Source organism: Triturus cristatus, chromosome 2_2, assembly GCF_964204655.1.
Source record: "Triturus cristatus chromosome 2_2, aTriCri1.1, whole genome shotgun sequence".
NCBI lineage: Eukaryota > Metazoa > Chordata > Amphibia > Caudata > Salamandridae > Triturus > Triturus cristatus.
In genome coordinates, this window is record NC_140582.1 from 916,836,472 (window position 1) to 917,835,895 (window position 999,424).

Below are 999,424 nucleotides of genomic sequence, written 5' to 3' on the forward strand. Positions count from 1 at the left end.
GTTTGTAATTGTTGTTTGTAGGAATTCGTTTGTAATTGTGATTTGTAGGCAATTGGGTTTTTGATTGAGAGGGATGAAGACCCTTCATATACAACTACCACAATCCCTGTCAGGGTAAACCACAAATGCAACTAAATTAACCTGTGCTTAACCCTCTGGTTGCTTGGCACAAAAGCAGTCCGGTTTAACTTAGAGGCAAGTGTAAAGTATTTATGCAGCTTTAAAACAGTAATAAAGTGAAAACACATTACAAGAAAAATCCCACACCAATTTAGTAAAATAGAGAAAGTCTTAATCAATACAATTACATCAGAATGAATTAACCCCAATCAGTAGAACTGGTGTTAGGAAATGTTAAAGTTTTAAGTGAAAAATTGCACCATGGGTATTTAGTTGTGCGAGACCAAGGCAAAGTCATATGTTAGAGCTGACCTCGGATGGAGCATGGTTTAGATACACAAGGTGGATTGGGCACGGTCTCAGCTTACCTTTAGACTTAAAAGAAATTTTAAAGAAAAGTTTAGGAGAAGTTAAAGCTAAGAGGGGCAAGGCAGCCCGTGGTGTCAGGGGAGGAGGCACTGTCGTTCAGGAGCCGATGGACAAAGTCACAGTGAAATTTCTAGGTCCTGATTTTGTCACTTATTTGGGAAGTCAAAAATCTCCAGTGGGATGAAGCTAGATAGCGAGTGCTCCAGTTGGCCGGATACCCTTTCCGAGAGGTCCCTGTGAGCAGGTTTGGTGCTGCAGAGAAGACGCATTAGGAGCTACACCAAAGTCAAGCCGACCTGTGCTGCACCTCGGGCGGATCAACGAGGTCCTGGTCTCCTGTTGGTTCTTAGACCACTTTTTCAAGGAAATATTTCTAAGTCCCAAATTTCTGATTTTGGCTGGAGGAGCTCCTTTTGCAACTCTTCCAAGCTGGGGGTCAGGACTCACTCCAGGCAGAAGCCAGATGCAGGCTTCAAGGTCTCTGAAGCTTGTTATGGACCTCTAGGTCAGCTAACTTGCATTTGAAGTCACTCTGGTAGACTTGCAAACAAGCAGTAAGCCAAGCCTCAAGATGCAGGGCAGTCATCTAAGGGTACAATGGGGGCTTCAAGCAGAAAGGCAGTCCTCTGGAATCAGCAGGGCAAAGAAGACCTCAAGGCAGCAGGGTAGTCCTCTGAAGTATAGGGCAGTTCTTATGGGGGTCCTCAACAGGCTCAGAACTGACAGAAAGGTGTCTCAAAAATACATTCAGAAACATCATACGTATGTACAAACAAATTCTCAGCGAATTACAAGCAACATAAACAGATCTTATGGTAATTTTTGGCCTATCCCGACGACACCTTTTAAAACAACAATATTTGGCGATTATAATTGTCCTTCAAAAAGTTTAAAATTCACTGAGAAGTAGCCTAGGGAAACAACAAGAGTAGTTCAGTTTGGTGCCAAATTATGCCTCTCCTCAACATGAAAACTAGATGATTTGTGTTCTTAATTTGCTCCTCCTAAGAATAGTTGATTGACGCATTTTTATCTTTTACATTACAGGCCTCATCAGGACCAACAGTTGATAGGTGACCACATAGTTCTCAGCACAATGCTACAAGGCTTACAGGCAATGTTGTAAGACTTCAACTATTATTATTCAATAAATGACCACGCCCGATCAAGAGGCCTTTCCACTCCTGTTTAATTGTGTGCTTGCCTTGTGACCCCTGTAGAATAATATCTAAGTCATCGGGTATGTATCTAGTGGAGGCAGCTGGATAATACTTTGAGAAAGTTCGGGACAGTCAAATGTAGTAACAGGAGCGGACCAGCCAAATCCCTCACGAGGAACAATGCCACAATGCAGGTCTTGAAAATAGATGTTCCCACTTATTAAATAACAGGATTAACCCAATGTCTAAAGGAGAGGTAGGCCTCACAATATCGAAAAACAAATTCGGTAGCTTTTCACGACCAGCCCATGTAAAACTAGAAAAAAAATCACACCTTTTGAGTACAATACATGCTGCCCTATAGGCTGTTTTGGGCCTATTACAGGGGTGTCTTTTATGTATTTAAATGGGAAGTTTAGGCCTGGAAAAAAGTTTATTTTGCCAGGTCAAATTAGCAGTTTAAAACTGCACACAAGCTGCAATGGCAGCCCTGAGATAATTTTTTCAAGGGCTACTTAAGTGGGTGGCAGAAAAAGTGCTGAAGGCCCACCGATGGCATTTAATTTACAGGCCCTGGGCACATGTAGTACCACTTTATCAGGAACATGTATGTAAATTAAATATACCAATCAAATGTAGGCCAATTCTACAATTTGTTTAGGAGTGAGCTCAAGTGCTTTAGCACTGGTTAGCAGTGGCAAAGTGCACAGAGTCCTAAAGCCAACAAATTCGGATTTCAGCAAACAGGAGGGAAGAAGGCAAAATGTTTAGAAGACCACGCCAATAGCAGTCAGGTCTAACATATATCCCTACCCAACTGAAAGTGTGATGAACTACCCACCCTCATCGGAGCTCTCATCACTGAAATGGAATAACCTGGATAGACCATCAGCAGTGGTCATACCCAGAGTGGTGTTGTACTGTAAAGTTCACTAACTGTAGGGAGATGCACTACCTTATCAGTTTGGAATTCTTACCCTGCATCTGCATTAGCCATCTGAAGGGCCTGTGGTCTGTCTGAACCCGGAAGTGGATCCAAACAGGTGTGGTATCAGATTTTTAAGTGACCAGACCACAGCTAAAGCTTCTCCTTCAATAGCATTTCACCTGTGTTCCCTGGGAAGTAACATCTTACTAATGAAGGTTACTGGTTGGTCTAGGCCCTCCACATTTAGCTGTGAGAGCACAGCACTTCTACCATGCTCTGAAGCATCTGTCTGCACTATAAACTCCTAGTAGAATTCAGATGGCTTGAATACTGGTGCTATACAAATGGCATCCTTGAAGGTATCAAAAGCTTTCTGGTAGGCCGCTATAGAGATGACCTTTCTGGTCTGCTTGTTGGAGGTCTGGTCAGTTAAAGGGGCAACAATGGTGCCATATACCTTGACAAACCTGTAATATCCAGTGAGGTCCAGGAAGGCCCTAATTTCAGTCTGAGGTTTGGGGTTACCCAGGGCAGTATAGTCTCAATATTTTCTTAGAGGGGCTGCACCTTGCCCCTTCCCACCAGGCATCCAAGATACACCCTACATCTCTGCCTTATTTGGCACTCGCTGACCTTGATAGTCAAGCCTGCCTGTTGCAGAGCCTGAAGCACTTCCTGGAGGTAGAAGAGGTGATCCTCTGAGCTGGAGCTAAGTAGAAAGCACTGAAAGCCTCTATCTCAGCCAGGACTCTGTTAACCAACCTCTGAAAGTTGGGTGACAGGGGCATTCTTTAACCCACAGGGCATCGCAATAAAATGAAAGTGGCCCTCTGTGGTGGAGAATGTAGACTTCTCCTTAGCCCCAGTGGTTAGGGCAGTCTGCCGATACCCTAATATGAAATCATAGGTACTTAGCAGCTTCGAACCTATCTATGAGCTCATCTGCTCAGGCATGGGGTGAGCATCAGTTTCTTAAGTGATTTGATCCCCCCTGTAGTCTACACAGAACCTGGGTTCTTGGGCAGCAGCCAGTGTGGCAGCTTTGGGTACCAGCATGACTTGGCCAGATCAAGGGCTATTGGAGTGCTCAACCACCCACCTTTCAGGTATCGTGAACACTTCCTCCTTGACAATAACACTCACCCTTGCCTGTAAATCGCATTCTTCACAGGCATGCTGTCCCCAGTATCAGTATCATGGGTACACAAATGTTTGAGCCTAGGGTTTAGCTAGAACAAAGGCACACTATCCCAGCATTTGCTTACAATCCCTCTGCTGCTCTGGGATCAGGGTAGCGGAGAGCTTGGCACCTTCCAGCCTGCTCTTTGGAAGATAGGAGGTCGATCACCCCATTATCTGTCACTATGAGCATGGTAAATCCAGACCTCTCATAATGAGGTTTGAGGCAGTTAACATGGAGTGAATTTAAGGGGTTCTTGAGTTCCACCAGGTAGGTGACCTCCCCCTTTCTCCTTTTCACCTTATAAGGCTCCATAAGCCCACTTTGTGGTCAGTCTCAAACTCTACCAGAGTGGCCTTCTGGTCATGCCAGAGCTTCATTCCCTTCTGGCTGGCTTCACGGTTTTCAGAGGCCTTCCTCCAGAAGCTCTAAATCTGATTCATGAGAGCCAACATGTAGCTAAATGCACATTGGGGTGACTTTGTGGGTGTTTGCTCCCACCCTTCTTTCACCAGCTTGAGAGGTCCCCTAACAGGGTGGCCATATAGGAGTACAATAGGACTGTACCCAAATCCGTTCTGCGGCACCTTCCTGTAGACAAAATGAAGGCATGGCTTGCGGCCTTTGCTCTTCCACCTCATGGGCTCTTGTAGGCCCATAGTCATGCCTTTAAGGTTCCTTGTTGAACATTTCAACAATCCTATTGGTCTAAGGGTGTTAAAGTGTAGAGAACCTGTAAGTCATGAAGTTTGTATCCCTGTCAGACACTACTTCTTTGGGGAACCTCACCCAGGTAAAAATTCCCATCAGGGCACTGGTCACTCCAGGTGTTACTACAATCTCAGAGGTATGACCTGACTCACTAAGACCAAGATAAACCTGTTGCCTAAGGTAGTCTTGTGGTGCAGGGGCCCAACAATGTTGATGCCCACCCTTTCAAAGGGGATGCCAATGCCAGCTAAGGGAACCAGGGGAGCCCTTAGCTTTTTCCCGGACTTCCCACTGGCCTGCCATGTAGGACATGGCCTGCTGAATGCATGTTAGGTCACCTTTATCCAGGGCCAATAGAAACCCGGCAAAGGTCTTGTCCAGCTTCAGATGTCCTGCCAGAGGTATGTCATACACCGGACCCTGTAGGAAGGTTCTGTAACACTGGGGGACCACAGACACATAGGTTGCCTCAGGCTCAGGAACCTTAGGCTCTCTAAACATTAGGTGATTCTCCCAAGATAGAGGGTGATCTTGCGAGGTTTCACTATCTGTCTGAGTCTCAGCTTGCCACCTCAAGTCCCCAAGAGTGGGGTACTCCTTCTCAGCTTTGCAGAAACCCACTTCTGCTTTCCAACTAGCCAACCAGCTCAGGGAGGTTTACAAGGGCATCAATGCCCTCCCCTGTAGATTCTGGCTCAGGCTCATCTTCCTCCCAGACCGCAGGAGTTTCAGGGGCTGGTTTTTCCCTGCTCCTTGCCATTCCTCAATTTGGCAGCTACCTGGGCCATTTTTCTAGGCTCCAGAACATGTGTTCTCATGCAATTAAATTGTACACCCCTTTGTAATTCACATTACTGTCTTTCACCCAACCACTCAGTGCGCTGCACAAGGGTTTCACAAAATCTACACAGGACTGTAGGGCAACTTCTAGCTATCCTTAAACTTTTGCCCATACTTCTCAGGTGGTGACGGCAAGGGTGTCCTTCATAAGTGGATTCCTCATCCTGTCTCCCTCCCCTATAGCCAACAGTGCATTCCTCCCTTCACTGAGACTGCCTCCCCAATACTCATTAGTGACTCTGTGCATTTCCAAGGTATCCTGGTAGGCCTCAAACCACTTGTCAGTATAATCCCCCACAACAAAGTTTGGCACCTGGTCCTTGGGAATGAAGACACTCATGTCTTCATTGGGCACTGGGGTTTCAGCTGCCATCATTAATGCTGGATTCTGAGGTCTGTCCAGCTCCTTAAGACCCAATTCATGAATCAAGACCAAGTTCCTTTCTGCCAAGGCACTTTCAGCCTCAGATTTCTACTTCTCTAAGACCAGCTTATTTTCCTCTATGGCCCTTTTCGCAGCAGCCTCCTCCTTGGCTGCCTCTCTGCTCGTATTTATTGCACTTGCTTCTTCCAACCTGAGTTTGGCCAGCTGCAACCTGAACTCCCTTTTTGCCTTCCTGTCTGCCAACTCCGCAGAGGACATGCTGTGGGGGCTTCATTCCTGTGAACATGTTGTCCTCCTCCTCCTCAGAGTCCTGCAGCTCACATCCTGTGGCCAGGCCCTCCTCGTCCTCTAAGCCCACCTCTTTCTCCTCAAGACCATATTCTCCCTGCTCCTCTGGGGTGGACTGCATCCTTTTGACTTCCTCAAAGGCTCTGAGGGCTACCTGGAGGTCCACCTATATTTCCTTCTTCTACACAGTCAGAACCCTCTCCTTGCAAAGCCCATGCAGCTGTGCCTTTATGAGGGAATCCATGTTGATCGCCTTCATCTCCATTGTAAGCAAAAAGGAGGTGAGGTAAACTTAAATTTGGGAAAACGAGAAGAAACCAAATAAAAACTAAATAAAAACTAAGGAGAATTTGGAAACCAATCAAATTGGTTGTCAGAATATTATCAGGGATTTCGGTGTTCCGAAAATCATGGAGTTGCACTGAACAAATACAAGTACTGGATACTAATCACTGTGTGACAAGGTAGGAAATAGGGTTTTTGATTGAGGTGAGTAAGCAACAACCACAATCCTTCTCAGGCAGAACCACAAAAGTCACCAAATCATACATGGCAACATTTTAGAAGGTAAATGGAGATAAAAATAATAATTCTGGAAAGTGTATTTTCCCCATTGACTTCTAAGAAAACAGAGTTAATTTCAGGTGAATTTGGGGGTCTCCTGCCTGAATTGGATCTGTTGGCATGTATGCTAAATTAACCTGTGCTTAACCCTCTGGTAGCTTGACACAAAAGCAGTCAGGCTTAAATTAGAGGCACTGTGGTAAGTGTATATGCAACACACAAGCAGTAATGAAGTGAAGGCACAAACTCCCACCCAATTTAGAAAAACAGAGAAACTTTAAATGAATAAAATGACACTAAAACAAATTAAATCTACCCAGTCAAACCAGAGTTATACATTCTTTAAGTTTTAAGTGATAAGTGGTACCTAAAATATCGATGCGCCAACTGTCAGTTTGCACAAGACCATGGGAAAGTCACAAGTTAAGATTGACCACGATGGAACACAGTTTGGATACACAAAGTTGATTGGGCCCGGTCGCAGCTTAGCACCAGACGTCAAAGAAATTTTGAAGGAAAGATCCTGTGAAGAAATTTTAGCAAGGCAGTCAACATTGTCTGAGGAGGCATAGTCGAGGAGCCACTGGATGAAGTGACAGTGAATATTACTTTGTTTGGACTGTTTTGGAAGCCAAACATTGCCTGCTGGATGAAGCTGCAGTCTGTAGCTGATGAGGAATCTACAAGACCAGATACTCTTTCCGAGAGGTTACGCTGAAAAGGATTTTCTGCTGCTGAGAAGAACGTAGCGGGAGCTACCTAGAAGTCAGGCTGACCAGTGTACTCCTTGGGTGGATCAGAGGGCAGGAAGGTCCCTGTCTCCCCACAGTTCTCAGGTCACTTTTTGGTGGAAATGTTTCAAAATCCCAAGTTTCATGTTGTGGCTGGAGAAGCACAATTAGCACCACTTCCAAGGGTCCAGGACATGTTAGGCACCACTTGGTGGGTCAGGCCTGACTCCAGGCAGAGGCCTGGGGCAGGGTTCAAGTTCTCTGGAGCTTGTTATGTCTTTGTAGCGCACAAAGGAGGCCAGCCAACTATCCTTTGAAGCACACTATGGTAGTCCTGGGATTAAGCAGCAAGGGAGGCCTCCAGCAACATGGCAGTCCTCAGGTGGCAACAGGAAGTCTCATGAGATACAAAGCAGGTCTTAAGCAGCAGGACAGGCCTCTGAAGTACAAGGCAGTCCTTCCGTGAATTCTCTGCAGGCCGAGGAGTGTACTGAAGAGTTGGTCTGAGGGACCAGTATTTATACCTGGTGCAAGCCTTGAAGTGGGGAAACCTCTAGGCTACCCCCACATCTGGTTCTAGAAATTTCCTTCCTTTCCCTGTCCAGGCTCCAAGTGGTTTAGGGTGAACATAGGCTGTTGTCAAGTTCCTTTGTGAGTGTGTTGAAGGTATCCCTTTGAAATGTAAGTGGGGCAGAGAACAGCTCCGCGCCACCGATCCTGGAAAGATGGCCCATTCTGCCAACACATAGTCCCTCTTTGTCTCACTGTGCGGGAGCAGTACACAAAGGTAACATGCCAAGTATTTACTCATATGACTCAGGGGACAGGCTGCAAGCACAAATGCAAAAAGAACAATTGATGGACAGAATGCAGAACAATGTCATACATTCACCCCAGTACAGAGATCTGGGCCTAAATCCATTGTTTTTTTTGCTCACCATGCCATTCCAGTTTGGACCCAGCCATATGCAAATCAGTCTTGACCCTGCACCCAATGGGAACAGTCCAGCCCGAACTGCCAGGCCAGGTCCTTACTGGACTGGAAACAAGCATTCTAGGACTGGTTTCGAGCTTTCAGCCCTCATCAGCCAGGATAGCTTAACTCCAGTGGCATGGAGAGCACGGGACTCACGTCTGGGCATACCCATCCCACTCGTGGGTGACAAATGCAAAAAGAACAATTGATGGACAGAATGCAGAACAATGTCATACATTTACCCCAATACAGAGATCTGGGCCTAAATCCATCGTTTTGTTGCTCACCATGCCATTCCAGTTTGGACCCAGCCATATGCAAATCAGTCTTGACCCTAAGCCCAATGGGAACAGTCCAGCCCAAACAGCCAGGCCAGGTCCTTACTGGACTGGAAACAAGCATCCTAGGACCGGTTTCGGGCTTTCAGTCCTCATCAGCCAGGATAGCTTGACTCCAGTGGCATGGAGAGCACGGGACCCACATCTTGGCATACCCGTCCCACTCTGGGTGACAAATGCAAATAGAACAATTGATGGACAGAATGCAGAATAATATCATACATTCACTCCAGTACAGAGATCTGGGCCTAAATCCATCGTTTTTTTGCTCATCATGCCATTCCAGTTTGGACCCAGCCATATGCAAATCAGTCTTGAGCCTGCGCCCAATGTGAATAGTCCAGCCCGAACTGCCAGGCAAGGTCCTTACTGGACTGGAAACAAGCATCCTAGGACTGGTTTTGGGCTTTCAGCCCTCATCAGCCAGGATAGCTTGACTCCAGTGGCACGGAGAGCACGGGACCCACGTCTGGGCATACCCATCTCACTCTGGGGTGACAAATGCAAAAAGAACAATTGATGGACAGAATGCAGAACAATATCATATATTCACCCCAGTACAGAGATCTGGGCCTAAATCCATGATTTATTTGCTCACCATGCCATTCCAGTTTGGACCCAGCCATATGCAAATCAGTCTAGACCCTGCGCCCAATGGGAATAGTCCAGCCCGAACTGCCAGACCAGGTCCTCACTGGACTGGAAACAAGCATCCTAGGACCGGTTTCAGGCTTTTAGCCCTCCTCAGCCAGGATAGCTTGACTCCAGTGGCATGCAGAGCACGGGACCCAAGTCTGGGCATACCTGTCCCACTCAGGGTGACAAATGCAAAAAGAACAATTGATGGACAGATGGACAGGCTACAAGCACCACATGGTTAGGACAAGAAAATGGCAACTTTCTAACAGTGTCTTTGTCAGACTTAAAATCTGACTTTGCCATTAAGAATGCTTTTTTAATTCTTTTGAGACCAAACATGACTTTTCTACCTGTTACCAATCAAAAGTTAGCATGTATTAAATGTCATAAGGTAAGACAATGCTAGTATATGAGAGAGGCAGGCCCCACAGTAGTTGAAAGCAAATTTGGAAGGTTTTCACTAACAGGTCATGTAAAACTTAAAAACACATATCCTACCTTTCAAATACAATGCACCCTGTTCATGGGTTGTTTAGGGATTATCAAAGCGGTTTCTAATATGCATTTAAAAGAGGGGTGTAGGCTGGCAAAATATTTATTTTTCCAGGTTGATTTGAACTGGCAGTTTGAAACTACACAAAGGCTGCAATGACAGGCCTGAGATGTTTTAAAGGGCTACAATAGGTGCCGAAGACCCATTATTAGCTTATACTTTACAGGCCCTTGGTACATTTCGTAAGGGCTTCACTAGTAAACTATAAGTAAATTAAATTTGCCAGTCAGGTGTAGGCTAATTCTACCATGTTTTAAGGAGTGAGCACAAACACTTTAGTGCTGGTTAGCAGCTGTATAGTTCACAAAGTCCAGGAAAGTTTAAACAGGAACCTTGCTTAAGAAAAATGGAGCTACACCTTAAACAGAAAAAAACTGAAAAAAAGAAATTTGCTTGGTGCTCAACTTGTAAAAAAGTAACTGCCAGTGCCAGTGGCCTTCTCAAAAGGCCACTATAAATTTCACCACATATTGCTCCTGCCAGTACCATCGCATTCCTACAAGTGAGACACATTTCAGACTATTCCAGGCCATCCAAAACTATAAGAATGGTATGGGTGGAAGGTATTATTCATTTTTAATGAGTAAGGAATTATTGGATACTGTTATGCTCATCTCAAAATGAGAAAGACTATAACACCATCTGATGGACTGTCATTAGTGTCGGTGTTTAGCATGGTCCTCTTCAATCACATGTGCGTCAATTCATGATTTCATAGGATTCATAAAGAATCTATGCGCAGACCCAGACAAAGATATGCACAAATTCACTATTTGTGTTTGCAAAATCTAAGCGTGCTTGCGTACTTCTGTTTTTCTGAGAGAGTTATCTGATATGTATGCATTTTCAATATACTCATAGAACCACTTATATATAGCACAAACCTGCGTGGCATAAAGTACTGAATATCAGCAATAGCTAACACAACACATCTGGTGGCCTGGTGTGGCCTTTCCGGGGGCTTCTTCCTTTGATGCTGCAGTGTTTTACCACAGATTTAAACAACAATGATGCCCAGAAGTCTAAAGAAATGTAGGATTTTAATTGAGAAGTAGAGATAGTCATTTGGAATTAAATGGAATTTATTAAGTCAAACGCTTCTCCCACAAGCCATCTTTGCGCAGTATGAAAACAGACTATTGGCAGAGTAAAGAACACAATATCGCCTGACTATTAGCAGAATGAAAATATATTTACTGCCTTCCTGAAGGAGATGTAAATATTAATAGATCTTAATCCCCAGAAAAATATTGTCCCAAGGTTGGGGTCTCAAAAAGGACAGGATGCAACCTCCAGTCCTTGTCTTCTTTAGAAGTGAAACTAAGAATAACAGTTGGGTTTTAGGGTCTGATTTTGAGCTTGGCAGATGTGGACGAGCAGTCAAAAAATATCTGTTTACACATGCTCTATCATACAGGTTCATCCATCAGATTTAGGGCATGGTGGTTTAACCAAGGAAAGTCTTTCAACCATACATTTCCTTTGTTGCATTTTTCTTCCTCTATCGATGGCGGTATATCCTAAAAATGATAGACAGAGCAACAAAAAGTCACTACTCCATCTGCTCTATTTAGAGTATAATTTGTCACCAGAACCAAGCGAATTCATTCCCCACACAACTATTGGTGAAAAAAGAACATACAAAGAAAAAATTGTGCACACAACAACCACAAAACCCTACTCTATCAACATGCACCAAGTTAACGTTTAATGAGATTAAACTGAAGTTTATGAACACCAAACTCTATCTAACAGCAGTTTACCCTGTCCCCCTGTCTAGTCACATGCCTCACAAAACATGTCTATATAAATAGCACAACTGTACTACCCCTCCTCCCCCACCACACCTCAAGTCAGTAAATGAATGTACATTTTAGCATATCTACATGGTCACACAAACAAATGATGCGCCAACTCTACAATTGAACACTTTTAAAATGTTTTACAAAATAAATGTATACTAATATTATCTCCAAATGTGAGTCTTTAATCCAATATACAAAATTATCACAAGCCTAACCTTCATTCCACTTTACCCTCTCACCATACACACCACAATCATGTGATTCAGCCAGCTAATTTTCCAACTCACGCTTATTAACACTTTTGCAGTACACCGCACATCAGAAATAGCACACCTCAACAACTCTCAGAAGCGCAACACTCTTTACTTCACAGAAATATGTTTCACCTGCAAATCATTGTACATCCTAGATGCCCCTCTTCCAACATGCTGCACCATCCATCTTGTGGCTAAAACAAATAAGAAGAGAGGAGGCCTTACTGTCATCCATTAGTCTGGCAGGTGTTACACCCTAGACAATCAAGTAACAGTCAAACCTTTAGAGCTTTTGACATGCCTCGTCCTGCTGGGTAGAACAAAGACTTCTGTGATGATCTTGGATCTCCGCATCACCTCGGTCATCCAACTTGCCCACACCCGTATCTTGGGTGACTTCAACCTCTCTGGTAATACAGGATCAAAAAAGATAAGAAACACACTCTTTAATAACCTCATTGACACACTCATCTTGGTACAGCATGTCATACAACTAACATGCTCCAAAAGACTGCATCCCCAACTCTGTCTTCTCAAAATCACCAACAATTCAATGCAAACCACTGATACCCTACACTGAACTGATCACAATGCAATTCCTAACTCCCCAGCGTCGTACCAGAAAACCAAGGTGAACACAAAAAAGAAGACAAAGCCTACAGATCTTCAAAGACATCCTCATAGACAACCTAATGCTTGAACTGATCCTTCACCCTATCAACTCCACGTTCCATACCAGCACCATGCTACAAAATATCATCACTTTAAAAAAAAAGGCATGTGAACACTCACACCCAGATTTAAAAAGTACAAGATAAAGTCTTCAGCCTCCTGGCACTTTAAAGACTTTGCTGACAATACAAGGTTATCTGCCAAAAGGAAACAAATGGAGCAAAAACAGAATTCCTGATGACTTCATGATACTGAAGTGCCTCCGTGTAACACGCAGACAGCTCATCACATCAGCCAAAGCACAGTACTATAAAAATGTCAACACTATCATCAATAAAACCGCCAACAGAAGCAGAGTCCTTTTCAAGACAATCAAGAACCTCATCACCCCCTACTAGACTCACATATTCCTCACTCCACAGAAATTGCAATACCCTCAATCTCTTATTCAATGAAAAACTGCAAAAGATCTGACAGCAAATTGACAACACTAAGCCTACTTTATCTCTTATATCCACCCCTTCTCATAGAATATCATAATCGTCAACCTTCAAAGTCCTATCTCTTGCAGATCTTGACAACATATCCACCTCCCTCAAAGCCATTTCTTATGATGTCTTTCCTGAAGCCTTCATCAAAGCTCTGTCTGGGAAAGCTTTCCCACTCCTACTCTCCATTGTCAAGGCCTCCCTCACTCAAGGCATCCTCCTAGGAGCTTTCAAGAATTGCTGGATCCTCCCTCTCCCCAAAATATCTACACTACATCCAGGTGACCTCGCCAACTATGCCCCATCACTCACCTGTCATTCATCAGTGAAATTATTGAAAAAACAGCCTATGTTCAACTCTAAAATCACATCGATGCTAACCATTTCCTGCACAACTACCAGTCTGGCTTCAGATCATGCTGCAGCGTAGAGACATCTACCTTGCACACCATAGACAATGCTCTCTTGACCACAGATAAGGATGACCCATGTCTCCTGATATTGTTGAACCACTCAGCTGCCTTCAACACAGTCAACGATCCCACTTTTATATGAACCCTGGACTCACTAGCAGTGTCCTTCACTTGATCTCCTCCTACCTTTCCAATTGACACAGGTGTATTTGCAAGTGCACCTACATGCCCCAAAAGATCCCTATCACAATGGTTCTATACTTTCTCCTGTCAGCTTCAACCTCTATGTGGAGTTTCTTAGTGCTCTACTCACAAATAACAGCATCAAGATTCACCAATACTCAGATGATAAACAACTCTTATTAAAAGACCTTCCTACTACAGACATTCAGAACTTCAAACACTGCTTGCACATCACCCAGATCTGGACACCCAACACCTACCTGAAGGACAGCTCAAACAAGACATAATTAATGTTATTTGCCAAGAACTACAAACAAGAAACAGTACACAACTGGTTCAGTGACATGGTCCTTGATAGCCAAGTCATTTGGGGTTACCTTGGACACCAGCCTCACCCTCAAGAACACATTCCCAAAATACAAAGATGGCCTGGTACCAGCTCAATCTTCCAAAGAAAGTGAATACATTTCTCCAAAAAGTGACTTCAGACTGCTGTTTAAGCTCTCATCCTCTTGCATCTGGTTGTTGGTAACACCGTGCTCCACTGCATCCCGTACTTCACACTGGCAGCCCCTAAGGACATCCTACACGGTGCAGTAATTCTCATTCAAGGTCTGCAGAAATATCATGTCAGCCTATCCTGATGGATGGAACTCCATTGTCTCCCCTTGCTGGTCCTCACCCATCTTCAAAACCAACCGCTCATTTACAAAGTCATCATACCAAACACCCTTGGTTATCTGGCAGACAAGCTCATCATCTTTGGTGGTTCTCGGCACACCCACCAGACACCATCAGACTTAAAAAAACAAAGGCCTGGTTATAGACAAACACATAAACATTTTGGATTTTTGTTTAATATGTGTCATACTGCTTTAGTGAGGCAATACTGGCTATCTAGTCATGCCCACCCATATGTGTTATTCAGATTAATTAAATGTATCTACCACCTACGTCAAGTCAGGAGCTCACCAATCTATAGTCTCAGAATGGACTAACAAAATAGAAAAACATTTTTCGTAAAAAATCTTTTTATAAAAAATGTGAGGTGGATCAGAAAGTGCCTCACGTAAGCAACATCCATGGAGCTACTGGTTGGTACTCACCAGTTGGCTCACTCTGTCAACATCAGCACTTCCTGACAGAAAAGAATGTGACCTAACTCTAATTAATATGAAACATAAATAAAAGAGTGAGGTGTATCAATTAAGGAGATATCTATCTGCCATCTAAGCCCCATAAAATGAAGGAGATAAACTGAACTTCCCATAAGTTAAAATTGATTTTTGGGCATCTATCACATTTTTTTTAGTGTTAACACTCAGTTAAAAAATTGGTGGCATGTTTAGACCATTTTAACCTGAACGGCCGACATATTTCATTGCCTGAAATATTTGTGGCATTTTCATCAGGGCATGGGGACACAACTCTACCTCGAGAATGCATCGGACCTAGTGGTTGCCAGGTGGACTCCTACCATCAACTCACCGGGAGTGGATCTGGAGGGTAACGGCCCCCAATTATCAATGCAACCCAAAGCGCACACCGCTATGCCTTGTGCTCGCGTTTAGGATGCAACCATCAGACTTCAGACAAAGAAGTGTAAAAAAGATAAAAACAAAGCAGTAGGCGATTTCCTCCTACGCACCCAGTATATGGAACAACATTCCTGTATCCTTCAGGACCACCCCAATTCAGCATCAATTTAGGAAAGAGTTGAAGATTCACCTCTGTAAATAACAATACATCAAAATGCACTAACTGTCCACAACCCAGCTACCTCTCACTCACTGACTTAATGCTGGTCTTTGTCCCTGTGCAGAGCTCCGCTGACTTTTGCCTAGGCTGGTGCTATAGAACTGTCATGTACATACATACATATGTTTGCTTTGATCTGACATTGACTTTTTTTATTGAAAGCTGGGCGGTTGACCAGGGTGATTTTGTTTTTCATATTACCTGGGTAAAAATATGTAAAATAGTCATCAAACTAAAATTCTAATCACTCGGTACAATTAAAATGTGGTTTTGCAGTAGCTCGTGTGTAAAAGCACAAATTGCCACATCATATAATTATAAAATGTCAAACACAATCTTCCTTCTATCTAGCTGAGTATAAATGTAAGTGTTTTTTTTAAGTATGCACCTTACCTGACTCTCTGCTGGCCCATACAGCTGGCTGTAATTGGTAAGCGTCCCCTCCGCAAATATATCTAATGCATCAGGAGTGAAGTTTGGGCCCCTGTCACCAGCTCTTTTAGCAATGCTGAGCAGCCACTGTTCAGGGTTAGGAGACAATAATCTAATGGACTAAAAAACATGCACGCCAATGTGTCACAATGTTCGTCAATGGACACTTCAACGACAGACAATGGATTCCTTCAATTACTGACCATTGTAACTATTCTATCAATCACGGAGCATTGTAACCAATGCAGGTCCATGGACGTTGGAAAAGGTATTTGTAGACTGTACTTAGTAATCGGTCATCCATGTCAGATATGTCAGGCATTAACCATGTTTAGCATGTTGTCAGCATAGGATTTGCCTGACAGTATGGCATACCGGAGGTGTATTATTAATAGAAGCTTCTGTTAATAACAACAAGAACGTCCACATTACAAACAATATATATATATATATATATTCACTGAAAAAACCATGGGTTTCACACACGTTATAGTTAGGAATTAGCATTTAAAAAACCTTAGAAATTCAATGAAAAAACCAAAGGTTTCACACATGTTATAGTTAGCTGGACATTTCACTCGTAAAAAACCAATGAAATTCCCCCGTTATAGTTAGTTCAGCTAACTATAACTCGCGCGCCCACAATGCACTGCTGATGACGTCATATATTACATCACTCATGACATGGTCAGTGACATCACTCATGACATCACTGATGACATCTCAAATGACATCACTGATGACATCATTCAGAGAATGTGTGTTTTTCAGAAAATTACATATGTTTTATATATGTATATCTCAAGGTCGATGGAAGAATAAATGGGTATATAAGTGTCTAAATGGATGAATTGTTTTTGAAAAATTGATTGTATAACTGACTGATTAAGTGTATCTTAGTGAATACATGGCTTAGTGAGTAATGTTTAAATATGTAAATATCTGTATCAGTCTCTCACTTTGTGTATAAGTGGCTGCATGGGTTGGTGAGTAGCTACATGGGTGTCTATATAGGTTATTAGTTGGTTTTTTGAGTATCAGTGTCTGATGTCTGTATGGTTCGGTGGGGGGTATTACGTAGTGCATAGGTGCATGAATGAGTGACTCACTCTTTGTATGTGTTGAAGACAGCATGTGTGCAGGACTCTATGGGTGAATGAGTGTGTGCATGGGTGTGTTAGTGAGTGAATGACTGTCTCAATAGTGTCTCTATGAGTAACTACATATGTTTTAAACTAGTATATGTGACAATTGGTGTATATAAGCGAGTATATGTGAGAGTGAGAGATTGGAAGAGTTCCTGTATGAATAAGTATGTGTTTTATAAGTGATTGTTTAAAAGACTAAGTATGTGTAAGTTTCTGTAGAAGTAAGTGTGGCGGTGTGTGTATAACTGTATATGCAAGTAAATGTATGTTTGATTCTTTATTAGCATGAGTGACTATGTGTGTGAGTACCTCTATGGATGAGTGGCATTGTGTAACAGGATGTATACGTGTATGAGTACATATGATGAGTGAGTACACGTATGAGTGACTGTACAGGACTGTTGGTGAATGAGTGGATGTGTATGTGGATCTTAGAATTACTGAATAGGTTGTTGTAACTGGTATTGGTATGTCCATTGTTTTTAAAATTTTAATTTCTATTTTTGAATGTGTGTATCAAAGGTTATATTAGGGGCAGAGGTGGTCTGCCACTCTATCACAAGGATGATGTCATCAGTGATGTCATCAGTGATGTCATTTGAGATGTCATCAGTGATGTCATGAGTGATGTCACTGACCATGTCATGAGTGATGTAATATGTGACGTCATCAGCAGTGCATTGCGGGCGCGCGAGTTATAGTTAGCTGAACTAACTATAACGGGGGAATTTCATTGGTTTTTTACGAGTGAAATGTCCAGCTAACTATAACATGTGTGAAACCTTTGGTTTTTTCATTGAATTTCTAAGGTTTTTTAAATGCTAATTCCTAACTATAACGTGTGTGAAACCCATGGTTTTTTCAGTGAATTTGCAAGGTTTTTTAAATGCTAATTCCTAACTATAACGTGTGTGAAACCCATGGTTTTTTCAGTGAATTTGCAAGGTTTTTTAAATGCTAATTCCTAACTATAACGTGTGTGAAACCCATGGTTTTTTCAGTGAATTTGCAAGGTTTTTTAAATGCTAATTTTTTTATTTTCTTCTATTTTTTAAACATATATTTTTTTTAATTTTCTATCCTTTTTTTAAGACTATGGTTAAATTTTTAAAATTCTATAATATGTTTTTTTAAAAATATTTTATAAAATAAACAGGTAAAATTTATTAGCAATACATTTTTTCCTTTTTTTTTTATTTTTTTTTTAGTACGCGTACCGTAAGCTTACGGTAAGCGTACGGTTTACGCAATGCCCGTAATTTATCTACGCTGTTTGCGTATAGTTACGCAATTTGCGTAGCCGCGCGTACTCCGCGTGGGACGCGTACGCGTGTACGCTACACGCGCACGTTACGCGGAAGTGTCGGGTAGTGACTGTTATGCGCATGCGCGCAAGCGCGTGTCTTTTTTACGCGCGTGCGTACTTTTGCCGTAAGCGCACCGTAAGCGTACCGTAAGCGTACGGTAGGTCATGTGATCATGAAACACAACTTTTGATTGGTTGAAACTACTTTCAGTTCTAGAACTCTCCTACACCACACCCATTCCCCTCATTTCTGCTTGTGATCCCTTAGGAGAAGGAGCTGGGTTGTCTTTGTGATACGATGGCAGAACAGCAGAGCCCTTCTGAGAGTGAGGCTAGCACTAGCAGCACTACCTTGAGGCAGAGAGCGAGGAAACAAAAGACCTCTTATGTATTGGATTATTTTACTTTTCCTGAAGGCCAGCAAAAGGTAAATGCACCCTTAGTGACTTGCAAGCTGTGTCAGCGTGTACTTTCAAAAGGTAATCCTGACAGGAAGTATTCCTTTGGGAATCATACCATGATGAGGCACCTCAAGGATGTACACAAAAGGACACATGCTCGACTTACTGGAGGTAACCCTTCAGTAAGTCAACCAAGCACATCCACAGCAGCTCAGCCTGGACCATCATCTGCAGGGCTGAGTCCTTCTTCTGCAGGTCAGGTGAGCCCTTCATCTGTGGGGGGAGCATCTCCTTTTGCTGGCCCTCTGGAAATTAACCCTCGATTTGCGAGGGTTGAAGTACGGTGCGCCCATTGTCACGATCTAATTACTTATAGGGAGACCAGTGTTTCCCTGGTGAACAGTAAAATAGATCAGCACACTTGTCGTACCGTCTAATATTCCCAATCTTTCTTTCCTCTGTCCCTGCATGAACACAACGGCTCTTTTAAGAGCCAACCTTATCTTTCATCTTTTTTTTATATATGTTTTTAAAAACTTTTTTTTTTTTTTTTTTTTACCGTACGCGTACGGTGCGCGTATTTTTTTTTTTTTTTTAAAAACACTAAAAATCAATTATCACATTACAAGGTCTTTGAGAGACTATAATTATTATTATTGACTTACCATACCCACTCAAAAAAATATTTATTCATTTGTTTTTTAAAAAAATTGCTTTAAAAATGGTTCTAGTTTTCGAAAATTTTCTATATCAATCTGAAAAAAAAGAAAAAAGTATTAATATTTTTAAAACATTTTATAATACAGTACACATATTTACATATTTATCAAAAAATATTTTTGCCTTATTTTTGCTGTTTTCAGAATATATTGCATTTCACTATAAATTGTGAAAGCAATTGCATTCATCATTTTACAGCGGGCAAAAAAAAATAACAATCTCAAAGATTGTATTAAAAAAGCCCAGAATCTCTTTTTACTTAAACTTAACATTATAGAAATGCATAATATTCTAAAAAAATATCATCTAATATCAATACTTATTTCTTTAAAATACCGTCTGATATGTTTGTTTCAGAAGTGTAATCACAATATTATATCTCAAATAACTCCACATTACATCTGGTTCCATTTCCTTTAGGCCAAATAGTAATTTTAAAATTCTTTTTTGATTAAATTTCCAATGGTAATCCAATAAAATTCTAAAGTTTTATTTGTACAGATCTCACCGATTCTCTGTAACATATTGGTTCCCTAAATATTTATTAATAATTTATTAAGTCCACAATAGAATTGTTTACCTTTCCACATGGCCAAATAGTAATTTAAAAAATCTTTTTTGAAAAAATTTCCAATGGCACTCCAATAACATTCCAAAATTTAAATTGAGCAGATGTTACCGATTTTCTCTAAATTTTTGGTTTTCGAAAGTTTCATTAAAAATTAAAAAAGTCCACATTACAATTGGTTATCTTTCCATTAGGCCAAATGATAATTTAAAAAATCTTTATTTTTGAAAATTCCAATGGTAATCCAATAAAATGGTAAAATTGTTTTGTCCAGATCTTGCCAAGTCTCTCTAAAATTTAGGTTTCAGGAAGATTAGATAGGAATTTGCTAAATCAAAAGGCAAACGTTGCTTAAAAACCAATTGGGAATCATTACACAGTGTCCAGCCTTTTTCACATTTAAGATAAACTGTGTAATGTCCAGAAGTAACAGTAGGTCCTTCATGGAAAATTATTGCAACAGTTACAAAAGTTTTTCCTGAAATTGATAATTGCTGTCCTGTAAACTTCTTTATTAAAGTATCCAATTTTGAACCATCAGCTCTACATCGTTGCATCATTAAAATTACATACTGTCCGTATTCCTTTAAAATTAATGTTGAAAACATGTCAGATTGACACTCACCGCATTGCATGCTATGATTAGCATCTTTAACTAATTTAGCAAAAGTGACTGTTTTAGTCTCTGGCAATGTCAAAAAAATAAACCTTTCATTATCAACATTAGAGCCACATATATTATAACAGTTTTCACAACTATGTTCCCATTTATAAGAGAGACCAAATAAATTATCAATTGCAACTTCTTCTTCTTCCAGTACCTGAAGAAAAAACATCAAAAATTCGTGTGCATCTTGCTGTTCATTTTGAGAAAACTGTGTTCGTCCTGAACATACATCTAAAAGTTTTCTAATTTCAGTAGCACTTTCTATTTGAGTTTTATCATTACTCAGCTTTTGAAAAAGGAGACTCAGCTCTGAACAGAATCTTTTTCCCTGATTTACTATTATCTGCTCTTGCAAACTTTCCAGATAAAATGCAACATTCAGCACTACATTTGCGTAGCAGTTGACACCAGAGCTATTTTCAAAATGACATCCTACAACCTGTTCTTCTTTTTCCTTACTCTTTTTGCTTGCAATTACATCACTCCTCTTTTTTTTCCTCCTCTGTACATCTTCATCACAGATATTCTCATTTCTCCTTTTACGAGAAACTACACGTTTCTCCAACACAGGATACTGACCTAAATGAGGAGCATAGCTTCTTCTTAATCTATTATACTCCTTTACACAATTTGTATCAGCACTAACTTTTGAGTCATCAAAGTCTATCATGAATAAACCTGATAATGTTTTCACTCGTGACAAAGCAACATATGCCATACCTTCTTTGAACACAGTTGAACCAATGTTCACAAATGCACAATCCACAGTCAATCCTTGAGACTTGTGAATAGTTACAGCATATGCTAGCGAAAACGGAAACTGCTTCCTACGTACATATAAGTCTTTCACAAGCATGAAACGAACTGTACAACGACAAATGTCTTTAACTTCTTCTATCTGATCAAATTTTATTTTTAAACATTCAATTCCATCTTTTTTCTGATAATTAATAAAACCCACAACTCTTCCCATAGCTCCATTAACTAAACCTTTTTCAACATCCAAATTTCTCCTTAAAAATACTCTACAGTTCATGCAAACATATAGATTTTTTTCTAATCCAGCTGTTTTGGAAATGTTCTTCTCTAGTGAATCCAATTTATTTTTCAGTGTGCCTGTTACTGTGACAGTAATTCTTCCATCCTCAATTTTGTCCACTGCTTCTAATTTACTGATCTCTTCCTTTTCCAATTTCAAAAGCTCCTCATTGAATATTGAGCATTCACGTAGAGTTGGCATTAAGCAGATGATACTTTTGTTTTCTGCAATGTTCTTGTATATCTTCTCTGCAACTATTTCTTCCTTTGGAAATAAATTATGTAGCAGCCGACTCTGTAATGCTTTTTTGCCAACTTCTGTGAGTAGTCCAATTCTGATATCTTTCAGAATACTTCCATATTCTTCATCGCTTGCTTGCCTCATATTAGTAGTAAGTTCCTTGTACTCAAAGAAGGACCAAATATTTGTATTTCCGATGCTTCCCAATGACTTCTTCGTGTCTTCATGTGTGACAGTATTAAACACAGGTTGTCCTTTAACTGGAGTAAGTTGCAAAAGATCTCCAAAAACTATGACGTGTTTTCCACCAAATAACATGTCATAGTCTGTCTTCAGAATTTGCTGCATTCTTAAATGCACAAAGGCAAGCATTAAGTTTGAAACCATGCTCACCTCATCAATAATGAGAACTTGCATCTTCTTCAAGACTCTTGAAACTTCCAAGGATGCTTCTCCAGTTAGCTTGTTGTATTGTATTTTGTTCTCATGCTCCACTGGTAACATTAGCAAACGATGTAAAGTGATTCCTTTTATGTTATATGCTGCTAACCCAGTTGGAGCAGTAACCACACAAGACAAAGTAGAATCCGTTTTTTGCTGTAGGTAGCTTCTGATGACTTTAATTAGGAAACTTTTTCCAGTTCCAGCTTGTCCGCTTACATACATCCTGATTGGATGAAATGATGTGCATGAGCACTCTTTTTTTTCATGTAGAAATCCGTGATCAATTTTGTTTCTGATCTCTTCATAAATTTGTTGCTGCTCTTCGTTCAGTTGTCTTTCCAAATTTTGTAAGTCTATAAATTCTTCTTGAGCTTGATTCATAGCCGTTTCCACTTCATTCATGGCTATTGATGCTTCATTTTCAACGATTGGTTGTCCTAGGGGATCTTGACTGAGTGTTTCTGAACTTTGGCTGTCCTGAGAACTGTCTCTAGCTATTTCTGCTGCAATTGTAGTTTCCTGTTCAATTTCTTCATTTAACATTTGCAGATAACTTGAGAATGTACTGCATTGTATGCTGTCTTTGCAAGCATTAAAAGAATCTTCATAGCTTTGAAATTCTCCCAGTAGTTCATCCTCTGTACGCCATGGTTTAAACAACTGTAAAAGAGCCAAGTAGTAAAATTCCTTCTTGTCAGTAGTGTCGCAACTCAGCTTCCTGTGATTTATCAAACTTCCTTTTGTTTGCTTCACCAAACATCCTTCCTCATCAATGACTTTATATTTTCCATTGTTGATGTCTTCTGCGGCTTTCCGTGAATAAATGTAGTTCTGCAGCACTTCATAGAGACACATGTTCTCCAGATGTTGACTTCTCTTGGGATAATATGTGTCCAACATGTTTGATTTCAAAATATCTGTACTTTCTGGGTCATTCTCGGCCAAATATTCAATTTCTCCAACAGATTTTAGTACCCGATTTCTCATTGCTGCAAGGCCTAAACTTGCCCAAATTATTCTTCTTGACTTCGAGTAGAGACTTGCAGAAGATAACCTATCTGAACATTCGTAGGATCCAATTTCTCGATGCGATAACATCTTCAAACTGAAACTGTACAGCTTCTTACTGACAGTCTTCTCGTGAGAAATCTCTTCCCACATTTCCTTCAATTCTGTTTTTTCTGATTTCGTAATGTAAGACGTTACATATCGAGCAACAGCAATGGAATTGTCAGCTACATACTGTATATCCATGTTAGCGTTCCACATGGATAAAATGACTGGGTTGTAGTCATTTATATTTTTTGATTCTTCTTTTCTTTTAAGGTTGTAGGTATTCTTAGGTGATTTTCTTGTGATAGTATGTCTCACAGCTGACATAAAACTGTTTACTCTTCCATTTGAAAGAACAGGTCTAGGAAATCCAAATCGACATTTAGTGTAGTATTTATCTTTGCTCGTGTATTTCCGTCGACAGTATTTTCCACACCGATGACTTTGGAAACGTAAAACTTGCTCCTTTAACTTTTTCTCTTCTGTGCTTTTTGGTATAGCACATGTTGCATAGTCTTCAATGTAAGATAACACTGCTTCATCAGTATCTGTTCCAAACTTTGGGGCATCCTTGATCCACAACAGCATATGAATATGAGGAGCACCTCTTGCCTGGTACTCTTTTCTCCAAAAGAAATCTACTACTTCTCCAAGAGGTGGATTTTTTTTATTGCAGATGAAGGACATCATAGCCTCAAATCTATGATTGAAATATCTGCAAACATTAACCGGATCCAATGAGCACAGTTCTCCTGCTGTCTTGTATTCGATGTTTTTAATGTTTGAATTGGCCTCTCGTAGAAAATCCAGTAAATCATCCCAAGCGTACTCAGCACAGCTTAGGGTAACGAACCATGTTGGTGTACCTAAATTGCGTAACATGCATTTTAATTCACCATGGCGTCGGTACCAATATTCATTTGTCCCACGCTGACAAGCCATCAGATTGATCAGTTGTGTTTCCAAATGATCATCTCGGTGCTGCACTTTCTCCATAAAATCCTTAGCAGACACATTTTGTAAATGTACTCCACTTTTTAAAATGTGATTTACTGCATAAGACAGTGCAGACAAGTCGCTTTCAAATAAAAGATGGAACAAATAAGGAATACTTTGTCGAAATCTGGGATCTTCAGCATATAGTCTTGTAGTCCGATACTCAGAAGCTGGAATCTGTTCCGGACGTTCATCGTATCGTCCTCCTTTTCCTTTAGGAAACAGCTGGGGAAAACATCGAGCTTCCAAGCTCTCCTCCCATACACTCACGGGAGTTCCTTTTGCTTTCTTCATCTGAAAGAGATCAATATTGTCTCCCATAACTTCTTTTGAATGAAGAGGATGTATGCTAAAATGTTCATAAATTTCTTCTTCCTTTGACTTGTCCACTTTTTCAATTTGTCCAGTTGGTGTTTCTGTGTCTTCTTGTAAATCTTCTTCTTCTTCTTCTTCTATATAAATTGATTCATACCATTTGTTATTCCTTTTCAAATACAAATTTGCTCTTTGTACTTTCCGCACATCTACCAGCTCCTGCCAAATCTTCTTATTCTTTGTAGGTACACCATTAACCAGAATAATTAATGGTTCAGTTTCCAAAGTATCCGCATCAATAGTTTCCATATTTTTTTTCAAATCCAAGGGCAAATACACCACTCTACCTTTTAAACCTCTCAGTAAATCGGAAGGAGGTAATTTACCAGTTTTGGGCTCCATACGTACTATGGTCTGGAATGGATGAACACATTGAATGAGTATAGACTCATATGTATTTAATTCAGAAAGTTCAGCAGGAATAGCATCCAATTCTAAATTATTATGTACAGCTCTGGTCGGCATTCTATTTTCCTCTAACTTGTTGTAACAGTATTTACAAATACGCTGATCTTCACCCAAATCAAAACAATTTTCAAGAAATATATATGTGGCAAAATCCTTCCACTTATAATTATCTTCATTTTCACTCTTTCTGTAGAGATCAACATTCCTAGTTTGTTTTCTATAATGAGTTCTGCGGCAACAAATACAAGTAAAATTTGGTCTTTCATTAGAGATTATTGCAAATTTTGTTATGTGATCATTAAATGTGTTACTTACAGAGGGTTCTACATTCTCTTCCACTTCTTCCTCATTTACTGTGTCCTTCTCTGCACTGTTTTGTTCAGGACCAAAGTAACAAAACTGAATTTCATCAACAACCTTCTCTACATCTGATACCGTTCCTCGGAACAGAGCCCTATTCAATTCATTTAACTTTATTGCTGGACTTTTGGCAAAATACAACCGTCTCACAAACTTTCTCATTTCAGTATGATGAACAGCCAGCATCCTAAAATGATGGAAAACACTATTACACACTTTTCTAGATAGACAAGCCAGAGAATGACCCTGCAAACCAGTATTCTCTCTCACTCTGCATGGATCTAGACTTTGAAGCACCTTAATCTTCTGTTTTATACTTTTTTTACTATATTCTCTTAGAAACTCACGAAATTTGTCAATAGATTCCTGACGCACAGTGCAAATACTACTACAATTCCAAGTGTACACTGGGGCTTTAGGACGTCTCCCCATAGCCTCATCTGCCATCACTTGTACCTCATCTCTTGGAACCATTATCTCCTTCTCCATTATGCAACCATTTTTTACTTCGTAAGCACGACCTCTGGTGTCAACTGCATGCAGCAAACTATTACTTTGAAAATAGCTCTCTTCATTAAAAAAAGGTTCACTACTTGAACTATGCATCCACTTTCCTAAAAACACTTTACAAAAGTTTGTTCTGTTCACTACTCTTTTCCTTTTGCTATGTGATTTCAGTACATTAACCATTTTGTCTAATGTACGCATCCTATTCAAAATTAAAATGAATAGTTTCCTTTTTAATTCTAATGCCTTTGCTGCAATGGCTTCAATTTCTTTTTTTCTTTTATAAAACTTAGTCTTTTGCTTATATTTCTTCACATCCTTTATCAAATTGGACATAACTCTTCTCTGAAACATTTTTCTACGTATCTCTTTAAACGCTGTTTTTCTATTTATGTAAATCTTTTCAGTTGCAGAAGGTATATTTGCATTAACTAAATTCTCAATTTTTTCCTGTCCTTTTCTTTTCAAAACATTCTTTCCAGTACAGACATTTTGTACATTTTTCATTCTTTTGAATATATTTTTTAGAAATTGTTTTTTCTGCTTACCAGAAGATTTTTTCTTTTTCCCAACATGAGCATCTTCTACTAACTTTGGTCCTCCAGTTGTCTTCAAATATAGGTTTTTTTTGTGAGTTTTTTGAACTCTGGATTTTAATCTTAAATTTTGTTCACTGCTCTTCAGCAATACCTGAAAAAAACTAAAAAGAAATTCCTTTATTTTATTTAAATATATTACTACATTTCTTTTCACAATAGTCACAAAACGAAATTTCTTTGCCAATTTGAATGCACACTTACTGCTCTTTTTTTTTGGCAAGTGATAATCACTTTTACAGACTGACACATTATAAATCCACTTTTCAGATTTTTTTAAATGCACATGTCCAGACTGCTTTTTCAGACCACCACCATGTGTATCCTGGGTGACTGCCTACACTCCAGCAAGGGCAACCAGCCTTAGTGATGCTGAATGTATTTGCATTACAGACTGAAACCTCAAACCCCACTCGCTTGTAAATACTGTGCATGATTATACATGGAAAGGAGCTGGGTGTGTGCTAAGAGTCTGCTTCTGCACCAAAAAATCGCTCCCCCTTTTTCCTACTAATGCAACTGTGAAATCACCAGAGCAAAACGCAATAAATCTCTGCCTGTAATTCCTATTTGCACACAGAGTCATGTTTTCACATTAGTCACAAAACGAAATTTCTTTGCCAATTTGAATGCACACTTACTGCTCTTTTTTTTGGCAAGTGATAATCACTTTTACAGACTGACACATTATGAATCCACTTTTCAGATTTTTTTAAATGCACATGTCCAAACTGCTTTTTCAGACCACCACCATGTGTATCCTGGGTGACTGCCTACACTCCAGCAAGGGCAACCAGCCTTAGTGATGCTGAATGTATTTGCATTACAGACTGAAACCTCAAACCCCACTCGCTTGTAAATACTGTGCATGATTATACATGGAAAGGAGCTGGGTGTGTGCTAAGAGTCTGCTTCTGCACCAAAAAATCGCTCCCCCTTTTTCCTACTAATGCAACTGTGAAATCACCAGAGCAAAACGCAATAAATCTCTGCCTGTAATTCCTATTTGCACACAGAGTCATGTTTTCACATTAGTCACAAAACGAAATTTCTTTGCCAATTTGAATGCACACTTACTGCTCTTTTTTTTTGGCAAGTGATAATCACTTTTACAGACTGACACATTATGAATCCACTTTTCAGATTTTTTTAAATGCACATGTCCAGACTGCTTTTTCTGACCACCACCATGTGTATCCTGGGTGACTGCCTACACTCCAGCAAGGGCAACCAGCCTTAGTGATGCTGAATGTCTTTGCATTACAGACTGAAACCTCAAACCCCACTCGCTTGTAAATACTGTGCATGATTATACATGGAAAGGAGCTGGGTGTGTGCTAAGAGTCTGCTTCTGCACCAAAAAATCGCTCCCCCTTTTTCCTACTAATGCAACTGTGAAATCACCAGAGCAAAACGCAATAAATCTCTGCCTGTAATTCCTATTTGCACACAGAGTCATGTTTTCACATTAGTCACAAAACGAAATTTCTTTGCCAATTTGAATGCACACTTACTGCTCTTTTTTTTTGGCAAGTGATAATCACTTTTACAGACTGACACATTATGAATCCACTTTTCAGATTTTTTTAAATGCACATGTCCAAACTGCTTTTTCAGACCACCACCATGTGTATCCTGGGTGACTGCCTACACTCCAGCAAGGGCAACCAGCCTTAGTGATGCTGAATGTATTTGCATTACAGACTGAAACCTCAAACCCCACTCGCTTGTAAATACTGTGCATGATTATACATGGAAAGGAGCTGGGTGTGTGCTAAGAGTCTGCTTCTGCACCAAAAAATCGCTCCCCCTTTTTCCTACTAATGCAACTGTGAAATCACCAGAGCAAAACGCAATAAATCTCTGCCTGTAATTCCTATTTGCACACAGAGTCATGTTTTCACATTAGTCACAAAACGAAATTTCTTTGCCAATTTGAATGCACACTTACTGCTCTTTTTTTTTGGCAAGTGATAATCACTTTTACAGACTGACACATTATGAATCCACTTTTCAGATTTTTTTAAATGCCCATGTCCAGACTGCTTTTTCAGACCACCACCATGTGTATCCTGGGTGACTGCCTACACTCCAGCAAGGGCAACCAGCCTTAGTGATGCTGAATGTATTTGCATTACAGACTGAAACCTCAAACCCCACTCGCTTGTAAATACTGTGCATGATTATACATGGAAAGGAGCTGGGTGTGTGCTAAGAGTCTGCTTCTGCACCAAAAAATCGCTCCCCCTTTTTCCTACTAATGCAACTGTGAAATCACCAGAGCAAAACGCAATAAATCTCTGCCTGTAATTCCTATTTGCACACAGAGTCATGTTTTCACATTAGTCACAAAACGAAATTTCTTTGCCAATTTGAATGCACACTTACTGCTCTTTTTTTTTGGAAAGTGATAATCACTTTTACAGACTGACACATTATGAATCCACTTTTCAGATTTTTTTAAATGCCCATGTCCAGACTGCTTTTTCAGACCACCACCATGTGTATACTGGGTGACTGCCTACACTCCAGCAAGGGCAACCAGCCTTAGTGATGCTGAATGTATTTGCATTACAGACTGAAACCTCAAACCCCACTCGCTTGTAAATACTGTGCATGATTATACATGGAAAGGAGCTGGGTGTGTGCTAAGAGTCTGCTTCTGCACCAAAACATCGCTCCCCCTTTTTCCTACTAATGCAACTGTGAAATCACCAGAGCAAAACGCAATAAATCTCTGCCTGTAATTCCTATTTGCACACAGAGTCATGTTTTCACATTAGTCACAAAACGAAATTTCTTTGCCAATTTGAATGCACACTTACTGCTCTTTTTTTTTGGCAAGTGATAATCACTTTTACAGACTGACACATTATGAATCCACTTTTCAGATTTTTTTAAATGCACATGTCCAAACTGCTTTTTCAGACCACCACCATGTGTATCCTGGGTGACTGCCTACACTCCAGCAAGGGCAACCAGCCTTAGTGATGTTGAATGTATTTGCATTACAGACTGAAACCTCAAACCCCACTCGCTTGTAAATACTGTGCATGATGATACATGGAAAGGAGCTGGGTGTGTGCTAAGAGTCTGCTTCTGCACCAAAAAATCGCTCCCCCTTTTTCCTACTAATGCAACTGTGAAATCACCAGAGCAAAACGCAATAAATCTCTGCCTGTAATTCCTATTTGCACACAGAGTCATGTTTTCACATTAGTCACAAAACGAAATTTCTTTGCCAATTTGAATGCACACTTACTGCTCTTTCTTTTTGGCAAGTGATAATCACTTTTACAGACTGACACATTATGAATCCACTTTTCAGATTTTTTTAAATGCACATGTCCAAACTGCTTTTTCAGACCACCACCATGTGTATCCTGGGTGACTGCCTACACTCCAGCAAGGGCAACCAGCCTTAGTGATGCTGAATGTATTTGCATTACAGACTGAAACCTCAAACCCCACTCGCTTGTAAATACTGTGCATGATTATACATGGAAAGGAGCTGGGTGTGTGCTAAGAGTCTGCTTCTGCACCAAAAAATCGCTCCCCCTTTTTCCTACTAATGCAACTGTGAAATCACCAGAGCAAAACGCAATAAATCTCTGCCTGTAATTCCTATTTGCACACAGAGTCATGTTTTCACATTAGTCACAAAACGAAATTTCTTTGCCAATTTGAATGCACACTTACTGCTCTTTTTTTTTGGCAAGTGATAATCACTTTTACAGACTGACACATTATGAATCCACTTTTCAGATTTTTTTAAATGCACATGTCCAAACTGCTTTTTCAGACCACCACCATGTGTATCCTGGGTGACTGCCTACACTCCAGCAAGGGCAACCAGCCTTAGAGATGCTGAATGTATTTGCATTACAGACTGAAACCTCAAACCCCACTCGCTTGTAAATACTGTGCATGATTATACATGGAAAGGAGCTGGGTGTGTGCTAAGAGTCTGCTTCTGCACCAAAAAATCGCTCCCCCTTTTTCCTACTAATGCAAATGTAAAATTACCAGAGTTGTACACAATAAATCTCTGCCTATATTTCCCAACATGTGTAACCTGGGTGACTGCCTACATTCCACCAAGGGCAACCAGCCTTAGTGATGCTGAATGTATTTGCATTACTGAGTCCAACCTTAAACCCTTAAACTATTCATTTTTTATACCAATACACCTTAATTTATCGTGAAAACATAGTCCATATTATTTTACATGTTCCTCACATTTAAATTTCTCCCAAAACAGAAAATAATAAACGCAACTTCAACAAAAAGAATTACATTTCTATTATTCATTTCTTAATTTACCATATACATCCCCTCTCAAACTCTAACCTCACCTTTAAAATTAGTTAGTTGTGAAAGAAATGTGGCACTCAAACAGCAGATTATCAGAGCCAGGATCTCTGTTCTCTACACCTCTCTCCTCTCAGCAGAACCAGATAATGGCAAAGTTTCCCTCTATTTTTCCACACATATACATGTAAGTTTCAAATCTCAGTGCTTGCCCCTTTTTTTCAAATGTAATCACACATTTCTATTGGTTGAAAACCAACCCTTTTCCAAAAGTACCCTGCCCCCAACTTGACTTCTGCCTAGTACCCTTCCCCCAACTTGACTTCTGCCTGCTACCATAGCAACAGCTCATGGAACACTGCTGTGTGGAGTCAGGTCAGAAGTTCGCCAAACAATGTTTCAATTCCACAGAGCAAGAGTGCTTGACTTTTCAAACCTAACAGCAAATCCATAGTACTGTTCTTTGGTAACACATTTTTCTGTACCAATACAAAACATGCTTCTATTAATTTACACATACAGCCTAGTTTTTATTCTAGAATGGTATGAAACAGCCAATCAGTTGTTTTTTTTTTTAAAAAAATATGTATGCCTCCATTTCCAAACTGTCTTTCTTTTCATATTGCCATTCTACTGAAAGACACCTCCTGAGTGCATCCAGTTCTCCTTTGAAGATGTTCACAGTGTGGATTGTAGGGCACAGCTATGTCTTCTGGAGTGAAAAGTTTGCAGAGAAAACAGGTATGGTGAGAGACCTTGCTTTGCCAAATGTAGACATTAAATGGATTGGTCAGAGAGGGTTAAAGTGGCACCAATTGATGCCATTGGTGAAATCCTTCATGCACATCCAACACCCTGACCTCATAATAGTGCACTGTGGTGGCAATGACCTAGGCACTTTGACTGGGGTAGGTCTGGAAATGCTTATGAAGGACACCTTTGCACAACTGTTTTCACTTTTCCCTAAAACTGCCTTTGTGTTTTCTAACATATGCCAAAGGCAAAAATGGAACTGGTCCAATCATTTCTGTCCGCAGATTGACAAAGCAAGAAAGCACGTCAACAAATCTGTTTCTGCTTTCCTCCGTGACTATGGTATGGGTTCCATTTACCACAACAACTTGCGTTACGACATGCAAGACATTTATAGAGGAGATGGTGTGCACTTCAATGATGAAGGGAACAGAGTCTTCCTCTTGAACCTTAGACTCTGCATCGGTACTTACTTGTAGGTACCACTAAAAAATCACTTAATAAACACAACAGCTCTTTTTAGAGCCCCCTAATATCTAAACACTTAAATCTGAATTTCATTTATTTTTTTTTATTTTTTTTTTACCGTACGCTTACCGCAAGCTTACCGTACGCGTACCCCGTGATTTTTTAAAAAAATCAATAAATGTTTTCTTTGTACTTTTCTGTCCTTCTTTGACCCCCTTACAAATGTTAGGGTGTCTGTAACTCTCTCCCTTGCCCCCTTTTCAAGATATCACTCTTTTTTACCGGAGTGAAATACACAAAATGGCGGCCGCCGCTTCCTGGTTTCGGCCGATTCGAATGTTTACTAAGATCTAACAGCCAATCAGAATCGCGCTCGCGCACGCCACCGTACGCGTACGGTAAGCTTACGGTAAGCGTACCGTAAGCTGGCTCAGATATATATATTGATTTAAAGGCTATTTTCTCAGAATCTACTGAACAGATTTACACCAAACCTACAAAAGGCACTTCCTTGACCTGAGGACTACCTCTCTGCCAAATTTCTAGTAATTCTGTTCAGCCGTTCGGGCTGTAGCCCTGTCTAAAGGTCCTATGGAAAAATGCATGAGAAAAACGCGTTTTGGGACCCCCCTTTTATCTCAGCCCCCGCTTGACGAATCCCCCCGAGACTTTCAGGGTAGGAGCGGAGCGTAGCGCCCCACCTATTTTGAGAAATTCGCGAGGATTCGTCGACCGGCGCCAAAGTTATTCAAAATAGAATGTTGCGGATTTCCTATGGAAACAGGGTCCTAACTATAACTACCTACTGGCGACCGCCAGTAGGTAATATATATATATACCGTCCAACAAATTAAGCTTTGTCAACCTTTAGCACATAATAGTAAAACATTAAACGTATTATGAAAATATTTTGACCATACATACATTATTTTAAAAACAATTAACAATTTAAAAATAAGGGGATATGTTTAACATAGAAAATATTTGTTTTGTAAATTAAAAATCGTTTTGTTTAAATTTTTTACTTTTGACAGCTTTTTCTAAAGTTGTAGCACTGACAATACAAATATACATAATGTAGTAAAAATGTATATATATCGTTAGACAAAATGTAGAGTTTGTAGTCATATATACCTCAAACGTGAGAGAACACAGAATATTGATACATTGCACTCGTATGTTGAAGATATGTCCATGAACCACGCTAAGGAAGATGGAGAAGGATATATCATTATAATGAAATGGTGCACTGACAACACCCAGATCTACAAACCATGCAGGAACGGCACATCAAAAGTACACCTATTGTGAAAATTATGGTAGTGTTACATTTCTGTGCTACTGGCTCCTTCCAGTACATTGTTAGCGAGTCCAATGGGATGTTGCAGCTAACTTTTTCAGCTGTGCTCAATCGGGTCCTGGATGGTGTACTCAGATGTATGAATGACAATATCCAATTTCCAACAGATAATGCCTTACTGAACAATAACAATGCTCAGTTCTATGACGTTGAAGGCACATCACATGTGGTTGGTGCCATAAATGGAACCCATGTTTCAATGGCACCACCTCATGACCATGAGCAACTACACAGCAGGAAGGAACATTTTCACTCCTTGTGCATGTATTTTGCATAGAAGATCTCTACATCACCGGTGTTTGTGCATGATTTCCAGGGTCGACCCATGACTCACTTGTGCTACACAACAGCTGCATTCCACAACAGATGGCAAACTTTGCACCAACACTGGCTTGACTTTGTTCATAAATATCAAAGGTTATGTTGATGTTGATAGCTGATTGGAAGTTGTGCCATTACAAGCATAATTTTACCTATGTTTGCTTTTGTGATTATGTTTTTCAGGGGACTCAAGTTATCCAAGTTATTCATGGATTTAAAAAACCTCTGAGAAACCCAACACCAGGAGACACCCACTTCACTTAGGCCTATGTGTGAACAAATGGTCTTGGTTGGCTCCTGGAGGTTTAGTTCAGGAGCCTAGACAACACCAGAGGGGAAGGTCTGTAAGATTGTTTTGTTATGTTGTATTTTTCACAACTTTTCCATGCAGAGAAATATTCCTTTTTCCCCGGATGATAATTACCATGTGAGAACACCAGACTGATGTTAGTGACATTTGTCAGCAAGTTGACAGAGAAGAAACATCTTTGCCTGATGGTAAGTGAATTTAAGAAAGAAATAATTTGTTTGTATTTCCTACGGTCATATCCTCTTTTACAATTGATGCTACTAATCCACTAATTACATTTCAGTTGTGTTTTGTTTCATTATATTATCAAAGAGTGTTTGGTTTTTACATGTGTTTTGAATGTTCAATAATATATTTCCTGTATTTTACATGCATTAATAAGTATGATACATGAAAATGATGCTTTACAGTTGTTGATGTCTGATTCTTTGAGAATGGTTAAAAAATGAAATTTTTATAAAAGTCACAAATGTATTAATATTTTTTCTTAATCTTTCCTAGGCTATATCATCCTGTCATCTACTGGGGCATTATCAGATCGGTACTTTCGAGTGTTGCATAGATAGTAATTATTGGGAGATCTGCAATGTAAGTTGTCTAACCACAGGTGGAATGTTTATGAAATCAGCAATAGCTGATTCTTGGAGGAATCATGTTTTGCTGACTGAACGCCGATAGCTGTTTACTAGATATCTGATTCTACTTTGACTATCTGCATTCCCCACTCCTAATACGTAGGGTAGCAGATTGCTGATATAACTGCCTATAATTGCGTGTTTATGTATTCATAGGAGGTTTATGTATTCACTTTAATATTGTGTTTTTAAAATTGTGTTCTTACCTCGTTGCTCCTCCTCATACCTGCACATAAAATTTGGCTTCATCCTCGCTGTTTAGCGAGCACTTCCGGGGTTTCCTCAAGGCTGGGACATTATTGGGCGCCATGTTTGTGAGCGCTCTAGTGCTCACATCACGGGGGCTTTAAGAACGGTCCCATGCTAGCGCGCAGCGCGATAGCTGATTCTTGGAGGAATCATGTTTTGCTGACTGAACGCCGATAGCTGTTTACTAGATATCTGATTCTACTTTGACTATCTGCATTCCCCACTCCTAATACGTAGGGTAGCAGATTGCTGATATAACTGCCTATAATTGCGTGTTTATGTATTCATAGGAGGTTTATGTATTCACTTTAATATTGTGTTTTTAAAATTGTGTTCTTACCTCGTTGCTCCTCCTCATACCTGCACATAAAATTTGGCTTCATCCTCGCTGTTTAGCGAGCACTTCCGGGGTTTCCTCAAGGCTGGGACATTATTGGGCGCCATCTTTGTGAGCGCTCTAGTGCTCACATCACGGGGGCTTTAAGAACGGTCCCATGCTAGCGCGCAGCGCGATAGCTGATTCTTGGAGGAATCATGTTTTTCTGACTGAACGCCGATAGCTGTTTACTAGATATCTGATTCTACTTTGACTATCTGCATTCCCCACTCCTAATACGTAGGGTAGCAGATTGCTGATATAAATGCCTATAATTGCGTGTTTATGTATTCATAGGAGGTTTATGTATTCACTTTAATATTGTGTTTTTAAAATTGTGTTCTTACCTCGTTGCTCCTCCTCATACCTGCACATAAAATTTGGCTTCATCCTCGCTGTTTAGCGAGCACTTCCGGGGTTTCCTCAAGGCTGGGACATTATTGGGCGCCATCTTTGTGAGCGCTCTAGTGCTCACATCACGGGGGCTTTAAGAACGGTCCCATGCTAGCGCGCAGCGCGATAGCTGATTCTTGGAGGAATCATGTTTTGCTGACTGAACGCCGATAGCTGTTTACTAGATATCTGATTCTACTTTGACTATCTGCATTCCCCACTCCTAATACGTAGGGTAGCAGATTGCTGATATAACTGCCTATAATTGCGTGTTTATGTATTCATAGGAGGTTTACGTTTTCACTTTAATATTGTGTTTTTAAAATTGTGTTCTTACCTCGTTGCTCCTCCTCATAGCTGCACATAAAATTTGGCTTCATCCTCGCTGTTTAGCGAGCACTTCCGGGGTTTCCTCAAGGCTGGGACATTATTGGGCGCCATCTTTGTGAGCGCTCTAGTGCTCACATCACGGGGGCTTTAAGAACGGTCCCATGCTAGCGCGCAGCGCACGCGCGCAGCGGGGGCGCCGATGGCGCGCAGGAGGCGCGCCAGAGGCAAGCCCGTCTGCGCCCGTCCGCGCCAGGTCGCCGCCAGCCGCCACACACCTTGCTAATTTGCAGATAGGATCAGGATCCGTGATTAATCCAGCTCTGCACTATTCACGTGAGCAGTTGTTTTCGTTAAATAAGAAGTGCTGTACAACTGTGTGCAATGGCCCTTTTGAAGGTCCCTTTTCATGCCCGGGCTGCAAATACCAAAGTTTACATTGTTACAGTCCCACAGTACTCTCTACTCTATCACCTGACTGCTTATGCCCACCTGATTCCCCTCAGTTGGCCCATCACAGGTATTCTCTTCCTATTGTGCAGCACCAGGTATGGAACTGTATTTTAGCCAATGTTAGATCTTTGGTCAAACATTCTGCAGATATATGGGATGCTTTAACTGATTTGAAGCCAGATTTTGGTTTCATTACTGAGACTTGGCTTAAACCCTCCTCCACTCCGGCTATCGCTCTTGCTATACCTGAGGGCTATCGGATTCTTAGGCGGGATAGAATAAATAAAACGGGCGGGGGCATAGCCTTAATTTATAAAGAGGAACTGACTGCCACTATTCTCGATCAGATTGGGACGGAAGCTTTTGAATGTATTGTTTTTGGATTGGACCTATCCGTAGGTTGCACTTGGAAAGGTGCTTTAGTTTATAGACCGCCGGGATCAACATCTAACTTCACTGGCCAACTGCTTGAATTTATATCCCCCTATTTAATCACCACGCGTAAATTCCTCCTAATTGGGGATTTTAACATCCACAGTGAAGATGCCTCCAATCAAGATGCCAGACTGTGCTTACAAGATCTAGCTGCAGGGGGACTAAAGATTATTAATACGGCTCCCACCCACATTGCTGGTCACACATTGGATCTCATTTTTTCCAATTCTCCGGACATTAAATGTGGCGAAACTTTGCCACTTACTTGGTCTGATCATTTTATGATTAATTTCCAACTGTTGGGTCCAATTGGACATCTCCCGGCAACTATTAACAACTCTGGAACTCGCCAATACAGACCTTGGCACAAATTAACGGCCAACCATCTTTCTTCTTTGTTTGAGGGGTGGGACTGGAGCAGTATGCAGGGGGATGTGGACCAGCAGCTGGAATTATTCAATTCTACAGTTATTAACTTTCTCGACAGAGTAATTCCTCTTAAGCCTCTTAGATTTTCACCTAAAAGGTCTGCCACGGGCTGGTTCACGCCTAGTTTACGGGCGGAGAAAAGTGCCTGCAAAAAATTGGAACGAATTTGGCGACGCTCACATAATGAGCAAGCTAAAATTTCTTATAAAGCAGCCATGGCAATTTATCATAAAAATGTTAAATTGGCCCGTAAAATCCACATTGCTGAAACTCTACAACAGGCTGGTAATAATGCTAGGATGCTTTTTCAAATAGTACAGGATTTTACCAACCCTAAATCCTGTCAGACTACGGTTAGATTTTCTCAGACACTATGTGATGACATCTCCTCCTTTTTTGTACAAAAAATTGAGAAAATCTATCAAAATATCATCCTCTCTAATACTCCTACCTCTATTCCCGCGGAGACTACTCCTCACCCCAATAGGGATGGACCTTATTTGACTTCATTTCCTGCTGTTACCATCTCAGAAGTGCAAACTCTATTGGAATCCACCAAATCCGGATCCCCTCTGGATGCCATTCCCGCTAAAATCTCCTCCAGATTTGCTGCTCAGTTGGCGCCCCCATTTTGCTCCATAATTAACACTTCTTTAAGATCTGCCTGTCTCCCCCAAACATGGAAACACGCACAAATTTTGCCTATTCGCAAAAATGCTAACATCTCTCCCGGGGAAGTGTCAAACTATCGCCCGATCTCATTGCTTCCTCTACAGAGCAAGATTGCGGAGAAGCACATCAACAAACACTTATCTGCTTTCCTTGAGTCTTCTGGTGCTTTGGACATTTCGCAGTCCGGCTTTCGAGCAAAACATAGCACAGAGACTGCCTTGGTGGAGGTGACGGATAATATCAGAATGGCCCTGGATCAAGGTCAAGCGGCACTCCTGGTGCTGCTTGACCTTTCAGCGGCATTCGATACCATCTCTCACCAGGTTCTCTTGCATAGACTATTAGAGTGCGGCATTTGCGGATCCGCACTAAGCTGGCTGTCAGATTTCTTGTCCAACCGCACTCAGGCAGTGTCAATGGGTCCTTTCACATCTGCTCGCTCACAGGTTACCAGGGGCGTCCCGCAGGGCTCTTGTTTGAGCCCTACGCTTTTTAATATCTATGTGACGCCCCTGGCAATACTGATGAGGGACTTGGGATTTAATCCCATCTCTTACGCAGATGACACTCAGCTCCTCCTCACCTTCGACAAAGGGAGGTCAGACACACAAACCATCTTTTCTCAGGGTATGATGGCTATTGCCTCCTGGATGAAAGCCAACTATCTCCAGTTAAACTCTGAGAAATCTGAGATTCTGTTGTTCGGAGGGGCTAACATCTGCTGGTCACCTAGCTGGTGGCCGGAGGAGCTGGGTAAAGCCCCTGCACCTAAAGAGGTGGCTAAAAATCTGGGCATTAAGCTTGATAATAAACTCACATTGCAGACCCATGTTAACACTGTGGCTGGGTCTTGCTACCACACTCTAAGTCTCCTTAGAAGAGTTTTTCCGTTGCTTCCATTATCCACCAGGAAGACTCTAATTCAGGCCTTGCTCATGAGCAAAATTGATATTGCAATGCCCTTCTTCTCTCTGCTCATGCTGCCTCTCTGGATAAATTGCAGATCATTCAAAACACAGCTGCGCGACTGGTTACGGATTCTCCGGCCAGAACACCTTCTCTGCCTCTGTTGCATGAATTACACTGGTTGCCTATTAGGAAAAGAGTGCAATTTAAAACAGGTTGCTTGATTTTTAAGGCTCTAAATGAGCTGAGTCCCCGTTATCTAACTACGAAATTAAAAACCTACAATCCTATATCTTCACTTAGATCAGGATCAAAAGCTCTGCTTGCTGTTCCTAGAATATATAAGGCCCGTTCTGGTGGCAGAGCTTTTTCGTACCTTGCCCCTTTGTTTTGGAACAGACTTCCCCAATATTTTCGTACGGACATGTCCCTTCTTTGTTTTAGAAAGCTGATGAAAACATACCTCTTCTAGCCCAAGATAGTCAGCTGTCGCAAGTGCAGAGATACCCTTCTGGGTGATTCAGCGCTATATAAAACTATAAAATAAATAAATAAATAAATAAATAGAGATACACTTCCTCTCAGTTACAGATTGATGCCAAAGTAACTGAGTTTCATCTAGGGTATGAGACTCATTTTGCCTAGAAGTCAGGCTTCATGCTTCATGATGTCAACGGCAGTATATCTGTTGAAACTTGATGAAATCTATGACTGCATCTGAGCATTTCGTCTGCGTAAGACATAAGGACCACTCAATGAGTGGCTGAAGAAGACTGCTATTTGTGTTGCTAAGGTATTTGAAGGAGCAGTTGCTAACAAAATGTAGTACTGACCATATACCGTCACAACAGCTGTAATCATTATATACCTCGCATGGCAAAAGTCATATTTTCTTTGTCGTAATGCCTCACAATACTTTTTTTATTTGAATCTGTACTTCCTAATGTTATGTCTTCTCTGCATAGTTTATATATAGACAAGTGCTGGCAGACACATTGATTGCCTCCTTCTACCTGACCGGGTTTTGGATGAATAACACTTTTATATTTAACTGCAAATATAACAAACCCCTATAGATGTAGTTGTACATACAGATATTACAGCAATTAAAATGTTGCATTATGATGATATGTGCATTACGTATGCATAATAAATGATTGGTAAATACATAACCTTTATAGAGAAGTATATAGGTTGGGTTAGCACATCAATGTAGCTTTCAATTCAATTTATGAAAAGGTCTTGACACATTATTTTATTTAAAAAAAAATATAATTTCAGAATCTCAGAAAATAAATTAACTTGCACGTTGGAAGAGGAATAAGGGATGAGCCAACAATTGCTTAGAACCATATCCTAGACAACAGTCCATGAGTGGATTTGAAATGTGTGGACATAAGGAAATCTAGGATGAATTTTCCAGACTCTTACATTAGGGTGTCACTTTTTTTGTGGGTTTCTAGTGTGTTATCCACAACTAAGACAGATGAATGACCCTTCCTAAGGCCCACTGAAATGGCCTGATTATTAACAGGGAGTGGTGACAGGTGCTCTCTGTGCAACAGTGTCCCACTTTCCAAGTAGCTATTTTCTGGGAAGAATCTGGCAACAGGTGGTGCTTGATCATGGAAAGCAGAAGCTACATGAGACAATGCTGCATACAATGCTCTGAGGACCTCCTCCACCACCCCAGAATGTAAAGTCTGAACATTCAGGTGATGATTTCTTTAGGCTCTCTGGATCTCATTTTGCACCCTCACAAGCTTGTTCTGGGCACTTAGAAGTTCAATAATCCAGTCCATTGTTCTGGGCACTTAGAAGTTCAATAATCTGGCCCGGTTCATCCTCCTGCTCCATAGCTGCACCCATCAGGTCGATAACATGGTGTTGACATTGGTGACCACATCCAAAACCTCCTTTCCTACAGCAGATCCAGCTCAGCCCTATCCAAACTGCCCTGTGACCTTGAGTGATTGGCCATTGTGGGAGCATAAATAAAATATTGAACACATTTCCTTCATATTATTGTCTTCATCGTGATTTCTTGAACCCTGCAACTGAATAAACCCTGACTTTTGCAGTTAGTCCAAGTAGGGTAAAAGTCCATACTCTGCGTTATCATGTCAGTTTCTCCTTGCTTTCAAGAACTGAAGGGTTAGATAGATAAGAGGTAGATAAGAAAGGATGGCAAACAGCAGATATTGAAACCACACATGTCCTCAGCACTGAGAATGTATTTCAATCAATCAATCAAATCAAGCTTTATTGGGATCATACAAAATGTCTATAATAGCATACTATAAAATACAATAAAATCCATTTATGACCAAAAAATATCAAGCAGAAACAGCATCATAACATATTTAAAATACGCATAATCATTATACAGGTGTACATATAAAGACAATACACTTTATATTGTTTCGTAGTTCAGGTTTTCTAAGTGAGCGAGTTCATTCCTTTGTTTAGTTGCCGACATTATATAGCAAATTACTGCATTACAGACAGATATAAACAATTAAAACCACGAGCATTATAGGAGTACAGGCAGTTATCTTTAAAAATTGGAGGGAGAATTTTTTTCTAATTTCCGTATAAAAATTACAAAAAAGTAAAAAATGAATGGTGCTTTGTTTGGACCTACCATCACATGGGCAATTTGGAAAATTAGCGCACCACTTGGCCCTTTTAGGGAAAGCAAAAAGATAGTGTAAAGTGTTCATCCGTAGTCTGGTTAGGTAGAGTCTATGCTGAACATTAGTTATAAAAACGAGGTATGGCTGTATACCCATTGCAATTGGCCCCTAAAGATAAGATACAACAGTTATCTTGGTACTTGAAACCTCGTCTCTTGACGCTGTCCTATCATTCAAGAGGCTCCTTTTCAATTCAGCCTTACTAGATGTTTGTATATCTTCAGGTTGATTCCAGTTCAGGGCCAGATTGCATTCTTCTAAAAGACCACTGATATAACTTAACCAAGGTATTTTCTTACATCGGTCTTGGGACAAACAGTCTAATATAATATCCCTCATAAAATGAGTTTCTTCCCTAATCCAGACACGGTGCCACAAGTTTAAAGCGGCCATACTAATCAAGTCATGTATATATGATGTTCCAGTTTCTCTATGTAAAATAATCGAAGGAGTAGAGGCAGGTACGGCTAGGAAGCGTCTTAAAAAGTTACTTTCAAGGGTTTGTATCTGCATAGTATCTGCCAGGCCCCATAGGGCTCCCCCGTAACAACTCCCTATGATGCACTTTGCTCCGTATAACTTCAGAATCTCCCGTACAGGTTTATTACTGATTTTTTGGGAGAATCTAAAAATGGCCTCCACTAATTTCACAAATTTCAGCTTGCATAGAGTTATATGTGTATTCCAAGTACCCTTACTGTTAAAAAGAATCCCTAAATAGGAAAATGTAAATGTTCTCTCAATCGGTGTCCCGTTAATAAAATGTGTTTTTGTTTTAAAATTCCTTTTGCCACAGGACATAACCAAAGTCTTACTCAAGTAAATAAAAAAAGAAAATTCCGTCATAAAACTAGTAAAATTGTCCATCAAGGTTTGTAGGCCGTTCGCTGTCCTTGAAATTAGGACAGCTTTATCGGCGTACAATAAAAGGGGCGTGGGCCGATTACCGACCTTAGGAACATCTACCCCTAAGTTTTGTAATGAGACATCAACACCATTTATATAAAGTGAAAACAAAAGAGGCGCAAGAGTACAGCCCTGTCTTATCCCACGTGTAATATTAAAGTGCTTTGTGCATTCCCCATGTTTCCCATAGCGTATCTTTGCAGATAGACAAGCGCAAATTTGAGATATGAAGCTAATAATGTCCTCTGGGGCACCCATCCCTCCCAACGTCTCCCATAACTTTGAATGATTTACCAAGTCAAAGGCACTTGACAAATCTACAAACCAGAGGTGGAAGGCAGCCCTCCCGTGCGAAGGTGTATTTTCCTATTATTAGTTCTAAGTTCAAACACTGTTCAATTGTTCCAACTCCTCATCTAAAGCCAAACTGAGCTGCAGATAAGATGTTTTTTTCTTCTACCCATTGCTCCAGCCTGGCCAACAACATTCTACCCATGACTTTAGATGTTGAGTCAAGCAAAGATATTGGGCGATAGCAACTGGCACTACTCCTATTCCCTTTTTTAAAGATGGGGACTATCAGACTCTCCGCCAAAATGGCAGGTATCACCCCGTCAATTGTAGCATTAAAAAATTATGCAAAACGGGTACACAACTATCCATATTATATTTAAATACATCTATTGGGTCCCCATCGGGGCCAGCCGCTTTACCACTAGCGCTGTTCTTAAGGGCTGTTCTTATTTAATCTTGACTTATGCTTCCTATTTTGGTGTTTTTTAAGATTATAGCGGTTTTATCCTCATTATTTATAATACCCTGATGTGTTTCATTAAAAATTGCTTCGAAATGGGTTAGCCAGTCTGCTGGAGTAACTACCGTATCAATTTTTACCGATTGGACATCTTTGAAGAATGGTTGGTCCAGGGTTTTCCAAAAAAGTGTCGAGTTTTTAGTCTCGGCATTTTTAATTAGGTTCTCCCAGGCATTTTCCCTCATCTCCAATTTTCTTTGGGCAAGAGCTTCTTTATATGATTTCCGAAGAATATTAATCTCCTCCCTATTACGCGGGATAGTTTTTAATGCAGACTTGAGATCTCTATTTAATCTAGAGCATTGGTTATCAAACCATCTTGGGGAGTGCGATGCATTTGTCTTAGAATTCCTTCGCAAGTTATCAGAGATTACATTGGAGATGCTTAGGAAGGCCGTAACTATGTCTATGCTATTTGAAAATTTATCAAGGCAGGTTATAATGTGATGATTGATTTTTGGTAGGATCCTATTTGTAAAAACTTCTGGATCGACACCTGCCCTTCTAATTGAAATCCCATTTTCACCCTGTGTTTTTATATCCACAGCGTGAATACTTGATACTGATTTTTTTTAAAAGGGAGAGTTTAAAGTTATTAACAGGGGATGGTGATCACTCAATAAACTTGGAGAAACAGAACATTCAAATATAGAGACCTAAGATTTCTTGAAGTTATAAAATGATCAATACATGAGGATGATCTTACTCCTACATAGGTATAAATAGCACCCCTATCCTCACACCCACTCCCCTTTATATTCTTCTCTGTAATTTCTAAATTATACTTAGACATGACAAGGTTTATACCTTCCCCATAGTTATTATGTGGAAAGTGTGCAGAGGCACTGCCTAATTCCTCTTCATAACCACATTGAATCCCCGGTATAAGATGACATGGTTAAATATTAAAGTCTCCCGCCCAAATTAAGGAACAATCTGGGCCTACACTCTTCATGAAGTCCTTCAGTTCTTCATCTAGAGATGTGATAACCTCATATCTCGAAGCATTAAAAATATTATTATAAAAGTTTATCACTATAATGTCCTGTAATCCTTTTGCAGAAAAAAATAAAAACTGGAAATTTAGCGCCTTTGTATACGATTTTTTTAAAGTCAGCCTAGAAGACAAAGATATAAGTGCTGCTAGACCCCCACTGGCCCTACCTGCCTTTGAGGGAATAGCATTTGTTGAAATTGTATTGAACCCGTTTACGAAGAAATTATCTGTGAGCCAAGTCTCTTGTATTAAAACCACATCGCATTGTTGGATACTTTTGAGCCAGTTTACATCCCGCAATTTGTTCCTTGCCCCAGCTACATTCCATTAATGGACCCTATCTTACATCTAGCAGTACTATCCTCCCTAACAGTGGTTATCTGGCTCAAGCTCCTCCCTGCATGATTTAATGTATCTAGCTTAATAGCCGGGTTAGTCGCAGGAGATGAGGGAGGCCGAACAGTGGTGTTCTCCAACAAAGACGGACTTACAAATTGTAGTCAGTCACAACCATCTAGACCGGACAGAGGGGCAAATCTATTAACTAGATTTAAATAGGGTGTATTTCCATACAATGCTCTCGGATGATTTGATACACGAGGCATTGGCCACCCTTTCGAAGTGAAATGACGGGGTCTATAAAAGAACCCTAATGGCAAAAGGAAGATTTTACTGGAATAATGCTCTAAGTTAGTATTCCCTATGTGATCTAACAATAATCTCACAACCTGCTCATTATTAAAATTAGCAACTACGCAATCCCCTCTGCCATCCTTCCTAGAGTGTCCTATCCAAGCGGAACGTCTAGCCATAATCATCTGATTACAGATGTCCCAATCCCAGACCCCAACATTCTTCAATTGAGTTGTAAGCCAATGCATAGTTTTGGCCATCAACTGATCGGTTGTTTCAATCTGTCCATCCTGTAAAATTGGGACATTTCGCAAGACCACTACCAAGGGAGCAGCGGCTGGAGGAAGATGAAAACCTGGGAGCCCTCTAAAGCTAAATTATCATCCGCTCCCTCATACATCTGTGGGGGTTCTCGGCGTTGAGGCCCCGGTAACAAACTCGGTGTCTTAGAAAGACAGCACGCAAGGCCGCAGCTAGCAGCACGAACGCTAGACGCTGGGTGCTTGTTGCGCGAGAGAAGTTTGTGACTTGCTTTTATATTGTATTTTAAACGTTGGTGAAACCTTGTTCTTAATGCTGGTGAAACCTTGTTTTAAACAGTGGGGAAAGCTTTTATACTTTTAGCCTTAGTACTGTGGCAGCAACTACTTGTTGTGTATTCTGGCGAAATTTGCACTTACCTGACCCTTTGAGCCCGGCCCCGTTCCACCACGGCTGTTGTGCCGATTGTTGCGGAGGGACGTGGCTCCTCCCCCCTCCTCCCTTGCGCAGTTCCGGGGGCTGGACACTCTATATTGGCAGCCCGTCTGCGCCCGTCCGCGCTCGTTTAGCGACTAGCGCTGGCCACGCTGCAGGAGAGGAACTCCAGGCTCCGATAATCATCTGGCTACGTAATGAACTCCTCAGCTTTGCCCGAGGAGGTTGTCTGACGCCCTCCTGTACAGATGTCTCAGGGTGGGGGGGGAATATGGAACAATCAAAGGTTTGTTGTGACTCCTGTCCCTTCCGCTTGGAGAAGCTACCTGACAATGGGGTCAAGAGTTGTGGTAGGCTGGGGGCATTATCATCTACAGCCATCGGACAATCACCTGTGACACTACAGGCTTGTATGATGAACTGTAGATCTCTACCTAAACATACAGAAGACATATGGCTCAACTTAAAAACGAATTCTTGGGACATTATGTTTCTGACGGAAACTTGGCTACAAGCTAGCTCCAATCCTGATCTTTGCCTGGCGATCCCGGAGGGCTATAGGATGGCAATAGCCAATCGGCCAAACACCAAACTGGGGGGGCGGGACTAGCGGTGATTCTCAGGAAGAAATGGGAAATTTCATCAAAAATAATCAAGTTGGCAGGCCCTATCGAGGCCATGTCCTTCTGTATTAGAGTCACCTCTACTCTTTCATTTGCTGGCTTACTTGTCTACCGACCCCCTGACTCTACTCCCTCGCACTGGCAGGAGTTGTTTGACACTATTGCTGTTCTCTCCTTAAAATATACAATTTTTTATGTCCATATGGACAAGTCAAATTGCCCTTCAGCTGTAACACTTACGGATACTCTCCTCGGTCTTAACTTGACTCAGACGGTATCCTCCCCTACGCATGTTGCAGGCCACACACTTGACTTGATTTTCTCAAATGACCTCTCCCTCAGTGTAAAGGACCCTCTTCCTCTGACCTGGACTGACCATTTCTTGGTCCCTTTCACGTTAACTGGCCAGATGACGCCCAGTGGGTCCAGTTTGGAGCCTGAGGCAAGAAGAAACTGGAGGAAGGTTCTCCCCGAGCCCATGGGTCTTGAACTTCAAAATACACTTCTGCCTCTAACAGGTCAACCCGATCAAGATATCTCGGTCTTTGATGCATGGATCACGGCGGCTCTAGACAAAGTAGCCCCCATCAATATCTTAAAACCTGCTAGAAAAAAACCTACAGCCCCCTGGTTCTCGTTAGAACTCCAGCGGGAGAAAAGCTTATGCAAGAGGCTTGAACGGCTCTGGTGAAAAAAGTATGAGGCCGGGGCAAAAGAGACCTACAGAATGGCACAAAAAAGGTTCCATAAATTAAATGAAAAGCCCAGAAGGACTATTTCGCAGATCTAATTATGGCATCGGACAATTCCTCTAAAGAAGTTTTGAAAATTGTGAAAGATTTCGTAAAACCGCAAGTCCTGAAAAGTTCGATCGTCCCCTCTCTGCACTTATGTGAGGATCTGGCTACCTTCTTCCAAACAAAAATTCAGACCATTTACGCAACTTTTCCTAAAATAACCTCCCCACGGTCACTGGCTGAGATCTTGCCAACAACTCTCCCCATGGAGGGCTGGAGTGAATTCCACCCTTTCAGCCCAGACATCTCCCTGTCTGAACTTTGTAAAGTTAAATCTGGTTCTCCAGCCGACCCCTGTCCTCCTAAGTTTTTTAAAATCCTAGCCCCATGGCTGAACCCGGTGCTTAACCCCATTTGGAATTCCTCCCTGAAAGTAGGTATTTATCCTACTAACTGGAAAACGGCGTTTGTCCAGCCAATTTTGAAGAAAGAGGAGGCTGACCCAGCAGACTTAAAAAACTTCAGGCCTATCTCACTCCTTCCAGTCCCTGCTAAAGTACTAGAGAAGGAAGTTCAAACACAGTTGGCTGCATTCCTGGAGTCACATAAACTCCTTCACGACTCACAGTCGGGCTTTAGGACAGGCTACAGCACCGAGACGGCCTTACTTGAAGTGGCGGAAACAGTTAGGGAGACGATGGACCAAGGGAACTGTGCGATGTTAGTGCTGCTGGATTTATCCACAGCATTCGACACAGTGTCACACCAGATCCTCCTAGAAAGACTCGCCGCGCTTGGAATGATGGGTACCACCCTGAGATGGTTCCACTCCTTCTTGGAGGGACGTTCCCAAAAAGTGCTTTTGCACCCATATGTCTCCTCTTCCACCTCTTTGACATCTGGAGTTCCACAGGGCTCAGCCTTGAGTCCTTCCCTTTTTAATATCTATCTTGCCCCACTGGCCCCTATAATCGAACAACTGGGGGTGAAAGTCATCTCTTATGCGGACGACACGCAGCTTGTGTTCTCCTTTAGGGAACACTCCGAGGCTGCATTTACGAACTTCAGGAGTTGCCTACAGAAAGTCGCCTCCTGGATGAATGACAACTGTATGAAGCTAAATGCAGACAAAACTGAGGTACTCTTTTTTAACCAACCTTCCCCCCCAGCTCAGAACTCTGGTGGCCTGCGGAACTAAACCCCCCCCGGTGCCAGCAACCTCGGTAAGGAATTTGGGATTTAAATTTGATGCCTCGTTGTCAGGCAAATCCCAGATCAGCCAGGTCTCTGCCGTCTGTTTTTGGAAGTTAAAAACCCTGAGAAGATTCCTGAAGCTAATACCGATCAGCTGTAGAAAGTCCGTAGTTCATGCTCTGGTCATCTCCCAACTTGACTATGCAAACAGTCTGTATCTTGGCATGCCAGAGTACCTTGTCAGAAAGCTGCAGATTATACAAAAGGCAGCAGCAAGACTGATTAGGAATGTTCCTTTCCGCCATCACATCTCACCGCATCTCCGGAGCCTTCATTGGCTACCTGTGAAAAGACGCATTGAATTTAAGGCTTTAACCTTGGCCTTCAGAGCTTCTCGAGACTCAGGCCCAATATATCTTAAGAAAAGACTCCAGAAATACCATCAATTCAGGACCCTTCGCTCGAATTATCAGGAGTTACTGGTAATCCCCCATTTCAAGAAAGCTAGGATGGGCGGCAGGTCGTTCTCGGTAAGAACAACCATGCTATGGAACTCTATGCCGGAACATCTGCGTAAATCCCCCTCAGAACGGGTCTTCAGGAAAAACCTGAAAACATGGCTGTTTGACCGGGCCTAGTCCCTCTTAGCACCTCTGCGTTTATTTTTCTGTGCTCTGTTGCTAGCGCCGGGACACCTCTGTTGGAGGTAGCTGTGCGCTCTACAAATGACAGTAATAATAATAATAATAATATGTTATCATCCACAATCCCTGCCAATGGTCTACTTTCCTCTCCTCCCTGAGTACAGGAGCAGGCCTGAACAAGTCCACTAGAGATAGCCCCCGGCTCACCCACTTTACCTCCCACATACGTTGAACCAACATCATGAGTACTAACAACATCCCGGTTCCTCCCCGATACTGTTGGCATTGATGTTTTTTGCCTAACTACGGGGGGTTTAGGAGGCAAGAGATTTCCAACTACTGCATTACTCAGCTCATTAGATGTATTGGCCATTAGCCTGTTACTAGAAACTAGAGAACCCTCTAAATTGCAAAGGTTCTTCATAACCTTTGATTCGAAATAAGTTAACCTTTCCTCGATTTTTGACAGCCTGTGGATAATAGGGGACAGAGATGATACGATTAGATTATCCATTTTAGACCACATAGCATCATTAGCCTTGACAGAGGGATCGCTTAAAAGATCTAAAATCATGTCACCAGGCATACTTGGCAATGAGTCCGCCGTTTTTGGAGATGGCAATAATGCAGTTCCTCCATTTTTATTCGTCCTTTTGATTTTTGCAGGTTTCTGTCTCTGAGGGCCCCCTCCCCGCTTCCTCTTTTGTGATAGATCTGGGGTTAAAACAGAGGAGTTGGTTTTACCGTGAGGGGCAGATCTTGTAGCAATGCGTGGAGGTGGACTATTTCGAATATTTGCCGTAACCACTTCAACCAGCTCAACAGATGGTGAAATATTATGTATCCCCAGTCCACCTTGTGTCCCCGATGGTTCATTTAAGGATTGTTCAAAGTCATTTGCTTTAACAGAGGGGTCGATATGTGCAGCAAAGGAACAGTCAGGGGTACGAGCAGAAGCCAGGGCACCCAAAGATGAATGTTTGGTCGTTTGTGGATCAAGAGATAAACGACGCTCTGTCAAAGCTATCTCATGAGCAAGGGCTGAGCTGGCTCTAATCAAGAACTGATCCAAAGTCCCCACCATGCTACCAGAGGGCTGCGCAGTTCTCCCCTTGCCCTCACGCAAATTCATCCTCACAGTACTTCAGACGTAATGAGAGATAGAAATAACAGTTTAATGGGTTCAGCCTTTCCAATTAACAGCACCTCTTCCAAAACAAACCGTGTGTCAAATTGGACTGACCTTATGGAGACATCAAGCTTAGAGAATAGGCGCGTCCCGGCCTCGTCTGGTCTCTAACGGGCTCAAACGGGCCCGCTTTTGGCCCGGGCTTAGCCCGGCGCGTGCCCGCACGCGTCCCACGAAGCGGGTGCCGCGAGGCGCTAAATACCGTCCAGCAGTCACAGGTGCGGGCAATTGCTGAGTAGGTCCTTGGGACTTGCAGTCCCAACGAAGATGCGGGCGTTCTCCACCTCTGGTCAGCTCCTCAATTCACGATGCGGCTCCCGCGAAGTGGGTGCCGCGAGGCGCTAAATACCGTCCAGAAGTCACAGGTGTGGGCAATTGCTGTGTGGGTCCCTGGGACTTACAGTCCCAACGAAGATGCGGGCGTTCTCCACCTCTGGTCAGCTCCTCAATTCACGATGCGGCTCCCGCGAAGTGGGTGCCGCGAGGCGCTAAATACCGTCCAGCAGTCACAGGTGCGGGCAATTGCTGCGTGGGTCCCTGGGACTTGCAGTCCCAATGAAGATGCAGGCGTTCTCCACCTCTGGTCAGCTCCTCAATTCACGATGCAGGTAAAAGTCCATGAATTGCGTTATCTTGTCAGTGTCTCCTTGCTTTCAAGAACTGAATGGTTAGATAGATAAGAGGTAGATAAGAAAGGACGACAAACAGCAGATATTGACACCACACATGTCCTCAGCACTCAGAATGTATTTATGCTTTGATAAGATTCCTGTCACTATTTTACTTCAGCTTAACTTGCACAATCTATTACGTCGTGCATGTCTGCTATTTCAATATATGTCATTGATGTTCAAATGGTATAAGTAGATTGCACCAGTTGCATCTGGCAGAGTTTACTTTGAAGCTGAATGCTTTGTATATCTCAGGTTTAAGATTAAATAAATATATCTCCACAGTGTTTCATTGTTGTCTCTCATTAACAGACAAGTAAACCTGATTTGTGCGCTAACACCATAGGTATAGAGGGGCATATTTACAAGCCCCTTTTACCACAAGAGTGTAGATTTTTTTGACCCTCCGGTGGCGTTGCGCCATTCCCCATATTTACAAGGGGGCATTAAGCCACTAAATGTGGCTTAATGCCACCTTGTAAATATGCTCCTTTTCGCCGCAGTCCACTGAAGCAAAGGGGTGGGCAATGGGTGTTGCTGTGGGCATTCCACACCCATTGCTTTTTGACGCTGACCCAGATTTAAAGGCTGGGGCAGCACCAAAAACCAAGGCCAGGTAATACCTGATCTTAGAATAGCGATACGAGGAGATTTTTTTAATTTCTCCTCGTTTTTCGCTCTTTCAATGTGTGTTGCATTCTGCAGCACACATAGAAAGAGCATATCACCATTATTGATTGTTTATGTGGAGGAAGGTCCTTCCTGCAAATAAAAAATCACTCCTGCAGCACAGGCGCCCTTGCAACATGGCGCAGGGTGTCTGCGCTGGTGCTAGGCAGCTTTGTTTGCGCCAACGCTAGGGAAAGCACAGGGGTGCGACGTATTTTTGTAAATACAGCGCATCTCTATGTTTAAAGCAGCTGCCAAATTTAACATAGCACCGCGCCCTGGCATTTTCTTGTACATTTGCCCCAGAGTGTCCTGGCTGTACAGCAACTGTTATGGCTGTGTTTGTCACAGGAGCCTTGACAGGGATGGCTATAGCTGTTGGTAGTATGGGGCCACAGGGGGTTGTGGGGGCACTAATGCGTGCAATGGGGACAGGACTCTGCTGGATGTATTAGATCTTGTGTCCTGTGGGAGAGAAAGAGGAGTAGCATGCTGCCCACACAAACCTGATAGGCCGAGCTGGTCTTGAACATCATCCTCATTGGCAGATGTGCTGCTCCCGCTGAAGTCTTGTGTTCTTCTCTCCAACTTAGGCATAGAGGCCATCGCATTCAAGGCTGATGCCTGAGAACTTTCTGCTTCAATGTCATTAAAGAAAATGACAGTTTATAGCAATTCTAAGCAATATATCGTTCTACAAATATTCGCCGTTTATTCATGTTTATAATGTCAAACTAGTCTTCAATATTTTCTTGCACTACTGATCAAATTGAGGGTTCAGAAATATATTTTCCTTGAGAGAATGAAGTGAGGTTATTTGTGGTATCACAGGTTAGTAGTGGCCTAGTCTGTGTGAGCCATGCAACCTAGGGCTGTGTACCACTACTGTACCAGGGTCCATCTTAATGTGCCTTAGAAATTATGTGTGAAGTAGAGCCCCTCCAACGCGTGGATGTCAATTTCTGTAATGTTCCTAGCCTTCATATGGAGGTTAGTGAGGAAATACAGCATCTGATTATTTTAACCATTTAAAAAAAAAAACATTCTGAATGATATTTTTTGATTTGTAGAACAAGTAACAGCTCTGTATTACTAACATACCAATATAGAAAAAAATAACATTTCAGTTAGGCCATATGCAGGTGTAATTCAAATACATTTATCTATGTTAGCTGATTTCCTGTCACTCCAGCAACCCCCTTTTATACAGTTAGGTCTATTAGGCCCCTACACAGTTGAGGTGCAACACTACCCTTCATGTCATACATACTGTCTATGACAGTATTTTTCCTACAAAGTGACAAATAATCTCTGGGCTTCAGCTGTGAATGGTGTCCCATTCACAATCTGCTGTTAGGAGAGGTATGTTGTGCCACAGTTGAATGAGACAGTGGAACCACTATGGTCACAGGCCACGTTGAAGTGCGTTTGAGTGACTTCTACACATATCTCTGTTTCCACTGCTTTGTAGAGAGCCAATGGAAGTGTGTTTGTTGTTTTAATAAAAAGAAGTAGTCCATGCACTTTTCAAGGAACAACCAACTCAATGTTATGGGTGATGAGAATGAATGTCAATGGAGAGTGATAATTATTAGACACAAATGGCTAAACTATAATATAACTCCAACTTTCCATTCCTTACCTTTTAGGTATCATTAAAATCATGTTTGACTGTACAATATTAACAAAATTAAAACAATAAATACCTAGAATAAAGTGGCATATGATTTCCACAACTAGAATTGGAACACTGTAGCCCTGTTGACAATGATTCATGTATTCGGATGTGTACTACCACGACTATTTTTTTATTGTATTAGAACAAGAGAGTTAGTATATGTTATTTGAATGTGATCAGTAGAATTAATTTACATTGTTAATAGTAATCTGACAGATGTTGTCTACACATAATAGATGTTTGATTTGTTGTCCAAATGTAAGCTCACACCTGCTTGATTTTGTTACCTATATAACTAGTCTTGATGAAAATGTGTTACGAGAGTGAGTATGTGGAAGATTCAAGAAAAAACCTGAGCCACTTAATCCTGGGCAGATCTCTACCTGGCGCCATGATTTTAGACTACAATATTTCACTCTTGTTAGAGTTCAGTTGGAGGAAATTGAAAGACAACAAAGACTGAACTACTGATATACACAATGTAAACTTGCTGCTGGTCTATGGGCTTGATGGTCTAGCCTTATAATCAGTGGTGTGCAATCTGCATAGGAAATAACAATGCTTTGAAACAATGTTACCAGTGATATAAGAGGTTGAATATATATATATTGAACAGCGTAGGTGAAAAATTACTTCTTGGGTAGCAGAATGGAATGGAGAAGCTCAACTGATTGTGACTGATCTTTTAGAAAGGGGGTAAACCAGGCCTAGATGGTTTTATTCAAACCTAAGTCTGAAAAAGCATCAACAAGTATGTCATGATCCACTGTTTCGAGTGGTGTGTGTATTGTTTTAGCTACAATATATGCATTGTATGCTGTTTTTTTTCTAAAATTCCCTGTTGATATTTGATGTCATTTAGAATCTTTAAGATACCAGATCTCATGAGGCACCTCATGTGAAAGCATCTCATGCCATCAAGGTAGAATAATATACCATGGGAAAGTCAAACACAAAAATGGCTAAAAGAGAACTGCGTGAGGGAGAAGTATTTTCAAGTGACTGCTGTATTGTCTGATGGCGGACCATGAACTTTGCTTTGGCTTACTTCCACAGAGCATTAGATGATATCCATTATTCTCCCCCATATGCTGCATGTTTAGGTGCTTCTAAAGGATACAGTAGTATAATGAGATAAGGAACCTATCATAAGGGAGACTGTCACCATGATCTCCCTTGTCCACCATATTTAAGAAGCTCTTTCAAACATAGTCTACCTATTCTATTCTGACATTGTTGCCCCTATATTTGTGGGCCATTATCTGTCCTCGTGTACCTGACCTAAGCATCTCTGTTTACGTCAACACAACTGTCCTAAATATGGCCCCACAACCCCTGTAGCCCCCCTAGCATTAGTGCTAGAACACCAACTCTCACTGTGGTGTAAGCAAATTTACAGCTTAGACAGTCTTTCAGATCACCAAAGTTGGAGGGCCAGGTAGTAGTCCTGATGTCATGGCATCACCAACCCTGCTCCTCTGTCTCCCTCATGCCTCTTACCCCTGTATCCACACTCCGCTTGTGGTTACTGTCAATGAGCCCATCACCTCTGTCACAATCGGTCACTGCCTCACCATGTCTAGCCAGTATTTCCCAAGTTATGGAAATAAATTGTTTCGGCATGGTCCTTCAATATTTTCACTCTGGACATCTCATATTTTAATCTCCGTTGTGGCTGCTAACCAATCACGTGTGCAATGGTTAAAGGTAGCCATCAAAATTTGCTAAATTGCCATTACTATTCCTCCTATAAAATAAGGGGCATATTTATGAGCCCCTTTGTTTCATTCTTACAGCACACAATGAGGTGCAGAAGTGGTGCGAATTAAAAATGATATTTATGACGTCACGCAAGTCCACCTTGCGTGACCCTGAGTTGCTTCATAAATCTCGAGTAATGCAACTCAGAGCAGTGAGAGATATGAGTGATGAGAAAAAAATGCCTGTAGTAAACCACTGTGCAGTCTAATCATATTATAGTTATGTTCGGAAGCAGGTACACTTGATACTTCATAACTGCTCTGCTCTCAATCAGCTTGTTCAAAGTGGGTACTAGACATTGCACAAGACCTTGGGAGGATGTTTGCTCCTTCCAGAGTGGAGGCCAGGTAGATTTGCTGGTTCCTTTTGCAGCATGAGGCCTAGGACACCTATTGGTTGGGTTTTTCCTTTGATGCTGTAGGGAATTGGTAGGTACATGGGTGGAGGAAAAACAAGTTCTGCACTGGTGAGATAGGCAGAGCTTCACACTAGCACAAATTCAGGAAATTAAAGTGCCGAAGTTTTATTACAATTGGTCTAAGAAACACTCCCAATATTTTGCCCTGCTTGACTCACTGAAATGGGATAACTGGTGTGGGGCTCAAAAATAAACAACTGGACACCTGCTTGCTGCACACAGAATGACTTGTTCCTTTGTGTTTCAAGCCAATTTTCACCAGCACATTGCTATAACTTCTACACCATCAAGCCTGATGCTCATCAAACACAGACTACCTTTGTTTAAGATTTCCTGTCAAGTGACTTGACCTTTCCAATCAGCTATTCAACATATTCGAGTCTGAGCCTTGACACTAAAACTTGAGTCTTAAAACCAATGAGTTAGCTTGTTTTGATTTTAACACTGCTTCAATGGGTAGACAACAAGGTTTGACCCTCTTATTTCAATTTTTACTTTTTCCCTACTGTGTTATTTGGCTAGTATTATTATATTTGTATTTTTTTAATTAACAGGGCTTGGATGTGAACGTTTTTTGCATGTTCATTGTATTGTTTCATGAGCCTCTGTATGCATAATAGAAACACTTTTGTGGAGGAATATTCTGCAGCTTAAACCAAGCTACCAAGGATGAGCCAAGGATAACTTATAAGGATCAGATTAACTTTGTGGGTGAGATTGATGCATCGTTTAGGAGCTTGGTCACAGTTCCCTTGAAGTTGGTGAGCTCTCACTACTGTGCCAACTCCCTGAACTCAAGGTTTTTTTCTTGTAGACACCATTACTCCCAAACCATTTCTTCAGTTTATTTCCTAGACTGTGTAATGCTAAAGCTTTCAATTTATGGATTTACTGCCTGTTGGGATCTTGCACAATTGGATTCTAGAATCGCCGTTTACCTTATCACAGCAAAATAGGTGTCTTCCTGCCAAGTTCTGCCTGTCTTTCCCCTCTGTACTCACACTGTCTCCTACTGTCTTTTTCATTGTTTCTGAAGTTATCACCCTTCACAAATTGTGTCCTATCTCACCATACTTAACCAGTCACCAATATTGTTTATATATGCTCTCAATATATTTCTTTCTTTGCATCTATCGAGTTGCACCCTGCTCCTCATACACCCTCCACCAGTAAAGGTATCATCTTCTTCACTTTTTTAGCGTGTCCATAAGGGAGGAACAAGCAAGGATGGGAGCAAGTTATCATCAACATTCTTGCAGATTTGCAGACCTGTTTTGATTGTACACAGGGACGAAATGCCCAACACTGGAATATGAGGAATCTCCAACAAATCACATACAGTATGCATGCAGACAGAAACAGATGGAACAAAAATCTCTTGCTGCACTTGCAACTTTATGCTATAGACTGACTGTAAACCGGAGCCAGACAAAATCACCTCTCAGAAACATCTGTAGGAGCTAGAATGTTTCTAACAGAAGCTACCATTCCCAGAGATTAGACGAAAATGACTCAAATCCTGCCTGAGTCCAGCATGTTCCAGGCCTGGTTGGCATACCAGACTGTGAGGTAGACAGCCACCAATCCACTGAGAACTCCACTCCTAACAACAGCCATCATATGAACATACCTACTCACTTCACATACATTCATTGCATCTTTCGACTGCAACTCATCTTATGTGAAAGTACGCACAACTGAATTTTACCTCAGAAACTTTCAATGAACACTTTCTGAAGTAGAAATGTATGACTCTTGATCACGTCAATTTGTTCTACTGTATATCATATATCAGAATTGCCCCTTTTTGCTTGGTCACATCCGTTTTTACTGAATTTTTTTGGTGTTTCCAGACACTATACAATGGGGTACTGCCATTCAGTGCCCAGTGTATGTGCTCTGGCCCATAAAACATGTAAAAATTGGCTGATCCCTGATTGGCATAATTTATTCTCCAGTATGTTCATAGTAGATGGTGGAAACTACACCCATGGCATGGAAAGTTAAACGTTACTTGAGGGCTTCAGTACTTACTCTGCTATCCACTAGTATGACAAGGAAAATAGGGCCCCGGGCCTACCAATGTAGCCAGACTGCTGCAGTTTAAATGTTCGAATAACCCTTCTGGCAGGGGGAAATTCAACTTGGACTACTGATAATTCACCCTAGGTAATCCTTGCGGCCCACAAGGCAGATTACCTAGCATTTAAAAGTGAGATATGTAGAAAGTTATTGTTGGCCTGTCACTACAGGGTCAAGCCCCCAAAAGCTATTTTCACTGTGGAAGATTATGTTTGTCTAATGAGGAATACTAGAGGGCAGATTAGTTCTGCTTTTTTGGGTTTGGGACAGGTTAGAGAAATTTTTCAACCACTATTTTTCATGTTTATTAAACACCCAATGGGTAAAATAGATTTTTAGGAAATGCCTAGGAAAAATAACTTTTAGAAATGTACCTTTTTCCTTCCTGAAACTCCTTAATGGTAATTCACATTAGCCTGCCGGCTGCTTTTCCTGCCAGTGCTGGACCTTACATAGATGTGACATCTGCTCACAGAGCAGAGTCAATGGTTTAGGCTGGGTAACAGGATGGGCTGTGAGTGAGGTATGTGACATGTGTCAGCCATTGACTAACAGCTGGGAGGATCTGGGCTTTTAATTTATTTCAAGAGGGCAAAGTGAGGCCCACTCATTCATAATTTCTTTTAAGGGGAGATCTGGGAGAGGGGTACTTGTTGATTCATGGACACATTGTAGTCAGCATGACTCCATCCCAGAGGCAGGAGGAGCTGGCCTCAGAACCAGTTTAGTATAGTTTCGGAGGAGAGCGCTGCTCAATTCCTTAAACACATCCTTACAGGCACACAAACTCCCAGTCTGTGCCACTTTGGATTCCCTTACACTAGTGCACTCTTGGGTAGTTTGCAATAAGGCAAACAGGATGTGCTATGAAAGTTGGTAGGGTTGCCCTCTGGGACTTTTTCCAAGTTGGCTAGAGGAGTTCAGGAGTCACAACTTGCTATTGAACTGTAAAAAAATGAACCTCATTACCAGCCCCACAAACACTTTCTGGACCAGCGGAAGAAAAGAGGAGAGCTGAACTTACTGTCTGAAACCTGTAAGGAGAGCTAAAGGGCAAGACCTGCTTCAACATGTACACAGGTGAAAGAAGAGAATTTCACGGGTTGGTTGACTGACCCCCTTTGGGGCTACAGTGATACAACAAGTCTCCAGCTGACCAACAGCAACTGCAACTAGACCTGGACTAGACCTTGCTGGTGGCCTATGCTGGGGTGTGTCTTGGTCCCTCAGTGCTGCCCCTGAAGGCTTGGGAGCTTCAGAAGTCACCAAATGCAGCTGCTCTGTAAACTCAGAAAAGTTGGGTCTCAGAAATGTATTGGACTTACAAGACCTCCAGAGCATCAGCAAGACTTTGTGGCAAAAGTGTTTAGTTTCATCCCCTGGAATATTTTGAGCTCCATCAAAAGATGAAGAGACAGATTTTTTTTTCAAAACACAGTTTGATTAAGTGAGTAGAAATAACAGTCACATCTCAAACAGGAGAAAGACAGTTAGTTATGGTCAGCATTATAAGAATCAATCTGGTGACTTTCATATGACATTTACAAAATAAGAAAATAAACATTTCGGACTAGTAAACATCAGCCCAAAACCTTATAACCAAGTGTGCCATGTACAATATAATAATCTGTGTAACATTTCTTGCAAGCCAATTTTCATATAAAGTAAGTCCCTGCATCACTTCTTGTCCCCTTGATCTATCATCCAGAGATCTCAGCATCTGTACAGCATGGTGGAGGGGGTTCCAAAATAAGACCTCGAAAATCTGCCCAGCGTCTCCAGATTTTGAAATGTTTCCTCGGGCAGCCTCGTGCCTTAAATATAGGTTGCTTCATGTTCATACACCAATCCAGACTCGCCCTACACGTCCCAAGTTTAGGTGGGGTTGAGTCTTTCCATGCCCTGGCTATATCCCTTTTGGCCAGAGTAAGGCCCAGAAATAATAGATGTCTTTTATATATATTTCCTCCAATCTCCTCTGTGACATGCAGCAGTGCAAGCCTAGGGGACAGGGGAATCTCCCACCTCAGTACTTCTGACAGACAGGTCATGACCCCAGTCCTGATTCGATAAAGCCCTGTGCATTCCCAAATAGTATGAATACACGTGCCTTCCGCACTGTCACAGCGGAGACACGTAGGGGAAGCTATCAATACTGCCCTCCACAACCTATATCTTGTGAAATAGGCACGGTGTACATATTTAAATTGAATGAATCTTAGGCATGACGCTATTGCATCGCCCCACGGGGATTCTAATATCTCCATCCAGTCGTCGTTGTCTAGTGGACCGAGCTCAGCATGCCATCTCTCCCGGAGTGAGTCCAGGGTTGTAGAAAGATTCGTCACAAGAGATGGATATATTTTTGCTGTCTTGTGGTCACCCAAATCGCCCATAAAGACCTTAGCCTCTATCGGGTTAAACTCGGGGATAGATTCCAGGGTCGCTATACACGGTGTTAGAGAGTGACGAAGTTGCAAATACTTGTAAAATTGAGTACGCTGCATCTCAAAGCCCATCTGGAGCTCCTGAAATGACTTCAGAACGGTGCCGCGCATCACGTCCCCCAATGTGGAGATACAAATGATATCCCAGTCGCGAAACCCCGACAAGGTAGATACCTGTGGCATAAGTCCACTCTGCCAAAGAGGTATCTCTCTTGTCACTTTCCTCCACCATCCCATTCTGCGCAGCAACTGCTTCCATACTCCACAGACCACTCGTGTAGCAGACAGGAGCTGACGGAACTCTCTTGGGGCATTAAGGTGCATGTGTGGCAAGGTGTTTCCCATGAGCCTTCGTTCCACCTGGTATGCCAGATCATTTCTCTTGCCGTACCACCAATCGTTGAGCACTAAGAGGTGGGATGCTGCATGATACGATATGACATCCGGTGTTGCTATCCCCCCACAATAAGTAGACTGAAAACATATTTTGAGGGCGACTCTAGCGGTCCAGTCATTCCAAAGGAAACGGCTGAGTCTGGAATTAAGCTGTTGGAACCAGGCGGGTGGTATTGGAAAGGGATGATTTTGCAGCTGGTAGAGAAGGAGAGGAAGTGACACCATTTTAAAAATAGCCGATCTACCCAATATGGAAAGGGGCATCCGAGCCCATGACCTCATCTCAGTCTAGGTGCGCAGCCAAATGGGGATAATGTTTTTATCCCATGTCACCCACTGGGATGACAACAAATGAACCCCAAGATATATAAATCCCGATGTAGCCATCGTGACGTCCGCAGCCCATGCACCCATTTCAGAGCTCCCGTGCAGAGGCCAATGATTTCAGCTGGATCATTCCAGTGTTTATCTGGCTTAGAGAGGAATTCGGCGGATACAGACTGCAAGTTGGCTCTGCTGAAAGATTTCAACTTCAATTCAGAGGTTAAGCCTGAAGGTAAAACTTTTGACTTGAACAAACCCACTTAGTGTATCAAATCCATGCTCCATTGCAGTTGGCCTGAAATCCCAGTAGATCCTTGTCAACCGTGCGAACCGTGAACAGTAATCACTGATTGGCACTTCCTTTTTCTGGCGCTTTTTGCCTTAAATATTCCGAAATTTCTACCTCTGTTTCCCCTTATACGATTTTTGACATGTTTGTGTCATTTTGTCCATTAAAAATGTCTCTACTGTTATAAATCAGAGTGGGATTTTTATTGTAATGTTTTTTTTACTTTTTACCTGTTTTGGTACTTCTGCCTGACTCATTAGTGTAACATTATTAAAAACCTTTGCCTGGAGATTACCGGTTAATGGCTTCATTGCTATCTGGAATACGGAAGGCATTGATGATTTAGTTCCACTCAATGGCTCCCGCCTGTAAACCTTCTCCTCTTTCTGCCCTTTCAACATCTTTGGTCAAGGATAGGATACTGTGTAAATAGTGCAGAAATAAAATGGACATCCCATTATGGACCAAAAGAGAGGTGTGATACAAATCAGCCTAAAAAGAGTACCATACATTGATGGTAAAAATACCTATTTTACTTCACAAATTAAATGGGCAAATAAATCTCTCAAGAACATATTCCAAATGTCGATGGAGAAAATAGCTATGTTCTAATTAGATCCAATTGGACTTTGCCAACAATATTGTAGACTCAGATAATCTACAAGGTCTGGCACAAGGTGCCGTTTGCCCTTATCAAATAATGGTAGATCCCAGATCGGATGTATGACGTTACAACGCATGCTTTTACAACGCATGCCGTTACAACGCATTTTTTACAACGCAAAATCTGTTACAACGCAAGTCTTTACAACGCAAGTCTTTACATCGACTTGCAGTAGATGGCGTGCTAACATTAAAAAAGGGTAATTTACTATTCTAACTCCAGTCCACGTTGCAGTAGGGAAGGTGTTTGGATAGTAAACTACACTATTTTTAATGTTAGCACGCCATCTAGTGCAAGTCGATGTAAAGACTTGCATTGTAATGGCATGCTTTGTAACAGATTTTGCGTTGTAATAGTTTCGTTGTAATGGTAGTGCGTTGTAAAAGTTGCGTTGTAAAGGTTGTTCCCCTCCCAGATCACTTCAGCAATCAGAACGTGTTATTCTATTATGCAAATAGGATTCCCCTGCTGGGCCTTTGTCTGCCAGCAATTCTCAGAAAATCCACTGAGATTATAAAACCTAATAAAAATGATATTTTAAATGCCTCCCTCATTACAGTCACTGAGTCTTGGAAAATTGGGCGTTGTAAAACCTGTGTTGAAAAATCAGTCTGTGGATCCAACTATTCTTTCCAACTTTAGGCCTATTTCCACCATCCTGCTCTTTCTAAAATGCTTTAAAAGCTAGTAAATGAGCAGCTAATGGTATTTCTTGCAAACTTCAAGATTCTTCATCATTTTCAATCTGGGTTTAGGCCAAAGCAACTTCACTGAGTTCGCCCTCCTTGAGGTGTCGGAAACTATTGAAGTTACACCTGACAAAGTTCCTTATGGTGTTCTGATTATTTTAGCTCTGTCAGCTGTATTTAAAATGGTGTTGCACATTGTACTTCTGCAGCATCTTTCCCACATTGGCATCAGTGGCCCGATATGGTCCTGGTTTCAATTTTTCCTTTCAAATGGCCACCTGATGGTTTCCAATGTTCAGTTTACCTCAAGAGAAAAATTGCAGAAGTATGGTGTCCCACAGGAATTAACCCTTAGCCTGACTCTATTTAATATTTATATGTCCCCTCTGATGTCTTTGATCAAATCCTTCGTATCTCGGCTACTTCGTATGCAAACAATACCCAGCCAATCCTGTCTCTTGACAAAAATTCTAATGGCCGGTACAAAATTTTAAGAACTGCATTACCCGTATTGTTCATTGGATGGAATGAAATCATCTTAAGTGTATTATGGATAAGCAGACATAATTTTATTCATGAAAAATACATTTTACCCTTGTGATTGGTGGCCTAAGGATCTCTTGACACTCCCGACCATGGTGGAGGAAGCTAGGAATTTAGGAGTCAAGGTTGAAGGGGCTTTGTCTTTCTGATCTCAAATTCTAGTAGTGTCTAGAATGTGCTTAATCACTGATCAAATCTCTTAAAAAGGTCTTTGAATTTCTTCCTCTTGCAGCAAGGAAAACTGTAGCTCACAAACTCATTACTGCTAGGATAGACTATTGTAATATCCTTTATTTAGGCATGCTAAGCACCTACTTCACAAGTTCCCAGTTATCTAGAATGCAGCGGTTAGGCTGGTGCTTGGTTTTCCACAATAGCTCAGACTCTCAGGGGCTCAAGGGACCTGCACTGGCTGCGGGTTCATAAGCGGGTGTGTTTTAAATCTTGGACCATGGTTTCTAGAGCTTTTCATTCAACAGGCTCAAAATATCTTTCAGATCATTTTGTGTATTACAGCACTCAAAGTACTCTTAGATCCTACAACACTAATTTTCTACGAATTTCAAATTTGAGGCTTAAAACTGGAGGTGGAAAGTCTATTATCACCTTGGCTTTCAAAGCCTGGAATCAGTTCCCCTCCTCCTTGAGACTGATGGAAAAGGAAACAGATTTCAGGCACCTACTGAAAACCTTGCTATTTTCAGTGTCAGAGGAGGTATGCGGTCGGCTGAGCTAACTATCTTGGATTTTCTTGTCTTTTCAAGGCTGGACTATGGTGTTGGTGTCTGCTTGCAGTGATTGTTGTGTCTGAGTTTGCTTCTGTTTCGACTAACAGTGCACTTTATGAGTAATTCATCCATTCTTCCACCTCAATTAATAATTGACTTTATGAGATTTCTTATTACCTGTTAGTTTTGTGGCACATTCACATATCTACTTTTTACATATTAAGTCACTAAAACTAACCTAGGTGGTATGGCATTAACAATTGACACGACAAAATGAAAATGAGTATTGAATATTTTTTTGTATGAATGGAAAGAAAGGGGTGGATGAATTACAAATATTCAAACAAAATTTCAGGCAAATGCAAGGATGTGGGTGGGAATGAAGTAGAATTTATCCAATTCAAATACTGGACACATGTTTTGTCCAGGAAATGCATAGGAAGGGAAAGACGATGGGAAAGAGGGATTGGAATTGATATTTGTATCTTCTAGTGAACTACACTATTGGGTCCAGGGCTGTCAAGTGCATGGCTCTGGACTATGCACACCTGCCTTGAGTTGCCCAGAGTGAGTTTCCGCTAGGTGATTTGATTTCCACCTCAGTGCTCACAGCATTTATGCCTGTGGACTGAGGTTTCCTTGTTGCAGAGAGTGGTTCCAGAGCAGGGCTCTGCCAGTTGGAAGGACACACCAAGAGTGCCTTCTTTTTCTGAACATGTCTGCCGTCAGCTCACCTCACTGTAGAAGACTGACAGTGGTAGCAGCAACAGATTCTAATAGCAGGACAGTCCTTGCTACCTGTCTCTTGCCAACTGGCCTCTTCCAGGATTTATGTTTGCCTGTTAGTCCCCTGGAATAGAGTCCTTCACTCCATCCATGTGGGACAATGATGACACAATATACATGTAAAGTAGAGAGAGTGTAGGATGAGTGTGATACAAGTCACTGTGGCAGCCGCAGAATCAATTTTTATTTCCTAAATCAATGTGGTATACAAGATAGACGTTGGAGACCGCCCTAGACAGCAGTGTGAATTGCAAGGCTCCTTCTAAATATTCCTTAGGTCCTTTGTAGTTGACCAGGTTACACAGCTGGAAGGATAAAGTACAGAGGGGTTTTTGAAGGGTAAACAAAATGTCCTGTCCTTTCTTGCTCCATTGTCCCCTAGAAGAATTGCCCCCAGCAGGTTGAGTGGTAATTAAATGGGACCTCTCCTTTTCTGGCTATGTTTCGGGGCTCCTCAGACACTGTGAGAAAAAGACTGTGGCTGGGCCAGTCTGGAGGAAACATGCAAATGTTAGGATTGGGGTCACTGACTGTCATGTCCCCTTTGCCTGATTTGCTTAGCGGAACCTGGATGTTCTGCAAATTTCCAGGAGAAGCTAGCTTGGGCCTGCCTTGAGGGAAGGAGCTGATTGACTGCTGAGAATACGTGATGTAGGTACCCTTGCATGAAGAAGATGCTGCCTTATAAAGCATGACAGAGAGGAGCTGAGTCAGGGGGAACGCAACACAGGAAAGAGTCGGCACTTCCAGCCAGGAGAGAGAGGCCTCTGTGTCATGTGTAGAAGCAAATTACTTGTAAGTGGCTGATCACTTACGAGATTGCAATAGCATTCTGCGGTCTCCCTATGCAGAAGCCAAGCACCTATGTTTACAAGGGCGCCTGATGAATCGAAACCACATGTCAATAGTCAACACAATTGAAACCCAAGCACTCTTGAGTGAGTGAGTGCTGTCACAAGATCAGCACTGCAATCAGGGGTCTTGCACCATCCTCCATTGGAGCATCATTGCGATCTAGGTGTGCTTGAAACCTTGTTTTGGTGCGGGGTTTGTGACTGGACCTAAGGAATCACTAGAGCCAAGGACTTACCCAGTTCTGAGCAGAACCAGTGGAGCGGTGCTTCTGAAACCTTGGCGGCCATACTAGGTGTACACAGGGACGCCTGCCGGCGCCATCTTGGAGGTCGGACGTTCTAGTCGTCACAAGGACGCTAGACGTCTACATAAGGGGGGTAAATTAGGCGGAGAGCCCTGCTAGCTGACACAGAGCGTCCAGAGCGCGCTGCGTAATTTGTTGCTTGTTCTTGCCGCCTACTTCTGGCATTTTCAAAACATCCCGTTTTTTTATCTTGGATATATTTAATTTTGTATTATCCCCCGCTTTTAATCCTGAGCCCACTTACTTGCACCATAATATACCGAAATCCACCGCAGTTGGGCGGGCCCTTTTCCCGGTGCTTCTGAAACCTTGGCGGCCATGCTAGTGGTACACAGGGACGCCTGCCGGTGCCATCTTGGAGGTCGGACGTTCTAGTCGTCACAAGGACGCTAGACGTATACATAAGGGGGTCATGCTGACGCGCAGCGGATACGCGCAGCGGGGACGCCGGATTTCCGCCGGAGTTACGCCTGAGTTCAGCCCGTCTGCGCCCGTCCGCGCTGAGGACGGGCTGCGGGACGGGCTGGGCACAGAGGATTTGCATTCTTCTTCTCAGGTAACATGTTTGTACTCCTTCCAGGAGATGATTGCTTTAAAGCCGTCTCTATTAGCCTGTCACCACAGCTTTTCGCCTGAGGGCATTCTACGTTCTTCTTTATGCCACACTTGCAACAGTGTTCCATTGTCCTCTTGCTCCCTTAACGGGATAACACAAGCCTCTTCTGTTTCACCGAACCATACTCAATTTAGAAAGGGCTTTCTAGTCAATGCTAGGTCACTCATTAAAAACAATGTTGCCTTTCATGATTTTGTGACTGCCAGGAAACCCTCCTGGGTGTTTGTGACAGAAACTTGGGCCTCGGACTCGTCTGGTCATGATTTATTGATGGCGATTCCTGAAGGCTGTGCGTTGCATAGACTTGACAGAACGGGACGTAGGGGGGGCGGGCTGGCAATTCTTTATAAAGCTTCCTTTGCCTGTAGTATAAAAGCCCTGTCTGAGCCCTCGGACTCCTTTGAGGCTATATACTTTTCCATTTCCTGTTCCCCTTTGGTTTCCTTTACAGGCATCCTTATTTATAGACCTCCTGGACCCAGATCCAACTTCAGCTGTGAGCTCTTTAGAATTCTGGAACCCTATTTTGGTAAACCCCATCTTACCATACTAGGGGACTTAAATATTCATCTGGATGACCTGGGGTCTAAAGATACGCTTTCCTTGGTGGACTCGCTGGACGCGTGTGGCTTTACTCAATTGGTGAACAGCCCAACCCATCGGGCTGGCCATATACTAGACGGGGTGTTTACTAACGACCCGAGACTCTCGGTTGGTCCCCCCATGCCTCTGGTCTGGTCAGACCATTTGGCAGTGCTTCTAGAATTAGCATCTTCCCCTGTAGGTGCGCCTAAGCTGAGTTCCATCAACAGAGAACCCAAAAGGAGCTATAGGAATATTACCAACAAATCCCTTGCTCCGTTTATAGGGTGTATCTCGTATTCATCTACCAGGGAAGCTGGTGAGGCTGCACAAGAGCTCACTAATTCTATCACTAGAGCTGTAGATGTGCTAGCCCCTGCATCCCTTCGGTACTCAGCAAGGCGTAAACCTTCAGCTCCCTGGTTCACTGAGCCGTTAAGGCTCCTGAGGCAGAGCTGCAGGAGACAGGAGAGAAGATGACGAAAATCCTGGGACCCCACTGAAAGAGAGGCGCACAAACGTCTGCTGCGAGAATACAAGGTCAGGGTGATAAAGGAAAAGCAGGAGTTTTTCTCCAACCTTACCACATCCCTTACATCATCTAGGGAACTTTTTAAGATTGTGGACTCCCTATGTTCCCTACAAGGGCCTGATCCAGTTGTGGGCTCACAGGAGTTGTGTAATAAAATCTCAGAGTTTTTCCATAATAAAATTGAGGATATCTATCTTTCTCTGGAAACACAGAGGAGTACCCTGGGGGCTCACTCTCCCTTGGCCCTCGCAAAATTGGAGTCCTGGACCAGAGATCCCACTAAGACCCTTACCCATTTCCCGTCGCTTTCCCTGGAGGAGCTTGATCTTCTGTTGGACAGGACAAAGTCGGCCTCTCCTTCGGACCCTTGTCCCCTGAATGTGCTGAAAGCATGTAGGGACACCCTACTACCGCCTCTGATGGAGGTGACGAATGGTGCTATGGCACAGGGTACTTTCCCGGCAGCCTGGAGAAAGGCGATAGTGAAGCCCCTGCCAAAATGCTCGAATCCCACCTTAATTTTCATCTGTCTGCTTTCCTGGATTCCTCTGGGTTTCTGGAGAACTCCCAGCATGGATTCAGGAAATTCCATAGTACGGCATCTGCACTCACGATGGTGGTGAATAATATTCGAACGAATGTGGATCAAGGTCAGACCACTCTTTTGGTCCTACTTGATCTAACGGCAGCATTTGATACCCTGTCCCCCTCGACTTTAACATCACGTCTGAGGGAGGTAGGAGTGGCGGGTCCGGCCCTGAGCCTTTTGTCCTCTTTTTTAGACCTAAGAGAGCAGAGGGTCAAGCTTGGAGAGTTCCTCTCCCCTGCCAAATCCTTGCAATGTGGGGTTCCACAGGGGTCGGCCTTGAGCCCGACCCTGTTTAACATTTACGTGGCCCCACTTGCGAGGCTTGTGAAATCGCAGGGGATGGAGGTGGTGTCATACGCCGATGACACCCAGATCATGGTGTCCCTGGCTCACTCGGTTAGTACATCCACGTTCAACTTTAGGAACTGCATGCAAGCAGTCTCCGAATGGATGATCCAAAACTCCCTAAAGTTGAACGGCGATAAAAACGAGGTCCTGATCTTTGGTAAGAATCAAGATATTTGGTCCAGTGAGTGGTGGCCCCCATCTTTGGGAACCTGCCCTATTCCATCCCACTCTGCCAGGAACCTTGGCGTTATATTTGACACCTCGCTGACTATGACTCTCCAGGTCAATAGAACGCTGGCCACCTGCTGGGGGGTTATCAAGATTCTTAGGAGAATCGTTCACTATCTTTCCCTCCAGGGTCGTAAGCAGATTGTGGTTGCGCTAGTGGGTTCAAGGCTGGACTATTGCAACGCACTATATGCAGATATCAACAAGGGTCTCATTCAACGCCTCCAGGCTGTGCAGAACGCTGCAGCAAGATTTGTTCTGGCTGTACCTAATGCTTCCTCGGCTACATTAGCCAGGAAGAGTTTGCACTGGCTTCCAATCCAGCATAGGATCTCGTTCAAACTTCTGTGCTTGGCGTATGGAGCCCTATTGGCCGGATCCTCTGATGCCTTAGGTTCTCTGCTAACCTGCCATATCCTAAGCAGGTATCTTCGCTCCTCCGAGATGAATCTTCTTGTAGTTCCCCGTTCCAAGAAAGTCAGATGGGGCAGCAGGGCCTTCTCCAACGTGGCCCCTCGATTATGGAATGCCCTCCCCTCGGAGATTAAGGCCCAACCTTCACTAGCCATCTTTAAAAAAGCGCTCAAAACGTGGTGTTTCATCAAGGCCTACCAGTAAGCAAGTTTATTTGATCTAACTAGCATTCTTTGGTTAGGCGCCTTGACGCCCATTGGGCTTAGTAGCGCATTACAAATTGGATTTCATTCATTCATGCTCTTCACCTCACCTAGACGAGCATTCTCACTGCAGTATTTGCCAAAGTGCGCACCTGCACTCAGGGTGCAGAACTGGAGGCCCCAACAGTGTTGGCTGGACTGGTGCCATGTTAAAGAACCTGCTCTTGGTGGGCGAGCCACTCTGCCCCCCACAGCCGGCAAGAATAGACCAATCTACTCATGACTGACGGAGACTGAGGTGCAGTGCACAGCAAGAACCTCAAGAAATCTGGCATAAGCTTTTTTAGACTGATACAAATTAGTTTGAGATCAACTAGATTTTCCTGTGGGAGGAGTATTTGGGGAAAGGACAATCCAGATAAGGGGTTCCAGAAGACCTATGCACACAAGATTCTTAATAGGGAAAGGGTACAAGCTTGCACTAAAATGTTGTAAATTGCCTTAGTGTGGCAAATAGCATTTGCTAGTTATCACTAGTTTTCCCATACAGTAGTGTCCCATTGAGAACTGTTTAACACATTTTCTTCTCTTTCCATTCTATATACAGTATTGTATTGCGTCACTGTGATGCTCTTTAAATAAAATCACTGACTAGACATTGATTTATTGATTGCTAATAGCTGATTCAGTAATGTCTGTGGCTCTACAGCCACACCACTTTTCTAGGTAATTCTTGAACTGCTTGCACGGTATTTAGCTCAAAAGTAAGGCAAAGTCTGGGACAACAGCAGCAAAAGGCTCTGATTGTTACAATCTGAGCTCAGTAACCCTCGTCAACCCTCCGACTCCTGAAAGGGATTCCACATACACAATTGTAATGGAATATTTTAACAGAAAACACTAATGAAGATATCAAAATAAAATTACATTATAAATGCCATCTCCTAAAAATTGCTAATCATCCTCCCTCGGTGTCAGAGTGAGACAACAAACATCTCTTCTGTTGCGGGTGGGGTGACAGAGACCACTCTTCTACTTGGCCCCTGTCAATCTTTGGCCTATGCTTGCTGCTGGGCGGCTCACAATTCTCCCTTTTTACCAATCTAAAAGAGTAAATGGGAAATCATACTAGTTGCCCTATTGGATGTCACAGGTGTGTCTTCCTTGTCTGCTTCCTCCCCATCCTTCTGCTCTTCCGCCTCCTCTGCCATTACAAAGGACCAGACCTTGCTGATTGTTGCCACTGCTACAATGCTACTGTGGCATCTTCTGTTCTACATATGTCTTCCGTCAGAATTAAAAAAAACAAAAATACATTTGCTTCAGTAAAAATAATCTTCAATAGGTATAATTGTTGAGAAACATCTTGAAAAATGCCTCTAATTCCTCTAATGCAACATCTGTGTGGCCAGCAGCAGGAATGTGAGTGATTTATAATGCTTTCCTGCCATTCTTTGTATAAATATTGTGTTAGCATTTTTAGACATGTATTTGTGTGCATCCAAGCACACTTTGTCCATGTCCTTATGAAACAGTACTAGGCTGTAATATTTTCTGGTCATACAGTATACTACAGTGTGTTAATTTAAACTCTGGTATATTCATTTAGTCAAGGGCACCATAATGAGCACACAGGTGAAGTCTGGAAGTAGCAGGCAGGAACATCTCTTTGCAACATAAAGCAGCGTCTACCCACATATATACAAGGATCGACTTGTGATCTTCCCATCTAGAGAACAACACATGCATCAACATTTTATCTAAGGCATACCATCTTTGTGTATGGTACATAATGTTACTATTGAAATAGGTTATAAATATTAATAATAATAATAATAATAAGTGAGATTTATAGAGCTCTCAGCTACCTCCAGCGGAGGTGTCCCGGTGCTGGTTTGCAGATTCGCAGCGAGGAAGGGGTGAAACAAGGGAGAGCTACGGGCCGTTAAAGAGCCAGGTTTTCAGTGCTCTAAAGGCCGGTTCTGACTCCGTCATGCAGAGGTGAAGAGGCAAAGCATGCCAAAGTGACGCAGCTCTCACCGAGAATGCTCTGCCGCCTATCCTGGCTTTAAAGAAGTGAGGAACCCTGAGCAGTTTCAGGTGATTTGATCTCAGAACCCGGTCTTGCAGTAGCCTATGTCTCAAGTAACCCACTCCCCAATCTTTGGTGGCTCTGTAGGCAAGGGTGAGCGTCTTAAACTAGATCCTTCTATTGATTTATTTATTTATTTTTTATATATTTTATTTGCAGTTTGAATACATCAGTACAGAAACATATCAAGCCAGCATAAAATACAATACATACTGTTGATAAGCGCTGTAAAAAAAAAGACTTAAAAGACTTAAAAAAGCAGGTTTAAAAACGTATGATCTAACTACTAGCTATCTCCCTCCAAGTTGATATTGGGGCCCATAATCTATTTCCAAAATCCCGCATTTTTTTACTTTTCGACTCATATAGGCATCTCTCACTGTTATGAATGCTCAATAGTCTAGAGAGCCACATTTGAAAGGAAGGGGGCGATACATCTTTCCAGCCCGAGGCAATTAAGATCCGCAGCACCGCCACAGACATGAAAACCAGCGCTTCCTCAGCCTGTGCCAATTTCTGCTTATGATCACACCCCAGTAGCATCAGGGTCGAGGATAGATCGATCTTATGACCTAGCAGCCCCTCCCAAAACTTTCCAACTTCCCTTAATAATGAGGACAATGAGCTGCAATTAAAGAACATATGCAACATATCAGCTTGACCGGCATTACATCTGGGGCATCTATCATCTACCCTAAGCCCCCAAGCAAATAATTTGGCAGGTGAATGATATAAATTAAATATAGTTTTGTAATGCTGGGCCCTCAAGTTTGTAGATCTGAATACATTTCTGTTCAGAGTAAGGGCCAGATCAAGATCTACATCAGGGTCTCCCAATTTCAAAGCCAAAGCTGCCTCCGTTTTTTCCATATCATCTCGCGATTCTGCGATTAGCTGCTTATAGACCCATTTTATCTTCCTATGTCCCACAATTAACAATTCGATTATGGGGACCTCCTCCATTGAGATGGGTTTTGGTCTCAATGCCTTTAATGAGCATATAACTTGACTAAACAAAAACCAGTGATTGACCGGGATGCCAAACCTTTGTTGGAGATCATCAAAACCGAATGGTTCGGGGCCCCCCCAGATATCCCCAAAGGACCTAATGCCGAGATCCCTCCATACCTGCAAATTCCTATCGGCCCCCACATAGGGGAGTAGACTAGAGTTACACAGGTGGAGATAACGATTTACCTTTGGGATTTTGCAATACTTAGAGATAGACCTCCAAACCCCCCAGACCCCTTCCAAGATCTTCAGGCGTGGCCGCTTATAATATCTACGGTCGACTTCACGCCAGAGCATCCCTATGGCCTCTTCCCCGATTAACAACTCGAAAATAGAAGGTAGGTCCTGGACCGTCAAGTTAATAACACCGGGCATAACCTTATGTTGAAACAGAATAGACATTTGAGTCAAAAGACAGGACCAATGATATAATCTCAGGTTTGGTAAATCCAGCCCTCCCCTCTCCCTGGGGAGCGACATATAATTTGTAGACCGCCTGATCCTGCCAAACTGCCAGATAAATCTTATAAAAATAGACTCCAAACTTTTAATTAGTTTGTCCTCCAAAAATAGGGGTATAGCTCTGAACAAATAAAGCACTCTAGGAAATATTGACATTTTTAAAACATTTACCCTCCCAATCAGGGAAAGGTGAAACACATCTATCCTCTTTAACTCCTTTTCGATGGATTTCAAAAGTGGAGGATAATTCTCGGCTATTATTTCCTCTACTGAGGCGTTGATCTTAATCCCTAGATATGTTGCTGAATCCACATATCTTGTGTCGCTTTTGCATAAATTCCTGGTACAAATGATTTGAGTTTTGGATTCGTTTAAAAGATAACCCGACCGCTTGCCAAACTCCTCTGCTATTTCGACCAGGGCCAAGAGTGCCTGCTGGGGATTGGTAGTAATAATTGCCAGATCATCGGCATAGGCCAAGATTTTACTAGAATGTCCATTACAAACCACCGGGCTAACCCTGGGAGACCCTAGAATTTTCTGAATAAGAGGGTCGATGTACAGTGCGAAGAGGATCGGGGAGCAAGAGGCCTTGGCGGGTACCTCTCTTAATGGCAATCTTCTCAGAACTCTCACCCATGACCACCACCCTCGCGACTGGATCTACATACATTGCTTTGAGAGCTCTGATAACTTTCTCCCCGAAACCTCTCCCAGCCAGCACCCCCCATAAGAAATCCCATACGACCCTATCAAAGGCCTTTTCTGCGTCGAGCAGGATCATGGCCATCTCCCCTCCCCCTGCTACCTGGGCATTGAACAACGCTATTGCTCTTCTGATATGGTCCGTAGTACTGCGACCCGGGATAACCCATGCTGCCAGGGGGAGACGAGACGACCAATGATCCTGCCCAACCTTTTTGCCCAAATCTTCGAGTATAATTTTGTATCCGCATTGATTAGCGAAATTGGTCGATAGGAGCCCAGTTTCTCACGGGGTTTCCCTTTCTTATGGAAGACTACAATGTTGGTTTCTCGCCAGGAGGCTGGAACCACTCCTGTACACATTATTCCATTGAATAGATCAAGTAAAAAGGGTATAATCACTGGCTCGAAACATTTGTAGACCTCCAGAGGGATCCCATCCGGGCCGGCGGCCTTACCGGAAGCTAGCTCACGCAAAGCCTCAATTATCTCACCCCCACTAATATCCTTATCCAATTCATCCTTCTCCAAAATATCGAGACGAGGACCATTATCGACCACCTCGACCCCATGATTCTCATCCCGCCTTTCCTCATCATACAGACGTTGGTAAAAGTTTTCAAAAGCCTGAGTTATCTCCTTTATCTCTGTATATTCCTCCCCGTTTTCTTCAATCAAAGAAATGATATTTCTAGCTTTCCCCTGCCTAATTTGTAAAGCTAAAACCCTGCCAGCCTGCTCTCCCGTTTCGTAGCGTTTGGCCTTAGATGTTTGGTACTCTCCAGAAGCCTTCTGAATAATCAGCTTCTGGAGTTCTGCTCGGATTTTCAACAATTGGCTCTGACTCTTGCTGCTATCCCCTCCGGAGGTTATATCTCTCATGTGCTGCTCTTCTACGGCAGACAGAGTACCCATTAACCCCTCGACTTCCCTTTTATCCTCTTTTCTTATCCTGGCCCCACTACTTATACATTCGCCCCTTAGAGCAGCTTTGAATGACTTCCACACACCATTCCTGGAAGCACTATACCTATTGGCCGCAAAAAACTCGTCAACCCATTTTAGCATATGCCCGGTGAATCTAATATCCGACAATAAACGCCTCTCAAAGGTCCACCTGGTCCCAACCCGATGCTGTCCCACTAATTCATAAGTCAATATCAGGGGATTGTGGTCGGACAAAAATTTGGGGAGTTTCATTATTCCTACTCTATTCATTTCATTAGAGGAGATAAAAAAATAGTCCAACTTAGTAAACTTCTGATAAGGATTTGAAAAATAAGTATAGCCGGGTTTTAACGGTTCTTTCATACCCCATACATCCTTCAACCCATGTGAATCGATAAGGGCTTTTATTGCCCTAAAAACTCTTGGTTTTCGGCCCTGATACACTACAGAGTCGCTCCTGTCAGAGGAGATATTCAGATCGCCACACATAATTATGGGAGTTGGCCAGGAAGCTAGCTCTAATTCTAAAAGGTCAAAGAGCTCTGGATCGTCATCATTTGATGCATATACTACACAAAGTGTCAGGCCCCTTTCTAATTCCACTAAGGCCCACCTCCCGTGACTATCCGACTTAGTCCGCCTGACCCCTCCCAAGAACGTTTTTAATAAGATCGCGACCCCCCTATTTTTTGAAGATTGGGTAGAACAAGCCGCCAACTCAAAACCACTAAGAGACATAAGGCTCTTTTTAGACCAGGGTAGGTGAGTCTCCTGCAGGCAAAGAATATCTATTCCATTATTCTTAACGAAATGGGCCAGCCTTAAACGTTTCCTCCAATCGTTTAACCCACCTATATTAATTGAACAGACCTTAATGCGAGTCATCTTCATGCACTATTTGAACATAATAATAAACCTGTTCTTTATACAACTTCTGTATCTCCAAAGCCTTTACATGGCTAAAAAAATAAACGAAATGAAACAAACTGCACTTTTTCCCCTTATTTTCCCCCCTTTTAACCCCCACACCTCTACACCCCCTCCTCCCAGCCCAGACCCCCTCCCTCCCGTAGTAGACCCCCCCCCTTTTACTGTCCCTCCCCCAACCCCTCCCAGGTGAAGCGCTCAGACCTAGTCTGTGCATATGATGGAGTTGCAGTGGGCATGTGAGGACAAACAAAAAAAAAACCACACAATTAATAGTACCCTTTATAGCCCCTTAGCTTAGCTAAAGCTAAATGCTCCGAACAAAAATAACTCGGTTCCCGACCCGCCCCCAGTACCTATATGATTATACTCCCAGCCTATTTCCAGTCCAGTAACTTATGGACCTTCTTGCCCAGGGAGGCCAGATACTCCTTCGCTTTGATTTCAGATGGAAAAAAGAGGGTCCTCCCTTCATTGATCACTTTTAACTGCGCTGGATTTATGAGATAGGCTTGTATTCCCTTCTCCTGAAAGGGTTTAATCATTTCCCTCAAACACCATCTCCTCTCCACAGTCGTGTGGCAATAATCAGGGCGAACAAAGAAGGAAAACCCATCGCCGCTCCTCCTAGCATCTGGTCTAGCCTTTTCTGCAATGGACTGTCTCAAAATAAAATTACCGAAAAATATCAAAACTGCTCTAGGTTTGTCACCTTCTTTAACATTAGAGCGAACCTTAAAGGGGGTACGGTGGACACGTTGTATTTCTGTAGACCAATTCCAGCTTGAAAGCTCTGGGAAAGCTTGCTCAAGGAGCTTGATGATAAACACTCTTATGTCCGACCCTTCCACCCCCTCCGGAATCCCCAAGACCCTCAGGTTGTTCTTACAAAGCCTGTTCTCCATCTCCTCCATTTTCCACTGCAGGTCCACAACCTGGAAACTTTGGGCGTTGACACTGCATGTAGCAGCAGCTGCCTCTATTTACGGGTAGTCAATGGGGGCTCCGCAAGTGTGGGGAGATATGATGGTGGAACGGCAACTTCCTAATTAATCTGGCTGCAGCATTTTGAATTATTTGCAGCCTGCGGAGCAGATAGGCTGGTAATCCAAGATAAAGGCTATTGGAATAATCTAACCAGGACGTGACCAGTGCATGGACCACTGTCTTCCTGCAATCCATCGGTAGGAAGTGAAGGTATTTCCGAGTTTCAGCTTCACCGATTCTAATGGCAGTATCGGCACATGATTTGGCAACCCTACGTAAAGATTTCTGTAGCTTCTTTAACATATTCTGGGTGTGAAGATTTTCCGCTTGAGCCTCTGCCCTGTGTGCCATAATGACATCATAGATAGTGTCAAGCGTAATTTTTCGGTGTTCGCGGGCAGAGGGGTCAAGGGTGCCAGCTGGTTGTGACACAGTGGGAGTTTGAGTATTAATTTTAGGGTTGGGCGAGTCTTGAGATGCCCAGTTTGAAGAATCATCAGACTCTTGTAGACTCCCCATAGCAGATGGCCCCCCTTGAGCATCATCCATGGATATTTGCCTCAATTCGGCTACCAGGTCTTCACCATCCTCTCCTCCTGAGTCACCCTCCCCCAGCCACCCTTTCACAGAGCTTTCGGCTGAAGAACGATCAGACAAGGAAAAAAAGTCATCTGCAATTGACAATTTGTCTTGGACTTCTGTGCTACCGCCCTCGGGTTGTGCGGCACCCAGTAATGATAGAGAATCCTCAACAGGTCCCCCGCGTACTTTGTCGATCAATCCATCAATATAGTTCGTACCTGTAGGGGTCAGATGTGCTTCTCTGGGACCGCCTTGACTTTGCAAAGTTTTCGAATACAGCGGGACTCCAGCTCCCATAATGCCGTTCCCAGAAGATTCAGCATGAGACTCCGCACTCCGACAGCTAGCCTCCGTCAACGGCGTCCCATCATCCAAAACATGCAGCGAGACAGAAGGTTGCGACGTGCTGGTATGTACAACGTTCTGTGGGTAGTCCTTTTCCCCCGAGTCTTAAGAAAGAGAGACGGAATTTTAAGCTGAATATCCCCGGAGAGGGATGTTTGCCCTTCATTTACATTTTTACCGGCACCGGCATCAGTGTGAGCTAAGGCCCCCTCCTGCATCACCACGGGCGTTTTTCGAGCAGGACGCGCCTTTACCGGCGGGATGAGTGGCTTAGAGCGAGAAGCCCGATACGGCCCTTTAGAAGGCATGGAGTCCTGTAATCGGGGCTTTAGCTCAAGAAGAGGTTTCCCAGCGAAGCAGAAACAACGGTGATAGAAGAAAAGCTCTTTGTACGAGAACAGCAATCGCCAGAGCATCACGTAAAAAAACCAGGTAATGTCGTTTACCAGTGCTCAAAACATTCAGGGGCAGGGAATCCGGGAGGGGAGAGCAGCCCTGCTCAAACGGCCAAATGCTTAGCCGCCATCTTGCTCCGTAAAGCTCTCAGCTTCTAGAAGCATGAAGAGGAGACCTGGTGAATCTGGGTCTTACAATGACAAAACCCCAAGTTTCTGGCCGAATCCACCGGGATCAGTGGGGGGTTCAGCGCTGAAGGCCACCAGAGCTCAGACAAGGGGGGGTTGGAGGGGGCGAGGCGGTTGGTTGAAAAATAGGACCTCTTTTTTCTCTGTATTTAATTTTAAGGTATTCTGAGTCATCCAGGCCGAGATGTTATTCATGCATTGCTTAAAGTTGGCAAAGGCAGCCTCCGAGTGTTCTTTGAGAACACCAGCTGAGTGTCATCAGCATAGGAGACCACTCTCACTTCCCATTTCTCGACCATAGTCGCGAGGGTCAAGTAAACATTAAACAGTAGAGGGCTCAGTGCAGAGCTCTGGGAGACCCCACAGGGAAAGGGGTTTCTGGGAGGAGACAGACTGGAACCAAGACAGAGTAGTTCCCCTCACGCCAAGTGTTTGAGCCTCTCTGATGAGCCACAGTGTCGAATGCTGCAGAGAGGTCCAACAGGACCAGTTTTTCAGAGCTTCCTTGGTCCATAGCTTCACGTACAGTTTTGGCAACTTCCAATAGTGCTGTCTCCGTGCTATAGCCCTTTCTAAAACCAGATTGTGAATCATGGAAACAATTGTTTGATTCAAGGAAATCGGACAGTTGCTTCTGAACTTCCTTCTCAAGAATTTTAGTGGGCGCCGGCAGCAAGGAGATAGACCTAAAATTCTTGGGTTCTACTGGGTCAGAGTCAGGATTTTTTAGAATAAGCAGTAGGTAGGCCTGTTTCCAGGCAGCAGGATAGATACCAGTCGTCAGGGAGGATGTCCAGATCTGGTTCAGATGCACATTGAACCAAGGGGCTAGGAGTTCAAACAACTGAGCCGGGCATCGGTCTCCCGGAGATCCTGATTTACATTTATACATGCCTCAGGAAGTAGTGGGCCGAATTCAGACCCGGTGCCAAGGAGATCAGGTGTTAGATTTGGCACAGAAGAGGGCATAGACCGGGAAAAGGTGGAGTAGATCAATTGGATGTTCTTCTGAAAGAAGTCCGATAGGACAGTACAGAGGGCAGAGGAGGGTGAGACTGTGCTGACGAGAGCCACGGTCTTGGTGAAACATTGGACAATTTTAAATAGATTTTTGACCAAGTTGTCCAAAAGTTTAATTTTTTAGCAAAGTAGTCCCTCATAATGCTGCGCTTCAGCCTATGACAATTTTTCAAAGCCGTTTTGTAGGAGCATTTTGCCACAGGATCGTAGGATTTTCTCCAGGAGCGTTCAAGCTTCTTACATAGACGTTTCTCCGGTCATAGTTCCATGGAGAACCAGGGGACTGAGAGTTTTTTCCTGGAAGATGTCACTGATCTAAGAGGGGCCACACTGTCTAAGGCAGAGGAAACCCAACAGTTGAAACTGGATACATCACTGCTTGGGTTCCCCATCAGCTGGGGGGGGTGCATTTTGAAGCAAGGGTCCCATGGTTTCAGGGCAGACCTTCCTCCAGTTTCTCCTTTTATTGGAGATTGACCTGGAACTACAGCCTAAAGATTCACATTTGAAGCTGAATGGGACTAATAGGTGGTCTGACCAGGTCAGTGGTAGCCGGCCTCTACTCTAAGGTTAGGATTAGGCCTGGGCAAAATTTCCGTTCCGTTCGCGGAATTTGCGATGATTTGGCATTTCCGCGTTCCACGGAGAGCGCGGAAATGTCAAAATTTCCACATTCCGCAGCTTTGCGATAATTTGGTTCTTGCTCGCGCTGTAAAATAATACATTCTCGCGCGCGCGCGATCGCCTTACCTGAATCCCCGCGTTCGCCGACAAGTTTTCCCGATCCGGTCGCGTTCTCCATGAGATGTTGTATTGTTTTAGCCATTTGCGCTGTCTCGCGACAGTTCGCGTCCGCAGTGACGTAATGCGTCGCGCGATCATGTCTTTCTTCTCGCGATCATGCACCGCGAGACAACTGAAAACAAGATGGCCGCGCCCGCGAGCAACCGCAGGGGTAAGTTAGCGACCCGCAACCATGCAGAAAATATCGCGAACGGGCGGGAAAAAAACTTCCGCATCTTCGCGATATTTCCGCTTGTTTGCGGAGATTTTTAACATTTTCGCGATAATTTGCGAAAGTCGCTTTCGCAAATTCCGCCCACCCCTAGTTAGGATCATTGGAAAAGATGAGGTCCAAAATGTGGCCCGCCATATGGGTAGGGGCGGACACCCCCTTGCATCTGGTTTAGACCCTCGAGGGTTTCAGCCAACTGAGAAGCCTTAGAACATTTTTTGTTATCCATGTGGACGTTGAAGTCACCCAGGACCATGAAATTGGCATACTTCAGCGAGAGATCAGCGATAATGTCACATAGTTCTAACAGATGGTGAGATGGGGTATCAGGGAGTCTGTATACCAGGATCCCGGCCATCGACGAGGAGGGCGAGATTCTGATGCAGTAGGACAGAGCCTCAATAATTCCAACGTGCTCTATTCTTCTACAGAGATCTTCCAGCCGTCCCTCATGATAATATCTAAACCACCGCCTAGCTTGTTGCAACCTCGGTTGGCATAAGACTTCCGAAAACCCTCAGGGATCACCAACATCAGGTCGAGGTTAAAGTTCTCCTTCAACCAGGCTTCAGTTAAAAACATGAGGTCCCAGGGATTTGACTCTAGAGCGAGCCAGATATCCTCTGAGTGTTTGGGTTGGGACCTACAATCGATCAGGCAGGACTTAATGTTGGTGTTAGTGGCCATGGGGTGTATTGTAGGCGGCTTAGGTAAGATTAAACTGCCATTCGCCCTCGCTCCGCTACCCACCAGCGTGATGGGACAGGAGTTACAGCAATACTCATGGCTAGCCATGCCCAGATCTAATTTGTCTTACCTGCACTTGCCGCTTTATTCATATTTAACAGTCGATCTCTGGACTAAGAAATATAGGTCGAGGTGGTCAAACGGGCAGCATGGCTGGCTCTGGCCGCTCTCCGGACGCAGACAGGCGCAGACGGGCTTGTGGCTCCCCTTAAATAGAGGTTTAGATGCCAGTCGGTCAAAAACTAGACCACCGACCCAAGATGGCGCCCAGAAGTGTCCCAATTGGGACGACTGAAAATTGCCTCACTCAAGGAGGCAGACTGGTGAGCAAAGATGAGCAGCAGGCCCTCTTTACCCGCGATTTCCCAGGTAAATGGTATTGAGTAATGCAAGGCAAGAAGTCAACACTCCTGCACCCTGCAACACGCAGCAGTGTAGGAGTCAAACTAAGACCTCTGTAATAGATCCCCACGTAGTAAAATACAAACGTAAAATGTACAAGTTTTTCAAGAATCAGATTCAACCGATTCAAGGTTAATGAAAGTGTGACCATCAAGGTCCTGTCGCCTGCATTTAGGTATATATACACACCCCTACCAACCACCAAAACACACTAACAACTTCCTTATGTGCTGTGATTAGAAACATTAGTGGATGCTGGATGATTTACCAGGCATCACATGTTTTGCCCCATGTTGGCATGCACACCCCGGGGTTTTTCAAGGCTGGATTAGTTAGTCCAAATGGTCTCTAATTTGTACTGTGCCAGTCCTAAATGTCACTAGGGTACAGTTGTGATCCGCATATGGTTTTAAGTTATAGGGAAAGGAATGGCAACAGCTAGGAGCATAAAATATGTGTCTATCCTTGGTACTGATAGATCAGTGAGGCCAAGTGGAAGTCCGAAAGTGGTAATCTTGTTGTAGTTAGCTTTAGTCCAAGAGATTAGTCGAGAGAACATAATTTGTTGCCATCCATCAGATCAGGAAAAAGCTGCTGTTGGCTTGTGATGCAGTCTGTCACAGACATTATGTTCTTGTGCTATGACTCGAAACTGTCAAAAATGGGGTATTAGTTGCGGGAGGGTGGACAGCTGCCGTTCACAGTCATGTGACCCTGGACATTGAAAGAAAGGTACATTTGGTTTAGGCAGAAAAATTTCAACTTTTTAAAAGCTGCATTTTCAGAATACTAACTTAAAATCTGACTTTTACATTGAAGAGGGTTTTAAATTACAGTATAAATGAGTGGAAGAAGCCCTTCTCTATTTGGTCCCATACTGATGTTATCACATATCACTTAAATGTAATAAGGTAACCAAGTCTATAGTAGAAATAGCCATACAACAGTGAAAAATGACTTTAGGATTTCTTCACAGACAGGGCACTTAAAACTTAAATACACATGTCCTATTATTTAAATACCTTACACCCTGCTGTAGAAGTGGTTAGGGCTTACCTTAGGGGTGACATATAAGTATTAAAAAGGAAGGTTTAGGCCTGGCAAAAGGTTTAAATGGCAGTTTAAAACTTCCCCATAACCTGCAGTAGCAGGCCTGAGACATGTGTTACAATGCTAATTTACTGGGTTGCACAATGAGCGCTGCTGTCTACTGGTAGCATTTAATGTACAGGCCCTTAGTACATGTTATACCATATACGTGGGACTTCTAAGTAAATTAAATGTACCAATATGGTGTATGCCAATTTTACAAAATTTTCAAGAGAGAGCTCAAACACTTCACCACTCATTGGTAGGAGTAAAGTGCACAAAGTCCTAAAGGCCATAAAAAATGGGCTCAGCAAAGGAAACAACAAATCTTGGGTGACCCTGCAGCGAGGGCCCGGTCCAACAGAAGTGATATGTAGCTCAGCATCCCTTGACACCTTTCATCTGTAAATAAGAGGATGAACAAAGCAATCTCAATGAGTAAACCTATGTTTTATAAAATTTTATTTTTTGTGTATTAAACTGAAACCTATCAAGTGATCATGTTTTGTATATTAACCTATAACTATGTTCTAGACAGATGTTCTTTGTTTTATGATATTTGCGTAGTGCTGAGCAATCATCTTGTTTATTCCAACTTGGAGCCTTGTCATCTGGCAATATGCAGTCTCCCGAAAATCTCAAAACGTATCATACACCAGTGGACATAACTAAATAGACAGGACCATGAAATATTTGGTGTATGTGACAAGTAACAACATTATGCCAAGATACCATTTCTCAAGTATAACCAGTACCTACATAATGATTTAAAACTAACAAGTATACATTCATTTAACCTTTTGGGTCATTTCAAAGGATAGCAAATCTTAACATACCACATCTAGCCGCTATATTAGAAATAACCACCTAACTCATGTATAGAACATTAAATTAACAACAGGATATTTTACTGTAGATTAATGGTAGCTTCATGTTGAGGAGCCTATGGCTAACTCCCTATACCCCTATAATGGAGGCGGTAGTCATTTTAGGAAAGCCAGAATCCAGCTCTTAAATGGTTCTATAATCATTAAAGAATATTGCAGCCTAAAAGTGTGATCTTTTCTGAGTGCTGTATAAAAATGATAATCTATTTTATCTCATTCACTCTACACATGATGAACAGACTTCTCAACACAATGATGTTAGCCCCAAAAATTTGTGGGGTCAACTGATGACCAGTTCAAACCCAAAGCACTTACAACAACAGCCTCCTATTTTTGGAGTTCCTCTGTTTTTAGGCCAATGGGTCTTGGCCACCATGGCAGAATGGAGCTTTAATAAAATGTTTCAATCAAATATCATCAACTTTCCGTAACTTAATGTTCAGTCAATGATGAGAGGTTTAGAATAGTTTTAAGCTTTATTTCTCATTAAGAGATTCATATTGTTTTTGTCGTTTTTATTCAGATTAGTCAAATTACAGAAATATCGAGAGAAGGTTTTGTTAGAATCAGAATAAAATAGACAGTGTGTTTCATAATGGAAAAACTCAGACGAGTTCCCCAAGAAGTTGCAGTAGTAACTGTTAAGAAATCAAGGAAAATTAATCACAGCAGTAGCTATGATCAACTGTGGGAGAAAGGATCCCCACAAAATGATAAGAGTAAAAAGAAATATCAGTAGCACACATCAATCCGGGCAAGAATAAAGGACAATAATGCATAAAGGCTCGCGGGTAAGATGGCATGGAAAGGAAGAGTGGCATAGCCTCTCTAACTGGGAACAGGTATATATGAAAACATAAAACAATTGCACGGTTAAGTCATCTTCGTCCAATGGAAAACGGTCTTCCGATTGTCTGTCGTCTCTCCTCCCATTTCCCACGGTAAACATTCATGGCAGAGAGCAGTTATCTAAAAGTTTCTAAATGTCTTGGACTAGATACATGAGGGAAGGCTCTCATGAGAACCTTTGCAGGCCTATTCCGTTAGCTGTTGTCAGTATCCCATTGTGTGAACAAAGGGTTAGTCTAAAGCAGTGAAACATTTTTATCAGTAAGTCTTGATGACACCATTCAAAACAATATCTCCAGTAAGCTCAACATTGTTAATACTCTATTCATTGTAAAATATAGCTGAATACACTGTTTAGTGAAATTAGGAAATTATATGGTGTGAGCATATAAAGAAATACATTTCTCTTGGAGCAGCACATTTTAAAGTGATGAAGAAATTTGCAATCATAGGATTAGATCAGCAGTTCTAAAAGGCATTTTATTTAAATGTCAAGCAGAAGTCGAAAGAAATTTTTAGGCCTAGTCATAGAAGCACATTTGGTATGAGAGCCTTCTACTTATTTTAAGCTGCACATTCATGAAAGCATGTTCTCCTACAGTTTAAAGTTGCATGGTTTATTTATCACATTTTAAAAAAGCATTGCCTATTTTTTCTCTTTTTCTTCTGCAAATAAAACAAAGTTAAACGCATTTTGTAATGTCAGGCACATTTAAACTTTAACCGAAGTCAATTTTTACGAAAAATTAAGACTTTAACACTGAGCTCAATCAGTCTTCCAATTCACTCTTCCATTCAAACACTATAACTTACTAAGTGCGTTGGTTATCAATGGCATACTGCATATTTAGTGCCACCAAATTATATACACCACTCGGTACAGATCAAATGAAGTGAGCACTGGATGTGCTAATTAAGGCATTGTTTTTGGACACTGGTAAATGGTTGTGTATTACTGGACCTTTTAAGGAATGTCTTGGTTATAGCATGAAATGAGGCAATATGTGCGGATGTCTCTAAAGTAACCCCAGTGCACAACACAAATATATAACAAAAAGGAAAATATCAACGCAACAAAAATAAACCAGGGTTCTACACCGAACGCCAAAAAAATAAAAAAGAAGGATAAACAACTACCACAGCACGCATCAACAACACCAAATGCATTAATGCACAACAGTACAAACAAAACACATCACCACAACAACAAAATGCAACACAATACAAAGCAGCAAAAAACCAGCACAATAACACAGAAACCAAAACTCAAAATACATTATAAAAAACACAACGATGCAGCACAAAAAAACAGCAATAAAACAATAGGATAATGACACACTAGAATACAGCATCATAACAAATGCACAAACACAATACACCACAATAAAAAGTAGTACACTTTTACAACACCAGAAAAATGTAGTACAAAGAAACACAACACAAAAGAGGGCACATGAGCATAACCACAAGACAGCACCAGAACACGAAAACATAACACAGCCTAGCACAATGCAAGTGTAAATTTGTGCCCTTGTGTTTTTTTCATTTGGTCTATTATTGTATTGTTTTCATACACTTTGTTTTACTGGTATGATGTGAGTTGTGTTTTCTCTGTTGTTGAAGTTTTCCATATTGTTGGTGGGATTTTTTGTATATTTGTAGTTATAAAATTGTTGTTTTATTAAGGTGTGCTGTTATTTTCGTATGCGACTATAATATAGTTTTATCTTGTTGCAGTGCCAGGACTGTAGTATTTCTACTTCAACATCCACAAATATTTCAAGGCTCATTTCAACCCTCCCACCCCAAATCTGCTTTCATAATATGGTGATAAAAGGCGTTTGCACCAACTGCAGCCTTAATTACCATCAAATGTTTTGTGAGCCGGCCCAGTATTTGCAATCCTATAATTGATGAATCTGTGCCTCGCTCAGAGGCGCTCGCTGACAAAGGGAGTGGACAACATCGGTCTTATGCCATGAAACTAGGTTTCTGGGGCCAAAAAGAAGTAGAAACCTGGGTAATAGTTTAAACATATACTACCATGGGAAAATATGTGTCAGATGGCCTCCACAAATAGCCTGCCAGGGCTGCAAGCCAATGTCCTGGAACACATTTCAGAGTGGGGGAGCTGTGATTAATGTCATGTTACTGAAGTCATAGAGAGAGTGGAAAATCCAAGCGTCACACTAAAAACAGATTTAGCGATGTTCATACACCAGCAAAGTGGTAGGAGAGTGGTATGTGTTCAGTGCTGCATTTTATAGCACACTATACCGAATATACGTTTAAAGAAAGGTGTAGTAGGGTACTGCTATTTACAAAAAACACATTTTCCTTTGAAATGTTCACTAAATGTTCACCAGACCTGCAGTTGTATTGCTAAGTCCACATGGCACACATACAATAAGATGTAGAAATCGGATTTGAAGGCATATTTATCACTTGCACATTACTCAAGTAAAGTGCCATGATTTATTTTGATCCCATTAACATCTTTGTTTCAGGCACACTTCAGTATTGCTACAAACCCCAACATACTTCATTTGCATTTTGCAAGCTGCTGATGTATTTTTGGAATAGTGGTATAGTTTATTTACAACTATTTAAATTGTGTATTGTGTCAGAAAATCCTACATACTTTCATTTCACAGTTGCGAACACCTCAGTAAGATTGTCACTTGATTCACATTACAAGTTTCCCTCACCTTGCAGGTAGAGAAAGAAAAGGTGAACAACAGTTTCCATGGTAAAAGAATAAGCAGCAATTTATCACAATGCATAGCCTGACATTTGACCTCTATTTTTTAATGCACTGAAAATGCAACATGATAAAAAATGTAAAGGCCTTTTTATTGCTCATTCTCCACCTGCAAGGTTATCAAGGGGGGGGGGGGGGGGCTGCAGCACCTTGCGCACCATAACTTCCAGCGCCCCTGTGCTATCATTGCATAGCTTGCAGCTTTGCCTTCCAAAACTGCACTCCCACTCTATCACACAAACCTGTTGGTCTATTTTCAGCATTCTAAAGTTGACTTCATAGGCACAGCAATGACACCTATGTCATGTACACAGCACAGACAGGCAAATTCCACCAAACAAAATGTAGTTCCAAGTAATAAAACAACAGTAGCGGCTCCTGGAGGGCGTGCTGCCGGGCGGTGACGCAGGGCTGGGGAGGGGCAGGGTGGGAGTAGTAAACTCCGGATTATGGCCGAATGGAGGTAAGTATACAAATAAATAAATAAAACAAATTTTGTTGCGCGCGCTGCATCGCCACATGCCCGGCAGCACTCCCTCCAGGAGCTACCGTAAAGCAAAGAGTGGAAGCTCTTTATAAACAAGGTCCAGACAAGTGTTTGTTGCACCACAAGCCTGTGACAATGTTTCTAACTGCAAACAAGTATTGGCACATTGAATAGATGTGACTTATATAAGGCAAAGCACTTCTTCTCTGATTATTTGCATGTTCAGGTGAATGGATGGGTGAGAATATGGATGGGTGAATTAGTAAGTCAGCATATGGATGTATAATAAAATTAATTGGTGAATAAATGAATGGATTAAAGTGCAAGGGGAATGTGTGGGGACAAAGGTAGAGTGCTCGGAATAGGGAAGTGAGGGGCAGTGGATGGCCAGGGCAGTGAATGGGTGAATAATTGAGTCCATAGTATACATAGACTGGTGGATATCTAGATGAATGGATGAGTACATAAACTGATGAAGGGTGCAAGAACAACGTTGGTGATTAATTAGTCTGCTGACAGATCCATGAAACCTATCCCAGCAAGGTTCCTGATGTTGGTGGTGATGCAGTAATTACAAGTCACAATCCAGTCTTTATTGTCCACAGCAATGATAATCCTGTACCAGTCGACAGTTGGGATAAAGGTGATATACTGCAGACCGGAAGTGGTCATGTCAGTCCCAGAGGGTCCAAGAAGTGCATTGAATGAGGAGGACATGAGTTTCTACATCATGATCCATGAACGTTGATTCACCAAAATGCAAGGAAGTGATATCACAAGACCTTTGATATGGTGCCATCACAGAAAGCAACATCGTGTGACCTTTAACGCACATTCATGTCATGACATCACAAGAAGTGACATCAATCTGTGGCCTGGTGTCATTACAAGAAGTAATGCATTTTCCATTTCGCTATTTTATCAAAGTGGTTAGAAAATCTCTAGCAGAAGCAGATGAAATGCTCAATAAAGAAACATACATTATTCAAATCCTATTGAAAATGTTCCCACATCCATTGTCAGTACCAGACGGGATCGTGAGATCCAGGTTTGCGATAATGTTGCATCATTTGCAAATCTTTCTAATATTGTGTAAGAATGTAGTGCACTAAATTGTATTTAACGCTGTTTTCTGCATTAAAGGGGCGTACAATGGGTGTTGCTGTGGGCGTCACCAGCAACACCCATGGCTTTTTGACACTGCCCGAGATTTAGGAGGAATCGTAACTCTAAGGCGGCGCTAAAAACGTACACCTCCCCATGGGAAGCGGAAGGGAGGCGCCATGAGGAAAAATTCCTTTATTTCTCCTCATTTTTCCTTTTTCTATGTGTAGAAAGAGGGCCAAACCTCTTGTGATTGTTTTTGCGTGGGAAGCGTTCTCTTCCTATACAAAATTAATGAGCCCTTCATGCAGGCACCCATGCACCATAATGCAAAGGTGCCTGCGTTGGCGCATGGCAGCCCTATGGAAAAGGACAGGAATGCGCCGTATCTTCTAGATACGGCGCATTGCTGCCCGTTCTCTGTCATGCAGTGCAGCGCAGCAAGATGACTTGCTGCGCTGCTGTGCTCTGCGTGACAAGTTCGTACACAGACCTCTCAGTGCTTGGGCTGCATCTAGAGCAAAACAGAGCAGAAAGAGGCAGTGGAGATCACAGGATCAGCTCTCACTTTGTCATTAGAGTGCACACCACAGCAACCACTCTCTCGGAAGCAATGAAACTTCACTTTGTCAGAGAGGGCAGATCACAGCCTCTGCATTCAGAGCAGCACAAACATGAAACGTCACTGATTACAGTCAGTCCACAGCAGCCACACTCACAGCAGCACTGTAATGTTAATGTCAATGGGATGCAGAATCCAGCAAGCGTTCTCATAGGCGCAGTGCAATTCACTGTATAAACAGGGTGCAAATCACAGCAACTGCCCTCATAGCTTTGCATTATCATGTCGTCGTTACTGTGTCAGTGGGAGCCAGGGCACTGAACTACACTCAAGGCTGGCAGCGTGCTGAGCACAGAAATTGTGATGGTGAAAATGCGATGAGTAATTTCAATCTGTAATGGGCACTAATGGCGATACTAGTGAGTGATGTGAGATTTCACTGGTAGCAATGGTGAGGCTGTAGTGAGTGATGTGAGAGTGTGATAGGCAGGAATGAAGAGGATTTGGTGCTTGATGTGAGACTGAGTTGGAGCAATGTTGAGTTCTTTTTAATGATGTTTGATTGTGATGGAAAGTAATGGTGATGCTGTAGTGAGTGATGCTGAATTGTAACGGGTAGCGAGTGAAGCTGTGGTAAGGGATGCAGTAGTGTGCACCTTTGGAATGTTTAAACATGTGAATAATATGCAGGTGAACTGCCGCTTAATATAAACATTTAAGAAGTGACTATAGTGCAACCTTCTGATGAATGCTTAAGCTAAGCTCTTACCCCGTTGACTAGAGTATGCCTAACTCAAAATAGAGAAGCGCTGTAGCCACTGTGCAGCATAATGTGTACTATCCTCTCTGTAAACAAAATCTACTGGATGATTTGTGCATTGTCTCCAAAAATTTACAAACAGACTATCTTCACCTCCTAGTGATTGGCACTTTAAGAAAATGCCTTTTAGGTAAAGTATGGACCTTTACGAAAATAATTCATCACATGTAGATCGCTCTCTATAGAAATAATATACTAACTCATTCTGCAATAAATAAAAACAAAAAGACACACACACCTTGCTGCAATCAATGTAAGTCAGTTTTTCGCCTTCTTCATTTACCTATAGTTATGTGGTAGCTTGCAAAGACAGGCAAAAAGTTAGCTGGGATCGTATTTGAAATATGCGATATTTACACTCTGAGATAGTTTAATCAGATCAAAGTAGCAATCCAAAATATACAATGACCAGAAACGCTTAAAACCAGTAAGTAAAGCTAAAGTCAGGAATTCGACAAATATCGAAATAACTTGTGCAGCATCCTGTCTGAAAAAGCTAACTCAAAATACTCCATTGTGGAAATGTAAGACTTGGTAGTCGGTAAGACTTCAGGAATCTGTAAATGAAAATCACTACACTGAATGTTCAGAATAAGAGAGCAATGCCTGCAATTTGTCTTACAACTGGCAGTCACTGGCAGTCACTGGGGTAGCAATCCAACCCATTGTTCCTCACCATGCCAACTTAGACTAAAGCCAGCCATATGAAATCAGCCTTGTGCCTTCTCCAATAGGAACAGTCCAGCCTGAACTGCCAGGTTAGGTCTTCTCTGAATCGCTCACAAGCAACCCAAGACCAGTGGTGGCCTGATTGGGCCGCTTCAGTCAGATGCAGCTTGGTTCTAGTGGCACAGTGAGCAAGGGAGCCATGTTGGGGTATGCGCTTGGCGACTTAGGGCGTTAATTTAAACACAGAAATATTATGGGAGACTGCTGGCATTATGTCTAACCACCGGCAATCATTTGTGTTAGCCTTCCAAACCATCATTTTTTGTCCACCATGCCACCTCAGATGATGCAGTCATATACAAATCAGCCTTAGCTCTGCGACAATAGGAACAGTTGAGCTTGAACTTCCAAGCCAAGTTGTCGATGAACCACAATAGAAGCAACCCAAGAATGGTTTCATCCTGATTGGGCCTCTTCAGTTGGTGCAGCTTTGTCCCAGTGGCGCAGTGAGCAACGGACCCATGTCTGGGCATACCCTTGGCCATGTAGGGCATCACTTCAAACACACTGTAAGACGTGCCATCGTTGGCGTGTTTTTCACCTGTCTTTTAGTTCTGGTCTCCTGTTTTTGACTGTGTGCTGCATTTCGTTTTTTCTGGTTTTGGAACTCTGCACACTTTACCTTTGCTGTGCAGTGCTAAAGTGCAAGTACTACCTGTGCAAATTGTGATTGGTTATCCATGGTTGGCATATTTGATATACTGGTATGCCCCTAGTAAAGTACACTGTGTGGGCCCAGGGCCTGTACATCAAATGCTACTAGTGGGCCTGCAGCACTGATTGTGTCACCCACATGGTTAGCCCTGAAATCATGTCTCAGATCTACCACTGCAGTGTCTAAGTGTGCAGTTTTATACTGCCATGTCGACCTGGCAAGTGCACCCACTTGCCAGGCCCAAAAGTGAAAGGTAGGACATGGGCTGGTGCATTTTACATGTTCTGATAGTGAAATACTGGCAATTTCGGTTTTCATTGTTGCAAGGAATAGCTCTTCCAAAGGCTATCATTGAAGCTGCCTTGTAAAATTTTACAAGTTTAAGTTTCGATTGGGAACAGCTAGAGATTTGGAGTTTGGACACTCTGAGCTTAGAATTTAAAAACACATCTTTTAGTAAAGATGGTTTTAAATTGTGTGTTTGAAAATGTCACTTTTAGAAAGTGGAAATTTTCTTGTCTAACCATCCTGTACCTCTCCCTGACAGTGGTGTGTTTGTGCATTCACTCTAGACAGTCACACAAAGAGAGAAGAGGTATGCCTTGCATATCGTGAGGCTCATCACCAGGCTGATGGGCGTTCCTGAGCTAGAGTCGTGTGAGGAGTTGTCACATGCACCCAAATAGGGCTGTGCCTGGAGTCTCACAGTGCTGTCTCCTAGGAGTGTGTCTGGAGCCAAGAGCAGGCAGGACAAGAAGTTGTGCACTACAAAACAATCCTTTGAAGAATGCCTACTTCAAAGTCCAAAATGGGTATAGGTATTAGACCTAAACCTTAGCATTTTAGAACACTTCAGGATCAAGAGGAGACTCTGCCAAATGAAAGAGCAGAAGAACTCTCAGGAGGAGTACTGCCCATTGATGTGTTTGATTTGCTGGGTTTGCCTGCAGTTGCTGCTTCTGTCTTGGAGAGACTAAGGACTGGACTTTTGCTTTGGTATCCTGCTTGAGAAGATTCTCCAAGGGCTTGTATGTACTTACCTCCTGTTAAGAAGTCTCAGGGCCATCAAAGACTTCACCCGCAGCCCCTAAACTTCACTGCTGGGCGTTCTGACCTATTAAGTGTTACCAATTCCAGTCCGGGCCCTTGGAGGTAGCTCTTTGTGCAAGAAGAGCTGAAAATCCATGCACCCCCCCTTCAGCGCCGTTTTCCAGCCGCAAAATAGCCACGCGGTTGAAAAACCATGTCTCTGATGTCTGAAACTCTGGCTCTGAAACAGTCGCTGCTGTACGGCTGAAGGAATCAACGCATCACCTGTTCGCGGCTGGAAAAATTGATGCAACGCCTGTTTTTCTGCATCGACCCCAGCGTGTCTGGATTTTCCATGCATCGCACCTGGGCACCAAGTCTATATAAACGCTGGGCTTCAGTAAGGAACCAAGGTGCGTGTCCAAAGAAACGATGCATCTCCTTCCCGCACAGTAAGAAACTAACGCATCACCTCCTCTCACACTAAGGAACTGACACATCACCTCCCCTGTGTAGCAGTAAGGAACAGACACATCACCTCGCCTGGGAGCAAGGAACCGATGCATCACCTTCCCTGTGTGTAGGGAATCGACTTATTGCTTTGCTTTCTGGCACCTCACCCCTCCTTGTGCCTGATTTTGTCTTGTGATTCTAATGCATTCCAGGTGCTTTGTGCTAAAAATGATGCAGCCATGGTTCTATATGGACGGAACTGTTTTAAACCTTTTTAAAGTGATATCTTGATCTGTTCATGTTGGATTTTTGTCATTTTGATCTTGTTTGGATGAGATAAAGATTCGTTATTTTTCTAAACTGGTGTGGTGTCCATTTGTAGTATTTTCACTGTATTACTGTGTGTTTCTGTACAACTGCTTTACACATTGCCTCTGGGATAGGCCTATGTGGTCGTGCCAATCTACAAAGGGGGTGAGCAGGGGTTATTTTATCGGTGTAATCCCTTTGGCCTGACTAGAAGGATGAGTCCCTACTTGGACAGGGTGCAAGCCACAGTCATCTAGAGACCCCTATTTCTAACACACACCAAAGTTGATGAGAGGAATGTTTGCAATTTGCAACCACTGACAATCGCTCCTCCATTCCCATCTCCTCATAATCCACAAAAGCTGAATTTTGCAAAACGGCGATACCGTCACTAACAAAACTTGGAACTCACTAACAACATATCTCTGTAAACAGCCTTTACATTCTATATTTAGAAAGGCCATAAAAGCCTTTCTATTTAATCAATACCTCAACCAGTCCATATATTCTTTGGAATAGCACAAGGAGGACACTGCACTCTTTAAATATCACAGCTTTATTTGTGCAGGTTCCTTTGAAATGAACATGGGACACGAGGTGTGGCAATGGATTAAGCTGTTAATGAAGGAGAAATCCAAGGTGGCAATGGATGGAATTTGACTAGCGATTGCTTTTGCTAGAAGACAGGAACAACTGTATACAAAAAAATTAAATCACCAATTTAAGTTAAACAAGCATTTGCAATGTAATACGTCTCGCATTTTTTAGAGTTTGAGCTATTGGCATTGTAAATGTCTTTTATTTTTTCAAAGTGCGGGTGCCACGATTGCTTCAAAAGTAAACAAATAGAAAAAAAAATCATTTTTTTTCTATTTATTTACTTTTGAAGCAATTGTGTTAAACTTGAGATATTTAAAGCTAAAGTGCTGTGCTGCCATTGTAAAAAAAGTACATACATTTATAAAAAAAGGCATGCAGCCGTGTTAGGCGATCGCAAGGAGCAAAAGGTAAGCGTGGCCGCCATTATTAGTGCTGAGACATGCTGCACTAGTTAAATAAATGAAAAATAAACCATTGCGGGAAAGCAAGTCCTGCCTGCAAAATCAGGCAGGAGAGAGACCTTTAAGAAAATAGTGTTCAGTGGCTGTAATTAAAATATACCAAGTAACAACACATGTAACAGGGAGTGCTCTCATGGGAAGTTACACCAAGACATAAGGCTGTACTAATGAGGGACGACTAAGCATATTGACCAACTAAAAGCCACCATTTACAAAGGACAGGGACAGGAGCCAATTAAAAAGATCGGCAGAAAGTGGGTAGAGCTTCATGCCTTTATCCTGAATACAGCATATCTGGAAGAGACAGTCTATAGCCAGCCCTAAAAATGCTGTATAAAAATATTGACCTTTATTACATTTGACCAAAGCTTACTTCTCAAAAATATGCTGCACAAAACAGTCATTATACAGTACACCCTGATACATGTCAATGCCAGCTAATGGCCGAGTGCCTTGGTAAGAGATACTGCTGAAATTGCTTTAATGGATATAAACGAAAATGGTTATGGACCATCAGTTCCTGTGTGTATTTTTGTTGAACTGAATCAATGTTTCAGACATTGTTTTTGTTGATGACTATTTTTTTTTTGTTCATCGAATGTATGCGTCATCAACAATTACACCCACATCATATTTTAAAGAGTGGCGAGTCAGCCATCTGATGTTTGCCTATATGAGCGGATGTCAGTACTGATGGAGATATATCAGCAGACATATCAGATACAAAATGTGTGGATATATGTAATTCAAATTGCTTGTAATCATCTGGTCTGCAGCATGCTCTGTCACTAGGCAGCAGGGAGCACCGAGTAGTGTGAAGGCCACAGCAGCCGCCACAATTAAAGCTCACGGAGAACAACTCGGTAGCTTTACAAAGTGGTCCTTTGTACATGCAATTTTCATTAACTCGCCAGAGAACTTTATTAACAGAAAATACCACGTTTTCTATGTGGGTGCCTGTGAAAAAAGGCATTGTGATGCCATCCATCCATGCCACATATTGTTTGTGCCGGAACCCTTTTCAACATGCAGGTGCTGCCATCTGTGTTACATCACTGAAGCCAAAGGGACTGTGAAAAATCCAAGTATTATACCAAACATCTCGTCTTAATAAACCTGCACTGATTCCAGCCTCTGCTGATAGAAGGAGCAGCCCACCCGCTCTTGGAGGGAAGGCAGGGGCAATTGAACCACATCCCTTCAGCGAGAGAGTGATAAAGGTGAAGTATGGACGCGCATTTTGGAGCCCACTTGCAAAAATAATACTAAAGCATAATGTGATAGAGCACTTTCATTTACCGACAGCACACTTTCCATTGAAATGGCCTCTAAATTTGCACAGATATTCAGCTTTATTGGTAAAACTCAATAGCGCAGACAACAATGTGTGGAAAACGGGTTTCAGTAAATATTTATTATTTTTGCATCACCAAGAAACATGTCTTGATTTGTTTTCTTTCTATTAAAATCTTTGTTTTCCATCACACTTCAGAATTAAAAAATGTGCTTCATTGGTGCTTCCTAACTGCTGACATATTTTGAAATATTTGTAAAATTCACAAATACAGGTATTTGAATTGTTTTGTGCCAGAAAACAATGACATCCTCTAGCCTTTCCTTTCATACTACCTGCACCCCAGCAAGATTGTCACACTAATTTCCATGTTAAAAGAATAAGCAGTAATCTGTCAAAAAACATAGCTTGCCATTTAAACTCTGTCTTTAAACGCACAGCTAATAAGATAAAAACAACATTACAGGCATCGTTATTGCTCATTCACCGTTGTGACTTCCGCATTGTTACTTTTGTGGTGCCGCAGCATCTCCTGCACCCCTACTTCCAGCCTCTATGAGCAGAGTTTGCCTCAAATTGAAGTTGTCAAATCCTGCCTCCTGTATGATCCTTAATACCCCATTGCAAATGTGGGAGATACATAAGACCATAGGGTTTCCTGAAATAAATGAGCAGCTGGACTGTTGCCCGAATTCTTGAGACACTAACCTCACATTCCATGAGGCAAATACACCATATATCAATATCCAGAGTTTTGGGTAATATGGGCAGCAAGGGAAAAACTCTGACCTGGGCGTTACTTTTTTTTCTCCTAGAAGTTGTAAAGACCACCTCAGCTATAGAATCACTGCACTGCCTTTGTCCAGTGGTCTTAAATTCAAGCTCCATTCCTATAAATTTAGAGACATAAGCACTGAACAATGATCTCAGATTTGCTTTAAATACATTTTACTGTTATCGGCTATCCTCTATAGACCTGTACATCTCCATTTATATTCCTTAATTGTGAACATTTGTATTTGGATACATGTGCAATTTCCCTCAGAAGTCCCACCTGCCACGTGTTACATCGAAACAGTGGTTATCGCTCTCACCCACCTACACTCTGTGAAGTGGGAAGGGCACGTGTCAAAACCGTGCGCCTGACCCATTGACAGGGTATAGCCAGGATAACACCCCTTTGTGGGAGGAGTGAGGGAGAGCAGCAGTCAGGAGCACAAGCAACACCTTGAAAGAACAAGCAATGGTAAATGTAATAGGTTTCGCCTATGTGATTAATGATAAGCTGTTTTTTGTTGTAAGTTATAGCTTGGTGAGCAGTTGTGCAATGTAAGTTACTGAAACCCTGTTAAAGTGATATGACTTGTTTATTGAGAAAGGCAATACATTGTGCTGTTATGGGTAGTACATTAAAGCGGTGAGTACCGGCCCATTTAAAGCACTGGGTACATTTAGACCTATTCAAGTAAAATTTCTATTAAACTCACAAGGTATCATGCATTTTATATTTAAACCATAGAAGTTACAGTAATGTGTACAGATGTTTTACCGTCCTTTCATTATATATTACCAAGACAAACAAGTATGTCAAAGGGGAGTGGGGAGGGGGAAGTAACAACAGACAGATTATGAGATTGAGTGAGACAGAGCTATAGGAGAGTATGCACAGGGCAGGCTCAAAGCGAGAAAGAGAAAGCGAGTGAAAAAGAGTGAGGAAAAATTCACAGAGTGAGAGAGAAAGAGACGGACAACCAGGAGCGTCAGAGAAAGAAAATAGAAGGCGAATACGAAAGCAGAAGAAACTGGAAGGGAGGAAAGGAGAGACAGCAAACAAGATATGCATAGCAGGAGTTTGGGAGAGTGATCTGGAGAAAGGGAGGGATCAAAGGTGGGACTTGCAGGGTAAGAGAGAGTGGACCAGAAGAGTGAGAGAGTGAGAAGGGGAGAGAATTGGAAGGAAGGCAGATATAGTCCTACCTGCCCAACGACAGACTAGCAGACTGTTGGGTACTGGGGAAAAGGTGATCAGTTTGCAAAAGATATGATGGATAGAGAACTGGCATGACCCCACAAAGGTGATGCCCCCAATGCAGGTCAAAAGAAAGTTGTAACAAAATGTGACAATCTGATCTGGTGTCCTACAGGTGAAAGACTAGCTATGCAAAACCACAACAGTTGCTGGTTTGCTTTCCACACCGCAGTCTCACCGAACAGAGAAGTTACATTTTATACTGAAAGTGTATAATACATGCCACGCATTTATTCACTAGGTATATGTGGTCACTAAATAATGTTGTGACCCTCAAGCATCTGAGCATGGCTGCCTCTGGTCCAGCAGTGCCAATCTTTCCCTTCAGGTCTGGCACAGATACTGCCAGGCTGGCTATTCTAGATCGATATGCCAAAGGCCGGTATATGAAACATTCATTCCCACTGATTTGGCTGCACAGCCCAGGGACTCACAAAATAAGGGCTGTCTATGGTTATGTAATGCCATTAAATGGATATCCTAATTATGATTTGCACTGGTCTAGGGAAACAGGCTCCGCTTAGGGCAACCTAAGAAAATATGCAGCATTAGTCCAGTGGACCTGGTCATAACTGTGGTTTCAAAACAGTGTGGCCGATGAATGGAAACACACTATCCTGGGTGACTATTAAGTCTGTTAAACAAGTCTAGAAAGGTTTACACACACATCTCACAACATATGCAATGCAATCAACTATGTTTAAAAGTTCCAATTTTTTCTACATCCATACGTGAGTAGGCCATTTAGCCTGGGTTTTTCTTTGCATATGGGTACTTGCATTGCTGATTTTATAATTAAATAAACAAGACTGCAAGGACCACGATGCAATGGAAGATCCTGGACTGAATAAGCTGCTCACACATAGACCTCAAAAACTTGTGAATCCAGATTTATTTTAGCGTGAATGAAGATTGTAAAAATTGGCTCCTGTGACAGCAAGGTAACTACAAATCTAGAAAGAATCTCACAATGTCAATACATTCTTTGTTCTCTAAAATACCATGTGTTACTTTTCCAGCAGCGGTTTAGTTTACTGGTTGTTTAACTTGATCCCTGCATTTGAGCAGCTCTGCCAGTAAGCCTCTTCTAGACTGTCCTAAACCCTTTCTTTACACCTGCTGTTTGAAGTGCATGATTAACAGCTGCTTGAAATCCTTTATGTCTTCCCAATCAGTTTCATTGTTTGACTAGCGCTTATCGGCCCCTGCTGTGTGCAGTACGGGGCACCTACTCTGTGTAGTTGTCTCATTCGAGACAGTTTTTCATTGTTTAATCGCAACCAGGCTCACGAGGGTGAAAAAGTAACAATTGTGTTTAATACAGGTGAACCCGTGGTTCAATCTGGTCTTGCAACAAACTCTCATAGACAGTTATATCAGACCTGTCTGTAGTAACCCATAACCCCAAACCCCTCCCCAGCATTGCATGCAATTACACTGGCTTTTCTATTACTTTCGTCTTCTAAATAAGTATGTTTTCACTGCTGCATTGAAATAGATTTACTTTTGGTGCTTCGGTTGTTTTAGTGCTGAAAGTTATGCTGATTAAGAGAGGAGTTTAAGATTTCCTAAAAGCAAAAGACACACAATTGTTTGACAGAATGCAGAACAAATCAAAACATTCACCCCCAATCAAGATATCTGGGTTAAATCCATCATTCTTTTGCTCACCATGCCACCCAGTTTAGACCTGGCTATATGCAAATCAGTCTTGACCCTGTGCCTCATGGGAACAGTCCAGCCCGAACTGCCAAGCCAGGTCCTCCCTGGACCGGAAACAAGCATCCTAGGACCGGTTTCGGGGTTTCACCCCTCTTCAGCCAGGATATCTTCATTCCAGTGGCACAGTGAGCCCAGGACTCACGTCTGAGCATACCTGGCACACTTAGGGCGAGAAAGCAAAAGACACACAATTGATGGACGGAATGCAGAACAAATCAAAACATTCGTCCCCAGTCAAGAGATCTGGGTTAAATCCATCATTCTTTTGCTCACCATGCCATCTCAGGTTAGACCTGGATATATGCAAATCAGTCTTGACCCTGTGCCTCATGGGAGCAGTCCAGCCCGAACTGCCAAGCCAGGTCCTCCCTGGACTGGAAACAAGCATCCTAGGACCGGTTTCGGGGTTTCACCCCTCTTCAGCCAGGATAGCTTGATTCCAGTGGCACAGTGAGCCCAGGACTCACGTCTGAGCATACCTGGCGCCCTTACGGCGAGAAAGCAAAAGACCCAGAATTAATAGACGGAATGCAGAACAAATCAAAACATTCACCCCTTCAAGAGATCTGGGTTAAATCCATCATTCTTTTGCTCACCATGCCACCCCACTTTAGACCTAGCTATATGCAAATCAGTTTTGACCCTGTGCCTCATAGGAACAGTCCAGCCCGAACTCCCAAGCCAGGTCCTCCCGGGACCGGAAACTAGCATCCTAGGACCGGTTTCCGGGTTTCACTCCTCTTCAGCCAGGATAGCTTGATTCCAGTGGCACAGTGAGCCCAGGACTCCATGCCACTGGAATCAAGCTATCCTGGCTGAAGAGGGGTGAAGCCCCGAAACTGGTCCTAGGATGCTTGTTTCCAGTCCAGGGAGGACCTGGCCTGGCAGTTCGGGCTGGACTGTTCCCATTGGGCACAGGGTCAAGACTGATTTGCATATGGCTGGGTCCAAACTGGAATGACATGGTGAGCAAAAAAACGATGGATTTAGGCCCAGATCTCTGTACTGAGGGGAATGTATGACATTGTTCTGCATTCTGTCCATCAATAGTTCTTTAAGATTTCCTGAAGGCCGTGTCTCTATTTGAAGTGAAGGGGTAAGACAGACAATGCAGCATAATGGCTAGAAATGCTGACCTTGGAGCTGGAGAACCATGTTTGAGTCTTGGCATTGGCTCAACATCCTACACAAGCACGCTTGAAATATGTGCTAACACAGACATCGGAACTCCTAAAATGCGTGCAGGCAGGTAGAGATTAGGTAAAGTAAACAAAAATGCGGTGCAGATGAAAAAGAATAAAAGAAGTTCCAACCACTAACGCGGATGAAAAGGAGTACTTGGGCCATGAGACACTGACAAGATTAACACAACAGGAAGCAGCATGCTACAACCAATAGAAATGGAGAAGTAAGTGGCAAGCACACAAACCAATAAACACAAAGGGCGCGATGCAAGCCCCTTTTAAGATGTATATTAAATTCCAATAGATGCCACCAGCACAACACAAGAGCAGTACAGGCGAAACCGAATGAGGTAAGGACTCTTGTCCCGTGGAACAGTAGTGTGTCCCACAGCAGCTCAACAATTAGTACAATCGAAAATGAGAAAACCCCAAAATAAAAAAGCATACAATATTCAATCTAAGTGAAGTATCGTTCACTAGAGGTCTGAAAACAAGCATTGGTAAAGCCAGTATGTCTTAAGTTGCCAAGCTGGTGCGATTGTTAGATTTTATTTTTGATTGGAAGCATATGTCACAAAAATAAAAAGTAAAAAAAAGAACTACCAGTGCCTAAATGTGACAGCCAAATGCTTTCAATAAAAGTTTAACTAAATAACTATTAGATACAAATCTCACAGAACAGTATTTATGCTTCTTTTTTAGGTGGTGCACTTAGAAATATATAGCAATTCTTTTTAAGTTTAAAGTTCATCACAGTTATGTATGATCCTTACTGGCCCAAAGAAAAGTTACTGTTAGCTTTCAATTACTGGAACATGAAGACGTAGTATAAAAACACAAGAAGGGCGAAAACATTTAAAAACTAATAAAGAATGTAAACAAGTAGGCATTGGAAAAGAAAAGTATTGCCTTGGCACTGAAGTTCACTTCTTTTAGGTGGCTACACACACATAATCAAGGCTGGCTTTAGCGCGGTGCGACCGGGTCAGCCACAGCTGGCGCTGAACTCGGAGGCGCTGTGTTTAGAAATAACTTATGGGTTTAAAAGCACTTGCTGCAAGGTTCTTTGTGTCACATAGTTCCAGCAGTTTTCAGGCAACAATCAAGATATCAAGATAACACTGGTGATTGATCTCACTGCTGGAGAGAAAGCAGAATTTTGTCTAATGGTAGTTTGAATCAACATAAAGTAGCACAGAGGGTTAGTATGCCTGCTGCAAAGAATGTGTGCTATGTGGTTAGCTCAATTTGTTACTACTTTTATCACAGAGGTCCTTTTGTTACTTGCAGTTCACACGTTACAGTCCTAATATAGCACAATGACTTATGAATTGTCATCAAAGATCTGCATAATAAAGATTAGGACCTAATGGTTTTTCCACAGTCTTCTATTATCTATTCCTAATGTTGCTAAAAAGGGTTCCTTTGGGTAGAAATATTTTTTATTAGTAAAACCAACCCCAATTAGCACTTTAAAACAAATGCAATGTATGTGAAACAGGTGATATGGAGGGATGAGGGCCCTGTTGGAATCTGTAGAGAAGAAGGTCATGGGGGTGCCAAAAAGGATTGTGCAAAGGGCACCACCAGCACTAACGCCGGCCCTGCATGTGATCAGGCAAAATGCCATCACTGGCAATGCAAGAGAGTCAGTGACTGAAGTGGGCTGGCCCTTTACCCCCTCACTGTATGCTGTCATGGGCGGAAGCCAAATTTGAATGACAGTTGAAGAAACCAATGGACGAAGACAGAGGAACAAATGTCCTCTGTGTATGTATCAGTGTAACAATTTTTATTTAATGGTAAAGTTTGGCATAACAGCTAAAGCTTTCTCGAGGCCAAACCTAAAATGTTTTACCTATAAGCAGCAAACAAAGAAGGCTTGCTGTGACAGTTAGAGGTAGTAGTACTGAGAACAGGCACCGGTGCTTCTGAGTCATGTGTTTGATCATTTTTTAATGCTGTTTTCGTCCTAAGAATCAAAGTAACAATAAAGGAAAGGTCTAAAAAACACTTTTCTGTCAATTATTGCTTCTCCAACATTCTACAATGGATGGCAGAGGATGTATGAGTTGAAATAAAACCTGAGATGCTGTTCTTCCTGCCGGAGATCCCAGCCCACTTTGTTTTTCCTGACCCCACACTCTGGGTGATCCTCTATTCCCCTGAGATCATTTTTGGATCGCTGGCTGATATTTTAAGAATACTCAGTTATTTTGGCGTCTTCATCTGAGAATTATCACTCAGCACACAAGTCAACAATGTAACCAGGAACATAACATTCCACCTGTTGCTTTTGGAGTCTTTTGCCTAATGCAAGCTCACAGACAATTTGCCCTGTGCTGTGTCCTTCTCATTCATTGGCTACCACAACAGAGCATAAGGAGGTCACCCCAACATATGAGAATTAAACGTGAAAGTGTGCAAAAGATTGCTCTCCAAGTCATAGCCTTTTTGCACAGAAATGATCACACCAGTAGTGATCTCTCTGCACTGGCTGGCATTTAAACAAAGGGTTTACTCCAAATCTCTTTTCCTGGTCCCCAAGGCCTTGCATTTCTACCCTCCAGAGTATCTTCTCAAATGATTTACTCTGTACCTCCAGAACCATGCACGAGTTTGGCTATCCTAAATTGTCTCACATTGCTCACATTGATGTACAGACATTTTGGGTGTTTGTCTTTTCACATAATACAATTCTTGTGCCTCTTTGTCACTAGGAAGAACTCAGGGGGTTCTGCAAGATCCACTTCTTCCATCAAGTGTATGGACCGACTATATCAATTTTGTTCAGTCTCTGATTTTCACTATTCTTTGCTGGTATATCCCTATGGAGCTGCCACTGGTTGTCCTAGAGCTAGAGAAATAAATAGCCTAAAGAGTTGTAGTTTTTTCACCTACATATTGCTAAGTGCATTAACAGAGCTTAAGAGCGCCAGGGACAGCAGTGCTGAAGGAGTTTAAAAGGAACGTAATGGAAGAGCATAGGTTAACTAGTTACATGAAGTAGAAAAATATAGCAAACACAGCTGCAGAATTAGACTGAAGACAGGAATTTTTAGATGTTTTGCGAATACACGAACATGCACATTTTCAACTATGAGCATTCATTTTGAAACTAGATGGATGCAAACTAACTACATTGACATCACATGTCTCTAAACAGGGATGGCGCTACTGGACAGGAATAAAAGGCTCACCCTAGACTGATGGTGATAATGAAGAATCAAGCTTTTTTGAGGTTAGGTAAATGAGACGAGGTATTTTATTTATTTATTTATTTAATGCATTTTTATATAGCATGGACTTTACCCGAAGGTGTCAGAGCGCTGTACAATAGAACCAGTTACGTTACATGAGAGAAATGTTACAAAATAGAACGTTACAAAAATAAACAGGAGACTAGAAGAGGTAGGGTAAAACCATAGAATGTAAGAACACAATATCAAACACAGCAAGCAAGGGTGAGGAATGTACAAGAAAAAATATTACAAATTTAAAATGATGAACGAACTTCCTAGAGGGGTCTGAAAATGAAGGTGTTAGTCCTGAAAGTGTGTTTGGAAGAGAAGAGATTTGAGGTCAACTTTGAAGATTCGGGTAGAGGTGGTGGCACGGAGCAATGGAGAAAGCGAGTTCCAGATTCTCACCGCATTACCTGAGAACAATTGAGCCATTGATCTTTCCCTTTTGAAGGAGGGGGGCTCCAGCAGAAACTTTTCCGCATTCCGAGAAGGTCTCGAGCCTCCAGACATTTTCAATTTATTCGCCAGGTAACGAGGGGAGGAAGTGTGCAAGGCTTTGTGGGTGATGCAGGCAGTTTTGTAAATAGATCTTGCCTCAATGGGAAGCCATCGAAGAGAAGACAGGATAGGGGTGATGTGGTCACTTTGTTTGGAACCTGAAATAAAGCGAGCTGCTGAATGGAGGACGGATTTGAGAGGGGAAAAGTGGGATTTGGGTAGGCCAGTCAGAAGAGAATTGCAATAATCCAGTCTAGAGAGAACCAGCGATTGGACCAAGGTTTTTATGTCTTTCTCCGGGAAGAACCGATGAATCCCCCACAGAAGGCACCGCTGGTAACGTGCGTTCTTAGCAATGAAGTTGATGTGGGACGTAAGACGGTGACAATGAGAGAGTCGATCACTCGAGACCTGAGAGGTGAGTCCTCCAAACAAGCATCCACCCCCGCTTCGACTTCTTAGAACTATTAATACACAAAAGGAGCTATAAAGCCAAATGAGGAGCTGAGCGGCCCAAGGAGAGTGCAAGACAGGAAGTTTTTAATTCAGAAAACAATCAATCAATTGGTAGACCTATTAATAATTGATACACAGCAGCATGTGCACTAAAACGTAGCACAAGGCATCGCAGCAATCAAAGTTACTGAGCCGCATTGCACTGGGGAGAGAGCAGCGCAGAAGTATGGCGCCCTGGGTCGCTTCTCCAGCGGCGAGGCTTCTTAAGGTTTAAAGGTGTATGGGTGATGTCTACCGTAGATGTTGTAGTGGAAGGTAACCGCTCCTGTGCAAAATATGATAAGACTACCTTGAAACGTTTCACACATTGGATGTGTGTTGTGTAATGCATGTATGTTTGGAAAGTTGGGAGAAATAAAAACATTTCTCCTTATTAGCGTCTGCCTCAAGGAGCCATTATTTTTTGCTGCAAAGTCTGTCTATCAATTTTAATAGATAGGGCTTAGTATCACAAAATATGGGTGGTAGCCTGGGAACGCCCATGTACCAACCAGTGGACTCCCTCTTGATACCAAGTAGCACAAAGTGCTATTTGCATTCTTTTAATGCCACTTTCCAGAGCAAATAATGTTTTTGTGGGAATGTAAATACTTTATCAACACCTGCTGTTTGTATCACTTTCTGTCACTCCTTGTGAATTTGCCCTGACACAAAGTTTTAAGGAATCTGTCCCACTGTGTTTTAAAATAGTGCCTGGCTTTTAGAAGAAGCCAAGGAGGGTTCTAAATAAAGGCTGAGCATGCTGACATTTATAGTCAACTAAAAAGGGGGCTACTACATAATGTAAAACATGAAGTGGGCAGAACATTTTTAAAAGGAACTAGTGTACTCCAGTACTGACCTCTCCTTAAATCAGGGTCATCCAGCCTTGGAATTATGTGACAGCGGAGGAACAATTTGTGCTAGAGCGTTGACAAAATTATGCAGTAAGAAATGGTAAGTAATGCAGCCAGTGCTGAATGTGTTAAAGAATGTGTGCTGGTGGCCAAATCTTCGCTCCAACTGTGATATTAACAAGCATTGGCATAGACAATAGGTCTCACTTTTTGGACCTTCTAAGTATTTAGTTATGCAGCGCAATATGCTTGGTGAAACCACATCAACTTTTGGTTTTACTACCATTAGAAACTTTCCCCTCCTGAGGCGCAGCCGGGAGGTGTCTCTCTCTGTCTCTTTTATTTTCAAGCGCTCTGTGCATTTACTGCATTTTTAATATCACTGTTTGTGTGTACTCCTACCTGGGTGGTCCGCTTCGCTTGCGCTGGAGCGGTGTGGACAGGACGCTTTCGTTGCGCTTCTCGGCGCTGTGAGCTCCTTCCCCCTTCCCCGGCCTCCGGTCCGCCCTCGGCCGAGTATCGACGCCGAGGGCTGGGGTGCCGGTTTTGGCGGCCATATTGGGTGTGGGGCAGGCGGGTGACGTGCTCTAGCAGCGCTTTAAAAGGGAAAGAGTGAACCTTCATCGGTGTTTACTACCATTAGAAACTTTCCCCTCCTGAGGCGCAGCCGGGAGGTGTCTCTCTCTGTCTCTTTTATTTTCGAGCGCTCTGTGCATTTACTGCATTTTTAATATCACTGTTTGTGTGTACTCCTACCTGGGTGGTCCGCTTCGCTTGTGCTGGAGCGGTGTGGACAGGACGCTTTCATTGCGCTTCTCGGCGCTGTGAGCTCCTTCCCCCTTCCCCGGCCTCCGGTCCGCCCTCGGCCGAGTATCGACGCCGAGGGCTGGGGTGCCGGTTTTGGCGGCCATATTGGGTGTGGGGCAGGCGGGTGACGCGCTCTAGCAGCGCTTTAAAAGGGAAAGAGTGAACCTTCATCGGTGTTTACTACCATTAGAAACTTTCCCCTCCTGAGGCGCAGCCGGGAGGTGTCTCTTTCTGTCTCTTTTATTTTCGAGCGCTCTGTGCATTTACTGCATTTTTAGTATCACTGTTTGTGTGTACTCCTACCGGTGCCGGTTTTGGCAGCCATATTGGGTGTGGGGCAGGCGGGTGACGCGCTCTAGCAGCGCTTTAAAAGGAACGGCTATGGCTCCGCGCAGCGGATGCGTACAGCGGACGCGCCGGACCTGCGCCGGAGTCGTGCCAGAGTCCTGCCCGTCTGCGCCCGTCCGCGACAGGACGGGACTAGGGGCCTCGGACCAGATACCCACACCCATTGCTTCCGGAAAGGCTTTCCACATCAGGTATATGTCACAAATGCTACTCCACCTTAGACCACTCTCCTTTTCAGAATGCTCCATACATTCCTGGCCGTATCCTGAGGGCCCCTTCTTGTGCTCACATTGCAAATATCAAACCCATTTCCTAAACTCGTGCATTAAGAAGTTAAATATAAGTGACCAAACTCTATCTACTGGGACTAAGGGGACAAAGTGCATTCTACTAAATACACGCTCCCTGCCTAGACATCAACTTGAGGTATGGGATCTAATACATACCACTTCACCAGATCTTTGCTTTCTAACAGAAACGTGGTTGAAACCTCACACTGTCCCAGCCATTGCTGTTGCGGTTCCCGTCAGCTATAAGTTGGTCCATTTGGATCGGCCAGAGAAAATGGGTGGTGGCTTAGCCATCATACATAAAGAACACCTAAAGATCATTATACTGGAACAGAAGATTAACCCACTCTTGGAGATAATAATTTTCAAAATGCAATATGCCACAAATAGATTTTGGAAAGGAGCCTTGGTTTATCGTCCTCCAGGGTCCTCTACAGGCTTCTCCCTTGCTCTATTAGAGTTTTTGGCCCCTCATCTTAAAGCAAAAGAAGATTTCCCTCTTCTTGGCGACTTCAATGTCCATGTTGACAATTCTACACTTCCTGACACAATATCCCTGATTTCAGATCTATCCTCTCTGGGTTTGACATTGCAAAATCATGAGCCTACACATATAGGTGGACATCTTCTTGATTTGGTATATACCAACTTTCCCAAAATACAATGTTCTCCTCCGGTTCAAATAATGTGGTCGGATCACTTCATTGTGGAATTCTTACTATCCAAGATGGAGAAGCCCTCCAATAAAAACTCTCTTCCACCTATCTGGCGCCGGCAATGGCATAAAGTCACCATTGAGGATTTGAAAAAGGAATGGAAGCAGCCAACATTGACGGAGACAGACAACATTGAGACCATCTTAACTAAATTCAATACTTCTCTTAAAGAAGCGATTGATAAAATTGCACCTTTAAAACTACACAAACAATTCCCTGCTACCAAACAGGAAATATGGTATACCGAAGAGATCAGGGCAGAAAAACAAAAGTGTAGAAGGCTGGAAAAAAAATGGAGGAAAACACGAACTGAGGAAAATAAGAAAGCTCATCATGAGGCTCAGACCAAGTACTATAAAAACATCAAACTTGCCCGCCGGAATAACATCTCTCAACAACTTGCAGAAGCGGGAAACCGATCCAAAGAATTATTTAAAATTCTTCAGGAGTTTGTAAAACCCACTGCATGCAATAGCCCTGATGACTTTTCTCAACAATTATGTGACGACATTTCCCTGTTTTTTGAAAGCAAAATCAATTTGATTTATGATAAAATTCTACTGACCGTGAATCAAAATCAAAATAGCGACAGCTCCTCTCCCCCTCTTACCTTGCCCACATCCAATAACACCACACTTACGATATTCCCGGCAGCTAATGACTCTGATCTGACCGCTCTTATGAGCCATATAAAAACTGGATCCCCAGAAGACTTTTTATCAGCTAAAATAACTGCCTCTCTGCAATCCCTGCTCGGGCCCTTCATTCTAACTCTGATCAACCACTCTCTTAGAGAAGGGTCTGTACCTACTGCCTGGAAAAAAGCAGTGGTGAACCCTATACGAAAGAACGCAGCAATTCCATGGACCGACCTCTCCAATCTCCGACCCATCTCCCTCTTACCCTTTCTCAGTAAGATGACCGAGAGACACGTAAACATTCATCTGTCAAAATACATCGAGGCAACGGAGGGCCTAGATTTCTCTCAATCTGGTTTCAGGCCCAATCACAGCACAGAATCTGCCCTCCTTTCAGTGACTGATAACATCAAGATGTCACTGGATGGAGGAAACTCAATGATTCTAGTGCTGTTAGATCTATCCGCTGCCTTTGACACTGTGTCTCATGATATACTTCTTGGTCGTCTAAGGGAGAGGGGAATAGGTGGGGTGGCTCTTGCCTGGTTGGAAAGCTTTCTCTCGGACTGCCAACAAGAAGTGAGACTGGGCCCCCACCGTTCAATCTCCAGGGAGTGCACTAAGGGAGTGCCACAAGGCTCATGCCTAAGTCCCACTCTATTTAACATATATGTAGCCCCCCTGGCGGACATTGTAAGATCTTATGGTTTCACCCCGGTGTTGTACGCTGACGACACCCAGCTTCTTTTCCCTTTTAAAACCTTGACGCCCGCTATACAAAAATCCTTTGTGGACGGAATGAGAGCAGTATCCCACTGGATGGCTAACAACTGCCTCCAGTGTAATGTAGGCAAGACTGAGGTAATGTTGTTCGGAGAGGCCACACTTCTGTGGTCCCCAGAACGGTGGCCATCGGATTTAGGACCAACCCCTATCCCTAAACATACTGTCAAAAACCTCGGTGTGCGCCTGGATAAACCTCTTCTGTTCAAAGAGCACATTAACCAAGTAGCAGGCTCCTGCTTTCAGACCATTGGGCTGCTACGACGAGTCTTCCCATTTTTGTCAGACTGCTATAGGAAGACTCTTGTCCAAGCGTTGGTTACTAGTAGATTGGACTACTGTAATGGTCTACTGATTTCGGCAAATGAAGAACAACTTCAGAGACTACAGGTAGTCCAAAACACAGCTGCAAGACTAGTTCTCAACGCTCAGCCAAGGTCTCCATCACTTCCTCTCCTGATAAAACTTCACTGGTTGCCAATAAGACAGTGTGTAAAATTTAAAATCTGCTGTACCATCCACAACTGTTTGTTTGGCAATGGACCTAAATATCTAAAAAAATTATTCAAATTCCACATACCCAGTCGAGCTCTACGCTCCAGCAGTCAGCAACAACTCCAGATCCCAAGGATAAAAAAAGCCAGGCAGGGAGGGCGAGCCCTGTCCTATAAAGGCCCTGTCCTTTGGAATTCTCTGCCCCTAGCTCTTAAAAGTATGACTAATCTTCAATCCTTTAAGAAGTCCCTAAAAACGTTTTTATTTGTCGTCTGCTAGGTTTCTTTTCTTCTTTTCTCACTCTTCCTCTATTCTGTTTAATTGTGAGGCTCCTTGGTAAAACGTAAGCGCGGAGATACCCTTTCGGGGGTTGACTTCCTGCGCTCTACAAGCATATAAATAAAAAAATAAATAACTGTTGTGTTGTGTGGCTAAACATTTATAAGGTCCCAAATGCTTGGTGTGGTTGTGTGTGTGGTTGTGTGTATGTGTGTGGTTGTGTGTGTGTGGTTGTGTGTGTGTGTGTGTGTGGTTGCGTGTGGTTGTGTGTGTGGTTGTGTGTCTGTGGGTGTGTGTGTGGGTGTGGTTGTGGGTGCAGGTGCGGTTGTGGGTGTGTGTGGATGTGTGGTTGTGTGTGGTTGTGTGTGTGGTTGTGTGTGTGTGGTTGTGTGTGTGGTTGTGTGTGTGTGGTTGTGTGTGGTTGTGTGGTTGTGTGTGTGGTAGTGTGGTTGTGTGTGTGGTTGTGTGTGTGGTTGTGTGTGTGGTTGTGTGTGGTTGTGGTTGTGTGTGTGGTTGTGTGTGTGTGGTTGTGTGTGTGTGGTTGTGTGTGTGGTTGTGTGTGTGTGTGGTTGTATGTGTGGTTGTGTGTGTGGTTGTGTGTGTGGTTGTGTGTGTGGTTGTGGTTGTGTGTGTGTGTGGTTGTGTGTGTGGTTGTGTGTGTGGTTGTGTGTGTGGTTGTGTGTGTGTGGTTGGATGTGTGGTTGTGTGTGTGGTTGTGGTTGTGTGTGTGTGGTTGTGTGTGGTTGTGGTTGTGTGTGTGTGGTTGTGTGTGGGTGCAGCTGTGTGTGTGTGGTTGTGGTTGTGTGTGTGTGGTTGTGTGTTGTTGTGTATGTGTGTGTGTGGCTGTGTGTGTGTGGTTGTGTGTGTGGTTGTGTGTGTGGTTGTGTGTGTGGTTGTATGTGTGGTTGTGTGTGTGGTTGTGTGTGTGTGATTGTGTGTAGTTGTGTGTGGTGGTGTGTGTGGTTGTGGTTGTGTGTGGTTGTGTGTGTGGTTGTGTGGTTGTGTGTGTGGTTGTGGTTGTGTGTGCAGTTGTGTGTGTGGTTGTGTGTGTGGTTGTGTGTGTGTGGTTGTGTGTGTGGGGTTGTGTGTGTGGTTGTGGTTGTGTGTGTGGTTGTGTGTGTGGTTGTGTGTGTGGTTGTGTGTGTGTGGTTGTGTGTGTGGTTGTGGTTGTGTGTGGTTTTGTGTGGTTGTCTGTGGTTGTGTGGTTGTGTGTGTGGTTGTGGTTGTGTGTGCAGTTGTGTGTGTGGTTGTGTGTGTAGTTGTGTGTGTGTGTGTGGTTGTGTGTGGGTGTGTGTGTGGTTGTGTGTGTGGTTGTGTGTGTGTGGTTGTGTGTGTGGTTGTGATTGTGTGTGTGGTTGTGTGTGGTTGTGTGTGGTTGCGTGTGGTTGTGTGTGTGTGGTTGTGGTTGGGTGTGTGGTTGTGTGTGTGGTTGTGGTTGTGTGTGTGGTTGTGTGTGTGTGTGGTTGTGTGTGTGGTTGTGTGTGTGGTTGTGGTTGTGTGTGTGTAGTTGTGTGTGTGTGGTTATGGTTGTGTGTGTGTGTGGTTGTGGGTGTGGTTGTGTGTGGTTGTGGTTGTATGTGTGTGTGGTTGTGGGTGTGATTGTGTGTGTGGTTGTGTGCGGTTGTGTGTGTGGTTGTGTGTGTGGTTGTATGTGTGTGATTGTGTGTGTGGTTGTGTGTGTGGTTGTGTGGTTGTGTGTGGTTGTGTGTGTGTGGTTGTGTGTGTGGTTGTGTGTGTGGTTGTGTGTGTGGTTGTGTGGTTGTGCGTGTGGTTGTATGTGGTTGTGGTTGTGTGTGTGGTTGTGTGTGTGGTTGTGTGTGGGGTTGTGTGTGTGTGGTGGTTGTGTGGTTGTTGTGTGTGTGTGGTTGTGGGTGTGGTTGTGTGTGTGTGGTTGTGTGTATTTGTGTGGTTGTGTGTGTGTGTGTGGTTGTGTGTGTGTGGTGTTTGTGTGTGTGGTTGTATGCGTGGTTGTGTGTGTGGTTGTGGTTGTGTGTGTGTGGTTGTGTGTGTGTGTGGTTGTGTGTAGTTGTGCATGTGGTTGTGGTTGTGTGTGTGGTTGTGGTTGTGTGTGATAGTAATGCTAAAAGCATATCAACATAAAGGAACACAAACATCAAGTTTGTGGAAAAAGAAAGCACATTGTAAGTCAAACGGGCGCAGCAAAGCATTAACACAACAACATGTTCTTTGATGTTTGATGTTCTTTGAACGAGAACATCAAAGGGGCGCCGCGAAAGTGATCACGGGAAAAAGTGAAAGTTATCACGGGCGCTTAATGAGCATGATGAGGTTTGCCATATGGTGCCTCTGCTCCTAAGCGCGCGCCCGCGCACATGCACTGTAGCTCTAGGCTGGCCATTGTAGCATTTTTTGAGCCCTCACTAAAAGTCTTGCCAGCCCAGCGCATATGCTGGGTCAGGCGAGACCTAAAAATCAGTGAACTAGATACTAAGGCTGCCTAGTGTTGAATTCACTTCAGGCTTCTAAAATGCACCAGACATTGCTGCCCTTTTATCTCACTATTGCCAGTCTCTGCTTTCTCCCTTTGCACTTTCTCCTTCTCCGTCTTTCCCGTTTGTGTATTTTTTACTCACTTGCTCGCCATCAATATCTGATGAGGAAAAATATATACCAATCTCCGAAAAAAGGGTGCTGGTGGGCCTGACCGGCAACCACAGGCTTAAATTAAGAACTGAATGTGGCATAGCCTGTGGCAGTATTATATTGCTATTTTGGCATTTTAACAACTTGTTTATAGTGTCTGGGCATAGGAACACCTCCTTACTACTAGTTTAACACTTGACTACAGCAATTTACAATCGAAAAGTGACATGTTAACCGTGGCAATATGTATAACAGATAGTAGTTTACGTGGCAAATACGTCCGTTCCATAAATATGCCAAGAGCTCTGAAGAATCAGATAGTTCAATGAGTGCTTTAGATGGGATGCTCAATATTTTACACTAGAAGCTCAAGCCTTTAAGGCAGGCATACTCAAAGTACGACCCCGTGGCTGCTTGGTCCTCCTTACCATTTCATGCGGCCCCCTGGCCTGATGTTTACTTGATTTAGCATTGACATTCAGAAAGCTGTTCAATGGGCAAATGATTATTTAAATTAACTGAAGTAAAAGGAAAAGAAGCAATGAAGGTGTCATGCACCACGTATCTTTAGAGACACCCATATGTTTAGGGACATTGTGCAACAAACATAAAATTATTATAATACCTAATCTTCAAATTTCAAAAAAGTGTATATCATTAAAACGCAGAAGCATGTAACTTTGTTGGTTGAGATTTTATCCCTTCAGTGAAAGGTATTTATTAAAAGTAATAGTTCTTCGCCATGACCTTTAAACATTTAAACACTCTCTGCCCTGACAACAATCACATAGGTGAACCAAGAGGTGAGTCAGTTGCCTTGTGCACCCTCTATATGGCCTACGTAATTATTATACATGGACTAACATTATAGTTTATTAAGTCAAACACAAGCGGTTTTGTACAGTGTGGTAAATAATTTTCCTTTACCTGGACTTAATTTGATACAGAAACATAATTAAATAGCTCAGTAAAATGAGAGGCAGAATCCGTGGTATTAGAGGTTCGGAATGGGCTTTATTCCAATGATCGATTATAATCGGTTGCTCCAAGTTCCATCACCACGGAGGTTCAGGAAGTGAAGTACATACTTTATTGACAAGAAGTAACCTTTATAGTACATACATTACAATGAAGCGAATGCAATAGGCGTAACAATTGATAAGGAAAATGACGATTTATCTGCGTAACCAAAAAATGGGTGTAATAAGGAGTAAAAAGGAACATAATTGGTTATGATGTCACATATAGGTGGATCTATAAGATAATACTTGGCATAGATGCGCGCGCAGCAGTATGACGTGTGATTGACGTGCAACTAGGGGGTGAAGGGGACTTGACATTTAGCTCTACATGTGGAGACAAAAAGTCTGGGGGGTCAAGTCAACCTAATCCCAAATCATATCTAACATCCTATGTTTAAAGAACTATGTTATCCACAAAAGAAGGACTCTCGGACAGAATCTATTCTATACTGACTGTGCGTGCGTGTACAAGCGTCTAAATGTCTACACTGAAAGCGAGGGGGTAGGAATATTCCATGGTAACAGGGCTATGAATTACTTGCATGAGGACAGAGAAGTCGAGCCTTTTGCTCGGTAGCTGGAAGAATGTTTACTTAAACTACTAGACAGGAATGCATCGGCTGAGGGGGAAGCAGATAACTCGAAGGCGAAATACAGTTCTTGGCAGAGAATAGGCTGATGTCAGGCTTCGTGAGCCGCGCAGAGAATGAGACAAAGTTCATGGTCACAGATGCAGGCTCGAACTGGAGTTTTCAGAGGCAGAAAGCAAGAGGAGTTTGATGACAGAATCTGGGCCTACTTGCCTGGACTGTAAAATGGCATAAGTGAACCATATAAAGCCGGTGGCCTTTCATATTTAGGAATGGAATATCCGGCCTATTCATGGCGGATCTGACAGAGGGCATGTTGACGGTGGACGCACATGTATTTGCGTCTTCATAACTGGAACTGGAGGGAACATACATGTACTTGTGACATGCACATAGAACCGTTGGGGTCCAAGATAGGGGACATAACTGATCGGAAAAAATCCATATTTCCACATTCCCTCCTTGTCCCCTACTTGCCCGTTAAGAGATATCAATCTTCATCAATCCATTGATCTGTTCATATAACATCATTTGTTCTTCTTTCTTCTTCCGGGACGAACGAAATCTTGGTGGTGGAATACACGATGTGGTACACAGACCACAAATCGCTGGTCCACATTGCAGACATAGACAGCAACTGAATAGTATGAGAAGGCCAATACCTAGGAAGGATAAAACTCTCCATCCCCAGGCTGATATCACACTCCAAAACCAACTGGACCAAGTCCAAGTGCCTGGGTTCTGGTGTATCTGGTTTACAATCTTATGAAGGCGAGTGATGGCTTTATATACAGATGGCGAATTTTCTGGTATGAATACGCAGCAGCTTGATCCGATGACCCTACAAGCTCCGCCCCTATCAGCCAGGATGACGTCAAGAACAAGACGATTTTGAAGCACAACAATCCGCATAGCAGACTGCTCTTCCGTTAAATTGCCTAAGGCGGAAATAGTCTCATTCACTACTGCTTCAAGGGTTCTAGTTAATCTACGTATCAGTTTACTATTAGTAACAGTACCTATATAAGGAAAGATGCCTTTATTGAAATCTGTGTATTTTTCCCATGCTGTTTCAGTGTAATCGACAATTGGGAGATCTCTCCGCTCTCTGTTGTGCACTAAATGAATATTTCTGTAATAATCAGGAGGAGCTAGGAAAACAGGTGGCAAAAGGAATGCAATGTAGCAGGTACCATCCCAGTCTAGAGGTAGACGCATATATGCAGTCTGACCACATATAAAGTAGGAGTGGCGATAAGCTCTAAATGAAGATTTGCCTCGATCACTGAATTCTACTATAGTAGTGCATTTACTATGGCCCATATGTATGGAACCAACCTTTCTTACACATAATTCACCCTTCGCTGGGAATACTGACATGGTGGGCAAGACTAGTTCAACTTCGGATACGACATTTAGAATCATGAGATTAGGTGTAAAATTACCTAATCCATATACTTCATTTTCTAGATCAGTTCCTGTTCTCTTGGGGCGACCCTCCTTGTCAGGGTAGCAGACCTTGAGTAAAACTAGGTTCAGATTTCCCCATACCCAATGATCTTGGTACACTGCTGTGTCTGAGTCTATGGAATTGATTAAACTAAACCATGCTCCACAGGATCCATTATGTGTAAACGGATGTGGAAAGAAAGGCAGGACTCCTTCATAATTCTGATAGGGAGGGAGTCGGCCACACACCCAACAATTAGTGGCATTACTAGTCTGATGGGAATGATGTGACATACTAATGAAAGTGTTATTGCGCAGCGCAAGTCTATAAGACAATTCATGCGGAGGTAAGTCACTAAAAGAATGTTCAGCAGTAACATTATAAACATGTCTAGAAATAGGGTAATATATGTGCAACAATATGCTTGCAGTAATTATTAAAAGACTCAAGAAAAACAAGATTATTAATGTCACTATGCAATGGCTACGCAGTGATTTACAATACGCCTGTCGTTTCATCATTTTTCGCGACTGTCCATGATTCAGGTCTAGAGGATACATGTCAGAGACAGATTCAACCGCTTCACCTAGGAGAGGACTTAAACAATCAAATCGTCTGACGTTCTAGGCCTCAATTTAACTTTATAGAGTTCGGTTTCAGTCTTTTCAACCAAAGGAAGTTTTGAATCAGTCTGTGAGGGAGTGCAGGGCACAATGTCTATATCCGAGGATTGTCCATGAAATTTCTTGATATGACTTGAATGAATCCAGCCCTTGCGGCCCTCGATCTTCACGGCTGTTCTTGTGGTCAGCAGAACCAACTTGGGTGTCTTCCACCTGGGCTCCAGCTGAGTCTTTCGGTCGAAATTTTTCACAAACACGAAATCACCCGGAACTACGTCATGGGGTTTCACCTCAGTGTTGTCGGGAAATGCTGCAGCAACCTGTGAACGACAAGATTGTAGTGCAGACATCAAGGAAGCCAAGTAATCTGTCAGCATATTACAGTCAATATCAGTTATTTTGCGTGGTATGGGCGTCCCCCACATATTTGGTGGTCTGCCGAAGATCACCTCATACGGGGATAGCCCTGTTCGAGAGTGTGCTACCATTCTCATGTAAAAGAGTGCAACTGGTAATGCTACTATCCAGTCGACACCTTTCTCTCTGCATATTTTGGACAGTCTGATTTTCAGTATCTGATTATGTCTTTCTACGAGACCTGCTGCCTCGGGGTGTCGAACACAGTGGAATTTCCACTGATATCCTAGCAGAAGTGAAACATGTTTCATTAATTCGGATGAGAACGGCTGGCCGTTATCTGAGTAGACAACACGTGGTAAACCGTATCGTGGGAAGAATTCTCGAACCAACTGTTTGGCAGTAGTCGGGGCAGTGTAATCTGAAACCGGGTATGCCTCCGTCCAACGGGACAGAGCGCAGACAACTACGAGAACATATTTGAATCCTCGACATCGTTCCATCTGGATATAATCCATCTGGAGGACTTCAAAAGGGTGGTCAGGAGGATGAAATCCACCCTGTTCTACGGGAACGCTTTTTCCTGGGTTGAACTGGCAACAGATCATACAGGTACGGACCTTTTGTTTGGCTGCTGCTCGTAAATGTTTATTGAACCAAATGTGTTGAATGCTGTCTAGCATAGCTTTTTCTCCTAGATGCGCTGGACTATGTATAGTGTTAATTATAACTTGGACCATTGAATCAGGAAGGAACCATACAGACTTTTCCTTCATCATCCATCCTTGGTCCGTTTGGATCCCTCCTAATTCAGTCCATTTCTTTATTTCGTCTGGTGTAGCATGTGTCTGTATGTCAATTACGTCAAGGGTAGGATCTTTAACTGTCATACAATGTGTCGGTGTCGGGACTATTGTCTTTGTCATGTCGGGGGTTTGAGTTTGAGCAGTCTGTTTAGCTGTTCTGTCGGCTAGCTCATTGCCTTGGGAAATGATATCAGTAACCTTCGTATGAGCCTTACATTTCATAATTGATATTGCAGTGGGTAGATGTATTGCATCTAATAAGGCATGAATGAGGGGTCCGTGCTGAATGTGGGCACCGTGGGAAGTTAAATAACCTCTCTCTCGCCACAGCACGCCGAAGTCATGTACAACTCCGAATGCATAACGTGAATCAGTGTATATGTTGACTTTTTTATTTGTGGCTTGAATACAGGCTTGTGTCAGAGCGATGAGCTCTGCGGCTTGAGCTGACAAAGTATTTATACGATTAGTTTCAATGACTTCAGTATCTGTGGTGACTGCGTAAGCAGCCACTAACTCTCCTGTACTTGTTCTCATACATGAACCATCTACATACAACGTCAGGTCTGGATCTGACAATGGGACATCTGTCAAGTCTTGTCTGGGTTTTGTCGTTATAGTAATAACTTCAATACAGTCATGAGCTAGTGGGTCTGTTCCGGTTACTGGCAAAAGTGTGGCAGGATTCAATGTGTTACAGCGTCTGATTTCTATATGTGGCTGAAACAATGTAAGTTCATACCCTGTAAGTCGCGCTATAGTCAAGTGTTGTGTTTGCGTTCTATTTACAAGGACCTCTACTGTGTGTGGTACTTGAACTGTCAATGGATGTCCTAACACTATGGCATCGCTTTGTCTGATTGCTAAAGCTGTCGCTGCTACTGATTTCAGGCATGCAGGTAAAGCCTGAGCTACTGGATCTAATGTACTAGAAAAATAAGCACATGGTTTGTGTGCTCCTGCTTGTTCCTGTGTGAGTACTGACAAGGCAGTACCTTCGCGTTCTGTAACAAAAAGTGTAAACTGTTTTCTGTAACATGGTGTTGCTAAAACAGGTGCTTGACATAAAGCTTTCTTTAGGCTTTCAAAAGCTTGTGTATGTTCTTGAGTCCAAGGGAGAACAGTCGATGTGGCTGCCTCCTGTGCTGTCAACTGAATGAGTGGTTTTGCTAGAAATGCATACTGAGGGATCCACTGCCTACAATATGAAGTGAGGCCTATGAAAGCCCGTACCTCCTTTTGTGTCTTGGGTATTGGCATGTTAGCTATTAACTGAATGCGGTCGGGTGTAAGCTGCCTTCCCTCCTTGGACAGCGAGTGTCCAAGATAAACAACTCGCTGGACACAGAATTGCAGCTTAGAAGGGGACACCTTGTGCCCCTTTTCGGCTAGAAATTGTAAAACTGTCAGTGATGCTTTTTCACATTCCGGTTCGCTTCTCGCGGTGATCAGCAGATCATCGACGTATTGAAGCAGAGCAGTGTTAACTGGCATGTGGATACTATCGAGTTCTCGTTTCAGTGCTTGGCTATAGATGCTGGGGCTTTCTGTAAATCCTTGAGGTGCGCGTGAGAATTTAAAGCTACGTCCATTTAAACTAAATCCGAACAAATATTGGCTTTCCGGATCTATTGGGACGCTGAAAAAGGCATTCTTGAGATCGATTACAGTAAAGAATGTTGCTTCGGAATCAATAGCTGTCAGTAATGACGAGATATCTGGGACCACAGGAAATTGTGGCACAATGCATTTGTTTAACTCGCGCAGATCAATAACCAATCGATATACTGGCGGGGCCTTAGGATCTGTTCGTTTAAGAATCGGAATTATCGGTGAATTACATACATTGGAGTCTGTTTCTACAACTACTCCTTGGGCAATGAGCTCGTCAATGATTTGTAGTAAAGCCACTACAGCATCTGGTGGTAACTTGTATTGTCGCATTCGTGGTAGCACCACTCCTGCCTTTAATGTGACTCTATATGGTGTAATATTCATGCAACCAACATCAGTAGGGCCTTGTGCCCATAGACGTGTAGGTAAAGTCTGCAGTCGGGGATCCATGTCTCTAGACACATAGTGACCTTTAAAATCACGTAAAAACAACCTTACTCCTTCCGGAGAACAACATATTATGGCTCCTAGAGCTTTCAATGTTTTTATTCCTAGCAAGTTTTCTGGACATGATTTAGTAAGCAATAAATCTGTAGTTCGGGTCAGAGGTCCTATCGTAAGTGGCAGAGGTTGTGACACTTCATTAACAATAGGTTTTCCTGAAAAACCAAGGGAAATATTCTGTGAGCCTGAGAGGGGTGCCCCTGGAACTTCACTACGTTTTATAGTTGTTCGACTTGCCCCTGTATCGAGTAAAAATTTCCTATCTTGGCCTAATAATTCACTATGTACATAAGGTCCTTCTTGATCTACAGGAATCTCGATAAGGGGTAAATCAACTTCCCTCTCTAGGCTAGTTCATGCGTAACGCTGATACTCAGGATATTCATACTGTGCGGTCTGATACATTTGTCGTGTTGTTGTCTGTGTGGCAGCAACAGGCAACGGTGGTGCAGCTGGCACAAACTGTATTGGCTGTTGTGCGGCTGGCATGGCCTGGGCATGCTGCAGAGCTCCTTGTTCATTCTGCTCTTGTCTAAATGGCCGTGGTCTTTCTTGTGTTTTACCTATGGCGATATTATGTTTTAAAACTGGACAATCGTGTACATAATGACCTGGCTTTTTACAATAATTGCATGTCCCTTTTACAGGTCCTGCTGAATCGGAATGTGTCATACCCTTTTTATGTCCTTCAGCTGGAACTGTCTGGGAAACTAACATTTTCATTTTCGGGTCTTTCATGCGTCTGTGTTCATGTTCTTGTTCCTCTCTAATTCTATTGTGATGGTACTGTAACATTTGTAACATTTGTGATGGAGTGTTACCTTGCCAGGTACTCTCGAATTTTAATACTCTATTCTTTACTGGTGGCAGGGCATTTTCTACTAATTTTGTTACAAACAGATGTGGGTATGATTCGCTACTTGCTTTTATGCCACTATTTATACCAAAACATTTTTCAAATCGGGCATAGTAATCACTAGTGTCTTCATCTTGCTTCTGTTTACAGGCTGAAATTGTACCCCAATCTTCCTTTTTCGTAGTTAATAAACGTGGCAGTACCTGTACTAATAAACCTGGCAGTGCTTTAGTTTTATCCCCAAGTCCTGCTCCTGCAGTTCGGGCCTTTTCTTCCGCTTCTAACACTGACCATTCTATCTTTTGGTCTCCTACCTCCCACTCTTTTTCCTTGAGTTTCTCATAAATACCAGCAGGCATCAATACCTTTAATATTGTCATAATGTCGGGATAGGTATACTCTCCCATGAGTAACATGTCTTTAATTTCTCGGTGAAAACCCGCTGGATCTTTGTCATGACTGGGTACCACTTTCTTCATTTGTAACAATTCTATTTTCGATATGGGCGTATATACAAATACGCGCTTGAACTCGTTGTCCTCGCCTTTTATTGGGTGCACTTCTCGTAAGGGATTCTGTCTATCCATGTGATACGTGGTTCTTTCCTTGACGGGCAATGAGACATGCTCTGCGCATACAAAAAGAATATACTGCTTTCTTGATTCTAGAATTTCTTTAATTAATTTAGTACCTGCACCTCTCCATTTATTCATAAGCAATTCAGTCAGTATGTCAGGTAAGGGACCAGGGTCCGAATGCTGACTTCGATATAGTATAATGAGTTGTTGAATCATATAAATCCCAGCTAACCTCTGTTCATCTGGGGTAAGATTCAAAAATGTGCGTACTACTGTATCATCACTATATTTTCCGGGACTGTCCACCCAATGGACAGCTGCCCTGGCTAAATCTTGTTCATCCATAGAATCGAGAAAATGATAACCCCTTCGTTCTCGGAGTAGTTTGTCGGCGGTTTGGAACGAATGCTCGTTAGACCTTATATTAATTATAGGTATTTGGAAATTCCTGTTATTATCTGGACATATCGGACGTATCGAGTCAGTAAGACGTCTATTATTATTACAAGATCTTCCTCTACCTACATAGGCTATGGTGTCTGACTGTCCTGTGGGCAGTCCTGACCCTTCTTCCTCGCTTTGTTCGAACTCGTCTACCTCTAATCTCTCTTCGTGTAGGCGTTCTATTTCTTTACGGATCTTTCGGCACATGGCTATTATACAATTTTGTTTATCATGTCTCCCTTCTGATATATTCTGGCTCCATCTTGTAAGAATTTGCATTGCTTCCGGGTCTACCCCCGGTCGGTCTTGATTTCTGATCACACAGTTTATGAGGAAACGTAACAGTTCCCCCTGTATCTCTACTTTCTGGTATTCCATAGCTCTGTTAATACATTCTGGATCTCGCCCTGTTTGGACAAAATGATATATTTTATCTAGATGCGCAGTCATTCCTGGTAACTTTCCTAAATACACTGCGGCTCGTCTGATACGCAATGATGCCAGGGTCATTTCGTCCTCTTTACCGGGCACAGGGTCATATCTGCAATCTATAAGAAGTTCCTTCAGCGTACGGGCACTTATGAGTTTGGGTGTACGTGAATGTGCTGACTCTTGAAAAGTAAGTTTATTTATTCTGGGTGGCGTAGAAAAGATATTGGTAGCACCTCCCGTGGCCCCATCTGGGGTGTCGGGTGTGAAAGGATTCGTCGAACGTGACACAGCAACTACAGGTGTGGACACAGCTATAGAAGTAGCTGTAGGAGCGGATGCAGAAACAGATGTGCTTGCCAGAACTTGTGACTCGATTTGTTGCTGTAGGGATACGGGTGCTGGATCTTGGCGTTGGACCTCCCTGGTATGCGGTCTATGCGGGGCGGAATTAGCATATTCGGGAGCTGCGTCATCTAAATATGAGGAAAGAAAAACATCTTCTGCGGTTCTAGGATGCCCCTTAGGATGTACCTTTATTGGGAACAATGGGGGTGGCAAGTCTTTCGGTATTTCTGGAGTAGCCTTAGGTAATCCTTCGGCCAGAAGGGGATACATACCATTCATAAGGGCGTTTCTTTGTCTGTCTACTTGTTCTGATTTCACTCGGATACCTTCCTCAATTAATAGATTTTCTCGAACTTTATTTGAACTTTCTTTATTCTTTTCTTCCTGTCTACGTGCTTTTTCTGTGCGTCTATGAGATTCTTTACGCCATAACTCAACGGCGTCTTTCTGTGACTGTCTGACTTTCCTTTTCCATAACTCTTCCTCGACTTTCATGATGCACTCTGCATCCCAGGTTCCCGCTGCGGGCCACCTCTGACTTTCTGGTAATCCCTTGGTGTAGTCTACCCATAAATCAAGAAATAATATAGCGTCTAAGCCATGTTTGTGATACATGAAGTGCCCTGGAGTGTCCCTAGGAGGAATAGGGACGGCTTCTTCGAGAACCCCTTTTCTAGTAGTGATCTGTCTTAATTTCGAAAAGAGCGGCATATTGACAACTGATCCGATACTTAATCTTGAACACACTTAATACAAAAGCACAATAATGAACAACCATTCATACCACAATATGCAGGACGTTTAACACATTAAACATTAAACATTAAAACATTTTTAACCTTTAAAATAACCAACAATGATGATCGTCTGCATAACTAATCACCAAGCTTAATTCTTGACAATAACTAGATACTTCGGAATACTTGATATACTGCTAAACAGTACAGATACACTGCTAAAACAGTGCAGACCGGATTTGTGTACCCAAACCCGTCTTGACCGGCACAACCTATGTGCACGTCAGAAATGCCTCCCCAGCAATGGTACTCACCGGGTAGCTTCGGAAACGGAAGGCCTCGGTAACTTGAACTTGAACCGGACTGGACTCGACTCGACTCGTCGGACACTGGGCTTGACTTCGAACTGGTGGGTCTCTGTATACCTCGGATCTTGCTCTCTCAGCTAGGCTCTGGTCGGGATACTTCGCACTTCTCACCGCCTCGTCTGGGTGTTGATCGCAGTCTCAGTCGCCCCCGCTTGACCGGAGGGAGATACAGGAAATCCTGCTGGTACGCGTTATTGTCCGTCCAGCTGTGGCAGGAGACCGGGCCTGCAACTCACCGCCGGCGCGTGAGATGAGAAAGTGTCCCTGTTCGGGCGCCATTCATGTGGTAAATAATTTTCCTTTACCTGGACTTAATTTGATACAGAAACATAATTAAATAGCTCAGTAAAATGAGAGGCAGAATCCGTGGTATTAGAGGTTCGGAATGGGCTTTATTCCAATGATCGATTATAATCGGTTGCTCCAAGTTCCATCACCACGGAGGTTCAGGAAGTGAAGTACATACTTTATTGACAAGAAGTAACCTTTATAGTACATACATTACAATGAAGCGAATGCAATAGGCGTAACAATTGATAAGGAAAATGACGATTTATCTGCGTAACCAAAAAATGGGTGTAATAAGGAGTAAAAAGGAACATAATTGGTTATGATGTCACATATAGGTGGATCTATAAGATAATACTTGGCATAGATGCGCGCGCAGCAGTATGACGTGTGATTGACGTGCAACTAGGGGGTGAAGGGGACTTGACATTTAGCTCTACATGTGGAGACCAAAAGTCTGGGGGGTCAAGTCAACCTAATCCCAAATCATATCTAACATCCTATGTTTAAAAAACTATGTTATCCACAAAAGAAGCACTCTCGGACAGAATCTATTCTATACTGACTGTGCGTGCGTGTACAAGCGTCTAAATGTCTACACTGAAAGCGAGGGGGTAGGAATATTCCATGGTAACAGGGCTATGAATTACTTGCATGAGGACAGAGAAGTCGAGCCTTTTGCTCGGTAGCTGGAAGAATGTTTACTTAAACTACTAGACAGGAATGCATCGGCTGAGGGGGAAGCAGATAACTCGAAGGCGAAATACAGTTCTTGGCAGAGAATAGGCTGATGTCAGGCTTCGTGAGCCGCGCAGAGAATGAGACAAAGTTCATGGTCACAGATGCAGGCTCGAACTGGAGTTTTCAGAGGCAGAAAGCAAGAGGAGTTTGATGACAGAATCTGGGCCTACTTGCCTGGACTGTAAAATGGCATAAGTGAACCATATAAAGCCGGTGGCCTTTCATATTTAGGAATGGAATATCCGGCCTATTCATGGCGGATCTGACAGAGGGCATGTTGACGGTGGACGCACATGTATTTGCGTCTTCATAACTGGAACTGGAGGGAACATACATGTACTTGTGACATGCACATAGAACCGTTGGGGTCCAAGATAGGGGACATAACTGATCGGAAAAAATCCATATTTCCACAACAGCACATATCCAGAACCCATGTATTTCAATGTCCTCTCATGTGATAATGAAGAAAAACGAGGCAAAGTAAAATTAAACAATTGCCAAGCATCACACAATTTGGTCAAGTGGAGAACCCAGGGTTGATACCAGGTTCTCTGGTTTCACATTGTGCAATTCAGAGACAAGAGGGTTATCTCTTTCACTCTTTCATTTTACATCAAAAGTTATTGCCTTGTCTTTACTTCTTGGTGCCTGAGGTTAGAATATGGGTGACAGACAGAGCCTTGGCTCGTTTTGGGCCTGTGTATCCAAGAGACCCTTGAGTTGGGCCAGAGTCAGGCATCTGGCTCGATCCTGGCTTGAGACTTCATTGGCTTGCCCACCTCTATGACTAATGGCAATTAAGGGTACTAAGACATAGGAAGGATATAATTTGACTTTCATCAAACAATTTGCTGAAGCCGGAGTACCAACACCACAGTGCAGAACTCCTTGTTTCAAGATTTATCATTTTCTTACTACTACTTTTAGTGAGTAGGTTATGAGAGTAGGTGTCCTCTCCCCCATGTGTAATGTGTGATTGATGGGTCACAGTCCTGTTTGCTTATCACATACTTACTACCAGTGTTTAGTTTGATTTAAGTTTTTCAAATCTCTGTTAAAGAAAAAGGACCAGCGAAATATGTTCAGAAAGTGATGTGTCGCTCCTCCGCTAAGGTGGAGGAGCGTCTCCCCACTGAGCAATTAAAAACGGAAAAATAAGATGGTAAAATTAACGTTATTGTCATTTTATTTAAGGGTACTGGCTCAGTTGGTCGGGCAGGGCAGGGCTGGACTGTTTAGAGGCCGGGGTGGGAGTGGTAGACACTTCCAAAGTGCGCATGACATTTTGGCCGGCCGCCTCCGGCGGCCAAAATGTTATGCGCACTTTGCATGTTGAATCACACAACTTGGACAGCGGACCAACAAAGAGCACTTGTGGCACCAATCACAGGAAGAATTTTTGCCTATGAAATCAAAATCCCTAACTATCTAGTGTGCAAGCTTCTGAAAGTGCCCCCTGTCCAAGAGCACCCTACTTCCCCCAGGGTCAATTATACAGATGAACTAGATCAGAGCTACCCCACTTTATGAAGTCCATACAAATAGTTATGGCTCAAACACGCGCGATATTGAGCCATAACTATTTGTATGGACATGTTTACTCTAAAGTGGTGCAGCACTTTGCATGTTTTCCACCCAGGCTGCATTACAGTCTGGGTGGAGAACCTGCCCAACCTCCCCGCTCCTGTTAGAGACAACTGGGGTGCTGAGACCAATTCCCCCCTAGCAGCTGCTACTGAGAAAGTGATTAGCCGAGAGCGCACAATTTGTCGCAAGGCTCAGTCTGGTGTCACACCACTAAGGAGTGTCATCGTGTTCAACGATCTGAATATTGCGCCTGGCAGAAGGTGAGTGGTCTTTTCTGCCCAGGAGAGCAGTCTGGGGGACTGTAACATTGCTAGCGTCCCTACATCCTCGAACTCTCGACTCCAGCTTTTTTCTGTGACTCTCCTGCCCTGACAATGTAGCTTCCTGTCCCTATTTACTGACATTGCTTAATTTTTCCTTTTATAATTCGTCTTTGACGTCTTTCAACGCGTTTCGGAGAACACGGCAGTTGTCTTCCTGTCCACGCCACATCTGAAAGACTATCCGTTCAAGAGAGCCGGAAGAAGGAAGTGTTGTTTACAATAATCTGTCACGGCGGGAGCAGTCAGGTTTCTAACTGGATTATGCCATGTAGATCTCGTTTTAGGAGCAGCCAGGTGACACTTTTACAAAACTTTGTTGAAGTTTTACATATATGATTATTTCTTTATTCCAAAGACAGTGCGCCTCCTTTAGAAGAACTAGAAATTAAATTGTTCAGTTTATGAGTTCAAAGTGCTCCACGCTACCGAAGAAGTACCAGGCCCTGCTCTCCACACACCCTCACGAGCAGACCACGCCAGTCTTGTTAGAAAGCAACTGTAACAGAGGGACGCGGGGAGACAATGTGCTATTGGACTGCTCATGTAATGCAGCCTCAAGATGACTTGTTGCACATGAAACATTTCTATTTCGTTTCTCTTCTTCGCCACATTCCCTTTGCCCTGGAGACACACAAACCACATGAATTATATTTGAGGTTCATGAATCATCTAGTGTCAGTCACAACCACTGACCTCCTACCTCGGATTGGTTTGCTTTTCTCTTAACTTCTAGGATTCACAGGGTTCACTGCAGAATCAGGAGGGAAGAGATGCGAGTTGTGCTGGTGGCTTCTTTCTGGACCAGAAAACGTTATCTGGTTCCAGGAATGAACGTTCACAAGAATAAGCATTAGTGGCCCAGTAGATATCACCAATCATTAAACTGTGATAATAGCTATTGGGCTTCAAATGGTATGTATATCCTTCGAAAGGACTCTTGCTTACGTTTTGGGATCCGACAACGTTGTTTTATTTTCTCAGTAGTGTCTCGCTGTTGACTCAAGTAGTTTCTTATTTGAGACACCCATAAACAGTAACTAGGGTGTTCAGCAGCTTCTGATTGGTAACGCGGGCACTCGGGCAATGCTCGAGGGGCCGGTGTCCGAGTCCCAGCTGTGGGCTGCTTTTTTGAGCAGTTCTGGGGGGCAGATTTGGGCGGTGTCGCTGTTGTTCGGATACAGCCAGAGGCCGAGTGGGTGTCTGAGTGGCTTTTTGGGAGGCAGATGGGCGCTCATTACCTTCCATTTAGCAACTGGCAGAGGTGTCACTCCCTTTCTCTCGCAGGGCCGGCCCATTAATGTATGCATACCTAGCGGGGCAAGGGGCCTGAGCAGAAGTGGCCTCACTTGTTTTCAGGTGTATTTCACCAGTGTAAACTAATGTGTGCATTTTTTTTAACCCCTCTCCCCCCCCCCTTTTTAAATAAAATGTTCCCGAAGCAGTGTTTTGAGGAAAGGCAATATGCAAATGTGGGCCACATTTTGTTTTAGCGTGCCTGGGCTGATTTGAATCCCAATCCAACCCTGGGGTTCAGTCAACATGGAATAACATGTTGCATTATGTTTCTCATCTTTTGCAAAGGTTTATGCCCTCGTCTGCCAGCCAGGTTTCCCCTTCCTTATTGGGATTCCCTTTATTTTGGTGCCTTGCTAGGTCCCTCCCTATCAAGTGTCCCTGAAGTTCTTTTCTTTGAAAGTTCACTCATTTTGGTGGCCCCCAACTTCAGCTTGCCATCTGCAGGAAGTACTCCATTGTATATAGAGATATACTTGGATTTTGTTTTTCAGAATTCCTGGTCTTGAAACCATCTACTCCTTTTGGACTAAAGAGTCTCTCTGTCTCTCACTTGTGTACGGTGATGGTTCTTCCAGTCATCTGTAATTTTCTGGTTTCGCTAGAGGATTGCCGGTTGCTGTCATCATGTGTTTGAATAGCACTCTGGAGCTATCAAGAGACAGTGGCTTCTTTTTCTTCTCTGGTTCTTTTCGTCTTGTTTGCCCCCAATCACAAGAGCAAAAACCTTTTCACTTCGACCCTGAGTAGAAGGAAGGTGCATGCGTTTTGGCCTTGTGTTTGATTAAGAATGGGCAGCTTTGGCAACACTGGTTTGACATAGACCATTAGGAATTTGATAAAGTTTTCCACAGATCTGGTTCCAGTCATGTCTGGTGCAGGTCATAGTAATAACCCAGCTGTGCTCCAGTATTCAGTAGGAACTTCATGCTTTTGGGGCAGGGCCAGCTTTAGCACTGGCGGCGCAATGTTTGTTGGTGCCCTACAATAACCACCTCTGCCAGAGGTTCCCTCACCACCGCCCTTTAACAGTGCCCCTCACGTCTCCAGAACCACTGACTTGCCGATTCATTTAGTTTTGTAGCACCAATAATACCAGTGTAAGGTGTCAGAGCACTTTACATCACACACACATTGCACAGAGACAATCATAGGTTTGTAAATCAGTGTATAGGAAATCTTGCATCAGAGGGGACAAGGTGTAGTGTAGGAGTAATATGTATTTGATACTGGTAGGCAATATAGTTTAAGAGTCCTTATTCTAGAAAAGCACAAATTCAGAATTTAAAATGTAACACCATTGTTAGGGGTCTCTTCAATGAAAAGAATTGTTTTCCACCGAAATGAACCCTTTTGGCAAGATTAGGATAATGAAAGACTGGGGGAAAAAAACATATAGCCCTAACATATACCTTGATGTTTACACACAGCTCTTTGATGACATTTAATGGCTCAATGATCTATATTACGATTTTTGACTTACAAACGACAAGTAACAAAAGGAGCGCTCATACAGAAGCAGTACCCCCACTGAACTATTTACATTAAATGCACTTTGATATCCGCATGGTACACCTTCTTAGCAGCAGGCATTTTAACCCTGTACACTACCTTTGGATGAATCAAAACGTCTGCGAGACAAACCTCTGGTCTCTTTCCAGGAACTCGATAAATCACCGGATTTATCTTGACGTTTTAATTGATGCCTACAAAAATAGCTGGAGACCAGGAACGCACCAGCAGGTTGGTGCTTTTAAAATGATAATATTACTTGTAAAAATGACACCCCCACCCCAAGTCAGCGCCCGGTGCAGTGGCACCGAATGTACCGCCCTAGAGCCAGCCCTGTTTTGGGGTATTTCCGGACCAGAGTCTTAAATTGCACTTTTTTGTACACCTTTATAAGATCATATCATAAAAGAAAAAAAAGTGGTAGTACCAAAATAACCTCTTGATAACCGTTTAATGAAGAATGTGCGGCAGAAGCTGTGGTTTCCACAACTTCAGCACACCCAGAGCTGTTTCACTTTAAGAGATGTGCAACTCCTCTAGTGATCTGCTGCACAAAGCATCACTGCCAATCCACAAAGCAATGCATCGCTATAATGAACTAAGCCACTTATTCTTAGCCTGTGGTCCGGGGACCCTGGAGGTCTGCAGAACCTTCTCAGGGAGTCCGTGACTGCTTAGAAAATGTACTAATATTAACAGATTAGCAATGTGTATATAAATAAACAAGCAACATGTAAAATAAAAAAATGTAAAATGTTCAAAAACTGAGAAAACAATTTAAATTGGAGGCTAAAAATGAAGTTGGTATCCTCAGATTAATTTGTGGTGGCAGTGCAAATGCATCACACAGAGTATAATTTGGATGGTGAGTGACCGCAATTAAGTTAGAAAAGCACCAACCCTCCCATTAAAATGTTACGTTTTTTATATTTGTGTGTGAAGTAAATTAACTATTGAATTGTGTATCTGCTTCATAAATGCTTGTTTCTGTATTTTCTGTGCATTGTTTTGCTGTTCAAATCACCGAAAATGCTTAGGAAGAGTCCCTGCCTTCCAATAATAACTCGATGGGGGTCCCTGAATTCCAAAAATGATTCAGTGAGGGTGCTTGGGCTCCAGTAATGTCTAAGTGGTTTTCCAAGGAAGTCAAAAGTTTAAGAACCACCGAACTAAAATCTACTTTTCCTCCTAACAGCCCAGGGACCAAGCCTTTCTCTCTGTGTCGCTGTTAGGCAGTTAGGGTCTGTGCCTCAGTAAATCGTGAGCCCATCCGTGGTATGCAACAGGGGAACTTTTGGCATAGGGCGTGCACATGCATAAGGCCTCTCCTTGCAGGAGGAGATTTAGTAGAGACCACTGTGCTCTGTTCCTTAAAGGGTCCTGCGCCTCATGCCTTTGAGGAAGTAATGAGTAAAGGTGGATGACATTTTTTGTGCATATTTTTGTGCATTTTTTTTTTTTTTTTTTTTTTTACAAAATATGTATTACACCAAACACAGTTTGCTGGCTGTTTGTGTGAAAATTGTACATGATGGGATACTACGTGATATACTCACGGAGACTGGTTCGATCATAAAAGGACTTGTGGAGGCGGCAGCTGTCATTAGTAGCAAGCATCCGACGTTCCTATAAAGAATTACTTGAACGAGCAGTGTGTCTCAGACAGGTTTGAGCCATTTCCTTTTATTAGTGCTAAGTACAATTACTGGACTCGCCACCTGTTTATTTGTAAACTCTACACCTCTTGTCAACATTTATCCATCAAAAGTGCATTTCTGACAAATACAGCTTTTGACTTTTCTACTGATGTGTTTTTTAAAGTGCACAGATGAGTTGCCTGTTTCCACAGGAGTGAAACTCGGGTAATTGTAGCAATTCGGCGGCTGTGTCTGCACTCCCCAGCTCCCACGCTTTAAAATCACACACAAATGAGTCCGGAGATGCCCAGCAGTGGCAGCAGGGCCGGAACGTCGTGTTCGCCGGGTGAGCGGAACAGGACAGCAATCTGTTCGCATTATGCAGGAGCCGCAGATTGTTTACTCCGGAGAGCAGAACTCTTCGGGAGAGAACATTATGCACAATTACAATTCCTTCCCAGTTCCCTTCCGCCTGCGCCTAATTTGAAACATGTCTTTCGAGTGCTTGGTTTGTCAGAACATTTGCGCACAAACAGCGACTTTATTATGTAGCTGTTTATTTCCTTAAGCGAGTGGAAAATATGTTATTCCTCTAGATTTGTGAGAGTTATGTCCTGTAAGTCACTGTCACATCGCATTGGCTGCTGTGCTGATTGTCTGAAATAGTTTACATTGTCAGGTACCAACAGGGCACAAGTCCTAAAAAAAGAAGTGGGGGGACTGACCAAGTTAGGCAGTATGCAAGTGACATCATGATTCATGACGCTTGCCATCAAAGCACATGACGTCAGGACACGTTTCATTCCATGTGGCATCACAGGAAGTGACCTCACTGGAAGTCATGGTCTGATATGTGTATGTTACAACATGTGCCAACTGAAAATGCTATAAAATACGTTTAAAAAACATAAAGTTGTCTCCTGCAAAGCATATCATATAACATGCAGATCACAGATTTTTATTTTCAGTAGATAGGTAAGTGGATCACTGCTTTCAGCACAGAGGTCCTTTTGTTACTTACAGTTAATAAATTGTAACCCTTCTAGTAGAACACAGTGAGCTATGAAGGGTATTTGACTCCAACACCTTGTAACCCTGCCTGTCTCATTTAACAGATCTTGTAAATTGATTTACACACTTGCATGATTTATTTGGAATGGATAATGTGTATATTATGTAAAGACTAACACTCTGCATTAGGATGAGTAGTGCTGTAAAATAAATAAAATATTGCTATTCAAATTGTTGTTTGTGTAAATACTGGGACAGACCAACCCATCTGACATTCTTACAGTGCATGCACTTATATACAACAAAGTAAAAAGCATGCATCTCTTAAGTACCTGTGAAGAGATGACAAGCGGTGTGCTTTCGTTTTCTCACCGGTGCATTTGCATTTGTGAGGTTCCAGGATGCCTCCAGTCCGATACTCTATCAAAAAGAGGCCTGATGACCCCTTAACTTCTGTCTTCATCGTTGCCCAGCTGTAGGTGAAAAAAAGCCCCCTCGCTACCACCACGTGTCTGCTGGGAATGGAAAGCAGACAACGTGCAGGAGCTGCTAAATGTGTCGCTGTGTCTCAAAATTACACTAGGACAAGTTCAACATATTTCTGTGGGGCCCAACTTCTTAGCAGGGTGGACGACGTCCACCCTGTGAAAATAGAGGGTGGACGCCATGTACCCGCGTGTACCCCCGACTCGTGCCTTGGGTACCAACAACAGAGGTATTAAGGTCGGTGGTTAATAGAACAGGAGGAGTGGCAGATACACTTTAGTGACTGTTGAATTTCTAGCACAATCGTTGCTGTTGCAGCAAAGCAAAAAAAAGTGTCCTTCCCCGGCCTACAATTAGGAATGTAACTCCAGGGGGACGTGTTTGGGGTATTACTACCCCAATAAATATATTATTTAATAAATAGTTGTGTTCATGAGCTTTCAGTCAGGTACGATAAGGTGTCTGCCAGATTTCACCAGGGATTCTTTAATACGCACTCAGACAGAAACACACACAGACTCTCTCTCTCTCTCTCTCTCACACACACTTTTCTCTGTTTTGAAGGCCATAAAACTGTTATTTTACAAAATACTGTTTTTAAGTACCCCTCACAATCCACACTCCTTTCCCTTTCTACTGGCCCTTAAGTCCCCCCTCATGGCTGCTTCGGGTAAAATGATTAACATGAAATGCCAGCTTGATTGTCGGAAAATCTGAAGCTCACACCCTGCGCCTTATTGACCAAGCTACGCCCCTGCCTACAATGTGCCTGGCGTTCCAATGAGCCGCTCACACAGTTTTACCAGCTGCCAGAAGCCCAACTGTCTCCGCCTTTAAATTCCCCCTTTTGTTTTCGTGGCTTTTTAGAAGTACGATCCTTGAGTTAGTTGAGCAGTGAGAGAATATCAAATGTATTCAATTGATTACGTGATAATGGTTTGCTCTTTAAAGCTGCACAATGAAGTATGAAAATAACTTCTTTTAAAAGTACATTTTTTACATCAGTTGGCTTTATACTGATGTGTGCATGGTCTCACTATACTGGCTCAATGGTTGCAAAGGAGAGAGATCCGTTAAGTTAAAGTGAAATTTACCTTAAGGACATTAAAACAATAAGGCGTTATTGCCCATCCTCCCTTTCTATCTCTGTGGTTCTTCATCCCAATACAAATGATGGCCGCAGTAGACAAACTTGGCAATCTGTGTCGTTTTTGGGCTTGTCAATATCAGTTTACAGTGCCAACACCATATGAACATTAAGTATATTTTTCTAAGGCAGCTGGTAAATCTATGGAGTTTCTTAGAAATAGTGTTTCTATTGATGAAAGTATTGCTTAGCTATTGGTTATTACTTTTTACATTTTGGTCTTTTAGCGAGTTTTCTTGCATCAGCATTAACAAGAGACAGGTTTTTATATACCTGCCCCCAGTGGCATCCGGCCTGGCTCGCCGGTGGGGGGGCAGGTGCAAGGGGGTCACGGGGTGATGATTGCAGGGGGTGTGGAGGGGTCGCATTTGAGAGAGGGAGCATAACAAAAAAAAATAATAACTAGTCAGTAATCAAGCATACTTGTACTATGCAAACCCAATTCTAATTGTACCTAGAGCATGTTTAGGTGTAGAGCCAAGAATCTCCCCAAGGGATGATCCAACCCCATTCCCTGATGGGAGAGAGAGAAGGACCAATCTTGGTCATGAACTGGACACTCCTCACGAGATGTGGGACCGCTGAGTGGTGATTTCTCAGCATGCAAGGACCCTCGATGTCTGCGAAAATGCCTCCTCTGCTAATCTTTAGGGATGCTTATCTTTCATTATAGAAAGCAGCCTTGCAATGTGCGTATAGATTAGTGATGTTATGGATATGTTGATAGCCCTGTAACCCTGTGAATGAAGATAGAGATTACATTTTTACAAGGTACGATAAAAGACATTGTACATGATGTTCAGGACATTGTGATAATGTTGTGCTAAGCTAGATGTATAAACACGTTTAGTTTCAGCGAAACTGATCCAACATTGTCACACATGCAAATATGTACAAAAGGTCACAAATGATGTTATATGTGAGGGCAATGTAAGAAATAAGCTGCTTCATTACATGGGCCTAACTCGGAAATATAACACCCACCCCTCACACTAAGAGTCGATACATAGAAGCTATCTATAAAGCCATCAAGACATTTAAAAACATTAAAAAACTACTCTTTAAAACATCTAAAAGCCATCTAGAATTATTCTAAAAAGTCTGCTAGCCATGATAATATGTAAGTTAAAAAAGCCTTAAAGATGGTATGAAATCATCTAAAAGCAAATTTCCCTAAAAATCCTTAAGAGTTAATATGCTGTTTGAAATCCCAAGCACTCAGAAAGCCATGGTGCTTAGAAGAGAGAGAGAAAAAAAAAAGCTGTTTTAGTTTGTTTTGTTTAAAAACAGGCCAAGTTGTTCCCACATGGAAAAGCCAATTTGTTTTATGTGTTCCGAGTGGTAGATGCAACACAACCGCAGACAATGATCCCAGAGGAGCACCTTGAAGCCGGTTTATGGAGCAAAGGTGATTCCTTCCAATTCCCAGAGCAGTGGTTGAGGGAGGTGTCGTTACCCATAAGTGATCCGCAGAGCTGCTGTTCACATCCCTAGGAGCTGAAGCATCCCAGGGTGGCTCTAAGAATGCATTTATCATAAATAGAATATGCTGGTAACAACAATACACATGGGCCATTAAGGGGTCTATCAGTTCTTCAATGTACGGTGGCGCAATTCAATTCTGCTCTGAGACACATTTCCAGGATGCATTTGTGGCTGCAGGTTGTATGTAATCAAGCCAAACAGACCTGAAGGATAATGTTCATTCAATTCTTGAAACTGAGGTGTGCCGAAGCAGTATACCATGCGCTAACGGCAGCGTAGCACCAGCAGTAGTCTCCATTCTGGGTTAAACTGGGATGTCAATTGCGTGGCAGAAAAATTAAAATCAGAATTCCTGCCACAATTAGCAGGACAAGTGGGAGCTCTCCAAAAATGTTTTCTAACACAGAGTGTATGAAAGATGGTATAATTCCAAAAATCATCTGAAAGGTGCTAACCAAACCAGAGCCAATACATTTTTAAAAAGTGCACTATTCTCTTCATATCAGAAATGTTAAAGATACGGTGGACCAGCTCCCCAAAATGCAGTGGGAAGTTAGTGTGGAATAGTGTCTGCATCTCAGATGAGGACCTTGCAACCTGGAGATCAAATGTCTCTTTGGCCAAAGTTAAGGGCACATCCTTTCAAAAAAGCATGGCTTTCAGCTTGCTCAAAGAATCAAACTGTGTGTTGGAAACATTTATCGAAGGCTATAACGCTGCCTCCCTAACTGTGCGGGCAGTTGGAAACAGTCCTTGTGTACAACAAGTCACTATGGAATTAACTGTCACCAGATAAGCGATGCCCGGTTCCATTCAGTAGCAAACTCGATCATTCAGCATCAAATAGCTCCCATTCGAGAGCAGTCAGAACATAGGATGTTTAATGGCAGCTGGAAAACCCTGAAGATAATAAGACAAGTTCACCACTGAAGCATTGTATGCCCCGTGGAGAGAAATGTCCTTGCAGACTAAGGAACCGCCTAAAGCATCCTTGCAATTGGAACAACTAAGAAAAACCTCTGAGTCACAAATCCGGTTTTGCACCAACCCCCTGGCAACCCACAGAGTAACTCTCATCTACAGATCTCCAGGCCTACATCCACAAATCCCCAAAGCCATCAACACGTACATCTGCACGCACGCCCTCACCTCCACAGGCTACATGTGTCTGGGGGCCAGTAACTTCTTGCTGGAGGAGAACCACACCACCATCCATCATTGGTCCATCAACATTAGCATCCACGTCTCCGACAAGCAACACAATGCCCCACACCCCGCTACCGACCCCCTAAAGATGCTTGATGTAAGTCACCACAGACAAGCTGTGTGGGACACTCGAACCAACACCCCTGCCACACCCTGCAACCTCACACACTGGATCAGCAACTGATCCAACAATCTTGCCACATTGACGGACTTTCCTGTGAAGCACAACAACAGTTAAGCCACCTGGGAAAAGGCAGACCTACTGGACTCATACAGATCTAGCCAGACTCTTGTGCAAACCTTGCAACACAAAGAACCATCAGTTACCTTACAGCCCTGGAAAACGCCACACACAGCCATCACCATATCATCAGCAAGGACAAGTGGAGATCCTTCAGATAGGGCCGAGGCACCACAACACACAACATAAAGGAGCTCATCAGCATTGTGAGTGGACTGACAGCAGCTCTCCATCCAAAAGACACCCCACACTGGCAAGGCAGATCAAATCCCTTGCAACTTTCTACTACTGCAAGCTCATGGCCATACACGACAGCTGTGGCACACAGAGGCAGACAGCACTATTATCCGTGGGGCAAACCCCCCTCAGGTTCTGGACTCCCGTCAGCAGCAAATACACCACCTGGCTCATGTGCACCATCCACTCTGGCTTTCCATCAGGCCCCTTCCCACACTACATCTCAACCACATCATTCCCCATCCTTGAAGCCCACATCCAGCGCGTCCTGAATGTCTCCTTTGAGTTTGCCACATTCCATGGGAGCTGGAGGCATGCAGAGACCCAGGCCCTTCTTCAACTACAGACGGCAGTACCGCAGGATCTCCTGGAACATCACCCTGCTTCCCTACCCAGCAAATGTCATCAGGAAGACACTCAATGATCAACTGACAAACTTCCTCCGTGCAAACAGCTCCAGGCAACCTGCACCAGACCATCTTCCACAGTAATCACACCACTGCAACCGCCATCATTGCCACCGCCAACGACAACTTTGCCCTGCTCAACAATAGTGAGACCACCCCCCTTGAGCTCTCAACGGCATTCTACACCATGTGCTACCACACTGTCAGCTCACACATCTCCAACACTGGTATCCAGAGGAGGGCCCAGGATTAAATCAACAAGTAGCTCACCAGCAAGGCCCAGGGAGTCTGCCTCCACCCTGCAGCATGTAGTACACTGGGGTCATGTGGGCTATGCCCCAGGGCTAATCTCTCAAAGTGACGATCTTCAATGTCTCCATGACCCCCCTCTCCACCATCACATGCGCACACGACCTCATCATTATCTCGTATGCCATTGACACCCAGCTGCTCCTCAACCTCACCAAAGACCTAGCCATTGCCAGATCCAACCTTCAAGAAGGCATGCGATCCGTTGACGAATGGCTGAACATCAGCCACCTGAGGCTGGACTTGGACAGGACTGAGGTCATCATCTGAGGATTGTCCCCTTACGGCTGGGTCAACTCCTTGTGTCCCACCGACCTGGGCACCGCACCAGCACCCAGTGGCCACGCACGCAAGCTGGTGTTCATCATGGACTCATCGCTCACAATTACCATGCCACTCAACACCATCTGTACCTCATGCTGCAACACCCTCTGCATGCTGCAAATGATCCACAGATAGATCCACTCCAAGGCAAGACAGACCGCCCCCCCAGGTCCACGAAACCAGCCGGGTCAACTACAGCACTGCCCTCTACAGAGGAACAACAGCAAAACTGCAGGAGAACTTGGCCACATCCAGGGTGCATCCGCACACCTCATCTTCAACATCCCCACATCACCGTCCACCTGAGATAGCTACAATGGCTCACTGTCTGCTGCAGGATCACCTTCAGACTCCTCAACCACACTCAGGAGGCAGTCCACAACCCCATTGGCCCAACTCCGTGCAGCCCACCTTGCCCTGGACACCATTCTTCACATCCACAGAAAAAATGGATGTAGGAGATAGTTCTCCCACCTCGCCAAACAGACCTAGGACTCCCTCCCCTGGCACCTCAACATGACCCATGACCTCTACACCTTCATGATAATCAGCCAAATTGGTCTGAGCAGTATTGCAAGCCCCCCCTCAGCAGCTTGAGGCCCTCACGGGTGAGTATTGGGCTCCATGTCTGTATTTGGTGATACACTGTGACCCATTTGTGTCCTCGACTGGACTCAGATCCAAGTGTATGGATGGCTGGAGTTATTTCCAAACACAGGCATACTTTGACATATCCCGACACGTATGTTGTGGACTCATGCGAAATGACTACAACATAAAATTACAATTATAATTTTTTTTATTATAGGTCTGGGGCGTGATTTATGCACAGAAAAAGGTGCAATACAGGGACCATAGAATCCAAAGTTCACAGGGAGAGATGGGATCCTTGACATTTGAAGTCATCAGAGTCCAGGCCACAGTGTTTGGCTTCATTGGTCAGACTGTGACCAGCAAGTCCATGTGGCAGATGATGTCAGTCAATGAGGTGATGCTGTCACACATGGCAGCCAGGTGCCAGGCCAGGTGACCTGGGAGATGTGGATGGTCCGCTGCCTCTCACGGTCTTTTCCGTGGACGACCCACCTTCCTCCGGGGACCCTCAGATGCAGGCCTTGACGATGCTTGGTACGCTCCGTCGGACGAATCCTCCTCCTCCTCCTCCCTCCCTGTGGCTGGTGGTGGTCTTCGCACGGTGGCACAGGGAGGGTTGCACATGTTGTCGGCGATCCGATGGAGTGAATGGCTTATGTCCCTTTGCACCGCCAGAAGCTCAACCAGTCTTGCCTCCATCTGTCCTTGGTGTTCTTGTTGCCTGGCGTGTTGCTCGGCCTGCTGGTTCTTCATCTCTGTGAGGGTTGCCACTACCTGGCTGAACTCCCTGGTGTCATGCCGGTATGCGTCCATGATGTTGTCTATGTGTGACATACCGGTCCCTTCAGCTGGCTGGTCAGGTTCTCGCCTCTGCCTGCCTCCACTCCCACCACCCCTGCCCACACGACCCTGGGCTGCCATGTGGGCACATCGGGTCTACGGGACCCCTGAGGGATGGCAGTGGCGGTGTTGTCTGCCTCCTCCTGGGTGCCCGGCGCACCTTGTCCCTCCTGGTCAGACTGGCTCAGTTGTTCACTGCGGGCAGGGCTCTTCGGTGTCTCCTGGGATGTGGCAGGAATGGGGGTGGTGGTTGGCACAGATGTTCCTGAACCATGTGCTGCAGAGGCTTGGACAGCAGAGGGTCCAGGTCGGTCGTGGTCATCCGCGGAGTGTTGAGAGGCATCGCTGCCAGTGGGATCAGGTTCCTCCCGAGCCTGGGGCTGTGATTCTTCACCCCCATTGTTGGGGAGATTCATCACGTTGCCCTGTGTGTGAGAGACAGACAATGTTAATGCTGTTTCATGCAACATCCATGTTCCATACATATTCAAGTTGGGCACTGTTCCTCCAGGTAGTTGTATGTGCCTAGCATTCTCCTCAATGTTCACTTGTGGACGGGTATGTTGCGGGGGACAGATTGATATGTTCTCCTGAGTCTTTGACATGTAGATTTTTTACTTGGATGCTTCTTCGACTATGTATTGGTGTTGTTGTGTTACATGTCCATTGTGACAGTGGGTAAATCCATTGCCTGTCCCGGGGGTGTCTGCTTGTGTAAGGGGTGTGTGTGACAGGGCCTGCTGGTGGGTGTAGTGTGATTTAGCACTGGGGCTCCCAGGTGATGTAGCTGTCCCCCCATGGAGCATGCTGCCATGACAGTGAGTGTGAGTTCCTGTCCTAGCTATCTGACCTTGTTGTCTTGGTGTTTGTGTTTGCACTGGTCACAGGAGGGCCTTGTGCTGCCTACACCCGGGCCAAGTGTCACCTATCTTGTCAGTACTTTCCCAATCCCTGTGCATTGCGCAAAGTGCATGGGTATGCACCTGGGCCATATGGGATGAGGGCAATTGTGTCTGATTTGGAGTTCAACAATGCGCTTTGTGACACCCACCCTCCCAGCATACCGGACATCCATTCTTGGTTTGGTGCTTCGTGTAGCATGGGACATAGCATGGCCTTGCTTTCTCAATGGGGCATACACATGTTTATTGGCATTAGCATTGTTTTTGACTGTGGTTCTGGCCGGTGAGGGCTTGGGGGTAGTTGCGTGCATTTGGTGTAGTTGGGGTGTGAATGCCATTACCCCCATGTTACGTAAGTTACTTTTGTACTCACCAGGCTCTGGAAGGCTCTGGAAGTCCTTGAAGTCCATGTACTCCAACCGGTGGAAGCAGGGCCATCACCTTCTCCTCCCAGGGATGGAAATGTACTGGTCTGCGGGGCCCACCACCTCCAGTGATGTTGCTCTGGGTGTAGTCGTCATTCATTTTTCGCTTGACCGCCCTCCGCAGATCGTACCACCTGACTTGGCATTCAGTCCTGGTCCTTCTGATGGGTGCAACAGCATTCACCCTATCGACGATCCTCTGCCACAGGTGTGATTTTTCGGCTATGCTGGTCTGTCTGACCAATGTTCCAAACAGCTGTGGCTGACAAGGATCTCCAGCTCCTCCCTTGAGAACTTTGGATTCTTGTCTGTGGGCATGGTATGGGGTGAGGGTGTGGATGGTTGTGGGTGTGTGGATCTGAATGTGAAGGTGTGGGTCAGAATGTGAAGAGGGTGTATGTGTGAAGGAGGTTGTGTGAAGGTGTATATGTTAAGGTGGATGGGTGCAGCTGTTGGTGTGTGCTCTCTAGCTGCAGTGAGTCTGTTGCAAAGACTCATGGTTTGTGTGTGTGGGCCCTTTTTATTGGTCCATTTGTGGGTGGGCCTCAGTTTGAATTTTTGGTGGGTGTGTTATAAGGGGTGGTTGTGAGTTTGCCCCTCTGTTTGCCTGTTTGGATGTGGCCAGGTCAGTCATTTCCATGTTTTGTGCACTGTGGACGTGTTTTGTGGTGTTGTGCGAGTCGAATAGACCCTCCTTGTGCTGTTTTACATTGCCTATGTACGGTGTGTACATACGCGATGTTGTTGTGAGGTGCGTACATACGCGATGTTGGGGTATGCACCGTACATACGCGATGATGTTGTAAGGTGCGCACATACGCGATGTTGGGGTACGCACCGTACATACGCGATGATGTTGTTGTAAGGTGCGTACATACGCGATGTTGGGGTACGCACCGTACATATGCGATGATGTTGTTGTAAGGTGCGTACATACGCGATGTTGGGGTACGCACCGTACATACGCGATGATGTTGTTGTGAGGTGCGTACATACGCGATGTTGGGGCATGCACTGTACATACGCGATGATGTTGTTGTGGGGTGCGGACATACGCGATGTTGGGGTACGCACCGTACATACGCGATGATGTTGTTGTGGGGTGCGTACATACGCGATGTTGGGGTACGCACCGTGCATACGCGATGATGTTGTTGTGAGGTGCGTACATACGCGATGTTGGGGTACGCACCGTACATACGTGATGATGTTGTTGTAGGGTGCGTACATACGCGATGTTGGGGTACGCATCGTGCATACGCGATGATGTTGTGGGGTGCGTACATACGCGATGTTGGGGTACGCACCGTACATATGCGATGCTGTTGTGAGGTGCGTACATACGCGATGTTGGGGTATGCACCGTACATACGCGATGATGTTGTTGTAAGGTGTGTACATATGCAATGTTGTTGTGAGGTGTGTACATATGCATGGGGGGCCTGTACGACTCGCACCCCGGGAACTACTTTTCCCGGGATACGAGTCGTACAAAGTTTGCTTTGTAGCGGGTAAAGTCATTCCCCGTGTACGGGATGTTTTCCGTACGAATCTTAAATCGGAAAGCCGGTCCGGATCGTACTTGTATGCTCGGACTGTATTTTTTTTATTCGTATGGAAAAGTGTCCGGGTCCATCTCGTACAACTTTTCCCGATCGAATTCGTACGGATGGGGCCGATCCGTATGTATTTTTCCCGTACGAATCGTGCTTCACGGGAAGGACGGGACTTGTATGATTCGTACGGGAAAAATTACGGATACGAGTCGTACGGGAAAAAAAAATACAGGATCGGAATCGGCCCCTAAGTGTTTAAGGATACACAAGTCTGACCTGACTAAGTTAGCTTAGAAATGGACTAACTCAGTTGTTCTCTGATCCCTCCCCTGTTTTTTGGACCTAACAGTAAAGTAGTATCGAGGAGCCATAGGGAAATGATCCCGGTACATCCAAATAAGCTAGGACAGTTTAGATTCACATAAGTTTATATTTGACTTTGTTATATGTCTTTTGATTCAATAATTTCATGTTTGTACAGTATGTTGAGTTTGCATCTATGTAAATAACCGGAACTCTGCTATTAGGAATGTTTGTTTGCAAAGAAAAATATAATGTACAAAAAATTGAAGTAAAAAAACCCATTCAGTATAACGTTCAGTTCCTGCATTTTTTGATGAAAAAACAAATGTAAGATGGTATAAAATTATTGTAGTAATTGTGTTTCATTAAGTGATCATACTCGTAGGTATTAGTAGGAGACCTGCGATGCAAAAACTTGAGAATTTATGGTCCAAGAGGCAGTTGTTTACTACATTGCACAGTTGATTCCAGCCTCTCTGGTCCAAAACAGAATCACTCCCCTTTTTTTCTGAAACCCAGGTAGGTATCTGGACTCATTTCTGTTATTTGAGGAGCACTCACAACAGCTTGAGTTGTAGTCTGGGCAGGAATGATAGGTATTGAGACTGTGCTAGCCACTGTAGCCGAAGGTGTCATCGTAGGAACTATAACTTGTGTGGTACAAGTTGCAGAATTTGCAAAGGTCTTTGAACTGGTGTAATATCTGATTCACTGGGGCTGTAGCCACTTTCTGGCCTAAACTAGCACCTAATTATTTCTGATCAGCAGCGTTGGGGGGGCCTTGAGTTTAACATTTGTTCTAATTTTTCATCACTGGAATCCATATCTGACTCATTTTCCTCTTTCCTTATGGGATTTTTGTCCTTTCCTTTCTTACAAGCTTCTAATATGATTGCAGGATATAATCTAGTTCCTTCTATAATTGCCTTCCTCCATCTACACGTTCCTCATCCCACCGAGCATTTGCATAATTTTTCACAGCTCCATTGGATCTCCTCTGATATTTTTCCCTTTCTTTTTCCCTTGCGACTTTCTCCCATGCATTAAAAGCCTCATATTGAATGGGTCTGGGTGGTGGCTTAATCTCGTCCAATATTCCTTTCAAATGATGAAGAATCCTGGAGTTAAATGTCCCATATCTAGTGTTGGAAGGCACCCTCCTCCTCAGTAATCCTACTCCATTGGTGAAGCCAAAGACATGTGCATAAACCATACTCAGTAGTTATAATTTTTGCAGGTGTACCCTCAGGAGGTGCCTCGTCACCTTTGCGTACTGAAATAGTAAGATGCCCTCTCACCAAATTCTTAAAATCTTTCAAACATTTCATTATGGCAGGTCAATTTAAAACAGCACAAATAACCTGAATATTTTGATTTGGGTCCGTGTAGGTCAATTTATCATTGGCCAAATAAATTTCAGTTGTTATTTTCACAACCTCTTTTTACCAATCAAAGCTTTACATGCTTGCCGGAAAATCCAATCTCTGCGCGGGTCTACAATGTCACCAACCAATCCCAGTGCGAAATACACCAACTGACCAATCCCAGTGCGAAACACTATGACGTTTAACCTCACTCCTCACAGCAGTTCACCCTCCTTTATAATTTTCTTCGTATTCTCACAATTTTTGCAAATAACCTCAAAAACTCTTTCTTTGTTGCTCTACTACGAGAAATAAAGTTGCCCAGACATTCAAGAATATTTTCAACAACCGCATGTGAAAACTTGACCAGTGTGAAAGCACCCTGATCAATGCAGTTTCCCTCATTTGCGCAATTCGGTTCCACTAACAACGATCCATATTAATCATTCACAACAAGCTCCTTGTCCCTGTGTCAATGGTCTAGGTGATGGTACCTCACACAGTACACCTTAAAATCTCAGCAAACAAGTTTTCGTTTACTATTATGATATCCCAGGGTCTTTCGACTAGGAAAAGTCTGAACCCTTCTAACACCTCTTCAACCACATATTGACTATTTTTTCTTACTTACCCATTCTATTCAAACATTCAGACAAGTAAAAGACATATTCATAACCACGAGGCATTTGCCCTAATGATAATCACACCGTGAAAACCTCAACCAAATACCTCTTGTCGGATCCTCAAGTTCTGGACCTTGGATTCAGGAATCAAGAATTTCAAATAATATTTTTGGGTGATGTTTTACAGCTCCATTCAGGGTGTTAAACCTATCCTCCGCTACCATATGCGTCAGTGTGGATATCTGATTACATCTTTTTTAAAAACTCCACTTTGAAACTTACTATGTGAATCTCCAATGTCAATGCCAATTTCTTCTTTAGGTCTATGAATCTTTGCCACCATGTTAGAACAGAGCACAACCCAAATACATTTCTAAATAAATCATCAACTTATAGTATTTATTATTCAGTCAATAATGAGAGGTATGGTGAAATTTTAAAAGTTTTATTTTCACTTTAAGAGATTAGTCTGCATTGTTGTCTTTTTATTTAAGTTAGTCAAACATATATTTTCAGAATATTAAGAACATTGTGGCTAAAAGTAGCATGTAAAATAACAGCATGTTCCATAAAATAATGAATCCCTATCTTAATCTAAAGGACCTAACCTATTATATCCAGAACCCATGAAAAGTTCCTTTAGAAAAGAGCAAGAAAAATTGGAGCAACAGGCTAATAGCTTGGAGAGGTCGAACTCCCCATAAAGGGTAGTTCTGGAAACTCAGCCAAGTTCTCTTACAGCTGCAGCAGCAAGTGTTAACACAGGTGGAAGGACATAATCACAACAGAAGCTTCATGATAACAGAAAATCACTGTTAGCAGTAGCTCACGGCCGTTTTGGGTAACAGTAGCACAGTCAAGCGCTAGAGGGCAATGTGGGGGAAGATGTGCATAGAATGCATTGCCTCTCGAAATAGGAACACATACTATATAGAAATGTACAAAACATGTTGCAAACTCTGAACACTGGATCATCTTTAGCCAATTGAAAGGATTTTCTGATGGTCTGTTGTATCTTGATTCTCATAGTAAAAGTCTATGTCAACATGTTGTTATTTGAATGTTGCTACAGCGTATTACAGAAAGATACATCTAGGAAGGTTCCCATCAGAACCTTTGCAAGCCTACTCTGTCAGCTGTTCAGTGTCCATTGTCCCAATAGGCTGCTCTATGAAATCAAACATTAGTATCTCGCATGTCCTGGTCAGATCATGAGACTCGAGTCTATAGCAATATGCTTGTTCATTATAAGCATGTAGCAGAGGTAAATATCTCAAATGTGGTGATGTATATCACTTCACCATATTTTAGATATTTACCTTTGCCACATGGTATGAGGAAGGAAACAAATACATTTCACAGCAAACCACATTTCACGAAGATGTTAAGTTCTACAGTTCGATTATAACGTTAAATCAACATTTTAAAAAATGCATTCCTTTTTAATAAAAGGGAAAGGAAGGAATAACATCAAATATTGAGGCCTAGCAGTGAAAGAATGACAAAAATGGGAGCAGTCTGCAGAAATAAGCAGCATTTCCCCTCACCTCTTCATTGATACGCATTTCCTATGTTAATGTTAAGGCATAATTACATTTTCATGTGGTTAATTTACATAAAAAATGTAAACTTCCTCAATCCAGTGTCTGAGGATTTTAATAATCATCATATATCTAGGTTTCGCATGTGAGTCGATTAAAGAGTACAGTTTCATCATCAGTTTCATCTCATCTTTTTCTTTTCAAGCCCCTGAATTTCAAAGAGTTTATTTAACAGTCATTCAACATGCCCTTCAAATCCAGATCCTTCTCATATAATTTCTTCTCTAACCTTTCCTTTCTCCTATGAAATATGTGTCTACAGCTCAAAAACAGTGCATATAGAAATATTAGAGAAAGCCCCGCTATCACTATTGGCATTAGAATAGCCTTCAAAATATCCTTTCCTGCTTTTAAAAACCAATTTCCAATTGTGAGAGCACACATTCCAAAATTTTCAAACAAACTTGGTGTTATCAATTCACGTAATGCAGGTTCTAACCCTGAAATGTTCTTGGCAAAGCCTTCTATTGACATACTCTCATCAGGTATGTGTGTACAGCAATGAGTTAATTTAAACATTTTGTAGACTCCACCCTTTCCTGCGAGTAAGATCCCTAAGGCAAGATGGTCCTGAAAAACCACTGCCCATATAGCAATTAGTTCTGTATTTATTACAAACAAAGCCCCAGATGTGCTGGTTGCCATTTTGTTCACAATTTTCCAATCTTTTCACCATTTAAGATGATGCCTAGAGGTAGAATGCCATCTCCAAACATGTCTTCTACTAGTCCAGCTCCTGTGTTTTACCTACGTTTCTGTCTGTGTGCGGGGGTCAATGTTAATGCTTCCAAACTCTTCCGATGGATTTTTTTGGGAAATAGTATGCCTAAATTAGCAGATTCCCTCCTAGTCAGGTGGCAGTAAGAAGTAAGCATTCTATCCCCAAATGTAATAAACCCCTGGATTAGTATTCTCCTCTCCCTGCTAAATTCTCAAAGATCTCCCTGTTAATTCGAATATGTGTTCATAACTACTAATCTCTACATGTCTATTCATTTGAGTGTATGTCTTCTGTACACACAAATTTTCCCTTTGAGTTGACTCTCATGTCTCAGTTTAGGGTAAACCATCTTCGTTCTAAAATAATTTTCTTCCTTCTTCCAATCATTCTCCAAGACATCACTCTTCTTGTCAGTAGTTCTTGTCATGTTAGTGCATCTCTCTTCTAAATCCATTATATAAGCCTTCTCTATTGGTTGCATTGTTGTGTAGTTCTTAATAATCTGTAGGATCTGCGCATTGTTTTGACTACATAAACTATTGGCTGGGTGTCAAGACTGATTCCAGACACCCTGCAGAATATGTTGGCCTATAGACTATCTAGCCCACAGTGCCACCGTAAGCCCCCTAACCTACCAGTGGTTTCTAGCAACCACTGAACATGACAACTCTGACCCCTCAGGGATCGTGAAAACAGTGCAGAACCTTTTGCTCAGTCACTCGTGCTCACTTGTTCTAAAAAAAGTATACAGAGAATACACAGTGGGACGTTTTCAATATATTTATTTAAATAAAGTTATTCTTCTATAGAATACATGTGCTGCAATGATTAATAGACAGAAGTAGATAAAAGTGATTTCAAGCATCAAAAGCGTGAATAGTAGATATAGTTCTACCATGGAACTAAATCAATGTATAAATGCAGGCATATAAAACAAGTCAGTAATCAAGCATTCTCGTACTATGCAAACCCAATTCTAATTGTACCTAGAGAATGTTTAGGTGTAGAGCTAAGAATCTCTCCAAGGGAGGATCCAACCCCATTCCCTGATGGGAGAGAGAGAAGGACCAATCTTGGTCATGAACTGGACACTCCTCACGAGATGTCGGACCGCTGAGTGGTGATTTCTCAGCATGCAAGGACCCTCGATGTCTGCGGAAAAGCCTCCTCTGCTAATCTTTAGGGATGCTTATCTTTCATTATAGAAAGCAGCCTTGCAATGTGCTTATAGATTAGTGATGTTATGGATATGTTGATAGCCCTGTAACCCTGTAAATGAAGATAGAGATGAAATTTGTACATGGTACGATAAAAGACATTGTGCATGATGTTCAGGACATTGTGATACTGTTGTGCTAAGCTAGATGCATAAACACGTTTAGTTTCAGCGAAACTAATCCAACATTGTCACACATGCAAATATGTACAAAAGGTCACAAATGATGTTATATGTGAGGGCAATGTAAGAAATAAGCTGCTTCATTACATGGGCCTAACTCGGAAATATAACACCCACCCCTCACACTAAGAGTCGATACATAGAAGCTATCTATAAAGCCATCAAGACATTTAAAAACATTAAAAAACTACTCTTTAAAACATCTAAAAGCCATCTAGACTTATTCTAAAAAGTCTGCTAGCCATGATAATATGTAAGTTAAAAAAGCCTTAAAGATGGTATGAAATCATCTAAAAGCAAGTTTCCCTAAAAATCCTTAAGAGTTAATATGCTGTTTGAAATCCCAAGCACTCAGAAAGCCATGGTGCTTAGAAGAGAGAGAAAAAAACAAAAGCTGTTTTAGTTTGTTTTGTTTTAAAACAGGCCAAGTTGTTCCCACATGGAAAAGCCAATTTGTTTTATGTGTTCCGAGTGGTAGATGCAACACAACCGCAGACAATGATCCCAGAGGAGCACCTTGAAGCCGGTTTATGGAGCAAAGGTGATTCCTTCCAATTCCCAGAGCAGTGGTTGAGGGAAGTGTCGTTACCCATAAGTGATCCGCAGAGCTGCTGTTCACATCCCTAGGAGCTGAAGCATCCCAGGGTGGCTCTAAGAATGCATTTATCATAAATAGAATATGCTGGTAACAACAATACACTTGGGCCATTAAAGGGTCTATCAGTTCTTCAATGTACGGTGGCGCAACCAATTCTGCTCTGAGACACATTTCCAGGATGCATTTGTGGCTGCAGGTTGTATGTAATCAAGCCAAACAGACCTGAAGGATAATGTTCATTCAATTCTTGAAGCTGAGGTGTGCCGAAGCAGTATACCATGCGCTAACGGCAGCGCAGCACCAGCAGTGCTGTCTCCATTCTGGGTTAAACTGGGATGTCAATTGCGGAGCAGAAAAATTTAAATCAGAATTCCTGCCACAATTAGCAGGACAAGTGGGAGCTCTCCAAAAATGTTTTCTAACACAGAGTGTATGAAAGATGATATAATTCCAAAAATCATCTGAAAGGTGCTAACCAAACCAGAGCCAATACATTTTTAAAAAGTGCACTATTCTCTTCATTTCAGAAATGTTAAAGATACGGTGGACCAGCTCCCCAAAATGCAGTGGGAAGTTAGTGTGGAATAGTGTCTGCATCTCAGATGAGGACCTTGCAACCTGGAGATCAAATGTCTCTTTGGCCAAAGTTAAGGGCACATCCTTTCAAAAAAGCATGGCTTTCAGCTTGCTCAAAGAATCAAACTGTGTGTTGGAAACATTTATCGAAGGCTATGACGCTGCCTCCCTAACCGTGCAGGCAGTTGGAAACAGTCCTTATGTACAACAAGTCACTATGGAATTAACCGTCACTAGATAAGCGATGCCCGGTTCCATTCAGCAGCAAACTCGATCATTCAGCATCAAATAGCTCCCAATCGAGAGCAGTCAGAACATAGGATGTTTAATGGCAGCTGGAAAACCCTGAAGATAACAAGACAAGTTCACCACTGAAGCATTGCATGCCCCGTGGAGAGAAATGTCCTTGCAGACTAAGGAACCGCCTAAAGCATCCTTGCAATTGGAACAACTAAGAAAAACCTCTGTGTCCTCATTCCTGCATCTTAACCTGAATGGTAATTCCCAATACTCATACACATAGCATTCCCCTAGCTCTTCATATCTGCATACCTGTTGGTATTTGAGACAGTATTGGAATTGGAATGTCGTAACCGATAGGGTGATATAACCATGGATTATCCAGTCAATGGACGGTGTCTCAGCCACAGTGAAAAGGAATTGGTCTAATTTTTCAATTCGCAACATGGTATATTTGGCATCTCTGTGTGCCATTGTAATCTGTCTTTCTGTTGGATCATATGCTGAAAGCAGATTGGCAATGTTGATGTAACGCCATGACACGTGGCCAGAACATAACGTTTGTAATTTACAGCTCAGTATTAAGATTGACTGTTTTTGTTCATGTTGTAAAATAGACATGTCTTGCTGTATTATGTCAATTGTGGAAGACACTATGTTGCCCAGTGAATAAATCCTGGATGATAATGTGGTCATACTGTTGTCAACCACAGCCAAAGCCTTTTCTAAGTTAACCCTGCGGATCACATGCAATCTCTCAGCAGCTTCCATTTAAAAAATCTTCCACAGCTCGTTGTATATACCGTACAAAAATACAAATTATACCTATTAAAAATTCCCTGAGATCCATGTCAACAGAAAGAAGGAACAAGTGTTGCTTTACCTGGGAAAGTGTAGAGGTCTTTAGCCAATCTATGCATAACTTCCCAACACTCTAGGACGTCTCCACCCCCGAATGTTCTGTTTGTACATATCGCTGATCAGGCCTATTGAGCCTAAATCCTTCGGTGTTACCCAGGAATCTAGACTGACACCTCTTTGTGTCTATCGGCCAAACCAACCATCCCTGTCAATTGGGATCTGATGAATTGAAAGAAACATTACGTATCATGGTATCTAGTCTATCCTCAGTGAAGTGTGTTAATTACTGCCAATTCTGAAAGCGTGAGAATGCGGGAATACGCAGTGTGTTCAAATCCTTAATTTTTCCCAAACCAAGACATGAAGTTTGTTGCATTGTTCTGTTCAGGAAATTATTTGATATGTGTAGTAACGAGGTCCACGCAGGTAGATGTAGTGCAAGATGTTTTATTGAAGTAAGTTACATGTTCTGTAGATCAGCCCCACCAGGAGCAAACAGCATGCTTCTCAGCCCAATCCCAACTGTGACTTCTCCTCACAGGCTCCCAACATTCCTAAGCACATCATCACTGCAACATTCCACTGACTGATCAGGTGGTGTAAATGGCATAACATTAACATGGTCAAGATACTAGGATACTACAATATGGTATGAGGCATGCTCTAAATAAAGCCTCTGTTCTCTGAATCTGCCAGAGTATATCTGCTTGGTTTTTGTAAACATATTTTTCTTTGCAGGTGTAGGTGCAAGCCTATAATATTGCAAGGCTGGGCCTGATGTGTCAAAACATGGAACATAAGCAAATGTTTGTGCAAAAGTCTCTGAAGTACCTTTCAGCGGTATTGGGCAGTGTTCTCACTCTGTGTAATTATTAACAGTGTGCAGGATGCTTGCTTTGTGTAAAAAATGGTGATCATAATGTTGTTAGTAGAACATGTCTCCATAATTACTTTTACCATCATATAATTTATCATTATAAAATGCAGTTGATTGCTCTAGATCTGAAAGCAAATTATCAGAGAAAGCACTAGAGGTGATAATGTAATTTAAAGAAATTCTTAGCAAATACGGAATTTGCAAAGGTTCAGTAGGACCATACACATCATACGATACCCTGTCCCATACAATTCCTCAAGGAACTGGAACTGCTATAATGTTCACGAAGGACAGGTCCCTCTGTTCACGGTGCGATGATGCATGGGGCTTAAGAAACAAGCTGGAGTCTTCAGTCATTATTAAAGCTTCCATCTGAACTTCCTGTACAGTAGCGAGAGGAGTGCAGCAGCTACTTAAGAGCCCACGTGGCCTACTGTTGAGAATTTGCCACATAGTGTGGTTTAATCAGATCAATTGAGACAAATCTTTTGTCTCAGCAACCGGCAAGCAACAGAAGTAGTACAGTTCTGGTACCTTTTACAGCCAGGACAGGTACTGCCATATGTCCCATGCTAGCCCATTGTCGTTTTCCCTATGTTAGCATGAGCACATTGCAGACTGCTGTCTGCTTTGCGCATGATACAATACAAACGTATTTAGTCTACACACTATATACAAGGTCGAACAACAATATCCCTTGTTATTTTGTTCTGGCCAGGGTCAGCACATAGACAAAACACACAAATACAGCTGTCAATTGGAAACACATGCTTCTGCCATATAGGTAAACAGGAATAGGTGACAACACACTTGCAGTGAGATCTTTCCAGGGAAGAGATCGTGACAGCACCTGAGATCTAGAACTTTCTTCCGTGCATGCGGAGGTATGAGGTCTGCACACCAAGAGATTTTCAGATATATAACCACTTTGCTTTTGTAGAAGGGGAGAGGGTTAGACTACCCAGTCTTGTATAATGACAGTTACTTTGACTACTTACTATGTTGACCATATTTGTGTTAGGCATTTTCTTACTTATTGTGGCACGTATACTGCATACTAGAGCACAATAGTTAAAATAAACTTTTTAAACTTTTCTCATGTCTCTTTCAGATCTCATTGTGGACTAGTATGAGTGTGAAAGCGAAAGGGTGTGTCCTGCAACCGCAAACCTGGAGAGGGTTGGGAGTGTTGTTTCCTGGGGTGTCTAATCACTTGTGCCTCTGGGAGTGAGTAGGAGGGCAATTGAGACATTTTAGCTAGTCGATCTCAAGCTCATTGGTATTCAGGCGGTAAGATGACTCAGTTCCTGCCTACTAAGGGCCGATGATCCCAAGCATAGTTCTGTGACTCCACAGAATCCCTGCAACAGTAATGGCCCAAATAATTTTTTGTCCACAATTTTTTCTCAGACTGGGTCCCCAATCTTCGGGACCCAGGCAGGTCTTGTAGGTACAGCTTTCACTTCCCCAGTGGTGGTGCATTTTACTTGAAAGTTTCTTTATAAAACTCAGCATTCTTTAAGGTCCTTTAAAACATTCATACGATCATTGATGTCAAATGGGGTTTCAGCTGCCGCCGAGCTAACACTATTGAGGTTGGATACCCCCATCTTCACACCAAACAGGAGTTCATAAGGTGTACTACCACCCACGGATTTTCTAGGCATGTTGTCAAGTGCCCTCTGGATCCATTTAGGTGATTGACCCAACTGCCACCCTAGCCTAATACGCTAGCTGTTAAGTATGTATTTAAATAACAACAAGAGCACCCATATAAGGTCGGCCAGGGACCATGGGAATAACGTAATTATAAACAACAGAAGTCCCTAGACAGGAATAAATGAAGAGAACAATGAATAAGGACCCAATCAGTGCTTATTTGTAAAGACTTGTCCAGCCGGACAGTGGTCATGGATTTTACTGATATAGTAATGAAGCAAAAAAATAGCAAAAAATTCACAAAGTGGGACACAAGCCTGTGTCCCGTACAACTAACAAGAAAAAGTACAAAGAAAGCAAAGGTTCAGGCAAAAAACGTTTGTTACAATTGGCAGGAATAGAAAAGTCTTTACAAATAAGCACTGATTGGGTCCTTATTCATTGTTCTCTTCATTTATTCCTGTCTAAGGGACTTCTGTCGTTTAGCTGTTAAGTATGGCTTTAAGTCACGGTTCTTCCTCTCAACAACCGAATTTCTCTCCGGATGGTATGGAGAGAAGTACCTGAAGGCCACACCCACATTTCCCATGGCTTCTTTGTAAGCCCAAGAGCTAACCGCTGGACCCTGGTTGGAATGTAGTGTGCCAATTGCATATGTCCTGATAAAGACTCACAAATCCTTTATAACAGTTAGAGCGTCATCCGAGCGCTGGGGCCAAACCCACAGAAATCTGGAGCATGAATCTTATGCCACCAAGATGTACTTGTAAGCCCTGTCTGAGTGTAAGGTGCCACAGTAATCCAAATATACACACGCAAGAGGTTTTTCTGAGATCAATAAACATGTTTGTGTGGGACGTGCTATGGTTGAGCCTTTCATCTGATGGCAGATATCGCGTTTGAGGACAGAGTCATTGGTCTGTTTAGTAAGACCTGGCCACCAGTAGCGCTAGTTAGTAGTGAAACTGTAGCAGTAATCACTGCGTGCGCTGAACCCAGACCCTAGTGTGCAGCTAGGATCAATCCCAATCTGTGATCAGTGTTTGGTATTACTCTATCCCCCACTCCTGGAATCCGAGCATATGGAATGTTTTGTGCATCTAACTTGTAGGAGTAATTGAGTGGAAAGACTTTCGTCGGGGTTGAGCTGTTGCCTGTTGCATTGACAGCTATCATAGTTGTTCCGTCTATCCTTGTACTGGAACAAGTTATTGCAGCCATGGCAGCAGTATGAATTTTTGCCTTGGTGGCTTCATCCTCCATTGAATTCCCTTCAATGTGAATACCATCATGTTGATGACTCAATGTATGCATAACATGAGCCCGTAGCAGGCTTTTTTTCAGCATCGCCATCTGTTTCGCCACCTGTTTCCAAAGCTTCTTACGCTTTACTGTGCAACCTTTGGAGTCCCTAAATTCATTCTGGCACCAATAATTTAAATATTAGTTATAGGACTGGGCACAATAAAATGAATCACACAAATTAGTGTTTGGAATTCACGATCCGTATTTTGAAGTGCCAGTATCAGAGCTTTTTATTCTGCCAGCTGCGCTGTACTTCCCCCTAGGAACAGGGAATGTACTTTTCCAGGATGGACCTTTCCATCATGCATGTGCCCTTTTACAATTGTGCATTCTGCAGAATATTGCTGTTTCATTCCTATAGTTGGCTGGGCAGAATCATCGGTATAAATGATGCATTCATACCGATCTAGAGGCATAATTTCATTCGGCAGAGGATATTCTTGTTCGTCTATAGAAATGCTTATGTTTGTAGTGTAAAGGTAAATCTGTAATTTACATCTGATGCAGTGATGAAGTTAGCCCATTGAATCCATCATGGATGTCATGCTTTAGCATTCGGGATGCTAACTTTCGTAACAGCCTTTATGGTTGGTATCGGGGTTACAACAATTATGCGTTTCCCCTGTGTCAATGCTCTCTCCCACTCACTTCAGATGTATGTACCACTGTGAGTATCTTCTCAGTTGGTGCAAAACGCATTTCAGCATTTGTGTGCAAATGTGATTTGTATGCAACTGTATTGCCTTTATTGAAAGTGATGTAGGTGTACCTGGTTGGTCTAGCAACTACGCGGATCACCGGGTTAGTTGTGTTAACACGTGTATGTAAATATTTACAAGCTGTCACCTTGTATGGAACATAGAATATCACTATGTTCGTGTGCCCAATGATGGACTGAAAAATCAGGTCTAATTAAGTCGTAGAAAGGTTCGTAATCCAAAATGTATGTCCTGCCAAAATTCAAAAATCCTAAAATGGATTGTATTCTTTTCAGACTCGTTGGAGGTTGGAGCAGTGCACCTATTTCTAAAAATTGTACCACCATGCTTTTTCCTTCACTTGACAACTCTTATCCCAAAAATAGGAAACTGAGGTGGACAATTTTTGATTTTTTGAAACTGAATTTGTTACCCAAGTGAGCAAACCCAAGGATAATGTGGTATACTTTAGCCAAGTGTTCCATTAATTCATCATCTATCAGATAGATATCATCTACATAAGACAATGCCTTCTCATCAAGATTTTGAAGTAACTCTGGTACCCTGGCTGAAAACAACCTGGGGCTGTTCTTATACCCCTGAAGTAATTGACAAAATTGGAGTTGAAAACCTAGCACTGAGAATGCTGTCAAGTACTTGCTCCCAGGCATTATATTTTGGCAGAAAAATACATTTGAGATGTCTAGTGTTGTCTTGTATTTTTTCTGCACAATGTTATTCATTATTGCGGCACTATGTGCTTTTTGTATTGCAAATGTACGTGTGGATGTGTTTAAATGTCTGTAATCTAAGACCAGATGATATGAATTATTGAGTTTCATCATAGAAACAAGGAATTATGCATAGGTGAGGAGCAATTCTCAATCGCATCCTGGTACTAAAGTTGATCTAGGATCTCCCTGACTTGTTTCTTTGCTTCATGCCCTATTGTGGTTAAGGAATTGATTTTAATGGGATTTCGTGAAGAGGTTACTCGTCATTCCACTCAACATGATTGCGGTAAAGTGCAGGATTTAGTGCTAACGGTCACTTCTGCGCAAATTGATTTTTAACTGATTCTGGTACAGGGTCAGAGAAAACAGGTACAATAATTTATTCCCCCATTGGGCAATCCACTACAAAATCAGGTGGACAATCTTTTCAGCCAAAAGAATGGCGTAACCATGGGTCAGGTTCTCCCAAATGAGACACTTTACTTGCCTAGGTATGTCCCCCTCCATTTGGAGTGTTTTTTCATATAAACAATGTGGGACACTTACCCTTGTATCAGGTGTTTCCACCGTGATATGCTCATTCAGCGCTATTACCCACAGATAATCCATCAGGTTCTGGTGAGCTATTGTGTCTTCTGCTGCGCTGTCCAATATTGTCACTGCACATTGCCCATTCAGAAGCAAAGTCCTCAGTTGCCCAGGCATTTCTAATTTTGATCCTCACTACCATCTTCTTTTTAAATTGAGGTTTAGAAGAATTTTGTTTATCTTCCTGTTTAATTATGTAGTCCGAGGTGCGATGTGTCTCTCTTTTCGGCTAAACTCGCTCTTCCAATCTGTGTTCTGACTGTCCTTCTCTCTCGGAACGCTTTTTGGATGTCTCCTGAAAGGAACGAGAGGAACGTGTATCAGTATGCTGATACCTGCCAGGCTTCCTAATATTGCCACAGTTTCTCAAAAGGTAATTTCTTTTGGTGTGTTCCTGTTGAGGAGACCCATCCCCATGTCTGGGGGATATTCTCAAGAACGTGTGATAATCATCGCAAAATTAGCTTAACGCAACATTGCATATCGCAGTCTATCGCGGGAAAACAATGCTGTGTTAACGTGGTATTCTCAACCCGGCGGCACCATTCGATAGTCCCACGATAATGCGTTAAATGACCGCGTTGAGATCAACGCAACGCCACAAAAATGAGAAACACGAACACGAAAAAAGTTGCGATGAGGCCAATCACGATACAAAAATCAGTGATAACCAGCGACAGGCCTGCAATTCCCACGCGTCATGCGGGAAAATGCACTGTAAAAGCAGAACAAGAAAAACACACCAAAAACAAAATAAACTGCGTAGCAACATGGATGCACTCGGCTGAGTGCCCAGGTCAACCCGATCCCCACAAGCCACACAGACCACCAGCATGGAACCTCGGGTCGGGGAAGGCCAAGGAGAAGAGGAAAAGGAAGACAGTGTAGAATCCGCATGATAACCGGATCGTCATCACAGAGGCTACAGAACACTAACAACAACTGTCCATCACCTCCACCGTGACATTGGTAACACAGATGGCAAAGTGGCATTCCATCGTGAATGCAGTCTGAGTGTCGAGGAGGTCAAGATGCGCTGGCATGATGTGAAAAGCCAAACCATGCAGAAATCCGCTGCCAACAGGAAGGCAGCAATGGCGAATGGAGGTGGGAGTCCTGTGCCACAGGAGGAGCTGGAGCAAATGGTGGCCACAGTCATCAGTGTGGAGACGGTGCAAGGAGTCGGTAGTCCGGACACTGCTCGACATGACCTGACACAACATCCAAATATTAAGTAGGCCCCCGTCCTCCATGTGCCCAGAGGGTGTCCACCCCACACCAATTCCAAAACACACACATGCACCCGTGCAAAATACAGCAAAGATGCGTATTTGTGAGCCACACTGACAATGCAAGTGATGCCACATGACGAGCAGCATGGCTGGAGTACAATCACCATGACATTGTGCACGCCACAAGACTGAGGTGGCTGAGTGTGGACCACATCCATAAAGGAGCAGGTCACATTCTGACACATCCACGTGCACAACCAACCACTGACGTCAACAACACATCTGCAGAAAAACAATCACAAGAGTGCAAAAACCGTCCAAGAGCACAAATGACCCAAGTCGCCAACATCACAGCACCTTAAAAGCACAAAAGTCAAAGGCACACCGCCTCCAAGGGATAAGGGGCAGCAAAATCACAGCTGCAGGGGCAACTCTCCAACAATGCAGCACACACACAAAGCAATGACAGCACATCCACATGGACAACAATGTGGTACACTTACAGTGCAGAACAGAGGACACAACTGGGTCCGCTTGTGCGTAGAAAATGGCCAATCACATCTGACACAGCAGGAAACTGTGAGATGAAAATGTACATGTACAACCTCACCTACGTCATGTAGTCCAAATGTGCACTGTCACGCATCAAATAGTCAGCTCCTCCTAAACAGCCACAATGTACATTGTCATGCAGTCTGTATGTAAACTTGAAAAATGCATCAACATACATGCTAACACAATGTCAACAAGCATCTCCCCTTCACATTGCAGAGGGACAAACAACCCCTCCAGCAGAGCAGACCAGACAACTCTACAGTGATGCTGAAGAGGACCTCCACACTTTTGACACTGACGCCCTACCACAACTCATGGACATCGTTGGCAATTGACCTCCAGGAGCAGTGCAGCCCAGCTGCATTGAGGATACCCCGCCCCCTGCACAGAGCACACAGCTGGACTCACCCACCACCACTGCTGGCTTCCAGCAGCCCACCGAAGCACACATCGCATTCCAAGGCCAGGTGTCAGACTGCCAGAAGGGGGTGGCCGAACAGGTGCAGGTGGGGTTTTACCTCATGGAATTTGAACTAGATCACATACGTGGTTGTCTAAGTCCCATCAGGGACCACCTACACTCCCCAATGGAGACCCACACTGCGACAGAGACACATGCCTTTGCACATTTCCAATACTGAACCACACCCAGAGCCACAGGATAATCATCCACACCCCCACGCTGGACTGGCTTATGCCAGCCCAGTTCACTCCTCTTACGTATTGAGTGGGGGACGACAAAGCTACATGTGTAAGGTCTCACTCGCTGCCTGCGGTGACTTGGCTGCGTCCGCTGTACACGGCACAATGTAATGTTGTAGGGCCAGGGGTCCTAATGCATACATCATGAGCACACAGACACACTCAGATAGTTAAATGAACTGGCTACGGGCACGTCCGCTCGACACCTTTATTGCCAGGGTCACATGTACAGTGACGCCTGTGCTGGATGTGTGTGGGGTGTGTGTAAGCCACCCCTCATGAAGTCATTGCTTACTTACGAGGTTTACGAGGTGCTGTTGGGCTCTCGGGGACAAAACAGCGGCCATCTTGGGAGGAGTCTTAGCACGCCGGTCGGCGGACCAGCGGTGCGGCTCTCCTTACACCTCCCCTGCTCGACTATAAATTTGAGTAGTAGTTCGTGCTGGGGCAGTTTAGCTTACTTCCGCATGCAGAAACTGTGGTGGTGATTTCGGGGTTAGATGTGCTCTGGCACTTTTTAAAAAAACTATTACTTTGTGCATTTTTAATTCATTGACATATAACGCAGTGTGTTTTGAGTACTGTATCTATTTAAAAAAAAAAAATCATTGTGCACTGACTCTTAGCGCGCTGCACTATCTTTCTCTTGGCGCTGCCTGTGTACTTACGCGCTGATTGTGAGTGCTGTCACCGCTTATTTTGGTGTGCAAGTGCAACGGTTATTAGCGGTGTTAGGTGCTCTTCTACAGCGCTTTCTCTCCGACTGAGTCCTTTTCTGTTTCTACACCTGAGGCGGAAAGCCGGGTGCATCCCTCTCGCTATCTTAGCGCTTTTTCTTTTGTTTCTTCTCCGTGGTCGCTGGGTGGCAACAGCGCCACGGGGGGATCTGCCATTTTTTTCCTATTCCCTCACTTGTCCGGTTTACGAGGTGCTGTTGGGCTCTCGGGGACAAAACAGCGGCCATCTTGGGAGGAGTCTTAGCACGCCGGTCGGCGGACCAGCGGTGCGGCTCTCCTTACACCTCCCCTGCTCGACTATAAATTTAGAGGCTGTTCTCTCCACGCAGTGGACGCGTGGGGTGGACGCGCCTCTCTCGCGCCAAAGGAGCGCCTAAGGAAAGCCCATCTGCGCCCGTCAGCGTCCCGGACGGCGAACGGGGCGGACGTAGCCCTTTCCTTCTTGCGGCGCTCTCAGATTGTTCTGCCAATATGCGCCTCTACTCCTCTGCTGAGCTTCTCTCTTTACAAAGTGAGACGGGCATTGAAGAAGAGCTGCCCCGGTTGCGGCTGGCGTTTGGTCAAACCCACAGCAGTATCTCCTACGAGTCTGCCCACTTACCACTCCTGCCTCCTCCTTAATACCAGATCCCTTAGCAGACATTCTCTGGATGTTTTCAATCTGCTTTCGGAGTCTAAGCCGCTTTGTCTCTTTCTAACAGAAACCTGGCTGGAAGAGTACTCCGGCCCTGAACTAGTCAATGCTATTCCTGCAGAATATATCATCATCAGGTCTGACAGGACCACAGGTAGAGGTGGTGGGGTGGCTATGGTGGTCGACAAGCGTTTTCCCTGTGCGACTTTTCAGATTAATAACATCGCGGGATGTGAATCTCTTGGTTTCACCCTTTCCCTGTCTCCTCACCAAGCCTGTGTTGGGCTTTTAATATATAGAGCACCGGGCCCGTTAGGTCTTTTTTTTGAGGAACTGCAGGCTGCGCTCTCTGTACTTTGCGTAAAATCTGAGCATTGCATCCTGCTGGGTGACTTCAATCTTCATATGGATACGAGCAGCAATGCAGACGTTGGTAAATTGTGGGATATTACAGCCCCTTTGGGTTTGTTACCGTATATCTCTACTCCAACTCATAACAAAGGCCATACTCTTGATCAAGTTTTTTCCACCAGTGTCATTAATATGCTTCCCCTGGCCCCGGTACTGTGGTCTGACCACTATTTAATAAATTTTCATATCCCCTCTACCACCGTGTCTTCCATAAGACCGTTGAAATGCTCTAGAGGGATGACACGGCCTTTTCATCAGGTGACCTCTGAAATGCTGACACACGCTCTATCTCTCCATCCCTGTCAGCCATCCGGTAGTTTAGAGGAAGATCTGGATTTGATACAGAGGTGGCTTGTGGACAGATTTGAGGAGCTAGCTCTCGAGAAAACGTCTAGCAAACCTTGTCGCCGCGTTTCTGCCCCATGGTTCACTCCCTCTCTTGGTGAGATGCGACGTGAGTGTAAGAAAGCCGAAAGGGCATGGCGCCGCCTGTACGATTCCGGAGACAAAATGAAATACAGGGAAGCTATCAAGCTGTATCACAGCCATATTATGGCTGAAAAAAAAGCTTATTTCGAAAAAAGGATTGACGATGCTGAAAACATAAGTAAAGAAGTCTTTCGCATCGTTAAGGAGTTTGTCTCCCCTACTTCTATCCTGCCATCACATTCTCACACTGAATCCTGGGGAGCCCAACTCGCAATCTTCTTTACGACTAAAATCAAATCCATTCAAGGTACTTTTCCCCCTGTGAGCCTTGCATCCACACCCGAGACTAGATCGGCTCTGTCTCCACCCAGGGGGGTGGAAGGTCTTTTCTTATCCGAATTCTCGCCTTTACTTCCCGCGGCCTCACTTGATCTCCTCTCCCAGCTGAAATCCGGCTCCCCGCAGGATCCCTGCCCTGCTAAATGTCTTGGACGAGTAGCGCCTGCTTTGAATTTCTTGCTCAATCCAGTGCTAAATAGATCCTTGAGCACTGGAGTAGTCCCCCAAGCTTGGAAGCATGCCCTGATCCTGCCGCTAGTCAAAAAGCCCAATCTGGACCCTTTAATCCATTCCAACTATAGGCCTATCTCCCTCCTCCCTGCTCTGGCAAAAGTGGTTGAGAAACATGTGCATGCCTCTCTTTCTACCTTCATCGAGAGCAATAATATTCTGCATGATACCCAATCGGGTTTTCGTGCGAATAGGAGCACGGAGACCGCTCTTCTTGAAATCACCGATGCCATTAGGGAGGTTTTAGACACTGGAGGAAAGGCCATCCTGGTATTGCTGGATCTGTCGGCAGCCTTTGACACCGTTCCCCACGACGGTCTCCTTTCAAGACTCTGGGAGATTGGACTTCGGGGAACGGTGCTAAACTGGTTCAGATCATTTCTGACCGGCCGACGGCAAACAGTCTGGGCACCCCCCTTTTCCTCCGAGATGCCGTCTTTGGAAGTCGGAGTGCCTCAGGGCTCCATTTTAAGCCCCACTCTTTTTAATATCTATATGGCTCCTCTGGCGGCAGTGGCGGAGGCGTTCGGTGCCCAGATTATATCTTATGCTGACGACACCCAGCTCCTCTTTACCTGTGCAAAGGGCTCTGTCTTTGATGGCTTACGGATCAGAGACTGCCTGGGGGCCGTTTTCGACTGGTTTCAGCAGCACAGTCTGAAATGTAATTCCGACAAATCGGAATTGCTCTTTTTTGGATGCCCCCCGGACCCCAGTTGGAAGACATGGTGGCCTGCCGATATGTTTCCTCCGGCAGCTGCTTCGTCTACTGTAAAAAATCTAGGCTTTCAGATTGATGATGGTCTCTCTTTTAGACCCCAGATCCTTGGCCTCGTGGGTAAATGCTTTGGTATCCTGAAGATGCTTCGTAAGTTTCTTCCACTGCTGTCTTTTCACCACAGAAAGATAATTGTGCAGGCATTGATAGGCTCTCGCCTTGATTATGCGAATGTGCTCTATCTGGGGCTGCCTAAATTTCTTCTCTCACGTCTGCAGATTGTGCAGAATTCTGCTGCTAGAGCCATTTATGGTCTGCAGCGGAGAGCGAGGGCATCTGAGCTGCTTAGAAAGCTGCACTGGCTCTCGATGTCCAAAAGGATCACCTTTAAGGCATTAACCCTTGCCTATAAGGCACTCCATCTGATAGGGCCTACATACATCAGGAAGCGTTTGGCCTTCTATGTTCCTAGCAGAACTCTGAGATCTACTTTTTTGTCCATGGCCACTGTCCCTTCCATCAAACGGGCTAGAATTGGAGGTCGCTCTTTCCGTCATCTGGCACCCCAATGTTGGAATGCTCTACCCGTCTCCTTGAGGAAAGTCAATAACTTGCTGACCTTCCGAAAAGAGCTGAAAACATGGCTTTTCTCTCAGTAATCTTTGGCTGCTCCATCTACCCTGTTCTACCTCACGGGTTTTTGCTAAAGCGCCGGGACACTCCTCGGAGTAGCCGTGCGCTATAAAAATCCCGTTTTAACATAACATAACATAACATTGGTGCTGGCAACAACTTGAACAGTGATCACAATTAAAGCAGAAACAGAAAACACCAGCATAACAGAAACAACTGTGAAGCATCATGGTGGTAGCTGGAGAAAATACAGTGTTCACCCAATATGCAACCAGAATGGTCCATGAGTTGTGGTGCACTGAGTTAGTGGCACCTGAAGAGCTGAGCAGGGTATCAAGCTGATGATGGCCCCCACGACAGGTGTGAGCAACTCTGATAGTCTGGCAGTAAGACACCTCTGACTTTGGCACCTGTTGTTAGGAGTTGGTCCTGGCAGTGGTGTCGGGTGCATCCTGTGGTGATGTGACGTCTGGGCAGGTCAGGACTCGATTTGAAGTGTGAGCCCAGGTGGACCGTAGGTGAGGCCAGAGGCAGCGGACAGCGCAGGTCCACAGACACATGGCCTTGATGACCCCCAGTCCATCGACCCAGAGGCCATCCAATATGCTATCAGACAGGGTCCATGACTTGAGCTGCACAGAGTTAGTGGCCCCCGGATGCACTGCGGCCAGCACAGGCACACCGCCAAGGGACGGTGACTTGCGGTGCACTGAGATAGAGCCACGCGAGCTTAGCGGGTCCTCGTTGATGTTGAAGATGAATGTAGCGGAGGGTTGCGGGGGACAGTGGAAGGTGTTCTCCAGGGCATGATGCAGAGGGCAGAAGCTGTCCGAAAGCGGCAAATGGAGGAATGGAATGCTACATCCTCATTTTGCAACAAAGTCAGTATCACCAACATGATGATGAAGACAACCCCAGTCCATAGACTCAGTCGCCACCAAAGTTCAACCAGAAAGTGTCCATGGATGTCGGGGAACAGACTTATTGGCACTGGAGCTGCAAGGGGATGCGTTCTGCGATGAGGCCAGTACAATGATATCAAATCTGCAATAAATAGATCAAGACTGAGTTCCCAATGCCTGACCTACTGGACTGCAGTGTAGACCAGAGGCCAGCATGGGCCCACAGCCACGTGTCGTTGGCTTGCAATGCACAGAGTTAGTGGCACCAGAGTGGTGTGGCATGGTTGCACATGGGCGTCCAAGACGGGCCTGGGGACCTGCGTCCTGGGGTGCATCAGGCACACATGGTCTCAGGCACCGCAGCTCACGGCGTCGTCCTCATGGCGTGCTGGGAGGCGCCGCTCTGGCTGACACGTTGGCCATTCCAGAAGAGAACCACGACCAGAGCAACTGGCTTTTTATTCACACCCATCCGCTCACGCTTACAGGGGGGGACGTAATGAACTACTTTCCGTGCTCTTCCCCACTCCCTGGGGTTACATGGTTGCGTCCACTGTTCACTACACTCCAAACACCAGCAGTATATGTCGACATGGGCATGTCTGTGGTCTGCATACTGCAGTCTGGCCACCACATGCACACCTCACTTGGCATTGTGTACATTTTCATTCATAGGTCACTTGCCTCCTTTGCACATGCATGGTTCCCACCTCTCCCCACGTTCTGCTATTGTCTGGCTGAGGTGCCATGCAGTTGATGGCTGTAGGAGAGTAGGGTCTGCTATCCTATGGTCACCCCAAATTTTTGCTTTTTGCTTCACTGGTTTTTGACATATTGAGGCTGTGGGCCTGCCAATCAGATCCCCAGCCTGCTGTTCTCTCTACTAAATTAAAACTATGCACCCTAGGTGCATAACCAATTGGAAGTGGATCACCCTGTCAGCCCCTGTACCAGTGTACACTAGGTACCCAGGGCATTGGTGTACCCAAGGCCTGCCAGGGGCTGAAGCATGTATTATGCCACCCCAGGCTTGGCCTAACAATTTGACACAACTGGCTGATCACTCAGCTGGGGTAAGTTGGTGTAATCACCTCTTACTTAGGTGTAGTATACCTATGCCTAACCTTAAATGGGACACATGGTAACCTATCAGTCACTCCTATGGCAGGCCTTAACAATCCTGAAGGCAGAGTGCTTGGTTCCATGTGAGATGGTGCTCTGGCATGAGCTGAGCCTGTCTGCAGTGGTCGGAACAACTTCCTTCTACTGTTTCCAGATATCGTCATACCATATACTCTTAAGTGCATTATGAACCTCGCGGTTAAATGCTATCTTTGGTTTGGCTTTATCAAAACATGTCGAGTAAGGTGTCATACGAATTGGAATACTAACCCCTCGCCAATTCTGGCGAGGGGGTTAGCATTCCACCCTTCTAGATGGACACGACATGTACAGTACCTGAAACCCGGGTAAAATCAGACATAGCCTCAGCTCCACAAAATGGATGCTGCCACCACAGACACAAGTCTGCCCTCCTGCTGCTGGGAGTCCTTCCAGCTTGGGAGGTGTGGACAAAGGGTTTCCTGCCAGGGGAGGTGCATGCACCACCCCAGACAGGATTTTGTGTATTGGTCAGGTAGGGCTTGAAAGACACCAGACTTGCCTGTGGCTCACAAGGAGCCTCGGTGCATATGCCAGTTCAAACCGGTCCTGGGGCACACCAGTCCCGGGCCTGGGGTGAGCTGGACAAAGGATTGGGGGTGTAACCACCCCCCTTCCTGGTCCCACCCATAGGGAGGGACCTAGCAGGTAGTCCGGCCCCTAGAATCCGCTTAAAGGTAGGAGCTGTGTCCTAAGACTTCAGACATCCTGGAATCAACTTGAAACTAAGAAGAAGACGGGAACTTCGACATTCTGCTGCACAGAAGACTGAAGGAAATCTCCCCTGTGGTCAGGGAGTGACCACCTTGCTAACGCAAGCACCATCCAGCGAATCAACATCTGCTTTGCCGCCGCCTCCCGCCGGAGCCCGAGCCCAGAGACTGACAAGACCTGAACCTCCAGACCTTTCACCGCCCGATCCGCAGTCCCTGAAAAGAGGAGACCCGTGGAGGCACCGAGACACGTGGAGCCAGCCATCTTGAAACGACCACGACAAGCTGACAAGTGCAACAACCGAGGCTCCCTCCAAGTTGTGCTTTGGGATCTGAGAAGCCCAACCCTCAAGCAGCATCTGCACCAAAGGTGAGCCCTCCAGCATCTCCACGATCTGCGTGGGGCCCTTCTGCATTTTGCCACTCGACGCGCCTAACCGGTTGCTGGCCCGCTGGCTAGTAGCCATCTTGGCGACGAACTTTACAAAGTACACTGCTGATCTGGTTGCTCTAGACTGGCCCTTGCTCCCCTCCAAAGGAGCAGTCCTTCTGACCTTGCTGGTCAGAACCATCAGCTTATTTCATCTCCTACAACAATTGCTTTTGCCAAGGCTTGTTTGCTTCGATCAAGTCGCCGACACCGCCGACAGCGAGAGCCTGCGTGGGACAGCTCGTGAACCGACTCCTGGACATCGTCGACCTCCAGGGACCACGTGGCTGCAGAGACAAGCTACACCTTTCTTCCTGTTTGCACCCGACATTGCCTGGTACCCACCTGGTGCCACGCTGGTCACTGGCTAGTGACTGTGAACACTGTACCCTCTGCTTACATGTCTTCAACATCTCCGATCCACTCTTGGATCCACTGCATCTCTCCCGGACCGACCGCCTGCAGCATCTTTGTCTTCAAGCTCCACGGAACAGATAGAAGAAACCCGACGCACTTCGAGGCCTATGCACCCGCTTCCTGTGGGTGAGGTAAAGCTGGCACACCTGTGCCCAAGTGTAGTATTACATCTCTAGTGCCTGTGTTCCAAATCTTGAGTTCCTAGTCCATCCGGAAGATCCTTTTTGCAGTAACTTTGTACTTTTTACGCACCCATTGAAACCTATGGGAGCACGCGTGTGACTATTTGCTCTGCACACGTCACCCGTGGACCTCCTGGTCACTAACTGAAGTTAGCTCCTTGTAGGCCCAGCGATTCTAGAGGCCCTAGGCCTTTTCCCTTTTCTGTTCGTGGTACTTATACCACTATTTTAGTATATGGTTTGAGCGGCCACCAGGGCCTATCCATATAAAGTGCAACTTCTGTGTATTCTACTGTAATCTTGTTTGACGATTTGTGCTCCTGTGCTCATAAAGAGACTAGGGGTTACTTTGAGAAATAAATACATATATATTTTGAATATATATCTGTGTGGTGTCCTTTCATTGGTATAAAAGGGGGTTGCATTTGGTAAAACAGCTGGCTTAACACGCTTCACAAGTTTAGCCTCAAAGACTGCTTAGCCTACGCTACCACTAGGGCAGCTAGTCCGAAAAGGTTGACTTACAACCACACCATAAGGGTTGCTTGGCATGGTACAAGGTGATCACTTTAACTAGTGAGCATCATATACCAGGCCAACTTCTCACATTGGTGGCAGCGGTGGGATTTGAGCTTGCTGTGTTTTACCATTGTAATCTCTTGGTTACCAATTGAAAGATCACATAGGTACCTGTAGGTACATATAAAACAAGATTAGATATACATAAGTTCTACTGAACTTAGTTGTTGTAGAGCAAAGGGAGTAGCACACCCTGACTACAACTACTAGATAGGTTTAGTAGGTAAACCCAAGTGTAGGTAGATTGCAACACATCCACCCACACTTAAGAGCAATGGCTGGGGCAGAGGGGTCCACTGTACCCATCTCTGTTGAGAGTGACCCCCAGAGGGCACCATCCATCTTTGCTACCCTTAATCAGAATGAGCTCAGGCATTTGGCAACTCTTAGAGGCCTTAAACAGCCCAAGAACCCTACCTCTGCTGAGCTCAGAGAACTCTTGCAAAATTATGAAAATCAGAGAGAGCTCAAGAAAGCTTCCCAGTTAGCCCCCTTAGGGTCAGGAACAGGAGGCCCCCCTTCTGAAGATGCTACAGAGGTACCCAGTTCCAATAGTCACCCCTTAGATGGCAATAATACCACAGAGGATGAGAGTAATAAAGGTGCTGATACAGAAAGTAGTGATGATGAAGGGAGAACTAGCCCAGTGCCAAGTGTTATACTTGGCCCAGCTAAACTAAGGCTATTGGGGACTGACAGTGGGTTTACCCCATTGGATCTCCCCAGTGGACTTAACACAGGGCTTGGGAGGCAAAGGAATCGCTCAGGTGACTCCAATGCTTCTCATGGCTCTAGAGGCTCTCAAGGTCACTCCAGGAAAAGGATGACCACCCCTCAGAGGAGGGAACATGAGGCCAGAATGCAGGAAGCCCAGCTGAGGATCAGGAAGCAGGAGCTAGAAGTAGCCCTGATGGAAGAAAAACTGAACAAGGCTAGGCAACCTAGAGAGAGTGGGTCTATACCCACTGGTGGCAGCATTGTCCCTAAGGACAAAGATAGGGTCTTTGATAATAGGAACCTGTCTAAGGTTGTGCCCCCCTACAAAAGTGGGGATGACATCCACAAATGGATAACTGCTCTTGAGAGAGCCTGCAAAGTACAGCAGGTTCCTGAAGACCAGTGGGCAGCAATCCTCTGGCTCTCCTTTGAAGGAAGAGGCAGAGACAGACTCCTCACTGTTAGAGAAGAGGATGTCAGAAATTACAGAGTCCTGAAGAGTGTTCTGGTAGATGGGTTAGGCTTAACCACTGAACAGTACAGGTTAATGTTCAGAGACACCCAAAAGACACAGACTCAGGACTGGTCTGAATATGTTGAATGTGCCACTAAGGCTTTGGAGGGTTGGTTGCTGGGAAGTAAGGTATCTGATTTTACAGGATTGTATAATTTGATGATGAGAGAACAGATTTTAAATAACTGTCAAAACCAGCAACTGCATCAACACTTGGTTGACTCTGATCTGACCTCTCCCCAAGAATTGGGAAAGAAGGCAGACAAATGGGTCAGAACCAGGGTTAAGCAAAAGAACCAGAACCAGGGCCAAGGGGGTGATCAGAAGAAAACAGACCAAAAAGAAGAAAGAAGGTCAAAAGAAACCCTGGTGCAATCATTGGAAGAATACAACTCACTGGACCAGTGATTGTAAGAAGGGTGGAGCCACCAACACTGTTGCCCCCAAGACACCTGCTCCCAGTACTACTGTTAGCAGTGTTGGTCCCCAGACAAAGGGTGTAGTGGGAATCACTATGGGAACTGAAGGAGATTCTGACTTAGACAGAACCCTGACACAGGCAGTCTTGATCTGTGATGGGGACATTGATTTGTCCCTGACTGTGAGCCCCAGTAACCTGGGCAAGTACAGACAGACTCCTTTAATAAATGAAAAAGTGGCTCAAGCCTACAGGGACACATGTGCCAGTGTCACTATGGTGACACCAGGCTTTGTGGACCCTGGACAGTACATACCAGGTGAGAATTACCTGGTGACCAATGCCAGCAATGCCACTACTTCACATAGTGTGGCAGTTGTTAACTTCTCATGGGGAGGGGTAACTGGCCTCAAAAGGGTTGTGGTTAGTGCAGACCTCCCAGTAGAATGTTTGTTGGGCAATGACCTAGAGAGTTCTCTATGGTCAGAAGTGGAGTACAGGACTCATGCAGAGATGTTAGGTATATCATCACATGTCCTTGCTGTGACCAGGTCACAGGCCAAAAAGTGCCTCACTGAACCTCAGTTCTTGGATCCTGGAACAATGGACCAAGCACCTACCAAGAAGAAGAACAGGAGGGTCAAGGCTGTGCCTTCCCCCCTGCCTCAGAGTGATGATCAGCCATCCCTGGAAGCTGATCTAGAGGGCCCTGAAGGAACTGTCCCTGAAGAGCTTGAACCTGATCAGGTTGAGTTTCTTGGGACAGGGGGACCTTCAAGGGCTGACTTGAGGCAGGCTCAGTTATCCTGTCCCTCTCTTGAACCCCTCAGACAGCTGGCTGCTGCTGAGGCTGCTGGGAATGCTCAAGGTACCCATAAAGTGTATTGGGATGAAGGGCTCCTTTATTCAGAGGCTAGAGACCCCAAGCCTGGTGCTACCAGGAGGTTGGTTATACCTCTGCAATTTAGGGGCTTCCTTCTTACCTTGGCCCATGATATTCCTTTAGCAGGACACTTAGGCCAGAATAAGACTTGGGACAGGCTTGTCCCTCACTTTCACTGGCCTCATATGAATGAAGATACAAAGGAGTTTTGTCGCTCCTGTGTGCCCTGCCAAGCCAGTGGCAAATCAGGTGGCACAACAAAGGCCCCCCTAATACCACTACCTGTGGTGGGGGTCCCCTTTGAAAGAGTGGGAATAGACATAGTGGGTCCCATGGATCCTCCCACTGCATCTGGGCACAGATTTATACTGGTGGTAGTGGATCATGCCACCAGGTATCCAGAGGCAATTCCCCTTAGGACCACTACAGCTCCTGTTGTGGCCAGGGCCCTGCTGGGAGTATTCTCCAGAGTGGGGTTTCCTAAGGAGGTAGTATCTGACAGAGGTACCAACTTTATGTCAGGATACTTGACAGCTATGTGGAAGGAATGTGGTGTCAACTACAAGTTCACCACCCCTTATCACCCACAATGCAATGGGCTTGTTGAGAGATTCAACAAGACCCTAAAGGGTATGATCAAAGGATTACCTGAAAAGCTCAGGCGAAGATGGGACATCCTTCTACCCTGCCTTCTGTTTGCTTACAGAGAGGTCCCACAAAAAGGAGTTGGCTACAGCCCCTTTGAATTGTTGTTTGGGCACACTGTAAGAGGCCCACTGTGTTTAGTGAAGGAAGGATGGGAGTTACCTCTCAGAAAGCCTAAGCAAGACATAGTGGACTATGTACTTGGTCTCCGCTCCAGGATGGCTGAGTATATGGAGAAGGCATCCAAAAACCTTGAGGCAAGCCAGGCCTTACAGAAATCTTGGCATGACCAAAAGTCTGTCTTGGTTGAGTTTCAGCCAGGACAGAAGGTATGGGTGTTGGAGCCAGTGGCCCCAGCAGCACTCCAAGACAAATGGTCTGGACCCCATACAATCCTGGAAAAGAAGGGCGAGGTCACCTACTTGGTGGACCTAGGAACTCCCAGGAGTCCCCACAGGGTACTCCATGTTAACAGGCTTAAAGCATATGTTGACAGGGCAGACATGGGCTTGCTCATGGCTACAGATGAGGGACAGGAGGAAGAGAGTGACCCTCTCCCAGACCTGTTGTCTCAGAACCCTGAAGATGGCTCAGTTGAAGGAGTGACCCTTGGAGGCAACCTCACTGCCCATCAGCAGACTGAATGTAGACAGGTTCTACAATCATTTTCACATATGTTTTCCTTGATACCAAGTCAAACTGACTGGTGTACCCATGTGGTGGACACTGGTGACAGTCTGCCTGTAAAGAACAAGCTTTACAGACAACCTGACCACGTCAGGGACTGTATAAAGGCTGAGGTACATAAAATGCTGGAATTAGGTGTCATTGAACCCTCAGAGAGCCCCTGGGCTAGCCCAGTGGTTCTGGTCCCCAAACCTCACACCAAAGATGGCAAGAGAGAAATGAGGTTCTGTGTGGACTACAGGGCTATCAATGCTGTCACCAGGACAGATGCACACCCTATTCCAAGGCAGATGAGCTCATAGACAAACTAGCTTCTGCAAAGTTTTTGAGCACATTTGACTTAACAGCTGGCTATTGGCAAATCAGATTAGCTGAGGAGTCTAAGGCCAAAACAGCATTCTCAACCCCAGGTGAGCACTACCAGTTTGTGGTGATGCCCTTTGGTCTGAAGAATGCACCTGCCACCTTCCAAAGGCTGGTGAACCAAGTCCTTACTGGGTTGGATGACTTTTGCGCAGCATATCTGGATGACATTGCTGTCTTTAGCTCCACCTGGGAGGATCACCTGATCCACCTGAAGAAGGCTCTTGAGGCTCTGCAAAGGGCAGGCCTCACTATCAAGGCTACTAAGTGCCAGATAGGGCAGAGTAAGGTTGTATATTTGGGCCACCTTGTAGGTGGAGGCCAAGTTCAACCACTGGAGAGTAAGATACAATCCATCAAGGACTGGTCCCCTCCAACCACCCAGACTCAAGTTCGAGCTTTCTTGGGCTTGACTGGGTACTACAGGAAGTTTGTTAAGAACTATGGGTCCATTGTGACTCCTCTTAATGATCTGACATCCAAGAAGATGCCCAAAAAGGTTCAGTGGACAGTAAGCTGTCAAAAGGCATTTGATGACCTGAAGGAGGCCATGTGCTCTGCACCTATCCTGAAAAGTCCTGACTACTCCAAAGAGTTTATTGTCCAAACAGATGCTTCTGAGTTGGGTGTGGGAGCTGTGCTGTCACAACTTAATGTAGATGGTCAAGACCAACCCATTGCTTTTATTAGCAGAAGGTTGACCCCCAGAGAGAAGAATTGGTCAGCTATTGAGAGGGAGGCCTTTGCTGTGGTGTGGGCCCTGAAGAAGCTGAGGCCATACTTGTTTGGCACTCACTTCAAGATTCAGACCGACCATAAGCCCCTCTTGTGGCTAAATCAGATGAAGGGTGAAAACCCCAAACTGCTTAGGTGGTCCATTTCCCTACAGGGTATGGACTTTACAGTGGAGCACCGGCCAGGTACTGACCATGGGAATGCAGATGGTCTCTCCAGGTACTTCCACTTAGGACATGAAGACGAGACTGGTCAAGGCTAGTTTAATGTCCCAGCGTTTGGGTGGGGGGGGGTTGTGTAGGAGAGTAGGGTCTGCTATCCTATGGTCACCCCAAATTTTTGCTTTTTGCTTCACGGGTTTTTGACATATTGAGACTGTGGGCCTGCCAATCAGACCCCCAGCCTGCTGTTCTCTCTACTAAATTAAAACTATGCACCCTAGGTGCATAACCAATTGGAAGTGGATCACCCTGTCAGCCTCTGAACCAGTGTACACTAGGTACCCAGGGCATTGGTGTACCCAAGGCCTGCCAGGGGCTGAACATGTATTATGCCACCCCAGGCTTGGCCTAACAATTTGACACAACTGGCTGATCACTCAGCTGGGGTAAGTTGGTGTAATCACCTCTTACTTAGGTGTAGTATACCGATGCCTAACCTTAAATGGGACACATGGTAACCTATCAGTCACTCCCATGGCAGGCCTTAACAATCCTGAAGGCAGAGTGCTTGGTTCCATGTGAGATGGTGCTCTGGCATGAGCTGAGCCTGTCTGCAGTGGTCGGAACAACTTCCTTCTACTGTTTCCAGATATCGTCATACCATATACTCTTAAGTGCATTATGAACCTCGCGGTTAAATGCTATCTTTGGTTTGGCTTTATCAAAACATGTCGAGTAAGGTGTCATACGAATTGGAATACTAACCCCTTGCCAATTCTGGCGAGGGGGTTAGCATTCCACCCTTCTAGAGGGACACGACATGTACAGTACCTGAAACCCGGGTAAAATCAGACATAGCCTCAGCTCCACAAAATGGATGCTGCCACCACAGACACAAGTCTGCCCTCCTGCTGCTGGGAGTCCTTCCAGCTTGGGAGGTGTGGACAAAGGGTTTCCTGCCAGGGGAGGTGCATGCACCACCCCAGACAGGATTTTGTGTATTGGTCAGGTAGGGCTTGAAAGAAACCAGACATGCCTGTGGCTCACAAGGAGCCTCGGTGCATATGCCAGTTCAAACCGGTCCTGCGGCACACCAGTCCCGGGCCTGGGGCGAGCTGGACAGAGGATTGGGGGTGTAACCACCCCCCTTCCTGGTCCCACCCATAGGGAGGGACCTAGCAGGTAGTCCGGCCCCTAGAATCCGCTTAAAGGTAGGAGCTGTGTCCTAAGACTTCAGACATCCTGGAATCAACTTGAAACTAAGAAGAAGATGGGAACTTCGACATTCTGCTGCACAGAAGACTGAAGGAAATCTCCCCTGTGGTCAGGGAGTGACCACCTTGCTAACGCAAGCACCATCCAGCGAATCAACATCTGCTTTGCTGCCGCCTCCCGCCGGAGCCCGAGCCCAGAGACTGACAAGACCTGGACCTCCAGACCTCTCACCGCCCGATCCACAGTCCCTGAAAAGAGGAGACCCGTGGAGGCACCGAGACACGTGGAGCCAGCCATCTTGAAACGACCACGACAAGCTGACAAGTGCAACAACCGAGGCTCCCTCCAAGTTGTACTTTGGGATCTGAGAAGCCCAACCCTCGAGCAGCATCTGCACCAAAGGTGAGCCCTCCAGCATCTCCACGATCTGCGTGGGGCCCTTCTGCATTTTGCCACTCGACGCGCCTAACCGGTTGCTGGCCCGCTGGCTAGTAGCCATCTTGGCGACGAACTTTACAAAATACACCGCTGGTCTGATTGCTCCAGACTGGCCTTTGCTCCCCTCCAAAGGAGCAGTCCTTCTGACCTTGCTGGTCAGAACCATCAGCTTATTTCATCTCCTACAACAATTGCTTTTGCCAAGGCTTGTTTGCTTCAATCAAGTCGCCAACACCGCCGACAGCGAGAGCCTGCGTGGGACAGCTCGTGAACCGACTCCTGGACGTCGTCGACCTCCAGGGACCACGTGGCTGCAGAGACAAGCTACACCTTTCTTCCTGTTTGCACCCGACATTGCCTGGTACCCACCTGGTGCCACGCTGGTCACTGGCTAGTGACTGTGAACACTGTCCCCTCTGCTTACAGGTCTTCAACATCTCCGATCCACTCTTGGATCCACTGCATCTCTCCCGGACCGACCGCCTGCAGCATCTTTGTCTTCAAGCTCCACAGAACAGATAGAAGAAACCCGACGCACTTCGAGGCCTATGCACCCGCTTCCTGTGGGTGAGGTAAAGCTGGCACACCTGTGCCCAAGTGTAGTATTACATCTCTAGTGCCTGTGTTCCAAATCTTGAGTTCCTAGTCCATCCGGAAGATCCTTTTTGCAGTAACTTTGTACTTTTTACGCACCCATTGAAACCTATGGGAGCACGCGTGTGACTATTTGTTCTGCACACGCCACCCGTGGACCTCCTGGTCACTAACTGAAGTTAGCTCCATGTAGGCCCAGCGATTCTAGAGGCCCTAGGCCTTTTCCCTTTTCTGTTCGTGGTACTTATACCACTATTTTAGTATATGGTTTGAGCGGCCACCAGGGCCTATCCATATAAAGTGCAACTTCTGTGTATTCTACTGTAATCTTGTTTGACGATTTGTGCTCCTGTGCTCATAAAGAGACTAGGGGTTACTTTGAGAAATAAATACATATATATTTTGAATATATATCTGTGTGGTGTCCTTTCATTGGTATAAAAGGGGGTTGCATTTGGTAAAACAGCTGGCTTAACACGCTTCACGAGTTTAGCCTCAAAGACTGCTTAGCCTACGCTACCACTAGGGCAGCTAGTCCGAAAAGGTTGACTTACAACCACACCATAAGGGTTGCTTGGCATGGTACAAGGTGATCACTTTAACTAGTGAGCATCATATACCAGGCCAACTTCTCACAATGGCTCATGGACATGGCTTGCCCAGGTCACCACAGTAAGTTGTGCTGTTGTGTCTGGTGGGTGGGCATGTTGTTTGGCATGTTGTATGTGATTTTGTAACGTGTGCATTGCCAGAGTTGTGAGTTGCATGATTGTGGAGTTGAGGTGTGTGGTATGTTCATTTGATTCTTACCAACGAGCAGTGCATTCCCATAGGTACCATTCTGGAAGCACTGGTTGATGATGGACTGTCGGGAGATGAAGGAATCATGCACACTGCATGGGTAGTTAGCGACGACATTGGTGAAGAGTCCCCGGTGGTCCACTATTGCCTGCAAATTGTTGAAATGCGTGTGCTTTCTGTTGCATAGTGTCGGCAGGGGGCACAAGTAGGACATGTGTGCAGTCGATTGCCCCCAACATGTGCGGGAATCCAGCTATTGCGTATAGTCCTTGCTTGGTCTCCAGCTGTTCACTGGGACGTGTAGTTACTGGGGTACCTAGCTGATGATGGCATCCAGGACAGCTGTGAGGAACTTGGATGGGGCTGGCTGTGAGACTCCTCTGACTCTGGTGGTTGTTGCTTGGGAAGTACCAGAGGCCAACAGGTGCAGCACAGCCAGCAGCTTTGTCTGAGGTGGGATGTTGGTTTTTCGCTGTGTTGGTACCATCAGCCTGTTGGCAATGATGGTCAGGATGCAGAGGATGGGTGTCCTTTTGAGCCTGTAGTGAGCAATGGCAATGTCTGGTGTTAGGTGTGTGAGGCTGGTGCATTTCCTGAAGGTCCGCTGTCTTTGTATGCGCTGCGTCTGTTGTGGTCCGGGAGGTGGGGGGCAGGAGGATCCAGGGGGGTGATGGTCCTGGGGGTGGTGGTGGTGGGTGTTGTGGCCCTTTTGGGGCTCCGAGCTGCATGATCAGTGGCTCCATGGCATTTGTTGGTCTTCAGGTGTGGCTGTGGGCTGGGCTCCCTTTTCTGGTGCAGGTTGTCGTCCGACTTTGCACCAGGTCAGAGCAGGTGTTAATTTCCTGCTGCTAACGCGCCTTATCGACAGTTTTGTTGTCTTATCGCCGATCTGGATGGTCGTTGAGAATGTTGAGGTGTGGTGTTGTCGCGGCTTTTTACTTGGAATGCAACGGAACTTCTAAGTTTACGCATGGGAAATACTCATCAGGTGGTTTAACTTCAATGTATTCATGAAACAACGTGTGTGTGCATCTGCAGGCGGAAATTTAACCCAAGAGTAGAATATATCTGTTTTCAATGCTTCGTTTGCCTCAACCACAAAGGTAACATCTCCACCCGTTGCCGGGAGGTCATTTTGTAATAGTTTCATATTAACTGCCTGTCTACAACTTTCTGTAATATTTAGACCCGCTACCTGTTCTTCAATGTCCTCACCTCCTTCTCCATTTATGACATTGTGTGAAGAAAAAAGGTATTTTATTGAATACAATTTTATGGAGATTTGGTATGAACAATGAGGGAACTTCTAATCCTCCAAGCTTAATAACCTTCACCCAATACATAGGTGTTAGACCCAGGATCCCTGGTTAGCTGAGATAAGTACCTTAGGCCGAATAGGGACCCTCCTTTCCACATCAGGGAAAGGGAGGACACCTTCTCAGATAGCCCCCGCTCACCCCTTGGTAGCTTGGCATGAGCAGCCAGGCTTATCTTCAAGGCAAATGTGTAAAGTATTTGCAACGACGCTCACAGCAACCTAATGATGACACCACAAATGAACTCCACCCGTGTTTCATAAAAACAAGTATAAATATATATAAAAAGATATACGATACGACCACACAATATAAATCCAACATATGCGCATTTGTAATATTCCCCCTGGCCGGTTGTTAGGCCAGCCAGCCCTTGTAAGTTCTGGCGATATTAATGAGCACTTCTAAACGTTCCACTGCAGTCCTACTGCAATGCTATGCAGTTCGTAATGCTAGCATCTGGCACTTTACAATGTAATAATAATGCCGTTCATAATGCTAGAATCAGGCACTTTGCAATGTAAAAATAATGCAATGCGTAACGCAACAATCAGGTACTTCGTTATGCAGAAATAATGCAATGCGTAAGACACTAATCAGGTAGTTTGTTATGCAGGAATAATGCAATGTGTAATACACTAATCAGGTAGTTCGTTATGCAGAAATAATGCAATGCATAATACAACAATCAGGTTGTTTGTTATGCAGAAATAATGCAATGTGTCAATACGACAATCAGGTAGTTCGTTATGCAGAAATAATGCAATGCCCAATACACTCCAGCACCGATCGCGGTGCCTTTGGCGGTCTTTCCGCCACTCGTGCTGACTCGCAGTCAGCCTCTGTCAATAGTTGCCCCCACACAGGTATGGTGTAAACAAAAAGTGCAGCTCCGCACTCCGGCCACGATACTGCCACTCGTTTGGCAAGTATGGGCCGCGATACAAGACAAAGCAGAGGCTCAGGCTGCAGGAATGGGAGAGGCCAAGAGCGTCTCCCTCTGAGTCCGCACCCCGCCCCAGGCATCAACACACGTTACCTGGGGGGTGCGACCTTGCTCTCCTCTCCTCTTCCAGTGACTTGGGCCTCTGATGCAATGTTTGTGAATTTCGGGCAGTGGGACTCGGGCCCTTCCTCGAAGAGGTTGGTTCAAGGTCGGGCTCAGGCTGGCGGCTCGGCTCCTTCGGGGCTGCCAGTCCGGGCCGCTGATTCTACGAAGATCTTAGGCTGCAACAAGACACACGCACACAGCGTCGCTGAGACTCACTTAAGCTTCGGGTGCACGATCACCGGGCACTCCTCACGAAGGTCTCAGGCTGCACGAACACACGCACACAGTGTTGCTGAGACTCACTTGAACTCCGGGTGCACGATAACAAGGCAATCCTCATGAAGGTATCAGGCTGCACAAAGCACACGCACACAGCGTTGCTGAGACTCATTTGGGCTCCGGGTGTGCACGTTAACGAGGCTATCCTCGCATAGGTCTCAGGCTGCATAAAGCACACGCACACAGCGTCGCTGAGACTCACTTGGACTCCGGTGCACATGATAACAGGACAATCCTCACAAAGGGCACAGCTGCAAAAAGCACACACACACAGCGTCGCTGAGACTCGCTTGGACTCCAGGTGCCCACGATCACAGGGCACTTCTTACGAAGGTCTCAGGCTGCAAAAAGCACACATACACAGTGTCGCTGAGACTTTCTTGGAAACCTTTGTGTTCCTGCATTTCCACAACAGGGAGTCAGCTCACCTCAGGCCCTTGGGGATTAGTTACTTCTGGACACAGCACACAGCAAAGTCCTTTCAAGCAGGGGGACACAGCACACAGCAAAGTCCCTTTAGCCTCTCCTTGATTAAAACAGCTAACTGCAGGCCATCCCCAGAACACACAGCAAGGGTCAGTCCTTTCCTTCAGTCTCTTCAGTTGTTTCTTCCTTGGCAAAGGTTCCACTTGGCCACGAAGTAGCTTCAGTCTTCTTCAAACTTGATCAATCCATTTCTCCAAAGTTCAGGGGCTTCAGCTTGCATAATTATACCCCTAAATGTCTTTGAAGACTTTGTCTTCAGGGGGGCACTGACCCCTGTTCAAACCAGTTCTGGCTGCCAGGGACACCTTCTTCCTTTGATTAGTGGGGGTCTGGATTCTCAATCACTCAGCAGGAGATGGGACCATTGTTTTATGGCAGCAACCCAGGCCTCTAGGGGCAACTCCTTCCCCTACACTCCAGATGCAGGTCAACCTGTTGCTGTCTCACCTCCTCCTCTGGGTCAGGACATTCTCCAGATCCTATCACTTTCATATCCAGAGAGTCAATCCACAACCAGGCAGAGACGCACAGAAATGTTAGAGCACAAAACCCAGCCACTTCTAAAAGAGTGGCTTCTAAACACACAATGCAAAAACCACCTTCATAAAAAGATGTGTTATTAGATTGTGAGTTCAGGCATTCTAAACTTCACCTTTCCATCTTAAGCCTTTGGGAAGATAGGCTGGAAACATACTACACAGCCTCCCCATTCTGTCCAATGGGCAAGATGGCCTTTCAACAGTGAAAAACAAAATGGAGATTATTTCACTGTCAGGGCATGGTATGCACCTTAGTACATGTCCTCCCTTTCACATGCACTCCACCCTGCCCAGGGGGTACCTTGGGCCTACCATAGGGATGTCTGATGTGCGTAGAAAGTGAAGGGTAAGGTCAGGCAAGTGGGTGAACTTGTCAGAACAACAGGGCAGTTTAACAAACTGTGTGGGTGGCACAATTAGTGCTGCAGGCCCACTAGTAGCAGTTCCATTACCAGCCCTGGCACACATAGTGCACTTTAGTAGAGACTTTACTAGTAAGGCAAACATACCAATCATGGACAACGAATTACAATTACACTTTAGACAGGGAGCACTTGCACTTTGACACTGATCAGTAGTGGCAAAGTGCCCAAAGCATCAAAGTTGGCAACACCATGTCAGAAAAAAGGTCTAGAGGAAAAGCAAAAAGTTTAGGGAACTTAGCCAAAAAGGGCCAAGTCCAACAATAGGGTATATCTACTCAGCTGAGGTAGATTTGTTTCCCTTCCCACTTGGGGTGTCTCCGGTTAAAATGTGTGTCGGGGTTCTCAGAGAAAGCACAACTGAACTGCTCAGATTGACCGTAAAATAAGAACCCAACCAATGTTGGTGGTGCCACGTCATGTAGTTCCTACTAATCCGTAGGATCTGCGCATTGTTTGTACAACATAAACTTGCGGTTTGGTGTCAAGACTGATTCCGGACACCCCCATAGGATATGTTTGCCTATCGACCAGTTAGCTCACAGTGTCACCGTAAGCCCCTCTAACGTACCAGGGAGTGAAGGGTTGCTAGCAACCACTGAATATGACAACTCTGACCCCTCAGGGATAGTGGAAACAGTGCAGAACATTTCGCTCATTCACTCATGCTCACTTGTTCTCAGAGAAGTATGCAGAGAATACACAGTGAGACTTTTTCAATATATTTATTGAACCAACGTTATTCATGTATAGAATACATGTGCCGCAATAATTAATAGACAGAAGCAGATAAAAATTATTACAAGCACCAAAAGCGTGAATAGTAGATATAGGTCTACCATGGTGCTAAAACAATGTATTTATGCAGGAATATAAAATAAGGCAGTAATCGAGCATACTCATACTATGGTAACCCTACTCTAAATGTACCTGGAATGTGTGCAGGTGTAGAGCCAAGAACTCCCCCACCCCCCAGGGATGATCTAACCCCTTTACCTGCTGGAAGAGACTAATGGACCCCATCTTGGTATAAACTGGACACACCTCACGAGATGTCAGACTGCTGCGTGGTGATTTATCAGCATGCAAGGACCCTTGTGTCTGTGGAAGAGCCTCCTCTGCTAATCTACCAGGGTGCTCATCTTTGCCATGTGTGTATAGATTAGTGATATTATGGATATGTGGATAGCCTTGTACATGATGTTCAGGGTATTTTGATAATGGTGTGCGAAGCTAGATGTGTAAACATGTTTAGTTTCAGGGAAACTAATCCAAAATTGTCATGCATGCAAATATGCGCAAAAGGTCACATCTGAAAATGTTATTTTTGAGGACAATGTAAGAAATAAGCTGCTGTACTACATGGGCCTAACTCGGGAATATAACAGCATTAAACAGGTTACGTTGTTTTTGTAAGCCTTCACACTATCGATAGGTCTATGGGGAAAGAAATATTACCAGGCTGTGTCCATCTTTTTTGCTTGTGAGCATAAATTCATGTTCTCAATTAATGGTATCCTGGAAAGTATTAGATCAGGGTTAGAATAGAAATACTAAAAATACCCTTGCCTATAAACTAATGATAATAGGATGCTGCAAGAAATAGCATAAGATAAAGGCATGTGGTAGTAGGTAACTTCTCCTGAAACTTAAGTAGGTACGTGTGCGGATACTTAACAGTCCTTTGCATCCATGGCATTAGTGTATTCTTGTACTAACCTAGGATAAACATTAGTAGACAATAACGTTTCTCATAGCTTAGAAAGGAGTAACTAAAGGGTGTCTTAATTAGTATTGTAAATAGGTGTATGACTGATATTCTTAGCTTTAGGCTATCACTAGGTAAAACCCTATTAGTACTATAGTGATCATTATTAGTTATTATGAAAATTTAACCCATGATATATCTGCACTTATTTCTAATGCAACACATTCCCTAAGTCAGTTCAAAACACTTAGGGCAATAGCTTGTAGCAAGTTTTAATACGTAGCTTCTTTGGTGTAGTTAATATTATTTTTCTTCAGCAGTCAAGCTTCTAACCAGACAATCCTTATCCCTACATCATGTTTTTCTAAAATGTTGTCCATATTCTTCTGTAACTTTTAACTCAGGCCTAGGAGGATCTTCTGTAAAACAAAGAAATAAAACAAAAACATCTTTTGGCTATGGCCCTTCTTAGGGAATATCCTAAAACCTTTAGCTTTTTCTCCTGCTGGTTTTTGCTGATTCTCTTTCTGTGGTCTTAGGGCTCTGGGCACTTTCCCACTGTAAGGCAATGTGAAAACGCATGCATCCTCCCAACACATGCTAGAAAGTGGTGCTTACTTGATTGGTTTAGGTATTGTCCCTGTGAGTGTCCTGTAAAAAGGTACACCACATATTCAGGGCAGGTACTGTGCTGGTTGATAGTGGCCACCCACCAGAATAGCCTTTCAAACTTGTATCAAGCCTGCCATTGCAGACTTGGGGCTGCACACTAGTGCCAATGCTGAGGTTGGCACTTTTAACTCAGTGAATCCTAAGTGGACCTTCCACTACTTCTAGAGCACCCCTAGGGTAAGCTCTGAGGGCTGACGCAAGTAGTAGGCAAAAGGCAGGGCAGGTACACAAGTGTTTCCTGCCTAGGTAGTAAAGAACCCCCATGTGGGTCTTCCCTCCCTAGGAGGTCTGCTCTTCCCATGGGACAATGCATGTGTTTTGCTGATTCTCGTTTAGTGGCCTTAGGAGGCTGGGCACTTTCCCACTGTAAATGCAGTGTGAAAGTGCATGTGCCCTTCCTACACATGTTAGAAAGTGGTGCTTACCTGATGTTTTTAGACATGTCTCAAGCCTGCCAGTACAGGCCTGTGTGTGAGCACTTGCACACATGATGTTTTTAAACATGTGTCAAAGCCTGCCATTGCAGACCTATGTGTGCACAATTGCATTTATGCTCAGGTTGGCCTTTCTAAACCACTGGACAATCTGGAGCAGAATTTTCACTACCACTAGGGCACCCCTTGGGGTAAGTCATAAGCGGTGAAGCAAGTGGTAAGTGAAAGGCAGGGCATGTACACATGTGTGTTCACTGTCCAGGTAGTGAAGAATACCCATGTGTGTTTTCACTACCTATAAGGTTTGCTCTTCCCACAGGTTAACACGGGGGAATGGTAGGAATTACTTTTAGCTGGAATTGTGGCTTACAGTGGGGCAGCTCATAATGTTTCATAATATTGGATTCACAATGACAGACCCTCTCATGTGGTAAAGAGGAATTTGTCATTAATAGCTTAGAAAATGCCACTTCTAGAAAGTAGATCATGAAACCTAGGACCATGTCCTGACCTGCGTGTGCACTACAGAAAACACACAAAGAGTGTGAACACAATGTAAACAATACTTGAAACAACAATGTCAAAACTTAAACCCGGGAAGATGAAATATTAATGTCCATATTCAATGAGATTCCATCTTCAAAGGGAAGCAGCCCGACTCCACCTTTGGCTCGTCAAATTCGTATTTATTCAACAAGCGAAACAATCAACTTTCTTGCACAAACTGAAATGGTCCTCCCAATGCATTTCAGGCTTAGAACTATAGCCCTTCATCAGGGGTATCTGTAAAAAACAATATGTGTGTCAATACATTCAGCACAATACATAGTTACATGAATTTCAGCAAACATGTATGTCAGTACAGCTCAAAAAACTAAATAATGACATGCTAAGATGACTAAAAACTCTGAAGACAGTCAAAAGATCCAAAGCTCCTGAGGTAAGGAAGAAAATCTGCATCCAAACCACAAGCTCAACATGCCAAGCTTCATGCTGACTTTTGAGACATACGGACGAGATCAAGAATTAATCCAAACTAGGTGTGTAGGAAAAGAAATAGCGTGAACCAAAATGAGAAACTCCAAGGAATAAACCACGACACCAAAAACTCGGAAGTGCAACTTATGCATATAAAATGTACGTGAACAGTGTGGCATGCTGAAAAAACTGTCTCGTAAGTAGTGCTGTTCCTATTGAATGGCGCATACCTTGTGACAAGAAATCCTGCAAGAAATAAGGCCAATGGCCGCAAAGACTCTGGTCTGTATGTAGAAACCCAATATAAGTAAACAGTGCCAATGTCATTACATGACGAAGAAAACAAAAAAGCTGAAGACTCAACTTACCGGCTCTTCTAGAAAGTAGGCATTTCTTTGCTCTAAAACTCTGTGTGCCTTTTAGTTTGACTTTGGTCTACACTGTGCATTCCCCAGAGACAGCTATAAACATTGGGCATGCAGCTGGAATGAGAGACCACTGCCATTTGAGAGCCTTACTGATTAGAATGGAGGAAGACTACACTTGGCCTCTGGGAACCAGGTCATGGTCCTGCCAAAGGTTAAGATCTGCATTCCATGTCCCCATGGCAGACAGGACTGAAATTTAGAGGAGACATCTGTGGTTCAAAGTGAAACCCTCTGAAGCACCCTCAACTTCAAAGGCACTCTACAGTATAACTACTGGTGCCATACGTCAGAAGGTCAGAGATACACTTGTGGGGACGTGGGACCGGAGATCCTGGAACTGCATGGTGCACACTGCCAGAGAAATCTGTTGTGGACAAGGAGGATTACTGCCATGGAAAGGGGCTTTGCACCCTTTCTGTATAGTGGCTTGCCTGGGCTGACTACCTGCTGCTGTGTGGCACCCTGAAGTGGGCTCTCAAGAGCTTGTTGGCTTACCCCCTGTTCTCCGGTGGAGGCCTCAGGGACATCAAAGACCTCCCATGAGGGACCCTCACCATCTACCTCTTGTGTTCCCATATCGCCTGCTGGATCCCAACTGGTAGTGCAAACATGGGCTGCTCTATGAAATGAAACATTAATATCTAGCGTTTCCTGCTTAGATCGTGAGACTCAAATCTATAGCAATATACTTGTTCATTATAAGCATGTGGCAGAGGAAACTATCTAAATATGATGAAGTAATATGGTGTGAGGAAGGAAAGAAATATATTTTCCTGCAAACAGCACATTTCACGAAGATATTAAGTTCTACAGTTCAACTATACAGTTAAATCAGCATTTACAAAAAGGCATTTCTTTTTTAGTAAAAGGGAAAGAAAGGAATTACAGAAAGTATTGAGGCCTAACAGTGAAAGAATGACAGAAATTGGAACTTTCTGCAGAAACAAGCAGTATTTTTCTCTTTTTGCACGTTTATTAAAAGCACATTTCTAACCTCGAGATTGACGCGGATTTCCTACATTAATGTATTTCTACATTGTCATGTGGTTATATTACATCAAAAATGTCAACTCCTCAAGTTCCAACTAACTGCTCTCCGTCAAGTTCTCTAATAGTCATGATGTGCATGAGCTTAGCACAATTCATGATGAGAGCACTTGCCCTATCACGGTTTAGGGTCAGATTGCCAAAGTTCACAAGCCCACCTGTATATTTAATTACAACAAGTACATGGGCAAAATGAAAAGGAATGACCAGGTTCTTCAGCCATACAATGCAAGTCGTAAAACATGAATCTGGTATAAGAACAGAAGCTGTTTAACCACGTGATCTAGAATGCAACATACAATAGGTATGTTGTTTATCATCAGACAAGCACGGGACGACTCACGTCATTCCTTGACTTTCAGTAGACTGTCACTGAAAGTCTTACTGCTACAGAAGCAGTTTCCTACACTTCAAATGCTCTGGAGAACATGGCAAAGATGCAGGATCAACACTTTGCCAATTTTATTTGTGAAACCACTGTAGAGACTCAAACATGCCATTTTTGTAGACTCTGCTCTAAGGAAGGAAAGAGGCAGGAGAGCCTTGGTTATTGTCCCCAATACCTGTCTTAGCCAGTCTTGTGTTTTCCTACTTGCTTTTTTTTGTACATTACAAAAGTGAAGTATTGGACAATTGACTGAGGTAGAGCTGTCATAGGATAAACCTTTGAATGGCTGTGCATGGATAACTAAATTCCACTACTTCACTAGGCAAGCAGCCGTACTATTGTGTTCCTCTACTTGAGGAAATCATTGACTTGTTTATGGTCTGCTCGACACCTTTAACTGCCGTCAGAATGTGATACATGTTCTGTTCGTCTATTGAAAAGTGTATTATAGTTCCCACACTGCTCATATTGGACACGTTGCCACGAAGTACCTTGTGTGCCAAAAATGCAAAGTATTGGCTAGTCTTTGAAGTGCTTTTTAGGGAAATTATGTATACAACACAAGAACCACCCTGATTGCCCTCAAGAACCAAAGTAAGTGTAATAAATCAAACAAATGTCCGCTGAGACTCATTCACCAAAACTTGTACTTGCTTTAAAAGTGTGCAAACTCAATAAGTAACTTGTATCATAATCAATGTTATTGAAAAAGGATACAGGACACTATCTTGCATGATGATGAGATTCACAATTTTAGTATTAGGACAATATACCTTTCAGTAAGTATCCAAATGAGTGCAGATGGTGCAGTGTTCAGACAGTGAACTAATATGTATACCACAACATAGAACAAGACAGTGAACATATTCCAAGGTTGTATATGATTTTTGATCAAACATACATAAATGAAGATCCTGTCTGTTCATATATGGTATCTGTTAGATCTGGGGGTCTCCTGGGTTGCTCACAGGCAAATCGGTGGGTTCAAAACCATCCCCCCTATTTGCATTATTTCCATCTTGGGCCTCCCACCAGGCCTTCAAGGCTTTCTGTAGCACATCCTTTCTAGATCCGCTTTTCACAGGGCAACCAAGGTCTTTACAGAATTGCTTGAGATCTTCAACTCTGTATGAATACAGATCCTCAATGGAAAACTCCAATTCTGCCCTCTCACTTGTTGCCACCATGAGACATGATGCTCTTGAAGAGTTACTCACAAATAGAACCAAAAATCAACAATCAGCAGTATGTGGCAGTGTAATGGTCTGCTCTCTTAGTGATGTACACCAATTACTGTGGGTCAAGTACAAATACAAGTTCAATCCTCACCGCTGACCACCACTGTTAGATCTGGGGGTCTCTAGTTGGCAGGGTAGGTACCACTGTCCAAGTAGGGACCCTTGCTTCTATTCAGGGAAAGGAGGATACACTGTTAAGATAACCCCTGCTCACCCTCTAGGTAGCTTGGCCTGAGCAGTCTAGGCTATCAAAGGCAATGTGTAAAGTATTTGTACCAACACTCACAGTAACACAGTGAAAACACCACAGATTTACTCCACACCAGTTTTAGAAAAATAAGGTATCTTTACTAAAAACTTTACAAGACCAAATACTACAGAAAAACCAACTTACAATTCAAAAGGTTACTTTAAAGATAGTTCAAGAGTTTGCAGAAAGTACTCCAGGATGTAAAAATCAGTGTCCTGCACAATGCGACTCTCAATGCACAAAATGCGACACTCTTGTGCCCAACAGTACCTGTAGTTGCGTTAAGATTCCCGAAAGCTATAACAAGGAAGATGGCAAAGGCGATGCGATGCTCCTGAGATCTTGGGGAGGCTTTGCAGCAGCCCTGCTTCATGCAGCAGAGGTGGATGCGCCGGCTCCGATCTGTAGGGGGAGAATGTGATGACTTTGGCTTTCGTTGCGTAGGTTTCTTAGGGGGAAGCTTCACGCACAGGTACGATGCAACGAACTTTGGTGCGGCGCGATGAGCGGCGCAGCGCTGACTTCTGGCGCTGCAACCCTCGATGCGTCGTGGTGCGGTGCGCGGCGTTGACTTCTGGCGCCGCAACCCTCGATGCGTCACGGGATGGGACTCTGCGTCGACACACGCAGCGACTGGATACTTTCACGCACCGGCAGTGGTGCGGCCCGCAAACTGGTTCTGTGACGACCCTCGCAGCGTCAGGAATCTTCACGCACCGGGACGATGCTCGACGCACTCGGCGATGCGGGGACTCCGGGTGCTGCGATGACGCCGCGATTAAATTCTCCTCGCACTCTCGTTCTTGCGACTCGCAATCAGATGATGCGTTGGGTACCAGTTACTCTTTTTCAGGCTTCTGCTTTCCAGCTCCCAAACACAGCAAAACGACCTCCTGAGGCCCCAAGACTAGGCAAGCACTCCAAGGCAGGTCAGAACTCCCTCAGCTGAGTTCCAGGGAGTCCTTTTGTTCCTGGGACTTCTTAACAGGGAGCCAGCTCTTCTCAGGCCCTTGGAGATCAGACTCAAAAGAAGGGGACACAGCAAAGTCCTTCCCCTCTCCTTGGCAGCAAAGCAAAACAGCAAGCAGGCAGTTTTCTCCTCTTCAGTTTCTTCCAGCTTTCTCCTTGGCAGAGGTTCCTTCCTAGTTCCACAGTGATCTAAAGTTTAGGTGTCTGGGGTCCTCTTCTTATACCCCTCCAAGTCTTTGTCTCTCTTTGTTTCAGTGGGGGGATTCCCCTGCTCAAACCGGTTCCTGGGTGTGCTCTGCCCTGGAGCACCTGGTTCCTTTCAGAGTGAGGGGCAGGGTCATTAGACGCTCAGCAGGAGGTGGAGCCTTCTTTGTGCTGGCAGAGGCAGAGTCCTCAGCCTGGCCAGCAGGGGGTGCAGCCAGCATTGTGCTGGCAGAGGCAGCCCTACTCAAACCCAGGGGCTACTCCTCCCACCCATCTAAAGCAGATCTCCCTATTCACCCTGCTGCTGACTCATCCAGACTCCTGGAGCCACCTAGTACCATCACATGACACCAGTCAGCCAATCTGCACACAGGCACACAGGAAGGTTAAACAGGAGAATAGCTACTTTCTAAAAAGTGCTATTCTCACACAGTGAATTTAAAAACCATCTTGCTAAAAATATGTATAATTAAATTCTGAACACAAAGATACCAAACTTGGATTTTCTATCTTGCCTTTAGGGGAAGATAGGCATGTAAACAGCCTCCCCCATTATGTCCTATTGGCAATATAGCCTCTCAGCAGTGAAAAACGAAAATGGCTGTAATTCACTACCAGGGCATGTTACACACCTTAGTACATGCCCTACCTTTCAGATACACTGCACCCAGCCCAAGTGGGTACCTAGGGCCACCATAGGGATGCCTGACATGTACAGAAAGGGAAGGATAAGGCCTTGTCAGTGGTTGCACTGGCCAGGTCGACATGGCAGTCCTGGACTGCAAATAGGTACTGCAAGCAGGCCTAAGACATCATTTTAGGGCTACTCATGTGGGTGGCACAATCAGTGCTGCAGGCCCACTAGTAGCATTTGAATCACCAGCCCTGGCACAGTCAGTGCACTTTACTAGGGGCTGACAGGTGAAACAAATATGTCAATCATGGATAACCAATTACAATATAACAATTTACCTAGGGAGCACTTGCACTTTGACACTGATCAGCAGTGGCAAAGTGCCTAAAGCATCTAAACCAACAAAAACGAAATCCAGCATAGCTTCAAAAATACAGGAGGTAGAGGCAAAAAGTCAGGGGAAACCACGCCAAAGATGCCAGGTTTAACACGTGTTCCCTCCAGCTGAAAGTGGGGAGAACTACCCACCCTCTTCGGAGTTCTCATCGCTAAGGCGGAAAAACCTGGACAGACCATCAGCGTTGGCGTGTTCTGTACCGGGACGGTGTTCCACCGTAAAGTCCATTCTCTGTAGGGTGATGGACCACCTCAACAGTTTTGGGTTTTCACCCCTCATTTGCATTAACCATCTGAGGGGCCTGTGGTCTGTCTGAACCCGGAAGTGAGTCCCAAACAAGTAGGGCCTAAGCTTCTTCAGAGCCCAGACCACAGCAAAAGCTTCCCTTTCAATCGCACTCCACCTCTGTTCCCTGGGAAGTAGCCTCCTACTAATGAAAGCTACAGGTTGGTCCAAACCCTCGTCGTTGATCTGTGAGAGTACCGCTCCCACACCATGCTCTGAAGCGTCTGTCTGCACTACAAACTCACTGGAGAAATCAGGCGCCTTGAGCACCGGTGTCGTGCACATGGCAGTTTTCAGGGCATCAAAAGCAGTTTGACAGGCATTGGTCCAATTCACTCTCCTGGGCTGCTTCCTTGAAGTCAACTCCGTCAAGGGGGCAACAATGGTGCCATATCCCTTGACAAATCGGCGATAATACCCGGTGAGTCCTAGGAAGGCTCTCACCTCTGTCTGGGTCTTGGGGGGCTCCCAAGCCAGGATGGTATCAATCTTCTCTTGGAGGGGCGCCACCTGGCCGCTCCCTACCTGGTGTCCCAAGTGCACCACAGAACCCTGCCCTATCTGGCACTTACTGGCCTTGATAGTGAGGCCTGCCCTTTGCAGAGCCTTCAACACTTCACAGAGGTGCTGCAAGTGATCCTCCCACGTGGAGCTGAACACAGCAATGTCATCCAGGTATGCGGTGCTGAATTCCTCCAGCCCGGACAGTACCTGGTTGACCAGTCTCTGGAATGTGGCAGGGGCGTTCTTCAACCCAAAGGGCATGACTCGGACCTGGAAGTGCCCCTCTGGCGTTGAAAACGCAGACCTCTCTTTGTCCCCCTCAGTTAAGGCAATCTGCCAGTTCCCAGACGTTAAATCAAACGTACTGAGGTACTGGGCAGCTCCCAACCGATCCACGAGCTCATCAGCTCTGGGGATGGGGTGTGCGGCAGTCTTGGTGACCGCATTGAGCCCACGGTAGTCCACACAAAACCGGAGTTCTGGGGTGGCACTGGGCGCAGCAGCTTTTAGAACTAAGACCACTGGGCTAGCCCAGGGGCTGCTGGAGGGCTCAATTACCCCTAGGGCCAACATCTTGGAAACCTCTTCCTTGATGCTGGCCCTGACCTAGTCAGCTACCCTGTAGAATTTCTGTTTTACAGGTAGACTATCTCCAGTGTCCACAACATGGACGCACCAGTTGGTGACACCTGGGGTCAGGGAGAACAGGGAGGAAAACTGACCCAACACCTGGCGACAGTCCCTCTGCTGCTCTAGGGTCAGGGTGGGCGAGAGGACCACACCATCCACTGACCCGTCTTGCTCCTTGGCTGCCAGGAGGTCAGGAAGAGGGTCACTGTCTTCTTCCATTCCAGCATCTGTAGCTAGGAGCATGGTTACATCAGACCTCTCGAAGTGGGGTTTGAGGCGGTTCACATGCAAGACCCTCAGGGGCTGCCTGGGAGTCTGCATGTTAATCAGGTAGGTTACTTCGCTCTTGCGCTCCACCACCTCATATGGCCCAGTCCACTTGTCTTGGAGTGCACAAGGCTCCACTGGCGCCATCACCCACACTTTCTGCCCAGGTTGAAATTTGACCAGAGTGGTATTCTGGTCATACCATCTTTTCATTTTTTCCTGGCTGGCTTCAAGGTTCTCTTGGCGAGCTTCCTGAAGCTCAGTGTCTGGTTGCGGAAGGCCAGCATATAGTTGAACACATCCTGGGGGGTTTTCCGGGGGATTTCTCCCACCCCTCCTTCACCAGAGTGAGAGGTCCTCTAACAGGGTGGCCATACAGGAGCTCAAAGGGACTGAACCCTAAGGACTTCTGAGGCACCTCCCTGTAGGCAAACAACAGGCATGGTAAAAAGACGTCCCACTTTCGTCTCATGGGCTCCGCTAGGCCCATAATCATACCTTTCAGAGTTCGGTTGAACCTTTCAACCAACCCGTTTCCTTGAGGGTGGTAAGGAGTAGTGAACTTATACGTTACCCCACAGTCCACCCACAGAGACTTCATGTACCTAGAGATGAAGTTGGTACCCCGGTCGGAGACCACCTCTCTGGGGAACCCCACATGGGATAAGATCCCCATCAATGCACGGCCCACCACGGGTGCTGTGATTGTCCTGAGAGGGACAGCTTCCGGGTACCGGGTGGCATGGTCCACCAAGACCAGGATGAACCTGTTGCCTAAGGCGGTCTTGGGGTCCAGTGGCCCCACAATGTCGATGCCCACCCGCTCGAAAGGGGTGCCCACCACAGGAAAGGGTTGGAGGGGTGCCTTGCACTTTCCTCCGCTCTTACCACTTGCCTGACAAGTCTGGCAAGTCCTACAGAATGTACCAACGTGCTTCCTCATCTGGGGCCAGAAGAAGTGGGTGACAAGCCTTTGGAAGGTCTTGTCTTGCCCCAGATGTCCTGCGAGAGGCACGTCATGAGCCAGACCCATTAGGAAGGTCCTGAAGCGCTCGGGTACCACCAGCACACGGGCTGCACCGGGCTCAGCAACCTTAGGCTCACTATAAAGGAACCCATCCTCCCAGTAAATGAGATGATCCTTGGACTCTCCACCTGCTGCCTGGTCTGCAGCCTGCTGCCGCATACCAATGAGAAAAGGGCATTCCTTCTGCGCCTTGCAGAACTCCTTCCTTGAGGGACCACCCTCTTGATGCCAATGGGTCAGCTCAGGTTGCTCCCCCAGTTCGGCCACCTGTTCCCCTGTAGGTTCCAGGGCATCCCCCTCAGGTTCTGCTCCTTCCTCGACAGTGGGAACGGTGGGGGCTGGTTTCCCTCGCCCTCTGCTCCTTCCTCTCCGGGCAGGTTCCTGGGCTACTGTTTTAGGCTCCAGGTCTGCTGAATCACCCCTACTGGCTGCCATAGACCGAGTGGTCACACAGATCCACTCAGGCACACCCAACATCTCCATGTGAGCCTGGCGTTCCACCTCCTTCCATGGGGAACTCTCCAGGTCATTACCTAGCAGACAGTCTACAGGCATGGATGGACTCACAACAACCTTCAAGAGACCTGAGACCCCCCTCCACTCAAAGGGAACTTGCGCCACCTTACAGAGGCGCACCGAGTTGTCAGCTGCAACTACTGGGTGAAGCACATTGGGAATGACCTGCTCTTCAGACACCCACTGACACCTCACGGATGTCATGCTGGCTCCTGTGTCTCTCAGAGCCTCCACCCTCCTCCCATTGATGGTCACCCACTACCCGTATTTCTTAGTGTTATCGGGCAGGTAGGTTTCCTGGGCCATCTCTTGGTCTCCTAAAGAGACAAGGGTCATAACTGTTGGTTCCGCACCTTCACTAGAAATTAAATCCTCCCCCAAAGCTACACTCACTAAACCCGGTTTAGGAGCACCAGTGGGTGCTGGAGGTTTCTTGGGGCACTTAGGGGCGATGTGTCCCACCTCATTGCAGTGATAGCAGGTAGGTGGGCCTCTGGGATCCCGCCTGCCCCTAGGGGGCCAGGTCGGTTTGGGCTTGGGGGGTTGGGACTCTGTTCCCTGGGAACTGTTTTGGGGCCCTTGAGAGAACTCCTTTTGGTTACCCTTGTCCCCCCCACTCTTTTGCTGGGGACCCTGCCCACCTTTGGCCATGTTACCCACAATTCCTCTGTGGACCCTGGTACTGGTCCAGCGGTCCGCCTCCTTAACAAGCTCAATGGGGTCCGTCAGCTTGCTATCTAAAAGATGCTGGCGCAGCTCTGGAACACATAGACTACTCAAGTGCTCCCAACTAATTAAATGTAACAACCCCTTATAATCAGTTACTTTGCTGCCCTTCATCCAACCTTCCAGTGCACGCAAGTACAGATTCACACACTCCATCCAAGTCTCAGACTCTTTCTACTTGGAGTTCCTAAACTGCAGACTATACTGTTCTGGAGTAAGTCCATACCTGAGACATAGGGCCTCCTTCATATTGGGATAGGTCATGGTACCTGCTAATTCCAAGGGCTCTAGAGCACTCCTCCCAGAAGCCTCAAAATGTTTCCACAGGCCCGCCCCCCAATGCTGTTCAGGCACACCATTCATTCTCAACGCAATTTCATATGAGGTAAACCAGGCATAGATATCCTCACTCCTACTATAATTCTATACTAAATCCTTGGGGATACATACTTTACCCCCCTGCACTGGCTGTGCGCTGCCACAATTGGAACCGGACTCCGCCTGCTTGGCCTTGATATCCAGTTCTCTCATGCTCAACTCATGAGCCAGAAGCAATTTCTTCTCCTCCAAGGCACGGGCATTCTTGCACTCCTCCGCCGCCTTTTCTTTCTCTACTTCTAATTGCTTCATTTTCATTTTCAATATATCCAATTCATGGTTCCTCACTCTTTGATTCTACTCCAACTCCTCTGGAGTGAGACCCCTACTGCAATGGGAGCTGCCAGCCCTTGAGCCTGGGTTGCTCACAGGCAAATCGGTGGGTTCAAAACCATCCCCCCTATTTGCATTATTTCCATCTTGGGCCTCCCACCAGGCCTTCAAGGCTTTCTGTAGCACATCCTTTCTAGATCCGCTTTTCACAGGGCAACCAAGGTCTTTGCAGAATTGCTTGAGATCTTCAACTCTGTATGAATACAGATCCTCAATGGAAAACTCCAATTCTGCCCTCTCACTTGTTGCCACCATGAGACATGATGCTCTTGAAGAGTTACTCAAAAATAGAACCAAAAATCAACAATCAGCAGTATGTGGCAGTGTAATGGTCTGCTCTCCTAGTGATGTACACCAATTACTGTGGGTCAAGTACAAATACAAGTTCAATCCTCACCGCTGACCACCAATGTTAGATCTGGGGGTCTCTAGTTGGCAGGGTAGGTACCACTGTCCAAGTAGGGACCCTTGCTTCTAGTCAGGGAAAGGAGGATACACTGTTAAGATAAGCCCTGCTCACCCTCTAGGTAGCTTGGCCTGAGCAGTCTAGGCTATCAAAGGCAATGTGTAAAGTATTTGTACCAACATTCACAGTAACACAGTGAAAACACCACAGATTTACTCCACACCAGTTTTAGAAAAATAAGGTATCTTTACTAAAAACTTTACAAGACCAAATACTACAGAAAAACCAACATACAATTAAAAAGGTTACTTTAAAGATAGTTCAAGAGTTTGCAGAAAGTACTCCAGGATGTAAAAATCAGTGTCCTGCACAATGCGACTCTCAATGCACAAAATGCGACACTCTCGTGCCCAACAGTACCTGTAGTTGCGTTAAGGTTCCCAAAAGCTATAACAAGGAAGATGGCAAAGGCGATGCGATGCTCCTGAGATCTTGGGGAGGCTTTGCAGCAGCCCTGCTTCACACAGCAGAGGTGGATGTGCCGGCTCCGATCTGTAGGGGGAGGATGCGATGACTTTGGCTTTCGTTGCGTAGGTTTCTTAGGGGGAAGCTTCACGCACAGGTACGATGCGATGATCTTAGGTGCGGCGCGATGCGCTGCGCAGCGCTGACTTCTGGCACTGCCACCCTTGATGCGTCGCGGTGCGCAGCGTTGACTTCTGGCGCTGCAACCCTCGATGCGTCACGGGACGGGACTCTGCGTCGACACACGCAGCGACTGGATACTTTCACGCACCGGCAGTGGTACGGCCCGCAAACTGGTTCTGCGGCGACCCTCGCAGCGTCAGGAATCTTCACGCACCGGGACGATGCTCGACCCACTCGGCGATGCGGGGACTCCGGGTGCTGCGATGACGCCGCGATGAAATTCTCCTCGCACTCTCGTTCTTGCGACTCGCAATCGGATGATGCGTTGGGTACCAGTTACTCTTTTTCACGCTTCTGCTTTCCAGCTCCCAAACACAGCAAAACGACCTCCTGAGGCCCCACGACTAGGCAAGCACTCCAAGGCAGGTCATAACTCCCTCAGCAGAGTTCCAGGGGGAGCTGGTGGTGAAGTCCTTTTGTTCCTGGGACTTCTTAACAGGGAGCCAGCTCTTCTCAGGCCCTTGGAGATCAGACTCAAAAGAAGGGGACAAAGCAAAGTCCTTCCCCTCTCTTTGGCAGCAAAGCAAAACAGCAAGCAGGCAGTTTTCTCCTCTTCAGTTCCTTCCAGATTTCTCCTTGGCAGTGGTTCCTTCCTAGTTCCACAGTGATCTAAAGTTTAGGTGTCTGGGGTCCTCTTCTTATACCCCTCCAAGTTTTTGTCTCGCTTTGTTTCAGTGGGGGGATTCCCCTGCTCAAACCGGTTCCTGGGTGTGCTCTGCCCTGGAGCACCTGGTTCCTTTCAGAGTGAGGGGCAGGGTCGTTAGACGCTCAGCAGGAGGTGGAGCCTTCTTTGTGCTGGCAGAGGCAGAGTCCTCAGCCTGGCCAGCAGGGGGTGGAGCCAGCATTGTGCTGGCAGAGGCAGCCCTACTCAAACCCAGGGGCTACTCCTCCCACAGACTAAAGCAGATCTCCCTATTCACCCTGCTGCTGACTCATCCAGACTCCTGGAGCCACCTAGCCCATCACATGACACCAGTCAGCCAATCTGCACACAGGCACACAAGAAGGTTAAACAGGAGAATAGCTACTTTCTAAAAAGTGCTATTCTCACACAGTGAATTTAAAAACCATCTTGCTAAAAAGATGTATAATTAAATTCTGAACACAAAGATACCAAACTTGGATTTTCTATCTTGCCTTTAGGGGAAGATAGGCATGTAAACAGCCTCCCCCATTCTGTCCTATGGGCAAGATAGCCTCTCAGCAGTGAAAAACGAAAATGGCTGTAATTCACTACCAGGGCATGTTACACACCTTAGTACATGCCCTACCTTTCAGATACACTGCACCCAGCCCAAGTGGGTACCTAGGGCCACCATAGGGATGCCTGACATGTACAGAAAGGGAAGGATAAGGCCTGGTCAGTGGTTGCACTGGCCAGGTCGACATGGCAGTCCTGGACTGCACATAGGTACTGCAAGCAGGCCTAAGACATCATTTTAGGGCTACTCATGTGGGTGGCACAATCAGTGCTGCAGGCCCACTAGTAGCATTTGAATCACCAGCCCTGGCACAGTCAGTGCACTTTACTAGGGGCTGACAGGTGAAACAAATATGTCAATCATGGATAACCAATTACAATATAACAATTTACCTAGGGAGCACTTGCACTTTGACACTGATCAGCAGTGGCAAAGTGCCCAAAGCATCTAAACCAACAAAAACGAAATCCAGCATAGCGTCAAAAATACAGGGGGTAGAGGCAAAAAGTCAGGGGAAATCACGCCAAAGATCCCAGATCTAACAGTATCTCCCAGTGAACCATACATATTTTAAAAGGAACATACGGAGGGGATGTTGAAGATTTGGCCTGTAGTTAGTCTTCAGGTCTCATCAGGACAAACGTCTTCTGACTAAAGTTCCCTAGAAACCATTGAAGCTTGCGAACTTCAATAAAGCATCCTGTCAGCAATACATGCAAGCATTCCTCAATATAGAGCCTACCTAACTTAGATGAGTGGGCTAACAGGTCACTTTTCAGGATTTTGTTTTTGAAATTTAAAAAATAACTGATGGACTGCTCAGTCGTGGTTTTTTAACCCCTTCAGTGCCACGCCCTTTCCCCCTCCTGTGCCGGGCGTTGCACTAGTGGGTGGGGTTCATGACGAGATAGTCTCGTCATTGGCACAGCGCAACCGTGCTCCATGACGAGACTATCTCGTCATGGGCACTGAAGAGGTTAAATGTATCTATTTGTATTAGGATCCAGATGTTACAACGTCAAAAATATAACTTACAGTGAACTATTGTCATAAATTATAGAGAAGAGTCTTCATCACAGATATCATTTCATATTATCTAAATGCAATAAATACAATATACATATAATAAATACACAGAGTATTACATCCTATGATAAAAGCTATCATTAAAAATGCAGTTCACTTAACAGATACAAGGGAGTAATTCATATACTGCCATCAATAGGGTGTGGGAGAAAAGCTTGACTTATTTGATCATTCCTGTTTTAAACTACACCTGTATCATCCAATTGAACATATTGTCCCCAGAGTTTCTCAAATTTCCTAACTCCCCCCAGTTTGTATTGCCTATAGCTGTTCACTTGTTCCAACTCATTTCAATTTTTTGTAGCCAATCCTTCATTGAGGGAATTATCTGTGTTCACCAATTTTGTAGTAAGAGGATCGAGCTACAGCTGTTGCAATATATAATAAGATTCCCACTTTTTAGACAGACCCAGTCCTGGGTCATACCCCAAGACTCCAAGACAAGTAGTTGGGGCCAAATTAACCTTCCCACATCTACAAGATACTGAAATATTTCAGTCCAGAATCCCTGTATGGATGAGCAGTGGCTGATCACAAGCGTCCAGTTTGCTGGAGAGTGCCCTATACACCGGGGACAGTTACCTGGGAGAGTGGGGTTAATATATGTTAAAAGGCTGGGGTTCTATATAGATGGCATTTAGAAAAGAAAGCATCCGTCGCCAACGGGCCCCTCTTAAAACACTAAATTTAATGTGTTGACTTCTTTCCACGTTTTGTATATTATTTCAAGGCTTTCATATTTGTCCCATTTTTAATCACTTTTTGAGTGGATACTGGGCTACACACTAAAAGTATTCTCTTCCATTCCCCTGGTCTTTTCAAAGCCCCTTCACTGCTTAAAGCAGGCGCCACCTCCGTGTTGTTAATGATCTTGCCCAAATCCCGATCCAGTAGAAATTTATTAAGTGTTCTAAATGATTCCAGAAGGAGAAAGTCATCTTGTATACACTGTCTTACTTACCTTAAATCCTGCTATCTATTTCCCCTTAGGAAGTCCGATATTTTCTTATATCCCGCTTTACCCCACTTTTGAACAATTTCGGGTGAAAGCTTCCCCCCTGGTCCCATATCGACCGCCGCCAAAGTTGTCGCCACATTGATCTGAGGAATAGAATATCTCCTATAGAGATCCCCACGCTTTTGAAAGGGCCACTTCAGGCTCTTATCAAGCCCGGGCAGGTTACCACGCTCTGCCAGCATAGTTTACGGAGTGTTGCCTACTCCACGTTCCATTGCAAATGCGGAGTTCAGGCAAAACTACGACTCTGTGGCAGAGTGTAGTTAGCCTACCCCTCCTCCCAAAGTAATTAAAAGTAACTAAAAAGGCACTTACCTGCCGTGGCTGCCTCCTCCTTCCATGGCCGCTCTCCTGCCTCCTTCTCACAGTCCTTCTTCACTGAATAACCCCTATGTTGACGTACAACGTATGGGTTATCAGTGAAAAAGGATGCGAGGCGGAGGTAGGAGAAGGGCCATGGTGAGGAGGAGACAGCCATGGCAGGTAAAGGCCTTTTCAATTACTTTTAATTACTTTGAGAGGGCACAGAACAAAGTTCCACAGAGTTGTTTCTGAACTCCGTGGAACTTCGCGTCGAGGCACTATGCCTGCTCCGCCCAGGGTTAGCTCTTAGATTAGATTTCTTTAGTGTGTCTTGAATATTGAACTCCTTACAAATGAACTGCATAAAGTTATTTACAAAAAGGCCCCTGAGTATCTTTGTATTGAATCTAGACAAATATTGTGCAAAATAGGCAGAGTAATAATCTCTAAGATTGGGGAGCACCAACCCTCCATTTTCCTGTTATTCATATAAAGTGCTAAGTGCAATCCTATGTGATTTTTTTTGCCAAATAAAGGATGAGAACATCGACTCAGTAGATTTAAAAAAAAGAAGAAGTTATAACACATGGAATAGCCGAGAATAAAAAGTTAAATAAAGGGAGGACTGACATTTTGATTAGGGAGACTCTCCCTAAAATAGTCAAAGGGATGGAGATCCAACAGGAGAATAAGTGTTGTACCTTTATAAGAAGGGGAGGGAAATTAAGGTAATACAAATCCTCAATTTTAGAAGAGAACCTTATACCTAGATATTGCTTTGGTTGGGGATTAACACAAACAGCCAACTCTGGAAGTAGGACCTCAGGAGTGCACCCGCAGAGAATGATTTCTGTCTTCCTCTTATTATTCTTATACCCTCCTAGTGTCTCATACTGAGCAAAGATCTCAAAAAGCTATTCTTGAGTCTCCTCCCAACTATCTACTATTAGCATGATGTTATCAGCATTTAATTTTATTTTATCCATTTGTGGGAGTGGAGGTTGGATACTCTTATTTGCTCGAATTGCTCTAGCTGGCGCTTGATAAAAAAAGGCAAAAAGAATAGGGGACAGTGGGCACCCCTGCCTTGTGCCACGAAGTACCTTTATTTGTCCCACTTCTGGGTGATGATAACACCAGCTTTGGCTTTACAATACATATTATATACAAGCCCCGTGATCTGGGACAGAATACCAAATCTGGTCAGAATATTAAGCAAGATTTCCCAGACCACGAGGTCAAAAGCCTTTTTTGCATCTCACAGAAACGCCAGGGCTCGTATATCATACACCACAAAATAATCCAAAACTTCTGCCAAATAGTGAGTGTTTGTACCGAGCTGTCTCCCTGCTAAAAAGTCATTTTTGTCTGAGTAAATCAGGCCCATGGCTATTGGGCTAAATCTCTTTGCAAGCAGCGTAGTCACTATTTTAAAATCTGTATTTAGTAGTTTGATTGAGTGGTACGAATTAGGATCCTCAGCCTCCTTATCTTTCTCCTCAGGCTCCCTATCTTTCTTCAGGAAATTTACAACATTACCTTTAAAAAAGAAGGTGGTATATCATTTCCCTGTAGCATTCTATTAGATAAAGATAAAAGAGGGTCAGCTAAAACATCTGAGAAAGATTTTAAAAAATTCTCCACGGATTCCGTCCGGGCCACAGACTTTCCCATTCAGGAGATTCTTAATGACCTCCAACAGTTCCTCTTTAGAGAAGGGTCGAGTCATATCGGCTCCCTCTTCTATAGATAAAACTGGGATATCGCAATCTGTTAAAAATCTCTCTAAAAAGACTTTATCAATTATCTGATTTTGTGAATAAATCTATATTTAATGGTATAACATGATTTCTTCCAGTTTCTCTGAAACTCTAATTACTATTCAAGTGAGCGGACATTTCAGGGCATTTATTTGTTTCTTGGCAGCTTGTTCCTGTGCCTGCCATGCTAAACATTTGCCAGTAAAGTTGCTTTCTTCATACACTTTTTGAGAGTGCATCTGGCTCACTGCGGCACATTTAGCATAGTATGCTTTGCTCATGGCCTGTCTCGCCGCGTCAAACGACTTTTTATTAGCCCTTATCGTAGCTTTGTCGTACCTTTTGTTCTAGAATCTGTTTTTGTTTTTTAGCTTTGAGGCTATTCTCTGAGTCCTTACCTATTATCCTCCCTCTGAGGAATGCCTTCATGGCATCCCACACAATGCTCTCGAGTACAGTCTTATTATTGATTACACAGAATTCCCTGACCTCTTCTCTGAGGGTTTGTACCCACCCATCCTTCTGCAGATATTGTTTATTTATCACCCATCGTTTAGGGCCCAGCGGCGATTAACTCACCTCAAGCTCAAGTCTGAGCATTGCATGGTCGGAGAACCCATTAGGAATGATGATTTGCGTTTTGTATTTAAAGGTTCCAGAGATTAAAAATAAATCTATGCGGGATGAGTTATGAAACCTCCCCGAGAAGCAAGTATATGCAGCTTCTGTGGGGCATGCTGCTCTCCAGGGGCTGATTAAAGCAAGAATATCCTTAAAGTTCCTAATAATTCTCAAAGGATTTGGTTTTGCCAGTTTATTTGTTTTGACCGAGGAACATACTCTTGGATCCTGTAGCAAATTAAAATCTCCACCAATAATCAACCCCCCCCCCCTGGTTTTGCATAAGCGATTGGAACAAATTCACATAGCGAGTAATGTTATCTTCCACCGGGGCATAAAAGCTAGCGAATGTAAAACGTTTCCCCCGACCAAGCAGATAACCCAGCACCAGTGACCCTCTATATCACTTGTGCTGTAAACCACTTCTCCACCTACCCCTTTTGATTAAAAAAAACACCTGTGCAGCGATGAGCGTGTTGGGAGGACGAGAATCCTCTATGTACTGCCCAGTTTTTGAACATTGAGAATCCCTCACAATTTAGCGTTTGGGATATGAGTCTCCTGGATCAAAATTGCTGCCGGGTTCTCAGCTAAGATCCAACTTTCAATTGCTCGTAGCTTCTTGCAATTAGTAAGCCTGTTTGCATTAAAGCACAATACTGTGAGGAGGACCGTACCAACGCTGTCCGGATACGGCCGATGGAAGAGCCAAACCCTCTCACTCAGCCAGTATTGATGAGCGGTCTAGTCTCAACCGAAGCAAGCGGTGAGGGGCCTATGATGTCAGTGGAAGGGGGTAAGCCAGGAGGGGTACCGGCGGAGTCAGAAGAGAAGGAGAGAAGGAGGAAGCAGACGAAGAAGGCGGAAGCGAGTGGCAAGAAGGACGGCGGCGAGGACGATCAGAGCGGAGCGACGTGGAACCCAAGGAGCATCTGTTGTACAATGCTCAAACCCGGTGTGCTGCTGAAACGCCCCGGGTCCCTATGCCACGGCCCTGGATACGGTTCGTGGCTTAAGGCGAGTACCGCTCAGGGGGTCGTTTTGGTGGGGGTGGTGGGGAAACACTGGGAGCTAAAGCACGCAGGTAGTTTTCACGAGCACGCACTGATCCCTTACAGTAGGCCAGGTGGTCTCTACACCCACATTTATAATGACATCTTTCCTGACACTTAAAATTACTCCTATTGTTCTCTTCGTGTGAATGTGTAATACTCTTTTTCTTCTGCTTCACTCTACCAACAATATCTTTTTGGCAATTACTAGGCCTACACATAGCTGTCTTAGCACATTTATTTGATATCTCTCCTTTCCTAATAACAGAAACCACGGCAGCAAGTGTAGATTTACCATATACCTACAACATCATTTGAATGTGCTGATTGTTTCATAATTATCTGGTCTCTTATTAACTCATTATGTAGTGTACTGAACCTACACATTAGAGCTGTTTTTTTGTGAGCCGAAACATAATCTTCAATGGATTTGGACTTGTCTTGCTTCCTGTAGATCAAATCACATTTTTCAATGGCTATACAAAGGTATGTACAATAATATGTATACAAATCTAGCAAATCATTTGAGAAAATCTCCCTTTCCTCTGAGCATTTTAGTTTATTTTACCCAGCATTATACACCTTTAACCCCTAAGGACCTGACAAATGAAGAATCATTTTCTTTTTCTTTAACTGTGTTTATCTTTAACAGCATTCAAAGATAAACACAACACCCTGCTTAGCTCATGAGGTTCAGGCACCAGGAAGGTGGAAGCCACCGGCTCAGGGCACCCTTAGATGATGGACTGGGGTGACAGTCCCTAGCCAGGGAATGGTAGCTGCAGACTGTGGAAGACTCTCATGTCCCTCTGGGGTTCAGAGTGGAGATGGGGACCCTATGAAGTCCACGTCCCTGGGCAAACCTCAGAGCAGGGTGGCGTTGGGCCGAAGAGGAGTCTGGAGTGCATGCAGGCTGAACAGTTTCAGTAATCCACAGTGAAAGGTGGGCAAAGTCATGGCTTTCAACTGGGAGGTCAGTCTCTGCTTGCCAGAGCTTCGGGCCCTGGGCAGGGTTATCTTTCCTACCGGGAGCAAGTTAGCATCAGATTGAGGAGGTTGGAGCTTCTGCGGGTTGAACAGCTACTGTAAGCCCCTGTAAAAAGCGTGCAAAGCCATGGTTTTTACCTGGACGTCTGCTCCCCGAATGCCAGGTCAACGGGCAGGGCCACATACCCTAACCAGGGCAGGGTGGCATAGGACAGAGGAGTACCAAATATTAATGAAAAAACCGACTGCCTACACTATAATAATATAGATAGCCCAAATTTGGGTCTAGGTTATAAGAGAAACCACAGGCCAAAACTGACTCAAAGAAGCAAAGGAACGGAGGAAAGAAAATTATCAAAAAATTATTTATTTAAATAACAAGGATCAGGATAATAGTCTTTACAAAAAAGGTAAATAGGAAGTGATAAATTCCAGGATACGGATATGTGAATGTCCCACACACACTACAGCCATACACACATTCGTTCACACAGCATACTCAATTATTCAACAAAGGGCATACTTACACATAGCCACATCATTGTACAATTAGATTAAAAATAAATAACATCAAAAAACATACAATTTAGCGTAATAGAAATTCAAACAGGCTCGTGCTCTCACAGTTCTTAAGGACAGATGGAATCTTCAGGAAGGCACGAAATAGTGAGAGCCAAAGCACGTTTTGGTGTTTGCCCACACGGGGCTACACCTTCATCAGGGCAAAGAAGATGGTAAATGTGTGGGACACACAATGAAGACCTTTAAATCAGGTATATAGTTAGAGACAGCTTTTCTTAGCAAAATCCAAGACTGTTCCGAGCATCGATAAGCTCAATAAGTCAGTTCCAGAGCAGGATTCAATTAAGTAAAGCATTCTGCAACAATCTGATCAGGATCCCTCAAGGGGGGTCGAGAGCGTCAAAGGTTAATTCCTCTGACAGTATGAGGTATGCTTATCAGGCGGAGCAGGACAATGAGATGAATACGTTCCTTAAGATTGATGCCACAGTCACAGAAGGGATCGGATGATACCCTTCTCACCGACACAGGGACATCCTCCGTGGCAATTTATTCAAAAATCGATGTTTGAATGTAGCTCAAAGCCAACAGGGTAGGACGAAGTCATATATATTTAGGCCGCTCAGGGGAAAGTCATCCGAAAATAAGATCCAGGAAGAGATGTAACAGGGAGCAAGTTAGCATTAGATTGAGAAGGTTGGAGCTCCTGCGGGTTGAACAGCTACTGTAAGCCCCTGTAAAAAGCGTGCAAAGCCATGGTTTTTACCTGGACGTCTACTCCCCGAATGCCAGGTCACTGGGCAGGGCCACATACCCTAATCAGGGTAGGGTGGCATAGGACAGAGGAGTAGTCTGGAGCTCCTGCAAGCTGAACAGCTCCAGCAATTCCCTGTAAGAGGTGGGTGAAGCGATGTTTATAGCCTGGGAGGCCCGATTCTCGCAGGTTGGTGGCACCAGACAGAAGTGCCTGTGCGGCAGGTGGTGCCCACTCACTAAGCTTAGCAAGGTTTTAAGATGTTCACAGTGACATTTCATTCTCAAGGCTGATCCAGCCAATGGACAAGTATGCACGTACCAAATCAGTGAATCATGTCACCAGCCAAGCAGGCCTAATTTGAATTATGCCCAGGCCTAATTTGAACCAGCATCCAAGAAATTGCACTTAGATCTTAGCATTACGCCATCGGGCTACCACCCTTCAGTTTGCTTTTCTGTGTTTATATTTTTGTTCTCAAAACAGAGAAAAGCGATCAATTTTAAAATGAAATACACACATTAACACCTACATATTAAAAAAGACGTAACCATGTCTGGGGTATGTAACATCCTCTCCAGCCCAGGTGCATGCAGATGATCATGCACACACGGAGCTGGATATTACAAATCTTTATTCCTCAGTGTGTAACCGTAAACTGAACATTCTACATCTTGAATTTTATCACCACACCTATGCACTTACGTCACTGTTCTATGAAGTCCAGCAGGAACCAAAAGGGTCTCGTCATCTCTAACTCACAAGACACTACATCTCCCCCTTTGTTAAATAAAATGTACCAATAATACATATATACATCACAAGTCTTCAATAAGTCGTTTTGGTGCTTGAATCAATCACCCAGATCTGGTCATGTGATACAGCGAAGTTACATGAAAAGTGTCCATAACTGGCACTGGTGACAGAGATACTTGTACAGTCATTGTGCTCTCTGAATGCTCTGGTAGATAAGTCTCCCTGCTGACATCTGGAGCTGGAGAAAGTCAAGGCAGGTGCTTGAATCATGAATAATCTCATGTAATGGACTTTCCCGGACGGTGAGCAGTCACCAAATGTCCTTTACTAGCCACAACCCTTAGTGTCAGCATCGAAAGGAGCATCCGACTTCCGTTTCCATTTCTGCCTGATAATAACTTGGTCCCCTTTGTTGAACACAGTGCTCCGAGCACAGTGGCGCCTATCTGCACAGGTCTTCATTTGGTGTTTGTGAGACAAGTCAGTACTTAGCAGTCTATCAATATCAATAGAACTCTCATTGGTCCATTGCAGCAACCTGATGTCTATGGCTCTCCCAAACATTAAGGTGGCAGGGTTTTCACCTGTGGTAGAATGCAGAGTTGACCTGTATGCACGAAGTGTAAACTGAAGAAGAGATTTGAGTACAAGTTTTTCCAGCACAGCTCCCTGAATGGTATTCTTGAGGGTGCTCATAAATCTCCCGACTACACCATTCGCCTGTGACCAGAAAGATGGGCTTTTGTGATGCTTGGCATTTAAATGAGTGAGAAAATCTTTAAATTCTCGACTATTGAAAGGCCGGTCATTGTCAGATTCCAAAATCAAAGTAACACTCCATGTTGCAAAGATACTTTCTAATTACTCAATGACTCTGTCATGAGTAGTCGATGATAGATCTTCCTCAAGCGGATAATGAGAATATTCATCAACAACTACTAATAGATGATATCCATTGACAAGGGGCAAAAGAATTAAATTGCAATCTTCTCCCATGCACGCTTTGGAAGATCAGAAATGTTGGGTGGTCTTGGATGACAAGCAGTTGTACATATGACATGCGGGACGCCTTGCTGAAGAGGAAGCCCTGCTGCTGTTCTTTGCCCTCTGACCATTGGTGACCTGCCTTTGATTTTAACTGTTCGCCGGACCTGCTTCGCGGGTCCCGCTTCACCAGTATTACCATTGGGAGAACTGCGCTGTGTCCGTGAGGCTTGTGGTGCTCTGGGGTACTGGGCAGGGCTGCGAGCGTTTCAGCAGGGACTCCGTGTCCCAGGAGTCCCTGCCTGGCCGATTGAAAACACCTGGCCCGCTCTCCTTGTCAGCCCCGCCCCCTGCACACGGTTTGTGAAAAGGAGTCTGCCTGCCTTTCCTCACTGGGACGCCTTGCTGAAGAGGAAGCCCTGCTGCTGTTCTTTGCCCTCTGACCACTGGTGACCTGCCTTTGATTTTAACTGTTCGCCGGACCCGCTTCGCGGGTCCCGCTTCACCAGTATTACCATTGGGAGAACTGCGCTGTGTCCGTGAGGCTTGTGGTGCTCTGGGGTACTGGGCAGGGCTGCGAGCGTTTCAGCAGGAACTCCGTGTCCCAGGAGTCCCTGCCTGGCCGATTGAAAACACCTGGCCCGCTCTCCTTGTCAGCCCCGCCCCCTGCACACGGTTTGTGAAAAGGAGTCTGCCTGCCTTTCCTCACTGGGACGCCTTGCTGAAGAGGAAGCCCTGCTGCTGTTCTTTGCCCTCTGACCACTGGTGACCTGCCTTTGATTTTAACTGTTCGCCGGACCCGCTTCGCGGGTCCCGCTTCACCAGTATTACCATTGGGAGAACTGCGCTGTGTCTGTGAGGCTTGTGGTGCTCTGGGGTACTGGGCAGGGCTGCGAGCGTTTCAGCAGGGACTCCGTGTCCCAGGAGTCCCTGCCTGGCCGATTGAAAACACCTGGCCCGCTCTCCTTGTCAGCCCCGCCCCCTGCACACGGTTTGTGAAAAGGAGTCTGCCTGCCTTTCCTCACTGGGACGCCTTGCTGAAGAGGAAGCCCTGCTGCTGTTCTTTGCCCTCTGACCACTGGTGACCTGCCTTTGATTTTAACTGTTCGCCGGACCCGCTTCGCGGGTCCCGCTTCACCAGTATTACCATTGGGAGAACTGCGCTGTGTCCGTGAGGCTTGTGGTGCTCTGGGGTACTGGGCAGGGCTGCGAGCGTTTCAGCAGGGACTCCGTGTCCCAGGAGTCCCTGCCTGGCCGATTGAAAACACCTGGCCCGCTCTCCTTGTCAGCCCCGCCCCCTGCACACGGTTTGTGAAAAGGAGTCTGCCTGCCTTTCCTCACTGGGACGCCTTGCTGAAGAGGAAGCCCTGCTGCTGTTCTTTGCCCTCTGACCACTGGTGACCTGCCTTTGATTTTAACTGTTCGCCGGACCCGCTTCGCGGGTCCCATTGGGAGAACTGCGCTGTGTCCGAGAGGCTTGTGGTGCTCTGGGGTACTGGGCAGGGCTGCGAGCGTTTCAGCAGGGACTCCGTGTCCCAGGAGTCCCTGCCTGGCCGATTGAAAACACCTGGCCCGCTCTCCTTGTCAGCCCCGCCCCCTGCACACGGTTTGTGAAAAGTAGTCTGCCTGCCTTTCCTCACTGGGACGCCTTGCTGAAGAGGAAGCCCTGCTGCTGTTCTTTGCCCTCTGACCACTGGTGACCTGCCTTTGATTTTAACTGTTCGCCGGACCCGCTTCGCGGGTCCCGCTTCACCAGTATTACCATTGGGAGAACTGCGCTGTGTCCGTGAGGCTTGTGGTGCTCTGGGGTACTGTGCAGGGCTGCAAGCGTTTCAGCAGGGACTCCGTGTCCCAGGAGTCCCTGCCTGGCCGATTGAAAACACCTGGCCCGCTCTCCTTGTCAGCCCCGCCCCCTGCACACGGTTTGTGAAAAGGAGTCTGCCTGCCTTTCCTCACTGGGACGCCTTGCTGAAGAGGAAGCCCTGCTGCTGTTCTTTGCCCTCTGACCACTGGTGACCTGCCTTTGATTTTAACTGTTAGCCGGACCCGCTTCGCGGGTCCCGCTTCACCAGTATTACCATTGGGAGAACTGCGCTGTGTCCGTGAGGCTTGTGGTGCTCTGGGGTACTGGGCAGGGCTGCGAGCATTTCAGCAGGGACTCCGTGTCCCAGGAGTCCCTGCCTGGCCGATTGAAAACACCTGGCCCGCTCTCCTTGTCAGCCCCGCCCCCTGCACGTCACACTAATTATATCTTTGATATCCCTTCCCGCTGCGCGGGAGCGTGTGGGGGAGCGCCCGGGGCTAAGCCCGGGCAAAGGGCGGGCCGTTTGAGGCCGTTCGAGGACGGTGGAGGCCGGGACCGGGCCACCCCCCCTTCATTTGTCCTGTCTTGCTGGATTTCCCCGGGGTTCGCACACCTGCTCCTTATATATTCATCGGCAAGCCATCTATCCCACTGTTACAATGGTGTTAACAAGAGGCAGGAAAAAAAGGCCGCGGGAGGGGTGGGTAACCTCCTAGGTCCAATGCACGATTTTATTATTAAGGCAAACTCTTTCATCGACCAGAGTATCAGCCTTATGGAGGGTAGGGTGTCTTTAGACCTTGCACGCGCCAAGAGATCTTCTTTGGGTGCTCTAGCGAGTGTAAGATCCCCTGAGCTAGTTACTGCTCCTGATCTCAGGTCATTTAATGAAGGTAGGCGTAGCTTACCAAACATGGTGGATCTATCCGCAACTTTGCTATCAGACTTACAGACCAGCACAGATCTGGAAAAATCCCCTGACCTTCTCCCGCAATCTCCACAGCTATCCTCGCAAGTTACGCCAGAAGAAACAAGAAGAGATAGAGGGAGGAGGGAGGGCGCCGTGAGGAAAAAGAAGTTGGACATAAATCAGCCTTCTCTAGTTTCCAATACACTAGCTTTTAATAAATCAGTTTCTAGGCCTAGTTCAACTGAGTACTTACACCCGAGAAAGGTACAAGTAGTTCACTCCGCGATAGCACATCGCCCAGCACACGATAGTTCCGACCCCATTTTTGTGGCCTCATTGACTGATGTCCCTAGCGGTGGAGAACCCCTCCGGTCTGATAACTTACAGATGTCATCAAACAGTATAGCGGATCTACTGAAAACTCTACTCACCCCAATAGAACGTAGGTTAACAAATATAGAAAATAAATTGACCAATCTTTTAAATCTGTATAAGACTAAGCAGGTATCAGAGACACAAATTCCACGAGTAAAAAAACAGATTCAGAACCCAGCCAAATCAGCACTCCCACAAAACCGTATATCTACTCCTACTGCCCCATTACAAAAATTAATTCCATCCACTAACTCAAAAATTAATAGTTCAGCCAAACCCGCCCCTAAAAATATCGCCACCTCAACAGTGGCAAGTACTTTGCCTCAAAAAACAATGGTACAAAATGCTCAAGCCTCAAAAAACTTGTCCCGGCCACTGCCAGCTTCAAAAACAGCACCCCCAGTTTCTGACACAGGTGGTATGGGGGTAGGTCATCAGGCTAGACTTCCTGTTGACTTGCCCCCGGAAGCCTACCCCCTTGTGGCGGTAATGACGGGTGTCCCTGAACTCTTGGATTATAATTCAGAACCCACAGGGTCCCTTAAGAACAAAGTGCAATTCTGGCTCAATACTAATCGCCCTGTTCCACCGACAAGGTCCTACAGGATCCTTATGGTACGTAGAACTACCTGGGTGGGCCATGGCAGGAAATCACTGCCAGGTGACTGCATCGTGGTAACCTTTCATGATCCTAGAGCAGCCGACCATATCTGCGCATGGGAAAATTCATGTGAAAGTGGAGGAATAAGCATTAAACGGCTTTCCTTCTTTTATCCTCCAAGGTCCTCAAACATCCAAGAGCCATCCTGGCAATCGATGGGTCCCCACTATTTCGACTATGACAGCCACAGGCAGACAATGGGTCCCTGTCATCCCCAACATGACAATCCCTGGCAAATAGTGGGGCATCGACATCTGGGTAGAGACTGGGACAGCTGGGGTGGGACACATACGTTGAGGGCGGTTAATCATGAGCGCACTCGCTGGGCTCCCTGGTCCGGTATTCCCACATATAACCGATTCAGTGGCTTAGAAATGGTCGATTGACCACTAACATTGATTGACCCCTTTAACTCAAAGTCTACTATGGGTAATGTTAATACACTTGATTTAAATAACCCAGTTATATTTGGCGAAACAGAGGGGATTGGGGCAATAAGGATACAGGAGTTTGACGGTGCAAGCACAACTAACAGGGAATGTAGGCTTTCTTCCTCCACCGTGACTCCTCAGCTATTAACGACACAACATTTACCCAGCGACATCAGCTTTAGTATAAGATCTAGTGTAGCAATCACGGAAGTTAGGCCGAGTTTTTCATCCTACAGCCTGATTACGTGGAATGTGGCAGGTTTGAGCAAAAAGGTCCACCAGCAAGTATGGCTGGATGTTATTAATAAACACACTATAGCCTGTTTGCAGGAAACCTGGACGACCGAGGAAATCCATATTATAGGATTCCAAACCTTTCATTCGCCCGCACATATTAGTAAGCAGGGTAGGAATAAAGGAGGCCTTTGTACTTATGTGGCTACAACGGCGGAATTTAGGGCCATCAAGTGTCTTAACGCAGAGTTTTATCAGGTCTTGGTCTTTAAAGGGCCCCGCTCTGTCAATGTAATTCTAATTAATTTTTATAATAACGTACCATCTATCCATACAGAGCATGTTCTTTATAATCTTCTCAATAGCATAACATCTCTAATAGATAATCTTGCAGGTGAGAAGGTGCTAATCTGGGTAGGGGACTTTAATTGTATTGTCTGTCCCCTTCCTGCAACTGGCTTTTGCGGCCTAGCAGATTATGGGGAAGACTGCCCTACCCATTTCACCCACTCAAAATTAGGCAACTCCTTAAATAATATGCAGCCTCATGCATCAACCCAAAATCCAGTCGGTAAAATACCGATTCGGTAATAGCTCCTGGTATTAAGTAAAAAATACCCAATCCCAATGCATCAATCCAAAAGCAGAAATCGCTATTTAAGGAATCCTTAAATAGCGATTCTTTAAATAGGGATTACTTAAATACCGATTCCTTAAATAGCGATTGCATTTAAGGAATCCCAAAGTGAGATTCCTTAAATGCAATGCATCAAAGTTAAAAAATTAGCGATTTCGCTAATAGGGGGAGCAAATTACCATGAAGATGAACTGCATGGTAATTTGCAAAAACTTTGAAAAATGCACTTTTGTGCATTTTTCAAAGTTTCATGTTGCGCACACACATGCCCTTAGAGCATGTGTGTGTGCAACATATGTGCACATATCATTTTCAGGGGTGCAACAGGGTGTCCTTTTGACACCCTGGCACCCTTGCAAGTGCTCCCGCTATTAGCGATTCGGTAATAGCGAATCGCTAATACAGACTGGCTTTACATTCATTCCTATGGGCCTCCAAGCCCATAGGAATGAATGGGTAGGTATTCCTTATTACCGATTCGGTATTACCGATTCGGTAATAAGGAATATTAAGGAATCGCTATTTGAATAGCGATTCCTACATGCATAGCCTTTTGCTATTCCTTATTAGCGATTCCTTATTTTTCGCTAATAAGGAATCGCAAATGGCATTGTTGATGCATAGGCCCCATGATGTTTTATTTGAATGTGTCCTTTGTAAACGAACTGTGCAGCCCGATCGTTCCGTTTCAACCAACTTTTAACGGACGAGGGTGTAACTCCACCATAGATTTCAACTTAATGTCCCCGGCCCATGCTGGTTGCACAATCCTCTGGGAGACTGGAAAGGCTCTCTTCGGAGATCATTACCCCATATCATTCTCAGTAAAAACAATGGGAGAATGCAGTCAACTCAAGAAGAACCCTAATTATGCTCCCAAGGTTAATCTGGGTGCTATAAATGGGTATGTTATCAAATGGGATAAAGTTGAGCCAGCTGGCTTCTGAAAGAGCTTGGTTTCGATGTCTCTCGAGGATATTCACGTATGTCTAACAGCTGCCATGGAGCCTGATAAAGTCGTGGCTGCCTTTTCTAATATCCAACGGTCAGTAAAAGATCTTTTATTTAGAGAACATAGGCAAACAGCTAAGCGCCCACAGGGTTGGTTTGACAATAAATGCTCCAAAGCTTTGACTTCTCTCAAAAAGGCCCTACATACCAAACCAAAAAACCAAGACCTGATCCGTCAAGCCAGAGGAGCTTACAAACTGACCATTAAAACGAGAAAAGCCACCCTTAAGCGGGAGGCGTGGGCGACCTTACGTGAGGCCTCGCAACAACGCGATAGTGCACTATTTTGGAAAGTGGTTAATGCCCCATACTTGCAAAGCAGAGCGGAAGACATCTTAGACGTGGCTATCCCAGGGGATACCTGGGTGAACCATTTTAAGCAATTATATAATAATCCGACTGTAGGGCACTGTCCTCCTTCGCTAACTGTCAGTTTGACGGACCTCTGCGGATCAGGCGAGCGAAATGCTTTTCCGCTGAATATTACTTTCAGTCTCCAAGAGGTCATTAAAGCTATTAAGGACAGCCCATCCGGTAAGGCTCCGGGTCCCGACGGTGTCCCAATCGACGTCTATAAGGCAGAGTTGGATCTATGGGCACCCTTACTTACCAATGTTTTAAACAAGTCTAATCAACAGGGATATGTGGCATCTTGGCCTGACGCTACTGTCGTGCCAATATTCAAGAAGGGTGACAGAAACGACCCAAATTGTTATAGGCCAATCTCTCTTCTGGATGCACTGATGAAGGTGGCCGGTAGGATCATCCTAAATCGGATCCAGAGCTGGGAGGCCGAAAACCAGGCCATCTCTAACTTACAATATGGCTTTAGGACGGGCAAGGGAACGGTCGAGCAGTGCTTGAACCTGGCCTTAATCATTGCAAAGTACACCCAAGAGAAGTGCGAAAAGTTATATATTTCCTTCATTGACCTAAGCTCAGCGTTCGATTGTGTGAATCATGAATTCCTCTGGAACACACTTTCTTTCTTGGGCCTTGACGCCCAAATCATCACGTTTAATCGTGAACTTTACAGGGACGCAGGGGCAAGGGTCAGATTCGGACGTCTGGGGGAATGCTCAGACAAATTCTCTATCTCGCGGTGTTGAAACTTGAAATAGCGGTGTGAGTAAGCATTCACTAAAGACATGAATTCCCCTTATATGACCGAGTTTCTCTCGTTATGTTGACTAAAGTCTGGACTCCATTTTGTATTGTCATGTCTCCACGTGCTCAGCACGAGAAGAGTCCTATCTTCGTGTTAGTTGCTCTTGCAATCTGCCTAGTAACAGTCTATAAATAGCTCCTTTGTCCGTCTGGCGCATGCCCAGACTTGACCACATCTGTTATCAGTTATTCCTTGCTTGACCATGTTTTCGCGGGCTCAAGGAGTGTGTCAACTCCGCCCACATATTGATTCTGTATTGAAAATGTCCATAAAAGGCAACATTCCTTGCTTCATGTTGTATCCACCCACTTATGAGCCCCTCTGTTTTGTATAAAAGGGGACCGTGTACGCAAGTTCTTTGTGCTACTCTATGCAATACTGAAGGGTGTTGTATGGATTGTAGGACCACCCTTAAGGGTTAATAAACTTTGTCTTTGTACTTTGCAGTTTCCGTGCCAACTTCCTTATAGATTCCATTTGCAGGAGAGCGAACCCTTGTGTCCTGCTGGCCTAGCTGGGGCCTGTATTCATCAATTGGCGCCCAACGTAGGGCTCATCGGCGACTCGGATGCTCGAAGGATTGGCCGTGACGAAGGTGAGGAATTTGGCCGTGGATGTGATCACTGCCAGAGGCACTTTAGTCCTGGCATCCCGAGGTTTTCTTCCTTCCCTTCCGAGCTGACGCTACCCATCTGGGTAGTGCCGGTCCTCGGCTGAGACCTCTTCTGTCGGTCCTGCCGTGACAGCCGTTTGGGCGAATTTTGGAGCTTGGCAGTTGGAACCTGGACACTCTTGATTGGTAAGAACCGCTGTACGGTACTTGCTCCGAGTTTTTGAAGCCGGGTTTGGCTATTTGAGTTTGATTTGTGATGACCGGTCATATCTTGTATTGAATATTGTGAGAATATATGCATTGCAACACATATAGGCAGGTAATGTGGAGATATTTCTCCGGAGCTGTGTAACTTTGAACGGCACAACGTTTAAGTGCCATTTTTTTTGATAATACTGCATATTTTGCATTATTTTTGAGCATGCCTGCTTTTAGCGCACTCCGTAAGTGGTGCTGCTGCTTTGGAAACCGGTTAAACCTCGAGGAATCTGCTACAACTCCCCCAGAGGGGACTCCTAATAGGGATATGTATGTGAAGCATGGTCTTTCTTCCATAATGTACAGCACAGTATGGAGGAAATATACCAGAAAGGATCCTGAGTTACGATGGCCTTTGTATGGGTCGTTTGATATGCCTAAGATTGAGTATGTGGAACAGTGTATGTGTAAACGGCGTGCTCGTCAAGACATGTTTGAATGTGTGCGATTATGGGTGAAGGAAGTGCGTGAGCGAGAGAAACGTGAGAAAGCGCTGTTTGATAAAGAGCAACGGAAGAATGATCATGTGCGAGCACAGGAAGCGAAGCGTCGGGAGGAAAGAGAACAGACGGAGAGACAAGAGAAAGAGCGTAGGCTGCAAGTCTCGGGTCAATATGCTGTCCGTCAGTCACTTTATCCTGTCCTTACTAATCTTGACGATGATTTTTATTTACTAGATCGCTCTCCGCCCCCTTATGTTGGCGCGTCTGCCCCGAGGCCACAGGATTTTGGATCGGCGTCGGGTAAGCTAGACACGCGGTCCATGTTATCGGTTGACCGAATGGGTGAGCTTCGGCAAGTTTCCTATCGTGCACTTAAGGGCAAGTTATCCCTCGCTGAATTGTTGGACTCTTGGGAAACGTGGCAGGATAGAGAGAAGTTGTATTTTTTGGGCCACTTTTCTGATGAAGTGATTACTGTCTTTCGGAAATATTCGGCAGTTTTTGAGCCTGATGATGTAATATTAGATGCTAAAGCATTGCGTAACGGTGTTTTTTCTCCCTCTAAGGCGCCTGATGCGGCTCGACGGCTGTTTGCATTGCGGGACGCAGCGAGTGACCTTAAAGAGAGAGCGCGCCTAAAAGCAGAGGAGGAAAAGCAGTCGGCTTCACGTGTCGGTGATGACCAATCATCTACCTCCCACTCAGATAAGAGCGACCTAGTGCATGCTAAACCAATGCGAGAGGCGGCACCCTTGTATGTTCCCCCTAAGGGAGCGGGAACTAGTGCGGATATTACCTCCGCTGATGCTAAAGGATATTTTGTGTACAATTGGGTTTATACTCCCTGGCATAGGGCTGACGTTATGGCATTAAAGAATGCGTTGCCTGATCCCCGCAAGAATCCAGCGGCCTTTTACGAAGAAGTCGAGGGGGCCTTGAATTCTTGTACTATGACCTTAGCAGATATAGATCTGTTCTTTGGGCTTATTTTACCACCGGATATGTGGCGATCCGTACGGAAGGTTGACGATGTTGCCGCTTTTAAGGCTCGGTGGTCTGAGCTTGAGGATGAGGATAGGGAGAGGAAGCCCGCGCAGAAACCACCTCAGATTATTTTAGATCTCCCTGCTGCTATTCTGACTAAGTTGAAAACAATCATTCCCCCTAAAAAGATTGACTGGAACATGTTAGCCTCGTGTAAGCAGAAAGCCGATGAATCAGTTGCAGATTTCTTTACGCGCTTTGAGGAGACGTTTCATGATTTTAGTGGTCAGTCCCTTACGGATGATACGGGTCGGCACCTTTTTGCTGATAAATATGTGGCGAACTTATTACCGGCAATAGCAGCCCGCCTAAAAGCGAGTGAAAGTTCTTGGTCCACCGCGTCTCCGACAGCCCTCCTGACTATAGCTCAGTATTATGAGCGTCAGGAGCAAGAAGCGAAGGGGCAGGAGGAGAAGAAGTCGAAAGATTTAAAAACGAAGGTGATGTTAGCGCAAGTGTATGGTCTGCCTCGTCGGGGTATCAATAGAGGTAGGGGAGGATCTTATGGTCCTCCTTTGGGCCGATCTGATTTGAATAGGAATCAATGTGCGTATTGTAAACAATCTGGACACTGGGCCAGAGATTGCCCGACGTTGTATGCATCGCGTCAGGGGCATAATCAGGGTGGACCGAGAGGTAGAGGGGATTTTTCGAATTTTCGAGGGAATTCTAATGATCACGCTCGCTTTGAACCTACCGGGCAGCAACGAAATAGACCTAATGTCTTTGATCGACAGAACCAGTACCAAGTGTCAGGGACCGACCGCTCTGGGTATCATGATTCACAGCATGCATAGGAATGCGTTGGATGGGGGTTGGAATCAGTTGAGGTGCCGGTTGATCAGAAGGGTCCTTATGTATCAGCGGAGGTTTTGGGTTCTACTGATCAGTTCCTAGTAGATACAGGAGCGACTCGTAGTGCGCTGTCTAAACAATTGGTTCCGAGGGCTCCCCCATCTGGCTTAATGGTTACATCGGTAGGGTTTGATGGTACGCTCTCCCGAAGCCCTCTTTCTCGACCCCTCACATTTCAGGTTGATTCTTTATCTGCACCCTGTCCGTTTTTGCTTGCCCCGAACACGCCGGACAACATTATGGGTCTTGATATGCTAAAGCACTTCAGAGCTACGATCCGCTGCTCCCCCGCTGGTGTGCGTGTGATATTAAATGATAATCACCCTCTGTCTGAACGGATGTGTGTGGTTGCAGAGGATACCGTGTTAGCAACTCTCCCCCGTACTTTGTGGGCCGTTTCGGATACCGATGTAGGACAGATGGTGATTCCGCCTGTCCATATTAGTGTCAAGGAGGGGGCGGTGTTACCACGCCTCCCGCAGTATCGTATTTCCCAGGAGGGGGAGGAGGCCCTTATACAGATTGTGCAAGATTTGATTAAGGTGGGAGTAGTGTAGGAGGTTCCCTACAACGTCTGTAACAGTCCGATTCTACCCATTTTGAAAAAGGATATGGATGCCAAAGTTTATCGGTTTATAATTGATTTGAGGGAAGTAAACAAGATCGTGATACCTCAGTATCCAGTGGTTTCTGATATCACGACGTTGCTTACTTTGGTCCCGCCTACGGCGATGACGTTTTCAGTCATTGATTTGAAAAATGCTTTCTTTTCGATTCCTATTCATCCCGATAGTCGATACCTTTTTGGTTTCACTCTGAATAATAGGTCTTATCGATTTTGTAGAGTTCCTCAGGGCTACACAGAAAGCCCTAGCATTTACAGTCAAGCTTTGAAAAGACAATTGGACTCCTTTGTTCTGCCCGAGGGTGTCGCCCTCATTCAATATGTCGATGACATCTTGTTGGCGGCTGACACTCCGGAGTTGTGTGAGAAGAGTACGTTATCCTTGCTTTCCTTTTTGGCATCCCACAATCACAAAGTATCTCGGAAGAAATTGCAGTTCTGTAGACCAAAGGTGACTTATCTGGGTCACCTTTTGTCTAAGGAGGGGCGTGCACTCACACCAGATCGTATCCAAGTAATTTTGGACACGCCAGTGCCTTCCACGCAGAAGGACGTGCGTGCATTTTTGGGTCTTGTTTCTTTTTGTAGGCAATGGATACTAGGGTTTTCACACATAGCCAAGCCATTGTTAGCCCTTTTGACAAAAGACACACCTATTCCGCTTCCTTGGTCAAATGAGTGTGACGCTGCTTTCCAGCAATTACGACAGGCCCTTTGTTCAGCACCAGTGTTAGGGACCCATGATTATACAAAACCTTTTTCGCTGTATGTGCATGAGAAAGATGGATGTGCATTATCAGTTTTAGTGCAGATGCACGGCGACAAGCAGCGCCCTTGTGCATATTTTTCGGCTGTACTTGATCCTGTTGCCCGAGCATTGCCTGGTTGTTTTCGCTCGGTTGCGGCGACAGCTGTGTCAATACGCCAAAGCGAGGGAATTGTGTTATCTCATAAGCTGTTGGTATTAGTCCCCCATGCTGTTGATGCCCTGCTTAATCAGACAAAGACGCAGCATTTGACCAGTGCCCGTTTAACGGGATATGAGCTGACGCTTTTGGCTCCTCATATTACGTTAAAGAGGTGTGTAACGTTAAATCCGGCCACATTGTTGCCGTTCCCCGAGACCCAGTCTGAAGCACGGAAAGCACATGATTGTATTCTTGTGACTGAGGAACAAACAAAGGGTCGTATTGATCTCCAGGATACGCCCTTTCCAGATGTAGATGGAGATCTGTGGGTGGACGGATCATGCCTGAAGCTACCAGATGGTACGACTTCAGCAGCGTATGCAATTACCACATTGCAAACAATAGTGGAGACAGCACGCATACCACAGAAATCAGCTCAAGCAGCGGAACTGATAGCATTAACACGAGCATGTGAGCTCAGTACAGGATTGTGTGTGAATGTTTATACAGATAGCCGCTATGCTTTCGGAGTAGCGCACGATTTCGGCCTACTCTGGAAGGAGAGAGGGTTTCTAACGTCGCATGGAGTACAAATAAAGCATGGAGAGTTAGTTCACAACCTTTTAACTGCATTGACATATCCGAGGAAAATTGCTATCATTAAATGTAGTGCCCATAAGAAAGTAGTTGATAAAGTCGGAGAAGGAAATGCTTTGGCAGACCGGGTGGCACGGGAGACTGCGATGCAGCCCGGTGCTACTGCCATGTATGTAGTAAAGTCGCAGGTAGAAAGATGGTACGATGCGAAAAGAGAGGTGCTGGAAATACAGAGGACCGCTTCTGACAAAGAACGGGAGCAATGGTCCAATGATGGAGAATTGGATGATGAGGGTTGTTGGAGAAATAAGCAGATGGATAGATGGAAGCTACCCACAGCTTTTGTACAACCTATGGTTCAGATGGCACATGGGCTGGCACATGTTGGAGCTTCCGCAATTGTAAAATTGCTTACCCAAGTCTGGGAGCATCCAGAGATTGCTAGCACGGCAAAGAGGGTGGTGCAGACCTGTATGATTTGCCTGAGGTACAACCCAGGAAAGGGTACTCGAACTCCAGCAGGAGGATTTGCGACACCTACTGCACCCTTTGAGGTTTTGCAGATGGATTATATCCAGCTTGAGCGCTGTAACAATTTGAAGTATGTTCTAGTAGTGGTATATGCCTTTAGTAAATGGGTCGAGGCATACCCTACGAAAGATAATACTGCAATGACTACCGCCAAGATGCTATTGAAGGAGTTCTTCCCCTGATATGGTGTTTGTAGACTGCTGTGGAGTGATAACGGACCCCACTTTATAGCGGATGTTATAAAGTATGTTTTGAAGGGTCTGGGCATCACCCAGAAGTTTCACGCAGTGTTTCACCCTCAGTCTGCAGGACTAGTCGAGAAGTATAATGGTACACTGAAGCTCAAGATCGCTAAAATCCAAGCTTCGACGTCTTTGACTTGGCCAGATGCTTTACCGCTGGCATTATTGTCAATTAGATCGATACCGCACTCTCGAACCGGTATTACACCGTACGAGATTGTCTTTGGACGCCCAATGAATATTTGGGGTCCACCACGACCTAAGGCTGTGTATGATGTACCTTGTGTAATGATGAATGATTATCTGGCACAGTTAACGGATAACTTGGTTTCTATTCATCAACAGGTCCGGGAGGCGCTCCCTGATCGGTCCACCGGCGAAGGTCACAGTCTCCGGCCTGGAGACTATGTCATGGTGAAGATTTTTGAAAGGACGAACAGCTTGGAGCCGAGATGGGTTGGTCCTGAGCAGGTCCTACTTGCAACAAGGACGGATGTGCGGGTTTCCAACAGAAAGAATTGGATCCATTCCCTGCACTGTCGCAAAGTACCGCCCGGATTGGTGGAGCCTGCTGTATTGACCGACCATCGAGAAATTCTGACTGCAGAGAAAGGCCGTGCTGTGGAACCGAACGACACTAAGGAGCTCTTTCCGGACCACGTGATTCCTGGAGGAAGGCGATATCATCTCAGACCGAGGAAGTGAATTCTTCAGTTTCAGGACACGTTGTCAGAACGTCCCTTGGGTTAGTGAAACGGAGAGCCAATGAGGCAAGGGGGGGGGATCAGCCCTGCATTAGTGTAGCAACACCCGTCTTGGCCCGTTGGTGAAGAAATCGACCGCTGCCTAAGGGGAAGAGTTCTGACAACCTTTTAGTTTCAGGAAGATATTGATTTTTTTTTATTCTGATATGGAGAAAAAGAAAATCCTTTGTGCAACAGGTTTTATGTTTACAGTAGCTATTGTTGGGATAACCACATGGTTTGTGGAGGATGTGACTCCTGCTCGAAAGTTACTTGTGTTGACTACTCCAGTGCCTGAGGAGCACTACTTCTATACACTACCGTATCAAGAGTTGAAGCATCGTCAGTCTTATTTGAATAACACTTTCATCCAGATGTTGCATCACACCCATGTTGCCACCAATGCTACGAACTGTTGGATATGTGGCATGATGCCAGCACACCAGAAGAAAGGAGGAACTCCGTTCATACCCCTTCCTTTCTCTCATAATGGCTCCTGTAGAGCATGGTACACTTTGCTTTTTGCCACCCGGAAACCTACAGTGGGACGATTACTTTTCAGACTTAATAGGGAATGTCATCAGGATAAAGATGGATACCCGTAAGCGAATGGGACAATTTGGGAATGGGAAGAGTATCGACCAGATAATGAATCGATTCCCTATATTTTCACGAACACCAGAGACACTGTGGGGAAAGACCGATTTGTGATTCAAGTGGCACAAGCTCAAGCGGACCTGTGTGTCCAGAGTGTGGGTTATATTCCTGTAGGTGTTAGTGATTGCATCACTATTTTAAACATCGACGGATTGAATAACAGTACCTTCTTAGCATCCCATAATACATACTTCGTATGTGGAAATAAAGGTTATTACCGTTTGCCAGCCGGTTGGTCTGGAGTATGTTATGTAGCATTCCTATTACCCCCTGTATTCTTGGCGCCTGCATCTTATCATAAAGATTTGAAGTTGTTGAATAATGTGACTGTAAATAGGTATAAACGTACTCTATCGATTGATGACGTGGACCAGACTGACACCAGTCTGCAGCAGTATATTGATTTTAATTTAGGATTGTTTTTCTTTGTTGGAGCTGCCCTGAATAGTAGGAAAGTTCGAAGGTTAACAAGAGTGGTAGAGGCTGTGACAAATCAAACCGCTGCTGCTCTTGGGAATCTTACGGAAGAATTACAAATTACTAGAATTGTTGCATTGCAGAATCGCATGGTGTTAGATGTTATGTTAGCTGACCGATGTGGAGCTTGTAAAATTATCGGAAGTAGTTGTTGCGTGTTTATTCCTGACCACACGTCATCAGTTTATAATGCTATTAATAAACTGCATAAAATTGCAGCTGAAATCCATACAGAAAATGGTACTTGGACCTTTTCTGGATGGTTTTGGGCATTGATCACCACATGGGGGTGGAAGGTCTTAACTGGTCTCTGTATCATTGTGGCAGTTTTGTTTTCTTGTTGCATTTGTATTCAATGTGGTCCTTTACTCTGTTCCCTATGTGTGTCACTCTGCATTCCTGATAAGAAAGCTATTGCCAATGTCACTTACCAGAAACATCTGACTAAAGAAATAGAAGAAATGATGAAGATTGATATATACGATGATTATCCTAACAAACCGGATGTCTTCAGTAAATGCTGAAAGGGTCGTCTGTTGAAACTTGAAATAGCGGTGTGAGTAAGCATTCACTAAAGACATGAATTCCCCTTATATGACCGAGTTTCTCTCGTTATGTTGACTAAAGTCTGGACTCCATTTTGTATTGTCATGTCTCCACGTGCTCAGCACGAGAAGAGTCCTATCTTCGTGTTAGTTGCTCTTGCAATCTGCCTAGTAACAGTCTATAAATAGCTCCTTTGTCCGTCTGGCGCATGCCCAGACTTGACCACATCTGTTATCAGTTATTCCTTGCTTGACCATGTTTTCGCGGGCTCAAGGAGTGTGTCAACTCCGCCCACATATTGATTCTGTATTGAAAATGTCCATAAAAGGCAACATTCCTTGCTTCATGTTGTATCCACCCACTTATGAGCCCCTCTGTTGTGTATAAAAGGGGACCGTGTACGCAAGTTCTTTGTGCTACTCTATGCAATACTGAAGGGTGTTGTATGGATTGTAGGACCACCCTTAAGGGTTAATAAACTTTGTCTTTGTACTTTGCAGTTTCCGTGCCAACTTCCTTATAGATTCCATTTGCAGGAGAGCGAACCCTTGTGTCCTGCTGGCCTATCTGGGGCCTGTATTCATCAGCGGGGGGTCAGACAGGGGTGCATATTGGCTCCCCTGTTGTTCACCATCTATATTAACTCGATTGGAGAACACCTAACTAAATTTCAATATGACTACCCCGCTATAAAGGGTACCTCAGTGCCCCTATTACTCTATGCTGACGACGCGGCAATAATGTCGCGTACTAGGATAGGTCTACAGCGGGCGGTGGTCCAATTTTCCTCCTTTATGAGAGATAGGGAATTAAAGGTGAATACTTCTAAAACTTATAACATGGTCTGCGGCAGGGGCCTTAGAAGTGCACCTTGTCCTATTTACTTGGACGCCCAAAAAATTGAAACCACTGAGAAATTCTGTTATTTAGGTGTGACTTTTGATAGGAGGGGGAGCTGGAAGCCGGCAATAGCAACAAGGAAATTAGCCTTTTTACGTTCCGCGGGAGCCCTGAACAATTTTTCTGCAAAAATTGGGGGGGAAGCCTGCTAGGGAACTAATACAAATCTATAAAGCCAAAGTGGTTTCCTCAGCCACCTATGGGGCAGGGCTCTGGGGGATAGAAAATGTGCAGATGTTACAAAGCTGTGAGAATCAGTTTATCTGCCGTTTGCTAGGAGTCTCTAAATTTTCATCTACTTATATGACCCATATAGAAGTAGGCCTTCCCTACATTAGTGACATTGTTAACATCTCCCCTCTTTTATTGTGGCACAAGGTCTGGGTGACACAAGAGACAACCTTAAATAGGGAAGTAATCACTGACTGTCTCACAATGAATGGAATGGCCAATATTAGGTGGCTCTCCTACGTGAAAAATCTTTGTGTAAGGATAGGACATCCAGAATTCTTTGATAACCCGCTCAGTTTGGATGGGCTATCGAGAGCCGCCTTGAAAAAGTTGGCTCTTGATTACCTGGTAATGGAAAGATGGGACAAGGAGAAAATGAAACCTACTGTACTTCGGTTTCAGGAAATTACTCAGTGTGAGGGTCTCCAATATTATCTTAGCTCAGAATTAAGCCCATATGCACGCACACTGCTGACCCGCCTCAGATTAGGCATGTTTTTTCACTTAGTCACTTTCCCCCTTTGTAATGACTGGTCCACTGAAATCCCTTTGTGCCCATGTGATGATATTTCCAGACAATCGGACATACATTGTGTCTTTTTTTGTGTATTTTACAAAGTCCCGCGTAGAGCTCTTCTGTTACCTGTTCTTAGGGCCTGGGGGATTCGTACATGTAAATTAGCATACATGAAATTATTGTTATTAGAAGACGATTCCCTTATTCACGCAGTTTCAAGTTTCTTAAAATTAGTAATTAAATTTAGAAAATCTATGTAATCCTCATGTTCCTAATTTGTTCTGAATTATTATGTTCCGAATCTTTTTAATGATATTTTATCTTGATTTTATGATTGAATAAGCTTATGTTGTTGACTCTGTTTTATTCAAAAAAATGTTTGTATTATGTGCTTTTGTAATTTGGATCAAAGTATGCCACTTTAGTGGCATTCTCAATTGCATGCTTGATTTTCTTGAAGCTTTGATCACATTCATTTGACCATTGAAATAGGCCATTTTATTTCATTAAGTCACTCAATGGGGCACTTACAGTTGGGAAACAGCCACTACAACGTGGCCGTTTCAACACATAACGTAATCATGCATGCATTAAAACGCATACGTGGTTACCACGAATAGTCTTTACTACACATACCTTTACTACGAAATACATAGTAAAGGCATGTGTGTTAAAGGCTAAAATTAAAAAAGGGAGCTTGGGGGACTTCCACCCCCCAAAAAAAATGCTTGCAAAAAAAAAAGGCTTGCGGGGTCCCCCCCCCCAAAAACGCACCTGTGTAAGTAGCGATGTGGAGGAAATCGGGAGGCAATCGGCGGGCGTCGTTAGAGGAAATGGAAAGATACTTCTGTGCAATGTCAACTCAGAAGATCATGGAGAAGAGATGACATGGAGAGGGAAGGGGAATTTTAGATTTAAAAAAATAACGTGGGGGTCCAATTTTAGGGTTAAGGGCAGGGGAGGTTATTTGTGAAAAGGGTTTAGGGGTGGGGGAATAACCTTTACGAAGAGTATGCCCTTACTATGCATGAAAAAGTATGCGTGAGAAAGGAATATTCGTGGTAAACGTTATGCGTGGGAATGGCATTTACGTTGTAACGCATGCGTGGTAAAGACATGCATTGCAACGGAATGCGTTGTAATGTCATACAACTCTAACAGTCATGTACATACATTGAACAATAACTGGCCATACCAAGTAAGAATCTCAGCATAGTTACATCTTGTGGGGGAAGGAGTGGATGACAAAGCGTGTACTTTGTTTGGATCTGGAGACATTTCCCCATCAGAAAAGATATCACCAAAGAACTTGTTGATGACACTGATACTTTGCTGCATTCAAAGTGAGACCTACATCTGAAAGTGTATGTGTAAGAGCTTTATCATGTTCTTTTTGTGCAGCCCCAAAAACTAGTAGGTCATCTCTGTAATTGAAAGCATTTGTGACTGGCTGTGTTATGCAACTCATGACATCCTGAAAAAGTTGTGCAGCGGATGCCACTCTGAAATTTAGCATTTTGTACCTAAATAAACCAACTTGAGTCGAAAAGGTAGTAATGTACCTGCACTTCTCTGCCAGTTTGAGCTTTGTTCAAAACAAGGCAGACAAAGACTTTGGCTCCATTCAGCTGTGCAATCTTGTCAGCAATGTGCAGACCTGGATGTTGTTCTCTTTCAATTGCCTTTTTCGATTGCTGCATATGAACTCAGATATACGCGGCTCCTCCACTATCCTTTTTCAGCACTACCATTATGGGTGATACCCATGGTGTCCGACCAGTGGATCGCTAAATGATGTCACGTTTTAAGAGCATCTCAAGTTCTTTCTGAATGGCCTCTTGTGAATTACATGCAATTCGGCAATGTCTTTGAGCAATAGGACGGATTTCCTCATTTATGTGAAGTTGCACTTTATGGTCTTACGTCTTCCTAGTCCATGAAACAAACATGGAAACTGATTCTCTATCTCATGATAGGCATTGTCATTGTAGTTTTCAGATATCAGCCCCATGTTAGTAGCAGTACTGAAACTGAGTAAACATGCACTCAATGAAGGGCTTGGCAAGACATGAATCGGTGCTTGTACTTTTGTATGTCTATGCTTCACTATTGCTATGAATGAATTTTCACTGTGCAGTGGCATTGAAGCAGCCTACGTATATGCTTTTGTGTCCAACTGAGTTAAACAAGGCACTGGAGACTGTTTTTAATTTTTAATTTTATTTATTAAGTGTGCAACTCAAATGCATAGAGAGAAAATTCAGAACTGCAATGCAGAGCAGGTAAAGAGACCATACAGTATGCAATAATCAAGATTGATAGGTTACACTGATAGTAACAGCGGTCTCAAGTCTAGTCAGTTGAAACAGCAATATTTATTATATAGTGCAAAGTACAACAGGGAAAGGGAGAAAGGAAAGAGCACCGAAAAGGTGCCGGGGGAGACTTGGTAACTTGGTTGTAGGGAATGGGGGTGACAGGGAGGTGGCTAAATTCCGCGCTGTACAAACAATACCTGCCAACAAAGGCTCCTCAACTAGCACATTGGTAAAACAGCAAGAAAGCATTAGTGACACCAGCTGTGTCACAGCAATCTAACACAAAAGCAGTAGCAATGATAATGATAATGTAAAAGTGCTAAACCCAATGAGCATGAAAAGCCAAAATATGGAAAAACAAGAAAAGAAACCATAACATCGGCTTCACAGGCCTGGTTGGGCATACGGCCACCAGTACCCTCACTAAGATAGGGAACGGCCTCGAGCCTCCAGGACTCAAAGGAGGCAGCCATCCCAAATTATGAGACCGCTCCTATCCTGTCCAGTAAATTACTCCAGAATGTCTGAAAAGCCTCTAGTTTATCGTTCAGTGTAGAAGTGGTTCTCCAATGGTGCAATGTACATATTTTAGCAACCACTAAGGATGTGGCAGACAGGTGATGAGCATGGGAATCTCGACCATTCATGTCGGAAGTTTTGTGAAGGGTTCAGAGCTCGACAGGACCATAAAACGTGAAACACATCACATGACTCCTCATCTCACCTACAGCAGGGGGCACAGGAGAGTTGTTGGGCCCGATTCACTTCCTGCGGAGTTCACTAGCCTTCAGAGAAGCCCTTAAACTACAGAAATGTTCCTGAGAACCCTATCATTGTCAAACAGCAGTGTTAACCCAGTCCTCAGGAGAGCACTCCCTACCCAAGGGCGCCTGCCAAGTTAACGGGTAAAGCCAATGATAGGACTAGTGTGTAATTGATAAGGAAGCCATGAAAGCAAGGGACCACCACCCTGTATTGACCTCATGCCCGCAAATACTGAGGAATAGGTGACGTTGGTAGGGCCACTGGAGAGGGACCCAGTGCTGCACAGAGGCAGTGATTCCGTTGGTGATTACCGCAGCCATCAATTAATAGAAGGCCAAACTTCTTGCTAAGTTAGGGGAAAGGTTTAAAGCTACTGCCGCAAAGCAGCTGCTCTATCTATGTCACCCCCACCTGCATTCCAAGTGTCCCAATAAAAAGGTTTGTCTGCCAAACGCAATACTGTGTTAAACCACTGGCGTGCCCTTTGCTACAGGAATGGTGAGACTTCCAATAATTTGTGGTTAGAATGCCACACCAAGGTGACTGCAGATAGAATCGGATTTGCAGTATAAGCACATGCATCCTCCGAAGGTAAGCTGGTAGAAACAAGTACAGACTCACAGAAGATTACATTCAATCTGCACCCAGAGTAGGGCATATTTCAGGGTGCATAGATGAAAGGAAAGTTGTGATAGATGAAAGGCTAGGTTGTACAACATCATATGAAGCGGTGTACGCCCTCAATCGGGCCTCCTGCTCATGATACTATGGCCACTCCAAATGTAGGACCTTATGCCTGCCTCTATTTCCTGATGAAATGTCCGGGGAAGCTTCGGTGGTAGCATACTAAGAACATTATTAGGCGCTCCCCACAGTGTGCAAGGGTGAGACGTCCTGCCTTCTTATTAGGTGCAAAAGAAGGTAAATAGATGGAGGATACCACCCTGTCCTTGACAGATGTGTTAAAACGGACCTGCCAGGCAGACTCGCCCGCAGCTGCAGCCCCTGCAGTTAGAAATAGGATGCTCCTCAAACTTGAAAAAGCTCCTGCACAAAAGAGCATGCCTGCGGATGATATCAGATAACCAATCTCAGTCGCAATGAGTGAGTGAGCGCCAGGGGAGCCCATAACAATGGCAGCCAGGGCTAACACCAGTGCATCAAAGTGAAATATCAATGCTATTGAACACTTCCAGTCGGGGCCCAAGAGGGTCTGACAATAGTGCAGCCTATATGGCCATGCTCAGCAGGCTCCAAGTGGTGCAGGGTATGACCCAGTTCCAGGGTCAACTGCAGGTGTCAGGCTATACAGGCCGGGACACCACCAATCTCATGGTGGCTATCTGCAGTGCTCATTGGTAGCTGAGCGCCTCCAGGATAGGTTTTGCAGTAGGCTCAAGGCAGGCGAAAGGAGGAAGTCTGCAGAGTAGGATCCCCAGTCAAGCAGAAGTGAAAGCAGTTTCCAGCCAGACAGTAGGAAATTCAGAAATCCCCCCATATCAGCACGGAGCTCTCTTAACATACAAGAGTCAGCCCGCGGCATCCACTAGGCCTATGGCTTACCACTCACCTCTCAGGTTGGGGTGGATTCAATGAGATGGCGGCTTAGAGCCATCAACAATGGGTATTTGAGGCCCATTGTGCCATGGTCGGTGGAGAAGCAATATTCCCTGCAGCTGGCTTATCCATATGGAGGGTTCAACGGACACCCCCAGGATAGGGCTCCAATGGGCAGATCCTGAAAACCTGCACTGAATGATCAGTGATCAATGAGCTTTGACAATATTATTACCAATGTCTGGGTAACACATCCAATACTGATCCTCTGGGTTGAAGCCATTCATAGACTTTAATTTTGAATTTGTCCAAGATGTTGGCAGCTGTATGCAATTTCACTATGGTGAACATCACACCTCTTGCATGCTGCCAAATGCCCTTAAAAGCATCATCAGTGGTGGGGCCACCAGTTAACCGTTGCAGGAGATTCAGGGGCCTATTTATGAGAGCCCTGCGTAATTTTTGCACCACGTAAAGTGGTATGTGCATGATGCAGAGCTCTCATTTCGATTTATGAACCCACTCCAAGTCACCCTGCGTGGCCTCATAAATCATGAGTAAGCCAAAGCTGCAAAAATAGCACCTGGGAGGCATACCATGGGTGTTGGTGGATTTTCCCATGCAACACCCATGGAATTTGATGCTGCCCCAGAATTATGAAGTGGTGTAAACCTGAGGAAGCGCCACTTCCTAACGCCTCTTGAAGTGAGGCATAACGAGAAGAAATATTTTTATTTCTCCTGGTTTTTTCCTCTTTCTATGTGTGTTGCATTGTGCAGCACACATAGAAAAAGGGAAACGCCTCTTAGGACTGTTTTTGTGCAGGAAAGTCCCCCTTGGTGCACAAATACAATCCTGCATGCAACAAGGCTGCCTTCCACGATGGTGCGAGGGCACCTACATTGGTACTAGGGGGACAAAATGGCTCCAGTACAGGAATGCACAGTATTGCTTAAATACCTGCATTCCTGCCCTTTGTCTTTGGCAGAAGGCATCGGAGCAAGTTGATTTAATGTGCTGCTCTATGCCAAAATCTCATAAATAAGCCCCTCAGTGTGCAGTGATGCACATGTAATCCGTTCCTTGGGAACTGGTCCATATAGCTATTGTGAGGTGGATAGACGGAAAGTGCACTCCTTCAGAGCTTCGCCAACCAATTGCAGTACTTGATGGTGCAGTGCTTGCACAGCAACAGTGGGAAAATAAATATGTCCAGCTTTTTACCTTCCATTTTGAGCAAAGGGTCACCACAAATTCAAGAAACCCCTCTCCTTAGATGAAAGAAAAAGTGAGGAGGTCAATTGCTAACATTTTGGCCAGCTTCTCTTTGATTAAATGGACTTTCTCATGGGTTCATTAGTATTGTGACTGTTTTGTGAACACAGCCTTGAAAGATAGCTGTTGTGATTTTTTATGATACCTTCACTAGCGACTTACGGGGATCAGGTAGGCTGCTTGGGCACTTTGGGGTGATTGTAACTCTGTCATTCTGAGGTTACTGCACACTACAAGCGATATACATATACACAGGGTAGCTTCTTGTGAAGCTGACATCCTCTTCATTTTCCTCACCACCACTTTCTTCTATCAGTTGAACCTCTCTCCCACCACCATCACCAGCTCTGTTTTGAGGTGCTGTGCCCACAAACTTACTTGTTGATTTATAATATGGGCCATTTGTGCTTGGGAAACATACTGTCCACCTGACATACCACAAAAATGTGTTTTTTTGTAAATTACGCATTCTGTGATATGTCAAAGGCTCACCTCAGAACTAAAGCTTGAAGTCCTACAGTTTTTTGGCAGTGTGATTATGAGAAATTATGTTACTGGTAGAGGGAGGAGAAACCCTACTCAAGAAGCAACCTAAATCTTTGTCAGGGTGAGGCACAAGACACCCCAAATTAACCTGTGCTCTACCCTCTGAGAGCTGTCAGGCTGAATTTAGAGGCAATATGTAAAGTATTTGTGCGACACTACAAACATTAATCAAGTGAAAAACCTCATATGATTCCACGCCAAGTTCAAAAAATCATATTAAGTTTAATAAATAAAACAAGACCAAAGTGGCAAAAATCCAATCCGTAGAACCGGAGATGATCAATTTTAAAGATTTCAGTGAAAATAGAGCCAAAATGCACAAAGTGCCAACTCTGGGTATCTAGTCACCCCAGACCGGGACAAAGTTACAAGTTCAGAATGACTGCGATGGAGTGCGGCCTGGACCCAGTTAGGCCCTCTAAACAAAGTACCTTAAATCTTGGTTGGCGGAGTGTTGCAAGAGTCTGTGTAGAAGATGAGTCGCACAGCCGAAGTGATGCGTCGGATTCCAGATGTGGCAGGGCTGCGGTGCTAGGGCCTATGTTGTCATTGAGGATCCTGTTGGCAAGGCTTGAGATGTGAAGCGTTGGTTCTGAAGAGCTGCAAGGCTGCAATGCGGAGTCCGTCGTAGTCATCAAGTCTACTGCCGACGAGGAAGGCAAAGGCCTGCACTGAGGATGCATATGAAGTGGCGGTTCCAAAGAGGCTGCGAAGTGATGGGTTCTTTGCGATGTGAATAATCCCTGCTGCAGCGGCGATGAGTCAGTTCTCCTAGGGGTTGCACCGCGCAGCAGAGGACATGCATCAGTTCTGCTAGGCCCACAGAGGCTGGCACAGCACCTTAGGTACACTTCCAAGGGTCCAGGACTGGGGTAGCACCACTTGGTAGGGTGAAATCACTAATATCAGAGTCCAGGTTCGGGGGTTGAGGTTGTTAGAGCCATCTGTCCCTGACGCTCAAGTCAGGAGGCCAGCCAACCAGCCCTTTGAATCACTCTAGGGCCTGGGTTCAACCAACGCAGGCTTATTCCTTCTCACTTGAGCAAGAGGACAGCAGACAGCTGGCCAGCACAGCAGGGCACCAGTCCAGCAGAGTCTCAACCCTTTCAGCAGCACAGCAGCCCTTCTTCCTGGCAGAGTATCCACAGGTCCAGATGTGTTCTGAAGGGTTGGTGTCTGAGGTCCAATATTTCACCTGGTGCCCTTTAAAACTGCACAAACAATGATAGACCTAAGACATGTTTGAAAGGCTGCTTAAGTGGGTGGCACAATCAGTGCTGCAGGCCCACCAGTAGCATTTAATCTACAGGCCCTTTACTAGGGAATTACAAGTAAATTAAATATGACAATTGGGTATAAGACAATTCTGCCCCAATCACTGGTTAACAGTGACAAAGTACACAGAATCCTAAAAGCCAACAAAAATGGGATCAGAAACAAGGAGGGTAAAGGCAAAAGGTCTGGGGAGACCCTGCAGAAAGGGCCAAGGCCAACAGTGACATATTTAGTTTTCACAGCATGTGAGCTGTAGACTGTATGCTTCATCTACGAAAAAGGTTTTAAAGGATCGGCATTAACCTCACTTTAAGTCCCTGATGAAACACCGCCCCCTCAATTATCATCTTGAATCATGAACTTGAGAGGTAGTTTTTAAAGTCCCAGCACTGCCATCCCAAATGCAGCATTAGTTTTCTAATTCAGTCATGGGATACTGAGGTATTTATTAAGTGCAGCTCAAAATGATAAAGAGGATAATGAGATCACAAGAGGATGGGACAATTTAACGTCAGCAAGGCTGGGCCACTACCGAATTATAAGAATAAACAAACACCAATGACTCTATTTCACCAACACAATGGTTTCAATTTTTGGCCACACAACTTAATTACTGTGATCACCATTTAATTTCAATGTTATTCACAAAACACTTTCCAATTTGCGTATAGCTGTCATTGACAGAGGAACATCATCATAAAATAAATCAATTTATATCCGTTGCGTGTTCCACATTAAGTAGGCACCAATACATTACCAAAAACTGTGAATTATTACACAAAATATCAAAACATACAATCAAAACATATAACAGTTCATGTCCCAGTTCTGAAATTTACCGAAACCAAGGGGTATTAACTTAAAAGCCGCTACCAAGCCCCTGTTTATCATGGCTGACAATCTAGGGGTGTCAGCACCACCTTTAATTTAATTTGAGGCCCAACCCAGGGATCTAGCCTTGGCTCATAAAGGGCAACAGCACCAATCTTCACTTTGTCAGGTCACTTCTCAAATTCACCCTTTGTGGAAAGTGATGGGCCTTGCAGCAATTCACAATGGGGTTGGCTCCAAGCAGGAGTACTGGGCCGCCATTAAATGTGAAATCTCTGCACGTGGCTGTCACCAGCCTTCTATGAAGTTCTAAAAAGACAGACTAAAGGTCAGGTATTGAGTAGAAATTACCTCAACTTGAACAACAGAAACTGTAGGCCCACCCACATGCATGCCATTACTAAACAGCAGCCCTTTGTTAACGAGGCCCTCATTAAATTTCCAAAGGAAGCCCTGTCATCATCCAGGAGTTTAGGCAATATACTCCCACTGTTTAAGGAATCTGTCCTCATCCTCCATCTTGTGTCATGCTGAACCAGGGGCATCCAAAATGGATCTCACCAGCCCCACTACTCAGACTTATGCAACACATAGGCTCCTACTACCACACTGTTAGACCGGGCACCATTGGCGTGAGTCTCCCTTCCATTTTTTCGCTGTGTCTCCTCTGTTTTTGCGGGTTATAGATGCTCTGGGCGCTGTGCCACTGCCATTCAGTGCCACAGCGCGAATGCTCCCTTTGTAAAGATGACATATGAATTGGTACATCCATGATTGGCTTATTTGGTTTACCTGTTAGTCCCTAGTAGCGTGGCCTGTGTGTGCCCAGGGCTGGTAAACCGAATGCTGCTGGTGGGCCTGCAGCACGGGATTGTGCCACCCACAGGAGTAGCTTGTAAAGTGTGTCTCAGACCTGCCACTGCAGTGTCTGCGTGCAGTCCAGAACTGCCATCTTGGCTGTGAAGTGCACCCACTTCCCAGCCCCTAAACCTTCCCTTGGCATCCTGTAAGTCCCCCTTATGATAGGGCGCATTGTATGTGTAAGGTAGGACATGCCCTGACGTATGTAGCATGTCCTAGTAGTGAATTACCCCCCATTTCGTTTTCACTACTGTAAGGCTACCTGTTCTCCATAGGCCAGAATGGGAGGTCTGGGCTATTACATTCTATAGTCCTAACTGACCCACAGAACATGGTAGAAAAACGAATCTAGTATGCCTGAGCTCAGAATATTAAAATACATCTTTTAGTGAAGGTTATTTTTATATCCTGGGTTTGAAACTACCACTTTTAGAGTATAGGTACTTTCTTGCCTAAGCCTTCCAGTTGCTCTGCTATTATGTGTATTGGCTGTCTGGTTTTGGAGGGACAGGGCAGGCTGAGTCAGACCTGGGTTGAATAGAGCGACCTGCCTAGGTGTGAGGGGAGGGGTAGCTCCTGCACTTGAATAGGGCTGTGCCTGGCAAGGTGAAAGCTGGCTCCACCTCCCACTGTGCGTCTGAGGCAGACCCCCTCTTTCTGAAAGGAAGGATGCAGCCTGATCAACAAAGTGCTCCAGGGCTGGGCAAAACTGGTTCTGGCTGGGTTCAGAGGCTTGAGACCCCTAAGAACAAAGACTTTGGGGGTATAAATATTTGTGCACAAACCCCTACAATTTGTATTGCTCCTGGATAACAAGAAGAACCTCTGTCCGTGTGGCTACAGGAATCTGCAAGAGAAGGACTGTCCTTGTGCCTTGTGTGCTGTTTCTGGGACTGGCCTACAGCTGTTCCTACTGGACTTCAAGAAGAGGAAAGGAACTTTGATTGGACTTTTATTTCTTTTGCTACCGCAACTACCCAAGGGCTAGGAGAGAGCTAGCCTCCTGCTGGAGTCTCAGGCACATCAGACTCCACCATCAGCCTCCTGTTTCCTCCCAGCGAGGATTACTATCTGCAGGTGAGGCTCCTGTGTGTTCCAGGACCTCTATTTCTGCTGTTGAGAAAAGAGCTCTGAAAATCGTCGCTAACCTCCGTTAGCGAGCCGCTGCAGCTGGTGAGCGTGAGAAAAATCGCCGCTCCGCTGTCGCCGAGCGCTCGCTAAACCCGAAGATCGTCGCAGCACCTGTCTGCGGGCCTGAAAGCGCCCGCTATCCGAAGATCGTCGCAGCACCTGTCTGCGGGCATGAAAACACCCGCTATCTGAAATCATCGCATCAGGATCATCGCAGCGCGGACGCCGAGCGTTCGCCATTTTCCCCGCATCGAATCCGGATCATCGCTCCCTCGCGGAGCGCCATCTTTGTCAACGCAGCAAGATCGCACACGCAACAGGCTCGGTGCATCATCCTCCCTTCGCGGCAAGGATTTCATCGCATCACCGGCTTAGCGTGAGGAAGTTTGTCGCTTTGTCCTGCCCGCAACCCAGCGCATCATCCTCCCTCGCGGTAAGGATTCAACGCATCGCTGGTTAGCGTGAGGAAATTTCTCGCTACAACTCCTTAGCGACATTTTTGTTGCTTTGCTCCAGGAACCAGATACTTTGTGAGTAAAAGGGTCGCAGAGACCACTGCCTTGAACTAAACATAATATTGTGCATCCTGAACTATTTTTCCTTGCAGCATTTCTAAAGTAATCATATTTTTATAGTATTGTGGATTTTTACTGTTATTGGCCTTGTGATTAAGTCTATATAAAAATACCTATTTTTCATAACTACTTGAGTGGTGTCCATTTGTAGTGTTCCTCATTATATTACTGTGTATGGTCATAAATGCTTAACACACTGCCTCTGAAATAAGCCTAGCTGCTCGTGCTACGTTACCACAGGGTTGAGCAGGGGTTGTCAAAGGGTGTAGGCTGCTTACTCTGACTTAGAAAGAAGGGTCCCTACTTGGACAGTGGCCAGCCATTGCCAACTAGAGACCCCCATTTCTAACATTGGTGGTCAGCGGTGAGGATCTGGACTTGCATTTATGACTGCATACAGTAATTATAGTGTACACTACTAGTGAGTGCAGACCATAACACAACCACGTACGTTTTTGAGATTTTTTATTCTATTTTTGATCGATATTGCCAGTTATTATTACAATGGCCAAGCCCAGATCCAATGCCTCTGAGGATCTCTCCTGGGAAGAAGAGAAATTAGACACCTACAATGCCAAGCAGCTCAAATATTTTTGCAAACGCTTCACAGTCCCTATCACAGGTCTCACTAAAAGGGAAGAGTACTACAAGGCGCTGAAGGCCTGGTTAGAAGCCAGGGATGCCCCAAAGAATGTAGAAGAGCCTGTGGAGGGAGGAGAGGATGCAGGAGAGCGGCAGGACGAAATTGTAGATTTGGTAGGGGATAAAGCAGTTTCCAGCCCGGGCACTTGTGTGTCCTCAAGGGGCCTGACTCCAGAAGAGATGGAGGACAGGGAGAGAGATAGGCAGCATAATATGGAGATGGCTAAGCTTAAATTGGATGGTCAGAGAGACCTAGAGAATAAGAAGTTGGAAGTTGAGATAATGAAGATGAAATTTGAACATGAGAGAATTTTGAGGGAGTTGGAGATTAAGGCCAAGAGTATTGAGATCTCCCCCTCTGGTGGCAGCATACCAGTAGTGCATACTGAGAGTAGAGTGTATATACCTAAAGAGGTTATTAAGGATTTTCATAAAAGTGAGGATATTGGGCAATGGTTTGCCGCTTATGAATTAGCCATGGTGTCCCACCGGGCCCCTGAGAAGGATTGGGGAGCGGGGTTGTGGGGACGGTTTGTGAGTGAGGGGAGGGATACCTTGTTGGACCTACCCCCAGAAAGTAGGATGATTTACGCCCACATGAAGGAAGCTTTGATTACCCGCTATGGTTTAACCCCTGAAATGTCCAGGCAGAGATTTAGAACCTGCAAGAAGATAGAGGGTACCACGTGGGTTGAATATGTGTCTTTTTTTGGCAGAACAATGGAGCGCTGGGTAAAAGGCAGCAAAGTAGAAACTTTTGAGCAACTGTATGACTTGATTGCATGGGAGCATTTTTCTAGTAACTGTTTTCCTGAGCTACGCCAGCATCTGATAGATTGCAAGCTGACTAACTCTAGGAAGCTTGCTGAGGAGGCGGACCGCTGGGTGAGCACCCGGGTTCGCAAGGGTCCAGTGGGAGACTTCGCCAAAGGTGAACAGGGTCCCCAGCAGAGAGGTGGGGGGGACAGGGGTAAACCAAGGGAGTTCCACCGAGGGCCCCAAGATAATTCCCAAGGGAACCAGGCAGTGGTATCCCAGCCTCCCCCAGATAAGAAGCCAGTGCCTCCAACAGGTAATCCTGTTCCAAGGAGGCCCCCTACTTGTTTTAAGTGTGGCCAGGTGGGCCACAGATACTTTGACCCCCAGTGTCCCCAAAAGGATACTGCTGCACCACCCCGTGCACCGCCCCGCCAGCTTGCTAGTGTAGCCCTGGGGGAGGAGGAGATGGGTGCCCCAGGTGGGTGGGACCCCGTAGAGTTGACCCTTGTCTCACTAGGAGACTTTGAAATGGTTCCTAAGCCTGCACTGCCTGATAACACTAAAAAATACAGGCATTGGGTAACCATCAATGGCCATAGAGTGGAGGCTCTGAGGGACACAGGAGCCAGTGTAACTGCTGTCAGCTCCCGGTTGGTGTCCAAAGAGCAGGTTGTGCCCCATGCATTCTACCCAGTAGTGTCGGCAGACAACACAGAGAGCCAATGTGAGGTGGCTCAGGTTCCCTTTGAGTGGGGGGGGTCTCAGGAACTCTTCAGGTGGCTGTGAGGCCCGCCATGCCTGTGGACTGTCTGTTGGGCAATGATTTAGAGAACTCACCGTGGGCTACAGTGGAGAGGAGAGCTCACTTGCAAATGTTGGGACTGCCTGAGTGGGCATGTGCTACCACTCGGTCCATGGCAGCCAAAGAGAGTGTTGAGAAAGACCTGGAGCCTGAGAATATGGCCCAGGTCCCTGCCTTAGAGGGAGGGGGCAGGGGGCGCGGGAAACCGGCCCCCTTGGTTCCCACGGCCCAGGAGGGAGCAGACCCTGAGGGGGATGCCCTGGAGCCTACTGGGGAGCAGAGTACCGACCTGGGGGACCTGCCTGAGCTGACCCAGTGGCAGCAGGAAGGGGGGCCCACCAGGGAGGAGGTTTGTGAACAGCAGAGAACTTGCCCCTCTCTTGAGGGTATGCGGCAACAGGCTGCAGCCCAGGCAGCAGGTGATATGTCCGGTTCACATCTGATTTATCGGGAGAACAGTCTCCTGTATAGCGAGCCTAAGGTTGCTGAGCCGGGGTCAGCCCGTGTGCTGGTGGTACCCGAGTGCTTCAGAACCTTCCTACTGGGGTTGGCTCATGACATTCCATTGGCAGGACATCTGGGGCAGACCAAGACCTTTGAAAGGCTGGTCACCCACTTTTATTGGCCCCAGATGCGCAAGAGTTCAGATACGTATTGTAGGAACTGTGAGACTTGCCAGGCAAGTGGGAAGAGTGGGGGGAAGATCAAAGCCCCACTCCAACCCTTCCCAGTTGTTAGCACCCCATTCGAGCAAGTGAGCATTGACATTGTGGGGCCTCTGGACCCCAAGACAGCCATGGGCAACAGGTACATCCTGGTCTTGGTGGACCATGCCACCCGGTACCCTGAAGCCATCCCGCTCAGGACAGTGACGGCCCCCGTGGTGGGAAGTGCACTGATGGGGATCTTCTCCCGTGTGGGGTTCCCCAGAGAGGTGGTGAGCGACAGGGGGAACAACTTCATCTCCCAGTATATGAAGTCTCTGTGGAAGGAGTGTGGGGTGACTTACAAGTTCACCACTCCTTACCACCCCCAGGGTAACGGTCTGGTTGAGAGATTCAACCAGACCTTGAAGGGCATGATCATGGGCCTAGAGGAGCCCCTGAGGCGTAAGTGGGACGTCCTCTTGCCATGCCTGTTGTTTGCATACCGTGAAGTGCCACAGAAGTCCTTAGGGTTCAGCCCCTTTGAACTGCTCTATGGCCATCCGGTAAGAGGGCCTCTGAGTTTGGTCAAGGAAGGCTGGGAGCAATCTCCCAGGAAACCTCCCCAGGATGTGTTTAGCTACATCCTGGCCTTCAGGAACCAAACTCAGCGTTTCAGAAACATTGCTGAGGCAAATCTGGAAGCCAGCCAGGAGGAGATGAAACGTTGGCACGACCAGAATGCCACTCTGGTCGAGTTTCAACCAGGTCAAAAGGTTTGGGTACTGGTCCCAGTGGAGCCCTGTGCGCTCCAAGATAAGTGGACCGGTCCATTTGAGGTGGTGGAGCGAAAAAGTCAAGTTACCTATTTGGTGGACTTTAAATCTCCCAGGAACCCCCTGCGGGTCCTGCATGTGAATCGCCTAAAGCCCCACTTTGCGAGGTCTGAAGTGGGCATGCTTCTTGCCACAGATACAGGGATGGAGGAGGAGAGTGAGCCTCTTCCTGACCTCCTGTGTGCAGGAGAGAAGGATGGGTCAGTGGAGGGTGTGGTCCTCTCCACCACACTGACCCCAGAACAGCAGAGAGATTGCCACCAGCTGTTGGGACAATTCCCAGATTTATTTTCCCTGGTACCTGGTGTCACTGACTGGTGCGTCCATGAGGTAGACACCGGGGACAGTCCTCCTGTCAAGCACAAGGCTTACAGGGTGACCGACAGGGTAAGGGCCTGCATTAAGGAGGAGGTCTCCAAAATGTTTGCCCTGGGGGTGATTGAGTCCTCTAGCAGCCCTTGGTCCAGCCCCGTGGTCTTGGTACCAAAGGCTGCAGCACCTGGTGACACTCCAGAACTTAGGTTCTGTGTGGACTACCGAGGTCTCAATTCGGTCACGAGGACCGACGCGCACCCCATCCCCAGAGCTGATGAGCTCATAGATCGGTTGGGGGCTGCCCGGTACCTCAGCACGTTTGATCTGACGTCTGGGTACTGGCAGATCGCCTTAACTGATGGGGCAAAGGAGAGGTCCGCATTCTCCACCCCAGATGGGCACTACCAGTTCCGTGTGATGCCCTTTGGGATGAAGAATGCCCCTGCCACCTTTCAGAGGTTGGTCAACCAGGTGTTGGCTGGGCTGGAGGATTTCAGTGCCGCCTACCTGGACGACATTGCCGTATTTAGTTCCTCATGGGAGGACCACTTACGCCACCTCTGGGAAGTGTTGATGGCGCTGCGCAGAGCAGGCCTCACAATCAAGGCCAGTAAGTGCCAGATTGGGCAGGGTTCGGTGGTGTACTTAGGACACCAGGTAGGGAGTGGCCAGGTGGCCCCTCTACAGCCCAAGATTGAGACCATCCTGGCTTGGGAGCCCCCAAGGACCCAGACCCAGGTGAGGGCCTTCTTATGACTCACGGGATATTACAGGAGGTTTGTCAAGGGGTATGGCAGCATTGTTGCCCCCTTGACTGAGCTGACTTCCAAGAAGCAGCCCAAGATTGTGAACTGGACTGACACCTGTCAGAAAGCTTTTGATGCTCTCAAATCTGCCATGTGTACAGCACCCGTACTCCAGGCGCCCAACTTTACTAAGGAATTTATTGTCCAGACAGACGCTTCAGAGCATGGGGTGGGGGCTGTTCTGTCACAGATGAATGAGGAGGGACTAGACCAACCTGTAGCCTTCATCAGTAGGAGGTTACTTCCACGGGAACAGAGGTGGAGTGCGATCGAGCGAGAGGCATTTGCTGTGGTCTGGGCGCTGAAGAAGCTGAGACCATACCTGTTTGGGACTCACTTCCGGGTTCAGACCGACCACAGGCCCCTCAGGTGGTTAATGCAGATGAGGGGTGAGAATCCCAAGTTGTTAAGGTGGTCCATTTCCCTACAGGGTATGGACTTTACGGTGGAACACCGCCCTGGTACAGAACACGCCAATGCTGATGGTCTGTCCAGATTTTTCCGCCTTAGTGATGAGAACCTCCCAGGGGATGGGTAGTACTCCCCACATTTCAGCTGGAGGGAACGTGTGTTAGACCTGGCACCATTGGCGTGAGTCTCCCTTCCATTTTTTCGCTGTGCCACTGCCATTCAGTGCCACAGCGCAAATGCTCCCTTTGTAAAGATGACATATGAATTGGTACATCCATGATTGGCTTATTTGGTTTACCTGTTAGTCCCTAGTAGCGTGGCCTGTGTGTGCCCAGGGCTGGTAAACCGAATGCTGCTGGTGGGCCTGCAGCACGGGATTGTCCCACCCACAGGAGTAGCTTGTAAAGTGTGTCTCAGACCTGCCACTGCAGTGTCTGCGTGCAGTCCAGAACTGCCATCTTGGCTGTGAAGTGCACCCACTTCCCAGCCCCTAAACCTTCCCTTGGCATCCTGTAAGTCGCCCTTATGATAGGGCGCATTGTATGTGTAAGGTAGGACATGCCCTGACGTATGTAGCATGTCCTAGTAGTGAATTACCCCCCATTTCGTTTTCACTACTGTAAGGCTACCTGTTCTCCATAGGCCAGAATGGGAGGTCTGGGCTATTACATTCTATAGTCCTAACTGACCCACAGAACATGGTAGAAAAACGAATCTAGTATGCCTGAGCTCAGAATATTAAAATACATCTTTTAGTGAAGGTTATTTTTATATCCTGGGTTTGAAACTACCACTTTTAGAGTATAGGTACTTTCTTGCCTAAGCCTTCCAGTTGCTCTGCTATTATGTGTATTGGCTGTCTGGTTTTGGAGGGACAGGGCAGGCTGAGTCAGACCTGGGTTGAATAGAGCGACCTGCCTAGGTGTGAGGGGAGGGGTAGCTCCTGCACTTGAATAGGGCTGTGCCTGGCAAGGTGAAAGCTGGCTCCACCTCCCACTGTGCGTCTGAGGCAGACCCCCTCTTTCTGAAAGGAAGGATGCAGCCTGATCAACAAAGTGCTCCAGGGCTGGGCAAAACTGGTTCTGGCTGGGTTCAGAGGCTTGAGACCCCTAAGAACAAAGACTTTGGGGGTATAAATATTTGTGCACAAACCCCTACAATTTGTATTGCTCCTGGATAACAAGAAGAACCTCTGTCCGTGTGGCTACAGGAATCTGCAAGAGAAGGACTGTCCTTGTGCCTTGTGTGCTGTTTCTGGGACTGGCCTGCAGCTGTTACTACTGGACTTCAAGAAGAGGAAAGGAACTTTGATTGGACTTTTATTTCTTTTACTACAGCAACTACCCAAGGGCTAGGAGAGAGCTAGCCTCCTGCTGGAGTCTCAGGCACATCAGACTCCACCATCAGCCTCCTATTTCCTCCCAGCGAGGATTACTATCTGCAGGTGAGGCTCCTGTGTGTTCCAGGACCTCTATTTCTGCTGTTGAGAAAAGAGCGCTGAAAATCGTCGCTAACCTCCGTTAGCGAGCCGCTGCAGCTGGTGAGCGTGAGAAAAATCGCCGCTCCGCTGTCGCCGAGCGCTCGCTAAACCCGAAGATCGTCGCAGCACCCGTCTGCGGGCCTGAAAGCGCCCGCTATCCGAAGATCGTCGCACCACCTGTCTGCGGGCCTGAAAACGCCCGCTATCTGAAATCATCGCAACAGGATCATCGCAGCGCGGACGCCGAGCTTTCGCCATTTTCCCCGCATCGAATCCGGATCGTCGCTCCCTCGTGGAGCGCCATCTTTGTCAACGCAGCAAGATCGCACACGCAACAGGCTCGGTGCATCATCCTCCCTTCGCGGCAAGGATTTCATCGCATCACCGGCTTAGCGTGAGGAAGTTTGTCGCTTTGTCCTGCCCGCAACCCAGCGCATCATCCTCCCTCGCGGTAAGGATTCAACGCATCGCTGGTTAGCGTGAGGAAATTTCTCGCTACAACTCCTTAGCGACATTTTTGTTGCTTTGCTCCAGGAACCAGATACTTTGTGAGTAAAAGGGTCGCAGAGACCACTGCCTTGAACTAAACATCATATTGTGCATCCTGAACTATTTTTCCTTGCAGCATTTCTAAAGTAATCATATTTTTATAGTATTGTGGATTTTTACTGTTATTGGTCTTGTGATTAAGTCTATATAAAAATACCTATTTTTCATAACTACTTGAGTCGTGTCCATTTGTAGTGTTCCTCATTATATTACTGTGTATGGTTATAAATGCTTAACACACTGCCTCTGAGATAAGCCTAGCTGCTCGTGCTACGTTACCACAGGGTTGAGCAGGGGTTGTCAAAGGGTGTAGGCTGCTTACTCTGACTTAGGAAGAAGGGTCCCTACTTGGACAGTGGCCAGCCATTGCCAACTAGAGACCCCCATTTCTAACACACACGTTACATGTGTGCTGCCCGTACATGCACTTGACATTCACATGGTGTTGGACTTGGCACTCTCTGCAGGGTCAGCCCCAAACATTTTGCCTTCACCCCTCCTGTTTCCTTAAACAGTTTATGTTTCCTTTTAAGAATCTGTGAATTTTATCACTGCTAAAGTGCTTGCGTTCTCTCTCTAAAACATGGTAAAATTGGCTTACACCCGATAATTTACTAATCAGTCTCCAGTAAAGTGGTATATCATATATCCAGGACTGGTATATTAAATGCTACTAGTGAGCATGCAGCACTTATTATGCCACCCACCTAGGTAGCCCTTACAACATGTCCCAGGTCTGCCATCGTAGCCTGTATCCAGTTTTAAACTGCCAAATCATTTTGGCAAAATAACCCCTTTGACAGGCTTTAAAACTTCCTTATTAATATATATATAAGTCACCACCCTGCCCTAGACAGCCCATAGGGCAGGGTGCATTGTAATTAAAAAGTGGGACATGTACATTTATTCAATTCAATTCAATAATCTTTATTCTCGGTCATTTAGACCATCAAAGATATAAATACATGACATTTTTTTTAAATTGAGAATTTACAATGTTTTAAACAAATTCGGTTACACAGTAACTTTCAAAAATTGCATGATTCAAACATTAAAAAGTCATAAAAAATATAAACCAATGTCTTATAACTTTATGCAATGCCCCCCTCTTTTAAAATGCGAGATCGAACGTACCACATAGCCATTAAATACTTTGCTACAGCAAAAACAATCGGAGGTGACAAATCAGTTTTAAGGATTCTAAACGCGGGCAGATATTTCCTGAAGCCCATATTTTTAAGAATAGGTAGGAGCCAATACCTCCTCGCTCTTTGGTAGGCTTTACAAAAAAGGACCACGTGTAGGTCACTCTCATGAGAATGTGTGCAGGCTGGACACTGCTCTACTATTGGGGGCTGGGACCAAGAGCTAGTGAAGGCCCTCAGAGGTAGAGAGCCATATCTCCACTGTAGATATAATTTTCTTGCCAGCACAGGACCCATGCCATCTAATACACTTTCCATTTGATAGGAGTCTTTCAGTTGTATAAATGTGTGAGTCAATGATCCCACCCGTGTATTACCTATATCAGTAGTCAACTTCAGCTGATAATAGAGTTGTGAAAGTGCCTTTCGAGAGGTCCTCCTACTTGAGTTAGCAGGGTCGGTCCATAGTTCCGGGAGACCTAAGCTTTCGCATATGCGCCTTATGTATTTTAGCCAGGGGATGTTACTGGTATTTGGTAAAGCCAAGAACTCTCGGAGCTCACTTCTATAATCACCAAGATCCTGGCTGCTCCATATTCATCGCCAAAAGGCTAGGGGCTTTAAACCTAACTCCTCAGCAATTGGCCTTAGACCTAGATCCAATCTGAGGGGAAGCAGTGGGGTGCTCGAGGGGAGGGCCACTAACTGCCTAAGAAATTTATTTTCTGTAGTTGTTAAAGTTTTTACAGAAACATGGCCCCAAAGTTCCGCCCCATATACAACTGAGCCCCGTGCTTGGGATTTGTAGATCTGTATCATAGGGCCCAGTGGGCGATAAATAGATTTGCCCGCCATTCTTAGAATACCCCCGCCTTCTGCGATAGTTTCAAATTTGCCTTGATCGTGTGTGTCCCCCATGTCATTTTCTCATTCAGGGTTACCCCTAAATATTCGAATGTGGTAACCCTCTCCAGTCGCACCGTACCTAGCAGAGGGTTGGGACGTGTGGAGGGGGTAGGGTTCAGGATCATAAATTTTGTCTTGGAGGCATTGATTTCAAGACCCCTCTCAGTACAAAACTTCAGGAACCCGTCCACTATCCGTTGAATTCCCATGGGGGATTTGGAGAGCAGCAGGGTGTCATCTGCAAACATTATGGCAGGCACCCTGCTGCCATTCAATTTAGGAGCGTCAATGTCTTCTAGCCTGGACAGGTGGGCGATTACCCCGTTGACAAAGAGGCAGAACAGGGTGGGTGCAAGCACACATCCCTGCCTCACCCCCCTGTCAACGGGGAATCTTTCAGTTAAGCCCCCCATCCGGCCGCACCTGACCTGCGCAAAATTATCCTGATGTAATTTAATCAGAATAGCCAGGATATCTGGTGGGACTCCCAAGTCGCCCAGGACACTCCAAAGTTTAGATCTAGGCACCAGGTCGAAGGCGGGCCGCAAATCCACGAATACCGTGTACAGGCTGCCCCCCTCCACAAGTGCCGTCCTCCAATAAATAAGATTAAGGCGAAAAATTTGGTCCATAGTGGATACCCCCCTTCTGAACCCGGCCTGGTAGGGGCTCATAGTGGTGGTCTCCTCTATCCAGTTCTGTAAACGGTCTAAAATGAGCCTTCCAAAGAGTTTTTGCGACACATCTATCAGGCTGATGGGCCTGTAGTTGGATGGGAGCAGGGGCGAGCCTTTCTTGAAAATCGGAACCACCTCTGCGCCCAGCCAAGTACAGGGCACCTCCATACCCTTTAGAATCGCATTGAATAGCACCAGGAAATAAGGGGCCCATATATCTGGCTCCTGTTTAAAAAGATCACCGGGGAGACCGTCCAAGCCGGGTGCCTTTCCGGTTGACAAACCTGTTATGGCAGCCCGGACCTCCCTTATGGTGAATGGATCCCCTTCCATGCAATTATAGACTGGCGGGATGGCAATACAGCCCCCACGGCCTGGCGCCTCTGTGTACAGAGACTGAAAGTGCTCCTGCCAGGTCTTGGAAGAAATATTTGGCTCTATTGCCGAGACAAGTTCCCCAGAACCTGAACTGACAATTCGCCAAAACTTCCTTGAGTCCATGGAGGCTAAGGAACTGACAAGTTCTTCCCATTTATTCTGGTCCCAGTCAATCTTAGCATTAGCAATCAGCTTCTTATATTCGCGTCTCCTGGTTTGGATCTCCGACCTGCTTTTGCGGTTCTTAATACTCAACAAGAGATCCCTCCTTTCACAGCGGCATACCGCATTATACCAAGTGCACTGGTTCCTTCCACCCCCCCTCCTTGGACCATTATTAAATAGATCTACAGATAGAGTCGTTACGAGTTCTTCATGATACAGCCAAATTTGTTTGTTATTAGCCCCTGTACTGGGTTTATCACTTAAAAACGCCATATTCTCCAAAGTGGGAATAAGGTTGTTATAAAACCGGGGGAGCTTGGCTGTACTTGCTGCTATTTTTTCCCACTTAATTCTTCTCCTGTTACTTTCAAGAACTAGATCGGGGAAGTAGACTATTCTACTTCCCCGCAGACCCAACCAGGGAGGAGAAAGTCCAATTCGAGGGCATTATGGTCGCTATCTTCTCTGTCGATGACCCTAAAATCAGCGACATACGACCAGGAAGATAGTTGCACTAGAATATAGTCTAGTCTTGATTCCCTGCCTTTCCGATTAAATGTGGGTTTACTCGGGATATCAGATTTGACTTGCCCGTTACAAGCCCTGACCCCATATCTCAAGGTTAGGGCAGTAATCTGCACTGCCAATGGACTCCAAGCTTTTGGCGGGATGGATACTATCGATGGTACTCGCCATCTTGCCTCTTCCTCTAGACAGGCCCCATCTAAAAGACCTGGTAGGGGTTCATAATGTGAATTCAAGTCCCCACCCACTACAAAAGGGAACCCTTTGGGGAGTTCGGCCAGAAGATCCGCTAGTTTGTCGATGGTAGGGGACTCCTGTGAGATGGTGACCGGCCTCGAGTAGATGTTTACCACCGCCAATCTACAGCAATGGGACCATTCCAGTAGTACCAAAAGTATGTCTTCAGATGCCACTGGGAAACGCGTGGCCTTGCATCCCAAATGAACTGCGACCCAGGTTTCAAGTCCACCCGATGGACGCCCCCTTCCCCCCCATTTCGCAGGAATGGAGAATACTGCAAAGCCCTGCCTCGCATGTTCCTCTCTCTCCCAAGTTTCCTGAAACATGCATAAGTCCTTAGAGTCAATATATTCAATCCATTCCTGACAACCGGACTTATTTCCCAAACCCGCCACATTCCATGACAATATTTTTAGTGAGAGGGGCCTATCACTCAGAATAGTGGTGTGGGTGCAAACTTTCCCATTATCACTGGTCATGGTCTCTATATGTGTTAGGGGGATGCTTATTTCTTCCCCCACATTATGACATACTTTACCAATGGAATTGCTCGAAGCCCCATGATGTTCTAGGGGATTGGGCGGCTTTATTTCTTGACTGGTTTCGTCCACAGTCTCCCATGCTACAGAGTTAGACTTCCCGCTTGTGTATATAGGCAGTCAATCTACCATGTCTAATTGGCTGTATCTATTCTGAGTTGGAAGATAAAATTGCTGAGGGGGTCTCCGGAGATGGTAATTTTGCTCACCTATGCCCCAATTGCCACCTCTCCCATGGCAAATTTCCCATCCCTCGTCAGCCATATTGGAGGTGTAGTGGGCTAACTCCTGTCTTCGAGAATTGGGTAATACTCTCCATCCTCTTGACAACCCCCCACCCGGTCTCTCCAAATGTGTGTGATGTATATTAATTTCAGGGTTCCCTAGGTATTGGCTTCTGGGGTAGTAAATAACTCCCCTTTTTTTAGAATCTCCCCACCCGACCGGTCTTTGTATCTGAGCCTCCCAGGTCTCATCCTCTCTATCATATGCTAGAGGAGGGTAAAAAAAGGAGAGGGGTAAAGATTGAATAGTAGTCCCCTCTTCCTCAATGGTCCATCCACATATATGCAGGACGGTCCTGTGGTCTTTAAAATTGACTATGACACAGTCACCGTTTATGGATTTAGTTAGACTACCCAACCACGGGACCCTTCGTACCATGAGAACTGGGCTCAGTATACCTTCCGGGAGCGGTCTGTATGTACATAGCCAATTTATCACCTTATTCTTAAGGGAGGCAGTGGATTCTTTAGAGGTAGCGTTCAATTCTGGTACCCCTACCAGGACAACAGTATATGGGGCTGCCTCTGGGGGGAGGTGTATTGGTCCAGGATTTAGCCTCTTACTCGCACCCTCCATCGTTGGTTTCACATTATTCAATGTATTGATAGGGACAGAATCGCTTTCCCCAGTTCGAACTGCCCTAATTGGAGGGGAAGGTGGATGATTAAGCTGATCTACATGATTTTTTGGAGCATCTGCCATCGAATGAGTGTTAGTACTTGTAGACAGGATGGATGTTGCCTGCTGCACTATATGTGTGGCACTTTTAGCCCGATTTATAAGTTGGGAGGGTCCCCTTTTTGTTGCCCTATCGGGAACCTTTATTCCACCGTTATTGGCTATTTTCAAACTGTCGGCTAGTTGGACTGTCGATTTTTCTATGACCACTAGCCTAGCTTCCATTTTCATTAGCCTTTCTTCCAGCGGGCTTAGAAGGTTTCTTATGAGGACACCTATATCCGCAAGGGTAACATCCTCCTCAGTGTGTTCAAATAAATTTAATTCAGGTTGGTTGCTTATCTCCCTTAATGAATTAGAACACATAACCTCAGCTCTGTCTATTTGCGGTTTTTCCCTAGTATTTGAGCAGGAACTTTTTAATATCGGGTTCATGGAGGGTTCTGAAGTATTTGGCTTTCGCACCCCCTTGGGCTTAGGCCCTCCACTCTTTTTCGGGATAGCTCCTTCTCTAATCCCCTTTCGCTTGTTCACTTTGGGGCCTGTAAAGTTGACATTATCAGGGTCTGACGTGGGATTTATAATAGATATGGGGTGGGGTTGAGCGGGCGGAAGAGTTAGCATGCTAAAATCTACAGAATCACTGGGATCCTTCCTACTTAACTGGGAAATACAATTTGATATATTCAACGACCCAGAGAGATCATTCATACCATCCTCCCCTGTGTCCAACACAATAAGTTCTGGGCTTACCACAGGAGATTTTGCCTGAGCCAAGGGGCCCATAGACGATCTCCGCACCCAGTCCAGCTCTTGGGATATTCGCCTCTCAAGGAGTGTAATGTCCTCGATTAGCAGTGACCCGGCTTTCACGAAGTAATTATCCAATGTTCCCTTTGATGTAGTCGCAACAGCCGTGGCACTTTTACTCCTTGTTTCTCTTGTCGACATCTCTGCAAGGAAGGACCGGTGGTAGCCCTCTAAGTCTGGCAGAATTCCAGGGGGGGTCGAGGGGGGGGTGGCCCAGGCCCGGCCTCTCCCGTCCTCTAACGGCCACAAACGGCCCGCTCTTTGCCCGGTCTTCGCCCCGAGCTTCGTCCCACACGCGTACCGCTAACGCGTATAGGCGGGGCCCAAAATTTAAAAGGGAGGGTGAAATGGAGGTGTGTCCGGGAAGAGGAGCCAGGTGTGCATGATGCGGTTGCCAGTATGCACCCTGGACCTCACAGTCCCGAAGTTAAAAAGTTAAAGCCTCCACAGTGTTTCGCCCAAAGAAACAGCAGAGCGTCCTTGTGAGTCCTTTCACCACAGATTACAGCAGCCAAAGAGATTCCCAGCACAGCGATTCAAGTAGGCAGCGCCGACGAGCGGCACCCGCAAAGCGGGGGCCGCGAGGCGTAGGGCAATCAAGGGAGGTGTGTCCGGGAAGAGGAGCCAGGTGTGCGTGATGCGGTTGCCAGTATGAACCCTGGACCTCGCAGTCCCGAAGTTAAAAAGTTAAAGCCTCCACAGCGTTTCGCCCAAAGAAACAGCAGAGCGTCCTTGTGAGTCCTTTCACCACAGATTACAGCAGCCACTTACACATCGGGCTAAAACAGGGTAGAGACAATCTGCACCGCTTCCTGTGGAGCCGAGAGAAATGTACATTTAAGTTTTACATGTCCTAGTAGTGAAAACTCACAAATTTGTTTCCACTACTGTGAGCCGTAGCTCCCCTATCCGGTAACATTGGGTTACCTCATTACATTTAATAAGTGCTAACTAAAGTCACTAAATTAAGCTGTACTTAACCCTCTGGTAGCTTATCACAAAAGCAGTCAGGTTTAAATAAGAGGCACTGTGTTAAGTATTTATGCAGCACTCAAACAGTTATAAAGAGAAAACATAACACAAGAAAAATAACTCACCAATTTAGAAAAAATAGAGAAAATGTAAATGACAAAAAGAAAACAAACAAAAACAAATTAAATCCGGTCAGTAGAATAAGAGTTAAGAATTTTCAAAGTTATTAGTGAAAAAAAGTGCTTACAAGATCAAAGTACCAACCATTGGGCATCTGGTTGCGCGAGACCGGTGTAAAATCTAAAGGTAAGGCCGAGCATGATGGGGCAGGCATCGAATACACAAGTTGAATTGGGCCCAGTCTCGGCTTACCTTCGGACGTAGAAGAAATTCTGAGAAAAAGTCCAGGAGAAGGTAAAGTGCAGTGGGGCAAGGCAGCAGACTATTTCCTAAGAGGAGTCATCTTTGCCAGGGAGTGCTGGACTAGGTCATCTAGACATCTGAGAATTGCCTAGAGTTTTCCCCCCAGACCTGCTTCCTACCACGAGGAAGCCTGTCAGTGGACGGCTCTCCTCTTTCCCACTCTTTCTAATAAAGGCAGTCCTTGTTCACCACTATGGCCACACAGGCTTCTCCTTTTTTCAAATTTCCATGCTTGAAGGATAACTCTGTTAGTCTTTCCCATGCATGCCCTGACTGGACCCAGTTCGGGATGGGCTTTTTCTGAATACCAACCACGTGGGGTGTAGCATCCCTACCCGTTATCACCCTGAGAGGTAGTTTACAACAGGTTCCCGACAGTTTGCTAGTCTGTGATTGGATTTCATGTTCTGTTTCCTACCAGGAGGAAGCCTGTCACCTGCGTGGTTTATCCACCTTTAGATAAGGAGTCTCTTTTCGGTACTATGGCATAACAGTCTTTTCTCACCCCTGCTTCTATGTTTGTAGGACGTTTGCTCCTCGCGAAGAAGGATTCAGCCAACACGAGTCTGGACGACTAAAAGATATAGAAGGAAAGACAAAGTTACAATTTAACTTTGGACAATACAACATAAGGTCATTTTCCCAAGCTGTTTACATTTGTGCTCAGTGGCCTCAAATGTTAAGCATTTTGAGTCAGGCTTGCATACTCTCTCTGCCTAGTAGGATCTAAAGGATTAATTGCAAAGTGCCAGAAGAGCCTTAATGGAGTGAAGGAGAACATGATTTCAGCAAAAGACAATTGTATACTTACCTGTGCTGCTGGAGCAGAGTTTTCTGTTGAAAATTTATCGAGTTTTAAGCTTCAGTTTTGTCTATATGTTATGATTAAAATTACTAATTTATAATCATTAATTATTTGTTTTGTTGAAGGTCTAAATTAATCAACATTACTAATGAGAGAAACTACACGTGGGAATGCATATATGTGGCTTAATAATATGTGCAATTTAATTAAATGAGTATCGCAAAAGTGCTATTTGTTTTGAGTTTGCGCTTTTAAAATAACGTGTGCTAATGCTTCTTTGTGTTGCAGACGGCTAGGTAATTACATACACATAAGGGTATTAGTGGGAGTTAACACTGTATAATCATTATGATGTGGTAATGTTGTTTTGTGTTTCTTTTAATTAAGATGGTCCTTTTTGGCCTAAACCAAGATGGCTGCTATTTACAGCCTGCGCTCGAGTGATTGAGATGTGACGAGAGGCCTTGCTGAACATGGTTGAAAGTCACCTGACCACAGCCTCTGTCTGAGTTAAAAGTTTCCGTGAGGACAGCAGCTCTGGGCATGCTTCCAATTGTCCTTGGAGAAGAATGAAGCCACAATGAACAAAGATAAATCTGTGGTGGCTCTGCTAGGGTACCAAGGAAGAGCATTCATAAATGTATCACTCGCAAACTCGAGTTTCCTTTTTCCGTGTTTTTATTTTTGTGATTTTTTCTGAGCGGAGGTTTTCTAAATGTTACCAAGTGACATCCTTTACTGCTCGCTCTGCTCAGCGGCTCAACGGACATTCAGAATTTGTTTGTAACTTTTATTCCGTTAGTTTTGTTATAAATATACTAGACTAGAGAGGGTCTGTGTCATTGCATCGGGATTTTTGAGGCCACTTCTTCCTGAACCTATGCTGAGGACGGCAGCTCGAGAGACTTTACCGAGAGACCTGTCCTGACCCATTTAGCTAGAATAGGTAACTATGAGAATAATGATCTTGCTATTGATTGACTTTCATTTGAACTAATTTAGATAAACAACCATTTGTTTGAATTCCAGTGTCGGGTGGTTATTTCTTTGACATTTATTGAGTTTCGAATGTATTTCCTATGTTTAAAATCATGACTCAGGACAATATCTTTACGGTCGCATTGACCTCGTTTTAGATGCAGATTGGTTTAGGTTTCTCTCCTATATTCAGTGTGGATAGAGTAATAGTGTGAATTTCAGTGTGATGGGCCCTAGCGTATGATGAGTGTATGTGCGTGCGACTGTGGATTTACTCTGTCCGTGGAAGTAGGGAGAATTTATATGCGCCGATCTGCAGCAGTTTCCTGGTAGCAGTATGATGGTTAGATTATTGTCTTGATCTGATAGATTGCTTGTACATAGGCTTTTGATTCATTGATTTATTGGATTAATGTTGGTATATGTACTAATACTGTATGTTGAGGTCGTCGTATTGAGTTCTATGTAGTGTGTACGGCTTCTGGAACTTGGGAGCTGGTGACGGTTCCGTAGTAGGGCAGAGGGAAGTGAGTGCTGCTCTCGGGAAAGACGGGATTGTTGGAATTACCTGTATGTATGCAGGAAAAATGTGTGACAATTGAAGTTGCGCGTCACATTGTCTGGGTTCGGAATCAGTGACATCGTCGTGTGTTACTATTAGAGATATATTTTCGGTATAAAAGGAGTGCGTATGGTAGCGAAGGTTATCTATGAAACTCTGGTCTTAAGTCCCAGGGATCCGTAAGGTTTGCCGTTAAAGCTTACTGCTGGAGAAGTAATAGGTATTCTCTGAGCTTGTCTGAAGGACTGGGCAGAGGTAAGCGCTGCTTGGTTAACGTGTGTTATAATTCTGTAGTGGGACAGACTGTTCGCTGTTCTCGGGAAAGGCAGGATTCTGTGTGGTTGTGCTATATTTTTCTGGTGTGAAAGTGCGTGAATGCATGAGCATTTAGTTGATTGTAAGACTCTTTGGAGCAGTCCTAGAGGAAACAGTTAATGGATGCATGTTAGAAGGGCAGAGTAGAGGGATGTGCTACTGTGTTAACGAAAGTAATTATTCCGTAGTGGAGCAGAGGTAAGCGCTGTTCTAGAGAGAAGCGGGAATCTTGTGAAAAAGATTTTCTTTACTATTCTGTGGTTAGCGAAGCAGACAATGGAGATGTTTATATGTTGTAACTAATAGATTTTGTAGAATCTGAAACGAAGTCTACTGAGAAGGCTTTGTAAAGGAGGGGTAGACGAGTGATAGGAGACAGAGTGGAAGCGACTGCAGCGACTGCTGACGTCATACAAACCGCGCTCTGATTGGGTAGCGGATCAGAATAGTGCTCGCGCTGGGATTGGTGCGTTAGTGTGAGCCGCGCAGGGATTGGAAGGAGTACAGGGTGACGTAGACGCTCCAGGATTGGTGCGTTGGTGTGAGTCACGCTGTTATTGGACAAAAAGATCGTACAGTTGCGGAAAGGGACTAGAGAATATTGGTAAACGTTAAAATGTATTACCAACCCGAGGAAAAGAAGAAGAAATCCTTGTTCGGTAAAATTAAAAGGTGGTTCGACAAGGATAAAAACATAATAACTAGAGAAGGTGAATTGCTACCTCCAACAAGAACTCCTGCATCCTTCATGGTTGCGAAATATGGGTATCATACCTGTATATGGTTAGATAACTGGGCTAAGTATACTAAAGAGGATGGTGTCTTAGCGTTCCCGGAACATGGTTCATTTAATTTGGCCGTGTTGAGAAATTTACGGGAAAAAATGATGTGTCTAGAGCCTAGACCAAGGCCGACACAGTTCGAGGCGTTGGTGGAATGGGAAGATGAGGTGCATGAGCGAGAAAAGCAGAGGAGTGGAGGCAATTATAGGTATATGTTCGAGAGGAAATATGATCGTGAAACTCATCATGATCGGATGAGGAGATGGCGAGATGCTAGTATGTCAGAGGGATTATATCCTATGAGGACAGTTGATGAGAAGGAAGAGAGGAAGGCTACAGAAAGGGTGCCTGATGCAGAAGTGAGAAGGTATGGAGCTAATGATTACGAGGATGAGGTCTTAGATGACATGATTTACAAGAGTAGACGTAGAGATGCACCCCCAAGACCTTGGGGTGTGTCCCCCAGGCACAGATGCTGTCCTCCCGTGGGGGTTTCAAATATTAATCGAAAGGATTAAGCTTGGATCTTCATCGTTTTGAAAAACTTTATTTGTTGTTTGAATTCATCGTGAACGTTTATTTCAAACACGTTGCGATAATCATGACATTTGTTATGTGCTCCCAATGCATTTCGGCATTAGCCTTCATCAGGGGAAATCTAGGAACAATAAAGAGGATAATGAATGCTATGTACGAGGTCTAGTAATCACCCATGCAGTGTGACGCGGAAAAGGTGAGCTGTATGGTACAGGCAGTGGGTTGGTAAAGATATGGTGAGTAATTCGTGAGAGTATAAATGACAAGCTTTTATACGTGGGTAAATGGCTACATGTGTGCAGCGTCGTATCGGAGTGATTAGAAAGCTTAGTATGGGTAGGTTCCAAAGAAATCTGTCCCGAGATAGACGATACGAACGAGCCTGAGTTTACAAGAAGTGATATGGTAATTAACAAACGTGAAAGTAACCGAACCGTGACATTTAGACATGCACTTACCGAGTGTGGGAAACATCGCCGTGTGGGTCCGTGTATGGTCGTTGACGCAAAGGTTGTGCTGGTAAAGGTTCGAATGCGGAAGTTAAAAAAAGCGCTGAAGGCGTGTGACGTGGTGGGGAGTAGTGCGCATAGAGGTAGGACTATTGTAGTGTTGTTAAAGTGAAGGGGAAAGACTAACCCGGTGATGTTAATGCAGAATGATCCACGAAGGAAAAAAGACGAAAGATGGCCGAGGTGTCATCACAGATTGTGAATTAAAGGAAAGCTTTATGGGAGTGTAAAGCGAAAAAAAGTGCTTTAAAGTACTATGAACTGCGTCATGTCACTGTTTTGGGGAAATGTAACACGTGAGAACAGGAACATCAGTTTTGAAAATGTTGCGAATAGTTCTAAACAAGAATATAAATAGGTGGTGAGTGGCAAATGGTATGTGACAATTGATTATTCTGTGATCAATCTGATAGAATTTAAAGCTAAATATACATGGGAGTTTAAATCATATAAAGGCCAATGTGTTGATTGTACAGTTACAAATAGCATAAGAATTCTGTGCGATCATTTAAGCCATCCGGTTTCATGGAGTTTAGAAAATAGATCCAATGGTTTTCTCTCTTAAGCAAGAAGTTATGGTTGTCTCTTCCTTCTTTTTTTGCGACGGTTTCTAGGATACAGAATTTCAATTGGCTGATGTTGTGTCCAGCTTCCAAGAAATGCTGGGCAACTGATGATTTCTGCTGTTTGGTTCTGATGTTGGACTTGTGTTCGTTGAGTCTAATTTTCATTTTTCTTTCGGTCTGTCCAACGTATATTTTGCCACAAGGGCATTTGAGCATGTATATAACATTGGAGGTATCACAGGTTGCCGTGGTTTTGATTTTGATTTTATGTCCTTTCATAGGATGTGTGATGTGGTCGCCTTTTATGATGTTATTACAACTGTTACAGTTCAAACAGGGGATGGTTCCTTTGAATGATGGATGCGGGAATGGTTGGTCTTGTTGTTTGAGTATTTCGCCTATGTTCTTGTTTCTTGTGTAGGCAAAGATTGGTTCCTCATCGAAGATGTGGTTAAAGTCCTGTTCCAGTTTGAGTAGTTGCCAGTGTTTTTTAATTATCCGTTTGTAACTTGTACTGATGGTGGAATATTTAGATACTACTGTAATTTGATTGTTGGTTGGTTTGGTTTGAACCGTAAGGAGTTCATTACGATTTTTGGTGCTTGATCTTTCTTTCGCTTTTTGTAGTACTTGATCAGGATAGCCACGAGATTTGAATCTTTGTGTGAGAGTGTTGAGTTGGTCGATGGTTTTATTGGGGTTGGATACAATTCTTTTTACTCGAAGCATTTGAGAATATGGGAGGTGTTGCTTGAGAGGTGGCGGATGAAAACTTTGGTAATGAAGGGTATTGTTCCTGTCGGTGCTTTTCCTGTAAAGGTCAGTCTCAAATCCGATGGATGTTTTGGTGATGGTGACGTCCAAGAAAGTGATTGTGTCTGAATGGATGTTGAAAGTGAATTGTAATCGTTGATCAATTTGGTTGAGGTTATTGAGATGATTTTTGAGAATATGAACCGGACCACTCCATACGATGAAAATGTCGTCGATGAATCTGAGGTAGAGTTTTAGATGGTTAGTCCATGTCGGTATGGTGAGGATGTGGTCTTCTTCGAATTGATTCATGAAGATGTTGGCATACGCTGGGGCGGCAGAATTTCCCATTGATGTACCCGTTAGTTGTTGATACCATTCGTCGTTGTGTTGAAAATAGCTGTGCAGAAGGGTGAATTGCATTAGTTCCATTAAGAAGACTTGTAGGTTGTGTGGATGCTTAGATTGTAATAATGCTTGTTCGATGGCTTCCAAACCCATTTGGTGAGGGATGGAAGTATATAATGAATTCACATCAACTGTCCATAAGGTGATGTTTTCGTCTTCTGCTATGGTCACTTGATTGAGTTTGATGAGGAAGTCGGTGGTGTCTTTGAGAAATGATTTCATGGAATTAACACTGGGTTGTAGTTGATGGTCTAGATATTTACCAACCAGTTCGTGAAGACTTCCTCGAGTGGTAACGATGGGTCGACAAGGAGGTTTGGTGGGATTCTTGTGAATCTTGGGTACCATGAAAATTGTTGGACTTTTAGGGTTAGGTTGAATGAGAAATTTTTGGACTTTCTCATTGATAGTGCCGTTGTCAACAGCTGCTTGCACTATAACCTGTAGAATTTCTTTGTATTGTGTCGTGGGGTTGGTTTCCAATCTCATGTATGTGTTAAGATCTTGGACGTGGGCTGATATTTGGGAATTGTAGTAGTTGGTATTGAGCACCACCAGTGCTCCACCTTTGTCCACTTTAGTACAGATTATGTCTGACTTGCGTGCGATGGTCTTTAGGATACCCATCCCTTTATTGGTAAGGTTATTGTGCTTTGATCTTTTTTTGTTGTAGCTAAGTTTGGATAAGTCGTTTTTTACTGCAGATTCAAATAGATCCAGGCATTTATGGCTAACTGGTGCCATGAATGTGTTTCTTAGACGTAAGCCCATTAGGGGATCTTCATCTTGTTCCCTTGTGGATGCCACGATGTTGTCAAAAAAGTGGCGTAGTCTGAGTTTCCTCATGAGTTTGAAGAAGCTGATGTGAAGTTCAAGAAGGTTGCTTTCAGCAGTGGGTACAAAGGATGTACCTTTCTGGCGATGAATTCAAACAACAAATAAAGTTTTTCAAAACGATGAAGATCCAAGCTTAATCCTTTCGATTAATATTTGAAACCCCCACGGGAGGACAGCATCTGTGCCTGGGGGACACACCCCACGGTCTTGGGGGTGCATCTCTACGTTTTCACACGCTCAATTTCGGAGAGCGATACCCCGGAGCACGAAACAAATTACAAACAATCGACGAACCATTAGGCAGTGCGTGTACTACACACCCCTTTTTCTTCATGATTTACAAGAGACCACCTCCATATAGACCAGAACCAGAAGAGAGCACGCCAGTTGTTACTCCAATAAGAGATACTTTGCGAATTATTAAAACTGAGGTTGTGACACCTGATCTGAAAAGTGGTAGCTCTTTCACGGAAAGGGAGAGAGAGAGAGAGCGGGAGAGAGAGAATCGAGTCAGTGACGAGAAAACAAGAGAATTAGCCAGAACGACATCTGAGCTGACTGAGAAAATTAGAGAGCTGACGAAAAATCTGGAAGCTGTTACAGTGCCTGTAACCATAGGTCCGGTTGTGCCTATTTTTGATAAGCAAAGAATGGGTGAAAATGGTTTGACAGTTCCTTATGTTGGAAATGGTTTGGTTGGTACTTGTACTTTGGAGGAATCAAGAATGAGGACGGGTGAAAATAATTTGAGGCAGTCGAGACATGACACCTGTAGTGGAGGATTAGATGTACAGCCTAATTCAGGATTGAATACTGGTTGTTTGGGAGGAACGATTTTGGAACCACAGAGAATGGCAGAACAAGTGGGTGCAGTGAAAAAGTCTACTGAAATAACAGCTGTAGATTTGAATGATTGGTTGAAAGTTCTTCAAAAGAAGGATAAAGATTCACAGGCAATTGATGTAGCCAGGTTGCGCATAGAATTGGAGGAGCTTATTGCAGGAACAATTCCTACCGATATACTGAAAAACCATCATGATGGAGAGTTGTTATTCATGTGCAAGAGTATCACCTGGAGGGCTAAGAGTACACATGACAGGTTAAGGGCAATAGCGAGTGAACAAGGAGTTGACATGGATAAGGTGAAAGCTTTGCAGAAGCCTTACAGGGTGGATTTCTCCGACAAAGATATTGAGAATCTAAATGGTGCTGGCAGAACAGGACAGATTAAGGAAATGATTGCCTTATTGTGAAAATGGGGTGATGTGGAAAAATGGAAGGATAGATGGTACAAGAAAAGGGAAGATTCAGTGGATAGGACTTACTCAACTTTTCCCATGAGAGAAAAGGAAAAAACAGTGGATGCTTATCCTATGAGAGAGATTCCTGGAGGAGGATATGTACATGTCCCGTGGACTAGACAGGATATTTTGTCATTTACGAATGATTTTCCTCGACTGAGAGAAAAGCCCGTCGAGTGGTATAGGCAGGTAGACAGGTTTGTGAAATTCTCAAAAGTGCTGTGGATTGACCTGAATAGTCTGTTTGATATAATTGTTCCAGCAGACTTGTGGGCAGAGTGTAAAATAGTTGTAGATTGGCCTGCTAAGGAGTATCCAAGAGATCCGAAAACGGGAGCACCAGATCCAGAGGTCGTGAAGAAGTACGAGCAGGTTATTGTGTTCCTGAAAAATAAGGTACCCCCGAAAGAGACAGACTGGGTTAAGATAGATCGAACACATCAGGAAGCAAAATAATCAGTTCATGCTTTTTACGAAAGGCTGATACTGGCTTTTAAACAGTTCAGTGGAGATGAACACCTGGGTGATAAGGATTTGAGTCATTTTGTATACAGATTTGTATATGGCTTGAGACCTGAAATCAGTGAAAGAATACGTGAGCACACAGTTGATTGGCAGAGTAAAAAGATTGATGAAATCTTGAGACATGCAAAGTACTTCAGTGATGAGATTGAGGCAAAACAGAGAAAGCTGAAAGAGAAAGCACAGGTGAAAGTTGCTGAGAGACAAGAAGCACAGTTGGTGGAACAGGCAAATAATCCAGGAAATAGGCCCAGATATGCAGGAAAGGGAAAGGGGAATCTAGAAGAAGCAAAGAAAAAGTTCCCTTGTCACAACTGTGGACAATTGGGGCATTGGAGATCCGAGTGTACCAATCCACCGTTAGTGAGTAATGAGAATAAACCCTTGAATCAACAGGTGCAGAACGAGGGGTGTAATCATCAGCAGCAACAGCAGAAGGTTGTCAGACAGCAGAGTCAAGAGCCAAAACCGCCCTTGCCGCAGAATAGAGGGTCCCAAAAGTATAACCAGGACTCAGGATTCTACAATGATGAGCAGGTAAACAAACTGAGACGTTCTAACCTGGTACAGCAGTACTGGTTAAAGAATGAGGGGAGTGAGTCTGAAGGGGACTATTGACGGTGCCGAAGAGAGGAGGAAGAGTGCATACTTGGTGCAACTCTAGAAATAGACCAGGCAGGACCATTTGTAGATGGGAAAATAAATGGGGAGAGTGTTACTTTTTTGGTAGACACAGGAGCGACGAGATCAACTGTCAGGTCAGCAGATATTAGAAATCTTCCTCTCTCGGACGAAGCAATCCAAGTGGTTGGTGTAGCCAATACACAGATTAAGACTCGTCTTACCGAACCAGTAAGGGTAATAATAGGGAAATTTTCAGACATGCACAGGTTTGTAGTCTGTGACACTAGTCCAGTGAACTTGTTAGGTAGGGACCTATTGTGCAAGATGAATTGTACAATTTTTTGTACTCCCGATGGAATAGCTTTTGAGACACCAGATGAGGATGTTTTGTACCGGATGACTCTAGATAATAGAGAGAGTGAGATTGTTGGTACATATGCAGTGTTTAACCCAGATGATTTGCCTCAAGAGTTGAGACACACAGTGAAAACAGCAGTTTGGGATTTTACTGGAGAAGATGTGGGATTGATGAATAATGTAGATCCAGTGAAGATTTCAGTGAAAGAGGGGATTGTTTATCCTAATATTCCTCAGTACAGATTGACACCGGAGATAATTGAGGGAATAACTCCTATAATTGACAAGATGATTCAACAGGGTGTTTTAAGAGGGTTACTGAGTAGCCCGTGTAATTCACCAATAATGGGGCTAAAGAAACCTAATGGAAAGTTCAGGATTGTACAAGATTTGAGAAAGGTTAACAAAATTGTGGTGGCATGTTGTCCCATTGTGCCAAATCCTTCAGTGATTTTGTATCAGATTCCTCATGATGCTGAGTGGTACACAGTGATTGATTTGTGTCATGCTTTCTTTTCAATTCCATTGCATCATGATAGCCAGCCGATTTTTGCATTTCGGTTTGGACAGCGTATTTTAGCATGGTGTCGTATCCTACAGGGGTATAAAGAGAGTCCTACGATATTCAATCAGTTGTTGAAAAAATCATTGGAGAGTTTGATCATGCCTGAAAGCTCAGTACTAGTGCAGTATATTGATGACTTACTTGTGGCATCGAAGACACGTGAAGCTTGTGAAGTAGATACCATAGCTTTACTGAATCATCTGGCAGATGGAGGGTTAAAGGTATCTCCAGCCAAATTGCAATTTTGCAAAAAAGAGGTGCATTATCTTGGACACAATATTGAAAAGGGTCTGAGAAAAGTGACTGATGACAGGATCAAAATTATCAGAGGAATGAGAGCCCCAATGACCCAGAGAGAAGTGAGGATGTTTCTGGGGATGGTGGGTTATTGTCGTCAGTGGATAAGTAATTTCTCCCTGATAGCAAAGCCACTGATTAAATTGACCAAAAGTGAGGTGAGAGACCCATTGGAACTGGATGGGGAACAAATGGCAGCATTTGAGGAGTTGAAGAGCAGAATGTGTGAAGCCCCTGCTTTGGGAATGCCAGACTATGAGAAAGAGTTTGAGTTGTATTGCAGTGAGAGAAATGGATGTGCACTTTCAGTGTTAATTCAGAAACATGGACAACTGAGAAGGCCGATTGCGTACTTCTCATCGACACTTGACCCCGTAGCTGTGGGTTTGCCAGGTTGCCTGAAAGCAGTAGCTGCTACATGCAGAAGTTTGGAACAGAGTGAGGGTATAATAATGGGATATCCTGTAAGGGTATTCGTACCTCATGATGTGGCTATTCTTTTGACAAGAAGCAGGACTCAGTACATGTCACATAGTTGGTTGACTAAATATGAGAATATCATTCTGGGAGCATCAAATGTGACTCTTGAGAGATGTGTGAATGTGAATCCAGCAACGTTGTTACCAGATGCTGACAATGTGAATGTGGGAGATGATGTTGATCATGATTGTTTGGATGTGCTTGACTACTGCACAAAACCTAGAGCAGACATAAGAGATTTGCCATTGCATGAGAGTGATCATGTGCTGTTTGTGGATGGATCATGTCTAAGGACTGATGATGGTGTGCTGAGTGCAGCATATGCGGTGTGCAAGGTTTCAGAAGTTATGGAAGCTTCGCCTTTGAAAGGAGTAAGATCTGCTCAAGTGGCTGAATTGGTGGCATTGATGAAAGCTTGCAAAATTGGGAGAAATCTGAGAGTGACTGTGATGACTGATAGTCAGTACTGATTTGGAGTCGTTCATGATTTTGGCCAGCTTTGGCTACAGAGAGGTTTCTTGACGTCGAGTGGGACTACAATAAAGAATGCTGAAGTGATTGGAAAGTTGCTTGAGGCGATACAGCTGCCCAAAGAGTTAGCAGTTGTGAAGTGTGCTGCTCATGGACAAGGAGATGATTTTGTTACTCATGGTAATCGTTTTGCCAATGACATAGCACAGAATTGTGCAAAGAACAATCATTCGATTAATAGGGCACGAGAAAAGGAAATGTCTTTTTGTTCTGTGATGTTTACTAATGTCCTAGAAACGTGGGATGAAGTGAAACAGTTGCAGGATGAGGCAGGAGATGAGGAAATGAGAGATTGGATCAAGGCAAGTTGTGCCCCAAGAGAGACAGATCATGTTTGGATCTATAGAGATGGTAGACCAGTCATGCCCAATTCCATGCTGTCGACAATGGCAAGAATGTATCATGGCCAGGGACATCTGGGGAGGGATGCAATGATTAGGTCATTCAAGCAAACCTGGTACAATGCAAAGTTCAGGTTAATTGCAGAGAGCATTTGTCAGAGATGTTTGATTTGTCAGCAGTTCAATACTGGAAAAAAGACAGTGGTGAGTCTAGGAACAATAGGCAGAGAAGGAGGTCCTTTTACCAGAATGCAAATAGATTTCATTGAAATGCCCCAAGTGAACAGATTGAGGTATGTTCTAGTGGTAGTCTGTTTGTTCTCAAGATGGGTGGAGGCCTATCCAACTAGGAGAAATGATGGAATAACAGTTGCAAAGTTACTGTTAAGAGAGTTGATTCCTAGGTACGGGTTCCCAGTGACAATTGAGTCTGACGGAGGTGGACACTTCTACAATGAGCTCATGGGTTTAATTTGTGAAGCATTGAGCATACAGCAGAAGCTACATTGTGCATACAGACCAGAGGCTTCTGGCGTCGTTGAACAGATGAATGGCACAATAAAAAACCGAATTGGTAAGATGTGTTTAGCCACTGGAATGAAATGGCCTGATGTCTTGCCTCTAGTGCTGATGACTATTAGGTCTACTCCAGATAGAACCACAGGTTTGAGTCCGCACGAAATATTAATGGGACGTGCGATGAGACATGCATTTGTGCCTGTCAACAAGTTGATGACAATAACTGATGACATGATTTTGGATTACTGTAAAGGCCTGGCTGACGCAGTTCATTCTGTGTTTCACCAGGTTGGAGAAGACGCTACCACACTTGAGAAGAAGCAAGCCCATGATCTAAGTCCAGGGGACTGGGTGAGGATTAAGGTGCACAGAAGAAGAAATTGCTTGGTTCCAAGGTGGGGAAGGCCGAGACAAGTTATTCTGACTACGACAACTGCAGTAAAGTGTGCTGGTGTGAAAACCTGGGTGCATGCAAGTCATACTCTGAGAGTTCCAAATCCAAAGGATGGGACTGGTAAAGAGTATTTTGAAGAGTCAGATTCCAGTGATGATGCAGAAACTGAACCAGTGAGAAGAAGAAAGAATCCTGAAAGTGGTGAAGGACAAAGAGAGTCAGGTGATTCTTTCTCCAAGAGAGGCTTCAAGAGAAACATTGAGAGTCTCAGAGGAGAGATCAGATTCTGTAAAAGTGCCTGAAGTTCCAACAAGCAGTGGAGAAGAAAGAAGAGAAAAGAGCAGTTCCACAGAGACTACACCTGAATCAGATGAGGAGGTTGAAAATCCACTTGAGATTACACCTGAAGAAGCAGGGTCAGAAGAAGTTAGAGAGGGACAGATTGCGGAAGACCCCCGAGGAGGTGTAGGGAACATTCCTGATAAGCTAGGTGAAGGGACAAGTAGACAGCAAGAAGATTGCGTGTCGGAGACCCGAGGAGGGACAGAATTAGGGAAATCTCAATCGGTGGTGGAAAAGACTGTGGAGCGAAAGAAAATTGTTGAAGAACAAGAGGCAAATGAGACAGAATCGGATGAGAGTGAAAATGAGAAATCAGAGGGTCGAGTTCTGAGAAAGAGAACTTGGATTGGAGAAAGGAATAATAAAGAAGTGAGACCAAAGAGGGTTGTAAGAGGAGATCTTTGGCCTAACAGGATAAAGAGACTGAGGTACAGACTGACACGAGCAAATTCATCAAAAGCTGAACAGGTGAACGAGGTGTCGAGTCAGAATCAAGCAAAAGATGAAAAACAAAAGGTCACAAAAGAACCAGAGGAGATCAAGAGAATCAGAAAACCTAACCAGAAATATAGATCACCGGAATGGACGTATGTGGCACTGTCTGAAGGTGAAGAGGCAGAAAGTCAAGGAAATCCAGAGGGGACCGTACGAGAAGTGGTTGAGGAGAAAACTGTTGGAATCCTGAAAGTTATCTTGACTGACATTGGAGAAGAGTCGGATGCTCAGGATGTTGTTGAAGATCTGATACAATTCGATGTTGCTGAAGAAGAAGTGAAAAGTGATGAAAATCCAAACTGAGTGAACTGAAGGAGTCACTTGGAGAAAAGTGAAAAGAGAAAATCTGAAATTAGCTGTTTGAAATAATCTAGTGTTCTAGTGTTTCAGTAGTGGAGTAGAAGAGGCTAAGTCAAAAGACACTGCCAAAGTAGTAAAATGGCTAACACAGAGAATAATCAAAGTAGACGTGCCTTCTTGAAAAGATGGTGTAGAATGTGCTGCTGCTGTACTGGATTATTAATGCTATTATGGGGTGTACTAGCTTTATTACTTACTTTTAGAGTTACAATAGGTATTTTTGGAATACATACTGAGAATGTGACGAATGTAGAGAAGAGTTCACAGAAAGTAGTTCCAACTAGAATTAGTAACATTTACATACATAAAGATAGGTCAATTAATGATTTTTCTAGCAATGTTTTTTCAAAGTTGTTGTACGAATACGTAAAGACAATGGAAGTTAGGGATTGCTACGTTTGTATGCAATTACCTGCATCCGTTTCAGAGGGTGTTACTTATCACCATTTACCAGCTACGTATGGAATTTCATGTAGTGTGCTAAGTAGTGTTTTCTATTTGTTAGGGAAAATAGATTATGGGATGTCTAACAAAGATAATATTTTTGGGCAATTGCCTATGAACAAAGAGCTGAATCCAGCTAAAGAAGCTAACATTTTTGGTGAGATTTTTATTGAGAACGAAGAATTAACATTAGATTACATTTTTAGAAACAATTTAACTTGCAGCTTGAAAGAAGAGGAGAAGGCTTTCCTAAACATGGTAGAGGAAAGGAGAATGAGCATGCATAAAAAGGCAGGGAAATATAAAGTGAGTGAGACAATTTGGGATATTGAGATGGGAAAGGAATTGAGGAATGGGGCCAGTCCAACTTTGGCTTTAGATGCACCACAGAAGGGTAAATTATGCATTACCAGAAAGAAATCCCAATATGATAGGTATTTTGTTGGGACTAGTGAGTGTCATGATACATACTTCATTGCAACAGGATGGGGTTTTAAAGGTGGAGAAGATCCAGTTTTCCCAGGAGTGTATTACGTTTGTTGGAACAAGGCTTATTACAAGTTGCCTGACCATTGGTATGGCACGTGTTATGTGGGCCTGGTCTTTCCAAAGATTTTTCATATAGATAGGATAGAAGATGTAGAACACATTAATTTACTAACACGTTTTAAGAGAGAAACTTGGTTAGAAATCGTAGGTGATATTTTTGGGGCTTTAATTCCAGCAGTGGGAATTTCTTTAAATGCATATGGGATTCGGAAACTGTCAACAGTGGTGGATCGCTTATCGACAAGTACCGCTGGAGGGTTTCTTTTGGTAAATACGGAGATGATTGCCGTACGTGCCATGTCTATGCAAAATCGACTTGCCCTTGATATTCTATTGGCCAAGGAGGGTGGAGTTTGTGGAATGCTGAAAGTTCAACATTGTTGCACTTACATTCCTGACGAAAGCAAAGATCTGAAGGTCTATATCAAAAATATTATTGATTTGCATGAGGAATTAGTACCACTGGAAGCTGAAAGTATTTGGACTAAAATAGCTAATAAGATAGTTGCTGTTAAGAGTTTTATTGCTAAAATAGGTAGTACCATTATTGGTAAAATATTATTTCCATTGACATGTGTAATTGTTGCTTTATTGTTACTAAGATTGGGGTGTTTGTGTTGTAAAAACAGGGGAGGGAAAAAGAGAATAATTAGAGGAAATACTGAAAAGAAACAAAAGAGGTCAAGGAGAGATCCACAAGAAATAGAATTAGAAGAATTGAGGGAGAGTGTTTACTTGGAGTCAAAGAGGGATGATGTGAGAGAGTCTGGTGTTTAATGTTGTGTCTTAATGTTGTGTCATAAAAGACATTTTCAATTTTTCCTAAAAATTGGGACAACATTTTTTTTTTGGGTTGGTTTTTGTGGTGATAATATATCACCAAAGGGGGGATTGCTGGAGCAGAGTTTTCTGTTGAAAATTTATCGAGTTTTAAGCTTCAGTTTTGTCTATATGTTATGATTAAAATTACTAATTTATAATCATTAATTATTTGTTTTGTTGAAGGTCTTAATTAATCAACATTACTAATGAGAGAAACTACACGTGGGAATGCATATATGTGGCTTAATAATATGTGCAATTTGATTAAATGAGTATCGCAAAAGTGCTATTTGTTTTGAGTTTGCGCTTTTAAAATAACGTGTGCTAATGCTTCTTTGTGTTGCAGACGGCTAGGTAATTACATACACATAAGGGTATTAGTGGGAGTTAACACTGTATAATCATTATGATGTGGTAATGTTGTTTTGTGTTTCTTTTAATTAGGATGGTCCGTTTTGGCCTAAACCAAGATGGCTGCTATTTACAGCCTGCGCTCGAGTGATTGAGATGTGACGAGAGGCCTTGCTGAACATGGTTGAAAGTCACCTGACCACAGCCGCTGTCTGAGTTAAAAGTTTCCGTGAGGACAGCAGCTCTGGGCATGCTTCCAATTGTCCTTGGAGAAGAATGAAGCCACAATGAACAAAGATAAATCTGCGGTGGCTCTGCTAGGGTACCAAGGAAGAGCATTCATAAATGTATCACTCGCAAACTCGAGTTTCCTTTTTCCGTGTTTTTATTTTTGTGATTTTTTCTGAGCGGAGGTTTTCTAAATGTTACCAAGTGACATCCTTTCCTGCTCGCTCTGCTCAGCGGCTCAACGAACATTCAGAATTTGTTTGTAACTTTTATTCCGTTAGTTTTGTTATAAATATACTAGACTAGAGAGGGTCTGTGTCATTGCATCGGGATTTTTGAGGCCACTTCTTCCTGAACCTATGCTGAGGACGGCAGCTCGAGAGACTTTACCGAGAGACCTGTCCTGACCCATTTAGCTAGAATAGGTAACTATGAGAATAATGATCTTGCTATTGATTGACTTTCATTTGAACTAATTTAGATAAACAACCATTTGTTTGAATTCCAGTGTCGGGTGGTTATTTCTTTGTCATTTATTGAGTTTCGAATGTATTTCCTATGTTTAAAATCATGACTCAGGACAATATCTTTATGGTCGCATTGACCTCGTTTTAGATGCAGATTGGTTTAGGTTTCTCTCCTATATTCAGTGTGGATAGAGTAATAGTGTGAATTTCAGTGTGATGGGCCCTAGCGTATGATGAGTGTATGTGCGTGCGACTGTGGATTTACTCTGTCCGTGGAAGTAGGGAGAATTTATATGCGCCGATCTTCACAGTTTGGTACAGCAGTGTGAGTGTTGTTCTGCATTTTAGATGTCTGATGGTGGAGTTATTTATTTCACATGGGCTAGGTAATTGAATGTAAGCATGTGGGTTTGTTGTACTTATCTACTTCTTCAGCACTTTTCATTTTGACTTTTGAACCACCCTTATGTAAGACTCTGCACGTGGCATTATTGTCAGCAGGGGGCCTTAGACTTTTCACATGTGTGGTAACACTGGGTCTAAGCAGTTCCATCTTTTCTTCTTTTAGACAAGGTCAATTGTGGCTAACAGGTGCTGTAAATTACTTTTTTGCATATCTCTCGCAATGAGCCTCAATAATGGAATGCCCTACACTGAAATGTAAGAAGCACCCTCCTTGTTTGCTCTGACCGTTCATTTTTATGTTCCTTCATAGATTGCCCCCCTCCCCTTATCCACATTTTGAAGCATTCTCAACCTGCGTGGTCCTGGAGAAGGTGCTTGGATGAAAGTAATTTTCACACCGAAACATGCGTTGACCATATTTAAGAGTGTTCCCAGCCCACAACACCACAACTGCCGAAACAGAACCCCTTTTTCCCTCATACTTTTTTCTGTGTATGTGTGGAGGTGCTGGGATATGGTATGCTGGATGGTATGATAGGTGTGTTTGATGTACTTATGAGCGTGCAGGGTGGGGGGATAAAGTATCCATGTGTATGTGTTTGTTAAATATGTGTCATAATGAATGAAATGAAATGAATGAAATTAAATGAAAATGTATAATAAACTCTCACTACGACCCTGAGGTGTCTAGGCGCGCAAGCTTGCAAACTGGGCAGTACCGGGTTATGAGACTGGCCAAACTTTAGAGACTCCTAGAGATTGAAAAGACAGGTTTTTAATTTTTTCCTAAAGGAGAGAAGGTCTGTTTCCCTTTTCAGGAATAAGGGGAGGCTGTTCCAGAGATGGGAGGTGCCGCCAATAAAACTTCTCCCTCCCCATTTTACTCTTTTTACTCTGGGAACAATAATATTGCATGCTGTTTCTGAGCGAAGGGATCATGGCGGAAAACACCAATGAAACCAAAGCTTAAAAACTTGTGGGCCTTCCATATGAAGAGCCCTGAAAGCAATGCAGAGGGCCTTAAACTGTACACTTCTCAATAGGTAACGAATGGAGAAGCGGAAGGGCAGCTCAGACTGATTCTCTTTGGAAATGCCTAGTAACAGGTGAGCGGCTGAGTTCTGTAGGACCTGCAGCTTATTTAGACCTTTTTTTCTTATATTTACAACAAGAGCATTTGCATAGTCAATTTTTGAAAGTATTGAAGCAGAAATTACTGCTTTTTGCAGGTCCTTCGGAATGAAAGGAAGGATATTCCGTAAGAGTTTAATCGTAAAGAAGGAGGCAGACGTGGTTGTATTCACATGCCCTTCGAAGGTGAGATGGTTGTCAAAGATAACGCCAAGATTTTTTACCTTCGTCACTGGTGGCGGAAGTTGTCCAAGTTCAGGGGCCACCAGTCTTGGGACCAGAAGGAAGTATCCTTCCCAAAGAGCAGCACCTCAGGCTTGCCTGAATTCAACTTTAAGCAGTTTAGGGCCATCCATTTTCCGATCTCTTACATACAGTTGTAAAAGCGCTTTGCTGTCTCTAAGATATTAGATGAAACGGAGATCACTAATTGTGTGTCATCTGCATAGGTAACTGCAGAGAACCAAAATTGTCTAATGAGTTTGGACAAAGGTGCCACATAGATGTTAAAAAGGGTTGGGCAAAGACCAAACCCTGGGGGATGCCGCAAGAGAGAGAGAAGGATGGGGATTTGAAATTATCAGCTGCAACAAACTGGATTCGGTCTGACAGAAATTATTTAACTAAAGCAAGGGCTTTATCTTTTACCCCGATTTCTTCCAGTCCATTAAGCAGGATCTGGTGGTTTACAGTATCAAATGCTGCTGAGAGGTCTAATATGACCAGCACTGCACTACCCCCTACATCCAGTGTCCATCTAATCTGTTCCGAGGCACTTATCAAAGCCAATTTTGTGCTGTGATGTTTCCTAAATCCAAATTGGCAAGGGTCTAAGTGGCTCTGGTCCTCGATGAAAGCTGTCAAATGTGAGTGAAGAGTTTTTTCAATTATTTTCGCCGGAAGGGGCAAGCTGGAAATGGGATGGTAGTTCCCAGGATCTAAAGGATTTAGGCTCGCTTTTTTGATTAAAGGGAGAATGTGAGCTATCTTCTAGACACTAGGGAATTTTCCTGACCTAATCATAAGATTAAAAATGTCTGTTAGGTGGTCTGAAATAGTATCAGCTACTAAATGACTGGTTTTCGGTGGGCAAGGATCCTGCAATAGCTTGCTTAATCTCCACAACGGCCCCCACAACGCGAAGGATGCCTGGCCTCCACCTTGGGGGTGCCCAGGATTGGACGCCTCACAGGGAAAGCCAGGATGGGTTCCACAGCGGTATTCGTACAAGCGCCTTGAGACCCTTGCGGGTGAGTAGTGCGCTATACAAGTATCAAATTTACAAATTTTATTTGCATAGAGCCTGACTTAGTTTGCAGGAGGATGGTTTTAGTTTGGTCTTGGGAAAGTTCAGCAATAGAGGTTAAATGGACCTTACAGTCATTATTATTAGTTTGGGAGTCACTGTGACATTCATTAATTTTAATTTGGGAGTCGTTATGATCAGTAAAAAGATTAGAGGAAAAAGATTAAAAACCGACTTGCCCTTATCTTGAAAAAAGGAGGGCAGTGAATTACAAAAGATTTGATCCATTCGCTGAAACCCCTTTTCGGGAGGTTTAGATAGCTGTTTGACAGTTGCAAAAAGTTTCTTTGTAGAATTTTTGGCCGCTTCTATCTTCTGAGTGAAGTATTTGGATTTTTATTTAAAAATAAACTTTTTGTATGAGGCTAAGATAAGCTTATAACTATTTTTTTCAAGTGCTCATAATGACGCCTCCATTTTCTTTCCTACCTCTGACATGCTTGTTGAAGCAGTCTTAGGTTTCCTGTGAACCAAGGTTCAGAGGGGGTGTCCCGTTTTTTCCTAAGGGATTTGATCGGTGCGATTTTTTCTGTGGTGTTCTCCAGCCAACCCTGATATAGGTTAGCTGCTCTGCAAGGCTGTATTTCTGATAATATAGTGTCTAGTTCTAAACCTTTATTAGATGCCAATTACGTGACAGCCTTACTGGATGAATTTTATTCTGAGGTGTATACAAGTGAACTACTATAATAATAAAAATAACTGCTCAATGATCAGACCATAGCAAGGGTAGGACTGTTGATGTAGACAAATACGGGCAGTCAGAAAAGATACCATCAAGTAGGTGGCCTGCCTGATGCATGGGTTTATTTACCCGCTGTTCTAACCCGAGACTAAGCGGCATGTCAGTGAGACATGCCGCGTCCGTGTTGTCAGAATTTTCTAAGTGCATATTAAAATCACCTAGAATTGTAAAATCTGGTGAATCTATTTGTAAATCTAAAAACTGAGAGAGAGTGGAAAAGAAACCAGAACAGGTCCCTAGGGGCCGGTACAAAAGTATTCCATTAAAGGAATAATGTTTTGACAGCTAAAATTTAAAGGGTAGCACCTCTACATCTTTCGGGTTAGCATGTTCAGTGAAGGAGCTTGTGAAGAACTGGCGGTATATTTTAATAATACCTCCCCGTTTTTTTCCTATCCTGTCTATTCTGTGACTAAGGAAACCTGGAGGGACAGCTATGACCAGGTCCGATCCGGCCGCTGCGCCAGCCCAGGATTCTGTAATAAATTCTATGTCTAGGCGCTGAGCTTCTAAAACTTCTGCGAACTCTGAAGCATGCTTCATTAGAGAACCTGCATTTCTAAGGGCGCACTGATTGGTATCAGTAGCAACCTTTCCATCGAGTGTATGAAGGATATTAACTTTCAGGTTAACAAGGCTCATGTTACATTCGTGACAAGACACTGACCTATTACAGCCCTCAGAAGATAAGGCCAGGCCATTGCAAGTCCTGCCTGAGTTAAGTTCTAGGAGTAAGTCTTTAGAAAATGTATAAACCCTAAGGGGTTGGATCAAGAAACCACCAGGGGCACCGGCACTATGCACGGTCCAGACGGGCTTATCTTTGGCGTGCCGGCTGCGCGCATCCGCTGCTCATCAGCAGCATACATAACTTGTTCATGAACTGACATGGCAAATATTGTGAAATCACTATTTATATGAGATAAGAGTATTTACTGATGGTACTAAATAAGTAAAAAATATACACTAAACATTTTTTTTTACAAAGTATGTACATTGTGTAGTGTCTTCTGGGTCAGAACATAAAGTAGGCTGAAGTCTGAGTTCCTTTATAAGATCAAGGAACTCGAAAGTGGTTTGAAATATCCTTTTAACATGCAGCAGAAGGCATTTTATTCCTTATAATACATCGTTACACCATCGCAATACCCTCAAGCTGTTTAATTTCTTAGGGGCCTATTACCATGGCAGGCAGCCCGGCAGTGGCGATCCGCAAGCCAAATGTCCCTATTAGTATGGCGGGGGGCACCGCGATGGACGGGAAGACCGTCCGCCGCTTTTCCGCCATTCAAACTGTCAACCCGACGGAAAAGGGACACAATACGGTGGCGGTGTCTGGCAGACACCGCCATTCATATTATGATGTGAGAGGAAATTGTCATTTCCATGGCGGCGATGCTGCCATGGAAACCCATGCAGTCCTCAATGTTGGAGGCCCGTTGAGGGCCCCCAGGGTTTTGAGGGGCTGAGGGGTGCACATGGGGGGTACCTATGGTACCCCTCCCTCATTGCAATGCACTACGTGGCAGGCACCACATGGTGCCCGCCATGTAGTGCATGGCAATGCTGTGCACAATCCTTACACATTGACCCGGTCACTCCACTCCGCACGGCCCCCGTGTGCCCAGATTCTGCTGCTGCTGCCTTCTTGGCCTCTCTTGCTGCCGCCTCTCCTTAAGGCCCCTGCTCTCCAGGCTTGCCCAGGCTTGCCCAGGCTTGCCCTCGCTCTCCCGCTCCGTATTCCCGCTCTTTCCACCCCCTTCCGCTCCCCGTTGCTGCTCTCCTGTGGCCCCACCCCCTTCTCTTGGCACCCGCTCTCCATTCGCCGCCCCGCTCCCACCTCCCAGCTGCTCCTCCCTCCCACTTTGCCATATATGGCGGGACCGCGCGTAAGCGCAGTGGCCACGCGCAGCGGGCGCGCCGAAGGTGCGCCAAAGGCAAACCTGTCTACGCCCGTCCACGCCTGGACCGCGCCCAGCGCCAGAACCCCTGGACCCGGCTGGAGCCAGCCAACCCGACAGAGATACGACGCCGCCACCCTCCACGCACTCAACACCGGCCGACAGCCAGCCTGCCACCAAGCCAACCCGAAACGCACCCACGGAGCATTCACCTGCCACGCCTGCGACTTCACCTGCACCCGATCCTGCACCACACCCACCAAGCCAGGCTCCAGCAACGACCACCTCAAGTGCATCTTGCTCAACACCTGTTCCATCCACAGGCACGCCGTCGAACTCTGGAACCTTCTCGACACAACATCACCAGACGTCGCCTTCCTCACAGAAACATGGATGAACGCCTCCTCAGCTCCCGACATTGCCATAGCCATCCCGGATGGCTACAAGATCGCCCGGAAGGACCGCGTCAGCCAAGCCGGAGGAGGCATCGCCATCGTCCACAGAAACACCATCCGAATCACGACCAACTCCGACGACACCCTCACCGCCGCCGAACACCTTCACTTCCAGATACACACCGACCCCAAGACCACCCTCAGAGGCACCCCCGTCTACAGACCACAGGGACCACGCACACAATTCAGCGAAGCCATCACAGACTTCGACAGCCCGCACGCCCTTACCTCCTCAGACTACATCCTCCTAGGAGACCTCAACTTCCACCTGGAGAACAACAATGACAGCAACACCGCCCCCCTGCTGGACAACCTCGCCAACCTCGGACTCAAGCAACTGGTGAACACCCCCACCCACATCGCCGGCCACAAGCTTGACCCCATCTTCTCCTCCAGCAAGCACATCTCCTTCAGCCACTCCACCGGACTGCACTGGACAGACCACAGCTGCGTCCACTTCAACTTCAGGAGAACCACGACCCACAACCACCCTCAACAGGTTCCCCGCAGAAGCTGGAGCAAGATCACCGCCGACCAGCTCACCACCTCCCTCAGCCAGAACCCCCCCACCAACACGACGGACCCCAACGAAGCAGCCCGCAACCTCACACAGTGGCTCACCAACTGCGCTGATGACCTCGCACCACTGAAGAACCCCCCCAGCAGACACGGCAGCAAGAAAGCCTCCTGGTTCACCAACGACCTCAAAAACTCTAAGAAAACCTGCCGTACCCTCGAGAAAGCCTGGCGCCACAACCAGACTACAGAAAACATGACAGCCCTCAAGAACGCCACCCGCAAACACCACCAACTGATCCGCACCACCAAAAGGACCACATTCAAAGAACGACTGGACAACAACTCCCACAACAGCAAGGAACTCTTCAGCATTGTCAAAGAGCTCTCCAACCCCAGCGCCTGCAACAACGACATCACACCCTCGCAGGACCTCTGCGACTCACTCGCCTCGTTCTTTCACCACAAGATTGCCGACATACACAACAGTTTTGGTGCACAGACCGCGCACCTTACCACCGATCTGGCGCCCCCACCACCACCCTCCGCACCTGGATGACGGTCAGCACCGAAGATACCACCCACACGATGAACACCATCCACTCCGGCTCCCCAACCGACCCCTGCCCACACCACATCTTCAACAAAGCCGAACCCATCATCGCACCCCAACTCCAGAACATCATCAACAGCTCCTTCGCATCCGCCACCTTCCCAGAGAGCTGGAAACACCCCGAGCTCAGCGCCCTCCTGAAGAAACCCACCGCGGACCCCACGGACCTCAAGAACTTCCACCCCATCTCGCTCCTCCCCTTTCCGGCCAAAGTCATCGAGAAGATCGTCAACAAACAACTCTCCGCCTTCCTCGAGACCAACGGATCCCTCGACCCCTCGCAATCCGGCTTCCAAGCAAACCACAGCACCGAGACCGCCCTCATCGCAGCCACCGACGACATCAGGTCCCTGCTCGACAACGGGGAAACAGCTGCCCTCATCCTCCTGGACCTCTCGGCAGCCTTCGACACCGTATGCCACCGCACCCTGATACAGCGCCTCAGCAACATCGGAATCCAAGGAAAGGCCTTGGAATGGATCATCTCGTTCCTCGCCGGCAGAACCCAGAGAGTCCGCCTTCCCCCGTTCCGGTCCGTGGCCACCGAAGTCATCTGCGGCGTCCCGCAAGGATCCTCGCTCAGCCCCACCCTCTTCAATGTCTACATGAGCCCCCTCACAGCCATCGCACACCAACACAACCTCAACATCATCTCCTACGCTGACGACACCCAGCTGATCCTCTCCCTCACCAATGACCCCGCTACAGCCAGAGTCAACCTCCAGGAAGGAATGAAAGACGTCGCGGAATGGATGAAGCTCAGCCGGCTGAAACTGAACTCAGATAAGACGGAAGTCCTCATCCTGGGAACATCCCCCTCCACCTGGGACGACTCCTGGTGGCCTCCTGCCCTGGGCTCCGCTCCAAAGCCAACGGACCATGCTCGCAACCTGGGCTTCATCCTGGACTCCTCCCTCACGGTGACCAAGCAAGTCAACGCTGTCTCGTCATCCTGCTTCAACACCCTGCGCATGCTCCGAAAGATCTTCCGGTGGATCACCACCGACACCAGGAAGACGGTCACCCAGGCCCTCGTCACCAGCCGACTGGACTACGGAAACACCCTCTACGCTGGAACCACAGCTAAACTACAGAAAAGACTCCAGCGCATACAGAACGCCTCTGCACGACTTATCCTGGACACCCCCCGCTTCAGCCACATCTCTCCCCAGCTAAGAGACCTGCACTGGCTCCCCATCAGCAAGAGGATCACGTTCAGACTCCTCACCCACACACACAAGGCTCTCCACGACATGGGACCCACATACCTCAACAACCGCCTCACATTCTACACACCCACCCGCCACCTCCGCTCCGCCAGCCTCGCCCTCGCCACCATCCCGCGCATCCGCAAGACCACCGCCGGAGGAAGATCCTTCTCCTACCTGGCGGCCAAGACATGGAACTCCCTCCCCACCCACCTAAGACTGACCCAGAACCATCTCTCCTTCAGGAAACAGCTCAAGAACTGGCTCTTCGAGCAGAATCGGATCCCCCTCCCCCAGCGCCTTGAGACCCTACGGGTGAGTAGCGCGCTTTATAAATTCATTGATTGATTGATTGATTGATTGCGGGCGGGGCTGCAGCCAGCAGATCCACCCGCAATGTAAAAGGCCCTGGATGCGCCTGCCAGTGTGGCGGGCGCATCATAATTTGCATTGCGGGACCGCTGCAACATCGGCGGTCGGTCCCGTGCTCCGTTGCAGTTGTAATGGACCCCTTGGTGTCTTTCTCCTTCAAATGAAAGAGATAGTATAGTTGCAGACATGAAGAGTAAAAATAGAATTGTGTAGCTCTGAATGTTATGAAACATGCAGAGATACTTTATATTTCCTAAAATGACCTGCGGTGCAGCAGGTTATTGATGCCCCAACTCAACTGTAATGACGTGTTTCATTATTACAGTTATTAGAGATTACACATTTCAACTGTAATAATGAAATCATAGACAGGCGTTTGTACAGTTATTGCAGGATCTCCTGTGTTATGGAACATTTACATTTCAATCACAAACAATAATAATCAAAACCCTAAGAACTCTATCAACACCCACAGTTTATTAAAAAAGAAATTCAGGGACCAAGTGCTGTGTGCATAAATGACACTCACCTTGTTTTCTCTTCACAAAAAACAAAGGTTTAGAGTGGGGGTCACTGAGTCATTCCCTGTAACTCCACTCTATCCCATATTGACTTAAAAAGTTTTCTGAGTGCAGTTGAAGTTTAATTGGCAAAAATTGAAAGCGATGAGAAACAAAGGTTCCTCATATCTGTAGCTAGAACAGAAACCCAATATGCTCCCAAGCAGGATTTCTTTAGGTGGGGAATGGACAGCACAGGATAACATCAGGGGTGTTCAGGCACATAGGGATGAACGTTCTGGCCCATAAAAGCAGGTACAGGCATTGAATCGAAGCCAATAAAGGGCTACTAATAAAAGCATGGCATGGCTGAACTGTTGGGCACTGTTGTACATGCTGGCCTGTCATACCATGCTCCAACCTAGAGAATCTATGAACCTTTCCTTATACGGCTCAGGTCTATGTTTTATTTGGGTTGCATTCATCAGATGGCCTGGAGTGAACCCTGAGAGTGTTGCCCACTGTTTCCTTAACTTGCTGGTCAGCCTACCTGGCAATGTGTCTGGGCACTCTGCTTGTCACATATGATCAATGCACTGCACAATGTATCCCATCCTCATGCATACTTCCTATCTCTTACTGCTCTCCAACTCCCCCTAAACCGCCTATGCTCCTGGTGTGGCAGATCCTTACTCCCCAAGGCAGACCCTTCCTTCTGCTGTCGCTGACAATTCTGCGCTTCAACCCTGATGTAAACAAGTTCTGCTTATGGCCTTCCAAGGAATCACTCATTTACAGCATGTTGTTAGCCTCTATATGTAATCTCTTGTCCTCCATCATTTGTCTATTCAAGCAGGATCTTCCCAGGATGTACTGTAGCAATACTCACCTTTTCCCATCAGGTGTAGATAGGCTAAAACACTCATGCTCCCAGCACATATCCTTCTCTTCCATGCATGCAGACTTTACCTCATGATTCTTACAGTCACAGTTACCATGATGAATCAAACCCTGATTGTAATCAAGATCTCTCACAGTTTTCTGCAGCAGATGCACTGATGAGTGTAATGACCCACTGTCTCACAGGTTGCACTGACTCATCTAGTTCCAAGAGAGAATATCATGGGAAAGAATATTGACTTACCAAAATATTTGCAAAATAATATATTTTACAAAAATTTTGCCATCCTATAATTAACTAAAAATAACATAAATATCGATGACAAGAATATAATTGTCAAAAGAAAATTAACAATATCAAACACAGAAATATCGCAGAAAAATATATTGTCTACTAAATATATTGATAACATCAAAAGTACTAAAACACAGAATATCGAATATATTAATATTGGCAAAAATAAGCAGAAATGTTTATTTCAACTCATAAATTCCCAATATGTAAATATAATAAGTATAAAAACTATCAATAAATAAATAATCTACACAAACCATTATCAAACCATTAAAATGAGAAACAAAATTATTCACATATAAAACCAAATCTATTCACCACACATTACTTTTAAAATGATTACAGGAAAATCAATATTACAACACACACAATAAGTAAATACAACAAATTAAACATATATTTATAATACATCAATACAACAAATGCACACATTTAAAAGTAAAACAGAAATGCTAATTATCATCCACCAAAAAAGATAATAACAGAGAAAAATTCAAAATCCAAAGTAGCCGATAAAATTTACCATAAAATTAACTAATACAAATATAAACATAATACACAAAACACTATATAAAGAGCACAAAACATCACTATTTTTCACAGGATAAAATAAACAACTGCAAGAAAATTATACTTTGCAAGCTTGCACAAAGAAAACCTCGAGGCCTCAATGGTTCAATGAGGAGCTTAAATTAATGCGGAAACATTGCTAAAAGCTCAGGAGTGCATGGCGTAAGCTTCATCTTGAGGACAAAGAACGCTATAAACGGGAGCTATCTTTCTGTCACCAAGGCGTAAAAAAGCACAAGCAAAGTACTTCGCTGATGAAATCGCTCAATCTAACAATCTACCTAAAGAGGTTTTAAAATCACCAAGAAGTTTACCAACCCACTCGCTCTCTTTCAGCCTTTGGAAGCCTTGCTGAAACTTTGTTCTCAACTATATGACTTTTTTAAGAATGAGATTCTGGGGATTGATGAGTCCTTAAAGGCTATTGGTGCTAACAACTTTGACTCTCACAGGTCATATGGCCAAAGGGTATCTACTGCCACTAATGGCAGTGAGCCAGTTTGGTCTTGAGATTAACCCCGGGCGGAGACCTCCACTCCGCCCGCGGAGTGTGCAGATATTTGCCTCCTCCGCATTCCGCAGAGAACACGGAGATGGCAAATCTCTGCACACTCGCAGCGGAGTTGACCAGCCCCTGCCTCCACCCCCCTATATGAGCAATTAATTGTACATGACTTAAAATGAAATTAAAACTACTTACCTGGCATGCGGCGTACTTGGGCTGCACCCCTCCTCTTCTTCACCGTCCAGGTAATTCTTTGAAAAAACTACGCATTTCTTGCGAGAAATGCGCATCGCGGGCACATGCGTATGTGCAGTTTTCTCAAAGAATTGCCCGGTAGCAACCTTGATCACTGTCTGACTACAGGTGCTCCTTCCCTCCCGTTCTACAGGCTCATGGGGCACTGGATGGGCTCATTAAAAACCCATACTAGCAAAATACCTATTGGGGTACAGTATACAGTGCATGTAGATTGTAATATGCACCACATAGTGATTACATTATAAAGAATTCACTTTTTATCTTTGGTATTTAGAGTGTAGAAGGGATCTCACTAGGTCCTGATGAGGAGGGCTTCGAAACATGTCGGCAAAGGAAGTACGGCCCATTAAAGCATAGTACCTCCGTCTCTTTCCCCACTTGTAATAATACCAGCTTACAGGAACATTAACCGCTTAACCGCGGTTCGAATTCCACCGCAGTGTGGCGGTTTAATTAGGTGGGCGGGGCTGCGTCGGCCAACGGACATGTGCGGCACTACTAAGGTAGTGCTCGTGACAGCCGTTAGCCGACAAAAGCAGCAAAGGGGTTAAAGTTTATTTTTCCGCTGAGCCAGGTATATTTGTAATTATTCATCACTTTCACTCACTTCTGACCCTTCCACTCACACTCCTATATCACACATAGTATTGTAATCAGTGCTCCCGCGTAGTCGTAGGTTGTGGCAAGTCTCGTCCCGCAGCGGGGCGGAAAGACCCCGCTGATGAAGCATGCCACCAAGGGTCCTTTTGGTGGGTGAGGGGTATTTTAACAAAGCTGTGTGCTTTCTCTGAACGTCCGAGACACACAAATTCTGGAAGGACACTTTTTTCCATTTTTTCCCAAGTTTATAAGGGTGGATCCCTTCGTTTAACATGAATCCACATCATAGAAAGTAACATTAATGGGAGGATTCACAAACCCAGCGTCAGGACAAGCTGGTAGCCAAGGAAGGGCAAACCAACACTGAAACCAGCACCCCAAATTAAACAAACCCAGGAAGACCCTCCACTGCTCCCAGTGGAATCAATAATCACATTTAAATGTGTTGCCACACTATATAATATAAGGTAGGCATCTCCTCACAATAGCATCACCCGGTCAAAATCAAACTTATATATATATATAACTCCATGACAACTAGGTATCTTCCTCTTGAAGCTGCGAACAAAACAAATGATTCACACCAGCTCAATCCAGCAAAAAAACTTACTGAAAAAAAGGAAAATTAAGTCATACCGACAGGACACATTCAACAGTATAATATTTATTACATCTATAGAGAAAAAACAGCAAGCTTACTATTAAACACAGTAGTATCACAATAATTCATAAACAATCAAATTCTGTACAGCTTCACCAATGTTAAGTAACAAATAGGCGTGGTGGGTGGCATAATGTTAGCCTCCGTTGCCTTCAATGAAATAAAGATTCTCTCTGCATGGTAATTTGAGAATCACCATTTCATTACAAGACTGGAGGCTACTATTATGCATGTTTAAAACTCCCAGCCCCACACTACTCACATGCTCCAGAGGCTTAAGAAAAGCTTGCAAATGTATTAGCACTTGACATGTCTTCTGCTTTCAGTATGTCTGCAAGTGTACCTCCTGCCCAAAACATCTTCCTGGCCATTGCACCCCGAGAAGAATTTGCTCTGAATTTGGACAAATCTATTTATGCCTCAGACATGACTGCCCTCACCCATCTTGAATTAGTAGCTGTAGATACTGCCCTAAAGGGTTTTATGTGTGAAATTAGCACCTAATCCTCACCATCTCATGTAAATTCTAACATAGTTTGTTCATAAACTTTCATGCAACTCACTACACATAACTTCTTACAGTCATGACAAGTGGGGTGAAAGATGTTCTCAGACATTGTTTTGGTTCTCTTCCATATCTCAAAGTGAACCCCATCCAGAGAATAATACCTATAACAAACTTTCCAGAGCCTTAACATCCGTACTCTTCTAAAAGGAATTAGACAGAGCACAGTTGCCAACTTCAGTGATATCTGTCTCTTGGAAATAAAGGAGTTATCAGGTGTTGGACTTGGCCCCTTTTGCCGGGTCATCTGTGAAATTTTTGCCTTCCTCCTGTATTTTTTCTGACCTGTTGTTGGCTGTTTTATGACTCTGGGCACTTTTCCACTGCTGATCAATGTTAAAGTGCATATGCTGTCTATTGTAAATTGATGTGTGGATTAGTGATTCCTGATTGGCTGGTTTGCAGGAGTGCCCAGGGCTGGTAATCCAAATGCTGATGGTGGGCTTGCAGCACTGGCTGTGCCACCCACAGAAGCAGCCTGTAAAAGTGTGTCTAAGGCTTGCCATTGCAGAGCCTGTGTGCAGTCTGGTACTGCCATGCTGACTGGGCAAGTGCACCCACTTGCCAGTCCCAAAACCTTCCCTTTTCTTCATATCAGACACCCTGATGGTAGGCCCAATGGCAGGGTGTATTGTAAGTATATGGTAGGACAAGCCCTGATGTGTGTGGTATTTCCTAATAGTGAATTACAGCCATTTTCGTTTTTCACTATTCCAAGGCTATCTGTTCCCCATAGGCCAGAATGGGCAGTTTGATTATTACACCTTATAATCCTAACTGACTCAGGAAACATGGTATAAATTCGAGCTTAGCATACCTGAACTCGGGATGATAAAATACATCTTTTAGTGAAGGTGGTTTTAACATTCTGTGTTTGAAAATACCACTTTTATAAAGTAGGTATTTCTTGTCTAACCATCCAAGCCTGCCTCTGCTAGGTTGTGTATTCCTTGTATGGAGTTTGAGTGACAGGGGCTGGGGAAATTCCAGGAGACAGGGTGTCAGCACAGGGCTGAATAGGAAGATCTACATGCAGATGGGTGGAAGGAGTTGCACATGGGACCTGAATAGGGCTGTGCCTTCCCTCCACAATGCTGGCTGCACCTCCTGTGGTGCGTCTGATGTCTCTGCCCTGCACTCTGAAAGGAAAGAAGGAGTCTTGTCAACAAAGTGCTCCAGGACTGACCAGAACTGGTTTGGACTAGGCAAAGGCCTCTCTGCCTTCAGATACAAAGAGAAACTAGGTATAAATATTAGGACCCAAACCCAAGAACTGAAGATGTCGCATCGAGCCGAAGTGTCTTGCATCACTGGAGAAGCGTGCCGCCGCCGCAGCGCTGTCGTCACATCACTGAACAAGGGTGTAGCCTCTGCATCTGTCGCATAGAGCCGAAGTGTCTCGCATCGTCAGAGAAGAGTGTTGCCGCCATAGCCGCTGTCGTCACATTACTGAACAAGGGAGTCACCGCTGCAGCTGTCGCATCGAGTTGAGATGTCTTGCATCATCGGAGAACCGTGTCGCAGGGCCTGTCACGGCTCAGAAGAATCATTGAGTCGCCGCACGGCCGTCGGGCATGCCCGCATCTTGTCACAACAAGAAGAAGACGCCATCTTTGTTTCATTGCACCGGATCTTCATCGCATCATGGCGTTGCGGGCCGCATCGCCACGGAAGCGCAGTACGAAACTGACGCATCACCGTTCCTGCGTGTAAGGAACCGATGCATCACCTTCCCTGCAACACTTTCGTTGTATAGCATTACGCAACCAAAGGTACATTGACTCAAAGTGTCGCATTTTAACATCTAAAGAGAACTAAGCTAATTCTACCATTTTAAAGTACAGTATTGTGGATTTTTGTCGTTTGTGGTCTTGTGTTAAATCTATATAAAGAATGCTTATTTTTTATATAAAACTTGTGTGGTGTCCATCTGTAGTGTTGTCACTTGGTTACTGTATGTGTTCACAAATGCTTTACACTCTGCCTCTGAGATAAGACTGTCTGCTCGTGCCAAGATACCAAGGGGGTGAACATGGGTTATTTAGGAGTGTACCCCCTTACCCTGACTAGACGCAAGGGTCCCTATTTGTCAAAAGTACCTACCTCTGCCAACTGGAGACTCCCAAATCTAACATCAGGCTGAGAGACAAACAGGTCAAAGACAAGATTAACATTGCATAATTAATTATACCTAGCGCTTGGTGGATGCCTAAGTCTTATTCCATTTGTTATCCTGGGGATCAAAGGATCACTACCAATTTCAAAGTCATTCACCAGAGAATGTCATGCTGATATACCAGATCAGTAACAGTTAACAGTTCTATAGGACAGACCTGTCTTCAACAATGTTGTGAGGAAATTTGCTGTTTCTACTGAAGGAGCCTCCACAGGATCCAAATTCCGTTCCAAGCACCAACTAAACCACATTCTCCACACGCCTGTGTATACTTTCCTGGTACCTGAAACCCATGACTCATCCAATAAGTCCCTAGACTCTCCTGAAAGGCCTGAGTATCTAGTGGATCTCCAGAAATCCTCCAGACGAGAAGGATTATGTTTCCTTCTAGCACAAGTGGATGTTCTTCCCCTGCCTGTCCTTCTAAAAGTCCTGCAATCCCTGGTATCAAGCATGGAACTTCCACTGCTACCTTCATTACTCCAGTGAACCACACCTAGGTGTTCCAAAAGGGAGTTACCAAGATGATTCTGGATCGTTTCCTACGTACCTTCAACAACACCCTCTGAATTAGCGCAAATGGAGTAAATGCATAGCAGCCCTCTCTGTTCCAAATCTGAAGCAAAGCATTCACTGCCAAAGCCCTGGGGTGAGGCCTCCAACTGTAATACCGATCTACATGAAAATTCAGTCTGCTGGCAAACAGATCTATATGAAACGGGCCCCATGAGCTCTGAATCTTCTCGAAAAACATTGGATTCAGCTTCCAGTCACTGTAATCCCTTAACTATCTCGCACCTAACTGCTCTCTTGTTCTGATGACTTGGAATAAACTCAGTTTTCAGCTGAATTCTCTAACTCCAACAAAAATGCCAAATTTTGGGGCTAGATCTGCAAGTTCTTTTGATCTTGCTCCCCTTAGATGATTGATATAGGATACTGCTGTGAAATTGTCCATTCAGATCAATACAACACTGTTCTTAGAGTGTCCCTGAAGCACATCAATGTGTTCAGACCTGTCAATATTTCCAGGCAATTTACGTGTAAGGAGAGTTACTTCCAGGATTGCTTCCCCCCAGTTTCTATCTCTCCTAGCTTTGCACCTCAACCAAGGCTGCTTGCATCCGACTCTATCATAAACTCTTGGCCGTTTCCAAAAATTGCCTTGCCGTTCCAGCTGTCCAGGTTGCTCAATCACCATTGAAGGTCCTCTCGAGCCTCCTGTGACAGAGTAACTGTTTCCACAAAAGGCCCTGGCAGAGTTTGCATAGTCGAGTCGCGCTACACGGAACTCTGCAAAGTGGCAAAAAACCTCCACAGTGATATGTGGATTTCCACGATCGGGCGGAGTTGCTTGCTGCACCAGTTCACATGATATACGCAACATTAAGTGCGTTCTTGCACCTGAAATCATGCGGGAAAAGCACCACGTGGTTCACATGGGCGTGGCCATTTTGTTTCTTGCTCTGTTATGGTGCAGAGGCCTACTTTTGAATCTGTCCTTAATCTGTGTAATCCTATCCCTTTCTAATTTATCTACCCCTCATTTTTAGGTCGAGCCTAGCGGCACCGCACATGCGCTGCTCGCTCTGCGAGACTGCTGTAGTAGAGCATGGGAGAGAAGCTGCGCCCACTCTCCTCCCATGTTTTCCATTGACTTGTGTCATTCTCTTTCATAAATGCTGCCTTCGGATTCATTATAAGGCTTGTTAGTCCCTCCTTAGTATGGCCTTGTCTTCATTTGTACCCTTCCATGGTGACTTGCCCTTTTCCTTCGGTTGTTACACAGGATCTGTTATTTAGTATGTAAGCACTATTTACTTATTGAGTTTCTCTTACTGCAGGCTGGACATGCGCTGCTTCAGCTGAAACCGCTTGTGTTTTTTAGGCAGCACGGCCGCCCCGTAACACGGGTGCCAGCTTTCAATCACTTTAACACTGCATTATCTTGTGTCTTTTTCAAGTTAAATGGATTTAGAAATGATTAGCGAATTAAGTCATGTGGATTCCAGGTAGCACATAATCCCGTGCTAATGGGCTGAAGCAGACAACAGCACATCTGTGTTATATGTCATCTGTACTAAAGCCACCTGATGGGATGTTCCACCAATACCACTACCATCAATACTACCCCCTCCACCAATACCATCACCACCAATACCACCACCACCAATACCAGCACCAATACCACCAACACTGCCAATACCACCACAAATATCACCCCACCACCGCCAATACCACCACCACCAATACCACTACCAATACCACCACCACCAATACCACCACCACCAACACCACCAATACCCCCACCAATACCACTTCCACCACCACCACCACCACCAATACCACCACCTCCAATATCACCACCACCAATACCACCACCACCACTAATACCACCATCACCAATATCACCACCCACCACCAACACCACCACCAATACCACCACCACCAAAACAACCACTACTAATACCACCACCACCAATACCACCCCAATACCACCACCATCCCCAATACCACCACCAATACCACCACCACCACCACCAATACCAATACAACCACCAATACCACCACCAATACCACAATACCACCACCACCAATACCAATAGCACCACCAATACCACCACCAATACCACCACCACCAATACCACCACCTCCAATACCGCCCCCAATACCACCACCAATACCACCAACAATGCCACCACCAAAACCAATACCACCATAACCACCAATACCACCACCACCACCAATATCACCACCACCAATACCACCACCACGAGTACCAATACCATCAACAATGTCAATACCACCACCATTACCAATGCCAATACCACAATCACCACTAATACCACCAATACCGCTACCATCACTAATACCACCCCTACCACCACCATAGCAATACCACCACCAATACCAATACCGCCACCACTGATACCGCCACCGCCAATACCACCTCCACCAATACAAGTACCACCACCACCAATACCAATACCGCCACCACCAATACCACCACCTCCTTCAATACAGCCAATGCCACCACCACCACCACCACCACCAATACCAACAATACCACCACCACCAATACCACCACCAATACCACCACCAATGCCACCACCACCACCAATACCAATACCACCAACTAAGCACCTTTTGCTCACAAGTGATAGCAGGGGCACTGTATGAGGCAGGAGCTGCACCCAAGACCATCCCTCCCTCCCTCCATGCCTGCCATAAAGCACAGCCCACCCTGCACCAGGAGGTGAAGCCAGGGTCTTACTACAGCTTCAGTGTTTTTAATTAGGCCAAATATAGCAATTACAGTGTGCAATGCCACACTGCACACTCAAATCACGGAGAGGGCAGCAAATAACTCCCCCTCCCGCTCTTCCTCCTGAGCTGTGACAGTGTAATCCCTGAGCAAAAGGTGTTCGAGCACTTTGTTAGTGTTTATAGCTCCAATCATATGTAACTCTCACTTCACACTTTGTGTCTGTGTAATTTACAACACTCACACATCCTCTACACTGCACTATTTATCACTACTTTGAAGACGTCGCAGGCCGGTCTCTTCCTCTGATATTTACAATCTAACAAGCAGTCGAGAAGGCCCTTCATTGCAATGCAATAGGTCTCGCATTTGCGAGAGTTTAAGCTATTAGCATTGTAAATGACAATGCCTTTTAATTATGTTTTAAAACCCAAAACATAAATAAAAAGCATTGTCATTTGCAATGCCAATAGCTCAAACTTGCGTGAATGCGAGACCTATTGCATTGCAAATGCTTGTTATTTATTTTCTTTCCGTGTGTCTTTGTGTATGTTACATTTAAAAAAAAATTAAAAATCATGACTTTTCTACTGTTTTGCTTTACTTTCTCATTTAATTTCCTTCCTTCCTTCTTTTGTTTCTATACTCTTCTCTTCCTCCCACCCAGCGCCATGGCAGAGCAGTGAGTGGCAGCGTCAGACCTCTCCGAACCAGCACAACCAGCCGCAGCCACCTACCTTGTGGTTGACCGCGCCATAAAGTGGTGCAGCCCCGCCATTTTCTCAGAAGCGGAAGTGGCTGCGCTTGTTTCTTCTGTGTAGCGCCACCTCCCCTCTACCCTGGCAGTGGGTACACCCTCCAGGAGCATTGGCAAGGCTGAGAGAGGGTGTGCCAGGCTGTGCATCATTGCTCTGGGGTTCAGGGCACCCAACAACAGCTTACGCACTGGTGGACTGACATCCTGGATCGGGACCAGGACCTGCTCGTTCTGCTTGGTGTGGAGTAATAATTATTTATTTGTCATGTTCTATCTATGCTAATATTTTTTTTCCCAAATAGCAAGCATGCTACTCACACTCAGATAAGTTAAGTTTATGTTACAAATATTAAGTGATCATATGTAGACAGGTGCTCGGCGGTGTAACCTAATCCTACTCATTGGCGCTTGCTTGGGTTGCCTATTTAAGAAGCCATGCAGAGACTCCTCTGTCCTGTCACTAAGATAGTGGTAGATATTAGTATTAGTGAGTTAGCACGTTCTCTCTCTTCTCTGGCCCTTTATTTTTTTGTAGCTCGTACAATCACAACTTCAAGCACGTTCCCAATGATGTGTAGTATGCATGCATCCATACATTGAAAACAAAATCATACTTACTTCAGTTGGCCCGTCAAGGGGGATTGAGAATGAGAGATTGAAAATGAGATGAGAAGCAAAGATCATTTGTTGCAAGTTATTGGTAGTTCCAAAATGCAGTTTATGAAATTTGAAATAGGGTTAGGAAATTAAGGAATAGGTCCGTGATATTAATAGGGGAGGATATCTTTTGAAAAGTTAAATGTTACTGCATTGGCCACTACCTGTCAAAATATTTTTAGGGAGATTAACTTTACCACTAATCTTTTATTTTATTTTATTTTGTTTATTTCTTACAAACAAAATGCCCAACGCGCTGTTTTGAATTTTTGATAGAAGATTAAGCTACTGTAATCAAACTGTTGGGATGTTTTGCGGTTGTATTTTGCTTAAGAAAAATAGCAGGAGGCGTAGCTGTCATCTAAAATGTGTAATGTCTTTTCTAGCTGCCCAGAGTGCCATCTGAGGGCGCCAGGGGAGGGGACGCCGCAGCAGTCACTGGGTGAAGACCCAGCAGCAGTGGTAAGTCACAATGCTTCCTTATTGACAAATAGTAATATACTGGCTGCAAAAGGGTTGACCCATGAACACCCTGCTTTAGCAGATACAGCGGGAGTTGAGTAGTTATGTCCTCCTCTGTCAGCAACTCAGCAGACAAAGGTTCATAAATTAACTTTAACAATGACGGGGTGATAGGAAAGGAAAAACAGGATGGAAGGAGAGATGATGGGTGAAATACGTGTAATATCTGAGTGATGGGATGCGTGGGTGAAAGGAGGCAGCCATATAGGGGGATGATGATGATGATAGGAATCTACATGGCTGGGTGAAGGATGGATGAAAGGTTATATATGTATATGGGTTGAAAGGATGCCTGCCTGGGTGGGTGAAAAGGAATGCTTGGGTGGTTTAAAGGCAAAGCAGTTTGGGTGAATGCCTGGGTGAAAGAATGTATGGGTGGGTAAATGGATGTTGGTGAAAGGTTCGTTCAGAACTATGTTTGGATGGATGGGTTGATTGGATATATATATGGATGGACGGATAGCTTTCTATGGTGAAAGAGTGGACGAGAGAATGTAAAGCTTAAATTATGCATATCAAAGCCAAGGGTGAAGATTAAGAATACTAGAAGAACAATGCATTGATGAATAGCTAATTGCTTGACTTTTGTGGATGGGATAGTCTGGGACGCAAGTGTCACAGCTACATCCCATTCCTTAATCCTTTTCCTGTACTGCAGTACATCACTTTACCCACAGTCTACTTACGGCAGATAGGATGTATGCAAGATTGATTAATTTCATACGTGACATGTATCATTCATATTATTCATCTGACTTGTAGTAAGGGTACATTTTTTTTTTTTTTTTTTAAACCTTTATTCTTCAAAAACATGGACACAGCTATTCAGCCGACAACCCGGAGGTTCGGCAGCTTTTAGGAGAGCAGAACAAAGAAGCGTCCACAGTGCAGTAAAGGAGCAGCGAAAAGGTTTCATTTTTAAATAAATACAAACACACAACAAACCCCAGCAAGGCGAAAACACTGAATACCAATGGTGATTGCCCCTCAGGGGAGACCGGACCCCCTTCGTCTAACAGTCACAGTACTATGATAAGAGGAAAAGGGGGAAAAGCAGAGGCCCAAGCAGTCAACTAACAATCAAATCTATATACAGAGCTGGAAAGAATGTTAAGAAGAAAGCTGTTCCTCGGGGGGATCCAGATCAGGGGCAAGACATATGCCCCCTCTGTATTGGTTCCACCGCCCCCAGATGGCATGCCACTTCCGAGGGCGCCCTCTAGCGCAATATACTGTCTTTTCCCTGAGCATACTCCAGTCCATATTTTCCTTCCACGCAGTCAATGTGGGGGGCCCCACGGAGCCCCACAGGCGCGCGATGTCTCTCTTAGCCACCATGTTACCCAGAGTCACCCACTGGGTCTGTGCCTCATCGTGATCAGTGGGCCCCCAAACATTCAGGAGACAACACCGCGCCTCCGGCTGCATAGCAATGCCCGTCACCTCCCCCATCACTGCATGGACTCTCCTCCAAAATTCCATGATGACACCACATTCCCAAATGATATGCAGGAAAGTACCATACCACAGCCCCTCCTACATAAGCCGTCCTCAGAGAATCCCATATGAACCAGCCTTGGCCCCGTCACATAAATTCTATGGAGTATTTTGGGCTGCACCAGCCTCAGACGTGATGGGATCGCGACCTCCTTAGGAGAGGAAACAGCAGACTGCCAATCCTCGTCATCCAGCTCAAGTCCGTCCCTAGTCCACTGGTCCCGCAGCCCCAACAGCGTATCCGCCCGAACATTTATCAATTTCTTATAGATGAGAGAGATCGTGCTCTCTGGCATATGGCCATCGAGGATCCGGTCCTCCAAAGGAGAGGACGCAGGCACCTTCTCACCTTCTACGAGGACTGACCGCAGGGCATGACGCACCTGAACGTAGCGAAAGAACTCGGATGTCCCCAACTCATACTCCTTCTGCAACTCTTCAAAGGACTTCACCCTCCCCTTAATCAGCACATCTCCAACCCTGGAAATACCGATCAAGTCCCATTTATCAAAACCTTTCGTATGCCAAAGCCGGCCCAATTTTTCAGATTCAAACAACGGGGTAGCAAGGGTGAGCCTATCCTTCCAGCCCAGCGAGTCAGTCGCCAACTTCCACACACGCACCGCCACCCCAGTGGGCCCCGTGAGAAATGAGTCCAGGGACCGCGAGTACAACGCTCTATGATAATTACCGCCGCGCAGCAACCATCTGTCCATGGCGTAACCGGGGCTGAGGGCCGGGCCATAGAAACCATGATTAATCGCGCTCAACTGGGTGGCCCAATAATAGCGTCGAATGTCTGGAAGCGCAATACCCCCGTCGTACCATGGAAGCGTCAACTTAGCAATCGCTATTCGCGGCCGCCCATCCCACAACAACGATCGTTGGAGGCTTTCGACCTCCCGAAAGTAACTGGCCGGTACCCAATCGAGAGTATTCTGCAAGGCGTAGAGGAACCGGGGAAGAGACATCATTTTGAACAAGGCGGCTCGCCCGACGAGGGAGAGCGGCAGCCTCCGCCAGCCCTCAACATCCCGCCGCAAACGTGCCAGGGGGGGGAGCAGGTTCCTCTCATATCGCAAAGTGGAATCCGTGGAGATAAAAATCCCCAGGTACACGAAGCCCTGCTGAGCGATCTGAATCGAGCAAGTTCGCGGGACAGGTGGAGCATCGCCACTCAGAACATATAGATACGATTTACTCCAATTGATGACGAGACCCGAGTTCCTACCAAAAGACGTCAGAACGTCACAGACCACTATAAGCGAGTTCTTAGGCGAGGCAAGATATAACAGGATGTCATCGGCATATAGTGAAATGCGGTCCTCGTGCTCGGGCGACCATCTAAGTCCACGTATATCCGGGTGCCAGCGTATCCACGCCGCCAGCGGCTCGAGGGCGAGGGCGAACAACAAAGGCGACAGGGGGCAACCCTGCCGAGTGCCCCTCCCAAGCTGAAACGGAGTCGACGCCCGCCCATTTACCACAACACTCGCAAGGGGACCCTCATATAGCAACCTCACCCAGCTCACAAAACCAGGGCCAAAGCCGAACTTGGCAAGCACAGCCCACAAATATGCCCATTCCACCGTATCAAAGGCCATCGTGGCATCCAGAGACGCCACAATAGCTGGTTCTCGCAGCGTGCTCGCCCTGGCAATCACACCATGAAGGCGCCGAAGGTTTAACGCAGTGTTACGGTGCGGAATAAAACCGGATTGATCCGGGTGGATCAAGTCTCCAAGCACCCTGACCAAGCGGCCCGCCAGAATTTTAGCCAGAACCTTCGGCTCAGCATTAAGGAGTGATATAGGCCGATAGGAGGCACACTTATCTCGGGGTTTACCATCCTTGTGTATCACAACAATCGTCGCCAGTCGCTGATCCAACGGGAGGGTCCCACTCCCCCGCGCCTCCACAAACATGGCGCGCAGGTGAGGGGCAACCCTATCCGGAAACAGCTTATACAGGTCAATCGGCAAGCCATTAGGGCCCGAGGCCTTGCCCGAGTTCAGCGCGCGGATAGCACCCGCCACCTCATCAACCGTTATATCTCCATCGAGATCATCTCTATCTACGTCAGAAAGGCAGGGCAAAGCGATATCACGCAGGAGGTCAAGCGAATCCTCGGTCGGCCTATCCGAAACTGAGGCATAAACCATACGGAAATAATCCGAAAAACACTGTACTATCCTCTCAGGGTCTACAACCACCTCTCCCCCCTCTCTCGTCAGCTCCGGCACCACTCTATTAACCCGTTCTTTTTTGTCCAGCCAAGCTAGGAGCTTCCCGGCCTTGTCACCAACATCATACAAGCGGCCCTGCTGTTCCCTACTGAGGGTCTTGGCGGCATTCGTCACCAGGTCCTTATATTCGGCTTGCTTCAAGCTCAGTTCATGCAGTGAGGCCTCTGTAACCTCCCCTTCTAGCGCCCCCTCTAAAGTCGCGATCTCCTCCTCAACCTGCATGACCTCGCCATCTCTCCGCCGCTTGGCTGCCACGACCAAGGAGAGGGCCTCTCCTCTAAGCACGGTCTTAAATGCTTCCCACAACGACACGGCCGAGTCAACGGACCCCTGGTTGTCCTTAAAAAAGTTATCAACTGTCTTCAACAGCGCACTGCGCATCTTGGGGTCACGAAAGTACCAGGGGTTAATGGGAGCAACCCTGCCCCCTCCCTCGCGGCCGACGTCCAGCCGGACCCACACTGGCGAATGATCCGATATGCCCGCGCCATATGCCTGGCCTCAGATACCAATGAGGCGTGAGCAGCCAGAGTGAGCAGGTAATCAATCCTAGAGAGGCTACCATGCGCCCCGGAGTGGAAGGTGTATTGGCTCTGTGTGGGGTGCCGGAGCCTCCAGCAGTCTACCAGGCCGAGTGTGTCTAGAAAGTCTGGAAGCCACTTCTGAGCCCCCCCGGTGTCTCTGGGCGGGTACCTATCCAGCAGCCCAGAGCCGACAGCATTGAAGTCACCCCCCACCACTAGCATACCCTCCGGGAGGTCCAACAAGGCCCTACCCAGATCTGTAAACGTGGAGGCCTGCAGGGCAGGAGGGACATAGACCGAAACTAAAACCAAAGTTCTTCCTTCCCACCTCCCCGCCACCGCCACAAACCTCCCCCTATCATCAACAATGGTGGAGTTCACCTCGAACGGTAGTGAAGCTCTAACTAGGATGCCCACACCCCTGGAGCCGGAGGAGAATCCCGAGTGAGCTATGAATTTGTAACCTTTCCTATTAAGAGCATAGCAAGTATTACCTATAAGGTGTGTCTCCTGCAGTAGGGCCACATCCGGCAAAGACCGTTTCAAGAACTGCAAGACTATACCCCGCTTAATGCGATCCCCCAAACCATTAACATTCCAGCTAAGAACACTTAAACCCCTACCCCCCATCCCCACACACAGAGAGGCCCACCCCACACCCGAAGAGCCACCATGGAACAATCCTGACAATGATGACTACGCCTTGCAGAAACAAACCCCCCAACAACAAACCCAAAATCCCAACTATCCCCCCCACCCTGCACCCCTGCTGCAGCTTACAAAGCCCCCCCAACTTGCAGTGTGCCTGTCGCCCTACCAAAACCAAAATCTACAAAAAGTACCCTGAGGGAGGAAAGAGCTCCCATCGTCCTCCCGCAACCCTCCGCATTTACTGCAATCAGTTCAAGTCATTATCTAGAACCAAATCAAGTCAGTCCGGCTCCAAAGGCATCAACCTAGCCCATCCCGGCCACTGTCCCCGTCTGCAGCAGCGTCCTCGCCAGTCCGGCGTCGGGGCAAAGCGTCCAGCCATTCATCGGCCATAGCAGGCGACTCAAAGAAGAAAGTCCGGTCTTCGTACACCACACGTAATCTGGCAGGGAAAAGCATGGCATACTTCAGGTCCCTCTCCCGAAGCCATCTCTTCACCCCCAGGAAACCCTGCCTTTGCTTTTGCACCAGCTGGGTGAAGTCAGGATAGAAACTCACCGACGCGTTCTGAAAAGGGACCGGGCCCATCACCCGCGATGCTTGCAGGATAGCGTCCCGATCTCGGAAGTGAAAGAGCCGGGCGACAATCGGTCTCGGTGGAGCTCCCACCTTGGGCCTCCCACCCGGCACTCTGTGAGCTCGCTCAACTGCGAAAAACTTCCCAAGGCCCTTAGGCTTCAGATGGTTAAGCACCAAGTCCTCCACGATCAGGTCTACAGAAATCTCGTCCGAGGACTCCGGGACCCCGATAATGCGCACGTTGTTGCGCCTGGCCCGGCTCTCAAAGTCCTCGAGCCTACGGGCGGAGAGGTCACTCTCGGCCCGCAGCTTACGAACCTCAGTCTGAAGTTCCGAGACATCATCAGCGAGGCCCGTGGTCTTGAGATCAAGAGTTTTAACCCGTTCATTAGTTTTGCCCAAATCCGCGCGGATCAGGTTAACGTCCACCAAGATGGTATCCACTTTGTGCGCCAGGGCATCAAACTGTCTCCCAATCGAAGCCTGCATCCCCTCGAGCGCGCCCATAACATCCTGCAACGAGGGCTCCGAGTCCGAGGGTGAGGCAGTCTTCTGTACATCCGGCGACTGGCTCGATCCACCAGGCGACCCCTTCTGCTGGGCATAGCGGTCCATATTATTGGCTTGAGTATAGGCTCCCCGCCTGGTAGCCTTGGATTTCAGCCGATCCACCTCCGCTTTACCCGACATGTCTGGCACCAAGCGGGCCGGTGCAACAAGACGGCCCTCTCTCAGTAAGAGGGATCAGGAGAAATCAGTTCTGCAATAGCCCGGCAGAGTAGGGCGCAGAGCGTCCAGAGGATAATAAAGCAGCCGAAAGCACTCCCGGGCCAAGGCAGACAAAGGGCGAGAAAGTGAAAGTGAAAGGACGGGGACCTCCGTCCGGCAGTTCACACCTCGCCTGGCCGCTGTTGTTCAATTAGAGGTCGGGCATCCTGCCAACGCCAGCCCCTGGCATCCCTCGGAGATAGGCCTCAATCTTCTGCCGTGCATAACTCCGGTTCCCGGTGGGCGATCCGAAATCGGGCAGCATCAATCGCCTCCATAACGAGTCATCTGCAAGATGCCGTGCATATAAAACATGATTAAAGACAGGATAGTCGACGGAGGGCGCGTGGGTCTCGGGAGCTCAAAGCTCACGCGGCCATCTTGGTCAAGCGCTAGGCTCCTCCCCCAAGGGTACATTTTAAAGGCATTTTGAGAAGAGCGGGCCATTGGAATAAGATAATTGTCTTTTACAGCTGCCCTGGCTGCAGACTGCAGAGACTACGAGTACAACTAGGGTGCCAGCTGAAGCATAATACCATTATTAATTTAGCACAATAAGAGAGAGAATTATTGTACTCCATAGTGCATAATGCCTTTCTCATTAATGAGAGGTAATTTATGTTTATTTTTCCATACAAAGTGTCTGTTGTTTAGTTACTTTTTAGTTAATAAGCAAGTACACAATACATGTGCATCGGGGCACTCTGTCATGGACAACATAGGAAAATAATGATGCCTAGACTTAGCAATTCAACATTGTGTAGAGCATTACATCAAACAGATGTAGTTTAAAGTAGGTGAGTGAGTCAAAGGTTAAATAGGCCTGAAGTAATTTGAAAAGTAACATGCACATACAACACAAGGTTTCGTGTTTGGCAATCCCTGTTTTTGACAACTAGTATGACCTCCTATTTAGGAGCAAATCAAAAAACCTTGACCCAAGACCAGCAAATTTCTCAAACCTTGCAGAGGCAAAGGTCTGATCACTTTAAACAATTTGTAGTGGACTGGTCTCCTGTGAAAATACAAATGTCATGTCAGACAACTCTAGAGATGTCCTTTCAGAAAGTTAGTGCATTTGCCTTTAGTTTTATGAGAGGCATGTGTGGGCAATGGCTGTGATTCTAATCACTTCAAATGGTCCTAGGGGACCATCAATGTATTGCTACTGTGCCACCCATTAAATAATTTTAAACAAGTTTTTTGCACAATTTGTCCTTTTTCTTTCAAGCTACTGATGGTCACCAACATTGTCCATCTCTCCAGGATGTAGCAGCCCTGCTGCGGCAGCTATAGTTTGAGGCAATTTGGGCCGAGTACCAGTGGCTGGTGGCCCTGGAGGAGGAAAAGGAGGCAGCTGCCCAGGACCCCAGCCAATCCACACCACCAGCAGCACCTCCAGCTTCTTCTCAACATCGGCACCACTGTCTGCTAACAGCTGCCCGTCACCAATCATTTACTGCTGCCCCCACCTCAGACCGTTTAGTGCGCCATGTACAATCGAGGCTGGCGTAGATAGAAGCCTGGAAGAGCCAAAAGACAGGCACCTAAACGACCTCCTGACTCTGGCCCGCCAAGCCTAGTAATGCCCTATGCCTCTTTTTTAATATTTGTCTTAGTGGGCAGCACTTGGTTGTTGTTGTTGTGGATGGAGAGGGTGGGGATGTGGGATCTGGGATCAGGGCTGTTATACAGTTTGGACTACTTTCATTTTTTTCCGGACAATGAACTTTTTAATTTGTTTGGATAATGGTTGGGGATGGGGAGATTTCAAATATTTGGGGAGAGGGTTGGGACAGATGTACTGGTGGGTGGAAGGGGTGGATTTTTTTTAATTGTTTGGGCTAAATAACAAATATTTATGTTACGTTATTTATGCCTCATATCTAGATTTTTGGGGGGTATTTTCTTTACACTGCTACCTTTTAGCGCAACCAATTTTTTTAATTTGCAGATAGTATATGCCTATGTGGTACCCTTGTCCTACTCCTCTCCTAGTCTCTGGATTCTGCAAATATTGACCGCTGGAGGGGGCTATTGCCTATATTGCCTACAACATCTTAGTAGAACAACGAACCATAGTTCTCTCACCGAATAGAAGATGCAAGACCTGCAGATTTCCCAAAGGTGCAGTGGTGGTGGCTGTAGTAGCAGGCTAGTGCACAAACAACAGTGAAGAAATCAGAGGTGAGGTCCCACTCCCACCTAGGTGAACTCCAGCTGCAGGATTTTAATCGGAAGGATTATTCATCACAGGCAACTAAATTGATATAAAAACGGAGGTAGTGGATTATATATTATTATAGCATAGCTTTACAAAATTACAAACAATTAAGACCTGAGTACTACACAACAAAGAATACCTGATAGTGAAAATATAACAAGCAATACTAAATTATTCAGAGCAATGGTAAGCTAGTATATCGATTAAAACAAAAGTGGCACTTGTATCGTAATTCGTGAAGAGGACTTAAAGTCTGGAGTGCATATGGTTATTGGTTAAGCGTTTAGGTAATACAACACACAATGACTGAATGATGTACCAACGAATGATGTTCATCTTTATCTAAAATATCGATCACTTTTATGCATGGGGGGCAAATGTGGCCATTGTGGAGTATTGGTTCGGTAACAGAAGGAGAACTGAAGATCCTGCACGGAGTTGGTGTTGCTTTACCCACAACCGCACCACCAAGTATATGATCAATTTATGGTGTAAATTATTAAGTCACATCTCAATAAATCACACAGCCCAGGGGAAGGGGGTTAGGGGTTTGATGGATGAATGGGAAAGGGGATTTGGGGAAAGGTGTGACAAAGACAAACACACCACAAAGAAAATATTCATCTGTTGTGGGGGGGGAAAGGAAACAAAGGAGTGACTATCACACAGTTAATTTAAATGCAATGCATTTCAAACCAAACAGTCAGTCAGCATCAGAGAGACCCAAGGTATATTATTATCTATCTAAATCTTCTGTCAGTCACCGAGGTTTGAAAAATAGTAAATACAGATTATTTAGGAGCAAAACAAATAGCACACACTCATTCTAAAAAATTATTACTAAAAGAAAAATGATACTGTATTGCCTAATTGGGAGGTGCATCTGGGTTCTTCTTGAATTGTCCATCAATCTTGGGTGCCTGGCAGATGCAGTCCGGTAAGGTAAGTGTGAGTGTTCTGGTGCTTTTGCCTTTTGTGCAGGAGAAGAGAAGGACGGCGGATTGTAAAACAAAAATGATATTGTAGAATCAATGAGAAGGACAGAAGGTAAACTTCATAAGGAGTGCACCAAGAAGCCTCAGAGGCAGCGCAAGAGAGAAGAATAGCCTTTTGCAATCATTCATTTTATGACTGATGTGTGATCAATTAGGTGAGAATAATTACATTATTGTATTGGGCTGATTAAACTCACAATTGTCATGATCGTCATTATAATAAATATGTAGCTTAGCACGTGCATAATACGATGACCACCTCATGTCTGTCTCCAGTTACCTACAACAACAGGCCCCCCCACTCAACCACCACATAGTTTCAAATTGAGCACACACTTAGCAACATTGCATTTCCCAAATCAAGTCAAATCAACGCACCTTTCAGCACCAGTCCACAGAGTTGAGTAGGCGTCTTAGAGTCATCAACATGTTGGTTTCTGACCAGTAGTGCAATGCTGTTGATGAACAATAGAAACATTGCGTCCTTTTTTGTGTAGCCTGGATTCATTTGTGTTTGTTAGCTAAAGGGATTGGTCGGGTCTTTGAGGAATGCAAACTGTGAAGCATAAATAAAAGAAGTGGACCCAGAAAACAAATCTCGCTAAGTGTTAAAAGAGGAAGGAAAGAAATCACCTTCAGGAAAAAAATGATCACCTGTCTTCATTGGCCATCAACATTGTAAACCATCACAAACACAATCAAGCGTAATAGTTATAGTTAAAAACCCAGTCTCACTGCCTGCCTCCACATGAATAATTTCAACACACTCACAAACAACAATCACTCATATCAACCTTTGGTGCTTACATGCCACCATTTACCTGTTCTAATTCAAGCACTATGATATTGGTGCATTGCCGATCCTCGTTGTTTCATGAAACACAACATTGGCCAGTCCTGTAAATCAAATAATGTGGGACAGTCCAGCTAGGGGAAAAAAGAAAAGATAGATAGGCATGGGATGGAGGCTTGAGGGGCATGGGGAGGTAGGCTTCTTCAGTGCACACTGGTCCAACTCCAATCTGGTAATAGAATACAATGTGTTGAGTGATACACATGTAATCAGTGGCTTGGCAACTGTTCCACATGTCTGCCGTCAGGTGGATAGTGTGAACAGCACTCTGCTGCAAAGCTTGTCCAACCAATTCCAGCACATCGTGATGTAGTGCTAGATCGGCAACTCTGGCAAAATAGGACCAGCTGGGAACCTTCCATTTCAGGCAGATGGCTGCCACAAATTCTAGAAAACCCACCACTTCCACAAAAGAAAAAGCAAGGAGGTCCAGCGCTAACATTTTAGCCAGCTTTGCATTGTACAAACGTGCCGTTGGGTGGTTGCATTCGTACTGCCCCTACTGCCTAAACATGCCAGGAATAGTAGCCTGGATATTTTTCTTTTCTGGTGCCACTGATGCAGGTGACGTCTTGAGAGCCGAAGGTGGTAGGCTCAGTGTGTATCTCAGCAAGTCAGTCACTGTATGCTCTTGCCTTGTAATGTTGCTGATGTGGGCAATACCACTGCACTGCTGAGTACAGGGCTGATTTGTGTAACGAAAATGTTTTCCCCTTCTTCACCTTCTACCATGATCGGATCAGATTATCTGCTCAGCCTTTCACCTCCTTCACCACCACCACTAGCACTTTTTGGGCCTCTAGGGTGCTCCTCCCACTAAAATTTGTGGTGTTTACTCAATTGGGTTGTTTGGCCTCTGATACCATAGTTTGTACCAACCTTACTCTAACACTTGCTTCGCAAATGTTCTGCTCCTTCTTGCTAAACGTAAAGAAGTCCCAAACTGGGGAAGTCTACTTTCTGACGCAGTTGCCACTGTCAATGTTGGATGAAAAGGTGTTAGGTGAACGTTTTGATGTTTGCCTCTCTGCAGTGCCTACTTCTACTGAGGTGGTTGTGGATGTAGGTTGCTGCTGGGTCTTTCAAATATGGCAGCTGTCAGTGGTGTTGGTGGTATCTGTGCCACATCCCTCAGAGCGGGTTGAGTTGGGGTAACGTCGGTCCCTACTGAGGCTGGGCTAACATCCATGATGACTGGCTTGTCATCATCCTTCTCTTCTACATCCATTACTCTAAGTCTTTCAGGAACCTTCCTTTTCCTTAGCCTCTCCTAGCGTGTCTCACTCTCAGACTGTGGCGGGATCCAAGTGGAGTCTTGATCATCAGAAGGGGGGCTTTGAGAAGAAGATGGCCGAGTAACCCTCCCTTTTCTTGCTGGAGATCTGAAAGACAACGGATCTTCTGAAAGAATGTCTCCTTCTACTTCCACAGCATGAAGGTCATTCTCCTGAACTGCTCCTACTTTGGAAGGAACTACTCTTGCTGGCTGAGGCTGTTGTTGTCCACTTATCTGAGTTTCCTGCAACAGTTGGGTACTACTTTGCAAAAGAGATATGTCCATTTCGACGTCATTGCTCGTCGGCAATGCCGTGATTAGACTGGCTGCCTCTGTGCCAGACATGGGCTTAGGCCTAGTTTGGAGTGGTCCTGCTGATGCGGAGATGTTGCTCCCAGCTTCCTCCCCAGAGGCCGATGCGCAGGCATCCATTTGCTGAAAAAGGTCCTGGCCGGTATGCCAGTGATGGAAATTGATGTTTTCTCCTACCGACTGGCCTCTTTCTTGGCAGCACCTTTCTTTGGATCCTTCGTGAGCCTGTCAGTTGGCAGTGATACTTAGCTTCACAAGTTGAAGAGATGTCTGTGTTGTGTGGGCACCCATCACATCGTGCACAGGCCTTCTGTCTGGCAGTACTGTGGGTGATGTCTCTTGTGCACCTAAAAGCAAACAAGCAAGAACATCAGTGAAACGTGGCAATGTTGCCGTTGAATTTGTAGTATCATTTAGTGCGGTTACTTAAGTTATAAATATTTACAATACAGTGTATCCATTCGCAAAACCACACCAAAATAAACTTTCATGTACACTCAGGAAGGATAAGAAAAAACAACAACACACAGATGTAACTGTTTGCTTTATATGCATCAAGTTGGTAATGGAATGTGGCACTCAGGGAGGGGCAGGTGACAGAAGAAAACTGACAATGGAATAATCCTTAGATAATGGATGCATGGCCAGAAACGAAGAACACATGCAGGCCTATGGCATAAACTCACTGGCTGGGCTACACAAAATGATCACCGACCACATGGTCAAACAGCAAGTAAGGAGGCATGGCCACAAAAAAAATCACATGCAGGCCTATGACAAAAGCACACTGGCTGTCTCCGCAAATTGGCAGCCAGCCGCATGATCACAACAACAAGCAGCAGGCCCGGAAAACAAAGAACACATGCAAGCCTATGGCAAAAGCACACTGACTACCTACACAAAATGGCCACAGACCACATGATCAAACAGCAAGCAAGGAGAAGTGGCCACAAACAAAGAACACATGCAAACCTAATACAAAGGCACACTTGCTGCCCATGCAAAATGGCCGCCAGTCACATGGTCACAACAACAAGCAGGAGTCCTGAAAAACAAAGAACAAGTGCAGCCATATGGACAATGACTATACAAAATGGCCCCTGGCACATGGCCTGGTAACAAAGATAAATGGTGGCCTATGGCAAACGCATCACACTGGCCAGACAAAGGAGGCATGGTAACACAGAGAACACAGCATTAATTCAGTAATGCCAAAAACTAAAATTAACAGGGCTAAAAATGTTTACAACACACATCGTCCAAAGATATTACCAGACCTATACACTGCTTACAGGAAAGAAAACACAAAATACCACTAAAAAACACCTTTTTGTATTTTAATCGAATGTCATCCATGGTCTAAATGATGTTTCAATTCAACAGACAACACAGAAACAGTTGTTTCATGCACCTATGACTAGTACTGGGCCTACTGGTTGGAAGGCACATTGGCAGGCTAAGCCACATACTGAATAAAAAAGAATATTGCAAATGTATTAAAAAATATGGAGAAAATATATCAAACTTTGCAACATTTTTCCTTTACAAAAGAAGAAAAATGATATGCAAAAAATAACTAAGCCCCTACTGAAAAGGCAGGCCACCCTCACCGCATTAAATTTTAACAATAAATAAGAATTGAAATAAATCCTTGTGCATGTCCTCTATCAAACAAACAAAACCCTTGCACAACAGTTTTTTAACTTATTTGTGAAATCTCAAATACAAAGTGCTAAAATATAATGGTATATATGTAGCAGACATTGAGAGTTATCCTTCCAGCTCCAATTCAAATGAAAAGTGACCAGGAGATGGACAAAGCAATGGAAGGAGCCTGATGGACAGGAAGGTGGAGACTTTGGGGCACTTTCTTCGGGTTGGAAAAAGAGTAAAAAAAAAGGACTGCTCGCACAGAAAACCAACGTGAACGGTCATTTTGAAAAGGTTTTCAACTCCAAATTGTCTTTTTGAGGAGATTTAGCTGCTTCTCGAGGAGAAAATCTTTCCAAAGTTGCACCTGCGATCGATCCCACTCACTTGCGATCGCGTACATCAGGAAAGTAGCACTAGAAGTCGCTGGCATGGCCTAAAGCCGTGTTAGTGGTTGCAAAATCTAGCGGGAGCTTGCGGGTGGCTTGCGAATCCCATGGCACTCGCAAATGGCTAGAAAATCTTGTGGTCACTCCTGAGCGTGCAACAGGTTGCACCCACACTTGCAAAACAACATTTCGAGAGCACCAACTAAAAAAAAAACTGCTCTGATGCCGAGTGTGGAGTGTATCAGAAACACTGCGTTCTCTGCCAAACATGGATTGGTCGAACTTCGTAAACTCCGCAAGCGGAGAGAAGTTTTACACTTAGGCCTAATCTGCGTACCATAGACCTTTCCTCAAACCCAAGGCTTTCAGCCTCTGAAGAGCCTCTGAAGAGCCCTGTAATGAAATGGACCTGGGGAAACTGCTTGAATGGAGACAGAAGACCAGCCAATCTTGCCAGTCTTCTCAAATTCAACACATCCTTTAATAGAACATAAACTACCTCTTTCCGGATCTTTGTAAATTTTTTCTGAGGGAGACACACTTGTGTCTTGATGGTATCGACCTGAAACCCCAGAAACTCCAAACTATCCGTAGGAATCATAACTGACTTCTTCACATTGATAATGAATCCTAATTCCTATAAGTAATTTGTTGACCACTTCATGTGCTTCAGCAATTCTCCCTGATCTTGAGACATCAGTAGCATTTCGAGTAGGTAAATCAATAAACGTACTCCTCTCCTTCACAAGAAGGCAACTACTTGATGTAGGACTTTGGTGAAATATCAAGGGGCTGATGAGAGACCAAAGGGATGACAGCAAAATGGGTACAGAATACCTCTCTAACCGAACCGTAAATACTTCTGAGTGTCTGGATCCATAGGAACTGTGAAGTAGGTGTCTTTTTTTTTACACAGTTTTACATAGCGCGAACTTGACCTGAATCTGGTATCAGAGTGCTTTACTTACATAAGAACACATTCTTGTTTTTTGTTAGGCACAGGAGATTAAGTGATTTGTCCAGAATCACAGGATGTTCAGCGTCATTGCCGAGACTCGAACCCAGTTACCCAGATTTGAGGTCGACCGCCCTAGCCGTTAGGCCAGCTCCTCTCCCCTTTGAGGTCCAACTTCACAAGCCAGTCTCTTTCTTGCAAAATGTCTCTCAAAAGATGGATGCCTTACATCTTGAAGTGACTATAAATTAAAAACCTATTCAAACCTTTCAAATTTATCACTGGGCACCAGCCATTGTCCTTCTTCTTTACTAGGAAAACTACACTTGCGAAACCATTTCTGACTTTGTCACTTTGCAAATTGCTCCTTTGAGTAACATTTGTGCCACCTCTGAATCTACCAGTGCTGGTTTTTCTTGATCAAGGGACAACTCCCTTGGCTGGCTCTTCAGGTATGGTACCTGGCAGAATTCTATTTTTAAATATCTCACGGTCTGTAACACCCAAGAATCCTTTGTTATGGTTGACCAATTTTTTGCAAAACAATGTATTCTTCCCCCTACCCAATAGGAAGAACCAATTCAGGGGGAGTCTCTTACCTTGATCTCCAGATCCCTGGAATCTGTTCCTGTTGCCTCGAGAGTGAGGGGCATATCCTTTCTGTGGGAAGAAACTGTTGTTTCCATGGAAACTTCTTCCCTAACCCCTATGGTCTTGACGGTAATACAGGGACCTATGTTGCCCACGGCTGACAGCCAGTCCCCTCCTCCAGCCCTTCTAAAAATAGTATTGCTGAACATGAGCCTTATATTATTTTGTGCCTTTTTTTTTTTGCAAAAACAATTTTTATTGCATCACTCAATCACAATTGCCATCTGCAATAACCATCAAATCCTTGGTCATCTCCCAGTATCGGACACCATTGCATAGTACAGTGTAGACCACTTCCCACTACCAATGCACTGTCCTCCAACACTCCCCAACGCAAATGTTCCCTCCCCCCACCCACATGTCAGTGTGCCAGAGCCCCAGGTACCGGGATAATGCTATCTCACAATTAGCCGTGTTAGCGGCCGCAGACTAGCCCCCAACCCCATGGTCAGGTGCCGAGCGGAAAGGAGAAGGAAAGCCCTCCCGTCCTCATGCAAGATCCATCAGCAGCCTCTCCCCAGCTACGCTGCTACCTGCTGCTCCAGTGCGTCGGTGTCCTCCTCCGCTTCTGTGCCCCACCCTCGGAGGTCAACCACCAGCGCTTCCCATGCATGTGCCATGGCTAACGCCTTTTCATCATTGCCCCTCAGCGCTAGTTGCAGCCTGAGCGTGCTCTCGCTACCCGCCCATTTGGTGAAGGCAGCTCTCCACCGCGCGAAGCTGGGACTCGTGCTCGATTTCCAGTGTAGGGTAATTTCTCTTTTAGCCACCACCAGCCCTAAGTCGCAAAACTTGCTCGTGACTTTCGTGCGCCGTGTGTGGGGAAACCATAGCAGCAAACAGACTCCCATTTCCACCCCCAAGTCCCGCCCCGTCACTTGGGTCAAGCAGTCGATGACCTCCCCCCAGTAGCAGCTTAGGACGCCACAGGACCAAAACATGTGTTTAAAGTCAGCCCCCTCCTCCCCACAGCGAGGGCACCGCGGAGTGGGACCCCCAAAATATTGAAATAATGTAGCTGGCATCAGATATGCTCTATGCAAGATAAAGTACTGCACCAATTGAAACCGGGCATTACGTGTGCTCTTCCAGGCCCGTCTCTGCAGAGTGGGCCACGTCAAGTCCGGGATAGGTTTCCCGATGTCCAGCTCCCATTTATCCTTCAGCGCACTCAAAGGGGCTAGGTGTTCCGTCGCCATTCTCTGATATAGGCATGTAATGGCCTTGACTGTGCCCGCCGCCATGACCACATACTGACAGCCAGCGGCCGTCTGCGGTTCAGAGAGTCCCGCGTTCCAGTGCTTTTGTAGCGCTGCCACCAGGGCCGCGTGGAGCAGATAGTCTCCCCTCGGGATCCCGAAGGAATCCTGCAGTCCCTGGAACGGCTAAAGCACTCCGTTTAGGTAGAGATCCCCCACCATCTGTATCCCCAGGTCTTCCCAGTGGGCCAGCCCCGACCAATCCCCGCCATGGGGGAGGGCTGTGAACATACCCAACGGGATCTCCGGGGCGTATGGGTGAACAGTGCCGACCCTGCGCAGGCTGCGGTTCCAACACAACCGGAGCGTTCGCTCCTCCAGCGTTAGTTGCGACAACTCGAGTCGCTGCTGAAAGACAATAAAAGAAAGGACGTGTCGCGGGATCACCCTGCCCTGTGGGCCTTCGGGGCCTCTAAACTCCCTAGCCACTGCCTGTGTGAGATATTGCAGCTGGGCAGCCAAATATTACCACTCGAAGTCGGGCACAGCAAGCCCTCCCTCGGCTCTGGGCCGCCGTAGTGTGGCCAGCGCCACCCGTCGCCTGCCAGATCCCCAGATAAAGCCCGTGATCATGGCTGTGAGCTTGCGGAAGAGCGACACCGGCACCCAAATGGGGAGCGTACGGAAGAAATACAACAGTCGTGGGAGCGCCACCATCTTCAGTAGCGCTACCCGCCCCGCTACCAAGAGTGGGAGGGTGCTCCAGAATCCAATACTGCCCGCCAGGCCCCTGATCGCCCTCCCCACATTCCCTTCCAACAGATCTTGTTGGGTGCGGTAGATATGCACCCCCAGGTACGGCAAACAGCTAGCCTCACAGCGGATTGACCCCAGGCTGGGGGGGTCCGGTCCCACTGTGTGACAGGGTACACACAAGTCTTGCCCCAGTTGACTTTCAGGCCCGATAAGTATCCGAATTCCTTCAGTAGTGCCTTGGCGCCATGGAGGGCCCCCTCCGCGTCAGCCAGGAAAAGCAATAAATCATCTGCGTAGAGGGAAATATAGTGGGTTTCCCCCGCAGTAGCAGCCCAGCGTATGCGCGTCCCAGTCGTGCGTGGGCCGCCAGGGGCTCAACTGCCAGGGCAAACAACAAAGGCGATAACGAGCAACCCTGCCTCGTTCCCCTCCTTACGGGATAGGGAGCCGAGATCGTGGTCCCCGTTCGCACCCTAGCCACCGAATTAGCGTAGAGCACACAAACCCATCCCCCAGGCCAAACTCCTGCAAGACCCTAAACAGATAAGGCCACTCCACACTATCGAAGGCCTTCTCCATGTCAACCGACAGCGTCAAAGCGGCCGGGTAATCCAGACAGTCCACTTCCATAACCCGCAACAGTCTCCGGATACACGCCGACGTGTTCCGTCGAGGGATGAACCCAGCCTGATCAGGGTGTATCAAGGAGGGCATATGTGCCAGCAATCGCGTGGCCAAGATTTTGCTCAGGATCTTATAGTCTACGGTGACCATAGAGAGTGGACGATACGCTGTCCTGGCACTCGGGTCCCCTCCCTTCTTCAGGAGCGGTATAATCAGCGCCTCGCGCGTTGAGGCGGGCAGCCGACCCTCCTTCCAGGCCTCCCGGTAGACTGACTGCAGCTGTGGGGCAAGTAAGTCCACATACGCCACATAGAACTCCACGGGGAGCCCATCTGTGCCCGGGGTTTTCTTGCGCGCCATATGTTTGATTGCCGCACGAAGCTCACCTAGCGAGATGTCCCCCCCCAGCGCCTCCTCAAGGGTGGGGTCCAGTTTCGGTAATCGGGCCGTTGCCAGGAAGTCCTCCAGTTCCCCAGGCGCGTCGTGCATGGTGTTAGTGTAGAGGGCAGCATAATATGCCAAGAACTGACCATTAATCTCCCTCTGAGAGTATATTGTTACCCCCTCCCCGGTGGTCAGCGAAAGTATGGGAGAGCCGCGTGCCCCCGGGTTCGCCAACCAGGCCAAAAGCGACCCGACTTTGTCCCGCTCCGCATGCGCCCTAGTGAGGTACTCCTTATAATCAAAACAGCGGAGCCGCTCTACCTGCACTGCTACGTGTTCGCGCGCCGCGACCGCCTCATCCTGAGATGCCCCCCCCGAATGCTGTGCTCTCTCTGTAATGCGCAGCGTGGCCTCCGCCTTCTCTATGTCTCCTAATAACGTTTTCCGGACCCCAGACGTGGAGGAAATACATATCCCTCGGATGACCGCCTTGAACGAGTCCCATTCCCATGCCCTCTCGGACGCTGTCCCCGTGTTCTCTGTGAAATAATTCTCGATGCCGGCCTGGACTTCCGCGTGGAAGACCGAGTCCTCCAACGCCCGCGGATTCAGGTGCCAGGTGGGTATCGTCTGACGTTGTCTACTCCATTGCGCTATAACCAGACAGGGGTTGTGGTCCGATATGGTTTTCGCCAAGTATTCGCTATGGCGAGTCAGAGTCTGTATGTCCGGAGAGCATAATATGCCATCCAGGCGCACATGCAACTCATGTGGGGTAGAATAAAAGGAGTAGTCCCTCTCCAGTGGATGATGCTCCCTCCATGTGTCCACCAACCCCCACGCAGTCTGCCAGTCCCGTCTACTTCTAGCCACCCGATGTATCGCAGATTGAGGCAAGGGTGGGTGAGAACGATCTAAGTGAACATCAGTGATGGAATTAAAGTCCCCCCCCAGTATGGTCGGCCCTTTTAAGTACTCCGCTAAGGCGCCCGAAGCGCGCGTAAAGAAGGCCGCTTGCTCTGTGTTTGGGGCATAAACGCTGCATAGTGTCACGTCTCTCCCATCTAGCCGGCCCTGCACTGCCACAAACCGTCCCTCCGGGTCCACCCGCGTGGCGAGGGGCTGGAAAGGAAGCCCCGCTCTAACCCAGATAAGAGTGCCCCTTGCAAATTTGGAATAGGTGGTGTAAAACAACTGACCCCGCCAGCGCCTTTGAAGGGCCCGCCCCTCCTCCCGATCCAAATGAGTCTCCTGCAGAAAGGCCACCTGCACCCCCCTGCGCACCAAGTAAGCGTGGACCTTGCAACGTTTCGTAATGGAGGTGAGCCCCCTCACATTCCAGGTTATACACTTCAACTCATGGGGGGAAGCCATCACACCGTGCAACACTTACCATCCAACCACTCCCCGTCCTAGGCACACTGACATCCCCCCAACCCCTCTCAACACCCCAACAACCCCCAGTCCCTCCCACCCCCAGAACAGGTACTCAACCGCAGTTACCCATCCAAATACAGTACAACTAACCAACGTCTCTGATAGCCACCAGAGCCTCACAGCTAGTGTGAGTAGGAGGAGGTAGGCCTGGGCCGAACGGGTGCAGAAAGTGTTCCCAACAGAAGCCCTAGCCCAGTCTCCACCGCGCCTCCCCAGACCTACCCCGCCCCCGGTACACCCACCCCAGCCCACCCCCGCCCCCGCAATCATAGAAAGTCTGGCAGCCCCCCGAAGGTCCACAGCAGTCCCATCCCCCAGCGCAGAGTCAACAATGCAGCATATCGCACCTCCAGCCCCCTGCTAGCCTCCTTATTGTCAGCGGCATTTCAGGAATAGTTCAAGAGTCCAGTATGCCGTCCCCGGCGTGACATGGGGCAGCACTGTCACATCGTCCTCTTCCTCTGCCTCCTCACTGCGTTGAGTGTCAGACCCCCTGCGGGAGCCCGACTCCCCAGCAGGGGCGATCACCAAGGCACCGGAAATCGCAGAAACCGCCTGCAGTGCAGCTTTCCGCTCCAACTCCGTCTGGGACGCCAGGGGGGAGCCCCTCCCGGCCCGCCGGGTCCTGGCGCGCCGGCTCGGCGAGGCCCCGGCGAAGGCCTCCGCGATTCCCCTCCAGCGGAACGAGCCCCTGTCCCGGTTCTGTGCTGCTCCAACCAGCCCCACGCGGCATCAGGATCGTTGAAAAAGAATGTTTTGCCACCCAGGATGATCCGCAGGCGCGCAGGGAACAGCAGCGCGTATTGAATACCTTCGTCCCTGAGAGTCTTCTTGACCGCCAGGAATGATGACCGGTGGCGCTGGACCTCGAAGGGGTAGTCCGGGTAGATGGAGACCGACGCATTTTCCACCCGGTAGGGACCCTGAGTCCTGGCCTTCTGGAGTATAATGTCCCGGTCCCTGAAGTGCAGGAGACGCGCAACCACCGGACGTGGCGGCCTCCCCGGGTCCAGGGGGCGGGCCGGGACCCGGTGCGCTCGCTCCAACGTGTAGAACGGCGTTAGCCCCCCTGGCGCAACCACTTCTCGCAGCCAAGTCTCTAGGTAGGCAAGCATGTCGGTCCCTTCGATTTTCTCCGGCAGCCCCACCACCCGTATGTTATTGCGGCGATTACGTCCCTCCGCATCCTCAGCTCTCTTCTCCAATAGCTGCACTCTCCGTGTCAGATCCTCCACAGTAGCCTCCGAGGCTTTCTGGGCCGGCGCCAGCTGTTCAAGCGTGACCTCCGTCTGTTTGACGCGATCAGCCAACTTCCGGTGATCCCCCCAGAGCAGCCCCAGGTCCGTGGAGACTTGCGCTATGTCGGTCTGCAGCGCAATCCTTGTGTCCGAGATGGCTTGTAGGATCTGGTCCAGCTGTTTTTGCTGCAGGCCCCCCGACGGGTCCCCCGCCTCGTCGCCATCCCTCTCGCCAATCGTGTCCCCGGTCGCGGCGGCGGTGCCCTGCTTCTGGCGTGTCTTTCCCATCACTCCACTCAGGGGCGGCTCGTCCGGGGCCCCACTGCCCCAACCTCCTGTTGCCCACGCTATGCCGGACAAAGCCTCAACTCCGCGGCGGCCTGTGGGCGGCGGTGCAGCGACCCCGCTCCTCGGCCTGCCAAAGCTCGCCGCCGTCACGAGGGGCCCGTCCGGCCGCCAGGAGACCCCCACCGATCCAACACAGGGGGCAGGGGGGGTGGTCCACCCTCCGCACCCCACACGGGCAGGCTAGCCAGTCCGCCCCGGCCTCAGGCCCACAGCGCTCCAGGGGGGCCCCACTGACGCCACTCCGGGTCGGCCCCCAGACTGGTCGTCATTGTCCAGCACAGGGCATCACCACGCTCCCAGTGCTTGGCAGGCTTGAGGGTAGGAGGGGACAGTTCCAAGAGCTAGTGCGAGTTGACTCGCGTCGTGGCCCTTTTCAACAATGGTCCCTTCCCAGTCGGACTTCAGCTGGGCACCCCGGTGTAGTGCGCAATGCTGTCTGGTAGGAACAATTGGAGCCTCACAGCTCCCGCCGCTCCGGCACAGCAGTCCCCACAGCTGGCGCCTCACAAGGGGGCCCACGCTCCTCGTCCCGCGGGCCAGGGGCCGCCCGCAACCACAGGGCCGCTGCAAGGGCTCCGGGGCTGCTCACTGACCTGCAGTCCCGGTGCCTGCACTCCGCCGTCTCGCCGCCGTCGCCACCACTGCAGCACCGTGGGCGGGTCTCAGGCGCTGACCCTCCGCTTCCGGTGCTCTCCGCCGGCGGCCCCGCACTTCCGGCCGGCGCCCCAGGTACGCCACTCCGATGCTCCGCCGTCAGGTGAAGGGCCCACAAAATGGCCGGCGGCAGCCCGCTCCGCCGCTTTTCTCCGGTGTCAAGTCAGCCGCAGTGGCCCCCGGCTGGCCGCAACTCAGTGGGAGGAGGGGGCGGCCAGGTCCGGCCCCCGGGAGACTCGTGGCGGATCCGGAGCGTCAGTGTGCAGGATAACGGCCAGGCTGGGTGCGGAGCTCTCGGCTCACGCGTCCATCCCCATCGGCCTCCAAGCCACGCCCCCACTTATATTATTTTGTGCCTTACTGAAGGCAGAGAAGAGGCATGGACAAACAGGAGTATTCACAGGTTTTACTGAATAAAAAGCCATGTTTTCAGATCTTTGCAAAATCTGAGGTACTGACTTTCATGATGTAGGTGCATAGGAAGGGAGTTTCAGAGGGAAGGAGCTAAAAAGGCAAAAGAGCGTCCTCCCATTCTGGCTCATTTGATTCTGGGCACCTGGAATTTTAATTGATTCGAGGAGCGAAGTGAGCGTGAAGGGCGATAATGTTGGACCAAGGCACTAAGATAGTGGGGAGCTGATTCTGCACCTCCTTATCAAGGGATTTTGCAAATCCAATGTTTGATCAATTATGTCACATGGTCCATTGGCCACCAATTCAACCCTCTAGGGTGTGTAATTCAGGTGGGTTTGAATATCTCTGCACCCGAGGGGTCCTTTATAGACTTTGTACTAGAAGGCTGGTCTAGGTCCTCATTGAGGAAATGATTGTCCAATGTCGCAAGAAAATCGAACACTTATTCATCTGCCTCTTCCTCAATCTTCATCCAAAATGGATATTCCTCTTCATCAGTTTCAAAACTGCGGTCGCTTGTGCCATGAAGGCCATTCATTATTTTCATGTCACGAGGGACACCCATGATAATTGCACCAACATGGCTACTCTTACTAATTGTGCAGCTATGGACTCCATGGACATCTGTGGCGCTCAGAATACCCAAAGAATGTTCTCGTTCTTTTGAAGCGCTCAGGCTGGCCACAGAATGCACTTCACTGGTCAGGTATTTGGGGGCATATTAGCAAGTCAGGGGATAAAATTATCGCCGCTTTAGCGGCAGAAAACTGCCGCTAAAACGGCGATAATGGGCTTGATAATATGCTCTATGGAATTCCAATTGAAGTCCATGTTAAATGTGAAGGACATCTAACATGGACTTCAATTGGAATTCCATAGAGCATATTATCAAGCCCATTATCGCCGTTTTAGCGGCAGTTTTCTGCCGCTAAAGCGGCGATAATTTTATCGCCTGTCTTGATAATATGCCCCCTGGTCTTTTTTGAGGATTTACCATCCTTCTTAATTAAAGGGGTTTCCTCCTTTGACAATGCCAACAATTCTTCCTTATAAGGTGAATTCCTTCAACACCAAAAATTCCTCCTCAAAAGGTGAATCACATCTCCTTTTACTTAGAATGGATTCTACCACCTCTTTCATTGAAGACTTAAATTCCCTCTTAAAGTACCTCTTAAACGTATCCTCATCCAAGGAAGGGTCAGAAGTACCCTGCATCTCATTCTCTGACATTCTGATCCAGTTAAACAAGTTCAATCAAGGGGGGTTTCAATTTAATATTAACCTGCCCTTCCAAGTAAATAAAATCAGTCAAGGGGTTTCAACAAGACAATAACTTCCCCCTGTAATTAATCCTGTAAAACTTTTTTTTATTTTTAAAGGTATAAATACTCAAAGAAAATAGGCTGACAGTCAAATTTTCCTTCATACCGGCTCAGCTGATCGGGACCATTTTCAGCTTGCGCTATACGCGTTGCCTTAGCAACGCATTACGCATCGAGCGTCTCACAGAAAAGGACTATGCCCAAGAAAACATGGCCACTGTAGACATTAGTACCGTTTCCGTTTCAATGCATAAGCGCTCCCGTAGAGCGCGTCCTAATCCTGCTCTCACACCAAGAGGACAACCTGCTCAAATAGAGGAGGCGGTGCTCTTCCCAAATGATGAGAGAACACCTCCTCTGCATCCCCGCTGTTCTAAAAGACACTACACCCTATGCATCATTTGAAAGATGTGCACAATTTAAACAGATTACTGGCAGGTGATGGTTAATTAAACTGGGTGCCCGGAACAATCAAGTGACTGTGAGTTATTATTAAGAAGCCAACTGAGGGACCGCTACGATTGCTCCAGATCTAAGCATTAAGAAATGTGAAAAAAATGCAACAAAGGATAACCCAACCATAAATTGGAAGGAGGGTAAAAACAACACTATATCACTTACTTGAGTACGTCAAAGTAAACAAATATATTAATATGAGTGCAAATACAAGTTATTTCGAAAGGAAGTCAAAGTATAATTAACCTTAGAGGAGCAGCTAATAAAAGAGGAAGATACCTAGTTGTCATGGAGTTATATACTGTTTTGAGCATTCTCTGTTGGAATGCTTTATTTATGATGTAATACATATTCTTTAACCCCTTCGCTGCGGCGGGAATTCCGCCGCAGCGCTGGGGGGTGCGGGGGGGCAGCGCGGTGGCGCTGTGCTCATGACGGAGCCACTCCGTCATGAGCCACGGTTGAGCTGTGCTCATGACGGAGCGGCTCCGTCATGACTCCGCCCAGTTGCGTTGTCCCCCCGCACAGGCGGGGAAACAGCGCCGCGTGGGCGGAGCGGCCGCCAACGGTCGTGGCATGACGGAACCGCTCCGTCATGAGCACACGGCAACCGTGGCTCATGACGGAGCGGTTCCATCATGAGCGGGGAAGGGGTTAAAGGGCTGCATGTTAGGGCAGCAATAAAAGGTTATTGCATAATGGTAGCCACCAGTCTTGTAATAAAAACTCAAACAGACACTTCAAGCCTTCCACAGTACTCACTTTTCTCACAAATTCTTCAAGAGCTCTGCTACAGGGCAGCTAGAAGATTGGTAGTGAAACATCCCTTCCAGAAAAACATAAAACACGGGTCTACTTTGCAAAGGTTTAAAGTGCAGATTAAAAAACTGGGATTTTAATTCTGCGCTCCCTGGAATAAACGACTCCGGCGCGGAATCGTTGTAGTAATACCGATTTATCAGTGTAACCCAAAATTCAATATGTTACTCCCCGGCTAGTAATTCCGCATACGTCTCTCGGTTTTCTCACAAGAATCCAAAATTTCGGAGGGATACGTGGCAGTTCCATAATGTTTCCGTTGGCCTCGTAATTTAACGAACGCCCAGCTGGAATCCAAGGGCACTTACTTTACATTCTAACATTAATAACTCTCACCACTTTTTTTGCAGCAAAGTGAAATCGAAGCATTTATTTACCAATTACCATGAGGGGGTCGTCTTTAGGGTACCCCTGCCTCAGCTCTTTTACATTGGAAACTTTATTTGGTGTTAATTTGCTTAGTTAGAAACTTTGCTTTGATGGGACTCTGGATCACCCCCTCCCTCTCACTGTTTTGAGAAGACGTCCGAGCTGTGTACACGTTCGGCTGGAACACCGTGGCGGGCTAATGCTGTAATTAGCGACCCTTGTGCCCCTTCGGTGTTCACGTCCTACGGGTGGGAGGGGCTAGAAGGTAAGGCGCTGGAGCTGTGCCGCCCGCGTGCAGCTGCTTCGCTGCCTCGCCTGTACATGTCAGTGCCAGCCTGGGATATGTGCGCTGGCTCGCGAGAGACGAACGTCGCTCCTTGCAGACGACTGCACGCGACCCTTCACTGAAGCGAGCCCTCGCTGCCAGGTCCGTCCAGAGCGGGCTGCACGAGAAGTCATCGGCGCGTGCTGAGGAACAGGGCGAGCAGAGCGAGGTGCCTGCCCCCACCCCAGTAGGAACATCTGTGACCTCCGGATGATGGAGGCGATCTATGACTTCCACGATTTCCAGCAGGGGAACGACACGGATTACCCGGACTCTCTTTGCGAATTTATAATTGGCGAAAATGGAACAGTGGAATGCAGAAACTATTACCCCAACACAGCTCTTCCCCCAAAAGGTACGGACCAGATGTTCTATGTCAATCATCACCTTTCCGTGTTGTCTAACTGATGTAGATTGCGTGGTTTCTGCCAACGGACAGGTTGAAAGTAGGAAGACATATGTGTGCTATTTTATAAAGTGGCATTTATGCTCCAGTGGGTGGACAGAAGCGTGATGGGGAAAGGGCTGAAATTAAGACACCCATAGACAGTTATATACCTCAAACTGGCATACAACTGTTAATGCACTGGCGGACGGGTGAGAGAAGAAACTGTTACAGAGAGTAAGTGGCGAGGGATATGGGGACAGAAGAAAGCATGAACTAGAGGGGAAAAGAGGGAAAGAAAACAAAAAAGAGAAAGGAATTGAGAATAAAACAAATAAGGAGAAAGTTACAAAGAAGGAGCAAGAAATAAAGAAGAAATGCAAAATAAAAGGAAAAAAGAAAGCAGAAGGGCAGGTCAGTAAAAAAGTATTTAAGTGAGTAAGAACGGAAAAAGAAGGAAAGACGGAAAAAGACATTTAAGTGTTATGAAAGATTTAAATACTAGTTTGTGCAAATTGCATTTCAACCAACATTTATTTTAACATAGCACGTGCACGAAGGACATACTGTACAGGGATGAACGTAGATTAGCAAAATTACCAAATATACCGAGAGAACACCTAAATTGAACTTTATTTTCCTTATTTTTATAAAAACATGATTTTTCCCTCAGTGGAACTTGCAATTATGAGTGGACAACTGCTAGCGTTTACGTAAACGTGTTTCTTTAATGGTGTGCTTATAGTAGTACAATGTATTTCGATGCTGTCTGAGATATACATTGACAGGTCACCCACATGCACTAAACCGGTACATGGCAGTGACGCTGATATCTCCTTTAAATAGGGTTCACTGTCAGTGCTTTGAACTTGAGCGTTATGGAAAGAGTTAGCGCCTTGAAGTATTCATGTTTTCTGCGCTGTTTTTGTTTCTGTCCGATTCAGATCTGCACCAAACAGTCCGCATCTTGCTGTATTCGCTGATCTTCTTGCTCAGCGTGCTGGGTAACACGCTGGTGATAACCGTGCTGATAAGGAACCGCAGGATGAGGACAGTCACCAACATCTTCCTGCTGTCCCTGGCTGTCAGCGACCTCATGCTGTGCTTGTTCTGCATTCCCTTCACCCTTATCCCCAACCTGCTCAAAGACTTCATCTTTGGCAGCACGGTGTGCAAAACCGCCGCCTACTTCATGGGTAAGTGGTGAATGACATCACTGTACATTCACGACGTAACATCTGCAATGTTATCACTCATATGACTTCAGAACTGTTCTTTTATAGAAAATAATACTGTTGTGAAATTACACCACCTTCCCTACATGGCCTTCCTCGTGAACCCTGCTTACTAACAGTGCCTTAAATAGAGATATAGAACGTGCAAGTACTCACTGCCTCAGAGTACCTGTTTGCTGCTGAGAAGTGCTGGTAGTCTCCCACTGAAAGTATTGCACCAGTGCTGAGATGTGGCGGTATTCTCCCGTTGGAAGTATTGCACCAGTGCTGAGATGTAGCGGTATTCTCCCACTGAAAGTATTGCACCAGTGCTGAGAAGCGCCACCAATCTCCCATTGAAAGTATTGCACCAGTGCTGAGAAGTGGCAGTAGTCTCTTGTTGAAAGTATTGCACCAGTGTTGAGAAGTGGCAGTAGTCTCTTGTTAAAAGTATTGCACCAGTGCTGATAAATGCAGGTGTTCTCCCATTGAAAGTATTGCACCAGTGCTGAGAAGTGGCAGTAGTCTCTTGTTGAAAGTATTGCACCAGTGTTGAGAAGTGGCAGTAGTCTCTTGTTGAAAGTATTGCACCGGTGCTGATAAATGCAGGTGTTCTCCCATTGAAAGTATTGCACCAGTGCTGAGAAGTGGAAGCAATCACTTGTTGAAAGTATTGCACCAGTGTTGAGAAGTGGCAGTAGTCTGTTGTTGAAAGTAGTGCACCAGTGTTGAGAAGTGGCAGTAGTCTCTTGTTGAAAGTGTTGCACCAGTGCTGATAAGTGCAGGTGTTCTCCCATTGCAAGTATTGCACCAGTGCTGAGAAGTGCTGTTACTGTTGAAAGTATTGCACCAGGGCTGAGAAGTGCTCTTACTGTTGAAAGTATTGCACCAGTGCTGAGAAGTGCTGGTACTGTTAAAAGTATTGCACATGTGCTGATAAGTGCTGGTACTGTTGAAAGTGTTCCACCAGTGCTGGAAAGAAGAGGCATTAGACTCTTGTTGAAACTATTGCACCAGTGTTGAGAAGTGGCAGTAGTCTCTTGTTGAAAGTAGTGCACCAGTGCTGTTAAGTGCAGGTGTTCTCCCATTGAAAGTATTGCACCAGTGCTGAGAAGTGGCAGTACTCTCTTGTTGAAAGTATTGCACTAGTGCTGATAAGTGCCAGTACTCTCTTGCTGAAAGTATTGCACCCGTGTTGAGAAGTGACAGTACTCTCTTGTTGAAAGTATTGCACCAGTGTTGAGAAGTAGCAGTAGTCTCTTGTTGAAAGTATTACACCAGTGTTGAGAAGAAGCAGTACTCTCTTGTTGAAAGTATTGCACCAGTGCTGAGAACTGGCAGTAGTCTCTTGTTGAAAGTATTGCACCAGTTTTGAGAAGTGGCAGTAGTCTCTTGTTGAAAGTATTGCACCAGTGTTGAGAAGTGGCAGTACTCTCTTGTTGAAAGTATTGCACCAGTGTTGAGAACAAGCAGTACTCTCTTGTTGAAAGTATTGCACCAGTGCTGAGAACTGGCAGTAGTCTCTTGTTGAAAGTATTGCACCAGTTTTGAGAAGTGGCAGTAGTTTCTTGCTGAAGGTAGTGCACCAGTGTAGAGAAGTGGCAGTAGTCTCTTGTTAAAAGTATTGCACCAGTGCTGATAAGTGCAGGTGTTCTCCCATTGAAAGTATTGCACCAGTGCTGAGACGTGGCAGTAATCTCTTGTTGAAAGGATTGCACCAGTGTTGAGAAGTGGCAGTAGTCTCTTGTTTAAAGTATTGCAATAGTGCTGAAAAGTGCAGGTATTCTCCCATTGAAAGTATTGCACCAGTGCTGAGAAATGCTGTTACTGTTGAAAGTATTGCTCCAGTGCTGAGAAGTGCTGGTACTGTTGAAAGTATTGCACCAGTGCTGAGAAGTGTTCGTACTGTTAAAACTATTGCACCACTGCTGATAAGTGCTGGTACTGTTGAAAGTGTTACACCAGTGCTGAGAAGTGGCAGTAGTCTCTTGTTGAAACTATTGCACCAGTGTTGAGAAGTGGCAGTAGTCTCTTGTTGAAAGTAGTGCACCAGTGCTGTTAAGTGCAGGTGTTATCCCATTGAAAGTATTGCACCAGTGCTGAGAAGTGGCAGTACTCTCTTGTTGAAAGTATTGCACTAGTGCTGATAAGTGCCAGTACTCTCTTGCTGAAAGTATTGCACCCGTGTTGAGAAGTGACAGTACTCTCTTGTTGAAAGTATTGCACCAGTATTGAGAAGTAGCAGTAGTCTCTTGTTGAAAGTATTACACCAGTGTTGAGAAGAAGCAGTACTCTCTTGTTGAAAGTATTGCACCAGTGCTGAGAACTGGCAGTAGTCTCTTGTTGAAAGTATTGCACCAGTGTTGAGAAGTGGCAGTACTCTCTTGTTGAAAGTATTGCACCAGTGTTGAGAAGAAGCAGTACTCTCTTGTTGAAAGTATTGCACCAGTGCTGAGAACTGGCAGTAGTCTCTTATTGAAAGTATTGCACCAGTTTTGAGAAGTGGCAGTAGTCTCTTGTTGAAAGTATTGCACCAGTGTTGACAAGTGGCAGCAGTTTCTTGCTGAAAGTAGTGCACCAGTGTAGAGAAGTGGCAGTAGTCTTTTGTTAAAAGTATTGCAACAGTGCTGATAAGTGCAGGTGTTCTCCCATTGAAAGTATTGCACCAGTGCTGAGACGTGGCAGTAATCTCTTGTTGAAAGGATTGCACCAGTGTTGAGAAGTGGCAGTAGTCTCTTGTTTAAAGTATTGCAATAGTGCTGAAAAGTGCAGGTATTCTCCCATTGAAAGTATTGCACCAGTGCTGAGAAGTGCTGTTACTGTTGAAAGTATTGCTCCAGTGCTGAGAAGTGCTGGTACTGTTGAAAGTATTGCACCAGTGCTGAGAAGTGTTGGTACTGTTAAAACTATTGCACCACTGCTGATAAGTGCTGGTACTGTTGAAAGTGTTACACCAGTGCTGAGAAGTGGCAGTAGTCTCTTGTTGAAACTATTGCACCAGTGTTGAGAAGTGGCAGTAGTCTCTTGTTGAAAGTAGTGCACCAGTGCTGTTAAGTGCAGGTGTTCTCCCATTGAAAGTATTGCACCAGTGCTGAGAAGTGGCAGTACTCTCTTGTTGAAAGTATTGCACTAGTGCTGATAAGTGCCAGTACTCTCTTGCTGAAAGTATTGCACCCGTGTTGAGAAGTGACAGTACTCTCTTGTTGAAAGTATTGCACCAGTGTTGAGAAGTAGCAGTAGTCTCTTGTTGAAAGTATTACACCAGTGTTGAGAAGAAGCAGTACTCTCTTGTTGAAAGTATTGCACCAGTGCTGAGAACTGGCAGTAGTCTCTTGTTGAAAGTATTGCACCAGTGTTGAGAAGTGGCAGTACTCTCTTGTTGAAAGTATTGCACCAGTGTTGAGAAGAAGCAGTACTCTCTTGTTGAAAGTATTGCACCAGTGCTGAGAACTGGCAGTAGTCTCTTATTGAAAGTATTGCACCAGTTTTGAGAAGTGGCAGTAGTCTCTTGTTGAAAGTATTGCACCAGTGTTGACAAGTGGCAGCAGTTTCTTGCTGAAAGTAGTGCACCAGTGTAGAGAAGTGGCAGTAGTCTCTTGTTAAAAGTATTGCAATAGTGCTGAAAAGTGCAGGTATTCTCCCATTGAAAGTATTGCACCAGTGCTGAGAAGTGCTGTTACTGTTGAAAGTATTGCTCCACTGCTGAGAAGTGCTGGTACTGTTGAAAGTATTGCACCAGTGCTGAGAAGTGCGGGTACTGTTAAAACTATTGCACCACTGCTGATAAGTGCTGGTACCGTTGAAAGTGTTGCAGCATTGCTGAGAAGTGGCAGTAGTCTTTTGTTGAAAGTATTGCACCAGTGTTGATAAGTGGCAGTAGTCTCTTGTTGGAAGTATTGCACCAGTGCTGATGAGTGCAGGTGTTGTCCCATTGAAAGTATTCCACCAGTGCTCAGAAGTGACAGCACTCTCTTGTTGAAAGTATTGCACCAGTGTTGAGAAGCGCCAGTAGTCTCCAGTTGATAGTATTGCACCAGTGCTGAAAAGTGATGGCACTCTCCCGTTTTGTAACAAAGCACAAGTGCTGAGAAGTGCCAGTACTCTCACATTGAAAGTATTGCTCCAGTGCTGAGAAGTGCAGGTACTCTCCCTTTTAAATTAAAGAAGTGCAGTCACCTGACAGCACCTCCCCATTTCAAGGACTGCCTATTAGAGAGTTATGTGTTTGCATTATGTGGGACATATTTATGGAACAGAGGTCAAAAGTATCAGTAATGTTTTGTTTGAAACAAGCAGGAGGGGAAATAGGTGGATGTTAGTTAGGTATTTGTGCAGTGGCACTTCAGCTCCACTAGAGGAAGATTCTAAAATGGTATAGCGAGGAAGGGGCTATATATAGAGCCGCTTGAATTATGCAGCAGCAGAGGACAAATGATGTGGCATGTTTGATAAAATTATCCTGCAAGGGAATACAAAATATGCAGCAATATGCAGAATAATCAGTGGCATTATTGTCTTGTAATTTTGTCATTTATATTATAATACATATTTATGAAGAAAATGCCATTAATAAGGAACGCACCTCATGAAATACAAAGCTTTCGTAAGAAAGAAAACTGTAGACATTTATCACAAGCCACACAAATTATTATTCAGCAATAAATGACGTTTTGGCTATGCATAGTCACACTATAATGCTTCACTATCTACTGTAACTCTTGGAGTGAAAGATTCTTTATGAAACATACTAGACTGTATAATGCAGTAAACACACCTACATGTTATCGTGTAATAACAATGTGCACCCCTTTCATTCTGAACAGCCCAAATATCTTGGAAAACTGATCTTTTGTTTCAGGGTTCATTCTGTGCATAGATTAAGGGCTTCTGGAAGCCTTGCAAGACACGTAACATGTTTAGCATTTTCCTACACCCTGCATCCCTTGTTGTAATAATTGCTGCTTTGAGGCAGTCTAGATGCTACATCTTGAATTTACATGAAAAACGTAACAAAGCATTTAACCCTGTTGGAACTAATTTTTAATATGAAGGGCTTGTTATTCATGTTGCAGTCATCAATACGGAGCATTAATAATATCTGGGCAGCATTTCATCTCTCTAGTACCTGTCGCACCATGCATGCACTGTTTATTTTGATCAGTCAGCCTCATGTTTTATAATTGAAAGTTACAAGATATGTAGTAGATGGTGGATTAAGTGACACATACAGCAACAACATAATTACATGGAAAAGTCATCAGCTGTGGAATCGCACAATTTCAGTGGCCCTAAATATAGGACACGACGTAAATGAAGGCATCACACCTTCTAAGGTTGCCTAAGGGGTGCTCAAAGTAAAACCAAAGGGGATGATGGACGGAGTGTTGAACATTGCAAGCACTCACCTCCAGTCAACTGATCTGGGTTTAATCCATCACCGTTCTTTAGCCCACTCTGCCACCCCAGTTCAGACATGCAAATCAGTCTGACCCTGTGCCTCATGGGAACAGTCCAGCCCGAACTGCCAAGCCATGTCTTCCCTGGATCGAAAACAAGCATCCTGGGACCGGTTTCGGGTTCATAACCCTCATCAGCCAGGCTATCTTGAATCCAGTGGCAAAGTGAGCAACGGACCCACGTCTGGGAATACCCTGCCAACTTAGGGCGAACAAAGCAAAACCAAAGGGGATGATGGATGGAGTGTTGAACATTGCAAGCAATCACCCCCAGTCAACTGATCTGATAAGGGGTGCTTGCATTGTCCTACGCGCTCGGTGAATCTTCTATCATGAGTAATTGTGACCTATTAATGTTATTTATACCCATGGTTGATTCACCATCTTGTAACTGTAGTGCACCCGCCCACTCGCCAAAAATATGAGATGAGTACTTGTTGCAAAGTAGACATTTTGTGAGCGCTGTAGCTGGTAAGGATCCTCTAAGGGGCTGTCTCCTGCTTCCCATGCCATTTCCTGTGTCTCATTCTGCCCCATTGCCTTTTTGTGGTACATAGTCTCCGTCTACCTTTCAACAGCCCCACTCTCTCCCGAGTACTGTGTAGTACTTCCACCCAATCGGCGTCCTTTGTTTCTGTTGCCCCGTACTGCTAGCCGTCACCCCTCTGGTGAGTCCCTGGAGGTGTCCATTATGCCTGTTTTTCCTCTTAGTCATTGGCCCCCATTCTCCTCTTCTGCACCTCTCCCTTTCTTCCTCACTTGTCCTTCAAACTGAGTCACACGCCTTTCCCTCTTTCCACTGACTGTTTAATATTCGGTACTCCTTTTAACTCCCGCTTGTTTCTAGTTCTGCGCCCCGCCTTTGCATTGGTATGCTGATAGATGCTGCCAAGCTCTGGTGTGGAGTGTGTGTGTCAGAAGTCACTGCAAGACACACCACATACACAACAAGATCTACTCATAGATTTGTTTGCTAGGAATATGCATCTACCCTGGTGGATGGCAGGAACTACTCAGTGAGTTTACGAGACAATTGCAGACATCGGTTACAAACATAGGTTTGGGGATCAAATCCAGGCAAGGCCGATTCAGACTTGAGTCCTTTGGGGTATGTTTACTCGAGTACTCTTTTCATAGGTAATAGTGATACCTATCAGTCCTAGAGATACCAAGCAATAGTATTGGGTCAGCAAGAGCCATAAACCCACTACAACATTTTAACATTGGTAAAATACCTAGAAAAGGAATGTGAGTGAATGTTAGAGCTCCCACATCCCATGGCACTCGCTATCTCACATAAACTCACACCATCACAGGAACATAAACACACATTCATCATGACACAGCCACACACACACTATTACACAACCATGACATCACACAATTTCCTGGTACACACATACATTACTCCAATGCATAATCACTAGAACCCTGACACTGACACAAGCAGTCACAGCATCAGTCATTGACTTTTACAACAACACCCAGCAGCTTAAAACACCATCAAAGGCTCACTCCCATACATACGCACTCACTTACTATCATATACGGAGCATGAAGAGCACACACACAAGCACACCCCAACACTCACGCAGTGAGTGTAGCTTGCACCGCGCCAATTTATTGACAGTATTTGAATATGAGGGAGCCTCCACTTTTATTGCACATGCAGTACTTACTCTGCATATGCGATGAAGCATGAACTGTTGCCATCTGTGTTGTATGTATTCTCTCTGTGTTAGGAAGTCTTGTACTGAAGCTGTTGCATGCTGGTTTATACCTACATTTTGTGTTAGAGATGATAATACTGCTGCTGTCCTTGCTTTACCTGTGTCAAGTGCTATTGAAGGGGGATAAAGGCATTTTCTATGAAAGCCCAAACTACTGACTTTCTCTCTATATTTTTGTCACTGCAGTCTCCAGGCATTGATAGCCAATGCCCTTACTGTCCGACTGACACCATTTTTTCTGGATCTCACACATTGAGAAGGGGGGAGAGGCAAAATTCCACTACTCCGACCTCCCCTGTCACATAACTATAACACACACGGGAGAGTAGGGAAATGTAGTCCAAGAGTGGAAATGTGATCCAAGGTTGGCACGTGCTCTGTGTGTGTTAAAGTTTTTTCTGGACCTAAGGAAATTTTAGAGAAATATAAAACACAAGTACGAATCGCAGAATAAGGTTTTGTCGAATTTTATCATGTAACTTTCACTTACATCAGAGGGTCTACCGTTGTAAATGTAGGGACAGGGAGCCAGTAAGTATGTGGGATAGTTTGGCCCAGCAACGTACAGTGATCACCCCCACCTCTTCAATCTTGTGCATTTTTACAAAGATTTAGCAGGTTCTCAACTTGCAAATCGCCTGGATTACGTAACACCTGCATAGCCTGTAAGGTAGCACCTGCATACATTATGGGTGTTTAGTTTAAGAGGAAGGAATTTTCTGCGATTAAAACTACACGTGCACAGGTGCATTCGTGCATGCTTATTATGAACATTTTCCATCTAATGAAAAATCTGACCGGCACCTTGAAAATGAAAACTCACATGTCCAGGAGTATGTATGAGATCCTTTGTGAATGACCAGAAACTTGAAGCGCTTCTACAATCATCGGGGGACCTTTGGGAGTAGATTTTTTACTTTTGAATCCCTTTTTGTGGAGATTATGCTGTTACAAACTAGAAGCATGGTCCCAGTTTGCAAATGCATCCCATCAATACTAGGACCGTGCGTCTTTCACAATAAATACCCAGCACAGCAGTGAAAGGCTGGGCAGCAATTACAACCTGTCACTCCAGCTTTCATATTAAGTGGACTGGGGAAGGGGGTGGGGAGGAAACTTCCAGCAGAGTGTGGCGCTTCTTAACACTGCCTCTCCCTGCAGAGTGGGCCCTACTCCTAGATCGGTAGTATGTCCAAGGCAAAGTGGTTTCCTCATTTGCATTGGTTCATGACCCCATGGAATTAGGAAAGTTTCTTCCACATTGCACAGATGTGAAATGCACACGTGTGCAGATGGCATTACAGAAAGTTCTGCACACACATTTGTTGCCTTGTTTGTGATAGAGAAGTGCCCTGTAGTACAAAAAGCGGGCTCAATCACCTGCTACGCCCTGGAGGCATTTTTTTTTAAATTCTTTTTTTAGCAACGATAAATCCCTTTATTTTTAAGTTTTCCATTCTGTCAAATCAAAAACTTCCTTCAATGGTATATGTCTGAGCATGCTTGATGGTGTCTCCAGAATGCAAGGTTCTTAAAATAGTATATTCCTTAGTTGGGGCAGCACCTCGTTGAGTACTGCGTGTATTGGAGTCATCACTCTGGATCTGGCTAAAGTCTGGTCCATCTTCTGAAAGGTCCGATTCTTTGGAGCCAGTTGGTTTTTTTCTTTCTTCTGTATATTATGGCCATTGACTAGGGCTTTTGCTGCCTAAATTGCGCAGGCTTAGCTTTTCCAGCCTCCAGCATTTTCTGTCGCTCCTCGTCCTCCATGGCCCTTGTGCTGTGATGAATCCATGTCTTGTCTCAGAGTCTTGATGGTCCACAAGCGACAAATCTTCCTTTTCTTTGTCCCCCTGCGGCCCGCTGCCTTCGCGGCGGTAGGTGGGCGATAGTCTGGCAGATTTTGAGCTCCCCCTGGGGGCATTTCTGAATCCAGATGCTGGACTTTAGAGTAAATGAATGTAGCCGTTTTAAGTTTTATTGTTGACTGTATTTATGCAAGAAGCAAGACCAAGAGCTTGGGGCGCACCTTTCTCTCTCTCTCTCTCTAGAGAAATGAAGCTGCTCCCCTAAATGTCACTTTTAATGACGTTCCTGTGGCGATAAGGGCTTGTAAATGCCCCCATGGTGTTTTAACATGTGGGCAGTTACAAGTGTAATATTGGATGGCTTGGCTGTCTGTCATATGCAAGACTGGCTGTACTTTAAATGGCGACGGATAATATAGAGAGGCTTGACTGTATGCAGTACGCAATGGCTTTGTTGTAAAATATGTAATGTGTCCGATATTGTGGAGAAGGACTGGGCTGGTTGTATTATTTAATGTCTTAGCCACACATTTTATGAGGTGGCTTGACTGTGTGTATCGTGAGATATTTTGCCCTGAGCTGTGTATGATGGTTTGATTATGTGTATTATGTAATGGCTTTGTTGTGTGTATTATGCAATTACGTGGGTGAGTGTGAAATGTGATGGATTAGCTGTATGTGTTATGTGATAGATGGGCTGTGTATAATACTGGATGGATGGCATACTGTGCAAAACCCTAACTCCATGTAGTATGCAACAGCATTCTCTCTGTGTGCTTCATCGTGCAGGGTATTTTAGGTCGGCTATAGATAGAATTGGCGGTGTGGAAGCACTCATATCATGAGTGGTTCAAAACAAGTTAGATGAGAGCAGGGGGAGAGTGGACGTTGGGGCAGCACACCCCAGGTATGGGTTTTATAAGCTTTTCATCATTCGCCATTGTTTGGATGGGCCGTCCATCGTGGTCATGACGTTCCTTGGATGGTTACATTATTTCATTTTTGTTCCCAATAGGCTGTGGTGATTGAGCTCAAGTAGTCGTTTTGTTAGTCTAGAGCCAAGGCATGCTCGTTAAAATATTGATGCTGGTGACAAAACAGCATTTTAATTGATGGTTTATGGCTTTTTGTTTAAAATTTTCTTGCTGTTTGGATGCCTAAACTAGCTATAAATTCACTGAGTTAATCCACTTATGACCCTTCCATGTGCATTTATTTTACTTTGCTGTCATTATAGCATGTCGGGTTTAAAGTTCTTTCAACAAAGTAGAAAAGCAAATGCACAAAAATGTTCTTCAAGAAACAAATATAATACAGTCCATTTTCCAAAAGTATTAATTGTGCAATATTTTGCCGTGTGGGTTGTAAAATCACCACTTCATCCTCCCATCTTCCATATAGTTGTATCCTGAGATGTCACTTCATTATGGAATTTTCTTTGTATTACACCTGGGGACCACATATAAAAAAATCACTCAACCATTTTCAAACACTTCTCTTTACAAAAAGACACAACTATTGATTTTGTCAGTGCTTGTTTGAAGAACAAAGGCAATGAAGTGTTTAGACAGTAATTACTGTCTGTAGCCTGAAATAAAAATGGTGCAGCTCCACTTATGCCAAAGGCAATGGGATCGCTGAACAGGAGCTCTGCTGGAACCCCCCCCCCCCCACAATCTGGCCTATTCACAAACTGCATTTTGTTATATGTTTAGATGTGCTACAATAGTACTACTAACATACTACAACCCTGCATGTGGAGCTCTCCGTCTCCAACTCTCCTATGTGCAGAGAAATCCTCACCAACTGCAGAGCTCTCCGCACACATAGGTATATTGTTTTGTAGTAAATGTGTGAGGGACTGGGAGATGAAAAATGAGGAACATTTCCAACTTAAGGGAAGGAGTTTTGGGAGGAGGAAGATGGGGTTAAAGGGGGGTTAGAGAAGGGTTAAAGGAGGGACATGATTTGAACCCACCAACAAAAGAGTAAGCCCCGTCATATTCACAAACTGCACTTCTAAAGTTATTACAGCCACAAAGGACCCAAAAAAATTGTAAATGTACTGCAGCTCAAAGCTGGAGTATGGCCAGTACTATCCATTGTCACTTACAGATACAGTAACTACCTCACTTAGAATATAATGGAGGTAGGGACTTAAAATAAACCCTATAGGAAATAACGTTAAAATACAGCAACCAATTCTACATTTATTACAAATTATATACAAATAATTTTAATGTTAAACAATTAAAAAGAAAGTATAAGTAAATATTATTTTATTTAAAAATCATGCAACGGTCTTTTTCAATTTAAAAATAAAATGCAAGTTAATTTTTTAATGAAAATTAATCAAATTAAAGTAGCTTGATTTTATACATAACTTTTAGTAACATTTAATACATAAAAGTAAAATTAAAATTTTTGATTAGGTGGGTTTAAGTTTTTAAAAAATCTGTAAAAAAAGAATTCTGTTTTTATATACTTAAATGTATAAAAAAGATTGAATTTAGTTAATAGTACAGTAGCATTTTAAAAAGTATTTTACATTTATAAAATTATTTAACATTAACGTTTAACATACATTTTGAAAACTATTTATTTCATTTTTCATTCAGTTAATTATTTTAAACTTTAATACATATCTATTCATTTCCTATACATTACCATAGTGAAATCTCTGCCCCAATTGCGGAGGTCTCTGCCAAACGCACAGACTGTCAAATATGGCTGTAAAGTCACTACTAGTAGTAACTTTACAGTCATATTTTATGTTTTTACTGGCTCTATCCCTAATATCAGGAGTTGGAAAAAATGTAAGTGTACGCTTTTGAGTAACCTTACATTGATAAATGGTGAATAGCAAAAAGTAGTAAATTAGCTCAAAAGTGTACACATGTAGTTTTACCCACACATTATAGTAACTTTGCAAGTTTAAATGTATTCACATGTAAAGATATCTTTGCGAATATCTCTTAATGGATCTTCTCTGTGTAATATGTGGGGCTGTAACTATATTTAATATTAAATGGTCGTGCTATGGTTGGCCTGGGCTGTGTGTAATATGTTAATTATGAGCTGTATATAATAAATAGTGCCTTCACTTGTGGTTCATGTGTTGTTTTGGCTGTATGCAATATGTTCTGGACTGATTTTGTATACTCTGTATTAATTTGACTGTATTGTGTAATGGTAGGGCTGCTCGGCATATGCAAATCTGTGGCTGTATGTAATGTTCCGTGTACTTTGCAGTTTGCAAAAATGGGATACCTTGACTGTGTAAAATATGTAATGAATCAGCTATACTATGTTATGGTTTGTTGTGGGGTAGATGAAAGATTGGCTGTAGATATTATGTACAACCATGGTTGTGAGTAAAAATTGAGGTCATGTCTATTTGCAGCATAAACAAAAATTGCTAACCTGATAGTAGTTTGGTGCTTTATGTGCATGATGTTCAATTGCTTGGTCATGCACAACATGAAATGGGTTCTTTGGGTTTATTAGATGATGGATGTCTGTGAGTAAGAAGTGGTGATTTGGACCTTTTGTAATTTGCAATAAATTGTGGTGTTTATTTGAAATGACTGGCAGCTTGCCATTTGTGTTGGACTTTATGTGTTTGGGATGTCATGGTTTGGATGTATGTATTACAAACCAGCTTTTTCTTGTTTTGAATTTTTTCATAAACCCCCATGGCCATGTCTTTGTGGATTCTAGTACAAATGTTGCCAGCTATTGAGAGTCTGTGGTCTAAGTGCATGATGGAAGCTCATCAGGAGGGAAGGGGAGGTGTGGCTATATGCCATGTGTAACCTGATTCACCTGCATATATTGAGGGTGGGGTGGGGGGGCTTACAGTTTTGTTGCGAAGGGTGATGGTCTCTCACAGGCTTTCTGATGACCAAAGGACTGTCTGAGTGATGGACCAGTTTCTGTAGTAAGTTGAGGTTTATTTTGTATATTTTTTTGAACTGTTAAGCAAGATACAAAATTCTACAGCTACACTAGTGCAATGAACATTTTTCTTCTCACAGATGTTTAAGGGAAGATTCACTTATGGGACCTGCATGGAAGAGGAGAGCTGGACTGGCGTCATAAGTGATGTGCACTTTTGTTCAAGCCAGACAAACTTTATTCCCAGACCTGATTGATTCAGGGTTTAGAATGAAATTCTTCCCAACAATAAATCTAGTTCTGGTATATAAAGGACACAATGTGCAGGGGACATATGTGCCTTCTGTATGGATGGCTTACCCTGTCTTACTTCTGCACCAGGTCAAGATTCTCAAAGGTGAAGCAATCTCAAGGAGTGCAAAAACCCTGGTGCATCTCTTCATGACTTAGCCATGCTCCAGAAGCAAGGTCGACCAACCAACTGGGGTTGCACACCTTCTGATCCACCTTTCCAAATAGAATGCGCACAAATCTTTCTGGGTACCCACAGCACAATCTGTTGCCTGAAGATTCACTTTGTAGGGACTAAGACACATCTTCCCTCATCTGGGATGCCATCAGAAACATCAAGCCATTCTCACCCTTATTATATTATTGGTAGATTATACAAATGGCTCTTGCACCTGGGAGCTTCTGGCTTCTAACTATGGAAACTATAAAATATCCAAAACTCTGCAGCAAGACTGCTATTACACCTTCACCCAAAGTAGCACACAACACTGGTTCTTCAAACGCTACACTGGCTGTCAATAGCCAGACATAATTCCTTTAGGACACTTTACATAATCCACAGAGTCATCCAAGGGAAAGGCTTACAGCACCTACAAGTAAAATTCCAGTGGTACTCCCAGTACAGGACACTATGCTCTATGTTAACATCTTGACTCATCAAGAAGACAGTTGGTAGAACAGCATTCTCCGTACACAAGGCAACCCTTGGAATTTTTTGCCGGTCAAGATAAGAAATATACAACATCCGCTCAAGTTCAGAATGGAAGCAAAAACACAAAGATAAAGATACAGAAAATCCTGGACCTCTCAAATCAGAATTGAACAGCATTTAAGACCAGAATACAACACTGTCCAACAGTCACAGAAACAAAACAATTAGACTAAAAAATAGCTTGTTATAATCAATGCAGGCAGCATAAAAGTAGAATCAAAATACAACTGAAACCATCACAACAGGACCCCACCATGGTCGGCTGCAATCAGCACAGCATGGATGACAGTGGTGCCCAGACTGCTCAATAGACACAGGAGCACCACAGTGCATTAAACCATGGTGTTCTATAAGTACTGCAGTCTGGATGAGAGAGGTGGCTAAATACCACTGAAGTCAATACAATAGGACTCTAACCGTATCGACAACTGCCAGAGAAGGCTGAATATTGATGGTTCCCATAAGTCAGACAGGCCTCCCCAATTGGGACTCTACTGTGGCTGCTGTACTTAATTAGAGCAGGCTGAGCATGGATGTTACTTGGGGGTCAGCAGAGGTTCCCACTGCAACGCTTGCATGTCCTCTGCTACCCCTGGTACTGCTTTTGTCACCCTTGGCTTAAAGGACACTGTGCAGTGCAAAAAACAGAAAGCAAAAGTAACTTTATGAGTGCCTTTTTTTACATTTTATAGTTCTCACCATCCGTCCCTCATTTTGCTTTCCATCAAGTGTGGCTCAACTTTTAATCCATGCCTCCCTAAATGGTTAAACCAGATCACTAAATTAGCGGCCCCTTACCTTACCTCTATTTGTAACATCTACTTCTTTCAAGCAGTGGTTCTGCCTTACTGGAACAAAGCTGAGGTGATACCGTTTGCTAAAAAGCCATCAGCTGACTGTTTGAGTATGGTCAATTATAGGCCCATTTCCGTTCTCTACATAAAGGTCAAAACTATTGAGAGGCTTATCAACAAACAATTGTTTAACTTCCTAGAATCAGATTTTCCTTTGGACCCAGACCAATACAGTTTTTGTTCTAACCATATCAAGTAGACAGCCCTAGTATCTGCTTTTGATAACTTAGAATTTCTAATGGAACTGGGAAATGCTGCTGCACTAGTCCTTTGTGACCTAGCACCTGCTTTCGATATGGTATGCCATAGCACTCTACTGAAAAGGCTTGGGAATGTTGGAGTAAATGGCTTATACTCAGACTGAATTAAATTATTATTGATGGACTGCACCCAATCTGCTCTAATTCTTCTGAAGCCACCGCAACCACCATCAAATACAGTGTGCCACAGAACTCCATTTTAAGCCAAACTCTCTTAATGCGTGTATGCTTCCCCTGGTTGCTCTGGTCAGGGCTTTCAGCTTTGACATCCTCCGAAATAGCTGACAATTGTGGTACCTAGTCCCAATGACCCAACCATTCTTTAAGCTAAATTGCAATTTTGTTTGCAAGCAGTACCTGACTTGATACATTCAAGCTTTTTGAAGCTCAACATCGACAAGTTGATACTTGGTCCTGCGACTGATGGCCTCGGGGGCATGTCCTGCACGCTCCCCAGTTAGTTCAGTCAGAAACCTACAGATTATTTTTGAGTGCGACCTTTCCATGTACACCCAGGTGAATCTGGCTACCACATCTTGCAACTACACTTAAAATAGAGAAAATCTTCAGATTTCTCCTAAGTTATCATGTGAATCCATAATTTAATCTAAACTGGATTGTGGAAATGCATTATATATCTGAACATTTTGGCCTGGTTCACCTCCCAATTGCAGAGGGTTCAAAATGTTGCTGCCAGAGCTGGCCTCAATTTGCCTACCTATTTTAATATTGCTCCTTATCTTAAAGCCTTGCAATGGATTTCTATTGAGAAGAGAGCCACCGTTAAAACGCTGTGCCTAAATTATAAGTTAGTACAGTATTTAGGCACAAAATATGTCTCTAAAAACATCCACAGACATGTGCCCTCTCAATGTCTGCACTTAGCTTCCGCTTTCCCTTCGTTGCCCCTTGTATTCAACATGCTCATTGAGGAGGTTGCACCTTATACTTTCATGCCCCCAAAAGATGGAATGCACTTCCCTCTCAACTGAGACTAGAAACAAACTTCATGACATTCAGGAAGAATCTCAAAGCCTACCTGTTTAATACTACTATGTAGTCTTCACTAGCTCTGTCATTTCCCTGTCTTTTGGGCTCCCTCTAGTGCCAGGGCACCCCAATTGTGGGTAACATGGTGTTTAATAAGCTCAGTTGACATAATGGTATATTCAAAATTGAAGGCTGCTAAAGTTCTGACAATGAGGCAAGGCTTTGGACCTCCAGCCCTTAGCCTTTATCTAGTTTCATCAACAGCCTGTTATAGGCTACTCTAGGTCGCGTGGCAGGGCAAATCCCTCTGTGCATTGACATCTTTGTGTTTATGGCACATTCTTGCCCCCTTTGATCTCTTGAGAGCACCTGATTAAAATGGGAAAGTGATCCAGCAGGCTAAGAGTGTCTGCAGGTGGCTCCTCTTCTTGTACGTGAGCATCTGTTTGGAGCAACAGTGGCAGGCTTTCATGTGATAATGTGACCTGTATTGTAGTTTTGTACATGGATACGAAGAATCCCACTCTTCTCTTGTGCTGTTACTAGTTAGTGCACTTATCAGTACTATATTTTACTAAGTACTGCATATACTTGTTATCTTTGCCACAAAATATTAAAAACTACGACCGATCCTAGTCAAAACAATAAAGAGCTATGTTTTTTTATAATGCAATTTTCAGGGTATTTACTTGGAATTAATGTTTTTTTTTCCCTCTGGCTTGCAGAAAGGGCTAATGCCATTCTAAAAACATTTCACTCTTTTTGACATAATTATTGCATGTTCACATTCGTACTTTCGTTATCAATCCTATGTTAATAAAGTATATTAGACATGGCAGCCTTGGGGTGGTCTTCTAACAAACCTTTTTCCTGCTTGTCTCCAATTTGTTTTGTTGGTTTTAGGACTCTGGGTAATTTACAATTGCTAACCAGTGTTAAAGTGCATGTTCTCTCCCCTTAAACATGGTTTGTTTAACTCAACCACAATTGGCATATTTAATTTACTTATATATTCCTAGTAAAGTGCACTACCTATGCCCAGGACCTGTAAATTAAATGCTACTTGTGGGCTGCTGCACTGATTGAGCCACCCACTTAAGTAGCACTTTAAAACATGTCTCAGGCCAACCACTATAGGACCAGTGTGTGCATTTTATACTAGCATGTCGACTTGGTATTTAAAACCCCTTGCCAAGTGTTAAACTCCCCTTTTTAGGTGTCGCCTAGCGTTGCAGCGCGAATGCGCTGCCATCGCTTTGCGAGACATGCAGTATATACTGTAGTGTGGAAGCTTCGTGGAAGCTCCTCCCACTCTCTGTCCATTGGCTTTTGTCTTAAATGCTGCCTTCCGATTGGTTTGAGGCTTGTTAGTCCCTAATCATTGATCATTTGTATCCTTCCACGGCTATTGGCCCCTTTACTCCTGACACTATTTTCTTTAAGGTCTCGCCTAGCATTGCAGCGCGAATGCGCTCCCATCGCTTTGCGAGGCATGCAGTATATACTGTAGTGTGGAAGCTTCGCCCACTCTCTGCCCATTGGCTTTTGTCTTAAATGCTGCCTTCCGATTGGTTTGAGGCTTGTTAATCCCTCCTCATTCATCATTTGTATCCTTCCACAGCTATTGGCCCCTTTACTACTAACATTATTTTCTTCCCTGTCTCCCCACCCCACCGCCCCCTCCCTCAGTCTGTGACTTCTCACCCTCCCCCGCCCCCCCTCCCGTTCGTGTTTTCTTGCCTGCCGGCACATCCGTTTTCATCTTTATTATTGCCACCTTGAAATATGCAAGTTCAAGATGCATGCTGTACAAAAACTTCCCGTGTTTAATGAACTAGATTTTAATGTTATTCTAAATATAATAAGACTCTAGGCAACATTCGGGGTATGCATGGCAACTGACGCCTCTTAGTTCACAAATGGCATTGTTGTCTGGTGAGAGGAGCGGCAGTGTTTTAACTCATGCTTAAAATGAGCACTTTTAATAACTTCCTCTCAATTCAGTCTTATAATGTATACTGAGGTGACGCGCTTAAGAAATGCACTTTTTTGAATTCTGAAGAGACATTATCACACATTTACTTCATGTTTACTGTATGATTACCATGCCGATCATTTTCACTGGCTCTACCTGTTAATTAATATATTGGCTCGCGCACCTTTAACAAAGAGAGATGAATGGATACATGACATTGAGCCCGGTAGATGGTAGAGAAATAGACTGGTGCAGACAAACAGACAAAGTCAGTCTCCATTGCCTCACGTCAGAATTATCACTTTCAATAACCTGGAAATCTGCCGGCAACTCCCGCATGCCCCAACCTCATCCCCCTCACCTATTCTTGTGCCCTGCTGGTGCAGAGGAGCACAGCAGAGTCTATAGAAGCGCTGGATCCCTAGCCTCTCTGGGTGGGCACCTAAGCCTTCCGGGTGCCTTCACACACAGGATAAATAAATACATTTTGTTCTGTGCTTTAGTGGTCCCTCTGTGAGCACTGTCTGGTAGATGAAGCTCTGTGTTAATAAACACATTCAGGGAGGTGGTTGTGTACAAACAAACAACAGTCACAATACCGTACATTTTGAACATGTAGTTAAATACCTGGTCATAGAGTACCTCATTGGCTGATCATTCCATGGCACTACCAAAATTACATTTGGATACATTTGCTCAACTGTAAAACACTCCCTTCTATGGGTCATTTAACAACTCGGGGCTTTGGGGTTAGGTAACCTACTTTGGATGCTGTGTAAAAGAGTATATACAAAAATGAATGCAATGAAACTAAGCAACCAATTCTGTCTAACACACTGTGAAAACTGACACGCATTCTGGCATTTTGTTTAGTTAATGTCAATTTTCTCATAGATGGGAGTGAAGTACTCTTAATATTCTAATGAAATCTGCACACTTTTAACTAATAGCACCGGGCGACTTTTGACAACTAGGCAATGAATAGATTTTTATGTACCCCCGAAGTCCCTCTGCCCCGCGCCCCCTTGGCAAACTTCATTGCCTCCCAGTGTTTGGGGGATAACCAAGATGCAGGAGAGTGAGTCAAATAGTCTAGAAAATGAAAGAGAAGCCGGGATTCGGATTCACATGCTCCGATCGCGTTGGCTAGTCTGTGAGCACTACTTTTATTAATGAGTTTCGCATTAGTAAAGCACCACGGTGTGCATGTGTGGCGACACTTCACCCATGAGGTACGTGCCAAGCAATTGTTAACACAATCCACACTCTGCGTCTTTTTCAATATATTTATTACGAAGTGCAGGACCTTTCCAAGGGATTTTTCACACTACATACATTCACTCCAAAAATAAAACGTGTAGGTAAAAAACATTGTCATTTACAATGTCAATAGCTCTAACTCACAAATGCGAGACCAATTTGCATTGCAAATGCTTATTTAAGTTACCCCTAAGGTAGACCCTTGGCAGCCCATAGGGTTGGGTGCTGTGTAAGTAAAAGGCAGGACATATTCTTTTAAGTTTTACATGTCCTGATAGTGAAAAAAGCCTGAATTAGTTTTTCACTACTGTGAGGCCTACCCCATAGGTTAACAGCAGGGATTTCTTGTTGCATATATTAAGTGTAATTCCCAATTGCAAGGAGGTTGCACTATCTTGTTTAGTACCTATGGGACTGCAATGATAAATTATCTTTAATGGTAACAATGGAATTTAACATTACAATTCTAAAAATGCCACTTTTAGAAAGATAAAATGAAACAAATTATAATATCAAATTATGGAGTCAACCCTGTAACTCTAAGAACCAGGATAATTATATATCAACAAATACTTTGGCTCACTTGGAATAACCTCAGACAACAAGGGGACATGAACATGAATGAAAACATATCTAAAAAGATAAGTAAGTTAAAACACAGGTAACCCAAAACAACATACATCTGTAATACCAAACAAAAATAGGCAAAAGAATACACAGTTATTCCATTAGTCTAAGCAAATGACCATTAGAGAGCTATTACTCAAAAAGATACTTTGGAGAATTGAAAAATTGTTCACAGGTATTTTTTTGGGTCAAAATCACTGAATGGAAGCATTGCAGGAAATGCTGATAGGGACTATAAAGAGTAATAGGATGACATCAATTTCAGTAGTTTCAACAAAAGAACACCATTCATTGATTGTGTTGGACCTGGCCCTTTTTGCTGGGTTATCCCAAAACGTTTTGCCTTCTTCCTCCTATTTGTTCTGACCTGTTTTTGTTGGTCTTAGGACTCTGGGCACTCTACCACTGCTAACCAGTGCTAAAGTGCATATGCTCTCTGTGTAAATTGTATTGGTGATTGTTTTCTCCATGATTGGCACATTTGATTTGATTTACTAGTAAGACCCTAATAAAGTGCTCTAAGTGTGCTCAGGACCTGTAAATCAAATGCTACTAGTGGGCCTGCAGCACTGATTGTGCCATAGACATGCGTAGCTCTGAAAACCTATCAGACTCTCCACTGCAGTGTCTGCAAGTGCAGTTATAAACTGCACTGTCAACATGGCAAGTTACCCACTTGCCAGGCCCAAACCTTCCTTTTTCCTACATGTAAGTCAGCCTTAAGGTAGGCCGTAGGCAGCCCCTTGGGCAGGGTGCACTGTTTTTAAAAGTATGAACAATCCAGAGCACTAAACAAATTCAGTGATTTCGATCTGCCAATCTCGCAGATAAAACTTTAATTTTCAGATTATCCAATTCAAAATCTGTTGACACGCAGGCCAGTAGATGAATAAAACAGCCAGTTGATGAATAATACAGCCAACAGGTGCTCCGTCGTAATGGCGACTTTTTCGAGGCTCATAAGTCTTAGAGGCGAGGAAAAAGTAAGAAAATCTCTGCCACATGTGTAGGTTGTCAGAGAATGGGGCGAAGTCCTTGGAGCCCCAAGGATTAGTGTATTCCACGAAAGGTCTTCAGTTTAACAGACCTCTGGTTCACAACAATTGCTCGAAAACGTCTGTGTATAATATATATATTTTTATTTACTGGAAAAAGTATTTTATTGATTAAAGAATGTTGCATAAACAGAATAGATAAAACAGCATTTAAGGAAATGTAACAAAAATCCATTACACCAGGCTATGAAATAATGCAGTTGAGGAAAGGCAGGCCTGAGACTCACTTTAGAAGCTGCTTCTGTAGATGGCACAACCAGTGCTGCAAGCCCACCAGCAGCATTTGATTTACAAGCCCTGGGCACACTCAGTGCACTGTACTAGGTTCTGACAAGTAAATCAAATAACCCAATCATGGAGTCACTGATCAATACATCAATTTACATAGGGAGAGCATATGCACTTTAAGCACTGATCAGCAGTGGTAAAGTGCCCAGAGTCATAAATCCAACAAAAACAGGTCAGAGAAAATATAGAAGGATGGCAAAAAGTTCAAGGAAGAGCCTATAAAAAGGGCCAAGTCCAACACAACCCCCTTCCAGCCAAAACGCAGGGTAGACCAATCACTACCTTGATGGGCTTCCCTGCTTTGGGCGATAGAACCTGGACCTGGCATGCAACTGAAGGGGCATATTCCAGTTCTACGCCAATCTGAACCTATATCAATTCCTCTGTCCATACTCTCAGGGTCCACCAAGCTAACCCATGTGGAACCCTTCACCTCACCTGTGGACACCACCTGTGCAGCACCTAGCCTTAACTTGCTCAGAGGTGTGTCCCAACAGACCGACAGCAAGTCACAGTGGCCACTGACTGTAGTCAGCGATGAGACCCAGGCCTCAGGCCTCTCAGGGCTCTCAAACCTCTGTGGCATCAGAGAGCGTGGGGCAGTAGCCCCAGGTGCTTGGCACCCTTTGTCCATTCTCCCTCCTGTCAGGTGAGGTACTGACCCACCAGCCCCGGGCCTGTACCCAGTGGCTGGACATGAGACTGGGGTGGGCTTTCCCACACCCGGTCCTCCTCCTTAGGGCTCTGTACCCTCCCACCTGGAGCGGTACCCCCTTCCAGAATTGTCAGGGTGCCTGTAGCAGGTGTCCTGCACAATTCGCCCACCAGTTCAGGGGTTCTTTTCTGCAACTGGGCTTCCAGGTTAGGGGGGACACCCTGATCCTGGCCCTTCAACCTAGGGTCTAAACCTTTAGGCTGCATGGGGTCAGAGGTGAGGACTCCCTCCCTCTGCACCCCCTTCCAGAGCACTGCACCCCCCAACTGGAGTGCTACCCCTAGAAGCTACATCAGGCAGGACACTGATTACAGTTGCCCCTTCCTCCAGGTCAGACAACACTTGAACCTGGCTTCCCAACCCAGGGACCAACCCCTGTGGTTGAACACTTGCCCGGCGAACCAGGACTTCCTGGGGAGTACATATACCCTCCCGCCGAGGGTGACACATGACTAATGGGTCATGTGACAGTCTGCCTGGTGCAGAGCTCACAACCTCCTGTCTATCTGACAGTGCGTGAAGATGCCCCAGGACAGAAGTGGTGTCACCATGGTCACTCCTTGGTAACTCAGCCCTTCTGGCTGTCCCCTGACCCACTGGTTCTTTCACTGGGGACTCTTCCCCCCTCTCGCCCCTCAATCTGGACTTCTGCACCCTCCACTTAGGAGTGGTACTGCCATACACCAGAACGGATGGAGGCCTGCCTACAGATACTCCCAGTTCACCAGACATTAGGGGATTCCCCTCAACGGGCGGCCCATCAGGACAGACTAGGCCCCCCACCTGGTGTTCCCTTAAAGAACCATCCAGGCTCTGAGACTGAGGTTGGGCACTACCGGGACATAACCCATTCTCACTCCTTCCTCTTAAAGACAGGACGTGAGGCTGTGCACCCCCCTCACTACTGCAGGACCTAGCTGGGCTACTCTGAGCCACTTCCACCACGCTGGGTTGGAAGATACCTGAGCCACTCCTCGTAGGATCACCCCCCAATGCCTCTTCAGACCCTCGACTCCACCAAAAGGTCTGCATCTAATGTGAGCTTCCTGGGGTCAGAGAACTCACTCTCCAACAGGTGTTGGCATAGCTCTGGAAAACAGGGACTTACAATATGCTCTCCCACAATTGGATCACACAGCCCCCTACAAGGGTTAACCGAACTATCCTTCACCTCACCATCCAGTGCCTCGCACATGTACTCCCCACCACTCTCCTGAGATTGGCAAGACAGTATCTGACTGTCTCTGTCATTCAACCCACACTCTTCTGGGCGGTCTCCACTTTCACACACCAGTATTTCAACCAAGGGGGAACCCTTCGCCCTGCTCCTCTCATCTAGAGTCAGTGGAGTGTCCCTCCCAACACTAGGACCATGAACCCATGCGCCAGTGCCCCACTCTACTTCCTGGACACTGCGCCCCACTGGAGCTATCTCAGATCCTTGAACCTCCTGGTCTATGTTAACCCCCTCCAAGTCAGATGCCACATCTCTGGGTGTGTGTACTATTCTCTCAGCAATAGAACATTCAATTTTGCTGCCACCATCTGAGCTGGATTCCACCTCCAACTCAGCAAAGCTCACTTTCCGAGCTACGCACATTTCTTGTTGTTGGGCTGAGGCACTCATGGCCTCAAGCCTCTCGAGCTCCAACTTAAGCTCCGTCATTCTCAACTCATGTTCCATTCCCATTCTCTCCAAGGACAACCTATTATTCTCTGTTTCCCTCTGACGCTCAATCTTTAAGATTAGCCATCTCCAGCTTGTGTGCCCTATTTCTCTCCCTGTCTTCCAACTCTCTGGGGGACAGGTCTTTGGAAGAGATACTACTGCCAGGTGGGGACGGTCCCACTTTCCTAGCTGGAAACACCGGACTATCCAGCTGCCCATCCGCATCCTCAGCTGGCTCCACCACCAGCCCAGAGGCATTCCTTGCTTCCACCCAGGCCCTCAGCGCCTTTTGGTATTCATCCTTCTTTGAAATACCATGAGTAGCAACTTTCAATTTTCTGCAGAAGGCTTTCAGCTGTTTGGCATTATAGGTATCCAACCTCTCTTCCTCAAAATCTAGATCCATAGATGCAACAGATGCTGGCCTACTCATGGCAGTAAGAATTGGTAGTTCTCAGGAAAAAATAACAGTCCAAGGAAAAAACAATTCTACCAAAAAGTATGTGATCGCGTTTGGTCTGCACTCACGAGTAGTGTACACCAATTACTGTATATGAGTCACAAATTCAGGTTCAAATCCTCACCGCTGACCACCAATGTTAGAACTGGGGGTCACTAGCTGGCAGAGGTAGGTACCTTTGACCAAATAGGGACCCTTGCTTCTAAGTCAGGGAAAGGGGATTACACTACTGGATAACCCCTGCTCACCCCCTTCTTTTTCCTTGGCACGAGCAGACAGGCGTATCTCAGAAGCAGTGTGTTAAGCATTTGTGAACACATACAGTAATACAGTGAAAACACTACAGATGGATACCACACAGGTTTTATAAAAATAAGTATTCTCGATATAGACTTAACACAAGTCCACAAACGACAAAAATCCACAATACTGTACTCAAAATTGGCTTAAAGATGGTAGAATTAATTAACTTAGTTCAAGTTGATGGTAAATGCGACACAGATCTCACAAAAGTACCTTGATGCATAACTCAAAATAAACAAAAGGCTTGCAGCGTTGGAGATGCGTCGGTTCCTTGCTTCGGGGAAGATGTTGTGTCATGCCTCAATGCTTGCACAGAGTAGGGGATGCATCTTGATCCTTACCGGAGAGGAGGTGAAACGTAGATTTTCATGCTGCAGCCTGGTTGCAATGTGGCAAGATGGCACCTCGATGCAATGCGAGAATCCGGTGCGATGCGATAAGATGGCGCCCTTGTTGCAACGATGTTGAGACGATGCGGGCACGCTCTGGCAGCCTTGCAGCAACTCTGTACTTTGGAGCCGTGACAGGTCCTGCTACACTATCTCCGGTGATGCGACGGCAACACTCGCGGTTGCGACGCGCTTCTCCGGTGATGCGACAGCAGACAGCTGCGACGAAGGCAACCGACCCACGCCCCTACCACGTCTTCAACAAGGCCGACTCCGTCATCGCACCCCATCTCCGGGACATCATCAACTGCTCCTTCAACACCGCCACCTTCCCGGAAAGCTGGAAGCATGCCGAACTCAGCGCCCTCTTGAAGAAACCTTCAGCAGACCCCACTGACCTTACGAACTACCGCCCCATCTCACTCCTCCCGTTTCCTGCCTAAGTCATCGAGAAGACCGTCAACAGACAGCTTGCCGCCTTCCTCGAGACGAACGAATCCCTCGACTACTCACAGTCCGGATTCCGAGCTAACCACAGCACCGAGACCGCCCTCATCGCAGCCACTGACGACATCCGAACCCTGCTCGACAATGGGGAAACAGCGGCCCTCATCCTGCTGGACCTCTCCGCAGCGTTCGATACTGTCTGCCACCGCACCCTAGTACAACGCCTCAGCAACGTCGGTATCTAAGAGAAGGCACTGGAGTGGATCATCTTGTTCGTCGCCGGAAGAACCCAGAGAGTCCGCCTCCCCCCGTTCAGATCCGAGGCCACCGAAGTCATCTGCGGCGTACCACAAGGATCATCACTCAACCCCACCCTCTTCAACGTCTACATGAGCCCCCTCGCAGCCATCGCACGCCAACACAACCTCAACATCATCTCCCACGCCGACGACACCCAGCTGATCCTCTCCCTCACCAACGACCCTGCCACCGCCAGAACCAACCTACACGAAGGGATGAAAGAAGTGGCTGAGTGGATGAAGAACAGCCGCCTGAAACTGAACTCAGACAAGACGGAAGTCCTCATCCTTGGATCATCACCCTCTGCCTGGGATGACTCCTGGTGGCCCCCGGCCCTAGGCAGCGCACCCAAACCAACGGACCATGCACGCAACCTGGGCTTCATCCTGGACTCCTCCCTCTCGATGACCAGACAAGTCAACGCCGTCTCATCATCGTGTTTCAACATCCTACGCATGCTCCGAAAGATCTTCCGATGGATCCCCACTGAAACCAGGAAGACGGTCACCCAAGCACTCATCACCAGCCAACTGGACTACGGTAACACCCTCTACACCGGAACCACAGCCAAACTACAGAAAAGACTTCAACGCATCCAGAACGCCTCCGCACGACTCATCCTGGACATCCCCCGACACAGCCACATCTCCGGACACCTGAGAGACCTGCACTGGCTCCCCGTCAGCAAGAGAATCACGTTCCGTCTCCTCACCCATGCACACAAGGCCCTCCACGACCTGGGCCCCAGGTACCTCAACAACCGCCTGACCTTCTACACTCCCACCCGCCAACTGCGATTGACCAGTCACGCCCTCTCCGCGGTTCCACGCATTCGAAGAGCCACCATGGGAGGAAGATCCTTCTCCTACCTGGCAGCCAAGACTTGGAACTCCCTCCCCATCCACCTCTGTTGTACCCAAGACCACCTCTCCTTCAGGAAGCAACTCAAGACCTGGCTGTTCGAGCAGTAGCGGACCCCCCACCCCCCAAGCGCCTTGAGACCCTCCGGGTGAGTAGCGCGCTATACAAATTTCTTGATTGATTGATTGATTGAAGGCACGCTTCTGGGAGATGAGGCGGCAGCACGCTTCTCCGGCGTTGTGATGACTACAGCTGCGGCGGCGACACGCTTCTTCTTGTTAAGTCACGCTTCCAGCTCCCAGCGACACGCAGGCTTCTGCATATAGAATTACTAGCAAGGAAATTCAGAGGGGAGCTGTTGGTGAAGTCTGTTATCCCTGAGACTTAAGCAGGAGGCAAGCACTAGTTCAATCCCTTGGAGAAATATTCTTTGCGATGATGAAGTACACACAAAGTTCCTTCTCTTCTCCTTGGCACTGAAGACACCACTGTAGGCCAACCCAGCAACACAGCACACTGGCAGGGGGGCAGTCCACTCCTACAGCTTCCTTTGGTTCTTCTCCTTGGCAGAGGTTTCTTCTTGTTGTTCCAGAAGTGATCTAAAGTCTTGGGGTCTGGGTCCCCATATTTATACTACTTTTTTCTTTGTTCTCTGAAGGCAGAGAGGCCTTTAGCTAGTCCAACCCAGTTCTGGTCAGTCCTGGAGCACTTTGTTGACAAGACTCCTTCTTTCCTTTCACAGTGCAGGCCAGGGACATCCGACGCAACACAGGAGGTGGAGCCAGCATTGTGGAGGGAAGGCACAGCCCTATTCAGGTCCCAGGTGCAGCTCCTCCCACCCATCTACATGCAGATCTCTCTATTCAGCCCTGTGCTGACTCACCCTCTCTCCTGGAATCCCCAGCCCCTGTCACTCACAGAACCAGACACACAATACACAACCTAGCAGAGGCAGGCTTGGACAGTTAAGCAAGAAAATACCTACTTTCTAAAAGTGGTATTTTCAAACACAGAATGTTAAAACCAACTTTACTAAAAGATGTATTTTATCATTCTGAGTTCAGGCATACTACACTCGAATTTCTACAGTGTTACCTGAGTCAATTAGGATTACAGGATGTAATAATCAAACTGCCCATTCTGGCCTATGGGGAACAGGTAGCCTTGCAATAGTGAAAAACAAAAATGGCTGTAATTCACTATTAGGACATGCCACACACACCAGGGCATGTCCTATGTTATACTTACAATGCACCCTTACCTTGGGCCTACCTTAGGGATGTCTAATATGAAGATAAAGGAAGGTTTAGGGACTGACAAGTGGGTGCACTTGCCAAGTCGCCATGGCAGTCACAGACTGCATCACAGGCTCTGCAATGGAAGGCCTGAGACACACTTTACAAGCTGCTTCTGTGGGTGGCACAACCAGTGCTGCAAGCCCACCAGCAGCATTTCATTTACAAGCCCTGGGCACACTCAGTGCACTGTACTAGGGTCTGACAAGTAAATCAAATAACCCAATCATGGAGTCACTAATCACTACATCAATTTAAATAGGGAGAACATATGCACTTAGCACTGATCAGCCGTGGTAAAGTGCCCAAAGTCATAAAACCAACAAAAACAGGTCAGAGAAAATATAGGAGGAAGGCAAAAAGATCAAGGATGGCCCTGCAAAAAGGGCCAAGTCCAACACCTACTACCAAACTTTTATAATGCAATCTTCAGGGTATTTACATGGAATTAATGGGTTTTTTTCTCTGGCTTTCAGAAAAGGGTAATGCCATTCTAAAAACATTTCACTCTTTTTGACATAAATAATGCATGCTCATATTTGTCCTTTTGTTATCAATCCTATGTTAAAGTATGTTAGACATGTCAGCCTTGGGGTGGTCTTCTCCCAAACCTTTTGCCTGCTTGTCTCCAATTTAGCTGATTTTGTTGTGTTGGTTTTAGGACTCTTGGTACTTTACAATTGCTAACCAGTGTTAAAGTGCATGCTCTCTCCCCTTAAACATGGTTTGATTGACTCATCCACAATTGACACATTTAATGTACTTATATATTCCTAGGAAAGTACACTACCTATGCCCAGGACCTGTACAATAAATGCTACCTGTGGGCTGCTGCACTGATTGAGCCACCCACTTAAGTAGCACTTAAAAACATGTCTCAGGCCTACCACTGTAGGGCCAGTGTGTGCATTTTATACTGCCATGTCGACTTGGTATTAAAAACCCCTTGCCAGGCCTTAAATTCCCCGTTTTCTATGTATAAGTCACCCCTAAGGTAGACCCTAGGTAGCCCATAGGGTTGGGTGCTGTGTAAGTAAAAGGCAGGACATATACTTTCAAGTTTTACATGTCCTGATAGTGAAAAAATCCTGAATTATTTTTTCACTACTGTGAGGCCTACCCCATAGCTTAACAGCGGGGATTCCTTGTTGCATATATTAAGTGTAATTCCCAATTGGAAGCAGGCTGAGCTATCTTGTTTAGTACCTATGGGACTCCAATGATAAATCATCTTTAATGCTCAAATTGAAATTAACATTACAATTCTAAAAATGCCACTTTTAAAAAGATAAAATGAAACAAATATTAATTTCAAATTATGGAGTCAACCCTGTATTCTAAGAACCAGGATAAATATATATCAACAAATACTGTGGCTCACTTGGAATAACCTCAGACAAAATGGGGACTGGGGCTATGAACATGATTGAAAACATATCTAAAAAGATAAGTAAGTTAAAACACAGGTAACCGAAAACAACAATCATCAGTAATACCAAACAAAAATACGCAAAAGAATACACTGTTATTCCCTTAGTCAAAGCAAATGACCATTAGAGAGCTAATGCTCAAAAATATACTTTGGAGAATTGAAACATTGTTCACAAATCACTGAATGGAAGCAATGCAGGAAATGCTGATAGGGACTATAAAGAGTAATAGGATGACATTAATTTCAATAGTTTCAACAAAAGAACACCATTCATTGATTCTGTTGGACCTGGCCCTTTTTGCTGGGTTATCCCAAAACTTTTTGCCTTCTTCCTCCTATTTGTTCTGACCTGTTTTTGTTGGCCTTAGGACTCTGGGCACTTTACAACTGCTAACCAGTGCTAAAGTGCGTAGGCTCTCTTTGTAAATTGTATTGGTGATTGTTTTCTCCATGATTGGCACATTTGATTTACTAGTAACACCCTAATAAAGTGCCCCAAGTGTGCTCAGGACCTGTAAATCAAATGCTACTAGTGAGCCTGCAGCACTGATTGTGCCATACACATGAGTAGCTCTGAAAACCTGTCAGACTCTCCCCTGCAGTGTCTGCAAGTGCAGTTGTAAACTGCACTGTCAACATGGCAAGTGCACCCACTTGCCAGGCCGAAAGCTTCCTTTTGCCTACATGTAAGTCACCCCTAAGGTAGGGTCTAGGCAGCCCCTTGGTCAGGGTGCACTATTTTTAAAAGTATGAACAATCTAGAGCACTAAACAAATTTAGTAATTTCGATCTGCCAATCTCGCAGATAAAACTTTAATTTTCAGATAATCCAATCCAAAATCTGTTGACACCCAGATCAGTAGATGAATTAAACAGCCAGTAGATGAATAATACAGCCGACAGGTGCTCTGTCGTAATGACAACTTTTTCGAGGCTCATAAGTCATAAAAGCGAGGAAAAAGTAAGGAAATCTCTGCCACATGTGTAGGTTGTCAGAGAATGTGGCGAGGTCCTTGGAGCCCAAAGGATTAGTGTATTCCAGGAAAGGTCTTCATTGTAACAGACCTCTGGTTCACAACAATTGCTCGAAAACGTACCCCATATGTATATATATCATGTGATCAAGGTCCAGGAGGGACCGAAACGCGTCATGGCCGACTAAAGCAAGGAATAAATGAATTTGCACTGAACTGTGGTCCGTGCCTGCTTTTTGTATCCCGGAGACTGTGGGAGAGGAGTGAGCAGCTTAATTGCATATATATATATATATATATGAAGCCACAAGTACCGGTAAAGGGATCCTTCTGTCACGGGCGGTCCGAGCCAGGAAACCGGAATTCCTATTATTTGAAAGCCACCACTCTCGTAATCACGAAAATAGACTCGAACTCCAAAGCTGTATGCAAATATTTAATATCCAAGTGCAAGAACGACGCGTTTCACCAATACGGCTTGTTCACGCTCGAAAATGCAAACCAACCACCATGTTTAAATACACAGGTTCATTGAATGACGAGTTTGCAAAAGGTATCAGGAAAGATGTAAATTAGGCGGCCATCTTGTAACGGTGTGTAATACATTGTATACTTATTGTTATTTACACAATTGTATGCAGAATACGAAATAATGCATGTTAACATCAATGGAATCCTCATTGTATATGATAATTATACAAAGGCAGACAAAGTAGATGTTGATGCGTGATGAAAACGCCATTCAAATACAATACAAAAAATAGCGTGATTGAATATCCACAATGATGTTTCTATATCTTCAAACACCATATTACGTTGTGGGCGTGCTGTTGTGGTGCACAACTCTTAAACCATTACATACAATAGTCAAAATGCGATGTAGCTCGCGTACCGAACGCCCAAGTGGGCGAAACCAGGAACGTCAACCAATCAGTGAATCATAAATGGAAATACCCAATCAGGTCGTATACCAAGCCAACAGCACTCCCAAAATCGTAAATGGTTCTATTAAGAACATGTCCAGTGGCAGTGCGTTAACGTTTGCGTCCAATCGCCCAAGTGGGCAGGACTGAGATCAATCTTGACCAATATAAAGATCAAGCCAATTATATAATCAAAATATCATAAGATGGTACACATACCTCAGTGTATGAGTGCAATATAATCTGTTGTCCCAGTTGGGTTTCAAACAAGACATAATAAACAAAATTATAAAGTAAGGAGGTCCCTGATGGCAACTAATGAAGGTACAGAAAACTGAATTCCATCATTACAATATGCATGACCACCTTCCTCAGTGTTCCTGATACACCGTCTGAAAAATAAACACATGTGAATATAAAATATTAAAATGAGTCTACAACAGCTCAGGATAAACTTTCATTGATGCTTAATCATGCAGATGAACGGATAATTCTTCGCTCATATTTAATCCTTTAGGAGCGAGACTTTCAAAATCCACAATATACCGGGATTCTAATTTCCTCAACAGTAGTTCTCGATTACCACCTCTTATTCCCATGTCCACAGAATCGATGACAGCCATGCGTAACTTGGTTTCATCTTGGTAATGTTGATCGAAAAAGTGTCTAGCTATGGGTATTTCCATTTATGATTCACTGATTGGTTGACGTTCCTGGTTTCGCCCACTTGGGCGTTCGGTACGCAAGCTACATCGCATTTTCACTATTGTATGTAATGGTTTAAGAGTTGTGCACCACAACAGCACGCCCACAACGTAATATGGTGTTTGAAGATATAGAAACATCATTGTGGATATTCAATCACGCTATTTTTTGTATTGTATTTGAATGGCGTTTTCATCACGCATCAACATCTACTTTGTCTGCCTTTGTATAATTATCATATACAATGAGGATTCCATTGAAGTTAACATGCATTATTTCGTATTCTGCATACAATTGTGTAAATAACAATAAGTATACAATGTATTACACACCGTTACAAGATGGCCGCCTAATTTACATCTTTCCTGATACCTTTTGCAAACTCGTCATTCAATGAACCTGTGTATTTAAACATGGTGGTTGGTTTGCATTTTCGAGCGTGAACAAGCCGTATTGGTGAAACGCGTCGTTCTTGCACTTGGATATTAAATATTTGCATACAGCTTTGGAGTTCGAGTCTATTTTCGTGATTACGAGAGTGGTGGCTTTCATATATATATATATATATATATTCACTGAAAAAAACCATAGGTTTCACATACGTTATAGTTAGGAATTAGCATTTAAAAAACCTTGCAAATTCACTGAAAAAACCAGAGGTTTCACACACGTTATAGTTAGCTGGACATTTTACTCGTAAAAAACCAATGAAATTCCCCCGTTATAGTTAGTTCAGCTAACTATAACTCGCGCGCCCGCAATCCACTGCTGATGACGTCACATATTACATCACTCATGACATGGTCAGTGACATCACTGATGACATCTCAAATGACATCACTGATGACATCACGGATGACATCATCTAGTGAGTATGTGTTTTTGAAAAATTTCAATATGTTTAATATATATAGGGAAAGGCCTGTTTAAGAATGAGTGGGTGTACACGTGTGTAAATGGATAATTTTCTGTGGTGCATAACATGATTCTTTAAGTTAGTCATTAAATGTATCTTACTGCAGACTAGTGAGTAAACTGTGTAAATGTATGTATGTGTCTGTATGTTGGTGTATAAGTGGCTGCATGGTTTTGAGAACAGCTATATGAGTGTCTATATGAGTTATTGATTGCTTGTGTGAGTATCTGTATGGGTTCATGAGTGTTTGTGTGGGTAGGGTGTGTGTTACTCTGTGCATAGATGTGTGAGTGGGTGATTCTATGGGTGCATGGTTTTAAGAGTGCATCTGTGAGGGACTGTATGGTTGGATGAGTGTATGTATGGGTGTGTTAGGGATTGAATGTATATCTCAGTGGTACATGTGTGACTAACTACATATGTGAAAGGCAGTATATATGCGTGTAAGAGTATATAAGTGGGTAGATGTGAGAGTGTGTGATTGTGAGAGTGTCTGTATGGATGAGTGTATGCTTGTATCAATGAATCTCTAAGAGCGTAAGAATGTGATACTATTTTCATGAGTAAGTGAACTTGAGTGTGTTTCACTGCCTAGGTGAGTAAATGGGAGTGTGATTATTTGCATGATTGAGTAAGTGTGAGAGCACCTCTATGGATGATTGGTAGTGTGTGAGTGTCTATATATATGTGTGTATAAATTCATATGATACTTTTGTATGAAGTGACTGTAAGTATGAGTGACTGTACAGGTGAGTGTGTGGAGGTGTATGTAGACCTAAGAGTTAATAATTGGGTATGTAGTTATTGGTATTGCAGTATGTATGGTTTTGAGAATGGAACTCTTAAATTTTTAGTCGGTGTATCAAAGGTTATATTAGAGTGTGAGAAGATGTGCTACTCTATCACAAGGATGATGTCATCCGTGATGTCATCAGTGATGTCATTTGAGATGTCATCAGTGATGTCATCAGTGATGTCACTGACCATGTCATGAGTGATGTAATATGTGACGTCATCAGCAGTGGATTGCGGGCGCGCGAGTTATAGTTAGCTGAACTAACTATAACGGGGAAATTTCATTGGTTTTTTACGAGTAAACTGTCCAGCTAACTATAACGTGTGTGAAACCTCTGTTTTTTTCAGTGAATTTGCAAGGTTTTTTAAATGCTAATTCCTAACTATAATGTATGTGAAACCTATGGTTCTTTCAGTGAATTTGCAAGGTTTTTTAAATGCTAACTCCTAACTATAACGTGTGTGAAACCTATGGTTTTTTCAGTGAATTTCAAAGGTTTTTTAAATGCTAATTTTTTTATTTTTTTATTATATTTTTTAAATATTTCTTTTTTAAAAACTTCCCTATGTATACATTTATATATTATCTGTATCCTTTAATTTGGTGTGGCTCATTTTTTTTTAAAGTTTTATTTATTTTAAAGTTGAACAGCATAGTTAATATCTTCTATTAAGTTATGTCCACTTTTTTTTTTTTATAGAAATTCTTGGGGTGCGCGCTCAGAGCGCGCAACTAGTACGTTTGCGTACATATTTCATGAATTCCGGCGTACGTTATTTACATACGCATACATACGTTTTACTGCGCACTCGGAGCGTGCACCTAGTATGCATGCATAGGTACGCATGCTTACGTACGTCGTACGAACTCCACGCGGTACACTTCCGTGTACGCGTAGAGTGCGCGCGCTGACGTTTACGCATACGCGCGTGCTGCATATGCGCATAGTACGTAAGCGCATACGCGTTCGCGCATGCGTAATTTTACAGTGCGCGCAGGGAGCTTGCTCGGTGCGCGCACCTCGGGGTATGTGATGAATAAAACAACACTTTTAATTGGTTTTCATTACTTTCAGTTTCAGATTGTTTCTACACCACACCCAATCCCCTCATGGCAAGTCATGTGATGAGGAAACATCAGTTTTCATTGGTTCAAAGTACTTTCAGTTCCAGATTCTTCCAAAATCACACCCACCCCCCTCATTGTTAGTTCTGATTCCCTAGGAGAAGGAGCTAATCTGTGTGTTGAGATACCATGGCAGAGCAGCAGCCATCTTCTGAGAGTGAGCAGGACACTCTTGAGAGACAGAGGCAGAGGAAGCAGAAAGACTCCTTTATATGGCAGTTTTTCACTTTTCCTGAGGGACAAAAGAAGGTGAATGCACCAAAGGTCACCTGCAAACTGTGTCAGCGCGTCTTGTCACGTGGGAATCCTTACAAGAAGTATTCTTTTAGTATTCATACTATGACGAGGCACGTTGAGGCAATGCATCCAGTGACTTTTCGTCGAGCTTCTGGAGCAAACCCTCCACCTGCTCAGCCGACGACATCTGCAGCAGCTCAGCCGAGCACATTTTCGGCAGCTCAGGCAAGCACTTCTTCTGCAGTGGTGCCTTCACCTTCTTCCACACCTTTGGATATTTGTCCTTGTTTTGGGAGGATGAGTACACGGTGCATAGATTGTGGTACTCTTATTACTATGGGTGAGAGCAGTATTGATCTCATTCAGAGGAAATTTGAGGAGCATCCTTGCACTAGGCCATAGTTTTTTTTTTTTTTCGTTTTTCTCTTCCTCTGTCCCTACATTAACCCAAGGGCTCTTTTTAGAGCCACCTAAAATCAAAACTCCACAACTTGTTTTTTAGAATCTAATTCTTTTTTTTTTTTAGAGTGTGCGCACACAGCGCGCACCCAATGGGTTTAAAAAAAAAAAAAAAAACATTTTTTTTCACCTTAAGTAAACCTTCAGGAACTCCCTGAGAAAGAGAGGGGAGTGGCAAAGTAATTAAAAAAGAGATGGTGTACATTTCACAGATGAACGGAAGACAGTCTTCCTATTAAACTTTAAACTCTGCATCAGTATTTATGTATAGGTACCCAAAAAACATAATAGCTCAATTAAGTGCTGCATTTGAATTGGATGTATTTACAATGAGAGGAAAAGACACACAGAGAGGCTTATCCTCTCCTTGTAAATATGGAGGAGCACCCTGCGCCACTAGTTCGTCAAGAAAATTGACGTAGTGGTGGCGCAGGTGGCTTGTAAATGTGCCCCAGAGATGTTAAGGAAATTAAGGGTGAAACAGACAAACCGAGAGTGACAGATACAGACACAGAGAGCAAACAACTGAGAAGGAGTAAGGCAGTTAAAAAGACTAAGACATGTGGATACAGAAAAAGAAACATGGATGACAAATTAGTGATGGAGGTAGTAAAGGAAGGGGAGTAGTATAGAAGGAGTGAGGGAGTTAGAAAAGAGTAGTAAAGCAGGAAGAGAGAGTGAGAAGAGAAATGAGAAAAGTAGAGTAAGGAGAGGTGAAGAAAAGGAAGCATGAAACGAAACCAGTGACACATACAGATATGTTAAACTTGCCTGACCATCAAAATAAATAATTTAGAATTAAATGTTTTTCTTTAATTGCAAAGATAACTGAATAACATCTTCTAAATTTTCTTTCTAGTTCTGAAAAAAAGAAAAAAAGTATTAATATTCAACAATACACTTTATTAAACAGTACATGTTTTTTCATATTTAGCAAAGCAATTTTTTGCCCTTTTTTTGCTGTTTTCAGAATGTTTTGATTTTCACTGAAAATAGTGAAATCAATTGTATTCATCATTTAACAGCGGGCAAAAAAAAAAACAATCTGAAAGATTGTTTAAAAAAGCCCCAAATGTATCCTCACTAAAACATACCTTAATAGAAATGTTAAAAATACCTTTTAAGAAGAATAACAATTTCCAAAAAATAACGTCTGTAAACCTTGTTGCAAAAGAACATTTTCCAAAATAATATCTGTCAAAAAAGTCCACAATTGTTTGTTTTACCTTTCCTTACGGCCAAATGATAAGTTTAAAATCTCTTTTGAGCGAAATATCCAATTTAAATCCTTTTAAATTTTAATAATGCTTTCTTCCAATGATGATGTTAGTATTTAAAATTTGGGTTTCAGAAAAATTAGGTAACAATTGGGTAAATCATAAGGCAAACATTGCTTGAAAATCAATTGAGAATCATTACACAGTGTCCATCCTTTTTCACATTTAAGATAAACTGTGTAATGACCAGAAGTTATAGAAGGCCCATCATGAAAAATTATTGCAACTGCAACAAAAGTTTTTCCAGATATTGATAATTGTTGTCCTGTAAACTTCTTTATTAAAGTGTCCAATTTTGAACCATCAGCTCTACAACGTTGCATCATTAAAATTACATACTGTCCATATTTCTTTAAAAATAACGTTGACAACATGTCTGATTTACATTGAGAACATTCCATGTTGTGATTAGCATCTTTAACTAATTTACTAAAAGTCACTGTTTTACTCTCTGGTAATGGTAAATATATGAACCTTTCAGAATCAACATTACTACTGCTTGTGTTCATACAGTTATCACTAGAATGTTCCCATTTATAAGAGACACCAAATACATTTTCTACTTCTACCTCTTCATATTCCAGTACCATCAGGATATACATCAAGAATTCCTGTGCATCTTGCTGGACATTTTGTGTAAACTGTGTACGTCCAGAACATACATCTAAAGGATTTCTAACATCAGAAGCACTTTCTATTTTAGTTTTATCATTACTCAGCTTCTCATAGAGGAGACTCAGCAAAGAACAGAATCTTTTTTCATGATTTAGTGTTATCTGCTCTTGCAAAAATTCAAGATAAAATACAACATTCAGCACTACATTTGCGTAGCAGTTGACACCAGAGCTATTTTCAAAATGACAACCAACAACCTCTTCAGCATTGTCCTTTTTCTTTTTGCTTGCAGTCACATCACTATCTTTTTGTTTTCTCTTCTGTACACCCTCATTACAGATATCCTCAAATCTCCTTTTCCGACAAACAACACGTTTTTCAAACACAGGATACCGACCTAAATGAGGAGCATAGCTTCTTCTTAATCTATTATACTCCTTTACACAGTTTGCATCAGCACTTACTTTTGAGTCATCAAAGTCTATCATGAATAAACCAGATAATTTTTCACGCGTGACAAAGCAGCATATGCCATACCTTCTTTAAACACAGTAGATCCAATGTTTACAAAAGCACAATCTACAGTTAATCCTTGAGATTTGTGAATAGTTACAGCATATGCGAGAGAAAATGGAAACTGCTTCCTACGTACATATAAGTCTTTCACAAGCAAGAAACGAACTGAACAACGACAAATGTCTTTAACCTCTTCAATCTGATCAAATTTTATTTTTAAACATTCAATTCCAACTTTTTTCTGGTAATTAATAAAACCCACAACTCTTCCCATAGCTCCATTCACTAAACCTTTCTCTACATCCAAATTCCGTCTTAAAATTACTCTAAAGATTCTTTTCCAAACCAGCTGTTTTTGAAATGTTTTTCTCCAGAGAATCCAATTTAGTACCCAATTTGCCTGTCAATATAACAGTTATTCGTTCATGTTCTATTTTATCCACAGCTTCCAGTTTTATGATCTCTTCATTTTCCAATTTCAAAAGTTCTTGATTGAATACAGAGCATTCATGTAGTGTTGGCATTAAGCAGATTACAGTATATTTTTTCTGCAATTTCCTTGTATATTTTCTCTGGAACTATTTGTTCTGTTGGAAACAAATTACTCAGCAATCGACTCCGTAATGCTTTTCTGCCATGTTCTGTGAGTAGTCCAATTCTTATATCTTTCAGAATACTTGCATAGTCCTCATCATTGGCTTGCCTCATATTGGTAATGAGTTCCTTATACTCAAAATATGTCCAAATATTTACATTGCCTATACTTCCTAATGACTTTTTTGTGTCTTCATGTGTAAGTGTATGGAATACCGGTTGTCCTTTAACTGGAGTAAGTTGCAAAAGATCTCCAAAAACTATGACGTGTTTTCCTCCAAATAGGACGTCAAAGTCTGTCTTCAGAATTTGCTGCATTCTTAAATGCACAAAGGCAAGCATTAAGTTTGATACCATGCTTACCTCATCAATAATCAGTACTTTCATTTTCTTCAATCCTCTTGAAACTTCCAAGCATGCTTCTCCTGCTAGTTTGTGGTACTGTATTTTGTTCTCATGCTCTACTGGTAACATTAGCAAACAATGTAAGGTAACTCCTTTGATGTTATACGCTGCTAACCCAGTTGGAGCAGTAACAACACAAAACAAAATAGAATCCATTTTCTTCTGTAGGTAGCTTCTAATTACATTAATTAAGAAACTTTTTCCAGTTCCTGCTTGTCCACTTACATACATTCTCATTGGTTCAAAAGATGTGCATGAGCACTCTTTATTTTCATGTAGTAATCCGTGATCAATTTTTTCTCTGACTTCTTCATACATTTGTTTTTGTTCTTCATTCAGTTGCTCCTCCAAATATGTTAAGTCTACTAAATCTTCCTGAGCTTGATTCATAGCTGTTTCCACTTCGTTCATAGCTATTGCTGCTTCATTTTCGATGATCGGTTGTCCTAGAGGATCTTGACTGAATGTCCCAGAACTTTGACTGTCTTGAGAACTGTCTCTAGCTACTTCAGCTGCAATTGTTGCTTCTTGTTAATTTCTTCATTTAACATTTGAACATAAGTTGTGAAAGTACTGCATGAAGTGTTGATTACGGGGAGGAGTCAAGATGGCGGGCTGACTCGCCACGGAGTTGCAGCAGCTGAGGTCTCTGCTATTACCTCAGTGGAAGATGGAAGAGGGATCTTAAGCTTATGAAAAAAAGTTACGGCAAAAAAGAGAACCTGACGCTGTAGTTCACAGTCTGATGGAGTGCGCCCGTACACCGTGTTAATTGTGCTAGCCGTGCTAACTGTGCTAACTGTGCTAACTACTGGCTTTGGCTTTGGCAGTTTCGAGCTGCAGGACTTGGGTGCCGGTATTGCTGCCGGCTGATTTGGTGCAGAGAGCGTGACGGGTACAGCGGACGCAAATGGTCAATGATTGGCGCGCTTCAGCTACGGGCTCGCCGGTGGCTCCCGGTTTCATTTCATGGCAGCTGCAGTCTAGTGGTTCGAGGGTTCGCTCCGGGTAGAGTCCTGGTTTCCCTGGTTTCCGCAGCAGTGGGATCTGCGAGCGAGTTTGGAGCCTGATCCTACCCGACCCGATCCGAGCCTGGCTTTCATCTCTGCAGGCTCTCAGGGAGTACCGTACACCGTACCGAGGAACATTCAGAAAGACGGAGCCAGCATCGTTACCGGCTGATCTGGTGCAAAGAACGTAACTAGCACAGCAAACGCAACTGACGTAGCGCTCTACACATGGAGGAGAGTGCTCCCATCGACTACGGCTCATACAGTGAGAGCTCATAGAGGTGAGAAGTGAGAGGTGAGAGGTGAGGCGCTTGCAGTTGCTGAGGCCGGGGGGGGCTTTCTTTTACTACAACAGTCCCGTACCTTGGATACAATTTGATTGGGCAGGTTCACACTGAGCTCTGAACAACTGATGCTTCTCATTTACAAGGTACTCCAGCGTTTGTTGGGGTCAGTTCGCCTTGCTCTCCCCCCGGCGCCAAGGCTTTCGGACACTTGCCTCCTTCACAGCTCAAGACTTTCAGCGCTCTTTTCTTATTTTTTGGGGGGGGAGCACGCGGATAAGTTTTTTTACCACTCCTCCATGGCTCCTAAGCTGATAGCACGAGGCGCCCGTATCGGACGAAACACATCCCACCAGGCTGGTCGAGCTCAGGCCCCCGCTTCACGTGCAAACAATAACGCCTCTGCAGATGGGCTAGGAGGTGGAACTGACACGGGCAGCGGCAGCAGTTCTGATCGACCCCCTATGGATGCGGCTAAAACATCTAAAATATCTAATTCAGTCAACATGAATATGAATATGCCCGTGATCCGCCCTTCCCTCTTGGCCGCTCCCACTATTTCTCCTAGTGGTGAAGGGGGGCTTGGGGGACCGGGACTACCTACTATCTGTAACAATGAATCCTCGGGGGAAAACATGGGTTCAGGGCATCTCTCCGCTTCTGGGGATACTCCTCTTTGCGGCCCACTGCTTGCCTCACCTGCGTGCCTGACTGGTGCGTCATTAGATGTTGAGCCTCCTTCTCCCCAAGACAAGACCTTCAGTGAAGCTATGACTCCGGGGTTCGCCGAGGAGGATGTAATCACAGCCCTCCACTCTCCATCCATCCTCGCAGTGTCATCTTCAATTCACGAACTTCCGGAGTTACCCCTGCTTATCCCAGGTATCTTGGGTGGAGAAGGTGGAGAAGGAGAGACTCCCCAGGATATGGGAAACTCAGACTTCAATAACGATAATGATGCAGAGTCCGATGTAGAGTCTGACGAAGAACCCGAACCATCTCTCATCTCCCCGGCCAATGTTATAAGAAAATCCTCACGGAAGAAGGGTTGGTTCAAGGCTAAAAACAAGCTAAAAGCAGGCAAGCCCTCAGCAACTCAGAAGGCTGTCAACACTTCTTTGCCCGCGCAAGTCAAGCCCATAGCTGAAAATAGCCCTCTACGTAAATGGATACAAGCCAATGGAAATGTAAGGAAGATGGCTCTCCGCCTGTCCGGTGCTAGCTCTCTACTGGGAGACCAAACAAAGGAAACGCCTATGGCTCAATCTCAACCTCAACCTCTAGTGCCAATGGATATATCAGTACTCTCCTCTCCCAATCCTGCTCCTGCTCCTGATCCTGCTCCTGTACTCACTAACCCCTGTATATCTGTCTCCAGTTCTCTAACCGACTTAAGTAGCCTGACTACTACTGATACTACTACTGATACTACAGACACTCAGGAGAAAAGCTCAACGTCTAATACTATTATTCCTGAGCAATCTATTCTGCCCCCTACTGTTCCAGAGCTCCCTCTTTCCGATCATACAAACCTCTCGCTCTCTTCCGATTTTGACTCTGATAGATCAGGAAAACACAGCTCTCCCCTCAATATCATTTTGCAGACCCTATCTGCCCAACACAAAGAAACACAATTACAGTTTTCCCAACTCAGAGAGGACAATGCCAAGATACAACATTCCATTCAGGACTTAAATAAAAAGGTGGGAGGGGTAGTTCAAGACATTGAATCTCTTCAGCAAAGGGTCTCCAAGGTGGAGGAGACAACTGCTGGTAATCAGAGTGTGGTTAATCAATATCAGGAACAGATCGGCAAGCTTCAAGACAAAGTTGAGGATATGGAAAACAGACAGAGACGCCTTAACCTAAGACTTTTTGGCATACCTGAAGGATCGGAAGGGGCTGACCCTAGGGCGTATATGGTATCACTTTTTCAGAAAGCTTTCCCGGAACTCTCAGATTGGGATTGGGGCTCTCAGCTTCAGAGAGTTCATAGACTCCCTTCTTTCACAGTTAATAAGGCGAATAGATTTCCTCGTCCTTTTCTGATTTATTTTGGGAACTTCCTTCTTAGGCAGGCTGTCTCACTCAAAGCTAGGCCCAATTCACCTGTCACAATTAATTCTGTAACATTCTTTGTAAGATCAGACCTTAGCAAAACTACCATGGATAGACGCTGGAGGCTTCGCCAGCTCATTGATCCATTTAAGGCTCTGGGTGGCCAGGCCTTCCTACAGGAGCCTGCTCGCCTAAAAGTCATTCACGGTGGGCGGACTTATGCATTCACAGATGAAAAAGAGGCAGAACAGGTTCTAACGAAATTAACATCTTAACACCTTAACACCGTAACACCTTAGAGTTGCGAATTATACTACTAATTATACTACTATCCTACTATCCTTCAATATATAATCAGGGGGTAAAATTCAAAATTTAATAAATAAAATAAAAAAAATAAAAAAAAAAAAAAAAGGGGGATAGGCGCACGTGCTCTCTTATATTCACATAACTCTGGTGTACTAATTGTAATTAAATTGCTTTAAATTTGCTTTAAAAATAAGATCCAACATTTGTTTAGCAGGTTGACCTCTGCTGCTCCTCTCTTGCGCTGCCCAACCACCGGCAGCTGGGTATAAGAGGTTTCCCTCCTCTTTGGGATAGGGGTTCTCACCTGAACCCCCAAGGGTGGTCCTTTTGGGGTGGGTTTGGGGGGGGGTAAAAATGTTAAAATGATCAGGCGGGAGGGGAAGGCTATCTGTTACTATAATTTGTATTTGATGTTGTTATGCAGTATGAAAAAGTATAATCAAGAACAGGCAAAGCGTTTTAATAGATTGAAATGACACACAGAATCAGATGTTTGGTTTGGAATGTATCAGGACTCAATGGCAGGAACAAGAGACGGCTTGTCTCTGAGGAGCTTAATTTGTATAAGCCACAGATCGTTTTGCTTACTGAAACACATATTATTTACTCTGACCGCAAGCTTTTGGGGCAGTTAGGATACGACGTGCTTATTTGTTCAGAATGTAGTCTACCAACTAGAGGTGTCGCTATTTTGGCACAGAAAAGGCTAAATATAGAATTGACTAAAACAAAGGTTGATAAAGCTGGCCGCTGGGCTACTGCTCAAGTGCTCTGGGATGACAATAATTTTACCTTTTGTGTATTTTACGGGCCGAATATTGATGACCCGTCTGTCCTAGATAGGCTAAATATCGAACTATTGGATACCTGTGGGGAACTTATCATAATGGGGGACTTCAATCTTATTATGGATTATAATATCGATACTACTCGACAACGAGCATTTCAGAGGATGCGCCGCTCACGAGCCGCGCTTATCGAACTTGGACGTATTCATAATTTAAAAGATGTTTGGCGAACAATACATCCCTCTACTGCCGGCTTTACATACTACTCTGCCCCCCATCAACTCTGCTCAAGAATTGACATGGTTTGGGCATCAGACAATATTATAAAGAATAGCCTTATCGAGCTGTGCCCAAGAGTCACATCGGATCATAATCCAATAGTGATATCATTTACCCCGCCACGGACCAATCGGAAACTTAGGACATTCACCTTTCCCAGACACCTACTATCTAATACGGACTATATCACCCAACTTAAAGCACACTTACGCGAGTTCATTGCTATAAATATTAATTCTGCTTCTCTGAGTATAGTTTGGGATACGGTTAAAGCAAGTGTCCGTGGGTTTACACAACAGTTTGTCTTCAAACAAAACTCATTAAATAGACGTGGCTGGACGGCTTTGAGCAACACCATAATTATGCTTGAAAACCAGCTGTCACAGGCTCTGATACAGGATGTGCCAAATATTTCTGACATATGTCAAAAGTTAGCTTCATCTAAGCTCAATATTAAAACAAGATTTATGGAGAAAAATCTAAATAGTTTGCAAAAATTCCATATATCTCAATACGAGAATGGGGATAGGGTGGGCAAAATTTTGGCATACAAAATTGCTGATGACAGATCTAAAACCCTTATAAAGGAAATTAAGGGCCCAAACAACTTGGTTTACACCCAACCTGAACAGATTCTCCAGCAATTCGTCGCATTTTATAGTACATTATACACTCCAGAGGATCATCCTGATATGAATAAGATACAAGAATATTTAGATACTCACATAACTAAAGGAAACCAGATCGAAGACCAGGAGTTGCTCTCTGAAAACATCACTGAGCAAGAGATTAGGAAAGCAATTGCTTCACTACCCCTAGGAAAAGCTGCTGGAGAGGACACTATCCCACTAGACATTTACCAAAAATGCTCTGAGGAAATTCTCCCATTACTCACTGATGTGATCAATAATGTTGGGATAAATGGGGAGGCTCCTAAATCCTGGAACACAACCAGGATGGTCTTCTTTTTAAAAAAGGGTAAACCGGCGGATCAATGTGGTTCCTACCGACCCATCTCACTCATCAATGCAGATGCCAAAATTTTTGCCAAGGTACTTGCTTCCCGATTAGCTCCACTCATCCCTCTCCTGGTGTCCCCTCACCAACATGGTTTTGTTATGGGAAGAGATACTACTGCCCATATTAATATGGCCATTACGGCATTCGATGTTGCCAGGGTTGGACCCACCCCACTCGGTATGATTCTCTTGGATGCTGAAAAAGCCTTTGACCGAGTGGGGTGGGAATTTCTCTGGTCAACAATGATCACTATGGGATTTCATGGCCGATTTCTTAAATGGCTCCAGGCTTTATATAACCGTCCTTCAGCTACGCTCTGCTATGATGGGCTAACTTCTTCTAGCTTTTTCATCTCTCGTGGCACTCGGCAAGGGTGTCCGTTATCACCCTTGCTCTTCGCGCTATCGCTTGAACCATTTCTCGTGGCATTACAAACGAATCCTAAAATTACCCCTTTCATACACGGTCAGAAACAACTAAAAATAACGGCGTATGCCGACGATATTGCGGTCTATTCAACCAATATCCCACTAGCTATACTGGGAATTACTGAGGAGGCTAACAAATTCGGGTTAGTCTCCGGCTATAAACTTAACTCACATAAAACACAAGTTATTCTTAACTATAAACCATCGATTCAAATAGAAGGGACTTGCAAAACAGCCACTTACCTTGGTATTAAAATCTCTTCAGACACTAATGAGATTATCAAACTTAATTATGAGACTCTTCTTAAAGAAACTGCTACAACTCTAAAAAAATGGAACAAGGTTCCCTTAAGCATGGTTGGTAGGATCAACCTAATTAAAATGAACATACTACCAAAATTCTTATATTTATTTAGGTCCATACCTCTTCTCGTTAGTAATGCATATTTTAAGCGGCTTGATGGGATCTTTAGCAGCTATATCTGGGGATACAAGAAGGCCCGCAGGTCAATAAGTCTTCTTAAACTACCTCTTAACCAAGGTGACCTGACCTTTCCCGATTTCTGAGTTTATTATTTTTCTGCTTTTCTGAGCCGTCTCCGTGGCCTGTTTATCCGCAACATACAAACGATATACTGTTATCAATTCGCCCTCGGCGAGGACTCCAATATGTTTCTAGCCAAATCTACTGACCCAAACTACTTCAAGCGGGTAAAATTTAAGACGATCAGAGACACGGTTAAAATTTGGCAACTTATTTTAGCCAAATGTAATACGTCTTTTTTTCATCCTAAACTGTCTTTATGGGCGAATCCCGGTCTTCCGGACATATTTCATGACGGTGTATTTCATAAGTGGAAGGCTGCCGGAATTGAAACACTCGGTGACCTTTATGGTAATGATGGACTACTATCCTTTGAGTCACTAAGAGTAATCTTCAAATTACCTTTAGTTGCACAGTTTAAATACATTCAGATACATGACTATTTAATACGCAAAACAAAGCTACTTAAAATTGAAGATTCAGATATATGGAATTGCTTTTACACTGTTAAGGTTAGATCACTCATCAGTTCAGGCTATAAAGTTCTCACATCGTTCAAACCGGACGATTGCGGGAATATCGCGGATAAATGGAGCTCCCGTTTGGGGTTGAATATCACAGCTAACCAGATATCATCTTCACTTACTAGTTTTAACCGCTCGGTCCAATCTTCCAGCTTACGTATACAACAATATAAAACGATATTTCAGCTATATTATACTCCGGAAAAAGTTTCAAAATGGTCTAGTAATAGTTCCAGCAGTGACCGGACAAGGTGCCCTAAATGTGACCTGCTAGCCGCTACTCTCGAACACATGATGTTCATGTGTCCCCGACTCACTGAATTTTGGTCTAAAGTTAGCCAGGGTATTACGCAGATCTTGACACAACCAATCATAATAAGCTTGGCCAATGTTTTGCTTGGCATCCCCCTGCTGAATCATCCATCTCTAGCCTTACACACTGATCTTATTAATATCCTGATTGGTTGTGCCAGACTTACTATCGCTAGGACCTGGATCTCTTGCAACCCTCCACATGTGATGGAGTGGTGGCTTCTTGTCAAAGAAATTCACACTATGGAAACTTCGTTAGCTAAGATCAGAGGCCACAAATTTTTACAAAAAACTAATAGAATCTGGGGCTCATCAACTTTAAGTAAAGACTGAGGGGGCCCCTTTTTTTTTTTATTTTTTTTTTTATGCCATTGAGTCGATTCTGATACAACTGATACGGTTTCTGATCCGAATATACATTGCCTGTTCGATTTGATCAATATGTTTAATTGCCTGTTATGCTAGCTATTATGTGTTGTCCCGTTCTCCTGTCCTGATCTCAATAAAAAATTTCAAAAAAAAAAAAGAAAGTACTGCATTCGACACTGTCTTTGCTAGCATTGAAGGAATCTTCATTGCTCTGAAATTCTCCAAGTAGTTCCTCCTCTGAACGCCATGGTTTAAACAGCTGCAAAAGTGCCAAGTAGTAAAATTCCTTTTTATCAGGAGTGTTGCAACTCAGCTTCCGGTGATTTATCAAACTTCCTTTTGTTTGCTTCACCAAACATCCTTTCTCACCAATCACTTTATATTTTCCATTGTTGATATCTTCTGTGACATTCCGTTTAAAAATAAAGTTCTGCAGCACTTCATAGAGACACATGTTCTCAAGGTGATGACTTCTTTGTGGATAATATGTGTCCAACATGTTTGTTCTTAAAATGTCTGTACTTTCTGGTTCAAACTCTGCTAAATATTCAATTTCTCGAATAGATTTCAGTACCCGATTTCGCATTCCTGCAAGGCCTAAACTTGCCCAAATTATTCTTCTGGATTTTGAGTACAGACTTGCAGATGATAACCTATCTGAGCATTCATAGGATCCAATTTCTCGATGCGATAACATCTTTAAACTGAAACTGTATAGCTTCTTACTGACAGTCTTCTCGAGAGAAATCTCTTCCCACATTTCCTTCAATTCCGTTTTCTCAGATTTAGTGATGTAAGATGTGACATACCGAGCAACAGCAATAGAATTGTCAGCTACATACTGAATATCCATGTTAGCATTCCACATGGATAAAATGACTGGGTTGTAGTCATTTATATATTTTGACTCTTCTTTTCTTCTTAGGTTGTAGGTATTTTTAGGCGATTTTCTTGTAATGGTATGTCGCACAGCTGACATAAAACTGTTTACTCTTCCTTTTGAAAGAACAGGACGTGGAAATCCAAATCGACATTTTGTGTAGAATTTATCTTTACTCTTGTACTTCCGTCGACAGTATTTTCCACACCGATGACTTTGGAAACGTAAAACTTGCTCTTTAAAATTTTTCTCTTCTGTGCTTTTAGGTATAGCACATGTTGCATATCCTTCGATGAAACTTAAAACTGCATCATCAGAATCTGTTCCAAATTTTGGAGCATCCTTGATCCACAACAGCATATGAATATGAGGAGCACCTCTGGCTTGGTACTCTTTTCTTCAAAAGAAATCCACAACTTCTCCAAGAGGTGGATTTTTTTTATTGCAGATGAAGGACATCATAGCCTCAAATCTATGATTGAAATATCTGCAAACATTAACCGGATCCATTGAGCACAATTCTCCTGCTGTCTTGTATTGGATGTTTTCAATATTTGAATTTGCCTCTCTTAGAAAATCCAGAAGATCATCCCAAGCGTACTCAGCACAGCTTAGGGTAAGGAACCATGTAGGAGTTCCTAAATTCCGTAACATACATTTCAATTCTCCATGGCGTTGGTACCAATATTCATTCGTCCCACGCTGACAAGCCATCAAATTGATCAATTGAGATTCCAAATGATCATCTCGCTGTTGCACTTTGTTCATAAAATCCTTTGCAGTCACATTACGTAGATGTACTCCAGTTTTCAAAATGTGATTTACTGCATAAGATAGTGCTGACAAGTCACTTTCAAATAAAAGATGGAACAAATAAGGAATACTTTGATGAAATCTTGGATCTTCTGCATATAGTCTTGTAGTCCGATACTCAGAAGCAGGAATCTGTACTGGACGTTCATTATATCGTCCTCCTTTTCCTGTAGGAAACAGCTGGGGAAAACAATGAGCTTCCAAGCTCTCCTCCCATACACTCACGGGAGTTCCTTGTGCTTTCTTCATCTGAAACAGATCAATAGCGTTTCCCATAACTTCTTTAGAATGTAGAGGATGTATGCTGAAATGTTCATAAATTTCTTCTTCTTTTGACTTATCCACTTTTTCAATTTGCCCAGTTGGTATTCCTGTGTCTTCTAGTAAAACTTCTTCATCTTCATCCATATAAATGGCTTCATACCATTTATTATTTTTTTTCAAATACAAATTTGCTCTTTGTATTTTGCGTACATCCACCAGCTCCTGCCAAATTTTCTTATTCTTCGTAGGTACACCATTAACCAGAATAACTAATGGTTCAGTTTCCAAAGTATCTGCATCAATTGTTTCCATATTTTTTTTCAAATCCAATGGCAAATACACAACTCTTCCTTTTAAACCTCTTTGTAAATCCGAAGGAGGTAATTTACCAGTTTTTGGCTCCATACGCACTATGGTCTGAAACGGATGGATACATTGAATCAGTATAGACACATACATATTTGAATCAGAAAGTTCTGGAGGAATATCAACCAATTCTAAATTATTATGTACAGCTCTAGCTGGCATTCTATTTTCTTCTAACTTGTTATAACAGTATTTACAAATACGCTGATCTTCACCCAAATCAAAACAATTTTCCAGAAATATATATGTGGCAAAATCTTTCCACTTATAATTATCTTCATTTTCACTTTTTTTATACAGATCAACATTCCTTGTTTGATTTTTGTAATGGCTTCTCCGGCAACATATACAAGTAATATTTGGTCTTTCATTAGAGATGATAGCAAATTTTGTCATTTCATCACCAAAATTTTTACTAACAGTGAGTTCTACATTCTCTTCCACATTTTCATCAATAACTGTGTCATTTTCTGCACTTTCTTGTTCTGGACCAAAGTAACAAAACTGAATCTCATCAGTAACCTTCACTACATCTGATACAGATCCACGGAACAGAGCATTATTCAACTCATTTAACTTTAGTGCTGGACTTTTAGCAAAATACAATGTTCTCACAAACTTTCTCATTTCAGTATGATGAACAGCCAGCATCCTAAAATGGTGAAAAACACTTTGACACACTTTCCTAGATAGACATGCCAGAGACTGTCCTTGCAAACCAGTATTCTCACTCACTCTGCATGGATCTAGTCTTTGAAGCACCTTAATTTTCTGTTTAACACTCTTTTTACTATATTCTCTTAGAAAGTCACGTAATTTATCAATAGATTCCTGACGCACAGTACAAATACTACTACAATTCCAAGTGTACACTGGGGCTTTAGGACGTCTTCCCATAACCTCATCAGCCATCACTTGTTCCTCATTTCTTGGAACCATTTTCTCCTTTTCCATTACACAACCATCCTTAACTTCATAAGCTCTACCATTGGTGTCAACTGCATGCAACAAACTACTTTTTTACTTCTCTTTTCCTTTTGCTTTGTGACTTCATTGCATTCACTAATTTATCTAATCTACGCATCCTGTTCAAAATTAAAATGAATCGTTTTTTTTTATTTCTAATGCCTTGGTAGCAATACTTTCAATAAATTTCTTTTTCTTATAAAATTTTGTTTTTTTCTTATATTTTTTCACATCCTTCAGCAAATTTAACATCACTCTTCTCTGAAACATTTTTCGACGAATGTTTTTAAAATCTATTTTCCGTGTAAAGTCACTCTTCCTAACATCTGAGTCTATATTAGCATTTTGTTTTTGCTGTCGACTCTGTTGTAGTTTTGTACTTGAAACACTGTTTGAATGTATCTTTCGATCATTTTTTTTTTTAAAGATATTTTTTAAAAATTCTTTAGTTTGCTTACCAGAAGACTTTTTCTGTTTTCCAACACGTGCTTCGCCTCCTATTTTTTTTTATCAGTCGTCTTCAAATATAGTAGTTGTTTCTTTTCTTTTCTTTTTCTTGACTTTATAGGCATCTTTATATTTTTTCACTGTTGCTCACCAATACCTGCAAAAAACAAAAAAAAAATACCTTTATGTAATTTCAATTCATTACATTTTCTTTTTAAAAACTTTTCAAATCCTATCACATGAGCTGATCCTTTCCTACGAGTCAAACTCTTACAAAATAGAAGAAACATCAATTAAATCTCTGACAACAATTCCTGTGTGCACACAGACTCATGGTCTGATTCTAGGCAGAAAGCGATATTTCTTTTGGCAATTTGAAAGCACATTTACTACTGGGGTAGACCAAGTGATCATTACTGTAACAGCCTGACACATGTTCCTTCTAGTTTAGACAGGCAGAAAAGAGCACATGTCCTAACAGCTCCTTGAGACCTTGACCATGTGTTAGAGGGTGACTGATTAGACTAGAGCAAAGGAAGTGAGCCCTGGTGATTTAGAATCTGTTTGCGTTACACACTGCTATCTGAAACACCACACTGAGCTGACTATTACACATGGGAGTGTAGCAGAAGCTGCTGCGTGTGTGCAAAGAGTGTGTTTCTGGAGACAGTGTACTGTCAGCTGCAAGAGAGATCTGCATGGAGACTCCCACAACTGCATGAAGAGTACAGACATGTGTGTAAGAGTACATGTGTGATAAGGGTTAATTGGAGTTTTCAACATGTAGGAACCACCTCAGCCATTGCAAGAATTGATGAAAAATCTACCATTCTATTTTGAAATGTGTTTGCATTTGCATCACATTTTTGAGATACTGATTTCTGCTGAGTGCTAACCAACACATTGGAAGAAAACAAGCTGAGCCTTTCCTGAATGTGCAAGTTTTACAGAACAACAGCAACACAAATTAAAACGCTAACAACAATTCCTGTATGCACACAGACTCATGGTCTCATTCTAGGCAGAAAGCAATATTTCCTTTGGCAATTTGAAAGCACATTTACTACTGGGGTAGAGCAAGTGATCATTACTGTAACAGCCTGACACATGTTCCTTCTAGTTTAGACAGGCAGAAAAGAGCACATGTCCTAACAGCTCCTTGAGACCTTGACCATGTGTTAGAGGGTGACTGATTAGACTAGAGCAAAGGAAGTGAGCCCTGGTGATTTAGAATCTGTTTGCGTTACACACTGCTATCTGAAACACCACACTGAGCTGACTAATATACATGGGAGTGTAGCAGAAGCTGCTGCGTGTGTGCAAAGAGTGTGTTTCTGGAAACAGTGTACTGTCAGCTGCAAGAGAGATCTGCATGGAGACTCCCACAACTGCATGAAGAGTACAGACATGTGTGTAAGAGTACATGTGTGATAAGGGTTAATTGGAGTTTTCAACATGTAGGAACCACCTCAGCCATTGCAAGAATTGATGAAAAATCTACCATTCTATTTTGAAATGTGTTTGCATTTGCATCACATTTTTGAGATACTGATTTCTGCTGAGTGCTAACCAACACATTGGAAGAAAACAAGCTGAGCCTTTCCTGAATGTGCAAGTTTTACAGAACAACAGCAACACAAATTAAAACGCTAACAACAATTCCTGTATGCACACAGACTCATGGTCTCATTCTAGGCAGAAAGCAATATTTCCTTTGGCAATTTGAAAGCACATTTACTACTGGGGTAGAGCAAGTGATAATTACTGTAACAGACTGACACATGTTCATTCTAGTTTAGACAGGCAGAAAAGAGCACATGTCCTAACAGCTCCTTGAGACCATGACCATGTGTTAGAGGGTGACTGATTAGACTAGAGCAAAGGAAATGAGCCTTGGTGATTTAGAGTCTGTTTGCGTTACACACTGCTATCTGAAACAGCACACAGAGCTGACTAATACACATGGGAGTGTAGCAGAAGCTGCTGCGTGTGTGCAAAGAGTGTGTTTCTGGAGACTGTGTATTGTCAGCTGCAAGAGAGATCTGCATGGAGACTCCCACAACTGCATGAAGAGTACAGACATGTGTGTAAGAGTACATGTGTGGTAAGGGTTAATTGGAGTTTTCAACATGTAGAAACCACCTCAGCCATTGCAAGAATTGATGAAAAATCTACCATGCTATTTTCAAATGTGTTTGCATTTACATCACATTTTTGAGATACTGATTTCTGCTGATTGCTAACCAACACATTGGAAGAAAACAAGCTGAGCCTTTCCTGAATGTGCAAGTTTTACAGAATAACAGCAACACAAATTAAAACGCTAACAACAATTCCTGTATGCACACAGACTCATGGTCTCATTCTAGACAGAAAGCAATATTTCCTTTGGCAATTTGAAAGCACATTTACTACTGGGGTAGAGCAAGTGATAATTACTGTAACAAACTGACACATGTTCATTCTAGTTTAGACAGGCAGAAAGGAGCACATGTCCTAACAGCTCCTTGAGACCATGACCATGTGTTAGAGGGTGACTGATTAGACTAGAGCAAAGGAAATGAGCCTTGGTGATTTAGAATCTGTTTGCGTTACACACTGCTATCTGAAACAGCACAGAGAGCTGACTAATACACATGGGAGTGTAGCAGAAGCTGCTGCGTGTGTGCAAAGAGTGTGTTTCTGGAGACTGTGTATTGTCAGCTGCAAGAGACATCTGCATGGAGACTCCCGCAACTGCATGAAGAGTACAGACATGTGTGTAAGAGTACATGTGTGGTAAGGGTTAATTGGAGTTTTCAACATGTAGGATCCACCTCAGCCATTGCAAGAATTGATTAAAAATCTACCATGCTATTTTCAAATGTGTTTGCATTTGCATCACATTTTTGAGATACTGATTTCTGCTGAGTGCTAACCAACACATTGGAAGAAAACAAGCTGAGCCTTTCCTGAATGTGCAAGTTTTACAGAACAACAGCAACACAAATTAAAACGCTAACAACAATTCCTGTATGCACACAGACTCATGGTCTCATTCTAGGCAGAAAGCAATATTTCCTTTGGCAATTTGAAAGCACATTTACTACTGGGGTAGAGCAAGTGATAATTACTGTAACAGACTGACACATGTTCATTCTAGTTTAGACAGGCAGAAAGGAGCACATGTCCTAACAGCTCCTTGAGACCATGACCATGTGTTAGAGGGTGACTGATTAGACTAGAGCAAAGGAAATGAGCCTTGGTGATTTAGAATCTGTTTGCGTTACACACTGCTATCTGAAACAGCACACAGAGCTGACTAATACACATGGGAGTGTAGCAGAAGCTGCTGCGTGTGTGCAAAGAGTGTGTTTCTGGAGACTGTGTATTGTCAGCTGCAAGAGACATCTGCATGGAGACTCCCACAACTGCATGAAGAGTACAGACATGTGTGTAAGAGTACATGTGTGGTAAGGGTTAATTGGAGTTTTCAACATGTAGGAACCACCTCAGCCATTGCAAGAATTGATGAAAAATCTACCATGCTATTTTCAAATGTGTTTGCATTTGCCTCACATTTTTGAGATACTGATTTCTGCTGAGTGCTAACCAACACATTGGAAGAAAACAAGCTGAGCCTTTCCTGAATGTGCAAGTTTTACAGAACAACAGCAACACAAATTAAAACGCTAACAACAATTCCTGTATGCACACAGACTCATGGTCTCATTCTAGGCAAAAAGCAATATTTCCTTTGGCAAGCACAAAGGAGCACATGTCCTAACAGCTCCTTGAGTCCATGACCATGTGTTAGAGGGTGACTCATTAGACTAGAGTGTTACAAAAAACAAGCTGCCCCTTTCCTGCGAGTGCAAGGGTAATAGAGCAAGACCAACCGGAATGAAATCTCTCTTTACATTTCCTATGTGCTCACTGTCTCATGGTATGATTCTAGGTAGAAAACAGTATTCCTGAGTGATACCAGTACACATTAACTTATAATGAAGACATACTCCATAATATATAACATGTTCAAGCCACTTAAATATCTTCCTTAACATAAAATGTAAAACACAACTTTTAAAGTGGTAGGAAAATGTACCATACTATTTTCAAATGTGTTTGCATTTGCCTCTCACTGATCAGTAAATGATTTCTGCTGAATGCTAACCATCACACTTTAACATAACAAACTACCCCTTTTCTGCGAGTGCAAGGCTAACAGAACAAAAGCAACACAAATTAAATCTCTGTCAACAAATCCTGTGTGCAGACAGACTCATGATGTAATTCTAGTCACAAAACAATATTCCTCACTAATACCACTACACCTTAACTTACAGTGAAGACATACTCCATAATATCATGAAGGAATGGGTTGCACACCTCATTTATTTGACCAATGTTCTACATTAGATGTCCAAATCCACTTTATGCGTGCTTAACACTGGTGACGTGCTAAGCCCAAAAGCACGTATGAACTAAACAACGTCGACTTGGGGCTATCTTTTAGCCCCAACCAGTGGCACTGCCAATATTGCGTTTGCAAATATTTCTCTTATCTTTATCAATTGTGCTTCGTTTAATTTCATGTTTTCTTCTCTTTTACGCTGTAAACCGTTATAAATCCACATGCAAGGAAATGCAAATTTTCTATGTTTCTCATGCTTGGGTGGGCCATCCGAACCTCTTCTCCACAAACACGTACAAAAGCGAAGTTCATCAAAAGCAGTTTATTAAACCCAATGCATTTCGGGCCTCGGGGGGCCCTTCGTCAGGGGAAACTGAAAATAACAATAGGACATATATTAAAAATCTGCAACATGTATGCTGATAAGTTCATTGTGCTATGCTGGTTGTACGAATTGCATTCGTCTAAATACGACTCCTTAAAACCTCCGTAATGTGGTCAACTCTAATCTGAACTAACTGACTCTCAACATTAATTAGCATTCCTTCGTTATTCCCATGAGAGTGTTTCTCCTAGCCGCTAAATCGATGTTACCCCTCCGATGACTTCATTATCGTCATCAACCCCCGTTACATCCTTCTAATTTTTCAGTTTTATGGTGCAGGACCCTTCTGGTCTATATTTCGCTTGTCTCGTACTACCCCCTCCTTTGTAACCTTCGTTCACATCTCTTCACCCCTTTCTTGCTGTGTTTCATCTAACAGTCAACCTTCCTAATCTGATAATCAGTTACTACCCTCCGCGAAAAATACCTTGTTGTCTGTGTTTTCTCTCCCTTAACGGGATTTTCCAAAATTATCCCTCTCCCGTTACCAAACAGCCTATCTTATTATGCGTTCTCGCTCACCTGCTGTTACATATTCATCCTCATCATTCCTGCGCCCAACAGCTTCAACTCTCCTTGTCTTACCACCCCAATTTAAACTCAAACAGCCTCCCCTCCCCCTTCTACCACGTGATATATTACACCTGACTATCGTCATCATCAAACTTGCCTAGAACACTCCAACTCCCATAGTGCACTCGAACTGTGTGCTCACAACATTACGCTAAGAATGCTAATACGTGTGATCATATCAACATTGTTGTAAATTCTTGCCACAATCATTTAAATGCAGACAATATAAATTGATTTTGTACATTTGTCCAAAAAATGTTTTTCAGAGTTCGTTTGACTTCCAGAAACAAATAATAAACATGCTTGATGAACGATGTTGTTCCGCCCTGCATGAGACGAGAGATAACGTTTTTCACAGTATTCTTATTTTTCACTCGTTTTTTTGCATGGGTGCTAACCCGGTAGGGCTTAACTATTGACAACATCATGAAGGAATGGGTTGCACACCTCATTTATTCGACCAATGTTCTACATTAGATGTCCAAATCCACTTTATGCGTGCTTAACACTGGTGACGTGCTAAGCCCAAAGCACGTATGAACTAAACAACGTCGACTTGGGGCTATCTTTTAGCCCCAACCAGTGGCACTGCCAATATTGCGTTTGCAAATATTTCTCTTATCTTTATCAATTGTGCTTCGTTTAATTTCATGTTTTCTTCTCTTTTACGCTGTAAACCGTTATAAATCCACATGCAAGGAAATGCAAATTTTCTATGTTTCTCATGCTTGGGTGGGCCATCCGAACCTCTTCTCCACAAACACGTACAAAAGCGAAGTTCATCAAAAGCAGTTTATTAAACTCAATGCATTTCGGGCCTCTGGGGGCCCTTCGTCAGGGGAAACTGAAAATAACAATAGGACATATATTAAAAATCTACAACATGTATGCTGATAAGTTCATTGTGCTATGCTGGTTGTACGAATTGCATTCGTCTAAATACGACTCCTTAAAACCTCCGTAATGTGGTCAACTCTAATCTGAACTAACTGACTCTTAACATTAATTAGCATTCCTTCGTTATTCCCATGAGAGTGTTTCTCCTAGCCGCTAAATCGATGTTACCCCTCCGATGACTTCATTATCGTGATCAACCCCCGTTACATCCTTCTAATTTTTCAGTTTTATGGTGCAGGACCCTTCTGGTCTATATTTCGCTTGTCTCGTACTACCCCCTCCTTTGTAACCTTCGTTCACATCTCTTCACCCCTTTCTTGCTGTGTTTCATCTAACAGTCAACCTTCCTAATCTGATAATCAGTTACTACCCTCCGCGAAAAATACCTTGTTGTCTGTGTTTCCTCTCCCTTAACGGGATTTTCCAAAATTATCCCTCTCCCGTTACCAAACAGCCTATCTTATTATGCGTTCTCGCTCACCTGCTGTTACATATTCATCCTCATCATTCCTGCGCCCAACAGCTTCAACTCTCCTTGTCTTACCACCCCAATTTAAACTCAAGCAGCCTCCCCTCCCCCTTCTACCACGTGATATATTACACCTGACTATCGTCATCATCAAACTTGCCTAGAACACACCAATGAAATTCCCCCGTTATAGTTAGTGCAGGCAACTATAACTCACGCGACCACAATCCTCTGCTGATGACATATGTGTCTTTATGAAAAAAAAATATTTGTAATATATGTATAGCTAAAATTTAATGAAAGAAGACATGGGCAAATAAGTGTCTAAATACAGTATTAGCATCAGCAGAGGATTGCGGTCGCGTGAGTTATAGTTGCCTGCACTAACTATAACGGGGGAATTTCATTGGTTTTTTTATGAGTAAAATCTCCAGCTAACTATAGCATGTGTGAAACCTATGGTTTTTTCACTGAATTTGCAAGGTTTTTTAAATGCTAATTCCTAACTATAACGTGTGTGAAACCTATGGTTTTTTCAGTGAATATATATATATATATATGTGAAGAAAAGGTTACCCAACGCTCAAGAGGCACTCGCAGGAGGTTCATCTCCATCCGGGAAAGAGCTCAAGGTTGCCGCGTCACCTGGCGCATTTCGGGCTACGCCCTTTCTCAAAGGTATGCTGCACACAAAACACCAACAAGTGGGGCCCAGTATATTCCCTCGTTTTTATTGGTTTTCAGCATGATTGCACTCAGGTGAGCAAATCCGCAAGCATTCTGGGACTGGGAGTCCATCATGAAACCCATGTGGGCTGCTGGTGTCTCGCAAGTACAGTTCTTAAAAACACGGCTTCCACACAAGCATCTCTGCCGCTCCTCCTGCTCCGCTAACCGCTATTGGCTCCAACAGCGACGGATCCGCATCACGCAGCGGTGCCTCTCCCGACCTGGGTCAGGCCGTATATATGTGAAGAAAAGGTTACCCAACGCTCAAGAGGCACTCGCAGGAGGTTCATCTCCATCCGGGAAAGAGCTCAAGGTTGCCGCGTCACCTGACACGTTTCGGGCTATGCCCTTTCTCAAAGGTATGCTGCACACAAAACACCAACAAGTGGGGCCCAGTATATTCCCTCGTTTTTATTGGTTTTCAGCATGATTGCACTCAGGTGAGTAAATCCGCAAGCACTCTGGGACTGGGAGTCCATCATGAAACCCATGTGGGCTGCTGGTGTCTCGCAAGTACAGTTCTTAAAAACACGGCTTCCACACAAGCATCTCTGCCGCTCCTCCTGCTCCGCTAACCGCTATTGGCTCCAACAGCGACGGATCCGCATCACGCAGCGGTGCCTCTCCCGACCTGGGTCAGGCCGTATATATGTGAAGAAAAGGTTACCCAACGCTCAAGAGGCACTCGCAGGAGGTTCATCTCCATCCGGGAAGGAGCTCAAGGTTGCCGCGTCACCTGACGCGTTTCGGGCTACGCCCTTTCTCAAAGGTATGCTGCCCACAAAACACCAACAAGTGGGGCCCAGTATATTCCCTCGTTATTATTGGTTTTCAACATGATTGCACACAGGTGAGTAAATCCGCAAGCATTCTGGGACTGGGAGTCCATCATGAAACCCATGTGGGCTGCTGGTGTCTCGCAAGTACAGTTCTTAAAAACACGGCTTCCACACAAGCATCTCTGCCGCTCCTCCTGCTCCGCTAACCGCCATTGGCTCCAACAGCGACGGATCCGCATCACGCAGCGGTTTCATGATGAGGACATATTTTCTGAGTTTTCAAATAGCGACAAAGCACTTTTAAATTATTTGTTATCTTTATGTTTTTTTATCCAGTTGACCACTTGATTAAATGTTGCACTTAGGGGAGAGGATGTGGTGTTACTTCCAGAACTGCAGACTTTGCAACTGGGGAACCAGGTTGCAGTTTCTGCTTCAGCTCGACATTCTGTGATTCTGGTCAAATCACTTAGTCTCCCCATGTCTACAACCAAAATGAATTTGTTCTTGTGTGATGTAACCAATGCTCATGTAAAGCACTCCAATACCTGACAAGTCTGCACTATATAACACTGCAAAAACACAAAATAATAAGTGTTTTGCACACTTCTGTCATTGGGCTATATTTGGGCTACATCTGGGTGATTTTGGGCTACATTTGGGCTCTTTTGTCTCCGGTGGCCATCTTGGGAGATTTATTTGTTATGAAGTTTCCTAATTTCCTCATGTACTGCAGTCTCCTCAGTAGGAAATGCTTTCAGTTTTTTACTTTGATTCCATCATGAAGGTATTCAGATATGTCACACATTTGCCATAAATTCTGAATGTTAGCACTCTAGTTGCTCATTAGATCACTGTAGTAAAACTACTGCACCATGGAAGTCTGCTCCTGGTATTAAAAGTGCATGTTTCAGTCTGCATGTCAGAATTTTTTAATGAAATAGAAGAGGATTTGAGAAGTCACTCAAAATGTGCCCTCATTTTCTTTCTTCAGCATTAATCATAATTTCTATGGCAAAATGAACCTCCTCATTGTGTTCCTTTTTAAATTAAATGTTTTAAGTGTTGCCAGTTTATTCCAATCAAGATGGCTTCAGGTGTGCCATACTTTTGTCATAATGAAGACAGTAAGCGCTCTAGTTGTTTTTAAGAACATTCTGGGACATTCTGTCATTGGGCTATACTTGGGCTACATCTGGGTGATATTTGGGCTACATTTGGGCTCTTTTGTCTCTGGTGGCCATCTTGGGAGACTTATTTGTTATGAAGTTTCCTAATTTCCTCATTTACTGCAGTCTCCTCAGTAGGAAATACTTTCAGTTTTTTACTTTGATTCCATCAAGAAGGCATTCAGATGTGTCACACATTTGCCATAAATTCAGAATGTTAGCACTCTTTTTGCTCATTAGATCACTGTAGTAAAGCTACTGCTCACCAGGGAAAACTGCTGCTGGTATTGAAAGTGCATGTTTCAGTCTGCATGTCAGAATTTTTTCATGAAATAGAAGAGGATTTGAGAAGTCACTCAAAATGTGCCCTAATTTTTCTTTCTGCAGCACTAATCATACTTTTTATGGAAAAATGAACCCCCTCATTTTGTTCCTTTTTAAATTAAATGTTTTAAGAGTTACCACTTTAATCCAAGCAAGATGGCTTCAGGTGTGCCATACGTTTATCATAAGTAGGACTGTTAGCGCTCTAGTAGTTCTTTGGAACACTCTGGGAAGCTGCAGTAGAACACAAAGGAATCAACTGACAGTCTCTGCCCTTGTTGGATGTACATGTTTTACTGAGAATGTCAGACTACATTCTCACATGACTGAGAAAGATAATGTGAATTTACAGAAAATAAGCTCTCAGTTTAGCCTATAGATCACCTTCCAAACCTCTGTGGTAAAAGCATGAGAAAATATTTTTCTCTCAATCATGATATCCCAGCAGAAGGCTTTTTCACATGGTGAAATCACCTTAGAACATACCACAATTCCTAAAATGAGTATGGTACCATCAACAAATGATTTATAATGTAACTAAAGTCTTAAAACCTTCTATTAACTGCAATGCTTTTTAATGAGGTGCTATCATGTATATTGGTCCCAAGATGGCTGCCAACACTTCTTGGATGAAGTGCTGACAGCCAATCAGATCTCAGGATGAGATGTGTGGTTAGGCTCCGCCCACATATATATATGCTTTTAAATGCTATTTTCTCAGGAAATACTGAACAGATTTACACCAGACCTGCAAAAGGCACTTCCTTGACCTTATGGCTACCTCTCTGCCAAATTTCAAGTAAATCTGTTCAGCCGTTCGGGCTGTAGCTGTGTCTAAAGGTCCTATGGAAAAATGCATGGGGAAAACGCGTTTTGGGACCCCCTTTTTTCTCGGCCCCTGCTTGACGAATCCCCCCGAGACTTTCAGGGTAGGAGCGGAGCGTAGCGCCCCACCTATTTTGAAAATTTCGCGAGGATTCGTCGACCGGCGCCAAAGTTATTCCAAATAGAATGTTGCGGATTTCCTATGGAAACAGGGTCCTAACTATAACTACCTACTGGCGACCGCCAGTAGGTAATATATATATATATATATATATATCCACGCTTCCAGTCCTCCTTCTTTTAAGAAAAGACACAGCACTCACGGGGTCGAGTCAAGATTTATTGTGACTCACAACGCTTTTTTAGCGTTGTGAGTCACAATAAATCTTGACTCGACCCCGTGAGTGCTGTGTCTTTTCTTAAAAGAAGGAGGACTGGAAGCGTGGATATTTGGCGGGTGCACCCCCCGCCCAACAGCACCCGTTCGAGATTGCGAGACACTGGTGCGAGTGTAGCGTGGATATATATATATATATATATATATATATATGTCTTTTTATTTTTTTACTGGAGAAAGTATTTTAGTGATTAAAGAATGTTGCATAAACAGAACAGATAAACAGCATTTAAGGAAATGTAACAAAAGTCCATTACACCAGGCTATGAAATAATGCGGCCTGAGGAAAAAAGTAATTTAATGCATCTTAGTTAGCATTTGTAATTTAGTAAAATAAACTCATTAATAAGTTCAGGCATAAAGAAAGAAATCAAGCACATCATATGTGGAAATAATTGTAACTTTGTCGGTGATTATTAAACAGAAATGTTTAACTCCAATTATGGCCTACTGCCAAACTTATAAAAGTACTTTGTGCAAACTATTCCTAAAAACCATTAAAGTATAATTGTTTTAGGAAATCTAAGACTGTAATAATTTCAATCATTTTACTAAAGGTTTCATTCATACAACATATTGCTTAAAGATTTTGCACCACTTTTTCATTTGTTATGGGGATTGCAATGAAGGCAATCGAGCGGCTACGTTTCCTCAATTATCTTTGCACAATTGTATGTAAGGCTCATTTGTTACATAGATATACTGCTTCATATCAACAATCTGTGTTCTTTTGCATCATAGAAAGCTTTTTGATCAATAATCTTACATAACAACTTAGTTACATTAATATAGTAGTCAATTAATAAGCATGTCAAATTCATAATTTTATTAATCCTGCAATTTCTACAGATCCAAGCACACTTTTACAGTGCTGGCACTTCTGCTTTTCTTAGTTTTAGTGTTGTTTTTCTAGAGGTGTACAACATGCACATTGGAGTATTATTGTCAAAATCGGTGTTTGTTTCATGTTAAGAATGATCAGCGTCTCAGCTATAACTAAGATAAGGAAAATAAGCCAATTGTGGTGTCATGTTAGGTGTTGGCAGTTTATTGCTTTTATTCGGAAATCACAAAGTAACAAAATTCTCTGCAACAGTCTGACATGCATCTTCCTCTCCCCCAAAATTTTATTTTATCATTTTTTTCTTTAATTTTTAACTTCAGTCAACTATTTTCGTCCTTCAAGACTAATTGTTGTCATTAACTTCAAAATGGTATTTTCTTCGGGAATAGCAATAACTAATATTAACTTAATTGACTTCCCTCTTCGCCACCCTTAACTGTTCGATTTTTGAATGCCCTCACTCCCTAGCGTCTCACATGGCCCAGTTCCCAAAAGCAATATGATATTATAGCCCGCCGCAGCGGGCTAGACCGGCCTCCAAAGGCCCCCTCCAGAGGGCCTTCAACAAGGGAGCAGGACCTCAACAGCTGGCAATGCCCAGCCACGAAGGGCGACAAGGCTATTAGAACACTCTGCCACTAGAGGGCAGAATGTTCCAACAAATAAAACAAAGACCTCAGGGAGCGCGAGGGGATTGAAATCCCCTCAGGCTCCTCAAATCCCCTGTTCACAGCAACAGCTGTGAATAAAGAATCATTGTAATGTTGGAGCTCCTAGCCCATACCAGCCATTATAAGCCCAGAGCTACTCCACTGTTTTCAATGGAGCTCCCAGCATTCCAACGTTCTAATAAAACTTAATCCAAATTCCATCTTGTGTTATTGTTACATTTTTTTAATATGTAGTCGTAACACGAAAATACTTAGCATTCATTTTACCAGATGATATAGTATATTTAGCCTTTTATGCTGCAAAACCTGGAGACTCCACACCTTGATAATACACCTTTTTAAAAATTGATGAAATAGAGAACCAATTTTTCAACACCCCAGTGAAAATGCCCAATAGGGACTTTTACTAGCTGTTCAAAGGCATTTACCACTTCAGTGTATGTAATGCTATAATTTGCATCTGCTTTAACTTAAAAAAAAATAACTTTAAGCCCATATTGGTGAATATATCTCCGCTAAATAAAACTGTTGTTACCTATTGAATGGTTTATGAGAGTGCATTGAATACACAAATAGTTATTTTTTGCTGGCTATAAGAATGCTTATAGCCTTAATACCTAAAGTGCTGAACTACGTGATAATTCAATATGTAGTTAGTAGCAACCTACAGTCATATCTCGTAAGCCAGCTCTTGCTTTAAAGCAACCAGAAATGGGTGAAACATTTATGAGAAGCCCAGGATCGTCAATGAGAAGGGAAAAAAGGTTTGAGGAAAATATGCATGGATTTCCTCGACCTATAGCTCGATAGCAACATTGAGCAGGAACGATAAAATAGTAGCTGTTTAACCAGTACAGTTTACTTCCCTTTGTGTACGTAGGCTAGATGTTGGAAACTATTTAATTTGTCAGTTAATTCTCTCACTAGTATATTAACGAGCTACATTTTCCTTTTTTTTCTGTAAACTTTTTTGTATTGGCATTTTGAGTTTAATGACAAAACATATTCATTACATGGTAAGCATTTCTGTTTCATTTCATGGGTACATCGTGACAGTACGAGAGATGGGTCTGTAAAGGCAGAACACAGCATAGCACATCTCTGTCAGAGGCTTGGAGGATACATTATTTTGCACAACGTGAGTACTGAAGGTCATCCCCGCAAGCTTACGGCCTAATAATCCCAGGGAGGCCACCAATCTATGCCTAGGGGGCGCTTTCTTTCGTGTCATCTGTAGTCCCCTCCCCCTCAGGAGGTAGGTAGTTAGGGGCTCCCAAATGTCGCGGGGCGGTAAGCGGTCGGGATTAGCTCGGCATATATGTTATTTTGCTCCTAGCAGTAGGTAAGGTCTGCAAGCCAGTCCGTAAAATTAGGCACCCTCCCCCTTACCCGTTTGAATGCAATTTTCCGTTTGGCGATGAGGAGGCTCAGTGAAAGGAATCTTTTAGTACCTCCTTTGTACCTGGGGAGGTATCCTAGAAGGGCCATCTCAGGGGTAAGCTCAACCCATTCTCCAATCATGTCACTCGGGGCGCTATGGGCCTGCATTCCCATGCAACATGGAAAAAGCCTGCTCCGTCCTGCCGGCAACGGTCGCATTTGTCACTGTCTTGTAGTTGAAATTTGTACATTTTCACTGGGGTGTAGTTCATTCTGTGAAGAAATTTAAAATGAATGATTCGAAATCTACTGGTGGCTGTGATACATTCAGTTTCCTGGCAGCAATACACGCACGCCTCTGCCATAATTGGGTAACCCTATTCCGCTTCCCACCCCTGTTTTGCCTTAATGATATTGTGTGTCCCGCACCTATAGTGGCTCTGTAAATGCACGACACCGTGGTGCCCCGGAATGCAGCGTTTGGTGCAGTGGAAGAAGTGTGGGGTCTTCCTCTGGGAATGCGGGTGTGGCGGCCCTAACATTTTGTCGCAAGCGAATATACAGGAATCGGTCCATAGTGGTGGAGGGGGGTGCTGCTGAAAAATTCTGCTGCGCCTTTGAATTGCCCCGATTGGTACATATCTCCCCAGGTGTTCAGGACAAGTTTGAGAAGCATACGCTTACATATGCCTTACTGCGTGACCGGGAGGTAGCGCTGATCTCATATGGGAAGTAACGGGGAATATAGCATGGGAGTTGGGAACCGTTTAGCTATAGCGCGCCATGCAGTGTTGACAATTCCGGGTCAAACTCGCCCAGAGCGAACGGTAGCGTGAGGGTGCTCCATTTGATTCTAGGCTGTTTACCGCCCCATGCCAGATGAATAAGCTGACTCTTAATTTTGTGAAGAAGAAACGGCCAGGAAGGAATCTGATATTTAAAAATAAATATAGACATTTTGTCATGATGACCAATTTAATTAAGACTACGCGGCCTGCAAGGGAAAGGGAGAGAGCTATCCATCTGGTGACCATGTCTTCCACCTTGTTAGGAGCTACTCTGTAGTTCGCCCTCATTAATTCGTCCCTATCTGTGGTTATATTAAAACCCAGGTATCTGACCTCATCCGTGCACCATTGCAACAGGTAGTTTTTTTTTTTTTTTTTTTATGCCATTGAGTCGATTCTGATACAACTGATACGGTTTCTGATCCGAATATACATGCTCTGTATTGTATTGCCTGTTCGATTTGATCAATATGTTTAATTGCCTGTTATGCTAGCTATTATGTGTTGTCCCGTTCTCCTGTCCTGATCTCAATAAAAAATTTCAAAAAAAAAAAAAAAAAAAAAGAAAGTACTGCATTCGACACTGTCTTTGCTAGCATTGAAGGAATCTTCATTGCTCTGAAATTCTCCAAGTAGTTCCTCCTCTGAACGCCATGGTTTAAACAGCTGCAAAAGTGCCAAGTAGTAAAATTCCTTTTTATCAGGAGTGTTGCAACTCAGCTTCCGGTGATTTATCAAACTTCCTTTTGTTTGCTTCACCAAACATCCTTTCTCACCAATCACTTTATATTTTCCATTGTTGATATCTTCTGTGACATTCCGTTTAAAAATAAAGTTCTGCAGCACTTCATAGAGACACATGTTCTCAAGGTGATGACTTCTTTGTGGATAATATGTGTCCAACATGTTTGTTCTTAAAATGTCTGTACTTTCTGGTTCAAACTCTGCTAAATATTCAATTTCTCGAATAGATTTCAGTACCCGATTTCGCATTCCTGCAAGGCCTAAACTTGCCCAAATTATTCTTCTGGATTTTGAGTACAGACTTGCAGATGATAACCTATCTGAGCATTCATAGGATCCAATTTCTCGATGCGATAACATCTTTAAACTGAAACTGTATAGCTTCTTACTGACAGTCTTCTCGTGAGAAATCTCTTCCCACATTTCCTTCAATTCCGTTTTCTCAGATTTAGTGATGTAAGATGTGACATACCGAGCAACAGCAATAGAATTGTCAGCTACATACTGAATATCCATGTTAGCATTCCACATGGATAAAATGACTGGGTTGTAGTCATTTATATATTTTGACTCTTCTTTTCTTCTTAGGTTGTAGGTATTTTTAGGCGATTTTCTTGTAATGGTATGTCGCACAGCTGACATAAAACTGTTTACTCTTCCTTTTGAAAGAACAGGACGTGGAAATCCAAATCGACATTTTGTGTAGAATTTATCTTTACTCTTGTACTTCCGTCGACAGTATTTTCCACACCGATGACTTTGGAAACGTAAAACTTGCTCTTTAAAATTTTTCTCTTCTGTGCTTTTAGGTATAGCACATGTTGCATATCCTTCGATGAAACTTAAAACTGCATCATCAGAATCTGTTCCAAATTTTGGAGCATCCTTGATCCACAACAGCATATGAATATGAGGAGCACCTCTGGCTTGGTACTCTTTTCTTCAAAAGAAATCCACAACTTCTCCAAGAGGTGGATTTTTTTTATTGCAGATGAAGGACATCATAGCCTCAAATCTATGATTGAAATATCTGCAAACATTAACCGGATCCATTGAGCACAATTCTCCTGCTGTCTTGTATTGGATGTTTTCAATATTTGAATTTGCCTCTCTTAGAAAATCCAGAAGATCATCCCAAGCGTACTCAGCACAGCTTAGGGTAAGGAACCATGTAGGAGTTCCTATATTCCGTAACATACATTTCAATTCTCCATGGCGTTGGTACCAATATTCATTCGTCCCACGCTGACAAGCCATCAAATTGATCAATTGAGATTCCAAATGATCATCTCGCTGTTGCACTTTGTTCATAAAATCCTTTGCAGTCACATTACGTAGATGTACTCCAGTTTTCAAAATGTGATTTACTGCATAAGATAGTGCTGACAAGTCACTTTCAAATAAAAGATGGAACAAATAAGGAATACTTTGATGAAATCTTGGATCTTCTGCATATAGTCTTGTAGTCCGATACTCAGAAGCAGGAATCTGTACTGGACGTTCATCATATCGTCCTCCTTTTCCTGTAGGAAACAGCTGGGGAAAACAATGAGCTTCCAAGCTCTCCTCCCATACACTCACGGGAGTTCCTTGTGCTTTCTTCATCTGAAACAGATCAATAGCGTTTCCCATAACTTCTTTAGAATGTAGAGGATGTATGCTGAAATGTTCATAAATTTCTTCTTCTTTTGACTTATCCACTTTTTCAATTTGCCCAGTTGGTATTCCTGTGTCTTCTAGTAAAACTTCTTCATCTTCATCCATATAAATGGCTTCATACCATTTATTATTTTTTTTCAAATACAAATTTGCTCTTTGTATTTTGCGTACATCCACCAGCTCCTGCCAAATTTTCTTATTCTTCGTAGGTACACCATTAACCAGAATAACTAATGGTTCAGTTTCCAAAGTATCTGCATCAATTGTTTCCATATTTTTTTTCAAATCCAATGGCAAATACACAACTCTTCCTTTTAAACCTCTTTGTAAATCCGAAGGAGGTAATTTACCAGTTTTTGGCTCCATACGCACTATGGTCTGAAACGGATGGATACATTGAATCAGTATAGACACATACATATTTGAATCAGAAAGTTCTGGAGGAATATCAACCAATTCTAAATTATTATGTACAGCTCTAGCTGGCATTCTATTTTCTTCTAACTTGTTATAACAGTATTTACAAATACGCTGATCTTCACCCAAATCAAAACAATTTTCCAGAAATATATATGTGGCAAATCTTTCCACTTATAATTATCTTCATTTTCACTTTTTTTATACAGATCAACATTCCTTGTTTGATTTTTGTAATGGCTTCTCCGGCAACATATACAAGTAATATTTGGTCTTTCATTAGAGATGATAGCAAATTTTGTCATTTCATCACCAAAATTTTTACTAACAGTGAGTTCTACATTCTCTTCCACATTTTCATCAATAACTGTGTCATTTTCTGCACTTTCTTGTTCTGGACCAAAGTAACAAAACTGAATCTCATCAGTAACCTTCACTACATCTGATACAGATCCACGGAACAGAGCATTATTCAACTCATTTAACTTTAGTGCTGGACTTTTAGCAAAATACAATGTTCTCACAAACTTTCTCATTTCAGTATGATGAACAGCCAGCATCCTAAAATGGTGAAAAACACTTTGACACACTTTCCTAGATAGACATGCCAGAGACTGTCCTTGCAAACCAGTATTCTCACTCACTCTGCATGGATCTAGTCTTTGAAGCACCTTAATTTTCTGTTTAACACTCTTTTTACTATATTCTCTTAGAAAGTCACGTAATTTATCAATAGATTCCTGACGCACAGTACAAATACTACTACAATTCCAAGTGTACACTGGGGCTTTAGGACGTCTTCCCATAACCTCATCAGCCATCACTTGTTCCTCATTTCTTGGAACCATTTTCTCCTTTTCCATTACACAACCATCCTTACCTTCATAAGCTCTACCATTGGTGTCAACTGCATGCAACAAACTATTACTTTGAAAATAACTCTCTTCATTAAAAAATGGTTCAGTACTTGAACTATGTTTCCATTCTCCTAAGAACACTTTACAAAAGTATTTTTTTTTTACTTCTCTTTTCCTTTTGCTTTGTGACTTCATTGCATTCACTAATTTATCTAATCTACGCATCCTGTTCAAAATTAAAATGAATCGTTTTTTTTTATTTCTAATGCCTTGGTAGCAATACTTTCAATAAATTTCTTTTTCTTATAAAATTTTGTTTTTTTCTTATATTTTTTCACATCCTTCAGCAAATTTAACATCACTCTTCTCTGAAACATTTTTCGACGAATGTTTTTAAAATCTATTTTCCGTGTAAAGTCACTCTTCCTAACATCTGAGTCTATATTAGCATTTTGTTTTTGCTGTCGACTCTGTTGTAGTTTTGTACTTGAAACACTGTTTGAATGTATCTTTCGATCATTTTTTTTTTTAAAGATATTTTTTAAAAATTCTTTAGTTTGCTTACCAGAAGACTTTTTCTGTTTTCCAACACGTGCTTCGCCTCCTATTTTTTTTTATCAGTCGTCTTCAAATATAGTTGTTGTTTCTTTTCTTTTTCTTGACTTTATAGGCATCTTTATATTTTTTCACTGTTGCTCACCAATACCTGCAAAAAACAAAAAAAAATACCTTTATGTAATTTCAATTCATTACATTTTCTTTTTAAAAACTTTTCAAATCCTATCACATGAGCTGATCCTTTCCTACGAGTCAAACTCTTACAAAATAGAAGAAACATCAATTAAATCTCTGACAACAATTCCTGTGTGCACACAGACTCATGGTCTGATTCTAGGCAGAAAGCGATATTTCTTTTGGCAATTTGAAAGCACATTTACTACTGGGGTAGACCAAGTGATCATTACTGTAACAGCCTGACACATGTTCCTTCTAGTTTAGACAGGCAGAAAAGAGCACATGTCCTAACAGCTCCTTGAGACCTTGACCATGTGTTAGAGGGTGACTGATTAGACTAGAGCAAAGGAAGTGAGCCCTGGTGATTTAGAATCTGTTTGCGTTACACACTGCTATCTGAAACACCACACTGAGCTGACTATTACACATGGGAGTGTAGCAGAAGCTGCTGCGTGTGTGCAAAGAGTGTGTTTCTGGAGACAGTGTACTGTCAGCTGCAAGAGAGATCTGCATGGAGACTCCCACAACTGCATGAAGAGTACAGACATGTGTGTAAGAGTACATGTGTGATAAGGGTTAATTGGAGTTTTCAACATGTAGGAACCACCTCAGCCATTGCAAGAATTGATGAAAAATCTACCATTCTATTTTGAAATGTGTTTGCATTTGCATCACATTTTTGAGATACTGATTTCTGCTGAGTGCTAACCAACACATTGGAAGAAAACAAGCTGAGCCTTTCCTGAATGTGCAAGTTTTACAGAACAACAGCAACACAAATTAAAACGCTAACAACAATTCCTGTATGCACACAGACTCATGGTCTCATTCTAGGCAGAAAGCAATATTTCCTTTGGCAATTTGAAAGCACATTTACTACTGGGGTAGAGCAAGTGATAATTACTGTAACAGACTGACACATGTTCATTCTAGTTTAGACAGGCAGAAAAGAGCACATGTCCTAACAGCTCCTTGAGACCATGACCATGTGTTAGAGGGTGACTGATTAGACTAGAGCAAAGGAAATGAGCCTTGGTGATTTAGAATCTGTTTGCGTTACACACTGCTATCTGAAACAGCACACAGAGCTGACTAATACACATGGGAGTGTAGCAGAAGCTGCTGCGTGTGCGCAAAGAGTGTGTTTCTGGAGACTGTGTATTGTCAGCTGCAAGAGAGATCTGCATGGAGACTCCCACAACTGCATGAAGAGTACAGACATGTGTGTAAGAGTACATGTGTGGTAAGGGTTAATTGGAGTTTTCAACATGTAGGAACCACCTCAGCCATTGCAAGAATTGATGAAAAATCTACCATGCTATTTTCAAATGTGTTTGCATTTACATCACATTTTTGAGATACTGATTTCTGCTGATTGCTAACCAACACATTGGAAGAAAACAAGCTGAGCCTTTCCTGAATGTGCAAGTTTTACAGAATAACAGCAACACAAATTAAAACGCTAACAACAATTCCTGTATGCACACAGACTCATGGTCTCATTCTAGACAGAAAGCAATATTTCCTTTGGCAATTTGAAAGCACATTTACTACTGGGGTAGAGCAAGTGATAATTACTGTAACAAACTGACACATGTTCATTCTAGTTTAGACAGGCAGAAAGGAGCACATGTCCTAACAGCTCCTTGAGACCATGACCATGTGTTAGAGGGTGACTGATTAGACTAGAGCAAAGGAAATGAGCCTTGGTGATTTAGAATCTGTTTGCGTTACACACTGCTATCTGAAACAGCACAGAGAGCTGACTAATACACATGGGAGTGTAGCAGAAGCTGCTGCGTGTGTGCAAAGAGTGTGTTTCTGGAGACTGTGTATTGTCAGCTGCAAGAGACATCTGCATGGAGACTCCCGCAACTGCATGAAGAGTACAGACATGTGTGTAAGAGTACATGTGTGGTAAGGGTTAATTGGAGTTTTCAACATGTAGGATCCACCTCAGCCATTGCAAGAATTGATGAAAAATCTACCATGCTATTTTCAAATGTGTTTGCATTTGCATCACATTTTTGAGATACTGATTTCTGCTGAGTGCTAACCAACACATTGGAAGAAAACAAGCTGAGCCTTTCCTGAATGTGCAAGTTTTACAGAACAACAGCAACACAAATTAAAACGCTAACAACAATTCCTGTATGCACACAGACTCATGGTCTCATTCTAGGCAGAAAGCAATATTTCCTTTGGCAATTTGAAAGCACATTTACTACTGGGGTAGAGCAAGTGATAATTACTGTAACAGACTGACACATGTTCATTCTAGTTTAGACAGGCAGAAAGGAGCACATGTCCTAACAGCTCCTTGAGACCATGACCATGTGTTAGAGGGTGACTGATTAGACTAGAGCAAAGGAAATGAGCCTTGGTGATTTAGAATCTGTTTGCGTTACACACTGCTATCTGAAACAGCACACAGAGCTGACTAATACACATGGGAGTGTAGCAGAAGCTGCTGCGTGTGTGCAAAGAGTGTGTTTCTGGAGACTGTGTATTGTTAGCTGCAAGAGACATCTGCATGGAGACTCCCACAACTGCATGAAGAGTACAGACATGTGTGTAAGAGTACATGTGTGGTAAGGGTTAATTGGAGTTTTCAACATGTAGGAACCACCTCAGCCATTGCAAGAATTGATGAAAAATCCACCATGCTATTTTCAAATGTGTTTGCATTTGCCTCACATTTTTGAGATACTGATTTCTGCTGAGTGCTAACCAACACATTGGAAGAGAACAAGCTGAGCCTTTCCTGAATGTGCAAGTTTTACAGAACAACAGCAACACAAATTAAAACGCTAACAACAATTCCTGTATGCACACAGACTCATGGTCTCATTCTAGGCAAAAAGCAATATTTCCTTTGGCAAGCACAAAGGAGCACATGTCCTAACAGCTCCTTGAGTCCATGACCATGTGTTAGAGGGTGACTCATTAGACTAGAGTGTTACAAAAAACAAGCTGCCCCTTTCCTGTGAGTGCAAGGGTAATAGAGCAAGACCAACCGGAATGAAATCTCTCTTTACATTTCCTATGTGCTCACTGTCTCATGGTATGATTCTAGGTAGAAAACAGTATTCCTGAGTGATACCAGTACACATTAACTTATAATGAAGACATACTCCATAATATATAACATGTTCAAGCCACTTAAATATCTTCCTTAACATAAAATGTAAAACACAACTTTTAAAGTGGTAGGAAAATGTACCATACTATTTTCAAATGTGTTTGCATTTGCCTCTCACTGATCAGTAAATGATTTCTGCTGAATGCTAACCATCACACTTTAACATAACAAACTACCCCTTTTCTGCGAGTGCAAGGCTAACAGAACAAAAGCAACACAAATTAAATCTCTGTCAACAAATCCTGTGTGCAGACAGACTCATGATGTAATTCTAGTCACAAAACAATATTCCTCACTAATACCACTACACCTTAACTTACAGTGAAGACATACTCCATAATATCATGAAGGAATGGGTTGCACACCTCATTTATGTGACCAATGTTCTACATTAGATGTCCAAATCCACTTTATGCGTGCTTAACACTGGTGACGCACTAAGCCCAAAAGCACGTATGAACTAAACAACGTCGACTTGGGGCTATCTTTTAGCCCCAACCAGTGGCACTGCCAATATTGCGTTTGCAAATATTTCTCTTATCTTTATCAATTGTGCTTCGTTTAATTTCATGTTTTCTTCTCTTTTACGCTGTAAACCGTTATAAATCCACATGCAAGGAAATGCAAATTTTCTATGTTTCTCATGCTTGGGTGGGCCATCCGAACCTCTTCTCCACAAACACGTACAAAAGCGAAGTTCATCAAAAGCAGTTTATTAAACCCAATGCATTTCGGGCCTCTGGGGGCCCTTCGTCAGGGGAAACTGAAAATAACAATAGGACATATATTAAAAATCTGCAACATGTATGCTGATAAGTTTATTGTGCTATGCTGGTTGTACGAATTGCATTCGTCTAAATACGACTCCTTAAAACCTCCGTAATGTGGTCAACTCTAATCTGAACTAACTGACTCTCAACATTAATTAGCATTCCTTCGTTATTCCCATGAGAGTGTTTCTCCTAGCCGCTAAATCGATGTTACCCCTCCGATGACTTCATTATCGTCATCAACCCCCGTTACATCCTTCTAATTTTTCAGTTTTATGGTGCAGGACCCTTCTGGTCTATATTTCGCTTGTCTCGTACTACCCCCTCCTTTGTAACCTTCGTTCACATCTCTTCACCCCTTTCTTGCTGTGTTTCATCTAACAGTCAACCTTCCTAATCTGATAATCAGTTACTACCCTCCGCGAAAAATACCTTGTTGTCTGTGTTTTCTCTCCCTTAACGGGATTTTCCAAAATTATCCCTCTCCCGTTACCAAACAGCCTATCTTATTATGCGTTCTCGCTCACCTGCTGTTACATATTCATCCTCATCATTCCTGCGCCCAACAGCTTCAACTCTCCTTGTCTTACCACCCCAATTTAAACTCAAACAGCCTCCCCTCCCCCTTCTACCACGTGATATATTACACCTGACTATCGTCATCATCAAACTTGCCTAGAACACTCCAACTCCCATAGTGCACTCGAACTGTGTGCTCACAACATTACGCTAAGAATGCTAATACGTGTGATCATATCAACATTGTTGTAAATTCTTGCCACAATCATTTAAATGCAGACAATATAAATTGATTTTGTACATTTGTCCAAAAAATGTTTTTCAGAGTTCGTTTGACTTCCAGAAACAAATAATAAACATGCTTGATGAACGATGTTGTTCCGCCCTGCATGAGACGAGAGATAACGTTTTTCACAGTATTCTTATTTTTCACTCGTTTTTTTGTATGGGTGCTAACCCGGTAGGGCTTAACTATTGACAACATCATGAAGGAATGGGTTGCACACCTCATTTATTCGACCAATGTTCTACATTAGATGTCCAAATCCACTTTATGCGTGCTTAACACTGGTGACGTGCTAAGCCCAAAGCACGTATGAACTAAACAACGTCGACTTGGGGCTATCTTTTAGCCCCAACCAGTGGCACTGCCAATATTGCGTTTGCAAATATTTCTCTTATCTTTATCAATTGTGCTTCGTTTAATTTCATGTTTTCTTCTCTTTTACGCTGTAAACCGTTATAAATCCACATGCAAGGAAATGCAAATTTTCTATGTTTCTCATGCTTGGGTGGGCCATCCGAACCTCTTCTCCACAAACACGTACAAAAGCGAAGTTCATCAAAAGCAGTTTATTAAACTCAATGCATTTCGGGCCTCTGGGGGCCCTTCGTCAGGGGAAACTGAAAATAACAATAGGACATATATTAAAAATCTACAACATGTATGCTGATAAGTTCATTGTGCTATGCTGGTTGTACGAATTGCATTCGTCTAAATACGACTCCTTAAAACCTCCGTAATGTGGTCAACTCTAATCTGAACTAACTGACTCTTAACATTAATTAGCATTCCTTCGTTATTCCCATGAGAGTGTTTCTCCTAGCCGCTAAATCGATGTTACCCCTCCGATGACTTCATTATCGTGATCAACCCCCGTTACATCCTTCTAATTTTTCAGTTTTATGGTGCAGGACCCTTCTGGTCTATATTTCGCTTGTCTCGTACTACCCCCTCCTTTGTAACCTTCGTTCACATCTCTCCACCCCTTTCTTGCTGTGTTTCATCTAACAGTCAACCTTCCTAATCTGATAATCAGTTACTACCCTCCGCGAAAAATACCTTGTTGTCTGTGTTTCCTCTCCCTTAACGGGATTTTCCAAAATTATCCCTCTCCCGTTACCAAACAGCCTATCTTATTATGCGTTCTCGCTCACCTGCTGTTACATATTCATCCTCATCATTCCTGCGCCCAACAGCTTCAACTCTCCTTGTCTTACCACCCCAATTTAAACTCAAGCAGCCTCCCCTCCCCCTTTTACCACGTGATATATTACACCTGACTATCGTCATCATCAAACTTGCCTAGAACACACCAATGAAATTCCCCCGTTATAGTTAGTGCAGGCAACTATAACTCACGCGACCACAATCCTCTGCTGATGACATATGTGTCTTTATGAAAAAAAAATATTTGTAATATATGTATAGCTAAAATTTAATGAAAGAAGACATGGGCAAATAAGTGTCTAAATACAGTATTAGCATCAGCAGAGGATTGCGGTCGCGTGAGTTATAGTTGCCTGCACTAACTATAACGGGGGAATTTCATTGGTTTTTTATGAGTAAAATCTCCAGCTAACTATAGCATGTGTGAAACCTATGGTTTTTTCACTGAATTTGCAAGGTTTTTTAAATGCTAATTCCTAACTATAACGTGTGTGAAACCTATGGTTTTTTCAGTGAATATATATATATATATATGTGAAGAAAAGGTTACCCAACGCTCAAGAGGCACTCGCAGGAGGTTCATCTCCATCCGGGAAAGAGCTCAAGGTTGCCGCGTCACCTGGCGCATTTCGGGCTATGCCCTTTCTCAAAGGTATGCTGCACACAAAACACCAACAAGTGGGGCCCAGTATATTCCCTCGTTTTTATTGGTTTTCAGCATGATTGCACTCAGGTGAGCAAATCCGCAAGCATTCTGGGACTGGGAGTCCATCATGAAACCCATGTGGGCTGCTGGTGTCTCGCAAGTACAGTTCTTAAAAACACGGCTTCCACACAAGCATCTCTGCCGCTCCTCCTGCTCCGCTAACCGCTATTGGCTCCAACAGCGACGGATCCGCATCACGCAGCGGTGCCTCTCCCGACCTGGGTCAGGCCGTATATATGTGAAGAAAAGGTTACCCAACGCTCAAGAGGCACTCGCAGGAGGTTCATCTCCATCCGGGAAAGAGCTCAAGGTTGCCGCGTCACCTGACACGTTTCGGGCTATGCCCTTTCTCAAAGGTATGCTGCACACAAAACACCAACAAGTGGGGCCCAGTATATTCCCTCGTTTTTATTGGTTTTCAGCATGATTGCACTCAGGTGAGTAAATCCGCAAGCACTCTGGGACTGGGAGTCCATCATGAAACCCATGTGGGCTGCTGGTGTCTCGCAAGTACAGTTCTCAAAAACACGGCTTCCACACAAGCATCTCTGCCGCTCCTCCTGCTCCGCTAACCGCTATTGGCTCCAACAGCGACGGATCCGCATCACGCAGCGGTGCCTCTCCCGACCTGGGTCAGGCCGTATATATGTGAAGAAAAGGTTACCCAACGCTCAAGAGGCACTCGCAGGAGGTTCATCTCCATCCGGGAAGGAGCTCAAGGTTGCCGTGTCACCTGACGCGTTTCGGGCTACGCCCTTTCTCAAAGGTATGCTGCCCACAAAACACCAACAAGTGGGGCCCAGTATATTCCCTCGTTATTATTGGTTTTCAACATGATTGCACACAGGTGAGTAAATCCGCAAGCATTCTGGGACTGGGAGTCCATCATGAAACCCATGTGGGCTGCTGGTGTCTCGCAAGTACAGTTCTTAAAAACACGACTTCCACACAAGCATCTCTGCCGCTCCTCCTGCTCCGCTAACCGCTATTGGCTCCAACAGCGACGGATCCGCATCACACAGCGGTGCCTCTCCCGACCTGGGTCAGGCCGTATATATGTGAAGAAAAGGTTACCCAACGCTCAAGAGGCACTCGCAGGAGGTTCATCTCCATCCGGGAAAGAGCTCAAGGTTGCCGCATCACCTGACGCGTTTCGGGCTACGCCCTTTCTCAAAGGTATGCTGCACACAAAACACCAACAAGTGGGGCCCAGCATATTCCCTCGTTTTTATTGGTTTTCAGCATGATTGCACTCAGGTGAGTAAATCCGCAAGCATTCTGGGACTGGGAGTCCATCATGAAACCCATGTGGGCTGCTGGTGTCTGGCAAGTACAGTTCTTAAAAACACGGCTTCCACACAAGCATCTCTGCCGCTCCTCCTGCTCCGCTAACCGCTATTGGCTCCAACAGCGACGGATCCGCATCACGCAGCGGTGCCTCTCCCGACCTGGGTCAGGCCGTATATATGTGAAGAAAAGGTTACCCAACGCTCAAGAGGCACTCGCAGGAGGTTCATCTCCATCCGGGAAAGAGCTCAAGGTTGCTGCGTCACCTGACGCGTTTCGGGCTATGCCCTTTCTCAAAGGTATGCTGCACACAAAACACCAACAAGTGGGGCCCAGTATATTCCCTCATTTTTATTGGTTTTCAGCATGATTGCACTCAGGTGAGTAAATCCGCAAGCATTCTGGGACTGGGAGTCCATCATGAAACCCATGTGGGCTGCTGGTGTCTCGCAAGTACAGTTCTTAAAAACACGGCTTCCACACAAGCATCTCTGCCGCTCCTCCTGCTCCGCTAACCGCCATTGGCTCCAACAGCGACGGATCCGCATCACGCAGCGGTGCCTCTCCCGACCTGGGTCAGGCCGTATATATGTGAAGAAAAGGTTACCCAACGCTCAAGAGGCACTCGCAGGAGGTTCATCTCCATCCGGGAAAGAGCTCAAGGTTGCCGCGTCACCTGACGCGTTTCGGGCTACGCCCTTTCTCAAAGGTTTGCTGCACACAAAACACCTGGGGCCCAGTATATTCCCTCGATTTTATTGGTTTTCAGCATGATTGCACTCAGGTGAGTAAATCCGCAAGCATTCTGGGACTGGGAGTCCATCATGAAACCGCTGCGTGATGCGGATCCGTCGCTGTTGGAGCCAATAGCGGTTAGCGGAGCAGGAGGAGCGGCAGAGATGCTTGTGTGGAAGCCGTGTTTTTAAGAACTGTACTTGCGAGACACCAGCAGCCCACATGGGTTTCATGATGGACTCCCAGTCCCAGAATGCTTGCAGATTTACTCACCTGAGTGCAATCATGCTGAAAACCAATAAAAACGAGGCAATATACTGGGCCCCACTTGTTGGTGTTTTGTGTGTAGCATACCTTTGAGAAAGGGCGTAGCCCGAAACGCGTCAGGTGACGCGGCAACCTTGAGCTCTTTCCCGGATGGAGATGAACCTCCTGCGAGTGCCTCTTGAGCGTTGGGTAACCTTTTCTTCACATATATATATATATATATATATATATATATATATTCACAGAAAAAACCATAGGTTTCAGGCACGTTATAGTTAGGAATTAGCATTTAAAAAACCTCAGAAATTCACTGAAAAAACCATAGGTTTCAGGGGTGTTGTAGTTAGCTGGACTTTTCACTTGTACAAAACCATTGAAATTCCCCCGTTATAGTTAGTTCAGCTAACTATAACTCGCGCGCCCGCAATGCACTGCTGATGACGTCACATATTACATCACTCATGACATGGTCAGTGACATCACTCATGACATCACTGATGACATCTCAAATGACATCACTGATGACATCACTGATTACATCATCCAGTGAATGTGTGTTTTTCTGAAAATTAAATATGTTTTATATATATGTATATCTCAAGGTTGATGGAAGAATAAATGGGCATATAAGTGTCTAAATGGATGATTTGTTTTTGAAAAATTGATTGTGTAACTGACTGATTAAGTGTATCATAGTGAATACATGGCTTAGTGAGTAATGTTTAAATATGTAAATATCTGTATCAGTCTCTCACTTTGTGTATAAGTGGCTGCATGGGTTGGTGAGTAGCTACATGGGTGTCTATATAGGTTATTAGTTGGTTTTTTGAGTATCAGTCTGAGTGTCTGCATGGTTCGGTGGGGGGTATTACGTAGTGCATAGGTGCATGAATGAGTGACTCACTGTTTGTATGGGTTGAACACAGCATGTGTGCAGGACTGTATGGGTGGATGAGTGTGTGTATGGGTGTGTTAGTGAGTGAATGACTGTCTCAATAGTGTCTTTATGAGTAACTACATATGTTTTAAACTAGTATATGTGACTATTGGTGTATATATGTGAGTATATGTGAGAGTGAGAGATTGAAAGAGTTCCTGTATGAATAAGTATGTGTTTCTATAAGTGATTGTTTAAAAGACTAAGTATGTGTAAGTTTCCGTAGAAGTAAGTATGGTGGTGTGTGTATAACTGTATATGCAAGTAAATGTATGTTTGATTCTTTATTAGCATGAGTGACTATGTGTGTGAGTAACTCTATGGATGAGTGGCATTGTGTAACAGGATGTATAGGTGTATGAGTACATATGATGAGTGAGTACATGTATGAGTGACTGTATAGGACTGTTGGTGAATGAGTGGATGTGTATGTGGATCTTAGAATTACTGAAGAGGTTGTTGTAACTGGTATTGGTATGTCCATTGTTTTGAAAATTTTAGTCTCTATTTTTGAATGTGTGTATCAAAGGTTATATTAGGGTGAGAGGAGGTCTGCCACTCTATCACAAGGATGATGTCATCAGTGATGTCATCAGTGATGTCATTTGAGATGTCATCAGTGATGTCATGAGTGATGTCACTGACCATGTCATGAGTGATGTAATATGTGACGTCATCAGCAGTGCATTGCGGGCGCGCGAGTTATAGTTAGCTGAACTAACTATAACGGGGGAATTTCAATGGTTTTGTACAAGTGAAAAGTCCAGCTAACTACAACACCCCTGAAACCTATGGTTTTTTCAGTGAATTTCTGAGGTTTTTTAAATGCTAATTCCTAACTATAACGTGCCTGAAACCTATGGTTTTTTCTGTGAATTTCAAAGGTTTTTTAAATGCTAATTTCTAACTATGCCTACAGAGATAGGACATGTGAAGAAAGAAGAAAAAATGCACAGAAAGAAACAAAAGAAGTGCAGAAAGAAGCAACAGAAGTCCTCAAATACGAAGATAAGTGCAGGAAGAAGGATAACGTGCAGAAAGAACAAAAAGAAGAGCAGAAAGAAGCCTTGTTGCAAAATCATCCTGTACCCTCAACTTTTTCAGACGGATACTGGTGGTAACTGAGTCTGACTAACCAGTCCTAGAGCCAGTGCTATGTTAAAAGACACTTAGAATACAGTGAAAACACCTACATACACTAGGGAACATTATGCGTTGGGGTCCCCCTGTGATTAGCATGACCTCCTCTGTAAGCCCCTAGTATATAATAGGGCATGGGGATTAAAACTACCTCTTAAAACAGGCCACAGGGCGTTTTTGCACACGTTAACTCAGGCCCCATCCCCTCCATTCACCACTGTGTAAATACGCCCTGTGTCCATTTTTAGTTGGGAGATTAAGTTCATTTGAATCCTGAGGGTCCCTAGGGTCCAACTAGCCCACTAGGTACCTCCAGTAAGTGCCACAGAGTTGCGTTGCAGAGAGGTGTAAAAAGTGGCACGGCCTGGACCACCTCTCTGCAATGCAGCTCAGTGGCGCTTACTGGAAGCACTTGGTGGGCTAGTTAGCCCCCAGGGGCCCTCAGTATTGAAGGGAAATTATATCCCCAATTTAAAACGTGCCATAGTGCGTGTTTGCACACGTCACCTCAGGCCCCGTCCCCTCCCTTCACCACTGTGTAAACGCGCCCTGTGGCTGTTCTAAGTTGAGAGATTAAGTCCCCTTGAATCCTAAGGGTCCCTAGGCTCAAACTAGACCACTAGGTACCTCCAGTAAGCGCCACAGAGCTGCGTTGCAGAGAGGTGTAAAAAGGGGCTTGGCCTCAGAACACCTGGCTGCAGCGCAGCTCCCTGGCGCATTCTGGAGATGCCTGTTGGGGGCGCGTTTGCAGAGTGCTGCACGGAGGGGGCATGGCCTCCGGCACGATGCTAGTCTTTTATTTATTTTAGTTTTTTAAGAAGGGGGGCTGTTTGGTTTGGTTTGCCCTGATGACCCCATCCCCCAGGGCCAGTCTCCTAATTATATTTTTTTGACCCCAATCCCCAGGGCCGGCCACTGTTTTTTATTATTTTTAAAAAATATATATTCATAGACACACCTAGGACATGCTGGACAAACCGTACGTACCTATCACCATGACGATTTGCGTGATATTCATTAAAAGGCGACTATGCATGCAATGAATCCACGTGGAATGTATTTACACCACTAGTGAAGCTCTGACATGTCTGATGCCCTACCGTGCCTAATCCTGGTAGACACCCTTGTCGTTTATTTATACAAACATGGGTAGCTATTGACGGGCACATTTAATACACATGCACACCAAGCCATTCAAAGGGGATTCGACAAAAATTCGACCAAAACTATGCAAGAAACCCCCCTCACGGTTAATAAAACACACATCCACTGCCGGATGTGTAATACTTTTTATTTTACTCTCTGGAAAGGGGACGAACATCACTTGAGAGTCACAGCGTGCTCCTGACAGAGCCCAATGCTGTGTTACACCCACCATTGCCTGCCGAGTGCCACACACCTCTGTGTTGTATTCCACTAGCTAGTGCATATGCTATGACACTCTCTAGCCCATGTGCACTGTAACACCACCCCGTGAATATGTCATGCCACACTTGTCTTCGCACGGGTTATATTGCCCCATCTAACGTGCCTTTCTCGATGCCTATGTTATAACGCACAGTGCTATGCCATACATATTACAATCTGGGATCCATATCTTTGTCACAGTGCATATGCAACGTTACACTCCCCAGCACATATTTTATATTACAACTTTAGAGACTAGTTAGGTTACACAACACTGCCCTGTGCATATTACACTCCAAGGCGCATATCGCATAGCACGCGCTAGTGCCTGTGCTATCTCGCGCTCTCCAATGAATCTGTCATTGCGCACAATGTATTGCATATTATATTTCACGCCCGGTTCATCTTATATCACACTTTTTGGTGCATAGTTTATACCATACACTATATCTAGTTTTCATTTTCAATCGTGCTCTCAGGACTATGTTCTATATAACACTGTGTTCACCTACCCTTTTCACGGGCATTACATTTTGCGATAGGGGGTGGAGGGTCAGGGGGTGTTTCTGCCAAGTGAGCCCGGAGTCACAGTCACAAACGTCCTCTTCTTCCTGAATAAAAGTGAGAATATGCTGCATACTTGTTCATATTTTAAGTAGTTCGCACAGACACAATGTTTTTAAAACAATAAAGTTCCTAATACCCGCCTTCTCTGAACAGTTAGCTTGCTGCCCCATCCCCTTCCTCCCTATCCTCTGTTGTGTGAATCCATGGACTAGCCTCCTCCCTCCTGCCATGCATGGTCTGATGTGCTGCCACTGCCCTCAATTTAGTATGATGTACCAGTCCACTCCTCCTGCCCTCCATTGCCCAATTCTATGTCCCATCATTGACCTCCTGCTTAAACTCTGTGCTTAGCTTGCTGCCCCTATTCTCCTTCCCCCTGCCCTCCGATGTCTTTGTGCATGCCCCTGCTCCATCCTTTTTTCCCACCATGTCCCATGGACCTGCCACTCCTATCTACTCTGAGTGTTCTGTTGAGCTGCCACTCCCCTCCCACCTGCCTAGCATTGTCAGATGACTGTAACCTGTCCCTGCCACCTCCACCCTGCCTGTCCACATGCCATGCCCCTATCCTCTTCCTCCTGTCCTACATGGTCCATTGTACTGCCACACCCTTCTGCCCTCCCTGGTCTGTTGTGCTGCAACTGCTCCTCCTGCCTGCCCCGTGTGGTCTGTTGTGAGGTCCCTTCCCCTGAACTTTCTTGTCTGTGCACAGGTCCTGACCCTCCCTTCTATCCTCCATCGTCCTTTGTGCATGCCCCTCCACCCTCCTTCTTGCCCATCATAGCCATTGTGCTGCCACTAACCCTCCCACTTGCCATGCATGGTCTTCTGTGCTGCCATGGCCCCTCCCACCTTCCCTGTGTGGTCTGTTAGCTGCCCCTGACCCCCTCCCACCTTCCCTCCATGGTCTGTGTGTATGCCATCACAGTCTCACTGTTGCTCTTCATGGTGTGTCTTGCTTCTAGTGCCCATCCTGCCTGACCTCCATGGCTATCTTGCTGCTCCTGCCCTGCCCCCTTGCCCCCAGCCCTACTCCCTCCCTCCTGGCTTGTCTGTTCCATTGTAATGCCCCTGATCCGTCCCTCCTGCCCTTTATGGTCTGTTATGCTGCAGCTTTCTCTCCTGTCTGTCCATTATGGTCAGCTAGCTACCATTGCCTCTTGCCCCTCTGTTCTCTGTTGTCCATGTGCATGGTCCTGTCCCCTCCCTCTTGCTTTCTATGGATTGTTGTGCTGCACTCCCGTCCTGCATGCCCTGTGTGGTGTATTGTGCTGCTGCAAACCCTGATGCCTGCCCTGCAGGGTCAGTTTGGTGCACCTCTCCATGTCCCTCCTGTCCTCTGTTATCCAAGTTCATGTCCTTATCCCATTTCCTTCCATGATCCAATGTACCATACTTGCGAACATTTTGAACTTGGTAAGAGGGAGATTTTGAAAAAAAACTGGGGTATTGATTTTCCCCTTTGAGTTACATTGAAAAAGAGGATATTGTAGACAGGAGACAGATCAAATAAAGCCCATTTGAGCTTAAAAACATTGGACGTTTCCTGGCTGAATCGGGTCTGTTGGCATGTATGGTTGTACTACCATTGCCTCTTCCTTCTGCCCACAATGGTCTATTACATTGCCACAGCCTTGAAGGAGGGTAGATTTTGTATCACAGGGGGCCCCTGGCCCGTTCTGTCCACACCTGAAGTATGAGACCCTTGTCCTTGCCCTGCCAGCTGCATTTGTAGGCCGTATTAAATTGACCAGCGGGTCCTGTGTTGCTATATAATTATCCTGAGACATCCTTACCACTCAGCCAGCATAAAACCCCTGTGTAGGCCCTTCTGTTCAATATGTAGGCCTCTTTGTTAAATTGACCATAGCTCTGCAATTTTAGTGTATAGCAGTCTGAAGGCAGGTCTGCGAGGCCTTCTGATCCAAACTAGTAGCCCCCACCCTACCCGAGTGCCTCGTGCTCGGTATCAAAGTTCAACATCCCCCTGAAGCTGTCGACATACAGTAGGCTGCATCCTGGACTGGTACTTGCTTCCTGGGCAGGTTTCCCGCTTTTAAGGAAGTGGCAACCGCAGAGCGTCAAGTTAGGAGAACTGAGGAGATTTTATACATGAATATATTGAATTCCCGTACAATACCCATTATTTTCTGCTTGCTCTATGGAACTTACGATAAGCGATTGGCCTGAGAGACTGACCTTTTCACCCAGTCCATTGTCAGCATTAAGTGGGTAAATGACGAAATGTCTGGTAAAATCTGCAGACGAAGCTTTTGGGTAGCATACGTAGGTAGATGTAGCGTGCAAAGGAGCCCACAAAATGATATAAAAAGGAGCACCCACAGATATCGACGGACTACCGCGCCGTCTTTATGTAGGTTAACAGGCAGTGCAGGTTTTCCCCAAGAGCTGGGAGCTCTTGTCTTCCTTTGCTTAAAATGTCTTGCTCTGCTTTGCTTGAAGTATCTTATTCTATTTTACCTATATGAAATGTCATGTTATGTTTAACCATTGTTCTCTTTACTTTTGCATTTAAAAGACTTTGTATTGTAATTGCAGGAATGCTTGCTCTAAGAGTAAACGTGAGTGTTCCTAGGTAACATTTTCCTTGGTGTAACTTGTTTCTCATGATGCATTTATAGATGTGTTTTCTCTCTCTCTCTGTCAGTACATTAATTGAGATACAGAGAATATTATGACAGCTGTATGATTATCTGGATTCTGTATTTTGTACTTTATGTCTCTATTCTGCGGTTTCTTTGAAGTTGCATCTTCTCATTAAACTGCCATTGTATTCTGCCTCCAATTCCATGTCTCATATGTCTGTTTTCTTCATTTTTGGAGCAAGCGTTCCTAGGCACCCCGGCTCAAATTAAGGTGCCCCTTTTGTCCCTGACTCACTCTCCTGCTCAGTTCTGTGGTGGCTCCCGGGGATCTGGGGACCGCCCCTAGCTTCCTTGACCCGTAATAGATCTTCCCTCCAACAGCCTCTCTTGCAAGTCCTGTATTGTTGGTTTGTTGCCCCTGCCCCCCTTTCCACTGCCCTCCATAGTCTGTTGTGCTTCCACGGCCCTTCCTGCCTGCTCAGTGTGGTTAAATTGTTGCCTTTGCACCCTCCTACCTGCCTTAAATTTTCAGAGTCCGTGCCCCTGGCCTCTGCCTCTCAACAGTATCCTAATGAACAACTAGATTGCTAACATTCTATATTTATTACAAAAGTGTGGAACGCCTGACATCATCTTGATGTAATCAAAACTGTAATACCTAGAGCATTTCCTTTAGAAATTACATATATGAGAGGGTCTTATTGGCATCAAAATTATGGTTAGTGCTCTAAAAGACTAAAATAAGGACATATTTTCTGAGTTTTCAAATAGCGACAAAGCACTTTTAAATTATTTGTTATCTTTATGCTTTTTTATCCAGTTGACCACTTGATTAAATGTTGCACTTAGGGGAGAGGATGTGGTGTTACTTCCAGAACTGCAGACTTTGCAACTGGGGAACCAGGTTGCAGTTTCTGCTTCAGCTCGACATTCTGTGATTCTGGTCAAATCACTTAGTCTCCCCATGTCTACAACCAAAATGAATTTGTTCTTGTGTGATGTAACCAATGCTCATGTAAAGCACTCCAATACCTGACAAGTCTGCACTATATAACACTGCAAAAACACAAAATAATAAGTGTTTTGCACACTTCTGTCATTGGGCTATATTTGGGCTACATCTGGGTGATATTTGGGCTACATTTGGGCTCTTTTGTCTCTGGTGGCCATCTTGGGAGACTTATTTGTTATGAAGTTTCCTAATTTCCTCATTTACTGCAGTCTCCTCAGTAGGAAATACTTTCAGTTTTTTACTTTGATTCCATCAAGAAGGCATTCAGATGTGTCACACATTTGCCATAAATTCAGAATGTTAGCACTCTTTTTGCTCATTAGATCACTGTAGTAAAGCTACTGCTCACCAGGGAAAACTGCTGCTGGTATTGAAAGTGCATGTTTCAGTCTGCATGTCAGAATTTTTTCATGAAATAGAAGAGGATTTGAGAAGTCACTCAAAATGTGCCCTAATTTTTCTTTCTGCAGCACTAATCATACTTTTTATGGAAAAATGAACCCCCTCATTTTGTTCCTTTTTAAATTAAATGTTTTAAGAGTTACCACTTTAATCCAAGCAAGATGGCTTCAGGTGTGCCATACGTTTATCATAAGTAGGACTGTTAGCGCTCTAGTAGTTCTTTGGAACACTCTGGGAAGCTGCAGTAGAACACAAAGGAATCAACTGACAGTCTCTGCCCTTGTTGGATGTACATGTTTTACTGAGAATGTCAGACTTCATTCTCACATGACTGAGAAAGATAATGTGAATTTACAGAAAATAAGCTCTCAGTTTAGCCTATAGATCACCTTCCAAACCTCTGTGGTAAAAGCATGAGAAAATATTTTTCTCTCAATCATGATATCCCAGCAGAAGGCTTTTTCATGGTGAAATCACCTTAGAACATACCACAATTCCTAAAATGAGTATGGTACCATCAACAAATGATTTATAATGTAACTAAAGTCTTAAAACCTTCTATTAACTGCAATGCTTTTTAATGAGGTTCTATCATGTATATTGGTCCCAAGATGGCTGCCAACACTTCTTGGATGAAGTGCTGACAGCCAATCAGATCTCAGGATGAGATGTGTGGTTAGGCTCCGCCCACATATATATATGCTTTTAAATGCTATTTTCTCAGGAAATACTGAACAGATTTACACCAGACCTGCAAAAGGCACTTCCTTGACCTTATGGCTACCTCTCTGCCAAATTTCAAGTAAATCTGTTCAGCCGTTCGGGCTGTAGCTGTGTCTAAAGGTCCTATGGAAAAATGCATGGGGAAAACGCGTTTTGGGACCCCCCTTTTTTCTCGGCCCCTGCTTGACGAATCCCCCCGAGACTTTCAGGGTAGGAGCGGAGCGTAGCGCCCCACCTATTTTGAAAATTTCGCGAGGATTCGTCGACCGGCGCCAAAGTTATTCCAAATAGAATGTTGCGGATTTCCTATGGAAACAGGGTCCTAACTATAACTACCTACTGGCGACCGCCAGTAGGTAATATATATATATATATATATATATCCACGCTTCCAGTCCTCCTTCTTTTAAGAAAAGACACAGCACTCACGGGGTCGAGTCAAGATTTATTGTGACTCACAACGCTAAAAAAGCGTTGTGAGTCACAATAAATCTTGACTCGACCCCGTGAGTGCTGTGTCTTTTCTTAAAAGAAGGAGGACTGGAAGCGTGGATATTTGGCGGGTGCACCCCCCGCCCAACAGCACCCGTTCGAGATTGCGAGACACTGGTGCGAGTGTAGCGTGGATATATATATATATATATATATATATATATATGTCTTTTTATTTTTTTACTGGAGAAAGTATTTTAGTGATTAAAGAATGTTGCATAAACAGAACAGATAAACAGCATTTAAGGAAATGTAACAAAAGTCCATTACACCAGGCTATGAAATAATGCGGCCTGAGGAAAAAAGTAATTTAATGCATCTTAGTTAGCATTTGTAATTTAGTAAAATAAACTCATTAATAAGTTCAGGCATAAAGAAAGAAATCAAGCACATCATATGTGGAAATAATTGTAACTTTGTCGGTGATTATTAAACAGAAATGTTTAACTCCAATTATGGCCTACTGCCAAACTTATAAAAGTACTTTGTGCAAACTATTCCTAAAAACCATTAAAGTATAATTGTTTTAGGAAATCTAAGACTGTAATAATTTCAATCATTTTACTAAAGGTTTCATTCATACAACATATTGCTTAAAGATTTTGCACCACTTTTTCATTTGTTATGGGGATTGCAATGAAGGCAATCGAGCGGCTAAGTTTCCTCAATTATCTTTGCACAATTGTATGTAAGGCTCATTTGTTACATAGATATACTGCTTCATATCAACAATCTGTGTTCTTTTGCATCATAGAAAGCTTTTTGATCAATAATCTTACATAACAACTTAGTTACATTAATATAGTAGTCAATTAATAAGCATGTCAAATTCATAATTTTATTAATCCTGCAATTTCTACAGATGCAAGCACACTTTTACAGTGCTGGCACTTCTGCTTTTCTTAGTTTTAGTGTTGTTTTTCTAGAGGTGTACAACATGCACATTGGAGTATTATTGTCAAAATCGGTGTTTGTTTCATGTTAAGAATGATTAGCGTCTCAGCTATAACTAAGATAAGGAAAATAAGCCAATTGTGGTGTCATGTTAGGTGTTGGCAGTTTATTGCTTTTATTCGGAAATCACAAAGTAACAAAATTCTCTGCAACAGTCGGACATGCATCTTCCTCTCCCCCAAAATTTTATTTTATCATTTTTTTCTTTAATTTTTAACTTCAGTCAACTATTTTCGTCCTTCAAGACTAATTGTTGTCATTAACTTCAAAATGGTATTTTCTTCGGGAATAGCAATAACTAATATTAACTTAATTGACTTCCCTCTTCGCCACCCTTAACTGTTCGATTTTTGAATGCCCTCACTCCCTAGCGTCTCACATGGCCCAGTTCCCAAAAGCAATATGATATTATAGCCCGCCGCAGCGGGCTAGACCGGCCTCCAAAGGCCCCCTCCAGAGGGCCTTCAACAAGGGAGCAGGACCTCAACAGCTGGCAATGCCCAGCCACGAAGGGCGACAAGGCTATTAGAACACTCTGCCACTAGAGGGCAGAATGTTCCAACAAATAAAACAAAGACCTCAGGGAGCGCGAGGGGATTGAAATCTCCTCAGGCTCCTCAAATCCCCTGTTCACAGCAACAGCTGTGAATAAAGAATCATTGTAATGTTGGAGCTCCTAGCCCATACCAGCCATTATAAGCCCAGAGCTACTCCACTGTTTTCAATGGAGCTCCCAGCATTCCAACGTTCTAATAAAACTTAATCCAAATTCCATCTTGTGTTATTGTTACATTTTTTTAATATGTAGTCGTAACACGAAAATACTTAGCATTCATTTTACCAGATGATATAGTATATTTAGCCTTTTATGCTGCAAAACCTGGAGACTCCACACCTTGATAATACACCTTTTTAAAAATTGATGAAATAGAGAACCAATTTTTCAACACCCCAGTGAAAATGCCCAATAGGGACTTTTACTAGCTGTTCAAAGGCATTTACCACTTCAGTGTATGTAATGCTATAATTTGCATCTGCTTTAACTTTAAAAAAAATAACTTTAATCCCATATTGGTGAATATATCTCCGCTAAATAAAACTGTTGTTACCTATTGAATGGTTTATGAGAGTGCATTGAATACACAAATAGTTATTTTTTGCTGGCTATAAGAATGCTTATAGCCTTAATACCTAAAGTGCTGAACTACGTGATAATTCAATATGTAGTTAGTAGCAACCTACAGTCATATCTCGTAAGCCAGCTCTTGCTTTAAAGCAACCAGAAATGGGTGAAACATTTATGAGAAGCCCAGGATCGTCAATGAGAAGGGAAAAAAGGTTTGAGGAAAATATGCATGGATTTCCTCGACCTATAGCTCGATAGCAACATTGAGCAGGAACGATAAAATAGTAGCTATTTTACCAGTACAGTTTACTTCCCTTTGTGTACGTAGGCTAGATGTTGGAAACTATTTAATTTGTCAGTTAATTCTCTCACTAGTACATTAACGAGCTACATTTTCCTTTTTTTTCTGTAAACTTTTTTGTATTGGCATTTTGAGTTTAATGACAAAACATATTCATTACATGGTAAGCATTTCTGTTTCATTTCATGGGTACATCGTGACAGTACGAGAGATGGGTCTGTAAAGGCAGAACACAGCATAGCACATCTCTGTCAGAGGCTTGGAGGATACATTATTTTGCACAACGTGAGTACTGAAGGTCATCCCCGCAAGCTTACGGCCTAATAATCCCAGGGAGGCCACCAATCTATGCCTAGGGGGCGCTTTCTTTCGTGTCATCTGTAGTCCCCTCCCCCTCAGGAGGTAGGTAGTTAGGGGCTCCCAAATGTCGCGGGGCGGTAAGCGGTCGGGATTAGCTCGGCATATATGTTATTTTGCTCCTAGCAGTAGGTAAGGTCTGCAAGCCAGTCCGTAAAATTAGGCACCCTCCCCCTTACCCGTTTTAATGCAATTTTCCGTTTGGCGATGAGGAGGCTCAGTGAAAGGAATCTTTTAGTACCTCCTTTGTACCTGGGGAGGTATCCTAGAAGGGCCATCTCAGGGGTAAGCTCAACCCATTCTCCAATCATGTCACTCGGGGCGCTATGGGCCTGCATTCCCATGCAACATGGAAAAAGCCTGCTCCGTCCTGCCGGCAACGGTCGCATTTGTCACTGTCTTGTAGTTGAAATTTGTACATTTTCACTGGGGTGTAGTTCATTCTGTGAAGAAATTTAAAATGAATGATTCGAAATCTACTGGTGGCTGTGATACATTCAGTTTCCTGGCAGCAATACACGCACGCCTCTGCCATAATTGGGTAACCCTATTCCGCTTCCCACCCCTGTTTTGCCTTAATGATATTGTGTGTCCCGCACCTATAGTGGCTCTGTAAATGCACGACACCGTGGTGCCCCGGAATGCAGCGTTTGGTGCAGTGGAAGAAGTGTGGGGTCTTCCTCTGGGAATGCGGGTGTGGCGGCCCTAACATTTTGTCGCAAGCGAATATACAGGAATCGGTCCATAGTGTTGGAGGGGGGTGCTGCTGAAAAATTCTGCTGCGCCTTTGAATTGCCCCGATTGGTACATATCTCCCCAGGTGTTCAGGACAAGTTTGAGAAGCATACGCTTACATATGCCTTACTGCGTGACCGGGAGGTAGCGCTGATCTCATATGGGAAGTAACGGGGAATATAGCATGGGAGTTGGGAACCGTTTAGCTATAGCGCGCCATGCAGTGTTGACAATTCCGGGTCAAACTCGCCCAGAGCGAACGGTAGCGTGAGGGTGCTCCATTTGATTCTAGGCTGTTTACCGCCCCATGCCAGCTGAATAAGCTGACTCTTAATTTTGTGAAGAAGAAACGGCCAGGAAGGAATCTGATATTTAAAAATAAATATAGACATTTTGTCATGATGACCAATTTAATTAAGACTACGCGGCCTGCAAGGGAAAGGGAGAGAGCTATCCATCTGGTGACCATGTCTTCCACCTTGTTAGGAGCTACTCTGTAGTTCGCCCTCATTAATTCGTCCCTATCGGTGGTTATATTAAAACCCAGGTATCTGACCTCATCCGTGCACCATTGCAACAGGTAGTTTTTTTTTTTTTTTTATGCCATTGAGTCGATTCTGATACAACTGATACGGTTTCTGATCCGAATATACATGCTCTGTATTGTATTGCCTGTTCGATTTGATCAATATGTTTAATTGCCTGTTATGCTAGCTATTATGTGTTGTCCCGTTCTCCTGTCCTGATCTCAATAAAAAATTTCAAAAAAAAAAAAAAAAAAAAGAAAGTACTGCATTCGACACTGTCTTTGCTAGCATTGAAGGAATCTTCATTGCTCTGAAATTCTCCAAGTAGTTCCTCCTCTGAACGCCATGGTTTAAACAGCTGCAAAAGTGCCAAGTAGTAAAATTCCTTTTTATCAGGAGTGTTGCAACTCAGCTTCCGGTGATTTATCAAACTTCCTTTTGTTTGCTTCACCAAACATCCTTTCTCACCAATCACTTTATATTTTCCATTGTTGATATCTTCTGTGACATTCCGTTTAAAAATAAAGTTCTGCAGCACTTCATAGAGACACATGTTCTCAAGGTGATGACTTCTTTGTGGATAATATGTGTCCAACATGTTTGTTCTTAAAATGTCTGTACTTTCTGGTTCAAACTCTGCTAAATATTCAATTTCTCGAATAGATTTCAGTACCCGATTTCGCATTCCTGCAAGGCCTAAACTTGCCCAAATTATTCTTCTGGATTTTGAGTACAGACTTGCAGATGATAACCTATCTGAGCATTCATAGGATCCAATTTCTCGATGCGATAACATCTTTAAACTGAAACTGTATAGCTTCTTACTGACAGTCTTCTCGTGAGAAATCTCTTCCCACATTTCCTTCAATTCCGTTTTCTCAGATTTAGTGATGTAAGATGTGACATACCGAGCAACAGCAATAGAATTGTCAGCTACATACTGAATATCCATGTTAGCATTCCACATGGATAAAATGACTGGGTTGTAGTCATTTATATATTTTGACTCTTCTTTTCTTCTTAGGTTGTAGGTATTTTTAGGCGATTTTCTTGTAATGGTATGTCGCACAGCTGACATAAAACTGTTTACTCTTCCTTTTGAAAGAACAGGACGTGGAAATCCAAATCGACATTTTGTGTAGAATTTATCTTTACTCTTGTACTTCCGTCGACAGTATTTTCCACACCGATGACTTTGGAAACGTAAAACTTGCTCTTTAAAATTTTTCTCTTCTGTGCTTTTAGGTATAGCACATGTTGCATATCCTTCGATGAAACTTAAAACTGCATCATCAGAATCTGTTCCAAATTTTGGAGCATCCTTGATCCACAACAGCATATGAATATGAGGAGCACCTCTGGCTTGGTACTCTTTTCTTCAAAAGAAATCCACAACTTCTCCAAGAGGTGGATTTTTTTTATTGCAGATGAAGGACATCATAGCCTCAAATCTATGATTGAAATATCTGCAAACATTAACCGGATCCATTGAGCACAATTCTCCTGCTGTCTTGTATTGGATGTTTTCAATATTTGAATTTGCCTCTCTTAGAAAATCCAGAAGATCATCCCAAGCGTACTCAGCACAGCTTAGGGTAAGGAACCATGTAGGAGTTCCTAAATTCCGTAACATACATTTCAATTCTCCATGGCGTTGGTACCAATATTCATTCGTCCCACGCTGACAAGCCATCAAATTGATCAATTGAGATTCCAAATGATCATCTCGCTGTTGCACTTTGTTCATAAAATCCTTTGCAGTCACATTACGTAGATGTACTCCAGTTTTCAAAATGTGATTTACTGCATAAGATAGTGCTGACAAGTCACTTTCAAATAAAAGATGGAACAAATAAGGAATACTTTGATGAAATCTTGGATCTTCTGCATATAGTCTTGTAGTCCGATACTCAGAAGCAGGAATCTGTACTGGACGTTCATCATATCATCCTCCTTTTCCTGTAGGAAACAGCTGGGGAAAACAATGAGCTTCCAAGCTCTCCTCCCATACACTCACGAGAGTTCCTTGTGCTTTCTTCATCTGAAACAGATCAATAGCGTTTCCCATAACTTCTTTAGAATGTAGAGGATGTATGCTGAAATGTTCATAAATTTCTTCTTCTTTTGACTTATCCACTTTTTCAATTTGCCCAGTTGGTATTCCTGTGTCTTCTAGTAAAACTTCTTCATCTTCATCCATATAAATGGCTTCATACCATTTATTATTTTTTTTCAAATACAAATTTGCTCTTTGTATTTTGCGTACATCCACCAGCTCCTGCCAAATTTTCTTATTCTTCGTAGGTACACCATTAACCACAATAACTAATGGTTCAGTTTCCAAAGTATCTGCATCAATTGTTTCCATATTTTTTTTCAAATCCAATGGCAAATACACAACTCTTCCTTTTAAACCTCTTTGTAAATCCGAAGGAGGTAATTTACCAGTTTTTGGCTCCATACGCACTATGGTCTGAAACGGATGGATACATTGAATCAGTATAGACACATACATATTTGAATCAGAAAGTTCTGGAGGAATATCAACCAATTCTAAATTATTATGTACAGCTCTAGCTGGCATTCTATTTTCTTCTAACTTGTTATAACAGTATTTACAAATACGCTGATCTTCACCCAAATCAAAAAAATTTCCAGAAATATATATGTGGCAAAATCTTTCCACTTATAATTATCTTCATTTTCACTTTTTTTATACAGATCAACATTCCTTGTTTGATTTTTGTAATGGCTTCTCCGGCAACATATACAAGTAATATTTGGTCTTTCATTAGAGATGATAGCAAATTTTGTCATTTCATCACCAAAATTTTTACTAACAGTGAGTTCTACATTCTCTTCCACATTTTCATCAATAACTGTGTCATTTTCTGCACTTTCTTGTTCTGGACCAAAGTAACAAAACTGAATCTCATCAGTAACCTTCACTACATCTGATACAGATCCACGGAACAGAGCATTATTCAACTCATTTAACTTTAGTGCTGGACTTTTAGCAAAATACAATGTTCTCACAAACTTTCTCATTTCAGTATGATGAACAGCCAGCATCCTAAAATGGTGAAAAACACTTTGACACACTTTCCTAGATAGACATGCCAGAGACTGTCCTTGCAAACCAGTATTCTCACTCACTCTGCATGGATCTAGTCTTTGAAGCACCTTAATTTTCTGTTTAACACTCTTTTTACTATATTCTCTTAGAAAGTCACGTAATTTATCAATAGATTCCTGACGCACAGTACAAATACTACTACAATTCCAAGTGTACACTGGGGCTTTAGGACGTCTTCCCAGAACCTCATCAGCCATCACTTGTTCCTCATTTCTTGGAACCATTTTCTCCTTTTCCATTACACAACCATCCTTAACTTCATAAGCTCTACCATTGGTGTCAACTGCATGCAACAAACTATTACTTTGAAAATAACTCTCTTCATTAAAAAATGGTTCAGTACTTGAACTATGTTTCCATTCTCCTAAGAACACTTTACAAAAGTATTTTTTTTTTACTTCTCTTTTCCTTTTGCTTTGTGACTTCATTGCATTCACTAATTTATCTAATCTACGCATCCTGTTCAAAATTAAAATGAATTGTTTTTTTTTATTTCTAATGCCTTGGTAGCAATACTTTCAATAAATTTCTTTTTCTTATAAAATTTTGTTTTTTTCTTATATTTTTTCACATCCTTCAGCAAATTTAACATCACTCTTCTCTGAAACATTTTTCGACGAATGTTTTTAAAATCTATTTTCCGTGTAAAGTCACTCTTCCTAACATCTGAGTCTATATTAGCATTTTGTTTTTGCTGTCGACTCTGTTGTAGTTTTGTACTTAAAACACTGTTTGAATGTATCTTTCTATCATTTTTTTTTTAAAGATATTTTTTAAAAATTCTTTAGTTTGCTTACCAGAAGACTTTTTCTGTTTTCCAACACGTGCTTCGCCTCCCATTTTTTTTTATCAGTCGTCTTCAAATATAGTTGTTGTTTCTTTTCTTTTCTTTTTCTTGACTTTATAGGCATCTTTATATTTTTTCACTGTTGCTCACCAATACCTGCAAAAAACAAAAAAAAAATACCTTTATGTAATTTCAATTCATTACATTTTCTTTTTAAAAACTTTTCAAATCCTATCACATGAGCTGATCCTTTCCTACGAGTCAAACTCTTACAAAATAGAAGAAACATCAATTAAATCTCTGACAACAATTCCTGTGTGCACACAGACTCATGGTCTGATTCTAGGCAGAAAGCGATATTTCTTTTGGCAATTTGAAAGCACATTTACTACTGGGGTAGACCAAGTGATCATTACTGTAACAGCCTGACACATGTTCCTTCTAGTTTAGACAGGCAGAAAAGAGCACATGTCCTAACAGCTCCTTGAGACCTTGACCATGTGTTAGAGGGTGACTGATTAGACTAGAGCAAAGGAAGTGAGCCCTGGTGATTTAGAATCTGTTTGCGTTACACACTGCTATCTGAAACACCACACTGAGCTGACTATTACACATGGGAGTGTAGCAGAAGCTGCTGCGTGTGTGCAAAGAGTGTGTTTCTGGAGACAGTGTACTGTCAGCTGCAAGAGAGATCTGCATGGAGACTCCCACAACTGCATGAAGAGTACAGACATGTGTGTAAGAGTACATGTGTGATAAGGGTTAATTGGAGTTTTCAACATGTAGGAACCACCTCAGCCATTGCAAGAATTGATGAAAAATCTACCATTCTATTTTGAAATGTGTTTGCATTTGCATCACATTTTTGAGATACTGATTTCTGCTGAGTGCTAACCAACACATTGGAAGAAAACAAGCTGAGCCTTTCCTGAATGTGCAAGTTTTACAGAACAACAGCAACACAAATTAAAACGCTAACAACAATTCCTGTATGCACACAGACTCATGGTCTCATTCTAGGCAGAAAGCAATATTTCCTTTGGCAATTTGAAAGCACATTTACTACTGGGGTAGAGCAAGTGATAATTACTGTAACAGACTGACACATGTTCATTCTAGTTTAGACAGGCAGAAAAGAGCACATGTCCTAACAGCTCCTTGAGACCATGACCATGTGTTAGAGGGTGACTGATTAGACTAGAGCAAAGGAAATGAGCCTTGGTGATTTAGAGTCTGTTTGCGTTACACACTGCTATCTGAAACAGCACACAGAGCTGACTAATACACATGGGAGTGTAGCAGAAGCTGCTGCGTGTGTGCAAAGAGTGTGTTTCTGGAGACTGTGTATTGTCAGCTGCAAGAGAGATCTGCATGGAGACTCCCACAACTGCATGAAGAGTACAGACATGTGTGTAAGAGTACATGTGTGGTAAGGGTTAATTGGAGTTTTCAACATGTAGGAACCACCTCAGCCATTGCAAGAATTGATGAAAAATCTACCATGCTATTTTCAAATGTGTTTGCATTTACATCACATTTTTGAGATACTGATTTCTGCTGATTGCTAACCAACACATTGGAAGAAAACAAGCTGAGCCTTTCCTGAATGTGCAAGTTTTACAGAATAACAGCAACACAAATTAAAACGCTAACAACAATTCCTGTATGCACACAGACTCATGGTCTCATTCTAGACAGAAAGCAATATTTCCTTTGGCAATTTGAAAGCACATTTACTACTGGGGTAGAGCAAGTGATAATTACTGTAACAAACTGACACATGTTCATTCTAGTTTAGACAGGCAGAAAGGAGCACATGTCCTAACAGCTCCTTGAGACCATGACCATGTGTTAGAGGGTGACTGATTAGACTAGAGCAAAGGAAATGAGCCTTGGTGATTTAGAATCTGTTTGCGTTACACACTGCTATCTGAAACAGCACAGAGAGCTGACTAATACACATGGGAGTGTAGCAGAAGCTGCTGCGTGTGCGCAAAGAGTGTGTTTCTGGAGACTGTGTATTGTCAGCTGCAAGAGACATCTGCATGGAGACTCCCGCAACTGCATGAAGAGCACAGACATGTGTGTAAGAGTACATGTGTGGTAAGGGTTAATTGGAGTTTTCAACATGTAGGATCCACCTCAGCCATTGCAAGAATTGATGAAAAATCTACCATGCTATTTTCAAATGTGTTTGCATTTGCCTCACATTTTTGAGATACTGATTTCTGCTGAGTGCTAACCAACACATTGGAAGAAAACAAGCTGAGCCTTTCCTGAATGTGCAAGTTTTACAGAACAACAGCAACACAAATTAAAACGCTAACAACAATTCCTGTATGCACACAGACTCATGGTCTCATTCTAGGCAAAAAGCAATATTTCCTTTGGCAAGCACAAAGGAGCACATGTCCTAACAGCTCCTTGAGTCCATGACCATGTGTTAGAGGGTGACTCATTAGACTAGAGTGTTACAAAAAACAAGCTGCCCCTTTCCTGCGAGTGCAAGGGTAATAGAGCAAGACCAACCGGAATGAAATCTCTCTTTACATTTCCTATGTGCTCACTGTCTCATGGTATGATTCTAGGTAGAAAACAGTATTCCTGAGTGATACCAGTACACATTAACTTATAATGAAGACATACTCCATAATATATAACATGTTCAAGCCACTTAAATATCTTCCTTAACATAAAATGTAAAACACAACTTTTAAAGTGGTAGGAAAATGTACCATACTATTTTCAAATGTGTTTGCATTTGCCTCTCACTGATCAGTAAATGATTTCTGCTGAATGCTAACCATCACACTTTAACATAACAAACTACCCCTTTTCTGCGAGTGCAAGGCTAACAGAACAAAAGCAACACAAATTAAATCTCTGTCAACAAATCCTGTGTGCAGACAGACTCATGATGTAATTCTAGTCACAAAACAATATTCCTCACTAATACCACTACACCTTAACTTACAGTGAAGACATACTCCATAATATCATGAAGGAATGGGTTGCACACCTCATTTATTTGACCAATGTTCTACATTAGATGTCCAAATCCACTTTATGCGTGCTTAACACTGGTGACGTGCTAAGCCCAAAAGCACGTATGAACTAAACAACGTCGACTTGGGGCTATCTTTTAGCCCCAACCAGTGGCACTGCCAATATTGCGTTTGCAAATATTTCTCTTATCTTTATCAATTGTGCTTCGTTTAATTTCATGTTTTCTTCTCTTTTACGCTGTAAACCGTTATAAATCCACATGCAAGGAAATGCAAATTTTCTATGTTTCTCATGCTTGGGTGGGCCATCCGAACCTCTTCTCCACAAACACGTACAAAAGCGAAGTTCATCAAAAGCAGTTTATTAAACCCAATGCATTTCGGGCCTCTGGGGGCTCTTCGTCAGGGGAAACTGAAAATAACAATAGGACATATATTAAAAATCTGCAACATGTATGCTGATAAGTTCATTGTGCTATGCTGGTTGTACGAATTGCATTCGTCTAAATACGACTCCTTAAAACCACCGTAATGTGGTCAACTCTAATCTGAACTAACTGACTCTCAACATTAATTAGCATTCCTTCGTTATTCCCATGAGAGTGTTTCTCCTAGCCGCTAAATCGATGTTACCCCTCCGATGACTTCATTATCGTCATCAACCCCCGTTACATCCTTCTAATTTTTCAGTTTTATGGTGCAGGACCCTTCTGGTCTATATTTCGCTTGTCTCGTACTACCCCCTCCTTTGTAACCTTCGTTCACATCTCTTCACCCCTTTCTTGCTGTGTTTCATCTAACAGTCAACCTTCCTAATCTGATAATCAGTTACTACCCTCCGCGAAAAATACCTTGTTGTCTGTGTTTCCTCTCCCTTAACGGGATTTTCCAAAATTATCCCTCTCCCGTTACCAAACAGCCTATCTTATTATGCGTTCTCGCTCACCTGCTGTTACATATTCATCCTCATCATTCCTGCGCCCAACAGCTTCAACTCTCCTTGTCTTACCACCCCAATTTAAACTCAAACAGCCTCCCCTCCCCCTTCTACCACGTGATATATTACACCTGACTATCGTCATCATCAAACTTGCCTAGAACACTCCAACTCCCATAGTGCACTCGAACTGTGTGCTCACAACATTACGCTAAGAATGCTAATACGTGTGATCATATCAACATTGTTGTAAATTCTTGCCACAATCATTTAAATGCAGACAATATAAATTGATTTTGTACATTTGTCCAAAAAATGTTTTTCAGAGTTCGTTTGACTTCCAGAAACAAATAATAAACATTCTTGATGAACGATGTTGTTCCGCCCTGCATGAGACGAGAGATAACGTTTTTCACAGTATTCTTATTTTTCACTCGTTTTTTTGTATGGGTGCTAACCCGGTAGGGCTTAACTATTGACAACATCATGAAGGAATGGGTTGCACACCTCATTTATTCGACCAATGTTCTACATTAGATGTCCAAATCCACTTTATGCATGCTTAACACTGGTGACGTGCTAAGCCCAAAGCACGTATGAACTAAACAACGTCGACTTGGGGCTATCTTTTAGCCCCAACCAGTGGCACTGCCAATATTGCGTTTGCAAATATTTCTCTTATCTTTATCAATTGTGCTTCGTTTAATTTCATGTTTTCTTCTCTTTTACGCTGTAAACCGTTATAAATCCACATGCAAGGAAATGCAAATTTTCTATGTTTCTCATGCTTGGGTGGGCCATCCGAACCTCTTCTCCACAAACACGTACAAAAGCGAAGTTCATCAAAAGCAGTTTATTAAACTCAATGCATTTCGGGCCTCTGGGGGCCCTTCGTCAGGGGAAACTGAAAATAACAATAGGACATATATTAAAAATCTACAACATGTATGCTGATAAGTTCATTGTGCTATGCTGGTTGTACGAATTGCATTCGTCTAAATACGACTCCTTAAAACCTCCGTAATGTGGTCAACTCTAATCTGAACTAACTGACTCTTAACATTAATTAGCATTCCTTCGTTATTCCCATGAGAGTGTTTCTCCTAGCCGCTAAATCGATGTTACCCCTCCGATGACTTCATTATCGTGATCAACCCCCGTTACATCCTTCTAATTTTTCAGTTTTATGGTGCAGGACCCTTCTGGTCTATATTTCGCTTGTCTCGTACTACCCCCTCCTTTGTAACCTTCGTTCACATCTCTTCACCCCTTTCTTGCTGTGTTTCATCTAACAGTCAACCTTCCTAATCTGATAATCAGTTACTACCCTCCGCGAAAAATACCTTGTTGTCTGTGTTTCCTCTCCCTTAACGGGATTTTCCAAAATTATCCCTCTCCCGTTACCAAACAGCCTATCTTATTATGCGTTCTCGCTCACCTGCTGTTACATATTCATCCTCATCATTCCTGCGCCCAACAGCTTCAACTCTCCTTGTCTTACCACCCCAATTTAAACTCAAGCAGCCTCCCCTCCCCCTTCTACCACGTGATATATTACACCTGACTATCGTCATCATCAAACTTGCCTAGAACACACCAATGAAATTCCCCCGTTATAGTTAGTGCAGGCAACTATAACTCACGCGACCACAATCCTCTGCTGATGACATATGTGTCTTTATGAAAAAAAAATATTTGTAATATATGTATAGCTAATATTTAATGGAAGAAGACATGGGCAAATAAGTGTCTAAATACAGTATTAGCATCAGCAGAGGATTGCGGTCGCGTGAGTTATAGTTGCCTGCACTAACTATAACGGGGGAATTTCATTGTTTTTTTATGAGTAAAATCTCCAGCTAACTATAGCATGTGTGAAACCTATGGTTTTTTCACTGAATTTGCAAGGTTTTTTAAATGCTAATTCCTAACTATAACGTGTGTGAAACCTATGGTTTTTTCAGTGAATATATATATATATATATGTGAAGAAAAGGTTACCCAACGCTCAAGAGGCACTCGCAGGAGGTTCATCTCCATCCGGGAAAGAGCTCAAGGTTGCCGCGTCACCTGGCGCATTTCGGGCTACGCCCTTTCTCAAAGGTATGCTGCACACAAAACACCAACAAGTGGGGCCCAGTATATTCCCTCGTTTTTATTGGTTTTCAGCATGATTGCACTCAGGTGAGCAAATCCGCAAGCATTCTGGGACTGGGAGTCCATCATGAAACCCATGTGGGCTGCTGGTGTCTCGCAAGTACAGTTCTTAAAAACACGGCTTCCACACAAGCATCTCTGCCGCTCCTCCTGCTCCGCTAACCGCTATTGGCTCCAACAGCGACGGATCTGCATCACGCAGCGGTGCCTCTCCCGACCTGGGTCAGGCCGTATATATGTGAAGAAAAGGTTACCCAACGCTCAAGAGGCACTCGCAGGAGGTTCATCTCCATCCGGGAAAGAGCTCAAGGTTGCCGCGTCACCTGACACGTTTCGGGCTATGCCCTTTCTCAAAGGTATGCTGCACACAAAACACCAACAAGTGGGGCCCAGTATATTCCCTCGTTTTTATTGGTTTTCAGCATGATTGCACTCAGGTGAGTAAATCCGCAAGCACTCTGGGACTGGGAGTCCATCATGAAACCCATGTGGGCTGCTGGTGTCTCGCAAGTACAGTTCTTAAAAACACGGCTTCCACACAAGCATCTCTGCCGCTCCTCCTGCTCCGCTAACCGCTATTGGCTCCAACAGCGACGGATCCGCATCACGCAGCGGTGCCTCTCCCGACCTGGGTCAGGCCGTATATATGTGAAGAAAAGGTTACCCAACGCTCAAGAGGCACTCGCAGGAGGTTCATCTCCATCCCGGAAAGAGCTCAAGGTTGCCGCGTCACCTGACGCGTTTCGGGCTACGCCCTTTCTCAAAGGTATGCTGCACACAAAACACCAACAAGTGGGGCCCAGTATATTCCCTCGTTTTTATTGGTTTTCAGCATGATTGCACACAGGTGAGTAAATCCGCAAGCATTCTGGGACTGGGAGTCCATCATGAAACCCATGTGGGCTGCTGGTGTCTCGCAAGTACAGTTCTTAAAAACACGGCTTCCACACAAGCATCTCTGCCGCTCCTCCTGCTCCGCTAACCGCTATTGGCTCCAACAGCGACGGATCCGCATCACACAGCGGTGCCTCTCCCGAACTGGGTCAGGCTGTATATATGTGAAGAAAAGGTTACCCAACGCTCAAGAGGCACTCGCAGGAGGTTCATCTCCATCCGGGAAAGAGCTCAAGGTTGCCGCGTCACCTGACGCGTTTCGGGCTACGCCCTTTCTCAAAGGTATGCTGCACACAAAACACCAACAAGTGGGGCCCAGTATATTCCCTCGTTTTTATTGGTTTTCAGCATGATTGCACTCAGGTGAGTAAATCCGCAAGCATTCTGGGACTGGGAGTCCATCATGAAACCCATGTGGGCTGCTGGTGTCTGGCAAGTACAGTTCTTAAAAACACGGCTTCCACACAAGCATCTCTGCCGCTCCTCCTGCTCCGCTAACCGCTATTGGCTCCAACAGCGACGGATCCGCATCACGCAGCGGTGCCTCTCCCGACCTGGGTCAGGCCGTATATATGTGAAGAAAAGGTTACCCAACGCTCAAGAGGCACTCGCAGGAGGTTCATCTCCATCCGGGAAAGAGCTCAAGGTTGCCGCGTCACCTGACGCGTTTCGGGCTACGCCCTTTCTCAAAGGTATGCTGCACACAAAACACCAACAAGTGGGGCCCAGTATATTCCCTCATTTTTATTGGTTTTCAGCATGATTGCACTCAGGTGAGTAAATCCGCAAGCATTCTGGGACTGGGAGTCCATCATGAAACCCATGTGGGCTGCTGGTGTCTCGCAAGTACAGTTCTTAAAAACACGGCTTCCACACAAGCATCTCTGCCGCTCCTCCTGCTCCGCTAACCGCCATTGGCTCCAACAGCGACGGATCCGCATCACGCAGCGGTGCCTCTCCCGACCTGGGTCAGGCCGTATATATGTGAAGAAAAGGTTACCCAACGCTCAAGAGGCACTCGCAGGAGGTTCATCTCCATCCGGGAAAGAGCTCAAGGTTGCCGCGTCACCTGACGCGTTTCGGGCTACGCCCTTTCTCAAAGGTTTGCTGCACACAAAACACCTGGGGCCCAGTATATTCCCTCGATTTTATTGGTTTTCAGCATGATTGCACTCAGGTGAGTAAATCCGCAAGCATTCTGGGACTGGGAGTCCATCATGAAACCGCTGCGTGATGCGGATCCGTCGCTGTTGGAGCCAATAGCGGTTAGCGGAGCAGGAGGAGCGGCAGAGATGCTTGTGTGGAAGCCGTGTTTTTAAGAACTGTACTTGCGAGACACCAGCAGCCCACATGGGTTTCATGATGGACTCCCAGTCCCAGAATGCTTGCAGATTTACTCACCTGAGTGCAATCATGCTGAAAACCAATAAAAACGAGGCAATATACTGGGCCCCACTTGTTGGTGTTTTGTGTGCAGCATACCTTTGAGAAAGGGCGTAGCCCGAAACGCGTCAGGTGACGCGGCAACCTTGAGCTCTTTCCCGGATGGAGATGAACCTCCTGCGAGTGCCTCTTGAGCGTTGGGTAACCTTTTCTTCACACATATATATATATATATATATATATATATATATTCACTGAAAAAACCATAGGTTTCACACACGTTATAGTTAGGAATTAGCATTTAAAAAACCTTGCAAATTCACTGAAAAAACCATAGGTTTCACATATGTTATAGTTAGCGGAAATTTTACTGATAAAAAAACAATGAAATTCCCCCGTTATAGTTAGTGCAGGAAACTATAACTCACGCGACCGCAATCTTCTGCTGATGACATATGTGTCTTTATGAAAAACAAATATTTGTAATATATGTATAGCTAAAAATTTATGGAAGAAGACATGGGCAAATAAGTGTCTAAATACAGTATTAGCATCAGCAGAGGATTGCGGTCGCGTGAGTTATAGTTTCCTGCGCTAACTATAACGGGGGAATTTCATTGGTTTTTTATCAGTAAAATTTCCGCTAACTATAACATGTGTGAAACCTATGGTTTTTTCAGTGAATATATATATATATATATGTATATATGTATATATATATATATTCAGTGAAAAAACCATAGGTTTCACACACGTTATAGTTAGGAATTAGCATTTAAAAAACCTTAGAAATTCAGTGAAAAAACCATAGGTTTCACACATGTTATAGTTAGCTGGACATTTTACTCGTAAAAAACCAATGAAATTGCCCCGTTATAGTTAGTTCAGCTAACTATAACTCGCGCGCCCGCAATGCACTGCTGATGACGTCACATATTACATCACTCATGACATGGTCAGTGACATCACTCATGACATCACTGATGACATCTCAAATGACATCACTGATGACATCACTGATGACATCATCCAGTGATGTGGGTTTTTCTGAAAATTAAATATGTTTTATATATGTATATCTCAAGGTCGATGGAAGAATAAATGGGTATATAAGTGTCTAAATGGATGATTTGTTTTTGAAAAATTGATTGTTTAACTGACTGATTAAGTGTATCATAGTGAATACATGTTTTAGTGAGTAATGTTTAAATATGTATATATCTGTATCAGTCTCTCACTTTGTGTATAAGTGGCTGCATGGGTTGGTGAGTAGCTACATGGGTGTCTATATAGGTTATTAGTTGGTTTTTTGAGTATCAGTCTGAGTGTCTGCATGGTTCGGTGGGGGGTATTACGTAGTGCATAGGTGCATGAATGAGTGACTCACTGTTTGTATGTGTTGAACAGACCATGTGTGCAGGACTGCATGGGTGGATGAGTGTGTGTATGGGTGTGTTAGTGAGTGAATGACTGTCTCAATAGTGTCTTTATGAGTAACTACATATGTTTAAAACTAGTATATGTGACTATTGGTGTATATATGTGAGTATATGCAAGGGTGAGAGATTGGAAGAGTTCCTGTATGAATAAGTATGTGTTTCTATAAGTGATGGTTTAAAAGACTAAGTATGTGTAAGTTTCCGTAGAAGTAAGTATGGTGGTGTGTGTATAACTGTATATGCAAGTAAATGCATGTTTGATTCTTTATTAGCACGAGTGACTATGTGTGTGAGTAACTCTATGGATGAGTGGCATTGTGTAACAGGATGTATAGGTGTATGAGTACATATGATGAGTGAGTACATGTATGAGTGACTGTATTGGACTGTTGGTGAATGAGTGGATGTGTATGTGGATCTTAGAATTACTGAAGAGGTTGTTGTAACTGGTATTGGTATGTCCATTTTTTTGAAAATTTTAGTCTCTATTTTTGAATGTGTGTGTCAAAGGTTATATTAGGGTGAGAGGAGGTCTGCCACTCTATCACAAGGATGATGTCATCAGTGATGTCATCAGTGATGTCATTTGAGATGTCATCAGTGATGTCATGAGTGATGTCACTGACCATGTCATGAGTGATGAAATATGTGACGTCATCAGCAGTGCATTGCGGGCGCGCGAGTTATAGTTAGCTGAACTAACTATAACGGGGCAATTTCATTGTTTTTTTACGAGTAAAATGTCCAGCTAACTATAACATGTGTGAAACCTATGGTTTTTTCACTGAATTTCTAAGGTTTTTTAAATGCTAATTCCTAACTATAACGTGTGTGAAACCTATGGTTTTTTCACTGAATTTCTAAGGTTTTTTAAATGCTAATTCCTAACTATAACGTATGTGAAACCCATGGTTTTTTCAGTGAATTTGCAAGGTTTTTTAAATGCTAATTTTTTTTTTTTCTTCTATTTTTTCTAACATATTTTTAATTTAATTATCTTACCTTTTATAAAGACTATGATTAAATTTTTAAAATTCTTTAATATGTTTTTTTAAATATATTTTTTAAAATAAACATGTAAAATTTATTTGCAGTACTTTTTTTTAAAAAAAAATATTTTTTTAGTACGCGTACCGTAAGCTCACGGTAAGCGTACGGTTTACGCAACGTCCGTAATCTATCTACGCTGCTTGCGTATAGTTACGCACTTTGCGTAGCCGCGCGTACTGCGCGTGGGACGCGTGCGCGCTTACGCCACACGCGCACGTTACGCGGAAGTGTCGGGTAGTGACTGTTATGCGCATGCGCGCAAGCGCGTGTCTTTTTTACGCGCATGCGTACTTTTTGCCGTAAGCGTACCGTAAGCGTACCGTAAGCGTACGGTAGGTCATGTGATCATGAAACACAACTTTTGATTGGTTGAAACTACTTTCAGTTCTAGAACTCTCCTACACCACACCCATTCCCCTCATTTCTGCTTGTGATCCCTTGGGAGAAGGAGCTGGTTTGTCTTTGGGATACGATGGCAGAACAGCAGAGCTCTTCTGAGAGTGAGGCTAGCACTAGCAGCACTGTCTTGAGGCAGAGAGCGAGGAAACAAAAGCCCTCTTATGTATGGGATTATTTTACTTTTCCTGAAGGCCAGCAAAAGGTGAATGCACCCTTAGTTACTTGCAGGCTGTGTAAGCGTGTACTTTCTAGAGGTAATCCTGACAGGAAGTATTCCTTTGGGAATCACACCATGAAGAGACACCTCCAGGATGTACACAGAAGGACACATGGTCATCTTTTTGGAGGTAACTCTTCAGAAAGACGAGCCAGTACATCCACAGTAGCTCAGCCTGGACCATCATCTGCAGGGCTGACTCCTTCTTCTGCAGGTCAGGTGAGCCCTTCATCTGTGGGGGGAGAATCTCCTTTTGCTGGCCCTCTGGAAATGAACCCTCGATTTCGGAAGGTTGATATTCATTGCACATTTTGTAAAGATCTAATTTGCCATAGGGAGACCAGTGTTTCCCTAGTGAACAACAAAATAGATCAGCACATTTGTCGCTTTGAATAATTTTCCCATGCTTCCTTTCCTCTGTCCCTGCATGAACACAACGGTTCTTTTAAGAGCCAACCTTATCTTTCATCTTTTTTTTACATATGTTTTTAAAAACTTTTTTTTATTTTTTTTTTACCGTACGCGTACGGTGCGCGTACTTTTTTTTTTTTTTTTTTAAAAACACTAAAAATCATTTATCACATTACATTGTCCTTGAGAGACTACAATTATTATTATTGACTTACCATACTCACTGAAAAAATATTTATTCATTTGTTTTTTTAAAAAATAGTTTTAAAAATGTTTGTAGTTTTCGAAAATTTTCTATATCTATCTGGAAAAAAAGAAAAAAGTATTAATATTTTTAAAACATTTTATAATACAGTACACATATTTACATTTTTTTCCCAAAAATATTTTTGCCTTATTTTTGCTGTTTTCAGAATATATTGCATTTCACTATAAATTGTGAAAGCAATTGCATTCATCATTTTACAGCGGGCAAAAAAAAATACCAATCACAAAGATTGTATTAAAAATGCCCTGATTCTTTTTTTACTTAAACTTAACATTATAGAAATGCATAATATTGTAAAAAAATATCATCTAATACCAATAGTTATTTCTTTAAAATACCGTCTGATATGTTTGTTTCAGAAGTATAATCACAATATTATATCTCAAATAACTCCAAAATACATCTGATTTCATTTCCTTTAGACCAAATAGTAATTTTAAATTTTTTTTTGGAATAAATTTCCAACGGTAATCCAATAAAATTCTAAAGTTTAATTTGTCCAGATCTCACCGATTCTCTGTAACATTTTGGTTCACGAAAATTTTTTGAATAATTTATTAAGTCCACAATAGAATTGGTTACTTTTCCACATGGCCAAATAGTAATTTTTCAAAACATTTTTGAAAAAATTTCCAATGGTAGTCCAATAACATTTCAAAATTTAAAATGTGCAGAAGTTACCGATCATCTCTAAATTATTGGTTTTTCAAAGTTTCATTAAAAATTAAAAAAGTCCACATTACAATTGGTTATCTTTCCATTAGGCCAAATGATAATTTAAAAAATCTTTTTTTTACAAAATTGCAATGGTAATCCAGTAAAATGGTAAAATTGTTTTGTCCAGATCTTGCCAAGTCTCTCTAAAATTTAGGTTTCAGGAAGATTAGATAGGAATTTGCTAAATCAAAAGGCAAACGTTGTTTGAAAATCAATTGGGAATCATTACACAGTGTCCAGCCTTTTTCACATTTAAGATAAACTGTGTAATGTCCAGAAGTAACAGTAGGTCCATCATGAAAAATTATTGCAACAGTTACAAAAGTTTTTCCTGAAATTGATAATTGCTGTCCTGTAAACTTCTTTATTAAAGTATCCAATTTTGAACCATCAGCTCTACATCGTTGCATCATTAAAATTACATACTGTCCGTATTCCTTTAAAATTAATGTTGAAAACATGTCAGAATTACACTCACCACATTTCATGCTATGATTAGCATCTTTAACTAATTTTGCAAAAGTGACTGTTTTACTCTCTGGCAATGTCAAATAAATAAACCTTTCATTATCAACAATAGAGCCACATATATTATAACAATTATCACAACTATGTTCCCATTTATAAGAGAGACCAAAAAAAATGTCAATGGGAACTCCTTCTTCTTCCACTACCTGAAGAAAATACATCAAAAATTCATGTGCATCTTGCTGTTCATTTTGAGAAAACTGTGTTCGTCCTGAACATACATCTAAAAGTTTTCTAATGTCAGTAGCACTTTCTATTTGAGTTTTATCTTTACTCAGCTTTTGAAAAAGGAGACTCAGCTCTGAACAGAATCTTTTTCCCTGATTTACTATTATCTGCTCTTGCAAACTTTCCAGATAAAATGCAACATTCAGCACTACATTTGCGTAGCAGTTGACACCAGAGCTATTTTCAAAATGACATCCTACAACCTGTTCTTCATTTTCCTTTTTCTTTTTGCTTGCAATTACATCACTCCTCTTTTTTTTCCTCTTCTCTACATCTTCACTACAGATATTCTCATTTTTTCTTTTACGAGAAACTACACGTTTCTCCAACACAGGATACTGACCTAAATGAGGAGCATAGCTTCTTCTTAATCTATTATACTCCTTTACACAGTTTGTATCAGCACTAACTTTTGACTCATCAAAGTCTATCATGAATAAACCTGATAATGTTTTGACTCGTGACAAAGCAACATATGCCATACCTTCTTTGAACACAGTTGAACCAATGTTCACAAATGCACAATCTACAGTCAATCCTTGAGACTTGTGAATAGTTACAGCATATGCTAGAGAAAACGGAAACTGCTTCCTACGTACATATAAGTCTTTCACAAGCATAAAACGAACTGTACAACGACAAATATCTTTAACTTCATCTATCTGATCAAATTTTATTTTTAAACATTCAACTCCTTCTTTTTTCTGGTAATTAATAAAACCCACAACTCTTCCCATCGCTCCATTAACTAAACCTTTCTCAACATCCAAATTTCTCCTTAAAAACACTCTACAGTTCATGCAAACATATAGATTTTTTTCTAATCCAGCTGTTTTGGAGATGTTCTTCTCTAGTGAGTCCAATTTATTTTTCAGTTTGCCTGTTACTGTGACAGTAATTCTTCCATCCTCAATTTTGTCCACTGCTTCCAATTTCCTGATCTCTTCCTTTTCCAATTTCAAAAGCTCCTCATTGAATATTGAGCATTCACGTAGAGTTGGCATTAAGCAGATGACACTTTTGTTTTCTGCAATGTTCTTGTATATCTTCTCTGCAACTATTTCTTCCTTTGGAAATAAATTATGTAGCAGCCGACTCTGTAATGCTTTTTTGCCAACTTCTGTCAGTAGTCCAATCCTGATATCTTTCAGAATACTTCCATATTCTTCATCGTTTGCTTGCCTCATATTAGTAGTAAGTTCCTTGTACTCAAAGAAGGACCAAATATTTGTATTTCCGATGCTTCCCAATGACTTCTTCGTGTCTTCATGTGTCACAGTATTAAACACTGGTTGTCCTTTAACTGGAATAAGTTGCAAAAGATCTCCAAAAACTATGACGTGTTTTCCACCAAATAACATGTCATAGTCTGTCTTCAAAATTTGCTGCATTCTTAAATGCACAAAGGCAAGCATTAGGTTTGATACCATGCTCACCTCATCAATAATGAGAACTTGCATCTTCTTCAATACTCTTGAAACTTCCAAGGATGCTTCTCCAGTTAGCTTGTTGAATTGTATTTTGTTCTCATGCTCCACTGGTAACAGTAGCAAACGATGTAAGGTGATTCCTTTTATGTTATATGCTGCTAACCCAGTTGGAGCAGTAACCACACAAGACAAAGTAGAATCCGTTTTTTGCTGTAGGTAGCTTCTGATGACTTTTATTAGGAAACTTTTTCCAGTTCCAGCTTGTCCGCTTACATACATCCTGATTGGATGAAATGATGTGCATGAGCACTCTTTTTTTACATGTAGAAATCCGTGATCAATTTTGTTTTTGATCTCTTCATAAATTTGTTGCTGCTCTTGATTCAGTTGTCTTTCCAAATTTTCTAAGTCTATAAATTCTTCTTGAGCTTGATTCATAGCCGTTTCCACTTCATTCATGGCTATTGATGCTTCATTTTCAATGATTGGTTGTCCTAGGGGATCTTGACTGTGTGTTCCTGAACTTTGGCTGTCCTGAGAACTGTCTCTAGCTATTTCTGCTGCAATTGTAGTTTCCTGTTCAATTTCTTCATTTAACATTTGCAGATAAGTTGTGAATGTATTGCATTGTATGCTGTCTTTGCAAGCATTAAATGAATCTTCATAGCTTTGAAATTCTCCCAGTAGTTCATCCTCTGTACGCCATGGTTTAAACAACTGTAAAAGAGCCAAGTAGTAAAATTCTTTCTTGTCAGTAGTGTCGCAACTCAGCTTCCGGTGATTTATCAAACTTCCTTTTGTTTGCTTCACCAAACATCCTTCCTCACCAATGACTTTATATTTTCCATTGTTGATGTCTTCTGCGGCTTTCCGTGAATAAATGTAGTTCTGCAGCACTTCATAGAGACACATGTTCTCCAGATGATGACTTCTTTTGGGATAATATGTGTCCAACATGTTTGATTTCAAAATATCTGTACTTTCTGGGTCATTCTCGGCCAAATATTCAATTTCTCCAACAGATTTCAGTACCCGATTTCTCATTGCTGCAAGGACTAAACTTGCCCAAATTATTCTTCTTGACTTCGAGTAGAGACTTGCAGAAGATAACCTATCTGAACATTCGTAGGATCCAATTTCTCGATGCGATAACATCTTCAAACTGAAACTGTACAGCTTCTTACTGACAGTCTTCTCGTGAGAAATCTCTTCCCACATTTCCTTCAATTCTGTTTTTTCTGATTTCGTAATGTAAGACGTTACATATCGTGCAACAGCAATGGAATTGTCAGCTACATACTGTATATCCATGTTAGCGTTCCACATGGATGAAATGACTGGGTTGTAGTCATTTATATTTTTTGATTCTTCTTTTCTTTTAAGGTTGTAGGTATTCTTAGGTGATTTTCTTGTGATAGTATGTCTCACAGCTGACATAAAACTGTTTACTCTTCCATTTGAAAGAACAGGTCTAGGAAATCCAAATCGACATTTAGTGTAGTATTTTTCTTTGCTCTTGTATTTCCGTCGACAGTATTTTCCACACCGATGACTTTGGAAACGTAAAACTTGCTCCTTTAACTTGTTCTCTTCTGTGCTTTTTGGTATAGCACATGTTGCATATTCTTGAATGTAAGATAACACTGCTTCATCAGCATCTGTTCCAAACTTTGGGGCATCCTTGATCCACAACAGCATATGAATATGAGGAGCACCTCTTGCCTGGTACTCTTTTCTCCAAAAGAAATCCACTACTTCTCCAAGGGGTGGATTTTTTTTATTGCAGATGAAGGACATCATAGCCTCAAATCTATGATTGAAATATCTGCAAACATTAACCGGATCCAATGAGCACAGTTCTCCTGCTGTCTTGTATTCGATGTTTTTAATGTTTGAATTGGCCTCTCGTAGAAAATCCAGTAAATCATCCCAAGCGTACTCGGCACAGCTTAGGGTAAGGAACCATGTTGGTGTTCCTAAATTCCGTAACATGCATTTTAGTTCACCATGGCGTCGGTACCAATATTCATTTGTCCCACGCTGACAAGCCATCAGATTGATCAGTTGTGTTTCCAAATGATCATCTCGGTGCTGCACTTTCTCCATAAAATCCTTAGCAGACACATTTTGTAAATGTACTCCACTTTTTAAAATGTGATTTACTGCATAAGACAGTGCAGACAAGTCGCTTTCAAATAAAAGATGGAACAAATAAGGAATACTTTGTCGAAATCTGGGATCTTCAGCATATAGTCTTGTAGTCCGATACTCTGAAGCTGGAATCTGTTCTGGACGTTCATCGTATCGTCCTCCTTTTCCTTTAGGAAACAGCTGAGGAAAACATTGAGCTTCCAAGCTCTCCTCCCATACACTCACAGGAGTTCCTTTTGCTTTCTTCATCTGAAAGAGATCAATATTGTCTCCCATAACTTCTTTCGAATGAAGAGGATGTATGCTAAAATGTTCATAAATTTCTTCTTCCTTTGACTTGTCCACTTTTTCAATTTGTCCAGTTGGTGTTTTTGTGTCTTCTTGAAAATCTTCTTCTTCTTCTTCTTCTTCTATATAAATTGATTCATACCATTTGTTATTTTTTTTCAAATACAAATTTGCTCTTTGTACTTTCCGCACATCTACCAGCTCCTGCCAAATCTTCTTATTCTTTGTAGGTACACCATTAACCAGAATAATTAATGGTTCAGTTTCCAAAGTATCCGCATCAATAGTTTCCATATTTTTTTTCAAATCCAAGGGCAAATACACCACTCTACCTTTTAAACCTCTCAGTAAATCTGAAGGAGGTAATTTACCAGTTTTGGGCTCCATACGTACTATGGTCTGGAACGGATGAACACATTGAATGAGTATAGACTCATATGTATTTAATTCAGAAAGTTCAGCAGGAATAGCATCCAATTCTAAATTATTATGTACAGCTCTGGTCGGCATTCTATTTTCCTCTAACTTGTTGTAACAGTATTTACAAATACGCTGATCTTCACCCAATTCAAAACAATTTTCAAGAAATATATATGTGGCAAAACCCTTCCACTTATAATTATCTTCATTTTCACTCTTTCTGTAGAGATCAACATTCCTAGTTTGTTTTCTATAATGAGTTCTGCGGCAACAAATACAAGTAACATTTGGTCTTTCATTAGAGACTATTGCAAATTTTGTTATGTGATCATTAAATGTCTTACTTACAGAAGGTTCTACATTCTCTTCCACTTCTTCCTCATTTACTGTGTCCTTCTCTGCACTGTTTTGTTCAGGACCAAAGTAACAAAACTGAATTTCATCAACAACCTTCTCTACATCTGATACCGTTCCTCGGAACAGAGCCCTATTCAATTCATTTAACTTTATTGCTGGACTTTTGGCAAAATACAACCGTCTCACAAACTTTCTCATTTCAGTATGATGAACAGCCAGCATCCTAAAATGATGGAAAACACTATTGCACACTTTTCTAGATAGACAAGCCAGAGAATGACCCTGCAAACCAGTATTCTCTCTCACTCTGCATGGATCCAGACTTTGAAGCACCTTAATCTTCTGTTTTACACTTTTTTTACTATATTCTCTAAGAAACTCTCGAAATTTGTCAATAGAATCCTGACGCACAGTGCAAATACTACTACAATTCCAAGTGTACACTGGGGCTTTAGGACGTCTCCCCATTGCCTCATCTGCCATCACTTGTACCTCATCTCTTGGAACCATTATCTCCTTCTCCATTATGCAACCATTTTTCACTTCGTAAGCACGACCTCTGGTGTCAACTGCATGCAGCAAACTATTACTTTGAAAATAGCTCTCTTCATTAAAAAAAGGTTCACTACTTGAACTATGCATCCACTTTCCTAAAAACACTTTACAAAAGTTTGTTCTGTTCACTACTCTTTTGCTTTTGCTTTGTGATTTCAGTACATTAACCATTTTATCTAATGTACGCATCCTATTCAAAATTAATATGAATAGTTTCCTTTTTAATTCTAATGCCTTTGCTGCAATGGCTTCAATTTCTTTTTTTCTCTTGTAATATTTTGCCTTTTGCTTATATTTCTTCACATCCTTTATCAAATTGGACATAACTCTTCTCTGAAACATTTTTCTACGTATCTCTTTAAATGCTGTTTTTCTGTTTATGTAAATCTTTTCAGTTGCAGAAGGTATATTTGCATTAACTAAATTCTCAATTTTTTCCTGTTCTCTTCCTTTTGTAACATTCTTTCCAGTACAGACATTTTGTACATTTTTCTTTGTTTTGAATATATTTTTAAGAAATTGTTTTTTCTGCTTACCAGAAGATTTTTTCTTTTTCCCAACATGAGCATCTTCTACTAACTTTGGTCCTCCAGTTGTCTTCAAATATAGGTTTTTTTTTTGCGTTTTTTGAACTCTGGATTTTGTAGGCATCTTAAATTTTGTTCACTGCTCTTCAGCAATACCTGAAAAAAACTAAAAAAAAAATCCTTTATTGTATTTAAATATATTACTACATTTCTTTTCACAATAGTCACAAAACGAAATTTCTTTGCCAATTTGAATGCACACAAACTGCTCTTTTTTTTGGGCAAGTGAAAATCACTTTTACAAACTGTCACATTTTGAAACCACTTTTCAGATTTTTTAAAAAGCCCATGTCCAGAGTGCTACACTCCAGCAAGGGCAACCAGCCTTAGTGATGCTGAATGTATTTGCATTACAGACTGAAACCTGAAAACCCCACTCGCTTGTAAATACTGTGCATGACTATACATGGCAAGCACATGGGTGTGTGCTAAGACTCTGCTTCTTCCCCCAAAAATTCGCTCCCCCTTTCCATCTAATGCAACTGTGAAATCACCAGAGCAAGACGCAATAAATCTCTGCCTATAATTCCTCTCTGCACACAGAGTCATGTTTTCACATTAGTCCCAAAACGAAATTTCTTTGCCAATTTGAAAGCACACTTACTGCTCTTTTTTTTTTCGGGGCAAGTGAAAATCACTTTTTACAAGTGAAAATCACTTTTACAGACTGACACATTATGAAACCACTTTTTTTGATTTATTTAAATGCACATGTCCAAACTGTTTTTTCAGACCACCACCATGTGTATTCTCGGTGACTGCCTACACTCCAGCAAGGGCAACCAGCCTTAGTGATGCTGAATGTATTTGCATTACAGACTGAAACCTGAAAACCCCACTCGCTTGTAAATACTGTGCATGACTATACATGGCAAGCACATGGGTGTGTGCTAAGACTCTGCTTCTTCCCCCAAAAATTCGCTCCCCCTTTCCATCTAATGTAACTGTGAAATCACCAGAGCAAGACGCAATAAATCTCTGCCTATAATTCCTCTCTGCACACAGAGTCATGTTTTCACATTAGTCCCAAAACGAAATTTCTTTGCCAATTTGAAAGTACACTTACTGCTCTTTTTTTTTTTCGGGGCAAGTGAAAATCACTTTTTACAATTGAAAATCACTTTTACAGACTGACACATTATGAAACCACTTTTTTTGATTTATTTAAATGCACATGTCCAAACTGTTTTTTCAGACCACCACCATGTGTATTCTCGGTGACTGCCTACACTCCAGCAAGGGCAACCAGCCTTAGTGATGCTGAATGTATTTGCATTACAGACTGAAACCTGAAAACCCCACTCGCTTGTAAATACTGTGCATGACTATACATGGCAAGCACATGGGTGTGTGCTAAGACTCTGCTTCTTCCCCCAAAAATTCGCTCCCCCTTTCCATCTAATGCAACTGTGAAATCACCAGAGCAAGACGCAATAAATCTCTGCCTATAATTCCTCTCTGCACACAGAGTCATGTTTTCACATTAGTCCCAAAACGAAATTTCTTTGCCAATTTGAAAGCACACTTACTGCTCTTTTTTTTTTCGGCGCAAGTGAAAATCACTTTTACAGACTGACACATTATGAAACCACTTTTTTTGATTTATTTAAATGCACATGTCCAAACTGTTTTTTCAGACCACCACCATGTGTATTCTCGGTGACTGCCTACACTCCAGCAAGGGCAACCAGCCTTAGTGATGCTGAATGTATTTGCATTACAGACTGAAACCTGAAAACCCCACTCGCTTGTAAATACTGTGCATGACTATACATGGCAAGCACATGGGTGTGTGCTAAGACTCTGCTTCTTCCCCCAAAAATTCGCTCCCCCTTTCCATCTAATGCAACTGTGAAATCACCAGAGCAAGACGCAATAAATCTCTGCCTATAATTCCTCTCTGCACACAGAGTCATGTTTTCACATTAGTCCCAAAACGAAATTTCTTTGCCAATTTGAAAGCACACTTACTGCTCTTTTTTTTTTCGGCGCAAGTGAAAATCACTTTTACAGACTGACACATTATGAAACCACTTTTTTTGATTTATTTAAAATGCACATGTCCAAACTGTTTTTTCAGACCACCACCATGTGTATTCTCGGTGACTGCCTACACTCCAGCAAGGGCAACCAGCCTTAGTGATGCTGAATGTATTTGCATTACAGACTGAAACCTGAAAACCCCACTCGCTTGTAAATACTGTGCATGACTATACATGGCAAGCACATGGGTGTGTGCTAAGACTCTACTTCTTCCCCCAAAAATTCGCTCCCCCTTTCCATCTAATGCAACTGTGAAATCACCAGAGCAATACGCAATAAATCTCTGCCTATAATTCCTCTCTGCACACAGAGTCATGTTTTCACATTAGTCCCAAAACTAAATTTCTTTGCCAATTTGAAAGCACACTTACTGCTCTTTTTTTTTTCGGGGCAAGTGAAAATCACTTTTTACAAGTGAAAATCACTTTTACAGACTGACACATTATGAAACCACTTTTTTTGATTTATTTAAATGCACATGTCCAAACTGTTTTTTCAGACCACCACCATGTGTATTCTCGGTGACTGCCTACGCTCCAGCAAGGGCAACCAGCCTTAGTGATGCTGAATGTATTTGCATTACAGACTGAAACCTGAAAACCCCACTCGCTTGTAAATACTGTGCATGACTATACATGGCAAGCACATGGGTGTGTGCTAAGACTCTGCTTCTTCCCCCAAAAATTCGCTCCCCCTTTCCATCTAATGTAACTGTGAAATCACCAGAGCAATACGCAATAAATCTCTGCCTATAATTCCTCTCTGCACACAGAGTCATGATTTCACATTAGTCCCAAAACGAAATTTCTTTGCCAATTTGAAAGTACACTTACTGCTCTTTTTTTTTTCGGGGCAAGTGAAAATCACTTTTACAGACTGACACATTATGAAACCACTTTTTTTGATTTATTTAAATGCACATGTCCAAACTGTTTTTTCAGACCACCACCATGTGTATTCTCGGTGACTGCCTACACTCCAGCAAGGGCAACCAGCCTTAGTGATGCTGAATGTATTTGCATTACAGACTGAAACCTGAAAACCCCACTCGCTTGTAAATACTGTGCATGACTATACATGGCAAGCACATGGGTGTGTGCTAAGACTCTGCTTCTTCCCCCAAAAATTCGCTCCCCCTTTCCATCTAATGCAACTGTGAAATCACCAGAGCAAGACGCAATAAATCTCTGCCTATAATTCCTCTCTGCACACAGAGTCATGTTTTCACATTAGTCCCAAAACGAAATTTCTTTGCCAATTTGAAAGTACACTTACTGCTCTTTTTTTTTTCGGGGCAAGTGAAAATCACTTTTACAGACTGACACATTATGAAACCACTTTTTTTGATTTATTTAAATGCACATGTCCAAACTGTTTTTTCAGACCACCACCATGTGTATTCTCGGTGACTGCCTACACTCCAGCAAGGGCAACCAGCCTTAGTGATGCTGAATGTATTTGCATTACAGACTGAAACCTGAAAACCCCACTCGCTTGTAAATACTGTGCATGACTATACATGGCAAGCACATGGGTGTGTGCTAAGACTCTGCTTCTTCCCCCAAAAATTCGCTCCCCCTTTCCATCTAATGCAACTGTGAAATCACCAGAGCAATACGCAATAAATCTCTGCCTATAATTCCTCTCTGCACACAGAGTCATGTTTTCACATTAGTCCCAAAACGAAATTTCTTTGCCAATTTGAAAGCACACTTACTGCTCTTTTTTTTTTCGGGGCAAGTGAAAATCACTTTTACAGACTGACACATTATGAAACCACCATGTGTAACTACAACAAAAACAATTTCCATTTCTATTATTCATTTCTTAAGTTACCACATACATCCCCTCTCAAACTGTAAACTCACCTTTAAAATTAGTTAGTTGTGAAAGAAATGTGACACTCAAACAGCAGATTATCAGAGCCAGGATCTCTGTTGTGTTCACCTCTCTCCTCTCAGCAGAACCAGATAATGGCAAACTTTCCCTCTATTTTTCCACACATATACTTGTAAGTTTCAAATCTCAGTGCTTCCCCCTTTTTTTCAAATGTAATCACACATTTCTATTGGTTGAAAACCAACCCTTTTCCAAAAGTACCCTTCCCCCAACTTGACTTCTGCCTAGTACCCTTCCCCTAACTTGACTTCTGCCTGCTACCATAGCAACAGCTCATGGAACACTGCTGTGTTGAGTTAGGTCAGAAGTTCGCCAAACAATGTTTCAATTCCACAGAGCAAGAGTGCTTGACTTTTCAAACCTAACAGCAAATCCATAGTACTGTTCTTTGGTTACACATTTTTTTTTACCAATACAAAACATGCTTCTATTAATTTACACATACAGCCTAGTTTTTATTCTAGAATGGTATGAAACAGCCAATCAGTTCTTTTTGTTTTGAAAAAAATATGTATGCCTCCATTTCCAAACTGTCTTTCTTTTCATATTGCCATTCTACTGAAAGACACCTCCTGAGTGCATCCAGTTCTCCTTTGAAGATGTTCACAGTGTGGATTGTAGGGCACAGCTATGTCTTCTGGAGTGAAAAGTTTGCAGAGAAAACAGGTATGGTGAGAGACCTTGCTTTGCCAAATGTAGACATTAAATGGATTGGTCAGAGAGGGTTAAAGTGGCACCAATTGATGCCATTGGTGAAATCCTTCATTCAAATCCAACACCCTGACCTCATAATAGTGCACTGTGGTGGCAATGACCTAGGCACTTTGACTGGGGTAGGTCTGGAAATGCTTATGAAGGACACCTTTGCACAACTGTTTACACTTTTCCCTAAAACTGCCTTTGTGTTTTCCAACATATGCCAAAGGCAAAAATGGAACTGGTCCAATCATTTCTGTCCACAGATTGACAAAGCAAGAAAGCACGTCAACAAATCTGTTTCTGCTTTCCTCCGTGACTATGGTATGGGTGCCATTTACCACAACAACTTGCGTTATGACATGCAAGACATTTATAGAGGAGATGGTGTGCACTTCAATGATGAAGGGAACAGAGTCTTTCTCTTGAACCTTAGACTCTGCATCGGTACTTACTTGTAGGTACCACTAAAAAAATGACTTCATAAACACAACAGCTCTTTTTAGAGCTCCCTAATTTCTAAACTCTTAAATCTGCTTTTCATTTATTTATTTTTATTTTTTTTACCGTACGCTTACCGTAAGCTTACCGTACGCGTACCCCGTGATTTTTTTTAAAATCAATAAATGTTTTTTTTGTACTTTTCTGTCCTTCTTTGACCCCCTTACAAATGTTAGGGGGTCTGTAACTCTCCTCATTGCCCCCTTTCCTTGTTTTCACTCTTTTTTTTCAGAGTGAAATACACAAAATGGCGGCCGCCGCTTCCTGGTTTCGGCCGATTCGAATGTTTACTAAGATCTAAGAGCCAATCAGAATCGCGCTCGCGCACGCCACCGTATGCTTACCGTAAGCGTACGGTAAGCGTACCGTAAGCGGGCTCAGATATATATATGGATTTAAAGGCTATTTTCTCAGAATCTACTGAACAGATTTACACCAAACCTACAAAAGGCACTTCCTTGACCTAGGGACTACCTCTCTGCCAAATTTTGAGTAATTCTGTTCAGCCGTTCGGGCTGTAGCTCGTTCTAAAGGTCCTATGGAAAAATGCATGGGAAAAACGCGTTTTGGGACCCCCCTTTTATCTCAGCCCCCGCTTGACGGATCCCCCCGAGACTTTCAGGGTAGGAGCGGAGCGTAGCGCCCCACCTATTTTGAGAAATTCGCGAGGATTCATCGACCGGCGCCAAAGTTATTCAAAATAGAATGTTGCGGATTTCCTATGGAAACGTGGTCCTAACTATAACTACCTACTGGCGACCGCCAGTAGGTAATATATATATATATATATATATATATATATATATATATATATATATATATATATATATATATATATCCACGCTTCCAGTCCTCCTTCTTTTAAGAAAAGACACAGCACTCACGGGGTCGAGTCAAGATTTATTGTGACTCACAACGCTTTTTTAGCGTTGTGAGTCACAATAAATCTTGACTCGACCCCGTGAGTGCTGTGTCTTTTCTTAAAAGAAGGAGGACTGGAAGCGTGGATATTTGGCGGGTGCACCCCCCGCCCAACAGCACCCGTTCGAGATTGCGAGACACTGGTGCGAGTGTAGCGTGGATATATATATATATATATATATATATATGTCTTTTTATTTTTTTACTGGAGAAAGTATTTTAGTGATTAAAGAATGTTGCATAAACAGAACAGATAAACAGCATTTAAGGAAATGTAACAAAAGTCCATTACACCAGGCTATGAAATAATGCGGCCTGAGGAAAAAAGTAATTTAATGCATCTTATTTAGCATTTGTAATTTAGTAAAATAAACTCATTAATAAGTTCAGGCATAAAGAAAGAAATCAAGCACATCATATGTGGAAATAATTGTAACTTTGTCGGTGATTATTAAACAGAAATGTTTAACTCCAATTATGGCCTACTGCCAAACTTATAAAAGTACTTTGTGCAAACTATTCCTAAAAACCATTAAAGTATAATTGTTTTAGGAAATCTAAGACTGTAATAATTTCAATCATTTTACTAAAGGTTTCATTCATACAACATATTGCTTAAAGATTTTGCACCACTTTTTCATTTGTTATGGGGATTGCAATGAAGGCAATCGAGCGGCTAAGTTTCCTCAATTATCTTTGCACAATTGTATGTAAGGCTCATTTGTTACATAGATATACTGCTTCATATCAACAATCTGTGTTCTTTTGCATCATAGAAAGCTTTTTGATCAATAATCTTACATAACAACTTAGTTACATTAATATAGTAGTCAATTAATAAGCATGTCAAATTCATAATTTTATTAATCCTGCAATTTCTACAGATCCAAGCACACTTTCACAGTGCTGGCACTTCTGCTTTTCTTAGTTTTAGTGTTGTTTTTCTAGAGGTGTACAACATGCACATTGGAGTATTATTGTCAAAATCGGTGTTTGTTTCATGTTAAGAATGATCAGCGTCTCAGCTATAACTAAGATAAGGAAAATAAGCCAATTGTGGTGTCATGTTAGGTGTTGGCAGTTTATTGCTTTTATTCGGAAATCACAAAGTAACAAAATTCTCTGCAACAGTCGGACATGCATCTTCCTCTCCCCCAAAATTTTATTTTATCATTTTTTTCTTAAATTTTTAACTTCAGTCAACTATTTTCGTCCTTCAAGACTAATTGTTGTCATTAACTTCAAAATGGTATTTTCTTCGGGAATAGCAATAACTAATATTAACTTAATTGACTTCCCTCTTCGCCACCCTTAACTGTTCGATTTTTGAATGCCCTCACTCCCTAGCGTCTCACATGGCCCAGTTCCCAAAAGCAATATGATATTATAGCCCGCCGCAGCGGGCTAGACCGGCCTCCAAAGGCCCCCTCCAGAGGGCCTTCAACAAGGGAGCAGGACCTCAACAGCTGGCAATGCCCAGCCACGAAGGGCGACAAGGCTATTAGAACACTCTGCCACTAGAGGGCAGAATGTTCCAACAAATAAAACAAAGACCTCAGGGAGCGCGAGGGGATTGAAATCCCCTCAGGCTCCTCAAATCCCCTGTTCACAGCAACAGCTGTGAATAAAGAATCATTGTAATGTTGGAGCTCCTAGCCCATACCAGCCATTATAAGCCCAGAGCTACTCCACTGTTTTCAATGGAGCTCCCAGCATTCCAACGTTCTAATAAAACTTAATCCAAATTCCATCTTGTGTTATTGTTACAATTTTTTAATATGTAGTCGTAACACGAAAATACTTAGCATTCATTTTACCAGATGATATAGTATATTTAGCCTTTTATGCTGCAAAACCTGGAGACTCCACACCTTGATAATACACCTTTTTAAAAATTGATGAAATAGAGAACCAATTTTTCAACACCCCAGTGAAAATGCCCAATAGGGACTTTTACTAGCTGTTCAAAGGCATTTACCACTTCAGTGTATGTAATGCTATAATTTGCATCTGCTTTAACTTAAAAAAAAATAACTTTAATCCCATATTGGTGAATATATCTCCGCTAAATAAAACTGTTGTTACCTATTGAATGGTTTATGAGAGTGCATTGAATACACAAATAGTTATTTTTTGCTGGCTATAAGAATGCTTATAGCCTTAATACCTAAAGTGCTGAACTAGGTGATAATTCAATATGTAGTTAGTAGCAACCTACAGTCATATCTCGTAAGCCAGCTCTTGCTTTAAAGCAACCAGAAATGGGTGAAACATTTATGAGAAGCCCAGGATCGTCAATGAGAAGGGAAAAAAGGTTTGAGGAAAATATGCATGGATTTCCTCGACCTATAGCTCGATAGCAACATTGAGCAGGAACGATAAAATAGTAGCTATTTTACCAGTACAGTTTACTTCCCTTTGTGTACGTAGGCTAGATGTTGGAAACTATTTAATTTGTCAGTTAATTCTCTCACTAGTACATTAACGAGCTACATTTTCCTTTTTTTTCTGTAAACTTTTTTGTATTGGCATTTTGAGTTTAATGACAAAACATATTCATTACATGGTAAGCATTTCTGTTTCATTTCATGGGTACATCGTGACAGTACGAGAGATGGGTCTGTAAAGGCAGAACACAGCATAGCACATCTCTGTCAGAGGCTTGGAGGATACATTATTTTGCACAACGTGAGTACTGAAGGTCATCCCCGCAAGTTTACGGCCTAATAATCCCAGGGAGGCCACCAATCTATGCCTAGGGGGCGCTTTCTTTCGTGTCATCTGTAGTCCCCTCCCCCTCAGGAGGTAGGTAGTTAGGGGCTCCCAAATGTCGCGGGGCGGTAAGCGGTCGGGATTAGCTCGGCATATATGTTATTTTGCTCCTAGCAGTAGGTAAGGTCTGCAAGCCAGTCCGTAAAATTAGGCACCCTCCCCCTTACCCGTTTGAATGCAATTTTCCGTTTGGCGATGAGGAGGCTCAGTGAAAGGAATCTTTTAGTACCTCCTTTGTACCTGGGGAGGTATCCTAGAAGGGCCATCTCAGGGGTAAGCTCAACCCATTCTCCAATCATGTCACTCGGGGCGCTATGGGCCTGCATTCCCATGCAACATGGAAAAAGCCTGCTCCGTCCTGCCGGCAACGGTCGCATTTGTCACTGTCTTGTAGTTGAAATTTGTACATTTTCACTGGGGTGTAGTTCATTCTGTGAAGAAATTTAAAATGAATGATTCGAAATCTACTGGTGGCTGTGATACATTCAGTTTCCTGGCAGCAATACACGCACGCCTCTGCCATAATTGGGTAACCCTATTCCGCTTCCCACCCCTGTTTTGCCTTAATGATATTGTGTGTCCCGCACCTATAGTGGCTCTGTAAATGCACGACACCGTGGTGCCCCGGAATGCAGCGTTTGGTGCAGTGGAAGAAGTGTGGGGTCTTCCTCTGGGAATGCGGGTGTGGCGGCCCTAACATTTTGTCGCAAGCGAATATACAGGAATCGGTCCATAGTGGTGGAGGGGGGTGCTGCTGAAAAATTCTGCTGCGCCTTTGAATTGCCCCGATTGGTACATATCTCCCCAGGTGTTCAGGACAAGTTTGAGAAGCATACGCTTACATATGCCTTACTGCGTGACCGGGAGGTAGCGCTGATCTCATATGGGAAGTAACGGGGAATATAGCATGGGAGTTGGGAACCGTTTAGCTATAGCGCGCCATGCAGTGTTGACAATTCCGGGTCAAACTCGCCCAGAGCGAACGGTAGCGTGAGGGTGCTCCATTTGATTCTAGGCTGTTTACCGCCCCATGCCAGCTGAATAAGCTGACTCTTAATTTTGTGAAGAAGAAACGGCCAGGAAGGAATCTGATATTTAAAAATAAATATAGACATTTTGTCATGATGACCAATTTAATTAAGACTACGCGGCCTGCAAGGGAAAGGGAGAGAGCTATCCATCTGGTGACCATGTCTTCCACCTTGTTAGGAGCTACTCTGTAGTTCGCCCTCATTAATTCGTCCCTATCGGTGGTTATATTAAAACCCAGGTATCTGACCTCATCCGTGCACCATTGCAACAGGTAGTCAATTGGGAAGGAGGTGGTACACCTAGTGAGCGGCATAATCTGGAACTTGCCTCAGTTTGTAGTGATACCCGAGTAGGCCCCAAATTTTATTATTTCGTGAATCATGGAATTTAATCCTTCTGCAGGATCACGCACATATAGCGTAATGTCATCCGCATATAGCGATATTAAGACGGGCCTTGTAGGGTGATCGAGCTCATACTGCTTATGGTGCTGTCGTAGCATGGAGGCCAGCAGTTCCATTGTGAATAGCAGTGGTGAGAAGGGACATCTCTGCCGTGTATCTCTGGGGACACTGAAGGCAGGAGAGCGTTCCCCATTCAGGAGTAAAGTGGCACAGGGCCGGTTATAGAGCAGCAGTTTAATCCACATAAGAGAACAAGGCAGAAATCCCATATGTGTTAGGAACGGGAAGAGGTATCCCCATTCCAGGGAGTCGAAAGCTCTGATGGCATCTAGAAAGACCGCCACCACCTTGTTCTTGTGATCTATGCCATGCATTATAGAGAAAAGGGTCCATAGATTGTGGGAGGTCGATCGACCCGGTATAAACCCTAGTTGGTCCAGTCTGATGAGATTGCCCATTAAGAGCGCGAGTCTGTTGGCCAATACTTTGGCTAATATCTTGACGTCGCAATTTATTAAGGACAGAGGCCTGTACGAGTCTGGGGATTCAGGAGGTTTCCCGGGTTTCAATAGCGAAACCAGCATTGCTTCCCGCATGGTAGGCAGGAGTGTACCGTTTTGGGCTGCTTCTTCAAATACCTCTTTCCGGAATGGGGCCAGCACATCGATGTAGGTCTTATAAAACTCAATGGCGAGGCCGTCGGGTCCCGGTGCCTTGCCATTCCCTATTTGCATGATAGCTTCTCTGATTCCATCTAACCCAAGGTCAGTAGCTAAAAATTCACACTGCCTGTTACTTAGCCAGGCTAATTCTATCTGTTGCAAGTATTGCAGTGTTTCGGCTTGGCGTGCAGCACATGTCCAATATAGTGTGCGGTAGGGAGTGGTGAAAACCTCCATTATGGCTGGGTTATCCCAGTGCGTCGTGCCCTCCCCATCTCGGATAACCAACACGTGATTTGCTATTTTTGGTGATCTAATGGTCTCTGATACCGCTCTGCCCAGGTGCTCACCCTCCCCATACCTACGCGCCGTGTGGTATTTGCTGCAGAATAGGCATTCCCGTTCCGCTTCAGCCTGGTACTCTGTAAGGAGATCCCGCATCTTAGCCAGCGTGGGGCCTTCATGTGCCTCTTGGGTGGTTGGTTCCTGCTGCTTGATCTGGCGCTCTAGGCTGGCTATGGTTGTGCAGATGGCTTTTAGGATACCCCCCGTTTTAGCCATGTAGTGTCCCCTAACTGTAGCCTTCAGCACCTCCCATACGGTGGTTAAGGATTGCACTGAGCCTACATTTAATCGCAGGAATTCTTCTACAGTGTCCCCTAGTTCCGCCTTGAAGGCTTTATCGAGGAACGCTGTGGGTTGTAAATGCCACAAACAGTGCTGAGTCGATGGGCCCGGAGGAGCCAGCTGCACGATCACCGGGGAATGGTCCAAGTATGTGCGCGGTAAGTGACGGGTGGAGGTGGCGTGCACTGCTATGTCCTGTGACGTAAGCCAAAAATCCATCCTTGACCAGGTTTTGTGTGCTGCTGAGTGGAATGTAACCTCGCGTTGGGTGGGGTGTTGGTGGCGCCAGACGTCCACCAGCAGGTTGTCCGTCATTATTTTTTGTAGTTGACGCTGCGCCTTGGAGTAATGGTGTGGCAGTGGGTGAGAGTGGTCTTGTGTGGGGTGAAGCGTTAAATTGAAATATCCCCCATATGAAGTGGGTTGAGCCCATGTTCACTACACGCGCCCATAAGGTAACAAAATAGTCTTCGTCATCCACATTGGGCCCATAGCTACACACTAGAGTAACAGAGGTGGACGCCAACCTACCCCATGTCATGCAGTACCTTCCCTGGGAATCAAAGGCCGAGCCCTCCTCAATGTATGGCACTGTTCTTTTGATTAGGATAGCCACGCCTCGCGAGTAGGCTGAATACGAGGAGAAGTATCTGTGTGAGGCCCACCTGGAGGTGAACTGAGACTGTGTTGTGGGGAGAGTGTGCGTCTCCTGCAACATGGCAATGCTGACTTGATGCCTTTCCAGATAAGCTAATATATGCCGCTTTTTCCTAGGGTCTCCCATTCCCCTAACATTCCATGTGAGGAGATCCATGTGCCACGCGATGTCAGCTTGCTGTCCCTCACCCGCCATAACCTGATGTTGCGTGTATCTGCGTGTGTATTAGACGTGCACGTAGTTCACAGAGTGTACTGTGCCTACGTCACCCATTGTCTTGAGCACGCTGAGAAATGCCTACTCTGGTGCCCCGCCCCCCCCCACATTGGCAGCCCCAACTTGCCTTGCATGGAACCCTCCCTCTCTTTCCATCACAATAAATCCCCAACATCCCAAAAATTCTGTTTCACATTTCCCCCGACCAGACAGTGCGCCCTCCATGTTGCCAAGTTACTAGACATGGGCGATATAGATGCTTGCTGACATAATGATTTGGGGGCGCATCCAACATGAAGAATTGATAAAGATCTGGACTCTGTGTCAGTAATGAAGTATGTTTGAATAAACCCCTTAGCATAACCACAAGACAGGCAACAAAGGTAACAAATGTAATAGTCTAACAGTTCAAATTCTGGAATGACGGAAAGGTGTACACCCTTGGAGGCGTGGGCTCCAGGGGGCGTGGCAGCACCTCCCGCTGCAACCTTCATGCAGGAGGGAGCCCCGGAGCACAGGTACATACTCCTGCCGGGGTCACACTGTCTTAAGTGAGAGATGGAGTCGGTGCAGGAGAACTCCCAGGGACAACGTTAATCATTACCTGCCATTTGGATCATGCAGCCGCATGTGCAGTGTCACTCCCCAGACCTGTAGATGTCGGTCAGCAGGTTCGCGGCATGTTTACTAACCCACTTCCGGTTGCACAGGTCTTTCTCTGTGGCCTGACGGGGATCGCGTAGCTCTCCGGGCAGCCAGCACTGTCTTTTTGAAGAAGTCCGCCGCTTGTTGTGGGGTATGATAGATGTGATGCCTGCCACCGTGCGTGATTTGTAGGCGTGCGGGTAGAGCATGGCATATTCTACTCCTTCTTGCTGTAACTTCTTTTTAATGGGCCCAAATTTCTTCTGCGCTTCTTGGACGTTGAGAGTAAAGTCGGGATCAAAGATAATGCATGGTTCTCGAAGATCACGTCTCTCAGCTCCCGTGCCTTGCGGAGGGCGGTATCTCAGTCGCGATAATTTAGTATTCTAGCAACTATGGGCCGGGGCGGCGCCCCTGGAGGAGGCTTCGGCGCCAATGTGTGATGCGCCCGCTCCACGATGAGCATCCGCGAGTAGGAGTCCTGTCCGAAGCATGTAGTGAGCAGCCTTTCAACATAATCTTCCAGCTTCCCTGTATTGGTTGACTCCAGGACCCCAGTGATGCGTATGTTGTTCCGCTGCAAGCGGGCTTTGAGGTTTTTATTTTTTGCAGCGATCACCTTTAGGTGCCGATCTATTTCTGTAAGCTGCCCCGCCACCTGTTCAAGACCGTCCTCGAGGGTGGAGATTCGCATCTCGGCCTCCTTGATTCTGCCATCTTGTTTTTCTGTCTTTTGCATGATATGATACATTCTGGCGCACATGGAGTCCATTTTCCCTTCGATCGAAGCATAACTGGTTTTCATTGTATGTAGCAATGTTTCATGTCCACCTCGTCTGTACCATGAGTCTCCTGCCCCATGTCGTCGTGGGCCACAGTGGGAGGCCACTTCGTGGGGTTCTGCAGGTGTCACACGTAAGCTTGGGCGGGTGGCAGAGGCCCTGGAGGTCAGTTGATGGATGGCCTATGCTAAGGCCAGTGCGCCCATGTTCCGATAGCCGTGAGATGTTCAGCAGGCCTCCCGGAGAGTCCCCACGTCTACCAGGTGGGCCCGCAAGCACGGTGGTCTGGTTCTGTGTGCATGCGGTGTTCGGTGAGGATTAGGTTTCCCCAGACCCGTCAGTATCCCCTGCACACTGTGAAGACAGTAAAACCACCCAGGACCCAGGACCCAGGAGACGTGAGACCACCAAATTTAGCTGATGGGGTCAGTCCGGCTCCGGTACAAGCCGGTAGTCCAGCAGCGGGGAAGGGTTCCAGGCTATCAATATATGTCACCCCCCAACCCCCACAGCGCAGCAGGGGGTTGCTCGAGGAAAGTATAAATGCAAAATGCCACCGGTGCTCCCGCTCCGTGGGTCTGGACAAAGTGGAAGCTCTCAGGTCACACAGTCCTTGGCGCAGCTCTCCGCAGCAGGTGCGGCAGCTCAGGAGATCAGCCCCGCGGGGGCCCATAGCACGGCCTACGAAAGTGCATCAGGACTTGAGCATCTAGAAACAGGATGGGGGGGCCGCGCCATACAGGTGTCCAGTGGGGGGATGCGGGGTCACGATCTCCACGCACGGCGGCAGGCACTCTCTTGTTGTTAGCGCTGTGGCTATGGCCTCCCAGGGTGCACCACCAGCGTGTCTGAGCTGCAAGACGCTGTACCCCGGCTCTTCACGCGATTCAGCCCCCTCCACCAGTACGTCTCTGTAGGCCGCTCAGTCCCCGGTGGGCATCCACCAGCGTGTCTGAGCTGCGAGACGCTGTACCCCGGCTCTTCATGCGATTCAGCCCCCTCCACCAGTACGTCTCTGTAGGCCGCTCAGTCCCCAGTGGGCATCTGCTCCGCCAATCAGCCCCACTGGTCTCAATCGCTGGGCCCCCACCAAGATGTAGTCAGGCGGTGCAGCTCACAGGAAGGCCTGAGACCACAGCCTCCCGTGAGTGGCTCCCCAGCACGGGCGCCCCCAGGGCAGTCAGCAGGCCCAATGCGCTGGAGCTGCTGCACAGCTCTGCCGCTCCGCAGTGCCCCCACCTCACCTTCCGGCCACGCTCCGAGTAGTCGTTAGTGTCCCGTTGCAGTGCGATATCTTCGCAAGAGAAGTTGAGCCCGGATCGTGATCGCAGCAGCAGCCTCCGGCCGCACACGGCCCAGCCAAATGCTCCCTGCCACGCAGGCCGCTCTCAGGTTCAGCGTCCGATCTGGGGTCAGCCCACACTTTCCTTGAAGGGCTGCGCTGATGCCACCGACTCCTCACCACTTGCCAGGAGGGTCGCAGCAAGGTATGGCCCCGCAGGTACAGGATAACTAGTGGATTTTATCTCCGGGGCGGATGGAAACCCACTACAGTGCACCCATGTTATTTGCACGCCCCCTAGCGCTGTGTACCCCATATATTTAAATGGGAACAGCATGAAGACACGGGTTATAATTGGCCCGGTATGTAGAAGATAAACCCGTAACTGCTCACAAAGTATCACTCTGTGTGCGCGTCATCTGGACATTAGGTTATGGCAGAGGGTGGGCCACCTACCCAGTTTGTTACAAAATTGTGCAAAATCAGCAGACTCTCCGAAGAGTGGAGTGACCCAGACTAACATTTTAGGTCTGGCCTTTCAGACATATTTAGCTATCTGCCAAACTATTGTTGTTTCGAAAACTTCATAGATAATATACATACATATTGAGCTTTTGCTCAGCAGGCTTCATCCATTTTTTTGTGAAATTGAAATTCACATTTTGCTTCCACCCACCACACCATACAACATGTCACAGTGGTTAAGTCCACTTTTCTCATTGGCTCACTTCACTTTGTGTGACTGCAAGAAGCCTGTTCACCTTTTTCACATCCATGCAAATAGTTATTTTCACTTCAGTGACACACCTGGCTCAAAGTGTGTTTTATTTTTTATATTAACTTTAAATTCGGGCAATTGTTTTGCCTGCGCTTACTGTGCCCATTTGAGATGGTGATTTATTTTCTGTCTCCTTTTTAAGGGTACTGTTATAAAGTGTAAAAATATTAGTGTCACATTGGTGCTGCCAGCAATTTTAGTGGTTGGTTATCTGGCAATTTATTCTAGTCTCCTTCAGTTGCAATACGTTATTACTATTATTATCTTGAAAATAGACAGACAGCTATTGGTCGTTTATTGTTCAAATTTACACTTATTTTATTTTGTTATTTACTTTGATTATGTCACTTCCTATGATGTCATCAGGATCAAAGATAAAATGACGTCACTCCCTATAACACAATGAGTGCTCACATAAAGTACAATACCCTTCCAGCCAATCACTCCTCCACGTTATAGCGAGCTACTCATCTACTAATACACTTTGACAGTGGCACGTGAAGCGCTATATAAATGCGTTTACAATGCTTTGTGATTGTTTGGCTGCAAGCACTTTCTGATGGATGGCTTGGTTATTTATGTATGCTTTATGATGGCTGGGCTATGTCAACTACTTGGTGGTCTGGATGGGTGTGTTTTGTACTTTCTGGGGTGTGGCTCTGTCTAATTCTTGACCTCAGGACATTGGATGATTTATGAAGACTTGGCTATATGTAGTATGTGGTTGTTTCGGATGTGCGCAATATGTGGCTGGCTCGGCTGTGCGCAGTATGTGGCTGGCTCGGCTGTGCATAGAATGTGGCTGGCTCGGCTGTGCATAGAATGTGGTTGGCTCGGCTGTGCATAGAATGTGGTTGGCTCAGCTGTGCACAGGTTGTGGCTGGCTTGGCTGTGCACAGTATGTGTTTGGCTCGGCTGTGCATAGAATGTGGTTGGCTCGGCTGTACGTAATATGTGGTTCGCTCAGCTGTGCATAGAATGTGGTTGGCTCGGCTGTGCATGGAATGTGGTTGGCTCGGCTGTGTATGTGGTTGGCTCGGCTGTGCGTAATATGTGGTTGGCACAGCTGTGCATAGAATGTGGTTGGCTCGGCTGTGCATAGAATGTGGTTGGCTCGGCTGTGTATGTGGTTGGCTCGGCTGTGCGTAATATGTGGTTGGCTCGCTGTGCGCAGTATGTGGTTGGCTCGGCTCTGTATAGGTGTGGTTGGCTCGGCTGTACGTAATATGTGGTTAGTTTGGCTGTGCATAGAATTTGGTGGGCTCTGCTGTACGTAATATGTGGTTGGCTCGGCTGTGCATAGAATGTGGTTGGCTCGGCTGTGCGTAAAATGTGGTTGGCTCGGCTGTGCATAGAATGTGTTTGCTTGACTGACACTATGAAAAGAAACAATTATCCTGTTCTGTTTTAGATAAGCACAAGATGGTGATGACGATTATTTTTCTTCAGAGAGAGAAGGCGGGGGCATAAGTCTTCCTTGGTGCACGTTGTGGAAAGGCAAAAAGAAAGACAAATTGTCAAGTGTTTTCATCAAAGTTAATCATTTGTGAATGACATTTCCCTCGTTCGTTCATCTGTGACCTTGAGACAAGCATTAACTCTTGAAAGGTTGTTGCAGATTCGAGGTACAGAGGAGAGATTAACCCTTTCCTTGTGCACTCATGGGTGCGCCAGGGCCTGCAGAGTGTTTATTCAGGTGCTCTGCCGACTGTAAGCAGTGTGTTTGTTCTGTGTTTCATTCCGAGGGAAAGTGTTGGCTGTCAAAGATAGCGACGGGCCTCGTCCGACTCGGTAAGAGCATATGGTGTTGTATGTTGTGACGAAGGTATTTATGATCTACGGATACCTGGGCCTCTCTGCGAAGTGCATGTTTTACAGTTCAGACACGAAAACGGCATCTTTTAAAACCAATCACAAAATTCAGCTCAACATGATGCAGCATTTACTGCAAAGGTTATGATACAAAAAGGTGATAGAAAATGTACGTAATGCACAAAAAAGCATTAACCTTAACTTGGATGACAAATCCTGCCTAAGATAAAAGATTTCAGATATTTTTTCTGAATTTTTAGTCATTGTCACAATATGTGATATTACTTCTGACCTTTTGTCTCGTTGAAAAATGGGGTAAAAGAATCATTTTGAGGATCGCCTTTCATCCAAAAAGACACTTTGCAGACTGACACTTGTTTTTTTAATGGAGAAAAAAATTCTTCCATTTCTAATTTCCTTCCATACTACATACTGGTGCAGTATGCCATTTTCCAGTAGCGTTAAAAAGTGAAAGACATTTATCTGCCAGATTTTTGACCTACAATAATTTACAGCTGCTTCCAGAATTCCCCTCCTAGATACTAAGCCACAGTTTGTTCTAATTCATGTCAATAAATGCATTTTCTTGGTAAAATGTATGTATTACAACTTCTCTATCTCACCGTTAGAGGGGTGTCAACTACGCATTGCTCGTGGCTCTGCTCCAGCATTCTTTCTAGAGTAATTGGTCCTTTTCAGAAGCACCAGCAAGACTCTGTCTAGACTAGAGGTACAGGACTTGTGTTTTTGGGGGGTTGAGCTCAAAGCACCTTAAAATATATCCTCATGCTGCGAGAAAAGGTTTCTCTGTGCCTGTAGCTTATATTTTCGAGGTTTTCCCATGGTCCTAGCATCTATTATCCGAGACTATTTATAGTTAAATCTTTTTACATGTTTGTTTTCAATGTGCCAACATGCCACCTTGTGGTCGCTCCACTGAACCATTGTCTCGGATCGTTCAGTTTATTGTTCACGACTCTATAATTGGGGGATTGGAGTTGTGCTGGAACAAATTGGGAGTGCTAGGACTTAGCTATTTATTGCATGATAAAATGTAACTCCCAGTATATTGACTACAGCTATATCGTTAAGGTACATAAATGAGGAGTTCATGGTAAATCTATACATCCCTATACATACTTACCTTGATGATATGGCGACAGTTGATATAGTGGGTGTGGTATTTTTGTGAGTTATTATGACCTCGCCAGAGTAACATACAACAGTGCTTTTGTGATAGCATCCACTCACTAAAATGACAGTGGCTGTGAGTAACCAATCTGTTTGAATGTTTTTAGATTTGGGCATCCTTTGAACTCAGGCGGCCATGGTAATAACATGTCAATATGTAAGGGGGGCAGGTATTGATTTTCACGGGTACACATTAAATGATGGATCATACTTCTTGTGATTAATGGCACGACACTGATTTATGAGGTTACAGAGAGCTGTTGTCAAAGTGGCAACATTTTTCTAAGAAGGATTGGACTCTCCCTTTCATTTTAAATGAGAATTTAAAATTATATTTCCCCATAAATTATTACTTTAAACTGGACATGGAGAGTGTGGAAGAAAGCGAAAGGGACGATGCAGTCCAAGTTATGGGTGCACTTGAGGTGCAATAGATGCAAGCGATGTCACACCAGAGAGGCAGTAGATACAGCTCATGGCGTCTTGACAAGGGCGGTAGGTGTAAAGTATGAACCCTGTGCAGTGGAATCCAACAGAGAGACTTGCATCATTGCACTTAAGAAGGCATACAGCATAAACACACAATTTTGATCTCATAAGAGGTCAATGGCCCTCTGCTCTGGCCCACAACTGTGGGGATTCCAGCTTCCATACTTGATTTGAATGGAAGTTTTCCACTGGTCTGTTCCTATGTATTATAGCTAGGGGTGGGCGGAATTTGCGTAATCGTGTTACGCAAATCTCCGCGAAACGGTAAAAAATCTCCGCGAACACGCAGAAATTCCGCGAACACGCGGAATTGCTTGTTCGCGATGCTTTTTTCCTGTTCGCAATCGCTGTTTGCGTGCTCGGGGAGAAATATCTCGCGAACACGCATTTTGAGAACGCGAACAAGCAAAAAATTTCGCGAAGTCGCGGAAAGCAGAATTTTGGGCAATTTCGCGTTCTCCGCGGAACGCGAAATTACCCAAATTCCGCAAATTCCGCGAGCGGAACGGAATTTACCGCCCAGGCCTAATTATAGCTCCTTGCCCCACAGCTATTTATATAAGAACATTATATGACCCTGGCATATAAAGAATTACAGGACTATACATAATATAATCTGTGATTTGAAAACTATAATTAGTCTTATACAGTGGTTCTGCACTTTGGATACTCCAGGGACGCTCAGCTCAACTCCAGTCCAGACTGACTCCACCCTTAAAAACAATGCTCACTCACTCGCCCTGTGCCTGATGTTGCTCAAGCACACAGGCGTTGATTAGCACCAGACTCATCCAGTTATTGGTAACACCCAATCGCATTCAGCTCTAGATAAAACCCACTCTCAGACCTCAATAGCAAGCCGACCCTTATACAGGCTAGATACAGTCAGGGCTCTTTTCTATCTCACTAATAAATCCAGTATGTGTGAGTGATATTGCACAGACTTGGCCAGTGCTTGATTCCACCCATGCCCATTCACCCTGGGGAGGAGGTGGCCTGGCAATTCGGCTGTACTGTTCCCATGGGGAGCAAGGTCGAGACTTATTTGCATATGGCTGGGTCCAAACTGGGGTGGCGTGTTGAGCAAAAAAATGATGGATTTAACCCAGACCTGTGACTGGGGGTGAATGTTTGATTTGCTCTGCATCCCATCCATTATTTGTTTTTTTTAATATAGAGACACAGCTAATTTATTTTTGGTAAATATTTGTTATTAAAGATCATCAAGCAATAACAAGAGAAGCAATATTTGCATTAGAGCATAAATATCCATAATATTGAAATGTTCAAAAGAAAAACAATATACTTAATACAGTTAAATGCTTATTATTTTATATAAAAAGAGATTGAAAAAAGAATAGAGGAAAATTTAGAGGTGAAGCATGGAACAAGAAAAAACTATATATTTAATTAGGTAAGTGATGAGTGTGATGAAAGATAGGTAGTAAAAGGTAACCAATATAAATCCAATTTGATCTTTTGACGTAACATTAATGAGGAAATATTATATATTCTATGTTTATCACGTATAAGATTCCACCATGGTATCTCAGATCATTTAGATGCATCTTTCCAACAAGAATGTATCACTTTGAAAGCAAGTGCAATAAATAGTTCAAACCACAAAGAATTGGGGAACGCATGCTCAAAGTCAGGCGATAGGGATCCGAAGAAAACATTCTGGAATGTCAACAATGTATTACATTTAAAAATGTTTAGGCATTTAGACCAAATAGATGTCCAAAAGTTGAGAACATGAGAGCAATAATATAATAAACGAGTCAGAGTACCATTACGGTGTAGCATAACCAACATAGTGGAGACGTGGATAAGACAAAATTAGAGACACATTCTGGGGTAATAGCAGCTCTATTATAAACAAAAAAATAGAGATTGTGTGATACCCGTAGCTTTGGAGGAACTGGATATTTTATGACAATTTGATCCCAGACTTCTACAGAGAATGATAGCAAAAGATCAACTTTCCATAGTATTTCAATGGAGGTTTTATGCTACATAGAAATAGGTGACATTACATTTTTATATATACAAGCAACTTTGGGAATAGATTCATGGTCAATGGCATCCAAAGGTGTCAAAGGCAGGAGTGGGATTGGGAGAGGAGGGAAGTTATGAGTGAGTAAAAAGGAATATGAAGCTGAGGATATTAGATCATATTCCTGTAAAAAAGAAATATGTAGTTGATATTGTTTTGTGTCTGGGGAAAAGATATGACAGAGTTATCATTCACCAAATTGGCGAACAAACATAATTCCCCTCTCCTTCCAAATGTCTGAAAGCAAAATATTTGTGATCAATTTGAGAAATTAATTGTACCAAAGTAAGCAGGATAGAAAACATTGTTAAAAATCAGCTGAGAATAATATATACAACAAATGTTAGGTGTATTTTAAAATACGACTTTTGAATATAAAAGTAACATTTGGCATATATACAACTGCTTTGAATGAGAAATCATTCAGGAAGGACCTCTCAATTATAATCCATATTGGAATGGGTGACTCTTAAAAATCATTAATCAGGGCATGAAATTGTTGAATCAAAAAGGCAGAGTGATCAAGCTGAAAATCAGGAAATCGAACTCCTCCTTCATTTTTTGGGCATTTAAGTTTAGATAGGACAATACGAGGGTATTTAATGTTCCATAAGAATTTTGTCCAAATGGAATTAATTTGTGTAAAATAAGAATTATGAATCTTGAAGGGTAACATGTAAATTGTATAAAGAATATGTGGCACAACATCATTTAATAGTGTCTAGGCTACCCCACCATGATAAATGTAGGGTAGACCAAGATGAGAGAAACATTTGTAATTTTGATTTTAAAGCAGTAAAATTATGACTAAGTGTGTTGGAGATAATAGGAGAGAATCAAATACCAAAGCTTTTAATTTTGAAGGAGCACCATGTAAAACTAGTGTTGGCAAACATATATTGATAGCAAAAGAAGGTTAATGGCAAGATTTTAGTTTTGGAAAAATTAAGTTTATATCCCAATGCACTGAAATATAAATAGATCTCCTGTATGAAAGTTTCTACGGAGGTCAAGGGATTAGACATACAGGTAAGAACATCATCTGCATAGGTAGATAGCTCAATTTCTAGGCAGCCTGAATATAAATGTATTACAACAAATAATACTCAAGGGAGTGGTTCTAGACAAAGAGCAGAAAGTAAAGGGGAAAGGGAGCAACCTTGTCTGGTCCCTTTATGCAAAATAAAATAAGGGGAGAAATGACCATTGAAAAAAACACTAGCATGAGGGTCAGAGTAAAATCATTTTAAGAATTAAACACATTTTGGACCAAAGCCAAACCATTGAAGAGTGGGGAACATAAATTGCTGGTTATTATGGTCCAACACTTTTTTTCAGCATTTAGAATAGGGCCACAAGAGGTGTATTACTCTTTCTAACCAATGTAAGAATATTAAAAAACATTATCTGTGGCAAGTCAACCTTTAATAAAACTAGATTGATGGGGTTAAACAAGTAGGGGAACAACAGTTTGTAGTTGGGATGTTAGAATTTTAGCAAATATTTTGCAATCAAAATTGAATAATGAAATAGGGTGATTGGTTTTACAGAGACTTGGGGATAATAACAATCAAGGCTTCGAATAAAGTGGCACAACCCTTTGAATTTGAAAGAAAGGAGTTGAAGAGCTCTAATAATTTAGGGGCAAAAAATGTTGAAAATTAGAAAAGTAATTCTATAGACAATCCATCAGAGCCTAGTGCCTTAGCTTTTTTAGCGAGTGGATGGCATGTAAAACATCTTGGAGGGTATTACCAGCTTCTAAGTCTTAAAAAGTGTTGGATAGGGAAGGATGTTTAGGGAGACCATTGAAATTTGTTGATGTATTAGTTTCGGATGGGGTGGTATCTTCTATACATTATGATTTTTAGTAGGATTGGAGGGAGTTGGAGATATCAGAGTCAGAAATCATGGTGGTATCATTAGATTCATTATGACATGATTAATGGGGCCTGTATTTTTACGTTCTGTTTTTCATTTTTAAATAGTTAGTTAGCATTTTGCTGGTCTTATTCTGACCACCATGAAATTTAGATTTGACTTTAAGTAAGATGGTACATGCATCAACAGTAGCACGTTTGTTGAGATTAGATTTAGATGTGATTAATTCATGTAAGCTAGAAGAAGATTTGGAAGAGAAGTAATTATGTTCAAGTGCTTTAATTTGTTGTAGTAAATTGAGATATTGGGAATTTAATCCCTTTTTCCTTTTGGTACAATATGCTATACTGAAAGCCTGAAAAGAGGCTTTAAAAGCATCTCAATTGTTGGAAATGGATGTATCAATAGGGTGATTAATTAAAAAAACACCAGTATAAAAGCAGTAGCTTCAGTTATACATTTTCTTTAGCAGAGAGTAGGAAATGTTTAAATATCCATTGATCAGTTTTGGAGTCAGTGAAGGATAAATCTAAAGGAAACAGTAGTGGTGTGTTGTCAGAGATACAAAAGGAGCCTACGTCTAAAGATTGAAGAGAGGGAGTAAGGATTTTGAAACCCAAAATAACAATTCTAGACATTGTATGATGTACATTGGAAAAAAATTAACCTCAAATTTATCAGTGTTACATTTTTTCCAAACATTGACAAATGGTCGAGAGGTGATGGCTGATTGGAATGCCGTATGGGATTTATCGGGATTAAATTTGCACTTAGATTTCCTGTCCATAAAGGGGTCTAACCATTGATTGAAGTCTCCTGCTATAATAATGTTGAAGTAAGAATCAGGTTTGACCAAGCCATGGATATTAAACAAGGAAATATATTAATTATGAATAATGTCATTAACTAAAACCCATCACATTCAGTTGACAATGTCTGTAAATTCAATGTTTTATGACAGTAAAGCAACACCACCCCTGCGATCAATAGCCAGAGAAAAATAAACGTGACCAATCCATTGTCGTTATGCAATTCAATGTCATTACTGTGAGTCTCCTGTAAAAAAGCAAATTTGGGAATTAAGCTTAGACAAATGAGAAGAACCGTTTGTCTTTTAACAGGATCTCAAAGTACACGGATGTGCTACAAGACTGTGTTAAACATATTGGGAACACAGGGAGAGGGGAACAGGTATGTGGATGACTAGATGCAAAACCAGAAAGGTAGAAAAAATGAGAAAATACATTAGAAATAACAAAAAGCATGACCGAGCCAACACAACAATATTATATGATATTAAACACTCATATTTTAGGAGTACAAAGAAGAAGAGGCTAGAAGGAAGACACAGGAGAAGGGTAATGTAATAAAGTAGAAGAAGAGAAAGATAAGGATAAGTATCCATATCTGTGAAGAAGTGCATTGAATAGGAGCATGGGATGCAACAACACCACAACAAGAACAACAGCAGAGAGGACAAAAATAAAAATTGAAGTCATATATTCCGAAATTTGTAAAATGCAAAAAAATAAACAGGTGTAACTCAAAGTTCTTAGGATTTCTGAGCATTAGTGTCCATAGCATAATGTCTGAAGAAACATTTTTAACTTGACGGGATCACCAAAAGATCTTGAGGTGACTTCATGAGTGATGTTGCATCAGCAAGGATGAAGGCTGCCATAGTGAATATTCAGCTGTCTCATTTGAGGTTATAGGGGAAATGAATTATTTTCTTCTGGTATTAGTAGCATTGGAGATATCCTGAGAGTTGAATATATTGTGGCCAGACCAGACAATACAATGGTTTACCTTAGCAGGTTTCAGGACACGCAGAAGGTCCTTGAATTTGAGAAAGAGCATAATGATATCTCTAGGTTTAGAAGAGTTAGGGCAAGGATCACCCAGACAATGTGTTAGCTGAATATTAAGAGGAGGAGCAGTAGAAAATCTAAGAAGATCTGGGAGGAATTTATTTAGGAATTCAAGTAGATCAGAACCTTCAAGGGCCTCCGGAAGACCGTAGAGACACAGATTATTCTGTCTATTCTGGTTTTCGTGGTCCTACATATGCAGTTTGAGTTTTAAGATTTCCTGATCAAGAGAACAAATCTTAGTGGCCATATCCTGAAGAGAACTAACACATTGCTCTGTTTCAGCCATTTTGCCCTCCATAGTAATCCAGCAGTCCTCAATTTGTTTGAGATTTTCATTAGGAGCACACATAAAAGGTTTTACGTACCTCATCTCTCCAGGATGCTATTAAAAACTGGATTCTAAGAGGAAAAGATATGTAACGGACAATCATTTTTCAACCTTTTAGTTTTTGTGCACTGGCCATTTTGATGTAATGTTAGAATGGTGAGGAGCATTCTGGACGGATTTTATCCTGCCTATGAAGGGAACTAATGATGCATGCATAGTGTGAAGACCAGAGTATGTAGGGTAGCAACCTTTAAAGCACCAGAAGAATGTTGAGACAGTTTTCCCAGAATTCATTACAATAAATACAAAGCACATTTTTAGGTGAATAGGAAAGTGTAAGCAGAAGAAGCTCTTTTAGGTAAGGAGTAGAAAATAGTTTGATGATAGTAGTGAGCTTTAAAATTGAAGTCCACAAAGATTTTGTGTTTTTATGTAGTCCATTTCATGAAAAAGAAAACTGCTTAATTCAAACAGAGTTGAATGTGAGCAGCACACTGACAAAATGGCTGTCTCTTGCAATTTACCAGACAACACCATTGAAGTGCTGAGACATGAAGAAGGTTGTACCTGAGTCAGTTTGGATCATTAAAAAGGGAAACAAAAACAACCAGTGAGGCACAAGGGCATGAGCAGGAATGTAGATGCAGTTTAAATGAGTGGCATTTCTGTCAGTGGGACTGGGCATGCAAGCTGCATGCAAACAAAATGGGTAAACCGCAAATCAGCAGAACTCACCACAGCTGCACCGAAATGTCAGGAAAGCTCCTGGAAGTACAACTGCAACACAGCCTTACTGCGAAAGTCAGGAGAAGTCCAATGGCATGTTCCAAGGAGGAAGAAATATGCTGAAAGTGGTTTTTAACACGTGATAAGCTCCGCGTCGCGTCAGAGCTTCACAGGTCTGTCGCCTTCTTGCATTGATTGGAAGCTATTCCGGAGATGCAGATCATGAACATTGACATTAAATGTAACCTCTTAAAGCAATCAGTGTGTGCCCTGCTTCTTACCAGCTATAAGGGTATTGGATTTCCACACGCTTCATTATCTAAATCTGGTCATCTGCACTCCGGTCAGTGAACCATGCCTGTTCCCAAAATTATAGCAGTGTCCTGGTGGCTCAGCCAAAGAAGTCAATCTGCACAACCTGTTTATGCAGCTTAGCTCCAGTGAGAGGTCCGGGACTGATGGAGCTGCTGAGTAGAGTTATCTTACCTCAGCAGCTGTGTTCCAATAAAAATATGGATTACCCACCCCTATTCACAGATGGTGCTTGAGAGGAGGTGCTGCAACAGTAAGGTGGTCCCCATTCCCATTACATACTTGCCCTCCTCCTAAATTGTAAGGTAGTAGGACCTCATGACATGACTTGCACTCAGCTTCTCAACCTAATGGCTCAAACTAAACAATACCAACAATTAGGGAGCCTGAGATCACTTTTTCTGTGTGTGCAAATACCAGTAACTAGTAAATACGGGTCCCACCCAGGCCACCAAATGTGTGGAGGCTGCTGTAGCTCAGAGCACCTCCTATGACAGTAGCATCTTGTGAACATACTTTACAGGCCTGTTGAACTTATTCCATTATCTTGTGCAAAGCAACGCTTTGCTACCAGAGGCTTCAACCAAGGTGAGAGAAATCAGCTTCTCTGAGGATGGTGCAGTGGGAGTCGGTCCTGAACTGAATGGCAACATATTTGTTAATCCTTGCAGAGTGTGTGTGTTGTCCCTTGCATGGGATGGGCCTGATTCTTCAGTCGAGGTGAGACGGGGACAGCCCTGGCAATGTGGAAAATAGAAGCCTTCCTTGAAAATACCTATTTTTAGGGACATAACTAAGGTAGCATAAAGGGGTACGTTTTTCAAATGGGTGTGAAAAATAGATATCTGTAGCTTGTAGATGTTTAGTAGAAAATAGTGCAAAATCCTTTTTGCCTTGCTTTAGAAAAATATTCATGGATTGGCATTTTTTAATAAAATTGTTATTGGAAGAGGTGTGGCGCAGCGGCCAGGGTGTCTTACTCCGGCACTGGGGTCTCATGGTTCGATCCCCGGCCCTGGTGCCAAATCAGCCTAGCACATCAGACTCTGGGCAATAGCTTGCTCAATCTTCCCTAGGGCCCCCAGTGCCTTGACACCTTCGGGTAATTGTTTGCGCTTTACAAATACTGGACATTTACATCAATGATCCAAATTTTTGGTAGAGTATGTGTTGGATATGACATCACAATCAGTTTTTATTTTCTGATTTAGCTGAATATCCTTCTGTAATTTAATTTGATCCATTCTGTATTACCCAAGGCGGTAAAGAGTTGCAAATAGATCAATGCTATGTAAATATGAATTTTCATGAATAAGCAATACAGGTATGATCAAGGAGAGGATGGCAGTTGTTGGCTTAAACTGAGGTTTTGAAATCAACAAATTACACAAGCTGGTGAAGATGGACAAAGAAATGTAGATTCAGTTGCCACAGTGAGTTAACTGATGGTTAGGAGTGTGCCATTGTATCCTCTTGTGTCTTCCATTTTAAACAATTATGATAAACTGGGTATTCCTTACTCAGGTGGACAAATCTTGCTGCCTTAGCCAAATTCAGATCTCGTCTATCTTAAAGCAATGCACTCTACCTTGGAATAATAACGGTATGGTGGCCAATTGAGTTTGTCACATTCCTCTTTCATTTCAACAAAACTTTATTTGTCGAATAACTATATACTGTGAGAACCACAAATCCCATTATCAATTAGAATACATTTCCGGGTTACAAACGTCTAAGGGTCACTGCACCTAAATGCTTATTATTTTATATAAAAAGAGATAGAGGAAGGAAGAGAGGAAAATGTAGAGGTGAAGCATGGAACAAGAAAAAAATATATATTTAATTAAGAAAGTGATGAGTGTGAGGAAAGATAGGTAGTAAAAGGTAACCAATATAAATCCAATGTGATCTTCTGACATAACATTAATGAGGAAATATTATATATTCTATGTTCATCACGTATAAGATTTCACCAGATAATTTAGATGCATCTTTCCAACAAGAAAGTATCACTTTGAAAGCAAGTGCAATAAATAGTTCAAACCACAAAGAATTGGGGGATACATGCTCAAAGTCAGGCGACAGGGATCTGAAGAAAACATTCTGGAATGTCAACAATATATTACATTTAAAAATGTTTAGGCATTTAGACCAAATAGATTTCCAAAAGTTGAGAATATGAGAGCAATAATATAATAAATGAGTCAGAGTACCATTACAGTGTAGCAGAACCAACATAGTGGAGACGTGGATAATTAGAGACACATTCTGGGGTAATAGCAGCTCTATTATAAACAAAAAAATAGAGAATGTGTGATAACCGTAGCTTTGGAGGAACTGGCTATTTTATGCCAATTTGTTCCCAGACTTCTACAGAGAATGATAGGAAAAGATCAACTTTCCATAGTATTTCAATGGAGTTTTTATGCTGCATAGAAGTAGGTGACATTACATTTTTATATATACAAGCAACTTTGGGAATAAACTCATGGTCAATGGCATCCAAAGGTGTCAAAGGCAGGAGTGGGATTGGGAGAGGAGGGAAGTTATGAGTGAGTAAAAACGAATGTGAAGCTGAGGATATTAGATCATATTCCTGTAAAAAAGAAATATGTAGTTGATATTGTTTTGTATCTGGGGAAAAGATATGACAGAGTTATCATTCACCAAATTGGTGAATAAACATAATTCCCTTCTCCTTCCAAATGTTTGAAAGAAAAATATTTGTGACGAAATTTGAGAAATTAATTGCACCAAAGTAGAGAGGATAGAAAACATTGTTAAAAACATATCAGCTGGGAATAATATATATAACAAATGTTAGTTGTATTTTAAAATACGACTTATGAATATAAACATACAATTTGACATATATACAACTGTTTTCAAAGAGAAATCCTTCAGGAAAGACCTCTCAATTATAATCCATATTGGAATGGGTGACTCTTAAAAATCATTAATCAGGGCATGAAATTGTTGAATCAAAAAGGCAGAGTGATAAAGCTTAAAATCAGGTAATCGAACTCCCCCTTCATTTTTTGGGCATTCATGTTTAGATAGGGCAATACGAGGGTATTTAATGTTCCATAAGAATGTTGTCCAAATGGAATTAATTTGTGTAAAATAAGAATTAGGAATCTTGAAAGGTAACATGTAAATTGTATAAAGAATATGTGGCACAACATCATTTAATAGTGTATAGTCTACCCCACCATGATAAATGTAGGGGAGACCAAGATGAGAGAAACATTTGTAATTTTGATTTTAAAGTAGTAAAATTATGACTAAGTGTGTTGGAGTTAATAGGAGAGAATCAAATACCAAAACTTTTAATTTTGAAGGGGCACCATGTAAACTAGTGTTGGCAAACATATATTGATAGCAAAAGAAGGTTAATTGTAAGATTTCATTTTTGGAAAATTAAGTTTATATCCCAATGCGCTGAAATATAAATAGATCTCCTTTATAAAAAGTTCCACAGAGGTCAAGGGATTAGACATACAGGTAAGAACATCATCTGCATAGGTAGAAAGCTTAATTTCTAGGCAGGCTAAATATAAATGTATTACAACAAATAATACTCGATGAGTGGTTCTAGACATAGAGCAGAAAGTAAAGGGGAAAGGGAGCAACCTTGACTGGTCCCTTTATGCAAAATAAAATAAGGGGAGAAACGACCATTGATAAAAACACTAGCATGAGGGTCAGAGTAAAATCATTTTATGAATTAAACACATTTTGGACCAAAGCCAAACCATTAAAGAGTGGTGAACATAAATTGCCAGTTATTATGGTCAAACGCTTTTCCAGCATCTAGAATAGGGCCACAAGAGGTGTATTACTCTTTTTAACCAATGTAAGAATATTAAAAAACATCCTGGCATTGTCTGTGGCAAGTCAACCTTTAATAAAACTAGATTGATGGGGTTTAACAAGTAGGGGAACAACAGTTTGTAGGTGGGATGTTAGAATTTTAGCAAATATTTTGCAATCAAAATTGAATAATGGAATAGGGTGATCGGTTTTACAGAGACTTGGGGATAATAACAATCAAGGCTTCGAATAAAGTGCCACTACCCTTTGAATTTGAAAGAACGGAGTTGAAGAGCTCTAATAATTTAGGGGCAACATTTTTTGAAAATTAGGAAATTAATTCTTTAGAAAAACCATCAGAGCCTAGTGCCTTAGCTTTTTTAGGGAGTGGATGGCATGTAAAACATCTTGGAGGGTAATACCAGCTTCTAAGTCTTCAAAAGTTTTGGATAGGGAAGGATGTTTAGGGAGACCATTGAAAATTGTTGCTATATTAGTTTCTGATGGGGTGGTATCTTCTATATATAATAACTTTTAGTAGGATTGGAGGGAGTTGGAGATATCAGAGTCAGAAATCATGGTGGTATTATTAGATTCATTATGACATTATGAATGGGGCCTGTATTTGTATGTTCTGTTTTTCATTTTTAAATAGTTAGTTAGCATTTTGCTGGCTTGATTCTGACCCCCATGAAATTTAGATTTGACTTTAAGTAAGATGGTACATGCATCAACAGTAGCACGTTTGTTGAGATTAGATTTAGATGAGTTTAATTCATGTAAGATAGAGGAAGATTTGGAAGAGAAGTAATTATGTTCAAGTGCTTTAATTTGTTGTAGTAAATTGAGATATTGGGAATTTAATTCCTTCTTCCTTTTGGTTGACTAAGCTATACTGGAGTAAGGATTTTGTAACCAAAAAAACCAATTCTAGACATTGTATGATATACATTGGAAAAAAAGTAATCTCAAATTTATCAGTGTTACATATTTTCCAAACATTGACTAATGGTCGAGTGGTGTTGGCTGATTGGAATGCCGTATGGGATTTATCAGGATTAAATTTGCACTTAGATTTCCTATCCATAACTGGGTCTAACCATTGATTGAAGTCTCCTGCTATAATAATGTTGAAGTAAAGATCAGGTTTGACCAAGCCATGGATATTAAACAAGGAAATTTATTAAATATGAATAATGTCATTAACTAAAACTCATCACATTCAGTTGATAATGTCTGTATATTCAATGTTTTATGATAGTATAGCAACACCACCCCTGCGATCAATAGCCAGAGAAAATTAAGCCTGACCAATCCATTGTCGTTTTAGTTTAAGCGGTTCAACGTCATTACTGTGAGTCTCCTGTAAAAAATCAATTTGGGAGTTAAGCTTAGACAAATGATGAGAACCTTTTGTCTTTTAACAGGATCTCCAAGTCCACGAATGTGCCACAAGACTGTGTTAAACATATTGGGAACACAGGGAGAGGGGAACAGGTATGTGGCTGAATAGATGCAAAACCGGAAAGGTAGAAAAAATGAGAAAATACATTAGAAAAAACAAAAAGCATGACCGAGCCAACTCAACAATATTATATGATATTAAACACTCATATATTAGGAGTAAAAAGAAGAAGAGGATAGAAGGAAGACACAGGAGAAAGGTAATGTAGTAAAGTAGAAGAAGAAACAGATAAGGATAGGTATCCATATCTGAGAAGAAGTGCATAGGAGCATGGGATGCAACAACACCACAACAAGAACAACAGCAAAGAGGACACAAATCAAAATTGAAATCATATATTCCGAAATTTTAAAATGCAAAAAAATAAACATGTGTAACTCTAAGTTCTTAGGTTTTCTGAGCATTAGTGTCTATAGCATGATGTCTGAAGAAACATTTTTAACTTGACCGGATCACCAAAAGATCTTGAGGTGCCTTCATGAGTTATGTTGCATCAGCAAGGATGAAGGCTGCCATAGTGAATAATCAGCTGTCTCATTTGAGGTTATAGGGGAAATGAATTCTTTTCTTCTGGCATTAGTAGCATTGGAGATATCCTGAGAGTTGAATATATTGTGGCCAGACCAGACAATGCAATGTTTTACCTTAGCAGCTTTCAGGACACGCAGAAGGTCTGTGAATTTGAGAAAGAGCATAATGATATCTCTAGGTTTAGAAGAGTTAGGACAAGGATCACCCAGACAATGTGCTAGCTGAATATTAAGAGGAGGAGCAGTAGAAAATCTAAGAAGATCTGGGAGGAATTTATTTAGGAATTCAAGTAGATCAGGACCTTCAAGGGCCTCCGGAAGACCATAGAGACACAGATTATTCTGTCTGTTCTGGTTTATGAGGTCCTACATATGCAGTTTGAGTTTTAAGATTTCCTGATCAAGAGAAGGAATCTTAGTGGCCATATCCGGAAGAGAACTAACACATTGCTCTGTTTCAGCCATTTTGCCCTCCATAGTAATCCAGCAGTCCTCAATTTGTTTGAGATTTTCATTAGTTGCACACATAAAGTCAGGAGAAGTCCAATGGCATGTTCCAAGGAGGAAGAAACATGCTGAAAGTGGCTTTAAACACCTTATAAGCTCAGCCTCGCGCCAGAGCTTTGATGAATATAGGCCCCAGCTAGGCCAGCAGGACACAAGGGTTCGCTCTCCTGCAAATGGAATCTACAAGGAAGTTGGCACGGAAACTGCAAAGTACAAAGACAAAGTTTATTAACCCTTAAGGGTGGTCCTACAACCCATACAACACTCTTCAGTATTGCATAGGGTAGCACAAAGAACTTGCGTACACGGTCCCCTTTTATACACAACAGAGGGGCTCATAAGTGGGTGGATACAACATGAAGCAAGGAATATTGCCTTTTATGGAAACTTGCAGCCTACGCTCTTTCTCTTGCCTCTCCGTCTGTTCTCTTTCCTCCCGACGCTTCGCTTCCTGTGCTCGCACATGATCATTCTTCCGTTGCTCTTTATCAAACAGCGCTTTCTCACGTTTCTCTCGCTCACGCACTTCCTTCACCCATAATCGTACACATTCAAACATGTCTTGCCGAGCACGCCGTTTACACATACACTGTTCCACATACTCAATCTTACGCATATCAAATGAACCATACAAAGGCCATCGTAACTCAGGATCCTTCTTGGTGTATTTCCTCTATACTGTGCTGTACATGATAGAGGAAAGACCATGCTTCACATACATATCCCTATTAGGAGTCCCCTCTGGGGGAGCTGGAGCAGATTCCTCGAGGTTTAACCGGTTTCCAAAGCAGCAGCACCACTTACGGAGTGCGCTAAAAGCAGGCATGCTCAAAAATAATGCAAAATATGCAGTATTATCGAAAAAATGGCACTTAAACGTTGTGCCGTTCAAATTTACACAACTTCGGAGAAATATCTCCACATTACCTGCCTATATGTGTTGCAACGCATATATTCTCACAATAACCAATACAAGATATGACCGGTCATCACAAATCAAACTCAAATAGCCAAACCCGGCTTCAAAAACTCGGAGCAAGTACCGTACAGCGGTTCTTACCAATCAAGAGTGTCCAGATTCCAACTGCCAAGCTCCAAAATTCGCCCAAACGGCTGTCACGGCAGGACCGACAGAAGAGGTCTCAGTCGAGGACCGGCGCCACCCAGACGGTCAGCTCGGAAGGGGAGGAAGAAAACCTCGGGATGCCAGGACTAAAGTGCCTCTGGCAGTGATCACATCCCCGGCCAAATTCCTCACCTTCGTCACGACCAGTCCTTCGAGCATCCGAGTCGCCGATGAGCCCCACGTGACGGGCGCCAATTGATGAATATAGGCCCCAGCTAGGCCAGCAGGACACAAGGGTTCGCTCTCCTGCAAATGGAATCTACAAGGAAGTTGGCACGGAAACTGCAAAGTACAAAGACAAAGTTTATTAACCCTTAAGGGTGGTCCTACAACCCATACAACACTCTTCAGTATTGCATAGGGTAGCACAAAGAACTTGCGTACACGGTCCCCTTTTATACACAACAGAGGGGCTCATAAGTGGGTGGATACAACATGAAGCAAGGAATATTGCCTTTTATGGACATTTTCAATACAGAATCAATATGTGGGCGGAGTTGACACACTCCTTGAGCCCGCGAAAACATGGTCAAGTAAGGACTAACTGATAACAGATGTGGTCAAGTCTGGGCATGCGTCAGACGGACAAAGGGACTATTTATAGACTGTTACTAGGCAGATTACAAGAGCAACTAACACGAAGATAGGACTCTTCTCGTGCCACGCACGTGGAGGCATGACAATACAAAATGGAGTCCAGACTTTAGTCAACATAACGAGAGAAACTCGGTCATAAAAGGGGAATTCATGTCTTTAGTGAATGCTTACTCACATCGTTATTTCAATTTTCAACAGACGACCCTTTCAGCATTTACTGAAGACATCCGGTTTATTAGAATAATCATCGTATATATCAATCTTCATCATTTCTTCTATTTCTTTAGTCAGATGTTTCTGGTAAGTGACATTGGCAATAGCTTTCTATCAGGAATGCAGAGTGACACACATAGGGAACAGAGTAAAGGACCACATTGGATACAAATGCAACAAGAAAACAGAATTGCTACAATGATACAGAGACCAGTTAGAGCCTTCCATCCCCATGTGGTAATCAATGCCCAAAACCATCCAGAAAAGGTCCAAGCGCCATTTTCTGTATGGATTTCAGCTGCAATTGTATGCAGTTTATTGATAGCATTATAAACTGATGGCGTGTGGTCAGGAATAAACACGCAACAACTACTTCCGATAATTTTACAAGCTCCACCTCAGTCAGCTAACATAACATCTAACACCATATGATTCTGCAATGCAACAATTCTAGTAATTTGTAATTCTTCCGTAAGATTCCCAAGAGCAGCAGCGGTTTGATTTGTCACAGCCTCTACAACTCTTGTTAACCTTCGAACTTTCCTACTATTTAGGGCAGCTCCAACAAAGAAAACCAATCCTAAATTAAAATCAATATACTGCTGCAGACTAGTGTCAGTCTGGTCCACGTCATCAATCGATAGAGTACGTTTATACCTATTTACAGTCACATTATTCAACAACTTCAAATCTTTATGATAAGATGCAGGTGCCAAGAATACAGGAGGTAATAGAAATGCTACATAACATACTCCAGACCAACCGGCTGGCAAACGGTAATAACCTTTATTTCCACACACGAAGTATGTATTATGGGATGCTAAGAAGGTACTGTTATTCAACCCGTCGATATTTAAAATAGTGATGCAATCACTAACACCAACAGGAATATAACCTACACTCTGGACACACAGGTCCGCTTGAGCTTGTGCCACTTGAATCACAAATCGGTCTTTCCCCACAGTGTCTCTGGTGTTCGTGAAAATATAGGGAATCGATTCATTGTCTGGTCGATACTCTTCCCATTCCCAAATTGTCCCATTCACTTGCGGATATCCATCTTTATCTTGATGACATTCCCTATTAAGTCTGAAGAGTAATCGTCCCACTGTAGGTTTCCGGGTGGCAAAAAGTAAGGTGTACCATGCTCTACAGAAGCCGTTATGAGAGAAAGGAAGGGGTATAAACGGAGTTCCTCCTTTCTTCTGGTGAGCTGGCATCATGCCACATATCCAACAGTTCGTGGCATTGGTGGCAACATGGGTGTGATGCAACATCTGGATGAAAGTGTTATTCAAATAAGACTGACGATGCTTCAACTCTTGATACGGTAGTGTATAAAAGTAGTGCTCCTCAGGCACTGGAGTAGTCAACACAAGTAACTTTCGAGCAGGAGTCACATCCTCCACAAACCATGTGGTTATCCCAACAATAGCTACTGTAAACATAAAACCTGATGCACAAAGGATTTTCTTTTTCTCCATGTCAGAATGAAAAATCAATATCTTCCTGAAACTAAAAGGTTGTCAGAACTCTTCCCCTTAGGCAGCGGTTGATTTCTTCACCAGCGGGCCAAGACGGGTGTCGCTACACTAATGCAGGGCTGATCCCCCCCCCTTGCCTCATTGGCTCTCCGTTTCACTAACCCAAGGGCCGTTCTGACAACGTGTCCTGAAACTGAAGAATTCACTTCCTTGGTCTGAGATGATATCGCCTTCCGCCAGGAATCACGTGGTCCGGAAAGAGCTCCTCAGTGTCGTTCGGTTCCACAGCACGGCCTTTCTCTGTAGTCAAAATTTCTCGATGGTCGGTCAATACAGCAGGCTCCACCAATCCGGGCGGCACTTTGCGACAGTGCAGGGAATGGATCCAATTCTTTCGGTTGGAAACCCGCACAGCCGTCCTCGTTGCAAGTAGGACTTGCTCAGGACCAACCCATCTCGGCTCCAAGCTGTTCGTCCTTTCAAAAATCTTCACCATAACATAGTCTCCAGGTCGGAGACTGTGACCTTCGCTGCTGGACCGATCAGGGAGCGCCTCCCGGACCTGTTGATGAATAGAAACCAAGTTATCCGTTAACTGTGCCAGATAATCATTCATCATTACACAAGGTACATCATACACAGCCTTAGGTCGTGGTGGACCCCAAATATTCATTGGGCGTCCAAAAACAATCTCGTACGGTGTAAGACCAGTTCGAGAGTGCGGTATCGATCTAATTGACAATAATGCCAGCGGTAAAGCATCTGGCCAAGTCAAAGAAGTCGAAGCTTGGATCTTAGCGATCTTGAGCTTCAGTGTACCATTATACTTCTCGACCAGTCCTGCAGACTGAGGGTGAAACACTGCGTGGAACTTCTGGGTGATGCCCAGACCCTTCAGAACATACTTTATAACATCCGCTATAAAGTGGGGTCCGTTATCACTCCACAGCAGTCTACAAACGCCATATCGAGGGAATAGCATCTTGGCGGTAGTCATTGCAGTATTATCTTTCGTAGGGTATGCCTCGACCCATTTACTAAAGGCACATACCACTACTAGAACATACTTCAAATTGTTACAGCGCTCAAGCTGGATGTAATCCATCTGCAAAACCTCAAAGGGTGCAGTAGGTGTCGCAAATCCTCCTGCTAGAGTTCGAGTACCCTTTCCTGGGTTGTACCTCAGGCAAATCATACAGGTCTGCACCACCCTCTTTGCCGTGCTAGCAATCTCTGGATGCTCCCAGACTTGGGTAAGCAATTTTACAATTGCGGAAGCTCCAACATGTGCTAGCCCATGTGCCATCTGAACCATAGGTTGTACAAAAGCTGTGGGTAGCTTCCACCTATCCATCTGCTTATTTCTCCAACAACCCTCATCATCCAACTCTCCATCATTGGACCATTGCTCCCGTTCTTTGTCAGAAGCGGTCCTCTGTATCTCCAGCACCTCTCTTTTCGCATCGTGCCATCTTTCTACCTGCGACTTTACTACATACATGGCAGTAGTACCGGGCTGCATCGCAGTCTCCCGTGCCACCCGGTCTGCCAAAGCATTCCCTTCTCCAACTTTATCAACTACTTTCTTATGGGCACTACATTTAATGATAGCAATTTTCCTCGGATATGTCAATGCAGTTAAAAGGTTGTGAACTAACTCTTTTTGTACTCCATGCGACGTTAGAAACCCTCTCTCCTTCCAGAGCAGGCCGAAATCGTGCGCTACTCCGAAGGCATAACGGCTATCCGTATAAACATTCACACACAATCCTGTGCTGAGCTCACATGCTCGTGTTAATGCTATCAGTTCCGCTGCTTGAGCTGATTTCTGTGGTATGCGTGCTGTCTCCACTATTGTCTGCAGTGTGGTAATTGCATACGCTGCTGAAGTCGTACCATCTGGTAGCTTCAGGCATGATCCATCCACCCACAATTCTCCATCTACATCTGGAAAGGGCGTATCTTGGAGATCAATACGACCCTTTGTCTGTTCCTCAGTCACAAGAATACAGTCATGTGCTTTCCGCGCCTCAGACTGAGCTTCAGGGAACGGCAACAATGTAGCCGGATTTAACGTTACACACCTCTTTAACGTAATATGAGGAGCCAAAAGCGTCAGCTCATATCCCGTTAAACGGGCACTGGTCAAATGCTGCGTCTTTGTCTGATTAAGCAGGGCATCAACAGCATGGGGGACTAATACCAACAGCTTATGAGATAACACAATTCCCTCGCTTTGGCGTATTGACACAGCTGTCGCCGCAACCGAGCGAAAACAACCAGGCAATGCTCGGGCAACAGGATCAAGTACAGCTGAAAAATACGCACAAGGGCGCTGCTTGTCGCCATGCATCTGCACTAAAACTGACAATGCACATCCATCTTTCTCATGCACATACAGCGAAAAGGGTTTTGTGTAATCAGGGGTCCCTAACACTGGTGCTGAACAAAGGGCCTGTCGCAATTTCTGGAAGGCAGTGTCACACTCATTTGACCAAGGAAGCGGAATAGGTGTGTCTTTTGTCAAAAGGGCTAACAATGGCTTGGCTATGTGTGAAAACCCTAATATCCATTGCCTACAAAAAGAAACAAGACCCAAAAATGCACGCACGTCCTTCTGCGTGGAAGGCACTGGCGTGTCCAAAATTACTTGAATACGATCTGGTGTGAGTGCACGCCCCTCCTTAGACAAAAGGTGACCCAGATAAGTCACCTTTGGTCTACAGAACTGCAATTTTTTCCTCGACACTTTGTGATTGTGAGATGCCAAAAAGGAAAGCAAGGATAACGTGCTTTTCTCACACAGCTCCGGAGTGTCAGCCGCCAACAAGATGTCATCGACATATCGTATGAGGGCGACTCCCTCGGGCAAAACAAAAGAGTCCAATTGTCTTTTCAAGGCTTGACTGTAAATGCTAGGGCTTTCTGTGTAGCCCTGAGGAACTCTACAAAAGCGATAAGACCTGTTATTCAGAGTGAAACCAAAAAGGTATCGGCTATCGGGATGAATAGGAATCGAAAAGAAAGCATTTTTCAAATCAATAACCGAAAACGTGGTCGCCGTTGGCGGGACCAAAGTGAGCAACGTCGTGATATCAGAAACCACTGGATACTGAGGTATCACGATCTTGTTCACCTCCCTCAAATCAATTATAAACCGATAAACTTTGGCATCCGTATCCTTCTTCAAGATGGGTAAAATTGGGCTGTTACAGACGTTGTAGGGAACTTCCTCCACTACTCCCACCTTAATCAAATCCTGCACAATCTGTATAAGGGCCTCCTCCCCCTCCTGGGAAATACGATACTGCGGGAGGCGTGGTAACACCGCCCCCTCCTTGACACTAATATGGACAGGCGGAATCACCATCTGTCCTACATCGGTATCCGAAATGGCCCACAAAGTACGGGGGAGAGTTGCTAACACGGTATCCTCTGCAACCACACACATCCGTTCAGACAGAGGGTGATTATCATTTAATATCACACGCACACCAGCGGGGGAGCAGCGGATCGTAGCTCTGAAGTGCTTGAGCATATCAAGACCCATAATGTTGTCCGGCGTGTTCGGGGCAAGCAAAAACGGACAGGGTGCAGAAAAAGAATCAACCTGAAATGCGAGGGGTCGAGAAAGAGGGCTTCGGGAGGGCGTACCGTCAAACCCTACCGATGTAACCATTAAGCCAGATGGGGGAGCCCTCGGAACCAATTGTTTAGACAGCGCGCTACGAGTCGCTCCTGTATCCACTAGGAACTGATCAGTAGAACCCAAAACCTTTGCTGATACATAAGGACCCTTCTGATCAACCGGCACCTCAACTGATTCTAACCCCCATCCAACGCATTCCTATGCATGCTGTGAATCATGGTACCCAGAGCGGTCAGTCCCTGACACTCGATACTGGTTTTGTCGATCAAAGACATTAGGTCTATCTCGTTGCTGCCCGGCAGGGTCAAAACGAACGTGATCGTTAGAATTCCCTCTAAAATTCGAGGAACCCCCTCTACTTCTCGGGCCACCCTGATTATGTCCCTGACGCGAAGCATACAACGCCGGGCAATCTCTGGCCCAGTGTCCCGATTGTTTACAATACGCACATTGATTCCTATTCAAATCAGATCGACCCAAAGGAGGACCATAAGATCCTCCCCTACCTCTATGGACACCCCGACGAGGCGGACCGTACACTTGCGCTAACATCACCTTCGTTTTTAAATCTTTCGACTTCTTCTCCTCCTGCCCCTTCGCTTCTTGCTCCTGACGCTCATAATACTGAGCTATAGTCAGGAGGGCTGTCGGAGACGCGGTGGACCAAGAACTTTCACTCGCTTTTAGGCGGGCTGCTATTGCCGGTAATAAATTCGCCACATATTTATCAGCAAAGAGGTGTCGACCCGTATCATCCGTAAGTGACTGACCACTAAAATCATGAAATGTCTCCTCAAAGCGCGTAAAGAAATCTGCAACTGATTCATCAACTTTCTGTTTACACGAAGCTCACATATTCCAGTCAATCTTTTTAGGGGGGATGATTGTTTTTAACTTGGTCAAAATAGCAGCGGGGAGATCTAGGATAATCTGAGGTGGTTTCTGCGCGGGCTTCCTCTCCCTATCCTCATCCTCAAGCTCAGACCACCGAGCCTTAAAAGCGGCAACATCGTCCACCTTCCGTACGGATCGCCACATATCCGGTGGTAAAATAAGCCCAAAGAACAGATCTATATCTGCTAAGGTCATAGTACAAGAATTCAAGGCCCCCTCGACTTCTTCGTAAAAGGCCGCTGGATTCTTGCGGGGATCAGGCAATGCATTCTTTAACGCCATAACATCAGCCCTATGCCAGGGAGTATAAACCCAATTGTACACAAAATATCCCTTAGCATCGGCGGAGGTAATATCCGCACTAGTTCCCGCTCCTTTAGGAGGAACATACAAAGGTGCCGCCTCTCGCATCGGTTTAGCATGCACTAGGTCGCTCTTATCTGAGTGGGAGGTAGATGATTGGTCATCACCGACACGTAAATCCGACTGCTTGTCCTCCTCTGCTTTTAGGCGCGCTCTCTCTTTAAGGTCACTCGCCGCGTCCCGTAATGCAAACAGCCGTCGAGCCGCATCAGGCGCCTTAGAGGGAGAAAAAACACCGTTACGCAATGCTTTAGCATCTAATATTACATCATCGGGCTCAAAAACTGCCGAATATTTCCGAAAAACAGAAATCACTTCATCAGAAAAGTGTCCCAAAAAATACAACTTCTCTCTATCCTGCCACTTTTCCCAAGAGTCCAACAATTCAGCGAGGGATAACTTGCCCTTAAGTGCACGAAAGGAAACTTGCCGAAGCTCACCCATTCGGTCAACCGATAACATGGACCGCGTGTCTACCTTACCCGACGCCGATCCAGAATCCTGTGGCCTCGGGGCAGACGCGCCAACATAAGGGGGCGGAGAGCGATCTAGTAAATAAAAATCATCGTCAAGATTAGTAAGGACAGGATAAAGTGACTGACGGACAGCATATTGACCCGAGACTTGCAGCCTACGCTCTTTCTCTTGCCTCTCCGTCTGTTCTCTTTCCTACCGAAGCTTCGCTTCCTGTGCTCGCACATGATCATTCTTCCGTTGCTCTTTATCAAACAGCGCTTTCTCACGTTTCTCTCGCTCACGCACTTCCTTCACCCATAATCGTACACATTCAAACATGTCTTGCCGAGCACGCCATTTACACATACACTGTTCCACATACTCAATCTTACGCATATCAAATGAACCATACAAAGGCCATCGTAACTCAGGATCCTTCTTGGTGTATTTCCTCCATACTGTGCTGTACATGATAGAGGAAAGACCATGCCTCACATACATATCCCTATTAGGAGTCCCCTCTGGGGGAGCTGGAGCAGATTCCTCGAGGTTTAACCGGTTTCCAAAGCAGCAGCACCACTTACGGAGTGCGCTAAAAGCAGGCATGCTCAAAAATAATGCAAAATATGCAGTATTATCGAAAAAATGGCACTTAAACGTTGTGCCGTTCAAATTTACACAACTTCGGAGAAATATCTCCACATTACCTGCCTATATGTGTTGCAACGCATATATTCTCACAATAACCAATACAAGATATGACCGGTCATCACAAATCAAACTCAAATAGCCAAACCCGGCTTCAAAAACTCGGAGCAAGTACCGTACAGCGGTTCTTACCAATCAAGAGTGTCCAGATTCCAACTGCCAAGCTCCAAAATTCGCCCAAACGGCTGTCACGGCAGGACCGACAGAAGAGGTCTCAGTCGAGGACCGGCGCCACCCAGACGGTCAGCTCGGAAGGGGAGGAAGAAAACCTCGGGATGCCAGGACTAAAGTGCCTCTGGCAGTGATCACATCCCCGGCCAAATTCCTCACCTTCGTCACGACCAGTCCTTCGAGCATCCGAGTCGCCGATGAGCCCCACGTGACGGGCGCCAATTGATGAATATAGGCCCCAGCTAGGCCAGCAGGACACAAGGGTTCGCTCTCCTGCAAATGGAATCTACAAGGAAGTTGGCACGGAAACTGAAAAGTACAAAGACAAAGTTTATTAACCCTTAAGGGTGGTCCTACAACCCATACAACACTCTTCAGTATTGCATAGGGTAGCACAAAGAACTTGCGTACACGGTCCCCTTTTATACACAACAGAGGGGCTCATAAGGGGGTGGATACAATATGAAGCAAGGAATATTGCCTTTTATGGACATTTTCAATACAGAATCAATATGTGGGCGGAGTTGACACACTCCTTGAGCCCGCGAAAACATGGTCAAGTAAGGACTAACTGATAACAGATGTGGTCAAGTCTGGGCATGCGTCAGACGGACAAAGGGACTATTTATAGACTGTTACTAGGCAGATTACAAGAGCAACTAACACGAAGATAGGACTCTTCTCGTGCCACGCACGTGGAGGCATGACAATACAAAATGGAGTCCAGACTTTAGTCAACATAACGAGAGAAACTCGGTCATAAAAGGGGAATTCATGTCTTTAGTGAATGCTTACTCACATCGTTATTTCAATTTTCAACAGCTTCACAGGTCTGTTACCTTCTTGCATTGCGTGGTAGACATTCCAGAGACGCAGATCATGAACATTGACATCAAATTTAACCTTGTAAAGCAATTAGTGTGTGCCCTGCTTCTTACCATCTATAAGGGTATTGGATTTCCACACGCTTCATTATCTAAATCTGGTCCTCTGCACTCCGTCAGTGAAACACATCTGTTCCCAAAATTATAGCAGTGTGCTGGAGGCTCAGCCAAAGAAGTCAACCTGAACAACCTGTTTATGTAGCTCAGCTCCAGTGAGAGGTCCGGGACTGATGGAGCTGCTGAGTAGAGTTATCTTACCTCAGCAGCTGTGTTCCAATAAAAAGATGGATTACCCACCCCTATTCACAGATGGTGCTTGAGAGGAGGTGCTGCAACAGTAAGTTGGTCCCCATTCCCATTACATACTTGCCCTCCTCCTAAATTGCAAGGTAGTAGGACCTCATGACAGGTCTTGCACTCAGCTTCTCAACCTAATGGCTCAAACCAAACAATACCAACAATTAGGGACCCTGAGATCACTTTTGTTGTGTGTGCAAATACCAGTAATTAGCAAAAATGGGTCCCTTCAGGCCACCAAGTGTGTGGAGGCTGCTGTAGCTCAGAGCACCTCCCGTGACAGAAGCATTTTGTAAACATACTTTACAGGCCTGTTGAACTTATTCCATTATTTTGCGCAAAGCAACGCTTTGCTACCAGAGGGTTCAACCAAGGGGAAAGAAATCAGCTTCTCTGAGGATGGTGCAGTGGGAGTCGGTCCTGAACTGAATGGCAACTTATTTGCTAATCCTTGTAGAGTGTGTGTGTTGTCCCTTGCATGGGATGGGCCTGATTCTTCAGTCGAAGTGAGACGGGGACAGCCCTGGCAATGTGGAAAATAGAAGCCTTCCTTGAAAATACATATTTTTAGGGACATAACCAAGGTAGCATAAATGGGTACGTTTTTCAAATGGATGTGAAAAATAGATATGTGTAGCTTGTAGATGTTTAGTAGAAAATAGTGCAAAATCCGTTTTGCCTTGCTTTAAAAAAATATTCATTAATTGGAATTGTTTAATGAAATTGTTATCACCGATACAAATTTTTGGCAGTGTATGTGTAGGATATGACATCACAATCAGTTTTGATTTTCTGATTTAGCTGAATGGCAGTTGTTGGCTTAAACTGAGGTTTTGAAATCAATAAATTACACAAGCTGGTGAAGATGGACAAAGAAATGTAGATTCAGTTGCCACAGAGAGTTAACTGATGGCTAGGAGTGTGCCATTGTATCCTCTTGTGTCTTCCATTTTAAACAATTATGATAAACTGGGTATTCCTTACTCAGGTGGACAAATCTTGCAGTTTTAGCCAAATTCAGATCTCGTCTATCTTAAAGCAATGCACTCTACCTTGGAATAATAACGGTATGGTGGCCAATTGAGTTTGTCACATTCCTCTTTCATTTCAACAAAACTTTATTTGTCGAAGAACTATATACTCTGAGAACCACAAATCCCATTTTCACTTTGAACACATATCCAGGTTACAAACGTACACACAGGTTGCACATCCGCCACATCACATACAAATGGATACGCCCCCCTGGAGTCTCCCTCCCATTGGCCCTTTGCAAGACGCGGCGTATCGAGACTCTACAGATATTGTGTTTTCTACTGATTTCGCATTGGGATATACCGCTTACACTGCAGTGTTTGTCAACATAGTTGCTAGATGCTATATCTACGGAAAGGGTATTTGCTCTACGAAAGAAATATTGAGACCCGTCTTTATGTATACTTAAATGGGACCGTTTTTAACCCCTTCTAGTCTGACCATTTCCTAAGGTTTTTTTAGGTGTGTGTTGATTTTTTCAGGTGTATGTTGATATATGTTTTTACACTTTTGGGAATTCCCTTTTGCAAGCAGATACGGTGACAGTACGATGGAGCCGGGTCCTGGTCCCTATTTCATGCTCCATTGTTTACCATCAATGCTTAATGTAGACTTGCACGGGAGATTGAAACATCATTACTTTAGAAATATCTTTATTTGCAAGTATGCTTTTTGAAAGGGTGTTTATTTGAAAGTATTGTTTTTATTGATTACTTATGTTTTCTTTGTACACACACGTAGCTCTGATTCGCCCCGAGGAGACCGATGATGGGTTTTGCAGACCTTGGTATACTGTTTATGGTAAGGTCAGACAGAATCTCCTCTTAAGTACCACAGATTCACTTTACACTAGTTTTTCCTTGTTGGTGATGGACACATGGGTTATATTGATATGAGGATTGTTTTTCATTTTTGTGTTTTACTTTCAGTATCTAGTGGACAGTACCAGATGATGGTGCAACAAGATCAACCAGTATTGTGAAAGTATGGTCTTTTTTGGTTATTTTCAATCAATTTAAATAGCAGAGTGACATATATCTTTGGTCCTGAGGAATGCCATGAACTTTCAGTCAATGAATGCAAAAACATGTTGACCACAGAATAGGGGAGCATCTATATCCCTATCTACTTCGCTTGTTTTTAATCCTATACTTTGGGGGTACCAGAATACAGGCTTTTTTACCCACCAAGAGATAGTTTTATTTAATCTCAGTTGCACTCTGCCCTTCACTACCCACATAAGAAGTAGTATGTATGGTACTTGTGACAACCTCCGGTCCTCTCCTACGGGAGAGTCATTGACCACTCTGGCTACCTTGCGGTCCCAGAGTTAAGAGGGGACCCAATGATGAAGCATGTCACCATTGGGTGAGTGAGGGTTCTCGTCTTAATACAGTTGTGATTTCTAGTCCATTTCTTTCCCCCCTTCTTACCACCCCTGTACAAAGTGTGAGTTATAATAAAGTTGAGCAGTATGTTTGGATCAGGTGGCTAATACTACAATGAGACCCTTTGTGTGAGATAGTAGTCTCCTAAAGCAGTGACAGGTATCCCATTCCCCTTCACCTGGTGGTACTGGCAACTTCGATCCTCAGGAATAACAAGCTTACCCTTCCAGTCTATCTCCCAGCTAAGGGAGATCATGGCACGGTCTATGACCTGCCTCTGGCGCCTACTTCTCCCTATGGCCAAATGGGCCATTCCTGTAGATTTCCCACCAGTGGGGTGTTTCTTAGGACAGACAGAGTCCCCATGCTTGCGTCCTAACTGTGAACCCTCAAAGCAGCTGGGTTGGAAATGGGGCCTCCTGGGCCACCGTCCAACCGAACCTCCTTCCATTTCTCAGAAGGGGCTTGGAGACCCTTTCCTCTCATCTTACTCTGGTATTTGTCTGAGTCATCTTTACCCTCCCCTTCACTGAACCACTCTTCTTGGGGTCACTCCCAGGTACCTTTTTGGACACTCTGGTACTGAGCCAGAGGTCTGCTTCCTTAGCAAGCTTCCTGGGCGCAGAGAGCTTACTATCAATCAGGTGTTGGTGCAGCTATGTAAAGCAAGTACTGAGCATGTGCCCTCTTGCAAACCAATTGTACAGCCCCTTGTAATCATTCACATCACTGCCCTTCCCCCAACCATTCAGTGCCTTGCAAAAGGACTCCACGAAATCCATGCAGGACTGCTGGGGAAGCTTCTAGCTGTCCCGGAATTTCTGCCTCAACTTCTCTGGAATAAGGCCTAATTTCCTGATAAGGTTGTTCTTCATGGGGAGTACTTTTGCTCGGATATGAATTTACTTCGAAAAAATGAAGACAAGAGGCGTTTGGAACAATTTGGTTTAATTAAACCCAACGGTCAGGAGAGCATCAACAGAGTTGTGTATGAAGACATTCTCAATGTACAGACGTTTTGGCCAGTCGTATATATAGCTCTTGAGGTACAATAAAATGATTACACATTCATGTAAAGTATGTAGATCAGGGACTAGTCATGAACTATAAATACAACCATCTGATAAGGGGACACAGGTTGGCTCTGGGCCTCGTGGAGAACTAGCGTGGGCCAGTGTGTATGTGTCCAGATGTCCGACATGGGTAGTGAGTGATCACTGCATGTGGTGTGCTTGCTGTGTTCTGATTGGCTGAATATTCGTAACTATATGTGACATCTGACTTTGTGGTATTTTGGGAATGTGCTCCTTTGGTCAAAAGAGTTTATTGGGGTCAATCTCCTCGAACATTTTTGTGGTGTAACTGCGTATCTGTGGGATGGATCAGGGTTTTTCCTAATTGCGTGTTTGTCTTTGGGCTAAGTGTAACTCCATCTGTCACCTATTATTCAGTAGGCTTGGGTTTGGGTCGCAAGGCCTGTCTTACCATGTGTTTCTGACTTGGGGGGTGATGGGAAGGCCATCACGGGTGAATTTGACAACAATGATGCAAGTTTGTTATTTCGTGTACATATAACATGATGGTCATTGATATCGTATGTACTGACATTTTCATTATAATGCGTACATTTGTCATAGCGTACATCAACATTGTTTTTACTGGTATTGACATTGCTATGTGTGCATAGATCATGGCGTACATTGACATTGCATTTAATGGTATTGACGTTGTTATGCATGCATATATCATGGCATACATTGACATTGCATTCACCAGTATTAACATTAACTCATCCTGCCCCCCTTTTCTAGAGATGGTAGGGCATCCCTCCCTTCTTTAGGTATGTGTTTCCAGAGACTGGCCCCCCTATCCTCCTCATGGACCATATGCATCACCAGAGCAACCTCATAGGCTTCAAACCACTTAATGATGTCATTCACTACAACAAATTTCAGAACCAGCTGCTTGGGAATATGGACCCTCTTGTCCCCAGAAGTCACTGTGGCTACTTTGCTACCATTGTTGCTGGGCTGTGCATATCCAGATCTCTGAGGCTCCTTTCATAAGCGGGTTGCTGTAAAGCTAGTTTCTTCCTAATGGCCAGCTTCTTTTCATCCATTTTGACTGTGGACATCTGCAGCTGAAACACCCTCTCTGCCTTCCTGTCTGCCAGCTGCTCTGGGGACAGACCTTGTGAAGAAACACTGCTCTCTGCTCTGGCAGAGAGTGCCAATCCAGGAGACAAGTCATCACCCCTCCCCTATGTACTGCATTTCATAACCTGCATCCAGGTCCTCTCTTTGCCCCTCCATATCCTCTTACTCATCCTGGTCATCTGATGGTGACAACAACTAGTAGGCCTCTTCACAGGCCCTCAGAACTTTCTGAATCTCCCACTGTTTAGTGTCTTTTTGGTTAGAAATCCTCTTACTTTGCAGAACTCCTAGAGCTCAGAAACCACTGTAGCTCTCCAGGTTGATGAACTTGAATTTGCTTACTGTAGGACAGACAGTCAGGTAGAATGAATTTGGAAAAAGCAAAAAAGGACAATGAAGGAGAATTTAAAAGAAACTCAAAATGGTTTAAGATTTTTATCTGGTATTTTAGTGTTAAACAAAATCACTGTGTGGCACTGCACAAACACAATAAGTAATACTCACAGCTGACCAACAGTGTAGGAAGTTGGGTTACTGGCTATGGGGGGTAAAAAGCAGCAACAACAATTCCTGTAAGGGTGAAGTCATAAGCAAACGCCAAATTAACCTGCGCTTGACCCTCTGACATGTTTATTTTAGAGGAAATGTGTAAAGCATTTGTGTAGCACTTCAAACCCGAATAAAGTGAAAATAAAGAACAAGAAAATTAACACTCTAATTTAGAAAAATAGAGTAAAATGTAATAAATTATTTGAGATCAAAATGACAAAAATTTAATCACTAGAACTGGAGATATGCAATTTTAAAGATTTGAGTGAAAACAGTGTGTTGAAGCACAAAGCACCAACTGTGGTTATCCGGTTGTGCCAGACCAGGACAAAGTCATAAGTTCAGGCTGACCACGATGGAGCATGTGTCAGGTACAGGGACCAAGTTAGGACCGCTAAACAAAGTAGCTTACCTCTAGGTTGCGAAATGGTGCGAGATTCAGAATAGAGGATGTATCATGCAGGGATTGTTCCGATGGACTGTGAGGCTGTGATGTGAGGTCCTGTGTCGGATTGGGTCACGCAGCTGTGGTTCCGAGATGCTACGGGCTGCGATGTGAGGTCCTGCTTTGAGAGGTGTTGCATAGTGGCGGTTTTGAAGAGATGCAGGGCTGCGATGCAATATATTGAGATATCACACAGCAGTGGTTCCAAGGTGTTGTGAGCAATGCATCATGCAGCGTTGGTTCTGTTAGGACCATTGCTGGGATAGCAGAGCACCTTCAAGCCCACTTCCAAGAGTCCAGTACTGGAGTGGCACCACTTGGGGGACAAGACTTACAGAAGGCAGAATCCAGGTGCAGGGTGCAAGGTGGTTGGAGCCTTTTCTATCCCTGAGGCTCTGATCAAGAGGCCAACCAATTAGTCATTGGAGTCACTCTGGTAGTCCTGGGTTCAAGATGCAAGTCTGGTCCTTCTCACTCAGACAACAGGGCAGCAGAGTAGATGTCTGTAGTATCATGCATTTATATTATAAGGTATTTTACCACCCCTGCTCAGCCAGTGCCTGTGCTCTGACTCATTAGAATGTTGGATGTCCTTACAGTAGAGAAGCACAGCAGTCCTTCTGAGTCTTCCACAGGTCCAGAGGTGTACTGAATAGTTGGGTCCAGAGGTCCACTATTTATACCTCGTGACCTTTTTGAAGTTAGAGAAATTTCAAGAGGCTTCCACCATCAGAGGTGCTTGGAATTCCCTTCCTCCCTGCTCTGGGCCCAGTTTGTCTGGAGGCATAAAAGACTACTGTCAAACCCTTAGTGAGTGAGCTGAGGCACAGTCTTTTTGATGTGCATGTGTGGTAGGTGACGGCTCCACCCCCTTATCAAGTCAGAGATGGCCCATCCTGGTAGCCCATATTCCCCCTTTCTCTCACTGTCAGGGAGCAATACGCAGAGACCAACTGCCAGCTACGCCTAGTCATGTGACCCAGGAAACAGACTGCAGGCAGCAAACGGGTAGGACAAGTGGCGTTTTCAGACTTGAAACTTAAAATCAGACTTTACCTAAATAGGGTTTTAAATCACAATTCATTAGATAGCAAAGTCAACATACCTATCTGCTCTGAAGTGAAAATTACTGCTCATTAATAATAATAAAGAAACCCAATGTTATCCTATGGGAGAGGTAAGCCTCAAAGTAGTAAAAAACAAATGGAAGAGTTTTTCACTACCAGGACATGTAAAACTTAAAACTACATGTTTAACATTTTAAATACACTGCACACTGCCCTCTGGGCTGTGCTGGGACTACCCTAGATATGGTTTAAATGTATTAAAAAGGAAGGTTTGGGCCTGGCAAGAGGTTTAGTTTGCCAGGTTGAAATGGCAGCTTAAAATGTCACACACAGGCTGCAATAGCAAGCATGGGACATGCTTAAATGGCTACTTAAGTGGGTGGCACAAATAGTGCTGCAGGCCCACTAGTAGCATTTAATTTACAGGCTTTGGGTACATGTTGTATTACTTTACTAGGGACTTACAAGTAAGCTAAATGTGCTGATTGGGTGTAAGCAATGTTAACATGTTTTTGGAAGAGAGCACACACACATTAGCACTGGTTAAAAGTGTTAAAGTGCACAGAGTCAAAAAAGCCAAAAAAAACGGGGTCAGAACACAGGTGGGTGTAGGCAGAATATTTGGAGATGACACTCCAGAAAGGGCCAAGTCCAACACTGATGGAGACAAAACTCTCTTCCATTAGTCCATTTATTGTGGATGTTTACACCACCCTGTCAAAATAGTTCCCTTTTCAAAGAACTGAACTGCACTCAACAGCTAAAAAGTCGCCAGTTTTCTTTTGGAAAGTACTAGAGTCACCTGTGTTCAGACTGTAATAGATGTTAACCATTTCAGCAGAGCATAAACCTTATTTTGTTGAAATATGTAAATAAAGCAGCAGATGTTGAATTATGTGGCAAGTCCAGAAAATCCATGTTTACCTGTAAGATACAAGGCATTTTCAGAATTCCAGGTAATTTAATCATATTCAAACTTTCGCGATAGGAAAATGTTTTTTTCATTGTTACACATAAGGACTTTAGCAAGACTATTGTCAGGCATGACAGTTTAAAGACAATACCTACCATTGATGTAAATATATAAATAGTATTGTTTTATAGCCAATGCCACTTGAATTATGCCATTCTGAGGCCAGAGTGTTTCTGTTTGATTATGGAAGTGTCACACTTATCACATATTCACAATCTTCTGCAAACTTTGCAGAGTTCAACAAACAGAAATTGTTTCAAATTCAAATGGATCAAAACTGACAGAAAATGTGTTACAATTAGTGCTGCTAGTTGACATACCATTTATGAAGGTTAGCTTGTCACCCTTTACTTGATGATTGATATAATGAGTGTTAAACTGAACAAATGAGGTGAAAGTTTTATCTAGTCATCATCTTAAATGGACAAACAGTGAAATAATACTGCTGCTGAATATGCTGCTTTGTACCGGAAAATGTAATCATCACCAATTGCTAAACATTGTGAATCCTGTTGCATACTGCTATAATAGTGAGATTCCACAAATGTGGCATTCACTGCACTTAAACTTGAGGACTGGGCAGACAGACAGCGAGGGGCATCTCTCATTTACAGAGTACTCTCCATGTCTTCCCTCCACTGGTAAAAGTCATGAGTTGGCAAAGTTCATATATATAGCATCTCTCTGTGGTGGGCTCCAGTATATGAGTTTAGGGCATAGGCGTCAGTAGACCAAATGTTATTTCCATCTTTGCATTAGCAGCATAAATGAAATTGCATACATATCCTGCTATGGCCATTTTTGTCACATAAGTAGGTCCTGCTAATATTCTATGTAGCACTTACGCTGTCAACCTTACCATCCTGCACACAGGTCTCGTTAGTGAATTTGCACTGCATACACATGGTTTGTACTCACATGTCTGCAAGGAGCAATTTCTTCCATGTGAGAAGCAAACTAATTTTCCCTGAAGTCAAGGACAGGTTTGTGAATCTAACCCATGTGTTCATTAACAAAAAACAAAGGTATTTTTACCGATATAATAAAAATAACATCTATCACCAATTAAAACAAACAAGTTCCTAGTTCCTTCAAGCAACTGGAAGAAACATGAAGTGTCTCCATTGAGGCCTCAATTACAAAATTCCCCTTAACTCCAATCGGGCCAGTGACGTATTCCCCAGCACCCATCTTCACAGTAGATGACCTAACTGTATTTCCTTGCATCCATCTCTACATAGACTGATATCAATGAGTTCCCATGAAACCATCATGAAAAGACGTCATCAGAGCAGTGGACCTCATTCCCCAGCATACATCTCTACAGGAAAAGCGATCATCGCAGCTACCAACATCCATATCCACTGTAAATATCATCATTGCATTTGCCAGCATCCTTCTTTACATGAAGTTGTATCACTAGTTCTCTCCAAAATCATCCTTGAAAGAAGAAACTAGACTGGCTGACTTAAGTCAGTAACTCCAAAATAATCTGTGGGGAAATTATTTTATAACTTTGGGGTATCTTTGATGTCCCCAGTATACCAGAGACAGAATTGTGTAACAATGTCTAATTTACTTCACCATTTATCCTTACAGCTTCCCCAGTCCAGAAAAGACAGGTAGAAGCCCAATGAAAGGTGTGAGATGAGCAAAGAAAAGGATGAGCGAGAGAAAAAGAAGCAACAAGCACGGACAAATAGACAAAAACATCAGAAGGTCCCTCACCAGCCCAGGCATTACAACCCATCCATACTCCTGAACAGGGGTTACCACAGTTTCATCATTTGTACTTTTATTACCAGAGAAAACAATGAATATGTAAACACCAAACAAGCAACGATGCTCTTTCTCCATGAGACAACCCCTACCTGATACGCTGCCCGCTGCCTCCCTCCTAACTTGTGCAATATGACACCCCCGAGATTTCTCTCTCCTGCCCACACCCTCCCCAAACCCTTGACCCTACAATCTAACCTCCCTACCATAACTGGCATACCATAGCTTATTCAGCTGACATCTTTCCATAATTATTTACCCAGGCCCTTGTACTCCACTTACCGATCTCTACCTGCCGTTACCTATACGATTCTCCGCCCACTTCCCCTCCCAGTTCATATGCTTCCCCTGGTTAGCGATACTGTGACAAGGTGCAGGCAGGACCCATCTGCCTATGACCGCATATCACATATCAATTATGGAAATCCTGATGCATTCTATGTACCACTGTGCGCAGTTATAATGTCTCTGTTTACCTGCATGGTGAGGTTCTAGAAAATGTACATGAAAACAACTAGCTCTACCCCAACAGTTGTAAAAGTTACAAAACCAAATCATTTTTTTTATTTTTTAAATGCAAACACCAAACATAAGGGGGCATGTCTCTCAATCTTACTCCTGCATCCACTGACCCTACAGACCAAGTACAGCACCTGCATCACTAGCACACTTTGTTCTTACTGCTATCTTGTATGTCAAGTAAGTTAATTGCTACATAAATTAGTTATCCCTGGAATCACTACAACTGTGCAATTAGCACCACATATTGGTTTGTTCACTATATCAAATCTCACAGACAGTGAGTTGAACTTCATACTATTTTTTTTTATCAATTCTTTTTATTAGGTTCAAAATGTCACATTAAAATCCAAACAATGTACAGGCAGTATCGGGCTCAACTCGGCAATCAGCAATGCTCCACACCACAAGTTCACCCCCCACCAGTGCAGAGTATGATACACCATATCAGTCCAGCGACCATCACTCAATGTCCTCCCTTGTTATGTCCATCGGTGACTCACAGATCTCTCCTCGGTAAGCATTCCATTTTTGCCATATCGGCGACCACTTATTGGGACAACATCTTGATACATAAACAGTTTTTTCGGTAAACATACAGTAGTCCATATCCTTCTCCCAATGCCTCAGGGACGGTTCTTCCCTTGCCCCCCACAATCGTGCAACATTCTGCTTGGCGACCATCATCCCCAATGACACCCACAGTTTCTCTTTAGTATTCAGGTCTGTGGGGTCCCAAATATTTAGAAGACACAGTCTAATATTACAGTCGGTCATTTGTAGCCCTCGCCCAGTAGACCTGGATTACAGGACACTCCCAGATGATATGGATGAACATGCCTTCTTGCTGGCATAACCTAATACATTCTACGTCGGCCCTAAAGCCCATCTTCACCAGCGCAGGCACCGAGTAGTATATTCAATGGAGTATCTTAAGCTGGACTAGCCGAAGCCTAGATGAGATAGCCGTTTCCCTAGGAGAGGCAATTGCTTCTAACCATTAACCATCATCCGGTCCAGCTACATCGTGATCCCAATGGGCTCGAAGTGGGAGGAGGGTGTCCGGTACATTATTTATAACCTTTTTATAAATCAAAGAGCTCGCCTTGTCTGGAAGGTTTCGATCCAGTATCCTGTCCTCTAGCAGGGAGGACTCTGGCGGAGTTTCACCCCTAGGTATTTCTGCCAACAGCGCATGCCTAATTTGGAGATATCTGAACAAGTTCATAAGCATCCCTCAGTTGGTCAAAGGAAACTACCCCTCCCTTCTACTACAGGTCCCCAACTGAGGAGATACCAATTAAGTCCCACCGGTCAAACCCTTTGGTAGTTCTTAGGTTCCCCAATCAGGCAGAATCCCAGAGTGGGGAGGCCAGCGTAATTCTGTCCTTCCATCCCAGACTTAGTGTGGCGGCCCGCCACACCTGAGCAGAATGGTCAGTGGGCCCCGTTAATTTCAGTCGAGAAGGGTTGGCATATAGTGCGCCCATGTAACTCTCCGGGGAGTAGTCACCTGTCCATGTTAAATCTTTTGATGTCAGGGTGTGCGGTGCCTCCATCATTCCACCCTCTGGTGAGCTTAGGAAGTGAGATTCTAGGTGGCTTTCCCTCCCATAGGAGCTCTCTCAGGGCACTGTCAATAGATTTGAAGTATTCTGGTTTCAGCAGGAGTGGCGCTTTCTGAAGGGCGTAAAGAAAACAGTGAAGGGACATCATTTTGAACAAGGCTGCTCTCCCCAATAAGGACGGAGGGAGCGTCTTCCAGTGTATGACATCATTTTTTGAGGCGCTGCAGCAGGGGGAGGAGATTTAGGTCATAAGAGAGTGTCAAATCTTTGGAAACATGAATACCAAGATATTTAAAGCCCATCGGGGCAGTATTAATAATAAAACCTTTGGGTAGGGTTGGCAAACTACCACTTAGAACATAAAGAACCGACTTAGACCAGTTAATGGTATAACCAGAAAATTCCCCAAAGCCAATAAAGATATTCAGTGCTCAATTCAAGGAGGCTGTTGGCGACGCTAAATATAATAAGATATCATCTGCATAAAGCGATATTCGGTCCTGCCATTCTGCAGCCCACTTCAGTCCTTTGATTATCGGATCCTTTCGTATCCACATCGCCAAAGGTTCCAACATAAGGGCGAAGAGCAATGGGGAGAAGGGGCAACCCTGATGAGTGCCCCTTCCTAGCTCAAATAGTGAGGACACTCGATTGTTAACCACTATCTGAGCCAGTGGAGTGGCGCAGAGAAGGCGCATCCAAAGCAAGAAAGCAGGACCAAAACCTAATTTTCTCAATACTGCAAACATATATGGCAATTTGATCGTATCAAAGGCCATTGCCGCATCAAGCGACACTTCCACTGCATCTTCTAGTATAGTGTCATCCCATGCAAGCACTCCATGTAGTCTCCATAAATTGAGAGAAGTATTTCTAGATGACATAAAGCCGGACTGATCGGGGTGTACTAGGTTGGTGATGACTGTTAATAATCGGGTGGCAAGTAGTTTGGCCAGTATCTTGGCTTCTGCGTTGAGTAGTGATATCGTCCTGTAGGAGGAGCAGCGGTGCTTGGGTTTCCCTATCTTGTGGATGACCACGATATTGGCTAATCTTTGGTCTGCTGGGAGTGACCCTGCATCGCGACTTTCATGGAACATGTGAACAAGGTGTGGTGCGATTTTACTTGGGGTCAGCTTGTATAGTTCAACCGGCAGGCCGTTTGGGCCAGAGGCCTTTCCTCCACTCAGGTCGTAGATGGCTTTCTCCACCTCCGAGAGTTCTAAGTCTCTATCTAAGTCGGATCGTTCCTCATCGGAAAGTCACAGGAGTTGAATAGCATGGTGCATGGAAAGAGCGTCAGTTACAGTTTACTTTGTTCGGGAGGTGTATACATCTCTATAGTAGTCAGCGAACTCATTCGCAATACCTTGCGGGTTCGGAACTTCATACTATTGAAGCAACTCAAAAAAGGTCAACATGTTTCGGCACATTTGAACAATTCAGTGCTTTTATCAGGACAGGAACATTACTTTAGTTATTATCATTAGATTGTCTCGCATTTTACCCTTAACTAGTGTTCTGTAATTCACGTTCAAATAGGCACTACCTATTGTGGACCCAAAGTATATATGTCCACTGTTATAACTGATAAAACATGATAACATTAGCATAGGCATATTTGATTTACTTATAAGCCCTCAGTAAAGTGGTATACCATATACCAAGGGCTTGTTAATGAAATGCTACTAGTGGGCCTGCATCACTTACAGTGCCACCCCCTTAAGTAGTCCCTTAAAAGATGTCCCAGGCCTGCCAATAAACTCTGTAAACAGTTTTAAACTGCCAATTCAACTTGGAAAAAAACGTCTTTGCTACTACTGTGAGGCCTACTTCTCACATAGGTTAACATTGGGTTACCTTATTACATTTAGGGAGTCCTAACATTTGATTGGGAGTAGGTTGAAAAGCCATGTTTGGTGTCTGAGGAATTTTCATTTATAATGCTCTTTAATGTTAAAGTCATATTTTAAGTCATAATTCTGAAAATGCCAATTTTCGAAAGTGGCTATTTTCTAATCCTGACCATTTGGTGCCAGAAGCTTATTCCTGGATCACATGACTGGGTATAGTTGACCTTTCTGTATCATCATAAATACTTTATTTCAGTCCAAGGACTATACAAGCAACACAAAAAGTAAAAACATACTGTATACAAACAGTTAATCACTGACAGCCCATAGTATTACATAGCATAGCATTGGTTTTACACAGAAAAAAGAGAGAGTCACTTAAAACATGATTAACAATGAGGGCTTCTACCAGGTCTGCCATAAGTAATCATAAGATAATGTGCAAAGTGCAGTCTAGTAGAGTCTTTTAACACATTCATAACTATTACGGAACCTCATGAACAATGCTTACAAATTATGATCTCAGATGTAATAGAACATTCAAGCAGTGCATAGCATTCAAGTGGGGCATCTGTCAGTCCATCAATCAATCTGCCCCTGCCCTAACAGAGCCTTTGGCAGTTCAATTCATTGCCCCCTCAGATACAGCTAGATGACATAAATTAAAGCAATAGCCCCAGTTGTTTCCTAATTCCTCCCACTGCGAATAAAAATCTGCACAAGCAGCCCAGGGAGAGCCGAGGCCCGTGGTCCAGTGCTAAAGGGCAGACTCCCACCGTCCGTTCCGAGGAAGCACCCCTCGACAGGGAGCGCGGTGTAGAGGGGAGCGAGACCTGTGAATCCAACAAGGGGGGGTGGGAGGCGCCGTCCCGCCGCCACCCAACGCGATGGCCGAATCCCACCCCAAATCCACTCCCCGGAGGCTTCCACAAGCCGAGGGACAAGAGAGGCACCCCCAACACCGGGCCCCAGATGACCCAGCAGTGTCGGAAGCGTCGGTACTCCTATGGAAATCCCTGAAGCGCAGGGAAGCAGACTCTGGGCGTCCCAGTCGATCGCAGCCGGAGAGGCTACGTATTGGTCAGGAGAGAAGCCAGTGGCCAGCCCTGATGGTGGGTGGAAGGAGCCGGCCCCAGACTGTAGGGAGGGTGGAAGCGTAGAGTGACAGCGGAGGGAGGGGGAGCGAGGGCACCGGGTCACCCCCCGCCCCGCCACCCGACATAGTGGCCGATCCCCAACCCCCAGCCCCACTCACCAGGGACACCCACAAAGCAGTCAGGAGGATTCCGGCCTCTCCTTCACATCCGTCAGCGCCCCCGGGGCTTGACCGGGGCCTCCAGCCAGGCCCAGGGCCCGCCCTCCGCTACCCACTCTGGTAGCCAAAATCAATGCACAGCCAGGTCTCCTGATCCCCACTGCGGCCGGTGGGAGGGGGGCGCCGAAAGAACAAGTCAGGGGGCCAGCAGCGGAGGCCAAGTCACGGCACGCTGCCCCTTCACCGGCCAAGAGTCCTCTACAGGCCAGGATCAGGCCCCGGCATCACGGGTGGCAGCTCACAGCTATCAGGGGGCTGGGCCCTCAGGGCATCGGCGGCAGGCCGACGCGAGTCCCGGCCGGTTTCAGCTGGCCCCCACTCCCGGTGTTCCAATTCTTGGCAGAGGGGGGGAAAGGAGGGCGCCGAGGGGAACAAGGTGGGGAGTCCGCAGCAAGGGCCGGACCAAGGCCCACTGCCCCTCTAGCAGTCCACGACTCCCCAGCACTCCAGGAGAAAGGCTCAGGGGCCCTGGGGCAATGCAGTAGCGCGCAGGGGGAGCTAAACCCCTCAGGGCAGCAGTGACAGTGCCGGTGTGATCTGCAATGGGAGCCCGCAGGCCGCGCTCCCCTTCAGTCCAGGTGCCGCCACGAGGGAGGGAATCCAGGCAAGTCTTCCTGAGCAGCGCTCAGAGGGCCTGCAGGGCATGGCAGGCTCCAGGCACGGTCGGGTCACAGCTACAATCCTCCCCCCGCGCCGCTGCCCGACAATGGCAGCCGAGCTCCCACTCTCCCCAGGCTCTGCACTCACTGCACTTAATTCATGGCAGGCTGATCTGGTCAGATAGGAGCGCCTGCGCTCCAACGCCTATGAAGCGGCTCCTCCTCTCGGGCCCAAGTCCTTACGGTTCCGGGTCCTTCTGTGAGCTCCTGTCAGGTGCCGCCGCTACCCCGGCCGCTGGGAAAGCCCCATTGGGGGAGAGTCAGCGGTGCCCAAGCCCCGCAGCGCTGGAATGGGCCGCCGGCGGGGCCGCCATTTTGTGTCAGCAGCGTCCGGCCGGGCAGAAACCGGCCAATGGAGGCTCTATTCGCGAGACCCAAATATACCGGAGCTCAGCAAGAGGTGCGGAGAGTCCTAAACAGCGAGGAACGGAGGCAGACGACAGCAGACGTTGGCAGATGGAAGGTGGATGACGGAGGGGGTCCGGAGCACTCTCAGAGTGCGACCACCATCTTGACGCCTCAGGCCACGCCCCAGTATGCAGATTAACTATGAAAAAACAAACATAGTTATCTTTGTCCGGAAAAAGAGAAAACTACATCAATGGCATCTCGATAACCATCGTCTGACCATCACGAACAAATATAAATATCTAGGCTGCTGGCTGGATAATAAAGGAGGGCACTTACTACACCTGAATACATTAAGAACAAAATTAGCCTTGCTGCAAGGTGCTTTTCGAACAATATTCAAGGGCACAAATAAGTTCTCTTTTGAGGCACTGTTGAAAATTGTCTCTGCTAAATTAGTGCCAACACTGTCATACGGTTCAGAAGCCTTACCCGGAAAAACTGGGATCTTTCTTATACAGGGAACAGAGGGCAGTGTTCAGGTCTTAATTCCGACTTCAAGGCAACACCTCGCCAGCTCATATCAGGCTGGAATTCCCACTACAGGATCAACTGCTTGTGCAAAGGGCCTCCATAATAAAAGATAAAAGATCTGGGGAGTTAGGATTGTTAAAACATCTCATCTGGCAGGAAACTGAATCTCATGATAGTACGAATCAAACGAATGCCTGGTGGCAAGCCCTTGACGAAGCGCTGACGCAAAATGGATCAAGGGAGCTCTGTAACTCAAAATCATCTCATTTTCAGTTTAAAACAGCCCTGAATGGAAATATAAAAATGATATCACGGAAATCTGATGTAAGAGCATTTGCAAAAATAAAACATGCTCCCCTGGTGCTCGGTAGCTACGACAGAAAAGGCCCACAAATATACATTAACAAAACATTTTCCTCCTACTATAAGATCAAATTTCTGCAGCTTCGTATGGGCTCATTTGTGTCATTAGATCTGTCGCCACCATGGGCGGAAACACCAGAGTCAAAACGATGCCAACTATGTAATCTCTCGCAGGAGTCACTAACTCATCTGCTTTGCATATGCCCTATACTATTGGCGGATCGCAGAAGATTGCTTAGTTTACTATGGATCAAGGAGGGGACACAGACTTTACCATCAGCCATCAGTTTCTTATTGAACAATGAGCAGCCACAAGTGATCACAAAATAGGGAAAACTTTTAGGGTGTGTGGAGAAGCAACTCAGATTAATTCCAGAAGCCCAAAACGATTAAGGGGCGGATTCCTGAATATCAGCAATCCTAAAAATAAACAGTTTCAACCAGACAGTTTGTATTGCTTCTCTTTTCTCCTTAACCAAAGGTGCTTTAATTAAGTTGTTATCCTTTTATTGAATAGTATTTTAATCCATTTTTACCTGTGAGGAATACAGTGGTCGAATTATGAATTGTCTGTTAAACGATTGAGTCCTAGGAATAACTGGGATAACAGCTATTATTTTGATTTTATTTGCACTTTTAGGCACTTTGACAGACTTTATTGTCTAAATAAAGTATTTTTTTAACTGACCCGAAGCGGAAGCACAAGATATAACCTTAACAGACCTAGCCCACATGATGGGTGACCTACAAAAAGAAATACAAGAACTATCACAGAGAGTTGACACGTTACATAGTGTGGAGACTGTTAGGCAAGCACCAGGAACTAGCACAAAGGCTAGGGGTGGCACGTTTTCCACATCCACTACCACCGGAATTGGCATGAGGTGGGGAGCTCCGATAATACATTTTACCACTCCTCTCTCCATTCCATTGACACCTCCGGAAAGGTTCACAGGGGATTCTGTGTAATTTGCTTCCTTTATCAACCAATGTCAACTACACTTTATGTGCAAGGCATCTTGCTTTCCTACAGAGCAGTCAAAGGTAGTTTCGAATTGTCTTACTTGGAGGACACTGCGGCTACCTGATCCATTCCAGTGATAGAACCGAATGCTCCTTTGTTGAGTAATTATGATGCTTTCAAGACTGAGTTGAAGAAGTTGTTTAATCAACACTCTTTTATGCAATCAGTGAACACTGAGTTGTTGAATTTACCACAAGGTAACAAAGACCTTATGATGTACATATCCAAATTCAATAGGCTAGTTGCAGAAGCAAGTTGGTCATAAGCCAAACACAGTTCTCTGCTTTATAAGTGTTAAAGAGACAAGTTAAAGTATCTTTTAGCCCAAGTAGTAGATTACCCTGAATCCTGCAGGGACTTAATAGACCTGCTGGTGAAATTGCATCATAGACTCACTGACAGGCATAGAGATAGAGGCTGCTCTGATACTAAGATGTTTATGTACGGAAAAAGAAAACCAGAGCCAGAAAAGAAAACAGAAGAACCAGAACCTAGTTTACGAGGACTCTTAAGTGAGGAAGTGTGACACGTCCCAAATAGGCACTCGCACTACAGCACAGTCTTCTTGGAACATTCTTGTTTTTCTCTTCCCTTCCCCTCTTCCCCTTTGATCTGGGTTGGCTTTGACATAGTGTTGGATTAGCTTGGTCATTAGGGAGGTTGGGAGCTTGCATTATGGGTTCCTAGTGCTCCTGCGGAAAAATCAGGTGAGAATCTGTCACTGTTCAGAAGCAATGTCCCAAAGAGTGTTTTGGCCCATTGCAAAGTAACCTGATCAAGATATAATTCAAACAACAGGGTAGGTTTCTTATAGGTAAACCTTGCTGAAGGCTATCAAGTTTATAATTCCGCAGAAGTTCAGCTGTTATGTACTCCCAAAACAGTTTTTTAACCAATCATTTCATTGACAAGTTGACAGAAAGTGATTTGATCCACATTACAACCAGCTCAATGATAAAGATCCATTTTTAATATGGCACAACTGTGGGAAAGTCAGATTCCTATCCAAACACACAAGTTCCTGAAGCCCTTGAATATAGTATTCCAGTTTGGGGGAAGAACATAACATGACCCAATAAGCCAAAGGTCTCAGGACTGCCAAATCATCAATCCACTTCAGTGGTAGGTCAAAATACACTGGAAAGAGTGGGGTGCTTTGTGGTAGACTGAGTAGCGATCTTATAAAAAGTGTTTTCTGGCTAACAGCAGAGTTAGTAAAATCGTGCCCCAAATCTCTGCCAGTACAAGGCAGCAGATTGCACAGCATCCATATATACTTCTAAGAGTGGAGAACTTCCCTTTGAGAGGTGGCCCTATACTTTTTCACAATAGCAGCTGGCTTGTGCTATATAGTAGCCATAACTTCCTCAAGATGTGTGGACCATGACAGGGAATTGCTAATTCTGATTCATAAGTATTCAAAGTGAGTGGCTCCCTCCAGTACTGTGTCCCCAAATATTTTGTTTTTACAGAATGATTTATGTAGTCTTAAAGTCATAAATTTCACTTTCTGTAAATTCATCTCTAGGCACCTCAGATTGCAAAAAACATGTAATTTATTTAGCATGTTCTGAATCCAGCTGGGGTTCTTGATATGAGCAGGGTGTCGTTGGCAAACAATTACCCCGGGATGGGGAAGCCACCGAGTTTTAGGGCATCATGGACACAGACAGTAAAATGCTGGAGTGCGTCATTTATGTACAGGGAAACAGCGTCAAGGCAAGGACGTATATTTGGCGCACCCCTTGAGTAAAAGGAATTCTCTCTTTTAGATCCCAATCGATACCCCTAACTTGAGCATAGTTAATTTCATGGAGTCTTCTTAAAATTCCTATCAGAGCAGGTGGAGCCCCCATCTACCAGAGAGAATCCCAGAGACCAGCCCTGGGAACCAGATCGAATGTTGCTCTCAGGTCGATAAACCCTACATAAACGTGTTCCTTCTTGATCTTGTTGTTTTTCCAAAGGGTCAGTATAAGCCTAAAAACAATTTATTGTTCCAACTTTGGTTATGAACACAGCCTGAAATGCGGCTAATATATGTGTTCTAGGGCTCAATGCTTCATTCATTTTGAGATCTGGTGACAGAACACCTTTTGGAGAATGTCGATAAGACTGATGGACCTGTAGTTGCTAGGATTGGATCTTGCACCCGTTTTGTAAATCGGGATTATTACAGCCCCACTCCAAGAATCAGGAAATGGAGCACCCGACATAATAGTGTTAGACAAGATAATAATATATAGGGTCCAGATCTCCATCTCCGATCGATACAAATCGCACAAAATAAGGTCCAGACCTAGTGCTTTCCCACACTTCAAAGACTCTATTGCCTCTCTGGTATCAATTATGGAGAAGAACGCCAAACCTGACACTTTGGAACTACTACGGTGCTACATAGCAACTGGTCAGTTGGGGGGGTGTAGAATAAAGATTGGTGAAGTGCTGGACTCATACCTACTGTTGGATATGTTATTTTGCATTTAACACCCCGAGTGGGAAGGGTATGCCCAGACATGGTTCCCTTGCTCTCCATGCCACTGGAATCAAGCTATCCTGGCTGAAGAGGGGTGTAACCCCGAAACCGGTCCTAGGATGCTTGGCTCCAGTCCAGGGAGGACCTGGCTTGGCAGTTCGGGCTGGACTGTTTCCATGAGGCACTGGGTCAAGACGGATTTGCATATGGCTGGGTTCAAACTGGAACGGCATGGTGAGCAAAAAAAGATGGATTTAGGCCCAGATCTCTGTACTGGGGTGAATGTATGACATTGTTCTATATTCTGTCCATCAACTGTTGTTTTTGCATTTTTCACCCCGAGTGGGAAGAGTATGCCCAGACGTGGGCCCCTTGCTCTGCATGCCACTGGAATCAAGCTATCCTGGCTGAAGAGGGGTGAAACCCCGAAACCGGTCCTAGGATGCTTGATTCCAGTCCAGGGAGGACCTGGCTTGGCAGTTTGGGCTGGACTGTTCCCATGAGGCACAGGGTCGAGACTGATTTGCATATGGCTGGGTTCAAACTGGAACAGCATGGTGAGCAAAAAAAACATGGATTTAGGTCCAGATCTCTGTACTGGGGTGAATGTATGACATTGTTCTACATTCTGTCCATCAATTGTTGTTTATGGATATGATGTATAGTCAGAGTACAAGCTTTTAGACTGCTGTGTGGAATTATATGCCAAAATGAGCTTTTAGACTGCAGTGGGCAATTATATGCCAAAATGAGGACATACCTTTCCTCTTGGAAACGTCTAGCAAATTCTGCCAGTTCTCATCATTCCGAATCTTTTTGCTCGCTGCTAGTACCCCTTTATAATGATGTCTTGCCTCATGAATACTTGGATGACTCAGAGATCTAATAGCAGTCCACAAATGTGATTTAGTTTGTCTACATTCCTTGGTAAGCCAGGGGGATGGTTTAGGAGTGTCTTTTTTAGCACACTCACTCCAGCCTCAAAAAGATGTTTTAATGAACCAAAGAGGTGGCCAGGGATGTCTGCAATGGGAATTGCACATACGTCAACATCCTCAAATGGGGAAAGGGCTGAGGCAAAAAGAACATCACTTGCTGCTAACCGCGTAGGACAAGATTATTTTTTGGCCACTGTCGAACTCTCCTATTGTTCCCAATAATGACATTACAGTGTATATGAATTGATGGAATAGTATCAAGTAATCCCTCTTTCAAAAATGAAGTGCCTCATTACAAGTATGGTGGTTCCAAGACTGCTGTACCAGCGGTGGCAGTCCAACTGCTCCTCCTCGGTGGTCCACCCGCCCCATTACTACCATGGTGGCGAGACCACCACAAGACCGCAGCCACTGCCAGGATCCTAGATCTCGCGGCAATGGACAAAGTGGCGGGTAATGGAGGTGGTGTCGATGCCAGGCACCGCGTGCAATTCACAGCCTGCATTTCCGTAGACCTTTTGAAGTTTGGCAAAAAGGCAGGGAAGAGGCCCCGAACAGCACCCCCGGGCATTTTAGCTCATTGGGCATTGTGGCTGAGGGCACACATTGTGCCCCCTCTATGCCTGCACCATTGTGTGCACACTGTGCCATGCCTGAATGTGCAGGTACTGCAGTGCGGCGGCATTGCCTTCCGGTTCCCTCTGTGAGCCGCAGCATGCCGCAAGACCGCCTCGGGCATACGACAACCCAGCCGTAAACTCCAAATGTGGTGGTCGGAATGCCGCAGGCTTGGCAGAGTTCTACCAAGTGATGACACTGTGGCCTGGTGGTCCGACCATCAAGGTCATAATAAGATCCCTAAGTGCCATGGCATTGTGATCACTTTCTGTTCTCGAAAGTTCAACAAGCAAGGCTATAGGGTTAAGGACAACATTATATAGTTTATTCTACTTTTTCAGGATCCCTTAGAAAATGTAAAAGACCTACTCATATTGTAATCTGACCTGCCATTGCATGCATGCAGTCTGTGAGCGATGGTAAATAAGGCTAATTGCGTAGCAACAGCCGTACAAGATGGTAGAAGGGGTGCATTTAGTTCTGGAATGGTCAGAGCCTCATCTTCAGATTCGGGGTCTAGAGTAATGAAATCCAATGGCTCATAAGACGTGTTAAAATCCTCTGTGAGAAGAATCTTAGGACTGTTGAGCAGGGACTCCAAGTGGTTGTCTAGGGTGATATGTGTTTGGTAAACCCTGTTCTTAGCCACTCTGTGGTTGTAGATGTTATAGATTTTGATTATGGACATATTACCGGCTCTTATAGATACTACAGTGACATCAGACAACTCAATAGATAGCTGTTCAATAAACCAGTTAAGGAATTTTTTATCTAAATAAGAAGGCACCCTGGATGGGCGGCCAGACAAAGAGGGAAGTGCTTCAACTGAGTAAGTAGCAAAACCGAAACTGTGTTGCGGCTACAGTGCTCAGGACTCTTGAAAAAGACAGAGATGTATGAGTCAATAATAGGCACCTCATCACGGGTGTTTTGTTATGTTATGTTAACAGCATTTGTGAATGCACAACGGTCGGTTTCATGGTGCTGGGGTGAAAACAGTGAGGTGACAGTGCTGAAAACCAAGGTGTAGTTGTATGCTTGGTTGAAGAGCCAGTTTTTTTTTTTTACAATTTCCTGATTTTTTGGTAACATGAAACCAATCAGATCTCTGGGGGGAAGGAGTCTCAAATGTTGAGTGCGATGACTGAGAATCTGGTGTCACCAGTCTTCTGCATCTTGAGTTTTGGTACTGACAAATAGTTCAAATGTGCGGAGCGCAGGGTACGGTTGGTTGTGTACTTCTGAATTCCAGAGGTTATAAATGCCATACTTTTATTGTAGAGTGTTTTGAAGATGATGCAACCAGTTTTGAATATTGTTCTTTGTGCCACTAGAAGCCAGTGGAGTTCTTTCGTCAGGGGGGTGATGTGGTACTGTTTGCGTTATCGATATATTAGTCTAGCTGCCTGGTTCTGAATGATTTGGAGTCTAGTGAGGAGGCCTTAGGAAGTCCAGCGTATAGGAAGTTGGCACAGTCTATCCTAGGTGTAACAAGTGCAATGACAACTTGGATGAGAGCCTCCAGGGTCAGGAAATTAGCAATTTTTCTGATTCTATGCATATAGAAGTAAGAATAGATTACTAGTCCGATTTGTGGCTTGATAGATAGTTCAGCATCAATGATTACCCTGAGACTCTTTAGGGATTTTTTAGAGGGTGGCGGGGGTTTCCATCTCAGGGGACCAGAATGATAATGTCCAGTAATCAATCGTACTTTTAAGAATGACAATTTGAATTTTATCCCAGTTCAGTTTAAGATGGATATTGTTCATTCAGTTGCAGATAAATGGCCTTGTGGTTTTTATGTTTTCCTTAGATTCTTGGGTTTTATAAATCCTGAAAAGTGGTTGTATGTCACCCGCATTTATAGATCATGTTTTTGCTCTTTTTGAGAGAGTGGATTAGGGGGTGGATGTAGAGGTTGAAGAGATGAGGGGAGAGGTACAAGCTGTGTGGAATTCCACAGTCAACATGGACCTTTAATGAGTTGTAGGGGGTTAGGCGAACCGACTGGGATCCGTTTTTTTAGAAAGAAATTGATCTAGTCCAGTGTCATGGTCTACTAGGAGGTTGTGGTCCACCGTGTCAAAGGCCACAGACAGGCCCAGGAGGGCCATTGCCTGTGCCCAGGAGGGCCAATGCCTGGGTGAACCATTTATCGCATTCTTCCTGCAAGTCATTGGTCACAGAAAGGATGACTGTCTCTGTGGAGCAAGCTGAACAGAAGCCTGTCTGACAAGGATCCAAGAACTTGGTTTCTTCTAGGAAGGCGCAGACGTTTCTTGCCACATGTACATGAGTCCCCTCTTTTTTTCTTCTGGAGGGGTACCACAATGGCTTCTTTGAATATATTTGGTACTGTTCCTACACTGATAGAGTGATTGAGGAGTGAAAATGCTGGGTCCGTGAAGTTAGAAAATGCTGTTTTGAACATTTTGCCCAGGCAGGTGTCGTTAGGAGATCCTGATTTACTAGGGGTCAATGTTGCATTTTGGCTAGGATCTGGTGACAGAACACCTTTTGGAGAATATCGATTTAGCAGGTCCTTGAGGCAATCCTTGCTGATACTAGGAAATGAGGAAAATGTGACGGGGTTCATGTCTAGTTGGATCATCTTGGTTTCAAGAGTGCTCGTGGGAATCATCTTTGAGGATCTTTATTTTGTCAATGAAGAAAATATTGAGTGAGTCGCAGTGGTCTGGGATGGAGTGTTGGGTAATGTGATTCTATTTAGATTTGATAGTTCGGAGATGAATCCAAAGATCTCCTTGGATTTATATAGGGATGAAAGGATTTTGTTTGTGAAGACGTTGGATTTGGCTTGTACAATAAGTGATTTGTATCCTTTGAAGTGTTTTATATAAATTTATTTTGCCTCCAAGGAGTAGTTTATATGCCATTTACATTCACAGTAGCGAAGCTCGAACTTTGCTGCTTTTGGATTGTTTGTAAACCATTTAGAAGCCTAATTGCATCTAGCCTGTTTAGATATGCGTGGGGGGGGCATAGGCATCCCTGGCAGTCATTAGCCAGTCCAATATTGCTTTTCTGTGAAGGTCAATGTTGTTTGGTGCACGCATGGTTATGGCTAGAGACTCAATAAGGAGACTTAGGTAAATATGTGACCAGATCCTTGTAAGTGTTCTTGGGCAGGGTGGTGGTTTCAGTGGAGACAGATTGGTTAATAAGAATTTAATTAAGTTATGGTCAGACAGAGCACCTGGGCAGACTGTAAGGTTGGATAGGGATAGGCGAGTGTTCCAGACTTGGTCTAACATGTGGCCTTTGATGTGAGTGGGAGAGAACACATGTTGTATGAGATTTAAGTTGCTGAGGAGGTCAAAGAAATCAATGGCTAGCTGTCCTCCCTTATCATTGCTTGCCCAATAATTGAAGCCATAGACGTTTTGCATGATTGACGTAGAAGGGGGAAATTAGCTAAAAAAATAGCTGTGGGAAGTGCTGAATATAGTCTGGTCGTTGTAGTATTGTGCTTACACTGTTATGCTTCTGTTATGCTTTATTGTAAAATGTTTAGTGTTTCTTTTATTGTTATCTTGGATTGTTAATATGTTCCACGTTCTGTCCCTGGTTGCTAGGAGAGAGATCAGAATCTCTGATCTTTCTCCTGAAGCAACCGGCGATGGCTGTGGGTCGGTTTACTTCGTGACTTCCTATCTTCAATAAACCTTTACTCGAGGCATCAACACTGTTTCCGGTGTCCAGTGTTCCTACCCCAACACTACATTCTTCTATAGGTGAAGAAGGATCAGAGGAGAGAAGTTAGTAATTCCAGCGGATCAGCCAACATACTATGTATCGCTGCACGATTCTAAGACAGAATCTTCAGATGGCCATGAGATGCAGTTTGCTCTGTAACATGGTCCGTCAAGGGGTCTTTATCCCCTAGTGGAAAATCTACCTAGCCTTCTAGCACATAGTTCTAGCTTCGCTTGGATCAGATAAGAATGAGATATTGACAAAAATAGACAAAGTGCCACAACGTCAGTCTACGCTGCTCAAATGCACCTCCCTTCCAAGGCCACCTGTCCCAAGTCTTAGATCATCAGCACGCCCTTTACATACTTTATTGATTTTATGAAATGTCATGCCACGCCTAAGCGTTGTTACAGTTGGTGCATAGGCATCATGACATAACTCAAATTAACTTGAATATAGTTATAACCTACAGGTTACAATCAGTATACAGATACTCGCTCACATGGACCAGTGGCTTTTTAGTATCAGCCATTTACAATAACAATTTCACTGGCTAATTTACCATCAGGTTCAAAGTAAAAGCAAAACAATTCTAAACCTTCCAACCCCCTCCCACTAGTCTGGCTCACCCCTAATTGAAATAATTCAGGTCCCGGATTCAGCCTTGTTCCAATATTTTCGTCATGTGGGGATCTCAGATATAGTAGTGAGGTTCACCTCGTCAGGCCCTGTATCAGGCGGGGGACGGGAAAGCCCATCCTTGCCTCGCATTGATGGAGGGGCACCTGCCCTATATGCGGTGTGGTATAGGGGTTTGATGGCCTTGAATGCCTCTGGCATCAGATCCCATTCCACGTAGATCGGGGTTTTTCACACCCCTCGATACTCCTCTCTTTTAATGACTGCGCTTTCTGCTTCACCCCAGTGGGCCGTTTACCCATGCCAGATGAATACTGTTGGTGGAAGAGTCAATGCCCACCTCATTGTGATGAAGCGCATCACTATAAGTAGGGCCAAGTCAGTGAATCGGAGCTGCGCTTTCTGTGACTTATGGTGGCGTTATAACCCTGGTATACAGCGCTCCACTGTGTCCCATTAGGAGATACCCATGATGTTTCCTATGATATGTGCGACCTCGGATCAGAACCCTCTAAGGCGTGGGCATGTACACAACATATGCAGCATGTCTGCCTCTTCTGCCTGGCATCTGGAGCGACACACCTTTGTATTGGAGTATATGCAGTTGGGAGGTGTGGGGTGAGGTAGGCCCTTTGAAGAAACATATATTGTATTAACTTGAATTTGGCCTTACAAGACACCTTCCGAGGGTATTCCAGGAGAGAGGACCTGTGAGGGAGCCGCCTCCATGTACACCCTGCCCCTCCTTACTTTCTACCCCATGAGGCAGAAGCGGAGTGAAGACGATGCACGAAGGCAGGGAGAGAAAGGGTTAATCTCTTTCCTTGCCTCTTACGTACAGGGAGAAGTTCTGCCAAGAGAAGACAGGAACCAATGGTAGGACGACGAGGCGGAGCTAACAGCGTATGAGGGGAACACAGAAGTGCAGCTGTGTCGACTGGGACCGGAGGAGCGAGGAGAACAGACCTGGAGTGAGGAGAGCAACGCGGAGGAGCAGTGCGCAGCAGGAAGAGGACATCTCGAGGAGGCGAGCCCAGGAGTCGATCCTGACGTTGGCCACGACCAGGAAGAAGGAGCGGAGACCTGGACAGAGGAGTGGTGGACGCCCCCGGAGGACAATGATGAGCCGCCGCAACTCAGGAGAGTTGCAGCTGTCGTGGTATGTGACATAGGAGGGGGGAGGGAGTAAAGGGTGGGTAGTGAGGCAGATATCAGATCTCAAGGCACTGTAAATATAAGAGCACACATGTGTGATCACAGCACTACCAACCCCTTTGCACAAGCCTGTTTGACAAACACTTTTTTGGATGTCACCCCCCCCTCGTTATACTAGAAAGGCGCCTGATGTAAAGGTGTCGGAGGGCTGGTATTCCCTCCATTTCATTAGCAGTCTTCTTCTTTTAGTTCTATCCTTTGACACTAGTCATTTCTTTGTAAAGCATGACCAGTGTACCTTGTGAGATCTGGTGAAGGGCTCTTCCCCATTAGGTTAGTGATAAGAAACAAACTGACTGCCATTTCTCCCCTTCTTTCTTGAGCTTCCTGGGGTGCCCAGCCAAATCAAGAGCCACGTAACAACCCAGAAGGAAGACTACGACCATCATACCAGAGAAAGAAAGGAGCACTTGTCCCACTCCACGAACTGCCTTACTGGTTCACGTTGCTGTCTTTAATAAACCCATTCAAGATTGATTCCTGAATCCGGCCTCCACGTTTTTCCTTCCGCCCAATCCTCTCACACTTGGTGTCAGAAGTGGGATCAGCGAGGATAGAGGTCGCAATGCAGAAGATGGCAGAGAGCCAGGAAAGTTTGGGTCATGTTATCTAAAAGTTCCTGCCCATGGCCGAAGATGACAGTGAGAAGCTTCACAAATCTCTATCAGAGCAAAGCAAGACCCAGGAGACAGTCATCAATAGGATGGCCGACACCCTGGGCCAGCAAAGGAGTCATACTACTCTGCCTTCGGTAGTCCTACAGAAATACCTTAGTGGGGAGGACCCTGATTTTTATTTTTAAATTTTGAAAGGATGGCCAGAGCAGCTGGTTGGGCCGCCGACAAGTGGGGCCAATACCTGGGACCTCTGTTAACAGGAGACCTACAAGCCGCCTACCAGGCTGCCAATCCACTGGGGCCTACCCCCTATGACAATGAAAAAAAGACTATGCTGGAAAGATTAGGAATAGATGAGAAGACCTACAGAATACGCCTACGACAGGTGAAAGAAGGACCCCAGGAGACCCCCAAAGCCCTTTCCTATCGGGTTCAAGATCTGGCTGACCGGTGGTTGCAGCCCCTAACCTCCATGAAGGAGGACATCATGGAAAAAGTTTATCTGGAACAGTTTCTGTCCTCCTTACATCTGCCTGTACAAAAATGGGTACAGCAACATACGGGTCTGACCTCTGATCGGAAATTGAGATCGCGGGTGAGTTCAATCGAGCTCAGGAGCTACAACGGGGTCAGGAAGCAACCTAGTGGGGGTCCTTCTAAGATAACCAAACCAGCAGCTCCCTGAAGACAGGACACTGTTACCCTGCTGCCCCGTCCTTTACCCGTACCCGTTTGACCCACACCCCACCCTGGTCCCCAGTGATTCGCCTGTGGGGGTTTTGGTCATATAGCCAGGATGTGCCCACAGAATGAAGAGCCCAGGGTGGTTGGTCTCACTCGTTCATACTATTACAATCCGGCAGGGAAAAGACCACCCTATTATCACACCGTGAGTGTAAACGGAGAAAAGCAGCAAGCCCTAATGGACACGGGTTGCCTGCAGAGCATGATCCAACCCTCGGTTATTCCAGGAGGAGTTACATAGACTACTGGGACAGTGAATATACAGTGTGTACACGGGGACAACAAGAGGTACCCCACCGCCGATGTACAGATTCAACATGGTCCCACCTATGCACCCGTTCCCCTGAGGGTGGGACTGATTCACCGTCTGTCAGAACCTTTAGTCCTAGGGTCCGACTATCCCTATCTCTCTACTATCGTGCCGGAGATGACCACCGACAAGGATGACTGGTGCCAGAGTGCACCTTTTTCCTAAATGCCCTGTTTGGCTTCGGCTCAAGGGAAACCCCGGAGAAGCGGGAAACAAAAGAAGAGAGAAAAAAAGAGACTGAACCCGAGTCGCCTTGACTCAGAAAAAGGAGGAGGCTATGTGGCAGTATGACCGGGGTTTATTTGCCGCCCAGAGGGAAGACCCTACACTAAGGGAAGCATGGAACAAGGCCACAGATGAAGAAGACCCTGAACAAGTAGGTCCCCAGTTTGTCATAAGGAAGGGGTTAGTATACAGAAAGGGAGGGAAGGGCTTTCCACTACAATTACTAGTTCCCAAATCCTATAGAGAGAAAGTGATCTTTCTTGCCCACAGTCACCTGTTAGGAGGACACTTTGGAGAAGAAAAAACCAAGAACACAATTCTTGATAAGTTCTTTTGGCCCGGTATATACCAACAAATCCGTAGATATACAAAGAATGCCCCGTTTGCCCAAAAAACAGTAGATACACCCCCTCCAAAGTCCCCTTACATCCCCTGCCCATCATTAGCAAGCCCTATTACCGGGTAGGAATGGACATAATCGGACGCCTGTTACCCTCCAGGAGTGGTTGCAGGTTTGTGCTGGTATTGGTAGACTACGCCACCCGCTTCCCAGAGGCAGTCGCCCTAATACATCCAAATGCATTACACATAGCAAAGGCCATGGTAAACATCTTTTCCATAGTAGGCTTTCCCCGGAATATTATTACGGACCAGGTGACTCCTTTTGTCTCCAAGCTAATGAAGCAGGTCTGCCTCCAATTGAATATCAAACAGATCCGTACAGCAGCATATCATCCCCAAACCGATGGGTTGGTAGAGAGGTATAATTCTACCCTCAAGACCACTCTAAAAAAACTCCTAGAGACAGAGATCCCACCATTGGGAGGACATGCTGCCCCTGGCCCTCTTTGCAATCCGGTGTTAGCCACAGAAGAGCACGGGGTAGTCCCCATTTGAGGTATTATATGGCCGATCACCCCGTACCCTCCTAGACATGGCGAGAGAGGAATGGGAGGAAGCACCAGAAGGGACCAAACCCCTCCACGAATATGTGTTAAACCTAATGACCCACCTCCGGGAAATCTGAAGCATTTCTAAGACCCATATGGAACAGGCACAGGAAGCTCAGAAACACCACTATATTAAGAACTCTAGAGAACGTTCCTTGGAGGTGGGCGACTATGCTTTGCTCATGATGTCTACCACAGATCATAAGCTCCTAGGACAGTGGCAGGGCCCTTTTTGGGTTATTTAGGTGGTTACTCCAGTAACATATCGTCTCGAGATGCACCCCGAAAAGAAGACCAACACCCAAATCTTCCACATAAATCTACTGAAGAAATGGGAGGGAGACATTCCCCACACAGTGGCCCTAGCCAGAAGCTCCATTCACCCCTACACCATCAGTTTAGACCCGGACCTACCAGAGAAGCAGAAAGGACCCCTACATAATAGGTTAGAGCCTATACAGGCTGTATTCTCCACAATCATAGAAAAAAACCACACTGATCGAACAAGCCATTGTCACCGCCCCAGGGAAGAAGGTGAAATGATGCCCCTACCGCCTCCCGGAGTCTCGCAGAAAGGCCGTTGAGGAGGAAGTGCAACAGATGCTCCAGATGGGAGTGATAGAGCCATCAACGAGTGAGTGGAACTCTCCCAGTGCACTTGTGCCGAAACCGGATGGGTCCATCAGATTCTGCATCAACTTCAGGGAGGTGAATAAGATCTTGCAATTTGATTCTTACCCGCTACCACGGGTCGATGAAATGATTGAGAGGTTTGGCGAAGCCCAATACATCAGTACGCGGGATTTAAGCAAAGGATACTGGCAGGTGCCCTTAAGAAAACAAGATAGGCGAAAAACGCATTCTCGAACCCAGTGGGTTTATACCAGTTCACCGTCTTGCCTTTTGGGTTACACGGGGCTCTGGCAACCTTTCAAAGGTTGATGAACACCGTACTCAGACCCTGTGCCGACTATGCAGCAGCCTATATAGATGATATTATCATATATAGCGCAACCTGGGAACAGCATCTCGACCATCTCGCTGCTGTTGTTCAAACCCTGAAAGACAGTGGCCTGACCATCAACTCCGCCAAAAGTAGGTTGGCAGCTAGGTCCATAAGGTATTTAGGGTATCTCCTTGGGGAGGGGCTCATAAAACCCCAGAACGAGAAAGTACATGCCATAGCCAGTATTCCTTTTCCTAGAACCAAAAAGGATCTCAGGGCGTTTTTAGGCATTTTAGGCTACTACAGGAGATTTATTCCTGATTTTTCTCAAAACGCAGCCCCCTTGATGGACCTCCTACAAAAATGCATAAACACAGAGAAAGTATTATGTAGCCCCTCGAGCAGTCATCTTTTGCCTTTCAAACCCTGAAAATCGCCATCACCTCCAGACCCATCTTGTTAAGTCTGGATTACGGGAAACAGTTCATTTTACAGATTGACGCATCAGACCAGGGATTGGGCACCGTCCTGTCCCAAACAGATGCCCATGGACAAGAGAGACCCATACTATACATCAGCAGAAAACTCTTTCCCCGGGAAACAAAGTATGCGGTAATTGAAAAGGAAGCCATGGCAATAAAATGGGCATCGAGACCCTCCGCTACTATCTGGAGGGGAGAGAGTTCACACTATATACGGACCATGCCCCCTTAGAATGGCTCTCCCGTAACAAAGGCCATAATGACAGAATTATGAAGTGGTTTTTGGCACTACAACCTTTTCGGTTCATCACTCGTCACCGAAAAGGGAAGGAGCAGTCGAATGCTGACTACTTGTCATGATATCCCCTCGACTCTTTTCTTGCTGGCAAGAAAGTTAGGGAAGGGGGATGTGAGGGGGCTGCCTCCATGGACACCCTGCCCCTCCTTCCTTTCTACTCCATGAGGCAGAAGCGGAGTGAAGACGATGCACGAAGGCAGGGAGAGAGAGGGTTAATCTCTTCCCCTGCCTCTTACGTACAGTGAGGAGTTCCGCCAAGGGAATACACGAACCAATGGGAGGACGACGAGGCAGAGCTAACACTATATGAGGGGAACATGGAAGTGCAGCTGTGTCGACTGGGACCGGAGGAACGAGGAGAACAGACCTGGATTGGGGAGAGCAACGCGGAGGAGCAGTGCGCAGCAGGAAGAGGGCATCTTGAGGAGGCGAGCCCAGCAGTCGATCCCAAAGTTGGCCACGACCAGGAAGAAGGAGCAGAGACCTGGACGGAGGAGTGGTGGACGCCCCCGGAGGACACTGACGAGCCTCTGCTACTCAGGAGAGTTGTGGCTGTTGCGGTACGTGACACGGGAGGGGGGAGGGAGTAAAGGGTGGGTAGTGAGGCGGATATCAGACCTCAGGGCACTGTAAATATAAGAGCACACATGTGTGATCACGGCACTACCAATCCCTTTGCACAAGCCTGTTTGGCGAGTACTTTTTCCCCTCTTTGGGTGCTTCTCCCCCTGTTATACTAGAAAGGTGTAAAGGTTTCGGAGGGCTGGTATTCCCTCCGTTTTCTTAGCAGTCTTCTTCTTTTATTTCTATCCTTTGACACAAGTCATTTCTTTGTAAAGCATCACCTGTGTATCTTGTGAGATCCAGTGAAGGGCTCTTCCCGTTAGGTTAGTGGCAAGAAACTAACTGACCGTCATATCTCCTGTTCTTTCTTGAGCCTCCTGGGGTGCCCAGCCAAATCAAGAGCCACGTAACAACCCAGAAGGAAGACTACTACCATCATACCGGAGAAAGAAAGGAGCAGTTGTCCCACTCCACGAACTGCCTTACTGGTTGACTCTGCTATCTTTAATAAACCCATTCAAGATTGATTCCTGAATCGGACCTCCTCATTTTTCCTTCCGCCCAACCCTCTCACAGGACCAATTGTTGTCCGTTAGGTCCTTCCCCAGGTCTCTAGAACACTTTTCTCTAAGTATTGTGAGGGAGGTCCCTGCGTGTGCCCAGACACCCCTATACAGCCATCTTATGAGGTGGTGTCCCTCGCTCATCAGGTATACAGCATGTATTAGCTTGTGTGTTGGGGGTTCCTCGCCCCCTGGTGCCCAGTGCTTATTCACATACCAGACCATAGCTGCATGTAGCATAAAGAGAGAGCGTGGGATTCCTTGTTCCAGAGCGAAATTCTCGTGATCCATCAGGGCGCAGTCCGCAAACAACGCCCCACTTTGGAGACACTCTCCCTAGACCAGCAAAATATACTCCACTTAGTGACCAAGCCAGTGGAGGTGGTGATTCCGAGTAGAGGAGTATTAGAGGCATAGGTGAAGCATTGCTTTGTGTACTATAAAGCCTTTTTCCAATAAGAGAGAGCCAGCAATAGGGAGGAATCAGGAGGGATCCTACTCCATGGTAGTAACAAGGTATGTAGGGTGCCCCGGCTCAGGATTGCAATGTGTAGCCAAGTTGTGCCCCGCAATCCAGTACGACAGCCATTGCAGTTGACTTACAAAGCAGTAGGCACAAACATCTGGCACCCTCAGACCCCCTCTGTCCAGCCCCAGCTGCAGTTTGGTTAGTCCCACCCTTCTGCGACCCGTCCCCCAGATGAGATCCAATAGGAGTGAGTCCACTGTTTTAAAAATGGAGGCAGGAAACAGCACTAGAAAATGTGTGAAGGCACGGGAGCACAACCATCTTAGAGATGGCTATTCTGCCCATCACTGAGAGAGGAAATGACACCCAGAAGGATATCTGAGTGTGTTGCACCTTGACCGCCATCATCAAATCGCCCTCTAATAAGTCCTGTGGGGTCCTATATATTTGAATACCCAGATATTCAAAAGTATTTGTAGAGGCTGAGAGAGGGAGCTGTCCAAACGTAATGGTTTCAGTGCCGCTCCAGGGTGAAAAAAGAACGCATGGGACTTCTTCTCATTCATGGTTGAAAAAAGAACGCATGAGACTTCTTCTCATTTGTGGTTAGGCCGTAAATGCGTTTGAACTGTTTAAAAATATGTGGTATGGGCTCTAGGTCTCCCGCCAGGTCTTGAGTGTATAAAATGAGATCATTCGCATATGCTGACAATACATGTATTGAGTTGCCCAGCCGAATCCCTATTGTTTCTGCCTCCCTCTAGAGCCTAATAGCATGGGGTTCCAGTGCCAGCACAAACAGCTGTGGTGATGGGGGGGCAACCCTGCTGTGTGCCTCTGCTCACTTGGTAAGTTTGTGAGGTACTTTTCCATAGCCTTTATCATGTACTCCCAATTAAGGGTGTCGGAAAGCTTGGCGCAAATCAAGGGAGATGCACCCAGTACCTAGAGAGTCACCGGTAGTGGCCTCCATAACATCGTAGAGATGTCTAATGTTCAGGGAGGTACATTGATCAGTGTGGATCAGTTTTGGCAGGTAGGAGAGCAGCTGACGGGGCAAGATTTTGCTTATAATCTTGTATTCCGTAGCTAAAAGTGACAATGGGCGTTAGCCCGACATATCCGTCGGATCCCTGCCCGGTTCAAGAAGGGACTTGACCAGGGCCTGCATGGTGGAGTGAGGGAGGATACCAGTGTCAAGGGCCACTTGGTACAGCCATTCCAAGTGGGGATTAATTTGTCCGAGAAGGTATAAAAATACTCTGGCCATCAAGACCCAGAGCCTTATTATGTGGGAGTTCTCGGTTGGCCGCCCTAATTTCAGACTTGGTAATGGGGCCAGACAGCTCTTTCTGGGCTGCGCGCATGAGTTTGGGGTAGGATAGCTCGATCAGGAAGGCTTCCATTGGCTCCTCCGCTGCATCCACAGGGGCTCAGTAAAGTGCCTCGTAGTATTCACAGTAGGCCAAATGTATTTCCTGTTGTGTGTTCACTGTGGTTCCATCGGATATCTCAGGTTTCTATTACCAATAGGTTGTCTATGATTCCTCTAGAACTCACCTCAACCTTGATGCCATCCGTGTCATTTTTTTGTACATTCTTGATATTTGCATTATGATTGATTTACATTTATATTTACCTCTCAGCCAATGCAGTACCTTGTTTATTGATGGCTCCCTACTATCATGGCTCTCATTGAACAGTTGTGGAACGTTGGTACGTTTAAAGCTGAAGTGCTTCTCACCTGAACTGGCCAGCATGTATCTCCCTTTATGAATGTAACCGTGAGCTACCTCTGATGTGAAGCCACCCCCTGTCCTCCCAAAGTAAGAAGAATACTGAACCCAGGGGCAGCATTACCACAGTGTTGTTTAGCACGAAGAGGGTCATCATGTTTAGGTCCTCTTTTATTGCTCAGTCCTGTGCCTAACCTTATAAACCCTCCCTAAGACTTGCCAGGTTGGGACAGGCAACCATATACTCAGCTTTTGTGTAGTCTTCCCAGACAGCCACATACTAGGGGATAGGAGGTTCCTGGATGGGCTATCTCAGGCAGGATGGGGAGATGGGGCAGAGCTGTGCACAGCCCCTCCTACACTTCAATAGATAGTACTATGCCCACAGACAGAGGATGTCACACTAGCCATTTGTGCCTGGTGACAGCTTGGGAGCAGGGGAGGAAGGCAAGAAATTCCAGACCCTTTGTGAGGAGGAGCCTTCAGAAATTTCTCCCACTTCAAAGAAGGCACAAAATAAAAAATTAGGACCCTCAGACCCACTTCTCAGTTAAATTTTTGGACCAGTGGAAGAACTCTCAGGGGACTGCCTGCTGTTTTGGCCTGCGGTGTACTTCAGAACTGGAAAGGCACAACTTGGAGGGTCAGGACTCACTCAGACAAGGTCCAGGTGTGGGTTAAAGATGGTTGGAGCCTTTTCTGTCCCTAAGGCTCGCTCAGGAGGCCAGCCAACTTGAAATATCTCTGGGAGTCCTGGGATGAAATAAAAGAGTAGGGCTCAAGCAGCAGGGTAGACCTCTGGGGGCTCAGAGCAGGCCCCAAACTCTGCTGTATTAAAATATACTCTATTTTTCTAATCAGTGTGGGATTTTTCTTGTCTTGAGTTATTGCTGTTTAAGTGCTGCATAAGTACTTTACACATTGCTTCGAAGTTAAACCTTATTGCTTTTGTGGCACGCTACCAGAGGGTTAAGCACAGGTTAATATAGTGACTTTTTGTAGTTCACACTGACAAGGACTGTGGTTGTTGCTTGAGTACTCTTTACCCCTGCAACCAACAACAACCCTATTTCTCACATCTGCCATCACATACAAAAGAAAATAAGGAGTTCCTGAGTTAGAGTTGTCACTGCTTCTAGCCCAGGATGTGTGTTCTAGCTCTGGAGGGACTGAGTGCCAAAACTAGTGTTTTGCCCGGTTTGGCTCAGGTAGCAAAAGTATATTTCTATAAAGTTACTGTTCCTCCTAGGTTACCAAAAATCTGATTTGATCATTAAATCAGATCTGGAAAGGTAATTAAGAAATAATGCTAAAGCTTTTTCTAGTGTCTGTCAATGTTCCCTCTAATTATTTTCATATGTGTGCATCAACAAAGGGTCTTTGTGCACTTCAGCCTAGGCTGTGTGCATCAATGATGTAATATATTACAGTTCATGTGAGTGCAGCACATGAGGTTCTAAAATCAGTGGTTTCCCACGCCAAAGTTTTGTTTGAAAATCAAAGTAAAATGGTGCATTTTGGTTCAGTTTAGTTGTATGTTGTAATAGTCAAAAGTGAAACACTTGTAATTGTATCTTTATGCTACAGGTACTGCAGCAATATATCACTTTCCTATCTTTCTGCTATGAAAAAATGTGAGTTCACAAAAAATACCTGAGTATTCCGACATCTGATCTAAGATATCTCCTCATTCACTTCCGTCTTTAGGTTCCATGCATACATTGTATTTTACAGAATTTGTCTCCTAATGTTTACAAGCATTTTATTAATAGTAGTCTTAGGTAGAACCCCCAGAGCAAGAAATTACTCAACTTCTGGTGGGTTGTGGACAACAAACGCACCTCACATCTAATCAACATTAGCAGTGAGCGTGTCAGCTGGTAATTTCCCCACAACTATTACAGTAGTTTTTCCATTCCCCCAATAATTGTTTGTGTTACGAGGGATTTCGTGCTACGTACTTTTTTATTCATTAAAATCGAAACAGTGTCAGCACATCTCTTTTCTAAAAAGGCACCAAAAAACTACTAGATATTGTATCTCACCTACTGTATCAGATATGCTTTATAGTCATTTTATGTTTTGGAAAGCATGCTTTTCAGCAGACATGCCATCATCAATGAAGGTGAAACTCAGGGCTTTTGTACCTCAAAACAAAAATTGTTTTTGCCATTGCCAAACTGTGCCCAAAGAAAACTACATACAAGCTTGACTATTTTATGTTTGTGTCTCTAATACCAAACGGTGAAAATTGCAAGCACATACTAAAAGGTTAAATGTCAGTATTAAACAAAATATCAATAGTTGATATTTACATATTTGTGTCTAAAGGAGAGAGAGAGAGAGAGAGAAGAGGAACTTTGTAGCATTTTAGAATTTTGTATAGCTCATGTGCAATCTTTAAACAGCTTCCAAGTGGTGTGTGGGACTAGAAATAGGGAAGAAGTGACAGGAGAGAGGGAAGATGTGGATGGAAAAAGGGACATTTTGGGGCATTCTGGAATTTGGTGTAGTACATGTGCCATCCTAGGGCTGCTCCTTAGCCAGAAAGAGAAATGAAGAGAATGCTTGTTAAATTGTTATGCTGCCCCAAGACTTCGACGTGCAAATGGGGAAAAGAACGCAGAATGAGGGATCATGAGTGAGAGGTAGGTTTGAGAATATCAGTTCCCATTGTAGCTCTTTGAAGCAGCCTTAGGGCGGCATAAGAGTTGTTCAAGTACCCAACCAGACAAAATGTTCCCCTCTTTCCTCTATCTCTGATTCCGTTCCATTTCAGCACTTTAAAGACTGCCTTAAGGTAGCATACTTTCTTTATGCAAACAACTTGCCATAATGTTCTCTTATTCCTTCACTCATCTTTACTGTTTCCTCATTGAAACATCTGTTCTCATTCAGCTCTTTAAAGCATTCTTTTGATGTACATAACCATGTTTTATTATGTAATATACAGATTAATATTTTCACGAGCCTTCCTTGCAACTCCAGCCATGTGGCACCATATTGGACTGGTAGGGCTCCTGACTGCTTGAAGTTCCTTTATGATACTTGACATTGATAGTGATTATTGTGTACATCAAGGAAAGTGATAGGTAAGCAGAACAGTACTCAATCCATTCCAACAGTCTTAATTACTTTGAAGATCATGTAAATAACCAACTCCTCCATGAAGTTTCTTTAATTGCAGCCCTAACACTTGTATTGCTGAGCCTGGGGGATGATCAGCACATGATGATTAGAAGTCCTGTGAGTTATCTGAAACAGGTCAAAGTGAATGTTTTGAAATGTGCTTCATATAAGGCAAAGATCATACTGTCAGTAGAAAGTCTGCAGAAATGAAAACATCAAGGCACATTTCAAAACATCCTCTTCAACCTCTGTTTCAGATCTGGGGGCATGCATGCTTGTGGAGAGACGCTGGGCATTGGAAAAAGGATTCTGCATGTGCTCCCATGTGCTCAGCTTACGGGAACATAGGTGTCTACCCAGACAGAGATAAGAAATAAAGAGTGTAATCCCATTAAGGTCTGTTTAGGGAAATGTCTAACAAAGCGTTCACAATAAAACTGTTGTTGGAAAGTGGGTTGTTAGTAGTGGTAAATATGCATCTATCACTGGCAATAAGGCCAGTACCACATCTTAGGGCTCACAATAGGTCTCAGTAAATTATTCCCATGCTCAACCCTCTGTAGCTTGGCTGCGAGCAGGCAGGCTTAATTTAAGAGACAAGTATGCAAAGCATTCAGAAACACCAATTTAGTAAATAATTAAGACACATTGAAACTCCCACACCAATTTATAAAAATAGGAATTAGTTATATCTTTAAGAATGACACCCAAATGACAAAAACCCAATGTAGTGAACTGGAGATTTGAATTTTTAAAGATGTAGCACTACATAGCACTTAGAAACCTATAGCGCCACATTGGGACATCTGGTCACGCTGAACGAGGACAGAGTCAAAGTTCCAGGCAGACCGCGATGGAGCTCTGCTCGGATACCCCTCACAGTAGGCCTCATCGAGATTTTACCTTCGGACTTAAAAACTTTTAAAGTGGTTTTTTGCCAGAGTCCCTGGAGGCTCTTCACCAGCAGGCGTTCGGTGAGGGTTCGCCAGCTTGCTCTCCAGGCAGCTCCATGTCAAACTCTGGAAGTCAGACCTCCAGAGCTTTTCAGCAGGGTGAACCAGCAAGGCAGGCCGACTCGCGATAGAAGGTCGCAAGTTTGGCTCTCGCGGTTGAGTTGGTCCCCTTATTGAGCTTTTTTCCAGAGTTGCTCCAAACGTCTAGAACTTCTTCCTGAAATTCCTCTTGGGGTTCAAAAGTGTCCAAAACACAATCCAAGGGTCTGTAATCTCCAAGATGGTCCTTGAAAGTTTGGGACTTCAGTTCCCTAAATCCACTTACAAATACACTGGACGCAGTCCAGGCTGGAGATTCTCGGTGGTGATGGTCCAGGTGAGCTCTGTTAACATGTAGCTTGCAGGGAATCCAGTCTTTATTCCTCTTTAAACAAGGTACATCCAAAGGGCTGTAGTTCCAGATAATGCAGCAGGCCAGTCAGTCATAATGCAGGGCCTGAGGGTGCAAATCAATTTTCAAGCTTGGCAAGCCTTCTTCATCACTTTAGTTTCAAGCAGCAGATCTGAGATGCTCTGCACATTTCGCATATTTATTCAGTAATCTTTGGGGTCAAGCAGGAGAGCACTCCTGTTTAGTGAGGTGCAGGTCAACACCCCAGAGATTCACCACTTCCTCCAAAGTGTGGCAATATCTTCTCCCAGAAAGCACTATTCTGCCAAAATGTAAAAGGGCTGAATTTGCTGCAGAGGAGCAAAAACTAGTTAAACCAACCTACAGTATGGCTCATTTCTATACCTCTTCTTCCTCTACCACATACAAATTCCTACCTTAAGCCTGCAATCTGGCTGGGTCAGATGACTTGGGGGTAGATGGACCCGGTATTCTCTGCCTGTTCTATCCCACTATGAACCTCCAAGGTTTTCGATCCCTGCCCCTGCTCTGGCATTCCTGCTTAAGAGAGCTCTCTCTAAGAGATAGCCTCTCCATAGGTGAGCCACTTATCAATTCATCAAAGCAGGTTGCCTAATCCTCTTAACTCTGACCAATCAGGAGAAACCACAGGAAGGCTGAATTTTGGTTTACAGATAAGTCTTATAACTTTTTTTCTGTATAATGTTGGCCAAATTCAACAATAGAATATTGTTGGATTAATCAGTACCATTCTCCCAAGTCCTTGAATGATATTTTCTTTGATTCCTACCAATAGTTATGCGTTAATAAGCTATTGCAATGGTAACCTATATGGCTGGGGATCTACAATGGGGAAAATAAAATGTACTATTTCTCCAACACCAGGGCCTATAAAGCATATTTTATAAAGGCCCTGCTTATAGCTATATGACCCTCACTCCTGGGACACCTAGCGGAGACTTTAGGGGTCCTGAATATGCAAACATATTGTGGATCCACACTCCACAGTGCTCCTAGCACAAACATGGATTTTGAGAGGCACTTTACTACAATGGGGCAAGTAAAATGTGTGATTTCTCTATCCCTTGGGCATAAAATACCTCTTTTATGAGGTCCCTCCTTATAAGTACCTGATCCTCCATCCCTTGGACACCTAGGGGAGACCATGGATATACCTAATATGCAAAAATAGTTTAGTTTATCACTTTTTAAGTGCCCCCCCAAAGTCGAGTTTGGGCACAATTTATAAATAAGAGCAGTGTTGCAACACAGGGCTTCTTTTCAAATGACCTCAGGCTCTCAGCAGTGCACACGTGCAGGGGCAGAAAGGGCTGCTGGCCTCTCAACTACCATGCCCTATTATAGACTAGGGACTAAAGGCTAGTTTTAATCCCCTGCTCTATTCTGTACTATAGACTTATAGGGTAAGTTATGCCAATTATAAGTGTACCCTAATATATAGTGTACCCTCATGTATGTGTGTGTTTTCACCATAGCACTGGTTCTGCCCCTGGTAAGGTAGAGCCCAGGGACAGTCACAGTCCGTTACCACTAGTACCAGTCAGAAGAAAATGGGCACAGTGTCATTTTGAAACAACTGTGTATGGGTTTTATTTCACTATGACAGTGCACTAAACCCCCATATGTAGAGAGCCCTATTTTTTTAAAATATATTAGCACCCTACCTTGTGTGCTTAAAAGGTACACTTTTAGGAATTTACAAATCCAAAAGAATTTTGCTACATGACAAAGACTTTTTTCCTAGTCATGTGTCACTGTAGTGCATTCAAACTGCAGCCAAGTCAGGGTAAAGCGGTGCTCGTGGAAGGAATATATTTTGACATCCATGTGGTAAATAGACCCTACATGCCACATATGCCATTTAATCTCCCATGCCACAAGTGCATATACTGTTTCATGTCATAGGTGAATTTTAAGCACAATTTACAATGGATTTCCAGGGGAAATAAATAGGCATGGCAAGGAGTTGCAATGTACAGCATGTTTTAGGGGGAAGTTCAGTTTCACTACGGTTTCACAGTAGTAAAAGGCACAGAGTTCTAAACCCAACCAAATTAGACAGGAAAGAATGGAGGAACCACAACACCATTTGGGCCTTTTTTATTGTCCATCATGTTTATGGAACTTCACTGGCTTCTCTTGCCAACCCATACCATGTTTAAAACCAGTAGCAACCATCCCTTAAGGTCAGCCCAACTGTCTATCTGACTGATAAGCTCACCCTCTCTGATGAATTTTAGCACACTTGCAGACAGGACACTTAAAGCCTGGAGACGTAAAGTGCAAAACAGAAAACACAAGGCAACAGACCATCTCCATCTTTGCGCCAAGGATCTGGAATGCCATAACCATGTCCATCAGGACTGCCCCAGCATTGCTCCAATTTAGAAAAGACACACCTCATTAAATAACTTTACATCATTTGTTGTAATAGTACAGTTTTGGTCTTAGAAACCAGCCAGTGGTGAAAAGTTGTGTCTTTGTCTCTGACCCATACAGTGCTCTGCTGTCTTTCACCTAAGTATGTGCTATATAAATGCCACATATTTACATACTTACATACATGCCTACATACAATGATAGATAAAGAAATGCACAAAAGCTACTGGCTCCATCAGAGCTATGGGTTCTGCAAGAAAGCTGCGGCTCCATTTTGTGTCACTCAGAAATCTGCGACAGAAAGCTACAGGTGAAACTCTGGGGGGAAATGAAGAACTACTGTGGGAATTAGAGACACAGTTAATAATTTCCAGGTAACTCCTCATTTCTAAAGGGACCCTGAAGGCCCATTTCTAAACTCTGCCACCCCCAGAATTACAAGTACACCCAGTGTCAACTACAATGGGGCATCAGATTTACCAGGCAGGGTATCATGGCATCCATAAAGAGTCCTTAGGAGCAGGGCCGGACTGGCCGTAGCGGGTACTGGGCATTTTCGCGGTGGGCCGGAAGGGTGGGGGCTGGTTTTGTTACTGGGGGCTGGTTTGCTGCAAAATCGACCCCCCGTAACAAAAGTGCAGCAGCAGTGTTTTCCACATACCCCTCCCTATACCAGTAGATCTGGGCAACAAAACTGTGTGTAGCTGGAGAAAGGAAAGTGCCACCAGGGTAATTGCAGTTTGTGTACAAATATACGTTACTCTATTTTTAATTTTGTTGTAAGTATCTTGCCCACAGGTGTGCCTGATAGTCCGTTTCTCCAACGTTGGCGTCACATTGTAAATAAACAGGGTCATTGCTTGTAATAGAAAGACTGCAAGTAAGCAGTCACTTTGCCTGATTATTTGTGCGCTCTAAACCCTCACTTATTTTCTTTTTCATTAAACCTCACCTTTGCTTTTAAAACACTATGTTCCACTCCATTTAATAATTACAATATAGATCTACTAACGTATGAGTAAAAAAAAAAAAGCTCCCACCTCATTCCATCTAAAAAAAAAAAACAACGCAAACATGAATGGTTCATTTATGTTTTTTTTCTCTTAAGGGCAACGTTCCAAAGAACATTTAATCTGCAAATTTTCTGTTGATTTTAATGCTTTGTTCAGTTGAGTGAGATTCAGAATATAAATATGAACAATAATTAAATGCACATCTGTCAAAGAAGGGAAAATGTGACCTAATGTTTTTTCTGTTTCTGAACGCCCAGGTATCTCAGTCAGCGTTTCCACTTTTAACTTGGTGGCCATATCTCTGGAGAGATATGGTGCAATTTGTAAACCTTTACAGTCCAGAGTGTGGCAGACAAAGTCTCATGCATTGAAGGTGATTGCTGCAACATGGTGCCTGTCGTTCACCATCATGTCACCATACCCCATCTACAGCACTCTGGTTCCTTTCACCAACTCTGCCAACAGCACCGGCAACATGTGTCGTCTCCTGTGGCCAAGTGACCTAGTTCATAAGTCATGGTAAGAGACTCTTGTGCTCCCTTTGCACATATTGTGGTCATTTTGAAGCTCGCCTCTGTGTCATGATTAGCAATGCTTAATGGCATCACAAACGTTCTACTTTTTACACCTGCTTTGAAAATTGTCATTGCCTGAGATTTGAATTTGGGAATTTGCAATTATTTCTTAAAACGTATAGTTTTTCTCTTCCTACCATTTTGATGCAGTGGTCTTGGCTGTCATTGACCCATCATGTGAAATCCACCAATCGGAGCTCTGGTGTCACCAATTGACAATCACAAGTGTGTACACTGATGATTGCAGGGCCATACACAGAGAAGGTACAGCATGGAGTGGGAAAGGGATCCAGGGCAGTGAGATCAGGGAGGAGAAGGCACAACAATGGGTGAGGAACTGAAGCAAATGCAAGCATTGTGCATGTGCGAGGTGCAGGAGGGTGGGTAAAGATAGAGAAAAAAGACCACTATTATCATTCATTTTTACATTTCAACAATAACGAGACGCCTAAAGTCACTCTGCTTAAACAAACTGCTCTTTCAATCTGCGAACTACAAAAGCATTGTAGTTGAAGAGCAGGGTTCTGAATGCAAGAGTCTTGAGCCATGTAGGTAGGAGGTAAGTTCTTTATTTCATGTTAAGCCCTTAGGTTACAGCAACAGAAGGTAGGTCCTATCAGGGCTTTAACATGGACAATCATTTACAATTGTTAAATCTCCAACAGATCTAGCTTACATATTCACCCAACAATAACCTGTTAAACTCTCCAATACCCACACAGCCACCAACTAAGGCATACTGGGAATGGGAACACACATGATACTTCAAATGTTTGGGTGCCTTGGATTCTTGTGTGATAAGTACTCAAACTGCAGGGTGTGGTATTTACCATTTGCTTATTTCCCCCAATAATGGGGGTTATGTACTAAGGTTCTCCAAAGGTGCTTACATGATGTAAAGCATTGTGTTGGTTTATTTGTCAGTATAAAAGCCTGTTTGTGCAACACATTTGGGCCGATTACCATGTCGGTCAGAAATACTCTGAATGGGCTTTGGATTTTCCTAACCTATGTCGGAACCTTTGTTTCCGATCGACTTGGAAACATTTCCGAGCAACCGACATCCTAATGAGGCCCATAATTATGAAGTGCTGTGCGAGCACCCTGGCAACCCTAAGTGAATGACCCCCCCAAAGTAGTTCCACTCAGAATAAGGGATAACCCCTAGTATCGCAGTTCTGCTCATCCAATGTTGAAGATTTCTCTTTTTTCAAGCAGGTTTCCCTTTCCCAGATTTTGGTTGAAATGATAAGGAAATAAATACTGGGGCCTATATGTATAGAGGTTTTGAGTTGCCCTTGTACCACGCAAGGGAGTGCAAGGAAGGCACAAAGCCTACGTGAGATATAGCAAGCCATGCAAGGCCACCTTGCATGGCCCTCCATGGCTTGATAAATCTAGAGTAATGCTAGGCAGCGCAAATCACTGCCTTGTGTTACTCTGTGGCAGGAACGCTCTCCATGAGTGGATCATAGGTGTTTCCCACGCATCCACCCGTGGATTTTAGTGCATTTTAAGATTTACCATTATTGGTAGAACTGGGAATGCGTCAGAGTGCTATGCCTCTCCACTGCCATTTCTCATATATGAGGTCCTGTTTTGATCTCAAAGTAACAGATTTTATGGAGCTTACATGGTGTGTGAAAACATAACCACAGCATTTCTTTGCAAAATGTCTGTAATAGACTCCCTTGCATTACCCATATTCAAAATAAATTATAGGAAAATGGTATTTAAAACAATCTTTGTTTAAACTTCATTCAAGGTCTGTAGGGTAGGGTTGTGCAGAGAACAGAACTGGAACTATCAGGGGGCCTTTCAAGGCTGGGGCCTGGGCCAGAACCCACTTTGCCTCTGCATTAAAACATTTCTGCTTCATCCAGTGTCTCTGGCCATTACTCTCTCTTTCTCTCTCTCTCTTTCTCTCTCTCTCTCTCTCTCTCTCTCTCTCTCTCCCTCTCTCTCTCCCTCTTTCTTTCCTAGTCTCTCTACGTGAGCCCCCAGGAACCTTCTGACCCTGTTGCATACATCACCACCTCAGTATCCCAGTGAGGGAGAATCAGCTTGAAAACACATTTGAGATGGTCCAATGTTGCTATCCGGGTAACTGCATTACTGGACTACTGCATCATTATCCATATTGTGACTTGCACGTGTGAGGGTGAAGTTATTTGCACTAGATTGTGCCCAATGCAAAGGAACTGTGTTTGGGACATTGTACTAGCTGGTGCAGAATGTGTTGGCGGATTCAGTATTGGTGATGTTGCAGATGACTCTTCTGGAACACCAAGATTGTTTTGAAGGATAATCATAAATGCCATTTGCACCGAGGTTTGGGCATCAGAGTGCCCTGAAATCACCAGTGCTTCATATTTTGCTCAGTCTTAATGTATAAGAATTGCAAACCACCCTGATTTTTTTTTTAATGAGTTTCTTGATTTTAGTTTACGTGGTACTAGATATTAGCAAATTCAAACAAAAAATCCTAATTCTCATTGGGAGATATTTCACCAGCCCATAGTATTACCCAGTTTATTTTCCAGTGATGTCACTGACCATGTCATGAGTGATGTAATATGTGATGTCATCAGCAGTTTATTGCGGGGGCGCAAGTTATAGTTATCTCTACTAACTATAACAGCCACATTTCTCTGGTTTTGTATGAGTGAAATGTCCAACTAACTATAACGTCCCTGATACCTGTGTTTTTTTCAGTGAATTTTTTAAGGTTTTTTAAATGCTAATTTATAACTATAACGTCCCTGAAACCTATGGGTTTTTCAGTAAATATATATAAATCTAACACGCACCTTGGATTGAGTACGACTTTGCTTCTTGGGGCTCATGGAGAGCTTTAAATTGGTACAATTAAGGAGGCATCCATTTGTGGACTATATAAACGTACTACATTTCCCAGCAACCCGCACGTGCAGTCTCATCCAGAGCAGCTGATTGTCAGCATACGATATGGTTTAAAAGGAAGTTGTGGTAAATAACGCCTTCTTCGACCGCTGTAGCCTCTGAAGAAGTGAAGCCTACGAAACGTATAAGGCTGCGGTCGTATGCTTTTAAGGACTGAGAAGGAAGCTCTACATCACCAATACTGAATCCACCAACACATTAAATCCGTATATCATTTCATTTTGTTTCATGTTCGCAATCTTTTTTCCACAATGGGGGTTTACACATGATTAATAAAGGTATTCACTAATATTTGAAGAAATGTATTGTGTATGCCTACACTTTCTTTATACTTGCTATTCTGCTCTTTTACTGTTGTGTGTGGATCTAACCATAGTATATTATTTTTCAACAGGTTATCTGCTTGCATCTTCGTTCAATTTGAAATAGTCAGATGTCCGCTTCTTGAGTGCACCATATATCCTTACAGAGACAATATACATGACATTATGATGTATCCCAATCAATATGAAACTCCCTTAAAAGATATCATTCTATATGACTCAAGTCTACAAATTTACACCCAACAACATACCTAAAATGTAAAAAATGAAAAATCTCTGAAGTGTGTGCAGAAAAACTGATTTTATAATCTCACCTATAGGTTTGCAAACAAACTCCTTGTATGCATTCATGCCTACTGGAGTTATACATCCTGCTTCCATGATAAACATGGATACCAATATCTGCAGTGATGCTGCTCTGTTCCCCTCCCTCGGGTGTTTGTGTCAATACTAAAGTATGTCGCTTTTGTCCTGTCACCTTCATTGTGCTCATTTAAGTGTTTTGCAGTATCATAGCTCTGTTCATTATTTGTGCTGGTTCTCCAGTGTTCTAAGATCCATGTTTTAACCGGAAACGTGGTTGAGTCAATCTACCACTTTCTGCATGGGCATGTGATAACGTACACAACTAAATTCAATTTACATGTGATATGTTTTGGTATTTACCACTTTTTTGCATATGTGGTAATGTTGTCTCTTGTATGTTAACACTATGCTTGCATGCCTTTCACTGGTTACAATTTTTGAGTCCCCTTCCTTGTTTTAGCCAATTAGTTTGTTTTGGTGACACATGGCTGTGGACCAACAGATCTCTTAATGATGTATTTCTCTGATATGTTATAGTGGGATTTATCCCTATCTTGTTCTTTGAAATGAGATCTTGTACCAAAATATCCCACCTATTCCGCAAAATCTTTGTTAATCTCCATGATTTCTGTGTAAATCTGGGGATATAACATAGGGGTTCCTTCTCACTTATAGTTTTTTGTTGAGTGGACCTGAATACAATTCCTCCCTATTAATCTTGTCTGCATGTATACATGCAAGTGTCAAGGTTTTATTGGGATAATCCTTGATTTTATCTTTCTGTCAACTGATTCTTGATTTTATGATAGCTCTCCTCTTAGCACTTAGAAAGTTGCTGAAAGGAATGCTCCACCTAAAATTTGGCCAATGGTTACTTGATGTATGTAAAGTCCAGTCCCCAGCAGTATCTTTCCTGAAAAGTTCTGTTACCAGGGTTCCATCTCCAACAGTCTCCAAGGTCCCAACAATACACTGTATCCTGGCTATAATTCATTTAAAACAAGATTCAAGTTATTTACATCCAGAGCCTTACCAAACAACTTTAAATCATCCTCATTACCACTCCAGATACAAAACACTTCATTGATGAATCATAGCCAAATGCTTATCTTGTCTGTCCACTGTCTCAAGTTGGTACCACAGAGCACCCTCTCTCCCGACCAGCCCATGACCAGTGGTTAATGTATAAAAAAATAAGTGCTGGGGCTCTCATCAGGAGGCAGCTTGCACCAGTCCATTTCTCCTGTTAGTGCGGCCTAAAACAGAACCAACTACTAACCAATGGGGAGTGGGGAGAGGATGTGGCATAATGTCCGTAGTTGATACCTGCGGTGCTGGCGAACCAGGTTCGTGCCTCTGGGTTGGCTCAACATCCTGTGATTCTGGGCAAATCACTTAATATCCCCATGCCTACCATAAATGAGTGTACCGCCCTTAACTGGTTCTCATGAAAAGCGCTGGTGTTGATGATTACGTGCAGCTGCTGAGCACCGGAAACCACCAGCTCAAATTAAGTACTGCCCATGACTAAATTGCCATTCCTGGGGGTGAAGCAGTACCTTGAGTTAAAAAAGAAAAGTATTTCTCAAACATAAAGACATTTTCTGACAAGGAAACATCTATCATTTTAAGTAGTGTGTGTATGTTCCAAATAGTTTATCCCCAAACTCATAAGAGATATTTACATGCCTCAAGCCCATCCTTGTGTCTCATGCTAATGTGGAGACCATCTACATCAAGACAGACCATAATGGAAGTTTGTTCCCAATGAAGATTTTATACCTGTGTAATGAAATCCTTTGTGAGCCTTACGTATAATGGTGTATAAGAAAATAGTGAACATAATTGGAAGTATTTTCCAGGTGACTGCTTTTTGATGAAGGGATAGGTCATCCCCGAAATTATGTAAGGTCTTATGACTTTTTGGCAGCAGGTACAGTGGGTGTTTAATTTTTGAGAAATTGACTCTCATCCAAGTTTAATAGCTGGTTATTGAACCATACCATCAAAGGATCTAAATACTTAATTTGGAAATTGACAAAATATGCGCTATCTTTTTTGCAGCATAATGTGTCACCCATTGTCTCTGTACCTCCTTAACATAGTTCTACTTCAACATAAGAACTACGTACCCCTCTTTATCAGAGGGTTTAATTATCAAATGTTCATCTCTTTGCAATGTAAGTACCATCATCCATTGGCTTGTACTCAAATTATGTACTGTCAATCCCTCATTGTATAATTTTAGAATAACATTAGATACTAGGTCAAAAAGATATCAAGGTTGTATTTCGGTGTTTACAGATAGATCTGTATATCTGTAAACCATGTTTACTCGAAAAGTCCCTCACCAGTTTTGGGTCCAATGGGTCACAAATATCACTCATTACATTACCAACAGTTTGAACACTCAAATCATAAAGGGTAATAAGTACTTCAATGTCATCAACAAGCAGACTGGATTGTTCATCAATTAGTGTACCCCTTCCCTGAATTAGATTTTTCTTTGATTTCAAGGCATATACTTTGTACAATTTTAATTTTTGAGCAAACCTGTATAGGTCTATTCACATCTGGGCATAATTGTCTGAAATATCTGGGAAAAAGGACAGTCCCAGTCTCAACACCTCCCCCTGAGTGTCAAGTTAGTTCTCTTGCTGAGAGTTTAATTACCGTCAGTTGTTTTGCTGGTTTATTTGGATCCAGTATTGTTTCTTTCGACCTCTGCCACGTGTTCCATGCCGGACTCACTGTCTTTTCCTCTGTACTTGTCGCTTTTTGTTGGATTTTCTGCCTCTGCCCTTTTGTTGAATGTTTTCACTGTTCATTCTTTTGTTTTAAGAGCCTATACTTTTTGGAAAAATAAATCTTCTCCCTCCGAAACGAGGCTGAATCTTCACTTGAATCTAGATCAGAACTCACGTCAGTGGTGGAAATCTCTACCTTTTTATCTAGGTATTGCAGGGTGTTGTTTTTAGCCAACTCGCTTCTAGCTTTATCAAAATTTATTGCAAAGATAAGGATTCTTCCCTGCTCATAATCATATTCGTTGCTCTAAAATTTGCATTGTTTCATTTCAGTGATTTACTTTTCATATATTTGATGCGCTTGCTGACTAGTTCCAATATGCTTGTTACCCTCCCTTGAGCTTTAATTTCCACCACTCTGGGATTTAAATATAAAGAAAGAGGGGGTGCACAGACCCCCCTGCAGCCACGAGGGCCACCACCTCCCTGGTGCTTTAAAAATTTAAATAACGAGGGGTAATGGACCTCCCCCCGCAGCCTTGGTACTGCCATCTCCCCAGGACTTTAGCCAGAATAAATGCAGGGGCTGCGCAGCCCCCCCCCCCCCTTAGCCCTGCGGACCACTACCTCTCCAGGGCTTTAACTTTAATTAATGGGGGTGCCGCAGACCCTCCCCAGCCCCGGGGACCACCTCCTCCCCAGGGAAATTTACATAGAAATGTGGGAGGCCCACACACCCACCAGCAAACCCAGGGACCACCACCTCCCGGGGCTCAAATAATATAATGGAGGGGGTCCGTTGTGGATACCCAGAGACCACCACCTTCCTGGGGCTAAAGTGAAGTTTGGAGAGGGGCTGCGTGGTCCTCCTCCTGGAACCAAAGTTGGCCCTGGGGGGCCACCCCCCAGGGCTAGCTCCTGCTATGTCCTGGGGTACCCATCCCCGGGCCATACCCGTTTGCTATGGCTTGGTGGGAGCTTTACTGCTCCCGCCAAGTCATAGCAAACTGTGCTCTGCTTAGAGGCTGGGTCACAGGGGAGGGGGCTGCTCAGCCCCCTCCCTTTTAGTTTCTTGTAAAATATTTTTTTTAAAGGCTGGGCTGAGGCTGAAATTGTTCCAGGGAGGGGGTCTGCCCGGTCCCCTCCCCTATTCAAAATAGGTCTGCCCCAGGGGATGGGGTCCCCGGGTCCTAAATTGACCCAGTAGAGGGGGGCAATGTGGCCCCATTCCTTGAAAAAATAAAAAAATAAAGACCAGCAAATCTTCAGAGACCCTGCACCCTTTCTTCACCACTCTCCAAACGCACCTCCTGGCGCTCTACTGATTAGAGGGTGAAGTCCTCTTAAGTCCAGGTGGTACTTGGGGGTCAACAAGCCTTCCTGTTACATCAGTAAGTCCCACACAGTGGGATTGTTGAGAGGTCTTCGGAGGCCACACACCCTTTCTCCACCACTCTGCAAAGGTTCCTCCTGGCACACTGCTGGTTGGGGGATGAAGTCCCCTTGGATGATGAGGGTCCTTGGGGGCCAACAAGCCCTCCTGTTACCTCCAATAAGGCCCACACTGTGGGATTGCTGAGAGGTCTTCGGGGGCCATGCCCCCTTTCTCTACCACTCTGCAAACGCTCCTCCTGGCACTCTGCTGGTGGGGGATGAAGTCCCCTTGGCTGCTGAGGGTCCTTTGGGTCAACTACCCCTCCTGTTACCTCCAGTAAATTCCATACAGTGGGATTGATGAAAGCCTGTCAGAGGTCACACCCCTTTTTCCATTACTCTGCACCTGCACCTCCTGCTGGTTAGGAGATGACCTCTCTTTGGTTCTAGGGGGTGCTTGGGGGCCTGCTACCCCTCCTGTTACCTCCAGTAAATTCCACAGAGAGCGATGGTTTGAGGACTTCAGAGGCCATGCTCCCTTTCTCCACCACATTGCAAATGTGCCTGCTGGTGCAATACTGGTTGGGGAATGGAGTCCTGTTGGATACTGATAGACCTTGTAGGCCAAGATGACATCATCCACAGAGACACTCATACACACACCCCTACAAACTCTCATATGCCCACACATACAACCACTCACATATCCATTCACAGACCCATACCAGTACTTACATACCCACTCACTCCTCTACAGAGGCACTCACACCCACTCACTCACTCATACAGCCACTCACACAAATACTCACTCACTCACTCATACAGCCACTCATTCATCCAGTCACTCACCCATACAGCCACTCACATAGCCACACACTAACCCATACAACTACTCACATACTACCTTATTTACCTACACAGTCACTCATACCCACTCACTCACCCATACAGCCGTCCAACATAGCCACTCACTCACACACTTACAGACCCACTGAACCACTTACATATGCATTCATTCATCCATACAAGCACTCACACATCTGCTCACTCATCCATACAGCCAATTACTCTCCAATACAGCCACTCACACACCAACTCACTTAACCAAACACCCACTTAAAACAGCCAATTGCTGACCCATACATCTACTTACACACCAAATCACTCACTCATACAACCATTGAGACACCCACTTACTTACCCATACAGCCACTGTCCAATACAGCCACTCACACAGCATCTCACTCACCCACACAGCTACTCACACATCCACGTATATACCCATACAGCCACTTACACACCCATACACACAAGGATACAGTCACACAGCCACTCACATATGTTAGAAGTAGTATCACTCAGTAGTAATGTACCTAGTATACTAATTTAACTTTTTTTAGTAGCTTACCATAAACTCTTAAAAACAGTAACACTCCCTTGATAATGTCATCAGTGATGACATTTGAGATGTCATCAGTGACACTTTGGTTATTCAAACTGGTACCTGTGGATACACCATTTTATGGCCTGCATTTGGTGAGCGGATTAGCATGACAAACATTAGTGAGTTGCTCGCACTCTACTAAGTAACTATCACGAGGACATTAAAAACATGTAGCCACACTCACTTAGAGTAAATGGAATACCAGTCATGCAGTGATGGTGGACCTGAAAGATGTGTAAGTCTGATGACATGTGAGTTTGTCTTCCCTTACCCCAGAAATGTTTTAATAGCACCCCCAGGCGAAACTAATAGTGTGCATTTGACATTGAAAAAGGCAAGAATGCCAAAACGTGTCTGCCAATTTTAATATATGAAAGGCATGAAAACAGCGGAGTGCTCCACGCTGTCAATGAAAAAAAACACACATATATATATATTTATATATATATCTATATATATATATATATATATATATATATATATATATATATATATATATATATATATATATATATATATATATATGTATAAACATATGTTTCATAGGTTTCAGGGACGTTATAGTTAGAAATTAGCATTTAAAAAATCTTAGAAATTCACTGAAAAAAACAGGTTTCAGGGACGTTATAGTTAGTTGGACATTTCACTCGTACAAAACCAGTGAAATTTGGCTGGTATAGTTAGTTCAGCTAACTATAACTCGCGCCCCCGCAATGCACTGCTGATGACGTCACATATTACCTCATTCATGACATGGTCGGTGACATCACTGATGAAAAAAAAGGGTAGAGGCCGTGCGGCCCCCCCTTCCAAGGCGAATTTCGGCCCCGGGAACCCCATCCTCTGGGGCCTGGCTTCTGTGATTTGGACTGTGGGGGGAGCCCCAATGCCTCCAAGGTCCCTCCGGCTCCCTGCCTTCAGCGGGTGCCGGCATTGCTTTTGAGCAAGGGGAGCTGCATGCAACTCCCCTTGCTCAAAAGCAATTCTGCTCTGCCAAAGCAGAGTTTGCTATGGCAGGGTGGGAGCCTTGCTCTCGCCCTCTCAATAAAACAGCAATGTCCCGGGGTGGGCAGCCCTGGACATTGCAGGAGCTGGCCCTGGTGGGTGGCGGTCCCCAGGGCCATTGAGGGCTCCAGGAGGGGGGCCATGAGGCCACCCTCCCTTCATTTTCAAAGCCCTGGGGAGGTGGTGTTCCCTGGGGATTGGGGTTCCATAACAGACCCCCAATTTCAATATTTAATGCCCCACGGAGGTGGTGGTCCACAGGGCTCGAGACCTCCCACTTATTTTTTTTTTAAAACAGAGCCCCAGGGAGGTGGCGGTCCCCGGGGCTTGGGGGACCTGCAAGGCCCCCTCACCCTAATCATTGAAAAAGCCCCAGGGAGGTGGCAGTCCTCGGGATTTAGGGGGGCCGTGAGGCCCCCCACACTTTTTGCACAATGCCCCGGGGACGTGGTTTTCCACAGGGCTGCAGGGGGCAATGTGCCCCCGCACATCATTTATAAAGCCTCCGAGAATTGGCAGCCCCTGGGGCTGCGGGGGCCCCTACCACATAATTAGGCATGCCCCAGGACCTGGCCCATCCGGGGGCTTAAATAAAATGAAGCGCGGGAGCCCGCGCTTAATTTTTTAAAAATGTTCTCGGCCGGATTTGCGACCCCAGCACGAAATCGGCCGATTTCTTTTATTTAAAAAATGGTTTTTTTTACCCTGGGGGTCCTTGTGGGACCCCCTGAGCAGGCCTAGAGGGTCAGGGTGTTTGTACCCTGCCCCCTTTTCATGTTTTTTTATCTTTCTTTCACCCTTTTTTATGGCGGCCAAGTTCCTGGTTTGGAGTGTTGGCACCCAATCAGAATTGAGCTCGTGCTCGGGAGGGTTTGCGACTCCTCGGTGCTCGGATATCGATACCAGGTGGTACTTGGGGGTCAACAAGCCTTCCTGTTACATCAGTAAGTCCCACACAGTGGGATTGTTGAGAGGTCTTCGGAGGCCACACACCCTTTCTCCACCACTCTGCAAAGGTTCCTCCTGGCACACTGCTGGTTGGGGGATGAAGTCCCCTTGGATGATGAGGGTCCTTGGGGGCCAACAAGCCCTCCTGTTACCTCCAATAAGGCCCACACTGTGGGATTGCTGAGAGGTCTTCGGGGGCCATGTCCCCTTTCTCTACCACTCTGCAAACGCTCCTCCTGGCACTCTGCTGGTGGGGGATGAAGTCCCCTTGGCTGCTGAGGGTCCTTCGGGTCAACTACCCCTCCTGTTACCTCCAGTAAATTCCATACAGTGGGATTGATGAAAGCCTGTCAGAGGTCACACCCCTTTTTCCATTACTCTGCACCTGCACCTCCTGCTGGTTAGGAGATGACCTCTCTTTGGTTCTAGGGGGTGCTTGGGGGCCTGCTACCCCTCCTGTTACCTCCAGTAAATTCCACAGAGAGCGATGGTTTGAGGACTTCAGAGGCCATGCCCCCTTTCTCCACCACATTGCAAATGTGCCTGCTGGTGCAATACTGGTTGGGGAATGGAGTCCTGTTGGATACTGATAGACCTTGTAGGCCAAGATGACATCATCCACAGAGACACTCATACACACACCCCTACAAACTCTCATATGCCCACACATACAACCACTCACATATCCATTCACAGACCCATACCAGTACTTACATACCCACTCACTCCTCTACAGAGGCACTCACACCCACTCACTCACTCATACAGCCACTCACACAAATACTCACTCACTCACTCATACAGCCACTCATTCATCCAGTCACTCACCCATACAGCCACTCACATAGCCACACACTAACCCATACAACTACTCACATACTACCTTATTTACCTACACAGTCACTCATACCCACTCACTCACCCATACAGCCGTCCAACATAGCCACTCACTCACACACTTACAGACCCACTGAACCACTTACATATGCATTCATTCATCCATACAAGCACTCACACATCTGCTCACTCATCCATACAGCCAATTACTCTCCAATACAGCCACTCACACACCAACTCACTTAACCAAACACCCACTTAAAACAGCCAATTGCTGACCCATACATCTACTTACACACCAAATCACTCACTCATACAACCATTGAGACACCCACTTACTTACCCATACAGCCACTGTCCAATACAGCCACTCACACAGCATCTCACTCACCCACACAGCTACTCACACATCCACTTATATACCCATACAGCCACTTACACACCCATACACACAAGGATACAGTCACACAGCCACTCACATATGTTAGAAGTAGTATCACTCAGTAGTAATGTACCTAGTATACTAATTTAACTTTTTTTAGTAGCTTACCATAAACTCTTAAAAACAGTAACACTCCCTTGATAATGTCATCAGTGATGACATTTGAGATGTCATCAGTGACACTTTGGTTATTCAAACTGGTACCTGTGGATACACCATTTTATGGCCTGCATTTGGTGAGCGGATTAGCATGACAAACATTAGTGAGTTGCTCGCACTCTACTAAGTAACTATCACGAGGACATTAAAAACATGTAGCCACACTCACTTAGAGTAAATGGAATACCAGTCATGCAGTGATGGTGGACCTGAAAGATGTGTAAGTCTGATGACATGTGAGTTTGTCTTCCCTTACCCCAGAAATGTTTTAATAGCACCCCCAGGCGAAACTAATAGTGTGCATTTGACATTGAAAAAGGCAAGAATGCCAAAACGTGTCTGCCAATTTTAATATATGAAAGGCATGAAAACAGCGGAGTGCTCCACGTTGTCAATGAAAAAAAACACACATATATATATATTTATATATATATCTATATATATATATATATATATATATATATATATATATATATATATATGTATAAACATATGTTTCATAGGTTTCAGGGACGTTATAGTTAGAAATTAGCATTTAAAAAATCTTAGAAATTCACTGAAAAAAACATGTTTCAGGGACGTTATAGTTAGTTGGACATTTCACTCGTACAAAACCAGTGAAATTTGGCTGGTATAGTTAGTTTAGCTAACTATAACTCGCGCCCCCGCAATGCACTGCTGATGACGTCACATATTACCTCATTCATGACATGGTCGGTGACATCACTGATGAAAAAAAAGGGTAGAGGCCGTGCGGCCCCCCCTTCCAAGGCGAATTTCGGCCCCGGGAACCCCATCCTCTGGGGCCTGGCTTCTGTGATTTGGACTGTGGGGGGAGCCCCAATGCCTCCAAGGTCCCTCCGGCTCCCTGCCTTCAGCGGGTGCCGGCATTGCTTTTGAGCAAGGGGAGCTGCATGCAACTCCCCTTGCTCAAAAGCAATTCTGCTCTGCCAAAGCAGAGTTTGCTATGGCAGGGTGGGAGCCTTGCTCTCGCCCTCTCAATAAAACAGCAATGTCCCGGGGTGGGCAGCCCTGGACATTGCAGGAGCTGGCCCTGGTGGGTGGCGGTCCCCAGGGCCATTGAGGGCTCCAGGAGGGGGGCCATGAGGCCACCCTCCCTTCATTTTCAAAGCCCTGGGGAGGTGGTGTTCCCTGGGGATTGGGGTTCCATAACAGACCCCCAATTTCAATATTTAATGCCCCACGGAGGTGGTGGTCCACAGGGCTCGAGACCTCCCACTTATTTTTTTTTTAAAACAGAGCCCCAGGGAGGTGGCGGTCCCCGGGGCTTGGGGGACCTGCAAGGCCCCCTCACCCTAATCATTGAAAAAGCCCCAGGGAGGTGGCAGTCCTCGGGACTTAGGGGGGCCGTGAGGCCCCCCACACTTTTTGCACAATGCCCCGGGGACGTGGTTTTCCACAGGGCTGCGGGGGGCAATGTGCCCCCGCACATCATTTATAAAGCTTCCGAGAATTGGCAGCCCCTGGGGCTGCGGGGGCCCCTACCACATAATTAGGCATGCCCCAGGACCTGGCCCATCCGGGGGCTTAAATAAAATGAAGCGCGGGAGCCCGCGCTTCATTTTTTAAAAATGTTCTCGGCCGGATTTGCGACCCTAGCACGAAATCGGCCGATTTCTTTTATTTAAAAAATGGTTTTTTTTACCCTGGGGGTCCTTGTGGGACCCCCTGAGCAGGCCTAGAGGGTCAGGGTGTTTGTACCCTGCCCCCTTTTCATGTTTTTTTATCTTTCTTTCATCCTTTTTTATGGCGGCCAAGTTCCTGGTTTGGAGTGTTGGCACCCAATCAGAATTGAGCTCGTGCTCGGGAGGGTTTGCGACTCCTCGGTGCTCGGATATCGATATTTTTCTTTTTTACATTTCTCAGCAACTATTGAACGGATTTACACCATTTAACAAAAAGTGCGTACTCTAAACCAAGACCTACCTTTTTGCCAAATTTGGTGTAATTCTGTTCAGCAGGTCGGGCTGTAGCCTGTAATAAAATTCCTACGGGAAAATAACATGGAGAAAACTCTTTGGGAACCCCCTTTTTTCTTGGCCCCTGCTTGATGAATCACAACGAAACTTTCAACACACAAACTGAGCGGTCCAACGCTATTTATTGGAAGATTCATGGAGATTTGTCAAAAGGCGCCAAAGATATTGGCAAATCAAAAAATGCTTTTCCTATGGAAACTAGGTTCTAACTATAACTACCTACTGGTGACCGCCAGTAGGTTATACATAGATATATATACGCTTCGTTTTTTCAACCAATTAAAACTTTTATCAGCATATTGGAGTGTCCGAGTATTTTCTGCATACTAGCGGAGGACTGTTGGAAGAAAATTTGGGGCTTCTGGTAGCCCGAACTCAGACCGCCCGTGACAGTCTGGCACTATCCTTTAACCGGAACTGGTGGAGCGAATATATATATATATGTATGTATATATATATATATATATATATATATATATATATATATATATATATATATTCACTGAAAAAACCATAGGTTTCACACACGTTATAGTTAGGAATTAGCATTTAAAAAACCTTAGAAATTCAGTGAAAAAACCATAGGTTTCACACACGTTATAGTTAGGAATTAGCATTTAAAAAACCTTAGAAATTCAGTGAAAAAACCATAGGTTTCACACATGTTATAGTTAGCTGGACATTTTACTCGTAAAAAACCAATGAAATTGCCCCGTTATAGTTAGTTCAGCTAACTATAACTCGCGCGCCCGCAATGCACTGCTGATGACGTCACATATTACATCACTCATGACATGGTCAGTGACATCACTCATGACATCACTGATGACATCTCAAATGACATCACTGATGACATCACTGATGACATCATCCAGTGAATGTGTGTTATTCTGAAAATTAAATATGTTTTATATATGTATATCTCAAGGTCGATGGAAGAATAAATGGGTATATAAGTGTCTAAATGGATGATTTGTTTTTGAAAAATTGATTGTGTAACTGACTGATTAAGTGTATCTCTCACTTTGTGTATAAGTGGCTGCATGGGTTGGTGAGTAGCTACATGGGTGTCTATATAGGTTATTAGTTGTTTTTTTGAGTATCAGTCTGAGTGTCTGTATGGTACGGTGGGGGGTATTACGTAGTGCATAGATGCATGAATGAGTGACTCACTGTTTGTATGTGTTGAAGACAGCATGTGTGCAGGACTGTATGGGTGGATGAGTGTGTGTATGGGTGTGTTAGTGAGTGAATGACTGTCTCAATAGTGTCTTCAGGAGTAACTACATATGTTTTAAACTAGTATATGTGAGTATTGGTGTATATATGTGAGTATATATGAGAGGGAGAGATTGAAAGAGTTCCTGTATGAATAAGTATGTGTTTCTATAAGTGATTGTTTAAAAGACTAAGTATGTGTAAGTTTCCGTAGAAGTAAGTATGGTGGTGTGTGTATTACTGTATATGCAAGTAAATGTATGTTTTATTCTTTATTAGCATGAGTGACTATGTGTGTGAGTAACTCTATGGATGAGTGGCATTGTGTAACAGGATGTATAGATGTATGAGTACATATGATGAGTGAGTACATGTATGAGTGACTGTATAGGACTGTTGGTGAATGAGTGGATGTGTATGTGGATCTTAGAATTACTGAAGAGGTTGTTGTAACTGGTATTGGTATGTCCATTGTTTTGAAATTTTTAGTCTCTATTTTTGAATGTGTGTATCAAAGCTTATATTAAGGTGAGAGGAGGTCTGCCACTCTATCACAAGGATGATGTCATCAGTGATGTCATCAGTGATGTCATTTGAGATGTCATCAGTGATGTCATGAGTGATGTCACTGACCATGTCATGAGTGATGTAATATGTGACGTCATCAGCAGTGCATTGCGGGCGCGCGAGTTATAGTTAGCTGAACTAACTATAACAGGGCAATTTCATTGGTTTTTTACGAGTAAAATGTCCAGCTAACTATAACATGTGTGAAACCTATGGTTTTTTCACTGAATTTCTAAGGTTTTTTAAATGCTAATTCCTAACTATAACGTGTGTGAAACCTATGGTTTTTTCACTGAATTTCTAAGGTTTTTTAAATGCTAATTCCTAACTATAACGTGTGTGAAACCTATGGTTTTTTCAGTGAATTTGCAAGGTTTTTTAAATGCTAATTCCTAACTATAACGTGTGTGTAACCCATGGTTTTTTCAGTGAATTTGCAAGGTTTTTTAAATGCTATTTTTTTTTTTTTTTTCTTCATTTTTTTCAAACATATTTTTAATTTAATTTTTTACCTTTTATAAAGACTATGCTTAATTTTTTAAAATCATTAAATATTTATTTTATATAAATTTTTTAAAATAAACAAGTAAAATTTATTTCCAGATTTTTTTTTTTTTTTTTTTTTATAGTACGCGTACCGTAAGCTCACGGTAAGCGTACGGTTTACGCAACGTCCGTAATCTATCTACGCTGCTTGCGTATAGTTACGTACTTTGCGTAGCGCGCGTACTGCGCGTGGGACGCGTGCGCGCTTACGCAACACGCGCACGTTACGCGGAAGTGCCGGGAAATGACTGTTATGCGCATGCGCGCAAGCGCGTGTCTTTTTTACGCGCACGCGTACTTTTTGCCGTAAGCGTACCGTAAGCGTACGGTAGGTCATGTGATCTTGAAACACAACTTTTGATTGGTTGAAACTACTTTCAGTTCTAGAACTCTCCTACACCACACCCATTCCCCTCATTTCTGCTTGTGATCCCTTGGGAGAAGGAGCTGGTTTGTCTTTGGGATACGATGGCAGAACAGCAGAGCTCTTCTGAGAGTGAGGCTAGCACCAGCAGCACTGTCTTGAGGCAGAGAGCGAGGAAAGTAAAACCTTCTTATGTTTGGGATTATTTTACTTTTCCAGAAGGCCAGCAAAAGGTGAATGCACCCTTAGTTACTTGCAAGCTGTGTCAGCGTGTACTTTCTAGAGGTAATCCTGACAGGAAGTATTCCTTTGGGAATCACACCATGATGAGGCACCTCAAGGATGTACACAAAAGGACACATGCTCAACTTTTTGGAGGTAACTCTTCAGAAAGACGAGCCAGTACATCCACAGCAGCTCAGCCTGGACCATCACCTGCAGAGCTTACTCCTTCTTCTGCAGCTCAGGTGAGCCCTTCATCTGTGGGGGAGAATCTCCTTTTGCTGGCCCTCTGGAAATGAACCCTCGATTTCGGAAGGTTGATATTCATTGCACATTTTGTAAAGCTCTAATTTGTTATAGGGAGACCAGTGTTTCCCTAGTGAATAACAAAATAGATCAGCACATTTGTAGCTTTGAATGATTTTCCCATGGTTCCTTTCCTCTGTCCCTGCATGAACACAACGGTTCTTTTAAGAGCCAACCTTATCTTTCATCTTTTTTTTACATTTTTTTTAAAAAACTTTTTTTTTTTTTTTTACCGTACGCGTACGGTAAGCGTACCTTTTTTTTTATTTTTAAAAAAAAACACTAAAAATCATTTTTCACATTACAAGGTCCTTGAGAGACTACAATTATTACTATTGACTTACCATACTCACTGAAAAAAATATTTATTCATTTGTTTTTTTAAAAAATAGTTTTTAAAATGGTTGTAGTTTACGAAAATTTTCTATATCGATCTGAAAAAAAAAGAAAAAAGTATTAATATCTTTAAACCATTTTATAATACAGTACACATATTTACATTTTTTACCAAAAAATATTTTTGCCTTATTTTTGCTGTTTTCAGAATATATTGCATTTCACTATAAATTGTGAAAGCAATTGCATTCATCATTTTACAGCGGGCAAAAAAAAATAACAATCTCAAAGATTGTATTAAAAAAGCCCAGAATCTCTTCTCACTTAAACTTATCATTACAGAAATGCATATTATTCTAAAAAAATATCATCTAAAAACAATACTTTTTTCTTTAAAATACCGTCTGATATTTTTGTTTCAGGAGTATAATCACAATATTATATCTCAAATAACTCCAAAATACATCTGATTTTATTTCCTTTAGGCCAAATTGTATTTTTTTTTTTTCCCTGGAATAAATTTCCAAGGGAAAACCATTAAAATTCTAAAGTTTAATCTGTCCAGATCTCACCGATTCTCTGTAACATTTTGGTTCACAAAAACTTTTTGAATAATTTATTTAGTCCACAATAGAATTGCTTACTTTTCCACATGGCCAAATAGTAATTTTTTAAATCATTTTTGTAAAAATTTCCAATGGCAGTCCAATAGCATTCCAAAATTTAAAATGTGCAGAAGTTACCGATTATCTCTAAATTATTGGTTTTTCAAAATTGCATTAAAAATTTAAAAAGTCCACATTACAATTGGTTATCTTTCCTTTAGGCCAAATGATAATTTTAAAAAATATTTTTTCTACAAAATTGCAATGGTAATCCAGTAAAATGGTAAAATTATTTTGTCCACATCTTGCCAAGTCTCTCTAAAATTTAGGTTTCAGAAAGATTAGATAGGAATTTGCTAAATCAAAAGGCAAACGTTGTTTGAAAATCAATTGGGAATCATTACACAGTGTCCAGCCTTTTTCACATTTAAGATAAACTGTGTAATGTCCAGAAGTAACAGTAGGTCCATCATGGAAAATTATTGCAACAGTTACAAAAGTTTTTCCTGAAATTGATAATTGCTGTCCTGTAAACTTCTTTATTAAAGTATCCAATTTTGAACCATCAGCTCTACATCGTTGCATCATTAAAATTACATACTGTCCGTATTCCCTTAAAATTAATGTTGAAAACATGTCAGAATTACACTCACCACATTTCATGCTATGATTAGCATCTTTAACTAATTTTGCAAAAGTGACTGTTTTACTCTCTGGCAATGTCAAATAAATAAACCTTTCATTATCAACAATAGAGCCACATATATTATAACAATTTTCACAACTATGTTCCCATTTATAAGAGAGACCAAAAAAAATGTCAATGGGAACTCCTTCTTCTTCCACTACCTGAAGAAAAAACAACAAGAATTCCTGTGCGTCTTGCTGTACATTTTGAGAAAACTGTGTTCGTCCTGAACATACATCTAAAAGTTTTCTAATGTCAGTAGCACTTTCTATTTGAGTTTTATCTTTACTCAGCTTTTGAAAAAGGAGACTGAGCTCTGAACAGAATCTTTTTCCCTGATTTACTATTATCTGCTCTTGCAAACTTTCCAGATAAAATACAACATTCAGCACTACATTAGCGTAGCAGTTGACACCAGAGCTATTTTCAAAATGACATCCTACAACCTGTTCTTCATTTTCCTTATTCTTTTTGCTTGCAATTACATCACTCCTCTTTTTTTTCCTCTTCTCTACATCTTCATTACAGATATTCTCATTTCTCCTTTTACGAGAAACTACACGTTTCTCCAACACAGGATACTGACCTAAATGAGGAGCATAGGTTCTTCTTAATCTATTATACTCCTTTACACAGTTTGTATCAGCACTAACTTTTGAATCATCAAAGTCAATCATGAATAAACCTGATAATGTTTTGACTCGTGACAAAGCTACATATGCCATACCTTCTTTGAACACAGTTGAACCAATGTTCACAAATGCACAATCTACAGTCAATCCTTGAGACTTGTGGATAGTTACAGCATATGCTAGTGAAAACGGAAACTGCTTCCTACGTACATATAAGTCTTTCACAAGCATGAAACGAACTGAACAACGACAAATGTCTTTAACTTCCTCTATCTGATCAAATTTTATTTTTAAACATTCAATTCCATCTTTTTTCTGATAATTAATAAAACCCACAACTCTTCCCATCGCTCCATTCACTAAGCCTTTTTCAACATCCAAATTTCTCCTTAAAAACACTCTACAGTTCATGCAAACATATAGATTTTTTTCTAATCCTGCTGTTTTGGAGATATTCTTCTCTAGTGAGTCCAATTTATTTTTCAGTTTGCCTGTTACTGTGACAGTAATTCTTCCATCCTCAATTTTGTCCACTGCTTCCAATTTCATGATGTCTTCATTTTCCAATTTCAAAAGCTCCTCATTAAATATTGAGCATTCACGTAGAGTTGGCATTAAGCAGATGACACTTTTGTTTTCTGCAATATTCTTGTATATTTTCTCTGCAACTATTTCTTCCTTTGGAAATAAGTTATGTAGCAGCCGACTCTGTAATGCTTTTTTGCCAACTTCTGTGAGTAGTCCAATTCTGATATCTTTCAGAATACTTCCATATTCTTCATCGTTTGCTTGCCTCATATTAGTTGTAAGTTCCTTGTACTCAAAGAAGGACCAAATATTTGTATTTCCAATGCTTCCCACCGACTTCTTCGTGTCTTCATGTGTCACAGTATTAAACACTGGTTGTCCTTTAACTGGAGTAAGTTGCAAAAGATCCCCAAAAACTATGACGTGTTTTCCACCAAATAACACGTCATAGTCTGTCTTCAAAATTTGCTGCATTCTTAAATGCACAAAGGCAAGCATTAAGTTTGATACCATGCTCACCTCATCAATAATGAGAACTTGCATCTTCTTCAATACTCTTGACACTTCTAAGGATGCTTCTCCAGTTAGCTTGTTGAATTGTATTTTGTTCTCATGCTCCACTGGTAACATTAGCAAACGATGTAAGGTGATTCCTTTTATGTTATATGCTGCTAACCCAGTTGGAGCAGTAACCACACAAGACAAAGTAGAATCCGTTTTTTGCTTTAGGTAGCTTCTGATGACTTTAATTAGGAAACTTTTTCCAGTGCCAGCTTGTCCGCTTACATACATCCTGATTGGATGAAATGATGTGCATGAGCACTCTTTTTTGATATGTAGAAATCCGTGATCAATTTTGTTTTTGATCTCTTCATAAATTTGTTGCTGCTCTTGATTCAGTTGTCTTTCCAAATTTTCTAAGTCTATAAATTCTTCTTGAGCTTGATTCATAGCCGTTTCCACTTCATTCATGGCTATTGATGCTTCATTTTCAACGATTGGTTGTCCTAGGGGATCTTGACTGTATGTTCCTGAACTTTGGCTGTCCTGAGAACTGTCTCTAGCTATTTCTGCTGCAATTGTAGTTTCCTGTTCAATTTCTTCATTTAACATTTGCAGATAAGTTGAGAATGTACTGCATTGTATGCTGTCTTTGCAAGCATTAAAAGAATCTTCATAGCTCTGGAATTCTCCCAGTAGTTCATCCTCTGTACGCCATGGTTTAAACAACTGTAAAAGAGCCAAGTAGTAAAATTCTTTCTTGTCGGTAGTGTCGCAACTCAGCTTCCGGTGATTTATCAAACTTCCTTTGGTTTGCTTCACCAAACATCCTTCTTCACCAACAACTTTATATTTTCCACTGTTGATGTCTTCTGCAGCTTTCCGTGAATAAATGTAGTTCTGCAGCACTTCATAGAGACACATGTTCTCCAGATGATGACTTCTCTTGGGATAATATGTGTCCAACATGTTTGTTTTCAATATGTCTGTACTTTCTGGGTCATTCTCAGCCAAATATTCAATTTCTCCAACAGATTTCAGTACCCGATTTCTCATTGCTGCAAGGCCTAAACTTGCCCAAATTATTCTTCTTGACTTCGAGTAGAGACTTGCAGAAGATAACCTATCTGAACATTCGTAGGATCCAATTTCTCGATGCGATAACATCTTCAAACTAAAACTGTACAGCTTCTTACTGACAGTCTTCTCGTGAGAAATCTCTTCCCACATTTCCTTCAATTCTGTTTTTTCTGATTTCGTAATGTAAGACGTTACATATCGAGCAACAGCAATGGAATTGTCAGCAACATACTGTATATCCATGTTAGCGTTCCACATGGATAAAATGACTGGGTTGTAGTCATTTATATTTTTTGATTCTTCTTTTCTTTTAAGGTTGTAGGTATTCTTAGGTGATTTTCTTGTGATAGTATGTCTCACAGCTGACATAAAACTGTTGACTCTTCCATTTGTAAGAACAGGTCTAGGAAATCCAAATCGACATTTAGTGTAGTATTTTTCTTTGCTCTTGTATTTCCGTCGACAGTATTTTCCACACCGATGACTTTGGAAACGTAGAACTTGCTCCTTTAACTTGTTCTCTTCTGTGTTTTTAGGTATAGCACATGTTGCATATTCTTCAATGTAAGATAACACTGCTTCATCAGTATCTGTTCCAAACTTTGGGGCATCCTTGATCCACAGCAGCATATGAATATGAGGAGCACCTCTTGCCTGGTACTCTTTTCTCCAAAAGAAATCCACTACTTCTCCAAGGGGTGGATTTTTTTTATTGCAGATGAAGGACATCATAGCCTCAAATCTATGATTGAAATATCTGCAAACATTAACCGGATCCAATGAGCACAGTTCTCCTGCTGTCTTGTATTCGATGTTTTCAATGTTTGAATTGGCCTCTCGTAGAAAATCCAGTAAATCATCCCAAGCGTACTCGGCGCAGCTTAGGGTAAGGAACCATGTTGGTGTTCCTAAGTTGCGTAACATGCATTTTAGTTCACCATGGCGTCGGTACCAATATTCATTTGTCCCACGCTGACAAGCCATCAGATTGATCAGTTGTGTTTCCAAATGATCATCTCGGTGCTGCACTTTCTCCATAAAATCCTTAGCAGACACATTTTGTAAATGTACTCCACTTTTTAAAATGTGATTTACTGCATAAGACAGTGCAGACAAGTCGCTTTCAAATAAAAGATGGAACAAATAAGGGATACTTTGTCGAAATCTGGGATCTTCAGCATATAGTCTTGTAGTCCGATACTCAGAAGCTGGAATCTGTTCCGGACGTTCATCGTATCGTCCTCCTTTTCCTTTAGGAAACAGCTGGGGAAAACATCGAGCTTCCAAGCTCTCCTCCCATACACTCACGGGATTTCCTTTTGCTTTCTTCATCTGAAAGAGATCAATATTGTCTCCCATAACTTCTTTCGAATGGAGAGGATGTATGCTAAAATGTTCATAAATTTCTTCTTCCTTTGACTTGTCCACTTTTTCAATTTGTCCAGTTGGTGTTTCTGTGTCTCCTTGTAAATCTTCTTCTTCTTCTTCTTCTTCTATATAAATTGATTCATACCATTTGTTATTTTTTTTCAAATACAAATTTGCTCTTTGTACTTTCCGCACATCTACCAGCTCCTGCCAAATCTTCTTATTCTTTGTAGGGACACCATTAACCAGAATAATTAATGGTTCAGTTTCCAAAGTATCTGCATCAATAGTTTCCATATTTTTTTTCAAATCCAAGGGCAAATACACCACTCTACCTTTTAAACCTCTCAGTAAATCTGAAGGAGGTAATTTACCAGTTTTGGGCTCCATACGTACTATGGTCTGGAACGGATGAACACATTGAATGAGTATAGACTCATATGTATTTAATTCAGAAAGTTCAGCAGGAATAGCATCCAATTCTAAATTATTATGTACAGCTCTGGTCGGCATTCTATTTTCCTCTAACTTGTTGTAGCAGTATTTGCAAATACGCTGATCTTCACCCAATTCAAAACAATTTTCAAGAAATATATATGTGGCAAAATCCATCCACTTATAATTATCTTCATTTTCACTCTTTCTGTAGAGATCAACATTCCTAGTTTGTTTTCTATAATGAGTTCTGCGGCAACAAATACAAGTAACATTTGGTCTTTCATTAGAGACTATTGCAAATTTTGTTATGTGATCATTAAATGTGTTACTTACAGAGGGTTCTACATTCTCTTCCACTTCTGCCTCATTTACTGTGTCCTTCTCTGCACTGTTTTGTTCAGGACCAAAGTAACAAAACTGAATTTCATCAACAACCTTCTCTACATCTGATACCGTTCCTCGGAACAGAGCCCTATTCAATTCATTTAACTTTATTGCTGGACTTTTGGCAAAATACAACCGTCTCACAAACTTTCTCATTTCAGTATGATGAACAGCCAGCATCCTAAAATGATGGAAAACACTATTGCACACTTTTCTAGATAGACAAGCAAGAGAATGACCCTGCAAACCAGTATTCTCTCTCACTCTGCATGGATCCAGACTTTGAAGCACCTTAATCTTTTGTTTTACACTTTTTTTACTATATTCTCTTAGAAACTCTCGAAATCTGTCAATAGATTCCTGACGCACAGTGCAAATACTACTACAATTCCAAGTGTACACTGGGGCTTTAGGACGTCTCCCCATTGCCTCATCTGCCATCACTTGTACCTCATCTCTTGGAACCATTATCTCCTTCTCCATTATGCAACCATTTTTTACTTCGTATGAACGACCTCTGGTGTCAACTGCATGCAGCAAACTATTACTTTGAAAATAGCTTTCTTCATTAAAAAAAGGTTCACTACTTGAACTATGCATCCACTTTCCTAAAAACACTTTACAAAAGTTTGTTCTGTTCACTACTCTTTTGCTTTTGCTTTGTGATTTCAGTACATTAACCATTTTATCTAATGTACGCATCCTATTCAAAATTAATATGAATAGTTTCCTTTTTAATTCTAATGCTTTTGCTGCAATGGCTTCAATTTCTTTTTTTCTCTTATAATATTTAGCCTTTTGCTTATATTTCTTTATATCCTTTATCAAATTGGACATAACTCTTCTCTGAAACATTTTTCTACGTATCTCTTTAAATGCTGTTTTTCTGTTTATGTTAAACTTTTCAATTGCAGAAGGTATATTTGCATTAACTAAATCCTCAATTTTTTGCTGTTCTGTAGGTTTTGTTACATTTTTCCGAGAACAGACATTTTGTACATTTTTGTTTGTTTTCAATATTTTGTTTAGGAATTGTTTTTTTTGCTTACCAGAAGATTTTTTCTTTTTCCCAACATCAGCATCTTCTACTAACTTTGGTCCTCCAGTTGTCCTCAAATATAGTTTTTTTTTTAGCGTTTTTTGAACTCGAGATTTTGTAGGCATCTTAAATTTTGTTCACTGTTCTTCAGCAATACCTGAAAAAAACTAAAAAAAAAATCCTTTATTGTATTTAAATATATTACTACATTTCTTTTCACAATAGTCACAAAACGAAATTTCTTTGCCATTTTGAATGCACACAAACTGCTCTTTTTTTAAAATTTATTTAAATGCACATGTCCAAGCTTTTTTTTTTTTTCAGATCACCACCGTGTGTATTCTCTGTGACTGCCTACACTCCAGCAGGGGCAACCAGCCTTAGTGATGCTGAATATATTTGCATTACAGACTTAAACCTGAAAACCCCACTCGCTTCTAATTACTGTGCATGACTATACATGGCAAGCACATGGGTGTGTGCTAAGCCTCTGCTTCTTCCCCCAAAAATTCGCTCCTCTTTTCCATCTACTGCAACTGTGAAATCACCAGAGCAAGACGCAATAAATTTCTGCCTATAATTCTTCTATGCACACAGAGTCATGTTTTCACATTAGTGCCAAAACGAAATTTCTTTGCCAATTTGAAAGCACACTTACTGCTCTTTTTTTTTCGGGCCAAGTGAAAATCTCTTTTTACACTTTGAAATCACTTTTACAGACTGACACATTCTGAAACCTTTTTTTTAAATTTATTTAAATGCACATGTCCAAGCTGTTTTTTTTTCAGACCACCACCGTGTGTATTCTCTGTGACTGCCTACACTCCAGCAGGGGCAACCAGCCTTAGTGATGCTGAATGTATTTGCATTACAGACTTAAACCTGAAAACCCCACTCGCTTCTAATTACTGTGCATGACTATACATGGCAAGCACATGGGTGTGTGCTAAGCCTCTGCTTCTTCCCCCAAAAATTCGCTCCTCTTTTCCATCTACTGCAACTGTGAAATCACCAGAGCAAGACGCAATAAATTTCTGCCTATAATTCTTCTATGCACACAGAGTCATGTTTTCACATTAGTGCCAAAACGAAATTTCTTTGCCAATTTGAAAGCACACTTACTGCTCTTTTTTTTTCGGGCCAAGTGAAAATCTCTTTTTACACTTTGAAATCACTTTTACAGACTGACACATTCTGAAACCTTTTTTTTAAATTTATTTAAATGCACATGTCCAAGCTGTTTTTTTTTCAGACCACCACCGTGTGTATTCTCTGTGACTGCCTACACTCCAGCAGGGGCAACCAGCCTTAGTGATGCTGAATGTATTTGCATTACAGACTTAAACCTGAAAACCCCACTCGCTTCTAATTACTGTGCATGACTATACATGGCAAGCACATGGGTGTGTGCTAAGCCTCTGCTTCTTCCCCCAAAAATTCGCTCCTCTTTTCCATCTACTGCAACTGTGAAATCACCAGAGCAAGACGCAATAAATTTCTGCCTATAATTCTTCTATGCACACAGAGTCATGTTTTCACATTAGTGCCAAAACGAAATTTCTTTGCCAATTTGAAAGCACACTTACTGCTCTTTTTTTTTCGGGCCAAGTGAAAATCTCTTTTTACACTTTGAAATCACTTTTACAGACTGACACATTCTGAAACCTTTTTTTTAAATTTATTTAAATGCACATGTCCAAGCTGTTTTTTTTTCAGACCACCACCGTGTGTATTCTCTGTGACTGCCTACACTCCAGCAGGGGCAACCAGCCTTAGTGATGCTGAATGTATTTGCATTACAGACTTAAACCTGAAAACCCCACTCGCTTCTAATTACTGTGCATGACTATACATGGCAAGCACATGGGTGTGTGCTAAGCCTCTGCTTCTTCCCCCAAAAATTCGCTCCTCTTTTCCATCTACTGCAACTGTGAAATCACCAGAGCAAGACGCAATAAATTTCTGCCTATAATTCTTCTATGCACACAGAGTCATGTTTTCACATTAGTGCCAAAACGAAATTTCTTTGCCAATTTGAAAGCACACTTACTGCTCTTTTTTTTTCGGGCCAAGTGAAAATCTCTTTTTACACTTTGAAATCACTTTTACAGACTGACACATTCTGAAACCTTTTTTTTAAATTTATTTAAATGCACATGTCCAAGCTGTTTTTTTTTCAGACCACCACCGTGTGTATTCTCTGTGACTGCCTACACTCCAGCAGGGGCAACCAGCCTTAGTGATGCTGAATGTATTTGCATTACAGACTTAAACCTGAAAACCCCACTCGCTTCTAATTACTGTGCATGACTATACATGGCAAGCACATGGGTGTGTGCTAAGCCTCTGCTTCTTCCCCCAAACATTCGCTCCTCTTTTCCATCTACTGCAACTGTGAAATCACCAGAGCAAGACGCAATAAATTTCTGCCTATAATTCTTCTATGCACACAGAGTCATGTTTTCACATTAGTGCCAAAACGAAATTTCTTTGCCAATTTGAAAGCACACTTACTGCTCTTTTTTTTTCGGGCCAAGTGAAAATCTCTTTTTACACTTTGAAATCACTTTTACAGACTGACACATTCTGAAACCTTTTTTTTAAATTTATTTAAATGCACATGTCCAAGCTGTTTTTTTTTCAGACCACCACCGTGTGTATTCTCTGTGACTGCCTACACTCCAGCAGGGGCAACCAGCCTTAGTGATGCTGAATGTATTTGCATTACAGACTTAAACCTGAAAACCCCACTCGCTTCTAATTACTGTGCATGACTATACATGGCAAGCACATGGGTGTGTGCTAAGCCTCTGCTTCTTCCCCCAAAAATTCGCTCCTCTTTTCCATCTACTGCAACTGTGAAATCACCAGAGCAAGACGCAATAAATTTCTGCCTATAATTCTTCTATGCACACAGAGTCATGTTTTCACATTAGTGCCAAAACGAAATTTCTTTGCCAATTTGAAAGCACACTTACTGCTCTTTTTTTTTTGGGCCAAGTGAAAATCTCTTTTTACACTTTGAAATCACTTTTACAGACTGACACATTCTGAAACCTTTTTTTTTAATTTATTTAAATGCACATGTCCAAGCTGTTTTTTTTTCAGACCACCACCGTGTGTATTCTCTGTGACTGCCTACACTCCAGCAGGGGCAACCAGCCTTAGTGATGCTGAATGTATTTGCATTACAGACTTAAACCTGAAAACCCCACTCGCTTCTAATTACTGTGCATGACTATACATGGCAAGCACATGGGTGTGTGCTAAGCCTCTGCTTCTTCCCCCAAAAATTCGCTCCTCTTTTCCATCTACTGCAACTGTGAAATCACCAGAGCAAGACGCAATAAATTTCTGCCTATAATTCTTCTATGCACACAGAGTCATGTTTTCACATTAGTGCCAAAACGAAATTTCTTTGCCAATTTGAAAGCACACTTACTGCTCTTTTTTTTTCGGGCCAAGTGAAAATCTCTTTTTACACTTTGAAATCACTTTTACAGACTGACACATTCTGAAACCTTTTTTTTAAATTTATTTAAATGCACATGTCCAAGCTGTTTTTTTTTCAGACCACCACCGTGTGTATTCTCTGTGACTGCCTACACTCCAGCAGGGGCAACCAGCCTTAGTGATGCTGAATGTATTTGCATTACAGACTTAAACCTGAAAACCCCACTCGCTTCTAATTACTGTGCATGACTATACATGGCAAGCACATGGGTGTGTGCTAAGCCTCTGCTTCTTCCCCCAAAAATTCGCTCCTCTTTTCCATCTACTGCAACTGTGAAATCACCAGAGCAAGACGCAATAAATTTCTGCCTATAATTCTTCTATGCACACAGAGTCATGTTTTCACTTTATTGCCAAAACGAAATTTCTTTGCCAATTTGAAAGCACACTTACTGCTCTTTTTTTTTTGGGCCAAGTGAAAATCTCTTTTTACACTTTGAAATCACTTTTACAGACTGACACATTCTGAAACCTTTTTTTTTAATTTATTTAAATGCACATGTCCAAGCTGTTTTTTTTTCAGACCACCACCGTGTGTATTCTCTGTGACTGCCTACACTCCAGCAGGGGCAACCAGCCTTAGTGATGCTGAATGTATTTGCATTACAGACTTAAACCTGAAAACCCCACTCGCTTCTAATTACTGTGCATGACTATACATGGCAAGCACATGGGTGTGTGCTAAGCCTCTGCTTCTTCCCCCAAAAATTCGCTCCTCTTTTCCATCTACTGCAACTGTGAAATCACCAGAGCAAGACGCAATAAATTTCTGCCTATAATTCTTCTATGCACACAGAGTCATGTTTTCACATTAGTGCCAAAACGAAATTTCTTTGCCAATTTGAAAGCACACTTACTGCTCTTTTTTTTTTGGGCCAAGTGAAAATCTCTTTTTACACTTTGAAATCACTTTTACAGACTGACACATTCTGAAACCTTTTTTTTAAATTTATTTAAATGCACATGTCCAAGCTGTTTTTTTTTCAGACCACCACCGTGTGTATTCTCTGTGACTGCCTACACTCCAGCAGGGGCAACCAGCCTTAGTGATGCTGAATGTATTTGCATTACAGACTTAAACCTGAAAACCCCACTCGCTTCTAATTACTGTGCATGACTATACATGGCAAGCACATGGGTGTGTGCTAAGCCTCTGCTTCTTCCCCCAAAAATTCGCTCCTCTTTTCCATCTACTGCAACTGTGAAATCACCAGAGCAAGACGCAATAAATTTCTGCCTATAATTCTTCTATGCACACAGAGTCATGTTTTCACATAAGTGCCAAAACGAAATTTCTTTGCCAATTTGAAAGCACACTTACTGCTCTTTTTTTTTGGGCCAAGTGAAAATCTCTTTTTACACTTTGAAATCACTTTTACAGACTGACACATTCTGAAACCTTTTTTTTAAATTTATTTAAATGCACATGTCCAAGCTGTTTTTTTTTCAGACCACCACCGTGTGTATTCTCTGTGACTGCCTACACTCCAGCAGGGGCAACCAGCCTTAGTGATGCTGAATGTATTTGCATTACAGACTTAAACCTGAAAACCCCACTCGCTTCTAATTACTGTGCATGACTATACATGGCAAGCACATGGGTGTGTGCTAAACCTCTGCTTCTTCCCCCAAAAATTCGCTCCTCTTTTCCATCTACTGCAACTGTGAAATCACCAGAGCAAGACGCAATAAATTTCTGCCTATAATTCTTCTATGCACACAGAGTCATGTTTTCACATAAGTGCCAAAACGAAATTTCTTTGCCAATTTGAAAGCACACTTACTGCTCTTTTTTTTTTGGGCCAAGTGAAAATCTCTTTTTACACTTTGAAATCACTTTTACAGACTGACACATTCTGAAACCTTTTTTTTAAATTTATTTAAATGCACATGTCCAAGCTGTTTTTTTTTCAGACCACCACCGTGTGTATTCTCTGTGACTGCCTACACTCCAGCAGGAGCAACCAGCCTTAGTGATGCTGAATGTATTTGCATTACAGACTTAAACCTGAAAACCCCACTCGCTTCTAATTACTGTGCATGACTATACATGGCAAGCACATGGGTGTGTGCTAAGCCTCTGCTTCTTCCCCCAAAAATTCGCTCCTCTTTTCCATCTACTGCAACTGTGAAATCACCAGAGCAAGACGCAATAAATTTCTGCCTATAATTCTTCTATGGACACAGAGTCATGTTTTCACATTAGTGCCAAAACGAAATTTCTTTGCCAATTTGAAAGCACACTTACTGCTCTTTTTTTTTTGGGCCAAGTAAAAATCTCTTTTTACACTTTGAAATCACTTTTACAGACTGACACATTCTGAAACCTTTTTTTTAAATTTATTTAAATGCACATGTCCAAGCTGTTTTTTTTTCAGACCACCACCGTGTGTATTCTCTGTGACTGCCTACACTCCAGCAGGGGCAACCAGCCTTAGTGATGCTGAATGTATTTGCATTACAGACTTAAACCTGAAAACCCCACTCGCTTCTAATTACTGTGCATGACTATACATGGCAAGCACATGGGTGTGTGCTAACCCTCTGCTTCTTCCCCCAAAAATTCGCTCCTCTTTTCCATCTACTGCAACTGTGAAATCACCAGAGCAAGACGCAATAAATTTCTGCCTATAATTCTTCTATGGACACAGAGTCATGTTTTCACATTAGTCCCAAAACGAAATTTCTTTGCCAATTTGAAAGCACACTTACTGCTCTTTTTTTTTCGGGCCAAGTGAAAATCTCTTTTACAGACTGACACATTATGAATCCACCATGTGTAACTACAACAAAAACAATTCCCATTTCTATTATTCATTTCTTAAGTTACCACATACATCCCCTCTCAAACTGTAAACTCACCTTTAAATTTAGTTAGTTGTGAAAGAAATGTGTCACTCAAACAGCAGATTATCAGAGCCAGGATCTCTGTTCTGTACACCTCTCTCCTCTCAGCAGAACCAGATAATGGCAAACTTTCCCTCTATTTTTCCACACATATACATGTAAGTTTCAAATCTCAGTGCTTCCCCCTTTTTTTCAAATGTAATGACACATTTCTATTGGTTGAAAACCAACCCTTTTCCAAAAGTACCCTGCCCCCAACTTGACTTCTGCCTAGTACCCTTCCCCCAACTTGACTTCTGCCTGCTACCATAGCAACAGCTCATGGAACACTGCTGTGTGCAGTTAGGTCAGAAGTTCGACACACAATGTTTCAATTCCACAGAGCAAGAGTGCTTGACTTTTCAATCCTAACTGCAAATCCATAGTACTGTTCTTTGGTTACACATTTTTTTGTACCAATACAAAACATGCTTCTATTAATTTTCACATACAGCCTAGTTTTTTTTCTAGAATGGTATGAAACAGCCAATCAGTTCTTTTTGTTTTGTAAAAAATATGTATGCCTCCATTTCCAAACTGTCTTTCTTTTCATATTGCCATTCTACTGAAAGACACCTCCTGAGTGCATCCAGTTCTCCTTTGAAGATGTTCACAGTGTGGATTGTAGGGCACAGCTATGTCTTCTGGAGTGAAAAGTTTGCAGAGAAAACAGATATGGTGAGAGACCTTGCTTTGCCAAATGTAGACATTAAATGGATTGGTCAGAGAGGGTTAAAGTGGCACCAATTGATGCCATTGGTGAAATCCTTCATGCAAATCCAACACCCTGACCTCATAATAGTGCACTGTGGTGGCAATGACCTAGGCACTTTGACTGGGGTAGGTCTGGAAATGCTTATGAAGGACACCTTTGCACAACTGTTTACACTTTTCCCTAAAACTGCCTTTGTGTTTTCCAACATATGCCAAAGGCAAAAATGGAACTGGTCCAATCATTTCTGTCCACAGATTGACAAAGCAAGAAAGCACGTCAACAAATCTGTTTCTGCTTTCCTCCGTGACTATGGTATGGGTGCCATTTACCACAACAACTTGCGTTACGACATGCAAGACATTTATAGAGGAGATGGTGTGCACTTCAATGATGAAGGGAACAGAGTCTTCCTCTTGAACCTTAGACTCTGCATCGGTACTTACTTGTAAGTACCACTAAAAAAATGACTCCATAAACACAACAGCTCTTTTTAGAGCTCCCTAATTTCTAAACTCTTAAATCTGATTTTCATTTATTTATTTTTATTTTTTTTACCGTACGCTTACCGTGAGCTTACCGTACGCGTACCCCGTGATTTTTTTTAAAATCAATAAATGTTTTTTTTGTACTTTTCTGTCCTTCTTTGACCCCCTTACAATTGTTAGGGGGTCTGTAACTCTCCTCATTGCCCCCTTTCTTTGTTTTCACTCTTTTTTTTCAGAGTGAAATACACAAAATGGCGGCCGCCGCTTCCTGGTTTCGGCCGATTCGAATGTTTACTAAGATCTAAGAGCCAATCAGAATCGCGCTCGCGCACGCCACCGTACGCTTACCGTAAGCGTACGGTAAGCGTACCGTAAGCTGGCTCAGATATATATATTGATTTAAAGGCTATTTTCTCAGAATCTACTGAACAGATTTACACCAAACCTACAAAAGGCACTTCCTTGACCTAGGGACTACCTCTCTGCCAAATTTCTAGTAATTCTGTTCAGCCGTTCGGGCTGTAGGTCGTTCTAAAGGTCCTATGGAAAAATGCATGGGAAAAACGCGTTTTGGGACCCCCCTTTTATCTCAGCCCCCGCTTGACGGATCCCCCCGAGACTTTCAGGGTAGGAGCGGAGCGTAGCGCCCCACCTATTTTGAGAAATTCGCGAGGATTCGTCGACCGGCGCCAAAGTTATTCAAAATAGAATGTTGAGGTTTTCCTATGGAAACGTGGTCCTAACTATAACTACCTACTGGCGACCGCCAGTAGGTAATATATATATATATATATACATATATATATATATATATATTTCCATTACTCCATCGACATGCATTCCGAAAAGACGAAGATAGACCCAGGTTTGTGTGCTCTTTCAAAGATTTATTTTCCGAGCCCCTACACCATCGCCATTACGCGTTTCAGCCTTGCGGAGGCCTTGATCACATGATATGCTGATACAGAGTTTTTTTCAGTTTTTAAAGTGCCAGTGTGCAAAAACGTGTGTGAAAACACTCCCACCTCGTTTCATAGACATAGAGAACAGATCAACCCCACAACTGCAGGGTGTTCCCAGAATTGTGCAAATAACGCAGCGTAATACAGTACCATGATAGAATATCAAAGTGCAAAATGACGCCAAACATAGTAGATATATACAGATAAATATATAAATACATGAAAATGGATAAAATCATAGCATTGATAAAATATCATAAAAATGCTAAAAGATAATATTCCACTGTTAAAATGTTATGCTCATTAAAACCAATAGCACCTTGAATTGTTTATCTCTCTTTGGAGTGCAAAGTTTAACCATAAACATCTTATTCATTTATCAAGGACACCAGTATTGGACCTGAATGCCCCTGGTGAATACCAACAATTAGGGAACAAAATTCTACGTCTCTCAGCCTTGTTTGCTCAATACATACAAAGAATGTCAAGTTACCTGCCCCAGTGGGCCTTAATCTTCTAAAGTGGGAAGAATAAAGTGCAAAATTGTGCTGTGCAAAGTATGCCAAGTTACATCCTGTCACAGCCGTGATTTAGGACATGTAAACAAATAGAACAGGGAAATGAGAATGTAATTTCTTTTTCCCGCAACTTATACACAGAATTAAAAACTTCAATTGTACTAAGAGAAAATAGATAATAGATTACAATCAAGAGGCAGCAGCGATTTACAATATCGATAAAAGCCAATGTATATTCAAATTCATAGACAGGTAAAAATATCTTCACTTGCATTTAAGCCCTGAGGTGTCTTACTGTCCAATTTGAGAATATACCTAGTTTCCATCTGTCGTAACAACCTTTCACGGTTACCCCCTCTTCTTAGTGGCAACACCGAGTCAATGACATAGTATTTAAGGTGTGCTAAGTTGTTTTCATGGCACTCCTTGAAGTGCCTAGCCACTGGGTATGCCGCATCACAGTTGTTGATGGCTCTAATGTGCTGGAGCACTCGTTTGTGAACCTGTAGTTTCGTACTCCCGACGTACCGCAGGCCACACGAGCACTCCAGCACATATACTGCATACTCCGTCTTACAGTTTAAGGCTTTGTTGATTTTCACAGGACTGGGCTGGAATGGCACTTGGTATGTTTGTGTATTGATACCATATTTACATGCCTTACAGCTAGCACATTTCATGAAACACTTGCTTTTTCCAAGCCAAGTGTTTGTGAGCCTTACCTCTGGACTGCTCTTAACCAGGGAATTACTCATAGAACGTGCTTTTCTGAAAGCAACGTTGGGAGATTTGTTCATTTCCTTGGCCAAAACAGGATCATTGCAGACTAAAGGCCAGTTTCTATTGACAATTCTACGTATTGATTTGTGTTGTACATTATATGTCAATATGAGACAAGTGAGCTGGACCAGATAGGTATTCAAAATGGATTTACGCCTTAATGTGTCCGATCTCTGTATTTTGTTTGCCTTGGTCATTGCTTGATCCAAGAATGTCTCTGAGTATCCCTTGTCAAGGAACCTCCCTTTACATTCCTGCTGAGCTAGTGTGCATTCCTTATCTGTGCTACAAATCCTACAAATCCTCAGCATTTCCCCAAAGGGGATGCTGTTGATTAAATGTGGCGGGTGATGACTGCGAGCATGTAGGACTGTGTTGCCAGAAGTGGGTTTTCTATGAAGTCGTGTTTCCAGTCTGTTGTTAAACACAAAGACCTCCACATCTAGGTAGAATATACTGCTGTTGCTAATCACCGCCGTGAATTTGAGGTTCAGATTATTCACGTTTAGGTTAACAATAAACTCCTGTGCAGATAGTTCTGTGCCATTCAAAATTAAAAACAAGTCATCTATATACCTGTACCAACAAACAATGTGCTGTCTTACAGTATCACCATGGTTGGTCATGAGGACCTGCTCCTCCCAGAACCCCATATGCTGGCAGGCATAGCTCGGAGAGAAACAAGCCCCCATGGCAACGCCCCTGACCTGTTGATACACTTGATTTTGAAACATGAAAAAATTATTTTCCAGACAATCAGTAATCATGTTCAAAATCATTCTGTTATGTGAAAGTCTGTTGAGGGGACGTGTGTTCAGAAAATGTTCAACAGCTTTTAATCCATGGTGAATACTCGTGTACAATGATGCCACATCTAAGGAGATTAATAGATATCCGGGGTCCCATTTCACATGTTCAATTTTGCCAAGAAAATCCCCCGTATCCTGTATATATGAAGGTAATTTCTTGACATGTTCTTGTAGGAAGTAATCAACAAGTTTTGAGGCGTTCTCCATGATACTACCCTGGGCAGAGATTATTGGTCTACCTGGGGGTTTGGCTGCATGCTTGTGGATTTTAGGTATAAAGTAAATAACTGGGATGATGGGATATTGAATTTTTAGAAATTTAAATTCATTCAAAGACAGTAAACCAGAGGATTTCCAAGCTACCAGTTTTGTGTAAAACGTGCTCCATGAGGTTCTAACTGCTTGCATGTCGCTACGTTTGTAGCATTCTCTGTCATTGAGATGTGAGAGGGCCTCCTCCATGTACAACGAACGTGGCCACAACACAACGTTGCCTCCTTTATCGGATTGTCTGATAATGATCTTGTCATCCCCTTGCAATTTTTTCATCAATTGGAAGTATATGTTATCCTGTTTTGTATACTTCTTGGGGGCATAGGAGACAGAACATTGTAATTTCTTTAATTCTGATGTTATATTGTCGTGAAAGATGTCCACATTGTCTCGCAACATCATGGGGCAGAATATTGATTTCGTTTTGAAGTTGGACTGAGTGCCCCCACCTGACTGCATCATTTCAAGACTTGATTCATATTCATCCCCATTGCTTTACCCTTGTAATTCATGCATGGCTGAAAGTAAATTTGCGTCCCCTGCTGTTAATACCGTACCACTGCCCTGCACTTGTGAGTTGACATCTCCGGATTTATTCTGGGTGCCTTGGACAAGATGATACTTCCGCAATTTCAGTTTGCGAACAAATTTATAGACATCTATTCTTGTCTGCGCATAATCAAAATTGCTTGGAGGGCTATAGGATAATCCAAGTGCAAGTATATTCAAATCGCTCTCACTGAGTGCACAGTCTGTTAAATTGATTACGGACTGCGCATTGGATTGTCCTCTCACTTGCGCTTCCATTTTTTGTTGTTCGTTTTTTTGTTGTTCCTTGCGTAGGTGCTGGTGTTTGCGCCGCTCCTGTCTTTTGAGGTTGAGTCCCTGTTGATGCTTACATTTTGGGCACGTGGTCGTAATGACCTGATTCTGTCTTGCCTGACAAAATCCAGTTCCTGGGCGAGGCTAGGTTTTGGAAGCCCCTGTCTTCTGGCCGCCGCCTGCTGGTCATTTTCTGATTCCCTTTCCACTGCTGAGCTCAAATCGGAGATAGATGAAGATAAGGGTGTGGTACCACTATTCCCTGGTTGGACTGGGTTTGTGGCGACAGATGGTTTGGCAGCTTTAACCGCGTCGTATTTTTTTGCAAACGTGAACACGCGGCCTTGTTCATAATCTACCTTGTCCCTTTGAAACTTGTATGCTTTACGTTTCTTAATTATATCTTCCTCTCTACGTAGGCGCACCAGCATATCCTCCCGTAGTTTTTGTGTTGAGGGCATGTCTTCCAATTTAGATATTTCCACATTGGTTTAATCAATTTTTGTCTGTAATGCAGATCGGTCACTGTCTGCATATTTCACTAATAGAACCACCAATTTCCGCGATGATTCCAAGTTGCAACTCGCCCACTCAGCCAGCATACAGGGGTCAGGGTTCTCATAGCTGGGGGCCAGTAAGATGCGAAGCCCCCTCGGAATCCGTCTCACATCCAAGTAGCAGCTCAAAGACTTACTCTCCCACCATTTGGCTTGGTCCGTTTTCATCAACTTTTCTAATTTCCTGAATAGCTCTTTAGCACTGGCATTCATAGGTAACGCTGTGTTTGTTTGCGTGTGATTAGCTGTCTCTCCACTCGGAGAGTTGTCAAAAAGTTCATCCGCTGCTGCCTCCCGACTCCTCAGCATATCGGCGGACATGGTGTGTGTGTGTGGGCAATATATCAGTTTCGCGTGCTGGTGACAACAATCCAGCTGTCCGGGGGCTACTATGGCTGCTCCTTTACCGGGAGTACATGAAGTTTCAGGCAAAAGTCCAAAACGTAGCTTCCTGCCGTCCGGCCCAATTTCAGAAGGAGGGGTCTATCAATACCGTTGAAGCAGGCGCGGTATATTTGTTTCCATTACTCGGTCGACATGCATTCCGAAAAGACGAAGATAGACCCAGGTGTGTGTGCTCTTTCAAAGATTTATTTTCCGAGCCCCTACACCATCGCCATTACGCGTTTCAGCCTCGCGGAGGCCTTGATCACATGATATGCTGATACAGAGTTTTTTTCAGTTTTTAAAGTGCCAGTGCGCAAAAACGTGTGTGAAAACACTCCCACCTCGTTTCATAGACATAGAGAACAGATCGACCCCACAACTGCAGGGTGTTCCCAGAATTGTGCAAATAACGCAGCGTAATACAGTCCCATTATAGAATATCAAAGTGCAAAATGAGGCCAAACATAGTAGATATATACAGATAAATATATAAATACATGAAAATTGATAAAATCATAGCATTGATAAAATATCATAAAAATGCTAAAAGATAATACTCCACTGTTAAAATGTTATGCTCATTAAAACCAATAGCACCTTGAATGGTTTATCTCTGTTTGGAGTGCAAAGTTTAAACATAAACATCTTATTCATTTATCAAGGACACCAGTATTGGACCTGAATGCCCCTGGTGAATACCAACAATTAGGGAACAAAATTCTCCGTCTCTCAGCCTTGTTTGCTCAATGCATACAAAGAATGTCAAGTTATATATAAATATAATCACTTAAAAAACCATAGGTTTCAGGCACGTTATAGTTAGGAATTAGCATTTAAAAAACCTTTGAAATTCACAGAAACAACCATAGCTTTCAGGGGCGTTATAGTTAGTTGGACATTTCACTCGTACAAAACCAGTGAAATTCCCCCGTTATAGTTAGTTCAGCTAACTATAACTCACGTACCTACAATGCACTGCTGATGATGTCACATATTACATCACTCATGACATGGTCAGTGACATCACTCATGACATCACTGATGACATCTCAAATGACATCACTGATGACATCACTGATGACATCGTCCTTGTGATTGAGTGGCAGGTCTTCTCTCACCCTAATGTAACCTTTGTTACACACACTCAAAAATAGAAACAAACATTTTCAAAACAATGGACACACCAATACCAGTTACAACACACCTATTCAGTAATTCCAAGATCTACACACACATCCACTCATTCAGCAACAGTCCTATACAGTCACTCATACATGTACTTACTCATCATATGTAATCATAAACCTATACATCACACCTATACATCACACCGCCACTCATCCATAGAGTTACTCACACACATAGTTACACATGCAAATAAAGTATCAAACATACATTTTCTTGCATATACAGTTATACACACACCTCCACACTTACTTCTACAAAAACGTACACATACTTACTCTCTTAAACAATCACTTATAGAAACACATATTTATTTATTCAGAGACTCTTCCAATCTCTCACTCTCACATATACTCACTTATATTATATACACCAAAACTCACATATACTAGTTTAAAACATATGTAGTTAGTCATAAAGACACTATTGAGACAGTCATTCACTCACTAACACACCCATATACACACTCATCCACCCATACAGTCCTGCACACATGCTGTCTTCAACACAACAAACAGTGAGTCACTCATTCATGCATCTATGCGCTAAGTAATACTCCCCACCAAACCATACAGAAACGCATCTGGCGTATACCAAGCTATGCTGTTCCTTGATGTGTCCTGCTGGCAGTCTGTTAATGAATTAAAGAGAGCTGAAATTTACCTTCGTGTGACATGTCTCTTCAAATGGGTTCCTGTTTTGATGGATGTAAAGGCGGCCGTAACCCGGTCGCGAAGAGAAGCCCACTGCTGTTGGCGGGTCAGCTGCGGCACCACATTGGTGTTGCAGCATTTGTGAATAAGGTGAGCTGGTGCCATTACAGGGGGTGCAGGGGGTGAGCCAGCTCGTAGCTCTGGTTGGCAGTCATAAAGTGGGGCAGGCCCCGTCTTGGACTTTTGCAAGATTTACAAGTTTTATTTAGAGACTTCAAGCCATGCACCCACTTGGGTTTACAAGGATTACACTACATCACCCATAAGGCCATGAGGATGGCCACGCCCACAAGGACAGGTGCTGGAACATAAATTGTGCACTCCCGGCAGCGCTTCTAGTCTTCGTGTAAACTTAACGCCACTGAAGAAAGGTTTATACCTGAAACGCGTCTGGCTTATACCGAGCTATGCTGTTCCTTGATGTTTCCTGCTGGCAGGCTGTCAATGAATTAAAGAGAGCTGAAATGTACCTTCTTGTGGCATGTCTCTTCAAATGGGTTCCTGTTTAACATTTAAAAAAACATATTTATGTATTGCATGTGAATATTAATTGAAGACAAACTCTAAACTAGTCTTAAAACTAATATATTTTGACATCTAATCTTATATTTCTTTTTAATTCAATTTCGCGGATGCGCGCTGGGTGCGTGCTGCGTAAACGCATGGTGCGCGGATCCCATGTGACCTGCAAAAAAAGAGATTTGATTGGTTCATTACACTTCCTGTTCTAACTACTGAAAGACCCCACCTATTTCAATCATTCTTCTCTGAGCTTCTTTGGAGAACCACCTCTTTGGAGAGAAGAACATTTTTTAGACTAAGTTTACACTTAGCTCTAATTTTTTTCAACCAGAAATGGCTTCAGGGCAGCAGGCATCCCCTGCATCACCTCAAACCTCTGAGGATGAATTTTTGCCGGAGTTACCACGCAAAGAACGTTTCTCTTCAGTGGTGTGAAATATTTTTACTTTTCCCGAGTGGCAGAATAAGACCAATGCCACCTTGGTCACATGCAAGATTTGCAAAAGAGTCCTATCTAGAGGGGATCCTAACAAGAAATACTCTTGCGGCACAGCAAGTATGATGAAGCACATGAGGACCCTTCATCCAAACAATCTTGCACGAGAAGAGTGCCGACGGATGAGAAACACTCCTGCGCCATCCACCTCATCGCAGCCGAGCACATCAAGAGTGCATCCATCAGACCAAACCTTGGACATCCATCCTCAATTTCAATTTTTAAAAGAGCTCTGCACTAAGCGCAATAAGACTTTGTGCTATGGCGAGCAGTCGATCGATCTGATCCGCTGCCAAGAAAGTCATATTTGCTAGGTTTTTTTATTGTTCCCTGAAGTTCATTGTTTGGTTTCTCCTGTTTTTTTGGGTTTTTTTTTTCTGAAAAACAAAAAAAAATCACAAAATTGTTCAGAAAACCCCCCAAAAAATATAAAAGAGAAAAGAAGACAAAAAAAAGTTCTTGTAAAAATTAACTTTCCTGGTTTAAAAAAAGAGCTAAATTTCTTTGTTAGTGTGTGAAAGTTTACATGAATGTATGTGTAGTACGTAAGTGACTGAATGAATGCATTAGTAGCGTATGGTGAATGTATAAGTGCAGAACTATAAGGAAGTGCTGCAGCATCACACAGTAACCTCTTTAGCTGCAGTGTGCTGTAGTACTTCCGAAGCACAGGGATGCAACATATGTACATAAATATGTTGCAAATCTATGCTTCTGTCTGCACGCTGCTTAAACTGCAGCCATGTGGTGACACAGGCACCCTTGCACAATAGTGCAAGGATATCTGTGTCATGTGCTGTTTGTTTTTCTACAGGAAGACACACCTTCCTGTACAAAAACAATGAGAAAATGCATTTTTCTCCTTCAATGTATGCTGAACATTTCAGCATGCATTGAAGATATAAAAATGTGGAGAAATTAAAACAATTCTCTTTGTTGTGCTTTCCTACACCAATTGTAGAATGGTGCACCATTCACACACATATCGAGATTTATGATTTCTGATAAATCTAGACATGTGTCTTGTTCTATGAGTATTAAGTGCAATCATGCACAACAACACTTATAGAACACCCTTTCAACACAAAGTGGTCTAAATGATGAGGTTGTATTTACATGGAGTATAAAAAGTGCACAGAGTGCCTTTTCCTCTCTTTGTAAATATAAAAGAGTGTCTTGCACAATAACTATGTTCCAAAAAGTGACATATTTCCGTTTTTAAATTTCCTTGCAAATGATAAAAGTAAGCACATAGTTTTGTCTGCAAAGATGTTCAAAGAAGAATGATTGAAATGATTGCGGTCCTTCAACAGCTAAAAACGTGAAATATTATGAACCCCTCAAATCTCTTTTTTTGCAGGTCACATGATATCTGATTATGGTCAGATTTCAAAACTACATAAACAGAGTGTTTTTAGAAACGTGTTTCAACTTTGTAGCTTCTTGCAGGCATCTTCATTCTGCACATTGAGACTTAGTTAACCCCTCCGCTGCGGCGGGAATTCCGCCGCAGCGCTGGGGGGGGTTTGGGGGCAGCGCGGTGGCACTGTGCTCATGACGGAGCCACTCCGTCATGAGCCACGGTTGAGCTGTGCTCATGACGGAGTGGTTCCGTCATGACTCCGCCCACTGCGCTAATCGCCCACACAGGCGGGGAAGCAGCGCAGCGTGGGAGGAGCGGCGGCCAACGGCCGCAGCATGACGGAACCACTCCGTCATGAGCACACGGCACCCGTGGCTCATGACGGAGTGGCTCCGTCATGAGCGCTGAAGGGGTTAAACTTACCTTCACAGTAATAGGAATAAAAAATGGTATTAATTTTTTGCAGGTTTTTCATTCAAATATAAATTGTTAAAAATTGCTTATTTTAAAATTTGGATCTGTGAAAGAAAAAAAAAAATTATAATATATAATAATACATTTTTTACAACACAACATAATTTCCACAAAGTAATTTGTTTGCCTTTTTTGCTGTTCTCAGAATATTTTGAATTTCACTAGAAATAGTGATTTCAATGGTACTCATCACTTAACAGCGGGCAAAAAAAAAACAATCAGAAAGATTGTTAAAAAAAACCAACATACTATTCTCAGTAAAATACCAGAAAATACAAATCATACATATATGAAATGCTTACAGATTACAAAATGTTATAACTTTAACTTATAAAAACTGTAAATGTTGCCGCATTAAAATAATCACCGAATAAATGACCACCAAAAAGTCCATAATTCAAAAATATACCTTTCCTTGAGGCCAAATGGTATTTTTGCACTTCTTCTTTATGTAAATTGTCCAATGGTAGTCCTATTAAATTATAATAATAAATTCCTCAGAGAGTGAATTATCTTCCTAAAACTTTGGCTTTAAAAATATTAGGTAGGAATTTTGTAATTCCCTAGGCAAACGTTGTAGGCAGTATAATGTCCAGATGTGGTGGAAGGACCATCATGGAAAATTATTGCAATTGCTACAAAAGTCCTTCCTGATATTGATACTTGTGTTGCCACAAACTGCTTTATTAAAGTATCCAATTTTCTTCCATCAGCTGTACAACGTTGCATCATTAAAATTATGTATTTTCCATATTTTGTTAAGAATAATGTGGATAAAATTTCTGATTTACTTTGGCTACGCTCCATGTTTTGAATTGCACTTTTCACTAATTTATTGAAAGACACTGATTTACAGTCTGGTAATGTTAAATACAGAAATCTCTCAGTGTCTACATTGGTGCTACATGTATACATGCAATTTTCACAATATTGTTCCCATTTGTAAGGAAGGCCAAAAATATTTTCTATTTCTACACCTTCATTTTCAAAAATTGTAAGCATATACATTAAAAATTCCTGAGCATCTTGTTGGATATTTTGTGTAAATTGTGTAGAACCAGAACACACATCCAAAAGATTACGAACATCTGAAACAGATTGTATTTTACTTCTATCTTTTGTCAAGTTTTCATAAACAGAATGCAACAGAGAACAAAATCTTTTTTCCCGATTCTGCATAATTTGTGCTTGCAAACCTTCCAGATATAAAACAACATTGACCACTACATTAGCATAGCAGTTGACACCAGAACTATTTTCAAACTGATAACCAACAATCTCTTCAACAGTATCCAATTTCTTTTTACCTGCAATCGCAACATTTTCTTGTTCTATTCCCTTCTTGACATCTTCAGTACAGATATTCTCTAACCTTCTTTTTCGACAAACCACACGCTTTTCAAATACAGGATATTGACCTAAATTTGGAGCATACACCCTTCTTAACCTATTATACTCTTTTACACAGTTTGCATCTGCAGTAACCTTTGTCTCATCAAAATCAATCAACAACAAACCAGATAATGTTCTAACTCGCGACAAAGCAACATATGCCATACCCTCTTTAAATACAGTAGATCCAATGTTCACCAATGCACTGTCTACACTTAATCCTTGAGATTTATGACTAGTCACTGCATATGCCAGAGAAAATGGAAATTGTTTCCTACGGACATATAAATCTTTAAAAAGCAAAAAACGAACTGAACAACAACCAATTTCTTTCACTTCATCAATCTGATCAAATTTAATTTTTAAAATTTCAATTCCTTCTTTTTTCTGATAATTCACAAAATCCACCACTTTACCCATTGCACCATTAACTAAACTTTTCTCTACATCCAAATTACGCCTTAAAATTACCCGATAGTTTACACACACATACAGTGTCTTTTCCAAACCAGCAGTTTTAGATATTTTTTTTTCTAAACAATCTAGTTTTGATCTCAACTTACCCGTCAAAATAATAGTGATTCCTTCATGTAGTATTTTATCGATGGCTTCCATTTTAACAATTTCTTCATTTTCGAATTTTAATAATTCTTCGTTAAATATTGAACACTCACGCAGTGTCGGCATTAAGCAAATCACTGACTTATTTTTAGCAATTTCCACGTACACTTTTGCAGCAACTGCATTTTCATTTGGAAAGACATTGCAAAGTAATCGACTCTCCAAAGCTTCTTTCCCTTTTTTTGAAAGAATTCCAATTCTTATATCTTGAAGAATACTTCCATATTCAGCATCATTTGCCTGTCGCATATTTGTTGTCAGTTCTTTGTATTCAAAATTACTCCAAATGTTCACATTACCAACACTGCCAAGAGACTTTCTGGTATCTTCATGGGCAAGTATTTTAAATACCGGTTGTCCTTTTACCGGTGTCAGTTGCAGTAGATCTCCAAAAACTATGACGTGTTTTTCTCCAAATAACACGTCATACTCTGTTTTAAGAATTTGCTGCATTCTTAAATGCACAAAGGCAAGCATCAAGTTTGAAACCATGCTCACCTCATCAATAATGAGAAGTTTCATTTTCTTCAGCACTTTTGAAACTTCACAACAAGCTTCTCCAGGTAGCTTGTGGTATTCCAATTTGTTCTCATGCTCTACTGGCAGCATTAGTAAACGATGTAACGTAATTCCTTTAATGTTATGTGCTGCCAACCCAGTTGGAGCAGTGACAACAGAAGACAAATGTGACTCAGTTGTTTTTTGCAGATAACTTGTAATTACTTTAATTAAGAAACTCTTTCCTGTTCCAGCTTGACCACTCACATACATTCGGATAGGTTGAAATGATGTACATGAGCACACTCTCTTTTCATGAAGTAATCCATGGTCAATCTGCTCTTTTACTTGCTGATATATTTGTTTCTGTTGAACATTTAGTTGCTCTTCCAAGTTTCCTAACTGTATTGCATCTTCTTGTGCTTGATACATTGCTGTTTCCACCTCATTCATTGCAATCGCTGCTTCCTTTTCAACAATTGGTTGTCCTAGTGGATCTTGACTCAGTGCAGCAGAACTTTGACTGTCTTGAGAACTGTGTCTAGCAATCTCAGCTGCAATTGTAGCTTCTTGATCAATTTCATCATTCAACATTTTCACATAATTTGTGAAAGCACTGCATTGTATGTTATCTTTACAAGCATTAAATGAATCTTCATAGCTGGGAAAATCTCCAAGTAATTCCAGTTCAGAACGCCATGGTTTGAACATTTGCAATAGGGCTAAATAGTAAAATTCCCTTTTGTCAGCTGTGTCGCAACTCAGTTTTCTGTGATTAATTAAATTTCCTTTCCTTTGTTTCACGAGACATCCTTCAGAACCAATCACTCCATATTTTCCATCGTTGATGCTCTCTGTAATATTCCGTTTAAAAGTGTAGTTTTGCAGCACTTCATAGAGACACATGTTCTCAAGATGATGACTTCTCTTTGGATAGTATGTGTCCAACATATTGGTTTTCAAAATATCTGTACTTTCAGGGTCATTTTCTGCTAAATATTCAATTTCTTGAACAGATTTCAGTACCCGATTTCGCATTCCTGCAAGACCTAGACTCACACAAATGATTCTTCTACTTTTGGAATATAGACTTGCAGATGATAACCGATCTGAACATTCATATGCTTCAATTTCACGATGCGATAACATCTTCAAACTGAAACTGTATAATTTCTTACTTAGAGTCTTCTCGTGAGAAATCTCTTCCCACATTTCTTTCAATTCAGTCTTTTCTGATTTAGTAATGTAAGACGTTACATATCGAGCAACAGCAATGGAATTGTCCGCAACATACTGAATATCCATGTTAGCGTTCCACATGGATAAAATAACTGGATTGTAGTCATTTATGTATTTCGATTCTTCGCTTCTTCTTAAGTTGTAGGTGTTTTACGGAGACTTTCTTGTGATTGTATGTCGTACAGCTGACATAAAACTGTTCACTCTTCCTTTGGCTAATACGTGGAAATCCAAAATGACGTATGCAAGAATTAGATGGGGGAGTGAAGGTCAATTGACTGACAGAATACCTGTTCAGAGGGGGGTCCGCCAGGGATGTGTGATGGCTCCGACCTTGTTCTCCCTCTTTATTAATGGGGTGGCAGACCATTTGAGGGAGGACCCAGCGGATGCCCCCACCCTGGCGGGGGAAAAAATACCAACCCATCTCTTTGCAGATGTCTAAAACACCCTTTGGGCTCCAGAAATTGCTGGACAGGTTCAGTACCTTTTGCAATAGTCGTGGCCTCACTATAAATACCACTAAAACCAAATTGATGGTATTGTCCAGAAACAAAAAAGCTAGGAAAATTAATATCGCATTAAATGGCGCCTTATTGGAGGAAGTGGATGCATTCGATTATCTAGGGGTCAGGATAAATTCAAAAATGAAATGGGATTCGCATATCTCTAAGATGTTACTAAACTTCAAGAAAGTGACAGGAGCAATTGTAAGAGATCATCGCCTGTCCTCTAGCAAGCCCATTAGCCCCGCATTACTGGTTTATGAGGGCAAGGCACTCTCTGCCGCAACCTACGGCTCTGAACTATGGGGTTCAGAAAGAGTCTCTGACTTGGTCTTAGCTGAACATAAATTTATGAGAGAGTTAGTGGGTCTCCCAGTTTCTACCCCGATTAAACCATTATTATATGATTTGGGTCGTCGCTCAATTAAAGATATTGTTGGGCTTCGCCCTTTACTTTTTTGGGTTCGCCTTAGAAAAAACGCAGAACTTAGCAATTATGCCTTAGTTCTTGACAAACTCATTGCATTAAATGGCTATGGGGTGATTCCGTGGCTGAAAAAACTAAGGGATCTGGTATTCAACTTGGGGTTAAAAGATGTATGGTTATTCCAGCAGCCCCCCCAAAAGATACCATCAAGAAATAATACTGGGCAAGCATAGAAGCAAAGGATGTGGGTAATCCTAAATTGGGCACCCTTACTAACACATTTTTGACTCACAAGCCAGCACCTAAGCTGGAGCCGTTTCTTGATTTCATCTCCATACCTAGAGATAGAGCTCTGTTCCTCAAAATGAGGCTAGGGACGCTACCCCTGAATGAGTTTACAAACAGCTGGAAAAATTCTAAATCTCTTCACCCAGTTTGTCCGGGGTGTCCTAATCCAACTGAATCACTGGGTCATTTCCTGTTTGCCTGTAAGGCATACAGGGGACCCAGGAAAAAATGGCTAACCCCAGTTTGTAGAATTCTGGGAACCAGGCAGTGTTCAGTGGCCCTTCGTATCCTAACAACGGATACTACATCCCCGTTGATAATCTGTGGAGTTGCTAAATATTTGGGGAAAGCATGGCAAATAGGATCAAAGCTTGCTGAATTAAACACTGGTTACACCCTTTATATGGTGTAATTGTGCCACTCTAATGAATTTATGCTTGAATAACTGGTATGTATTTGCGTGTCTATATTCTCTGGGTTTGTCGCTTCTTCTCTTTATTAAGGTATTTTAAGAAATTTGAGTGTATTTGCACATTGTTTTTTTTGTTTTTTTTTTAATCAATTTGTATTAATCCATTATAATATTGAATGTCATTTGATCTACGTTGTATTGTGTTTACTTTTATGATACCTTGCTATCGAATAAAGTGTAAATCATCATCATTATAGAACTTATCCTTTGACTTGTACTTTCGTCGACAGTATTTTCCACACCTGTGGCTTTGAAATCGTAAGACTTGTTGTTTTAAGTTTTTCTCTTCTCTGCTATTTGGAAGAGTACATGTAGCATAATCTTCAATGAAAGACAAAACAGTTTCATCTGAATCTGTTCCAAATTTGGGGGTGTCCTTGACCCATAACAACATATGTATGTGAGGAGCACCTCTTGCTTGATACTCCTTTCTCCAAAAGAAATCCACAAATTCTCCAAGAGGAGGATTCTTTTTATTGCAGATGAAAGACATCATAGCTTCAAATTTATGATTGAAATATCTGCATACATTGACAGGATCCAAGGAGCACAATTCTCCAGGTGTCTTGTATTCAATATTTTTTATATTGGAATTTGCCTCTCGAAGAAATTCAAGTAAATCATCCAAAGCGTACTCAGCACAGCTTAGGGTAAGAAACCACGCAGGAGTTCCCAAGTTCCGTAGCATACATTTCAGTTCTCCATGTCGACGGTACCAATATTCATTAGTCCCACGCTGACATGCCATCAGATTAATCAACTGAGATTCTAAATCATCATCTCTCTGATGCACTTTATCCATAAAATCCTTTGCAGTTACATTTTGCAGATGCATTCCAGTTTTTAAAATGTGATTTACTGCATATGAAAGTCCAGACAAGTCACTTTCAAACAGAAGATGAAAGATAAAAGGGATACATTGTCGAAATCTTGGATCTTCTGCATATAATCTTGTTGTCCGATATTCAGATGCAGGAGTCTGCACAGGATGTTCATCATATCATCCACCTTTTCCTGTTGGAAACAACTGCGGGAAACAACGAGCTTCCAAGCTCTCTTCCCATACACTCATGGGACTTCCTGTTGCTTTTTTCATTTGAAACAACTCAATTGTATTCCCCATCACCTCTTTGGAATTAAGTGGATGTACACTGTAATGTTCATAGATCTCTTCACATCTGGACATGTCCATTTTTTCAATTTGTCCACTTAATGTTTCACTATCTTCTGCTAAATCTATTTCTTCTTCTCCAACAAACACATTTCTATAGTACTCATCATTTTTTATCAGATACAATGATGCCTTATGCACTTTTCTAACATCCACTAACTCTTGCCAGATTTTCTTATTCTTAGTAGGAACACCATTAGCTAGAATGACTAGTGGCTCATTTTCTGCAAGATCTACACCAATAGTTTCATCATTTTTCCTTAAATCTAATGGTAAATACACAACTCTTCCTTTCAATCCTCTTTGCAACTCTGATGGAGGTAATTTACTTGTTTTGGGCTCCATACGAACAATAGCCTGAAACGGGTGAACACATTGTATCAGAATAGACTCATACGTATTTAAATCAATCAGCTCTGGAGGAATAGCAACCAACTCTAGATTATTATGAACAGCTCTAGCAGGCATTTTATTCTCATCTAATTTATTATAAAAATATTTGCAAATACGCTGCTCACATCCCAAATCAAAACAATCCTCTACCAACAAATAAGTTGCAAATTCCATCCACTTATCATTATCTTCTATTTCACTTTTTAAATACAGATTGACACCCCTATTCTGATTTTTATAGTGATTTCGCCGACAAAAAATACAAGAAACATTTGGTCTTTCACCTGAAATTACCTTAAACTTTGTGATTTCATCCTCAAATTTTTCTGTAATTACAGGTTCTACGTTGTCTACAACATTTTGTTCTACTAATGTGTCAGTTTCTTCACTCTTTTGCTGAGGCCCAAAGTAACAAAACTCAATATCCTCACAAACTTGCTTCACATCTGAAACTGACCCACGTAAAAGAGCACTGTTCAACTCACTTAACTTTAGTGCTGGACTTTTTGCATAATACAACCTTCTCACTAACTTCCGCATTTGAGTATGATGTACTGCCAGCATTCTGAAATGGTGAAAAACACTTTCACAAACTTTCCTAGAAAGACAAGCCAGAGAATGACCTTGCAAACCAGTATGTTTTCTCACTCTGCAAGGGTCTAGTCCTTGCAACAGCTTAATCTTTTACACTTAGTATAGACTTGTAAAAAACTACATAATTTTTCAATAGATTCCTGTTGTACACTACAAACACTACTGCAATCCCAAGTGTACACAGGGTTTTTAGCACGTCTCCCTAAAACTTCATCAGCTATCACTTCTTCTGCATTTCTTTCAACCATTTTCTCTTTCTCCATTGGACAACCATCACTAACCTCATAACCTCTACCACTGGTGTCAACTGCATACAATAATTTTTCACTTAGTGAATAACTCTCTTCATTAAAAAAAGGCTCTGAACTAGAACTGTGTTTCCATTCTCCCAAAAAAAATCACAATTATTTTTTATTAATAACTCTTTTCCTCCTACTTTTGGCCTTCTTACAAATATTGATTTATCTAGTGATAAAATTCTGTTTAACAGTAAAATAAACAGTTTCCTTTTCACTTCAGAAGCCTTTTCCACAATGCTTTCAATATGCTTCTTCTTTTTATAAAATAAAGCTCTCTTTTTATATTTCTTCACATCTTTCAGCAAATTATGCACTACTGTCTTGTAAAATATTTTTTTGCGTAATTCCTTATACTGATTTTGTCTTCTTTTACCATACTTTATCTACTTTGACTGAACATTTGCTTTTCTACTTTTCCTCTTATTTTGATTTTTTTTCTTACTTAAAAAATGTTCTGAAGTTGCAGCATTCTCTCCATTCTGTTTGCTCCTACAAACATTTTTAATAAATTGCTTCGTGATCTTACCAGAATTTTTTTTCCTTTTAGCCACATTATCTTGTTCATTCAATACTTGTGGTTGATGTTTCTTCAGATAATCCTCCTGTCTCTGTTCTTTTCTTTTTCTTTTTTTTCCTGGCATAATTTCTCGATTTTAACGTTGAAAAACAGTATCTGCAAAAAAGAATCACAAATAAATGTATATTTATAACTTTAAAATTTACAGTATTCCATTACTGTACAAACACATTTTATATAAAAACAGACTAAGAAACTATTGCCCTGAACCACAAGTGTGACGATGATTACAACACTACATACATAGTGCATACTACTTTGAAGCAGTTCATGCCCTAAAGCCTACCTCACTAAAAGACTACATGCTAAGTGACTGAATGATTACACTAATAAAAGGAGACACACTGGGTGAGTACCAGGGTGTTTGCTAGAAGTATATGAATACTAACTGGGGAATTGAAGGTGCAAAAGACAACTGTGTAGCTGATTAGAGAACTGAATGCATACTGGATACGCATTTAAAGCAGTCCATGTGCTAAGACCCGGCTCACTGCATGAGTACTTCGGTACTGACTGAATGATTAGACTACAGCAAGGAGACTGCCTGGATGAATTTATAAGTGGTTGGGTTTTCGCACAGGGAATGGATTAGTACTTGGTACTGAATGGGTCACTAGAAGAGTGCAAAGGGAGTGACAGGATGTTTGCTGGACTATATGGATACTGACTAGGGAATTGAAAGTGTAAAAGACAAGTCTGTAGGTGGTTAGAAAACTGCATGCATAGTGCATAGAGGTTTGAAGCAGTCCATGTGCTAAGGCCTGGCTCAGTGCATGAATACTTAGACAGTGACTGAATTATTACAGTACTGTAAACAGAGTGTCTTAGTGAATTTATAAATGTTTGCGTTTTGGCACAGTGAATGGATTACTACATGGTGCTGAATGGGTCACTAGAAGACTGCAAAGGGACTGACAGGGTGTTTCCTAGAAGTGTATGGATACTGACTAGGGAATTGAAGGTGTGAAAACAACTGTATAGGTGGTTCGAGAACTACATGCATACTGCATAGACATTTGGAGCAGTCTATCTGGTAATGAATGGTTCACAACATAAGTACTTAGAAACTGACTAAATCATCAGACTACTTCTAGGACAGTGCCTGGGAAAAACATTTAAATTTTCAGCTCTGGTGCAGTGAAGACAATACTACATGGTACTGCACTTTAGTGTCAAATCATGACTCATTTTATCAACACATAAGCAAAGACTGGCTTCTAATGCTACTAAAAGTTGACAACATGACAGGTTTTATAACAGTTATCTGTCAGCAAATACACGATCTAACCAAACGCTTCTCTCACAGTGGTTCCCAAATGCACACAGACTCACAGTGTGATTCTAGACAAGTACCACTATCCCTAGGAGTTTACCAAAACTCATTCACTACACTGGAAGTGGTAAGGGACCTGCACACAATCTACATATGTAACGACTACACTTTACTGTCATTACCTGACTCATTTAATAAAAGCATAAGCCATAACTGTCTTCTAATGCTACTAAAACTTCACAACATGACATGTTTTAAAACAGTTATCTGTCAGCAAATACACAATGTTACCAAACGCTTCTCTCATAGTGGTTCCCAAATGTGCACAGACTCACAGTGTGATTCTAGACAAGCACCACTATCCCTAGGAGTTTACCAAAACTCATTCACTACAGTGGAAGGGATAAGGGAACAGCACACAATCTACATATTTCACGACTGCACTTTAGTGTCAATACCTGACTCATTTAATCAACACATAAGCAAAAACTGGCTTCTAATGCTACTAAAACTTGAGAACATGACATGTTTTAAAACAGTTATCTGTCAGCAAATACATGATGTTACAGAACGCTTCTCTCACAGTGGTTCCCAAATGTACACAGACTCACAATGTGATTCTAGACAAGCACCACTATCCCTAGGAGTTTATCAAAACTCATTCACTACATTGGAAGTGGTAAGGGAACTGCACACAATCTACATATTTCACGACTACACTTTACTGTCAATACCTAACACATTTAATGGAAGCATAAGCCATAACTGTCTTCTAATGCTACTAAAATTTGACAACATGACATGTTTTAAAACAGTTATCTGTCAGCAAATACACGATGTTACCAAACGCTTCTCTCACGGTGGTTCCCAAATGTACACAGACTCATAGTGTGATTCTAGACAAGCACAACTATCCCTATGAGTTTACCAAAACTCATTCACTACAGTGGAAGAGGTAAGGGAACTGCACACAATCTACATATTACACGACTGCACTTTAGTGTCAATGCCTGACTCAGTTAATCAACACATAAGCAAAAACTGACTTCTAATGCTACTAAAACTTGACAACATGACATGTTTTAAAACAGTTATCTTTCAGCAAATACACAATGTTACCAAATGCTTCTCTCACAGTGGTTCCCAAATGCAAACAGACTCACACTGTGATTCCAGACAAGCACCACTATCCCTAGGACTTTACCAAAACTCATTCACTACAGTGGAAGTGGTAAACGAACTACACACAATCTACATATTTCACAACTGCACTTTAATGTCAATGCCTGACTAATTTAATCAACGCATAAGCAAAGACTGGCTTCTAATGCTACGAAAACTTCACAACATGACATGTTTTAAAACAGTTATCTGTCAGCAAATACACAATGTCACCAAATGCTTCTCTCGCAGTGGTTCCCAAATGCACACAGACTCACAGTGTGATTCTAGACAAGCACCACTATCCCTAGGAGTTTACCAAAACTCATTCACTACAGTGCAAGTGGTAAGGAAACTGCACACAATCTACATATTTCACGACTGCACTCTACTGTCAATACCTAACTCATTTAATGAAAGCATAAGCAATGACTGGCCTCTAATGCTACTAAAACTTCACAACATGACATGTTTTAAAACAGTTATCTATCAGCAAATACACGATGTTACCAAACGCTTCTCTCACAGTGGTTCCCAAATGTACACAGACTCACAGTGTGATTCTAGACAAGCACCACTATCCCTAGGAGTTTACCAAAACTCATTCACTACAGTGGAAGAGGTAAGAGAACTGCACACAATCTACATATTTCACGACTGCACTTTAGTGTCAATGCCTGACTCATTTAATCAACACATAAGCAAAGACTGGCTTCTAATGCTACTAAAACTTGACAACATGACAGGTTTTAAAACAGTTATCTGTCAGCAAATACACGATGTTAACAAACGCTTCTCTCACAGTGGTTCCCAAATGCAAACAGACTCACAGTGTGATTCTAGACAAGCACCACTATCCCTAGGACTTTACCAAAACTCATTCACTACAGTGGAAGTGGTAAACGAACTACACACAATCTACATATTTCACGACTGCACTTTAATGTCAATGCCTGACTAATTTAATCAACGCATAATCAAAGACTGACATCTAATGCTACTAATACTTGACAACATGACATGTTTTAAAACAGTTATCTGTCAGCAAATACATGATGTTACAGAACGCTTCTCTCACAGTGGTTCCCAAATGTACACAGACTCACAATGTGATTCTAGACAAGCACCACTATCCCTAGGAGTTTATCAAAACTCATTCACTACATTGGAAGTGGTAAGGGAACTGCACACAATCTACATATTTCACGACTACACTTTACTGTCAATACCTAACACATTTAATGGAAGCATAAGCCATAACTGTCTTCTAATGCTACTAAAACTTGACAACATGACATTATTTAAAACAGTTATCTGTCAGCAAATACACGATGTTACCAAAACCTTCTCTCACGGTGGTTCCCAAATGTACACAGACTCATAGTGTGATTCCAGACAAGCACCACTATCCCTATGAGTTTACCAAAACTCATTCACTACAGTGGAAGAGGTAAGGGAACTGCACACAATCTACATATTACACGACTGCACTTTAGTGTCAATGCCTGACTCAGTTAATCAACACATAAGCAAAAACTGGCTTCTAATACTACTAAAACTTGACAACATGACATGTTTTAAAACAGTTATCTTTCAGCAAATACACAATGTTATCAAATGCTTCTCTCACAGTGGTTCCCAAATGCAAACAGACTCACACTGTGATTCCAGACAAGCACCACTATCCCTAGGACTTTACCAAAACTCATTCACTACAGTGAAAGTGGTAAACGAACTACACACAATCTACATATTTCACAACTGCACTTTAATGTCAATGCCTGACTAATTTAATCAACGCATAAGCAAAGACTGGCTTCTAATGCTACTAAAACTTCACAACATGACATGTTTTAAAACAGTTATCTGTCAGCAAATACACAATGTCACCAAATGCTTCTCTCACAGTTGTTACCAAATGCACACAGACTCACAGTGTGATTCTAGACAAGCACCACTATCCCTAGGAGTTTACCAAAACTCATTCACTACAGTGCAAGTGGTAAGGAAACTGCACACAATCTACATATTTCACGACTGCACTTTACTGTCAATACCTAACTCATTTAATGAAAGCATAAGCAATGACTGGCCTCTAATGCTACTTAAACTTCACAACATGACATGTTTTAAAACAGTTATCTATCAGCAAATACACGATGTTACCAAACGCTTCTCTCACAGTGGTTCCCAAATGTACACAGACTCACAGTGTGATTCTAGACAAGCACCACTATCCCTAGGAGTTTACCAAAACTCATTCACTACAGTGGAAGAGGTAAGAGAACTGCACACAATCTACATATTTCACGACTGCACTTTAGTGTCAATGCCTGACTCATTTAATCAACACATAAGCAAAGACTGGCTTCTAATGCTACTAAAAGTTGACAACATGACAGGTTTTATAACAGTTATCTGTCAGCAAATACACGATCTAACCAAACGCTTCTCTCACAGTGGTTCCCAAATGCACACAGACTCACAGTGTGATTCTAGACAAGTACCACTATCCCTAGGAGTTTACCAAAACTCATTCACTACACTGGAAGTGGTAAGGGACCTGCACACAATCTACATATGTAACGACTACACTTTACTGTCATTACCTGACTCATTTAATAAAAGCTTAAGCCATAACTGTCTTCTAATGCTACTAAAACTTCACAACATGACATGTTTTAAAACAGTTATCTGTCAGCAAATACACAATGTTACCAAACGCTTCTCTCATAGTGGTTCCCAAATGTGCACAGACTCACAGTGTGATTCTAGACAAGCACCACTATCCCTAGGAGTTTACCAAAACTCATTCACTACAGTGGAAGGGATAAGGGAACAGCACACAATCTACATATTTCACGACTGCACTTTAGTGTCAATACCTGACTCATTTAATCAACACATAAGCAAAAACTGGCTTCTAATGCTACTAAAACTTGAGAACATGACATGTTTTAAAACAGTTATCTGTCAGCAAATACATGATGTTACAGAACGCTTCTCTCACAGTGGTTCCCAAATGTACACAGACTCACAATGTGATTCTAGACAAGCACCACTATCCCTAGGAGTTTATCAAAACTCATTCACTACATTGGAAGTGGTAAGGGAACTGCACACAATCTACATATTTCACGACTACACTTTACTGTCAATACCTAACACATTTAATGGAAGCATAAGCCATAACTGTCTTCTAATGCTACTAAAATTTGACAACATGACATGTTTTAAAACAGTTATCTGTCAGCAAATACACGATGTTACCAAACGCTTCTCTCACGGTGGTTCCCAAATGTACACAGACTCATAGTGTGATTCTAGACAAGCACAACTATCCCTATGAGTTTACCAAAACTCATTCACTACAGTGGAAGAGGTAAGGGAACTGCATACAATCTACATATTACACGACTGCACTTTAGTGTCAATGCCTGACTCAGTTAATCAACACATAAGCAAAAACTGACTTCTAATGCTACTAAAACTTGACAACATGACATGTTTTAAAACAGTTATCTTTCAGCAAATACACGATCTAACCAAACGCTTCTCTCACAGTGGTTCCCAAATGCACACAGACTCACAGTGTGATTCTAGACAAGTACCACTATCCCTAGGAGTTTACCAAAACTCATTCACTACACTGGAAGTGGTAAGGGACCTGCACACAATCTACATATGTAACGACTACACTTTACTGTCATTACCTGACTCATTTAATAAAAGCATAAGCCATAACTGTCTTCTAATGCTACTAAAACTTCACAACATGACATGTTTTAAAACAGTTATCTGTCAGCAAATACACAATGTTACCAAACGCTTCTCTCATAGTGGTTCCCAAATGTGCACAGACTCACAGTGTGATTCTAGACAAGCACCACTATCCCTAGGAGTTTACCAAAACTCATTCACTACAGTGGAAGGGATAAGGGAACAGCACACAATCTACATATTTCACGACTGCACTTTAGTGTCAATACCTGACTCATTTAATCAACACATAAGCAAAAACTGGCTTCTAATGCTACTAAAACTTGAGAACATGACATGTTTTAAAACAGTTATCTGTCAGCAAATACATGATGTTACAGAACGCTTCTCTCACAGTGGTTCCCAAATGTACACAGACTCACAATGTGATTCTAGACAAGCACCACTATCCCTAGGAGTTTATCAAAACTCATTCACTACATTGGAAGTGGTAAGGGAACTGCACACAATCTACATATTTCACGACTGCACTTTACTCTCAATACCTAACTCATTTAATGAAAGCATAAGCAATGACTGGCCTCTAATGCTACTAAAACTTCACAACATGACATGTTTTAAAACAGTTATCTATCAGCAAATACACGATGTTACCAAACGCTTCTCTCACAGTGGTTCCCAAATGTACACAGACTCACAGTGTGATTCTAGACAAGCACCACTATCCCTAGGAGTTTACCAAAACTCATTCACTACAGTGGAAGAGGTAAGAGAACTGCACACAATCTACATATTTCACGACTGCACTTTAGTGTCAATGCCTGACTCATTTAATCAACACATAAGCAAAGACTGGCTTCTAATGCTACTAAAACTTGACAACATGACAGGTTTTAAAACAGTTATCTGTCAGCAAATACACGATGTTAACAAACGCTTCTCTCACAGTGGTTCCCAAATGCAAACAGACTCACAGTGTGATTCTAGACAAGCACCACTATCCCTAGGACTTTACCAAAACTCATTCACTACAGTGGAAGTGGTAAACGAACTACACACAATCTACATATTTCACGACTGCACTTTAATGTCAATGCCTGACTAATTTAATCAACGCATAAGCAAAGACTGACATCTAATGCTACTAATACTTGACAACATGACATGTTTTAAAACAGTTATCTGTCAGCAAATACATGATGTTACAGAACGCTTCTCTCACAGTGGTTCCCAAATGTACACAGACTCACAATGTGATTCTAGACAAGCACCACTATCCCTAGGAGTTTATCAAAACTCATTCACTACATTGGAAGTGGTAAGGGAACTGCACACAATCTACATATTTCACGACTACACTTTACTGTCAATACCTAACACATTTAATGGAAGCATAAGCCATAACTGTCTTCTAATGCTACTAAAACTTGACAACATGACATTATTTAAAACAGTTATCTGTCAGCAAATACACGATGTTACCAAACGCTTCTCTCACGGTGGTTCCCAAATGTACACAGACTCATAGTGTGATTCCAGACAAGCACCACTATCCCTATGAGTTTACCAAAACTCATTCACTACAGTGGAAGAGGTAAGGGAACTGCACACAATCTACATATTACACGACTGCACTTTAGTGTCAATGCCTGACTCAGTTAATCAACACATAAGCAAAAACTGGCTTCTAATACTACTAAAACTTGACAACATGACATGTTTTAAAACAGTTATCTTTCAGCAAATACACGATGTTATCAAATGCTTCTCTCACAGTGGTTCCCAAATGCAAACAGACTCACACTGTGATTCCAGACAAGCACCACTATCCCTAGGAGTTTACCAAAACTCATTCACTACAGTGAAAGTGGTAAACAAACTACACACAATCTACATATTTCACAACTGCACTTTAATGTCAATGCCTGACTAATTTAATCAACGCATAAGCAAAGACTGGCTTCTAATGCTACTAAAACTTCACAACATGACATGTTTTAAAACAGTTATCTGTCAGCAAATACACAATGTCACCAAATGCTTCTCTCACAGTTGTTACCAAATGCACACAGACTCACAGTGTGATTCTAGACAAGCACCACTATCCCTAGGAGTTTACCAAAACTCATTCACTACAGTGCAAGTGGTAAGGAAACTGCACACAATCTACATATTTCACGACTGCACTTTACTGTCAATACCTAACTCATTTAATGAAAGCATAAGCAATGACTGGCCTCTAATGCTACTTAAACTTCGCAACATGACATGTTTTAAAACAGTTCTCTATCAGCAAATACACGATGTTACCAAACGCTTCTCTCACAGTGGTTCCCAAATGTACACAGACTCACAGTGTGATTCTAGACAAGCACCACTATCCCTAGGAGTTTACCAAAACTCATTCACTACAGTGGAAGAGGTAAGAGAACTGCACACAATCTACATATTTCACGACTGCACTTTAGTGTCAATGCCTGACTCATTTAATCAACACATAAGCAAAGACTGGCTTCTAATGCTACTAAAAGTTGACAACATGACAGGTTTTATAACAGTTATCTGTCAGCAAATACACGATCTAACCAAACGCTTCTCTCACAGTGGTTCCCAAATGCACACAGACTCACAGTGTGATTCTAGACAAGTACCACTATCCCTAGGAGTTTACCAAAACTCATTCACTACACTGGAAGTGGTAAGGGACCTGCACACAATCTACATATGTAACGACTACACTTTACTGTCATTACCTGACTCATTTAATAAAAGCTTAAGCCATAACTGTCTTCTAATGCTACTAAAACTTCACAACATGACATGTTTTAAAACAGTTATCTGTCAGCAAATACACAATGTTACCAAACGCTTCTCTCATAGTGGTTCCCAAATGTGCACAGACTCACAGTGTGATTCTAGACAAGCACCACTATCCCTAGGAGTTTACCAAAACTCATTCACTACAGTGGAAGGGATAAGGGAACAGCACACAATCTACATATTTCACGACTGCACTTTAGTGTCAATACCTGACTCATTTAATCAACACATAAGCAAAAACTGGCTTCTAATGCTACTAAAACTTGAGAACATGACATGTTTTAAAACAGTTATCTGTCAGCAAATACATGATGTTACAGAACGCTTCTCTCACAGTGGTTCCCAAATGTACACAGACTCACAATGTGATTCTAGACAAGCACCACTATCCCTAGGAGTTTATCAAAACTCATTCACTACATTGGAAGTGGTAAGGGAACTGCACACAATCTACATATTTCACGACTACACTTTACTGTCAATACCTAACACATTTAATAGAAGCATAAGCCATAACTGTCTTCTAATGCTACTAAAATTTGACAACATGACATGTTTTAAAACAGTTATCTGTCAGCAAATACACGATGTTACCAAACGCTTCTCTCACGGTGGTTCCCAAATGTACACAGACTCATAGTGTGATTCTAGACAAGCACAACTATCCCTATGAGTTTACCAAAACTCATTCACTACAGTGGAAGAGGTAAGGGAACTGCACACAATCTACATATTACACGACTGCACTTTAGTGTCAATGCCTGACTCAGTTAATCAACACATAAGCAAAAACTGACTTCTAATGCTACTAAAACTTGACAACATGACATGTTTTAAAACAGTTATCTTTCAGCAAATACACAATGTTACCAAATGCTTCTCTCACAGTGGTTCCCAAATGCAAACAGACTCACACTGTGATTCCAGACAAGCACCACTATCCCTAGGACTTTACCAAAACTCATTCACTACAGTGGAAGTGGTAAACGAACTACACACAATCTACATATTTCACAACTGCACTTTAATGTCAATGCCTGACTAATTTAATCAACGCATAAGCAAAGACTGGCTTCTAATGCTACGAAAACTTCACAACATGACATGTTTTAAAACAGTTATCTGTCAGCAAATACACAATGTCACCAAATGCTTCTCTCGCAGTGGTTCCCAAATGCACACAGACTCACAGTGTGATTCTAGACAAGCACCACTATCCCTAGGAGTTTACCAAAACTCATTCACTACAGTGCAAGTGGTAAGGAAACTGCACACAATCTACATATTTCACGACTGCATTTTACTGTCAATACCTAACTCATTTAATGAAAGCATAAGCAATGACTGGCCTCTAATGCTACTAAAACTTCACAACATGACATGTTTTAAAACAGTTATCTATCAGCAAATACACGATGTTACCAAACGCTTCTCTCACAGTGGTTCCCAAATGTACACAGACTCACAGTGTGATTCTAGACAAGCACCACTATCCCTAGGAGTTTACCAAAACTCATTCACTACAGTGGAAGAGGTAAGAGAACTGCACACAATCTACATATTTCACGACTGCACTTTAGTGTCAATGCCTGACTCATTTAATCAACACATAAGCAAAGACTGGCTTCTAATGCTACTAAAACTTGACAACATGACAGGTTTTAAAACAGTTATCTGTCAGCAAATACACGATGTTAACAAACGCTTCTCTCACAGTGGTTCCCAAATGCAAACAGACTCACAGTGTGATTCTAGACAAGCACCACTATCCCTAGGACTTTACCAAAACTCATTCACTACAGTGGAAGTGGTAAACGAACTACACACAATCTACATATTTCACGACTGCACTTTAATGTCAATGCCTGACTAATTTAATCAACGCATAAGCAAAGACTGACATCTAATGCTACTAATACTTGACAACATGACATGTTTTAAAACAGTTATCTGTCAGCAAATACATGATGTTACAGAACGCTTCTCTCACAGTGGTTCCCAAATGTACACAGACTCACAATGTGATTCTAGACAAGCACCACTATCCCTAGGAGTTTATCAAAACTCATTCACTACATTGGAAGTGGTAAGGGAACTGCACACAATCTACATATTTCACGACTACACTTTACTGTCAATACCTAACACATTTAATGGAAGCATAAGCCATAACTGTCTTCTAATGCTACTAAAACTTGACAACATGACATTATTTAAAACAGTTATCTGTCAGCAAATACACGATGTTACCAAACGCTTCTCTCACGGTGGTTCCCAAATGTACACAGACTCATAGTGTGATTCCAGACAAGCACCACTATCCCTATGAGTTTACCAAAACTCATTCACTACAGTGGAAGAGGTAAGGGAACTGCACACAATCTACATATTACACGACTGCACTTTAGTGTCAATGCCTGACTCAGTTAATCAACACATAAGCAAAAACTGGCTTCTAATACTACTAAAACTTGACAACATGACATGTTTTAAAACAGTTATCTTTCAGCAAATACACGATGTTATCAAATGCTTCTCTCACAGTGGTTCCCAAATGCAAACAGACTCACACTGTGATTCCAGACAAGCACCACTATCCCTAGGACTTTACCAAAACTCATTCACTACAGTGAAAGTGGTAAACGAACTACACACAATCTACATATTTCACAACTGCACTTTAATGTCAATGCCTGACTAATTTAATCAACGCATAAGCAAAGACTGGCTTCTAATGCTACTAAAACTTCACAACATGACATGTTTTAAAACAGTTATCTGTCAGCAAATACACAATGTCACCAAATGCTTCTCTCACAGTTGTTACCAAATGCACACAGACTCACAGTGTGATTCTAGACAAGCACCACTATCCCTAGGAGTTTACCAAAACTCATTCACTACAGTGCAAGTGGTAAGGAAACTGCACACAATCTACATATTTCACGACTGCACTTTACTGTCAATACCTAACTCATTTAATGAAAGCATAAGCAATGACTGGCCTCTAATGCTACTTAAACTTCACAACATGACATGTTTTAAAACAGTTATCTATCAGCAAATACACAATGTTACCAAACGCTTCTCTCACAGTGGTTCCCAAATGTACACAGACTCACAGTGTGATTCTAGACAAGCACCACTATCCCTAGGAGTTTACCAAAACTCATTCACTACAGTGGAAGAGGTAAGAGAACTGCACACAATCTACATATTTCACGACTGCACTTTAGTGTCAATGCCTGACTCATTTAATCAACACATAAGCAAAGACTGGCTTCTAATGCTACTAAAACTTGACAACATGACAGGTTTTAAAACAGTTATCTGTCAGCAAATACACGATGTTACCAAACGCTTCTCTCACAGTGGTTCCCAAATGCAAACAGACTCACAGTGTGATTCTAGACAAGCACCACTATCCCTAGGAGTTTACCAAAACTCATTCACTACAGTGCAAGTGGTAAGGAAACTGCACACAATCTACATATTTCACGACTGCACTTTACTGTCAATACCTAACTCATTTAATGAAAGCATAAGCAATGACTGGCCTCTAATGCTACTAAAACTTCACAACATGACATGTTTTAAAACAGTTATCTATCAGCAAATACACGATGTTACCAAACGCTTCTCTCACAGTGGTTCCCAAATGTACACAGACTCACAGTGTGATTCTAGACAAGCACCACTATCCCTAGGAGTTTACCAAAACTCATTCACTACAGTGGAAGAGGTAAGAGAACTGCACACAATCTACATATTACACGACTGCACTTTAGTGTCAATGCCTGACTCAGTTAATCAACACATAAGCAAAAACTGGCTTCTAATACTACTAAAACTTGACAACATGACATGTTTTAAAACAGTTATCTTTCAGCAAATACACGATGTTATCAAATGCTTCTCTCACAGTGGTTCCCAAATGCAAACAGACTCACACTGTGATTCCAGACAAGCACCACTATCCCTAGGACTTTACCAAAACTCATTCACTACAGTGGAAGTGGTAAACGAACTACACACAATCTACATATTTCACGACTGCACTTTAATGTCAATGCCTGACTAATTTAATCAACGCATAAGCAAAGACTGACATCTAATGCTACTAATACTTGACAACATGACATGTTTTAAAACAGTTATCTGTCAGCAAATACATGATGTTACAGAACGCTTCTCTCACAGTGGTTCCCAAATGTACACAGACTCACAATGTGATTCTAGACAAGCACCACTATCCCTAGGAGTTTATCAAAACTCATTCACTACATTGGAAGTGGTAAGGGAACTGCACACAATCTACATATTTCACGACTACACTTTACTGTCAATACCTAACACATTTAATGGAAGCATAAGCCATAACTGTCTTCTAATGCTACTAAAACTTGACAACATGACATTATTTAAAACAGTTATCTGTCAGCAAATACACGATGTTACCAAACGCTTCTCTCACGGTGGTTCCCAAATGTACACAGACTCATAGCGTGATTCCAGACAAGCACCACTATCCCTATGAGTTTACCAAAACTCATTCACTACAGTGGAAGAGGTAAGGGAACTGCACACAATCTACATATTACACGACTGCACTTTAGTGTCAATGCCTGACTCAGTTAATCAACACATAAGCAAAAACTGGCTTCTAATACTACTAAAACTTGACAACATGACATGTTTTAAAACAGTTATCTTTCAGCAAATACACGATGTTACCAAATGCTTCTCTCACAGTGGTTCCCAAATGCAAACAGACTCACACTGTGATTCCAGACAAGCACCACTATCCCTAGGACTTTACCAAAACTCATTCACTACAGTGAAAGTGGTAAACGAACTACACACAATCTACATATTTCACAACTGCACTTTAATGTCAATGCCTGACTAATTTAATCAACGCATAAGCAAAGACTGGCTTCTAATGCTACTAAAACTTCACAACATGACATGTTTTAAAACAGTTATCTGTCAGCAAATACACAATGTCACCAAATGCTTCTCTCACAGTGGTTACCAAATGCACACAGACTCACAGTGTGATTCTAGACAAGCACCACTATCCCTAGGAGTTTACCAAAACTCATTCACTACAGTGCAAGTGGTAAGGAAACTGCACACAATCTACATATTTCACGACTGCACTTTACTGTCAATACCTAACTCATTTAATGAAAGCATAAGCAATGACTGGCCTCTAATGCTACTTAAACTTCACAACATGACATGTTTTAAAACAGTTATCTATCAGCAAATACACGATGTTACCAAACGCTTCTCTCACAGTGGTTCCCAAATGTACACAGACTCACAGTGTGATTCTAGACAAGCACCACTATCCCTAGGAGTTTACCAAAACTCATTCACTACAGTGGAAGAGGTAAGAGAACTGCACACAATCTACATATTTCACGACTGCACTTTAGTGTCAATGCCTGACTCATTTAATCAACACATAAGCAAAGACTGGCTTCTAATGCTACTAAAACTTGACAACATGACAGGTTTTAAAACAGTTATCTGTCAGCAAATACACGATGTTACCAAACGCTTCTCTCACAGTGGTTCCCAAATGCAAACAGACTCACAGTGTGATTCTAGACAAGCACCACTATCCCTAGGAGTTTACCAAAACTCATTCATTACAGTGGAAGTGGTAAACGAACTACAAACAATCTACATATTTCACGACTGCACTTTAATGTCAATGCCTGACTAATTTAATCAACGCATAAGCAAAGACTGACATCTAATGCTACTAATACTTGACAACATGACATGTTTTAAAACAGTTATCTGTCAGCAAATACACAATGTTACCAAACGCTTCTCTCACAGTGGTTCCCAAATGCACACAGACTCACAGTGTGATTCTAGACAAGCACCACTATCCCTAGGAGTTTACCAAAACTCATTCATTACACTGGAAGTGATAAGGGAACTGCACACAATCTACATATTTCACAACTACACTTTACTGTCAATATCTAACTCATTTAATGAAAGCATAAGCAATGACTGGCTTCTAATGCTACTAAAACTTCACAACATGACATGTTTTAAAACAGTTATCTATCAGCAAATACACAATGTTATCAAACACTTCTCTCACAGTGGTTCCTAAATGTACACAGACTCACAGTGTGATTCTAGACAAGCACCACTATCCCTAGGAGTTTACCAAAACTCATTTACAACAGTGCAAGTGGTAAGGGAACTGCACACAATCTACATATTTTACGACTTCACTTTAGTGTCAATACCTAACTCATTTAATGAAAGCATAAGCAACGACTGGCTTCTAATGCTACTAAAACTTGACAACATGACATGTTTTAAAACAGTTATCTCTCAGCAAATACACGATGTTACCAAACACTTCTCTCACAGTGGTTCCTAAATGTACACAGACTCACAGTGTGATTCTAGACAAGCACCACTATCCCTAGGAGTTTACCAACACTCATTCACTACAGTGCAAGTGGTAAGGGAACTGCACACAATCTACATATTTCACGACTGCACTTTAGTGTCAATGCCTGACTCATTTAATCAACACATGACTGGCTTCTAATACTACTTAAACTTGACAACATGACAGGGTTTAAAATAGTTATCTGTCAGCAAATAAACAATGTTACCATATGCTTCTCTCACATTGGTTCCCAAATGCACACAGACTCACAGTGTGATTCTAGACAACAACCACTATCCCTACGAGTTTACCAAACCTTATTTACTACTATGGAAGTGGTAAGAGAACTGCACACAATGTGCATATTTCAAAAGTGCACTTTTGTATCATTGCCTGACTCATTTAATCAACGCATAAGCAAACACTGGCTTCTCATGCTACTAAAACTTGACAACATGACAGGTTTTAAAAGAGTTATCTGTCAGCAAATACAACATATTACTAAATGCTTCTCTCACAGTGGTTCCCAAATGCACACAGGCTCTCTGTGTGATTCTAGACAAACAACACTATCCCTTGCACTATACCAAAACACATTTCTTCATCTACAAGGAGTACTACATTTTACTGCAGAAACATAACTCATTTCACAAATTCATAAACAATGACTGGTTTCTAATTCTACCAAAATATAAAAACTGCATAGTTATCTGTCTACAAACACATGAAAAAAACAAATCCTTATCACAAAATGGTTTCTACATGCACACACACTGTCAATAACATTGTAGAGAAAAAAAGTACTCCCTACACTTTAGCAGAAGAAATACATTAGTCTGATTAAAATAAAAATAGTCTACATACATCCCCTCACAATTAAATAATTCACCTTTCAAGTTGTTTTGTAGATTAAGAAGTATATCAGTCACACACACCAGATTTTCTCTGCACTGTGCACCTGTCAGCAGAACCAAAGAATGGCAAAGTGTCCCTCTCATTTTCCACACATATACATGTAAACATCAAATCACATTCCTTCCCACATAAATTCAAACGCAAACACACATTTCTATTGGTTAAACATTTCAACCCTTTCCAAATGACATAAACTTCAACCCTTCCCCCAATCTGCCTTCTGCCCGTTACCCTAGAAACAGGTCATGGAACACTGAACTGAGCACACAGGTCACAAGTTCAGCACACACAATGTTGCTAATCAAAACAGCAAGTGTGCTTGACTTCTCAACATATCAGCTTATCATATATAATGTTCCTTACAATCAGTTTTTGTTAACCAATAAGAATCATGCGTTTAAAAAACAGAAATATGCACCCTACCTTGCAGTGTAGAAGGATGTCAAACAACCAATGATTTCTTGTCTTTTTTCAAAATTGCATCTTAGCCACCATTTTAGAAACATCTTACTTTCCAAACTGCCATTTCATTTACAGAGACCATCTGAGTGCATCCAGACCTCCTTACAATATGCTTACAGTGTGGATTGTGGGACGCAGCTACATTTTCTGGAGCCAAAGGTATGCAGAAAACAAAGGCATTCACAAAGACCTAGGTTTGCTAAATGTAGACATTAAGTGGATTGGACAGAGAGGGTTAAAGTGGCACCAATTGATGCCATTGGTGAAATCCTTCATGCAAATCCAACACCCTGACCTCATAATAGTGCACTGTGGTGGCAATGACCTAGGCACTTTGACTGGGGTAGGTCTGGAAATGCTTATGAAGGACAGCTTTGCAGAACTGATTTCACTTTTCCCTAAAACTGCCTTTGTGTACTCTAACATATGCCAAAGGCAGAAATGGAACTGGTCCGATCATTTTTGTCCACAGATTGAGAAAGCTAGGAAACATGTGAATAAATCTGTTTCTGCTTTTCTCCGAGACTATAGAAAGGGGTCCATTTACAATAACAATCTGCGCGTTCATATGCAAGAGATGTATAGGAGAGATGGAGTACACTTTACTGATGAAGGAAACAGAGTCTTCCTCAACAACTTTAGACTCTGTATAGGTACTTACTTAGAAGTAGGGGTGGGCGGAATTTGCGTAACTGCGTTACACAAATCTCCGCGAAACTGTAAAAAAATCTCCGCGAACACGCAGAAATTCCGCGAACACGCAGAATTGCTTGTTCGCGATGCTTTCTTTTTCCTGTTCGCAATTGCTGTTTGCGTGCTCGAGGAGAAATATCTCGCGAACATGCATTTTGAAAACGAAAATTTCGCGAAATCGCAGAAAGCAGACTTTTGAGCAATTTTGCGTTCTCCGCGGAACGCGAAATTACGCAAATTACACAAATTCCGCGAGCGGAACGGAATTTGCCGCCCAGGCCTACTTAGAAGTACCAAAAACTCTCAATGAACACAACGGCTCTTTTTAGAGCCACTCAAGAACAAAACACTTAAGCTTAATCTTTATCTCCCAACAATTTCATTTTTTTTCCCTTGGATCCGCGAACCCACCGCGAGAGGATCCGTGCATCCAACGCGATACGATGCGCGCACCGTGCGCGCATTTCGCCGTTTTTTTTTTTTTAAAGGGGGGCCCCAGGGGGTCTTTCTGGGACCCCCTAAGCACCTCTAGAGGGTCAGAGTATTTCCACTCTGCCCCCTTTATATGTTTTACGCACTTATTCCTCTTGCTTCTTCAGCCTCGCTTCTACCGAGGCAGAAAATGGCCGCCAACAGTTCCTGGTTTCGAATGTAGAGAGACACTCGACAGCCAATTAGCATTCAGCGCGTGATCGGGAGGGTGCGTGCTCGGTTCGGGAAGGGTGCGCTTACGGTGCGGGTACGGTCCGCGGATCCTCCACGGCCATAGATATCACTAACTTTTTTACCCTAATTTTCTCCGGAACTACTGAACAGATTCACACCACATATGCAAAAGGCACGAGTCCGAACTGAGGACTACCTCTTTGCCAAATTTGGTGTCATTCCGTTCAGCGGTTCGGGCTGTAGCTGCGACAACAGATCTTATGGGACATTGCATGGGGAAAACGTGTTTTGGGACCCCCCTTTTTTCTCGGCCCCCGCTTGACGGATCACTGCAAAACTTCCAGGGTAGGAGCGGAGCGGAGCTGGCCAAAAGTTTGGAAAATTTCACGAGGATTCGTCAACCGGCGCCAACGTTATTCCAAATAGAATGATGCGGATTTCCTATGGAAAATAGGTCCTAACTATAACTATCTACTAACTATAACGGGGAATTTCAATGGTTTTGTACGAGTGAAAAGTCCAGCTAACTATAACGCACCTGGAACCTATGTTTTTTTCAGTGAATTTTTAAGGTTTTTTAAATGCTAATTCCTAACTATAACGTGCCTGAAACCTATGTTTTTTTTCAGTGAATTTCAAAGGTTTTTTAAATGCTAATTTCTAACTATGCCTACAGAGATAGGACATATGAAGAAAGAAGAAAAAACGCACAGAAAGAAAAAAAAGAAATGCAGAAAGAAGCAACAGAAGTCCTCAAAAACGAAGAAAAGTGCAGGAAGAAGGATAACGTGCAGAAAGAACAAACAGAAGAGCAGAAATAAGCCTTGTTGCATAATCCTCCTGTACCCTCAACTTTTTCAGACGGATACTGGTGGTAACTGAGTCTGGCTAACCAGTCCTAGAGCCAGTGCTATGTTAAAAGACACTCATAATACAGTGAAAACACCTACATACACTAGGGAACACTATGCGTTGGGGTCCCCCTGTGATCAGCATGACCTCCTCTGTAAGCCCCTAGTATATAATAGGGCAGGGGATTAAACTTACCTCTTAAAACGCGCCACAGGGCGTGTTTGCACACATCACCTCAGGCCCCGTCCCCTCCCTTCCCCACTGTGTAAACACGCCCTGTGGCCATTTTAAGTTGGCAGATGAAGTCCCCTTGAATCCTGAGGGTCCCTAGGGTCCAACTAGACCATTAGGTACCTCCAGTAAGCGCCACAGAGCTGTGTTGCAGAGAGATGTAAAAAGGGGCACGGCCTAGACCACCTCTCTGCAACGCAGCGCAGTGGCACTTACTGGAAGTACCTGGTGGGCTAGTTGTGCCCCAGGGTCCCTCAGGATTGAAGGGGAAATATTTCCCCAACTTAAAATGCGCCACAGGGCGTGTTTGCACACGTTAACTCAGGCCCTGTCCCTTCCCTTCACCACTGTGTAAACACGCCCTGTGGTCATTTTTAGTTGGGAGATTAAGTTCATTTGAATCCTGAGGGTCCCTAGGGTCCAACTAGCCCACTAGGTACCTCCAGTAAGTGCCACAGAGCTGCGTTGCAGAGAGGTGTAAAAAGTGGCACGGCCTGGACCACCTCTCCGCAACGCAGCTCAGTGGCACTTACTGGAAGCACCTGGTGGGCTAGGTAGCCCCCAGGGGCCCTCAGGATTGAAAGGGAATTATTTCCCCAACTTAAAACGCGCCACAGGGCATGTTTGCACACGTCACCTTAGGCCCCGTCCCCTCCCTTCACCACTGTGTAAACACGCCCTGTGGCCAATTTAAATTGGGAGATTAAGTCCCCTTGAATCCTGAGGGTCCCTAGGGGCAAAATAGCCCACTAGGTACGTCCAGTAAGCGCCATTGCAGAGAGGTGTAAAAAGGGGCACGGCCTGCACCACCTCTCTGAAACGCAGAGCAGTGGCGCTTACTGGAAGCACCTGGTGGGCTAGTTGGCCCCCAGGGTCCCTCAGGATTGAAAGGGAATTATTTCCCCAACTTAAAACGCGCCACAGGGCATGTTTGCACACGTCACCTTAGGCCCCGTCCCCTCCCTTCACCACTGTGTTAACGCGCCCTGTGGCCGTTCTAAGTTGAGAGATTAAGTCCCCTTAAATCCTAAGGGTCCCTAGGGTCAAACTAGCCCACTAGGTACCTCCAGTAAGCGCCACAGAGCTGCGTTGCATAGAGGTGTAAAATGGGGCGTGGCCTCAGAACACCTGTCTGCAACGCAGCTCCCTGGCGCAAACTGGAGATACCTGTTGGGCTAGTTGGCCCTCAGGGACCCTCAGTATTGAAGGGGAATTAATTCCCCAACCTACAGCTGGCCAGAGGGCGTGTTTGCAGAGTGCTGCAAGGAGGGGGCGTGGCCTCCGGCACGATGCCCGTCTTTTATTTATTTTATTTTTTTCAGAGGGAGGGCTGTGTGGCCCCCCTTATTTTTCTAATTTATTGGCCCTGGGGACCCCATCCCCCAGGGCCTGCACCCTAATATTTTTTGTTGAAAAAAATTAATTTGGAAGGGGGCCACGTGGCTCCCCTCCCAAGGCCTTAATCGGCCCCGGGGACCCCAACCCCCAGGTCGTGGATTTTTTTTTTTTTATTCTTTATGAGGGGGGCTACGTTGCGCCCCTCCTCAGGCCAATTATTGCCCCAGGGACCCCATCCTCCGGGGCCGGCCTTTGTTTTTTATTATTTTGATTTTAAATATATATATAGAAACACCTAGGACATACTGGACAAACCGTATGTACCTAGTACCATGACTATATGCGTGATATTCATTAAAAGGAGACTATATATACAATGAATCCACGTGGAATGTATTTACACCTCTAGTGAAGCTCTGACGTGTCTCACGCCCGACCGTGCCTAATCCTGGTGCCCCTGCCGGTGGGTACTCTACAAGTAGACACCCTTGTCGTTTTTTTATACAAACATGGGTAGCTATTGACGGGCACATTTAATATACACGCACACCAAGCCATTCAAAGGGGATTCGACAAAAATTCGAGCAAACTATGCAAGAAACCCCCCTCACGGTTAATAAAACACACATCCACCGCCGGATGTGTAATACTTTTTATTTTACTCTCTGGAAAGGAGACGAACCTCACTTGAGAGTCACAGCATGCTCCTGGCTGAGCCCAATGCTGTGTTACACCCACCAGTGCCCGGCGAGTGTCACACACTTCTGTGTTGTATTCCACCAGTTAGTGCGTATGCTATGACACTCTCTAACCCATGTGCACTGTAACACCACCCCGTGAATATGTCATGCCACACTTGCCTTCGCACGGGTTATATTGCCCCATCTAACATGCCTTCCTCGATGCCTATGTTATAACGCACAGCGCTATGCCATACATATTACAATCTGGGATCCATATCTTTGTCACAGTGCATATGCAACGTTACACTCCCCAGCACATATTTTATATTACAACTTTAGAGACTAGTTAGGTTACACAACACTGCCCTGTGCATATTACACTCCAAGGCGCATATCGCATAGCACGTGCTAGTGCCTGTGCCATCTTGCGCTCTCCAATGAATCTGTCATTGCGCACAATGTATTGCATATTATATTACACACCCCGGTTCATCTTATATCACACTTATTGGTGCATAGTTTATACCATATACTATATCTAGTTTTCATTTTCAATCGGGCTCTCAGGACTATGTTCTATATAACACTGTGTCCACCTAACCTTTTCACAGGCATTACATTTTGCGATGGGGTGGAGGGTCAGGGGGTGTTTCTGACAAGTGAGCCCAGAGTCACAGTCACAAACGTCCTCTTCTTCCTGAATAAAAGTTAGATTATGCTGCATACTTGTTCATATTTTAAGTAGTTCGCACAGACATACATTTTAAAAACAATAAAGTTCCTAATACCCACCTTCTCTGAACAGTTAGCTTGCTGCCCCATCCACCTCCTCCCTATCCTCTGTTGTCTGAATCCATGGACTAGCCTCCTCCCTCCTGCCCAATTCTATGGCCCATCATTAACCTCCTGCTTAGCCTCTGTTCTTAGCTTGCTGCCCCTATTCTCCTTTCCCCTGCTCTCCGATGTCTTTGTGCATGCCCCTGCACCATCCTTTTTGCCCACCATGTTCCATGGACCTGCCACTCCTATCTACTCTGACTGTTCTGCTGAGCTGCCACTCCCCTCCCACCTGCCTAGCATTGTCAGATGACTGTAACCTGTCCCTGCCACCTCCACCCTGCATGTCCACATGCCATGCCCCTGTCCCCTTCCTCCTGTCCTCCATGGTCCATTTTACTGCCACACCCTTCTGCCCTCCCTGGTCTGTTGTACTGCAACTGCTCCTCCAGCCTGCCCCGCGCGGTCTCATTGCGAGGCCCCTTCCCCTGAACTCTCTTGTCTGTGCCCAGGTCCTGACCCTCCCTTCTATACTCCATGGTCCTTTTGTGCATGCCCCAGCACCCTCCTTCTTGCCCATCATAGCCACTGTCCTGCCACTAACCCTCTCGCTTGCCATGCATGGTCTTCTGTGCTGCCATGTCCCATCCCACCTTCCCTGTCTGGTCAGCTAGCTGCCCCTGACCCCCTCCCACCTTCCCTCCATGGTCTGTGTGTATGCCATCATAGTCTCACTGTTGCTCTCCATGGTGTGTCTTGTTTCTAGTGCCCATCCTGCCTGACCTCCATGGTCATCTTGCTGCTCCTGCCCTGCCCCCTTGCCCCCAGCCCTCTGTTTCCATGTGCAGACCCCTATTCCCTCCCTCCTGGCTTGTCTGTTCCATTGTAATGCCCCTGATCCGTCCCTCCTGCCCTTTATGGTCTGTTATGCTGCAGCTTTCTCTCCTGTCTGTCCATTATGGTCAGCTAGCTACCATTGCCTCTTTTCCCTCTGTTCTCTGTTGTCCATGTGCATGGTCCTGTCCCCTCCCTATTGTGCTGCACTCCCGTCCCGCATGCCCTGTGTGGTGTATTGTGCTGCTGCAAACCATGATGCCTGCCCTGTAGGGTCAGTTTGGTGCACCTCTCCATGTCCCTCCTGCCCTCTGTTATCCGAGTCCATGTCCCTACCCCAATTCCTCCTGCATACCATGATCCAATGTACCATACTTGCGAACATTTTGAACTTGGTAAGAGGGAGATTTTGAAAAAAAACTGGGGTATTGATTGTCCCCTTTGAGTTACATTGAAAGAGAGGAGCTTGTAGACAGGAGACAGACAATGTTAAAAAAGTGTGCCAGACCTTAAATGTCAATTGTGTTGAAAATTGTGTAACAATTCACAAAGTGTAATGGGAGGTTCGTATTTGAAAGGGAGGGTATTTTACTTGAAGTTCGTGCTATCTGCAGTCGCTAAATTACTTTTGGAGAAGTGAGGGACACTTCTGTTTGAAACAAAAGCGCTTTCAGTTTGCTCCGTTTAATAAAATCTGTTGGGAGTTACTTTGTGTGGGTGGGAATAGAGATTGCCAGAGGAAGTTATCCAGTTTGAAACAGTCAGGACATACGGTATGCCAGCTCACATTGCTTAGCAGTCCATGTTATTAAGAAGTAGATAACTGCTGTTAGAAAGCTGTGTGAATTTTGGTCTGATTGTGGGAGTTGGCGTGCTTTTACGAAAGCACGCAAGATTGGGGGCTGTGAGCTCAGAAGCGTCGTGCAGTTGGACATTCCTACATAGTAATGAATGACTGCCATTGTGGTCGCACTTTTCACCTGTGAGAAAACACTTCTGTATCCTCTTTAAGACAGCGATATGTAAATGGGAGAAACCACTGCTCGTAAATAAACGTGCTACCTTATATAATCACATACAACATGACAAACAACATGTACACCTAGCAGACACAACGACACTACGTACTGCGGGAACCGTGGCTAGCCATGGTCACAAACCAAACATGGCATGGCACCTCTGCCACACAATGCAGAATGCGGGGAGAGATGGGAGCAAAGTATGTGCGAAGGTGGCAAGTGATTCTCGATTATAAAAGTATACAATGCAAAGTGTTGAGGGGCTGTGCCAGAGAGACTTGAGTATGCAAAGCACAGACATTCACATGACAACATACACTGATGGTCTATTGAGTGAAGTCGACAGTGGACACAACCATGATAGTACAGTCAGTAGGGAAGATTACGAAAACATAGCACGTACGTGCCCCCTTCCCCCAAAATCTTTAGCGTAGTGGGCTGGCTCGGTGTACGCAAGGCTAGCGTAGGGGTATGAATAAAAGGCACGTTTCTCTGGGTGTGGATCTCTTCCGGAATGGCGAACATGTCTGTCAGGTCTGCGCAGCTTACACCGCCACGAGGCTGACGCCATGAGTGAAGGTGGCTGTGGGAATAATGCTCTCAGCCTCCTGCTACCCAGAAACCGTCATGGCCACTGCGACACACATATACCCCACAGTTCACCTTTCGACACCGTCGCATGTGAAAGAGGGCCCACCACGGGCCGGCAGAAGCTTTTGAGCTGAGGTCTGCGAGCTGGGAAGGCTCCTGAGATCAACACTGGCTACCGTGACACAGGCAGACAGCGCCCAGCCTGAGGCCCAGCACCGTGAAGTGCTCTGTATACTACTAACACAGTAGTCAAAGAGATACCAACAGTGGAACGGTGTCTTGATTCCACAATGGATGATGCTAGAACTGCATCTAAGAGTGCAGATGAAGGCACTCCTTTCGACCAGCTGTAACCAACTCTAGGTCCCAACAGTGGAACAGGGTCTTGATCCGAAAATGGATGATGTTAGAACTGCATCTGAGAGTGCAGATGAAGGTACTCCCTTCGACCAGGTGTAACCAACTCTAGGTCCCAATAGTGGAACGGGGTCTTGATCCCAGAATGGACAATGTCCGATATTACCTGCTGCTTGTTGGTTTTCAAAGAACTCCCTCCGTTGAGGTGCATTAGACTCTGTGCTTCCGTAGCTAATTGCTGCACATGATTATTGGGTTTGGGTGACTGCAGTCGGTGGAGTACACAGCGGTACAGCAGGTCTGAACAGTGGAACGGGGTCTTGATCCCACAATGCACGATGTTAGAACTGTATCTGAGAGTGGAGATGAAGGAACTCCCTTTGACCAGGTGCAAGCAACTTTAGATCCCAACAGTGGAATGGTGTCTTGATCCCAAAATGGAGGATGTCCGATATTACTTTCTGCTTGGTTTTGACAGAACTCCCTCCGTTGAGGTGCATCACACTCTGTGCTTCCTTAGCTAACTGCTGCACATGATTATTGGGCTTGGTTGACTGCAGTCGGTGGAGTACACCGTGGTACAGCAGGTCAGAACAGTGAAACGGGGTCTTGATTCTGTGATTGAGGATGTCAGAAGTTAAAGTTTGTGATGATTTCTCTGTACCCACTCCAATCAGGTGAAACCAACTGCGTGCTTCCGAATCCAACGGCACATGGCTGTGAGGCGTTAATGACAACTGCCTCTGGCCTACAGTGCGGTCAGCAGGGCTCACAATGGAGTGGCGATTGTTTAATTACAGAATCCAGTAGGCAACTAACTACAACGTCTATTGAAATTTACACAATAGCCTTTTAGTATACTTGCTTGAAGAAGTTTTTTAAGACGACTTATAGGTCTAGTACAATGACCAAATTCTTCTTGGTAGTGGTAAAGAACACTGAATAACAGTGTACACAGTGGACAGCAGAGATCGCAATTCGAATTTTTTGATTTATTTATTGCAGAGATTTGTGTAATTTATGTTGTTGTATTTTGTGAAGAGGACGTGAGAAAAAGTATTCATGGAAGACTGTGCTCACTACTGCCTTCAATTTACGCTGCAGACAGCAGTGTTCACAATTCAGATCGAGTCGCTATTGTAGATGACGCAGTCCTGTAGGCAAAAGACATTGCTCCAGTGCGCTCTGTCCGCACCACGCACACGCATCATCACAGGGTCCGCAAACGGTGTTTGTTGCTTCGCGTACGGCAAACGGGGCAGCTCAAGTCAACGCCACGTGGCTGTGGGCCCTTGCTGACCGCTCTCTGGCCTACACTGCAGACAGCAGTGTTTACAATTCAGATCGAGTTGGTATTGCAGATCATGTAGTGTTGTAGGCAACAGACATTGCTCTTAGTACGGCCCACCCGCAGCACGCGTCATCGCTGGCTGTGCACATGCTGAATGCTTTTGATGTGGCTATCTAAGTGCACTAGACCTGATGGACCCTTTCAGATACAATCTTTTTGTGTATTATTTGAGATCTACTGCCTGTATCTTAGTATAACACAAGTTATGGTTGTTTTACGATAGAATCTCTTCTGTATTATTTCACATCTAGTGTCCCTACCTTACTGCAGCACAAACTATTGACCCTCTTATTATTGAATCTCTGTGTGTGATCCAATGATTACTGTTGTAGTTGATGGTAGCAACAACCATTCCCTGAGGGCTGCTTTACACTCACCAAACACGCATCCAGCACAGACGTCACTGGATATGTAACCCTGGTAATAAAAAGGAGTCGAGCGCACATGGCCGTACCCATTCCCACTATCTATCTGTTTCCGTGTGTTCATTATGTATGCATGATACTGCCCCTGGGCCATACCACATTATATTGTGCTGTGGACAGCATATGCAACCATGTTACCTCTGGCAGTGGGCAAAAGTACTGTTATGTAGCTTTTAGAGGCATGGCTATCACAGGTGGAAGGCTGCTTTACAGAGCATGAATATTGATGAAGATGATGGTTGCATGTTGTGTGTACTGTCAGATATGTGTACATAGAAAAACATTTTCAAAAAAGCTCTGTAAGCAGAAGAGGAGTCTCTCATCAAACGCTGTAGAGAGAATGGCGAAAATGGGTGGGGTCCCCCAACTGTTACAATGGGAAATGTTATTAACCAGTCAAATACTTTTCTTTAAGGTCACATGGCAATCGCGCAGCGAGTGCGCAAGGAGGCCGCACCCGACGCGAATTAGAGAAAATTTTACCATAATATACGTTTATTACAGTTAGAAATATGGGGCGTGACCCCATACGTACATGACATAAGGTGCGGCTTGGTACTGCGTACCCGTCGTATACCAAAGTAGCAGCTGGCGCGACCACATACATATATGATGTTACGCGGGACACGGTGCCATGAACCCGTCGGATACGAAATGCGCATTCTTTACGAGTTTAGCAATATGGCGGATAGGATTGGCATGCTGATGGAGCTTGGTACACTACTGGTACAGGACTTTTCTCAACAAACAAAAAAAACGATATACATACTTTTTTTTGAAGATATTAAACATTACATATTTTACATATTTTTCAAATTAAAAACAAAAAAGGATAATAGAGTTCCAAAATATTACAAAAGAAAATGAAAAAATATAGGTTTTATCAAATATTAAAATATGAAATTAAGATTTAAAAAACCTTTGAAATTCACAGAAAAAACCATAGGTTTTAAAACCATAGGTTTTACAGACGTTATAGTTAGGAATTAGCATTTAAAAAAACCTTAGAAATTCACTGAAAAAACCATAGGATTTACAGATGTTATGGTTAGGAATTAGCATTTAAAAAACCTTAGAAATTCACTGAAAAAACCATAGGTTTCAGGGACGTTATAGTTAGTTGGACATTTGACTCCTATAAAACCAGAGAAATTCGCCTGTTATAGTTAGTTGAGTTAACTATAACTCGCATGCCCGCAATGCACTGGTGATGACGTCACATATTACATCACTCATGACATGGTCAGTGACATCACTGATGACATCACTGATGACATCTCAAATGGCATCACTGATGACATCACTGATGACATCATCCACCTGATAATCTGATGCACATACTAATGGCCTAATATAAACTTTGATACACGCACTCTAAAATACAGACTACTATTTTTGAAACCATACACACAACAATGCCAGATACTACTTACCACCCACTATTTCCTAGGTCTACACTCACATCCACTCACTTATACATGCGGTTACTCATCAATACAGTACTATAATATGCACTCATACACCAATACATACAGTCACAGTCCGCCACTCATCCATAGAGTTACTCACACACCTAGTCAGTCATGCAAAGAATCAATCACATACCCATTTACTCATGTATACAGTTATACACACCAACTGCGTTATTTATACACACACCACATCACTTATTTATTCAGATACTAACACATACTTACTGTCTTATACAATCACTGATACAAGCAGACACTTTTATATACCCACTCCTTGAATTAACATACTCTCACGTATAGTCATTTATATACTCCAACACTCACATATACTGCCTTAAAACATATGTAGTTACTCGCACATATACCAGTGAGACATTCATTCACTCACCAACACACCCATACACATACTAACTCACCCAGACAGCCCTTCCCAGATGTACTTTTGAATCCATACAACCAGTGAATCACCCACTCAGACATGTAGGCACAGAGTCACACACCCCCCCACCCACCCACACAGACACTCAGGCACTCATACAGATACTCAGACAACAAATCAATAACCAATATAGACACTCATGTAGCTAATCACCAACCCATGCAGCCGTGTATACACCAACTGAGACACTAATACAGACTTTCACACAGTTTAGTCACTAACCCATACATTCAGTAACACATGTTCAATCACTCAGTTATACAGGCACGCACTTACCAAATAATCCATTCAGGGACTTGTAAATTCACTCTTTCTTCAATACACCTTGGCATAGATATATATATGAAAAATATTTAAACTTTACAGAAACACACATTCACTGGATGATGTCATCAGTGATGTCTTGAGTGATTTCATTTGAGATGTCATCAGTGATCTCACTGACCATGTCATGAGTGATGTAATATGTGACGTCATCACCAGTGCATTGCAGGCACGCGAGTTATAGTTAGCTCAACTAACCATAACAGGCAAGTTTCTCTGGTTTCATATGAGTTTAATGTCCAACTAACTATAACGTCCCTGAAAGCTATGGTATTTGCAGTGAATTTCTAAGGTTTTTTAAATGCTAATACCTAACTATAACGTCTGTAAAACCTATGGTTTTTCCTTTCAGAATGACTGGTGATGACCAGACGTGCTGTCTCCAGGCGCACCTTATGGGTTCTTGAACGTGGGATGGGGGGCAAATTATAATGTGATTTCCGGGGAGGTGGGAGCCAAAGTCTCTCATACTGTAATTTGGCAGTACATGGACTACAACTGCTGATTGCTTCCTCTAGACAAACGGGGGGATGGAGAGACCGGTGGGACTGGTATTGGGGATTCTACCTTAAAGTTTGCATTGTGGATATGCGACATTCGTTAACCGATGTATATTTCTTCCGGCTGACTGCAAGCTCATGGTTCAATACAAATGTTTGTTTTTGAATTGCTGGGGTGACAGGCACTCTGCATGTTTGAATGGTGGGAGGTGGAATTGATAGCGAGGTGCTCTCGCTTCTTAATCGTTCCCTGGAAGCAGGGCACGTCCCTGCTAACTTTAAGGAGGCCCGTGTCATCCTGCTCCTAAAAAAACTTGGGCAGATACTAAGAATTTACAACATTTCAGACCAATCTCCCAGCTGCCCTTCCTTGCTAAAGTATTAGAACAGCACATACTATATTTCCTCTCACACCATCTTGAGAACAACCACCTCTTAGAATTTAATCAGGCAGGGTTCAGGGCTCACCATAGCACGGAATTGGTTATGCTGTCCATGCTGGATGAACTAAGATTGAGGGCAGACAAGAAAAAGCTGTGTGCTCTGGTTTTACTGAACCTATCCGCGGCATTTGACATGGTCAACCATGACCGTTTTTTTCGCGGATCTCGGATCTGGGAATCCGGGGCACAGCCCTTGCCTGGCTTACATCTTTTCTCAAGGATCGCTCACAGAGAGTTCAGCTATCAGACTTTGTGTCCGATCCAGGTACACTCTCATGTGGGGTACCACAGGGCTTGGCACTGTCACCCCTCCTTTTTAACGCCTACCTTCAGCCCCTGATAGCTGCATTAAACCAGATGGAGTGCCGGATCTATAACTATGCCGACGACACCCAAATTATCATCCATATTGACAGCTCACCGACTGCCCATTCAACTCACTGTCAACTGGATGACGTCCAATTCCCTTAAAATCAATCCAGATAAGACTGAGGTACTGGCCCTCACTACACAATCCAATCCCTGGAACGATCTCTTTTGGCCACAAGAACTTGGCCCCTATCCGGAATCAGCCTTGGCCGTGAAAAGCTTGGGCATCAAAATTAATGCCAAGCTCTCCATGATACAACAGGTGTCGACAGTAGTGGGCATATGTGTTGGCCTGCTGAGACAGCTGCGGAAACTGGTCCTTCTTCTCACCTTTTCCACACTGGCCGTCTCAGCTATGATACTGTTGCATCTGGATTACGGTAATTCCCTGTATATTGGCCTCCCGTGACAACTGTTGGCCAGACTACAGGTTACTATGAATGATGCCGCCAGACTAATCTTCAGAATGCCGAGACAAGCTCACGCTACTTCTCTGCTACGCCAGCTGCATTGGCTCCCGGTCAGGCAGAGAACTAAGTTTAAAGGTCTCTGCATTGCGCATAAAGCCTTGTATGGCCAAGCCCCAAGATATATCAAAGACCATCTAGCCAACTACATCCCTAGTAGGGTGCTCTGGCCAGCGGAGGCCAGCTTACTGGTCTGCCCCCGTTTCAGCCTGTCCTCAATGGGTGGAAGATCTTCCTCAATAGCAATCCCCCAGATTTGGAATAATCTGCCGGAAAATCTACGCAAGGAAGAGAACCTCCTCCCTTTTAGGAAGAAGCTGAAGACAGTTCTTTTTTCAGAAGCCTGGGGCATCATTTAACAGCTGCCATTTCCCCACTGGCATGGATAGGTACTCCCTCTGGTAGCGCTTCGAGACCTGCAGGTGATAATGCGCTCTATAAATAAAAATTACAATACAATACGCACTGGCCACACAGCACTGGATTTAGGATGGGAGACAAGGCCTTGAAGCTACTGGCGTGGTTAGAACGCCGGGATAGAGACTGTTTGTGGGTGTCCGAAGTAAGGGATACATCTGGTTCTCTCCACTCGACTAGCTTAGACATAGCAGAGGCCTTCGTGACACACTTTGAGTGGGTATATTCTCCAGTATGTACTAGGACCAAAACCGACTGCGCGGAATTCTTGCGCAACTTCGCACTGCCCAAGTTGTCCACTGAAATAGAGAAAGACTTGAGGCAGACTTTACGGAGGAGGAACTCGGGAATGCTCTGTACTCCCTATAGTCTGGGAAAGCACCTGGGCCTAATGGGCTCCCGGTGGAGATCTACAAAAGATAGGCGGCAATAGTAACTGCCCCCATTCTCAGGATGTTTTCGGAGGCGTGGGAGGCCAGGAGGCTCCCTCCTGACCAGATGACCAGAAAGAAGCAATGATTGTAGTGATCCACAAGACAGGGAAGCCGGCGGACCAGGGCTCTTTTTATCGCCCCATATCTCTAATAAATGCGGAAGCCAAAGTCCTAGCCAAAGCTTTAACAGATAGGCTGGTGTCCGTTATTTTGGAACTAGTTCACGTTGACCAATCCGGGTTTAATCCCCACCGAAGCACCCACCACAATCTACGGCGATTATATGAAGTATTGTACATGACCGAGGATGTTGAGAATACCCAAAAGGCATTGATGGCGCTAGACACCCCAATGGCATTTGATAGTATCGAATGGCCTTACCTATTCATGATTCTCCAGAAGCTGGGCCTTAGTCCAATCTTCTGCAGTTGGGTGACTCCTATACGAGCAGCCCACGGCTCGGGTGAGGGTCAATGGGGCTAGATCTAGGGGCTTCCCCCTCAGGAGAGGTACCAGGCAGCACTGCACCCTGTCCCCCCTCCTCTTCACTTTAGCGCTGGAACCACTGGCTCACTGGATTAGGAGGGACCCCGCGCTTTGGGGACTTGCAGCGACAGACGGGTAGGATGAGCGTATTTACCTCTATGCCTATGATATTGTTTTATATCTGGCAAGACCGTACCATTCGATAGCTCAGGTGCTTCATCTCTTCGAATTGTTTGGCCGCTACTCTGGCTACACAATTAACTGGACAAAGTCTGTCATTTTCCAGTTGTCAGGTCCCCCCCCCTTGGATCCGAACTTGGTGCTCTCCACCGCTGGTAACCGAGGGTTTTAAATATTTAGGAATCTATGTCACGAGAGACAAGAAGGAGTTCTTTGATAGAAATCTTGAACCCCAACTGACTCGCCTGTGCGCCGCCGTGAGTTATCTTCCACTCTCCCTTATGGGCAGGACGGCATTATTTAAAATGCTTACATTGCCGAGACTCCTCTACATTTTACAGAATACATCATATCACACCACACCATATGGGTGTTTAAGCACATATATCACAGGCGGTACAAACCTTGTTGTGGGACGGAGGGTCCCCCAAAATTGTATCGCAAATGCTCCACAGGGGAGTGTATGATGGAGGATTGGCGCTCCCAGATGTCAAATTATACTATTGGGCCTCGCGGCTCCAGGTGATAAATGACTGGGTATATTCGGACAGTAGTGAACCTGCATATAGGGTAGATAGGATGGTTATGCCTGGGGGCAACTGTGAACCTCTCCTTTACACCCTGAAGTCGCAGGCAGTGTGGCCTGAGCACACCAGAGTGGTACTGCAGTGCTGGAGAGAGGCTAATAAACTCCTAGGATTGGAGACACACTGACTGGGACAACCCCACTGTGGCTAGGCGAGGAGCTGCGGGAGGTGACTGCATTAACAGGTTTCAAGGGATGCAAGTTAATTGGCATCGAGTATTTAGGGGACGTCTGGAAGGGAGACTCCCCCCTGCTCCTTTGAGTACCTCCAAAGAGAATACAACCTACATCATTTGCAAAGATACCATCATATACGGCTCCTACAAGCCCTGCGATCACACATACCAAGCGGTATGTATATCCCGGAATACTCCCCGATGGAGGATAGATTGTTAAGGGGGGCAGTTACTATTGCCAACTGTCTTTTGTAGATCTCCTTCGGGAGCCCATTAGGCCCAGGTGCTTTCCCAGATTGTAGGGAGTTCAGATCATGATGGTCCAACCACCCAACTCGAAATACAGCTGCACTGCCAACGTGAGTTTGGCAGTCCATCGAACCGCCAAACTCATAATCAGGCCGTTAGACTACTTGTGAAAGTTACCCCAACACATCTGTTCCTTCTGTGACAGCAGAACCTACACATTTCCAACTTAAAATATAGCTATTTATTTAATATCAGCATATAAATATTATACTTAAAACACTACCCATCCATTCCTCCAAACAACCACATAATTAAATGTATTTACATAATTAAGTCATTTACTAAACAAGTAAATAGGAATTAAATAACTACCATAACAATCAAATACCATTAATTAATATATAATTAAGAAAAACACTATCTACAAAATCCCCCATAAATCGAACACACCACAGAAGTATACATTACTGTATTTTTAAAGAATTATAAATATATTTCATTGAAATATAAATAATGAATAAAAGACAATACAATAAGATACATCAACAAAGAATTGATGTAGGTAAAGATATTTTAAACTATGATATTATTGTAAACTTAAAACATAATATATTTATACTTGATATTTTTGGCAACAATATATTTTAATGTAATATATTACAAGGACAGCCCTACATGCCGACGGGGACCAGGGTCAATTTTTGATATGTATACAGTGTGCTGTGGGGCTCATTCAACATGTGAAACACCCTACAACATTTTAGGGGAGTCCGCAAGTCAATGTATTATTATAATAACCAAGTAATAAATTATTATTTGAATTATACACAAAGAAAACATGGGACAGAGAGTGTTCCTGTTACTGGTACGTATTACACAGATTATAAGCAGTAGTCAGTGCGACAGTGAACAAAAGTGCAGATGATGCAGTGCTTAGGTAGGTGAATATATACAAATAGCATATACATAAGACACTGTACAAAGCCTATAGTTCCATACGTGATTTCAAATATACATGTTAGGGTGTTGTGGATCAAACCACAATTTCTATTAGTCACTCTGAATCTGGGAACCGAGGGGTAAATATGTCTACTTTTCGACCCTAAGTGAATGAAGGGGTCCCTTAAGTACTAGGTAATACAGGGAAAAGGAGTACAGGCACAAGGTAAGAAACAACTCGCCTTTATTTCCAGCGACACCGAGACCCGGCAGCAACTGTCGACCTGGAACACACTGGAAATCAGAAACCCAACACAACCCCCTTCCTATACAAGAATAAATAACAGTGAACAATGCTAAAAATAACATGTAACTAAAGAGAAATGAAATACAACTAGGCGCCATGAAACAACAGCATCCAGTAAATATATACAACATACATCGTACCAGGCTGGGCGTGGCTTGGCATCATGGCCATGTGGATGTGCTCTGAAAGAGCTCCGTGTGGCGGCCCACGATAAATAAAGATCCTGTGGAATCCTGGCTCTCAAACTCACACAAATTGAGCTTCTGTGACCCATGAGACTTTCCACCACCACATGACCGAGGAATCGTGGCGCGATTCCCCGTGAGGACGAAAATGGAGCCCTGATTCAGGTGAGACACCAGCGCCATCTTGGATTCGGCCCGGCGAGATCAGTGGAGACGTCGGTCCTGAGAATTTACTGGTCCCCACTGAGGGAAGGAAAGCGGGTTGGAGTCTTGAAGAGAGAGGAGGTGATCCTGTGGAGGGGCCAAGCTGCTAGATGATCTTGCACTTGCTGTGGAGGGGCCCCGGTCCTGTGACGGCCTGACGCCGACCAGGCCCTGGAAATGACCTGGAGAACGACGAGGAGCTGAGAAGCCAGTCGGGCCCCCGCTGAGGTAACGTTGCCATTTGGCATCCCCTGCCAGGGCAAGATCACGCCAGAAACAGTGGAAGAGCAGACTGGGCTAATACGCATGGAGGTGTGATACATGTTACTTGAGGCACGGTGGACCACTGGACGTGAGAGCAGCTGAGGGAGCCCCAAGTGGTTCTGGCCGGCTCAGCTTGGACTGGGGACCGCCCGGTGCCGGTGGGTCCTTGGCACTGACGTGAAGGCCCCTGGCTGGAGACCCTCTTCCCCGTTTGTTAGGGGGTGCCTGGTATGTGGCGGATCAGTGCCGCTGAAGGACCACTGCAGAGTGACAAGTGGTGGACTTGCTGAGGTGACTGGTGGGCAGGTGGCCCTGTTGAGAAAGGCAGCGTCTGGTGTCAATGGACCCCGGGTGGAGGGAGAGGGCCCGAGACCCCAGATTTGATCTAGAGAGAGAAGGGAAGATATGTACGGTGTCCCCTCCTAGAAGACTACTCAGCTGTTCAGATCTGGCAGACCGAGAGTCGGAGGTCCAACACAGCGAGACAAAACTATTCCAAAATACATGCAGCCCACGCTAAAACTGAAACCCCATAGGTATTAGGGCTGGGAAGGAGATCCCCACGTGCACGAGGGCGTTGCACCCTTGGTGGCATTACAGTCGCTTGGGAGAGACACTTTCAGAATTCCCCTGACAGGGAGTGGCATACAGGACATACCCCTTTGCAGTTGACTAGGCAGTATGGGGAAAGACAAAACAGCAAAATCGCAATCCAGTAAAATATCGAATTATGCCCAGCCGATATCTCACGGTCCAGAGGATAAAAAGGAAGATCAAGCAATGGACAAGGGGACACTGGAGGGGGGTGCCGAAGATGCGCCGACACTGATGGCTGTTTTCCATGCTGTTCAGTCGACCAAGGATGAGATGATTAGGAAGATTGATACTGTGGCCATAGATGTTAATCTACTGAGATGTGATCTCAGGAAAGTTTCGGACAGAGTGACAGTCACAGAGAAAGATACTGAAACATTAAAAGAAGAAGCCAAGAACCTTAGTGCCACGGTGGTGGAACTGAAACTTCAGGTGGTTAAGCTCGATGACCGAGCGGAAGACTCAGAAGGTCGGTCACGGAGGGGAACCTAAGATTTGTGGGATTCCCTGAAAAAGCAGAGGGCCCTGCTGTGGAACAATTTTTGGAGGACTTGTTCATTTGAGAAATGGCCGCTAAACAGTTGTTGAAGTTCTTCAGTGTTGAGCGAGCACACAGAGCGCTGGTGGGCCCCCTGAGGCCTCGAGCTATCATTGCAAAGTTATTCAATTTCAGGGACAGAGACCTTTTGCTCCAGCTCTCTCGCTGCGGAATACGGTTCTTCTTCGAGGGACATTCCATAACAGTGTATCCGGATTATACACAAAGGGTTCAGTAACAGAGAAAGACCTTCATCGCAGTTAAACGGCAGCTTAGAGACTTATTGTTTTTTTTTGTTTATCCTTAATTCAAACTAAAGTGCAGATCGAGAGCCATGCTGATATATAAATGCTTTGAGAGCAAGGACAGTCGCTGGACTAGCGACGTCCCCACTAGAGACCAGGTTTGCCGGGGAAGCTTGAGAGCAATCTCGCGCCCCAACATCACCTGCTCTATTGCACCGGGCTCAATAGATATCACCATTGGCATATCAGACAAGACTGGATTGGCCCTAGGTCTGGTGTTCGGACATTGAAGTGTTTGAGGGGGGAGGGGGAGGTTTGGGGTGGTGTGTATTGTCTCTCATAGGAATCACAAGATGCATATACAGACATATACTGCTGCCCATGGGCTGGGGGAGGGGAGGTGAATGTTCAGTTCTTAGAAGTTGGTTTGTTTGTTGGGGAGGTTATGGGGTCACAAAGAATCATGCCATGACACACAGATTTTAAAGTAGACAGGAGAGGTACACTGGAGAGGGAGGGACACACGTCAGACACTTAACATCACATGGTCATTACAGTACAAACATTAAAGTTTCTTAACTGGAACATCCAAGGAATGACAGCCCTAGATAAATGTCTCAGAATACATGCCTCCCTGAAGAGATATAGGATAGCTATTGTGAGACTACAAGAAACACACATATGAGGGAACACAATAGCGAGCTTACGTAAAAGGTGAAGTGGGCAGATATACGCCGCGTCATATTCTGGTTTTGCACAAGGGGGGCTGGTGTGGGTAGCACTGGGGGTCCCATTCCAACAAATTCAACATGTTCTGGACCCTGATGGACGGCATGTTATCCTGTTTGGAAGGTGGGAAGGGAGGGAACTGTGCATTATCAATGTCTATGCACCCAACTTGTATTCCCCCGACTTTTACCCAGCAGTCTTGAAAGCGGCGAAGCCGTACATAGGGGCTGAGATCCTTCTTTTCGGAGACTTCAACTGTGTATTCGATGGGAAATTAAATAGGGAGACGCCTAGAGAGAATACAAAGCCCCGTATGGTGAACTCCCTCACAGGTATCCTTCAGGGTATGCAACTGAGGAACGAGTCAAGAGCGCGCAACCCCACTAAAAGATAGTTATCTTGCTTTACCCCTGCAGCCAACACCTTCTCCCGAATTGATCTTTGTTGCCTCTTGGCCGGCCTTTCTGCCACAACAGAAACCATTTCCTATTTACCACAATATTTATCTGATCATGCGCTGTCATTGCTGACTCTGTCCAGCGGACCGGGATGGCTGTCCATTCCGCTTTGGCAGCTCCGAGCAGAGGCCCTTACGGACCACCATATGTACAGACTGTGGCGGAGGCCCTTCAACATTACTTTGCAGGAAACTGGGGATCCACAGCCATTAGATTCACTGAGTGGGTGGTTACGAAAGTGGTTATTAGGGAGGTCTGCATGAGGACTACCAATCGGGGCCAACAACAACTTAACGCCTACATTGATACATTAGAGAAATGACTAAAGACCCTAGAGAGCACACTATATAAGAGCCCGGCCAATATGGCCGAGTGGACGTGGGTAAAAGGGGACTTACTCGAGGCTTGGTCACGATTGGAGAAGCATAAATATACCACTTACAGGCAGACTATATATGGAGGGGGACATGTCCGGAGCGCTCTTGGCCCGACTGATTCATACGGAGACAGAACAGGTACCGGTGTTACAGCTTCGTAATAATAAGGGGGACGTGGTGCATACACACAAAGCAATTATAAAAGAATTTGTGACTCACTTACAACAGACATGCTTGACTGCTGCCCAGACCAGACCGCATGCACTACAAGACTATCTCAATGAAATAATGCTTTCTATCCTCGAGGGAGAGGACACTGAGGCCTTAGGGGAGCCACTTACTAGAGAGGAAGTACTAACAGCAATTAAGAAGCTGAAGTCTGAGAAATGTCCGGGGAGCAACTGCCTCCCAGGGGCGTAACACAGGCCCCCGCATCCCCCGCAGTGTGGGGGGGGGGCCCCCAGCTCCAGGGGGCCCCCTCAGAACAGAACTACGGTCTGAGGCCTCCGGATAAAAGGCAGAGTGGGGGCACCTCTGTGTACATTGCAGGGGGACCCATTAAACTTTCGTTATGCCACTGCTGCCTCCCTGCTGAGTTTTACAAAATGTTTGCCCTTCAGCTAGTGGATCACCTCCTCGAGGTGTCAAACGAGGCTCTGGCTAAGAGGGCACTTCCTAATAGCATGATGGAAGCGCTAGTGTCCATGATTCTTAAGCCAGACAGGGATCCCCTGTCCCCGGGCTCCTATAGGCCCATCTCTTTTCTGAATATTGATGAGAAAATATTAAGCGGAGTGCTGGATGCACAACTCCTGCCATACATGACACGACTGGTTCACCTTGACCAGGCTGGGTTTATCCGCGGTCGGGACACCACACATAATTTATGAAAGCTCGCACATGTCTGGCATGGTCTTCAACTCTGTTGAATGGGATTACATATGGACGGTACTTGCTCGAATGGGATTGGGGGACAAATATCTGAGTTGATTGAGAGTGCTTTATATTAAACCAATGTCTCGTGTCCGCGTTCGCAACCAGGTATCTGATAGTTTGGAGCTCCAGAGAGGTACTCGACAGGGTTGCCCCCTGTTGCCGCTTCTATTCGCTCTTGCGATGGAACCTTTGGCAATTACACTTAGAAGCAGGACCTTGCAGTGGGGTATTTGGTTGGGTTCAACAATACACATGGTGAAGATTTATGCTGATGATACACTGGTGTACCTTCGCCATCCCAGGGAAGCAGTTCCGGAACTCCTTAGGGAGTTGACTGACTTTGGTGAGATATCAGGACGCTTTCCTATGGGAATCCCGAGGGAAAAGAAGGAGGGCGAGTTACCCATTGTCGGGATGAGCTGGATCAGGGATACGGTGCACTACCTTGGAGTTAGGCTGATACACACGCAGGTGGACTATCTAGAATGGAATGTTGGAAGATGTGTGGAGGGTATCCGCAAAACAGTCAAGTTCTGGGGAGATCTGCCCTTATCCCTGATGGGGCGGGTTGCCCTAATAAAAATGGTGGTCCTTCCGCGGTGCTTATATGTCATTCAGAACTCTCTCTACCGCATACCACGGGCGTACTTCCACCAGCTGGACCGTCTGTTGGTTGAGCTATTATGGGGGACCAAAAGGAAAAGGGTGAAATTGGATACATTACAGAGAACGTGGGAGCGGGGAGGACTGGAGGTCCCCAGGTTGGACTTTTATTATATGACGACATAGCTTCAACATGCTGTACAGTGGCTAGACGAAAACAACAATTGGGAGAATTGGCTATTGAAGGGTATTCACCAGGGGACCCCAATCCCTGACCTCCTTATGTTGGAATCACGGGTGCCTGAATAGCTCCTATATATTATTAGACATGTGGCCTCAACCTGGGAATCCGCAATTAAAATCGCGGTGCAACGTGCGCCCTATGCCCCCGAGGCCCCGCTGTGGGCAGTGGTACAGTTCAAGCAAATAAGCCAAACTATATTAGGGGAGAGCAGTTGGCCTAACGGCTAGGGCGGTCAACCTTGAATCTGGGGAACCGGGTTCGAGTCTCGGCAATGACACTGAACATCCTGTTATTCTGGGCAAATCACTTAATCTCCCCGTGCCTAACAAAAACAATTAATGTGTCCTCATGTAATGCAACTGGTGCTATGTAAAGCGCTCTGATACCCGATACCTTTGGGTCAAGTTTGCGCTATATAAAACTCTGTAAAATAAAAAAAATACAACAAAAAAATGTCCATTACTAGATGAATGGGGGGGCTGCTGCATAATGTGGGACCTGTACTCGGGACAGCGGTTCCTCACCAGGGAGGAAGCAGAATCAATATTTGAGCTGGGCAGGGGCCAGTACCTTCAATACGCAAAGATTTCAGCTGTGGCGCGCAAGTTGTGGCCAGCGACCATAACCATTACCCTTCAGGCACTTGTGACTTTGGCAGGGGGTCATAGGCTGGTGCCCCACATTTATAGCACGCTAAGGGGGATCTTGATGCACACCCGCTCCTGGTTCAGGCCTAATGGGACACAGTATTGGAGGAACCCCTAACGGACTCTGAATGGAAAAGGGTGCATGAAGGGGTTAAGCAGATTAGCTCCAATACCAGATTTAAACTTACCCAATTTAATATTGTCCACCAGACCTTTCTGACTCCACGAGTACTTCATAAAATATACCCGGATCGTCTTGCCCACTGCCTCACATGTGGTTATATCGATGCCCAATTCTTACATATGATGTGGGAATGCCCGAGCGAATCTATTGGGGGTTAATACTGGAGTCCTTACGGCAGGGTGGACACTTCCCCAATCAATTAGGGAGATACTTCTGGGTCTTCTCCCCAGCCCTAAGGGAAAAAACTTATACGTAGGTTCCTCCACCCGGGGCTGGTGCTGGCCAAGAGAAGTATCGCAATTAGCTGGATGGGTTCAAAGCCCCCAAGGGTGAAAAATTGGGCCAAAGACTTAAGGGAATGGGTGACAGCAGAGCTAATTCGAATGAAGAGAGTCCGGAGAGATGAAAAGTTAGAAGAGGATGCAAGAGCCTGGTATGTCATGATTTCGGAAATCCCATAAGAGAGGTCCCCACCACTTAAATGTTGGAGGCAATACAAGCTGACCGAGATGGATCGGAAGTGGAGGTGCAGCGGGAGGGCAATCCCAGCTCGAGAACACTGTAGTATACCTGTTAGGAGATTAAGCCAGGCAAATGATACATGGCGGAGGGGGAGAATTCTTACGTTTGTGAGCCAGGAGGGGAGGAGGGTGGGTTAAGTTAAGAGTTCATTGCTACAATTTGTTTTCCTGAGAATCACCCGTTCAAAGCAAAACACAGTAGTATGCGTATTAACGCAGATCTCAGCTGTGAAACATATCCTTTTCTTGACAGGATAGTATTGTTTCTTTAAATGTTTACCACTCAATCGAGATTATTTGAAATATGGGAATACTGCTATGTCTACGTCGTATTGTGATTCTGAACAATCGCACTGTACTGTGATTCTGCTATGAATGTACTGTTTTGTGATTCTGGACTATTTAAAACCACAATAAAAATGTTCACACAAACAACATACATCATACCAGAAATTGACAATAAAACACAATAATCTACTTTCATATTAGCAAGCCCCAATATTTTACCATGAAGACCATAAGGCATAACCAACAGCTCACACCTATGCATTACACCATTTACAATGGACAACTCTTCTGCCACTCTCAAAAATAGAACCAAAGCTTCACGCATTCCTCTCCCTTGGGGCCATGATCTTGACAAGTTGTTCCTACCTCTTGCTTTATCTCATCTTCCGAGAATGCCCACTTCCAGTCCATCTCCAAAAGTGCACTTGTTTGACCTGGCACCTTGGCGTGGGCCTCCCTTCCATTTTCTGCTGTGCCTCATGTGTTTTTGCTGGTTATAGATGCTCTGGGCACTGTGCCACTGCTGTCCAGTGCCACAGTGCAAGTGCTCCCTATGGTAAATTGATGTATGGATTAGTGATTCCATGATTGGTTGGTTTGGTTTGCTTGTCAGACCCTAGTACAGTGCACTGAGTGTGCCCAGGGCTTGTAAGCCAAATGCTGCTGGTGGGGGAAGCAATAATCTCCTCTACACCATTACTCTTTTTTGCACAAGGACCACCCCCAATCCACAATTACTAGAATCTGTAGTGATAATAGAAACACCATTGGTGTTAAATGGCTTCAAAGGCCCTGCTGTAACTATGTTTTTTATAGAAAGTAAGGTCCTGTCACATACATCGTCCCACAAGAACTGAGCATTTTGTTTTTAAATCACACATAAATACGCTATTTCTGCAGTAAAATTCCTAACATATTTTGAATAATACTCAATGAAGCCTAAGAATGAATTAAGCTGATCCTTCTCCGTAGGTGGAGGCGCATCCTCAATAGCCCTCAATATATTCACTTTAGGCTCAATTCCACTACCAGATATATGGTGTCCCAAATAATCCACACCATGCTGACTAAACCTACACTTGTCCCTTCTTAATCTCAGATCACTCTTCCTGAGTTTTCGCAAAACCTCACTCAACCTCAAATAATGTTCATTCTGACCTTTCCCATATACCAATATGTCATCCTGAAAGTATGCTACTCCCAACACATCCCTGAATATGTTACCTATTAACCTCTGAAATACATCTGAGGCAGAAGCTAACCTGAACAGCGTGCACACGTAACCATAAGCCCCCTCAGATGTCACGAAACATGTTAAATGTCTAGATTTCTCACACAATTCTATTTGGTGATAGGCCACTGACATGTACAAAGAAGTAAAAACATCAGCTCCATCAAGAGTGGTCAGCCTTTCATTAATATTAGGGAGGGGCTGCCTGTCCACCCAAATGTTTTTCTTCAAATCTCTTAAGTCTATGCACAATCTCACCGACTTGTCAACCTTGCACGCCAACACAATGGGAGAAAGGCACTCAGAACCCTCAATCAGCTTGATTAAGCCTAAGACACACAGTTTCTCCAATTCCTGTTTTAACTCTTCCCTTAAGGCTAAAGGTACCTAATGTACCTTGTGCACCACAGGATATGTTTTAGCCTTCAATACAATACGGTGTTAGAACCCTTTGAGTTTCCCTAGTTCATTCGTAAACACGCTGGGATACCGCCCAACCCATGCACAGTCATGAAGCAACAACACGCTCTGGCATACATCTGCCTCACTCTCTTCGACCAACCTAGTCTTATAAATCACTTGCTCTGGATGATTCGGGTCAAGCACGATATTAAGTTTACCTTGCTCATCCCATCCCAAAGATTTGCATAGTTTTCTGTTGGGTGGAGCTTTGCTCGACTTCTATATTAGCATGAAAGTTGCCTTTAATTTCCACCTTTTTCCCTACATAAGCAAAAATCTTTATCTGGGAAGGTTCTAACAAAGCATTCAGATTTTGCTTAAAATCATTCATACACACGAGTATAAGGGGACCATTCATCAAGACCTCACAATGAGGAGGTTTCTTCTTTCTTACTGACCCTACAGCAGCAATTTCTACTGATTCGCCATCAGCAGGTGAAGATAGTGTTAACTAGGGGTGGGCAGAATTTGCGTAGTTGACCTACGCAAATTATCGCAAAATTGCTCCAAATCAACGCGAGCACGCCGAACTTTCGTCAAGACAAGGAGATTGCTTTCCCCGCCTGTTCGCAATGTGTTTTTGCGTGCTTGCGGGGAAATATACCTCTAACGTGCCCATGCGGTCGCTAATGGGCGTGGCCATCTTGCTCGCGATGCTTATTTCCAGTTCCGGGTCGAATGACATGTTCACGATCTCAAACTCTTGCGGGATAGCGCGACCGGCTATCAACAATCCAACATCTCGTGGCGCACGCTAACGGATAGGAAAACTTGTCGGCAAACGCAGGGATCCGGTAAGTCGCTACCGCGCGCGCGAGAATGCATTTTTAAAGCGCGAACAAGAAAATACTTCTGCTTACACAGCGGGTCGTGGAAATGCCAAAACTTCGCAACTCCCGCGAGCGGAACGGAAATTGTCACCCAGGCCTAGTGTCAACACAAACTTCTCATCAGTTTCAGACTCCACCTCATCCATCGCATACACACCTCGATCCTTCTGACCTATTCCTGATTTAAATACTCAAGCATAATGGCCCTTCTTGCCACACTTAGAACACAACACCATGATAGCAGGGCAAACCTTACTAGTTCTCAAATAATTTTTGTTGTCACACCGAAAACATATCAAGTCACTCCTTCCTTGAATACGTTTTTCAAGTTTTTCACAAACAACCACCCCTTGTGGTGATTGATTTACAACATTCTCTCTCTCTTGTGGCTTTTCTCTTTCACATGGCTTGTCACATGGTTCATCATGTTGTTTTACCAATAATTTCACCTCATGCACACCACTCATTTCATTGACACAGTATCTTCAATACTTCTGACAATTGTAAGCGCTCTTTCCAAATCCTTATCTTCAGTAGACTTGTATCTTTTTGTTGTTAGTCTTCTCTATAAGTTGATCATGTATGATCTCATCTTTGTACTCCCTATAATTACATGCTATTGCACATGTGCGTAGCGCGGCCACAAAGTCATCAATTGATTTGCTCGGCAGTTGGTATTGTTGCAAAAACGTGTGCCATTCCCCTACTGTATTTTTGGGGGGTTAAATCTCTTAGTTTTCAAAATAGTTCAGTTGTCATTGATTACTTCAGGAGAACATTCATCCCCCTCTCAAACTCCTCTATGCACACTCACAGGCTCTAATGGAAGAGCTTTCAAGATAGTTCTGCCCTCAGAACCTAAATTGTAAATCTGCATGACTTTCTTTTTCTTTGAAGTAAAAATGTCCCCATCAATTGCCTATAAATATGCTTAAGACACCTTGTTTTATTGTTCCCAACACATAGGAGGGGTACCTGGAGTAGCTAAGAAGGGTGGAGGTGCTGCAATTTTATCCATGGTTCACCTAAAAAGTATTAAATAACTTGGGTGAGGTGCTGTACTCAAATATGGTGAGGAAATGAGGTGTCAATTACTGTCAATACAAGCACAAGATCAGAATTGGCACCAATATTGATGTTTAGATGTATGCAAACGTGTACTGTTTGCCAACCAAGCCAACCAGCGCAGTAACCATTCTCAAGATGGCTGGCAGTTTCTGTAGCTCCTCTTTAAATAAATAGAGCTTGTGTTATCCTTGAATGACCAGGGCTTGTATTACCCTATTAACTTTTGTATTATGCCGTCAATGTTGCAATTATGCCGTCAAATTCAGTATACTTGAAATAACTGCTGAGACACCCCTAAGATGGCTGCCGCAAGGCACAGTATGCGCTCTCTATGGCTCCACTGCCGCACATGCACAATTGGGAGGGAGGGGGGCAAACCAGCACGAGACCAGTTTTCTGTGTGTGTAAAAGGCCGCTTTATTGAAACAGGTGCATATCACAATTTATAACCTTGGCAACTGCCTTCCAAAACTAAAACCTCACTATACATGAATTTCCTGACCCCTTGTTCCCCCCCCCACCCCTACGGTCCCCACATCAGATCCCCCACTCCGCAAAATAAAACATAACATTACATAACAATAATATTACACAATCCTACACAATCTAGCATTTACAAATCCTAACCTCCCATGACCCAAATCCCTACCTGCCTTTGTGCAACTTTAACTAACCAACCTCTAATCTAAACGTATCCTACCTGGTTACCCTTTCCCTGCTCCTGCTCACAAACTACCAACATGTAACTAAAAACTACAGCCAATCCGGGCCAACTTTCAACAACCCCGCCAGCACCTGTTCCAAGTGACAAATATACAAATTATCAAGCCCCTATGTACCTGTTCCAACAAACGCTGCCATAAAAAACCCCCAAAAACAAAATTAGAAAAACGCCCTCATAAACCGATAAAAACTTGGGAGGGAGGGAGGGGACAAAAAACCTACTCTACGCAGCGCTCCCAGCCAATGGTGGCTGGGAAAGCGCGCAAAAACCCTAAATACCTTTTAGCTAATAACCGACAAATTGGGCTACCATTGGGCTAGTGCCAATGTAGCTCAAAATACTCAAAATGGCTGCTAGCCAGCCAACCCCTCCCCCTCACAATCTGCCCGGGGGGGGCAGACCTTGCTGTGCTCGGCTGCCCCCCAAACCCCCCTTGTGCACCGTAATGGTGTACGAACGAATATCCTCCAGTGAAAATCAGCACAGAGAATCCTCTGCACAGGCTAGGCACACACGGCCGATCACCAGCCCTTTGACCGAGGCTGTGACATCGCTGACAGTCTCAGAGCGTGCCACTCAGCCGTTGGTGTGTGTCTCCGGAGTGCGTCTCCCCCATAAAACTCGAACTTGGTGCTGCTGAAGCTGGTGCTGCCACTCGTCACCACATGAAAAGGAGAACAGGCCCAAGTTAGGGAACAATTCCTCTTCATTTCCAGCTGCACAAAAACCTGGCAGCAACTGCCGACCTGGAACCTCCTTACATTCTGAATTCCATCCCCGGATTCCATCCCATATATCAGAAAATCAGAACCCAACATATAGCTCAGAACAAATTGTGAGAACTTGTTCAACGTCCAGTTTACACCACGTCGCACCACAATCATTCTGAAGTTGCTTGTAAAGAAGTGTGTATGGGACTGTCACATTCTCAATGCCCCTTATGTAAGTGGTCACAGCAACATTCGTATCATATTATGTGTGGCATTAGACTCTGTGCGCTTTAATTAAGGTATTGTGGCCACTTCAAAACATCCTTCATATCCACTTTCCAGAATTGATTCTGCACGGGGCATCAGTTGGCAGCATCCTCTAGTGCACGGGACATCAGTTGGCGGCAGCCTCTAGTGCACTTAGGATTACTGGAAAGTGGATTTTAAAGGATGTTACGAAGTGATCACAATATTTATATGGACTACCCTGTAGCACTGTCCTTTTGACAGTGAAATGATTTGTCCCCAGTGTTCACAACACACTCAACAGTCAGATATCGCAAGAAGAATTGAGAATCTGTACATTGAACTTAGCACATTACAAATGTGTCTGCACGTGTGGTGCGCATGGGCAAGTTTAGAATAAGGAGTAAGCGTGACTGGAACAATGACAAAAAAAAGTGCAAAAAGAAGCATTTAATACCAAAAGTATTTCTGATTCTCATGCATGTAGTAAGTGATATATTAGGGATTTTTTTCACCTGTTGAGAAATCCCCCTTCCTGTATCCTACATTTTTGGGGTATTCCTCCACAATTTTCCAATCTTGATAAGGAAATCTACTTTAAACAGGAGTAAATCTCCAACCATATCCGGAGTGAGGATGTGTCTCTTAAAGGTATGTGAATACCTGAAAACAAGCAGTTCACCCTTATAAGAAGGTTCACACCCCAATCTTGGGAGCGGATTTACTCGCGCATAAAAAAAACAATACTGGTGCTCTACCTTCTGTGAGCAAATCCATATCAGAGTGTCATAATATGATTTGCATCAGCAAACGTGTGTTATTACTCTTAAATGTATAATGTTAATTCCTGCGAAGTTGAAGTACCTTATGAATCTGTCTGTGTGTCACCTTGCAGATGAATACCTTCCTGTCTCCCCTGCCTCCCCTCCCCCCTCTTTTATTCTTGCAGGCTCTTCCTTCCTTTCAGCATCATGGTTCTCTTACTTATAAACCAAGTCATGCGTAACAAAATGAGTAATTGGTTGTCCACCGGGAGTCTTATTGACTACACAGGGGCTGTGCGTGAGTAAAGCTCTTACTAAAGCATAAAAAATCGGAACTGGCTCTGCTCTTTAAGGCATATTTCCAACCACGGACCTCACTGCTCTGCTAGATTCGACATGTGCTTTAAGAATTCATCAAAAGGAAATAAGCAGCAAGTTCTTTGAAGTTTGTAATTAATGTCGAATATCATGCAGTGCACTAAAAATTGCATGAGCCATCAGGTCTTCAATCAGCCCATTGAAACCACTAAAGATAGAACAAGCGAGGCACCCTCAAGAAAGATAGAACATTCGCAGCCACGTTTGTAAAAGATGCAGTGCCAACTTTAGAAAATTGCCACCTTTACACACATATGCATATAGTGAAGGCTAACACACTGTTTATGCTTGTTGTTTTAAAGTACGTTAATAACTTAAAAAGTAACAACATAAGAGCAACTGTTAATTACAACATGTTACAATTATTTTGTCCTTTAGAAAGTAGCATGCAAGCTACTAAATTGTTGCACTTTTCGTTTGGAATTGTATCTTTCACCTTAATGTTTTCAGAAATAAGAATTCTCCTCGGTAGAAACTCGTTTGCACATCACACACACACTTGCCTTTTGTTAATGGTGCACCTGCACAACTAACCCTTTATGCTTTGCAAATACATATTTGCTCTTCTGAAAGTGAATTGTGTTCCATATTAATCAATCCCTCCCTGGACGTAAGATCCAACGGAGGAAAGATTGCCGATCATCACTGAAGAGGTTGTTCCTACTCACAGGATCGAGCCGAGCGGCCCGCCGGGAAAACGCCCGGTGCCCGCTACCGCCAGTCCGGTCCTGGCTGGAAACAAGATAATCTTTGACATCTTCACATTTTTAACATGGCCGAGGAAAAGACCAATTCCACTGCACACTGGCTGCGGGATTCTACTACGGAAATTATTAATAACAATGAACTATGTCAATACACTACTTCCTAGGTACTCATTATCTAAATAATATTTTTTATACAACTGCATACGTCAAATAAAAAAATTGTGGCTGAATATCTGTTTTATTGATATTCCAAATTGAGTCTGTAGAGCAAAAATGACTTCCCAAAGTTGCCTTCATATTCGCTCGTTCGCCAAAATGCAACTTCGTGTTATCAGGGAGGCACGAATAACTGTGCGACATCAAAAACAGGGTTCTCTGAGGGAAACAATAGATCCAAAGGTACTGCAAAGCTACAGTAATGGATACGCCATTTTTGCAAAGCGCAATTAAACAAGTTTGCAGAAAATACGTCATATAATTGTGTACAAAACACAGTCTCTAGCAACACCCTTCTCAGGAATATATCCCAAAGGATAACATCGCAGATGTTTTTAATCATCTCCATACAATTTATTTTACAAACAACATGAAAAAAGAGAATAGCTAATTATTCATTCCAGCAGTGTACAGATTTATGGCGGGTGTCAACATATGATTAAAGTGTCCGTTGTGTCCGTTGTGCACCCCGAGGCAGTTCAGATTATGACAAATGCACATCTGTTACTGCAGTCTATTTTTCCTTCCTTGGCATAAATTAATCGTCACTTCATAGTAATCGCTCCCTATCCTTGGGCGGCCAATATTTCTTCAGCGTTAGGAAGGGAGGGACAGGCAAACAAGTCCTATTGGAGTACTACTTCCCATACCATGATTCCTTTGTCTATTTGCCCGAAATATCCAATTTCATATTAGTAAAAGTGCAATCTAATCTGATAGCATGGTGGGCAAAAAAAACGATGGACGGGCTTGCGCCCTGAGTATTTACCAGTGGCTGATATTAATTCAAGCATTCCATCCATCCAGGGCCGGCCTTAGTGCTGGTGGCGCTCTGTGCGACAATGTTTGTTGGCGCCCCCCCCCCCAATGACCACCTCCACCACGGATTCTCTCACTAGCACCCTTTAACAGTGACCAAGTCTCCATAACCACACTCTCTCAGATACGTTTAATTAGTTTTATAGCACTGCTGCCACTCATACCAGTGTAGGGTGTCCGAGCACTTTGCATCACACGCACATTACACAGAGACAATAAATCATACGTGTGTAAATCAGTGTATAGGAAATGTTACATAAGCCAAAGGACTAAAAGTGTAGGAGTCACATGTCATCCATACAGGTAGGCAGTATAGTTTAAAGAGTGCTTGGTGTGGAGAAGCACAAACTCAGAGTCGAAAAAGAAACAGCATAGCTGGGAGTTTTCTTTAATAATAAGAATTGATTTCTAGGCAAATTAACCCTTTTTGCAACATTAATCAATGTTCTAATATTGTATACTTTGCAGTGTGTATGCAGTTCAAGGTGAAACTTAATAGCTCACTATTCTATATTAGGACTTTAAGTTATAAATTGCAAGTAACAAAAGGATGTCTCTTTTGAAAGCAGTAACCTGCGGATCTCTTTACATCATACGCACTCTGTAATCAACTTGGTACACGTTCTTTGCAGCAGGCATATTAACCCTCTGCACTAACTTCACCTAAGTCATAACCTCAACTAATCAAAATGCTGATCTCTCTCCAGGAAGATAATTAATCACACAAGTTATCTTGACATTTTTGTGAGGCCTGATAATTGCCAGGGGAAAGAAACGCTGCAGCAGGTGCTTCAAAAGCATAATAAACTTTCAAACACGGCGTCCCCAGGAAGCCAGCACCCGGTGCGGTGGCACCGGTTGCACCAGCCTAAAGCCGGCCCTGCATCCATCAAACCTCCCCCCCCACCCCAAGTGCGATGGATATACCCTGACGTGGGTCCCTTCTTCACTGTGCTACTGGAACTAAACTGCACCCAACTGAAGCATTCCATACATCACTTCTTTTTAGTTTACTCCTATGAGAGTGAGTGGCAGGCGTTTTTCTTAGGTGACCCTATGATTGTGGAATTCACTTGCACTGCAACTGCCTTCCGACTAAGGTCGCTCTACCTGTTCCGCAAAAAAAATAAAGCCCACATCTTTCCTACGTGAACTGGCAGTGATGACGTTGCAGAGCCGGAGTTAGAGGTCACTACACTTTCACAAGCAGCTCTACTACCAGAACACGACGTAATGTAACCTAGAATCTGATTGGTGAAGCCCTATGTCTGTCCAATTGATGAAGGAAAAAAGGAGCTCCTCCTTCAAGTCAGCCTTCCTACGTTCGCCGCCCCGAGCATTTGGTGCATAAAATACCAAACAAAAATATGAAGTAAAATGTAGCACCCATCATGTCACAAAAGTAAATGTGCACTGCGCATCTGCTGCTGAGGGGCAGCGGCGGTGGGACTCTCAGAGCACAGGCTTGTTGTTTTGTCCGCCCGCATGTTTACCAAATGTAGATAGGTAGATGGCTTTCTTTTCTTTATTTAGGACAATGTCCCCATGTGAGGGCAGCAGCGAGCCCTTCCACACTGGTTAACCCTGCACTGAGGCCGTTTCACGCATGTTTCTTATTTTCCCAAACTGACTAAGCAGTCAGCAGTGCCTTTAGGTGAGAATGAGAGGGTTCCATAGAGGATGAAAACCCATTTACAAACCTAGTGGGCATTTGTTCCCGTAATCCAGGAGTGTTAGTCGATTCTAATCTTCTTGCCCAGCATTACATCTTCGGGTGAAAATTGGTCTGCTAAGTCGTTCCCTGACAGCACCGAACCCCTATGAAGTTCAGATGGCGTCTGGGCTTCAGGTTTTATTTACAGTGCATCATTTGGTGTGGTGCGTTCAGTGCAGTCCAGGAAGCGGTGTCATGGCGCACATTCAGCGTGCTGATGGGGAGGTGCTCAGTGCACCACAGGCGTGCAGCAAAACTCTTTTTTAAGTTCGAAAGATTTTATTAGACAAATAAAGGTGTCGATACAGAAGAAAACCTAAAGCATAACAGCAATATGAGCTATATAATAGAACATGACTGTGAAAATAAACATGAGACTGAGAGATAACAAATAATTGAGGCTAAATAACAAAAAGCAGTATTGGAGGTAATGTGCAATAAATGAATTATAAAAAATGCAAAGGAACAAAAAGGTCAATCAAGGAGGTTTAGAGACCTCCTGCTGAAAGGGAGGCAAATGAGACGAGCGTTTAGCGCAAATATCAAGGTACAGGGTCACAGTAAGCCAAAGATCCTGTCGTTTTTAGGCCAGACTAAGGGGGTAAACAAAGACAGTATCTAGCCTGTGATTATGATATACATTGTACCACCATGCTCTAAAAGAAATATTAGCAACATTTTTCCAATTAACAGTAATTTGCTGGACTGCAAAAGCTAGCAATAAATCAACAATTTGCATATTAAAATCAGTGTCTGCCCAACAGGGAGAGAGACTTCCTAAAAAGATATTAACAAAGGAGAAGAGAAATGCAGTATGAAATATGGCATTAATTTGGACCCAAACTTGTTTCCAAAAGTTGTGCGTAGCAGTACAGGAAAAGAGCATGTGAAAAAGAGAAGCCTTAGGTGTCGAGCAGGACCAACAAAGGTCAGGTATTAGAGGAAACCTCTTATTCAACATGTGGGGTGAGAAGAGAAGTCTATTATAGATAAAAAAAGAGGGTTTGTGTGAGAGAAGCAGCCCTAGACGACTTACGAAGTTTGGTCCACACCTTATCCCAAAGAGAAGTGGGCCAGGAGATGTCAAAATCAGACTCCCATTGTTCCTCTACCTTGGATTTTGACCTAGGTGCGAGAGTCTTGTGGAACGAGTAGTAAATTGAGGAGGCTGTGGGATAAGTACGTAGCAAGGAGTGGAGGTGCAGAGTAGGGCTGTGGTAAATATTTCATTACCGGTACTATTTTTTATGCGGTAAAGTCTAGTAAGAATAACTCAGTAAATATAAGAGGCAGAATCCGTGGTATTAGAGGTTCTAAAAGGCTTTATTCCTCTACAAAGGAATTACAGTTCGAACTGCAGGCTTCAAATTTCATCACCACGAAGGTTCAGGAAGGGAAGGCAATACATTATTGACAAGTAATGGTATTTACATGGAAAGCATTACATTAAGACAGATGCAAGAGGCGTAACAGCTGATAATACAGATATGATACACATACGTAATGAAAAAAGGCGTAAACATAGGCGTAACTAAATACGTCATTAAACATGATGTCACAAGTGGGTGGATCCATAAGAGAATCCTGCAATGTCAGCAGAAATATTTGGCAGAAATGCGCGCGCAGCCGCATGACGTGTGATTGACGTGCAACTAGAGGGTGAAGGGGACTTGACATTTAGCTCTACATGTGGAGACAGAAGTCTGAGGGGTCATGTCAACCTAATCCCAAATCATATCTAATATCTTATGTTTAAAGAACTGTATTATCCAAAAGGAAAGGTCTCTAGGATGAAATCTATTCTATACTGACTGTTAGTGCGTGTACAAGCGTCTAAGTGTCTACATGAGATGCGAGGGGGCGGGAATCTTCCATGGTAACAGGGGCTATGAATTACTTGCATGAGGACAGTGAGGCCTGGCCCTTTGCACGGTAGCTGGAAGAATGTTTACCTAAACTACTAGACAGGAATGCATCGGATGAGGAGCGGAGTAGATAATCTTGAAGGTGAAATACAGTTTTTGGCAGGCAACAGGCTGGATCAGGCACCGTTAGCCGCGCAGGGAGTAGGACAAAGTTCAGGGATACGGATGCGGGCTCGGACTGGAGCTTTCAGAGGCAGAAGGCAGGAAAAGGCTTGATGGCAGAATTCAGGGCCTACTCGCCTGAATCTGTAAAATGAGGAAAGTGAACCACATAAAGTCGGTGGCCTTTCATACTTAGGAATGGAATATCTGACCCATTCATGGCGGATCTGAAAGAGGACATGTTGACGGTGGACGCACATGTATTTGCGTCTTCATAACTGGAACTGGAGGGAACATACATGTACTTATAGTATGCACATGGAGCCATTGGGGTCTACGATAGGGGACATAACTGATCACAAAATTCATATTTCCTCATTCCCTCCTTGTCCCCTACGGACCCTCAGGAGATATTGATCTTCATCAATCCATCGATCTGTTCATATAGCATCATTTGTTCTTCTTTCTTCTTCCGGGATCTTGAACGAAAACTTGGATGCGGGATACACGATGTGGCACACAGGCCGCAAATCGCTGGCCCACATTGTAGACATAAGCAGCAACTGAATAGTATGAGGAAGCCAATACCTAGGAAGGATAGGATCCTCCATCCCCAGGCTGACAACACGCTCCAGAACCAACCGGACCAAGTCCAGGTGCCTGGACTCTGGTGTATCTGGCTTATAATCTTACGAAGGCGAGTTATGGCTTTATATACTGACGGCGAATTTTCTGGTATGAAAACACAGCAACTTGATCCGATGACCCTACAAGCTCCGCCCCTATCAGCCAGGATGACGTCAAGGACAAGACGATTTTGAAGCACAACAATCCGCATAGCAGACTGCTCTTCTGTTAAATTGCCTAAGGCGGAAGTAGTCTCGTTCACTACTGCTTCAAGGGTTCTAGTTAATCTACGTATCAGCTTACTATTAGTGACTGTGCCTATATAGGGAAAGAAACCTTTATTGAAATCTGTGTATTGCTCCCATGCCGTTTCAGTGTAATCGACAATCGGGAGATCTCTCTGCTGTCTATTGTGTACTAAATGGGTATTTCTGTGATAATCAGGAGGGGCTAGGAAAACAGGTGGCAGAAGGAATGCTATGTAACAGGTACCATCCCAGTCTAGAGGTAGACGTATATATGCGGTCTGGCCACATATGAAGTAAGAATGACGGGAAGCTCTAAATGTAGATTTGCCTTGATCACTGAATTTTATTACAGTGGTGCATTTACTATGGCCCATGTGTATGGAACCATTCTTTCTTACACATAATTCCCCTTTAACTGGGAATACTGACATAGCGGGCAAGATTGGTGTAGCTTCGGATTCGACATTCAGAATCAGGAGGTTAAGTGTAAAATTACCTAATCCATATACTTCATTTTCTAGATCAGTTCCTGTTCTTTTGGGAAGTCCCTCCTTGTTAGGGTAGCAGATTTAAGCAAAACTAGGTTCAGGTTTCCCCATACCCAGTTGTCTTGATAAACTACTGAATTTGAATCTAGGGAATTAATCAAACTTAACCATGCTCCACAGGAGCCATTGTGTGTGAACGGATATGGAAAGAGGGGCAAAACTCCCTTATAGTTCTGATAGGGAGGGAGTCGGCCACATATCCAACAATTTGTAGCATTGCTGGTCTGATGGGAATGATGTAACATACTAATGAATGTGTTGTTGCGCAGCGCAAATCTATAAGACAACTCATGCGGAGGTAATTCGCTAAAAGAATGTTCAGCAGTAACATTGTAAGCACGTTTAGAAATAGGGTAATACATATGCAGCAATATACTAGAAATGATGATCAGAAGACTTAGAAAAAACAAAATTAATAAGGTTACTGTGCAGTGACTACGAAGTGATTTACAATACGCGTGCTTTTTAAGCTGCATCTGTCGATTTCTTTCTCTACTCCGGTCTAGAGGATACATGTCAGAGACAAATTCAACCGATTCACCTTGGAGAGGACTTAAACAATCAAATTGTCTGACTTGCTAGACCTTAATTTCAGTTTATAAAGTTCCGTTTTTGTTTGTTCAACCAAGGGGAGCTTTGAGTCTGTCTGTGAGGGAATGCAGGGCTGAGTGTTCACACTGGACGGTAGTCCATAAAATTTCTTGATATGACTCGAGTGCAACCACCCTTTACGTCCCTCGACCTTCACGGCTGTCCTTGTTGTTAGTAGAACGAGTTTAGGCGATTTCCACCTAGGCTCCAGTTGGGTCTTCCGGTCGAAATTCCGCACCAGAACCAGGTCACCTGGAACCACGTCATGGGGCTTTACCTCTGTGTTATCGGGAAAGGCTGCAGCTACCTGTGAACGACAAGATTGTAGTGCAGACATCAAGGAAGCCAGGTAATCTATAAAATGGATTTACAATGGAACCTTCTATTTTGCCAGCACCTAAAATTAATGTCACCCTTTAGTATCTTTCCCACAGAAATATGCTATTACACATAGGTCAAGGGGATGTGTGCATTCTGAATAGCACCCATTGTAACAATGCTAGTTCCCTAGAGAACAAGATTAGACAAATCTGACATAAGCTAAGCTAAGATGCACCACAAATTCATAAACAGTGTCACTTTGTTTGTATTCAAATTAATATAAGAGGACAAGGTAATTTCAGTTTCTTTATTCCAAATTCATTGGACAATGCAAAGCGATACAGCCGACGCGTTTCGTCCTAACACAGGACTTCTTCAGGGCAAGAATAGGCAGGTGAGTTGTTTCAAACTTGATTGGTTTGAGACTGTCCAATATAGGCTGGGAATCTTCCGTCCAGAGTTGTTTAATTTACGAACCATATGTTTAATCTACATATGAGAAAAGGAGGTTCAAAAACATATTCGTAGAAATGTCAATTTTGGGGATTGTTTCTCCTTGTCTGTGTACTGGGTTAGACTGAAGAGCCGTGGTCCACTCACAAATATGAAGGGAGCCCTTGTACCGATCACAATCTATTAGTCATGAAAGGCGGGCCACAGGAAAGTCCACTGCTACAGGAAGCGGTCCCTCGGTCAGCATATTACAGTCAACATCAGTGATTTTGCGAGGTATAGGCGTCTGTCACGTTGGCCGGAAAATTCTCTCCTCAGGATGACGCTGAAGATAATGGGGTCCACCTCCCATCCGTCCCCAGTCCGGAGAACGTGTAACACACACGGACTATGGAGACAGGTGGGCGAGGGAAGGAAGGGAAGGAACAGCTGGGAGAGGGATCTGGAACGAAACAAGCACACCGTCAGACACCCGTCAAATAGTGACCCACGTGTTGCCTCCCCCCTCCCGCTTTGCAGTGGTTTCTCACCTGTCACCTTCCCACCCGGGGTTTTTGAGGGTTCTCTGGCCTGGCCTGCGTGTCGTTCAGTTGAGGTTCGCACTGACGAGTCACCGCAGAGCCAGAGCGGATTCGTGGGATCGAATCCGGAAGGGCAGAGGGACGCTGCCCACTGGGAGCAAAGGCCAGCACTTGAAGGTCAGTGCTTGATGCCCCCCAGAGCGCGTCCTGGATCAGGGTCACTCCTAAAAGAACAAGGAAATCGCCTCCCTGAAGGCTAAAGGAAAGAACAGGAACGGGCGCTGCTACTCTAAGCCCGGAACTCCATGGGCCGAGGAGCGCCCCAGTTCGTGCTTCCACTCTGGACCCGGTTCTCCGTGGGCAGAGGAGCGCAACAGTCCGCGCTACAACTCTGTACCCGGAACTCCGTGGGCAGAGGAGCGCGTGGAATGGATGAGGGAAGAAAACAGGAACGTGGAAGCGTCGGGGCTCACCGACGAGGTTTTTCACCTTCGCGCTACCACTCTGGACCCGGTATCCTTGGGCAGAGGAGCGCTGATGTAGTGTTTCCTGGAGACTGGATACAAGGACTAGGGCAAGGCCGAGGATGCAGGGCTGGAACGTTGTTTCTGGAACAAGAGTACGAACAGGACTGGCTGGAATCATCGGCACCGCTTGGTGTTTGTTGGCGGTTTTAACCGCTGTCGCGCTCGGCGCCGAACACGTGGGGCGTGTTCTGCCGGGCGTTCTGGGAAACGTAGTTCCCCCACATGGCGGGGATGCGAGCGGTGTACTACCGGTTCTCGCCACCTGACAGTACACCCCCCTCCCCACCGAGTCAAGCGCCGCGAGGAGCCCCAGGCTTCCCGGGGCAGCGGCGGTGGAAGGCAGCCACCAGGCGGGGGGCGTGGATCGCCGACGCCGGCTCCCAGGAATGTTCCTCCGGCCCATACCCCTTCCACGCCAGGAGGTACCACACCCTGCCCCGCACCAGCTTGGAGTCCAGCACCTTCTCCACCACGTACTCCCGCTCATGCTGCACCCACACTGGAGGAGGGACACGTTTCACAGGACACAAAGAGGGTTTGAGCAACGAGACGTGGAACACGGGGTGTATGCGCATGTGAGGTGGGAGACGGAGCTGTACGGCCACGGGGTTGACGTGGCGAACCACCGCATAGGGGCCTATAAACTTGGGATTGAACACACTGGGTTTCTTGAAGGAAATGTGTTTTGTGGACAACCATACTTTATCCCCCTTACGGTACACGGGATTGGGCCTACGGTGCTTGTCGGCCTGCGCCTTGTACCTGTTCTTTGCTATGCGGAGGTTTTCGCGGGCCGTTGTGAGGGTCGAGCGTATCAGCGCGAGTCGGTGTTGGAGATCGGGCAGAGTGACGCCAGAACGTGGGAGCAAAAAAGGGGTGAAACGAGGGTGATACCCAGAGGAGAGGTAGAAGGGAGTGTGTTTTGTGGATGCATGAACGGTGCTATTATAAGCTATCTCCGCCACCCATAACCACTCCACCCAGGCTTCTGAGGCTTTGTCCACATAGCAACGGAGGTACTGCTTCAGGGTTTGGTTGAGGCGCTCGGTTTGACCATCGGATTGGGGATGGAAGCTGGTGGACAGGGATGATTGAATCCCCAGCTCGGTGCACCAGACCTTCCAGAAGCGGGCTGTGAATTGGGACCCCCTATCAGACACGATCTCCAACGGAAGGCCGTGGAGCCGTACGATGTCCTTCAACATGAGTTTCGCCAAGGTCCCCGCCGTGGGTATCTGCCTGCACGGGATGAAATGCCCCATCTTGGTGAGGTAATCGATGACGACCACAATAGCCGTGCAGTTCTGATCTTTCGGCAGTCCCACTATGAAATCGACGGAGATCTTTTCCCACGGAGTCATAGGGGTCGGTAGTGGACGCAGGAGGCCTTGTTGCTTGCAGTGGTCCGTTTTCATCTGGGCGCAGACGGTGCATTGCTTGACCCATCGTAGGACATCCGGTCGAACCGACGGCCACCAGAATTGTCGCAGTACTTTTTCCAGGGTCTTGGAGCCACCCATGTGACCGGCGCAGGGGGCGTCGTGGCACCAGCTGAACACGAGCTTTCGGAGGCGGAGTGTAGGAACCAGAACTCGGGAGCCACACAAGGGGATGCCTTGCAACAAACGCCACTCCTTGTGGCTGCGCAACCAGGACGACCAGGCGAACGATTTGATACCCCGTTTCACTCCGTCGAGGAACGATCCGGTTTCCATTCTCCCCACCACGTTGTCGGGGGTAATGATGGCTCGTTCGGCATCTGCTAAGGGGAGACAGGTCATACCCTGGTGGGATAAGGTATCCGCCTTTTGGTTCTGGGTTCCTGGTCGGAATGTGACGAGGAAGTGGTACTCCGCGAAGAAGAGCATCCACCGTTGTTGTCTGGGGGTGAGATGCCTAGCAGACCGCAAAAACTGGAGGTTGCGATGGTCGGTATAGACCGTGACCTGGTGTTGTGCCCCCTTCAGCCAGTGTCTCCATTCCAGGAAGGCTTCCCGAATCGCTAGCAGCTCCTTCTCGGCGATCGTGTAGTTCTTTTCGGCGGGGTTGAGTTTCCTGGACAAGTAGGCCACTGGATGGAGGTGGCCGGTGTCTGGATGCCGCTGCGACAGAACCGCCCCAACTGCGATGTCCGAAGCGTCCGCCTCCACTATGAACGGGAGTTCAGGTTTGGCATGGCGTAGGACCGGAGCGGTGGTGAAAGCGGTCTTGAGCTGCTCGAACGCCCTCTGTGTTTCGGGTTGCCAGGAAAACGGAACGCCTTTGCGAGTTAGTTTCGTAAGAGGTGCCACCAGTTGGGAGAAATGATGGATAAAGCGCCGGTAGAAATTGGAGAAGCCGAGGAAGCTTTGCACTTCCTTGACAGTCGTAGGAGGCGGCCACTTCACCACGGCTTGCACCTTCCGATCCGACATGACTTGTCCGGCGGGAGTCAGGAGAACACCCAGGAATTCCACTGTCGTCACGTGGAATTCGCACTTCGTGAGCTTGCAGTATAAACGGTGCGCGCGGAGGGCTTGTAAGACCTGTCTCACGTGGACGACGTGCTCCTTCGCGTTGGCCGAATAGATCAGGATGTCGTCGATGTAGACTATAACGGACTTATCCAGGTAATCCCTTAAGGCCTCGTTGAGGAAGAACTGGAAGGCGGCAGGGGCGTTGCAGAGCCCAAAGGGCATCACGAGGTACTCGAATAACCCATACCGCGTCTTGAACGCCGTCTTCCATTCGTCCCCTTCTCTCATTCGAACCAGGTGGTATGCCCCACGGAGGTCCAGCTTGGTGTACAGGGCTGCCTCCCGGACCTGCTCGAGCAGCACGGGGATCAATGGCAAGGGGTATTGGTTCTTTACTGTCACTGCGTTGAGCGCGCGATAGTCAATGCAGCAACGCAACTCGCCGTTGGCCTTTGGGATGAAGAAGAGCGGAGAGGCTGCGGGCGATCGAGAGGGGCGAATGAAGCCCAATGCGAGGTATGTGTCCAGATACTCTCGGAGGTGACTCGTTTCGGGTCCTGTGAGAGCATAGACACGGCAACAGGGGATGACAGCTCCAGGTTCCAGGTCGATGCGGCAGTCATATGTCCGATGGGGTGGCAGCTCTTCGGCCTTCCGTTTGTCGAAGACGTCCGTATAGGCGCTATACCAAGCCGGGAGCACTACGTCTTTCTCCGCCGCCGTGGCGATATGTTGCTGAGAGACCAACGGAGGGGGTGGAGGTGAATCAGGCACCGTACAGTGTTGACGGCAAAAGGTGGAGCAAAAGGAAATGGTGTTCGCGGACCACTCTATGGTTGGTTCGTGTTTCCTTAACCAGGGTAGCCCCAGAATGAGTTTGCACCGGGGAGCTTTGATGATGTTTAAGGCCAACCATTCGCCGTGGGTCTTCCCGATGGTCATCCAGAGGGCTGGGGTGACATAACGGATGGGCCCCGAGTCCAACTCCTTCCCATCTACCGCATAGACGAGTTCAGGTGTATGTTTGGGGAGGAGAGTGACCGCCAGCTTCTGGGCTTCGGTCTCGTCCAGAAAGCATCCTGTGGCCCCAGAATCAATCATGGCCCGAATGGTCCGAGTGGTATGGTCTATCACGACTTGAAGCATGAGGAAGAAGTGGTCCGGCTCTGCCTCAGCATCGGCTTCTACCGAAGGGATAGAGTGGTAGCTTGAAGGCTTCCCTTCGAGGTCCTTCAAGCCTGGGCGTTTCCCGCCTCCCCTTCTCCCGTCACTGCCGCGGCTTGGCCTGCGCGAGGCCTCCCGACCTTAGGACGGACGGGACATTCTCTGAGGTAATGGCCTTTCTTGCCGCAGTACAGACAGAGGCCCTGCTTCCGGCGGTAATCCTTCTCACTCGAGGTGAGGGACGCTCTCACGGCCCCTATCTCCATGGGTTCGGGCCGGGCCGGTCCGTGATCGGGTGCTCGTGCCAGATCCGAGGACGGAGGGGGTCTTTCCTTTTTTCTATGGTCTCCTTTCCTTTCTCGGAGGCGGTATTCCAACCGCGAGGCAAGTTCCATCATCGCGACACAGGAGCGTGGTTGGGGATCTATTTGTGCTATGACGTCTTTCAATTCTTCCGTCAGCCCCCGGTAAAATATGGCTGACTGCTTTGCTTCAGGCCAGTCAGTTTCCGCTACCAGCCTCCTGAAACTGTTGAGGTATCCGAGAAAATCGGAACTGCTCTGTTTGAGGTCGAGGAGATCACGATCCGCGGAGAAGGTATCGGCTCTTCGGTCGAAGGTTTTCTCGAACTCTTCGCGGAACGTATCCCAATCATAGAGCAGGGCGTCGTCTCTCCTGACGATAGGCACCGCCCATTGGGCTGCGTCTCCTGACAGGTACGAGATGAGGAAAGCTACCCTAGCCTGGTTAGTAGCGAACAGCTTGGGTTTACAATGGAAGTTGAGGAGGACCTGAGTCATGAAGACCTGTACTTTCTGCATATCCCCATGGAATCGTTCAGGAGGGGCCAGGGGAACATGCGCGGGCATCTCTACCACTACCTGGGGCGTGGAGGCTGGGCCAATACTCCCGGCATCAAAGGGATTCCGTTGGATACGGTCCATCCGGGAGTGGAGGGCAGCGGTTTCTTGACGTGAGGCGGCTAGTTCCCCCTGGACAAGAGCCAGGGCTGCCACCACGTCCTCTAAGGAGGTCATTCCCTATGACAGCGTGATCGGGAGGAGCGATAATTCGTGGGCCGATGATTCTGTCACGTTGGCCGGAAAATTCTCTCCTCAGGATGACGCTGAAGATAATGGGGTCCACCTCCCATCCGTCCCCAGTCCGGAGAACGTGTAACACACACGGACTATGGAGACAGGTGGGCGAGGGAAGGAAGGGAAGGAACAGCTGGGAGAGGGATCTGGAACGAAACAAGCACACCGTCAGACACCCGTCAAATAGTGACCCACGTGTTGCCTCCCCCCTCCCGCTTTGCAGTGGTTTCTCACCTGTCACCTTCCCACCCGGGGTTTTTGAGGGTTCTCTGGCCTGGCCTGCGTGACGTTCAGTTGAGGTTCGCACTGACGAGTCACCGCAGAGCCAGGGCGGATTCGTGGGATCTAATCCGGAAGGGCAGAGGGACGCTGCCCACTGGGAGCAAAGGCCAGCACTTGAAGGTCAGTGCTTGATGCCCCCCAGAGCGCGTCCTGGATCAGGGTCACTCCTAAAAGAACGAGGAAATCGCCTCCCTGAAGGCTAAAGGAAAGAACAGGAACGGGCGCTGCTACTCTAAGCCCGGAACTCCATGGGCCAAGGAGCGCCCCAGTTCGCGCTTCCACTCTGGACCCGGTTCTCCGTGGGCAGAGGAGCGCAACAGTCCGCGCTACAACTCTGTACCCGGAACTCCGTGGGCAGAGGAGCGCGTGGAATGGATGAGGGAAGAAAACAGGAACGTGGAAGCGTCGGGGCTCACCGACGAGGTTTTTCACCTTCGCGCTACCACTCTGGACCCGGTATCCTTGGGCAGAGGAGCGCTGATGTAGTGTTTCCTGGAGACTGGATACAAGGACTAGGGCAAGGCCGAGGATGCAGGGCTGGAACGTTGTTTCTGGAACAAGAGTACGAACAGGACTGGCTGGAATCATCGGCACCGCTTGGTGTTTGTTGGCGGTTTTAACCGCTGTCGCGCTCGGCGCCGAACACGTGGGGCGTGTTCTGCCGGGCGTTCTGGGAAACGTAGTTCCCCCACATGGCGGGGATGCGAGCGGTGTACTACCGGTTCTCGCCACCTGACAGCGTCCCCCACATATTTGGTGGTCTACCGAAGATCACCTCGTACGGGGATAGCCCTGTTCGAGAATGTGCTACCATTCTCATGTAAAAGAGCGCAACTGGTAAGGCTACTATCCAATCGACTCCTTTTTCTCTACATATTTTGGACAATCTGATTTTCAGAGTCTGATTATGGCGCTCCACGAGACCTGCTGCCTCGGGATGTCGGACACAGTGGAATTTCCATTGGTAACCTAATAGAAGTGAAACGTGTTTCATTAGTTCAGATGAGAATGGCTGGCCGTTATCTGAGTATACAACACGTGGCAAACCATATCGTGGGAAGAATTCTCGAACTAGCTGTTTGGCAGTAGTCGGGGCAGTGTAATCTGAAACCGGGTAGGCTTCTGTCCAACGGGAAAGAGCACAAACAACTACGAGAACATATTTGAATCCTCGACATCGTTCCATCTGGATATAATCCATCTGGAGGACTTCAAAAGCATGATCGGGAGGTTGAAATCCACCCTGCTCTACGGGGATGCTTTTACCTGGATTAAACTGACAACATATCATACAGGTACGTACTTTCTGTTTGGCTGCTGCTCGCAAGTGTTTGTTAAACCAAATGTGTTGAATGCTGTCTAGCATAGCTTTTTCTCCTAGGTGCGCTGGACTATGTATTGTGTTAATGATGACTTGAACCATGGAGTCGGGAAGAAACCATATAGATTTTTCCTTCGTCATCCATCCTTGATCCGTTTGGATCCCTCCTAATTCAGTCCATTTCTTTATTTCTTCTGGTGTAGCATGTGTCTGTATGTCAATTACATCAAGGGCGGGATCCTTAACTGTCATGCAATGTGTTGATGTCGGAACTATTGTCTTTGTCGCGTCAGTTATATGAGTCTGGTTCTGAGCAGTCTGTTTAGCTGTTCTGTCAGCTAGGTCATTACCCTGAGAAATGATATCGGTAACTTTTGTATGGGCTTTGCATTTCATAATCGATATTGCAGTAGGTAGATGAATCGCGTCTAATAGGGCTTGGATGAGGGGTCCATGTTGGATATGGGCGCCGTGAGAAGTTAAATAACCTCTCTCTTGCCACAGTACGCCGAAGTCATGGACGACTCCGAATGCATAACGTGAATCTGTGTATATGTTGACTTTCTTATTTTTGGCTTGAATACAGGCTTGTGTCAGAGCGATGAGCTCTGCTGCTTGAGCTGACAAAGTGTTAATACAATTTGTTTCAATGACTTCAGTGTCTGTTGTGACTGCGTAAGCGGCCACTAACTCTCCTGTACTTGTTCTCATACATGAACCATCTACATACAATGTCAAGTCTGGATCTGATAAAGGGATATCTGTCAAGTCTTGTCTGGGTTTCGTCGTGATAGTAATGACTTCAATACAATCATGTGCTAATGGATCTGTTCCATTTACTGGCAAAAGTGTGGCAGGATTTAACGTATTACAACGTCTGATTTCTATGTGTGGCTGAAACAATGTTAATTCATAACCAGTGAGTCTCGCTATAGTCAAGTGTTGTGTTTGTGTGCGGTTCAAGAGAACCTCTACTGCGTGTGGTACTTGTACTGTCAATTGATGTCCTAACACTGTGGCATCGCTTTGTCTGATTGCTAAAGCTGTTGCTGCCACTGATTTCAGGCATGCAGGGAGAGCCTGAGCTACTGGGTCTAATGTACTAGAGAAATAAGCACATGGTTTGTGTGATCCTGCTTGTTCCTGAGTGAGTACTGACAAGGCAGTACCTTCGCGCTCTGTAACAAAGAGTGTAAACTGTTTACTGTAACATGGTGTTGCTAAAACCGGTGCTTGGCATAAAGCTTTCTTTAAGCTTTCAAAGGCATGTGTATGTTCTTGAGTCCAAGGGAGAACAGTCGATGTGGCTGCCTCCTGTGTTGTCAACTGGATGAGTGGTTTTGCTAGAAATGCATATTGAGGGATCCACTGCCTACAGTATGAAGTGAGACCTATAAAAGCCCGCACCTCCTTTTGTGTCTTGGGTGGTGACATGTTAGCAATTAACTGGATGCGGTCGGGTGTAAGCTGTCTTCCCTCCTTGGACAGCGAGTGCCCAAGGTAAACAACTTGCTGGACACAGAATTGCAGCTTAGAAGGGGACACCTTGTGCCCCTTGTCGGCCAGAAATTTCAAAACCGTCAGTGACGCTGTTTCACATTCAGGTTCGCTTCGGGCGGTGATCAGCAGATCATCGACATATTGAAGCAAGGCAGTGTTAACTGGCATGTGGATACTGTCAAGTTCTCGTTTCAGTGCTTGGCTATAGATGCTGGGGCTTTCTGTAAATCCTTGAGGTGCGCGTGTGAATTTAAAACTTCGTCCATTTAAACTGAATCCGAACAGATATTGACTTTCCGGATCTATTGGGACGCTAAAGAAAGCATTCTTGAGATCAATTACAGTGAAGAACTTTGCTTCTGAATCAATAGCTGTTAGTAATGAAGAGATATCTGGGACCACAGGATATTGTGGTACAATACATTTATTTATTTTGCGCAGATCAATAACTAATCGATATACTGGTGGTGCTTTTGGATCCGTTCTTTTGAGAATCGGTATTATCGGGGAATTACATACATTGGAGTCGGTTTCTACAACCACTCCTTCTGCAATGAGCTCGTCAATGATTTGCAGTAAAGCCACAACAGCATCTGATGGTAACTTGTATTGTCGCATTCGTGGTAGTACTACTCCTGTTTTTAGTGTGACTCGATATGGTGTAATGTTCATACAACCAACATCAGTTGGGCCTTGTGCCCATAGATGTGTAGGTAAATTCTGCAGCCGGTGATCCATGTCTCTGGACACGTAGTGACCTTTGAAGTCACGTAAAAATAATCGTACTCCTTCCGGAGAACAACATATTATAGCTCCTAGAGCTTTCAATGTTTTTATACCTAACAAGTTTTCTGGACATGATTTAGTAAGCAATAAATCTGTAGTTCGTGTCAATGGACCAACCGTAAGTGGAAGAGGTTGCGACACTTCATTAATGATAGGCTTTCCTGAGAATCCAAGGGAAATATTCTGTGAGCCTGAGAGGGGTGCCCCTGGAACTTCACTGCGTCGTATAGTTGTTCTGCTTGCCCCTGTATCAAGTAAAAACTTTCTGTCTTCCCCTAATAGTTCACTATGCACATAAGGTCCCTCTTGATCGACAGGAACCTCGATAAGGGGTAAGCCAACTTCCCTCTCTAGGCTATTTCATGTGTATCGCTGATAATCGGGATAGTCATTTTGTGCATACTGGTACATCTGTTGCGTGGTTGCTTGTGTGGCAGCAATAGGCTGCACTTGTGGTGGTGCTATGGTCTGTTGTGGAGCTGCCTGTTGCGGAGCTAGTTGTTGCGAAGCTGACCTATGTTGTGCATGCTGAGGTATTTGTTGTTGATTCTGATCCTGTCTAGGTGGACATGGTCTTTCCTGGGTTCTACCTGTGGCAATATTATGTTTCAGGACTGGACAATCGTGTATATAATGACCTTGTTGTTTACAATAGTTGCATGTCCCTTTCGCCAGACCTGTGGAATCACCCTTTTTATGACCATCAGCTGGAACTGACTGGGCAACAAGCATTTTCATTTTCGTATCTTTCATACGTCTTTGTTCATGTTCTTGTTCTTCTCTAATTCTATTGTGGTGATATTGTAACATCTGTAACATCTGTGACGGTGTGTTACCTTGCCAGGTACTCTCAAATTTCAATACTCTATTCTTAACTTGCGGCAGGGAATTTTCAACTAGTTTTGTCACAAACAGATGTGGATATGACTCGCTACTTGCTTTTATGCCACTATTAATACCAAAACATTTTTCAAATCGGGAATAGAAATCACTAGTGTCTTCATCTTGCTTTTGTTTACAGGCTGAGATTGCACCCCAGTCCTCCTTTTTCGTAGTTAATAGACGTGGCAGTACCTGCACTAGTAATCCTGGTAGTGCTGTAGTCTTTTCCCCAAGCCCTGATCCTGCAGCTCGGGCCTTTTCTTCGTTCTCTAATGCTGTCCAATCTATCTTTTGGTCTCCCACCTCCCATTCCTTTTCTTTGAGTTTCTCGTAAACACCGGCAGGCATTAACACTTTCAATATTTTCATAATGTCGGGGTAAGTATACTCTCCCATGAGTAACATGTCCTTTATCTCACGGTGGAAACCTGCTGGATCCTTGTCATGGCTGGGTACTACTTTCTTCATTTCTAATAATTCAATTTTAGTTATAGGCGTGTACACAAACACGCGTGTAAAGTTATTATCTTCACCTCTGATTGGGTGTACTTCGCGTAACGGATTCTGTCTATCTATGTGATACATTTTTCTACCCATAGTGGGAATTGGGACGTGTTCTGGGTATGCGAAAACTATATACTGGTTTCGAAATTCTAGAATTTCTTTAATTAAATCAGTACCTGACCCTCTCCATTTATTCGTGAGTAGTTCTGTCAATATGTCAGGTAAGGGTCCAGGATCGGAGTGTTGGCTTTTATATAATATAAGGAGGTGTTGAATCATGTATATACTAGCTAAACGCTGTTCGTCTGGGGCTAGATTCAGAAACGTGTGTGCTAGTGCATCATCACTGTATTTGCTGGGAATGTCAGCCCATAGTACTGCTGACCTGGCTAATTCTTGTTCGTCCATGGAATCGAGCATATGGTACCCCCTTCGATCTCGGAGTAATTTATCAGTGGCTTGGAATAGGTGTTCAGGGGACCTCGTATTTAACATAGGGGTTTGAAAATATCTATTACATTCTGGACGTATCGGACGTATCGGATCATTAAAGCCTCTAGTATTATTATGGGGTTTTCCTCTACCTACGTAAGCTATCGTATCTAATTGTTCTGATTCTTGCTCCTCCTCTCCCTCTGATTCAATTCTGTCTGCTTCTCGTCTTTCTTTATGTATTCGTTCTACTTCCTTGCGGATCTTTCGATACATGGCGATTATACACGCCTGTCTATCATGTTTCTCGTCTGATATGTTCTGACCCCATTTGGCAAGTTTTTGCATGGTATCATGATCTGCCTCAGGCCTGTCTTGGTTCCTGATCACGCAGTTTATGAAAAAACGTAGTAGTTGTCTTTGTACATCCACTTTCTGGTATTCCATAGCTTCGTTAATACTTTCTGGGCCTCGCCCTGTTTGGACAAAGTGATATATATTGTCTAGGTGTTCAACCATTCCTGGTATCGTCATTAAATACAATGTAGCTCGTCTTATACGTAGTGATGATAGTAGCAATCTGTCCTGTTTACCTGGCACTGGATCATATCTACAATCCACAAGATGTTCTTTAAACATGTCGGATGTCGCTAGTTGGGGTGTACGTTGGAGTGCTAAATCTCTAAGGGTCTGTTTATTTCGCGGCGGTGTGGCAAACATGTCTGTCGTACCTCCTGTAGCACCATCTGAGGTGCTGGGCAAGAAAGGATTTGTTGGACGTAAGATAGAAATTGTAGATGCGGGAAAAACAGTAGAAACGGATGGACCTGTGGGAATGGGCGTAGGAGTTTGTTGTTGCGGGGATACAGACGGATGATCTTGACGTTGAACACCATCAGCAAGCGGTGTGTGTGGTATGGTATTAGCATACTCGGGAGCTACGTCATCTAAATAGGAGGAAAGGAAAACGTCTTTTGCTGTTTTAGGATGTGCTTTTATCGGGAGTAATGGGGGTGTCAAGTTTTTCGGTATTTCCGCGGTGGCCTGAGGTAACCCTTCGGCCAAAAGAGGATACATACCATTCATAAGGGTATTTCTTTGTCTATCTACCTGTTCTGATTTGACTCGGGTACCTTCCTCAATTAATAGATTTTCTCGGGCTTTATTTGAATTCTCCCTACCTTTCTCTTCCTGTCTGAGCGCTTTTTCTGTACGTCTATATGATTCTTTACGCCATAATTCAATGGCATCTTTCTGTGACTGTCTGACTTTCTTTTTCCATAATTCTTCTTCTACTCTTATGATGCAATCTGCATCCCAGGTCCCCGCTGCGGGCCATCTCTGACTCTCTGGTAACTCCTTGGTGTAGTCCACCCATAAATCAAGAAATAATACGGCATCTAGGCCATGTTTATGATACATAAAGTACCCTGGAGTGTCCCTAGGTGGGATGGGAACAGCTTCTTCGAGTACCCCTTTTCTGGTTTTGATCTGTCTTAATTTCGAAAAGAGCGGCATTTTTAGACCTTATTACTTAGAACACACTTTATACAATAAACACAATAATGAACAATCATTCACACCACAATATGTAGAACGTATTAAAACAATTAACATTTAACAGTTTAACGAACGATAATAACTAATAGAAAACTAGTTACTGATATAATACTGATACTAGATAATACTGAATTATATGCAAGACATACTAGATATACTGCTAAACAGTACAGATACACTGCTGAAACAGTGCAGACCGGATTTGTGTACCCAAACCCGTCTTGACCGGCACAACCTATGTGCACGTTTAAATGCCTCCCCGGCAATGGTACTCACCGGGTAGCACGGAACGGAAGGCCTCGGAACTGAACTGGACTGGACCGGACTGGACTTGACTCGACTGGACTCGGAACTTCGGAACCTGGTGGGCCTCTGTATACCTCGGATCTTGCTCTCTCAGCTAGGCTCTGGTCGGGATACTTCGCACTTCTCACCGCCTCGTCTGGGTGTTGATCGCAGCCTCAGTCACCCCCGCTTGGCCGGAGGGAGATACAGGAAATCCTGCGGGTACGCGTTTTTGTCCGTTCAGCTGTGGCAGGAGACCGGGCCTGCAACGCACCTCCGGCGCGTGAGATGAGAAAGTGTCCCTATTCGGGCGCCAATTTATGTGGTAAATATTTCATTACCGGTACTATTTTTTATGCGGTAAAGTCTAGTAAGAATAACTCAGTAAATATAAGAGGCAGAATCCGTGGTATTAGAGGTTCTAAAAGACTTTATTCCTCTACAAAGGAATTACAGTTCGAACTGCAGGCTTCAAATTCCATCACCACGAAGGTTCAGGAAGGGAAGGCAATACATTATTGACAAGTAATGGTATTTATATGGAAAGCATTACATTAAGACAGATGCAAGAGGCGTAACAGCTGATAATACAGATATGATACACATACGTAATGAAAAAAGGCGTAAACATAGGCGTAACTAAATACGTCATTAAACATGATGTCACAAGTGGGTGGATCCATAAGAGAATCCTGCAATGTCAGCAGAAATATTTGGCAGAAATGCGCGCGCAGCCGCATGACGTGTGATTGACGTGCAACTAGAGGGTGAAGGGGACTTGACATTTAGCTCTACATGTGGAGACAGAAGTCTGAGGGGTCATGTCAACCTAATCCCAAATCATATCTAATATCTTATGTTTAAAGAACTGTATTATCCAAAAGGAAAGGTCTCTAGGATGAAATCTATTCTATACTGACTGTTAGTGCGTGTACAAGCGTCTAAGTGTCTACATGAGATGCGAGGGGGCGGGAATCTTCCATGGTAACAGGGGCTATGAATTACTTGCATGAGGACAGTGAGGCCTGGCCCTTTGCACGGTAGCTGGAAGAATGTTTACCTAAACTACTAGACAGGAATGCATCGGATGAGGAGCGGAGTAGATAATCTTGAAGGTGAAATACAGTTTTTGGCAGGCAACAGGCTGGATCAGGCACCGTTAGCCGCGCAGGGAGTAGGACAAAGTTCAGGGATACGGATGCGGGCTCGGACTGGAGCTTTCAGAGGCAGAAGGCAGGAAAAGGCTTGATGGCAGAATTCAGGGCCTACTCGCCTGAATCTGTAAAATGAGGAAAGTGAACCACATAAAGTCGGTGGCCTTTCATACTTAGGAATGGAATATCTGACCCATTCATGGCGGATCTGAAAGAGGACATGTTGACGGTGGACGCACATGTATTTGCGTCTTCATAACTGGAACTGGAGGGAACATACATGTACTTATAGTATGCACATGGAGCCGTTGGGGTCTACGATAGGGGACATAACTGATCACAAAATTCATATTTCCTCAGAAGGTCAGATTGAGTGGGAGAGTTAGAGAATTGGGTGTAGGTGGATATAACTGCGTTCTTGAGTGTGAGATACTTACGGGTGAAAGAGTGAGGGAGATCAAACTTTTGGCTAAGAACGGAGAAGGGTAAGAAATCGGAGCTGGAAAAGAGATGGGACACCCAAATCAAGCCCTTCTGCCTCCAAGATTTCCAATAAAAGGGTTTGTGGTTAATGAGGATACTATTATTATACCAAATGTTGGTATTGAGAAATTCAGCGACAGGAGAAGGGGGGCTTGGGGAAGTGGAAAGAAGAAGCTTGGTAGTGAACTTATGTATGGGAGTGGAAATAGCCTGGGGCTTACGAGAAAACAAGAGATACTCAGCAAAAGTAAAGGGGGATAAAGAAAGACGCTCAATAACAAGCCATAAGGGGGAGGATTCAGCAGGATCCCGCAACCAAAGGGAGGCTTGTCGCAGAAGGAACGCTTTGTGATAAGTAGGGAAATCTGGAAAGTCGACCCCACCCTCTGACTTGGGAAGTCGTAGTCTGCACAAGGCCATGCGCGCTTTTTTGCCAGACCAGAGGAAAGAAGAGAGAACATTATTGATTTTCCTAAAAAACTTAGCTGGAATAGGCACCGGAATATTGGAGATAGTGTATAGAACTATTGGGGAGAGCATCATTTTAATCGTGTCGAGGCGACCCCATCAGGAAAGGTAAAGTGGGTGCCATCTGGAGGTGAGATCGGACAGTTTCTGGGTGCATTTATTAAGGCACAACGAGACAGTGTCGGGGAGAGAAGGGGTAATGTACAAACCAAGGTATTTAATATGTGAGGGACTCCAAGTGAAATTGGACGCAGCAAAATCAGGTTTAAAGGTACATTTTGTAAGGGGCAAGATTTCACATTTGTCATTATTCAACTTATAGCCAGAAATTTGGGAATATTCATGAACTTCAGTTAGAAATGTGGGGATAGAAATGGCAGGGTTGGACATAAAGAGTAGGATATCATCCGCATAAGCAGCAAGTTTGATGTTTGTTTGTGAGATTTGGAAACCATGCAAATTAGGATTTTGGTGGAGTTTTGAAAGGAAGGGTTCTAAGGCCAGGTTAAAAAGGAAAGGGGACAAGGGACAACCCTGACGGACTCCTCTACCTAAGCTGAAAAAAGAAGAGACTAGGCCATTAGCGCAAACCGCCTCTCTGGGACTGGAGTACAGAAAAGAAACAAAGGAGATAAAATTAGGACCAAACCCAAACCATCTGAGGGCAGAAAAAAGGAAAGTCCACTCTACCCTGTCAAACGCTTTTTCGGCGTCCAAAGCAATTGCCGCTAGTGAATCCTGGAACCTTGAGGATCTGGACAGGACATTGAACAGAAGTCTAGTATTGTCTGTGATGAAACGACCCTTAACAAATCCAGATTGTTCCGGGCCCAGCAATTCAGGAAGAAAGGGATCTAATCTTATGGCAAGGGATTTAGCATATAGCTTGTAGTCAATGTTGACCAAGGAAATTGGTCTATAGTTCTTGCAATATTGGGTGTCTTTTCCTTCTTTGGGTATAATGCATATATGGGCGTCTGAGAAAGTGCCAGAGGAAGTGCCACTGAGTATAAAAGAATCAATAAGAGAATGCAATCTGGGTAATAGTAATTTGGAAAAGTGCAGATAAAATTCGACTGTAAATCCGTCCGGACCCGGGGCTTTATCCTTCAGTGACTGAAGGGCAGTGTGTAATTCGGAGTTAGAGATGGGCAGTTCAAGAGTGGATAAGTCAACAGGAAAATTAGAAGGTGCCTTAATGCTAGTGAAAAAGGTGGCGAGAGATTGGGCAGTAGGGTGAGTTTCAGAAGAGTAAAGCGTGGAGTAAAAACGAGAAAATTCCTCTAAGATATCGACATCTGTGTGCTTTAAAACAGAATTAACATCATAGACAGACTCAATGTTCAATTTATGTTGCTTAACTTTTAAATAATTGGCTAAAATCTTCCCCGCTTTGTTCTTTCCCCCATAAAATTTTGAACTAGATTTCAACAAGTATAGCGATGCATCATCAGTGGATTGTTTGTTAAATTGCATCTTAGCCTTAATAAGAGTAGTCGAACTTTCCTGCGAATGAGAAGTATAGAAAGAATGTTCCAATTTTTTAATCGTGAGGAGGAGATCACTCGCGTGCTTGCGAGCGGTCTTACGCTTTCTGGCTACATAATCAATGATGAAACCCCTGGCTGCAGCCTTAAAAGCGTCCCAAATAGCATGCTTGGGCAAAGTGGGTGTGTCATTAATGGCAAAAAATTCTTTAGTGAATTCAACAAAGGAGGTGGTGATTTTGGGATCAAGAAGTAGAGTATTGTTAAAGCGCCATCGTTTTGGCCCAGTGGACTTGGGTAGGATATCAATGTTAACCAGTACAGGGGCATGATCAGAGAACAAGATGGGGCCAATGTCGGCATGAGTGAGGGACTGAGAAATATGATGGGAAAGGAAGATGTAATCAATGCAGGACTGTGATTGGTGGGATGGGGAGTAAAAGGTAAACTCTTTAGTAGTAGCGTTACATAAACGCCAGGCATCAATGAGTTTGTGCTGGGATATTGCTTGAGCAAACAGTTTATGAGACTTATTAGGGATATAAGATGCTTTGGAATGTTGATCTAAAAAGGGATCGAGGGGTAGATTGCAATCTCCTGCCATAATAAAATTGTCATCAACGTATTCAGAAATACGAGAAGCCATTGTGCGCCAGAAGGCAGGGTCACCGCCAGTAGGTGCGTAAATGTTGAGAAGGGAGATGGGGATACCCTTCGAGGAAAGTTTGACGTACAACCATCTACCTTCAGGATCCGACTCAGAAGTCAAGAGCGAGTGAGAGAGAGATTTGCGAATTAACACAACCACACCATTTCTCTTACCATCACCAGGAGCAGAGAGCACATCGCCTACCCATCCCCTCGTAAACTTAGCAGCTTCAATATCAGACAAATGAGTTTCTTGCAAGAAGGCAATGTCGACATTCAACTTAGCTAAATGAGAAATAATTTTTTGCCTCTTAATAGGAGAGTGAAGACCTTTAACGTTCCAAGAAACAATGCGCACAGATATTAGGGATTATTGAAGGAGTAATGCAAAGAAAAAAAAAACATTGAGAGACAGCCTCGCAAAAAATAAGAACATAGGATAAAGGAAAAAAAGAAGTAAGAATAGAGAAGAAATGAAATGGACAAGAGAAAGAAGAATAAAGTAGGAGTAAGGGATATCATAAAGATAGAAAAAAGCCAGGGTGTTGCTGAGAACGATAAAGAGATAAAATGAAGTCCAGAGATGTTGATAAGTAAGGTCAAGTGAAAAAGCAAAAAGAAAATGCGCACAAGGACCAATGAACAAATATAACACAAAAGAGGAAGATCAGAGGGAAAGGAACATAAATATGAGTCATAGGAGAAATGATGTAGCGGGGTGATAACATATATAAAGAGAGAGAAGCATGACCAAGGGAGCCAGTAAGCAACGAGGGTAAGGAAGGAGAGAAAGAGGGAAGAAAAGAATGAGCGCATAAAAAGTATTGACACCAATAAACCTGAAAATTTGAAGAGAAAGAACAAAGTAGGGAGAGACAAAACAAGAACAGACATGTCAAAAAAGGAATGAGGAATACTTACAAGGGGTAACTCAAGGAAGGTACGATCAGGAACAGGGACAAGCAAGGACGTACGTGGAGGAAGGGGAAGGGAGGTAGGGCCAACTGAAGAAGGCAGGACACTCGGGGTCAGTGGGACGTCCAACCAGAGAAACAGGATGGAACGCACAACAAGGATCTGTAAGGGAAGAAAGGTAACAAGGTTAGGCAACGGCGGACGACAAGGGCAGAAAACATGCAATGAATAGAACAAACCAAGGAATCTCAATGTCAATAACAAATACTACAGTGGAAAACATACACTCATCATGAGAACATGTATGTTTAAGAACAATTGAATTAGAAAAATCAGCAGACATAAAAAACTAGAGCATCATAATAAAACTTCAGAAAAAGTCACGGTGGAAGAGAAGAGGAAGGACCAGAAAGCTCCATGTCAGCCTGGCCGCAGGAATTCAGGAAACTCCGAAGTCGCGTAGGCTCCTCATATGTCGTAGTCTTATTATTGTAGGTGACTTTGAATAAGCAAGGGTGGAAAAGACCATATCTAGCACAGATGGAGCGAAGATCAGGTCTCATGTCCAAGAAGGCCTTACGACGATTCGCAGTAGCTCTGGCATAATCCTGAGCAAAGAACAAGGTGGAACCCGACCATGTGAGGCGAGGAGAAGCTCTGGCCGCAGAAAGAACTTTCAACAGATCTGTGTATTCCAAGAAATACATTATTACACCTCTAGGCTTCATTGGTGTGGAGAGAGAGGAGGAAGCTCGACCAAGCCTATGGGCATGCTGGATATTGAGTGGGGTATCCTCAGGCAAGTGTAAAAGCTTGGGAAGAAAAGACTTGAAGAAAGTGATGGGATCACTCCCCTCACAGCCTTCCACCAGGCCGTAATGGCGAAGATTATTGCGTCTGTTTCGGTTTTCCAGGTCCTCCACCTGCTTCTGGAGAGAGGAGATCTGCGTATGCATGTGGGTGACCTTGGCTGCAGAATCTTGAAGAGAGGAGACATCACGTTCCACCGATGACATTCTTTCATCCATCAAAGCCCAATTGTCAGTAAGAACCTGCAATTTAGCATTGGTTTCCTCCATAAAAGGGCGCAAGGCCCGTATCTCTTCGAGGAGTAGCTCCATTGAAATGGTCGAAGAAGATTTGGGAGGCAAAGGTGGATCCTTTTTTAACCTCTTAGGCATCATTTTTACTGAAGACTGTGAAGAGGCTTCCATATTCGGCGTCGTCTCACTGATAGAGGGAGACTGGGAAGCTTCTAAATGAGCCAGTTCAGTGAAAAGCTTGGAGTTTTTAATATAGTTGCGCTTTTGGATCTTGCCAGAACCATCGGCCATCAACGCGCCTGTGAAGTGCAGGTTCACCCTGCTAGACTGAAGACAAAACAAGTATTTTGCGGGTTCCGATGAATGTGGAGATTAAAAAGGAGCAAGCAAAAAGAGTTGACAAGAAGAAAAAGAAAGAGAAAAAAAAAAAAAAGAAAATAAATGCTAAGCCAGAGAAACTTGGATACCACAGAGCCAGGAGACGGAGATGAGTACTCAAAATGGCTGCCAAAGTTGAGGAGAGCAAAAAATATAAATGAAGTCCATGAAACAGCCGTATCAAGTAAAAAAAAAAATCACCTAGCGATGTAGGTCTGCGACATCCATGTTGTTGGTAGTGCTGGGAGCATTGCAGGATCCATACAGCAGCCGGAGACACAAAGCGCGATAAAACGCGCTGCTGAAGGAGTTATGAGAGAAGACAAACAAAATGGCGGTCGCGGCCTATGCAGAGCCGCGACCGGGAATAAAAACGGGCTGCAAAGTCAGAGCAGGTCCGCCGCGGCATGGAAAGAGGGCTTAGGACATGCCTGACACCTTCCGACGATGAACGCTTCCCTTCATTGTTCGCCTGAAGAGCGCGAACCGCCGATGAACTCTGGCGCGGACGGAGCCCCTACGCCGGCGCCGCCATCTTCCTCGGGTGCCTAGCCACGCCCCCGTGCAGCGAAACTCTTAACTGCACACTCTCGTTCACGCCGTGGAATGTTCAATCCTTCGTCAGCCTGTTAGGCGAGAGCTGCCTGAGCCTGTAAATCATCCTGTACAGCTGACGTAGCGAACAGGCTGGAGGTAAAAACATTCCTGAGGTTGCGGAGGTGACAGCGAGGGAAAGGGGAGGGGGTCTCTTCTTGTGTCAAGTCCAGGACATGAGGAACATGATGGCTGCTCTTCGTCTAGCTAGGTGGGGGCACCTCACAGACACTTAAAAGGCTACCGATGCACTCTTTTTGCAATCAACAGGAAGAGACATTCTAAAACAAAATCCTGGTGATCACGTACCAAACACATTGCTGGTAAAGTGCACCATAACGCCCCTCCGAAGTCCCAGGCGATGGAGATTTATATTGTACACTTTAGACGTAGACTCCCATTCTGGTTTCCTTTCCTGCTTTTTTGGTCTTGCCTCAAATAGCTTTAGCTATTTAAAGGCTCTTCTGATACCAATACTTAAAAAAATAGATATAAATATTGGTACAGAAAAGGTGTGCTTTGCGCTAACCCACATCAGCCACTGCCCTCATATAGTTTTCATTGAATGGGCAGGTGGCATATCATGGGATATTACATTGTGCCATTATTGTTTATATTTGATTTTGGTGCTGGGACATTAAGGAGTTAATTTGTTACAATGTATTTGTTTTCACATCTCTCCCGGGCCTACATATGAACACTCCTCATTTCTACCCTCCTGCCTCCTCCATTCCCCGCCCCACTAATCCCAGTCAACCTTGCTTCCCTCGCTCCCCCTCATATTCCCAAGATCCATGATTTCACCAGCCATGGATTCCAAGCTGGGTTTGTTGCCCTGCAGTTGCTGCTTCTATCTGTGGGCAGAGGAAAAGGACTGACGCTTTTTGCCCTGCTATGGTATCCTGCTTGAGAAGATCTCCAAGGATTTGTGTGTGCTTGCCTCCTGTTGGAAGAATCAGGGAAACAAAAGACTTTGAAAGATTCTTGCTGTGCCCCAAAGTAACCTGCTTGGAAGGAGAGCTGAAGAGCTGTATGAGGAGCCTTAACCTTTCTATGGTGTGAGGGGTGGGTTGGCCTGCAGTTGCTGCTCCTGTCTGGAGAAGGACTGGACTGTCCTTCCCCTTTGACCCAGTACGCACGTGTTGAGCGCTTCAATTGTGGCACAAACGTGTGGAGATTGATTCCCATTCCAAAGAAAAGACCACTCCAAACTAGTGCAGGAGAGCGCTGTGTTTGTTTACAATTAGCAAGTGCAGCACTGCAATGTCCCTTGTGTTTTTAGCAGCGGTGGGGAGAGCTTGTTTTGGAGGAAGCGCTCTCCCTCTCCCTGGCAGTCGGTGTGTGTACCCATGCTCCACCATTTCGATGTCAAAGGAAACCCTGGTATGGAGTTCCTGCGTTGCCTAACAACGATCCAGGAAACACCCAGGAAAGGGGAAACGATGTTGGCAGTGGCCCTACCCAGCGCGAGAACCGGCGGCGGTGTACCCAGTGCCCAAGCACTTCCAAGTGAAGATTCAGGTGTGGGGGCGGGCGGGGATGCTTACCGTGTTAGGGAGGCAGTAGCCAATTTACTAGGCGGGGGGTCTGAATGAAGTTTCCCCACCAATGGGGGAAGGGCATTATGGGTGAAGCAGTAGCCCAGTGCGATCGCGGGCTGCTGCACTCTACACACGGGGGAGCCAGCGAGGTCTCCTCATTGGTGTTACCTTTGAAGGGTTTGAGCCCCTGGAATTACTTGCAGCTGCGCCACACAATCGCACAATCGCAGACAGCTGCCTTAACACATACCTTGGGGACACTAGTTGTCATTGGTGACAGTCCTGGGGCGAGTAGTTGACGAAGGCCCAACCTGGTAGGCAGGTCACTGCATTTAAAGAATCTGCTGCAAAGTGCCACAATCTTTGGAGCAGGTGTGCAGGTGTACCTGCGGCCTACAATCCGTGTCTGTCTGATTAGCATTGAGCCTTTACTGTAACGAGCCAAATAGAGGCACAAGTGCTTCTGTGGCTGTTATGTGTTGAAGGGTAATACTGCAATTAATGTGCCTTTTTCAAAACTTGTCCTGCTTTCTCACACGTAGATGATGATTCATGCGACTTATTACATTCACCTGCATTTTATGCCCTGATGTGAAGATGTATGCATTTTATGATCTGTGATAACAAGATAACGAGTGTCATGTCAGGGGTTGTATTTACATGTGTTAATGGTGTTTTCCATGATGATTTGGTGTTGTGTGCAAAGTATAAGTTTTTACTTTATGGCAATAACTGTGTTGTTATGACTATTGCCTAGTTGGCAAAGTGATTTATGGTTTATCTGATCTTGGTCTATGTGTTTACCTACAATATATTAGAAATTTTTATATAACTTGGTGTGGAGTCTCTTTTGTGGTGTATTTATTGTGTCACTGGTGTGTGTGTGTGCGGGTTGCGCAAACACTTTACACATTGCCTCTGGGATAAGTCTGACGGCTCTGCCAAGCTACCAAGGGGGTGAGCAGAGGTTATCTTGGATGTGTAACTCCCTTACCCTGACTAAAGTGGTGTGTTCTGGCTGGCTTAGGTGCATATCCTAGTCAACCAGAAACCCAATTTCTAATAGCCCTTTGGTCTCCAACTCCGACACGGAACTAACAATACTCAGACTACACTTCCTATTAGTGATGGGAGGTGAGAGTGCAGCGTGAGGTCATGTATCAAAACAATGCTCTTTGTAGAAATAAATCAAGGTGCACTCTTATGTGTGAAGCATTTTATTGTGCCTAATGTGACATGTTATAAACCAGCAAGCAGATAAAAATTGCACAATGCAGTGCCTCAGGCACATTATATAATGTATGACAATTTTCTGAATAGCTGGATAGCCTTTCCCAGCATTCATTATGTACTACACCTGACACCACAATAGTTAAAAGTGAAGGCTTAAATATATGCATTTTTTATAACTGGTTGGACCTGAGTATATTGTGAGTCACTGATCATGGGGATAGAAAAGCACTCTTCTACATGTGCTGGTCAAACTGTGGAATATGTGCTTCAGGTTTGGAGTTATTATCTCAAGGAAACAAAATTTGCATAACCGCATGAATGCCTTCAATTTAGGATCGCTTATTTGAATCCTCCTTTTGGTGTTTTCAGACTGAGGTGTGGATTTTGATATGGGCTCCCCTACAGAATATAGAAACATTGATCAATCCAAGTCCTTTACAGTGTTTGTTTATGCGTGTCTGTGGTTAGCCATGTATAGTTCGATTCCTCCAGCATCTTGAAATTTAGTGCCTAATTAGGATGTCGGTCTGTAAGCCTCCAACTGCTCGTCGGAGGCTTACAGACCAATATCCTTGGTTTGAAGCCTGACTGCTATATTACAATGACGGCGGTCAGAGTCCAAACCAGCCGGTCAATCCAACTGGCTTCTAATGGGTTCAAAGAACCCATCGGCCAGTCGGAACCACCACATAATCCCTTATGGACGGCGTTTTCGCCATTGGGATTATGATGTCAGTTTCCTACAGGCTTTCCATGTGGGACTTTCTGGCATTCGAAGGCCTGTTGGAAAGCGACTTTGGGGGCCCCTATCAGTCCCTCCTCCTTCCGTGGCCTCTGGTTTGTGGGCCAGGGGTACCTGCCACATGGTGCAGGGATATAAAGTAATTCCCATTTCTCTATGGGAGCTTATACTGCGGCGGTTTTCCGATCGCAGCACAAGCTCACATAAGGAAAGAGGAGTTAGCGACCGCACCATGTGCGGTCACATCGTAATTGCGGTTTCGGACCGCCGATCCAAGGTTGGTCAGTTCCTAAACCGCCGATATGTTGGTCAGACCCTTAATCTCAAATGCATGTATACATGTTTATTACTGTTTCACTACTTCAGTAATAGTTACAAATCTACGATGAGGCATATCCTTTGCACTGCTTATGCTGGGTGGTGTAAGCTAGTATCTTTTAAGAACAATGCTTGTATGTTCATCCCAGTGCTGTCATTGATTGTGCTTTCTTTTATCTTCTCTATATCTCGTATATCACATCTCTATTTCATGAGGAATAACAGGTGTTTAATGTTTTAAAATGAATTATGTTCTGTAAATATTTGCACGCTTAATGACTGGTATCTGCCATATTCTTCGTGGTATAAAGAGCTCAATTATATTCTATCTTATTGCGTGGGTCGGTGTGCTAATTATTGCTCATGAACAGTGCCACTGTACTGTTCACGTGGTGTCATTTTCTGAAATGTCATCAAGATTGACCGTTAGATGATGTTACTTCTTGTGATGTTATTGACGTCAAAGGTCATGTAAGGTTCAGTCTTATGCTGTTATCAAGTGTTATATGATCTATTGTGCTACTGCTGATTGGTGAATCAATATCAATAATACCTCTATAGCTTATACCCTAAAGTTGTCCTCCACTTCGTTAAACACAAGAGGAAGTGATACTGTGGATAGTTTATGGCCTCTATTGAAAAAATAAATTATTAAACATACCCCAAAATAATGTCAATAAACAACATAATCTGGGGGCCAATTAAAATGACCTATACCTGATGCGGACATTTCAGTTTTCCTTCACCACCTTGCTTCTTCATTTAGATCAAAGAAGGCTTGCTACAGCATGCAAAGCTAGATTCAGAGGGATAAGATGAATTGTTGGAATGCCACAAAGAAAAGAGTTTTCATAATCAAGCCTGTATTTGGGACTAGGTTACGGTTTTAAATTCTGCGACAGGAATGAAACCTTTTGTCCCACTAAGTAATCTGACTCAATTGTGGGGCACATTTAGATTTTTACTTCATACATGTCTTCAGTCCAGTCCATGGTAAAACCTAAAGACGTTAAGGTCCATTTCAGTTTGGGCAGATAAACCTCTGGGCAGGCAGTTCAAGATTCTGCTTCTTACACATGGCTCTATTAGGCCCAGGAAGAAGTTCTGCCATTTTACATGCACACATTTCTTAAGTTGGCTTTTCTACACAACGATTTTTACACACATTTTCCTGTGTGACAGTGCAGAATACGTTTCTCTGAAACCATATTGCTTATATTTCCACTTCGTAAGTACACTAGCATGACACCATGAACATTTAGTACAAGACCTAAACATACTGAAAAATCCTCATCCAAGAATAAAGGTCTACTAACAGGATGAACAAACAGGTAATCTTTATGAAGTTGAATGATAGCAACCAGCCCTTGAACAAGCAGTGTCCAACTGACAGTTCCCCATATACAAACACATCCCCACCTTTCAACTCTCCTTATTACATCACAGCCCATAGATACCCAGACCAGATGCAACATATCTCCCTTAATAACAATTTGAAAAACATTTATATTCTGTGTCTAAAAGAAACTTATTACATTTTTCTACCATCCATTTGTAAGGTACAATGGCTCCTGAAACTGAAAATTATATAACCTGTAGATACTTGTTGATCATTCATATATGCGTAAAGCAGCATACTTCATACATAGTCCTTGAATTTCCTATGAACTGTTCTTTGCCAACCCCATTTACACACCTGTTTTCTGTCAACTGATTTCAAACTTGAACCATCCTTCCTTCCCTCATTCTTCCATTTCATCTCTACATGTTCCTCTTTTGACAAACCACCTCCTCCATCTCTTAACTCCTCACCCTACTGCTCCAACACCCCCTTGAAATGAGCTATCTCAACCTTACCACACTTCACTACGTTTCTCATATTGCATCTTTTACCATCATCAATTATAACAGAGATCTTCAATACTTCCTGCCCTTTTTTTTGGCTCTGACCATTTTGATTCACCCTTCCTAGACATATGAAATTTTCCCAGTCTTGCAAAATCACCAACTTAAATTTTAGAAACGTATTCCTCAGCTTCTCCAACGGTTAAACCATACTTCTGCTGCTTACTATGCAGGCTTGCTTTCATCGTGTCTTCATCAACATTCACCACTTTGTCCCTATTCAGCCATGCTGGAACAGCAACAGTACATGCTTTCCTGCCCTTCAATAATACCAATGGTGTTTCCTCTGTAGTAGAATGTGGAGTAGTTCTATAATTCCACACCATTATTTTAATTTCCTCTTTTCAATCCAACCCACTTTGTAAAGACAGTTGTTCATTTTCTGCGACTACCTCATTAACACTTTCCACTAAACCATTTTCTTGTGGATGATATACAGCAGTTCTCTTATGCATAAGTATACTTTGTGCCAGAAACTCTACAAATTCTTTTGCCACAAATTGCATACCATTGTCTCATATCAATTCTCCTGGATATCCTTTTCTTCTGAACACATCTTTACAGAAATCAATCGCTACCTTCGCTCTCACCTCTGTTACAAATGTAATCTCTGTCCATTTGGCAAAGTAGTCCATTAATACTATGAGGAATCTCTTCTCTCTGCCCAATATCTCAAATAGTACACTCACATCAATTCCTACCCTTTGCCATGCAGGTTTTGGTAACTCCACAGCTATTACACGAGTCTCCTCCACAGTATGTGAATTATCACTACAAGTACAAGCTATTCTCCCACGGTTGAACCCCATCCTCATCGCCACTGAAAAATGCTCATACAAGAATTAATATCTATGAATTGGATGAATAAACAGGTACTCCTTATTAAGTTGAATGATAGCAACCAGCCCATGAACAAGCAGTGCCTAACTGACAGTTCCCCACATTCCAACTCCCCTCATTACATCACAGCCCATAGATACCCAGACCAGGTGCAACACCTTCATTGGGCAAATTTTGTTATTTGTTATTTGTTTGTAAAGCGACATAGCTATCACAAGAGCATAAACTATGACAGCCTGGCTGAGGTCTTGGAACCGAAACATGGATATTGTTATTATAAATACACATGCATTTCTGTGTCCAAATCAGAGGAGCACTTTGCTGTCACTGCAAGGTTGCTGTTGTCAGGGTATTGTCATATGTCCTGTGCAGGCCAATGTCATTTCCCCAATGTTAGCATGAGCACATTGCAGCCTGCCATCGGGTTTGCACATGTTACAACATAAGCTAATTGTTTTGCTTTGTGCCACACTTTACTGTTGTTTTTGCGTTCTGTTCTTTCCTGGGAATTAGTTTGAACATGTAGACAAGGTCGAACAACAATGCCTCTTGTTATTCTATTCTGCTCAGGCCATAGCACCGAGACAAAACACTCAAATACAGCTGTTGTTGGGGAACACATACTTTTGTCATATAGGAATGCACAGACAGGTATGATACACTTGGAGAGGGACCTTTCCAGGGAAAAGATCATGACAGTACCTGAGATGTAGTACTTTCATCGGTGTATGCTACGGTATGGAGTCTGCTGCTAAAACCCAGAGATCTTCTGATATATAATCATTTTGGTTCTGTAGAAGGGCTGGAGGTTAGGCTACACTGTTGTATATAATGACAGCTGCGTTTATGATTTATGACTACTTGCTATGCTGACTGTATTTTAATTAGGCATTTTCCTACTTGCTGTGGCACGTATATTGCATACTAGAGCACAATAGTTATGATAAACATTTTATACTTTCCTTGTGTCTCTGTTACAACTTATTGTGGACTAGTATGAGTATAAGAGCGAAAGGGTGTATCTGGTAACTGCAATTCCTGAGAGGTTCGGGAGTGTTGAGTTTTGGGTGTCTAATCACTTGTACGTCTGTGAGTGAGTAGGAGGGCACGTGATAAACTATAGCTAGTCAGTCCCGGGTTCATGGGTACTCTGGTGGTAGGATGACTCAGTCCCTGCCCACTAAGGTTCCACAATCCCAAGCATAGTTCTGCGACTCCACAGAATCCCTGCAACACTCTCAGCCCAGCTGATTCCTGTTTTCTCTCTGCGAGGATGGATGTACAACTTGTGACCAGGACGGGAACCTGCATACACTTGCCTTCAGGTAATGGGGAGTTAAGTCATCCAGTAGGGGATTTTGACAGATCACCCACCCTAGGCATCTTGATTAGGGAGCACATAGTAGGAGTACACTATACACAATACTCATATGCCAGCATATATACACACTGCTTTAGCACCATGGTGGAATTGTTTATCCTTTTCACTGTTCTCAGATAGCTAATCACTTTCATCTGCTTCTGCTTAATAATCATTGCAGCGCATATGTTCTACACAAGAATCACAATGTTTCAATAAATTACGAAACGCTTCTTGGTGTATTTCTTCTGTATCGCTCTGTGCATGCATGAGTGACTGAGCAAAAAGGTTCTAGATCTGTTACCACAATTCCTAGAGAAGTCAGAGTTGTTATGTTCTGAGGTTGCCCAATTAATTTGTTACCTGCCTAGGTTTAGGTGTACTTATGGTGGCACTGTGTGCTAACAGGACTGTAGGCCAACATATCCCGAGGGGGTGCATAGAATCAGTCTGGCACCATCCCAACGCTTATGTTGTCCAACATACCTGCAGTTCCTATTGATAGGTAGATGGAAGAGGGCCATCCACCTAACTTAGAGATCCTCATCTACCTTGTGGGGATCTCTCTGTTATCAGTGCAGCTGTTTCCAAATCAGGGGGGCTTTTCTGAAAAACAAAACAACTCCTGACTCTAACTTAACCCCTTCGCCGCGGCACGAATTCCGCCGCGGCACTGGGGAGGTTTGGGGGCAGTGCGGCGCCGCCGTGCTCGTGACGGAACCACTCCGTCGTGAGTCACGGGCGAGCTGTGCTCATGACGGAGTGGTTCCGTCATGACTCCGCCCACTGCGCTAATCGCCCGCACAGGCGGGGAATTAGCGCCGCGTGGGCGGAGCGGCCGCCAACGGCCGCAGCATGACGGAACCACTCCGTCATGAGCACACGGCGCCCGTGGCTCATGATGAAGTGGTTCCGTCATGAGCACGGAACGGGTTAAAAGGAGATTTCCCATGGTTAGGTGGGGCTATCCATTGATTTCTCTACCCAGGAATGCCATGCCTCGTATGGCGTTAGTATGCAGAAAAATCCAATTTTGGCCCAGTGCCGAAACGGTGATCATATTGGTTCTACCACCTAAATATATATAGGAAGTGAGAGAATCACAATTGTGGCTGACGGGTCTTCCTCTGCATCTGCCAAACCTTCAATTACTCCCTTACTGCATTCAATAATGGAAGGCTTGCAGTCTTCTTGATTGACTGTAACCCAGTTGGAACTCCAGTGTATCTACTGAAGCTCTAGTTTTATGGGGTTCAGTGTGCATTACTGATCAAGATTCAAAAATACATGACTGCGCATTATGTACATAAAGAACTCTCTAAGTCAGTGAACCAGTTGCTGAGCAATCCCATTCAAATCAATACCTTGTTTAAGTATTTAAAGTTGATTTTAGAAACAGGGTCTCTATTTGGCAGTGGTTTGAACTCTGTCCAAGTGGCTACCCAGACTCTAGTCAGGGTAAGTGTAGTACACACTAAGTTTACCTATGCTCACCCTCGGGTAGCTTGGCTTAGTGCAGTTAGGTTAAACTAAAGAGGCAATGTGTTCAGCATTTGTGCACATACACATACACAGTAACACAGTGAAAAAACAACAAAAGCAATCCACACCAGTTTAGAAACATAGCTAATATTTATCTGAGTAAAGCAAGACCAACTCAACAAAAATCCAACATACTCAAGTTAAGATGTGAATTTTTCATTCTTAAATGCAGTTATAGAGCTTAGAAAACAGTATCTCCAACTGGAGCTATCTGGTTGTGCTTGACTGAGACAAATCCACAAGTTCAGTCAGACCGCCATGGAGTGCAGGCCAGCTACAAGAGTTGCACGGACCCCGATACAGTACCTTTGAAACATCAAAAAGTCAAAGACAGTGCAATGCACAGAGGAGGTGAGGCATTGCGAAGGCAGATGATACGTCAGTTCCTTACTGCTGTGCAGGTTGTTGGCACGTTGGTGTTTGGGATGATGCATCGTACAAAGTAGGTGAGGTAGCACTGTAGCAAAGTGGCGCATCGGTTCCTGAAGGCAGTGCAGGGTCATTGAGCTGCAAACACCCAGGGATGATGTGCAGCTCAGGGGGAAGTGATGCGTCTGTTGCTGGTGCAAGTCTTCTGGTCCTGATAGCAAAACGGTGTCGATGATGTGTTGATGTCACAGCATGGTGCATCGATTTCACGACATCAGTGTTAAACCACCAGGCTGCTGGTGCTGCATCAGAGTCGGAGCATCACAGACGTTCGTGAAGTGGTGCTTGAGACTTATACAGCGGCAGTAACAGTGGCAGTACTTTGGAGGTGCTGCAGCAAAGTCAGGACTTGTGTTGTAAGTTGCAGTTGCTGCACCGTGCACCCAGCAAGCGGGGAACAATGCTTTGGTGCAGGCATCAGCGATGCATCGATTTCGCAATGATGCTTGGAGTCAATGTGTCGATTTCTTGGTTGCAGCACCAGAATCACCTCCAAGGGCACATAACTAGGTTTGGCATCACTTGGTAGGTCAGGACTGACAGCAGAGGAGCCCAGGTGCATGTAGTAATATCATGTAGGTTAAGTCTTTGGTGGCCCTGAGATTCCAACAGGAGGCAAGCTCAACTCAAGCTTTTGGAGAAACTTTAGAAAGCAGGATGCAGAGAGCAAAGTCCAGTCCTCTCACTCCCAGGCAAGAAGCAGCAGACACCAGACAACACAAGAATGCAAGCAGCAAAGTGACATTCCTCCTGGCAGTGCAACAGCTCTTCTTCCTGGCAGAATGAACTCAGTCCAGAAGTGTACTAAGTATATGGTGTCAGAGGTCCACTGCTTATACCCATTTTAGCTTTTGAAGTAGGGAAACTTCAAAGGAAGGTCTTTGTAGCACACAAGACCCTGCTCTTCCTGACTCTGGCTCAAGACACACTACAGGGGGGTATGCAGCGCTTGGTGAGGGGACAGGCACAGCCCTATTCAGGGGCAAGTGTGGACTCCTCCCACCACTCTAGCTCAGGAAGACCCATCAGCGTGGTGATTGGCAATCAGGATATACAGGGCACACCTCAGCTCCCTTTGTGTGTGACTGTCTAGAGGGAATTCGCAAAGCCCAGTTGTCCTCCAGCCCAGACGTGTATTCTATGAACATGCAGAGGCACAGAATGGTTAAGGTAAGAAAATACCAGCTTTCTAAAAGAGGCATTTTCAGAACTGCAATTTAAAAACCAACTTCACTAAAAGATGTTTTATGAAATTGTGAGTCCAGAGGCACCAAACTCCAATTTGCATCTTCTCCCAATTAGAAGTTATACTTGTAAAGTGTTACAATGCAGGTCCAATGCTAAACTGTGGAAGAGATAGGCCTTGATGTGAAAAACGTATGTAGCAGTTTTTCACTACCAGGACATGTAAAACTAAAAAGCACATGTCCTACGTTTTAAATACCTCACCCTGCCCATGGAGCTACCTGGAGCCTACCTTGGGGTGCCTTACATGTAATAAAAGAGAAGGTTTGAGAGTGGCAAGTAGGTGAACTTGCCAGGTTGACATGGTAGGTTAAAACTGCACACACAGGCTTAGCAGTGGCAGGCCTGAGACAGGTTTGACAGGCTACTCATATAGGTGGCACAATCAGTGCTACTGTCCTACTAGTAGCATTTGATTTATAGGCCCTGGGCACATGTAGTGCACTGTGCTAGGGACATACTAGTAAATCAATATGCCAATCATGGAGAAACTAAACAGCATTACTTTTCAGACACAGAGAACATGCACTTTAGCATTGGTCATCAGTGATAAAGTGCCCAGAGTCAGGAGTTCAGAAACAAAAAGACAGGGAAAATTAAACCAAAAACTGCCAGGTCTAACAGCAGCAGTGGATTGATTTACCATATCAAATACAGCAGATTGGTCAAGTGATATGAACCCACAAGAGTCTCAAGTATTCACAGTATGTCCTCTACTATCTGCTATATGACAGTATTATTGCTGCAACTAAGTTTATATCCCAATTGACGATCATTGAATAACACACTTCTAGTAATATCATGTTTTTTTTTTTTTTTTTTAATTTGTTTATTCAGGTCAGCAAGTAAATGACAATACAGTTATAGGTGTTCCAAGCTTCCGCTTCTGCGGGCTATGTCCGAACAGATCAAGTACTGTAAATCAATGTGAATGCAATATTCAGTTTTCATATTACACCCAAATACATTTTTACATAACCAAAACTAACACAAACTCCGGTACAGATGGAAATCAGCAGCGCACAAACAGTTTACACGTGGCAATTCAGGAGTGAAGTCTACAAAGGGGGCACCCTATATCAAGTGGCACACAGCAGTGACGAACCTTAGTATGTATCGGACCCATGTATGACGCGACCCACGTGGTCCCAGCCATATCCCCCACTGGCCCATTGTCTGGCCCGGCAAGGCGAAACACCTTACTCCTCCCACCTCCCCATCTCAATGCATGCACACCTAGTCAGCAACCGGCAGCTGTAAATTAGGCTAGAGCCCAGCATACTAGGCCAACCTCACCCGACCCCCAGCCCCCTCAACCCATGTCGTCTGAAACTGCCCCTGCCAGGGAACGTGGAGAGTCGGGGGAACCCGCCCCCTCCCGGGTCCACTGCAGAAAGGGCTCCCAGATGTCCCTCGGACGGGAAGCGGTCGGCATCGTCTCCCAGTAACATTCTAGCTGTGCATTACCATACGTAACATCTTTCACCCATTCTGTAAATTTAGGCACGGATTTACGGCCCCAGCGCACCGCCACTTGCCGTTTAGCATAAAGGAGCAGTAGCGCGTGTAGTTTCCTGGTCTTTGGTGGGGTAGCTTGGACACATCCCAACAGCCCCAGAAGTGGCGTCGGCGTGTCGGTTCTGTGAAGGATTTGATTTATGGCCGTGAAGATATTCACCCAGTATTCCTCCAGGCGCGGGCAGCTCCATGCCACATGCAGGAAAGTGGCCCGCTCGGCCCCACACTTCCAGCAGTTGTCATCCTCCCTCAGGCCCATACGGTGCAGCGATCGCGGTGTGCGATAGTACCTGTGTAAGAACTTGAAATGCACCAGGCGCAACCTGTAATTAGGGGATAGTTCCTTCAATTGCCCACAACAAAAGGCCCATTGCTCTTCAGACAAAGGGGTCTCTAGATCCTCGTTCCACACAGTGAGCGAGGTAGGTACCACGACAGGGGCCTGCTCCTGCATACAGTTGTAGAGCCGGGACACCAGTTTTTTGGGGGAAGCTCTCGAGAGTAAGTTTTGTAATGCCTGAAGTTGTGGGGGTTCCTCCGGGAATTGAGGCCACAGCGTTTTGCAGGATTCTCTTAGCTGGTGTAGGGTAAAGAGATCACTAAAGGTCCCCTGTGAGTCAGACTCTCCCTCCACTGGAACTCCGAAGGTGCCCTCCGGGTAAATGTCAGCAAAGGTGTGCAGCGTTTTTCCTCTGACCACCACGGCCCCCCCTCTGTCAAGCAGGCAGGGAAGCAAAGGGTTGCCCCTCAGGGGGGCGGCCGGTGCATACAGGAGGGGAAGTCGCGCCCGCCGTCTCAGCTCCCGCCATGTCCAGGGAAGCAAGGCTACCGTGTCCACATCCCCGGAGGGGCGGGACGGCTTTCCGTATACTGCCACACTCAGGGGTAAAGGAGCAGCGGCCGCCGTCTCCACTGCAATATGCGGTTGGTAAGGTGTGGGGAACACCCAGAAGTGCAGAAACTGCGCCTGCGCGCAGAGCGCATATAATGCCATGTCTGGGGCCCCCAGTCCGCCCTGTCGCAACGGGAGAGTAAGCAGCGCCCAGGAGGATCGAGCCTGGCCCCCAGCCCAAACCAGCGTCAACAGAAGTGACCGCACCCGTGTGTGGAAATGCGTCGTCAGGGGCAAGGGTACATTCACGAATAGGTATAAAAACTTAGGAAGGACCACCATTTTTACGAGGGCAATCCTCGCAACCAGAGACAGGGGGAGCTTATTCCAGAGTTCAACTTTCCCTTCCAGCCAGTCTACTGCCCTGCCGAAATTCAGCAACCACAAGTCGTTCAGGCTACGGCTGATCCAGACCCCCAGGTATTTGACCGAGTCTGTTTCCCAGCGCAGGGGATAGTCTGAGGTCACCTCCAATGTGGCATCCGTCAGGGGGAACGCAACCGACTTGGACCAGTTAATCGCCACACCGGCCAATCCCTCGAACCGCACGAATTCCCTCAGAAGTGGGCTCAGGTTCTCGGCGGGATTGGTGACATATAACGTCACATCGTCTGCGTACAGGGAGATCAGCAGGCTGCGAGAGCTGAAGCCTATACCCCGGGCGGTATGGTGCTGGCGGACCCGAGCCGCCAGAGGCTCCATGGCAATGGCAAAAAGTAGAGGGGACAGAGGGCACCCCTGCCTGGTCCCGCGTGATATGCCAAAAGGCTGGGAGATCAGCCCATTCACCCGCACCCGTGCTCTTGGAGCGGCATACAGGGGCCGGATCAGGTTTATGAAGAGGGGACTAAATCCCATTCTCCCAAGAATCCTAAAAAGGTAGGGCCACTCTAGCGAGTCAAACGCTTTCGTTGCGTCTAGGAAAACGACCGCCGCCTGTACAGAGGGGTGTAGGTGGTGTAGTACTGAGAATATCGTTCTCAAATTGTGGGACGTGGCGCGGCCGGGGATAAACCCCGATTGATCTTGCAGCGCCACCATCGGTAACAAGGGTTGAAGCCTGTCTGCAATTAGTTTAGCGTAGATTTTGACGTCCACGTTAATAAGGGAGAGCGGACGGTACGAGTCCAGCAGTTGGCTATCCTTGTCTGGTTTCAGTAGCGTGATTATGAGTGCCTCTCGCATCGAGTCCGGCAGGGAACCAGTCTCCTGGGCCTCTGCAAATACCGAGAGGAGCCTGGGGGCAAGTTCATCAACGTATGTTTTATAGAAGGTGGTGGTCAGGCCGTCCGGGCCAGGGGCTTTATGCGCGGGCATGCTCTTTATCACTTGCGCCACATCCCGGGCAGTGAACGGGACATCCATGTACCGGCGGTGGTGGTCGCTAAACCAAACAAGGGCGATCGAGTCGAGGAAGGCATCTAGGGACTCAGGAACCGTAGTCTGTCTAGAAGTGTACAGGGATGAGTAGAACTGGGCAAAAGCAGTCAGGACTGCGTCGTGCCCTAGCCGGAGCTCACCCCCCACGTCCTGTATGGAGGCTATAAAGTGGGACTGCGCACGCGGGGAAATCAGCCGCGCCAGGGTCCTGCTAGGTCTATCCCCCTCCCCGTACCGACGGGCCTCCGCCTGCTTACCCAGGAATTTTACCTCACGCTGCGCCTCGGTTTCGAACTCTAGGAGCTTGGCCTTCATTTGGGCCGCCAGTGAAGGCGACGGGTCAGCACAGAATCGTACCTCTAAGTCCCGTAGCTCCCTCTCCAATCTGCTCAGGATCCCGCGGATGGCCTTGAGAACCCCGGCCTGTCTGGAAATACACTGGCCTCGGATCACCGCCTTAAATGCGTCCCAGAGGGTCGCCTCGGTAGCCACTGACCCCGTGTTGGTTTCAAAATACTTCACAATGTCCTCCCTGATTTCTTCGGTGAAAGCAGAGTCTGTGAGTGCGTGCTGGGGTAGCCGCCAGGAGAACGCGCGGGTAGGGGCATCAGGTACGCGGATCCCTAGCAAGCAGGGGGCGTGATCCGATAGTGACCGTGCTTGAATGTCCACCTCAACACCCCAGGTCGCCACTTCCGGCGAGACCAGCCAGTAATCCAGTCGGGACCATGCCGCATGCTGGCTCGTTATGCAAGTCCCCACAGCATCAGCGGGGTGCCTATCTCTCCATACATCCGACAGCAATCCCTCGGCCATGATATCGAAAATGGCTTGTCGCGCTCTGATGTGGGTCGGCCCACCCGCCCCCCTACGGTCCATTGCGTCCACCAGTGCCACATTAAAATCCCCGCCTAGAATAATAGTGGAACAATCCCGTAACACAATCTGAGCCCATAGTTCCCTGAAGAAGCCGGGGTCATCAATGTTAGGTCCGTACACTGCAGCCAATACAATCTCCCTCCCCTGCAGCACCCCGTGTGTGATAACATAGCGGCCTTCCTTGTCCAATACAGTGTGATGTTCCTTCCAATCCAGCCCGGCCCGTATGAGTATGGCCACCCCTCTAGCATAATTCGAATAGACAGCGGAGTACACCCCTGCCCAACGTGAGTGTTTCAGCCTGTGTGAGGGAGTGGAGGAAAGGTGCATCTCCTGCAGAAAGCAGATATCTATCTTGTGTCGGGCGAGATACCCCTGCATTAGCCGAGCCTTTTTGTAGTCCCCAAGCCCTCTAACGTTCCACGTCAATAACCTAACGGTTGTCATCCCATCAGTCATGTGATGTCTCTACGCCCTCGCCCCTGCACTGTATCACCAACACAGTGTATAGCCCGTGCCCTGTGTGTGTCCTCAGTGTGTTAAAATGCCAAAAATCATATCCACCGTACCATAACATGTTAAACTGGAACAAACCCAACTTCCCCCGCCGCCCTCCACCCTCACCAACCCCCCAATCAGGTTGTGACCGATCCCTACCTTGTACACGCAAAACATATGTGCACATGTTACCCACAAACAATGGGAGATACCCCATGGGGCGTGGTGCTCCAGACGTACTCCCCCGCTTTCACAGGGTGGCTACACCATAAGCAACCCAGAACACATCCGAGTCCCTTGTCCTGTCGAGGAGTTCCAGTTCTGGAGTTAAATCGCACATACCAGGGATAGGCCTCCCTCGGCACCCCGGAACCACGAATCCGGCCCACAGGAGCGATCACCGGCGGGAAGGAGACAACCCATCCCGCAAGACCCACAGTGAACAGCATGGGTGGCCCTAGCCGCCTACTCACGTCCCGGTCAGTCATTGTCACTCAGGCGATCGTCTACCATCTCCGCACGTGGCGACGTGCGTCTAGCCGCAGCTCCACCGAGCCGCTTAGCGAACTTCAACGCCTCCTTTGCCTCGGTGAAGTAGTGAGTGGTGCCTTCCTATGTCACCTTCAGCTTGGCTGGATATAACAGTGCATATGGGATGGTAGCCTGTAGGAGCAGCTTTTTGGCAGGCAGAAATTCTTTCCGGGCAGCCTGCACCAGAGGAGTGAAATCCGGGTAAAAGGAGATGTGGTTACCTTTATGTTCGATTTTCCCCTTTTCACGTGCAAGGCGTAAGATAAGGTCTCTGTCTTGAAAGTTCAGGATCTTAGCCAGGATCGGGCGCGGCGCGGCCCCCACTGGCGGCTTCTTCCCCAGTGACCGGTGTGCCCTCTCAACCGCGAACATCGGGGAAAGCGCCGGATCAAAGAGCTCGTGGAGCAGCTCCGACACATAGAGCTCCATCTTGCCCATGTTCGTCGTTTCCGGGATGCCAGTGATGCAAATGTTGGATCTGCGGGACCTGGCCTCTAAATCATCAGTCTTGGCCCTGAGGAATGCCAGTTCCTTATCCACAAACGTGAGGTGTTGTTTGGTCTCCCGTCTGAACTCACAGCATTCAGTGCGTTCGTTTTCCAGGCTGTCGAGTCGTGATTCGTGCGAGTCCATCTGTTGCTTGACTGATTCCAGCTGTGAGGCCATGGCGTCCAGTTTTGCATCAATACTCTTCAGGCTCGACCTCACCTCAAGCATCAGCGCGCGGTATTCACTTTCAGGCCCCGACCCCTGCGAGGAAGATTCCGCCGCCTCCTGGTCCGCTGCCTGCTGCTTGGCCTGGCGTTTGTGTTCGAATGTGAGCCGGGACTGTTTCGCCTCGTTCTTCCCTCCCATGGCGACTGGCCTGTCACGGTCCCCTGTATGGAGGTGTCCGCTGGGGCAGTCCGGTATGGCAGCGTATCCCAGTCAGCGCCCCTCGCGCCGGGGTCAACCTTCGGGGCGCAGCCTCCCCACCTCCTCTGCACCCCTATGGCCTCAGATCGGTTGGGGCACAGCGAGTAATCACGCCCGCCAGCCGGGTCCTGTCTGCCCCCTTTTCGCCGGGCAGCGCGGGTGTGGTGCGATGGGCCTCGTGCAGTCCAAGTGTCTCTCACCTGTGGCGCCGCATATAATCTCTCTGCCGTCCCCTCCTTTTCCGCAGGTGTCCACAGGAGCTCGACTGTCCCGGCTCAGCCGCCCCCGGCGCGATCAAGCCGCGTCCTCAAGCCGCCAGTCTCCGGGTCCGGCACAGGAACGATGCAGCATGCGAAGGCAGCACCGTGGCCCCTCGCAGTTCCAATCGCCCCCGGGCCGCCCTCAGCAGAGCCAGCGAAAGCCTATAGCGTGTGTCCAGCAGTCACCACAACGCCAGCCCCATCCGCAGGTCATCCAGCACAGGTCGTCGCCCACCCCCACAGCAAGTGTGTAGGGGCGCGGGCCAAGCTATAGTCCAGTGCCCACCAGGCGCCGCGCAGGTCAGTCTCTCGGCCGCCTCCTCCGGTGTACACAAGATGGCGCCCGCGCCGCCCGGGTGACCTCCTTCCTCGGTCGGGCGCAGGCCGGCCCGGCAGCGCTCCACACAGCGCGGCAGACGGGGCACAGCGGCCGGGTCCCCAGATGGTTCCGCTCCTGCGGCGACGGACTCCTCCCTTCCACTCTCTCCAGGTCCGAGGGAGCAGCCGGCCGCTTCACCCCAGGCCCGCACAGCCCCGGCCTCGCGCAGCCGCAGCCAGCCGCCTCCGACCCTCTCAGCAGCGGGCTCTCGCCAGAGGATCCACGCGGGCGGGGAGGACAGGGGCACAGCTCGGCTCCGCGGCTTCCAGCTGCCTTCAGACGATAGACGGCAGCGCTGCTCGATGTGCGACACCCTCCGGTGCAGAAAACGGGACTTTTCACGTGCTTGGGTAGGATTATTTCAGGATTTAATTGTGCAGCCGGCGGAGCTCGCTCACAGAGCGGCCATTTCGCTGCCCGGTTGGCCACGCCCCCAGTAATATCATGTTTAAGCTGTGTACAGCATAGCTTACAGTACTTTTAATAGGAAAGGAAAGTTGGTCAACCGATTTAACTTGTTCATATCTTCAGTATCTGACCTCAACATTTTTAGCAGATAGGTTACTTGATCTTGCTTTAAACAGTCCAATAAAATGCATGAATAGCTGCTGTTGCAAATGGGTTCCACCTAGATTTGTTTGCTTTTTGATTACCTGGTTTTGGACTTTTTACCATGAGTGAGTCTCACTACTTGTGTCTCACCCATGCAATCACATGGTAATTGGACTATGTGTTTTTATATGATAAGACCACTGTGACAGATGTAGGGTAAAGGGCACTTGGCTGGTTATACATGAAGACATTTGCACACGCAACCATAAGTGTGCAGGCTACATGCGTGAAACTAAGCGCAAGAACAATAGAAAAGACGGTTGACTACAAATTTCTGCACCTCATGCCAGTTCTGATGTATGTACAGTTCCCACGCAGCGTGCCCTGGCATCAACTGTCTCTTGATGCCTCTGTGCTCCAGATCCTTAGACTACGATTTGATGGGCGTTCATGGAATAACAAACATGCATTAAACTACCATCGTAAGTAGCCCGGTAACTGCGGAGAGGTAGCCTAGCGCAAAGGTGACTATGCAAGTTTAGATGTTGACCTGGGATTAGCCTTATAATATTATTGGTCACTCAGGTCAAGTGAGTATGGTTTACTGTTTTGTCTGCAGTATCACAATATCACACAACTGAGGGAAATCTTCCTTAGTGTGCAGTTTTGCTTCTCTTAGGTCTGTAAAGTCCACCAAAGTATCAAAATGGGGTGAAACATGTGCACCGGGGTTGAATATGCAAATCCCAAGAGTCTACATGTACACCTTTTGGGACATCCAGAATCTTCATATTTCTCTGGCCGGAGGAGGTGGGGAAAAAAACCTGCATCTGGTAATTAGCTGTCACATTGTACCAGGGTTTGGATAGCCCAGGCCTTATGAAAAAAGGAAGAAGCCTAGACCTCTGGAGCCTACACAGGAGGAGGCTCCCTTTTGAGGTTTTGATGGGAAAGTCCCTGACATTCAGCTAGGGGTGGAGATAAGGCTCCAAGGGGAGGTGTGAACAGGGAACACTTGATAGCGCCATCGTGAATTGTCCCAGCATGCTGGGCTGGGGGAGGAGTTGGGAAAGGGGTGGATGGGTGATGTGGCACCCTTGGATGGGCCAGGGTGCCTGGCTTCTAGAGCTTTCCAACTCTATTTAAAAACTCTTGCATAAGGGAGAAATAGAGACACTAGAATTGGACAGCAGTAACAGGTTAAGCTGGAAGGATAGGCCCCCTGATGTACTAAGGACTGTACGCACAGCTGACCTCAGGACCAGTTGGTCTCTCCAGGACCAGAGAGGCTGGTTCCTTTACACTCTCTGAGGACCAGTTGGGGGAAGACATGGACTACACTGCTCTCTAAATGCCCTGAAAGACAGCCAGGAGGCCATGGATTCTGTGGAGGGCACAGCAGAGGAGAAGGCTGATGCAGGGAGCTAGTGGAACCAGCTCCCCACACAATGCATCCCTTTTAAGGCCAGGAGGTCTGCTGAAAATGCTCCTGGTGGCTAGAGCTTACCACTAAGAGAAAAATGAGAGCAATATCTTTGAAATTGGCCCAATGAGGCCCGAGATTTCCACCGTTGAAGGATTTCACATTTGACCCAATTGTGAGTGACGGAGCACTTGGGCCTCCTCCACAGCCTGCATTCTACCTCTGGGGTGGGCCAGTACCCGGAGGACAGTGCAAGTCTCATTAATAGCAGAGCCCTTGAATAGGGAGCAGGAATGGGGTGAGCCATCGCACACTCCCCAATGGTGGCGAGCTTGTCCTGGCTCCCCATATTCATGTTAGCAACAGGGCAGCCACCACGAGAAAAGCTCTTCCCGCACGTTGAAGTCAGGGGTGAATCCAGTTGCAGGTAGTCAGAGTAAGTGGCCTGACAGGGAGCCAGCGGGGGAGCATCCCAAAATGCTCAGCGGTGCCTAATTTGCATACAAATTTACTTCTTGTGGTGGCCCCAGGAGAACGCTACCAACAGAGTTAAGTAGTGTTGTGGGGGATGGTAGGAGTTACCGCAGCCCCCAGAAGTCAGTTTTAAACTTAAGCCTACATTTTGGGGGGCTTTAGATTTTTATATAGTGCAATCTCGACCTGGAGGTATTAGAGTGCTTTACTTGTGCACCAGTTACGTCACAGATGGACACATTTATTTTTGGTAGGCATGGGTAGATTTAGTGATTTGCACAGAATCACAGGATGTTGAGTGTCCCTGCCGAGACTCGAACCTGGTTCTCCCGCTTTGAGAACAATCGCTTTAGCCGTTAGGAGGCCACATCCTCGCCCCAAGTTGCTGTGGTTTTGAAATTCATCGCCCCCAGGATTTTCACGACTATTATTACAGCACTCCTAAGGTTGGAACTTTTGTTCTACAGCCTGGGAGTGAGGTGATTTTAAGTGGTTGTTTATATGGTTGCTCCTATGTGGCATGAAGGTGTATAAAAAAAGATGCAGACACGCGTTATGTCTATTTTGAATTCTTATTACCAACACATGGATGAAAATGTTTTTTTGGATAAACATAGAAATGCCTTAATGGTAGTAAATATTGCATTTAACCATGGTTATTGATTAATAGTGATTCTTGACAAATGGTTATTATCTTTTAATGTGGTGATCCCTTGATAAAACTCTCTGGCATGCCTTTGATTTTGAGATGGTGACCGCTTGACAAAACCAAAATATATGTTTCTCATATGGCTACCCCTAGCGTCTGAGTCCTTATTAGAGAAAGATCACTCTCCAATTTCCATTCAGAAGCAGACTCTCTGCTCAAGTGTAATACTTTTATAAGGCCCAATGAAAAAGGACATAGAAATCAAAACATTTCATAAAATTGATTTGAAAATATAGGAAGTGTCTCACTTAAGAGACCACCATGAGCCGGCTGGCTGTTACTCACCAACATGCTCCCCTTATCATTATAGGCAACAGTCCTATAATATCCAGAGGAACCAACATCAAGATTAAATCTAATAGTGTTTCTTGTGTATACTTCTCTAAAGCAAATAGCACACATCAACTTCTTATAGGTACTCATTCAGGAAGAAATGGCTATGCTGTCTTCCAAATTAAAAAATGTATGTTAAAAATTAGTTGGATGTGGGATATAACAAACAGCTTTATCCGAAGCCCATACTCATGATTAAACGAAGCCACATGTTTAGTCCATTTTATTGTGAAAGGCCAGCATGTTTCATTGCCACACAAAGACTTAAGGCTAGATTCACATTTGAAGTCAGGAGGGAACATGGCGGCTGGTTAGTCCGGCCGTGACCTCTGTCCCCTTCCTCCGGCCTCACATGCCCTTAGTCTCGTTGAGCCTCACTTTCTTGTAGCTGCTCTTACCTCTGTTCCTTTGGTCTCGGCCGGCTGGGGCTGGTGCGGGATCGGTCGGTGGCTGTCAGTTTCACCTCGGGAGGGTTCGGAGGCTTTTCTCTGTTTGCTTTTTTCGGCATCCCTGGCGACTGCTCGGTGTTTGGGGGCATGGCGGAGCTGGCTGGGTGCGGCTCCATTCCACACGTTCGGGTGGGTAGGCTTTGTGCCTGCTGCAGGTCAGGATAGGCACGCCACAGAAAGAATCTCCATCCAGGGCATGCCAGGTAGGGTCAGCTCCTGCTGGGTGCCCCATGTTTCAGACTTCACGTCCAGCAAGCCTGCTAACTTTTTGAGCCTCCTGGCAGGCTTTACCACCAGGTCTGCTCTCAGTTCTTTGATGTCCCTCAGCAATCTTTCACCACGGTGGTATCTTCATCATCCATGAGCCCTAGACGGGCAAAAGGCACTAGTGGCAGAGAGCCGAGTGCCACCTGCACTTCTAAGCCATCTCCACTGAAGAAGGGAAAAGCAAAGCAAGCCGATCAAGTAAGAAGAGGGGAGGTATCTGACGTGCACAATTTACCAGAGTCAGCGATCTCACCTCCACAGCTTGAGGGTCTATTTGGTGAGAAGGGGGTTGATTTTCCTAGCAGATACGCGTTACGAAACAAAAATGTTGACACTGCAGACTCTTTTTCACATCCTACTATGGCCCCACTTGTTCTCACTTATGGAAAACTTTAATTAAAACGCCTAGTAGGAAAACAGGGTGTAAGCTCTTCTTAAATCCTCAGAACTGTCTTTCTATATCCTTAACATGACAAAGGAAGGAAGCAGCCCAAGTTAGGATAACCCCTTCCCTTAGATCCTTTCTTAAGGTACAGACTAAGGTACAGCAGCCTGGGTCTATAGCCTCTGAAATGGCGGATTCGCACCAGGTTAAGGGAATATCTGCTGGAGTGTCTGCAATAAGCATGGAGCGTACTAATCAAGAGGAAGAAGTTGTTCATCGGAGTATAGTTACCGCCAATAGATTTAAGATCTTAGATGATGGTGATAGCCATCCACTCAGTCTCCCTGCCGAGGTGAACCTGGGGCTTGACCCTTTGGTTTCTACTGATCTCCTGATCTTAAATAACCTGAAGCAGCTAGGTCTGGCGGAAATGTTAGAAACTTTATCCTCAGAGACTAGAAATAAATGTGCTATCTCGGAAAGGAATCAATCTAAAATCCAAGACTCCTGCGAGACACTAGAAGCCAAATTGTCAGCAATCACTGAGAGAATCTGTGTGATGGAAGCCTCAGTAGAGGCCCTTAACAAGGAAGTGGAGACCAACCGAAGAGAAATCCAAACATTAAAAAATGGGGAGAAGGCTATGCTAGATAAAATAGAGTCCTTGGAAAACAATGCCAGGCGTAATAACATCTAAGTACTTAACATGCCGGAAGGTCTGGAGGGAGATAATATCAAAGTTTTTTTCATAAGCTTAGTTAAGAATGTCACCCCCTCCGTTGACACCCAAGAACTGGAAGCAGATATCCAAAGGATCCATACATACCACTTCTAAAAAAACACTAAGCAGGAAAACCCCCATGAGAATTTTAATTAATTTTAAGACCTATACGTTAAAAGAACGAGTTCTCTCTGAAGCTCTAAAAGCTGGCAGTTTGACTAAAGAGGGTTAGTCGTTCACTCAGGATAGACAGTGGGAGCTGGGTAAATTTATCCCAGAGTTAAGATCTTTAGGTGCCACAGCCCAATTGAGATTCCCAGGCTTACTCAAAGTTATGTGGAAGAACAAAATGCATACCTTCCGGGACCCCAAGGAGGTAGGGACCTTCATTGATCAGATAAAGGCTCAGGGCTAATTCTGTTTAACCCCTTCAATGCCCCGCCCTTTCCCCCTGCTGTGCCGGGCCTTTCATTAGCGGGCGGGGTCCATGACGAGATAGTCTCGTCATGGGCACAGCGCAACCGTGCTCCATGACGAGACTATCTCGTCATGGGCATAGAAGAGGTTAATTTTCACACGCCATAAGAAGATGTGAGCTCAAAAGGGTATCCAGTCCAACATATCCATTTTGTTTTTGGAGAGTGTTCCCATGGAAGGAGGGGGGGTCACAAGAGGAGCAATTCAGATTAGTAATTTACTTAGTTGGGGAGCATACTAGGGAAAAAAGAAAAAAAAAGTCCTCATCATTCGATTAGGGTAAATGAGATTAGAAGTTAGAGTGGGGGAGGTAGCGATCAGTTTGGAGTAAATATTATGGAAAAGATAAAAATAAAATGCCTGTCTACACCCTGGTAAGAATTTTAACATGGAATGCTAATGGCCTTAGGGTAGCTATTAGCAGAAGGAGAATCTTTCAATATCTGAGCAAAGCCAATTATGATGTTTTTAGATTACAAGAAACACATTTAACTCATGACGAGTGGGAGGCTACTCGATCCAACCAGAAGTGGATTGAAATATCTGTCCACACAACTCAAACATGTAGTTCGAAATGAGTGGCTCTACAGGTTAAGAGGTCTACTAAAGCCACCCTAGGGGCCTTCAAAGTGGTTGTCAAGGGTTGATGGATCATTGCTTATATTAAAGCTCAGAATGAATGGTACGTCTTAGTGGGGTACAATGGGTCTAACATTGATGATGAAGCACCTTTAACTTCCATTTATCATCATTTGATAGAATCTAATTTTCTTGTTATTTTGGGAGGTGATTTTAATATTCTCCTAAATCCTAAACTCAATAAGTCTAATAAAGGGGGCATAGGCCCTAAAATAATGAGATCTTTTGTCATAGTGCGGTCTTATAGATATTTGGAGAGTCAAAAATAAAGAAAGAAGTGACCCGTCAAGTTTCACTTTTCACAATAAAAGCATGGGAATGCTTCTAGAATAGACTTTTTTCTAGTAGATTCTAGGTTTGCTGACAGTGTTAAAATGGCAGAGCATATCCCCAAGCATCTCTCAGACCATTATGCTGTGCTCTTTGAGCTACAAATAGTAAAAGGACCAGCTAATGGTAGGTGGACCGTTGACAGATCCCTACTCTCCGATCTATCAGTAATAACACAGCTGAAGAGAGACACCTTGTCCTTCTTTGAAATTAATGACTCCTCGGCTCCATTGCATATAATCTGGGATGCCTATAAGGCATATATAAGAGGCAGAGTTATTAGTCTTGCTGCTAAAAGGCATAATGAAACCAGAGCTATGATTAAAAAAATGGAAGAGGACATTTCTAAAGCTCTGTGTGAGAGAATTATACGCCAAGACAGTCAGGAACAGGAGGTCAACAATGAAATAATAATAAAAAGACAGACTCCAACAGATTACTTAGATAGTGTCATAAGGGAATTTGGGAAGTTAGTAAATTAGCCAACTACGAGTATGGAGAGGGGTGTGGGAAGCTGCTTGCTTGGAAAACTTGTACTAACCAAATTAGAAATATAATGAAAGAGATCTTCAATGTTGAGTCGGGGGAAGGTTTTGTCAAAGAGCATTAAAATCGAACAAGCATTTGAGTCCTTCTTTCAAGATCTGTACACTGAGGTTCAGTTAGTCACCGAGTCCCAGATTAAAGACTATGTCAATAGAATAGCTTTGTCCTCACTTGCTGATGTCCAAGCCCTACGATTGAATCAAAATATCTCCTTAGAAGAACTTAAGGCGGCAGTAAAAAATCTAAAAAGAGGTAGCGCTGCTCGGATAGATGGTATCCCTAATGAGTTTTATATCTCACTTACAGAGTAAATCATCCCGGTCCTGGCAAAGTTGATGGACAGTATCTTTTCTGATGGTCTACCTATTCCCAAATCTTGGGATGAGACAGCTGTTAATCTAATGTTGAAGCCTAATAAAGATCCTAAAAAGTTGGAGTCTTACAGGCCCATCTCCTTGATGAACTCTGACTATAAAATCTATGCACAAGTTTTGGCCAGGAGATTGGAACCTGTGATGGGCTCACCAGTCCAGGCCAACCAGAAGGGATTTATTAAAGGACGCCAACAATATAATCTAATGCATGAGCTGATAGGTGCAATTGTTATAGCATGAGCGAATAAACTGCCTCTTACCATTGTTAATTTCAACGCTGCCAAAGCCTTTGAAAGGGTAAGTTGGCCCTTTTTACGCTATATGATTCACTCACTTGGGATAGAGGAACATTTTGTTAGGGCCATCAGCAATATCTATAGGACCCCTACAGCATGGATTGTGGTTAATGAGAACCTCACTAATTCGATCAAACTGGAGCGAGGAACAAGACAGGGCTGCCCCCTCTCCCCATTGCTTTTTGACCTATATATCGAGCCTCTTGCATGTAATATCAGGGCCAGTCAAACTTTCACACCATTTGAATGGAATGGGTGAGTGAAAAAAATAGCCCTATATGCGGATGACTTGATGACCTTTACAAGGGAGGGCACCAATATTCTACCTATATTGGAGCAACTCCTATTGGATTTTGGGAAGGTCTCCAGTTATTCAATAAACTGTAAAAAAACAGATATTATGTCCTGGAACATGCAATCTAGTAATTCACTGATTAAGCTAGAAATTAGATATTTAAGGGTGCAAATTACTCAGGTCATCACCAAGTTAGCCCAGGTAAACCTTGAGCTAAAAATGAAAGAGACAAGAGAATTATTAAGATCCTGGGACAGTCTTCCTCTTTCTATTTTGGGCCACTCTAATCTGGTTAAAATGTAAATATTACCCAAATTCACGTTTATCTTCGACGCAATTCCTCTATCTTTTAATCCTATAACATTAAAAACACTTCAAGGAGAAATATCCAGTTTTATGCCAGTGGCATCACAAGCCCTGACTTTCATTTCTATAGCTGGGCTTGCCAATAAAAAAATGTAAGCTCTCTTATTTTTAGCTCCTCATGTTTTCCTCCTTTTCTATAAGCTATGACAATTAATCCTCCCTGGGGTGATGATTGCTTTCTCTTTAAGTTTGTTCATCCGACGTTTTTTAAGAAATTCAAACAAAAAGTTTTGAGATCTGCCAGTGAACTCTGGTACCAGGTTAGAAATGTTAAGATCCCATTTTACAGCTTTGGAGCCCCTATTTGGAACTCCTCAGGCATGCCTTTGTGCCTTAAAGACAGTTTGACCGCCCCGTTGATGGAAGAAGGGATTGTAAATGGGGTCAACTTTTACAAAACAACAAACTACTCCCTTGGTATCTCCTAAGTAATATCACAAACCAGAGGCTGTCTAGGTTCAAATTTTATCAACTATCAAGCTGGGCCACTAGTTTTGGTAAAGATGGGGAAGGAAATGAAGACAGAGAAAACATCCTGCTGGGCCCCCTCTACCAGCGTAAAGAAGTCTCTAAATGGTACTGGATGTTGGTAAAAGGGGACCCTTATCCAATGCCTATGGGAGAGTCCTGGAAGAGAGACTTGCCTTTGACCGACATAACACTTTTATGGCAAGTATCGATGCGTTCTTAATGGAGTGTTGTTAAAGCCGCTCCTCTCAGAAGGAATCATCTGTTTACACTCCAAAGAACATACTGGACCCCTAAAAGGCTTTCAAAGTTGGGAGGTGAAGGATTTAAGCGCTGCCTGAAGTGTGCCTCCTCAATTGCGGATTACTTGCATATGTTTCAGCAGTGTCCCCAGATCCAGGGCTTCTGGCAAGAAGTTGGTAAGACCATCTCAGAGGTTTTGGGACAAGAAATTGAGGTAAGCCCAGCTCTAGTTATTTTTGGGGTTCCTCCAGAAGAGATTGTTAGGTGTAAATTTACCAAATTTTAAGCATGCTTGCTATTCATTTTAATCCTCCTGGCAAGGAGAGAAATCTGTTTAAAATGGGTACCGCCTTTAATAGAGCTAATAAACTGGATCATGGGTGTCTTTTAAAACAAAAGAACCAGATTTTGGGTGGTTTAGGAGGAGTAGATTAACAGATTACATAACACATAATATAGTCTCCTAAAACTGGTCCAGTGAATATGAAATAAGTAAGTGGGTGGCAAAGAGGTTGATCCTTGGGAAGGTCGCTACACTCCACCTTTCTTTCTTGCCCAGGTGTCTTGAGGTTGGCCCTTGAAGGAACCTTGGAGGTGGTAAGGTAACAGTCGAAGTCGAAGCCTCACTCCATAGGAGCCGTTAAAGAGCCCGTAAAGAATGAATTAATTAATGAATGAAATGAAATTTATAAAGCGCGATGGCTACCCGTAGGCCTCCCAGTGCTGCAGACAGACAAGCAAGAAGCAGGAGGCAAAGAAAGAACCTTAAAACAACCAGGTTTTTAATGACCTGCGAAAGGATAAGAGATTAGGTTCCTTACGTAGTTGAAGTGGAAGAGCATTCCATCCAGTGGCATCATTGTATGAAAAGGAGCGGCCACCAGATCTGGCCCTTCTTATTCTGGGTTGAAGGGCAAGGAAAGATCCAGATGACCGAAGATCTTTCCTCGGATAATAATGGGTGATAAGTGACTGAGGAATGGGGGGAGGCCTTCTTCCAGAAGGCTTTGTGGGCCAGGCACATAGCCTTAAACTGGATCCTTTGTCTGATAGGCAGCCAGTGCAGGCTCTTTAATGCCTGTTTGGCAGAGTGCCAACGAGGAACCTGAAGAAGTCTACGGGCAGCACAATCCTGAATTACTTGGAGCTTGTTGATGGTGTACTGAGGTGCTCCCAGGTATAAAGCATTACCATAATCCAGGTGAGAGAGGATCAGTGCTTGGACCATAATCCTTCTGGCGTGAAAAGGGAGAAGGGAAAGAACCTTATACAGAATCCTTAATAGCCCGAAGCAGGTAGCAGAAAGTATAGCTGCCTGGTGACTGAATGAAAGAGAGTGATCAATCCAGATGCCTAGGCTCTTGATTTGATCTTTAGGGGTCTGAGCCGGGCCTAGGCAAACTGGCCACAAGAAGGCCGGGTTAAAGACAGGTGAATTGCCCAAAAGCATGAGCTCCGTCTTATCCCCATTAAGCTTAAGGCATGATTCTTCCATCCACTTGGCAACCTCCTCTAGGCAACGGCCTAGCGTGCTAGATGACCCTTCAGGATGGTTGAGAGCTACCACGAGCTGGGTATTATCTGCATAGGAGACGATGTTTATGCCAAATGGATGGACAATTTCTGACAAAGGTTTCAGATATATATTAAATAGCATGGGGCTCAGGGCAGAGCCCTGAGGGACCCCGCAATTGAGGGGATACTGATCGGAGTCTACATCTCCCTCAAAGACCCTAAAAGAGCGACCACTGAGAAAAGATTGCAGCCACTCTACTGCCATATCAGACGCTCCCAGGTTCATGAGTCTAAGGAGCAATATGGCATGATTGACAGTATCAAATGCAGCACTGAGGTCAAGAAGGATAATAGCCAGAGTGCCCCCTTGGTCTAAAATCCTTCTCGATTCCTCAGTCACTGCAAGGAGGGCCGTCTCGGTACCCATTTGGGGACGAAACCCGGTCTGAGAGGGGTGTAGTAGATTATTTGTTTCTAGAAAGGCTACCATGCTGTGTTTTACATGCCTCTCTAGAATCTTACTCACCCAAGGCAAAAGGGAAATGGGGCGATAGTTAGCCAGATTGTCCAGATCCAAAGAAGGTTTTTTTAACAGGGCTTTCACCATCGCGCATTTCCATGCTGACGGGACTGAGACAGAGGAGATGGAAGAGTTTACCAGGTCCCGAATAATGGGGCAAATGGTATCGGCTACCAGAATGAGAGCCTGGGTTGGGGCAGGGTCAATAGGAGAGCCCGATTTTATGTGGGCCATGATAGGACCCAACGAGGCCGAATCAAGAAGGGGGAATTGTGCTAAAAGAGTATGGGGCTTTACAGTCGATTCAACAGGATCAATCGTGGTGCTACTGGATTGTGAAGGTGAAAATGCCTGATAGATCATTTGAATTTTCTTGTGAAAAAACTCTGCCAAAGTATTGCAGTGTGCCAGGGCATCACGTAATCTGGGAGGTCTTAGGGGTAGTTTGGTAAGGGTTCTGGCAATTTTAAAAATTTCTTTGGGAGAATTAGCAGCTAGAACAATTTTCTGTTCATAAAAAGTAGCTTGAGTGGATTTAATTTCGTATATATAGTGTTTAATAGATTCCCTATTTTCTGTTTTACTAGGATCAGAGTAGTCCTGCCTCCATTTCCTTTCAAGCCGTCTGCAACATTGTTTGAGTTCCCTTAAATTATCGGTGAACCAAGGAGCAGTTTTCGGCCTATTTGACATGAGGGCAGGTTTATTTGGGAGTATCATATCCAAGGATCCTTGGATCCAGGAGTTGAATTTCTCATTAGCTTTCCCCAAGTTAGAGTTACCCTCACAAGATGGTCTATTGTTTTCCAGGACCGACTTCCACTGGCCAGTTGGGAGTTTAGACCAGTTACGCTTGCATACCAAGGTTATGTTGGAAGATTGCTCAGGTCTGGAAGTTTCCCATATTAGAGCGATCAGGAAATGATCGGTCCAAGGAAGGGGGACCGGAAGTCCTGTCGTAAGTTCACTACAGTTACTAAAGACTGGGTCCAGAAGATGACCTTTAGAGTGAGTAGGCTTCATCACTTTCTCCCTGAGCTGAAGTGCTGACAAATTCTCAACCAGCTCCAGTGCCATTTTATCTGAGAGATTATCTAAGTGAAGGTTGAGATCGCCTAATATAGTAAAATTCGCAGGTCCCATAGCTAATTCCGCCACTGCAGTAGGTAGTGCATTGAGTCATTGTCTAGCATTACCTGAAGGGCAGTACACTAGGATGCCCGAGAAAGTGCTGGTGGGGGAAATCTCCAAAGAGAAGGCCAAAGTCTCGCAGTCAGACAGAGGATCTGTGGTAATACGACAATCAAAGGTATTTTTTAAAATAATAGCTATACCCCCCTCCTCTGCCGGTTTTCCGGTCAGTCCGATGTATGGCATAATCAGGAGGAATGGTTTGAAAAAGGGTGGGGTCTGACTCGCTATGAAGCCATGTCTCCGTTAAAAATAGAACATCAGGTTTTAGGTCTTCCAGCAGTATAGCAAGTTCCGTGGTGTGTTTGGAAACAGATCTGCAGTTCAATAAAAAAAAAATTAAGAAAAAAGAGTATCAAGGCATTCAGGTACTTTGGGAGCAGGCGACAAAGCAAAACCCCAATGAGAACATCGTACATCTTCACTCAAGGCATTCATAGAATGCCAACAGTTTTCCGGGTTATTTGTGCAAAGCGAGTGAAGAAGGTAGGAACTGTAAGAGATGGGCTTGATCCTGACACCGACAGGGTTTGTGGCCGGGCGCAGACGGGTTTGCCTTTGGCGCGCCTTCGGCTGAATTATGAGGCTGGCAATCCACGGACAACCAGACTCGTGGGGGCGCAGCGCAGCAGTCTCCTGACCGCCCTGTTATGATATGGGCAGTCAGACTACCTTTGCCCCTCCGTTCCTGCCGTTCCCTGGCGGTGTTGTGGTGGTCAGGAGGCCGCAATATGGCTGGTAGGACTGCTGCGGTCCGCCAAGCATATTACGAGTTTGCTCTCCACCGGCAGTGTCATGGAAGTTCCTGCTTCATGGGCCCCCTGTGTGCATGCACCCCAGTTCCTGCACGGCATTGACTTTTTAGTTATGCGTGCAGGAACTGTTTTTGGCATTCCCATTGCAGTGCCCATTTTCAGAGCATGTCCGAAACTAAGCCTGCCAGACAGGAGGAAACTCCTAATATGGCGGACAGCCTGACCACTGCTTTGGCGGTGCGGTGGCAGGGTGGACTGGGCACTGCACAGCAAAAGTCACAATCAGGCCCCTACTGACAAATCACCTCAGGGCATGAGGACCAGTAATCACCCAGTTATGAACCAGACTGGCATAAAAAAAAAGAAGCGGACAAACAACAGGAAATTAAACATTTACAAATCATATCCAAATGGGTATACAAACACCTCACCCTGAATCATTTTGAATATACCTTGGACATGTGATATTTTCCATATGACTGCCAGGTGCACGCCTGCCAGTAGGCCACACGGAGAATGTGTCTGGACTCTAGTTGTGGTAGCCTGAGAGGGGAAAAAAATCTATATGCTTTTCATTAAAAAAACATGTAATCCATTTGTACTGAGTTTCACCAGTAAATCATTCCCAGCAACATATGCAAAGCTTGTCAACATTTTTAGGTTGCTTGATATCATGTAGACATTATGCATTATATCCAAAAAATCACGTCCTCAAGGGCATTCATAGTAATTATGGCCTCCGCCCTTCAATTTACATATGAGCTGCATAACGGGAAAGAAACAACCGTTAGGACAGATGGTGAGTGGAGGAGAGCACTGGCTCAGGTGGCAGAAGCCACCGGTAACGCACAATTCAAGCTAATCCAGCTCTATTACGGACACCGCACATATTTGACCCCACAACGGCGAGCACGGTTCACCCCTGGGTTGTCTTCCCTATGTCCGCGATGTGGCATGGACCCCTCCACCTTTTTGCATTTGGTATGGTGCTGCCCGTGGCTGCAGCAGTATTAGTCTCAAGTGGTGTTATCTCGTTGCACGGCTACGGCGGTGCGTATTGACACCTCCATAAAAAACTGTCCTTTGGGGGTGCTTCCGTCACCCAAGAAAGGTTCAAGGATGCGCTATAAGTTTGAGCTACTAGGACTGGTCTTGGTGAAATGGCGGATAGCGTTCCATTGGATACATTCAGGATCGCCTGTGTGGGAAAAATGGAGGGACGACCTGTGGGAGTGGGGGGTAGCTGAAAAATGCTGCTTAGAGCAATACAGACAGATAAGAATGTTGAGAGTGATCTCCTTGAATGGGGGCAAATGCTGACAGAAAGTGTCCACAGCAACGAATGAGAGTGGGCACTGGAGCACACATAGCTCGCTGAGTGATGGGCCCATTCTGACACATCCCGAGGCAATGCTGTCACCCGCACCCTCTCACACCACAAACGCATGACATATAAATAAGTTATAAGTGCACCGCTAGTTTTCCATTTACATCAGAGGCACTGCACCACCTGTCTGTTGCTGCCACGAGGGTCTAGGGAGGGGGATAGGGTTAGGATTTAGTGGGGGAATCTAGATTCCCTGTTGTGATTATTGTTGTTCCTTTGTCGTTCCTATGTCCTATACTGGTTCTATTGTTTAGAAAATTGTATTGCTATTACAAAGGAGAGTAGCTCGGCTCCTGAGTAGTGAGTCCTGGCAAACCCATAGGATACGATGTTCAGAGCATTGGATGTATATTATGCTATAATTCCTGAAAATGTGCGTGTATATCCTTGTTCTGCAGACATTGGAAGCAGCGGTTAAATAATAACAAGTTTTAAAAAAAGGTTCTAGGTTTGAGGGTATTTATTCATCTTTGTGATTGACATTTTTTTCCCAAGCATTCATTTCTTTGAACATGCAGGAGGCGTAGGAGCTGAGATTGACGCAGAATGCCTTTAAAATTATTCTGATAAATTATTTAAAAGATACGTTATACAGACCTGATGGAAGTACCCTTGCTTATAAAACACATTTAGGGTAGAGGTAAAGAATATATTGAGTAGGGAATATCAAGATACCAGAAGATCTTAGCCAAAATATCAAATAAGTATCAATATATATTTCAAACCTGATGTTGGCGATACACCATGCAGTCTGCACTTTGGGTTGTTTCAAATCAATTAATTTGTTTTCAATATGTGAAATGGTGATGGTGCCACGAACTCCCCTGCTTTACAGACAGTGTGGCCTTGTTCAAGGGATATTGAAATATGCCATGGACAAGGCCACACTGACCCTTCACACAATGGGGCTCAGAGCACTGTAGTGTATTGTGAGTTAGAGTGACAGGACCCTTTTGGTTCCTGACAGACTTCGTAGAACAGTGCCATAAGTGCATGGGTGTGGGTCATAGAATTCATTTTGTAGAATGTTCAGTTCACAGTTGTATGCTGATGCATAAAGACGTTTAATACCAAGCTCCGTGTATGGTGTGATCATATACAAGTACTTGGGCTGGAGTAGGACGCTGCAACTGGTGACGAGATAACGGATTATGTCAACTCCGTCATTCGAAGAACCGAGAGTGCTCTCTCTGAGAGTTTGCAGTGCATGCCATGTGTGTCTCAAAATTGACGGTTGACGTAAGTGGAATCAAAGCACCACTCCAGTCAGTGCCGGGCCTATGAAGAAAGTGAAGGCATTGCAGAAAATTTGTCATCTACTAGAAGATTGCTAATAAAGTTGAGGCAGGAAGTACTGCGTTACAACGTGACACAGAGCGTCATTTATACAGTACAACAACCCTAAAGGCAGCGGCAACAGATACAAGGAAGCGCTAAAGACTGTGTCAGTCGAATTCAAGGAAGTGGTAAAAGCAGAAACATTTCTAACAGTTACAAATGCTAAATGCAGTGACAACCAGATGCAAGATAATGCTGTGAGCTGAAGCAGGTGAATACAGAGAAACATTAGAAACTGCGTCAACCAAGCATAAATAGGGAATGCGATCACGCTACCAGAACCTCAGTAAAGAGAGTCATCCAACCTCAGCACTAGGCATCGCAACCCAAACAGAAGCACAGGGTTGTGCTTACGAAGCTGGTGAATCAAGGTGGACCGACTAAAACGCCATGAAGATGGTCTGAATAGTGACATCTTCTAGTTGCTACTGAAAAGCGCACAAAGTATGGAGTGGATGCCTTCTTGAAACTACTGCCTCCCCTTTATACCACCAAAAAGCAAACTTTTGGCAACAGAAAGACTGCCAGATTTGAAATCTTCAATGATTTCATTGATGTGCTTGAAGAAGCCAATGACAAAAAGATTATTAAATATCTAAAGAATTTAGCAGGTGACAGAGCAAAAGAAGTGATAGAGAAAATACCACAAGGTGACCGTCAAATCAAAGAAGCGTTAAACACCAAGCTTAAGCCTATGTCGACGGATGAGTTTTTAGAAAGTCTTGATTCACTCATAAAGCATTGCAATTTCAATGAGTTTAACGATGAAGAGGCTATACATTTCAGAGTAATAGATGGTTGCCTCTCCGATTCCATCAGACGGCGAATGCTGAAAAACACACTCAGCTCGAAGCAAGTACTCACGGCTGCCAGAGTGGAGGGGAGAGCTCACAGACAGTGAGCATACATAGAGGCCGGAACAGCCAAAAATAAATCCGTCCTGAGTGGGAAGAGTAAGTCAAAACAAAAGACAGAAAGCCATAAAGTGATGTTTCCAAAGAAAAAGAAGTTGTGTTTCCAATGTGGAATTACTTTTCTACATGAGGGTAGATGTCCCGCCATTGGACAGGTTTTCAAAGGCTGTGGGAAAGAGAACCATTTTGTAACAGTCTGTAAAGCGAGGGAATGGTCATGCGCATCATGTTGATAAAACAAAATAGATGCCAGAAAGTTCCAAAAGCAATGTTCTACGCACAGCCACAAGGCCAAGCGGCAAGTGAAGGCAAGTAGAAACAGAATAATGCCAATTGTTTTCAAATTATTGATCTAAAAGTTCAACGCAATCATTGTTGAGCGACAGTGAGGAAGATGGGTGAGTGATGTCAATGTTGACTGCCAGACAACGTGCACATGTAGGATTAGCATCTTACACAAAGAATGCCAGTCAAAATTAGGCTGACTTGTGAAAGTGCAAAATTAATTTGGACACTGTCACAAGATCACACTGAAAGTGAATGTGTGCTCCATACGTTTTATCATAGACAGTGGGACATCGATAAACATTATGCCAGAAGAGAAGTACAATGAATGGTCTCCAGTGCCCCGTTTAATTCAGTTGAAAACCAAAGTGTATAAGTGGGCTGCTTCGACGCCACTTAAAAGTCAAGGTTCATTCCTAGCCACTGTGAAACATAAACATACAAAAGTACAAGCGCCAATTCATGTCTTGCCAGCCACACCATCGAGCACATGTTTACTCAGTTTCAGTACTGCTCCTGACATGTGGGGGATTTTTGGAACTACAATGTCAATGCCTAGCATGAGATAGTGAATCAGTTTCTGTCTTTGTTTCATGGATTAGTAAGGTTTAAGACCACTAAAGTACAACTTTCCATAAATGAGGACATTTGTCCTGTTGCTCAATGACATTGTCTATATTGCATTCCATTTACAAGAGGCTGTTGAGAAAGAACTTCATACCTTATTAAAGCATGACATCAATGAGTGATCCACTGGCCAGACGCCATGGGTATCACCCATAGTAGTATTCCCAAAAAAGGATAGTGGAGGAGCTGTGCGCATCTGCGTAGATATTTGGCAGGCAAATAGGTGATTAAAAGAGAATGACATCCAGGTCTGCACATTAACATGATTATGCAGCTAAAAGAAGCTAAAGTCTTTTTCTGCCTTGATTTGAACAAAGGGTATCACCAACTTGAACTGGAAGAGAATTGCAGGCACATTACTACCTTTTCAACTCATGTTGGTGTGTTTCGGTGTTGTATACTTGCTGATGCAGGTCTCACTTGTAAACATGGCAGAGTGTGAGTTTCATCAAACCAAACTCAAGTTCTTTGGCCATGTCTTTTCTGATGGGGAAATGATCCAGACCCAAACAGAGTACAATCCTTGTCATCCACTTCTCCCCCAGAAGATGTAAGTGTGCTGAGATCCTTTGTGGTATGGCCAGTTACTGTGTAAGGTATATACGTGACGTTGCCACTGTGAGTGCTCCATTGAGAAACTTAACAAAATGAAATGTCCCATTTCAATGGTCAAGTAAATGCGAACAGAGCTTCTGGAAAATCAAGCATGCAGTTGAGAATCCAACTGAAATGGCATATTTTGATCCGAAATTGCAGAAGGAGGTTGCTGCTGATGCAAGCCTAGTGGGGTTGGGTGCCATTCTTGCTCAGCACACTGGACATCCCAATGCCCCAAAACACACTGTGCCTTATGCTAATCATCAATGACAGAACATGCTTATTCACAACCCCAAAAAGAAAGCCTAGCTGTAGTGTGGGCTTGTGAACATTTTCATGTGTTTCTGAATGGAAAACATTTCAGAGCTGTCACTGACCACCAAGCATTGCTCACCATTTTCGGCAATCCTAAAGGCAAGTTGCCCCTCGCATTGAGAGATGGAGGTTAAGATTGCAGGCGTATGATTACATGATTGTGTATCAACCAGGAAAAAATCAAAAGCCTACTGACTACTTCTTAAGTGTTTCCCATATAGTGTTATGGCACTACTTCTAAAGCAGCAAGTGCCTATGTTAACTTCTTTGTGAAGTCCAGTACCCCTGATGCCATATCAGTAGAATAAAACATTGCTGCAACGAGTACTGACAGGGACATACTAATACTCAAAGACATTACTATACACCAATTGTGGCGAACACAAACTCAACCTATTCATGATAACCTTGAATCCGAGAAATTCAAAATGTGCAAGAAGTACTTTCAGTTACTCCAGAAGGCATCATCTTTCAAGGATCTAGAAATGTCATACCCGAGAGACTGAGATAACAAGTTATTGAACTGGCCCATGAGGGACACTGTGGGGTTGTTGCTATGGAACGAACTTTATGTGGCCGATTGTGGTTCCCCCATCTTGATGAAAGAGTTGAACTAGGGTTAAGGGCATGTCATTTGTGCAACTGTTTGTCATTGAAGACAACCCCACTCCATTAAATATGTCTGATCTCCCAAACCATGCCAGGGAGCGGATTTCAATTGATTTCTTTGGACCCCATAGACAATGGACATCATCTACTAGTAATTGTTGACGAACATTCCCATTTTTGTTATTGGAAGATCTGTCATCAGCTACTTATGGCAGAGTCATTGAGAGACTGGAAATTATTTTTGCATCTTGGGGTGTTGTGTTGATTTTGAATCTGACAATGGCCCGCCTTTCAATAGTCGGGAATTAAAAGACTTTATCGCTCATTTAAATATCAAGCATCAGAAGAGCATACCTCTCTGGCCACAGGCAAATGGTGTGGTTGACAGATTTATGAGCACCCTCAAGAACACCGTTCAGTGCACTGTGCTAGAAAAGCTTGAACTCAAATCAGTTCTTCAGTCTACGCTTCGTGCCTACAGGTCACCTCCACATTCTACGATAGATGAAAACCCTGCCACCTTAAGTTTTGGGAGAGCCATGGGCACCAAAGTGCCACAATCGACTAATGAAACATTTATTGACATTGATAAACTTCAAACCATTGTTTCGTCTCACAAACGCAAAATGAAGACCTATGCAGACCGACGCCTCTCTGCTAAGAACACTCTTTTTAACCGAGGAGAACAAATGATCGTCAGGTTGAAAAGGATACGCAAGTCTGATGCTCCTTTTGATGCTGACACATTGAGGGTTGTGACCAGTAAAGGATATATGGTGACTGCTCACTGTCCTGGAAAGACCATCACACAAGGTTCTTTGTATTTCAAGCACCTCGACTTCAGCATTTCCAGAGACAGGAGCGAGACTTATCCACTTGAGAGTCCAGAGAGCTCAAAGACGGTACCAATGTCTCTGTAACTAATGCCAGTCATGGACCCTTCACCAGTATCTCCTTAGCCTCACATGACCCGATCCGAGTGATTAATTTGAGCACTAAAACTACTTATTGAAGAGTTGTAATGTATATATGTATTATTGGTACGTTTTATTTAGAAAAGGGGGAGATGTAGTGTCTTGTGAGTTAGAGATCCTTTTGGTTCCTGACGGACTCTGTAGAACAGTGGCGTAAGTGCGTGAGCGTGGGTCATAGAATTCATGATGTAGAATGTTAAGTTCACGGGTACATGCTGATGAATAAAAACATGTAATACCAAGCTCAGTGTGTGGTGTGATCATTTAGAAGTACCCGGGATGAGGGTACAAGCACCATCACCATTTCACATTTGGAAATAAATACATTGATTTAAATCGATTTTTTGTCCTCAATATTTTGATCACAATATTATGATGCCTTGTTATTCCCTTCTCGATATTGCAGATGACAACTCAAATTTAGTAATGACTAGCCATGTTAATAATAATCTGCAGAATTATTAGCAGTCTAGCTCCTCATTTCCTGTAAACTCATATTCCTAAGGCTACGTTTTGTTCTTTTCTATCTGGGAGTAATCAGTTGCGGCTGGTGCAGGTAAGCACAGTGTGGCGGGGCAGGGGTGGAGAGGGCGAGGGGGGTTGGTAAGTCAACAGACGACGGAATAGGGAAAGTAAAATAAATAAACAAAACCGTCCTCTGTCGACTCTTGCCCCGCCCCTCCCCCTGCCCCACTGCATTTACCTGCATCGGCCGCAAAAGAAATAATAGCAAATTTGGGTAAATCTAAACCCTGTGAATAATTGTAGATACTGCATCTACACCAAAGACTCTCTCATGCAGGTAATCTGTTGATGTGCTAAGTTTCAATAGAACGAAGAAGGTATTGAAATAATTATCCCTCATCAGATTGGGCATACAACTGTGCTCTGAGAGTAATGACTTGTTTCAATTATGAAGCCCCAACCACCCATCACCAATTAATGAGGGATTTTGTAAAGTTCTCCAAGTAACAATTTCTTTTATGTTTATGATGAGGCCGGACATTGCAGAGTTGTAGGCAGTAACCATACAAAATCTATTCCTATTAGTAATTATATATTTTAATTAACAGAGAGAACAGACGACTGCAGGAGGCCAAGGGCCCCTATTTATACATGGGCTAGCTAATTTCACCGATGCGATACCGTAATTAAAGAAGGAAGCTACAATGTTCGCTTAAAATATATATAAACATGTGACTCAATCGTGGACGTCCAGACGTGTGATCAGGGGGTGCGGGGAGGTTTGTCGGGACTCGCGCTTGAGCTGTGTATATTGCTGTGCACTGCTATTAGGCAATGAGGCCTCATCCGTGTGCACCGTCTAGTAAGCTTGTGGATGGATTGTATAGCTGTCATGTTGGACGGCATAATTAAAAATACAGATGGTAAAAATAGAAGAAAACTGAGGTACATTGAGTGAATGAATACTATTATTTTAATATTTCCAATCTGGAACTACGTTTATATATGTTTAATCACCTGTTTCCCAATCATTTAATGGAAGCGCAGGGTAGACCTACAGTTTCAATGTTTATTTTAGTGTTTTGTTCTATTGTTATGATTTCCAAAACTATTCAATAAAGCGTATTTTTGATCTTGATTTCTTTTTATTGGGTGTTACATGACTAAGAGTAGGAAGAGCAGAGAGTATGGTGGGGGTGGGGGCCTGACTTCTGCAGATGCAATGAGGCTGCAAACCAAAGTAGTGTAATCAGGGAATTGCATCTACTCATTAATCACAAGAAAATTACAGAAGAGAAGCGAGACGTATATAAACCCTCTCCTGTGACTGCTGATAACAGTTTACATTACAGCGAGCAGATGGGCAACAGTACACACGTGTTTTTAATTTGCAAAACTAACAAAGTCGTTTGAAATATGTATGGATCAAAAGGCGCACAGAATAAATTGTGTCTAATTAAAAAAGATAATATAATCATGAAAAAGATTGAGTGGAAGCTATAGATAAGAAAGTTGCAATTGCATTTGCAAGAGTCTGGACCAATGGAGACTAGCAAGCACTGGCGTACTAGGAGAGATTTTCTTTACATCTCCAGCTGTCTACACTCAGAAATATGTTCTGAGGGAACAGCTGAACAATGTGAGGTCAAGTGGCCATCCCTGTAGTAGGGCTAGGTGTCATTTTATATTCCTGTCTAACAAGAATCAACAAAACCCCTTATGTTACCCTGTAGCGGAAACTTACTGCCCCATTTGCAAAATTCCCACTTACAATGACAAGCGCACCTCTGCAGGCGGGGCAGGCCTGATTCACAATGGTATGATCGATATCATGAAATAGGACCCCTGTCGTACTCTTATATGCAAATGTGAATTGGTCAGAAAACATCTAAAATGGAAATAAAATGAGACTATTCATACACAACTATTGCAGATAGAAAGGACTTGCTAATAGGAATGCTTATAGGGCGATTCACAAAAGCATGTAAAAGTTCGTCAGAAAATACGCATGTAGTTCTACTTTCTGTGCTCATAAATGCTTTGTGAATCAGCCATCTGATCTTTGATTTCCTAGACTAGGATGTCTGCAGAGAGTACTTAAACCTGAGCATTCTAGGATGCTGACCTGCAGGATTTTTCGAGAGAGACACACTTGCTGTTTCACAACATGTATCCGTGAGTCAGCATCGCAAGTGTCAAATGCGTTGAAACCCTTTGTGGTACGCGGTGTCTTCTTTCACTGCACATCAGAGAAGATCAGACACGTTCAGAGAGAGTGGTTTGTCGTTGACTCAACTGAATGCAGACACCTCTTTGACATTAGCGTTAAACATGCCCGCTGGTATAATCCTGATGCTAGTTATGCATCAGCTGAATGTCCAATTCGTATGTGATGTCAGCCTACTGCACCAAACATTTCACTGAGCAAAAGGAAGAAGCTGCATTGCTAGACAACATCCTGGATAACAATAGTTTTACTCGTCAGAGGTAATGAAAGAGTTACAGGAACAAAGTCCTACACACACAACTACACAGTCATGACTCCTTACATCTTTCTCACAAGTCACACAACCCAGTACGTGTCAATGATGCTCTACTGTAATCTGGCCAGCAAGGCTCTGACCAGTGATGCTGACGAAAGGACAAGACCATGGAGTTTTATTCCTGGATGTCCTTTAAATCAGTCTCTGTGTTTACAGCCAGGAGGTTATGTAGCAAAAACATATACATAGATGGCTTATTTATTTATAGATGTAAGGCTGCAATCAATCCCATTCATCCCGCCAGCACTTCCCTGAGGCCTCAATCCACCTCTGGGATCACTGCACCTGTAGGAGACCCAGCACTGGCTGTTCCTGAAGACAGTGCCAGCAGATTGAGTAGAGAGTGGTTGCTCTTCAAAGAGTCTCCTCACAAACTTGGCTCCCTAGAGTCAGTGTGGCTTCCTCGTGGATGATTCAATGTATGGGATCACCCAGCATTCTCTCTGTAGCTATCAGAGGTGGCCTGTTGCACTCCTTACTTGTGTGGTCACTCCTCTCGGGGCATTGAGTCATTCAGTTGGTGTTTTCCTGGAAGGGCCTGAATTTTTGGATCTGTGACTCATATTCATATAATTAATGAGTGAAGTTTAACTGACAGTTGTTTACAGAACCGCAGGGTGTTGTGGCAGCTCTCAGAAATATCTTGGTTACTACATCTAGTTTGTACTGTAGTATATATTTATTACAGCCCCCTCACTGGCTACTGGTTTTTAGGTCGAGCCTAGCGTTGCAGCTGCTTGCTCTGTGTGGTATGCTGAATTAGGGTATGTTGTAGAAGTGCTGTGAAAGCCTCCGCCCATATTTGTCAATGGTAAATTCTGGCTTCCGATTTATAATGAGACTTCTTAGTCCCTCCTTGTTACCGCCCTGTCTCCTTTTGTGACCGCCCATTAGGACTGGATCTTTTACTGGCGGTTTTGCACTGTCTCTTTCATTAGTCGGTCGCACTATTTTTTTTCATTCGGCTTTGGCAAGGGCGGCCATGTGTTTATTTTTGCATCGTGCTTCAGTTTAATAATAGCTGCTGGCCAACCCCGCGAGTGCTGTGTGCGGCGGCAGCTATTGTTAAAGTGAAACCGCTATGCAAATATAAACAAGCGGCTGCCTTTGCGCAATGGCGACAGCTTGTTTTATTTGCTACATATTTTTATTTCAAGTTCACTCTCTGTGTTTGCAGTTAATAACAAAACTCGAAGGGTAAATTTGAAAGGTTCAATAAATTAAGGATTTCAGCTCACGCTTTACAATTTTTGATTATTTTAAACTTTCAGAAGTTTACATTTGTGGCCCCAGGGGCAGGATTTTCAATTAATCAAATTTTGCAGAATGATTTATTTTCTTCTCTGCGGATCTACGGGGCTCTGATCTTTACCAACGCTATCCATGAACCCCGACCACAAAAAGGGTGCTAGAGCATTTATTATGTTTTCGATGTGAGTTAACGCAGTGGGCTGACATTCTTTCTGTTCAGCCTGAGGGTGAACAGGCCTTGGCGTCGATCCGCGGTTCTGGGCCACTTACGACCATTTCAATCAGTCCTCGGACGTAATCTTGGTGCACTGCTGCGGCGCAGGAGTCGCAGTGCTAAACTCAGTCTGTGCTCTCTCACGTTCAAGCCCCTGTGCTCGGCTGCATTGCATTCTTGCACAACTTCAACTCCATTCCGGCCCCTGAACTCCGTTGCACGCTATGCCAACAGCTCTCAGGCTGCAGCTGGGAGCAGACATACTATCCTTCCCCCTGTCTGTCCTGCGCACGTTCCGAGGCCTGTGACTCATGCCTCTTGGCTTTGTTACAAAGAAACTATCCAACAAAACATCCTTCACACCGACCACGGTGGCACCTGATTCATTTCCAAAAGAGGAGCACGCGCGCGATGGAATTACCCACTTAGTTTCCGCTGCACGGGGGTATCTGTGGGAGGAGATGGGGACATTATAGGTTGGGATTGTAATAATGTCTATGAAGTTGAGTGCTTTTTAACACAGCTAGTGGCGGAGTATCTTGAGTTCTAACATTTGTGTAGCTCCTCTTTCCTCTGAGGATTCAAAGCACTGCTGGCTTTACGAGTAAACTGCTAATCACTTTGTTGTGCGTGGTTAGTAGTCTGAATGAGTTTTTAAAGAACCTTATGTGGGAAAGAGTTTCGGTGTCGTGCATTAGGTTCGGGGGCAAGAGGGATCGAGAAAGTTGTATTAAACATTTTGCTGCACTTATGCAGGGAGTAATGTAAGAGTGGTTGAGCAGTATTTGCATATGCTACCCCATTTGCTGTGCGTGATTGGTAGAGTATGGCTTTAATAGAGTTGCCTTTGTGGGAGAAGCTTAGGCGTCATGAACGATGCTCAGATGGAGTGCTCCAATCGTTCTGCAGCGAACTTCAGGCTCTGCTTGTGCATGGCAAACACAAGAGGATGATGGACAGAGTGCTGAAACTTTTCAAACACACACCCCAGTCACAGATCTGGACTGAATTCATCATCATTCTTTAGCTCACTTCGTCACACCAGGTCAGGGCCTCTCACTTTGCCGCTGTGTTCAAGCTAGCCTGGCTGATATGGAGTGTTACCAAGAAACAAGTCCCAGGATGCTTGTTTCCAGTCCAGGGAGGACCTGGCTTGGCAGTTCGGGCTGGACTGTTCCCCTGAGGCACAGGGTCAAAACTGATTTGCATATAGCTGTGTCTGAACTGGGGTGGCGAAGTTAGCTAAAGAACGATGATGGATTCAACCCAGATCTGTGACTGTGGATGAAGTTTCTGCGCTCCGTCCATCATCTCCTTGTGTTTGCTCTACTTATTCGTGGACCAGTAGACAGAGGCAGAATGGTATAAGAGGGATGCAACTGTACAGATCAAAACTAGCGATTTCGCTGGAGGTCTGCAGCTCTACCACAAGGCTTGTAATTTTCAAGGTAGCATGGATACTGATTGACCAACAAGAGAAGGTCTACAAGAAATGCTGATGTTCACGGGCTCCCGCCCACCTTGGCTATATCCACATATATGGTAGATAGTTATTTTGGTGAAGACAATTACAAATGTTGAACATTTTGGATACATTATATGTTTTGAATTTTCAATTTTGCTTGCGGCTGTAGGTTCAGAGGACACCACTGGCAGTTACCCCTTCTGGTTTGTGGAGGTGATGTTGAATCGCGATCTTGAATGGAGATGGTAAAGAGCACACTGGTCAGCAAGAAGTGAGCTCTGGTGGAGGGTAGAGCAGGCTGAATGTTTGGAACATCAATGTAGTGCAAGGAGGTTCTGGAGAAGGTTTTTACTGGCAGAGAATAGATTGCAACTGGGTACGCTCCAGGTGAAGTTATAGAAGATTCAAGATCATTTTGAAAACTAGTATGAACAGTTGGAACATACCTTAATGCTATATATATATATATTACCTACTGGCGGTCGCCAGTAGGTAGTTATAGTTAGGACCTATTATCCATAGGAAAATCGTAACATTCTATTCCCAATACCTTTGTCACCGGTTGACGAACCTTCGCAAAATTTTCAAGACTAATGGCCCGTTCCGGTCAGCTCCTATCCTGAAAGTTTGGAGGTGATTCGTCAAGCGAGAAAAAAGGGGGGTCCCAAAACGCGTTTTCCCCATGTTATTTCCCATAGGAAATCTTAGACAAGGCTACAGCCCGAATTGCTGAACGGAATTACACCAAAATCTGCAAAAAGGTATCCCTTTGTTCAGAAAGCACCCTTTTTTTATAAATGGTGTAAATCCGTTCAGTAGTTCCTGAGAAATTCAAAAAATAGTGGTCAAAAACTAATTTTCCCATAGGAAACTTTAGACACGGTTATAGCGAAAACTGCTGAACGGAATTACACCAAATTTAGCAAAAAGATACTGCTTGGCTTAGAAAGAGACCTTTTTAAAAATGGTGTAAATCCGTTCAGTAGTTTTTGAGAAATTAAGAAATAAGATAGTGATATCTAGAGGCACGGTGGATCCACGCACCCTCCCGATCACAAGCTTTATTCTAATTGGCTGTCAACACTCCAAACCAGGAAGTGTTGGCAGCCATCATGTGCCTCGATAGAACTGAGGCACAAGAAAACAGAAAAAGAAACACAATAAACAAGAAAAGGGGGCAGGGCAGGGCAGGAACACCCTGACCCCCTAGGCCTGCTTAGGGGGTCCCACAAGGACCCCCAGGACACAAAAAAGCATTTAAAAAAAAAAATCGGCGAAATTCGCGCACCCAACGCAAATTTCGGCCGAAAATGTAAAGAAAACGAAGCGTCAGCTCCCGCGCTTCGTTTAATTAAAGCCCCCGGGTGGGCCAGGTCCCAGGGGCAATGTTTATATTAAAATGGGCCCCGGGGACTGCCACCATATTTGGGGGGGGCTCCTCCGGGCCACGTGATTGCAGAGCCTCCCCACTCAATATAGTCCTGCTGGAAGCAGGGGGAGATGGAGAGATGCGCACTGAGTGGGAGACGGTGGAGCCCAGGCGGCAAGGAGCTGAGCCGCACACAGACCCCAGCCTCTTCTGGCGCCTGGGCTGCACAAGAGGGCTCGGTGGTGGCGGAGGGCGCCTCTCCTTTCCAGGGTTGTGGGAGAGGGAGTTGGTGGTGATAGCTGAGAACACTTCTCCCATCCAAGCAGAGCCGGGTCTGCAGGAGAGGGCTCGGTCAGGGCTGGTGAAGCTGGTCCCCTTCAACATGATCAGGCACTGCAGGAGAGGGCTCGGAGTGCCGACGAAGGGTACCTCAGTCTCCCCTCCAACTAGAGCCAGGGCTGCAGGTGGAGGGGCTCGGTGCGGGCTGTGAACAGCGCTCCCTCCTCCAACCAGTGCCAGGGCAGCAGGGGGCCGAGCGGGCTCTGCTGGAGGACGTGGTGATCTCAAGGCGAGTCTGCCAGGGCACCTCACCCACGGGCAAATGTGTTCCCTGGCAGACTCGCCTTGAGATCACCACGTCCGAGGAATTATCCATTCCTCTTGCTCGCTTCCCCTATGGCGCCTAGCAACACTAACCACGTTACTCTGCTCGTCTACACTGACGTTCTACTAGTTTGTTTTTTAGATGTTTATCGTTTGAATCCTGAGCTCTCACGTGCCGGAAGTTCTCCGATACAGCACGTTGGACTCGCTAAGACGGCCGAAGCCTACCTAATTAACTTGGGCCCAACCGGGTCGGAATTTTTACCGGCTGAGCGACGACCACAAAACTATTAATCTTCTATATACAGCCCTGAGGAAGTTACGGAAAGATTGTTCCACATGCAACGAAACACGTGTCGGCTGGTTTGCTGGAAAATTGAAAGACTGAATATTGTTGGACTCTTCAGAAGATGATTTTTGTATCTGTTGGCTTTCATTTTGTTCTACATGTGTTTTTACTGACATACTGTTTACCCAATATTATGTTTGGATAGGTCTATGATCAATGTTGGATTGTGAGGTTTATTTTCCCCAAACTCAATTGGGGGGTTATAGGGCTTCTCCCCTCGCCTAGTTGCACCATACTAATCGTATTCCCCTTTAGACTGCTGCGTCTATTAAGCTGAGCGCCTACGAATTTCCCTGGCCACTAAAAACCCTTTTCTAGAGTGTGTACACAGTCACTGGATGATGTCATCAGTGATGTCATCAGTGATTTCATTTGAGATGTCATCAGTGATGTCATCAGTGATGTCACTGACCATGTCATGAGTAATGTAATATGTGACATCATCAGCAGTGCATTGCGGGGGCGCGAGTTACAGTTAGCTGAACTAACTATAACGGGGGAATTTCACGAGTTTTGTACAAGTGCAATGTCCAACTAACTATAACTTTCCCTAAAACCTATGGTTTTTTCAGTGAATATATATTTATATATATATTACCTACTGGCGGTCGCCAGTAGGTAGTTATAGTTAGGACCCTGTTTCCATAGGAAATCCGCAACATTCTATTTTGAATAACTTTGGCGCCGGTCGACGAATCCTCGTGAAATTTTCAAAATAGGTGGGGCGCTACGCTCCAATCCTACCCTGAAAGTCTCGGGGGAATTCGTCAAGCGGGGGCTGAGAAAAAAGGGGGGTCCCAAAACGCGTTTTCCCCATGCATTTTCCCATAGGACCTTTAGACACAGCTACAGCCGGAACGGCTGAACAGAGTTACTTGTAATTTGGCAGAGAGGTAGTCCTTAGGTCAAGGAAGTGCCTTTTGTAGGTCTGGTGTAAATCTGTTCAGTAGTTCCTGAGAAAATAGCCTTTAAATCAATATATATATCTGTGGCAGCTTACGGTGCGCTTACCGTGCGCTTACCGTAAGCTTACCGTACGCGTACGGTGACGTGCGCGAGCGCGATTCTGATTGGCTGTTAGATCTTAGTAAACATTCGAATCGGTCGAAACCAGGAAGCGGCGGCCGCCATTTTCTCTCTCGCACTCTGAGGGTGGGAGGAAAAACAAAGGTGGAAAATATTTAAAGGAGCATGTTAGACAGCTCCTAACCACCTAGCATTGATTAAGGTGCCCCACAAGACCCCCCAAGGCAAAAAAAAACAATTTTTTTTTTTTTGAAAAAACGCCGATTAAGCTTACCGTACGCGTACGGTAAAAATTAATAATAAAAAAAATCTCCACACTCACCCCTCCCCCGTGTGCAAAAGGTGCCCGCAGTGCACCTTTTGTGCATGGCATAATCATTAAAGGAACAATTAATAGATTAAGTTTCTCAACGAAGCGCATAATATGTCCTCCGTGTGCGGACGATGCGCAAAGCGCATCGTGCGTCCATGGCCCATCCAGCGTAACGTGGGCACGTGGTGCGCGTAGCGCACCACGTGCCCACCGTGCGTGCACGGCACTAACTGCGTAAAGTGGGCGCGCGGTGCGCAAAGCGCACCGCGTGCACACTGTGCGCGCACGGTGCGCGCACGGAACGAATTGCGTTAAGTGGGCGTGCACACCACGAACGGCGTAAAGTAACTTAGCATTTAAAAAACCGTACAAATTCACTGAAAAAACCATAGGTTTCACACACGTTATAGTTAGGAATTAGCATTTAAAAAACCTTGCAAATTCAGTGAAAAAACCATAGGTTTCACACACGTTATAGTTAGCTGGACATTTTACTCGTAAAAAACCATTGAAATTCCCCCGTTATAGTTAGTGCAGGCAACTATAACTCACGCGACCGCAATCCTCTGCTGATGACATATGTGTCTTTATGAAAAAAAATATTTGTAATATATGTATAGCTAAAATTTAATGGAAGAAGACATGGGCAAATAAGTGTCTAAATACAGTATTAGCATCAGCAGAGGATTGCGGTCGCGTGAGTTATAGTTGCCTGCACTAACTATAATGGGGGAATTTCAATGGTTTTTTACGAGTAAAATGTCCAGCTAACTATAACGTGTGTGAAACCTATGGTTTTTTCACTGAATATATATATATATATATTATCTACTGGCAGTCGCCAGTAGATAGTTATAGTTAGGACCGTGTTTCCATAGGAAATCTCAAAATTCTATTTTGAATAACTTTGGCGCCGGTTGACGAATCTTCGCGAACTTTTCAAAACTAATGGGGCACTCCGCTCAGCTCCTACCCTGAAAGTCTAGGAATGATTCGTCAAGCGGGGGCCGAGAAAAAAGGGGGGTTCCAAAACGCGTTTTCCCCATGCATTTTTCCATAGGACATTTAGTCGAAGGTTCAGCCCGAACGGCTAAACAGAATTACTTGAAATTTGGCAGAGAGGTAGTCCTCAGGTCAGGGAAGTGCCTTTTGCAGGTCTGGTGTCAATCTGTTCAGTATTTCCTGAGAAAATAGCATTTAAAAGCATATGAATATCTATACGCGCACCGTGTGCGCACGGTGCCGTGCGCGAGCGAAATTCAGATTGGTTGTTAGATGTCAGTCAACATTCAAATCGGTCGAAATCAGGAAGTGTCGGGCGCCATTTTGTCTCTCGCACTGAAAAGGAAAGGTGGAAAAAAGGGCGAAAACGTGAATAGGGGCAGGGAAGAGAGTTCCTGACCCCCTCGCCTTTGTCAGGGGGTCACAGAAGGACCCCCAGGTGTCAAATAAACATTTAATTTTTTTATATAAAAATCACGGGTTGCGCGCACGGTGTGCCCAACGCGCGCGGTGCGTGAAGCGCACCGTGCGCCCAAAGCACGGGCACCGTGCACGCACGGTGCGCGCACGGTAAAAATGCTTTAAAAAAATATATATATTAATAAATACATAACTTAGCATTTAAAAAAACGTACAAATTCACTTAAAAAACCATAGGTTTCACACACGTTATAGTTAGGAATTAGCATTTAAAAAACCTTGCAAATTCACTTAAAAAACCATAGGTTTCACGCAGGTTATAGTTAGGTGGACATTTCACTCGTAAAAAACCAATGAAATTCCCCCGTTATAGTTATTTCAGATAACTATAACTCTCGCGACCGCCACTCTATCACAAGGATGATGTCATCAGTGATGTCTTGAGTGATGCCACTGACCATGTCATGAGTGATGTAATATGTGACGTCATGAGCAGTGGATTGCGGGCGCGCGAGTTATAGTTATCTGAACTAACTATAATGGGGGAATTTCATTGTTTTTTTACGAGTGAAATGTCCACCTAACTATAACCTGTGTGAAACCTATGGTTTTTTAAGTGAATATATATATATATATAAACGCTCCAGGTTTACCCTCCGGTTGAAAACGCACTCCGACAACCATCATATTCCCGGGTAAAAGCAGGGTCAGCGTGCCGAACGTAACAACAGTCAGCTAATCTTCCTAATGCATGACGCGTTTCAGTGCTTCCGCACTTCTTCAGAGGCATGGCAATTGCAGTCCACATGTCCAACTATTTCAATTAATCACCCTCCAATGGGCAGCTCAAATGAGCCCACATGGAATTGTGGGACATTTAGTGTGTTGTTCCGGCATTTCAAGCCCTCCGATGGGCCTCGGCATGCAGGTCCCGCCTATTAATCCCTATGGAAGTCCCCACAATGAAACTCCATTAGATATGGAGCCCCGTGGCCCCCATGATCGTGGGGTGGTGCATTTTCTGCAGCTGGGCTGCTGCAAAACATGAACACTCCAGGTATACCTTCCGGTTGAAAACGCACTCTCACAACCATCATATTCCCGGGTAAAAGCAGGGTCAGCATGCCGAACGTAACAACAGTCAGCTAATCTTCTTAACGCCTGATGCGTTTCAGTGCTTCCGCACTTCTTCAGAGGCGTGGCAAATGCAGTCCACATGTCCGTCCATTTCAATTAATCACCCTCCAATGGGCAGCTCAAATGAGCCCACATGGAATTGTGGGACATGTAGTTTGTTGTTGCGGCATTTCAAGCCCTCCGATAGGCCTCGGCATGAGGGTCCCACTTATTAATCCCTATGGAAGTCCCCACAATGAAACTCCATTAGATATGGAGCCCCGTGGCCCCCATGATCGTGGGGTGGTGCATTTACTGCAGCTGGGCTGCTGAAAAACATCAACGCTTCAGGTTTACCGTGCGGTTCAAAACGCACTCCGACAACCCATCATATTCCCGGGTAAAAGCAGAGTCAGCATGCCGAACGTAACAATCGTCAGCTAATCTTCTTAACGCCTGACGCGTTTCAGTGCCTCCGCACTTCTCCAGAGGCGTGGCAAATGCAGTCCACATGTCCGTCCATTTCAATTAATCACCCTCCAATGGGCAGCTCAAATGAGCCCACATGGAATTGTGGGACATGTAGTTCGTTGTTGCGGCATTTCAAGCCCTCGATGGACCTCGGCATGCGGGTCCCGCTTATTAATCCCTATGGAAGTCCCCACAATGAAACTCCATTAGATATGGAGCCCCATGGCCCCCATGATCGTGGGGTGGTGCATTTTCTGCAGCTGGGCTGCTGCAAAACATGAACGCTCAAGGTTTACCCTCCGGTTGAAAACGCACTCCGACAAAAATCATATTCCCGGGTAAAAGCAGGGTCAGCATGCCGAATGTAACAACAGTCAGCTAATCTTCTTAACGCCTGACACGTTTCAGTGCTTCCGCACTTCTTCAGAGGCGTTGCAAATGCAGTACACATGTCCGTCCATTTCAATTAATCACCCTCCAATGGGCAGCTCAAATGAGCCCACATGGAATTGTGTGACATGTAGTTTGTTGTTGCGGCATTTCAAGCCCTCCGATGGGCCTCGGCATGCGGGTCCCGCTTAATAATCCCTATGGAAGTCCCCACGATGAAACTCCATTAGATATGGAGCCCCATGGCCCCCATGATCATGGGGTGGTGCATTTTGTGCAGCTGGGCTGCTGCAAAACATGAACGCTCCAGGGTTACCCTCCGGTGGAAACGCACTCCGACAACCATCATATTCCCGGGTAAAAGCAGGGTCAGCATGCCGAATATAACAACAGTCAGCTAATCTTCTTAACGCCTGACGCGTTTCAGTGCTTCCGCACTTCTTCAGAGGCATGGCAAATGCAGTCCACATGTCTGTCCATTTCAATTAATCACCATCCAATGGGCAGCTCAAATGAGCCCACATGGGATTGTGGGACATGTAGTTTGTTGTTGCGGCATTTCAAGCCCTCCGATGGGCCTCAGCATGCGGGTCCCGCTTATTAATCCCTATGGAAGTCCCCACAATAAAACTCCATTAGATATGGAGCTCCGTGGCCCCCATGATCGTGGGGTGGTGCATTTTCTGCAGCTGGGCTGCTGCAAAACATGAACACTCCAGGTTTACACTCCGGTTGAAAACGCACTCCGACAACCATCATATTCCTGGGTAAAAGCAGGGTCAGCATGCCGAATATAACAACAGTCAGCTAATCTTCTTAACGCCTGACGCGTTTCAGTGCTTCCGCACTTCTTCAGAGGCGTGGCAAATGCATTCCACATGTCCGTCCATTTCAAATAATCACCCTCCAATGGGCAGCTCAAATGAGCCCACATGGAATTGTGGGACATGTAGTTTGTTTTTGCGGCATTTCAAGCCCTCCGATGGGCAATAATGCTGTTGCTACGTTCGGCATGCTGACCCTGCTTTTACCCTGGAAAATGATGGTTGTCCGAGTGCGTTTTCAACCGGAGGGTAAACCTGGAGCATTCATATCTATATATATATATATATATATATTTTCACTGAAAAAACCATAGGTTTCACACATGTTATAGTTAGCTGGACATTTTACTGATAAAAACCAATGAAATTCCCCCGTTATAGTTAGTGCAGGCAACTATAACTCACGCGACCGCAATCCTCTGCTGATGCTAATACTGTATTTAGACACTTATTTGCCCATGTCTTCTTCCATTAAATTTTAGCTATACATATATTACAAATATTTTTTTTTCATAAAGACCCATATGTCATCAGCAGAGGATTGCGGTCGCGTGAGTTATAGTTGCCTGCACTAACTATAACGGGGGAATTTCATTGGTTTTTTTCACGAGGATTCGTCGACCGGCGCCAAAGTTATTCCAAATAGAATGTTGCGGATTTCCTATGGAAACAGGGTCCTAACTATAACTACCTACTGGCGACCGCCAGTAGGTAATATATATATATATATATATATATATATATATATATATATATATATATATATATATATATATATATATATATATATATATATTCACTGAAAAAACCAAAGGTTTCAGGAGCGTTATAGTTAGGAATTGGCATTTAAAAATCCTTAGAAATTCACTGAAAAAACCATAGGTTTCAGGGGTGTTATAGTTAGCTGGACATTTCCCTCGTACAAAACCCTAGAAATTCCCCTGTTATAGTTAGTTCAGCTAACTATAACTCGCACCCCCGCAATGCACTGCTGATGACGTCACATATTACATCACTCATGACATGGTCAGTTACATCACTGATGACATCACTGATGACATCTCAAATGACACCACTGATGACATCATCCATGTGATAAATTAGTGCATCTTCTCACACCCTAATATAACCTTTCATACACCGACTCAAAATTTCTGACGGCCATTTTGAAAACCATAGATACTCCAATACCAATAACTACATAACCAATCATTGACTCTTAGGTCTACATACACCTCCACTCACTCGCCTGTACACTCACTCATACTTACAGTCACTCAGTACAGGACTATCATATGCATTTATACACCTATATAGACACTCACACACCGCCAATCATCCATTGAGGTACTGACACACCTAGTCAGTCATGCAAATAATTAATCACAGTCCAATGTACTCACCTATACAGTTAAACATACTCAAGTTCACTTACTCATAAAAATACTAACAAATTCTGACGCTCTTATACAATTACTGATACAAGCACACACTCATCCATACAGCCACTCTCACAATCACACACTCTCACATATAGACAGTTATATACTCTTACACACATATACACTGCGTTTCACATATGTAGTTACTGACACATGTACAACTGAGATATACATTCAATCACTAACACACCCATACATACACTCACCAAACCATACAGTCCATCACAGTTGCACTCTTAAAACCATGCACCCATAGAATCACCCACTCACACATCTATGCACAGAGTCACACACACCCTACCCACACAAACACTCAGGCACTCATACAGATACTCAGACAACCAATCAATAACCCATATAGACACTCATATAGCTATTCACAAAACCATGCAGCCAGTTATACACCAACACACAGACACATACAGACATTCACACAGTTTAGTCACTAGTCTGCAGTAAGATACATTTAATGACTCACTTATAGAGTCAGTTACGCACCTAGAAAATCATCCATTCACACACTTGTACACCCACTCATTCTTCAACAGGCCTTTCCCTATATATATTAAACATATTAAAACTTTACAGAAACACAGATTCACTGGATGACGTCATCAGTGATGTCATCAGTGATGTCATCAGTGATGTCATTTGAGATGTCATCCGTGATGTCACTGACTATGTCATGAGTGATGTAATATGTGACGTCATCAGCAGTGCATTGCGGGGGCGCGAGTTATAGTTAGCTGAACTAACTATGACATGGGAATTTCTAGGGTTTTGTACGAGTGAAATGTCCAGCTAACTATAACGCCCTTGAAACCTTTGGTTTTTTCAGTGAATTTCAAAGGTTTTTTAAATGCAAATTCCTAACTATAATGTGCATGAAACCTATGGTTTTTTCAGTGAATTTCAAAGGTTTTTTAAATGCTAATTCCTATCTATAACTTATCTCTAAAGATATCATGAAAAGCATTCTTTTTTAAAAGTAGGGTGCACATTAGTTTTGTGGAAAAGCATCTTAGTTTTGTGGAAAAGCATCTTTGTGATTGGTTAAGAAAAAGCAGTTTCAATGTGGAATACATATCATGGGATAAAATTTGCTCAGCTCAACCACACCTGCTACTTGCATTTGGAAGGCACTGTTCAAACTTAAAACAATCGTCAACTTTTAACCTGCAGGTGTAGTTAAATGTTCAAGAAAATGTTACAAAAAAGTATCGTAAAGTTTTAAATAATTGATGAACTTTTAACCTGCACGTATTGTAGAATGTTCTAGAAAGTGTGTTGATAGAATACGTAGCACTTCTGACTTCTATGTGTTGTTGAATATTTAAAAAAACGGTTCATATGGAAAATTAAAAAGAAACCAATAGAGAAGTTTTGAAACCTAAAAGAATCAAGGAACTATTCTAATTTATTCTTTACATGTATTTATGTGTGCAGCAACAAAATTATAGACACAACAGCACTAGGAAGAGGAAGAAGCAGGGAGTGGGGGGACGGGGGGAGATGGGCAGAATGGCACACATGCAAAATTAGGTACAGCACAAGTATAGACAAACAATGGCCAAAATGAAACACACTAACAAGGAGCACAAGTCACACAACCCGCCAACATCACACCACTGAACGAGCATAGAAGTGAAAACCACGCTGTATTCATACAGGATGTGTACAAAGGCCAGTCGTTGGTGTTGTGGGATGTCTGCGACCGTGGTCAGCATGGATGAGATGCCCAGCATGTGGCACATGGTCGAGTTCACTGTGTGTTATGCTGCCAAACAGCTGCTCCTCCCTCCCACGAGCCCCCACACTTTTGTATAGTGCGCTGTTGTATCTCGTGCACTCGTACGGCACACCATTGTAATGCCTATTTGCGCATGTCCTGCTACATTCCAACTACATCAAAGTGCTGTTTGGAGGTGGTGCATGCCACTTTACAACATCGACTGCTGTGGCTCTTGTAACAGGCCACACCAGAACACAGAGACACACTTACCGCACTTCCTGTACACGGACATGTCCGAGACACCCCGTTCCCCTTGCCGGATAGGCACACCCCTCCACTGACCTGTGAACCCCAGACCAGCACACGCCAGTTGTGCATGCAGGAGGATGCGTGCGTAGCTACACATCCAGGCTCACTGCTAACGCTGAGGTGACAGCACACTGTGATGTTGCAGGGCTTATGCCTATCATGCTAAGACAATGACCACAGGGACACACTTACTAAGATGTGGGTTTGGGGGGCATTGGCAGTCCTGGAGCTGTTGAGATAAGTCTTCTGGCCCTCATGGGTATCCCTGTATCATGCTCATTGACACTATGGCACCTGTGGGTGTTCTGGTGTGGCTCTTGGCTGTGTTCCCTTTCATGGTGCAGGTAGTTGTCCTGCTTAACACCAGCAGAAAGCAGGTGTAAAATCCCTGGTGCTAACGTGTCTTATCGCCGGAATTTGTTTCGCATTGAAAGTTGTGATGTGATTTTTTTCGTGTGCACAACAATATACAAACTGAGCAGTGTATCTCGTCAAGATCCAGCACCTGACGCACTATTCCCAATCAATATAAATACAATGAGATTTCTTAATAGATTTTGTGTGTACACTGTAAGTGCAGCCAATACCTCAGTGCAATTCAATACAGGATTTTAGTATTTAGAATAAATCGGAAAGGTGCACCTCGTGTCTTTTTGCACGGGAACGGCTACTCTCCATTTCATTATCAGCACTTTAACGGAAGTAAAGTTGAGATAAATCTAACACACTATTCAGAAGTTGGTGCAAACTGCAAATATCACCAGTATTCTAGCGATAAGTGCCCCAAAATTTAACACCATGGTGGACTCCATCAAATAACAGTAATAAGAACAAGAAAGAGTCACACAGCAGTTAAGAGAACAACCAAAAACATTATACATTTTTTTTCCAAACTTTATTTTTTATAATAATAAATATATAAACGATAAACTATTTTCAAACTTTATTTTTTTATTAACATAAATATGAACAATAAACTAATAAACAAAATGTAACAACAATAATACAAAACAACAAGACGGAACACTCCTGTGGGAACCACGGATGTCGACGACAAACCTGGAAAATCAGAAAGATTGTTAAAAAAAAAACCAACATGGTATTCTCAACAAAATACCACAAGAAACAAATCACAGATATATAAAATGCATACAGCTAACAAAATTTTATAAGTTTAACTTACAAAAACTGCAAATGTTGCCGCTTTAAAATATTTACCGAATCTGAGGAAATTTTTTTGCAGAAGGCACCACGCTCTCAACGTTTTTCTTCAGTGGTGAGGAAATTTTTCACTTTTTCCAAGGGGCAAACAAAGACCAATGCCACCTTCGCCACTCGCAAGATTTGCCAGAGTTCTGTTACGAGGGGATTCTAACAAAAAATACTCGTGCGGCACAGCAAGTATGATGAAACACCTAAGGACCCTTCATCCAAACAATCTTGCACGAGAAGAGTGCAAACAGATGAGAAACACTCCTGTTCTGTATCTGTAAAAAAGAATCACAAATAAATGTATATTAATAACTTTCAAATTTATACTATTCCATTACTGTACAAACACATTTTATATAAGAACTGACTAAGAAACTATAGCCCTGAACCACAAGTGTGACGATCGTTAAAACACTACATGCATAGTGTATACTACTTTGAAGCAGTTCATGCCTTAAAGCCTACCTCACTAAAAGACTACATGCTAACTGACTAAATGATTACAGAACTATAAGGAGACACACTGGGTGAGTGACAGTGTGTTTGCTAGAAGAGTATGAATACTAACTAGGGAATAGAAGGTGTGAAACACAACTATGTAGGTGATTAGAGGACTGCATCCATACTGCATAGGCATTTAAAGCAGTCCATGTGCTAAGGCCTGGCTCACTGCATGACTACTTGGGTACTGACTGAATGATTAGAGTACAGCAAGGAGAGTGCCTAGGTGAATTTATAAGTGCTAGGCTTTTCGCACAGGGAATGGATTGGTACTTGGTCCTGAATGGGTCACTCGAGAAATGCAAAGGCAGTGGCAAGTGCTGGACTGTATGGATAGTGACTAGGAAATTGAAATTGTGAAAGACAAGTGTCTAGGTGGTTAGAAGACTGCATGCATAGTGCATAGGGGTTTGAAGCAGTCCATGTGCTAAGGTCTGTGTGCATTTGGGAACCACTGTGAGGGAAGCATTTGGTAACATCGTGTATTTGCTGACAGATAACTCTTTTAACTTGTCATGTTGTGAAGTTTTAGTAGCATTAGAAGACAGTTATGGCTTATGATTTGATTAAATGAGTCAGGCTTTGACAGAAAAGTGCAGTCCTGAAATATGTAGATTGTGTGCAGTTCCCTTACCAGTTGCACTGTAGTGAATGAGTTTTGGTAAACTCCTAGGGATAGTGGTGCATGTCTAGAATCACAGTGTGAGTTAGTGTGTATTTGGGATCAGTGTGAGAGAAGCATTTGGTGATATCATGTATTTGCTGACAGATAACCTGTCATGTTGTCAAGTTTTAGTAGCATTAGAAGACAGGTATGGCTTATTAAATTAAATGACTCATTAAATGAGTCAGGCATTGACAGTAAATTGCAGTCGTGAAATATGTAGTTTAAATATAGTGAATACACTTGGTGCTAAAACATTATATAAGTACATATATGTTTTAAAGTTTTGTGTGTTCGGTGTCTTTTGGTTTTGTGACTGCACATTAGAGGGTTGGTTACTGAGATCCCGTCGGGGTTATGGCACTTCCCCATATGGTGAGTTTCTCAGAGGATGAGATTAACAAATTGATTGAGATTCCTTCATTATGAGGAGGACAGATAAGTGACTCTACAAACATTACTACTGACAAAGGAGAAAAGCTAATTCAACTCAGAAAGAAAAATACCAGGACACAACTTCATGCGCAGGTCCTACTTTAATATCTTAAATCCAACACCATTCCAGTAGGCCTGCAGGTAAAAAATATCCCGATTATTTTTGTAAATGACAAAATCTATCTCTTGGATTTCAGTGGAGTTGGTACAAAGTGCTCCAGAGATTGGCTAGTTTTATCTATTCACACAGCATTAAGAATTAGCGAAGAGGAACTGAAAGAAATTCGAAAGTTAGAGGAAGAAATTAGTGGTGACAGTACTATCCAAGATGCTAAAACACTCCTGGACTCTATAGAAAAAACACTTGTTGACTTCAAAAACCAAGCTACTAGTGCAAAAACCGCAAAAGTCACTAGAGATATTAGGGGGTTTGATAATCTCACAGTTTACCCTTATCTCAAAGAAGACTTCTACAAAAATAACAACCCAAGCACATTGAACCTATAATATAGAACACGGTCACGATCTAGATTCATTACTTTCTCTGATTCTTCCTCAGATTCAGACCAGGGAACCGGGCCTTATCCTCCTCCGTATCCCCAACACTACCAATATCCACGTGCACCTCCTACTTTTTTAGGCAGAGGCAGGGGGAGAGGATTCAGAGGCAACTGGCGAGGCCAACAAATATGGCAACCCCCAGTTCCCCAACAAATTCAAGAACAGAATTATTTCCGGACCCGACAAAGAGCCTATCCGAGATAGACCCATTAACTTCCACTATCTCTGGAACAATGCATGAAATAATACCGATTTATAATCTGTCCAAACATCACTTATCTGTAACTGAGACCCAAATGCTCAACAAAGGGCTGTCATTTGTTCCACATGCCATACAGAATCCCATCGAAACCAAAAAAGAGGTCTTACGGTTCCTCCGAAAAATAAGACTAAGAGTGTTTTTCTCAGAGTTTAACGAAGTCTCTGAGAGGAATATTAGTGGTTTAAAAAATAAATCGACCTTTTGTCCTGAAAATGCAGCCATGCCTGAGAAAATCCTTTTGTTTGAAAATCAAATACTGAGGGAGCTAGATGGTCTGCACTCAAAACGATCCTTCTTTAAACCCAATTTTTCTAGAGATGAACAAAAAGCACTTACTGACTTGGCCAATAATCCCCTTGTAGTTGTAAAACCCGCCGATAAAGGCGGAGGAATCGTCCTATGGGATGCGGTAAATTATGATGAGGAAATCATCAGACAACTAAGTAATCAATCACATTACCGTCCTCTGGCAAACAATCCCACAGCAAGACTGAAAGCAGAAATATTACACTTGACCAATGCAGCACTTGAAAACGGGTTCCTTTGCAAAAAGGAATTCGAGTTCTTAAACGTCACAACTCAAAAAGTTCCAACTTTATATGTCTTGCCTAAGATACACAAAGACGCCACCAAACCACCAGGGAGGCCAATTATTTCAGCCTGTGGGTCCATCCTGGAACCTTTGGCTAAATATGTTGACCATTTTTTAAAACCAATGGTCCCGGAGACAAAAGCATATATACGCGACACAATGGATTTTATCGCTAAGGTTGAGGGTTCGATGTTTGACGGTAACCAAAGCCTTTTGGTTACCTTCGACATCGAAAGCCTTTACATGAATATTCCCCAAGATGAGGCTCTCTTGATCATGACGGTGGTTTTAAATAGCAGACCCAGACCACACCAGGTTCCGACTGATTTCTTAATTTCCTTGGCCAAAATATGTCTCAAAAATAATTTCTTCAACTTTAAAGAAGATCTATTCCTACAAGTAAAAGGCGTAGCAATGGGTTGTAGCTTCGCCCCTGAGATAGCGAATTTGGTTATGGATCACTTCGAGACCCGGTTTATCTTTCGATGAATCTGGCCCATACTTTGCCCATCTAGGAAGATGGGTCAGGTTCATCGACGATATATTCCTGATATGGAATGGAGATGCAGAAGAATTGGAAGCATTCCACAATTGGTTGAATACACGGACACAAGATCTAAAATTCACCAAAAATGTAAGTGACAGCCAAGTCAACTTTCTGGATGTGTGGATAAGAAACGTTGAAGGTGTTCTACAAGTGAGTCTGTTCACCAAACCCACCGATAGAAACACACTATTGGCATATAGATCAGGACACCCCCGACATCTTAAGGACAACTTGCCCTACGGGCAATTCCTTAGAATTCGCCGAAATTGTTCAAACAAAAGTGATTTCTTTGACAATGCTGCCATTCTGAAGAACAAGCTTTGTAATAGGGGATATCCGAAGAAATTAGTCAGGAATTCTCTTAAACGAGCGTGGTTTACACCTCGAGAAACCTTACTGGTACCAAAAAATAAAGTCAAGGAAGATCTGCTCACTTGTGTGCTTACATATAATCCGAAAGCCAGCAAAGTGAGACAAATCATCCAGAGAAATTGGCTATTGGTTGAGCACTTGGGCCTTGGCACACCTTTGTTCGCTTTCCAGAAAGGAAAGAATCTTAGGGAACATTTAGTCAAAGCATCGAGACCATCAACACCTAAAGATGTAAGAGCTATGATGGGTTTGCCACCAGTACAGCGACACTTCAGATGTCAGAGCTGCGTTGTATGCCCTCAGACAAGTGACTCGAAATTTACAATCATTGGAGACAAAAAGCATGTGCAACAGACTTTCTCAAATTGCAATTCAAGGAACGTGATTTACTCAATTGAATGTCCATGCAAAAAAACCTATATTGGTCAAACAACTCAAGCAGTCAAATTACAAATCCAGCAACATAAATCACGAATAAGGTGCAAAATTCTTGGTGCCCCACTGGTCCAGCACTTTCTGGAACTGGGACACCAAGAAGACGAATTGAGGTGGACCGTTCTTACGGTCATGCAACCTATGAATAAAGTTTTGTTACAGAACACCCTCAATCGCCTTGAAGCACGTTTAATTGAGAAGTATCGCACAGCTAGTGATGGCCTAAACGATAGAGACGAAATATGGGCCTTGATACAATAATACCTGGAAGATTTTCTTACAAGATCTGGCAGGGTGATTCGATGTAGTCAGCCAATATATGTGCAGTCATTATGTAAATAGGTAATTGTGCAAACTGATTTTAATTATATGTTTCTTTTAGAATGTGAGCCGCGATGTCTACAAGCTCTCTAACGCTGTTCCTTACACATATAGAGTGTAATGGTGGTGGTCAGCCACTAGAATTTATTCTGATTTTCATTATTTATAATTAATTGGCTCGATTTAGAGTATACTCGTTTCAATCTAAGTATGCTTGTCGTTTTGAACGAGCAACTTTACGAATTAACGATCTTTCGCTTGAGTTAAGACCGTTGTTACTTCGAAGCATTGGTGCCTTTATTAAATTTCACTTCTGCACTTTATTTTCTATTTTTTATTTTTTATTATTCTTTTCACCTATTTTTTTCACCAATTCTTTGCGTATTTAATATTGCCCAACTTTGACCAATAGAGCCTACCCCCACTAAGATGGAAGCCTTGTATATAATCAGTGGGTCATTGTTCCCACTCCACTGTAAAATGGCCGACTCATTCCATGCCATAGAGGGTGGTTGTGATAGTCCCTTGTTTTTGTCTATCGTTTTTAATAAGGCTCCGGGCACACTCCGGTGTACTTTGATCCGAAGTAGGACAGCGTAGTTTGAGGGACGGGATCCGGACCGTAGAGTAATAAGAGAAAACCGAGAAGGTAAGAGAAGTTGGTATAGGGGCGCATGTCACCCAGATTTTGTTTAGATTGCCAGCCATTGATCCTCGTGTGCTTAGTTGTGCACTTTCCTTCATTGTAGCGTGCACACCGCGGTGGAAGAAATTCTCCACATTGGACACGATGGTAGCCTAATGATTTTACTTCCATGTACCCCGTGTTGAAGTAGTACAGCGTATTTTGGAGTAACGGTACTCAGACCATTAAGGATAAAGAAAAGACTTAGAAGGTAAGTTTAGTTGGCACTCAGACGTGTGTGCATTAAATTCAGTACTGATTCCTTAATTATTTAGCCACGCTCATTAAGTTGTATGCTTTTCTTCACCGCAGCTTTAACACCGCAATAGATGTAAATCCCCTCCAGTGGACATGACGGTAGCTGAGTGCTAATACCTTCAAGCCAGGTATATTTGTTTGACCCTTTTGGGCGATAAGGTAGCCTCCAGTTGGAATTGATTTACCTCACTGTTGCAAGTCAGGCTCTCTTCTTTTCCCCTGGTTCTAGTCGGCTGATGGATAGATCTCATCCCCACTAATACCTCATTGTCTACCAGCAAGTTTACTCTACACAAGATGTCCGGAATAAAGGAAAATAGCTAAGGTTTGTGTTGAATGGACCCGGGTGTAGAACGAGAAACTATGTTGAATTAATACAGCAATAATGAGATTGCTTTGGGTAGCAGACACATGGGTGTAGAATGTGATGTCCGCCTTAATGGGCGCACATATATGCCTGCATACGCTGAGATATTAGAATTTTCACGTCTCTGGAAACGCACATCACTTCTGACTTGGTGATTTTATTGTGGTGGTGGACTTTTCTGCATGTTTCACAGGGAACGAGACCTGTATTTAAACCGGCAAGGATAATCGTTAGGCCACTTCGGTATTGTATATGTTATTGGAGGTTATTATTTTTCTTTATGTAGAATGCTGCTGTTGCTTTTGTCCTGAAGAAGCCATAAGAAATAGACCGGCTGAAACGCGACCGCGTCGACAGTTGTTTAACAGAAGGACTACAAATTTATTGAACTGTTTGTGGATGTAACAATCTCACATTGCCTCTTTTGAATGATTCGGAAAGTGATGTTCCTATATGCAATGTATGAACCTTCTGGGTAGTCCATACTATTTAAAGGTGGCTCCATAATAAGAAATACTCCCTGGTGGACAGTAGCCTTAGTTTGTGTTTGTTTTAGAGGTGTTATTTGTAAAAATATGTTTCTTGTATATGCTCAACGACTAAATGGCCAAATAAGAAAATGCGAATTTAGATGCAGATAACAGGATAATTAAAGGTATCCGTGTTAAAAATAATTTTGTATTTTTTCCTCCTTACCAATTGTTTATAACATTGCGTTTCAGATACCCAGGTAATAGGAGGGTTATTGATGGGTATACCCCTAACCAATAGAATTGTACTCTAATCATTCAGTCAGTACCCAAGTAGTCATGCAGTGAGCCAGGCCTTAGCACATGGACTGCTTTAAATGCCTATGCAGTATGGATGCAGTCCTCTAATCACCTACACAGTTGTGTTTCACACCTTCAATTCCCTAGTTAGTATTCAGGGCTATAGTTTCTTAATCAGTTTTTATATAAAATGTGTTTGTACAGTAATGGAATAGTATACATTTGAAAGTTATTAATATACAGTTATTTGTGATTCTTTTTTACAGATACAGAACAGGAGAGTTTCTCATCTGTTTGCACTCTTCTCGTGCAAGATTGTTTGGATGAAGGGTCCTTAGGTGTTTCATCATACTTGCTGTGCTGCACGAGTATTTTTTGTTAGGATCCCCTTGTAACAGAACTCTTTGTCAAATCTTGCGAGTGACGAAGGTGGCATTGGTCTTTATTTGCCCCTTGGAAAAAGTAAAAAATGTCCTCACCACGGAAGAAAAACGTTGTGGGCGTGGTGCCGTCTGCAAAAGAAATTCCTCAGATTCGGTAAATATTTTAAAGCGGCAACATTTACAGTTTTTGTAAGTTAAACTTATAAAATCTTGTTAGCTGTATGCATTTTATATATCTGTGATTTGTTTCTTGTGGTATTTTGTTGAGAATACCATGTTGTTGTTTTTTTAACAATCTTTCTGATTTTCCAGGTCTGTCGTCGGCATCCGTGGTTCCCACAGGAGTGTTCCGCCTTGTTGTTTTGTATTATTGTTATTACATTTTGTTTATTAGTTTATTGTTTATATTTATGTTAATAAAAAAATAAAGTTTGAAAATAGTTTATCGTGTATATATTTATTATTATAAAAAATAAAGTTTGAAAAAAAAATTAATAATGTTTTTGGTTGTTCTCTTAACTGCTGTGTGACTCTTTCTTGTTCTTATTACTGTTATCTGATGGAGTCCACCATGGTGTTAAATTTTGGGGCACTTATCGCTGGAATACTGGTGATATCTGCAGTTTGCACCAACTTCTGAATAGTGTGTTAGATTTATCTCAACTTTACTTCCGTTAAAGTGCTGATAATAAAATGGAGAGTAGCCGTTCCCGTGCAAAAAGACACGAGGTGCACCTTTCCGATTTATTCTAAATACTAAAATCCTGTTTTGAATTGCACTGAGGTATTGGCTGCACTTACAGTGTACACACAAAATCTATTAAGAAATCTCATTGTATTTATATTGATTGGGAATAGTGCGTCAGGTGCTGGATCTTGACTAGATACACTGCTCAGTTCATATATTGTTGTGCACACGAAAAAAATTACATCACAACTTTCACACCAATTGCAATGCGAAACAAATTCCGGTGATAAGACACGTTAGCACCAGGGATTTTACACCTGCTTTCTGCGGTGTTAAGCAGGACAACTACCTGCACCATGAAAGGGAACACAGCCAAGAGCCACACCAGAACACACACAGGTGCCATAGAGTCAATGAGCATGATACAGAGATACCCATGAGGGCCAGAAGACTTATCTCAACAACTCCAGGACTGCCAATGCCCCCCAAACCCACATCTTAGTAAGTGTGTCCCTGTGGTCATTGTCTTAGCATGATAGGCACGAGCCCTGCAACATCACAGTGTGCTGTCACCTCAGCGTTGGCAGCGAGCCTGGATGTGTAGCTATGCACGCATCCTCCTGCATGCACACCTTGCGTGTGCTGGTCTGGGGTTCACAGGTCAGTGGAGGAGTGTGCCTATCCGGCAAGGGGAACGGGGTGTCTCGGACATGTCCGTGTACAGGAAGTGCGGTAAGTGTGTCTCTGTGTTCTGGTGTGGCCTGTTACAAGAGCCGCAGCAGTCGATGTTGTAAAGTGGCATGAACCACCTCCAAAGGGCACTGTGATGTTGTAGTTGGAATGTAGCAGGACATGCGCAAATAGGCATTACAATGGTGTGCCGTACGAGTGCACGAGATACAACAGCGCAGTGTACAAAAGTGTGGGGGCTCGTGGGAGGGAGGAGCAGCCGTTTGGCAGCATAACACACAGTGAACTCGACCATGTGCCACATGCTGGGCATGTCATCCATGATGACCACGGTCGCAGACATCCCACAACACCAACGACTGGCCTTTGTACACATCCTGTATGAATACAGCGTGGTTTTCAATTCTATGCTCGTTCAGTGGTGTGATGTTGGCGGGTTGTGTAACTTGTGCTCCTTGTTAGTGTGTTTCATTTTGGCCATTGTTTGTCTATACTTGTACTGTACTTAATTTTGCATGTGTGCCATTCTGCCCATCTCCCCCCATCCCCCCATTCCCTGCTTCTTCCTCTTCCTAGTGCTGTTGTGTCTATAATTTTGTTGCTGCACACATAAATACATGTAAAGAATAAATTAGAATAGTTCCTTGATTCTTTTAGGTTTCAAAACTTCTCTATTGGTTTCTTTTTAATTTTCCATATGAACCGTTTTTTTTTATATTCAACAACACATAGAAGTCAGAAGTGCAACGTATTCTATCAACACACTTTCTAGAACATTCTACAATACGTGCAGGTTAAAAGTTCATCAATTTTTTAAAACTTTACGATAATTTTTTGTAAAATTTTCTTGAACATTTAACGACACCTGCAGGTTCAAAGTTGACGATTGTTTTAAGTTCGAACAGTGCCTTCCAAATGCAAGTAGCAGGTGTGGTTGAGCTGAGCAAATTTTATCCTATGATATGTACTCCACATTGAAACTGCTTTTTCTTAACCAATCACAAAGATGCTTTTCCACAAAACTAAGATGCTTTTCCACAAAACTAATGTGCACCCTACTTTTAAAAAAGAATGCTTTTCATGATATCTTTAGAGATAAGTTATAGATAGGAATTAGCATTAAAAAAACCTTTGAAATTCACTGAAAAAAACATAGGTTTCATGCACGTTATAGTTAGGAATTGGCATTTAAAAAACCTTTGAAATTCACTGAAAAAACCAAAGGTTTCAGAGGCGTTATAGTTAGGAATTGGCATTTAAAAAACCTTAGAAATTCACTGAAAAAACTATAGGTTTCAGGGGTGTTCTAGTTAGCTGGACATTTCCCTCATACAAAACCCTATAAATTCCCCTGTTATAGTTAGTTCAGCTAACTATAACTCGCGCCCCCGCAATGCACTGCTGATGACGTCACATATTATATCACTCATGACATGGTCAGTGACATCACTGATGACATCACTGATAACATCTCAAATGACATCACTGATGACATCACTGATGACATCACTGATGATGTCATCCAGTGAGTCTGTGTTTCTGTAAAGTTTTAATATGTTTAATATATTTAGGGAAAGGCCTGTTGAAGAATGAGTGGATGTACAAGTGTGTGAATGGATGATTTTCTAGGTGAGTAACTGACTCTATAAGTGAGTCATTAAATGTATCTTACTGCAGACTAGAAACTAAACTGTGTTAATGTCTGTATGTGTCTGTGTGTTGGTGTATAAGTGGCTACAAGGTTTTGTGAATAGCTATATGAGTGTCTATATGGGTTATTGATTGGTTGTCTGAGTATCTGTATGGGTGCCTGAGTGTTTGTGAGGGTAGGGTGTGTGTGACTCTGTGCATAGATGTGTGAGTGGGTGATTCTATGGGTGCATGGTTTTAAGAGTGCAACTGTGATGGACTGTATGGTTGGGTGAGTGTATGTATGGGTGTGTTAGTGATTGAATGTATATCTCAGTTGTACATGTGTCAGTAACTACATATGTGAAACGCAGTGTATATGTGTGTAAGAGTATATAACTGTCTATATGTGAGAGTGTGTGATTGCGAGAGTGGCTGTATGGATGAGTGTGTGCTTGTATCAGTAATTGTATAAGAGCATCAGAATTTGTTAGTATTTTTATGAGTAAGTGAACTTGAGTGTGTTTAACTGTATAGGTGAGTAAATTGGACTGTGATTAATTATTTGCATGACTGACTAGGTGTGTCAGTACCTCAATGGATGATTGGCGGTGTGTGAGTGTCTATATAGGTGTATAAATGCATATGATAGTCCTGTACTGAGTGACTGTAAGTATGAGTGACTGTACAGGTGAGTGAGTGGAGGTGTATGTAGACCTAAGAGTCAATGATTGGTTATGTAGTTATTGGTATTGGAGTATCTATGGTTTTTTCAAAATGGCCATCTGAACTTTTGAGTCGGTGTATGAAAGGTTATATTTGGGTGTGAGAAGATGCACTAATTTATCACATGGATGATGTCATCAGTGATGTCATTTGAGATGTCATCAGTGATGTCATCAGTGATGTCACTGACCATGTCATGAGTGATGTAATATGTGACGTCATCAGCAGTGCATGGTGGGGGCACGAGTTATAGTTAGCTGAACTAACTATAACAGGGGAATTTCTAGGGTTTTGTACGAGGGAAATGTCCAGCTAACTATAACACCCCTGAAACCTATGGTTTTTTCAGTGAATTTCTAAGGTTTTTTTAAATGCCAATTCTTAACTATAACGCCCCTGAAACCTTTGTTTTTTTCAGTGAAAATATATATAGATATATATATATGTTCATCCAAAAAGCGTCCCACATATGAAAGAGCACTCGAGAAAACAGGCAGAACCAGCCGTTACTTGCAGGATCTTTAATATAATTCAGCCGGCAGAATCCTCGGTACTGTTGTCAGCCCAACGCGTTTCGAAGCTTGTGCTTCTTGATCACGGGCAAGTGTGAGCTGCGTGAAAGTACACCTTGGGTCATTGGCTCTTTGTACTTCCTTCCGATAAATTCGTCCCCAAGTTCTCCTTGGGACTTGTAGTGCCAATGAAGTTGTATTCACCAATAAAGTTCCGCATGTTTGGCTGAAATTGAACCAGCGATGCAGTGCGGGGGGGCTCTATCGAGAGCACTAACTTTAAATACAATGAGTCAGAACCCATCGGGGTAATATTTTAACGGAGAGACTTCAAGTCCCATAAAGCATTGAAATACGAGGTCCATTGAGGGCGATATAAGGCCAATCAGAGACTTGTTCTTTATCCGTATCTGACCAATTGTAGCCCGTGAGAGGGTCTCCGAAACGCGTTGGGCTGGATGCAACATTACCTGACTGTAAATGCTGGTTTGCCTGAATAAAGAATCCTGTCTGAGCAGGAATCACCTGAAGCTGTGTGCGCCTTCAACTGTGGTCGCTTTTTGGATGAATTATTGCCGGCCGGTCCGGGTCGGGAAGGCAGCACCGCCGCTAGATGGAAAAGCGGGCTGTGAAGACGGATACACCGTCATCGATTTACAGAGCGAACAGGTTGGCTGAAATTGAACCAGCGATGCAGTGCGGGGGGGCTCTATCGAGAGCACTAACTTTAAATACAATGAGTCAGAACCCATCGGGGTAATATTTTAACGGAGAGACTTCAAGTCCCATAAAGCATTGAAATACGAGGTCCATTGAGGGCGATATAAGGCCAATCAGAGACTTGTTCTTTATCCGTATCTGACCAATTGTAGCCCGTGAACAAGGAGAGAGGGTCTCCGAAACGCGTTGGGCTGGATGCAACATTACCTGACTGTAAATGCTGGTTTGCCTGAATAAAGAATCCTGTCTGAGCAGGAATCACCTGAAGCTGTGTGCGCCTTCAACTGTGGATGCTTTTTGGATGAATTATTGCCGGCCGGTCCGGGTCGGGAAGGCAGCACCGCCGCTAGATGGAAAAGCGGGCTGTGAAGACGGATACACCGTCATCGATTTACAGAGCGAACAGGTTGGCTGAAATTGAACCAGCGATGCAGTGCGGGGGGGCTCTATCGAGAGCACTAACTTTAAATACAATGAGTCAGAACCCATCGGGGTAATATTTTAACGGAGAGACTTCAAGTCCCATAAAGCATTCTAATTTCTAATTTAAAATATTTCTAGAGCGCAGCGTACACCTTGCGGTTTCTTGGCGCTAGGGGGTTCGGCAACTGAGGGAAAAAGACCAGAAAGAGAGATAAGAGGAGATATAAGAGGGTTTAAGTGGGGAAAGCCTGGCTGAAGAGGAACGTTTTCAGATCTCTACGAAAGGGGAGATACTGCGTGGCAGAGCGGAGGTGGTCAGGGAGTGAGTTCCAAAAAGTTGGGGCCAGGGTAGAGAAGTTGGCCCCGCCCCACTTTTTACGTGTGAAGCGGGGGATCTGACGGAGGGACTTGGAGGAAGATCGAAGTTCTCTTGCAGGTAAGTAAGGATTGATTAATGAAGAAATGAAAGCGGGGGCAGTGCCCTGTCGGGCCTGGAAGACCATACAGCCAATCTTAAAGAGGGAACGTTCTTTTACAGGGAGCCAGTGAAGCTCCCTGAGAAGGGGGGTGGAATGGTGATAACGAGGGAGGCCGTATACCAGCCGGGCTGCCTGGTTCTGAATAGTCTGGAGTCTACGCAAGCTGTACGCGGGGATGCCATGATAAAGAGCGTTTGCGTAGTCCAGTCGCGATATCACCAGTGCGGACATAATGATCTTAAGTGCCTGGGGGGAAAAGAAACGGGAGACAGTGCGGATAGTGCGGAGAGTGAGAAAGCAGGAGGATACCACGGAACTAATTTGTGAATGGAGGGTGAGCTGGTTATTTATTTTGACACCGAGTGTTTTGACCGTAGTGGAGGGGGTCGGTGCGGGACCAAGAGAGGGGGGCCAGAAGAGAGAGTTCCAGGGGCTGGATGAAACACCAGTGAGAACCAGCTCGGTTTTATCCGGGTTCAGCTTAAGGTGGTTGTGGTTCATCCAGTCCCTGATGAATGTCATAGTTGACTGGAGATTAGAAACAGAGAGAGGGGAAGGAGACAGGTCAAAGATGAGCTGGAGGTCATCCGCGTAGTTATAGACGGTGACCTCCAGCTGCTGGAGTGCGAAGATGAGAGGAAAGATATAAAGATTGAAGAGTAAGGGGGAGAGAGAAGATCCCTGGGGAACACCACAGGTGACGGGGAGAGGAGTGGCCGTGAAGTCGCCTAGCCGGACCGCCTGAGTGCGGTCCCTCAGAAAGGAGGAGAGCCAGACCAGGGCTGATCCCCCGATGCCGGCCGCCTTGACACGGGTGAGTAAGATGGTATGGTCCACCGTGTCAAAGGCGGCGGAGAGATCAAGGAGGACCAGTGCCTGGTGTTTGTTCTCGTCCATGCCCTTTCTGAGGTTGTCTAAGACTGAGACCACGACTGATTCGGTCGAATGCCTGGGACGGAACCCGGCTTGGCGGGATGCCAGTCCCCCATTTGCCTCAACATGGGCGCTAAGTGCCGCGGTGACGTGGCGTTCCATCACCTTGCCCAGAAAGGGTAACAGGGAGATGGGGCGGTAGTTGGCCGAGATGGAAGGATCAGCGCCAGGTTTTTTCAGGATGGGCACTATGGCAGCTGCCTTTAGCGCAGGGGGCACTACGCCCTGTGCCAGGGAGCTGTTGAGGAAGGCAATGGGGGGGTCAGGGCAGCTGGAGTAAATTTGCTACAGGACTCGTGCCGGGCAGACGTCCGCGGGAGACCCCGACTTCACTTTTGGGAGTAACTCTAGGAAAGAATCCTGAGTGAGGGGGGGAATGGAGGTAAGAGGGCATTGAACAGGAGGGGGGGAGGGATCGACGAAAGCGGAAGAGGGCGGTGGGATGTTGGACTTGATGGTAATTATTTTGTCTAAGAAGTAGGTGTTAAGTTGGTCGCAGAGGGGCTGGGAGGGAGGGATATGGGGCGAGGTTCGGTCTGAGAATGCCAGGTCATTCACTATGCCAAAGATTTCCCTGGGTTTGTTTTCTGCAGAAGTTATTTTAGACGAAAAGTAGGTGGTTTTTGCAGCCAGAATTGCTGTTTTGTATTTGGCCAGTGCTGATAAACAGTGAGTTTTTGATAAGGGACTGTAATTTTTCCTCCATTGCCTCTCCGCCCGTCGGGCGCTCAGTTTAAGATCTTTTAGGTGGTCGTTAAACCATCTGTTGGAGTCCTTGGGTCGGCGGATGGAAATACGGCGTAGGGGCGCCACTGAGTCGCAGCCTCCAGCCAGCCAGGTGTTGATGGCCTTGGCTTGAGAGGCAGATGGTAAGCCAGCAAGAGTAGGGGCGGAGTTGCGGAGCAGGGAGGTCAAGGAGGGATAATCCAGTCTATTCCAGTTCCGCGCCCAGGTGTTTTTGGCGTGCGGAGTTTTAGGCATCAGGTTGCGGAGAATGGAAAAGGAGATGAGGGAATGATCAGACCATGGGCACGGCGAGACAGCAACCGAGGCCACAGGGAGGTTGAGGGACCAAACCTGGTCCAGTGTGTGCCCATGGGAATGAGTGGGGACGGATATGTGTGACACGAAATTGAGGGACAAAAGGCAATCTGTGAATTCTTTTGAGGCTGAGCACTCATGTGAGTCTGAGTGCCAGTAATTGAAGTCCCCTAGCACCAAGACCGAGGCGTAGTTGACCACCAAGTTGGCTAGTAGGTCTTGAAATGCCGGCAGGAATGATGGCGAGGGCTGAGGGGGGCGGTGCATTAAAAGACAGGTGATAGGGGGGGAAGATGAAAGAGAGCGGACTACCAGGAAGTCGGCAGGGGGAATGGGGGAAAAGGGAAGTGATTGAAAGTTCAACTCTGACTGAGCGATTAGGGCGACCCCCCGCCAGCCTTGCCTGCCGGCCGGTCAGCTCGCAGGGCCACATAGGAGGGGGGTAGGGTGGCCAGGAGAACAGGGAGGGAAGTGTCACAGTACCAGGTTTCGGTCACAAGCAGTAGGTCAGGTTTCTCTGAGTCGAGTAAGACAGACAGCTCGTGGTGGTGCTTGACCGCTGACCTGGTATTGAGTAGGAAGACAGATAATGCCGGAGAGCGGGGGAGGGGGTCAAGGGGAGAGGGGCAAGGTGACGGGGGGGCGTGTGTCGGGGGATAGGGTGCTGTCGGGGAAGAAGGAGCAAGGCCTAGCGAGAAGATCAGTCTGCGGATGGGATCCGGAAGTGGCCAATGGCCTTGGAGGGCAATGAGATCCTTCGAAGAGTAGGACGTAGTTTTGGCATGGAATCGTGCCCCTAGCCCCGTCCGGCCGCGGACGGGCGCAGACGGGCTTGCCTTAGGCGCGCCTTCGGAGCGCAGACGGCGCTCCCTCTGCGCTCGTCCGCTGCGCGTCCTGCCCAAAGAGGTACAAAAGGGGGGGTGGTGATGGACGGAGCATCAGAACCAATCAAACACTCACACCCAGTCAACAGATCTGGGTTTGATCCATCACCGTTCTTTAACCCACTCTGCCACCCCAGTTCAGACATGGCCATATGCAAATCAGTCTGACCCTGTGCCTCATGGGAACAGTCCAGCGCGTCCTGCCCAGGCACATGGTTTATGCGGTGGAGTCAGGGCGTTGAGGGGGCGTGGCCAGCAGAGGGGGCGTGTCTCAGGACGCGCCTCGCCCTCGAGAAATGGCGATGAAGATGGGGGGTGTCGTTGCAGCGCTACCTCTGTTCAGAGTGCCAAGAGTGCAATGAGTAAGTGAGAATTAAGAACACAGTATCACAAAGTTTTAAAATCAAATCTTAGCGCTCCCGGCTTTCCGCCTCAGGAGACCGATGTAAGTGCGCCGCAGAGTGACTGGCGCGTTATTTATACGCCTGGTAGGGGGCGTGGCCAGCAGACGGGGCGTGTCTCAGGACGCGCCTCGCCCTCGAGAAATGGCGATGAAGATGGGGGGTGTCGTTGCAGCGCTACCGCTGTTCAGAGTGCCAAGAGTGCAATGAGTAAGTGAGAATTAAGAACACAGTATCACAAAGTTTTAAAATCAAATCTTAGCGCTCCCGGCTTTCCGCCTCAGGAGACCGATGTAAGTGCGCCGCAGAGTGACTGGCGCGTTCTTTATACGCCTGGTAGGGGGCGTGGCCAGCAGAGGGGGCGTGTCTCAGGACGCGCCTCGCCCTCGAGAAATGGTGATGAAGATGGGGGGTGTCGTTGCAGCGCTACCGCTGTTCAGAGTGCCAAGAGTGCAATGAGTAAGTGAGAATTGAAATACGAGGTCCATTGAGGGCGATATAAGGCCAATCAGAGACTTGTTCTTTATCCGTATCTGACCAATTGTAGCCCGTGAACAAGGAGAGAGGGTCTCCGAAACGCGTTGGGCTGGATGCAACATTACCTGACTGTAAATGCTGGTTTGCCTGAATAAAGAATCCTGTCTGAGCAGGAATCACTTGAAGCTGTGTGCGCCTTCAACTGTGGACGCTTTTTGGATGAATTATTGCCGGCCGGTCCGGGTCGGGAAGGCAGCACCGCCGCTAGATGTAAAAGCGGGCTGTGAAGACGGATACACCGTCATCGATTTACAGAGCGAACAGCTTGGCTGAAATTGAACCAGCGATGCAGTGCGGGGGGGCTCTATCGAGAGCACTAACTTTAAATACAATGAGTCAGAACCCATCGGGGTAATATTTTAACGGAGAGACTTCAAGTCCCATAAAGCATTGAAATACGAGGTCCATTGAGGGCGATATAAGGCCAATCAGAGACTTGTTCTTTATCCGTATCTGACCAATTGTAGCCCGTGAACAAGGAGAGAGGGTCTCCGAAACGCGTTGGGCTGGATGCAGCATTACCTGACTGTAAATGCTGGTTTGCCTGAATAAAGAATCCTGTCTGAGCAGGAATCACCTGAAGCTGTGTGCGCCTTCAACTGTGGACGCTTTTTGGAAGAAAAGATATATATATATATATATTTTCTGTTTATATATATTTTATATTATATGTTTTTTTCATATGCAGCAGTTATAAAGCAAGGTATTTAACAAGAGCACAAGCGATTTTAAATTGATGCCGGGAAATTAAAATCTCTCTCTCTCTCTCTCTCTCTCTCTCTCTCTCTCTCTCTCTCTCTCTCTCTCTCTCTCTCTCTCTTGCTCTCTCTCTCTCTCTCTCTCTCTCTCTCTATATATATATATATATATATGTAGGTCGCTGACTAACAGCACACCCTCTCGGTCTGGTGCACCGTGTTAAGACCAGCAACTCTCTTGGAATTATTGCACGAACTGCAAAAACACGGAGCCCCCCCGACCAGTTTTGACTGCCTACATGGTGTGATACACTGCATTTGGGGAGAGAGGAGGTGATATTTTCGCCTGAATAAGGAGTCGGGTGTAAGGCTTTTGGTCATCCTGCAGGGCTCTTGATCTGGAGTGTGGCCCTGATCCAGTATTTTGGGACATCACTTGATGGTGGAGTGTTTCTGTTACTGAACAAACACCCCTCAGGACTGCATGTACCAGCATGCTTCAGTCAGGCAGGCTGAAATCGCGAGTCACCCATTGGAGGAGAAGGTAATGACATCACAAAGGGGAGCGGTTTTCAACTCACCTGCACCTCGTTGAACACCACAGAGAGCGCGAAGACCCAGGAACAGGCACTGATGAGAGCCATTGGAGGCTTGAAACGCGTCTGCCTTAGCGTTTGTTGGGACTGCTGCACTACGCGCATTTTATTTCAATAAAGTCCTTGCCTCGAATTCCGGAGTGTGCTGTGCTTTTTCCTGAGTTGGAGGAGGCATTGGACTCATATATATATGTATATATATATATATATATATATATAGATATATATATATATATAGCTCCAAGATACCCACCTGGTGGGCTTGAAATGTCTCAGACAGCGGCACACAACTGAGGCACACACTACAAGACCCACAAACCAACGCAGACTCATTCGAGTCGCCCATTGGAGGGCTCATATCTTTAAGTGGGAGGTGTGGCCTCTATTCCAAAATGCCTGTCACGCCTCTGAAGAATGCAATGAGCATGAAACGCGTCAGGCGTGAATCGACAGACATGCTGGAAACTGGATCTGCCCGCCGATCTAGCTCTTACCTCATGAAGGTTGCTGCAGTGGATGTCCGAGTGCGTCTCCACAGGTGGGAACCTTGGAGCTTTGATTTTTACGCGGCCTCCCAGCCGCGGGAGATGCACCACCCGGAAATTTGGGGCCACAGAGCTCCGAATCACGGAGTCTCAATGTGGAGGCATCCATGGAGGATTGACAAGCCGGATGTGCGAGTGGAGGTCCATTGGTGGGCTTGAAACGTCTCAGACAGTGGCACACAACTGAGGCACACACTACAAGACCCACAAACCAACGCGGACTCATTCGAGTCGCCCATTGGAGGGCTCATATTTTGAAGTGGGAGGTGTGGCCTCTATGCCAAAATGACTGCACGCCTCTGAAGAGTGCAATGAGCATGAAAAGCGTCAGGTGTGAATCAACAGGCATGCTGGAAACTGGATCCACCCACCGATCCGGCTTTTACCTCATGAAGGTTGCTGCAGTGGATGTCCGAGTGTGTCTCCACAGGTGGGAACCTTGGAGCTTTGATTTTTACGCGGCCTCCCAGCCGCGGGAGATGCACCACCCGGAAATTTGGGGCCACAGAGCTCCGAATCACGGAGTCTCAATGTGGAGGCATCCATGGAGGATTGACAAGCCGGATGTGCGAGTGGAGGCCCATTGGTGGGCTTGAAACGTCTCAGACAGCGGCACACAACTGAGGCACACACTACAAGACCCACAAACCAACACGGACTCATTCGAGTCGCCCATTGGAGGGCTCATATTTTGAAGTGGGAGGTGTGGCCTCTATGCCAAAATGACTGCAACGCCTCTGAAGAGTGCAATGAGCATGAAGCGCGTCAGGCGTGAATCAACAGGCATGCTGGAAACTGGATCCACCCACCGATCCGGCTTTTACCTCATGAAGGTTGCTGCAGTGGACGTCCGAGTGTGTCTCCACAGGTGGGAACCTTGGAGCTTTGATTTTTACGCAGCCTCCCAGCCGTGGGAGATGCACCACCCGGAAATTTGGGGCCACAGAGCTCCGAATCACGGAGTCTCAAAGTGGAGGCATCCATGGAGGATTGACAAGTCGGATGTGCGAGTGGAGGCCCATTGGTGGGCTTGAAACGTCTCAGACAGCGGCACACAACTGAGGCACACACTACAAGACCCACAAACCAACGCGGACTCATTCGAGTCGCCCATTGGAGGGCTCATATTTTGAAGTGGGAGGTGTGGCCTCTATGCCAAAATGACTGCAACGCCTCTGAAGAGTGCAATGAGCATGAAACGCGTCAGGCGTGAATCAACAGGCATGCTGGAAACTGGATCCACCCACCGATCCGGCTTTTACCTCATGAAGGTTGCTGCAGTGGACGTCCGAGTGTGTCTCCACAGGTGGGAACCTTGGAGCTTTGATTTTTACATGGCCTCCCAGCCGCGGGAGATGCACCACCCAGAAATTTGGGGCCACGGAACTCCGAATCACGGAGTCTCAATGTGGAGTCATCCATGGAGGATTGACAAGCCGGATGTGCGAGTGGAGGCCCATTGGTGGGCTTGAAACGTCTCAGACAGCGGCACACAACTGAGGCACACACTACAAGACCCACAAACCAACGCGGACTCATTCGAGTCGCCCATTGGAGGGCTCATATTTTTAAGTGGGAGGTGTGGCCTCTATGCCAAAATGACTGTCACGCCTCTGAAGAGTGCAAGGAGCACGAAACGTGTCAGGCGTGAATCGACAGGCATGCTGGAAACTGAATCTGCCCGCCGATCCGGCTTTTACCTCATGAAGGTTGCTGTAGTGGATGTCCGAGTGCGTCTCCACAGGTGGGAACCTTGGAGCTTTGATTTTTACGTGGCCTCCCAGCCACGGGAGATGCACCACCCGGAAATTTGGGGCCACGGAGCTCCGAATCACGGAGTCTCAATGTGGAGGCATCCATGGAGGATTGACAAGCCAGATGAGTGAGTGGAGGCCCATTGGTGAGCTTGAAACGTCTCAGACAGCGGCACACAACTGAGGCACACACTACAAGACCCACAAACCAACGTGGACTCATTGGAGTCGCCCATTGGAGGGCTCATATTTTTAAGTGAGAGGTGTGGCCTCTATGCCAAAATGACTGTCACGCCTCTGAAGAGTGCAATGAGCATGAAACGTGTCAGGCGTGAATCGACAGGCATGCTGGAAACTGAATCTGCCCGCCGATCTGGCTTTTACCTCATGAAGGTTGCTGTAGTGGATGTCCGAGTGCGTCTCCACAGGTGGGAACCTTGGAGCTTTGATTTTTACGTGGCCTCCCAGCCGCGGGAGATGCACCACCCGGAAATTTGGGGCCACGGAGCTCCGAATCACGGAGTCTCAATGTGGAGGCATCCATGGAGCATTGACAAGCCAGATGAGTGAGTGGAGGCCCATTGGTGGGCTTGAAACATCTCAGTCAGCGGCAAACAACTGAGGCACACAGTACAAGACCCACAAACCAACGTGGACTCATTCGAGTCGCCCATTGTAGGGCTCATATTTTTAAGTGAGAGGTGCGGCCTCTATGCCAAAATGACTGACGCGCCTCTGAAGAGTGCAATGGGCACGAAACACGTCAACCGTGAATGGACAGGCATGCTGGAAACTGGATCCGCCCGCTGATCCGGCTTTTACCTCATGAAGGTTGCTGCAGTGGATGTCAGAGTGCGTCTCCACAGGTGGGAACCTCGGAGCTTTGATATATATATATATATTCACTGAAAAAACCATAGGTTTCACACACGTTATAGTTAGGAATTAGCATTTAAAAAACCTTGCAAATTCAGTGAAAAAACCATAGGTTTCACACATGTTATAGTTAGCTGGACATTTCACTCGTGAAAAACCATTGAAATTCCCCCGTTATAGTTAGTGCAGGCAACTATAACTCACGCGACCGCAATCCTCTGCTGATGATGTCAGATATTACATCACTGTATTTAGACACTTATTTACCCATGTCTTCTTCCATGAATTTTTAGCTATACATATATTACAAATATTTTTTTTCCAGAAAGACACATATGTCATCAGTGATGTAATATCTGACATCATCAGCAGAGGATTGCGGTCGCGTGAGTTATAGTTGCCTGCACTAACTATAACGGGGGAATTTCAATGGTTTTTCACGAGTGAAATGTCCAGCTAACTATAACATGTGTGAAACCTATAGTTTTTTCACTGAATTTGCAAGGTTTTTTAAATGCTAATTCCTAACTATAACGTGTGTGAAACCTATGGTTTTTTCAGTGAATTTGTACGTTTTTTTAAATGCTAAGTTATGTATTTTTTTTATAGTTTTTTCACCGTGCGCGCACTGTGGGCGCTTGGTGCGCTTCGCGCACCAAGCGCCCACGATGCGTTGTTCGTGCCGTGCGCGTGCGGTGCGCGCACCCCGCGATTTTTCACAAATAAAAATAATTATTTTTTTACCCTTGGTGGTCCTTCAGTGACCCCCTGACAAAGGCTAGGGGGTCAGGACCTGTCCATCATGCCCCCTTCTCACGTTTTCCCCCTTTGTTTTTCATTGCCTCAGACTGGGAGAGACAAAATGGTGGCCGACACTTCCTGATTTTGACCGATTCGAATGTTTACTGACATCTAACAACCAATCAGAATTGCGCACGTCACCGGGCGCGTACGGTATGCTTACCGTACGGGCACGGTATGCTTACCGTACGCGCACGGTGCGCGCCTATAGATATATATATGCTTTTAACTGCAATTTTCTCAGGAACTAATGAACAGATTTACACCAGACCTGCAAAAGGCACATCCCTGAACTGAGGACTACCTCTCTGCCAAATTTCAAGTAATTCTGTTCAGCCGTTCGGGCTGTAGCTTGGACTAAAGGTCCTATGGAAAAATGCATGGGGAAAACGTGTTTTGGGACCCCCCCTTTTTCTCAGCCCCTGCTTGACGAACCCCCCCGAGACTTTCAGGGAAGGAGCGGAGCGGAGCGCCCCACCTATTTTGAAAATTTCGCGAGGATTCGTCAATCGGCGCCAAAGTTATTCCAAATAGAATGTTGCGGATTTCCTATGGAAACACGGTCCTAACTATAACTATCTATTGGCGACCGCCAGTAGATAATATATATATATATATATATATATATATATATATATATATTCAAACCACCTCCGATTCCACCGCATATATATATATATATATGTTTTGTTTTTTGTCTCCCTGCACCAATTTAAAATCGTTTCAGCTCTTAGTAAATACCTCGGCTCATAACTGCTGCATATGAAAAAAATAAAATGACATAAAACATAGATCCAGATTAATGAAATATTCCTTACATTTGTTGAGAACAAGCATTTGCAATGCAATAGGTCTCGCATTTGCGAGAGTTTGAGCAATTAGCATTGTAAATGACAATGCCTTTTATTAGTGTGTTTTGAAAACCTGCACTTTGTACTTATAGTCCTTGCTTACGAGATGCAAGGCTGGCAATAAATGCGCCTCTTTTACTGCCAGCCTTGCTTTTCGTAAGCAAGGACTAGAAGTACAAAGTGCGTGTTTACGCACCGCTTGCAGATCTTCAAAACACATAAATAAAAGGCATTGTCATTTACAATGCCAATAGCTCAAACTCTCGTGAATGAAAGACCTATTGCATTGCAAATGCTTGTTATAAAATGAATGAAAAAACATTATATAATCTTCTGGCTTTTGTAACTGTTGATAATCACCCATAAATTTAATCATGGCATGTCTGTCAAAAAATATTATTATTTTCTTTAAATTATATGCTCCTTCTCAATTTTAACTCAAGAGACAACAATCCATGTCAATACATTTCAGAGCAATAATGCTTTTTCTTCTGGGTGCTCCCCAAGTGTATGCTTGCTGGAATCACCAGTAATTGCTCACTGGCTTTATATTAGGACATTTATATATCTCTTTTATGTCATAGAAAAAAAATTCTATTTGTGTTACTCTCCCGTAGTCCTTCTAAGTAAATCATAATTGGAATTAGACATCATTCTGATAATTTCACCTATTCAGTGTTAACAAGTTCTTTTCTCTGTGTACAAGATATTTACTGATTAACTACATTTTAATTTTATTGATTCACTAAATTTCCCAGCTCTTCCTGAGATGCCACTGCCACATGCTTTTCTAATTGTAATTAGGGCTCCCTGTTTTCCATTTTTACTGATTTTTACAGCTAAATACAAACAGAAAACCATTTATTTTCTTGTCTGTATTTATTTTTAAATGTGGATAAAAACGGAAATTGGGTGCTTTTTGAGTGATTCTAAATACACTTTGCCATGACTGCCAGGACAATATCTGTGTGTATTGATAGGTAAGGGCGTTAAAAAAGAAAGGAATTTTAGTAAAGAAGCTTAAACAGCAGTAGATATGCGCAATTATGATACTGAAATGTGCATATTGTCATAAAAGTGCATTGATTTATGTCCTGCAGGTGTTCATATCACTGAAACCTAGCAGGCATTCAAGCATGACTGCATTTGTTTTGGTTAAGTAAATGTGGAAATATTCCAATTTCACCTTTATCTTTTTTACAAAACCAATAGTAAATATGGATGAATACAGATAAAGTTGGCAAAAAATAAATGGATGAATACAGACGGAAATGTCAAAAAAATAAATGCCATAAGACCGGGAGCCCTAATTGTAATACATCTTTAATGCAATAAATCCTAACAAAGAAGTTTCTTGCTCCTTTTTCCTGTTGTGTTTAATGTTGCAGTAGAGCATACACTTCCCATGTTTCAAATATCAGCTGGAAGTTCATATTATTCTCTTCCTGTATTCAACTCTTTCTTCTGCACTGATAACCTCTATATATTTTCAGATATTCCAGCTCCTTTAAATTCTGGAATTAATAAAGCTCTAAAAGAGTGGATCGGTCTTCCATTTCATATAGCCTTTTGTATCGTAGTCTCCAATATGTTAATCCAAATATTTTACTTTAAGTTACTAAATTCTTTGTTATATTATTTTGGGTGCATTTGGAACATCATGCATTAATTGGAATTTGATTTGGGCCATTCTTTGCCCTCTTACTTTAAAGAGCTTTGCTGTTGATGATGATGTACTTATTTCGAAAGCTGGGGTTATGTTTCACTCTTCTGTCTCCCATATAATGGTCCACAAAAACATTGAATTATAAGTATTGCATGTATAAAAACCCTTTATTTTTATTTTATCTCCACTAAATAGCTGTCAAATATTTTCTCCCAGCACAATTTCGCCAGCTTTGTTACAATAGAGAGAGGCATGGGCACCTTTATTCTTTTTTTTTTTTTTTTTTGAAACCGTTTATTACAAAACTAAAAAAATATACAAAGATGGGCCTACAACCTTCCGGCCGGCCGCTAGCAGACAAAAGGAGCATATGATACACATTGTAGAGCGTGTATTGCGGCTGAGGAAGATGCACAGGAGTTAGCAGCGTTGATAGCCACACCATCCGGACCCCACTGTACGGTTTCATTTTAAACTGAAAGAACAACCAAAAAAACAAACCCACAAGGCAATCCACAATCAGAAATAGCAGCATGTGCTCCCCTGAGAGGGGGACCCTACCAGTCCATAGGAGTATCAAGAAGGGGAAGAGATCAGGACTAGGGCTGGGTAAACTCAATGCCCGGAACAAGGAAGATGGGTCGGCTAAGGGGATGGGGCCGGCGACTGATCGGGCAATAACGGCGGAGCACAGATTCCCCGCGGTTGGCGTTCCAGGGGCCCCATACTTTCACCCATGTCCCAGGCTTACCTCTCGCCACATACACCACCTTTTCCCGAAACATGCACCAATTCATATGTTCCTTCCAGGCCGAGACAGTCGGGGACCTCTGGGATCCCCACAGTTGAGCAATATCACGCTTAGCCACCATATATCCCAGAGTCACCCACCACGTCTGTGGCGCCGAGTAGTCGGTAGGTTCCCACACATTCAACAGGCATCTCCTCGCTTCGGGTAGCAGCACCACATGCGTAACCACACGCAGGACCTCATGCACACCACGCCAGAATCGCTCCACCTCTGGGCATTCCCACAATATATGCAAAAAAGGTCCCCAAAGCGCCACACCCACGCTTACACAACCCGTCCACAGCATAGCCCATACGCAGGAGCCTTGGCCCCGGGCACCTTTATTCTTGTCACTAAATAGATACTGTATAGAGCTCACATTAACTATGTGTCCTCTTATAGCGGACTCTTTCAAATTTCTGTCGCTTTGATTTACAAATAGAGGTTTGTTTGGCAATAGTTATCGTAGTTGTTGCTCGTACATTGTGCAATGCCATTTTTCTATAACTATTGTTTTAAATCTTGCAAGCTGGAACGTTCTGGGTGTTAACAGTGTCACTACCCTGATCTGCATGGCTTGTCTCCAGCATGCAACATGATAGACCATTCTTCTTCTTATTTCTAGACTCTCCAGATAAGCCTACAGTGCCAACATTCTGCATGGATTTCTTAATTTCCCTAGAACCATGCATAACATTTCTCTTCACCTTTTACTTTTCTTGTTGTCAGTCAACACAAGGTAGGTCAACACAAGACACAAATGCCTCTGAAGTTGTTCATAAATTATGCAGAGGGGATGAAGTTCCAAACGTTTGTATGGGACTGACCCGCTGCAGCCAGGCAGCATGATTTTCATCTTGATTTCCTTCCTAAGCAATAGCTCATATATGCTGAAAACAGTATAATACTTTTCCTAAAAAATAGATATAGAGTCAGGATCTAAATAGCTTTGGCTCTAACAAATGTATCAGCTTTTGAATCTATGCACACTCTATGTACGACAACAGCCTTAAGAAAGTTTACCTTTGTGAAATAGTACATTAAATAAAGGACCAGAAAATATGAATAGATTAAGGATTTTATGAGATTCACAAATATCCTAAAACATACATACCTACCATACAAAACTTGTAGTTGAGCTACAAACGTAAGTTTTATTTGGAGGTGTTTTTTTTTCTTTGTGAAGTAATCACTTTCACAATACCCACTGCAAATATATGGGGCATTGGGTATCTTTCATACCCCTTACCTTTTTATTCTAATGAGTCGTTTTAGATATATCAGTGGGATGGATCACTAGTAGGTTTCGTAGTATTAATGGGCTTTATGAATAACTAAATAGTTAATACGTTGTTAGTATTACCACATTTTCAGTGTTCAGCCTTTTTCTTTTCCCTGGGAAAACCGATGAGTCAACCTAAACCATAAATATACAATGGCAAAAATATATATCATAGTGTTAGAATGTCTGCTGATGAAAGTACAATGTGCCTTTCTGAAAATCCACTAACATTGTTTCTGTGAACTAGGATATGGTATATACAAAGACAAAATCATTTTTCTGTCACTAAGTGGCACTTAGATTCTCAAAACAATTTGAGAACCCAGCCCCTTTTGATTATGCACCATGTGATTTGTGTAACAGTTATTAGTTATACATAGACTACTGTGACTTTCCGCAATGCTATAAATAGTGAGATGATCATAAGAAATATTGAACAGCTACTTGTGGCTGAGGTCGATGCAGCCATGATGAGTTTAACCTATGTAATAATCTTTAGAGAATCCCAATAAATATGTGCTTACATTCCCAATGCAATCATCACAGAGAGTGAAATACACCTGATGGTGGGGCAAAGGCTGCTTGCAGCAACAATTTATTATTCAGACAAAAAATTAGAACTGTGAGGATGATGCTGTACGGAACTACCTGGAAACATCTATTAGTTCATCTGAGGAAATAAATGCACCTCACTACTCATCATAGCAGGCTCATATTGCTTAGTTATATGGAATATTGTGCACATAAAGAACTTAATGGATAATTATATCTAGCCCCTTTAAGATGAGGAAGATATGCTATACCTGGAAGAGACCTGGCTTAGAAGTCATTTACCTCAGCTAGTAATTTACTACCTTGTGATGTGTTAGCTACTTTATCTATTAAGAAAGATGCACCAGCAGGACGGATATGTCAGTTTAAAGTAGGAATTAAGTGGCAATCTGCGAAAATAATTGTTAAATAAATACATTTGTTTATAATGAAGTTTACAGATTCAAATCATTCTCAGAGGAGAAAGACCTTGTATTAGTGCTTATGTTCACACAGGCAGAATTCATTTGCTTTGTTTGAATTAAATATGAAACTTGTTACTTATGCTCTGTTGAATACCCAAAATGTGTTTATGAATTTGTTGGGAAACTGAAATGATTGAATAATAACTGCTGGTTTCAACCAGACAAATTTTTATCTTTCCTGGCGAATGTCGGCAGTTACTTATTCCGTTATGTAGCATTATATCTACTAATATGAAAGCAAAGTCTTTATTAAATTAAGCATATGTGCTTCAGTTAGTTATTTTAGATGGTAGAGTATAGTTTGAGAGATCAAGAATACATAGGAGCAGAAATGGGGCTAGTGCATTAACAGTAGAATATGTGTATATGCGCTATGATCTGATCAATGTGAATGGAATAAATGTGAAAATACAAATACATCTGCAAAGTGGGCATAATTATTTTTTTCCCAGAGTTCCTTGTTATGCAATCAAGAAACAGGAACACTGGGGAGAATAACGTGATCTAACAACCACTCAAAAAGCCACTTATTATCGAGAGGATATACTGATCTATTAAGGGGCTGCTTCCTAATTTTATTAAAAAGATTACAAATTTAACAATAGTAATGCAAAAATATGGTGGTGTGGGTTCTCCCTAAATTTTTGTTGAAGCAGTCTTTTCATGCATTAACAAATAAAGCCATAGGTTGAAGATGATTAAAGTCTTCAAATTAGCAAGAGCACATGGCTCAGTAGGGTTCTTGTGATCCTTTTTCAATGAAATCCATTGTAATATGTAGAACAATTAGCTCAAATATGTAACAACTCCATTAGATCCAGAAGGTTCCACAATCATAACCTGAAATTGCATTATTGGATGCAGCCTTGATATTTTTCGTGAATATCTACTAAGTCACCTACAGGAACGAGCAAGCATAAGAAAATATTCCAATATATCAGTAAGCTTTTCAATGGCATCTGAAACACAAGATAATATAATGGCACTTTGTGTACTAAGTATACAAGATAGTGAATTAACTCGACAATTGTGATATCTATGTCAAAATAATCAGTTTTCACAGCCAGTGGCATCATTGTATTTTCCATCATCAGCTTTTGTATGAACTGACAGTACAGTATTTCCTAGCATCCACTTCAATCAGCAAGTTACATCACTTCCCATCTGCCCCCTACTTCAGTTAACTCCTCAGGGCATCCCACTTCCCATGAATCCCAAGCACTAAGCAGATGCAGATAAATGCATTCCCTGTTTGAGCCTGTAAGTACCAGGAAGGGCCTTTAGCTAGAATCCCTGTTCCTTGTCTATCTACAAAGTATGATATATTTCTGTGCATCACCCTGCACCCCACACTGCCCATCCCCTCCATTACATTCAGACCGAGACCATCCAAGACCAAGAAGTAGAATCCTCACAACACATAGACCCTACCTCATACACATCCTACTAACTACCACACACCCTCAAGCTACCAAACACACATTTCAGCTCATGCCTATTTTTGGGAAGGGAATATCCTCTATTTGGTGAATAGGTGTGTACCCTTGCTCAGACTGCCGAACTGCATGTGAATCTGGTATTCTGACTTTTTGGTTGGCCCTGCCAGTATGCTAATCTAGCATGTGTGCAGATTTGTAGAGCTGTCCCTGGTAATGCAAGGTCCAGAACCAGTTTTGTGAAACAGAGTGGTGCACCGATTGTGCACTCCCAAGGGCATAGAACTATTGTCGATGTTCTGGGTAGTCACATAAACTGGTGGTGGCAGCATACAGAGGTTTAATGGATCAAATGTGTAAGCAGACCTTTTTCTCTGTGTCAAGGAGATTAGAAGTTGTTCTGTCAACCCAAGATATTGCACTGAACTTTGATGCATGTGTTGAGGGTGGAGTGTGTGTAGGTTCAGTTAGTGAATGACATATGTTTGTTACTCGGACTCAATGTGTGGTGAGAGCTTGAGCACTGGGACCAGTGGCATGGCCCCTTGTTTAGTATGATACATGATGGAGGGTGGATATAACTTCCCCAGACAGTGAAGGATATTAACTGTATTTCTGTGGCTGGAGGTTGGGGATCCATACACTGAAGTGGTAGAAGATGGAGAATTAGCCCCCTTAGAATTTCATTGAGGTCCATAGTAGGAATAGGTTGCTCCTGATGAGCTCTATCTGAGCACTGTCATTTGCTAAATGATACAGGTGATGATGGGTGGTACTACAGATCCTTTTATTCAAGGTGTGAAATTTCAAGCCAGGGCCTGTGCTTTTGTCTGCCCCTATTTACTAAAAGTCAATAGCAGCTAGGTACAGAGAACTCAAACTTTATTGTGCCGTTGTGTATCTGTGTGAAGCCGGCAACATTGCTACCTGCTGTGAGAACCATGACATTGCACAAAGACTGTGACTGAGGAGCAGCCAGAAAACAAAACTTTAAAGAAAACCAACCTAAACTGATTCTGAAAGTTTGGACAATGGGTTCACATCACCTGTCTGGAAAGTACCCGTAAAAGTGGGATCCATATACCCTTACTTTACTCCAGTTCCAAGTTCTTCATGACCAAGAAAGGAAGTGCTCCACAGAATACTCAAATGACTGGTAAGTGATCTGGGCTGGTGGCAGCATGACGGGGAATCTCCCAGAGGTGAGAGGACATTACCTGAAGTCTGCACTTTGTGCAGGATGAGCTGAGTATCTGCCCTCAGCATAGAAGCCTATCTGCCTGTTGAAAAAGGAAGCAGTGTACTGGGGCCAAAGAGAGATTGTCCAGAACAAGAAGCTCATCGTTTTCCTAGCATAGGGACTAACCAGAGAAAGTGAGCAACTAAAAAGAAGCGAAGCCATGAGCGACTCATGTGAGAGTGGTCCCCCTATCCTCCTCAATTGTTCTCGGTATGAATTACATCCATATTTCTGCAAATATAAAGCATTGTGTGCAATTGACAGACAAAGAGACTGGTGTTGCTGCTGCGTCACCACCGAAGTGGGGAGCCCTGATCAACCCAGAGGCTGCAACTGCACAAAATATCCACAAATTCAAGATTGCCTCAGAGGCTATATCTGTCACCCCATTGTCCCATGTGCACATGGCCTAGGAAAACCGTTACTGCAGAAGACAAGAGCTGCAATGTGCGCCACCGTGCTGAATTCTTCCACTTGAGTTCTGAGTGAGGCTGCAGCACGTAAAAGTGGAATACTGAAGGAGCAGGAACCTGGCACATGTTCATTCCTCACAGACTAAGACTGCAACAACTGAATGCATGTAGCTTCGGTGCTGAAAAGCTGTGAGCGCAATAAGAGGCTTGGTAGTAGATCTAAGTCTGTGGAATGAACATTAGACTTAAACAGGGCAACCACAACCCTTGTTGTGTCAGTGAAAGTGAACAGAACCATTGGCTACATCCATACCTTGGGGGTGATTTTAGAGAACTACACCTGTGCCTAATTTGTGCTTTGCCCTTAATGATATGCCATGGATAATATACACTGGTTGGCTCCATTATCAGGGGAAAGGTGCAGAAGGGGGTAGCACCTAAAGTGCTGGGTCCTGGGTCTGATTCTTCTAATTGCATTGTGTAATATTATGTTCTGCTGCGTAATTAAAGTACTTGCTTTTAATTCAAAATGTATGCACAGGTCTGGACAATACGAAATTTCAAGAAAAATGTGCAATTTTAGGCAAGTTTTTGTTTTGCAGGAAATTGTGGATAAGAAACCATTTTGGCATCCACACGATGAGCACCACCTTGGACTCCCTGGTGTCTAGTTTTCAGAAATGTCCTAGTTTGGTTGGTTTCCCTCCATGGCTGCCTAGCCAGGGCACAATTTCCACCGCTACACATATTATTAATTTCTGCATTTTATGATTTGGGGCCTTTCGTGTTGCGGAATGTTAGGGTCAGCCACACATGTGGGGTTCCGTTTTTGTAGGACAAGTGGGGGAATGCAGGGTGGTAGGAAATTTGTAATTCCCCACACAAATGTATTTAATATCACACATAAATCACCCTGGGAGGCGTATCTCGACGCTATGGCAAGTTGCAGACACAATGGAGTCTACAGAGCTAGAATAACATTGTTTTAAGCAGTTTCCTAAATTTAAGATGATCTGTGCACATTCAAATGTGCTGAGGCAACTCATTTCAGTATAAGGGTGCCAGGTTAGATAATATTGTTGGATCCATGCAAAGAACACCACCTTGGAGTTCCCTCTGTGCTTAGTTTTCAAAATGGCTGTGGTTAGTTGGATTCCTCGGATGGCAGAGCTCAGGCCCGAATAATGCAACCATTTATCATGGCAAGTAGGAGGAAATTTGGGTTTCCTCCTCCTCTGTTGGTCCATATTTCAAAACTCTGTTGAAAATAATCATAATTTCCTCTTGCTTGCTAAGGGGAATGGGGCTCTATGCCCCAGGTCGGCAGAAAGACTGTTGGGGTTTTAGGGCTATAGGATGGGCCCAACACCACTGTGATTTACTCACATACCATATTTTGTTTCTACAAAAATAATACTTTTCACTTGAATCTAGTACGCTTTATGCCCAAGATGGGCAGATTGGAGGTAATGTCCCTGAATCTACCTATGGGGGGAAAAGACTGTTGAGCGCATTCTGGGGTCGGGCACAGGTGCCTAGGTGGGCCACCCCCACGCTCCTTCATTTTAAAATGTTTATTTTTCTTGGTGGTTGAGTGGGCTTTCTGCTTCCCCTGGGTGAGCATAATGTGGTGAACTTCCCCATCTGTCTCCCCAATGGAGCTGAAAGACTAACTGGTCCAGTAGCAGGGGGGAATTTTCCACCCCATAAAAAGTACTGCTGTCAACAAATCCCTGCTGTCTAGTAGCTTCCCACCCCCTCAAGGGAGGCAGATTTGGGGTTGACATCCACATCCATCCCCTGGGGGGGACAGAAAGACGAATGGGGTCCGGGAGCGAGCATAGGAACATTCCTCTGCCCCACCCAAAAAAGTATTGCAGTCAACACATCCCTGCTGTCTAGTAGGATTTCTGCCACCCAGGGGGCAGATTGGGAGTGAACACCCCTATCCACCTTTGGGGGGTAGAAAGACTAATGGGACCCAGGGCAGAGGAGAGAACAGGCCCATGTCCACTGCTGATATAAGGAGACTACTTTTTTAATTGCATTTCAGAACATCAAGGGAATGTACTTTCTTTATCACTCTGGCCTGCCTGCTATGTCCCCCCGCATATTCTGGACCCTTGTCAATGCTTTATTAGCTATTCCCACCTCCACTTAATTATTTAAAAAAACAATTCTATATTTCTTTCAATAGCTGGTCCAAGGGCCCATTAGCTGTACACTCCTGTGGAGCCCCTCACTTCCCAGCTCACTTTGCCACCTGCTGCTTCCTGTCCCTCTATTTCTGACTCTATTTAATTTTTCATGGTTCTTTATTTTAGTTCGGAGATGACCTAGCAGTTGCATATTGCTACTGGGCCACCGGTTTCATTCTTACTTAGAACTCACATGCATACTTTTGGCTTTTTAATTTACCACCCAAATATTGCAGTCGGCTATCATGGATTTGTAAATAAAAATTCAAAATTTCTGTTGGTGCTTCACTGCCAAAGTTATAAAGTTATTTTATTTGTCTAAAAGTGAAATATCGATATGGAATCGCTGGCAAAACAAAGATCAGACTATTTCATCTACATATTTAGGGCATGATTATGATGCTGACACCGTTGCGTCTCAGGAACGGCCGAAACTCTGGTTGGCGGTCCCATCACCGCAATTACAATGCGACTGCACATGGTGCGGTCACATACTCCCATTTCTCTATGGGAGCTTGTTCTGCAGCCATAAACTGGCTGTAGCACAAGTTCCTATCGAGAAATGGGATCCTGTGTAAATCCCTGCACCATGTGGTAGGCACCTCACAGTGCCTCACGGTGACTGCCATATGGTGCAGGGATTTACAGGGGGCAATATAGGTGCCCCCCAAGCTCCCAACTGGAAGGCCAGGGGGAAGGGGGCACCCAAATGCACTTTCTGACAGCAAATTCATGTTGGAAAGGCTGACATGGATTAGCTCTTGGAAAGTGCCATCATAATGCCAAAGGAGGAAACGCCTTCATTACGGGATTATTCGCCCCTTCCGACTGACCGACAGGCTCCTTGAGCTCATCGGAAGTCAGTCGGATTGACCGGCCAGTTTGAATTCCAACCGCCGCAATTGTAATACGACAGTCAGAAGTCAAACCAGGGATATCGGTCGGAATGCCTCCGACCAGTGGTCGGAGGCTTTCTGACCGACATCCTAATAAGCCCCTTAATGTAGTTAAATGCATGTCAGGGTCAGCTACTACAACATTTCTGGATGCCAAGAAAGCTTAGGGTAATGTATCTTTAACTATTCTTTACGAGACCTTAAAATTATTTGAATTGGGAGAAACGTTTATATATTTGTTACTGACCCTCTAAAATGCAGCTAAGGGACAAGTTGCAATTAATAGTTTCAACTGCTTATATTTACTCCTTATACAATTCACTAGACAAGAATGCCCATTGTCACCACTCCTGTATTAGTTTAATAACCGTGTCATAGCTAGAATATCGGAGGCTTTAAAATTGATGAATGTGAAAAAGTTATCAGTATATGTTGATGATGTTTTTGGGATAAGGTACTCCTGAGTGCACATAATAAGGATAGTCACTGAGGCCTTGAACATATAGCTAATATAGCTATAAAAGTCTGCAGACTGATTGAAATAATAGGGCTGTAGGCCATTGAGGCGACTTGCAATATCCTTTTTATGTGCTTATAATTCATGGGTTTAGGACCAAACAGTGAATGCTGGCAGAAAAGAGCATTAAAACCAGCTACAGGTAAGGTTTTATATTACAATATAAATATTGCCAGTGCAGAGCTTTACATTTCTAATCATGAGTAGTTAATAGAGTCCAGGATTTTTCTTTACTTTCTGGCACTTGCAGGCCTGTATCATGATTGGATAAACAGTGTAAACAATGAAAAGAAAAAACTTGGAGAGGACAACCTTGCTCAAACTTCCACACTATCAAGGACAGTGACATCACTAGTCACTGTAGTGATACATTGCAAGGCGTATATTATAAGTGCGTTCTGACAACAGAGTGTGCTTGTAATAAGAAAATAATTGCCAGGGTTTTTATATGTAGAATATATTCTCTAATGAAAAAATTGATTGTGACTTCCAACACCTGTGCCACTCACTCCTCCAAAGCTAGATCCATCACACAAAGGAGCTCTTCAATCTCAAAAGTAATCACAGGAAGACATTGTCAGGATGTTATGAAATGTATGAAACTTGTCTTCATGACACATGCAAAAGTAGCAACCATTCTGCGACTGTGCTATTTTATACACATTCCCCACATGTTTCCAACTGCACATGCAGACCTCAGCTTGCTATCACTACTAAACCACACCCGTGGAATGACGTTGCACTTTATATGAATAGCAGGAACATGTGATATAATATGATCATAAATTTCATAATCACACCCTTTGCCACACCTCCCTTTAAAACCTCCATCCATGCATGAATTTTCACTTCTTGATTTGTATTTCTTTATGCGGATATTTGTAAAACAAACTGCTTCAGTTCTAGTACTTTGATATTCTGCTTCTTGCTTGCATAATCTCACACGTATTATTATCATTCTTATTCTTAGGCTTATAATTTCCTTCTTTTTTCTTTTCGTGAAAACAAAAGATTGTTCTATACTATTTTGGGTTAACCCCTTCCCTGCTAGGCCTTTCCCCCATGCTAAGCCGTTTTTTGGGCTATTTGGGGTAGTTCGCGCTTAGGCCCCTGTAACTTTTTGACCACATAATGTATCCATGCCAAATTTAAGTCCTTTTTTCCAACATCCTGGGGATTCTAAAGGTACCCAGGGTTTGTGTATTCCCCTGGAGGGGACCCAGAAGTTAGCCAAAATACAGGTAAATTTTGTTTTTGGGGAAGAAAAATTAGAAAAAAGGGCTACAGATGAAAGCTTCTGGTTTTGTTCCCTGCAAATGGTATCAAAAAAGGGGTTGTGGTGCTGAAATCACCATGTTTCCAGCTTTCAGGGACATGCAGACTTTTGTCAGAAAGCCAAACATTTTTACACAGTTTGGGCATTTTTTTGGGACATAGCCTATGTTTGCTATTTTTTGTGCTTTCAACCTCTTTCAAGTTAATGGTAGAAATGGGTATGATAGCAATAATGGATCCTGGAAAGCTATACATTGTAGAAAACTAGACACAATTTTGAATTTAGCAAGGGGTCATGTGTGTAGATCCTTCAAGGTCTCTTTATAGAAACTAACCGTTGAATATAGGAAAAATTGAAAATTAGTTGAAAACAAAGCCATTTGTGTCAACGTTTTCACCTGTAACTTGTTCTAATTATGACAGCTGTTTGACAGCAATATACCGTTACATCTGCTAGACCTTTCTGGTTGTGGGGATATATAGGACTTGAAGGTTCACCAAGAACCCGACGAACCCAGAGCCAATAACTGAGCAGCTTCTTGCAGTGGTTTTTTATTATGTACCGGGTATATAGCAATTCATTTGGGAAAATATATACATGGAAAAATCGGTATGAAAGACACCTATGTATTTCTGAAATTGGAACAAAATATAGAGTTTAGAAATAGTAGATATTTGCACATTTCCAAAATTGTGAGTACCCATACTAGCATGAGAATTATAGGTCATTTTTCAAAATTACTTCTTTTTTATACATTATCTTTCATTTGGAAGGCAGAAATGTATCGAAAGTCAATAGGTAATAACAGTTGCTCTACAATTCTGTGTTACCCTAAGTCTTCCGATAAAATGGTACCTCACTTGTGTGGGTAGGCCTAGTACCCACGACAGGAAACGTCTCAAAACGCAATGTGGACACACCACATTTTTACAGTGAAAACTGACCCTTTTTTTGTAAAGTGCCTAGCTGTAGATTTTGAACCCTAGCTCTGCCGGCACCTAGGGAAACCTAGCAAACCAATACATTTTTGAAAACTAGACACCCAGGGAAATCCAAGATGGGGTGACTTGACTGGCTCTCATCAGGGTCTGTCACCCAGAATCTCTTGTGTCAAAAAAACATCTTTTCCTCATATTTCTGTGTGGGAAAGTTCTGGAATATGCGTGGATCCACAAATTTCCTTCTACACAACATTCCTCCATGTTTCCCCATAAAAATGGTACCTCACTCGTGTGGGTGGGTCAAGAACCCGCGATAGGCAAGGGCCCAAATCCTATTGAGGCGACATCAAAATTATCCTTACTAAACAACCTGGTTTTGCAAGGGGATGCCATGAGTTTACAAATCCACTGGATGCACTCCAGGGAAGGAATTCTTGGTGGTGATGGTCTAGGTGAGCTCTGTTAACCTGTAGCTTGCAGGGCGTCCTCTCTTTATTCCTCTTGAAGCAAGGAACATCCAAAGGACTGTAGTTCCAGATAATGCAGCAGGTGCAGTCAGTCAGAATGAAGGGCCTGATGGTGCAAATCAAGTTTCCAGCTTGGAAAGCCTTCTTCTTCTCTTAGTTTCAAGCAGCAGATCTGAGAGGCTATGCACCTTTAACATATTAATTCAGTGTTCTCTGGGGTCAAGCAGGAGAGCACTCCTGTCCATTGAGGTGCAGGGCATCACCCCAGAGCATGACTACTTCCTCCAAAGTGTGGCATAATCTTCTCCCAGAAGGCACTATTTCTCTAAAATTCAGTATGGCTGAAATCTATGCAGAGGAGCATTAACTAGTTAAATCAGCCTCCAGTATTGTTCATTTCCATAGGTTCCCCCACCCTATTATTTGCAAATTCCTGCCTTAAACCTGCCAGCTGGCTGGGTAAGATTGACTGAGGGGTAGATGGAACTGGTATTCACTGCCTGTCCTATTCCTTCTTTGAAGCTCATGCTTTACACCCCCTCCCTCCTGCTCTGGCATTCCTCTGTAGCAGAGCTCTCTCTACCAGGTAGCCTCTCCCTAGGTGAACCACTTCACTTCATCAAAGTAGCCCGGTTAATCCTGTTAACTCTGACCAATCAGGAAAGAGGGCAGGAAAGCAGAATTTCGGCTTACAGTCAAGAAAGCCTTATAACTTCTTGTCTGTATACTTTAGGGTAAATTCAACAATGACATATTGTTGGATTTACCATTCTTCTAAGCCCTTGAACGTAATTTAATTTAATTCCTAGCAATATTGATGGATTCATAAACTATTGTTATGTTATCCTATGGGGCTAGGTATCTACAATGGGGAAATTGCAATGTGAAATTTCTCCATCCTCGGGGCATATAAAACCTATTTTATAAGGTTCCTGCTTGTAGTTACAGAACGCCTCACCCCTGGGACAGTGAGGGGAGCATTAGGGGTCCTGAATATGCAAATATAGTGTAGATCCTCACTCCACAGTGCTCCTAGCACCATGGTCGATATTGGGAGGCACTTAACTACAATGGGTAAAGTGAAATGTGTAATTTCTCTATCCCCAAGACATATAAAACATATTTTATAAAGGCCCTCATTATAATGACTTGATCCACCCCAGCCCCTGGGAGACCTAAGGGAGACCCTGTGCCCCAATATGCCAAGGTATTGTATAATTATCACTTTTTAATTGCCACTGCCACCAAAGTCGAGTTTGGGCGCCATTTACATTTAAAAACAGTGCTGTAACACAGGACTGCCTTTAAAATGACCTCAGGCTGTCAGCAGTGCAAACATGCAAGTGCAGAAAGGGCTACAGGCCTCGAAACGGCCGTGCCCTATTATATGCTAGGGACTTAAAGGTAGTTTTAATCCTGCTGCCCTATTATGTGCTAGGGACTTATAGGGTAGGTCCTGCCAATTATAAGTGTACCCTAATATATAGTGTACCCTCATGTATGTGTGTGTTTTCACTGTGTTTTCTACTTAGCACTGGCCCTGGGCCTGGTTAGACAGAGCTTAGGGGCAATCAAAGTCAGTTACCACCAGTACCAGTCAGCAAAAAAGGAGGTGCACAGGGCACACAGGATGACTTTGCAACATACATCTAAGAGCAAGAGTAAACCTACACATGTAAATTTACCTTCGCAAATAGGGACCAGTGTTTCTTCATGTCCTTTATAGAATTGAGAATGATGTTTCATATATTAAAAGCAACTAATTTGAGGACGTTTTTGGTGGATTGTGAGTTTTGAAAGCAGACTCATGCTACCGGTCGTTAACAGCTTGAACATTTGAGTTGAAGTTGACGTTGATTTGGTGGGGTGAGAAACCATGACCGATATCCTCAAACACTACCCTTTCTATATTAATAAGAATTTAAGCAAATCAGAGTCAACTATCAGAAAATCCTCAAGTAATCACTTGAAGTTACAAGAGGGGTGTTGTGTTCTAAGCTCTCTCCTGTCACCTTTTTGGTTTATTTTGTTAAATAATTGGCTGGGAAAGGAACTAGAAGAGGCAGCAGTTGACGTAACAAGGACTGTGAGAGTCTTAGATTCAGCTTTTGAATGTTTGCAATTAATGTGGTCCTTTTCCTAAACAAAACAGAAAATATAGTTTGTGACCCTTCAAAATCTAAAATTGTTTTGGTTGATCACCCTTATTCTATGAAAAGCCCACTTAAATAAAGGACTGAAAGACTGCAAACCGTGTTCCCGTGTAAATCTTGGTTTATCCTTTTCTAGAATAAGTAGTTGATCAAGAGAGGTGCAAAGATTAGCTCCTGCTCTGGCAGTCAGTTCAAGATGTACCAAATTTCACAGCTCAATATGCAAAAAAAGAGCAATTGTTTCTAAATGCATGGCAGTCAATGTGTCGACTAATGGGCAGATATTTGGGGCCGTCAACAGGAAGAAATTTACCAAAGAAAGGAGAAAGTGTGACTGTAGCAAGTAATAAGGTTGCTATTCTCTACTTGTAGTACATTGTTTTGCCGTCACATAGGGTTGGTCCCTGTGGTTATGCTGCTTTTATATTTAACCAAATTTCGTAGCTCGTGTGAAGTGTGGAGTTCATCTGTAGGAGTACAGCTAAATACACATTTTCCTGTCTTGTAAGATTCATTGTCCTCGGAGTTGTTAGCCTGCATGTCGCAGGATAAGTGAAAACTGCCCCTTTCCCATTTTAGTGACACTATCCTACAGCTACAAGATGACCTTGTGGACCTCTTCCTAAATTCCTGCAGCCAGCTATGGACTTTATCCTTGAAGCATAAGTAAATAGTATAACTGCACAGCAAACTATAGAGGGCGGGGGCTGTCAATTCATCCCATGCAGTACAGATATTGGGGAGAACATATGAGGAGTTTGGGTAAAACTCCTTCCCATGTTTTCTAGGAAAGCAAACTGCAAATGACTAGAATCAAAGCTTTCAAGCCTAGTTCCTAGATTGGAGTCAAGGCCTATTTCCTAGTGTTTTAGGTGGGTTGCAGGGGTCCCTTTCAACATGTAAAATGTTGAACTAAGCGTCACAGACTCCGTTCTTATGCTGCAGGTCAATGCCCAATTGCACATATGTGTGGGACATTGCTTCTGGACAGAATGGCCACTTAGTCCTCCAGGAACTTGTTACGCATTCCCTATAAATTTCAAACTATCTCCTCGTGTGGGTTTTTAAATCCATGGGATTGAATTAGAATACCTGTTCTTGCTGCATTGATGTCTCCAGCTTCCACAAACTTTTCACTTTTTTACTTTATATTCCACCCTGATGTTTTTTTACAGTTGGGATGACAGGCGCCATAATCCTATCATTTCAATTGAATATTTTTATAGTTTCTGGGTGAGCACACTTAGTTATTTTTGTTATTCCAGGTTTTTATGTTATTCTCTCAGTAGTCAAATCTCCTACCTGAAGGATGACTGATTTCCGACTGGTGCAGAATAAATTCCGGATCCAGGTTTATTCCACACAAACACACGTTTTCAAGGTCACTAGGACAGATATAGATATGAGTCTAATAGGCTGCAACCATATTATATTGTCATAGCAGAGAGGCTGTTGAGACTGGTTGGGAGAGAGTCACAAAAGTGTTGGTTCCCCCTGAGGCCAAAATATTATTTTTGGGAGTGTGGGGGTACAAGGTGCCCTCCAAATGCACTAAACTAATAAGTAAATTAGAAGTTTACTGAGATGTGGGGAAACTTCGTAGTTCTTATTGCAGTGGGTGGGTGATATTGTGAATAACAAAATAGGTCTGCCTGTTACTGTTACCACTGTGTCCTTGATTCCTTCATAGTTTTTTGCTAGTAACCCAAAAGAAGTAACTCTATATCAATAACACATTGAGTACTGTTCTGCAGGGCTTCAATAAGCTGTCTTTCACATTCATCTTTGGTGCATTGAACCAGGTTCAGCAGTGTCACCCGTGGTTGGGAAAGCACATCTTGTAGAACTACGACAGAGTTGTAGTTTATGCAATGGACCCAGACTGGACACTTCATAGTCATCAATGGTGGCGTTGTAGCTACAGGGCAGTGCTGACTCACAGGCATGATGCAATATTTACAATATTATCCAGCATCTGTGCAGCCGGTGGGGTGTGAGAGTATTTCCTCTGCTTTGACTGGTGTTAGCAGCTGGGCGAAGGGGTGCACACAGCACTACCATTTATGGCCAGTCTACCAGCCCAGTAGCCCTGAGCTAGTTGACTGTGAATGATGATCGTCCGTGACAGCCTGAGGCAAAGCCTTTCCAGTCTGCCGCCCCCTGAAGAGAAGCCTGCTCCTGTCACCCTGCCCAGCAGCCCAACCAAAGAAATTGGGGAATACGTGGCACAAGTGCAGCAAGTGCCGAGCATGGCAGACACACTTTGCCAGGCACTTGTGGACTGGCAGCATAGGTGAGTTACACACACTCCTAGTCTCTCTGAGACTCTTCACTGATGTTCACTCTAATCTCTTTTGGCATGTGCTTTAACCAACCGTGCTAGCTGTCAACTGGGAATTGCAGCCAATTAGTATACATCAGGTAGAGGCAGGGGCATGTTTTTTTCCTAACTTATATTTTAGATAGTGTTACAAAATGCTGGGGAGTTAGGTTATCTTATTCCATCCTGTTGGAAGCCGGAGTCCCAGTCCCGCAATACTGTCACCGAATGTGCGACACAGGGCTCCCCACTCAACGATAGGCTAAGTAAGGACACCCTTTGATATAGCCCTGCTCACCCCCTTAGTAGCTTGGCACGATCAGCCTTGCCTATCTCCAAGGCACGAGTGTATAGTATGTGCAACCATGCCCACAGCAACCCACTGGTGACACCACAAATGGACTCCACACGAGTTTGATAAATCAAGTATAAACTTGATATAAAAAGATATATGATCAGACCACAAGATACGAGAATCAACATATAATAAAAGGGAAATATATGTCCCGGCTGGCTGGTAGGTTTAAATCCCAACCACCGCTTTCAAAATGCTATGCTGGTCGTGAGGCTAGAATCACACACTTTTCAATAGACAGACAATAGTGCACTGCGTAAGGATACAATCCTGTGCTGAGCAAAGGAGAAATAATACAATGCATAACGATACACCCGATACCTTGCAATGGGAGAAATAATGCAATGCGTACCGCTACAAACATGTACTGTACAATGAAGGAATAATGCAATGCGGCACACCCCAATCACGTAGTTTGCAATGAAGAAATAATGCAATGCGCACCGCTACAATCATGTACTTTGCAATTAAGGAATAATGCAATGCGTAGCTACAATCCTGTACTTTGCAAGACATAAGACAGTCCGGCAGTTCTTTAGCAGCAATACTGGCAATGTGTATTACAACAGTCAGCCTCTTCAATAACAGTTGCCCCCACACGGATCAATGATGACCTAGATTACAGCTCCCCACTCTGGACCCAGTACTGCCCCTCCTTTGGTCAATACGGGCCCCACTCTGAGCCGAAGCATAGGCTCACATTGCCAGAAGGACTGAGAGGCCGAGAGAGTGCTTCTCCGAGCCCGCACCCTGCCCAGGCAGTGTTCCACGATACCTGGGGACGAAACCCCACTCTCCTCTCTTCCTTCAACGGACTGGGCCTTCCGTGTGGAACTTCCTCAATGGGCCTCAGCGGCTCGGCCAGGCAGCTCAGCTCCTCCGGGGCTGCCGGTCTGGGCTCCGACTGTTAGGAAGGTCTCAGGTGGCCACAGGGCAAATGTACCCCACGCCCCTAAGACTACATTACTCCGGGTGCACGTTTACCACAGCACCCTGCGGGTCTCTTCTGGCACAAAGCCACACACACAACGCTGATGTGTCCTTACGTTGACTCCAAGTGCATGTTCACCAGGCACTCCTTCCTGCGGTCTCATTTGGCACTCATGTCCGGTGCACATGATCACCTGCACAGTCACAGGTTGCACCAAAGCATGCACGCTGCTTTACTGAGACTTACTCCACTCCGGTGCTCTGATATCCAGGCGCTCTTCACCAACGCTTCCGGCTGCACTTAGACACGCTCACCGTGTCTGATCCTCACTCGTCCTCCGGTGCACTCGATGACCAGGCGCTCCTCAACAGTGCCTCCGGTGCACCCCGACACGCACCCTGCACGTCCGAGACTCACTCCTCCTTCGATGCATGCACCTACCAGGCGCTCTTCACCAGCACCTGCGGCGCACCACGACACGCACCCTGCGCATCCAAGACTCACTTCACCACCGATGCACATGCTAACCAGGCGCTCTTCACCAACGCCTGCGGTGCACCACGACACGCACCCTGCATGTCTGAGACTCACTCCTCCTTCGATGCACGCACATACCAGGCGCTCTTCACCAGCGCCTGCGGTGCACCACGACACACACCCTGCGCATCCAAGACTCACTTCACCGCCGATGCACATGCTAACCAGGCGCTCTTCACCAATGCCTCCTGTGCACCACGACACGCACCTAGCGCATCCGAGTCTCACTTTTCTTCCGTGTGTCCAAGATCACAGGGCACACTTTCCGAGGGTCTCAAGCTGCCACAACACGCGCCCACTGCGTTGCTTGAAACTTCTCCGGAAACTTTTATGTTTCCAAACAGGAAGCCAGCTCACCTCGGGCTCTTGGGGTTAGAAGACACAGCACAAAGTACAGTCTTCTTCAAGCAGGGGGACCCGGCGCACACAGCACAGTCCCAACAGCCTCTTCCTTGGTAAAAACAGCAAACTGCAGACCAGCCCCAGATCACGAAGCAAGGATTGGTCCTTCCCAGCAGTCTCTTCAGTTGTTCCTTTCTTAGCAGAGGTTTCTCTTGACCACGAAATGGGTCTAAGCCTTTTTAGTCTCAATCCATTTCTGTTTCATTCCAACTTTCAGGGGCCTCAGCTCTCATAGTTATACCCCTAAATGTCTTTGAAGTTTGTTGTGCTCAGGGATCCCTGACCCCTGCTTAAATCAGTTCTGGGTGTCTCCCTCCCAGTGTCAAATTTCTCCCTTTGATACTGAGGGTCTGTAGTCTTAATAACTCAGTAGGAGATGGGTCAATGGTTTATAGCACCAGCCCAGGCCTTTTTTACCTCCCGGGATTCTCCTCCCCCTACTCTCTAGATGCAGGGCAGCCTGGTGCCATCTCAACCCCTCCCTAGGTCAAGACCTCTCCCAGCTCCACGCACCTCTCAGATCCAGGCAGTCATTCCACATTCAGCGGAGACACACAGAAATGCTTAAAGCACAAAAACAGCCATTTTCTAAAAGGGTGGCTTCTGAACACAAAGTGACAAAACCACTTTCATAGAAAGATGTGTTATGACGTGAGTTCATACATACTAAACTTCACCTCTCCATTTTAAACTGACAGGAAACTAGGCTAACAAACATAATACCCAACCTCCCCTATTCTGTCCTATGGGAAGAATGGCCTTTCACAAGTGAAAAACAAAATGGAGTGTTTTTCAATGTCAGGACATAAAACAAACCTCAGTATATGTCCTGCCTTTTACTTACACTGCACCCTGCCCAGGGGTTAACCCGAGACCTACCACAGGGGTTCCCACTGTGAACGCAAGAGGGAAAGTAAGGCCTGAAAAGTGGTTGTACTTGTCATACAACATGCTAACTTAGCACTCTGAGTGCAGGCCCTACACTGAAGGCCTGAGTTCCTTTCTCTGTGCGCCTCTGCATTACTAACCCTTGCACACATAGTGCACATCACTAGGGACTTTACTAGTAAGGCACACATACCAATCATGGCCAACCAATTACCATTGTACTTTACATAGGGAACACTTGTACTTTGACACTGATCAGCAGTGGCAAAGTACCCAAAGCATCTAACAGCAAAGGGGGTAGAGGTAAAAAAATCAGGGTAATCACGCTAACATATGCCTGGTCTAACACATCCAAACTGAAAGAATGAATCATATGTTAATAAAAATGTCTGATGAATGATGTGTGGGAATTTCCACCTCCATGCAGCTGACAAACCCAATCTCTCAGCATGGAAAATGCACTCAACTGGTTAATGCAATCACTGCAGATGTTTTGTGTGCAGCCACAGAGAAACAGAATTGATCCCTGGTTGGTGTAATAGGGAATAGTGACTTCCGAATTATAGTGCTACAAGGTCCCATCCTGCAAGTGAAAGCACTATGAATGTGTATTCTTGGTTTTAAAAATGTATTACATATAGTATACAAGAGAGGCTGCCATGAACGGTCATCTTAGATGCAGGCATAAGGTTAGTGATCTTCCATTTCAGGGGATTTGCAGCATTCTCGTGATAATGTTAAAGCTTCACGTTGCTCAAAAGGGTGTAATTTCTGATGTTTGTGTCCAATGGTGTTCATACTTGGTTTTACTTGTGAGAAAGTGTCACTCAAAGTGTCACACATTTGGCAGTAGAATGTCACTCATAAGTGCACTAAAACTATGGAAATGTCACACATGAGCAATCAGAAAACTTGGCAGCTATGCTCCTAACCAAACAAAGTCCCCATAGCCTCTGTGGTTGTGTGATTCTGCTCCACCTTATGGATGCCAGACACTTGAGAAGCCTAAGTAAAGTTGTTGAATGCACATCCAACATGCAAGGATCTGTCTCAGATGCTGTTGTGTTACAGGTGGAGAAGGGTACACCTGCAGTGAGGTCTGTGAGTGGAGAACACCCCTCCTGCTCAGATGCCCATATCCAGAGCGCACACAGCTTCTCTGTTACCACCAGCCTGCAGGCTGCCTATTTACTCAGTGTTATGGCCAGCAGGCTGTTCCCTATTTACTCAGTGTTATGGCCAGCTGCGGCTTCTCCCAAGTGGATGTGGTAAAGGTAAAAGCACAGGCGGAATACAAAAATAAAAACACAAAGGAAAACATGAAATGTCACTTACCTGATCTGACGCTGCATCCGCCACCTTGCTCCTCTCCCGATCCATGACTGGGGCACACTGCGCAGGCTCCTAGATGCCAATCCCATCTCTGTTGTCATTCTGGGAAACTAATACCCAGCATGAGAGAAATGCTGGGATTGGTCTGAGGCTGCTCAGTTAGGGCCTGCGAGCCTTTGTGTTCTCCATAAGAGCTGTGCAACACAGATCGGGTTGGAATAATGCTAAGTGTGCATGTTGGTTTGGTCAAACCGACATCCACAGTTAGCACTGCCCATTACTCCTCCTCCCTGATGTCCAGGATACCCTGCCCCGCCTCACCCTGTGACTCAGCTGGCTTATGTTCATCAACATAACCCATTGGACTGAGCTGTCATATTACAATATTTTGTAAAAGGGAACCCTTAGTAACCACACAGTGACTGGGAGTAGGGACACTCAGGCACAGGCAGAAAAAGCACAAATGCTATTGGTCAGGAAATGGTCTGTCAGTGATGCCAGGAACCAACCTGTCAAGCCCTGAGCCACCTCTGTCTTCTTCCTTATTGTATACTTCATAGACCTCTGTTGGGTTTCCCTTCCATTCTCTGGACGTCTGGAATTCTTGCACGTCAAGAGAATGGAAGGTACATTCTGGAGCAGGGGTTCTGGGTCAGTTGGAAGAAGTTTGTTTCCTAGATGGATCACTTTTATTCTGTCCTGTTGACTACGAATAAAGTATCTTGAAGACAACCTACCGACTCTTAGACTTCCTTACACTGGCGACGGGCTGCCAGTCAATGGGACCTCAACGCATGCTGCTGGCGATTCATCTGTGTTTGCAGCTTCCGATCATTCTTCTATTTCCTGATTCTGCTGTTTCCTGGTTGCCGCCTTCATTCCTGTGGTCGGATAACTTCCTTGAACTTCAGTTAGGCGCATCAGCGGATTTAAACAGGGAAGTTTCCTAGAGATTTATGTCATTTATTGACAAGCTAACCGTCCTCGCTGCCTTGCGCGAGCGCTGTTTCTCCAGCGTTCCATCTCCTTCAATTAGTGTGGCTCCCGGTGATCCGCACACCACGACATCACGCATACGCTCCGCGTCATTATGCATACGTCCGGCGGCCATCTTTAGATCAGGCATTTCTCCATTGCCTGCAACGCGACTTTCAAGTCAGGCATATTTCTCGTTTATGCTGATCTCGGTGAACTGCACACCATTTCATGTATCACAGTTCTGATCTCGGTGATCCGCACACCACTCAGTCTAACTTGTTCTTGTAACAGTGATCTGCACATCATTTAACCATTACATGTGCCTGGTATTATTCCTTTGCTGCAACAAGTCTTTAGGAATTGGCCTCGGGGATCTGCACACCATTTCATTTATTACTGTGCTGATTTCGGTGATCTGCACACCACTCAGTCTAATTTCTTCTTTTCATCATCAAATATTTTATAGCAAACTAAAGAAGTGCATACAATATTACTATTTTGCAGAGAATCAATTTAGTACATTTGCAATGTTACAATATATTTCTACACCAGCACCGTTTATATCCAATCCTGCTTCTCCAGAAATTTATGGGAAAAATGGAAAGAAGGGTTTAACGCATATCTTGAAGCTCTTGATGGAGAATCTTTTACTTGTAAAAAGAAATATGCTGTTTTAAGACATTGTTTAGGCACTGAAGGCCGCAATATATTGAAACACATTTCTAAGGAAACTATCATCGTTGGTAATGGGCAAGGTGACAATATGGTGGATGAATATGCTACTGTCATCAGAGCATTGGATAATCATTTCAAAGCTTGCAAAAATATTACTTTGGAAAGACATAAGTTCTATAAGAGAGTTCAATTACAAGGTGAATCGGCGTCATCATACAATGGTGCTTTGCGCAGTCTTGCTTCTTCTTGTGGATACCAAGCTTTTGAAGAGAATATGATCAAAGACCAGTTAGTCGAAAAAACCAACAATAAAAAGGTTCAAGAAGCACTTCTATCCAAATCTGATTTGACTTTACAAAAGGCTTGAGAGATCACAACAAGGATTGAAAGCACCTCTTCATACATTTAACCGACAGCAATAACCAAAAAGTTTGTGCAGTTAAATCAAAATATAAGGGGGCAGATTTACAAGCCCCTTGCGCCACTTTTGCGTCACTTTTCCCATGTTAAGAGTGATGCAAAAGTTGCACAAGGGGCTTGTAAATTTGCCCCAAGAAGTCTAAGGATCTAAATATTAAACCAGGTAAAAAAAATGCCAACACTACGTCAAGCAAAACACTCATGTGTTACAGATGTGTAGTACAACTCACCTGGCTAATGCTATATCGTGCCCTGCCATTGATAAAATATGTATAAAATGCTCCAAAAAATGACATTTTGCTGCTGTTTGTCATTCGAAAGGAACACATCATTCAAGAAAGTACACAGTGTTGAGTCTTTAGCAGAAGAAAATTGTTCATCTAGCGAAGAAGACGAAATTCTCACTATTGTGGACATGGACTGTTCCAATGGTGTTTGGGGTGTCAATTCCCAAGGCCTGAAGAGATCTCTGTGTACAATTACTGTAAATAGTGTAAATGTACAAATGTTGGCAGATGATTCTGGATCTCCATTCACTTTAATAGGTGAATCACTCTGGGAAAAGTATTTTCCAGAGCAAACTCTCAAATTGTCTTGTGTACAACCCATTGGTTATGGTGGAAAAATTATTGACGTAATTGGCGAATTTAATGCTGATTTTGTATTTCGGGATAGTAAGTCCAAAGGCATTGTATATGTGACAAAGGACGAAGCATATCTTCTCTGGTGGGGAGACCAAGGCAACCTTGGTATTATACTTATACTTATTATGCTAAGATTGCAGAGAAGGTAACAAACAAACAGCTGGTAGAGCATATAAATAGGAATGACCTATTGCATCCCTCCCAATCAGGCTTCAGGAGGGCTCACTCCACCGAGACAGCGCTTCTCATGGCCTCTGAAACTCTGAGAAAATATGCAGACGAAGAACAAACAGCCGCACTGATCCTGCTAGATCTCAGTGCGGCGTTTGATACCATGTCCCACAAACTGCTCCTCCACAGGCTTGAGACATGCGGCATCAGACATAGCGCTCTGAACTGGTTAGCATCGTTCCTCTCTTCCAGGAGCTTCCAGGTTACACAACAAACATATCGATCCAAATGTATTCCCCTGTCACAGGGGGTACCACAGGGCTCAATCGTGAGCCCCACGCTCTTCAATATTTACGTGGGACCACTAGCAGAGAAAGTGGAGAAACATGAGGTGTCAATTGTCTCTTATGCAGATGACACGCAGCTTATTGTTTTGTTATCACAAAACAAGGACCAGGCAGCTGTACGTTTCTCTGAATGTTTAAAAGAAGTAGCACACTGGATGTCAAATCAGTGCCTCAAACTAAATGGCAATAAGACAGAGGTACCGATTGTAGGCAAGATGCCATCCATATGGTCCACCGTGTGGTGGCCTGATTCACTAGGAAAAATATCCACCCCAAAAGCAGAAGTAAAGAACTTCGAGGTATGGTTCGACTCAGAATTGACATTCGAGAGCCAAATCAGGAAGGTAGAGGGAAAATGTTACGGCGCCATGAAAATTCTGAAGAAAGTCCTGGATCTCCTACCATCTAATGCCAGGAAGACCATTGTACATTCAGTGATAACCTCCCAACTGGACTGTGGGAATGTACTATATCTGGGAGCCACAAAGAAGGGTCTGGCCAGATTGCAGAGGGTACAGAATGCGGTGGCTCGTCTGGTACTTGGCCTGCCAAGAAGATCCAACGGTAAGAAAACCCTGAGAGCTCTCCACTGGTTGCCAGTGGAAAAGAGAGTCGTGTTTAAGGCGATGTGCCACTGCCACCAAATTCTACTAAAGAAAGGCCCGAGATATCTGCAACCTCTAATCACCAAATACATACCAGGGCGCAGCTTAAGATCGCTGGACAAGGACCTGGTGACTGTACCGAGAATTTTCAGAGCTAGCATGGGTGAACGCTCATTCAGGTACCGCGCCGCAAAAATATGGAATAGCCTACCTATGAACTTAAGAAGAGAGCCATTGTGAAAATAAATTTCGTAAGCAAATAAAGACCTGGCTATTTGTGCAACCGTTTCAAGGATAAGCCACGCCTGGCCTTACATCACGGCCGAACGTGCAGTTAGCAACTGCATCTCCTAGAGTTCTCTTGAAGCGCAGGGACACACCGGTGGTGTAACCAGGCGCTCTACAAATGAATAAATACATAAATCAATAAATACTTGATCCAAATAATCCACAACAGGTAATGTTGAAGAAAGATTTCTTTCCGTTTCAAAATGTTCAACCAAGTTCCTGGGAAGTGTTATATCCACTAAAGATTTGGGTCTTTTCAAAGGTTTCAAACACATGATCAAATTATCCAGTGATGGTCAACCTGTTACACAAGGTAAGAAAGGTACCTCTAGCTCTACAATCTGACTTAAAGAAATAATTAAATAGATTGTGTTCATGTGATGTAATCAAACCGATTGAATCCTCTGATTGGGTGTCCCCTGTGGTTCTGGCTAAAAAAGCCAATGGCAATCTGTGCATGTGTGTGGATTTACGTGATCTAAATAAGAATATATGGATTGATCAGCATCCTTTGCCTAATATCACACAGATGACATCTACTCTCAAAGGTGCTAAATTCTTCAGCTTATTAGATATGTCATCTGCATATCATCAGATTGAATTACATGCTGAATCAAAACACCTTACTGCTTTCATCACTCCGGAGGGCCTTTTCCAATTTAAGTGCATGCCTTTTGTTCTGGTCTCTGTGTCTGCCGTCTTTCAGAGAGTGGTTGAAAGTATGTTTAAAGGCATGCACGGAGTCATGGCCTTTCAAAATGACGTATTGGTGTATGGTAGGCCTGGGCTAAATATCCGTTCCGCTCGCGGAAATTGCGATAATTTGACAGTTTCGCGTTCCGCAGAGAGCGCGAAAATGTCAAAATTTCCGCATACCGCAGCTTAGCGATAATTTGTTTCTTGCCCGTGCTGTAAAATAATACATTCTCGTGCGCACGCGATTGCCTTACCTGAATCCCCGCGTTCGCCGACAAGTTTTCCCGATCCGGTCACGTTCTCCACGAGATGTTGGATTGTTGGCAGCCATTTGCGCTGTCTCGCGACAGTTCGCGCCCGCAGTAATGTCATTGGTCGCGTGATCGCGTCTTTCTTCTCGCGATCATGCACCGCGAGAAGAGTGAAAACAAGATGGCCGCGCCCATGAGCAACCGCATGGGTAATTTGGCGAGCCGCGACCACGCAGAAAATACCGCGAACGGGCGGGAAAAAAACTTCCGCATCTTCGCGATATTTCCGTGTATTTGCAGAGATTTTTAACATTTTCGCGATAATTTGCGAAAGTCACTTTCGCAAATTCCGCCCACCCCTTGTGTATGGGAAAGACCACAATCAGCATAATAACAGATTGTGCCAAGTTTTATCTTTGTTGAAATCAAAGGGTGTCACCCTTGGCATTGATAAATGTAAACTTAATTGCACTACGGTGGACTACTTAGGGTACAAGCTATCTGCTGATGGTGTGCAACCCAAGCACAGTTTAGTTAAGGCTATTGTAGATTTCAGAATTCCAAGTGACAAGGAACAATTAAGGTCTTTTATGGGCCTCATTGAATTTTATTCTCATTTTATTCCTAATTGTGCGTCCAAAACGTTCAACATTAGATCTCTCCTCCAAAAAAACGTTTGATTCTCTTGGAGTGTTGCATGTACTAAGAAATTTAATTTAATCAAGTATGAAGTAGCTCATGCTATTCCCCTCAAAGCATTTGATCCTTGAGACAAAACCATAATTATGACTGATGCCAGCCAAAAAGGTTTAGGTGCCGTTCTTTTGCAGAACAGAGATGGCAAAGATGAAGTGATTGCATTTGCTTCAAGGAGTCTGCACGGAGCTGAACCTTCTTATTCTGTAATTGAGCGAGAAACTCTTGCTTGTTGGTGGGGCATCACTTATTTCAAGCATATTTGTATGGTTCACATTTCGTGGTATGAGTTGACCATAAACCACTTATTGATCTGTTCACTACTAAAGGGGGAGGGAAAGCAACTCCTAGAATTGCAAGATGACAATTTAGACTAATGGAACACAATTTTAACATTGAATATGTACCAGGGAGAAAGAATCTACTTGCTGATTGTCTATCTAGGTTACCGTCTTACAACAACATGTTGGTTGAGACTAATGATACTCTTGACGATTTTGAATTGGTGTGTGCTATCGATCAATCGGAGAATGTTATTTCAGAGAGAGAGTGGCGAGATGCTTCTGAATGTGATCTGGAATTTAAGGACATTTTGAATTTTTTATGTCAACGATGGTCTTACAACATCAATGAACAAGCATATTTTTGATGAGTTATCCACAGTCAATGGTCTTTTATATAGATCATCATTATTAGTTGTTCCTGAAGGCATGAGAAACAAAGTTCTTACATTGCTCCATGAAGGCCACATAGGTATGCGTGCCATGAAAAGAAGAATAAGAGAAAACTTTTGGTGGCCGGCATTAGACAAACAGGTGGAGCATTTCGTTAGAGATAGTATGGCATGTGCTATTAGTGACAAATCACAAGTAACCTGTCCTTCTCCCATTGAAGCCATAGAAGTCCCTGACAAGTCTTGGTTTAAGGTTGCTGTTGACATTATTGGCCCTTTAAATTTGTCTGCCAATTTTCCTGAGTATGGCATTGTTCTTATGGATTTTCATAGTCGTTGGGCAGAATCAAGTGGGTAAAAACTGCGGATTCCTCCACTATTATTAAATTTCTCAAGTCACTTTTCAGCAGGGAGGGTGTTCCTGAGGAGCTCCTCACTGATATTGGCCCCCAATTTGTTTCAATTCAATCTGAAGAATTTCTATGTTCTGTGGATATCAAACATGTTAAAACCTCACTTTACCATCCAAGGCAATAGCCTTGTGGAGCATATTAACAGGGTCATTAAACAGAATGTACAATTAACTAAAGCTAGCGGTATGAATTGCAAAGCAGAAATTGAAAAACTACAATGGGCTCTTCACACCACTCCCAATTCTGACACAAATGTGTCTCCATTTGTTTTGTTGAGAGGTCGTATACCTTCCTCCAAGCTTTTGAGAAGATGGATGGGTGATAAAGAGTTTGTTGTGTCCAAGGACAAGATTGATGATGTTAGCAGAAAACGTGTTATTGCTCAAATCAAATATGATCAGACACAGTCCAGTCCTGCTCCTAAGCAATTGAATGTTTGTGTGGGGGACATGGTGAGGGTGAAGTGTTCTAGGATTTTACCCAAGGTGGAATCAAAATGTTCTGTTCTTAAGAAGGTGGTAAAGGTTAATAAAGGCGCTGTCAAATTGGATGATGGTAGATGGTGGAACAAAGGGAAGATTGCTGTGTCCAAAACGGGTTTAGGTGTTCAATCAAACATAAATATTAACATTGACACTAATTCCACTTTTCGTCCTCCGTCTTCCAGGACCATTAAATTACCTTCTAAGTTTCATGATTACATTTTGCAGTAACTATTATGAGGTTATACAATGTGATCCTCACGTTATCTTCCAAGTTTCATGATCATATTTCGTAATAACTTTTATGATTTTTTCCACAATGTTAATTCTTTTTCTTTACTCTGTACACTTTATTGTTATTTGTTTTACTTACTTTTTTTATTGTTAAGGGGAAAGATGTGTTGGGTTTCCCTTCCATTCTCTGGGCGTCTGGAATTCTTGCACGTCAAGAGAATGGAAGGAATATTGTAGAGCGGGGATTCAGGGTCAGTTGGAAGAAGTTTGTTTCCTAGACGGATTGCTTTTATTCTGCCCTGTTGACTACGAATAAAGTATCTTGAAGACAACTGACTGATTCTTAGACTTCCTTACAACCTCCCCGTTCAACACCCTCCCACCCACACATGCGCCCACCAGGCTTTGCATAGGGAAAGCAAGAGTGTTTGTGGCCACGCTAGCAGCAACAGTTGCTATATAAGTGCGATAACAAGTTAAGAACAGCATAACAGCTGAGGCACTGACAATGGGCACTGATGTCTGTTGATGCATTTCTTTCCTCGGCCTAATGGGGCCCTCTACTTCTGAATTACCCATGTACTCACCACATGAACAGGCTAATTGTGCAGAGGCAGGAGTGATGCAATGCTGCTTCCAAGCGCTGTTAATTTTATAGCTATCATAAGCAGAGCAGGATATTTGCAGCTTTTTTGATGTACTTCCTAGGGCATTGCAATGCACAGAATGAAGTCGTTTCTAGAGTTAATCTCATTACATGTCCATATATGCTTTGTTATGCTAATGATAAAGTGTATCACTGAAAGCGTCACACCTGAAGTATTTAAATCTCACACATAAACACTCTGAAACCATAGAAAGGTCACACATACATAACTTGAACACTTTGGTTCTGGCAGCTTGACTTTGAATGATAGGGTGATGGGAGGCCGTCAAAGTGGAAGAGGAGATGAGAGGATATTCCTGTCCACATCACATCACATAAACAAATTCTGAGGCATCAGCCTTGTCTAACAAATGTCTCTCCAAACAAATGTAATCATTGACTCACACACATGTGTTCAGACCTGTCCCTACGTGCAACATGTGACTAAGATAGACTATTTAACAAATCAGTTTACATCTGAAACATCAGTAAAAAGTAGCACCCAGCACTAATGCACCCTGTACTGTGAAGCATTAAGAGACAGAAGGAGATAAATCACAATAGACAGCAAGTATTGGCAAAGCCATTAGGTCTCGTCTGTGAGACAAGAGAGAGCTTTTGGCTTGGTCAATGTTTAGCCATGTTCTACAGCAACATGTTTAGTCATGTTGTAAGTGCGGGCTGTAAAATACTATAGCTCTGGTTGTGGTTCTACAGGCCAACGCTTCCAGCTACATGCAGTGCTCTTCACACCAGCAGGCTCTGTAACAGCCAAGGCTCTACATGTCTCTACTTTCACAGACACTTGTTTACATCATCATGGTAACCCCAAACATCCTACTACATTACCAAAATGTGTATATACGATTGCTGCTGTGGGTTACTCAATTGTATAGCAAGTAGTATTATTACCCAATGCAGCTGTACTCCATGTATCGACCCACATAAGGTTAAGGTATGGGGCATCCTGTCTGATCTGGAACCTGTGAACCTGAGTGGCAAAGTGCTGACCATGCATGATGTAGTTATCAGATCACAAGATTGAACAGTGAGTGCTGTGAGCCCCAACACTAACAGAGTGGTGGAAGGGAGCCTCGCGGTTATGTCTGGTTGGGGAGAAAACTTTTCAGCAGGAGTTGAAACTAGAAAACATGGCAGGGGCGCTGAAAATCAGGGAATGGGGTCTAAGGGTGGCAGAGAAAAACATAATTCAGGGAGAGGAGGGAAGGAAGCTGATTAAGTTACTTATCAGTCTGTGAAAATACTTTATTTCGATCACACAGATCAACAAAGTAAAAAAATCAAAAATAATTTACATAATACAAATAGAGGTAAAAAAAACAGACCGGCTGTTATCATAAAAAGAAGATGCAGTGTTAAGACAGAACAATCCATTGTGTCAGCAGGGCAATTTACAATAATGAGGCCAATTAAGGAAGCAGGGAAAGGATTTTGAAAACAAATGAAACAGGAATAAAAGAGAAAGACTCAGCAACGCGATGAGGAGGGAAGAGCAGCAGGGCAGGGAGAAAGGAGGTGCAGGTGAAAGGCAGGAGGAGCAGGATCATGTGGAATGACGGGCAACAGTGCGATGAGGCAGGGAAGCCCTAGTGCCATGAAGACTGAGGACAGTAATGTGCTGGAAAAGGACAAGCAGTGAAAGGGGAGGAGGAGAAGAGCCACGAAGAAGTAGTGGGATCAGTATCATGATGAAGTGCACATGTTCATCTCTATTATCATAGCTGTCTGACCATATCATCCTAAAAACTGCAAAAAGACGTTTCTAGCATCATGGCCAGTTCTAGGATTTTTGGGGAATGTGCGAGGCCCCTCTACTTTGCAGAGACTTGAATCATTCAGGGCGATCTTCATCTCAATAGAAGCCCCTGCTTCCGAAGCTGCAGCGCCTACCTCTCAGCCACCTGCAAGCACCTCTTAACAGCTCATAAAGGACTCAAGGTGTGGGGGTTGCTTACCTCCAGAGAGGGTTAAGGGACTGCCAGGGAGCTAAACAGCAGACAATTAGTCCTCCCACTGTGCCTCTGCATGGGTGGGGGGAGGAAGAGGCTTAATTGCAGGACAAAACTGAGGAGCGTGCCTTCTTGCAAGTGGGACTACCCCCCACCCCCGAGTTCACCTTGGTACATCATAGCAGGGGGCCCCCTAAGGTGTAACCTTTCTTGCCGTGGCCTAACTATTACACATTGGTGTGACGTCCCAAGTTGGAGGACTGACTGCGGGACCCCGGGCAGCGGAACACACTGCCCATGCCCAGCGCCGGCCCGGTCCAGCATAGTACACATTTATCCCATTGCAGATGTCCAGTTCTAATTTGTACATGTAGAGAAGCCAAATTATCCAGTTTAAAATGCTTGGCAGCTGTTTTAAAAGTAGATATTCTGGGCCAACTATGCAAAAGCATTTTTATGGTCAGAAACGGCCCGATTCACAGAATCGTACCAGTTCAGACTGCTAAAATGATTTTTCATATGTACAAAGAACAAAATGCGATTTGGTATTAAATCCCAATTTGTGTTAAGCGATTCGGTATTTAGAAAGGGAGCTGTTGTATCTGGTCCTCTCTGCAGGGTCACCTGCAAACCTTTTACCTTTTTCCCTCTGCTTTTTGTGAATTTGTTTTTGTTGGCCTTAGGACTCTGTGCACTTTACCATTGCTAACCAGTGCTAAAGTGCTTGTGTACCCTCTCTAAAACATTGTTTGGTTGGCTTACACCTGATTGACATATTTAATTTATTTATTAGCCCCTTGTAGAGTGGTGTTCTATATACCCAGGGCCTGTAAATAAATGGTACTAGTGGGACTGCAGCACTTACTCTGCCACTAACTTAAGTATCCCTTTAAGACATGTCCCAGGCCCATTGCAGCCTGAATGCTGTGTTGAACTGCCATGTCGACTTGGCTTTGAATCCTCCTTGCCAAGACGTAAACTCTCCTTTTATTACATATAAAGCACCCCTAAGGTAGGCTCTAAGTAGCCCAGATGTATGGTTGCTGTGTAATTAAAAGGTTGGGCATGTGCTCTTAGGTTTTACATGTCCTGGTATTCAAAATCTCCTAAATTCGTTTTTCACTACTGTGAGGCCTACACGTCCCATAGGATAACATCGGGGATTCCGTATTACATTCAATAAGCTTTAAATTCTATTTGGGAGCTCATGGCTATGTCATGTTTGGTGGAATTGTAATGAAGAGTCCTATTTAAAGATAAAGTCAGGGTTTTGATCATAATGAAAAAAATGCCTCTTTTAGCAAGTTACACAAAAAGATGATGGACGGGATGCTGAACATTGATAAACATTTAACCTCAGTCACAGATCTGGGTTAGATCCATTGTTTTCTGCTCACCATGCCACCCCAGTTTGGACTCAGCCATATGCAAATCAATCTCAACACTGCTCCCAATGGGAACAGCCAGGCTAGCTTGAAACCAGAAGCATAGTAAGCACGGGACCCACATCTGGGGATACCCTTTCCACTTAGGTGACTATAGGAAAACAAAAAGATGATGGACAGAATGTTGTCAAACATTTACACCCAGTCACAGATCTTGGTTGAATTCATTGCTTTTTTGCTCACCATGCCACCCCAATTTGACCCAGTCATATGCAAATCAGTCTTGACCCTGCTCTTCATGGGAACAGTCCAGACCGCGCTGCCAGTCCTGGTCCTCCCTGGACTGGAAAACAAGCATCTTAGGACTGGTTTAGGGGTGTCACCCGTCACCAGCCAGGCTAGTTAGAATCCAGAGGCATAGCAAGCACAGGACCAACATCTGGTCATACCCTTCCCACTTAGGGTGACTATAGCAACACAAAACATATATTGGAACAATGGCATTTTTCTGCCTTTAGCACTTTTGTACCTATAGTTTGGCCTGGCTCATATGATTGGATGTAACTGGCTGTCTTTCCAACCGTTATAGGCAAAAAGACTATGAGCATTAAGTCAGATCTGAGCCAGTGTGCTCACTGACGAAGAGTGATAAGTGAGTTAACTTACCAACACTTTGCCAGGAGCATTTCAATTTGGGATCTCTTCCACACCGGTCTTGATGAAGGCCACCCGACCCTTGAGGGCGATTCCTGGCTGAAACATGTCGACCAAACCATGACTAAAAACATTAGGTGTCGTGGAACCAGTAACACATCCACACTAACACCACCATCTATTTTAACCATATCCCTCTCCCAGCTCAATAAATTTGTTGAACACAGGAGAGGAGGTCATCTTACCACTCTTTCACAACTGTCGCAATCCCAACAGTCTCTCTCGTGGTGGAGGAAAGTAGATCACTTGGAGAACAGAACACTCAAGTGATAGAACCAATGATGATGCTATCCATCAAACCACACAAGCGGTGAATATATACGCAGCGGAAACTGTGCAAGTGTGGTTGAGGGTCTCCAAAAACATTTTTCTTGAGACTCTGTAGCTTTGACACATGTGATTCATTCCCTTTGATTACGACTGTAACTGACAGTTAGACTTTGTGAATTCCTCCCAGGCAGTCACACAATAGAGGTATACGGTGTGCCTGGATGGGTCATCTGCTGGCTGGATGGGGGACGGTGCTGAGCACAGCCTCACTTACAAGTGAATAGCCTGTACTATGACTTCACACAAGAGTCCTAATGACCCTGCATTGTCACTTCAGCCAGGGTGAAGCCAGGGCTGGGGAGCCGAGGGAATTCCATGCACTTCAAAGCCACTGTCTCACCTACCAGAACCAGGGCACCAGGTATAAAAGAAGGACCTCAGACACCAACTCTTCAGTACACATGTGGACCTGTGGATACTCTGCCAGAAGAATGTACTGCTGCTACAAGGACTGCCACTGTGCTGGACTGCTGCTATAAATGAACTGCTGCCCTGCTGTGCTGGTCTGTTTCCTGCTGCCCTCTTGCCTGGGGAAGAAGAACTGGACCTGCTACTTCATACTGAACCCGGGACTCCAGAGTGACTCAAATGGCTAGTCTGCTGTCCTCCTGATCCGAGCCTCAGGTACATTAAAGGCTCCCCGACCAGCTCTGGGACCCAGATGCAGCAAGATCATGACCCCCAAGTGGTGTCTCTCTGGTCCTGGACCCTAGGTGTGGCTCAGCTGGCTTCTAACTCTAGCCTTTGGGCTCTTCACAACTGTGAATTGGCCAGTTGCACCAGGACCACGCCGCTCACACCGAAGTTCAGCGCAAGCTGCCGCCGGCCTGTTTCTTCACAATGCAAGTACATTAACGCCAACGAAGGACCGCATCGTGATTCTCTAGCCTGCCCATCCATGATGCCCAGACATTCTGACCACCTCCCTCTATACCCTACTTGCTCCCTGTGACATCCTCCAACGCAAACATGACTCTTGGCACAAAACTTGAGAAGGTAAAACTTCAGTGGGACTCATGTGGGACTGTATCCAACCCACACTCCATCATGATCAGCCTGGACATTTTACTTTGACCCAGTCTAGCACGACCAGATGGCCGCAGTTGACGCTTTCTGCTTTTAGGTGGTATTTCACTGTTCATTCTTCAAAAATTCATAACTCTGATTTTGCTAATTGGATTTTTTGTCATTTTGGTCTTGCTCCATTTATTAAATGAAGCTCTAATCTTCTAACATAGTGTGGGATTCTTATTATGTACTGTTTCACTGCTTTACTGTTTGGAGTGTTGCACAAATAATTTGCACATTTCTGGTTGTGGTTCCTGTTTGACCAGGGCCCACACCCCAGTCAACCAGTAAGCAAGTTTCTAACAGGTGTGCTTAAGACATCTATCTTCAATGAGGTAGATAGCAAGCGTAGTTAAGAAAAATGTATTTATTAAGTCAAGGGATAAAGAACAGCCTAGCCACCTCGGAGAGTCAGCTTCTGGGACCATTTGAAAACATGCATTCTATCACCAGCGCATGCTGATTAGAGATTCTGGAACCCTCACAGATGATGACAAATGAAGGAGAGGTGGAGGCACATTACCACACATCTCCCTTACTAATAGAAAAACAAACAAAAGCATAATTTATTAGGCCACATAAAGTCAAGGTACAGGTTAAGCACAAAAACGAGAAAGAGAGTAAATAACTAGTAAGCATACATTAAAAAATACTACTACACATAGTCTTGTAAATGTCAAGGAGGATGTGTTGATCTTACTGACCTTCTCCTTAAACAACGTCTGGTTTGCTACCAGCCTCACCACCAACATCATCAGAATCATTGTCACTAACCAACCTCCTTCCCTTGCACACAACAACTCTGCCAAGATACCACACTCTGTGATCAGAAGTTTTTACAGCGTTGCGAAACAATTTAATAACCTTCAGGGGTTAAGGAAACTTGAAACCAGTGGCACACCACCCAGGTTTTTTTTATTACAACAAAATCACCCACAACAACCTTTGTGTACTTGACAGCATGTCTTAAATCATATTGCATCTTGCTTTTCAAACATTTCTCATATTCTCTTATTTTCCAATCCTGTAAATTCAAGTCATCACGTTTGCAAGAAAGAAATGTATTTACCCATGGAGATTCTAAGCAGGTATCAGGTTGCCATCCACGAAGAAGAAGAAAAGGAGTTTTACCTGAGGTTGTGTGAGGAGTAAATCTGTAAGTTCCAACCCTTTTTAAAACCTCCTCTTTCCAATTGAGACAATTATTCTTTGCCGAAGAAATCGTCTCCTTCAAGACACTATTCAACCTTTCAACAGTTCCATTTGACTCGGGATGTGTCGCGCTCTAGTACCTCGAGAGTGCCACTAACCTGGAAGCCGGATACAGCAGGAACGATGCTAAGTAATCTCCTCCCCTAAGAGGTGACAATTGCGCGCAGAATATATTTTACAGCACAAATGACACCCCTACCGGGAAAGAGAAAATAAGGGACAAAGGAAACAAAAACTGAGTTGTCTCCGGTACTCAAATCAGCTTGGCGATAATGGTGATGACTCTTATCTGCGGGGTTCAATCAAGAACATACATTCAGCAAGGTTCACCGTCAAGCACTTCAAAACCCCCTCCCCGTTCTTCTACCTGCAAAGTGTAACTTACAAGGACAGGAGTAGGGAGTTGGGCATGAACACCAGCACGTTCCAAAAGAAACAATACTTATATAGGGTTAAGTTCTAGCCTGTATTCTTGTCAATCAGAGAAGATAAAGGATACTTATCCTTCCAATGATTAGCAGGCAAGTCATACACCCCTGTTGAGTAACACGCTGAAGAAAGGCAGGGGAAGCGTCTTCCTGACTCTCCTGTGCAATTCGCGTTGCGTGCAGTGTTCCGCGGGAAAAGTGGTGTCTGAAGTCCAGCGCTATCATAAGCGCGCAAGGTGCTGCGTCTCTAGTTCCAGGTTTCAGAGTTACTTCACTCCGAATAAAAATGACCTTGTGGTGCCCGTGCCTTGTCGTGGTTCTCTGGTTCGGGGGTAGGCAGCAAGGCAAGGTGAAAACACAGGCACAACAGACTCTCAAGGGAAACCGGCACGGCAGGGAAACAAAAGAACGCCGACACTCGCGTTCCTGGTAATTGACGAGGCTTCCCTCTTCTCCCGCCTCTGTGGTGGAGAAAGCAGCAGAGCAGTGGGTAGAGTTTGAGGCATGCGCAGCGCTCTCCTTCGTCCAGGAGAGACTGCGCAGGGTTGATGGCAAACGGCTAACGTTGCACTGGCCCACAGGGATGCATTCAGCGTGCCTCGCTTTTTTCTCCTAAACAGCCCGCACGGGCTTCGTCGACGTCAGCAGGCGTCGGGATGTTCTGTGACAAGTCGGACTCTGGGATTCCCGTCCAGAAGAAAGTGAGTGGGTTTCTCACCTCTAGCTAGGAACGGTGTGACTCCTCGGAGGGTATCGGGTACTTGAGTGACAAGTAGGGAGTACCAAGTGGGAGTGGCTTATATACGGAACGTAATGTCCCTCCTAATGCACCCTGGGACATATAGTGTGTAAGCCCTCCATTCATACCACTCCTCTCGTGCCTACTCTGCAGCGCCCCCTCTGTTGGGCCATGACAGTACCCCCTCCCAATGTCCGACGTCTCGGCGGACCACCTGGTTTAGAAGGGTGTTGGGCATGAAATCGTTTTAGCAGACTAGGGCAATGAAGGTTGTTTTTGGGCTCCCAGGATCTATCTTCGGGCCCATAACCCTTCCAATCTATGAGGTAGTATATTTGACCCCGGCGTATTTTGGAATCTAGAATAGCCTGGAACTCAAACTCTTCCTCCCCGTCTATCTCTATCGTTGGGGGTTTTATGGGTAGGCGTGTGCTGGTTCTGCAAGGTTTCAGGAGAGACACATGAAACACTGGGTGTATGTGCCAAGAGGGCGGCAACGTGAGTTTCATGGCCACAGGATTAATGATTTTGATTATGGGATAAGGACCTACAAATTTGGGTTGCAGTCTATTATTTCCCTTGAGTCGTAGATTTCTTGTGCTTAACCAAACCTTATCGCCTACAGTGTATGCGGGTTCTGGGGAACGTTTCTTGTAGGCCTGTGATTTATCTCGTGCTCGTGCTTCTTCAAGATGTACTTTAGCTGTGTCTAACACGGTTTTGAGATGTGCGTGGTGTTCCTGAATGGAAGGGAGTTTTGAGATGATGGGATTGTCAAAGGGTAGCATGTTGGGATGGAAACCAAGAAGACAATAAAAAGGAGAACATCCCAAGGATGAATGGTTGGCATTATTGTAGGAAAACTCAGCAGTCCATAGTAGTGTACTCCATTCTTCGGCATGCATTAATGTGAAGCATCTGAGATATTGCTCCAAGGTTTGATTAAGCCTTTCGGTTTTCCCATCCGTTTGAGGGTGATAGCTGGTTGATAACCTAGCGTCCACCTTCATGATTCTACACAATTCCTTCCAGAACCTGGAAGTAAATTGGGTCCCTCGGTCGGTGATGATGACAACGGGTACTCCATGCAACTTAATCACCTGTTGTAAAAAGATTATGGCGACTTCTGCTGCCGTGGGTAGCTTGGGAAGTGCAATGAAGTGCCCCATTTTGGTCAGATGGTCTATGATCACCAGGATAGTATTGTTTTTTGCAACTAGGCGGCATTTCCACTATAAAGTCCATCGATATGGTGTGCCAGGGAGCCGGGGGTATAGGAATTGGTCTCAGGAGGCCGCTAGGTCTTTGGTGTGAGGCCTTTGCTTGGGTGCAGACGGCACAATCCGCCACGTAGGTTGCGGTGTCTTGTCGTAGGTTTTCCCACCAAAAATAACGCCTCAGTGCTTGTTCTGTTTTCCGTCCTCCACCATGACCGGCTAAGGTAGAATCGTGAATCCACTGTAATGATTGTTGTTGCAAAGGCCCACTGGGAACGTATAGCTTATTGTCATGAAACAGTAGCCCTTCTTTGTGGTTTCTTTGTTGAGGCTCTTACTGCACCCAGGCGATTGTGTCCATAGTGTTTACGTGTCGTTTTACTTCGTTAAGGAAGAATTGCGTGGAAACTGACGCAATCGCCTTTGTAGGGAATGCCGTCGTCTTCAAGATTATAGGAGGTTCTTCTTTCGTTTCTGTAACTGAAACGTCTTCAAGTACTGGTCTTGACAGCGCGTCAGCCTTTCCGTTTTGTGGTCCTGGTCGACATTTGATAATAAAATTGAAATCAGCGAAGAACAGGGACCATCGTAGCTGTCGGGGTGTTAAGGCCCTGGCACTCTTCAAGAACAGTAGATTTCTGCGGTCTGTATATATTTCAACGGTATGTCTAGCCCCTAGTAGATGGTGTCTCCACTCCTCACAGGCTCTTTTTATGGCCAACAGTTCCTTGTCGGTGGTGCTATAATTTATTTTGCAGCTTGTCAATTTCTTCGAGAAGAAGGCAACAGGGTGGAGTTGCCCTGTATCGGGGTGTCGCTGGGAAAGTATTCCTCCTAACGTGTAGGAGGACGCGTCTGTTTCTAGCATGAATGGCAGGGAGGCGTCTGGATGTCGTAAGATAGGAGCTCTGGAAAAACACCTCTTTAGGTCTTGAAAGGCTTCCTCTGCTTCTGTTGTCCACTTGAATGTGGCTCCTTTCTTCAGGAGGTATGTCATCGGATGGATGCGGGTAGAGAAGTTTTGTATGAACCTTCTATAAAAATTTGCAAACCCCAAGAAACTCTGTAGGGCTTTTACTCTAGAAGGGGACTTCCACTCTTGTATGGCCTGCGTTTTCTTTGTATCCGTACACACCCCGTTGGGACCAATGACATATCCTAAGAATTCAACCTCGGAGGTGTGAAAGAAGCATTTTTTCAACTTTGCGTACAGCGAATATCGCTGGAGTCTCTCCAATACTGCCGCCACGTGGGGTATGTGCTCTTCTAGAGAAGAGGAGTAGACCAAAATGTCATCGATGTATACGATGCAGGATACATCTAGTAGACCCCTCAACACCTCATCCATGAAGTATTGGAAGGCGGCAGGGGCGTTACAAAGACCGAAGGGCATAACTTGGTATTCGTATAAGCCAAACTTTGTTCTAAACACCGTCTTCCACTCATCCCCCTGCCACACTCTGACCAGATGATATGCTCCCCGGAGATCCAATTTTGTGAAGATCTTGGCTCCTTTCAATTGGTCTAACAATACCGGAATGAGGGGAAGGGGATACCTGTTCTTTTTGGTGATTCGGTTGAGGGCTCTATAATCTATGCAGGCCCTCAAACCCCCTTCACGCTTCGGTATGAAAAATAAAGGAGAAGACGCAGGCGAGGATGAATGCCTAATGAATCCGTTGGCCAATAACGTACAGAGGTATTGCTGCAGATAAGTCGTTTCAGCTTCTGTAAGGGCATAGATGCAGCTGCACGGAATGCTGGCCCCTGGTTCCAAGTCAATTACACAATCATAAGCCCTATGCGGAGGTAGTTTATTGGCTTCTTGTTCATTGAACACCTCGTGATATGTCTGGTATTCTGGAGGTAACTGTGAGGTACATCCTATGTTCTGAAAGCAGCTTCCACTAGCCAGAAATGCCGCTGGATTGTCCTTCGTTGTGTGCTCTACTCTCTGAACGAGAGTGCAGTGTTCTTTACAATAAGACGAATTCAAGGTGACTGTACGAGCGACACATTGGATAAGAGGGTCATGGAGGGTTAGCCAGGGCATTCCCAAAATCAAGGTGAACTGAGGGGCATCTATCAGATCGAACTGGATGGATTCACTGTGGTTTTCTCCTATAGTCATCGTCAACAGTTGCGTGTGATATTCTACAGGCCCGGATGTTAGTTCTGTGCCATCCACTGCCTTCACCATCTCTGGGATTGTCTTTTTTACTTTCTGGATGCCCACTTCTTGTGTGTAGGTCTGGTCCATGAAGTTACCGGTGGCACCGGAATCTAGTAAGGCGTGTACCAACACCAATCCGACCTCCGTTGTTACTAGTTTCACGCACACATTCATATGAGCCACCGCGCTTTGGATTGTGTTTACTATGGCAGGACAGACCTCTTTCTCCCATGGTCTCAAACAAGGGGTCTGCTTCTTGTCTGAGCCCTCTAGTTTTCCCACGTCTCGAACAGAGTGTCAGTGACGTTCACCTTCTGAGGGCTTTTAACATCTCGGTACGGAGCCCGGGTGGTGGCCTTACATTCTTTTATAAAATGTCCAGACTTCCCACAATATAGGCACAAGCGTTGTTTCCTCCGTCTTTCTCGTTCTTCTTGATTTAACGGGCCCCGGATACCGCTTATTTGCATGGGTTCTACACCTTCAGCCCCAGGGGAAGGAGCAGTACTTATAGGTCGAGATCGCGGGGTAACGTAACGAGTTTCTATGCGTGTTTTGTCCCCTCTCCTTTCTTGTAAACGATGGTATAATTGGACTGTGAGGTCAATGAGTTCATCGCAGGATGTAGGGAGATGCACCACTTGCGCGAGGACATTTTTCAACTCGCCTCTTAAACCTTGGTAGTACAATGACGTGCGTTTCTCTTGAGGCCAATCCGTTTCAGAGACCAGTCGATTAAATGTGGTAATATATGTCAGCAATTCTTGGTTTCCCTGTTTCAAGGTAATTAATTCTCAATCTAAGGAGAGGGAGTGAGCCTTCCGGTCGAATAACTTGCGCATTTCCTCGCAGAAGGAGTCAAAATTTCTTAAGGCCGGGTCATCCCGTTCTATGAGAGGAAAAGACCAGCTTGCAGCGTCGCCTCCCAGATAGGACATCACGAAGGCAGTTTTGGTCTGGTCGTCGGGGAATATGGCTGGTTTGCACATGAAATGCAATTTACACTGCCCTAGAAAAATGCCAAATTTGTTTGGATCCCCAAGGAATCTTTCAGGGGTGAACTAAAGGTAAATTTGCTGGCTGAATAACCTGTATAGTTGAAGGTCCTACACTGCCTCCTCCTGCCTGAGGGGTATGATCTACGCTGGGACTGCTAGTGTTGGGTGGAGGTAGCGTCCATTGTCTAATGTAATGCGCTCCTCTCTGCTCGCTGGCGCCTGAGCGAGATATCCCAGCTACCTCACGTCGCATAGTGCTCATCTCATTACGCAATTCTAGCGCGTCCCTCCGAAACACGTCTACTTCCATCCTTAGGGCAGTCAGTGTTTCTAATACTGACGTTAGTACTGTGTTAGTGTCCATCGTTCAGGCTGTATAGATCCGTGGGCTTGTCACTCTGTCGCGCTCTAGTACCTCGAGAGTGCCACTAACCTGGAAGCCGGATACAGCAGGAACGATGCTAAGTAATCTCCTCCCCTAAGAGGTGACAATTGTGCGCAGAATATATTTTACAGCACAAATGACACCCCTACCGGGGAAGAGAAAAAAAGGGACAAAGGAAACAAAAACAGAGTTGTCTCCGGTACTCAAATCAGCTTGGCGATAATGGTGATGACTCTTATCTGCGGGGTTCAATCCCGAATCCCTGTAATGAAAGCACAACATACATTCAGCAAGGTTCACCGTCAAGCACTTCAAAACCCCCTCCCCGTTCTTCTACCTGCAAAGTGTAACTTACAAGGACAGGAGTAGGGAGTTGGGCATGAACACCAGCACGTTCCAAAAGAAACAATACTTATATAGGGTTAAGTTCTAGCCTGTATTCTTGTCAATCAGAGAAGATAAAGGATACTTATCCTTCCGATGATTAGCAGGCAAGTCATACACCCCTGTTGAGTAACACGCTGAAGAAAGGCAGGGGAAGCGTTTTCCTGACTCTCCTGTGCAATTCGCGTTGCATGCAGTGTTCCGCGGGAAAAGTGGTGTCTGAAGTCCAGCGCTATCATAAGCGCGCAAGGTGCTGCGTCTCTAGTTCCAGGTTTCAGAGTTACTTCACTCCGAATAAAGATGACCTTGTGGCGCCCGTGCCTTGTCGTGGTTCTCTGGTTCGGGGGTAGGCAGCAAGGCAAGGCGAAAACACAGGCACAACAGACTCTCAAGGGAAACCGGCACAGCAGGGAAACAAAAGAACGCCGACACTCGCGTTCCTGGTAATTGACGAGGCTTCCCCCTTCTCCCGCCTCTGTGGTGGAGAAAGCAGCAGAGCAGTGGGTAGAGTTTGAGGCATGCGCAGCGCTCTCCTTCGTCCAGGAGAGACTGCGCAGGGTTGATGGCAAACGGCTAACGTTGCACTGGCCCGCAGGGATGCATTCAGCGTGCCTCGCTTTTTTCTCCTAAACAGCCCGCACGGGCTTAGTCGACGTCAGCAGGCGTCGGGATGTTCCGTGACAAGTCGGACTCTGGGATTCCCGTCCAGAAGCAAGTGAGTGGGTTTCTCACCTCTAGCTAGGAACGACGTGACTCCTCGGAGGGAATCGTGTACTTGAGTGACAAGCAGGGAGTACCAAGTGGGCGTGGCTTATATACGGAACGTAATGTCCCTCCTAATGCACCCTGGGACATGTAGTGTGTAAGCCCTTCATTCATACCACTCCTCTCGTACCTACTCTGCAGCGCCCCCTCTGTTGGGCCATGACAGCATGGTAAAGAGCACATTTATTATGAGTGAAACCACACCCCAACAGAAATTCCCCCATTTCTTTCGAGGCAAGCTGTGCACCATTATCAGTAAGCAGTGACTCAGGTAACCCTTCCCTGTTGAACAAACCCCTCTAGAGAAACAAAGCACTGGCCACCTGGAGTAAAGATCCATGACAACTATGACATAAGTGTCAAAGCCATCACCCTGAATGGGGCCTAGAATGTCCAAGGCAATGTCCTTTCATGGACCACTTGGGCGTGTGCGAGTCACCATGGGTTGTGTTCTAATCTTCATGCTTTGCTCACTGAGAGAACATTGTACACACTCTCTAACAAGACGTTCAGTCTGTAAGTCCATACCAGGCCCCCAATAATTAGAACGTAACATATTTTTTGTTTTGGAAATTACTAAATGAGATTTATACACCAGTTCCATTAATTCTCAACGTAAGGTGACAGGAGGTACAAATCTATGCCCTCTCAAAAGTAACCAGTCACTAGAGGACAATTGGTCCCTCACACACCAAAACTCATTACAGGATGCTCCACCTTGATCTCTATTGGACCAACCAGAGCAGATGAGATTTATAACATTCTGAAGAACTTCATCCCCCCGACAAGCTTCATCCCAACGCTCGTGTGAGGTAGTTTAATAGACAATTTCACAAACAAAATCAGACGACTTGTTGAGAAAAGAATCATTCTGATCAGTTACAGAACAAGGATCACCATTAGTTATAGGTACTAACCTTGAAAGGCATCAGCAACCACATTATCAGAACCAGGAATGTGCTTCACACAAAAGTCATAGGCTTGTAAACTTACAACCCATTTTGAAATCCTATGTGAAATAAAATCAATGCCGTTGTTGGAAAAAACTTCACATGAAGGTTTGTGATCGGTCTTGATCAAAAAGATGGTCCCAAAAACTTCTTCAACTATTTAACTGCGCAATGAACGGCAAGAGCTTCTCTCTCAATGACTGAATATCTAGTTTCTGCCCCCCTCAGACTCCTGGAGATGAATGTTTTCAGGACCAAAACCCCCTTGATTCAAAACGCCACCCAAGCCTTTGGGACTAGCATCCGTGACAAGGATAGAAGGTTTGCACGGATCAAAATTATGTAGTTTAGGTGCCTGAGAAAGCTTATATTTTATTTTACGGAGCTCACTCTCACACTCATCATTCCATTCAAAATGTGCCCCCTTTTTTAACAAGTTCCTCATATTGTATGTGGTTTCAGCAAAATCTTTTACAAATTTATTGTAGTAATCCGCCATCCCTAAAAAACTTAAAAGTTCTTCTTTAGAAGCCGGAGAGGTCCCTGATGGTATCAACTAGTTCAGATTTGGGCACCACACCATCACAAATCATAGAGTGCCCTAAGTAGTCTATTTTGTTAAGACCAAACTTGCACTTCTCAAGTTTGACGGTGAGATTAATCTGTCCAGAACATTCCTGAATCTAGAATCATGCTCAAGCCCATCACACCCATAGACTAATATATCATCTTGATATACACATACACCAGATAGACCATGCAACACTTTCTCCATGGCTCGCTGAAAAACTGAGGCTGCAGACACCAGACCAAAAGGCATTCTTACAAGCCAAAAAGTGCCAAATGGCATGACAGAAGCTGTGAGATCCTTAGATGACTCATCCAGTAAAATTTGATGATGGGCTGAAGCCAAATCTATAATGTTAAAATATTTTGCACCGCCAACCATCGTCAGGACCTCAGAAATATTAGGTAAAGGATATTTGTCCACCAAAACACATTTGTTAAGTTGTCTGAGATCCACACACAATCTCAGTGAGCCATCAGCCTTTCTAGCAGCTACAACCGGAGCCAACCACGAGGTCGCTTCAACTTCCTCTATAATACCCTCCAATTCATTACACATCTCCTCTCTGACTGAAAATGGAACATTTCAGACTTTACAGGAGACTGGAACAGAACCTGGTGCAAGCTTTATTTTGTGACAATAACCTTTGAAACAACCTAGCTTCACTCCAAAAACATGTGGAAACTCTTGCTTCAATTTCTCTTGTAAAGAAACATCATGACCCACAAGCTTGACAGGTTGGATATTCTTGAGAATAATAGGTGGGTAACTATTGGGATCTAACATGACTCCTAGATCTTGCTGAAGCCACCAACTCAAAAAGCTGTCACCTTTCTTTGAAACGTGGATTTTGCCAGAAGTATAGCGACTCTCCTATTCAATCAGACCCACAAAATATCCCCTCAATTCAATTGGATCACCCCCATAGGCATAGGGTTTGATGTCAGGTTTAGATAACTTGACTTTTCCTTGTAATTTGTTTTCAAAGAAAGTGTTGGCCACAATACTGATTTTTGCACCAGAGTCAAACAGTACTTTAGTTTTCTCACCTTCTACCTGGATAAAGTCTAAAGGACCATCCCCTCCAAGCTGCAATAGTATTTGACCACACTGAAAGTCAGGAGAAGCTCCATCCACATCACATTCAATCTCACTCACCCTTTGTTTTGAGCCCTTCAACCTTCATACAATTGCAAAACGTCCTTTCTTTTTACAAACGGTACAGACAGACTTAAGAGCAGGACATGACTTGTCGTTTGATAGATGACCTTGTCTGTTACACCTATAACATTTTCATTCACTCCAACTTTGAGTCCTTGCAATTTCTTTTTTACGTGGGGTTACCTTAAAATTTGACTCAGTAGCTTTAGAAGTAACATTCTCTTTTAAGCCCAAGTTTAAATTTACAGTAGATACATCTTTGTTAAGGTCCTTTTTGATGACCTCTACACATTTAAGGGAATGTTCAATCCGTTTTGCGACTAGTAAAACTTCATCCAAATTTGGTTCGTCTTTAAGCCACAGTTCTTCACGTAACTTTTCTATTTTACAGCCTAGCATAAACTGGTCTCTGATTCTTTCATCAATTAGAGTACCAAATTTGCAGAAAAAGACTAAACGTCTCAGAGCTGTGACATAGTTTTCAGTAGATTATCCATTCTTTTGTAATCTTTTTCCAAAGTGGAGCGTTCAAGAATGGTGGTGACTTTGGGTAGATAATTTACATCAAGTATATACATGCAGATCTCATATTCATTAAGATCTACAGCAACTGAATCTGGAACATCTGGAAGATGATCAAAAATGTCTTGCCCTTTGGATTCAAGGCAGTGTAGAAGTAGAGCTGTTCTCCTATCTGCACTAAGAGAAGTTCCACAAACACGAGAGTAGCTTTCAAAAACCTTCTTCCATTTTGACCATTTAATGGGTGGATCACCAGGAGATTGCAGAAAAAAAGAAGGAGCAGTGACATTTTGTATGCTTGACACCAAATGAAAACAAGAATTGAAACAAAGACTAAACTAAGTTTACGTGTGTGTGTGTGTGTGTGTGTGTGTAAGTTGCTGATTGAAATTTGACCATCAAATGTATTAAACTACAGATGTAAAGAACAGTTGATGCAGCGTAAGGCTGTGCATATCAGCAAAATATATTTGTAACTCTCTTACACCAAACTGACACACAGAGGATAATCTTCAAAACGAGATTGCAAAGCTGTGTGTGTCAGTGTAGACTTTAAATGACACCCAACATAGCTGTGGTTATCAGCGAAACAGTGATTAATTCCACAGAGTCAATAGATACACAGTGAGAAAGCTGTGTGTATCATCAAATATGCAAATTTAGGATGTAGGCTCTGTGTGTATGAACGTTGACTCAAAAGAACTCCCAGAACTGCTGTGTGTATCAGCGAAATCATGATTAGTAGCTTTCACGATGTTGATTGACACACATTGAAAAGGCTGTGTGTGTCAGCGATTAAACTGCAGCATACATAAGCTGGACAACAATTAAATGACACACCAGGCTGCTGTGTGTGTCAGCGGAGCTATAGTTAATAGCCTTCAGCGCACTTGCCTACACGCAGTAATGAAGCTGTGCGCATCAGCAAGAAGACTGCTGGACTCTCATTATGATGGAACCGTAACGTCAGCACTTGACAAACCCAAGATAACCAAAGAAAATTCAGTGCCAAAGTATCTATGGCAACGAACGTGAATCTGGTTGTGCAATGGAGGCGTAATGTGATGACGGCGTTGAGACACAGCGGAATCCAGAGATGACAAGGAGATGAAATGCAGAGGGTTTCATTTAGGTGCAATAGTCAGAAGATTCTATCACTCGCACAAACCATGGAAGGCGGGTGAGAGCTCGAGCGTCTTCAACCAGTAAGAGATCGAGCGTCTTAAATGTTATTAAATATAAAGTTAACCAAAATGGGCGTAGAGCTAAAGCCCAGAAAACAAAGTTTAAATTGTCTCACCCAAGCGATGCAACAACTCTGACACACGTGTGAAGTGGAGCAGGAGAATCCTCTTCTAAATCTTCTATCCGTCTTCTCCTGTGTTGATACGGAAGCAAAGGTGCTCCAAAACACGTAGAAGTTGAGTTGGCAGGGCTGATTTGATGAAAAGAGAGTAAAATGCGTCTCAAATAAATTAGTCTTCTTCTTTTGAAATGTTGACAAATAAAGAGTTGAGCCGTTCTTAGTTCCCGTTAAATGTTCCCAGTCGTCGCTAGTATTTAAGGGTAAAATCTTCGATGAGGTGGATGGCAAGCGTAGTTAAGAAATATGTATTTATTAAGTCAAGGGAGAAAGAACAGCCCAGTCACCTCGGAGAGTCAGCTTCTGGGACCGTTTCAAAACATACATTCTGTCACCAGCGCATGCTGATTAGAGATTCTGGAACCCTGACAGATGATGACAAATAAAGGAGAGGTGGACGCACATTACCACAACATCCCTTCCAAATACTGAATTGAAGTGCTATCTATGAATGTGTAAATAGACAGCTAGATAGATAGATAGATAGATAGATAGATAGATAGATAGATAGATAGATAGATAGATAGATAGATAGATAGATAGATAGATAGATAGATAGATAGATTTATATTTATATATTATTAATTTATTTATTTTTCAAACAACAAACAGGAAGAAAGGAGGGAACGAGGGAACAAGGGGGGAAACCATACCTTACAGAACGCAAAGCATCATGAGATAGTGATAATCAGGCATATACAATGGAACTCATAGCAGAAAAAGCTGTTGCAGTAGCGCACATCAAGGAAAATAGAAGATTGGCTTATGCAGAGAGTGGTCCCCGTGCCAAATGGCCAATCCCAGAGGGAAGTCATTCATGACAAGAGGCATCCCCTGGAGTCGGCGGGGCCTCACCTCCTACAAATCTACAGCCCCATCCGTCATGCTCCTGACAATACATGGTGTCCTGCGGCCAGTCAGTTGTCTCAGGTGCATGTTATTTTCCCCAGTGGATAGCCACCCGTCGTTCGACAAGTAGACGCAGCATGACAATGAGGCACTGAGACTCGCAGGAACCTCCTCCACATACGCCAGGAGAGCTACCATCGGCGTCCGCTGTGGGTAATCTGGGCAATCACGGTGTATACGTTAGACCAGAAACATGCCCCTTCAGGGCAGTTCCAAGTGAGATGTCGGAAGGTTGCCTGTGGGACAACACATTTCAAGCATCGTGCTCCGTGAGTCCCTTGCTGAGCAACTGAAGAGGTGTATGATAAAGTCTGTGGAGGAATTCGAAGTGGACAAGGCAAAGTCTGTAATTCAGAGATAGGGCCTTTGATTGGGTGCACCAATAATACTGCTGCACTGCAGTGATGGAGGGGACTGTATCCTCTTCCAAGGCAGCACAAGCCCCAGGGTGATATACGGTTGCCTTCTCCTGCACCGTAGTATAGAGAGGAGTGTTTAGCTTGTGAGGGAAGGGACCGACAATCAGATGTTCTAGAGACTGAAGCATGGGAGGGGCCAAGGGGAATGTGTTGGGAAGAGCCCAGCATGTAGCTCGCAGCTAGTGATGTAGGAGGACATTGAGCGCAGTGGGCTGAAGGTGAATGTTAGTGCCAGGAGGGGTGAGAAAATCTCATCAGAGTGCAGCTCGCCAAATGTGAGGAGTCCCAACCAGAGAGCACGTTGACAGGCCACCTCATAAGACAGCATGAGGAGGAGAGGATTTTTGACTAGTGGGATGATGGGCGTATACAGTCTGGGGATATGGGCTCACCTTCGCTGGCCATCCCAGGCCCAGCAGGCGCAGTCAGTTATGTTGATCTCAGCACCCAGAGGCCTGCACATCCGGTATAGTCCCGTACTAGGGGGACACAAGCTGATCTGCTTGATCAGTCTCCACTGCAGTGTGTGGTTGAAATGAGGTAGGGGGGAACTAAAAATGAATGAATTGGGCTTGTGTGCAGTAGGCGTAAAGATGCATGTTGGGGGCATTAAGGCCACCTTGCTGAAATGTGAGGGTTTCCCATGTCACCCTCAGTTGTTTACCCGCACAGTTCAGGGACACTAAATTCAAACAGAGCATTTAAAAAAAATGTATAGTGAGCGGGACCTGGGTGTTTATGAATAGGTATAGGAACTAAGGGACTACAACCATTTTCATAATAGCTATCCTACCAGCCATGGATAAGGGCAATCGAGTACAGGCAGGTATGCGTTCATCAAACTATGTCATGGCTCATCCGTAGTTTACTGGCTGCCGTTCGTCACTATCCTTACAAAGCCAGATGGCCAGATATTGAATTGGTTCCATCACCCCCTGCAGTGGGTACTCAGGTTCAAATGGACATGTGGCAGCAATGAGAGAGAAGAAGATGAATTTTGACCAGTTGGTGAAGATTCTGGAAAAGCAGCTGAAATTAATCACCTCTCGAATTATAGGAGATAGATTGAACTGGTGGTCCGGAAGATGCAAGGTGATATCAACCATGTACATAGATACCAGAACTCCCCTGGCAGTGAAACGGACGGGATGCTGCCATAATTATGCAGCCAAGGGCTCCATAGCTCCTGGAATCAAAATAGGAGTTAGAGGACACCCTTTCCTGTTGCCTCTAGTGAAAGGAAATGAGATGGAGACACCCCTATTGATGCGCAGCCCCGTGTAGGTGTGTAATATAATAATTGAATCAAGCGCTGGTAGGGCGCACTGAAACCGAGGCGAGGAAGAAGGCGAAAAAACTGTGGCCATTCCAGCAAGTCAAACACCTGTGTGGAGTCTAAAAGCACTGCAAGTGCTTCAAGCTGAGGGTCTATGGTATACATGAGTGCAGGCAGCATGTGAAGGTTGTGCACAGTTGATTGTCCTGGCATGAATCCAGATTGGTCCGGCCAGAAAATAGTAGGCAAGAGCAGCAGAAGGCTATTGGCTATTACTTTGGCAAATATCTTATTGTCGACCTGCCAGGTTTCAGGATAGTTACGATAACCGCTTCACACAGTGAGGGCTTGAGCTGGCCTGAGGACAGAGAGTCTTCATATATTGGTAATCTTTCGGTAGCAAGGAGAGAAGCATATTCCTAGTAGAAAGACAGACTGAGCCCATCGAGACCCGGCGCTCCTCTGTCTTAAAGAGGACAGCCAAATACAAGCAGTGTGCATTGTTGAGCCACGAAAGTTAGAGCATGTCCACTTACGTGTCCAGAGCCGCTGAGTCTGAGGTCATAGTGGCAGTGTACAAGTTGGGGTACTCGGTTGTCATGACCCACATCATCTCATTTTACCTGGTATGTACTACATGCTGGTCATGCAGGAGTTTTTGGATATGAACTGTACCAGGATTTACAAAAAAGGCCTGCCATTGTCTTGTCGGATAAATCTCCTTCACCATAGTGACACGCCACTGCCTCCCTATTTAGATAGTGTGCCTCCCGAGCCGAAGCCTCCACATATTCAGACAGCTTTACCCTAAGTGCGGCGAGGATTGACAGATTATTCACAGTGTAGAATTTCAATTCTAAAGTGTGAAAGTCACCTTCTAACTTGTAGGGTTGCGTACAGATTGCCTTGAGGAAGCCAGATTGGTTTGTCATGCTGATGCCCTGGATAATGACCTTGAACGCCTCCCAGAGCATATAGGGATATTCAAATGACCCCTGGCTGTGGGCCAAGAACTTTAGGATAGCCATGTGAAGCTCATCTTGAAACACTGACTCACAGAGTTCGTTTGGGGCTAGCTTACTGGTGAAGGACCAGAAGGGTGCATTGGGGATCATGAGTTCCAACAGGACTAAAGCATGGTCGGAGAGGGTTTGAGGGAGATGGGTTACTTTAGTAGTCCAGGCAAGGGCATGTGAGGAGCCAAAAGTATGTGCAAGCCCATGTGGTATGCATGGAAATGATGCAGGTGCCTTTAGTGCTATGGATATGCCACAGGCACCAAACATCTTGCAAACAATTTTCTCTAATAATGGTGGGCAACTAAGCGGCAGCACCCAGATGGGTCTCTGAGTGTTGCTGGAGCGAGCGACAGTGAGGTCCAAGATGACATTGAAATCACCTCACCAAATAATCGTGCCAGGCCCTAGCGTGGATATTATGCACCAGATCTCTGCAAAGAATTCCAGGCTGTCAATGTTGGGGCCAGAAATGTAGACCAGAAATACTGGAAAGTTATGATGGATGCTCTGGATAAGGACAAACCTACCTTTGAGGTAGCACAGTATGCCGTGCAGGCGCAGGTGTAGTCCCTCTCGGAGGAGAATGGCTGTGCCGCAGGTGTTATTAGAATACACAGAGGCGTGTGTCTCAGAGACACAGCCAGCCTGGAGATGAGAGGTTGTTGCCAAGGTCAGATGCAAATCCTGGAGGAAACATATGTCTACGTGGTGTCTGTTGGGATACACATGTACTAGTCACACCTTGCACTGGTCATGGAGTTCCCGGATATTACAGGACAAGCAGTTAATGGATGTCATGGTGGTCATGGGGTGCATATGAGAGGCACAGCTCAGCACCAGGAATGTCTTTCTCTAGCGCAGGGATGTCAGGAAAGGGGCAACTCTATCATGTTAAGTAAGGTATGCAGAAGAATACAAGGAAATACAACAGCAACCGAAGAACCACCTACCACCCACCTCAACCCCCCAATGGGTTGAAATGATCCATCCCACTCTCCACCCGAACCCATTACCAAAAAGCAATGCAATCATAGGAAGTCCTCCCTCAGGACAGCAGAGGACAATGCGGACACCCCCAAGCAGTTGTAGTCTGGGTGGCCAAAGGGAGTAGAAAAGAACCCCTGGTAGGGGTCACTGCACGTAGTCCAGCAGGAAGAACAATCAGAGGCAATAATGGGACCATCACTACCATCTGTGAAAGAATGAAGACTTCAGTACTATGAATGGTAAGTATAAAGCAGGTAAGCTATGATCTCATCTGCAGCAGAGGAACACGGTGGTGCAGAAAGACCAGATGTCAGACTCTAGTCATTATCGCTGAGGCGGCCATCCCCATAATTTGCTTGCAGGATCTAATGAAGAAGCTGTCTTGGTGATGGCCTGGAATTGAGAAAACTTTATGGCAGCCTTGGGATCCATAAAGAAGTGCTGTTTTCTGTCTAGTTGAATTCTCAATTTGGCTGGGTAGAGCGGAGAGTAAGCAATCTCGGACTTCGGGAGTAAACGTTTCACCGGGAGGAACTCTCGGCAGGCAGCCTGAACCGTGAAGGCAAAGTCGGGGTATATGATGATAGTATTCCCTTTATACTGGACAGACCGACGCTCACTAGCTAGCTGCAGAATGGTGTCACTATCCCTGTAATAAAGAAGTCTGGCCACAATGGGTCGTGCTGGTGTGCCAGGAGGGTAGCGGGAGCCAAGCACTCAGTGCAATCACTCAACAATGAATGCTGGTGAGAGGGCATCATCAAACAGGGAGTAAAACCTGTTTTCAATGTATGTTCCCATCTTGCGCTTGGCAGTGGACGCAGGAACCCCCAGGATGCAGATATTGTTCCATCTGGAATTGGCCTTGAGTTCTTTATTCCTTAGTTTAATGACCTCCTTCACTTTCTCCATACGAAGAAGATGTTCATCTGCAGTAGCATGAAAGTCTTCGATATCTGAGGTGGGAGTTTCCAGATGATCAAGGCCTTCATCATTCTTGTCCACTCTTTCTTTTATGCGGTCCATTCTTCTGGTCAATAAATCTATTTTTGAGTCAATGGTGTGGAGACTGTTTTTGACATCTACCAGCATCTCCCTGATGTCTTCGTCCAGCATGCTCGTACCTTAGGGGGTTCATTAGTGGTGCAGGAGCCCTGGTCCGGATCCATCACATGTGTGTTTCATTTACCCACAGAAGCCAGCTTAGATTGATTAGGGAACTGCTTACCCATAATGAGCAATCTCCCCGCATTGCTGTTTAATGATTCCCACCTCAGCCCAGTGCAGGGAGCCTCACAGGACTGGGGGAGCACAAGCAGACTCCTGTCGATACTTGGTAGGCAAGGTAGGGAGAGAATGGTCAGAACTAAGATTCGCTGCAGTCCATACAGCAGTCTCCCCAGAACCCCAAGGAGGGGAGCCGGGGGGCACGAGCGGACCAAGGGCGGGAAGCATTGCGAAGCTCGCTGCAGGACGAAGGCCCCAGGTGAAGCAGAAAGGCCAGAAGTTCAGTAGTTCGCTCAGTCCTATGGGCAGCTAGAGAGGTGAGAAGGCACCCACCCTGAGAGCTGTATATAATGTTTTTTGTAATGTTTCACCTTTTCAAAACATTTGTGTTGCTCTCAAGCAAGATCAACTGCAACATTGATGAATTCTCTGTTTCACTACACTCTTAATATTGGCTTCATATCTTACGAGTTTGTTACAGCAATGTTGAGAAAGCAGTCACTTGAGGGTACATTTGCATGCCCGTTGTGGGAACTGGCACGTTCTGGTTAGCTGAGGCAAGTCTCTATTCAGGCATAACCTATTACTCCCAACAGGGGTGGGTGATTACACTGGCACTGAGCAGTCAGGCTTAACACAGAAGCAATGTGTAACGCATTGGCACAGCACTGTCTCAAAATAAATACACTGAGCGTCACAAAAGAGTTTTCACTCGTGGTGCATGTAAATAAAGTTTGCATTCAACACACACATTATTTAACACAACATGAACATCATCATGTAGTACTGAACGTACAGTGGGAAAGTACCCAGGGCCCTAAGGCCACAAAAAGAATCAGCAAAACCCTTGAATTGTCCCATGGGAAGAGCTGGCCTCCTAGGTAGGGAAAACCCATATGTGAGTACTTCACTTCCTGGGCAGGGAACACTCATGTGTGCCTGTCCTACCTTTTGCCTACCGCTTGCTCCACACCTCAGGGCTTACCCTTGGGGTGCTCTGGCGGTAGTGGAAAGTCCACTCAGGGTTGGCTAATGAGATAAAACTGCCAATCTGAACATAGGCACAACTGTGCACCCACAGGCCCACAATGGCAGACTTGATACATGTTTGAAAGTCCATTCTTGTGGATGGCACAATCAGTCATGTGTCCCATCATCAGCCAGTGCAGTACTTGGGATGTGGAGTACCTTTTTACAGGGCACTCACATGTACAACACCTAAACCAATGTAGTAGGTACTGCTTCCTAGCATATGTAGGAAGGGTGTGCATGAATTCACATTGCATTACTGTGGGAAAGTGCCCAGATACCTAAGGCCACGTAAAGAGAATCAGCAAAAACCAGGAGGAGAAAAGGACCCTAAGAAGGGCCATGTCCAACACCCGTAATGCCATGGGTTCTAATTGCTAATTTTTGCGGTTTTCTTCTTTTTAATTGTCTTTTAGCCATACCAGTGATATGTTTTAACGTTTTGAGTAGACAGCTCATAGTGAATGGGCAGTGGACCCTATTTCTTAAAATCCCTCTCACTTTGAAATCTTTTCAGATGAGTGCTTTATATGTGGCTCTGTTCTATTTTCATTTGGTTCACATTCTGCCTACAGAACATTTCAGCTACTCTTTCTATCCATCTCTAAGTGCAAAGGGGGAAGCAACAACACAGAGAGAGAACAAGAGTGTGTGTGTGTGTGTGTGTGTGTGTATGTGTGCGTGTGTGTGTGTGTGTGTGTGTGTGTGTGTGTGTGTGTGTGTGTGGGGGAGAAGCTCACAGGCAGGAAGAATAAATAAAATACTACCTGAATCACTTCAGCGGATAGCGGAAGGACACTGCTCAAAGCAGATCAATTGGCAAGTTGTTCATTCTCCACACAAAAGAACAGTATGTCACATGGGCAAGCACTAGCCAATTAGTAGGCATGAAAGTGAATCCAAAAATTGGTAAGCAATGGGTGGGCTCCAACCCCCAATAGTAAACAATACCTCTCGCAGTAAGCAAGAACTAAAAGACAAAGGCAAAATTCAATATCCGATGACGATTACATCATCTTGAGAATCCAACACTTGACACTCCCAATGTAAACTCAACACTGCAGAAGCAGCTTACTAAACAAACACCCTAGCCCATTAACATGCAAGTACTTTAAATGAGAAACCAGCACCCCTAATCCACTACAGTCAACCATTTGTTTATTCATACATTTTAAGGCTCATAAATCATCAATCTCCACAATGATCCCTCAAATAATCTGCTATACAAGCCAGTCCCGTACGCAGAAGCCTGACATGTCCTTCTTATTTAAAATAATAACTTTCACTCTAAGGGTCTCTGTATCCCATCCTTGAACTACTTATGTCTGTCCTAGCCTATGTACAATTTTCGTTCGAACAGCTTTTTTTGTTATATCAACATCGCTCTAGATTTATGAAAGAATGGGTTTGGCTGTGTGTGTGTTTTGCTTTCGCTTTGTAATTGTTTGATATTGGAATGTTTCTTACAGTAATCTTTTATCATATAAAAAGAATTGCAGGTAAGGTCACTGGTTGAGAATGTGCAGGTTGTGGTGCTTAATGATGTTTAAAGTTTCAACAAGGTACTTATATTACTTACGCTGGATATTACAATAATGTATTCAGGTACCCCATTGTGTGTTCTTTTAGTAGTGGTAGTGCCTCCCGTTCATTACTAATCTTTCTGCATCATTTTGCTGCAAAGAGAATAAAATAAAGAAAATGTATCAAGCAAGATATAGGTGAGGTTTTTGACATTAAATTATTGGGTGTAGGAGAAAGGCCGAGGTCTTGTAATAAATGAAAGCTAAGCAGAGGGGTGCCAGTCCCTTGGATAAGCATTTAGGCTGTTCGGACCTTTAGGACAGTTACTGTAGTTTTCTTTGCTCCTTATCCCAGTAGACCTGTCTTAAATGTGTCAACAGAAATGGTGGTGAGTCTCATGCATGAACTCTTCTGCGCGAGATACAGACTGAAGTTGACCGGGAGAGGTTGGGAGCGATGAATACTGAATGCCCACATTGAACCTGTGGGGCAGGCCTACTTCAGAGGGAGAGGAGCTGGGAGAGGTCCGCTCAAGGTCATGTTTCCTGCTAATGATCCAGTAGGGGTCAGATGATAGAATGTGAGTGATCTTCTCTGGTTGAGCCTGTACATAGCTTTTGTACAAGTCGGACTACTAATGTGTGCTGAGACTTGACAGTAGCAACCCTTAGTCAGTCAATTGGAGTGGCAGCCATCTTGCAATGGATTCAGTGATGAGACTATGCATTAGAGAACCACAAGAGATCCAGAGGAGGACCTATTTAAACCAAAGAGACCCTCCTCACACAAGGGTACATACACAATGTGGCCATTAAATTGTACAGAAAGTTACTGAAGACACAGTTGTACTTAACCCCATAAAGAGATAGACTTACAGAGAGGGTGGCAAATTTTCAACAAGTACTTGTAAGGCAGAAATTGGTCTAGGGCCTTGGAATGTGATGTGATTTAGATGAACTTCCTACAAGTGCTAGTATTAAAAACCTTGTGGTGGAGATTGTTTTCTAGTTGGATGCAGGGACAGAGGTTCTTGATAAACTGTAAAGAGGTGCCCAGCTAAGAGTTATTGGGATCCCTACTGAGACCCCAGCATATTTCCTGCAAGGAGGAATGGATGGGCTGTTATGCAAGCTGATCAACAATGGCAGAGAATCTGCCAGTGTTCAGATATCCCACTGCTACATGTCAGAAGTAGCTGCAGATGGAAGAATACATGTTGGTGTTGTCCTGTGCAGACTACAAGAATCAAATCTTCAGAACAATGGTGCTGAAGAAGGAAATACACTGCAGGCTACCTATATTTTGGTGTCTCCCCAGGCACTCTGGCCCAGAAGGAAGCCTTATTGGCTGTTAAGAAGGCTCTAGATTCACTAGGTGACAATCCATTATTCTGAAATGTGTAAAGTGAATTATTTATTTGATAAGTATGCCTTTGTACTGCAGGAGTTTGCTAAGTAATTTTGGGAGAGGATCAGAAAAAGTTATTCTAGGACACTATCATTCTAATGGCTTGTTGGTATATATTAAAGCTCAGCAGATGTAGGGCTATCTGGAGTGGGTTTTGATGTTTATGTTCTTGAAGTGTTGATTCGCCGACAGGGGATGTTTGGATGGTGGGGAGGATAGAGCTTGTAAGCGAATGAATATTCATTGTCTTTTTCTGGACTGATCACTGATCCTTCCATCTTTCCTTTTTGGGTCTCTAAAGACAGCAGTACCTCTGTATTATGAGGAGGTTCCTGGAATATTGTTGTATGCATTAATGTGGTCAGGAGTCCGGTTCTTGATGCTGGCTCTGGTTCTGCTGGTTGGGGGCCCACGCTGGGTCTGGTTGTGGGAGTCGACAACAGGAGACCGCCGGATTCCCTGGAAGCGGAAACTGGGTCCGGGCGCTCTTCGCTGGGTCCCCCGCGCCTGATGACTGCAGGGGGCCGATCAGTGGAACTGCGAAGCCGGGAGTCAACATACACACGACCGGTGAGTCCCAGACAGCTGCCCCCGTGGCTTGGCGCCTGCCATCCGCAGGGGGGCGATTCCGGAGACGCGACTTCTGGGGCAGGGAACTGAACAACAACCTGGTTGCAGATGATTTGGGCACCTCGTATACCGATTGAGGGGGCAATGTATTGTTCCTGTTGTAGAGGAGAAATGGGTCCAGTGAGCCTCTGCAGCGGGTATGCTCTAGCGTGTCCCGAGTGGAGCCACGCACCGCAACTAACCTAGAGGCTGGTCGATTTCCTCCTAGAAAGACTGCACATGAGGAAACAGTCCCAGCGGCATTTACCTCTCCTCTCAGCTGTGTTCTCCACTAGTGAGGACACTGACATTGTTAACTTTGTAATAATGCTGTTACAGAGCTGTTCTGAAGCCCAGACACCACCGTAGATTTGCCTCATTGTTATGCTTGCAGCCCTTTTATTATTTTTTTTATTTGCCGACTAGTTAAATACAGGGCCAGCTCACTACCAATCAGCTGATTTATTGTCTTTCCTCTCGGCTGGGTTCCTTTGCGTTAAGGGCACAAATAATTTAGTATTGATTGCTCTGATATCTCTGGGCTCTTCCGAGGCCCTGACGCCACTGGTGAATTTCACCACAGTTCCTGTTAGCCCCTGTTTGTCTACTTGTGATCCTCAAAATGGTGGCTATCCCTGTAGCCCTGAGGGAAAGACCAACATGGCAGCATCACCCGCAATCCAAGGCCTCGTCATGGAGAAAGGTCTCGATCTGGGATTATGCTGTAAAACTAGAAAAAAGACTATTAAAAAAGGACTACTAGGAAGAGAGGAGCAAACCTCGACATACATGGTGGCCATCTTGGAAAGGCTTTTCCACTCATTCTGCCCACTGAATGTTATAATGGCTGTATTTTTTTCCTTTTTTTTCTGTGTTTGCTATGAACCTTTTTAGTATTTATTCGCCTTTGACAATGCTGGAGTGAAAGGTTTCATCTCTTGCCATCTCGGTTCTCCTCGGTTCACGTTCACCATGGCTGCCAACACCAGCAGCCCATCTGAAGGATCGCTCTCTAAAGTTGGCCTCAGTGCCTTTAAGATTACCTATCCACCTAACCTCACTAAGAATGCATCAAAAGAATTCAAACACAGCTTAATTGAAAAAAAAAACGGAAACAGTTATATCTGATACATATTTCAGTATGTACAATGGCAACACCATGTCTGACCTAATCTTCTTCACAAATAAGAGAGCCCAATGGAGGAAAACTCTCATTTCATTTTTCCAGTGCCAACAGATAAGGAAAACACCCCATGAATTTAGTCTTTTGATCACTTCCTCCCTGAGCCACAAAATAGATCTCACGATTACTATCTATAACAATGGGATCGTTCTCATTCAAGCTTCCAATCGAAACCTAGAGCAGTTCGACAAACTCTTTTTGAAGATCAAAAGCATTGCGGCTAACTATTCAACCCCAGGGCGACAAGATACAACACTAACCACCTCAAGTTCACTCCAAATCAATGCTCCCATTCCATCCTCAGATTCATATCTCTCCTCTCCCTCCCTCCACCCTTCCCTTGCCCCTGCTGGTTTCAGAACTGGTCGAATCATACATTCCGCGACCATTAACCCTATCACCTCTTCCAACCTCCTTATCTATAGTCCCTGACACACCACTAACACTCAGTGACCAATCCCCTCCTTGGGGTTCTCCCATTATCGCCTCTGACCCCCCTAACACTCATCGACACCCTACCCCCTCTGCAGCTCTCCACACCCAATCAACCTCCTGGTCTATGCATCCTGGAACACTGCTCATATTCAGGGACCTACCTTCTCCCAGGGTTCCCCCCATTACCGCCTCAGGCCCCTCTAACACACTTAGTCACCCTGCCCCCTTCCCAGATCTCCACACTCAAGTTCCTCCCCTTTCCCAACACCCAGACATGCTGGCACGCTTGGACGATATCTCCCTCCAGCTGCACCTTCTCTCCCTCGAACTCCACGGTTTGAAAGCCCTCTCACTCGAATATCTCCCCTTGTTAAGTCCCCTTCTCTCTTGTCCGAACCGGCCCAGAGACCCGCCCCACTGACACAGCTCCCTGCGACCATTCCCTGTCACCTACCATGTCCAATTCTGTTCCACTACCTAACGCAGCCTATCGCCCAAGAAGCGCTTCCTGTCTCACGCCCAACGAAATTGACAGCCTTCTCCAGTCTTATTTATCCAACTCGGACTTCAACACGAGTCCAAATGGAATAATTCAAACCATTCACTCTAACCCTAACAGAGAACCCTCCCACAACCTCAGAGTCATAAATAACGATAACCTCAAGAGAGTGAACATCACTCAGACTCCTCCCCCCCATACTCCGGCTCCACTCAAATGCACACTACTCAATTGTAGGTCTGCCAGCAAACACTCCTCCGAGATCTTCGACCTCATTCAACAGAATGAGATAGATATCATTATCCTAACAGAAACCTGACTCAACCCTTCGTTCACTCCAATTCTTGACCTCTTGGTGCCCCCCATCCACGAAATAATTTGTCTTGATAGAGTTAAGAAACAGGGTGGAGGACTAGCATGTATACATCGGAGTACACTTGCGGTCTCCCTTTCAGATTCATCTCTGCCAGTAACTTGCGAATACCTTTGTCTTAACATCTCGAGTAACAATCATCTAGTTTGCAAACTACACACATTCAATCACCCCCCAGGCGACAATCTCCCCTTTATTGAACAATTAATGGAAATCATCTCTGTCCATGTGGACTCAGCCCAGTCCCACATCTACCTTGGGGACTTTAATCTTCACTGGTCTAACACTAACGATCATGCAGTCTCATGCCTCAATTCCGTCTTGCATGACCACAAATTGACTCAACATTGTGACCAGCCCACTCACATTAAAGGGAAAACTTTAGACCTCATCATCTCCAAAGTTCATACCATCTCATTGGATTCCATCATTCCATGTGATTGGTCGGACCATCAAATCATTTCCTTCCATATCAACTCTAAGGTTCATCAGAGTAAGGCACAAAAAACCAAACCAAAGATTTGGAAAAGGGACCTCAGAGATATCAATACAGCTGACCTAGCAACCCGCTGTAATCAGGCCCTCTCTACCCAATCTGATATACTTGAAGTCCATGCTCTCGCAGACTTCTATAACTATTCTATTTCCAACATCATGGACTCTTTGGCCCCACTACAACAAAAAAATCCACCTGCAAAAATGTCTAAACTTTGGTTCAGTGGCAACCTAAACTCAGAACGTCGCAATCTGACGGCCATAGAACGCTCCTGGAGATCCTCTCCATCTGCGGATCATCTAAAAAACCTTAAAGCAGCAAGAAGTGCGTATAACAAACAAATAAAGTCAGCTAAGGCTGAGTATTTCAGATCCCAACTTAACCAAGCGTCGAATTGACCCAAGAAATTGTTTGAATTGGTTAAACAACAATCGGTGGTAGCCCCTAACCGATCAGCCTCAGAAGTTTGACCTCCCTCATGCGATGATCTGGCTGCCTTTCTCACTGAGAAAACGAGACTTATTAATATTGATCTGGAAACCAGGAGGGCCCTATTGCTACCTAATGAACCTGCACCCCCACTGACCGGACTAGACATGACTGCACCATGTAGCTGGGGTATCAAGAACAACGCTTCCTGGGACACCTTTACCCCCCTCAATGAAAATGATATCTAAAAGGTCCTTCGGAATATCAACCCATCTAATCACTTTAGTGACCCTTTACCACCTACCATCGTCAAAGTAATTAAGGATGAAATCTCCCCCTTCTGAACAAAGATCGTCAATGCGTCTCTGTTACAAGGCATGATCCCAGAATGCTTAAAAGAAGCTCAGGTAACACCTATACTATAAAAAAAACACAGCCGACAGTACAGACCTTAACAACTTCCGTCCTATCTCCAGCATCCCCACCATAGCCAAACTCCTTGAAAAATATTTCCAGTCACAACTATTGTGCGCACATAGATAATTTCCATCTCCTGGACCAACACCAATCTGGCTTTTGTATTGGGCATAGCACTGAATATCACCCACGTGATGGATGACATCCTAATAATGCTTGATCGAAATGAATCCTGCCTCCTTATCCTACTTGACCTCTCCTCCGCATTTAACACTGTCAATCATGACAATCTCCTTTTCATTCTGGAGCATAGGATGGGCCTCTCTGGTCAGGTGCTGCATTGGTTCTCGTCCTTTCTCCAGCACAGGTCCCAAAGAGTTAAGGCGAACCATTCACTATCCCAGCCATCCCCAGTCAGCATGGGGGTTCCCCAAGGGTCCGCCTTATCTCCCATTCTCTTCAATGTGTTCCTGGAACCTTTAGCTAATGTTCTAAAAATCTTGGACATTCGCTTCCATATGTATGCAGACGACACCCAACTCTATCTGAAAATGTCCTCCCCGGATGACATCACTTCTCTCAACTCCACCCTACAGACTACCCAAAACTGGTTAACTGAAAACCACCTTCTGCTAAACACCTCCAAAACAGAATTCCTCCTCATTTCTCCCCCGAAACATACTCCTAACATTGACCTATGGATGAACCAACTTACAGCCTTCAACTGCTCCCTCTCATTATCGACTCAGCTAAATCTCTAGGAATTACCCTGGAGAAGCATCTGAATATGAAGACTCACATTAGCAACATGTGCAAGGGAGCTAACCACCTTCTGAGAACACTCAGGAATCTCAAACCTTTCGTACCTCAAGCAGATTTCAAGCAAGTGGTCCAAGCGCTTGTTCTGCCGAGACTTGACTATGGCAGTGCTACACTATGTGGCCTCTCCAAATACACTTTGGCTCCCCTAAAGGCTTCTCTGAACTCTGCGGCAAGATTGATCATGGGCACCAAGCGAAATGCACACATCTCCCCGGTTTTAAAATCGCTAAACTGGCTACCCTACGAAGCTAGAATTCAACTGAAGATTGTCTGCGTATCACACGAAGCCCTCCACTTCAAAGCCCCCATCTACCGTGCACAAAAACTTGAACTATCCAGGGGGGGGGGGGGGTTGGGGGGATAGACTGTCAAGGAGTGCTAAACCACAGATTTTCTGCAAAAAGAGAACATGCCGACGAGCCTTCTCTGGCGCCGCTCCTAAACTTTGGAACTCTCTTCCCCTGGAAATTCGTAGGATCTCTTCCAAGGCTGCTTTCAAACTGGCAACAAAAAAATTCCTCATGAACAAGTTCTCACCTTAACATGAGGGACAATTTTTAGCTCTAAGCACATCGGACATACTATAGTATCGGTTATTATTCCTGTATATGATCATTATTGTTGTTTTGGTTATTATTCCTCTACTCCCCTTATTTCATTATGCTCCATCGTCTAGCACATTCCTCGTTCACCCAGGTGTATAAATGATCTAGGCTCCATCTCATAGTCCATTCTTATGCGTGCATCTTGAGCTGTTATGTGTGTACTAGTTGATCCAATGCCTATTAGAGTCTCCATATTAGACTCATGTTTTGATTTGTTACCTGTGTCTCAAATTGTAAAGCGCTCTGATATCCTTCGGGATCCAGTTTGCGCTATATAAAACTTTATTAATAAATAAATAAAATGTTCTATGTACTGTGCGTTATTGTTTTCATTGTTGCAGGGGATGCTGTTTTATAGACTGTCCTATCTTTTTATGTGCAGGAACTCTGCACTCATAAAGATACTACTTGTAAAATACCCAGGTTGTTGGGGTGAACCACAAAAGCCACTAAATTAAGCGTGTTTAGCCCACTTATAGGCTCGCAAAAAGCAGTCAGGCTCAACTTAAAGGCAATGTGTAAAGCATTTATGCAGCACACAAACAGCAATAAAATGAAAACACAAAACGCAACAAATTTAGAAAAATAGAGTAAATTATAATAAATAAAGTGATAGCAGAACAACAAAAAGCCAATCAGTAGAACCATAGATATGCAGTTTTAAAGTTTTAAGTGAATATGGTGCCTAAAGCCACAACGCGCCGTTCACGGTCATCCGGTTAAGCTAGACCAAGAGAAAGCCAAAAGGCGAACTGCATTGGAGCACTGGCCCGATATAGGGACCAAGTTAGTCTCACTGAAAAAGTTACTGTTTCAAAGTCCGAGGCAAAGAGTTCAATTGGTGGAGGCTGCAAGGAGCAGGGAGAACATCACGGATGGTCCTCGCTGTAGTTTAAAAAGCAGACTGGGCGGCTCTGGCTGTATTCACTGTAGTGCGAAGAGTTGGTTGAGCATCGTGGAAGGTCAATCCTGGATGTTTAATTTGGCTGTCATGGCGGACTGTCGTTGCTGCAGCCCAAAGTGCTGATCTCGCATTGACCGTTGTCACTGTCTCTGTTGTGAAAATAGTCAGATTCACCAGGGCTTTGCATTGGGAGTCTTTGCGGGTAGCAGAATCTTGGCACAAATGGGCTGTTTCGCAGTTTTGAAGAGCCCAAATCTTCAAGATATCACCATTCTTTACAGAGGAGTGAACTCTGATGCCAGCCATGGGTCCAGGGCCTGGGGAGGCACCTCTTGGGGATCAGGGCTCTCTCTCTAGCAGAAGCCAGCATGACTCAGGCAGATCCTGTTGCAGGTTCAGGCAGGTCCGGTGTAGGTCAGCTGGGCAGTTACAGGGAGGCCTCTCGAGCTTGCTGTGTCCCTGTAGCTCAGACAAGAGTTCAGCCAACTAACTATTGGAGTCACTCAAGTATCCTGGAATAAAGGGAGCAGGTCCAGTTTTCCTACTCAGAGAGCAGGGCAGGCCTCAAGCAGCAAAGCAGCCTTCTGAGGATCAAGGTCGGCCTCAGCAGAACATTCCTCTGGGTAATGAGGCAGACCTCAAGCAGTAGGGCAGTCCACTGGGAACAAGGCAAGCCACAAACAGCAAGGCAGTCCTCTAGGGACAAGGCAGTACTTATTCTGTAATGTACACAGCTCAAGGATTGTACTGAAAAGGTGGTTCAAGAGCTCCAATGTTTATACTTGGTACCAGCCTTTGAAATAGGGGTGACATCTTGGCTACATCCACATCTTACTCTGAAAAGTTCTTCCCTTCCCCTGTCAAAGCTCCAGGTAGTCTGGATGACATAAGACTAGTGTCAGGTTCCATTGTGTGTGTGCGCTGGAGGCAGCCCTTTGAAATGTAAGTGGGGCAGGGAACAGCTCAGTCCCACCCATATTGGCAGCTTTGCCAACCCTGCCAACACCTAATTCCACTTTGTCTCATTGTCTGGGAGTAATACACAAAGGCTAATTGACAAGCTATTCAGGTCACATGACCCAGGACATAGGCAGCAGGCACCAAATGGTTAGAACAAGAAAATGCCAATGTTCTAAAAGTGACGTTTTCAGAATTGTGACTTAAAATCTGACATTACTGTTAAAAGATGATTGTCAATTGCATTGCAGTTGAGCCCATTCAATTTCATTCCTTCCTGTTACCAATCAAATGTTAGCACTTTTTAAATGCAATAAGGTAACCCAATATTATACTATGGGAACGATAGGCCTTACAGTACTAAACAAGTGTTTAGGCTGTTTAGAGCCTCCCTTCGTGGTGACTGCCAGGTCGATTTGGCAGTCTAAAACTGCACTGCAGGTGGCAGAGCAAGGCCTGTGACAAGTTTTAAAGTGCTACTGTAGTGGGTGGCACAATGAGTGCTGCAATTGGACTTATAAATAAATTAATGTACCAATCAGATGTAGGTCAATTTTACAATGTTTTAGGGAGAGAGTACAAGCACTTTGGCACTGGTTAGCAGTGGTAAAGTGCACAGACTTCTATTTCTAACAAAACAAATTTATAAAACAGGAGAGGGGAAGGCAAAAAGTTTGGGGTGACCCTACAGAGAGGGGCAGGTCTAACAGTAATATTTAATGACACACAAGGCTATGGTAGCTCTGGAAAAACAATTTCTGCACTTCCAGCAGAAACGGTTTGGGTTTTATAAGTGTGTGAAGAGGGGGGGGGCAGTGGTACCATGTTGCAAAAATACCATGCTACCTCAGGGTGTCACCCAAGCTGACTGCCAAAAAGCTCTAGCTATCATAAGACCAAATAGTGAAGCTTCATAGCACTATAATATGTTTGAAAGTAAAATGTCCAAAGTTCCCAAAGAATTCTTGTTTTCACAATGATTGTATTTATGGAGAATAGTTTTTGTTCAGGAAGGGGCGCCTTCCTGCACAAAAACATTCCCCGGAGTCATTTTCCTCTTTCTATGTCTGCTGCAGAATTATACAAAAGCCAATGTCAAAAGGGCTTCTTGCAGGCTCTGGTCCATTGTAATGCTCCACTTGGTATGAGTTCCAGTGAATGTACAATGCCAAACACAGATGAGCCTAAGTGCACCGATAACAACTTATGAATGGGTAGTTCCTGGCTGAACGCTTCTCTATAAATGAGCAAAATCACACCAATAGGAACCGGTGAAGGGGCGGTGCCTGAGGGAATATTTTGTTCCACATCACTTCGCTTTCAGTAATGAAACAACACAGTGCTTGATTTTGTCAAGGTGTGTCAGTTAATGGAGGAGAAGCAGCATCCTAATGAATGTGTTGCTCCATGATGCTTTCATTCTAGTGGTGGAATTTTTCCACATGTTAATGAGGCGAAGTGCGTCAAGGCCGGTAGGTGAATAATTCTATTTGATAAGATGCAACGGTGTCACAATGATGGGAATGATGAAATTGGTAAGCAGTAAGTTAATGCGTTAAACTTCACCACTGACCATGAAGACAGTCTGAGAAACAAGTAAAGATACAGTTTTTTAAAAATCAGATAAGAAGTGTTACAGTATGGTAAGTTGATGCGGGTAGGTGATGGAGAAAGAAATAGGTTTATTTCTTATAATAGTAGCCCACGACAGGAAGCAGCCGGCAGATCTTGGAACCCAGCAACAACTGACCTTAATTGCTGATGGAAACAAAGCCCACCATTCCAATCTTGAACATAAGTAGCATTCAAACCATTACAGGGTAAGTAATTGTAATTGTATTTATATAGTGCTTACTACCCCTGACGAGGCATTGAAGCGCCTTTCGGCAAGCAGTAATCTACTACCCCTGACAAGGCATTGAAATACTTTCCGGCGAGTAGCACTTTACTCTGGAACCCAAGCATGCAGGACACAAACACTGAACTCAGTACTACACATAGCCACCAGAGATGACAGAATCAGAGAACTTCTTGAGAATGCAGCTGCAGAAACAGATCAATATGCCTACCTTCTGTGCATAGGTCAGAGTACATGGTCGGAGTGATAACTCTGCAGATTTGTGCGGTTACCAGAATAAATATATTCCCAGTGTAGAAATTCATAACTAAAACACATAACTAAAACACTGTGGTATAGCTACGGGGGCCACTTTATTAAAATTGCCTCCTGCAGTAACTGTCACTGCAAGAATCCTTCTATAATATATAGGATTCTGTAATCGCTGTATAAATGGCAGTCCCTACTTTCTATATAATCAGTAACTTGTTATGCACCAAGTCGCCAATTATAAAAAGATGTCAAAACTCGACTATTATAAGGTTATTACAGTCAGGTTCTGATGTCAGGCCAACAGTCGAGGTGAAAAGCATATAAGGTCACGGATTATAATTGTAGCAGCATTGCTTGGAACATTGCTTTTCTTTCTTCTGCTCTATTTTAATAGCTTACAGTGACACACAGAGAGAATATGTTTTTTTTGCACTCCTTAGAAAGAGAAAATCTAAAATCTTTCTGCATGTTTCTGCACTTTACGAGCTACTGCGGCTTTTATTCATTTTTAAAGTGGCTTGTATTGAACTGTTTCGAGTGTCTGTTTGCAGTAAATAACTAACAGGTTTTTGACGTGTTTAAGTTTGCACTGGAGAATTTATTTTTATTCTTTATGTTAACAAACATGCTCACTCTTTCATATGGAAGAGCTACGCACCGCGATTTTAAGTGGTTTGTGGAAAAGGTGATGGTGTGACCATGTGTTATATGGGATAAAGTACCCCTGGCATACATGATACTGCAAGTCACCCCAGAGTTACATACCTTCGGCCTTGTTCCACTATATGGTTTTGGAACTCCTCAATGACTTGCAATGTCCTTTTAACGCACTCTAGGCGGAATTTTATCCCTTATATGACACCTTTCTAAGAACTCCGGTACTAGGCTTCTGCTTTGGCCTGCTCAGGGAACCCATTGGCAACTCAGCCATTTCCCTCTGTGATTTCCAGGTCCTTGGGCCTACCATGCTTGTCTTAGATTCTGAGGTACGCAGCTCAGAATGTACGTTGCTTACCATCAAACTTTTTGCCACGTTGTACTTGCTGTAATTTTTGTGACTAAACAACATGCATTACATACCAGGTTAGGTCATTTTTTTAAGATAGCAACTTAACAATCAATCAAGGATATATTAAGTGCAGCAAGTCACCCATGAGTGTCCAATAGCACTGGAGTAGCTAACTGATTAGAGGTGATCTGCTCGTTCAACAGCCAAGTCTTGAGTGATTTCCTGAATGGAGCCATGAGGCAGTCCTGAGGTGCACAGGCAGGCCGTTTCAAATGTTTGCCGATAGGTGTGAGTAAAAGCAGCTTCCACTGTCGCTTCTGTGGTTTGGGAGGGGGCGGGTATCTGTGAGGGAGAGGGTGGTGGATCGTAGGTGTCTGGTCAGTTGGTGGAAGGTTATGCATTTGTTGATGTATGCTGGTCCTTTGTTGTGCAGGGCTTTGTGTGCATGGGTCAACATCTTGAACTGGCATCACTTCTAGATAGGGAGCCAATGTAGCTTCTTGAGGTAGGGTGTTATGTGGGTCCATCTGTGGAGGACGAGTTTGAGTTTTGCCACTTAGTTTTGTATTATCTGTAGTCTCTTAAGGAGACCTGCAGTGATCCACACCAGTGAGTCTTTCACATATATTTAAAGTTTAATTAGACATTTGGGAAATGATTTTGTAAATCATCTACTATTCCGTTCTGCCAAAGAAATGCACCCAATTTTGAGTAGTGACTTGAAGTAGGTCCATTCATGCGATGACTGTAAACTGTGTGATTATTCCTGGTATCATTTATAAAACATAGCAAGGTTGCATGTAGGATGTCAGTAGATCCATGGGGGATGATGAAGACGTTCGAAATCTTAGCAGCTAGCACGTCTGTAGGCCGAGTTGCAAGTCAGGACAAAAGGCATGGGATTACAGTGACAGGGCCTGGAAGCACAGGTCGGCTGCCTCGCATTTGTAAAGCATCCGCATCTATGGTCGGTATTGCCGCGCCTAACATGGAAATTGTCGGTGCAAGCACACAAGTTTACACCGGAAAAGGATAGCCTATGCAGCATGGGTGGGGCAGGAGGTAGGGATAAGCAGAGGGCAATGTAGGACATCTGAATAAATAGGGTAGATATTGGGGTGACACCATTGGGGCAGTTGGAGGGCAGTTGACAAGAAAAGGAATGGGCGTCAGCAAGGAAGGAGCGATGAGGTGTTATATCAAGCTGGAAATAATCCTGGCAGAGGTTTGAGGTGTAAGGTGCCAGGGAGCACTGGATTGATTGGAGCACCATATGGTGGTTGTGGTATCTTGGGCAATGCATTGTTCTGCAGTCTCACTTGTGCTGCGAAAGTCGGGGGGGTCGGGTTTTCATAGTGCCAGAGCAAAATCCACAATCCTAGCTGAGGTGACTGACGTGTGAGCACTCCAAGCAAAGGGAGGACTCCTAGACTGCCAGTTCATAATCCTAAGCTTTCTTGACCCAACCAGACCCCACCCTCCATGCCCTACCCACCCAGGTACAATTTACAGAAGGTTATCATTACAGCAGATAACACCCATATTTGGCTCTATTTCTAACTGGCAGGATTTATGCCTGACGGTGCATGAATCCGTTATGGACAACGATTATAAAAATATAAAATATATGTAAATGTATAAACCAGTGGTGGCTGGCATCTATGGGGAGTGGTGTGGCGGGCAAATGCGACACATCCTCTTCCTCACTGCACGTCTTCCTCCTGCAGTCCGGTGTTCAGCATGGGCCTCAGCCAAGTGCCTTAACCAATCCTGGCACTGCTCTCATGCTGCATGAGAGCAGGGCCAGGATTGGAGGGAGTGGCTGCTCTCAGCACTCATGAGGGCCCTGGAGGCCCGCGCTTGCTCTAACCCAGCCGTCTTAAGACAGCTGGGTTAGAGGTTTCACAGCGCGCATGTCTGGCTGTCCGTGGTAAGATGACCGGGCAAAGGGGTATGCGCACATTGAAATGAAGTGCCCAGCAGCCCAGCCTCTTCCCTGCTGCTGCTGTCAGTAAGCCCCGCCCTGTCCTGACTCTAGGTTCGGGACGGGCGGATAAAAAATTAAAATGGTAATAAATCAATGTTATTACCGTTTTATTTTTCATCTTTGGGGCTCGGGGGCATTTTGGTTAATGGGACGGCGCTCCTCTGCTATTACAGACGAGCCGCCCCTGCTAAAAACCTTAGTTAGCACCGTTACTTTCAGTCACTTCTACACTCAGTATTGTTAACGCACTTGGCTATATTTAGTCTTAGAAAAAATGGACTTCCTATGAAATCGTGCAGAGTACTGCATAATATGTAGCTTGGAGCGCTATTTGATGGTTTATGTATTGTAGGTAAAATGTTATTTTTAAACACATTTGGCAACTGTTTTATTCCTAAGAGATAGACTGCACAATTGTGATGGGCTCTGTTGTGTGGAAACCAACCAGATAGGACTGTAACCCTTACTGTAGCACATGATAGAGCATTTTTTTTGTAATATTTTCTTTCCCCTCCAGCCCTAATTGAACAGAGGATTATCATGAAAGAAAAACATCTGAGCAAGAAAAGTGACAAGAAAAGATAATCTTCAATAGAAAACCACATGTGTGCTACTTTTCTTGTTGGGAAGAGCTGGTCCTGCTGTAAACAACACAGTTGATTATCATCAGCTGTGGTCACTTTTGTGCCTTAATTGGAAAGAAAAAGATTTTTCTAAATTATCCAATCTGTCAATAGTGCCATTAGGAAACATTAATGATAGCCTTCGTCTTTTGAAGAGGGTATGTCAATGTTATGAAGTGGGAAATGAGGCACTGAAAGCGTACAATTTAGATATCCTTTTTGGGCTGTAAATTGGCATGTGTTAGATGATGAGCGGGGAAGGCATAGATATAATGAATTTGAAGAGAAAGACACAAAAAAGGAGCAGAATGAAATAGCTGCAAATATTAAGGTTTTATGTGATAATGACATTGACAATAGTGAGTGTAAGAGACACGGAGAAAGGAATGGAAAAATACAGACAACAGCAGGTGTTGCCTCAATAAGAGCTAAAGAAGGAAGAGAAGTGGCAGCAGAAAGTAAGGAGAAAGAATGGCAGCTCAATGAGAAGGATAAGATTTTGAGAGTGCAGGAAGACTGCACAGATATATCTTTTGTCTTCAGGTGACCATTCAATATGACACATCATCCTGCGGTCATATTTGGTTATTCAATTAGACTTTGGTCATGAAGGGCTAGTCCTATGCAAAATAGACTTGTAGGGAAATAGAGCAGTCTCTTGGAACTTGCATGCTTTCAAAGGAGAATGGATTCAAAGAACTCAGTGGTTCTGAGAGGATATTTACAAAATCATTAGTGACGCTTACATAGCTGATGTTTCTGTACACATGCACAGAGCTACATAGCACACATACATGCATAGAGAGCAACACACCTGTAACACCCATGCAGATACATAAAGGCACCGATGCTGGAATGAACCCATGCCGAGCTACCAGCCACATTTGTGCAAGTACCTGTGTGCGGAGTGGGAAATGTAGGGACAGTGGTAAGAAGCTGGAAGGCATAGTGTGAGAGATGACTAATGAGCAAAAAGTGATGCTATTGGAGATAATTACAAATAATCCTGAAGCATGAGTGCACCCGAGACAATTAAGCAGGGGGCTTAAATGGGAAACTTATAGGTCCATAAAGGATCAAGAGATATAAATGGGGTACATAGACCTATGATCTAGAGCCATTTACAGAATGAATTTGCCTTATGTGGCATTGCAAGCTTCTACCTCATTTTTAAAATAAATGTCTTTATTGGTCTTTTTCATATTATTCCATTCCCTTACAAAACATGGCAAAGCAAAATTGTGAAGAATACAATATATATCTGCATGCAATCGTCATCATAACAACATTATAATAAGATAGCTGCTCCTATTACCGCAGCATGATTTCACATGCATAAACTCACATCAGCTTATTGCTAATAAACAGTTTCTCATACATTGTTGCAATTGCCTACCCACCACATATCTCAGCAGCCTCCAAGTGCCTACGCTAGAACAAAGTTAAAAAGAAAACAAAGGGACATGTTGCTAACTTCACATGCTAATATTACCCACATTATTTAAGTCCCTTGTGTCAAATGGACACGACGTCATCAGGCGCTGGAGACCTATACATGTGGCCTGTTCAACATTACAACAGAGCGGGCTTTGCCGATGAGGAAAAGTGATGATGAATGATTATAACAGCAGACACAGCAATAAAGCATATTTTATCTAAGTTAACATATTGAACAACAAAACGAAAGGGCTGCTATCTGAAGAAAGTATGTTAACCATTGCCTTACTGAGTGTGGGACCGGTTATGGCATGAATAACTACTCGGAGACTCATCGGGACTCGACTCGGACTTATGTTGATGTAGGAGGCTAATGTCACAGCCTTAGGCATCGGGACAGGAAAGAACAGGGCCCCCAGGAAATCAGACTTCCTCCAAGGGGTATCGTCTAGTGGACTGTGACAGACATCTGCCACCATCCCTCTCCCCACCACCCGGGAACTTCAATTAGTATATAATGTAGTCACTGACTAAGTGTCATTGCCCTCCCCGCTCACGTCAGTGCTGAAGGCCGTAAGCATTGCGTCCCATTGTTGCACTATGGGGTACTTGCGGAGCACCACCGTTTCCTCCCTGTGTAGCGCCATACTCTCTGCCTGCGCCCATATCTTAAGTGAGCTTTTCCAGCTGTTTATATCTGGGGGATCAGCCTGCTTCCAGCGCTTGGCAGTTATTAAACCTAGGTCTCTGAATCGCGATGTGACGCTATTTTTTTTAGATCTGATATATACCCCTAAAATGCAGATTTTCCTTGTGGGCGAAAATGAGGTGTTGGTAAAATGCGTCAGGGCTGCATCGACCTCTCTCTAGTAACCTTGAAGGGAGGTACAAGACCAAAGCATGTGGAGCAGGTCCACGTCAGGCTGCCATCAGCGTGGGCCTTCTGCCGTGGTAGTGTGAAAATATCTATTCACTTTGTCTGGGGATAGATACGCCCTGTGTATTATATATGTCTGTATTACTTGAATCTGGAGTTTCTGGGTATATATGTAGCACCAGCTAAGATTGTAGACCATTCCTTATCTGTCCAGGGTCGGCCTCTGTCCGTTTCCCAGCGGATGCAAAGTGTCAACATTGGTTTCAGCGTATGCGTGAGCAGGGCTGACACCAGCCAGTGTATTATGTGAGAGCCCGTCCCCATGACGTGCAGATACTGTAACAACAGATGCGTCGGGAGTTCGAACGTTAAATCTCCCAGAAAGGTTGATAACGCACGCATAAGAGAGGTATGTAATAGGAATTGTCCAGACGGTAAGTCAGTGTTTTTCGCCAGTGCCTCAAATGTCAAAAGTGCGCCCTACTCGTATAGATCCCCCAGAGTGTCTACACCTGCTGCATGCCAATGCACAAGAGTGGATTCAGAGGTGCCTGATCGCCCTCTAGCTGTCCCCAGGATCGGCAATATCGGGGCATAAGGGAGTGTTGCTCGGGTAAGATACAAACTTCTCTTGTAACACCTATGCGCCAAACTGTAATTGAAACGGGCGCGGGAGTCTAGCTGCCGAATGGAACAGGTGACATATTTGGGTGTGGGTCCACAGTTGCTGCAGGGTTGCCGTGTCTTCCAGGCTAGTGCCTTTAAGCCATTTCGTTACCCACTGCAGCTGGGCTGTTATGCAATACAGTTCCATATTAGGAACCGCTAGCCCACCCTGCGAGGTGGGGGCATACAACTTCCACAACGCAACTCTGGGTCTGCCTTTGTTCCATATGAGATCCCGGAACATACTTTCCAGTTCACGGATAAACTTAGTGGGGACATAAACCAAGAGGTTCGAAAAATAGTATAAGAGCTTAGGAAGGACTATCATCTTCAGAAGAACCACGCGACTCATGACATTCAACGGAAGTGATTTCCAAAATTGTATTTGGGCCCTTACCGCCGAGATTGCCCTCTTTGAGTTGCCCTCTAGCGAATCATCTGGCGTCCGATATATGAGGACTCCAAGATAGCGAAAGGTAGTGGGGAACCATGGGAGAGACGAACCATTAATGATCATGTCCGTTTCCGCTGTGTCCGCACTAAAGGGGTGCACTGCAGACTTGGCCCAATTGACCCGGAGGCCCGATATTTCCTCAAACGCCTTCAGTACCTCCGCTATAGAAGTGGGGATGTCAGTTACATCACGTACATATATCAATAATTCGTCAGCATACAGAGACACTGCATGCGTCCCGTCTCCCAGTCGTATGCCCCACTCCTTGCCACTTCTACGTAGAAATAGTGCCAACGGTTACATAGCTAGGGAAAAAAGCAGTGGGGACAGCAGGCACCCCTGGCGCGTCCCTCTCTGCACTCTAATTGGATCCGATATAAGCCTGCCATTGCGAACACAGACAGTGGGGCGTTGATATAGCAGCTGAACCATACTTAAAAAGAGGTCACCTAGTTCGAATTTGTTTAGCACCGCCACCAGGTAAGGCCACTCCAGCGAGTCAAAGGCTTTCTCCAGATCTAACACTAGGCACCCTGAACAGGGCCATCTGTGTGTCGCATACTGCTGTACCCTAAAAAATCTACGGAAATTAAGTGAGGTGTTCCTGGTCAGCACGAATCCATTCTGGTCTGGGTGTACCAATGCCTTCACTAAGGGCGATATACGCCTGGTGAGTAGAGACGCAAAATTTTATAATCAGTATTGAGAAGTGCGAGGGGTCGGTAGGTGCCCAGCGACTCAGAGTTTTTGTCTGGCTTAAGGAGGGATACTAGTAATGCTTCATTTTGCGTGTCAGTAAGCGTGGATTCTTCCAGCGCCATCTCGTATACCTTCAGTAGCTATGGAACTAAAATATGTGCATAGCCTTTGTAGAATTCAGCCGGTAGGCCATCTGGTCCCGGCGACTTCCCATTCGCTAAGCTGTAGCTCCGGACCCGCACCTCGTCTGCGAGACATGTATAAGCCCCTGTAGTGGGCCACAAATGCCTCGTGTATATCCCGCTGAGTGTAGGCGAAGCCCCCGGCCTCCGTGCGTATAGATGTAATGGGGGTTGAAGAGTCGTCTTGGCGTGTAAGCCATGTGAGCAATTTCCCCGCTTTGTCTCCTATATGATGCATTCTCGCTGAGTGCGCGACATAATTGAGACATCACAGCCGTTCTAACAATCTCGCATGCTCCTCCCTATAGCCATCAAGTGGGCCCTCGGATCCCTCCACCGCGTCCTGTTCCCCGGCCGCTAGTCTCTTCTCTAATGTGGTTAGCTCCTTTTCCAGCTGCAACCTGAGACCCGCCTGTGTACCCAAACAGTGACCTCTCACTACCACCTTAAGGGCATCCCATTCAAACAGGGATGAAGAAGCCGTGCCTGCATTTTCATCAAAATATTACACTACATTTGTGGCCAGTAAGTCTCGGAAGGGAGCGTCAAGTAGAACATCTGGCTATAATCGCCATACAGGTATCGGTGGCACTGTGTCGTCCCATTGTAATTCTACCATATGCGGATTATGATCCGAGTGCTTCCGCCCCATATAATAGGAATTAGATGTACTTGAAAGAAGATTATTTGATATCATAAAGCGATTAAAAACGCACATGGAGCCCATGCGCTCCCGAGTAATATGAGTATACCCTTTCATGAGGGTTGCGGTAGCGCCAGCTGTCAGTTAAGCGCCAATGTGCAGCCCATTGGTTCAACGTTTTCGCAGCGCATGTGTAGCTGTGCCAGGTAGAGGAGGAAAGGAGCGATCCACCGATACATCCATCACACTATTATAGTCGCCCCCCAAAATCATTGGGACATCGTGCCATTCAGCTAACCTAAGGGAGACCAGATCTAAGAAGGCCGCTTGCTCCATGTTGGGTGCGTATATTGATGCAAGGATAACCCGCCTCCCGTCTAAAACACCCCTGACTATGACATATCTACCCTCCGCATCTAAGCAGGAATCTACCATGCGGAAGGGAGTCCATGACCTAACCCACACCAACACTCCACGCACATATGCCGAATAGCCAGTGGTATACAATTGACACCTTCAGCATCTGATTAGCCGTGCTATTTCCGATTTTTGCAAGTGTGTTTCCTGTAATAAGGCTACTTGTACGTGATGACGTTTTAGATAGGAATAAATGAGATAGCAGCGTGATGGACTATGGATGCCCCTTACATTCCAGGTCCCAACCTTAATAGATGCCATAAGGGTATAAAGGGTATCAGAAGGAACAATCCAAGCGGGGCAGTAGGCAGGATGGGGAAGCGTTTGTGCGCATTTGCAAGTCCAGAGTCCACCTCTCCATATCGACCTATGTCGCCGGTTACGCAGCCCAGCAAGCAAAACATGGCATTGTAAATATCAGAGCAAATAGCAGCCAGAACAACCCAAAAAACAAAGCCATACAAATTACAATGCAATTTACAGCCATATAAACGTAAAAGAAATACCAAAAGGGCGAATGTGCAACAGGCAATCGTCCAAACTACATATGGAAACATCATACAATCTCTATCTAGGGGGGGCGAGCTGCGTGGCACAACCTTTAAATGTCTAGTCGAAAAAGTAAACGGGGAGAGTCCCATCCCCCCCAGTGACCAGCCCATCATGAACCCGCCCGTGCATCCCCCACCAATAGCGCCCCATAAGCTCATCACGAAAGAGACCATGAGGCATTGTGCATCATGCCACACCCCCTTTGTACAAGACATAAAGTGACCATATAGGACAACGGTATAAGGAGCTTTAGATTATACAATTTTCTGCGTGACAGGCATTTCACAATGGTTTACAACTCACAACCATATACTTGCGTGCATATACATCAAATCCGAAGGAATTCAGGCAAAATTATAAGACAGCAATCAAACTATATTATTTGCAGTCTGTGGAGTGACAACCGGCAGATCATAAGAGTCTTGCATGGTGAGTGGATCGTCTGAGAGGTCGTCAGCATCGCTGTCTTGATCTTGCTGACTAGTGACAGATTCATTGTCCTCCATGTGCGACCCGCTGATGGTCGCCACGGCCTGCAGAGCGTCTCGTTGGCCACATAGTACTTGGTCCAGATCCTGACCGGCTACCTGTGTAGACTGTAATTGCTTCTGTTTTTTCCCCATTGAGCTCCTGCGACGAGACGTTCCATTAGCAAGGTTGTTTCTGACGCGATTCGGTGGAGGCAAAGTCCCCGAGGTGGAGTAGGTGTCAAGCCAGCCCTCAGCTTCCTCAGAGATGGTGAAAAAATGCATTTTGCCGTTTGCCACAACTCTCAAACACGCCAGAAATAACAGTGAATACTTTAAATCATATTGTCTGAGGCGCTCCTCACTGCCATGTAAGAATGTCTCTGTTTCTGCACTTGAATTGTGTAATCAGGAAAAAACATTACCTTTTGATTGTCTACTTGAATGTCGTGCAGTTTCCTGCAAAATCGTGTCTCTGTCTCTATAATTCAATAGCTTGATAAAGAGCGGTCTAGGGTTAGACCCTGATGGCAAGGGTCTGGTCGGCACCCGGTGCGCCCTCTCCATTACAAAGTGCGGGGCTAGAGATCCCTCCGGCAGTAGGGTGCGCAGCCAAGACTCAACAAAGGCTACAGGTTGCCTCCCCTCCTTGCCCTCCGGCAGCCCCACCACTCTTACGTTGTTGCATCGGGCCCGGCTTTCGGCATCCTCCTCCCTGTCTTCAAGGAAGTCCACTCTGTTTAGGAGTTGCTGTATGCGCTTGTCTGCCGCCAGCACCCATGGGGTCATCTCTGCCGTCGTGGTTTCCAGCGCTTCCGTGCGATACGTTAACTTGCGGTGGTCAGCATGTAGAAGGGTCAGATCAATGATCGCCTTATCAATTTTACCTTCTAATACCGCACAGGTGTGATTCAGCGTTTCCCCTAGTTTCTCCACCGCCACAAGGACCGCATCCAACTTGCTGGACATAACAGCCAGCGACTCCGCTTCCGCCATTTTCCCTGCTGTGGCTCTTGTCTGTGGGGGTGGGGCCAGAGTGTCAGGTACGTTCGTTTTAAGGCGCCTGCCTCACAACATCTAGTCCAGCGTAGCTGCGTGTCGGGCTTGGCGCACCCCAGTCAAGGAGTCAGGGGAGCTAATGATGCACAATTAGGCCTGTGCACCACACCCCAAGGATCCCTTCCAATGCCCCCAAAGTCAGTGGCCATCGCCGTATTACTACCCGCGTGAACAACCACACCAGCTTCAGCAGCACCTCACTGGGCCACAGGGAAGGCCACCGGTCCTGGGGCGGAGCTCAACATCCGATCGCCCTGGAATTTGCATCGGAGCCGCAGGGTGGGTGCAGCAGTCGCCGGATAAGTTTGCAGCACGAGAAAACGCGCTGCACTCGGATAGTAGGGGCTAACACGGGAGGCCTCCAGCGGAGCTCTAAGCAGACACGTCTTCCTCCATTTCCTACGAAGCCATGCCCCCCATTACAAGCTGGAACTCTCTGAATTTATTACCGTCTCAAGGTTTGGCCTGTTGATTCATGTGCGTTAGCACATTGGTGTTTTGTTCACCGATTCATGATACCATTCCTCTAACTACAAGGATTGATGCCATTAAACCTAAAATAAACAAATCTGGATTCTTTGAGACGGGTTGTATTTTCGAACTCTGGACCTTTTGTAGCTGGTTGAAGTTATATCTGCCCATTTTATTGATGTTGTGAAATTGTCCTTGGACCAATCGAAGTAACTAAGGTTGCAGTCCTCCCCTTTTTAATAGATACTGAATTATTTGTGACGCTCAATGGAACTTTTAGTCCTGAGGATGACCGTGTAATTCTACAGTGGTCGAAACGCCGTTGACGCCTTTGTGGCCAATATTTATGAAGGACACATTTATTTCTGTATATGTTGTACCTTCATTGTAACGTGTATTTTTTCGTTTGCCACCTGTCTGGTTTGTGATTTATATTGTTTGTATACCAGCACATTGCTTTGAGCGTTATTGTCTTATTTGTTTCTGATTTTGTAATAAATTTACATTGATTGTGTTTTTTTGCATATGGTCATTTCTATTTTTCTCTTTTTCTTTCTTTCCCCTCTTCTTTTCACTAATGTATTCCTGATTTGTATATCTCTGTCTTGTATTTTTAAGCAAATTGCTTCTTGAACCTTTGTTAGGAATAGATATTTCTACCTCATAATCAGCATAAACATCAATGCCTATTTGAACTTGCCATTATTTGTCACAGTGAATTTGTCTTTATCCGGTGTTGTGAGCTGGAATAGCATGTTTACCAAAACAGAGGACTATTCCACATTTTTCTTACCACATTAGTTTTGGGACAAATGTTTATAATGGAACTGGACTTGGAGAATTCACTGGTTCAGGGATTAGATGAGGGAGCAATATTAATAGGTTGAGACTAATGCTATTCCTTTTGTTGTATTGGTAAATTTATTTAAAGTTTGATGTCAGTTTATTCATTTTTATTTTACTTAACATATATATTTTTAAACTCCATTGTTTCATTTACTATGATCGCAACACCAGTAAAGGCTGTATGAGGTCAGTTAATTTGGAATGCAGTTGGAGGCATGAAACATGAGATATTACTTCTTGTAATGCCCTGAGGATCACCACTTGTCTAATGTCACTAATTGTGTTTTCATCATTCATAAAAAGGCACCTGATTCTTCTTATGCCACCCACAGTAATTGAGGAAATGAAGTCCCTCCATCACTCTCTTGAGTATCTCATCACATCCCACTTCCTGCTTCAAAACACTATCAGAAACTTTTCTGTTCCCTAATCTTATTATTGGAAACTGGGGAGCAGAAGAGGCATGTTGCAGTCTGAGAACATAGAAGTGCTATTTCAGTGAATGTGCCTATCTATCTTCTGCTGCTGTAGTGTACTGGACATCTTAGAAGGGTGATCTGTCTTCTGCTGCCGTAGTGTACTGGACATCTCAGAAGGGTGATCTATCTTCTGCTGCTTAGTGTACTGGACATCTCAGAAGGGTGATCTATCTTCGTCTGGCGTAATGCAATGGACATCTCAGAAAGGTGATCTATCTTCTGCTGCTGTAGTGTACTGGACATCACAGAAGGGTGATCCATCTTCTGCTGCCGTAATGTACTGGACATCTCAGAAGGGTGGTCTATCTTCTGCTGCTGTAGTGTACTGAACATCTCAGAAGTTTGATCTATCTTCTGCTGCCATAGTGTGCAGGACATCTCAGAAGGGTGGTCTATCTTCTACTGTCGCAGTGTACTGGACATCTATGAAGGGTGATCTATCTTCTGCTGCCGAAGTGTACTGGACATCTCAGAAGGGTGATCTATCTTCTACTGCCGTAATGTACTTAACATCTCAGAAGGGTGATCTATCTTCTGCTGCCGTAGTGTACTGGACATCTCAGAAGGGTGATCTATCTTCTACTGCCGTAGTGAACTGGACATCTATGAAGTGTGATCTATCTTCTGCTGCCGTAGTGTACTGGACATCTATGAAGTGTGATCTATCTTCTGCTGCCGTAGTGTACGGGACATCTCAGAAGGGTGATATGCTCCGCGAGACGGGGCATTAGAGGATTTCAGGAGAAAACTACCAGGTGGTACTATCTGATGTTCAAGTAAAGATACATCTTGTGTGTGCTTGCCTCCTGTTGGAAGTCTCAGGGTCATCTAAGACGTCATCTACAGCACCTGGACTCCATTGCTGGGAGTCCTTAACCTGCCAAGGGGTGCCAGTCCCAGTTCTGGGTCACTGAAGGTGTTTGCTGGGCTATAACTTCAAGAAAAGGATTCACAAAGCCGTTGTCTACGATGCTGCCTGCACTGACGCCGTGGTCTCGGTTCTCTTGTTGAGCGCCGCACTGACCCCAATGGTACTGCAGCCCTGATGCATCTCGCTGACATTGATGCCACTGCTTGCACCGTGTCCATGGATATCTACTTCGAACAGACCGCAGTCCTGATCTCGCCAACGACAACGCTTTGCGCCGCTACCGACTCAACTGCCTGCACCGTAGCATTGGTCACAGCCCCTGATCTACCGATGACTGTGCCATCGACTCCGATTGCATCTCTCTGCACCGACAACACGCTACTGCCTGCACCGAAGCCATGAACACAGCATCGTGAAGTGCATGATACACCGTCCATGGCGCCATCATCACTCCTGACTTCGATCTCACAAAGTTTTATCTGCAAAGCGTGTGAGTTCAAGGACTCCCTGACTTCCGCACTGACTTGCAGGACTGACACCTGCGGCGCCTCACCGATGTACCGCACCACAAGGTCCTCAAGGCCTCTTAAACTCCAAGGTACTGTTTGTGGGTCTTCCCAGATCCCGAAGCCGACCTTCGACTCAGCTGAGGTTGGACTGAACTGTTTGATTTGTTGATCACTATGTCGCAATAACCCTGATTGAGACCATCGACTACAAGGATCTGTATCTTCAGCTTCTTCTTGCAAAATTCATACCTTTGCTTGTGTATGTTGGATTTTTGTCATTTTGGTCTTAGTTTTGATTATATAAATATTGGCGATTTTTTCTAAACTGGTGTGGTTTCCATTTTAGGGTTTTCTCCGTGTTACTGCATGTGTTTTGTATAAATATGTTATACATTGCCTCTGGGATAAGTCTGACTGCTCGTGCCAAGCTATCAAGGAGGTGATCAGGGGTTATCTTATCTGTGTATTCCCCTTATCTTGACTCGAAGGGAGGATCGCTACTTGGACAGGGTGCAAACCACTGCCAACTAGAGACTCTCATTTCTAATATCATCCATTTGAAAATGATTATTCTTTCGACTGAAAGTATGACTGAGTGGAAATAACTCCATGTAAGAAACACAGGTGAATACAATCACAACTATCTGTTACAAAAGTAGTGATGCATGAGAAACAATAAAAATATACTCTCACCTGTACACGGTAAAATCTTTTCAGACAGAAAATGGACTGGACCTCCAATGGAACGAATATTTTACACTAATATAAAGCAGTCAATTAAACACAAACCTCTTAACTATAACAAAAGGAATTCTAAAATTGCCTGCAATTTATTCATAATGCCTTAGGAATAATTAAAATAGAAGAGTAGGAGTTCAGTGTACATCAGAGTAGTTCAAATCTGTTTGCACGATAGCTAAGTCCATACACCAGCGTCACACACTACCAGCTGGGGTTAACATGAATGAACCACTTTAAAAATGTTGTTTAACATAAATGATGCATAACCCTTTTCAATGCCATAACACAATCCGCATTAAAAGGCTTTATAATGGCACCAGTAGGACAGAATGAGTCACGTGTACTTGTCCACATTGTATATCCACAAACGACTGGAGTGAATGCATGTACTGCTAATCACATCCTACGTCTTATCTCGCAGTGAGTTATGAAAAGATGCGAGGAACAATCAACACTGTTTCAGTCCAAATAAAGTCACATGAATGGGCCTACATCAAGCCACTGATCGAGGTTGGGTGTTTTTAATTGGCAGAGCTACTTACTAGTGGGAGTAAATGTTTTTACTGCTGACATGCACGATGCTTCCCAGCTGGGCCTTGGCACAAACACACGAGGGTCTCGTGCTTTTCATATGTGAAAGTCTCCTCGGTGTTAACTTGTCATCTGGACGGAATATCCAAACCTGGAATGGTTTTCAAAACATATTTCTTTGATGTTCTAAGTGCTTTCTTGAAGGTGATAAGCTTGAAACATTTTGCAAAAAGACTTTTTATTCTGACCCTTGTTTAAAAAGACGTTTGCACAGCTAAGGTCAATGTATATACGCAATACATTTGAAGTGTAGCACAAATTCCAATTCTGGGGATTTCACATTTGCCTCACAGGTTAGTAGCAAAAATGACAGCAACCACAATCTATGAAAAATACCGCATATCCACATTTAGATAAATGTAGTTATCTTAAAAATCTGGCATAGATCCGGCCCTCCATGTTGATCGTTCAACCAGGCAATTGGTACGATTGCCTGTGGTGGAATCCATGGCAGGCGGTCTTTGCGACAGCAACGGTACTAGGACGATTCCCCCTGCCATCGTAATTTGGCGGGGCAATATTGCTGTCAGGTGGCCTGCCATGGTTTAGATAAGAGAGGATGTATGTGGTGTGGATTGTAATAATGTGCGTTGGATTGGGATTGTTAGTTGTTAGTTGTGCAATTGTGTGGTGTGGAGTGAATTTGTCGAGTGGAATTATGTGGCATGATGGATGGATAGGGATGAGAGCTGCACAGAATAGATAGACAGGAAGACAGAGAGGGCTAGGTAGTTTGTGCATAAAGTGGTGTATGAACTATGACAGGGAAGCAGAAAGAGTGTGTGAGAGAGAAAGAAGGAAAGAAAGAAAGAAAGAAAGAAAGAAAGAAAGAAAGAAAGAAAGAAAGAAAGAAAGAAAGAAAGAAAGAAAGAAAGAAAGAAAGAAAGAAAGATGGGGAGAGCAAGCTACAGACGCATAAAGAGGGAGCGCCTATGTACGCAGACAAAAAAAACAAGAAGAGGTGGAGAGCGTAGGATTGAGGGATGGAAACCTTGAACAGGCACGAAACTGTACTGGAAGACCTGTAATCTGCCACATGAGAGAGGTGGGAAGAGGGCATGAGAGAGCAAGAGAGAGGGGTGAGAGAGAGTACAAGAGAGAGAGAGAGCGGGACTGGTTGCTCTTTCCAAAGAAACCTTATTAACCTTAAAGTAAAGCAGGTGTTCAGAGAGGCAATGACCACCCACCAGCTGATGGCGGAGCATTGAGGATGGACACCAGCCAGAAAGATGCTTTTGAGCTGACAGGAAGAGCAAGGAAAGAGATGGGCTGTGCACATCTTTTAGTTTCCGAGTATAAGTGAGAGCAGCGGTGTTGAGGCAGAATATCGAGTTGGGAATGTCGAATTACACAAATTTCGAGTTGGAAATATCGTGATTCAGAAATAACGACAGCAAGAATATCGTGGTCAATAATATTGAATTTAAGGTAAAAAATATTGCTTTTTTTGTTTTTTGTTTTAGTTAAAAAATATGTATTATTTAAAAAAATATAAAAGTCATTAATATTGTTTGCAAAAATATACGGGGCCCTAGCGATGGCAGGCGGACTCGAGTCCGCCCGCCACCGTAGCGGTGCCTGGGACTGCCTGACTGCAACGCGGCGGTCCTGCACCTCAGATTAAGATGCGACCACCACCGTGGCAGTCGCATCATTGTGGCTGCAGCACCCGCCACAATGCTAAACATGCATGTCGTGCTTTTCACTGCAGTACGTGGCAGGCACCACGAGGTTCCTTCCACTTAGTGCAGTGAAATGTAGGGGTTACCGTGGGTACCCTACAGTGCACTAGCACCCCCCCAACACAAGGGGGGCCCGCAACGGGCCCCTGAATGCATTCTCGGCCAGCCTTTCAATAGTGGTTTACCCGTCACGGAAATACTGGCTGCAGCCAGCATCGTAATCTGGCGGGCAGTGCCTGCTAGGCACCGCCACCATTTTACGCTATCTGGACGATCTGCCAGGCAGTCGGAACAATTGCCCGTGGCGGGGCATCGGTCGCGATACGATTCCCCCCGCCATGGTAATATGGCGGGGGGAGAATTGCTGTCCGATGGCAGATGGCCCGCCACCACATGGCTGGCCTTCCGCCATCGTAATCAGGCCCATAGTTGTTTAAATATCGATTTTTTAATTTGTGTTATGTGTTTTAGTTTATATTTTAAATGTATGTGATGTATGTTTTTTTGTATAAGTATTGTTTTTGTTTTTTAACATATGTGTTACATTTTTAGTATTTATTAATTTTATTTTAATTAAATTTAGTTTTTTTTTTGTTTCCGTCGCGGGTTGTGGGTTTATAGGGGAAGAGGGTGGGAAGTAATTTAATTATAATAAATGAATGATTATGTTTTATTGATTTAATTTAGATTTTATAGTGTTAATTGTGGAAAGTAATTGATTTGTAATCTATTATTAATTGGTAGTTAATTAAAATGAATTAATTAATTGATAATTAATTATGGTAATTGTTTAATTATATTTAGATGCGGGTTGTGGGATTTATAGGGGTAAAAGGTGGGAATTCATTTTTTTTTAGATTAATTATTAATTGGTTGTTAATTTTTAATAATTGATTGGAAATTAATTATGGAAATTGTGTAAATAATTTTAGGTGCAGGTTGTGGCGTTTATAGGGGTAAAGGGTGTGAAGTAATTTATGCTTAATTAATTAATAATTAGTTGGTAATTTCTATTAACTAATTAATTGATAATTATGGTGATTCTGTGATTTGTTTTAGGTGTGGGTTGTGGGGATTATGGGGTAAAGGGTGGGAAGTAATTTATTCTTAATTCATTAATAACTAGTTCTTAGTTAATATTAATTAATTGATTGAAAATTAATCATGGAAATTGTGTAATTAATTTTAGGTGTGGGTTATGGTGTTTATACGGGTAAAGGGTGGTAAGTAATTTATGTTTAATTAATTAATTTGTTTTTAATTTTATATTAACTAATTAATTGATAATTTGTATGGTAATTGTGTGATATTTTTAGGTGTGGGTTGTGGGGTTTATGGGGTAAAGGGTGGGAAGTAATTTCTGTTTAATTAATTAATAATTAGTTGTTAATTAATATTAATGTATTAATTGAAAATTAAATATGGAATTTGTGCAATTAAATTTAGGTGTAGAATGTGGGGTTTATAGGGGTAAAGGGTGGGAAGTAATTTATATTTAATAATTAGGAATGTGTTGATCATTCATATCAATTAATTAATTAATATTTAATTATGGTATTTGTTTATATTTTTTGTGTGGGGGTTTCATTGTTATATGGGTACAGTGTGGGGATTACATTCATTTTCCTTACTTTATAATTAGGGGCCGATTCCGATCCTGTAAAAATATTCCCCGTACGACTCGTATCTGGATTTTTTACCGTCTGAATCGTACATGTCCCGTACAAACTGGCAAGTACGATTCGTATGTTAAAAAGTCCATACGAATCGCATTGGGTAAATTCCCGACACGTCCTCGGGTCGGAAAAGGTGTCCGACACGTCCCCGGACATTTTTACGTACGAATCTGAAAACTGAAGTCCGAGCGCGCAAGTACGATCCTTCCCGTCCGTCCGAATGCACAACCGTATGGAAAAAACACCGTACGGAGTGAACTCCTATAGCAACCAAGGAGACATGTGCCCGCATACGCGCCGAACGCCCCACCCCAGACCCCGTATGTACGCGCAGAACACCCCCCCAGCCCCCGTATGTACGCGCCAAACGCCCCCCCGTCCGCGGATGTACGTGCCGAACCCCCACCAGTGTATGTTCGGAGCGTACCCCCACCCGTGCATGTATGGAGCGTACCCACACCCGTGTATGTACGCGCCGAACCCCCACTAGTGTATATATGGAGCGTACCAACAACCGTGTATGTTCGGAGCGTACCCACACCCGTGTATGTTCGGAGCGTACCCCCACCTGTGTATGTATGGAGCGTACCCGCACCCGTGTATGTTTGGAGCGTACCCCCACTCGTGTATGTTCGGAGCGTACCCACACCCATGTATGTACGCGCCAAACCCCCACCAGTGTATGTATGGAGCGTACCAACACCCGTGTATGTTCGGAGCGTACCCCCACCCGTGTATGTTCGGAGCGTACCCACACCCATGTATGTACGCGCCGAACCCCCACCAGTGTATGTATGGAGCGTACCAACACCCGTGTATGTTCGGAGCGTACCCCCACCCGTGTATGTTCGGAGCGTACCCACACCCGTGTATGTTCAGAGCGTACCCCCACCCGTGTATGTACAGAGCGTACCCCCACACGTGTATGTTCGGAGCATACGCCCACCCGTGTATGTTCCGAGCGTACCCACACCCGTGTATGTACGGAGCGTACCCCCACCCGTGTATGTTCGGAGCGTACCCACACCCATGTATGTACGCGCCGAACCCCCACCAGTGTATGTATGGAGCATACCAACACCCGTGTATGTTCGGCGCGTACCCCCACCCGTGTATGTTCGGAGCGTACCCACACCCGTGTATGTTCGGAGCGTACCCCCACCCGTGTATGTACGGAGCGTACCCCCACCCGTGTATGTTCGGAGCGTACCCACACCCATGTATGTACGCGCCGAACCCCCACCAGTGTATGTATAGAGCGTACCAACACCCGTGTATGTTCGGAGCGTACCCCCACCCATGTATGTTCGGAGCGTACCCCCACCCGTGTATGTTCGGAGCGTACCCCCACCCGTGTATGTTCGGAGCGTACCCACACCCATGTATGTACGCGCCGAACCCCCACCAGTGTATGTATGGAGCGTACCAACACCCGTGTATGTTCGGAGCGTACCGCCACCCGTGTATGTTCGGAGCGTACCCACACCCATGTATGTTCGGAGCGTACCCCCACCCGTGTATGTACGGAGCGTACCCCCACCCGTGTATGTTCGGAGCATACCCCCACCCGTGTATGTTCGGAGCGTACCCACACCCGTGTATGTTCGGAGCGTACCCCCACCCGTGTAGAAAATGGACTGGACCTCCAATGGAACTAATATTTTACACTAATATAAAGCAGTCAATTAAACACAAACCTCTTAACTATAACAAAAGGAATTCTAAAATTGCCTGCAATTCATTCATAATGCCTTAGGAATAATTAAAATAGAAGAGTAGGAGTTCAGTGTACATCAGAGTAGTTCAAATCTGTTTGCACGATAGCTAAGTCCATACACCAGCGTCACACACTACCAGCTGGGGTTAACATGAATGAACCACTTTAAAAATGTTGTTTAACATAAATGATGCATAACCCTTTTCAATGCCATAACACAATCCGCATTAAAGGCTTTATAATGGCACCAGTAGGACAGAATGAGTCACGTGTACTTGTCCACATTGTATATCCACAAACGACTGGAGTGAATGCATGTACTGCTAATCACATCCTACGTCTTATCTCGCAGTGAGTTATGAAAAGATGCAAGGAACAATCAACACTGTTTCAGTCCAAATAAAGTCACATGAATGGGCCTACATCAAGCCACTGATCGAGGTTGGGTGTTTTTAATTGGCAGAGCTACTTACTAGTGGGAGTAAATGTTTTTACTGTTGACATGCCCGATGCTTCCCAGCTGGGCCTTGGCACAAACACACGAGGATCTCGTGCTTTTCATATGTGAAAGTCTCCTCGGTGTTAACTTGTCATCTGGACGGAATATCCAAACCTGGAATGGTTTTCAAAACATATTTCTTTGATGTTCTAAGTGCTTTCTTGAAGGTGATAAGCTTGAAACATTTTGCAAAATACTTTTTATTCTGACCCTTGTTTAAAAGACGTTTGCACAGCTAAGGTCAATGTATATACGCAATACATTTGAAGTGTAGCACAAATTCCAATTCTGGGGATTTCACATTTGCCTCACAGGTTAGTAGCAAAAATGACAGCAACCACAATCTAGGAAAAATACCGCATATCCACATTTAGATAAATGCAGTTATCTTAAAAATCTGGCATAGATCCGGCCCTCCAGGACTGACATTGGAGAACCCTGCCGTAGAATATCTAGTGCGTGAATCGATGCAGGCATACTTTTCTTGGACATGCCTTGGTCATATCAACATAGCAAACACACTTCCATGCTTTCGATAGTTACTTTAAATTGAAATTTTTGACGAAGTGACCTTTTTTCCTTTGACAAAGCAATAACAAAATTTGGACCTTTGGCAAATCGAGAATAGCTCCTAAAATAATTTTTTATAGGAATGCTCTACATTTACATAAGCATCCCGAACCAGCGGCGGCTCCTCCATTATGGCGGAGTAGCATTGCCCTGCCTGCTGCAGCTCAGCAGGCTCACACATTTCACTTCTGATGGGCATGTAATCACAGTAGGATACGATCGCTAGACACCAGGGGGCGGATTTATGAGCCCCTTGCGCCACTTTTGCGTCACTTTTCCCATGTTAAAAGTGACGCAAAAGTTGCGCAAGGGGCTCATAAATCTGCCCCAGGTATTTTTGTAGGGGAAGCTGCCCCTTGGAGAAATGTCTGTGCTACCCTCATCTTCCACCCCTACCACCATCAGTCTTTCTGCTTTCTGGCACCCCTGGGGAGAGAAAGGGATATGAGGAAAACAAAAGTAACAGCAGGAGAAAGAATGAATTGATGGGTATGTTGCTCAGTGTGCGTTGCTCAGTGTGCGCTTATTCATAGCTCCTGTTGTTTCTTTTTTGTTCTGTTCCTGGATGTCTGGAGGACTTATAGTGATGTCAGCAGAGCCAAACAGAAGCTCAGAGCATTAGAAGTAGTTGGCATCCTGAACTAGTTCGGGTACAGTAGGCTACTGAAGGGAGCATGACGTCACAGGGAGGATGTCTTAGGTGCTTACTCATTGTAGCCCACAGAAGGGCAACAGAAAGTTCTTCACAAGTAAAGCACACAGTTGTGAGTCAAAAAATAACTATTAGGCAACTAAATACACTATCAATTCCATTAATTTCTCCTGAAACTTTGTGACGAAGATGGATGGGATAATCAGCGCCAGCCATCTTGTAGTGTGTGCGTTCTAGGTCCTGTGTTACAGATATGTTGTCAGTTTCATCAAGAGATGTCAACAACTTCTCCAGTAGTTGTAAAATGGAGCATGTGCTTAAACAAACATTGGCAATGCCAATAAGTTCCGCATTTGCAAGACTTACAGCAAGTGGCGTGCCAATGACAATGGGGCCGATTACAATGCGGGCAGACTCAAGTCCGCCCACCATCGTTGCGGTGACTGGGACCGCCCGCCTGTAAGGTGGTGGACCCTCACGTTGTATTACGATGCTACCGCCACCATGGGGGTCGCATCAAGGCTGTTTAACATTGCTGCGGGTGCTGCTGGCTGCAGCACCCGCCGCAATGCCAAGCAGCCATGTTGTGCATTTCCCTGCACTAAGTGGCAGGCACCACACGGTGCCTGCCACATAGTGTAGGGAAATGTAGGGGGTACCATGGGTACCCCCCTAGTGCACCTCCACCCCCCCCCAACAAAAGGGGGCCCGCAACGGGTCCCTGAATCCAATCCTAGCCAGCATTGTAATTTGGCAGACAATGCCTGCTTGCCACCGTCACCATTCAAACCATGCTGATCATTCAACCAGGCAATTGGTATGATTGCCTGTGGTGGAATCCATGGCAGGCGGTCTTTGTGACAGCAACGGTACTAGGACGATTCTCCCTGCCATCGTAATTTATCGGGGCAAAATTGCTGTCAGATGGCCCGCCACGGTTTAGATAAGAGAGGATGTATGTGGTGTGGATTGTAATTATGTGCGTTGGATTGGAATTGTTAGTTGTGCAATTGTGTGGTGTGGAGTGAATTTGTCGAGTGGAATTATGTGGCATGGTGGATGGATAGGGATGAGAGCTGCACAGAATAGATAGACAGGAAGACAGAGAGGGCTAGGTAGTTTGTGCATAAAGTGGTGTATGAACTCCAGAAAGGGAAGCAGAAAGAGTGTGTGAGAGAAAGAAAGAAAGAAAGAAAGAAAGAAAGAAAGAAAGAAAGAAAGAAAGAAAGAAAGAAAGAAAGAAAGAAAGAAAGAAAGAAAGAAAGAAAGAGAGAAAGAAAGAAAGATGGGGAGAGCAAGCTACAGACACATAAAGAGGGAGCGCCTATGTACGCAGACAAAAAAAACAAGAAGAGGTGGAGCGCGTAGGATTGAGGGATGGAAACCTTGAAAAGGCACATGAAATAAACTGTACTGGAAGACCTGTAATCTGCCACATGAGAGAGGTGGGAAGAGTGCATGAGAGAGCGAGAGAGAGGGGTGAGAGAGAGTACAAGAGAGAGAGAGAGCGGGACTGGTTGCTCTTTCAAAAGAAACCTTATTAACCTTAAAGTAAAGCAGGTGTTCAGAGAGGCAATGACCACCCACTAGCTGATGGCGGAGCATTGAGGATGGACACCAGCCAGAGAGATGCTTTTGAGCTGACAGGAAGAGCAAGGAAAGAGATGGGCTGTGCACATCTTTTAGTTTCCGAGTATAAGTGAGAGCAGCGGTGTTGAGGCAGAAAATCGAGTTGGGAATGTCGAATTACACAAATATCGAGTTGGAAATATCGTGATTCGGAAATATCGATAGCAAGAATATCGTGGTCAATAATATTGAATTTAATGTAAGAAATATTGTTTTTTGTTTTAGTTAAAAAATATATATTATTTAAAAAAATATAAAAGTCATTAATATTGTTTGTAAAAATATACGGGGCCCTTGCGATGGCAGGCGGACTCGAGTCCGCCCGCCACCGTAGCGGTGCCTGGGACTGCCTGCCTGCAACGCGGCGGTCCTGCACCTCAGATTACGATGCAACCACAACCGTGGCAGTCGCATCATTGTGGCTGCAGCACCCGCCACAATGCTAAACATGCATGTCGTGCTTTTCACTGCACTACGTGGCAGGCACCACGAGGTTCCTTCCACTTAGTGCAGTGAAATGTAGGGGTTACCGTGGGTACCCTACAGTGCACCACCACCCCCCAACACAAGGGGGGCCCGCAACGGGCTCCTGAATGCATTCTCGGCCAGCCTTTCAATAGTGGTTTACCCGTCACGGTAAGACTGGCTGCAGCCAGCATCGTAATCTTCCCGGGCAGTGCCTGCTAGGCACCGCCACCATTTTACGCTATCTGGACGGTCTGCCAGGCAGTCAGAACAATTGCCCGTGGCGGGGCATCGGTCGCGATACGATTCCCCCGCCATGGTAATATGGCGGGGGGAGAATTGCTGTCCGATGGTGGATGGCCAGCCACCGCATGGCTTGCCTTCCGCCATCGTAATCAGGCCCATAGTTGTTTAAAATATCGATTTTTTAATTAGTGTTATGTGTTTTAGTTTATATTTTAAATGTATGTGATGTATGGTTTTTTTGTATATGTATTGTTTTTGTTTTTTAACATATGTATTAAATTTTTAGTCTTTATTAATTTTATTTTAATTACATTTTGGGTTTTTTTTGTTTCCGTCGCGGGTTGTGGTTTTATAGGGGAATAGGGAGGGAAGTAATTTAATTATAATAAATTAATGATTATGTTTTATTGATTTAATTTAGATTTTATAGTGTTAATTGTGGAAAGTAATTGATTTGTAATCAATTATTAATTGGTAGTTAATTAATATGAATTAATTAATTGATAATTAATTATGGTAATTGTTTAATTATATTTAGATGCGGGTTGTGGGATTTATAGGGGTAAAAGGTGGGAATTCATTTTTTTTAGATTAATTATTAATTAGTTGTTAATTTATAATAATTGATTGAAAATTAATTATGGAAATTGTGTAAATAACTTTAGGTGCAGGTTGTGGCGTTTATAGGGGTAAAGGGTGTGAAGTAATTTATGCTTATTTAATTAATAATTAGTTGGTAATTTATATTAACTATTTAATTGATAATTATGGTGATTCTGTGATTTGTTTTAGGTGTGGGTTGTGGGGATTATGGGGTAAACGTTGGTAAGTAATTTATTCTTAATTAATTAATAACTAGTTCTTAATTAATATTAATTAATTGATTGAAAATTAATCATGGAAAATGTGTAATTAAGTTTTAGGTGCGGGTTATGGTGTTTATACGGGTAAAGGGTGGTAAGTAATTTATGTTTAATTAATTAATCGTTTTAATTTATATTAACTAATTAATTGATAATTTGTATGGTAACTGTGTGATATTTTTAGGTGTGGGTTGTGGGGTTTATGGGGTAAAGGGTGGGAAGTAATTTAGGTTTAATTAATTAATAATTAGTTTTTAATTAATATTACTGTATTAATTGAAAATTAAATATGGAATTTGTGTAATTAAATTTAGGTGTAGATTGTGGGGTTTATAGGGGTAAAGGGTGGGAAGTAATTTATATTTAATTAATTAGGAATGTGTTGATCATTCATATCAATTAATTAATTTATATTTAATTAGGGTATTTGTTTATATTTTTTGTGTGGGGGTTTCATTGTTATATGGGTACAGTGTGGGGATTATATTAATTTTCCTTACTTTATAATTAGTTGTTAAATACTATTAGTTTTGTTAATTGAAAATAGGTTTTAAATGTGTATTTGTTTTTTTTTACAGTTTAATTTTAGCTGTGGGTTGTGAGGATTATAGTGGTAAAATGTGGGAAGTTAAATAATGTTTATGAGTTTTAATTTGTTTTTTAATTAATAATATGTCTTTAATTGGTAATTAATTATGTTGATTAGGGAAGTACACTTTAAAAAAAATTAGATGTGGGTTGTGAATTGTGTGGTGTTATAGGGTAGGAAATAAAAAAAGTAAATTTCTGTAATAATTAGTGTTTTTGTTTCTAAATAATTTCTAATTGAAAATATGTATTTGTTTTATTTGATGTAATATTTGTAGGTATTTTTCGTATATGGAGTTAACATTATAATATGTTTTGTGAAACATTTTTAATATTAAATATATTTGTATGCTAAATTTTAACATATTTATATAGTTTTTAATTTATTTTGTATTTTAAATATTTTTGTTGTTAACATTTTGTTTGTTTTTAATTTTGAACTGACTGGTGTGAGGATATTCATTGTTACTCCTCTTCAATCCAACACTTTCCCTACTGTTGCACTCACTGGAGTGAGAATAGTCATTTTTACCCCTCCGCTATCCAACACTTTCCCCTATGTTGCACTCACTGTTGTGGGAATATTCATTTTAACCCCTCCACTATCCTACACTTTTCCTACTTTTACAATTATTGGAGTGGGAATAGTAATTTGTACACCTCTGCTATCCAACAATTTACCCACTGTTGGACTGACTGACTGGTGTGGGAATTGTAATTTTTACCCCACCGCTAACCAACACTTTCCCTACTGTTGCACTCACTGGAGTGGGAATAGTAAGTTTTACCCCTCCTCTATCCAACACTTTGCCTACTGTTACACTCAATGGAGTGAGAATAGTAATTTGTAACCCTCCACTATCCAATACTTTCCCCACTGTTGCACTCACTGGAGTGGAAAATATAAGTTTGAAGATTTTTAAATAGTATACAGCCTCATGCATCAACCCAAAATCCAGTCGGTAAAATACCGATTCGGTAATAGCTCCCGGTATTAAGTAAAAAATACCCAATCCCAATGCATCAACCCAAAAGCAGAAATCGCTATTTAAGGAATCCTTAAATAGCGATTCTTTAAATAGGGATTCCTTAAATACCGATTCCTTAAATAGCGATTGCATTTAAGGAATCCCAAAGTGAGATTCCTTAAATGCAATGCATCAAAGTTAAAAAAATTAGCGATTTCGCTAATAGGGGGAGCAAATTACCATGAAGATGAACTGCATGGTAATTTGCAAAAACTTTGAAAAATGCACTTTTGTGCATTTTTCAAAGTTTCATGTTGCGCACACACATGCCCTTAGAGCATGTGTGTGTGCAACATATGTGCACATATCATTTTCAGGGGTGCAACAGGGTGTCCTTTTGACACCCTGGCACCCTTGAAAGTGCTCCCGCTATTAGCGATTCAGTAATACCGAATCGCTAATACAGACTGGCTTTACATTCATTCCTATGGGCCTCAAAGCCCATTGGAATGAATGAGTAGGTATTCCTTATTACCGATTCGGTATTACCGATTCGGTAATAAGGAATATTAAGGAATCGCTATTTGAATAGCGATTCCTACATGCATAGCCTTTTGCTATTCCTTATTAGCGATTCCTTATTTTTCGCTAATAAGGGATCGCAAATGGCATTGTTGATGCATAGGCCCCTTAATGTTTTAATTTATATTATATTTTTTTTAATGAGATTTGCTATTGGTATATATATATATATATATATATATATATATATATATATATATATATATATATATTACCTACTGGCGGTCGCCAGTAGGTAGTTATAGTTAGGACCCCTTTTCCATAGGAAATCCGCAACATTCTATTTTGAATAACTTTGGCGCCGGTCAACGAATCCTCGCGAATTTCTCAAAATAGGTGGGGCGCTACGCTCCGCTCCTACCCTGAAAGTCTCGGGGGGATTCGTCAAGCGGGGGCTGAGATAAAAGGGGGGTCCCAAAACGCGTTTTTCCCATGCATTTTTCCATAGGACCTTTAGACAGGGCTACAGCCCGAACGGCTGAACAGAATTACTAGAAATTTGGCAGAGAGGTAGTCCCTAGGTCAAGGAAGTGCCTTTTGTAGGTTTGGTGTAAATCTGTTCAGTAGATTCTGAGAAAATAGCCTTTAAATCAATATATATATCTGAGCCAGCTTACGGTACGCTTACCGTAAGCTTACCGTACGCGTACGGTGGCGTGCGCGAGCGCGATTCTGATTGGCTGTTACATCTAAGTAAACATTCGAATCGGTCGAAACCAGGAAGCAGCGGCCGCCATTTTCTCTCTCGCACTCTGAGGGGGGGCTGTAAACAAAGGCAAAAAACATATAAAGGGGCTGTTTAGACAGCGCCCATGCACATAGCCATGTTAGTTGAGTCCTCAAAGATCCCCTAAGGCCAAAAACGGTAAATTTTTATTTTTTGAAAATTTCGCCGATTACGCTTACCGTACGCGTACGGTGCGCTTACGCTAAAAATTTTTATAAAAAAAAAAAACACTCTCTGTGCATGGCGTATTATTGTCATCACTTACAAATTAAATTTAACAGATTACCTATCACAAGGAAGCGCATAATATGTCCTCCATGTGCGCACGGTGCCCACCTTGCGTGTACGGCACTAACTGCGTAAAGTGGGCGCGCGGTGCGCGAAGCGCACCGCGTGCTCACTGTGCGCGCACGGTGCGTTAAGTGGGCGTGCACGCCACGAATGGCGTAAAGTAACTTAGCATTTAAAAAACCGTACAAATTCACTGAAAAAACCATAGGTTTCACACACGTTATAGTTAGGAATTAGCATTTAAAAAACCTTGCAAATTTACTGAAAAAACCATAGGTTTCACACATGTTATAGTTAGCGGAAATTTTACTGATAAAAAACCAATGAAATTCCCCCGTTATAGTTAGTGCAGGCAACTATAACTCACGCGACCGCAATCTTCTGCTGATGACATATGTGTCTTTATGAAAAAAAAATATTTGTAATATATGTATAGCTAAAAATGTATGGAAGAAGACATGGGCAAATAAGTGTCTAAATACAGTATTAGCATCAGCAGAGGATTGCGGTCGCGTGAGTTATAGTTGCCTGCACTAACTATAACGGGGGAATTTCATTGGTTTTTTATCAGTAAAATTTCCGCTAACTATAACATGTGTGAAACCTATGGTTTTTTCAGTGAATATATATATATATATATATATATATATATATATATATATATATATATATATATATATATATATATATATATTTATATATATTTATATATATATATCTCACGTTGAAACTACAGTTTCCAGAAGGTATCATTTCCAGGTGGAAAGCATGGTAGTTCTGAGCCTGATTTAGGCCTTAGTTGGGCAAAGGCGCAGTGTGTGCAAATGGATTGTCCCTGTTTGTATGTATGTCCTCTGGCTTCCTCCGGCCCCTTGTAAAAGCTGGCATCAACTGTTCTTTTCGAGTCCAAGGTATTGAGTGCGTGCCAAGCAATGGATTGCTGTCAGGTACAGCTCGTGACTTCAGGAGACAAGTTCATTGTAATTTTGTTTCATGATCTGGCGGGCACTTTTACAAGCGGCTGGAGCATTAAAGGGGACTCGAGGAAGCCAGAGGACATACATACAAACAGGGACAATCCATTTTGACACTCTGCGCCTTTGCCCAACAACAACTACTGCCTAAATCGGGCTCAGAACTACCATGCTTTCCCCTCAGAGTCCTCACCTGGAAATGATACTTTCTGGGAACTGTAGTTTCAACCTGACTATAGTTGTCATGTGATTTTGTGCAAGCGGACACCCACCAATGGGAGAGGGACATGAGATTCAAATGCGCGAGTGCAACCTCACCCTGAGAGCAGCACCATCTGAAGAAGGCTAATGAGCCGAAATGCAGTATGCCCAATTTGTCCACTAAAAGGTCTTCCAAGCTTTCCCCGAGTGGCCCCTGACTTCTTTTGACTGGAGGGGTTTTGGCAAGGATACATCTATATATATTTACCTACTGGCGGTCGCCAGTAGGTAGTTATAGTTAGGACCAAGTTTCCATAGGAAGAGCATTTGTTGTTTTGCTTATAACTTTGGCGTCGTTTGATGAATCTTCATGAAAGTTTCCAAACTAATTCTTTGTTCATATCAGCTCCTATGTGGGAAGATTGGGGGTTATTCCTCAAGGGGGGCCGAGAAAAAAGGGGGGTCCCAAAACGTGTTTTCTCCATGTTAATTTCCATAGGAAACTTTAGACAAGGCTACAGGTCGAACGGGTGAACGGAATTACCCCAAATTGGGCAGGGAGAAGGGTCTTTGTCTATAAAGCACGCTTTTGTTTATTTGGTGTAAATCCATTCAGTAGTTTTTGAGAAATATCTCAATTTACAGATATCGATATTTGGGAATTCTGCCATCTGATTGGCTGAGGCGTTACAAGCTTGCTGCTTCTTTGTTGTGAGCGCTGCGAGCGGTTGCAACTAGGAAGTGTTGGCCGCCATTTTCTCATTCTGTTGAAGCGAGTAAGGGGAAAATAGGGTGAAAAGAGGAGGAAAGAGGAGGGTAGGAGCGATGTGAAGTCTGTGGGGTGGTTAGGGTGTACTACACAGGTAGTGTGATGCAATGTATTCACCCCTACCAGTGTGAAAGTGCTGTTTTGCCCAGTGTGAGATGGTGCTGAGGGGAGGTGCCGGTACACTCGGGGATGAAACCGTGAGCTTATTGCTGTAATTTGATGTGCTCTGGGGGCTGTAGGATACTGGCCCTGTAGCATAGCTGTGCAAGTGGTGTTAGTATGGGTACTTGGAGATTGCAGTCAGGAAGTTCTTCAGTGGCTTAAGATGCATAATGTTCCAAGAGGCGATTGTTGCTATCGTGTGAGAAAAGCAAAGCAATCCAATTCATATCCTCGAAGGGACAGTAATGTTCCTTGAATGTTGGAGCGGCAATTTGAATTGGCAGGCAATCTGCGATGTTGTCAAAGGTCGCACGTTGCAAGAAATCCCATTCTACCAGGATACCTTTTTGCGTTGCATCCACCATTGCTCCACTGCCTGAACAATCAAGTTAATGGTTTTCAAGATACTCCATTACCTGCTGGATATTGGGAGTGTTTGCTGGGATGTTGGCAAGGCATAGATCCATTCGCCAGTCGATTGGGCAAGTTTTGCAATAAAAAGATTGTTGCACGCAGATTGTATATGTGTAAATAAATGTCATGTTGTAGCTGGCTCCGATAATATATAGAGGCAGGCAGCCGAAAAGTTGTTCCATTTTTTCACGGTATTGAAGTTGCTTCATGTAGAGGCGTATTCTGTCGGACATGCTTGTGACCCCAGGGAGCGTAGCCATTTTTAACAAGCTAAAATAGTAGTAGGATGGCCGCAAACAAAGTGAGAATTATGGGCTCTGTTGCTGTTCTTCCAGAGATGATTGAATGAATGAAGTCTGGTATTAGACTAAAAACAGTTTGAAAGCTTGTGAGAAGGCCGGCGGAGACAATGTTAAAAAAGTGTGCCAGACCTTAAATGTCAGATGTGTTGAAAATTGTGTAACAATTCACAAAGTGTAATGGGAGGTTCGTATTTAAAAGGGAGTGTATTTTACTTGAAGTTCGTGTTATCTGCAGTCGATAAATTACTTTTGGAGAAGTGAGGGACACTTCTGTTTGAAACAAAAGCGCTTTCAGTTTGCTCCGTTTAATAAAATCTGTTTTCAAAGTAGGTATTGAAGGCCAAGTTGAACTTTGGGAGTTACTTTGTGTGGGTGGGAATAGAGATTGCCAGAGGAAGTTATCCGGTTTGAAACAGTAAGGACATACGGCATGCTAGCTCACATTGTGTAGCAGTCCATGTTATTAAGAAGCAGATAACTGCCGTTAGAAAGTTGTGTGAATGTTGGTCTGATTGTGGGAGTTGGCGTGCTTTTAAGAAAGCACGCACGATTGGGAGCTGTAAGCTTAGAAGCAGTTGGACATTCTTGCATAGTAATGAATGATTGCCATTGTGGTCTCACTTTTTACCTGTGAGAAAAACTTCGGGGTCCTCTTTAAGACAGCGATATGTAAATGGGAGAAACCACTGCTCATGAATAAACGCACTACCTTATATAATCATGTACAACATGACAAACAACATGCACACCTAGCAGACACAATGACACTACGTACTGTGGGAACCGTGGCTAGCCATGTACACAAACCAAACATGGCATGGCACCTCTGCCACACAATGCAGAATGCGGGGAGAGATGGGAGCAAAGTATGTGCGAAGGTGGCAAGTGATTCTCGATTATAAAAGTATACAATGCAAAGTGTTGAGTGGATGTGCCGGACAGACTTGAGTATATAGAGCACAGACATTTACATGTCTACATACACTGATGGTCTATTGAGTGAAGTCGACAGTGGACGCAACCATGATAGTACAGTTAGTAGGGAAGATTACGAAAACATAGCACGTACGTGCCCCCCCGCCCCACATCTTTAGCATTGTGGGCTGGCTCGGCGTATGCAAGGCTAGCGTAGAGGTATGAATAAAAGGCGAACATGTCTGTCAGGTCTGCGCAGCTTACACCACCACGAGGCTGACGCCGTGAGCGAAGGTGGCTGCGGGAATAATGCTCTCAGCCTGCTACCCAGAAACCGTCATGGCCGCTGCGACGCACATATGCCCCACAGTTCACCTTTCGACACTGTCGTATGTGAAAGAGGGCCCACCACGTGCCGGTGGAAGCTTTTGGGCTGAGGTCTGCGAGCTGAGAAGGCTCCTGAGATCATCGCTGGCTACCGCAATACAGGCAGACAGCGCCCAGCCTGAGGCCCAGCACCGTGAAGTGCTCTGTATACTACTAACACAGTAGTCAAAGAGATACCAACAGTGGAACGGTGTCTTGATCCCACAATGGACGATGTTAGAACTTCATCTGAGAGTGCAGATTAACGTACTCCTTTCGACCAGCTGTAACCAACTCTAGATCCCAACAGTGGAATGGTGTCTTGATCCCACAATGGATGATGTTAGAACTACATCTGAGAGTGGAGATGAAGTTCCTCCCTTCGACCAGGTGCAAGCAACTCTTGGTCCCAACATTGGAACGATGTCTTGATCCATCGAGGTGCATCAGACTCTGTGCTCCCGTAGCTAAGTGCTGCACATGATCATTGGGCTTGGCTGAATGCAGTCGCTGGAGTACACCGCGGTTCAGCAGGTCCGAAGAGTGAAACGGGGTCTTGATCCTACAATGTACGATGTTAGAACTGCATCTGAGGGTGGAGATGAAGGTACTCCCTTCGAACAGGTGCAACCAACTCTACGTCCCAACAGTGGAACGGTGTATTGATCCCAAAATGGACGATGTACGATATTACGTGCTGCTTGGTTTTCACAGAACTCCCTCCGACTCTGTGCTTCCGTAGCTGCTTGCTGCACATGATTGTTGGGGATGGGTGACTGCAGTCGGTGGAGTACACCGCGGTACAGCAGGTCCGAACGGCGGAACGGGGTCTTGATCCCACAATGGACGATGTTAGAACTGTATGTGAGAGTGGGGATGAAGGTACTCCCTGCGACCAGGTGCAAGCAACTCTAGGTCCCAACAGTGGAACGGTGTCTTGATCCCACAATGGACGATCTTAGAACTGTATCTGAGAGTGGAGATGAAGGTAGTCCCTTCGACCAGGTGCAACCAACTCTAGGTCCCAACAGTGGAACGGTGTCTTGATCCCAAAATGTATGTGCTTCCGTAGCTAACTGCTGCACATGATTATTGGGCTTGGTTCACTGCAGTTGGTGGAGTACACCGTGGTACAGCAGGTCGGAACAGTGAAACGGGGTCTTGATTCTGTGATTGAGGATGTCAGAAGTTAAAGTTTGTGATGATTCCTGTGTACCCATTCCGATCAGGTGCAACCAACTGCTGAATCCAACGGCACGTGGCTGTGAGGCGTTAATGACCACTGCCTCTGGCCTACAGTGCAGTCAGCAGGGCTCACAATTCAGATTGAGTGGTGATTGTTTAATTACAGAATCCAGTAGGCAACTAACTACAACGTCTATTGAAATATACAAAATAGCCTTTTAGTATACTTGCTTGAAGAAGTTTTTTAAGATGACTTGTAGGTCTAGCACACTGACCAAATTCTTCTTGGTAGTGGTAAAGAACACTGAATAACAGTGTACACAGTGGACTGCAGAGATCGCAATTTCGAATTGTTTTGATTTATTTATTGCAGAGTTTTGTTTAATTTAAAAGTATTCATGGAACTGTGCTCACTACTGCATTCAATTTACACTGCAGACAGCAGTGTTCACAATTCAGATCGAGTCGCTATTGTAGATGACTCAGTCCTGTAGGCAAAAGACATTGCTCCAGTGCGCTCTGTCCGCACCACGCAAATGCATCAACTCAGGGTCCGCACACGGTTTTTGTTGCTTCGCGTGCAGCAAACTGGGCAGCTCAAGTCAACGCCACGTGGTTGTGGGCCTTTGCTGACCGCTCTCTGGCCTACACTGCAGACAGCAGTGTTTACAATTCTGATCGAGTCGCTATTGCAGATGATGTAGTGTTGTAGGCAACAGACATTGCTCCAGTGCGGTCTGTCTGCACCACGCATACGCATCATCACAGGGTCCGCACACGCTTTTTGTTGCTTCGGTAACGGCAAACTGGGCAGCTCAAGTCAACGCCACATGGCTGTGGGCCCTTGCTGACCGCTCTCTGGCCTACACTGCAGACAGCAGTGTTTACAATTATGATCAAGTCGCTATTGCAGATGATGTAGTGTTGTAGGCAACAGACATTGCTCCAGTGCGCTCTGTCCACCCCTCGCATACGCATCATCACAGGGTCCGCATACGGTTTTTTGTTGCTTCGGTAACTGCAAATAGGACAGCTCAATTCAACGCCACGTGGCTGTGGGCCCTTGCTGACCGCTCTCTGGCCTACACTGAAGACAGCAGCGCTTACAATTCAGATCGAGTCACTATTGCAGATGATGTAGTGTTGTAGGCAACAGACATTGCTCCTAGTACGGTCCGCCCGCAGCACGTATCATCGCTGGCTGTGCACATGCTGAATGCTTTTGATGTGGCTATCTAAGTGCACTAGACCTGATGGACCCTTTATGATGCAATCTTTTTGTGTATTATTTCAGATCTACTGCCTGTATCTTAGTATACCACAAGTTATGGTTGTTTTACGATAGAATTTTTTCTGTATTAGTACTAGTGTCCCTACCTTACTGCAGCACAAACTATTGGCCCTTTTATTATTGAATCTCTGTCTGTGATCCAATGATTACTGTTGTAGTTGATGCTAGCAGCAACCATTCACTGCGGGCTGGTTTACACTCACCCCACACGCATCCAGCACAGACATCACTGGATATGTGACCCTGGTAATAAAAAGGAGTCGAGTGCACGTGCCCGTACCCACTTCCACTATCTATCTGTGTCCGTGTGTTCATTATGTATGCATGATACTGCCCCTGGGCCGTACCACATTACATTGTGCTGTGGACAGCGTATGCAACCATGTTACCGCTGGCAGGGGGGAAAAGTTCTGTTATGTAGCTTTTAGATGCATGGCTATCACAGGTGGAAGGCTGCTTTACAGAGCATGAATATTGATGAAGATGAAGGTTGCATGTTGTGTGTGCTGTCGGATATGTGTACATAGCAAAAAGTTATCAAAAAAGCTCTGTAAGCAGAAGAGGAGTCTTTCATCAAATGCTGTAGAGAGAATGACGAAAATGGGTGGGGTCCTCCAACTGTTAAAATGGGAAATGTTATGAACCAATCAAATGCTTTTCTTTAAGGTCACATGGCAATCGCGCAGCGAGCGCGCAAGGAGGCCGCACCCGACGCAATTTTGAGAAAATATTACCATAATATAAGTTTATTACAGTTAGAAATATATAAATGTTTAAAATATTTTAGATTATCGCTTGTTCTCATATACATTTTAAACTTATTTAGATATAGTTTTGAGACAAAAAAATGAGGGGATTGCGTTCCCGGTGTGACACCATACGTTTATGACGTAACACAGGGCCTGGCAGCGTGCACTCGTCGCAAACGCAATGCGCAGTGGGCATGACCTCATATGTACATGACGTAAGGCGTGGCTTGGTACTGCGTACCTGTTGCATACCAAAGTAGCAGCTGGCGTGACCACATACGTATATGATGTTACACGGGACGCAGTGCCACAAATCCGTCGGATATGAAATGCGCATCCTTTACGAGTTTAGCAATATGGCGGATAGGATTCGCGTGTTGGAGCTTGGTACACTACCGGTACGGGCCTTCAGTTTTCTCCCCCCCAAAAAAACCCGATATACATACTTTTTTTTGAAGATATAAAACATTACATATTTTTTGAGTTAAAAACTAAAAAGGATAATAGAGTTCCAAAATATTACAAAAAAAATAAACAAAATATAGGTTTTATATATATTAAAATATGAAATGAACATTTTAAAAACCTTTAAAATTCACTGAAAAAACCATAGGTTTTACAGACGTTATAGTTAGAAATTAGCATTTAAAAAACCTTAGAAATTTTCTGAAAAAACCATAGGTTTTACAGACGTTATAGTTAGGAAATAGCATTTAAAAAACCTTAGAAATTCACTGAAAAAACCATAGGTTTCAGGGACGTTATAGTTAGTTGGACATTTGACTTACATAAAACCTGAGAAATTCGCCCGTTATAGTTAGTTGAGCTAACTATAACTCGCGCGCCCGCAATGCACTAGTGATGACGTCACATATTACATTATTCATGACATGGTCAGTGACATCACTGATGACATCACTGATGACATCTCAAATGACATCACTGATGACATCATCCACCTGATAATCTGATGCACATACTGATGGCCTAATATAAACTTTGATACATGCACTCTAAAATACAGACTACTATTTTTGAAACCACAAACAACAATGCCAGATACTACATATCACCCACTATTTCCTAGGTCTACACTCACATCCACTCACTTATACATGCAGTTACTCATCAATACAGTACTATAATATGCACTCATACACCTATACATACAGTCACAGCCCGCCACTCATCCATAGAGTTACTCTCACACCTAGTCAGTCATACAAAGAATCAATCACATACCCATTTACTCATGTATACAGTTATACACACCAACTACGTTATTTATACACACACCACATCCCTTATTTATGTAGATGCTAACACATACTTACTGTCTTATACAATCACTTATACAAGCAGATACTTTTTATACACACACTCCTTCAAATAACTTACTCTAACATATAGTCATTTATATACTTCAACACTCACATATACTGCCTTAAAACATATGTCTTCTGGTCTTCTGAGTGGTGGCCTCCTTCCTTGGGAGCTTGCCCTGCCCCCTCGGATTTGGCCCGCAATTTAGGAGTCCTGATTGATCCTTCCCTCTCTATGTCCCAGCAGGTCAATAAGACCGTTGCTACCTGTTGGGGTATTATCAGAGTCCTCAGAAAGATCAGACATTATCTGTCTCCAGTTGCTCGAAAACAGATTGTTGTTGCATTGGTCACATCTCGGCTTGACTACTGCAATGCTCTCTATGCAGGAGTAAATAAGGGCCTTATGCTACGCCTGCAAACCGCCCAGAATGCGGCAGCTAAGTTTGTACTTGATGCCCCCAGCTTCTCCTCGGCCTCCGCTGCCAGGAAGAGTCTGCATTGGCTTCCTATACAAGAGAGGATTGCTTTTAAGATTCTGTGCATGACTTATGGAGCTCTATCTGGCCTGGGGGCGGAGGGGGTTAAGGATCTACTGTCACCCTATGTCCCGAGTAGAAATCTTCGCTCCAGGGAAAAACATCTGCTGTCAGTTCCCCGTAAAGTGGGGGGGGAGGGCCTTTTCCTTCTTGGCACCTAAAATGTGGAATGCCTGTCCTATTGAAATCAAAACTCAAAATACCGTCCCTATGTTTAGGAAGGCATTAAAGACGTGGCTTTTTGCCAAGGCCTACCCGTAGTTTTGGCTTCTGGTCTGTTTTGATTCACTTTGCTGTTAGGCGCCTTGATGCCTTTGGGCTTAGTTGCGCATTATAAATATCTTTTCATTTCATTTCATTTCATGTAGTTACTCACACATATACCAGTGAGACATTCATTCACTCACCAACACACCCATACATACACTAACTCACCCATGCAGCCCTTCCCAGATGGACTTTTGAATCCATACAACCAGTGAATCACCCAGTCACACACACACCCACCCACCCACACAGACACTCAGGCACTCATACAGATACTGAGACAACAAATCAATAGCCATTTAGACACTCATGTAGCTAGTCACCAACCCATGCAGCCGCTTATACACCAACTGAGACACTAATACAGACTTTCACACAGTTTAGTCAGTAACCCATACATTCAGTAACACATGTTCAATCACTCATTTTACAGTCAGGCACGCACCTACTAAATAATCCATTCAGTGACTTGTAAATTCACTCTTTCTTCAATACACCTTGGCATAGATATATATGAAAAATATTTAAACTGCAACCGGTCCTAGGATGCTTGTTTCCAGTCCAGGGAGGACCTGTTTTGACAACTCCCTCCCACATAGTCATGTTGAGGGAGTCCCCAAACATCCCCCAAGAGCAAAAACGGTTTTATTTTTTTTTCGGCAATTTCGCCGAGTACGCTTACCGTACGCTTACCGTAAGCGTACGGTAAAAAAAAAAATAATAAAAAAAACACTATCCACACTTACCCCACCCCCTGTGCTTTTAGAGGCCGTAGGCCACCAAATGTACAGGGCTTATTAATAGGTAAAAAAAACTAAATTTTGGCAACATGAAATTATAAAATCGAAATAAAAAAAACACTATCCACATTGACCCCACCCCCTGTGCTTTTGGTGGCCGAAGGCCACCAAATGTACAGGGCTTTTTAAAGTTGATAAAAACCGTGCACGGAACGAACTGCGTTAAGTGGGCGCGCACGCCTCGAATGGCGTAAAGTAACTTAGCATTTAAAAAACCGTACAAATTCACTGAAAAAACCATAGGTTTCACACACGTTATAGTTAGGAATTAGCATTTAAAAAACCTTGCAAATTCACTGAAAAAACCATAGGTTTCACACATGTTATAGTTAGCGGAAATTTTACTGATAAAAAACCAGTGAAATTGCCCCGTTATAGTTAGTGCTGGCAACTATAACTCACGCGACCGCAATCTTCTGCTGATGACATATGTGTCTTTATGAAAAAAAAATATTTGTAATATATGTATAGCTAAAAATGTATGGAAGAAGACATGGGCAAATAAGTGTCTAAATACAGTATTAGCATCAGCAGAGGATTGCGGTCACGTGAGTTATAGTTGCCAGCACTAACTATAACGGGGCAATTTCACTGGTTTTTTATCAGTAAAATTTCCGCTAACTATAACATGTGTGAAACCTATGGTTTTTTCAGTGTATATATATATATATATATATATATATCCAGAATAGCAGGTAGCCCCAAAGAAGTGAAGCCGCAGACACATAATCGCTCACCAAATTTATTGTGCGACTTGCCAGCAGGCAGCTCAGACAGAAGAGTCATCGGTAAAATCAATCGCCAGACGCGTTTCAGGAGTCCTTTGCTCCCTTCCTCAGTGGCGTGTCTTCATGGAATGCAAGCAAAGTTCAATGCACACCTGGTTGGTTTTAACGACCTGCCCCCAGTGGGCGTTGCCCTCTCACGGCCTTCTGGTCATTGTAGTGTGCAAACTTGAAATCCCCAGTGGGCATGCTTGACATTCGTGAAAATGAATGACTGCTGTATTAACCCCTGTAGGAAGGGAGCAAAGGACTCCTGAAACGCGTCTGGCGATTGATTTTACCGATGACTCTTCTGTCTGAGCTGCCTGCTGGCAAGTCGCACAATAAATTTGGTGAGCGATTATGTGTCTGCGGCTTCACTTCTTTGGGGCTACCTGCTATTCTGGATATATATATATATATGTACATTTTTACATCATTTTAAAATGATAAAATAAATTAAAATTAATAGTTTATTAACTGTTTTAAAGTAAATAAATATGAATTATTAAGTATCTGTGTTTTCACTTTTTTTAAATATTCCTTATATTTTAAAAAAATTCTATGAAATATACTTTCTTTTTTATATTATTTTTTTATTTAACATATTTAATATTTATTATTTAATTTTATGTATATATAAAATTCGATATTTTGCACAACTACATTTTTTACATCAATATTTTTTTCTGATATTTTTGTACTTACCTGTTTAAGTATAGGGAGTCGATAATTTTGCATTCTATATTTTTTCATTGATATTTTTTACTTCTGTATTTTTTACCTTAATATTTTGTCAGTGAACCAGAGCAGCACCAAGACGAATGGGAGGAGCACCTAGAGGGTGGGGAGGCTAGAGGTGGACGGGTGCACAGCGCAAGGAGGTACAGGAAGAAAGCATGTGTAAGCAGGTAGTACAGAGGGGAGATGGAGTGTGAGAGATAGATGAGAGTGGGCAGTGGGAGTGGGAGATCAGAGATAAGAGGGGCAGTGAGATTGTGAGAAAGAGATGAGAGGGAGATGACAGGGTTGGTGGATGTGCATGGGAGAGATGAGAGGGAGCAGTAGGAGTATAAGGGAAATATGACAGGGTTGGTGGAAGTGTGAGGGGGAGATGAGCAGAGCTAACCAGAAACATTGCACCACCTGGACACAAGCACTTTTTGGAGAAAGATTAAAAAAATCCTTATTGAAAAGATGAAGCAACATAATACAGTTATCTTCACTTTCAGACTGTTTTTGCAGTATTGTTTACAGTCTGTATGTGGCTGGCTGATACACTATTTACAGAGTGTGTTTTGTATGTGTGGTGAGCACATGATGCCAATTGTGTAAGATTAGGCCAACAAACTTTCCACAGGCTTACAGTCTGCTAAATCTGATGGCAGCAGCAATTAGACGTATCATCTAAGATACCGACACGCCTACTAGAAATGCAAGCAAGCCACATAGACCACAACATGTAAATGGCAAAACTCAAAGTGTCTGTTTTGCAAAGTCAGACTTTGCCAAGCTCCCAAACGTGAAGTGCTTACAGCATCTTCCACTGGGGAAACCTTTACCTAGGTAAACACAGAAACACAGTAAATCTCAGAAAAAAAGCAGTCTATGGTTACTGACCCTCCCCCCACCCCCGCCATCCTTGCATGTTTCAGTTCCAGAGGCTCAATGTGAGTGGAGTGTCACACAAACACTGCTTCAGTTGCAAACAGCATGCGATTGTTCAACAATGAAACTGTCACAATCCTGAACTAGAATGTATAGCACAAAATAACAGTTGCCGATGGAGCAATATGGTGAAAGCAGAAAAACACACAAAGGGGGAGCACAACAAACGTAAGGCTCACAGATGGTAAGACAGAAGAAGCCTTGTTTAAACTGTTAAAAGACAGCAGGTGTGTTTTTTTGTCCTTGAGCAAATGATGCTAGTGTTTCGTGTTCAAGCCCGGCGGGGGAAAATGATTACATTTTCACATCTTATCCACAACAAAACTTAAGGTGCTAGGCTGTCACAAAGACTGAAAATTCAGCAGCTCAAAAAAAAAACTTAAATATTGATCTCGACGCAAGCCAGTGCCTATTTTAAGAATCTCACACTCGTAATGCTGTGCTTCATCAGATTATAACATTAATATGGAGGTGGGGTTATGGCCGGTGTGCTCAGGAAATGACAGGCACCCTTATACAACCCTGTACTCCTTGTTCTGGCCAAGACGTGCTGAAACCTGAGCCTGTGCAAATTCCTTGCCATTCATAAAACATCAGTGGAGGGGGGGAGGAAACTGCACAGGATGCACGCATGCAAATCCTGTTGCATCCAGCTCTTGTTCTCAACTGCTGAACCAGTGAGCTGAATTTATGAATTGTGAGGGCATACTAATTTCCGACCAAAGATTTGGCTTCAGTGAACTTCCATGAGGTTGTATACGCTTAAAAGGCTTCTGTCACTGTATGTGCAACAAAACGGAAATAAAGTAGCACGGGGAGCATTGATGACAGGGGAAGTAAAAAAACAAGAGAGCACGACAGCCCTAAGGAAGATGAAACTACGCCACTGGAGTCAAGCTATCCTGGCTGATGACGGCTGATAGCCATAAACCGGTCCTAGGATGCTTGATTCCGGTCCAGGGAAGACATGGCTTGGCAGTTCGGGCTGGACTGTTCCCATGAGGCACAGGGTCAAGACTGATTTGCATATGGCCATGTCTAAACTGGGGTGGTGTAGTGGGCAAAAGAACGATGGATTTAACCCAGATCTCTTGACTGGGGGAGAATGTCTGCATTGTCAGCATTCCGTCCATCATTTGTTTGTTGTAACGCTAAGGAAGATGAAAGGCAGCAAATGAAGCAGCAACACGTCTTTGTTTTTTCAACACGGCACCCAGAAGTAAACAACTTTACTGAAGAATGTATAGTGAAGAAGGAAACACAATTAAGCAGTGCAATTGAAGCCCATAAAGCAAGCCTTACTCTGGGGCTCTTGCATTTGCAGAGTATGACTGATAGCTAGCCCACCATTAGTGATTTAGTAGGCTCCATGGACTATACGGAGATAAAGCCAAGACTCTGGAAGTCAATGTGAGGGCAAGGAAGCACTCGCACAGATGCAGAGACACGCATTGCGTTAAGCAAAAAAAAAAAAAAAAAAGAAATAATCTGCCCAGTTATTGCAGTGTTTGTTATGAGTTATGTTGTCACAAATATGTACGCTGTAAAACTCTAGGGGGCTCATTATGATGGCGCCATCATACAGAAAATTCCCACCGCAAAATTACGATGGCGGTGGGAATCACAATGGTTCCGAGGCAGAAGGAAAGTCCGTCCGCCATGGTCCGCAAAGCAGTCCTTTTCCGGCCGCCTTGCGAAACCTGGAACCAGGGCAACATTGCGGCGGTGCTGTGCAGGAACCGCCGAAGGGATTACGGTATCCCTTTCTGCCTGTCTTTTTGCGGCAGATGTCCCGCCGCCAAAAGACAGGTGGAGATTGGCTTTGGGGGCCCGTTGTGGGCCCCCTCTGTGTGTGTGGGGGGGTGCACTTGTGGGTACCCATGGTACCTCTGCAGTTCCATGCACCAAGTGGCAGGCACCGCGTGCAGGGAAATGCGGTGCAAGCACCTTTGACATTGCGGACTGTGGTGCAGCCAGCAGCACCGCTCACAATGTTAAAGGCCCAGGATGCTAATAGCAGTGGTGGGACCACCGCATGTCTGGCGGGCGGTCCCAAACACCACTATGGTAGTGGGCAGAATAAGCCCCTAGATTCGTATCACATAGAGGTTCTCAAAAGACAAGTTAATTTTCTTATATGCATATACAACTAATATCACAAAGGGCCCTTGGGCGGATTTGCTAAATGCAAAAAGCTGCCAATGTTGTACACCATCTCTGCATCAAATATCATATTTGAGAATTGCTTTTTAAAATCCTGGGCCCAATTCATTACTTCATCATCTTGCTGAATAGCAGAAAACTGTACATCACGAAACAGAAGTAGCCTACATAGATTCATGAAGATTCATGGTACAAAACGAAATGAGCATGTAATGCAGAAACCGACTGGCAATATGTGCTTCATTTGTCAAGTGTAAGGAAGTAACAGGGGAACCCTACTCACGACGGAACCAGGGTAATGTTTATATATAAGAAAACAATGGTTCATGTGGATAAATAGAACTAATATTTGAAATACTTATGCACATTCGCAATAAAAAGGACCCTCTAATGTCAGAGGGCAAGAAAAACCTTCTACACAGTTTGCTCGGTATAACATATTTTATGAAAAAAAAAAAAAACAATAGGTACACTTCTTACATTCAAAAGTAGTACTGTTTGTGCATTGTGTCCCCAAGTGAAGAAATGGAACCAAAAAGTGAATATACAAAGTGAATTATTATGTACACGGTTTCCATCAGTTGTGAAAAACGACCATTCTTATACAGTATTTTTTACAGCTTCAGTATACAATGATACGGGCTGGGTAATGGTCTGTTCTTTTTTACTTGTCGACGGCGTTTCGACCCTTCTATTTTTTTTCTTTTTTGTACGGCCGGAACCGCGCACCCTGCGCGCATTTTGCTGTTTTTTTTTTTAAAAAGGGGGCCCCGGGGGGTCCTTCTGGGACCCCCTAAGCAACACTAGAGGGTCAGAGTATTTCTACCCTGCCCCCTTTACATCTTTCCCACACTTATTTCCCTTACTTCCTCAGCCTCGCTTCTACGGAGGCACAAAATGGCTGCCAACAGTTCCTGGTTTCGAATGTTGACAGACACTTGACAGCCAATTAGCATTCAGCGCGTGATTGGGAGAGTGCGCGCATGGTTCGCAGAGGGTGCGTGCAGGGTGCGCATAGGGTGCGCGGATCCTCCAAGGCCATAGATATATATGTACTTTTAACTCTAATTTTCTCAGGAACTACTGAACGGATTTACACCATTTATGCAAAAGGCACGAGTCTGAACTGAGGACTACCTCTTTGCCAAATTTGGTGTAATTCCGTTCAGTAGTTCGGGCAGTAGCTGCGTCAAAACGTCCTATGGGAAATTGCATGGGGAAAACGTGTTTTGGGACCCCCCTTGTTTCTTGGCCCCCGCTTGATGAACAATCACGAAACTTTCAGGATAGGAGCGGACCAGAGCTGGCCAAAAGTTTGGAAACTTTTGCGAAGATTTGTCAACCAGTGCCAGACTTATTGGGAATAGAATATGTTGCGGATTTCCTATGGAAAATAGGTCCTAACTATAACTACCTACTGGCGACCGCCAGTAGGATATATATATATATATATATATATATATATATATATATATATATATATATATATATATATATATATATAAAAAAGCAGAGTTGTCCCAATAGAGAGGTCACTCCTGGGGGGGTTTTCAGCACACGCACCAATGGCAGCAGCAGCTCAAGCGTGAACCTCAACTTCCAGTTGCAAGTATAGCCAGACGCGTTTCAAGCCGTAGCCCTTGTTCACTGGCTTGCACAGAGTAAACGGAGGCAGCATGGCGTTAGGAACATCTTTATTCAATCAAACAGTCCCGCCCCAATGGGCGTCATCAGGCAAGGCATTGTGGGTCATGTAGTTCCTATGTCTGTGCTGACTGCAAGTTCCTTAAAACCCTAGTGGATTCGTTGCCCCCAAAATTACAATCAATCCAAGTGGAGTTGTTATTGGTATTCTGATCCCAAATGGGTGAAAGTTAGAGAGAAAGCGCTGACTGCTCACCAATAATTTCCATAGGTGAGGCCCCCTCCACTCCAAAAGTGCGTGCGGTTGCAAGCATAAGGATCCGCAAAATAAGCGGCGGGACCTCTCTGCGGCCGGACCAGCCGCTATACACAAAAAAGCAGAGTTGTCCCAATAGAGAGGTCACTCCTGGGGGGGTTTTCAGCACACGCACCAATGGCAGCAGCAGCTCAAGCGTGAACCTCAACTTCCAGTTGCAAGTATAGCCAGACGCGTTTCAAGCCGTAGCCCTTGTTCACTGGCTTGCACAGAGTAAACGGAGGCAGCATGGCGTTAGGAACATCTTTATTCAATCAAACAGTCCCGCCCCAATGGGCGTCATCAGGCAAGGCATTGTGGGTCATGTAGTTCCTATGTCTGTGCTGACTGCAAGTTCCTTAAAACCCTAGTGGATTCGTTGCCCCCAAAATTACAATCAATCCAAGTGGAGTTGTTATTGGTATTCTGATCCCAAATGGGTGAAAGTTAGAGAGAAAGCGCTGACTGCTCACCAATAATTTCCATAGGTGAGGCCCCCTCCACTCCAAAAGTGCGTGCGGTTGCAAGCATAAGGATCCGCAAAATAAGCGGCGGGACCTCTCTGCGGCCGGACCAGCCGCTATACACAAAAAAGCAGAGTTGTCCCAATAGAGAGGTCACTCCTGGGGGGGTTTTCAGCACACGCACCAATGGCAGCAGCAGCTCAAGCGTGAACCTCAACTTCCAGTTGCAAGTATAGCCAGACGCGTTTCAAGCCGTAGCCCTTGTTCACTGGCTTGCACAGAGTAAACGGAGGCAGCATGGCGTTAGGAACATCTTTATTCAATCAAACAGTCCCGCCCCAATGGGCGTCATCAGGCAAGGCATTGTGGGTCATGTAGTTCCTATGTCTGTGCTGACTGCAAGTTCCTTAAAACCCTAGTGGATTCGTTGCCCCCAAAATTACAATCAATCCAAGTGGAGTTGTTATTGGTATTCTGATCCCAAATGGGTGAAAGTTAGAGAGAAAGCGCTGACTGCTCACCAATAATTTCCATAGGTGAGGCCCCCTCCACTCCAAAAGTGCGTGCGGTTGCAAGCATAAGGATCCGCAAAATAAGCGGCGGGACCTCTCTGCGGCCGGACCAGCCGCTATACACAAAAAAGCAGAGTTGTCCCAATAGAGAGGTCACTCCTGGGGGGGTTTTCAGCACACGCACCAATGGCAGCAGCAGCTCAAGCGTGAACCTCAACTTCCAGTTGCAAGTATAGCCAGACGCGTTTCAAGCCGTAGCCCTTGTTCACTGGCTTGCACAGAGTAAACGGAGGCAGCATGGCGTTAGGAACATCTTTATTCAATCAAACAGTCCCGCCCCAATGGGCGTCATCAGGCAAGGCATTGTGGGTCATGTAGTTCCTATGTCTGTGCTGACTGCAAGTTCCTTAAAACCCTAGTGGATTCGTTGCCCCCAAAATTACAATCAATCCAAGTGGAGTTGTTATTGGTATTCTGATCCCAAATGGGTGAAAGTTAGAGAGAAAGCGCTGACTGCTCACCAATAATTTCCATAGGTGAGGCCCCCTCCACTCCAAAAGTGCGTGCGGTTGCAAGCATAAGGATCCGCAAAATAAGCGGCGGGACCTCTCTGCGGCCGGACCAGCCGCTATACACAAAAAAGCAGAGTTGTCCCAATAGAGAGGTCACTCCTGGGGGGGTTTTCAGCACACGCACCAATGGCAGCAGCAGCTCAAGCGTGGCTATACTTGCAACTGGAAGTTGAGGTTCACGCTTGAGCTGCTGCTGCCATTGGTGCGTGTGCTGAAAACCCCCCCAGGAGTGACCTCTCTATTGGGACAACTCTGCTTTTTTGTGTATAGCGGCTGGTCCGGCCGCAGAGAGGTCCCGCCGCTTATTTTGCGGATCCTTATGCTTGCAACCGCACGCACTTTTGGAGTGGAGGGGGCCTCACCTATGGAAATTATTGGTGAGCAGTCAGCGCTTTCTCTCTAACTTTCACCCATTTGGGATCAGAATACCAATAACAACTCCACTTGGATTGATTGTAATTTTGGGGGCAACGAATCCACTAGGGTTTTAAGGAACTTGCAGTCAGCACAGACATAGGAACTACATGACCCACAATGCCTTGCCTGATGACGCCCATTGGGGCGGGACTGTTTGATTGAATAAAGATGTTCCTAACGCCATGCTGCCTCCGTTTACTCTGTGCAAGCCAGTGAACAAGGGCTACGGCTTGAAACGCGTCTGGCTATACTTGCAACTGGAAGTTGAGGTTCACGCTTGAGCTGCTGCTGCCATTGGTGCGTGTGCTGAAAACCCCCCCAGGAGTGACCTCTCTATTGGGACAACTCTGCTTTTTTGTGTATAGCGGCTGGTCCGGCCGCAGAGAGGTCCCGCCGCTTATTTTGCGGATCCTTATGCTTGCAACCGCACGCACTTTTGGAGTGGAGGGGGCCTCACCTATGGAAATTATTGGTGAGCAGTCAGCGCTTTCTCTCTAACTTTCACCCATTTGGGATCAGAATACCAATAACAACTCCACTTGGATTGATTGTAATTTTGGGGGCAACGAATCCACTAGGGTTTTAAGGAACTTGCAGTCAGCACAGACATAGGAACTACATGACCCACAATGCCTTGCCTGATGACGCCCATTGGGGCGGGACTGTTTGATTGAATAAAGATGTTCCTAACGCCATGCTGCCTCCGTTTACTCTGTGCAAGCCAGTGAACAAGGGCTACGGCTTGAAACGCGTCTGGCTATACTTGCAACTGGAAGTTGAGGTTCACGCTTGAGCTGCTGCTGCCATTGGTGCGTGTGCTGAAAACCCCCCCAGGAGTGACCTCTCTATTGGGACAACTCTGCTTTTTTATATATATATATATATATATATTCACTGAAAAAACCATAGGTTTCAGGGGCGATATAGTTAGCTGGACTTTTCACTCGTACAAAACCATAGAAATGCCCCCGTTATAGTTAGTTCAGCTAACTATAACTCGCGTGCCCGCAATGCACTGCTGATGACGTCACATATTACATCACTCATGACATGGTCAGTGACATCACTCATGACATCACTGATGACATCTCAAATGACATCACTGACGACATCATCCAGTGAATGTGTGTTTTTCTGAAAATTATATATGTTTTATATATGTATATCTCAAGGTCGATGGAAGAATAAATGGGTATATAAATGTCTAAATGGATGATTTATTTTGGAAAAATTGATTGTATTACTGACTGATTAAGTGTATCTTAGTGAGTAATGTTTAAATATGTAAATATCTGTATCAGTCTCTCACTTTGTGTATAAGTGGCTGCATGGGTTGGGGAGCAGCTACATGAGTGTCTATATAGGTTATTAGTTGATTTTTTGAGCATCAGTATGAGTGTCTGATGTCTGTATGGTTCGGTGGGGGGTATTACGTAGTGCATAGGTGCATGAATGAGTGACTCACTGTTTGTATTTGTTGAAGACAGTATGTGTGCAGGACTGTATGGGTGGATGAGTGTGTGCATGGGTGTGTTAGTGAGTGAATGACTGTCTCAATAGTGTCTCTATGAGTAACTACATATGTTTTAAACTAGTATATGTGACTATTGGTGTATATAAGTGAGTATATGTGAGAGTGAGAGATTGAAAGAGTTCCTGTATGAATAAGTATGTGTTTCTATAAGTGATTGTTTAAAAGACTAAGTATGTGTAAGTTTCTGTAGAAGTAAGTGTGGTGGTGTGTGTATAACTGAATATGCAGGTAAACAGATGTTTGATTCTTTATTAGCATGAGTGACTACGTGTGTGAGTAACTTTATGGATGAGTGGCGTTGTGTAACAGAATGTATAGGTGTATGAATACATATGATGAGTGAGTGCATGTATGAGTGACTGTATAGGACTGTTGGTGAATGAGTGGATGTGTATGTGGATCTTACAATTACTGAATAGGTTGTTGTACAAAAGGGGGTGGTGATGGACGGAGCATCAGAACCAATCAAACACTCACACCCAGTCAACAGATCTGGGTTTCTTCCATCACCGTTCTTTAGCCCACTCTGCCACCCCAGTTCAGACATGGCCATATACAAATCAGTCTGACCCTGTGCCTCATGGGAACAGTCCAGCCCGAACTGCCAAGTCATGCCTTCCCTGGACCGGAAACAAGCTTCCTAGGACCAGTTTCTGGCATTTCAGCCGTCTTCAGCCAGGCTTGCTTGAATCCAGTGGCAAAGTGAGCAAGGGACTCACGTCTGAGCATACCCTGCCAACTTATGGCGAACAAAGCGGTACAAAAGGGGGTGGTGATGGACGGAGCATCAGAACCAATCAAACACTCACACCCAGTCAACAGATCTGGGTTTCTTCCATCACCGTTCTTTAGCCCACTCTGCCACCCCAGTTCAGACATGGCCATATACAAATCAGTCTGACCCTGTGCCTCATGGGAACAGTCCAGCCCGAACTGCCAAGTCATGCCTTCCCTGGACCGGAAACAAGCTTCCTAGGACCAGTTTCTGGCATTTCAGCCGTCTTCAGCCAGGCTTGCTTGAATCCAGTGGCAAAGTGAGCAAGGGACTCACGTCTGAGCATACCCTGCTAACTTATGGCGAACAAAGCGGTACAAAAGGGGGTGGTGATGGACGGAGCATCAGAACCAATCAAACACTCACACCCAGTCAACAGATCTGGGTTTCTTCCATCACCGTTCTTTAGCCCACTCTGCCACCCCAGTTCAGACATGGCCATATACAAATCAGTCTGACCCTGTGCCTCATGGGAACAGTCCAGCCCGAACTGCCAAGTCATGCCTTCCCTGGACCGGAAACAAGCTTCCTAGGACCAGTTTCTGGCATTTCAGCCGTCTTCAGCCAGGCTTGCTTGAATCCAGTGGCAAAGTGAGCAAGGGACTCACGTCTGAGCATACCCTGCCAACTTATGGCGAACAAAGCGTTACAAAAGGGGGTGGTGATGGACGGAGCATCAGAACCAATCAAACACTCACACCCAGTCAACAGATCTGGGTTTCTTCCATCACCGTTCTTTAGCCCACTCTGCCACCCCAGTTCAGACATGGCCATATACAAATCAGTCTGACCCTGTGCCTCATGGGAACAGTCCAGCCCGAACTGCCAAGTCATGCCTTCCCTGGACCGGAAACAAGCTTCCTAGGACCAGTTTCTGGCATTTCAGCCGTCTTCAGCCAGGCTTGCTTGAATCCAGTGGCAAAGTGAGCAAGGGACTCACGTCTGAGCATACCCTGCCAACTTATGGCGAACAAAGCGGTACAAAAGGGGGTGGTGATGGACGGAGCATCAGAACCAATCAAACACTCACACCCAGTCAACAGATCTGGGTTTCTTCCATCACCGTTCTTTAGCCCACTCTGCCACCCCAGTTCAGACATGGCCATATACAAATCAGTCTGACCCTGTGCCTCATGGGAACAGTCCAGCCCGAACTGCCAAGTCATGCCTTCCCTGGACCGGAAACAAGCTTCCTAGGACCAGTTTCTGGCATTTCAGCCGTCTTCAGCCAGGCTTGCTTGAATCCAGTGGCAAAGTGAGCAAGGGACTCACGTCTGAGCATACCCTGCCAACTTATGGCGAACAAAGCGGTACAAAAGGGGGTGGTGATGGACGGAGCATCAGAACCAATCAAACACTCACACCCAGTCAACAGATCTGGGTTTCTTCCATCACCGTTCTTTAGCCCACTCTGCCACCCCAGTTCAGACATGGCCATATACAAATCAGTCTGACCCTGTGCCTCATGGGAACAGTCCAGCCCGAACTGCCAAGTCATGCCTTCCCTGGACCGGAAACAAGCTTCCTAGGACCAGTTTCTGGCATTTCAGCCGTCTTCAGCCAGGCTTGCTTGAATCCAGTGGCAAAGTGAGCAAGGGACTCACGTCTGAGCATACCCTGCCAACTTATGGCGAACAAAGCGGTACAAAAGGGGGTGGTGATGGACGGAGCATCAGAACCAATCAAACACTCACACCCAGTCAACAGATCTGGGTTTCTTCCATCACCGTTCTTTAGCCCACTCTGCCACCCCAGTTCAGACATGGCCATATACAAATCAGTCTGACCCTGTGCCTCATGGGAACAGTCCAGCCCGAACTGCCAAGTCATGCCTTCCCTGGACCGGAAACAAGCTTCCTAGGACCAGTTTCTGGCATTTCAGCCGTCTTCAGCCAGGCTTGCTTGAATCCAGTGGCAAAGTGAGCAAGGGACTCACGTCTGAGCATACCCTGCCAACTTATGGCGAACAAAGCGGTACAAAAGGGGGTGGTGATGGACGGAGCATCAGAACCAATCAAACACTCACACCCAGTCAACAGATCTGGGTTTCTTCCATCACCGTTCTTTAGCCCACTCTGCCACCCCAGTTCAGACATGGCCATATACAAATCAGTCTGACCCTGTGCCTCATGGGAACAGTCCAGCCCGAACTGCCAAGTCATGCCTTCCCTGGACCGGAAACAAGCTTCCTAGGACCAGTTTCTGGCATTTCAGCCGTCTTCAGCCAGGCTTGCTTGAATCCAGTGGCAAAGTGAGCAAGGGACTCACGTCTGAGCATACCCTGCCAACTTATGGCGAACAAAGCGGTACAAAAGGGGGTGGTGATGGACGGAGCATCAGAACCAATCAAACACTCACACCCAGTCAACAGATCTGGGTTTCTTCCATCACCGTTCTTTAGCCCACTCTGCCACCCCAGTTCAGACATGGCCATATACAAATCAGTCTGACCCTGTGCCTCATGGGAACAGTCCAGCCCGAACTGCTAAGTCATGCCTTCCCTGGACCGGAAACAAGCTTCCTAGGACCAGTTTCTGGCATTTCAGCCGTCTTCAGCCAGGCTTGCTTGAATCCAGTGGCAAAGTGAGCAAGGGACTCACGTCTGAGCATACCCTGCCAACTTATGGCGAACAAAGCGGTACAAAAGGGGGTGGTGATGGACGGAGCATCAGAACCAATCAAACACTCACACCCAGTCAACAGATCTGGGTTTCTTCCATCACCGTTCTTTAGCCCACTCTGCCACCCCAGTTCAGACATGGCCATATACAAATCAGTCTGACCCTGTGCCTCATGGGAACAGTCCAGCCCGAACTGCCAAGTCATGCCTTCCCTGGACCGGAAACAAGCTTCCTAGGACCAGTTTCTGGCATTTCAGCCGTCTTCAGCCAGGCTTGCTTGAATCCAGTGGCAAAGTGAGCAAGGGACTCACGTCTGAGCATACCCTGCCAACTTATGGCGAACAAAGCGGTACAAAAGGGGGTGGTGATGGACGGAGCATCAGAACCAATCAAACACTCACACCCAGTCAACAGATCTGGGTTTCTTCCATCACCGTTCTTTAGCCCACTCTGCCACCCCAGTTCAGACATGGCCATATACAAATCAGTCTGACCCTGTGCCTCATGGGAACAGTCCAGCCCGAACTGCCAAGTCATGCCTTCCCTGGACCGGAAACAAGCTTCCTAGGACCAGTTTCTGGCATTTCAGCCGTCTTCAGCCAGGCTTGCTTGAATCCAGTGGCAAAGTGAGCAAGGGACTCACGTCTGAGCATACCCTGCCAACTTATGGCGAACAAAGCGGTACAAAAGGGGGTGGTGATGGACGGAGCATCAGAACCAATCAAACACTCACACCCAGTCAACAGATCTGGGTTTCTTCCATCACCGTTCTTTAGCCCACTCTGCCACCCCAGTTCAGACATGGCCATATACAAATCAGTCTGACCCTGTGCCTCATGGGAACAGTCCAGCCCGAACTGCCAAGTCATGCCTTCCCTGGACCGGAAACAAGCTTCCTAGGACCAGTTTCTGGCATTTCAGCCGTCTTCAGCCAGGCTTGCTTGAATCCAGTGGCAAAGTGAGCAAGGGACTCACGTCTGAGCATACCCTGCCAACTTATGGCGAACAAAGCGGTACAAAAGGGGGTGGTGATGGACGGAGCATCAGAACCAATCAAACACTCACACCCAGTCAACAGATCTGGGTTTCTTCCATCACCGTTCTTTAGCCCACTCTGCCACCCCAGTTCAGACATGGCCATATACAAATCAGTCTGACCCTGTGCCTCATGGGAACAGTCCAGCCCGAACTGCCAAGTCATGCCTTCCCTGGACCGGAAACAAGCTTCCTAGGACCAGTTTCTGGCATTTCAGCCGTCTTCAGCCAGGCTTGCTTGAATCCAGTGGCAAAGTGAGCAAGGGACTCACGTCTGAGCATACCCTGCCAACTTATGGCGAACAAAGCGGTACAAAAGGGGGTGGTGATGGACGGAGCATCAGAACCAATCAAACACTCACACCCAGTCAACAGATCTGGGTTTCTTCCATCACCGTTCTTTAGCCCACTCTGCCACCCCAGTTCAGACATGGCCATATACAAATCAGTCTGACCCTGTGCCTCATGGGAACAGTCCAGCCCGAACTGCCAAGTCATGCCTTCCCTGGACCGGAAACAAGCTTCCTAGGACCAGTTTCTGGCATTTCAGCCGTCTTCAGCCAGGCTTGCTTGAATCCAGTGGCAAAGTGAGCAAGGGACTCACGTCTGAGCATACCCTGCCAACTTATGGCGAACAAAGCGGTACAAAAGGGGGTGGTGATGGACGGAGCATCAGAACCAATCAAACACTCACACCCAGTCAACAGATCTGGGTTTCTTCCATCACCGTTCTTTAGCCCACTCTGCCACCCCAGTTCAGACATGGCCATATACAAATCAGTCTGACCCTGTGCCTCATGGGAACAGTCCAGCCCGAACTGCCAAGTCATGCCTTCCCTGGACCGGAAACAAGCTTCCTAGGACCAGTTTCTGGCATTTCAGCCGTCTTCAGCCAGGCTTGCTTGAATCCAGTGGCAAAGTGAGCAAGGGACTCACGTCTGAGCATACCCTGCCAACTTATGGCGAACAAAGCGGTACAAAAGGGGGTGGTGATGGACGGAGCATCAGAACCAATCAAACACTCACACCCAGTCAACAGATCTGGGTTTCTTCCATCACCGTTCTTTAGCCCACTCTGCCACCCCAGTTCAGACATGGCCATATACAAATCAGTCTGACCCTGTGCCTCATGGGAACAGTCCAGCCCGAACTGCCAAGTCATGCCTTCCCTGGACCGGAAACAAGCTTCCTAGGACCAGTTTCTGGCATTTCAGCCGTCTTCAGCCAGGCTTGCTTGAATCCAGTGGCAAAGTGAGCAAGGGACTCACGTCTGAGCATACCCTGCCAACTTATGGCAAACAAAGCGGTACAAAAGGGGGTGGTGATGGACGGAGCATCAGAACCAATCAAACACTCACACCCAGTCAACAGATCTGGGTTTCTTCCATCACCGTTCTTTAGCCCACTCTGCCACCCCAGTTCAGACATGGCCATATACAAATCAGTCTGACCCTGTGCCTCATGGGAACAGTCCAGCCCGAACTGCCAAGTCATGCCTTCCCTGGACCGGAAACAAGCTTCCTAGGACCAGTTTCTGGCATTTCAGCCGTCTTCAGCCAGGCTTGCTTGAATCCAGTGGCAAAGTGAGCAAGGGACTCACGTCTGAGCATACCCTGCCAACTTATGGCGAACAAAGCGGTACAAAAGGGGGTGGTGATGGACGGAGCATCAGAACCAATCAAACACTCACACCCAGTCAACAGATCTGGGTTTCTTCCATCACCGTTCTTTAGCCCACTCTGCCACCCCAGTTCAGACATGGCCATATACAAATCAGTCTGACCCTGTGCCTCATGGGAACAGTCCAGCCCGAACTGCCAAGTCATGCCTTCCCTGGACCGGAAACAAGCTTCCTAGGACCAGTTTCTGGCATTTCAGCCGTCTTCAGCCAGGCTTGCTTGAATCCAGTGGCAAAGTGAGCAAGGGACTCACGTCTGAGCATACCCTGCCAACTTATGGCGAACAAAGCGGTACAAAAGGGGGTGGTGATGGACGGAGCATCAGAACCAATCAAACACTCACACCCAGTCAACAGATCTGGGTTTCTTCCATCACCGTTCTTTAGCCCACTCTGCCACCCCAGTTCAGACATGGCCATATGAGTGACTGTATAGGACTGTTGGTGAATGAGTGGATGTGTATGTGGATCTTAGAATTACTGAATAGGTTGTTGTAACTGGTATTGGTATGTCCATTGTTTTGAAAATTTTAATTTCTATTTTTGAATGTGTGTATGAAAGGTTATATTAGGGGGAGAGGAGGTCTGCCACTCTATCACAAGGATGATGTCATCAGTGATGTCATCAGTGATGTCACTGACCATGTCATGAGTGATGTAATATGTGACGTCATCAGCAGTGCATTGCGGGCGCGCGAGTTATAGTTAGCTGAACTAACTATAACGGGGGAATTTCTATGGTTTTGTACAAGTGAAAAGTCCAGCTAACTATATCGCCCCTGAAACCTATGGTTTTTTTAGTGAATTTCTAAGGATTTTTAAATGCTAATTCCTAGCTATAACGTGCCTGAAACCTATGGTTTTTTCAGTGAATTTCAAAGGTTTTTTAAATGCTAATTTCTAACTATGCCTACAGAGATAAGACATGTGAAGAAAGAAGGAAAAACACACAGAAAGAAAAAAAAGAAATGCAGAAAGAAGCAACAGAAGTCCTCAAAGACGAAGAAAAGTGCAGGAAGAAATATAACGTGCAGAAAGAACAAACAGAAGAGCAGAAAGAAGCCTTGTTGCAAAATCATCCTGTACCCTCAACTTTTTCAGACGGATACTGGTGGTAACTGAGTCTGCCTAAGCAGTCCTAGAGCCAGTGCTATGTTAAAAGACACTCAGAATACAGTGAAAACATCTACATACACTAGGGCACACTATGAGTTGGGGTCCCCCTGTGATTAGCATGACCTCCTCTGTAAGCCCCTAGTATATAATAGGGCAGGGGATTAAAACTACCTCTTAAAACGCACCACAGGGCGTGTTTGAACACGTCACCTCATGCCCCGTCCCCTCCCTTCCCCACTATGTAAACACAACCTGTAGCCATTTTAAGTTGGGAGATTAAGTCCCCTTGAATCCTGAGGGTCCCTAGGGTCCAACTAGACCACTAGGTACCTCCAGTAAGCGCCACAGAGCTGCGTTGCAGAGAGGTGTAAAAAGTGGCATGGCCTGCACCACCTCTCTGCAACGCAGAGCAGTGGTGCTTACTGGAAGCACCTGGTAGGCTAGTTGGACCCCAGGGTCCCTCAGGATTGAAAGGGAATTATTTCCCCAACTTAAAAACGTGCCACAGGGCGTGTTTGCACACGTCACCTCAGGCCCTGTCCCCTCCCTTCACCACTGTGTAAACGCGCCCTGTGGCTGTTCTGAGTTGAGAGATTAAGTCCCCTGAATCCTATGGGTCCCTAGGGTCAAACTAGCCCACTAGGTACCTCCAGTAAGCGCCACAGAGCTGCGTTGCATGGAGGTGTAAAAAGTGGCATGGCGTCAGAACACCTGTCTGCAACGCAGCTCCCTGGCGCATACTGGAGATACCTGTTGGGCTAGTTGGCCCTCAGGGACCCTCAGTATTGAAGGGGAATTAATTCCTCAACTTACAACTGACCAGGGGGCGCGTTTTCAGAGTGCTGCAAGAAGGGGGCATGGCCTCCGGCACGATGCCGGTCTTTTATTTATTTATTTTTAAGAAGGAGGGCTGTGTGGCCCCCTTTCTTTTTCTAATTTATTAGCCCTGGGGACCCCATCTCCCAGGGCCTGCACCCTAATTTTTTTTGTTGAAAAAAATTAATTTGGCCCTCCCAAGGCCTTAATCGGCCCCGGGGACCCCAGCCCCCGGGTCATGGCTTTTTTTTTTTTTTTTTTTTTATTCTTTAGGAGGGGGGCTGTGTTGCTGGACAAACTGTATGTACCTATCACCATGACGATTTGCGTGATATTCATTAAAAGGCGACTATGCATACAATGAATCCACGTAGAATGTATTCACACCGCTAGGGAAGCTCTGACATGTCTGACACCCTACCGTGCCTAATCCCGGCGCCCCCGCTGGTGGGTACTCTCCAAGTAGACACCCTTGTCGTTTATTTATACAAACATGGGTAGCTATTGACGGGCACATTTAATACACATGCACACCAAGCCATTCAAAGGGGATTCGACAAAAATTCGACCAAACTATGCAAGCAACCCCCTCACGGTTAATAAAACACACATCCACCGCCGGATGTGTAATACTTTTTATTTTACTCTCTGGAAAGGAGACAAACCTCACTTGAGAGTCACAGCGTGCTCCTGGCTGAGCCCAATGCTGTGTTACACTCACCATTGCCTGCCGAGTGCCACACACCTCTGTGTTGTATTCCACCATCAAGTGCTTATGCTATGACACTCTCTAGCCCATGTGCACTGTAACACCACCCCGTGAATATGTCATGCCACACTTGCCTTCACACGGGTTATATTGCCCCATCTAACGTGCCTTCCTCGATGCCTATGTTATAAAGCAGAGCGCTATGCCATACTTATTACAATCTGGGATCCATATCTTTGTCACAGTGCATATGCAATGTTACACTACCCAGCACATATTTTATATTACAACTTTAGAGACTACTTAGGTTACACAACACTGCCCTGTGCATAATACACTCCAAGGCGCATATCACATAGCAAGCGCTAGTGCCAGTGCTATCTCGCGCTCTCCAATGAATCTGTCATTGCGCACAATGTATTGCATATTATATTTCACGCCCCGGTTCATCTATTATCACACTTTTTGGTGCATAGTTTATACCATATACTATATCTAGTTTTCATTTTCAATCGTGCTCTCAGGACTATGTTCTATATAACACTGCGTCCACCTACCCTTTTCACGGGCATTACATTTTGCGATGGGGGGGTGGAAGGTCAGGGGATGTTTCTGCCAATTGAGCCCGGAGTCACAGTCCAAACGTCCTCTTCTTCCTGAATAAAAGTGAGATTATGCTGCATACTTGTTCATATTTTAAGTAGTTCGCACAGACACACATTTTAAAAACAATAAAGTTCCTAATACCCACCTTCTATGAACAGTTAGCTTGCTGCCCCATCCACCTCCTCCCTATCCTCTGTTGTCTGAATCCATGGACTAGCCTCCTCCCTCCTGCCATGCATGGTCTGATGTGCTGCCACTGCCCTCCATTTAGCATGATGTACCAGTCCACTCCTCCTGCCCTCCATTGCCCAATTCTATGGGCAATCATTGACCTCCTGCTTAGCCTCTGTGCTTAGCTTGCTGCCCCTATTCTCCTTCCCCCTGCCCTCCGATGTCTTTGTGCATGCCCCTGCTCCATCCTTTTTGACCACCATGTTCCATGGACCTGCCACTCCTATCTACTCTGAGTGTTCTGTTGAGCTGCCACTCCCCTCCCACCTGCCTAGCATTGTCAGCTGACTGTAACCTGTCCCTGCCACGTCCACCCTGCCTGTCCACATGCCATGCCCCTATCCCCTTCCTCCTGTCCTTCATGGTCCAATTTACTGCCACACCCTTCTGCCCTCCCTGGTCTGTTGTGCTGCAACTGCTCCTCCTGCCTGCCCCACGCGGTCTGTTGTGAGGCCCCTTCCCCTGAACTCTTTTGTCTGTGCCCAGGTCCTGACCCTCCCTTCTATCCTCCATGGTCCTTTGTGCATGCCCCTGCACCCTCCTTCTTGCCCATCATAGCCATTGTGCTGCCACTAACCCTCCCGCTTGCCATGCATGGTCTTCTGTGCTGCCATGGCCCCTCCCACCTTCCCTGTGTGGTCAGCTAGCTGCTCCTGACCCCCTCCCACCTTCCCTCCATGGTCTGTGTGTATGCCATCAGTCTCACTGTTGCTCTCCATGGTGTGTCTTGTTTCTAGTGCCCATCCTGCCTGACCTCCATGGTCATCTTGCTGCTCCTGCCCTGCCCCCTTGCCCCCAGCCCTCTGTTTCCATGTGCAGACCTCTATTCCCTCCTTCCTGGCTTGTCGGTTCCATTGTAATGCCCCTGATCCGTCCCTCCTGCCCTTTATGGTCTGTTATGCTGCAGCTTTCTCTCCTGTCTGTCCATTGTGGTCAGCTAGCTACCATTGCCTCTTTCCCCTCTGTTGTCTGTTGTCCATGTGCATGGTCCTGTCCCCTCCCTATTGCTTTCTATGGATTGTTGTGCTGCACTCCCATCCTCCCATCCCGCATGCCCTGTGTGGTGTATTGTGCTGCTGCAAACCCTGATGCCTGCCCTGTAGGGTCAGTTTGGTGCACCTCTCAATGTCCCTCCTGTCCTCTGTTATCTGAGTCCATGTCCCTACCCCAATTCCTCCTGCCTACCATGATCCAATGTACCATACTTGCGAACATTTTGAACTTGGTAAGAGGGAGATTTTGAAATAAATCTGGGGTATTGATTTTCCCCTTTGAGTTACATTGAAAAAGAGAAGATTGTAGACAGGATTGTAGACAGGAACCAGATCAAGTAAAGCCCATTTGAGCTTAAAAACATTGGACGTTTCCTGGCTGAAACGGGTCTGAAACGGCATGTATGGTTGTATGACCACTGCCTCTTCCTTCTGCCCACAATGGTCTATTACATCACCACAGCCTCTCTTGCCAGTCCTGTATTGTTGGTTTGTAGCCCCTGCCCCACTTTCCACTGCCCTCCATAGTCTGTTGTGCTGCCACTGCCCTTCCTGCCTGCCTAGTGTGGTCAAATTGTTGCCTCTGCACTCTCCTACCTGCCTTCAATTTTCAGAGTCCGTGCCCCTGGCCTCTGCCTCTCAACAGTATCCCAATGAACAACTAGATTGCTAACATTCTATATTTATTACAAAAGTGTGGAACCCATGACGTCATCTTGATGTAATCAAAACTGTAATGCCTAGAGCATTACCGTTAGAAATTACATATATGAGATGGTCTTATTTGCATCAAAATTATTGTTAGTGCTCTAAAAAACTAAAATGAGGACATATTTTCTGAGTTTTCAAATAGCGACAAAGAACTTTTAAATTATTTGTAATCTTAGTTTTTTTATCCAGTTGACCACTTGATTAAATGTTGCATCCAAGGGGAGAGGGTGTGGTGTTACTTCCAGAGCTGCAGACTTTGCAACTGGGGAACCAGGTTGGAGTTTCTGCTTCAGCACAACATTCTGTGATTCTGGTCAAATCACTTAATCTCCCCATGTCTACAACCAAAATGAATTTGATCTTGTGTGATGTAACCAATGCTCATGTAAAGCACTCCAATACCTGACAAGTCTGCACAATATAAAACTGCAAATACACAAAAAATAAGTGTTTTGCACACTTCTGTCATTGGGCTACATTTGGGCTACATTTGGGTGATATTTGGGCTACATTTGGGCTACATTTGGGCTCTTTTGTCTCTGGTGGCCATTTTAAGAGATTTATTTGTTATGAAGTTTCCTAATTTCCTCATTTACTGCAGTCTCCTCAGTAGGAAATACTTTCAGTTTTTTACTTTGATTCCATCAAGAAGGTATTCAGATATGTCACACATTTTCCATAAATTCTGAATGTTAGCACTCTAGTTGCTCATTAGATCACTGTAGTAAAGCTACTGCTCACCAGGCAAATCTGCTGCTGGTATTGAAAGTGCATGTTTCAGTCTGCATGTCAGAATTTTTTTATGAAATAAAAGAAGATTTCAGAAGTCAAAATGTGTTTTTCTTTCTGCAGCACTAATCATAATTTATATAGCAAAATGAACCCCCTCATGTTGTTCCTTTGTAAATTAAATGTTTTAAGTGTTACCACTTTATTCCAATCAAGATGGCTTCAGGTGTGCCATACTTTTGTCATAAGTAAGACTGTTAGCGCTCTAGTTGTTCTTTAGAACACTCTGGGAAGCTACAGTAGAACACAAAGGAATCAACTGACATTCTCTGCCCTTGTTGGATGTACATGTTTTACTGAGAATGTCAGACTTCATTCTCACATGACTGAGAAAGATAATGTGAATTCACAGAAAATATGCTCTCAGTTTAGCTTATAGATCACCTTCCAAACCTCTGTGGGAAAAGCATGAGAAAATAGTTTTCTCTAAAACATGGTTCATGATATCACAGCAGAAGGCTTTTTCACATGGTAAAATCACCTTAGAACACACCACAATTCCTTAAATGAGTATGGTACCATCAACAAATGATTTATAATGTAGCTAAAGTCTTAAAACCTTCTATTAACTGCAATGCTTTTTAATGAGGTGCTATCATGTATATTGGTCCCAAGATGGCTGCCAAAACTTCTTGGATGAAGTGCTGACAGCCAATCAGATCTCAGGTTGAGATGTGTGGTTAGGCTCCGCCCAGATATATATATGATTTTACTTTTGATTTTCTCAGGAACTACTGAACAGATTGACTCCATATATGCAAAAGGCACATCCCTGAGCTGAGGACTACCTCTTTGCCAAATTTCAAGTAATTCTGTTCAGCCGTTCGGGCTGTACCTTGGACTAAAGGTCCCTATGGAAAATTGCATGGGGAAAACACGTTTTGGGACCCCCTTTTTTCTCAGCCCCCGCTTGGCGAATCCCCCCGAGACTTTCAGGGTAGGAGCGGAGCGGAGCGCCCCACCTATTTTGACAATTTCGCGAGGATTTGTCAACCGGCGCCAAAGTTATTCCAAATAGAATGTTGCGGATTTCCTATGGAAACACGGTCCTAACTATAACTATCTATATATATATATATATATCAGCAAACAAAACCTCCAGGCACAGGAGCCCCAGACCCTTCAGGGCGGCCTCACAACAATGGTCCCGGAGAGACCCATCATAAATCACGGAGGCAAGAGAGGCCCAATACCAGAGGTAAAGCTTTATTTGCAGGTACAACAGCGCAACAGGATTTCTTCTCCTTATTCCTTACGCGTTTCGGCGACCATTCGCCTTGGTCACAGGATGGAGTCTTTGTGTGCAAAGTGCATTATTGCGCGCTTTTTCACTTCAAAATCACGTGACAGTTCTGTTCGCACTTCTAATCCCATGATGCATCTCATTGTATTTTTATTGCAGGGAATCATGTAAATTTCGTCTGCCTTCATATTAAAAGTTACTCATTATTTTTCAGCATCGTAAAAAGTGGGTATAATTATCAAACTGTCCCGTGCTGAATTATTCATGCTCAGTGCTTTGTTTCTCAAGTACCTGCAACGAAGCCTGTCCCCTGGCACGATCGAGGCTGGGGTCACCCAGCTCCGAATCCCTTCCAGCATCGTCATGGATTTTGCTGAATTAGCATTGCCTTGAGTAGGTTCCTGGCGTTGTGTGGATCGAGCTCCAGATTCAACATCAGCAAACAAAACCTCCAGGCACAGGAGCCCCAGACCCTTCAGGGCGGCCTCACAACAATGGTCCAGGAGAGACCCATCATAAATCACGGAGGCAAGAGAGGCCCAATACCAGAGGTAAAGCTTTATTTGCAGGTACAACAGCGCAACAGGATTTCTTCTCCTTATTCCTTACGCGTTTCGGCGACCATTCGCCTTGGTCACAGGATGGAGTCTTTGTGTGCAAAGTGCATTATTGCGCGCTTTTTCACTTCAAAATCACGTGACAGTTCTGTTCGCACTTCTAATCCCATGATGCATCTCATTGTATTTTTATTGCAGGGAATCATGTAAATTTCGTCTGCCTTCATATTAAAAGTTACTCATTATTTTTCAGCATCGTAAAAAGTGGGTATAATTATCAAACTGTCCCGTGCTGAATTATTCATGCTCAGTGCTTTGTTTCTCAAGTACCTGCAACGAAGCCTGTCCCCTGGCACGATCGAGGCTGGGGTCACCCAGCTCCGAATCCCTTCCACACAAAGACTCCATCCTGTGACCAAGGCGAATGGTCGCCGAAACGCGTAAGGAATAAGGAGAAGAAATCCTGTTGCGCTGTTGTACCTGCAAATAAAGCTTTACCTCTGGTATTGGGCCTCTCTTGCCTCCATATATATATATATATATATATATATATATATATATATATATATATATATATATATATATATATATATATATATAGATAGATAGATAGATAGATAGATAGATAGATAGATAGATAGATAGATAGATATATATAATAATTAGCCCCCGGGGGGGCCAAATCCCACGGGCAAAATCTGTAAAAAATAATGGGGGGATCAGGGGGGCCCCGGGGACCGCTATCCCCCAGGGCTAGAAAATAAATAGGGTGGGGGGGCTGAATGGCCACCCCAAGCCCCAGGGACCACCACCCCGGGGCTTTATTTATCGAGGGAGGGGGGCTGCGTGGCCCCCCTCCTGGAGCCCTCGAGGGCCCTGGGGACCGCCACCCCCAGGGCCGGCTCCTGCAGTGTCCTGGGGTGCCCACCCGTAGGACACTATTTTTTTCTATGAGAGGGTGGGAGTCTCCCGCCCTCCCATAGCAAACTTCGTTTGGATTTTGAAAGCGAGAGCAGGGAAACCTGCTCTCTCTTTCAAAATCCAATTGAGATTGGTTTTCCACACGGGGAGCTGCATGTCAGCAGCTCCCCATGTGGAAAAGCAATGCCGGCTCCTGAAGGACGCGGGGAGCCGGCTGGGACCGTGGGGGCGTTGGGGTTTCCCCCGCAGTCCCCAACGTGTTTTAATAAGCCCCGGGGGATGGGGTCCCCGGGGAAAATAAAAATTTGTGATAGGGGCTATGTTTTTTTTTTTACGGTAAAATTAGGAGTCGCGCATCCTAACGCGTTGGGTGCACGATTTCTCTCGCGTAGGGTGCGCAGTCCATAACGCATTGGGTGCGCGACTCCAAGGGAAAAAAACTGAAATTTTTGGGAGATAAACATCAAGCTTAAGTGCTTTGTTCTTGAGTGGCTCTAAAAAGAGCCGTTGTGTTCATTGAGAGTTTTTGGTACTTATACGTAAGTACCTATATAGCATCTAAAGTTGTTGAGCAAGACTCTGTTTCCTTCATCAGTAAAGTGTACTCCATCTCTCCTATACATCTCTTGCATATGAAAGCGCAGATTTTTATTGTAAATGGACCCCATTCTATAGTCTCGGAGAAAAGCAGAAACAGATTTATTCACATGTTTCCTAGCTTTCTCAATCTGTGGACAAAAATGATTGGACCAGTTCCATTTCTGACTTTGGCATATGTTAGAATACACAAAGGCAGTTTTGGGAAAAAGTGAAATCAATTCTGCAAAGGTGTCCTTCATAAGCATTTCCAGACCTACCCCAGTCAAAGTGCCCAGGTCATTGCCACCACAGTGCACTATTATGAGGTCAGGGTGTTGGATATGCAGAAAGGATTTTACCAATGGCATCAATTGGTGCCACTTTAACCCTCTCTGTCCAATCCATTTAATGTCTACATTTGGCAAACCTAGGTATTTGTCAATGCCTTTGTTTTCTGCATACCTTTGGCTCCAGAAAATATAGCTGTGTCCCACAATTCACACTCTAAGCATCTTGAAGGGAGGTCTGGATGCACTCGGATGGTCTCTGTAAATGAAATGGCAGGTTGAAAAGTAAGATTTTTCTAAAATGGTGGCTAAGATGCAGTTTTGAAAAAAGAAAAGAAATGATTGATGGTTTGACAACCTTCTACACTGAAAACTAGGGTGCAAATTTCTGTTTTTTAAACGCATGATTCTTATTGGTTAACAAAAACTGATTGAAAGGAACATTATATATGATAAGCTGATATGTTGAAAAGTCAAGCACACTTGCTGTTTTGATTAGCAACATTGTGTGCTGAACTTCTGACCTGTGTGCTCAGTTAAGTGTTCCATGACCTGTTTCTATGGTAACAGGCAGAAGGCAGATTGGGGGTAGGGCTCAAATTTATGTCATTTGGAAAGGGTTGAAATGTTTAACCAATAGAAATGTGTGTTAGCTTTTGAATTAATGTGGGAAGGAATGTGATTTGATGTTTACATGTATATGTGTGCAACATGAGAGGGAAACGTTGCCATTCTTTGGTTTTGCTGACAGGTGCACAGTACAGAGATTCTGTATAAGAAAATCTGGTGTGTGACTGACATACTTCTTAATCTACAAAACAACTTGAAAGGTGAGTTATTTAATTGCGAGGGGATGTATGTGGTCTATTTTGATTTTAATCAGACTAATGTATTTCTCCTGCTAAAGTGGAGGGAGTACTTGTTTTTGTCTACAATCTTATTGACAGTGTGTGTGCATGTAGAAACCATTCTGTGATAAGCATTTGTGTTTTTCATGTGTTTGCAGACAGATAACTGTGCTGTTTTTATGTTTTGGTAGAATTATAAACCAGTCATTGTTTATGTATTTGCAAAATGAGTCATGTTTCTACACTAAAATGTAGTAATTCTTCTAGATTAAGAAATGTGTTTTGGTACAGTGCAAGGGATAGTGTTGTTTGTCTAGAATCACACAGTGAGTCTGTGTGCATTTAGGAATCATTTTGAGAGAAACATTTTGATACTAATGTGTAGTAGAAAATGTTCTGCAATGTGTGCAGTCACTTTACATCTTGTAGAGTAGTGAATGTATTTTGTACAAGGGATAGTTGGCTGTCTACAATCACACTGTGAGTCTGTGTGCATTTGGGAAATTATTGTGAGAAAAGCATTTGGTAACATCATGTATTTGCTTGCAGATTACTGCTTTAAAATTTGGTTAGTTGTCAAGTTTGAGAAGCATTAGAGACCAGTCATTGCTTATGCAATTGCAAAATGAGTCAGGCTTTCATAGTAGTGTGCAGTATTGAAATATGTAGAATGTGTGCAGTCACCTTACCCCTTCCAGAGTAGTGAATGACTTTTGGTAAACTCCTAGAGATAGTGTTGCTTGTCTAGAATCACACTGTGAGTCTGTGTGCATTTGGGTAACCATTGTGAGAGAAGCATTTGGTAACATCATGTATTTGCTGACAGATAACTGTTTTAAAACCTGTCATGTTGTCAAGTTTTTGTAGCATTAGAAGCCAGCCTTTGCTTATGCATTGATCAAATGAGTCAGACTTTGACACTAAAGTGCAGTACTGAAATAGGTAGATTGTGGGCAGTCCCCTTACTCCTTCCAGAGTAGTGAATGTGTTTTGGTAAAGTCCAAGGGATAGTGTAGCTTGTCTAGAATCACACTGTAAGTCTGTGTGCATTTGGCCAACCATTGTGAGAGAAGCATTTGGTTATATTGTGTATTTGTTGACAGATAACTGTTTTAAAACCTGTCATGTAGTAGTGAAGTTTTAGTAGTATTAGAAGCCAGTCATTGCTTATGCATTCATAAAATAAGTCAGGCTTTGACACTAAAGTTCAGTACTGAAATATGTAGATTGTGTGCAGTCCCCTTCCCCCTTCCGCAGTAGTGAGTGAGTTTTGGTAAACTCCTAGGGATAGTGTTGCTTGTCTAGAATCACACTGTGAGTCTGTGTGCATTTGGGTAACCATTGTGAGAGAAGCATTTGGTAACATCGTGTATTTGCTGACAGATAACTGTTTTAAAACCTGTCATGTTGTAAAGTTGTAGTAGCATTAGAAGCCAGTCTTTGCTTACGCATTAATAAAATGAGTCAGGCTTTGACACTAAAGTGCAGTACTAAAATATGTAGATTGTGGGCAGTCCCCTTACCCCTTCCACAGTAGTGAATGAGTTTTGGTAAACTCCTAGGGATAGTGTTGCTTGTCTAGAATCACACTGTGAGTCTGTGTGCATTTGGGTAACCATTGTGAGAGAAGCATTTGGTAACATCGTGTATTTGCTGACAGATAACTGTTTTAAAACCTGTCATGTTGTCAAGTTGTAGTAGGATTAGAAGCCAGTCTTTGCTTATGCATTGATAAAATGAGCCAGGCTTTGACACTAAAGTGCAGTACTAAAATATGTAGATTGTGGGCAGTCCCCTTACCCCTTCCACAGTAGTGAATGAGTTTTGGTAAACTCCTAGGGATAGTGTTGCTTGTCTAGAATCACACTGTGTGTCTGTGTGCATTTGGGTAACCATTGTGAGAGAAGCATTTGGTAACATCATGTATTTGTTGACAGATAACTGTTTTAAAACCTGTCATGTAGTGAAGTTTTAGTAGTATTAGAAGCCAGTCATTGTTTATGCATTCATAAAATGAGTCAGGCTTTGACACTAAAGTGCAGTTCTGAAATATGTACATTGTGTACAGTACCCTTACCCCTTCCAGAGTATTGAATGTGTTTTGGTAAAGTCCAACGGATAGTGTTGCTTGTCTAGAATCACACTGTGAGTCTGTGCGCATTTGGCCAACCATTGTGAGAGAAGCATTTGTTTATATTGTGTATTTGCTGACAGATAACTCTTTTAAAACCTGTCATGTTGTCACGTTTAAGCAGTATTAGAAGCCAGTCATTGCTTATGCATTCCTAAAATAAGTCAGGCTTTGACACTAAAGTTCAGTACTGAAATATGTAGATTGTGTGCAGTTCCCTTACCCCTTCCACAGTAGTGAATGCGTTTTGGTAAACTCCTAGGGATAGTGTTGCTTGTCTAGAATCACACTGTGAGTCTGTGTGCATTTGGGAACCACTGTGAGAGAAGCATTTGGGTACTTCATATCTTTGCATATACATAACTGCTTAAAAACCTTTCCTGTTCTCAAGTTTTGGTAGAATTGCTTATGTATTCACCCAGGAACTCTTTTTGCAATACTGTAAACATTCAGTTAATATCCAAGTAGTAATGGAGTGAGGCAGACCTTAGCACATTGATTTATTCAAACGCCTATCCACTATGCATTCAGTCCTCTAACCATCTACACACTTGTCTTTCACACCTTCAATTCCCCAGTCAATATCTTTACACTTCCAGGAAACACCCTGTCACTGCCCTTGCACTCCTCTACTGATCCATTCACCACCATGTACTAATCCATTCACTGTGCGAAAACCCAACCACTTAAAATTCATCCAGGCACTGTCCTTGCAGTACTCTAATTATTCAGTCAGTACCCAAGTACTCATTCAGTGACCAGGCCTTAGCACATGGACTGCTTGAAACCCCTATCCACTATGCAGGCAGTCCTCTAACCATTTACACACTTGTCTTTCATACCTGTAATTCCCCAGTCAGTATCTATACACTTCCAGCAAATATCCTGTCACTACCCTTCAACTCCTCTAGTGACCCATTCAGCACCATGTACTAATCCATTGACTGCACCAAAACCCAACCATTTATAAATTCACCGAGGCATTCTCCTTGTAGTACTCTAATGATTCAGTCATTACCCAGGTACTTATGTAGTGAACCCGGACTTAGCACATGGACTACTTCAAACGTCTATCCATTATGCATGCTTGCCACTAACCACCTACACAATTGTCTTTCACACCTTCAATTGCCCAGTCAGTATCTATATACTCCAATAAACACCCTGTCACTCCCCTGCACACCTCCAGTGATTCATCCAGCACCATATACTAATCTATTCACTGTGCCAAAACCCCAAAACTCAAAGATTCATCCAGGCACTCTCCTTGCAGTACTCTAATGATTCAGTCAGTACCCAGGTACTCATGCAGTGACCCAGGCCTTAGCTCATGGACTGCTTCAAACATCTGTCCAGTATGTATGCAGGCCTCTAACCAACTACACACTTGTCTTTCACACCTTCAATACCCCAGTCAGTATTCATACAGTTCCCGCAAACACCCTGTCACTCCCCTTACACTTCTCTAGTGACCCATTCAGTACCATGTACTAAACCATTGACTGCACCAAAACCCAACCACTTATAAATTCACAGAGGCACTCTCCTTGTAGTACTCTAATGATTCAGTCAGTACCCAGGTACTTATGTAGTGAACCCGGACGTAGCACTTAGACTACTTCAAACGTCTATCCACTATGCATGCTTGCCTCTAACCACCTACACAATTGTCTTTCACTCCTTCAATTGACTAGTCAGTATCTATATACTTCAATAAACACCCTGTCACTCCCCTTGCACTCTTGAAGTGACTTATTCAGCACCATGTAGTAATGCATTCAGTGCGCCAAAACCCAATCACTTATAAATTCACCCAGGCACTCTCCTTGCAGTACTCTAATCATTTAGTCACTACCCAAGTACTCACGCGATGACCCAGGCCTTAACACATGCACTGCTGCAAACCCATTTCCACTACGCATGCAGTCCTCTAACCACCTACACACTTGTCTTTCACAACTTTCACAATTACCCAGGCAGTACCTATACACTCCAGCAAACACCCTGTCACTCCCCTTGCACTCCTCTAGTCAGCCATCCAGCACCATGTACTAATCCATTCACTGCGCAAAAACCCAAACACTTATAAATTCACCCAGGCACTCTCCTTGCATTACTCTAAACATTCAGTCAGTACCCAAGTACTAATGGAGTGAGGCAGGCCTCAGCACATGGATTGATTCAAACGCCTATCCACTATGCATGCAGGCCTCTAACCACCTACACAATTGTCTTTCACTCCTTCAATTGCCCAGTCAGTATCTATATTCTCCAATAAACCCCCTGTCACTCCCCTTGCACACCTTCAGTGACTCATCCAGCACCTTCTACTAATCTATTCACTGCGCCAAAACCCAAACACTTAAAAGATTCACCCAGGCACTCTCCTTGTAGTACTCTAATGATTCAGTCAGTACCCAGGTACTTATGTAGTAAACCCGGCCTTAGCACATGGACTACTTCAAACGTCTATCCACTATGCATGCAGGCCTCTAACTACCTACACACTTGTCTTTCACCCCTTCAATACCCCAGACAGTATTCATACAGTGATTTATTCAGCATCATGTAGTAATGCATTCACTGCGCCAAAACTGAAACACTTATAAATTCACCCAGGCACTCTTATTGTAATAGTCTAATCATTCAGTCAGTACCCAAGTACCAATGGAGGCAGGCCTTAGCACATGGATTGATTCAAACGTGTTTCCACTATGCATGGAGGCCTCTAACTACCAACACAATTGTCTTTCAGACCTTCAATTTCCCAGTCAGTAGCTATAAACTCCAATAAAAACCCTGTCACTTCAATTGCACACCTCCACTGACTCATTTGACATTATGTACTGATCTATTCTCTGCGCCAAAAGCCAAAAACGTAAAGAGATTCACCCAGGCACTCTCCTTGCAGAACTCTAATGATTCAGTCAGTACCCAGGTAGTTTTGCAGTGATCCAGGTGTTACTCCATGGACTGTTTCAAACGTCTATCCACTATGCATGCAGGTCTCTAGCCACTTACACACTTGTCTTTCACACCTTCAATACCCCAGTCAGTATTCATACAGTTCCCGCAAACACCCTGTCACTCCCCTTTTACTTCTCCAGTGACTCATTCAGCACCATGTACTAACGTATTTACTGCGCCAAAAAACAAATACTTATAAATTCATCCAGGCACTCTCCTTGCAATACACAAAACATTCAGTCAGTATCCAAGTACTATTGGAGTGAGGCAGGCCTTAGCACATGGATTGTTTCAAATGCCTATCCACTATGTATGTAGGTCTCTAATCACCTACACACTTGTCTTTCACGCCATCAATATCCCAGTCAGTATCCATACACTTCTAGCAAACACCCTGTCACTCACCCAGTGTCTCTCCTTATAGTACTGTAATCATTCAGTCAGTAAGTATGTAGTCTTTCAGTGAGGCAGGCTTTAAGGCATGAACCGCTTCAAAGTAGTATGCACTATGTATGTAGTGTTTTAACCATCGTCACACTTGTTCTTCAGGGCTATAATTTCTTAGTCAGTATTTATATAAAATGTGTTTGTATAGTAATAAAAAAGTATACATTTTAAAGTTATTAATATACATTTATTTGTGATTATTTTTTACAGATACTGTTTTTCACCATCAAAATAGAGAAATCATGCCAGAAAAAAAAGAAAAAGAAAAGAACAGAGAAAAGAGAGTTACTTGAAAAATCAACCACAAGTATTGAATGAACAACATAATGTGGCTAAAAAGAAAAAATCTTCTGTTAAGATCACAAAGTAATTTATTAAAAATGTTTGTAGGACCAGACAGAATGTACAGAATGCTGAAACCTCTGAGCATGCTTCAACTAGACAAAATATTCAAAATAATAGGAAAAGCAAAAAAGCAAATGGACAGTCAAAGGAGACGAAGTATGGTAAAAGAAGGCAAAATCAGTATAAGGAAATACGCCAAAAAATATTTTACAAGCGAGTAGTACATAATTTTCTGAAAGATGTGAAGAAATATAAAAAGAGAGCTCTATTTTATAAAAAGAAGAAGCATATTGAAACCATTGTTGAAAAGGCTTTTGAAGTAAAAAGGAAGCTATTCATTTTAGTATTAAACAGAATTAAACAGAATTCGATCACTAGATAAACAAATCCATTTAATGAAGGCCGAAAGTAGGAGGAAAAGAGTAATTAATTGAACAAATTTTTGTGATGTTTTTTGGGGAGAATGGAAACACAGTTACAGTTCAGAGCCTTTTTTTAATGAAGAGAGTTATTTACAGAGCAATAATTTGTTGCATGCAGTTGACACCAGTGGTCGAGGTTATGAGGTTAGAGATGGTTGTCCAATTGACAAAAAGAAAATGGTTGAAAGAAATGCAGAAGAAGTGATAGCTGATGAAGTTCTAGGGAGACGTCCTAAACACCCTGTGTACACTTGGGATTGCAGTAGTATTTGTAGTGTACGACAAGAATCTATTGATAAATTATGTAGTTTTTTACGAGCATATAGTAAAAAAAAGTGTTAAACAAGAATTAAGGTGTTGCAAGGACTAGACCCTTGCAGAGTGAGAAAAAAATACTGGTTTGCAAGGTCATTCTCTGGCTTGTCTTTCTAGGAAAGTTTGTCAAAGTGTTTTTCACCATTTGAGGATGTTGGCAGGACATCAAACTCAAATGCAGAAGTTAGTGAGAAGATTGTATTATGCAAAAAGTCCAGCACTAAAGTTAAATGAGTTGAACAGTGCTCTTTTGCGTGGGTCAGTATCAGATGTGAAGAAGGTTTGTGATGATATTGAGTTTTGTTACTTTGGTCCTCAGCAAGAGAGTGCAGAAACTGATACATTAGTAGAACAAAATGTTGAAGACAATGTAGAACCCGTAATTCACATCACATAGTTTAAGGTAATTTCAGGTGAAAGACCAAATGTTTCTTGTATTTGTTGTCGGCGAAGTCACTATAAAAATCAGACTAGGAGTGTCAATCTGTATTTAAAAAGTGAAATAGAAAATAATGATAAGTGGAAGGAATTTGCAACTTATTTGTTGGTAGAGGATTGTTTTGATTTGGGATCTGAGCAGCGTATTTGCAAATATTGTTATAACAAATTAGATGAGAATAAAATGCCTGCTAGAGCTGTTCATAATGATCTAGAGTTGGTTGCAATTCTTCCAGAGCTGATAGATTTAAATACCTATGAGTCTATTCTCATTCAATGTGTGCACCCGTTTCAGGCTATTGTTCGTATGGAGCCTAAAACAGGTAAATTACCTCCATCAGAGTTACAAAGAGGATTGAAAGGAAGAGTTGTGTATTTTAGGGGTGGGCGACAATTTCCGTTCCGCTCGCGGAAATTGCGACGATTCGACATTTTCACGTTCTGCGCGGAACGCGAAAATGTCAAAATTTCCGCGATCCGCGAGGGAACGGAAATTGTCGCCTTGAGTCCTTTCCTGTCACAAAAATTAACCCTCAACAGGAAGCACTTACAGATATAAATAAAGCAGGGGCCTGAGTTGAAGCTCAAATTCAGTAACGCATTAATCAGCACAAAACATTCGGGAGCTAGGTCGAGGCTGGGAAGCTGTGCTTTTCTCCCCATATCTACAGTCAAAAATTAGCTGTGATCTTTGATGGAGCTCTGTGCAGCCATGACTTTCTCGAGGGCAATCCCCTTGTAGTTCCTGACACCAGGCGGTTCCGTCTCCTCGTCTGCTGCTCTGATCGATCTCTGGCCCTTTATAAACAAGCGGCATGTGAACTGCATGGAAGCCCCGCCACACACACCAGCGGTGGGCAACGTCTTCCCGCCCTTTCCCCCACTATGATGGACAGCTGACTCGAGGGACCCCAGGGCCGTCGGCGCCGTGGCAACGTTACAGACACACATTGCCACTGGAGACAACTCTTCTGGCCCTTTACGCAGCTGTAGTGTAGGAAAAGCACTATACATTTACCCAACGAGGTAGCACTTACTGATTAGCCAGTAGAAAGTACTCGAGTTGAGTAGAGGTATTGCACAAAACTGTGGCATCTTCTTGGGTAAATATGCAGGGCAGGATTCATTCTGGCACGATGCTCCTGTCACAAAAATTAAACCCCAACCGGAAGCACTAATCTCCGCGATCACGCGAAATATCGCGAGATCGCTGAGATTTTGTGCTGTTTTGCGATATTTTGCGAAATGCACTTTCGCTAATTCCGCCCACCCCTAGTGTATTTACCGTTAGATTTAAAGAAAAACATTGAAACTATTGGTGTAGACCATGCAGAAAATGAACCACTAGTCATTCTAGTTAATGGGATTCCTACTAAGAATAAGAAAATCTGGCAAGAGTTAGTGGATATTCGAAAAGTGCAAAAGGCATCATTGTATCTGATAAAAAATAATGAGTATTATAGAAATGTGTTTGTAGGAGAAGAAGAAATAGATTTAGCAGAAGATACTGAAACATTAAGTGGACAAATTGAAAAAGTGGACATGTCCAGATGTGAAGAAATCTATGAACATTACAGTGTACATCCACTTCATTCCAAAGAGATGATGGGGAATACGATTGAGTTGTTCCAAATGAAAAAAGCAAGAGGAAGTCCCATGAGTATATGGGAAAAGAGCTTGGAAGCTCGTTGTTTCCCACAGTTGTTTCCAACAGGAAAAGGTGGACGATATGATGAACGTCCTGTGCAGATTCCTGCATCTGAATATCGGACAACAAGATTATATGCAGAAGATCCAAGATTTCGACAATGTATTCCTTATATGTTATATGTTTCATCTTCTGTTTGAAAGTGACTTGTCTGGACTTTCATATGCAGTAAATCACATTTTAAAAATTGGAATGCATCTGCAAAATGTAACTGCAAAGGATTTTATGGATAAAGTGCATCAGAGAGATGATCATTTAGAATCTCAGTTGATTAATCTGATGGCATGTCAGCGTGGGACTAATGAATATAGGTACCGTCGTCATGGAGAACTGAAATGTATGCTACGGAACTTGGGAACTCCTACATGGTTTGTTACACTAAGCTGTGCTGATTATGCTTGGGATGATTTACTTGAATTTCTTCAAGAGGCAAATTCCAATATAAAAAATATTGAATACAAGACACCTGGAGAATTGTGCTCTTTGGATCCTGTTAATGTATGCAGATATTTCAATCATAGATTTGCCGTACCCAATAGCAGAGAAGATAAAAACTTAATATCACAAGTCTTACGATTCCAAAGCCATAGGTGTGGAAAATACTGTCGACGAAAGTACAAGTCAAAGGATAAGTTCTATACCAAATGTCGTTTTGGATTTCAACATCCTGTATTATCCAAAGGAAGAGTGAACAGTTTTATGTCAGCTATGCGACATACCATCACAAGAAAGTCTCAGAAAAAAAACTACAACTTAAGAAGAAGCAAAGAGTCAAAATACATAAATTACTACAACCCAGTTATTTTATCCATGTGGAACGCAAACATGGATATTCAGTATGTTGTGGACAATTCCATTGCTGTTTCTCGATATGTAACGTCCTACATTACTAAATCAGAAAAGACAGAATTGAAAGAAATGTGGGAAGAGATTTCTCACGAGAAGACTCTAAGTAAGAAATTATACCGTTTCAGTTTGAAGATGTTATCGCATCAAGAAATTGGAGCATATGAATGCTCAGATCGGTTATCATCTGCAAGTCTGTACTCCAAAAGTAGAAGAATCATTTGGGTGAGTCTAGGTCTTGCAGCAATGTGAAATTAGGTACTGAAATCTGTTCAAGAAATTGAATATTTAGCAGAAAAAGAACCAGAAAGTACAGATATTTTGAAAACGAATACGTTGGACACATATTTCCCAAACAGAAGTCATCTTGAGAACATGTGTCTCTATGAAGTGCTGCAAAACTACACTGTTAAACAGAATACTACAGAGAACATCAATGATGGAAAAAAGGCAGTGATTGGTTCCGAAGGATGTTTGGTGAAACAATGGAAAGGAAATGTCATTAATCACAGGAAACTGAGTTGCGACACTGCCAATAAAAGGGAATTTTACTATTTAGCCCTTTTGAAAATGTTTAAACCATGGCATTCAGAACTAGAATTACTTGGAGATATTTGAAACTATGAAGATTCATTTAATGCTTGTAAAGATAGCATACAATGCAGTGCTTTTGCAAATTATGTGAAAATGGTGAATGATGAAATTGATCAAGAAGCTACAATTGCAGCTGAGATTGCTAGAGACAGTTCTCAAGACAGTCAAAGTTCTGCTGCACTGAGTCAAGATCCACTAGGACAACCAATTGTTGAAAATGAAGCAGCAATTGCAATGAATGAGGTGGAAACAGCAATGTATCAAGCTCAAGAAGATGTAATACAGTTAGGAAACTTGGAAGGACAACTAAATGTATCAACAAGTGAAAGAGCAGATTGACCATGGATTACTTCATGAAAAGAAAGGGTGCTCATGTACATCATTTCAACCTATCCGAATGTATGTGAGTGGTCAAGCTGGAACATGAAAAAGTTTCTTAATTAAAGTAATTACAAGTTATCTGCAGACAACAACTGAGTCGCATTTGTCTTGTGTTGTCACTGCTCCAACTGGGTTGGCAGCACATAATAATAAAGGAATTACTTTACATCGTTTACTAATGCTACCAGTAGAGCATGACAACAAATTGGAATACCACAAACTATCTGGAGAAGCTTGTTGTGAAGTTTCAAGAGTCCTGAAGAAAATGAAACTTCTCATTATTGATGAGGTAAGCATGGTCTCAAACTTGATGCTTGCCTTTGTGCATTTAAGAATGCAGCAAATTCTTAAAACAGAGTATGACGTTTTATTTGGAGGAAAACAAGTCATAGTTGTTGGAGATCTACTGCAACTGACTCCGGTAAAAGGACAACCGGTATTTAAAACACTTGCACATGAAGATACCAGAAAGCCTCTTGGTAGTGTCGGTAACGTGAACATTTGGACATATTTTGAATACAAAGAACTGACAACAAATATGCGACAGGCAAATGATGCTGAGTATGGAAGTATTCATCAAGATATAAGAGTTGGACTTCTGACAGAACATGGCAAACGAGCTTTGGAGAGTCGATTACTTTCCAATTTGTTTCCAAATGAAAATGTAGTTCCTGAGAAAGTTTATATGAAAATTGCAGAAAATAAATCAGTGATCTGCTTAATGCCAACACTGCGCGAGAACTATTGAAACTGGAAAATGAAGAAATTATGAAAATGGAAGCCATCGATAAAATAGAGCATGAAGGAATCACTATTATTTTGACGGGAAAATTGAAAACAAAACTGGATTCTTTAGAAAAAAAATATCTAAAACGGCTGGTTTAGAAAAGACTCTATATGCATGTGTAAACTGTCGGGTAATTTTAAGGCGTAATTTGGATGTAGAAAAAGGTTTAGTTAATGGAGTAATGGGTAAAGTGGTGGATTTTGTTAATTATCAGAAAAAAGAAGGAATTGAATTTTTTTAAATTATTTTGATCAGATTGAAGAAGTAAAAGAAATTCGTCGTTGTACAGTTCGTTTTTTGCTTGTTAAAGATTTATATGTCCGTAGGAAACAATTTCCATTTTCTCTGGCATATGCAGTGACTATTCATAAATCTCAAGTGTAGACAGTGCATTGGTGAACATTGGATCTACAGTGTTTAAAGAGGGCATGGCATATGTTGCTTTGTCGCGAGTCAGAACATTATCTGGTTTATTTTTGATTGATTTTGATGAGACAAAGGTTACTGCAGATGCAAACTGTATAAAAGAGTTTAATAAGTTAAGAAGGGTGAATGCTCCCAATTTAGGTCAATATCCTGTATTTGAAAAGCTTGTGTTTGGTCGAAAAAGAAGGTTTGAGAATATCTGTACTGAAGGTGTAGAGGAGGGAAAAGAGCAAGATAATGATGTGATTGCAAGTAAAAAGAAAAAGGACACTATTGAAGAGATTATTGGTTATCAGTTTGAAAATAGTTCAGGTGTCAACTGCTATGCTAATGTAGTGGTCAATGTTGTTTTTTATCTTGAAGGATTGCAAGAACAAATTATGCAGAATCAGGAAAAAAGATTTTGTTCTTTGTTGCATTCTGTTTATGAAAAATTGACAACAGATACAAGTAATATACAAACTGTTTCAGATGTTCGTAAGCTTTTGGATGTGTATTCTGGTTCTACACAATTTACGCAAAATATCCAACAAGATGCTCAGGAATTTTTTATGTATATGCTTACCATTTTTGAAAATGAAGGTGTAGAAATAGAAAACATTTTTGGCCTTTCTTACAAATGGGAACATCATTGTGAAAATTGCATGTTTACATCTAGAACTAATGTAAACACTGAAAGATTTCTATATTTAACATTACCAGACTGTAAATCAGTGTCTTTCAATAAATTAGTTAAAGGTGCAAATCAAAACATGGAGTGTAGCCAATGTAAATCAGAAATGTTATCCACATTATTTAAAAAAGAAATATGGACAATGTATAATTTTAATGATGCAACATTGTACAGCTGATGGAAGAAAATTGAATACTTTAATAAAGCAATTTGTAGCAACACAACTCTCAATATCAGGAAGGACTTTTGTAGCAATTGCAGTAATTTTCCATGATGGTCCTTCCACAACATCTGGACATTACACTGCCTATTTAAAACGTGACAAAGGCTGGACACTTTGTAATGATGCCCAGTTGGTTTTCAAACAACGTTTGCCTAGTGAATTACCAAATTCCTACCTAATATTTTTAAAGCCAAAGTTTTAGGAAGATAATTCACTCTCTGAGGAATTTATTATTATAATTTAATAGGATTACCATTGGACAATGTACATAATAAGGAGTGCAAAAATACCATTTGGCCTCAAGGAAAGGTATATGTTTGAATTATGGACTTTTTCGTGCTCATTGACTCGGTGAATATTTTAAAGCGACAACATTTACAGTTTTTATAATTTAAAGTTATAAAATGTTGTTAGCCATAAGCATTTCATATATGTGTGATTTGTATTTTCTGGTACTTTACTGAGAATAGCATGTTGGTTTTTTTAATCAATCTTTTTGATTGTTTTTTTTGCCCGCTGTTATGTGATGAGTACGATTGAAATCACTATTTCTAGTGAAATTCAATATATTCTGAGAACAGCAAAAATGGCAAACAAATGACTTTGTTTAAATTATGCTGTGTTGTTAGAAACTTATTATTACATGTTATAACTATTTTTTCTTTTCTTTTACAGATCCTAATCCTAAAATAAGCAATTTACCCCAATTTACATTACAAAAAACATCTGAAAAAAATGTGTACCATTTTATATTTCTATTACTGTGAAGGTAAGTTTAACTAAGTATTGATATGCTATGAATACGTTTTTCAAAACACCCTGTTTATACCTTCGTAGTTTTGGAATCTCCCTGTCATAGGATATCATGTGACCTGCAAAAAAACAGATTTGAGTGGTTCATAATATTTCCAACTGTACCTATTGAAGGAGCACAATCATTTCAATCATTCTTCTTTCTGCATCTTTGCAGACAAAACTCTGTGCTTACCTCCTATCATTCGCAAGCAATTTTCCCAACAGAAATATGACACTTTTTGTAACATAGTTATAGCGCAAGACACTGTTTCATATTTACAAAGAGAGGAAAAGGCACTCTGTGTACCTTTTCTTCTCCATGTAAATACGACCTTATCATAAACACCACTTTGCGTTGAAAGGGCGTTCTATAAGTGTTGCTTTGCGTGATTGCACAGAATACTCATAGAACAAGACACATCTCCAGATTTATCATAAATCATAAATCTCTACATGTGTGTGAATGCTGCACCATTCTCCAATTGGTGTAGCAAAGCACAACAAGGAGAAGTGTTTTCATTTCTCCTCATGTTTTATCTTTCAATGCATGCTACAATGCTCAGCATACATTCATGGAGAAAAATACATTTACTGATTGTTTTTGTGCAGGAAGGTGTGTCTTCCTGCACAAAAACAAACTCAACATGACACAGACATCCTTGCACCATGGTGCAAGGGTGTCTGTGTCACCACATGGCTGCAGTTTAAGCAGCCGTGCAGAGAGAAGCATAGACTTGCAACATATTTATGTACATATGTTGCATCCCTGTGCTTCGGAAGTACTACAGCACACTGCAGTTAAAGAGGTGACTGTGTGATGGTGCAGCACTTCCTTATAGTGCTTCACTTATACATTCATCATACGCTACTAAGGCATTCGTTCAGACAATTACGCACCACACATACATTCATCTAAACTTTCACACACTAACATACAAATATAGCTCTTTTTTAAACAGAGAAGTTAGTTCTGACAAGAACTTTTTTTTTCTTTTTTTTTTTTGTGCTTTTTTCAACGATTTTGTGATTTATTTATTTTTAAACAAAAAAAGGGAACAGGATGAACAAAATAGTGAACTTTAGGGGAAAAAAGAAATTAACACTGATGGTTTCTCTGCGCCCTGCAGATAAGCTCAATGGACTGCTCGCCATAACAGAGCAGTTTGTTGCATTTAATGCAACTAATTTTAAGCTGTCCAAATATGGGACGTATGTCCGGGTGAATAAGAGATGGCGGTGCTGCAGATGTACTTGCCACTGCTGGCGGAGGGTTGTGACGCATTCTTCTGCACTCTTTCCTTGCAAGGTTGACGGGGTGGAGAGTCCTGAGGTGCTTCATCATAATTGTGGTCCCACAAAAGTATTTTTTGGTTGGATCTCCTCTCGATAAGACTCTCTGGCAAATTTTGCACGTCACCTTAGTTGCATTGGTTTTTGTTTTTCCTTCAGGAAAGGAAACATTTTTCCATACCACTGAAGTGTATCGTTCAGGGCGTGGAGGTTCAGGAAGAAACCCATCATCTGAAGAATGTTCTGAATCAGATGGTGCTTGCTGTCCAGAAGCCATTTTCTTCAGAATGAAATGAATGGCAGCTGTGGAAATCTCCCCAAAAAAGTTCTTCTCTGCAGAGAGATGCTCCTCCAAAGAAGGTCAAAGAAGAATGATTGAAATAGGTGGAGTCTTTCAATAGTTAGAATAGGAAGTGTAATGAACCAATCAAATCTCTTTTTCTCAGGTCACATGGGATCCGCGCACCGTGTGCATAGGCGGCACGCACCGAGCGCGAATCTTTGAAATTGCATTTAAAAGGAATATAGGATTAGAATTAAAAATATATTAATTTATGAGTAGTTTAGATTATGTCTTAAATTAATATTCACATGAAATACATATATATGTTTTTTTACATTTAAAGTTGGGTGAGTATTTGTATGGGACACTGAGTTTGTGTGTGGTTGGATGGGGTGTGTGTAACTCTATGCATAGATGTGTGAATGGTTGATTGACTAGGTGTATGGGTTTAAGAGTGCTTGTGGAAACAGTTGTTTGGGTGACTGAGTGTATTTATTTGTGTGTTGGTGAGCGAATATATGTTTAGTTGTACATCTTCATTAAAGTAAAAAAATAAAAGGCATTGTATGTAAGAGTTGGTGTATATAAATAAGTATATATAAGAGTCAGTGATTGTAACTATATGAATGAGTGTATAACTGTAATGGTGATTTTTTAACATATTTACTATGAGTTACTATGTGTTTGAATAAATGAGGTGTTGTGTGTATAATTGTGTAGGTGAGTAAATGTAAGTGTGATTAATTTTTTTCATGAGTGAGTAGGATGACTGCATAACTGACTAAGATGACTGCTGATGTGTCAATGTCTATATATGTGTATAAGTGCATTTGATAGTGTTCTATTAATTAGTGACTGCATGTATAAGTGATTCTGTTGTTGAATAGGTAGTTGTGTGTGTAGACTTAGGAATCAGTGATTGGGTACGTAGTAACTGGTATTGGTGTGTCAATGGTTTCAATTATGGTACTCTGTATTTTACAGTGAGTGATGAAAGGTTATACTAGTGTATGATGAGGTGTATCAGATTGTCACATGGATGATGTCATCAGTGATGTCATCAGTGATGTCATTTGAGATGTCATCAGTGATGTCATCAGTGATGTCACTGACCATGTCATGAATGATGTAAAATGTGACATCATCAGCAGTGCATTGCGGGCGCGCGAGTTATAGTTAGCAGAACTAACCATAACGGAGGACTTTCTATGGTTTTGTACGAGTGAAATGTCCAGCTAACTATAACATCCCTGAAACCTATGTTTTTTTCTGTGAATGTCTAAAGTTTTTTAAATGCTAATTTCTAACTATAAAGTCTCTGAAACCTATGTTTATTTCAGTGAATTTCAAAGCTTTTTTAAATGCTAATTTCTAACTATAACGTCTCTGAAACCTATGGTTTTTTCAGTGAATTTCAAAGGTTTTTTAAATGCTAATTTTTAAGTGTAATAGTAGTTATACCTATTTTTTTGTACTGATTTTCTACAGTTTTTGAACTGTTTATTTATAAATATTTTATTCATTAAATAGCATTATGTATTTTTCTAAAAAATTGCAAAAAACATTTTTTTTTAAAATTACAACTGAAATATTGTTTAATTTTTTGTTGTATTTTTTTATTTTAATATATTTATATTATTTTGTTTTTAAAAAAAAATGTCCCCAAATTTTTTTCGGGGTCGCGCACCCAAAGCGTACACATCAGGGTGGGTTTCCGGATTCTAGCCGCCATTTTAGAAATGTCGTGAAGGATCCACGTACGGTGTGCGACGGCTGCATGTTTTTCAGTTACATAATATACATTTAATATTACGTGATGTGCGCGATTGGTATGCGACCAGTCCGCGACTCCTGCTCCCGCGCATTCACGGCATGCCCATTATGGTAGGCAACGCTTGCACGGTGGTGGGTTCCGCGTGAGATCATATACGTGCTGGGGCGTTTATGTTCTAAAATGATATGTATGTGTGTTTAATATACATATTAGGGCATAAGACTATCTAAGATATTCATAAAAATAATATATTTGTACTTATAATAAACTTATATTATTTTTAAATATATTTTCGCGAAGTCGCGTTGGGTGCGTGCTTCGTGAGCACAGAGTGCGCGGATCCCATGTGACCTCAAAAAAAAAGATTTCATTGGTTCATAACATTTCCCACTGTAACTATTGAAGGACCCCACCCATTTTAATCATTCTTGTTGGAACATCTTTAGAGAGACATCTCTTTTCCTACAAGAACCCTTTTTGCGTGTATTTTTTGTGTTTTTCAAAAAATATCAAACAAAATGTCATCTGGACAGCAGCAGCAGCAGGAGGAAGTATCTTCTGAAGAAGAATTCTTGCAGGAGGCACCATGTCCACAGAGGCCGGAATCTGTTGTGTGGAAATTCTTCACTTTTCCACCTGGAGAGAAGAAAGTAAATGCGAGAAAGGTGATGTGCAAAATTTGTGACCGAGTCCTGTCAAGAGGCAGTGAAAAAAATACTCTTGTGGCACTGCTTCTATGTACAAGCATCTCCGGACCACACATCCTCTCAATCTTGCTCCACAGGAAATGAGGCGAGCTGCTTTGAACCCCTCACCTGCTGTGGCAAGTACATCTGGAGCATCCTCAGGAACACCTGCAATGGACATTAGGCCAGAATTCGCCTTTCTTGAGCAACACTGCGTAAAGTGTAAGAAACTTATATACTTCGGTGAGCAGTCGGTGGATGCAGTTTGTGCTGCGCAACGCAACCATCGTTGTTAATTTTTTTGTTATTCTGGAATGATAAGTAATTCCAAATGTTTCATGTTTTATTCGTTCTTTTTTTTGTTCATTTTTTGAAAAAAAAATACAAAATTGTTCAAAAAAATAAAACAAAAATACAAAAGAAAAAAGAAGAAACTACCTTATCTGGTTAAAGAAATAACTTTAATTGCAAGGTAATGTGTGAAAGTTTGGTTGAATATATGTATACAGCATGATTGACTGAAAGAATGCATTAATAGTGTATGGTGAATTTATAGGTGAAGGTTTATGAGGAAGTACTGCAGCGTGACACTGCAAGCTCTTTAGCTGCACTGCACTGTGACACTTCCGAGGCACAGGGATGTGTTGCAACTCTGTGCTTCCCTCTGCACTGCTGCACAAACTGCAGTCATGCAGTGACACAGGTACCCTTGCACCATGGTGCAAGGGTGTCTGTGTCGTGTGGAGATTGTTTTTGTGCAGGAAGGGACACCTTCCTGCACAAAAACAATCACTTAAGGCATTTTCCTCTTTCAATGTATGCTGTGGAATGCAGCATGCATTGAAAGAGGAAAAAATTAGGAGAAATGAAAACAATTCTCCTCGTTGCGCCTTGCTACACCAACTCTAGGATGGCGCAGCATTCACACACATCTCCAGATTTACGATTTCTCATACATCTGGAGATCTGTCTTGTTCTATGGGTGTTGTGTGGGAACACCCACAGCAACACCTATGGGACGCCCCTTCAACGCAAAGTTCTGTGTATGAAGGGGTCATATTTACAAGGAGAGGAAAAACCACAAAAGGGTGGCTTTTCCTCTCCATGTAAATATGAAGGAGTGCCTGGTGCCATCACTACGTTACAAAAAGTGACGTGCTGGTGGCGCAGGGTGCTTGTAAATCTGCCCCATAAGTGCTTAGGTATTGTCAGACTGATACAATAAGAACATAGTGCTGGATGGGCGATTGAAGAATTGCATGAGACTGACAGGAGGTACCCTACGCTGCATGGGTACTACTTCAGTATTTAATGGAGTGGACCAATAGTATGTATCTGCTTAGAGATTTGTAGGGATTATGTACAGAATATTTTATGTTTACTTGTGTTGGTGCCTAGGTCATTTTATAAGAATACTAGTAACTGGAATGATGACAGTGCTGCAAACAGAGTGAACACTTAATTTATAAGTGCTTACGTATTGGTGGAGTGATAGGATAAGTAGATAGTGGTAGATAAGTGATTAAAGGAGTGCATGGGACAGACTGGACGATTCCTACCCTGCATGAGTACTAACTGGGTATTTAGAAGAGTGTATCAATAGTATGTAGCTAGTTAGAGGTCTGCTTGGATACTGCACAAAATATTATAGATGTACTTCTGTTAGTAGCTAGGCCATTCCATAAGTTCATGACTAGTAACTGGAATAATTACAGTATTACAAACAGAGTGTATAGTGAATTTATAAGTGCTTAGGTATTGGTGGAGTAATAGGATAAGCAGATAGTGCTGGATGGGTGATTGGAGAAATGCATGGGACAGACAGGAGGATTCCTACACTGCATAGGTACTAACTGGGTATTTAGAAGAGCGTATCAATAGTTTGTAGCTGGCTAGAGGTGTGCATGCATAGTGTACAAAATATTGTACCTGCACTTGTGTTTTTGACTACACCACTCCTTAAGTATACGACAAATAACTGGAGTAATTTCAGTGTTGCAAAGAAAGTGTGTGCTGAATTTATAAGTGCTTAGGTATTGGTGGAGTGATAGGATACGTAGATAGTGCTGGATGGGTGAATGGAGAAGTGCATGGGACAGACAGATGGATTCCTAGACTGCATAGGTACTAACTGGGTTTTTAGAAGAGCGTATCAATAGTATGTAGCTGGGTAGAGGTCTGCATGCATAGTGTACAAAATATTGTACCTGCACTTGTGTTAGTGGCTAGGCCATTCCTTAAGAATATTACTAATAACTGGAGTAATTTCAGTGCTGCTAAGAGAGTGAATGCTAAATTTATTAGTGCTTAGCTATTGGCAGAGTGATAGGATACGTAGATAGTGCTGGATGGTTGAATGGAGAAGTGCATGGGACAGACAGAAGGATTCCTAGACTGCATAGGTACTAACTGAGTATTTAAAAGACTGTATCAAAGCTATGTAGCTGATTAGAGGTCTGCATGCATAGTGCACAGAATATTGTAGCTGTACTAGTATTGGTGTGTCTATGGTTTCGAGAATGGTAGTCTGTATTTTAGGGTGTGAGGAGGTGCATCAGATGATCACATCGATGATGTCATTAGTGATGTCACTGACCATGTCATGAGTGATGTAATATGTGACGTCATCAGCAGTGCATTACTTTAATCCAAAAAGCTGGCGGGCATATTGGCCTGGTCACAATGTGAAAATCCAGGAATAAAGAAAAGAAAAAAAGTGTTAATATGCACACAATGTCATTTCAGCATATCTTGCCCAGTGACCGCCATACCTGTATGCTCGTCAACGTGACTTATTCATAATAAACATACTTAGAATTGCAAACATCAACATAAACAATGGACTACACATTACTTTAAAGTGAAAGGCTATTGGCCATATTAATCTGGGCACGTTGCGTATTATAATGGTTCTTACTTGTAAGAAAAGGAAAAAAAGGGGTGTTAATATACACACACTATCCCTAAATAAAGTTCTAGCGATTATAGTTCCATTCCATTCACAGTTCATTAGATATGTCATGAGTGATGTAACTGACCATGTCATGAATGATGTAATATCTGAGTTCATTAGCAGTACATTGCGGGGGCGTGAGTTAGCTCAGGTAACTATAGCTGCTGAATTTCACTGGTTGTATATGAGTGAAATCTGAGTCTAACTATACTGTCCCTGTAATCTTTGTTTTTTTCAGCAAATTTCTAATTTTATTTTTAACGTTAAGTAAGATGCATATCACAATGGATGGTGGGGGGTTGGAAGCAGGGCCTGGCATTGTGCTGCCCACACCCAAGCTTGCTGCTCCTGCCTTCCCTCCTCCTAGCCATCCATTGTCCAAGTCCATGTCCCTGCTCCCTTATTACAGCCCTGTGTGGCTGTTGTTCTGCCACTGGCCTTCCTGCCTTCTCTGAACAGTTAACTTGCTGCCCCATCCACCTCCTCCCTATCCTCTGTTGTCTGAATCCATGGACTAGCCTCCTCCCTCCTACCATGCATGGTCTGATGTGCTGCCACTGCCCTCCATTTAGCATTATGTACCAGTCCACTCCTCCTGCCCTCCATTCTCCAATTCTATGCCCCGTCATTGACATACTGCTTAGCCTCTGTGCTTAGCTTGCTGCCCCTATTCTCCTTCCCCTGCCCTCTGATGTCTTTGTGCATGCCCCTGCTCCATCCTTTTTGCCCACCATGTTCCACGGACCTGCCACTCCTATCTACTCTGAGTGTTCTGTTGAGCTGCAACTCCCCTCCCACCTGCCTAGCATTGTCAGATGACTGTAACCTATTCCTGCCACCTCTACCTTGCCTGTCCACATTCCATGCACCTATCCCCTTCCTCCTGTCCTCCATGGTCCATTTTACTGCCACACCCTTCTGCCATCCCTGGTCTGTTGTGCTGCAACTGCTCCTCCTGCCTGCCCTGCATGGTCTGTTGTGAGGCCCCTTCCCCTGAACTCTCTTGTCTGTGCCCAGGTCCTGACCGTCCCTTCCATCCTCCATGGTCCTTGTGCATGCCCCTGCACCCTCCTTCTTGCCCATCATAGCCATTGTGCTGCCACTAACCCTCCTGCTTGCCACGCATGGTCTTCTGTACTGCCACGGCCCCTCCCACCTTCCCTGTGTGGTCAGCTAGCTGCCCCTGACCCCCTCCCACCTTCCCTCCATGGTCTGTGTGTATGCCATCATAGTTTCACTGTTGCTCTCCATGGTGTGTCTTGCTTCTAGTGCCCATCCTGCCTGACCTCCATGGTCATCTTGCTGCTCCTGCCCTGCCCCCTTGCCCCCAGCTGACCCCTATTCCCTCCCTCCTGGCTTGTCTGTTCCGTTGTAATGCCCCTGATCCGTCCCTCCTGCCCTTTATGGTCTGTTATGCTGCAGCTTTCTCTCCTGTATGTCCATTATGGTCAGCTAGCTACCATTGCCTCTTTCCCCTCTGTTCTCTGTTGTCCATGTGCATGGTTCTGTCCCCTCCCTATTGCTTTCTATGGATTATTGTGCTGCACTGCCATCCAGCATGCCCTGTGTGGTCTATTGTGCTGCTGCAAACCCTGATGCCTGTCCTGTAAGGTCAGTTTGGTGCACCTCTCCATGTCCCTCCTGTCCTCTGTTATCCGAGTCCATGTCCCTACCCCAATTCCTCCTGCCTTCCATGATCAAATAAAGCCCATTTGAGCTTAAAAACATTAGACGTTTCCTGGCTGAATCGGGTCTGTTGGCATGTATGGTTGTACTACCACTGCCTCTTCCTTCTGCCCACAATGGTCTATTATATTGCCACAGCCTCTCTTTCCAGTCCTGTATTGTTGGTTTGTTGTCCCTGCCCCCCTTTCCACTGCCCTCCATAGTCTGTTGTGCTGCCACTGCCCTTCCTGCCTACCCAGTGTGGTCAAATTGTTGCCTCTGCACCCTCCTACCTGCCTTCAATTTTCAGAGTCCGTGCCCCTGGCCTCTGCCTCTCAACAGTATCCTAATGAACAACTAGATTGCTAACATTCTATATTTATTACAAAAGTGTGGAACGCCTGACGTCATCTTGATGTATTCAAAACCGTAATACCTAGAGCATTTCCTTTAGAAATTACATATATGAGAGGGTCTTATTTGCATAAAAATTATGGTTAGTGCACTAAAAAACTAAAATGAGGACATATTTTCTGAGTTTTCAAATAGCGACAAAGCACTTTTAAATTATTTGTTATCTTTATGTTTTTTTATCCAGTTGACCACTTGATTAAATGTTGCACTTAGGGGAGAGGATGTGGTGTTACTTCCAGAGCTGCAGACTTTGCAACTGTGGAACCAGGTTGGAGTTTCTGCTTCAGCTCGACATTCTGTGATTCTGGTCAAATCACTTAATCTCCCCATGTCTACAACCAAAATGAATTTGTTCTTGTGTGATGTAACCAATGCTCATGTAAAGCACTCCAATACCTGACAAGTCTGCACTATATAAAACTGCAAAAACACTAAAAGTAAAAAGTGATTTGCACACTTCTGTCATTGGGCTATATGTGGGCTACATATCGGTGATATTTGTGCTGCATTTGGTCTCTTTGTCTCTGGTGGCCATCTTGGGAGATTTATTTGTTATGAAGTTTCCTAATTTCCTCATTTACTGCAGTCTCCTCGGTAGGAAATGCTTTCAGTTTTTTACTTTGATCATCAAGAAGGTATTCAGATATGTCACACATTTGCCATAAATCCTGAATGTTAGCACTCTAGTTGCTCATTAGATCACTGTAGTAAAGCTACTGCTCACCACGTAAGTCTGCTGCTGGTATTAAAAGTGCCTGTTTCAGTCTGCATGTCAGATTTTTTTAATGAAATAGAAGAGAATTTGAGAAGTCACTCAAAATGTGGCCTAATTTTTCTTTCTGCAGCACTAATCATAATTTCTATGGCAAAATGAACCCCCTCATTTTGTTCCTTTTTAATTTAAATGTTTTAAGTGTTACCACTTTATTCCAATCAAGATGGCTTCAGGTGTGCCATACTTTTGTCATAAGTAAGACTGTTAGCGCTCTAGTTGTTCTTTAGAACACTCTGGGACATTGTGTCATTGGGCTATACTTGGGCTACATCTGGGTGATATTTGTGCTACATTTGGGCTCTTTTTTCTCTGGTGGCCATCTTGGGAGACTTATTTGTTATGAAGTTTCCTAATTTCCTCCTTTACTACAGTCTCCTCAGTTGGGAATACTTTCAGTTTTTTACTTTGATTCCATCAAGAAGGCATTCAGATGTGTCACACATTTGCCATAACTTCAGAATGTTAGCACTTAGTTGCTCATTAGGTCACTGTAGTAAAGCTACTGCTCACCAGGGAAGTTTGCTGCTGGTATTGAAAGTGCATGTTTCAGTCTGCATGTCAGAGTTTTTTTATGAAATTGAAGAGGATTTGAGAAGTCACTCAAAATGTGCCCTAATTTTTCTTTCTGCAGCACTAATCATACTTTCTATGGCAAAATGAACCCCCTCATTTTGTTCCTTTTTAGATTAAACGTTTTAAGAGTTACCACTTTATTCCAATCAAGATGGCTTCAGGTGTGCAATACGTTTGTCATAAGTAGGACTGTTAGTGCTCTAGTTGTTCTTTAGAACACTCTGGGAAGCTGCAGTAGAACACAAAGGAATCAACTGACAGTCTCTGCCCTTGTTGGATGTACATGTTTTACTGAGAATGTCAGACTTCATTCTCACATGACTGAGTAAGATAATGTGAATTCACAGAAAATATGCTCTCAGTTTAGCTTATAGATCACCTTCCAAACCTCTGTGGGAAAAGCATGAGAAAATAGTTTTCTCTCAAACATGATTCATGATATCCCAGCAAAAGGCTTTTTCACATGGTAAAATCACCTTAGAACACACCACAATTCCTAAAATGAGTATGGTACCATCAATACATGATTTATAATGTAACTAAAATCTTAAAACCTTCTATTAACTGCAATGCTTTTTAATGAGGTGCTATCATGTATATTGGTCCCAAGATGGCTGCCAACACTTCTTGGATGAAGTGCTGACAGCCAATCAGATCTCACGATGAGATGTGTGGCAAGGCTCCGCCCAGATAAATATGTGATATTATTTTTGATTTTCTCAGGAACTACTGAACGGATTTATACCCTTTAACCAAAAGGGATGACTCTGAACCAAGGGCTACCTCTTTGCCAAATTTGGTGTAATGCCGTTCAGCAGTTCGGGCTGTAGCTGCGATTAAAGGTTCCTATCGAAAATTGCATGGGAAAAACATGTTTTGGGACCCCCCTTTTTCTCGGCCCCCGCTTGACGAATCACCCCGAGACTTTCAGGTTTGGAGCAGGCCGGAGCGCACCACCAGTTTTGAAAATGTCACGAACATTCGTCAACCGGCGCCAAAGTTATTCCAAATAGAATGTTGCGGATTTCCTATGGATAATAGGTCCTAACTATAACTACCTACTGGCGACAGCCAGTAGGTAATATATATATATTGTCCTCATTCTAATGTACACTTGGGTATAAACACAAACTTCTCAGCTTGACCCAAAATGCCACAAAAAGTGCAGCTCTTGGCTCTGGGTTGTTCAACTCTTCTCAGCTGGGTCGCTGTTGAAGTTCCATGTGGAGATCTGAGGGCACACTTTCTCTTCTGATATGGGACAGTGATGTTTCAGACGCATCCGGGCTGCCTCTGTGTTAGCGTCTCATTTCATGCTGCTGATACCCACTGCTGCGCAAAGAGTTTCACCCGATCAGCATCCTGCAACGCCCTACCCCTAGAATTGTATATTCCGTTGGAAGATGCAGCCGAGAACTCCTATGCTAAATGCTGTATGGTGTGGTTTACCCTCGATGTTACCACAAATTCCGCCTGTGAAAATACTATTTTTAGTGGTGTTATCGTTCTGTGTATCTGAGGGCAGGTTGCATTGCTAGTCCCAGTGGCATTATCGCTTTCTGTATCTGAGGGAAGATTGCACTGCTAGTCCCAGTGGCATTATTGTTTATTGTACCTGAGGGAAGCTTTCACTGTTAGTCCAAATGGCATTATCGTCTGGTGTATCTGAGGGAAACGTGAAATGCTAGTCCCAGTGGCATTATCATTTGATGTATCTGAGGGAAGCTTGCACTACTAATCTCAATGGCATTTCATTTGGTGTGTCTGAGGGACTCTTGCTCTCCTGTTTCTCATATTTTACCTGTCCTGTGAACACGCTGAAGAAACATCTTTAATAATGTTTGTCTGACACAAAGAGGTGATCAAGCCTTCCTGGAAACTTAACTTTCAGGCTTGCTTTCTAACAGGCTTTTGCTAATTAAGAAGTGCCTGGATCACAGGACAGCAACTATATTTTCTCCCGCCTTTGATTTTCATGAGTATACATTGTTGTAGTCCTCACCTTGAGCTCTGAAGTAACCATATAAAATGCAAAAACAATGCTGTAAAATGCCCAAACAATTAGGTAAGTCCATGTTGATGAGAAATAAGAGTCATGTCACAATGTTTTCTTTTTTTATTTAACAAATTTCAGTGGCTCCTATCACCCACACAGTCCTTTATTTACACAGAGTTTTATCATAAGTGCAACACAAAATGATCCAGTAACTGTAAAAGAAGAGTGGAACTGCTACACCTACTCGACTATACCTTTGAGAAGGGTGTTACAAAAGTTACATTCGCAGAGCTCCGAACCAGCGGGAGGGAGAGGAGGTCCCAGACTCCATTGTCAGCCCAGATGCCTTCAGTAACGAATCTGCAGCCACAAGGACCTTCGGCCTATTGATGCCTGACGAAGCTGCGATGGGACAGACAAAAGACACACAATTGATGGACGGAATGCAGAACAAATCTAAACATTCACCCCCAGTCAAGAGATTTGGGTTAAATCCATCATTCTTTTGTTCACCATGCCACCCCAGTTTAGACCTGGCCATATGCAAATCAGTCTTGACCCTGCGCCTCCTGGGAACAGTCCAGCCCGAGCTGCCAAGCGATAGGACAGACAGCATGGGAGAAAAGAAGACATAGGATGTGATTCCAAAGGGCAGGGGAGGAGAGGGGCCACCGGTGTCCTGTGTTTAATTAAAATAAACATGATTTAAAGGTGCAGGCACTTCTAAGAAGTGCTGGATGTAAATATAAACAAGTTGCATCACATTACACTGGGGCACCAAGGGTGGGGGACATGCAGCTGGAAACTAGAAATAAAAAAATGCCCATTTGTTTATGCTTTGCTCTTTTGTAACAGCCGAGCGGTGTTAGGTGAAAAATCACATACAAAGGAAAGATTGGAAGCAGGATTAGGAGACGCTATTGGCACAGGAAGCACTCCTAGTGCTGAAGGCCATGCCTCTCGCTATAGCAATGGAAAACATGATTGTTTCAAAATCTTTGCTGGATGCAATTGCTGGTGTCAGTAACATCAACACTGCATCACCAGGGGCCACAACATCAGTTAAGGCACCATGGAGGTATGCCAAGAGTAACAAGCCCGCAAAAGAGCCCCCAACTCTACCCCACCCCCTCCTCCAATGGGCGCACCACAGAACCTGAGAGGCAGCAATGGAGCGGGAGGTGCAGAGCGGCCTCGGGGACTTCAGGCTACCTTGGGCCTGAATTTCCGTGCTTCTATTGGTAAAGTGCTCAATGAGGCTGGTGCCTATGTTTTTTAAACCAACAAAAAATAACCAGGCAGTTAGTACTCCGAGCCATAGAAGGTAAGCACAAGGGGTCTCAGAGAGAAAAGGAGACAAACGCCGATCAGAACAAGCATGCAGAGCAGCCATGGCTCTATCCCACCCCTCCTCCAATGAGCTGCCAACAGAGCCTGAGGGACAAAACAAAGGCAGGCTTGCATGTAGCCACTCCAAAAACAATTGCATGTGTAAGGTGTAAATGCCACCGCATAAGCGCATTGTAGTCACAAACCAAAAACATGAGCAGAGGCAAACCTAATAAATAGTGCACACAAAGTAACATAAATAACAAAAAAATTAAGACCACTTTTAACAATGACAGTCTCCATGGGACGTTCCAAAATACCAAAAGGATGGAATAATTAATCAATTTACTAAACAAAAGCAGGCATTTTCGAAGGGCACTAACAGGAACGAATCAAAAAGATGCAAGGTGCTCGAAGCCCACATTGTAAATACAGCATGTCTCGAAGAGACAGCGCATGTGCTGCCTAGGCGAGACCTAAAAAGGAAATGCTTTCAAATGAAATCATCTAAAAATAAACAGAATTTCCTTTAACAAAACGTATTCCATACTTGGTAAAGGGAAGTACTACTGATAGTAGTGTTCAAATCCACATTGTGTGAACAGAATTTAATTTACATTAAAAAACAAGCACTGACTTAAAGCTTTATATAGATATAGGTATATATTGCCTAGTGGCAGTCACCACTAGGTAGTTATATTTAGGTGAGCGTTTCCATAGAAAATGCCTTTTTTGATTTGCTAATAACTTTGATGCAGTTTTGTGAATCTTCATGAAATAAATATAAAATAAATTAGAAAACTAATTTGAGCATTTCACTGAAGAAAAGATGCTAGGAATAGGATAACGTATTGTAAATATTTAAATACAGTTGCACAAACTAATCATAATATTTAATAGACCAATGGGACGTATGCACTTTTTGCCTAGTTTGTACATAGAGAGGTTGGGGTGATCTGTCAAGCAGGGACCGAGAAACAAGGGGGGCCCTAAAACGCGAAATCCCCATGCATTTTCCATAGACTTTATTTGACAGCACTACCTCAAAAACTGCTAAACAGAATTTTACCAAGTTTGGAGGAAGCTAGTTTTTCTTTCGGAAAGTGTGCTATTTGTGATTTGATGTAAATCCGTTCAGTAGTATTTGAGATATTTAGTTGTTAAAATATTTGTATTTTGGATGGTTGGGTTCAAGGGACTTTCATGAGACTCCCTCAAAGCAACTTTTTAAAAATAGAACATTCTGATTGGCCCAGGGAGCTTTTTTTCCCTTGAGCCAATTGGCTAACCATGAGTCAGAGTCCTGCGGGAGCGAGCGCTGTGATTGGCTGACAGCAACATGACAAAATGTTGCTGGAAGCCAGGACTTGGGGACTTAGTATTGTAAAAAACAAATAATAATATAAAAGGGCAGGATCGGGATACCATGTCCCCCTTAGACCCAAAGCCACACCCCCTGGACCAAAATAAACAAAATCAGATTTTTTTTGTTGTCCCACAAGACTCCTGTAGGGTCGTGGCAAAAACAAACAAAAAAAGAAAATAGCTGCAGCTATTTTCTTTATCATATATTTGAGTAGGGCTCCCCTCCCGAATCTAATTCTTTCATTAAAGGGAGGGGGCATGTAGCTTCCCTCCCTGAGACAATATAGACCCGGGGGAATGCATCCCCTGAGGCTGCATGCTCGTCATGAGGCATTCCCTGGGGAATCCCTCTGGTGCGGGCACCAGAGGGATTCCCTTTCATGCAAAATAGCCTCGGGAGCTGGGGAAGAGCTTCCCCAGCTCCCGTGGCCCCCCCCCCCCCCTTCACTGTAATGACGATCGGCGCGCACGTCGCGCCGACGTCATTACAGTGAAAGAGAAACTGAAATGAGCCAAGAGGCTCATTTCAGTTTCACTTTCTACGTGCTCGGGGGCTATCTCAGCCCCCTGAGCATGTAGAAAGACGGGAGAGGTATCATTGGAAAGGGGAGAATCTCCCCTTTCCAATGGTACCCCTCCCCAGGGGATCCCTGCTTGGGGATTGCCACAGGAGGGCGATCCCCAAGCAGGGATCCACCCACTAGACACCTGGGTGGGGGGAGCGGCCCCTTGGGCAATGGCCTTTGCTCCCCCCAAATGATTTGGACATTATTTAGTCTTTTTGCCCCCCCTGGGGGGCAGATGGGGGCAGTAGCCCCCAATCTGCCCCCCGGGGGGCAAAAAGCCCACTAGACACCAGGGAATTTCATAAAAAATAACAATAGGGGTGGGGGCTGCCCAAAACGGGCAGGCCCATGCCCCCACCCCACCCCGCCCCGCCCCCCAATAATCACAGTTTTTCTGTCCCCCCGGGGGTCAGATGGGGCATTGACCCCTAATCTGCCCCTTCAGGGGGGCAGAAAGCCCACTATACACCAGGGATTTCTTTTCAGTTTTTTTTAGGGTGGGGGCTGCCCGAAATGGGCACGCCAATTCCCCCACCCACCCACCACCATTACAGCCTTTCTGCCCCCCCTGGGGGGCATATTAGGCATCGGCCCCCAATCTGCCCCCCCGGGGGGCAAAAAGACCACTAGACACCAGGGAATTGTAAAACAAAAAAAATAGGGGTGGGGGCTGACCAAAACGGGCAGGCCCATGCCCCCACCCCGCCCCCCTATTATCACAGTCTTTCTGCCCCCCCCCCGGGGGGAAGATGGGGCATTGGCCCCTAATCTGCCCCTTCGGGGGGCAGAAAGCCCACTATACACCAGGGATTTGTTTTCTGTTTTTTTTAGGGTGGGGGCTGCCCGAAACGGGCACACCAATGCCCCCACCCACCTGCCACCATTACAGCCTTTCTGCCCCCCCTGGGGGGCTAATGGGGCATTGGCCCCAATCTGCCCCCCGGGGGGGCAAAAAGACCACTAGACACCAGGGAATAAAAAAGAAAAAAATAGGGGTGGGGGCTGCCCAAAACGGGCAGGCCCAGGCCCCCACCCCACCCCCAATTATTACAGTCTTTCTGCCCCCCCGGGAGGGCAGATGGGGCATTGGCCCCTAATCTGCCCCTTCGGGTGGGGCGGAAAGCCCACTAAACACCAGGGATTTTTTTCGAGCAATTGTTTTTAGGGTGTGGGCTGCCCGAAATGGGCACGCCAATGCCCCCACCCTCCCCCCCACAAAAATGACAGTCTTTCTGCCCCCCAGGAGGCAGATGGGAGCTGTAGCCCTCAATCTGGCCCCCCCTGGGGGCGCAGAATGCCCACTAGAAACCATGATTTTTTTGTTGTATTAGTGTAGGGATAGGGGCTCCCCAAAATGGGCATGACAATACCCCACCCCACCCCCAGAGAAATTCCAGTCTTTCTGCCCCCCCGGGAGGGCAGATGGTGGCAGTGGCCCCTGATCTGCCCCCTGGGGGGGGCAGAAAGCCCACTAGGCGCCAGCGAGTACGCAGGTTTTTTTTATGCGTGGGGGTTGGGGCTGCCCAAAATGGTCATACCAATGCCCCCACCCCCACAAATAATAGCCACAGTCTTTCTGCCCCTTTAGGGGCATATCAGGATGAAACCCCCTTCCCCGATTCCCCCCCAGGGCGGCAGAAAGCCCACTGGGCTCCGATTTGTTTTTTAGCAATGTGCATACCTGTGGATTTTGGGCCCTAGCGCAGTTGGCACGTAGGCAAACCTAGCAAACCTGTACATTCTTTAAAACTAGACACCAAGGGGAATCCTGGATGGGGTGACTTCACTGGCTCTCACCAGGTTCTGTTACCCAGAATCCATTGCAAACCTAAAAATGTGTCCAAAATAACACATTTTCCTCACATTTCTGTGGTGGAAAGTTCTGGAATCAGCGTGGGTCCACAAAATTCCACCCACCCTGCGTTCCCCAAAGTCTTCAGAGAAAAATGGTACCTCACTTGCGTGGGTAGGCCTAGTGCCCGCATCAGGCAAGGGCCCAAAACCTATTGAGGCGACATCAAAATTACCTATCATGTAACAACCTGGTTTTGCAAAGGGGGTCCTCTGAGTTTTTGGCCCCGGGCTTGGCGGCCACCTAGCGAAACCTACCAAACCCACACATTTCTGAAAACTAGACACCCGGGGGATTCCAGGGAGGTATGGCTTGCGTGGATCTCCCAACGTTTCCTTACCCAGAATGCCCTGCAAACCTCAAATTTAGCTGAAAAAATCACCTTTTTCACACATTTTTGTGTGGGAAAGTTGTGGCATCACCGGGCTGACACAAATTTGCTACCACCCAGCATTCCCCCGGGTCTCCTGATCAAAACGGCGCCTTACTCGTGTGGGAGGCCCAAGTACCCGTTGAGGAAATAAAAATTATGAGGCCTATGTGTCCCCGTGTGTTCCCCGTCACTCATGTACACTTGCATGTAACCTATGCATTTCCCCTCCATGGCCTGTCTATCATGATGCTTATGCTATAACGTGGCCTGCCATCATCCAGTCTCCCATGAGAGAAACGACAAATCTGCACTGAGGCCTACACGTTTTGCATCATGTTTTCCTGCATCTTCATGAAAATCCATGTTTTGTGGCTCAGTCAGAGCCGAAAAGAGGTTTCAGGCCTCAGACGCTCTGGAAGCTGCAGCTGCGTATCCTTGGCCTTGCACACTTGGGCCTCAGCCAAAGGGGCCCTGTCCGAGGTGCCGAGACAGTATTGAGCACGGTTATCTGCTTACTCCTACTGAAACCACATTCCTGCCTGGAGAAGGAGGAATAAACACGACCCGTCTGCAAAGAAGAGAGCCTAGCCTTTCTGTCTCTTTTCATGTGATTACAAAGCTCACGTCAGTGAAAAGCCCATAGCCCCCATGTAAGGCCTACGCAGTAAATGAAGAAATAGATGCCACATTGGCTCTTGGTGATGGGCAACCTATGTCACAAATCAGTCCCTGCTCCAGACTTTAGATATCAGATAATACAATTTGTGCCGGGTGTCTAGCCTTTGCTCCCCCCAAATGATTTGGACATTATTTAGTCTTTTTGCCCCCCCCTGGGGGGCAGATGGGGGCAGTAGTCATTACAGTGAAAGAGAAACTGAAATGAGCCAAGAGGCTCATTTCAGTTTCACTTTCTACGTGCTCAGGGGGCTATCTCAGCCCCCTGAGCATGTAGAAAGACGGGAGAGGTATCATTGGAAAGGGGAGAATCTCCCCTTTCCAATGGTACCCCTCCCCAGGGGATCCCTGCTTGGGGATCGCCACAGGCGGGCGATCCCCAAGCAGGGATCCACCCACTAGACACCTGGGTGGGGGGAGCGGCCCCTTGGGCAAGGGCCTTTGCTCCCCCCAAATGATTTGGACATTATTTAGTCTTTTTGCCCCCCCTGGGGGGCAGATGGGGGCAGTAGCCCCCAATCTGCCCCCCGGGGGGCAAAAAGCCCACTAGACACCAGGGAATTTCATAAAAAATAACAATAGGGGTGGGGGCTGCCCAAAACGGGCAGGCCCATGCCCCCACCCTGCCCCCCAATAATCACAGTCTTTCTGCCCCCCCGGGGGTCAGATGGGGCATTGACCCCTAATCTGCCCCTTCAGGGGGCAGAAAGCCCACTATACACCAGGGATTTCTTTTCAGTTTTTTTAGGGTGGGGGCTGCCCGAAACGGGCACGCCAATTCCCCCACCCACCCACCACCATTACAGCCTTTCTGCCCCCCCTGGGGGGCAGATTAGGCATCGGCCCCCAATCTGCCCCCCCGGGGGGGCAAAAAGACCACTAGTCACCAGTCACAAATTTGCTACCACCCAGCATTCCCCCGGGTCTCCTGATCAAAACGGCGCCTTACTCGTGTGGGAGGCCCAAGTACCCGTGACAGGCAAGGGCCCAAAACGTATTGAAGCGACATGAAAATTGCCTACCTCAAAACTACCTGGTTTTGCAAGGGGGGTCACCTGGGTTTTTGGCCCGGTGCTCGGCGGCCACCTAGGGGAACCTACCAAACCCACACATTTCTGAAAACTAGACACCCGGGGGAATCCAGGGAGGTATGGCTTGCGTGGATCCCCCAACGTTTCCTTACCCAGAATGCCCTGCAAACCTCAAATTTAGCTGAAAAAATCACCTTTTTCACAAATTTGTGTGTGGGAAAGTTGTGGCATCACCGGGCTGACACAAATTTCCTACCACCCAGCGTTCCCCTGGGTCTCCCAATAAAAACAGAGCCTCACTCGTGTGGGAGGCCCAAGTACCCGCGACAGGCAAGAGCCCAAAACGTATTGAGGCGACATGAAAATTGCCTACCTCAAAACGACCTGGTTTTGCAAGGGGGGTCACCTGGGTTTTTGGCCCGGTGCTCGGCTGCCACCTAGGGGAACCTACCAAACCCACACATTTCTGAAAACTAGACACCCGGGGAAATCCAGGGAAGTATGGCTTGCGTGGATCCCCCAACCTTTCCTTACCCAGAATGCCCTGCAAACCTCAAATTTAGCTGTAAAAATCACCTTTTTCAGACATTTTTGTGTGGGAAAGTTGTGGCATCACCGGGCTGACACAAATTTGCTACCACCCAGCGTTCCCCCGGGTCTCCCGATAAAAACGGTGCCTCACTCGTGTGGGAGGCCCAAGTACCCGCGACAGGCAAGGGCCCAAAACGTAGTGCGCCTCAACAGGCAAGGGTCCTAAACGTAGTGCGCCTCACTACGTTTTGGGCCCTTGACCGTGGCGGGTACTTGGGCCTCCCACATGAGTGAGGCACCGTTGTTATCGGGTGACCTGGGGGAATGCTGGGTGGTAGGAATTTTGTCTCAGCCCGGTGATGCCACTCTTTGGGTCTGGCGGCGCAGGGTACGCCCAAGTCTCCGGAGTTCTCCTGCTCAGCTACACAGAGACACGGGACACTCTGTCGGCGTTAGAAGATCAGATTTATTTAGCTGCAGCTAGTACAGTTATCCTAGAAGTACACAAAGTAGGTTCTCAGGAGACTGCCACTTCACTGTGTGGGGCACAGGGTTTTATACCATACAAGGTTCAGAAACATTTACTAAGATCACTCCCAGAACACACAAGAAAGAACCAATAAGGAAAGTTGGAAAACAGTATAGAACCAATAGGAAAGATTGGAAAACAAAAGTGTCAGATGACTCGAAGAAACCTCTCCTCCAATCATGTCTGTCACCCCTCCCTCAAGCTAATTCATTAACAGATTCATAACTAACTTGCAGGTGGCGAGATACGTTTGTGTGTGTTGGAGGACAGTTGTGAAACGAGAGAATGCTAGCAGAAGGCAGTGAAGGCCAGGGGACAAGATAAAGTCAGAAAAGAATGGTGTGAATCAATAGATAGTTGAGACAGGGATTAGGAAAGCCAGACAGGGATTAGTGTACTCGACCAGTCCTAACCCCAGCTTTGTAAATAGAGGCAGAGAGCGTATTTGGACACCAGGGTGCAGAAAAAGCAGAATAGACTTTGCTCGCCGTGCTACCTGAGTGATGGCAAAATAAAATGGCGGTGGAGCACAAAATGGCGGGTCGATTCGATCGTGATCAGAAATCGAAGTTCCTCAGACCCTCCTTTTGCCACAACTCAGGCAATATAGACTCATGCTAATCTGAGTCAATGTCGATAGACACGAGGTCATCAAGTTGTTGCTGTAACATCATTCTTATGTTTTCCGTTACTTGTGGTTTGGGTTTTGGAATGCACATAGTAGCACAAAGGTCACAGATAGCGGGACCACAGTGCATACAAAGGCAACAGGAGAAAATAATGGTCAGAATTATACCAAGGAATGTCAATGCTTTCCAACCCCATTTGGACAGTAGTCCCCAAAACCACTCCGTAAAAGACCAATCTCCTTCGTCCTGGTGAATAGACTCAGAGATTATGTGCAACTTGGAGATAGCTTGGTATACTGTCGGAGCGTCATTAGGTATGAAAATACAACAACTTGACCCGATCAATTTGCACACTCCACCACGATCTGTGAGAACAAAATCTAAGGCAACTCGATTCTGTAAGGTCATAAGACGATCCGCCTGTAGTTCTGCCGTGATGTTACTCAAGGCTCCTACAGTGATGACTATTGTGGTTTCTACGACACAAACCAGTTGCCTTATAGTTCTGCTGTTGGCCATTGGACCCCAGAAAGGAAGAAATCCTTTGAGGAAATCTCCTCCCTCTTGTCCTGCTGTGTCCTTTGAATCGATAATCCCTCTGCCGTATCTGGTTCGATGATGGTTTGCGGAAGCGGTGTAAGTAGGAGGAAGAAGAAAGGCTATATAACAAGTACCGGAGAAACCCGTTGGTAACCATGTATAAGCTCTGTTATACCAAATGAAATAGGTGCCTTGAGACGGTACTAGAGGAGGCGAGTTCTGAGAGGAATAAACGTACGTGTAGGAGCAGTTATTCCTTTGTATAGTGTCAGAAGAGCGATCGTTTATCTGTAAGCAGAAGTTGCCCTGATGTGGTATAGTCCAAATTGGTGAAGATTTTCCTTTCTTAACTTTATCATTGAGACTGGATATATATTGGGTGACATTCCAGTTAGTGTATGCCTTTCTTTCATCAATGGCGATTTTACTATTTTCCATGATTTTAGCCATAGCCACCATTCCCTTAATCAAAGAACTATGACTAAAATCAGGATCGCTAAAATATGAATTAATAGATCGTCTGAATTTGCTTTGGTAAGCATTGGAGAAGATGACAAAATAAGCCCAAGCAGAACCCTCATAAGAAAACGGGAGAACTAAATATGGCATTCCTTTCTCTGTGGTGTGTGACATAAGTCCACACACCCAACAATCAGTCGTATTGACCACTAACTGATGCTGATGTAGTAACTGGATAAAGGAATTGTTATAATATTCAGTTCTTCTAATGAGTTCATGTTGAGGAAGAGTATGAAAAAGATGTGGAGAGACAGTTGAAGAAGACGAAGAAGGAGAAGAAGATATAACTTTTGGCTGCAGTGCATAAATAATCCAACTTATAAACGCCAAAACAATACACAATAATATAATAACACATAAAGTTATACTGAAACGACTGTACATTATTTTACAGGATTCTTTCTTTATTTCTTCTTTTCTCTCTCTCTTGCCTAGTGTAGTTTCCATCTTACTAATGGATGCTCACGGCAATCTTCCTCAATCGCTAAATCACGATTGTCTACCGTCCTATGACACTGTCAAGTCCTGCAGGCCTATTGCCACTACTCAGGTTGTGATTCAGACTCCTACCGTGACCCTGCAACCGGGACAGACTACTACACAGGAGAGAAAAAGGTTTAAGTGTTCTTTGGTCTAGGTCTTAAGTGGTATCGCTCCTTCCCAGGTGTGTTTTGGTCTTGGAACAATGTTCGTGGATTAGTCGTTTCTAAGCGTCGATGTGGTGGTATTGCCTCTTGCAAAACGTCGTTGTCCTCTTTCTCACTTAGTGTCTCTTTCAGGTGTGCATCGCTAAAAGGTACGAATCGTGGAGTCCTTGCAGTTTCGCTGTCACCAACACCTCTACGAACCCACTGATCAAAGGGCAAAGGCAAAGGCACTTTCTTGCAATGCACACCGTGAATCCAATTTTTCTTTCCTTCGAGTTTAACTGCTGTTCTCGTGGTCAGCAAGACCATCCGGGGCTCCCGCCATCTGGATTCCAAATTCTTTTTCCTCTGAAAGTTTTGGGTGCAGACCCAGTCACCTGGTCGGATGGAATGACCTGGGTCTATGGAAGCCTCCGGCAGAACACTCTGAACCTGTTGATGGAGAACATGCAATTTAGTTGTGAGATCATGCAGATAATCAATCAACATTGGATACGGCAAGTCTGAGTATTTCTTAGGGCGAGGGACTCCCCATAAATTAGCTGGGCGTCCAAAAACCACTTCGTAGGGGCTAAGTCCCAAACGAGAGTGTACTGCAGTTCTGGTGGATAGCAAGGCTAATGGCAAAGCATCAGGCCAATTGAGTCCTGTACTCGCTTGAACCTTTGCTAGCTTCAACTTCAAGGTTCCATTGTAACATTCTACTAAACCCGCTGACTGGGGATGGTTTGCCGCATGGAACTTTTGCTTGATACCAAGACCCTCACAAACTTTCTGCATAACTTGGCCAACAAATTTGCTCCCATTGTCACTCCAGGCAATGCGCGGCAAACCAAATCTGGGGAAAAATTCTTTTAGTAGAACTTTAGCTGTGGATAAAGCTGTGTTATCCTTTAGGGGGTATGCTTCTATCCATCTTGAAAAGGTGCATACTACTACCAGAACATATTTGAGGTTGTTGCATCGTTCCATGTGAATATAATCGATCTGCAACACCTCAAATGGATATGTCGGAGGGGCAAAGTGACCTGCTGGAGTTGGGGTTCCCTTTCCCGGATTATACATCAGACAAACAATACAATGTTTCACTACATTGTCTGCGCATTTTGGGATTGTATTGTTTTGCCACACTGGAGCCAGAAGCTTGCATATGCCTTTAGCACTTAAGTGAGCTGGACCATGTGCCATAGTAACCACTGGGAGTACATAGGCATCCGGTAACAGCCAACATTGATGTTCAGATAGTTCTATCCAACAACCCATTTCGTCTAACATTCCTGTACTTTCTTTCCACTTGCTCAATTCCCTCTCCGAAACCTCTTTCTGAATTGCTTTTACGCTTTCTACTGTATTCTCATACATTCCTCTCTCTCTGACTCAATTTGCAAGACCTGCCACATACACTCGACTTGTAGAATCTCTTGCTGTCTTTTTCGCTGTTTCATCTGCAAATGCATTTCCTCGACCAACGTCATCTGTAATCTTTTTGTGTGCACTACACTTCATGATCGCTATTTGGGTGGGTAAGGCAAGTGATTTGAGGAGATCAGTCACTAACTGACCATGTTGTATTTTGGTGCCATGTGAGGTGAGGAAACCCCTTCCTTCCAGAGACGCCCAAAGTTGAACGCTACACCAAAAGCATATTGGCTGTCAGTGTACACGTTCACTCTCTTCCCTTTCGACAATACACAGGCTCTTGTTAAAGCTATCAATTCTGCTGCTTGTGCTGAATTATGTCTAATACGTGCAGCTTCCACCACTGTGTGCAAAGTAGTCACAGCATAGGCTGAAACTGTATCTCCATTAGGCATTTTTAAACAAGAACCATCTACCCATAGAGTTCCATCCGGATTCTCTAGTGGTGCATCTTTCAGGTCAATTCTTCCTTTCGTCTCTTCTTCAGTACGGAAGAAACAATCATGCCATTCTTCAACACTTTCCTCATTCGGAAGGGGCAACAGAGTGGCTGGATTCAGGGTATTACATCGTTTGATGTGTACGTGGCTAGACACCAACGTCAGCTCGTATCCAGTTAGACGTGCACTCGTAAGATGCTGTGTTTTTGTTCTGTTTAGTAAGGTATCCACTGCATGTGGCACCATGACAATGAGAGTGTTATCCAATACCACTCCAGCAGACTGTCGAATAGAAATTGCTGCTGCTGCTGTCGCTTTGAGACAACTGGGCAATGCTTTAGCTACAGGATCTAACGTAGCCGAAAAATAGGCACATGGCCGCTGTTTGTCTCCAAACTGCTGTGTTAGAACTGACAACGCACAACCTTCTCTCTCATGAACATAGAGCGTAAAAGTCTTAGTGTAATCGGGGGTACCCAACACAGGAGCAGAACACAGAGCGGTACGTAAATCAGTGAAACTCTTTTGGCACTCATCAGTCCATGGAAGGGGCTGAGGCGTATCGTTTAAAGTAAGTGCCAACAAAGGTTTAGCTATCAGAGAGAAGTTAGGGATCCACTGTCTACAATAAGAGGTGATACCCAGAAAGGCACGTACCTCCCTTTGTGTGGATGGGACAGACATTTGCGTAATCGCCTGAATTCGTTCTGGCATTAGTCGCCGTCCCTCCTTTGATAGGAGATGACCCAAATAGGTAACCTCTCGACAGACATATTGTCATTTGGAAGGTGAAACCTTATGATTCAGATTAAACAAATGGAGTAATAATGCAACAGTGACATTTTTACAAATCTCTTCTGAATCAGCGGCTACTAACAAGTCATCCATATACTGGATGAGAGCAGCACCAGACGGCAAATGAAAAGTATCAAGATGACATTTTAAAGCTTGGCTGTAAATAGAAGGACTTACACAATAGCCTTGAGGTGCGCGCTTAAACCTGAAGCTTCGGCCTCCAAGAGGGAAGCCAAAAATATCCCTACTCTCTTCTGCAATGGGAATACTAAAGAAGGCATTCTTCAGATCGATAACAGAGAACCAAGTCGCTGTGGAAGGTATCATTGTCAACAGAGTAGTGATATCTGGAACAACAGGAAATTGTGGGACAACAATTTTGTTTACCTCCCGCAGATCAATTACAAAACGATATACAGGTGGTTGAGAAGGATTGGTGCGTTTGAGAATAGGAAGAATAGGACTATTGCATGTGTTACCTCTTGTTTCTTCAACCACACCCTTCTGGATCAAATCATGAATAATTTCCAAAAGCGCTTTTTCACTTTCAGTGGAAATTTTATACTGCGGGATACGCGTTAATTCAACATTAGGCTTGAGAGTAACAATATAAGGTGGAATCTCAAGACAACCCACATCATTTGGACCCGTGGCCCAAAGTGTCGCTGGAAGGGAAAGTTATTCAGGTGGAAACTGATCTTTGGACAAATACATTGGAGAGATCAATTTCTGTCCCAAAGTAAGATGTACACCAGAAGGAGAACAATATATCGTAGCATGCATTCTTTTCAATAGGTCTAAACCCAACAGATTCTCACCGCAACCATTTGTTAACAGAAGTGGAGCTTCCAAATCATAGGGACCAATTGAAATAGGCAAAGGGCAAGAAACTGGGTTGCGAACAGGGGTGCCAGAGAAACCTACAGAAACATTCGTTAAGCCAGACAAAGGTGCCCCAAGGAGTTTTGAATGAATGATAGAACTTCTCATCACCCCAGTATCTAAAAGAAATGGCTCTGAAACACCCATCGTAGTGACGTTAACATAAGGTCCATTCTGATCTACTGGAATCGACACAACTCCCTCACTTTGTCCATGGCTGTCCTAGTTGGCATGAAGACTCTCATTTCCGTTTTCAACATAATAATCTTCATTATAATATTGCGTAGACCTAACATTTTGGTGATCAAAACAGTTCACAGAATTGGGAGAAGGAAGGGTACGCTGTTCTTGAGTCAACACACCTCGACCTCTACCTCTGTTTGCTGACTGGAGGCCAGCACGACCTCGTGGAGCAGATAACGCTCCATTGCGCTGCAATAAAACCGGACAACTATTCTTAAAATGATCTTCCTCTCTACAATAGGCACATTGATTAGGTCCCAACAAAGGTCGCGGAATGTATGGCTCAGGTTTTTGATACAACCTCTGAAACTGTGGAGGCTGTTGAAGCTGAGGCTGTACATAGCGTGGAGGATAGGCTTGTTGCAAGAGAACCTTCGTTTTTAATTCTTTCGACTTTTTCTCTTGCTTTTCCTTTTCTTCTTTATCTCTGTTTTCGTAATATTGTGCAGTAGCCAATATCTGGGCAGAAGAAGAAACAGCCCATGAACTTTCAGAATCTTTTAATTTGTGTGACAGATCGGGAAGCAAATTGAATACGAATTTGTCCACAAATAATCGCTGTCCACCTTCTGTAGCCATATCTTGACCACTGTGATCAATAAAGGTCTCTTCAAAACGAGTGAAGAAATCAGAAACACTTTCATCTTTCTTTTGCTTGCATGCTGCTAATTTATCCCAATTAACTCTCAATGCAAGCATCATAGTTTTCATTAATGTAATAATCCTACCAGGGAGTTCCGAAATCAAAGCTTCAGGTTTTGCACCACCCACTTGATCTCTATCTATATTAGTTATAACATCCCAAGTAGCACCTAATTCCTGCGCGTGATCCTCTCTACAAATCTTAGCCCATATTGTCTGTGGGACTACATTTCCCATTAACATGTCGATATCAGCTAAATTCATGATGCAAGCATCGACTGTCTGTGATAATTCTTTGTAATAACCTGCAGGGTTCTTACGGGGATCTGGTAGAGTTTTCTTAAGAGCCAGGACTTCAGACCGTTTCCATGGAACATGTACCCATTTATGCTGAAAATGAGCAGGAATAGCTGCATTAGCACCTGCTGCTGCAACCTCTTCCTTCCATACTGGAGGAACCTCTCTCATGGGATAGTTTTTCGACGTTAGTTTAACCATCGGATCAGAATCAAGAAAAGTCTGAGAGAACAACAAGGATCTATAAGAAATAAGTGTCCTTATAGCTTTCTCAACCTTTGAACCCACAATAAGTCCTTTATCGAAATCAGCCTGAACATCTAACAGGTCTTGTGAGATCGGACTCAAACTCACATCTTCCCATTCTTTAATGAGAGTATCGCACATCATATTAAAAACATATCTTTGCGTAGGCGCATTCCATTGGGAGAAGGTAGGCATAATATAAAGCACACTATATTGTGGACCCTTCTTGATCCATTTTCGTGCGAGAGAGTCCAACTTCTCTCGTTCTTCAAAATCTGGGAACTGACTACGAGACTGTTTCGAGCAAAAGCCGGAGACACACTTACAGCTCCAAAGAAAGGAGATAGAATACCAGTAACAGTGTCTGTGAGACGCTTACGCACAGACGGAGAATTAGACATAAGAATTGGAGATAAAGTATTAGGAAAACTGACAGGAGAAGAATCGATAATTGCAGGAGGAGCAGAAGGCAAAGGAGATCTAAGATCAGGAGATGAGGACAAAGAAGTCGAAGTTAATGGTAAAACCGACAAAGGCGGTAATACTGGAGAAGGCAAATGCGGAAGAGCCGGAACAGGCGGAGGTACCGCTGGCGGCTGGACAGGCTGTAAAGGCTGAGGTGCATTAGCATTTTGTACATAGGGCGGAGGCAACCTCAATAAATGGGACATTAGGGGATCTTCTTCTATATCTTTCTTTTTATCAGGAGGAGAAACAGGCAACCCCGGATACCATTTATCTACTGCCATGCGATGCTGTCTCTCTGAAATTTCAGTTACTTTATCAATTTCATCATCGTTGAGCAGCCTGTATAATCGTCATGCCCTGTGCTTTTCTATCTCGTTTTGCTTGTTTAATTTCTTTCTGTTTGGCTTCCTTTCGCCAAAGGCGGAAAGAGTCAAACATTGCCGGCCGGGCTTTTCTTTTGAATAAGACTGCTTCCAAATTGTCTAACACATCAGGATCAAAGCTACCATTTTCTGGCCATTTTAGAACACCATCTTTCTTTGTGTATCGGGTCCATGTCTCGTTAAAGGCAATGGGGCCAATACCATGTTTTGAATAGAGCTCATATGTAGGAGTTCCAACCGAAGGAATCGGACAAGAGTCCTCAAGTCGGGAATCCCTATTACAACCAAAGCAACCAAATTTTCCAAACTTAGTCAGACCAGGCATCTCTCGATATTTCGTTCACAAACTTCAAGGGAGTAAAACTCAGTTTACGCAGCACAAATGCACTTACCTTCGGTTTTGGCTGTTGCAACAGTCAAAGACTAAGAACTACAAATACTAAGGAAACAAAGGAAAGGGCGCGACCCACGAAGATACTTAACTAAGGACGTCTTCTCACACCAACAGAGGCCCGTCTATCGTCTCGCCTTACCATACAGCATCAAAGGAAGGGCCAAAGCAGGGCGGCAGTCAGGGCAGCGGTCGTCAGTAGCCGTCAGGAAGGAGTAACCGCGCTGCAAAAGACCTTCGGACCACTTTCGACATACAGAGGTCGCTTAATGTGGCTTGCGAACCCTCCGGAATTTTCTTGCGGGGTTCCTCACGACCTTCAGGCAGAACCGGTACCACTGAAGCCGCCCCACGCTGGGCGCCAGTTGAAGAACCAGAACTCTTTGGGTCTGGCGGCGCAGGGTACGCCCAAGTCTCCGGAGTTCTCCTGCTCAGCTACACAGAGACACGGGACACTCTGTCGGCGTTAGAAGATCAGATTTATTTAGCTGCAGCTAGTACAGTTATCCTAGAAGTACACAAAGTAGGTTCTCAGGAGACTGCCACTTCACTCTGTTGTGCACAGGGTTTTATACCATACAAGGTTCAGAAACATTTACTAAGAGCACTCCCAGAACACACAAGAAAGAACCAATAAGGAAAGTTGGAAAACAGTATAGAACCAATAGGAAAGATTGGAAAACAAAAGTGTCAGATGACTCGAAGAAACCTCTCCTCCAATCATGTCTGTCACCCCTCCCTCAAGCTAATTCATTAACAGATTCATAACTAACTTGCAGGTGGCGAGATACGTTTGTGTGTGTTGGAGGACAGTTGTGAAATGAGAGAATGCTAGCAGAAGGCAGTGAAGGCCAGGGGACAAGATAAAGTCAGAAAAGAATGATGTGAATCAATAGATAGTTGAGACAGGGATTAGGAAAACCAGACAGGGATTAGTGTACTCGGCCAGTCCTAACACCAGCTTTGTAAATAGAGGCAGAGAGCGTATTTCGACACCAGGGTGCAGAAAAAGCAGAATAGACTTTGCTCGCCGTGCTGCCTGAGTGATGGCAACATAAAATGGCGGTGGAGCACAAAATGGCGGGTCGATTCGATCGTGATCAGAAATCGAAGTTCCTCACACCGGGCCAAAAACCGAGGTGACCCCCCGTGCAAAACCAGGTCGTTTTGAGGTAGGCAATTTTTATGTCGCCTCACTATGTTGTGGGCCCTTGCCTGTCGCGGGTACTTGGGCCTCCCACACGAGTGAGGCACCGTTTGTATCGGGAGACCCGGGGGAACGCTGGGTGGTAGGAAATTTGTGTCAGCCCACTGATGCCACAACTTTTCCACACACAAATGTGTGAAAAAGGTGAATTTTTTGCCTAAATTTGAGGTTTGCAGGGCATTCTGGGTAAGGAAACGTTGGGGGATCCACGCAATCCATACCTCCCTGGAATCCCCCGGGTGTCTACTTTTCAGAAATGTGTGGGTTTGGTAGGTTCCCCTAGGTGGCCCCCGAGCACCGGGCCAAAAACCCAGGTGACCCCCCTTGCAAAACCAGGTCGTTTTGATGTAGGGAATTTTCATGTTGCCTCAATACGTTTTGGGCCCTTGCCTGTCGCGGGTACTTGTGCCTCCCACACGAGTGAGGCACTGTTTTTATCGGGAGACCCGGGGGAACGCTGCATGGTAGGAAATTTGTGTCAGCCCGGTGATGCCACAACTTTCCCACACAAAAATGTGTGAAAAAGGTGATTTTTTCAGCTAAATTTGAGGTTTGCAGGGCATTCTGGGTAAGGAAACGTTGGGGGATCCACGCAAGCCACACCTCCATGGAATCTCCCAGGTGTCTAGTTTTCAGAAATGTGTGGGATTGGTAGGTTTCCCTAGGTGCCGGCAGAGCTAGGGTTCAAAAACTACTGCTAGGCACTTTGCCAAAAAAGGTCAATTTTTCACTGCAAAATTGAGGTGTGTCCACGTTGCGTTTTGCGCCGTTTCCTGTCGCGGGCACTAGGCCGACCCACACAAGTGAGGTACCATTTTTTTCGGAAGACTTTGGGGAATGCGGGGTGGGTGGAAATTTGTGGATCCACGCAGATTCCAGAACTTTCCACCAGAGAAATGTGGGGAAAATGCATTTTTTTGGCAATTTTTTAGGTTTGCAAGGGATTCTGGGTAACAGAACCTGGTGGGAGGCAGACAAGTCACCCCATCCTGGATTCCCCTGGGTGTCTAGTTTTCAAAAATGCATAGGTTTTCTAGGTTTCCCTAGGTGCCGGCAGAGCTATGGTTCAAAAACTACAGCTAGGCACTTTGCCAAAAAAGGGTCATTTTTCACAGCGAAATTGAGGTGTGTCCACGTTGCGTTTTGCGCCGTTTCCTGTCATGGGCACTAGGCTGACCCACACAAGTGAGGTACCATTTTTCTCAGAAGACTTTGGGGAACACGGGGTGGGTGGAAATTTGTGGATCCATGCAGATTCCAGAACTTTCCACCAGAGAAATGTGGGGAAAAAGTGTTTTTTTGGCAATTGTTTAGGTTTGCAACGGATTCTGGGTAACAGAACCTGGTGGGAGGCAGTCAAGTCACCCCATCCTGGATTCCCCTGGGTGTCTAGTTTTCAAAAATGTATAGGTTTGCTAGGTTTCCCTAGGTGCCGGCAGAGCTAGGGTTAAAAAACTACAGCTATGCACTTTGCTAATAAAGGGTAATTTTGCATTGTGAAAATGTGGTGTGTTCACGTTGGGTTTTGAGCCATTTCTTGTCGTGGGCACTATGCCTACCCCTACAAGTGAGGTACCATTTTTATTGGGAGACTTAGGGTAATTCAGATTTGTAAAGGAACTGTTATTACCTATTGACTTTCGATGCATTTCTGCCTTCCAAATGAAAGACATTGTGTAAAAAATAAGTCATTCTAAAAAATGACTGATAATTCTCATGCTAGTATGAGTATTCCCAAATTCGGAAATGTGCAAATATCTACTGTTTCTAAACTCTATATTTTGTTCCCATTTCAGAAATACATAGGTGTCTTTCATACCGATTTTTCCATGTACACATTTTTACAGAATAATAACTATATACCCGGTACATAATAAAAAACCATTGCAAGTTGCTGCTCAGTTTTTGGCTCTGGGTTTGTCGGGTTCTTGGTGAACCTACAAGTCCTATATATCCCCACAACCAGTACTGTCTAGCGGATGTAACGGTACATTGCTTTCAAAGAGCTGTCATAATTACAAGAAGTTACAGGTGAAAACGTTGACACAAAAGGCGCTTTTTTTCAACAAATTTTCAATTTATCCTATATTTAACTGTTAGTTTCTATAAAGAAACCTTGATGGATCTACACAAATGACCCCTTGATGAATTCAGAATTTTGTCTACTTCTCTAAAATGTATAGCTTTCCAGGATCCATTATTGCTTTTGTACCCATTTCTACCATTAACTGGAAGGAGGTTGAAAGCACAAAAAATAGCAAAAATAGGCCATGTCCCAAAAAAATGCCAAAACTGTGTAAAAAATGTTGGGTTTCTGACAAAAGTCTGGTATCCCTTAAAAGCTGGGAAAATGGTGATTTCAGCCCCACAAACCCTTTTTTGATAACACTTGCAGGGAAAAATCCAGAAGCTTTCATTTGCAGCCTGTTTTTCCAATTTTCCCAAAAAATAACAAAATTTTGCTGTATTTTGGCTCATTTCTGTGACCCCTCCAGGGGATTCCACAAACCCTGGGTACCTTCAGAATCCCCATGATGTTGGAAGAAAAGGACGCAAATTTGGCGTGGATACCTTATGTGGTCAAAAAGTTAAAGGGGCCTCAGCGCGCACTACCCCAAATAGCCAAAAAAGGGCGTGGCACAGGAGGGGAAAAGGCCTGGCAGCGAAGGGGTTAAGAAGAAGAGGGTGGGCTGCCCTCCCTCTGTGAGCCATTATGGTCCTTGGGGACCTCATCCCCCGTGGCCAGCTCAGTGACTGTGTTTGTGGGATTTCACCCACTAGACACAGTATTTTCCCTGCCTTCACTACATCGGACAGGGAAATATGTGCTCGCCTGGCTCCTGCCTGGTGGGAGCACTTTTAAATCTCCCGTAAAATAGGAGCAAACGTACAAGTCTGCTCCCAGCCAGTGGGAGATTTAAACATTCTACCGCCGGCTAGGAGCAGACTTCTGTTCTGTTTCTCTATACCCTCCTCTTTTTTATCATCTTTGGCCCAAGGGATATGGTCCCCTGGGACTGATAAGGCTAGGGGTGTGGGCAGCACAGCCCTTTTCCCAATTGTATTGGAATTTGGCCCCAGGGGATGGGATCCCCAGGTCCAATTTAGACCAGAGATTGGAGCAGCATCCCCCCTCCCCTTAATATGTATGTTTTGGCCATGGAGGATGGGATCCCAGGGCTCGAAGGCCAACCTTATGCTACACACACCAAAGGCTGTGCATGGCGTGGGGTTGGAAGCCTGCTGGGGATTTGGGCCCAGGGCGTGGCAGTAGGCCAAACCCCCTGGGCAAACTCCTGCTGCTCATAGCCAAAGAGCATGTGCAGCATGGAAATGGCTGTCTGTGGGGAGTTGGAAGCAGGGCCTAGCTGCAAGCCAGGCCCTGCAGCCAAACCCACGGCAGGCATGACCAAATGCTGTGTGCGGCATGGGCTTGGCTGCCGCTGGGGGACTGTGTATGGGTAAATGGACGCAAGGCATCAGCTACCATCCAGGCCCTGCAGACAACCCCATGACGTCCATGATGAAAGGCAATGCATTGACTGGGGTTGGCTGTCTGATGGGGGGGTGGATGCATCCGGGTGGGCTGGCCACAGGGTTGGCCACAGGCCAGGCCCTGTTGCCAACTCCCTGCCGTACACAGTAGAAGGCTGTGCGTAGTGTGGGATTGGCTGACTATGGCCAAACCCCCACCACACACTGCTGAAGGCTGTGCCGGGCAGAAGGTTTGCTTTAGTTATGGTAATAAAATATTGCTTTATGTTAAAAAAAACTAGAAATTTACTGACAATACCACAGGTTAAAGTAATGTTATAGTTAGATAAGATAAAAAGATCAGTTTTTTTTTAAACCTTAGAAATTCACTGCACAAGCCAAAGCTTAAAGTAACGTTAGTGTTAGGTTTTTAAAAAACTTTAGAAATTCACTGAAAAAATTATAGTTAGGTGAATATGTCAGTAACAACATTATTGTTTTAAACTAAAAAAAATCACAGACATTCACCAGTTATAGTTAGCAGAGCTATAGTTAGGAAAGCTAACTATAACTTGCGCCACCGCCATGCACTGCTCATGATATCACATATTACATATCTCATGACATGTTCATCAATAATGCCATTACTATAACGTCACTTTAACTTTTGGTGTTTTTCATTTTCCATTAAACGCCAGGGGAAGACCACCCTTGGGGCTGACTCACTAGCCATGTCCAGAAAAGCTAACACCAGAACATAGAGGTTTCCCTGCCTACACTGGCGCAGGCAGGGGTAGCTGTGTTTGCTTGCGCTTGGCAGGAGCATTTTTTAATCTCCTGCCATGCGTCAGCAAACACTCACTCTGCTCCCAACCATTGGAAGCTTCAAAATGCTCATGACGGCTAGCAACAGACTTTTGCCCGTACTGAAAAGACATCATAAGTCTGCTCATCTGCCTCCACTGATGTGGGCAGGGAAACAAATCAAAATATTGCTCCCGCCTGGAGGGAGTATCATTAGTACCTGCTCCCAGCTGGCGGGAGCAGTGCTGGTTCTTTCAGCATGCAGGGACCCTGGGGCTCCCTCAGCAGCTCTCAATGAGTGAATGGTGGGTGCCCTAGGTGTGCACCAGGGTACCCACCTTTAACCACTTCGATGCTCATGACAGTGGTCGTGTGCTCATGAGGAGTCCAGCTCATCTTGAAATATCGCCCTGGAAATCCCTCTGGTGCGGGCACCAGAGGGATTCCCTTTAGGCTAAAAGAGCCTCTGAAGCTGGGGAAGAGCCTCCCCAGCTCCCGAGCACACCCCCCTGGTTTCCCTGAAATGACGATCGGCACGCACGTCGCGCTGACATCATTTCAGTGAAACCAAAACTGAAATGAGCCAAGAGGCTCATTTCAGTTTCCGTTTCCACGTGCTCAGGGGGCTATCTCAGCCCCCTGAGCACGTAGAAACTCAGGAGAGGTATCGTTGGAAAGGGAGATCGCCGTTGGAGGGCGATCCCCAAGCAGGGATCCACCCACTAGGCACCAGGGAGGGTGAGCAGCCCCTTGGGCAAGGGCCTTTGCTCCCCCATATTTATTTTGGCACGCTGAGTCTTTCTGCCCCCCCTGGGGGGTAGATGGGGGCAGAACCCCCAATCTGCCCCCCCGGGGGATAGAGAGCCCACTAGACACCAGGGATTTTCTTATGGGGTATTCATTAGGGGTGGGGGCTCCCCAAAACGGGCATGCCGATGCCCCCGGCACAAAATTAGTTTTTCTGCCCCCCCTGGGGGGCAGATGGGGCAGTGGCCCCCAATCTGCCCCCCAGAGGGGCTGAAAGCCCACTAAACACCAGGGATTTTGTTTTTGCACCATTGTATTTTAGGGTGGGGGCTGCCCGAAATGGGCAAGCAATTGCCCCCACCCCCCACCACCATTATAGCCTTTCTGCCCCCCTGGGGGGTAGATGGGGGCAGTAGCCCCCAATCTACCCCCCTTGGGGGTAGAAAGCCCACTAGACACCAGGGATTTTCTTATGGGGTATTTATTAGGGGTGGGGGCTGCCCAAAACGGGCATGCCGATACCCCCACCCCCCAGCCACAAAAGTACAGTCTTTCTACCCCCACGGGGGGGGGGCAGATGGGGCAGAAAGCCAACTAAATGCCAGGGATTTTGTTTTTGCACCATTTGTTTTTAGGGTGGGGGCTGCCCGAAACGGGCATGCCATAGCCCCCACCCCCCACCACTATTACAGCCTTTCTGCCCACCCTGGGGGGCATATGGGGCGGTAGCCCCCAATCTGCACCCCCATGGGGGGCAGACAGCTCACATGACGCCAGGGATTTTTTTTCGTGTAATTTTGTTTAGGGTGGGGCTGCCTGAAACGGGGATGCCAATGCCCCCACCACCATTACAGCCTTTCTGGGGGCAGATGGGGGCAGTAGCCCCCAATCTACCCCCCGGGGTGTAAAAAGCCCACTTGACGCCAGGGTTTTTTTGGGGGCAAATTTGAATTAGAGTGGGGCAGCCCAAAATGGGCATTCCCATGCCCCCAACCCCTCCCCCGCAACAATTACAGCCTTCCTGCCCCCCCCGGGGAGCAGATGGGGCAGTAGCTACCAATCTGCCCCCCTCGGGGTATCAAAAAATCCACTAGACACCAGGGATTTTTTGGGGAAAATTTTTATTAGGGTGGGGGCTGCCCAAAACAGGCATGCCCATGCCCCCACCGGGTCCCCCACAAAAATTACAGCCTTTCTGCCTCCCTGGGGGGCAGATGGGGGCATTAGCCCCCAATCTGATCCCCGTGGGGGCAAAAAGCTCAGTAGACGCCAGGGATTGTTTGGGCAAATTTTAATTAGGGTGGGGGCATTGGCATGCCCGTTTTGGGCAGCCCCCACCCTAATTAAAATGTGCTCACAAAAATCCCTGGTGTCTAGTAGGCTTTTTGCCCCCCATGGGGGGCAGATGGGGCATTAGCCCCAAATCTGCCCTGCTGGGAGGGAAAACAGCCCTCTAGTCGCCAGGCATATTTTGGGGCAAATTTGAATTAGGGTGGGTGCTGCCAAAAACAGGCCTGCTCATGCCCCCACCCCCTTCCCTGCAATCATTACAGCCTGGGGGCAATAGCCGCCAATCTGACCCCCGGGGGGGCAAAAAGCCCAGTAGACGCCAGGGATTTTTTGGGCAAATTTTAATTTGGGTGGGGGCATTGGCATGCCTGTTTTGGGCAGCCCCCACCCTAATTAAAATTTGCCCAAAAAACTCCCTGGCATCTATTGAACTTTCAGCCCCCCCTCGGGGGAAGATGGGGGCATTAGCCCCCTATGTGCCCCACCGGGGGGGCAAAAAGCCCACTAGATGCCAGGGTTTTTTTTGGGGCAAATTTGAATTAGAGTGGGGCTGCCCAAAACGTGCATGCCCATGCCCCCACCCTATCCCCTGCAAAAATTACAGCCTTCCTACCCCCCTGGGGGCAGATGGGGCAGTAGTCCCCAATCTGCCCCTCCGGGGGGCTAAAAGCCCAGTAGACACCAGGGATTTTTTGGGCAAATTTTAATTAGGGTGGGGGCTGCCCAAAACGGGCATACCAATGCCTCCACCCCCACCTGCAGCAATTACAGCCTTTCTGCCCCCCTGGGGGGAAGATGGGGGTGGTAGCCCCCAATCTGCCCCCCTGGGGCAAAAAGCCCACTAGACGCCAACGATTACGCTGGCTTTTTGATGTGTGGGGCTGCCCAGAATGGGCATACCAATGCCCCCACCCTCCAAACAAATAGCTACAGTATTTCTGCTCCCCTTGGGGGCATATCAGGGCAACCCCACCCCCGATATCCCCCCCAGGGCGGCAGAAAGCAGACTAGGTACGGATTTGTTTTTAGCAATATGCCTGCCTGTCGATTTTGGGCCCTAGCGCAGCCGGCACATAAGGAAACCTAGCAAACCTGTCCATTTTTCCCAGGGGAATCCAGGATGGGGTAACTTGACTGGCTCTCACCAGGTTCTGTTACCCAGAATCCCTTGCAAACCTAAAAATGTGCCAAAAAAATCAAATTTTCTGGAAAGGTGGAAAGTTCTGGAATCTGCGTGGATCCACAAAATTCCACCCACCCCACGTTCCCCAAAGTCTTCCCAGAAAAATGGTACCTCTCTTGCGTGGGTAGGCCTAGTGCCCGCAACAGGAAACGGCCCAAAACGCAACATGGACACACCACATTTTCACAGTGAAAACGGACCCTTTTTTTTGCAAAGTGCCTAGCTGTAGATTTTAAATCCTAGCTCTGCCGGCACCTAGGGAATCCTAGCAAACCGATATATTTTTTAAAACTAGACACCCAGAGGAATCCAGGATGGGGTGACTTGACTGGCTCTCACCAGGTTCTGTTACCGAGAATCCCTTTCAAACCTAAACATTTGTCAAACAAAACACATTTTCCTCACATTTCTGTCGTGGAAAGTTCTGGAATCTACGTGGATCCACAAAGTTCCACCCACCCCACGTTCCCCAAAACCTTCCGATAAAAACGGTGCCTCACTTGCGTGGGAAGCCCAAGTACCCGCAACAAGCAGGGGCCCAAAACGTATTGAGGCAACATCAAAATTGCCTATCACCAAACAACCTGGTTTTGCTCGGGGGTCACCTGGGTTTTTGGCCCGGTGCTCGGCGGCCATCTATGGAAACCTACCAAACCCACAAATTTCGGAAAACTAGACACCTGGGGGATTCCAGGGAGGTATGGCTTGCGTGGATGCCCCAATGTTTCCTTACCCAGAATCCCCTGCAAACCTTGGGCCTCCCACACAAGTGAGGCACTATTTTTATCGGGAGACCTGGGGGAACGCTGGGTGGTAGGAAATTTGTGTGAGCCCGGTGATGCCACACTTTCCCACACAAAAATGTGTGAAAAAAGTGATTTTTTTCTGCTAAAATTGAGATTTGCAGGAGATTCTGGGTAAGGAAACGTTGGGGGATCCACGCAAGCCAAACCTCCCTGGAAGCCCCTGGGTGTCTACTTTTCGGAAATGTGTGGGCTTGGTAGGTTTCCCTAGGTGCCGGCAGAGCTAGGGTTAAAAAACTACATCTAGGCACTTTGCCCAAAAAGGGTCATTTTTCACTGCAAAATGTAGGTGTGACCACGTTGAGTTTTGTGCCATTTCCTGTCATGGGCACAAGGACGACCCACACAAGTGAGGTACCATTTTTCTCGGAAGACTTTGGGGAACGCGGGGGGGGGAGATTTGTGGATCTACACAGATTCCAGAACTTTCCACCACAGAAATGTGGGGAAAATGTGATTTTTTTGGACAATTTTTTTGGTTTGCAATGGATTCTGGGTAACAGAACCTGGTGGGAGGCAGTCAAGTCACCCCATCCTGGATTCCCCTGGGTGTCTAGTTTTCAAAAATATATAGGTTTGCTAGGTTTCCTTATGTGCCGGCAGAGCTGGGTTCAAAAACTAAAGCTGGGCACTTTGCCAAAAAAGGGTCATTTTTCACTGCGAAATTGAGGTGTGACCACGGTGCGTTTTGCGCCGTTTCCTGTCGCGGGCACTAGGCCGACCCACACAAGTGAGGTACAATTTTTCAGGGTAGACTTTGGGGAACACGGGGTGGGTGGAAATTTGTGGATCCACGCAGATTCCAGAACTTACCACCTCAGAAATGTGGGGAAAATGTGTTTTTTTGGACAATTTTTCTAGGTTTGCCAGGGACTCTGGGTAACAGAACCTGGTGGGAGGCAGTCAAGTCACCACATCCTTGATCCCCCTAGGTGTCTAGTTTTAAAAAATGTATAGGTTTGCTAGGTTTCCCTAGGTGCCGGCAGAGCTAGGGTTCAAAAACTACAGCTAGGCACTTTGCCCAAAAAGGGTCATTTTTCACTGCAAAATTTAGGTGTGACCACGTTGAGTTTTGTGCCATTTCCTGTCATGGGCACAAGGACGACCCACACAAGTGAGGTACCATTTTTCTCGGAAGACTTTGGGGAACGCGGGGGGGATTTGTGGATCTACACAGATTCCAGAACTTTCCACCACAGAAATGTGGGGAAAATGTGATTTTTTTGGACAATTTTTTAGGTTTGCAAATGATTCTGGGTAACAGAACCTGGTGGGAGGCAGTCAAGTCACCCCATCCTGGATTCCCCTGGGTATCTAGTTTTCAAAAATATATAGGTTTGCTAGGTTTCCTTATGTGCCGGCAGAGCTAGGGTTCAAAAACTAAAGCTAGGCACTTTGCCAAAAAAGGGTCATTTTTCACTGCGAAATTGAGGTGTGACCACGTTGCGTTTTGCGCCGTTTCCTGTCGCGGGCACCAGGCCGACCCACACAAGTGAGGTACCATTTTTATTAGAAGACTTTGGGGAACGCGGGGTGTGTGGGAATTTGTGGATCCACGCAGATTCCAGAACCTTCCACCACAGAAATGTGGGGAAAATGTGGTTTGTTTGACAATTTTTTAGGTTTGTGAGGGATTCTGGGTAACAGAACCTGGTGGGAGGCAGTCAAGTCACCCCATCCTGGATTCCCCTGGGTGTCTAGTTTTCAAAAATATATAGGTTTGCTAGGTTTCCTTATGTGCCGGCAGAGCTAGGGTTCAAAAACTAAAGCTAGGCACTTTGCCAAAAAAGGGTCATTTTTCACTGCGAAATTGAGGTGTGACCATGTTGCGTTTTGCGCCGTTTCCTGTTGTGGGCACTAGGCCGACCCACACAAGTGAGGTACCATTTTTCTGGGTAGACTTTGGGGAACACGGGGTGGGTGGAAATTTGTGGATCCACGCAGATTCCAGAACTTTCCACCTCAGAAATGTGGGGAAAATGTGTTTTTTTGGACAATTTTTCTAGGTTTGCCAGGGATTCTGTGTAACAGAACCTGGTGGGAAGCAGTCAAGTCACCACATCCTTGATTCCCCTAGGTGTCTAGTTTTAAAAAATGTATAGGTTTGCTAGGTTTCCCTAGGTGCCGGCAGAGCTAGGGTTCAAAAACTACAGCTAGGCACTTTGCCAAAAAAGGGTCATTTTTCACTGCAAAATTGAGGTGTGACCATGTTGCGTTTTGCGCCATTTCCTGTCGCGGAGACTAGGCGGACCCACACAAGTGAGGTACCATTTTTCACAGAAGACTTTGGGGAACACGGGGGGTGGGAATTTTGTGGATCCACGCAGATTCCAGAACTTTCCACCACAGAAATGTGGGGAAAATGTGTTTTTTTACAAGGTTTTAGGTCTGCAAGGTATTCTGGGTAACAGAACATGGTGGGAGGCAGTCAAGTCACCCCGTACTGGATTCCCCTGTTTGTCTAGTTTTCAAAAATGTATAGGTTTGCTAGGTTTCCCTAGGTGCCGGAAGAGCTAGGGTTTAAAAACTAAAGCTAGGCACTTTGCCAAAAAAGGGTCATTTTTCACTGCGAAATTGAGGTGTGACCACGCTGCGTTTTGCGACGTTTCCTGTCGTGGACACTTGGCCGACCCACTCAAGTGAAGTACCATTTTTCTTGGAAGGCTTTGGGGAATGCGGGGTGGGTGGAAATTTGTGGATCTACGCAGATTCCAGAACTTTCCACCACAGAAATGTGGGGAAAATGTGTTTTTTGTGACAATTTTTTAGGTTTGCAAGGGATTCTAGGTAACAGAACCTGGTGGGAGGCAGTCAAGTCATCCCATCCTGGACTCCCCTGGGTGTCTAGTTTTCAAAAATGTATAGGTTTGCTGGGTTTCCCTAGGTGCCGGCAGAGCGAGGGTTAAAAAACTACAGCTAGGCACTTTGCCAAAAAAGGGTCATTTTTCACTGCGAAATTGAGGTGTGACCACGTTGCGTCTTGCGCTGTTTCCTGTCGCAGGCACCAGGCCGACCCACACAAGTGAGGTACCATTTTTATCGGAAGACTTTTGGGAACGCGGGGTAGGTGGGAATTTGTGGATCCACGCAGATTCCAGAACCTTCCACCACAGAAATGTGTGGGGAAAATGTGGTTTTTGTTTGACAATTTTTTAGGTTTGCGAGGGATTCTGGGTAACACAACCTGGTGGGAGGCAGTCAAGTCACCCCATCCTGGATTCCCCTGGGTGTCTAGTTTTCAAAAATGTACAGGTTTTCTAGGTTTCCCTAGGTGCCGGCAGAGCTATGGTTCAAAAACTATAGCTAGGCACTTTGCCAAAAAAGGGTCATTTTACACTGCGACATTGAGGTGTGTCCACGTTGCGTTTTGCGCCGTTTCCTGTCACGGGCACTAGGCCGACTCACACAAGTGAGGTACCATTTTTCTCAGAAGACTTTGGGGAATGCGGGGTGGGTGGAAATTTGTGGACCCACACAGAATCCAGAACTTTCCACCACAGAAATGTGGGGAAAATGTGGTTTGTTTGACAATTTTTTAGGTTTGCAAGGGATTCTGGGTAACATAACCTGGTGGGAGGCAGTCAAGTCACCCCATCCTGGATTCCCCTGGGTGTCTAGTTTTCAAAAATGTATAGGTTTGCTAGGTTTCCTTAGGTGCCGGCAGAGCTATGGTTAAAAAACTACAGCTAGGCTTTTTGCCAAAAAAGGGTCATTTTACACTGCGACATTGAGGTGTGTCCACGTTGCATTTTGCGCCGTTTCCTGTCACGGGCACTAGGCCGAATCACACAAGTGAGGTACCATTTTTCTCAGAAGACTTTGGGGAATGCGGGGTGGGTGGAAATTTGTGGACCCACACAGAATCCAGAACTTTCCACCACAGAAATGTGGGGAAAATGTGTTTTTTTTTACCATTTTTATGTTTGCAAGGGATTCTAGGTAACAGAACCTGGTGGGAGGCAATCAAGTCACCCCATCCTATATTCTTCCCGGTGTCTAGTTTTCAAAAATGTATAGGTTTGCTAGGTTTCCCTAGGTGCCGGCAGAGCTAGTGTTCAAAAACTACAGCTAGACACTTTGCTAAAAAAGGGTAAATTTTTCTTCTGAAAATGTGGTGTATTCACGTTGGGTTGTGAGCCATTTCCTGTCTTGGGCACTATGCCTACCCATATAAGTGAGGTACCATTTTTATCGGGAGACTTAGGGTAATTCAGATTTGTAAAGCAACTGTTATTACCGATTGATTTTTGATGCATTTCTGCCTTCCAAATGAAAGACATTATGTAAAAAAGAAGTCATTCTAAAAAATGACTGATAATTCTCATGCTAGTATGAGTATTCCCAATTTCGAAAATGTGCAAATATGTACTGTTTCTAAACTCCATAATTTGTTCCCATTTCAGAAATACATAGGTGTCTCTCATACCGATTTTTCCATGTATACATTTTCCCACAATAATTGCTATATACCCGGTACATAATAGAAACGCATTGCAAATTGCTGCTCAGTTTTTTACTCTGGGTTTGTCGGGTTCTTGGTGAACCTACAAGTCCTATATATCCTCATAACCAGAAAGGTCAAGCGGATGTAACTGTATATTGCTTTCAAAGAGCTGGCATAATTAGAAGAAGTTACAGGTGAAAACATTGACACAAAAGGCTGTTTGTTGCAATTAAATTTCAATTTTTCCTAGATTTAACAGTTAGTTTCTATAAAGAAACCTTGAAGGATCTACACAAATGACCCCTTACTGAATTAAGAATTTTGTCTACTTTTCTAAAATGTATAGCTTTCCAGGATCCATTATTGCTTTCATACTCATTTCTACCATTAACTGGAAGGAGGTTGAAAGCACAAAAAATAGCAGAAATAGGCTATGTCCCAGAAAAATGCCAAAACTGTGTAAAAATGTTGGTTTTCTGACAAAAGTCTGTCATTCCATGAAAGCTGGGAAAATGGTGATTTCAGCCCCACAAACCCTTTTTTGATACCATTTGCAGGGAAAAACGCAGACGCTTTCATTTGCAGCCCTTTTTACCAATTGTTCGCTCAAAAAAAAAAAATTTAGCTGCATTTTAGCTAATTTCTGGGACCCCTCCAGGGGAATCCACAAACCCTGGGCACCTTTACAATCCCCATGATGTTGGAAGAAAAGGACGCAAATTTGGTGTAGATTCCTTTTGTGGTCAAAAAGTTACAGGGGCCTAAGCGCGCACTACCCCAAATAGCCAAAAAAAGGCTTAGCACGGGGGGGAAAGGCCTAGCAGCGAAGGCGTTAATAGTGTGGGCCCCTAGGGATGGGGTCCGCAGAACCGGAAAAGGCTTGTGGAGGGGAGCCATGCAACCCTCTCCCCTTTAATTTAAAAAAAAATGGTCGTGGGGATGGGGTCACATGGGCCTAACAAGGCTTGGTGAAGGGGTCTGCACTGCCCCTCCCATTTAATTTTAGTTATGGCCCTGGGTGATGGTGTCCCCAGGGCCTAAGAAGGCTCAAGGATGGGGGCTGACTGAACCCCCATTATTATAAGTAATAGCCCTGGAGGATGGGGTCCTCAGGGCCCAGTATGCCGTGGCCTCCTCCACAAGGGCCACGTGGCCCCCCACCCCTTTATTTTAAAATAACTGCCCTGAGGGATGGAAGATATTACTTTTCATAAAGAAAAACCTGAAATTCACTGAAAGAACCAAAGGTGAAAGTAACGTTATAGTTAGGTGAATATGTCTGTGGCAAAATTAACCATTAGAACAAAAAAACACAGAAATTCATCAGTTATAGTTAGCAGGGCTAACTATAACTTGCGCCAACGCCATGCACTGGTTATGACCTCACATATTACATCACCCATGACATGTTTATCAATAATGTCATTGAGATGGCATCAGTAATGTAATAAATTATGTCAAAGAACATGCCTATAACATTACTTTAACCTTTGTTTTATTTAAGTGAAAAACAAATATATCAATATATTTATTTATAAAAAACAAAAAGTCTTGACTAACCCCAACGAAGTGGTGAGTGTTGGACCCACCATGCAACTGGCCATACTCCCACCCCAAAATGGTCATATCTGTCTTTCTGCTTTTATAGGAGGGAGGTTGAGTTGTTTGCCCCCAATGTTCCCCTGCAGGGGCAGAAATCCACTAGACACCAGGGATTTCAGAATGGTGTCAAAAGAAATAATAGGATGGGGCAGCTTACTATGTCATTGAGCCATATCCCTGTCCCAGAAGGGCAATTGTGTCTTTCCATCCCCCTGGGGGCAGATCGGAGACTTGTCCTGATTGAGGAGGTTGCCCCAAACCTGCCCCTCGTGCAGTAGATAGCCAGGTAAACCCACAGATTTAGCATTTGGGTCAAAAGAAAGGAGTCCGGGTATCCCACCCAGGCATTGGGACATACCCCTACCCCAAATGGGGCTAACCTGTCTGTCCGCCTCTTCCAGGGGGGCATGTTGGGGGGTTTGTCCCTAATTTGCCCCTGGGGGCAGAAAACCCACTGGGCACCAGGGATTTTAAAATGACTCCCAAAACAAGCACAAGGACATGAACCGCGTACCCTGGCCCAGCCACACAAGTGGGGTAGCGTTTTAATTGGGACAAGTGGGGTAACATTGGTTGTTAAGAATTTTGGGGATCCCTATGGATTCCTGAAGTTTACGTCACAGAATTGCAATGAAAATACATGATTGTAGGTAATGTTTGACGTTTGCAGGGCATGTTGGGTAAGAAAATGTTGTGGGATCCATGCAAGGTCAACTACCTGGATTCCCCAAGGAGTCTAGTTTTTAGAAACGTCTCGATATGGTAGGTTTCCCTAGGTGGCGACTGAGCTGGGACCCAATTGCCACAGCTATCACCACTGCTATTGCGATTGCCGATATCTCCAAATTGCATTTTGGAGCCTACTGTGTTGTTGGTGCTAGGCCCTCACTCGCTAGTGGGTTACTGTTTTATCAGGAGATGTGTTAGAATGCTGGATGGTAGGAAATTTGTGGTTCCCTTCAGATTCTGAAACTTTCCTTGACAATATTGTGAGTGAGATGTATGGTTTTACCTAACATTTGAAGGTTTCATGGACTTCTTGGAAAGAAAACATTCTGAGATCCATGCATGTCCCACTATCTTAGACCGCTCCAGGTTTCTAGCTTTACTTCTTTGATGTTGTTGGGGCTTGATTCGATGCATGAGGCTAAGACCTTTTTTACTCTCTCAATTGCCTGTGGTAGAGGTTGAGGGCTGTTTTGAAGGTGGTCTTGTTGTTTATGTCCTTTCCAGTTATTTACAATGTCGTTTAGTGGTTCTGAGGTCTACAGTATACAAGCTAGCCTGCTTGGTAGACCTTTTGATCGGAGCGATGCTGTCGGTGCAGTTGGTGATCTAATTGTTGAAGTTTCTGATGTTCTGGTCTAGGTTGTGTCCTTTGATACTTTGCTCCAGCTGCAGTGGCGGGTGGTCAGCAGACTGGGGGCGGAGGTCCGTGGGCTGGTGATGTTGCAGTGGGCGATTGAGTGGTCGATTCAGATAAGTTCTGTGGTGTAGCTGTACCTGATACTGTCGCTAGGGATGAAGATGGGGGTCTAGCATCTTGCCTGCGATGTGAGTGTGGTCTTGGACGAGTTAGACGAGTCCAATGTTGTTCATGCTGTTGAGGAGCTTGGTAGAGTTGATGCCGTTGTGGTCATCAAGATGGAAGTTGAGGTCGCAAGGAAAATGTAGCTGTTGGAGTCTATTGTGAGGGGGGGCGATGAAGTCGGCGATGAAATTGCAGAATGCTGGGCATGATGCTGGTGGATGGTAGACAAGGGTGCCCTGATGTTGGTTTTGTTGTGTGTTTAGAGACAGAAGTTGAGGCTGGCTGGTGTGATGTCGTCATTCATGGTGGTTCATTGGGTATGGATTGCTTTTTTATCTCTAATTGCTAAAAGATCACCTAGAGCCACAATCCCTGAGCCTTCCATTCACCCCAAGTAGGGGTTTGCACCAACCTGACTGGCTGTGTTGTTCCATATGGGTGCATGGCGGTGTAGTCATATATGTCCTTGCAAAAGCTTATTTGGAGACTTTCAGTTGCAGTCTCATATGGCTCCAAATTAAGGATTTGGGGGCTCATCATAATGGTGATGTGACCACCCACCAGACGTGCGGCAGTCCCACCAGTGCAATTAGGATGTGCCCGCCATACTGTTGGGCGCATCCTGGCCTTTTACCATTGCGGACGGTGCTGCTGGCAATGGTAAAAGAGCAATGGGAAAAGAGCATGCACAGAATTTCCCTGCAGCACGTGGCAGGCACCACACGGTGCCTGCCACTTGGTGCAGGGAACTGCAGGGGGGTACAATGGGTACCCTCTAGTGCACCCCCATGCCCCCCCCACAGAGGGGGCCCGCAACGAGCCCCCATAGTCAACCCCGTCAGCCTTTCCATGGTGGCATCGCCGCCATGGAAGGGCCTCCACAGCACCCACATCCTAATATGGCGGACGGTGCCTGCTAGGCACTTTCACCATATTAGTGGCACAGCTCCGCCCAGCTGGCAATCGTAACGATTGCCACCAGCGGAAAAGCGGCGGACGGACCTTGCGTCCGCTGTGATACCCACCACCATCCTAATATGGCAGTGGGTGATTCTCATTACGATGGCGTAACGATCGCCACCGCCGGGCCAGCGGTGGCGATCGTTACGCCATCGTAATGATCCCCTTGATACCTTTGGCATTGGGTCGAAGAATGGAGGTCCAGACTAGGAAGGGTTACACAGGTAAAGTCTTGTGCCACCACTGCTTGTAATGACCACCACATTGATAGGTTAAGGTGATTCCACTTTGCGTAGTCTTCATTGCCTTTAGCAATACTGACAGCTCTTGAAGTATCACGTGATTCTGTATAAGATTCTGTGGAGAAGTGTGGCTCAATGGTTAGAGCGGCAGACCCTGATGCAGAGGTCTGGCCCGGGACCAGGATTCAATTCCCTGCCTCGGCGGGTCTTGAGCTCAAATTTCCACGGACCTGATAATTCTCGCCTTGATGCCTATTCCAATCATGGAGTCCCACTCTGCAACTCTGGGCAATAGCTTGCTTAATCTCCACAACGGCCCCCACAACGCTAAAGGATGCCTGGCCTCCACCTTGGGGGTGCCCAGGAGCGGACGCCTCACAGGGAAAGCCAGGATGGGTTCCACAGCGGTATTCGTACAAGCGCCTTGAGACCCTTGCGGGTGAGTAGTGCGCTATACAAGTATCAATTTACATTTACATAAGAAATGTATCTAATTATACTCATGTTTATAGGGAGGATATATTGATTCTGTAAATATGTACCTGCTTGTGATAAATTGCTTGAAACTGAACCAAAAGAAGCTGCATTTTGGAGTAGAAAATTGAGTGCCTCTTACATTTAATATTTGAAGGTTAATTTTGTATTCTAATTTTTCCTGAATGTCTTTATTGCTCCAGATGTGGGATTCATGTTTGTGCATCCACTCATACCACCGAATGAATAGTAGCTACTGTAGATTAGCTAATCTTTCTATTTCAAATGCACCATGCTCTGGAAAGGACTTCTTCCAGTCCACATCAGTGAGGCCCACCCTCTCTTTTAAGCATTTGCACTTGCCTTTACCTTATTGTTAGTAGATAGAATATGCAGGAGCCCCTTTCCATGGGGGCTCATTACGCTTAGACTGTCCATCTCCATAGCGCTTCTTATAGTCCAATCAAACCTACATAAAAGGAAAAAGGGCCTGTATGCCTTATGCCCGCATCTCATCCCATGGAGGGAGGTATGGAGGGAAACAAAAACCGAGATAGGGTTCCCTCTAGTTTATTTTTGCAACTGATCTTGTGGGGTGGAAGGTATAACGCACTTGTACCCAAAGATCCCCTTGCATGTGACAAACCTTCATTCTGCACCTCGGGAGGCTCTTTGTCAAAACCCCTTTCAGAGGGCCACAGGGCATGTAGGGGCTACTGGACCCAATTGTGGTAGTTGAGTCCATTTACTCCTGATGCTCTGGGGTCTAACCTACTCTGGATCCGAGCAGCAGGGCCAAGTATGCCTTCTGTACTTGACTCTCAGTTGTGGTTGTGGTCAAGTAGTCAAGGCTCCCTCAGGGGCAAGTGTAGACAAGTGCAGATCAGTGAACTCTACTCATAACTCAAAGTCAGAAAATAGAAACAACAAATCAACCAGTCCAATACTTGCCTTTATTTGAAAAAGAAGTAATTTATTTCTAACTCTACATATTCAAAGGTAAATAACATTCAGAAGCAACAAAAGCAATCTCCCTTGAGGTCAGGGCTTTAATATATGTCGGGCAAATCTCTGTCCCAGCCTCCTTTGTCTAACGTGTTCGGGGCTAGTCCCCATTCACTGGTGGATGCATCCAGGAAAAACACACAAATAGGAAGTACTCAAGATTTCCCATTGGACTCTTCAGGATGTAGTCAAAAGTGTTTGTGGTGCCACAGAATCATTAGCAGTGATTCCCCTTGGGCCTAACTGACCCAGTTCAGGTTTTACCTGCTCTCCTAGCACAGAAGAGTTCAGCGGTGCCGTGGGTGCACTTTCCACGAGCACCCGCTAGTCCAGATTTGCTCGGAGACGTCCAGCTGCTCCCAGCCCACACAGAAGCTCCCGGCAGTGCAGGATCTCTCTCTCTCTCTCTGTCCTGAGCGATGCAGCTGGAGTTCTTCTCAGTTGTTAGAGCAGCTCTCAGCTCACGAAGATGCAATATGTTGTCTTTACCCAGGGGAGAGAGGCAATCCTTCCTTCAGCTTCCTACTGGAGCCCGGTGAGGGTATGATATTATTCATGGAGTTCTTAGCAGTCCTCAGTAGTCAGTCAGGGCAGTTCCCTCGCAGTGCAGGTCCAACCCACCAAGTATTGCCTTAGACTCGCCTTCAGGCAGCAACCTGAATACCTCAGCAACGTTAGTACCAGCAGCCCTCCTGACATATGGGTTTGCCACAGTATTTAACAGCATCGGCAAAGACTATCTTAGTGCAAGAGCCCACACCAAGACAGTTACGAGTCTCCACGCTTCTGAAAGTAGTAATCTTACTGGTGGCCCTTTCTGGTATACAGAGCAACTGCAGCTTGGCAGAACGGCCATGCCTAGTCCTGCACAGTGCTTAAGTAACGGCTCATTCTCCAGCAGCCCTCTTCTGGCATACAGGGGTCACCTAGCCGACACTGCACATGGGCAATGACCTGATTGGAGCACATCTTCACACCTAGCTCTGGGAATCCTCTCACAGGATTCCCTGCTGTACCTTGCTCCCTCCCACATGCTCCTCTTCTTCACAGGGCAACTTGGTCTTGGCACACAGATGGGCGCTGGTGCTCCAGGCTCCAAGGCAGGTGATCTTGGTGTCCTGGGTGCTGTCCCCTCACCCAGTAGGAGGCTTTTGTCCCCAGTCATGGTCACAGGCAGATGTCTTGCAGAGCTGCCCCTTCTCACACAGCCCATCTGGCTGATTGGCAGATGACAATGTTTGATGTCTCAACCTCCCCTTCTTATAGTCCTTTTCCAGCTCCCAAATGAGATTTAAGGTCTTAGTCTTTGATGTTTTATGTTGGGGTTCTGCTTCTTGTGAAGTGTACATTTCTCCTTTTCTTCTTTCCTCCAGAAACTATGTGTGTCACAGCAGGCAAGCCTCAGAAGCTGATTGATCCACAACACAATTCATGACAGTAGCTAGAGTTTACACCTGGATGTCAGCCACAGTGATATGTGCAACTAAAGGTTAATACAAGGCTCCCAGCCCTTATTCCTTATCAGCCCCATCTAACTTCGGGAGATGTGTACAGGCCCATTCCTTGTGATCTATCAGTGAGTTAAAGAGCAACCTTTTGAAGTGTAAAGGGACGGTCCATTCCTGCAGTGTGCCCTACATGTCTAGGGGAGATCCACTACTCCTCATGTTTTCACCAGGCAGACCTGGGATCCCAAAATAGAACCCAGGGTCTTCCATATAATGTACCAATGCAGGTATACTTCCTTAGTGTACATTCACAGCACGCTTACTGTCCAGCACTGTTACCTCCATGGATAGCACCATTACAAGTACAAAAACATTCAGTACACACATTCAGTCTGCACACACTGTTCAGCACTGAAGCTTTCATGTACTGTGACAGGGTGTGCTGTTTGCAAACACAGACACTGCCAGCACACACGCTCACCATGTGCACTGCAAAACACTTCACCCTTCCTGTATTGTACTTCCCACAAGCACACATACACGAACACATGCTCTCCTTGCACACGCACTGCGCAGCACTACATCCCTCATGTAATGTATTCTCAACAGGCATATGTTTACTCAATATATGCTCTAACCACACATATACTGCACAGTACTGCTCTGTCCCTGTACTGGCCTGGAACCTATTGAAATCATTTTTGGCCGACAGAGTACAAACAGTAGATCTAGGAGGGGATAGATCAAAACCATTTGCCCTTCCCTGTGGAGTCCCACAGGGATCCTCCCTTAGCCCAACGCTTTTCAATATTTATGTGAGACCGCTGGCTGCCCTTATACGATCTTTTGGCCTACTTTTAACCTCCTACGCGGATGATACGCAAATTGTGCTATCTCTACAGAGAAGCAAAGAAACGGAAAAGCCCACTACTGGCTGGATGTCTGCTAACTGCCTGAAGTTGAATGCAGGCAAAACAGAGGTGATCATTTTCGGGAACAATCCCAACCTCTGGTGCCCTGCTTGGTGGCCCAGTGAGATGGGCCTCCCCCCACCACCCGCACTTAAGGTAAAAAATGTGGGGGTGATTGTGGATAACACTCTCTCATTTGGGGACCAGGTTATCAGAGTGGTGTCAACCTGTTTCTTTATTCTGAGAACACTGAATAAAATCAAGCTCCTCCTCACGGATGAAAGCTTCAGATCAGTTGTATCTGCTCTCATTCTGGATTATTGCAACAGTCTGTGTTTGACGATTAACATTAAACATCTTAACAGACTCCAGATGGTACAAAATGCGGCAGCCAGGCTCCTCACGGGCACTCCTAGGTTTGTGTCAGTCAGAAATGGCCTACGTGACCTTCGCTGGCTCCCAATCAAACGCCAAGCCCAATTCAAGGCACTCTGTACGGTATTCTATTCCCTGAGGAGAACCGGCCCGGAAGAACTAAAAGAGCGTATCCAATGGTATGTCCCCGGTAGAGCGTTGCGCTCAACGGAAGCAAAACGGGCAGCCGTTCCCAGGGCGAAAAAGGCCAACTGGGGTGGAAAGAGCTTTGTGCTCAGAGCCACCAACGCCTGGAATGAACTTCTGTTTCATCTAAGGTCTGCCACGGAACTCCTAGCATTTAGGAGAGGTCTGAAGACATGGTTGTTCTCAGCTTAGTCTCGGATAGGGCTCTAGGGATGGAGGGTTTCCAGGTAAACAGTGTTCAGCGCCAGGACACCTTCAGGTAACAGTGCGCTTTATAAACCCATATAACATAACATAACATAACATAACATACTGTACCCTTTCATGCAGTCACTACTCCTCCGCTGCACAACAACCCACATCTACCTGATGTAGACCAAGAGTGAGTTAAGCACACAGCAGCAGAATTTTTAAAAGATGAGTGAGCCTTTAGGTCATGCTCCAGTGACACAGGGTAGAAAAGACCTGTTCACTACTACTGATCACTAGATGATATGCTGCCACCACCGAGCTTGTACTGCTTATCTCTTGGTGAAGACAGTACCCTTTCACCACTATGCGGGTAGTGCTTTGGGCACCCCTCCCAGTCTAACAAGACTGCAATTCGTGAAACAGACCTATGTCATGGCGCACACGCATGATCCGTGTGTGCCTATGAAAAAACAATCAGCATTAGGGATCCAGACAACAGTACAGTTGGGCACTCGGGGAAGGGTTACACATCTTTAACATGCCAAGGACTTTTCCATCCTAACATTCCTGAAGGAATAGGGACAGCTGGGTCAGATGGCCTCTTTCTCTCACATGTTCATCCTTCAAGGGACTAAGCTCCAGTACCTCACACTCCAGCCTATCTTCCCCGTTACTGCACTATTTCTAGAGCCTGCAGGTTCTACACAGTAGGGCCACATCATGCGCACTTTCCCTTATTCCAGATGACTCCTAGTCCTCCCTGTCCAACCATTTTCTTTTTATGTTTTCTGTCTTCTCCTACCCTGACAACAATTCTGCAATCATTTTTAACAATATACTATACAATACCTTAGCCACAAACAATATAAGCCATGCAAGCACATGGTAAATTGAACGGTAAACGCTGTTAGACTTTTCTTTGGTTCTGTCTGTGCTTGTATTTCAGAACATTATCAGGTTCAGTGCTAGGCTGATTTTCCCCCAGTTGCACTGGATAAACTGTTCTTTTACCTCTGGTGCTTGGGATCACCGTGTGGAGCTTGATCCAGTGCTCTCCTGCTTTTTTTCTGTGTAGGAGTTTTCTGTTCAACTCATCATCTGTTAAAAATAAAACACAACATGTTGGTAAGTCCAAAGTCCAACTAGCAAAAGAGTAAGCAGCAAAGCAAAAGATCAAAGACAATTGTCATTTCAAATGATCAGTGTTCTTGTTAGGAGCTAGTTGGTGCTATGGGCTATAATGCATGTAAAATAAACCTAGCATACATTCAATTTCGCTCAGTACAAATCAAATCACTATGACCAAATTAAAGAAGCATGTTACTGCCAGTGAAAACTTACCTAATGTGCAGGTGTCAGGATCTTCCCCTCTCTGAAGCGCAAAACAGCCTTGAAGAGAAGATATCATTCCTGTGTAAAAACTGGACCCATTATTCTCTCACATTCTCACTACCTTTGCCAGGTTTGTAAGCAAAGTTACACTCTTGGAAAATGTGCAGTGTACAACACTAGGCACTGTGGCTTCCAACCTGCTAAATTTGTAAACAGTCAATGACACAGGAAGATTTATTCAATTAGAAAGCAACATCCATATTTGCTAATTAGCTAATACTTTTAGAACTACATATATGTTTGTTAACATGATACCTTGTATAAATATATGAGCATAATATAGAGAGATACTTCATATTTTTTCACAAGTACCCTTCAGGACCCAGTACAAAGGGGGCATGCTTCTCTTTTTTGTACCACCTGTCAAGTGAAAAACGTCGGTGGACTTCATACCCAGCCTTATGATATACCCTTTCTGGCTGGAAGGGGGAGAGTTCTTGCATGGCTGTGTTTCAATCCACCTTCCAATCTGCAGCTCTGACAAATAGGTGGATGCAGAAGGCCTGTTACACACCAGTTGGATGGTATCTTTTCGATTGCCGAAGAGATGGATGCCGGTTCTTGCAGTCTAAGATAGACATCTGGGTGACCAGCAGCATTTTGACTGCCCTTCTTGTGGTCTTGGCATACATGTTTTCAGTTGGCCCTTCTTCTGCATCATTTTCTTGGCTATTTGCTTCTGCCAGTTTTTTTTGATTGAGTTCTATTGTTGCCTCAGTTTGCCTGTTTTCCTACATGGTCTGCGGTGTCTTGGTGGAAGAAACAAAATAATCTAAGACTCTGTTAAAGTTTTTTCTAACGTGCAATTTCGGGTGACAAATAATTTGTGCGTACTAATGATTTTTATGAAAAATATAGTCCTAAATGAATTCATAATGTTGCACCTAAAATGATTCAAGTATATTGTTTAAAAGTGTGATTATTAATGTAGTTCAGTTATGATATTTTCCATAAGTGACATCTTTTTATTAAAATGAATGTAGATTCTGGTTGTCTGATCATTTTCCTCCTGCTCATTCCTCATCTCAATCAATGTGACCCTGTGAGTCTTCTCTCCCCACAGCTTCAGCGGAGCATAATACTCTGTGACTCAATTGGTTACTTTCCTTAGAGAGCTTGTATTGTGAATGAAACTTCCCATCGTGTTCCTGATGTGTCATACTGTATGTTACACCTCTGGATTACTGTTCCTGTGGAAGCTAACACATGGAGTCTTCTACCTTATTAATGCTTTAGTGTAATAAAACCTTAAAATACAATCTTGTTACTGATTTGTCCAATATGAGCTAACGATAGTCATGTCAGGCAGAATCTGCAGTTAGTGCGAATTGTTTATGCGTAAAATGTTTATAAAATACCCTAGTTCTGGGGAGCTTGGAGAGGCTTCTCATTTTCCTCCAGAGACTCTGTCCAATTTATTTGCAATGTTTCTTCTCCTTTAAGATGCTGTCAGTACTCCTTAGGAGTTTGACATTTAGATTTTTAAGAGTCTACTGCCTATTAGGATTGAAAAGACTTTTGATTTTTAATGGCCAACTCTGTTTCTGTGCATTGGTGGCATTTACTGCATTTTTCTGTATTGCCTATTTTGAGATGTTTGTAATAAAACTCTTTAACTTTTTATTGAAGTAGAAATCAGTTATTGAGGGGACCCAGTCACTATGGGCCCGATTCACAGAACTAACTTAAGACAAAATCCTAAACTTACTACCATTTTCGTATTCACAGAAGGCACTTACTCATTTTGGTATTCACAGAAGACACTTACTCACTTCGGTAGTCACAGAAGTTAGGAGTTCTAACTTTAGGACTCCTAAATGCCTTCTGTGAATACCGAAAGTCTTAAAATTAGGATTTTTCTCAGTTTAGGAGTCCTAAAGTTAGGACTCCTAACTTTACTACTACTAAACTGAGAAAAATCCTAATTTTAAGGCTTTCGGGAGTCACAGAAGGCCTCATTGCTTGCTCCTGACGACCGCTAGGTTGCATGTGTGCATAGCGGAGTACCTTTGTTTTAAAACGCTTCTCACGCTTCTCGCGCTAAGCGCTATTCGCGCGTGTTTGTTTTTAATGCTACCCGTTTGTTTTATTATTTTATTTTTGTGCTTTTCGCCCTGGTTTTTAGAACTGTCCCTTACCTGCACCATAAAGGTTAAATTCACCGCACTTGGCGGGTCCCTGTTGTGTCATCTAGTTTCGCGGCGGCCATCTTGGGTTGGGCGGACGCCGGACGGCGCCATTGGGGTATGATGGTCTAGACGTCATAAGGACGCTAGACCTCTACTTAAGGTGGACAAATCAGGCGGCTTCCTATCTATGGACCTCATTGCTTGCTCCTGACGACCGCTAGGTTGCATGTGTGCATAGCGGAGTACCTTTGTTTTAAAACGCTTCTCACGCTTCTCGCGCTAAGCGCTATTCGCGCGTGTTTGTTTTTAATGCTACCCGTTTGTTTTATTATTTTATTTTTGTGCTTTTCGCCCTGGTTTTTAGAACTGTCCCTTACCTGCACCATAAAGGTTAAATTCACCGCACTTGGCGGGTCCCTGTTGTGTCATCTAGTTTCGCGGCGGCCATCTTGGGTTGGGCGGACGCCGGACGGCGCCATTGGGGTATGATGGTCTAGACGTCATAAGGACGCTAGACCTCTACTTAAGGTGGCCCTCCCTCCGCGCAGCGGACGCGTGCAGCGGACCGCCGTACTTCCGCCGGAGTTACGCCAGAGTTCAGCCCGTCTGTGCCCGTCCGTGCCAGACCGGGCCTCGGGGCCATGACTCTATCTGCGAACTCCCACGGTCGTATTACTTATTCAGGTGAGGATCTAATATCTTGTCGCCCTATTCAGCTCACACAATGCACTGTCTGTTGCTCTCCGGACACTCGGTTCATGTGTGCTAGCTGCGGCTATTCTCTTGGCAAGGGGTCCCGGGTCAAAGGTTTACATCAGTCTTATTTTCGGGGTAGGAGAAGGCGTAGAAGGTCCCAACATCCTTCTAATCCCCCACTCCAGTTTTGGAGTATTAATTGCCGATCCCTTCCGAAACATAGTCAGCACATACATGACTTCATCATTGAAGAGCAGCCTGACGCCCTGTTCCTTACCGAAACATGGCTTCATGACTGTTCCGGTCCTGATGTCGCTGCAGCTGTCCCTAACAGCTATGCCATGGTAAGGCTCGACAGGAAGTCCGGACTGGGGGGAGGGATTGCTATCATCTTCAAAGCAATCTACACATGCAAGTTTGAAGCCCTTCCTATGTCTGGAAGTGAAACTGCATTCTTCAAATTAGTGATTAACCCGCAATTCACCTTGTCGGGCCTGTTGATTTACCGCCCTCCAGGGAATGCTTCCTCCTGGATTTCCTCTTTCACCGACACTATAACGCCTTTTCTTCTCAGGGCAGCTAATTTCACCATTCTTGGTGATCTTAATTTACACCTGGAGGACCCTCAGTGTATAAATAGTAAATGTTTTCTGTCTGACCTGGTGGCCTTCAACTTGCCCCTGTTGAATACTGGTCCAACTCATTCTGCTGAACATCTATTGGATCCTGTTTTTTCAAATGTCTCTTTTAACTGTTCTCAGAATGCTCGCCCCTTGGAGTGGTCAGATCATTTTGCGGTTCATTTCTCGTTAGTGTACCCTAAACATCAGATAAATAGAATCACTGATAAGGGTGTTCCTATTTATCGTTGGGGGAAACTTGATATTAATGGATTTAATCATCATCTTTCCAATACTTGCCCCAAGGAATGCATGGCTTCAGTTGGTGAGATGAACACTGCCGTCTCTAACTGGCTTACAAACGCTGTGACTACTCTTCTTCCGCCTCCTGCTATTCATGTCAGGTCACACCGCCCTCCGGCGCCATGGTTTTCTACTGACTTGAAAGCCCTGCGCACTAAATGTAAGGCCCTGGAGCGGAAATGGCGACTATCTTATTCAGTCTCTTCGAAGACTGCCTATAAAGAAGCTCTAAGAGACTACCATCAAAAATGTAAAACCGCCAAAGCGGTTTACATTGCGGACACTGTTACTCAAGCCCAGAATTGTCCTCGTACTCTTTTTTCTGTCGTTAAAAAACTGACAGGAGCTGATACTATTCCAACACCTCCAGCACTAGACGAGGCTCAGTGTAACTCTATCGCTCAATTCTTTATAGCCAAGGTTGAACGGATTTACGACTCTATGAGCCCCCCTCTGAATTCAGAAGTATTGCGTCCTGAACTGACTGGAGATATTGATTTGTCCTCTCCCAGGGTAAAATTGACACACTGGGAATTGTTTGACGACACTTCATTCTCCGTCTGTTTAAATAGTATACGCTCGGGTTCACCTCGTGATCCTGTTCCTGCAAAAATCCTGAAATCATTAGATCTCACACCTCGTAGGGTTCTTATGAGACTTTTAAACGCCTCACTATGCGAATCCCAGGTATTGCGGGATTGGAAACACGCAATGGTTGTCCCACTTCTGAAAAAGGCTGGAGCAGATGCGTCTAATCTCGCCAATTTCAGGCCGATATCGTTGCTACCCGTACTTTCTAAAGTGCTGGAGAGGCATGTTAACACCCAATTATACAGTCTAGTGGAATCATCAGATTTTCTGCACCCATCTCAGTCTGGTTTTCGTGCTAATTATTCCACTGAGACCGCCCTTCTTGGGGTAACAGAGAGCTTAAGACACAGTGTCGACCGCGGTGAAACATCGGCGCTTATCCTTCTGGATTTAAGTGCGGCGTTCGACACTGTGTCTCATTCCATTCTTCTTAGTTCTCTCTGTTCCCTGGGATTGGACGGTCCAGCTTTAGCATGGATTGCCTCCTTTTTAAGTGAGCGCACCTTCCAGGTCTTTTCTGCGAAAGCCTCCTCTTCCACTTATACATCAGCATATGGCGTTCCTCAGGGGTCTATACTCAGCCCTTTGCTGTTTAATATCTATATAAGACCCCTTGCCTCCATAGCAGAAGACGCTGGGCTGACCATCTTTTCATATGCTGATGATACCCAGATTGTTTTTTCCCTCTCCAGCTGTGAAAGCAACGACATATCGGTTCTGAAATTAGGGTTGTCCCGTATTGCTGGGTGGATGCAAAGGCATCTCCTTAAGCTAAACGGTGACAAAACCGAAATTCTTATTTTCGGGAAAAAGAAAGATCTATGGGGCCCTCAACACTGGCCTACTGAGATGGGACCTCTCCCTCAGCCTTCTTCAGTGGCCCGCAATCTTGGCTTCCTTGTAGACGATAAACTCTCCATGCGACAGCAGGCCACCCAGGTGGCCGCCATCTGTTTTACTACTCTACGATGGCTCCAGAAAATTCTATGGATGCTGCCTCCATCTACTAGGAGAACCGTCGTTCAGGCGCTGGTAACTTCCCGTCTGGACTACGGAAATGTCCTCTACCTTGGTGCCGATGCGGCCACTGTCAATAAACTCCAGGTTGTCCAGAACTCTGCTGCCCGTCTTCTCTGTAACATCCCGAGAAGACAATCAGCTAGGCAGGCTCTACGCGATTTACATTGGCTTAGGATCCCCAGCCGCATTAACTTTAAAGCCTTATGCTATCTTTTTAAAATCAAGCAAGGCTCGGCTCCAATGTATCTGCGCAACCTCGTTCAACCTTACACACCTACTCGAACACTAAGATCATCTGCGAATTGTGATTTTGTCATTCCTCGATTCAAACTTGTTAAAATGGGAGGGCGGGCTTTCGCCCATCGCGCCCCCAAATACTGGAATACGCTACCTTCCTCCTTGAAAAATGAGACTAATCTTCTTGCATTCAGGAAACGTCTAAAAACGCTCTTATTCTGCTGATTTGCATGGGTATTTAATTGTCTCAGGGAGCTGCTAATAATGGTCCGTTTTCTTCTCTAGTCTATCCCTCTGCGCCGGGAAACCCACTGTGGGTAGCTGTTGCGCGTTACAAGTTTAAATAAATAAAAAATAAAAAATTTAGGAGTCCTAAAGTTAGGAGTCCTAACTTTAGGACTACTAAATTGAGAAAAATCCTTATTTTAAGACTTTCGGTATTCACAGAAGGCATTTAGGAGTCCTAAAGTTAGGATTCCTAACTACTACTACTAAACTGAGAAAAATCCTAATTTTAAGGCTTTCGGGAGTCACAGAAGGCATTTAGGAGTCCTAAAGTTAGGAGTCCTAACTTTAGGACTACTAAATTGAGAAAAATCCTTATTTTAAGACTTTCGGTATTCACAGAAGGCATTTAGGAGTCCTAAAGTTAGGAGTCCTAACTATACTACTACTAAACTGAGAAAAATTCTAATTTTAAGGCTTTCGGTATTCACAGAAGGTATTTAGGAGTCCTAAAGTTAGGACTCCTAACTTCTGTGAATACCGAAATGAGTAAGTGCCTTCTGTGAATACCAAAATGAGTAAGTGCCTTCTGTGAATACCAAAATGGTAGTAAGTTTAGGATTTTGCCTTAAGTTAGTTCTGTGAATCGGGCCGAAAGCCTTAAAATTAGGATTTTTCTCAGTTTAGGAGTCCTAAGGTTAGGACTCCTATCTTTACAACTACTAAACTGAGAAAAATCCTAATTTTAAGGCTTTCGGTATTCACAGAAGGCATTTAGGAGTCCTAAACTTAGGAGTCCTAAACTTAGGACTACTAAATTGAGAAAAATCCTAATTTTAAGACTTTCGGTATTCACAGAAGGCATTTAGGAGTCCTAAAGTTAGGACTCCTAACTTCTGTGAATACCGAAATGAGTAAGTGCCTTCTGTGAATACCGAAATGAGTAAGTGCCTTCTGTGAATACCAAAATGGTAGTAAGTTTAGGATTTTGTCTTAAGTTAGTTCTGTGAATCGGGCCCTAAGTGACTTGATTCTAATCTGAAAGCATGTTTTCAAGGGGTGCCTGGATGAGCGGTGGAAAGGGTCGTACCAGCTGTTGGACTTTGCCCTCTCTGTGTTGTCACCCCAAGACTTTTTGCCTATATCCTCCTGTTTTCTGAAGTTTTTGTTGGCTTTTAGAACACTGTGCACTTTACCACAGTTAACCAGTAATAAAGTGCTTGTGCTCTCTCCTTTAAACATGGTAAAATTGGCTTACATCCAACTGGGACATTTAGTTTACTTGTAAGTCCCTAGAAAAGTGATACTACATTTACCTAGGACCTGTAAATTAAATGCTACTAGTGGACCTTCACCGCTTATTGTGCCACCCACTAAAGTAGCCTTTTTACACATGTCTCAGGCCTGCCACTACAGCCTGTATGTGCAGTTTTAAACTGCCATTTCGACCTATGAAAATAAACCTTTTGCTAGTAGTAAACCTTCCATTTTAATACATAAATAGTCACCGCTAGGGTAGGCCCTAAAAAGCCCATAGGATGGGGTGCAGTGTAGTTAAAAAGTTAGACATGTACTTCAAAGACAAATGTCATTTCAAACGATCAGGGTTCTTGTTAGGAACTAGTTGGTGCTATGGGCTAGAATGCATGTAAAATAAACCTAGCATACATTCAATTTCGCTCAGTACAAATCAAATCACTATGACCAAATTAAAGAAGCATGTTACTGCCAGTGAAAACTTACCTAATGTGCAGGTGTCAGGATCTTCCCCTCTCTGAAGCGCAAAACAGCCTTGAAGAGAAGATATCATTCCTGTGTAAAAACTGGACCCATTATTCTCTCACATTCTCACTACCTTTGCCAGGTTTGTAAGCAAAGTTACACTCTTGGAAAATGTGCAGTGTACAACACTAGGCACTGTGGCTTCCAACCTGCTTAATTTGTAAACAGTCAATGACACAGGAAGATTCATTTAATTAGAAAGCAACATCCATATTTGCTAATTAGCTAATACTTTTAGAACTACATATATGTTTGTTAACATGATACCTTGTATAAATATATGAGCATAATATAGAGAGATTCTTAATATTTTTTCACAAGTACCCTTCAGGACCCAGTACAAAGGGCTAACAGCTAACCAGTAATAAAGTGCTTGTGCTCTCTCCTTTAAACATGGTAAAATTAGCTTACATCCAACTGGGACATTTAGTTTACTTGTAAGTCCCTAGAAAAGTGATACTACATTTACCTAGGACCTGTAAATTAAATGCTACTAGTGGACCTTCACCGCTTATTGTGCCACCCACTAAAGTAGCCTTTTTACACATGTCTCAGGCCTGCCACTACAGCCTGTATGTGCAGTTTTAAACTGCCATTTCGACCTATGAAAATAAACCTTTTGCTAGCAGTAAACCTTCCATTTTCATAAATAAATAGTCACCGCTAGGGTAGGCCCTAAAAAGCCCATAGGATGGGGTGCAGTGTAGTTAAAAAGTTAGACATGTACTTTTAAGTTTTATTTTGCTAGAAATCTTTTTATTGAAGGTTTTCACAAATCCAGGTAACAGACAACATAGGACACAGACACCTTTAAGAGTCAAAGGTCAAAGGTCAAATAATGCTTTATTCGAGTGATTACTCATAAAAGCAGGACAAACACTCATAGTTAAAATGCAGTTGAAATACAATCGATTAAAATCAAATAATACAATATTAAATCAACTAAGGTACATTCATTTGCAGACAATTTCCCATAATACCTGTTTAACCAAAAATATGATAAAATACAGATACATCTTAAAAATTTAGCCAACATATAAAACTAATTATCTAAAATTAATTAATAATAATATCCATGGGAAACATTTTCAAACAGAGAATAGTTAAATAACTAGCAGTCTCTGCCTGATCGTCCATGCCCATCCCATATATTTAGCGGTGGCAATTAATATCCAAGTAACTGGGCATGTGCATATAATACGCAGAGCAACAGAGCTGCAGGTAGTCCCAAGATTCCTGCACATAGGTGATAACCAAACACGTCTTGGCTCACAATAAGCCTGACAGACGTACAGAAAATGGCCAAGAGTTTCTTTCCCCTGCCCGCATACCGGACAAGAGTCACACCCCCCTTCTACCCATTTTGATGTGAAGGACCTTATGGGAAGAGCTCCCACTCTCAACTGAAAAAGGAGCTTTCTGTCTCCCGGCTTTGTAATAATGTCCCAATAGGGTTCCAAAGAGGGATATAATTTGACTTCCAGAAAGCCAGCAGTCAAGGACCCAGTACTAGCTTTACTCAGACTCCTATGCACAACATATTCCCAAAATATATTTTTTATGACAGATTTAGCAGGAAAGGTTACACCAGCTGGGTCTGCCCATAATGAGGTTAGCCCAAGCTCAATCAATGATGCTTTTAATGATTTAAGCCATCCGATCTTATGGAAACGGTCAGCCTTAATAACATCAATAAACCCTTCCGCATAATGAGAAAGCTCTGGAGTTGTCCAGAGCCTTCGCCAGTACAATATTGGGCAGAGTCTAGCTAGGTCCGTGATTTGTTACCTACCAAGGTCATACCTTAAAGGCAACAATGGGCTGCTTTTCGGGGTACCTGTAATGGAACGTAGAAACTTGTTCTCGGAGATTTGTAGGGAACTCAGTTTTTCGAACCCCCACATCTCCGCACCATAAAGAGCGGAACCAATTGCCTTCGCTTCGTAAACCTTCAGTACTGGCTTAATAGGTTTAGTCAAAGACTTCCTATGTTCCAAACTAATGGCACCAGATAATTGCTTGTGTCGCAATGTAGCGATGTCTATGTGCTCGCACCACCTATTATTATCTGCAACTTGTATGCCCAGATACATAAATGATTTCACCACCTCTAGGGACCGGCCATTCATGACAATTTTTGGTTTAAAATTACGATGCGGCTTAAAAAACATTAATTTGGTTTTAGTGACATTCACCTCTAGGCCATGTTCGCCACAAAATGTATCAAAAATAGTCAGAGCACGCTGTAAACCACTAGGTGTTTTTGATAAAATAAGCGTGTCGTCCGCAAACATTAAAATGGGAATTTTTAAATCTGCAAGAGAAGGAGCATCTACTGACGCTGATAATATGCGGGAGACTACACCATTAATAAATAGAGTGAACAAGGTCGGAGCCATTGAACATCCTTGACGCATTCCATGCTCAACGGAAAAGTCCGCTGTGACCATCCCATATCCACCCCACTGAATTTTCGCAAAAGTTTGCTCGTGGAGCCGCATTATCAGCGATAATAGCTCCGGTGGAACCCCGATGCTATGTAAAACTTGCCACAGTTTGGCCCGTGGCACCAGGTCGAAGGCAGCCCGTAAATCAACAAAGGCCGCATATAGGCTGCCTTCTCCCAGCACCACAGTCCTCCATTGCAGTAATTGAAAGCGAAAGACCTGGCGGCCAACTATTTTTTGCACGGTGTCAATGAGGCTTATTGGCCTGTAATTACCTGGCTGAGCTCTATCGCCCTTTTTAAACACTGGGATGATCACAGCACCCCGCCAGGATGCCGGAGCCTCAGCACCTTTTGCAATGGAGTTAATCAATAAATGAATATATTTACACCATCGCACCTTATCGTTTACAAAGATGTCAGCAGGGACACCATCTAAACCAGGGGCACGCCCTCTTTTTACTGTGTTGAGGGCAGACATTGTCTCCTTATAGGTGAAGAGATTCTCTTGAGAAAAAGACCAGGCAATACTATCCTCACAAGCTATCTGATTATTACTGGCGTATTGAGAGCTGAAAAATTTCACCCAGTCTTCTTGGGGGACATTGTTACTTGGGGGGTCCGCTGCTTTCTCGCAACCCCACATAACAATATTCCAGAACAATCTGGGATCCCTATTGTCACTAGCTCTTTTCAGATTTAACCAATGCTGCTCGTCCCAAGCTTTTTTGGCATTTACTATACAGACTTTATAGTCCTTCCTGGCTAGGGAGATAGCCACTGGATCCCTCTTTTTGATTACACGGCCCAAAGCGAGCCGGGCGGCTCTGCAATTGGCGTTATACCATTTAGCATTTTTGCATACTCTTGCCCCTTTACGTGTAACCGGTTTCAGGAAATGTTTTTTTATTTGACCAAAGAGAGAATCTTAACCACCTCAGCCAAGCCAAGAGGAGCACTAATCAATTCCATGGCCATAATAGATTTATCAGTTTCTAGGTTAATAGTGTCAATCACCTATTGGTTGGTCTCCACAGTAGCCCATCTTAACCTGCGCAAATCATTGCCAGGAATGACAAGAGGAGGGGCAAGGACGTTAGAGCAATTCAAATCGTTCAAAGCTGTCCACCATTTATGCACCACACACAGAGGGTGATGATCACTCTCAGGTCTCTCAACAACCTCCATGTCACATACAGACAACCATAGATTCATGCTACAAATAACGTAATCTATTCTACTTTTGTGTCTCCCATTATCAAAAGTCATAGACCCTTTTATATCTGATCTTGTTCTACCATTTAAGGCTCTTAGTCCCTTTTCGAGACACATAGCATTCAGGCCTATTATGTCCTCAGTCCAACGTGTGACCGGCTTCAGTTCTAAAGCAGGGATACCCCAAAGTGAATCCTCTTCAGCTCCAAGAAAAGCCTCGCCAGTCGCTAAGGGCTCAAAGGTCTGATTAAGATCACCTGCTATAACAATATTCTTGCCTTGTGAATTAATGTCAAGGAGGTCGCCCAGGGCATTTAACACTCCTGATTGTCCACCCTTGGTGGTTCTAGCATACACGTTGTAAACATCAAGAGAACCTAAAGTATCATTAGTTATCCCAATTAACTGGATATCGTTAGAATTAGTCACCATACATTTAATAGAAAATTTGAGGGACTGTCGAACCCAGATGGTAAGACCCCCCATTGGTCTCCCTCTTGGTCCTTTTATAGCTGGTACAGAAAAATGTAAGTACCTCAAGACAAAAACAGGTTCACATGCCCAGGTTTCTTGAAATAAACATACATCAAATGAGGTAACAAAACCAAGCCAATCCCCACACTCAATTTTAGAGTGAAAACCTGCCAAGTTCCAAGAGATTAAGTTTGGTGCCCCCGTCATAGTACCCACTAGCGTATTAAGGATAAGATCAGAAGTGCCAAGGTTACCCATAACTAATTCCACAGCACTAGGCTGGCCACAATTACAGATAGCCTTACAAGGAGATAACTTATTTCCACAATCGATGCCCTGAAATGTAGATGGACTGCTTCTACCCTGATCATTTGACTCAGATAGAACAATACTTTCGGCCCCAAGAAGTCAGTCGCATTCGTCTAAGTTTGAAAGAGCCGAGAACCTATTTTCTAAATGTATTCCCCACTCTTCAGAATGTACAACCCTTCTTCCTGTGTTAAAGCCGCATTCGGCAGATTGTGACCCCCTTCTCCCCAGTTTTGACACCATGCTCCATTTTGTCCGCAGCATAGACGGGTTGGGGCCCCTCCCTCTCCGGTGATAGAAAAAGTCTAGGGTCAGAGGGATAATATCAGCAGTTCTTCGCTGTGGCGGTAACAGATTCGGAAGGATATCGATTAATACTTCAGGGTTTGAAAAATTTAAAACAACACAATCACCCTGAAATCTTTTAGGGCTGCTTCCAATCCACTCCACCCTCCTTGCCATAACTAATTCTGCTGCCAGCTGTTGCTTGCCCCAGGTCTCCAATCTAGTTACAATTTCGTCAGGTAGACTCCCTACTTTAACTAAAGTTTTGTCCAAGAGATCCCCCAGCCTGTTCACTTCTGCAGTTAACTGTTCTATCCTGCCAACCAGGGGTTTAACGATGCCACCAATTTTCGAGTCAATCATACCCAACAACTTCTTAAACTGAGCGTTGGATAGGGCCATACAAATATCATCAGTCGACCCCTCTTCCTCAACCCCAGCTGCTTTATTAGGTGGGGAAGCCGGCTTTTTCCGACTTGAGCGTAGGCCTCCACGAGTAGGCTGACCTTTTCCTACTCTTCTTGTCATACGTGGAACAACCACTGGGGCTTTTTCCCCTATTGTATACAATTCAGTCTCCTCCTCACTATTACTTGCCACAGCAGCACAACTAGGCTGGGTCAAGTTGATGTTTTCAGCAGATTCAGATAGTATCACATTATTACTGCTACTAGCTAAATCAGGTAAATCAGCTGAAGGGAAATCCATCAATGCAAGTTTCGGGGATACATCCAACCCCAGAAAGGCTCTCCTCTCGGTGTTGATTTTAGCTACTACCTGCGCCAGATAGTTATCCATAGTATTTATGGCCGTAGGAAGCTTTGGATTAGACATAGTGCACCACAATACACTATGGACACGATTACCCTTAGGAATACAAAGTGATCTGCTAAGAGAAAGAAAAAAAAAAAAAAAACAAGGCTTAACAATAGCAACGCCAAAACAATATATACAGTCACGTAGCCAATCACAATAGGAGGGGCAACCAACGATAATAACGCTTTACCAAAATAAATGGGCAGCGTAAATAGCCCAGTCCAGTCTCTGCCAGTCGTGGACTGTCGCAGACTGTCCCGCCCTTGTCCCGGGCTTCTCCCGGCACACTCCCGCGCGCTCCCGCGCAGCGTCAGCAGCAGTTCCAAATAAAGGAAATAGGTGGTTAGAGGCGGGGCAAACAGGGAGAGCGTCCAGGTGCAGGTGATACCAAACACAGGGACTCCTGGGAAATGGAGTCCCAGCCCTGGCGCTCACAGCCCTGCTGCTCTAGTCTGATGTAGCCTCAGTCCCAACAAGGTAGGTGATGCGGGACCCGCGCAGCGGGTACCGCAAGGATCAGTGAAATGGCAGGCAGGCTGTAGAAGTCAAGAAAACGGCAAGAGAACGGCAGCCAGCACGAGCTCTCCACAGCGTCTCCTCACTCGATAGATGGTTGTCAGTAACATCCGGGCGCCTGGGGGACTTTAAGAGTCATCTGCTACAGTGTCATACATGGCAACTTTAGGATGGAGAGTGTGAATCTACACAGTAAATAGATAGCAGTCTGACCTGTGTAGTATTCGGGGAATTTTCTACGAGGGAACAGAGCTGGCATGGTTTCCATGCATGTGCCCTCAGAGAAATGAGAAAAAAAGCATAAAAGCAAACAATACATTTAAACATCTAAACCTTGAAAGTGAGAGGAATGCTTCTCGTATGCAGCCAAATGACCGGAGTCTTTGAGGCCTAATAGGGATAGGGCAGTGTTACTGAAGGGAAGAGTGTGTATGGGTAAAAGAGCAATATGGGGAGGGGGCGCTCTAGGTCTGGGTGGAGTAAAGTAGGTGTATTCTAGGCGAGGAAAGTAATCTATAAGGGGTTGCCAAATGCGGGTAAATTTAGAATCCATTTGCGCTATCCTATGAGATAGGAACTCCAAGGCTATAACGTGCCGGAGGCGCATGAACCACTGCGCAGTAGGAGGAGAGGACTGTTGCTTCCAGTGAAGTGCTATGAGTTGTTTAGCAGCACCCAACTTATGACATATAAGTTGCCAATCATTATGAGACATTGCCTCCAGCTCCATAGGGCAGATGCCCAGGATGGCCATAGTGTAAGAATCAGTAAGGGGGAACTGCACTGCGCCCTTGATATGGCCCAGGACTTCCTTCCACGCAGTTGTAATGAGCGCACAGGACCACCATATATGTTGGAAGTCTCTTGTGGCTGTACCACACTGCCAGCATCGGTTAGAGGCATTTGGGAGATGATACGGAGGGGTGTTGGCATGTAGTACCACCGCGTCATCAGTTTGTATGCTGACTTGTGTTGCCTCATACTTCTGTAGGTGTGGAGGATGAGTTTTACACTGGTTCTGGGAGACTCCCTCTATAGTGTCTGTGTGCAACTGCATTTGGCATGCTTATGGCTGCCCCGGTGAGGACAGTTGGCAAACCTGGTAGGTGCCTGATATCAAACCCTGTGTGCCATTGTATGCCCTCACCAATGTTTCAAAGGGGTTGTTGTGCTGTGTTTCTCCCTGGGGATTCGGGGGATGGAGTGCCCAGTGGCAGAGTTGGCAGTATTGAAGCCAGGCTGGATTGAGGACTTGGAAGTCAACTTTGCATTGTTCAAATCATTTTGTGGTCAAGCTCTCAAACAAGTCACGCAGGGTACAACAGTCTCCTGCCTCCTACCCAGGGAATGAGTGGGGCTCGAATGCTGCCATGAAGTCTGGGTTCCATTCTTATGGTCTGATACGTCTGCTAAGTACGACCCTATCTCAGATCTCGAGGATGGTCCTAGTAGGAGTTGCTATGTAGGCGCTTCAGGGTCTCGCGTGCTTGGGGAGTCAATCAAGATTCCCAAGGACCTGCAGGCCACATCGCAGTCAATGTGGGACTAGTGCCTTTCACTTTGCCAGACTACACCTTCAGAAATGTAGCACCCAATAATACTCAAGGAGATTGGGGCATGCTAACCCCCCTCGATCCCTAAGGGGCATCAACACAGAGTTAGAGAACCTGGGGTGCTTTCCCCTCCCCCAAATAAAGGTGCGTATGTCTCATTGGAGGTGGGTGATATCATTGTGTGGGATGGGGTGGGTAAGTCTAGAAGAGGTAGAGGAATTTCGGGTGGATGGTCATTTTGACAGAATTAAGCCGACCCAGCCATGACACATTTAGTGGACGACACCGACAAAGTCCTCCGAGATGGATTTCCGATATTCTTGACAATTAGCCAGTGACCAGGTCATCAAGGTGGGGGTCAGATTAAGGCCCAAATATATGATGGCACGTGTGTCCACTGAAAGTGCGGGAGACGGCAGGGAGATCCGGTTTAAAGATCATGATGTTCAAGCCATTGGATTAAGACATGTTGACTCTGAAACCAGAGACGTGTTCAAATTTTGTAAGGGCATGGACCACTGTGGGGAGAGAGAGAGCAGGTTGCCTAAGAGTAAGCAAAAGATCCTCCGCAAAGAGGCTAAGTTTATGGGGGTGCCCACTGAAGGGGACGCCAACGATGGAATTTGTCTGTCGGATGGTGATGGCCAGGGGTTCCACTGCCAGGTTAAATAGTAAGGGCAAGAGCAGGCATCTCTGCCGAGTGCCCGTCACCAGGTGGATTGGTTGTGTGGTTGACCACTGACCGGATTGTGGCAGTAGGGGAGACATAAGAGACTATTAACTTAGAAATCAGGCACGGGCTGTTGCTAATCTTTCTGAGGAATGCTCGGAGAAAGGGAGAAAGGGCCGGCCAACCCTATCAAATGCCTGCTCTGCATTGAGCAAGAGGATACATGAGGGTATGTTATGCTTGTTACATTTCTCCATTAGGTGTGCAACACGCCGGATGTTATCAGCTCCTGGCTTATTTCGGATAAAGCCTACCTGATCTGGCTCAATCTAGCCAGGGAGATAGGGTTCTAGTCGGTTTACCAAGATCTTAGTGTAGGTCTTGGCATCCATGTTGAAGAGAGCGATTGAGCAATAAGAGGCGCAGAGAGAAGGGTCCTTGCCAGGTTGGGGATGAGTTCTATTTCCATTGCCGCCATCGTCGGGGTGAGGCCCGTGTCTGACGTGATCATATTAAAAAGTTTCAACAGGCGATCCTGAAGGAGAGGAAGAAATGCCTTATAAAAAGCAAATGGAAGCCCAACAGGGCCTGGTGTCTTGCCAGCAAGCAGTTACTGCAATGCACAATGCAGTTCAGCAACAGTTATGGGTCTTCCAAAAGCTCAGTATGTTGTGGGTTGAGGGGTTTGAGGGAATCCCAGGTGCATGCATTGAGGTAAGAGTCTATAAGCTCTTGAGAGGGGTCTTCCCCGCTATAAAAAGTGTGATAGATGCTTTGAAATACGAGTTGTTTCACAGGCTCAGTTGTGGCCCAAGTCAGATCCCCTGTCTTGATCGTGGCTATGTATGCTCATGCTTACAGCTGTCGTAGCCTGCGGGCCAGTAGTGCGCCTACATTATCCCCTGCCTCATAAAACTGCTGCTTCATGGTGCATAGGGAATGTTCAGCTCCATTCATCCTATGGGTACTCAACTGACCTCAAAACAAGGCCAGATGTCTTTTGTTGCTCCTGAAAGGCTCAGACTGGTGCAGGCGCTCTAGAGTCTTGATGTCAGCAGCAAGTCCTGTCCCTCACTAGTCAAGACTCCCTTGTGCGGGCGATGGCAGTAGAAAATATGACTCCTCTGATGGTGGCTTTGAAGCCATCCCAGAGTGTGTGCCCTGAGATCCCCAGGAGGTTGTTTAAGCTGAAGCAATCAATAATGCCTTTTTAAATCTCAGCAATTTCTACCATGTCTCTAAGCAGAAGTGGAGGAAAGCACCATAGAGGTGGGGCAACAGAGCCCAACAGCTCCATTCAAGTCTTGTAGTGACCCACGTGCTCTCACACCGGTCACACCCGAGAAGTCACTCTCTTGAAGTGTGAATTGAGGAGATCTTCCATCGAGGATGTGTACCCACTCAACAGGAAAGGCCTCCTCTCCCCAGGACAGAGTTCAAGTGCTTTGAACCCCCAATGAGCCAGAAGGGTAGGAGAGTGGACCAATGATGAAGTGTGCCCAAGCAGAGTGAATATACAGTACCCCCCAGGTCAGGGGAGCCATCAGCCAGTAAGCCAAGCGATTGATCAGTGGGACAGGTTTGTAGAAGCTGAGTGTGTACTGTGGTAGTCTTATCAGTGACCGGGATCAGTGTGCCCCTTTCAAGGCTAGCATCCCACTAAATCCAGCAACAGCGGTTGGGGGAGCACCTCCGAGCAGTCCCAGCTACCTGTAACATAAGACAGGTTTTGGTTTCGTGGAATGCAAGAATTACAGCGATACAGCCATCTTATGGACCAGTGAGGGCTTCACTCCATGTCCCTCCGGTATTTAATGATATCCTTTTAAGTCTCTTGCGAGGCTGCTTCTTTGCACTATTTGTCCAAGTGGGAAGGCTGCACCGTGGTCGAGATGGGATGCATTGCTTCATGGGTGGGTAGTGGGGCAGCGTTAAGACATCAATCCATTTGGAGCTTCAGTAGCTGTTCTGCCTCCGCCAAGGAGCGAAGAGCTCTGTGCTTGCCCTCCCATGTGAACATAATGGCAATGGATGGCCCCATTGATAGAGTATATTAAGCTTGCCCAGTTTTTCAATGATGGGCCCGAAGTGCCTACGGCAGCGCAGAGTGACTGGTGAGAGGTCCGGGAACAGTTCAATAGAATGTCCACGAAAGATCAAGTCAGCTTTATTCCGTGATGCCTTCAAGATTGCTTCATTTTTGGTAAAGAAGTAGACCTGTGTCTATAAAGTAGTCTGGTTGCCCATTCTGGATGCCACCCTGTGTGTCCTGTCCAGGGCTGAGGGGGATGTGTCGTTATCGCCACAGATCGTGTGCAGTAGCTTGGCAGTAAAGGCCATGATGTCACTGCCCTCTGCTGCTCAAGACACACCTCTAATGCGAATGTTGTTCCGCCGACTTCTGTTCTCCTGCTTCATTTGTAGCTTGGTCTGCTGTTCTTCCAGTGCCATCACATTGCACCAGAGCATTTCTTGATCTTTATAGTGGACGTCAACTATGCATTCCAGGTCTTCTACACGCCTTCCTAGTTCATTGAAATTGCATCGGATGTCTTGGATACTTGACTCAAAGTCTGTTTGAGGGAGTCTATCTCAGCTAGGATTTCTTGGAGGAAATGGGCCATATAGGACTGGGTTATGGGCACAGGCATTGCGCCTCCCACTGAGATGGTGGGCGGGGGATCCATTGAGTTCATGTCAGGCTGGGGTGCTTTATTCCAAAGTGAGTTTACTGGGTTGTCTTTCATGGCCCCAATTAGTGTGTCTTTAGAGGATTTGTAGTGAGGCATGGTGCCTCATAGGGCAATGTCAGAGTCAGCTCAGGGTGGTTCTCTATGCCTCTGAGGGATTCGCTATTACTAGTTGAGGGAAGGACACCTCGATTCATTAACGGGTTTCCTCAAGCTACTCTCATAGGGTGGTGTTCCAGGGGCTCCTAAGGCAAGTCAAAGGTGCCCTCCCCCGGACAGCCACAGGGTATTTCTTCTGGGTTTCAGGCCCTGTAGCTCGAGCACAACTCCAACTGGAAGATTGCATTAGTGGCCTCAGTGCGTCTCTTAAAGGCTGCGGGTGCGTGGTGCCAATCCAGTAGAGGCCCCAAACAGACCCTACCCCTGCTGGTGTGCTGTAGGACAGGACGGAAAGGGTCCCAAAAGAGTCACATGGGCCACTGCAGGCTATGGGGCAGTTGAGCAGGGGATCAGGGAGAGCACCATTCCCCCCATGACTTTCACCTTACCTCACAATTGAACCAGAGACCTGTTAAGGCTAGGGGGTCCCACAGATGCTCCCTGGGCATGACAGGGGTCATGACCCAGAGAATCCACAGCATATGACCTCCAGGCGTAGCAAAGGACTGCTTGCGGTCCCTAGAGGAAACACAAGTAGATAGGAGGGTGCTGGGGTAATCTACTGTACCCCACTCCTACGAGCTGGGGGGGTCCACAGAGCGGAGGTGGTTGCAGGTAATCTGATTTTGGCCTCCAGGACCCAGAAGCATTCCAGGGGCCACAGCATTCAGAATTTCACCTCCCCAAAAGTCAGGGGGGTCACAAGGACCAAGCAGTAGTGTGAAGTAGGCCACCACTAATGTCCAAATGACGCTGGTGACAACCCACTGTATTGGCCTATCCACCAGCACAGAAAGACACAATGTAGAGAGGTTGAGGCCTGCCTCTGCATCGCAACCTAGTACACAGTTCGTGCCGGCCTCTTGCATCTGCCAGAAGGGTCAGGGGAAAAGATGGGGCACAGGTGCCAGAGCCTGCCTCCAGCAAGCAAGGATCCCCTGGTTGTGCTCATGTCCAGACGCAGGGCTGATGTCAAAGGGTGTGCTGTTTTGCCTGGCCAGACTGCTCTAGTGCCTGCCAGACAGGTCGCAGGAACTCCGTAGGATGGGGCAGAAGGTCTCTCTCCCAGCTTGTGCTCACCTTAAGCTGATTCGCCAGGTAGCCTCAGGAGGTGAATTGTGGCAGTGCCGAGCCAGGTTCCAAGAGGTACAAGGCCTCTCCTGCCACAGTGGCCGCTCAGTGGACAAGAGTTCTCCCCTGTAGGGGTTAACCAGCAGCCGGTCATAGCTCAGAGCAGGGGGGGGGCCTGTTGCCAGAGTCATGCCTCTGCACCTCCATTCCACTCCCACTAGCACAGAGGCCTCAAGAGTTCCAACCTGGCATAATGGCCACTGCCACCAGCACCCCAAGATTGCGACTCTGCAGCTGTCAGCTGTGCTGTAGGGCAAGTAGCTCACCAGTATTGCCCCCGTCACTGGCTATGAGTAAGGATGCCACCTCTGATCATTCCTTGTGTGCAGGTGGTGGCCACCCAGAGAGTCACCGGCTGTTGGGAGCAAGATGGCAGATTGGGTCATTCCGAATAGGCTGCAGATTAGAGCCTGGGACCACATTTTCCAGTCACAAAGTCAGCTCCCCACAGGTAGGCTGGGGCATATTAGGTGTCCTCATTGATTTGGTGCCAGTCAAGCATTGTCCTGGTTCCTCTGATGAGACTAGAAAGCTTGCGGGGGTCCAGAGCAGTGCTAGAGCGCATCCTACTCCATGTTCCGGTTCCGGACTTTTAAGTTTTACATGTCCTGGAAGTGAAAAACGTGCAAATACGTTTTTTCACTATTGCAAGGTCTACCCCTCTCATAGGATAACATTGGGTTACCTTATTACATTTAATAAGTGATTTTTTTGGGCTGGGAACATTTAGGAATGTCATGGTTCGTGTCTGAGGAATTGTAATTTATAACCCTCTTAAATGGTAAAATCAGATTTTAAGTCAAAATTAGAAGAATGCCACTTTTAGAAAGTTGGTAATTTATTGTCCTAACCATTTGGTGCCTGCAGCCTGTTCCTGTGTCACATGACTAGGTGTAGTTGAGAGTTGGCCTTTGTGTATTCCTCCCAGACAGCATCACAATAGAGGGTCTGAGTGTTGGCAGGATGGGCCATATCTGGAATGAGGGTTGGGGAGGCTAAGCTGTCATCTACCATACTTGCAGTTGTAAGCAGGGTCGGACTGGGAACTGAAACCGGCCCTGGCAAACTGCTCGGCCGGCCCCCCCTGTTGGGAGAGGGGTGGTTCAGCTGAGCTGTTAGCGAGGGCTGTTTTCGGCTGATTTTGTTACATTGCCGACCCCTGGTAACAAAAACGGCCCCCCAGGGGCCCAATACCGGCTCCCACCCTGGTGGCCCACAGGGGAAACGCCTGTTGCCCACAACAGCCAGTCCAGCCCTGGTTTTAAGGTACTGGCCCTGCTCACACACCAAAGACTTCACACAACCTATTTTGCCCCTAGACAGATTGGGACCAGGGCAGGGAGGCATGAGTTTCCAGACACCACTGTTGGGGGACATTCCAGAAGCTTCTCCCACTTCAAAGTGGGTACTAGGTATAAAAAGGGGACTCGCTGACCCACTCTTCAATACACTTCTTGACCTATGGATACGACAGAAGAAGGACAGCCTGCCGCCCTGGTGCTTGAGGCCTGCCCTGCATGCTGAGAGGAAGGCTGGACCTGCAACCTTCATCCCAGGTTAAAGTGACTCCAAGTGGCAGCTTACTGACCTTTTGTTCTGAGCTACTGGGACACAACAAGCTCTAGAGGATTCCCTGCAACTTCCCAGTTGACCTGCTGCACTGGACCTGCCTTTACCTGCACTGGACCTACAACTGGACCTACATGAGCCCTGCTGGCTTCTCTGGCCTCTACTGGTCCCCAAAAGGTGTCCCCCATGTCTTAAACCCCTGGTGTGGCATCAGTTGAGCTTGTCCTTGAAGAAAAGGAGAAATGCTGAATTTTTGGGCTCTTTTCAACTGCGAACGGGCCCGATCGCACCAAGATCTTGGAACCTGCCAATGTGAAGCTCCAGTGAACTGGTAATGCAAAATCTGCACTTCGCGCTACATGGTGAACACCAATGCGAACCTCCAGCAACGACTGTCTGCAACGCCGCCAGGATCTTTATGCTACAACAACAGTCATCCACAGCTCCTGGCCTCCTCTTTGCACTACAGTGGCAACCATCTGAGAGGCTCTTCCTGTTCCTAGTGGCCTCCTCCACCACAATTGGAACTCTTTGTGATGGACTTTAGAAGGTAACTTTTCCGGTGGGACTAACATGGTCCCTGTGTCTGGCCTATGTCCCATAGTGGTTTGCCTGAACTTGTAACTTTCACACGGTCTCTCACGACCAAATGACTGAGAGTGGCGCCTTATGCTTAGGTGCTATACTTAACCTTAAATCTTTGAAATTATATATCTCCGGTTCTACTAATTGGATTATTTTTGTTTTGGTGTGAAATAATTTGTTACATTTTACTCTATTTTCTAACTTGGTGATGGGATTTATCTTGTGTTGTGTTTTCACTTTATTACTGTTTATGTGCTTCATAAAAACTTTACACATTGCCTCTAAGTTAAAACTCACTGCTTTTGTGCCAAGCTACCAGAGGACTAAGCACAGGTTAATTCAGTGACTTTTTGGGTCCACCCTGACAAAGATAGAGGGTGTTGCTTGAGAAGGGCTCACATCCCATCAACCAACAACCCAATTCCTCAAACCAGGTATTCTAACAAAGAACACCACTATGAAGTGTGTGAGTGTGTCTCCGTGGCTCCACACTACTCACACCAAGAGAATGAGAGTAGCTGATGCAGTGGATGAGACAAATGATGGAGGTACACAATCTGAAAAAAAACACGCACCGTGTCAATTTCACATTTGCGGTGTGAATCCAGAGGAGAATGCAAAATTTGATACTGAAACTGGTAAAGACAAAGTGTAAAGGCATACAGAAGGAATGAAGTTTCAGATTAGTACAAGTTCTGATAAAGAACCTGAAGCTCCTGAAGTCCAGTTTGAGAACAATGATCAGAATGAACAGCTGTTACAGTGCAAAAGACAAAAGCATGTGTGGCAGCAGGAAGAAGTAGTCTCTGATCCAAGTAGTGAAAAGATGCAGTTGAAGATCGGTTACAAAGACCCCCCCAAAAAAAGAAGAAGTTCACTTCAAACGGAGCAGACAGAGACAAAGTTGGTCAAAGTGCAAGTTCAAATTCAAGTTTGAGTTCAGGTCTGAGCTCAAGCCAAAGATCCTTCAAGAGAAAACAGATACAGACTGTTGCTGAAAGAGAAAAAGCAGAGGAAGGTATTTTAAGGAAGAAAACTTGCAAAAGAAAGCACTGTGAGCCAGAAAGAAAACATGAGAATCAATTGGATTTTGAGACTAGTTAGAGTAGCCAAAAGATCAACAGGAGGGGAGTTCTGATTCAAAAATATGCCGCAACTGAATGGTTTTATTAAGCTACAGGATTAGACGAAGAAAAATATTAAATCAATAATGGCAATTCCTTGATTGATGATGGGATGAATCCGAGACAGTTTGAAACAGAAGAACCACCTTCATTGTGAAATAGACTGTTGAATGAAAGCAAATTCCAAATCTGATGACATAAAGACTTTGAATAACGATTTTCTTTTAAAAGGCCTTGACAAACTTGAGGAATTTTGATGAATTGAGACTTATGTATGTTTAGAGATTCTCTATTTTTAAGCAATTTGAAAATCATCATTAACGTAGAGACTAAACCTGTTGAACTTTGAGAGAAACCTTTGAAAATACCACATGAACGTTTGGGGGAAAAAAAGGAACTGGGAAACTTGTTTTTGATATTTGTTTTGATTATTGTTTTAATAAAATAAGAAGTTTAGTGGGTCTGTTGTTGTGCCTACTGATTCCTGTGGGATATGCTTTAGATTGGGTTAATACTAATGTTGACATTACAATTAAATGAAATCAATTGAGACATGAAAAACCAGTACATAAAGGGCTTTTAGTTAGTGGTTTTAAAGATAATGTGTATGCTAAAGTGATTAGAGAATATGTAGACTTAGCGAAGGTTAGTGGGTGCTGTGTCTATCTGCGTACGTCTCCTGGAGATGAATCTACTTACTTTCAGTTGCATATTTTACATTCCCTGTCTTGTAGTGTTTGTGTCACGATCTTTAATCAGGATCAATTTTTTTCTCCTCATCAGACTAATTTTAATGTGCCTTTAGAGATGTTGCCTATTATGGAAGATAATAGTGAAATTAAATATAGAGAGTATCTGAGAGTGATTGCGCAAAACAGGTATGCTACTAACCAGGCTAAAAGGCATATGTTTCTTTTGTGTAGAGAGGAGCATGAATTCATTAAAGAATATAATGCAAAGATGAGTAAAGGTGGTGAGAAACTGGGAAGAACATAAAATTGCATTGGAGGAAATGAGAGAGGAAGAGGAATTAAGATTGTCAGGTTTATATCCTAGATTTAATATGGAAAAAGAGAGGAGATGAGAGTTGTGTATGGTAAGGCATAGCTCCACAAAGTTAAGTAAAGTAGATTTTGTAAGGGAGACTGTGTGTGATAGAACCTATGAAGTTGGTGGAAATTATTTGCTTGGTGAAGAGCCTATTATGAGGGGAATCTATTATGTTTGTGGGAAGATTGCTTATTTCAATTTGCCGAGAAATTTGTTTGGCTTGTCTTATCTAGCTTTAGTGTTATCTAGGTTTCATAATGTGGATGATTTGAGTGATGAGCCCAGTTTAAGGAGAGTGAGACAAAGTTTTGGGCAAATAGTTTTGGATATATTAGGTTCTATTATTCTTTCTATGGGAGTGGTGATAAATGATGTGAAAATTAGGTGTTTGTCTACCGTAGTAGATAGGCTTTTAGCAGATATAGCGGGTTCCTTTAGGCTATTGAATGTAGAAATGATAGCAATTAGGGCAATGGTAATTCAAAATCATCTTGCTTTAGATATTGTTTTGGCAAAAGAAGGAAGAGTCTCTAAGGTGATCAAGGCTAAAAGGTGTTGTGCATGCATACCAGATAATAGGTTAGTTACCTATTCATTTATTACTAATATGAATGATTTAACTCCTGAGATTAGAACCTGGCTTATGGGAAGCTACAGAATCATGGTTTATTGAGTTAAAGAAGAGTTTTGGTAAGGTTGGTGAGTAGTTAGTAATTTCACAGTAATTTCTCAATGCAAAACCTCATTTACCTCTAGTTTACCGCTTTAAAGGTGATGGACCTTTGCCACTGTGTTATCACCTTCAGGAGACTTTACATAAACATGAAAAATCAAAATGCAATTAATATTTAAGCCAACAAAGATAATTGTGAATATTTTAAAGGGTTTTATTTTCTAGTTAAAAGTTAAGGTTCTCTGACCCTTTATTCATTAGTCAAATATCAATCAGGTTACAGAATTGAAAAAAATAGGAAAAATAGAATTAAGACAAAACATATTATAGATTGCATACAAAGCACTCCATAAAGAAAAGGAAACGCCTAATTCTATGTCAGTCAGAACTCTTTAAAGAGTTTCAGGAAAAATATAATTCAAGAGTGAGTTTTGCAAGGCTAATCAATAATTATTAATTAGCAAAAATCTCCCATAAAGAGAAATAAATGCATAAGACAAAAACCTGTCCTGATCTCTCAGCTACTTTCTCTTCACTGGTCTGTTCATATGTCTCTCTCCCTCTCTATGTCTAACAGAGAGGCTGTTCCTTGAAAATGCCCTTCCTTCACAAGACCACAGAAGAATGTGATCTGCCGTGCCAAAAATATGACTGGCAAGGCTAGCCTACACCTCTATGAAAAAACATGAGCAAGGCCCCCTCCTTCCTCTGTGTCTCCTCGGACACAATCTCCTCCCAGGCTGCACTCGCAACGTTCATGTACCTAACCCAAAATGATGTTTGTGTCAGATCTGCTCCTTCTCCTCTCCTCTCCTCTAAAACAGACAAGCCCCCTAAGGGGTCATTATTTATACTCTAATTCTTGGCTGACTATACCAATAATGTTGCAGTTTCAGTAGAAACTCGCACTGTGATTGGTTAGCACAGGTGACCAAGGGGTCTCATCATCCTGTTCTCATTGCAAATCCAACCCATACCGTTTTTTTTTATTATTTTTTTATTTATTTATCCATAAACAGACAACAGAAAAGAAAAGGAGAAAAGAGAAAGAAGAAGGGAAATACAGAGACAATGCCAAATACATATAAATTAAAAGACTTTAGCATTTCCAGCAGAAGAAGACAAATCAAAGCCATTTTTTGATATAGTCCCAAGTTTGCAGTCCAAATCTTTTTTCCCCCGGTCGTTTAAGCCTATACAAAGCAGTTTCTAGATGATATATAGCCAGAATCCTAGTTCTCCACTCCCAAAACGTGGGGGGGATCAGATTCGATCCATTTAGATGTAATACATAATCTAATAATAGACATGCAAATAAATAAGAAACGAAACACTGGAGCATGCCCCCACCATTGCCACTGCTAGATGATACCCCATACAATACAACTTCAGCAGTCATCATCATCATCAAATAACTTTATTTCGAATCCAAAGAGGAGTCATAAAAGTATACACATATAATAAAAACAGTACACACATATTAAAAGAGATACCCAAAGATCCAAAATACAATAAAAAAAATGTAAACAGTGCGTTAAAAATAACATATGACTGGTAAATCCATTATAAAAAATGATCACTCGCTAACTTCAGTAACGCTTTCTAATGGCAAGGGCCGATCTAATAAAACTCAATACAGCATTACAAATACTTGGGGTGGACAAGGATAATAAATGTTCATAGGCCTCTCTGTAAAAACTGGAACCAAAAAATACCAAGACTGGTTTAAGAGATCTATTTCTTGGAGCATTATACAATGCACAGAATAAAATACAATGAATGGTGCTTTGCGAAACGCTGTTATTACAAGGGCACAAAGGCAAACTCTTGAACCACCCCCCTTGCTTTGGAAATGCAAGTAAGAAATGTAAAGTGCTAATTCGAAACCTTGTCAGATAGAAACGCCATTGCGAGTGAGTAATGTAAGATAAATAAAATGGGCAAGACAGCTTACCCCTCAGGTACAGTTGATGCTTGCTAGAATGTAAAGTGCCAAGGTTATGACGGTAGGCATTTTTTATCAGGGGCTTCAAGTCCTTACCAATCTGGTCTGGGCTATCAAATATATTATTTAGCCCAATCTTATAAAGAGTATCCCTAACATACAAAAGCCAAGGAATCTTCATACAATGGTCAAGTTTAAGACAGTCCTGCAAAATTTCCTGTGATAGTTTTAAATCTTCAGACTGCCAAACTTTAGCCCATAACAATAGGGGAGACACATGTATGATATCGCTGAGATACTCAATGCCCACCTCCCCATGACAAAAATTATTCGAGGTTCCCAATGGAACGGCTAGGAGACGCTTAATAAAAGTATTCTCAATAACCTGTAACTTTCCAGTATTATGAGAACCCCACACTCCAGCACCGTAGGTTGCAACCGAGACACACTTGGCTTTATATAGGGATATTAGGGTAGGTACTGGTTTTTGTCCTAATTTACTGGCAAATCGAAAAAGGGCTTCAGCAGATTGTGAAAGTTTTTGGGCCCGAGCTATTATCAAAGTTTCCCAATTCAATTTCTTATTAAATATATTGCCCAAATAATTGAAATTGTCAACCTTCAATATAATAGTCCCTCACCCTGTATCTACGTGTTTTAACACTTTTCAGACCGCAGGTCATGGCGAAGGATTTAGTAAAGTTGACTTTAAGATCTAAACTCCCCATAAACTTCTCAAAGGCATCCAAGCAGAGCTGCATGCCATTAGCAGTAAGTGTCATTAAAACCGTGTTATCTGCATATGACAGCATTGGTAACCTTTTACCATTGGCCTGTGGAAAATCAGCACCAGACTCCAGCAAAAAACTTTCCAGCCCGTTAGTATAGACCAGGAATAAAAAGGGGAGCCAAGATGCATCCCTGGCGCACACCCTCGGTCGATGGAATGGGTTTAGTTTTTTCCCCACCCGGGCCATAACAAATACTAACTGTAGTAGCAGCGTGTAGTCTACGGAGCAGAGACACCAATGCCTCTTCGAACCCCATAGTCTCCATCATCTGCCACAACTTGGCCCTACATACCGTATCAAAGGCGCTAGACAAGTCCATGAATGCCAAGTGGATGGAACTATGCTTGGCACCCATGTACTTGCCCATAATTAGCGCCAAGTTTAGGCACTGTTCGGTGTTCCCTTGCCCCTTCTAGACCCATATTGGGAGTCTACAATGAGACCAGCTGTATCCGCCCAGGTTTCAAGATGTGCCAATATCACCCTGCCCATTAATTTACAGGTCGTATCTAATAGTGAGATCGGCCTGTAGCAGCACGGGTCCGATTTATTGCCCTTTTTAAAAATCGGAACCACTACAGCATCTTTCCAAGAGGCTGGAATGAATCCAACCACTATTGCTCTAAATACGTTTAGTAGGAGTGGCACCCATACATCCAAATTATATTTAAAGAAGTCTAAGGGCACTGCATCTGGCCCTGGGGCCTTTAAAGCGGAACCCTTGCATAGAGCACTCCTTACCTCATCAAGAGTCAGTGAGGCACTAAGCTCTTTGGCTGTCTCCTTATTAAAATTACCAACTTCCACCATATCAGATAATTTTACCTCCTTTGGATTAAAAATGTTGCTATAATGTGCTACCCAGGAGTCTTCAGTTATTTGCACTTGTATTACCTCCTTATCATCAGATTTTAAAAAAGGTCGGTTTATTACCTTCCAGAAAAGGCTAGTATCCCTCAACTCCACAGCTTTAATAAGGTCCTCCCAAGCCTTGGTCTTTAATTCGTTTTTCCGCTTCTTGATTACAACTTTATATTTTGTCCTGGCCGCTCTAACCAGGTCTCTACAAGCGGCACTTGTTGTAAGGCCTTAGTTAAGCTTGTTTGGGCAGCAGAGCATTCTGCATCAAACCATTTGAGGCCCCTTTTTTTGCCCCCGCCCATTGTTTTTATCAGGTGAGAAGCAATGTTACCCAAAAGAGCCTTAAAATTAGCAATAATGAGGAAAGGATCAGACATGGGCGTTAAACATATTTCAATCCCTATCTTATTTTCCTTAAAAATATCTGCCTGCAATTGCCCCGCATTTACCTCATCCCACCTAACCGTAACCCCCCGGTTTTTATTATATTTTATCACATGGTCTCCGAGCAGTCAATTTGCATGTTATACCCAAGGAGGAGTTGAGAAAGTGTTGAACCTCAGATAAAAATACTGCAAGCTGGGGACAAGCAAAAAACATGTGTACAGAGTCAGCGGCATAAAGCTTACATTTAGGACACTTGTCCCCCCTTCCCGTCCTCCATTTAGCAATTTTTGAGGGTGTATAATATAGATTGAAACAGACATATAGAATTGGCTTCTCAAACTCCCCGCAAATAACACTGAATTAGCCATTTCCAACATCGACTGTATGTCTATCGGGACATCGCCAAGTCTGCATTTCCAATTTTCCTGCTGAATATCTAAATCGTCTAATTGAGCTGATATTAGACATCTATAAATCTGGCCTATTTTACACTTGGCTCTAATCAGTTTTAGGAGATTGTTTCGCCCTTCCTGGAAGAGACCTTTTGAGCGGGCATGATCCAAAAAACTATGTATCTGGAGAAATTTGAAAAAATCACCCCTCCGCAAATCAAATTTATCCTGAAGCTGTACAAAAGACAATCGCTGTCCAGATTCATATAAATGCCCAATATCCCGAATACCTGATAGCACCCACCGACGAGAGACAGTATCTTGAAAGATACTAGGAAGAACCCCTATAGATTCAAAGGGGGTCAGGAATGATATTTTAGGGATCTTGTAAATAATACGTACCTTTTTCCAAATCAAAAAGGCAGCCTCCAGAACCTTAAACCTAGTCCTTTTATAGTAGCTCGGCTCCAGAATCCTTACAAAAAGGTATCGGGCATTATTGCCTAAGATCATCCTGTAGATTGACGGAGTATAAGCAGGGTTGTGCATTACTTCTTCACCAGCTATTAGATCCCCAAAGTGCTGAAGAAGGGAAGCCCAATAATAGTACCTAAAATTCGGCACATCCCAGCCACCACGTACTCTAGGTAAGTTAAGCCACTTTATCGCCCTCCTAATTCTCTTGTAGCCCCACATAAAGCGTGCACACATTCTTTCTGTCTTGCTAAATAGAGCATTAGTGAATACCAAAGGTATACCACGAAATAGATACAGAAATTTTGGAAGTATTACCATTTTCAATACATTGGATCGACCATAAAGTGATAGATGCAGTCTGTTAAATTTTTGTAGGAGCTTGTTTGAGGAGTCCACAATCGGGTTTATATTAGCCTCTGGTATCTTCTGGATGTCAGAAGATATATGAATGCCCAAATAGACTGCCTCGGAAACAATTTCAACCTGTTGAGGAAGGCCCGCCTCGGAATGGAGAACTTGAGTCTTACCCAGATTTAGTTTGTACCCTGAAACCGCACCGAATGCGTTGGTAATAGTTTCGATTCTATTCAGAGCGGTTTTAATATCAGAGGATATTACTGCCAGGTCATCCGCAAATGCCAGAACCCTAGGAGCCTCTATCAGAGAGGCTACAGGAGATATCAAAGGGTCTGTCTCGAATTTAGAAATTAAGGGCTCCAAATACAAGGCAAATAAAAGGGGTGAGCAGGGGCACCCTCAATAGCTCAATAACAAATTTCCTTACGTCAGAGCCCTCCCTTCCCTCCGGAACCCCTAAAATGCGGAGGTTATTGCGTCTCGCCCTGTTCTCTAAATCTATCAATTTCCATTGCACATCTTCTCTCTGGGACAGCAGAGATGCTGTTGCTTCTCTTTGTGCTACTAAATCGTCTTCTAGGGTTGAGATCCTGGTTTCAGTCTCACCCACCCGTGTTGCTATTTCAGCACAAGACTTAGAAACCCTTCGTATTGCGTTCTGTAACCGCTTACAAGCACTCTGGGCGCGGTTGCACTCTGCCTAGGTTTCAGCTCTATGGGCCATTATAAGATCGTAAATAGTAGTAAGCGTGATGCCCCCCGATTTTAAATCATTGCCAGCATTCAAAACAGAAATAGTCTCGGCCACATTAGCCACATTAGAAGAAATAGTATCTATATTTGGGGAATGCTGATAATCCCAAGACAATGAAGCATCAGATCCCAGTTGTTTGTTCACCACAAGAGTTCTCTTATTGCGAACCACTCGTTCCTCAGTTGTGGCAAAGCCCGATTTGTCTGAATTACCTTCATCCTCGTCTTGGTTAGAGTCTTCCAGCCATTCCTTGGCTAAGCTTTCCACCGAAGAGTGCTCAGACAGAGAAAAAAAATCGTCGGTGTTAGAGATTTTATCAGGAATATCCAAATTATTAGGAACCTCCAGATTTTCGTGGAGGCTGCTAACCGCCCTATTCATGCTCTGACCCATATTGTGGTTCGCTGCTCTCTTGTCTGTTGTAAGCATCAGCTCCTGCCCGGGTGAACCTGATGTAGACAGTAGCTCTCGTGACTGCATAGATTCATCTGGTGTGCCTACAGGTCCCAGAGTGCATTGTTTTAACGGATGATCGCTAAGGTTTACCGGAGTGGGTTCGATACACGAAAGATCCGATCCTAAACCCAGCGCCTCCTCCAGACCCTGGAGTCCCCCAACATTGACGGTGACAGATATTGGCTGAGTCGAAGAGGGAATTATGGGCTCACCAACAATGCCTTCCAAATCGGCCTCCAGATCGCTACTCGCCCCACTCCCTCCCTCCACAGGTACAGCCACCGGCTCGAGATTCTGTCCTTTCCGAGGAGCCCGCGAGAAGATTGCCGGTACCATTGCAAAAGCGCTTTGCGTGTTTGTCTTCACCTTTGCTGAGCCTCCGAGCGATGTTGTATTAGCGTCCATACCCTGGGATGGCGTGATCTGTGTTAGTGAGCCCTTTCGAATTACAGGGCTGGTGCTCTTGATACTTTGTTTACTCGTTATATTTGCTCCCGCCACAGCCGTAGCATTCCTAGTTTTGACAGGGGTCCCGGCCAGCAATGTACATCCTTTACCCCGTTGCACTCGAGAAGCAGCCTTCGACGCCATCATCGGCCAAATGAAAGTGCACCACGGCTGGCTGCCAACGAGATAGTGAAGAGGTAAGCCTCCGTGGTCTCTCCAGCCTCCCAGCGAGAAAACTCTCCAGTGCATTTGCAACTCCGAGCCACCTCCCTCAAAATCCACAGGTCTTCTTTAGGCTAGCCACTCCATCGACAGGGGGAGAGAAGGTCGACTCACCCGACCGACTTGTCAGCCGCCATCTTGCTCCTCCCAACCCATACCGGTTTTAACAAAGGTTACTGTGGTTGTTCTGTTTCTTTTGATGACTTCTTCTCTCTCACTTTTGATTCTCCAGAAGTTCATGTTGATGTCTTCTCTTGAAAGGCTAGGGCTCCAATGCTTAGGTTTTTCTACTATACTAGCCTCAGAGGTATAGAAACCTCAGGGTTTCGACCTTGAGGTCATTTGACCACCATTAGACCACATTGAGTGATGATGTATGACTCAGGTAGTGTATTCGTTGGACTGCAAAGTGGACATTGTTCTGTAATTTCTTTTGGATGGGTTTGACAATGGTTTGGCAGTTTCAACCCTTAATGTTTAGTGGGATGTCAACAGGGCCATCAGGAAACCATTGGGCTGTTTGAAGGCTTTGAAGCTATATGTCTTTAATTATGCTCAAAGGCTGGTCTGTTGCGATATCTGTGCCTATTTATTTTGTTCCTCCCCAGGGCCCCCCTCTGGTGCTAGGGGCTCTGCAGCCTACTCTTTTTGAACCTAGAGGGAAGGGTTTTCAGTGATATTTTTATCTTAAAATGCTCGATTTCTCACAGTTGGTATATCTATTAAATGTTTGGTGGGAGTTAGTTTCCTCCCTGTGGTGTTTCCTGAGAGAATGGTTCTAAGACTGGGCCCTGATTTCATTCCTGAAATTCCCCTGAGGCTAAATCTGGTGCAGGAGATTACTGTATCTTTCTTCCTTGATCCTGTTTCGGAGTAAGAGACAGCTATTCACACTCTGAATCTGCACAGGGCAGTCTGCATCTACCTGTCTAGTACTGCAGAGTATAACTGCTGTGATTCCCTGTATGAAAACTTTCTGACTGCAAGGAAAGGCTATATGCCTTTTGTGCTGTCTCTCAAAAGACAGGTGCGGTCTGTCATTTCTTCAGCCTATGCTTTTGAGGTTGATTATCTTCCTTCATGCATGCAAAGGAGTTCCATGAGGGAGGGGGTGACTCCTCCTTGGGAAGATACTCAGAAGATGTCCGTTTATAATATTTGCAGGAATGCCCCCTGCACAGTTACTTATTTGTTCATGCTCCATTACCGTCTCCCAAACGGGGGCAGCATGACTTTGGAAATTCGCTCCGAGGTGTTATCTTCTGTGTCCTGTGTTGAAATTTCTATTGTTGCATTAAAGTTTCATGTGTTTGCAGCATTTTGGTCTCACATGGAGTTTTTGTGCCTTGTCGGCAGTACTGATGTGGTACATTCTCGTGATGTAAGGAAGAGATGAGGAAGTAGCCCAGGAAGTAATGGCTTAATTATTTACCAGTTATCTTCATCACTCCTGCGTCCAGCTTTCTCGTCCAATTGCTTAGTTTCCTTTATCTCCCACCAGTTTTTAAGAGGCCTGCCATGAGGCCTGGAGGTACATTACCCCCCCCCCCCCATGTAAGGAATGGGATTGGGATGATGGCAACGGGAGTAATGACAATTAGCAGTAATTGATTGGGCCATTTTATACATGTCCACCTTTTATTTTGTAAAGATCTTCTGAATAAAAAGGTCCAAGTGTTCTGTGCCTGGTGATAATGCCCTTTTCTTTGGCGGCAGGACACTTGCTCAAGGTTTGGACCTTCCCTGCCTCTATTATAAATAGTTAAAGATAAGTTGAGTACGTCCTCCTGTTTATATTTGTCATTCCAACTTATTGATGTCATATACAGAGACACACTTTAGGTCTTGTATTATTTGTAGTGATTTTATTCTCAAATCAAGATTTTCATCATACTTCCAGTATTACATTATTGATTAGTGACTTTCGGCAGCCGACAAGTGTTTTGCCCCCTCCTGGCACGTTGGCCTGGGGCTTTCTCAAGGCTGAATTAATCTTTAAAACGTCATTGTTGTTGTCTGATGCATATATTATCATTCAGCAATTGGTTTCCACAAGAAGATTGGAAGAACAATATTTTTTCAGTGAAGTGATGTGTTGTGACAGGTCCTGGGTTGAATTCCGTATTAACCAAAGGAAATGATGGACGCAGTATTGAACATTGCACGCACTCACCCCCAGTCAACTGATCTGGGTTGAATCCATCACCGTTCTTTAGCCCACTCTGCCATCCCAATTCAGACATGGCCATATGCAAATCAGTCTGACCCTGTGCCTCATGGGAACAGTCCAGCCCGAACTGCCAAGCCATGTCTTCCCTGGACCGGAAACAAGCTTCCTAGGACCGGTTTCTGGCATTTCAGCCGTCTTCAGCCAGGCTTGCTTGAATCCAGTGGCAAAGTGAGCAAGGGACTCACGTCTGAGCATACCCCGCCAACTTATGGCGAACAAAGCAAAAACCAAAGAAAATGATGGACGGAGTGTTGAACATTGCAAGCACTCACCCCCAGTCATACAGAGACACACTTTAGGTCTTGTATTATTTGTAGTGATTTTATTCTCCAATCAAGATTTTCATCATACTTCCAGTATTACATTATTGATTAGTGACTTTCGGCAGCCGACAAGTGTTTTGCCCCTTCCTGGCACGTTGGCCTGGGGCTTTCTCAAGGCTGAATTAATCTTTAAAACGTCATTGTTGTTGTCAGATGCATATATTATCATTCAGCAATTGGCTTCCACAAGAAGATTGGAAGAACAATATTTTTTCAGTGAAGCGACGTGTTGTGACAGGTCCTGGGTTGAATTCCGTATTCCCAACCTGCTCTGAAGATTCATATTGGGAATATAGGATATAAACAGAAGGACGTAATCAACTTATCTTTAACCTTTTATTTTGTATTTGTTTGAAAGTAAACCTATTCTCCTTCCTCTTAATATTTAGAACTTTCCTCGAAGTAATGAAAATATAATCAAAGACTTGTGCTCGCTGCCAGAAACCTGACACTATTATATGGTTAGAAATGACCCTCACCCTTGTCATGTTTGAGGCAGTGGGTCTCGCTGGGTGATGCACTTGGACAATGCTAACTTACATTAATAATTGGGGGGAAACCTGGGCCCCCATAAGAATTCACAAATACATTGTACCTTGATACTTAATACACCTGACACCTTTTCGAAACTGAGAGAGGCCTGGGAATCAGATTGAGGCCAACTAGAAGAAGAGGATTGAAGGGAAACTCTTGCTTCCCCCCTGGGAAGCATTGATTGCTACACAGTGCAGACTCATTCAGCTGTACTATCTCCACCGTACATACTGTACGAGATATAGGTTGTGGAAGAGGGGACTGGTGCCCTACCGAGATGCTTGCGATGCCAATGGTAGGTAGGAGACCTGCTAGCTACAATTTAGACCTGTAGGGAGGTGACCCCTTTTTGGGAAGGAGTGCTCACTACAATGGAGGAGGTGGTAGCCTGGAGTATCTTAAGAGACCCAAAACTAGTGCTGCTACATAAACAGGCTGATCTTGACAGTAGCAGATATAAAATGGCACTGCTTTAGATCGCCTTAATAGTTGCTAAATGGGATATCACATAACATTGGAAAAATGATGCACCTCCACCCAGGAAGGCTGGAAAAAGGAGCTGGGTTCCTTTATCACTTTGGAGATACCAATCTACACAGCCAGGGGTTGTTTGTATCAAACACTCTAGGATCTAGGGGGACTGGGCTCAGTACAGGGGAATCCTGCTTGAACCCAACAGGATCCGACTGGGGTCTGTGGAGGAAGAAATGTGGACTTTTTCTAACCCTGGCATAGGGGGTGGGCTGAAGAGCCATGGGAGAGGGGTAGTAGGAATGAGGGGAGAGGTACTGATAATGTACTGGTCCTGTTTGCCGTATTATTGAATCTGAGACTAACATATTCATGTAAATCTGGCAACGGAAAAAAAATTAATAAATGTTTCCCCCCCAAAAAATCCTAATTTACATGAAGATTTATAGCATCAGGCCAATGCTTCTGGTGGCAGGGTTTGTTTAGGTGCTGGTGTGTGTCTCTGTTGCTGGAAATGCAAGGGGGCATGCCATTGTGCTCTTGAGAGAGGTTTCTCATTCAAACAAGTTCAAACATCTTACAGTGCCAGCTACAAATGCAAAATGGTACTAGATGACTAGACATAACAGACATACATCTTTCACAATCTGATCATCATTTTGATAGAAGCTGAAAAGTGTTGGTGCATCCGCTGGCCACAGACACCATCTCCCATGCAGGACACCAGGCAGTTTATCTCTGTTGAGTAGAGACATTTCCACATGGGAGCTCACTGGATCAGTTAGGGGACGTGCTGTGGCTGGAAAGAAAACAGAGTGTGTGCCTTTTGCAGCTCAATGGAGCTGCATTTATTTATTTGTTTGTTTGTTTATTTATTTATTTATTTATTCATATAGTTGTACAGTAATGACTTACAACATGTTGCCACTTCATTGCACTAGAGCTTTCGTAGTCGAGTGAGCTTCTCATGTGATGTCAGCTAGTGGAGTGAGACTGTATGTTCCAGTAGTCCTAAGAATATTTGCAATATCTGCTGACCAGGAGAAGGACCTTTATGAGAAAGAGGTGGTCCATAGGCCACTTAACAGGTGGGGATGACCTTTGAGGAGACTGTTTTTCAGGTTTGCCCTTTAGGACATCAAGATAAGTTAGTATGTCAGGTCTAGACTAAGTATGTTTCACAGGTGCATGCCTGATTTTGCATCCTCCATGGGATTTGCAGATGAACCTGGGCTGAATGATTACATTTGGTTTGCTTGATCTGAGGTCCTTATTACATGTGTAAATTGAAGTTAGGCATTTTAGGTAATTCTTGTCTGCCTCCTCTGGTGATTTGAAGACTGTGCTTATGAGTTTGAATTTGATCATCTACGCCACCTATATTTTGTAGTAGCGAGTCGATAAAGGATCAGTGCCCTGGGAAGTTCAATCTGGTATCTATGTTAGAGAAGAGAGGTGATCCATCTAATTATCATAAGGTGAGGGTTGGTGCTTTTGTCAAATGTTGCGATCTGGTGTTTAAAGAAAAAGTCTTTGTCAAACCAGATCCTAAGACTTCTCACTGATTGATTTGGAGTTTAGGTTGTCTTCTATTTCTCTTGTACATTAAAAAGGGAGGCTGCTTGTGATATTTGATGGATCACATTTTGTTTAATGGGTCGTTCAGGTGGAGAAAGGTTTCCTTCTTCCAGTGGTATATATGTTTCACACATATTGCAATGTTCATATTTTGGTTTGAGAGGTCACCGAGCTGGAGTTTGATCTGAATGTCATCTGAATATCTTTGGAATTTAAATTAGTAGGGGAAAATGATCTGTGCAAGGGTCTCGGACAAATGCTAAACAGTGATGGAAAGGAGGGAGATCCCTGCAAGGAAAATTAACTCATTTTTATTTGTTGGCATCGATCTAAGAGGAACAAGTTACACCACTGAAGTACTGCTTCATGCATTCCAGCAAGTCTTCTAATTGATTAAGCAGCATCTTGTGGTCTCCTGTTTCGTACACCACTTATTTACTGAGTAGAGAAAGATTTTCAGAGTGTTCCACACCAAGGGAGGACAAATGATCGTCCCAGATGTCCATGTATGCAGGTTCAATGCCTCTTCTGGGGATGAAGCCTCTTTGTGTATCGCATAACAAGTTGTTGGATTTAATGGAATCTTGTGGCTGTTCTAGAACATCCTTTTCTAGTACTTTGCTAATGAAGATGAGGTTGGAGGAGGTCTGCAGTTTTCTGTTAAGGATAGGCATTTTTCCGGCTTGATGTAGTTGATGAGTACACTTCTATGCTGATTGAAGGCAATTATGATTTACATAATGTGGAGGCCAAGTGTGGTGAGATAATATTTTGCTAGGATGTTTAAGGCTTTTTATTTGATTGCTGTTTTGAGAACTTGATTGAACCTCATGGGTCTGATTCACAAAGGTAAACTTAGACGTTTGGTCTAAACTTCGACCAAACGTCTAAGTTTACGACTTTGGGAATTCACAGAGGTATATGCGAGTACTAGCTATATGTCTGCACTCGGGGTTGAGATCCGCCCGAGTGCGGACATAAAGATAGTACCCCTAATGCGCTTTGTGAATTCTCAAAATCATAAGCTTAGACTTTTGGTCAAAGTTTAGGTCAAACGTCTAAGTTTACCTTTGTGAATCGGGCTCATGGTTGGGAAGATTGGGAAATGCTATTGTGGGGTCCCGCTGTATCTGGGAATTACAGAAAGGGTCTCACATTTACATCTGTATATGGAAACACCACGCAACATACAGAATGCCCTAAAGGCAAAGGGGCTGATTCAGAAGGAAGTCATAATTCTCTGAATGCATTGGTTTTCACCTATGCATTTAAGAAATGTATAATTATATGTCCGATTTACAGAAATTCTAGGTGCATGCAAAGTATCGCTACATATTTTTCAAATCACACAGGCATATGCGAGCTAATTAGAAGTTCTATTCATCTCTGTTTCCTCACTTGGTGCACAATTTCCTTGTTAAAGATAATCTGCATTACAGGGATTCTTAAGGTCAAGAAATTTGAACAAAGTGTTTTATTTTATCTTTTTATGAAGATAATTTCCTTAGAAATGTTTTTCCTTTGCTTGAGCCGCTTACCGTCTTTCCCTGCCCATGAAACAAAATATATTTGACTTTTTAAACACAGCACACCATCCTTCTTAACCATTCAGATGTAAATATGAAAGTGCAGAGAAGTGTATTAAAGTAACTCACATGTTCACAAGATACAACAGTCTTGTATACTTGTGATAAATGCATTCAACATATTGAAACCCTTTAATGGTATGGCTGTGCGGCTGTGCCGCTCATTTGCATTGCATTGTCCTGACACACAACACTGCCACGCATCCTCAACTCGTCTTCTGGTGCCACTAATGAATGCAGAATTGTAGTATTTGTGACACCTTCGTATGCAAAGTGGTCCATGTGGATCACCTGTCAGTTTTGCATGCAGACATTCGAATGCTTGCATGCATGTGGCACCTATCACTGAAAGGTTTGGAAAGTGGGTAACAAGAAACTGTTCTTCAGTAAAGTCTGTTAAATATGATTAGTACATTAGTTAATACTTAGTTAACACCTAAGTAGGTGGGTTTTAAGGTAGGTTTGGAAGCAACATTACTGTTACTCGCATAAGACATCCCTCAAGCCTGAATAGGAGCAATTTTTGGAATGAATGTCATAATGAACTCCAAGGCGGTGCAGTATCCTACATCTACCCAGACTCACTTGAATCAGCTGTGAAATGGGGCTAATGAGCGCACTTTTTGTCAAGTAACATTTGCATTAGAGTAATTGCTTCTTTGGCGACATTCTTCTTCCCTCGATTTTCAAACAAAAGATATACATTTACTTCTAAAGACTTACGCCTACATTTGAAATCAATTTTTGGGTTTTGTGCATTCCAGTGAGAATTGCTATCAATATTTGAAAAATCATTGTCATATTGTTCTGTTTCCTATCAAATTTTACAAACTAGCATCATTGTTGCTATTTCATTGGTTAACTGTAATATATGCTGGATGGTCTACACAAATTTAAGTTTATTGACCTGCATTTGGGAGCAGCAAATAACCAGGTATTGAGATCTGCAAAATGTAGGCATAATATTATATTATTTTGTATAATATTGCATTAGAGACAAGATCTCAATTGGAACCCCTGCTGCTGTACGGAAGCCCTTTGCTGGACATCAATACACATTTGTATTTCAAAACAAAGGATCCGATCAAAGAAACGTAAAAGCACATCTCAGATGGATTTTCTGGTCTGCGTGCATTTACTCTGCACAAAGGACATGCTATGCAAAGCACCCTGAGAGCAGTGGGGATGGCCAGGCCTACAACCTAATTGCAGCGCTCCGCTGCACTTCCTGGATCTTTATTGGATGAAAACTAAAGCAGCCTGCTACTCTGGCATTCATTGGCATCACTGTGCACGAGTGGTGTGAGAGAAGTCGGTTCCCATCTGCAGTTATCTCAACCCTATACCCATCTGGGGCTGGAAGCACTTTTCTCTGCATGGCACTAGATGGAAATTACTTTAATAGTAAACAATGTTTATACGTTCTCTAACATAGGAACAGCACCGATATCTGTTGGAAATAACCACCTTTTGGCCTTATTGGTTTTGCTGGCTGTTGAACTCTGTGCACTTTACCCATGGTAACCAGAGGTAAAGTTCCTGTGCTCCTACTTTCAACATGTCAACTTTAGCATACCCCTACTTGCCATATTTAACTCTTGGACTTACTATATGTTGCAATGTGTACCAAGGGCCTGTTGGTTACACGCCACTAGAGCACTGCAGCATCCTTTGTGCCACTCACTGACGTGTCAGTGCAAACGTGACTGCGGGTCTACCAATTATATCCTGGCTGTGCAGTTTAAAACTTCAAATTTGACCTGCCAAAATAGCCCATTTTGACAGGTTAAAACCTTTATTTTGAATAATAATATGTCACTCCCAAGTAGGCTGATAATGCATCGTAATTAGAAATGATTTATGTAAAAGTTTAATGTTACACATGTCCTTATACTAAAAAAGCCCCAAAAGCTATTCTCACTGTGGGCATGACTGGTTGTTCCAAAAGGAAAAGCATTTGTATTAAATGTAACTCCTGGACTTTTTGAAATATTTATTAAAAACCCAATCCACTGGTCAAGTCGAATTTTTATATTTAAATACATTAAAAAAAGAAACATTTAAAAAGTTAACCTTTCCATACCTAAAGCCCCTGGCGGTCCATTTGCATGGAGCTCCAGCTGTGACCTGGCACCTGAATAGCCCATGGTTAGGATGTGAAAACTGCTCCAAGAACAGGACAAAGGGCTTGGGTGTGGGAAATCGTTTCCATTCCTCCGGTAGGATGTCTTTCTAGGCTTTGATCAGAACTTGATTAACTTTAAAGCAACTTACCCTGTCACGGCAGCAATGCAAGTAGGAGAGGAGCTGCCCCCAAAACTGGTTTAGAGTAACCACTAAGGAGGGGTTGCTCATTTTCCTGACCATACCTCTGGGGTGAGCACACACACTCTGCTCCGTGTAAGAAGGGATCTGCCATCTTGGTCTTAGGTAGAGGTGGTCACTGTAGGATTGTTTTCAGTAACACACACAGGACGTTCTGGGTAGAATTATCCCTGGGAACTTTCATCCCATTGGTTACGGAGGAGCCAGGAGTCAACCCCATCCACAGGCTGGTAACAGGCTTAAATATGTTACCCACAGTGCCCTCATCACAACACTCTCTGGATTTTTGGAAGAAGAAAAGAGAGCCTGACCTGCTATCCATAATCTGAGAAGGGCCTAGAAGACTGGCCCTGATCCAGGATGTGGTAGTGGACTCCAAGGGTCATAAGTCTGACCTCCTATTCAAATTACAGGGACACATGATGCTACATGAGGCCTTTTTCTATTACCTCCCAGTTGTCCAGTTTCAACTGGACCGACCTTGGACCCTGCTGCTGGTCTCTGCTGCAATAAGTATTTATAACTCAAGTGTTGTCCCCAAAGTTCTGGAACCTTGGCTGGTGTCAAAGTGTGATCTTCCCATTATCTCCTGAAGCCCAGGAAAAAGACACGTTTTGGCATCATGAACCTTCGGAGGAGCAAGACCAAACTGCAAAGCTAATCTGATGAAGGTGGATTGCCATTTAGCCAGAGATTCAGGTTGCTGTCATCCTGAACGTTTTTGAAGACACAAATCTGAATCAGCTGGACCTTGTGGATAAGGTATCCGCCCTTGCGGAGCCCTCTTTGGCTACAGCCTGCAGTCTTGTCCCATGGAAGATTCCAAGCTCCAAAAAACGTAACTATGTCCAAAGGTAGAAATCTTCAGTGAGAGAAAGTGGCAAAAGTATCTGACCGGCGAGGGACCATCTTTGAGCACAAAATCCAAATTTCTCCCACTAAGAGCTTTCTGGCCAAACGTCAATGGCTTCACCAGGACCACATCAATCAGACAGCGGTGGTTCTTCCATAAGGGTAGAGGTGCATCGCACCCCAGGCTGTGAGTATGGGAAGCGTGAAAAATAAAATGGCAATATAATGGTTTATGTACCATTTTATTTTTTACTCTGCTGCCTAAGCTGAGTGTGAGAGCGGGCTGGGCCAATGGATCATTGCTGATGATTGGCAGGGAGGAGTGGTGCCAACTTCAGTTTGAACTGCTCATGTTAGTTTGGCCAACTGTCTTGCCATGGGCAGTCCAAAATGGGCAATTCAAATCTCTCTAACCGGTGGAGAGCAGGCACAGGCTTCCAGGGACTGAGGAAGCGTTGAGTCACTTAAACCTATCTTGGTGTTTCATTCCTGCTGCTTAACATTATTTACAGCAGGAATTGGTTAGGGGAGTTGGCTGTGAGAGTAGACATCCCTCGGAGCCACGGACTGGAGAACATTGAGGATGTGCTGCAGCTAATAGGTAAGTAAAAATTTCTATAAATAAAATGTTAATGTAATACATGCCATGTCAGAAATTTAGTTACTATATTTCATGCCTTTTTCTTCATTGGCTTTTAGGTATTTACAGCATGTTCTTCTGTGTAGGTTATTATTATCTCCCTCACAGGGAAGAGGGTGTGGCGTAATGGTCAGAGATGTTGGTTTTGAAGCTGGGGAAGCAGGTTAGAGTCTCGGTGCCAGTTCAACAACCTGTAATCTTGGGCAAATCACTTAATTTCCCTGTGCCTATAAAAATTGAAGGTGAACCTGTGTAATATAACTGGTGCTCTATTTAAGTTCCCTAATACCTCTGGGCCGAGTTCACGCAGCGTGGTATATTGAAAATATTCTGCTTGTATAGTGCAAACTTGGAATGCACAGGCCCTGATTATGATGTCAGGCGGACTCATGTCCGCCCGACACCGTTGCTTAATGGAAACCCACCGACCTCAGTTCAGCAGTTCATTTTTTTATGGGAGTTTGTGCCGTGGGTGGAAAACGCCAGAAGCATAACCTCCCATAGAAAAACGTACATTTCCAAACATTCTTGCACCGTGTGGCAGGCACCTAATGGTATCAGACTCCCACTTCTTCCTAATCGACCTTAACTTGTGCCTAGATATCGGTCAAGAGCAACCAGATGCCCACGGTTGGCACCTGCTTTTTAGCACTATTTTTATATTTAAACCTTGGTTTGGGATTTTTATTGTGTTGTGTTTTGAATATAGTGTTTTGGTTCTGCAAACATACTCTAAACAGAGACTGTTTGCTTTGTGCCTTCGCTGCCAGGGGGTCAGTTTAGTGGTTCACTCTGAGAATAAGTTCCCATCCTCCTCAAATAAAACAGCAATTCCTTCCATTATCCAACAACTCCTATGAGCATTGGTGTACCAAGGCATGTAAAGATGGTACGGGAGATTTTTGTCCCCTATTTCAGAATTTTTCAAACTGTGGGTCGCAACCCACTGGTGAGTCGTGAGTCAATATTTGGTGGCCCAGGAAAGTCCGAGCAATTAATAAAAATGCCTTTACCTTGTCACATCTGCTGGTGCTTTAAAGACATAGCTCAAATATCAGGCTTAGTCTTCTGACAAATTGCTGCCCGCTCTTTTAAAATGGGTATTGTTGTTTACTTTCCTTTCTCTGGCTGGAGTTTTTAAAGTGAATTATATGACAACCTTGATTGTGTAAATGGAGAGTGAAATGAAAGGTTGTAGGGAATCATTATTTTGAAACACACAACAAAATGTAAATACCAGTAAATTAAGTGTGTGCATCCAGCAGTTAGGACAGCAATAATGAAGCGATTTTTTGGAAATTCTAAAGAGTGCTGGAAACAGACATTTTAATAGGGTCAATACAAATCAAGACACTTTACTTGGTGATGCACGAATGATCAATATTCACAGAAGCCCCATTTCCAGGCATTCTCATTTGTGTGCTTTATAGTTTTATCAATAAAACTACGTATGTGCAAATTTAAGGGCCATTTCAATGGGAAAGGTTCTGTCTGTAAAAGACAATGGGCTTCCACACAAGGTTTTAATTACATTAAAAAATCGCCCTGCTTCATGCCCATTAAGGGTAGATGAGTCACAAAAGTTTTTTGTTCTAAAAATTGGGTCATGGTTCTAAAATGCTTGAAAAGCACTGCACCTTCTCCTGCATGGCTCATTTTCCAGGTCAGAACTCACATGGAGGAGGTAGATCTTTGTCTGTTGCCAATCTGTGTGATGGATGCACACATGTCTGGGTCTATCACGTCCTGGTCCAACATTAAAAAAGTTGTGTAGGTGGAAGATGCATGTGTATTGCTGTGTAAGTGTCCTATATGTGACTGCTTGATCCTATTTGTGGAGGGCTTTTGCTGTGATATTATATCTTTTTACTTACTGTTTATTCTTCACTGAAAACAACCATATAAACAAAAATTATTTTATGAATACAAAAATGGTTAAGGCAAAGCATACATAACTCATAAATACATCTCAGTCAAAAATAATCTATTAAATATGCACATACTGCAATTAATAAACTTACAGTTTGAAAGTGTAATTTCTACTTTTTACAGCCTGAACTGCACTGCACAAACTTTAGCTACAATCAGTAAAAACTTTGGCTAGACTAGATAGAACTCAAATCTTATCAAAAGCCATAATGATCCATAGCCCACACAATATGACAATATCCTATTCAGACCATTTTTCAGTGAAACAATGTATTAGGTCTTGCTTGCCTTTGCTGCTATCTCTGAACCTGATATAATCAACAGAAAAAAAGCTTTCAGAAGTACTGCCAAGAGAAGGACTTTGACTCCTCTCACATGTTGATATCCTTGATTGGTTAGATGTTGTGTGAATCCCCAGAAAAAGAGTGCTTGTATTGTATTCTTCGCCTCCTGAAAAAGGTTATGTTTAATGCAGCACAACTGTACTGATCAAGTGATACAGCAATGCTCAAGGCTGTAAGACTGATCTGTTTATAATGAACAGTTACAATAAAGAGAGTAGAGCTGACGTATTCATTGTGCAAAGTATATTTTAGAATGAATATGCATTTAAGAGTGAATTGCTATTACTCTGTATTAAAGCTTGAAGAGGGTATATGGAATCTCACCTGTTACCTTAGTAGGCAAGGGTTTTGGTGTGACAAACCTTGGAGACAGAAGATTTTCACTGCGATAATTCCAGTTAAGCCTATTGAAGGAATGAATAAATGAATGAATGAACTTAAGAGTGTCTCAGCACTGACGAAGCAAATCAGGTCAAGGTGAATACTAGTCGCTAAGTACGAGAGATAGTACTTGGGTTTTGCCACATGTAATTTTAAAAATATTTTTACATTTTATCACCGTGTAATGGAGACAAGCCAATGATAAAGGTTACAGACATGATTGGTTCACTGGATCTGATCTGTTTATTATGAAATGTTAGGACAGATGCAGTAGGCCTGCTCTTTTTATTGAGGAGAGCATTTGCATATGTGCATAGGCATGTGATGATGGATTTTTATTGCAATATGTTAGAGGCTGCAAACAGATATTTTGTTACAAGAACTCTCACAGATTACCACAGTTGTCAAGGGTTTTGGTGTTGAAATTCACCGAAATTCAGTGGAATTCCACAGGTAAAAACTGAGTTATGGTTCGCACTTCAACACATAAAACCATTGAAAATCACAAGTTATAGTTTGCGAAGAAAACCATAATTCGCACCTACATCTTGTGTTGCGAATGATGTCACACATGACTTAATTGATGACATCATAAGTGACAACATTGATTACGTTACTTATGACTTCACCTGTTACATCACTGATGGAATCATAAACGTGCTCCATCCCCTTGCATTGCGTATAGCATCACACTTGACATCATTGATGACATCATAAGAGATATTTATTACAAACTTATGCCCTCCATGTTTGGGTGGCAGCATGTTTTTCTTTTTCTATTTTTAATTTATCTTCCATAAGTTGTGGAGTTGGTGTCTGTTTTATGGTGGCAGTGTGGGCAGTAGGTGAATGATGAGTCAGTGGATGGATGAAAGGATGCAGGAGTGCATGGATGGCTAACAAAGTACAAGAATGATGACCGTTTTAGTGCTTAAATCTACCATTGACTGACAAGGCACTTTTATTTGTAAGTCAGACCTATTGGCCAGTTCTTGTTTTTTTATTTCAGTGTAGATACGGCACCTCGGAAATGCAGTTGACAGTTGTATGTGCTTCCTACTAGCTGTGTGCATTCACTCACAATTTCTGCCTCCCTCACTTCTCTTTCAATGTATCCCTTCAGGAAAACATTCAGGAAGATGAAATTGAAGGCTAATAGTTCCCACTCCTCAGACTTTTCTGTTCTCTGTTTCCTCAGGTACATCTTCCTGTTGCTGACACTCTTCCTAGTGCCTGGAATTGTAATGATGGTGGCCTATGGCTTAATTTCCTTGGAGCTGTACAGAGGGATACAATTTGAAGTCAGACAGCAGCAACCCTCCCAAGGTAAAATTCTTGTGCAGTTGGTTGTGATCAGTGACAAAGTCTTGATTTCATCATGATATTATAGCGCTTTGAAACCAAGTCTATATAAATATCAGTCCTTCATTAAAGCACTTCTCTTTATCCTAGGCACAGACAGGAAAAACAGCTTCAGTGGGAGCAAATACGAGGAAGGCGATGGTTGTTACCTCCAGAAATCTAAGAGGAGGAAGAGGATGGAAATGCAGCAGATATCCACCAACTGCAGTGTGAAAATTGACAGGGTCAGAAGCAGCACATCGGCAGCCATATTGATGGCGAAAAAGAGAGTCATTCGCATGCTGATCGTGATTGTCATCCTCTTCTTCCTCTGCTGGACCCCCATATTTAGCGTCAATGCCTGGAGAGCATTCAACACGATGTCAGCCGATGTACACCTCTCTGGGGCACCAATTTCCTTCATCCATTTGCTGTCCTACACCTCTGCCTGTGTAAATCCCATTATATACTGCTTCATGAACAAGCGTTTCCGCCTCGGCTTCCTGGCTACGTTCACCTGCTGCCCCAGGTGGAGTGCAAGGGCCTTGGAGAGGGGAGCTGGCATCCCTGAGGAGGAGAGCAGGACTACAAGAGCCTCAATTTCCAGATATACTTACAGCAACGTCAGCCTGTCTGCTGCTCTGTCGGGTCCTACATGAGGAGCAGGATGAGGCTGTGTGTAAGAAACTGATGGTCAGTGGTTCCGCATGGATTTTGACATTGGGAAAGGGAGCCCTGTAATTGTTTAATGGGCGGAGATTCATCTAAGGTTGTCATTGGTCATCCATATCCTTTCTCCCTCCCAAGAGCCATGATACTATTGTGTCCTGTTTCAGAAGAGTATTACTTTCCAGTTTGTGTGTGGTTGTGAAAAGGAGCACTTTCCTCACAAAATAACTGACAGCTTTTTGCTGCAACTCAGAAAACCAAGGAGGAGGTGTCAAATCTTGAGAAAGAAGTGTGTGGCAAGAAGTTTATTTTGAAAGTACAATCATGAGAAGATATGCTTTACATAAGTTATTCATCCTGTGCTCTGCACCTACAGGACCAGCGCTCATCAAACTATGAAAATGGTACAATATTGTCAACCATTGATGGAGGTGGCTGGATGTGTAGAAAACAAAATGGCGTTTTTTAAAATCATTGTACACAGGTGGAGGTGTTAACAAGAAGTCTTAATGTTCTTGCTTGAACTACGTATTGTGCTTGCTGTCAAGTTGCGTGATGTGGAGATATCCCCAACAAACTGATATGATATTTGGACTGTGTTTTCTCCATCTGCTTCCTTTTTTTGCATTTTATTAAAAAATAAAATTCCCAGCACCAGCCAAAGGACCAGAAATACAATTCATTCCAAAGTTGTAACATGAGGATCGTTTAATTTTTCCAATATACTGTGTTGAAATTGTGGTTGTTGAATTTCATGTTACTGGATCAGGAATATAAATATTATCTCACAAACTCTGTTTAGACACCAGAAAACCATTGTTTCAATTGTTTGCAAAAATCTTTATTTTAATTTTTTATGAAGTGTACCAAAGTTAGAAAAGAACAGTAACATTGGTAGCAGAACTTCTTTCGTAGGTGTAATTTCCATGGTGGATTTGCCACCTGGACCAACTACCACTGGAACGCTGAAGCATTGTTAGTGCTATTCCTTCAGCTTTTAGCCCCCGCAGTGCGTATTACATGCAGACCCCTTATTGATCACTTAGAATTCTGAAATAGGAGTATGGCATGTATAGGTTTAGGCAAAGTCAATGAGTATCCTTAATAACACAGAAAATAGGTAACAGTAAGAAATAAGTAGATAACTCTCAGTATGGTGTGCAAATTAATTTAGTCTTCTCTCCCTTGTTGCTAAATTAGATAGTCTGTACTCGATCTGTTGTCCCATGTACCACTACATCTGTCCACAAATACCTGTGTGGCGATCAATAGTGTAGATCACTGATTACCATACTTTCCTGTGTCACAGCAAGGAAATAAGTTAGACTGCTAATTTATGGTAGCCTATGAAGGGGAACTTGTTGGTGTTAAAATGCATTACTATTTCATGTAGTGAATCAAAGATCATATTGTTCAAGATTGTTCTAATTTGAAAGTAATCTTTAAATAACAGTAAATAGAATTGTAATCGGTAAGTGACATGTATGCCTGCTAAGGTAGACAGCATCTAGTTTTGTTTAACTTTGTTGAGGCCCAAGCCATATGTCCTCTGACAAATGCCATTTTTGTCACTTTTGTAGATCAGGTGTGTATACCTACTTCTCCTCTGCACAGGTTTGTGTGCTGCAGATGTGTGATGTCAATCCATAAACCTACACCTAAACTTGTGTTTTTAAAATGTATGTTTTTCTGTATTTCGGGTGGTAAGACAGTCTCATATTAAAAACCTTAAATCTTTAAAGTTTGCTAGAAAAGAACTATCAATCCCAGATTCACAGAAGAGCTGAAATGTGCGATGAAACAATAGCAACCCTTCTAGTTCTTTTGCTCAGCTGAATGCATTACAAATGAAAACATGTTTCTGTGAAGACAGATCGTTCACACCTTCTGAAAAGCTGGACCTGCCAGCTGCTACTCCAAATGACTGGTTACACAACAGCCAGGAAAGATGAAGCACACTTCAATATGGCTGGCAAGTGGGCCAGAAGAGGGGCCTCCAACTTTCACTGGAGGAAGACAGTACAGGAGACATGAGCCAAGTCATAGCTCAGAGAGTAAATTCTCTTTGAGGTTCAGTGGACCAAACAGAATAGGCTAGTGTGGTCTAGGCTGTAGGTCAGAGGTTCACAATCATTTTATTAGATGCATGGTTTTCTCTTTTTTGTTTCCAGGAAAGCAAATGAATCACACTACTGACAAACAAGGAGGAGGAAGTCTGGAAAGTTTTTTTGGATGGGCTACTTACCACAATCAACAGCTAACTGTTTTACCCTTTAAAATACCGTGCTTGCCACCCTCCTAGGACAGAGTCTACTCTGGATTGGAGCTAACAGAAGACATGCTGTTTTCCTATCTCTAGCTCGGTTACAAATGGGGTCTCTAGTTGGCAGAGGTATGCACCCTGTCCAAGTAGGGACCACCACTCTAGTGAGAGTAAGTCAGATACACATCCTAAATTAACCTGTGCTCACTCTCTGATAGCTTGGCCCAGAGCATGCAGGCATAACTTAAGAGACAATGTGTAGAGTATTTGTGCAATACTTATTGCAGTAAAACAGTACAAAACACCTCTCAAAAATACTCCATACCAATTTAGACAAATAGAGCTTAATTCAGAGAACAAAACAAGACCAAAATGACAAATAATAAATAAGTGGAACCGGAATTATCAATTTTCAAAGATTACCTTGAAATCTAGGGCTTAAAAGTCAGTAGCACTTAGGAGTTACTTGAGGTCACGCTGGACCGGGTCAAATCTGAAAAGTCAAGCCTACTGTGATAGAGCATGGGTCATATACAGAAGCCACACAGGCCCTTCTGAAAACAGTACCTTTACGGGGGATGTGTCGATGTCGAGGAGCAGCGGCATCTGTTTCAAGTTACGCCAAAGGGTCCCGCTTCATTTGCAAACTTCTTTATGTTAAAGGCACTGCACAAGTCTCGCAGTTGGATTGTGCATCATCGGTGAACCCCTTATGATGAAGACACTGTATCACCATTGGGGTCCCGCATTGTTGACAAACCACCAACGGTAAAGGTGCTGAGTCATCATCGAGCTGCACTGTCAACGCTGTACAGTCTCTTAAGTGGCCCTGCATCGGCGTCAGAAAATAATGTATTGGCTGTAACTGTGGCAAAGCAGGTAAAGCGTGTGTTTCTGTAGAAAACAGCTGCTGAAGCGCTTTGGAATGCCCAGGACGGGATTGGCACCTCTCGGCAGGACAGGACTCACAGGTGGCAGAGTCCAGCAGCTCAAGCAGAGTTGAATGAAGTCTTTGATGTCAGTGAGACTTCAGAACAGGGGCTCTTTGTGTGGGGACAGACACAGCCCTATTCTGGTGTAAGAGTCAGCTCTTCCCGCCCACATATCCCAGTAAGACCCATCAGCCTGGTGATGGTCCATCAGGAGGTGAATGTCACACTTCAGCTCCCATTGTGCATGACTGTCAAGAGGTAATGCACAAAGCCTAGCTGTCACCCACCCCAGACGTGTATTCGGAGACGGGCAGAGCCACAGAATGGTTAAAGTAAGGAAATGCCATTTTTCTAAAAGTGGTATTTTCAGACTTTCAGTTTCAAATCCAACTTCACAATAAATTGTGATTTTAAATTGTTCGACCAGAGATTCCAAACTCGAAATTTCTAAATTGTCCCAAATGGAAATTACACTTATAAGATAGAACAAGGAAATCCCAATATTTGCCAATGGGCAAGAAAGGCCTTGCAGAGTTTTTCAATACCAGGACATGTAAAACTTAAATGTACACGTCCAACTACCTTAGGGGTGGCATATGTATGAAAAAGGAAGGTTTGGAATGGCAAGTGGCTTACCTTGCCAAATCGACATGGCAATTTATAACTGTAGTCATATGCTCTGCAATGGCAGGCCTGAGTCAGGTTTAAAGAGCTTCTGAAGTGGGCGGCCTACTAGTAGCATTTAATTTATATGACCTGGGCACATGTAGTGCACATTACTAGGAACTTATAAGTACATTAAATATATCAATTGTTGCTAAGCCAATGTTACCATGATTTAGGAACAGAGCACCTGCACTTTAGCAATGGTCAGCAGTGGTAAAGTGCCCAGAATCCTAAAGCCAGCAAAATCAAGTCAGCAAAACAGGAGGTCAGAAAGCAAAAAAGTCAGGGGAAAGCATGGCAACATACAAACAAACTACATCTAACAAGCTCTTTCTAGGAAAGTACTCCTACTGCCCCACAGGGCTAAGAAGCTCCGGTCCTGTCAATTACATCTGTTTTCCCATGTAGAACTTCTTTTCTGAAGGTGGGGGATCTCCAAAGTTCTGGAAGCAGAGGGAGTTTCTGCTTTCCTGGAAAAAAATATAAGCTACAAATAAGCATTTATCTTCTATGCCAATTTGAAACCCCCTTGTGTGACAGTGGGATAGAGAAATCCTGAGGAGATAGGACGCTGTTGTCTATTTTGGAAAATGTCTGAGGACCAGTTGAAACAAGATATTTAGCTATGTCCCTCAAAACAGGAGTTATGTGAGAATTTAGACATTTGACAAGGAAGCAGTAATGGGCTGTAGAAATTTTCATCTCTAGAAATTTGGGTGAAGGTGCCATGTCTAACTGATAAAGATACAACCTCAGCAGCTTCAACCTATCATTTTTCCCTGCTCAGATCTTTTTAGCTGTAAGTTAGCAGCTACATTAGCACTACTTCAACAACCTATCTAACATCATTGACCCCTTTCAGACCCAACTTTTAGCTTTGTCCAGCTTAAGCTTGTTGACCCCCAGAAATATATTAAGTTAAAAGTTTTATGTGCACCAACATTTTTTACTGTAACATGTTAAAGCACGTGTTGTACACAGAACATACCTAGTTTCTTCTCAGCTGTATGGAAGACACTTTGACCTTTTTAACAATTTTCCCAATTGCTCATTGATTACTTTATAAGTTCTGATACTTTTATCTGATTGTCTTAATTTTGTAACATTCTTGTTATTGAGTTTTTTCTTTTAAACTAACATGGTTTAAATTGGCGTGGCCAAGACAGTGACTGAGTGAGAAGCTCAGTTCAGCTCGGCTCTGCTCCTCTGGCTGCTCGCAGCACTAATCTGTGTGTAGAGCCAGCACTAGAGCCTGCAAAAACTGCCACTTGAGACAGGAAATTCCTTAGGAGACAAGCGGCTATCAGGAAACTGAGCGTGGACCTTCTGGTTCCTAAATTAGATCTCTAGCAATTGCGGCACTCGATCTGCATGATCTGGAAGGCATGAGGTCAGTGGAATAACTGGGCCCATCTGTAATCCCTGGTTGGGGTGCCAGCCGCAGGAAGGTGAAGGAACCGGGTTCCACATTCTAGATTTGCTCTGGAACCCCAGGCGGATGTCTCTTTTTCTTTGCATGAAAGCTTGGAGGGGAGGAAAATCATTAGCCAATCAATCATTAAAATTCCAATGAACTATGACTCTGAAGAATCACTGACTTCTGTATAAATTTTGTTAATGTATTACAAAGCCAAGAACAGTTGGACATATAAGCACCTCAAGATGAGGGTTTAAAAATACATTGGAACTAATAAAAAAACAAACCTTCGAGTGAAATTAAGGCGCCGCAACATACACAGTATAACCAGTTCCAGAATCAGGATACAGAAAATGATGACTCCAACTTCTAGATTCCCCTTCCATGGTGGTTCATAGGTGAAAAGCATTTGTCTGTCCCTACACTACCAGTAGCGTGACATCCCTACTTAGCATTTCCCCAAAGGCAAGTTCTGTAAAGGTGTCAGCACGTGAAGGCTTTCTCAGACATACACTCTCATTGAATGGGTCAAGTAGCATAAAGCTACAGAGCTCATTCTAAGACGCTCTCTCTCTCAAGGCAAGGCACAAGTCCCCCATGGCACTGTCCCTGCTTCAATACATGAACTTGTAGGTAGCATCCCGAGATGCGTTGCGATATCACACCATCCAAGCAAGCCACCTTCTTGTAGGTAACTTTCTATGCCACAGCGTTGCTCCCAGGCCTTGGCTAGATTACCTTGAATTCAAAGGCTCCCTCCAATGAGAAAGTACAACAGGTCTTTATTATCTGTATCACCGTTCAATGTATCCTCTCCTCCCTAAGTCTAACTCCTAAAACAAAGACATTATTCTAGCTAATAAAGATGAATGTCTCCACCCGCAGCAGAAACGTGAGAAAGAACAAATCCAACATGTACATGAAATTTACTAGCGAGTCTAATGCGGGGGCCTCCAGGGGAAAAATACAATTCAGGCATACAGAATTTGTTCAACATACGAAAGGGCACATAGCCTCATGAAGAACGCATATAAAATGAACATTATTACTGAGCACATCAAAATTAACATATTACATAAGCACATCAAATACAGGAATACTTGTCAGCGACGTGTACAAAGTCTGCATGTTAATGTTTTCGTCTAACCACATGTAATTGCAATGCTAATTTCTTCACATTTACATTGAAATATCCCTAACACTTAATTTTTCACGTTAATAATATGATTATAATGCACCCTTACACATAAAAGAATAAAATCTGTGCTCTATCAGTCCCCCTTCTGATGACTAGTGTCATCATACTCATTTTACAACTCCCTGTAGAAAGAACCAACCTAAAGAGAAGTTGTAGCCCATCTTCCCTGTCAAAACTTCTCTAGGTTCCTATGGTTCTCATAGTGACTGTTCTGCAGTCTCTCCATTCTCCTCTCTCGCTCGCTAAGAGAATTTTCATCTTGCCTGGACTGATGCCACTTGTAAGCTCTCACAGTTCCCATCAACAAGATGACACAAACTACAACTATTACTATTGGTTTCAAGATGTAACCAAGATTTCCTTTTCCAAGACTTGCAAACCAACTTTGCTCCAAACTCCCTCAGTTGCTAAATATGTATCTCATGATGTATCTCGTGTTACTTATATATTTTCTCAGATCCTTGCTATGGTTGGAGTTATAAGTACATCACTGTTGAACCCTTCACATTTTACAGACACCGCCCTCTTTTGCTAATAACACATCTAAAGCAAGACGGTTTTGCATCACCATGGATCTTGTCGAAACCATCTCTGCATCTGCGAGTAGTAATGACTGAGCTTTAATGACTGACAACTTATCCACTATAGTTGACAACCTTTTAATCTTAACATCATTGAAGACCACTCCCAAACTGGGTATCATCGCTCTGAACATATCTCCTACAATTTCTCCTGCACTGGTATCACGTTGCTCTCTATGTGGTGCATTCCCTTCAAAACTCTTCAAATCCTCCTTGTGGTATATGTTAGGAAACACAACAGCCACATAACATGTGCCATACAAATTGTTCAGCAAGCAGACATACACATTTTCCCACACATAAAATACACATTCGGCACCACTTTCACTACAACCTGTAGGAATTTCTTTGCAGAAGCCTCAGTTGTGAAGATGTGGTCACAAATATTTTATCATAATATGTCTGTACTTGTCTGATGCAAAGCTTTCCTTACTGTTCCCATTCCAAAGCTATTGGACCATAACTTCCCCTAGCCGTGTGAGCTAACTCTTCCTTAGTCCATTTCCTTTTCTATTATTAAGCTGAACTACTAATGACCTATGTCTATCTTCTACTTGAGCTTCAAACTTCTTTTCTATATCAGTTAGCGTGCTGATCAAATTATGTCTATGAGCATAAGCTGTATCTAATGTAACAATAGGAATGAAATATTTTCCAATTAATTCTTCTTGCTTATATTAATCATATTTGTTCAGATGCTTGTAAGCTGGAACCTCTGAAAGCACTGCATCATAATTTGAGAAATAATACTCGTAATGACCCTTACCATAGAACATGCTAAGCAGTAAGCTACACGTGATACCTTATGTCAAGGGCACCCTTAGATAAATCTACATGGAATAAGTGGCTAGTCTGTTCTATCAAACCTTGGTCAACTCCTAATGTACCCTCTTTGGTGCTAGAAGTGGTAGGAGTGGATGCTCCATGTGCTCCCACTCCATTAACTTCAGCTTCATGTGAACCTATAACGGACATAGTAATGACTACAGCTATGACTACGATCACTCCTACAATAAGTGTACCTATTATACATTTGTGCCTACGGTTCGAATATCCAGACTCCATTTTCAACTGAGTTGGGATTGTGACTGTAAGAGGATCAATGCAAAGACTCTTTCTCTGCCTCTCCCATTTACACAACAAAGTTCACATGCTGTTTCTTGAAGTCTTGGAAATATTTCTCACTCAGCTCGTGGCACAATTATTTACATGGCAGAAAGACTTTCCTAGCCCTCTTTCTTCTTCTACAGACAAGTCCCTAATTTTATTCTTCTTCCACTCAGACCTAGGTTATCTTCTTTTGATCAAAAGATGTATTATATACATTCACAGTTCAATTTACATCCCTTATGAGATCAGAGCCAATCTCTTCAATGACACACTGCAAAAGTTCAACACAAAAAGCTGCAATCTCCTGGCCTGGTGGCTGATAACCAAAAGTTGGAAACATTAGATTCACCAAAATCAAGCTCCGTAAGCCACTCAGTCTTGGTGGATGTGGTACAGTCAATGTCCGAACTCCATTAGCTTCTACTCCAGGGATAAACAGCTCAATTTCAATTATCAGTAATTATGTTCCACGCCTCACTTTCCCGGACCTCACTGTCCCTGGCATTTATAACAAGAGTATCTCTGGCACAGTACTCTCACTCTCCTCGATCTCCTTACACTCCACTGTGCTTGTTCTGTGTCATTTTGATTTGATTCAGGTATGGGAGCAAGGTCTCTTTCCAGTGCAAGTCTCAGGTTTCGCCCTCCCTGGTGGTCTTGCAACCATGGCTGGAGCCTCTTCAGGAAGAGGAACTGTTTCTTCCGAGGGTCCTGAATTCTATGGGTGTGGGAGGCATGAATCCAGTTGAGCAAACCTCCACAGTTCACATCAGAGTTCTTCACCAAAATCGCCTCGTAAGGACCTCGCCAACATGCATCAAGACTGTTCCTTTTCACATGTTTCTGGACTAGGACTAGGACCCTGTCCCCGGGGCCCAAATTATGGCAGAGGTCTTTCGAGGTCTGTGAAGTCAAAGCTCCAACCTGGTGAGTCACAGAACGAACCACATCAGCCATTTCTTTGCAATAGTCAAGAACCAAATAATCGGTGATGTTTATTAATGCTGTGGATGGCACTGCTGGCAAGTGCATCACTCTCCCTATGAGAATCTCATGAGGGTATTATCCAGTTCGCCTGTCTGGAGTACCATGTAAACTCATCAACACTAAAGTGCTGAGGCGATGTAGCTGACATTGCCCAGAGGAGGCCGTGAATCTGGCACAGCTAAGAGGTCGAGCTGAGACCCAGGCCCTACATAGCTGTGGCCTACTGGAGGACAGTGCAGACTGCTTTCCACACTGCAGCTACAGAAGGCCTTTGACAACCCCATGTCCCCAGGATCACACAGTGAGAGAGGCCCCACGAACGAGAAGACAAACAGTGAAGTACCTGGCATCCTACTCCCTGAGAAATGAGGCCTTGGGCTACATCTGTGAAGAGTGTGCTGGTGGCTGCAAGGGCCCACTGGTGAAGATCGTAAGCAGCTTCACCGGCGGTGAAGATAGGGAGTCTGCCACCACCTCTGGGGGAGGGCATAACCTCACCGGCACCTGGTAGCAATGAGGTGCATGGCTCTGGTTGCCCCAAATAGGGCCCAGCAGTGGAACCAACTTGGGCATAACACTGGGTGCCAGCTATAGCTGAGGTCCTGAAGCTGGGGTGTTTCAGCACTGGAGAAACCACACTCTGTGTGGCTGGCCCCTTGTAAACACCTCTCCCCTGCTGAGCAGGTCAACAACAGTGCCCAGAATCAATGCTGGAGGGACCTTTCACAGCTATTTGCATGCGACCATTTGGACACTCCCGACTGGCTACTCGAGGTTAGTGGAGTGCCAGCAGGAGCTGGGATGGTGCGCTCACTCGGAAGAGTGTTGATTCGCCTTCACCCTCATCTAGTGGCCCCCAGCACGACTCTGGGCAGTGGGTCCCAGGGAGTGAAAAGCAGTAAAGCAACATGGCAGCAGCACGAGGGAAGAAAGTCGGCACTCTCAAGGACATGCTGACACTCTCCTCGAGTGCCCCCATTGAAGACCACCTGCAACCTATGGTCCCCGGAAACAGCAGAGATGTTTGACAAAGAAGCCCCGCTGATGAGGACATTCTTGGAGGCTCTCTTTAACTCCTTACATGAGGACATACACTCTGTAAAGCGAGAACTATCACTGAACCTGAAAGAGGTTAAACGCGACCTGGCGAAGGTGGGCAAAAGAGTATCCATGCTTGAGGATAATGAGATTTTCAAGGGAGAAGGGCTTGAGCACCCACAGCAAGAAGACTTATATTTACAAGAACAACAAACTACTTTGTAGACTTATGTAGAAGACCTCAAAGATCGCTCCAGCAGGAACAACATTCGTATCTGTAGAGTGCTCAGCAGGTCGGAAGGCTCAACCATAAGAGACTTCATAATGGCCCTCTTTCATCTGGTCATAGACTCACGAATGGAGAAAAGTGTATAATTAGACCGGGTACACAGAGTAGGCCATCTGGATACTTTAGGGCGGTGCTCCCAGAGATCCTTGCATTTATTTATTTATAGAGCGCGGCATTCATCCCAAGGGATATCACAGCGCTATGTAGCGAGAAATCGTGGAAGGACTGCTGGTGGGGTAGAAGGTCTGTCGGATATTAGGCCTTGGGGAACAGATATGTATTATGTTTGTTCCTAAAAGCTAAGTAGTCAGTCATGAGGCTTAGGTCTTGGGGGAGTTCGTTCCACTTTTTAGCCACCAGATATGAGAATGAATGTCCTCCTGCCCTCACTTTCCTTATGCCCTTTGTCCTGGCCAGTGCTTGATGGAGTGACCGTAAGCTCCTTGTGGGGACGTAGAATTCGATTTTATTCTGTAGAATTCTAGGGCCACATTGGTGCAGTGCTTTAAGTGCATGACTGGCCATACATCCTCCATTGATGTGTGCTGACTCCTACATCTCACATCTCGAGATACAGTTTGCCCCAACGATCAATGGCATGGTAACTTTCAACTACAACACCATTCTCTGACAAGTCAAGGTGGACCTGGCCTGGAAACAACAGTAAAACCACTCCTGGATTGGGAGAATAGTGGCCCTAAAAATGGGCAACCTTCCCAGAGCCCTGTCTCTGTTCCAGGCTCTACCACTGACCCCACCCCCTCCCCCCCACAGGCACTTACAATCGCTTCAGGTAGAATTCAACCACATTGTTGTGAGGGTAAACACCCTGCGATATACCATAATCAGATCTGACACCCTGCAGCTAGGCGGGATAAGGACTCCCTATCCTCACACACTACTAGCAGGCAACACATTTCATTTCCTACTGGATTGAACCCCCCCAAACCAAAAAGCATTAGTGCTTTATGGAAAGTGCAACAGCAGGGGCCCATGTCTGTAAAGTACTCTTGCTGCATCTGAAACATATGGCATGAGTCATATGATACTCGCCAGTCACCAGGGCTGCACTGGCAGTCTGGAAAAGTGTGGCCATCCGGAAAGGTCTGATGTCCTTCCCCTCACCACTGACGCCCTTGTTAAGTAACCCATACTTCAACTCGGGACTACAACCCATAGCTTTCTCCACTGGCTGCAATCCAGCTGTAGGTCCATTGGGCATTTCTTTGACACCCGTGGGCCCATTCCCTTTTAACAAATGAAAGTTGATTATGAACTTCCCAAAGCAGAACACCTCTGCTATCTCCAAATTCTGAATTGGGTAACACACCTGGAAGTTTGACGAGGAGCACTTGCCCCTTTCATAAAATGGCATCTAACTAAAGATGGGGATAAACGTTTCGTCTCCAATTTATACAGCCTCTTGACATATTCCCCCACTGAGGAGAAAACACCAAGACTGAGACGATGGGGAAATGAGATGGGGCGTACGCTCATGCATTAAGAATGGGAAGACTTATTCTATATGGCACAACACGCAACATATAACACTGTAAGCAAGGTAACAGCCACTAAGATGGCAATGTACTGGTACCTGACCCCAGCTAGGTTACATAAAAGGGAACTCTGCAGGTAGTGAACAATGCTGGTGAGGTTGCAGCAAGACAGGTACGATTCTGCACTTCTTGTGGACTTGATATTGGGGACGCAGTCTTGATGGACTTGATACCCACTTTGACATGCAGCTAACATGATTCCTGGCCTATGTTATCTTGGGTCTCCCAACCCCCTAACTTTCCCTTGAGGTCCAGGCAGGGTCCTCACATTGGTTTAGCATTCGGAGCAGCACTGCAGGTGATACTTGTCCACTAGGGCACAGATAAGGAACCCACCCCACTAATTGGTGACATAGAATAAAGGTGCATAGAGAAATTGACCCGAGCAAACCTAGGGGCCTACCAAAACATATGGGTCCCATACATTGTTTTACTCGCATTGGAGTTTAACAAATTGATAAGCCCTATATATTAAGGCTGCTGCGCCATAGAGCTCTGGTGGAAGACACCCTCGCGGCAAGGGAAACAAACCCATTAGGCTGATGCTACAGTATCCTGGGAGGTTGGAATTACCTAGTACACTAACGATGCGTGAGTAAAGGGGAGGGAGGGGTTTGGAATCGACTTATGTTGATACCATGGTGTTCTTTTGGGAGATACACACAGCTGGTCCCAATTGGGATATGACCTTGAATGGTAACTGTTTTTTTTGTACTGAACTTTATTCTGTGAAATTATAATGAAACAGATTTAAACCATACACTAACATGGTTTGGGCCTTTTAAGGTTTTTATTTCTTAACTTCGTTGTTGCTTTGGCTATTTGTGACACATATACCCAGTGCATTTTCTTGAGGGGAAGGAAGGCCTTGATGGTTTTACCAATATACCAGGCATGGGCCAGCAGTTCCTCGGAAGAAACCAGTTTGTCTTAATGGTTCAGATTGCTTTGCAGGGCCTCAATCTCATCTCACATCACAACTGTTGCCTCTCTTTACCATAGTTCAACAATCTGATTCCCTAACTACATTAAGGTTAACAATATTGCCTCAGAGAAGGATTTTCACTAGAACTTAATCTGCAAGCCCTCCTGAAAGAAATGCAAATGTATGTGGGAGACACATCACAACCTGGCCTCCACAAAGACACTCATGTTTACGCCTCAACCTAAATAGTAGAGGAAGGAGGAATAGTGAACACCCGCCAGCAGAAACAGATCTATGACCCAATGAAGAAGGACAGTTATACAAACTCCGACTGTGAATTACAGCAGAACTGATCTTATATGGAAGAAAAACTGCAGAACACTATAGCTAAGGTCATCTATTGTAATTGCAAAACTGATGTTTGCGTGCATATCAGAACACAGCTAGCTGCTCCTAGGGAAAAATATACTTCTACATAAAATCCTCTATGTTTCTTCTGCAGTAACACACTAAAAGGTCTTCGCTTCAACAGAAAAAAAGTGATTTAAAAAAGATCCTTCTATTGCAGCTTCCGCCCATTTATTGGCTGCAAAGGACCATACTCTCTTGAAGACGTCTGTATGGTTTGCAAGACGAGTGAGTACAAGACAGTGTGATTTGAACAGCCTAGATGCAAGGACTGAGACTGCTTAGGTGTTCTCTGCTCTGAGATTTGCCAACCCTAACTAAAACTGGGCGAAAGTCACATCAGTTCTGCAAAAGTTCACCCAAAATGTAATACAAAATTACGTACAATGATGGTCTGGCCTCTTCCACCATTATTTTAGTGTGAAATGAGTCAGTGTCCTATTTGGACGTGAGGAAGCATTTTGCCCTGAAGGAAAGCTCTGCAACATTGTGCATGATGCGAACAAAAGCCAGTCAGGTTTTGGTCACCTTTGTTCTAAGCTCCCACAATTGGATTTTCACCCAAAAAACATCTCAATTACATGATGTTGCGTGATCGTGTAATCTTGTTTGTTATGATATAATTGCTTGTTATGCAAAATGCTAGAAATTACACAACACTACACTGGTGTCAAGGAAAGTTCGCTGTGGCCTAACAAACACACTAGATATTTGAATTCCTCGGAAAAGTGGAGTATTTGTCAAATGCCTTATTCTTGATGGCTTACTATCCATCGACTGTCTGGTTTAAACGTTGATGCTAAACGGGTAGGTGGAATAGGATATCTAGGTTGTGGTTTCCCACTCTCTCCCTGCAGCTCCGCTGTGCCGTCTCTTGTCTCCAGACCCAGACCTCCTCCTTGGGAGGTTCGAGGCTACTGCCCACTCCTGCTGCCCACTCCAACTGGGTCCAGACTGCCTGCAACCCCCGTAACCTTTCTCAGCTGTTTTATTTCTGAATTATTTCCTGTTGTGCCACTGTTATCGTGCCCATCTGTGTCTTGCTCTAATTCCACCACTGTTTTTATTTTCTCATGCCTGCCTGTTCCTTTCGCCTTTCGCTGCTGCTGCCCCTGCGGCCCCTCCCCCCCGGAATTCCCCCGCTCCCGCCTCCCAGCCTCTCCTCCCTCCCACCGCCCCTACTTAAAGGCAGCCGCTGGGCCATCACGCTGCCAGCGTGCCAAAGGCAAGCCCGTCTGCGCCAGTCCGCGAACCCCGGACCTCCCACTACCCATCGCTATGACACCACCACCCTCCTCCCACACAACCCTGGAAGACTTAGAGAATGCCAACAGGCCTCGCCAAACATGACCCACGGCCAGTTCTCCTGCCTCCACTGCCGCCAGACCTTCACCGTCACCCCAGCCTCCAACACCGCCGACGCCAGCACCGGCGACACCCTAAAATGCATCCTCCTCAATGTACGCTCTGTACACAAACACGCCATGGAAATCTGGAACCTACTCCACTCTATCTCGCCCGACATCGCCTTCTTCACAGAGACCTGGACCAATGCATCCTCTGCCCTCGACATCAGCACCACCATCCCAGACGGATACAAGATCCAGAAGAAAGACTGCCCCAACCACCCAGGAGGGGGCCTCGCCATCGCCCACAAGAGCACCCTCTGCCTCACCACCTCCAGCGAAACCTTCCCCTCCGTCGAAAACCTGTACTTCCAGATCCAGACCACCCCCAAAGCCACACTCCGAGGAATGCTCGTCTGCAGACCCTCCGGCCCCCGAACACCCTTTGCCACCACTTCATCGCACCCCACGTCATCGCCTCATCAAACTACGTACTCATTGGAGACCTGAACTTCCACCTCTACAACCCCAGCAACCTCAACTCCACTATCCTTCATGACAACCTCGCCAGCATTGGACTCAAACAACTCATCAACATACCAACCCACAGAGCAGGACACACCCTCGACACCATCTTCGTGGCAGGAAACAGCATCCAATTCAGCCACACAACGCTGCCGCCATGGGCCGACCACCACTGCGTACACTTAGCCAACAACAAACCCAAGGCCCCCAAACCAGCCCCACGCCCACCACAAAGGATCTGGAGCAAGGTTACCGATTAGCAACTAAACTCCACCCTCAACCGAGACAACCACACCTGGGCACCTAACGCAAATGAAGCAGACAGAGAACTCCACACCTGGATCTCCAACTGCGCAGACGAGCTCACCCCACTATGCAACCCCAACAGACAAAGCCCCCGGAAAGCCGCCTGGTTCACCACCGCTCTCCAAGAAGCCAGACGCACCTGCAGATGCCTGGAGAAGAACTGGAGAAACACCAAGACAACCGAAAACCACACCACCTACAAGGACGCTATGGCAGACTACCACAACCAGTTCAGAGCCACCAAGAGGAACTTCATCCACAACAAAATCATGGCCAACTCCACCAACTCCAAGGAACTTTTCAGTGTCATTCAGGAATCCACCAAACCACACAGCGAAGCCACAGACATCACCCCATCCCAAGACTTCTGCAACAAGCTTGGAACCTATTTCACCTCAAGATCAAAAACTTCTACGACAACTTCATCGGCCATCCACCAGGTGCCACAGATGGCCCCCTGCACCCCAGAAACACCAGCCAGCCCACCATCTCAAACTGGACACCGATCATGGCCGAAGACACCGCCTCGACCCTAAAAAGCATACAATCAGGGGCCCCCACTGCCCCCTGCCCCCCTCACATCTACCACAGAGCCGCGGCCGCCATCGCACCCGAACTACAATGCACCATCAACACCACCTTCAAAACAGACACCTTCCCAGATGACTGGAAGCAAGCAGAAGTCAGACCCCTGCTCAAGAAGCCCACAGTTGACTCCACCGACCTCAAGAACTATCGGCCAATCTCGCTCCTCCCCTTCACAGCCAAAGTTGCAGAGAAAACAGTCAACAGGAAACTGACACGATTCATTGAAGAGAATGCTGTCCTCGACCTGTCCCAATCCAGATTCCGAAGCAACCACAGCACAGAGACCGCCCTACTCGCTGCCACAGACGACATCCGCACCCTCCTGGACCAAGGCAACTCCGCAGCCCTCATTCCACTAGACCTATCAGTGGCCTTTGACACTCTCCCACCGCACACTAGTCGCCAAACTACATGACACAGGCATACAAGGAACAGCCCTGGACTGGATCTGATCATTCCTCACCGGAAGAAGCCAAAGGATCAGACTCCCACCCTACCTCTCCGACCCCACGAAAATCACCTGCGGAGTCCCACAGGGTTCATCACTCAGCCCGACCCTCTTCATCATCTAGATGGCCCCCCTCGGAACCATCCTCCGACAACACAGCCTCAACATCATATCCTACACCGACGACACCCAGCTCATCCTCTCCCTCACCAAAGACCCCACCACTGCCAAACTAAACTTCCAGAAAGGAATGCAAGATGTCGCAGTCTGGTTGACGAACAGCTGCCTGAAGGTCAACGCCGAGAAGACAGAAGTGCTCGTCCTCGGTAACACCCCTTCTGCATGGGACAGCACCTGGTGGCCGACCGCCCTCAGAAGCCCACCTACCCCCTCAGACCACGCCAAGAACCTTGGCATCGTACTCGACTCATCACTCACCATGAACCGACAAGTCAACGCAGTCACCTCCAACTGCTTCAACACCCTCCGTAAGACCGTCAAGTGTATTCCCCCTGAGTCAAGGAAGACAGTCACCCACACACTCATCACCAGCAGACTGGACTATGGAAACCCACTCTATGCCAGCATCAACAAGTCCCTACTCTGCATACTTCAGACAATACAGAACACCCCCGCCAGACTCGTCCTCAGCATCACCCGACACAAACACATCAGCCAACACCTACGAAGTCTCCACTGGTTCCCGTGGAGAAAAGAATCACTTTCAAAATCTTCACTCATGCCTACAAATGCCTACACAACAACGGACCCAAATACCTCAACGACAGAATCAACTTCCACGTACCCAAAAGAAACCTCCGATCTTCCAACCTCGCACTGGCCGAAACCCCGCACATCCACAGAGCCAGAGCAGGCGGAAGATCCTTCTCTCACATTGCTGGCAAGACCTTGAATGAGCCACCGGCAGACATCAGCCATGCCCCCTCCCTGAACACCTTCAGGAAGACCCTCAAGACCTGGCTCTTTGGCTAAACAGATCTGCGGACCTCCCCCCTCAGCGTCTTGAGACCCTCACGGGTGAGTAGTGCGCTTACAATTCCCTGATTGATTGATTGATTGACCCATAATCAAAATCACTGCACTAGAGACATTGATGTGGACATGGAGTTGTGATGACCTGCTGTTTCATGCAGGCATCAAGCGAGGTTTTGAGGATATGTTTAAAGCATTGTTCTCTAACACTAGACTCACTACTGCTTCCTTTTCCAAAGGTTTGAATACTAATGGTGGAAGAAGAAAAAGGAAGAGGGCCAGTATTGACCATAATGTGCCTTCAAGTTTTTGACATTTTAAATGAATAACATGAGATAATTGCAATGCTGCAAGGATGTGCACTGGTTATTTTTCAAGAGTTCATGATTTGTCAACTCATAGAAAATTCTTAAGATGGCTTTGTGGACATGGCTTTGTTTGGTTCTTCATCAGTACCTTTCATTAAGTGTACCCTTTTGGCCCTCTGTATGGCTTTGTGGGAAACCTTTCTCTATAATTTGCATGTTATTGTGTGCTACACAAATTGAAGCGGGTGGCTGGGACATGACTTGACCACCAAGTGATATGAGCATAGTACCATTAGTCAATTGGTAAGATACATGGGATGAGAATCTCCCGCAGCCTGGCAAGAGACCGATATATGAAAAGTGTCAAGTGATTCCAAATGATTGGCAAAAGTGACATGTTGAGTGCCAAGCTAGAAGGACCATTGAAATGTGCAAGGGAGAGAGTAGACCAAGGAAAGGTGGGAATAAAAATACATGTAAAGATATACTAAGTGTTTGCTCAAAGACACATCAAGTCTGTCAATGACGCAGCACATGTTCCAAGGAGCAGACCAATGGACATGGGATTTTGCATCGATTCACAAGGAATTAGTTGAGGGTCATGGGGCTTTTGCTGCAATGTTCATTTTCCATTTGAATGATCACAGGTTCTATTCTAATTCCCATGATGTATGTGAAAAATGCCACATGTTGTGGGTTATTGGTATTGTTCATGACAGGTATGCAAACTATGGAATTAAATGTGAAATATGTGTCAAGCAACATGTAGATGTGGAATGGGGTATGTGCAACACACAAAGTATGAACAAAGATGCACTGGATAAGCGTGTGAGGCATGAAACAATAGTCAGGTGCAGTGGTAGGTGTTGAGAACAGAAGGCTAGGACAATAGTTCAAATGCTATGGGTATGTGGATAGTGTCAGCAGAATGGCGCCCGAGTCCTTACGTTTAATGGACTCTGGAGGGGAAGTCCTTCATCTGGATGGTACGTGTCACTGAAACGTAAGGACTGGGCATATATATTAGACATAGCCAGGTGTGTAACTTGACGAGGAGCACTTGCCCCTTTCATAAAATGGCATCTAACTAAAGATGGGGATAAACGTTTCGTCTCCAATTTATACAGCCTCTTGACATATTCCCCCACTGAGGAGAAAACACCAAGACTGAGACGATGGGGAAATGAGATGGGGCGTACGCTCATGCATTAAGAATGGGAAGACTTATTCTATATGGCACAACACGCAACATATAACACTGTAAGCAAGGTAACAGCCACTAAGATGGCAATGTACTGGTACCTGACCCCAGCTAGGTTACATAAAAGGGAACTCTGCAGGTAGTGAACAATGCTGGTGAGGTTGCAGCAAGACAGGTACGATTCTGCACTTCTTGTGGACTTGATATTGGGGACGCAGTCTTGATGGACTTGATACCCACTTTGACATGCAGCTAACATGATTCCTGGCCTATGTTATCTTGGGTCTCCCAACCCCCTAACTTTCCCTTGAGGTCCAGGCAGGGTCCTCACATTGGTTTAGCATTCGGAGCAGCACTGCAGGTGATACTTGTCCACTAGGGCACAGATAAGGAACCCACCCCACTAATTGGTGACATAGAATAAAGGTGCATAGAGAAATTGACCCGAGCAAACCTAGGGGCCTACCAAAACATATGGGTCCCATACATTGTTTTACTCGCATTGGAGTTTAACAAATTGATAAGCCCTATATATTAAGGCTGCTGCGCCATAGAGCTCTGGTGGAAGACACCCTCGCGGCAAGGGAAACAAACCCATTAGGCTGATGCTACAGTATCCTGGGAGGTTGGAATTACCTAGTACACTAACGATGCGTGAGTAAAGGGGAGGGAGGGGTTTGGAATCGACTTATGTTGATACCATGGTGTTCTTTTGGGAGATACACACAGCTGGTCCCAATTGGGATATGGCCTTGAATGGTAACTGTTTTTTTTGTACTGAACTTTATTCTGTGAAATTATAATGAAACAGATTTAAACCATACACTAACATGGTTTGGGCCTTTTAAGGTTTTTATTTCTTAACTTCGTTGTTGCTTTGGCTATTTGTGACACATATACCCAGTGCATTTTCTTGAGGGGAAGGAAGGCCTTGATGGTTTTACCAATATACCAGGCATGGGCCAGCAGTTCCTCGGAAGAAACCAGTTTGTCTTAATGGTTCAGATTGCTTTGCAGGGCCTCAATCTCATCTCACATCACAACTGTTGCCTCTCTTTATCATAGTTCAACAATCTGATTCCCTAACTACATTAAGGTTAACAATATTGCCTCAGAGAAGGATTTTCACTAGAACTTAATCTGCAAGCCCTCCTGAAAGAAATGCAAATGTATGTGGGAGACACATCACAACCTGGCCTCCACAAAGACACTCATGTTTACGCCTCAACCTAAATAGTAGAGGAAGGAGGAATAGTGAACACCCGCCAGCAGAAACAGATCTATGACCCAATGAAGAAGGACAGTTATACAAACTCCGACTGTGAATTACAGCAGAACTGATCTTATATGGAAGAAAAACTGCAGAACACTATAGCTAAGGTCATCTATTGTAATTGCAAAACTGATGTTTGCGTGCATATCAGAACACAGCTAGCTGCTCCTAGGGAAAAATATACTTCTACATAAAATCCTCTATGTTTCTTCTGCAGTAACACACTAAAAGGTCTTCGCTTCAACAGAAAAAAAGTGATTTAAAAAAGATCCTTCTATTGCAGCTTCCGCCCATTTATTGGCTGCAAAGGACCATACTCTCTTGAAGACGTCTGTATGGTTTGCAAGACGAGTGAGTACAAGACAGTGTGATTTGAACAGCCTAGATGCAAGGACTGAGACTGCTTAGGTGTTCTCTGCTCTGAGATTTGCCAACCCTAACTAAACCTGGGCGAAAGTCACATCAGTTCTGCAAAAGTTCACCCAAAATGTAATACAAAATTACGTACAATGATGGTCTGGCCTCTTCCACCATTATTTTAGTGTGAAATGAGTCAGTGTCCTATTTGGACGTGAGGAAGCATTTTGCCCTGAAGGAAAGCTCTGCAACATTGTGCATGATGCGAACAAAAGCCAGTCAGGTTTTGGTCACCTTTGTTCTAAGCTCCCACAATTGGATTTTCACCCAAAAAACATCTCAATTACATGATGTTGCGTGATCGTGTAATCTTGTTTGTTATGATATAATTGCTTGTTATGCAAAATGCTAGAAATTACACAACACTACACTGGTGTCAAGGAAAGTTCGCTGTGGCCTAACAAACACACTAGATATTTGAATTCCTCGGAAAAGTGGAGTATTTGTCAAATGCCTTATTCTTGATGGCTTACTATCCATCGACTGTCTGGTTTAAACGTTGATGCTAAACGGGTAGGTGGAATAGGATATCTAGGTTGTGGTTTCCCACTCTCTCCCTGCAGCTCCGCTGTGCCGTCTCTTGTCTCCAGACCCAGACCTCCTCCTTGGGAGGTTCGAGGCTACTGCCCACTCCTGCTGCCCACTCCAACTGGGTCCAGACTGCCTGCAACCCCCGTAACCTTTCTCAGCTGTTTTATTTCTGAATTATTTCCTGTTGTGCCACTGTTATCGTGCCCATCTGTGTCTTGCTCTAATTCCACCACTGTTTTTATTTTCTCATGCCTGCCTGTTCCTTTCGCCTTTCGCTGCTGCTGCCCCTGCGGCCCCTCCCCCCCGGAATTCCACCCCTCCCGCCTCCCAGCCTCTCCTCCCTCCCACCGCCCCTACTTAAAGGCAGCCGCTGGGCCATCACGCTGCCAGCGTGCCAAAGGCAAGCCCGTCTGCGCCAGTCCGCGAACCCCGGACCTCCCACTACCCATCGCTATGACACCACCACCCTCCTCCCACACAACCCTGGAAGACTTAGAGAATGCCAACAGGCCTCGCCAAACATGACCCACGGCCAGTTCTCCTGCCTCCACTGCCGCCAGACCTTCACCGTCACCCCAGCCTCCAACACCGCCGACGCCAGCACCGGCGACACCCTAAAATGCATCCTCCTCAATGTACGCTCTGTACACAAACACGCCATGGAAATCTGGAACCTACTCCACTCTATCTCGCCCGACATCGCCTTCTTCACAGAGACCTGGACCAATGCATCCTCTGCCCTCGACATCAGCACCACCATCCCAGACGGATACAAGATCCAGAAGAAAGACTGCCCCAACCACCCAGGAGGGGGCCTCGCCATCGCCCACAAGAGCACCCTCTGCCTCACCACCTCCAGCGAAACCTTCCCCTCCGTCGAAAACCTGTACTTCCAGATCCAGACCACCCCCAAAGCCACACTCCGAGGAATGCTCGTCTGCAGACCCTCCGGCCCCCGAACACCCTTTGCCACCACTTCATCGCACCCCACGTCATCGCCTCATCAAACTACGTACTCATTGGAGACCTGAACTTCCACCTCTACAACCCCAGCAACCTCAACTCCACTATCCTTCATGACAACCTCGCCAGCATTGGACTCAAACAACTCATCAACATACCAACCCACAGAGCAGGACACACCCTCGACACCATCTTCGTGGCAGGAAACAGCATCCAATTCAGCCACACAACGCTGCCGCCATGGGCCGACCACCACTGCGTACACTTCGCCAACAACAAACCCAAGGCCCCCAAACCAGCCCCACGCCCACCACAAAGGATCTGGAGCAAGGTTACCGATTAGCAACTAAACTCCACCCTCAACCGAGACAACCACACCTGGGCACCTAACGCAAATGAAGCAGACAGAGAACTCCACACCTGGATCTCCAACTGCGCAGACGAGCTCACCCCACTATGCAACCCCAACAGACAAAGCCCCCGGAAAGCCGCCTGGTTCACCACCGCTCTCCAAGAAGCCAGACGCACCTGCAGATGCCTGGAGAAGAACTGGAGAAACACCAAGACAACCGAAAACCACACCACCTACAAGGACGCTATGGCAGACTACCACAACCAGTTCAGAGCCACCAAGAGGAACTTCATCCACAACAAAATCATGGCCAACTCCACCAACTCCAAGGAACTTTTCAGTGTCATTCAGGAATCCACCAAACCACACAGCGAAGCCACAGACATCACCCCATCCCAAGACTTCTGCAACAAGCTTGGAACCTATTTCACCTCAAGATCAAAAACTTCTACGACAACTTCATCGGCCATCCACCAGGTGCCACAGATGGCCCCCTGCACCCCAGAAACACCAGCCAGCCCACCATCTCAAACTGGACACCGATCATGGCCGAAGACACCGCCTCGACCCTAAAAAGCATACAATCAGGGGCCCCCACTGCCCCCTGCCCCCCTCACATCTACCACAGAGCCGCGGCCGCCATCGCACCCGAACTACAATGCACCATCAACACCACCTTCAAAACAGACACCTTCCCAGATGACTGGAAGCAAGCAGAAGTCAGACCCCTGCTCAAGAAGCCCACAGTTGACTCCACCGACCTCAAGAACTATCGGCCAATCTCGCTCCTCCCCTTCACAGCCAAAGTTGCAGAGAAAACAGTCAACAGGAAACTGACACGATTCATTGAAGAGAATGCCGTCCTCGACCTGTCCCAATCCAGATTCCGAAGCAACCACAGCACAGAGACCGCCCTACTCGCTGCCACAGACGACATCCGCACCCTCCTGGACCAAGGCAACTCCGCAGCCCTCATTCCACTAGACCTATCAGTGGCCTTTGACACTCTCCCACCGCACACTAGTCGCCAAACTACATGACACAGGCATACAAGGAACAGCCCTGGACTGGATCTGATCATTCCTCACCGGAAGAAGCCAAAGGATCAGACTCCCACCCTACCTCTCCGACCCCACGAAAATCACCTGCGGAGTCCCACAGGGTTCATCACTCAGCCCGACCCTCTTCATCATCTAGATGGCCCCCCTCGGAACCATCCTCCGACAACACAGCCTCAACATCATATCCTACACCGACGACACCCAGCTCATCCTCTCCCTCACCAAAGACCCCACCACTGCCAAACTAAACTTCCAGAAAGGAATGCAAGATGTCGCAGTCTGGTTGACGAACAGCTGCCTGAAGGTCAACGCCGAGAAGACAGAAGTGCTCGTCCTCGGTAACACCCCTTCTGCATGGGACAGCACCTGGTGGCCGACCGCCCTCAGAAGCCCACCTACCCCCTCAGACCACGCCAAGAACCTTGGCATCGTACTCGACTCATCACTCACCATGAACCGACAAGTCAACGCAGTCACCTCCAACTGCTTCAACACCCTCCGTAAGACCGTCAAGTGTATTCCCCCTGAGTCAAGGAAGACAGTCACCCACACACTCATCACCAGCAGACTGGACTATGGAAACCCACTCTATGCCAGCATCAACAAGTCCCTACTCTGCATACTTCAGACAATACAGAACACCCCCGCCAGACTCGTCCTCAGCATCACCCGACACAAACACATCAGCCAACACCTACGAAGTCTCCACTGGTTCCCGTGGAGAAAAGAATCACTTTCAAAATCTTCACTCATGCCTACAAATGCCTACACAACAACGGACCCAAATACCTCAACGACAGAATCAACTTCCACGTACCCAAAAGAAACCTCCGATCTTCCAACCTCGCACTGGCCGAAACCCCGCACATCCACAGAGCCAGAGCAGGCGGAAGATCCTTCTCTCACATTGCTGGCAAGACCTTGAATGAGCCACCGGCAGACATCAGCCATGCCCCCTCCCTGAACACCTTCAGGAAGACCCTCAAGACCTGGCTCTTTGGCTAAACAGATCTGCGGACCTCCCCCCTCAGCGTCTTGAGACCCTCACGGGTGAGTAGTGCGCTTACAATTCCCTGATTGATTGATTGATTGACCCATAATCAAAATCACTGCACTAGAGACATTGATGTGGACATGGAGTTGTGATGACCTGCTGTTTCATGCAGGCATCAAGCGAGGTTTTTAGGATATGTTTAAAGCATTGTTCTCTAACACTAGACTCACTACTGCTTCCTTTTCCAAAGGTTTGAATACTAATGGTGGAAGAAGAAAAAGGAAGAGGGCCAGTATTGACCATAATGTGCCTTCAAGTTTTTGACATTTTAAATGAATAACATGAGATAATTGCAATGCTGCAAGGATGTGCACTGGTTATTTTTCAAGAGTTCATGATTTGTCAACTCATAGAAAATTCTTAAGATGGCTTTGTGGACATGGCTTTGTTTGGTTCTTCATCAGTACCTTTCATTAAGTGTACCCTTTTGGCCCTCTGTATGGCTTTGTGGGAAACCTTTCTCTATAATTTGCATGTTATTGTGTGCTACACAAATTGAAGCGGGTGGCTGGGACATGACTTGACCACCAAGTGATATGAGCATAGTACCATTAGTCAATTGGTAAGATACATGGGATGAGAATCTCCCGCAGCCTGGCAAGAGACCGATATATGAAAAGTGTCAAGTGATTCCAAATGATTGGCAAAAGTGACATGTTGAGTGCCAAGCTAGAAGGACCATTGAAATGTGCAAGGGAGAGAGTAGACCAAGGAACGGTGGGAATAAAAATACATGTAAAGATATACTAAGTGTTTGCTCAAAGACACATCAAGTCTGTCAATGACGCAGCACATGTTCCAAGGAGCAGACCAATGGACATGGGATTTTGCATCGATTCACAAGGAATTAGTTGAGGGTCATGGGGCTTTTGCTGCAATGTTCATTTTCCATTTGAATGATCACAGGTTCTATTCTAATTCCCATGATGTATGTGAAAAATGCCACATGTTGTGGGTTATTGGTATTGTTCATGACAGGTATGCAAACTATGGAATTAAATGTGAAATATGTGTCAAGCAACATGTAGATGTGGAATGGGGTATGTGCAACACACAAAGTATGAACAAAGATGCACTGGATAAGCGTGTGAGGCATGAAACAATAGTCAGGTGCAGTGGTAGGTGTTGAGAACAGAAGGCTAGGACAATAGTTCAAATGCTATGGGTATGTGGATAGTGTCAGAAGAATGGCGCCCGAGTCCTTACGTTTAATGGACTCTGGAGGGGAAGTCCTTCATCTGGATGGTACGTGTCACTGAAACGTAAGGACTGGGCATATATATTAGACATAGCCAGGGGTGTAACTTGGTTGGTGACATTCAGGGAGTGGAGGACGCAGGATGGAGGGGCAAGTGGACCAAGGTTCAGGATGGATTGTTTCCATGAAGAATAGGGCACATATTGATTTGCATTAGGTAGGCCTCTGTCTAAAAGGGCGTTATAAGCTCATTAATAGGGCGATATGAGCAGTGAGTCTGGCTTGGCTCTAAAAGTTCATGCATGAGCCAAGCCATGAAAACATTTGAGATGTATATTGTTTAACAAACATAATGTAAAAAATGTGATACAGTCTATTCAAAATAAAAAACGTTTGCTTCTTTAACATACAAAAGCATTCCTTAGTACAGCAGATTATATCACTGCACAGACAGACATTTATTAAAGTGATCGTTTCTAAACATGAACTTCAGATTAATTGAGGCTCACCTCCACCAACAATCCCATTAGTGAACCAAGAAGCAAGTCACTAGTCATGTAAACCCAAAATGTGGCCTAGATTCCTTTTATAGGTGTAGCAACGTTGTAGTCTATTAAAAGAAACATTAGAGGTGCTTGTACAGTGCACATCCTGAACTCAAAGGG

General features: G+C 44.0%; 1 protein-coding gene across 1 annotated transcript; it reads left to right on the forward strand.

Moving 5' to 3' along the window:
* The first annotated feature begins 312,258 nt into the window (after positions 1–312,258).
* CCKAR (cholecystokinin A receptor) lies at positions 312,259–974,490 on the forward strand. The gene is made up of 5 exons (XM_085643324.1): positions 312,259–312,465; positions 313,440–313,691; positions 515,521–515,782; positions 972,014–972,141; positions 972,268–974,490. Exons 1-5 carry the CDS (start codon positions 312,321–312,323, stop codon positions 972,813–972,815), a joined length of 1,335 nt encoding a protein of 444 aa, XP_085499450.1. The 5' UTR covers positions 312,259–312,320; the 3' UTR covers positions 972,816–974,490.
* The last annotated feature ends 24,934 nt before the right edge of the window (positions 974,491–999,424 follow it).

Bases quoted from the DNA above. Each gene is read 5' to 3' on its own strand.
- CCKAR (XM_085643324.1), top strand. From the start codon at position 312,321: ATGATGGAGGCGATCTATGACTTCCACGATTTCCAGCAGGGGAACGAC. The intron at 313,692-515,520 runs GTAAGTGGTGAA...CTGAACGCCCAG, and splicing joins AACCGCCGCCTACTTCATGG to GTATCTCAGTCAGCGTTTCC. The intron at 515,783-972,013 runs GTAAGAGACTCT...CTGTTTCCTCAG, and splicing joins GACCTAGTTCATAAGTCATG to GTACATCTTCCTGTTGCTGA.